The following is a 1,031,720-nucleotide window of genomic DNA, read 5'->3' as shown; positions in this document are numbered from 1 at the left end:
AATGATATTCTGAACAGATTGAATTTTCAGAACCCTTCCATTCAGGTGAATTCCTGGAGGGTTAACAAAATCAATCCAACTGAGAAGGGTCACCGCCTTTTTTTGCAGCATAAGTGACAGTTCTTTTAAATCTTCTGAAGTAGCAAAATGTTATGTAAACTATGGTTTCCAAAAAATTGGCTATGAAGTGCGAGGCACAAATCTCCCATTTGCAGGGAAGCGTGCCGCCGAGCCACAAATCTGATACCTGATAAGTTATACGAATGACCATATTCTTGGAGGCGGCAAAACAATCTAGCGTAGGACTTTCATCTTCACCATTGGAGAGCAATGATCTTCCCAATCTCCATCTCAATTCCTCAGCTTGGTGTTTAATCCCTATGATCTTGACGTGGAAGCTTGGGTGGCGACCACCATCCGATCTCATGATTTTGCATGTCGTTCATCACGATGAAAGCTGCTCCCAATTCAAGTGTGTCATGCAGCTCTGAAATGATTATTACTTCTGAACATTCACGTTATTGATATCCTCATGAGTATTCATGAGGTCTTAGTGAAGCATTTGTGGAGGCACATGTGCTCAGGCGTCGCCAAAGGAGCTGACATATAGCAAACTGAAATTGTTCTGCTCGGATTATTGGCAGTTTGTTCACAGCAAACAGTCAAACACTATAGTTACTTCCAGTTCAAATGATTTCCTTCTCTGAGTAGCAATAGCACGATATATGATGTATTGATATCAAAGATAGAAGTGTGGTAACTGTCGCACGGATTCCCACTGCTAGAACCAGCACGCTACAGATGTGTATGACAAGCGAGGTTTTTCGACCAGTGTAGTAAAAAATACAACGACGCAACCACTGCAGTACAATGTAGTGTTAAAACGGATATAGTATGAAAATTCCTTCCTGAGTAAATAGCCGGTTTATACGAACATATTGCTAGAACATTGAAATAGGATAACACGATTTGATATTTGTGTCCAACTGTTACCTAAAGTGACATGTTTGTCAAACGCACATACTTCTATAATCTTTATTTTTTATCTCCGTATGTTTTAAGTATTAACATTGCAGCAACTCAAAACCTCCTGAATCTGTGTTAAATACCTCCTGGAATCTGTGTTAAATCACTACATTTGTGAAATATTTACAATTAAAATAAAAACATGCATTAGCACATACATACGCACGAATTCATAACATTTGCGCAGGAAAATATTATTTAATGAGAACTGTCCAAAACATATTCTTTTTTACATCATTCCAGTACACATAACTTTTTTCTACCACGACGAATATTTTTGGCCCCATATCAACTTCTTCTTGTCTCATTTAGATCTTTCAAATGATATATGAGTCACACGTGTACATTCCGGAACCAACTCCATTCATTTTTGCCCAATCTCCTCTAAGATATTATTGCTGAAACAATGCTGAAATATATCATATCAAGATATAATTATCTCCCGTTGATAAAATTCAGACATGAAGAATTATTTTTCCAATTTTACATAACAAGATTATATCAGAATGTGTTACAATTATTTTATAACACACCATTTAACCAAAAGTTATAACAAATCGTAATACAACCCGGATCTCGTGAAAAACGTGCCTTGACTGTTAAGTCCAGCTCCTCGCATGACACCTTCAAGCCCAATATTGTGGATTCAAGCTCGCTGTTATGGAACGCGATGTACGATGACGTACTGAGGCTGCCTTTTCCGACGAGTGTTAAGATTGTTGGCTTCGCCGACGATATCACACTAGTGGTCTATGGTGAATCGATGGAGGAAGTAGAGTTGACAGCAGCGCAGTTTATTTCCATAGTAGAGGAATGGATGAAGTCTAGGAAACTAGGACTGGCCGGTCACAAGACTGAGGGAGGTGGTGGTCAACAACCGTAAGTCCAAGCAACGGGGCGCTTATGTCGGTAGGTTATTGCAACATAGAGTCCAAGCGATCCTTTTGGCATCTTGGGGTAATGATCGATGACAAGCTCGGCTTCACTAGTCACGTTGAATATGTCTGGTAAAAGGGCATCTACGGCTATAGCGGGCGCTTTCGAGGATGATGTCTAAACAACTCTGCTGTAATTGCCAGCAAACGCAAGCTACCGGCAAGTGTGACGCTATCCATACTAAGGTATGGAGGACAATCTAATCAAAAGCGCTTAGAACGAGCAGAACCTAAAGCGGTTGGAAAGCATGTACATGATAATGTGCTTAAGAGTAGCAAGTGCATACCGGACGGTATCTAAAGAGGCCGTGTGCATCATAGCCGTTATGACGCCCATCGAGCTCATCATCGAGGAAGATGTTCAATGCTTCAACCAAAGGGGTACCAGAGGAGTCCGCGACACGTGTCAAGAGGAAACGCTCAGAAGCTGCAGCAGGAATGAGATAACCCACTAAGGGTAGATGGACCCATCGGCTAATACCAAATGTGTCAGATTGGTATAGTAGAAAACCATGGGGAAGTGAACTTCCACCTGACGCAGTTTCTGTCAGGACATGGTTGCTATAGACATTACCTGCACAGGTTCGCGCACTCAGAATGTCCTGCGTGCCCCAATTGTGCTGGTGTGGAGGAAACAGCGGAGCAATGTCGCGTTCGATTGTCCCCGTTTCATTGTTGTGAGAGGTCGCCATGCTCACTACATGCGGAGGAGACACGTCTCCCGACAATATAATAAAGAGAATGTGTGCGGATGCCGAGTGCTGAAATGCAATAACTACGGCTGTCACTCACATTATGTTAGAATTGCAGCGTCTATGGGCACGCCGACCAAGAGTTGGCTGCAGAGGATTAGCCCTGCCGAGGCTGGTCCCTGTAACATTGTTTAAGTCGGCTAGGAGAAGCAGTTTGCCTAGGCTACTTCTGCTACACGTATTGCGCTATATGCACAGGCCCCTCCCCGAAGAAATACCGTAAGGTGGTTTCAGGGAGATAAGGGTCTGAGGTCAAGGGTAATTTCGATGCACTGTTCACAACTTGAGCAATTCTAAATGAAATGCTCAAGCACAGTGCATAGGCTGGTTTTAGCGAGTCGTCGTTGCGTGCGTCATCCCCGCATTCCCTGAGTTACCTTCTCAGGGGATCTGTTTGCAGATTTCCCCTAGTAAAAATGCCCAATATTGAACAGCAAGTACGAAAGAGATAGACTTGGCGTAGTCCTCGGCGGAATTCGAACAAACTGGAGTGTTCGCCCAAGATCTTCACGCAGTTTTGCACACCGTCTATCGTTGTTCTAAGCAATCTTGTGAGCTTTCCAGGGAAGTTATTCTCATTTCTAATCTTCCATAGCTCTAAATAATACGGTAAATACTGTCATATGCCACTTTGGAATCAATGAAAAGTGGTGCGTAGGGATCTGGTACTCACGGCATTTCTGGAGGATTTGCCGCACGGAAAAGATCTGTTCGGATGCCAAGTGCCCGTCGGTGAAACCTGCTTGATAACGACGGAAATAATCTGGGAAAGCACTTTATAGTCGGCGTTTAGGATAGTGTAGATGGGCCTTTGGAGCCGGCCTTCTGATACCCAGATTCTGACTATCAGCCGATGCAGACAAGCGGCCAACCTCTCCGGGCCAATCTTGATGAGTTCAGCTCCGATATCATCCTTGCCAGCAGCCTTGTTTTGTTCTTGAGCTGTTGAATGGCATCCTTAACTTCCTCCATACTGGGAGCTGGTCGGTTTCCATTGTCTGCTGTGCTGAGGTAGCAATCATGTTCGCTGACATTCTATGCCTGTGTCTTCTGCGCCATTCGTAGTGCTGTTTCTGCCTTTCGATCGCGTCCGTCTGTCAAGATGCTCCCATCCTTATCGCTGCAACTTTTCAGCTCGCGCATGAAGCCTTTGCGGGATGCGTTGGGTTTCTGATAGAACTTCCGCGTTTCTTGAGAACAGTACACCAAGTCCATCTTTTGAAATTCCACCATTCCACAGGCGGCGTTTTTTGTCCCGGCATCGGCGAGTCCGCTGTGCTTCAGTATGTATAGTTCTACTTTCTGCCGCGTACCATGCTGCATCATTGCAGCCCGCGCTGCATTATTCTTCTCCAAAACCTCCTGACGCTCCTCGTCGAAATAATCGTTTCTTGAATTCGGGTCCACGTATCTGACAATGCTTTCGACAGCGTCGTTAATGGCTGATTTGACTGTCCTCCAGCAGTCGTCAAGAGGGGCTCCATCGAGCTCGCCATCATCCGACAACGCTGCCTCAAGATGCTGTGCGTACGCATTTGCAATATCTGGTGGTTTCAGTTGCGCTAGATTGTACCGAGGTGGGCGTCGGCACCGTACATCGTTGATGACGGATAGTTTTGGGCACAGTTTCACCATCACCAGGTAGTGGTCGGAGTCAATGTTATCGCCACGATAGGTTGTCACCTCCCCGCTAGAAGGCAGCATGAGACGGAGACAAAGGTGGTAGAAAGGAGAAACATGGACATTGGTTCTTGAGCTCATGAACCTATCAGCCTTACTACCGGGTTCGAATAAGGAAAACCATGACAAAATCAAAGCATAAATTTTACATAATCAAATTAGTAATGGTTTTATTACTTACGGTTAGGGTGTGTGCTTAAAACTAGGGTGAAGTGAGCGTCAGTGTTTGGTGTATGCCTCGGCGACCGCAGAACCAGGAGGTTATCTTGACATGCCGAATTGCCGGTAGCACACCAACCACTTCGCGATCGTCTGGGATGGCCACCCCTGCCACCGCCAAGTTGCGGCTTAGATACACAGTTTGGGGTATGCCGTTGAATTAACTTCTTGGATGCTTACCGATTTCAAAACAACGTATCCGAACTACTCCATCATGGTATGCATCAACATGCAGCTAACTTGGGTATTCTGTGCATTCAGGCGGCTGTAGAAAATAAGCACTTATTATCTATCACTTGAAGAATTTATCAACGAGCTCTACCTTTCCAGCCCGCACTTCTTCTATATATTTCCACTACGGAATCACTCAATACGCACTTTAGAATTAGATGCTTCCAAATTCAAATCGCTAAATGCCAGTCAGGCGGCTTTTACAATCTTTCGTACACACTTTGCCTAGGACTTGCCTGCTTTGGAATTAACTGGCTACTGATCGAGACACTGCGCCTCAAGACCAAATATTAGCGTAGATAGACAATGGATTGGTTATCTGTTGGCTGTGCGGTGATAGCCAAACAAGAATCGGGCTCAGATGCTGTGCTCTACCTTAACTCTACTCAGATCGGTCAGTGGTGTTGAAGCCTTGAGGAGACGGGGATAATAATATGGTAGATTATAAATGATCAGAAGATGTGTTGTGTTGTGTTCTGTTGTGAGTGCGAAGAGATTTTGAACATGGTAAGATAATTTTTACATTCATTTATTGTGGTAGACCTTGAGTTCCAAAGGTACTCTCGCGACCCAACAGTGAATGGTCATGTGTAAGGTTACAAGGTTCTGAAGTCGGTTATGTCGGAGAAGTGCCGTCCATCGATCAAAACGTGGTCGATTGGCAATTCTGTCTGCTGAGTTGATCTCCAGGTGTACTGATACGGGAGGCTATGCTAGAAATAGGTGCTACGAAGGGCCATATTATGGGAGGCGGCGAAACTTATTAGTCGTGGGCCGTTATCGTTCGTCAGTCGCTCAACTTTCCAATCGTCGGTCTGAACTCCTCCTCCTGGCCAACCTGAACGTTCAAATCTCCTATGATGATATTGCCGTCGTAGCTTGGGCAGCGGTTTTACTCGCCTGTTTGGAGGGCCATAGTGCGCAGTTTAGCTTAGAGTCCATCTCTGGCACTCGGATGATGATGAGCCGCCCCTGACATGGGAACAGATGCTGTTGTGAGCCGCTCCTAGCATGGAGTACAGATGCTCCAGGTTTGCAGAAGCGAAACATCCCCCCCCCCCCCCCCCCATCCCCTGTCAGCATAAAACCACAGTTCCCACCGGGGTTGGTTACGCGATCTTCACTCAGGTTACTCGTACCCCGGCTAGTATCACGAGGAGGTAGGGATAGGAATTACTGGGCAGGAGGCTATGGACCGCATAAAAGGGTCTTTTTTATTCCTGCATGTACGCGATGTCACACGCTATGTCTAAACCAGCAAATTATGCAAATCGAAAGTACCTCGGATTTTTTTCCGTTAGAGTTCAGTATTTGGGTTATATTCTCATAATCGGAAGGTTTTAAAATATTCCATCGGTGAAATTTTGATTTTTTCCACTTTTTAGCTGTTTTTTCATATAAAGACCATGAAAATGAATGAAAATCACGTTTTCCTACACATTTCAGTCCATACAAAATGTATGGAAAAAAATTTCACAGATAGAATATTTTGTAACCTTCCGATTTTGAAATTATAGACCAAATACTGATATCTAGCGGAAAAAATCCGAGGTACATTCGATTTGCATAATCTGCTGGTTTAGACATATCGTGTACCAATGGTACGCCATGTCCAGCCATTCACCGTACCGGAGGCAACGAGTTATAGCACACAAAACCGATGCAAATGCGATCCACGTGACCATCGAGTTACCCATGAAAACCAACTTTTACTATGGTTCTCTCACTCGGTATCAAGATACGGAATATCGACTAAGGGAGAGTTAACCGTAAAACCCAATCCACGTCCTCTATTAGTATTCTCCAATCTAATTCCAACTGCATTGGTGTCAAAAAATAAAATAGCTAAGATACCAGTACTTTTTTTTTTGAGAATATAAAATAAACGTCTTTAAATCAAAATGCAGAAATAATCAGGTTTTCTTCCTATAACAACAAAAGTTACCCCCGTTTTACGGTGTATTAAAAAGCACTTATTTTTTATATAAGCAGATGAACCTAATTGGCCTGCATAAGTTGCCTGCGAAGTTTGCTGATAAAAGAACAGTCAGTGAAAAAACCTTGGGCAAAAATAGTGTAATTGACGAATGGTATCCAAATTACAGATTTATGTTCAACGTCCTAGTGTTCAGCCAATGTGAATTCGCAAACACGGATAGTAATTAATCATTTTAACGCCAATCAACAGTGAAATCTAAAAATGGCAGCGAAAATTATTTCGAATTTGTCTCTATCGCCACTAACTGGTATGCCTCACACCGAATTTCCATTATATATATTTTATCTAAATGAGCATTCGATTTGATGCACCGCAAATTTGTATTTAATAAATTGAAAGCACAAATTTATTAGCCAAACCTGTGTACCATGAGTGAAAATTATATTTCTAAAAATTCCAAATCGAATTTAGATTTATTTCTGCCGGGCACTACGTGTAGGATAGGTGTGCCGGACATCGTTTTTTTCCTCTTCATTTATCTGATAACCTGTGTCCACATTCTTGTGTATGCAATCGGACCCGAAACTTCGGTACAATCTGTAGAGGTAGTCATAACGAGATTTATATGTATCATCACACGCCATATTTTGCCTAATGTCTGCGATGAAAATCATCCCATACCATTAGCCACTGGCATTATACCCCTTTGGGACGGTACGCTCTCGCCCTAAAAAATATACACCAGAAACAGCCACAGAATAGAATCGAATCAGCACACAATTTCAATAAATATCGAAATAATTTCGAATGAAATCCTCAAATGGGATTCAATTTGTCTCTCGCCCTCGATACCGATGGCTTTCTTTTTTATTCAAACTTCCCCATCCATTGGGTCCTCGAGGAGGAAAACCTGCTTATAATTCCATCCGAAAAAGGGATCACCATCGAATAAAACGACACATATTTAGAAACAATAAAAATTGAAAACATCAACATAAAGCCAGACCAACTCACAAAAAAAGCAGAACTTCTTTCCCTCCTCAGAAATCACCTCTCTGTTGGAATTGTTTTTCAATCACAAGGTACCTATCGCTATCGGATTGAAAGTATCCCTTTTCTATTTGACTTTGGATGACCGGTACTATGATATCTCACAGCTCGTTCATATGGATTTGCAATGATACCTTAAGAAGAAATCGAACTGCACGGGAAAAAAGAAAACGACCGGTTCCAGCGGACCCTCTTGTTAGAAAACTTCCAGCTAGTGCATGTCGTTTCAATCGAAGGGTATGGCCATGTGGTCAAAACTAATTCGAAACCGTTGTGATAATATTCAAATTGAATACCGGATGTGCCAGTGTGTCACTTTTCAATCCGCAAAAGGTATATTGTGGAATTCGAAACCAAAATATAGGGCGACAAGTTGAGAAATGAAATTGATTGAATATTATTCCATGCATGTTCAACGATTTTCCAAAATATTATTTTGAAGGAGCATGTGTTCCAATGTACCATTCAAGATATCTGATGGTACATTAAAGTTTAGAAATCAGTTATAAATATAAACGAAACTATGTTGAGAAATGACCTATAATTATCCTTTGCCGTCACACACCGTTTTCCTGAACACCGCCAAAGATCGTCCTAAGCACCTGACGTTCGAAGACTTCAAGTGCTTGCAAGTCTTCCTCGATCATCGTCCACGTTTCATGGCCGTAGAGGACTACCGGCCTTATGAGCGTTGTATACATGGTACATTTGGCGTGGGCGTGAATCTTTTTTGACCGCAGCTTCTTGTGGAGGCCATAGTAGGCCCGACTTTCACTGATGATGCGCCTCTGTTTTTCTCGGCTAACGTTATTGTCAGTCGTCAGCAAGGATCTAAAGTAGACGAACTCGTCGACCACCTCGAACGTATCCCCGTCTATCGTAACACTGCTACCTAAACGAGCCCTGTCGCGCCAGGCCCCACCAGCTTGCATGTGCTTTGTCTTGGTCGCATTCACCACCAGTCCAACTTTAGCTGCCTTGCGTTTCAGGCGGTTGTAGAAGTCTGTCACCTTATCAAATGTTCGGCAGACAATATCCATATCATCCGCGAAGCAAACAAATTGACTGGATCTCGTGAAAATCGTACCCCAGCTGTTAAACCCAGCTCTCCGCTTAACACCTTCTAGCGCATTATTGAACAACAGGCACGAAAGTCCATCACCTTGTCGTAGTCCCCGGCGAGATCCAAACGAACTGGAGTGTTCGCATGAAACATTCACACAATTTTGCACACCTTGGTCGCTCTTATCACACGGTGTCTCTGGTAGAAAACATTAATATAAAAAAATCAGTATCGCTGAAACACCCACCAAATGAAAGCTTAGGCTTTCCCCTTTCATTTGAGACCGGTTTGGAAATGTTCTATCGGGGGGTCCTGAACATTTTTTTTTTATTTTAGTAAGAGATACGTACCATAGGTGATCTTCTTCCACCAATAGTATGATACAATGAATCGCTTGTACCATATGATGAAAACTCAATCGAACCGTAGAAGGCCATGACAATTATTTCTAGACAAACATTTGAAAAGGGCTAGAGATCCCTTTTTAGCTCTCCCATACAAACTAACACCACTATCAGAAGGATTAGTGTTAGTTCTTCCTGATACTAGTATTGGTGAACGTGATCGAGTTGAATTGGGCTCAACAGCATCTTACAAAGCCATTGTTCACCAATGTCGATGTGCCCTTTTTAAATGTTTGTCCAGATTTCCATAAAACAAGCTTGTTTTGGCAGTGTTGCTGTTCAGTTGATTATAAATTCAGTAAATAGTAAAATTCTATATTTTTAATCAAAATTTATTTATTTAAACAAAACTAAAATGGTTGTAAATAGTAATTAAAATTTTAAATAAAAAAAATGTTAGAGATTTAAAAGATTTTCAATAAATAACCCTTATTTAGATTCAGTTCTATGCTACCGTCTTAAAATTCGAATATATTTTCAAAAGATATTGCTTTTTACGATAAGTAATAAACAATGCGTTTGAGAAAACATTTACTCATGGATCATTACATTACAAATGGTTTCACAGATTGCACAAACAACTAAATTGGCATCAATAGTAGGGAAATCGGCGCTGCATTGCTTAAGTTGTCGCGTTCCAAGGTGGTATAGTGAAAAATTGGTGATTGTGTCGCGTGATAAGTTTATAAATTCATTGTTTTGGGTCAACATTTTGGTTTGCTGATTAGAGGTATGCCTGTTAATAATTACTATAAATATATCCCAATTTCACACCTATTAATAAATATATATTTACGTTTCACTCTGTCAGGAGACCTGAAACATGAAACCAAAAAGCCACGAATACAATCGTTCGAAGATTTGCGTATTGTGTTTAAAGAATATGTGTCTGCAACCGTTATCAGCAATAGTGGTTGATATTATTGAACAGCACATTTTTAACGACATCAGGATTAAAGTCTGCTATTGTCCAACAAAAATATGTCGAGCTTGCACGTTTATTTGTTCAGTAACCAATTTAAACTTTTGAATATAGCACTGTATAAATATAAATACAATTTAAAATCTATCATTCGAAGCATGTAATGATGTGAGAACAACAATCTCACCAAAACTAAAGGCAAAACGTGGTAGACACAGTAATGCAAAAAGTAAGTGCCAATTGAATTGGTTGGTTGTCGAATCTACACGGTTTACCACCCAATGTGCAACATAAAAAAACCCATTTGTTCGCTGATGACTTGATTTTGATTTAAAAAAAATGTGATTTGAGCACCAGATGAACGTTGCAGTTGAGCAGCTGTCTAAGGAGTTTGGATATTGCAATCGCCCCAAACATCGCCTTTAAAATCAGCAGACTTAACCAATCAGTTCAGGTGTTTTTAGAGGTATCACATCTGCACTTTGATTTGAACGATAGTGCAGAAACTGAATTAAAACCTGTAATATACTGCAATAACGTTCAGGGGTTAGTTGATTATGTGACGTCCAAACAGGAGGGTTGGCCTTGGCAGTTCAATCTGCAAGCGATGGAGAAGGGTCTTTTAAGGTTACTCTCTCGATTATCGAACATAATTCCGACGTCATCGGGACTCAAGGCCGTTGTAAGGATACTGGCGTAAAAATAATGTTGCTGCTTGCTGTTGCTTCTGGCGTTTCAGATAAATATGGCAATATTGAGAAAATTTGGAAGACACTGTTGCTTTTGAATAATTTTAGGTGCTTCATTGCTGGAGATTTTAAAATCGTCAATCTGTTTTGCGTAATAATGGGAGATAGTTCAACATTTCCTTGCCCATACTGTACCACACAAAAAAATATCTATCCAATGTAGCTGCTCATCCACGAATACTTGGTTACATACGCGTCCGCGAAATGGAAAAGTCTCGACTCGGATCATAAACTGGAGGAGCAGTTCTGCAATAGTATTTACTATCAACTGCCCGATAGATCACCCGACGAACAAATTGCCTGCCACCTTCCTTGCATATTTCACTAGGTGTTGTCAATCCAATTGACAAAAAAGTATAATACATTGATCCAAATAATGTCGAGGAATGGGTAAGCATCAGCAGTTTTATTGTTTGATTATTTTATTACAGGTGAGGATCATCAGTTGCCTAAGCCACAGCAAAAGTGGATTCACCAGCTGAAACTGTCAGAAGCTTTTGAAAAATCGGCATGTTTTGGAAGTAAAATGGGATCCAAGTTTGCTAGCAATTGGAATTTATCGTACTGTTCTGTAAATTATCAATTTTCAATGAAAAAATGTATTTCAGGCGCTTGATCAATTTTATCAGGTACATAAAAGTTTTTTTCAAAGGAGTCTGGATGATGATTTTGCAGAAAAGGTTGAGAACTTTTCAAAAACGTGGATTGTTCACCCAATAGCTGGAAGTTCCACATTGGCGCTATCATAACCCGGAGTTTTGTAAAAGTAAGTGGTTTGAGGAAATACGGGAAACAAGCCAGTGAAACCGTACATTTCGATCTTCAAGTTGCATGGAATCATGTTAAGGTTCCGGAGAACTCCGAAGCATGTGATCGACAGCATCTTTGAGCTGTAGTAATGTACAATAGTGCGCATTTGTAGGCCGTATTAACCGTATTTACTTTATCGATATGTCGTGTTTGTAATTGGTTTAAATAGAATGGTATACTGGTAAATCCTTTTTATTAATTGGTTAACTATTCGTAATAAATTTTCTCATGGCTACCTAGATAAGCATGAAGAAAATGACTATGTGAACCATAATTTAGAAATCAGTACTGAAAAAAACAGCATTGTACTGTTTTGAAAAAAAATGTTCAGGACCCCCCGATAGAACATTTCCAAACAGGTCTCAAATGAAAGGGAAAAGCCTAAGCTTTCATTTGATGGGTGTTTTAGCGATACTGATTTTTTTATATTAATGTTGTTCTACCAGAGACACCGTGATCAGTCTCGTGAGCTTCCCGGGAAAGCTGTTCTCGTCCATGACTTTCCATAGCTCTACGCGGTCGATACTGTCGTAGGCCGCCTTGAAATCGATGAAAAGGTGATGCGTTGGGACCTGGTATTCACGACATTTTTGGAGGATTTTCCGTACAGTAAAGATCTGATCCTTTGTCGATCGGCCGTCAACGAAACCGGCTTGATAACTTCCCACGAACTCGTTTACTACAGGTGACAGACGACGGAAGGTGATCTGGAATAATACTTTGTAGGCCGCATTTAGAATGGTGATCGCTCGAAAGTTCTCGCAATCTAGCTTGTCGCCTTTCTTCCTTCCACTCCACCGGTAGCTGTTTTGTTTCCCAGATTGTGCCTATCAGCCGGTGCAGACAAATGGCCAGCCTCTCCGGGCCCATATTTATGAGTTCAGCTCCGATACCATCCTTACAAGCAGCTTTATTGTTCTTGAGCTGGTGAATGGCATCCTTAACCTCCCTCAAAGTGGGGGCTGGTTGGTTTCCCGACCTTCATTGCCTGTGTTCTCAGCGCCATTTAGGTGTTCGTTGAAGTGCTGCTTCCACCTTTCGGTCACCTCACGCTCGTCCGTCAAAATGCTCCCATCCTTATCATTGCACATTTCGGGTCGCGGCTCTAAGCCGTTGCGGGATGCGTTGAGCTTCAGCATAGAACTTACGTTTTTCTTAAGACCGACACAGCTATTCCATCTCCTTGCACTCCGTCTTAGCATGACCGTCCGCGCTGCATTTTTCTCCTCCAGAATCTGCCTACATTCCTCGTCGAACCAATCGTTCCGTCGACTTCATCCCATGTACCCGATGTTGCTCTCAGCTGCATTATTAATGGATGTTCTCCAGCAGTCTTCAAGAGGGACTTCATTCAGCTCACCCTCATCCGGTAATGCAGCCTCTAGGTGCTGTGCGTAATCCGCGTATGCAGTTGCGACATCCGGTTCCTTAACCCTTTTTCTGTGTGTGCGTTCAATATGACCCCAGAGAACTTTGACGGGGTTGTACAATTTTCGTAAGTGAACCGATTTGGGATTTTTTTTCACACGTTGGTGAGTTTCAACGAGTTTTTCGATATTTTCAAGAATGTTTTCCAATTATGTTGAAAAATAGTTTTCTGTAGTATTTTTTTGAAAACAGTACGTTGTCTGTGCCGCCGTGGGGTCATATTGACCCCAAATTCAAATCGCTCTAACTTCGAGAAATACAAATGGATTTTCGACAGTTTTACAAAACAATTGAATTTAATTGAATTTTACTGAAAAACGTAAGAACAAGCTTTTAAGGTAGCTTTTAAGATACCTAAGTGTTCAATACAAGCTGCACAGCAGCAACCATAGTTTAACATTTTTTTAGTTGAATCATCAATTGAATAAAATTAATTTCCGCTTATAAAAAAGCTGTTATTCCACTTGAAGTTTGTGTTTTGAGTAGGAGCTGAATAAACCTCCGAAAATGCAAATATAATAGCTTTTGTTCTACAACACATAAGAAGTTTAACAATTCACTGATTAAAAGCTTCTATAGGTTGTAGCCTTCATTTAGTAGAATATTGAATATTTGATTAACAACAAATCGTACAAAAGTTGTTGGTTTACAATACATGTAGGTGACTGGATCAACGAGGGTAAAGCTCGAATCCCATTGGATTAAAAAGATCATAATTTAAATTTTCCAAATGTAGTGATCATCATCTGTGACGTTATTGGTATCGAAAAAAGTTACTAACCATAACATGTTTAATGATAATCGAATTTCAGAGTCACAAATAAACATACATATTTAATTATTGTTGAATAATGGTGACAGCTGAAAAAAAAAATGCCCTACAAAGAGCTGAGAAAATGCTATTTAGATCCAAATTTAAGTCAATGTTCAACATTTTTCATTGGAATGAATAATAGTATAATCATAACTTATTAAACTTTTCCAAAGAATCTCTGTCGGCTTGTAAAGATTGTTTTACTAATGAGTTGAACAAGTCACTTTTCCTTCTATTAAAGGGATAATATTCCACCAAATAAATATATTTGTATAAACAGATGTACAGGAGACGAACTAACATTTTGGTTTTCAGCTATTTCCATATGCTTAACAAGAACATGATTAACCCCTCTACCGGCAGCTTCATTTTTTACCGCAAAATTCAAATTCATATCGTTATAACTTTTTTGTTTTTCAATATGTTTTCTCATATCATTTTCTCACAAGTTCTCAAAAAACTCTTCTAGTTTTAGGATCTGTGTCGATATTGATCATTGGTTATTAGGCTTTGAAGATATTCCAAAATTCCGTGGGGGACCGATCCGTAACCAGAACCCCCGTTAATTTCTCAGGCTACAGAATTTTAATCGTATTCGGATATTCACTCTTCGGAACAATACATTAATGAGAGTATGTTGTGAAAAAATGAAGAAATTTGGTGCAGCCGCCTTTAAGCAATGAGCATTTAGGTTTCTGGAACCACGCTGGCCAAATAAAGATCTTAGAAACTTCAAAAAACATCATATCGTAATTTTCAGACATCTCCAAGAATTCTTAATTGATTTGTATGATTTTTTCAGAATAGCTCCTTATTACCTGGCATTATATAGCCCACATTTTATGTTTTTGATAAGTTGATCATAAACAAAATGGCCGCCAAAGACATTTTATATGGAAAATGTCAGTCCCCTAAGGAACATAGGAATATCTTTCAAACCAGATCACCAATTATTAATATCAACACGGATTTCTAAACTAGAAGAGTTGTTTGAGAACTTATGAAAAAAATGTGCAAAAATATTGAAAAACAAAAAAGTGAATGATTTGAATATTTATTTTGCGGTAAAAATGAAGCTGGAGGTAGAGGGGTTAAAAGCTGAATAGTTATTTTGTAAGTATTAACCTAATAAAAATATAATAAATGAATTTTAGATGAACAATTAAATCTAAGTCTTAATGAATAAAAACTTATCATGAAAAACAATTAATCATTTCAGACTGTTTTTACTTTGTGTGAATAAACTTTATTTTTGACCAGCATTGACATAAATTACTTTACTCGTAATGATTAGACATTGTTGAATAGAATCTCAAGCATGATAAATGTTCAGCTACAAGTGGTTTATATTGGGCACTGGATGAATTTAAGGATGGCGCAGATGACAAGATATACCGCTGACGATGAGAACATATTGAGTTCGAATCCAGTATGCAGACAATTATTAAAAGTGATTATTAATACATAATAAAGGTATACAGTGCATTTGAAGTAAAGCGAATATTTGTCATTTATTTGTGTTGAATAAATTTTGTGCCAGTTGAATAAAAGCTGAGATAAATGCTTATAAAGCGATTTTTAAGTTGTAGAATCTGCAATCTCATCTGATCGTAATGATCATCTTTGCATGTTCGGAAGATAATATCCCTAATCCAAGAGCACATTGGAATGAGTCAATCTTCTCATCTTGAGCATAAAATGATTATTTTGGCAGTTGATAAACGTAAATGAATATGTTTGTCCACTAAATGAGAAAATGTTTTGTCCACTAAATGATGAGCTGGACTGGTCTTTGAAAATTCGTCAGCAACTTTTTCATATTCGAAGCATATCAAGTAGAGATGTTCGTCTGCAGTCAAGTTTTTTTTAGATCCGATGAAAATTTTGCTGTTTTCAGGGACTGGCGTGGGTGGCCGTAAAATTGAACTATGCTAGTGTCTTTGCCTACAAATGAACAAAAATTATGTCTATATATTTTTTAAATACGTATTCATTACTCTAATTTACGTTACGGTAATTTACAAATTCTTTGGAAGTCGAGGCTATGATTCGCATGACAAACAGTGTACAGGGTGTCTACTCATTTACGGCAATGAAATTCCCTGATATTTCCAGGTTTTTCCAGGTTAAAAAAATATTTCATTAGGTTCAAGAAATTACCCAAAATACATGAATTTTTGACGAGTTTTTCATTATAGATGACTTAAAATTTATTTATTTAAGATTTCGACTAAGATGACTCAAACAAAAAATCTAATGATATTTTTTTTATTTTGCACTTTAAAACAAATTCTGTTTAAAGAACTTAAAACAACAAAATGCGATTTTGTTTTAATTTCTCCGAAAACCAAGCATGCTATAAAATCATCCCCTTGATGCAACAACAAGATATCTCGAAAATCCAAATTTCGAACTATTGAACATTGAAAGTCTGATCGTTTCACAAGGTGATGGGTAATCGCAGAGACTTTGATTGCATAATTAATCTTTGACTTGTTTACTTTGAACCACCAAACAAGATTTAATTAAGATTAATGTTTCGACAAATTGAATTCTAAGAAACGATATTTCGTGTTATCTAGTAGTAGCATTAGAGTAAGGTGGGGCAAAAGTTCGACCTTAGTGGTATAATCAAAATTTCCAGGAAAATAATAGCAGATGAAACAAAACAAATACCATACAGCGAACCTTCAACATATTGGCTATAACTTTGCTGAACAAATTTTTGTCAAAATATTTACCCATTTTTAGTTATAACAGTTTCAAAATCGATTGTCTTATTCGAACTTTTGCCCCACCGGTGGGGCAAGAGTTCGAATCTAGTGTGGGGCAAAAGTTCGTTGGCTAAAACACAAAATATCAATACTTTTATGCCAGGCATACTTTATACCAGCCGTAAACTTATGTTTGCCGAAACATACACACTAAATTTTCATCAAAAAATGCCCAAAATAGGGTTAATTGTAATACACCCAAAAAATAGCAGTTTTTCGCAAAACTAAGGGAAATGTAAAATTTTTGTGACATTTTTCGCACGATCAGGCAAATTTCACTAAATTTGAAGATAATATGTGGATTTCAGGCAATTCGAAAAATTTTCCGTGGGTTTATACATGGGTCGAACTTTTGCCCCGCAGATTCGAACTTTTGCCCCGCTATGGGCCAAAAATTGATTCCAACTATTTATAGAAAAACTAATACACGTCAAAGCATCCTTATGATAGGCCTAGAAACGCCCTTACATAAAATATTGAAAAATATTTTATCTTCATTTGGTTCCATACATCGAAAGTTTGACCAAATATTACAATATTTACGTCGAAAAACAACAAACAGTCATAACTTTTCCAAATCTCAATCGATTTTTATGATATTTAAAGTGAAAGTCTCTTACTTGAATAGCATTCGAACCACCATGACATTTCTAAGTTTTGATTTGATTTGAGCTAGAAATCTTGAAAAGAAACTCTTGCCCCACTCGAACTTTTGCCCCACTTTACTCTAGGGCATAGTTTCCCAAACTGTGGGTCGCGACCCCCAGGGGGGTCGTGAGCTGCTCTCTGGTGGGTCGCGAAAAAATATCTCATTATGTGTTGATCAACTTAGATTTTTCCCTACATTTTCATATGTCTCCTCGATTCGAAGCAAATGGTTTGAAATTGTTCCCATTTATTAATTTCAGCATTTCTTCTAGAGCCTAACAGTCATAAGTACTGATGATCAAAACACTTGATATGGCATTTATTTTATTTTTTTTTTTGAAAGATGTTAGAAAATTGAAGCTTTAAAAACATTTTGTTTCAAACAAAACTTTTTTCTCGTATAAGAAAAGTTTTGTATAAATATGGTGATTTTTTTCACATTAACGTAACTGTAAGTTTGGATAAATTTATAGATTTACATACTACATTTTTGTGGCAAATTTCGGAAACAAACATAGTGCAAACGAAACGTCTAAAACTATGACGGATTGAATGTATCAAAATATATTCATCATTATGTGCGATCTTAAAACTACATTGCTGCTGGTTTGAAAATAAGTTGATGATAGCTTCAAAATTAAAAGAGAAAATACAAAAATGTATCCAAGAATCGAACTCGCGACCCTTTAGTGATAGCTACACGCTCCAGCTCTCTCGGCTGTTTCAGCATCTCAGTAAATGAAAAATGAAAGTGGAACAGCTTCTTCCTTAAATGAATGTGTCACAGAATCGCTCGATGGTTGGCGGTTTCATCGTGAATTTGAAAGAGCAGTCAACAATAAATTTCTAGTGCACTGAACTGAATTTTTTATTGCAAGGGTCATGATTGGTTGACAGATGGTCTGATTTGCTTCAGCTGTTGGCTAACGCTTGTAATTTTCAAATGCCTGCCACAATTTTCCGTTGATTTCCAAATTGCGTGCTACTTAATAGTCACAACTTTTTGCTGTGTACAATAAATTTAGCAAAAATGAAATTTGAAATCTTTGTTCAAATAATTCTATCACAAATATTGGGAGTTCAGTGAGTTTAATTGATAAACAGTACTCTTACTGTTGAAATTTCCAGCTCAGAAAAAAATAATTATCTTAAATATCAAAAAATAAATAACTTTTCAGCTGAGAAAAACTGTTTTCCTTGGTTCGTAAAATTTTATGAAAAGTTTATATTCCCATCAAATATGTATTATGGTGGAATATACAGTGAGAGGCAAAATAAAGTGCCCACCTTACCAGTTTTCGAATTTCTCTCATTGATTTGGTTCAAATTAAAGTTAACACACCTAAATCTTTTGTGATATTTTATTTTTGATGTTCTTTTAAAGTTGCACTTACGAAATTTTGATTAAAAAAAGAATTTTACTTAAAGAAAAAGAAAATCAATTTGTATTGAAAAAAAAGTAGTGACAAAAATAAGTGCCCACTTCCTTCTTGGCCCCAGAAAAGATGATTTAAGAAAAATAAAAAGCAATTTAATAGTTAATGTGTCCTCCTTTGGCCTTAAGGACTTGCTGGAGGCTCTTCGGCATGCTTTTCACCAGGTTTTGTAGGTGTTGTGGATCTAGTTCTTCCCAGGCGCGCTCCAAGGCTTCAAAATAATTATTTTTGTTGGTAACACCAGTTTTTTCAACCCTAGCATCGAGAATCGCCCACAAATTCTCGATGGGGTTGAGGTCTGGGCTTTGTGGAGGCCATTCCAGCGGTTTAATCCGACAAGACCGGAAGAAAGACTTGGTCTTCTTTCCAGTATGCTTCGGGTCGTTGTTCTAGAGAAATATGAATTTCTCTTCAAGGCCCGTCTGGATCAGCGAAACCTCCAGATTTTCCAGCAAGATGTTAATGTAGGAATCTGCCGTCATTATTCCGTCGATTTTCACGACGCTTCCTACTCCACTCCATGAAAAACACCCCCAGACCATCACATTTCATCACATCACACTTCCATGCGTCACCGTTCCTTGGATGTGGCGCTCCTGAAGCTCGAGCTGTCTAACCGAGAGCGGCGGGCTCGTGTGTGATGCAGAGCACCACATCCAAGGAACGGTGAAGCATGGAGGAGGAAATGTGATGGTCTGGGGGTGTTTTTCATGGAGTGGAGTAGAAAACCTCGTGAAAATCGACGGAATAATGATGGCAGATTCCTACATTAACATCTTGCTGGAAAATCTGGAGGTTTCGCTGATCCAGACGGGCCTTGAAGAGAAATTCATATTTCTCTAGAACAACGACCCGAAGCATACTGGAAAGAAGACCAAGTCTTTTTTCCGGTCTTGTCGGATTAAACCGCTGGAATGGCCTCCACAAAGCCCAGACCTCAACCCCATCGAGAATTTGTGGGCGATTCTCGATGCCAGGGTTGAAAAAACTGGTGTTACCAACAAAAATAATTATTTTGAAGCCTTGGAGCGCGCCTGGGAAGAACTAGATCCACAACACCTACAAAACCTGGTGAAAAGCATGCCGAAGAGCCTCCAGCAAGTCCTTAAGGCCAAAGGAGGACACATTAACTATTAAATTGCTTTTTATTTTTCTTAAATCATCTTTTCTGGGGCCAAGAAGGAAGTGGGCACTTATTTTTGTCACTACTTTTTTTTCAATACAAATTGATTTTCTTTTTCTTTAAGTAAAATTCTTTTTTTTATCAAAATTTCGTAAGTGCAACTTTAAAAGAACATCGAAAATAAAATATCACAAAAGATTTAGGTGTGTTAACTTTAATTTGAACCAAATCAATGAGAGAAATTCGAAAACTGGTAAGGTGGGCACTTTATTTTGCCTCTCACTGTAATATTTCGATGTGATTGTTGTTGTTGTTGTCAATTGAACGAGAATTAGTCACATTGAAATGTAAGCAACATCGTAGACTTTGTAATTTAAACGTTCGCGGTGCATGCCATTTTCAAAAAAGTAACGATAGACTTCAAAAATTTTAGTGGAAAAATTAATTTATCAACTTTTTTCACCTGGTGGGTCGCGAAGAATATGCCAGACAGCTAGGTGGGTCGCGCACTCGAAAAGTTTGGGAACCTATGCTCTAGGGGATAAAATGATCTGAAAATGCTTTTAATCACAACACAAAGTCAGATATAAGGAAAAAATCGAACTTAAGGAAATAAATAGCCTTTCCATTACAATGGAATTGAGATTTATGGACATCAGCGACTAAAGCTAAGTATGCTGTTTCGCTCAAGAAAAGTAAAGAAATTCCTTGATTGAAAGGGTCAAGAAATTTCCTACAGAGAGCCCCCTTTGAAGTGACATTTCTTCTCAACTGCGTACTGCGATCAGAAAAATGTGATTTTCTTGACCATTTCTTGGGAGAAATTTTCCACGCATCGAGATAGGCGATTCCTTTTCTTGTCAGTAGCAAACCGGCCTTAACCCGGAAAATTTCTTTGGAGGGCGTTTTGTATTTTTGCATAGATGAAATCTTGGAGAAATCAGGGTTGGAAATGGTCGTATTGGAAATAAAAACTTTAGAAACCTCTTAGCTGAAAAAAAAACTAACAGGACATGAGAGTTTGATTCCTCATTTGAACAGGCATTTCTTCAAGAATAGTTTTATGACTTTTTTTTTAATTCCTTGTGAAATCACTACAAATATAACTGCTCGTTTTGCTATAGATATCTTTCACATATTACTTCAAATATCACTTTGGAAGTATGATTTGTGATATTTCACGAGCTTTCTAAGTAATCAACTCATGATTTTTTTTAAGATAACCTTCATTAAATCGATCTGAAATTTTTTTTGCGAATCAGAAATTCCACCAAAGTTCGTTTCATTTTTCAAGAAACGTAAGTATACAGAAATTTATTATTATCCATTGATCTCCTTAGGACTTTCTCTAACATTCTCGTTTGGAGCATTTTCAAGAATTCAAAACTCCTGCAGGAATTCCTCCATTTTTTTATTTCCCAAGAAATTTTTCAAAGGACTTTTTCATTCATTATCCAGAAAAATGTCAAGAAAATATATCAGTTTTTTTTGAGTAAATTTTGAAAAAATCTGCTGGTAAAGAAAATTCTTTAGTACTCTCTGATGAAATTTGTGTAAGTATAAGTACGCCTTAATGAATTCCTATGAAGTTCTCTGAAATAATTCCTGTATTCTTGATAAAATTCATTCTAGGATTTTCTCAATAAATTTCTAAAGATGACTGAATAAAAAACATTTGAAAATTTAAATTATGTCTCACAAGATTTTTTCAATAAATTCTGACAGAATCTATGAAGAAATGTATATACGAATGATCAGAGCAATAACTGTATTAACTGGTATGGGACCTTAAATAAAGTTGTAAGAATCCATGAAGATTTTGAAATTTTATCTGAAAAAAGAGAAAAGCTGAACTGCAGCAATAACATTTTGATGAAATGCTGAAGAAATGCCGATTATTGGAGCAATTTCTTAGAGTATTCCTAGATGAATTTTTAAAATAAACCTCATGAAAATATATGGTATGAAAGAAAAAACTGACTGAGGAATCATTGCAGGGTTTCTAGCAAAAATGCCGAAACGTTTTTTTTTTTTTTATTAAATCTTTGTGGAAGGACTCCTATAGAATCTTTGGAAAATCTCCTAGAAGTAACAACTAAAAAAAACATATGGAAGAAATCATGGGATAAGCTTTACGATTTTTTTTTTCAGATCCATTCATGTGAAAATTATTGGGAGTCGTAGCTTTGGAAGGATTTTCTAGACCAAACTCTGTAGAGATTTCTCTAAGCATTCGTTGAAAAATCGCTGATAGCATTCCTGGAGAAGTTCCTAAAAGTATTCAAGAAGGAATTTCTGAAAAAATCACTAGAACTGAAGCATTCTGCGGGATCTGAGAAAATACCATTAAGAACTTATGGAATAGTCGCTAGACAGTTTCACAAAAATCAAAATTTCTGGGATTCAACCAGTCACCCCCTAGTCCTAGTTGCAATACTAAAACAAACTACCAGACAAATTTTCATCCAATTTGGAGAAGATTAGGAGGTGCCTCAAGTCGAATTTGTGTTTTTTGACTATTTTTTACATTCCAAAAATTCTAACGAGAATTTGGAAAAACGAAAATCAAAATAAATACCACTAGTTGAACGTATTATTAGTACTTTACAACTTTTGAGAACACTGTATGCCGATTAGAGATGGTTGTGACCTCATAAAATTGATTTCTGTTCATTGAAGTACCTGTAAAACATACATTTCTCTACAGTTTGTTCTACAAGATTCTTACACTCATGCCCAATCATAAAAGTTCAACCGTAGTATCATTCCTTTGTTATTTCTGAACATTATTGTAGTACATCATTTTTATATCCGAATTACAGATAAATTGTAAAAAATCGTCGGAAATACGACATTCCTCATTTCCCTACATTTAGAGCTGCTGCCAAATGGCGCAATTGCTGACATGTTTCAACATTGAACATAGGGGAAGACGGGGTAAGAGCGCCCGCCGGGGTAAGAGGCATGAGGTTATGAATCTTGTAGAACAAACTGTAGAGAAATGTATGTTTTACAAGTACTTTAATGAACAGAAATCAATTTTAGGAGGTCAAAACCATCTCTAATCGGCATACAGTGTTCTCAAAAGTTGTAAAGTACTAATAATACGTTCAACTAGTGGTATTTATTTTGATTTTCGTTTTTCCAAATTCTTGTTAGAATTTTTGGAATGTAAAAAATAGCCAAAAAAACACAAATTCGACTTGAGGCACCTCCTAATCTTCTCCAAATTGGATCAAAATTGGTCTGGTAGTTTGTTTTAGTATTGCAACTAGGACTAGGGTGACTGGTTGAATCCCAGAAATTTTGAGTTTTGTGAAACTGTCTAATAGTCGCGTATTAGTCTCTGAAGGTTTCTCTGAGCCTCAAGGACTCACTGCAAGTAGAATAAGGCAAAAAAGTGACTTTAAAAACCATTTTGTTTAAAATGGAGACTTTAGAGACCTTACATTAAATAAAAGTTTTTCAAAGACTTGCATCAAAATAGCGACCAAGAATCTACAAAGAGACCTGCTTACCTGAGAAAAGCACTATTTTTCGAAATGTGTTACAATTTTTGCTTTTTCCCTATAAAGTTTATTATTTTTGTAGAAAAGGGGGAAAAATTTTTGTGAAAAAAAAATTGAATTCTCTCAACCATCTTATGAACAAAAACTAAATGGAACTGAGAAATTTAGTTGCATTTACCATCTTGGCAAAGTTCTACAATATTGGCTTAATATTTTTTATGTTGAATAAATAAAAATGACTATAAAATTAAAGGACAATGTTTTGATAGCGGCGCAGACGAAAAATTTTTCGATTGAAAAGATTTTGTGTCACAAAAAGGGTATATTCTACCATGTAAGTATTAATAATTCAAAATAATTTCCCTGATTATGGCCGAAATTCCCTGAGAATTCCAGGTTTTTTCCAGGTTGAATAAAATTCCCTGATAATTCCAGGTTTTCCAGGTTTTTCCAGGTAGTAGACACCCTGAGTGTAGCTGATTGAGCATTTTTTCCGCATAGTGTGCTGAGGTACAAAGATATGATCTAAGATCAAATGAGCCAAAGATCTAGGCCAAAAATCGATCAAAGAGCTCCAAGATAATATCTTGTTATTCGATCTATAACTTGCTCAGAAGATCGAAAGATGAGATCAAATGTAATGCCTGGAATAAAGTCAATATACAACAACACGCTTTATAATTTCTCCAAATTTGTGTGAACAATGCCTGAACAAAGGCTTCACGTGGAAATGATTGATGCTGAATTAAAATTCAATAATGTTGTTGATTAAATTAGCGTTGTTAAGTCAACAGTCCTAATTATGCTAAGTGAAACCTGAATAACATCATTATGATATAAGATTATTATGATATAAGATTACAATCACTAAATGATAAGTAGCCTAATAATTTCGCCAGATTTGCTTGAATAATGTGTGCGTAGCAGCTGCAAAGTAATATAATAAAGCAACTATTTAGTATGTAGTTGTGAAAAATTGCTTTATAAATGATTATAAAATACGCAAATGTTTCTTGAGGCTGTTTTTCATCCCGCCGATTCGTCATGGAATGGCCTTCTTTCCCGCATTGTCGTATGAGTCTATAACCTAACTAAAAAGCGTTTGGTAATGACTTATTACGCAACGCATTTGAGTTGCGTAATGGTTAATTACGTAGCGCTTTTGAGTAACGTAATGAAGCATAAGTGATTTATATAATTATATAGAAGTCTATAAATGTTTGTTCAGGATTTATGTAATTATCATTACTAGTACTGGGAGCTTTTTTTACATACAAAGGTATCGACCGTGATAATTATATTTTGAATTTGTTTATCGGCATATCGGTCTATTTTGCTCGAAGTAAGAGGGAGCATGGAGAAGAAAGCAATGAATACTAGATAAATAGGTACCGTAAGTGAACGGCGAGAGAAATTGTATTAGATGTTGAAGAGGGCATATCATATGAAACAGTATTACTTGAAACGTCCTTCCTTGTGGCTAACGTCCCCTATGGGAACGGCTTGGTGTGTTTTGAGAATGACACTATTAAGACAGCCTGAGAAATTGGTACTGGGAGCTGTGGAATATTTTCCGCTCCTACCTCTTCTGCTCAGATGGAAATTCCGTGACTTTCCCCGCCGATATTTGCAAAGGACTCAGAACAGACGATCTTACAGCCGAGGTACATGGAGGATGCCTCTTCAGAACAGAAATGTCTACCCCAGAATCTGGCAGTAGAGACGCAGACGATCGACGAGAGCAGTGTCCTGTTTAATCTGGTGACGGTAGTAGGTTCAAAAATTTGTTATTAGAGTTCTCCGGTAGGAGACATCAGAATCGGAATCGCTCATTGTTTGGAATAATGCTATCCGAACGATGGTTTGAAAAATTGTGACAATTGCTCAGAACAACCTACTGTACTATGATCAGAATTTTTAAAACATGGCTACGGACGACCATGTGCAGATTAATGAAAAATAGTTTAAAAATTAGTCCTCAAGTAACCTTTTATGAAATTGCAAAAAATGTTGTACGCAGCTCGGTGCAGAACTCGATTTTCACAGCACTCGTCGTAATTATCCGTTCGACTTGTGCTTTAAAAATCTTCATTCTGCACCTTGTTGCGTAATCAGATGAAAAGATTGTACCATACATTCAAGTACTAACGTTTTTGGAACATTTTTCAAAATTTCTTCATAGTAATTTTCATATAAACCTGCGTCGTCTTTGGGCCACCTTTAAATTACCACCAAAAAAGCTGTAAATTTTACAGAACTCTATTTTTATGGTAAGAGTGGTAATAAAGCTATGGGAGATTAAATTTCCAAACTTTTTTTCGAATTTTGAACCGTTCAAGCGGATCCTTTTTCCAATTCTCTTTGTACTTCTGGATATGATCCCCTTCCAACTCTGGCAATGATCATGGCTTTGGTGGGGTGAGTGTACAACAATCAATTAAATAACTACTGAGAAGGACAGTAGGGTAGGTGTACCAGTTTTGGCCACCCTAAGGAAAAAAATTGTTTATACACAAATCAAAAGACCTTTGGTTACTGTCAATACGTCAAACGAAAGCTTTCAATTCATGCTCAGCAGGGAAAATATAAAAACTAATCAGAAACTTTGTTTTTGTATTAAAAATGGTGGTGGCGAATACTGGACCACTTGCACCAGTATTCGCCACAATTTTAATTTCTGTTCCTGAATTCGCCACTTACGTTGATTTCTTATGGAGGGTGGCGAATCAGGAACAGGTGGCGAAAATTAGGTGCAAAGGAGCAAAAATTTTAAGGAAAATGATTTTTTTCTATTATTTTCTGAGAAAATTTTGCGGTTTTTAAGAATATTTCCATATCATCTTAAAGCAATTTAGCGAGCACTAAACAATTGGTATCCATATATGTCATAAAACGGTATATAATCTGGGGTGGCGAACAACTGGTACATGGCGAATACTGGTACATCTTCCCTAGTTGGTGATTATTTAGACATGGGCAGTTGAGCATGTCATTGCTTCGAAACTGTACGCGTTACCGCTGAACTAACGAAGATTCCATTGTCGATTCCCAACATGCCAAATCATGCTCCGAACCCTTTCCGAAGGCAATTCCACCCACTAACTACCACATTCCACTCACCCAGTATTGCATTTTAATAGGATAATTACTGTGTAAATGCCTTGTAAACAACCATCTTTACAGCATCGCGCGTAAATCCTAATCGCACCCCCAATACAAGCGCGGCACGTGTTTGTCACGCGACATGGAGGGGCATATCGTTTTATCGAACACACGGTCTTTCTACTAAGATATAAATCACTACCGAAAGTAATACGCGAAGGGAAAAATTAATTGTGTGTGCACCCAAACTGGTTTGGTGACTAAACAAACAACGAACCACATTTGTAGAAACCGCTAAGAAATTGGCAGAATTTCGAATAATTAACTAAAAAGGATTCTCTAACTCCAAACTCCATTTACATAGGTTTGCAAGGAAAGAAATCTGTAGAAACGTACAGTGACCGCACATGTGACGATCCTGTTTTTGCGAGAAACTTAAACACATATCGGGAAATGCCGCCGTAAATCTGAATCAAGAATGCATTAGACGCCACATATTTCCGTAACGATTTGGGATGCCACCACGAAGGGCCAGGACGCTTGTACGATTGTCGCGCTACCACGGACTTTTAACCTCTTGTCTTGTGCCTTTTCGGGCCGAAACACAAACATAATAATCGGATATTCAGTGCCAGCAGGAAGCAATAAAATTTGGAGAAAATTAAATTATAAACACATTCCAACGACTTTCCACTTTGCCGTTCCGATGTGAAGTAATATGTAGACCGGGGAAAGGATCGAAAACCGCAGCAAAGTAGTTACAAATATTTTGCTGAAAGTCGTTCCAAAAATTGAAACTTTCTTCGAAAATAAACGTAGATATGCCATTCCAACTATGCTGGCAATGGTAGATGAGAGGAACATTTAAATTTATTTGCATAATATCTAATTGTATGGTTTAAGTGCACCACACACTTACAGTTACCTAATTTCATTAAGTGATTGATTCATTTTTGTTCTATACCTATAGAATAGCCAGCGGTGTTAGGTTGAATTGACAAAACGTTTTGATTAACGTAGCCGACTCCCAACAAGGCATTTTCAAATAGATGGCATTTCATCAATTTTTGTTTTTAAACCTCCTTCAGTTGACTTTAAAAAAGGTATAAGTTATTTGCCTAAATAGGCAATGCAATATTCGGAACCATGCGCGAGAAATTCCGGGTTGTACTTGGGTCACGGGGGTGCCAGAATTGAGAAATGAAATTATTTTTTTCTTTAATTCAATTACAGAATAGTAGTTTTAATCCAAAACGTATGAAGAACCATTTTTATTTCAACGTAAATCAAAATAATTGTTCGTTCCAGAACACCATGTCCGGTTCCACCAGGGACTCTTTGGGACATTTCTTTGTCATGTCCAAAACATATCGTGAGACGTTTTTATACTGTGAAATGAGATTGTATCAAACTATGTCATTCATTCATTTTCATCACGTAGAGAAAACAATTTTGATATCAAATATATTCTGAATCATTGCAACAATATTTCTGTATTATTTGCCGGCTTATAATTTCTTTTTATTATTTTAATAACTACTATTCATTTGGAATAATAAATTTTATTGTTGAGTTTGACAGCTGGGTGCGATGTGGTTTAAAAATAATAATTTTTGTTTTCGTAGTGTATTTTATTGAAACAACAATATTGCTGCATTTAAATGAAACTTTTCGTTATTGAAACAAAATCATGTTGTTTTTTGAAACAATAACACTTTTTTATTGACCCCATGATCTTCATATTTTATTCGGCTTTTATTTGACATAAATTAAAACAACATTTGCCTTGGAAAAAATAATTTATTACATTTTCATGTGTGATAATTTTATAGGGTAATGTAGATTAAAAATAGCCATATATACTTGCGTCACTTTTCAAACATCTGTTTATTTAATGGATTCCGCTTCGCAAAGGACGCAAGGGGACTCATCAGTTCGATTGCCTTCCGATGGGAGATTAAATTTCAATGTTTCGTGTAGGTGTTTACTGCAATAGTAAAAATATATAATTGAATTCGAAATTCTAGAAAAAAAATGTCAACTTAATAATGTTTCTGGTTTTAGATATTTCTTCACATCAAGTACTTCAAAAAATTAACATTTTCACTGCTATACCGTTTACAACTCAAAACAAAATGGCAGATGAGCTCTTTCTCACACTGATTTGAACTTGTCAGAATCAAAAATATAAGAAACTGGAACAAACAAATCTTTAATTTAAAATAAAGTTTGTTTTTGTTGATTTAAAAATTAATTTTATTGAAATGCTGTTAGAAAATTCAAAAATACTTTTGTTTTGTTTTAATAAAAATCATTGTTGTTTCAACACAATTTGTTTAATCACTTCAAATTGAATGCTTTTGTCAAAAATAACAGAAACATTTATTGTTTTGAATAGCTGGTAATTCTAACATCTAGACAGATAACACTGAATCAACACTTTCACGGCTTTGTGGCCGCATCTCTCCATCCTCGGTTCTGCCCCAAGCTCGCCAAATCGATACGCACTTGATCCACCCACCTAGCTCGCTGCGCTCCACGCCTTCTCGTACCAACCGGATCCGAAGCGAACACCATCTTTGTAGGGTTGCTGTCCGGCATTTTTGCAACATGCCCTGCCCATCGTATCATTCCAGCTTTAGCCACTTTATGGATACTATGTTCGCTGTAGAGTTGAGCGAGCTCGTGGTTCATCCTTCGCCGCCACACACCGTTTTCCTGCACACCGCCGAAGATCGTCCTAAGCACCCGACGTTCGAAGACTCCAAGTGCTTGCAGGTCCTCCTCGAGCATCGTCCACGTTTCATGCCCGTAGAGGACTACCGGCCTTATGAGCGTTTTGTACATGGTACATTTGGTGCGGGCGTGAATTTTTTGTTGACCGCAGCTTCTTCTGGAGGCTATAGTAGGCCCGACTTCCACTGATGATGCGCCTGCGTATTTCACGGCTAACGTTATTGTCAACCGTCAGCAAGGATCCAAGGTAGACGAACTCGTCGACCACCGCGAACGTATCCCCGTCTATTGTAACACTGCTATCTACACCAAATTATCAATTAATGTTCCAGCAATTTCGTTTGCTGAAACCAATCCAGCAATACACTATTTTACTGATATACAGCATTTCTGAAATTGCTTACTGGAATTCAGCAATCTAACTTGCCGGATACTTGTCATCACCATCAGTTTTGCTGATTTTCAGTAATTTATATGACACATGTTTGATAACCAGCAATCCATTTGAAATTTTGCTGTAAACCAGCAAACATTATTGCTGAACTCGTATCAGCAAACTGTTTTATCTGTCACCCGAAAAATTAAAAAAAAAGAAAAAAAATCTCCCACTCGTTTCATTCACAATATCAGCATGGAGTTAAAACAAATGTTTACCCGAACATTCATATATTTATTTATATTTTTCGCAATATCGTATTTGGTAAGTACTAAACATTCACTATGATATTGATGGTTCAATAAATATCAAAATGTTTATTTCTATAGGTGGCAACATTACCGTTACGGTAGACGGTGTCTATTTTCCCCCAGAGCGCAGAAAATTGCGTTTATTTTTAAATAAATGTTTATCACATACAACGCATTCGCATTTTATATTGTTTTCTATGACATCTTTTACAAATATTACCTAAAATGTTTCATCTACCGGGTGCTGGCGATCTGAAATTGCTGGAAATCAGCGAGAAATCCCACTAGAATAACAAATAACCTAGTGCTGATTAATCAGCAAATTAAAATTCGCTTTGCTGAATGGTCAGTAACCCAGCTGTCATTTGAATGAGAATTTGCAGTGCTGATCAATTCAGCAAATTTTATTTTGCTGGATCGATTGCTGAATTTACAGCACAAAAAAAATCAGCAAAAATTTGCTGATTTACAGCAATAAAAATTACACTGCTACCTAGGCGAGCCCTGTCGCGCTCGGCTCCACTAGCTAGCATGTACTTTGTCTTGAACGCGTTCACCACCAGTCCAACTTTCGCTGCCTCGCGTTTCAGGCGGGTGTACAGGTCTGCCACCTTTTCAAATGTTCGGCCGACAATGTCCATATCATCCGCGAAGCTGGTAAAAATCGTACCCCAGCTGTTGAGCCCGGCTCTCCGCATAACACCTTCTAGCGCAATATTAAACAACAGGCACGAAAGTCCACGACCTTGTCGTAGTCCCCGGCGGGATCCAAACGAACTGCAGTGTTCGCCTGAAACCTGCACACAATTTTGCACACCTTGCATCGTCGCTCTTATCAGTCTCTTGAGCTTCCTGGGAAAGCTGTTCTCGTCCAAGATTTTCCATAGCTCTACGCGGTCGATACTATCGTATGCCGCCTTTTTTTTTTTTTACAAGGGGGAAATCTGCAAACAGATCCCCTGAGAAGATAACTCAGGGAATGCGGGGATGACGCACCAACGACGACCCGCTAAAACTAGCCTATGCACTGTGCATGAGCAATTCATTTAGAATTGCTCAAGTGGTGAACAGTGCATCGACATGACCCTTGGACTCAGACCCTCATCTCCCCGGAACCACCTTACGGTATTTCTTCGGGAAGGGACCAGTGCATATAGCACAACACGTGTAGCAGAAGTAGCCTAGGCAAACTGCTTCTCCTAGCCGACTTAAACAATGTTACAAGGGACCAGCCTCGGCAGGGCTAATCCTCTGCAGCCAACTCTTGGTCGGCGTGCCATAGACGCTGCAATTCTAACATAATGTGAGTGACAGCCGTAGTTATTGCATTTCAGCACTCGGCATCCGCACACATTCTCTTTATTATATTGCCGGGAGACGTGTCTCCTCCGCATGTAGTGAGCATGCGACCTCTCACAACAATGAAACGGGGGCAATCGAACACGACATGCTCCGCTGTTTCCTCTACACCAGCACAATTGGGGCACGCAGGAGATTCTGAGTGACCGAACCTATGCAGGTACTGTCTATAGCAACCATGTCCTGACAGAAACTGCGTCAGGTGGAAGTTCACTTCCCCATGGCTTCTACCATACCAATCTGACACATTTGGTATTAGTCGATGGGTCCATCTACCCTTAGTGGAGTTATCCCATTCCTGCTGCCAGCTTCTGAGCGTTTCCTCTTTACACGTGTCGCGGACTCCTCTGGTACCCCTTTGGTTGAAGCATTGAACATCTTCCTTGATGATGAGCCCGATGGGCGTCATCCCGGCTATGATGCACACGGCCTCTTTAGATACCGTCCGGTATGCACTTGCTACTCATAAGCACATTATCCTGTACGTGCTTTCCAACCGCTTTAGGTTTCTGTTCGTTCTAAGCGCTTTTGACCAGATTGGTCCTCCATACCTTAGTATGGATAGCGCCACGCTTGCCAGCAGCTTGCGTTTGCTGGCAATTACAGCAGAGCTGTTAGACATCATCCTCGAAAGCGCCGCTATAGCCGTAGATGCCCTTTTACAGGCATATTCAACGTGGCTAGCGAAGCTCAGCTTGTCATCGATCATTACCCCAAGATGCCTAAGGGATCGCTTGGACTCTATGGTGCAATCACCTACCGAGATAAGCGCCCGTTGCTCGGACTTGCGGTTGTTGACCACCACCACCTCAGTCTTGTGACGGGCCAGTCCTAGTTTCCTAGACTTCATCCATTCCTCAACCAGGGAAATAGAGTGCGCTGCTGTCAACTCTACTTCCTCCATCGATTCACCATAGACCACTAGGGTGATATCGTCGGCGAAGCCAACAATCTTAACACCCGTCGGAAGGGGCAGCCTCAGTACGTCATCGTACATCGCATTCCATAACAGCGGGCCCAGGATTGAACCTTGAGGTACTCCCGCGGTAATAGGGCGATATTCAAAACTGAAAAGGCAATAGATGGCTCTTTTTCAATGGTAGTAAAAACGAAATCCTGAAGCAAAGAAAGCACCACGGAAGATGAACTAAACACAAAAAGTTATGTAGTCACTTTACACTTGATTTCTAATCACTACTTTTTTGATCCAGTTTCCTAATTGCAAGTAATTTACGATTTTCATTATTTTTCATACGTTTTGACAGTTCTCCGACTACCATTCTTCCATGCGCTTGTGTTGGAAGTTTGAGAAATTTGAGAATCCAGCGTAGCGCGATCAGTGGGTGACATACAAACAACAGTGTTGTCGCTCGGCGGCCGATAAGAGAAACTGAATGTTCGAAAGGTTGTTGTCTGTAATTTTTGCTGCTGGCGCCAACTGTTAGCGTTTAAGAACAAAATAAACAGTCATTACCCTATTCGAACGCTTTTCTGCCCCTCCTCTGTGTCATACAGTAGAATCCTACCATCAAAATAGCTTTCTAGAAGCTTACACAACTGCACCGGTACCTTGAGGCGGTGAAGCGCGTGTGCTATTGCTTCCCAGCTTGCGCTGTTGAACGCATTCTTCACATCCAGAGTGACAACCGCGCAGTAACGGATGCCGCTCCTTTTATGCTCGATTGCCACCTCAGCTGTTTGAACGACCGACTGGATGGCGTCCAGAGTAGATTTACCTTTTCTGAATCCAAACTGGTTGTTGGACAGGCCATCCGCACTCTCCGTATACGGTACTAGTCTGTTGAGAATCAACCTCTCCAATAACTTGCCCGTCGTATCTAGTAGACAGATAGGTCTATACGCCGACGGGTCACCTGGTAGTTTCCCCGCCTTTGGTAGTAGCACCAATTTCTGTCGCTTCCATACATCCGGGAAGATTCCTTGATCAATGCAGCGTTGCATCGTGGTTCTGAACATGTCCGGATCCGTGTTCACTGCCGCTTTTAAGGCAACATTCGGGATACCATCGGGTCCCGGTGCCTTGTTTGACGCGAATGATTTCACGACTTCTGCCAGCTCTTCGTTCGTCACTCTCGCCACTTCTTCTCCTTCATCTGCCGCATACGGCGCTGGGGGCCATGGGCTTATGGGATGGTGCGGGAAGAGTACATCGATTATCGATCGCAGCAACTCGGGCGATTTCTCTTGGGGCGCTATGGCTCCTTTGGTCTTAGCCATTACCACTCTGTAGGCGTCACCCCATGGACTAGAATTGGCACTCTCGCATAGACTTTCAAAGCATGCCCGTTTTCGACTCTCGATTTCCTTTTTGAGAGCCAACTTTGCCTCTCTGAATGCTGCACCGCGTTCCTCTCTTTGTGCTTCTGTGCGTGCGCGTTGCATTCTTCGTCTAGCCCGAAGGCAGATTGCTCGAAGATTTGCAATTGATTCGCACCACCAATACACTGGCGGCCTGTTCTCTCTAGGAGGGGCTTTTCTCGGCATGGAAGCATCACACGCTCGTGATATCATAGCAACTAGCTCTTCACCGTTTAGATCCAGAGTGTTTCGTTCGCGCCTCAGGGCTTCAGTGAATACTTCGCCGTCGAAGCGCGCTGTTTTCCATCCTCGGGCTTGGGTCGAGTTACATCGCGCTGCCTTCTGCCCGCCTGGTATTATACTATAGCGAATCGATTGATGATCGCTATGAGTATTACCGTCATCAACGCGCCAGTTCATGGTACCTAAAAGGTTAGGACTACAAAACGTCACGTCGATGATCGATTCTGCACCATTTCTGCGGAAGGTACTCACTGTACCCACATTTGCCAGCTCTACATTTAATGCGGCCAGGGATTCCAACAATAGCTGGCCACTTTGATTGGTGCAGCGGCTACCCCACTCCACTGCCCATGCATTAAAGTCGCCAGCTATCACTACTGGCTGCCGATTAGCTAGTTCGGCCATCATCCTGTCAACCATGTGGGAAAATTCCTCAATCGACCACCTTGGGGGCGCGTAACAACTGCAATAGAACACGCCGTTGATTTTTGCTATCGCAAAACCGTCATTTGAGCTAGAGACTACTTCTTTGATTGGGTATCGTCCTGTCGTCCCTATAGCTGCTAGCTGTTGAGACCTATCCGCCACCCAGTTCCCGTTGTTGGCTGGTATGCGGTATGGGTCCGATAATAACACCACGTCAGTCTTGGTTTCCGAGACTGACTGCCAAAGAAGCTGCTGAGCTGCATCACAGTGGTTTAAATTTAACTGTGTTACTTCCGTTTTGGCTGCTTTGATACTCCGCTTGTGCCCGGACATTTGGGTCCGCCCGTTAAGTGTCCGTTGTCTGCTCTGTCGACACATATTAGGCACTTAGCGATTTGCTTACAATCGCTTGCCCTATGGCCTTCAGCGCCGCATTTTCTGCACATCTTACTTCTGTCGGGACCATTGCAATTCCACGACTTATGGCCCTTCCCGAAACACTTGAAGCAAACTTCAGGAGGCTGTTGTATGCTCAGCCGACAAACCGACCAGCCTACCTTGAGTATGCCCAAGTTCTTCGCTTTGTTGGCCTCTGCGACCGGCAGCCTGATCGCCGCCACCTGGGTGCCCTGCGGGCCCTTTCTAAGGTGGATGGCCTTACTGGCTACGTCGATGTCACACTGCTCTTTGAGGGCAGCCGAGACCTCCGCTGCATCGGTGACCTCATCCAGATTTTTACACTGGAGAGTCGCTTCAGCAGTAAGGGATCTTACATCAACCTCGTCACCAAGTACTTCTTGTGACAGTTGCTTATAGACTGCACCCTTTTCCTTGGCGTCCTTCTTTAAGACTAGGATCATTTCACCAATCCTAGTTCGCCTTATGCTTCGCACGTCTGCGCCCAATGGCGATAGCTTCTCTGTGCTTCGCATCGCCTTCAGAACCTCGGCGTATTTTGCTTCCTCCGTTTTGATAACGAGGGCTATCGTATGCCGCCTTGAAATCGATGAACAGGTGATGCGTTGGGACCTGGTATTCACGACATTTTTAGAGGATTTGTCCTACAGTGATTCTGTTGTCTATCGGCCGTCAACGAAGCCGGCTTGATAACTTCCCACGAAATCGTTTACTACAGGTGACAGACGACGGTGGATGATCTGGGATAATACTTTGTAGGCTGCATGGTGATCGCTCGCAATCTAACTTGTCGCCTTTCTTGTATATGGGGCATATTACCCCTTCCTTCCACTCCTCCGGTAGCTGTTCTGTTTCCCAGATTGTGCCTATCAGCCGGTGCAGACAAATGGCCAGCCTCTCCGGACCCATCTTTATGAGTTCAGCTCCGATACCATCCTTACTAGCAGCTTTATTGTTCTTCAGCTGGTGAATGGCTTCGTTAACTTCCATCAAAGTGGTGGCTGGTTGGTTCCCATTCTTCGCAGTACTGACGAAGGCATTTCCTCCGTTGTCCCGTCCTTCATTGCCTGTGCTCTCAACGCCATTCAGGTGTTCGTCGAAGTACTGCTTCCACCTTTCGATTACCTCACGCTCGTCTGACAAAATGCTCCCATCCTTATCCTTGCACATCTCGGCTCGCGGCACGAAGCCGTTGCGGGATGCGTTGAGCTTCTGATAGAACTTACGTGTTTCTTGAGACCGGCACAGCTGTTCCATCTCCTCACACTCCGTCTCTTCCAGGTGGCGTTTTTTCTCCCGAAAGAGGCGAGTCTGCTGTTGCCAGTTCCGTCTATAACGCTCCACGTTCTGCTGGGTCCCTTGCTGCAGCATGACCGCCCGCGCTGCATTCTTCTCCTCCAGAATCTGTCTACATTCCTCGTCGAACCAATCATTCCGTCGACTGCGTCCCAAGTACCCGACGTTGCTCTCAGCTGCATTATTGATGGTTGCCTTCATTGTTCTCCAGCAGTCCTCAAGAGGGGCTTCATCAAGCTCACCCTCTTCCAGTAATGCAGCCTCGAGGTGCTGCGCGTATGCCGCTGCGACATCCGGTTGCTTGAGCCGTTCTAGGTCATACCAGGGCGGCGCAGTTTAACCATCACCAGATAGTGGTCAGAGTCGATGTTAGCACCACGATAGGTCCTGACGTCGATAATGTCGGAGAATTGCCGTCCATCAGAACGTGGCCGATTTGTGATTCTGTCTGCTGTGGTGCTTTTCCATAGTAATTTCCTTTTAAACTACAAATGGCGTGTGCACAACCAAATTTCTTCCAAATCACTGCAAATTTTGGGAGAATGATTTTTATCATAATTGACATCGTTTAAGCATAGGGAAGCAAAAATTTCAAAATTTGCATCAGTCTAATGTTCAACATTCTGCGTTTAAACGGAATGACACGTGTAAATGAATGTAATTTTAAAATTCACTATGATAGCGTATTGGAATGCAATAAAGCAAAAATGATGTGTTAAAACATTGAAAGGTATGTTAATTTGCGATAGCATAACGATTACACGAATTTTGAATACATTACGGATTTTTTTGCAAATTAAGATTATGTTGCTGAGTAGGGCAGTGACTTTCATTGTACATAAAGAGCATAATTATTTTTAAGACGAAGAAGAAATTTCGTTCAAAAGGAGTTCCTGGCTGTATTTTTAATTTTATCGCTGAAACCAAAAAGTTTTAACTGGAGATGTTTTGAAAGACATCTCTTAAACTATTACTAGAGGTTTCCCAAGAAACTTAGTTGCATAAACTTTTGGATAATTCTATAAAAAATGTCTAACTGATTGCTTAAAACTCCTTCGGCAGAATGTCCGAAATAACGTGTAGGGAAATTCCGGGTGCAATAACTGGAGGAAATCATGGCGAATTATCTGCGTGATGGTATAATTGAAGAATCTCTAGATACATTCAGAGATTCAATAATGTACTATTAAATAGTGTATGGAGAACTCATGGAAAGTGTTACATCCTGGGGTTTGGTGGCAGTGGATCATCTTAACAAAAAAATCGATTTTTTTTGACGCAATACATCTGAAGAAAACTTTTCTAACATTCTGGGGGGATTCCTAGAACAGAGGTAGAGTGCAGAACCACTTAGGCACTTCCGTGATTCACTTTGGCATGGGGGGTTTTTCCCGGCCGAGTTGTCTGAAACTTTGCAATGAAAAGCGCATCAGTACGACGCATATTGTGGCAAAAAATTAGCACCGTAGCTTTAAAAAAAAAAAAACACTGCCGAAGTGAATCATTTCTGGAGCTTTTCAATTAAATATCAAAGCAAACTGTTTGAAAATAACCGCTTTATTTTCTTAATCGGATTTAGTAAGCCAAAGTATGATTACTTTAAACACTAAAATTACCACTACACTTATAATGTAACAATCGATTAATCTGCCTTCGGATGCATCCTTTGCCTGTGCTTGATCAGAGTGCTGGAATCGATAAACCGTTGGCCGCAAGGGACACATTCGTACGGTTTCTCACCGGTGTGGATCCGTCTGTGGATGACCAGGGTAGTGTTCCTCTTGAAGGTTTTGTGGCAAAATTCGCACTCAAAGTTCTTCTCATCCGAGTGGACCAACGCGTGGCGATCCAAACTATGCTTGTGGATGAACGTTTTCAAGCAAATCTCACACTGATAGGCAGGGGCATTCAAATGCTTCGTTTCGTGATCCTTGAGGGTGAGTTTCTTTTCGAACTTTTGACCACAGTGTGAGCAGACGTAAAGATTTTTGTTTTCACGATGGGTATTGTATTGATGTTTGCGAAGTTTTGGCTCCGTGGAGAACTTCTTTCCGCACTGATCGCAGTGGAACAGCTCGAGTGTCAGCTGGTGAATTTCCGATAGATGCTTGAGCAACATATGATCCAGGCGGAATTGTTTATTGCAAATTTTGCAAGTGTTTTCGTTCGGATCTTTCTGTGGTTGTGATTGTGGTTGTTTTTTTGATTTCTTGTGGAAAGCTCGATGACGAATACACTTTTCGAAGGTGGTAAATTTCTTCGGACAAATGTTACACGGAAAGAGTGGAATATTGAAGTCTTGATGTTCTTTCTCGATATGACGTGCCAGACTACTGTTACTGTCCAGTTTTTTGCTACAGACTTGACATGTAAGCGGAGGTTTAATCTTAAGGTCTCGTTCTTCGTCGATTTCGTCCAGCATGGGTGCATCAGGATCTTGCTTAATTTTCTTCCTCCTGACGATAAGTTCATCGTCGTCGCTTCCTCCTTTACCGCAGCGTTTTATTTTCATATGTCGAATGAGATTACAAGCATGAGTGAAACCTTTACCACAGGTGCCACAAACGTTACTCTTTCGGCCACTATGCCTTGCCTCGGCAGGATGAATTTGACGATGGTGAGCTTTTAGGTGGCTTTGAAGTTCGAATGTCTCGTCGCACAAATTACACTTGAAAGACTTGCAATCCAAGTTGTGATTGGCCAAATACTGTTCCGAACAGTAACGCCGTGGACAATAGAGACAGACAAACTCGTAAACGTGTGATATATGGTGCTTGTTGACTTCCTCCAAGGTATCGAAGTATCCCAGACACTTGTCGCAATGGAACGGAAGCATATCTGCGTGAGCATCCACCAAATGAGCTGAAACTTCACCAAAATGATCGAAACGGTCCAAGCAGATGTAGCAACAGGGAATGGTCTTGTCGTAATAACCGGTGTCTTCCTCTGTGGGGACTTCTTTCATTGCTTCATCTTTTTGTTCTTCTGGGGCCTTCCTCTGGTCATCTTCCTTCACCTCTTCGGTCAGATATTCCTCTTGCATGCGATTGTCGTCCTCCATGGGGACCTCCTCATAAACGTACTCTTCCTCGACGGTTTCATCCATCGTGTGATGGTCATCATCTCCAGTAATGATATCACTCTCCGATTCTTGATCGCCTTCCTGCTTTATGAGACCTTCGTGGCTTTCGCTTTTGATGAAAAATTCTGCTCCTTCATCCTGTACGTATTCAATCTCCGTATTTTCGATGACCATCCCATCAATGATATAAGCTGCCGTTATCTTCTGCGTTGACGGAGGGCTCTTCTTTTCCAACTTTGGGCGGCCTTTCTTCGGGGTCGGAATCGGCTCCGGATAGTGAATTCGTTTGTACTGACTGGAATTGAGAACGCAAAATTAATATCATTCTTACCCAGCTTCTGCATCGGGGCTGGTAGCGTCCAGGCAGCAAAATAATAGGATAAAGACAAATGATCAAAATAGTGACGAAATAGTGAGCATGAGCATGATCGACCCCCAGTTGCTACTCCGTTGAAAGAACACCTGTACCACCAGGCACCAGATTCCGCTCATTCAAGGGAAGTTATGTATTCACATGTTTATTATAAAATAACTATTGTGTCGATCAATACTATTTTTATGCCACAATGTAGCTCCAAGTATTAATCAGCGGCAAAATAAAAATAATTTGAAAAACTTTCATAAAAAAAATATTTATTAGCATTTGTTACTGCATCTAAGTGTTCCTATTTCCGCTCACGGTAAACAGATTTCGGGACGAGCTTACTAAAAAATGGATTATTTCGAGTTTTGTTATTTATCCTGATATTTTTTATGGTCAAACCATAGCTACTACTGCAATACAGGGTGTCTACTCATTTACGGCAATGAAATTCCCTGATATTTCCAGGTTTTTCCAGGTTAAAAAAATATTTCATTAGGTTCAAGAAATTACCCAAAATACATGAATTTTTGACGAGTTTTTCATTATAGATGACTTAAAATTTATTTATTTAAGATTTCGACTAAGATGACTCAAACAAAAAATCTAATGATATTTTTTTTATTTTGCACTTTAAAACAAATTCTGTTTAAAGAACTTAAAACAACAAAATGCGATTTTGTTTTAATTTCTCCGAAAACCAAGCATGCTATAAAATCATCCCCTTGATGCAACAACAAGATATCTCGAAAATCCAAATTTCGAACTATTGAACATTGAAAGTCTGATCGTTTCACAAGGTGATGGGTAATCGCAGAGACTTTGATTGCATAATTAATCTTTGACTTGTTTACTTTGAACCACCAAACAAGATTTAATTAAGATTAATGTTTCGACAAATTGAATTCTAAGAAACGATATTTCGTGTTATCTAGTAGTAGCATTAGAGTAAGGTGGGGCAAAAGTTCGACCTTAGTGGTATAATCAAAATTTCCAGGAAAATAATAGCAGATGAAACAAAACAAATACCATACAGCGAACCTTCAACATATTGGCTATAACTTTGCTGAACAAATTTTTGTCAAAATATTTACCCATTTTTAGTTATAACAGTTTCAAAATCGATTGTCTTATTCGAACTTTTGCCCCACCGGTGGGGCAAGAGTTCGAATCTAGTGTGGGGCAAAAGTTCGTTGGCTAAAACACAAAATATCAATACTTTTATGCCAGGCATACTTTATACCAGCCGTAAACTTATGTTTGCCGAAACATACACACTAAATTTTCATCAAAAAATGCCCAAAATAGGGTTAATTGTAATACACCCAAAAAATAGCAGTTTTTCGCAAAACTAAGGGAAATGTAAAATTTTTGTGACATTTTTCGCACGATCAGGCAAATTTCACTAAATTTGAAGATAATATGTGGATTTCAGGCAATTCGAAAAATTTTCCGTGGGTTTATACATGGGTCGAACTTTTGCCCCGCAGATTCGAACTTTTGCCCCGCTATGGGCCAAAAATTGATTCCAACTATTTATAGAAAAACTAATACACGTCAAAGCATCCTTATGATAGGCCTAGAAACGCCCTTACATAAAATATTGAAAAATATTTTATCTTCATTTGGTTCCATACATCGAAAGTTTGACCAAATATTACAATATTTACGTCGAAAAACAACAAACAGTCATAACTTTTCCAAATCTCAATCGATTTTTATGATATTTAAAGTGAAAGTCTCTTACTTGAATAGCATTCGAACCACCATGACATTTCTAAGTTTTGATTTGATTTGAGCTAGAAATCTTGAAAAGAAACTCTTGCCCCACTCGAACTTTTGCCCCACTTTACTCTAGGGCATAGTTTCCCAAACTGTGGGTCGCGACCCCCAGGGGGGTCGTGAGCTGCTCTCTGGTGGGTCGCGAAAAAATATCTCATTATGTGTTGATCAACTTAGATTTTTCCCTACATTTTCATATGTCTCCTCGATTCGAAGCAAATGGTTTGAAATTGTTCCCATTTATTAATTTCAGCATTTCTTCTAGAGCCTAACAGTCATAAGTACTGATGATCAAAACACTTGATATGGCATTTATTTTATTTTTTTTTTGAAAGATGTTAGAAAATTGAAGCTTTAAAAACATTTTGTTTCAAACAAAACTTTTTTCTCGTATAAGAAAAGTTTTGTATAAATATGGTGATTTTTTTCACATTAACGTAACTGTAAGTTTGGATAAATTTATAGATTTACATACTACATTTTTGTGGCAAATTTCGGAAACAAACATAGTGCAAACGAAACGTCTAAAACTATGACGGATTGAATGTATCAAAATATATTCATCATTATGTGCGATCTTAAAACTACATTGCTGCTGGTTTGAAAATAAGTTGATGATAGCTTCAAAATTAAAAGAGAAAATACAAAAATGTATCCAAGAATCGAACTCGCGACCCTTTAGTGATAGCTACACGCTCCAGCTCTCTCGGCTGTTTCAGCATCTCAGTAAATGAAAAATGAAAGTGGAACAGCTTCTTCCTTAAATGAATGTGTCACAGAATCGCTCGATGGTTGGCGGTTTCATCGTGAATTTGAAAGAGCAGTCAACAATAAATTTCTAGTGCACTGAACTGAATTTTTTATTGCAAGGGTCATGATTGGTTGACAGATGGTCTGATTTGCTTCAGCTGTTGGCTAACGCTTGTAATTTTCAAATGCCTGCCACAATTTTCCGTTGATTTCCAAATTGCGTGCTACTTAATAGTCACAACTTTTTGCTGTGTACAATAAATTTAGCAAAAATGAAATTTGAAATCTTTGTTCAAATAATTCTATCACAAATATTGGGAGTTCAGTGAGTTTAATTGATAAACAGTACTCTTACTGTTGAAATTTCCAGCTCAGAAAAAAATAATTATCTTAAATATCAAAAAATAAATAACTTTTCAGCTGAGAAAAACTGTTTTCCTTGGTTCGTAAAATTTTATGAAAAGTTTATATTCCCATCAAATATGTATTATGGTGGAATATACAGTGAGAGGCAAAATAAAGTGCCCACCTTACCAGTTTTCGAATTTCTCTCATTGATTTGGTTCAAATTAAAGTTAACACACCTAAATCTTTTGTGATATTTTATTTTTGATGTTCTTTTAAAGTTGCACTTACGAAATTTTGATTAAAAAAAGAATTTTACTTAAAGAAAAAGAAAATCAATTTGTATTGAAAAAAAAGTAGTGACAAAAATAAGTGCCCACTTCCTTCTTGGCCCCAGAAAAGATGATTTAAGAAAAATAAAAAGCAATTTAATAGTTAATGTGTCCTCCTTTGGCCTTAAGGACTTGCTGGAGGCTCTTCGGCATGCTTTTCACCAGGTTTTGTAGGTGTTGTGGATCTAGTTCTTCCCAGGCGCGCTCCAAGGCTTCAAAATAATTATTTTTGTTGGTAACACCAGTTTTTTCAACCCTAGCATCGAGAATCGCCCACAAATTCTCGATGGGGTTGAGGTCTGGGCTTTGTGGAGGCCATTCCAGCGGTTTAATCCGACAAGACCGGAAGAAAGACTTGGTCTTCTTTCCAGTATGCTTCGGGTCGTTGTTCTAGAGAAACATGAATTTCTCTTCAAGGCCCGTCTGGATCAGCGAAACCTCCAGATTTTCCAGCAAGATGTTAATGTAGGAATCTGCCGTCATTATTCCGTCGATTTTCACGACGCTTCCTACTCCACTCCATGAAAAACACCCCCAGACCATCACATTTCATCACATCACACTTCCATGCGTCACCGTTCCTTGGATGTGGCGCTCCTGAAGCTCGAGCTGTCTAACCGAGAGCGGCGGGCTCGTGTGTGATGCAGAGCACCACATCCAAGGAACGGTGAAGCATGGAGGAGGAAATGTGATGGTCTGGGGGTGTTTTTCATGGAGTGGAGTAGAAAACCTCGTGAAAATCGACGGAATAATGATGGCAGATTCCTACATTAACATCTTGCTGGAAAATCTGGAGGTTTCGCTGATCCAGACGGGCCTTGAAGAGAAATTCATATTTCTCTAGAACAACGACCCGAAGCATACTGGAAAGAAGACCAAGTCTTTTTTCCGGTCTTGTCGGATTAAACCGCTGGAATGGCCTCCACAAAGCCCAGACCTCAACCCCATCGAGAATTTGTGGGCGATTCTCGATGCCAGGGTTGAAAAAACTGGTGTTACCAACAAAAATAATTATTTTGAAGCCTTGGAGCGCGCCTGGGAAGAACTAGATCCACAACACCTACAAAACCTGGTGAAAAGCATGCCGAAGAGCCTCCAGCAAGTCCTTAAGGCCAAAGGAGGACACATTAACTATTAAATTGCTTTTTATTTTTCTTAAATCATCTTTTCTGGGGCCAAGAAGGAAGTGGGCACTTATTTTTGTCACTACTTTTTTTTCAATACAAATTGATTTTCTTTTTCTTTAAGTAAAATTCTTTTTTTTATCAAAATTTCGTAAGTGCAACTTTAAAAGAACATCAAAAATAAAATATCACAAAAGATTTAGGTGTGTTAACTTTAATTTGAACCAAATCAATGAGAGAAATTCGAAAACTGGTAAGGTGGGCACTTTATTTTGCCTCTCACTGTAATATTTCGATGTGATTGTTGTTGTTGTTGTCAATTGAACGAGAATTAGTCACATTGAAATGTAAGCAACATCGTAGACTTTGTAATTTAAACGTTCGCGGTGCATGCCATTTTCAAAAAAGTAACGATAGACTTCAAAAATTTTAGTGGAAAAATTAATTTATCAACTTTTTTCACCTGGTGGGTCGCGAAGAATATGCCAGACAGCTAGGTGGGTCGCGCACTCGAAAAGTTTGGGAACCTATGCTCTAGGGGATAAAATGATCTGAAAATGCTTTTAATCACAACACAAAGTCAGATATAAGGAAAAAATCGAACTTAAGGAAATAAATAGCCTTTCCATTACAATGGAATTGAGATTTATGGACATCAGCGACTAAAGCTAAGTATGCTGTTTCGCTCAAGAAAAGTAAAGAAATTCCTTGATTGAAAGGGTCAAGAAATTTCCTACAGAGAGCCCCCTTTGAAGTGACATTTCTTCTCAACTGCGTACTGCGATCAGAAAAATGTGATTTTCTTGACCATTTCTTGGGAGAAATTTTCCACGCATCGAGATAGGCGATTCCTTTTCTTGTCAGTAGCAAACCGGCCTTAACCCGGAAAATTTCTTTGGAGGGCGTTTTGTATTTTTGCATAGATGAAATCTTGGAGAAATCAGGGTTGGAAATGGTCGTATTGGAAATAAAAACTTTAGAAACCTCTTAGCTGAAAAAAAAACTAACAGGACATGAGAGTTTGATTCCTCATTTGAACAGGCATTTCTTCAAGAATAGTTTTATGACTTTTTTTTTTAATTCCTTGTGAAATCACTACAAATATAACTGCTCGTTTTGCTATAGATATCTTTCACATATTACTTCAAATATCACTTTGGAAGTATGATTTGTGATATTTCACGAGCTTTCTAAGTAATCAACTCATGATTTTTTTTAAGATAACCTTCATTAAATCGATCTGAAATTTTTTTTGCGAATCAGAAATTCCACCAAAGTTCGTTTCATTTTTCAAGAAACGTAAGTATACAGAAATTTATTATTATCCATTGATCTCCTTAGGACTTTCTCTAACATTCTCGTTTGGAGCATTTTCAAGAATTCAAAACTCCTGCAGGAATTCCTCCATTTTTTTATTTCCCAAGAAATTTTTCAAAGGACTTTTTCATTCATTATCCAGAAAAATGTCAAGAAAATATATCAGTTTTTTTTGAGTAAATTTTGAAAAAATCTGCTGGTAAAGAAAATTCTTTAGTACTCTCTGATGAAATTTGTGTAAGTATAAGTACGCCTTAATGAATTCCTATGAAGTTCTCTGAAATAATTCCTGTATTCTTGATAAAATTCATTCTAGGATTTTCTCAATAAATTTCTAAAGATGACTGAATAAAAAACATTTGAAAATTTAAATTATGTCTCACAAGATTTTTTCAATAAATTCTGACAGAATCTATGAAGAAATGTATATACGAATGATCAGAGCAATAACTGTATTAACTGGTATGGGACCTTAAATAAAGTTGTAAGAATCCATGAAGATTTTGAAATTTTATCTGAAAAAAGAGAAAAGCTGAACTGCAGCAATAACATTTTGATGAAATGCTGAAGAAATGCCGATTATTGGAGCAATTTCTTAGAGTATTCCTAGATGAATTTTTAAAATAAACCTCATGATAATATATGGTATGAAAGAAAAAACTGACTGAGGAATCATTGCAGGGTTTCTAGCAAAAATGCCGAAACGTTTTTTTTTTTTTTATTAAATCTTTGTGGAAGGACTCCTATAGAATCTTTGGAAAATCTCCTAGAAGTAACAACTAAAAAAAACATATGGAAGAAATCATGGGATAAGCTTTACGATTTTTTTTTTTCAGATCCATTCATGTGAAAATTATTGGGAGTCGTAGCTTTGGAAGGATTTTCTAGACCAAACTCTGTAGAGATTTCTCTAAGCATTCGTTGAAAAATCGCTGATAGCATTCCTGGAGAAGTTCCTAAAAGTATTCAAGAAGGAATTTCTGAAAAAATCACTAGAACTGAAGCATTCTGCGGGATCTGAGAAAATACCATTAAGAACTTATGGAATAGTCGCTAGACAGTTTCACAAAAATCAAAATTTCTGGGATTCAACCAGTCACCCCCTAGTCCTAGTTGCAATACTAAAACAAACTACCAGACAAATTTTCATCCAATTTGGAGAAGATTAGGAGGTGCCTCAAGTCGAATTTGTGTTTTTTGACTATTTTTTACATTCCAAAAATTCTAACGAGAATTTGGAAAAACGAAAATCAAAATAAATACCACTAGTTGAACGTATTATTAGTACTTTACAACTTTTGAGAACACTGTATGCCGATTAGAGATGGTTTTGACCTCATAAAATTGATTTCTGTTCATTGAAGTACCTGTAAAACATACATTTCTCTACAGTTTGTTCTACAAGATTCTTACACTCATGCCCAATCATAAAAGTTCAACCGTAGTATCATTCCTTTGTTATTTCTGAACATTATTGTAGTACATCATTTTTATATCCGAATTACAGATAAATTGTAAAAAATCGTCGGAAATACGACATTCCTCATTTCCCTACATTTAGAGCTGCTGCCAAATGGCGCAATTGCTGACATGTTTCAACATTGAACATAGGGGAAGACGGGGTAAGAGCGCCCGCCGGGGTAAGAGGCATGAGGTTATGAATCTTGTAGAACAAACTGTAGAGAAATGTATGTTTTACAAGTACTTTAATGAACAGAAATCAATTTTAGGAGGTCAAAACCATCTCTAATCGGCATACAGTGTTCTCAAAAGTTGTAAAGTACTAATAATACGTTCAACTAGTGGTATTTATTTTGATTTTCGTTTTTCCAAATTCTTGTTAGAATTTTTGGAATGTAAAAAATAGCCAAAAAAAACACAAATTCGACTTGAGGCACCTCCTAATCTTCTCCAAATTGGATCAAAATTGGTCTGGTAGTTTGTTTTAGTATTGCAACTAGGACTAGGGTGACTGGTTGAATCCCAGAAATTTTGAGTTTTGTGAAACTGTCTAATAGTCGCGTATTAGTCTCTGAAGGTTTCTCTGAGCCTCAAGGACTCACTGCAAGTAGAATAAGGCAAAAAAGTGACTTTAAAAACCATTTTGTTTAAAATGGAGACTTTAGAGACCTTACATTAAATAAAAGTTTTTCAAAGACTTGCATCAAAATAGCGACCAAGAATCTACAAAGAGACCTGCTTACCTGAGAAAAGCACTATTTTTCGAAATGTGTTACAATTTTTGCTTTTTCCCTATAAAGTTTATTATTTTGTAGAAAAGGGGGAAAAATTTTTGTGAAAAAAAAATTGAATTCTCTCAACCATCTTATGAACAAAAACTAAATGGAACTGAGAAATTTAGTTGCATTTACCATCTTGGCAAAGTTCTACAATATTGGCTTAATATTTTTTATGTTGAATAAATAAAAATGACTATAAAATTAAAGGACAATGTTTTGATAGCGGCGCAGACGAAAAATTTTTCGATTGAAAAGATTTTGTGTCACAAAAAGGGTATATTCTACCATGTAAGTATTAATAATTCAAAATAATTTCCCTGATTATGGCCGAAATTCCCTGAGAATTCCAGGTTTTTTCCAGGTTGAATAAAATTCCCTGATAATTCCAGGTTTTCCAGGTTTTTCCAGGTAGTAGACACCCTGAATAAAGAAGGCTGTATACTAAAATCATCATTTCTATAAAATTTTGTTTAATTTTTTGCATGAGCAGTAGCCTGGGACACGGTTATATGAAAAATTTAGATTCTCGCTCCAGTCCACTTTTTGGATTGCATTTAGGTCCCATAACAACTGTGCAAAATTTTAGCTCGATCGGAGAAACTATATATTTGCGCCAGCCGTTCAAAGTTTGTATGGGATTTACTATGGGAAAACATAGTTTTGCAAAGAAAAATCGCCAGAGGCCGCCCATTGACCTCTGTAAAAATTCTGAACACAGACCTCGATAGGTATTTCTACGATGAACAATATTGCCGAAGACCGCAAAGCAATCCGATGCTTGTGTAAAAAGTTATTAAGCATAGGCTATTCGGAAATTTTGCCCGATTTTGTTATTATTGTTATTCCTTTACGTGTTAATCAACGTCGCGTTGCCAATAGGTTTTCATTGAATAACTTTTTTCACAAGTGTCGGATTGTTTCGCGGTCTTCGGCAATATTCTTCATCGTAAAACTACCTATCGAGGTCTGTGTTCAGCATTTTTATAGAGATAAATGGGCGACCTCTGGCGATTTTTCTTTGCAAAAGTAAGTTTTCCCATAGTAAATCCCATACAAACTTTGAACGGCTGGCGCTAAAATATAGTTTCTCCGATCGAGCTAAAATTTTGCACAGTTGTTATGGGACCTAAATGCAATCCAAAAAGTGGACTGGAGCGAGAATCTAAATTTTGTCCCACACTAATGAGCAGTTATTGGAACACACACAAATACCTAGTGATCCAATAACCGCTCACGAGGTCTTGTGTTTTCAATATAAAGAATTATTTTATCAAATGAACACTAGTACACTGATGGTACCATCCTTAAGGTAATAAATAGTTAGTTCTTCAGAAAGTGAAGACATTTTTGGTAGCAATTACAATGTATTTCGCAATGATCGTTACTTACTTTTGACACAAAGAAAATCGGGCGGAGCAGTCGTCGTTGCAATATCATCAAATTTCAATTCTGAAATCTTTGCTTCGTCTAAATTTAGGGAATTTGAGCATGTTTGGGTTGGAGCAAATATCGGTAATGAATCTCATATATTTGCATCAGTTTACTTTCCTCCAGATCAGGCTTGTAAGTCAACATTCGAGAGATTTTTCCTGATAGCAGAAGAAATCAGAACTTCATTTCCTCCCGAAAACTAGTTGCATATTTATGGCGATTTCAATCAACGTAATGCAGATTTCATTCCTGATTTTAAAAACGAGAATATACTACTCCCTGTTGTAGGAGATAATGAAACTTCACAATTTATTTTTGACAAAACAGCAAAACATGAAGATTTCTGTGTAAGTGAGTCAATTTCACCTTTATGGAAAGATGAAGTGGTCCATACGGCAATAGATTTTTTTTTTGTCAGTAGCGATAGAGGTAGTACTGGCACTTTGTAATCTGCCCTAAGCTCCTTCCCAGCATTTGCTTTTATAAGCCTCTATTGCGTTCATCACACAGACGTTCCTAAGCAATGTTGCTCAAATGGTCACTGTGTACCCTAGCAGCAATCAGCCCTTACCGTAGTTTTGCAGTCTAGTAGTTCAGGCTACTGTCAAACTATGATAAGGCCTGAAATGCTACTAGAGTGGTTAAAGTGAAAAACGAAATAGTTTTATTAAAATGTCCTCATTCCCCATTTCATTTCATCACTCACTATTGACACTATCAGGTATATCACCGAATATCTCTCATCAACTTTTTTAATACACTTCAGATATACTACAGTTAAAATTTTTCATCAAAATTACATTATACCATTTTCATATAAATTCATTGTTATTACTATTTCCCATCTGCAATCATTACTAAGTAATTAAAAGATATTCAATTTAAATTTTCCTTTATTTTTGTTGCTGTAGAGTCATTAAATTCAAACTATGATTTAGCACTAAGATCAAGAAAGTTACAGCTAAAAAAAATCACTTCGATCCATTCTTCTGCGTTCGCTGTCATAAACACTTTTATCATGCATGTGTGAAGAACTAGGCATAGTGTTTATCTCCAGAGAAATGATTGCAAAATGTATTATGATCATTATTAAACTAGTAGGGTTCATATAATTATTATGTGTTTATTTAACAAAACTATCACAATCACTTCCAATGCCATTTTCAAATGTTCATCACCAAACATTTTTTCAAACATCATTATTAATCACTAATGTTATAACGCAGAGTTTCACCAAACACACATTCTTATGTTGCATTATAAAACGATTGAACACACGTTGGCTTTGAAACTTAACCACCATTACTGATTAGTACAAAGAATGCTACAGCTCGTGTAAACGAACTGAACCATCAACAACCAGCACTGGTTTATAAGTAACTACTGAGCCCTGGCGGTCCCTCTGTTCGAAGAGGACCTGATAATATGCCGAAACATATTAACATATCCTCCGCCTGAATGCAGCCGCTTCATGATAAATCAGGAACCGTTAGAGATGTGCCAAAGTATTTGGAAGGATTGTATAACATTTTGCGGTAATCCACTTCGCGGTATACGATTTCGCGGCGTGCCATTTCGCGGTACGACATTTCGCGGTTGGTACCATTTGGCGGCATGTTATTTCGCGGTCAGTATTATTTCGCGGTGTACCGTTTCGCGGTTTGTACCGAGAAGTTCCATATATCTTAACAGTGCAATTTGAAGGACTGCCTGTGTTCAAAAGAAGGGTAAATCACCGATGAAAATGTTATTAGTGATAATGCCAACAATTTTCAGTGCAACTCATAGGAAAACCCACACCGCGAAATGGTATAGACCGCGAAATGTCATACCGCGAAATGGTACTAACCGCAAAACGGTAAACCGCCAAATGATACAAGCCGCGAAATGGTGCACCGCGAAATGGTTGACCGCGCAATGGTTTACCGCGAAATGTCGGACAACCATTTGGAAGGTGATATGTTCCACAGACGGGTATTATTATGGTGCACATTCTAGTTTGGCACCGTCAAACCCTGTGTTCTTGGCCAGGGCTTTCATACGGCAATAGAATATTCTATGTTTATGCTTATTTATCATACTCCTTGCGAATAAGTATATGAGAATATTTTCGATTATAGTAGAGCTAATTATACTAAAATTAGATTAAAATTAAATAATGCAAATTGGCAATCTGTTTTGAAAAATCAAGAAAATATTGAATGTGCAAATCTTTAATATTTTTTTATGTGAAATCATCAGGAGGAAGTACCTTTTAAGAAGAAACGATGGAATCAGAACTAAACAAATCCAATTTGGTTCAACACGCATATCATAATTTAAAAAAAATTGAAAACAAAAAAGCTCACAAAATTTACAGAAAATATAAAAAAATAAGACGATTTAGTTATTTGTACAACTTAAAAACCGAAAATGAAATAAAGTCCCCCAAAGATTTTTTCAATAACACTAAAACAAGATTTTTTTAAGCTACAGTTCAAGCTTCGGTGTATGACGATGAAGTAACTAAACAATTGCTCTTTAAGGCCTATAATTTGTGAATGGACTTCCTTCTTGTTACATGTAATGTAATGGTAATTTAAGTAATCTCCCTCCTTCAGTGGAAATATATAAATCCGTTTCATGATTGAAATGCAACTGAAATTTAATAAACTGTACAAAATTATTTAGTTTGAAAACTATATACCTAATAGTCATTCAACCCAAACTTACGCTACAGATGCAACTGTTTTCGGTCAATTCCCAATGTGGCGGCACAAATCAATTCTCTGTTTTTTTCAGTTGCTAAAATGTTAATGACATTTCTTGTATCCTAAATAAACTAAGGGTCCTCCTAATATATGCTGACGACATGAAGCTATTTTAAATTATAGTAGAAAACTATCATAAATTATAGTAGAAAACGAACCACACCAAATATTTCTATTGTTTCTGTCTGATAAAATAACAGATTTAATGCTATGCAATGCAATGATTGATAGAACAGGAAATATGCTTAAATTCATAAAACGATTTGGCCATCACTTTCGTTATCCTTACACATTAAAAATACTTTATGATTCATATGTAAGATCAATATTAGAATAATGTAGTATTGTTTAGTCCCCTTTACACAAAAAAACATGAACGTATTGAATCGATTCAAAAGCAGTTTTATTACACGTAGTACGTAATTTAGAGTGGTCAGTCCTTCCTCTACCATCATATGAATCACGATACATGCTACTCAATATGAAACCACTGAAAGTGCGTCCGGATTATGCTATGATTTCTTTTGTAAACGATATTGTTTCACAGCGCATTGATTCTGCAGATATACTTTCAAAACTGATTTTTTATACTCCAACTCGTCACTTGCGCAATCGTGACTTGTTCACAGTAGGTCATCATCGCACGAACTACGCTAAATCTTCTTCTTTCTGGCGTTACATCCCAATTGGGACAAAGCCTGCTTCTCAGATTAGTGTTCTTATGAGCACTTCCACAGTTATTAACTGAGAGCTTTCTTTGCCGATTGACCATTTTTGCATGTGTATATCGTGTGGCAGGTACGAAGACACTCTTATGCCCTGGGAATCGAGAAAATTTCCTTTATGAAAAGATCCTCGACCAGCGGGATTCGAACCCACGACCCTCAGCATGGTCATGCTGAATAGCTGCGCGTTTATCGCTACGGCTATCTGGGCCCCTACGCTAAATCTAGTTCGTTAAATCAGATGTTGACTATATATAATCAGCATTATTGTGATAGATGTAAACATGTCTCGAGCAAAACTGAAAAATACTGTTTTGATATACCAAACAATAGTAACTAAGGATTTTTTTTATGAATCGAATACACTAAACGAATATATAAAAACATAGATATTAAGAACACAATGTAATTAGAATGGTCTACAAATGCTTGACGTCAAATAGATAAATAAATAATCACCGTAAAACGGGGCGAATAGAAACAAAGTAACCTACAGTTAGAAATTCGACTATTATGTAACGATAAACTTTAAAAACCTACATAAACATTGTTTTTATTCATTCAGTAGCAACAGAGTATCGGTAGACTATATTTAAATTCAAAATTTTGCTACATTTTTCATTAAAATTAAAAAGAAAATATTGAAATCTGAACCATTTTTGATAGCTTAAAACATCCGCTATTTTTCTTGTGAGTAATATTCTCTATGTCCTATGGTAAAAATTGGGGAAAAGCATCATGAAGAGAATGATTATGTACATTTGAGCGAGCATTGGAGATGACTCCTCATGTTATACTTTGCAAATGGCATACATACACTCCCGTGCAAAAGTTTGGGATCACCCCCTCAAAAACATACAAAAGTGTTCTGTCCATATCTATGTGATAACACGTCCAATTAAAACTCTCTAAGCCGCATTCGAATGGCAAAGAGTTATTCTTACTTCGTATGTATTTTTCCAAAAACATTTTTTTGCATTTTGTATACTCAATTTTTACTTAAAATTGTACCATTTTTCAAAAAACAAACTGAAAAAACATAGCTAATTTCCTCAGCATTGGATCGACCAAAATTTAAAAACAATTGTGCTTATTCTGCACGGCGTGTGAGTCGCTCCCACCGCGAATGACGTGAGACGACGAATGTTAATCAAATGGGATCGAGTCGACAATTGTCACCTCATTCGACTCGTCTCACCTCATGCGCCGCGCAGAATAAGCACAAATCTCGCATACTCTGAGATAACGCCCTAAAAGCCATTGGTAACCACGTGCGTAGCTCGTTGTTTCTGAGCAAATGAAAGAATAAGCATCCAAACCAACATCACGGGCAGGTAGATATTGATCCTTTCTTCCCCATAGCGTTGTTAAATGACATAAAAATCCATTCAAATGCTCAGAAACAACGAGCTACACACATGGTTACCAATGGCTTTTAGGGCGAGATCAGAAGTTATGCGAGAAATGTGTCATTAGAATCGTAATCTTGTTGTTGGGAGAAATCGTCTCTAATTTGATCAAACACATACTGAGAACAGCGTATGCGTAACGTCAGCATCAATGCTGCAATATTTTATTTAAATTTTATTTTATTTTTTTTTATTCAAAAGAATACAGCTTACATGATAGTTTCACAATCGTCACTTCCAGAGACACTTACTCTCCAACGGATTCCTTCACACTATCTACCAATTAAAGCACAATCAAGTAACCGACTTGTAGATGGCAGTGTCGCCATTTTTCGTGTTTTAAGTAACTTCATGTGAACCTAAACTTTTGCACGATGACTTGAATGACTGTTCCATTAATTTTGAATAGTTTAAAGATTTTTCCGCAAAAAAAATCGTAAGTACTTTTCAACGAATATAATATTACGATTCTAATGACACCTTGTTTTAAAATTTTAGTCGATCCAATGCTGAGGAAATTAGCTATGTTTTTTCAGTGTGTTTCTTGAAAAATGTCACAACTTTAAGTAAAAATTGAGTGAGTACCTATATAAAATTCAAAACATGTTGTCGGAAAAATACATACGAAGTAAAAATAACTCTTTGCCTTTCGAATGCGGCTTAGAGTTTCAATTGAACGTGTAATCACAGATATATGGACTAAATACTCTCGTATGTTTTTTAGGGGGTGATCCCAAACTTATGCACAGGAGTGTAGGCTGCTATTTTGAACCTCTGACTGTTTAGAGAGCTCTTATAAATTCCTAATTCTTTAATTCTGAGGAAAAAAAAACAAACTTGTGATAGAATTTCCTGCAAGGAAGCAAGTCGTCGAAATTGGGCGCGATTATCGATTTGTACAACCTTTGAATTTTCGGGCTGCCTTCCTAATCGAGTAGTTGATGTGATCAAAAAAGTTCATTTTTCATCGAGGATTACTCCGGGGTCTTTAATTGATTTCAATAGTTCTACAATTTCGTCATCAATGAACACTTTGCCAGCACAATTTATTTGCGACCGCGTCGCAATCACCATATATTTGGTTTTGGTAATATTTAAATTATTTTCTTCCACTTCAACCATTCCGAGAAGTACTTTAATTCTTCGTTCATTATTTCGCGCAGAAATTAACTGCAAGAAAAAAAAACGAACCTAAGTGTAATCTATGAAGTAATATGAACAATCTGTGAAGATGTTTCTAAAGGAACCAATGAATTCCTAGAAGTAATCAAAGAGCAATTATTAAACATGTTAGAGAAATTATTGAAAAATCTCCTAAAAAAATCCTGAACATGATTTTTGATGGAAGGTCAGGCTGAAAGACAATTTTGTGTAATCCCAGGAAAAATATCTGGAGAAATTATTAGGTTTGATCTCGATATCGTTCTCCATCAAACTTTTTTAGATACGGTAAGTACACTCGTTTGGTAAGCACACATAGTTCACAGTTCAAGACCACTGTAGCTCCTGTAGCTTTTTTTTTGAATTGTCACTATATGATCCTTTAGTCTGATAGGCAAATCAATAACTAATTATTGAGACGTCGAGTTTGACAACGGTCTTCGGCAAAGTTGTAGCTAACCGAGAGCACATATCCGAACACTATGAGCGGTTGAATGAATTGCTTGCTGATACTGATTCTTATACTAACTTTGAAAGGCTTGTGCAGTCTCTGTTTTCATCTAAATAAGCTCTAATTTCAATCGTATTCAAAAATGTTGCCAAAATCGGGGGCGAGCCAAAAATTGAGCATACCAAAAGCGGAATTCCACTGTATAGTGGTTATCACGCCCAATGGTATGGGTGCCCTAGTGTAGATGTAGTTGTGAACCTTAGAGGAAAACAATATGCACTCTGTCTCGAAATACACCCAGAATCCGGGTGTAAATTTTTAAAATTGGGTAATATTTCCATATGCAATTTGATGAGTCTGGAAAGCGTGTGCAAGTTTCTTTGAGGAAAACAAAAACAAACTGTGTATGACGAGCGTATGCTAGTCTACGTGTGTTCAAATGTCACTAAGCTCTATATAAAACAGCAAAACCTAGTGAAACATTATTGTCGTGCTGTGTGTATGATAAGCTATTCCAGTCTATAATTTCTTTGTCATCAAATCACGAAGAAAGTGACTTTGGGGACCGTTTTTCTGGAAAATATAACTTTTTAGTGACAAGGTCAAAATAAGTTAACGTCGCTAAAAAGTGACCCGCTACCAGCCCTGCATCTTGTATTCCTTCTAACTTACGTCCACATAACATCGAATATTTTGTTGCTTCCATCGAATTCAGTCCGGATGCTTTCTATAAGTCGAATTTTCACCACGCAATTCGAGCACGCACTCTGAAATGGTCCACAATTGTTAAGCTGTTGACAAATTGAAACAAAACACCATTAAAAACCGTCCGGAACATTAAAATCCACTCTGCTACTCACGTCAATCTTGAGTAAACCATCGACAACATTTTTCATCTCGTCCAGACTGAGCGCGTCCACCATTGGGGTAATTTCCTGGTCATTGGCCAAACACAGCCGGCAAGTGCGGTCCGTCAGCTCCATCGTCTGGTTTATCGTTTCCGGAGGCATTCTGCTGCCGTTGAACATCCACTTACGACACAAGAACAATCAAACGGGGAACATTAAACTGGGAAAATAAAATCCAAGCTCCGCTCAAATTCCTCCTCCGATGATGCTCAAAATGAAAACGCGATGCGAAATGAGAAAAGATTTGACAGCGCGAGAACGACAAAAATTCGTTGCTCGCCCAAACTGTCAAAACATGCGAGAAATTAGCCCTTTGCTGTTGGGGGCCAAGGGGACTGTCAATGGGAAGTTAGGGTGCACCCAAAATAATTTTGTTTATTGTGATTTTTTCACCATTTTTTCTCGCATAATTCCAGCCCCATGTCAAGGATCGACTTCTAGGGGATCGTTCAAATATTACGTATCACGACAGGGGGAGGGAGGGGGCCTTACATAGTATTACGGTCCACACAAATATTTAAAATTTTCGATACAAAAGCTGTTACGTGGGGGAGGGAGGGAGTCTTACTTACTTTACTTTTGATGCCGCTACGTCCTTCAAAACATGACCTGTGCCACAATAGTGGTTTCTGCGCTCGTGTACATACACGCAGTCTTCAAGGATCATCATTGCTGCACAGATTTTTTGAAAAGCATGCTTTGAAAATATCAATGCTTCGCGTAGGATTCGCGCCTTTTCAATTCAATTGCTCCTGTACTAACTTGATCAAAAATAATGCATCATTGATTCAAATCATTTCAAAGCAAACTGCATACTCTAGACAGACCATAGCTAGCATAGAAAAACTCGCTGTGTAGAATAACGGTTTTCAGCTGAAGGTGGCTGGGTTCAAACATCCTGTCGATTTCCTTGACGTCCCTGGGCATAGAATATCTCCCATAGATTATCACCCTTATTCTTGTTTACGGCGTATTGAATCTTATTCGTTCGAATCCATGTCCCATCTGATTTTGCTGGCGTAAACGGGAATGCAAATCGATTTTCGATCAAAAGTATACCTAGGTGAAAACTAATAATTTCTTTGAGTACCAGAAATCGTTTAAATGCTATATCTACGAAAAAAACGATTCGAAAAAAGTTAGGTTCAAAATGTAAAATTCATATGTTAAAAACTTCAATGGTCAAACTTGACCATCCGGGCATAACGGAATTTGTTTGTTTGGTTAAATGGACTTAGAAAGGGAAACTTTTGATTCGTTTTTTCAATTGCATGTGAGAATAGAGGCGCGTATTATATGTAAAAACAATTTTTTCCATGATATTTTCATTTGGTAGATCTTTTTCAGACATTCCAAGAACATTTTTATTGCCACAAAACATAGGATAAAATATTGTGAAGTAATGCATAACAGAGTGTTGAAGATCAGGGTCCGTATAATATAGCCCTGTTCTGAACGGTGCAATAATAGTTGGGCTCCGATGATCCATGCCTCCCACAGCGCTACAGTGGTGGTGTTCCTGTTCGATCATGACGCCAATGACAGTGCCAATGATAAAATATCATGCCATTTCCGTAGGAAAAGACTAAGGAAACTGATTGTGGCTGTAATAAAAAGATGATTGCATTAACGTTTATATAGAATACTTGAGCAAATTCAACTGATACTCAATAACAGGTATAGTAGTGCGTAGAGCAACATCCATAGATGAATTGAATTCTGAATAACTTTGTACACACAACATCGTGTACCATTTTGATAAATATTATCACTTGTTAACCATTGACGCGCACTTCGTGAATTCGCGATGAAAAGAAAACAGTGTGCGTTGCTAGGCCTACCAGCAAAGCTTGTTATCCCTCTGCAGCTTAGTCTACCTTGTTGAATGAGTCACAAATGATTCAGAAAAATGATGCAGTATTTTCACCGAAATGTAGGATCAAATCAAAGCCTTGTTGGATTGAAAAATAAGGATCGTGCATTCTCTTTCTCGTTGTTTTATGAATCAAATCAACGCAAAGCAAAGGCAAATTTGAAGACTGCATACACGTTACATGTCACCAACACTACTTAAAGAGTGCTGGTGGAAAATATAAACAAAGATCAGCTGTTCCCAGCAAAATCAAACGGCAGTATTTTCAACCAGCCAATTTGCGTATGTGTTCGTGACACCGCTCGGCGAGAGCTCAATCACAGACAAACAGACGTCACACTCTCATCGCTGTCCATCGACCAACTTTTTAACGATCGATTCAGTAGGTGGTCAATCGACCACCCTCAGCGCTCGCGTCGTTTTTGTTCTTGTTTGACGTTTACACCAAAGACAAATTAAAGACCCCGATGTCCCTTGCAGTTGCCCAAAATTTTATGTCTCATAAGGTAATCTAGAATGCCGTGAAAAGTGTACTGCGATCTATCAAACTTGGGTACCTTTTGTACTACCGAGGGACCAAATGCAGTACTAGAAGTGGTACACAATCTGAGCCCGAGTGTGACGGACCTGTTTACACACTACCGCCACCTGTTGGTCCATCGGCCAACTACAGTGTTTTTTGCATTGGGCGTACATGATTTTGCGACTATGATTTTGATCGAGATTTGTTCTAAGTGTTACGTCTGTTTCTCTGTGGCCTGGGTCTATGCCGATTGTACATTGTACACTGAAATCAAACCTCCATTATATTTTATGTGCGGAAACCAGATAGATGCTGATTTTTTGCTTCGAATTTAATTTTATGTGTCGCATATAAATCTTACTAGATAACAATAAAATAAAATGTCAATGCACATATTCTTCACTTGTGTTCTAATACTTTTTAAAGGCGAGATTGTTACAACCTAGTACTTAGGGTGCAAATTGAATTCTAGAAAACAAACTCGTAGAGTCACGGGAAGAAAACATGTCGTCGTTGCTCAAATGTTCTCTTCAAACGATTGACGCGACGGATTGTGGACCTTCGTTAATATTTGTCTGTGGTTAGACTGTAAGGTAAGTTTCTATAAGTGAAAATGTTAAAAAAAAACTCATTCACGAATTAGCCAATTCTTTTATTCCAGAGATTCTGAATAAGAGACTGCACCAGGTCCAAATTCTGCGACGGTGGACGACATGGATTACAGTGAAATCAGTGCCACGCTTAACCCTTTGGGGCCGGCGCGGTCATATATGACCGCAGTACAAAAAAGGCTGTAAAAAAAGAATCAATGAACAAATGTATATACTGTCTTCGGCAAAGTTGTCCCAAATATACTCTTTTACAGAGAAAAATATGAAGTATATGCCTTTATGACCTAATTGACAACCTAGAACATCCTGAACATCCTGAAGTTTGGAAAATTGAACTACAAGTACATACGAAGCATGAAATGCTGTTTGTGAACATAAATGATGTTCAGGCTAGATAATACAGAATTACTTTTTTAACGAAAACACTATTTCACTTGCTTTGCTATATCCTGGGATGTTCTAGGACGTCCAAACTGTCCTGAAGCACACTCTTTAAAATCTACAACCGTAACAGTAATTGTTTGGGTTAAAAACAATAACATTACAAATTCAAATAGAATCTACCAACCTCTGAGAATCTCAAGAGCTATTTCAAGGAACGTTTGGGATATTCCAGGCCCTCCAAGTTACCCTGGAGTTCAGAACTTCAGGTCTACACTTGTTCCAGTAGTTATTCTCGCTAAACTGAGTGAAGTTATTTAATCTACAATGTTTACTGAACTTTGTCACGGATCAAAAGGCTACTTCAAGAAACGTTTGAGGTATTCCAGGCCCTCCAAATTACCCTGGAAATCTGAATTTCATGTCTGCATTTATTCCAGTAGTATTTCTTGCTAAACTGGGTGAAGTTATATAATCTACCATGTTCACTGAACTTTCGCACGTATCAATAGGATGTTTTAAAGAACGTTTGGGGTTATTCCGGGCCCTCCAAATTACCTGAAGTTCAGAACTTCAGGGCTACACTTATTCCAGAAATTTATCTCGCTAAACTGAGTGAATTTATAAAATCTTTCCTGATCACTAAACCTTCTCATGCATCAATAGGCTGTTTCAAGGAACGTTTGGGATATTATAGGTGCTCCAAATTACCCTGGAGTTCAGAACTTCAGGTCTACACTTATTCCAGTATTTTTTCTTGCTAAACTGAGTAAAGATATATAACTTATCAAGTTTACTGAACCTTGTCACGGATCAATAGGCTAATTCAAGGAACGTTTGGGGTATTCTAGGCCCTCCAAATTACCCTAGTGTTCGTAACTTCAGGTTTACATTTGTTTCAGTAATTTATCTCACTAAACTGAGTGAAGTTATATAATCTAACATGCTCACTAAACCATCTCATGGATCAATAAGCTCTTTCACGGAACGTTTGGGATATTCCAGGCCCTCCAAATTACCCTGGAGTTCAGAACTTCAGGTCTGCACTTGTTCAAGTAATTTATCTCGCTAAACTGAGTGAAGTTATAAAATCTAACATGTTCACTGAATTTTCTCACGGATCAATTAGCTGTTTCAAGGAACGTTTGGGGTATTCCGAGCCACCCAGATTACCCCGGAGTTCAGAAATTCAGATCTACAATTGTTATAGTAATTTTTCTTACTAAACGATGAAGTTATTTAATGTTCACTGAGCTTTCTCACGAATCAAAAATATATTTCAAGGAACGTTTGGAGTATTCCAGGCCCTCCAAATTACCCTGGAGTTCAGAACTACAGGTCTTCACTTGTTCCAGTAATTTTTCTTTCAAAACTGAGTGAAGTTATATAATCTACTATGTTGACTGAACCTTCTCATGGATCAATATGCTGTTTCAAGGAACGATTGAGGTATTGCAGATCCTTCAAAATTTCCCCAGGACTTCAGAACTTCAGGTCTACTATTTTTCCAGTAATATTTCCTTCTAAACTGAGTGAAGTTATATAATCTACCATGTTCACTGAACCTTCTCACAGACCAATTGGCTATTTCAAGGAACGTTGGTGATATTCCAGGCCCTCCAATTTACCCTGGAGTTCAAAACTTCAGGTCCACCCTTGTTCCAGTAACTTTTCTCGCTAAAATGATCAAAGCTTTCCCTTTGGGGGCGGCACGGTCATTTATGACCGCAGTCGGAAAATGGCTGTATAAAAAGAACCAATGAATAAAATTTACTGTCTTCGGAAAAGTCCTTGCAAATATACTTCCCTGTCAGGGAAACATTTTAGGTTTATGCCTTAATGTCCTACTTGGCAACCTAGAACATCCTGAACATGCAGAAGTCTGACAAATAGAATAATTAGTATAAAAGTAGCTTAAAAACCCTTTTGTAAATACAATTGATGTTCGTACTTGGTAATACATACCTATAATGTCAAGAAAAACGCTGCTTTACATGCCTTTTTATGTCCTGGGATATTCTACGACGTTCAGACTATCCCGAAGCTCAATTCTCGAAATTTACAGCAGTAGTTGCTTGCGCTAGAAATAATCAGCGATGTCAGATTTCTTTGGAAATCATTCCGTAGACGAAAAGTGATAAACGGGGGAAGAGATCCCCGGCATTGCAATTCCGTAGATTTCCGTTGGAAAAATCCGTAAATTACCGTAGAATAATGAGAATTTCCGTAGCTTTCTGTAGAAAATATACATTTTCCGTAGAATTATCTTACGGATCCGTAGAAAGTGCTCAATTCCGTAGATCTACTGAAATTTCCGTAGATCTGGCAACGCTGCAAATAATAATATTTTCAACTCTAACGGAATATATTGACCTCTGAGAATCTCAATAGCTTTTCCAAACTACCCAAGTAACCATAAGCACTAATAATAAGCCCTTTATCAGCATCATAGATGCGTACATGCAATATAATAGCACCACAAATGCTTACACACCTTATAATAGCACTTCCGCTGCATAGAAACCCTATTACAGCATCATTAATGCTTCTAAGCCTGATGCCTACAGGCATTAAATAAGCACTATATTGGCTTTATATTCGAATACAGGGCATGTTTAAATGCCATCCAGTGTTTTGACAGATATACCACGTGCTTTGTGTTTGCATATAGTGGTAAGAGGGAGTCAAACATAAATCTTCTCACTACTACAATTGCAGGTTTTATGACGGGGAAAAGTGATGGTTTAAATTGGTTTTTGCCGAGATTCAGCAAATATTTTACCGAGATTCGGCTGTTGGATTCTCGGCAATCCGTTTTACCGAAGTCGATTTCGGAAATTAAGTGTGTAAACGACCTAAGGTAGTGAAGACAGTCGAGGAACTGAAGAAAGTATGGGTTCACATGCAAAAAACGGTTGATTCACAGGTTGTGCAGAATCTCATGGCAGGAGTTAAGGCCAAGGTGTGGGCATTTCCGTATGGACTGTTAATAAAATACGAGTAAAATGGTAAAATGAAGTTTAATAGTTATTTCTCAATCCCTGAAAATTTGATGGCAATCGGATGAAAACTCGAATTTTGCAAATCAATTTTGTGTGTGGCAATTTCATCGTGGACACCCTTTATCTTCGTGCCTGCCACACTGTGGAAGTACTCAAAGAACACTAAGCTGAGGAGCAGGCTTTGTCCCAGTGGGGACGTTACGCCAAGAAGAAGAAGAAGAATCTACCAGGTTCACTGAACTTTCCGTGTGATCAAATGGTATTGCTAAATACTTTTGAGATACTCAGGGTCATCCGCAATGCCCTGCAGCAGTCCCTGAAATCTACAGTCGTAGCCTAGTTCGTAACAGCAGTTGTTTTCGCTTACATAACCAATCGAAATCTGTGAACCTGGGGGTCGGCTCTGGTCGCATGGTTTGCTGCTAGGGTTTGATTAACATCAATAAAGAGGAGTAAATATCAATAGAATGATTCGTTTATAAGGATTCAAATTCATCGTTAAACGCATGTACCATGAGCTTCTCAAGAGTATTACGTCTGTTTGTCTGTGACAGTACAGTAGTGACGCCTCTACACGGATAATCGTGTTGCACGATTGCAAAAAAGAAGTAGAGCTCGAGATTTGTATGACGATTACCGGATCTTTTCGTAAAGGAAAGAGTCTTGACTTCCTTGGGCACAGAGTATGGGCGCATGCCTGCCACACGATATATCCATGCAAAAAGGTCATTAGCTGAGAAAGATCTCAGGTAATAAATGTGGAAGTGCTAAACTAACACTAAGCTGAGAAGCCAGCTTCCTTCCAGTGGGAACGATATGTCAAGAAAAAAGAAGATTCGTCGACAAACACATACATTCAAAACGTGTTTCTACTCGTTTACGCATTTAGACTCTACTGACGTTTTCACAAATAGTTCTCAAACAAAAGGTGAAAAGCAGGGGGTTGAAAATAGTATATTTTTACGTGACATAATTTATGGATGCTTCCCAATAGATGTCGCTAATTATTACTGGAAACTTTGTCGAATACACCATGTTTCGGAAGTGCTTTGTTTCGTGGTTATTAATTTATTACCACTAAATCCTGACTCTCATCGCGTTGTAACTCTTATGTACTGAACATCCCGACAAGTTAGATAATCTAGAACATTCGAAATGATCTGATAATATTGGTTGAACACTCGGAAGGTTCAGAATATACGGTAGATTACAGTTCATCACTTTGTATGATGAACAAGGTTGTTATTACAAGCATAGACTTCAAGTTATGAACTCAAGAGCAGTTTGGAAGACCTAGCACCTCCCAAAAAAATATTTGTCATCATTTCTTGTTATGTTTAGCATTTTGAGCACCAAAACTATTCGAGTGTACGAAGGTACGGTGCTGCCATCTGGGAAAAGTTTGCTCGATGCGTGAAGCGTCGAAAATTTTACCCGGCATGGTATAGGAAGCGAAATTTCAAATGCTCATATAAAATTAACAACAATAGTTATTTAAAATCTTTTCAGTATATGTTGATATACTTTTGATGGGCTACATCATAGGCATATAACTTTGAGTTTTATATATTTTTTTCTCAATATGCTGCTGATTCTATAGTTGATCAATAGTCTAACCCCGTACACTTAACAGAATTTAATTAAAAAGTGTTTTGAATTTTTTAGAAGCATTTGAAAATTGACTTCCTATGCTTTGCCATGTAAAATAATCGGAGCTTCACGCATAGGGTCAACTGTGGTAATTACCTTCGTAGACGCGAATTGAAAGGCGTTCAAAAAACTGTATAATAGTTCTTAAACAAATCAGACCCCAAAGGGTTAATATGACAGTTCGTCGCTGTTCCAATTTTGACATTGACGCCACTCTTATATCCACTCTGGGTAAAATATATAAATAAGCTCACTTTTGGTTAATAAGTTTTTCCGTGAAAAGGGCTGACTTAAAATACATTTTTGTTTTCATTCTTTGTTTTTTTATCATCATATTTTAAAGTTTGTCTTTCTCCCTCGCACCTACGAAAAATTTCGTTCGAAACTGTCAACGATTGTGAGAAACAAGCAAAACTTTAATATTCCCCTCTCTCTTGCTCTCAAACAAAACCCATGGAAACATCAACAGCTTTAAAGCCCCAACTTGTAAATATTAGCTGTGTTCAACGAGCTGCTCGAACTTGGTTGCAACCACTTGCGAGTCAGCTTTTGGTGTTCATTGAGCCACTCCAACCTACTTCGAGTCGCTCGGGTTTGTGTTCATTGAGCCGAGTCCAACCAACTCCGAGTCGCTCGAAACAGGTTGGAAGCTAGAGTCCGAGCTAGTTCAACCAGCTCGCAGTAGCTCGTGTTTTTGACGTTTAAAACGTAAACATTGAGAAAAAAAGCAAAATTCCGAAGCGATACGGATTGTTAAGTGCGCGAATTTTTTTTCACGTGGAATTCCGGTAAATTAGTAAAAAGAGTAAAAAGAGCGTTCATTGAGAAAGCAGCTTGGAGTTGCTCGAAGTAGCTTTGACAGTTATTTGTTGACAAAAAATACGAGCTAGTACAACCAACCCCGAGCAAGTTCGATCAAAGTCATTGAACACAGCTATTGTGAGTGAATGTAACAAGGATTCGGTAATCGTCCAGCGCGATTTTAAAACTTTTATTTTTCCGGTTCGATTGCGCGTTACATTCAGCCAAAATGCAACTGCTGAAAACCCCCCGGTGGTTATTTGGTGCACGAGCATCGTTTAGTTCCAAGTCGAAATTCGTACCAGCTCACGAACCCGCCTTGGAAAGTGATCTTCATCGGCTGGAGAAATTTCTCGAGGATAAACCACACATTCTGGTGCTGACCGGAGCCGGGATCTCTACGGAGTCAGGTTGGACTTGAAATCGAATTCTTAGCTCGTACCCTTAACTTTAAAAATATGACCATTTTACAAGGTGATGGTTAGTCGCAGAAAATATGATTGAGCAATAAACTTAAAATTTTGTATTTTGAATCACAAGCTTATGAGCTGTGAATAATTTGTAATTGTAATTGCTCAATCCACACCCTGGCAGACAATTATCCGCCAATCTAGACACGGGCTGGGTGAGGACCTACGAAGCCTCCCCCGTTAACATGTCCTATACCGTTTAGCACACCGGGTTCTTCCACAAGCAGGCGCCGGAATAAAAGCGGTCCCACAAGTTTCAGATACATTAAATAGATATAGTCCCTCTGCCACTAAACCGAAAAGCGCCCTCCACCTCATCACCAGCACTGCCCATCCCGCACACCAAACAAAATGTCGGAAGTAGCGTGCCGTGTAGCACATCAGATGTTCTACAGAGCACACCACCTCCGACACCATGCTCAACGTACAGCAAAGGCAGCGCTAATAAAAGCGGAATGCGCCATTCGATTCAGTACCAGAGGGACTATAAATGTAACGAAGAGGAAATGAAAAGATAGTAGAAATGGTTTGGCTGTTGGATTGCTGGAACGAGAAGAAAGAAATAAAGTTATTACGTTAAAACGTGATTTTTATAGTTGAATAAATGTATCGATAGTTTCTCATCTGTTTCTTTTCCGTATCGTAGTTCCGTCGATTCTATCCACCTCGAGTTTTGTCGACTCAGCTCGGGCAATGAGGACCGTGATGAAATGAAAAATATAAAAATATAAAAATATGAGCATTAGTGTTTATCTATTATTTAATGTGGTTCTCATTTGCTTTCAAATACCTAAGTAACATGTGAACTCTGCCTCTATTAGAAAATTCTAATAAATCATAATTTATTCTCCTCCACTTTCCCTAACACAAAGTATTCCTATTTAATAAGACAAGTGCAAAAGCACAAATAAAAGTGTGAGACCGCATCGAATCATGTTGATGCCCTCAGAGCACTCATTCTTCGATTTGCGAAATATGAGTCCGCTGAAAACACCGACCCGACTCGAAGCAATCGCGCACCTCTACCGGCACCTCCGCACATGTAAAAACTTCTGCGATAATCCTGTGGTGTGAAAGAAATGCGCAATATTATTTTGATTTCAATCCTAACTTCATGACCCGTAGGCTCTACACGCAGAAGAATATCTGTATGTTAAGATTACAATCCTGTCAATTACTTTTACTTACGCACAAATAGTTGTTTCGAAATAAAATTAACTTACGCTAACACTAAATTGACGTCAAATCAAATACACACACTTCTTTGATTGAGCTATCCACTTGTACTTATAAGGGCAACTTCACCGGTGGTCTATTTTTTGTTCCAAATATATTCCAAAAATGGACCTGTCAAAATTAATTAGACCAGTAAAAATAGACCAAACCACACGAGCATGCACCGGTGTTGTATTTTTTTCCGATCCATTTCGAACGTGATCACAAAAACAAACATGTTGGTGATGATTGAACAAAGTGAAATTCCAGCTGAATCCCTGGAGGGATTTCTGTAGAAATTAAGAGTTCATCCATCCTGGGATTCTTGGCGTGTAGTGGAACTTATCGAATAATTTCCGGAGGAACTCTAACCTAGGAGACGGACTTAGGAATTCTCGATGGAACTCCCGATAAGAATTTTTGAGGAACTCCTGGGTAGAATTCGGTAGAAAACTGCCAGCGGGTTTCTTGGAGTAACTCGCAGGGAAATTCCTGAAGGAGGTACGGTTGAATTCTTGAATAAACTACGGAAAAATTCCGGGAAAAAACTCCGGAGCTTCTGGTGAATTTCCAGTGGAACTCCCACTTATTCCCGAATGGAGAAATTTCGAGGCATTCTCGGTGGAGTTCCGAAGGAATTCCAGGCGGAGTCCTGAACGAAATGCTACTGGAATTCCCCTGAAAAATTCCTGGAGAAAATGTCCGGAAGAGTTCTTGGGGGATAACTTCGGAGAAATTCTTGAAATTTCCGAAGAAATTCCTGGAGGAAATACAGAAGGAATTTCTTAATGAAATTTCCCAAAAAAACGTATTGGATTGCAATCGATTCGGATTTAGATTGGATTTGGATTGAATTTGGATTTGATTTGGATTTGATTGGATTTGGTTTGGATTTGGATTGGATTTAGATTTGATTTAGATTTGATTTGAATTGGATTGGAACAGGATTTTAAATGAATTTGGATTGGATCGAAATTGAAATGGACTTGAATTTGATATGGATTGGATTTTGATGGGATTTAATTGGATTTGGATTGGTGTCGGATTGAAATGGATTCGGAATTAGATTGGATTTGGATTGGATTTGGACTGAATTTGGATTGAATTTGGATTGGATTTGGATTGGATTAGATTTGGAATAAATTGGATTGGGTTGGAACTGGATTTTGATTGAATTCGAATCGGATAGATGTAGAAATGGACTAGAATTTGATATGGATTGAATTTTGGTGAAATTTGGCTTGGCTTTGGAATGGATTTGGATTGGTGTTGGATTGAAATGGATTCGGATTGGCTTTTGATGGAATTTGGGTTGAATCGATGTTGAAATGGACTCGAATTTGACATGGATTGGGTTTTGATGAAATTTGGCATGGATTTCGATTGGATTTGAACTGTATTTGGATTGGTATTGGATTGAAATTGATTTCGATTGGTGTTGGATTGAAATGGATTCGAACTGGATTTTGATGGGATTTTGATTGGAATTGGATTGGTTTTGGATTGGAATGGATTGGATTAGATTTGGATTTAGATTCGGATTGGGTTTGGATTGGATTGGATTTGATTTTGTTTGGACTAAATTTGGATTGGACTTGAGCCGGCTTAACTCGAAAGTAATGGATAAAGAACTTTTGTCTGACATAAAAATGAGATGGTTAGTGAGAGTAAACATCCCTGGAGAAATTTCTTAAGGAAATTTTAGGAGGAATTCCTGTAGTAAATCCCCGGAAGAATTTCTGGACGAAATCCCCAGAGGAATTCTTGGATGAAATCCCCTGAGGGATCACCAGAGGAAATCCCCGGAGAGATTCTTGAAATTTCCGAAAGAAATCCCCGGAGGAATATATAGAGAAAACCCCCGGAGGAAATCCTGAAGAAATTTCTGGAGTAAATTTCCGAAGAAATTTCTGGTTCTCCAGGGAAATTCTGGAGGAAATCTCCGGATAAAATCTCTGAAAAAAAAACGAAGGAAATTCTGGGGAAAATCCTCGAGGGATATCTTGGAAAAAATCTCCGGAATAATTCCTGGAGAAAATCGCCTGAATATAAAAGGCTTCTAGAGGAGTTCCTGCAAGAAATTCAGGAATTCCGAGGAAGTTCCGGAGAAACTCCTGGAGAAAAACTCCAGATAAATTCTCTGAAAAATAATCGAAGGAATCTCTGGAGAAAATCGCCGGAGATATTTCTTAATAAAATCTTTGGAATTATTCCTGTAGGAAATCCCCGGAAGAAATCTCCAGAGGAATTCTTGGACGAAACACCCTGAGGTATTACCAGAGAAAATCCTCGGTAAAGTTGTCAAAATTTTCGGGGGAATTCCCTGGAGGAATTTCTGGAGAACAACTCCGGAGGATATCCTGAATAAATTCCTGGAGTAAATTTCCGGAAAGTTCTTGAAATTTCCGGAGGAAATCCCCGGAGTAATTTCTGGTGGAATTTCCAGAAAAAAAACCCCGGAGAAAATCCTGAAGAAATTCCTGGAATAAGTTTCCTGAGGAATTCCTGGTTCAATTCTCCAGGGAAATTCTGGAGGAATCTCGAGATAAAATCTCTAAAAAAAACGAAGGAATTTCTGGGTAAAATCCTCGGAGGAATTTCTTTATATCCCTGGAGGAATTGCTATTGGAAATCTCCTGAGGAATTTCGGAAGAAATTCTCCGGAGAATATCTTGGAAAAAATCTCCGGAATAATTCCTGGAGCAAATCGCCAGAATATATAAAAGGCCTCTAGAGAAGTTCCTGCAAGAAATCTCCAGAGAAATTTATGGAGGAAGTTCTGGAGAAAAACTCCAGATAAATTCTTTGGAAAAATCACCGAAGGAATCTCTGGAGAAAATCCCCGGAGGAATTTCTTAAGGAAATCTCAGGAGGAATTCCTGTAAGAAATCCCCGGAAGAATTTCTGGAAGAAATCCCCAGAGGAATTCTTGGACGAAATACTCTGTGGGATCACCAGAGAAAATCCCCGGAAAGATTCTTGAAATTTCTTAATATCCCTGGAGGAATTGCTATTGGAAATCCCCTTAGGTATTCCTGAAGAAATACCCGGAAGATATATTGGAAAAAATCTTCGGAATAATTCCTGGAGCAAATCGCCAGAATATGAAAGGCCTCTAGAGGAGTTCCTGCAAGAAATCCCTGGAAGAAATCCAGGAATTCGGAGGAAGTGCCGGAGAAACTCCTGGAAAAAAACTCCAGATAAATTCTCTGGAAAATTCACCGAAGAAATCTCTGGAGAAAATCGCCGGAGGAATTTCTTAATAAAATATTCGGAATGATTCCTGTAGGAAATCCCCGGAAGAATTTCTGGAAGAAATCCTCAGAGGAATTCTTGGACGAAATACCCTGTGGCATTACCAGTGAAAATCCTCGGTAAAGTTCTTGAAATTTCCGGAGGGATTTCTAGAGAACACTCCCGGAGGAAATCCTGAAGAAATTTCTGTAGTAAATTTCCGAAGAAATTCCCGGTTCAAGTCTCCAGGGAAATTCTGGAGGAATCTCCGAATAAAATCTTTGAAAAAAAAAATACGAAGGAATTTCTAGAGAAAATTCTCGGAGGAATTTCTTAATATCCCTGGCGGAATTAGTATTGGAAATCCACCGAGAAATCCTCTATAAGAGTTCCTGCAAGAAATCCCAGGAAGAAATCTCCGGACGCAGTTCCGGAAACTCCTGGAGAAAAACTCCAGATAAATTCTTTGGAAAAATCACCGATGGAATCTCTGGAGAAAATCCCCGGAGAAATGTCTAAAGGAAATCTCAGGAGGAATTCCTGTAGTAAATCCCCGTAAGAATTTCAGGACGAAATCCCCAGAGGAATTCTTGGACGGAATCCCCAGAGGAATTCTTCTACGAAATCCCCAGAGTAATTCTTGGACGAAATTTAGTGAGGGATTACCAGAGACATTCTCCGGTAATGGATCATGCACAAATTACGTCACGCTCCAAGGGGGGGGGGGGAGGTGGTTGAGCCAAGTGTGACAAGCCTTACAAATTTTTCGGAGGACTCATACAAAAAGTGTGACAAAGGGGGGGAGGGGGTCGAGAAAGTTGAAATTTAGCGCGACATAATTTATGTACCATCCCTAAAGTTGTTGAAATTTCCGGAGGAAATCCCCGGAGGAATTTCCAGAGAAAACCCCCGGAGAATATCCTGGAAAAATTTCTGGAGTAAATTTCCGGAGAAATTCCTGGTTCAATTCTCCAGGGAAATTCTGGAGGAATCTCCGGATAAAATCTCTGAAAAAAATACGAAGGAATTTCTGGAGAAAATCCTCGGAGGAATTTCCTAATATCCCTGGAGAAATTGCTATTGGAAATCCCCTGAGGAATTTCTGAAGAAATTACCCGGAGGATATCTTGGAAGAAATCTCCAGAATAATTTCTGGAGCGAATCGCCAGAATATATAAAAGGCCTCTAGAGGAGTTCCTGCAAGAAATCTCCGGAGAAATTCAGGGAGGAAGTTCTGGAGAAATTCCCAGAGAAAAACTCCAGATATATTCTCTTGAAAATTCACCGAAGGAATCTCTGGAGAAAGTCCCCGGAGGAATTTCTTAAGGATATCTCAGGAGCAATTCCTGTAGGAAATCCTCGGAAGAATTTCTGGACGAAATCCCCAGAGGAATTCTTGGACGAAATCCCCTAAGGGATCACCAGAGAAAATCCCTGGAGGAATATCTAGAGAAAACCCCCGAAGGGAATCCTGAAGAAATTCCTGGAGTAAATTTCCGAAGAAATTCCTGGAGTAAATTTCCGAAGAAATTCCTATAGTAAATTTCCGAAGAAATTCCTGGTTCAACTCACCAGGGAAATTTTGGAGGAAATCTCCGGATAAAATCTCTGAAAAAAAAAATCTGAGGAAAATCCTCGGAGGAATTTCTTAATATCCCTGGAGGATCTGCTATTGGAAATCCCCTTAGGAATTCCTGAAGAAATTCTCCAGAGGATATCTTGGAAAAAATCTCCGGAATAATTCCTGGAGCAAATCGCCAGTATATAAAAGGCCTCTAGAGGAGTTCCTGCAAGAAACCAAACCCCTGGAAGAAATCCAGGAGTCCGGAGGAAGTTCTGGAGAAACTCCTGGAGAAAAACTTCAGATAAATTCTCTGGAAAATACCGAAGGAATCTCTGGAGAAAATCGCCGGAGGAATTTCTTAATAAAATCTTTGAAATTATTCCTGTAGGAAATCCCCGGAAGAATTCTCGGACGAAATACCCTGAGGGATTACCATCCTCGGTAAAGTTCTTGAAATTTCCCGAGAACACCCCCGGAGGAAATCCTGAAGAAATTCCTGTAGTTAATTTTCGAAGAAACTCCTGATTCAAGTCTCCAGGGAATCTCCGGATAAATTCTTGAAAAAATCTCTGGAGAAAATCCCCGGAGGAATTTCTTAGGGAAATCCCAGGAGGAATTCTGGACGAAATCCCCAGAGAAATTCTTAGAAGGAATCTCCAGAGGAATTCTTGGACGAAATTCAGTAAGGGATTACCAGAGAAAATCCCCGGTAAAGTTGAAATTTCCGGAGGAAATCTCCGGAGGAATTTCTGGCGAAATTTCCAGAGACAACCCCCGAAGGAAATCGTGGAGTGGATTTCCGGAGAAATTCCTGGTTCAATTCTCCAGGGAAATTCTGGAGGAATCTCCGGATAAAATCTCTAAAAATATATATGAAGGAATTTCTGGAGAAAATCCTCGGAGGAATTTCCTAATATCCCTGGAGGAATTGTTATTGGAAATCCCCTGAGGAATTTCTGAAGAAATTCCCCGGAGAATATCTTGGAAGAAATCTCCAAAATAATTTCTGGAGCAAATCGCCAGAATATAAAAGGTCTCTAGAGGAGTTCCTGCAAGAAATCCCTGAAAGAAATCTCCGGAGAAATGCATGGACTCTGGAGAAAATCTCCAGATAAAATCACTGGAAAATCACCGAAGGAATCTCTGGAGAAAATCCCTGGAGAAATTTCTTAAGGAAATCTCAGGAGGAATTCCTGTAGGAAATCCTCGGAAGAATTTCTGGACGAAACCCCAGAGGAATTCTTGGACGATATCCCCTGAATGATCACCGGGAAAAATCTCTGGAAAGATTCTTGAAATTTCCGAAGGAAATCCCCGGAGGAATATCTGGAGAAAACCCCCGGAGGAAATCCTGAAGAAATTCCTGGAGTAAATTTCCGAAGAAATTCCTGGTACAACTCACTAGTGAAATTTTGGAGGAAATCTCCGGATAAAATCTCTGAAAAAAAAAACACGAAGGAAATTCTGGGGAAAATCCTCGGATAAACTTCTTAATATGCCTGAAGGAATTGCTATTGGAAATCCCCTGACGAATTCCTGAAGAAATTCCCCGGAGAATATCTTTGAAAAAATCTCCGGAATAATTCCTGGAGCAAATCGCCAGAATATAAAATACCTCTAGAGGAGTTCCTGCAAAGAAACCCTGGAAAAAAACCTTCTTAATAAAATCTTCGAAATTATTCCTGTAGGAAATCCCCGGAAGAACTTCTGGATGAAATCCCCAGAAGAATTTTTGGATGAATTCCCCAGAAGAATTCTTGGACGAAATCCCCTGAGGGATCACCAGAGAAAATCCCCGGTAAAGTTCTTGAAATTTCCGGAGGAAACCCCGGAGGAATTTCTGGCGGAATTTCTAGAGGAAACCCCCGGAGAAAATCCTGAAGAAATTCCTATAGTAAATTTCCGAAGAAATTCCTGGTTCAATTCTCATGGGAATTTTTGGAGTAAATCTCCGGATAAAATTTCTGATAAAAAACACGAAGAAATTTCTAGAGAAAATCCTCGGAAAAACTTCTTAATATCCCTGGAGGAATGGCTATTGGAAATCCCCGGAGGATATCTTGGAAAAAAAATCTCCGGATTTATTCCTGGAGCAAATCGCCAGAATATAAAAGCCCTCCAGAGGACTAAAGAAACCCCCCGGAAAAAGTCCCTATATCACTGAAAGAATTCCTGGGCTAAATCCCCGGAAGAATTCCTGGACGGATTTCTTTGAAAAAATCTCTGAAGGAAATCCAAGGAGGAATTACTGGAGTAAATCTCCTGAGAAACTCCTGGTGCAATTCCCAGAAAAATTCCGGAGAAATTCTCTGAAAAATTTCCCAAGGAATTTCTTGAGAAAATCCCGTGAAAAATTTCTTAATGAAATATCCGGAGAATCTGGACGAAATCCCCAGAAGAATTTCAGAACTAAATCCCCAGAGGGATTTCTGGACGAAATTCCCAGAGGAATTGCTTTTGGAAAGCCCCTGAGGAATTCCTGGAGAAAATCCTCTGAGGAATTCCTAGAGGTATTCCAGGATTAATTCCTGGAGCATTTGGTCAGAGGAGTTTCTGGAGGAAATTATGGGAGAAACTGCTACTGAAAATCTCCTGAGGAATTCCTGACAAAAATCCCCGAGTTCTTGGGAATATCCCCGGAGGAATCTTTTAAATCTCCGGAGGAATCCCTGGAGGAAATCTCAGGAGACATTCTTTGTGCAAATTCCCAGAAAAATTCCTGGAGAAAAACTCCGGAAAAATTCTCTAAAAATATCTCCGAAGAAATTTCTGAAGAAAAACCCCACAGAAATTGCTTAATGAAATCCCCGGTGGAATTCTAGGAGAAAATCCCCGGTGAAATTCTTGGAGGATATCTTCGGATGAATTTTTGGACGAAATCCCTGGAGGGATTCTTGGTAAAATTCACCGGAGGAATTCCTGGAGCTAATTCCCGGAAGAATTGATGGAGGCAATCTTCGGAGCAATTTATGGAGAACGTCCCCGGTGGTGCTTCTGGCGCAATCTCGCCCCTTGGTGCGGGCGCACTGAATGCATGTAGATGTGCCTTCCACAGTCTTGTTGGCGTTGATCATGATCTGCAGCAGTTGGATCTTGCTCGGGAGTGTCTCAAGGCGACACACAAGTTGAGGAATGTTTCCGAATATGCACCGCGACGCGATGGCCAGGCAGCTGTGAATGTACTCTTCGTTGAATGATTGGCCCATTTTGGTAGAGATTCCATTTCCGTTTGCAGCGTGCTGATGATTAGCCTCATGCTGGTCGTTCAGTGCACTCGAAAAGTGCCGGATTTTCAGGAACCCATTCAGCTGAAGATCAGGAGGTGCGACCAGTTGGCCTTTTTCTTAATTAAGGTACACCAAAAAGCGAAAAGAACACCGCATTCCGAGAGGCATCCGTTTCAGGTCGAAAGTCACTAGCTTGAACTCATCAATTGGAGACAGCCGTGGAGTGACCGCTTGCCGCCGCCTCGCTGGTCCTCCCGGAACACGAATTCCCCAATCAGATCTATTGCGGGAAAGGGAATAAATATTGTAAAAAAACAGCAGCAATTAAATATTGTTCCTATTTTTACTTACCTCAAATGAGTAGGAATGGACCAATGCACGATTTCACTAATTCGACGTTTGAGCGGTGCCGTATTCACTCGTTGCCATGGTCCCGTAAATAACACGGCACCGCTCAAACGTTAGATAGTGAACACATGCATTGGTCCATTAAAGACTGTGACTGCTTCAGCGAGAAACATTCGAACTGGTAAACAAACATTTGTCAAACCATTTTTGGAACAGCACAAATCTTGGTCCAAATCTGACCAAAAATAGAACACGCAGCTAGCCTGTTCCAAAAAAATAGACCAGAAAACTGGTATAAAATAAAATTGGAACATTATTTGCAACACCGGTGCAAGCTCCAATTTTGAGCGTGGTCCAAAAATTTGGAACCAACACGGGATTTGGACCACCGGTGAAGTTGCCCTAACAATTATAATTTTGATAGTTATCACTATTCGGAAACATTCACCTCCCTAGACTCCATATCATGCTCACAAATCTACTTACTTCTAACATGCAAGGAATAGTGTAGCTGCTAAGATGACCACCTCTCACGCAGGAGATCACATATCAAGTTTGTCGACTCGCTCTTTGTTTTCATTTTTGCAATGTTTTTTTTTTAGATCGATAAAGTTGTTGATGTTGATGTTGATAAAGCAGAACAAAATGCTGAGTAAACATTGCAAAATATTGTAAACTCAATAAAATTCACTTTAAGTCAACTAAAATATAGTTAAATTTTGACGTTTGACGTTTGTAAATTCAATCAAAAATATAGTTGTTAAGAACTATATGGTATAGTTATGTTTAACAATATACTGCCAATTCAACTATATTTTTAGTTATCTCCAAATCAACCTTAAAATATAGTTAAATTGACCGGAAAAATGATTACGAACACTATATTTTGTTCTCCGTGATACGCGTATGATTGTTTATTATTTAGGCTAAATATGTACCTGTTTATACCTGTGCATCAGAAAAAAAAAACGAAAAACGACTACGAATATCTTGCAGCGTAAAGTTTAAGTGATCAAATATTCATCCTCTCTTCGACCCTGCACTATAATAACCTCCTAATATAACGCCGAGCTAAAGATTCTTTCTAGCGTTACACAATCTGAACAAGAAACCATTTTCAAATACTTCCCATAATTTATGCGAAGCAAAACAGATTCCACTTTCTACGTAATGTAACCCAGCATAAACAGCTGCCCAACTCTCCAGACCTGCGCCCTCCAAGATCCAAGGTGCTGCTGCCTTACGTTCAAAACTTCTTTCCTCAAAGTCTGTCTATCAATTACGAACTGCATACTACAATACCAATCAGACCCTATTCCTGACAAGACACAGAGTCACAACCCCAATGTGATGGATTAACCCACAACCTTGCCATAACCCCTCTTACGTTTCGCTATCCTCGGAAGTCACCCATATTGATGCTTGGCAAAAAATATCAGTATTCAATCCACAAATCCCAGATTACACCACATTACGTTGGTCCGTTTGGCGTCGCCGGTGGATACCTGTTCTGACATTCTTTTCTTTCAAACCCCATTTCAAGCCTGTCCCCCCACTTTATCAATAAGAATGTTGACGAATCACGATAATCTGAAGATCGTGACCAGAACGGAGGTAGGATTTATCACTAGGGACCAACCACCACCAATAAACTTAAAATTTTGTATTTTGAATCACAAGCTTATGAGCTGTGAATAATTTGCAGAAATAATTAGGAATCATGTTTTGACATATTGAAGTAAAAAAAATCAAGTTTCAAGTTATTTAGGTAGATGTAGCATCAAGGGGTCGAGGGCATTAGATTATAATCTGATGTCTCTTTTCAGCCTTTTCAGAGACTTAATGTCCAAGTCAATGAAAGTCTCAAGTGTCTCTAAAGTCACTTATTTTTCCGTTTTTCACATCTACCAGATGAATCCAGATGTAAAAATCTAGCAGTTCTAAAGACTGCTTCAGAGATTATTACGCGATTGTTTTTCAGAAATTTCTCAAATATTCAACTAATCTTAGTTGCTTAGTATTATTCCAAACATTACATTCAGGTTCTGTGTTACATAGGTGTTCTGTGTTATTAGACAACACTATCATCCTAATTTGGTAAAACAAATTTAGGATTTTATTAACATTTTGTTAACAACATGTAATATTCATTTGCCGTAGCAGTTCAGATTTGTTTACAGGTGAGTTGATTTCACCTGCTTAAAAAAAATCCTAGTTGCTTAACACTTCAGTCGTCGCGCTGTTGTATTTTGTACAACATTGGTGAAAAAACCTCGCTTTTCGATCACAACAGCAGCGTGGTGTTTCTGACGGTAGTCAACCACGCGACAACTGGAAGGTTAAAATTTTCCCAGACACTTCCAGGATTTACTACATAGATTTTACCACCAAATCTTCACCAATTACTCCAGTAGTTACTCTAGCAGATTTCCCAAAAATTTCTACAGAAGTTCTTCGCAGAAAATCTCCAGTAGTTCACTTCAGAGTTTTCTCTCAGGACTTTATACACTGAGGGTATCTGTTAGTCCCAAGCAATCATCCTGTTGGTTTCTTGTGTAAGTGCAGCTGATCTGGCGATACTGAAGTAGCAACCACGGGCTTCAGGTATTCAGGGCAAAAGGTCTGAACAAGCTTCTAACGAAATTAAGGCAAAAAAAACTTGAGATAAACTGTTACTAGTAATGGTACGAGTAATACTTTCGTAATTCCAAAACCAAAACACAATGAATAGGTACTCTTATCCCCTGGTTCCAGTTTGGATTATTTTTGCTCCTGTTTGGTCTCTTTTCGGCTCCTGTTCGGTATCTTTTTCAAGCATGGAATCTCAGTCGCTTAGTAATCTAGATAAACTTTATGTTCGTTACAGGTATACCAGATTACCGATCGGAAGGTGTTGGCCTGTACGCCCGGTCCAATCATAAGCCGATTCAGCATGGAGATTTCATCAAGTTTGAATCCGTACGCAAACGCTATTGGGCGCGAAACTACGTGGGCTGGCCTAGGTTTTCCGCAATTGCTCCTAACGTGACGCATTACACATTGGCGAGGTTAGAACGGGAACAACGCATATCGGGTATTGTGACCCAGAACGTCGATAAGCTTCACACGAAGGCAGGCTCCATGAGTGTCGTTGAGCTTCATGGCAGTGGTTATAACGTAATCTGTGTAGGCAAAACGGGGAAAGGATGCGATTATCATATCCCTAGGCACGAATTCCAAAACATATTAGATCAGATGAATCCTCACATGGAGGACATGTCAACGGTGATGCGGCCGGATGGAGACGTAGAGCTGCCTCAGGAGTACGTAGAAAACTTCAAAATACCTCCCTGCCCGGAGTGCGGAGGTGCCCTGAAACCGGAAATTGTATTCTTCGGTGACAATGTTCCGATGCCACGAATCGAGCGAGTTGTGCGGATGATAATCGAGTCGGATGGCGTTTTGGTGCTCGGTTCTAGTCTTACCGTTTTCTCCGGCTATCGGATCGTGCTTCAAGCGAAAGAGCTGGGGCTACCTGTGGCAATAGTTAATATAGGAGATACGCGTGGCGATCCGAAAGCTGATCTGAAAATTTCTGCCAGATGCGGAGAACTTATGCAGAATTTGTTCAAAAAGTGAAACGTTGGATTGCAGTTGCAGATACTCAAGCTATGATTTTGAGGTAGATTACTACCAAAAAGGTTTGTTTTGTAATTAAAGAGACAGCGAAGCACGCAAAAAAAGCAAATTATACTAAATGACATCAGTATAACTGAAATATGTGTAAATATAATAGGGAAATTACAAAATCTTTTAAACAAATAAAGACAGAATGTTTGAGAATGTTTTAAACCATTTTCAGTGTTTTATCTTATTACGTTATATGTAGGTGCCTACGGATTTGCTAAGAGCTACGAAGCTCAACATTCACAGTCAGTTTTTCTTTGAATCTAGTGACAAATGATTCTCCGGAGTATAGACTACCTACGTTGTCATTTCATTAAGCAATATGTTTACACGGGATTTATTAACATATTTCATAACGCTCAAAATGACCATTTCTGACACCCACCCCCTCGTAACGCTTTGTGTATTAATATTCTATAAATTTTGTATTAGTCGTAATATCGTGAGTATACCCACCGACCGCGAAAGTGTTATAAAATTTGTGAATGAGCATTTCAAACAAAAGAATTTAAAGGCCTCGACTACTCATGAATGAGAGGTTGATCCTTCCGGCTTAAGGGTATTAGTGCGAAAAACTTGAAGACGTTTGATCAACAGATATTCATGAAAAAAGACCTGTTATCACCCTAAATGATGTTATATTGAGTATATTTAGCAATTACCTTTTAGTTCCACCATCATGCCAAACGTTTTTCAACTACCAGCATTGTTCTCTATTCGGGTTCCTGCTCCGCTTTGAACATACTTTTACATAATTAACGGATGTGGCCCTCTGCTCTGCCTATTGGTACATCATAATTGGCATTCTGAGGAACGATTCCTTGAAACTTGGCGGTAAAGAAATCTGAAAAGAAAGAAAAGACACGGGCCGCACCACTCAATAATTAGGCGGCCCGCTGTGTTTTAGTATTTAATCAGGTCTCAAGAGATGGTACACAAATTATGTCACGCTAAATTTCAACTTTTTTGAATGTAAATGTTAATTGACTTATCCAAAATCTTTCTTTTACTTGAGATTTTCCTTCGTACTCTTTCCAAAGGTGCAGCAGTTGCGGACTTTGGGGCAAGTGTGCCATAGGGGCAAGTGTGCCACCCCTGCTTTTTATAAAAACTGCAATATATATTTTCTTCTTGAGCTTAACAATATGTTCCTTTATAGTTAACTATACAATGATCAAAATATGATTAAAATTGCTCTATTTTTCACGTATTTACATCGACTTTTGCAAAGACAATCAAATTTGAGTGGATTTTTATAAGATTTCGTTGTTACTAAATAGCATGGTAAAAGGTAAATTATTAACAGATTTTTCTAACGTACTGTACATCGTGAAACTATTCAAATGTGTAAGTTATTGTGGCATTTGAACGAAAAAAGTATTTAGTTTTACATCCGAAATCCAGTTTGGATGAAATGTATACTTATTAGTGAAGATTATAAAAATGTGAACATCATCAACAAAATCATAATAATAAACTAAAATGAGGCACCGGTAGTGGTTTCTGAAGTATAGTAGTGGAATAACTGACATGTTTGCCCCCCAAAGTGATTTTATCTCAAAACAGTCAATAATAACATGTTTTTCGGCTTATTCGGTACCGTTTTACATATCTACATCAATATTTTACCGTTATTCAGTGCTGATCCAGTGCAATATTATACATATTCGCCGTAATATAAGGGTTCTACTTATATTGTATTGAATGGAGACAAAAATAAGCATTTTAGTTATTCGAATGAGTAATAGAGAGTTACGCATGTTTTAAACCTTGTTACAAAACACCACCTTATTACGGTAAACTTAAAATTATTTTTTAAATTATCGATTAGCGTCTGCTTTTTAGGTAATATCAAAAGGAAATAAAGAAAATTTCATTACTAGTAGAATAACATGCGATGTTCATTCGGTGGCCGTCTTGCCCCATATGGGTGGCACACTTGCCCCATAGTGTCGAAAAATAGGTTATTTTGGATGATATTTGAGATGCTCCAAAACTAATACTTTTTGAAATTATTTTCTTTTTTAGACCCCTTCGCAACTACTGTCTTCTGTGGCAACCAGCTCATCGCACCAACTATGGATACAACGAGCCATGGGCCATGTGCTGCCGTTTGTTCAACGAAACATGTGACGTCTTTGATTTCAATTTGAGTAAGTCTGCGTATAAGCATAGAATTAAATATCTAGCTTAAGTAAATATCTGTGCAACACTAGTTGAAGATGTAAGAAATAAATAAATCGACGTAAGTAACTTTTATACGGTTTTGAGAAAATTAATTAGGAAAAATCACAATCTATCTTCTAAAACTGTTTTAAAATGAATCATTTTTTAAACATTTTTTGCCGTGTACTTCGCTCAAATTTTGCATACATTCAGCTCACGTTCAAAAACTAGGTAGTTTCTATTATTTCCCACAAAAATAATTATAAGAAAATGATAAGCCGTTTCATTCAGTTACTTTCGACGTTTTTCTACCAGTGTAAAATCGGCTCAAGTAGTGTTTTGTATTGATTCGTGGTTAAGTCACTTTGTCTCTCCATACAGCGGGGCAGCGAAAGTAGTGGTTAGGTTGCGAAAGTTGAAAATGTTACTTTCGTCGTTTTGTAAATCCGGAAATCAAACGTTCTAAAAGTGAAAAGTTGAGTTGGTACAGAGCGGTACGTGTAGAATTCCGCCTGCTTAACACGTAGGATCGATAAAGTAAGTTTGTATAGTTTTTTGACTTGAGTCTGTATGAATAAGTTTTCGAGATTTTTTCTCGAAGAATGTTGTCGGGTAACATCATCGCAAAATAAGTTCATTGCTGATTTTGTCACCACCACGATGTCAGTACCTTAACCGCATATTACAACTTATTGATTTTTATGCGAGGATCTTTGTCATTATATTTACTTTTTATGGATTCATTCTTTATTTGTTACATATACAGTATAGACCTGATTTTGTAAGTCTCCTCTAAGCTTTTGTTTTGGTTTTTCGGCAAACTTTCAAAAACATATCGAACGTTTTGCACCTTTACAGTCTAGTTACCGCCCACATTGTGCAAATTGATGTGACATGTGAGACCAATATATACATATTGAAAATAAAATAAAACCGGGCTGTCAAAATCGAGTTCGCACTTCACTAAATTTTATAGGTCGATTGCAAATCATAATAATATGTGAGAATGGCAGCCATGGGCTAAGTTGCTAATTTTGAACATTAATTCAAAAATTGATTACAGACACAGGACCTGCAAACGATATTTTTAATTAATGTATTTTGTTTTTCATGACATATCAGCAATAGATAATTGCAGGAAGCCGTCGTTTAGTACAAACATTGTCATTGTTTTTTATTCAGGCTTGTTGGAACGATTGTTATTATTTATTTAATATTAATCATCTTTCATTCAACGATTAGGGTAACGTATATAACTTGGACATGCATATAATTTGGACAGGGTAGTCGTTCTATGCCCATTTCTAATGAGATGGTGAGGAATATATGTAAGGGAAATCATATATCGCATTAATAATACACTATGCTGCTTATTAAAGAAGACCTTTTTCATAACAATTACAAATTGGCTTCAAAAATATCAAAATTGTAAATTGTATCAACAGAACATCTGTGAAACCTACGAATGCAAGAGGATGTGCATTTCAAGAACATACATTTAATGCAATAATAGCACACAGAATTGGCATTCATAAAAAGTTTAAACGTGGCAACATGATAAAATAAATCTAAAATTTATGCCAAGTTCATCTAAAATCTTAACATGAGTATATAAGGCATAAATCAGATGATGTCCAAAATAGATTATGGTTTTTGTTCAGTTGATATAATTTAGCCATCTGATGAAACACACTGGAATGTCGCATACATGCATACTTGCAGGCGTTTTTCGTGGATCTGATGGTATTTGCTTGCATTAAATGAAATGATTGATTATCACTAAAATACACATCCGTTAAGCGAAAAAATGCATAAGTCACATGTAAACTCTCAAAATTTTATGATATAATCGTCTTCTGAAGAAATCATTGCATGGATATTGAGATATCGTCCATGTCCAAATTATATTCACGTGAGGGTGTCCAAAATGTATATTTGGTGTCCGAAATGTATAACAGACAGGCCGCCAAAAAATGCTATTTTGGTAGCTAATACTACAGTTTGTAAGCTTTTGCTCCCTAGAAACTCAAAGTACAATGGGACATTAAACATATAAGTAACATAAGGTAATAAAATATTATTATCTAATGCAGTTATTCGATCGCCGCTCGCAGACATATCCTTAGCCTGTCCAAAATACATAATTTACCCTATAGGTTAAATCATCGAGTTATTGCATGATTTCTTTAAATTGTTGTATTTCATTTTACTACATAACAATCATTTAATTAAATCATATAATGGGTGATATTGGGAGGGTGCATCAGGGCATCATTGAAGTTACAGCTGGACAATGGAGTAGAGTGCCAGCCGGAATCAAGGGTTGCAGTAACCGTAACATCCTTGTAGGTGGGTTCTTCTATCCCAACAGTTGTAATGGATTCGACGCGCCCTTCGTATAACAAACCATCCCGTGGATAACTTGACAGATATAGCTAATTTAATTATACTTTCTGTTGGAACATATTATTGGAAGAAGATTCTCTATTTCCCTCGGGATTCGCGTAAGTGTCTCTGTTTACGGGTCCGCCACACTCCATTTTGGCCCTTCATACAATGGTATGTTGAATTCAGATTGCTAATGAAAATTGACTGTACTCTATTATTTGTATGGTCATGAAACGTCGAAAAACAAGAAAACTTTTTTAAGTCGTTTTTTTTTTTTAAATAACGCGATGTTTTTACGTGATTCTTTAATATAGCGCTGGTTTTTAAGCGCAACATCGCCCGAAGTAAAAAAAACTGTGTTGCTATTCTTGCTATTCATTAAGACCAAGCTGAAGCTCGTTGGTTCAAATCCCGAGGGTCGAGGATCTTTTAGTTTTTGGATTTTTTCTCGAAGTGAAAAAATGACAACACACTTGCCTACGATTTAATCGTTTTTTAAAGCATAAGTGATTTTTAGGGATACCTTATGTGATGAAAGATTTGCGTAAACGAGCGTTGTTGTAAAAGTGTGAGCCAAACGTACATGCGTTACAAAATTTGATGCCTTTTAACATTTTTATAATTGCGATATAAAGTTGCAGATTCTTCTGCTACTCTAATATGTAGAGATGTACAAGGAAACTGAATTCATTTTGTTTTGCAATGAGGATGTTGTCTTTGCTACAGTATTAATCGACGCTAAGTAAACTCGGTTTTTCGAGCCGTCGTCGAATCCTTCCATTTTATTTCGGCAATTTTTCCATAAAAATGGTTCTTAGCGGGTTTGCCTTAAAAAATAAAACGCTTGGCAAAACTAAAAATATGTTGCTCTAACTGGAGCTTTTTATTAGCTCACTGGGCAGTTGGCCTATGTCAGCAGCTTTGTTGTTTTTCAACCGTCCAAAGTTTGATGCCGGATATATATCGTCTTCCGCGCTTGTTTTCAGGTTAATTACCGTGCAGCCTTCGTTGTCTGCTATATCACCGTTTAGGTGTTCATAGTAGTACTGCCACCACTTCTCAATATCAATGATTAGCTTAAATGTTTCTGCAAATATCAGCCTGTGACACATAGCATTTTCGCGTATCAATCGTTCCTTCAATTCGAAGCCGCCGTATACCTAATGCTTCTGTGGTACATCCATCTTCGAGAGAAGCTGCGCCAATTCTATTGGATGTACGCATCGTGTAGTGTGTACACGTATTATGAGAAAAGCTCGCTTGTTAAGCTTAGCAATATGAGCGTAATTATGCTGGCGATAGCTAAAGACGCAACCGCTAATGAGTTAACGCTTTAAAGCTCATGGTGTTTGTAGAGCACCATCATTTTTCTACGAATCCAGCATAAACTGGTTCAGTTCGATATTCTAACGTAGGTATTGGGATAAGAATATTACTCATTAACAGAAATTAAATTCTCTGATATTTCCAGGTTTTGAAAAAATCCAGTCAAGAAATTCTCCAAAATACATAAATGATTGATGAATTCTTTATTTTAGGCAACGAAGAATGTATTTCAGAGTTTGGCTTCGAAACACTAGAACAAAAAACAAACTAACGATAAATTGGGTCCTAAAATGTTTAATGAAATCTTGTTTTTATTTAATGACACGAAAGAGCATGTTACTGCAAATATTTTAGCAATTTTTTCTGCTCAAATAACGGCTACATCATATTTAAACTTTAATTTAAAAATTGGGTCCATAAATGAACCTTGACATTTTTGATCATGTTTGACGTTCGCTCAATCGACAAAAACACCACAGGGCATTTAGTTTTAACACTGGGGTTGTTCTTATCTGACATTTCGGTAGGGACACGGAAAGCAAGATACACCCAAAATTTGAGTTTAAGCTAAGGAGTGTGACAAAATCTGAAAAAATGTTTTTTGAACTTAAACAAAAGAAAAACATTAAAAAATTGAGTAAACATGTGTTTTTAGCCTAAACTTAAGCGTTTGGCATTAAAATTGGGACAGGCCTTTAGGACCCTATTTCAAAATATGTTTTACTTCCATGAAAAAAACAAATTCTAAATTTGGAAACAACATAAGATTTTGATTAAATTTCCACGGAAATCAAGAATGCTTATCAAATGATCTGAAAGTGTCTTTCATCATCATAGTCAGACATGAGCAAACTAGCCTATGAGCCTCTGTACTTGCCATAAATTCTTTTGTTCTCGTGACTTTTACTGTGCGCCGTGTGTTGGTGCTGTCTCGCTCTCTATCACGGGCAACTTGAGAACAGGGCGCCCAGTAAAAGTCAAACCTTTTATAGCATGCATAGGCTCATTCGAACTTAAGAAAAAATAGCCTTTCTCTTAAGGTGAAACAGTTTGGAATCCAACTTCTAAGATTGCACTTAAACGTCAGCATCCGTCAACAGTGCACTTTATATTTTGGCTTTGTGCACTAGCAGGAAGCTTAATATAAAAAGATCAGGTATGTTTGCCTGTTTAGTGCCTTTAAAAACGTGAGTAGGGTCACTAGTCGGCCATTGTGACGGCCATCTTTGAATTCCGAGATGTTTCACCGTTAAATGGGATTTAGATTCAGATGATATCTTGGGGACAACAGGGCTAGTAGTGACTGGCCGTCTTAAAAAAGTAAAACTTTAAAAATCTCTTCCCTAAAAAACCGTTTTCTGTAGTAGTTTTACAAAAACTGACCCAATGATTCTTCCATTGATTTCCCAAGGACTTTCTCCAGTCTTGAATAGTCTAGATGTTGTAGCATTGGTCACTACTGTCATGTCTACCTATCTCAAGTTATATTAATTGTTCCTTATGATTCTGGTACCTTTTACTTGTTCGTACCGACGGGATTTCTGAGCTATAAATACTGGTTGCCCTAGGCGCAAAAGAGAGACTTCCCGGACTGTGGACAGATTAACATATAATTTTATTCTTTATTTGCAGGATATAAAAACTAACAACACTAGACAGTCAAAAATTTGTCGCCTCGACCTATATTGTTCGTCGGATGTTTCAGTTCTATCGATCGGTGGCATATTTTTTAGGGGATTCATCCATTTTTGCCTATCTAGTGTTAGTAGTGACCAACGCTACAACATCTTAATGAGGAAAACCTGCCGTTCAAAACCAGGACGTTAGGCAACGATTTGTCGCTTCGGTTGTGTTGTTCATATATATTCTGTTAGTTTTCAACTTCTATTCATTTCTCACGTCGCTCGCTTGCGATTCTATCCATCATATTCTTTCATTACTTTCCTTGCTCCCTTCCACTTTGAGTAGTATCGCTTTCACCGATAAAAGCCAATAACAGCTCATTATGATAAAGTCATGCGGTGATTAAATTTTGGAAATAGATGAATTTTTAAAATAATCCTTATAAAAATGCCTGTAATAAATGAAGTAATTGGCGTAGGAATTATTGTAAAATTTCTAGGAAAAATATCGAACCTATTTTTTTTTTCAAAAACTCTGGAATAAACCTTTGTGGAAGAACTTTTGTAGATTCCGTGGAGAACCTGCTAGAAGTAACAATTGAAAAAATCGGTAAAAGAACCTGTGAAAAAAGGGAATCCTGGGATAATTGCTAGATTTGTTTCAGAATAATCTCTGTGAAAATTACTGGAGGTAAGAACGTTTGTGTGCTCTAGGAGTTTCTGGACTAATTTCTGAAGAAATTCCTTCAAGCTTCCCTTGGCAAATCGCTGGTAGGAGTACTTTCAAGTACTGGGAAAATATCATTAAGGTGTAATAGTTTGGAATAAACTTCTAATATTGCACTGAAACTTCAAAGGTACAAATCTAGCGAAAAAAGCAATTAAAAACCGTGCACTTTTTATTTTGACTTTGTGCACTGGCAGAAAGCTTAAAATACGAAGATCAGAAACGTTTCCCAACTATTCCTCTCGTTTAGTGCCTTTGAAAACGTGAGTAGGGGCACAAATCGGCCATTGTGCCGGCCATCTTTGGATTCCGAGATGTTTCACCACTTGTGGAATAGTCGCGTAATAAGCTCTGAAGGTTTCTCTGGAGCCTCTAGAATTTTGTACCATAATTCACTGCAAATAGATTAAGAAAAAAAGTGATTTCGGAGACCATTTTGATTAAAATAGATACTTTGGAGACCTTACATCAAAAATAGACATTTTAGAGACTTCTATTAAAATAGCGAACAAGACTCTAAAAAGAGACCGGCTTCCCTGAGAAATGTAATATTTTTCGTACCTTTTGTAATTTTTGCTCTTCCCCTACAAAGCTTATTATTTTTGTAAAATGCACGAAAAAATTTTTTGTGAGAGATTTGGAATGTTCTCAACAATGTTTCATATGCTCATTAACGACGCAGCCGAAAAAAAAAATGATTGAAAAGATTTTGTGTCACAAGAAGAACAAATTCGATTATGTATTACTAATTCACATGATTGTGATCGAAATTCCCTGAGAATTTCAGGTTTTTCCAGGCAGTAGACACCCTATATAAGTTCTATTGATCCAATAGTGTAACTATTGATTTTGGATATTAAATAAATTGATAAACAATCAAATAAATATTGATTTACGATCAACATTATTTTTACGACTTCGAAAGTTTAGACAATTTCCAACAACATTTGTTCAAGCAAATTTTGTTTAAAGCATCTTTACTTATTCAAAAGATTGAAACAAGTCATGCGCGGGATGGAGTTAAGCTACTTTTAAAATACTGCTGCTTTGAACCGAGGAAGACTTCGACACCTGCTGATTATGTGCCCGAGACCAATAACAGGAAATTTTGGTGATACATCACTACACAGACACCAAACATCGGTAGTTATTATTTATCTTACAAGATTATTCATTTGTTGCTGTATCACTATACGTCATAAACTAGTATAGAAGATGTTGTATGTGTGTTTGTGTGTTGTATGTTCTCGATTTAATGCTTACTGTTTGTTCTCCCTAATTACTGTTCTTCATCCGAAGGAAACAATAGTGTTACGTTAGGTACCTACTACATAATTGTAATTTATACTACATTACTCACCCTTTCAATTGCAATTTGTATATGCGTATGTATGTGTTGTATAGTGTTGTCAATGCATTTAGTGTCGCAACTGAGCTGTGTTTTTGGATTGCTGCCGCCGCGTTCGGTTTATTGTTGTCGTCGTCCCACAATCCGATGGTTCTTCGAAATGTTGTTCAACAGGCACATCGGAAACTGATTGGTTTTGTTATGTATTTGTCTGTATGTGTTTTTTGTCTGTTGTTGGAACATGTTCATTCGTAGGAATTGGAATTTAAACTAAGCTTTGTTGTGATATATATTTTTGCTTCCAGTACAATACTTTTCAGTTCTACTAGCTTTCAAATACTAGCTGTCACTATCAGTAATGGGTAGTTTTTAGTATTTTCCTGATACTTTTCAGCAATTTATGCTTAGTTTCAGTTTCTACTGCTTCTGCATAAAGTGGAAGAATATTAAACTAACAAAACAGTAAACAAAAAATGTCTTCACTGTTTCACAATGCACTTTATCTTGATCGGTGATAAGAGTTGAGTATATCTATCTTCAATAACACAAGATTATGTAGTTTTCTCTTACAGTCAGGTATACTTATCTTCGATTTATTCTACAGTAGATAATTTAAAAAGGCGATAGCAATGATATAACTAATAGAAAGCGAATCGAAACGAACAATGCAGCATAAAATAATACAATTCTACACATTACATACCTGGTGGAACATAGGAGAAGGAGGTGGAGCAGGAGCAGGGTCCGGGATAGAGGTTCAATAAACATAAGAACGATCGTTAGGCGATAGTTGAGTGCCCAGTGGAAGGGATGACGGGGCTATAGGAAGTTTACGTGTCTCATTAAGTATGCAGCAGCCGAGCAGTAAACTTTAGTCCAAAGTACATCATCATCGACCGTTGGAGTGCTGACTTCTCGTACATCGGCAGGCTTTTGTCCGCTTTTATAAGAAATAGTCAGCCTGTGGTTTCTTTGATGGAATTCCGCGACTTTCCTGCGGGGCCGCTTCGAAGATTGTAAAGTCACGCTGCAGGTTTTCGTTTAGCTCCAAGATTGCTGCAACGTTACCGCATCTGGATAGGAAACATCAAAATTAACACCCATTTTAAAGATTGTAAAAATCCTAATTTACACCTCCCCCAAAACTTTGGATTCCTAGAAGCTACCATCAAAGTTTGAGCGTAATCCTTCAAGTCTACAAGGGAGCTAAACGAGCTTGAAGTTTGTATGGAGAAAATCGACCCAATATATAAAAAACGGACACAACTATATTTTTTACCAAAGGGTGCGCTGTAATATATTAAATTCTTTCATAAGTGACTTGAAGATTTTCCTACTAAAAGAGAAGAGTCTGCAACAAAATTGCAAGCTTTGAAAGCTACCACACTTTGTGTTAAAAGCTTCAATAATTTTGAGATATCATCTAGGGTAGGTGTACCAATTATGGATGCAATATGACAACAGTATGGATAAAAAATAAATTTTAGCCGCGTCTCTAAAATGTAAGCATGACTTGTTGATGTCAATTACTAGTTTGAAGCCTTGCGAAACAGTTGTATTAAACAGTCCCAGCAAACCAGAGATCATATAAAGATGTTAATTTCAAATTGTTAAAGTGTGCAGTTTACGTTAGAATTGGATACGATGCAAAATGTAATTGTTTGAGATTGTTAATGGAGTCAACAATATGATCTGATCTGAATTTGCATCTTATCAAACTCAAATTTCATTTGGCAAAATATGTAACTTCAAATTGTCATCTCCTTACGATTTCGATTTTACATTGTTTGATTCTATTATGATCTTCAATATGAAATTAGATATGAGTTCATCTGATGCAAAAATTAAATCATACTGGGGAAGATCACTCATCGCCGGATGCATCTCAAAACCAGGCATAAACCGAAAAAGAGATATTCATGCAACAATTAACTAACATCAAAGTTTTACAGCAACAAAATGGTATCCCTTTGTACAAGCATTTCTGTACATTTCTGTTTAATGCCTTCAATAATTACATCACACTGAGGTGGATACACTGAGGGCGGCTACGGTCACTAATCGCACCGTATTTGTTCGCCAGTCTTACAGTTCTGTTACAGTTGCATACGTTTAATCTATGGGAATACAAAACACACAGGAAAATACCGTAACCATTTCACTAACTAATTATAAGAACTCTAATTGTTTTAATTTTAAAACTGTAGGTCAGAAATTGTCGCCTCGTATCACAATTTTTTATTCGTGTTTGTTTGTAAAAATTAAGTCATATAAACTGCAATGCACAGTCATACACAAAGTTATAGTAAGCGCCACATCATCTTGTCTCAAGTTGTATTGTCCATGATGAATATGTATGTATGCATATGGCCTCCATATTTGTGCGAATAGAGGGAATTCATGGATTTTAATATTAAAATGTTTGATAATTGTTAATGTATCATTATCAAATATGGAACAAATCAATCACTTCAAAACATGGTACAACTATGTCAAGTATTGGTGTAATTACATAATGTATCGACGATGAATTCACTTGAACATGGGTGGCATGGGGTGGAAGTGAGTGCGCTTTATTGTTGGATTTATGTTTGCCAAATTTCCGTGTCATTCAACAGAGACTGTATGGCATAATGGTAGCCTATATGATTAGCGATCTGAAGATCACTGCATGGAGGCTTGCACCTACTTGTTTTACCTTTTTTTGTTTGTTAAAACTAAGTTATATAAAATGCAAAATACTATTATTTACGAAATTGTAGAAAGCTCAAAACGAACTCCTCTGAAGTTGTATTCACCAGACTGCATTTTCTGGAATGTACGTATATGGCCTCCACATTTGTTCACATAGAGGGAATCTATGCATTTTAAACAATCTTTTATTTCCAAATAAGCGTTCACTTAAGTGAGTTGAATCTCAGTTATGTGAACAATTTTGTTGGCTGGGGTTTTAGTACTAAATTGACTTTAGGCTTCTAAAAATTGGTGTTAAAAAGTGTTGTCTTTGTACCAATTATGGCAATAGCTTCTTCTTCTTCTTCTTCTTCTTCTTCTTCTTCTTGGCATTTACGTCCTCACTGGGAGAGAGCCTGCTTCTCAGCTTAGTGTTCTTATGATCACTTCCACAGTTATTAACTGAGAGCTTTCTTTCCCAAAGTTGCCATTTTTGCATTCGTATATCGTGTGGCAGGTACGATGATACTCTATGCCCAGGGAAGTCAAGGAAATTTCCATTACGAAAAGATCCTGGACCGACCGGGATTCGAACCCAGACACCTTCAGCATGGCTTTGCTTTGTAGCCGCGGACTCTAACTACTCGGCTAAGGAAGGCCCCAATAGCGTTCCTAGCATTCGACATAAAAGTGTGCCAATTATGGACTATCGAATATTTGCACGAAATGAACTCAAACACCATCCAGCGCGAATGATAATGCAACGCTAATAAGTAATGAAGTGATTGCCCAGCCAACAAAATTGTTCACATAACTGAGATTCAACTCACTTAAGTGAACGCTTATTTGGAAATAAAAGATTGTTTAAAATGCATAGATTCCCTCTATGTGAACAAATGTGGAGGCCATATACGTACATTCCAGAAAATGCAGTCTGGTGAATACAACTTCAGAGGAGTTCGTTTTGAGCTTTCTACAATTTCGTAAATAATAGTATTTTGCATTTTATATAACTTAGTTTTAACAAACAAAAAAAGGTAAAACAAGTAGGTGCAAGCCTCCATGCAATGATCTTCAGATCGCTAATCATATAGGCTACCATTATGCCATACAGTCTCTGTTGAATGACACGGAAATTTGGCAAACATAAATCCAACAATAAAGCGCACTCACTTCCACCCCATGCCACCCATGTTCAAGTGAATTCATCGTCGATACATTATGTAATTACACCAATACTTGACATAGTTGTACCATGTTTTGAAGTGATTGATTTGTTCCATATTTGATAATGATACATTAACAATTATCAAACATTTTAATATTAAAATCCATGAATTCCCTCTATTCGCACAAATATGGAGGCCATATGCATACATACATATTCATCATGGACAATACAACTTGAGACAAGATGATGTGGCGCTTACTATAACTTTGTGTATGACTGTGCATTGCAGTTTATATGACTTAATTTTTACAAACAAACACGAATAAAAAATTGTGATACGAGGCGACAATTTCTGACCTACAGTTTTAAAATTAAAACAATTAGAGTTCTTATAATTAGTTAGTGAAATGGTTACGGTATTTTCCTGTGTGTTTTGTATTCCCATAGATTAAACGTATGCAACTGTAACAGAACTGTAAGACTGGCGAACAAATACGGTGCGATTAGTGACCGTAGCCGCCCTCAGTGTATCCACCTCAGTGTGATGTAATTATTGAAGGCATTAAACAGAAATGTACAGAAATGCTTGTACAAAGGGATACCATTTTGTTGCTGTAAAACTTTGATGTTAGTTAATTTTTGCATGAATATCTCTTTTTCGGTTTATGCCTGGTTTTGAGATGCATCCGGCGATGAGTGATCTTCCCCAGTATGATTTAATTTTTGCATCAGATGAACTCATATCTAATTTCATATTGAAGATCATAATAGAATCAAACAATGTAAAATCGAAATCGTAAGGAGATGACAATTTGAAGTTACATATTTTGCCAAATGAAATTTGAGTTTGATAAGATGCAAATTCAGATCAGATCATATTGTTGACTCCATTAACAATCTCAAACAATTACATTTTGCATCGTATCCAATTCTAACGTAAACTGCACACTTTAACAATTTGAAATTAAAATCTTTATATGATCTCTGGTTTGCTGGGTGCACATATTTTTTTCAAAAAAATGTGTGTTGAATAGATGTTAAATCAATTTATTGCAATGGGTTCATGGGAGCAAATAAATTTTCGAAAAGAACTCAAAATGTAGTGAAAATGCAAAACATGATACTAAACAGCATTAATGAACTTACATTACCTTTCCAGAGCCTAGTTTTAATCTGAGACGAGACTCGCGGAGACGGTCTTCTTTTTCTGTGATTGCTGAGTTTTTTTTTTCTTATTCCACTCAGTGTGTACATCGATTTTGAGTAAGCCGTTCAATCTCTCACATGACCATCTCAGCCAAAAACTATTGCGTTTGCATCACACTGAAGCAAAAACGGCATTTTGAGTGAAATTTCATGTCAGCAAACGTAGCAGACATTATAAATAACTAGTCTTGTGTTTAAATTTATCAGCATCTTTGGAGAAACTGCTCCACTGGCTGAGGTTTTCAATAATAGTTTATTTGGAATACAATACTTTTCACTTTTTCAGCCATAAAAACGACGGGCTGCATTTGACGTTTCATGACAGCGGAATCTGGGCTGCATATGACGTTGATATTTTTCCTCTTCGCGAGTCTCTCTCAGGTTTTAATTAAAATCGATTTTCGTTGAAAACCCCTCTCTACCATGCAATTAGCATCTTCCGCTTGCGAAAGTTTCCGAACTTGTGATTAAAAAATCTTAGTAATTGAGTACAAACTATGAAGATAATGCCCTACCGAACCGTCCCGTCGTGGAAGTCACCCGTAAAATAGCTTTACTTTTTTTAAATCACTGATCACAAAATGTAAACAAACCACCTCCAGAGTATCGCCATAATTGGGCTCTCATACACTCTTTGTACCAGTTATCGACATAGTGGAAATAACACGATTTTCAACCTAAAACAGTAGATTTAGTTGCTCACCAACTAATTTATTCATTTGTTCTCACTACACAACATACAACAACATACACATCGGTTGAAGCAGTTTTTTTTGTATGAAAACGTACATTTCGTAACGAGTGTCCTTTAGCAAACTGCTAAGAAGGTGACATATGAGTGAGGCAGAATTTTCAAATGTTCATTTTTCGAAGCTTAATGCACGAATGTTCTTATCAAGGCTCAGCTATCATCAAAAACAAATAGGTTTATCATTCCTGTGAATATTAGCCGTTTTATTCTAGTGAAACAATAATAAATATCTCTTTTTGTTCCCACTATTGCCATAATTGGTACTTCTACCCTATGCCCGGACACTAAATAAACTAAGCTTATTCAAGAGTGTTCGGACATAGAGGTTGTCCGGCTATACAGTTTTCTCCCCAATTCTCCGTGATTGATCGGAACTAGTAGAACTTACACTTTGATTTCAAATGAATAAGGGTAGGGACTTCCAACTTATCTTCAACGTCCACCTTTGGATGGTGATGTGATCCATGACATAATCACGCCTAACCGGATTTTAGCGATATTACTTGATTACGAAATGTATACCAATCGAATGGATTTTTAGTCTCATCGCTCGCTCCAGCGAGGATTCAAGGGAATAAATAGAAAAATAGTTCAATTAGATTCGTATATGGGAAGATGAGGGGGTCCTATCCTAAAACAGGAATTAAACCCATATTCCAGTATGTTAACGCGTGTAGTGACGAACTATCCAGTTTGTTTAACAATTACATAAATGTAACGTTACCACATTAAACGTATTTGTAATCACAAACATGAAACGAGCTCTCCAGTTGGTAATACATCTTTGACTGAATAGTCGCAACTGCTCCATCAACACGCAAAACAATTATACTCCGCCGGCGCGCACCCCCTCGTAACGCATTTTGTATGAATATTTTTCGAATTTTGTATGAGCTGTAACATTTTAAGGACACCCACCCACCCCCTTCAGCGTTATGAAATTTGTGAATGGGCCCTAAATGCAAAGTTTCAGACAATTCGGTCGAGAAAAACCCCCCATGCCAATGAATCATGGTAGTGCCCAAGTAGCTCTACACCCTATTTGGTAAATTTCTCCATACAAACTTCAAGTTCATTTGGCCCCCACCTAGAGTTAACGAATTCCGCTTAAGCCTTCACGTTAGCTTTCAAATGGATAGATGTGTGGGTGTAAATTAAGATTATTGTAGTTTAATAATATATTCTTGACACTTACCTATAACAGTAATTAGGGGCAGACCAAACAGTGAGAACGGTTTCATTGAAGTGCCACTTGTAGCCTTCCATTACTAGTTGATGGGCTCGACAGATCATGTCGATATCGTTCGCGGCATTGAACTGCGAGACAACATCCGATCCAAAGAGATATCCAGCTCCACGGGGCGAAACTCCCCAGCCATGCGTATCCTCCGGATCACTCCACAGCAGATCGCACATGGGACCGTCGTGCGGGACCTCCTGTTTTCGGTCGATCGAACGAATTTGGTCTAAATACTGAATTGAAGGCGACAGACCGCCGTGCACGCAGAAGATCTTGCCATCGATGATTGCCGACAGGGACAAATAATCGAAAATCTCCGTACAGTAACGCCACACCGTCACCGAACCGTACTTCCGCAGGCATTCGTCGTAGAAACCGTACACTTGTGTGATCTGTCGTGACTCATGGTTGCCACGAATCAACGTAATGCGGTCCGGATAGCGTACCTTCAATGCCAATAGGAGCAAAAACGTTTCCACACTGTAGTATCCTCGATCGACGAAATCTCCCATGAACAGGTAGTTTGTCTCCGGAACATCGCCTCCCACTTTGAACAGTTCCTTCAGATCGTAGAACTGGCCATGGATGTCACCACAAACCTGGAAATCAAAGAAATGTATCAGTTTTGTCCACAGAGCTGATAGCGACTGTGTCTCCTGAAAATAATAACATTGGAGGGGCTCCTGAAAGTATTCCAGAAAAAAAATCTATGGAAAAATCACTAGAACAGGGCTGGCAGCAGCGTTTGAATGCTTTAAAATAGAAATCTTTAGAGACCTTATGCTTGAAAATAAGACTGTGCAAAAAAACATAACAAGAATGATCCAAACAGGGTTTAGGAAATAAAAGTTTCCTAAATAAATTCTCAGAAAATCCGGCCAAGTTTTGAAGATTATTTCAAAAATTCATCAATAATGATTTCTTTGTTTTCAACGAAAATATTTTCTTAAGATACTTTCAGGAATTGCTCCAGAGATTCCTCCTAAGATTCGTTCCGATACGTTCACCCCTGGTAAAATTTATTGTTAATACCTGGAAGAGTTCTTTATAGAATCCCTGAAGGATTTTTTGGAGCAATTGCTGGAGGTAATAGTTTTTGACTTCGATTTGAACATATCTGGAATAATAACTGTAAAATCCATAAACATTTCTGGAATAAGCCTTTGTTTAGTTTTTCTTAAAACGTATGGCTACATTCGCTGTACAACACGTCCCAATTACCCCCCAGCGGGCTTTGAAAAATTTAACGATCATTAACACTCGAGCCATAAGAGCTTATTCACAAATTTCATAACGCTGAAGGGGGTGGGTGGGTGTCCTCCCGATGTTACGGCCAGAGTTGCTTAATATCAATCATATCAGCTGATGGCAACTCTGGTTACGGCTCATACAAAATTTGTGGAATATTCATATAAAAAGCGTTTCGAAGGGGTGGGTGGGTGTCAAAAACGATTATTTCCAGCGTTATGAAATAAATGAATGAGCCCTAATTTCATCCCATTTATCCGCCTGCATCCATACAACACGCATGACATTTATCGTTCGTGGAAGATAGCGAGCCATAAAAGAAAACAAGACAGATACACACCACCCACTGTTTGGTGTCGATTACTGTGTGTTAAAACCAGGGATGGGAAATGTACTGTAGCAAACATTTACCACCTCGACATTCACATTTTTCTACACGACCATCAAAATCCAAAGCAAACCATGACCGTTCAAAACAAAAAAATGTCACGGCTCTTCAAAACTGTAATCTTTTTCCTAACGTTTTTTTTTAAACCCGACTGCGAAATGACTCGAGCCCAGTGGTGACACGATTTTTCCGGTTTCGGGAATTTGCATTCTTGCTCTATAAATTTGTTTATGTGTATCGCAACGGAATGATTGTGCTCTTGCTGTTAGAGCTAATAGATTTCAATTAGTTGAAAACACAAGCGAAATATTAACGATTGAATTGTTTAACATTTTTTGCAATCATTCACCTTGGAATGGCTGCCCGAAAACGATCATAGTGGAGAGTCAGAAACATTCAAGCAGTGTGTGAACCGTTCGCAGCGCAACACCTGATGGTATTGATGCTGCTTCTGCTTTGTGTTTTAGTTTACTGGCAGAATCGATGAACTGTGGTAAATAGTGGTCATAGTGCTATTCTGCTTACGCTGATTACTCATGTCTTTCACGTAAGATTAGAGGCCTCAATGTCAATTGTCGTGAAGTCTTAACACAATTAGGATGTTTAGTAGTAGTTCTAATCAATTTCATTTTTTGTTGTTAAAAGTATTTATTGGTCATTACGTTCATATATCCTTAAAGAAAAAAGTCACTTTCCTTGTCTGTTCAACAATTTCTCGAACCTTGCAAGTGAACCCTAATAATCGATCTCAGCGTCTTACTTTCCATAGTCATTTTTATAGTGAATATTGAAGAGTAAAGTTACCTTAGGCTTCTATTACAGTCTCCTACAAGATTCACTTTTCGGTGGCAAATGCAATGCTTCACAACGCCTATTTTCTACTTGTAAATTTTGCAAAAATGAAGCTGGAGTTAGATTATTTATACCGTTGTTACAAAGGAGGTATTTCTTTTTATGGCAATGTAAAAACCATATTAAAATAAGATTGTCGCCACTTATTTGTACTCAGTGAATCTACTAGTCATTTTCCTCAGAGTAATATTCCCTACGTCGTACATGATAACGATGTGTCTAGCTAGCTAATAGTAAGAGTGGCTGCGGATCATTCTAGATAGCAAAAGGCAATCTGATCGTCACCAATAGTATTAATGTCCACTTCGAATAGATTAATTATTTGAAATGGGCATCAATTCTATCAATGACGCAGAATGTGCGTTGGATCACATCCGAGATATTAGTGCGTCTATGCCATATGAATTATGACGTGGCTTTAAGCAAAAAAATTCCAAAATTTGATACCACCACTACAGGTTACGCGTTTGGTTCCTATCATATGGGCTAATGGATTATGCCCTCCCGTCGCGGCAAGGTCGCATAACCAAGGGGAGGGATATGGTTCTATTGGCTCTCGGTATTCACGGCTATGTACAGCAATCCTCCGATCAGACTGGCGAACAGATGATTGTTTAGTAATCCTTCTGTTTCCTCCTCCTTTGGGTGTATATGGCCGGGAACAAGTAAAATTTTCAAAGATCTAAATCTTGTCAACAGTTTTTGGATGTATGCCTTCTGATTCAATAACACACCATCTTGCGAACGTATTACATGGATGCCAAGAAAATGTGTTATATCTTCCAATGATGTTATTTTCAAGTGAATATTCAAATTCTTGAAAATGAGCTCATTTTCCTTCTCGGACTGGAAACAATGATCAGGTCGCCCACATATACAGCAATCGTGTATCGTACCATCATCGTTGTACTACTAATACAAACACGAATCGCTTTCAAAGGGCTTGAATCCAAGTTTTCGTAAAACTGAATCGCGCTTCTTGTTCTAAATATTTGCAGCTTGCTTCAATCCATAAAGTCGTTTCTGGAGATGACACACTATACTTGGATCTTCATAATCACAACCAGAAGGTAGTTTCATATAGACAGTTTCCGGAGTTCTCCGTTTAGGTGATCCGTCTTTACGTCTACGTGTTTAATAATCATATTCGTTTGGAGGGCCACAGACAGCAAAGTTCTAAACGTAGTTTGCTTCATCGTAATTTGTTCCAAATGTTTGCGCAAAGCCCTGTGCCACCAATCTTGCCTTATACAGTCACCCCACAGTTTTTGATAATTTTTCAGAACATGATATGATTAAAAAAGATATGTTTAAAAAACATGGTGACGCTGTACAACACAAAATTACTTCCCTGGCACTGCAGGATATAGTTGTTTTTGAAAATATACCTCAAAATTCCCGCTTATTTACGAAAAGTGTTGATTTCAATAGAAATTCCAAATGATGTCCACCCCACAGATGTGGATCAGTGGGAGAGAAGGATCCCTATTATGGATCAAATCGACTCATATTATAGATCAAAGCACTATCGGAATCGTCTTATCTTTGATTCATAAGTGTGGTATGGTTTTCAATGCCCCAATTCACGTTTTAATCCAACTCTGATCCATATCTGTGTGCCATCCATAACTTTTTGGTGACTGTAACGAACTACTTGTCCAGTTTCATCTATCTGTCTTTTAAACATCCATTTACAGCCGATTGTTCTACTGTGATAGACTTTGTTGGTTGCCAGATTCACGAAGCGGTATGCTTTTTGGTTATCAGAGTATCCTACAAACGTAAGCTTCATTTTTTTGTGCTCCAACTTTGTCCTCTTTTGGCCAGGAATATGGACAATATATGCAAATGTTTCAAATCCGACTTCTTCTTATACCAGGCTTCATATGGTATTCTTGCAGTAGCTCTAGTTGGCAACAAATGTTGATACATTCTGCCCAGTATTAATAATCCATACCAGCATCGATGAGTATATCTAGACTTCAATACGTTCCGCATCTCCATTTTGCTGAGGACTGTAGGCTGCTGTATATTGCGGAATGATTCCCTTTTGGCGGTACAATCTGTCCAGGTTGATTGATTTATATTCTCCGCCGCAATCAGATCGAATGATAGCAGGTGTTTTAAGGCACGTATCAAATCCGATTTGTTTCCAAATTGATCATTGGCCGTATCTTCAAATAGATAAGTTCCATTATTACAGCAAATAATGCAAATATTTTGATATTCCGAAGGCCTGGGGTACGTTTCATGAAACCATTAAATTATACTTGGTCCAGTCTGTCTGGACACCGACCAATTGATACCTGAACTACCAAAAGTAACGGTAGAAGGTGACACATAATATTCCAATTGTAAATAGTTCATTACAATTTGGTTTATTCTACGACTGGAGTGAGGTGAGATATCTCGGTCTCGTATACGGCGAGGTAAGACCCTATTGATTAACAAGACGAGCCACTTCAACTCCATTCAAACGAGTGTTGTCACCTCCATATATGAGATCGAGATGTTTTGTATGAGTTGTAACGCTCGAGCCTACTCCCCCACTCCCCCTAGAGCGTTACGTAATTTGTGCACGGCGCCTTGCATGCAATTTCACGAGTAAAATGTCCAATGGGGCTCTGCACAAAAATCAATCCCTCTATTTCACTCTTCCATTAAATTAGTAAACAACAAGGCCAGTAAACTTCAAAATCCTATACAAAATCAAAACAGTGCAGTGCCCCATACTAATAGGGCGATATTCAAAACTGAAAAGGCAATAGATGGCTCTTTTCTAGTGGTAGTAAAAACGAAATCCTGAAGCAAAGAAAGCACCGCGGAAGATGAATTAAACACAAAAAGATGTATTCACTTTACACTTGATTTCTAATCACTACTTTTTTGATCCAGTTTCCTAATAGGGTCCTGAAGCCCTGTCCCAATTTTGATACCAAACGCTTGAGTTTAGGCCAAAAACACATGTTTACTCAATTTATAAATTATTTTCATTGGTTAAAGTCAATAAAACATATTTTTATTGTTTTTGAAATTTTGTCACACCCCTTGATTTAAACTCAAATTTTTCGGTGTTTTCTGTGTCCTTTCCAAAATGTCGGATAGGAACAACCCCAGTGTTAAAACTAAAAGCCCTGTGGCATTTTTGTCGACAAAGTGAATGTCAAACATGATCAAAAGTGTCAAGGTTCATATGTAGAACAATTTTTAAAATTAAATTTTAAATACCTATGTTACAGCCGTTTTTTGAGCTGGAAAAATTGCTAAAGTAGTTGCAAGAACATGCTCTTTCGTATTATTGAATAAAAACAAGAGCATGAACATGAGCATGAGCATAAAAGACCATACAATTCGTAGTTGCTACTCCATGATTGACCAGAGCAATCGAAGTTGCACAGGGATTTAGTGAATGGGGCTTAAGATTAGCTTACCATTCTTCAATGTGTACAAATCTAGAGCTCAAACTTAAGAAGTCAATACCGGCGCCGGCCACGTCCTTATGGTCATCGGAGAAGGGAAGGAATGTTAGTTAGACAACCATTGGTTTTAGAGACCGAAGAATCTTCTGCATCTCCATAGTTGTCATGGAAAGGATATTGGGTTAGTAGGATAAGGTAAAGATCTGGGAGTCATCTTTAGTTGATGATGCGACCCTTGATATATTCACGCCTGACCGAATTCGCGATATTATTCGATAAATGAATTGTATGCCGAACAAGTGTTCATCGTTCGCCCTCGCAAGAGTAAGCAACGCAACCAAAGGATCAAACACTACTAACACTAATCACGCGATCCGCGACTCTTATATATTATCGTGACGCGCGAGCGACGCGCAACACGATTGATCCTACCCGCATCACTCGCCCCCGCAAGAGCAAGCAACGCGACCAAAGGATCAAACTCTACTAACATATTATTGAATAAAAACAAGAAATCATTAAACATTTTAGGACCCAATTGCAAGTAATTCACGTTTTTCATTATTTTCCATACGTTTTGACAGTAGTTCTCCGACTACCATTCTTCCATGCGCTTGTGTTGAAAGTTTAAGAAATTTGGGAATCCAGCGTAGCGCGATCAGTGGGAGGAATACAAAGGAAACTGAATGTTCGAAAGGTTGTTGTCTGCACTTTTTGCCGCTGGCGCCAACTGTTAGCGTTTAAGAACTAAATAAACGGTCGTTGCACTATTGGAATTAGAAACTATGTATTAGGCATTTCACGGCGAAATTCTCTCTTTTTCGCTCTTCAACAAAACTTGAAAACATTGGTGCCAGTACCTGTCAACTTTGACAGGTACTGGAACCGTTGTTTTCAGATTTCCCGAAGCAGGGAAAGAGAGCGGGCAATTATTCTAGGGGGAGGTCAAATTCAAGATGGTCGGGAAAAAATGGGATACCCTACTTCATAATACATAGAAGGTTGGTGTCTTGGACAAAGTTGTTTAGTCGCTCAAGGACTGACATGCGGTGGTCATTCAGATGCGGATTTCCGCCACTACGCAATGATAGCGAGCATAAAACTTTTGTTTTGCACTTAGAGAGATGGTTTCTTCGGCAATATTGTTCAGTAGCAAGGGCTATCATTATTCAAGCCTAGACTTTCGATATTTTGCCACCAGGCAGCGCTAGTGAGCATGAAACTTTTGATTTGTTGATACCTCAGCCTGTTGGACTGCGTGTACTCAGTACACGATGCGACCAGCAGAGTGATTGCTTGGCTTTGGGAGAAGAAGCAACCTTGCAATGAATCGCGGGACTGAACAGCGCGTGGATAAATTTTGTGTTGTGTTCATTTTACTTCTTCGGAGTTGCATCCGTTCGCTTTTTGAGACGCACGCAAAAATGAAAAATGAATTTTGGCGAATGTTGGATCGCGAAGATGCGTAGATTATCGTTCACGAAGAAGATCCATTGCAACACTGATTTAAGGCACTGGAAACCGTAAATTTACATATAAATTTGAAAAACTTTCGCAACCTAACATAACTTTTGATCCCCAATATGAATTCAGAGAAAAGGAAATTGAAAATGTGGTGGACAATCCTATGATGGATTATTAATGCGACCATTTTTTTTATCTATTTGCCTTCCTTAGCCGAGTGCGAACTCTAACCACAAGCTACAGAGCAAAGCCATGCTGAAGGTGTCTGGGTTCGATTCCCGGTCGGTTCAGGATCTTTTCGTAATGGAAATTTCCTTGTCTTCCCTGGGCATAGAGTATTGTCGTACCTGCCACACGATATAAGAATGCAAAAATGGCAACTTTAGCAAAGAAAGCTCTCAGTTAATAACTGCGGAAGTGCTCATTGAACACAATAGAAGTAATAAACCATAGAAGAATGTCGCTGGCGTCGCTGTCGGAGATAGGCGGGGCTATAAATGTTAACGCGAAAATGTATGCAATCTGACACTTATGTACGCAACATGTTTCTGAGCGAGAACAAAGGGAACACCAGGACCAGGATTTATCCTCCTAATCAGGACGTCAAGAGGATCACATCAAATCTTCTTAGAGTTAACGATCTGAGGATTGGCTTCATTGAAAGATTTCACAAGAAATCGTTAAAAATCATAAGAAAAATGTGCCAAACAATTCTTCCGAAAATCAACATTTTTTTTGTCGGTTATTTGTAATTCCTGGATGAATGGACACCCTGAAAAAGGGACTCGCTACCAGCCCTGCCGGGATAGTTATTTCAAAATCAGAATTCCAGAAAGGAGTAGGTAAATAGTGACGTTAAAATAGAGACCGTTCCCATAACAGAGAACCGCTACCAGCCCTGGCAGTCCTGCCACCCAATTTCGAAATCAACAAGAAATCGGGGCAAAAATTATGACCACTACTAAGCGTACCGTGACCGGCGAATCCACCCGCTGGACGTTTCCCTCTTCGACCAGAATTTCCCGCGCCTTCGCACAGAGGGCCTTCACTTCATTCTCCTTTATGATCTCGCAGCGCTTCAGTTGTTCTATCTGGCGGTCCAAATCGCTGTAATCTGGCATTCTGTTTACCACCGAGGGCTTTTTGCTTCTTCACGCCAGGAGTGGCCTGGAATTGGTTAGTTTCTACTCAGATTTGTCCTTTTATCCTGATCGTATTGGAGGCTGATGAATGGAATCTCGTTCCAGCAGTTTTGTATATGTGTTGGTGTCTGTTGTAAGAAGTTCCTTTCTTTCGCCAATTCAATGGACAGAAGCTGCAAAGAAGAAACGTAAAATCAACAGGACAATCCCAACGTGATTTCTAGAAAGCTCGAAAAGAATTCATCTCCATTTCACACTTTCCAAAACAGAAACAACACTCATTCAAAGCAACCATACAAAAAAAACCTCTCCATGACAAACCAGGAAGAAATTTTGGATCTTAGGTTGGAAGAAGCATCATTTTCTTACCTGTCAAGGTGGAATGAATTTCGCGATAAACTTCCACAATCCGCGTTCACTGTTAGCACTTGGGAATAATTCGTTCAATCGGCACTAAAACAATGCAATTTGAAACGAATTTCGCGATTATTTTTGCACAAAATTATTCTCTACCCAAGCACTGACTGGGAAGCCTGCTGCCGCGAATATTGTTCGACGATCGACGAAAAGACGACGTGAAGAAGCAGTCAGACAGAGTCGCCGCCGTCTCGGAACGGTACACTGTAAAATTTACCTAACCCATCTGTCTGGAAATTCTCTCGTTGCCAACATTCGGAAATGAAATCGGGCGTCACTTTTCGAAATGACCTATTCATTGCGCTTTAAAAAAAACAGATTTCGACACGGTGCGCGACTATGGACCAATGCACGAGTTCACTCGTTGACGTTTGAGCAGTCTTCAAAAAATCCCACTCCAAGAGCTGCTGAGATCAAAAGCCATCAGAACAAGATTTTTTCCGCGCGCATCTTTTGCTCAAATCCAAGCATGCAATGAATCATGCCACGTGTATGAGAGGATTGAATCCCAGGATTCAATCCTTGATCGATTGTTAGCCGGGTAAATGAATCGAGTAAGCATTGATATTTTATTCCATATCGATTGAGAACTTTTGCCTGACAGGAATTGATCATCACAACTGTTTCCAGTGAACGGCTTCAGAAACTTGCGACAATTTTTAGTAACATTCTGGCCTGACGTAATGAACTCAAATGTAGACGAGCTCCTTAACAAAAAATATGAATCAGGACAATTTAGATTGAATTTCCGTTGAAACCAGGATTCAACGAAACTCTAATTTTCACATCTTTGTCTTGATCCTTGAGTGAAAATGACAAAAAGTACCTAGTTGCATTTTGCTGTGGTATGATACCATTACCATTGAACCTCACTTCATTGCCTTCCATATTACTTCCTTTCATGTTCAGTCATTGTTGTCCCAATTCCCAATGAAACGTCAAATATTCCAAATGAAGAACATTTTACCTTGACTCTATTGCCTATGAGCGTAATGACGAGATTCAATCATGGGATTCAATCCTTGCATGAATCACGCACGCTGAGATTGGAAAAAAATCAGGATTCAAAACGATCCCACGCTTTGAGATGATTTCAAAGCATGCTTGTTTAAATCTGGGAGCAGAAGGATGCTCTTAGAAGACTGCGTTTGAGCGGTGCCGTGTTGTTTATGTGACCATGGAAACGCGTGAATTCGGCACCGCTCAAACGTCAAATTAGTGAACTCGTGCATTGGTCCATGGACCGATGCACGAGTTCACTATCTGACGTTTAAGCGGTGCCGTGTTATTTACGTGACCATGGCAACAAGTGAATTCGGCACCGCTCAAACGTCAAAATCATGAACTCGTGCACAGGTCCATTGTGCATCCGAGTAATCGTTGCAACGTCGCTCAACTGTCGCGTCGCTGGACTGTTGAGCGCTTTGCAGTTTAGTGCTCCAGCGACGCATTGAAAAAGCCTGTTTCGCTCGAGCACTAACATGAAAAGGTCGCCAGCGACCAGCGACATTTTGGTCGCGCAAAATAGATGAGCGAAGTTATGTCGTTTTTCTTTATTTGCACCGCCTGCACCGTTTTCCCACCGGTGTAGCAAAAGTTGCACCCAAACCGTTCTTTTATTCCGCAGGTAGCACACCGTTTTTACACTCGATCGCCACCGGTGCAGAAAATCCTACACCCTGATCGAGATGGGTGTAGCAGGTAATGCACTCTTTTTACCAATACATATATGGTTCTTAGCTGTCAGTGGCATCCTTGTTTTGATTGTTTTAGGTAACGAACAAACAAGATGCTTCATTTATGCTCATTTTCGACTGCGTGGATAAAATGGATTTATTTCAGGATTCAATATTTTTATTCAGTTAAAGATGAATTATTCTAAGCATTTATAAATAATACAAAAATACAATACAATGTCCTATCTTGAATGAACTTTAGCAGCTTATGTCAGAAAATTGAATTCTTCTTTCAGATATTTGGATAACATGTATACCAGTAAGTACTACATTAAAAACATTTTATTTAAGTCAAATTTTCCGAAATTTGCGCACAGCCACCAACAAAAAACATGGGTGTCAACAAAATAGAATCAGCAGCGGCTGGAGTTGTAACATCTCATATTTTAAACTGGGATCACAGAATCTCTAGTACTATATTTAAAAAAAAGTCGATTGACAAGAATCCACATTGATTTTTCATTAGGGTTGTAATGCAATGATCGATTTAAGTTGATTTTTACGTATTATTACAAAAAAACTGATTCATCTGTTGTATTGTGAGCTAGAAACATTGCGGAAGTATAAGTTTTGGCGAAGTTATTACCCAGAGAGAGAGAGGATCGATGAAGTCAAATAAGTCTTTACAGTATTGAAATAAGAAAATTCTGAATTTTAAACATGTTTTATTGAATTACGAAACATGTATTATGGTATCAATTCCCAGGAAAAATTAATTTATTTTCATATACCGAACATTCATTTTCGTCCACGGCATAGTAATGATCATAGCCAGTGCTGTAAACACCGTTAACAAACTACACAAAGCACAAACGAATCTGATATTTTCGAATCCCAAACAGAAAATCATGAATAACAGCAACTGTTTGAAAAATGACATTTCGTTTTGAATGACGTCTCCACAAACACCATCATACGCTATCAAAACATTGCACCGAAACCGTTCTATTTTCCGGTGTCAATTGTTACACTCGCGCGGTGCACCGTCGGGAATAATAAAAAACGACATTAGTGTTCGTTCTTGATTATGTCTGCACTGACAATATATTACATAGCGCTGATCATTACGCTGATCCTTACCGGGCGCTGCTCACCGGGGTAGCAACATGGAGAAAAAACACCCTAGTTTGAAACAACCAAAATTTTTGTTGAATTTCAAACCAACAATTTCAAGCATCATTTTTCAAATCGGCGTATCTAACACTTGGAGGGATTCGAGAAAAATGCGATACAATATATTGTAAATAATTTTAAATCCTGTTTAAAATGTTTTGCATTTTTTCTATTGCTGTGTCATCTATAAGTTGAAAAAAGAACACCGCTTCTAACCACTATTAAACAATTCCGATTTGTTTTGAATTAGATTGAAAAACTGGTAAAATTATCGAATAAACCCTTTTGCTTCGTGCTGCTCACATACACCATGAAGATTCGTCGATACCATACCTTGATTGATACATACACCTTGCTTGATGCGTCGGTTTGACAGTTCGTTTTTCACATGCGTCACGTCATATACACCAGTATTGTTTTGAAGTTGCACATACACCGGTTTGCAAATTCCCATAAAACCTAATAAAATTAATCAATTCGTCAGTTTCTACGTTCAACTACAACGAATATTGGTTTTCGAATGTTCCCAATTTCAACTCGACTAACAGGAGCACCGGAAGAAGCCGTGAGTAATGAAAGTAGATGGCGAACATTTCTTGTGAGAAATTTGGAGAGAAATATTGTCTAAAACCAAATACTGATGATGTTCCACATCAGTTTGTCGACCCGTCAGCTTGCTGCAGCTGAGAAAATCCGAATCTCTCGATTATCAACATGTTTAGTGATTCGGAAACAGTATGACGTATCTGCTGATTAAAATTATATGTTTTGATTCTGCGTATAGGTCGCTTTACTATGAGCATAAGTACGGTGTATGTGCTAGCATGAAAAATGTTGACAGTTGAGTCGCTTTGCAATCGTAGGGTGTATGTAGCCAAATTAAAATACTGAGTAAAGTGCACATAGGGCAAAATAGAAATTTATTTAAAAAAATAAAAAAAATTGATTTAAAAATTCTTTTTTGGACTCAATATGTAGATTATGCGCTTGTCAAGCCCATGCAAAACAAATCTCGATTTATTTATTTTTGCAGATACGTCGGATTGAAGAATTACGCTCATCGTTTTGTTTGAAACTAATTTGTTTTATTGGCTGTTTTAATGTTAAAGCTAAGTATGCTGTTCCGCTCAAGAAAAGTAAAAATTTCTGCCCAAGAAATGGTCAAGAAATTTCCTACAGTGTGCTCCATTTGAATTGACATTTCTTTTCAACTGCGTACTGCAATCAAAGAAAAATGTTTTTCTTGAGCATTTCTTGCAAGAAATTTCCCACGCATCGAGATAGGCGATTACTTTTCTGTTGAAGTGCATACTTCGCTTAAACCTTCATTTCTTTATAATTTGCATACTAGTTGTTTCAAACTAAGATTTTAGTTAATTTTCACAAACAACGGGTTTTTTTTTTACCAAAATATAGGTAGTTTGTTTCTCTGATGAGCTATTATTTTCAAAATAGAATCCAGCTTTTTAAAAGCACTAATGGCTGCCGCCAATAGGCTCGCTTTCTGGTAGGGATCGGTCGATTTGACGTTTGGCTTGGGTCGTTTTATATAGGCCTTTTCATGTGACAGGTCCGTCTATGCATTTGTTTACATCGGTGGAGGACCGGTGCATACACGAGGCTGTCATTTTCATAGAAGAACTCTCAATGAGTTTCCCGATCAGCTGTTTTGGAACGTCGTGTGAATAGGCCTATTGAGCGGATCCAAACCAAACGTCAAATCGACCGATCCCTACCAGAAAGCGAGCCTATTGGCGGCAGCTATTAGCGCTCGTAAAAAGCTGGATAATGGGTTGAAACAACCAACTCAATGTATCGAATCAAACTATGATTTTATTAAGGCTGAAAACAACTAATATTTTAGTTTGTAATGAACCTTCTTCATGTGTTGTTTCTGCTGTTTTCTGATTAGCTTACATGTGTAAGTGATTAGCAGTTGCCCTAAAAATCTTCTAACATATTGCAGTTATCTCTTAAAAAACACGATCTAGGTAGTTTTCAGTGAATAATTCTTCAATTTGATAAACTTGCTGGTGCTGCATATGTCTAATTGCAATGGTAAGACAAATATTTTTAAATTTTATTTTATTGCGGCCTATTAAAAATATCGTGAAATCTCATTTCAGATTGGGAAACACCTTCGAAGACGTTTTTTGCGCCTTGTATTGTCCTGCAACTTATAATCATGATTATTTTGGGTTTATTCCTAAAATCTCATAACGCCAAAAATGGCAATTTTCGACACCCACCCACCCCCTCGTAACGCTTTTTGTATGAATAGTTTTCAAATTTTGTATGAGCCGTAACACCACGACGACACCCACCCACCCCCTTTAGCGTTATGAAATTTGTGAATGGGCCCTTTATAAAAAATGGTATAGGATGTCGAACACGCAGCGAACTGGACTATCGAATTTCATACATTTTGCCTTATGAAAGGTGGAACGATTATTGCAATACGAACGCTTTATGTATCGTTTTACCATCACTCCACATCAAGGCGTCGATTGGTGCGTGGTGTACGCTCGGGCCTATCAATCGCAAGGTTCTTGGTTCGATTCCAGGTTGCCGCGAAAACGTTTTTTGTTTTCAAAATCGGGTTTCATAAGGCAGATTTATGAATTTCAATCCGATTTCTTGTGGCGAATTTTTATAAGGGGTTCCTTTGTTCATCGATAGTCCATTTGCCTGAGTGAATAAATAAAAGAAACATAAAAGTATTTTATTATCGATAATAATTATGATAAATATGAAAAAAAACAACAGCCCCACAATCAATACGAAAAAAAATCGGTTGAATCAACCAGCGTATTAGGGCTTATTCACAAATTTAATAACGCTAAAAAGGGTGGGTGGATGTCCTCATGATGTTACGGCTCATACAAAATCTGTAGAACATACATACAAAAAGCGTTACGAGGGGGAGGGTGAGTGTCAAAAATGGTCATTTTCAGCGTTTTGAAATATTAGAATGAACCCTTAGTTTATTTTGAACCAATTATTGTTTAAATCAAACCACATTTCTTAGTTAGAATCAAACTTCGTTCTAGTTTGTTTCAAGAACTGTCAAATTGAACAACTAATATTTTGATTGTTTCAAACTTCGCTTTGTTGAATTTACCTGGAAAATTATGGAAAAAACAACTTGGAATCTTAGTTAGTTTTAACCGATGCAAGTTGATTTAAAGCATGATTTTGTTTGTGCATATTTCAAACTAAAGTTCTGTTTGAAATCAACTAATATTTAGTTGTATTTACTAATTATTTTTCTCCGTGAAGAAGACAGCGCTTCTATCGGGAAGCATCGGGTGATCAAATTTAGCTGCGCTGCTATTCGATTTAAATTCAAGTAGGTATACGGTGGAAGATCTGAGATTTTGGTGGGAGTTTTGGAAATCTGATGCGCATGAAGTCGAGGTATACCCTCAAAATTCTTAAAGTCCGGAACCAAACACCCTGTATACTGCTTCGCGTTGAAAAATGGGTTAACCAACGTGCGATTTTTGACTAACTTTGGTACGCCGCAACTAGCTTCGCTATAGTGCGCATCTATGCCATCCACCGTGTGCATCATGCGCACTATTGAATCTCGAGTTGTGACGCAGCGAAGTTGGTCAAAAATCGAACTTCGCACGTTGATCAGCAGAGAGCGATACGTGAGAGATTCTCTCAATTAAGATTCCACCACTGATAACAACCGATCGAGTGTCCGGATATTGGTGTCGTCCGGATTTCGATTCATCACGGTAGGGCAACAAACCAACATCGCCAACATTCCCTTTTGAATTTCTCTTTTCTCGGAAGTGCCAACATGCACGAACGAAATAATGAAAAGTAATCCCTTTTTTGACATCAGCAAAAGCGCAATCAAAACAAAAATACTGCGGGCTGTGTTGTGTTTGCAGCACGAACGAACGCCCGCTCGCACACACATCCCGAAAAGATATTCCACACACGAATGATACGGAAAGGACTTCTGCATGGGGGTGCTCGCTCGTCCTTTTTCTCCGCTTGTATGTGTGTTTGCTCTCCTCCGGCGACGATGTTTATCGTCGTCCTTTCCAGGCATGCACACCATCAGAAAATTATCGATTTTTGTTTTGATGATCCTTCTCTCCTCAGCGCAAATAAAGTCAGAGCTTGATAGAACAGAACCAGCAGCTTGTCTCATCACAAACGTTCTGCGGATTGGATGACGGATCGCGTCCGTTCTTATTTCGTGCTGTCGTCGTCGTCGGGAGTGGCCAAAATCTACCACGGATATCAATCCGGTTCTATAATCTGGCTGTAATCGATTGTGCAATTGAGGCTTTTGATAAGCCACGGTTTTTGGCTTTTTTGGTGAAGTGTTCAGCGTGAAGCGAAACGTGTTGGAAGCGGAAAATCTTCGGAAGGCTGTCGTGAAAGAACCGGAAAATTGAAACAATTTGTGGTAATACATAGCAGGTTTCATTTTCTTGATAATTCCATAGAGAAAATCGTCGAAATCGGAGGAATATTAGTGTTCTCTCAAACGTTCCACCAAAGTGATAAAATTTCCTACGGTGGAAATTTCGGTCGGAGGGCGCGAGTCCTTTATGGGAAAGGCAGACAAAACCTGCAGCAGGGCCGGGTGGTGAAATCCTAGAAGTGTCAATCATCAGGACAAGCGTGTGAAAGCCGTGCCACAGAAAAAGACGATAATTTCACGCCAGTCACGGAATTGCGGCGGAAAAGCCTGCGGTTGTGTTTTATTTGGAAAGGGACTCATATTCGGTACTATAGAGCAGACAATGTTGCATATTAGGGCCTAGCTCCCGGAATCTATCGCAACGTTTTTCAGGGACTTTCGGTTTTGTAAATTGGATCCAAACAAACACCTTTCCAGGAGCTTTTATTAAATTTATTCTTAAATTCCTATCAAAATCTAAAAGTGTATTTCACGTTTATCACTCTGGAATCTACAACTCACACTCAAAGCCTGCTGAGTTGTATTGTGAGGCGTGAATCATATTAGTTTAGTGCGGCACTTAATTAGCGTGTCTACATAAAAAAGTGATCTCGACTTGCGTTTCTCAACAGTTCGGTGTACTCAATAAAGGATTATTTTAGCTTGTAGGACACATCTCATCAACAACCATGGGCAACATACACACCGTTGGACCGAACGAGGCTCTTATCGTATCAGGTAAGTGGAATCGCCTCCAAAAATGTTTATTGTTTCTTTCACGGATTGCACAATACCAAAAACACCTGGCTTAATCAGTACGTTTGGAGATAAGAACGGGTTTCGAATATAATTACCGTAACCGTTTACAAATACCTACAATCGTATTGAAAAATAGCAATGCGTCATCTTTTAGCGTAGATTTACTTACCTATATTCGAATGCGTATCTATCTAAGCCGAATGTGTGTCTCATACTCTCATATGGCACGAGAATACAAATCACAAACCACTTGAAGTCGTCTTGAATAATTTTATGATGCTTTCAATGTATAGCATCCAAATCTGCAAAATTTCAGGGTTGCCTACATTGTATTTGTGTGTAGAATATCTATTCTTAGAAAGAAGTAAACACAGAAAAAATACACATTAATAATATACGACATTATGAGAGGTATTCACAACGTATTTGCCGGGAATTCCAAAGATCAACCAGATTAGATTCGCTCTCGCCTAAAGGTAGACTGTCGATCTTACTGTCGCAACTTGGTAAGAACCGTGACATAAATCACAAAAGTCTTTGGTCAGAAATCGGCGTATTTTAACTCCGCCTCATCGTCTACCGAAAATTCTAATGGGAATTCATCAGATAATGTACCCACTTCAAGTGATATGTCTGCCTCTGATTTTAATTTTCTAACTGAACAATTGAATCTTTATGCAATGTTCAAAGCCACCACTATGACTGAAGCAGTCCAAGTTGGTGTAAAATTTACGAATCAAATTGTTATTGGATTACGTTTTTGATCCAAATGCATGAATCCAAATAATAATTTAAATATTTTAAATTGGAATGCTCGTTCTTTGAATGGTAAGGAATACGAGCTATTTAATTTTCTTACAGCTAATAACGTGCATATAGCAGTTATTACTGAAACCTATTTGAAACCTGGATCCAAACTCAAAAGAGATCCTAACTTTTTTGTTTATCGTAATGATCGACTTGATGGGGCATGTGGGGGAGTTGCAATCATCATTCATAGGCGTATTAAACATCAACTGTTTTCGTCATTTGAAACTAAAGTTTTTGAAACTTTAGGTGTTTCTGTAGAGCTTGGTAAATATACTTTCATAGCTGCCTATTTGCCTTTTCAATGCTCTGGACAGCAAGTTAATTTGCTCCAAACTGATTTGCGAAAATTGACTCGCAATAGGGTACAAGCACCGGTTTTGGCCATACTCCAGTTGTGGCCATAGTGGATTATACACCGTTTTACATAGCCAATTAGCATGAAACCTTTTGCGTTCAGTAGATCACATTCATATGATAGAGCCACATTCATTTACTGGTCCGAATTGATTCAAAAAAATAGAAAAAACAACTCATTTTCTTTATAATTTTAACTCCCATACACCTAATTTGGACAGAGTTCTCCTAATTTGACCACTCTCATAAGAAATTTACGTGATTGGCCAATTTAGGAACCGAAGTGAAGTCTCTGGCCGTAACTGGTTCTGGTGGCCTATATTGACCAACGATATTTTCAAAGCAAAATAATGGTTTTAGCTCAGTTTCGATATATTACACACATAATATGTATTGAAAGCATGCATTCAACATATTTGTAGAATAAATACGGTTTTCCATACAATTTTAATTGACATTTTCTCTTAGGCTGGCCAAAAGCGGTGCTTTTAACCTAAGTCAAATTTTTTTGTCATTGGGGACTTTAATGCCAAACATCGGTGATGGAATCATTCTCAAAGTAATTCCAACTGCAGAATTTTATTTGATGAGTGCTCTTCAGGATATTTCTCAATTCAATACCCTGATAGCCCTACATGTTTTTCCTCTTCTAGAAATCCATCTACGATTGACTTGGTCTTAACCGACTCTAGTGATCTTTATAGCCAATTAGTTACTCATGCTGATTTTGTCCCTGTTACATTTCAAATATCCCATGAAGCGATTCTCAATCCTATCAGCTCCACTTTCAATTATTTTCGAGCCGACTGGAATATATATGAAACATATATTGACTCTAATCTTGATGTTAACATTTCTTTACAAACTAAACTTGATATTGACAAACTTTAACAAATTCCATTGTTGAAGCCAGGAGCATTGCAATTCCAAAATGTGAAGTAAAATTTGCAGAAAGAAATCAAGAAACGTTTTGCACAATTAAGAAACAAAAAATTTGAAAATAAGATTTCTCAAATGGACCCTGGCTCTAAGCCCTTTTGGAAATTATCTAAAATTTTGAAAAAAAACCTCAGAAGCCAATACCGGCATTGAAAGAGGAAAACAAATTATTACTAACTAATTGCGAAAAAGCTCAAAAACTTGCTATGCAGTTTGAAAGCGCGCACAATTTCAATTTAGGACTTACTAGTCCAATTGAAAATCAAGTTACTCAGGACTTCGAAAATATTCTCAATCAAGAGAACGTTTTCGTAAATGCCTGGGAGACTGATTTGGAAGAAGTGAGAACTATTATTAAAAAAATCAAAAATATGGAAGCTCCTGGCGATGATGGAATTATATCCTCATCAAGAAAATTCCAGAAAGTAGCTTATCATTTTTAGTTGATATATTTAACAAATGTTTTCAATTAGCATATTTTCCTGACAAATGGAAAAATGCTAAGGTTGTTCAAATTTTAAAACCAGCCAAAAATCCTGCAGAAGCTTCTAGCTATCGTCCAATCAGTTTGCTTTCCTCCATCAGTAAACTTTTTGAAAAAGGTCATTTTGAATAGAATGATGGCCCACATCAACGAAAATTAAATTTTTGCCAATGAACAGTTCGGATTCCGCCATGGACATTGGACCACTCATCAACTTTTACGTGTAACAAATTTGATCCGTTCCAACAAATCTGAAGGCTATTCTACTGGTCTTGCTCTTCTAGACATAGAAAAAGCATTCGACAGTATTTGGCATGAAGGTTTGATTGTAAAATTAAAAAACTTTAATTTTCTAACATACATTGTTAGAATAATTCAAAGTTATCTGTCAAATCGTACACTTCAGGTTAATTATCAGAACTACAGATCTGAAAGACTTCCTGTAAGAGCTGGTGTTCCCCAAGGCAGAATTTTGGGACCAATATTATACAATATTTCCACATCTGACTTACCCGAGTTACCTCAGGGATGTCAAAAATCTTTGTTTGCGGATGACACAGGCCTCTCCGCCAAAGGACGAAGTCTGCATGTCATCTGTAGTCGATTGCAAAAAAGTTTGGATATTTTTTCTTCATACTTGCAAAAATGGAAGATTTCTCCTAATGCTTCCAAAACTCAACTAATAATATTCCCACATAAACCAAAAGCTCTTTATTTGAAACCTTCAAGTAGACATGTTGTCACGATGAGAGGGATTCCAATAAATTGGTCAGATGAAGTTAAGTATCTAGGGCTCATGCTTGATAAGAATTCAACTTTCAAAATTCACATTGAGGGCATTCAAGCCAAATGTAATAAATATGTAAAATGTTTCTATCCCCTTATTGATATCAAAACTTTGTCTTAAGAACAAGCTTTTGATATTCAAACAAATTCTCAGGCCAGCCATGTTGTATGCTGTACCAATATGGCTGTTGTAACACCAGAAAGAAAGCTCTACAGAAAATTCAAAATAAAATTTTGAAAATGATTCTGAAGCTTCCTCCCTGGTATAGTACCAATGAGTTACCTAGAATATCCAATGTTGAAACATTGGAACAAATGTGAAATAAAATAATTAATAATTGCAGGCAAAAATCGTTACAATCTTCTATTGCCACGATTAATGCGATATATGTTTAGTTTAAGTTAGGTTAAGTAAATTGAAAACGTTTTTTTTTTCTCTTATAAGCAGGTGAAATCAACTCAAATCTGAACTGCTACGGCAAATGAAATGTAATATGTTGTTAACAAAATGTTAATAAAATCTTAAATTTGTTTTACCAAATTAGGATGATAGTGTTGTCTAATAACACAGAACACCTAGATATAAGAAATGAATGTAGTGTTTGGTATGATACTAATAAAAAAAATAAAAAAAATCAATAAATTCTTGAATATTTTTTTAGTCTTGCTTTTAAAAATCATGTAGTTTGCAACATCGAAAGCTAGGTTTCCGAACCGGTGGCCTCTTTCCGACACTTAAGAGGGAAATATATTCAAACACGACGTTGGCTCTTTCTTCGTTTTTAGTGTTGCTGTCGAGATAAGCACGATGTCCAATAGAATGATCCAGACAGGCAATGCTGCATAGATCATGAAATCTTCACGAATGCATGGAAGCGACGGAAGTTGGTGCTATTACCAAAGGCGGGAAAATCTCCAGGTGACCCGTCGGAGTGTAGTGCTATCTTTGTATGTATTAATACAATTTAATTACTACGAGAGTACCTCAAGGTTCAATCCTGGGCCCGAAGTTATGCGATGTACTATGACGTACTGAGACTTTCCACAGGTGTTAAGATTGTTGGCTTGGCCGATGACATCACTCTAGTGGTCTATGGTGCATCAATAGATGAAGTAGAGTTGACTGCAGTGCATTTTATCTTTATAGTTCGATGAAAGCTTAGTCAGTTATTGTTCTCAGAAACATCACTTTACTTCTGGATTCAACTTATGATGTTTCGCAGTATCTCATTTGTAACCTGAATCCTTAACAAAAACACATACCTAGCTAAATTTGGAGAAGTCAAATTATCTTTAACGCCCCAAAACATGTTGATTGGTGCAAGCTTTTTTCTTTGCAAGTGCCTATACAGCCAGACAGGATATAAATCCCAACCTGCCACACCATAAGCTGTCCTCGAACCTCGAGGGATCCTGGTTCCGAGGTGTCGGAGAGCTTTATCAATCAGAGTCACATCTAAGTGACGGTCCCTGTGGCACTATTTCCGTATCGCGTGTCACGCTTAGCCTCCATTGACGCCTGAGAAAGGAGAATGATACCATACCGTGACATAGTTGATGAATCGATTTTTTCGTTCTATCTAATGGCCTATGTCGCTTAACTCGCTGCGAGCTTTCGCTTTTTCCGTACCAAGATGGTGAGAAGACAAAAAGCATCCGGATGAAATGAAAGACTAATATTTGTGTTTTCGTTTGTCCAAAAATAGTTTCTATCGTTCTGCGATTATGTTGTGGACCTGGCAGAATAAGCCTAAGGTAACGTTCGCCTCCGGTCAAGCTGGAGGTATCCTTGCGTGTTCTCCACCCATTAGGGCCAATGCATTGTGCCAAGTTGCTTCCCGTGGAGAGAAACTCGATGCCAGTGTGGAGCATACTGCGAAAATTGTGTTCTTCGCTGAATGAGTGGTTTCTAGGGGGCGAAATATCAATGTGTCCTAGGAAAAGCATAACCACCAACAGTTTATTGAAAAACAGCCAGTAAAATAAATCAAAACAAGCAATAATTGAATACAAATTAGCAAATAAAGTTTCCAAAATTACATATACAAGGATATACTTTTTGTGGAAAAAAATATGAACAATAAAAAATAAGATATCTTGAATAAACGTTCAAGAATCGATTACATTATTCGTGAAAAAAATAATGATAATAAGCACTACAATATTAGAAATTTTCAAAACAAAAATGCAAACAGCTCTTCAAATATTAAAATAGCAATCAATTTTCACAGTTTTTATTGGAAACTTTCCAGTTTTCGGCGTTTTTATATATTTTTCATGTTTAGATGTTTTGTTTCAATTTCCCATTGGAATTTTTTTAGTTATTTTGCGCTAATTTTTATTTTTTTCCTGGAATATCTATATAAATAAAAATGGAATGGTGTTTGTATGTCACGAAATGGCTTACGAACGGGTTAACGGATTTGAATGATTATTTCTCCGTTTTGTTCGTCAAGGGTTCCGACGTGTTTGTGCGTATAAAAATTCCAGGATATTCAACGGGAAAGTCGAAAAAACGAGAGTGGGTGGAACTGTCATTTTGTATGGGACGACCCATAGCGTATACAACAGCCTACTTGATGGCAAGACGAAGTTTGCCGGGACCACTAGTTTTAAATATTTTAGTGGTAATTCATTTTCTTTCGAGCTAGTTTCTAATTTGTATTGCTTATTTACATTTTCTATAGGAATGGAGTAGTGTTTGATCCGGAGACGGGGTTGGTGGTCTGATGGCTACCGCTTCTGCTTCATAAGCAGAAGGTCATGGGTTCAATCCCAGGCCCGTCCCTTTCCTCGTACTTTGTAGTTGTGTATCTCTTACTTGCTTCTATCTTCCATTCTAAATCTATCACACTCAAACTATTCGTTCAGAGCAAACGCTAGAACCAGAGACGGACAGGAAACCGTTTCCCTAACGCTTCCATTCTTCCACGCGCATGCCTTTCCTTACGCCTGATACATAGGCAGTCTGCAAACCACAAAAGCAAACCTCCCAACTAACAATTCAGAGCCACAAACAAGCATGCATGTTTAGTTATTGTTCAATAATGGTAATGGCAGCTGAATAAAAAATTTGCTCTATAAAGAGCTGAGAAGGTGCTTTTTTAACACAAACTTAGATCAATGTTCAACGTTATGCATTAGAATGAACAAAAGTTGAATCGCCACTTATTAAACGTTTCTAAAGATTCTCATTCGACTAGTCAAGATTGTTCTACAAATGAGCTGAACAAGACATGTTTCCCCCAGTTAAAAAGCCAATATTCCACTAAACAAATGTATATGTATAGAAGGATATTCAGAAGACGAACTAACGTTTTACTTGCGTCGCACTTCAGCTATTCCCACATGTTTAACATAAGCATGAATAAGAGCTGAATAAGTATCTTATAAAATCCTAATTCAGCTTCAGTATATTTTAAGAACAGTGGATCCAATAGAGGCCAAAATGATGATTAACAAACACATTGTTCAGCAATAAATAAGCCTTGTAAAAGCGATCACACTATAGCTAAATTTCATAAAATGGACAAAATATCCGAAATTTGTGTTGAGTTCCGAATGCATTTCAAAGCTCATAAATTATGCTTTCTTGAAACTTTTGAAATAGCTGTTCAGAAAATAAACATGGTCAGTCTCCAGAAATGCAGAATTATTGTGAAAAACAAATATAAACATTTAAGCTAAGTATTCTGAGTAGGAGCAAAGTACTGACAAACAAAGCGTGATATTGACTTGATTGACATAAGAGATAAAATATCGGAAGACAATATTAAAATTTTGTTCCTGGAGTAGTTGAACCTATGAAAAATGAATAACTCGCAGCTATTGGTAAAATCTTGCAGACTCTAAATATGACATGCCAATTTTGTTCTAGTAGTTTATTTTAGATATCATTTTCAGATATTTTATGTCATATATCTATCAAGTTAATATCACTTTTAGCTATCCATATTATATTTTATATTGCTAAGCTTTTTTCGCCTGCTCGGGATGTTTTTCCGTACAACAAAAATTGAAATTTCTTTGACAGAATTGATTAAATAAATTTCTATAGCCAGCTACATTTGAAATGACATTTCTTCACAACTGAATAAATACTTCGCTCTAAGAAAAATGATTTACTTGGCCATTTCCGAAAATAAAAATTGCATCAAGATATTCGAATATTTTTCTAATCAGGTGGGTTCTGAGGACTAACCCTTCAAATGATTCAAATATATTCAAATATAATAATACAGAGAACTTTTCCTTCAATGCATATGTAATAGGTTTATGAAAAATACAAATAAAAATATAATCAAACTATAATTTATAAAATCATTTAAGTTAATTAATCAGTTTTGAACAAACTAAAACTTATTATGAAATTAGATTAATCATTTCAGACTGTTTTTAATTTGTGTAAATAAACATTATTTTGACCAACATCGACATAAATTTTCTCACTGTGCGCTAAAAATAGCCGACTGAACTCAGCTTGGATCAGCACTAAACAGCAGCTGAATAATATGCTTGTTCAGTTGTAGATTAGCGTACCATGTGTTGATTAGACGTTGTCGAATAGAAGCTCGAACATGGTCAATATTCAGCTATGAGAAGTTTATATTTTGCACTGGACGGTATGATCATCAATTCTAGGATGGCGCAGATGGCAAGGCATACCGCTGACGATTGGAAGGTCTCGAGTTCGAATCCAGTAGACAGGCGATTTTTAAATAAGATTGTTATACTATTATAATAATAGTGCACACTGCATTTATAAAGTGCATAGAAAAATATTTTATAGTTTTTATTAGTCTTTAATTATTTTTAGACCAGCCGTATAAAAGCTGAACTAAATGCTTGTAAAACGTTTTTAAAGCCAAAAATAAAGTTGGTATTCAACGACATGCTTTAAAGTTTCTCCAAATTTGTGTGAACAGTGCTTTAACAAAGGTTGGCAATGGAAATTATTAAAATGTTATAAAACATGTTGCTGGATAAAACTGCCATAATGGTGTTTGTTAAATGAGTGAATGTTAGTTGGTTCCTTGTGTAAGTGCAGCTGATCTGGCGATACTGGAGTAGCATCCACGGGCGGCCAATCAAGCTCAAGCTCAAGCTCAAGGAATGGAGTAGTGTTTGATCCGTTGAATCTGTTGCATGCTTCTTTGTGGGTGAGCGACGGAATTCGGATAGTGTCCGGTTCGCATAGTAACCGCATTATCGGTATCGATCATTCGTGTATATGTTCACGTATTCATTTCTTATTATATCTTTATCGTTTACCAAAACGAATCCTTTCCCATATCCAAACTCCCAGTGTTTTCTTGTGGAAGTGCAGAGGACTCCTTGGTTTCCATAAAGCAAGTAACACGTCAACATTTCCCTTCCATACCCAAATTGACCTGCATTCGGACGCAGCCGGCGCCGGTATTTTTTGTTATAATAATAGGGGTATTCACTTAAAGCTGCGTAAAATGAAAATCTGCGTAACTTTAGCGGTGAAACATTTCAAATGGAATATTCCTCTTCTGATTCTAGGCGACGTCAAATCAGAGCATTTTAATCTAGTGTTCCATAGAATAACAGCCGGTCACCCAGGGTCACCTGGAAAATTGTTGTCTGAATTCGGAGTTGTTTATTCTCTTGTTCTCAATTTAATAACATTTTGATAATTTTGCTCCACGGCAAATCTTTTCCACATTACCGAAGGAGGACAATCCTTTAAAGCTGATGTACAGCATGCATCAACTTTGTTCAATTAAACCAGAATCCTAGCTAGAATCCCAACCAGGTAACTGCAATCAATGACAGACAGTGAACTGTTAGTCGTCACTCAGGATATTTTTGTGCATGTATGTTATAATCGCACTGATGGAATTCTGTACAAAATCATCATATGATATCAGTTCTATAATATGCAGATTCACAATTTGGAAGACTAGACTATGGGAATGATATTCAATGGGAGGCACACACAGAAACTATACATACAGTCATCTCTCCCTTACTCGATATTGAAGGGACCATCGAGTTAGGGAGGTATCGAGTTACAGAACACAAAAGCAGTGCAACTGCGTTCCAAGGGACCATCGAGTTAGCCATGAAAACCAACTTTTACTATAGTTCTCTAACTCGATATCGAGATACGGAATATCGAGTAAGGGAGAGTTAACTGTATATATTTATCTCACATGCTACAAGGTTCCACGTATCCACCTTACTACATTGAGCTCGAGGTTAATGTAAACGGAAGCCAAATATAGATGAATAAACATTTAGAGTTGTTGTTACTACTGTACGCTATATTTTGTCCTGCATCAAGTATTTCAATCTTCATTGATCTTGAGGAGAACTGGCCGCCCGGTTGAAAACCTTTTTAAATGAAGACAAATAATAATAATCTTTATTGATTACATCTTTCTGCAGTAGATTATTTGATGATTGGCATACTTCCGCAGCGGGTTTCGGAACATAACATTGAAAATCGAAAATGATCCAACCGAATTCAAATGACCGCTGCCATCTCCGTCGTCTGGTTCTGGTGTTAGAAAAAACGGGCAGATGTCTCTGAGGTGGCCCCCTCAGGCAAGTATGCGTGGTTTTCGAACTCGAGTCCGCCTCTGAAGTTCCTACGGATTACAGCTCCATTTCAATCATAATTGTTCACCAAGAAAGAAAGAATGTTTACTTTGAATTTTAATAAATACTGACACTCACAATTATCAATAGGGGTTTGTTCTACTTCGTCGTAAGCGCTACAATTCGTCGTATCAAACTTTAAATGTTCCAGCACGGCGGATATTGAAACTTACCTGCAACATAGATCCATTATCCAAGTGTAATTTTGTGAAAGCTGTTATGGTTTGTACACTTGTACACCAAAAATGCAATACAACTACTGTATTTCGGTAAATAACTTCAGTTAAATTATCCACTTTGCACTTTTTCACCGAAATCGCATGGACGAACACGATTTGAGAGAAATGCTTAGCGATCGACTGAGCCACACCACTTTCCAACACAAGTTTTTTTTCCGCCCCCCCGTGGGTTACTTACTTCGCCGGGCAGTTATTTTCACTATGGAAAACCTTCGTACTTCATCACTGAAGGATTTCATTCCAATCACACGCCGTAAAAGTTCTATAAGTCATCAAATTTTACGAAATTTCCTCAACCGCCGCGTATAATTGAGAATGTAAACAAAGTTCAATCCGTCGTACTGAGAAAAAAAAGCTTGTGCGCATCAATGTGTGCGCGACGCTCGACGTATAAATACGGTTCCTTTGATTGTGTTGTTTTCGCTGTACTGTGAGCAAATGCCATAATTGTACGGTCAAAAGGAATTGTGTTCATATGTTTGGGCTGAATTTTGATGACGAACAATTAATTTTAAAGGAAATTAGTATTAATACTATCATGCTGAAGGAATGGGGAGATGCCCGTAGATCTATATATTCTAGTAAAACGTTTTATTAAAGCGTTGATATGTTGTGTTTTAACCACTCAATACACACAGTGAGCCGTAAGTTGTGAGACGAATCTGGAAACTGATTGCGACGGAGTTGAAAACGATACGACGGATTGAGAATTCGGTAAGATGCATTTTATTTGCATTATTTACAAAAATAGATCAAGATTTATCAAAATGTTATTGTACAATGCTAAAGCCGTTTTGAGGAAGAATTGGTTGGCATCGGTTTGTATCAGCATCATTCACTGCAATACTGGGAAAATTGCAGTTCTCACTGATCAATGCTTAATACGATGGACACTAGCACATCACCCTATTATGTTAATTTTTATGCCGATACTGACACCATGACTGTCATGTTGACTACACCAGAGCATTCTTAGATTGATTTTCAATATTCTGAAATATTTCATTGGTTATTTACGCTATATCTTGAAACATTTTAAATAATCAATTTAGCGCGACTTACGCTGCAGTTTACGCTGTTAAGTGAATACCCCTAATGAGAGCACCAGTATTTACACATTGAAGATGCTACTAATTCTGAGTAGCATCTGTTGGTTCCCTGTGTAAGTACAGCTGTTTTAGCAATAACGGAGTAGCAACTGCGGGCGGTCAATCATGCTCATGCTCATGCTCATGTATTGCTTATTTACATTTTCTATAGGAATGATATTTTGTTTTCAATATATCATTGCTCATTTTAATCGATTACAGAAGAGAGAAAATATATTTCTATTGATATTTTGAACTTTTTATAGCCAAAACTGTTTAAATTATCATTCATGTCTAATCATTCTATTGGCTACTTTTCGGTAAAACACAGAGTGTTTCCCTTTCTTAAATGCTCGTAAGTTTGACTGCCGTTTCTAGGGCAGCGCAGTGCCTTTTAACGAAGGGGAGAAAACACGAGGAAAGATACACATAAAAACCGGAAAGGATGACGTTACTGCCGGGACATGATGACGCCAGCCAGGACGAGACGCGTTGTTGTTAGCCGAACAGTAGTGGCTCCTCATCCTCTCGGTGTTGCTGTAGCAACTATGGATCGCGGAGCCGAAGCGAGGACTATAAGTATAATTTCCTCCCGTCGATAGTAGATAGCATATCCTGATAAGCAATTCTAGCGTATCGTTAACCGAACAGTGGCAGCAATCGAAACGAAAGTTAATTTTGACCAAATTAACCGTCGTTGTTTTCCACTGTTCGAAACATGCTTACCGCAGTCGCGTTCGAATGTACTTACCGGTCTATTTTTAGGCGTTCCCATCTTCAGCTGCATTCAATAACTGTTCAAGTACGAAACAGGCATGATGTAGACATAAATATATGCAATATGGAATCTCTTCCGCAGTAGAACAGCTAAGGGCAATGGGAAACTTAACTTCTTAACTTCTCGATTGCGAATAGAAATAATCGATTACCTACCTAGATTAGTTTGAAAAGAGAGCATTTTACTTTTAGCGAATATGCAAGGGGCGATAGATGGAACGATGGGGAAAAGTAATCGCAGCTCGATGTAAAAATCTTTCACATTTCTTTCTACAAAATCGTCGAATTTTAGATTTTTTTTTATTGACAAACATATTAAAATGGTAAGAATTTAGCAAGCTTCTTCAGTTTCTTGGCTCCAAATACAGGACAAAATATAGGACGCTTCGATACTGGTTCCCATTATGGCTGCTCAATTTTCACCACCAAATTAAATTTCTAACTAATCGCTTCAATGCGACCCCTTCTAAAGACTCCCTTTACCTTTAGGTCACATGACAGATTTACATACAATCGCAGGAGTGATTTTTAAAGCAATTTATCAAAGAATCTTTAGAGGAGTTTTACTAGAAATTCCTGGGATGAGTTTATGAAGATTTTTGAGAGAGAGCATCTTCGAGACACTTCTGAATTAATTGTGTGATATTTTTTTGGTCTTTTGTAAACCTATATATAATTCATGAGGTTTGCTATGAGTTTTGTCAAAGGTTCCTTCATAAACTATTCTAACATACTTTCTAAGCATTCCATTGAATAATTGTCCTACGACTAAGTAGCACGTCATTTGTTTCGGTAGCCATATTGGCATTGTAGCATGCAATTTCAAATTAATAAAACTAGTAGTTAATATTCATGGGTTCGAATCCCGTTGGTCGAAGATCTTTTCTTAAAAAAAAATTTCTTTATTTCCCTGAACGTATATGCAAAAATGGTAAGTTTTCAAAGAAAAGCTCTGAACACTGAGCTGTGAAGCAGGCTCTGGCCCAGTTGGCATATAACACAAGAAAGAAGAATTGTCTGAAATGTTCATTATAATACTTCCAGGAATTTATAAACAGATTGTGTAGGTATTTTATATTAAATTCCTTCAGGAATTATATTTGGAATACCTCTATGGAAGATTGCAGGGTTATGGTCAATTCTTATTATCCAGAAATCAGTACAAAAATTTTCTCAAGAATTGCTCCTAAAAATTTTTATACGATTCTAAGAAAACTCTTTAGGATTTTTTTTACTTGTGCTTCTGGGATCTATCCAAAGATATTTTTTCTGAGCAATTTATCTGGAAATTCTAAATCATGTGCATCCATGAACTACTCCAAAAGTTCTTCCAGAGATACTTATAAGAACACATTTACGAATTTTAGGGTTTTTTGGCATACCTTCTAGAATTGCTGCAGAATTAACACTTGCAATATTTATTTTGAATTTCAAATGAAAAACTCCAACACAACCTCCTTTCTTCAGAAATTACACTCAGAATTCTTGTAGGGATTGTTCCAGGGAGACCAGCAATCATATTTTGCTGTTATCAATTTAAGTTTTTTTTTCAAATGGCTTCCAAAATTCATCATTTTTATTTTCTTGAGATATCTTCAAGAAATTTCTATGTGCATTGATAATTCTTATAAAAGTATGCCATTAATAAGTCTACGAAATCCATCAAGAATTTCTCCATTATTTCCTGAATGTTTTTTTTCTGGAGATTCTTGATCCAAATAATCTATAGATTCTATCTATTTTTCCAAAGTTACCCCTGGGAAAATGATTTTTTTTCAGGGTTTCTTCCAGGTATACATTCTGGAATTCTTCCAGAGCTAACACCAGAAACTGGTCCAAAATGAAAGAATTTTCGCAGATCACAAAACAAATGAAGAACTGGCCCATCTAAGAATAGGGTCCTAAAATTTTTAATGAAGTCTTGTTTTTATTGAATAACATGAAAGAGCATGTTCTTGCAACTACTTCAGCATTTTTTATCATATACTACTACTTCAGCTATATCATATTTAAACTTCAATTTGAAAAATGGGTCCAAATATGAACCTTGACACTTTTTATCATGTTTGACGTTCACTTTGTCCACAAAAACGCCACAGAGGTTTTAGTTTTAACACTGGGGTTGTTCCTATCTGACATTTCGGAAGGCACACGGAAAACAAAATATATCCAAAATTTGAGTTTAAACTAAAGGGTGTGACAAAACTTCCTTCCTTCCTCCTGCTTAACCAAAAGAGAATCGTAGGAAAATTCAGTAAACATGTGTATCTAGCCTAAACTTAACCGTTTAGTACTGAAATTGATCCTCAAGTATTTCTTCAGACTTGTCTCCAAAATACAATAAATGTCACATTCTATTAAATTTCCCCAAAAATTTATCATTATATTTACATGAATTTTCCGATCTATAACTCGAAAATTCCTCTGACAGTCTCTGTAAAAAAAAATCTACACCCTAATAGAGCCTGTCAGTGTTTACCTTTCTGTATAAAAAGTAAAGAGAGTATTTTTTTTTCTCCTGGAGAATTGTTCTCTGGGCTCCTTAAAAATGGGTGACATGTTTCTTTTCGCTCGGGTGTTGTCAGTTCAATCGAAGATGACAGCGAAACAGCAAGCACTCCGCGAGCGTGTTATACGATTTTACGAAACGCATAGTCATCAATACGGCGGTTATAATGACGAAGAAGAAGAAGAAGTAGGCGTCGAAAAGCTAATCGACAACCAGAACGACAAGAACGGAACAAGTTTGCGTGACGCTGGCAGAAAATATCACTGCTCCCGTACCTTGATTCACCGAACCCTCAAGATGGAGGGAATCGTTAACCGTGGAATCGCAGCATTGCAGCGCCGGTGGATGACGTCGAACTACTGCTGGACGTCGTTCGTGCTGGACGACGAAAGTTACTTTCCGCTCTTGAAGACGCATATTCCGGGAAATGACAGCTACTATACCAGCGACAAGTCGACCACACCCCTGAAGTAAAATATTGGTTTAACCTTCTGATATCCAAATTTGTATTTTCGATCTAAGTATCATTTTTCGCTTTCTAAAATCGATATAAACAAGTTTTGGACAACGATTTATTTTTATTTGCAAATTTATGAATTTTGGTTTTTGATTTTTCTAACTTATTTTTTAAACATCCTTATCCTTTTTCATTTTTTTTAAATCCCTTCTGGGTTCCGATTAACGACAATGCTAAAATTTTGAGTTTTTGCATTACTTTTGAAAACATAAAATTTCTTTTTTTTTGGACCATATTTTATTTTCCGTGTAACTAACGGAAAAATCGATTTGAAACTATTTCAATTCCACCAGGCTCTTCTTCTATGATAGGTTGATTGTAGCTAAATATAAAATGTACAATGTTATGCATTACACGTTAAATTAGACCCAGGCCTTTGTAGGTTATAAAAGAATACAATTTTCCAATCATTTTTCAAAAATACAAAAATGTTTCAAAAGTCTTATTAAACTTTCCTAATATGGCCCATGATTTAAGCCAAAAATAAAAACATTTTCATTTCCGAGTTAAGAAAAAATACACAAAATTCCAAAAGTTACCCCGTCTAAAGGCGGGGTTGGGTTCTAGAGGGTTAAAATAAGTTATGCTCTACATCGCCATATCGAACAGATGAATTTCAAAGCCGTGCTTCAAGCCAAGCGGTCTGGCCAATGGCCAGTGGCCATCATTCAACAATTGTACCAGGAGAAGTGTCTTGAGAAAATTCTTTTGTCGTTTTTAAAGAAGCATCATGTGGATGGAAGAAACGACTTCTGGTCGGACAAGGCGTCCTTCCATTCCAAGAAAAGAACCCAACCAACTTGCCCCAGTGCAGTCCTATTGAGCCTAGTGGAATTCCGGGAGTAATTTCTAGACGAGTTCGATGAGGAATGCTTAGAAAATGTTCTTGGTTCAGGCGGTTTCGTACACTCTTTGTACTCTGTTTTCGTGTTCACCTGAACCTAAACCCAAACTGGTGGAAGGTGAACATCGGTTCGAACGCCGGTTCATTTGTACCTTGGTTGCAACCGCGTTCCAAATTCTGATACTTACCTACGAATTTTCGGTTGCTTCCGAGGTTGAGAATGATAGCACAAAAAAGGCATACACAAAACGGTTGCAATCCACGCTTATCAGTTTATACTTATCGTGTCTTGTTGAATGGTATAGTTAAATCCTTCGTTTTTCATATAGTTAGTGCTAAATGTTACTAAAAATATTGATCTTAGTTGATCTGCTTGAGTAAAACACGTATTCAAGCCTTAAGGGTCTTGTGATTTTCACCAATAATTTCCATATATGATAGTAGAAATTTATCTGTGTGGATTTCAACAGTGCTCAGTCTGTCTGCTTTGTGGCATTATTTGCACCAAAGTTTGAACCGATGTTTGAACCGAAGTACACATGTACCGGGTTTGGCGTGGTACATTGGTTTAGAGATAAAGCGCGTTTGCGGTTCAATACAAGTTGCATGGCTTAAACCGAAGTTGATGATCGGTTTCGTTCATGGGAAGACTGTTAAGAATTACTACATGAGGGCATCTTCAGCAGAGTTACAAATCGTATGACTAGTTACATGTTTTTTTTATAAATCGCCATACGATTGAATTATTAGATGAATAACTCTGAAAAATGTTTGGTACGCGCCTTCCAGGAATTCCTCGAACATACAGAAAATTCAGCAAAATAGGGCACATAGCTACTGAGGCACTTCCATGATTCACTTTGGCTTGGGGAGTTTTTCTCGGCCGAAGCTGTGCTGAAGGACGCATATTGTGGCCAAATATGATCTCATTGTCAGTAGCTTTTGAAAAACCCCAGAGCCGAGGTCGATCGAAAGTGCCAAGAATGTGATCCAGCTGTTTGAAGACAAGATTTTTTTATGAATTATTCATAAAAAATCTTGTTTTCAAACAAACATTTTTCAGAATTTTCTGTATGAATTTATGGAAAAATCGTGTGAGAAGCATTTAATAACCTGGTGCACTCTGAAAATTTTTCAAGAGGGTAATCATGACGCAATTTATTTATGCATATAGGGTGTCCCAGAAAGTATGGGCACGACTTTGATAATGAAAATCATTGTCCTTTTCCAAACAACCAAATATTTTTTTTATATATTTGTATTTTTATATAGGCTATTTCAATCAGCATCTGTGATAAATTTGTTTGATTTAATGATCATTTAAGAAACATTAAAAAGACATCTCTAAGAGAAGGAATAGTTTCAAAAAGTAAGAGCATATGGATCTCGAAGCAAGTTCGTTGCGAATGTGTTGAAATGTTCGAGTACCGTAGTTGGTAGTTAGCTCTTGAGAAATGAACAACCCCTTCAACCTTTACGCTGCTGAATGGTTCACATCCCTTTTCCTGTGCTTTTCATTGTTCTTCAACTACAAGGGGTTGAGTAGATTCGTTGGTCGCGGCTAATCACTGTGATAAAAGACACTTCTCATACTCCTTTTTCTGAGGGAGACGCTCATTGTCTGTTAGAGTGGTCCGAATCAACTATTTTAGTTATGAATGGTTTTGTAACTGTTTGAGGCTCTACTTATTCAAAGCAATATTATAACATCAGTTTTAAAGTTTCACTGATTGATGAAGAAAGTATGAGTATGAGTATGTATAAAGAATGGTTTTGAACTGACTATGTTTCTCTTGCATACAATGCACAGTGGGCAAAAACCGACCCAAGATCGCACTTATTTCGTGCCGCTGATTTCAGGAGGTGAGAAGTAGCTATTTTCATTGAAAAACATGCGAGGAATCGAATGGCGCCATTTTCATTCACCGCACGCCATCGGAAGTACCTCATTTTGCCCCATTTTTCCCTTTCTGATATGAAAACTATAGTTTTTAAGAGTTTATTTGCTTCTGCTGATTAAAATCGATGAATTATATAATTGAAAACCCATCGGCAAACCAAATATGTATATGAAAAATAATATTTTTGGACAAACTTGACCAATGTACCAGTTTACCCCTTTTTCCCCTATAATTTAGACATTTTGATAGTTTCAATAAATTTCTCAAAACGGACACTTGATTTACAATTCATAACTGGCAAACCCTTCCATTAGAAGTTTGCGAAATGGACTAAGGGATATATCGAACTATGCGGACCACGACGAATAGCTCATTTTACCTCTTTTCCCCTAATATTTCTTCATATATAGCAGTTTTACGATATTTAATATTACTACCGCCAGATTTTCAATTCAAACCGACAAATCCTATTGTAAAACAGTAGTATGTGAAAGCGACATATGCGTGAATCATGGTTTACGAACCATGATAAATAGCTCATTTTGCCCCTTTTCCCCTATAATTAGCTTTATACGAAGGTTTTACTATATTTCTGAATACTGCAGTTAGATTTTAAACTTTAAACATATAATTTATTTTGTAAAATAGGGATGGTACAGTATGGAAATTTGACAGATGCATATATCAAGCTTAGCGTACCACGGTGAATAGTGCATTTTACCCATTTTACCACTTTTCCCATAATATTTCTTCATATATGGCAGTTTTACGATAATTCATATTACTGCCGCCAGATTTTCAACTCAAACTACCAAGTCCTTTCGCAATACAGTAAGTAAAAGCAACATATGCGTGAATCATGATTTACGAACCATGGTAAATAGCTCATTTTGCCCTTTTTCCCCTATAATTAGCTTTATACGAAGATTTACTATTTTTCTGAATACTTCAGTTAGATTTTAATCTTAAAACAACCAAATCCTTTCGAAATAAAATATGTGTACAGCAATCTAGCCACGGGGCTAAGGCCCAATCTTTTAAAATTCTAAGACTCAATCTTTTGAAATTCTCAATGTACAATTATAACTAATACAAAAAACGAAAGGTCATAATGTGTTTGGAAATCTAGCGGCAGTAATGTGAAATATCGTTAAACTTCCATATGTATCGAAGTGTAGGGGAAAAGGGGTTAAATGGGCTATTTATCATGGTACGCTAGGCTTGATATATGCATCTGTCAAATTCCTATACTATTTTACAGAATAAATTATATGTTTAAAGTTTAAAATCTAACTGCAGTATTCAGAAAAATAGTAAATCTTCGTATATAGCTAATTATAGGGGAAAAGGGGCATAATGAGCTATTTACCATGATTCGTAAATCATGATTCACGCATATGTTGCTCTTACTTACTGTATTGTGAAAGAATTTGGTACCGTAAAACGGGGTATCTTTGATAATGCGGGTAACTTTGATAGTGCGAGACTCTCAACATACTAAACGAAATAACAAACTTCCTGCTAATCTGTTAAGCAAAACGTATGCAAAAGTAAAGAGTATTAGTATGACACTTCATGTTAAAGCTATTTTCGTTGGAATTAGGTATATATGAGGATTTATATGCAAATATGGAAAATTTATAAAATTTTAGCAATTTTGAAATGCTCTCAAACAATCTGTTCTACGATCACTATTTGATGAAGTCATAAAGAATTCGTCACTTAAACTTGATAGCCTTGTTATAGTAGAACTCGAATTCGGTCTCAAAACCCTTAGCGTAAACTATTTTTACAAACTGGGACCATTTCTGTAACCTAAGTCAGAAATTTCCATATAGCGTTAAACGCCTAAAGGTATGCAATGCCCTACAAATGTTCCGTAATTCATCCAATTTTGTTCGATTGATGCTCCATTATCAAAGTTACCAGTAAAAAGAAAACCGACTTTCGATTATATGAAAAATTATATATTCATTAAGAATATATCTTTTGGAAATCTATCAACTGCAATCGATAGTGAGGATACCAGTACTTGTTTTAAAAATATAAATTATAATTCTTTGAATCAGCATGCGTAAATATTTAAGTTTTTTTTTCGAAAAAAAACTATCAAAGTTACCCCGTTTTACGGTAGTTTGAGTTGAAAATCTGGCGGCAGTAATATGAAATATCGTAAAACTGCCATATATAAAGAAATATTAGGGGAAAAGGGGTAAAATGGCTAAAATGGCTAAGCTTGATATATGCTTCTGTCAAATTTCCATACTATTTTACAAAAGTAGTATTTAGAAATACTGCTATTTTACAAAAGCAGTATTCAGAAAAATAGTAAATCTTCGTATAAAGCTTATTATAGGGGAAAAGGGGCAAAATGAGCTATTTATCATGGTTCGTAAACCATGATTCACGCATATGTCGCTTTCACATACTACTGTTTTACAATAGGATTTGTCGGTTTGAATTGAAAAACTGGCGGCAGTAATATGAAATATCGTAAAACTGCCATATATGAAGAAATATTAGGGTAAAAGGGGTAAAATGAGCTATTCGTCGTGGTCCGCATAGTTCAATATATCCCTTAGTCCATTTCGCAAACTTTTAATGGAAGGGTTTGCCAGTTATGAATTGTGAATCAAGTGTCAGTTTTGAGGAATTTATTGAAACTATCAAAATGTCTAAATTATTGGGGGAAAAGGGGTAAACTGGTACATTGGTCAAGTTTGTCCAAAAATATTATTTTTCATATACATATTTGGTTTGCCGATGGGTTTTCAATTATATAATTCATCGATTTTAATCAGCAGAAGCAAATAAACTCTTAAAAACTATAGTTTTCATATCAGAAAGGGGAAAATGGGGCAAAATGAGGTACTTCCGATGGCGTGCGGTGAATGTAAATGGCGCCATTCGAATCCTCGCATGTTTTTCAATGAAAATAGATATTTCCCACCTCCTGAAATCAGCGGCACGAAATAAGTGCGATTTTGGGTCGGTTTTTGCCCACTGTGCAATGGGTTTATTAAACTTGAGCTTACATATTCTGATGTTTAAGATAAAATTTTGGGTATGTTTCATCAACTATAGAAATCTGGGCGTTGAACCTGGTGTAGTGGTTAAAATACACGCCTATCACGCCGAGGGATTGGGATTTAATACCCTTCCCGAGGTAGTCACTTATGACGTCAAAATTATAGTAACGACTTACTTCGGAAGGGAAGTAAAGCCGTTGGTCCTGAGATGAACTAGCCCAGGACTAAAAATCTCGTTAATAAAGATAATGAAAAAAAAAACTATAAAAATCCTTTCGAGAAACCTGATAAACTGTTTAAATTGCCAAATTTATAATAGTGCAGCAATCATTAAGACCAAAACGTTTCATATCCATTCTGGTATAATATACGGACCTGCCAATTCACTAATCACTGTATCTTAACGGGTGGAAATACGTCCAGCCCTTTAAAAATATAACAACGTTTGAAAAGGGGTGCCGTTCTGCAGCAGAATGGCAAGGAGACTGAAAATGCACTAAATTTATATCGTCTGTAGAGCAAATGTTATGAAACTGAAGGGTGGCTGGTTAACAACCATCTTGTGAATAAAAATGCTGGGTCACTTAAATTGTGTGCTTTCTGTAGTGGGTGGTCGTTCCGTAATACATTAGGAACTTCTTCGTGGTTATGGTGATGCGCGCTGGGTTGAATAAATTACCGATCGGAGGGTAGCGATGTTTTTGCGATAGGGTGCCTCAAAATGTTGCTGCAACTGAGATTTTAAACAAATTTAAGGGATCTTTCGGACTAGTATTATCAATTTGTGTATCGGTATCATTTATTTCTAAAAAATGCAATAAATTATCTTACTTATTCTTAAACGTTACATCTTACATTGTAAGATTCTTAATATCTCAGATGAAGCGATTCTCAGATAAACAAATGGGCAGTATTCTATTTCAATCACATATTCCATCGTTGTTTGATCAGGTCAGCCGCCTTCTCGCCAATCATATAGTCGATGGCAGCGGAGTGTCCGGAAATTGTAGTTGGAACAACGCTCACATCGGCGACCCTTAGATTTTCTACGCCGTGTACTTCCAAATCCGAGGAAACTACAGCCGTTGGGTCGCCCTGAGGTCCCATTTTGCATGTGCCGAGCTGCTGATATGCCGTACTGGAAAGCGTCCGTATAGCGCATCGCCAATAGTCGTCATCGCTAATCTCGTATTGCTTACAGTTGGGAAGTGGAATTCCAAGCACACGTGCATCGTAACGCTTCATCGAGGGAGATTTCGAAAGCCGTACCGCTTCTTTGATTCCCTCGAGCAAAGTTTCAACATCATCGTCCTCCGTCAGATAGTTTGTGTGTATCTTAGGACTGTTGAATGGATTTGCATTCCGCAGCTTAATGTAGCCCCTGGATTTAGGATGAAGTAATGCAACGGTAGCAGTCCACTGATCGTTCGGCAAGGTCTCCAATGGTTTATAAACCTTATTGTACAAGCTTGTCTTTATCCGTTTTCCACTGCGCAACCCAAGTCCTCCGTCAGAAACCAAAGATCCCGTTGAGAAAATTACTGCAACATCTGGTACACCCGGTTGATCAGCACGACTGGTTTGCAAGAAATCGACAGCTTCCACCCCTCCTGGAACTGTCAAGGGACCTTGACCGTTGAAGTAATCTGCTATAGAGTTCAATTGGAATCTGCTATCGGTGAGTAAAGCGCGTCCAGTTTCGTTCAATACGAATGTCAATCCATTGAATACAATGCTGTCAATCATATTCTGCCCCACTGGAAGTTTCTGCACTACCGGAACTTTAATATCTTGGAGTAGATCTTCAGGACCGATTCCAGATAGCATCAATAGCTGCGGTGTATTTATGGCTCCTGCAGTAACGATAACCTCCTTGCGAGCGTGTATGTCGAAATTTCGGAAGTTTTTCGTATAGGTTACTCCATACGCACTTTTGGTGTTTGGATTAATCAAGATCTTTGTCACTCTACTGTAAGCCTTCACATGTAAATTCGGTCGGTTGGCCAGAATAGGTTCGATCAATGCACGATACGCAGTCTGACGCATTCCATTGATTGTGTTCGTTTGTACGTAGGACACTCCAAGCTGACCTTTCCCATTGTAATCGATCTTCTTGTGGCCAATTTCTCGGGCGCCTTTTACGAAGGTCCGGGCCAGATCGGTGCGAAACGGTGGAAACTCAACGCTGAGTTCTCCGTCGTATCCGTGATAAGAGGAGTTTTCCAGTCCTCGCAGCGATGCACGTTCGGTTTTCAGAAAGTACGGGTAAACTTCGTTGTGCGACCAACCTGGGTTTCCCATTGCAGCCCATCGATCGTAATCGGCTGGATTACCTCGTGTGTACATCATGTAGTTGATGAGCGTAGAGCCGCCAAGTCCTTTGCCATGGGGTATGCTGCACCGTTGGTCAATCATACCTGAAAATACAATATAATCTCAATGTTGGAGTTGCATTGTATCAGAACGTTGTACAAACATAAGGCATCAATTTAATTACGAATAAAAGCGAATCTATTTAATTACGCCGTGATCTTTGGATCAAATACCATTTTCGTACTCATGACCAGTGCTGTTTAATGCCATGAATACCACACTATATTAATTGAATATTGCGAATATCTTCCATCCCTGTGGAAAAAGCTTTCCATGGTGATCATTTCTGAATTACTATCAGTCGGCCATATTTGCTGATGCTGTATTCCGCATGGGAGAGCGCCATAAAGACTGTTCATTTTATAAAGTGGACATCTTGTACATGTAAAATCTTTTTAATTTATCAATAAAATCGCAATCGGTTTTCTGTACATTGTTCGACTAATGTTGTACAATGTTGTCTTAATAAAAAAAATCAATAAATTAATTAAATTTCACATTAATAAGGTACAACGTTAAGAACGGTCGATTTTTGGAGGTTATAAAAATCAATGATTATTAAAAGTTGATTGGACAATTCGACAATCTATAATTTTTATTTCCAAAAAAAGTTTGTTCTTCGATAGTCATCAATCAGAAGCCTGCTAAAATAAATCAAATTATTTTTGGAGCAACAATTTTCCAGATATCATAGAATCATTTCTACATTGACTTTTTTTTAGAGAAAATATAGTTAAAATTTAAATGGAACTTATATGAGTAGAGTTTTAAAATTTAAAGTATGTCCTAACGGAAGTAATAATATACAGTTAACTCTCCCTTACTCGATATTATGTATCTCGATATTTCCCCTAACTCGATGGCATGCACGGTTCCTTCAATAATATAGCGTGGTTTGATACCTCTCTAACTCGATGCGATCTGTTCGAGTTTCCTATTGGAAATTACTTCTCTAACTCGATATTTTCATGAAAAGTCCCAAATGTCCTCCAAATGTTAATAAATTTCATGAACTTGAATATTATGATTAAATTAATAGAAAAATTAGGGTTTATCACCTATTTCTGGGTGATAAAATTAACAATTTTTGCTAGCCATTTAAAAAGTGTTACATTAGTAAATGTGGTAAAATTGTATTATTTTTCACGTTAAAATAGAGAAACTTAAAAGTACCTTTGAATACTGCCCGAAATGTTATCTTTGACAGATACGCGTGTTTCGACTAGCACTTGCAGTCTTCTTCAGTGTAGGTTACTCGTATCTAGGCTTGGGAACTGTGACCACTATTTACCACAGTTCATCGATTCTGCCAATCAACCAAAACACAAAGCAGCAGCAGCATCAATACCATCAGGCGTTGCGCTATCAAAGGTTCACAAACTGCTTGACTGTTTTTCTCTCTCCACTATGATCTTTTCGGGCAGCCATCTCGAGGTGAATGATTGAAAAAAATGTTAAATAATTCAATCTATAATATTTCGCTCGTGTTTTCAACTAAATGCACGCATTTAAAAAAAAAAAATGAAGATTTTTGAAAATAATTATAAAATTGACGTATCGCCTTAAATTTTAGCTTGATTAGTAATTATTTTGAATATGCAAAAATAGTTTAGATCACGCAAGCATGATCGAATATAATCATAATTTGAAAGTATGAATGAAATTTAAACTAAATGTGGTTAAACTACCATTTTGAGCAAGCACCTCGTGTGCCCCAATTTCTGACAGCTTGATTTGTTTAATGATATATTTGTAATTTTTGAACCAGTGTCAAATACATTCATTTGTCATGGATTCCGTCGATCATGGTATCAAACATGCAATAAAAATAAAAACAAGGAACATACAGAACAACATCTTAAAATCTGTTATTTTTCGTCATATATGAAAGAAGTTTTTAATAGGCATCTTGGAAACTAAATGGCTATGTAATACCATTGCTGGAGTAAAATCATTCAATGATGTACAAATTTACAGATAACGAGCCATTTCCAGATTGTGTCCGGTATTGGGTGCCACTTTTTATGATTAGTCAATTTGGTACTATAATTCATTTTCAAATTTATTTTTGTACGCTACAAAAATGATAATATTTATCAAAAATAGGTAACAGGATCACATAAAATCAATATTTTTTTTAATTTTGAATTTATTGGCCTAGGTTAGCATTTTGTAAGTTTTTATATTTTCATAACATTGCAGAATAATAGATAGTTGAATGATGCACAGAAAGCCGATTACGATTTTATCAATAAATAAAAAAGATAGGGGGAGATCCCCCAGTGCCGGCAGCACCCAATACCGGACAAAGTCGAAACTTTGAGAAATCATGGTCCAATCAAGATGGTGTATTTGTAGAAAAGAAAGCTATTATGTAGACTAAAGTTTGCGTAGAATAACACATCCTTGAAATATGCATGCCTTTTTAAAAAAGAAGAAAAGTTTGAAAATCTTTAAAAATTGACGTATTTTCTTAATTTTGAGCCTATTTAGTAATTATTTTAAATATGAAAAAAAATACTATGGATCATGCATGCATGATCGAACATAATCCTAATTTAATAGTATGAATGTAGTTTGTACCATAATTGAACTAAATATGGACAAATTACAATTTTCGCTAAGCACCTCCTGTCGCTCAGTTTCGGACAGCTTGATTTGTTATATGTTATCTTTGTAATTATTGCGTCAGTGTCTCAAAATACTTTCATTTTTCATGGGTTCCGTCGATCATGGTATCAAACATGCAATAAAATTTAGAAGAATGAACATTCAGAAACATCGTAAAATGTGCTATTTTTCATCATATATGGAAAAGGTTTTTGATAGGCATCTTGCAAACTAAGAAAAACTCAATTCTTGTCAATGTTGCAAGTGCATTGAATTGGTAATTATAAACTATTCCTATAGTGTGCACATTCAATGATGTTTAAATTTTGAGAATTCGAGGCATTTCCAGATCGTGTCCGGTATTGGGTGCCACCTTTCAAGATCGATCAATTTGGTACTTAAATACATCATCGAAATGCAGTGTCAAAATTCATATTTATATTTTCAAATTTATTTTTGTACGCTATAAAAATGATAATATTAATCATAAATGGGTAACACGAGCCCACAAAATCAATATTTTTCGAATTATGAATTTAGTGGCTTGAGGTGAAGATGAATCGAAGCCAAAGTTCAAATTTTCAAGAGCACAGATCTGGAGAACCAATCATCCGTTTGAGCTAAAATCCTAATCGATTGGTCACCACCAGCTAGTGACCAATCGATTACGTTTTCAGCTTAAACGAATTTTTGGTTCTCCAGATCCGTGCTCTTGAAAATTAGCAGTTTGGCTTCGATTTATCTTCACCTTAAGTGTCCGGGGATCTCCCCATATATCATAAACAAGATGTCCACTTTATAAAATGAACATTAAGCATTTCGATCTATCAAAAACTTTGACATTCAACAGCATTGCTCATGGCCCTAAAATTCCAATGACGTTTTTTGTGAAAAGAAAAGTCAGGGTTTTGCTCCTAGAAGTAATAGTCTAATGCTAAAAATCGCACTAAAGAATAATAGTCTTTTAACATGTTTCATCACAAAATGTTTGTAAATTACAAATGAGTAACCCCAATAAATTTGGAAGAACTTCTTCAAAAATTGGATTAATCGTTGGATAAATCCTAGGTAAATTATTGTAATTATATAACAAAAAATCAAAAAAGTTCTGGTTATACGTTTATTTGAATACCCTTCATAATTCCTGGTAGAAAGGGCAACCCTGGTGGAGTTTTTGATAAAATATTAAACATTTAATAAAAGAAAATAGTGCAATTCAATGGAAATTTTCGAAAAAAAAAATCCCTTGGGTAATCAATATGGAGCGTCTGCAAGAATTCTGTTATAAATACATGGTGAGGAGACTAGAGATTCCTCCAGAAATTCTCACGCGACCCTTTAACAGGTTCTTCAGGATGTTTTTCACAGATTCATCAGGAATTTCTTCAGAAATAAAAAAAAAGACAAATTGCACCGTCTTCAGCCATAGGCTGCACAGACTGAACATAACTAACATTAGACAACGGACACACGTAACGACCAGTGGACCAGTGAAGAATTTTTCGTTTGACGAAAAGTTTTCTTCGACTGGGGTGGGAATCGAATCCACACTCCGTAGCACATTACGCCTAAACGACTGACGCCGCTAACCGCACGGCTATGAAGCCCACAAAATGAAATATCTTTAGGGACTATAACAGGGATCCTTCAAAAGTCCCTCTGTAGATTCACTGAAGAAATTCACCCAAGAATGCGTCCAGAAATGTCTCAAGTGATTTCTCATAAGATGGATGAATTCCTCCACAATTTTGCTTTAGAGAATCTATCAACAGTTCAACGCAGATTCATCTTATACAGAGAATGCTTCGGAAATCCCCTTCAAATATTCTATCAGAAATTTCCTTCAAAGATTCTTCCAACGTTGTATTTAGCTCTTACTTCAAGAGATTTTCCATGAAAAAAAAAACTAAAGATTATTGTGGAGTTTTTCAACCAAGGATTTTTCTAGTTAATCCTGCAACAATTTCTCCATTAGTTCAGATTTTTCAGAAACTACTTTAGGTATTTCCTCACATATTACTTTAAAAATTCCATCATGAATTGATCAAGATTTTTTTACAAAGCTAATTCCAGGAAAGGCACCATACTTCCATGAGTTTTCCGCCGATTTCTTAAGTACATATTTTGGAAAATCTGTTGGGGATTTTTTTACTCCAGGATTTTTCAATGATTTCGTACAGGGGATTGGTGTAGTGGTTAGAACACACGCCTCTTACGCCGAGGACCTGGGATTGAATCCCATCTCAGAGATAGTCACCAACAAAATTCAGTGACCACTTTATTTGGAAGGGAAGTAAAGCCGTTGGTCCCGAGAAAAACTAGCCCAGGGCTAAGAATCTTGTTAATATAGATAAAAAAATGATTTCGCACAGTGATTCCTTATGAAGCTACTCAAATATTTTTCTACAAGAGTTCTCTAGGGATTACATAAAATAAATCCTGGAACTGCTCCTACAAACTATTGTCAAACATTTCTATTATAAGTTCAGTTAGAGTTTACAAAGTGCTACAGCAATTATTCCAGTTCTTCCTTCGATTATTCCTATACAAAAACGCCAATCTTTTTTCTGCCGAATTCTAACAATTTTTTCAACAATTATTGTAGCATTTTATCTGTAGCATCTTTGAAGCATCCTTCTCAATGGTCCAGTTTTCAGAGATCCCTGAAACTAACTTCTTTAGGAGCTCATCAAGAACTTAAGATTTAAAATAGTTTATTTTCTGGTATTTCTCCAACAATATTTTTCTTGTAAGGAATCCTGGACTTAACATACTTGGGACAAAACATAACAAAGCGATGTAGGTACGATAGGCAAACAGTTTCAACACTAAATAAATCGCACTCGCTCTTCCCGCGTATGTAGTTAACATGAGATGGATGGATATGGGTTATGAAAGGGGTCCGCGTGGTCTGTAGGGATTTTAATTTTAAAACTTGTAACCAATTCACTGCCGTGAATCGCAAGTCAGTCCCATCTGCATTTTCGTCAAAATTGAGTTGAGTTCAGTTTACAACATATCTTTCAATACTCTTTCAGCTGCCCTAATGAGATAATAAGATTTGTTCGGAAAAAGTAGGAAAAAAATAGCAAGTCAAATTGTCCCATAATGAAAAGTAACCGCACATCAGTCCCACTACAGATTTCCGTACCGTGCAACACAAAAATGAACCTTGTTTTGATCATTTTTATATTTTTCTCAGAAAGATATCGTAATGAAAAGCAAATTGTGAAAGTTTCATTAAGATCTGAACCTGTTCCAATCCGCTGGATTTTTCTTGATATTCGTATGGAAAACGAGTTTGGAAACTTCACACCCCATTTTCTCAATGCCTACTTTTTACAGATGGGACTGACTTGTGATTCACGGCAGTTCAGTTATTGGGTCACCAAGTGGCTCGGTATCTTAGTTGGTAAAGCGCTCGTCTAGCATACAAGAGTCCTGGGTTCAAATCCCAGCCGAGCACGTGGATTTTTTCATAATTTCACCCATAATTTGTCCATCTCTACCACGCGTAATGAGTTAATTAATTTAATATAAATTTTTTAGCTATTAAATGAGAGCTTCTTATTTTCGGCATTACGTTCCCACTGGGACAGAGCTTGCATCTAGCTTAGTGTTCTTATGAGCACTTTCACAATTATTAACTGAGAGCTTACTATGCCAATGACCATTTTTGCATGCGTATATCGTGTGGCAGGTACGAAGATACTGTATGCCCTGGGAAGTTGAGAAAATTTCCAACCCGAAAAGATCCTCGACCAGTGGGATTCGAACCCACGACCCTCAGCTTGGTCTTGCTGAATAGCTGCGCGTTTACCGCTACGGCTATATGGGCCCTTTATTTTTAATTGGGAGCTCTTTTTAATGAATAATCGTTTTAGTTCCATGGCTGACGAGATTTGAAAGGAGAAATCTCTGGAATAAAGGATTATTACCTGGTTAAAATATGAAGGAAATCCAGAATGTAAATTTTGGCAAAAGGAAAGTGCTTGGAAGATACACAGGATGAACTTATAGAGAAATCCCAGAGAGTATTATTAGAAAATTCTTTCCTTAAGAAATGAAAGAAGCCTAAGGGAATCCCTGGAGGAATCTCTGGAGTAGTTGCTGGAAATATCATTAAAGTAATTACCCTTTAGATTTGTGAAGTCCTGAGCAAGATCAATGGAAGGATTTATTTAGGACTTCTTTGAAAACTTCTGAAAGGGATTTCTAAAGTGATTTCTAATGGTATTCTTAGGAGAAATCTATATAAATAAAAATGGAATGGTGTTTGTATGTCACAAAATGGCTTGAGAACGATCTATCGCGTTTTGAAAATTCCTCCATAGTTATTTTCCTGATGTGTTCCGATGTATTTGTGTACATAAAATGTTCAATATATTAAACGTGCAAATCAATTTCCAACAACCACTTGTCTCAAATAAAAATCTTGGAGGAATTCCTTGGAAAATTTAATATATTGATTAAATTGTAAGGGATACACTAAGCAAAAATCTTGGAGGAAACTATAGGAAACTCACGGAACAAGCACAGGAATTTATATTCCTAGAGGACCGTGGATTTCCTAAGAGATTTATTGGAACATTTTTGGAGGAACTAACAAGATAATCGATCTCTGCAGATACGCCTTTATGATGGTAAAAGCGAACAATTTTACGGTAATTCCTCTCTTACACGCTCATTGAAAATTAGTTTCATGACATTTGAACAACGCATGCTAACATACCAACTCAATAACGTAACACTCTTCAAAAGAATTTCAATTTTTAAAAGTAATTTTGTTGGACATTGCACAGATGGACGGATTTGGGTTTTAGGACGAAAGATGTAACTGCTGCTTTTATTTTTCTATTTTTTTTTCTATCTTTATTAACGAAATTTTTAGCCCTAGGCTAGTTCATCTCGGGACCAACGAACTTTTTAGCCCTAGGCTAGTTTTCATCTCGGGCTTCCCTTCCGAAGGAAGTCGTCACTGAAATTTTTAGTGACTATGTCGGGGATGGGATTCGATCCCAGGTCCTCGGCGTGAGAGGCGAGTGTTCTAACCACTAAACCAGGTCCGTCCCCAAGTGCTTTTATTTGTGGTTTTACGTAAAAGTGATGTTCTACAATGTTTAGGAACACACAAATGTTTTGGTCGGTACGGAAATTAGGGTGGCCTTTTGTAAAGAAGGATAATGATTAAAACTTTTTTATATACTGGAATATTAGTATAGATTGTTCTAAAAAGTAAATTATCAGAAAATTTTAAACAGATTTGACAAAGAAAATTGTTTTTAGCTCTTAAATTGACCATTTTAGAGTATTTTCCGCTAATAAATTCACTGCACATAACTGCATATTTGTCACATTCGATATTTTTGACAGTTTTGAGTTAATACCGTGAAGAGTCATCAAGTGATTTATCAAAAGATAAATACTTTCGATCAACTTACTGAAATCTATCAGATGGTTCTAGAAAGTTCGAAAAAAAATACCAACTTGTTTTGTAACATTGACAATTGTAACCGCATAACAGTCACATAGATATTATACATGAGCCTCATAAAAAAGACAATGTACAGCATCTTCAGTCAAATGTTGCACAGACTGGATAATCACGGACATTAGGCAACGGGCAAAACAGAACACCCAATAGCCCAGTGATGAATTTTTCGTTTGACGAAAAGTTTTCATCGACTGGAGCGGGAATCGAACCCACACTTCATGGCACAATACGCCTAATCGACTGACGCCGCTAACCGTACGGCCACGAAGCCCATAGTGTAGTAGCAATTAAATTTCTATCAGAACTGTTTTCTGACTACTCACCCAATATGCAATATAAGCCTTACAAAATTTCAGTCTCAAATAAACACTTTTCAGTTCTTGGTAATTTTTAGAAATTTCAGTTCCTTGCCATACCGCCTTAAAACAATGCACACTTGGTATTCCAATTACTCGATGCCTACTTTTGTCGAATATTACAAATATGCAGTTATGGGCAGTTAGGTTGGCTCATCGAAAATAGGTTTTTGCATTCTATTTTTTTCTGGTTTCTTAGCAATTTGTCTTTACATCACTTTTAGGGCTAATTGAAACGCATATTTTGAAGCCTGTAGATACATGGATTTTTTCCGATGAAGAGTTATATACTTTTTTGTTGTAGAAAATATATATTTTTCACATTTTTATTTAGTTGAAACAAACCAAAAAAAGAATTGTTGGCATGACGATAGTGTCTGAACAGATGTCAATGATATCACCGAATTAAACTTGCTGGCGTGGCTATCCTAAATTGTAGCCTTAAATACTCAAAATATTTATGACGTGATCATGTACATAGTTATTTTCCTTGATCTAGACTAGAAAGTCAGCATCATAATCAGAAGACATAATCTACTAATCTACTACGGTATATAAATTACTTCTTCACCGATTCAATTACCGCAAATCGCAAATAATTCGTTCCTTCCAATCAGAATGTTTTTCGAAGAAGTTGGTGAATTGCAAATCAAAAGGAAGTTTAGGGAGAGCCACGTCAAGAAATTCAACTGTGAGGAAAATTTGGAAGAAGTTTTCACACATACACCGACACGTTAATGCTTCCAGTGGACGATTTGCCCTTCGTAGCAAGCAACAACGCCAAGTGGCACAGTCGAAATACGTTTCTGACGAAAATTTTTCTGGACTAAAGCGGGAATCGAATCCACACTCCTTGGTTCAATTTGGCTAAATGCTTGGTAGCTAACCGCTCGGCTACGAAACCTAAAATTAATATTAGAGTATGAAACAAAATCATATTTTTATTCACATTTTAGCCCGAAAGAAAATAATTGTCATGCAAAATAAAATCCTTTTTGTGTGCCCATCATATCGACATTGAAGAAAAATGTTTGTATTTCAAAAGAAAAATGTTTATAACGATTTACCGGTAAAATTGTATCAATCTACACACTTAATTTATTTCGCCGGCAAAAACAATTGTCAAAATTCGACGAAAAGATCGGTAATCCATTGCCGAAAATCTCGGCACACCATTACCGAAATTTGGCAAATGATTATTGCTTTTCTTTATTGGTAAAAGAACCAAAGGAAAACAATGAACAAACATTTTAATCATAAAACAAATTTATTTCAACTAAATAAATTATGCTTTATTGGGCCAGAAATTGTTGAGAAATTGTGTTCTTTTCCTTTTGAAGCAAAACTCGACCATTTTGTGCTGCACTTTGCAAGGAATAGTAGTTCCAGGAAAAATTCCTAAAATGTAATAAAAATAGCTTTAACTATTGCTGATTCGACAAAATGATTTATTCTTGTGCACAATTTTACGCCATTATATGAATACTTAGATGTAGGCGCTCTCCTCGCGCTCTTTCCAAAAACTTATCAAAACAATTCGAACACAAGTTGATTCTTTCAGCTTTCATTTTTTTGGTTTTGACAGATGTGCTTTGCCGAAATTCAGTAAAAATATTTGTTTGCTGATTGTTGTGGCAAAATATCGTCTGTCCATCTATCAAAATTGAACGAGATTTCAGTAAAAATATGTTTTACCGACTGAATTCGTCATTAAGGTTTACCGAAATTAAATTCTACGATTAAGTGTGTACAGGCTTCAAAATATGCGTTTTAATTAGCTTTAAGGGGGGAGACAACTTTCCTGAGATAATTGAAATAAAAAGAATAAAACACAAAAACTTAACAACTACCGAAAAGCTAAACATTACATATAATTTGCAATTGGATTAGATGGACAAATTGATGTGTCCACATCAATTTGTCCATCTAATCCAATTGCAAATTATATGTAATGTTTAGCTTTTCGGTAGTTGTTAAACTTCCACTCGGCTGGTTGGCCGTAAACCACGATTCATAATTAAAACAAGCACAAAAACTTGTTTTTGATGGACCATCCTACATCAATTAGCAAAAAATATTCTAGAATGGTCAAGGAAGTTTTTTTCAAAGTCTGCTAAAAATGTTATGATCTTCAACTTTGTATAACAAACTATATAAAAATTCCTTTTAATGAAAAAGTGTTGATGATTATCTTTTTTTTGCAAAAAGTCACTCTATCGTCCAATCCGACAAAAAATAAATAAATAGGAACATCTTTGTAGAACATCACCTTTACGTGAAATCACAAATGAAGGCATAAGTTTCAATTTTTTTCCTCAAATTCCTGTAGTAGTAGGCTTAAGTGCAAGTTTTATATTCATCCAATGATTTCAAATTTTTAAAGAATCTAAATAATCAATAATATATATGAAAAAATATCGAAGATGATCTCGGAGGGCAAAATAGTCACTTTAACAAAATTAATAAAATCATTACAATTGCAAGCAGATTTTAATACAATGGATTGCACAATATCAAAAATATTTTAATTGACCCTTCAATCAGCGCACTTTAAATTTAGAACCTAAACATTTTATAAAGCCATCAGCTGTGATTGAGCAGATTGATGCCCAAGTTAGTCCTTGACATTCAGTCAAATAAGCTAATTAAATCCGCACCAGTGCAAAAATGTCTGTTTGTGCGAATGTTTTCGCGCAAATATTTATGGGAGTTGTGTTTGATCCTTCGACCTTGACGCTTGCTCCTGCGGGGGCGGGCGATGAGGACAGGATCAAACATGTCGCGCGTCGGTCGGGTGAAGTGAAAAGTGGCGTGATCCGTTAGTTGTGTTTGATCCTTCGACCTTGACGCTTGCTCCTGCGGGGGCGGGCGATGAGGGCAGGATCAAACATGTCGCGCGTCGGTCGGGTGAAGTGAAAAGTGGCGTAATCCGTTAGTTGTGTTTGATCCTTCGACCTTGACGCTTGCTCCTGCGGGGGCGGGCGATGGGGGCAGGATCAAACATGTCACGCGTCGGTCGGGTGAAGTGAAAAGTGGCGTGATCCGTTAGTTGTGTTTGATCCTTCGACCTTGACGCTTGCTCCTGCGGGGGCGGGCGATGAGGACAGGATCAAACATGTCGCGCGTCGGTCGGGTGAAGTGAAAAGTGGCGTGATCCGTTAGTTGTGTTTGATCTATTGATCGCATCGCTTGCTCTTGCGAGGGCGAGTGATGAACACTTGTCCGGCGTCCAATGCGATTATCGAATTATTTCGTGAATTCGGTTAGGCGTAATTATATCATGGATCGCATCACCTACCATTGGTGACTCCCAGATCTATACCTTACCCACTAACCCAATATCCTTTCCATGACAACCGTGGAGATGCAGAGGTGATCTCGGTCTCTAGTAACAACGGTAGTCACACTAACATTCCTTCCCTTCCCCGATGACCGTAAGGACGTGGCCGGCGCCGTTATTGACTTTTAAAATTTGAGCTCTCGATTTGTGCACATTGAAGAATGGTAAGCTAATCCCAAGCCCCATTCATTAATTCCCTGTGCAACTTCGATTGTTCTGGTCAATCACGGAGTAGCAACTACGAATTGTACGGTCATCTATGCTTATGCTTATGCTTATGCTTATGTTTTCGCGCAAATATTTATGGGTTTGTCTGCTTCACCCATATGCTGTTTAGGATGATTATCGCCTTCAAGAGTCGGTTTATATCTCCAATTGAAAGACACATTACTTACCCCAGCAAGACTCGTTCTGAGCTTCCGCAACATCGGCCCAGTTGTATTGTGAATTCTGCAAAAACGTCGTCAATATCGGAATGTTGTTCAATTCGTTCTCTCCGGGTCCCGCCTCCAACAGAAGAACCTTCCATCGCGCATTTTCGGACAACCTATTCGCCAGAACACACCCGGCAGGACCAGCTCCCACGATAATAAAATCATACTCCGGAATCTCCTTCACCTGTGGATCTGTTTTCGTTTTTATGTGTTATTAATAAAACAAACAAAACCGAGTTGTGTTTGATCCTTCGACCTTGATGCTTGCTCCTGCGGGGGCCGGCGATGAGGACAGGATCAAACATGTCACGCATCGGTCGAGTAAAGTGAAAAAGTGCCGCGTTCGATAAGTTCTTTTTGATCTTTCGACGTTGACGCTTGCTCCTTGGCAGTGCGTCAAGAAAGCCCGAGCAGTCGTCAGTTGTTTTCCCTCTCGGGTCGCGCGCCTATTTTCTCTGTGTGTTTTTATATAGCCGAGCAAACGAGTGAAGCTGAAAGTGGATTGTTGCTGCTCAAGGATGACGGATCAATTGGTGAGCTCGTTTCATGCTACTATATCTAATCTATAAAATATGTATGATTGCACCTTTAATAATTTTTCAACAAACTATGAAATGTTCGTCACTGTGAGTGTCGACATAAACTCTGATTCATAAATTATTTACGTCAATTTTTTTTACTCAAAACACCTTTTTCCTTTAACTTTCATTTTTGTAATTAAAAAAAAAACTTTGAATGGTTCGACACTACGAGTGTAGACTTGCGAAAGGTTCACTTTATTCAACAAACTTTGATAGGTTCGTCACCTCAAGTGTCGGCATAATTTTTCTCTACATAGATATTGTTCACACCAAATAGAAAATTTTATATTTACATATAAGCATATTTATAGCTCACAAATAATTATTTATCATGGTCTAATCGCTTATCAAAGTGAATCCTGTGACCCAACGATCCTCCCCATTAACAAACATCCCTCCCAGTAACCTTTGTGGAGATGCAGAGGCAAACACGGTCTCCAAATAGCAAAGGTTACACACTAACATTCCTTCCCCCAATCCCACCTGACTGCAAGGACGTGGCCGGCGCCGTTATTGACCATGTATAAATAGAGGCACTGAATTATGCACACTGAAGAAGATTTTGGCCAATCCCAGCCGATCTTCTAGTTGATTCTTTGTGCATTTTCACTGACCTCGGTCAATCACGGAATAGCAACCATTGATATGTGTAGTCAGTCTAAGCTAAGCTAAGCTAAGCTAAGTTATTAATAAAACAAACAAAACCTTATCATGCAAATTAATTCAAGCTTCTCTCTAGCGCACGCCGCGTGCCAACGCTACCAATTTCACTTTTGAATACGCTAAATGATCAAACTGTCGCCTTACTTCCATAAGTAGGTTGCACATAGTTGTATTGGTCGTCGTAGCCGTCGTCATATCGTCCGATGTGAGCCAACGATTTTAGCAAGAAGAAAAACGCATCACCGGAACCGATGCACAAAATCACGATCGCAAGAGCCAAAACACAAAATTTGGCCGAAAATGCCATTTCACCTGTCTCAGGCTGATTGATCGATCACCCGACGTGTTTAGCGTTTCGACACCGATTTTACGGAGCTGTTAATTGCGATTCAAATTCTACCGTTATTGGCGACACCGTCGAATTTTACATTATTGCCTGAAGCGGTCGTGTTTTCGGAAGTCTTTCTCCTAACCGTAAATCCTTCCGCCGCGGTTGACGTCTCGATTAAGACTAAAATTCCGCCAAGCGCTAGAGTCCGCGATTGCCTCCACAGCCATCCATGAACTTGAAAATTAGCATCGTTGACCCATCCGTTGGATGTCCGCCCAAGACGGGATGGTAGTCGCTTTGACTCCCTATCTTTTCGCAGCTTTGGCGCGCGCGCGAACCGCCACTTGACGGTATTTCTGCCATGGGCGGTGGTAGGGTTTTGATTGGCTGTGGTAAGATTTGAAAATTATACTGGACTACTAGAGTGATTTCTTTTCTTTAACATTTAAAGGAAGCATGGTGATATTTGAAGGACCTTCTTCTTATAATTTAATGCAGTGGTCTTTGTAGCAAGAAAAATCAATGTTGATTATGATTGCAACCTAACAAACAAATCGCAGTCACTTCAAGTTTCTAATGCCCAGTGGCAGTGAAAATTGAAAGTAAGAAAAAGTTTGAGTGGGGCAAGAGTTTCTTCAAATGTTGAAACATGTAAGAGACTGTCTCTCAAAATATTATAGAAATCGATGAGGATTTGGCAAATTCATTACTATTTGTTGTTTTTAGTCGTAGACGTTGTAATTTTCGGTCGAACTTTCGTTGCTTGGATCAAATTAAAAATTTAAATTAATTCAATTTTTTTGTACATAATGGCTTTTCTAGGCCTATAATAAAGATGCTTTGAGGTTTATTAGTTTTTATATAAATGCTTGGAAACTATTTTTGGTCCATAGTGGGCAAAAGTTCGAATCCGCAGGACAAAAGTACGAGCCGACTTGTACAAAACACCAAAGATTGAAAACTTGTTCTTTGTTGTACAAAAAATAATTTGCATTGATTGCACACGCCACATACATCAAAATCGTAGAACATGATTTAGAAAATCGTTCATTTCATAGGGTAAATACCATTGCTCACCTAGTTTCTGTAGCCTATCTTACGCAATTTTTCCTCAGCTTTCTCATGGTGATCTTAGAATTCAAAACGAGCGGTGCGCTAATGCTAAAAAAAACGATTTTTCTAACAAAATTCAAAATGGCGGCCAAATTCAAAATGGACGCCAAATTTTTTTAACATCAAATGAAAGCTATATCCTTTCTCTATACGATGCCACTAAGTTTGCTATGCGTTCCAAGCGAAATATGAGACATATCACGTGAAGAAATACCCAATATTTATCGAAAAATGGGCTTTTTCGCAAACTGTTTAGCCAGCTGGCGTACGAGGGGTCCACTAATTTGAGAAAACCAAAAGGACCACCCTTAAGTTTTATCGAAAACAAGCGATCAGTGAACTAAAATTGGAATTCTAACGATGGGTGACGATGGCGCACAGTGGCGCATGGCCGGACAAAACCTCAAAAACTCATGTTCTCAAAATCACTCGTCAATATTTTTTATAGACTTCTTTACTATTGAGCGACAATTTCTCAAAATTTGAGATTGATCTGTTCTGTTTTCGATTTTTGGCAGCATCGTAAGTGTGGGAAAGTCAGCAAAATTGGACTGCTCGAAATTCATCAACTTCGATTCACCTAGCAAACTTCAAACATCAGTATCTCAACGAAATCACAACCGATTTAAGCTCAATAGGTTCCATTTGAAAGCGTAGTTATAAGCCTTAGTTTTGACTATAATTATATAATTTTTAACATATCAAGTTGATATTTGTAGCAAAAAATGTTTCAAATAATCTTTCTCCAAAATTTTGTTAAATTTTCTAAACTTCGTACGTTTTATGTGAAGAGTTTCGGGAAAATGAGTCACTCACTATGAAGCAGCATATCATCCTTACTTTCAAACGTGCAATCGTTTTTCTTGCCCCTTTTGCCCCTAGAGGTGAAAATTCCATTTTCATTTTTCATTATAATTTATCGATATCATCATTCAAATCTATATAATTGGTCATAATTCGTTTGAAACTTTAGTGGAATTTCTAAAAGGAAGTTAAATTTGTACCTCTAGTTCAGGTTTATGCAAAAATTTCTGCATTACAACAAAAAAATGTAGGAAAAAAACTTAATTTGGACCAATTTCACTAGAAAATCGAATTTTCAATTTGACTGTTATTTCCAACGAGATGATATCAGGTATCCAAGATAATTAATAGATAACTATTATCTAGTAATTTGAGACGTATTTTAGGTTTTGTCCGACCTTTGTATGAAGGACCGCCACTGTGTGGCGGCCTGGTTTCAGCGAGAATTGCTAAATATTGATGTTACGGTTTGCCTTCACGGTAAAATCCAATGCTACACAAGAAATAGATTTAAATCATAATATTGTTATACAAGTTCTAAGAAAACATCCTTAACCCCTCTACCGGCAGCTTCATTTTTTATCGCAAGAAAAAAATTCAAATCGCGATAACTTTTTTGTTTCTCGGTATTTTTGCACCATTTTTTCACAAGTTCTCAAAAAACTCTTCTAGTTTGAGGATCCGTGTCGATATTGATGATTGGTGATCTGGTTTTAAAGATATTCCAATGTTCCTTGGGGGACCGACATTTTTCATACAAAATATCTTAGGCAGCCATTTTGTTTTATGTCAACTTATCGAAAAGTAAAATGTGGGCTATACAATGTCATATAATAAGGAGCTACTCTGAAAAAATCATACAAATTGGTTAAGAATTCATAGAGATATCTGAAAATTACGATATGAAGTTTTCAAGATCTTTATTTGGTCAGCTTGGTACCAGCAACATAAATGCTCATTACTCAAAGACGGCTGCTCCAAATTGCTTCATTTTTTCACAACATACTCTCATTAATGTATTGTTCCTAAGAGTGAACATCTGAATACGTAAAAAAATCTGTAGCCTAAGATATATACGTGGGTTATGATTAAGCGTCGGTCCCCCAAGGAATTTCGGAATACCTCAGGATCCAGATGACCAATGATCAATATTGACACGGATCCTCAAACTAGAAGAGTTTTTTGAGAACTTGTGAAAAAATGGTGCTAAAATACCGAGAAACAAAAAAGTTATCGCGATTTGATTTTTTTTCCTGCGGTAAAAAATGAAGCTGCCGGTAGAGGGATTAATTACACACTCCGAAAAAATCATGTGATTTTACGTCTTTCGGATGCACATAAAAGAAGCGAGCCGAATGACGTGAATTTATGTCATATTTCAAATACCATAGCGTCTGATTCGGGAAATGCCGTTCATAGTGCCATCGTTTTCGTGTTCATTAACGTGTAAAATTACATTTTTTGTTCAATGCATCTTCAAGAACACAAAATTGTGTCGTTTTATCATTTACATAATGTGTCATTCAGTCATACTATGAATTACGTCCACAGTAATTTCCATTATTTTTAAGAGTGTACGCTTGAGGAAGTTGCTCTTGAATCTTTTGGTTAATTCCCTAAGGGCTTCTCCTTAAATTCCTCTTGATTTATCCCAAAACCCCTCTGAGATTATTCTGGAAATCTTGAGATTCATTCTGATATATCTTTAAATTCTTCTGGAAACCTTAGTATTCTTGAAGATATCTCTCTGAGATTGTTCAAAACAATTTTATAGAACCCTTCCGGTATTACTTATGAGATTCTTCTAGACATCCCTATGCGATTATTCTGGGCATATTTTTAGGATCCTTGCAGGAATTCCTCTGTGATTTTAGCGTGTATCTCCTCGAGACTTCTTTCATAATCCTGGGAATTAAATTCATAGATTCTTTTTTTCGGAAATATTACGCAAGTTTCTACTCTTTTAGATATTTTTTAGAGGGTTCTTCCAAAGATTTCCTTGGTCTCTAATAGCAATTCTTCTGGAATTCCTCCGAACTCTGAGATTCTTCCGAAAATGTTTCTTAGATTTTACCGGTAATACTCATAGGATTCTCACGAAAATGCCTCTAATGAAAATCATCTGAGATGCTTTCGGAAATTCTTTTGGAATACTTAAGAAAATTCTTCTGGATTTCTTTCAAAAAAAAACCTCTGTAATTTACTGCCTCAATATCCTTATAATATAATACTTCTGGGACTCTTCCTAAAATCCTGTTGGAATTCTTCCAGATATCTTTGGAGGAATCTTTCGGTAAACCTTATGGTATTTTTTCGGAAATCTGTCTGAGGATCCTCTGAATACTTCCCACTAGATTTTTGTTTCGAAGATTCTTTAATAAGTCCTTCCAAAACTACTTCTAGGATGCTTGTGATTATTCTTTCGAGTATCTCGCTAGGATTCTTCCGGAAATCCTGCTGGAAGGCTTCATAATTTCTTTGATAGATACTTCCGGATTTTTTTTTCTGGAATTATTACTGCTCTTCCGTAAAACCTTTTGAGATTCAGCCGGAAATACCAAATCATCCAGATATCATTCACGGATGCTACCGGAAGTTTCAATGGGATTCTACCGTGAATCGTTCTGGAATTCTTGCGGTAATAACATTGGTATTCTTCAGACAATAATTCTAGGACTCTTCAGAATATCTTTCATGAATTCTTAATTTGCGAAAGAATCACAAAGAAATTTCTGAATGAATTTTGGGGGGATTTCTGGAAAAATTACTTATGGATTTCCGTAAAAATCTGAAAAAGTCCCATGAGGATTTATGGACGAATTACAGATAGGTTTTTAGATGTTTTTCATAGTGATATCCAAAAGAATCCCAGAAGTTATTTCGGATGAATCGCTGTAAGATTTTCAGGAAATTCCCAGGGGTTTTGGAAGATTTCTTTAAGACATCCGGAAGAATTCCTGAACATTTTTCGGAATACTTCCAGAGCGATGTTAGAACTCCAGAAAGATTTATGGAAAAACAAACGGAATTTCCTGAATTCTTTCAGGTTAAAGTTTATAAGAGTATTAGAGAGATTTTCGTATGAAGCTCAGTGGTACTTTTTAAGAGTCCCGGAGGATTTCCGAACAATTTCTGAGGAGTTTTCAGTAGAATTTCTGAGATTTTTTTTTTTAAATTTTGGGTGGATTTCCAGATTGTTAAATGAATCCACGAGAGATATCTGGAAGAATTTCCAGACAGGATTTCCGAAAGTATTCCATAGGGATTTGCGGAAGAATTCCAAGAGTTTGAACGGAATAATCCGACAGTGAAAGAACAGATTCTTTATTATAGTTTCAGACGGATTTCCGGGAGAATCCCAGAAGAACCGGCATAATCCTGAGAGAATCTAAGAGATATCCAAAAAAGTCCCGGCGACATTCATGAAAGAATTACTGATGGTTTTCTGGAAAAAATCAGATGGTATAATGTAATAACTTTGGATGTATTTCCGGAAGAAATTCTGAGGGATTTTTGTAAGGAAACCGAAAGATTTCTGAAAAAAAAAACTTCAAAAGATATTCAGAAGAACCACAGATCTTTTCAAAGAATTCCATCCCTCTGAAAGCAATCATAGAAACATTGTCTGCAGAATTCCAGGGAAATTTCACGGATGAAATCCGGAAGACTTCCATAAAAATCCTAAACGAATTTGCGGGATAATCCAAGAAAAAGTCTTTCTGGTACTTTTTTTCGGAAGAATCACAGAGCGATCATAGAGATAACTATAATAATTTCAGGATTTCTAAAAGAAACTAAGAGGACTTTCCGAGAGATTCCCAGAAGGGTTTTTTTTTCTGAAGAATCCCACAGGAATTCATGGAATATTTTCCGAAAAAAATTCTGTAGTATCATAAATAAAACGCAAGAGGAATCCCAGAAGCATTTCCAGAATAATCCAAAAAGGATTTCTGGATGGATCAGCTCGAGATAGGATTATGAATAAGCAACAGAGGGATTTCCTGGTAAATTTCAGAAGGATTTCGTATGAAGGATTGCATGAGGATTACCGGAAGAACTTCAGAGATATTTGGGATAATCCCAGAGAAATTTACGGAACTTCTTGAAAAATCCTAAAGTGATTCAATTGATGATTTTAGATGATCTTCCCGAAAAATCTCAGAATAAATGAAAGAAGATTAAAAAATAGTCACTAATGCATAAATTTTAATTATTTTGTGATTATTATATTTAGTGTTATTTTTTCGTGTATGCGCTCGAGAAATGAATCTGGCCCTGGTGCGACAACCGTGCTAACAAAAATGGTCGGAACTATCCGTCAAATTCGCTCACCAAAACCATTTTGGTGAATATAACAATACAGCTGATGTCTCCATATATATAAGAAATTTTATTTTTCTAAGATAATGTCATTTACATACAAAATAGAAAAAAGTGGGCCTAAATGAGAATTTTGCGGTACTCCAGAGCATTCACAAATGGGTGCTGAGAATTTATTTTGGAAGCGCGCTATTTGTTTAAGATATGATAGATATGACTGGGTCCAACTCAAGAGTCCTGGCTTTATTCATATATGTTTTTGCAATTTGAAGGTTAATAATGGTATATCGATTCGGTCAAAAAATTTCAGAAGGATTTTACTTGCTAGACAATTTTGTCGTTTACGAGAGAATCAAAACAGGCACCCAATACGAGGATGTCCAACCTTCTGGGAATCTTCCATTATGCAGAGACATATGGAAAAGGCGTATTAAGGGAAGAGCAAGCTCTTCAGAAGGATTCTTGAAGAACACTGATACAATACCGTCCGGTCCTGCTCCCTTAGATGCGTCCAGGTTTTTTAGGACTGTGAAGATTTCTTGTGATAGTTTTACTATTGATATGTTATTAGAAATTTCTGGAAAATAAGAAAAAAAAAACACTCAACTTAGGAAAATATAATTTAAAAACTATTGAAATATGCGATCTATTGAGTATCGAGTTGCGACGCGGCGAAATTGATCAAAAAACGATCTTTGCAAGTTAGTCAACTCATTTTTCAACGCGGTGCAGTATACTCTATGCCAAGGGAAGTCAGAAAATTTCCATTACGAAAAGATCCTCGACCGACCGGGAATCGAGAATCCCAGACACCTGAAGGACGTTAGCACTAGGTTAAGGAAGGCCTTCTCAGTATATACAATATACTGGACCAATACATTGATAAAATATCTGGTGGTAATACAAAAGATTTTTTAATGACAAGCCAGAAGCATTTTCTACTCCACCATCTGAGGAAAACGCAGTGAGTTATTTAGCAAAATATTAATAGGAAGTATTTACGCCCTACCTTCTGTAAAGTAATTCGTTTTTATAGGAATTGATTCGAGACTGTTGAGTGTCTTAACTCAGCGCATTGCCTAATTCCGCGCTTTTTGACTAAAATCTTGCGAATTCAAAAATAAAAACTATTTTCAAACTGTTGCGCATTCAAGGTCCTACTTCACTGTGTTACATAGACTACCATAATTGAATCTCGAATTACTTGAAAATGTACACTGATTTACGGTACCCCATGGTATTTCTCAAACTTTTAAATATATTTCTTCCTCCTTTGCTTCTATGATACACAGGATTGCTCGATAATGCCAATCATTTCTGTATGCCATTACAGTCAACTCTCCACATCTCGATATCTCTCCCTATGTCGATGTTTGATCCGGTCCCTTCATTCTGCATCTCTCTATATCTCAATATTCTCCTTATCTCGATGTCTCCATATTTCGATGTATTCCTGTTGATTTTTTTTGTTCTCAATTTTCTATCTATATATCGATATGAATATTACCAAAGGTTGCTAGACCAGATTTAAGCGATTCAAAACAATTTGGAAATTCAAAATGAAGGTTGTTTCTTTATTTTTTTCCTAGTAACGGAGTGAATTTCAATCTAGTGTTCATTGAATTAATGTTCTTTGTCTCGATCTCTCCCTATCTCGATGGTCCCTTCGATATCGAGATGTAGAGAGGCGACTGTAACTTTGTTTTAGTGTGAAAAGGACAACTTTCTATCTTACAAAAATTTAAAAAAAAAAAAACGACGCTAAACAACCAATCAAAATACCAGAAATAATTATAAATTTTGTGCAGATTCTGGGGTAGGTTTTTGGAAAAATCTACGGAGTACAGAGTCGCCGGATGATCAGTACCGTAACACATTTTTATACGCAAAACTCTAACAAACCTGACTCGTACGGAGATAAACCAGTCATAGGGCTAAAAATCTACTTACATAGAGAATAATAATTCCTGTATTACCGTTGAATGATTTTCTTATTTCAGGTATTAGAAGCTGCACAAATTGTACAGAGACAGCGTCTTACAGAAAGCGCATAAGGGTTTCCTGTGCTGCAACATAGTCAACTAGGGTTTCACGGATGCTTCTCGAGATGTATTAGTATTCCGGGGAAACTTGTAAAGCAAGCAGACACAGATTAAGTGCTCCATTTTACGGTATTTCTAATAGGGTCAAATGAATTTCCGACGGAAAGCGTCATTGCATGTTATGTAACAGAGGCAGGTGCCCCGTCCTTAAGCCTGCTTCGCTGCTAAAACAGTTATTTCTTGGCCTATCTTGATGCATGGGAAATTCCTACAAGAAATCATTCAAGAAAATTTCTTTTTTTCTGATTCCAGTACGCAGTTGAAAAAAAAAGTCAGTTCAAATGGAAGTCGCTGTAGAAAATTGCTGCATGGAATCAGTTAGAAATTTCTTCAGTTGTCAATAGCAAATCAGGCTTTAGCCGAGGCACCAACTCTTGAACAGTTTTATTAGCCTCCTCTATACATCTCCAAAGAAAACATTTTGTAGCGGAGGCATAAGTTCGATTGGTGATCGGCAGCTGTAGCTAGTAGCTACCACTGACAAGATCAAGCTAAGTCTAATTGAAATATTAGGGCTTTGCTTGGTCGAAGTTTTACCATGTTAAAGATCTTGGCGTGATCCTTGACCCCCAGCTAACTTTCAAGCGACATGTGGCTTATACAGTGGAAAAGGCCTCCAGAACCTTGGGATTTATTTTTCGTATCGCCAAGGACTTCACCAATATGAATTGCCTCAAGTCGCTGTACTGTTCGCTCGTTCGTTCGACGCTAGAGTACTGCTCTGTCGTTTGGAATCCGTATTACCAAAATGGTACGGAAAGGATCGAATCCGTTCAGCGGCGTTTTATACGTTTTGCTCTTCGTCGACTTCCATGGCGAGACCCGTTCCGGTTACCGAGTTATGAAAGTAGGTGCCAGTTGATTCACATGGAAACTCTCCAGGTGCGCCGTAACATCGCCAGAGCAATGTTTGTAACCGACACGCTACAAGGAAGGATCGACTGTTTGACTATTTTGAGGACGATTGATCTAAACGTTCGTCCCAGAGCGCTACGTAACAACTCACTGCTGAGATTGCAATTTCGACGCACAAACTATGGCCAGCATAGCGCCCTAAATGGAGCGCTACGAGTCTTCAATAGATCAGCTTCTTGTTTCGATTTTAATTTGTCCCGTGCTACAATCCGTCGTAACCTTTCTGTATTCTTTTCAAGAAGAATGGACGAATAACGATTTAATTTTATTATTGTGTTGCGCACCATGACTTTTGTTAAATTTAAGATAGTTTAATCACCATTGGGACACAAATCGTCTGTTGGTGTAAGATAATAATAAATAATAAATAAATAGTAGATAGCATACAATTTCATGTGCTTTGGAGATACAAAAAAACAACTTTATTAACACATGGTCCCTTTCGCATTGCTTTGAACGCCTCTGATATTAAACATGTGTATCAACTCATCATCTCTGGAGCTTCCCATAGGTACATAGTAGGTACACCCCTTGATTTTACTGTTGATGGATGGATGGTTAGATGAATGTTGAATCTTCGGTGCAAAAGGTAGCGTATATCCCGATGAATAAACAAAGACGAGCAATGCTTTTTTGAAACGATAAAACATACGACAGCACCTCACTGGAAGAGTCGGTACAGGCATATCATGCTTACGTGTGATATGATGTAGTGCTGTCGCAAACATATGTTCTTCCTCGAAGGTTAGGCTATGCAGCTGGAATCACTGGTAGGATTACTGTTGGTGTAACGGTTTCAGTAGCAACCTGTATCTGTTGCAGTACTAGCTATGTAGGATACATGCATCATCTTAAGATGCGGATGCTGTGGGTACACAAAGAATGCTATTAATATATAGGGCAACTAGGGTAACTTGACTTTTTGACCATTTTTGGGAGGTTTCCTGAAACAATTGGGTTTAAAATTTACATTCATATTATTTGAATGAACGTGAATCTTACTACTGAAACAGCGAAAAATAGTACAAGTTGATTTTTTCCAAAAATTAAATAAATTGGTAAAAATCATAAAAAATAGAAAAATAATCTATTAGTTTAAATTGATTCCATTCATTGTATAAGTATTTAATTTTCAAACTCACAATTAGTATTCTGCACCTACTCGGCAAAATAGAATTGAAAAAGCATTAATTAAGCCCATATTTATTTAGCACTAAACTTTTACAACCGATTGCACCAATACAAGGCAAATAGAAATTATAACACTATAATTGACCTCAATTTGTTGCACGAACAGATCCACGCTTCTAGCTGCTTAGTATGATAGACATGCTTCCCGCGGGAAGGTGACTAACCTAAACTCACCTTTCTTCGCTATTTTCTTTTCCTAGAACAGCGCGCAATTTGCACATATATTGACAACTTCGGTGTCATTAAAATGTGCATCTGCCCATCGCCGGTTTCCAGTCGGTGATGGCCAGTCGAGAACTTATGTACACGCCGAAATAGATTCACACAGTGTAGATCAGTGGGCGTGTTCTACTAATTATTATTAGAGTAATACGTACATACACATTATTGCTTTGGTTTCCGTTCAATGCAAGATTAAATAAAATAAAATTTAAAAAATCTTCCGTCTGCAACAATTTTAATCCTATATGTTTCTTGATGCACTGCATTTAGAGTGTAGACACTATAGAGGCGCACATGAAGAAAGTACCAATAAAACTTCTTGTTATTTCATGTGCTGCACATCTAACATGCCTACTGGAGCTCCAACCTGTCTTCGAGTTGTATTCTTCTTCACCAGGGATTTCAATTGAGTTTAAGGTGATTATTAAACGAAGCCAAACTTAGGATTCTCAAGTGCACAAGACGAGAGAATCTGTCAACAGTTCGCGTTGAAAACCAATCAAATTGCTTGCTTGCCGGTGGTGACTAATGGGATAGATTTTCAACATGGAGCGCTGTTTCGTTCTCAAGTCCTGTGCTCTTGAAAATTTGAGGTGTGGCTTCGTTCTATAATCACCTTAAAATACGCCTCAAAGATTTTCAAAGCTATCTAAAAATCATTATCGCATCACACACAGCACGACACCTCATCGGAGCCACTTTAAAACCTGCTCAAACAAAGTTATTCAACCTATCAATCAAACCTATTCTTCGTGTTGCTTCTCTTGCTTTCTCTGATGCCGATCTCTGAGCAGTAACGGCGAGTAAGAATCTGTACATATGTATATCGAGATGGCTAATTGAGAAAGCCTATGACAGGAAAGTGACATAAAAAAGGCTTTCAGCGTAGGGCGCTGATGTACGCAAGCACAAATTTTTGCTACAGGTAATACTTTAGTTTTACCTAAGATCCCAATTTATTATTTTAATATTTTTATATCAGCTATTCAGCAAGACCAAGCTGAGGGCCGTGGGTTCGAATCCCACCGGTGTAAGGTCTTTTCGGGCTGGACATTTTCTCGACTTCCCAGGGCATAGAGTATTTTGCCATACGATAATCACATGAGAATATGATCAATTGGCAAATGAAGCTCTCGAATAATAACTGTGGAAATGCTTATAAGAACACTAAGCTGAGAAGCATGTCCTGTGCTAGATGTCGTTGTAGTCAGCCCAAATTTACTATGCACCCCATGAGGATTTAATTTTTGATCCAACAAGGAGTCGGCGTCAACACAAATTTAAAAATGCAAGAAGAAGGGAACAAGAAGGGAGAGATAGTCTCGAAATCACAAGAGTGATCCGCTGTGACACATCATGTATCGGTAATTGAATTGTTGAAAAATTCATTAGGATGTTTCCAATGAAATATGTCTCGAGTTTAGTACCAAAAAGACGTATCTCTGAATCGATCTTCATAGATTTTAACTTGAACAGGAAGTTTTTATTTTCCTTCTTCGTATTGCATTGTAAAATCTAACGTAAGTTGAATGAATATCGCGTAATATACCAAAGAGACATGTTGGTTGTAGAGAAATTGATCACTGAAAAGCAGATACGCCGTCTGATACCAAACGCTGGATATGTTTTTTTTATAATGCTCAATTGAATATAACGACCTTGAACAACATCATTGAATTATACATACGTGCCTAGCCGAATTATCGTCGACCTTCACAGAAATTGGACATCTCGTCACCGCCATCACATGTCATCGAGTTGAAACTCCGACAAGACGCATTATAGGACAGATTTGGTATTGACAGTTATTTTTTTGCACCATCAGCAGCCAAGCAGTCTAGCACTTTTATGCGTGGGTTGTGTATGATAAAAGTAAAAAAAAAGCCCAGTTTATCTGCAACAGTAGTGCGGTACGCTATACTGTAGCAAGGTGTTAACATTTTTACTTTCTACAAAGCGAATACTCTGAACAGTGTCGTTCATTTTTTATTCCACGTGCCTGACCGAGGAGGATTTCGTTTGACCCGGGAGCCGCGGTCAAGAGGCAAAAAATGATGGAAGGAGCTTCGCATCTTCCTCGTCATTTGGTTTGTTCACTTTCGCATACTTTACGGAGACTGAAAAATGCATTTATTTGGCGGTAGCTGATATATTGAAGTCTTGTCACCACTTTCATTATTCATCTCCATATATCGCATCCGACTTAAAATACAATAATGAAAGCGACTTTTGTTTTTCAAGTTTTCTTGATTAGAAATCACCGTGAAAGAGAAACGCGTTAATCAATTTAACCTAACTAAACATAATTATATGTAGCACGTATTATTGCAAAAGAAAATTGCAATGATTTTGCCCAAAATTATTGATCAAACTATTCGACATTAGCTTCAATGTTTCAACATTGAATAATCTTTGTTATTCATTAGTTCTATATCAGGGTGGCAGCTTCAGAATCATTTCTAATATTCCATTTTGAATCCCCTGTTGAGCCTCTTTCCTGGTATTACACCAGTTAGTACAGCAAGATTAAAGAACAAGGTTTTGAGTTTCTATTGAGGTGTGGAGACAGAAATTTTATAAACTTGAATGCCCTTGAAAGTTAGATTTTTATTTAGTATGGGTCATTAGGGCGGTTCAAAATATAAAAAAGTTTGAAAATTCAATCTCCCATATCTTCTTAACCATCCATACCATAAATATAGTGTTCTGTGAAATTTCCAGCTTTTTCAGTGATGATTTGAAGGTGGCCCAAAGCCAAAGTAGGTTTATATGGAAATTACTATGGGGAGATTTTGAAAAGTCTTCCAAACACGTCAGTACTGTAATGTATGCACAACCTTTACTTACTTATCTTATCAACCCTTAGTGAAAACTCATTCTTCAAACTATATGATTTATTTTTATGATATATGATTATGATTTAATTTTATGATAAGAATGGTAAAGAAGATATTGGAGATATGATTCCCAATCATTTTAAAAATGTTGAATCACCCTAAATGACCCATTAGGGTCTATCTAATTTATTGTAACCCCTCCCATCGTGATAAGATATTTCTGGAATATTTCAAATAAAAAGCTTTCGGTTTATGTGGGAATGTTATGAGTTGAGTTTTGGAAGAATTAGTAGAAATCTTCCATGATTGCAAGTATGGATAAAACATTTTTTTTTGCAATCTGCTGCATGATATCCCTGTAGTAAGCTAGTTAAGTCAGATGTGACAATATTCCCAGAATGCTGCTTTGAGGAACACCAGCTTTTACAGCAAGTCTCCAAATTTAGAATTCTTATGATTAACATGAAGTGTATAATTTGACAAATAACTTTGAAATATTTTAACAGTAATATTGGAAAATTAAAGTTTTTCATTTCACAATCAAACCTTAATGCCGTACACTGTCGATTTTTTTTCTATGTCCTGAAAAGTATGACCATTTTGAAGAGAATTCAAATATCCATGGCAGATTCCGAATTGTTAATTGGCAAACATATAGTTTTTCTTGATGTAAACTATTATATTGTTTAAACCTGTTTTCAAAGTTTACTGATAAAGGAAAGCAAGTTGATTGGATGCTATCTGGAAGCTTCGGCAGGATTTTTGTTTGCCTTTAAAATTATTATAATCCTTTCTTATTAAACTCCCGTGCAAAAATTTGGGTTCACCCCCTCAAAAACATACAAAAGTGTTCTGTCCATATCTCTATGATTACCCGTGCAATTGAAACTTTTTAAACCGCATTCGAAAGGCAAGGAGTTATTCTTACTTCTTATGTATTTTTTCAAAAACATTTTTATGAATTTTGTAAACTAAATTTTTACTTAAAATGGTGACCTTTTTCAAAAAAACACACTGAAAAATCATATCTAATTTCCTCAGCGTTGGATCGACCAAAGTTTTAAATCAAAGTGTTATAGAATCGTAATCTTATGACACATTCCAGCGTAACGCGACACCACGAGGAACCGACTTTCATTATCAAATTAGGCATGTTCTCGGAAATATGCCTTGTGACCATGTGATTAAACAGGTTTTATATCATGCATATTAAATGTATTTGATGTTGTGACATTCATTTTGAAACATAACACTGCATATATGGTAATTGAAAGCAGTTGCTTTTCGTAACGCGACACCATCGCTGAAATGCACTTTTTTAAACGTCACTCTATAATCGCCTATATCTGCTCTGCTATAATTTTTACAATCCGGGTTTGTTCTAGGCAATCCTTCTATGTATTGATAAGAATCAGAGTGTGACTTCAAACTGGAAGGAAATATTGAATAATTGCAGAAATCATTGATATCATTTTATGAGCGCCGCGTTACGTTTATCTTCCAACAGGGTTCTGCAAATGGTGTCGCGTTACGCAAAAAGCATTTTTTTATTTTTATTGATAAAATCGGTAATGTTGCTTTCGGGTTTCAGAAAAAATGTATATCTAGTATTGTTATTTGTTTAATACATTCGACATTCTGCCTCACAGTGGGGTAATTTGATCCGACACTGGTTAAAATTAATTTAATGTTTCTGTGAAACCTTTTTGAGAATTTCGTGCTTTGTAAAAGCGTAGATGGCACTTGTGGTCACCATATAAATTTGACTAAATTCTTTCCAATAATGTTAAGATATTTCTGTGATTTTTTAAGAATGTTTCCGGTACAGTGCTTTCGGATGGCGGCGCGAATAATCTTGAGCTTTGATACATGTTAGAATGATTTAATTTGATTGTAAAATAAAATTATGTAAACCTTTCAACGATGTACTTTAAAAAGCATGCTTTCGGCAAAGTCGACAAGTAGACATGTATGATTGTCGGAACTACCCGAAATTCAATAACACAGTGGAGTTACTGGATCTGATAAATGGGTAAAATTATAAAAAGATTCAATAAATTATTTTGAGAATATTGTTCCACAAATTTGTAGACGACCATAAAAGCTTCCCAATGATGGGACGAAAAATATGTAGAGCTGCTGTACAGTGGGGTAATTGCACTTTTTTTGTATTAAATTTTTTAACCGTTCCTTTGATCTATTTTGAAGATGATTAGAATATCCGATGTACATTCGATTTTTATGATCTGCTGGTTCAGACATACCGTGTGCAAGTGTTTATGATTTACTAATGGCGGTCTGAAGGATACAGAATTTGTGGCACAGGGGTGTAATTGTACCAGATATTGGGCCAATAAAATTTCAACGTAGCCATGTAGTATTTTGAGGATCATGTTTTAGCAACATTGTTAAGGACGTTCATGGTCTCAAAATAGTGATCTAAATATCATGGAATTCTACCGCACAGAAGAGTTATTAAATCAGATTGTTAGGTGAAACTGTGAATTCATTTTAACTCATAAAATAGCTATGAGCTATCATTGAAAGGAAATAGTTGTACCAGATTTAAGCGTTGGCGCAATTCTTCTGAAACCTTCCACGTTTTAGTGAGAGGTAAATTGGGTAGATGTACCAGTTATGGACATAGTGATTCCCTATTTTGCCATAGGTGATTACTTTAATGTCCTCAAATTTTGAAAAAGTTTGTGTGTTGTAGTAGTTAGATTTAACAAGATATATGTTGTAAAAACATTCAAAAAGATTTAAAATTTTACATATGGCCAAATAGGGAACTACTATGGCCATAACTGGTACACTTTCCCTATGTTTCTTTTTTTCTTTTTTGCACAAAGCTCTGGTTTCAGGTCTGGTTTTAAGAATGGTTGGTTAATATTCATAAAAATTACCAATTTATAAAATCGTCCAATCAGGGCTGCCATGGACCACTACAACTCCCTTTGTAAAATCCACAAAACTGGTCGTAAAAATCATCCTAGACCACTGCGCGTTTTTTTAACACGTAAAAAATCATAATTATAGAACATATAAAATTTGTAATACACGTATGATTGGGGGCATTTCTTAGCCGAGTGGTTAGAGTCCGCGGCTATAAAGCAAAGTCATGTCTGGGTTCGATTTCTGGTCGGTCCAGGATCTTTTCGTAAAGCAAATTTACTTGACTTCCCTGTGCATAGAGTATCATCGTACCTGCCACACGATATACGAATGTGAAAATTACAACTTTGGCAAAGAAAGCTCTCAGTTAACAACTGTGGAAGTATCATAAGAACACTAAACTAAGAAGCAGGTTTCGTCCCAGTGAGGACGTAACGCCAGGAAGAAGAAGAAGTATAATTTGTATTGAAATTAAACACCACCTTGATCACCGAAGTTTATTGCAAAATTAATCAAATTAATTATTATACAACTTAAAGATGAATGTCAACATAGATAAATGTCATGAAAAGACATCCAGAAGATTTGAAAAAAAAACTACGTGTCTAAGTTGATTTTTATGAGATGACCATTTTTTACGGCTGCTGCAGATCCTCTCAAAAGCTTTATAATGGCCACCTATATCCAAGAACAATCTCAATCATCCTTATGTTTAGTAATTGATTTCTGATATGTTTTGAAAAACAGCGCAGTGATCTAGGATGATTTTGACGAAATGACCATGTTTACGGATGTTCCGGATCTTCCGGAGGTCATTATTGTGACCACCTAGGTCCATGAACAATTCAAATAATTTATTGCGTTTTATAATAAGGAGTTCTGGTAAGTTTCCAAAAAAAAACTGTCTTGGATTATTTTCATGAATTGACCATTTTTACGGATATTTCGGATTATCCGCTGGAGAACCACGTTGTTTACCATCGAAGCCAAGTATTCCACAACATGTAAGAGACTATTCCTGCACTAAACGACACCTGTCTGATAAGATTTGGGTCACTAGGCATTAAAAACCAGAGCTACTTGATCAGATTTGAGAGAAAAACAAGAGAAAACAGACATACCCACATTTCACAAAAACGGGGAGGGTTTTAGTGGGGTGGCATCAACGCTGAAAGCTAGTATAACTATTCCTATTTACTAAAAATCAAAAATTTCGAAAATCGGCTGTAGCATTGCTGAGAACGAGCATTTTGAAATTTGTAGTTTCATCCTGAAAATTTACGGTGAAAATTAACGTAACGCGACACCAAAACTTTGCACCTAGTGTAACTTTTCGAAGAATGGTCCGATTTTAAATCTTTTTTTATGGAAACACGTATCTTGACGAGTAGGAATTGAATCCAAAATATAAGAGTTCTATAAGAAGTATTTATTTTACAATGTCAAAAATAAGGCTATTTTCGTAACGCGACACCATAATAATGTGACTATTTGAAAAAATACGTTTTTAAAGAACCAATAATTTGTTTGAAAAAATTCAACCCGCACATAACAATGTCATCTAATACCCTTCTAGTTAACGGATAAGACAATCATATTACACTTGATAAACTATGATACAGGGCTATTATGAAAAAGTTGTTTAATGTCTCAATTTCTCAACAATAAATTATATAATCTTTATATAACTTTTTAGGTATGTTTTTCACAGTATTTTCAATCAAATTTATGTTTTTTATACAATTCAACATATTGTCTTTCATGTTCTGCATAGCTTTGGAAATATTTCAGAGTGAATTTTTGATATCCTGGCGTAGATGTGCGTGGAATGTGTCTTATATTCTTTGAAGAGACTCAATGAAATTTTGGCGGAAAAATCTGAAAAGTATTCAAAATCAATGAAACAGTCAGTTAAGTCATCGTGCAAAAGTTTGGGTTCAACCCTCAGTATGATGCAAATCGTGCAAAAGTTTGGGTTCACCTGAGCCGCACGCACATCACTTTTGTCAATATCTCCGCCATTTTTCAACCGATTTTAATAGTTTGAAGCATTTTCGAGCGCAAGTAATGGTGCGTACATGATTGGTTTGAGATTCCAAAGAACATAAAATTGCGATCCTAATGACATCTTGTTTTAAAATGTTAAATGTTGAGTCGTTCCAAATTGTACCGTGGCGGGCGTCGGTACCGAATGTTGTTCACAACTGAAAGTCTTTGGCGCTCTTTAACAGTCACAAGGTAGTGGTCCGAATCAATGTTTGCGCCGCCATAGGTTCTGACGTCGATAATGTCCGAGAAGTGTCTTCCAACAAACAAAACGTGGTCGATTTGCGATTCAGTCTGTCGTGGTGATCTCCAGGTGTATCGATACGGGAGCCTGTGCTGGAAGTAGGTACTACGTATTGCCATGTTCTTGGATGCGGCGAAATCAATCAGTCTAAGGCAGTTTTCGTCCGTAAGCTGGCGAGCGCTGAACTTCCCTATAATCGGTCTAAATTCCTCCTCATGGCTAACCTGAGCGTTGAGATTTCCGATAACAATTTTGACGTTATGGCTGTTGTATTCACGTTCCAGTTGCGCGTAGAATGCGTTCTTATAATCATCGTCACTTTCCAGGTGAGGGCTGTGCACCCGTTGATTATGCTGATATTGAAGAAACTACCTTTGATCCACAACTTGTACATTATGTTGTCGATTAGCCACCACCCAATCACGCGCCTCTGCATTTCGCCCATCATGATAAATGCTATGCTCAGCTCGTGTCTGTTGCCGCAGCTCTAGAAGATGGCTCAACCATGTCTATATGTCGACCCTTTCCAGCAAAACACGTGCAGCGCTACGATGTCGAACTTGCGGACCCTCAATAAGTCGGATAAAAGTGTGGGTACTTCTTAAGAAATTGAGAGACTTACAGTTCCATGATCCGAGTATCCAATCGTTAGTCCGTTTTCGATGCATGGGTTTAGACCGATTGTTGCGGTACGAGTTTACATTGTATGCTTTTCCTGTACCGATATTTTTACGGTTGGCTTTAAGCCTCGCCGGAGGACCATCGTACACAGCATTGTTTAGAGTCCCATCAAAGACGAAATAAAGACCTTCATCTTCCTTGCAGTGCTCCAAAATATTATGGCTCATAAAGTAATAGAGCAATATATAGAATACCGTGAAAAGTGTGCTGCGAACTGTCAAACTTGGGCAAGGGGGACCAAATGCAGTACTAGATGTGGTACCCATTCTGAACTCGACATTTATGGGGCTGGTTCCTTGCTTTCACTAGGCCGATGATCAGCCGCTTCTAACGTGGAGAACAGACTCTGTTTCTCTCCGAAGAAGAAGAGCCCTCCTTCCCTGTCAGCATACGACCAAGGTCCCAATGGGGTTGGGGTTCCTATAGTTTGTCGGGATCCAATGTGGCACCGTGGGGAGGTAGGGATATAAGTTACTGGACAAGAGACTAAGGGCCTATTTCTTCACCTTCGCTAAAGATGTAAACCACGTTTATCCATATAGTAAAACTAGGTTTAAGGCTTAAGGGTCAAACACAATGCAACGGAATTACGGCAAGAACGGCGAAACGAATGGCATGTAAATGTTTTGATCAATGTCGACTCAATCAGGTTCAACATGCATTCGACAAGTAAAGTGTAGATCAAGATGGACTTGCCGTTGTACCGTGCTGCCGTTCACATTGTGTTTGGCGCATTAGGCGGTGGTGAAGAAACTGCTTATAAGGAACGCAAATGGATCTATTTTACACCTACAGGTATGCGAAGTAACCCTTCCCAATAAATGCTTTCGTTACCACTAAATTAGTCCTAGAACAATAACCTGAGGAAAAGCTGCGGTGTTTTTTTTTTTGAAGTAAAATGACTCAATTGTATGATCTTCAACTAGACCACAAGCATTTTTCATCCATTAGCCGAAAAAAGAGAAATTAAGGAGCATGTGTCAGTCTAATTTCCAAGTGAACCGAGATATTTTTCACTGTATTGAGCGACATTCAATTTGGGCCGTTTAAAAAACAAAATAATCATATGAAACTGCCACCTTCTTATTTTGATCCCGTTTTAACGATCCAGATGATTACATAGCCTCTAACCAGCAGAGCGTATCTCATTATCTACGGCAGTAATAGCTTCCTAATGTGGCCACAAGTCGTCTATTTGCATTTCCAAAAGTGACCACGAAAAATCTGGCCGCGTCTTGGCTTTTTTTTCTCTGTTTATTGTCGCAATTCTGATGCTCAACTGGAAGTAATGTTATTCCTGCCTTAGTAGAGCGGATTTCAGATTCAGACAGCCAGTACTTAGACGTACGGTAATGCACAAACGTTGTCATTGGTCGAGCAAACATAAACGAAATCGAGATTGTTTTCTGGAATTGAGGAACCTCCGTTTCGTTCTTTGTTTCAGAATAGTATTCAAATTTTAAGTGCACTGTCAGCGTAAGTCGGTGCCTGTAATAAACTACCTTAAGCTGGTATGGAGCATGGAGTGTGTTGTGCTCATTGTTGTGGCATGTAACTTGATGTGGTTTTATAGCTTCTCGTCGTCTGGAAGATGGGCTTGTTTTTGGGAATGATTCACCCGACGGATTGCTTTTATTGCTCGCATGTCGGTGGTAGCTTCTGCTCTGCGAATGGGTTGCTTAATTATAAACTCTAACAGCGGAAAATAAACTATGTCGGATTGTGTCGCTCTTATAGAAGAGATTTGGGTGGTATGAAAATGGGAAGAAATTCAGCACAGTCTGTTCATGCGTGCGTAGCCAACTTTTTGCATGGTGACAGCAGAATTGATTTACATAGTTCACTATTGTTGATCTAATGAGTCAATGACCTGGGTTTTGCAAATAAATGGTTCAGTTTTAGTTTATTTTCAATGCAATGGAATTTCGGGCATATAGTGACTATCAACTATCAAAATTTTGAGTTTATTTTCCTAGAGTAAGCAATGAAAAAAAATGGTCGTAGGTTCGAATCCCACCGGTTCTAGGATCTTTTAGGGTTGGAAACTTTCTCGACTTCCTAGGGCATAAAGCATCTTCGTACCTGCCACACGATATACTCGTGCAAAAATGGTCAATCATGGCAAAGTAAGCTCTCAGTTAATATCTGTGGAAGTATTCAAAACAAAAAAAAAAGAGTCAAAAAATGAGGTTAGGCCAGATTATATAAATGTCGATTTTCTCAGAACTATACCCGTTATTTTTTCTTGAGTAAGCTGGAGTCTAGCCATATGTTTGGCCATATAGCTCAAGATAGTCAAGCGCCTTTTGAATTTTCGATGAAATGCGAAAAAGCCCATAAATGATGAGTTTTTAATGTATATTACATCAAAAAAAGGTTCTCGGCAGTGTTATTCTCATCGACATGGGGTTTCTTTTGTCGGTCAAATCGTCTAATATTTGACGATTTTATGTAAAGTTGATCTTCTTCTTGTTCTTCTTCATCTTCTTGTATTATTGTATTTCTGGCTCTACATCCCAACCGGGTCAGAGCCTGCTTCTCAGCTAAGTGTTTTTGAGCACCACCACAGTTATTAACTAATACTTTCCTATTGACCATTTTTGCTTGTGTATATCGTGTGGCAGGCACGAATCTACTCTATGCTCAGGGAAGTCCAGAACAGTTCATTAACGAAAAGCTTCTTGACCGGTGGGATTCCAACCCTCAACCCTCAGATTGGTCTTTCTGAGTGCTGCGCGTTTACCGTTACGGCTATCTGGGCACCTTCTAGATAGTCACAAATTTCAAAAACAAATGTTGAATTAATGGTTATTATAAAACGGAATCACTGATAGTTTTTCTTGCGGATATATGTTCAGTTCAAACATTGTTAAGGACCCAGTGAACCACGTATCGTATAAGAATGAGCGTCTAAAATCACATATACGTACGTCAAAAATCAGAATCGCACAATATACCAAACTAAACATAATTAATGTCAACACAACTTGTATATAATTCTCCAATACGATTCATAACCGACAATCGGTGTTGACAACAAAACATGTCGTAAATAGTGCAATTTAGAATCGCGTCAAATTGTCTAAACTGACAGATCAAATGAAATCGCAGTAATCTAGCAAAACTTGCCACCCAAGCTTAGTATCTGCTAATACCCACCATAACCAGAAATAACAAACCAAATGTCGCTGTATAGGAAGCATGCATTTATCTTGACAAATAGTCACATCACTTCCATAAGTCGTTTGGTAATGTTGTGACTAGGTGCCGGAATCTGAATCCAATCTACATCACAGTTTTGTGGCATCGTAGTTTCGACCTTTGATTGATATAAATGATGTATAACAAGAGTTGAATCTACAAAAATGTTGACTGAGAAATGTCTTTGCACAATCTTCTACATAAGTAAAATTGGCATAGTGTTTGTATGTCATGAAATGGCTTGATAACGTTTAAAAATCCTAATTCATTTACAAAACATAATTTTTGAAGGCTATTTGATGGAAAAGGGTCTCTAAAACGAACAAATCAGATTCGATAATTTCGGTACATTTGACAGAACTGGTTTAAAACAAGTTTATGTTTTTATTATAGAATTATGCCAACATCACACGTTATTGAAACTTTATCATTTGTATACTAATTTAAAAAAGGAATATCGTAGGCAAACTCTTCGTCATTTTTCAAATTATTTGTCAACTGTTGTTGACAAAAATATGCGATTTTTAAAACAAGTTTAATGATCTGATGGCTCACTATTTTCAAAACATAAATTTTCATATATTGTCGCAAGAAATCACAAATAGAGCCATAGTACATCCAATACTTTAAAATATTTGTCACATATTGAGGCATAAATGATCATTTTAGAGCGTTTCCTAAGAAGAATTTTCACACAAGAATTGAAAAATTGCAAAAGAATTCAAGAATTCATCTTACACACTTATTGACATTCTAAATTGATAAAAAAGTCAAATATGAGTCACAACACCTTCAAAGCAAATAATAAGGCGATTCAGACCGGTTGTGCTATATTTGGTTGAGATTTGGTTCAGCAAAAGCGGTACCGGAAGAGCAATATCCACTTATTTCGAAAATAATAATAGGGTCAATTTAGGCTGACCTTTCTACATTTCACATAATGTAAAAAAAAACGAAATATGCAACAATCGATCTATAACTCTGGGTAGTTCATATTTAGTACTGAAGAAAGCCTGAATAAATACAGAAAACAAGTTTGCTGGCTTCATTTTTTTACCCTTGGCCAGTTTTAGACCATTGTGTCAAGACATCGTTTCTAGTAAGCAAATTTTAGATTTACAAATGACCACACAGTTTCGAAACTTATATATTTATTGACGTTTCAAACAACTTTGAAACTCAAAATTACTGGCAAAAGTCACCAAAAACAAGGCGTTTTCAAATGGATGAAATATCAAAATTTAAATCATATTCAATTATAACAATTTTGCCCACATCTCAGAAAGTTACAAAATGCAAAACGGTTCAAAGTTTATTTTTCAAATAATTACGCTTATATACCTTGACATATGTTTTCATTCATGTGGCAAAATAATAGTATTAAAAACTTGTTAATTCAATAACAAAAAATGAAGAAAGTTCTATTTTTAATGTACTCCTCTTTAACTACTCCATGCATTTATGTCAAAAACGACCGCAAAACATAAATAAAATGTTTAAATTAGACATGATTCTTAGCATACATTTCAACCATTGAGAGCAAAGCACGTAAACATTAACTATTTTGGTTTAACCTTAAAGATGAATCAAAGTTTTTTTTTAAATATGGCGTATTACGTATTCTGGAACCTTCTGTTGGAGTTTTGATTTTTTTTTGTGATTTTTGAAGTATAATTATTAATTGCTAATTTTCAGATGCTTTATTAACTGGAAATGCATATAATATCTGTTTGCAGTTAATTAATAAATTGCTCGGAAAGGTTTCAATGTAGCATTTTATGCAAATTTAAAATTAAGATGGTAAGTAAATTTTGATCTGTTTTAACACAACTAGTCTTTTTAAGAAACTTATTGTCCTATCATATGTTATATCAAAGATTTGCCAGAAATATCAGCACAAAAAAAAAAATCTTGGAGAACAAGCATCTTGGATGTTGCTTATTATTTTTCGATACAGGCCTTACAATACTTACAAAGATGACTGTAGATCCTACGCTATAACGCACCATGTAAAGATGATCTGGCTCACGTTGCGGGAAACCTCAATATACTGTGAGTGATCCCATAAACGGTAGCAGATCAAAGTGTTAGCGTTGTAGCTTAACAGCAAGAAATGCTGCATATCTGCAGGCGCTTAACCTGTCCGGTTTTGAATGTGCAAATTTAATGTACTAGTAGTGTAGCGAGGTATTATACTTGACGCGGGTTCAAACTTGCGATACGCGAATATTTTTCAGTCAGTCTGTAAAACATTTACAGTCTACCAATTATGGTCACAGTGCACATTGGACCGAATCGACAATTTAGCCGGAAAAAAGTGTTATCTCTGTTCTCGTCGATTTTAGACGTTTGATGTCTTCAGAGAAGTTATTCGTAATTGAGTTTTGCATCTTTTAAGGAAAAAGTTAAATAGGGTGGCCCATATTTAAGCTAAAATTTTGACTCAAACTTTTTTGTTTGATTAAATTTGTGTCTGCGCTCTTCTGCAAACTTTTAGAAAATGTTATTTAACAACATTTAATAACATTTTCTAAAAGTTTGCAGAAGAGCGCAGCCACAAATTTAATCAAACAAAAAAGTTTGAGTCAAAATTTTAGCTTAAATATGGGCCACCCTATTTAACTTTTTCCTTAAAAGATGCAAAACTCAATTACGAATAACTTCTCTGAAGACATCGAACGTCTAAAATCGACGAGAACAGAGATAACACTTTTTTCCGGCTAAATTGTCGATTCGGTCCAATGTGCAGTGGTTTCTTATTTGTTCATATGTCAAATTTAGAATACTTTCACATTTTGAATTAATTGGAATGTTTTTATATCCTTATATCCTTATGTATGAAGAGCATCAAAAAAGTAGATTTGAGTATTGTATTTTTTAATTCCGCCCTAATTGCTTATCTTTTGACAATACGCTTATTTCGACTACCACCTATAGTTTTTTCAGTGTCAGTTACTCGTATCCACCGCTCCATACAACAGTCTCATGTAATCTCATGTAGGACGTAGTAAGAACCCATTGTTGCCATAACTCATACACTTACCCTAATCATATATCAATATTCAATAATATGTCGCAGTTTTGAATTATAAGGCCAAATAACTGTAGCAGGAAACGCATAGATTTTCAGCAAGAATATGCTGAAAGTCGCGGGTTCGAATTCGTTCGGTCGACGGTTTTTTATATGTATTCGGCTTCCCAAAGTGTAGAGAATTGATTGCCATACGATATACAAATGCAAAAATAGTCAATTGGCAAAGAAAGTTCTCAGTTAATAACTTTGAAAGTGCTCATAAGAACATCAAGCCGATAAGCAGGCTCTGTCCCCGTTTGTACGTAAAGATAGCAGCTTATTATATATATGTACCATGACCCCACAGTTATGGAAAAAGTAGTGTGGTGTCCAACCTATAAAATTCAATAAAACGACATGGAAAACGTAAAATTGCAATTTAAAAGCACGAATTGAATCGTTTCAAATTGGAACTTCGGTTAGTGAACTGTTTTGAACGTAATATTAACATAGGATTGCATAAAAATTAAAAATTGTATCGGTTTCTGAAAACCATATTATGGATCAATTTTCATATTATGGATCAAATTGTGACATATTACGGATCAGTGCGCAAAATCAAGAGAATTTCTCAGAACTCAATGCATCTGTATCGCATGATTTGACGAAAGTTAACAATGCGCCACATATTACTGCAAAAAATAGCAGTCAACAGTCAACAAGGGTAAAATGCACTTTTTTGTGATACTGCATTGTAGTAACTGAGACATGAACTGTTTTCGCTCCACACCAAGTTTTCCACCCATTTTTGTCTGCTAAAAAATGAAATTGTCTGAAAATGTCGAATCCAATGCTTAAAATAGCAGAAATCTACATTATTTGGAAGTGATCCATAACCGTGGTCAACCATTATTTCCTGGTCCATATTATGGATCACTTGTTAGAAGTGCTAATATTCGGTATTTAGAATCAACAATCAAGAAAAATGTTTTCCAAAGATGAATTCATACTAAATCGAAGCGAACGAGCATGTTCTATGCTTCTTCTTCTTCTTTCTGGCGTTACGTCCCCACTGAGACAGAGCCGGCTTCTCAGCTTAGTGTTCTTATGAGCACTTCCACAGTTATTAACTGAGAGCTTACTATGCCAATGACCATTTTTGCATGCGTATATCGTGTGGCAGGTACGAAGATACTTTATGCCCTGGGAAGTCGAGAAAATTTCCAACCCGAAAAGATCCTCGGCCGGTGGGATTCGAACCCACGACCCTCAGCTTGGTCTTGCTGAATAGCTGCGCGTTTACCGCTACGGCTATCTGGGCCCCTTGCTATGCTATAACATTTGAATTTTACCACCTCTGGGAGCTTATGAATGCTGACGGCACTTCTTACAGAAAACGACCATATAATGATAGCTGTGTGGTACCAACTAAACATTTGTCAAATACACTGTTATTTAGCGGTTGAATGTTTTGCTTAACATTACAAATGGTAGAACACAAATAGTATAACATGGGAAAAATATATTTTACTTCAACGTTTATGTTTTGAGCGAGTTATACGATGTTGAACGCCAAAGTGATCCGTCACTGTGGGTGATCCGTTACTGCGTGGGCATGGTATATCACCTCAAGTATAATCCGCACTATTGATGAACCTTGTTTCGAAAGCTTACGGTGAGCATGGTAGAATGGTAGCTCTTCCGAGTCCAGTGTGTTACTGCTAGAATAATAGGAATTTAAGTCAGGAAACGACAGGAGACGACACAGATTGCTGTGTTGAAGGCACCAAAAGTGATAATAAATAAATCACGCTTTTGTGGTTGTGCGGAGTGATAAAACCATATTTGAGCGCGGATTTTGCAATTTTTTGTCAAACCGTAACCAAGAGAAATAAAACGCTAATAGTTTCGATAAGTATATTAAATGTACACCGCATTAAACTGTAGCAGCATTATTGAGTACATTGTGTGCTGTTCATAACAGTTTAACTGTTCACACATGGATTTCGGGTAATTTTCAATACATACATGAAATAGTTCTTCGCTTACAATGATTTGATTTGATATTTCTTCAATTTTTCATTGTTATGGCAATTATGCAAATTTGTCATAAAAATCTTCTTTTTGAACCGTTATTGCTTTTGAACTCGTGATTGTAAAAATTGCAATTAAAGTTAGGTCTGAAGAACAGTGAAAAAAAAACATTCAAATCGCTCTATGAACAACTCAGATTCATACCTCTAAAATTGACCTTTTTGTATGGAAAATAAAAAAAAAATACAAATGTATTGTCCAATGCTGTATTGAGCTAGATTTAGCTTGCGACTTTAGTTGATCATGGTTTTACTATTGAAATCCTATTTTTTCTTGATATAATTATCTGAAAATTATCATAAATACAGTAGGGACCCGATTTTGTCAGCCCCTCGATGAATTTTAGGCTGACAAAATGGGAAACCTGACAAAATCGGGTCATATTTTTTTGTTTTTGCTTTTCAAATTTTGACGTGTGAATATTTGCTTATGAACCGCTTTCATAACCTACATAGACTTTTAAGGGGATGAGGGACATGGGCGTAGCCATGTTTTTTACCGAAACACTGCCTCTGCAGCCTTTTTGCATGAATTCATCGCAATACTGTTAACCCAATAGTGATCGCACCGGTTACTGGGTAAACGGTTCATCCACGCCTGCAGTACACATCTCATACGAGATTTTGGGGGCGCGATTTCTCTTGAATTCAATCGCCAAAACCATTGAATTATTTATAACTTCGACGCTCTCATGCGTATTTTTAAACCAGAATATTCAAATAAGCCATATATACCTAACCGGATAAAACATGGACGATAAAGCGGCTACAGGAATGAGGCTCATATTTCGGAAAATGGAATCAACGTGACGCAGAACTTCGGCATTCTGACACAAGAACTTGTTCTCGCACCGTTTTTTTATGCATCGTCTGTGAAACAGGGGTGGTAGCGAGTCACTTTTAAGTGGTTTGGTCCTTTTTTCAATTCTTTATTAGTATCAATCCAAACATTACATTCATTTCTTATATCTAGGTGTTCTGTGTTAGAAAACACTATCATAATTTTCTATAACAAAATTAAGCTTTTATTAACATTTTGTTAACAACATATTACATTTCATTAGCCGTAGCAGTTACAAATTTTTAAATGTTTAAATCTACTGAAATTTTTCGAATATTCGTATGGAAAATTATTTTGTAAACTTTTCAGTCCATTTTCTCAATACCTACTTTTTACAGATGGGACTGACTTGCGATTCACGGCAGTACACTTTATTTGATTTGGTAGGGATTCACGGCTAACGTTCTGGAAAGTTTCATGTAGATTCCTCATTTCTGTCGAGGTATTATTTTTTCTGATGAGAACTAGGGCGAATGTTTGAATGAAATTCTGAACGAATGCAACCCTTTTATCTACCTTCTGAAAAAAGCTTAAAAACTGCCTTAGACTCAGAAATTCGAACCAAACATAATTCAAATAATTTTTCATAAACGGTTAAACTAAATTCAAGAGTTTATTAAGAATACTTTCAGTGTTTTTTTCTAGAAAAAAAATCAGGAATTTCACTAGAAATTTGAACAAATGAGTTAACATTCTTCCGCTGACTTCATAACCTTTTTTCTCATGACTATTTTTATAATCGACTATGTTTATAACCATAACGCGTTTCTTCTATTTTTTTTCATATACAGAGCATTGTTTTCTAATTACTAATGTACAACTCTCATCTGATTCAGTTTGTCTTGAGTTTGTTGCGAATCAGTGATACCATGAGCTATCATAAAGAGAAAAAAAACTTGAATTTTATATGATTCTGCTACAAGAAATTCCTCTTTTGATTCAGCCAGGAATTCCACCAGAATCTTCTGAAATTTATCCACGAATTTTTTGAAAATCATCACCCAACATTCCTCGAACTCTTCTATGAATATGTCCAAAAGCACAACAAGCAATTGAATTTGCGATCGTGAAGTATTTGAAGTGAATCAGTCCTGAATTCCCTATAGGGTAAATCGCTAATTATTGAACGGTCAAAATGCTCGCTAATTGTTGAACACGCCATAAGGAATACACCGACTGTTCAACAATAGGCGACATGTTAAGCCGTTCAACATTAGGCGAATTGCCCTATATGAAGCAAATCAGACCAGAATCAATGAAAAAAATAATTGAATTTAACTATAAATCAGACATAAATCATTTGTAAATTGAATGAATCAGACCTGAATCACTCAGAGATGAAGTGAATTAGTTATAATTTCGTCTAATATGAAGAAAATCAGCCATGAATCTCTAGAAAATGAAGCCAATCGTTCCTGAAACACTTGAATATAAATTGAATCAAACATGATTCACTTGGAAATGCAGTGATTCAGCACTAAAAATGAGGTGAACATGAAGTGAATCATATCTGAATTACAGAAAAAATCTGTAAAACGAAACTGAATGACCTAAATTCTAGGTGAATCAAACCTGAACCACTTGAATATGAAGTATTTTTTTCCTGAATTAGGTGAATATGAAGCAATTCAGACCTGCATCGCTTGAACATAAAATGAATCAGACCTGAATTACTTGAATATGCAGTAAATCTGACATGAATCACTTGGTTATGGAGCGAATCAAACAAAAATAATTGGAATATGAAGTGAATCAATTCTGAATCACTGGAATATGAAGTGAACCAGTCCTCAATTATTTAAAAATGAAGTGAATCTGACCAGAATTACTACATAAAGTGAATCAAACTTGTAACACTTGAATATGAAGTGAACTAGACATGAATCACTTGAATTCACTCGAACATTAAGTGAACCAAACCTGAATAGATTGAATATGAAGCAAATCTGTCCTGAGTCACATGAAGATACAGTGAATCTGATATGATCTTTTTAATAATGGAGAGAACCAAACCTGAACTACTGGAATATTAATTGAATCAAACCTGAAATACATGAACATAAAGAGAATCAGACATTAATCACTTGGGTATGAAGTGAATCAACATGAATCACTTGAATATAAAGTGAATAAATTGCTTGAATATGATATGATTCTGACCTTAATCACTTCCACTTCCCAATGACAAAGACCATTCTATCTCATCAGAATAATGACATTTAGCTACAGTCAACCCTCCATAACTGGATGTTCCATATCTCGATATTAAGTTGAAGAACCATAGTAAATTTTGGTTTTCATGGCTACCTTGGGCCGCAGTAACACTGAATATATAGTTTATAATTGGATGACCTCTTTGTTTTCAAGTTCAAAATGCTAAATTTCATATGCTCACTAGCGCCAACCAGCGGGAGAATGACGAAACAAACTGTTTTCCGTCCGGATTACTTTGACTGTCTGAACAACTTTGCCGAATACTCGAACTTGCTATTTCATCAGGATACAGAACTAGCTAAAAATTCTCAATTAAACATATCCACCACCGCCACCTAATGACAAAATTGCCTTTAGGATTTCCTTGATCTTCTGAACAACTTTGACATAAGCTTGAACATTCTTTCTTATCAAAACTATAAGACAGAACTCGTAGAAAGTACTCATTTAAACATGATCAATAGCGCCACCTGACGACAAAATTATAAACCAAACGGTGTTCCGGATGCCCTTGACTTTCTGAAGAAATTTTCCGAGTACTCAAACTTTCTATCTCATCTGGTTTACAAGATAGAATATGTTGCATGTGTTTCATTAAACATGCCTACTAGTGCCACCTAGCGGCAAAATTAGGAACCCTTGGCTGCCCTTGACTTTCTGAACAATTTTGCCGAAGACTCGATATTGTTATCTCATTTGTGATCATATGAAACTAGTTTATAACACTCAATTTCACATGCGTACTAGTGCCACTTAGCGGGAAAATTTCGAACCAAACTGTTTGAAATTCAGATGTTCAGATCTTCTGAACAACTTTGTCGAAGACTCGAACTTTCTATCCTTTCTGGATGATGTGATAGATGCTTATTCTAATATGCTCATTAGCGCCACCTAGCGGCAAAATTTTGAACCAAATTATCTGTCCTCCCGATATCCTTGACTTTCTGAACAACTTTGCCTTAGACTGGAACTTTCTATCTCATGTGGATGACAAGATAGAACATACTTAATATGCGCAATTTAACATGCTCACTAACGCCACATGTAGGAAAAATGCGAGCCAAACTATTTGATTTCCGAATGTCCTTGATCTGCCGAACAGCTTCGATAAAGAATTCACCTTATTCATTAGCTTCTCGAGATATAGCATCATGAATGTTCCTGTTTTGAGTCGATGTTAATGCTAATAATTGCGAAATTGTATTGAGTTGACCGGATTTATAATAGGGTAACGACTGGTTACATCGTCCTTTAATGCTAGGAATTGGCGCCAGCGGCATAAAGTACAAACAACCATCTTTCGGTATACTTCGTTGATTGAATACCAACAATATTCATATTTTCTCTTTTGATAATCTTATCTAGAATGCCTTTAGAAACAAGGCTAGAGAATAAGCCTTGATTCAATCTTAAACAAGAATACCAAAATCATGAATATTGCTATTCCCGGCAACGCCCATCTTTACCGTAACTTGGGATTGGGGGAGGGAATGTTGCTGTAGTCGTCACTTACTTAACGAGAGACCTCCGACTCAGTGATACCCTCATAAGTGCTACGGAGCTGAGACGAGACTCGCGAAGACGGTCTTCTTTTTCTGTGATTGCTGTGAGTTTTTTCTTATTCCACTTTGTGTTTATACCAATTATGCGCAAGCCGTTCAAATCCTCACATGAACCTCTGAGCAAAAAATGATTGAGTTTGCATCACATCGAATCATAAATAGCCGTTTGAGTGAAATTTCATGCCAGCAAACGTAGCAGACATTAAAAATAATTAATCTTCTGCTTAGATTTATCAGCAACTTTGGAAAAAACTGCTCCGCTGACTGAGGTTTCCAATAATAATTTACTTTGAACACAATACTTTTCACTTTTTCAGCCATAAAAACGGTGGCTGCATTTGACGTTTCGTGAGAGGGGAATCTGGGCTGCATATGACGTTGATATTTTTCCTCTTCGCGAGTCTCTCTCAGCTACGGAGTTGGAAGTTGGGAGGGGTATTAGGTCATCAGGATTCGCTTGAAAAGCGATGGAGCCAGAGCATTTGTTGTTTAATTGTTTTTAATTTAATCTCTTCAATGCCGGCATTCAAAAGAGGAAAAATGTTTGATTTACAGAATGAAGAATTTTGTTTCGCGTAAAAATAGTCGATTACGCGTTGAACGGTATTAACGATCTGCTTTTTAGTAATAAGCAGAATAGAGCCAGGTAATAAGCAGAAGGAGCCATAGCTCCACAATAGCCGACGTTCATGTAAAACACGGCTGAGTGTAGGTAGGCTGGTACAATACTGCATGCAAATGCGAATGGTTGGTTTGATGCTACAGTTCGATGGAATGATGCATCTTCAACTGCGATGTGGCTTCTTTCGTGTGCTCTAGTGACACCTCGAGTAGTTTCTTGTTGTGGGTCCAACTTGATCCGACTACGCCCAGTGCTGGATCAGAAATCCGGGGTACTAGCAGGCACTTACGAAACGTGGCTGTTTGACGGGAGATTCTTGCTCTGTGGTAGCTTAACCTAACTGCGCGGAGTGGCAGGTCAGAATTCCTCAATGCCGACGGTTGCAGAGCTATGATGCATGGGTCGCATTTGCATCGCATCGTTATGGCTCCCCCAGTATTGTACCAGCCTACCTACACTGAGCCGTGTTTTTCTATCAAATCACACCAATGACCAACATACAGATGATTCTTTGTTCTGACGAAATTTCCGAAACTGAACGAACAATTTCGACAGAGATGTCATCAGTTCAAATGAACACGCCTCAAAATGCAACTGATTTGGAGCTGCTGAACAGATTTTGAATAGAATGAAGCTGCCGACAAAAGTCACACTGACAAGAGGTGCACGAAGCGTTGTAAAAACGGTTTTATAAAGCTTCTAACAAGTCTGTCGGTGTAAATCGATAGAGGATTGAGCAGCGCATAAATGTAAAGAGACAAACACGTAATTTGTCTGCTGATGTCCGAGAAAACTACAAAAGAAGCGCGGCATAGGCTTAGACTGCCGAGAATATGTAAATTATGCTAACTGTAATTCATTTCATCTTTATATCCATTTTCGTTCCCAGGCATTTTTATTGGATAAATACTTATGGATTTGAAGGCACTTTTCGATTACTGTTTTGATTTTGAGTTATCAAAGTCACTATTATTTTGATGCTTGACCGCTATTAGCCCTGATATAACCAACGTGAAAAGACGCGTGATTCAAAGATTTGAAACCGGTCCATGACTATCCTAATTCCTGTGCTTCTTCCACTTTATTATTCTACCGAAAATTTTCCATTGTCTTATTATAACAGAACAATTTCTTTCCATCGAAAGGTCAACTAAGATTAATTTAATTTATTAAAGCTTATTCATTCGTAAAAAATACCTGCATACAGTTGAGATCTTATTCGTATTCTACTCCCCAATTCCAGTAATCCTTTGTCATGTCGGCTGCTTTTTCTGCTATCATATAAACTGGAGCTTGTGTGTGACCTGCTGGTATGGTGGGCATAACACTAGCATCTACCACCCTTAAATTCTTGATTCCATGTACTTGAAGCGTTGGTGATACCACAGCTTGTGAGTCATCTGCCGGGCCCATTCTGCAGGTACCCACTTGATGATGTAGTGAACTGGCGAGAGATCGTATCAAGCACTCCCAATAGGCATCGGAGGCGAACGCATGTGTAGCACATGTAGGTATGGGAATGTCATTGATACGTGCTCCTATGGCTTTCATGGCTGGTGTTTCAATTAGGCGTAACGCTTCCTTGATTCCTACCACCATTGTGTCCAAATCCTCTCGTTCGGTTAGAAAATTATTATATATTAATGGCCAATGAAGTGGATTGTTATCCTTGAGTCGAACGTACCCACTTGACTTAGGATGAAATAACATAACTGCGATCGTGAACTGATCCTTTCCTACAGTTGGTTTGAACACTGTGTCGTAGATATTTTGTTTCCACGAAAATCCTCGAACAGAACCCGTTCCGTAGTCAGATACTGCAGTACCACCAAGGAACAATAGTTCTATATTCGGAACATCACGAGGTTCAGTGGAATGTTCTGTTCTAATAAATGCTAACGCTTCTAATGCTCCCGGGACAGTGAGTACTCCGCTTCCAAGTTTGTAGTCGAGTATCTCTGGAATTTTGATTCGATCAGTGTCGAACGACGCCATGCTTGTATTGGTGGAAAACGTAAGAGCTATAAGACATAGATGATCATACATAGTTTTACCAACTGGTGAGTCGACTAAAACCGGAATGTTAAGTTCTTCCAAATGTTTCCGAGGTCCAATACCGGATAACATCAACAGCTGAGGCGATTGAAGTGTCCCTGCTGAAAGTAAAACCTCTTTTTTTGCACGCACTTTATACTTTTGTTTTCGCCATAGAAATTCAACACCTTTCGCAGTTTTCGTCTTTGGTTGAATCAGGATCCTTGTTGCTCGTGCATTTGTAAGAATATGCAAATTTTTCCTTATACGAATCGGGTCAAGATATGCTGAAGCGGAAGTTACTCGCTTTCCACGTTTAGTTGTGGCCTGTAGATAATCAACGCCGAGTTGGGAGTCACCATTATAATCCATTATCTTTCGACCAAGCTCTTCGTTGGCTTTGACGAACGCATGCACTAGTGGTGTTCGGTATGGCACATATTCAACATTCACTGGCCCGCCTCTTCCGTGCTTCGGAATTTTGTTAGTGTCCTGAAATGTCGCCCTCTCAGACTTCATAAAGTAAGGAAGCACATCCTTATACGACCACCCCTCGTTTCCAGCTGCCGCCCAATTGTCGAAGTCTGCTCGGTTTCCTCGATTATATATCATATAGTTTAAAATTGTGCTTCCACCTAACCCCTTTCCTCTTGGTGCAGGACACCTCTCATTTTCCATCCCTAGAATCGATAAGTATTTCATTTAGAAGCCACACATATTTCACACATTTTAAGACCACTAACCTAAACAAGTGCCTTCTTGCTTCTCGGCTGAAAAATTCCAATTGAGCGCTGTCGATTGAAGATATGCCGCAAATAGAGGAATATCCGATAGAAAGTTGTCTTCTCCTCCAGCCTCTATCAACAGGATTTTCCATTGTGAAATTTCCGATAATCGATTCGCTAAAACAGCACCAGCATTTCCACCTCCGACGATGATAAAGTCATACTCCTTCTGAACATCTAAAACAATTTTCACTCTTTTAATGTCACTTCTTATCTAAACCAGATATCATTCATCCAATGCCAATTCGAACGCACTTTTAATTTTGTCTTCTCTTCCACTCGTCTGATATCTATCATATTCGTCAAAATTCCAAGCGTATATGCCTTCAACACCAAAAACAACGAACACTCCCAACAAGACAGTTGATCCGGCTAAAATGCTGATTGCCGATGCGTTCTGCATCGTTCCAAATCGCGACTGGCGACCATTCTTGCTTGTTTCCTTAATTTATATCATGAAATCCGTTTTCCGTCTTGTTTTTTCGCAAGTTGATCAGAGTTTTTAAGCTCAGGTGAACGGCCAATGTAATTAAAATGCGTTCTTTCTTCTTTTTCGTTCCTTTGCCTCCGCATGGTAGAAGAAATTGAGGATGGTCAGTGTTTATTTATCTTGTGCGAGGTGGGATAGGTGAGAATGCGTGAATATCTTCTTGAAAACTAGAGGAACGAGTCCATCTTTACCGTTAGTAGCCATGAATGTTAAGCTCGTTCTACTTGAGTGTATACTGGACCTTATTATTCTGGTGTTTTGCTCTACTGTTAAAAAAAACACTAATAGTAGTTTGGTTTTCCTTGGAAGCTCTGCGTAAAGCAGCTCGATTTATAGGCTATTTTAATTAACACATTGAGTATTGATTGTTAGGTGATCTATTTATAAATGTGCAATTTTCTTACAGACTAACGATTTGAACATCATTGGCGTAGTATCAGGGGTAATCAAATGACAAGCACACTCAGTTTTTATGATTTTTGAAATATTATAAAAAGGAAAAAAGGTTAATCAAATTTTTATTGAACTAGTCTGCTCATGCAGGCTAAAATTACAGCCAAGGGATCAGTTTTTTTTACTGTTTTGATTCTGTTCCTGTTACATTTCAAATTCAAACGATTTCCAATCCTATCAGCACCACTTTGAATTATTTATGAGGCAACTAGAATACATATGAAACAAACATCGATAGTAATCCTGATGTTAACATTTGTTTTGTTTGCAAAGACTTGGCATTGTTGAAGCAAGGGGCATTGTAAATGTGAAGTAAAATTCGAATCTGTGATTATAGACGGATGATCTTAAACCCTTGATCCATTTTAAAATCGTGAGGAGTAGGCAATTTCTACGCACTCGCAATCTTGCTATGAAAATTATATGGCAGGATCTGCGAAAAGAAATAGAAAAAGGCTTTATTCAATTAAGAAACAAACATTTTGAAAATAAAATTTTTCAATTGGATCCTGGCTTTAAGCCCTTTTGGAATTCTTCTAAAATTTTGAAAAACCTCAGGACTCAAAAACTTGCTACGCAGTTCGAAAGCATGCGCAATTTCAATTTAGGACTCACTAGCCCAATTGAATATCAAACTACTCAGGATTTCAAAAGCATACTCAACCAAGAGAACATTTTAGAAAATTCCAGGGAGACTGATTTGGAAGAAATAAGAACTATTTTTAGAAATTTCAAAAATATGATAGCCTCTGGCGATAATGAAATTTCTTACATCCTCATCAAGAAACTTCCAGAGAGTAACTAATCATCCTTGGTTCAGTTGGCATATTGTCATGACTGTTGTACCAATTTTATAACCGGACAAAAATCCTGCAGAAGCTTTCCTCTATTAGTAAACTTCATGGGAATAGCATTTTGAACAACATTATGGTCCACATCAATGAAAATTCATTTTTTGCCAATGAACAGTTCGGATTTCGACATGGACATCTGACTATTCATCAACTTTTACGTGTAAAAAATTTGATTCGTTCCAAAAAATCTGAAGACTATCCTACTGATCTTGCTCTTCTAAACCTAGAAAAAGCATTCGACAGCGTTTGGCATGAAGGCATGATCGTAAAATTAAATAACTTTAAATTTCCAACACACATTGTTAGAGTAATTCAAAGATGTCATTTTAGAATAATTACCAGAACTTTCCGTCTGAAAGACCTGTAAGATGTATACAATTTTTCACATCTGATCTTGGACTGACTTGAACATTCTTTATTTGGCTGTAATTTAAGACGATTTTTCGATTTTGTCCTCACATAACATTTCTACAAATGAGCTTTAGTAGTTTATCGAGGCTTTTCAAAAAATAAAGATTATACCACTAAATTCCTACTCTGTTTTTGCCAAAATTTTTTCTGCGATCACATCTAAAACACATAACACTTAAAATGTAAGGACAAGACTATTCCTTCTTACTGGCCCTATATCCCTGCGATAAGACTTGAGTACTTCATATGGATCGTTTTCGCAAGCCAAGTAACCAATTTACAACAATACTTACTTGACTCTCCCCCTTTTTCTGGGGAAGAATGTAGGTGTAGCATAAGGAATAATTTTAACCGATTTGGTTGGGAAAATAGTGGATTAAATTAATTAAATTAAGGATTTGTCAGTAAAATAATTGGTAATGCGTATTCTCCTATGGAATTCTCAAATAGCTTTATAAAGAAATTTATTGGGGGAAGTTTGTAGAAGAACTTCTGTAGAATTATGTGCAGCCTTTTTTTCCAGAGTGCTTTGTGGAAGCTCAAGCAATTGTGTCGTTTTCTTTTACCATCGGAGGGATTTTTTTTATTTGCGTGGAAAGACAAGTATTATTTTTCCCGCGTCTCCAAAGTGATTTCTTTCTCAGTTGGTCGTCTATATTCGTTGAGTGAAGCTGCAAGTAGCTTTTTGATTTGTGGCTACTCAGTCAAGAATTAAGGATCAATCTGTGAACTCGTTTCATGCTTTTGTTTCTATTCTGTTAAATATCTATGGCTATACATTTTATCGTTGGTATGAATTTTACGTAAACATTACCATTCTTAAATTATTTATGTGTTACATCTATCTATATAAATAAAAATGGAATGGTGTTTGTATGTCACGAAATGGCTTACGAACGGGTCAACGGATTTGAATGATTTTTTTTCCGTTTTTTGTTCGTCAAGGGTTCCGACGTGTTTGTGTGTATTAAAATCCCAGGATATTCACCGGGAAAGTTGAAAAACGAGAGTGCACGGAACTGTCATTTTGTATGGGACGATCCATAGCGTTTTTCAGCAGCCTACTTGATGGCAAGACGAAGTTTGCCGGGACCACTAGTAATTTAATAATTTAATAATTTGAAAATTGTTCCATTTATTTTTGTAATAAAAAAAACTATGAACTGTTTAGTACAATAAGTATTGACTTCACAGGTTCACAGCCAGAGATATTATTCCAGAAATTTTTGTTGAAATTTGCAAACATTCCTGAAGGAAGTAATGTAAGAATCTCTGAAGAAATTTATAAATAAATCTTTCGTGATAATTTTAGAGGAGCGATATCTAAAGAAGGAAACGAATAGGTGCATAGGCGTCGCAAGGGAGCGACAAGATTGAAATTTAATTAGGTGGTGAAAATTGAACAAGCCATTTTAAAGTCAGTAAGCATCAACACCAACACAGGCAAAATACAGGAGGCTTCAATGTGCTCTTATACTGACGGCAATCAACCGGACGGTTCTATCGATCGATGACTGATATTGGGAATTGACCTATTCGTTTCCATCATTTGCTTCTATAGACTCAATTTACCTTTGAGTCGCATGACCGCTACACCCATAAAAAAATAATACAAAACAATCACGGTCGAAACTTTCTCCTATGGATATCTAAAGAAATCTGTAGAAACTTCAAAACACCCTCGGAATCCAAAGATGGCCGACTTGTGACCCTACTCGCGTTTTCAAAGGCAATAAACTGGAGAAATAGTAGGTGTTCCTGATATCCTTATTTTAAGCTTTCTGCTAGTGCACAATTTTGATAAAATAGCATCTGAAGAAAAATTGATAATTGGCCTTATCAGATGCCAATAAAAATAGCTATATTTTTTCACGTTTATTTGGAAGGCTCAAGCGAGCTATATTTAATTATTATTCAAAACAAGTTTGATATCAAATAGTTAATTAGGTGCTCATTCTGGCCTACTTGAGAACACTTTGAAAAGGGAAGTTGGTGCAATTTTCTTGTACATTTGAGTCGACCATCATATTTAAAATTTAAGCTTAGTACACCAGTTTGAAGCGTAAATAATTGCGCATTTTATATTCATTTTATATTAACACCTGTACTCCCAACCCCCAACAGAGAGTCGGAAGTGAAACTAGTGACCATACATATCTCTGTCATTTTCGAAGCGATTTTCGAAACATTTTCAGCAATGGAACCGGACGCTGTTTAAGATTGATGTTCGTTTTTAGGTTTTTGAAATAGATGCGTCTACCCAAAGTTATTAAACAAAAGGCACTTCCTAGTTTTTTGAAAAACGCATTTTTTTCACAAACTCAACGGTAAATTGAATTTTAAAGCGATGACATGTAGTTTTTACGCCACTTCTTTGCTTGTTTGAGCGTAGTAAACACGATTGAGCAGAAATTGAAATGTATGATTTTTGTACCCCTTTTTTTGTAACTCAAAATTCAAAGCGATGACATATAGTTTTTTCGACGTGAAATTGATTGTGAAAGTCAAGTGAACAGATTTGAGTAAAAAAATGAATTTCCGATAACACTCAAAATTTATTTTACCCAAAAAAAACCACCCAAAAACCGTATTTCCTGAGCTTTTTTGTCTGTAAATCAAAATTGAAGGCTATGACGTGTAGTTTTTTCGGCATGAATTTATTTGCAGAGGGCAAGTAAATGTTGTACAGCCAAAAAATATTTGTTTGACTACACTCAAATTTGTTTTTACCTAAATAAAAACATAAACAACATATTTCCGGAGTTTGTTCGCCTGTAAATAAGAACTCAAGGCTATGACATGTAGTTTCTTCGGCATGAATTTTCCTTTAAAAAATTTAGTAAACATGTTTGAGCAGAAATTGAAATTTAAGATAACATTCAAAATTTCTTTCACTCATAATATTACGAAAAACCCCATTCTCTGGACCCGTTTGTCTGTAACTCAAAATTCATTGCGTTAACATTTAGGTTTATCGTCATGAAATTGAATGTAAAAGTCAAGTGAACATGTTTGAGTAAAACATGAATTTCCGATAACACTCAAAATATATTTTACTCGTAACGCAACGTATTTCCTGATTTTTTTTGTCTGTAAATCAAAACTGAAGGCTATGACATGTAGTTTTTTCGGCGTGAATTTACTGGCAGAGATCATGTAAATATTGTAGAGAAGTAAAATATCTTTTGACTACACTGAAAATGATTTTTACCTAAAAAACAACATAAACAACTTATATCCCAAGCTTGTTCGTCTATAAATAAAAATTCAAGGCTTTTCGAACATTATTTTATTTTACGGGCAAACGGGCCCAACAATGGGGGTTTTCGTAATATTTTAAGTAAAAGAAATTTTGAGTGTTACCAAAAATTTAAATTTCTGCTCAAACATGTTCATTTACCTTCTACAAGTAAATTTATGTTGAACAAACTACATGTCATAGCCTTGAGTTTTTTATTTACGGACTAACAAAGTCGGGAAATAAGTTGTTTCTGTTGTTTTGTGGGAAAAACAATTTTGAATGTTGTTAAGAATTTATTTTTCTACTCTTCAATACTCACTTGAACTCTACAAGTATATTAATGTCGATTTTTGCGTGATTTTCTGGATAAAATAAATTTTGAGTGTTAACGAAAATTAATTTTTTTACTCGAACATGTTCACTTGACTTTCACAATCAATTTTATGTCGAAAAAATACTTCAGTATTGGACAAACCATATGCAACTTTTTCGATTTTCTATACAAAATGACCAACTTTGGTAAGCAATATCTCAGTTATTTATGGACCGATTTAAATGAAATTTTGGCAGAACATCAGACATAACTTGAATTTTAACATATATTTTTGAATAATTTTTCCAATCACAAGTTTAAAAGCAGTAACGGTTTGACTAAAGTGAATTTTTTGACGATTTTTTTTCTAAATGACTTAACTAAACATATTGAAGGAATAGCTTCTTGGTGTCTTCAGCAAAGTTGTAGATTTAACGAGATGAACAAGTTTGCTGAAGACAGTTTTTGTGTAAGGCTATCAGATCTTGAGATAAATAGTTTTGAATTTTTCGTCAAAAATTACACTTTAGTTCAACCGTTATTACTTATAAACTCGTAATTGAAAAAAAAAATGATGTTCTGTGAAAATTTCATTCGAATCGGTCCATAAATAACTGAGATCTAGCTTACCAAAGTTGGTCATTTTGTATGAAAAATCGAAAAAGTTGCAAATGTTTTGTCCAATACTGTATATGTCATCGCTTTAAATTTTGAGTTACAGGCAAACAGGACAAAAAAAGATAGGAATATTCGTGATATTATAAGTAAAAGAAATTTTGAGTGTAATAGAAAATTTGTATTTCTGCTCTAACATGTTCACTTCACTTCTACAAGCAAATTCATGACGAAAAAAATACTTGTCATAGCCTTAGTTTTTATTTACAAACGAACAAGCTTGGGAAATAAGTTGTTTATGTTGTTTCTTGGGTAAAAATAGTTTTAAGTGTAGTCAAACAATATTTTTCGACTGTACAATGTTTACTCAATTTTTTCAAGTAAATTCATACTAAGAAACTTCAAGCTATAGCCTTCAATTTTGATATACAAGCAAAAAAGTTCTGGAAATAGGTTTTCTGTGTAAAAAAAAAAATGTAATCGAAAACTCATTTTTTACACTAATATGATCATTTGCCTGCAACAATGAATTGCATATCGGAAACACTATATGTCATCGAATAAAATTTTAAATTACAGGTAAAGGGGTCCAAAAATAGAGTTTATCGTTAAATTTCAAATAAAATAAATTTTGAGTGTAATCAAACATTTCAATTTCTGCTCAAATATCTTTAATTGACTTCTTCAAATAGATGTATAAAAACTACATATCATAATCGAAAATGAACGATTTACAGACAAAAAAGCTTAGGAATTACGTTTCTTGTGTGGTTTTCTATGTAAAATTAATTTTGAGTGTTATCGGAAATTCATTGATTTACTCCAACATGTTCGCTAGACAATTTCATGTCGCAAAAACTATATGCCAACGCATTGAATTTTGAGTTACAGACAAACGGGTTCAAAAAATGAGGGTTTTCCTAGTATTTTGGGTAAAACAAATTTTTAGTGTTATCGAAAATTTCTATTTCTGCTCTAACATGTTCACTTGACTCCTACAAGTAAATTCATGCCGAAAAAAAAACTACACTTAATAGCCTTCAATTTTGATTTACAGACAAAAAAGTTCAGGAAATACGTTTTTGGTGTGGGTTTCTAGGTAAAATAAATTTTGAGTGTTGTCGGAAATTCATTGTTTTACTCAAACATGTTCACTTGATTTTTACAATCAATTTCACGTCGAAAAAACTATATGTCATCGCTTTTTGTAGATAGGGCATATAACGCCTTGCTTCCACTCCTCCGGTAGCTGTTCCGTTTCCCAGATTCTGATTATCAGCCGATACAGACAAGCGGCCAACCTTTTCGGGCCGCATCTTGATGAGTTCGGCTTCGATACCATTCTTGCCAGCGGCCTTGTTGTTCTTGAGCTGTTAGATGGGGAATTGTGGGAGCTAATTGGTTTCCACTGTCCGCTGTTCTGACGTAGCCATCGCTTTCGCTGTCCTGACCTTCTGTGCCTGTGTTTTCTGCGCCATTCAGGTGTTCATCATAGTACTGCTTCCACCTTTCGATCACCTCGCGCCCGTCCCATCCTTATCCCGGCACATTTCAGCTCGCGGCACGAAGCCTTTGCGGGATGTGTTGAGCTTCTGATAGAACTTCCGCGTTTCTTGTGAACGGAACAGCAGCTCCATCTCTAGGCATTCCACCTCTTCCAGGCGGCGCTTTTTGTCCCGGAATAGGCGGGTTTGCTGTTTCCGCTTCAGTCTGTATCGTTCCACGTTTTGCCGCATACCATGCTGCAGCATTGCAGCCCGTACTGCATTCTTCTCCTCCTGGCACTCCTCGTCGAACCAAACGTTTCTTGAGCTCCGTTCCACACATCCGACAATATTTTCGGCAGCGTCGTTAATTGCTGCCTCGACTGTCTTCCAACAGTCCTCAAGAGGGGCCCTATAATTTCACCCTACTTTTCATTAGTTGCACTGAAAAAAGATTTTTTTTCAGAAGAATATCAAAATTTTCATATTATGAAGAATATCAAATATTTCATAATTCATATTATGATCAAATATCGGTCACTTGGGATTCAAGTAAACATATAAAAAGGATTGAATTATAAATAAAAATTGAGGAAATCAAAATTAATACATTGGAGAATAAAAAACATCATTGCTAAAAACGAGGTTAGATCAATATTCGCCAATAAAAATAATATTCAAATCGAAAATAAAATTTGGATAATAACTCCTTGCAAACTATGAATTTGGTGAAAATCGTGATTATTATGACGAATATTAGCTCTTTTCTTGAAGATACGCCAGCCGTGTGCTAAAAATCTCGGTTATAAAGATAATAATAATGATAATAATAGTTCCCTTCTGCAATCAGAATACGCTACAATCCCAAACGCAAAGGAGTGTAAGTTAAATTTTGATCGATTTTGAGTTCAGTATACTAGAAAATTCTACTGTTACTAAGCTCTTCAACTGTGCTTTAGGTAATTTTTCTGTCCAACGAAAAAATTACATAATTCGCAGTACATTGTCTTGTTTTTTAGCTGCTATACAATTTGATTTATTGTACAATTTCTGAAGAAACTTCAAAATCGATTTTCTCAATACAAGTTTTAGTCACTTACACCTTCTTGATTCTAACCTTTCCAATTCTAAGTATGTCAATAGTTGAATTCTGTAACAAATCAACGTAACAAAAATGACATTTTCAAGGATCAAATTATGTGTCTTTAGTAGATTTTGGGTCGCTGAATCTGATGCCGTTCTCAGAAATGTTCCAGCAAGTAACAAGTTTTAGCTAACTGTCGCCAAAGCTGTTTAAATCACTGGTATAGTTGATGTTCACGTGAAATTTAAAGTGTGATTTATCAAACTTTTTTTGTGATGTAATCCACCAAGCATGCTAAATAGGATCTGAACTCTCATTTTGGATGTAATTTAGTTGAAATTGCACGATAAAATTTAGTTTAAATCATTTTCTTCAACATGCAAGCATACTAAATTCTTCATTTCTCTTATATGGCAAAATACAGTACTTTTCTGAACTACCAAAAAAATAACATTTTACCAATGTATTATGCACTTTGTTGATAAGTATTTTTTTACACATGAAGTTTGAATTCTGTTGCAAATTAAGCAAATAAATAGCCATACAAGCTAGCAAACTTGCATGCAAGTTGGTAGAAAGAGTCAAATTTTGCATTTTCAACAGTTAATATCTCAAACCTAGACGTGCTGTGATATTTTTGAAAACGACAATGGATTCAGCCACCCTTAATCAAGTAAATACACCCGATTCTGTTTTTGCACGGCCGTGCAAAAAAAGTTTCCATACATTTTTTTCCGCCAAAACCTTATTTTTGCATGAAACGTCGACAAATGTTGTTACTTTTTTTGCACTATTTTTGAAATTTTGAACTGAAAACTTTTTTTACACGGTACGCATCCCCCATGCAAAAACAGAATCGGGTGTAATAGTATTTTGGTAATTGAGACAAAAACGTGTTCTCCAGCGTAATCAATCGCCAGTTGTAAATTTTGTGTTATTTTGAAGCCGCATCAACTTGTAGGTTATGCAAATTCTAGTTTCCCAGTCTAGATATGGGATTTCTTCCCTGTTTTCATTATCTTTTCTGTCCTAATAAATAAACACATTCGAAAGCCAATTAACTCAACAATTCTTTTATTTATTTACAGGTAACAATGAACATAAAAAATTGGCGTTTTGCGCTTTGTGGTGAGTGTTTATTAGTTTGTAGATTTCCCCTCCCATCCTAACCACTCGATCGTTTCTGCCAATACTCGTTGATTATGTCCGATAGCTTTTCTCCGATCATATACGCAATGGCAACCGGATGGCCACTGAAGGTTACCGGCACAACACCGACATCTGCTACCCGTAAGTTGGAGATTCCGTGCACTTGAAGTTCTGGAGAAACTACCGCTTCTGGATCAGTCGATGGTCCCATTTTACAAGTTGCTGTCTGATGGTACATTGAAGTGCAAAGCGTTCGAATTGCGCAGCGCCAATAATCATCGGTGCCGTACTTTTCGCGTGCACAAGTCGGGAGAGGTACGTTGTGAAGTTTAACACCGTACTTCTTCATAATGGGAGTGTCTACTATTTTTAGCACTCTTTTAATACCCCTCAGAATGGTTGCCACATCTTCATCTTCTTTAAGGAAGTTTGTGTAAAATTTTGGCCATTGGAATGGATTGCTGTTCTTCAGCTCCATGTAACCTCTCGATTTTGGATGCAGCAAAACCAAATTAACGCCAAATGCATCCATATCACCAGATTCGAGTGAACGGTACGTCTCATACACGCCGTTCTTCAGACGAAGACCTCTTCGGATCGCACTTCCATGGTCAGATGCTGGTGAACCATTGACAAAAAATAACTCAATGTCGGGAACCGCATCACGGCTAGAATTTTGTGTATTTATAAATCCGATCACTTCAACTCCCCCCGGAATTGTTAGGGTTCCATCACCTTGAAGGTATTTTCCAAACATTTTCAGAGTTAGAACCCGATTTGCATGAAGCGTGAAATTTTTCGTTTCTGTTACAAAAGTCAAACCGGTAAAATAAATGTGATCATATAAAACTTTTCCCACTGGTAGATCTTGAACTACCGCCACTCCTACATTCTTCAAGTGTTCTGAAGGTCCGATGCCGGAGAGCATCAGTAATTGCGGAGATTGAAGTCCACCTGCACTAAGGATCACTTCCTTGTTTGCTAACACCCCGTAACGCTTCTTATCACGAATAAATTCTACGCCATACGCTCTTTTAGTTTTGGGATCAATGAGAACTTTCGTAGCTCTGGAGTTGGTGAGAATGTGTAAATTTGGTCTCTCCAGAACAGGATCTAGATATGCTGTGCTTGCCGATAATCGTTGTCCATTCCTCAAGTTAGAATGGAGGAACGATGCTCCCAGTTGATGTTCGCCGTCGTAGTCAACCTGCGGCAATCCCATTTCCTGAAGCCCATTGATAAATATGCGTGACATTTCAGTGCGATGCGGAACAAACCGTACATCGAGGGGTCCGTCAGATCCGTGATAACAGTTGGAGGTGTTCAAAAAAGATTTTTCCGATTTCTTAAAATATGGAAGTACGTCTTCGTATGACCATCCAGGATTTCCTTTTGCGGCCCAGTTGTCGAAGTCGTGGCGATTTCCTCGTACATACATCATGTAGTTGATCAGTGTGGATCCTCCTAGTCCTTTTCCGCGAGGCATTGCACAGCGCTGATCTTTCATTCCTGTTAGAAATTGGAAGAAATCAATTAATTATTCAAGAGATGGCTATTGTGTTCCAATGGTTTTTTGATATCAAATACATATACAAAGCATTTCGTACAAACAAAAAAAAAAAGAACTACAATCACAATCGTTAATAACAGCAACTATTTTGTTCAATCAAATTGCAACATATAACATGAAGCGATCCTCTATCCACGCATTGGTCTCCAGGTTCTATTCCCAAAGTTGACAAACTCTCTGCATCGTACTCCTTTCGGCCAAGTTGAAGTTTTCAGCGCTGTCTCACGATAATAATGTTCTATTTCAACTTTGAAAGAAATATAATCTAAAGACGATAAATCCTTCCATGGCGGCACCAAACACTTGATATAACGAACTTGCTCAACTCCGATAGCCTTATTAATCATTTGCAGAACTTCCTCCTCTGTAACGTCGTTTGCAATATTCGAAATATGCAATTTCAAAGAATCGTTGCTCTGTCCTTCATTCGCTCGATTAACGCTGACTCTGGTTGATGAAAGAGGTACATAACTAGTACTAGGTGAAAAACGGAATTCTTCCTCATGTGTAGGTTCATTCACACATGCGACAGATTTATTTGTTACGTGGTCCTGCATAGTGTTCATTTTTTCCCGCATTTCTGCAGCATCCGATTTTAGTCGTTCAATCTCTATTTCAAGCGGTTTGGTATGAGATCGCATTTTATTCACCACGGCACGGAACTTTATGGTTCCCATGAGCTCTGTGCATTCGTCGCACATCCAAAAAATATTCCGTTGAGAACAGGCTCTTCCTTGATCCTCGGACAAACCGACACATTTGGCATGAAAACGATTCATCTCCACGCAGAAGCCTTCGCAAACAACGCTCTCGCCAACAACGCAGTCAAGTTTGCAAGTTTTGCAGATTCTATTCATTGCAATGATTTTAACCCTATTTGTGACGGAATTGACTGTGCCGGTCTCAAACACAAGTAGGTAAATAAGACAGCGAATTGGCGATAACAATGAGATGAACTGCGTGTTGTTGCAGCATACGATTATTGTGATCGTTGTTTCCAGCTCAATTTCTATCAATTTTTCGGCTACTAAAACACCACAATTGATGTCACTTTCAATAATTCCGGGTTTTCTGGAGTACTATTCGTCGTCTACAGAAGTTTCACTTCAAATCACAACGCACAACATCAGAAAATACGATGGATTGGAAGCGTTCGGGCAATTCGGTAGGTCAAAATCGTATAAATGGGTCGAAAATATTCCTTAGTATGGAATTGCTTCACCGAGAATTGCAAGACACGTTTCGAATATTGCATTACTGCAAAATGAAAGTGGCTTTAATAATCAAAATGGCGACATAAATGTTGCTACAATAATTAGGCACCATCCATTAATTACGTAACCAGATGGGAAAGGCGTTATTTAAATTCTCTTACGATCACCACTATTTTTAAAATTTTCATGAGAAACCAAACTAAATAAATAAACAAAAAAAAAAAATGGTATTATTAGGGTTTTTATTTTCAAGGAAGTTTTCAAAGCATTGACAGACATAATTCTAGAGATGTCTTCAAAAGAATGTCAAAGAAATTGTTCAGATTTTTTTTGGATAAACTTTTGAATAATAGTTTGGGTTGAATTTCTGAAGTAACCTTTGATTAAACTTTTGTAAATTCTTAAGTTCAAGTTGATGAAATCCAAAAGGATAGCTGAAATACCATCGGATATAATCTCAGTAGAAATTAGTAGAATGGTCTTGAAAAGACGAAGACACTCGGTAATTTTCTTAATTTACTATCAGAATACTGAAACAACTATCCTATCGAACACATATGAAATTCTACCAGAAATTCGAAGCTTCTCCATATATTTTTTTAATATGTTCATGATTTTGTTTAAATATTGCAATTTTCACTAAGAGCTTCTAATTTACCATAGTTTCGACTCAAATCCACAGCAGTAAGAGCTCAGATTTAACCATAATTTTGTATTTAATGTACTGATTTCTAGTACAATTATATATTCTCCGATTCCTAAATTACTAGCTCTAGTGGATATGCTGTCTGGTATGATTGTTCTATGATCTTTTAAACAAGATTTCCGCTCTTGAGTTATCTTAGTTCTTTTTAAAATGTTGTTAATATCTGGAATATCAAAATGATAATGTAAAGGACTAAGTCATGAGCCTCAGGGAAGGCTCTTACAGCTAATTCTGGAAGTTGTTAGTTGACCGAGAGTGAAGCTCATGTGCTTTTCTGAACGCAACTGATGCTTATCCGCGAAGAATTACTGATTAAAACAACGCTAGACAATTGCTTGTTCTTTTACCGAAACGAATATCAAAATGAGTATTTAATAGCAGATTGTTTCATCAAGTCGCGGTAGGATCATTTTATAACAATAAAGGTAGGAAATTAGAAATTTTCTACAAAAAAATAAAAAAAATGGAAATATATTGAAAAATTTTAATATAATTTTTGTTATTGTTATTCAAAGTCTCGTTGAATCATATAGTCTTGTTTTAAACTAAAACATTTTTCAATCAAAACTCAATCCCATCATCTATTTTATATGACTTTTCGAGATAATTTATTTTATGCAACATTCACGAAATGATGTTTCACGTTTTCCGCTCATTTTGTACCAAGAGCCCCCGTCAAAAGATCTGACCGGAACCCCCAAAGCTCAAATCCAGCACTGTATAATCGCAAACCTAAGGGTTAACCAATTTATCCATAAAACACTAAAAACCATCTTAGTTTGAAAGAGATTTAAAGAACATCAAGGAACAATTTATTGAGCATCACCTTTTACCAATTTTCAATGGTTTTGTACTAATTTGGAAGGAATTTAGTCGTGGCCGTACATTCGTCTGTACAATGACTTACTCATTGGGAATAATGTTTAAAATTGTGTTTTAATTAAATTTAGGTAAAATTGGGGCTGTTTGAGGATAAATCAGTGATTATAGTGATGCATATAGAAGTATGAACTCATAACTATAGAAAACAATGTCAATTATGTTTTGCCTAATATTGGTAACAACTTATATGCTCTCTGGGATCCTGCTACTTTTCCTCCGAATGCCGTTTCCCCGAATGTCATTTCCCCGAACGCCAGTCTCCCGAATGCTATTTCTTTGGGTCATTCGGTTTTACCGAAAAGTGATGTAGTTAACAAATGCATAAAAATTGTCTTCAGTGACAGGTGAACTAGAAAGAACAATAATCAATTAAAAGAAGGTGATATTTGATTTGATCATTCTCGACTATGCCGGGGATGGTGAAAATCGAAATCAGGTAACCGGTTTATTCGACTCCGTGAAATATAAAAGAGTATGCAAATTATGTATCGTGCACCTCCGCTAATTTGAACGGTACCTTATGCAAACCATCGGGGTTCATTTGACCATCTACACGACAAAACATGTGAACATATGACTGGTTTTGCAGTTTTGAATGTATTTAAGAAAAAGAGTGTTTGAAAAAGTGTTTTTTGTGTATACTGATTTCTAAATACTCTAAATACTCATAAGAACACTTGACTGAGAATTAGGCTCTGCTCCAGTTGGGACATAACGCCACGAAGAATACCAGATCTCTCAAATAAATTCAAAATTCCTTACCGAAATCTCAAAATTCTTTTCGAAACATCAAAATTTCTACGGAAAAATCAAAATACTTTTCGGAATATCAAAGCTGATATCATTTCCCCATGATATTTACTAAAATTTGAACTATTCCATTCATTTCATCAATCTCAAAGCATGTGAAGCAACCTTTGAAGCTACCAGTAGCTTTATAGTAAATGCTACCTTTATTCATAGCAACGCGTTGTTTGTAGTAGGTTCGAAAGGTGTAGAAAGAGAAATGACACAAACATGTTCCATATATTTATAGCGTTTACTACCGATAATGTAGTAAACTCAACTTTACTACATTTTATTCATACCGCCCATTATTTTCCACAAATGATAAAAATCAAGCGTGTTGTTTGAATGCGGGTGCATTTAAAGGATGAAATTATAGCTCGTGTGTCAATGTTCTAACGCAAAATACAAAAAAAAATCAGCAAATTTTTTTTTTGTATCAGCAAATTTGGGTATAAATTGATAAATCATTACAGAGTGTCAAAGATTGGTAGAATATTAGTGGTGATTGGGGGCCTTCCTTAGCCAAGTAGTTAGAGTCGACGGATACAAAGCAAAGTCATGCTGAAGGTGTCTGGGTTCAATTCCCGGTCGGTAAAGAATCTTTTCGTAATGTAAATTTCCTTGACTTCCCTGGGCATAGAGTATCGTACTTGCCACACGATATACGAATGCGAAAATGCTTTGGCAAGAAAGCTCTCAGTTAATAACTTTGGAAGAGCTCATTGAAAACTAAGCTGAGTAGCAGGCTCTGTCCTAGTGAGGACGTAATACCAAGGAGAAATATTATTGGTGGTTTTGATCTCTGCCTTCAGTAGAATTTTTCAAAACATCGTAGAATAGTAGTTGAACAATGTACAGAATTTTGTACGATTTTGATTTCGGCAATAATTAAGAAAGATATAGCAAAAACAAGGTGTTATAAACTGAACAGTCCTCAACAAAAAAAAAAAAAAAATACTTTTGTTTCACTGTACAACACTTACCCCAACAAGAATAGTTCTGTGGTTCGGCTAAGTATCCCCAATTGTAGCTGGTAGACTGCATATAGGCAGCAAATACCGGCACTTTCACGAACATATTTTCTCGTTCTCCGGCTTCCAACAAAAGCACCTTCCATTCAGGATTTTCCGTTAATCTGTTCGCTAGCACACAACCCGTTGGGCTTGCTCCAACTATTACAAAGTCGTAATGATTTAGAATATTCTTATCATTGTATCGATCTTTCATTTCACTGATGAAATCATTTCTGATTGGATCCACATATTGTACTTTTTCAAAATCGCTGTCAATAATGTTTTCCTTAGATTCGTCTTCTTCTCGAGCTGTTGATGTTTTCGCGTTTATAAGAACCATCACTGGCACAACCACTTCCCATAACCTTAATATCATTTTTCCAGTTTGATTTCTACACGCGCCTAACAGTGTCGAGCTCCGGAAAAAGACTAAACTGTTATTGGAATCAACTGAGTTTGTTGCAGTACATTTTCCAAAAACCCACCACACGAAACGTGAATATCTTAGGGTGGTGGTAGCGCTGCATGTTCCGATAGTGTCCGGAAAAAAATGAACCGGTCAATAACGCAGACTTTTTGTTCATCTGCAAACACACATAACATGTTTGTCGGTCTAACTCAATGCCCTGGTTAAAGTTTGATGACGAATCATAAAAGTTTAACTTTGTCATGGTCTGTGAATTTGCGACGGTGCGGGTCCTTACACTTGACCACGAAGAGCGCACGCCGGTAGTTTTCTGGCTATTTTTGTATCACTCGACCGACAAGCAGTCAGGTCAATATCTTAATCAGCCGGTGTCATGAGTTGATATGTTGGTACCTATGTTTGTCTTTTGAGACAAAAGTTTTTGCAAATTTGGATGACCTCTGTTGTGACTGGCGATAAAACCTGTTAATCAAATAAGAATCAAACAAAGTGTAACATTATATATTTAGTGCGTTTGCAAGGCAAACCTATGTCGCGCTTGATGCATTTTTTCTAGTGCCGCTCAAAAGCTCCTTCGTGACATTCGAGACAGAAGAAATGCAAAGCGTGATTAGTGGATACATATTTCAAGTTTGATTTGTGTGTCGTGCTGTATCTTTGCGCTAGCATATATGCAGCTTCGTGCTGGGTTTTCCATGATGACTTTCAATTTTTATGCTTATGTTCGCATCGATTAACTCGTTTACATGGTTCCGGATTATTCATACATATCATTACACTACACAGTGTGATGAATGGAGACTCATCATTTGCACCAAAATGTGTTACAGCCTAGTCTGATTTTCTATCCGGCTGTTGTGAACAACCATGAAAAACATTGGACTTTGTCACGTGCGTGTGGTTTTGATGGCTATCGGGAGCCCTTCAAATGTTTAACTTTTGACCATCGGTTTGTGAAGCTGCGGTATTTTTGAATTTAGACGTAATTTTTTTTTAAATTACATACATGCGTATTTGTCTGTGCGCATCGTACCTTCGTGCTGTGCGTACATAAATTCTCTCAGCTCTTGGAAGTTTTTAAAACGATCTAAACGGTATTTCTCAGTGCAAAAAAAAACAGTACTTTTTTCTACTATTGATCTCTTTACGATCCTTGTTTGGACCCGTGCCTTCGATTTTTCGTTGTACCCGTTAGTGAAAGTTAGCGGTGGTAATCCTTCTTGGACACCTTCTTGAGAAACAACCTCTCAGAAGATCTCTTCTTCTTTCGTTTATACATTTAACATGGTTGCAATCACGAACAAAATGGAAGGTAAATCTCTGAATTCACAACCTCCTTAAAAAAAGCTGGATTTGAAACTGTCACTAAACGTAGCAAAAATGGAAGAAAGGACGTTTCTTCAGAATGCGCGCTGGTTAATGTTGATAATTTCGTCGAAATGAGCAATCAGTTCGATACTTTAGAATAATTTTCCAAATCGAAGCAGCATCTATCCCAGGCACCACAAACACCAAATCGAAGCAGCCTCTAGCTCAGGATCTTTGATTCAAGTAAGGAAAAAAAAACAGTGCCGCCCGTATAGTGGTCAGTTGTTTTGATGTGGAGGATTTAGGCAGGAGATTTTAAATTTAATTAGGGGAATCGATTGTACGACATTTCCCAGAACGCCATTCCCCAGAAAAGGACATTCCCCAGAAATCCATTCCCCAGAATGGGATATTCCTCCGGAAAAATATTAATAAGAGATTGTTTGGCTGTTACAATCCAGGTAAATGGTAAATAGTAAATAGTAAACACAATTAACCTAAAATTTGATGAAAACAAATTTTAGGTTTCATAGATAAAATTTTTTTTTAACGACAAGACTTCCTGGTTGTTGAAGTATTTTATTTATTGAATGGAGAATTTTGAACACTTCAGTCGTCGCGCTGTTGTATTTTGTACAACAGTGGTGAAAAAACCTCGCTTATCGTACATAGCATCAGCGTGGTGGTTCAGACGGTGGCAAACCGCGCGACGACTGAAGGGTTAAATCAATAAATCAACAAATTCATCAAATACAGCGCCACATGTGGTCAGAAATGTAATTAAAAAAGTTTGGACATTTTTTATATATTAGGATAACTTTTCCTTACAAACTTCAATCTCGTTTAAACCGTCCTTAGAGCTGATGGATGCTGCTCAAATTTCCACAGCAGTAATTTGCTGTAAAAGAGAAATATCAAGAAGAAGGAAGAATAACTATGAATACAGAACAAATATTTTTTCGAAAAGCTTGGATCAAGTTTGATCATAGAACATAGTATGACGTACAGGGTGTCCGCAAATTATCCGAACAGCAAAATATTGGAAAGATGATCTCACATTGAAAACAATGAAAAATCAATGTCCATGTACCTTTTATAATACATCTATATGTTAACACAAAATACAACTTTAAAAAATTTCGAAATGATTGCTTGTTACTGAAATAGGCAAATTTAAATTTTTCGGAGACGTTTTTACTGAGGGCCGCTAGTCATACTGTGGATGTGTTATCCCTAAAACCTAAAAGAGATCAATCCAAATGTCCTATTATTATTTGAGGTAATCTACAGGTTAGTGGCTTCAAGATACACTGGAAATAGAAAATTGTACGGTTCAAATCCAGTGAGTTCTATGGACATTGCTCTTCCGTCATAAAGCTCGAAAAACAGCTTCCTTCAAGACACCTCAATACATTTGGGTTGGTTTTACAATTATTTGAAATCGGAAATATGTCAAACTTATTTCTTAAGAATATAATAAGCCGATGTTTAAAACCATGCAAGAATATTGAATTTATTATGCTCGATTGTATAGAGCCAGGTCTTCAAAGTTTGTACGGATAATTTACGTACACCCTGTATGTAAGAGCAGCTTATCTTAAACAGTTTTGCTATTTTTTCTCGAATGACGAGTCCCCGAATGTCGTTTCCCAAAAGCCAGTTCCCCGAATACCCCGTTTTCCCGAATAGCCCAGTTCCCCGAAAAGTATTAGCTCTCATAATTGTCATAACTTTTTGTGTTTCAAGTTGGTGAACGTCATCTAATATGCACCTTTCTTTACTTGATTAGCGATTCTTCCAAGTTTCACCGTCCTCGGCATTTTTGGCAAAATCTAAACACATCTAGAATTTAAAACCTTATAATTTATAAATCTCCTTCTTTTGATTGCTTATCATTCTTGCTAGGGGCCGTTCAAATATTACGTAACGCAACAGGGGGAGGGAGGGGGTCTTACATAGTGTTACGGTCCATACAAAAATTTAAAATTTTCCATACAAAAGCTGTTACGTGGGGGTGGGAGGGGGTCTAAATTTGATATTTTTTGCGTTACGTAATATTTGAATGAACCCCTAGTTAAGCACCTAGTCCCCAAAGCCCTGTCCAGTCCATAATTTTGAACCTGTTTAAACTGCATTGCATTTCGCGGAAACTGGCATTCAGGGAATTGACTTTTGGGGAAAAGTAACACAATCATGTTAAACAGCTTTTAAACAGCATTTTCCTCGGGTCTGGCCATGAATCACGTAGTCATTTATTTTGGACTAGTGGTCCCGGCTAACTTCGTCTTGCCATCAAGTAGGCTGTTGAAAAACGCTATGCAAGTCCCGTGTAGAAAATGTCAGATTAGTTTTCTCCCGTTTTGCCCAGTATTCCGAAGATTTTCTTAATTTTTTTCTTCGTACAAACACGTCGGAGCTCTGGACGAATTCATCAGTGAAAGAATCATGTAAGTCCAAACTCCCGTTCTCAAGCCATTTCGTGACATACAAACATTATTCCATTTTTATTTATATAGAAGATAGATTTTCAAGATCACCTTATTCCCTCTGCGTGATCTTTTGTCCATACAAACGTTTTTGAAATTAATATGTGCTGTTGTCTTTGGCCAGAACTTTCCCACCCCCATATATGACCAAGTGGTTTATGGGCGGCCCCTTAGATGGTTTGCCTGGAACAAGGGAATCAAACACTCGCCTTTTAAAAGGTTTTTTGGACTCCACTTGTATTCGCTTGAGATCCATAATAATGATTTTGGGCGGATTGATGTTGGTGTCCGGAATTCGAAGCGTCTGGGAATTCGAATCAATACGGTAAGTACATTTTTTAACGACAAAAGACGAAATAAAACCAAATTTATTTCTTCCCGCTCTTTAAAAATGTTCAAAAACGATTCAGGGGAATGTCCTATTCTGAGGAATGTCCCATTCTGGGGAATGAGTTTCTGGGGAATGTCTCATTCTGGGGAATGGGATTCTGGGAAACGGCATTTCAGGGAACGGCATTCTGGGGAATGGCGTTCTGAAGAATGTCATTCTGGGAAATGTCCTACAACCAGGGGAATCAAAGAAAGGAGACTGTCGCGTAAGTAATCATTATGAAACAGAGAACCCAATTCTTCGGAAAGGGCTTTCGCAAGAATATTATTTAGTTCACTTTAACAAAACCGATCTAAATAATATTAAAGCTTTAGAAAAGCTAGACTTATATTCGACGTTCTTGTGACATGGGAACAATTCCAGAAACCTGGTGGAAATTTTCAGAACCCCAGTGTCATCGGTGCCAAAAGTGAGGTCACGGTACAAAACATTGTCGCATGGATGCTAAATGCATGATTTGCGGAGGTTCTTCTCACGATAAGGACGTCTGTCCTGTGAACGAAGATAAAAGTATGTATGCGCAAATCGCAGGGGCAATTATAAGTCTATCTTTTGGGATTGCCCTCCGCGTAAACGAATCGTTGAGGCTCGTTCTAAGCAGATGAACGGTAACGTTTTTCGTTCCCGGAATTTCCCAAGCAGAATCCTCCAACAATGCTCATTTTTCAGTTAACGGCCGCTTACTTAAGAATCATACTCATCAGGTAAATTAAAATCATGCTTGTTCATAAGCCAATTTTGTTCCGTTTTTGAATGGAAAATCCTATTCCGATTTTGTAGCACGTTATTTAATCTCCTCCCCTTTTCATACTACGAGTAATACGTTCAAATTGTTCCAAAGCAAATGGAAAAAAACCACTGGCGCCATAGGAAACTTCTATTCCGTCTCTACCGGTCTCTATTTTGAGTTTGAATCCAGGTTTCATATAAGTTACAGTAATAACTGTGTGTGTGTGTGTGTGTGTGTATACAATCCACCTCCCACTGACCGGCAGTGCTTTTATGGAAGAAAATTGTATGCATGTATTTATTGATACCCTTCGATATCTTCATATCTGCAGACAATTTTAGCCCAGGAGATGAAAGGTGATAGCTCTACTGAAATTCCAACGACCCATTTCAAGAATGGCAGTAAATACACACACATTCTGAGGTCATTTTCATATACAGTAAGCCCCGCATAAAAACACCCAGATATCAAATGGATATCTGAAATATTTTTACACTTCCCGAATCGAAAATTAAATGTTCGACCCTGGCACGTATTTAGTTTCATATGGAAATAGGTAGGTAAATAATAATAAAGAATGATTTTACCAGGATGTAATGCTGTTTCTTCCGTCGCAGCACTGTGCTTACCGCAAAATACAACGCACTTTTTCACTGCACTGCGCGCGAAACACGATTAATCCTGCTTGACCGCTTCACCCGCCCACGCAGGAGCAAGCGTCACGGTCAAAAGATCACACACTACTCATATAAGTTACAGTAATAACTGCTATAATATAGCAGCTATAGGTATTTTAATATCTGTTAGAAAATTAACAGCTCGTCTTCTTTACCATTCAAAGCACGAGCGTTTCAATTTAAAATATTAAAATTATTATTTGGATTAATTAGAGAAACGTAATCCAACAACAATTTGATTAGTAAATTTTACACCAACTTGGACTGCTTCAGCCATAGTGGTGGCCTTAAAATCCACGGAAGACATATTACTAGAAGTAGGTGCATTATCTGATTTTTTTCTGATAAAATTTTCGGTAGATGAACCGGCCTTCCTTAGCCAAGCGGTTAGTACGAATGCGAAAATGGCAACTTTGACAAAGAAAGCTCTCAGTTAATAACTGTGGAAGTGCTCATAAGAACACTAAGCTGAGATGCAGGCTCTTTCCCAGTGGGGACGTCAATGCCAAGAAGAAGAAGAAGTAGTCCAATAGAAAATCAAGTTACTCAGGACTTCGAAAATATTCTCAATCAAGAGAAACTTTTCAAAAATTCCTGGGAGACTGATTTGGAAGAAGTGAGAGCTATTATTAAAAAAATAAAAAATATGAAAGCTCCTGGCGATGACAGAATTTTCTACATCCTCCACAAGAAATTTCCAGTAAGTAGTTTATCATTCTTAGTTTATATATTCAACAAATGGCAAATGGAAAAATTCCAAGGTCGTTCCAATTTAAAAACCGGACTAAAATCGTGCAGAAGCTTTCAGATATCGTCCAATCAGCTTGCTTTCCTCCATCAACATACATTGTTGGAAAAATCCAAAGTTATCTATCAAATCGTACACTTCAGTTTGATTATTAGAACTTCAAGTCTGAAAGGCTTTCTGTAAGAGCTGGTTTTCTGCAAAGCAGCCTTGTGGGACCAATATTATACAATATTTTCACATCTGACTTACCAGAGCAACCTCAGGAATGACAACAATCTTTTTTTGCGGATGACACAGACATTTCCGCCGAACGACGAAGCCTTCGTGTCATCTATACTGCCCATAACTGCATATTTGTAACATTCGACAAAAGTAGGCATTTAGTAAATGGGATACCAATTGTGCATTTTATGGCAGTATGAGAGGAAACTAAAATTTCTAAAAACTACCAAGAACTCAAAAGTGCTTATTCGAGGCTGATATTTTGTACAACTCATATTGCATACTAGGTGAATAGTCAGAAAATAATTCTGATAGTAATTTCATTGCTATTACATTACGAGATTCATTTATAATCTCAATGAAACTGTTATGCGGTTATATTTACCAATGTGACAAAACAACTTGGTATTTTTTTTTTTTTCTAATTTTCTAGAACAATCTCACAGATTTCAGTAAGTTGATCGAAAGTATTCATCATTTGATGACTCTCCCCGGTATTAACTCCAATTTGTCAAAAATGTCGAATGTGACTGTTATGCAGTTATGGGCAGTATAGTAGATTGCAAATTGAGAGACCTTATCGAATGTTGTTCCGGTTATTTTCATATGATAGACATATATTTTGACGAAAAAATATGTTCCCAGCTTATTTCCGATTCCTTTCTCACGCCAATGGTAGTATAATTATCTTTTTTTGTAGAATTTCAAGCTACTTTTAAACATTTCAAATCAACTAGTGCTCATTCGATATGTATTCCTGACCAGAGAATTACAACAAAATTATATTACAATTATAACAAGATTGGTTACAAATAACAAATTTTGTTTCATTTTTGTTGGAAACACTTCGAGTTGATGAAGGAAATTATAACACAACTTTAACATAATCAGTCATAATAACAAAAGCTGTTTCAAATTTGTTTCAATATAAAACTAAATTATACAACTATTTGGTATAAGAATCTAAGTTGCGAGGAAAATAACAAATTTTGTTTTAATTCTGTTATGGAAAATATCAAAATGAGTTATATTTTTAACTACTAAACTGCCAAATTTATATTATATTTTGTTAGAAAAAATGCGCTAACTGAGAAATAAAACCTGTTACAACTTTGTTGTAATCCACTGGTCGGGTTGTTATTTATTTGCTTAGGAAAATTAGGCAGTATAAACTTTTTGTTCCGTAATGTATCTATGAGCTGAAACGTACTGAAACGGAACGACATTTTTCACCATCAGTCAACGATACATTCAGTACAACTGCGGCCAACCATGTGTGACAAAGATCGTGACGACAAATCCCATCTTCAACCGATCAACTTGAGGAAATGTAATTCCTGGTGCTTGGCAAACCATTAGGAAAAAAAATCAAAATTTCAAATTCCATTGGTTCCGACATTTGAGGAAACGGAATTTTCAAACATGCGTTAACCCTATACCGCTTGGTTTCCGCGAGAAGTTATTGGGTATTATTGGGTGTTAACCATGACTTATAAATTCAATACGATTTCGTCTCTTCTAGTGAACTCCGTGTGCAATTAGTTTTGATGTTTTTTGTTCCATTACACTCAAACTATAAAAGAACCATACATCAAGACCATCATTTATTCACGATTATGCATCGATCTGTGTCTTGAAAATGTCTAAAAAATAGAAGAATATACAATTTAATTATAATTCAGTTGGTCGTTCTAGCTGTATACTTTCCCATATTATAGTTATTTTAGTTTATTTTGTGGAATCTGGTCTAGGAGGACCAGTTTACATGATTTCTAGATTTCTGTTGATTTCACTTTGTTTTAGAAAATTTTACAAATTTGATAAATTTAGCAATGAATAGAATGTTTAGACTATGGTATCAATATTCGACGTTGTCTATTGCTTTCAAAATGAGTTATATCCTAGAAAATTTAATTTCATAACTCTATGCTATTCATTTTCAATATCTTTATTTGAGTGATAATTCACCTCACAAAGCCTGAACAAAAAAATCATGACGATACAATATGTGACTGAATTCGTTTCGACGGACTATTCCGAACCGGTTCTTTTTCGCCTTTCGCTATGCAATGTACGAACTTACATCGAAAGTAAAGTCGGGTGTACAAGCTTTCATATAGGTATCATGGGGGTGCTATAATGTTGATTATACCTACATCAAGGACGTATGTAGAAAATTTATTCATAAGAAATGCGGATATGATGAAGCTATGGAAATTAAACATAGTATTCGGCATTTGCAGTAGTTTCCTAATGTCACGGAAAAAAAATGACATGAAAATGCATTTTCGGCCATATATTTTCTATTAAAACCTGTTTAACACAAAACAAGTGAATTAAATGCAATGTGCATGGGAATGACCTGTTTCTTGAAAAGAATGGTGCAGGGTCATTATTCTATGTAAAATGAATGAAATTCATACAATTACTGTGGCTTATTATAATCCAAAAAAACTGGTGCTGTCATCGAGTGGAATATTCTAATAAGGTAAGATAAAATTGAGTAATGATAAAATCGAGGAACTACTGTAATTTGTATGATATTTCAACACTTAACGTTAAAGAAGAGGAAGACGAAGTCGAGTCTTGTACTCGAAGACGGCCTTACAGTTGTAGTCGAAATACGAGTATCTGTCAAAAGATACAAACTATAGTAGAAATAAATGGTATAGTACTAAATTTGGCTTTTCATCTAATTATAGGTATTCCACTAAACAGCTCGTAGATTTATTATATAATCTCTAGCAGTTAAAAAAAAATACTTTTATGTTTCGTGAGATCTAATAGTCTGAAAGAAAAATAATATTTTAAAATACAATAATCAACACACTTCTTCTACTAAAATGAGCACTATTTGGGAGCTGTATCGTATCCTTGAGCAGGAGGTATTCTGAAAGCTACTGAGTTCATATTTGGCTACAATATTCGTCGAATTAAATTACTTATTTGCAAAGTTATAACAAATTAGGCTGAGAACAATCTCTCATGCGCCAAAGTGAATCAAGTAGTTCAGGGTATAGTAAAACAATCCATAATATGTTTTCAATTTATTTACTCACGATCATTAGGGGACAAATTTTCCAAACAGTAGCAAATACAATATACTGATAGAGCACTGCTTTCCGTAAACTTCATGGCAATCCATATTTTCGTCTCTCATCGCCTTACTGTATTCATCTTGAAGATCATCCTTCAACGGAACGCTAAAAAATGTTTATACTCGATTTATCATAGTCGTTCTTCATTATCGATCAGCATGTGTACCAACCTGAACATGATCCTTAGAAGGTCCATTATCATTGATTTACCCGGTGCAAAAAGAAGGCTTCGTGCCTCACATATGGCTCGCATGATACAGGATTTCATCTGGAATCGATTTCTGGAAACAAATCATATGTATGATTACCATGTTTATGAGTGATTCTAATGAGTTCTTACTCTGCACCAAGGGCATGCTCCAGTGTATGGTATAGGTCCCGCTTTTCCCGATAGTGATAGAAATGTTCCCAATTGCGATGATGGCTAATATTGTATCGGTCTTCTTCTTCCTTAATGTTGTAATCAGTGACGGAATCATCGGATCTTTTCATGCGGTACGAACTCGATGAACTATAATCCCACATGTTATTATTATATTTATTATCGAGGCTTTCAGCCGGTGGCTGGTTCGTCTCCAAATCCCACATGGTTCTCTCGAATGGAATGTATTTTGTTGCCTGGCTTTGTGGATAGTTTTGTGGATACGGATTGTAGGTACCAGATTCGAACCTATCCGATCTGTCTTTGCTATAGCCTGGAGGAACCCACGTATCCGGATGACTTTTTAAGTAGTCCTGCAATTCCATTTCCGATAGCTCATGTCCGTAGTGATGATCGTGATGGTTTTTAACTGGTGAAGGAGCAGGTGCGAGGGCTGGCTTCGGAGGTAGTGTAGGTGGTGGAGGCGGGGTTGGCGGTAGAGCAGGTTTCCCAGGTTTCGGTGGCCAAGAAATTTCACCAATTTTGAATTGTGTGATACGGTTATTGTAGTCCGGAAGTGGGTGATACATATCCAACTCTAGGATGGCAAAATTTCCTCCAGGACTTTTGAATACCAGTGCTTTGGCAAAAGCTACTGTTACCTATGGAAAAATAGAATTGAAGATGGATGAAAGTTGAAATTTGTCCACATTAAACAATGAATGTATGGTGTACACCAGTGATCCTCAGCCTAACTGACTATGCCGTCCACCATGGTGCTCTCATAACATGACATGATGCAGGTCACATGGTACACAACAAAGTATTTGAACGGTCTTCAATAAGATCGATTAAATATTTTTCCTAGATTCAAGGTATCTTCAACAATTATCTCCTCGTACGCATAAAAATAATTGTAGGATGTTCAAGTATATGGAATATTGAATTTCAGAATTTAAACAAAAATAAATAAAGAATTAATAAACCTAAAGAAAATGTAAATATTTCAACGAAGCCACTTCCTTGTACAAAACAATGTTTTGTGTGGAAAACAAATCTCGGATTTAGGAGTACGAATTTCCAACCGTCAAATGTCAACCTGTTCAAAACTTGATTTTATTTAAACTAAAAATGTCATTCTAATAGTTCTATTAAACTTGCGATCAAAAAGTTAAGATAAATTTAAAGAAACCTTTGATGTTTTGATTTTAATTGAAGTTCTCCGATATATGACATTTGTATATCGTGTGACAGACACGATGTTACACTATGCTCAGAGAAGTCAATGAAATTTAATTACTAGGGTACAGTATGGCCCATAGTAATGCGAAAACTGTTTTAATGTGAATTTAGCAAACACTATCGTTTTTTTCGTTGTTTTTGTGAGTGAATGTAATGCCAGATTACTTTAGTATATTCTGACATAACTTCGCAATATAGGACAGCTTCGGTGATATTATTTTACTAACCTAAATAATGGCTAGATATAATGTACTAAAGCAAAACATTTTGTTTTTTTTTTCTTTAAAACTCAGAAAAAGCGTTTCATTGTCGCATACTCTGGTTATAAACTTTACATTTTCAAAAATCACACTTAATTGTTGAAAATATTAGTTTGTTCGGTATCAGTAAATGAAGGAGGTCTTAGAGAACGAGTTTTTCATGGTCATAATAAAATATTTTGCAAAGATCATGGTCTTGGGAACATTTGCGCCTTATGATTTTGATGTTCTTTTATATCGAGTTAAAGTTTAATTAAATGTAAAAACAGATGTCTATAAGAGTTTTTTGAGGAATAAATTTGTTCCTTTAGTCAAACATCATGATTAGCTACTAGATTCAATATATTTGGAGGTTCAATGACGGATTACCAGAATGAGGCATTTATTCTAAAAATATGTTTAAAGATCCAGCGCCACAGTTAAAACCCCCTACTATCATTTGACATGGGTGAATCTTCGAGACAAGGCATTCGAAGAATCGCACCGAATCATCAATGTTCTAATAGCTTTCGTCACAAAGATATTGAAGCCGATGGTTGCGTTATAAAGTTTAAAGGTATGCTTTCAATTCCTTAGTATGGAGAAAGTAACAGATTTTAATTGTGTCCTAAGCAATAACAAAAAAGTCTAAACAGATTGAGCAATACAAGCTCATTGCTTTTTGTATCGTTTTCATTTTTCATATCAAAACTATGGTAGAACATGAAATAACGATTTTAGCATTTTTTTTATGGGACATGTATATATGAGAACTAAGAAATTCGAACAATTTCCCTTTAATTCCCTATGATTATTCAACTGTACAACATTGAGGAATGATGATATAATTACCCTTTATTATGAAGTATAAAATGGAAAAGTTTCAGGAAGTTTCTGTGTTTTCAAGAAGAAAAATTTCAAGGACAAAACTCTTTAAGATCGATAGGATGATTTTTCTATCATATGCTCACATACTTTCCACCCTTATGGAAATTATCGTAATTGATACACGACTAGGAAGTACACTGCCGTGAATCGCAAGTCAGTCTCATCTGTAAAAAGTAGGCATTGAGAAAATGGGCTGTGAAGTTTCCAAACTCGTTTTCCATACAAATATTCAAAAAATCCCAGAGGATTGGAACATGTTTAAATCTTTACCAAACTTTCACGATTTGCTTTTCATTACGATATATTTCCGAGAAAAATATAATGATGATCAAAATGCTGTTCATTTATGTAATACACGGTGCGGAAATCCATAGTGAGACTGATATGCGGTTACTTTTCATTATGGGACAATTTGACTATCTGTTTTTCTTTTTTTTCCAAACTAATCATATTATCTCATTAGTGCAGCTGAAAGAACATTGGAAGATATGTTGAAAACTGAACTCAACTCAATTTTGACGAAAATGCAGATGGGACTGACTTGCGATTCACGGCAGTACAGTGGCTATGTATATGTTGATATAAAAGACAATTTACACCGTATTCATCCATAGACTGAACATAACTAACGTTAGACAACGAACGACCAGTTGACCAGTGAATAATTTTTGTTTGACGAAAAGTTTTCTTCGAATGGGGCGAGAATCGAACCCACAACACCCTGTAGCACAATACGCCTAAACGACTGACGCCGCTAACCGCACGTCTGTGAAGCAATATCCAAATGGATCTGCAGGAGTCCATTATTCGCAGTCGTCTTGATTATGAGTTCGACCGACATGCTAAACTATGGCTTCAAAATCGTGAATTTCGGTGAAAAAACATACCCCATTTGTACAGTTTAAAAATGGTTTGTATGGTTTAACATTTTATGTGCTACCTAATCTTCTCATATTTTACAGTATTATCTGGAGCGTGGTTTACTCCAATGTATTTGCAACATTTATCAAGCAAAACAACTTTCTAACACTCTGGGGCTTCAGAAAACAGACATTACAAGCTCAATAGAAGCAGTACTGTTGAATGAACTTAATATTGAAAACTTCACTGAATATATAAATAAATCACTGAAATTTCTTAGTTCAACTGTCCGACGAGAATATTATTTGCTCGAAAGATTATATTCCGAAGGATATTTTTTCCCCGAAAACCAATTTCCCGAATGTGCTCTTTCTACGAAAACATTTTCAAGTTTTTTTTTTAATTATCGGAGTAACAAACAGAATGCAGCAAGTTTGATTATCGCTTCAAATGAATGGTTATCTCATGAATGATTGAGATATAGCGGTTGGAGAAAAATTGATGACTGTTTTTATCGGCAGGTCTCCTTATTAAAACATGTTGCAAAAAAAGTTTAATGTTTACTTTTTTATGCTGAGGATTGAAAAAATAATTTAAAAAAATAATGAAATAAAATGTTATTCAAGTGGTAAACGAATCTTAGGCAAAAAGCCGTTTGTCCGGAGAAAATTTCTCAAATGTCATTTGGCTGAATGAGCAATGGCAAAATTATGGAAAAAAGTTTGACTGCTTGAAAACAGTTTGCATGATTCAAAAGCGTGGTCATTTTCACTGCAAAAAAATTTCAATGAGTTGGTTAATTCGTTTAGGACGCATCTGAGAATTAAGCACATACTGTCGAGGCTATCAGACGATTACTACCTTCAATTTATAACGTAAATGTTGTTAAATTTCGATTTATGTATTGTTTTTTCCTATTTTACTGGTCTAATAATCATTGGAATGAAAGGAATTGGTAATTCATAAGTTAGGCTCGCATTATTGAAATCGTTCAAATTAAAAATTAACTCCGATGGTTTGCATGAGGTACCGTTCAAATTAGCGGCGAGGCACGGTTTTAAGTGAAAATATCCTTTATATGTGTCAGGCAACTTGGTTCAATTGTTTTTTTTATTATTTCACATGTTGAAATGTTGAACTCGATATCATATTGTCAAGGCAAAATTTAACCTCTCACAAGTCGCGCTTTTGTATTTTCATAACATAGGTAAAACAACCTCGCTTTTCGTACACAGCACCAGCTTGGCGTGGCAGTGGCCGACCACGCGACGACTGAAAAGTTAAAACCAAACAAGTATGCCAAAAAGACGTCCAACTCGAAACTAAACGATTAGAATATTTTTAATGAAACCTCGACGTAAAAATAAATAAATTATTTTCTTAAGTAAAAATCAGAAATTTATTACGATTATCTTATAAATTTTCCAAATCTAACTAATTTCGCGGCATTTTGCGGGATTACCTAAATTTTATGTCGAAGGATAAATTTGAGTAGTGTTCAATCCTGCGGGGGCGGACGATAAGGGCATGATCAAACATGTCGCGCGTCGGTCGCGAAATGAAATGAAAAAGCACCGCAGATCGTTACTAGTGTTTAATCTATTCATTGTGTCGCTTGCTCTTGCGGGGGCGTGTAATAATAATCGAATAATATCGCGAATCCGGTTAGGCGTGATTTTATCATGGATCGCATCACCAAACATTGTTGACTCCCAGATCTGTACCTTATCCCACTAACTCAATATCCTTTCCATGACAACTGTGGAGATGCATAGGTATACTCGGTCTCTAGTAACAACGGTTGTCTAACTAATATTCCTTCCCTTCTTCGATGGCCGCAAGGACGTGGCCGGCGCCGTTATTGACTTTTAGATTTTGAGCTCTCTTTTTGGGCACATTGAGAATGGTAAGCTAATCCCAAGCCCCATTAATTAAATCTCTGTGCAACTTCGATTGTTCTGGTCATTCACGGAGTAGCGACTACGGATTGTGCGGTAATCTATGCTTATGCTTAGGCTTATTTCATGGCGAAGATTAAATGTCGCGGCTTTCGCAAAATCGCGAATTTCTATTGTCTAGTTATTTATCTTTTTAAATTATTTATTTATACTTGTTTATAATTATGAATCGTGGTTTACGGCTAACCAGCCGAGTGGAAGTCTAACAACTACCGAAAAGGTAAACATTACATATACTTTGCAATTGGATTAAATGGATAAATTGATGTGAAGTTTTGCGAAAAAGTTACACGTCTTCTCAGTGAGAATCGAACTCACGACTCCCTGATCTCTAGTTAGGGCGCGTTACCCCTACGCCATGAGAGGACTCAGCGACGCAGAAGTTAACCTGAATTCGATTTCAGCTCAATAATCACGTGGTCCTTTTTCGCAAAGTGCACCCCTTTCGGAAGAATTAGATGCCTATCCAAACACAACGCTTTCTATTTATATCCAATGCCTAGCCTGCGTCCAATTAAAGCTCTCTATGGAGCATTCGAAAGGCATGACTTATGCCTATGCATTGAAAAAAAAAACTCTGAAAAAAAACACGGCTAGTTTCCTTAGCATCGGATCGACCCCAATTTTAAACCAATGTGTCATTAGAATCGTAATCTTATATTTTTTAAAGAGCACTCACGAAATTTTGGCGGAAAAATCTGAAAACTATTCAAAATCACCGAAACACCTTTCAAGTCATCGTGCAAAAGTTTGGGTATTGTGCAAAACTTTCCTAAAACACGAAAATTATGTGAGATTATAAATCAATCATTATTTGCGCCATTATTTGCGTTTGAAAAAGCTATGAACTATTCAAACCGGTTGAAAAATGGCAGAGGTATTGACAAAAACGATTTGCGTGCGGCTCAGATGATCTCGAACTTTTGCACGATATATACATACATCATACTTAGGGGTGAACCCAAACTTTTGCACGATTACTTGAATGACTGTTTCATTGATTTTCAATAGATTTCAGATTTGTCCGTCAAAACTTCGTGAGTGCTCTTCGAAGAATATAAGATTACGATTCTAATGACACATTGATTTAAAATTGTGGTCGATTCAATGCTGAGAAAATTAGTCATGCATCTTTTCAAAATATGACAAGAAAACTTTGAAAACATTGAATAAAGTTTGTATATGGTTGGTACCTTTTTTACACAGGCGTTTGACTGATATTTTTCATAACACTTTAAAAAAACAAACAAAAGCTTTTGTTATGATATTTACAAACGAATGTCGTTCTCGCTGTTATTAAGTTCTTGTCTACAAAATGTCACTGTAAATTGATACTGGTTCTCTATCTTCGACCATTACAAAAAAAGATTTTAGTATGTATAAAAATACGTCATTGGACTCTAAAATATTAGATTCTTCGTAGTTGAACTCAATTATAGGTACACTTAAGTACAGTTTAACACTTCGATGTGTAAATTCATTCAGTCAGCAATGCTTTTAGCGATGAGAGGATAATTGGAGATCATTTTTATAGCCTATTGAATTTCTAACATAATTCTCACAGTCACTAATTATTGTTTTTATGTTTCAAACACGCATTCACTCTTCTTCAAGCAATACACTTCAATTTATCCACTATAATTTATTTTATAAAATTCGCACTATACTTACCAAGAAAGCGGCACCAACCGGAAAAAGTAAAAACCTCTTCTTCCTCAATAAAAGCTGCGTATTGTCCGTTGCATTCTGATTATGCTCTCCGAAATCGTCGGCACTGTTGATCGAAACACTGAAACCTTCATGAACGATTATCAAAACTAGTAAAAGTAACGCTTTCATCTTCGGTACTGTCGTCCCAATAGATAGCTTAATCTCACTGACGCAAATTCGCCAGTCCCAGAATGAATTTATGCGATAAATAGATAGTATACGCATTTTTGTTTCAGTTAGCGAGCTGTGCACACTTGCGGCAAAGACGAATCGTGTGGCATTGATAGCGATAAAAATGTTTGCGTTTGCACTTCATGGGGTGTGGCAAATTAAAGCGAAACTAACGACAGCTTTCACTATACAAATTTCCATGTTGATCCAGTAGACACGAGCAACTGTTACTAATTATTTTTAAAATCCCCCGTCTGGGAGATTACTTATAAGCAAGGTTTTCTGTCAATCTGAATCGTTTGATCGGCATCGATTCGGCTGATATTATAAACAATCGGACTTTCAAATGGCAAGGAAGTGCATGCAGTGTGACGTAGTCGTGATATTATCTGTGATGAAATTGAAAGAAAATAAGTACCGTAGGATGGGGTATCTTTGATAATGTAACTAATTGCGATATTGCAGGTCACATATCACATAATGCTCAACAATCAACTAAGAGAAATACAATCGTGAATACATATAACAAGTGGGTCAATTGTTAAGTACCTATGACACTTGATATTAGAGATGTTTTATTTGAATTTTTTTGGAAAAATCGTCCCACATTCTCGATAAATCACTTATAGTAAACGCTGAAGTGAATCTCGTAGCAATTATTGTTGTGTAACACGATTAAGATTTTGTGTTGTGATTGGAGTCACATATTTTCATGTATTGATCGTTAATTTTTTGTGCATCTAAAATTATTAACTGACACAATTAAAAAAAAACAGTAGGGTAAAAGCACCGGTTTTGGCCAATCTAAGGGAAAATGTCAATAAAAATTATATGGGAAGCCGTATTTCTACTACAAATATGTCAAATGCAAGCGTTCAATCCATATTATGTGTGTAAATATCGAATCTGAGCTAAAACCATCGTTTCGCTTCGAAAATAACGTTGGTCAATATAGGCCACCAGAACCAGTTTTGGCCACAGGCTTAACTTCGATTCCTAAATTGGCCAATTACATTGATATCTTATGAGAGTGGTCAAAATTAGGAGTACCATGGCCAAATTAGGTGTATGAGAGTTAAAATTATAAGGAAAATGAATTGTTTTACTTATATTTTGAATCAATTCGGACGAGTAAATGAATGTAGTTCGATCATGTGAATGGGATCTACTGAACATGAAAGGTTTCATGCTGATTGGCTTGGTATGAACGGTATGTAATCCACTATGGATACAACTGGCGTATGGCCAAAACCGGTTCCTCAACCCTAAAACAAAGACTTTGAGACAGGGTGTAGAAAACTTATATTTTCCTCTCAAAATCTATTAAGTTTTAAGTGGAATTCGAGGTACATATTGTAATTCTAAATTATGGGTCGTTTGGGGATATTTAACTCTGGGTTTCGAATTTTTCTGTTATAGATTAGAATCTACTAGATGCTATTTCGAGCAGAGTTTTTCTTGGCTTAGTGGCAAACAAGATTTGCCATCACTATGCAAGACCATGTCTACGATTTCTGAGTACAGATCTCTATATCATTTAGGTAACTTTCGAATCCCCTGCGTTTCACACGATATTGGGAAGCTGCTACATTGTGCATCTCACGATCCCAAGTAGCATGCGATTAGAGCAAAGTTGGATTTTGTATGATAATTTATCATATAGGGAAAGTGTACCAGTTATGGCCATAGTGGTTCCCTATTTAGCCATATGTACAATTTCGATAACTTTCACATTTTTTATCTCTTCGAATGTTTTAACATCAATTTAAATAGTATATCTAACTGGTGAAATACACAAAACCTTTTGCAATGTAGAATTATTCAAATTAACACGTATGGCGAAATAGGGAACCACTATGGCCATAACTGGTACACCTACCCTATTGCGTATATTCGTCTAACAAAAAATACAGAAATAGGAAACAAGGGAAATTAGACTTCAATCCTTATTCACGAGCAAGATAAACAGAAGGAAGACACCACAAATAGCAAAGTAAACAAAAAGCGGTGAAAGTGCTAATAAAATACTGGAAGTGCTAAAAGAATGCCAAGTTAAGCAAACTTTGGCACAGTGTGAATGTTACGACAAATAGAAGCAAAATAGTCAATCTAACTAATTGCAATACAATTACTGCATATACCTTCTTCTTCTTTACGGCGTTACGTCCCAATTGGGACCCGCTTCTTAGTTTAATGAGCACATTAACATTTATTATCAAATTCCATTATAAATTGACTCCTTTTGCGTTTGAATATCGTGAGGCAAGCACAAAAATACTGTATGCCCTGAAAATTTGAAAAAATAATTGACCGTGGGGTTCGAACCCGCGATCCTTAGTATGGTTTTACTGATTCGGTGCGCGTTTAGCCTCCATGAGTTCCTTCAGAAGTTTGCGCACGAATTCCTAAAAAAAATCTCTTTACTTGTGAATTTTTTAATTGAATTTCATAAAAATATCAACGGTAAAGAGATTCTTGCAGCGCTTTTTTCAAGCGTTAGTGTAAGGATTAATACAATATTACCTTTAAGACTGCTTCCAAGGATTTGTCTTTGGAATATTATCGAGTTTTCTCAAAATATGACTTCTTGGATTCCACAAATTACTGCACAGGAAATTTTTGGTAAAAATTTTGAAAAAAAATTCTGGAGATTCTTAATTATTATTTTAGAGAAGAATCTGAAGAAATCTTTACTGATTTTTTTTGGTGATCTGGAAAGAGTTTTTAGATTCTTGTAAAAGGTGCTGTTGGTTGTTCGGGAAGAATATTTGAAGGTTTGCCGGGAAGATTTTTTGTCGGAAATCCTTCAAAATTACTTAGGGGTGTTCTCAGAGGTAGCTCTGGAAAAAACTATTGAACAATCTCCAAATGCATTCCCCAAGAAAGTTATCTTGATCCTATCCTTGATATTGGTAAATCCCAGAAGCTAATAAGAGTCTTTGAAAGTGGGGGGGGACCTCTCAGAATTCTCATCAGTATCCTCTCAGGATTCCTTGCATGATTATCATAAGATTCTTATGTTGATTAACACATTCATTATTATTCACATAGGATTGACATCAAATTATTCTCAGGGTTCTCATCAGAATATTTTCATGATCCTTAGCATTATCTCAGGATTCTTATTAGAACCTTTGGAGAATTCACATGCCTCGCAGAAATCTCATCAGAATCCTCTCAGAACTTTCATCAGAATTATCTCAGCATTGTCGTTCCAGGAATCTTACCAGAATCATTTCAGAATTATCGCCAGAATTGTTTTAGTATACTCACCAGAATTGTCCCAGAGTTATCTATAATATCTACAGGATTTTTTTTCTTCAAAACCCTTTCAAATTTCACTTCGGAATACTTTAATGATTTTTCTACAGGAGAAAGCTTCCAGCGATTTCTTTAGCAGCTCTTATGATGAGAATTTTCTTCAAATTTGCGTTTTTGTACCACAAGATAATTCTTTCCTAAAAATATCAATTTGAATATCGGAACCAATCACCGGAGCTACCGAGCAAAATCCAAAATGCCCCTTCACGTTCAGAATATTCCAAATTTACTCTCAAAAGTTGCAATTTTATGAAATAGTGATATAAAAAACATCGTTAAAATTAGTATTTTCCAATGATAAAAATCGGTCTTTTTGAATCGAAAACCGGGTTCTTAAGCTGGACTTAGAATGGTCACCTGTATTCAGAATGACTAGAAAGCCTTCCGATGATATTCTTTTGTGAAATAAATATATTTTTATATGAGTATGGAAATCAACATTTTCTTGGATCGCATAATACCAAGACTTCTGGCCTTCCTAATCTGAACGTGTCAAATGGTCAAGTGATTATTATGATTCAGAAATATTCCACATGAGATCACAAGATTTGATACAAACTATACCCAAATATATTCGAAATATTTGGAAAATTCACTAAGAACCTTTGGCGAAATAAGAGGTGTACATTAGATTTCTAGCGGTGCGTCAGGACTAACCACAGGTATCTTAATCTTTGTGGATGCATTTGGAGGTGCATCAAATTCATTGCACAAAACTGTGAAAATTTTATGAACTAATTAAGTGAGTCAAAAGATATGAGCAAAAAAGTGCAATAAAGTTGTACACGCCTTTTAAGAATTTAATAATTTCCGTACTTTTAACCCATATGTTTTTTTCGGTTCTGGGTTATTTAGCCGAATGCCGTTTGGCCAAATGCTGTTTGGCCGAAAAGGTCATTCGGCCGAACGCCGATTGGCCGAAGTTTAAAACAAAAGTGAACAAGAATTAGCATGGCAATATCATGAATTTCAAAAGCTGAACTTCATAAAGAAGATTAATCATCATTTATATACAAATAATTAGCTCTTTGGTGTTAGTTTAAGAAACAGTCAGCGCTGAAAGAAGAACATCCTAAATGCAAGCAATTATTCACTTCTCTGCTAGCGAGAAAATCCACTAGTAGATGTTTTCGCATCGCGTTTGTAGTTAGCATTTGACAGCAACAAAAACGATTTAAGACTTTCGTCCTTCAGCTGGCTGCTTCGTTCCCTGGAATCTTACTAAGCAATATATTTCATAATTCTAGCAACCACCAGTTTTGGTTGCTTCTTTTCACAACGGAGAAACCATGTCGTTCGGTTTACTTCCATGCGCAAGCAGCGGTGCAGAGTCCAGTTCACATGTTACAATGTCAATCTTGGAGGAGAATGAGATCTCACCTAAGTGAACCCTTGAAAGGATAGCTTATTTTTAAAATAAGAAAAAATATGTGATGAAATCATTAAAACCACGACGCGAACCAAGAATCAGCTTAGAGTATTGACGCGATGTGTGGAGTCCACAGCTTCGTCCTGAATTGACGGGTCGATTTTATCAATATCTTGAAGCTCTTGAATAGTGACAAACATGACGTCCCGCCACATCATAAAAATCAATGAATGTATTAGCCTATCAGTTATTGGGCCAAACTTTTAAATCCTATACATTGTAGCAATTTGATTTATTTGTTCGTGATTCGGCCAAACGACCCGTTTAGCCAGATGGCATTCGGTAAAATGGCGTTTGACCAAACGGCATTCGGCCAAATAGCCGGACACCGTTTTTTCCTATGAGATATGATTCATTATTAGCAACCCTTTCGTAGAAGACTGCTTAGAATGTAAAGCCTCTTATTTATTGCTAATCTATCAATTGTTTGAAGAATGAAAAATCATTGTTTATAATTATAAACCTTTTCATGACAGAAAGATTTACACCTCGCTAATAGTGTTGTGATGTAGTGTGGTTGGCAAACAGAACGCGTCGAAAGGAAACCGTTCACTTAAACCTTTCACAATTGCATTGAAACAATAAAATCTTTCTCCCAAAGGAAGTGATAACGTTTTATAATAATTTAATATCAAATCATCATCTTCCATGATTTGCATATCTCGTGTTACATTAATACCAGTGCTAAACACACAATCACACGATCGTTGAACAGTCGTGTAGAACCTATCATGCACGTTTCAGCTGATATATGCCTATTCACTGCACGTTTTTCACCTATTAATGCAATTTGCAATGCAACTTGCATAGGAGTCGGGCTTTTTTTTTTTGCAGTGAACTGGCTCCCGGTGACGGTAGATCCTGCTGGATCAGATTGTATATCGTGATCAATTCAATTGGATTCTCCTGAACTGAACCGCAGTAGCATCTACAAGGCACGGTTTCATCGAGCAATTACAAATGCTGCTAATGTTCTGGTGTAGCTTTGATTGTGTAATGGCACCAGCCAACGGAAATTCAATCACTTAAATATTAATTTGGTGCTATTGTTTTACTAGAAATCCGGCAATCGATGTTTTTGTTTGTTGCTAACGTTTCCACAGGGGGTGAATATTAAAATACTTCAACGCAGTAAAATCGCGATATCAGTATTAAAACAATAACTGATCACGTCAGCAAAAACGTAGACTTGTTTCCAGTGTAATTAACGGCTAACTGATTGTTCCCACTGTCCGATGTCGCATGGCGTCGATTAAATTTTACAGTATCATCTTGTACCGTGTGATAGCAGTTCGCAAACTCAGTAAGCATTCTCCCGGAAGATGATTTCGCGCCATTTATCGTGAGCCGATCGTTCAGCGTTCATGTAAATTCCGGCGATTAGTGAATTAGTCAATGTGCGTGCCCTTGGTTGGGTTTGCATGAATATAACACTAACTGCTGCGGCCTACAACAAGTGCAGTTAACTGTCGGGATCTGACAATAGACGTCTCGGAGATTATCTATTCTTGCACTGCATCGGTGTATTTTAAGATCGTAGACGCTGTTAACAATCAGTGACGCAGTGTGTTTTTCTTTCTGTATCGACGTGATCGGTTGAGTCTGAAAATTGAATATACATTCATCTGTCGATGGTGCGTTAACCGCATCAACGATAATTTATGCAGCCGCTGAGCATCGTAGCATGTTCAACGTACATACTCTATTTTAATGGTGTAGTATTGTTTTCAGAATATTGAATTGCTTCGTCTATTGAAGGGAATTTATTTGGATATAATTTATTGAAGTTAATATATTTATATGAGCTGATAATGTCAGTAACTTAACTTAAAATCTTAGGTGGATGCCGCATTAAAAATGTTTCGCATGTATTGTTGAGTTGCTGTTTATTTTAAAGTGCACCGGGAAAGTTGAAATGGGTGGAATAAGATGAATTGGCCTGATATCTTAGAAAAATTTTATATAGGTGCGGCATTTGGCTACAGAACATGCATTGCAGAGTTCAGTCTCTTTTAAATTAAAAGCCCCAAAAAGAGAGCGATTATAATAGTAGTTTACGGAACAAGTTGCAGAATGATGATTTTTACAGCACGAGTCGTAAACTTATCCTACGATGCTTGCCGTGTAGGATAATTACGACGTGTGCTGTAAAAATCAAGTTCTGCAACGAGTTACGTACAACATTTTTTGTAATTTCGTAGAAGACCACTTGAGGGTATCAGAATGCATTCACCATTATTTTACAATTTCTGAAAAATTGTTGTGTTATGATTCATTACGCAACTCAAAACAGTTGCGTAGCAGTTGCGTAGTGAGAAAGCGTTGTGTAATGAATCATTACAGCACTGGTTTCAGTTGGGTAATGACTATTCCCGCACTGCACACTTCAGTGCAGGTAAGTAGGCCGTTTCATGACAGATTAGCGTGATGAAAAACAGATGATTACGATGAGAAATTGCAAAAATTCATTTTTTCTCGTTTGTTTACCACCTGGGGTAGGTGTTCTATTTCACTGGCACGATAAATAATCCTTGAACATCCGATAGCAGCTTAGGCAGTCCCCCACGTTTGGAGCTTGTTTAAATGTTTTTTTTATCATACACTGCTATCTCCGCGATCTAATCAGAGCTGTAGCAGTATACGATAAACAGGCTCACATAATGTGCTGCAAATCATGATTGTTACATAGAGCGACAAGTGAGAGATTCTCTTAATTTTCAAGGGATTCAATTCCTGCTACAGAAACATTAAGATAACAAATGAAGCTAGTAAATAGTTATTTGGTTTTAAAGTCAACGTTTTCTTTATGATATCAATTTATTTTGGCATATCAGATCATTAAGAATCGGAAGGTAGAAGCAGCACTACAATGAACACCTGAATGGCGCAGGGAACACAGGCACAGAGGCTCAGGACAGCGAAAGTGATGGCTACGTCAGCATAGCGGACAATGAAAACCAATCAGCTCCCAAGATGATACCATCAAACAGCTCAAGTACAACAAGGCCGCTGGAAGAGATGGTATCAGAGCCGAACACATCAAGATGGGACCAGAGAGATTGCTATCGTGCAACCTCTGTCCCAAACGCTACCTACAAAGTGCTATTCCAGATAATATTCCATCTATTACCTACAACAAACGAATTCGTTAACCGCTCCACGACGGATCTGCTTTTTTCTGTGCAACAAATTCTACAGAAATATCATTAGTATCACGTCCCCGTCATACGACTATATTGATTGTGAAGATCAAAAACGAGAACAGCTTTCCCGGGAAACTAACAAAATTGATTAGAGCAACGATATACGGTGTGCAATACTATGTGTAGATGTCGAGAGAACAGTAATGTTCGTTGGAATCTCGCCGGGGACTACGAGAGGATGATGAACTTTCGTGTCTGCTGTTCAACGTTGTGCTTGAAGGTGTCACGCGAAGAGCCGGATTTAACAACCGAGGTTCGTTTTTCACGAGATCCGATCAGTTTGCATGCTTCGAGGACGACACGGATATTATCGGGTAATGTTTTGAAACTGGCATTAACCACTCAAGTAACCAATAGCTCGCCTTTATAGAACCATTAGGGGCAATTTGAGCCACCCAGGATTAAACCTAAAAAACAGTGTTCAAATGTCTAGTGTCACCATGATCAGCTAGAGGATCCTTAAATAGCCACCACAGTAAATACCGTAAGAATGTTCGTTTTAGCACTGGAAATATTCTCAAAAATGTACAAATTACATGAAATGCTTATAATTTTGGAAATTTTTAATTAAGCCAATATGACAATATTTTTTAGTATGCTGGTAAATTTTACTAATCCATTGAAACTTCTAATAATACTTAACATCTCGTGCGCGAAATTAGACTTGTTCGTAAGCAAAATTATTGTAAAACAGAATATTTTTTAAAAGGTGAAGAGGTGGGGCAAAATGAGCCACCTAGATTAAAGCAAAATAAATGGTGTTTTGAACATAAAAAGTTAATTGCCTTAGTATACTACATTATTTGTTTACTGCATACTCATCTTGGTGCACCATTATAAGTGGAACACTTTGCTAGAAAATAGGATGAACCTAGTGTCGCCATTTAATACTAGAATTACGTGGTATGTTTACTATGTGTTATTTTTCTATCAAAAATAAGCCGACATAACATGGAAGAAATCATTTTATAGTACTAGTCACTTGCATTTGAACCAACGTTTTCGCTGTTTTTTTATGCATTCCATGACGTTTTCCTTAGGTGGCCCATATTGCCGCCATCACCCCTATATGGATAAGATAGGGCATGCCAGCACTATAATAGCATGCAGGGCTAATTAAAGACAGGTAGGGCTTGGGCAGGTAGGAACACCAAGTCACGCCGAGGATGAAGAGAAGCGGCCATGAAACTAGTGATTTGGCGAAATGTTCTAAGCGAGGTTACATCAAGACAATTGATGTAGAACCAAAAATATGAATAGATAATAATCTTGCTATTTTACTCCACCTCCGTTATATATGAATTTAGTACTCATTCTCCAAGGAGTAGTTGTCCGGCGCAGATCTTCTTCTTCTTTCTGGCGTTACGTCACCACTGGGACAGGGCCTGCTTCTCAGCTTACTATGCCAATGACCATTTTTGCATGTGTATATCGTGTGGTAGGTACGAAGATACAACGCAGATAATGGCAAGATCATGCAACAATGAGCTTCAATAGTAATCTACTATGATCGTTATTTGTTTTATTTTTTACACCAGTAAGGGGACGGACGTGGTGTAGTGGTTAGAAAAAATCGCTCACGCGCCCATGATCTAGGATCGAATTCCATCCTCGAGATTGTCACTTATGATCTTAAAGTTTTGGTAATTACTTCCTTCGGAAGGGAAACATAGCCGCTGGTCTCGAGATGAACTTACCTGGGGTTGAAAATTTTGTTAACAATGATAGAAAAATATGATAGAATTTACAGCAGTTGACCCTCTGAAAATTAACAGAGGAATTCCTTCTGACCAAATTTTAAGAATGGCTCTGCTTTAAAATACTCTTTAAACTTCTCTAAAAATATAACAGTAACTACGAAATAATTTCTTCGAAAATGGCTACTAAAATGCCTTAGTCCTTGGCAGGGATTGAATTTTAAGAAAAATGAACGTATTTCTCACTTATCGCTCTTTGCAACAATCATGATCCACAGCACATCATGAGTGTTTGTTTATCATCTTCTGCTACAGCTTTGATTAAAGGGGTTGATAACAGTACATGATAAAACCAATCTAAATAAGCTTCAAACCTAGGGAACAGTATTGCTATCGGATATTTTGGGATTGTTTATCACGCCTGTTAAATAAAACACCTACCCCAATGGTAAACAAGTGAGAGAAATGAGTTTTATCATCGCTCTTTCTTTATGGCACTCGTTCGCTGCTGTTATTTATCAAGCTTGCTACAACTTGCGAAACATTATTGATCAGGGACCGATACGGAATGTGTACGAATCCTGCAAGAAAAGAGACGTGGGAGAATATCGAACCCATCCACAGCGAGAGTGTGTTATCGTGAGATACGCTGCAGCGAATTTATATTATCACCAGCAAAGTTTGAAATTCTCGAGTTTCCACAGCATATAGTTTCTTCTTGCTGTTTACACGATATACGAATGCAAAAATGATAAATTGACAGAGCTTGTTCACAGTTAACATGTAAAATAGCAATGCTTCAAAATGAGACTATTTTTGAAAAAAAGAGCCAATTTTTAAATGAAGTGAAAATTTCATATGAATGTGAAAACTATTTAATATTCAAAAATCGATATTTCATCAAGTCCTCCATACACAACTGCAATTTATTTTTTTAGCCTACTGTTTTGCAGTCCTTAGGTAGGGGCTTTCGGGGTAATGGTATTCGGAATACTGGCGTTCGGGATAATGGGATGGAGCCGTTTTAATAAGTATATTGTTCGAGAAATTAATCGCATATGTGGCCTATATGCATCATAAGTAAAAATTCATTATTTGGCGCCATCCACAAATTACGTATCGCTCTAGGGGGAGGTGGAAGTAGGCTCAAGCGTTTCACAACATACAAAAAATAGAAAATGTTCATACAAGAAGCGTAAATGCATGTTTTTGAAAACAAAACATTAAATAAGGACTGTGTTAACTTAAACTTGGAAAATTCAAAGTCCTGCATCTATTTTCTTAGCTTTATTTTGAGTATGTGTTTCAATTATTGTACCATGAAAGACAGTTATTTGCACTATTCCATTTTTGATTCCATTAAACATCGTACCAGCCTCTGCTATAAGATTTTCAACTTGATTACAATTCAATTTGCAACAACAGAAAACAGAAAACCTGACAAACTTTCATCAGCTTTGCGATGTTTTCCCTTTCAGTAATCCATGTTAATTTGCCAAAAATGTGGAATAATATAGACATTCATGCTATGAGCATGAACTCTATTTATTTACACATCAAAAATATCGAACTTTGTTAGCGTTAGCGTAGTTACGGTATACTTCGTAGATTGGATACTAGCAATGTTCCTTTTTCCTTTTGATAATATCATCTAGACTGCTTTCAAGAACAAGGCTGGGGAGTGAACCTTAATCAAATCATAAACAAAAATACCAAAATAATGAACATCGCTATTCCGGCCACGCCCATCTTTACCGTAACTAGGGATAAAGGAAGGAAATGTTGTTGTAGCACTTAGTTAATGAGAGGCCACCGACTCAGCGACACCCTCATAAATGCTACGGATTTGGAGGTTTGGAAGGGTAGTAAGCCAGGATTCGCCTGAAAAGCTGGCGCACATTAAAAATATCAAACTTTGTTCATCAAAAAGTCAAGTCAGTCCAAAAATAACAAACTTTCTTTGTACCTTTGAACAAATGGCGTTTTCAGTTACTCTAAATCTTTCTTCCTTTTGCGTGTTTTTGAATTATCGCTCTTGTGGTTCTGTATGATTTTTGCCACATTTTTAATAGAGAATTCTAAAAACTTAACAATTGCCAAAAGAACCACGTCTGTTAAGACTCCAAAATGTGAAAAAGATCAAATCTGTAACGCTTCCTGTTAATTAAAATCATTGCAAATTATCGATTTAAAATAAAATTGACAACCTTTTTTACAATTGCTCTATTTTTACTCTACAAAAATATGTAAGTTCTTAAAATTTTCTTTCAATTTGGAGATTTTTTTAATGTTCTTTTCGATCTTCTGTCATACATAAACAAAGCTAAAAAGAGCTTTATTTACACGCTTGACATATTTTTGAGACTGTGAAATTTGATATACCGTACTTATGCCGCTTAGTGCTCGACGGGACGAATCTCAAACAGCAATTATTTTCGAATCGATAACCTGGATTCTAGAAAGGGTCTTAAGTAACTCGATGTTGGCCCCCCAACTTTCTCCTCGTTGATATGATTGGACAGTTCATCTATTACAAACTCCATTTCCTAAATGTCTACGTCGACTTTTCAAAACAAATAATTAGTGTCACCAACTAAAACTGGAGTAACATTTGAAAATGGAGTAAAACAATTCATAACCTTATGCTGTAAAAGCTGTTATATACTAAACATTGGTTGTGTTAAACACCATTACATAGGGTGTCCCAGAAAGTATGGGCACGACTTTACCATACTGCCATTTCGAGACTAATGCAGATAAAAATCTGATGGTTACACATTTTATTCTTTTATTTATTAACAGTAGATTTCAAATTTTGAGCGATTTTTCTCGCTACCTGTTTGTTGATGGTGTTACATTTCTGGAAGCTCTTCTTATCAGTTTTGCACAAATCGCGTTATTTCTGAGCGATTTTCTTGTTCGAAATTTGTGCTGGGTCATAAAGTACGTACAATAAAAATCTGACAAAATATATTTATCATTACCGATACGATACATAATCAGACTATCATCAATTTTATTGGAAATTATAAACTTAAGTATATGAAATGTGAATAGAAACTAAAAATCTTATTTCAGATGTGGTCGATTTTTGAAAGGGTCAAATCAAGTCCATATATATTCAATAGAAAATGTAAACATTCTTATGTTTTATTGCCTATCCAAAAGTATAGACATTTTCCATGAGTAAATTTGAAATGAAATAAATTTATTAAATATTGGAAATCCCTGAAATGCTATGATTTTGTGAAGTTATCGTATGTGGAGAGAAAACTAGCGATTTTTTAGAATTTTACCATTTTGTCAAATGTTTTCTAGCAAAGCCAAATAAAATTTCAAACAAAAAATCTTGTGTATCTTTTTAGATACAATGTACTTGAACTCACCACATCGAAGAATTTTGAAAAAATCAATCATTACTAGTTAAGTTTCAACAAAATACAAAAGTAGGGTCTGTGCTGGCAAAATAACGATTGATTTTCTAAAATCAAAAATTTCAATGCAAAAGATTATTTATTCAAACAAAATTTCCATAGGTAGCATTTAAAATGCCCTAAAAAATATACAAAAATATAAAAATATGAATTTGTTTGAAAAAATATTGTGATCCTTGTTATCAAAGTCGTGCCCATACTATCTGGGACACTCTATACGAAACGTCTTGATGCGAAAAAAATCCTGTTCAATAACAAAAAATTCACCTTTCTGAAACAATCACCATACGTGTTACATTATTTTGGAAGAGTTGAGTGTACAGTAGGGCGGTTCAAAATTCAAACAAAGTTTGAAAATACAATCTTTAATATATTATATACTATTCTTACTATAAAAATAGTGTTCTGTAAAATTTTCAGCTTTTTTAGTGAATATTTCAGCTTTTTTAGTGAAGAATGAAGATGGTGGTCCAAAGACTATGTAGATTCATATGGAAATTACTATGGAAAATTTCTGAAAATTGTTCTAAACACGTTAGTACTGTAATGTAAGTACAGAATCATTATTCCACAGTAAAAACTCATTCTTTAAACCATAATAAAGGATGTTGCTGAAGGAGGAATTCAATCTGACGGATGAAAAATATATTCATGGATTTGTTTGGTATTATTTAGCTATAATCTTACGTATAGCCCAACAAACTTCTGCAAATATCTCAAACATAACTAATTTAAAAAGACTTTGTTTCTTCAGCAACTTCTTTTATTATGGTTTGAAGAATGAGTTTTCATTAGGAAATGACTAGTCTGTACTAACATTACAGTACTAACAGGTTTAGGGCATTTTTCAAAATTTATCCATAGTAATTTACAAATAAACCTAAATCGTCTTTGGGTCATCTTCAAATCTGCACCGGAAAAGCTGAAAATTTCTCAGAACACTATATTTATAATAAAGATGATAAGACAGATATGGGAGATTGGATATTCGAACTTTTTTGAATTTTGTACTGTCCTAATGTACAGCTTTCATCCACATGAGGTCGAACTTTCAGCATTTTTATCATTAATATAATTGCTCTGAATGCCTAGCTGTTTCACAATGTAGATACTATGTGCTTTACTGATTTCGCACATTCATTTTTTTAAATACAATCTCTTTTCATTTTGGCATCATGTCATTTATTTTTTTCTCGGTCAGTGGTTCAGTGCTAATCTGAAACTACTGCGACAAAGTGTCTCCATTATTCTGTCATGTTTTCCCGTTGAATTTGATGCGCCTTTTTTTTTCATAAACTCTTTTATTCTTGTCAACCATGAGTGGTTTTTGAACATTGTGAACACATAACTAAACACATTTATTAGGATAATTCGACTCGCGTGACTGGTTGATTCGATCTAACATGAATGTACTTAATGGGAATTTCACAAAGTCAAGGAATTCGGCAGTAGTCTTTGTTTCGGTATCTCATTTTAATCTTCGCATATCGCATACTAATCATTTATTAATCCAGTCTTTTCATAAATATGTTCACAATAAGTTAAAGCTTTATCACCATTTACCGTGTCACTTCATTTGGACCGATCGATCATCGTCGAACCATGTTCCAATCTTCTTTGATCATGTCGGCTGCCTTTTCGGCGATCATCACCGTCGGTGCATTGGTATGTCCGGCAGGCACATTTGGCATGATACTGGCATCTACTACCCGTAGACCTTTGATGCCGTGTACCCGCAAGCGGGGATCAACCACCGCTGAGCGATCCTTCCGGGGTCCCATTTTACAGGTTCCAACATGGTGGTAGATGGTGTAGGTTGCGTGTCTCGTGAAACATCGCCAGTAATCATCAGAGTTGAACTCATACTGTTCACATCCTGGCATTGGCACCGGCAGGAGATGAGCGTTAAGTTGTTGCATCGCTGGTTGATCAATGATTTCAAGTGTTTTACGAATCGCTCTCACCGAGATGTCCAAATCGTATGGATCGGAGAAGTAGTTTGGTTCTATTACTGGATATCTAAATGGGCTTGCATTTTTGAGAGAAATCCTACCGCTACTTCGTGGTCTCAATATTAGAGGGAAAACCGTGAATCCATTGAGACTTTTTCGTTGTACTTCACCGAAGAGTTTTTGGAACGTTTCATGCTTGTAATTGAAATTCAACTCAAAAGAAGGATCACCAGCCATTGTTCCACCTATCTGCAGCAGTTCGTAATCCGGCCAGCCATCGGAGTCATTCGGATGTTCTGAGTCGAAGAAACCAATTGTTTCACATCCTCCGATTGAAGTTAATGGTCCCGTATGGCGTAGTTGAAAATCCATGAAATTCTCAATGGACATTTCTCGTTCGACCATCATACTCATAGTGTTGTTGACGAGGAAAGTTAGTGCTCCAGCAGCGGTGTGGTCTTGAAAATTGTAGCCTACGGGGAGGTCCACAATTGGTTTGATTCCTTTCTCCTGTAAATGCCGCTTAGGTCCAATGCCGGACAGCATTAAAAGATGTGGTGATCCTATAGCACCGGCTGATAGAATAACTTCATACCGGGCTTTTACGGTATAATATTTGCGATTGTGGTAGAATTTAACCCCCGTTGCCTGCTTCGTTTCTTTATCAATGATAATCTTCGTCACTTGAGACCTTTTCCTCACATGCAAATTCGTTCGATTCTTCAACGGATATAAGTATGCCGCATTAGTACTATCACGGTATCCATTTCTGGTAGTGCTCTGAATAAACGATATCCCAACTTGTTTCGGTCCATTGTAGTCCACGTACGGAATTCCGGCTTGTAAGGATGCCTCCAAAAATAGTTTTGATATTTTAGATTTATACGGTACATAAGATACAGCTAGTGGTCCATTCTTTCCAGCATATCCTGGATATGAGTCAGGAACAAAACTGTGTTCTAATTTTTGGAAATATGGTAATACGTCCTTGTAGCTCCATCCTTCATTTCCAGCTGCAGCCCAACTATCAAAATCGCGACGATTTCCTCTAGTATAAATCATGTAATTAAGCACACTGGACCCTCCCATCACTTTGCCTCGCGGAAATCTACACTGATTGTTTTTAAACGCTAGACAGTACTGATCACTTGGCTTCGTTCGATAGTCCCAGTTCACGTCATAACTTTGCATATAATGAACGAACATTGGAATATCCATCAGTAAATTTTCATTCGCACCAGCCTCTATGAGTAAAATATTCCAGTCACTGATTTCCGACAGTCTGGCTGCTAGAGCACAACCCGCTGATCCAGCTCCAACTATCACAAAATCGTACTCTTCATATAGATTATTTCGATCAGGAAGCTCTCTATTCAATCGTTTTCCTCCATCCTGAAGGAACTCAATCACAGACATTATGCTGTCCTGCGCCTGAGCGTGGTAGCAGCAACTCCCCAGCATCAAAGCAAATATTCCGAAAAACGTCTGCATCCTGCATGTAATATCCTTACACCCTATCGTGCTCAACTGTGAAACAATTCGCGCATCGCGTACTTTCCCGCGCACGGTTACAATTAGACTAGTTCTGACCAGCCAGAACTATTGCATATTTAAACAACTATACTATACTAGCCATCTGTGATCGGTGCAAGCAGTAAAATGATCGAACGCAACGGGGTGAGTTCTCGCGGAGACAATTGCATCAAACTGCATCCATTCACTGCACTACTGGCACCACCCCCTTGCAAGCTGTATCAGCCAAACGAACGCGACCCTTCATAGTGCAGTTGCCGGTTTCGCAGCTAGGTATAGCGGAAAAGCCGGTCTGTGCACAGGTGAATTTCAGTCTACCGTACGGAATCGTAATCTGTACACCGACACTGAAAACAGCTTTTCGTATTTTTCCTAGTATCTATTCACACTTTAACACCGTTCCCAAATAACATTTTCAGAGCTCCTTTGATTTATTAATGTTTTATGGTGGTCATAAATAAAACCATCAGTGAAAGTTTCATCGAGTACTATAAGTGTTCTTTAAAACCGTGATGAAACCAACACAGAACAAAATGTCACATCTTGTTTGATTTATGGAAGGTTTATTCTGGTTGTCAAGACCACCATCATACCAATTTCTAAATCCGTCAACTACTTTCTAAATATTTAATTTTTGATAGCAATAATATTTTTTTTTGACTGGAAAAAAATCAACTTTACAGCAATAATAAATGGTCGATTTGAACGCCATCTCTTAGAGAAAAGCGGAAAGATCAGGTGATATGAAACAATCGATTATTACATTTTTTATGACTATGAGTAAGGGATATTGGATTTATCGCTGAAAACATTTTTTTATTTGCAATCATATCATTACGATATTAACTTTATTGAAAAACCTCAAGCCTTCCGAGCTCGAAATTACAACAGTTCGAATTTTTCGGAGTGGTTTTCTAAAATTATGATATTAATTGATGTTTTCGCGATTTTTCGTCGCTGTCGCTGAAAAAATCGCGTTGATTTTGGGGAGCCTTAATACGCACAGTATTCATTGTACCAACCTTGATCATTTTCCACCTCTTCCCCTACTGTCCAATGCTCGTTCTCTTATGAATTAAACGAATTTCGATTATAATAAATCTTTGAGCTGTTTAGTGGGAAACCTATAAGTATATGAAAAAACGAATTTAGTACTATACCATTTAATTCCTTTAGAAAGCGGTTCCACTTGAATTCGAATGTCGGTTTACTTTTGTATTTTTTGGTTTAGCTGAAATTTCGGTTCGCTATTTTTACCCTAGCGTTACTTTTAAGAAGGGCCTAAGAAAAAAAGCCTTAACAATTTTCAAAAAAATAAAATCCAGTAACTATTTGTCTGATCGGTTTGGTATCTTCCGCAAAGTTTTAGTTTATTGTTGGAACTATCTGGAAAAAAATATACACTAAAAAAATATTGTAATTTTTTTATTTCGTAAATAAAGCTTAAAAATTCATTTTCTCTAAAATCGGTTTTTTTGATTTTTTTTTTCCTCTTCCATGCAAACATCTTCCTCTTCACTACTTGATAAGTCATCACTGCTTGATAATGCTGTTCTTTTGGACAATTGTAAACGACACGAATCGCAAATTTTAAATTGTTTATCAAGCTGATTTTCATCTGCAAATCCTAGTTCAACTAATTTGGCAATATTACTTTCCGTAAGATTTCGGTTACTTTTTGAACACTTTTTTGAAAACACATTTACACAACCTTTGTTGATGGTGTTCATTTTATACTTCATTGTTCTAAGCTATCTTTTACTTTTCACTTGATTATCACTTGCTTGTTTATCACTTGCTTGTGTCTTTGCTGCATCAGCTCTTTTTTATACCAACATGGGTACTTGAATCAACTATTAGGTACATTTCTGTCCGACCACACAAATATACCAACGTGCTGTACTTTAAGAAAACATCAGGTATATTTGTGTGACACAACTGGGCACGTTACTCCTCTTCTCATAAAGCTTTTGTTTTCGAATGGAAATATTTCATTATCTTAAATCGATATAAATGCATTTCACGTATTGATTGCTTTATATTCGTTATTTTGTTATTTTTAACTTTCTTGATAATTACATATCAAAATATAACAATGTTGAATGTTGAAGTTGTGTTTCGTTAAAAAAATAAATAAATCATTTTTACAGGGCACATTTTTTATTTCGCCTCATACCATGAAGAATTACCAACTCAATATTTTTTCAAACATTTTAGTCAAAAATTATCTGCTCTTTCAGACAATGAACAAATTTCTAGGCTTCTTCTTCTTCTTCTTGGCATTAATGTCCTCATTGGGACAGAGCCTGCATCTCAGCGTAGTGTTCAATGAGCATTTCCACAGTTATTAACTGAGAGCTTTCTTTGCCAAAGTTGCCATTTTCGCATTCGTATATCGTATGGCAGGTACGATGATACTGTATGCCCAGGGTAGTCAAGGATATTTCCATTACGAAAAGATTGTAGACCGACCGGGATTCGAACCCAGACACCTTCAGCATGGTTTTGCTTTGTAGCCGCGGACTCTAACCGCTCGGCTAAGCCCTAGGCTTATGAGCTTCGAAAAACATTCGAAAATGACCGAAAATTGAAAATTATATCATAATTTTGTATTAAAATCGCTGTATCTTTAAAATGGTAAAAGTTAGCCTGATTTTCCCGTGTACCTTTTTTGTTGTAAATTTTGCGTACTTTCATAAAATCGAGTTGAAAAACATTTAAAAAGTTTATTATGACCATTTTCAAAAATTCACCTTTTTTTTAAATCATAACTTTTTTGTCCATGATTTCTCCATCTTGACCCACTGTGCAAAAGACTTAATTTTTTGTCTACTTGAACATATAAAAAGTTCAAAAATACGATTATTGAGAAAATTGATTTTTAAGTTTTATATCCGAAATATAAAAAAATACAACATATTTTTTACAGTGCATATTTTTTTTAAGATAGTCCCAACAATAACCTAAAACTTTGTGGAAGACACCAAACTGATCGGACAAACCGATTCTAAGTTATGATTTTTTGAAAATTAATAAGGATTTTTTTCTTAGGCCCTTCTCAAAAGTAAGGCTAGGATCAAAATGTCAAACCGATGATGCAAAAAGGCATTTTTGGGCATAAAGAAAGCATGTGCAAAATTTCATCCAAATCAAAAAATATAAAAATGAAATTTGGGAAAAAAGTCGTCATTTTCTGTGGAACCGCTCTAGAGTTTGTATCCTTTGACAGATACGCGTATTTCGACCTCAACTGTCTTCAGTGTTGTATACTAGACTCGACTTAAAGTCGAAGACGGCCTTACTGTTGAGGTCGAAATACGCGTATCTGTCAAAGGATACAAACTCTAGTGAAATTAAATGGTATAGTACGAATTTCGATTACAAAATGTTTGATACAATACAAAATATTTTGGTTTTTAAGTTGGGGCTTGACTATTATTACAGAGTTCGTAACGCTCATGCCCCTAAATTGTTGTAGATAGCAACGAGTTATGTCGTACACGCCTCTTACGCCGAGGTCCTGGGATCTTATCCCGTCCCCGAAATAGTCACTTATGACAAAAAGTTTATAGCGACGATTTCCTTTGGAAGGGTAGTAAAGCCGTTGGTCCCGAAAAGAACTACCCTTGATAAAGGCCAAGTACAGAGTGCCGAAACGTTGGGCAAAACAAAACTTTTCGTTTTGATTTCCCTAGACTGAGAAAGCCATAAAATCACACTTGTTAATAAAGATACAAAAATCGGAGTTTAAACTATCGATTTCGTTTTATAAAATGAAATTTATTTTCAACGTAAAAAATAAATCTAATTCCGTACACTTCATTCAAAACGCCTACTATTTGTATGGAAGAGTACGGATTTTTAACCCTGTACGGATTTCGATCCGCCACGGTAGCAGTGGGCACACAAGATCAAGAACGTGTGTTTTAGCCGGTGCGTTGACGCGCTGCTCTTGTGGCAGAGGTTCATGGGTAATAAACTTACTTCGATGATTACCTATGTTGTGTCAAAAAGTATTTTGCTTAATTACAACGAAGGATTATTTTTTCGAAATGCTACCAGGAAACTATCTAGGATGCAGATGCCGATTCTTTTGGGGGGAGAATCCAGTAGAAACAGGAACGTCGTGATAAAGATGGGAAGTTGATACGAGCAAATGGATAGAGCACTTGCTGCACAAGTTATATTAAATATTCAAATTAAACTATACTTAGTGGCCAATAAATAAGGAGCCAATAAAATGTCAATTTTCCAAGTTTGTTTCCTGGTTGGTGCTACAAGGTACAATAAAACAGAGTAACATTCACTAGCGGGACAATTACGATCTGCTGGGCCCATCTTAAGTTCAAAATGTAATCATTGAACTCCTTTACAAAACTGATTTTTCAACTGTTTGTGCCCTGTTCGAACGATCCCCATATATTTTCTAAAATGCTAAATGTACATCGAAATCATATGGCAAAGGTGCTTGAAACCATAATGACTTCAAATTTATTCAAATTTATTTTCTAATTTATTTGATTCCTATTGACGTTCAAGAATCCGTCATCGCAATCATCGTCGTCATCGAGACTTCAAAAGCAGTTTTCAGTTTAAAACTAGAAATTATTTGATTAAAATGTGTTCACTGTGTTTCGGTTGGAAAATAAAACACAGTGAACACATTTTCATGTAAATTTTCTTGCTTTTTGAACAAAACACTGCTTTTGAAAATTCCGAAATCAATGACGGATCCCACCCTTTAAATCTAAACATTACAATAAATTGATTTTTGTGCGAAACTCTTGGAAACAAATTAGAAGAAAGGAGAATATTTGAAAAACATATTTTGTGTTTTTATTTGCCCAGCAAGTGGGGAAAGTGAAAATATTGTCGTTAAATCACAGTTAGAATTACGATTTCTCTCAAAAACATACAAAAGTGTTCTGTCCATATCTTTGTGATTACGCGTCTAATTGAAACTCTCTAAGCCAAATTCGAAAGGCAAAGAGTTATTCTTACTTCGTATGTATTTTTCCAAAAACATTTTTTGGATTTTGTATACTAAATTTTAACTCAAAGTTGTGGCATTTTTCAAAAAACACACTGAAAAAATATTCGTAATTTACACAGCATTGGATCGACCAAAATTTTGAATCAAGGTGTCATTAGAATCGTAATCTTATATTCTTTGAAGAGCACTCACGAATTTTTTGCGGAAAAATCTGAAATCTATGAAAAATCAATGAAATAGTCATTTAAATCATCGTGCAAAAGTTTGGGTTGTTTTACAAATGTTTTTCAGTGTGTTTTTTGAAAAATGTCACAACTTCAAGTAAAAATTTAGTATATAAGATTCGAAAAATGTTTTTGGAAAAATACATACGAAGTAAGAATAACTCTTTGTCTTTCGAATGCGGCTTAGAGAGTTTCAATTGGACGTGTAATCGCAGAGATATGGACAGAACACTTTTGTATGTTTTTAGTGGGTGAACCCAAACTTATGCACGGGAGTGTATGTTTAAGGGTCCCAATAAACATTCTATTCTTCGCTATTCAATTTTATTCAGTTATCATTTTTCAAGATCCCTGTAATTAAGTGAGTGCAACAGATGTTCAAAGAAACTCTATTTGAATTTAATGAAACATATTTTATTGAATTACTAATAGCGTGAAGTGCATCAAAAATCGTCCAGTGCTCTGAACTTCTTTGCATATACAATGATTTATAGATCACACTGGTAGATCTGAAGACTATATTGCAGAGTATTCTGAAATGTATGATGACCAATAATATGTCAAAATGATTCATAGATTCAACACATTCGGACTAAGCAACAAAACATACTGCTCGAACGGGAAGACCGCTACTGGAACTGCTCACACCATCATGACGACGGAACACAAGCCGTACAAGAAACGCAAGTTTCACAGAGTAACGAAGGCTGCAACGAAAAAGAGGCTGGACAGAGCCAAACTAATACTTACGTGGCACGCAGCATAGTAACGCATGGCTGGACAAAACCTTAAAAATTCATCTCTCAAAAATACTTGTTAATGTTTTTTACAGACTTCAATATTGACTATTCGAGTGACAATTAGAAGTTCGGCAGTCAAAACTTCGGCGTAGGGGGGTCTGTAGCCTTGAGGTTACGCTTCCGCTTCATAAGCGGAAGGTCATGGGTTCGATTCCCAGCCCCTCCACAAAAAACCCGTTCAGCCACCAGAAGACGCCTCACGGAGCACATCCATCCTCCGTCAGTATCAGATGGTGACTGAGACAAACTGACCCTCTTCGCAGGCAGCTAGCCTCACTAATAGCAGAGCTCTCTCCTACCTGCTCGGTGTGAGAGTAAAAGAGTAGGAGAGAGTGAAAGTAGATGTAAATATAGATAAGTTGAAAATAGATCTGTATCGATAAAGCAGCTACAGATCAACTGAGTCCGGCACAGTAGTGGCCACGAGCACGGAGTGCCTAATAAAAAAAAAAAAAGAAAAAAAAAACCTTTGGCGTAGTTTGGCGTTGGCATTCTAATTTAGTGCTTCGCCGACGCATAAGGAATGCCTTTGTCGGCGTAGCACTTCGGTACAATGCCGACGCCGAACTTTTGTTGGTGATATTTCATTTCTCTTATGAACTTCGGTCTAAAGTTAATCTGAATGCACAATACCATTGAGCGACGACTTGTCAAAATTTGAGATGGACCTGTTTTGTTTTTCTATTTTTGGCAGCATCGCCCACTGGGGCAGATCGCTGTTTTCGACGGCCATCTAGTACTCTGGATATGCATTTTAGAAGTTTGGTGTCTTCGACAAAGTATTTTGGAAAAAATTGTACTACATTTTGACTCCTTCAGATTTGATCTAGATAAGTTGAAGCTGATCTAGATCAGTTTTATCGTTTGATAGGAGTGTCTTAGCAAAAAACTTCTTCCACAAAGTTGTTCATTGAGGCAGTTTAGACATTTCTTCTAAAGACACTTACACTCTATTACTGCCGTGGATGGCGCTTAGAGTGATGCAAATTTCGAAATTTTTGCTCCCCTATGCTTAAACGATTCAAATTATGGTAAAAAGCATCCTCCCAAAATTTGAAATGATTTGGAAGAAATTTGACTGTGCACACGCCATTTGAAGTTTATATGGAGATTACTATGGAAAACGCCAACCTTTTGTGTTCAACCCTCTATCTCTTCGTCATAATATTTTATGGAAAAGTGAACACACTCTTCTCATGCGAAATTCTTTCAGCTACAACTTTGCCGAAGACCACATTTTGATTGGACGTCAGGAAAAATTGTTATTCATCATCATAAAGTGGGTTTGCATTTTACATGCTTCACTAACTCTTCGGCAGGCAACAGTGGTGCTCCTGGCGGGAAGAATAGATCAAAGTAATCCAGGCTACTATGTTCTACAGTAAAAAAGCAGTGTTGCTCTGAAAGTAATTGAATGATCATCTCAGCATAGTTTAGACTTTGGAATCAAGAATAACAAATTATCCTTACGTCCCAACAAAATGTGGTCTTCGGCAAAGTTGTAGCTGGGAAGATTTTACATGAGAAGAGTGTGTTCGCTTTTTCATATATTATTATGACGAGCATATAGAGGACTGAACACAAAAGGTTTGGCTTTTCCATAGTGATTTCCATATAAACTTCAAATGGCGTGTGCACAACCAAATCTCTTCCAAATCACTTCATATTTTGGGAGAATGATTTTCATCATAATTGACATCGTTTAAGCATAACGGAGCAAAAACTTCAAAATTTGCATCAGTCTAATGGCGCTGTATGACATTTTAGTAAAAATAGCCAAAAAATAAATTTTGACCATTTTGTAAAACAAAAAAATTGTTTAAAAATAATTTGTCATCAAGTATTTGAAGCTGAACAATATTAAAGTAAATTTACATCATAGTGAATGATGCAACATTTTCAGATTTAGAGAAATTTTTAGTAGAAACAGTCAAATAATAGTGTTTTAAAAAATCCTCGATAACTCATAAATCTGTAGATGGCCATTGATATTTGTTTTGTCTACGACTAGTCAAGAACATTACTTCGATTGTCTTGAAAAAATAAAAATGGGGTCGTGTTGGGCTTTTTAGGCTAGAACAATTTTAGGATCGAAAAAAAAAGTTATTTCAAAAATTGGAGATTTATCATTTATTTTGTTTTCAGATCTAGAAAATAATCCGATTTAGAAAAAAAAATATGAATTTCGTAAAATTCAGACGTATTTTATTTATTTGCATTGTATCATTTGATATTTAATAAACACAATCCTGATTTCTTAATAAAAATCGAATGTTGTATATACACGTATGGAACGTATGTCAACATTCAATATGTATTTTGTTCCTTTTTGCATATAAATGCATGAAAATCTTATCGAATATAAGTAATTCAACATATGTTCATCAAACTCCAAACCACCACAACAAAAAGCCCCACGAAGCCCCACAGAAGAAATAATCTCGACAAGGGAACGAATGATCTTAACTAGTAGTAGACAAAAAATTAGCTGCCGCCATCTGCCGCTTCATCAGTTTTCCAGGATTTTGTAAAACACTGTTATTGGACTGTTTTTAATTAAAATTATAATGAATTCTGAAAATATTTGCTAGTAAATGATGTAAATTTACTTTGATATTGTTAAGCCTAGAAAACTCGATGACAAATTATTTTTTAACAATTTATTTTTGTATTGGAATATGGTCAAAATCGATTTTTTGGCTGTACATAAATTTAAACATCATACAGCGCCATCTGCGTCAGTGATAGAGTGTAATTGCCTTTAGAAGAAATTTCATAAATGCCTCAATGAACAACTTTACAGATGAAGGTGTTTTGCTCGGACGCTCATATCAAAATATAAAACTGATCTAGATCAGTTTCAACTTATCTGTATCAGTTTTAACTTATTTAGATCAGTTTTAACTTACCTAGACCAAAACCGCAGAAGTCAAAATGTAGTACAAATCTTCCAAACCACTTTATCGAAGAAAAGAAACCACCCGGTGACCCGTCGGCGTATAGACCAATATGCTTGATTGACACGGTGGGGAAGGTGCTCGAGAAGATCATCCTCAACAGACTGTCAAGGTACACCGAGGGTGTAAATGGTCTCTCAAGCAACCAGTTCGGCTTCCGGAAAGGGAGGTCCACCGTAGACGCTATTCTGACGGTTAGGAAAACCGCTGAGATAGCACTCCAGCGTAAGAGGAGGGGTATTCGCTACTGCGCAGTAGTGACTCTGGATGTAAAGAACGCATTTAATAGTGCCAGTTGGGCGGCTATTGCTGATGCGCTCCTACGTCTGGGGATACCCGAGTACCTGTACAAGATTCTCGGAAGTTACTTCCAGAATCGGGTATTAGTCTATGACACAGAGGTGGGTCGGAAGTGCTTTTACATAACCTCAGGAGTCCCGCAAGGTTTCATCCTGGGTCCGGTGTTATGGAATGTCATGTACGACGAGGTGTTGAGATTAAAATGCCCGGTGGGTGTGGTCATCGTTGGCTTTGCCGACGATATTACGCTGGAGGTCTACGGTGAATCGATCGAAGAAGTGGAATTGACTGCAGCCCACTCGATCGCAATTGTGGAGGAGTGGATGAGCTCCAGGAAACTGGAATTGGCTCACCACATAACTGAGGCTGTTGTTGTCAACAACCGAAAGTCGGTGCAGCAAGCGGTGATCAGTGTAGGCGACTGCACAATCACTTCGAAGCGCTCCGTCAAACACTTGGGGGTGATGATCGACGACAAGCTTACCTTCGGTAGCCATGTCGATTATGCCTGCAAGAGAGCCTCCACAGCTATTGTGGCACTGTCCCGGATGATGTCCAATAGCTCTGCGGTGTACGCCAGTAAGCGTAAGCTTCTGGCCAGTGTCGCCTCGTCCATACTGAGGTATGATGGCCCGGCTTGGGGCACGGCTTTGAGTACCGATAGCTACCGTAGCAAGCTAGAGAGTACTTATAGGCTAATGTGCCTGAGGGTTGCGAGCGCGTACCGTACCGTGTCACACGATGCACTCTGTGTCATCACCGCTATGATGCCTATTGGTATCCTTATCATGGAAGACATAGAGTGCTTCGAAAGGCGCGGCACAAGAGGCATACGCAGGACTGCCAGACTGGCCTCCATGGTCAAATGGCAGCGTGCGTGGGACAGTTCCACCAAGGGAGTGTGGACTCATAGGTTGATTCCGAGGTTAGATATCTGGGTCAATAGGCGCCATGGGGAACTAACATTCCACCTAACACAGGTCCTTTCGGGCCATGGATGCTTTAGACAGTATCTACACCGTTTCGGTCATGCGGGTTCTCCCGAATGTCCAGTTTGTGCAGGTTTAGAGGAAACGGCGGAAAACGTTTTGTTCGTGTGCCCGCGTTTCCGCACAATGCGTGACCGCATGTTTGCCACATGCGGTCGGGACACGACTCCGGACAATTTGGTCCAGAGGATGTGCGAAGACGAGTTTGGCTGGAATGCCGTTTCATCGGCTATCACTCACATCGTCTCGGAACTCCAAAGGAGGTGGCGTGTGGACTCGAGGAGTGACTAGTGCAGACGCTAAACAACAGGTGGTCCAAGGGTTCACAGTCGGCTACCGGTGCCCTACGGTCGAAATCGACTCTTATAGCGATTAAGTGGCCGCGGGGAGAACATCCTGGTAGCGCTGCTGTCGTGGCGTCGGCCTACTGGGTTGGATACGAGCCTCTGGTTGTTCGGGGCAGGTGGAGGCCCCTTCGTCAGCAATCCCAGCTGGTGCTAGCTGATAGGGCCTGAGCCTTCAGTAGGTCAAATTGCGAAGCCCGCAGTATCAGTTCTTGATACCTGCGGTGCAGCTGGGCGCGGGCTTAGTGGTCGACCCTGTCCGCTTTCAGCGGAGAACGGGAGGTGAGGACCACCCGGGAAGCTGGCAATGCGCCCAGCATGCTACCTTGGTGGACCCCCCTAAGCGTGTCATCGATGTTCGTTGCTGCATGGCTAAGCATGCAAACCTAGAGGATGCGATGTGCAATAGCCCCTCTCCGAAGCAATGCCTTCTTGGTGGTCCCGGAGAGACGAAGGGTTTGGCGGCAATGGGAATGGTTTAGTGGGTCGGGGGTGTAGTCCTGTTTACTGCTTGCATGTAGTAAATGGTCCCCAACCCCACACTCCCGGACCTCGTCCGGAGTCTGTTGAGCAGATTATCCCCCCATTGCTTAGAAGGAAAAAAAAAAAAAAACTTTGTCGAAGACACCAAACCTCTAGGATGCATATCCAGAGTACTAGAGGTTCTGGCCGTCGAAAACAGCGATTTGCCCAGTGTCAGCAGTCAGCCAAATTGGACTGCTTAAAATTCATCAACTATGGCTCACCTAGCAAACATCAGACAACTGACAACTGATTAGACAGACAACTCAATGAAATCATAACCGATTTAAGCTCAATAGGCTTCATTTGAAAGCGTAATCTTAAGCCTCTGATTTGACTTCTTCTTCTTCTTTCTGGCATTACGTCCCCACTGTGACAGAGCCTGCTTATCAGCTTAGTGTTCTTATGAGCACTTCCACAGTTATCAACTGAGAGCTTACTGTGCCAATGACCATTTTTGCATGCGTATATCGTGTGGCAGGTACGAAGATATTCTATGCCCTGGGAAGTCGAGAAAATTTCCAACCCGAAAAGATCCTCGACCAGTGGGATTCGAACCCACGACCCTCAGCTTGGTCTTGCTGAATAGCTGCGCGTTTACCGCTACGGCTATCTGGGCTCCCCTCTGATTTGGCTATAATTACATAATTGTTATCATGTTAAGTTGTTATTTGTAGCAAAACATGATTAACAGTCTTTCTCCAAAATTTTGATAAATGTTCAAAATATCGTACGTTTTATGTGAAGTATTTGAGAAATTCGTTGTCTTGCAACAGCCTCATAAACATCTTGTGGTACCAAAGCGCCGCGTCGGTGATGGTTTGGTAGGCCGTATCCAGACGTGGGAAGCCCACTGTTGTTTATCGAGTATAATGTGAAAATCAAAGCAGCGTATCATAAGACCGTGGTTCTGAAGAAGGTTGTGGTCTCGGCACTTCGGTACCTCTACGAGAAGAATTATTACGTCTTTCAATAGGACGGCGCACCGGCCCCCACACGACGAATATCGTTCAAGCATGGTGTCGAGAGGAATTGACTGATTTTCCCAATAAGAAGAATGAACTCGACCAACTATACGATGATATCTAGAAGGCGGCCAAAGCTGGTAGGATACGATGGGCAGGGAATGTTGCAAGAATGCCGGACAGCAACCCTACTAAGATGGTGTTCGCATCGAATCCGGTTGGCACGAGAAGGCGTGGAGCGCATCCAGCTAAGTGGGCGAGTCAAGGATGGAGGTGGGCAGAACCGAGGATGAAGAGATGCGGCCACGAACCGAGTATTGTGGCGTGAAATTGTTCATTCAGTGTTATCTCTTTAGATGTTAACTAAATAAATGAATAAATTGAACTTATCGAGGGTGTTCGAGTTGAAAACGAAACAAATTATTTCCGCGTTACTAATCATTTCATTACATAATGTTCTTTTTAATTGTCTAAACTCAATTTACGAACATTGTAAAAAAGTAACGTTATTTGAATTCACGTAAAACGGTTTTGCCGGAATATTTTTTGTTCGCAATGGTAAAATTAGGATTTGTTTGAAATATTTTTCGGATTTAAAGAATTCTCGGTTGATTTTTGTATAAAAATCCTCAAATAAAAACTCTTTAAATTGATATTTTTTTCAATAACTTTTGAATGAAATACCTAAGGCAACCATTGATGGAATGCCTAAATCAATTTGTGATGTTCCTTGAGGAAATCACAAAAATACTGGCATGATGGCAAATAAATCCTCAAATAAATTCATAGAATTGACCTCAAAGAAACGTTTTTTTACATTTATTTAATTAACTGTTCATATTACTCGGTTTGTTCCTTGTTATATATACTCTACTTGCTAACAGTGAACACGTTTTTATAAACGTTTATTATTTTACTAAAACAAAATAATTTCAAATTGTTGATGATTGTTCAATGATAAAATTCATGTATGTATTTTAAATGTTGTATTACAACTCAAAAGATCTAAAAATGTTCTTTTATTAACCTCTAAAATAGCATGAGAATTAAGAGTACAATCAAACCACGTAAGAATTAAAAATTAAAGGGCATTACTTTTATGAGGTAGGAAAAATCAGGCATTTTCGATTGATATAAACTGTGGCTTTGTACATCATTTTTGCGCAAATGATCAATGACCGCGAAACTCGATTACACGTTTGTACTTTTTCATGATCCCTTGTTATGGAATTTCCAGGATTGATTCTTATTCTTCTTCCTGGCATTACGTCCCAACCGGGGTAGAGCCTGCTTCTCAGCAGTGTTCTTATGAGCACTTCCACAGTTATTAACTGATAGTTTTTTTTGTCAATTGATCATTTTGCAAGTGTATATAGTGTGGCAGGACCGATGATGCTCTATGCAAGGGAGTCGAGAAAATTTCCAATTCGAAAAGATCCTCATTCTGGTGGGATTGGAACCCACGACTCTCAGCTTGGTCTTAATGAATGGCTGTGCATTTACCGCTACGGCTATCTGAACCCCATACCCGTACTGTTACTAAACGGAAAATGCCGGAAGTTATCACACCACTTTTCCATTCCCTGTGGGTAAAACCGAAACCTTTGTGTTTCTACTTCAAACTACTCCCCTAGTCTCCCCTCGCCTTATTTTTGTCAGTACATTACCCTCTACATTTTACAGCAGAGCAATTCCACCGAACATGACAAAATTTTCTTTAAATTTAATTTTTGTATATTTTGAATCGCCTGAAAATTTGCATACAGATTCTTTATGACCAAAAATGCCATTTTGCACCTTCAGACCGCCATTTTGAACCTCGCCTTATTTTTGAGAAGGGCGTATCGGAAAATGCATAGCAAATCTTTAAAAAATGTAACTCGAAAACGGTTTGTCTGATCGATTTGAGATCTTCTACAAAGTTGTAGGTATTGCTTAGGACTATATGGAGAAAAATATGTACGGTAAAAAAAAATTACAGATTATTTTTTATTTCAAAAACAATATTTTAAAATCGATTTTCTCCAGAAACGCAGTTTCGATTTTTTTTATTTTTGGATCTGTTTTAGGGGACAACTTATGTGATTTATTGCACAATTTTCAAAATGGAAGAATTATGGACAAAAAAGTTATGATATTTAAAAAAATTACAGATGTTGAAAAAATAAATCGAAATAGAGGAAAACAATAAATTTTTATGTGATTATTTGAAAGTACAGAAAAATTGCAATTGAAAAGTACTTAAATAATTTTTTACTAGGTTGCATCAATTTCGAGTTATACTCATATTTATATAAAATTTTCAAATAAAAAAAAAAGTAAAATAGACCCTTTTCAAACATATTTCGTGTTTCTCCATTCCAGAAATATTTTATTTTGATTGAGTGAATCGTAGCTGAATTATTTATTGTTTGATCAAAACCTATATACTAAAGTATTTAAAAAAGTATGCACGGTAAAAAAATATAAACAAAATTTTCAAATGAAAATTTGAAGTTCATTGTTCTTAAAAACCGCAAAATTGATGTTTTTAATTTTTGGATTTATTTTGCAGCATATTGTATGTTATTTCTTGCACAATACCTCAAAACGGAAAATTTTTGGATAAAAAATAAATTATTTAAAAAAATAAATAAAACGAATTTATGTAAAACGATATTTTTTGTGCGTTTTTGTTCATCATACCTACTAACACAGGCAAAAGTGATTAAAACCCTTGTGGAGCCTGTTTAGTAGAATGCCTGTAAAAAAAGATGAGTAGTACTGTTCCTTTTAATTCCACTATTTTATCCTTCGACAGATACGCGTATTTCAACTTCAACTGTAAAGCCGTTTTCAGTGTTGTGTACTTGACTTGACTTGGTTTGTGTTGTTGAAATCAAAATAAAATTTTCCGGAATGGAGAAACACGAAATATGTTTGAAAAGGGCCTATTTTTCTTTTTTTTTTTATTTAAAATTTTAGGAGTATATCTCGAAATTGATGTAACCTAGAAAAATTTTACTTAAGTACTCTTCCAATGCATTTTCTGTACTATCAAATAAATACATAAAAATATTGTTTTCTTTTATTTCTTTTTTTTTTCAAAATTTTTAATATTTTTTAAATCTATAACTTTTTTGTCCATAATTCTTCCATTATGAAACATTATGCAATAAATCACATAAGTTGTCCCCTAAAACATGTCCAAAAACAATAAAAATCACAGATGCATTTTCATAGGAAATCGATTTAAATATTTTTATTTAAAAAATCTGTCATTTTTTTTTACCGTGCATATTTTTTTACAAATAGTCCTAAACAATACCTACAAGAACCGCAAAATATATCCAAAAATTAAAACATCAATGTTGCGGTTTTTAAGAACTATAAGCTTCAAATTTTCATTTGAAAATATCGTTTATACTTTTTACCGTGCACTCTTTTTTCAATACTTAAGCATAAATAAATGCAAACGATAAACGATTTAGCTATGATTCGCTCAATCATAATCATTTTTTTCTGGAATGGAGAAACACGAAATGCTTGAAAAGGGCCTATATTTCTTTTTTTATTTGAAAATTTTATATGAATATGAGTATATCTCGAAATTGATGCAACCTAGAAAAAAATTACTTAAGTACTTTTCGATTGCAATTTTCTGTACCTACAAATAATCACATAAAAATTATTGTTTTTCTCTATTTCGATTATTTTTCAAAATTTGTAATTTTTTAAAATATCATAACTTTTTTGTCCATAATTCTTCCATTTTGAAACATTGTGCAATAAATCACATAAGTTGTCCCCTAAAACATATCCAAAAATAAAAAAAATCAAAACTGCGTTTCTGGAGAAAATCGATTTTAAAATTTTGTTTTTGAAATAAAAAATAATCTGTAACTTTTTTTTACCGTGCATATTTTTCTTCATATAATCCTAAGCAATACCTACAACTTTGTAGAAGATCTCAAATCAATCGGACAAACCGTTTTCGAGTTACATTTTTTAAAGATTTGCCATGCATTTTCCGATACGCCCATCTCAAAAATAAGGCGAGGTTCAAAATGGCGGTCTGAAGGTGCATAATGGCATTTTTGGTCATAAAGAATCTGTATGCAAATTTTCAGGCGATTCAAAATATACAAAAATAATCGAGTTTGCGAAACGGCGTGGAACCGCTCAGCATAAAAAAGTGGTTTGTGGCAATCCCTTTGTAATTGACTACTTCGCTTCATCCTGGGTTTTTTGTGCAAGCATAACATTAAGAACTACGTAAACCAGAAGTAAGAACCATTTTAAAACGTCTTTCCTTAACCACATAGGCGGGTTGTGTACAGGTTCCAGCTTCTTCTGGAATTCCCATTTTCGCTATTGATTATGTGCACCAGATCCTGTTCCAGGTTTTCCAGTTACATTGTTAAATTTCGTGATTAAAAAAAACATCCGAATAATACACCTAGATGTATGTGGAACCCTTCTCATCATGTCTATTTGAATGTTTCAAACAAAGTGCTTTTGAAATATGTGGGAATATCATGTGTTGATAAAATATCCAAGCTTTTTCGAAATCCACTACAGTTGACATACAGGCTTCGTCCTTTGGCGGAGAGTTCTGCAGGAATTTTGTAAGGTTTCAAAATTGGTACAACTTTGGCAATTTTACATTTGTCAGGAAAATATGCAAAATGATAACATCATTAAATATATCAAACAAGAATGATGAGCTACTTCCAATGTTGATGATAATAATAAATTCCACCATCAATTTTTAGATTTTTTTTTATTATAGATCTCTCTAAAAATGCATTAAGCTATGTGATCGTATGCCTTATCAGCATAAAAAAGTATCAAAATGTGAAAGGCAAAAAAACGATCGGTTCATTGTCTGCATCCTGGTATGACTGAAAAGTCAACGGGTATCATCAGATAGCGTTGCTTCAGTGTTCAGCCTCAGTCAGTGCAAAGCCTGATCGACTCAAGGTGAGATGTCATTTCTCGCTTGCTTTCGTCGTCTGTTAAGCTTGGCACGAGCCTACTTACACGCACTTTCGATGTTTCTACATGGCAGTGTAGATATATTGCTTCGAGAAACTCGGAACAATTTGTACAATGTGCTCTGTTCCGTAAGCCGCTGACATTGGCCTTCATTGTTGGAAGAAATTATAGGTGATTAACCGAGTCAGTTGTTTCCGTCCTAGGGCCATCGGTCAGGGCACGGGTTGTGAACTTATTGTAGCTTGCTGTGAAGAAAGAGTAATTGACTCGACAAACTCGGTAATGAACTGTTACCGGAATTTTAAGTATATGGATTTCATGGTGACACTGAAAAATGGAATCCCGGTTAAATATCAATATAGCCTTTACAGGAGTATTATTTTGGTCTGCTGTAGTGCAATCAACAGCAAGGATTGTGAAATTGCTGTATCCTAGTAGGGATGTAACGTCCGAAAGAAGCAGAAGAAAAAATCCCATGAATTATTTATCACGTGTTAACCCTTTACCTTATAAACCAACAAAGATAATTGATTTTATTGAGTGATTCTGCATCGGCGCTTCTCTCTTATAGGAAATCGTATGCATTTTCAACCGTAATTGAGATGGTAGTTGATGCATGACTCAAGTGACCTCTCGTTCCCTTCTCTATTCGTTAAGGTGTGGAGTTCAGGCCCTAATTACATATTACGAACACTGCTTCTTAATTGGCAAGCTAACTGGTTTATTACAAGAAAGAATAGTTATTATCGGTATCATCCTCCCAGCTAATCGATCATATGGGTGTGCTGTTACATTAGGGGCAGTCCATACTTTATGATTTCCTATTGAACAGAATTTCCTCATCCAGCTGGGCTCGATCTGAACTGTATGCTGGAAATGACCTGTTATTTATTGCTAGATATTTAATGGGCACGTGCACTATATATGTATTAGTAACAGCAGTTCTTTAATTTAATTCTATTTTGATTAGAAAGAATTTCATATTTCCCATCGAATATTGGAAACATAACACCACGAAACCAGTAAACTTTCGAATTCATTTATCTTATTGCCCTGGACATACACAGTAAAAATATGACAATCGAATCAATAATCTATGTGACTAAATCCCATTAAGTTAAATTATGTACACATTGCAAAAAAAACATGTCGATTGAGCATAAAGACTACAAATTAAGGCCGTCATTGAAATTTGTACGCATCGTTGATGATTGTTGCTAATTCATCTCACGATTTCGAATCAAAGAAAATCAGTTGGTTTTGCACTGACACAGCTGAAAAAGTATCAGCATACTTTATGCATGTTAGCGCGTACAGTGATACTTTTTCAAGTCAATATAAATTATCAGAACTGAGTTTTATCACTTTTAAATGCAAGCTTAAAAGTCATCATTGTTGCCAAAACGAATGACGGGCTACTTAGCCTTAACTACGTTTTGCATAAGATCATTAGTCAAAATGGAGGGTTTTGAAGTGAAATAAAATGCCTTATTCATATCTTCGCCTACCAGTGAAACAAAAAGGACAACCCTAATCGGCAATCTACAATGACGACTTAAACCATTTTTCAAAATCACCCAACACATTGCGCTTATCCTCTGGATAGTGCTGCAGTTCAAGGTCATGGCTATAGCCTTTTGATGGCCAATTTCTTTACACTTGAGCACCGGGTGGTGGTGGCTGGGAATCACAGTCGAGAGTCATTCCGGGAGAATGGTAGGTTGGTTGTGAAATGTGAAACTGATGTGGAGAGAACCTGTTCTGAAAGCTTTCAGTAAATAAACTATGCAGCGGTTCAATTTAACAGCCCACAATATAAATGACGTCTTCGTTTGAGCAATATTTGTGTGCTCATAATGGGGCTTATTTCATACTTTATGGACCTGTTTTTTATTTTGCAATGAGAGATGTCGCATTGTCGCACCCTATTCTAGGACCAAGTATGTAAATCCAATTAGTGTTATGAACAATTGTTTGTATAATTGTTTGAAATTTACTCAGGACGGCTTGGCATTTCCATGAATTAGCTACATGGCTCTATGTAGATCTCATGTTCATCCCCTTCTTGACATTGTTTACGCGAATAATATTGACGGTTGTCTCATGAGAAATTGCTCTGTAAGACATGTAATTTGTAGATTACTGTGTTAATTTTGAACATTTTTTTCCACTTGAGCGTTTAAGTTGAATGTCGAATTTTTGCCAATGAAAACTGAGGGGATTGTTCTTCCAGCGCGTAAGAAACAAAATTTAGTGAGGATAGGACTAATCATGTCGTTCTGAACAACCATCGACAACGATCCAATGGATTGAATTACAGTTGTCTTCTTATCACGTTTGGCTGCATGAACTAGACTCATATAATATGTACCGTAATCCGGAGGCAAATTGATCACTGGGGCGAATTTGACCAGGTCGGACCAAAAAGCATTTCCTTCCATGGATGCAAAAGGTTTCGTTGGCACCACATACATTCCATGTTTTCTAGTTTATAGATGTCTTATGACGGTTTTGAACTATTTCATTTTTATTAGGTTCAGTTTTGCATAAAAATATTCACACATTTTGAAGGTGTAAGCAATACAGTTGAAAATGTCGGTGCTAAACAATTTACTGGTGCTATGCCTACATGTCAACTTCGAGTATTTGAAATGTTGTGTAAGCTTAACTATGAACTCCTGTACTCATTTTTGATATCATACATCACAGCAAGTATAGTTGTTTGCTTATAAAACCGTTTATTCACAAATAATGTGCTTATTTCTAGGGAAATTGCCTACATTTAGGCGTGTTGGGCAGATCTGAAAAGTTGAATTTTGCAATAAAACTGTCAATATACTCGAGTTGAAAGAATTTTGACATAATTTTCAGATTCAGGAGACCCTAATTCAGTAGATGGGAAAATTTTTCAGTCTTAAACCTGCTTTGCTATATGATGATCAATTTCGCCCCAGTGTGTCATTTTCATTTTTTGATATTAAAACTATTTTTATAATATGTTAAACATTATTTCATGAAAAGTCGATTACATAAACTGATAAAGATCAATGGAGTACTGATTTTGTCGAAATTCATTTGGCAAAATTTGAATTCCGAAAGATAACACAACAAAAAGTTGTAAAATAGTGATCAATTTGCCTCCGGATTACGGTACTTGCATTAGTAGCTACTTACAAAGCAGACGTTAATCGATAATTTGAAAAATAATTTTAAGTTTACCTTAATAAGGGGATGTTTTATAATAAGGTTCAAAACATGCGTAACTCCACAGCTAAAAAAATGTTGTAAATTTAAGTTTATTTTTATGCACATATTTGGAGCATTAAAATAAACCTAAATTTCAACGACCAATCCATTATTTTTCAATCGAATTCACTTTAAATTTACACGATCATGTAATGTTAAATCATTTTTAGTTGAAAATTGAATGTACATTCATTTGAGTTTACATGATGCTGTAATAACACATGAATTCGATTTATTTTTACAGTAGACTTCAGTTTACATCACATTGAAAATTAAATATATTTTTCTGTGTCCTTATTACTCAATTTAAATAACTAAAATAGTTATTTTTGTCTCCATTCAGTACAATATATGTATAACCCTTATATTACGGCGAATATGTATAATATTAAACTAGATCAGCACTAAATAACGGTAAAATATTGATGTAGATATGTAAAACGCTACTTAATAAGCCGAAAAACATGTTATTATTGAATATTTTGAGAAAAAATCACTTTGGGGGGCAAAAATGTCAGTTATTCCCCTACTATACTTCAGAAACTACTACTGGTGCCTAATTTGGGTTTATTCAAGTGATTTTGTTGATGATGTTTACATTTTTATGAATTTCAATCCAACGATTTTTGTTTACCAAATAGGTGGCACACTTGCCCCAATAAGTATACATTTCAACCAAACTGGATTTCGCATGTAAAATTAAATACTTTTTGCATTCAAATGTCGCAATAACTTACACATTTGAATAGTTCTACAATGTACAGTACGTTAGAAAAATCTGTTAATAATTTACCTTTTACCTTTTAGCAGCAACGAAATCTTATAAAAATTCACACAAATTTGGTTGTCTTTGCACAAGTCGATGTAAGTACGTGAAAAATAAAGCAATTTTCATTATATTTTGATAATTGTATTGTGAACTATAAGCGAACATATTGTTAAGCTCAAAGAGAAAATATAATTGTAGTTTTTTTTTTTAAAGCAGGAATGGCACACTTGCCCCAAAGTCCGACATGTTAAGGTATTTTAAGTGGTGGCAGAACTCGTGTATCTTGGAACACTAGTGCCGTGCGATAATGATGTTATCCACGAGGTGAAAAGACGTATTGCAGCTGCTGGTCGGGCTTTCTACGGGCTCCGTAACCAACTGAAGTCCCGTAGCCTGCAGACGAAAACAAAACTCGCGTTATACAAGACACTGATCCTACAGGTTTTCCTATATGGCTATGAATCGTGAACCTTGAAGGAAGTCGACCGGAGAGCTTTCGGGGTGTTTGAACGTAAAGTGCTGCGAACAATAATCGACGGTAAATTAGAAAACGGCATCTGGCGGCGTCGCATAAATCACGAGTTATACCAAGTGTATGAAGAGGTGGATATTATCAAGCGTATAAAACATGGCAGGCTGCATTGGGCTGGTCACGTTGCCCGTATGCCGGAAGAATGACAAGCAAAGATAATATTGAACAGAGGACGAGGCCACCAACTTCGTGGTAGGCCGCGCGCATGCTAGCTTTTGCAATTTAGGACTTATGGATACTAAAGCGACTTTAAGCAGACGAGGTTGGTGGTCTAACGGCTATCGCTTCTGCTTCATATGCAGGTCATGGGACCAATCCCAGGGCCTTTCATCGTACTTTAAGTTGTAGCTTTCGCTTGCTTCTATATTCTACTCTCCTGAATCTATCACCCTCATATTATTCGCTCATAGCAAACGCTGGAATCAGAGACGAACAAGAAACCGTTTCCCTACGCTTCCATTCTTTTATCATCATTAGAGATGGGCAAAAAGAATCGGAACCGTTCTAAAGATCCGGATCTCTCAAAAGAACGAGTGATCCGTGGCTCTTTTTTGGCGAGATTCGGTTCATTTGACGAACCTATTCTTTTCCCCAATTCCGCTTCGTTCGTTTCTCGGCTTTATTATAACGCTGAACACGTGTCTTGCTTTGCGCGCCACGGCACACATGTTAGCATAATTTGCTGCAGCTTGGCACTCTCAGCATACACAGCCAAGCAACTAATTTTCCCCGCTCACATGCATACAGGCAGATGAAAGATGGAGAGAAAAAGTGCCTACTTGAATGGCATAGCACATGTTGCTTGTTTTTGTTGATTCGGGTACGAGAAATCGACTGAGTATAGCATGAGTTTCTGGTGAAGAATGTTCGAAGAATGAGAGAGCGAGTGGTACGAAGACAAGGCCAGGAGAAGTGGTTCACTCTTCCTTTGCGAGCCGCTGAGCCACTGAACCGTTAAAAAAATCCGGTTCACAAAAATGAGTGATTCGGATCGGATTCTTTAAAAAAAATTAACCGTTTTGCCCATCTCTAAGGAATCGTTCAAATATTACGTAACGCAATAAGGGGAGGGAGGGGGTCTTCCGTAGTGTTACGGTCCATACAAAAATTTTAAATTTTCCGTACAAAAATTGTTACGTGGGAGAGGGTGGGGGTCCAAAATTGATAAATATTGCGTTACGTAATATTTGAATCATCCCTAATCATTATAGCACGCCTTTGCTTATGCCTGATACATAGGCAGTCTGCTAACCAAAGAGCAAACTTACCCGCCATGCCTTTCCTCCAACCCATACACTTCCGCACAAGGATGAAAAAAATCAGCTTTAACGACAAATAACACGGTATTTGAATGGTCCAAGAGGGCCGTCACTCTTGCAGCAACATGAATTAAACACCTCACCACGCGCGCTAATAATAGATATATCAAGTATCCGATGAACTGTTTGTCGTAGGACAAAGGGTTTGTCGGATATTGTAACATATTGCGATTAATGCGAATCGATTTAAAATTCAAGGATAAATATTCTCAAATACCATGCACGATAGAGTTTCAGATAAAAAACGACAAGCTAGGAGACAAATTGTGGAGTGCAAATCCTTCAAAATTATGACTTTGATTCGCGAACAATTGATCGTCAGCTCACAGGCCGAGCGATTCATTTTTCGCGGAGCAGAGTTTGTTGTGGTGGCTTGACGACTAAGGGTTTGTCGTTGTTGGTTGATAAAGATGCATCATTTGTTTTATCATAATCAACATCGTGCCTTTTACCGAGAAAAAGCAAATTTCAATGAATTTTTGTAACGCATGAACGACTTAGAGCATAAATCGAAGTATTCAGGTTGATACGGAGGTCAGTTGAAGTAAAAATATCAACAAAAACTAAGATTTTAGAAAACCCCGTTCAAAAACTAGAACTGACGTGACTTTTGGCTCGAGAGTCTCAGGGTTTTTCAGTGATTCGTTATGATATGATGTCAAATCTGATAATTTTAGATTTCTTTTTGAATAGGTTACAATCATTATTGGGATATACCCAATATATTTGGGAATGCAATTAATTTTTTCAAAAATATTTGTTTTGCTTACGTTTTTTGCATGATGTTCATTTTACCACCAACAGCTTTTTATTTTACCCACATAGTGCAGGTAAAATGAACATTTGCATCCTTTTTTGCAAACGATGAAAGTATGTGAAAATTTAGCTATTTCAGTCTGGATTTGTGTCGCTGCTATAGATAACATCCATAATTTTGATGTTGTGCGATAGAACTATACAAATTCCTTGTTTTTCTATCAGAAACAAGAAGATATCTCTAAGGTGTTCATTTTACCACCCCTTCCCCTATGCTTTTTTATTTACATATTCGATTGGCGGTTCTTTCAAGTCTCACCGTCTGGCAATATGCGTTTAATCGAGAACAATCCAATATCTCCCTCTCGATTGCTCACCGTTAGGTCAGATTTGAGTTCATTGAAATACTCAGGGTTTGAGCAAAAATATGTTGGCACTTGGGACGGGATTGGTAATCTAATGGCTATCGCTTCTGCTTTCCAAGCAGAAGGTCGTGGATTCAATCCCAGGTGTGTCCCTTTCTCATATTTGTAACATTTTTCCTAATAGCTCCCTTTCTCTATATCTCTGCATCATACTTGATAATGACATCAAACATCATGAGTTCTATCTATTGCTTGAATTAAATGAATCGACTTAACCGCCTACCACAGTGGTAAGTCGGTCGAATACCTCATCCATCACTAACTAAAAACTCCTACTTCCAAGGTAGCTGTGAGAAATACAGGAAATTCTCCGGTTTCCTACTAACAACGGCTATCTAATTAACATTCCTTCCTCTTCCTGATGGACATAAGAACGTGTCCGGCGCCGTTTTCAATATATAGAAATATTAAGGATAGTTTAATCAGGTCCGTCCCACTCGGGCTCAGATTGGGTACCACTTGTAGTACTGCATTTGGTCCCTCGTTAGTGCAAAAGGTACCCACCTTTGACAGATCGCAGTACACTTTGAACGGCATTCTAGATTACCTTATGAGCCATAAAATTTTGGTCAGCAGCAAGGGGCATGGGGGGCTTTAATTTGTCTTTGGTTTATTTGAACATTGAAGAAAGTAAAAAGCTAATATCCAAGCTCCATCTGAGTGGCTCGTTTTTCCGATCGTAGTTGGCGATTACTAATTCGAAGTGTAAGTGGTCGGCGTTAAGTCAGAGGGGACCAAATTCAAAACTTGGTTAAATTGGATTATTCTTTCATTAGATGTGAAATTGCCTTACCTCTTGTTCACTTTGATCAGATTTGATGAATGCTGTGAACTTCGAGAGATATGTAACAAATTTACATTAGATTACAATAAACATCGATAAAAGTATGCGGTCAGAGTGAACCAAGTGCTTATTACCATAACATCGAAAATGATCAGCGCGCTGAGCCCCTGCATTGAACTGCATTTAAAGATATTTGTTAGATTATTCGACATCGAATGATTATTTTACGCATCCATCATCATCCATCCATCCATAGAAGTTCATAAATATTACTTTATTCGATGCATTTGATTTTGATTTTTGATTTTTTATACCTCACCAATAATTATTTATCATGTCCTCATCGCTTATCAATGTGAATCCTGTGACCCAACGATCCTCCCTATTAACAAACATCCCTCCCAGTAACCTTTGTGGAGATGCAGAGGCAAACACGGTCTCCAAATAGCAAAGGTTACACACTAACATTCCTTCCCCCAATCCAACCTGACTGCAAGGACTTGGCCGGCGCCGTTATTGACCATGTATAAATAGAGGCACTGAATTATGCACACTGAAGAAGATTATGGCCAATCCCAGCCGATTTTCTAGTTGATTCTTTGTGCATTTTCACTAACTTCGGTCAATCACGGAATAGCAACCATTGATATGTGTAGTCAGTCTAAGCTAAGCTAAGCTAAGCTAAGTTGTAGAAATTGTTAGTAATGGTTGCAAAAATCTAATAATTTTTGGCAAATAGTTCGATTTTGGCACGGTGTTAAAATGAACGTCCCTTAAATCGAATGGTGTGTTGCCAAAATCGAACTTTGCTAAAAACGAACTATGACAATTCAGATGTAACTGTAAGTATCAATTTCGCTTCATAGATTTTCTTTTTCCCTGATAATTTGACCAATCGAATGTTTCCGACTGTTGTTGTTTATGGTTTCGTGTAACAATGCGAAGAGAAAACGATCATTGCAGATATGCCTATATAATACAACATGCGATATTTGCAACAATTAGGCTTCTTTTCTTCTATTGCTTTTTTTGGAATTACAATAGTTGATCGTGTCGTGGGAAAGTCGACTGTTGTCGAATAGCTAGCAAATTAGTTGTATTCACTACAATTCAATCGAGGAAGCGGTCGATGAATCTAATGTAAGATCCTCTAATCAAACAAAAATATATTCTTCGAACCGATCGTTTAACATGAGCCAAGTTTCTTATGCACTATGTCTGTGATTAAAGTTCCTCTCAAACAACAAGAACAACAACAGCTAAGTCTGTGGCATCAAACCTAAACTGTGAGAAGATTCATCAGCGTCGTATGACGCAACCAATTTGCATATGTGCATGGTAAGATGTCTCACAAACTTCAACAAGTTTAAGCTCAGTCTAAAACTCGCTAGAACTACCCGGTTTGTCCTTGAAAGCCACATCTCTCCCTCCGTATTATACTTTGCCATACTAGCCGAGTGATACTGCACTTGAAAATAACTGTATCCATACCAAACCCTTGGAAGTGAACTTGACTCGTTACGGTTTCCCTTGCCATTCATTGCACTTTCAATTTATGTGTAAGGAGTTGTCATACCGGAAAGAAAAACAAGTGCACGCACGACGGCCGTCTGGTATCTGCATGGTAATTATATTTGTTTTTATTCGTCGTTTTTTGGTGTTTTTCTTGTTCCTACGGTACTAGGGGTAACTCTGGTTTTGTTATAATTATGTTCGAGGTACTTCTAAAGCACTGACAATCTCATAATCAGACAAACAGCAGGTAGTTTCTCATTTTATTACAATTACTTTCTTCTTACATTACACAACATAGCTATAATCATCATCGCAAAATGGCACACATTATTCCTTTTAATTTGTTCATTAATCTAAACGCCTATCCATCATTCACTTACAAGTAAACAGTCGAATTGGACAAGTTCGTTTCACCCGTAGATCTACATAAGATGTAGTCCGATGTAGGTAATCAACTAATACCCAACCAGTCTTCTTTGATCATGTTCGCGCCTTTCTCGCCAATCATAATCACTGCTGCGTTGGTGTTGCCACTTACTATCGTTGGCATTATGCTAGCGTCTATGACTCGCAGCCCAGATACGCCGTAAACTCGTAATCGGGGATCGACTACGGCTTCTGGATCCCATTCCGGGCCCATCTTGGCCGTCCCCACTGGATGGTAGATGGTCATTGAGATCGTTCGTACCTGGCAATCCAGATAGGCATCCGAAAGGAACTTGTGGTGCCTGCAGTTGGGAAGTGGGGTCTGATGCAACCGGCTGCCAAACTGTTTGAAAACCTTTGCATCTGCCACTCGTAGTGCAATTTTGGCGCCTTCGACTAGCGTCAATGCATCGAATGGATCTTCGAAGTAGTTTGGATTCATGAGAGGATAGTGGAAGGGATTTTTCGATTTCAAACGAACCCAACCACGCGATCTAGGTCGCAGGAGTAGGGGCATAATGGTCCAGCTGTACGTGTTGTGAATTGGTTTGAATACTTCTTGATAGAGGCTTTCTTTAAGTCCTAGAATTTTCTTCACTCGTGCTCCACTGTCTGAGTTCAAAGAGGCTGGTGCCATGTGGAATTGAATGTCCGGCCAATCTTGGGAAACGTTTGCAAACGGAGTGTTCACGAAAGCGATTCCTTCTAGTCCACCCAATACGGTCATTGGTCCTCGTTCGTTGATCACATAGTTCATAGTTACGGAAGCTGCCTCTAATCGGTTTTGCAAGATTGCTACTGGCTTATCTACCAGGAATGTGAGACCACCCATTCCGACGTGATCTTGCATATTCTTTCCTACTGGTAGATCGACTATGGTTTTGATGCCCACTTCGCTTAGGTGTTCTTTTGGTCCAATGCCGGACAGCATCAATATCTGCGGTGTGTTAATCGATCCAGCCGACATTATAATTTCCCGCTTAGCTTTGACAAAATGTCGTTTTCCTTGCCGGAAGAACTCAACTCCAACTGCTTTTTTGGTTACTGGATCGATCAATAGCTTTGTGACATGTGAGTTCAAAGCTGTGTGTAGATTTTTTCTCAATCGTATTGGTCGGAGAAAGGCTTTTGCTGTACTACATCGACTACCACGACGAATTGTTCCCTGAGCGATCATGAAGCCAGTTTGATGAGCTCCGTTGATATCACGATTTTCGTAACCGATTTCTGTCCCAGCTTCTACAAATGCTGCTACCAATGGTGTATGCCATGGCGCTTCTTGGACCGTTAGTAATCCACCTTTACCGTGGTAGGGGTTTCTGGCAAGATATGGATTTCGGTTGTCTTCCGACTTGATGAAATATTGCAAAACATCATTGTATCCCCATCCGGGATTACCAAGCGATTCCCAGTGGTTGAAATCGTTTCTGTTTCCTCTCACATAGATCATATAGTTTAGTACGCTAGAGCCTCCTAAGACTTTGCCTCTCGGCCAATTGCAGCGATTGTTCACCATTCCAAGACATGCTTTACCTGTAGGCTCTGTCTTGTATCCCCAATCCAACTTACTTAGCTGCAGATAAGCGGAAAGCGATGGAACGTCGGATATTTCGTTTTCATCAGGACCAGCTTCGAGGAGCAACACTTTCCATCTGCTCACTTCCGTCAACCTATTAGCCACTACAGCACCAGCTGAACCGCCACCCACTACTATGAAATCATATTCCGGGTAGAGACTCTGTTGATCGATGACTCGGGACTCTGGATCGACCCGATCATAGCGATAATATGATATAGCTCCCAATAAAAATGGGATGAGCCATAGACTAGAGCCTACTACAGTGGCTGTTTTGATCACAGATGATGCTATAAGTACGTTGAATACCATTGCTAAAACGATTCAAGAACAACTTAGTCGAAAATTTACTAGATAATTACAAAAGATAGGCTCGGTGTGCCACCGGTCTCACGAATTCGGATATTTGCGCCAATTTTTACTAGTAGCTCTCGTGTGCGGTTGGCTCTGAATGCGACGGTACATAATTTACTTCGCCGCGAGCGAAGAAAAAGTTTCGTTTGGATTCTGGAGACGTTGGTTTCACCCTGTTCAAATCTGGATGTGCTGGGCGTTTTGCTTCGGAGTTGGCGCTACGTTTTCTGCATGGGTAAAACGTCCACTAGTTGTCCATAAAATGCTCACCTGAAATTAAACAAAGGGTAACTTGTTAGCTCATTTGTCAATCTACTTGATCGCCAAGAGTCAATATTAAATCCAGTCGAGTCTCGGTAAATATAGACTAATTACCGTGTATTTTCTTTTATTACAGGTAAGGATGAATGGCTTGTATATATGCGCAATACTTAGCATGAGTGATGACTTTTTTACAATGACGGTAAGTGATACATGAGTAGATGAGCAGTAGGTAAACCATTATCTTATGACCTGCTGTCGTTGCAATCATTAATATTAATCTTCTGAGATTTCCTCAAATAGTTTTCTAGACATGTGGCAAAATACTGTGGAAAGTTTACAAAACGATTACTGGGATTATTTGATTGACTCATCTTTAATTGATTAAAATTCATTTTATGTAACTGATCAGTATTCCATATGCATATGTGAGAGAGCTCGAGTTATTTTCCGCGATTCGGCGGCGGAGAGGAGAAAGAACAGTCGACGTCAGGATTAGAAGCGAATCGCTGTTACAACTTCCACGCAACGCACGTCAGCTGTAGACCGGTCTGCGGTTTGTTTGGGTGGGTTTCCATCAAGTAGCAAGACTGTAAGTGGGGAAGCATTGCCGTTTATTTCAACTAGGAAAAGAACGGCAAAAACTTGTTTTGACTGCGTGCTACAATGCATTGGTTGAGCCGGCGAAATGTGGAGGTCGGACTTTTGCGGTGTGGTTTTGCAGGTTGGTCGGTTGTCTGCTGCGTGCAGTATGATACGATTTATAGCGGAAGCATACTTTTAGGCGCGATTGTTTTTAGGGGTTGTATGGCTAGGGTAATTTGCTGATAATGGTGGTTAGTCTGTTCCGAAATTTATTACACCACCCTCCGGAATCGCTTCACCGAGTATTGCAACATCCTTTTGTAATATTTCAAAAACTTCAAAGGTTTTAAATTACCAGCAAGTTTTAGTTGCTGTTGTAATAATTTCAAACATTTCAGTAGGTGTTGCAATATTTAACCTCTTCAGAATGGATGAGATATATTCATCTAGCTCCTAAATTCGGCAGTATAAAGTCAAGAATAAAAGATGGGTTCTTCGGCTAAGTTGTGACCCACTTGTAATCTATGCAGCTATTTTTTTTTAAATTCAAGCATCGAGAACCTTCTTCTTCTTTCTTGCGTTACGTCCTAACTGGAACAGAACCTGCTTCCACAGTTATTTATTGGGAGTTTACTTTGCCGATTGAACATTTTTGCATGTGTATATCGTGTGACAGGTACAAAGATATTCTAGGCCATGGGAACTCGAGTAAATTTATTTTATGAAAAGATCCTCGAACGGTGGGAATGGAACCCATCCTCGAACTCACCTTATCATGCACTTGGCATTTTTGTCGCTGACTTTACTACTGGGCTAAGAATGCCTTCTTATTAGCGATTTGTACATGTCCCGTGAATAATTTGATTACTTGTGCACTGATTTACACAAACCGTTACATTTAATTATGAATACGAATTTCAATGGCGATTCCCTAACCTCAAATCTACCTGTTATACAAATAGAAGTTCATAAATTTCCACAACAAAAGCGCATATACTTAATAGGATATGGTTTAAATAGTTGATTTCAGTAATTTATCTTTTCCGTTAGTTTGTAGATTTGCTAAAATATCAATTCTTAGTGTCGTAGAACAGGTAGAAAGTGAGGTTACGTGTTACCCATGACGAATTTCGCAATTGAGTTTTAAAATGTATTTCAGTAAAAAATCGACCACAAAGTATAATTTTCAATAATGGACCTAATCTTCAAGTGTCTCGAAGTTATTATGTTTGTTGCTCATTGACCGTTTTCATTTTTATTTTCTTCGTTTTAATCACTCTTTGTAAGTTTTAAGCATTTTAATTAATACGATGCAAGCCAGAAAGACGTCCAACTTGAAACTAAGCAATTATAACATTTCGATGCTTCCGCTAAAATGCGAATTTCCATTATATTTAACAATGTTGTTCTAAATGATAATTCTTGTTATTTACAGCTGTTTAATTGTATCACGACTTGTTTGTTTTGGACGATGTCCGACCCTGGGACAAATCCTTGTACACTATTTTTGATACGTCAAGTCTTTCAAGTGAAATTATGATTGACTGTTGAATGCTGAAACCCACTTTACGCCCACCGCAATTTATCAGCTGTCGGTCCATCTTGCAAGAAAAGCTATATTCACACATATTTTGTTAATCAATTCAAAACCACATTTATTTGATTTGTATAATGAGACAAAACATAAAAAAAATGGTAATATGTTAAAAACATCTAGATTTTGTTCCAATCAATATCGCGCCTAGTATGTAACGCGCTACACCTGAAAGATCCATGCAACATATTCATACGCATGTATTAGGCATTTCACGGCGAAATTCTCTCTCTTTCGCTCTTCAACAAAACTTGATAACAACGGTGCCAGTACCTGTCAACTTTGACAGGAGCTGGCACCGTCGTTTTCAGATTTCTAGAAGGAGGAAGAGAGAGAAATTTTCTGATGACGTCACCGTGCAATGGGCAATGGCGTTGTCTCTTTCTCTTCCAACAGCCGACGTCGTGACGCCAGTTGCGCGCGCTTTCTCAGTTCTCGTAAACCGCGCCATCGGCAATTTCTCTCTCGGGTGCACAAAGTGCCACTGTTGGTCTAGAAATTCCAATACAAATGCACAGTTCTGCTTCGTTCATACACGCTATTCTCGTGCACAAGAGAGAACACAGCTGGACTGGATATTCTCAGCAATACGATTAAGAGAAGTATGTCAGTTTGTCTTGTTTGCTGCGTTCGACAAAATAAACTGTCGCCAATTTGGAAAGGCTTGGTGTCAGAGGCCTAATGTTGAGCTGGTTTAGCTCGTATCGGACTGATCGTCGCATGCCTGTGGAATTGGAAGAATTCTCTTTCGAAACATTCACGGCATCTTCCAGAGTATTGCTGTTTGCGTTTGACGTGCAAAACCAGCCTAACTGAGCTTCAAATGCGGTAACACAAAGTAGCCAAAGGATACTTAGCAACCACGATGCATATCACCGCCAACCTAGCAAAGAAAATTAAATTTTGACTTCGGCTTCCTTGTTAGAAATCTTACCGCATTTGATATTTGCATTTCAAACGCACACAGTAATACCTCAAGGAAGCCATTTGGGACCCCTGATTGTTTATGCTGAACATCAACGATGTCAACACTGTAATCAAAGGACCTCGACTATCTTATGCAGACGATCAAAAACTGTTTCTGCGTGTCCGTTACCACCGCCGCGGCGCGCCGACTCCGTTGCTCTTCAACATGATTTAAATATTTTTGTAGTTTGGTGCGACATTAATCGATTAACAGTAAATCCTGAGAAAAGATGCACTGTTATCTTATTCTCACGCAAACTGCAGCCCATCCTGTTATGTTATCAACTCAAGGAAAAGGTACCTCGACGAGTACAAAATGTTAAAGATTTTGGCGTTATTCTGGATGCTCAGTTGACGTTCAATCACCAGCTGTTCTACGTCATCGAGAAAGCCTCCATGACATTGGGTTTTATCTTCCGTATTGGAACCTTCCTTAGCCCGCGGCTACAAAGCAAAGCCATACAGAAGGTGTCTGGGTTCGATTCCCGGTCCGTCCAAGATCTTTTCGTAATGGAAATTTCCTAGACTTCTCCGGGCATAGAGTATCAACGTACCCTCATAAATGCTCATAAGAAAACTAATCTGAGAAGCAGGCCTGTCCCAGTGAGGACGTAATGCCAAGAATAAGAAGAAAATTTCCAAGGATTTCACGGATCCATATTGCCTCAAATCCTTTTATTGCCCATTAGTTCAGGCCTCACTTGAATACTGCTCCGCAGTTTGGCATCCGTATTACTCTCCGTTGACTTCCATGGCGAGACTCGTTTCGGTTGTCTAGCTACCAAAGTAGGTACCAGCTCATTCAACTGGAGTCACTGCAGACCCGTAGAGACGTCAATAGAGCGATAGTGGTACCGTGCTGCATCAATACCCGGACGCCTAAGATGATACAGATATTCAAATGCTTGTAGGCAATTGGGTAGTCAGTATTTGTTTATGAATTCGTATAAAACCATAACTGTTAGGGTAGAACTTGATAATTTACATAAAATTTACAATGAATTTTATATAAATATAGTGAAAAGTGTATTAATTCTGCACCATATCGTGTTCACTCATCCGAACACTTGAATCAAAATCCGGACATCGATGCATCGAAATCCGGACATTCAAATCAACACAGCTGTATTTCACAAATAACAATAAAAAATTAAACTTACCTTAATATTACGAGACATCAAATAAAGGATTTGTGATAAGTATCGCTGCTCATTTGTTATAAGGTCCTGGAACAGCTTTATATACTGTTTTTTTGAAGACTTCAAAAAATAATATGATGTGCACATCGTTCCCCCATTAATAACCCATAATTTACACTAATTTGTAGTTTACAATTTTCAGAATCACAATAATATCACTTTTAAACATTCCTCCAAGCTTTTCCAGTAATGATAATGCTGTTTCTGTTGTTAGGTAAAACTTGTTAAATTTGATGCTTGAGTACTGTGTCCGGATTCAAAACCACACGTATCATTATCCGGACAGTCTTGTTTTAATAGAAAATTGTGTTTTTCTTCATTAATTTCACAAAACTATTCCATGCAACGAGAAGAAAACTTCAACAAATCACAGCAAAACATGTATCACATTCAATTATTACATAATGCCTAATGCAACGCTAAATTGCGATACACAAGTAACCATAAGCACTAATAATAAGCCCTTAATCAACATCATAAATGCGTACATGCATTATAATAGCACCACAAATGCTTACACACCTTATAACAGCACTTCCGCTGCATAGAAACCCTATTACAGCATCATTAATGCTTCTAAGCCTGATGCATACGGGCATTAAATAAGCACTATATTGGCTCTATATTCGCATACAGGGCTTGTTTAAATGCCATCCAGTGTTTTGACAGATATACCACGTGCTTTGTGTTTGCATGTAGTGGTGAGAGGGAGTCAAACATAAGTCTTCTCACTACTACAATTGCAGGTTTTATGACGGGGAAAAGTGGTGGTTTAAATTGGTCACTTTTCTTTCCAATACTATTCATCTTATGTGGGCGAAGGAGCAAAGGAGCAGAACTTCAACAACTCAACAATACAGGTGTCGCAGGTTCGAGACGCAAAATGAGGAATTTCATCATCATAAAACAAGGATCAATATGTGGCAATTTCAAGTCCTTAAAAGGATGAAAACCACCAAAATGAATAAGTCTGATACGGAGAAGTACTATCTCAATCATTTTATAACATTTTGCATACTATTCGAGGTTTCCGTTTTCATTCATTTATTTATTTACCTCGTGTACCAGCTGCTTTGCCGCATACGCGAAAGCTCTCTGGCTGCGTACGCGAAAGCACAAAATATTAGCCCGAAAAACCTGGCGAAAACAACTGACATATCTCACGTGGTCTTACAGTACTGGACAGAATAAAGTACGCATTGGCCGTTTTTCCATACAAAATGATCAAGTTTGGAGTCTTATATCTCGGTTTCTAGTTGTCCGATTGACCTGAAATTTTCACCGCAGCTTGAAAGTAACCTCAAATTTGCTAGGCTAGAAATTCATAGTTTTTCATTAACGAACTTTTAAGTTATCGCAAATCTCAAATTTCGATAAAAATTACAAAATTTTAAAGTAAAAATAATTTTTAAATGAAAATATTTAGAGCAATATGTCCTTCTGCAAAAATGTACAATTTGATAAGACACACAAGTTTGCAGAACATCATTTTTCGGTAAAACTGATTGTTTTCAAAATATTTTCAAAATTAAATTTTGCAATTTTTTGCAAATTGGGAGATTTTCAATAATTTAAAAGATTGTGTTTCAAATGCAGTGATATTTTAATTGAGTGAAATCTTTGTTATATCTAGGCTGTGGTGAAAATTTCAGATCAATCGAACCACTAAAAGCTGAGATTCAGATCTCCAAACTTGACCATTTTGTATGGAAAAACGGCCAATGCGTACTTTATTCTGACCAGTACTGTATATCAGTACTAGTGATGCCGAGAAGCACGGTTATATCTTCGCATTATAATGGCACGCTATTTCGCCTTTTCTGGCATTATAATAGCATTATATGCGTTTATAGAACTGACAAGCATCAAATGATTACCCTATATGCGCATATAATGCTGTTACCGTGCCGCATTATCGTGCTTACTGGTTACTTGGGTAGTTTAGTGCGTAGAATTCTCCCGGTTTCTGAAAATTTTGATTTGCTTTTAGGAAGAATTGACTGTCCTTTGCAACGCGAGTAGTCACTCAAGAACATTGCGCAACAACGCAATGTTAAGGTTGCCATTGCGACGAACTTACTGATTCATCGAATCATGATCTATGAGCCTCTGTGTGGTGCTAACACATATATTTTTTGCATTTTGGATATTCTAGGCTTACCCATTTTCTGAGAGTTCATATCAAATGATCTGGTGAATAAATCATTTTATAATGTAAACAGTAACAGTAGATGTTTTGTTAATCTCTTTAAGTTTTTTTTTAAGATTCTAAACACAGAAAAGCTTTTTAAGAACTTGTGGAAAAATAGTTCAAAAACACACAAAAAATATTACTATTCATTTTTTTTTTTGATTCTACATTTTAGTTTACCAACAACGAGCTGATTGCAACCATGTTCAATGCATCAGTTCGTATGATTTCCTCAAATCATCCGAGATTGCAGCTCAAATGTTCTACTACATCATCTACTACAGATGTTTTGATGACGTACCAAGCAATGTGCTCCCTGATACCCTCAAGTGGTCTTCTGCCAAATTGCAAAAAAATAATGTAGGTACTCAACTCGTTGCAGAACTCGATTTTTACAGCACTCGTCATAATTATCCTACTCGGCAAGCCTCCAAAATTATCTATGACTATGGGATATTTTTGTATGATATACGATGTTAAAAAGATTCAAGCAATTAAATAATATTTATGAAATTAAATCGTATTATTTTTTTTAAAACAATTATTTTGCTTAAAATTTTTGCTTCTTATTGGCATTTTAATTCAAATTATTCTATTCATGTTTTAATATTTAAGTTGTTGAACATACCGATTTTCTTAACAGTCTTGAGTCGCAGAAATTGATATTGGGCGACAGAATTTTTCTAAAGCCTTAGTTTCTATTGTAATGCAAGTCTTTAAAAATTCTCCTTATTTAATGGAACGTCTCTTGTTTCCATATTCTGATTGCAATAAATCCTGATGCAAAATTCTACAGGCTCCAGTGAAAAAATCAAAGACTTTTCAGCAGGTTCTTCGAGAAAATTGTCTCACATATAGCGAGGAAAAATTTTAAGAAATCTGTTTTGATTTGTCCAGAGATATTATCTGGAATACTAAGAAATTCTCTACCAATTCGCCCTGATTTTTTTCCAGCGATTTTTCAAAGGATGTTTAGAAGATTTTTTTCAGAATTTTCTCCAGATAATCCTTAAGCATTCCAACTCTAGTAATTTCCTCGAAAATTATCCCGATTTTTTTTTCCAAAGACTATATTAGAAGTTCATCCAGATATATTTTCACTAATCCTTCAACCGAACTCTCCAGATGATCATTAAAAGATTTTTTGAAAATATTCTAAGCGTAAATCTTGGAGGATATACTAATCCTATCAATGAATAAAATCCTGTAGGATTTAGGACTTCCTTGAAAATATCTATAAAATCATTGGATAAATTCTCTTAGGTAATTTCTAATGTTATATTTGAAAAAATCCAGGTTATATTCTTGAGAAATCCGAAACAAAATTTGTGGAGGAACTCGTTAGTAAAATTCTTGCAGCAATTACACGAAAAAAAAACACTTAATGAACTCTTGGAAAAAAATCGAAATGATCTCTGAATCTTTGAGAAAATACCTAAATTCCCAACGAAAATGCCTAAATCGATGGGAAAATCTCTTGAATTCACGAGGAATTACAAACAAGAGAAATGTCAAGCCTGATTATATGATGAAGAATCAAATCTTATCTTCATGTTATTTTTAGTTACGTCTTGTTTTTTCCTGTATCCTGTTTGGTCTATTTTCGGTCTGTTATAGGTTCCTGTCTGTTTTTGTCTCTTTTTTCAAGCTAGAGGTCTCTAAAGTTCATAGGAACTTAAACTTGACTAGACCTGCAGTATAAATATTTAAATATGCTTCTTCTTCTTCTTCTTCTTCTTCTTCTTCTTCTTCTTCTTCTTCTTGACATTAACGTCCCCACTGAGACAGAGCCGGCTACTCAGCGTAGTGTTCTAAAAGCACTTCCACAGTTATTAACTTAGAGCTTTCTTTGCCAAAGTTGCCATTTTTCGCATTCGTATATCGTTTGACAGATAGAGTGAAGTGGGGCAAAAGTTCGAGTGGGGTAAGAGTTTCTTTTTAAGATTTCTAGCTCAATTTTAAACAAATCTTATAAATGTCATGGTGGTTCGAATGCTATTCAAGTAAAAGACTTTCAATCCTAGTATCATAAAAATCGATTGAGATTTGGAAAAGTTATGGCTATTTGTTGTTTTTCGACGTAAATATTGTAATATTTGGTCAAATTTTCGATGCATGGAACCAAATGAATATAAAATATTTCTCAATATTTTATGTAAGGGCGTTTCTAGGCCTATCATAAGGATGCTTTGAGGTGTATTAGTTTTTTTATAAATAGTTGGAATCAATTTTTGGCCCATAGCGGGGCAAAAGTTCGACTCATGTATAAACCCACGGAAAATTTTTCAAATTTCCTCAAATCTACATATTATCTTCAAATTTAGCGAAATTTGGCTGATCGTGCGAAAAATGTCACAAAAATTTTACATTTTCACTTAGTTTTGCGAAAAACTGCTGTTTTTGAGTATATTACAATTAACCCGGTTTTGGGCAATTTTTCGATGAAAATTTAGTGTGCATTTTTCGTCAAACTTAAGTTTAGGGCTGGTGTAAGGTATGCCTGTCATAAAAGGATCGATATTTTGTGTTTTAGCCAGCGAACTTTTGCCCCACACTAGATTCGAACTCTTGCCCCACCGGTGGGGCAAAAGTTCGAATAAGACAATCAATTTTGAAACTGTTATAACTAAAAATGGGTAAATATTTTGACACAAGTTTGTTCACCAAAATTATAGCCAATATGTTGAAGGTTCACTGTATGGTATTTGTTTTGTTTTAACTGCTATTGTTTTCCTGGAAACTTTGATTATACCACTAAGGTCGAACTTTTGCCCCACCTTACTCTACGATAATACTCTATGCCCAGGGAAGGCAAGGATATTTCCATTACGAAAAGATCCTGGACCCGACCGGGAATCGAAACCAAACAGCTTCAGCATGGCTTTGCTTTGTAGCTTCGGACTCTAACCACTCGGCTAAGGAAAGCCCCACCTCTAAATTGTTATGGAGTTCAAATTTTCCGATCTACCAGACCAACCAAGAGTTGAAAGATTTTATTTTCATTCAAAAACAATTCCTTGTAACATAATTGTGTCATAATATGACCAATGATACTTTATGGAGCTTGATCATATATTCTAGGTTCTCAAAACTGCTCTTGATTTTAAATCAGTCGATCTATCAGCCCACCTAAGACTTGAAAGATGTTCAATGGAAACAAAATATGCTAAAGTAGATTCAATAGACTAAAGGTTGCTCTTCCACTGTCTATGCATTCAGGTAGGAAAATATGAAGGAATGTTAATATGACCTTTACTGCTTTTCAAATGTAATAGAGCGGTTTACCAGTATTCGCCACCTTAAGGAAAAATATTTTTTATAAATAAAACAAAAGACCTTCGATTACTGTCATTACGTTAAAAGATTGCTTTCAATCTATGTTTAGCAGGAAAAATATAAAAACTGATGAAAAACTTTGTTTTGTTTTCGCCACTTGCGTTTCCGTATCATCTTAAACAATTTAACGAACACTAAACAATTGGCAACATTTTGTATCGTAAAACGGTATAAAATCTCGGTGGCGAATACTGATACATGGCAAATACCGATACACCTTCCCTATAAGATGTGCACGTTACTCGATGGCCTTGGACATTATTTGTAACCAGGGAAGTTGATTACCCATACTTTATTTATACATGTCCTAATATCAATATTCCAAAACATATTAGATGATCTTGAAAACATCGACAGCATATTTTTTTTATGTATTTCACCATTTCAGTAATCTACATGATGTCATTTGACACAACTTCCGTTGGAATAATTGCCGTTTGGCCTGTAACTATCTCGCTGATGGTCATTACACATTATACAAAATTGAAGGGTCAAATAGTGTTTGAAAGTTGAAGTTTGCATAAAATTATAATATGAAAATATCCACACAACTCAGAGATACTGTCTTGAATGTTTTGTTTTATATTTGGAAGCCAAAAATTTCGTTTACTTACTTACTTACTTCTTGGTGCCTATCAATCAAACTTTAGATTCTATACTTCATTTCATTCAACGTACGCCATCTAAATGTTATCTAAAATCAAATGTAATACTCTGCATTAATGGTTGTAACTATCGACCAACAGCCCATGTCAATTCAGCTTGTTACCATTCAATAATCCTCGTCAGCATCAGGACACAACATCTACCCGGTGGTGTCCAGTCGGTGAAAGCATTCCTGCGTGATATTCAGATTAAGATAACAAGCCGCACAAACAAACGACCCACCATATTCCATTTCAAGTTGCCCACAATCCGGCGTTCCAAGTTAAGTACATGCAGATAAGTGCCGCAACAAAGGCAAAAAGCAACCGAAGGTGTCATAAAAGGAAACTCCTAATGCAGTCGCGCGTATAAATGTATGACCGTGATGACGCACAGTGGTCGCACTTCATAACAATGGTAACTGAAAGTTAGAAAAATCGCTCAAATCGTTAGAAAATCATTATTCTTTGACAAGAAGGTTATTCATTACTTATATCTATACGTTCTGTGTTATGCAACACCATCATACTGATTTAGTGAAGTGAATTTGCAAACTTCAGTTTATTTTTACTTTCGGCCAGCTTCAGGCCACTGTGTGACGGTGCAGTCTCCACACCTTACTATTGGACCATGTACCAATCAGTTCTTTCTTTTTGTAGACTCATAATTCCAACTGCAAGTATACGACCATGTTTTACACAAATTTGAATCTCGTGCTTCAATTACCAGCTATACCGACGCCGTCTGACACAGGGACTAGGCTACTAATGCAGCTTTCTGCATTTTGCATCAACACATCACCGATCCGGTTCCGGGGGTGTTGCGCTTGTCATATAATCCAAGTGGAAAAAGGAGACATTGTTCACATCGGTACAATGTTGTCTGTTTACCTTTTTTTCTGTTACCGGTTCCGATGAATTGTCCATGGCATGATAATAAATTGAATTTTTCATGTTAATCTACTGCCATGGCCCCAGAAAGGGGTGGATATAAGTTAATATGTAGGAGCCGGATCCTATTCTTGGCACTTTTGCTTCACTCTGGCAGGATTTTTATTCAAAGCTGGTGAGCTAATATGTGTATCCATAGTATGCGTCTTGTTAAAGTGCTTCTAATTGCAAAGTTTCAGATAGTTCGGCCGATAAAACCTCTCAAGCCAAATTGAATTATAAAAGTGCCCAAGTAGTACGTTACCCTATAGTGAGCGTTGTCGCAGGATACGAATCAATAAACGGCAAAAACTATGATCGTATGCATTGATATCTGACATGGTATCTATCTGGATGACATCACATCTTGCATGGAATAAAGTCTGTTCATATTTTATATTTATAAAGACAGTTAAATGTGTTTTTAAAAGATAGGTTTCATGAACTTGAACGTTGCTTTATAACGTTTTTGGTTAAAATAATCAATATTCAAGCTGTTTCAGCACGCAGTTTTCGCGCTTTTTTTGGACATGACAACTCAGCATGTCTCGTTATTGATTCAGCCCGTGCGCTTTATTTGTGTTGGTGATGAAATTGAAGTGATTTGGAGTTGACCTGTCAACGATGGATTATCAATTGGTGAGCTCGTTTCATGCTTCTGTTTTCAATGACTGAAATGTTTTTACACACAGCTTTATCTTAAAAACCGTATGAATGTTGCATTTAAGTATTATTGAAAAAAAAAAGAAGAAGAATAAGTATTTATTTAAAAAAAAAATTGATTGGTTCGACACTCCATTTTTTTTTTTGGCCCAGTGAGGAACAAAACCTGCTTCTCAGCTTTGGGTTCTTATAAACACTTCCACAGTTATTAACTGAGAGCTTTCTTTGCCAAAGTTGACATTTTCGCTCTCGTATATCTTGTGGCAGGTACGAGTCGTATCGTACGATAATCTATGCCCAGGGAAGTCAAGGAAATTTCCATTGCGAAAAGATCCTGAACCGACCAAGAATCGAACCCAGACACCTTCAGCATGGCTTTGCTTTGTAGTCGCGGATTCTAACCACTCGACTAAGGAATGCCCCTGAAATTTAAAAACTCAATGTCAAGCAGAAATTCTGGATTTTGAAACTCTATCATTTCAAACAATATCACCTAATATCTCACTTTCCGTAAAGGGCGTAGATAATTTGAAATTTTGTTGGAACAAAATTGAACATATTTGTAGTTCTTTGGAGAAAAATAGCTCGATAGGCTTGAAAAGTAATACAACTAAAGCATGCCAAAGTTGTATGAAATATGACATTTTGAGACATTACAATCCATTTTCATTAAAACCTTCCTGTCCTGGTTTTAATCTGCTCTTCACTCAAGAGACATGACTTTTTTAAAACCATGTCCTAATTTGATGCCGCGCATTTGCCGGAAATTCAATTATTCTCTGTCAATGGGGTCCTACCGTAATTCCGCTTCCCTCGAGCTCAGTCAATTACTTTGCGGAGCAATTTATTTATGGTCTGGCGCTGGATCACACATCCGGTGAACTCATTCATTGTTTCCATCACCACATCTATCGAGCTTTCACATGACTTACTCAACACGCACAAGTGAACAAAACCACTTATTTCGCCCCTGACACCACTCAGCGATAATTAATTGGCCTGACCACCGTTGATAATTGATTGAAGTCCGTTCAGTCTCATGCCAGTTGCCTCTATTTCATGCTGCTCAGCTTGGCAGGTCATAGCCCCCGAAGTATGGCCGTTTCCCTTCCAACTTCACCTTGGCTTATATTTTATGCAAATGCGCTTCGGAAAAAAATGAGAGGAACATGTTGCCACTGGTGCAGAGATATGCGTTATGCAACTATGAAACCTCAAACAAACCGGTCTTTGGTGCTGAATTGATGGATTGGATAATTGATTAAATCGCGTCAATCAATTACCGGATTAACAATTTTCCATCATTTCGATCAGTTGCAGATGATGATCGAATTTGGCGGCCACCGTGGGATTGATCTTCCATGCATGGAGCTTTAATTTTTTAATTTCTCTTCACAGAGTAATGACAATGTTCCTCTGAAACTGACGTTCGCGTGTTTGGTTTTCCAATCAAGTAGAAAACGGATAGTATTATTGAATAATTAAAATAATAAGCATATTTTAACCAATTTTAGTAGTTGTTACACTGTTGACTGTAAAAAAACTTTTATAAGCAAATTTCAAACTAACAACTTAGATAAAACTCTAGTTTATTTTTTTTGGTTTTTGCTGCTTTCATACATTACTGTCCGAAAAAGATATAAGTGTAAGCGACAGCATAGAGATGAAAATATTATGAGTATAACAAACTGAAGTGGTCGTTAATGTCATCATAAATCTACGTAAATCGTTTTCGCGGGTGGCATTTGAAATGAAGGTGTCTTTCAAATCACGCAATGTATGAATCAGCGGGTTACACGGAACGAAATGTCACGAGAAGCTATGCTTAGGTTTGGTACATAGAAACTGATAAAAAAATATTTCAATAATAACTCTTCAACAATTAACGAAATAGTGCAGGCAGCAGGAATGGTTTGATAGGTTTTGCATCGAAATTGACAGATATTCAGTAAATGTTGAACAAATTTGATTTGTTTACCGGCATATCTGAATTCTCAAGCACGGTATGCAAATTAAATGTAAAGTATTTTAATTCAAATTTCGACCTTTATCGTCATAATCATATTTTGATTTTTTTTTAAAGTTCTCAATCCCGCCGGAATTTTTGAAAACGTTCTCTTGTAATGTAATGTTTTCGAAAACCTGCAAAACTCGATTTTCAATTGCACTAGTGAGTGACTAGTTAATATTGTGCTTTAAACTGGTGGAAGTTCGAAGTTAAGTTGTTTCGAGAAGACTAACAGGACACAGAAGCAATATAAACAAACTAGGAAAAATGATTAATGATAACCAGACGCACACAGAAGAAGCTACCAGATCTCTCATAGAAACAACGACAGCATTAATTCAACATTTTCAGAACACAACCACAGATTCAACCTTTACCAAACACGAATTATTGACCATAGTTATACATCAACACTTCTACCTTTCCTTGAAATGTGCCACATCACAAACACTAGCTACACAGTTGATAAACGAACAGACGTAGACAGACTCAACACTACATACGCAGCTGTCTTACATAGCATAAGGAATACAAACAAACGCAATAGAACTAATACCGATCGACAGACAGTAGACGAAACTTGAATTATTCCGATAGGGCATTTTTGCTACCAATAGACATTAAATCATAGGGGGTCGCCAAAAGAAATTTGCGCCATTTGCCGATAGTCCGTTAGCAGTTAATAGAAACCATCCAAATGTAAGTTTCCTTTTTTAAAACAGTTAGCGACGTTACGACAGATTTAAAAGAATTTCAAATAATTTTACAGCATGTACCAACAACCAATTCACAAGACAGTTACAGTTAGACAAAACTTAAGACCAAAAACGACAAAATTAGTGTAAGTTGTACTGACAAGACTATATAACGGAAAAATATTATTAGTACATTTATAAACTTCCAGTTCCCCCTGAAGAAGACACTAACCCCGTGTCGAAACGTTGAGCAAGTAATAAACCTCGTTTCCCTCAAAGACTGCGTAGCCGTTAAATCAGAACGGTTAATATTGTGTGCGCTTTCAAACTGCATAGCATGTTTTTGAGCTTTTTCGCAATTATTTAGTAATAATTTGTTTGTTTTTTCTTTCATTGCTGGAATTGGCTTCAGAAGTTTTTTTTCTTCAAAATTTTAGATATGACGGAATGGAACGTCATAACCAGCTTGTTGTTGTGTGCGATTAGCACGATTTTTTGACATCTCCGATGCAAAAATACCGTGGGTTCTCAAAATTATGCAAACAATTATGTTTCAAATGTTATAGCATAAAGCAGTATATTCACTGCATTATGATTTTCCATGTATGTGGAGTTTGCTCTGCTTTGCTGGTTGTTGCTTCGGGGATGATGATTTTCTTTGTATGAATTTACTAATGATATATTACAACTCGTATGAGGTCCGACAAAATTAATTGAACAAAATAGGCAATATTACTAAATGAATTTCCCAGCGGGGATTTTCGGCGAAAAATAAGGCTTAATTCATAACAGATCTTTTCAAGGAAAGTCGGCCTGGTTAAGTTTTCTTCAGATGGATAGCAAAAGCAAAAGTCCAAAAAAATCAACCCAAGTTTTTATTCCAGCAACTTATTCTTCCTTTGATTTTAGTCCCTTTGTTTAAAGTAATTCCGCATAAATGAACTTATTGATTACAATCTTAACTTCGTTTTTTCAATAAAGCTTATGGTTTAAATTCTTAGGAAATCCTAAAAATTATTAGACTATTTTCCAAAAGATCTGCTGCATATTTATTCTTTTTTTTCGATATTCTTTGAAGAATTTTAGTATAATAAAATTTCTCGAGAAAAATTGAACGGTGGTTAGTCAAATAATATTGTGAGATTTTTTGATACTTTCAACGTAAGTTCGTCCTGGAAGATAATCATTCTAGCTATAACTCTTCCCGGGTTCAACTAAAAGTACTTAATTTTTCAAAAGATCACAATTTTCCTTCGCAATTCGTACAAAAAACATTGATTTTGTCAAGTCGATTACTGAGATGTTTTCCTAAGAGTTCTACTAGAAATTACACTGTGAATTATTTCAAATAGTTTTCCTAAACATTTTTTTATAATTTATTTCGTAAAGTTCATCAAATTCCTCTAGAAATATTTTCAAAATACATCCCATTGTGGGTCAGAAATTCTTCTACGTTTTTTTTTTCGGGAAATTTTGCTTCAAATCCCCGGATTCTACAAGCATTATCTACTAAGTGTCTCTAGCTTTCGAATTTTCGGAGGACATTTGTTGAAACCCCCCAGGAATATTCTTGTTTTTAAAATTAATATAGCGGTAAAGTAATCTGTTGGGAACATTTTTCAAAATAACTGTGAAGGGGAAAGGGATTAATTGTTCATACAGAATTTTGCAAAGATCTTCTTAAAAACTTTTTTCTTAGAAGTTCTTGTGCAATTCCTAAATGCTTTCTGGTAGAATTTCGGGGAATCATGAAGTCAAGTAAGAAATTCTGCTAGATATTAAGGATAATTTCTAAAGAAGATTCTGATAGAACGTCTTGAAAAAAATGTTTATTTTTATTCATTAAAGAGATTTCAATTGTCCTGTAAGCATTCACCTCTAGAGAAATGATTATAAATAATCACTTATCTTACGTTGTTCCGTTGTCCATTAATTATTTGAAGCAGCTTCTTCATTTAGTTGTTTATCCTTCCTTCGCATGACACTTTCTTGAGGAGGTTCGCACAAACATCTTTTTATACTCCAAAAAGAAGAAAGATAAATTCCAGGAGTATGGTACTTGATTTCTGAAAGTCCATTAAGAATCCCTCAACAAATTATCAAAGTAATGCTGAAATTTCCTCCAAGATTTAAGTTCAGTAAAATTTTACATTACAAATATTGATTTAATACACCTCTGGTAATATTCATAAAAATACCGCCAATATTCACGTTAAACTTCTATAGTTCTATCACAATAAACAAACAAACGTTTGTTTGTCATCAATCTGTCCGCCCAAGTATCACGAAACTTTGGAGTTCATGCAAAACATTTTCTTAGGTTTATGATACAAATACCTTCAGTTTAAATTCCATCCGTTTTAACGCCAATCTTTGTGCATTATAAAAAAGACAAAAAAAAAAAACGAACAATAATTTTCGTAGTGAATCGCACAGAAACCCCCTAAGCTTTTCTGTGAAGAAATTTCCTCAAAACATTTAAAAAATTCTACGCTGAGTGCTTGAACCTTTCAACAGGAATTTAGTTTTTTTCCGAAGTCAATTAAAGCTGAAATTGATCAACAAATTCCATTACAAGTTCTTTCATAGCTTTTACATTACTCTTACTCTGATCTGATATAAATTGGATATGGATATGGATTCGTTAATTAATTTGCACAGAAATCTCTGAAATTTATTGTGGTTTTCCTGGAGTAGTTTTTGAACCAAAAATGGGAAGATATTAGATATTGTTTAAGAATTTAGGAATCCTGACACATGCATTCGAAAAATAATTATTCCTGTAATCTGAAAAATTACCTTGCGGAGATTTTTTTTATTTTGAAAAATAAATGAATGAATTACAAAATCCTTTAATAAGTTTCTTAAGAAATTCTCAGGGGCCCAGATAGCCGTAGCGGTAAACGCGCAGTTATTCAGCAAGACCAAGCTGAGGGTCGTGGGTTCGAATCCCACCGGTCGAGGATCTTTTCGGGTTGGAAATTTTCTCGACTTCCCAGAGCATAGAGTATCTTCGTACCTGCCACATGATATACGCATGCAAAAATGGTCATTGGCATAGTAAGCTCTCAGTTAATAACTGTGGAAGTGCTCATAAGAACACTAAGCTGAGAAGCAGGCTTTGTCCCAGTGGGGACGTAACGCCAGAAAAGAAGAAGAAGAAGAAATTCTCAGAAAAATCGCTAGTCCTGTTTACAGTAAACAATTTCAGGAAAATACTTGGATGAATCTTTGGTAATATTTTATTGCAAAATTCCTAGCACGACATCCTAGAGGAAACATTGATATAATTCTCTAAAGAAATCCCTGAACAAAAAGCTTCAAAAATATTTGAGCATTTCCGTGGAAGAGTTTTTGAACGTTTTCCGCTAGGAATATACGAATTACACTGCCTAACACGTTTTTGTCTCAAGCACTAAAATACCGCTATTGACTTATTTAAGGGTTGATAAACCCATTGCCGTTTTCAAAAAGATCATAGCACGTCTTGTTTTTGAGATATTTGCTGTTGAAAATGCAAAATTGTCATTTTTGTTACGCTGTGTTATTTAAAATTTCCTTAACTGTGTACTTTGAAGAAATTTCAAAAAAAAAATTTCGAGACAGTTTTGAAGGAATGCGGGAAAATCAAGTAGATTTATATAGAAATATAAACAAGCACTTAGAGAATTTTCTGTGGAAAATGCATATAGATCTACAGAGAACTCCTCTGAGAATTCGAAAAGAATATTTTTCCAATTGAATCCAATTTAATTGCAGATATAAATCTTGTATATGCAAATGTCACCTGGAAGAATCATTTAATATTTTCTTATTGCAGTCAGTCCTGGATAATTTTTGCTGCGTATTCGGCAAGCAATCCTTGAACAATTACGGAGACAATTTCTTAACGATTTGTTGAAGGAATCTGAAAAGTAGCTTTGAGAAGAACTTCAAAGGCGAAGTTAGAAAAACTGTTGGTGAACTGTCTGAATAATTTATGTAAAGAATCCTTGCTTCGTGATCTTGAAAACAATTCTGGTGAGACTCCTAGAATTTCTGGAACTTTTTCTCGGAGATATTTTAAACTTATAATTTGTAATATATGTAATAAGTTCGTAGAGGAGAAATGTTTTAAGAAATTTCCCAAACATTCTCTGGTGGAATTCTTCAAGAGATTTTTTAAGCAATTTTGTAATTTTTAGAGAATCTTCGAGAAATTTTCTGGTAAGATATGAAAACAAGCTTCATAAAAAATCTTGAATAATAACTACTTATCCCGGAAATGATGTTCCGTGGGAATCCTATGAGGAATTCAGTGAAATTGGTAAAGGAATTCTTGGAGAAAGCACTGAAAAAAAGAAGAAATCCACGTGGGAATTCTCAGAGCAATCTCTCAAAAGTACATAGTTGAATATCTGAAAAGTGAGTGAAAGAACCACAAGGGATATTCCTTATGAGTTCTATGGAAGAATTTTCGGAGATTTTTTTTACTAAATCAGACACAAATACCGTAGGGAAAATTCAAATTAACGAGTGATATATTGGGCAGCGATATGAGGCTAAATCGCAAACATATAAAATTAATACATATCTTAGCAAACTACGAAATTTGTGAAAATCATAATTATTGCGACCGAAACTACTACTGCAAAACAAGAATTTGCTAGATCCCCCTCCTTCTCCCCCCATAGAAAAATGCTAGCTACGGTCAATTCGAAGTAAATTAACTTGCTGCACAGTGCATTGAAAGGGCAAATAGGCAGCTATGAAATTATTTTAACCAAGATGTGTTTCAATAGTAACACCCAAAGTTTGAAATGACGAAAAAAGTTGATGTTTTATAAGCATATGATTGCAACTTCACCACATCCAGTCATTACGATAAACAAAATAGTTTGGCCTTATGTATTTAGCTGTTAGAAAATTAAAAAATTCGTCATCTTCAAAGAACGAGCGTTCCAAATTAAAACATTTAAAAAAAAAAATTTGGATCCAGTAGAGAAACGCAATCCAATAACAATTTGATTAGTGAATTTTAACCAACTTGGACTGCTTCAGGCATAGTGGTGGTATTGAACATTTCATCAATCATTAGATTCAATTGTTACAGTTGCCTTCAGGGCAGGCAATCGTCAGATTCGTCACAGTGCGATGACGAAATCAAATAAAACATCGTCATCCAGTATAATAACTCTGGCAGGTCGTCGTCTCGTCATCGACAAAAGAATGCACGACGAACGTCAATCCAAAATCGTCCACGAACAACTTTGTCTTCATTCCGTTCGCTCCCCTCTCTCAAACGAAGGAGGCGTTTATTGTATATTCGCTTGCTATGCACAAAACGGCGAATGCCATCCCAGAATTGCTTGTATTGGCGATTTAACCCGTGCTCCTCAAGCTTCAACAATAGCTCTGTTGGTAACCGCGTGACGTTGACGATCCAGAGATCGTTTGTTCAATTCCAAACACGTTTTGTTTTTTTGTTTTCGTTTTATTTTTTCAAAAAAGGCTCATAATCTATCGACGCCACGGTTCATATTTTTAGTCGGCTCAGAGCTCCCGAACGAAGATTCGACCATAACGAAGGAGGCTTATTTGTTCGTCATGACGCCGAGCCTTTGTGGCGGACCACTGCAGCAAATCGTCATCCAACGCTGGTTGAGTGACGATGACGATTCTTATTTTAGTTTCGTCGACGACTTTTTCCATTTGACGGTGACGATTGTCTATCCTGGTTGCCTTTGAAACTTGTGCATACAAACTTTTTGCATTTAGCGTTCATGCGGCAATATTTGGTACCATACCCCCACTTTTGGCACCTACGGCACTGCGTGGGGTTCTGGAAATTTACTCCAATTTTCTGAAAATGTTGCCATGCCACACGGACATTGAACATAAGTCTTGCATTTTCTTTAGTTAGCCTTTTTCGACGAATACCAGTTAGGGTTCTCTTGTTGATAATTACTGGGGAAAATCCAAGTAAATTATTTATTCCATTTTTATCTCTGCAGGTTATATATAGTCACTTGAGAGAAACTTTTCAAGATGCCCTTGTGCTTAATCTTTTCAAGATGTTTGACAAGAAGTTAGCGATCTTTAAGAGTTTCCAGCAAAACGCGACAGTTTTCAGTGTTTCAGGTTTCCTTTTTCAAAGACGGAGACCAAGAAGGATTATCACCGCTAGCTTTCATTAACGGTTCCAACGGAACGGGTCCAAATAAGGATCGTGGATAGTAGAAATCTTTAAATCTTTCCGATGTATCAACCCGTTTGGGATCTTTTCAAAGATTCATCTTTCTTCTGTTTTTTTCTGTCAAGTTGGTTTTACATAACGTAAAAATGTCATATGAAAACCTACTTTTAAAGGGTCGCTCAGTGGGATATTTTTGGGTTGGACAAATTACTATAGTTTGTGCAGATCGAATTTTGGCACGAATTGGAAAAGTAATGGTGGAAGATAGAAAACCCATATGCCCAAATTCACATAGCACAAATTATATCAATTTATTCGACATTTTCACGTTAAGCAAAACCATCTTGACGAAAAATCAATAGAAAATCGAACTCTTGAAAAACACCCTAAACGGATTGAAACGTCAAGAAAGACTTAAAAACTGTGTTTTCAATTCCCACCAAGATTGCTAAGCCAATTTTTCCCAACGATAAAAAAGAGCTTCCATTGATTTAAGTATTGTTTAATAGTAGAGTCATGAAGAAAGCTGTATCGCATTTCAAAAAACCTTCATACCTTGTTTTGATCTTGGTTTGATCTTGTGCCATTTATTCTAAACTATTGTTTACATTTGGGTATAAGTCCAAAGATAACTGTCCAAAAAGGAATATTAAATATTATCAATAAATTACGTATCGCTATAGAGAAAGAGGGCGATTACCTCAAACGTTACGGGACATGTAACCAATTAAAAATAAAATACAAAAAGCGTTTCGGTTGAAGAAGCTAAAACATTTTTTAATTTTGACGTTACGTACTAGATACGAACCGCCTTAAAAAAAAAATCATTATAATTTGGTTCACGTCTTTTAAAATAGAAAAATAGATACAATTTAATCATCGCTCAGTCAATCGATGCGTTGTCAATAGATCGATTAATCAATTTCGCAAGACAAAGTGTTCGTTATTCAAGCAACCCACGCAAAGGGCCTATCGTGTCAAATCCACGTGTACATCACGCTGCTAACACAAATTCGTGACCCATTTGCTTAAGATTGCAAAATGGTTTTGAATTTTAACCACACACCGGTTATCAAATTGCGATGAACCATGCAATGTGCAGTCGTGTACTACATATGCCTGGTACATTTTTCGTTTGCCGGATCGTTTAAATCGATTACATAAAACGTCTGCCCGCGCACGCTAGTTGAACATTCATTCATCAATTAACACTCGAATAAAACCACTCACCTCCATCGTTCCACAACGAAAAAAAATGTAAACAATGTGATGTAAAATACAGCGTTTAGCTCTTTTCTTCGGCTTACCGACTGTACTTTAATGCTACACGTATGTTTCGAACTTCGATGTGAAGTCCACCCAACACCTCTTCGGTTCACACAAACGAGGCATTTAGTCATATAGAAAAGTGTGGAACATGATACAAAACGCACCACACCGTTTTTTTTTTCTTTTAATAGAAAACTGGAATTTAGGGTTTGATACCAGACAACGAATAATCAACGAGAGAATACGGAGCGGGACAATTGGCGAAGAAAAGAGCGACGAAAAGGGACTTGGAAAGGATTGTGGCTCAGTATGTAGAATCGCTCAAATTCATGGGGAGCACGCGCCGATGTGCTGAAGGACCGTGGATTCGGCATCGTAGCGTTGCAGGAGGTGTGTTTTAACGGATTCATGGGTCGAACGTTTAGAGGTAATCATAACATCCATTGCTGAGCCAACACACACGAGCTGGGAACAGCTTTTATAGTGATAGGCACAGGCGCGTGATTGACTGGTGGTCGATCAACGAGAGAATGTGAAAATTTACAGTCAAGCACCGGGTTTTTTCTACTTCGGCATAATAAGCGTCCACTCCGAAAGCACTGATGACGACAAGGACGCATTTTATGCGCAGTTCGACCGGAATGCGACCGCTGCTCAAGCCACGACGTCAAGAGCATCAGGAGATTTAAACGTTCAGGTTGGTCAGACGGTAGAACTCAGACCGACTATAGCAAAGTTCAGCGCGTACCGGCTAACGAACGAAAACGACCTACGCAGATAGATTTCGTTGCCTCCAAAAATATGGCATTTAGTAGTACCTGGAAATAGCATAACTTGCCGTATCGGATCACCACAGCTGACATAATCGCAAATTGATCACGTTTTGATCAATGGTTGGCACTCGCTAGGGTAAATGTTCCTATAGTAGAGGTACTAAGCACGATTCAACTTCATTTAACCCCTCAAAATTCAAGTAGCGCAATAAATGTACATATTATTGTTGCAGTGGGAAGTAATGACCATTTACTTAATGAGAAAACTGATTTCATCACAGTAACCATCGGCCTGTCAGAGAAAAATAGTACCTCCACCATTGGTACACCGATCTGCAGCTAATTCAATAAAATCAGTGTAAATGGCACTACCGCAACTATAGGAACACCCACAACTAATGGATCAATCACCCTACCTTGTTATGGTGGAACTGCGCCCAAAACTATCCGTCATCAACAATGCACGGTGCTGACGTCCGCTTCGGTATTATCTATTTTACAAGAAGAAAATCTGGAATCAGAACCTTGAAAAGGTAACATGCCCATGCCATGTCCAGAATAGAATGCACAGACATTACCATTGGCCTTAAACCCTTTTTATCTTCAGGAGCACCTTACGGTATTTCTTCGGGGTGGGGCCAGTGTATATTGCACTTAACATATGCAGCAGAAGTAGTCTAGGCAAACTGCTTCTCCTAGCCGACTTTGACAATGATACAAGGGGCCAGTCTAGGCAGGACTAAACCTCTGCTGCCGACCCTTGGTCGCAATAGGCACTGCAATTTCAGCATAATGTGAGTGAAAGCCATAGTTACTGTAATCAAGCACTCGGCATCCACACACATTCTCTGGATTACATTATCCGGGGACGTGTCCCCTCCACATGTAGCGATCATGCGATCTGTCACACCAACGGGGTCAATCGAACACGACATGCTCCGCTGTTTCCTCCACACCAGCACAATTGGGGCACGCAGAAGATCACTTCCTTATGGTTTTCTTCATACCAATCTGACACATTTGGTATTAGCCGATGAGTCCATCTACCCTTAGTGGAGTTATCCCATTTTTGCTGCCAACTTCTGAGTGTTGTCTCTTTACATGTGTCGCGAACTCCTCTGGTATCCCTTTGGTTGAAGCATTGAACATTGATGATGAGCCCGATGGGCGTCATCCCGGCTATGATGCACACGGCCTCTTTGGATACCGTCCGGTATTTGCAAGCTACTCGTATTATACCTGTTTACCCTAGATGCTCTTTTACAGGCATATTCAACGTGGCTAGCGAAGCTGAGCTTGTCATCGATCGTTACCCCAAGATGCCTAAGGGATCGCTCGGACTCTATGGTGCAATCACCTACCGAGATAAGCGTCCGTTGCTCGGAATTGCGGTTGTTCACCACCACCACCTGAGTCTTGTGTTGGGCCAGTCTTAATTTCCTAGACCCCATCCATTCCTCAACTATGGAGATAGAGTGCGCTGTTGTCACTCTACTTCCTTCATCGATTCGCCAGAGACCGGTAGGGTGATATCGTCGGCATAGCCAATAATCTTAACACCCGTCAGAAGCAGTAGCCTCAGTACGTCGTAGTACATTGCATTCCATATCATCAGGCTCAGGATTGAACCTTGAAGTACTCTTGCGGTAAATCGAATACTTTTCTGCCCCTCCTCTGTGTTATACAGTAGAATCCTACCATGAAATAGCTTTCTAGAAGCTTACACAACTGCACCGGTACCTGGAGGCGATGAAGTGCGTGAGATATCGCTTCCCAGCTTGCGCTGTTGAACGCGCATTCTTTACATCCAGAGTGACAACCGCTCTTCTTACGTTCGTTTGCCACCTCAGATGCCTGAACGACCGACTGGATAGCATCAAGAGTAGATTTACCTTTCCTGAATCCAACTGGTTGTTGGAAAGGCCTTTCGCACCTTTCGTATACGGTACTAGCCTGTTGAGGATCAACCTCTCCAACAACACATTGTTTGATCTATGCATAGTTGCATCGTGATTCTGAACATGTCCGGATTCGCATTCACTGCCGCTTTTAAGGCAATATTTGGGATACCATCGGGGCCCGGTGCCTTGTTCGACGCGAATGATTTCACGACTTCTGCCAGCTCTTAGTTCGTCACCCTCGCCATTTCTTCTCCATTACATGCCGCATACGACGCTGGGGACCATGGGCTTGTGGGATGATGCGGGAAGAGTACATCGATTATCGATCGCAGCAACTCGGGCAACTTCTCTTTGGGCGCTATGGCACATTTGGTCTTAGCCATTACCACTCTTTAGGCGTCACCCCACGGACTCGAGTTGGCACTCTGGCATAGAATATCAAAACATGCCCGTTTCCGACTCTTGATTTCCTTTTTGAGAACAAACTTTGCCTCTCTGAATGCTTCACTGCGTTTTTCTCTTTGTGTTTCTGTGCGTGCGCGTTGCAATCTTCGTCTAGCCCGAAGGTAGATTGCTCGAAAGATTTGCAATTGATTCGCACTACCAGTACACCAGTGATATGACAGCAACTAGCTCTGCATCGTTTAGGTCCAGAGTGCTCCGTTCGCGCTTCACGGCTCCAGTAAATACTTTGCCGTCGAAGCGCATTGTTTTCAAACTTCGGACTTGATTCGAGCTACATCGAGTTACATCTGCCCTCCGTCCGCCTAGCCCCTGCCCGTCGCCTACGCGCCAGTCATGAGCCAGTTCCTAAAAGGTTAAAACTACAGAACGTCAAGTCGTTAATCGATTTTGCACCATTTCTGCGGAAGGTACTCACTGTACCTGCCAGCTCTACATTTAATGCGGCCAGGGATTCCAACAATAGATGACCTCTTTGGCTGGTGCAGCGGCTTCGCCACTTCACTGCCCAAGCATTTAATTCACCTGCTATCACTACTGGCTGTCGATTAGCTAGTTCGGCTATCATCCGTCGACCATGTGGAGAAATTCCTCAATCGACCATCTTGGGGGCGCGTAACAGCTGCAATAGAACATGCCGTTGATTTTGCTATCGCAAAACCGGCATTTGAGATAGAGACTACTTCTTGGACAGGGTATCGTCCTGTCGTCCGTATGGCTGCTAGCTGTTGAGACCTATCCGCCACCCAGTTCCCGTTGTTGGCTGGTATGCGGTAGTAACACCACGTCGGTCTTCGTTTCCGAAACTGACTGCCAAAGCAGCTGCTGGGCTGCATCACAGTGGTTTAAATTTAACTGTGTTACTTTCGTTTTGGTTGCTTTTATACACCGCTTGTGCCCGGACAATCCGTTGTCTGCTCTGTCGACACATATAAGGCACTTAGCGATTTGCTTACAATCGCTTGCTCTATGGCCTTCGGTGCCTCATTTTCTGAACATCCTACTTCTGTCGGGACCATTGCAATTCCACGACTTATGACCCTTCCCGAAACACTTGAATCAAACTTCAGGAGGCTGTTTTATGCTCAGCCGGCAAATAGACCTTGAGTATGACCAAGTTCTTCGCTTTGTTGGCCACTGCGATCGGTAGCCTGATCGCCGCCACCTGGGTGACCTGCGGGCCTTTTCTAAGGTGGATGGCCTTACTGACTACGTCGATGTCACACTGCTCTTTGCGGGCACCGAGACCTCCGCTGCGTCGGTGACCTCATCCAGATTTTTACACTGAATAGTCGCTTCAGCAGTAAGGGATCTTACATCAACCTCGTCGCCAAGTACTTCTTGTGCCAGTTGCTTATAGACTGCACCTTTTTGCTTGGTGTCCTTCTTTAAGACTAGGATCATTTCACCAATCCTAGTTCACCTTTCTTGGCTTTCTTGGCCTTAGGCTTGGTGTTGGCCTCTCCACCGATGCCATATCCTCTTGATCGCGCAGCTTGCCTTGTGCCGCTTTTCCGCTCTGGATGACGGCCGCGTAGGTCACTTTTCCCGTAGCAACCAAACGTCTTTTCACCGCGTATTCATCCTCGGAAGGTCTCCTCTTTCGCATCGCGTATCGAATAATATCATCAGATATGAACGCGTTGCCTGTGAAGGAAACCACTTCTGACACGACTTAGTGTCTATTTTGCCTTCTACCTTGCCAAGTTGTACCTTGGCCTTCTCGTAGTCCTGCTTTGCAGCTAGGACTGATTGTCGCAATTTCAGTAAACTTGTTTTCAAGTCTTTGCTGATATTGCTTTTGTTTAACAAACTCGATGATGACATCGAGTTGCTCAGCAGCTACCTGCATTTTCGGGAGGTACTCCCTATTACGATCCATGGCCTCGATTAGTTCCGGGCCATCGATCACCTCACATGTTGCGTTGGAGCGGCCAGTGTCTGCCGTCGTCATAGTGTCAAGGCTTTTTTCCACACTGTTCTCACTTAAGTTGATGTTGTTCGCCTCATTTCTTGGCGGGAACCTTTGCCGGTTATTGGTGGGTCCAGAAGCTTCTCCTTTACATTTCGCTACTTGTTTGTTTTGATGAATCCTCTCTTATGGGTCCCTAAAAGCCGCTATCCATCTCCATTGGAATAGTCGCCTTTGTGATCCCATGGTTATCTATGCAAGCAGGGAGGCCATGCTATAGTTGATATAGTCCTTCAGAGTCGGATCGGCGCAAGTCATTAGCCCACTCCCCGTTTCAGGCCTACTAAGGGAGTAGAATGTCGCCGCTGTCAGCCTCAAAGCATATTATCCAGTACATATACCGTTACTTATCCTTAGTCGTGCGCTGCCAGTATACATAATTGGGGCCGTACTGGCGTTGGTCCCAATGTGCTCGAAGCACTCCTACCCGTAGTTCCATGCCTTGTCCGTTTGTACCGCGACCAGTATGCCCTTTCGTTCCTGCTGCCCCGGTAGATCTTACCTCGTAACGCACCACGTAAAGGCGTTACGAGCAAAAATGTCACGTTGCAGGAAGATGAGGGACGATGAGTACTTACTATCGAAATTCGTTGAAGAGAAATCGATCTATGTAGTTACGCCCTTATGATACTGAACGCGATAGTTAAATTATAATTTAAAAACGAAACTGAGCATTTGATACTATTTATCGTGAGTTCTTACAAGTTGGTTCTAGCATTATGGGAAGCATTTTGCACCGCTCACCACTACTCTTGAAATCAGAAGCACCATCGGATGGGCGCAAACCACAATAATGAAAGGTATCGAACCGCGAAAGGGAAAAATTAGGTCAAATTTTGATCGTCGCCTTCTTTCCACGAGCCTGTTGAAGACTGCACGGCTTGTTTGGTTTGGCTGGTTGAAGTTTTTTTGTTCGGTTTCTCATTGCATCGTTCGTAAACTGGTTGCGCCAGGCATGTTGTGCGGCATGAGCGGAGATCGAAAAGCGCCCGGCCGATGATTTAAATGCGCGGCCTTGAAAAAGAAAGGAAACTGCTGAACTGAAACCAACCACAACTCCGTCGGTCACTGTGTCAATCTGCTGTGCGTGACGAGGGGCAAAGCCGAAGGCGGTTGAGTTTTATATTTTGGATGTGAAATGAATGAAAAGAGTGGCGTAGCGTCATCGTTGGGGTGATACAATGTTGCCAAACACAGGTGCGAACCGATCGGGGATGTCGAAACACTTGATTGGGGTGTTGACCTTGGCAGATAAAAGAGTATCGGGTTTTTATCGGATGCATGCTAAGTTTGTGAAATTTTGTGAAGATGAAATGACATTGAATGGTTCATTTGTGATGATTTACGTCAACGACTACGAAATTGAAAAATCAACGAATACCGAATATGAATATGAATTGAAATTGGTTCTGGATATGTTTGAAAGATTCTTATTAAAAAAAGCTAAACTTCAAATATACGTTGAGTTTATTTTCTAGTCAACTACATCCTAGTCGTCCATTTGACTTATGCCATAATATTTCTTCAATACAGTGTGAAAATTTATGGATTTCGAGTTGTCGCAATACTCTAATACCGAAAAGTTCATAAGAATCCCATTTGAGGCCTACCGGAACCGATATCGGAACATCCGGATATGGCCATGTCCTATTGATGGTCTATAGCACCATTTCTATTTACTTGCATAAGTAATCAATAAAGATGAAAAATCATGAACTTTAGGCCGCTTAACGCTACCAATGTGTGAAACGACCTGAGCGTCCCCTTAGGTACCCCCTGTTTCAGATGATCATGTGGTTAAAATAGTCATATATGGTCTGAAACTGCTCAGGATGGTGGTAGGTCATTTGGCATAAAGTCGTTTGGCATAAAGCCGTTTGGCATAAATTCGTTTGGCATAATAGTCATTTGACATAAAGTCGTTTGGCATAACGGTCGTTTGGCATAATAGTCGTTTGGCATAATGAGTCTGAAACCAAGAATTTCTTAAAATGATATTCGTTTTTACGTTTCCATTGAATCTTTCTGATGACAACAAGCTTGTTTTGGAGTCAATTGACACAAAGTGACACTTTATTCAACAATCATATGCTCTTGAATGAACTTAAACATATTGAGAAAGATATTGCCAATAGTATTTATTATTTATCCAGAAATTACCCTCCTTTCAAATATTAATTTTTCTTTCGAGTTTCGCTATTGGAATAAATGTTTGCACTGAAGATTTCAATAAATTTAGCACAAATTTACCCTTTTTTCAAACGTTCTGTTTTCTTTCTAAATATGTTGTAACCATAATTATAGGTATAAAAACTGTTAATTTAAAATTAAAATAGATTATACCTTCTATTATACATAGGCTGTTCTTTGGAGCTATATTTTTTAAATATTTATTTGTTTCCAAATGACAAAATGGTGGCAATCGATAACATAGATCTGCTCAAGTTATCAGCGAAAACAGAAATCGATTACTGTAGTGCTTCGATGGGTTGTGCTACTTTTCCCTGAATGTTGGTTCCTCGAATGTCGTATCCCCGAACGCCAGTTCCTCGAATGTCAGTTCCCCAAATATCCCGTTTCCCCGATTAACCCATTTCCCCGAAAAGTTTTTAGCACTCATAATTGTTGTAACTTTCTACATTTCAGGGTGGTGAACGAACTGGCCATCTAATATGCACCCTTCTTTATGAAATTGGCGGTTCTTTCGAGTTCTACCATCCTCAGCCTTTTTGCCAACATGTAGCCGAGAATGACAGAATTCCTCCTTCTTTTGATTGCTTATCGTTCTTTCTAGTTCACTATACAGCCACTGAAGACTATTATAGCGCCTATTTAAACTGCACCACTTTTCGAGGAATCCGGTCATTTGAGGAATTGACATTCGGGGAAAACGGTCATTCGAGAAACTGGCATTCGGAGAAAGGTAGCACAATCACTTCTTTGATTCTGAACGCAATTGTTGATGTCTTTTCGTTTTATTATGCTGCAATAATTTTTGGCGTCCAATCTTCTGTTGTTTTAATAATAAATTTTGCCTTCTTTTAAAAATATGCTGTTCTTTTTATTTATACTGTTTTAAATATGATTATTATGTAAAGCTAAATGTTAAAATTTTTATATTTTGCTGTTTTACCGATTCATGCTGTTATAATGATAATTACTTTAGAACCTGCTAATATTCAACATATTTTGTTTAATTTTTTGTTTTGCAAACGCATGATCTCCTTTCGAAATATGCTGGGAAAAATATTATCGCAATAACAAATATTCCCTTTTTTCGATAATAAATTGTGTTTTTGTTGTACACTTCCGAAAAAAAATTATATTGAATTGTTAAAAAGTTTTGCCAAAAATATTTTATTTTAAAAATGTGTTGTTCATTTGAGTTATGCTGTGAGAAGATACTTTTGGCGTTAGAGCCTTAAATATTTGAAACGAAAAATAATATGTTCTCGCATATAGGCTATTTTTGGATGATTCTGCAGTAATAGATCTTTGGATTAGATCTTCAAATATTTTGCAAATAAATTTTCCCTTCTTTTATCAAGTAATGTTCATCAAGTGTTAAGTCCAAACTGGGACAGAGCTTGATCTGCAGCGAAATATTCTATGAGCGTTCCATTTATTAATAACTGCGAACTTTCTTTGCCAATTTACTATTTTCAAATATGTATATCGCGACAAGCTAGAAAAGATACTCTATATTCTAGGATGTAAAAAATATTATTATTCCGAAAAGATCCGTCACGAGTTGTTTAGTAATGCTCTCTAATATCACAACAATTTTGGAAAATCTCTGAACGAACACCACGCTTCTTGAGAACCCACCAAAAATTTTTGCTATGTGCTCAATGGTGTTGATCTCGGTAAAAGCTTCAAAAATTCCGATATTATTTCTAATCATTATGCCAAACGGCCATTATGCCAAATGGCCATTATGCCAAACGGCCATTATGCCAAACGGCCATTATGCCAAACGACTTTATGCCAAACGGCTTTATGCCAAACGACCTTATGCCAAACGACTTTATGCCAAACGGGGTACAATCGCTCAGGATAGTATCTTTATATTCAAGTGTCCATCATGATTCAGTCGTAGTTTTAGAGTGGTTCATTTTTGATGATGGTGCTGTTAAATTAATATTTGTGGAAGTACTCCTAAGAGCACTAAGCTAGAAAACATGCTATATCTAAGTTAGAACGTAACGCCAGAAATATGAAGGAAATAAGAGTAAGTAATCGAAATTTGTTTTACATTAAAAAATTCACATGTATAAAGTTGTGTATCTCAATCTGTAGTTATTCAAATAAGCCAAAACTTGAACGACGATCCACAAATATTCTGAAATTTGATATGCAGTGAATTTACTAAATAGCAGTTATTGTTACAATAAGAATCAAAACATTGTACATAGTCAAAAGTATTTTGATTTAATTTAAAAATGACAGTACTAGTGGTTTATTTATTAAATTTATTCAGTTTGTGCGGTCTTCAATGCTGATTAAAATCATACCCCTGCTGATTCGGCAATAAAACCCTGGTTTGCTAAAGACACTAGGGGTTCCCTGGGCAATATGCACTGCCCGGGGCAAAACGCACCTTGTCAATTTCTCTGAAATAAATTAGTTTTGAGTGAAAAAAAAAAATATGCAGATTGATGAAACGTTGCAAATTGTTGACACCCTGAGAATTTGATTCATTTTGAAAAACTTAACAGGGAAATAGAACAATTTATTCGAAAAGTACGATTCTGATGTAACTATCCCGATCATTACACTTGTTGTTTTGAAAGTGATGAAATTAGATTTTTACAACTTTCAACTATAAAACAGATGATTAGAGACTAGGTTGATTGTTGATGAGATTATTTGGCGAAATAATACAACTTTTTCTATTTTCCATAACATTTTCTGTTAACCTCACAGCTGGGGCAGCATGCACTCCATTGATCGGGGCAGAACGATCCACTCCAAAATAAACTAAAATCATTAATTTTAGGTTATTTGAAGCCTTTACCAACGTATTTATGCACAATTGTATCATCTTCTAGGCGAAAATCATCAAAAACTCCTAGTTTTTCGATAAATAAAATTTCGTTTAAAACACGAAGGTGCATCTTGCCTCATTGTTGTGGTGCATCATTCCCCTTTGTTTAGGTGCGTCTTGCCTCAATGTTGTGGTGCGTCATGCCCCAAAAAGCGCATCAATCATCACGCAAAAATAGTGTTTGGAAAAAGTCAAATTTTAAAGCAATTTAATGTAATTATGATGAAGATTCGCTCAACACCATGTAAGGTGAACCCAAACCAACTAGATTCGTGTATTAAAACACTACATAAGTACATGATGCTTAGTGTTCATTTCGGCACATTTTCCTTAAGTGGTGCATATTACCCCAGGAACCACTATTTCTTTCGGCTCATCAGTTCATCAGTTTATTTTTTTTTCAACTTAAGCAACGACTAATCATCTGTGTCGCCCGTCGTCGAATCTTCGAGGCGTTGATCTCAAGCCTCCAAACAAGATTGCATTTCTGACCGCTATAACGCAAGCAGTTTCAAAAAAAGCCAAGGCCAATAGCCACCGGCACTCCGCTGAGGCGTAGGCCTTGTCTGTGAGCCGTGCGGTGATCGCTTCACAAACGATGAACGCGCGAACGAAATCAACCATATCGAAAAGCGATTATCGCTTGTGAACCGACCGACCCGGTCGCACTTTGTCACGTCGCGCGTCGGTTGTATGCGGCCTTGTTGTTGTTGCGACGATCATGTTGTTGTTTTGTAGCAGTTATTGCTACATACCCTTTACTTGTCGATGATGCATCGCGGCGTGACATAACTGCACCATGAGTAGCACTGTATTAGCGTTTGGTTCTGGCTCAAAGTTGGATGGTTAACTTGATAAGGCAACTGGTTGGTGTTCAGACAGACTGGACCTTTTTAATGGTTTTAGAGAAATGTGCTTCAGGCATTTGAAATATCAAATATTGAACTGTGTTATTACAGCAACCGTTATGCATTACTTTACTTGCTGTAATAACATCCGCCGGGCTTGACTTAACCTAAATATATAAAGTACTTAAGCATCTTGACAATAGAAGATTGGAACGATTTTTGTCTGAAGTTAAACATAATTTTTTTCGACATTTGTTTTATTACTGGATATGTATCATCCTCTGTAACTCATTAGTACTATACCAGGGATGTATCAAAATAGCATAGAAAAAATCTAAATTGATGGTGTCCTCTACACATCTTTAGAACGTCAAAATATCGTCGAGTCCGGTCTGTCTGAACACCAACCAACTGTTTTACGAACGACTACAGTCCGGTTTGGAATCATCAATTTTGCACAGATGTCGAGCGAATCTCCATTCGCGAACACAAAAAACGCAGTTACGGATAATTATTGCATGCTAGCGGGTTTCCCATAGTCTCTTAAAAGCTTTGACTGCAATCCTTGTGAAATAAAGTGATTGGTTCGTGTTCAACCTCCAAGCGATTGAGTTTTTTGTTTCTCATTTTAGCGAGTCGCACGGTCTGTGATTTACACGGCCAGAGACAGGCAATTATTACGGTAAATGTTTATTTTGCTGAAGGTCACCAGTTGCATCATTCCTCGGATGCAGCGGATTGAGCTTCGTCAAAATAATTTTGTTTTTTTAAGGTAAGAGAGATAACTAATCTGACTCCTTTGACACCAAAATTAATCTGGCAAGGGGCACAATGAGGCGAGGTTATTGTCAAGATATGGGAAACTCTGCCATATAAGATACATATAGCGTTAGCGTAGTTACGGTTTACTTCGTAGATTGGATACTAACAATATTCATGTTATTCTTTTGATAATCTCATCTAGATTGCTTTCTGGAACAAGGCTTGGGAGTTAACCTTTATCCAATCATAAACAAGAGTACCAAAACCATGAATACAGCTATTCTCGGCCACGCCCATCTTAACCGTAACTTGGGAGAGAGAAGCAATATTTTATTTACAGTATAAAGAATGTTGTTTCGCGTAAAATAATTGATTACGGTAATAGTTTTCTGCTCCAGGGTCATCGAAATGTCAAAAAGGTCGAAATTGAAGGAATGCTTAGCTATGACAACCGACCGATCGAAATGTCCAATCCGAGATAAAAGCCTCAATCCGAAAAAAATATATCTTCTGAACGCATGGCAAATCTGCCATATAAGATACATATTTGTAAAAAGCATTTTGTTATCGATTGAAGGCTAAAACTTGTCATGCAAAATAAAATTTGATTCTCTATATATTTATGTCTATATAACATGTACAAGGTTAATCCCAACGGTAGGGCAAAAGTTTGCTAATTAATACACGAAATATTGATTCTTTTGTGACAGAAATATCTTGTATTAATCATAAAATTATTATTTGTCCAAATTTGTGTCTATGAACTTCAGATTTTTTCCATCATCCCATCCCATTTGATCAGAAATTTGCCCAAAAATTGCAGTTTAGTGCAAAACTAAGATGAAATGTGAAATTTATATGATCTTTTTTGAGATGTTTTGATAAATTTGAAGGTTTGCTTTTGACAACATTCCATGTTGCATAAATCGAACCGTCCAAAATCAAACGATTGTTATTATATAAAAAACATCACTGTGATAATGAGCACGAGTTAAATTTACCTATTTTGAACATGGTAAGCCTCTAAAGGCCTAAAGGAACTTTGAGATTGACTAGATTCGTGACTGGCCCAATATCCATTTTTTGTACATGCATTTCCGTGTTGCCAAAATACACACTGAATTCTGATTAGAAATTTGTCAAAATATACGTATACCCAAAAATTGCAGTTTAGTGCGTTTAATGCAAACTAAGGAAAAATGTGAAATTTATGTGACTTTTTCCGCGCAATCAGCCATATTTTGATAAATTTGTAGATACAGTGTCCGTTTGATTTTGGAAATATTCCACGCTGCATGAATCGAACCGTGTCAAAATGAAACGATTGCTTTTATTAAAATTTGTATCACCGTAATAATAACCACGAATTAAATTCACCTATTTTGATCATGGTAAGCCTCTAAAAGGCCTACAGAAACTTTGAGACTAACTGGATTCGTGACTGCCCCAAAATCCATTTTTTTTGTATATGCATTTCCGTGTTGCTAAAATCGTACGGTTTGGTTGCTAAAATGGAACCGTGCCTAAATCTAACGGGCACTGTATTTTGTAGATTTTAGGTAGTTTACAAGTTATTATGTTATATGTGCAGCTGATCTGGCGATACTGGAGTAGCAACCACGGGCGGCCAATCAAGCTCAAGCTCAAGTTTACAAGTTATTATATAGTATTAGACATAAAAAATGCACTGACTTTTGCCAAACGGTTCCAACATTGGTCAAAGCCCGACTGGCAAAAAGTGCTATGGTCTGATGATATCAAATTCAATTTGTTTTCATCAGATGGCATCAGATATGTGCGAAGACCACAAGGACAGCGATACAATCCGAGATACTAGGTCCCAACTATCAAACATGGCGGTGAGAGTGTCATTGTTTGGGGTAAATTATGGAAATGTGGAATGTTGCATTGCTATTTAAAAAAAAAATTTTAAAAGGTTGTTTCAGTCGAAACGGTATCGGTCCCAAACGTCGAATTCAAGGCACTTTGACTGCTCCGGTGTACAAGGACCTGTTGGAGACTACTTTCCTTCCATTTGCAACTAGAACGATGACAATAGGATGGACATTCCAACAGGACAACTACCTGAAACATACCTCGAAACTGGTAAAATCCTATTTTGCAAGGAAAAAGGTGACTGTTTGGAGTGGCCGTCACAATCTCCGGACTTGAATCTGATAGAGCACTTATGGGAGGAACTCGAACGACGAATTCGTGTTTGAACATACAGAAATCCGGACGATCTAATGACAGCACTCGAGCAATAATGGTCTAAAATACCGATAGACAGACTTATTACGTTGATCGATTCTATGCCAGTCCGATGCGCAGCTGTCATGAAATGAAATGGCTACGCAACTAAGTAATAAATATAAGCCTCATTTCGTATGGGGAATTGAATTACATTGTGTTGTTAAAGTTTGATATGAATTTTCAGTGTTGTTGAAGTGCTAAAGAAAAATAGCTATAGTGTAAATGTTAAAGCACCGGTTTTGGCCATAGCGCCAATTGTAGCCATAGTGGATTAAACACCATTTTACACAGCAGATTAGCATGAAACATGTCACGTTAAGTGGAACACAATCACACGTTAGTGCGTCATTCATTTATTAGTCCAGAAAGATCCACCGTATTTGGCCAGGGTTTTTCCTTATTTGGCCACTCTCAGGAGAAATCAATGTGATTGAACAATTTAGGAACCAAAGCTAAATATGTGGCTGAAACTGGTTCCGGTGGCCTATATTGACCAACGTGATTTTTAATGCGAACATAAGGTTTCTGCTTTGTTCCATCTATTATTGCAACATTACGCTCAATTTTCAATTGAAGCTCATAAAATTCAATTATTTTATAAAGCATCATAAAATAACTTTTGAACGAAACTATTACACGGGAAAAAATCTGATCCCATTATCATGATTTACGAATCATGAAAATTATAAATTGCTCTTGGGACGAAATCATGATTCAGACTCATGATTTTTGAAGCTGAGCTACCAATATCATAATTCAGAGCAACCATTTTCATGAGCTCCAAATCATGACCATGAAAAGCGTTACGCACACGGTGCACCTGTCAAAACGTGTTTAGCAAAGCTTGTGCAAAGCATAGTTGGCTGCGCATTCACGGAAAAGTTGCCCTTTTTAAAAAAAAAAGTTCACTTTTATTGCCGGTTTCCTGCGCCGCTGTTGCTCTACTGTCGTTCCTGCTCTACTATTCCGTTCCTGCTCCGTTGATATCGAGCTATTCCGGCTCTGCAGAACTACCGGTAAGTGAAAAAAACGCATGCAATTCAATACAAATGCTGACAATTTTCCACCGTCTTCTCTGTTTAGCCGTTTCATTCTGTTCCTTTCCTGCCGTGGCTGTTGCCCGTTCCGGCTCCTGTGTACCCGTTCCGGTTCCGCATTGAGGGAAAATTCTTCCGGCTCCGCTCTACTAACTACCGGTAAGTGATACAAAATTAATCCATTTTTGCGCCTGTAATCGAAATCCATTTTGACCATTTTCCACCGTCTTCTCTTTTTAGCCGTTTTATTGTCCCAGTGCCACTGTCGCCATTCCCGCCGCGGCTGTTGCCGTCCAATAGGTGCATCCGTTCCGGCTCCGCATTGAGTGACCAGCTCCGCCCTACCAACTACCGGTATGTGATACAAAATTAATGTATTTTTGCTCCTCTAATCGAAATCAAATATTGACCATTTTTCACCGTCTTCTCTTCCGTAATAAGCTCCCGATTTTGTTGCCGTTCCGGACGTTTCGTTTTCAGCCTTGGCTGGTTCCGCCCAGTAGGTGTTCCCGTTCCGACTTCCCCCACAACTACCGGTAAGTGTTACAAAATGAATCTATTTTTGCATCTGCAATGGAAATCAAATGCTGGCCACTTTCCACCGCCTTCTAATTCGTAATTAGCTTCCATTTCCATTGCTGTTTTGGGTGCCTCATTCCCACTCCTACTATCCTGTCCATAATCATATAGTCGTAAGCACTACTGTAGTTTTCAACACAATCTCTGTTGTCTAGCAACAAATAATACAAATTTAAATATTTTTATCAGGCAGACATTCAATCTGCCGCTCCACACATAATTGTCCCATGTTAGTTTTTGACTCTTTCTTTCTGTCTCGACGTTCCTACTAAAATTTGGCCTGCCTCTTCAACTCAGTGTTCCTTTAGCACTTCATAGTAATTAATTGAAGAGATTTCTTTGCCTGCCATTGCACGAATAATTATTGTACATTGTGTGGCAAGCACAATGATAATCTATGCCCAGGGTGTCGAGAAAAATTCTTCCTCGACCGGATCGGGAATCGAACCCGTCGTCTCCGAAATGGCGATCCAAAGCCTTAACCACTACGCTACCTGGAGACCCAAAGTAACTGCATATCAGCCCCATGATGGAATTGAACTGACCAGGAATCATCATAAGGATCTGCTTTCGAGGTCATTCTATTTTTCTATAATTTATTATAATATTCTAACTTCATTGTAACTGTAACTTTATTATCGTACATACATTATTGACCCAATTTTGTCAGCTCCTGTTTGGAGAACATGTTTTGCTCTCCTTTAAAATGCAAACATATTTTTCAACTTTTTATCGCTCTATTTTTTAGTTTTCGAAAGCAGTTTGATGATGAACCAAAAAGATTTGGAAAATTTTCATTTGTAAAATGATGACAGCATAAAGATTGTCGCAAAATGGAGCTGACAAAATCGGGTCCATGTTGTATATTGGCTAATTATAAGTGATTTTTCAAACATTTGCATGAATTATGTAGTTTGAAACTTTGATAACGATTTTCTCAATGCCAACTTTTTTAATATGGAACTGTTTTGCAGATACAGGCAATACATTACACAAAAACAATCTAATAAGAAGAATTTGAATGCTTGATACGGCTGACAGGTGAACTGTACATTGCATTCCATTCAAGATATTTGAAAAAAAAACATCGTTTATAATAACTCAAACATAATATTTTATCGAAAGGCACAGAAGTTCGGAAGCATAATGGAGCCGAAGTAGAAAAAACATCGTTAAAAAGTTGAATGCAGTTCTCTGTCTAAGCCAGGGGTTCCCAAACTTTTTGTAATCACGGCGCCCTTTGACATTTTTTATCAGAAGCGCGGCGCACTATTATCATTTTATACAAAAATATGAATATTTTCGACAAAGTTTCTGCCAGACTTTTCATGCTAGAACAAAATCTACTTTTGCAAAAAGTACGTTCTTTGATAATTCAATAAAATTATTGATATGAAAAACAATTGCACATTTTTTTTACAAAAATAGGAATCTGCAAAAAATATTAAATTATATTTTGAACTATCACAGTTTCTGGTGTTTCTGGATCCTGTAGTGAACTTTAAATTCTTGCTAAATTTGCGCCGCTTCTATTGTAAAAGCATAAAAATAGAAAAAACGACAAATTTTGATCGAAGCAGGATTTAAAAAAAATCGTCAAAGGATTCCTTTCAATTCGAGGCTATAAAAATGTCTTTACATTTGCGAAAGATTTTAACATGGTTAACATTTTTGCATCAGAATAAGAAAAAAGAAAAGTTAAATTGTTTCTCCCAGTGTTGTGAAACCCCCTTCTCGATATAACTAAGCGACTTTAATTTTGATAAGGAGAATAAAAATTATGGCATTTTCCGGGTTAGTTTACTTTTTGACATATGATCGCAGAAATGAGCCAGCCTAGGGCTGCAATTCTCTTAAACAATTAATAACATAAGTCGTTCCGTTTCTATGAAAATGTGTAGTATAACACAGGTAAACAGAGGAAGAGCAAGCAAGCAAGATGAAAAAATCATAGTGGAGCTTTTAACAACACAATGTAACTCCATCCAGCCTGAAGATCTGTTTGTTACTGAGATCCCTACCAGCAAGGTTGTGACTATAGCGTAATAACAATTTGATAGCATTTATAGAGGATGTTGTTTCAGAACTTCATCAATATATAAACTCTGAGAAAGTTCTAACTAATCCTACAGAAAACTCTATTACAGTAGACGTTCGGTCGGTGCAAACGGTTTAACTGCAATGCTTTTTAACTGCAAGTCCGGTAACTGCAACAATTCTCCAGTTATCGCACCACCAAACGTCAAAATGGTGAGCCATGTTAGCCCCTGTTAGCCCAAATGAACAGTCGAATGAATTTCACGTTCATTTTACGTTAGTTGATGGGTTGTTGACGTTTGTCAGTCGTTGCAGTTATCGAATTTCGTTCGCTAAGTGAAACGTAAACATGTTGCAGTTACCGAACGTCTACTGTATATACCTTTACAATGTTTGTCAACATAAATTTGGAACATGGAATTTGAAAAACTTTGAACATAGATATTAATTTTTTTGATTTGGTGAGCGATATCTCAAAGCTATCTTAATGTTTTCACTCCCAAAAAGTTGCATTCAACTTCTGTGGCGAGCAGCTTAATTGTCTTCTTTGTTCGATTTTCGTATTCAACTTTCGTCTGATGCTTTCCATCAATGTAATACAATTATAACATAAGTTGAGAAGGTTTGCCAGGCCTTACTTTTAATCGGCTCACGGCGCCCCTGAAAAAGATTTAAGGCGCCCCAGGGCGCCGCGGCGCACAGTTTGGGAAGCACTGGTCTAAGCCAATCAGTTCACAGAACAGAATTTCCATTCAAAGCTAATATGTAATGAGGAACATTGAGTAAGTATGGTTTCTTTTGCTTCATTATAAAAATAAGTATTCTGAGTCTAATATCCTTGTTATTCTTTGGCGAGTAGAAGTTTACACGGAATGAAAGTTGTACTTCCAGAGAAAAACAGTTGTATTGTTTGAACAATATCTATGTATATAAAAATGAATTTCTGTCTCTGTCTGTCTGTCTGTCTGTCTGACCGCTATAGACTCGGAAACTACTGGACCGATCGGCGTGAAAATTTGCATACAGGGGTTTTTGGGGACGGGGAAGGTTTTAAAGGTAGTTTGGAGCCCCTCCTCCCTCTGGAAAGGGGAAAAATAATGTGTAAAAGTGAAAAAAATATTATTTTTCTTTTTCTTTGCAGGTATTCTTCTAAATGAATCACTTGATTGATTCTAAATGTTTCTATATTTACCTTTGGACAAGCTGAGGACCACTCAAAGAGAATTAGTCCGTTTGTTGTATAAAGATAATGATTAAGTGTAATATAATTTTACTTGGGTCTCCAGTTAGCCTAGTGGTTAAGGCTTTGGATCGCCAATCCGGAGACGGCGGATTCGATTCCCGGTCCGGTCGGGAAATTTTCTCGACTCCCTGGGCATAGAGTATTATTGTGCTTGCCACACAATGTACAAATCATGCAAAGGCAGGCATATAAAGCCGATCAATTGATAACTGTTAAAGTGCTCTACTACTGTAAAAGTACTCTCTACACAAGTTGAAGAGGCAGGCCAAGTTCCAGTAAGGAACGTCGAGCCAGTAAGAAGAAGAAGAATATAATTTTACTTGCTTCAAATAAAACTATACCTTGTATTCATAGTGACAGAAGCCCTAATAAATGTAGTTAATATCAGCACAGAAAATCATGATTATCGACCATCTGCATATTCTGGATGTTACACATTCTTCTTCTTCTTCTTCTTTCTTTCTCAAACGTCCCCACTGGAACTTCGCCTGCCTCTTCAACTTAGTGTTCATGAGAACACAATTATATCAATTGTACCACATAATTTATAGCTGCACTTCATAACAAAGTTGTCTTTGAGTATAGCAGGGGTTCCCAAACTTTTTGTAATCACGGCGCCCTTTGACATTTTTTATCAGAAGCGCGGCGCACTATTATCATTTTATACAAAAATATGAATATTTTCGACAAAGTTTCTGCCAGACTTTTCATGCTAGAACAAAATCTACTTTTGCAAAAAGTACGTTCTTTGATAATTCAATAAAATTATTGATATGAAAAACAATTGCACATTTTTTTTACAAAAATAGGAATCTGCAAAAAATATTAAATTATATTTTGAACTATCACAGTTTCTGGTGTTTCTGGATCCTGTAGTGAACTTTAAATTCTTGCTAAATTTGCGCCGCTTCTATTGTAAAAGCATAAAAATAGAAAAAACGACAAATTTTGATCGAAGCAGGATTTAAAAAAAATCGTCAAAGGATTCCTTTCAATTCGAGGCTATAAAAATGTCTTTACATTTGCGAAAGATTTTAACATGGTTAACATTTTTGCATCAGAATAAGAAAAAAGAAAAGTTAAATTGTTTCTCCCAGTGTTGTGAAACCCCCTTCTCGATATAACTAAGCGACTTTAATTTTGATAAGGAGAATAAAAATTATGGCATTTTCCGGGTTAGTTTACTTTTTGACATATGATCGCAGAAATGAGCCAGCCTAGGGCTGCAATTCTCTTAAACAATTAATAACATAAGTCGTTCCGTTTCTATGAAAATGTGTAGTATAACACAGGTAAACAGAGGAAGAGCAAGCAAGCAAGATGAAAAAATCATAGTGGAGCTTTTAACAACACAATGTAACTCCATCCAGCCTGAAGATCTGTTTGTTACTGAGATCCCTACCAGCAAGGTTGTGACTATAGCGTAATAACAATTTGATAGCATTTATAGAGGATGTTGTTTCAGAACTTCATCAATATATAAACTCTGAGAAAGTTCTAACTAATCCTACAGAAAACTCTATTACAGTAGACGTTCGGTCGGTGCAAACGGTTTAACTGCAATGCTTTTTAACTGCAAGTCCGGTAACTGCAACAATTCTCCAGTTATCGCACCACCAAACGTCAAAATGGTGAGCCATGTTAGCCCCTGTTAGCCCAAATGAACAGTCGAATGAATTTCACGTTCATTTTACGTTAGTTGATGGGTTGTTGACGTTTGTCAGTCGTTGCAGTTATCGAATTTCGTTCGCTAAGTGAAACGTAAACATGTTGCAGTTACCGAACGTCTACTGTATATACCTTTACAATGTTTGTCAACATAAATTTGGAACATGGAATTTGAAAAACTTTGAACATAGATATTAATTTTTTTGATTTGGTGAGCGATATCTCAAAGCTATCTTAATGTTTTCACTCCCAAAAAGTTGCATTCAACTTCTGTGGCGAGCAGCTTAATTGTCTTCTTTGTTCGATTTTCGTATTCAACTTTCGTCTGATGCTTTCCATCAATGTAATACAATTATAACATAAGTTGAGAAGGTTTGCCAGGCCTTACTTTTAATCGGCTCACGGCGCCCCTGAAAAAGATTTAAGGCGCCCCAGGGCGCCGCGGCGCACAGTTTGGGAAGCACTGGAGTATAGTTTTATGCTTTATTATTTAATTTCGTATTTACTTTTTCTTTTTTTATACAGAACGCAGGTGATATAGAAGGGAGGATCGAGCGGCGACTGAACCATCTCCGCGAAAAATTTGGGGAACCATCGCTACAACCTCAAATTGTCGCAGTGGGCACGAGCAACTCAACAAAAGCAACGAAGGTTATTTTTGGCGGCGCGGAGTATATCGCAGATAATATTGTGCATGCTGTATGCATTTGTATGCATATCACTTATGTGCTAAATTTGCGATATACTCCGGACTGCAAACCGCTGTGGCTCTTTGTTCAGTCATACCTGTTCAAAATCCCGGCGTCCATTATTGAGCTCCCGAAGAGCACACGTGATTTGCTAAAAGGTATAGATAATTAAACTGGAAGATCGTTTTTTTTTCTTAAAATAATCTTTTTTCAAGTGAAAAGAATAGAATAAATGAATTAAACTCAAAACCCCAAAATATGTTTTAAATAAATGTTGTACTCACAAATAGCTTAAGGTGAAGGTGCAGTGCGTTTACTTTCAAAACTATGCATTTTGCCTCGCGTTTTCTCGAGCACAAATCTGAAAATCTGCCTCAATCTGAAAATGTACCACAATGTTTACTGCGAGTGAGCGAGCAACGAGTTATATTTTCAGCTTCATAGACCTGCTGGATGATCAGATTTATGATCATGGGAATTAGAGCAGAATGAGAGGCGGCCATTGTGATAGCCATTTTTAGATTTCACAAACCATGTCCTTAATCAGACCGTCACACAGTAGTTTAGTCTGCAAAAAATGACAGACAAAACCTCTAGCTCAGTGCTTCCCAAACTGTGCGCCGCGGCGCCCTGGGGCGCCTTAAATCTTTTTCAGGGGCGCCGTGAGCCGATTAAAAGTAAGGCCTGGCAAACCTTCTCAACTTATGTTATAATTGTATTACATTGATGGAAAGCATCAGACGAAAGTTGAATACGAAAATCGAACAAAGAAGACAATTAAGCTGCTCGCCACAGAAGTTGAATGCAACTTTTTGGGAGTGAAAACATTAAGATAGCTTTGAGATATCGCTCACCAAATCAAAAAAATTAATATCTATGTTCAAAGTTTTTCAAATTCCATGTTCCAAATTTATGTTGACAAACATTGTAAAGGTATATACAGTAGACGTTCGGTAACTGCAACATGTTTACGTTTCACTTAGCGAACGAAATTCGATAACTGCAACGACTGACAAACGTCAACAACCCATCAACTAACGTAAAATGAACGTGAAATTCATTCGACTGTTCATTTGGGCTAACAGGGGCTAACATGGCTCACCATTTTGACGTTTGGTGGTGCGATAACTGGAGAATTGTTGCAGTTACCGGACTTGCAGTTAAAAAGCATTGCAGTTAAACCGTTTGCACCGACCGAACGTCTACTGTAATAGAGTTTTCTGTAGGATTAGTTAGAACTTTCTCAGAGTTTATATATTGATGAAGTTCTGAAACAACATCCTCTATAAATGCTATCAAATTGTTATTACGCTATAGTCACAACCTTGCTGGTAGGGATCTCAGTAACAAACAGATCTTCAGGCTGGATGGAGTTACATTGTGTTGTTAAAAGCTCCACTATGATTTTTTCATCTTGCTTGCTTGCTCTTCCTCTGTTTACCTGTGTTATACTACACATTTTCATAGAAACGGAACGACTTATGTTATTAATTGTTTAAGAGAATTGCAGCCCTAGGCTGGCTCATTTCTGCGATCATATGTCAAAAAGTAAACTAACCCGGAAAATGCCATAATTTTTATTCTCCTTATCAAAATTAAAGTCGCTTAGTTATATCGAGAAGGGGGTTTCACAACACTGGGAGAAACAATTTAACTTTTCTTTTTTCTTATTCTGATGCAAAAATGTTAACCATGTTAAAATCTTTCGCAAATGTAAAGACATTTTTATAGCCTCGAATTGAAAGGAATCCTTTGACGATTTTTTTTAAATCCTGCTTCGATCAAAATTTGTCGTTTTTTCTATTTTTATGCTTTTACAATAGAAGCGGCGCAAATTTAGCAAGAATTTAAAGTTCACTACAGGATCCAGAAACACCAGAAACTGTGATAGTTCAAAATATAATTTAATATTTTTTGCAGATTCCTATTTTTGTAAAAAAAATGTGCAATTGTTTTTCATATCAATAATTTTATTGAATTATCAAAGAACGTACTTTTTGCAAAAGTAGATTTTGTTCTAGCATGAAAAGTCTGGCAGAAACTTTGTCGAAAATATTCATATTTTTGTATAAAATGATAATAGTGCGCCGCGCTTCTGATAAAAAATGTCAAAGGGCGCCGTGATTACAAAAAGTTTGGGAACCCCTGTCTAGCTAATCCATATGTAGTTACTAATAGCTGATATAACCAGTTAGGAATACTACAAGCAACTTCTAAAGGTACAAAAATGACAGGTAACTTCTTAAATTTAGTACCATACACTTCTAGTCAAAAGTTTGGGGTCTCCCCTTGAAAAACATGTAAATGTTTTATGGTCATATCTCTGCGAATTTACATCCGATTTCAAATCTTTTAAGCTCATTTGAAAGATAAGGAATGAAACTAATTTTGTACAAAGTTGGCAGGCAATATTTTTTTACATTCAATATATGAAAAATTGACACAAAAGTCATTTTGGTCATCGACCAAAAGTGTTGGGTCACCCCTTAGTATGAAGCAGTCCATAAAAGTTTGAGTTCATTTTCGTAAGACTTATAATGAGTACTATTCATTATCCTTCACCAGCAGTGTAGAAATATAATCTTGAAAAAAAAAAATGATAGAGATATGAACGAAAAATTGTTACATTTTTTATGAAAGAGACTCAAAACTTAAGGATTGCAACATACTAAGGGGTGACCCAAAAATTTTATCAATGACATCAGTTGATATTTTTTGGAATACCTTTTTTTCCTAGATTTTTCCGCCATGATCTCTTAAAAGTGGCTGAGAGGATATAGAACTAGGCTTCTATTACAACCTTCATCTCAAAATTTGGTAGGCGCAATTGAAAATATCAAAATTTTGGGTAATTTATCCATACACTATATGGTCGATGTCCAGTCAGACCGGACCATGTATTTTTCAATGATTTTAGAAAAATGTCCTTCAGGCACTTGGGATATCACATCAAACGCTTTATTTTCTGAAATACCATAGTTCTTTTATGTAATAAAACATCTCTAACAAAATAGCATCGAAAAGTTCAGAGTTGTCAAAATTGTTGGCTTGTCTACACCTGTCCAAAATATCGCCTAGTTCACTCTGACTTAACACCGACCATATGTAAAAATTATTATCTGCAAACTATGTACAAAGTTTAATTCTTTATCTTTCAGATGAGCCTAAAGGATTTGAAATCGGATGAAAATTCGCAGAGATATCACCATAAAACTTATAGATGTCTTTCAGGGGGTGACCCCAAACTTTTGACCGGGAGTGTATGTAGGTACTCTATGTGTAGTAGCATTTACCAAAGAACAAACCTTCATCATTTCAATAAACAAGAAAATAATACAATATTATCTACAAATCGCCAAACATGAAAAGTCAACTTTACGCACAATAATAGTTAAAATATTATTCTGTCTTTCACACTACAGTAGTTCTTTACAATAAATGAAAGTATCAACGCAATGTTGTCGTTACATCCTCCTCAGAGTCATTAGCAATGCACACCAAAAATCATGATACCAAATTTCAAAAACGTGATTTGGTTTTATGGTGCCAACAAATTCAACCAGAATCATAAATGATGCGCACCCAAAATCATGATTCCAAATCCCAGTATCATGATTTCACTTTATGGTCCGAAAATATAATGATAATCATAAACGATGTGCACCAGAAATCATGATTTGGGATCCCAATGGCATGATTTAGCTGCATGATCCTGTAAAAAACGACCGGAATCATAAACCATGCGCACCTGGAATCATGATTCTAAAGCCTAAATATATGATTTAGCTTTATGGCGCTTGCAAACCCGACCAGAATCATAAAGATGCGCACCGGAAATTATGATTCCAAATCCAAATATCATGATTTAGCTTTATGATTCTGCCAAAAGTATAACGCACTGACTGCGTTACGGGTGCACCGAATCATGATATCATGCATTCGAATCATGGTGTATTTTCATAAACTGAAAATACCCTAGGCTCCAGAAATCATGAGTCTTTTTTTATGATTTTGGGATCCGATTTTTACCCGTGTATGAACTGTGTTGATAAATAAGTAATTTTGAACAAAAAAATGTTGAAAAGTTTGAGATCTGTGGTAAATTAAGCAAACATATTGCCATATAACCTCGTAAACTTACCATTAATATTTCAAAAACTATACGTGCTATGGCATTTTAGAAAACAGCAATAGACCTCAAGCGACCTCAAATTAAGTGAATATCGGTATTTTGGATGCTTGTTACACAAATTTGTTCCGCTGTAAAATAATCTGCCCAATATTTGAAATGTCTTGAATGAAATTTGAATGTGCACACGTCTTTTTAAGGTGAAATGTAGTTTACTATGAAAAACTTCAAAGGTTTTTTGTTCAGCTTTCTATTTTCTCGTCATATTATTCTATGGATAAGCATATAAGCTCTTCTATTCAAAAATATCAGTTATTCCGCATAACAAAGATAAAATACATGTTTTTTACGTTTCTCGGGCAATCAGTTCGCTAAAATGGAGGATAATATTAATATTGAATAGCCCATAACGCTGACTCGAATGTTTGTCCCACAATGGGACAAATACAATTACCAAACATTTAGGTAAAAATCTATTACACATCAAGGCATATTAATAATAGTCTAAGCTACGCCTTTACGTTAAAAAATTACAATAAGTCTTTGTTTTTCGACTTTTGCCTCACACAAAATATTTATCCACCATAAACTATTGAGATTTACAGTTAACGAAAAATGTGTGTGATTTGTGCTAACGTAAGAACAACACGACATTCACGAAACGCGACGCGAGATAAGACATAACACTAACAGTTCTTACAAACGTCAAGAAAGTTTAAAAAATTACCTTTCTGTCGACCGGTTTCGGGTACGATGTAGCCCATCTACGGGACAATGTCCGACTGACTGCTTCTCGTACGTTGTTCGTACGCGTCCGAAGAGAAATGTTACTGGGTCGTCGTATCTACCAAATTGAACAGACACGAAGATATGGGAGGATCGTCTTCATTCATCAGGGGTTCTTCGTCGTTGCTGATGAACATAGACTCCCATGCGTTCAAGTGCGAAGTTTTTCTTACGTTTTTTATAAGCTTCGCACTTTCCCAATCTATTGCATGATTGGAAGTTATCGCATGGGCTGCTACACTCGATTCACTGATGTTATTAGCCGATACTGCATTTTTGTGTTCTGTTAATCTAACTTTAACTTTTCGGCGGGTTTGGCCTATGTAGACAGCTGGGCAATCCTTACAAGGGATCCGGAAAATTCCAGATTGCTCCTCCGGTGGAACCTTGTCTTTAAGTCCTATGCAGACCCTGACAATGTTAAATTCCAAACACAACACAATAAATTGTGTTATGTCTTGTCTCGCGTCGCGTTTCGTGAATTTACAGTTAAGTATCATATTATTGAATTGATACCATAATTTTTGAATCTATGACATTTGGTCGAACGACATTTGGTCGAATGACATTTAGTCGAATGACGTTTGGTCGAAAGTACATTTGGTCGAACGGACATTTCGTCGAATGGACATTTGGTCGAAAAGGTTTAGTTGAAATAGAAGGCAAACGATATTTGTTCGAACCGACATTTCGTGGAAAGAATAGTACGCGAGTCTAAATAGTATGTAGCATTTTGTCGCTAATATAAGAGTGATTGAACAATTGAAAAAGTATCAGCCATTTTACCAACAATCTATATGCGATTAGCAAAACTTTGATATTCAATTTGATGGACGCTCTTCCAAGGTGTTAATCTACATCTTGCGTTTTTTATGTTTTATGCTGCTTTTTCGTTCAGGCATATTCTGAGATTCGAGATAAGCTGATCTTAAATAGAAACAAGCCAACTTTGTTCATTTCAGCGAGCTCGTCTTCTCTTACCCGAAACATATAATTAGCACAGTTTTCATTTTTAATAATCCAAAGCTTCTACTGCAAACTCTGTTATTTACCCGAGGTCATCAACACTGTCAGCTTGAGGAATGTTATTAAGCTGGAAGTCACAATAAGCCAATTGGTCATAAGTAGAGTTCTGATTTCCCCATTCAAAATTCTTATCCACATCCGTGAGCTGCAAGACCCGGAATTCAAAGAAAGGTCCCGAGCACTCTCTCCGAATGCTTCCATCAGATGAGTTGAACTTAATTACGAAGAACGATGATATTTCAAAAGAATAATGAATGAAGAAAACATTATGTTTACATCGTTGTGTAATAATATAACTTGTTGAGCAGTTTTTCAAAGAATGATGATATTTTAAAAGAATAATAAATTTACTAGAGCTAAATATTTCAGTCAATGTACAAATAAAATTACTAAAAAGTACATTTCAATAGTCATTGAAATCCTCGATTTTGGTATAACTTCAAATTTCAAATAAAAAGGTGTATTGAATTTAAAAATGAGACTATATAAAATGTCCCATTTTTTATTCAACAACAGTTAATAAATCAGATTATTTAAAAGTATACGTTATCTTATCAACTTTGCAAAACTTAGGAAACAATAATAAATTTTACAAAATTATTCCGTTCAACTTAACATCATTCGACCAAAATAAATTTTCCAAAGCCTTTCGACCAAATGTCTATTCGACGAAATGTCTCTTCGACCAAATGTACTTTCGACCAAATGTCATTCGACCAAACGTCATTCGACCAAATGTCATTCGACGAAATGTCCTAAAGCCATAATTTTTCACTCCTGTGTTTTTTTCTGTTACCGGCGTTACGTCCTTACTGATCTACAATAATTATTGACTGAGAAATTACATTTTTGCGTTTGTATACCAAGTACGACAAGTTCTTCTTTCTGGCGTTACGTCCCAAAATAGACGTAGCCGGCTTCTAAGCTTAGTCGTAGGCTCTCAGCGGGGTCTTGTTGAGTAGCTGCGCGTTTACTGCCACGGCTATCTGGGCCCGTCACGACAAGTATGAAGTTATTTTATCCGCAGGGAAGACAATGTTCGAAAAGATTCTCGATCTAACGTAGATCCAAACCAACCACCCTCAGCATGGTTTCTCTGAATGGAAAACTGTGCGTTCTAGCCAACATTGTTGTTGTGAACCTTTTTTTTTTTTTTTTTAATCTTTATTTGAGTGTATTTTAACGCACGAGGGCTAGTTCTACACTAAAAGTTGTGAACCTTTTGAATAACATCGCTTACGACACGAATCTTCTAGGTAGCTGGAATCGTGAATTGAAGCATGCTAAAAATGTACATCATATACACACAACGCAATGGTACTGAGGTGTGCAATACTCATACGATTGCACCTACAATTGGTACAATTGTACGCAGATAACCGGTCCGTAATGTGTGCCGCTCATCCTTGATCGAAAGATCCTAATCTATGTTGCAACCTGTTGCCTCAGTTAATACCCATTGTAAAGGCCCATTTTTGCCTCGATTACACTTAAACACATACCGCGTGCTCATGAGCATTCCATCTGCATTCACTTATTAGCCATTACGTCGCATCGCTAATACTGCAACCTACCCACCTGGATTGCTACGTACCACAAAAACTATAATTGTCAAATTAGCCACCGCTACTTAGCCCATGCTACATTACATTGCGCCCCATCATTATTGGCAGGAGAGTTAGCTTACATCAGCAGCAAACCACTCAAGACGACGCAGGCAGAACAGAGAAAATTGGCATCTCCGAGAAATTTCGCTGTTACCGATGGCTGTTGTTTGACTTAGAGCCGAATGACTTTGATCATTTCCTGGTGGTGATTTTCCTAGTGCATCAATCACTCGAATCAGTACTTAACGTTTGATGCGTCTTTATATGTGTCATGACAATATTACATTGAGAAGATATAGTTGGATTAAGATAAATCTTCAACTCTTTAGTTAAAAAAAATCTGTTTTAAAGCACTACAAAACTGCTTGTGTCTTCACCGTCAGTTTTAGATATTATGATATCTTCGAGATAGTTTGTCCATCATTTTTGGACATTTTCAGTGATTTGTAACTAGATTTGCATTTACAGTAAATTGAGGTAAATGTTCGATTGGGATAAAGTATTGTTTTTGAGAATTTTAGTTCGATTCAAAAAAAAAAATGTTATAAATATCAAGATGGCTCGAATTGTATTCAGACCTCTACTCCAAAAAATATATAAATTGATTTCTATTTGAAAAAGTTATGATTATTCGTTGACATAAGACGAGAAAATAGTACCTAATTGTCGTGCCAAATGTTTCCCATAGACGAATTCCATGTCAAATCAGTCAGCCAGAGAATTCAACCATCCTCGATTTGTAGTAAATTTTGCACATGTTTTTGGTACCTATGATACAATAAGCGTTTTCCATAGAAAAAATCAATCATTTTGACTCGAGAATAACTTATGAAAATGACCTACATATATTTGCATGCAACTTATTTGAAAAATTCTGACTCCGAAACTGTTGATTTTTAGAAAAAAATGTTCTATGAAGAAATTGTAATGAACCGTTTGGCCTACAAGAACACTACACTGAAAAAATATTTTATGCTGTTTCGTGAAAAATTCTAAAAAAATTCAAATTTTGAATATCGGCCAAAAGTTGTTCTTAGAAAAACTTAAAAAAATCTCCATCATGAAACTTTGTCCCAAACATCTGTTTACTATCAAGGTTTTTTGTTGAAAATTAATAATAAAAACATTAAAATTGAGGTTTTTGTGTTATTTAAAATTTAAGTTTTATTTTTGATTTTTAATGAAAATAAATAAAATATTTTTCTAGTGCATATTTTTTTCTTATAGTCCAAACGGTTCACTACAACTTCTTCATGGAATATTTTTGTCTAAAATCAACAGTTCAGAGTCAGAATTTTTCAAATAAGTTGCATGCAAAAAATTATAGGCTATTTTTGAAAGTTGTTCTTGAGTCAAAATGATCATTTTTTTCTATGGAAAACACTTATTCTATCATACCAAAAACATGTGTAAAATTTCATCCAAATCAAAGACTATCGAGCATGATTTTTAATTATTTTTCGACTCATTCTGGATGAAATTCGTCCATACAAAGTAGAGTGTCTGGAATTTTAATCAAAATGGTATTTCATAAAGATGCTTTGAGGTTTGTTAGTGCTTGTACATATATTTGCCGTGTACGTGTACAAGTATACGTTGAAAAAAGAATTTAAATCCGTTAAGTATTCGCTGAGCGATAAGAATTTATTTTTTTCTTTTCTTTAGGCCTATACGGGTTAATTCTAGCAAAAGCATTATTTCAAGCGCTTTCTTCCAGATAAACTAAGGTTTTATCTTTTATAGTTGCAGAATTATCAGAGATTTTTTTTTAATGTGAATTTCAAATATTTAGATTTTTAATTAGCCTAAACAGATCCCAACAAATGTTCCTTATACTGTTTATGGACCCAGAACATGTATAGAGCAATAATTCCTTATATGTGGTTTGTCTTATATGCAGCTCATCATACAATAACAACACCAAATACTACTTTTCCGAGTGCCTTCGGGGAAGCGTTTTCTTCCTTGACTTTAAACAAAAACGTCACTTTCATCCAAGTCATTGATTGATTTGATTTCCTGGCCCGACAGCGAACAAACACACCGAATCGGATATTACTTGAAATGGCATGCCGCTGAAGGTGAAGTGACGATCGATTGATTTGGGCTCATGCCGAGATTTTACAATCGAAGTTGTTGCCTAGGTACCTAATCCGATTTGCTTTCGCGAAGGAACAAAAGAGAACGTGACCGTAGCGCGATAATGGCTTTTACTCGGATTCAGGTTGAGCGCGAGCCAGATTGGACACTTAACTTGTTAAATAAGATTACGATTATGGTAGAAGTAAGAACATGCCTAAATGCTTCCGGAATCATTTTGATCGTTGCATCGATTATTGATTATTGCGCTAAGATCGAACTTTTGCCCCCCTTTTTTATATTTTTTCGTCAATTGCAAACACATCAAAATTCCATACATTTAAATTTTATCAACTTGTCATAGTTAATACCAGTCCAGCAATTGTTGACGTTAAGTAATCCGATTGACCTCTCGTAGAAAAAACATTAAACACTTTCATAATTTGAAATTCAAATCAGAGTTTTATGCAACATTAAGGTATGAATGAGCCATTCAAAGACGGATCACCGATTATTCCAACCGGTTTGGATCCCTAAGGTCGTCATGCTATGAATGTCACCACTGACTGGCATAGTTAGTGGATGAGTGATTTCAAAATAGCTCCACCTTGACAAACATTTGCCAAAATGCGTGAAAGTTTATTCAGTTACGTATAGGTATCTTCTGTATGAATGCCGCCCATTGGTCGAGACTGCCTTAGGGCCACAGTTAACGGCATGGCGCAAGGCATCATTGTCGTTTCGTTGGAAACGCCACTTCATTTTTCTACTATAATGCGCCCCTGAATAGTACTTTGGGTTTTCACATACAATAAATTTCTGTTCAAGATTGTTAATCTTATTCTTATTCTTTTTCTCATTACAGGTATGGATCATGCAACTGATAAATTATTATTGAAAGGTGTGTAAGTAGAACGCGGCGTTTACATGCGTTTAATTATCATAACAATGGGCGTAGCCAGAGTGGGGCAGGGAGCCCTGGTCGATGAAAAATGAATTTAACAACTGCTTTATTACGAAGTCTTATGTTTTGTTCGAATTTTGCAATTACTGTCTCCAGTATTCATATTGATTAGAAGTTGCATTATAATATATTTAGAAATCCACAGTCCAAATGTTTTTCTTGAGACGTTTCGGGTATAATTTCAAGCATTACTCTAGAACTCAATCCTCTATTTTTCCGCAGATATTTTGAAGTCCATCATTAAGTCCTCAGCGATTCATCTAGATCAGTGAATCAGATTGTTATCGAAACATATGCAAAACAAACAACAAAGCAAGCTCTTTCTCAACCGTTTGTCCCAACTTTTGCGGAATGGGATACAATCTTGAGGAAAATTGTCATGGCAAACGCAGGGGCTTTGTTGCTATTTTTTCAATTCGTGATTAATTAGTTATTTAAATACAAACTCAAATTTGTTTTTGATTGTTATCTGATAATATGGCAATGTTTACTATGACGGAAAAAGCTCTCGAAAATTGCAAAGCATAGCCTAGGAAATCGCTACGTACGCGGACAGCGATCAGTGTAATATTCAGTTCAAGTTGTGATAAACTGCGGAATAAGATTGTTGCAACAAGAATAAAAGAAGACAAGGTCTTTGATGATAGGCGTCGGTTGACAAATGTTTCACTGTTCTAGATATTTTCATTGGTACCATCGTAGGGGGTAAGATTGGATGTGTTTATCCTGATCAATTTTGGTTTATTTTGGTAATATTCTTCTAAATATGAGAATACGGTCATAAATAAATAAGTAATTCGTTTGCAAATTCTGTACAAATATTTGAAAATCCTTTCATTTTTCTTTAAATAAGAAACATACGAAAATTAACCCCCCTTCTTCAAGTGGATGACATTGGTCCAACAAACTTCGTAATGAAAAATAAGTCAAGAAAATACCCAGACAACCAAAATGTATGCATAACGAAATCACCTGGAGGCTTTGTACTAGAGATGGTCGGGTTTCACATTTTCCAAACCCGAACCCGACCTGTACCCGACTTATTTTATTCCTTCAAACCCGGACCCGACCCGAACCCGAAAATTTTTCGCTGTTCAAACCAGAACCCGACCCGAAACCCGAAAAAGTTTTCTAAGAAAAACCCGAAAAGAACCCGGGTTCGAAAAGATGATAAATACATCGTTCTGATGCATTGGGAAGCTTTCAGGTTGTTACTTTGTGAACAATTCTCACCAAACCCGACCTAACACCGACAAAACCCGACATTTTTCAAGCCCGAACCCGACCCGTACCCGATAATTTTTTAGCCTTCAAACCCGACCCGAACCCGAAAAAATAAAAAATTTTCAAACCTGAACCCGACCCGAACCCGTCGGGTTCGAGTTCGGGTCGAGTTTCGGGTTTGAAAACCCGAGACCCGACCATCTCTACTTTGTACGTGCAAAATTTCACTTATAAGATGTGCCGAAAAGGCCTTCTACGTACAAAAGTGGAGGCGATATGCGTGCATTTATTTATTTATTTATTTCGTCAAGCATAGGTAGACTACATACAATAATTACAATACTTTCTTACATGCTATGGATTACTTCTATTGTTCTTTAGTTGTGTTTTAAGCTGCTCTTTGGACATAGTAATGCCAATGAATTCGCAATGTACATTATACTGACGCATCATACGGTTTATTGGTCCGTTTTGAGCATAATGCGTTCTGCATGATTTTTCTGAAAATAATTTTCTTGTTTTTAAATGCCGAGAGGGTGTGTAGAAGTTTAGTTGAGACAGAAGTGCAGCAGAGTCTACACGGTTCGAAATGATGTTGTTTATAAAGAGAATCATTGCGAATTCCCGGCGTTGCTTAAGTGTTTCCAAGTTGATGAGCATGCAGCGTGCTTCATACGACGGAAGTGGCAGTACAGTCCAATTCAATTTCCGAAGGGCGTATAAAAGGAATTGCTTCTGTACTGATTCTATGCGTTCTTCGTGTACGACATGATACGGGTTCCATACTAGGTGACAGTATTCTAGAATTGGTCTTACATATGTAGTATACAATGGTTTAATAGTATATGGGTCTTGAAAATTGTTGCTGAACCTCTTAATGAAGCCAAGCATGCTGTTTGCTTTGTTTATTATGGAATTATAATGTTCTACAAAAGTGAGTTTAGAGTCTAGGATTACGCCCAAATCCCTTACAATTTTACACTTCTGCACTACTTTATTTCCTAAAAATAATTCAATTGGTGGTGTTACATATTTTCGACTAAATGCTATTGAATTACATTTTTTTATATGGAGCTGAAGTAAACTTTTTTGGCACCAAGTGAAGAATAAGTTAATGTCATTCTGGAATTCTTCTGCTTCGCTAGAATTACTTACTTCCATGAAGAGCTTCATGTCGTCTGCATATATAAGAAATTTTATTTTTCTAAGTAAAAAGGAAATGTCGTTTACATACAAAATAAAAAGAAGTGGGCCTAAATGAGAACCTTGGGGTACTCTAGAGGTTACAGAAATGGGTGCTGATAATTTATTTTGAAAGCGCACTATTTGTTTCCGATCTGATAGATATGACTGGATCCAACTCAAGAGTCCTGGCTCCATTCCTATTTTTTGCAATTTGAAGATTAATAATGGTATGTCGATTCGGTCAAATGCCTTACTGAAGTCAGTGTAGAGGGCTTCTACGTGCTTGCCATTGTCCATTGCGTTGAGAATAAAAGATACAAATTCTAGCAGATTGGAAGATGTTGAGCGGCCTTTAAAAAAGCCATGCTGCCTACAAGTAATTTGGTTTTTTACTTGCTGGAAAATTTTGTCGTTTACGAGAGATTCGAAGAGTTTGGGAATACATGAGATAATGGCAATTCCGCGATAGTTCCGTATGTCAGATTTTGTACCTGATTTGAAAACAGGCACCAATTATGAGGATTTCCAAGCTACTGGGAATTTTCCATTATTTAGAGACATGTTGAAAAGGCGTTCTAAGGGAAGGGTAAGTTCTTCTGAGAGATTTTTGAAGAATACGGGTGCAATGCCATCCGGTCCTGCTCCTTTAGTTGCGTCCAGGTTTTTTAGTGCCGATAAGATTTCTTGTTGTGATAGTTTTTCAATAGATATACTATTAGAAGTTTCTGGGAAAAAAGAAAGGAAATTGCGGTCGCGGTCTTCTTCAGAGTAGGTGGTATACACTTCTTGGAAGAAATCTGCAAAGAGGTTGCAGATATCGGAAGAGTTTTCACCTACGTTTCCGTCAAAATGCATTCGCGAAGGGAAATTGCTACTTTTTAATTTTGTGTTTACATAATTAAAAAAGTATTTAGGACATGATTTGACTTCGGATTCGACCTTACGATTATATTCTTCATGTGCGGAGTTAATAGCTGAGTTGAGTTGGTTACATATGTCATGATAATTTTGTAAGTTGGTGGCAGTATTTTCTTTTTTGTATAATTTATGCGCTTTCTGTTTCTTGTTTTTTAGGTTTTTCAAATGTGGGCTAAACCACACCGGTAATTTGTTATTTTGTATAGGGTGCCGGTACCAATGGTTGTAATGTACCAGTAGATTGGACTATGGAATAAAACGTAAACTTTGCGATAAAAACGACATGTGCTATTTTTGGTGGATAGATCGTCTCTAGTTTAGTAGATTTGCCAAATTTCAGCTTTTTATTTTATAAAAAAGTCATATAAATAATTAAGTTTATGCAAAAAATTTGCTCCCTTGCACCAGTAGTTGCCGTCGTGTTCCAGTAGTGGATCAACGGATGGAAGCAGTTTTTAAAATAGATGTATAAAAATGAAGAAAAGCTCTAGAAATGATCTTTATGCTTCATTCGAAAGATATTAATTGCTGTTCCGAGGGAAAAATGTTAAACCTATGTAAAAATTTACAATTTTGTTTAAAACTCCTTGTATCATTCCCGAACGTCTACTACTGGAACACTAGCGGAACTACTGGAACACGTGTACCAATAGTGGCTCAAGCGATTTTATGTTAAAAAATTAGTTTTGTCACTCTTTTTATATTTTTCCCATATAGTAGAGGTTGAAATCTTTCTGTTGACGCCAAAAGATCTCTGTTAAGGCTTTTCGTTATTTTGTTATGATTTTTTGTAGCTTAGGTAGTCCACTAATGGCACCGGTACCCTACGTCTTTTTCTTCTTGTAGGCACAGTTTCATTAATTATTTGTTGAATAATTGAATGGAACTTGTCTATTTCCGTGTCGATATTTCCTTCAATACTTATGATATGTTGCCAATTAATTGTACATAGTCTACGTTTGGCTTCTTTGTAATTTGCTTTATTGTATTCCGGCACTTCCTCGTACTCCCAGTCGCTGGGGAGAGATGTTTTATGTATGAAGATTGAGTATTCAATTGCTGTGTGAAATACTTCATTTTTCCATAGAGGTGATAATGATGTATACACACAGAAATCTTCAGTGTAATTTGTAAATAAGAGGTCCAAGTAAGAATTTATGTGATGATTAATAACATACAATGCGAGTGTATAAATATTCTCCCGAACTAATCTGTTATCTTATGCGACTTAACTTATGATAACAAATGTTGATTTGACAGCTGCTACGGATTCATTCGACTTACTTTGTACAATTGTACGGGACGAAGCAAAATGTACAAATGAACTCAGAAAAAAAGTGTTTTATGCGAGGAAACTCGTCAATTTGACGAGTTTATCCACGGTTTTTTGCAAGTTTGATGTAATTAGTATAAATAAACGAATTTTAACGTGAACTTTCATGCGATTTCTGGTTGTCTGGTTAGTTATCCGCTCAAACTTCTTGAAGTTTTCCAATAGCACTATGATGAACATGTATTAAAAAATAAATTCGTCCACCTAGAAGCAGGTTTGATAATACTCCTCAACATCATCAGAGTTCGGTGACATACTCTAGAGCAGCATGTTGCCTTTGCCTCTTTGCGAGGGAGCGAAAAATTAGGCAACGAAAAAAGTGCGAGGAAGATGCATTACAAAACACAACAGAGTAAAATTACATAAAAAAGAGTGCCATCACAACTCCCCGGAGACTGTCTTGTTTGGGCGGCACACTCAAGAGTTCTTTTGACGTGTGAGTAAAGGGGAGCATCTCAACATGTGAGAGAGTACCTGAAAACATCCTCGTTTTTTTGCATTCTCACTCGAAACGCTTGAGGATCTGTGTTGAAAATTTTGAGTTCAGTTTTTTCTCCTCAGAAAAACGGCAAAATCGCCTCATCTTTGCATCACAGAGGAGTTTCTCTTAAGCCTGCCTAAAAGTGAGATTTTTCAGGAGGCCTTAAAAGTTACTTTTTGAAAAGACCTTTTTAGTGGCAAACACGCCAAAAGCAAAAATCCAATTTGAAAAAAATTAATCATAAGCATAAGCATTGAAGACCGTACAATTCGTAGTTGCTACTCCGTGATTGACCATAATAATCGAAACTGCACAAGGAACCAACAGATGGAGCTTGGGAGTAGCTTTCCACCATCAATGTACACTTTCGAGAACCCCAAATATTATAAAGTCAATAACGGCGCCGGCCACGTCCTTATGGTCATCGGGGGAAAAGAAGGATAATGAGTGTGACATCCATTGTTACTAGAGACCGAAATCACCTCTGCATCTCCATCGTTGTCACAGGGAGGATTTTGTTAGTGGGGAAGGTTTAAAAGCTATATAATCAGGATTCACCTTCACAGTACGAACGAAACCTGTATAATTATAGCGAGTTGAATGTAACAAAAGGACACTATCATATATGATAGATATTTATGTGCGATCTTAAAATTACATTGCTGCTGGTTTGAAAATGAGCTATAATTAGCTACCAAACTAGATAAATATATAAAAAAAGTTCTAAACGGAAATTGAACTCGCGACCTTTGGGAGCGATAGCTACACGCCCGAGCTCCCTCGGCTGCCTCACCACCTTAGTAAGTAGTCGACGAAAGTTGAATAAGTTCTGCGTAAAATGAGTATATCACAGAATCGCTTCGACGGTTGGCGGTTTCATCGAGAAGTGATTGAAGCAGCAGTCAACAATGCAGAGCGTTCTCTCGGTCGCGTGTTTGTTGAGCGTGGCTGAGTTTGTTTTGTAGCAGATTCATGTAGATTTCTAGCGGATTTAACTGAAATATATTGAAAGGGCCCTGATTGGTTGGCAGATGGTCTTATTTGCTTCAGCTGTTGGCTAACGCTTGTAATTTTCAAATGCCTGCCATAATTTTCCGTCGATGTCCAAATTGCGTGCTGCTTAATATTCACAAATTTTTCATGCAGCCTCATTTCAGAAGAACAACGTGAACATACTGTATGTCGACACTTTTAGTGTCGAACCATTCAAAGGTGTTTTTGTATTAACAAGAAATAGGTAAAATGAAAGTCTGTTATCTTAACCATGGTCAAGATTTGGTAGACACATATAGTGAAGACCCGACTAAGGGTACATAACAAAATTATATCACCATATGTTATTATGTTATAAGTTTTTTTCGAACATAGGTTGTTACAAACTTGATGCAGGATGTTGTTAAAATAACTAAAATTATAACAAAAAGTGTATGAATAGTAACATAAACATAACAAAATATGTTTAAATTCTATCAAAAACATATCAAACCAAGTTATAATGTTTGATACAAAGTATCAAAATTATAATACTGTTCGATATACGATAATATTGTATATTATTGAAATGCATAACTATCTATTTATTTTGTTATAAAGTTGTTAAAAATGAATAAAAAAAATATCTTCAAGGGAAATAAAACACATTATGTTATATTTCTGTTTTATTATGTTCTATGGAGAACGGAGCCTAACAAAATTATATCATAATATGATATGCATATCATATTCTGATAAAATTTTATTATATTTTTGTTATAAGCCTCTAGTCGGGTAACTATCTATTTATTTTGTTATAAAGTTGTTAAAAATGAACAAAAAAATATCTTAAAGGGAAATAAAACACATTATGTTATATTTCTGTTTTATTATGTTCTATGGATAACGGAGCCTAACAAAATTATATCATAATATGATATGCATATCATATTCTGATACAATTTTATTATATTTTTGTTACAAGCCTCTAGTCGGGGAACCATTCATATTGTGTTGTATAAATACATAAAGAGTGACATTCTTATCGTTCTCATGATAAACATTTTTTTTTAAAGACACCGATATGTAATGCTTCCAGTGGACGATTTGCCCTTTGAAGGAAACACCACACTAGACAACGGACTAGCATGCAACGCCCAGTGGCACAGTTGAAAATCGTTCCTGACGAAAAGTTTTCCTAACTGAAACGGGAATCGAACCCACACTCCTTGACTCGATACGGTTAAATGCTTGGTAGCACTAACTACACGGCCATGGAGCCCACAATATGTTTCATAATTATCAAATATTTAAGATAAGAAGCATGTTACGAGCTCACCAAATCAACTATCCATCCGTAATGAGCACGAGCACACAAAAATTCACTCCCACAACGCGAAAACTGAACTCGAAGCCTGTGCCACTCTTTTCCGGACCTAAATCTTAAAAATTCTCAATGACAATCGTGTCACAAACGCTGCCTAAATTCACTAAAACTGATCACTCAGAAACAACAGAAAAATCCCAATTTGAAAAAGATTAATCATAAGATTAACAATAGAGGACCTTATCCTCAAGTTTTTTACAATCTATACAAATAATAATGGAATGGTGTTGGTATGCCATGAATTGTTTTGAGAATGAATCAATGGATTGGCGTAATTCCTTCGCTGTTGCATTTGCCAAGAATGCGACGTGTTGGCGAGTTAAAAGTTTTATGAAAGTCAACTTAAAAATAAGGAAAAAACTGGGTCACACAAACCTGACATTTTGTAAGGTATCGGCCATTTATGGCGCCGTCCACAAATTACGTAACGCTCTATGGGGAGGGGGTGTAGGCTGAAGCGTTATGGTTCATACAAAAAAAATGAATGTTTCCTACAAAGAGCGTTACGAAGGCGGGGAGGGGGTCGAAAATTGTCAATTTTAGGATTGCGTAATAAATGGACGTTGCCTATCACGTAACGCTAAAATTTAAATTTTGCCCTTCCCCCTAGAGCGTGGACAACGCCTCTCATGACCTACGCCAGGGACTCTCATGACCTGCTTCACAGCATACTCCAGGGCAGTACAACGTGTGTCGGGGCAACTAGTTATTGATTAAACATAAATTTATTATGGTAGCTGTTGATAATTTCAAGGAATACTTATCTTAATTATAAATCAATATTTCCTGTTTTACTGAGATATTTCAGATAACGACGGTATTCCATTTGAAGGATTTCATGAACTTCTCCGAGAATGTTCTTGAAATACTTTCAGATGAAAAATGTACAAAGTCTCTTCTAAAACTGACTCGGGGCATTATATAACTTTCTTTTTAAAGACAAGAAAATTACTTCATGAATCTTTCTTATTATTTTTGAAATGATTCAAATGATTTTTTCAAGGGTTCCTCCAAGTATTTGTCTGGCAATTCTACTAATGGCACCTCCGAGAAATTCTCTGAATTTGGTTTAGGTGGTTTCTTCGTGCATTCCCTCTCGAATTCGTCCAGGTGTTATAGTCGGAGCTTATTGATTGATTCCAATCTAAATTTCAGAGTTATCTTTAGTAAATCTTCTGAAACTTTAATATGTCCATGAATTCCGCCTAATTCTAGTACAATAATTATAACTTATAATAATGCTTCTAAAATTCTTCTCACATGAACTATTTAATTTGTCAAAGCATTTTGCAAGAAATTTCTATAGAAATTCCTGAAATAGGTAGATTAATTGACTCTTTATTATGGGGAAATTCAGCCCAAGGCTGGTTCAAATAGGTATAAATTTCTTTTAGAACCTCGTCTGAAGATTTTCAAAGTAGGTATTCCTCTCCATTTAATAGCTCCTATAGTGGATTAAGATTGAATTTTGCTAGGGGATACTGGAGAATTCAACCCAATTTTTTTTTCGAAGGTCTCAGTTGAGATTTTTTTCTAAGCTATCTTCAGCAGGTATTTACAAACGTGATAAACAATCCCAAAATATTCGCTAGCAATACTGTACCCCCAGTTTAGAGCTTGTTTGGATGGGTTTTTCATGCACTGTTATACGCTCGAACTAATCAAAGCTGTAGCAGAAGATGTTGAACAGACTCTCTTGATGTGCTGCGGATCATGACTGTTACAGAAAGTGATAAGTGAGAGTTACTCTCAATTTTCTCAAAACATCATCCTTTATCATGAAGAATCGAGAAATAAGCCCAGCGATTCCACCCTCAAATTCTGTTTTTTCTTCTTTAGTCTATTATGCATCCAGGCAGAAATTACTCAAGAGATACATTAGGAATACATCGACTGAGGGAACTGGCAGTGATTGGCGTTGCAGTCAGTAGACAGTGATTCGTTTTAATATCCGACGTTTCGATGAATTTAAAATCTTTTTCAAAGATTAGAAACAATATCTTGTCAATGTCCGACGTTTCGATGAATTTGAAGCCTTCTTCAAGGATTAGAAACAATAGCTTTTTCATCAGGTAACTCTAACAAAAAGCCAAATCTAACAACTTTGGTTCTAACACTTTTTATTCAATGCATTTTTTGCCATTCAATACATTTAAAAAAGTCATGGTCGGAAAGGGCTAACTAATCGACTATGAACTTTTGGAATGAGTAAGGTGGGATACACACTTCAACATGTGTGGCTTTGTTCAGGCTTTGGAAAATTCAATGAGCAGTGACACACGAGCTATAATTTTATCCCTTTTATCTGCCTACATTTATACAACATGCGTATTGCAGATATTGCATAACCAGAAAACAAGAAAATTATTATCAATTTTTCATAAAACATATATGTACCGTGGTTGGTAAATGGCTGGGCATGGCGTACCATTGGTACCTCGCGTACCTGAAGGAATAAAATAGACCCCTTTGTGCGGTCCTTAGCCTCTTGCCCAGCAACTCCTATCCCTACCTCCTCGCGGTACTGGCCGGGGTACGAGTAACCTTAGGGAAGATCGGGTAACCAACCCCCGGTGGGAACTTTGGTCGTATGCTGACAGGGAAGGGGGGGTTTACTTTTGCTTTTGCTTCTGCAAACCTTGAGCGTCTGTACTCCATGTTAGGAGCGGCTCACAACAGCGTCTGTTCCCCATGTCAGGGGCGGCTGATCATCGTCCGAGTGCCAGAGAAGGACTCTAAGCTAAACTGCGCACTATGGTCCTCCGAACATTTAGGGGGAATGGTCCTCCGGAAATCTAGGGGGTTGGTGTCAGGCCCTGCAAGCCAGCCGTAAAAAAATCAAGCAACGAATAATCAACGAGAGAATACGAACCGGGACAATCGGCGAAGACCACAGCGACGTAAAGGGACTAGCGATTGGAAGCTCGGTACGTGGAACTGTAAATCTCTCAACTTCATCGGGAGCACACGCATACTCGCCGACGTGCTGAAGGACCGTGGATTCGGCATCGTAGCGTTGCAGGAAGTGTGTTGGAAGGGATCAATGGTGCGAACGTTTAGAGGTAACCATACCATCTACCAGAGCTGCGGCAATACACATGAGCTGGGAACAGCTTTTATAGTGATGGGTGATATGCAGAGGCGCGTGATCGGGTGGTGGCCGATCAATGAGAGAATGTGCAAGTTGAGGATCAAAGGCCGGTTCTTCAACTTCAGCATAATAAACGTGCACAGCCCTCACTCCGGAAGCACTGATGATGATAAAGACGCTTTTTACGCGCAGCTTGAACGCGAGTACGACAGTTGCCCAAGCCACGACGTCAAAATCATCATAGGAGATCTAAACGCTCAGGTTGGCCAGGAGGAGGAATTCAGACCGACGATTGGAAAGTTCAGCGCCCACCGGCTGATGAACGAAAACGGCCTACGACTAATTGATTTTGCCGCCTCCAAGAATATGGCCATTCGTAGCACCTACTTCCAACACAGCCTTCCGTACCGATACACCTGGAGATCACCACAGCAGACAGAATCGCAAATCGACCACGTTCTGATTGATGGTCGGCACTTCTCCGACATTATCGACGTCAGGACCTATCGTGGCGCTAACATCGACTCTGACCACTATCTGGTGACGGTCAAACTGCGCCCAAAACTCTCCGTCGTTAACAACGTACGGTACCGACGGCCGCCCGGTATGACCTAGAGCGGCTCAAGCAACCGGATGTCGCAGCGGCATACGCGCAGCAACTCGAGGCTGCATTACCGGAAGAGGGTGAGCTGGACGAAGCCCCTCTTGAGGACTGCTGGAGAACAGTAAAAGCAGCCATCAACGATGCAGCTGAGAGCAACGTTGGGTACGTGGGACGGAGTCGACGGAACGATTGGTTCGACGGGGAGTGCCAGGAGGTTTTGGAGGAGAAGAATGCAGCGCGGGCGGTCATGCTGCAGCAAGGGACCCGGCAGAACGTGGAACGCTATAAACGGAAACGGCAACAGCAGACCCGCCTCTTTCGGGAGAAAAAACGCCGCCTGGAGGAGACGGAGTGCGAGGAGATGGAACAGCTGTGCCGGTCTCAGGAAACGCGTAGGTTCTATCAGAAGCTCAACGCATCCCGCAACGGCTTCGTGCCGCGAGCCGAGATGTGCAGGGATAAGGATGGGAGCATTCTGACGGACGAGCGTGAGGTGATCGAAAGGTGGAAGCATCACTTCGACGAGCACCTGAATGGTGCTGAGAGCACAGGCAATGAAGGACGGGACAACGGAGGAAATGCCTTCGTCAGTACTGCGGAAGATGGAAACCAACCAGCCCCCACTTTGAGGGAGGTTAAGGATGCCATTCACCAGCTCAAGAACAATAAAGCTGCTGGTAAGGATGGTATCGGAGCTGAACTCATAAAGATGGGTCCGGAAAGGCTGGCCATTTGTCTGCACCGGCTGATAGGCACAATCTGGGAAACAGAACAGCTACCGGAGGAGTGGAAGGAAGGGGTAATCTGCCCCATCTACAAGAAAGGCGACAAGTTAGACTGTGAGAACTTTCGAGCGATCACCATTCTAAATGCGGCCTACAAAGTACTATCCCAGATCATCTTCCGTCGTTTGTCACCCGTAGTAAACGAGTTCGTGGGAAGTTATCAAGCCGGCTTCGTTGACGGCCGATCGACAACGGACCAGATCTTTACTGTACGGCAAATCCTCCAAAAATGTCGTGAATACCAGGTCCCAACGCATCACCTTTTCATCGATTTCAAGGCGGCATACGACAGTATCGACCGCGTAGAGCTATGGAAAATCATGGACGAGAACAGCTTTCCCGGGAAGCTCACGAGACTGATAAGAGCGACGATGGAAGGTGTGCAAAATTGTGTGAAGGTTTCAGGCGAACACTCCAGTTGGATCCCACCGGGGACTACGACAAGGTGATGGACTTTCGTGCCTGTTGTTCAATATTGCGCTAGAAGGTGTTATGCGGAGAGCCGGGCTTAACAGCCGGGGTACGATTTTCACGAGATCCAGTCAATTTGTTTGCTTCGCGGATGATATGGACATCGTCGGCCGAACATTTGAAAAGGTGGCAGACCTGTACACCCGCCTGAAACGCGAGGCAGCAAAAGTTGGACTGGTGGTGAATGCGGCCAAGACAAAGTACATGCTAGCTGGTGGGGCCGAGCGCGACAGGGCTCGCCTAGGTAGCAGTGTTACGATAGACGGGGATACGTTCGAGGTGGTCGACGAGTTCGTCTACCTTGGATCCTTGCTGACGGCTGACAATAACGTTAGCCGTGAAATACGGAGGCGCATCATCAGTGGAAGTCGGGCCTACTATGGCCTCCAGAAGAAGCTGCGGTCAAAAAAGATTCACGCCCGCACCAAATGTACCATGTACAAAACGCTCATAAGGCCGGTAGTCCTCTACGGGCATGAAACGTGGACGATGCTCGAGGAGGACCTGCAAGCACTTGGAGTCTTCGAACGTCGGGTGCTTAGGACGATCTTCGGCGGTGTGCAGGAGAACGGTGTGTGGCGGCGAAGGATGAACCACGAGCTCGCCCAACTCTACGGCGAACCCAGTATCCAGAAGGTGGCCAAAGCTGGAAGGATACGATGGGCAGGGCATGTTGCAAGAATGCCGGACAGCAACCCTGCAAAGATGGTGTTCGCTTCGGATCCGGTTGGTACAAGAAGGCGTGGAGCGCAGCGAGCTAGGTGGGCGGATCAAGTGCGTATCGATTTGGCGAGCGAGGGGCAGAACCGAGGATGGAGAGATGCGGCCACGAACCGAGTATTGTGGCGTGAAATTGTTGATTCAGTGTTATCTGTGTAGATGTTAACTAAATAAATGAATGAATATGTACCGTCTCTCTCTCTCTCGTCAAGAACTGAGCGAGATAGTAAATATCAACTTAGGCCAGGAGAAGTAGATGAACTTGTCTACTTTTTCTCTGCTATAAATTCACTCTAGGTGAACCACTTTCCCTGGCCAATTCGTAGGGCTCTCCGATTGCTATGTGGCACAGCGTAACAAAAATGACATATTTGCTTGTCTCAAGAATCAAATTGTGTGTCTCTTGTAGATTTTTGGTCGCTGAATCTGATGCCGTTCTCAGAAATGTTCCAGCACGTCACTTGAACTTTCGATTTAGATATAATTCAGTTGAAATTGCACGATAACATTTAGATTCAATCGATTTTTTCAACATGCTTGCAGTCTCCATACAAAATTCTTCCTTTCACTTATATGGCACAATACAATACTTTTCTGAATTACCAAAAAATAACTTTCTAACATTGAAAATATTATGAACTTTATTGATTAGTATTGTTTTACACATGAAGTTTGAATGATGTGGCAAATTAAGCAAATAAATTGCCATACAAGCTGGCAAAGTTGCATGCAAGTTGGTTGAAATAGTCAAATTTAGCATTTTCAACAGTGAATATCTCAAAAACTAGACGTGAAAACGGCAATAGATTCAGCAACCCTTAACTGAGTAAAAATAGCGGTGTTTTGGTGCTTGAGACAAAAACGTGTTTCGCAGTGTTATGTTTCATGAACTGTTACACACAGGACCGGGTTTTAGTTTCGGGGGTTGTCAACAAAATTTAATATTACTTGAGTTTGATTATACTCACATCACTTCGGGAATGTTGCGTCTGTTTGAAACACTTGAAAATTCTTACATATTAGATGATGAAATTGAATTTCGACTAAATCGTTCCCAATCAAGTCCAAAATTATGAATGTTCCAGTTGACTGTCAACTGTTGACATCAAGACTTTATGATCGATAGATACTTGGATGACAATATCAAAGATTATTCTATCATATTTTAAATTTTTGCTGCAGATATTCCCATTTATTAAACTTGACGAATTTAATGCAATAATCAAATCATTTAACTCTTTTTCATTGTGTAAAATTTTTCTCATTCACTATATTTATTGTTAGAAAACAAATATCCTATCGCGACAGGATTTAACAATATGCTTTTAAACACTTAATTTGATTTTCGTAACGGTAAAAGAATAGATGGTTGTCTAGCATTCATTTAATCAGATATTCAACCTGTCTTTGCGGACAAGGAGCAATTGTTTTCAGAAAAGTACATGAGCTTCACTCTCGTTCCACGAACAACTTCCAGAATAAGCAATATTAGTCTTTCCCATGGCTCCTTGCTTGACAATTTGAATGTTCCAGTTTGGAAGAGCTAAGCACACTTAGACAACTTACAGGTTCTTGCAGTTCTCAAGCGAAAATCTAGCAAAGACCATAGCAGAATTACCTTGATCATCTATCCACTTGAGATAATAATTTAGGAATCGAGGAAAATATAATTCTGTACGTTTAGGTCTTAATTATAGTAAATTCTAAGCTCTTAATGAAAATTTCATTATTTAAACAATTTCAGTAGAATATGGAAATATCAAATTCCGGTAGAATTTCAGAAAAACCCAAAAATCCACCCCCCAAGTGCGGGCCTGCTTACACTCTCTAAATATGGATCATTCGGCGCATTTGGATCAGCATTCAAAAACTGGTATAATTCATCTTTACCTTAAACTTATTTGTTATGAAAAAAAAGAATGAGGAATTAAAATACTTGTAATTAGGTACCTCGATGTTATACTCTGTCATCTACACGAAAAAAAAACAATTTACCTTATTTTTGCGTTGACTTTACACAAAATTAAGTATATTGATTATTCTCTCAACCCAACCAATGTTGTCAAGAAATAGAGAGAGCTGCACCTACCCAATAAGCCAAATTTGGGTAAATGCATTACATATTCTCAAGCTTGGGTTGTATGAACTCAATTTTGCGTTGAATCAAACCAAATTAAGGTATTTTTTTTTCTAATGGCTCAAAGGCAAAGTACCTAATAGAGGCCTTAGAAATTTAGCCAAGTTAAGGTTATTTGGCTCACCTTCGGTTTTGCGTTGAAATAACTCAGATTTGAGTAGATCCACGTTGCCTTGTAGAGGTTTTGTCTACCATATTGTCTGAAACTCAAATCATTAAACCGCAAATATTTTTACAAACAAGTCTAAAATGAACATGTTTCTATTGCTTAGATAATTTGTTTTATATATTGTTAAAAAAACAACATTTCCTAAGAGTTTTCAAGTTATGCTGGAATAATGTTGTGAACTTTTGCATGCCAAGAACTGCTTGTAATTGCTGTAAACTAAATTAATTTCAACCGAAACTCTTTCAGCACTCACAAATGTCGCTTTTACAGATCCATCAACAAATATGTACGTTACTGTTTTATTTATTGGATTTTGTAACAGAAATCATTCCAAAAGTGGTATTTGTTATAAATTTGTTTAAATTTTAAATATGGCCACCTATAACTTTTCCAAATGTACCCTTATACAACTGAACCAATGTGCTATAATACAGGTGAGGAGATGATTCTGTATAATACACAACTGTTTGTATGTATTAGTGCACCGATTGTGTTTTCACACAGCAACCAATTGCATTATGACTATGTGTGACGTCATACAGTTCCCTAGTAGCACACATGTTATAATCAGGGCAGAATAACTATTATATGTCTAGATCTGGTCATATAGCAGTTGATAGGCCTTAATTATAACATGTGTGTTACTCGGGTTTGTTATCGAAAGTTTCTGGGGCTGCGTAGCTAGTCACTCTTTCGTTACCAAGGTTGTTTTATGTGTTGTTACTCAAACAATAACACGAAAAAAATCAGCACGGGAAGATGGCACTCGATATAATTCATGTAATTTAGTTTTAACTTTTGTTTTATTTTAGGATGGAATTTTACAATGCATGAGATGAAACTATAAGTGAAACCGTAATGTACCGAGACGTAGGCTGAGCCGCAAAATACTTGCAGATAATAGATGTGCATGAATTTCACTAACACTTTGCGTTAGATGATGCATTCGTGATTGTAGTGCTGTAGTGATTGGAAAAATAGAAAAAAAGTATTTTTAAACCACGAATTTATTGCCAACAAACATATTCCTGGAATATACTTCCCAGACAACCAGAAGTCGCATAGCAGTATACGACGAAAGTCATTTATTTGTACAAACTGCATCACTCCCGCACTAAATGGTGGGAGAAATCGTTTGATCGATGAGTTTCCTCGCATAAAACGCTATTTTATGAGTTCATATGTACATTTCGTTTCGTTCCGCATAGTTTTACAAAGTAAGTCGGATCAATCCGTAGCAGCTGTCAAATAAACTTTGTTATCATAAATACAGTCGCATTAGAGTATAGACCAGTTCGCAAGAAAATCTACACACTCGCATTGCATGTTATGTTTCATCATATAAAATATGTACGTAAATCGCCTCCACTTTTGTACGCATAAGGCCTTTTCGCGACATCTTATGCGTGAAACTTTGCACATATAAGTATCGCATAAAGCAAAAGGTGATTTGGTTATACGTACATTTTGGTTGTCTGGGTTGTACGTCTTTTACGTTTAGGTGTTAGCTGGTGGTTTTTTTCGGTCTAACCTTAGCTTGTTCTACGATATGGAACGTTTTGTACCCATTCTTAGGATTCCATTGGAACCGTATGACGTCACCCATCTTCCCCTCAATGTTTATTTTGATTTTTTACTGCACTAGTACAATCACACACAGACTTTCTCCTCACCTCTTCTATATCACATTGCAACTGAACGACGTTATTATGGACTTGAGCAATGTTAGATCATTGACATTTTGATTCTTGTCCTTGTATATTTGTATTTTGATTGGTTGAGGAATTGGGTCAATTGTAGATACGAATTCAATACTTTTCCACCGAAGATAAAAAAAGTTCGAAACAGTCTATGATTGTCGAACAATAGATTGCACCTATAACCTTTGTTATTGATAAAATATTTTGAATTCGATGTATCATTTAATAGTTTTTTACAAACTTAATGTTAAAACAGTGCCCTGTATGAATATGAATTTGACTCACTGTATATTTGTTTGAGGGTATTTCAAAGACTTCCAAAAGCATTGTCTATGTTCTGAGATTTTCCTAATACCTGGTGAATGCAAGATAATCATCATATTCTTATCGGTTTTGGAACTTTTCTTGCGACACATCAAACTTCATGATTTCGTAACACAATTTCTGGTGACATTGGCCACCTCCTGGCAAATTTCGGGATTCTGATGCCCTCAGAGAAGTGGCAACTCTCGAAATAATTGTGAAACCTTTCCTCTTGCTGTGCATTGAACTTTGTAATTGTGCAATATAAGTTTATTGAAGAACACATCTGGGCCTTTTTTAGCCCAGTGGCAACGTCTGCAGCCATGCTGAAGGTGTCTGGGTTCGATTCTCGGGCGATCCAGGATCTTTTCGTAATGAAAATTTTCTTGACTTCGCTAGGTTTAAAGTGTCATCGTTTCTGCCTCACGCTATAGGAATTTAATGACAATTTTATCATATAAAAATTTCAGTTGATATCAGTTGAAGTACTCATTGAACACTAAGCTGAGACACTTTCCCGAGAGTAATTCCAAGAAGAAGAAGAAGAATAAGAAGAAGTAGAGAACATTTCAAAATCAGAAATCGCATTTCGATCTCAACTATGTCCATAATAATTGAAGAAGGAGGGTTTAAATCCTCCACAGTATTACGTTTCATACAATAGTTCAGAGTTATGAATGTGAACTATATTGAAAATTTATTTGTTTTTTTAATGTTCTTAGGATTGTTTGAAAAGGTGGAATTATTGACTACAGCTATGATCATAATTCTTAAAATATCCCGAAACTATTCCATCCCACAAACTCTGCAAACATCCCATTGCAATTCCATCATCCACAATTACCGTCAGATTGAATAACGTCCAACAGGGCACGCTTCAATGTTACGCTCGATTACCGATCATTGCAGCACGATTGAATCTAAAGTGGCTCGACCATTGCCACCGCTCTGATGCATCCCATCCCGGCAGTTTATGCTTGGAATTTAGCTCAAAAGTGGTACTTACATTCGAAAGATAATCCACAATTGCAGGCCTTTTTCTTCCTCCATGTCTTTGGCTGAAAAGCTCGCGTGCTGCCGCAAAAAACCTAATGCTGCCGCCCTCACTCTAAAAGTCGATTCCCCACACGACTAGCGTAATGCTCTCGATGAATGTCGGCCACTTATCCACCTGATGCCGGGCTCCACTCCGGGTATGTGTGTGTAAGTTCGGAGATAATCGCTCGAATTACTTAATAATTGTAACACTAGTTGATTTTCGTTTTTTTCTGCTCCACTGCTGAATGTCTTTCCAAGTTGTCACTTGCTTTTCTTCCCTGAACAATTTTCTTTCTTCTTTGTTTTCTTTCGGTTGAATCCACTTGTTGCTGTGTTACACGATGCACGATTTTCACCAAGACAAGTTTTGCCAAGCCATAAAGTGTCTAACTTCACTCAACGTGTGCTCATAAAGAAGTTTTAAGTCAGTCTTGCGCCTTTTTTCCTGCTTTTCTCACAGTTTGTCCAAGTCCACTTGTCTGCCTCTTTACGAATTGTGCACGTTGCTGATGTTGGTATGTTGCTTTCTTGTGGGAGAAATCACACCTCCGACGACTGCGAACCGAGCTGTATATCTCAGGGCACTCAACGTACGATTCTTGCTTGGAAACCTGGAAGAAGGGTTCTCAAAAGTGATTGATCGCAAGAGCTGTTTGTGGTTTGGGTGTCTGAAGTGCCCTAGGCCTAACTCAAGACACCGGTTTTTTTTGCATCGCGCAAATTTGAATAATGCAACAATTGTTAGTCGCGACACTCATTAGTGTGTGCATCGAAATCGGTAGAGTTCACATTGGGTTGACATGACGTAATGGCACTTTTGGAGGACGCTGTACGTTGTATGCTTGAATAAGGGTTATGAACGTTTTCCGCATGCATTTTTTGTAAACTTTGAAAGGAATATTTTACGGCATGATGATCGAATCCTGCAGGGTCGTAAATCCACCCAAAAAGACGTCGTTTATTTAAGTTGATATCTATTCATAAATGTGTATTTCTTGCAGCCAACCAGATTTATTTGTATTTCTATTATATAATTTAATGAGTCTCAAGATAAATCCATGACAATATAGCTAACGACAATAACATGAGATTGGAAGTTTGAATAGTGGAATGACATAATTATGAAGAGAGTTGAACATCTTAAATGATATTACGAAAGAAAAAGATTATTTTGGTGTTCAAATACAATGGTAAAAAATAATAATGTTAACGCAAAAATAGTAAAATATTAACACATACACTTACGACACACTTTTCGAACAGTCTTTGAAAATGTCAATTTTGTTCACCCTAAAATGGGTTGTGAACCTTCATTTGACAATGAGCATAGTCAAAATCTTCCAGTGTATAATATTCATTAAAATCCGGAGGGTATTTGAAACTTTTTTTTTTTTTTTGAAAATATCAAGTTGAAGAACATTGAGTAAGAGAGGTATCGAGTTAGAGTAGGATCAATGTATGCTACATTGAAGGGACCGCGCAATCCACGGAGGAGAGTTGATCGTAAAATTCTTTATTTGGACTAATATATTGCTGCCATTTGATTGTTTCTCATTGTGCTATTCAATACTTGAGGAATGGCTTGCGTTGTTGAAGCTATCTAATACATACCATGCCTACACAATTATGGATCACTTTGGTGTTACAAACTTAATTTCTTGTTTAAAATGCAAACGTTGGCATGAGACATATTTTTGTATAATCATACGAATTTTCTTCTATCATTTGCAATATTATTAAATATTCAACCACAAAATATTGAACAAATGTTGAGTTGGTATTACACAGCTATTGAAATATTGTCGCTTTCTTTAACCTTTCGGTTGTTGCGCGAATTTTAGTTATGCGAGTAGTCGCGCGTTGTACTTTGTACAACACGCTTGGTTTTGCGGAGCCCAGGAGCCTGACTACTTAGAAAGATGGCGCCTTCGGCAAAGTTGTTCAGTGGCTCAAGGGCTATCATTGATCGAGTTGATTGATTTTTAATTTTGCCAACAGGTGACGCTAGTGAGCATGGAACATTTGTTTTGCAGATCTGATGCTTGACTACTTAGAAAGATAGCATCTCCGGCAAAGTTGTTTAATAGCTCAAATGCTTTCTTTGTCTAATCCTTGAGTTTCGATATAAGCTAAAATAATGATGATTCTTTAGCTACGCGTCAACTTTGTCGAAGATGCTATCTTCCTAAAAAGTCAGGATCCTGAAGTATCCGCAGAACAAATTTAATGCTTACTAGCGCCGCCTGGTGGTAAAATTTTGAATCAACTGGCTTGAACAATGATAGTCCTTAGCTTACTGACCAACTTTGCCCAAGATGCCATCCTTCTAAATGGTCAGGATCTTGAAATATCTGCAGAACAAAAGTTCAAGTTCTATGCCTACTAGAGTGATGCAAATTTTGAAATTTTGGCTCCCCTATGCTTAAACAATTTTAATTATGGTAAATAGCATCCTCTCAAAGTTTGAAGTGAATCGGAAGAAATTTGACTGTGCACACGCCATTTGAAGTTTATATGGAGATTACTATGTAAAACGCCAATCTTATGTGTTCAGCTCTCTATCTCTTCGTCATAATATTTAATGGAAAAGTGAACAAACTCTTCTTATGCGAAATCCTCCCAGCTACAACTTTGCCGAAGACCACTTTTCGATTGAACGTCACGATAAATTGTTATTCATCATCATAAAGTTGGTTTGCATGTAGCATGCTTCACCAACTGTTCGGCAGGCAACAGTGGTGGTCCTGGGGGGAAGAATAGATGTTCTACAGCAAAACATCAGTGTTGCTCTGAAAGTAATTGAATGATCATCTCAGCATGATATAGACTTTGTCATCAATAATAACAAATTATTCTTACGTGCAATCAAAATGTGGTCTTCGGTAAAGTTGTAGCTGGGAGGTTTTTACACGAGATGAGTGTGTTCACTTGTCCATAGATTATTATGACAAGCAGTGAGAGCACTGAACACAAATGGTTTGCCTTTTCCATAGTAATTTCCATATAAACTTCAAATAGTGTGTGCACAACCAAATTTCTTCCGAATCACTTCAAATTTTGGGAGGATCATTTTCATCATTATTGACATCGTTTAAGCATAGGGGAGCAAAAACTTCAAAATTTGCATCAGTCTAATGCCCACTAGTGCCACCTCTGGCGGTTAAATTACGAAATAAATTAGGTACCGTCCGATAGCGCTCCACCTCCAAAACAACTTTACTGAAGACCCCATGTTTCGAAATTATCTGGATTTTGAGACATACAGACTTCAAATTGGGCGCAGATAGCCTTAGCGGTAAACGCGCAGCTATTCAGCATGACCATGCTGAGGGTCGTGGGTTGGAATCCCGCTGGTCGAGGATCTTTTCGCAAAGGAAATTTTCTCGATTCCCAGGGCATAAGAGTATCTTCGTACCTGCCACACGATATACACATGCAAAAATGGTCAATCGGCAAAGACAGCTCTCAGTTAATAACTGTGGAAGTGCTCATAAGAACACTTAGCTGAGAAGCAGGCTTTATCCCAGTTGGGACGTAACGCCAGAGAGAAGAAGAAGATTTCAAATTGCGGTCTACTCATTATTATGCAACTTCTATGTACATTTGTTAATTTTACCAATTAATTATTTTTTTCAAAAATGGTTTAGTGTTGTTCTCAAGAAGATTATTGAGGAAAACATTTTGGTTTGGTTTCGATAGATATCTTTTGTTAGAAAATCATAGCATATAAATCACAACTGTTGTACAAAGTGCAGCAGCGCGACAGCCCGAAGTTTAAGAAGTCTGTAGACTTCCACATCTGGTTAAACCAGGTCCGCCCCACTCGGGCTCAGATTGGGTACCACTTCTAGTACTGCATTTGTTCCCTCGGTAGTGCAAAAGGTACCCAAGCTTGACACATCGCAGTACACTTTTCACGGCATTCTAGATTACCTTATGAGCCATAAAATTTTGGGCAACTGCAAGCGACATGTCTTTGGTTAAACTGAACTACTATGGAATAAAAATGGATCGTTTGCTTCAATTCAGTATGATTTCTTTTTTTAACAACAATTCTCCTTACTCATGATGCTAAATTCTGAATATTAGCAAGGGGCGGTCCATTAATTACGTAAGGGTTTAAGGAGGGAGGGGGGATCTGAGATTTCTTACGCGCCATACAAATGATTTTTAAGTTTCGTACAAAAAATCATACCATGGGGGGAGGGGGAGTTGAAAAATCCCGAAAAATGTCTTACGTAATAAATGGATATTAAACAACAATATATTACGCTTTTGAAAATATACAAACTTTTATCATTGAATATCGCCCATTTTTTTACTTTTTTCTTGAGATGGCTTATTGGTGTTGATCTTGATAGCAAAAAAAAGGGAACTCTCATAGAAAATTTCGCTGCGAAACAAGCTCTGTCCCAGTTGGGACGTGAAACATGATGAAAAATTACTTGGTAAATCAAGGGAAAATTTGTATGCAAAATATTGAAAGCTCTAATCAAAAGAACAATTATTGCAGCATATTGCAGAAATAGCCTATATATTACGGTTGTTAAGAAAATTTTCCGGTTTGCGGTAGCCGCAGAGTTCTACCGCAGCTGTCAAAGTTCTACCGCAGGCTTCGAAATCATTCCATCATTGAAGCAAACAATTCGATCATAGTATGCTTAAAAGAGAAAACGCTATGAAAAATAACAACAAACAACGATCATCAGACGGTATCCAAGGTATCATTGAAGCCTACTGATGATTCACCAGTGCAAATCAGTGATGTGACAGCTGCGGTAGCTTTTCGTTGCACCGTAAAACGGAAAGTTTTCCCTTAAATTGCAATACGAGAGCGGATAACTAACACATTATTAAAAGAAAATATTTGTGGCAACATTTTTGAACGATTCAATATTAATTTTAGTTTTGGAATTGGTAATCCAAAGAACCGTATAAGGGTGAACATTTGTGTCTGAAATAATATTTTTTCAAGTGTTTGTAAAAAATATATGTTGAAATATGTAACCTTAAGTAATGTTTATTCTTTGTTATTCTTTGTATGTTCAATGTTATTATTAGAAATGTATAATATTGAGTTTTACTAAATATTGTCTTGTAACAGTTTAAATATCAAAAACTGTCCATATTTTGAAAAAGGTGATGTTTATAATTAAAACAATAGAAAATTGGACGCCAAAAACCATTACAACGTAATAAAACAAAAGGAAATCAAAAATTGTGCTCAGAATCATCGGAGTAACTGCAGTAATCGATTTATCTTTTCGCTGAGAACTTAAGCAGATCAATGTTATAATTTGCCGCCCATATATCGATTCAAAACAAAAAAAAATCTAAGTTATATATATAGCTCCAAAAAATCCTATTTATAAAAGAAGGTAAAATTTATTTATAATAAAAAAAAAATTGTTGTAAAGGAATTCATAATTGGCCCCCAAAAAAGCCTGATGTCGTCAGTGGGATTCAATAGAAACGTAAAAACGAATGTCATCTTAAGAAAACCGTGGTTCCAGACTCATTATGCCAAATGACCTACTACTTATATAATTAGTGATTTCTTCAGCATCTTTGAACATTGACAAACTGATATGTTTTTCTTGAATATCAGCATTTTTGCAAGCTTTTTACCTTTTTAATTTCCACGAATTATGTTATTTTTTTTTCTGTTCAACTCAAAAACCACCTAAACGCTGGACAACTTGGAAACATTAAAATTTTTCAATATATTCTACTCAAAACTGACCAAAGTGTCACTGGGTCGGTTTTGAGTTAAATACATTGAGTAAAAGGGCGTTTCTAAAAGTGGTCAAAGGATCTTGGGAATATTGCTGTGGCCGGAGTCATTCCGGTGGGTCACTGGGTCAAGTCGGAAAACAGAAAAGAGTGCTGTGCTTTTAAGCCCCTAGAGGTAGGCAAATTTCAAGTCACAGATAGTTTCCGGAATTGGTTATGATGTGTCTACTATATTGAAGAATTTTAAGTTGAACGCACCAGTTTGAACCTTTTAAGAAACGATTAAATTATATTAAATTAAATTATATATAATTTTTCATGTTCAATATCGTCAAAATGACTAAAGTGTAATATTGAATAGTATTAAAACTTCAACCTAATATTTAAAATGTTGAACCATAAGTGCGTAACTTTGGGGAAATATTAAATATGAATTTTGTAATCAATTTTATTGTTACATTTTTCAATTTTTTAACTTTAGCCAATGGGGTTGTTTAGTGATGATTTCACGGCTTTTTGTAGCTTGATCGAAAGAGTACATTTTTCTAAGTGTAACAGTGATTTTATTGCGCTTTAATATCTTAATTTTGATACAGTAAATGATTAAAAAAGATTTCATTCCATCGACTCAATGACATTTCAATATACATAATGACAGCTCGTCCCGAAGTAAAATTTGCTGAGGGGTGATTCAAACGTGATTTCCATACTAAGTTCAAACGTGTTTTTAAAATAGTTCCAGGGGGCGGAAAATCATGAAACATTGGATTCTGACTCATTTTTTTATCGTAGAATAAGAATGTGTAAAAAACAGGATACCCTTAAACAAGCCAATTTGACGTCATAAAAGTAAAAGAAATTGAAATTTTAGTTCAATTTCAATTAGGGATCATAATAATATAATGCATGATGTATGTTCTAAAATGATGGAAAACATAAAAATCTCAAAAAAGTGTTTCGACGTTTTGGCCGCTCCTTTATATGGAGCCCGATCATTGTGCAATGGTCAAAGTTTTCCCAACATTAAAACTGGAAAAAAATCCTTCATAAGTATCAAACTATCGTCCAATCAGTAAATTTTTTGAAAAGGTCAAAGGTGCCAATGAACTGTTTGGACTTCGCCATGGACACTCGACTACTCATCAACTTTTACGTGTAATAAATTTGATGTTTTTTTCAACAAATCTGAAGGGTATTTTTCTGGTATTCCTCTTCTAGACATAGAAAAAGCATTCGACAGTGTTTGGCATGAAGGCTTGATTGCATTTTTTTTAATTTACCAATATACATTGTTAGAATAATCCAAAATTATCTGTCAAATCGTGCACTTCAGGTTAATTATCATAAGGCAGCATTTTGGGACCAATATTATACAATATTTTCACATCTGACTTAACTGAGTTGTCGAGAATCTTTGTTTGCGTTTGACGCAGGCCTCTCAGCCAAAGAGCGAAGCCTGCGTGTCATCTGTAGTAGATTGCGAAATAGTTTACATATTATTAATTGACAGCAGAAAGCGTCAAAACATGCTATGCGGTATGAAAAAGCGCACAATTTTAACTTAGGTTTACTCAAGCCCAATCGGGAATCAAGATGCTCGCGATTTTTTATATACTCTTAGAATCAACTTACCAAGCTCAAATGAAGAGTTGGTTAAAAAGTGTCCTTAGCAAAGTTGTTCATAATGACATTTTCAAATTGTTTGCTGAAGAATGCTATCATTAATTTCATCAAACGAAAAAAATAGTTTCAAAATTTAATTCTTAATAAGGACCATCCTATCCAACTTTTTTTTTGCTAAGATTATTCAGAAATTACTAACAACTTTTATGGAGACATCATATGTCTAAAAAGATTCAGACCATCGTCAAAAGACTGATAGAATACAAATCATATGGAATTGTCATAAGTATCGTACCTGCAGTCACAGACAAACAGACGTAACACTCTGATTATTTTCATCGCACAGCATAATAGCGCCCAATTCTAATATTTGGTAGTTGGCCGACGGGCCACTCGTGGCGCTCGCATCACTTTTGTTCGAGTTTGACGTTTGCTCACTACCGCCACCTAGTTCGCGGTTGGCCAAATGAAGTATTTTTAGCATTGGGCGTAAATGTTCGCGTGGCTATGTTTGAAATTTTTTTTTCTAACTGTTACGTCTGTTTGTCTGTGCTGCAGTAATAGTAGTTCGACTGATTTTGGCGAAAATCTTGAAAAATTGTTTAAAAAAAGTGGTTGAAAGCCAATTTAACAATTTTCTTTTTTACAACATGCCATAAATGCCTTGTGAAAAAAAATCTTTAATTTGAGCCTGATTATTTTAAAAATCACGAAAGAAATGTGAATTTTTGATTTTTAAAATCTGTATTTCAATGAAATTTGAAAAAAAATTGTATATGTACGTAGAAAATCAATCACAATACTTCTGCTTTGAAAAAGAATTTACTGAACCTTATAAGAAAATTCATTTCTCGGTATGTATCCTGCGGCTGAGATTTGCTTCCAGGGCCACTTCTCTCACTGGTATCCAGAATTGATTTCTTCTAAACGTCTTGTCCTGCTATTGAATGAATTCTTAACATTCCGATTCAATTTTCACTTTGAATGCTACAATTTCAGGCAATTTTGCAGCTTTGGCTATGATCGCTAATGACATTGAGAGTAATGTTACAAAACATCTATATGTTCTTGGTCCCTTAAGCTTCTAAGCTGTTTCACTGAGTTCATTAGTTACATTCACATTGAGTCATCAAACCGCTTAACTTCATTATTATTTTCATCACTTCATGCACTTTCATAAAACAGTAATTCGCAAATCCTGTTCGACTTCTTTTACTACTCAGTGATTCACATTCTCTTCTTTCAGTTTTTTTTTCGCCAAAAACAGCACTGTTTATGATCGTTATATAATCGTGTCTCGGTTGCACTAGAAGGTTCCGTTATGTAACTCCTTCGCAAACATGCATTATACGTAATCCCCAAGTATTCGTTCGCGAAAGCTCAACTCCAACATCATCCCTGCACACTAAAACGCGAAGATCCTCCAAAAGCGCCATTATTCAACAGGAATCATTCTAGAAGCTAATCCTCATAAAGAAAATTCTCCCCGAGCAACACACTTCTTCTGGTGGAAAACAATCGCCTGGGGTTTGTTCCAAGGATTCCGAGGAACGCGAACGCGCGTCCGCGATGTACGTCTTAAGACCACGGGTTCACAAATAAAACTAACGAATTTGTGCCACCAAATCCCTCAAGTTGGTCCTCTCGGTCGGTCGGTGGAGTTGCGCGCGCCTTCGCCTTCGCCATCGCATGCAATCCAGCTCTTGATGGTGGTGGCTCAACGCCTATTCCTTTGCGCGGTTGCTCTTTTGCGGCTGCTCCAACATCAACAGTCAGTCTTGCCGGTCATGTGCAGCGCAAGGCCGCCTGCAACTAAGGGTATGCGATATTTCAATTTTTTTTTTTATTTTTTTTTTAATAGTATCATATCAAACACTAGTTTTCCAGGCAAACTTTGTCTTGTCGTGCAGCAGAATATTTATTGGAGCTAAGCCAAATCTAGTTCAAAATAATAGTTTGTTTTTCGATAGTTTTTCAAAGTTTTCAAAGTTTCATGTTGAATTCTCTGATATATCTTTCTAAATCCTCTTTCTGATATTACAACATCTAGTCCATATTGGTACAGCATACATATGTCTAGAAGAGCAAGACCAAGCTGACTAAAATTCCGTGTATTTCTCGATTTCGTATCGAGTTTTTGAAATAATTTTCATACTTCATTTTATTTCGTCATAAACAATGCTACAAATTACGTGTATTGTCTCGTTTCGTATCGACATAAGAAAAAATGCATAGCGCATACCCTTACCTACAACGATCGGGTGTATGCAAGTGTTGTTGTGCTGCTCGGCCGGGTGATGTTTTGTTGCGCGACATCGGCTGCCCGACTGAGCGGCGTTGCACAGTGTGCGTGTGATGCGACATAACAGTTTCACTTTCGTTTGAGTGATAGAATAATTAATAAAGCATGTCATGAGAGTAGATCGCGCGGTGGTTTCTAGCCGGTTTAGCGAGTTTATGAGTCAATTTGGATGTTTTTTTTCTCTACGAATTTCGCGATCATGTGCATCAAGCTTTATAATGATTTTAATAGAACAGATGGATGTAAAAACTACATTAAATGAATTCACATTTTGCAAACTGACCAGGTGAAATTTTTCATTGTTAAGCCATAATTAATGCAAACAAGAGCAGAAATGGGATGATGTTTGTGGTTGGCTCAAAGACATAAAAATTCAAATAAAATTTCAGTGACCTACAAGCTGTGCAGTGGGTTATTAAATAAATGGAAAAATTTAACGGCATTAGGGGTCGTCCATAAATGACGTAGCTTTTTAGGGGGGAGGGGGGTCTTCACGAATTTGTGACGAAGTGTGACGAGGGGGAGGGAGGGGTCTTAGCTAGTGGACGTAGCATTTTGAATCAAGTCCGTAAAAAGAAAGGCGCTGAAAAAAATTGCATACAATTATTTTTTATGAAACTTCTTTTTTTTTACTTATAAACTTGGGTTATAAAATTATGATTAAGCTTCAAAACATTCATATGACAAGATTGAAAAAAATATCTATGAAACTTTAGATTTTCTTGATAAATGCAATCAAACATATGTTTTGAAGCTTTAAATAATTATGTGAATATTATATTATATTCGTGTTCAAATTAATAAATTTATAAATAACCAAAATAAGTTTAATGAATTGATTAAAAATCAATGCTCTAACTACTTGGAGTACATTTTTTTTGCCATTTGTTAACATGACATAAGTCAGTCGTTTTAGTTTTATCCATAATTTCTTTTGGGGCTTTATTTCTTCAAGAAAAAAAAATCGCTTCTTGGCAAATATTACATTTAAAGCAAGATATTTATTCCGTGAATTATGCCTTCAATGTTGCAAGAGATCTCCACCCAATCAATTCATCATTTGTTTTGATATATCAATGTTCTTGATGGAATAGCCTGAATATTCATGAGGATAATAGATTCGAGTGTTAACAAAATTGCCATATCATTAAATTTTGGTAATAACTCGGTAATTTGAAGAATTTTAATTATTTAACGGTTTCATTATAGGTTGTAGCGGGGCCCAGATAGCCGTAGCGGTAAACGCGCAGCTATTCAGCATGACCATGCTGAGGGTCGTGGGTTCCAATCCCACTGGTCGGGGATCTTTTCGTAAAGGAAATTTTCTCGATTCCCAGGGCATAGAGTATCTTCGTACCTGCCACACGATATACACATGCAAAAATGGTCAATCGACAAAGAAAGCTCTCAGTTAATAACTGTGGAAGTGCTCATAAGAATACTAATCTGAGAAGCAGGCTCTGTCCCAGTTGGGACGTAACGCCAGAAAGAAGAAGATTATAGGTTGTGTAAGATTATTTCAGTATGGAAGCGATAATGAAAATCAACTGAAATATTAATACAGAGTATTGTATTTGTATAATAATCGCTAAAATTTTCTAAACATTCCAAATATTTCAAGTGTAATCTTTTATGTATCTGGCCACTGTTTGCTAAAATGATTTGAAATTGGATAATATTAACGATGATTCATTTCAAAATAATATATTTTCTTGATCATCTTCATTGAAATCTATTACCTAACAACGAATAATTAAGACAAAAAAAAAACAATCTTCTAATATAACGAAATTTTTGTTAAATATATTATAAAATATATTGGACCCTAACTCGACAGTAACAAGCTTTATCAATCCAATCAATCTTTTTTTCACATTTTTTATAGTAAACTTGTTTTTTATGGTGTATATCAAACTGTTAGAATAGATTATCCTTTCATTTCAGTCAGTAATTAATATCAAACTTTGTATTGAACTTCTCAATTCCAATTTTTTGTTTCAACCCAGTCACTAAGGAAAACAAATAAAAAATATATAGGGGGGTGGGGTGCTCGATATGCTACGTATTTTCCAGGGGGGAGTACCAGCATTTGTGACGAAATGCTACGAGGGGGGAGGGGGGTATAAAAAATCAGTGAAAAAATGCTACGTCATTTATGGACGGCCCCTTACTACTCTTCAGTACTGTCGTTATAGACGAGAATGAGTTACAATGAAACTAACTAAATTTATTGTTGGATAACTTTCATTTAATTTGACTTGAAGTAACCATTCTAATGTGAACCCTCTCTTAACTTATGATAGTCTGTATGATAGATTTTAAAACAATATTTAGAGTAAGGTGAGACCTTTAGTGGAATAGGCAATATTTCCAGAGAAACTATAACAATTGAAAAGAATTGAAGTTGAAAAGAATCATTGAGTGGTATAGTGAATCTTCAACATTTTAACTACAATTTTTACCCATTTTTAGTTGTAACAGTTTTAAAAATGTATTGTCTTAAACGAACTTTTGTCCCACCGGTGGGGCAAGAGTTTGAAAGTAGTGGTGGGCAAAAGTTCGCTGGTAAACTTACTTTAACTGCATTTACATCTAGCTGACTTGCGGTTGCTTTTCATCATGGGACAATTTGACAAGTGTTTTTTTTTCTAATTTCACCGAACTAAAAGATTATTGGAAAATATGTTGAAAACTGATACAACTCAATTTTGACCAAAATTCAGATGTGACTGACCTGCGATTCACGACGGTATATCACTATGAAATTTATGACATTTGTTTTGAACTAAGCTAGAAACCTCAAAAAGAATCTCTCGCCCCACTCTTCCCATCCCAGACAGCCGTAACGGTAAACGCGCAGCGAAGACCATGTTGAGGGTCGTGGGTTCGAATCCCACTAGCCGACGATCTTTTCGGGATGGAAATTATCTCGACTTCCCAGGGAATAAAGTATATTCGTACCTGCTACACGATAATCACATAAAAAGGGCCAATCGGCATAGAACGCTCTCAGTTAATAAATAAGGAAGTTCTCATAAGAACACTAAGCAGAGAAGCAGTTTCTGGCCCAGTTGGGACGTAAAGTCAAAAATTAGTATGAGAAAAAGATTTATGCAACTAAATCTATGATGCCCTCTCGTCGTGAAAAAGTATAATTTTTCAAACTTAAGTAATTTTGACGGTTTTGTTTTCTCGTCATGGATAGTTTTTGTTTACCAAATCTTCTGAAATTTGGCAGTCAGATGGGCTCATATGCTAAAAGTATTGATGTAAATTTAGAAAATCTTCCAAAACGATGATCACCAAGCGGTCTGATGTGCAACAAGTCACTATATCTTCTTTTATATAAAAGAATAAACTCCAAAAATTTCAGCTCGTTCGAAGAACGTTGACACAATGACCCTTGGAAAGGGAGTTGCGGTTCTTGTTAACTGGGTCTTAAACCTCAAAACAAAACAAGATAAAAATTGAAAATTTCAATTTGGTTTCCAAGAATTGGAATTACGCAGTACTGTGTAAATTGAGATACACAAAAAAACAGAACCACCAATGTTTTAGTTTTTCTTGATCAAAAAATGTCGTCGCCGTTTCTGTCGTCGTCACACCGACATATCGAGCAACGAGCTGGTTACCATATCTATGTAAAATGTGCTATGTTACATCACATTCAGAAATGGGTCCTTCATTGCGGATTGTTTCTCTCGTCGGCTCCAGTCGTTACAAGCTGTTCCACACTCTCTAGCTTGTTTCAATTTCACCAACAAGAGTGCAATCATCGTCACCACGTTGCCGTCTGTGTTTTGTACTGTGGCAGGTATGTTTTATTTACACACAGTCAAATAAGTAGTAATTACGAAAAAAGAAACACAAAAAGAGTCTACTTCAATGAATGTTTCAAATGAAGGCGCCTTGCGCCTACAGTTGAAAGTAGCTGCAGATTGTCGGAATCAGTATGCCACAGGGTATGCTCTGACCTGACCGATGTACATTTATGTACATCTCATTTTACGCTTCGGCGACGTTGAAAATAAGAATCACAAGCATGGTCGATTAGTGGATATCTGTCTACTCTGTAAGTGTTGAATATGTTTGATCATTAGGTACGAATTAAGTTCACAAATTACACTGCGGAACACGTTTTTGTCTCCAGCATCAACACACCTCTATTTACTTAATTAAGAATAGCTGAACCCATTGCCGTTTACAGAAATATCATAGCACGTCTAGTTTTTGAGATATTTATTGTTAAAAATGCAATAATTAACTATTTCAGCTAACTTGCATGCAAGTTTGCTGGCTTGTGAGGCAATTTATTTGCTTAATTTGTCACAGAATTCAATCTCAATCAAAGAGTATTGTATTTTGCCGATTGTACCCCGTTTGGCATAAGGTCGTTTGGCATACAGCCGTTTGGCATAATGGTCGTTTGGCATAATGGCCGTTTGGATAATGATCGACTTAAAAGATCAATACCACCGAGCCCATAGCAAAAAATTTTGGAAGGTTCTAAACAAGCGTGGTGTTCGCTCAGAGCTCCACACTAAGAATTTCAAAAATTGTTGTGATATTAGAGAGCATTACTAAATAAAATTAGTGACGGGTTTCTACATCTCAGAACACAGAGTATCTTTGAGCTTGTTGCGATATACATATTTGAAAATAGTAAATTGGCAAAGAAAGTTCATAGTTATTCATCAATGGAACGCTCATAGAATATTTCGCTGCAGATCAAGCTCTGTCCAGTTTGGACGTAAAACTCGATGAAAATTACTTGATAAAAGAATGATTTTTTTCTTGCAGAATATCAAAAGTTCTTATCCAAAGATCTATCAATGCGACTAAATGCAAAAATAGCCTATATACGAGAGCAGATTATTTTTCGTTTAAAATGTTTAAGGCTCTAAAGCAAAAAATCTTTTCGCAGCATAGCTCAAATGAACCACACAACTTTAAAAAATATTTGTGGCAAAATTTTACAACGCTATAATATAAATACTAATTTTGGAAGTGTACATCAAAAACACCGTCTATCATCGAGAGGAGGGAAAATTTGTGATTGAAATACTATTTTTTCCACCATATCTCAGAAGGAGATCACGCGTTTGCCCCAAAAAAGTATATGTTGAACATTGGCAGTTTCAAAAGTAATTATCATTCGAGCAACACATCTGGCAAAAATTGATAAAACAGCAAAATATAAAAATGGTTAACGTTTAGCTTTACTAAATAATAAAATTTTAAACAGTATAAATATAAAGAACAGCCTACTTTTAAAAGAAGGCAAAATTTGATATTGAATTTGTGGCGTATCCGACACAGCAACCCATTGTACACACGAATTATATAACACTACCCTATATTCCTTAAATCATTACGTAATAACCATACATACACACATCCCACAGGATCACACACGATAATGTAAATATAGCTTTTAGTTCAGTACAGACCACCAAACCCGATAGTCTAGCTATCGTCCGAAAGAACGTCTCGAATCCGATCAAAATCGTAGGCACTAGCCCCTACAACTGGTGACCCCGACGTCGCGAAAGTATCAGAATCACGAATTGTTCGATAGTTATCGATCCGCGATCGTCAAAACGCTGTTTAGATATCGCGAAATCTCCGAACAAAAGTGCCAATTTCATTGCCGTAAAAATTCACAATGGCGACCGAAGAAGCTTCTGGAAGCGTTTCTGGAACTGCGAACAATATGAAGCTGGAAGATGTTGATTCCAAGGAACCAACGGTTATCGCCAAAATCAGTTTCCCGGACTTCGATCCGGACGACATTGAAACATGGTTCATGTGTCTCGAAGCTGCATTCAGTGTCAATTCGATACGGAACGACAAGTTAAAATTCAATGCGGTAATCGTTGCCCTCGGTTCGCGCGCGAAATTTGTGCACACAGTGATCGCCAACTGTAATGCGACGAATGTCAACGACAAGTACGACCGCCTCAAAGCAGCGGTACTGGCGCATTTCCAACCGTCAGAAACACAGCGACACCACATTTGATGTCAATTCTCCTTTCGCTGAAATCCTCGCCGACTATCAAGACATCACCGTCCTCAACATGAAGCACAGACCGACCAAGGCGAGTACCGTCCACCAGATCATCACCACCGGCCTTCCTGTGTTTTGCCGACCACGCCGGTTACCTGTGGACAAAATAAAAGAAGCAAAAGCTGAGTTCCAGTTCCTAATGGATCAAGGCATATGTCAACCGTCGAAAAGTAGCTGGGCCAGCCCACTTCACCTTGTCAAAAAGTCGAATGGCAAGTGGCGACCCTGTGGTGACTACCGGAATCTGAACGCCATCACCGTGCCAGACCGGTATCCCGTGCCACACATCCAAGACTTCTCCAGCATCATGCATGGTAAGAAAATTTTCACTTGTATTGATTTGCAGCGCGCATATCACCAAATTCCAGTAGCCCCTGAAGACGTCCCAAAGACGGCCATAACAACCCCTTTCGGACTCTTCGAGTTCAAATTTATGACCTTCGGGCTGCGAAACGCGGGACAAACTCTCTAAAGGCACCTACATGCCATATTAGGTGACCTTGATTTTGTTTATCCGTACATCGATGATCTCTGCATAGCGTCAGACAATGTAGAGCAGCACAAAGAACACCTCCGCATCGTGTTCGAACGATTGAGACAAAATGGTCTCGTAATCAATGCCGCCAAATGCCAGATTGGTCAGGAATCCGTTAATTTTCTCGGCCACGAAGTCACCTCCGACGGAATCAAGCCGAAGCGCAGCAAAGTTCAAGCCATCCTGGATGTCCCGAAGCCAACAAACGCCAAGCAGCTGAAGAGGTTTCTCGGAACGATTAATTTCTACCGACGTTTCATCCCACGAGCTGCAGAAAACCAGCGAATTCTGCAAGCGATGATTGGTGGAAATATCCGCAACGATACCACAGCACTCGAATGGAACGAAACCACCAACGATGCCTTCGAACGATGTAAGCAGGATTTAGCGAACGCTACTCTGCTTGCTCACCCATCTCCCGAAGCGAAGCTTGCACTCGATGTTGACGCCTCCAACACATGTATCGGAGCCGTCCTACACCAAATCACAACCCATGGTCCTCAACCCCTTGCTTTCTTCTCCAGAAAATTAAGTGAGAGTCAACAAAAGGCTAGCACGTACGCTAGAGAGCTGATCGCTATGTACGAAGCAGTCAAGCACTTTCGCGATACTCTACAGGCTCGTGAGTTTTGCATCTATACAGATCACAAGCCCCTTATCACCGCCTTCCAACAACGACCAGAGAAGGCAACCCCAACCCAACAACGCAGGCTCAGCTACATCAGTGAGTATACCACCGACATTCGGCATGTATCGGGCGAAGCGAACAAAGTCGCCGACATGCTGAGTCGCATCAACACCATCACTACAACTGAAGCGATCGACTACGACCGAATGGCTGAGTTGCAGAAGATTGATCCTGAGCTGATGCAGTTTTTGGAGAACCCACCAACTAACACCACCGTCCAACTGAAGCGATTGAAATCTCCATTAGCATCTACACCTATATTCTGCGACATCTCTACAGAAACCATTCGTCCGTTCGTGCCACACGAATTTAGGCGAACAATCATGGAGAAAATGCACGGTGTATCCCATCCCGGAGTTCGCGCCACTACTCGTCTCATCTCAGAGAGATTCATTTGGCCCTCTCTTCGTCGTGACTGTAAGCAGTTCGTCACCCCGTGTATCCCCTGCCAGAAGTCCAAAATACAGCGACACAACAAGACACCGATAACCAGGATCTCAGTACCCGACAGCAGATTTGCGCATATCCACATGGACCTCATCGGTCCGCTGCCACCATCTGAAGGTAATATGTATTGTCTCACTATCATCGACAAATTTACCCGATGGCCTGAGATCTTTCCTCTGCCTAATATGACGGCACTCACTGTAGCACGTGCATTCGTCAACGGATGGATCGCACGATTCGGTGTCCCAACAAACGTGACTACCGACTGTGGCAGACAGTTTGAATCCGAGTTATTTCACACACTCACAAGAATGCTCGGAATTACACACTTGCGTACCACTCCATACCACCCTCAAGCAAATGGGCAGATTGAGCGCACTCACCGTCAACTCAAAGCAGCTATCATGTGTCATCAAAACACTCGTTGGACCGAAACCCTGCCAATCGTGCTCCTCGGAATTCGATCATCCCTGAAGGAGGACCTGCAAGCAACGGCCGCTGAGCTTACCTATGGTACCTCGCTCCGACTACCCGGTGAGTTTTTCGTCACTGAGGAGAATAAAAATCCAACACCAGAATTCGTCGCCGACCTGAAATCAACAATGTCGAAGCTGAGACCCACACCTACCAGCAACCATTCAAGGAAATCTGTTTTCGTGCAGAAGCAACTAACTACATGCAGCCACGTCTTCGTCAAGGTAGGAGCAATTAAACCACCGCTCTCACAGCCGTACGATGGACCATATCGTGTGGTTCGTCGGAAGAAAAAAGTCTTCATTGTGGACGTGAACGGCAAGCCAACTGCTATTACCATCGATCGTTTGAAAGCAGCGTACATACAGGCAGATGATTGATGCGCCGAACACGAAACTACAGCAGACCAGACTACCTACCAAACACGCTCTGGACGCCGCGTGAAGATCCCTCGTCGATATTGGTAAAACTAAGGGGGGAGTAGTGTGGCGTATCCGACACAGCAACCCATTGTACACACGAATTATATAACACTACCCTATATTCCTTAAATCATTACGTAATAACCATACATACACACATCCCACAGGATCACACACGACAATGTAAATATAGCTTTTAGTTCAGTACAGACCACCAAACCCGATAGTCTAGCTATCGTCCGAAAGAACGTCTCGAATCCGATCAAAATCGTAGGCACTAGCCCCTACAAATTAATAGAAGAATGGACGCCAAAAGTTATTGTGGCATAATAAAACGGAAAGATATAAAAAGTGCGTTCAGAATCATTTAAGTGATTGTGCTATACTTTTTCCCGAATGCCATTACCCCGAATGACTGGTTTCCCCGAAAAGTGGTGACTAGAAAGAACGATAAACTGTCAAAAGAAGGAAGTATTCTGTCATTCTCGGCTATACGTTAGCAAAAACGCTGAGGACGGTAAAACTCGAAAAAACCGCCAATTAATAACGAAGGGTGCATATTAGATGGTCAGTTCGTTCACCACCCTAAAATGTATAAAGTTACGACAATTATGAGTGCTAAAAAAAATCGGGGAAGTGGGCTAGTCGGGAAAACGGGATATTCGTGGAACTGGCGTTCGGGAGACGACATTCGGGGAACCGACAATCGGGGAAAAGTAGCACAACCCATCGAAGTAACTACAGTAATCGATTTCTCTTTTCGCTGATAATTTGAGCAGATCAATGTTTCGAATGCCGCCCATTTGTCAGTTGGAAACAAAAAAAAAATACTTAAAAATATAGCACCAAAGAACAACCAAACTTTTGCACGATACACCATCCTGAGGGGTGAACCCAAACTTTTGCACGATGGCTTGAATGACTGTTTCAATGATTTTGAATAGTTTTCAGATTTTTCTGCAAAAATTTCGTGAGTGCTCTTCAAAGAATATAAGATTACGATTCTAATGACTCCTTGTTTTAAAATTTTGGTCGATGCAATGCTGAGGAAATTACAAATGTTTTTTCAGTGTGTTTTTTTTAAAAATGTCACTATTTTAAGTAAAAATTTAGTGTATAAAATTCAAAAAATGATTTTGGCAAAATACATACGAAGTAAGAATAACTCTTTGCCTTTCGAATGCGGCTTAGAGAGTTTCAATTGGACGTGTAATCGCAGAGGTATGGACTGAGCACTTTTGTATGTTTTTTAGGGGGTGAACCCAAACTTATGCACGGGAGTGTATGCATAAAAGAAGGAGAAATTTATTGAAATTTTAAATCAGCAACAAACAAACAGTTTTCGTACCTATAATTATGGTTTCATCATATTTAGAAAAAAAATAGAACAATAAATAGAAGGGTATATTTGTGCTAAATATATAAAAATCTTCAGTGCAAAAATTTGTTGCAATAGCGAAACTCAAAAGAAGAATCAATATTTGAAAGAAGGGTAATTTCTGGATAAATATTGAAATACTATTGAGGAATTCTCGCTGAAAATAGCCGCCATCGTCACTCATCGTAAGAATTCCAATTTTATGTCACCGATTGCTAATTTTCGATAAAACTTAAGGGTGGTGTCCTTTTGTTTTTCTCAAATTGGCGGTCCCCTCTTACGCCAGCTAGCTTAACAGTTTGCGAAAAAGCCCATTTTTTGATAAATCTTGGGTATTTCTTCACGTGATATGTCTCATATTTTCCTTGGAACACAAAGCAAACTTAGTGGCATCGTATAGAGAAAGGATATAGCTTTCATTTGAAGTTAAAAAAAAAAATTTGGCGCCCATTTTGAATTTGACCGCCATCTTGAATTTTGTTAGAAAAATCGTTTTTTCACCATTAGCGCACCGCTAATTTTTAGCTGATTGTTAGCAGTTGAATGATTTTTTTTAATCATGTTGAATTATGAAGTCTCTGTTAAAAAAAACAATCAGAATCTTTCTTTTTTATCTTATCTAGGTGGACGACCTATTAGACAGAGTTTGAGAACATAAAAAAAAAAATCTAAAACTAAGTAAACAAGATTTGGAGAAATATAAAATTGAGCATTTTATTACTTTTAACTGAGGGCTCATGCCATATGTCATAACAAAGCCGAATAAATTTCGAAATTATTTTTCCATGTCAACATTAGTTTAGCTATCTATGAAGTTTAGCTATCTATGAAGGTCATGGGAATAAATGTTCTCGGTGTTCATGTCCATGTAAAAGACCCAACAGAAACATACATAGATTACACTACGGAACACGTGTTTGTCTCAAGCACCAACATATCGCTATTCACTCAATTAAGGGTTGCTGAATCCATTGCCGTTTTCAAAAATATCATAGAACGTCCAGTTTTTGAGATATTGGCTGCTGAAAATCCAAAAATTTACTTGTTTATCCAACTTGTATGGAAGTTTGGCAGCTTGTAAGGCAATTTATTTGCTTAATTTGCCACATTGAACTCTGTGTGTATAACAATACTTATCGGCAAAATTTATAACACTTTCCAAGCGGATTTTTTTTTGATGGTTTAAAAAAGTATTGTGTTTTCCCATTTGAGGGAAACGAAGAATTTTGTATGGAGACAGCATGTCGTAAAAATTGGTTTAATCTAAATTTAATCGTGCAATTTCATCCAAATTATATCTAAAATGAAAGTTTAAGTGCAAAATAGCTTGCTTGGTGGATTAGATCACAAAAAGTTTTGATAAATTATACCTTAAATTTTATGTATATGTAAACATCAATAAAACCAGTGTTTTATACAACTTTGGCGATAAGTAGGTGAAAATTGGGACGTGCTCATATATTTCTATAAATGGCATCAGATTCAGCAACCCCAAATATACTCGAGACACATAATTTGATCCTTGAGACACGCAAAAATGTAATTTTTGTTACACTGTTGCTTTCGGAAAAGTGGCATTCGGGATAATGGCGCTCGAGGTAACGGAGTGGATCCTTTTTATTCATGCAATTTTCTTTAAACTAAGAACGATCCTAGTTTTACGGTTCACTGCACTCGTACCGATCGCCACCTGCCGCATGATGACAACTTTTTTTTCGCGCCAATTTCCCGGCTCTCCATGGTCACACGATTTTGCGCAATGCAATCGTACATGGCTTGCAGCGTGGCCTCGATTCGTAGAGTTAATCCATGCCATAACCCGGCAGAACCAGTTCGACTGATCCCGGGCTGACGTCGTCCTCCAGTCGCAGGCGCAACGGGCAGCTCCAACCAATCTTAACGGGTAACATTTTAACGAAAGGAAAATGAATTACTTAACAACCAGTCTGTCCAGTTGCAATCTGGCCGTCGTCGTACAGAGTCTGCGAGGCTTCGGGTCTTTTGTTTGCGATATCTACAGAACGAAACGATCGGGAGCTCTTGGATGATATTTGCGATAAATTTAGTTGAGAAGAGAGCGTAAGTGTTCCACTTTTTCGAAACCTGCAGACCTACGAAGCTCGACCAGTCATACAAAGTCGCTGACTCGCCTTGGAATGAGAAGAAAAAAACTAATAAAAATATCGTTGTTGACATTTTCTTCAGACGTTGAGCGCAGACATTTTTTTCCCAGTCGGTATGGAATTGTGCAATTGAAGCTTATTTGTGCGAATGATGTCACTATTGTTTGCTGGTGAGTTTGGTGACATCACAAAATGTGTGCCTAGTTGAACAAACATAATGCTTGTTTATTACAGCGACAGGGTTGATGTTTCTGATCATGATTTATAATTGTTGCCTAAAAATTCAGCAGCAAAATTCAAATTTGGCTTTTCAAAATAATACGACCACTTACGCCAAATTGCAAATTAAATAATATAGTGTTAATCTTTTCATAACATAAAATGCTTTTGATTAAGATATAAAGAGCCTTGACAGTTCATTGTTTAAACTGATTGATATTTTCCTTTTACGTAGAAGCAAAGCAGTGTTGTCAGATTGTCAACTCCAAATCCAATGACAAAAAGCCTTGAGAATTTATTTAAAATAAAAATTTTATTGTGTTCCAGTTGAAACACAAATGCGCATGGACCCTTTTTAAAATGTATGGTTCCTATTACCGTGCATTAGCGTAAAAGCATGGAATTATTGGGTTAAGTTGGATTTACTCTAATGTCATGATTTAACTGAACAGATAAAAATATTTAAATTTCAATGTAGCGTAAACAGAGGAGTACAGTAAAAGTAAATCGAATTCATCTATTGTTACCGCATCACGATTAATTTTCAACTAAAGATGCTTGAATGCTACATTATCGTGTAAATTTAAAGTGCATTCGATTGAAAATAGATGATTTGGCGTTGACATTTCAGTTTATTTTGATGCTCCAAATATGTGCATGAAAATAAACTGAAATTTACAACATATTTTTAGCTGTATGCTTCATATTTAGCTTTTAACCAAATATGAAGTGTTTTACAAAATACAGCTGAACCAACTATGACGATTTCAATGAAAAACTAGTGATTTAGTATTTTTTAAAACTTGCTATGGCTTTCTTGTAAATTGAGATTTAAATACGCTTAAAAATGTGTGTGCCCCCTTGCTAGCAACATAATTGAAGTCTACACGCACGGTGAATGGTCACATAGAACGGTACGAGACGACCTTAACATGTCATTTCAGCAAAATTTCCAATTGGATATAAAACAATCACTAATTATTGAGTCGTCCGATTTGAAAATGGTTTTCGGCAAAGATGTAGCTGACTAATGTATCTAACAGTATCAGTGTTGTACTAACCCTCAAGAGCACGTGGGCAAACGTTATGATCAATTGAATGAATTGCTGGCTTTGCCCATAGTAATTCTCATACAAACTTTGAAGGGCTTGTGTAGTCGCAGTTTTCATTCAAATGAGATCAAATTTTGGGAGGACACTCAAAATTTAATCTAGAATCGAATGAGTGGTGTGGAGCATAAACGAGTTCTTGAACCACCCTAGTATGTATAATGATATCTATAATAGATCATTTAAAATTAAAAACCGCATAAGTGGTTATTTACATAACTCAAAAAAAACTTCCTCGAAAGAATCTCGACGAAAATAAGATTGCGGGATGTTAATCTGCGGTGTGAGGCTAAGTTGCTGTTTTAATGACGAAAGTTTTTGTACAAGAATCCCAAGAATTTCTCATTTCATAAATTGAATCATCTAGCGATTACCGATCATGTTCACGATATGTTCCAGCCGTTTCGATCGATTAACTGATCGTACATTGTGAGTTACGTTCGAGTACACCCCACACAGCGCAGTCTATATTATTCAAACACGTGCTCTCCAAAAATCGAACAACAACTAAATCTAAAATAAGGTACGTTTTCATACCGGTCGACTGATGGCGGCTTGCCGAACAGACGGCATAACGATGCCCGCAGCTATAAAAGACAAAACCATTACAGCGTTAATAGATAACCAAACGATGGTTGTACTTCAAGTCGTACATATTGCACGCAGCATGCATCTCATATGTATGCACAATATGTGGCAATATGCAAAGTAAGAGTGCCGTTGCTTCCAAAACAAATTCATCAAACGTTTGCCGTTTTATTGCGGACCGGCTGCCATACTGTGGGCGATCAGGTGGTCATAATTGAAAAAGGTCCTCATAGGTTATTCTTGTGCATTATTCCATAATAAACAATTCTATTAAGATATTATAGAAATATCAGAACAGGATCTTTTGTAGATAAATTGATATACCTAGTATGTCAAAATTAAAGTTTTATGAAAAATAAAAATAAATCAATGCGGATCTTTATACAGTGACCCCACGCAGTTGAATCACCCACAATTTATGAATCAGCTGATTTCAAAAGAAAAAATATTATCAAACTTGTCACAAAACATTACAGAATTATTTTTACACATAGTTTCTTATCAGTAAAAATAATTCAGTGATGTTTTGTGACAAGTTTGATAATAATTTTGTCTTTTGAAGTCAGCTGATTCATAAATTGTGGGTGATTCAACTGCGTGGGGTGACTGTACACAGTTCATAAGTTTACTTGAAAAGTTATGATAGAAAAATGCGCAGCTATTCAGCAAGTCTATGCTATGGGTCCTGGTTTCGAATCCCACCGGGCGAGGATCTTTTCGGGTTGGTGTTTCTCGACTTTCTAGGGCATAGAGTAAGGTGGGGCAAAAGTTCGACCTTAGTGTTTCCAGGAAAATAATAGCAGATGAAACAAAACAAATACCATACAGTGAACCATCACCATATTGGCTGTAATTTTGCTTAACAAACTTGTGTCAAAATATTTACCCAATTTTAGTTATAACATTTACAAAATTGATTGTCTTAAGCGAAATTTTGCCCCACCGGTGGGGCTAAAACACAAAATATCGATACTTTTGTGACAGGCATACCTTATACCAGCCGTAAACTTATGTTTGTCGAAAAATACACACTAAATTTTCATCAAAAAATTACCCAAAACAGGATTTATTGTAATATACCCAAAAATAGCAGTTTTTCGCAAAACTAAGTGGAAATGTAAAATTTTGGTAACATTTTTCGCACGATCAGGCAAATTTAGCTAAATCTGAAGATAATATGTAAATTTCAGGCAATTTGCAAATTTTTCCGTGAGTTTATACAAGGATTGAACTTTTGCCCCACAAAATCGTTTCCAAGCATTTATGCAAAAACTAATGCACCTCAAAGCATTCTCATAATTAGCCTAGAAACGCTTTTACAAAAAATATTGAAAAATATTTTATCTTCATTTAGTTCCATGCATCGAAAGTTTGGCCAAAATTTACAATATTCACATCAAAAAACCATAATGGCCATAACTTTTCCAAATCTCAATAAATTTTTATGATATTTGGAGTGAAAGTCTCTAACTTAAATAGCATTTGAACCACCATGACATTTATAAGCTTTGTTTTGAATTGAGCTAGAAATCTTCAAAATAAACTCTTACCCCACTCGAACTTTTGCCCCACTTTACTCTAGAGTATCTTCGTATCTGCCACACGTTAGTTAAATTATGTATTGGCAAATAAAGCTCGCAGTTAATAAATGTGGAAGTGCTCATGAGAACACTACGCAGAGAAGCAGGTTTTGTCCCAGTGGGGACAGAGGAAGAATAGAAAGAATAGTGAGAATAATAGAACTTCAGGGGCGGCAAAGGATGAACCATGAGCTCACCCAACTCTACGGCGAACCCAGTATCCAGAAGGTGGCTAAAGCTGGAAGGATACAATGGGCAGGGCATGTTGCAAGAATGCCGGACAGCAACCCTGTAAAGATAGTGTTCGTTTCGGATCCGGTTTGTACAAGAAAGCGTGAAGCGCAGTGAGCTAGGTGGGCGGATCAAGTGCGTATCGATTTGGCGAGCGTGGGGCAGAACCGAGGATGAAGAGATGCGGCCACGAACCGAGTATTGTGGCGTTAATTGTTGATTCAGTGTTATCTGTTTACATGTTAACTAAATAAATGAATAAATAGAACTTCAGGATAGGTGAATGGAATGACTACACTGAACAAAATACATTTGATTTTCTATCGACACTTTACAAATGCCATACTTTTTTGTCCCAACATGTCGTCCCGGGCTACAATTTATTTCCAATGGTGCTTTTAGATGGGAATTAAGGGACCGAGAACAGTTTAGCTACGCAAATTTTCACTTTTTTCTCAATATGTGACTCAATATTTTTGACTTTTTTTCAATATTTTTTTACAGTTTTTCTTTGATAAGAAGTAAAGATTGCTTTTGGTGATAAATAATTATCGCAAAATGATTCATATCATCATAACTAAGTAAGTTCTTATATTTATATGGTTTTCACAACGTTATTCGCACAAGTGGCCTATATCCATCATTAGTAACAAAACTCATTACTTCATTGAAGGCCCCATTAGAAAAAAATGTCTCGAAAACGAAAAATTTGTCTCGAAATAGAACAACATGAGAAAAGCCCGCCAATTTGCATGGAAATAGCCCATAGTGCACCACCCGTTTGCGGAGGAATTAGCTGTCGCGCTTTTGGCATACGTGCTCCAAGTCACACGCCAAGCAAGCCACTACTGCTGGACAGACCTCTCTCTGTGTGTTTCTCGCGAAACGCAATCTAGGGGCAGGTTCGATGTTGCCACCGACGACGATTGACAGCCATCCAGTTTATGTTACGAAAAGGATGCAAAGAAGGCGAAAAACCCAATGACTTACTTTCTTACTTAACCTTACCCGAAAAAATAAAAATCGCAGTACCGCGTGGCGGTGGTGTTGTTTGCTTCCATAATTGCCATTAGGGTGTTGCTTCATTTGCCGGTGTTTATCCATAACATCGAATCGGTTTCCAGGGAATAGATTTCTAACATCCAATAATGTTACAAAATTTAAACTTTCATGCCTTTGCTAGCATATTCGAAATAAAAGTCTTGCGAATAGAAAGATTTAAGCGTGCATTTCAAGAAATCGCAAGGACTTATTCTTAGCAATGACAGATTTTTCATTGTATCATTTGGTTCGTGTTCAGAAAGTCTGCACCAAGTATTATTTTAATGTTTTCGACGAAACGGAGAAGCATTTGAAATATCAGAATATTTGAAAAAATACAAGATACTGAATAATGAAACTTCTGATTTCTTGATACAACTGCATCAAAATAGCATAGAATAAATATGTGATTGGAAATCAAACTCCTATAGAATAAAAATATCGATCACTATGCCATAAACCTAAACTAACTAAATCTTAATAAATAAAGGACTTATATTATTATTTATTTATTTGGTTTACATTAATTAACTTGATAATCTCACCAACAATATTTCGCCAATTCACTCGGTTCATGGCTGCTTCTCTCCATCCTCGACTGCGTCCCACGCTCTCCAGGTACTAGTGCACCTGGTCAATCTACCTAGCTCGCTGCCCCCACGCCTGCTTGTTCCGACCAGATTCGTAGCGAACACCATATTTATAGGGCTATTGTCCAGCATTTTTGCCACATGCCCTTCCCAGCGTATCTTTCCAGATTCAGCTATGTTCAGGATACTGGGTTGGCCGTAGAGTTGAGCGAGCTCGTGGTTCATTCTTCGTCGCCACACACCGTTCTCAAAAAATACCAGTTCACCAAAAAATATTTTGCACAATATCATGTTGTCCTAGCATATGCAACTTCCAGTAATAGCAATTACCATACATCATTTCCCCATTTTTAATTACTCTATAACTGTGAATTAACGTCAAAATGACACTCCGTAAAATATTCTGGAAAATCCTTATTCGACTAAAAATCCTTTCAAGCAATTAAATTATGTTTGACCAAATGTCCGTTCGACCAAATGTATATTCGACTAATCGTCATTCGATCAAACGTCACTCGACTAAATGTCATTCGACCAAATGTCATAGATTCCCACGTCTCATGCCCGTAGAGGACTACCGGTCTTACGAGTGTTTTTTACATCGTGCATTTCGTGCAGGGATGAATTTTTCTTGACCGTAGTTTCTTCTGGAGCCCATAGTTGGCACGACTTCCGCTAATGATGCTTCTTCGTATTTCCTGACTAACATTGTAATCAGCCTGACACTGAAATCGATGAACAAATGGTGCGTAGGGACCTGGTACTCACGGCATTTCTAGAGGAATTGCCGCACGGAAAAGATATGGTCCGTTGTCGAGCGACCGTCGATGTAACCTGCTGGATAACTTTCCACGAACTCGTTTGCTATAGGTGATAGACGACGGAAGAGAATAGCACTTTGTAGGCGGCGTTTAGGATAGCGATAGCACGATAATTTTCACACTCCAGTTTGTCGCCCTTTTCGTAGATAGGGCATATAACGTCTTGATTCCACTCCTCCCGTAGCTGTTCCGTTTCCCAGATTCTGACAGTCAGCCGATGCAGACAAGCGGCCAACGTGTCCGGGCCCATCTTGATGAGTTCGGCTCCGATACCATCCTTGCCAGCGGTCTTGTTGTTTTTGAGCTGTTAAATAGCATCCTTTACTTCCTCCATCGTATGAGCTGGTTGGTTACTCGCGTCCGTACGTCAAGATGCTTTCATCCTTATCTCGGCACATTTCAGTTCGAGGCACGAAAACTTATGGACTAGTGGGACCTATGTATACTTAAATTATACCTACTTTCAAACTGCAAAGTAAGTTTTTCAGCTTGTGCGATACTTTCTTTTGTATATTACTTGTTATTCCATGTTTAAAACTTGGTGTTATTTTGTGTAAAACTAGCTTAGAGTGTAATGTTTACAAGTGCAAAACTTCATCACAGTCTGTCAAATAGTTATCGAGATGTCTTGCAGTGCTTCAACGACAAATTTTGGACGCGCTCGCGGAAAATCCAGGCCAGGTGTATTGCGAAACACCTGGTAATTGTCATTCTGTTCCGTATGACAAAATCGTTCAAAGAAACTGTACTCACGGCTGTTCGCCGGCAGCTACAGGAGGGTGCACAGAAGATGACCCTTCCCAATGGCTAACGAGACTCTGTATTAATCCCTCATCTCTAGGGTTGGCACGCTTATCCTTGTTGTTTCGCGGAAAACACTTGTGTTGCCTTTTCAAACTCTTGTTTATTCTTCTTCTTCTCTATCTATCTTACACTTTGCTCTAACCTAGATTTCTCTCTACTTCACCCACTTTCTTAAGACTATTCTGACCTTCATTGTTTCACTTCTTCCGGCCTTTGGGGCCCCAAAGGCCGATGTCCTCTCTGCTCTTGCTCGGTCCATGGCTTTCCTGCGGCCTTTGCCGCCATTCCTGGACCATGCGATGAGCTCATTGATGAATGGGCCTGAGGTTCTCCTGGTCTTCGGCCAGGTGTGGCGATTGGCCGGAACTCCTTTTGCCCAAATTGGGGGTTCTGTGGTATAATCCCTGGGCTCTGTAGGTGGGTGGGAAGTACAGGTGTTAATGCCGGTATAGACCACAGGGCTCCATATTACCAGTACTCTTAAACCACACTTTCCACCCTTCTCTGGTGGAGTTATTTGGACAAATGTCCGATATTACTCTTTGAGTTGTCGAGAATTTACATGGTCCCCATTTGCTACCAATGTATGCTACCAACCCGCTTCAGCATACGCCATTGATGGTAGACATTTTTCTGGCTGCGTGGTTATCGGGTGACCAATTGGGCGGATCAAAATTTAAAAATGTTTGAGAATTCAATTGCCCATACACTGCCGTGCATAAGTTTGGGTTCACCCCCTAAAAAACATACAAAAGTGTTCTGTCCATATCTCTGTGATTACACGTCCAATTGAAACTTTTTAAGCCGCATTCGAAAGGCAAAGAGTTTTTCTTACTTCGTATGTATATTTCCAAAAACATTCTTCGAACTTTGTATACTAAATTTTTAAATAAAGTTGTGGCATTTTTGAAAAAACACACTGAAAAAACATAGCAAATTTCCTCAGCATAGGATCGACTAAAATTTTAAAACAAGGTGTCATTAGAATCGTAATCTTATATTCTTTGAAGAGACCCTTTTAAATTATTAAAATCGGTTGAAAAATAGCAGAGGTATTGACAAAAATGATGTGCGTGCGGCTCAGGTGAATCCGAACTTTTGCACGATTTGCATCATACTGAGGGGTGAACCCAAACTTTTGCACAGTGACTTGACTGACTGTTTCATTGATTTTGAATACTTTCCAGATATTTCCGCCAAAATTTCGTAGGGTCTCCAAACTTTTACACGGGAGTGTATGTTCCTTCCTTACGGGGCCTTCCTTAGCCGAGTGGTTAGAGTCCGCAGCTACAAAGCAAAGCCAAACTGAAGGTGTCTGGGTTCGATTCCCGGTCGGTCCAGGAACTTTTCGTAATGGAAATTTCCTCGACTTCCCTGGGCATAAAGTATAATTGTACCTGCCACACGATATACGAATGCGAAAATGGCAACTTTAGCAAAGAAAGCTCTCAGTTAATAACTGTGGAAGTGCTCATAAGAACACTAAGCTGAGAATCAGGCTATGTCCCAGTGAGGACGTTAAAAGCCAAGAAGAAGAATATGTTCCTTACCATCCTTATCATAGTAATAGTGTTCTGTGAAATTTTCAGCTTTCTAGGTGGTCATTTGAAGGTGACCCAAAGACGATGTAGGTTTATATGGAAAATACCTTGGAGAAATTTTGAGATATGTTCCAAACACAGAACTGTAATGTAAGTACAAATTTATTTTCCCATAGTAAAAACTCATTCGTCGAACCATAATAAAGAAATTTTCTGAAGAGCAAAATTGAATCCGACGGAAGCAGAAGAGATATTCATGAGTTTGTTTGATATTATTTAGCTTAATATGGGATTGTACGGGGCCTTCCTTAGCCGAGTGGTTAGCGTCCGCGGCTACAAAGCAAAGTCATGGTGTCTGGGTTCGATTCCCGGTCGGTCCAGGATATTTTCGTTATGAAAATTTCCTTGATTTCCCTGGGCATAGAGTACCATCATATCTGCCACACGATGTACGAATGCAAAAATGGCAAGTTTGGCAAAGTAAGCTCTCAGTCAATAACTGTGGAAGTGCTCATAAGAACACTAAGCTGAGAAGCAGGCTTTGTCCCAGTGAGAACGTAATGCCAAGAAGAAGAAGAAGAAGAAGGGATTGTACAAAAGGTTGCACCTCGTTGCACCTCATCTGAAATCCGCAACACTTGATTTCAAACCATCCAGCGTGTGCACGTATCAGCCTGATTAATTTCGCCGGCAAACCATGTTCAGTCAGTATCTGCCACAGCTCATTTGTTTTCACTGAATCGTATGCCGCCTTGAAATGAATAAACAAATGGTGAGTCTGCAAGTTTTACTCCCGGAATTTATCTAAGATCATTCGCAAGGTAAACATCTGGTCCGTTGTCGAACAGCCCCACGAAAACCAGCTTGGTATCTGCCGACGAAGGACTCCTCGAGCGGTCTTAGTCTGTTAAAGAGGATTCGCGAAAGCATTTTGTACGCTGGATTCAGCAGGGTAATCGCTCTGTAATTGGCGCATTCCAGTATGTGCTCTTTCTTGTAGATTGGGCGTATGAGGCTGTCCAACCAGCCGAAGGGCATTTCTTCGTTCATCCATACCTTCAGAAGTACGATGGATTGACTGGTAAAGCTGCTCACTACCGTGCTCGAGAAGCTCGATCGGGATCTCGTCCTTCCCGAGCATTGAAGTTCTTCAGCTCGTGGACAGACTCGTTGACCTTGCCTATGATCGGTGGATCCACGATCGTCATCATCAATGTTCACCCTGTTTCCCGCTACATTTCCATTTTCACCATTCAACAACTGCTGAAAATGCTCCTTCCACTAGGCAGCCACTGCCGTTTTATCAGTCAGCAAATTCGATCACTGAACATGGCGGGCCCTAGTACCGGGAGTGTGCAGTGTGCCATTGACCGTTGCATAAGATCTCCGCATATAGTTACGTTTCATGCTATCTTGAGGTTCAGCTACCACACATTCTTCGTGCTGCCTTTTTCTTCTGCGGTGGAATCTCTTTTCTTCGGCTCTCGCTGCCCTGTAATGCTCTCTGCTCTGCCGGGTACCGGCCACAAGCATACGGCCTCTGGCGACATTCTTGATGTCTGTCATTCTTTGGCACTCTTCATTGAACCAGTCGTTTCGTCTTCATCGATGACCAGTGCCAATTACTCCCGTATTATTGTGGTCACACCTTAGTGAATAGAGGTCCACAGGCTATTGACTGCTCCAAAAAACGTTTATTCTTCCCAACTGCTCGTCTAGCTGCTGACGTTACTGTTATTTTCGGAATTCGTAACGCTGGAAAACCGCGCTCGAATTTTAGCTGCAACAAGATAATGATTCGAGTCGATATTAGGAACTCTAATGTCACTGACATCAATGATATTTGAGGAATGCCGCGTAAGAAATCTCGAACCCCCTCCCCCCATAAACCCTTACGTAATTAATGAACGACCCCTTAACTTGACATCTTGTTTAGGCACTCTTTGTAGGTCTTATCTAGGCTCTCATAGAAGGCATCCTTCGTGTCATCGGGCTTATCGTTCGTCGGCGCATATATGACTGTAGTTGAAGATCGTGCCCTTTATTCTCACAGATTCGGTCGCGTACCGGTTTCCACCGAATAACTCGCTTCATCTGCGTCCCAATCACTATAAAGCCAATTCCACATTCTGCTCTATCGACGCCGTTCTAGTAGATATGATACTTGAATCAAGTGTTGGTGATGTGATCCACCGCTTGGACTTCACGTTCTCTGGTGTTGGGCCAAAGTATTTCCTGGAGAGCTGCCACGTTCACGCCGACATTCAGCAGTTCACGAGCCAGGAGCCCAAAACACGCGGGTTCATTGAAAGTTCTCACGTTCCAAGATCTGACTTTCCAATCATTGACTTTTTTTTTGTTGCTGGGTCTGTTGCCGTAAAGTCAATCCGTTTGCTCTACCTTTGCCTTTCATGCTTTTTTGTTTCTGTTCGGGATGAACTAGGTGGGTCTTAGTGGCTTGTTACTCTTCCGACCGTAACTTATGAGTATTAACAAGAACAGCTACAACAAGAGTACAATATGGTAGATCTTACCTCGTAACGCACCTCGAAAAGGTGCTTCCACGAACTATGTTATTTTCCTGTTCGACGGAAAAATCAACTAAAAATACCGTTGCAATGCTTGGGAACAGAATTTTTTTAACGTACTACCCAGGTAACCAATAAGCCGTATATTGGGCCAAAATGTGGATTTACGGCTGATATAATGCCAATAAGCCGTTAAATAGCACTAGGGAAAGTGTACCAGTTATGGCCATAGTGGTTCCCTATTTAGCCATATGTACAATTTCGATAACTTTCACATTTTTTATCTCTTCGAATGTTTTAACATCAATTTAAATAGTATATCTAACTGGTGAAATACACAAAACCTTTTGCAATGTAGAATTATTCAAATTAACACGTATGGCGAAATAGGGAACCACTATGGCCATAACTGGTACACCTACCCTATATTAGCCGTATATGGCAGAAAGGGCCCGATATGCGGCTTTTGGTTACCTGGGTAGGCTCAAAACCAACCAAAATGTCACCTACAACTCTTTGCGTTAAGGCCTCTCAAGTTTTTTATTTAAATAATTCAAGAGGAAATATCTGAATGAACTTCTTGTACAATTTCTGAAAAAGGGTTGGAAAGATTCCGAAGCACAAAAGAACGAGAATTCGCTTCAGATTACCTAGTGCAACTCGTCGAGAAATTATTGTAATACTGTAATCCATGGTAACATTGATCGGAATAACCCTCCTTGTTAAAAGTTTAAATCTCCTTTTTTTTAAAACATTTTCATTGTATCAATAGTGTTACTCATTCTTATGTTTAGCTTATAAAATAAATGACAATTGAGTTTTGTCTGTGCGCCAATTTTTCAACTTTTCGTAACAATGATTTATATGACTATGATTGACACTACCAAAGACACTACATGAGTTATACAAACGATGTGAGCAAAAAAAAAATGCTGTTCTTACTAAAAACAATACCGCCGAAAACGATTCTGCTGTCAAAACTTCTATAAGTATGTTCAATGATCTAATCAAAATTAACAAATTACTCTAAAGAATGCTTAATGCTACCTTAGGAAATTTCCTATATGAGCATATTCTTCGATTCAGGATTATTACCCCGAATCCCATTTCCCCGAATGTCAATAACCCAAATGGCGTCACCCAGAATAACATTATCCCGAATTCCGCATCCGCGAATATCGCAGGGCAATGATTTCGATGTAATTGTAAATTCGGGACTATGGAATTCTGGGTAATGGTACATTTGGGAAGGTGGCATTCGGGTTGATGGTATTCGGGGTAATAGGGTAATAACCAGTTTTTTGCTTACAAGATCATTTGACAGACACTTGGATTTAGAGGATTATCTTCATGATCCGACATAATCTATGAGGAGATCTTTCGCAATAATTTCAGACCAGAGAAAAACATTAAAAAATTTAATCTCTATAGTCTTCTTATCATTACAGCAATTTTCTATTTTAAAAATATACCAGAAAGGTGGCGTTGCACTCCCTACTCCCCTATTCCTACGGACGAGGATCTCCATTCCATACTCCTGGTAGTTCTTTAGACCATTCTAAAGGGAGTTCTCAGGACAATGCTTCCGTTTAGTGATGTTCCTTGTTAGCTTAACTCAGCTCTAGTTATACTGCAATTCAACGACAGATAGAGTCGTTTTTACCACTGCTACATCAACAAATCTCTTAGACGTGCACCACCCTAATCGTCTACTGAACTTGTGAAGCCACTTGTGCGATGCCGCTAAAAGATTTGCTCATATAAACTGCTGTGAATCTACCGTTTTACTCTCCGAAAATGGTCAATTGTTGTACCCTTAGGCCTAAGACGGTGGCTGCTGACCCCTTTCGTCGATCTGATCCAAAGTCCTTCTCAGCTCAGCTGCCTTTGCAAAGTTGGTAGGGTCTTTCATCGCTCACGTTCGTGTACTCGACACGTACGTAACCTCTGAACGAGCAACCCAACCAACAACACGGCGGGGTAAGTCAGTCGCAGCGAGTGGCATACTTTCCTCGAAAAACGCCAACCATGCTCTCGTGATTGCACACTAACAACGTGTGTGCGAGAAGGCTGCCTTGCGCGTTTCTTTGGTCGTTCGGCTGGTGCAATGGCAAAAGCTCTCCAGCTCAAGATGGATTCGGCGTTATGTCATAGTTTCATGAATCTGAGAGCAGGTAAAAATCGTTTATTAGTCGGTTTAGGTCGTTTTAAGTAGCTCTCTCAGGTCCCTCTCGTTTTGAATTTCTAACCGGCACAATTGATGCTCTATTGTCACATGAATACGATTATATTGCTGAGGGTATGCGATGTTTCGAATTATTCTGTCGAATAGCGTTCGCAACTGAAGTTTTACAGTATTTCGCGAAACTGTAGTGTAATATTTTTAGGATCACTATTTGATGAAATTTTTAATAGTTCATCACTTATTCTTGACTGCCTAGTTGTAGTAGAAATTGAAAATATGCGTTTTTGCAGGTAACAAAAACACTAGAACAAAAATTCCGTGTCACATCGGATGTCGTATTGAGATTTACGAAACATTTTAATATTTCGTATTGTTTGGTCATGATCAGTACTAGTAACTCCGTTTATCGTTTAGTTTCGTATCGACAAAAAAAAAATACATATCACATACCCTTAATTACGTTGTTTGTTGCACTCATCTTGGAAATTTCAAGCGCGCCGTACCGTTTATTGCCTCGCCTACATCAAACAATGATACCTTACATGCGATGAAATCGTCCAAAATGGGAACCCCTCAACCGAAAGCAAGTTGTGAAGTGGTGGTAATTGGATAGCGCACAATCGTTACGTGATAAAGGAATTCGCAATGGAGTTGACATTGAAAACAGCCCCGATGAGGAATTTGCTCCGCTTTCCACGCAATCCACGACAATCAGATGGACTGTGCATGACCAGACGCAAATTGGCATGCCGTGATGAATTTCACGTAGCAGCGCTCATCGATTCGGTTGTTTGGGCCTCTGGGTGTTGCAAGATTATTTATCTCTAAAAATATATATCTGATGATGTGTGACCTTCAGACCGATTGCCTATGAAGTATGTTGAATCTTTAATCTACTTTGTGTTGCATTTAAAAGTAACCTTGAGTAAAAGAATTCAAAATCATATATAAATTCCGTTTATTTTTTGAAAGCAATCTGCTTTTGGTAAATATATTAAAAATAACAAATGCCGGATATCAGAAATGTTTACCAAATCTAATCACAAATCTCATTGAATAATTGACGACCCTACATTCGGAATTTGTAGCATAAATACCTGTTTAAAATTATTAAGTCTCATAAAAAAACATTGAATAAAAAAACTGAGTTTTTATTAAAAACAAAAAACTAATTTCTCCAAAACACAAGTGGGTGATTTTTTGCTGATCATTTCCGAAAAGTTCAGTTATAGTAACTCCTCAAATTCATCAGAAAACGCTATTGTGTATCCTTAGGTAATATTGTGATATCGTAAGGCCGCCGATTCCGGTCAAGGTCACTTTGTGGTACTCCGGAAGATCCGGAATAGAGAGGGTTGTCCTAGAGAATGGAGATTTTCTTAAGATGACTTGCAGTAATGATCTCCGAGTTGTTATACCACCGTTGTCAACGTATGATCTTGAATGGCCATTTTTGGTACTTTTTTTTTTTTCTATCTTTATTAACGAGATTTTTAGCCCTGGGCTAGTTCATCTCGGGACCAACGGCTTTACTTCCCTTCCGAAGGAAATCGCCACTATAACTATTACGTCATAAGTGACTATCTCGGGGATGGGATTCGATCCCAGGTCCTCGGCGTGAGAGGCGTGTGTTCTAACCCCTACACCAGGTCCGTCCCCTTTTTGGTACTTTTGGGCCATTATTGGTCCTTTGGAAGATGTAAAAAAGGAAATTGGATATAGAGAACTGTGATTTCTTCCAAACGACTTCCAGTAATAAGCTCCGAGTAGAAACATCATAGTTACCCCCGCCTCCGTATGATCTTGAATGGCCATGGAAGATTCGGAACATCCGTAAAAAGGGCATATCCTGACAGTTGACCTGAAGAGATTTCAGTTCCTGAAAAATGGCCTATAGAGATGCGATTATTTTTAATGAGTTGTAATGTTGAGCGTTGAGTAAATCTATGATCGTTGCCTATATATAATCATGAATGGCCATAACTTGGTTCTCTGGAAGAGAGCTGTAATTTCTATCAAAACAATATGAATTTGTGGATATAGAATCATATCAATGTTACCACCATAGTCAGCACATACACCAGCACTTTTGGGAAGATCCGGAACATTAGGGAATGTTGAGATGTTGACATGTTTAATGGAAACCCGACCAGTGAATAACAACAAAATTATATCACAATTATATCAAGATTTGTTACAAATAACAAATGTTGTTTCATTTTTGTTAGAAGCACTTTGAGTTGATGGAGGAAATAATATCACAATTAAAACAAAATCAGTCATAATAACAAAAGCTGTTTGAATTTTGTTTTGATTTCAAAATGAATTAATCCACAATTTGTTATAAATAATCTGATAAAAACGAAAATAATAAATATTATTAAAATTCAGTTATGGAAAATAACAAAATTAGTTATATATTTGTTTGATTTGAAACATGTTTAATTTTTTTTTAAAATTATAACATATTTTGTTTAAATTTTGTTTAGTGTGGAAGAAACTGTGTTATTATTTTTGTTATTTTAACTACTAACCAGACAAAATTATAACGTATTTTAGAAAAAATGCGCTGAGTAACTGATAAGATAAGATAACTAAGTAACAAAATCTGTTACAAATGTGTTGTAATCCACTGGTCGGGAAACACATTGTGACAAATGTTTTAGCTTTGGGTTATTATCTTGTCTAGGTTAAGAAATCTAACAGAACTGAGAAATTCTGTCAAATATTTTACACCGTTTCCCTTCAAATCCCAAACATCTTCAAATTCCGGATACTCTACTTCGTATGGGAAATAATTCTCAATAATTCCCAATTTTAGGGATGGTTTTAATCTGAAAGAGACTCGCGAAGAGGAAAAATATCAACGTCATATGCAGCCCAGATTTGGCTGTCACGAAACGTCAAATGCAGCCCGTCGTTTTTATGGCTGCGAAAGTGAAAAGTATTGTATTCAAAATAAACTATTATTAAAAACCTCAGTCAGCGGAGCAGTTTTTCCAAACATGCTTATAAATCTAAACACAAGACTAGTTATTTTATAATATCTGCTACGTTTGCTGGCAGGATATTTCACTCAAATGCCGTTTATGATTCGGTGTGATTCAAATGAAACAGTTTTTTTTTGCGGAGATGGTCATGTGAGAGCTTGAACGGCTTGCGCAAGATGGATATAAACACTGAGTGGAATAAGAAAAAAACTCAGCAATCGCAGAAAAAGAAGATCGTCTCCGCGAGTCTCGTTTCAGGTTTTAATGAATATTTTCTACAGCAATCCATGAAAACTTCCAATGCTCTACTAGTTTTGACGCTTTCCAACGGCTGAGTGAATTTCATCAATTGAAGGTGTTAGTAGTCTAATGGCTATCGCTTGTGCTTCCCAAGAAAAAGGTCGTGGGTTCCATAATAAGCCCGTCCCTTTCTCATACTTGTGACATTTTCCCCAATAGCTATTGTTCTCTGTATCTCTGCGTCATCCTAGATAATGAGATCAAACAAATCTGTTAAATTGTCAGGAAAATTATAAATTTCTTAGATTTTTTTCAATTTTATAATATTGATGTTTTGAAGCTGAATCATAATTTTTGACTTAAGTTCAAAAATTCAGACAAAGAAGTTTGATAAAAAACTGTTTGCCAAATTTTCCTACTCTTTTTTAACGAAATAATTCAAAATGCTATGTCCACAAATTGGGACCCCTCCCTCCTCCTCGTCACACGTCGTCACAAAATCGAGAAGCCTCCTCACCCCCTAAAAAATGCTACGTCATTTATGGACGACCCCTAATAGCTCATTTTACAATTCGTATGATATTCATTGAAGATTTAAAAAGCAAATGTTTTTTGCAGGAAAGCAAAAAGTTTATTTTTCAATCATGCTCAATTCAGATATTAAAGACAAAGAACTAAAATTACCATTAGTTTGATCTACTCGTGAATAGCTTATTTAGTTATTATTTTGTTATCAATATCAAAATAATAACATATATTGTTATTTACTATTGCCTTTATGTTTGCTATTATTTTGTTATAACAATAGCAAAATGTGTTATGATTTAGTTTTTATGCCATACAAACTCAGTTATTATTTTTGTTATTTTATCTTTTATTTCAAACGAACAAAGAACAAATTTTGCTATACAAACATTCTATTTTTATGGTAAATTTTGTTATTCTTTTGCCATTCTCCTCTACCCGTGCTCTGTGCAATATTGATCATGGAATAGCAACTTCGAAGTGTATGTTCCGTCTATTGATCTATTTTTTATAATTTCTAACGGCTGAGTGAGTTTTATCAATGATCTAACTATTCCTATTGTGTTTTTTTAAGAGCTGCTACCTGTAGCTCACAATTGGTTGTGCTGGAACATTTTTGTGCTCGGCAGCAGATTTAGAAATTTTAAATTTATTAGGGACACATAATTTGATCCTTGAGACACGTGAGAAATTTATTTTTGCTAAGTTATCAATACCGAAAATACGTATGCTCTTTTGAATTCACATCATATAAAAAGAGAAACCTCCTAAAATCAAAACAAGTCTTAGTTATGATTAGTTTATTTTCTTTATTTTTACTACCAAAATTATCTTTGTTTGACGATAAATGTGTGAAAACTCAATCGATTCCAAATCTTTTTACACGCATTTGAAGTTAATTAAGTTGTTTCTGACAAATTTTATCAAAATATTGTTTAGACATAGTTATTAAACCAAAACTGATTTTTGCGAATAAAATTGAATTTCTTTGGATTGTTTAATATTTTTTTCGACGGCAATTTCAATTTTTCTGTTCAACTGAAGTTTATGAAGCATCTTGTTATAATTACGAGTTGAGTATTGCATGTGTTTTTATTCAATTGCAAAAAAAATTTTGTTGTAGGATTTATGAAAAATTGTCGCTAATACTTTTTCGAAGGTTTAACAAATGAGTGAAACCAGTTTGGCTAAAATATTAACGTATATCTGGCAAAAATTTAAAAAAAATCGTTATGTTTCTGGGAAGTTTTTGTTAAATAACTAAGCCAAAACTATTCTTCAACTAAATGTGTTGTACACACAGTCTTAAAACAACTAAACTAGCTTCAAAAATAAGTCAATATATTTGAAATCGGTTGAGTATTTATATACTTATGGTGAAACAAAGATGATTTTTTTAGTAAAAAGAGTAAATATCTGGAGAAAACTACTTTTGACTAAAACTAGGTTTGATTCAAGACAAATTTCATGTTCTACAATTTTTCATTTATTTAATTTTGAAGAGAATGATGCTAATCACATTAAAGTGCGCCATCTCTAAATCTGAATATTTTTGACTCAAACTTTGAGGTTGATTTTTTATTGTGATTTGTGCTCAGAAGAGTACACGAATTTTCCGGTTTGAAAACTTTCGAAACATAAGCCGCTCCCTATTACACAGTGTAGCAAAAATATTGTTTTCGCGTGTATCAAGGATCAAATTATGTGTCCCCAATAAATTTGAAATAGCAAAATCAGCTGCCGAGCACTAACATGGTCCAGCACATCTAATTTTGAGTTACAGGTAGCCAAAATGCTGGTGTTATTGATGTTGACATAAAATTTAAACTATCATTCATCACAATTTTCAGAAATTGAATCCACTAACCATGCAAAATAGGAATTAACTTCCATGTAGGATATAGTCTACATTAAATTGATGCATGTAGAGTTGTTCGGTAACTTCACCCGTAATTTTGTGTGATATTACATTTGTTGCTGTGTGAAAATTCATCCAACAATTCTGAGCTGGTTGGGTAACAAAGCATCGAAAGCAGGATCTCATGGGGGAAGGGTCTGGTGTAGTGGTTAATACACACGCCTTGGGTTCGAATCCCATCCCCGAGATAGTCACTTATGACATAAAGGTTATAGTGACAACTTCCTTCGGGAGAGAAGTAGAGCTGTTGCTCCCGGGATGAACTAGCCCAGGGCTGAAAATTTCGTTAATAAAGATAGAAAAAAAGGAAATCATGAAAACGAAAATTTCTAGGAATAAATAAATATTTCGACGTTTGTATTCCAATATTTTGCCCCTAAACCTTCTTAGTAAATTTTTAAGAAGTTTTTAGAAAAATTAAGTTTTTAGAAAACAAATTATATAACAAGTCAATAGTATTGCATCGTATTTGATACTGATCGAATAATTATTCTTTTTGGGGTCAGTGGGATGCTCAAATTTTCGGAACAAAATCAAATCAAATTTTTGCACGAAGACGAAAATACTCAATCATAGATGGCTTTTATCTTGGAAGATCATGCGCACCGCATCGGTAACGAGTGTTTAATGGGATGGCCAACTTCAAAACTCAGCGCACCTCTGTTTAATAATAATAGTTTAGGTACCAATCAGCGGAGCACGCAAACGATCATTACCATTTATTAGATACCTGCACTGCGCAAGCCTCCTGACCGCCTTGCACGCTTAAATTTTTCCGTATAGATTCTTTCTTTCCTTACATTTCATTGAAATATTGAGCAATCATGTGTGTCATAAAAGTTAGAAATAAGAAGAATTCTGTATAGGTGTGTTTTTAAGGGACGCAAAAACTTACACAAATTGTGTTGATCCAGAAGAGCCCGATTTTCTGTTAGTCGTACTCAATTCTGTGTAACTGGTTTTCAGCGTGTTTGTGTATGTCCAAGTCCGAGCACTAATGTTCGATCGTAATCGAGCATACGGAGCCCCAAGTATAGCTCTTGGATTGCGCTGCCGTTCCAACTTACGCTCGCTCGGACAAACGCAAATAAAAACGGCGGCGGTTACATGTGCGTGGAACATTATCTAACATGTCTTTTTGCTTCTCTCTAGAAGGGCCAATCGTGCTATGCTCTAGACAGACTTTCGTGATGTGGTTAGATGCCAGATCAGGTTTTCGGAGCTTTCGGTTTGGCATAACTTCTAGTATAATTTGTGGTGACGGCATGTTTAGGATACAACAAACAGCACATACAGGATCAGTAGTGGCCAGATAGCTAAATGATAGTGACTTCAGTGACTACAAGGATCTGCAAATAGAAATGTTTAAAACCGTTTTTTTCTGAACTAAAAACAAGAATTTAATGAATTATGTTTTTTTAATTTGACTCTGATTCTAAGCCTTTCTGGAAACTATCTAAAATAAAAAAAAAAAACATCAATAACTAAATACGGCATTGAAAGAGTAAAACAAATTATTACCTAATAATTGCTAAAACTTCAAACTTTAAAAGCTTTTTTTTTGTATAGTGCCTTTCAAGTAACGAGATCAAAAATGTGACCAAGTTTCTAAAATATGACTCGCTACCAACCCTGCAAATCCGACCGCAAGTTGTATGAAGTCAACGACTCGGTAGTTCTTAGTCGGCGCGGCATGGCGCCATTGACCTGGTTAAGTAAGAACTGTGGGAAGTACACCGCATTCTATTCCGAAGCTTGAGTTTCATTGGTTGAGGTTCACGGTGTAGGTCAATGTGTACGGATTTTGTTGAATGGGTTTCCGACAGCAGACAGCGTGGTGCGACGAAGTCAACTTCAGCGCCAATCACGATTTTTTTTTTTGCTTTATCGAAATGTGAATGAACTTTGGAATAATAATGGATTAAAACTAGTATGCGTGATCATGACTGCAGTAGAAATTCTTAGAACAGTGGGGTACGAAAACAAAATGCAGCGGGGATTGCAGTTTAGAAGAGATTTCTATGTTTCAATCAGATGGGGCCTTCCTTAGCCGAGTGGTTATAGTTTGCGGCTACAAAGCAAAGCCAAACTGAAAGTGTCTGGGTTCGATTCCCGGTCGGTCCAGGATTTTTTCGTTATGGAATTTTCTTTGACTTCCCTGAGCATAAAAATGTGAATGTGAGCATGTGAAAATGGAAACTTTGGTAAAGAAAGCTTTCAGTTAATAACTGTGGAAGTGCTCATAATAACACTAAGTTGAGAAGCAGGCTTTGTCCCAGTGAGGAAGTAATGCCAAGAATAAGAAGATGTTGCAATCAATGTGTAGTCATGAAATCAAATCTAAAGTTAGTGTGCTCGAATTGATCATGCAGAAGACTTGAATTATTCAAACAGCATTTCTAATATAATATAACATCGAATGTAACAAGTAAAAAGTAGAACATCTGAATCACACAAATTTGATGACTTGTACAACCGAAACTGCAAACATATTCAAATGCTCATATAAAAATATTAGTTTTTTATTATTGATTTTTCCCTTGTATGATGTGCTTTATTTTGTTCCTTGCGTCTTTCTCTCTCGATAGATTATTATCACCTATTATTATTATCTTTGTTATAATGGATTTTTAACCTTGGTGAGTTTGCCATTGATTTTGAGAAGTGTTACACGTATGAAATTCTTAAGCCTAACATTGATGAAATTCTTAGGTCTAACATTGATCGAATACCAATACTGTTTAGTACATCAATCCTGAACTAGAATAAGGGCGTATGTAACATGATCATGCCATTTCGATACCGTATTTTTTTTTTCAATATACCTATATAAAAGATACCAGTTTGATACCTTTACCTCCAATTACTGTCGAACCAACTCGAGCATACGTCTGAGATATACCCACTAGCTTCGTTTGGTAAGACTGGTAACCGTTCGTTCGCGGATCTGTTATGCAGGTGTGTCTACCTGCAGGAGTAATGAGAACTTGTGCTCAATTGTACTAAAACTTCCAGATTGTTATGTGGCCTTAGCTGTTTAGTAAAACTAGCTGGATTCTACAAATATGAGAATTTTGAAAACGATATGGAAAATTTAACGAATAAATTTGTAATATTTGAGAAGGCCTGGATTGAATGCAGCACTTTGTGTTTCGAATTTTACTCTTTAAACTTTTTAAAGCAAAAATACTGAAACCCTCACCGCTGAGCGAATTCTTAATGAATTCAAATGATTTTTTGTCAGTTCACTGGCCCACATATATAGTTTCTGGAAGTGGTCAGATGAACTCGGAAATATTCCTGTGGCCGGAGTTATTCCGGTGGGTCACTGGGTCAAGTCAGGTAAAAAAGGGCTATTTTTTGGGACATGCCAAGTTACCTTTATTTATTTGCAATGAGAATCATTTTGATTTGCATAAATCATTAAAACCTGATATTGAACATTACAAATGAAGAGTTTTGCACCGTTCAAAATATACCGAATGTGACCATTCAGACGTAATGCCCAGAAGAATTGTAGATTTGTTGGATACTAAACCGTTTCAAATCAAATCAAACATAATTGTGCACTAAAATGCGTTCTCATAAGCTTGGCATAGTTGTTTAGATACAAATTGGCCACTTTATCAAATGTTTGAGGCGTCCCGGGACCAGAAAATGATTATTTGTAAGATTAATCAAATGCAAAACTCATTGTTATGCAATTCAATCGTTTCTCAAAAGGTTTACACTGATGCAATTTTCTTGAAATTCCCTTGTGTAGTGGCCACATTATAGCCGATTCCGGAAATTATCTGTGACTTGAAATTTGTCTACTTTCAGGGGCACAAACGCACAGTACCCTTCTCACCCGACCTGACCCAGTGATCCATTGGAATAACTTCGGCCTTAAGCATATTTCCGCGTCCACTTCTAGAAACTAGAAATGTGCGCTAGTATACTGTCAAAAAATCATATGAATCCTTCAAGAATTCGCTGAGCGGTGCGGGTTTTAGAATTTTTGCTTTCACTCAGGCCTATACGGGTTAAACTTTCCTTTCATTGTTTTCATATGTAATGCAAAATTTGTGTACTTTGAATTTTTCTTATAAATGTGTCTCAGGCAGCGAGTATTCAAAACATCTGAAATTTTCAACTTAATGCTTAACCACTAAATACCCAACCCCGCCTTTAGATTTTGTATAATTTTTCGTAGCTCGGAAATTAAAGTGGTTTTTATTTTAGGGTGAAAAATAGGACCAATGACATCATAATATCACAATATCAGAATAATGTTACACAAAAAAATATAACATTCAAATGCCTGAGTTTTATTCAATGTGTAACACAAAATTTGTATAGGGTAGGTGTACCAGTTATGGACATAGTGGTTCCCTATTTCGCCATACGTAATTACTTTAATGTCTTCAAATTTTGAAAATTTTTGTGTGTTGTAGTAGTTAGATTTAAGATATATCTTGATGTTGCAACATTCAAAAAGATTTAATATGTGAAACTTATTAAAATTTCACATATGGCCAAACAGGGAACCACTATGGCCATAACTGGTACACCTACCCTATTCTTGTTCCACAATCAACTTGTCATAGAAGAATAACCTAATTGGAACTAATTTCCAATAGGGTGCCGGTATCAATGGTTGTAATGTACCAGTAGATTGGACTATGGAATAAAACGTACATTTAAAAAAAAAGGACATGGGCTATTTTTGGTGGATAGTTCGCATCTAGTTAAGTCGAATTGCCAAATTTCAGCTTTTATTTTATCAAAAAGTCATATAAATTACCGTAATCCGGGGTATCATTGATCAGCGGGGTAACATTGATCGAAATGACTCATCTCGTAGAAAGTTCGTATCATCATTTATTGATGGAACATTTCCAAATCATGAATGGTGCTTCTCTTTCTTATATTCATAAGCTAATGAAAGTGAAGATTGTTGCGAAAATTGCGCTAATCTTATGCGTAAATTTCTCAACTTTTTGAAACAATGATTTCAATGGATAAAGACGACACTACCGAAGATTCATGTCTCCCATAATTTCTGCAAACGATATGAGCAAGGACAATGCGGTTTTTACTAAAAATGGCATCGCTGAAAACGATTCCGTTGTTAAAACACTCATAAGTATGCTCAATTGGGCAACATTAACGAATTACTGTTAAGAATATAGAATTCCCTTAAGGAATTGCCTACCTTTAGGCGTATTCCGTGGATCGAGGTGTTATTAATTTTAAAATAACTCAAAAAGTAAATGACCTGTAAGCGTTTGGCCTTCATATTCGGCTTCGGAGGCCATGATTTAAGTAAGTAACGACATTTTCAACATTACCGAACGTTGTTTACATAGGTGATCAATGTTACCCCATATCAGCTAAATCAAAAATTCGCGTAAAACATTTAATTGAAAATGCTTGAATCTTTCAAAAAACAAAATACAGTATATAGTCACGAACTATGGGTGGCAGTACTTGTTTTAAACATATAAAATTTGCATTTTCAAACGAAATATTTAAGAAACATTCAAAAAAAAAATGATCAATGTTACCCCGGATTACGGTATTAAGTTTTCGCAAAAATGTTGCTCCCTTGCACCAATAGTTGCCGTCGTGTTCCAGTAGTGGATAAACTGACAGAAGCAGTTTTTTAAATACATATATACAGTGCCGGATTTGGTCTTTGGGGGGCCCGGGTCAGATCTCATAAAGCGGGCCCTTTTACAAAATTCAGCACGTTTGAGGACTCCACAAACCAACGTATTAAATTAAAAAGTCTTGGTCGGTCCAAACATATGAGGGGCCCGTATGCGAAGTGGTGTAAGTGACATTTTCGGCTGTGAGAAATATAAATTGAAAAAATCAACTGTTTTCAAGCTTTCCAATAGTATTTTTAAGTGGCTTGTCCGTCCAATGGGAAAAAATAAAACAATTCGTAGAAGATTGGCTCGTTTCTGGCTTCTATACAATTTGTATGGAGTTGCTGATAAAATTGCTGAAAATCTTCAAAGCCGTTTTTCTCCAAAGCTCCTTTTGATTCTATTTACTACATGTTTCCAATTTCAGATCAATCGATTCATTAGAAGATGTTCTACAGTATTTTTTTCTTGCCTGTACTGTATATTATATGGATTATATTCAAAACTAAGCCTATACTGAATTCAAAGAATACTTCATCTACTATGGCATACGAAAAAGAGAAGTATTTAAAAATACTGACTACCACATCACAAAAGAATTTCTTTATACTTCAAGTTTCTGATAGAATTGAAAATATGTTTAAATTTATAGCTCTGATAGGATTCCAATGAACTCTTTGAAATGAGCAGTGCTTTACAGGTTCAGCCGTATTTTTTTAGATCCTGCAAAAACGTTAAGGGCATTTTTAATTCCAATATTTTTTTAAGAGAAGAGAAGAATTTTGAAGATTTTGGCTTAACATTCATGTTTTCTTGTCGGGGTGACCCATTTCGCATAAAGACGTTTCGCATAAGGACGTTTGGCATAATGGACGTTTCGCATAAAGCAGTTTCATATAAGAACAGGTAGCATTTTAAAGAAGGCATATAATTCTCTTTATGCCAAACGTCCATTATGCGAAACGTCCACTCATAATTTTATGCGAAACGTCCTTCTGCGAAATGTCTCTACGCGAAACGTCCCATTGAAGGATAATCATTGAACAAACCATACTGTGAGATTCAAATAAGAGGTAAAAATACTTAACTATTAGAAAATTGTTGTTCAAATGTCTAAGGAGAACATATTGTAAGGTATTTCAAAATGTTATTTGTTTTAAATTTTGGTTCCTCGGGGGGGGGGGCCCCTTAATCAGAAGGCCCGGGGCATTTGCCCCCTTGGCACCCCCCAAATCCGGGCCTGCATATATATAATGCATAAAGGGGTGTCCCAGAGATGCTCTTTATGTTTCATTCGAAAGGTTTTATTAGCTGCTACAAGTGAAAAATGTTGAAACTGTGTAAAAATCAACTATTTTGTTTAAAATTCCTTGAATCATCCCCAAACGTCTACCACTGAAGTACTAGCAACTAGCGCAACTACTGGATCACATGTATCAATAGTGGATGAAACGATTTTATGCTCGAAAATTAATTTTATCGCTATTTTTTATATTTTCCCATATAGAAAAGATTAAAATCTTTCTGTTGATGCCAAAAGATCTTTGTTAAGGCTCTTTGCTATTATGTTGTGATATTTTATAGCTCAGGTAGTCCACTAATGGCATCGGCACCCTATGTGTTCTGTTAGTTACGCGAAAACTAAAATATGTCTCAAAAAATTATATCTTCAAACGTACCGTAAAATCGGGTGTAATTGATCAGTAGGGTGAAATTGATCATCGTATCACACGATTTTATTTACTCGTAATGGAGCACAAATATCAATGTAAGTTGCAGTAAATGAACGTTGCTTGTCGTAACTATTGTCGAATTGTGTGTTGTGAAGTTTTTTGCGTTAAAGAATGTTTATTACTATTAAATAACGTAAAATTTCAAAATCATGCACGGTGCAGTATTGACAAACACCTATGAACTTTTTTTTTAATAAACAAGGATTTGAACATGGTATAAACCTGAAAGTTTGTGAGGATGCTTGAGATATTTCCCCAAACCAGATTTCATCACAAAAACTCGTACCAATTTGCTCATATGGTTGAAATAATTTACATTTAGGCGTTTTCCGCGTTATTCTTGAAATTTAACTATTCGTTATTTATAGAAATATTGCATTGTTAAGAATTTTACAAGCATATTCGGATTCAGGGAGCTCAAATTTATCATATAGAGTTGTTTTGGAAACTAACAATAATGGTATTGACAAGTGATCAATTTCACCCAGAAATGAGTTCCTCTGATTTTTTATTTTAGAGGTATTTGTTAACACTAAAATGAAATTTGTAAGAAAATGTCGGTACATAAGTCGATGAGGCTCACCTTCGTACTTGTATTCCTGCATTTAGTTGTTTGGCATTGTTAACATTATAGAAAACAGACGAGAAGAACCGTGAAAAATGATCAATTTCACCCGAAATTACGGTACCGTTATTATTATCTTTATTAGCGAGATTTGCAGCCCGAGGCTGGCTCATCTCGGTTTATTTTGTTAAAAGAGTATTTGTGGAGGATGAGGGGGATGTTCAAAAATAAAAATGGGTAAAAATCGAGAACTAAAATCATAAATATGCTAATAAAATATTGCGTTTCTAAAAATATGCATAGAATGATTTTAGACAGCGAAACATAATATTAAGAACGAAAATAAAAATTTAATAATTGAATTTAATATAAAAGTCCCCAACAAAAAACTAATGTTTGTAAAAAATGTATTTTACTAATTTTGTTTATGAATTATTTAATTAAATATAGGTACCTACTACAAATAGTAGAAATCTCTTTTAAAATTAAATATTCGTACAAAAGCATAGGAAAAACATTTTAAAACAGAGAAAAAAATGTTAGTTTGAGTACTGAGTTATAAACTATTAATTCTGTGTACATATTTACTCGATCGACTATACATTTCAAGTATAACTATTTTTGTTTGTTATCAATTGAAGGCATATTTACTCTTTGCGAATCAGGTTATTTTAAGGTACACTAATGCCTTTCTATTCTCTCTTTTATAGGTATGTAACTTGGACGCACTAAACAATTGATCGATCACAATGAAACGGTAACTTGTTAACTTTATTTGCTTTATCCTTAAATCTGTAATAAATATACACATATTATATGGTTTAATATAAAAAAACAAACTCAAAGATACTTATAAGGTAAAATATTATCATATGGACAATGTTGTAACTGTAGGGGTAAGAATGAGTCAAAAATTTGGTTCAACTCAATATTAGATAGATATTCAACAACATGGACATGTCGAGTGTCTAGGAAATTGAAACAAACTTTTCAATTCTAATGAGCTTTATTCGTTGCATCTAGCTTGTAAGCAAATAATGTTGCTATGTATGCACCATACATACATCGTTCCATTATTCGAAAATAAGTATAATGTGAATATGACAATGAAATTACCTAACAATCATGTCGAAAATAATTGTTTGTAAGAATCTATTCAACCAAAAGCTATGCTAATTGTAAAAAAATATCGACGTTTTCTATGACATAATGGTTTCATTCATACGCGAAATCTTGATTGCATTTTACTTTTTTGTTTTAAAATGATTAAACATGTACTGTTCGTATTCATTATAGTAAAATAGTAGTTTTATATTTTGAATGATTTAGAATTTGCACCACGACAATAGACCGTTCCTACAGTAGAGTGGTGCTTGTTCTTACAAATTCTTCACATTTTTTTAATTTATTTAAAATTATGCTGGACTCATATCGCATTAAAAAACCCTGAGTATAAGCAAATATATGAAAATATCGGAATAGCACAGATGACTTGTAGATTAATTTTATAAGTAAATTATCTCTGAGAAGGTTTTTATAACTATACTTGCAAAATTGAACTATAATTGCGACACAAAGTATTTGAGAAAATATTTCTTTATTCACAAAAACGCACGGCAAAATCAATATACTTTTTGAAATTTGAGTATTTTTATTGAATGAACTATGTTGCTTTGTCGCTAGTTAACTCTCTGTCTGTTTTTTGGATTCAATTTGACCCAGAAAATTTTGAAGTGCTGTACACAGCCAATTCAGATTACCGACCCCAGTAAAATTTTACTGAGTTTTGGACCTACGGTTTTTTCGGTAATTTTTACGATTACCGAAAAAAACCCAGTAAATCACAATATGTTTTGATTGATAGAAATTACTGACTTAGTCAGTAAAATTGTATCCCATGCTCCATGCTTTGCTTTTCCGGGTACTGTTTTTTCAGAAATCAATACAAATTAAAACCCAATTGACATGAACATGGACATCGACAGCCATTTTTCGTTCGAATAAACATCTACGGTATGCTCATATCTCAGTGGAAGTACAAGAGGCAAACTTAATGATGCAGATGAATTTACCTCTTGTATGTAAACCAACCGAATTTACCAACGTAAGCAGTCCTGAGCCTTGTTGGTTGCTTAAAATGGTTGAGTTTCTCACTAAATTTCGACTACTTACCACAAGAAAGCGCAAAATAAGTGCAGGAAAAGATTGGTTGCCATAGCCGTGTCTCCCGGCGCCGGACGATTTTACAGCAGGAGATTTTGACACTTCCCCGCATGCGCATAAGTTTGTTTTGATTTGATTTTGACGACAAGTCAGTAAAAAACATCAACTACTGAATAGTCGGTAATTGTTTTTACTGACTTTTCGGCCTGTTCGGTAATGCTGGAAAATTGAGTCTGGTAGCAACCGTAGTTCAGTAAAAAGTAAACATTATTACTGAACCTCAGAAGTTTTCAATCAAAAAGCTGAAAGTTCGGTATTTTTTATGATTTACAATTCGTACCCAGTATAAAAAATTACCGAACAAGCAAATCGTGATTGAGTGTGTAACTTTTTTGTAAGTGAATGGATTTGTGATTTTTTCACACATTTGAACGTATCCACAAGTTGTTTATTTTGAACATGAACTTTTTCAAATACCGTCGATGGGGGTGACAATGGGTCAAAACGGAAAAAATATGATTTATGAAATATTTCAGCTAATAACGCTTATATTACTAAAATTAATAATTCATATGTAAGGGAACATATTATTACACGTAATTCATTACAATATACATTTTTAGAAATAGTAGTTTTTGTTTACTGTATCAATAAACTTGTATGTTGAAACTCGATAAAATATACAACATTAAATTTCTCCTGTGCATAGTATCACATATGTACTTCAACCTCTATCGTAAAATTAGTAGAAGGTTGAAAGTCTTTTCATTGCACTTCGCATGTATTTTCCGGAAACTAGTTGATTTTTCCACAAAAATTTCATTTTTCTCAATTCAGTGTCTAAAACATTGAAAATTAAATTACACTTTTTTGACCTTATACGATGCCGGGTGTTCTCTTTTTTCATTAAGATGTGTTTATTCTTTCTAAATACAGCATCTTTGAAACATCAAACAAGTCTACTTGAGTAGTCCGTGCATTGAATAACAATGCAATGCATTTTGACAACTTCTCAAACCAGCAACTGTGTTTTGTGCGCAGCATCATCATAGAATCGTTTTCGCATCACTCCACATCAAGGCGTCGATAGACGCGTGGTGTACGCTCGGGCCTATCGATCGCAAGGTTCTTGGTTCCATTCCAGGTTGCCGCGATAACGTTTTTTGTTTTCAAATTCTGGTTTCATAAGGCAAATTTATGAATTTCAATCCGATTTCTTGTGGCGAATTTTCATAAGGGGTTCCTATGTTTATCGATAGTCCATTTGCCTGAGTGCATTTATTGTATCACGTACAGTTAAGAAAATGAAAGTTTATTTATAAAATTTCATAATGAACACTGTAGATTGAGCGTTCCTCTTTGATTGTTTTTTTTTATTTCGTTTCACTGCTGCATTAGACTAATAACGAATGCATCAAACAGCATTAAAACAATGAGATACTAACGATGTATAAAGAAATCTCCATTTTATGGCATAACTTCAAATAAATTTAAATTTAGTTTGTAAAGTTGGAAGCAAGCATTGACACAAAAATTTCGAAAATGTTTACTTTATCGTTACTGAAAAATACAAAGTCTGAAATACACATGTGGGAGACACTGTAAATTGAGTTTGGCACCACTAGCAGCGTGCCGCATCACTGAACCAAACTCTAGTGTCATCCTTATTTCATCCTAGGGTTATCCTGCCCTTCTACGCTTACTTGTCCCTTGTTCTATGTGAACCTTATGGACCGCAGAACAAATATGCGTAGAGCGACAGTATTGTTCTGGTAATTTGAGGGGTTTTAGTATTTTGTCCTTTAACCGGTAACAGTTTTTGAATTCAACATCATCAACTTAACCCTCTAATACCCAACCCCGCCTTTAGACGGGGTACACTTTGGAATTTTGTGTATTTTTTCGTAGCTCGGAAATCAAAATGATTTTATTTTTGGATTTAACCTTGACTTATAACATGCATATAAGGAAGGTTTTTTATGACTTTTGAAACTTTTTTGTATTTTTGAAAATTGTTTGAAAAATTGTATTCCTATATAACCTACAAATGCCTGGGGTTCATTTAATGTGTAATATAAAAAATCGAAGCTTTTATATTTTTCTACGATCAACCTATCACAGAAGAAGGGCTTGGTGGAATTAAAATAATTTCAAACCTGTTTTTCCGTTAATTACACGGAAAATAAAAATAATTCCAGAAAAAAAAATAAAATTAATATTTTAAAAAGTACCGTGAAAACTTGAATTATTATTATTGCCAAAAATCAGTAACCAGAAGAGGCTCCAAGAAAAAATGAAAAAGAATAGGGATGTTCAAAAATAAAAATTATAAAAATCAAAAACCAAAATTCACAAATTTGCGAATAAAAATAAATTATTGCCCAAAACGTGTCTAGAACGATTTTAGACAACGAAAAATGATATTTAGATCGAAAATAAAAATTTGGGTATTAGAGGGTTAACATAATCTTGTAAATTATTAAAAGACTTGGAAGATACTCAAGGCTAAACTTGACACAAAAGATAAAAATTGGTTTGAGATCTCTGAATGTACTAACTCTTCAAAGATTGGCCATTGCCGGTATTCGAAAAACTTGCGAAAATCATTATCACTAAACAAACCTCCTTGCTTGAAATCATTTTGTTGTTAATAAGAAGTCCCGGTGTTTTCTTCGTTTCCCGGGACAATTTAAAACCAGGGCGATGATCAGACTAGGTTTCCGATGCATGGCCAAATATCAGTACTAATGTTTTATTTCTCTCAGAAAACGAATCAATTATAATTGATAAGGGGCGCGCCTTCGTTGAGTTAATTATCTATGAAGAGCGGGAACTTTGTAACTCAATTGATTCCTTCAGATGGAAACAAAACAAGAGCTGTATCCAGATAGATACTTTATTGCCTCTCAATGGCAATTACATGCACTATACTAAGGATACGGATGATGTAACAATAGATTAAGAAATTGGTCGCATTGACGGACCTCAACCCAAGGAAAAAAATATATAAATTAATTGTACAATGATAACAGTCTTAGTAGGATTTGTATGGTAAGTTTTCTGAAAATTTCATTCTGGAATTGCTTTTGATTTTTGTACTTATCAATAAACAAAAATACTCAATATTTTTCTGTCGTCGGTACCTTACATGTTTAATCATTTTTATTTTGTTTATACGTATTATAAAAAGAAGAGACAAAAAGGATTGTGATATATTCGGATACAAATCCATAATAGTCAACATGTCATATTTTTTTTATTGGTAACATTTCGCTTATTCGTTGGAACTTCCAGGGTTCCCAGTTGTAGAATGGTCTACATCTGACTTTATTTTACATCCTCCGGGCGGCAGTTTATCCGGACCCCAATAGGTCATCAACTCCCGTCATAAATAGAAAATAAATCGTCACTTCTACTCTAAATTGTTTACGTCACGTTTCTTCGTCCTATAACAGCATTTTTTAAAACAAAAACCATTATCAAACTAAAATTGTAACACAAATTTTCCTATTTTCTCAAATTCTGCATTCAGTAACACTTCCGATCTCTTAAGTTTATTCGTAAGTGCTGACTAGTAGGAATTGATTAAACTATATTCTCTCGGCGTCTTCTCGTTTCGATTCGTGGTTGGCTGCAGCATGTTCCGCTGCAATGACGGATATTTTATGTGGCTTCTCGCTTGCACTATAATATCACATTTTTCAGAAAATCTTCTTGTTAAGTACACAATTTTTCACAACAGTCGAAAAATGTTAGGCACATATGAATTTTCTTGGAGATGATGCTCACTGTCACCAACGACCCCAGTCCTGTTTGATCATGTCGGCGGCCTTCTCGGCGATCATGATGACCGGAGCGTTGGGGTTGCCGCTGACGATCGTTGGCATTATGCTAGCATCTACTACTCTCAATCCGGAAACTCCATACACCCGTAATCGGGCATCGACCACAGCACCGGGATCCCAGCTTGGTCCCATCTTTGCCGTTCCGGCAGGATGGTAAATAGTGAAAGTGAACTGCTTGATGCAGCACGCCCAGTATTCGTCCGACATGAATGGCAAATGTCGGCAGCCAGGCAAGGGAATTTTATGCGGACGGGATCCGAACCGTTGGAATGCCTGAGTATACGATACATTGATCGCAATTTTGATGCCTTCCACGAGAACCGCTACATCTTCCGGATGGTCGAAATAGTTGGGTTCAAGGGCGGGTGGCACGAATGGATTCCGCGATCTCAATCGTACCCAACCCGTACTTTTAGGTCGTAATAGAAGTGGCAAAATTGTCCAGGTTTCGGCATTTTGTATTGGTTTGTAAACTGTATTGTAGAACCCATCGCGAAGATTAAGGATCTTACGAATGTTTTGTCCACCGTCAGAGTTCACTGAACTCGGTCCAAAGTGGAATTGTATGTCTGGCCACTGACCGGAAGGATCTGCGTATTTGGTGTTGACGAAAGCCAATCCTTCAATTCCTGGGAATGTCATGGGACCTCTTTCGTTGAATATGTAATCAAATGCAACCGGCAACGTTGTGAAGCGAGATGTCTTCACGGTGACCGGTTCATCAACGAGGAAGGTCAATCCACCTAGTCCCACATGGTCTTGCATGTTGTCACCCACTGGAAGATCTGACAATACTGGGATTCCAAACTCAGCCAAGTGGTCAGCTGGTCCGACACCACTCAGCATCAATATTTGAGGAGTGTTCAACGCCCCTGCCGAAAGAATGATTTCCTTCTTGGCGAATACTAACTGTTTTTTGCCATTTCGGGAAAATTCAACTCCATATGCTCTATTATTTCTGTCAAACAGTATACGCGTCACATGAGCATGCATAGCAACGTGAAGATTATTCCTTAGCCGAACCGGTCGTAGGAATGCTTTAGAAGTACTGCAGCGACTGCCTCTTCTCATCGTTGCTTGAAGCAGCATGAAGCCGGTCTGTTCCTCTCCATTGATGTCTCTGTTCTCATAGCCCATTTCTAGACCGGCTTTTATGAACGCTATTGATAACGGTGTTCTCCAAGGGGCTTCCTGGACTGTTAGATAACCTCCTACTCCATGGTATGGCGATCGTGCCATGTAAGGATTCCGATTGTCCTCCGATTTGATGAAATATGGTAGGACGTTTTCGTATCCCCATCCAATGTTTCCTTGCTCTAGCCAGCTATCGTAATCCCTTCGATTTCCTCTTACATATACCATTGCGTTAAGCACACTTGATCCTCCCATAACTTTTCCTCTAGGCCAATTACATCGATCGCCTATCATAGCCTGACAGTACCGCCGGTCTCCCGGCGGCACCGTTTGATATTTCCAGTCAAATTCCGTTAACTGGAGGTAACCAGCTAATGATGGAACATCGGTCACCTCCGTTTCATCGCCACCTGCTTCTAGTAGTAGCACTGACCAATCTCCTATCTCTGAGAGCCGCGAGGCCATGACGGCACCAGCCGATCCGGCGCCAATGACAATGAAGTCATAGTAAGGTCTTAGCTGAAAAATAAATAAGAGCGTAGATTAGATGCATGGTTTAGGGTTAAAGGAGCGATTTGTTACTGATTGTTGGTCGATGGGATTCGATTCCGGATCTACACTTTGGTATCTATAGTAATTGACTCCTACAGCTATAAGTGGTATGAGAGTCAGTAGTGCTATCGGGGTGTGCGTGAGTCCTCCAGCTACTGCCGCTACTGAAGCGAGTCCAAGAGCCATTGCACGAGAGAACTAGTGTAGCCAAGCTGGTTTGCCAAAATTTTGAAGAGTGATAGAGCGATTGTAGAAGAGTTGACAAGACCGGCGATAGAGAGAAAGAGTCGTTTATACAGTAGTTAAGTATTCCTATGAGTAGCTTCTATTCAGGTGATAGTGTCAGCGTACGTGAGGGTTGCCGGTCCGCTATATCCACACATCAAGATCTTTTTTGTTGTTTTCGGAAAGAATTTTCGGCGTGTAGTTGCGTATACCGCCGGGTCGCACTTTTTGGAACAGCAATTTCGCGTTTCGGTCCTCTTCCTCTATGTCCAGGTAGGACTTTATGTATAGATGCTCGTTGAGATATTTGGTCTGGCGTTCGACGCTTTTGTAAGAAGAGGCTGCAGAAGCTGATGATGCCGAGGAAGTCGTCGAAGCGGTAGAAGGAGAGCGAGAGGGCGCACCAGAAGATTTCGATCCCGTCGAGGAGGCCAAAGAGGTGTGGTGGTGATGGTGGTGGTGGTGGTGATGGCGGTAGTCATGTGCGGAAGTACATCTGGAGGGCAGTGATTTCTCCTGGCCCATTTTATTGAAACTCTGGAATGAAAAAGAGTAGACTAATTAGTGAATATATTTCATGAGCTATAGTTGAAAATATTTTGTAAGATCTACTGCCCTGTATCGCAAGTCTGTCCCAGTGGTAAAAAGGAGGCATTATAAAAGGGATGAATAGTTTACAAACTATAATTTTAAAACATTCCAGGAAAAAGCAACACGAGCTAATGTCAATGAATCCAATGAACAATTCGCTTTCGCTCCATTTTGAACAATCGGTGCGGAAACCTGAAGAAGGGCTAATATGTGATTACTCTTCATTATATAACAAATTGTTATTAACAATTCGGTTTGCTGGGTTTCTTTCATTTTACCGCACAAATCTTATGGTGTTGTTAGTGCTGCTGAAAGATTAAAGATATGTTGAACTGTTTACCATATGTTCAATACACTTACATATTCAATCAAAGTCGAATTCTTATGAATGATGATGGATACGATAAGGTTTTTCATGATTTTCTCATGTACCAACTTCCCTCGTGAAGCTTCACATAACCATAACCATGTGCATAACCTCAAAATCTTAAAAAAAATCTTGCTTTGAAGAACGATTGAGAATATCTATGGTAAAGAGCCTGTGGAAACAGCTGTAACGAGAGACTCCTTTAACCGTTAGAAAAATAACGGAGCAATCCTTAAATCCATTTCTGAAAGAATATCTGAGTGATTTCCCAGCTTTTTGCAGCCAACCCTGTAATTTCTTAAAAATGGTCGTGAGCATCTTGTGAAGTAACTGGAATATCATTAAAGGTTCTTTAAAAATCGTTTGAAGAAGTAATGGGGTAAGATGCCAAATATCGTGATAAGAATAAGTAGCAACTAAATGTTTAAGCAGCTGATTCTACTTGTGAACCGATTTTCAATTTTATTTTTATGATCTCTCACTCATCATGTTTACTTGATTCTTCGTGAAATAAGTTTCTAGTGGTAGTCAGTTTTCCCCAGCTAGCATGAGTCAGGAACGTTTTTATCGTACGGTCGATGAAACCTCCTAGTCATTTGAGCAATTAAGTAACTTCTGTGATTACTGGACGTATTTAAATTATTGTTTGATCACATCTTAAATTCGTAGTGTTAACGACTGTTTTTGGTGTAAGCAATGGCATAACGACTGTTCTTGATAAAACCAACACTGTGTGCGTTTGAAATGCAAAAATGATACGCGGTAAGATTTTTTTCTATAAGGATACCGATGTCAAAGATTGATTTTATTTGTTAGGTTGGTGATGATGTGGATCATGATTTGCTTAGTGTTTTTGATAACTTTGTGTTACCGTATTTGAAGCTCATTTAGATCAATCGCAAACAGCAATAGGTATAACCCTCAAAGATCCTCAAAAATGTTTGAATCTCGGCGAATTTCGAGCAATCCCTCAGAGCACTATGTAGATGTTCTTGGCTAAATTACCACAGATATTTTGTGGCATCATTCATATAAATATTCAGAGAATAATATAAAGATTATCCGAAACAAAATGTTTGCAGAATTGCTGAAGGGATTTCAGTGAAATATTTGAAGGAGTTTCTGCGCAATTCATCATTTTCCAAGGATCTTTAGTTTCTTCAGAGAAATTTTGCGATTAGCCGCAAGTTTCAAGCTTATTTTAGCGAAAAGAAAAAAAAACTGCACAAATTCGAATAATTTCTACTATTTATACCATAGGTTCCCAAACTTTTAGAATACACGACCCACCTAGCAATCAGGCATATTTATCAAGAACCACCGGGGGAAAAAATCACTTTTGTGCTTCTTTTTTCACATAAACAAGTAATGAATTATCGTTCTTTTTTTAGAGAATAAATGAATTTTAGACAAAAATCATCAGTAAAAAATGAACGTAACATAAAAACTTTTGTTTGCTCTTCACTGCATTCTTCTGCATCTTTTGGGACGAATTAATTAAATTATTTTCCAATATTTCGAAGTTGAAGAAAGTAAGCTGAACCTAATGAAAAGTCACCATATTTTGCAGAGATTTTGATAAGAATGCATTGGTTATGCATTCTTATCAATACCAGAACCATTAACATTAGCAGTTGGTGGTTCTATTTTCAACGGTCAATGTCTCTTGGTTAAGTTTTCAAAACGAAAAACTCCAAGCTGGGACTGTAAATCATCCCAAGTAAATCGATAAACTTAAATTTCTAATAAAAAGGAGCCCAAAATGCAAAGTGGTATAAGTGACATTTTAGTCGATTTTGAATTAAGTAAACTACATTTTTTTTTCAAACTTTCCAACAGTATTTTTGGGTGATTTTTGTATGGAAAGTTAATGCAAACATTTCAAAGTCTGTTGCGGCGCTGCCTGGCAATGCTGCACAACTGCTGGAATCTAAACCATTTTCCATTCACACCAAGCAATATGATAATGATAAGCCAACGATCGCCTTTGGCGACGGAGAAGGATATGACAACAAACCTTGATAAAAAGTCTAACTCTAAAACGTGGAAATCTAGAGCTACTTAAATTAAAGTATACTATAAATATCTTAAAGCTAAATGCATTAAGATAGTTGACGCTAGTGACTTATTTCCTTTCTTACGCTACTGTGAATGCTGAAGGTGAATCGTAAGACCTTAATGGGTGACTCTGTTCACTTCCTCATGGGTGGTTCTCTAAAACCCATTGGGCTCCAAATACATTTATCATATAGGTACATCTTATTGTTGAAATTCAGATCATTTCATAAACTGACAAAAACCTTCCATGGCGAAGAGAACAAAACTTCGTCGTTACAGCACATTGACTATCTTCATATGATCTTCCAGTTTCATATTATCCCATAATACAATAACACTGTTCGACAAAAAAAGTCGATCTGAATGCACAGAGACCGGACAACCCGGGCTTGACAGTATAAAAATAAACAAAAATAATGGCGTTTTCAGAATGTTCGTGTCTGCCCCAGGTCATTTTTAAAATATACTTGAACTTTTTGCATTTTTTATTTAGATTTATCTGATCAATAAACCGACACAGTGTTTTATATTCAGGACAGCGGAATTCATGTACCATATAATGTTTTAAACGTTAAGTCCAATATGAAGAGTTGTAATAAGATTTGCAGGAAGCCCTCCCCCCTTTTTTTGCACCCTCCCCATTTTTAAAGTATCGCAAATGATAGAATATTTGATGTACAGGGGGTTGTCAAAATAACTGGGACAGGCAAAAAATGGGCCAACTTTGGAATGCTGTAACTTTGACAAAAATTGACCGGTGGTCACAAAAGTGGCCACTGTAGTCAAATATCCACTTAAGGTCTATAATAGCCTTATTTAGCACAAGACATGAAAAATGAACCATCGCACGATATGTATTGGAGTTCAATTTCAATTGTCCCTAATTAAAGTTTTAAACATTATATGGCACATGAATTCCGCTGTCCTGAATATAAAACACTGTGTCGGTTTATTGATTAGATTAGATTTTTAAATAAAAAATGCAAAAAGTTCAAGTATATTTTAAAAATGACCTGGGGCAGACACGAACATTCTGAAAACGCCATTATTTTTGTTTATTTTTATACTTTCAAGCCCGGGTTGTCTGGTCTCTGTGCATTCAGATCGACTTTTTTTGTCGAACAGTGTAATTCATATAATTTCCCAAGATAAGTTCCACAAATATAGAATTATGCATAGTAAAATCTACTGAGTTATTTTGCTTACCATCATCAAATTATTATTTAAATATAACAGCGCAGCTATTCTGCCAGATCACGTTGAGAGCCCTAGATTTCAAGTCTACCTGGGATCTTTTCGTAATAAAAATTTTGTCTACCTCCCAGGGCATAATGTATCTTCATAATTCCATGCGACATACGAATGCCGAAATGATCACTTGGCAAAGAACTGAAAGCTTTGATATACATGTATGTGGTAGAGCTGATAAGAATACTGAGCTGATTATCAGGTTCTATCCCAATTGGGTTGTAATACCAGAAAGACGAATGAAAGAAGAAAAATATAAGTATTGTTTCACTTTAGAAATCATCTTAAATTTGTAATATGAAAATTCAGTTTATTAGCTACAGACTTTATTTAGAATGCCGAATCCCGGCTTAATTTAACCGAGATATGCTGAGTAGTCGGCTAACAAATTTCATAATATATCAAAAATCAAAAGCTGAGTATCAGTCTATGGTGGAAATGTTCGCATCACGAACAAGCTCGGTGTGAGTGCTTATACCCGTGTGATTTATTGTGGTTATGACAGACAAATCAATTGTATATCCATCAAATCGACAGTAAACTCCCAGTTTGTAGTCAAAAACTCCTGAAACCAGACATCTCGGAGGGGAAATAGCCCAAAAGCACATTTGACTCTGAACGGCTCCAACCACGTTCACGAATCACTTTAGCTTCGTTTACTCGTGAACACGACAGATGCGAGTAACGCAGCTCCCCGATGTCCGCGAGCAATTTGTTTTGTTTTTGTGCTGGTTCAACAGACATGTTCGCCACTTTCCGTCACTGGTATCAGTAAATTATATTTCGTTACTATGTAACTTGGCTATTTATGAGCCTGATAAAATTGAAAAGCTGACACTCACATAGCCGAGCTCGTGACATGCCGGAAACCTAAGCATGTGAAAGTTAAGTATTACGAAAATCAAACTCCAGAAAATTGTAATATTTCTCTAGTTTGACTATACTTACTTCATTATTATCATTGTGTAACATTAATCATCTGTAAATACTTGAAAAGTCGTACATAATAGATGATGAGAAAGAATTTTGACTGAATCATTCTCCATCATTTCCGAAATTAAATATTAGTTGAATTCAATATTTATGCAAATTCTGTAGACTTTGGTCCATATTATGACATATTCAAAGCTTTTAGTAAAAATTGTTTGAATGTTACAAAGCTATGAAAATGTTAGTACAACATTATAGAAATCAGGCACAAAAGTAGAAAATAGTAGTTCTGTAGAATTTCAGATGTGTTTGACTGAATAGTAGTTTCAGAACCCCGATATAAAATCAATGTATGAATTTCTAAGTATTTTCGTCGTTTCGAAGACATAGAGGAACTATAATGGTGACAGTAGTTTTCCAGAAAGCTGTGACAGTTTGCTATAAATTAACCCGAGAAAAGTTTTAAAGTTGTTAATATAATATCTATGGTTTTCAAATATAAGGATTTTCATTGAAACTGAAAAAATCAGATAACAATGATATAGAATTTACAACTACCTATAACATAAAAGAGTCTCATGTCATGTAAATCTATCGGATTTGGATTTTAAATTTAAAATAGTTTATATAAATATAATGCATTGCATAATGGTCCGAATCGTCATTCTCTGTTCGCCGATTTTGAACGTGTGATGTCTTCAGATAAGTTGTTTGTGATTGAGTTTAGCATCTTCTAAGAGAAAAATGAATAGGATGGTCCTTATTTAGGATTTAATTTTGACTAACTTTTTTTGTTTAAAGTTTACGTGAATGTAGTCTTCAGAAGAGTTCTACAGGAAGTAATGATTTTTGCTAAACATTGCGTGCTTATAATTCTTGTATAATTAAAGTTATAAGCAAATTTAAGTGAACACTACGAAATTTTTGGATACCCATAACTCATGGAGTTGGTTCGATATTTTTTTCTTTTAGCGGCCATCGAAAGGCCATACAAAAGGCAAATTTTGCTGTCAAAACTGTGAGAACGCAGTTTTTGTAAATTGAAAGAATTAAACTGAAAAAAAAAACAAAATTCTTAGGTCTACCTTAAGTTAAAACTTTCAGAATCAATTTACTTTGCTCAAATGAAGAGTTAGATCGTCTTCGACAAAGTTGTTCAAAATAACATTTTCTAAAAGTTTGCAGCAGAACGCTGCCACACATTTCTTTAATCAAAAAAGTATGAGTCTAAGGGGGCCATCCTATTAAACATTTTATTTTAGAAAATACAGAATTAAATTACGAATAACTTCTTTGGAGATATCATTGGTTCACAATCTACGAGAACATAGAAAACATTTTTTTTCCTTCCAAATTGTCGATTCGGACCATTGTGCATTGAATTGTGTTTCACTCCTCGGGGGCTTGAGCACCCTTGATCGGAAGGTCCAGGGCATTTGCCCCTTTGGCACCAAATCCGGGCCTGTGTACGATCCCAAATAAATCCCTGCAACAGTAAATGCATGATTGTTGGCAGGAACTTTCGTAAAAATTCATAAATCTCGTTTATGAAGAAATCTGAAAAAAAAATCAAAATGAATTCTAAAGATAATCCTGAAAAAATGACTAATAAAGCTCCATGACCTTCCATTACTTGATAATAGCTAATGAGAAATACAAATACAAATAATAATAAAGGTCAAATTAGGAATGGCTCAAATTGAATGACTGAAATGGACATATCTTGCGAAGATTTCCGCAAATGATCTCGTCAAGCACTAATAAAATAAAATCAGATCCTGTTGACAAGAATAATGGAAAACTGCTAAAGATCTCAGAGTAAATCAACAGAAACACTTGACAGATAAACTTAAAAATTGCGTCTGTAATCCACCACATTTTTTTATTTGAGACATTTCACACTAGTAGATGCAATCCACCACAGATAATGCAATATTTCTGATATGATCTTTTTGGAAACTTCTGATAAAACATTGGTAGTTATTCTTACAAAATAATTAACATTGGATGCATTTACGGGGGGCCGAAGGAGGCCCCAACAAATCTTGAAAATCATATTTGTAGTTAAACTTTTACGAATAAACATAATCAATGTAATAGTACATATTTTTTCAATCACATCATATAATTTGAAAGATTCAATTTTATTGTTAGAAATCCGGAATGATTTTCGAAATTTATGCAAAATGTATTAGTTTATATCTAATTAATTGAACAAAATATCAGAACATTCAGAATGAAATTTTGCTGACTTCAAGAGAAACAAAAAGATTTTAAAATAGTTTGGATAAACAAGTAGAGTGCAATCCTTTTGCTTTAATTCCTAACGATTTTCTAACGTGACTTTTACAACTGTAACAAAAGATTTGTCAACGAATTTTAAAATTTTGTTGGAATGCAATTTATAGATCTGCAGATCAAGTAATAGAACTTAATTATTAAAATAGTATTTTGGTAGATGACTCCATCAATCACACAATAATGGTAGCACTTAAGTGCCTTGAATATAGAATGGTTTTGTAGCATTTAAGTGCCTTGAATATAGAAATTTTAGAAACATCTAGTTTGGAGAAAGAGAACAAGAAGAGACTAGACAGGAATCATAAAAAAACGAAAATTGACCAAACAGGAAACAGAAAAATAGCTTTTTTAAAATGCCATGTACGACAGTATTACTACCGATTTTTTTCATGATGTTTTTAAAAGTTTTCTTGAGAATTTAGGTATTTTCCCAAAGATTCAGAGATTATTCCAAAGATTTCTCCAGAAAATCATTAAGTGCCTATTTCTCGAATTCTTTCCTAAGGAATTCTCTCAAGCATTTTGTTTCAGATATCCCAAGAATATAACCTGGATGTTTCCAAAGACAACCATAAAAAAAGTATTTTAGAGATTCAATCAGAAATTTCTCCAAATATTCTCAGATATTTTCAGGGAAATTCTAAATCTCAAACAATTTTTTGGGAATCGGTTTTCCATCCAATTCCATAGTATATCTTCCAAGATTTACGTTTAGAACATCTTAAAAAACTGGAGAATCGGTTGAAGGATTAGTGAAAAATATCTGGAGCAACTCCTAGTATAGTCTTTACTGGAAATAATATAATTGGAGTGCTCAAGGATTTCCAGGAGAAAATTCTGGAGAAAATCATCTAAGTATCCTTTGAAAATCACTGGAAGAATTTGTGGGAGAATTGGTAAAGGAGTCTCTAAAAGAATTTTTAGAGAGATCCCTGTAGTATTCCAGATGAAATCTGCGGACAAACTAACCTACTAACTGTGGACACTAAAAGATTTCTTGAAGTTTTTCCTCGAGACATGTGGGACAAAATTCTTAAGGTGACACATCTCGGAATCCAAACATGGCAGGTACAATGGCCGGCTTGTGCCTCTACTCACGATTTCAAAGGCACTAATCTGTTGAAATAATGAACGTACAAGATCAATCTTCTTATTTTAAGCTTTATGCTAGTGCACAAAGCTAAAATAGGAATTGCACTGTGGTTTGATGCCTTTTTCGCGAGATTTGTGCCTTCAAAGTTTTGGTACATTATTGAATTATGATTCCTAACTGTTTCACCTTAATGAACCTGCTGATTAGCCACGTTAAAGTCTTATAATCTTTTTTTGGAGCCTGTAGAATTTTGCATCAGGATTTACTGTAACCAGAATGAGGAAGAAATGAGACTTCAGATACCATTTTGATTAAACTAGAGACATTAGAGATCTTCAATCAAAAACAGAAACTTACATTGAAATAAATCAATTTGTTCAACTCAAAACTGCTAAATCATTATGTTCAACAACTTCAATATTCAAGTTCATATTCAACAGGAACAGAATAAGCATAATTTGAATGAAGGTACCAATAAAAAAGGAATCATCAAATAAGTTTTATTGTTTACGAATAAGCCCCAAAAACATTGAATTTAACCTTTAAACATAGAAACATGACTTCTGATAACGAAAACCTTTCTGAAACATCAAAAACATCTAATCTATTTCAATGTATCAAAATGTTTTTTTTTTTTTCTGAGAAAAGGGCAACAAGGCAATGGCCTCAGGGCCCTCACATTTTTAATACGGCCCTGATTGGATGCCTGGATCTAGTTTTCCAAATAATAAGTTTTAAGTAATTATATAGGGAAACTGTACCAGTTATGGCTATAGTGATTCCCTATTTCGCCATAAGACAAATTTAGAAAACTGTCCCATTTTAAAGCTTTTTGAATGTGTTAGCATCAATATATAATTGATATTTTACTACTTACACTCACAAAAAGATTAAAAATTTGAAAACAATTGAATTATTACGTATGGCGAAATAGGGAACCACTATGTCCATAACTGTTACACCTACCCTATATATCTAATTTTAGCATTTTGTACAAAATATACGTACTTCCAAAACATTTCTTACCAAAATAAAAAAATGCCTTGGAAAAATGAAATAATACAATAATTCCGCCAAAAACTCATCAATGGTATTCCCAGGAGTTTGTTGAAGATTATTACTTCATAAATCATATAATTTTTCGAATTTTGTGAAGATTTTTTTTTCTCAGATATTCTCCTAGCATTCCAATAAGGTCTCGACAAGATTTTTCAAAAAAGTTATTAGGTATCTATGAGGAATTTCACGACGTTTTGTGTTTCGACCTTTTGTCCTTAAACCCTGTTATTCATACTCTAGGAGAGGTGCTCTTTTTCATATGAGCCAACCATCGACAGTGAGAAATTCCACCAGAAACTCTTAGAAAACATTGTTATATGAAAATCTTGCCAAAAAATTCTTGAGCTGGATTGTAAAAGATTCCGTCAAAGGTGAATGAATAATTTCTGGCCACGAAATTGGCGACGAAGATTTTTGGTCTAATCTGGCAAGAAAAACTAAAAACGCAAGGAATTGTGCATTAATACCTCAAAGAATGATCTATGTTTAATTTTCAAGCTCGCATTGCAATAATATTCACGCAACGTTGGTAAAGAAGAAGTATCTGGCTTACAATCTTTCGTTGACATAATGATTTTGAAGGAAATACAGATATTCTGCAGTTAAAAAAAATAAGTAATTAATCTAAAATATAGAAAGTATCAAAAATCTGCATAGCGGTAATGATGAACTCTAGTAAAGCAAGCAAGGTTAGAGATTCTTCACATCTATTCGTCTATTAAGAATAGACTGGCCCAGCTCACTATGGGAGAAAAATAAAGTTGTATGATTCCACGGGGCACCCCCCAGGATTATTTCTTGGGGTTAGACGAAGCCTTTCTGAAAAATTCAGCTCATTTGGTCGTTCCATGGGCTGGCGGATTTGAATTGAAGTTAATATGGGATTTTCAGCTCAAACACATGAGCAACAGCACATCATCTACTGTTTGGTTCAGGAAAATTTAAGATCGCGTTCAATTGGACCCAGAATCTCATAAACACTACTTGATGTAATAGCGAAGAATATTGTAGAAGATTGTGCCATGATCAAAATTAATAAAGTTGGTGTTTTAACCATCTGAAGTATATCATGCAATACTGCTTGTATTTCTTCAACATAGCTTGGAGGTAGCCACTAAGCGCATCATAGCCACCTATGACGCTGGGCGAGCTGAGGCACATGTCGCATGCATATAAGTGACTGTACGGGAGTGCTGATCTAAGCCCAACTTTCAACAACTGAAAGAGTAATGAAAATGAGATTGAATCCAGATACAACCTTCTGCAATTATGTTCATTAGGGTATCAACTAGTGTATTTGTCATTCTGGGCTTATTTGAACGCGAACAATTAGTATACGGAACGAAACAGTGACATAGGATCAATTTTCAATATATTTGAGACGAATATCCCATACAAACTTCAAATCGAATGCGCCAGCTGGTGAAGCAACCAATTGAGTTGAAATTTTGAGAGAGCGTTTTTCTTACCCTAAGGCTCATATCTAGGGGGTGCCCCGTTGAGTTTTACAACTTTTTTGTTTAAGGGCCAGTCTAATTAAGAAGCACGACACTTATTTACAACGGCTTCGCTGATCACCTGAAAAATCATCGCGACCCTCTGGGGGCCCGCGGATTACTGATTGGGAGCCCTGCCTTTAAAATTGGAAAGAATCGTTAAATTTCCAGAGAAATTTTTGAAAAAATTCTTCAAAAAACATTAGATTCATGAAAAAAAATTAATAGTCAGATTGGTTTCAAAACTCAAAACAAATATCAGTTTTCCGATAAAAATGTAAAAAGAATTCATATACAAATTTCGGGATAAAATTCATGAGTGATTCATAGAAAACCCACGAAAAAGTTATCCGGGAACCTAATGATTGAAATTCAAAAATGCAATAAAAAAATATATATTGGTTAGTATTATCGAAGGAACCAAAACATTTTCTAGAAAGAAAAAGTTGATTACAATGGTTGTAGAAGTCCTAAACGCAATTCACACAAATATATTTTGAACAATCTCAATAGAATAATTACATCAACAAAATCCCTGCACCCAAACCACTTTAGGACGGAATAGAAAATTAGCTGCTATTGTATGGAGTTAGTGTGAATAGATTCGATACTTTCAAAACCATGTGCAGTAAACTCTCGTGTTTATTGGTTGTATCGTTGCTGAAATATCGTCACTGGAATATCTCACTTCGCTCTGGTCCATCTCCATTTCGTCAGCTTCAATAATCATATATCTTCTTGATAATGTTACTCATACGAAATGGAATGTGAGTGACACACTTTTTTCAAGCCCCAGGGGTGTGATTCCAGTTGTTTTTTTTTTCGAATAACTGTTAACTCTTTTTGCCGATGCGAAAATGGCCCACAAATTGTCGCTTAATGACCCATTGCCTTTTCTCATTTTTATCATATTCACTTTTCGCTTCTCTCCATCCTCGACTTCAAGTTCAATGTCTGCACAACAGCACTTTTTGGCAAATAAAAAAAAAACCCGAAATGTAGGCGACTTCTTGTTTTTGTGTGTCGCCTCAAGATGTCGTATCACGCAGATATTGCGATTTGTCCAGCTATAAAACACCTGCTTGGTATAAAACATAGGCGGTGGTGGCATGCAGGTCACTGGATAAGCTCATAAAAACTCTCACAACAGCCAAATGAAACCGAATGGCATCGGGCTTGGGTGCCGCCTGTCACCTTAAGCGTGCCAAAGCGCCCTAACGGCTTGTAAAGCGATACTTTCCTTCAGTAGGTTCATGTTCAAGGTGGCGGCCACCAGGGCACTGTGACTGCCTGTCTATTAAACTTGTACAGTATCCGATGTGCCGTGGATGCAATTACGATGGCATGTGGCATGCGTTTTGTCGGTTTATGTATGTTTCTGGCGTTATTATTCACTACCTCTTACAGCTACTACATAGTTGAGGCAGTTCGTTTCCTATGTGGGGATAATTTCTTTGGTGGTAAAAGTAATTATTAGAGCTTAATTAATCGTTGCTTTCTATTGTTAGCATAGATTTGCAATAAATTGATCATGTTGATTGGTTCGCAGGAAATTATGCAAAAGAAAGAAAACTTATTCATCAAAAATCATTCTTTCCGTTAGTATCCTTAAATTTGTATCACCTATCATAGTGTGCAAATTGTACAATGCTTGTGTTAATTTTAAACAAAAACTTTAAAAAGTGAAAGCTTCACTTAGCATGATCTATTTTTATATTGAAACTGTGGCTTAAGGTGACATTACATCTTGTAATATTTCAGTTGTCTGGCACCTGATGAACCTGATTTTATGTACTTTACAGGAGCTTTGAAATTTCTCTTTTAGAAATGTTCCAGCACGACAAATTTTGTGCTACAGTTCGTAAAAGTTGTATAAAGTACTGGTTTCATTGATGTTTGTATGAAAATCAAACAACGATTTTTTTGTAATTCCTTCCTCCGAGCATGCAAAATTCGGCTTTTTTTTTGTATAGGTTTATTTACGGCTTCGGCACCATTCGACTATTATCGGCAATCAAATTTCAAACGCTAAATACACAGTATTTTTTTTTATTAACACATATCAATGAAAACATTTAGATGATTATTTGTTCTGCCAGCTCCCCGCTGACGAGATTTCCGAGACTGAGCAAACAATATCGCCCGAGATGTCATCAACTCAAATGAAAATGTGACTGATTTGCAGTTTAATACACTGTGTATTAACAATGTAGGTGATAGAACTTTTGGTCAGTGGAACTATCTTAATATTAGGCAGACTCCGAAGCGGTCATCTCCTAGGGTCAATAAAGTGTTGAAAATCCAGCATACCTTAAACGTTGTGAATTAATTCCTACTAGAACTATTTTAGCTTCCGTGGTAATTTTTATAAACAGACAAAAGGTGCACCTATGGGTAATCCATTGTCTCCGTTTTTGAGCGAGTTGTTTATGGCCAATTTTGAAAGCATTTTGAAAAAGAAAGATTTGTTACCACAGCGGTGGTGGAGATATGTAGATGATGTGTTTAGCATTATCAAAAAGGATTATTTGCCAAAAATTTTAGAGGCAATTAACAGTTTCCACAAAGATATAAAATTTACTCATGAAGAGGAAAAAGATAATAAACTACCTTTTTTGGATTTGCTAATTACTAGGGAATCGTTTCACTTTGAATTTGAAATTTACCGGAAACCAACTAATACTATGCGAGTTATTCCGAGTACTTCCAACCACACTTATCAACATAGAATGGCGGCTTTTCATCATATGATACATAGAATGCAAACCCTTCCTTTAAGTGAAACTGGAAAATCAAAAGAACTGGATTATATTTTTGAGACGGCTAGGCTTAACGGATATAGGAATAGTACAATACAAGCAGATAAGAGGGCAAGGGATAAATATAGGAAAAGTATGACAACACTTACTGCCGAAAAAGAGGATTTAAAAAGGGTAGCGGTAAATTTTGATACCAAGATTACACAGCCTTTGGCTAAGAAATTTCGAAAATATGGAGTAGATTTGGTTTTCAGCAGTAGGAGTAGTCAGCTTAAATCTAGATTAGGATCAACAAAGGATAAAATTAATAAACTGAATAGAGCAGGAGTATATAAAATTTCATGCCCCCATTGTAATAAAATCTATATAGGACAAACAAAACGAACTCTAGAAATAAGATTCAGAGAACATATTGCTGAGGTAAAAAAAGTAGGCAAGGAATTAGAAAAGGGATTAGCGTATGATTTTAAATCAAAAGTGGCTGAACATGTTTTCCAGGATGGACATCAAATGACAAGCGATAACATAGACATCGTACGAAGCGTATCTTCATCTTGGAAACTAGACGTCGCTGAAAGTTTAGAAATTTACAAACAAAAGCCTTCACTACTTCTTAATAGGGATCAAGGAAACGGACAGTCAAGGCTGTTTAAGTTTGTACCTAAGAAATATAAACGAGCTTGAATACATAGGTAGATAGTTAGGGATTTGTATAGTTATTATTAAACCCCTTTTCAATTTTTGACCAAGGCATGACAGGTATACTCCTGTCGAAAAAAAAAAAAATCGTGGGTAGATTGATTGTGTAGGTACTTATCTGGTGTTAGTATTTAAGGTAGAGAGATGCGACGATTTCTTCAGTGGATACGAGTAACTGACACTGAAGAAGACTGCAAGTGGTAGTCGAAATACGCGTATCTGTCAAAGATAAGCATTTAGGAGCGGAATTAAAAGGTACACGGTACTCCATCTACTTTTAAGTTTCTCTATTTGAGATTCTGCTCAGAGGATTCGAACATTCATTAAAGAGTTGTGAATTAATTTAAATGTGTATATTAAACCATTTTATGATATAAGGAGTTTGAGATTCAATTATGAAGGTATTTCTATCCCTGAGTTAACTGCTAGATAAGTTTTCATCAAATTTGGGGAGCATCATAAATCTATTGATAATCAGTTTTTTTATATTTCGAAATGATTTCAACACGTAAACCAAATAAAAACAAACGATAACAAGTGAATCTCCCGGGAATCTCACGAGATTCCAGAAGATTTCTCACATTATTCCCACAGTATTTCTACACTATTCCCCAGGATGCCTTACGGTTTCGCACACAATTCCAATGAGATTCCTACAAGACTCTTATAGGATTCTTACGCGACTACCAAAGTATTTCAATTCCCTCAGGAATTTTGAAATTTCCCCACATAAATCTCAGTGATTCATGTAGAACTCGCACCGGATCAGTATATCCGTAGCACTTTCAAGACATTTACACTCAATTTCAAAATTACTCCGAAAGATTCCCATAGTATTGCCCACTGCAGGGTTCCCACTGGAATTGCAATGATATCTTATAGACGTTCCTATGGGAATTCCCACAGAACTCGCAAAGGATTCCCTTATAATTTGCAAAGGATTTTCACAACATTTATGGTATCAGAAATATCACAATTCTCAAGGTATTTCCAAACGATTTCCATAGTATTCTTACAGTATATGCACAGTATTTCCATATGATTTCCACAGGTTTCTCACAGTATTTTCATTTGTCCAGGGTTTACACTTGAATCCATTTCCATTTTATCATTACCAACGGAATAACAGAATCCACACTGTAATTCCTGAACCCTCACTGGAATCAAATGATTCATATTGGAAACCCAGGATTCACACTGAAATTTTAGGATCAGCACTGGAATCCCAAGATATATACTGGAACTCGAGAATGAACTCATGAATCCCAGGATCAATACTGGAATCTTTCGCTATGCACTGGAATCCCAAAATCTACATTGTAATCCCAGGATCAATCTTGAAATCGCATGTTCCATTTTGAAATCTCAAACGCTCACTGGAATCCTAGAATTCACCCTATCTTTCAAGAATCCACATTGGAATTGCAGGATATAGGGTACTTTCAGAAATCTCTGGTTTGGGAACCACATTAATTATAATTTTAGATATAAAGGTATCGACCGTGATAATTATATTTTGAATTTGTTTATCGGCATATCGGTCTATTTTGCTCGAAGTAAGAGGGAGCATGGAGAAGAAAGCAATGAATACTAGATGGATAGGTACCGTAAGGGAACGGCGAGAGAAATTGGATTAGATGTTGAAGAGGGCATACCATATGAAACAGTATTACTTGAAACGTCCTTCCTTGTGGCTAATTGTAACATACCGCGAGCGTGGTGATGCGGCCAAGCCTAGTGGAAGAAATCTGAATTCAAAAACTTGTCATCATATGTCATTGAGCTCTTTGCCAACAGTGTCTCATCCTCCCAATTAGTCGAAAAAAACACTGAATTTCTAAAAGTAACTGATCTCAAAATAGATCACTGGGCGTTAATTCGTTAATTAATAAATTTAACTTCTTGGCATGACATCAAAATTAGGGCCCAGATAGCCGTAGCGGTAAACGCGCAGCTATTCAGCAAGACCAAGCTGAGGGTCGTGGGTTCGAATCCCACCGGTCGAGGATCTTTTCGGGTTGGAAATTTTCTCGACTTCCCAGGGCATAGAGTATCTTCGTACCTGCCACACGATATACACATGCAAAAATGGTCATTGGCATAGTAAGCTCTCAGTTAATAACTGTGGAAGTGCTCATAAGAACACTAAGCTGAGAAGCAGGCTCTGTCCCAGTGGGGACGTAACGCCAGAAAGAAGAAGAAGCATGACATCAACTTGTTTCTCATTGCATAATGGTCGTGCTACATATGAAGAGGTGGCCAAAATCAAACAAAAATAATTTTGAGATTTTATTTTTTTCATTGTTTCATAGGATACCTTATGTATTGAACTGAAATTTAAATTTATTTGATTTTTATGCTGTCAAATTGGCTGAAGTAAAAAAAAAAACTAAAAATGTGGCTTTAGAATAAGGTACAAAAACCATATATTAGGACTACAATATTTCCCTAATGTTATGCATTATCTGAAAGCTTATGGTTCTACACTTTTATCGAACATGAGGATGGAAATATATTTGGTTGAAGTTTTTGTAGTATTCCATATTACACCTAAGTAATTCTGGTGATTTAGACGTGAAAAACAACCGCCATTTTGAATAGTGCACATCAAAAAGCATCCTTAAATCTTACAAAAAAAGTTTAATTTATTGTTTGCACAAATTAGATTACAGTTACAGCTAATTGAATAATTTAGTATTTTACGTTCTAATAAGAACGGTCCATAAAAAATACGTAATATGTATATGAATAGTCCCTTCCTTCAGAAACAATATAAAACACCAAATAACTTATTCAGGTTACGATAAAACTAATTTTGGCCAAATCTTTTTTTTTCGACCATTGTGCATTGGTCGAAAATGTCTATTGTTTTTACTCATATTCTGAACACTTGAGGAAAACAGTGACTTCAAATGCATAAATTAGCAGATATTTGTGATCTTTTTCCCAAACAAAACGAATAAACCGTAGTCAAATAAATATTTTGCAAATAAATTTTTCTGACCTAGTTTTACTGACATCGAACTAGAGAATCATCACTACTGGCTTAAAGGCGTTTGGCATAAAGCCGTTTAAGTCGTTTGGCATAATGGTCATTTGACATAAAGTCGTTTGGTATAATAGTCGAATGGCATGAATCTGAAGCCAAGGATTTCTTAAAATGCCATTCGTTTGACCGTTTCTATTGAATTCCACTGACGACATCAGACTTATTTTGGAGTCAATTGATACAAAAATGGCACTTTATTCAATAATACTATGCGCTTCAAAAAACTTGAGCATATTACGAGAATTATAGCAAATAGTATTTTGTATCATTTATTCATCATTCATTCATCAAAGTAGACCAAGTGAAAATATTGATAACTGACCAAAATATACTGGTCCAATAGACGGGTTCTAGGATATTGTATACAGACACCATATAACCACCAAGAAGTCCTATCGAACTCAGAGAATCGACTTAAAAAGTGCAATCAATCAACTCATTGCTTTTCGACACTCGCTCTACTCTGTCTGCACAGAAATTGTTGCAATTTTTGATCACCTATTCAGATATAGTAAATGGCCAAAATCCAAGCATCAAGTTATGTAATACTTATGAATTTCTATTGATGAATGAGAAGAACAATCATTCCTTGCCGAAAATCTATCAACTCTCTTGAAATGTCCTCTTGTTATACATTTTTATATTTTGCTGTTTTGTCAATTCTTGAAGGAACGGCTTGATTATTTCTTTGAATCCAGCCTATTGACTATTCTTAAATATGAGCTTGTTGTGCTTAAACATGAGCTTGTTGTGATATACAAGCTTAAAGATACTTTATATTCTAGGATGCAGTGAAAATTATTAATCCGAAAAGAGCTTCTATCGAAACCGTCAGAAGTTTTATTCAGTTATGCTTTCTAATAATCACTAACAACCTGTTCGTTAATATTTTACAAATACATTTACCTGCATTCACTAAAATTGTATTTATTCGAAATATGATGTAACATCAATTTTTGAATTAATTGTAAAAAATAACTTTGCGTTCGTTGATGTTGATTTCGGTAAAATGCTTAAAAAATGCCTATATTCAATGAAAAAAGGTGTTTTTTTTAAAGATGCAGAAGAAATTGCTAATTATATATGTAATATATTGTGTTTGAATCTGCTCATTCTTAATCACTCATTTTGCCAAACGGCGATATGCCAAACGATCATTATGCCAAACGACTTTATGCCAAAATGACTTTATGCCAAACGTCCTTATGCCAAACGACTGAAAAGCTTTCGCTGCCGGTCAATATGGCTTGCTTTGAAAATACTATTCCAATATCTCTACGCGCGTCGATACCTAGGTTCATTGTGAGTTTCAGAATAAATACACTACGAAACACGTTTTTGTCTCAAGCGTCAAAATAACGCTATTTACTAAATTAAGGGTACTGAATCATTTGCCGTTTTCAAAAATATCATAGCTCGTCTAGTTTTTGAGACATTTACTGTTGAAAATGCAAAATTTGACTATTTCAACCAACTGGCATGCAGGTTTGACAGCTTGTTTCAATTCTTATAAACAAAGTTCATAATACAGCAACCCCAAATCTACTAGAGACAAACATTTTGATTCTTGAGACTCGCAAAAATGGTATTTTTGTTACCTTGTGCTATCTACATATAAGGTTTATTTATGGATGATAAATCGATAACTGATAAATGATTTTTATGTTGGTTAACTAGTTACCATATTCCTAAGATGAGTTGTTGTATTTTCGGCAGCTTTGTTTTCATCGTGATACAGGTATTCTAAACACTGTTGGACTTGAAATTGCAATATAATTTTCAGCCGAATTTCAAACAATTTGGCCAACAGAAATTCGCTATTACGAAGAGAACACAACTTCCGAATACATACACATTCCCCAAAAGTACAATTAAATAAACTGTTTGTCATCAGAAAATGGAGCAATAACCACAAACAATTCGCACATTTCAAACGAGCCACAACAAATAAATTAGTAAGCAGAGCCAAATCCAAACACCATTCCCAATAGAGAAAACAAGGAAAGAAAACACCACTCACTCAACTCACACGAAAGTCCGCTATATTGAAAGGCATGGATGGTTTATCGAGCCGATGTTGCTCTTCTGGAGCAGCCGTACGACAACCAGGTAATGGCGCTCGTGTGCACACTTTTTCTTCAGCAAGCGCTGACTGCCAGCATTCAACAGGTTAGGCAATATTCAGTGGGTGCGAGATGATCACCAATACGAACACTTATCGAGAAGGACCTAGGGCTTTCGGTACTATACGCGGTACGGTATGTCCTTTTCCGTGGGTCGTTGGTCTACGATGTGCAGTTGTCGAGAAGTGATCAGTAGTTATTCAACACACACTGTGGTATGTGCAATACCGACGCCCCTTTCAACGTTGAAACGGTCTCAGTCGGGTTTCCAACGAGCACGCTCTCTAGTCCTGGTCTGAATATCCGGGGGGAATAGTTCGCCTCTAGTGCCACTCACCCTTCGCTTTTACAGATCAGACAGAGCCCCGGCGCTGATTGGTCTCGTGCGAGCTGTGATATGACTCGTGATGGTTAGAGCGAGAGCGATCGCTTTCGGTTCTTTGAGTGGGTGCGTATGAGGGGTGTTAGCTGAAATTATGAAGGATTCATGATTGAAAGATCGGTTCATGGTTAGGGAGACGGTTCTATAGATTATGGTATGTTATGAACGTGTGAAAACATGTGAATGGAGTTTGGTTGTGAGGTTTGTGTTGATACAAAGTTTGTTAGGCATAGAAATCTACGGTTGTGACATGAGGTTATGTAACAGTGACGATGCATCTGCAGGTGTGGTCATGTGGACGGTTGTTTGATAATTTTAAATTACAATGAAATGAGTGCCGAACGCTGTATTAAACTTTTTACAAAATATATACAAAAATTTAAACTTGACGTTGTATGTATCGTCTGGCTCTTCCATGCAAAAATTCAAACAAAATGGCATTTATTTGATTTTATAGTTTTGATACCCCTCAAACGCTTAACTACCCAAAACGATCTATCTTAAATGAATCTATGACAGAAGTTCGAAAAACAAAAGGTTGAAAAGACAAACGTTTGAAAAGCATAATGAAAAAAAGACAGGATGTCAACAATGTTTTTTTTTTTTCAAAAAAAGAAAAAAAACCTTCTAGCAATTTATGTTTAACCGTTTGTTATTTCAACTTTTTCATTGAATATTTAAACATTTTGTTTTTCAACCTTTTGACCTTAAGCTATAAAAAATACAAATTGGTCCACGTGAACATTATATTGTCCCTATTTAAGTAAATTGCCTAAGAATCTGTCTATGATGATAGTTTATGATATTTAATCTAGAGACGACAGGAATTCTCACAACTTGCAAAGAAACTAAATAACTGAATCACCCGGATAATCGAGCTACAGGAAAGCTAGACGAAAAAGTAAAATCTTGCGACGGTGATTGCCAATCTTTTATAATAAACATTATTTTACCCTTAATTAAGACTATAAAAATTCAAACTATTCAAATAGTCTCAAACTGGTTTAACTGTGTATGGAGAGATCCCCCTAGACCGAATCCGTAATCCAAATTATTTTTCCATATCCAAAATCCTTATTATTTAGTAAAACTTTAAGACGATTCGTCAATTTTTTATTATTTTCCAAACATCTCTGGTGTTTTAAACAAAGCGTGCATATTTCAGGGATATGTAGTTCTATGCAAATATTATTCTCTATAAGAATTCCTTATTTTTACACACCATCTTTATTGGACCATGACTTCTCATTTTTCGATGCTGCCCTGTATTGTCCCCATATACAAGTACTGGACACAATGAAGTAGGCATAGGCCAAAGTTTGTCTTTCCTGGTAGTATCACTCGAAAAGACAAAAATTAATTAAAGGTTTAAGTGTTAATTACATTATTGATACGAATAATGTTCCAAATTAGAGGTAAGCTGACTGGAATCAATGCTGAATCAATTAACACGTGTATTTCCATCGTACATTGTTAATTATTGTAAGAATCTGAATCATAGAAATATATTGAGTTAAAAAAATCTCTAAAACTATGCTTCTTGTATCAATAAATGATGCCATCAAAGACCGGAAATCGGAAATAAAAGTCAATAATTTTGTCTAGTCCTGAACCGGTCTTGATGATGTCGCTTCTAAAATAAATAGGAGATTGATGCTTATCAAACAAATGTGTGCTGCTCTCTCTCTCCCTCTCCGTCTCCTAGTTCTAATTCAGCTATCTTGATCGAAGCTAATAGGTAACGCAATTAAAATTTCTAATTACTACATTTAGAACGAATGAATGTGAATCGTTCAAAGCAGCTAATATAGACGAGACTCAAATCTTCTAGAACGTGAAATGATCTGTTATCTGGATTCATGTTAGCAATACGAGACATCAATTCCCTACAGCTGATCTTGATGAACGACAATTATCAATAATCTTGAATCATATTTATCATGTTAAGCTTGCTTTTACGGAGGTTCAAGCATTCCAATACATATGGCCCAATGGACGTATAGCTCGAAGTGAACTTTGAATGTTTCGATATCAACGCTTCTTCGGGGTCCGGCACTGTCTGGCACTGAATGTATTTGTAATCTGTTTTGGCAACTCGAAAGAACTGGACGGGAATCAAATATGTTATGTCCAGTTTTGCAACCCAACGGCATGCATTAACTTGCCCACCTCCAAGTAGTATCAATACTTCCATTTTGCTTCCTGTTCAAAATAAAAGAAGCAGACAGAAAACAAACTTAAGTCAGACTTCAATGATGCCGATTTGAGATACCGTCAGAAGGAGTGAATTTGGGTCGAAACTACACTCCTTTTTACTTGTGTCATAACTAACGAAACAAATTTCAAAATCAAACTCGAAGTAGACAACACTTTCAATCAAGTTTTGATAATTGTCACGCAAAAATAATAGGTTTTATCATGAGGAAGATTTAAAACGAATCCCTCAGAAACATGGTTAAAGGTTCATTAATTTCAAATACGCAAGTAGAGTTAATTAGTTATTCATAACATGAAATAAAACTGTGCATGTATTAGCGATTGCTTTCATTCCATATGTCAAATTGTGTCTATAATTATGTTTTTAATTTGAACAAATTTAAAATAGCTCTTATTTTTATAACTGATTTTGTTTTAATTGTGTTATAATTTACCTCAACAACTCATGGTGCTTCTGGCCCAAAGACGATGTAGGTTTACATTGAAATTACTATGAAGAAATTTTGAAAAATGTTCAGAAGACGTTAGTAATGTAATGTATGTACAATAAAGGAATGTATGTGTAATCTTCGGGCTAATTTGTTTGAGTTTTTGGCAGTAGTTTACAGGACCGAACTCCCATACAGAGCTGAAAAACAACAAACAAATTCAGGATTTTTTCTCATCCATCATATTGAGTTGCTCTCATCAGCAACTTCCTTATTAAGCTTTTAAGAATGAGTTTTCACTATGCGATGATAAGTTTGTACGTACATTACAGTACTAACGTGTTTGGAACATTTTTCAAATTTTCTCTATAATAAATTCCATATAAACCTATAACGTCCGTAGGTCACTTTAAATCACCGCCGAAAAAGCTGAAAAATTTCACAGAACACTGATTTCATCGTAAGCATGGTAAGGAAGGTAAGGGAGATGGAGTAAGTGTAAACTTTTCTGAAAATTTGAACTGCCCTAGTATACATACATGGTTTCAGCGTTTAGTAATAAACGTCTGTAATTTTTAGAATTTTAATTATCTGACCAAGGCTACGAGATGCTACAGAAACGATCACTCTCCATTGATGACTTACCATTACCAAGGTGATAGTCGTACTAGAAAGGTTGCTTACTCCCAGAAGATGATGAAACTTCTAAATTGACAGTTATTAGCACCGTCTTAAATATTCAGCTGACACCACCTTGACAAGTTTTCAAATTAGCGTTGCAGAAGTATGGCGTCGTCAACATCGTTATCTCGGAATAGTACTTTGGGATGTCTGCAAAAAATAGGCTAAGCCATTCTAATGAATGTTTTTCCTTTATAAGTAGAGGCTTGGCCCTCGCCCAAAAGTATACAAGATTGAACAGTTTATTAAACGAGTCACTTGATCATCGCTCATTTTTGAAAAATATCAATAATTCAGCTCTGCACAGTAGGTATGATTGTCATCCGTAACGCAGTAAGATCATCTTTTCGTAATGCGTTACGGGGTAAGATCTTCCAATCTGAATTCTAGTCTCATCTTGTATGTCGAGTTAGGGTAATGTGGTCTGGCGATTCAAAGATACACGATACATACAAAGTCCTTGTTACTGGGAACGGTTTCTGAATTAAAATCTATTTTACCTTGCCGAAGTTTAATTACTCGAGCTTTTGAATAATAGTAATTCATGGACTCGTGTGAATGCTGCTTTTTCTTGTATGTTTTGGGTCTTATCTAAAAGCAAAACTATGATGAGATAAGAGTTCCGTTATCAAATATAAATACTAGCGATGTGATTCCATGTGGTTCCTTAGAAATCAAATCGATTATGTTTGCTAAGGGGACGCCTTTAATGAAATGTTAGTCTCTATGAAGCGTGTAAATAGCGGGGACTTTTTCTCCCTTTAGATTTTCCCGTCAATCTCTGAGGAATTAAAACAAGAACTGTACAAAAATCGATACTAATTACCTATCAATGGAAATGGAGCGAGGGTCAGATAGGCAACTTTCCAGGGTATGAAGGAGGGCTGCTCAACGTTCGTATTGCAGATGAACTGTGTTACGTTACAAAAAAATTGCTTCAATTGTACTTTGAAATTTGATTTTAAATTTTTGACTCAGATAAAAAAAATGGAATATCAGCAAGGCGGTGAAAGAATCATGCGTGTGATCAAAGTAACGACACGATTTTTTTTTCCTGCTTGTTTGTTGGCATGTTTTTTTTACACATCAGTACGATTGACACCTATCAATAATAAAAAAAATCACTGAATTCCACGAAAGTGTTCGATACCTTTTCACCAGTCTTGTTTTCGACCCACTTTTCTATCTCGTTTGTCACATTTTGTATAATTTAAGTATAAGTACTTGTACTAAATGTTTAAATGTTTGATATTATGAATTGTTCTAATTTAGAACTTGAAAAAATTCTAGATCTTTGCATTGGATTTTCAACAATTGTTCAAATTTCTCCATACATAATAAATTATGTTTTCACTGAATCATAGGTTAATATTTTTACAGAATCCAGGAAACGTAAACCAATTCCTGGGAGTGATTCACGCAGATTCCTTGGCAGGATTACAAAAAATAATGATTTTTCACAATTTCATAGACAAGACTTTTACGAATAGCATTGGCAAGATCCTCACAGAATCTTCAACAGGATTTCATAGACTTCTTTTTAAAACTTTCGTCAAATTCTAATATTCTACAATCCTGAACAGGACTCTAATGTAGCCTTAGGTCAGATTTTAACTAAATCTTAAGCAAATTTATAATACAATTTAATGCAGACTTTGTTTTTAATCCTCAAGGATGTCAAGTTAGGATTTAGAATAAAATATTGCGCACGATTCTGAAGAAATCCTAGGAACAATTTTTTTTTGAATTTTTGACGGATATCTCATTTATTTCTGACAATGACTTTCGCAAAAGCTTGATCGGAATTTTCACACATTCATGGTCATGATTCTCACAAAATCCTTTGCTTGAAAAATACTTGGTATGTTTCTTAGTACGATACTTTTATTAAATCCTGGGCATTATTCTCACAAGGTCCAAACATTAGATTAGGGGTAGATTCTCAGAAATAGCATGATTTCTAAAAATAAATATCCTTCATGATGGTTAACTGCATTTATCTGTTTTCCAAATTCTCCAAAAGAAATTTGCTTTATTTACTTACTGACTTTTGTCAAATTTCATGCGAATATTTGTGCATTTAAAAAATGGCCCACCACACAACAACTTTTCTATTATTTGGTCCGCAGTTCAAAAAGGTTGGGCACGCCTGGTATAAAGTATCATCGTATACAAACAGCGGATGGAGATGCATGATTCACGTGATCATGGAAACAAGTGAATTTGGCACCGCCAAACGTCGCATTATTGAACTCTTGCATTGATGAATGTTGTGCCATATTACAGTTACCGTATAATGAGTTTTTGACAGTTGTTGAATGAAATTTAATTATTTTTGCAGAGGGGTCTTCGAATCCTGACGATCAATGATTTTTTTTGAGTAAAGCGCATATCTTGCTTGTAGGCTTTAGTTTTCTAGACAAGGCTTGAACTTTTCTAGGGAGAGCTTAGACTCCTCATCCTCCTTTTTTACACCGATGCTTTTCGTTAAAGATTTGATACTGAATTCAAGTTTTACTGTAACTAAGCTATCAGGGATAAGTGACCAACTATTTGAAACTGCATCAAAACGATATCGCATAGTTGATTATTTGTAAAGGTTCTTAAAAAGCTAAAATCATGATTATCAACTTTCAAATATTCTCGACTCAAATTAAAGTAGACCTAACATGTGTCAAACTATAGGGGAATTTTCATGTTTTCTTGCTTATAAATGTGTCAGATTCTTTCTAAATTGCTGAGAGTTGAAGAAGAATGTTTCTGCAATGAAACAAGTTGAAATATTGTTATGGAAATATAATGTTATCAACATTATTGTATTATCGATTTTTTTCCACAGAGACATTGTTTCAAACATGTGGATAAAATGGAGACATGAGACATTCCAGAATCGATGGAACGTTTATCCGCGGCCTTTTAGATGGCTATCCATGTAAACCTTTGTATTTTTCTCCAGTAAACTTTCGGAGCGGATTTTATGGTAGTATTCGCCCTGCCCCGATGTTCATATTACCCTCAAAGAATCGCCATCTTCAAATCAATTGTTTTGACCATTTAGAAGATAATAATACTTTCAATATCCGTCTACTTATCATAAATACTTGAAAGATATGGTATGCTACGCAGTTCAGTCGATTTTTTATAGTTTCAGTTATTAAAGCCATAAATTCCACGAGTGAAAACTCACATCATATGAGAAAACCTTGAGGCGTACTTTGTTTTTTTTTTTACTTCTCCAGCTTTTGACAGTTCTAGATCGTCCTAAAATTGTCGATATAGTTTCTTAGTCTGAGAATTAAGGATAGTGATGTGTTTTGCACAGATTTATGACATAATCACCGTAAAATACAAACCTGTTTATTTTACCCATAGTTCCCTTAATGTTTGTATATTGCGCTTGGAGGTGTCAAAAACAAAGTATATTGCTTGTATATAAAGTAGTGTAAAAACAAACCTCTTTCCGAGGTGGTAGATGAGATCGTCTACCTCAGATTCAAAATATATTGAAAGAAGAAAAAGTACGTTAACAGGGAATGTTCAAATATTAGTGGACAACAACCCTGCAAAATTTGAAGTTTGAGTTGAATTGTGGCATATCAGTTAAGAAATTATTTGGAGAGAGCGGGGCAAAATTTGGGTTAGAAATAACATCATTATATACGCATTAAGAGTAGTTATTGCATGCCGCATATACTGCCCATAACTGCATAACAGTCGACATTTTTGACAAATTCTCGCGTTGAGTATCATACAGACGTATCTGCATTGATCGATCTCTCTTCGTCGATTTTCTCTTACGATTAGTACACGAAGTTCATTCGATTTTGTTAACATTTTACGATATAACATGACGAAGGACGATGAGTTCTTTCTACTGAATAGGAAATAGCAGTCGAAAACAGCCGCCAGACCAAGCTAAAGAGAAAATCGACGAAGAGAAATCGATCATTGAAGTTGCGCCCTTATAATACTGAACGCGAGAATTGGAGTTAATACCATGTAGAGTCACCAAATGATAAGTACTTTCGATCAACTAACTAAAATCTGTGAGATTGTTCTATAAAATTTGTTTTGTCACATTGGCAATTGTAACCGCATAACAGTCACATTGAGATTATACATGAGCCTCATAATGTAGTAGCAACGAAATTTCTATCAGAATTATTTTCTGGCTATTCACCCAATATGCGTTATGAGGTATACAAAATTTCAGCTTCAAATAAGCTCTTTTAAATTCTTAAAGATTTTTTGAAATTTTAGTTTCCTCCCATACTGCAGTAAAATGCAAACTTGGTATCCCATTTACTTAATGCCTACTTTTGTCGGGTTGGGTGACAAAACGTCGAAAGACAAAAGGTCGAATGCCAAAACGTCGAATGCCAAAATGTCGAAAGGACAAAAGGTCGAAGGGACAAAACGTCGAATGGACAAAACGTCGAAAAACAAAATGTCGAATTCCAAAACGTCGAAAAAGAAAAACGTTGAAGGGACAACACGTCGAAAATAAAAAAAAATTCGAATCCAAAACGTTGAAAGGACAAAACGTCAAAGGAACAATACGTCAAAAAAAAAATCGAGGGTGTTTGGCAAAACTTGCGCTGTAGTGACTTTGACCTATTCGATTAATAAGTAATGCGAAGAAAATTGATAATAATGTAACGTCAAATTCAAACACTCAACAATGTTTTAAACAGTTGAGGCATTGAAAAATATTTCGATTTTACTATTATCACCATGATATCGTAATTTATAGCTGGTCTTCGAAGTTATAATAAAAATAAAATGGTAAATAACTAAAATTTATCTGAATTTAAAAACAATTTCTTTAATGTTCAGATTATAAAATAATTTTTGAAGTATCTCACCAAAGTGCTAGTTAGTCAAACATTGAAAAATAAGTTATTCATTTGATTGATTTGTACCTTTTCAATAAAAGAATGAGTACATTTTTGAAGAATAAAAAATCCACTAATTATCAAGAATCCATTCGTAAATTTGATGAAATTGATGTCACTAGTTTGTTGAAAGAACGGATGTATCTTATAAAAATGAATAATACTCTATCTACCAACAGGAAGCTTAACCAGTAGCAAATTCAATTCACCTTCAAACAAGTTCTGTATTAAATTTGGAGTATATTTAACTGTAACATAACCACAAAAAAATGAACCTATTGAGATACAAAGATTTTGTTTTAGGTGAAAACAAATTTATCTAACGTAAAATGCTTACGCTCCAAATATACGAAACAGCTGGAATCATCACATTCTGAGGCATCTTGCTTTGGTGCAAATTAAAATTTTGTTCGCCCACTAGTCGTAGGAAAAAAAAAAATGTAAAGTACAAAGGGGCAAGTTGAAATGGCTGGGATCCTACGGAGCAATCTCCACAGATGCTGGAGGGGATCATCGAGGGGCTCTTCCCGCGCCACAACCCTAGCCCATGGCCTCCTTTTGTAGGACAACCGGGGATTGGGGCTGGCGATGAGGATAGAGTAACTGATGAGGAACTTGTAGGGATTGCAAAATCCCTAAGCATGGGGAAGGCACCAGGTCCGGACGGAGTTCCAAACCTGGCCCTCAAAGTCGCAATCTTGGAGGCTCCCGGTATGTTCAGATCTGCTATGCAGATATGCCTGGACGAGGGAGTATTTCCAGATGCGTGGAAGAGGCAGAGCCTGGTACTATTGCCAAAGGCGGGGAAACCACCCGGTGACCCGTCGGCGTATAGACCAATATGCTTGATTGACACGGTGGGGAAAGTGCTCGAGAAGATCATCCTCAACAGACTGTCGAGGTACACCGAGGGTGTAAATGGTCTCTCAGGCAACCAGTTCGGCTTCCGGAAAGGGAGGTCCACTGTAGACGCTATTCTGACGGTTAAGAAAACCGCCGAGATAGCACTCCAGCGTAAGAGGAGGGGTATTCGCTACTGCGCAGTAGTGACTCTGGATGTAAGGAATGCATTTAATAGTGCCAGTTGGGCGGCTATTGCTGATGCGCTCCTGCGTCTGGGGATACCCGAGTACCTGTACAAGATTCTCGGAAGTTACTTCCAGAATCGGGTATTAGTCTATGACACAGAGGTGGGTCGGAAGTGCTTTCACATAACCTCAGGAGTCCCGCAAGGTTCCATCCTGGGTCCGGTGTTATGGAATGTCATGTACGACGAGGTGTTGAGATTAAAATTCCCGGCGGGTGTGGTCATCGTTGGCTTTGCCGACGATATTACGCTGGAGGTCTACGGTGAATCGATCGAAGAAGTGGAATTGACTGCAGCCCACTCGATCGCAATTGTGGAGGAGTGGATGAGCTCCAGGAAACTGGAATTGGCTCACCACAAAACGGAGGCGGTTGTTGTCAACAACCGAAAGTCGGTGCAGCAAGCGGTGATCAGTGTAGGCGACTGCACAATCACTTCGAAGCGCTCCGTCAAACACTTGGGGGTGATGATCGACGACAAGCTTACCTTCGGTAGCCATGTCGATTATGCCTGCAAGAGAGCCTCCACAGCTATTGTGGCACTGTCCCGGATGATGTCCAATAGCTCTGCGGTGTACGCCAGCAAGCGTAAGCTTCTGGCCAGTGTCGCCTCGTCCATACTGAGGTATGGTGGCCCGGCTTGGGGCACGGCTTTGAGTACCGATAGCTACCGTAGCAAGCTAGAGAGTACTTATAGGCTAATGTGCCTGAGGGTTGCGAGCGCGTACCGTACCGTGTCACACGATGCACTTTGTGTCATCACCGGTATGATGCCTATTGGTATCCTTATCATGGAAGACATAGAGTGCTTCGAAAGGCGCAGCACAAGAGGCATACGCAGGACTGCCAGAACGACCTCCATGGTCAAATGGCAGCGTGCGTGGGACAGTTCCACCAAGGGAGTGTGGACTCACAGGTTGATTCCGAGGTTAGATATCTGGGTCAATAGGCGCCATGGGGAACTAACATTCCACCTAACACAGGTCCTTTCGGGTCATGGATGCTTTAGACAATATCTACACCGTTTCGGTCATGCGGGTTCTCCCGAATGTCCAGTTTGTGCAGGTTTAGAGGAAACGGCGGAACACGTTTTGTTCGTGTGCCCGCGTTTCCGCACAATGCGTGACCGCATGTTTGCCACATGCGGTCGGGACACGACTCCGGACAATTTGGTCCAGAGGATGTGTGCAGACGAGTTTGGCTGGAATGCCGTTTTATCGGCTATCACCCACATCGTCTCGGAACTCCAAAGGAGGTGGCGTGTGGACTCGAGGAGTGACTAGTGCAGACGCTAATCAACAGGTGGTCCAAGGGTTCGCAGTCGGCTACGTAGGTCATACCGGTGCCCTACGGTCGAAATCGACCCTTACAGCGATTAAGTGGCCGCGGGGAGAACATCCTGGTAGCGCTGCTGTCGTGGCGCCGGCCTACTGGGTGGATACGAGCCTCTGGTTGTTCGGGGCAGGTGGAGGCCCCTTCGTCAGCAATCCCAGCTGGTGCTAGCTGATAGGGCCTGAGCCTTCAGTAGGTCAAATTGCGAAGCCCGCAGTATCAGTTCTTGATACCTGCGGTGCAGCTGGGCGCGGGCTTAGTGGTCGACCCTGCCCGCCTTCAGCGGACAACGGGAGGTGAGGACCACCCGGGAAGCTGGCAATGCGCCAGCATGCTACCTTGGTGGACCCCCATAAGCGTGTCATCGATGTTCGTTGCTGCATGGCTACGCAGCTAACCTGGAGGATGCGATGTGCAATAGCCCCTCTCCGAAGCAATGCCTTCTTGGTGGTCCCGGAGAGACGAAGGGTTTGGCGGCAATGGAAATGGTTTAGTGGGTCGGGGGTGTAGTCCTGTTTACTGTTTGTACGTAGTAAATGGTCCCCAACCCCACACTCCCGGACCTCGGTCCGGAGTCTGTTGAGCAGATTATCCCCCCATTGCTTAGAAGGAAAAAAAAAAAAAAAAAAAATGGCTGGGATGAAATTAAATGGTGGCGTGTCAGTTAACAAATGAAACAACCTCCTGTTCACATCTACTGATATCGTATTCAAAACTTTGCCTTCCAACTCGTCCCAGTGCACGTTACACTGCTTTTTTCTCTTCATTTGCTGCTATAAGCATCCAGAGGTACCGTTTTGACTCATATTCCGAACACTTAAGGCCAGCAGTGACTTCAAATGCAGCTGATTGGCATAAATTAGTTGATATTTGTGTAAATTTTAAATTCTTCGCAAAGTCTTACTGTTAGCTTGTGGGTGTACCGATAATAATGTTGATTTGATTAGTTTTAGTATTGTTTTTACGTAAAAGTATTGAACAACATTTTGATTCAAATGCCGAACACTGTGTTGATTCTGTCTCATATTCCGAACACCTTGATTCAAATTCCGAACAGCACGAATAAATCGTATTCAAATAAATAATTTCGCAAATAAATTTATCTGAGCTAGTTCTACTGGTCTCAAACTAGAGAATCATCACTACTCCCGCGGTATAAATTATATTGGAAACGTTAAAATTGAATTGCAATTGACTGTAATTTCCTAGTTATTTAGTGACATATTTCAGCGAAACATTTCAACCAAATCGCCATACAAAAAGAGAGTGTTCGGAATATGAGTCTGTTCGGAATTTGAGACAAAACGGTACGGCGAATTTGTTTTTCGAAGTGCTTCACTGCTTCTTGTCTGGATAGAAATTGACATTTTAGTGAAAATTTGTTCTATGCTTACTGTGATGAAAATTGCGAATTTTGCTTTTTCCAACACCGTTCGCATCGCAACATTTTTTTCCTTAGCAACACTACTGCTTTCGACGTTTTGTCCCTTCGACGTTTTGTCCCTTTCGACGTTTTGGCATTCGACGTTTTGGGATTCGACGTTTTGTCTTTCGACATTTTGTCCCTAAACCCTTTTGTCGAATGTTACAAATATGCAGTTATGGGCAGTATAGTAAGGATTGGTCCTCGAGAATGCTCTGAACAGTCTTCAAAATTGCCTTTGCATTGCGTTGCTTTGATTCATAATAGAAGGAGAAAGAGAATGCACGCACGATCCTTATTTTTCAGTCCAAAAAGGCTTTGATTTGATCCTATCATTTCAGTGAAAATACTGCATCATTTTTTTGAATCATTTGTGGCTCATTCAACAAAGTTGACTATGCTGCAGATAAACATTGTTGGTAGGCCTAGCAAGCAATACTGTGTTTAAAATAAAATTTTGAAAATGAATCTGAAGCTTCCTCCTTGGTATAGTAACAATGAGTTACATAGAATATCCAATGTTGAAACATTGGAACAAATGTCAAATAAAATAATTGATAACTTCAGGCAAAAATCGTTACAATCTTCTATTGCCACGATTAATGCGTTATATATTTAGGTTAAGTAGATTGAAAACATGTTTTTTTCTATTATAAGCAGGTGAAATCAACTCACCTGTAAAAAATCTGAACTGCTACGGCAAATGAAATGTAATATGTTGTTAACAAAATATTTATAAAATCTTAAATTTGTTTTACCAAATTAGGATGATAGTGTTGTCTAATAACACAGAACACCTAGATATATGAAATGAATGTAATGTTTGGAATGAAACTAATAAAAAAATTAAAAAAAAAGAAAAAAAGCATGCTTCTCTAACGCCAAGTATTAGACCACGTAAAAACATCAATTGTTTTCGTCTGATTGCAGGGCGAATTTTTTCATGCTACCGCATACGCACCCATTCAATGATTTTCAGCATTTTCAGGTAGCATTCATTAGATGACGGATTTCCGGCCTTTGATTTATGGTGATGAAAATTTCCTTATTTGCCTCTCACACCAGCAACAACTATTATGTTTGTTCTATTGAATTCTATTACTTTTATACTTTGTCTACAGAGGACCAATATTGTTGTTGAGAAATGAAACCAAAACACTAAATTATCATTAAACGATACCCTATATTCACATAATAAACCAATATAGCGCTCATTCAATACATGGATGCACAAGGCTTTAATGATGCACAATGCGTTTATGATGCTATAATATGGTTTTTAAGCGGTTTAAATTATGTTTTCAGATGTGTTTGCATTTATAATGCTTTTCTGTTGTATTGCTGTTGCTCATTAATGGCCAATTTTTCATGCTCATGTTTACCTGCACTCTTAAAAATAATGAAAATTACTGTGGACGTAATTCTAGTTGTGACTGAATGGCACATGATGTAAGTGACGGAACGACACAAAAACGTGGCCTTGAAGATGTATTTAACCAAAAATGTAATTTTACATGTTGAAGGACACGAAAACGATAGAAGTGTTTCCAGAATCAGACATTAACGTATTTAAAATTCGACTCAAATTTACGTCATTTGGCTCGCTTCTTTTATGTGCATCCCAAAAGACGTAAATCACATGATTTTTTGGTACTGTGTGGGTAAGGCTTAGTTATTTGCATATTTTATACTTTGTGAGAATTCTCTTTACTTCTTCTGGTCTAATGTTACTCCGTCTGGTGGTATTTTCGATTGAATCACAATCAAATTACGCATTCGTAAAAATTAGTATGCCTTTAGCACCGTAGCTCTAATTTTTTCGTACTCTGGTGGGATTTCGTCATTTGTGAGTTTCACTATCTTATTGGTTTTCATGGAAAGACATCTCCATATTATGAATACTTTGTTACATTTAAAATATAATTTTTTATCCATATAGGGTTTTCCTTAGCCTTTTGGTAACGTCTGCAGCTACAAAGAAAAGCAATACTGAAGGTGTTTGGGTTTGATTCGCGGTTGTTCCAGCTCTTTTTCGTAATGAAACTTCCATGGGCATAGAGTATCATCGTGCCAGTTACGCAATATATGATTGTGGTAATGATAACTTTAGCAAAGAAAGCTCTTACCATATATCTTAGCTCTATAGTTATTAATATGGAAGTACTCTTAGTACACTAATCTGAGAAGCAGAAAAAGTCCCAGTGTTCAGTGTTGCATATTTGCATTCGTATGTTGCAAATCTTAAGGAGAAGATGCATCGAAGCCAAACTTCAAAATTTCAAGAGCATGGATCCGGAGAACCAAACATCCGTTTGAGCTGAAAACTTAATCGATTGGTCATTAGCTGGTGGTGACCAACCGATTAGGTTTTCAGCTCAAACGGGTGTTTGGTTTTCCAGATCCGTGCTCTTGAAATTTTGAATTTTGGCTTTGATTCACTTTCATCTTAATAGGACCCGAATCAAATTTTTGGATAGAACATCCAATATCTTCTGTGTGTCATTTTACTATAATTTACTACCCTATATTTTTAGTTGTGCTGTAATGCGACGACATCTTAATCGCACCATACGAGTAATTAGTCTCAGTTGCCCTTTTATAGCTATAATAATTCATCTCTAACCTTATGGCACTTGAATTATTTCCTACTGTTTAATCATCTTGTAGACACTTTACACTTATCTAAAAAATGCAACATTGACTAGTGATTCGTGTGGTGCTTCCTTAAGACAAATGCATTTTCTTCTTTTACTTCCCGGGCAATCATTGTAGTAATCGCTTTATAAACGATTCCCATGATGGATTGCCGTGCATTTTTCACGGCGAATGGGTTGGTACCATAGAGACAATTGAGCTGTTCGTACATTTTCACACGCGCATTTAGAAAAAAGGGAACACAAATCCGTGATCGCGTGTGCAACTGCTGAAAGCTCCGGCATGATCCCATAAATAGTTCTCCAACATAAGCGTCATGATTAGTTGATGTCGGTTGTGGCCCATTTCTAATTCACAGTATGAAATTGAAAGTAAAGAGTCTCTCAATTGGCGTTCACGATAGGGTTCGTCTCCTGTATGGGTATAGGTCTAGTGTAGTGAAACTGGAGGCACGTGCTGTGACTCAAATCATGGGGATAGGGGTTTCTCTTTGTTTTGCGTCGTTGTTTTTTTACCCCTCGTCTTATTATTTATGTATGAAGACGTTTATTTTCAAAATTGTTCAATCGTTCATGGTTAAGTTGGTGACACAGACAAACAGACGTAACAGCTAGAGCAATTATCAATTTCAAACATAAACAGGCGAATATTACAGCCTGATGCTAAATTTATCGTGTTTGGCCTACCGGGAAGTAGGTGGTGGTAATGTGCAAACATGAAATTCAAACACAAGCACCAAGGCCATTGACTCACTACCTAATAATAGAATTGAGCGCTATAAATCCAGTTTTACGTCTGTTTGTCTGTGCTGTTGCTTTCAGCGCAGCGAACCGATGCTTGCTTGGGGCAATACAATACTAACAACGTCAGCAGGTGACTGCCATTGACCAATTTGCCAACGCCCGCTGACTGCTCGTGCTGTCATCATCGATTGTTAGGATAGGTCCCTGGCGAGGGAACCTGTTTCCGGAATTGGGACGTTCGAATATCGTCCCAATGTGTGCCAATGGGCGATTTCGATTTTGTTTTCGGTTGTGTTCAACATTTTTCGGAAGAAAGTTTCTGTCGTGTTTTTTTTCTGTGTGGGTCGTTTAACATGTTTTAATTTTAATAATCTTACATTCATATCAGTTTGAGAGAATGCTAATGCTATATTTTTCTGTTTTTGTGTTTTAGGTTCGTCATTGAGGCCAACAAAATCATACCATTTGTCAACTTATTGCTAGAAATTATGATGCTCATGGACTGGGGTTCCGATGTAAGTAAATATATGAATTTTGGGAGTAGTTGATCAGTGAGGACGAGATCATCACTCCTGTATCCCCGTAAATAGACACTATTGCCCAGAAAAGCGAAATGTCCCATATAAATTTTCGAAGCAAAACAATTTTTTAATCGTAACATCCATTTCCAAATAGGTACCTTACAAAGCATATAAAAATTATCATACTCTATTTGAAAATGTTGTGGAAAAATATGAAGTTGGTTGAAAAATATAGGCATAACAGTCTATATAAGAACTTTCAATCCAAATAGCACCTGCAAAACGCAAATTGTATTCATGTTTATATTTTTTGAAGATCAATAGAAGCAAAATGAGTTATATGAGTTGTTGCTAAATAAATATGTGTGTACAAACTTTATGTTTAAAACGCTATTTGCTGAATGCCTACTTTTTCCATATGGCACAGTTATTTTTTTATGAGCAGTATAATATCATTTCAATTTTAATTTTTCCTATATTGCTCACTATTTGATACCTACATTTGATTCATATTTGTTTTGAATTAAGCTGAAATCTTAAAATGGCATTTTTGCTCCACACAGAAAAAAAAACCGTTCTCAATTTGTCGTATCCCGTGAACAGCAGACGTGAACTCGTCAACGTCAAGCAAAAATACACCGTGAATTAGATCATGTTTATGTGAACGTTGGTGGTAGTTCATGGTGTATTTTTGACAGTTCACGTTTTCCAGAACTCTTTTTTGAGCGTGCACTTGAACTTTGTCCCACTCTACTCTAAACTTATTTCCCAATAGCCAAAATATCACTCTTCCCTTTTTGCGATTCGTATACGGTGAAAAAAAATTACCTAAATTTTGAGTTTACTTTATCCAAAATTAAGTATATCGATTAAACTTTCAATCCAAAATCTCTCGATATTCTCTTTCTTCCTCAAGAATGTTGTCAAAAATAGTGAGAGTCGCATCTACCCAATGGGGGTACTTTGGCTCAGTAAGCCAAACTTGGGTAAATGCAACTTTAGCTTATTACACACATGGCAGGGAAGGTTTTGGTGACTTCTGAAACATTTTTGCCTTTTCTGCAATTTGTTGAAAAATTTATTTTTTTATAACCAACAAATGCTTAGTTCTTGTTTGATGTGTGATCTAAAATTGCGTACATTTTATATTTTTCCATTATCAACCTATCACAGAAGTAAAGCCAGATGGTATTAATTTTGCTCTAAAACTGTGTTTCCGTTAGCTACACGGAAAATAAAATATGTTTCAGAAAAATAATTAACCCTCTAATACCCAAATTTTTATTTTCGACTAAAGTATTATTTTTCGTTATCTAAAATCGTTCTTAACACGTTTTGGGCATTTATTTATTTTTATTTGCAAATTTTTGAATTTTTGTTTTTGATTTTTATAATTTTTATTTTTGAACATCCCTAGCTTTTTTCATTTTTTCTTGAAGCCTTTTCTAGTTGTGGATTTTTGGCAATAATAAAAATTTAAATTGTTACGGTATTTTTAAAAATATTAAATTTTTAATTTTTTTTTCGGAGCGTATTTTGTTTTCCGTGTAACTAACGGAAAAACAGGTTTGAAATGATTTTAATACCACCAGGCTCTTCTTTTGTGATAGGTTAATCGTAGAAAAATATAAAAGGTACGATTTTTTATATTACACGTTAAATGAAGCCCAGGCATTTGTAGGTTATATAAGAATGCAATTTTTCGAAAAATTTCTAAAAGTACAAAAAAGTTTCAAAAGTCATAAAAAACTTTTCTTATATGCTTGTTATGAGTTAAGGTATAAGCCGAAAATAAAATCTTTTTGATTTCCGAGCTACGAAAAAATACACAAAATTCCAAAGTGTACCCCGTCTAAAGGCGGGGTTGGGTATTAGAGGGTTAAAAAAATCATGTTTTTGAAACTACTGTAAAACTTTAAATTTTCATAATTGTCAAAAATAGGTAACCAGGAAAAATAGGAAATGATAGGGATGTTCAAAAGTAAAATTCAAAATTTACAAATTTGCGAATAAAAATAAATCATTGCTTAAAAGGTGTATAGATCGATTTTAGAAAGCGTAAAATTATATTTAGGAAAAAAAAAATAAAAATTTGGATGTTAGAGGGTTAAATGATTTCTAACGTGATTAATCAGTTTTTGATTTAAGAAATGGAAGATAGCATTATGTTCAATTTTGGCAGTTTACAGGTTTTTTTTACGTGAGTTAACCTTCTAAAATATTTTTCTTTTCATCTTAATATTAGTTAATATATAATATAACATATTTTGCTATCTAAAAGTGATCTAAACACGTTTTAGTCGCGAATTCATTGATTTTTCTTATTTTAGTTTTCTGACTATCGATTCTCGACAGTAACGAAAATCGAGTGTTTACGGTTCTTTTAGAAAACATGGATAATTTTTTCAAATATGAATAACGAAAATACCACTTTGGAAAAAATAATGCCACCAGACTCTTCTTTTGTAGCTCACTTGATTTGTATTTCACCGCATGGATTGTCTGAATATTCCAAATTTGTTACAAATGCATTTCATTATGTGATTTTAGAATTAATTTATTTTTCATAAGGTTATATTTTAATATATGATTGTGATTCCCATATCAGTAGGCCTTACAGAATTCGTATCCCCCTGATCAAATCAGAGCTGTAGCAGAAGATGATTAACAGCCTCTCATGATGTGCTGAGGATCATGATTGTTACAGAGAGCAATAAGTGATAGATACTTTTAATGTTTTTTTAAGATCAATCACTGTATATCATTCAATTGAAATGAACACTTTTTAGTAAAGTTCAAGAGATATAAAGGCTAAACTAGTAAAAATCTCTAATTTTGTTGTTGTTTTTGTTTTTTTGATTTTAAATTGGCTTGAATCTACAGGCATACAATTGGTTAATATGTATGACTGTTTACTTTTTGTTTAAATCTATTTTGATTCTATAAATTTGCTTTAATTTTTTTTATTAGTGCGAAACGAAATTTACACTTTTTAAATAATGTTTGCACTTTATTGCCTCACAAACCTTTTGGTTTTGAAGCAGTCTAATCCATCGATATGTGTACTGACTTTAAAAAATTACATGGCCGAAGTATTTTGTATTTTGTACAACACCGGTAAAAAAAGCTCGCTTTTCGCACACAACAGCAGCGTGGTGGTTCTGATGGTGGCGAACCACGCGACGACTGGAAGGTTAATTGAACGTTAAGTGGTGTTATTCTTATTTCGCATTCATTTTTCATAATTCAATGCTGTGCTGTGCGCAAATCAATCCAATGCTTAACTTTTATATATGAATCTAATGAGTGCTCATATAACAGTGAATACCAAAATGATGTGTCAAATAGTTCCTAAGTAGCAGAGGATAGCCTAAGTAGCAAGCGGCCTTCCTTAGCTGGAGGTGTCTGGGTTCGATTTCCTGTCTGCAGGAAATAATAAGATTGAGGTGTTCTCTTTTCAATAGTTTATTACGTAATGGTCATTGTCAGTCATAAGTCTAAGTCGATGCCTACTACAATTTAGATTTATTCACCAAAGCCTACTACACTGTCCGTCCAGGATCTTTTCGTAATATAAATTTCCTTGACTTCCCTGGGTATAGAGTATAATCGTACCTGCCACACGATATACGAATGCAAAAATGGCAACTTTGACAAAGAAAGCTCTCAGTTAATAACTGTGGAGGTGCTCATAAGAATACTTAGCTGAGAAGCAGGCTCTGTCCCAGTGCGGACGTAATGCCAAGAAGTTGAAGCATAGGAAAAACTGGTTGTATTAGCAAAAATAATATCATTATGACTTCTCAGTTACGATAAATTTAAATTGATATGCGTCTGAAGACGGGGCAGGGTATGGAATGACTTAAAGGGTGAAAAAATACTTTTTTCAGGTCAAAAATCGAGGAATGGTCATAATTTCTTGAAAATAATATTTTATCCCATTCAAAATTTAACTCACCAGATTATCCAACCTAAGAGGAAGACAAAACAATTAAAATCCATTTATGTTTTTCTTCCAACTTCCATCTGAATCAATTCCAATGCTGCTGTTTTCTGCTCATACTTCTTCATTAAATGACCACGCGAGCCAAACGTTCCGCTAATTGCCAATTGTCTTTGTTACCTACTGCTCAATTTCCCTATATATTGAGCTCCCCCCAGCCGGTCTATTATTTATACAAATTTCCGGCAGTTCCCCCTTTTGGCATTTTCTTCTGGGTTCCAACAATTCCTTTCCACAATCGACTGACACACACACACTCATACCAACTCCTGGTATCATTAAATTCACTTTCGAAAGCAGTCGTGGCGAACCAGCCAGTGAACGGCGTTAAAACCAGTATATTTTTCTTCCTATATTTATTTTTTTCCGTCGCGTACCATATCGAGACGTTTTTCGTGACGATGCACAATGGACGGACAAAATAAAGTTTGGCCAAAACTAACTTTATCACCTTTATCAAAGCAATATACAGTCGCAATTTAATATTTGGTGTTTTTATTGTTTCAGATGAGATATTAACATAAAACGTAAACCGTGGAAATAAATACATTGTTTATATAAAAAATGTTGGGACCTTCCTTAGACGAGTGGTTAGAGTCCGCGTCTACAAAGCACAGCCATGCTGAAGGTGTCAGGGTTAGATTCCCGGTCGGTCATGGATATTTTCGTAATGGAAATTTCTTTGACTTCCCGGGGCATAAAGTATAATCGTACATGCCACACAATATACGAATGCGGAAATGGCAAGTTTGACAAAGAAAGCTCTCAGTTAATAACTGTGGAAGTGTTCATAAGAACACTAAGCTGAGAAGCAGGCTCTGTGCCAGGGACCACGTTATGCTAAAAAGACGACATAAAAAATGATATCAAATTTGATTAAAATCACAAATTTTGCTTTTATTTTATCTAGTTTGATCAAAATGTGTATTAAGAGAAGATAAATATATTTAGATCGTTTTATATACCAAATATCGTTGAAATATATGAAAAATTGTTGAATTTTTAAATAGATTTAAGTTTAAAACCAGCAAATTTCTGCAAAAAAAACCTTTTTTATCCGATCAAAGGATGATTTTAGATGGTTATTATTCAAAATAGCGGTGACTAACGTGACAAGAGTTTTAAAGTTAAAAATTATCATAATTAATAAAGTTTAGCACTAAATATTACTAAAACTTCAACCAAATATTGTTTTTCATCCTCATTCTCGATAAAAGTGTTTAACCATAAGCATTCAGATAGTGCATAACATTGTTGAGATTTTTCATTCATAAAATTTGAATTATTTACCTTAGTTTAATCAAGGACTTTGAGAAGCTAGCTGAATGAAAATGTAGGATCTCAAAATCATTTTTTTAGTAGTTTTCACCGCCTTTTCGTATGAAGCCCGACCATTGTGCGATGACGACAACGACGACGCTATATGTGAGTGCTGGCATTTTGGTGGAGGTAAAATCGTTATCGCGATAGTGCAACAAAACGAACCGCTTACCACCGCGTACCAATCAACGCCGAGTTCCTTGTACAGCCAGCAGCTGCAGCGCGTTGGCGTAGCAAGATGGATGTTTAGATTAGGGGAATTCGGCAACAGATTTTGACATCTGTAGAAGATACAATCGAACAGTGCTATCGATCTGATAAGGAATAAACAACTGAAACGTTTTTGGAGCGCTTCAATTGCTTTAAAAATGATTGCTTTTGACATTAAGTAATTTATGTACTACTTCTAACTGTATATTTGATATCAAGACAGTGATCAGAAATTAAAACTCTGTTTCAGTTGATATGCGAATTGAATTAGTTGAAGGTAACAACAAAATAAATCAACACAATATTTCATCGAAGCAAAAATAGACTTTGTTTGAGGATTTTGTAATTATACCCCAAATGCCATTACCCCGAAAGCCATTCCCTCGAATGGGTCATTACCCCGAATGCCACAACTCCAAATGGGTCACTACCCCTAACATAATAATGCATAATATTTTTAGATTAATTCTGATTGGAAGGTGAGGAGATAATTTTTCGGTTCCTTATTATCATTAAACGAGTTTGGCTTAACAATGTACCGTAAAATGGGGTGAAGTTGATCACTTTTGAGCGGTTATAGTCAATAAGATCTGGTGGGATGCATGTATTATCATCCAAATATTTTTAAAACCAGTACTGGATGAATGTTCATCAAATTATGTAGAGGGAATTTTTACCAAATGCTGTTATAATAACAAAAATAATTTTTAGTAATCGAAAAGTGAATATTTTGATTCCGGGGTGAAGTTGATCATACACTGTGATAGGTTTCCAAAAGTAAAAAGACATGCTTTTTACTAAATATGGGGTCACTGAATTCGAATCAAGTCTCGAAAATCTTACAACTTGTTGATAAATCGATAAATTTTGGAATTGAAGTTTATGAAATAAAGAATAAAACACATTAAACGCCTAAATGTAGGCAATTTTCTTTGAAATTGACGACTTGCACACGAAAAGAACATATTTTATCTTCGGAAATGATTTTTTATACTCAATTCAAATTCGAAACTGGGTTCAGAAAAGAAGTCTGGAATTTATGAAACAGTTTATTTGAATGATGTATTTATATGGGCTCGGTAAAACTCGAATGTTTGAAGAAGAACCCTTCAACAGTTCATAAAACATTTCCTGAAAATTCTGTTTTTTCATAGTATAATTATCTCCAATGTCAATTCAAATTAAGGAACATCGAGAGCAGCTATCAGACAATGCGACATCACAGAAATTTTGAAAATTGAAATCTACTGGCAGACTAAACAAGTGGGTACGGGAATGATCAACTTCACCCCACTGATCAACTACACCCCGAATTACGGTTTTTTTTTTTTTTTTTTTATAATTTCTTTATTAGTATCATTCCAAACATTACATTCATTTCTTATATCTAGGTGTTCTGTGTTATTTGACAACACTATCATCCTAATTTGGTAAAACAAATTTAAGATTTAATTAACATTTTGTTAACAACATATTACATTTCATTTGCCGTAGCAGTTCAGTTTTTTTACAGGTGAGTTGATTTCACCTGCTTATAAGAGAAAAAAAAACGTTTTTAATATACTTAACCTAACTTAACCTAAACATATAACGCATTAATCGTGGCAATAGAAGATTGTAACGATTTTTGCCTGAAATTATTAATGATTGTATTTGACATTTGTTCCAATGTTTCAACATTGGATATTCTATGTAACGCATTGGTACTATACCAGGGAGGAAGCCTCAGAATCATTTTCAAAATTTTATTTTGAATTCTCTGCAGAGCTTTCTTCCTGGTATTACAACAGCTAGTCCATATTGGTACAGCATACAACATGGCTGGCCTGAAAATTTGTTTGAATATCAACAGCTTGTTCTTAAGACAAAGTTTTGATTTTCTATTAATAAGGGGATAGAGACATTTTACATATTTATTACATTTGGCTTGAATGCCCTCAATGTGATTTTTGAAAGTTAAATTCTTATCTAGCATGAGCCCTAGATACTTAACTTCATCTGACCAATTTATTGGAACCCCTCTCATCGTGACAACATGTCTACTTGAAGGTTTCAAATAAAGAGCTTTTGGTTTATGTGGGAATATTATTAGTTGAGTTTTGGAAGCATTAGGAGAAATCTTCCATTTTTGCAAGTATGAAGAAAATATATCCAAACTTTTTTGCAATCGACTACAGATGACACGCAGGCTTCGTCCTTTGGCGGAGAGGCCTGTGTCATCCGCAAACAAAGATTTTTGACATCCCTGAGGTAGCTCAGGTAAGTCAGATGTGAAAATATTGTATAATATTGGTCCCAAAATGCTGCCTTGAGGAACACCAGCTCTTACAGGAAGTCTTTCAGATCTGGAGTTCTGATAATTAACCTGAAGTGTACGATTTGACAGATAACTTTGAATTATTCTAACAATGTATGTTGGAAAATTAAAGTTTTTTAATTTTACAATCAAACCTTCATGCCAAACACTGTCGAATGCTTTTTCTATGTCTAGAAGAACAAGACCAGTAGAATAGCCTTCAGATTTGTTGGAACGGATCAAATTTGTTACACGTAAAAGTTGATGAGTGGTCGAATGTCCATGGCGGAATCCGAACTGTTCATTGGCAAAAATTGAATTTTCGTTGATGTGGGCCATCATTCTGTTCAAAATAACCTTTTCAAAAAGTTTACTGATGGAGGAAAGCAAACTGATTGGACGATAGCTAGAAGCTTCTGCAGGATTTTTGTCTGGTTTTAAAATTGGAACAACCTTAGCATTTTTCCATTTGGCAGGAAAATATGCTAATTGAAAACATTTGTTAAATATATCAACTAAAAATGATAAGCTACTTTCTGGAAGTTTCTTGATGAGGATGTAGAAAATTCCATCATCGCCAGGAGCTTTCATGTTTTTGAATTTTTTAATAATAGTTCTCACTTCTTCCAAATCAGTCTCCCAGGCATTTTCGAAAACGTTTTCTTGATTGAGAATATTTTCGACCTCCTGAGTAACTTCATTTTCAATTGGACTAGTAAGTCCTAAATTAAAATTGTGCGCACTTTCAAACTGCATAGCAAGTTTTTGAGCTTTTTCGCAATTAGTTAGTAATAATTTGTTTTCCTCTTTCAATGCCGGTATTGGTTTCTGAGGTTTTTTCAAGATTTTCGATAATTTCCAAAAGGGCTTAGAGCCAGGGTCCAATTGAGAAATTTTATTTTCAAAATTTTTGTTTCTTAATTGAGCAAAACGTTTCTTGATTTCTTTCTGCAAATCCTGCCATATAATTTTCATAGCAGGATCGCGAGTGCGTTGAAATTGCCTTCTCCTCACGTTTTTAAGACGGATCAAGAGTTTAAGATCATCGTCTACAATCACGGATTCAAATTTTACTTCACATTTTGGAATTGCAATGCTCCGGGCTTCAACAATGGAATTTGTTAAAGTTTCAAGAGCATTGTCAATATCAAGTTTAGTTTCTAAAGAATTGTTAACATCAAGATTGGAGTCAACATACGTTTTATATATATTCCAGTCGGCTCGTAAATAATTGAAAGTGGAGCTGATAGGATTGAGAATCGCTTCTTGGGATATTTGAAATGTAACAGGGACATGATCAGAATCAAAATCAGCATGAGTAATCAGTTGGCTACAAAGATGACTAGAGTCGGTTAAGACCAAATCAATCGTAGATGGATTTCTAGAAGAGGAAAAACATGTGGGGCTATCAGGGTATTGAATTGAGAAATATCCTGAAGAGACCCCGAATTACGGTAATTTTCAAATATTAGGAGATAAAAAAGGAGCTAACGATTCAGCAAATCATTCTTACATATTTTACTATGTTTCGCTTGGCTTTGTCCTTCAATTTTTGTGAGATTCACACAGATACAATGCAATGCTCTGAAGAACAGCCTATTTCAAAAAGAAGGGTGAATTCATTATGTAAAGGATAACTATAATAGCGCAAAACTACGATGCAGTAAAGTCTCCTTTGGTACTTGCTCACCTTTTCCTTCACTCGTATTTTTTAGATGTCGATCTACCAGCATTAGGATTTTCCAAAAGATATTGCTTTTCAAACGATGGAAATGAATGATCTCCCTGATATTACCGCTGCAAAATTCGTTTTACGGAACCCGCTTGAAGACCAACCTACAGTCTTTTTGTCTATGGGATGGTTTAGCTGAATTTCGATAAGAAATCCATAAAAACAAGCTGTGTTTGATTCAAGACAATCATGATACACAGACCTTGTTTTTCTTGCTTTGTTGATCAATCAGAACAAAAAACTACTTTTTCAGGTACATCCTTTGGAGGTTGCCCAACTTTGATTTGCACTCTAAACAAGAAACACGAGTCATGATTTCGAGAGAAAAGTGTATTTATATGTTATGAACATACACCATGACAAAAAGTCATGAAATCATGAATCATTTTACTATAGTGCCAGCTGTACGTTACGTTTTCAATTTTCAAAGTATCAACTATGAACCATGAAAGAAGTTCATGAAAACATAAGCACTATTCAAGGATTTCGTCACCCGTCATTCACGATTCTCGTTTTTGATATGGAAAGTGGCAATTTCGGTCATGAAAACATGACGCAGGATCTGGAATCATGAAAACATAAACACTATTCATGAATTTAGATGCCTGTCACTCATGATTCCGATTTTTCTGATGAAAAGTAGCAAGTTATATCAAGAAATCATGAAACAGGATCCCTCAATAATGAACTTATTTCATAAAAACGAACATTATAGTCAAACAAGATTCCGTTTTTTACTTGTCATAGGCAAGCAAATAACAAAAAGATTGAAAGCATTCCGGCTTCTGTGCCGGTAGATTTGGTATCGAGTGCCACATCAGGGACGCGAACATCCGGTGCTTAGGTTTGTACGTAAAATGTTATTCCAAACAACAATTCTGAGGATGTGGACAGTAGAAATGGAACTTCCTGCTTGTGTGAGCCATTCTGTTGGTAGACATGGGGAACGTTTCACATACGAACAGTTAAGGCTCCCCTTAATCAAAGCGTTTTTTTTTTGCGGCGACAACCAAGCGCCGCCATTTCGCTGCATGTAGAGTTTTATGAGCGTGTCTAAATCGCAGTGACGCTATTTCGCAACGATTTTATTCGCGTCGATCTAGATGGTTCCATACAACAGTGCTTGCAGCGACACAACAGCGAAATCGCGGCGATTGTTTGTCGCTGTCGCCGTAATCGCGTTGATTTGGGGTAGCCTTCAAAGTCGTCGACGAACTAGTTAAGCAAAATCTTCACTCAACGTCAATCTTTGTCGGGACTTCATAGTCAGGATGAAAACGTTCAAGTACATTCTGGAACATCTAACAGCACCGGTATATTAATTGGGTCGTACGGTAGTTAAGAAAATTTTCCAGTTCTACCGCAGCTGTCAAAGTTCTATCACTGGCTGTAAAATCATTCTATCATTGAAGCAAAGAGAAAACGCTATGAAAAATAGCAACTAACAACAATCATCAAGACGGTATCCAATGTAACGTTGAAGCCTACTGATGATTTAACAGAGCAAAGTTTTCCCTAAAATTGCAATATAACTTTTTGTTCATAAATCCGGTAACGGAAAATCCGTGGGGATTGCTCTCACGTCACCTCCCGCTACACCATACATCCTTATGTCAGTATCGGTCGATCAAAAAACCGTATAAAGCCATATGATTTCTTCTATTTGGCATTACGTCCCCACTGAAACAGAGACTATTTCTAAAATCCTAGTGTTCCTATGAGCACTTCTACAGTTAGAAGAAGACTGAGAGTTCCTTTTGCCAACACCAATTGTTTCTCAGCAAGTTACAACAGCCTTAATAGGATAATTTTATTGTAAAAATCATGGAAAATAATTCTCATAAATTTCTTTCTCAAAAAGCGCAAGACATGGACCCTATTTTGAGCTTGCGCTTGACTGGCCGCCCTTGGTTGCTACTCAAGTATCGCCAGATCAGCTGCTCTTACACAAGCTACCATCCAGATTACCCTCAGTGTGTAAGTGCTGGTGATCTTCTATTTTTAGACAACAATGGCGCCTGCCACGTCAAAATGCAGACCAATGATGGGAAGTGGGAGGAATCGATGTTGAACTTATACTGGCCCACTGTAGACCGTGGAGTCCGACTGCATCTGCCAGCTCATACGGGATTGTATGGCTTGGGGAAAGGCATGGCAGAAGCTTTTTGCTTAGCAAACTGTCTATGTATCAGGCGTAAGGAAAGGCGTGCTATAATGAAGGAATAATTGAAGCGTAGGAAACGGATTCTTTTCCATTACAGCGTTGCTAGAATCAATAGTTTAAGTGTGATAGATAAACAGTGGAAGATAGAAGCAAATGACAGATACAACTATAAAGTACAAGGAAAGGGACGGGCCTGGGATTGAACCTATGATCTTCTGCAAATGAAGCAAAAGAGGTAGCCTTTCGATCACCAGCCGAGTCAAAAGCGCAGGAGGCGAAGCCCATTTGCAACACAAACGGAAGACAAAGTTAAAAAAAGGAAATAAAATTACTCGAACTACGATTGTTGAGATCAGCGTTTGTGTTTTTGTGCTATAGTACGAGAAAAGCGGCGTGTGTAGTATGTTGGCATAGTGTGCGAGTCACGAGAAGCGTGCTTAACCACTAAAAACTACTCTACTGATTCTCTACTGATCCTATGCCTCGATCTTTCCTGGAACTTTTCGGGGAATGCACTTCGTCTATCGTAGTTGCACTTCGTCTATCGTAGTTTCTAGCAATACTTCTACTTCAATATCGTCAAAAATGCTGCTCATTCTAAAATTTCTACGGTGTCTGTAAGACAACTCGGTTTACCCATTTGCGTTCAAATCTCACCGAGACTTTGTACAGTTTTTGGTGCGACAACGTGTTCCGTTTTAGTCCTGCATCTCGCCGTAGTCCTGTGCAGCTTCTACTGGACGCTCATGTGTTCGCCGGTGTAATGTCACAGTCGGTCCAGTCATTATGAGTGGGCCATGGCTTCCGGTTTTTTGGCACTCCGACCACTCGAGCCGGTTATACGCAGTATAGTCTCCGTAAATGGATCTATCATATTCCGACAACGATTTCCTCGGTGGCGGAAGACCTCTTGAACTGATGCTAACCAGGCAGATGCCAAGGTCGGTTCTGCGATTTCGGATATATTTGGGCAATGCCCGACTCTACGTGTCCGAATCTAAGCAGACAGTTTCGAAAAAGAAGTCAATTTCTCCATGTTACCTGGTCGTCCAAATCTACATATTACGAATGAGACGGTCTTTCTTTCTCCGAGTTCCGTGATCCATTCCTGCTGACACATAGCCATTGTATACAAACTGATCATGTTCCTCACATTTATTGTTTCTTGTTATCCACTTGTGTCGTCAATACACAATAGTACATCCACTGAAGTGCCAATGATTATGGATAGGCACATGAGAACACCAATGTGTATAGGAGAGGTACTATTCTTAGTATGTGTTTGCTTGAATTAGTCTCGAAAAATATGTAAACAAAACGACCAGCCGATGGTGACGACAAGCCTGCTAAAAATGTTGTTCGCAACTTAATAGACATGACGTCACCTATGACAACTTCTTGAACTTTCGGTTCGCCGAAGTTAGCATTGCACAACCATCACTTCAAAACTGAAGTTATCCCAAATACTGATTAATGCTTCAACCGCACCTTATAATACTCCACATCAGAGATAGACCATGTACCATTGAGGACGTACAGTGAGAGGCAAAATAAAGTGCCCACCTTACCAGTTTTCGAATTTCTCTCATTGATTTGGTTCAAATTAAAGTTAACACACCTAAATCTTTTGTGATATTTTATTTTTGATGTTCTTTTAAAGTTGCACTTACGAAATTTTGATAAAAAAAAGAATTTTACTTAAAGAAAAAGAAAATCAATTTGTATTGAAAAAAAAGTAGTGACAAAAATAAGTGCCCACTTCCTTCTTGGCCCCAGAAAAGATGATTTAAGAAAAATAAAAAGCAATTTAATAGTTAATGTGTCCTCCTTTGTCCTTAAGGACTTCCTGGAGGCACTTTGGCATGCTTTTCACCAGGTTTTGTAGGTGTTGTGGTTCTAGTTCTTCCCAGGCGCGCTCCAAGGCCTCAAAATAATTATTTTTGTTGGTAACACCAGTTTTGCCAACCCTGGCATCGAGAGTCGCCCACAAATTCTTGATGGGGTTGAGGTCTGAGCTTTGTGGAGGCCATTCCAGCGAATTAATCCGACAAGACCGAAAGAAAGACTTGGTCTTCTTGGCAGTATGCTTCGGGTCGTTGTTCTAGAGACATATGAATTTCTCTCAAGGCCCGTCTGGATCAGCGAAACCTCCAGATTTTCCAGCAAGATGTTAATGTAGGAATCTGCCATCATTATTCCGTCGATTTTCACGAGGTTTTCTACTCCACTCCATGAAAAACACCCCCAGACCATCACATTTCCTCCTCCATGCTTCACCGTTCCTTGGATGTGGTGCTCTGCATCACACACGAGCCCGCCGCTCTCGGTTAGACAGCTCGAGCTTCAGGAGCGCCACATCCAAGGAACGGTGACGCATGGAAGTGTGATGTGATGAAATGTGATGGTCTGGGGGTGTTTTTCATGGAGTGGAGTAGGAAGCGTCGTGAAAATCGACGGAATAATGACGGCAGATTCCTACATTAACATCTTGCTGGAAAATCTGGAGGTTTCGCTGATCCAGACGGGCCTTGAAGAGAAATTCATATTTCTCTAGAACAACGACCCGAAGCATACTGGAAAGAAGACCAAGTCTTTCTTCCGGTCTTGTCGGATTAAACCGCTGGAATGGCCTCCACAAAGCCCAGACCTCAACCCCATCGAGAATTTGTGGGCGATTCTCGATGCTAGGGTTGAAAAAACTGGTGTTACCAACAAAAATAATTATTTTGAAGCCTTGGAGCGCGCCTGGGAAGAACTAGATCCACAACACCTACAAAACCTGGTGAAAAGCATGCCGAAGAGCCTCCAGCAAGTCCTTAAGGCCAAAGGAGGACACATTAACTATTAAATTGCTTTTTATTTTTCTTAAATCATCTTTTCTGGGGCCAAGAAGGAAGTGGGCACTTATTTTTGTCACTACTTTTTTTTCAATACAAATTGATTTTCTTTTTCTTTAAGTAAAATTCTTTTTTTAATCAAAATTTCGTAAGTGCAACTTTAAAAGAACATCAAAAATAAAATATCACAAAAGATTTAGGTGTGTTAACTTTAATTTGAACCAAATCAATGAGAGAAATTCGAAAACTGGTAAGGTGGGCACTTTATTTTGCCTCTCACTGTAGAGTAATAGAGAAGGCAAAGAAGAAGTTATACGAATACATATGAAGAACTCTCAGATCTTGTTCGTAGGGAAGGTCGTTGTCAACGCTACCTCGCACAACGTGTTTACAATCTAATATTTATGACCCACTGATCTGATTTAAAGCTTGATAACTTTCGACAGTATTATTTCAAAAAATTGCCAACCAAACAAAGCCCCACGTCACTTACGCCGACGTTTGCTTGCAAATATTAACAATTCAACACCGCGGAAACCATCAATCTATCTATCGTTAGTGGTCGTTTTATGCCACGCGAATAAGTAGCTCACGAGACGGTCGGTGGATGGCTCTGTCGGTCGGCCAGACCATCCGCGGGCCGCTGCGCTGAAAATCTGAAAAGGAAATACGTAGACTGAGTGCACGCCGCCGACGAGCAACATGTGCAAAAGAAAGAACCGGCTAACAAGCAGAGCTTTTCACTTTCGTTCACGTTCGGGAATTTCGCGCTCTATGTAAGCTCAGGTGCGATGATTTGCAATAAATTTTTCTATGATGAGCAATTAGTTTTTTTTTTTGTTGGTGGCAGGGTCGTAACTTAGGGGCTCCAACAAATCACGTCTGCAAGTGGTAAAATGTAGATTTTTCAGAACGAGTCTTACATTTATCCAGCGAGGCTTGCCGAGTTGAATAAATACGACGAGTGCTTAAGAAATTCGAGTTTATTTTTCTTATAATTTCAATTAGGTGTATGTAATCTGGCCAGGTTACTCCTGGTTGCAGCTCAGTTAGATTGAAAGCTTGCGTTTGATATTTGTATTATAAAAAGGGTTTTCTATATATTTTTCAAAAACATTTTCTTTTAGGTTACCCAAAACCGGTGCTTCTACTCTAGAAGAATTAACTCTTAGTTCATTTAATACAATCAAAAAAGTTTTCTGGGGAAAAAGCCTCCACAAATCTGTGGCTCCGCTCATTAGTAAATGCGGCCCTGGATGGTCATGTATATTTTGATTTAAATCTCAGTATTGGCTATCTGAAGATAAATTAACCAACGTTTTCGTTGTAAATCATCTATCGATGAAATTGTTGGTTTTCCCCAGATTAAGTTCAATATGACTTAGGCATTTGCTTCTGCCTTTTGTCATTTTTTGCCCTTTCAAAGACCACTTTTATAGGTGGTAATTTATTCGAGAGCATTCGCTTCACCGTCGGCCTCTGCAGGTTTCCTGCGCGCACGATAGTTACAGCATTTCGAAAACGAGAGTGAAGGAGAGATAATTATCGACTTGACGGAAGGCTGCCCCTGCTGTAGTCTGCGCCAAATGGGCTCCGGTTGTTGTTGCATAACGCTAAGTCCGTACAGCGCCAGCGAGCGACTGTCTGTTTATCCGGTGCGAATGTTTCTGCGAGATACGTGACTTTCGGTTCGATTGAGTCTTTGATTTCGGATGGGTAAATAAAGGTAAATCTCCACGCCATCGCCGTTTGGGTGTTACATTTGACCAGACAGCGTGTTGAGTAATGGTGAATTCGATGCTCGTGTTGCTGCACATATATACACCATTTGGAATGTCGCGGTGTGATAACATCTTTATCTATGTGGGGTTTTCTGAGTCAAACAACTCAAGCGGCTGTTTTCAATTCGTCTTTTGGAAGTGCGCCCTTCAACATCCTGGCGATGTTGGTTATGTATATTATAAATTTAACTAGAGATAGATATATCAATTTACATTTCTGAACTGTTTCTGTGTGGGTTAACAACTTGACGCGAGTTCATATTGAGCCATTTATGCTTTATTTTATTTGATAAACATATGTTCATTATCGTTGGACACTTGATAAAAGTACCTACCAAACATGTTTCGATCTAATTTCATTGTTTTTTTTTTCAGGGATTCCTAGATGATTTTTTTAGGAATTTCTATGAAGCGCTTCTTACTGCAAGGTTTCAGACAATTAGGCTAAGAAAAACCCCCCATGCCAAAGTGAATCAATGAAGTGCCCAAGTAGTTCCGCACTAATGGTTATAGATCTTCTGTGTTTTGAAGCAGGTTTATCTTTCAGCATTTATATTGGAGATTACCACAGAGATACATCTAGCTAGTTTTTTTTTACTTTCTTTAAGAATTTTGTGATTGTTGTTTCAAAATTTTCTTCAAGGATTCAACAGAATTTTAACGTTTCAGTAACAGTTACACTGTGGAACACGTTTCTGTCTCAAGCACCAAAATACCGCTCTTTACTTAATTGAGGGTTGGTAAATTCATTGCCGTTTTCAAAAATATGATAGCATGTCTAGGTTTTGAAATTGGCTGTTGAAATTGTAAAATTTGACTATTTCAGCCAACTTGTATGCAAGTTTGCCAGCTTAAACTAAAACTTTTTGTGGGTGATTTTTTCCTATACTTTCTGTGCTGTGATGCATAAAACTTAATCCTCGTTCTCTAATACCATGCTCCAATCCTGTCCCTACTGCAGTGATGTGAAACAATAGGTTAGTTGTCAAAGTTACCACTTTCAAAGTTACCCTAAAACCGAAAATCGACTTCCAATTATATGAAAAATTATAGGTATATTCTAAATAGATCGTCATATAAAATTTCATCTACAATCAATAACTAAGATGCCAGTACTTGATATAAAAATAAAAAAATTAAAAGCTTTATTACAGAATGCAGGAATAATCAGATTCAAAATTCAAAGTTACTCCGTTTTTCGGAATTGTACTTTGCTCTATATGAGAAACGAAGATTCTTGTATGGAAAATGTAAAAATATCGAAAAATAGGATTGATCCGCGCAATTTCAACCAAATTATATCTCAAATTAAAATTAAGTTCCTATGTCCTATAACATTTCTGAGAAAGTATCGGATTCAGCAATTCTAAATATACTAGAGACACATAATTTAATGCTTGAGACACATAAGATTTTTTTCAAGATTTTTTGTCGATAGTTCCCTTATGCCCTCTGGTTCTCATCTCCATTACTCCAAAATACTGCAAGAAACTGTGTCCAAGATCCTAAAAAGAATTCATTTTTGCAATTAATCCAGTAATTTCTAACGAACTTGCTAAAGAAATTGTAATAAAACATTTCCAAAACATTTTTCTAGCAATTTAATTGCTGTCAGTGTTTTTCAAGGCTGTATTCATTTCTTTCAACAAAAAAAAATACTGTAGGAATAATAGCAAATATTTATGAGATTTATGCAAATATATTTCAAAAAGTTTCTAGGAATTTTCATTCAAACTAATTTGATATAGGAACTTTCCAGGGAATGCTTTACAAGGTTATCAGTAATTCATTCATGATTACCTTTGAAAATGTAAAAATCAAAAGCATTTGCATTTGGTCTCTATAAAGAAAACTTTTTCAGCTATTGTTCTTGTGTTGAAGAATCGTTGAAATTATTTTTTTAAGGATTTTTCGAGTCATTTATCCAGAAGCCTTTTCAGGAGTTTTCACATGAATATCCAAAATATTGTTTTGCCGCTCCTAAATAGATAAAGGAGTTATCTTCACAAGGTATTTTTTCTGGAGTTCCTCAATGAATTCCTTCAATAATTCTTTTAGAAATCCCTGTCAGTAATTCAGTTGAGGATTCATGCAGATAATCCCTTAAAAAATGCGACCCATTTCTTCAAACTTTCTCTTAAAGATTACGAATAGTGGTTACAATAATAGAACGATGACATTTTGAAAGAATAAAAAATTCAACAATGTTTTAAATTCCAATTGATGACCAGAGTAAATATTGAGGAGGATTTTCCCCAAAAAGTGATGATGTTTTGAAAGAATAATAAATTTAACAAATCATTACGTTTCCAACGTTGAGCAATAAATAGACACAATTATCTAGATCTTCTTTCCGTCTTCCTATTCAAAAATAAAGTGTGGAATAAAAACATTTACAAGAAAAATTCATCCTATATAGACATTAGTACATATACAGTGCTGTTCTGAATAATAGCAGCGCATGTCGATTTTCATACAAAATGCTCAACTTTGACATGCTGTAGTTTTGTTCCCTTTCAAGCAATCGAGCTGAAATTTTCTCCACAGAACTACAAATGTGATCAATTTTGTAAACACAAAATTTCAGTTTTTTCTGAGTCCCTGCCGAAAAGTGAGACACTAGGTGAAATTTTTCGAAAAAATAGCAGTTTTTCTTTTTAAAATTTTTCTTCTACAAATATTTTAAACATTTTCGGTTTAGGTGTAGGTTTGATAAGTAGGAGGAGATTGTTCCAATGGTAAGTGATATACAATTTAAAACTTTAATGTCAAGCCGAAATTCAAATTTTTAAAACTGCTATTTTTTCGAACAATTTCACCTAGTATCTCACTTTCCGGCAGGGGCTTAGAAAATTTTGAAATGTTGTGTTTACAAAATTGGGCATATTTGTAGTTCTGTGGACAAAATTTCAACTCGATTGCTTGAAAGGGAACAAAACTACAGCATGTCAAAGTTGAGCATTTTGTATGAAAATCGACATGCGCTGCTATTATTCAGAACAGCACTGTACTAACCACGTTGTAGGGCGCAGATAATAATTATCATGTAGTTAGATTCGTTATTGACTGCCGCTGAGAAATGTATTTGCCCAAAATAAACATAAGATTATCCATTGTGCTAAAATTCTAGTTCGGTTCTATATCTGTAGAACCAAACGATTTCACAATCAATCATTACAAAATATTTTTTAGAAAAAAAAAGTTCTAGAGCCATTCGACCAAATGTCCCTTCGACCGAATGTACTTTCGACCAAATGTCATTCGACCAAACGTCATTCGACGAAATGTCTTTCGACCAAATGTCTTAAAGTCTTCCATTGAAACGGTACGACGTGACTCATCTCCCTATCAATATTTATTTTGATTTCACACTACAGCAATACAAGCACACAGCGACTTTCTCTTCATACATACATCACATTGGATGTAAATGTGGGAAGTAAAACATTTTTCTAATAAAAATATAAGCAGTAGAGCGCTAGTGTATCTTTTGTAACAAAATTTTTAAGAGTTTTTTTTATTGTTTTTAGTGCCATGTGGCAGAGAATGTCTTGTTTTGGCTGGAAAATGATTTGACACTTATCTTAGACCTGGTACCGTACATTCGGGTAATACTGATCAAAATTCTGGCGAAACTAATCATTTTTCGCGGTCGTTCTGGTCAGCTTTTTATAATACTAACATTTTTTTGTTTAGAAAGACTTAACCCAAAAGGGGCATTTGTCTCTAAAATGCTGACAATTTCAAACAACTGAATGAAGTAAAATAAGTACAACGATGAGCCGATGATCATGCACCGTAATATTCTTACAAATGTGAATTTAGTGCTAAAATTCATTTCTAAAGTATTGTGATGTTTGAAAATAGCTGTACTAACTTAATTTGGGCTTCTTGTATCCGAATATGCTTGTTCAGTTATTACCAATACATTATTTATGGAAATAATTGATAATAAAACCTCGGGAATATCGCGCAAAACACCTTAATGTAGGTGAATTCTTATGGGACTTCTCAACGAACTAACGGAAATTATTTCAACAAAAAGAACAAATTGGTACGAATTTCGATGATAAAATATGTTATTGGGATGCACGGTGTCTTTGTGGAGCAACTTTATCACAAAAACAAAAATAGGTAAGTCTGAAATTTCGAGCTCAAAACAATTAGACTTTGCTCTTTCATTTGCGACCTGAATGAAAAAAATCGGTTGGGGGTTCCAGAACATTTTTTTTTATTTTGTTTGTAGTACTTTTGGATATGTGTTTTTGCACCGACGCACATTGCGTTGAACGTATGGAAATACGGGACAAACTGCAATTTCAAACCATTTGAACACCTTGGCATGGAAGGTAAAGTTGTTCTTGGTCAAAAGAGCTGTAATAAGCATAAATGACATATGATATACGCATAATCGCAAAACTGTCTCATGCGTCATTTTAATTATTTTTTTTTCGTAAAACCTAGAAAATCGTCATAATGATGTAAAAAGTTATTTAAAAATATTTCGCAAAACTTATGATCTCGTCCTAAGGTGAAGAAACATTGAAGTCAAACCTCGAATTTTCAAGAGCACAAATCTAGAGAACCTGATAACCTTTTGCGTTGAGCATTTAATTGATTGGTCGCCACCAGCGAGTGACCAGTGAGTTCTCGGTTGTCTGCTTCTCTAGACATGTGCTTTTGAAAATTCGAGGTTTGACTTCTATGTATCTTTACCCTAAAAACCATTGGTAACCGAGTGCTTAGCTCATTGTTATTTTTTTTTTTTTTTTTTTTTTTTTTTTTTTTTTTTTTTTTTTTTTTTTTTTTTTTTTTTAATTTCTTTATTAGTATCATTCCAAACATTACATTCATTTCTTATATCTAGGTGTTCTGTGTTATTTGACAACACTATCATCCTAATTTGGTAAAACAAATTTAAGATTTAATTAACATTTTGTTAACAACATATTACATTTCATTTGCCGTAGCAGTTCAGTTTTTTTTTTACAGGTGAGTTGATTTCACCTGCTTATAAGAGAAAAAAAAAATGTTTTTAATATACTTAACCTAACTTAACCTAAACATATAACGCATTAATCGTGGCAATAGAAGATTGTAACGATTTTTGCCTGAAATTATTAATGATTGTATTTGACATTTGTTCCAATGTTTCAACATTGGAAATTCTATGTAACTCATTGGTACTATACCAGGGAGGAAGCCTCAGAATCATTTTCAAAATTTTATTTTGAATTCTCTGCAGAGCTTTCTTCCTGGTATTACAACAGCTAGTCCATATTGGTACAGCATACAACATGGCTGGCCTGAAAATTTGTTTGAATATCAACAGCTTGTTCTTAAGACAAAGTTTTGATTTTCTATTAATAAGGGGATAGAGACATTTTACATATTTATTACATTTGGCTTGAATGCCCTCAATGTGATTTTTGAAAGTTAAATTCTTATCTAGCATGAGCCCTAGATACTTAACTTCATCTGACCAATTTATTGGAACCCCTCTCATCGTGACAACATGTCTACTTGAAGGTTTCAAATAAAGAGCTTTTGGTTTATGTGGGAATATTATTAGTTGAGTTTTGGAAGCATTAGGAGAAATCTTCCATTTTTTCAAGTATGAAGAAAAAATATCCAAACTTTTTTGCAATCGACTACAGATGACACGCAGGCTTCGTCCTTTGGCGGAGAGGCCTGTGTCATCCGCAAACAAAGATTTTTGACATCCCTGAGGTAGCTCAGGTAAGTCAGATGTGAAAATATTGTATAATATTGGTCCCAAAATGCTGCCTTGAGGAACACCAGCTCTTACAGGAAGTTTTTCAGACCTGGAGTTCTGATAATTAACCTGAAGTGTACGATTTGACAGATAACTTTGAATTATTCTAACAATGTATGTTGGAAAATTAAAGTTTTTCAATTTTACAATCAAACCTTCATGCCAAACACTGTCGAATGCTTTTTCTATGTCTAGAAGAGCAAGACCAGTAGAGTAGCCTTCAGATTTGTTGGAACGGATCAAATTTGTTACACGTAAAAGTTGATGAGTGGTCGAATGTCCATGGCGGAATCCGAACTGTTCATTGGCAAAAATTGAATTTTCGTTGATGTGGGCCATCATTCTGTTCAAAATAACCTTTTCAAAAAGTTTACTGATGGAGGAAAGCAAACTGATTGGACGATAGCTAGAAGCTTCTGCAGGATTTTTGTCTGGTTTTAAAATTGGAACAACCTTAGCATTTTTCCATTTGTCAGGAAAATATGCTAATTGAAAACATTTGTTAAATATATCAACTAAAAATGATAAGCTACTTTCTGGAAGTTTCTTGATGAGGATGTAGAAAATTCCATCATCGCCAGGAGCTTTCATGTTTTTGAATTTTTTAATAATAGTTCTCACTTCTTCCAAATCAGTCTCCCAGGCATTTTCGAAAACGTTCTCTTGATTGAGAATATTTTCGAACTCCTGAGTAACTTCATTTTCAATTGGACTAGTAAGTCCTAAATTAAAATTGTGCGCACTTTCAAACTGCATAGCAAGTTTTTGAGCTTTTTCGCAATTAGTTAGTAATAATTTGTTTTCCTCTTTCAATGCCGGTATTGGCTTCTGAGGTTTTTTCAAGATTTTCGATAATTTCCAAAAGGGCTTAGAGCCAGGGTCCAATTGAGAAATTTTATTTTCAAAATTTTTGTTTCTTAATTGAGCAAAATGTTTCTTGATTTCTTTCTGCAAATCCTGCCATATAATTTTCATAGCAGGATCGCGAGTGCGTTGAAATTGCCTTCTCCTCACGTTTTTAAGACGGATCAAGAGTTTAAGATCATCGTCTATAATCACGGATTCAAATTTTACTTCACATTTTGGAATTGCAATGCTCCGGGCTTCAACAATGGAATTTGTTAAAGTTTCAAGAGCATTGTCAATATCAAGTTTAGTTTCTAAAGAAATGTTAACATCAAGATTGGAGTCAACATACGTTTTATATATATTCCAGTCGGCTCGTAAATAATTGAAAGTGGAGCTGATAGGATTGAGAATCGCTTCTTGGGATATTTGAAATGTAACAGGGACATGATCAGAATCAAAATCAGCATGAGTAATCAGTTGGCTACAAAGATGACTAGAGTCGGTTAAGACCAAATCAATCGTAGATGGATTTCTAGAAGAGGAAAAACATGTGGGGCTATCAGGGTATTGAATTGAGAAATATCCTGAAGAGCACTCATCAAATAAAATTCTGCCGTTGGAATTACTTTGAGAATTATTCCATGACCGATGTTTGGCATTAAAGTCACCAATGACAAAAAATTTTGACTTATTACGAGTCAATTTACGCAAGTCAGTTTGGAGCAAATTAACTTGCTGCCCAGAGCATTGAAAAGGCAAATAGGCAGCTATGAAAGTATATTTACCAAACTGTGTTTCAACAGAAACACCTAAAGTTTCAAAAACTTTAGTTTCAAATGATGAAAACAGTTGATGTTTTATACGCCTATGAACGATGATTGCAACTCCCCCACATGCCCCATCAAGTCGATCATTACGATAAACAAAAAAGTTAGGATCTCTTTTGAGTTTAGATCCAGGTTTTAAATACGTTTCGGTAATAACTGCTATATGCACGTTATTAACCGTAAGAAAATTAAACAGCTCGTCCTCTTTACCATTCAGAGAACGAGCATTCCAATTTAAAACATTTAAATTATTATTTGGATCCATTAGAAAAACGTAATCCAATAACAATTTGATTGGTAAATTTTACACCAACTTGGACTGCTTCAGTCATAGTGGTGGCTTTGAACATTGCATCAATCATTAGATTCAATTGTTCAGTTAGAAACTTAAAATCAGAGGCAGACATATCATGTGATTCCTCATTGGAATTTCCGGTAGACGAAGAAGCGGAGTTACCTGTGGCTGTAGGGTTTTTTCCATTTGATTTGAAACAAGTAGAATGGGTACCCATGGATCGAACAGGGGAGGAGTTCAAATTTCCTGCTACGATATTGGCAAAGGATTTACCGTGGGTAGATACATTCGAAATTGAAAGATTCGAACGGCTACCCCTCGGATTAAAATTTGTTTGTGAATGAGCATGATTATGATCTTCCTGATGGGTATGATTCATGATCAAGCGATCGTTAACTGAAAAATGAGCATTGTTCGATACTCTACCAGGCAAATTCCGGAAACGACCGTTATCGTAACGGATATTATCTTTCATCTGCCTGGCACGAGCCTCAATGACCTTTTTGCGTGAAGGACAATTCCAAAAATTGGACTTATGGTTAGCCCCGCAATTACAACATATGAATTTGGTGGTATCTTCCTTCACTGGACAGACGTCTTTGGCGTGAGAAGAACCTCCGCAAATCATGCATTTAGCATCCATGCGACAATTTTTTGTACCATGACCCCACTTTTGGCACCGACGGCACTGAGTGGGGTTCTGGTAATTTCCTCCAGGTTTCTGGAAATGTTCCCATGTCACACGGACATCAAACAAAAGTTTTGCTTTTTCTAAAGCTTTAATATTATTTAGTTCTTTTTTGTTAAAGTGAACTAAATAAAATTCTTGAGAAAGCCCTTTCCGAACAATGCCAGATTGGGTTCTCTTTTTCATAATGATTACTTGGACTGGGGAAAATCCAAGTAAATCATTTATTCCATTTTTGATCTCTTCAGGTGATTTATAGTCACTTGAGAGACCTTTCAAGACAACTTTGAACAAACGTTCAGTTTTGTCGTCATAAGTAAAAAATTTGTGCTTCTTCTCTTCAAGATGTTTGAGAAGAAGCTCACGATCTTTAAGAGTTTCCGGCAAAACGCGACAGTCTCCTTTCTTTGCGATTTGGAAGGAAACCTTGATTCCCCTGATGGAGTTCAAGATCTCCTGCCTAAATCCCCCAAATTCGGAACAACTGACCACGATAGGCGGCACTCTTTGCTTCCTCACTTGAATCAAAGAGCATGGGCTAGAGGCTGCTTCGATTTGGTGTTCGGAAAATTTGTCTAGAGCATCGAACTGATTGCTCATTTCGATACAATTATTCATTTCACCCTTGGAAGAAAGTTCGCATTCCGGGGAAGCGTCCTTTCTTCCATTCTTGCCACGTGTAGTGACAGTTTTAAAACCCACTTTTTTGGAAGGAAGTAGTGAATTCAGAGATTCACCCTTCCTTTTGTTAGTTGTTGATACCATGTTTAATTAATAAACGAAAGAAGACGTGACCTTCGAAAGGTTTTTTCCCAAGACGGTGTCCAAGAAGGATTACCACCGCTAGCTTTCGCCAACGGGTCCAACGAAAAATCGAAGGCACGGGTCCAAACAAGGATCGTAAAGGGATCAATAGTAGAAAAAATAGTACTGAAAAGTACTGTTTTAGTAGCACTGAAAAGTACCGTTTTTAATTTTAGCACTGAAAAGTACTGTTTTTGTAGCACTGAAAAGTACTGTTTTATTGCTTTAGGTAGTTTTTAAGAAAACTTCCAAGAGCAGAGAGAATTCGTGTACGCACAGCACGAAGGTACGATGCGCACTGATAGCTCATTGTTATAAAGCAGATAAACGGACCATAATAATAATTATCACCGCTGGGAGACTGAGGAGGATCTTCTCTTCGCCGTAGCATTGTGAAATAAATGGTAGAGTAAGGTGGGGCAAAAATTCGACCTTAGTGGTATATTCAAAATTTCCAAAAAATACAATAGCAGTTGAAAAGAAATAGATACCCCACAATGAATCTTCAACATACTGGCTTCAATTTTGCTGAACAAACTTTTGTCAAAATATTTACCTATTTTTAGTTATAACAGTTTTGAAATTGATTGTGTTAAACGAACTTTTTCCCCACCGGTGGAGCAAGAGTTCGCTGACACAAAATATCTATACTTTTATGACAGGCATACTTTATACCAGCCATAAACATAAATGTTTACAGCAAAATACACTCTAAATTTTCATCAAAAAATTGCCCAAAACAGAGTTAATTGTAATATACCCAAAAATAGGAGTTTTCGCAAGTTGATCAATTGTGGTAAAGCTAATGATTCTACTTGTGTGAATCTCATGACTTTTCCCAAATTTGGTTGCCTGTTTAGAAGCTAAGTAAACATTGTTTAAGACTTCCCGATATATTTTATAGACATAAATAATCAACTACCAAGACATATGATTTAAAAATTGTATTCGACAAAGTAGCTGATATTTGTATCTAACAGAATCAGAAATAGAAATTTCCATACAAACTTTGAAGAGCTTGTGCAATCTCAGTTTTCATCCAAAAGAGTTCAAATTGTGGGAGAACAATCCAAATCTGAACTAGAATAGAATGAGTGATGTTGAGTAAAAACATATTTTGAATTACCTTAAAAGCTATTATATGTTATTTCTCTGTGGCGCTGTGTCCATCTGCATCTAAATGAAGAATCATGAACTTCAAGTTTAAACGCTCTTCTTCCAGACGACCATTTGACCGTAATGTTCTAAAACTGCTGTTTATCTCGACGAGTTCATCATATAATGAATCACTCGAAGCTTTAGAGAGGTTCAATGTATTTACTGCTTTGGCCGTATTTTAAAATAACGGTTATTTTTCTTAGTTAGTCATACCTTTTTTTTCTAGTCGTAGTAAAATCACTGAAATCGTTTGAAAATTCACAACGTTTAAAATTTTGGTCGACTTTCTATGCTAGTGCTGTATGGCTTAAAATAAATTTAAAATTGGCAAGACCTCAAATTAAAATTTTTAATTGGCTGATGAGCAGGCTAGAAATATAAGGTCACAAAAAAATCAGATGATTAGCAAAAATTTGTTGCATTTCTAATAAAGAAAAAACAAATACAACTTTTGAAGAACGTCCTTCCGACGATTTCGAACAACTCCTTACATCAAGTTGGAGAGCAATTTAAAATAGAAAGTGATCAAAAAATCACTTTCGCTTTTTCGACTACTGTTGTTAGGCCCCATTCACCGAAAACTTGAAGCTCCATCTATGGCTGCTAATGAGCCGAGGAGACGCTGCACAAGAAACATGACATAGTTATCCAATTTTGAACGGCATCTTAATATATTGCAAGTTGAGTTATCTGCTCTGGCCTAGATCCGATCCGAGCGTATTAAGCACGCTTTCAATTTTAAGCATCATTTACGTGGATGAGGTGCTTCGAGTACCGGCTTCTCATGTTTGCTAGATTCAATGGCCCTTGGTAATGATGAGTGTATGATGCCGGAGGTTGGATCAATTTCACACTTAGCAAATCATCGCTAGTAGCAATAAGAAAATTGGTAATTGCAAAAACAACTGCTCTATGGCAGACCTTGTTAGGGTGTTCAACCCATATAGATTAATAGCAAGTGCACTGCATAGTGCAGATTATTTATACATTGTTTCCATAATGCGCGTTACTGCTGAAGGCCTTCGGAGAATAATATACAAAACATACGCCAGAAAGGAAAAAAAAAAAACAACAACATGCACAACATGAAAGGCATGCCTAATTTCCTTCTCCCATTTGTTGTTTGCATTTTTTTCTTCGGTCAAAATACAGCCGCCTATTGTTGCAAAAATTGGTTGCACCGAATCAATGCCAAGAAACACACCTTTAAAAAAGTAGCACATGGCAAGGAAATTGGATGCCACAGTAGCTTCTCCAAGTGTGTACATAAGAAGCAGCCCGACTCTCCTCGAATTCACGTGAAGGTGCACTCATACAGGCCGCAGGCAATGATAACACAGCGAAGGCACAGTGGTGTAACTTTATAAAAGGTTGGACAAAACCCAAAAAGTGTTCATAATTTAGTGAAAACGTTAATTTAACAACTATACTTGATGATGAAAGTAATCTTTCTGTGAATAAACATAAGAATATAATTTCGATTTTTCGGTGTTTCTTGTCATTTTCAAATTCAGAAATAAGGCCGGTTTCCATAAAATACAAATCTATGAAATACAAAATACTGAACATAAGCTGAAAACAGATATACAAGCTTCAAATGATTGATGCAATGTTCAAAACCACCGCACGGGCTGAAGCAGTCCAAATTGGTGTAAAAATCACTAATTATTTGAATGGTAATTTTCTAAAAGCTAATAACACGCATATAGCAGTTATTACTGAAACTTATTTAAAGCCTGGATCCAAACTTATTTGTTTATCATAATGATCGACTGGATGGAACATGTGGGAAAGTTGCTATCATCATTCATATATAGGCCCTGACATCAACTTTTTTCGTCAGTTGTAACCAATTTTTTTGAAACTTTGGGTATTTCTGTCGGTAAACATACTTTTTTTCATGAAATGGATGTTAAGAAAAATACGAAAGCAGTTTTTATTGCAGAATTTGAAAACACTCTTAATCAATTGAATTTTAGGGAAACTTCACTTAAAAGTGTACAATTCTTTAAAACATTTTTAGAATTTTTATGGTTTTGTCCGGCTATGTGCCACTGTGGCACGTTTGTGGCATCCACCCGGTAGACTCGGGGCGGTAAAATGCGTAAAATGTTTTGCCTACATTGGAGCAGCCACATTGGAAGCCGGGGAATTTCGAAGAAACCGAGCGAGCGAAGACGAGATCCACACGCCTGCACTCCGGCTAGTAATTGCGCTTGGTCCAAATTTGCTACCAAATAAAGCAAGCTACGGTTATCAGTAGAACTGTTATGTATAGAAGGTAGCCAAAATTTGGAACATGCCGAGTCGAGTTTGATATGTGTCTGTCGGACATGTCCAAATATGATCACGTGTGTTGTTGTTTATACCCTTCGGTATATGCCTCCAAAAGTTGCAACGATTTCTAGCTTTAATTTAAGACTTTGTTAATGTTTTCTCGATTGATACCAAACATATTGTACATTTTGTAAGTTATGGGGTGCACTAGTGTTGCATGGCTATATTTTGCCATTATATCTTGAGAGGTAACACAAATCGAACGAAGAGCCTGAATTCGAGGAGTGCTATTGGATATAGATTTTCGACGATGGGGTATGTATGGAGAGGCGTTGCCTAATAAGTAACCTAACATATGGCAGGGAAGCCAGATGTTGGAGGCTAATCTATGGTAAGTAGAGTGAAGCGCTTAAGTTATAACGTTTGGTTAAAGGGCTGCCGTTTTGTCTCAAATTCCGAACAGACTCATATTCCGAACACTCGGTATTTGTATGGTGATTTGGCTGAAATGTTTCGCAGAAATATGTCATCAATTCACCAGGAAATGGCAGTCAATTGAAATTAAATTTTAAAGCCTTTAAATATATTTTATACATTGGTAGTTGTAATGGTTCTCTAATACGAGGCCAGTAAAACTAGCTCAGATCAATTTATGATTTATGATCGATTTATGCGTCTGATAGGAATAAATTAGCTGATATTTATAATTTGATTTAATTCATGGCAAAGTCTAACTGTTAGCTGTTGGGTGTGCTAATAAAATTGTTAATTTGGACTTGTTTAGTATTGTTTTTACGTAAAAGTATGGCACAACATTTTGATTCAAAATTTGTTCATTCTGTCTCATATTCCGAACACCTTGATTCAAATTCCGAACAGCACGAATAAATCGTATTCCAATTAGTAATTTCGCAAACAAATTTATCTGAGCTCGCTTTACTAACCTTGAACTAGAGAATCAACACTACTTTTAAGCTATAAAATAAATTGAAAGACGTAAAGTTGAATTGCATTCGCCTGTCATTTGCAGGTAATTTGATAACATATTTCAGTGAAACATTTCAATCGAATCGCCATACAAAATCCGAGTGTTCGAAATATGAGTCTGTTCGGAATTGGAGACAAAACGGTATTCAAATGAACAATTCCACAAAAAATGTATCTGAGCTAGTTTTACTGGTCTCTAACTAGAGAATCATCACTACTCCGAGGAATCTATGACATTTGGTCGAAAGACATTTAGTCGAATGACGTTTGGTCGAAAGTACATATGGTCGAACGGACATTTCGTCGAATGGACATTTGGTCGAAAAGGTTTTTGCAACAGAAAGCATATGATATTTAGTCGAACCGACATTTCGTGGAAAGGATAGTGGTCGAATCTAAATAGTATGGAAATACATTTTTACGTTTAGTGTGACTATCGTCGAGAGTTGTAATTGAAAAAGTAAAGTAATTTGTTATTTTGATGAACGCTCTCCCAACATATAGCTCAACCTTTTGCGTTTTTGACGTTTCATGCTGCTTTTTCAGGCATGTTCTGTTATTCGAGATAACCTGATCTTAAATGGAAGCTTGTCGCCTCAGGCAAATTGTCTTCCCTTACTCTATACATAGAATTAGCTCAATTTTGATTTCTAATAATTCAAACCTTCTACTGTAAACTCTGTTATTCACCCGAAGTCATCAGCACTACCAGCAAAGCCAAATATTTGGTGGAAGAATGTTATTAAGCTGGAAGTCACAATAAGCCAATTGGCCATAAGTAGAGTTACGACACCTAACATTTATAAAGGTTTTCCTTAAAGCAAATTTTTCCTGCCGTTTTAATTCTGATTTCCGCATCAAAAATTTTACCCACGTCCGTAAGCTGCAAGACCCGGAATTCAAAGAAAGGTCCCGAGCACTCTCTCCGAATGCTTCCATCAAATGAATATCAGCAGTTCATTACGAAAAACGTTGACATTTCAAAAGAACAATAAATAATAAAAAACATTATGTTCACATCGTGGAGTCATAAAATAACTTGTTTAGCAATTCTTCAAAAAATGATGATATTTTCAAAGAATAATAAATTTACTAGAACTAAATATTTCAGTCGATGTACAAAAAAAATACTTCTAAAAAGTTCAGTTGAGTAATCATCGGAATCCTTGATTTTTGACGTCAGCCACTTTGACGTCATAAAAGTCAAAGATATTTATTCTAATTTCAATCTAGAATCGTAATAATTTAATATATAAGGTAAATTTTAAAATGATAAAAACATAAAAATCTCAAAATAATTTTTGGTAGTTTTGGCCGCCCTTTATATGGAGCCCGACTATTGTGCAATGTTTCAACATTGAATATTCTATGTAATTCATTACTATTATACCAGGTGGTGATAGGGAGGGAGATTCAGAATCATTTTCAAAACTTCCACTCGGCTGGTTAGCCGTAAACTACGATTCATAATCAAAAACAAGTTTCAATGATGTAGGGGGGCTGGGGGCAAGAAGGACACCTTAAGATATATAGGTTCAAATCATGGTTGATTAGCACAATTTTTGAAGATTATTCCAGTGTAGGGGCAAGCTCACCTCTTGTTCTAAATGATGTTATCGATAGATTTCAAAAATATAAGAATTACATGATGATTTGAGATTTTTGAAAATGTCCCTTCTTATGAGGTTTTTCAACGAGCCACGGGGCAAAAGTGCCACTCGTATGGGGCAAGAAGACCACCAGAGCAAAATGCCACAAATTTTGTATATTATTATTTCCCCACCTAAACGATAAATTCTAGAGTAAGTTAAGATAAAAACTGAGGGATAAAAGTTAACTTATAGTTAAAAAGTAATTTTACGCAATTAATTTAGTTCTCATCTTATTTGACTTTAACAATAATAGTAAAAAATTTCAGAAACCATTTTGAATGTCCAAGATGGTTTATTTTGATTTTATTTAGTAGGAAGCAATGATTTAATGCAATTTAAACAAGAAAAATAAAAGTTCATGTGATTTTATATGAGAAAATTGCGGTGTCCCTCTTGCCCCATAAGACATACTGTTTTTATATATGTAAAACTTAATGTCAAAAGAACTTTTTCGAAAAAAATTCCTCATAGCTATATTAAAAAATTGAAAATCATCAATACTGTGCGGAAAAACAAATATGTTTTGTATTTATTGGGAGTCAAACCTTGTTTTCCAGTCTTACATTCTTATAATATTTCGCATTTTTGCGTTGGTGAGTTAAATACATTTTTCTAATTTTTTGTGCTAAACATTTTTAACTGGAATATTTACACAACCCTCAATTAGTACTCAATTTATTCTTATCCTGCGTTAAACATCAAAAAATTGATTTGAACTACGTGAAATTAGAGGTGGCACTCTTGCCCCGGGTGTTCTTCTTGCCCCATGTCCCCCTATACCAACAGTTTGATTCTATTTTGTGCAAAAAAGTGCTTAGATAAAGGATGTACGATACTTTTTTTTTGTAGAAGACTGTATACATTAAATAAGTGATATACAGTTAAACCTCCAAGAATCAATGTTCCTTGACTCGATATCGACTCATGGAACCATACTAAAATCAAAATTTCGTGGTTTCTATTATGGTCCCCTCAACAGGTATTTCCATGAGTCGATGGTCCTTTCAGATATCGACTCATGGAGGTTTGACTATATGAGTAAATAAAACTGATCAAATCAGTCTCTTTGTATAGAACAACCCAAATTATATGGGAGTGGTTCATTTGGCATAAAGCCTTTTGGAATAACGCCATTTGGTATAATGGTCATCTCGCATATCGGTCATTTGGCATAAAGGTCATTTGGCATAACTAGAATCATATCCCTTCCTGTTCTTGATGAAATTTGTTTATGCCAAATTACCATTATACTGTTACGCCGAATTTTTTTTTTTTTTTTTTTTTTTTTTTTTTTTTTTTTAATTTCTTTATTAGTATCATTCCAAACATTACATTCATTACTTCTTATATCTAGGTGTTCTGTGTTATTAGACAACACTATCATCCTAATTTGGTAAAACAAATCTAAGATTTTATTAACATTTTGTTAACAACATATTACATTTCATTTGCCGTAGCAGTTCAGATTTTTTACAGGTGAGTTGATTTCACCTGCTCATAAGAGAAAAAAAAAAGTTTTTAATATACTTAACCTAACTTAACCTAAACATATAACGCATTAATCGTGGCAATAGAAGATTGTAACGATTTTTGCCTGAAATTATTGATTATTTTATTTGACATTTGTTCCAATGTTTCAACATTGGATATCCTATGTAACTCATTGGTACTATACCAGGGAGGAAGCCTCAGAATCATTTTCAAAATTTTATTTTGAATTCTCTGCAGAGCCTTCTTCCTGGTATTACAACAGCTAGTCCATATTGGTACAGCATACAACATGGCTGGCCTGAAAATTTGTTTGAATATCAAAAGCTTGTTCTTAAGACAAAGTTTTGATTTTCTATTAATAAGGGGATAGAGACATTTTACATATTTGTTACATTTGGCTTGAATGCCCTCAATGTGATTTTTGAAAGTTAAATTCTTATCTAGCATGAGTCCTAGATACTTAACTTCATCTGACCAATTTATTGGAACCCCTCTCATCGTGACAACATGTCTACTTGAAGGTTTCAAATAAAGAGCTTTTGGTTTATGTGGGAATATTATTAGTTGAGTTTTGGAAGCATTAGGAGAAATCTTCCATTTTTGCAAGTATGAAGAAAAAATATCCAAACTTTTTTGCAATCTACTACAGATGACACGCAGGCTTCGTCCTTTGGCGGAGAGGCCTGTGTCATCCGCAAACAAAGATTTTTGACATCCCTGAGGTAACTCAGGTAAGTCAGATGTGAAAATATTGTATAATATTGGTCCCAAAATGCTGCCTTGGGGCACACCAGCTCTTACAGGAAGTCTTTCAGATCTGGAGTTCTGATAATTAACCTGAAGTGTACGATTTGACAGATAACTTTGAATTATTCTAACAATGTATGTTGGAAAATTAAAATCTTTCAATTTTACAATCAAACCTTCATGCCAAACACTGTCGAATGCTTTTTCTATGTCTAGAAGAGCAAGACCAGTAGAGTAGCCTTCAGATTTGTTGGAACGGATCAAATTTGTTACACGTAAAAGTTGATGAGTGGTCGAATGTCCATGGCGGAATCCGAACTGTTCATTGGCAAAAATTGAATTCTCGTTGATGTGGGCCATCATTCTGTTCAAAATAACCTTTTCAAAAAGTTTACTGATGGAGGAAAGCAAACTGATTGGACGATAGCTAGAAGCTTCTGCAGGATTTTTGTCTGGTTTTAAAATTGGAACAACCTTAGCATTTTTCCATTTGTCAGGAAAATATGCTAATTGAAAACATTTGTTAAATATATCAACTAAAAATGATAAGCTACTTTCTGGAAGTTTCTTGATGAGGATGTAGAAAATTCCATCATCGCCAGGAGCTTTCATATTTTTGAATTTTTTAATAATAGTTTTCACTTCTTCCAAATCAGTCTCCCAGGCATTTTCGAAAACGTTCTCTTGATTGAGAATATTTTCGAACTCCTGAGTAACTTCATTTTCAATTGGACTAGTAAGTCCTAAATTAAAATTGTGCGCACTTTCAAACTGCATAGCAAGTTTTTGAGCTTTTTCGCAATTAGTTAGTAATAATTTGTTTTCCTCTTTCAATGCCGGTATAGGCTTCTGAGGTTTTTTCAAGATTTTAGATAATTTCCAGAAGGGCTTAGAGCCGGGGTCCAATTGAGAAATTTTATTTTCAAAATTTTTGTTTCTTAAATCTGCAAAACGTTTCTTGATTTCTTTCTGCAAATCCTGCCATATAATTTTCAAAGCAGGATCACGAGTGCGTTGAAATTGCCTTCTCCTCACGTTTTTAAGACGGATCAAGAGTTTAAGATCATCGTCTATAATCACGGATTCAAATTTTACTTCACATTTTGGAATTGCAATGTTTCTGGCTTCAACAATGGAATTTGTTAAAGTTTCAAGAGCATTGTCAATATCAATTTTAGTTTCTAAAGAAATGTTAACATCAAGATTAGAGTCAACATACGTTTCATATATATTCCAGTCGGCTCGTAAATAATTGAAAGTGGAGCTGATAGGATTGAGAATCGCTTCATGCGATATTTGAAATGTAACAGGGACATGATCGGAATCAAAATCAGCATGAGTAACTAATTGGCTACAAAGATGACTAGAGTCGGTTAAGACCAAGTCAATCGTAGATGGATTTCTAGAAGAGGAAAAACATGTAGGGCTATCAGGGTATTGAATTGAGAAATATCCTGAAGAGCACTCATCAAATAAAATTCTGCCGTTGGAATTACTTTGAGAATTATTCCATGACCGATGTTTGGCATTAAAGTCACCAATGACAAAAAATTTTGACTTATTGCGAGTTAATTTTCGCAAGTCAGTTTGAAGCCAATTAACTTGCTGTCCAGAGCATTGAAAAGGCAAATAGGCAGCTATGAAAGTATATTTACCAAACTGTGTTTCAACAGAAACTCCTAAAGTTTCAAAAACTTTAGTTTCAAATGACGAAAACAGTTGATGTTTTATACGCCTATGAATGATGATTGCAACTCCCCCACATGCCCCATCAAGTCGATCATTACGATAAACAAAAAAGTTAGGATCTTTTTTAAATTTGGATCCAGGTTTTAAATAAGTTTCGGTAATAACTGCTATATGCACGTTATTAGCTGTAAGAAAATTAAACAGCTCGTCCTCTTTACCATTCAGAGAACGAGCATTCCAATTTAAAATATTTAAATTATTATTTGGATCCATTAGAAAAACGTAATCCAATAACAATTTTATTTGTAAATTTTACACCTACTTGGACTGCTTCAGTCATAGTGGTGGCTTTGAACATTGCATCAATCATTAGATTCAATTGTTCAGTTAGAAAATTAAAATCAGAGGCAGACATATCATCTGATGATTTCCCATTGGAATTTTCGGTAGACGAAGAAGCGGGGTAGGAGTTACCTGTGGCGGCAGGGTTTTTTCCATTTGATTTGAAACAAGTAGAATGGGTACTCATGGAACGAACAGGGGAAGAGTTCAAATTACCTGCTACGATATCGGCAAAGGATTTACCGTGGGTAGATACATTCGAAATTGAAAGATTCGAACGGCTACCCGACGGATTAAAATTTGTTTGTGAATGAGCATGATTATGATCTTCCTGGTGGGTATGATTCCTAATCAAGCGATCGTTAACTGAAAAATGAGCATTGTTCGATACTCTAGCAGGCAAATTTCGGAAACGACCGTTATCGTAACGGATATTATCCTTCATCTGCTTGGCACGAGCCTCAACGACTCTTTTGCGTGAAATGCATTCCCAAAAGTTAGCTTTGTGAGGGCCCTTGCAATTGGCGCATTGAAATTTTCTGGTATCTTCTTTCACAGGACAGTCGTCCTTAGCGTGAGAAGAACCTCCGCAAATCATGCATTTAGCATCCATGCGACAATTTTTTGTACCATGACCCCACTTTTGGCACCGACGGCACTGAGTGGGGTTCTGGTAATTTCCTCCAGGTTTCTGGAAATGTTCCCACGTCACACGGACATCGAACATAAGTTTAGCTTTTTCTAAAGCTTTAATATTATTTAGTTCTTTTTTGTTAAAGTGAACTAAATAATATTCTTGGGAAAGCCCTTTCCGAACAATGCCAGATTGGGTTCTCTTTTTCATAATGATTACTTGGACTGGGGAAAATCCAAGTAAATCATTTATTCCATTTTTGATCTCTTCAGGTGACTTATAGTCACTTGAGAGACCTTTCAAGACGACTTTGAACAAACGTTCAGTTTTGTCGTCATAAGTAAAAAAATTGTGCTTCTTCTCTTCAAGATATCTGAGAAGAAGTTCACGATCTTTAAGAGTTTCCGGCAAAACGCGACAGTCTCCTTTCTTTGCGATTTGGAAGGAAACCTTGATTCCCCTAATGGAGTTCAAGATCTCCTGCCTAAATCCCCCAAATTCGGAACAACTGACCACGATAGGCGGCACTCTTTGCTTCCTCACTTGAATCAAAGAGCCTGGGCTAGAGGCTGCTTCGATTTGGTGTTCGGAAAATTTGTCTAGAGCATCGAACTGATTGCTCATTTCAATACAATTATTCATTTCACCCTTGGAAGAAACTTCGCATTCCGGGGAAGCGTCCTTTCTTCCATTCTTGCCACGTGTAGTGACAGTTTTAAAACCCACTTTTTTGGAAGGAAGTAGTGAATTCAGAGATTCACCCTTCCTTTTGTTAGTTGTTGATACCATGTTTAGTTAATAAACGAGAAAGACGTGACCTTCGAGAGGTTTTTTCCCTAGACGGTGTCCAAGAAGGATTACCACCGCTAGCTTTCGCCAACGGGTCCAACGAAAAATCGAAGGCACGGGTCCAAACAAGGATCGTAAAGGGATCAATAGTAGAAAAAATAGTACTGAAAAGTACTGTTTAAGTAGCACTGAAAAGTACCGTTTTTAATTTTAGCACTGAAAAGTACTGTTTGTGTAGCACTGAAAAGTACTGTTTTATTGCTTTAGGTAGTTTTTAAGAAAACTTCCAAGAGCAGAGAGAATTCGTGTACGCACAGCACGAAGGTACGATGCGCACTGACTGTTACGCCGAATGTTTTTCTATGCCAAACGGCGTTATGCCTAATGAACGTTTGCCAAGATGCTTTATGCAAAATTAACCAGACTTAAATTATATCGATATACAGCTATTCCATGAAAAATCGATCTAGTGGGTCTCCGAATTCCGTGCAAATTTGCTATTTTGTTCCTTATTCGAAATAAAGATACACGTATTTTTGGACTTTTTGTTCAGGGTGACCATTTCCGAAATAGGGTGACCAGAAAAATCGCGATTTTGCAAAATTTTTATTAAAAAAAAAATTACAATTTATGAACCGTTTGACCGATTTTCAATCTTTTTGGACGAAATGAAGGCTAAAGATTTTAACTTTTCGGGAAAAATATAAAATTTCACAAAAAATGTGTTTTTTACATGAAAAAACTCAATAGTTTTCGTTTTTTCGTGTTTTGAAGGCCTCGGGACCAAAGGGGCTATTGCTGCTCTCATTTTTTCTTAAAAGTTCAGAAAATTTTACGTTAACTGTCAAATTTTCAGCGATGTATATTTTTTAGTTTTTGAGATATATTTTTTTGAAAATAAAAAATCAGTCATTTTTCATCGGCACACACTGTAGATCTCAGCGCATTAGATTTGTAATGTTTAAAAAAAATCATAACTTTTGAACAGCTCAAACGATTTCCAATCTTTTTTTATGGAATGAAAGCTTAAGGTCTCAACTTTTCAGAAAAAATAGAAATCGGTTAAGCTGTTCAAAAGTTATATTTATATTTAAACATTAGAAATCTAATGCGCTAAGACCTACAGTGTGTGCCGATAAAAAATGACTGATTTTTTATTTTCAAAAAAATATATCTCAAAAACTAAAAAACATACATCGCTGAAAATTTGACAGTATACTTAAAATTTTCTGAACTTTTAAGAAAAAATGAGAAAAACGATAGCCCCTTTGGTCCCGAGGCCTTCAAAACACGAAAAAACGGAAACTATTGAGTTTTTTCATGTAAAAAACACAATTTTTGTGAAATTTTATATTTTTCCTTAAAAGTCAAAATCTTTAGCCTTCATTTCGTCCAAAAAGATTGAAAATCGGTCGAACGGTTCAAAAGTTATAATTTTTTTAATAAAAATTTTGCAAAATCGCGATTTTTCTGGTCACCCTATTTCGGAAATGGTCACCCTAATCAAAAAGTCCAAAAATACGTGTATCCTTATTTCGGATAAGGAACAAAAAGCAAATTTTCACGGAATTCGGAGACCCACTAGATCGGTTTTTCATGGAATGGCTGTATAAGTAGTTTTGGATTATTTACTATTGGTATGGAAGAGTCAATAAGACCGATTTAATTAGTTTTTTGTTAGTTTGAATATATGGGTTTTAGGCTTATTGAAGAGAGAACTCTAAACGAGTTTAGTTCAAAAGGCTTTTTCCCATAAATAAATAATAATAAAATATTATCTTGGATAGTCAGTTTAACAGGGTTTAACACATTTACGCCATGAAACAACACAAGTGAAATACTTTTGGCAAATGATACTTTAAAACTATCACAAATAATTAAAAAACGTGCCTCTAAGGTCTTGAATGTATCGACCAAATGTTTTTGTCGACTCTATGACACTACCCCGAACGCAACTACCCTAAACGCCATTACCCCAAATGTGTCACTACCCTGACCGCCATAACCCTGAAAGCATAAGGAAATTCCAATAATTACGTCATGCAAAGCTCGACCATTATCTATCCCCTTACTATAACAGCATAAGCATTCTCTAAGAATATTTAAATGTTGGAATGATTTACAGTTTCTAACGAAAGTATTAGTGGCTGTTTTTTCTAGCGATAACATAAAAGTACAGCCTATTTTCGAAAGATAGAAAAACATATGCGACAAGGTTGAATCCAAGGAATGACAAATGTTCAAATTAGAGAAAAATCTCTGATCAAAACATAGGAAACTTAAACTCACTAACAGAATAATTTGTAGGTTGACCTTGGTTTGACCTTGGTCGGTCCAATATTACAGTACCATTCACATTTTCGCCCTCAATAATGTTTAGTCCCTTTCTTCTAAACTTTTCGGGCTAATGGCTCATTCAGGGTAGTGATGTTCTGGGTAATGGATTACGGGGCAGTGACCCATTGGGGTAGTAGTGTTCGGGGAAGTTGCATTCGGGGTAATGGGGTGGTGCTGTTTTAGTAAAAAAAAAACTATGAACAAATAAGAGTAAAATTTTTACTGAGTGGTCGAATCGCCAAGATTTTATTCAAAAATATTTAATGAAGAGACCTAAAAAAAGACATCCCTTTTAACGTTACTATTTTTTTGTATCATTTTAAGCTGCCATTTGGAGGTTGAGCACCCGAGTTTACTGATAAAGTGAAATTTTGGAATAGAATAATATATAGTATAATTTTTTGCAGATGATAACAGTACAATATTGTGTACAGGACGGTTTTGCAGAATGTTCAAAAGGATTATTGAAACGTGTTAGTTTTAAACTCTCCTAATGTTCACATTAGGTCCGGAAAGCCAATATTTTCGGATGATTTAAAAGATGTTTCAACATTTCTTATAATGTTTTCAATATTGAATCGACAATTTTATGAGATGAGAATAATACAGGAACCGATTTCCTATATTGATTTGTTGTTAAATTTATAGTTTTTGTTGCCGCTATTTTAAGTTATGCTAGAAATATACAAAATCCGAGTGTTAATTGGAATTAAACTCCTCTTTAGAACTAATTCACAAAGTTGTAAGTTCTTCGTTTTTATTTATGTTTTCTAAACATTGCTACCGTAGTACACAGAAAAAAAAGTAAAATTGACCAACGTAGTTTCTAGTGTTGTATCGATAATTTCACGTTATTACATTCAATTACATATACGCTCAAAACATAAATGGAGTCTGAGATGAAAATGCCAAGAACAAAACTTTCCAAATTGAATACTCTTCTCAATGCGTGGCTGGTTGGCCGAAAAGTAATAGTCACTTTTCTTACCCTACTCCGAGTTCGAGTTAAAGACATTAATCTTCAAAAAGATTGTTTTTAAATTAACTTTCAATAAATTTAACCCTTGCAAAATTGAAAAATTTAGTAATATTTTGACAAAGTTTCAGTTTTAAACGAATTGTCAGTACATTTATATATTCAGTATTCCTAAAAGAATTGTCCATAAAGCACGTGGGCGTTTTTATTTGTTTTTCAGAATAATATTGATTTCATGTGTTTCATCAGATGTTAATAATAGCTTAAACATTTCAAAATATGATCAAAAAAGTTATGGTTGGAAAGGAGCTTCGCTCTTAAACTCTTACATTTAAAAACATGCATGTTTGGGTGCATTGTAAAGTATAAAAATTGACGTTGTCTTCTTAAGATATAACGCTCCAGGTCGCTATTCAAGAACTGTTAAGTTTCAAATTCTTATCAAAAACAAAATTTTCTGCGTTTCCTAGGCATAACGTTGAAAATTGCAATGCAAGTCTATATTAGGAACATCTTTCTAGCTTAAAAGCTATTTTTAAAACGTCCAAAGATTGCATAAGAAGTATCGTATCTTTAAAATGAAAATCGGCAACCACGTGGAACGATCCTCCGCGCTTCTTGTGTCTTAATGGTACTGCGCTTACACAATACGCTCAGTTGGATGTTGTGTTTTCGATCTTCCAATTTTCAACACCCGCCCAGCAGTAGCGGAACCGTTTTGATAAACTCAATTCAGGCCCCCCTTTGCTGGTGAGCGAGAGCCAGCCCGCTGGCCTTCCAGGGGCACAAAAGTTGAATCCAGCGCTAAGGAAGCTAGTTGGAAGTAAATTGCAGCCCAACAGCAGCGTTCGACAGCAACGGAGCAAGAAAACATGTTCAACCAAAAGGGAGAGAGAGTCATCCACTTTCGAACGCGTAAGGTTGCGCAATTTCACCACACACCATGAACCGTTTTCTGTCCACGCGTAGATACCGTAGATGTCTACAATTTACAGTATATTCGTCGTGCACTATCAGCCAACGTGCAACCATCAGGACAAGTGTTTATATATGCCTATCGAAGAAGAAAGTTCAATCAACGTCGGTTTGCTGCTACTCACTTGTTTCAAATTGGTGATTCCGTGTAGATATGATTCATCATCGACCTGTTTTATGCGCTATGATCCACACCAAATTTCGCTTTGCGGCTTGGGAAGAATTGGATCGTCGTCGCGTCGATGCTGTTTCCGACTTCTAGACGAAGTGTTGAAGCGATTACGGTTTTAAAACCCCATTCACAAAAGATGCATTTAACTTTCCAATTTTTGGCACTTTTCTACGTTTTCTTTTTGGCTGCGATTTTCACTTACAGATCATAAAGCACACTCCAAGGCGATATATTTATCTTTCTTTATTTTATGATATTTTTCTTTTTCGGTCGGTGATCGCCAACACTTTTCTCTTATCCCAGGTTTATCACTTATTCATTGGTTTTTGTTTCACTTTTACAAACACAGTAAGCTTCCCAAAATCGCCGAAGGAGAAAAAACTGCTCCGTAACACCGATCTCACCACTAACGACTGTTGTATCAAGCAGCGTTTATATTTTGATTCACCACTGAATTGCACTGTGCAAAATTTCACTGTTTTTCTTGGTACAATGTACGTTTGCCAAAATAACACCACTGTTGAAAGTTTTCCTCTCGTCGTAACCAATAAAAAGACCACTTATCGAAAACAAACCGAGACGAGTACCATCCAAATTAGTGTACTGCTTCTGGTAATAAAAAATAGAAGAAAAATGAAACATCACCTAATAAGATCAATTGAGGAAAACAAAACTTCGTAAACTCGTAAGAAGCGAGAGCAACGTACCACAAACAACACCCGATCAATGCGGCTGTCGGCGATATTCTGCACTGCACACCGAGCTGCTGAATGGCTCGTGTCTTGGTTTGGGGCTCCGCTGTGTGGAGCAGTTTGTGTTGCTCTTTTCTCGCTCACCTTTTTTTCCTTCTTGCATTTTGACTCTCGCAGAAAACGCGAGACACACAAGACGCTTCACTTTGGCAAGGTGTACACTTGAGCTTTTCGGCACATCACCAGGGCAAGTCAGGGCTGCCAGAGGTTTGTTCGAGTGAAAGGAATACTTGTTTTCTTTTTAATTAAGCGGTAGGATTGGTAATTCGTTGAAATGTATATTATAACCCAAACAAATTCACAATTAGGGTATCTCCCAGACGTATCAGAAAAAAACAGTCAACTTTGTTCTCACCACCAGTTTTCTGTGGCTAAATTGCATGTTTGAGCAAAACTAAAAAAACTGACCTGTGTAATCTTTTTCTAATCTCTACTAATTAATATCGTTCCATACATATCATTATGGTGTTCTGTGTTAGAAAACACTATCATGCTAATTAGATTAAACTAAATTAAGCTTTTATTAATATTTTGTTAACAATATATTACATTTAATTTGCCGCAGCAGTTCAGCATGTTTACAGATGAGTTAATTTCGCCTACTTGTAAGAGAAAAAACGTTTTCAATTAACTGAATCTAACTTGATTTAGATATATATAACGCATCTTTTATTGTCACAATTTTTGTCTAAAATTATTTATAATTTTATTCGACATTTGTTCCAATAATTCATCATTGGATATTCTATGTAACTCATTAGTACTATACCAGGGAAGGAGCTTCAGAATCATTTTCAGAATTCCTGATATGACAACAGCTACTCCATATTGGTACAGCATGACTGGCATGATTTTTTTTTAAGATCAAAAGCTTGTTCTTAAGTCAAAGTTTTGATTTTCTATTAATAAGGGGATAAAGACATTTTACATTTTTGTTACATTTTGCTTGAATGCCCTCAATGTGATTTTTGAAAGTCAAATTTTTATCTAGCATGTGCCCTAGATTCTTAACCCGTATAGGCCTGAGCTAAAGAAAAAAAATCTAAAATTCTCACCGCTCAGTGAATACTTAACGGATTTTAATTATTTTTTTCAGTATACTCTTCCTCATATCTAGTTTCTAAACGTGACCAAAAGATCTCTGAAATGTTCTTGTGATCGTAGTTAATCCGGTGGGTCACTGGGTCAGGTCAGGTGAAAAGGGTACTGTGCTGCTGTGCCCTTGTAGATAGGCAAATTTCAAGTCACATATAATTTCCTGAATCGGCTATAATGTAGCCACTTTACCATAGAATTCTATTAAAAACGCATCAGTGTAAACCATTTAAAATTCGATTGAATTGGAAAACCATGTGTACCGCATTTCTTTGACCCTACAAATGACCAATTTAAGGTCCCAAGAACGGCTCAAATAGCCACGATAAAGTGGCCAATTATATCTAAATATCTGTGCCTAACTTATGGGAAGGTATTTTAGTGAACTATATCCCTTGTTTTCGAGAGTTGAAACGATTTAATATCCAACAAATCTATAGCCGGTTCTTCAAGACATATAGTCCGAATGGCATCATCCAGTGCGTTTTCAATGGTGCAAACCTCTTCATTCATAATGTTGAATATTAGATCTTAATGATTAATGCAAATTAAAATGATTGGCATTGCAAGTAAATAAAGATAACTTGATTTGTCACAAAAAATAGCCCATTTTTACCCAAATTGACCGATTGACCGACCGGAATAACTCCGGCCTCATGACTATTCCCTTGTTTTTCTGGCCACTTCTAGAAAGTTTTTTTTTTTAATTTCTTCATTAGTATCATTTATTTCTTATATCTAGGAGTTCTGTGTTAGACATCACTATCATCCTAATTTGGCAAAACAAATTTAAGATTTTATTAACATTTTGTTAACAACATATAACATTTCATTTACGTAGCAGTTCCGATTTTTTACAGGTGAGTTGATTTTACCAGCTAAGATTAGAAAAAAGGTTTCAATTAACTTAACCTAACTTAACCGAAATATATAACGCATTAATCGTGACAATAGAAGATTGTAACGATTTTTGCCTGAAATTATAAATAATTTTATTTGACATTTGTTCCAATGTTTCAACATTGGAAACTCTATGTAACTCATTGGTACTACACCAGGGAGGAATCCTTAGAATCATTTTCAAAATTTTATTTTGAATTCTTTGTAGAGCTTTCTTCCTGGTATTACAACAGCTAGTCCATATTGGTACAGCATACAACATGGCTGGCCTGAAAATTTGTTTGAATATCAAAAGCTTGTTCTTAAGACAAAATTTTGATTTTCTATTACTAAGGGGATAAAAACATTTTACATATTTATTACATTTGGCATGAGCCCTAGATACTTAACTTCATCTGACCAATTTATTGGAACCCCTCTCATCGTGACAACATGTCTACTTGAAAGTTATAAATAAAGAGCTTTTGGTTTATGTGGGGATATTATTAGTTGAGTTTTGGAAGCATTAGGAGATATCTTCCATTTCTGCAAGTATGAAGAAAAAATATCCAAACTTTTTTGCAATCGACTACAGATGACACGCAGACTTCGTCCTTTGGCGCAGGTCTGTGTCATCCGCCAAAATCCGTCAAGACTTTTGACATCCCTGAGGTAACTCAGGTAAGTCAGATGTGAAAATATTGTATAATATTTGTCCCAAAATGCTGCCTTGAAGAACACCAGCTCTTACAGGAAGTCTTTCAGACCTGGATTACTGACAATTAACCTGAAGTGTACGATTTGATAGATAGCTTTGAATTATTCTAACAATGTATGTTGCAAAATTAAAGTTTTTTTAATTTAACGATCAAGCCTTCATGCCAAACACTGTCTAATGCTTTTTCTATGTCTAGAAGTGCAAGACCTTCAGATTTGTTGGAACGGATCAAATTTGTTACACGTAAAAGTTTATGAGTGGTCGAATGTCCATGGCGGAATCCGAACTGTTCATTGGCAAAAATTGAAATTTCGTTGATGTGGGCCATCATTCTGTTCAAAATAACCTTCTCAAAAAGTTTACTGATGGAGGAAAGCAAACTGATTGGACGATAGCTAGAAGCTTCTGCAGGATTTTTGTCTGGTTTTGAAATTGGAACAACCTTAGCATTTTTCCATTTGTCAGGAAAATATGCTAACTGAAAACATTTGTTGAATATATCCACTAAGAATGATAAGCTACTTTCTAATTTCCATCATTTCCAGGAACTTTCATATTTTTGAATTTTTTAATAATAGTTCTCACTTCTTCCATACCAGTCTTCCAAGATTTTTCGAAACCTTTTTTTTATTGTGAATGTTTTCGAAGTCCTGAACCTGATTTTCTATTGAACTATTAAGTCCTAAATTTAAATTGTGCGCGCTTTCAAACTGCATAGCAAGTTTTTGAGCTTTTCCGCAGTTAGTTATAATTTGTTTTCCTCTTTCAATGCCGGTATTGGCTTTTGGGGTTTTTTCAAGATTTTAGGCCATTTCCAAAAGGGCTTAGAGCCAGGGTTCAATTGAGAAATTATATTTCCAAAATTTTTGTTTCTTAATTGTAAAAAACGTTTCTTGATTTCTTTCTGCAAATCCTGCCGTACAATCATAGCAGAATCGCGTTTAAATTGCCTTCTCCTCACGTTTTAAGACGGATCAAGAATTTAAGATCATCGTCTATAATCACGGATTCAAATTTTACTTCACATTTTGGAATTGCAATGCTCCGGGCTTCAACAATGGAATTTGTTAAAGTTTCAAGAGCATTGTCAATGTCAAGTTTTGTTTGTGAAGAAATGTTAACATCATGATTAGAGTCAATATATGTTTCAAATACACTCCAGTCGGCTCGAAAATAATTGAAAGTGGAGCTGATAGGATTGAGAATCGCTTCATGGGATAATTGAAATGTAACAGGCACATGATCAGAATCAAAACCAGCATGAGTAATCAGAAGAACCTCCGCAAATCATGTATTTAGCATCCATGCGTCAATGTTTTGTTTCATGACCCCGCTCTTGGCAGCGACGGCACTGAGTGAGGTTCAGGTTATTTGCTCCAGGTTTCTGGTATTGTCCCAAAGTCTTGCTCTTTCTATAGCTGGAATATTATTTAGCTCTTTTTTATGATAGTGAACTAAATAATATTTATGAGGAAGCCCTTTCCGAACAATGCCAGATTGGGTTTTCTTTTTCATAATAATTACTTGGACTGGGGAATACCCTAGTAAATCATCTATTCTATTTTTGATCTCTTCAGGTGACTTATAGTCACTTGAGAAACCTTTCAAGACGAATTTGATCAAACGTTCAGTTATGTCGTCGTAAGTAAAAAAAATATGCTTCTTCTCTTCAAGATGTTTGAGAAGAAGTTCGCGATCTTTAAGAGTTTCCGGCAAAACGCGACAGTCTCCTTTCTTTGCGATGTGGAAGGAGACCTTGATTCCCCTAATGCAGTTCAAGATCTTTTGCCTAAATCCCCCGAATGTGAAACAACTGACCACGATAGGCGGCACTCTTTGCATCTTCACTTGAATCAAAGAGACTGCTTCGATTTGGTGTTCGGAAAATTTGTATAGAGCATCGAACTGATTGCTCATTTTGATGCAATTATCAACATTATCTATTTCACCCTTGGAAGAAAGTTCACATTCCGGGGAAGCGTCCTTTCTTCCATTCCTGCCACGTTTAGTGACAGTTTTGAATGCCACATTTTGGAAGGAAGTTGTGAATTCAGAGATTCACCCTTCCTTTTGTTTGTTGTTGCAACCATGTTTAGTAAATAATTGAAAGAAGACGTGACTTTCGAGAGGTTTTTTTCCCAAGACGATGTCCAAGAAGGATTACCACCGCTAGCTTTTGCCAACGGGTCCAACGAAAAATCGAAGGCACGGGTCCAAACAAGGATCGCAAAGTGATCAATAGTAGAAAAAATAGTACTGAAAAGTACTGTTTTAGTAGCACTGAGAAGTACCGTTTTTAATTTTAGCACTGAAAAGTACTGTTTTATTGCTTTAGGTAGTTTTTAAGAAAACTTCCAAGAGCAGAGAGAATTCGTGTACGCACAGCACGAAGGTACGATTTGCACTGAAAGCGTCAGTTCATGGTTCCTTAAAAATATAGGACTACTGAACGTCACGTCGATAATCTATTCTTCATCATTTCTGCGGAAGGTACTCACTGTACCCACATTTGCCAGCTCTACATTCACTGCGGTCAGGGATTGCAACAAAAGTTGGCCTCTTTGGTTGATGCAGCGGCTACCCCACTCCACTGCCCATGCATTAAAGTCGCCAGATATCACTACTGGCTACCGATTAGCAAATTCGGCAATCATCCTGTTGACCATGTGGGAAAATTTCTCAAACGACCACCTTGTGGGCGCGTAACAACTGCAATAGAATACGCCGTTGATGTTTGCTATCGCATAACCGTCATTTGAGATAGAGACTAGGATTGGGTATCGCCCTGTCGTCCTTATTAGAGTTTGCAATTTTCCCTGGATTCGACTTCCCGGGAAACGGGAAATAAAATTGTGATTTCCCGGAAAATCCCGGGATCCCGGGAAATTTTCAAAAACGAGAAAATAAAGTAAATTTGATGGAATTTTCTTTAGAGTTATTCGTATTTCATGTATATATATTTTATACCAGTAAATTTGTATGGTTACTTCTCCTTTTTTGTGAGTTTGTGTTTCTAAAAAAATCTGTTGGCTTCGTTTTAACCCGTATAGGCCTGAGTGAAAGCATAAATACAGAAATACTCACCCCTCAGCGAATTCTTAACGGATTTAAATCATTTTTTTGTCAGTTCACTGGCCCACATATCTAGTTTCTAGAAGTGGTCAGAGGAACTCGGAAATATCCCTGTGGCCGGAGTTATTTCGGTGGGTTACTGGGTCAAGTCGGGTAGAAAACCCAGTAAACCACCATCGTATATGATGGTATATAAGAGTACAAATGTGGAGGCGATATACGTACATCTTGCACGCAGCGTTATGGCGCATGTATGTATATAGCCTCCGCATTTGTACTCTTATGCGCTATCGTATACGAGTTTGTGTTTACTTGGAAGGGCTCTTTTTTGGGACATGCCAAGTATCTTTATTTATTTGCAATGACAATAATTTTAATTTGCATAAATCATCAAGATCTGATATTCAACATTATAAATGAAGTGTTTTGCACCGTTTAAAATATACCGGATGTGGCCATTTGGACGTTATGCACGGAAGAACCGACTGTAGATTTGTTGGATACTAAACCGTTTCAATTCTCAAAAATTAGAAATCAAACATAATTTTGCACTAAAATGCATTCCCATAAGCTTGGCACAGATGTTCAGATAGAAATTGGCCACTTTATCATAGGTTTGAGGCGTCCCGGGACCCGAATCAAATGCAAAATTCATAGTTATCCAATTCAATCGTTTCACAAAAGGTTTACACTGATGCAATTTTCTCAAAATTCCGTCATGTAGTGGCCACGTTATAGTCGATTCTGGAAATTATCTGTGAATTGAAATTTGCCTACCTTTAGGGGCACAAATGCACAGTAGCCTTCTCACCCGACCTGACCCAGTGATCCACCGGAATAACTCCGGCCACAAGAATATTACCACGTTCCTCTGTCCACTTTTTGAAACTAGATATGTGTGCCAGTATACTGACAAAAAATCATTTGAATCCATTAAGAATTCGCTGAGCGGTGAGGGTTTTAGAAGTTTTGTTTTCACTCAGGCCTATACGGGTTAATCGTCAGGCTTCAAATGAAATTCAAATCATATTTACCACCATCGAAGCAATCCTTTCAAGCACTAAAATAAAAACCAACTAGAGTCTTATGTTGAAAATTATGACTGTTACACCCATGAAAACTTTATAAGCCCACTCAATTCATGAAAAAATATCCTTCGAAATATTTTTTGTTTACTATAGCTTATAATCATTTTTAGAAAAAAAAAAACATATCGTTAAAAACATACACATTTTGTCCACAACTATTTGATTTCGGAAAACAACACACCAACATCGAATTATAACTAGTTGTCTAATGAACTTATTGCTTATAATGATCTTCTTCTTCTTGGCATTACATCCTCATTGGGACAGAGCCTGCTTTTCGGCTTAGTGTTCAATGAGCATTTCCACAGTTATTAAATGAGAGCTTTCTTTGCAAAAGTTGCAATTTTCGCATTCGTATATCGTGTGGCAAGTACGATGAGTACGATGATATTTTCCATTACCAAAAGATCCTGACCGACCGGGAATCGAACCCAGACACCTTCAGTTAATAGAACTACCTGGGAAATACGGAAATCCCGGGAAATACGGGAATCCCGGGAAACAGAAAATCATTTCCCGGGAAACGGGCGATCTCATTTCCCGGAAAATGTTCCCGGGATTGCAAACTCTAGTCTGCTAGCTGTTGAGACCTATCCGCTACCCAGTTCCCGTTATTGGCTGGAATGCGGTATGCAACCGATAGTAACACCACGTCAGTCTTCGTTTCCAAGACTGACTGCCAAAGCAGCTGCTGGTCTGCCTCACAATGGTTTACATTGAACTGTGTACTTCCGTTTCGGGTGCTGTGATACTCCGCTTGTGGCCGGACATTTGGGTCCGTTCGTTAAGTGTCCGCTATTTGCTCTGTCGGCACATATTAGGCACTTAGCGATTTGCTTACTATCGCTTGCACTATGGCCTTCGGGGCCGCATTGTCTGAACATCGCACTTCTGTCCAGTGTTGTGAAAAACTCAATTTCTCACAACTCACGCTTGAGATTTTTCATGCGTGAGTTGTCAATCATGCATCTCAGCAGTCAAAAAATCATGGATGGGTTGGCTCACCTTTTTAACTCATTGTCTCGTATTTCCACATTTTACTCACACACGGCAATAATTTCTTGTTAGCCTGGTCAAATTATGTTAATCCTTTCTAACGTAAACTGACTGTAAACTGCGACTGAATCATTTTTACGGTTTGAGTTGATTGAGTTGATTTTGCATCAAAATCTCAAGCGTGAGATTTGCGAAGCAGCTCTAATGAGTTTGCTCTCACGGGAGAGCGTATTGATTGAGATTTTGAGTGTGAGTCTATCAACACTGCTTCTGTCGGGATCATTGCAATTCCACGCTTTATGGCCCTTCCCGAAACATTTGAAGCCATCTTTAGTAGGATGTTGTATGCTCAGCCGGTAAACCGACCAGCCTACCTTGAGTATGCCCAAGTTCTTCGCTTTGTTGGCATCTGCAACTGGCAGCCTGATCGCCGCCACTTCCCTTTCTAAGGTGGATGATCTTACTGGGTACGTCGATGTCACACTGCGCTTTGAGGGCAGCCGAGACCTCCGCTGCATCGGTGACTTCATCCAGGTTTTTACACTAGAGAGTCGCTTCTGCAGTCAGTCATCTTCGTCGCCAAGTACTTCTTGTGCCAGTTGCTTACAGGCTGTGCCGTTTTGCTTTGTGTCCTTCTTTAAGACTAGGATCATTGCACCAATCTTAGTCCGTCTTATGCTCCGCAAATCTGCGCCCAATGGCGACAATTTCTTCGTGCTTTGCATAGCCTTTAGAACCTCGACGTATTTTGCCTCCCCCGTTTTGAAAAGGAGGGCCTTGCCTAAGTTTCTCGGTTTAGGATTCTCCTTGGTCGCCGTTTCCGGTTTTCTCCTTACTCTCTTCTTTCCAACTCGTATCCACGGGTTGCTATTGCTGCGCACCCGTAATCACTGCCTAGTTCGGGCTATCCCATGGCTCTTATTTCTTGTCTTTCTTGGCCTTAGCCTTTGTGTTGACCTGTGCACTGTTGCCATGCCTACTGCGAAGCTTGGCTCGTGCCAGTTTTTCCGTTCTGAAGGACGGCCGCGTAGGATACATTTTCCTTAGTAACCATGCGTCTTTTCGCCTCGTATTAATCCTCGGAAGGTCCTTTGTTTCGCGTATCGAATAATATCATCAAATATATTCGCGTTGCCCGTGAAGGAAAACACTTCGGTCTGACACGACTTAGTCTCTCTGCCTTCTATCTTGCCAAGTTGTTCCTTGGCTTTCTCATAGTCTTGCTTTGCAGTTAGGAATTATTGTCGAAATTTCAGCAGACTTGTTTTCAAGTCTTTGCTGAAATTGCTTTTGCTCTTAACAAACTCGATGATGATTTCGGGTTGCTCAGCAGCTACTTGCTTTTTAGGGAAATACTCCCTATTGCTATCCATGGGCTCGATTAGTCCCGGGCCATCGATCACCTCTAATGTTGCACTGGAGCGGCCAGTGCATGCCGTCGTCACAGTGTCTAAACTTTTGCCCACACTGTTCTCACTTAAGTTGATATTGGTCGCCTTCTTTCATGGCGGGTACCTTAGCCAGTTACTGATGGGTCCTGAAGCCTCTTCTTCACATTCCGCTAGTTGTTTGATTTCATGGATCATTTCTTATGGGTCCCCCTAAGAAATGATCGATCTCCGCTGGAATAGTCGCCTTTGTTATCCCATGTTTATCTATGTAAGCAGGGAGGCCATGCTAGGGTCAGCTGGCATCTGAGCGTACTCCTTCCAAGTTGGAACAACCAGGCCTACCACAGTTTTACGGAACGGGGCAGCCTGCGCCATTAACTCAGTTGCCGTTTCAGGCCAGTGTCTTCGACCCTACTACGGGAGTAGAATGTCGCCGTAGGGGTTGGGAAATTTTGCATGAAGACGTTTCGTTTAAGGACGTTTCGCATACGGACGTTTGGCATAATCAGAAATATAAGCCTTCTTTCAAATGCTTCATGTTCTTATTCGAAACTGCGAAACGTCTTTTTGCAAAATCGGTCACCCCCGTAACGCCAAAATTTATTTTTTTTCCCGGGATGAGTTTTGTTAGTAGGAGGGTTCAAAAGCTACATGATCTGGATTCACCTTGGTAAGTGATGCGATTCATGTGGCCTCTATTTGAAAGTTATCTGTCGTGCTATTTAAGTTTGAAGTGTGATCATTATTGGCCAATTTATTCCACAGTTATTAATTTAGAGCGTTCTTTGGCAGTTGATCATTTGCATATCTCGGATGGAGTAGGCACGAAGATGCACTTTATCCTGGGAAATAGAGATTGGACTCGCACTTGTTCACCTTTTGCATGGGCTTGCTGACTAGACATGCTTAAACAAGTTGTACTTAAGTTAATTTATATTTTATTGTCATCATCATTATCGGTTATTTTTTACAGTTTAGTACAAAAGTTGGGCTACAGATAGTATAAATAGTGAAAGAACGGGAACAAATATGGATTTCCTAAACCGCAATTCTAATTTAATGTAACTTACTGTCTGGCAACACTGGATGCTCGCGTATATTTCATCCTTCGAACCGGACCGGCTCTTATTGTTTTCTTACTTTTTGCCACCGCACCATCGTGCTTGTCCAAATATTCGTCTACCAGTGTGGCGAGAGATGGAGAGAAAAGTTCAAATTTCGGACAAAGTCGGTGGTCGCTTAATCTTTCTTCGTTCGTAAATCAATGATACGTATGGCGAGTATCATGGGGCGTGCAAATTGAGGCAATCCCCCGCCAGGGCCTCTACAATGGACTGATGAAACATTTGATCTTCGGTTGAAGGTAACAGCATTGGATTCATACGTTTTTCGGATGAAGCTGACGAAATGCGACTATGGCATGTTAACGCGTTTGACATTGGTGACATTTATCGAATCTATCGAGGGACGACTTTGCCTTTACGGGTAAGTTCTCGCTCTACAGGTAAAAGTCCTTGGATCTATAGTTTGCCTAGAGTCGACAGGTTCTTTCTTTTTCATGGCATTACGTCCCCACTGGGACAAAGCCTGCTTCTCAGCTTAGTTTTTATGAGCACGTTCCCAGAGTCTTCTTCGCTTAAGTAATCATTTTCACATTCGTATATCTGTGGCAGGTACAATGATACTCTATGGCCAAAGAAGTCAAGAAATTTCGTGTACAAAAAGTGGACCGATCGGGAATCGAACCCAGACTGATTTAGCCATGACCTTGCTTTGTGTCGTGGACGCCACCACTAGGCTGAGGAAAGCCCAATAGGTTGATAGATTCCATTCTTTATAATTTATACATCGCGCGAGCTCCACAAATGAGATATTGTGACCATCGGGTGATGTATAAATTATGGATAGCCTCCGACGTTTTTGGTGTGTGAAATTTTTCGACCACGGTGAATAACCTTTACTCAGTGTCATTAATAAAAATGGCTGCGTCTTGCGTGCAGAAAATTATCATCTCGAAATGATTTCACTGAAATGTAATGAGTCCTATCTCTGCTCTTTTTTTCGTGGTAGCTTTTGTAGCATTACGTGACATCACTCACGTATTAGCCGTAATGAAAGAAAGCTAGGTCACCAACAACAATTCGATCGCAGGCATACTTGTGCTAGAAAGACTTAAGTACCGACAGCTTCGTTTTCCAAATTGATCTCAACGATGCGCAGCAGTTGTTCTCTTGTCTGGTGCTGCAGTAGTCACGAAGCAACAGGAAAGGCAGGCAAAAGTCCGTACGACATTCAATTTCGCAACCATTTCCGCCATTTTCCATCCGCAATCGAAAGAAATGGCATCGACCCGCTCAATTAAAGTCAATTACATAGAAGCAGCTATATGGTGATGTGATGTGGTACAGCACGAAGACCCAGTCAGTATACCGCATCTGTTATGTTGGTTGTAATGCAATTTATGCAAATCATGCACTGGCCAGGCTCAGCATCAATTTCTACGACTCAAGAGTGTTTTCCGGATTGATGTTTGGAAAGCTTAAATGAGTATTGCGCAAGAGATTTGGAAGAATTGATATTGATGTTAGGTGGATGCTCATCGTCGCCTGTGAGCGAAAAGTTTCTTCGTACGTGGCTGGTTTCTCTGAAAGACTGCTGATTGTAGTTTTTGCCTGAGTGATAGAAGCATTGTTGCGGAACAAAAATCTTTCGGAATGAAGTTTGAAGAAGCCGTTAAAATATAATAAGTTAAACGTTGAAAAATAATGTTTTTATTGTTGATATTAAATGAGAAAAACATGTAAATCAACTATGAGTGCTTCTCCAATTAACAAAAGTGGCAGAATCGATCAAACAATCTTAAATGTATGTTTAAAAAACACATCTACATGTGGTCAATTCTTGCTGAAACCAGGCCGCCATCGGTTCATATCGTTAGGATTCCAATTTTATGTCACTGATCGCTCGTACGCTAGTTAGCTAAACAGTTCTTCAAAAATCCCATATTTTATAAATATTTTTGCATGTGATATATGTATATTTCCCTTAGAACACATAGCAAACTTAGGCATAGTATAGAAGAAGGATGGAGCATTTTAAGCTGAACAAATTTTGGCGGCAAATTTAAATTTGTCCGCGCTTTTGAATTTTGTCAGAAAATTCGTTTTTTCACCATTAGCGCACCGCTCGTTTAAATTCTAAGATCACCATCAGAAAGCTTAGAAAAAAACTGAGTACGATCAGCTACAAAAACTAGGTAAGCAATAGTATTTACCCTATGAAATGAATTTCTGAATCATGTTTTACTATTTTTAAGTACATGGCGAGTGCAATAAATGCAAACATCATTTTTTGTACAACAGAAAACCAAGTTTTCAATCGTTGGTTCGAGTCGAGTGAAGAATAGGAGTGGACGCCATATTGGTTTGAAGTACTAGAATGAGTTTTACATCTTGTTGGCACTCAACATGTTGTATTGAGAAGCTATCGCTGAAAACAGGTCATTAAATAAACAAGTTTTATAATGCTTTTTTGATACTAGAATGATTCTTCGACATATCTCTAAATGCAGGAATTGTATTCATTCTTTTGATAAAGGAAAGCCGTCTAAAACCGTTGATTAAAATGAAGGAATAAATTTTTGAACCATATGCATTGTTGTTCATTAAATGAAGTTTATAGATTGTGCGTCGAGGTAGCCGTATGTCTTGTAGCTTTAATGTAAAACTTTTTGAATTTGTTTATCGGCATATCGGTCTATTTTGCTCGAAGCAAGAGGGAGCATGGAGAAGAAAGCAATGAATACTAGATGGATAGGTACCGTAAGAGAACGACGAGAGAAATTGGATTAGATGTTGAAGAGGGCATACCATATGAAACAGTATTACTTGAAACGTCCTTCCTTGTGGCTAACGTCCCCTATGGGAACGGCTTGGGTGTGTTTTGAAAATGACACTACCAAGGCAGCCAAAAGGAAGGAGGTTTCAAGCGCCTGTTTGGCGATCAAGCAGATTCAAGGGGTCCAAAAAATACGGTTTTCCGTAATATTTTGAGTGAAAGAAATTTTGAGTGTAATCAAATATTTCAATTTCTGCTCAAACGTGTTTAATACGCTTAAACAAGCAAATTAATGTAGAAAAACTACATGTCATCGCTTTAAATTTTATTTTATCGTTGAGTTTGCGAAAAAATGCGTTTTTCGAAAAACTAGGAAGTGCCTTTTGCTTAATAACTTTGGGTAGACGCATCTATTCTAAAAACCCAAAAAATGAACAGCAATCTTGAATAGTGCCCGGTTCCAATGCTGAAAAATATTGGATATCGCTTCGAAAATGACAGAGATATGCATGGCCAAAGTTGCATTTCCCACTTTTTTTGGATCCTTGGTAGTTGGCGTAAGTTTTCACCCCCTTGGTAAAAAAAGAGTTAATTTAAACAAAAAAATCATGTTTTTTACGGCAGTTAAAACGACTTTTGCTTCCTCTTATCCGACGTTGCGCCATATAATTCACCTTCTTCAAGGGTTTAAAGGCTGCGTTTTGTTGTGTGTATTGGTGTCTTGTACGACTTTTGACCGTCTGAAATTGCTAATGGCGTCCCACTATGATATGTACGTATCATTCTTTGTGGCAATTACTGCATTTGGAAACGTTTCATTAGGTTTTTCATTTAGCTTTCCCTGGCACCTACGCTTTTCGATTAAAGCTCTCCGCGATATTCGCCCGCGCACAGTTGCATTTGCTTTTTCTAACTTCAGAATAAAATTAGTTATCACAGTCGAAAGCGTTCATCAATTAAAAAATTCTTCATACTTGAACATATGCACGCACATTCACTAATACATACAGATGTATGCAAACAAAGATATTTCTACCGTCAATTTTAGATTTAGTGTAGGTAGCCCAACTTACAGACGTATTTTGTAATATAATAATAAAGAAACATTTTTTGTGGCCCAGTCAGACGAAGCGGTAAATGCGCACTATCCAGCAAGACCAAGCTGATGGTCATAGGTTCGTATCCCACCGGTCGAGGGAATTTTCTCGTCTTACCAGGGCATAAAATATTTTCGTGCGACACGATATACATATGCAAAATTATCCATTGTCAAAGAAAACTCTCAGTTTATAATAGTGGAAGTGCTCATAAGAACACTAACCTGATAAGCAGGCTCTGTCCCAGTTAGGACGTAACAAAAGAAAGCATTTTGAAAAATTAATTGTATGCTTTTTATAATTAAAAAAAAGGTTTTCATGCTATAACCTAGTTATTTGGATGCTCCATACATTTTGGATACATACCAATATTCATTCGGTTTTTATGACCAAAAAACAAAACTATACTAAACCTACAGATCAGACCTCTCCCCTACTTTTGGATTTTCAACAATTTGTTTTCTCTGATAAAAATATTTTAATTTCAATGAAGTTCAAAAATAAACCAAATTAATCTACGTTTAATTTTTAAATCAAGATGCTTGAATTTTACATGATCATGTAAATTTGAAGTGCTTTTAATTGAAAAATCAATGATCATTGAAATTTCAGTTTATTTTGATGATACAAATATGTGCATGAAAATAAACTTAAATTTGCAAAAAAATTTATTTGTGCTGTTTTTATTTGATTTTTATTATTGCTTAAACATCAATTTTTCCGATAATTTTTAACTTGTTTGTGTGTGGAAATTATTTATTTTCTATTGCTTATAGACCCACTTATTCAATGTTATCTCTAATTCTGCATTTTAACTACTAACTAGGCAAAATTGTTAAACCAAAAAAAAAACTATTTCCATATCTTATGACGAAAGGTGAACCGAAAATGAACTCAAAAACTGTCCATCACGACACGTTCTACACACTTAGATTAAATTACTGGGATCGGTAAAATTTTACTGGGTTTTGGGAGTACCGAAAAAGTCAGTAAAATGAAAACTACCGCCACGCGTACCGTTAGCTCACCAGTTACCGTGCGGCCTCCATTCACCGTGCACATATACAAATTCATACAGAATATTCATACAATTTTCACAAATTATTCTTTTGTCAGCAAAATAAAATAAAGCTGATGAAATGAAGTAGTTCTTGTCACATAACATTTTGAAAAACCTAGTTTATGTAGTCAAAATCATGTGATTTCTGTTAAATGATGTGATTTTTTAACACTCTTAGTAGAAACACCAAATATTCACATTTTTCATTTTAACGTTAGAGTATCGTATTTTTCAAAATTTCAACAAGTTTTTGCTGTAGATACTTCTAGTGGGATGCATTTCATCGTATGAACCATGCGATGTTATGCAAATAAGATTTTGTTATTGTGTTTCAGTCGAAACACAAATGCACGGTGAATGGACCCTTTTCAATATTTAAGGTTCCTATTACCGTGCTTTAGTATAAAAGGCTGGAAATTATCGGATACTATTGGATTTTTTGATACGTCGTAATTTAACTACTTCATATTTAGTTTTTGAACAAATATGAAATTGTTTGGACAATACAGTCAAACCTCCTATACCGATTTTGGTGAAAAAACAATGGTTTTATCATTTTTTCAACTTTCTATGACTTTTATTGAAAAATAAGATTTTAATACCCTTAAAAATGAGTGCGCACACTACTAGCAACATATTTGCTCCACCAACAACGTTTCTTCAAGATACAAAATTAAATCATGATGAAAACTATGCGCACGGTGAATGGTGCACCAGCGTGCACGGTAAATGGTGACATAGAACGGTACGAGTCGACCTTAACATGGTATTTAAAAACATAATTTTTGATATTCCGTTTCATATCACTCTATTTTTCATCAAGTGGATGAACAACATAACGGCCTACTTTTCCAAACTAAAGAAACAGTATCAAAAAGTACTACTTTTCAGCACTGTTAGCGGTTTTCAGTTTGCTTCATTTTGGTGTCAGGTCATAATCTGAGTCTCTTTATACGCGATTCCTCTGAGGCGGTGTCCACAAATTATGTAACGCTCCAAAGAAGGGAGCGGTACAACTCATACATTTTTTTTTAAACTTTCTATACAAAAAGCCTTACGGGGGGAGAAGGGGTCTAAAATCTATGGATTTCTATTTAGCTTTAAACTATATATTCGCTGGGGGATCCGGATCTTACTACGGTCTTTCTGATATGGAATCAAAACGTTCAGTGGACGTAGTGAAGGCAGTAGAGTAAGTTTTTCTGAGTCTGAAGTTTCACGCGAGGATTCGGTAAGCATTTTGGCACATCTGAAGCAACAGTACAATTTGATTCAGAATTATTTTTTCTTCTTACCTGGTTTGTTCTCGAATAGGAATAGCCTGGGAGCATAGCATTCCAATCAGTATGGTATCGATGCAGGTGTGAAAATTTGTAAAAGTCATACCTACCACCTCACTGTATCACAGCCTACGTGATTCAAAATTATTTAGCAAGGATAGCCACGTGGATACTCTTGAAATTGATAATAGCAATTATCCTACACGGCATTTTTCGTAATAGCAAAAAATGTTGTATGCAACTCGTTGCAAAACTCGATTTTTTCAGCACTCGTCTTATTTATACAACTCGGCAAGCCTCGTTGGATAAATGTACGACTCGTGCTGAAAAAATCTTCATTTTGCATCTTGTTGCTTAAATAACTATTTGAAGTATTTTTTTGTTATGCATCACTGATTTTAGATTTTTCCCTGAATTATGGTATAATTGCACGCTTCATAGTGATATTCTAGTTCGCTTCAAATGATTTGGAAAATATATATATATTTTTGAAGTGCAGATTTATTTTAAATGCACGGTGAATGGTGGCTTGACGGTAATTGAAAAGCAAATTTCACCATGTTTTATTTTTTATCGATATATGATATAAAAAGAAAACTTTCTGCGAAATTTCAGTGAAAAATCTCTGTTTTTCGATTTCTGACATTTTATTTTTAGTTTACTGTCTTTTTCGGTAGTTCCAAAACCCAGTTATTTTCACCGAACAGATTGAGTGTGTATGGAGACAACCATTTATTGATTTTTTGGATAGCTACTCAGCGTCATTTCGTTATTTTTTTTTTCATAAGCTAGGCTGTTCAAATCTCGACCTTTCAATTTAAAAATAAATAAATTAATTAATAAAACTGAGAATCAACTAACAAATTGCCTAGTTACTTAGTAACGAAAATATTTGCTTATACTCAGCACTTATTTCCTGAGATCTCGTGAAATTTGTTTGCCGAATACTTAGCTGTATAAATCTCGGTTAAAATAGATTCGGCTTTCTAAATCAAGTGTGTAGAACAACTATAACCACTTTGAAGTTCATTTAACAGTCTAATAAGAGCATTGAGTACATAAATTTGACTTCGGTTGGCACCAGCTAACCCTGTGTACGTCGTAATTAATGCCATACTGATAAACTTTGTAGCTGCTGGCTTAATGGTTCAGTTGCAACCCAAGGATTTATGTGCTAAGCTAAAACGTGTTAAACGTGCTTTTGGGATTGCACATACAGTGACCAGAAAACCATACCTTGTTCAAAGAATAGTGTTCTCTCCTACTATTTCATGCAGGTCATAATCCTTAATAAAATGATGAACCCACCAATTGATTCCAACTTATATGTATTGTATGCACGTGGCGTTACATAGACTCATGGAATGATATATCTTACAGGCTCCTCTTTGTACTATTTGGTCTCACCGAAACCGCCGCTGAAGTCCGAGTGAAAGTAATCCATCGACATCGGGTTGAATTTACATTATCAATAGCCTATATGGCGATGTAGTAGCGGCGGCGACAGCAACAGCAACAATCACGTCTATGCTACCTATAAGATGAGGGCAAATACGTGCCGTTGAGGACCTGCTTGATGGCGACTTAACTCTAGCTCAGCCTTCCTTCGCCGGAGCTCCATTCCGATATTTGCAAACGTTGGAATCCGGCAAGTGTGAAGGACGACTGCGATTTGCGTTGACGATGTGAATAGTTGATGTCGGTCGATCATCTCTAAAACTAGAAACTAAAAATGATAATGAACCACACAGTTGGAGAAAAAATCGGTCTCACAGCATAACCAGTCCCGGTAGATCTTGATTTTGAGTGATAATCTGGTTTTACGTTTGCTATTTTGGAAGGCCTCCCCAGTGCAAAACATGTTTCGCCACAGAACATTTCCAGCTTGAAACGCAGATTAAAATGGTGTTTTCAGACTGACTATTTCCAATGCAAATGAAACATTCCACCTATTTTTTGTAGCTATCCGATATTATATTTTCCATCAAAATTGTTCAATATTTTCTTAGACAACTTTTTTAAAAGTGAATATCGTATCAAATAATATTAATAATAGAATAGCAATTTTATAACTCAAAGTTGAGCATTTAATTAAAATGGTATCTTAGAAGAAGTTTCAGCAAATAACTGGGGCTGTTAGAAATTCTCTTTCTCTTCGATCTATTCACTTTATAGGTAATTCAGGAAAATTTGATAGGAAATTACATATTCGATAGCCACTAATACATATCCGAGGTTTCATTGAATTCACTAAAGCTAGCGTCTACGCGATTTGCGTTTTGGGCTGGAAGTGCTCCCTAGACTTACACCCATCATCATTGTGAATCGTGCATCAAAATTCATCAAATCTGATAAACAGCTTACAAAGCGCATGGCCCGCAGTAGAAGATGAACCTCGCAAAAAAAAAATGAACATGTTTCGATTGGCCCAGTTTCGGTAAGGAAGTTTCACGAAAAGTAAAGTGTTATGTAAAATGGCATGAAATTACATGGCGAATGCGCGGTTAACTCAGGTCAGCTGGCAAACGAGCCGAAAAAAAATCGAATGCGCTGCAAACACACATAGTTCAATTCATATATGCTTTTGGAGAGATATTCCGAAGCTAGTAGAGAGTGAAAGCCACTGCAGATCTTGGAAAGGTACAAAACGAAGAAGCCAGTTAAAGTGTATGAAAATTGAATGCTGGAAATTTATTGTTTTATTTACGGATTGTTTTCGGCCACCGAGATGCGGCGCAAAGTTGCTGCGTTGCCTTTTTTTCGAAATGAAAGTTGATGCAATGACCGACCGCATGGGCTTGTTATGTCAAGTACTTTATCATAGCTAAGAGGGAGGAAAAAACGTTTCAAAATACACTGACCTTGCCATAAGCTCGCGACAGGTGTAGTGCGAGTTTTCGGTTTTCGTTGCCCAATAGCAGTGAGGTACAAGCACTTTCCACATAATAAAAAAAATCTTCTGTTCAATGACCGTCGCCGATGACGTGGATAATGGCATCTTGGTGATTGTTTTCGTGGGTAATTGTCTAATTGTCCAATTATCAACGATGTGAACAGTTGCTTTTATCTCGTTCGAGCGATTTGGCATCAATTCACACACGTCGCAGCGTGGTTCCGTTCCTATGGTCGATGAATCCCGAACCCGGGTTCGCGTGGTCCATGCATTGAAGTTCTTCGTTCGATTTGGATACACTGTGCTACAGTGCACTGACCAAGAGCGACAAACTGTTGAGTCATTTGTGGCGGCCAACGAATTGGGGATTTTTAGCTATCGTGAGCAAATGGTATTTAGTGCCATTCATGAACCATTTTGATTTTCACAATGATGTAAACGAAAGTGAGTACCTCTCTAAGTATTCTTTCGTTCCTTCGGTCACCAAGTTTGTCAGAAGGCACTAAGTGTTCTCAGCATTCTATATGGAGAAAATGAAGCATAGCATAGCATAGACTGACTGTACATGTCAATGGCTGCTACTCCGTGATTGATCCGAACTGGTAAAAATTGCACTTCGATCTAAATGAATAAGGGATGGAATTTTCCGCATATTCTCGAAGTGCAATTTTAGCAGCTCTCATATTATTGACCAATAATGGCGCCTTCCAAGTCCTTACAGTCAGTTAGGAAGGGGAAGGAACGTAATTGTGTAATGACCGTTACTTCTAGAGACCGAGAATACCTTTGCATCTCCACAATCATCACGGGGAAGGTGTGGTTAGTGAGGGAGGAAAAAGATCTGAGAGTCACCTTTGGTCGGTGATGCGATCCATGGATAAGGAGGGAAAATACGACTCTCACTTAAAACTAGTTTTGCATTTTTGTATCGCGGTAAAAATTCATTGAAAGAAATTATAAAAAAGTCGACATTCATAATATCGAACTACTCAAAGGTTATTTTTAATAATGACGAACACAGAAAGGTTTGTGTATTTTAAAATTGTATGAAACAGAAATAAGAGTATTGACGACAAATCCAATCATTCAAAGCATGTTTAAAAATTTAAATAAAAAACGTTTTGTTGCTACAAAAAAAAATGTCTTACGTCGACATTTATAATATTGAACTATTCAAAGTTATTTTTAGCAATGACTAAAACAGAAAAAAAATATTAAAATTAAATGAAACACGAACAAGTCGACACTTGTAGTGACGAACCATTCTAAGCTTGTTTGAAAATAACATAAAAGCAGCTTTGCAGCGATAAATATGAATTATCATAAACATGAAACAATCTCACCAGTAGTTCATCCTTGGCTGAACACGAAGCTTTTCGCACACGAACAACACGACCCGAACACGATTGGTCTTGATTCCGCCGATCGTCCCACCGGAACATGCAACCGAATCAAAAGACCACGCACTACCGACAATTTTTTTTTCTGCACTCAAACAACGCGAACCGAAAAAAAATTTCCTGGACTTCCCTGATGTAGCTGCATCGAGTCTGTTATATAAATTTTGCATTTGCACTGGCAACTTTGACAAAAAATAGTAAAAAAACCGTGGATTTTCTATTATTAACAATAAGCTAATAACGCTTTGTGCTTTGAAAATGTAGCGAATTTATTGCAGTTAGTATTTTTCTTTTAATAACAGCTAGTTTTCTCTAAGAGGAAGCTTTGAAGTTTCAAAGTTTGAATTCGAGCAATTCCTGAAAAACAAATTCTAGAATATCTTAACCCCTAAAGAAATTCAAGATGAAAAAGTATTATTAAAATTTCTTGCATTATTTTTAAAGAATTGTTTTCCATGTTTAGACAAATCTGCACGATTTATTGGGAATAATTTCACGAGACATTCCACATAGTTTTGCACAGTCATAAATGAAAAAATATCAGCATGTTTTCTGCAAGTATGCGCATATAGTGATAGTTTTCTAATTTACTATTACCAATTATTTTTATTATCTTTATAAACGGGATTTGCAGCGCGAGGCTGGCTAATTTCGGAGACTATTACCAATGATGACTGATTTGTTTTTACTTTGAAATGACGAACTACATTGTCAACATGGCAGCTAAAATGGCTGCTTAGTTTTAAGAGGGCCTTTGAAAGAATACGTGGAAAAATCTCTGGGTTGATTCATGATGGAATCTTCAAACATATTCCCGCATGATTTGCAGAGAAAAAAATCTAAAATTGACGAAACTCTTTGATGAATTGGTCGGCGTTAAGTCAGAGTGGACCAAGTGACATTTTTCATATTTTGAGAAAAATGGGCGTAAAATATAACGCTTTGTTTTTTTTTTAATTCGTGAAAATTTTGGTTTAATATTTCTACACTTTTACTTTTTTTTTACTTTCAAACAACATAATGTGAAGTGAAAATCATGAAAAATCATTATCCAAACCTCTGATAGAACGATTTTTTGATGGACTATGTGTACTTGATCCACTCTGACTGAACTAAAGACCTCCATTCAGTGAGTTGGTTCACTCTGACTGAACAATTTCTAGGAAAATAACAATCATTTAATGCTTGCATGGTCAAACTGGGTGCATATCTCTAAGATAAACATATTATCAAGACCCTTCGACACCAGTATCGTAAATTCTTTAATAATCCATATCGTCAATATTGAAATCAATGGCATTACGATAGCTTGAAAATTAAGGTTTTGCAGAGTCAGAGCATTGAAGACCAGAAATATTCAATTTGGCGTTCATTTGGACATTCCATACATACACCATAGAAATATCGTAAACTTCTATCGGACTCTAAAATTGACTCAAAAAATGCAATAATAAATCAGTTTATTGCTTTTCAACACTTGGTCCGCTCTGTCTGCACATAAATTTTTGCAATTTCTGACCACTCATCCAAATATGGTAAATGGTCAGAAATCAAAATGAAATGCATCGAATGAAATAATATTTATAAATTTTCTATTGATGGATGAGTAGAAGAATCATTCGATGTCGAAAAGTCTGACAAATCTCTTGAAATGTTTTTCATTTCCTCGCATTCCTCAGCGCGCTGATCATTTTCGCTGTTATGGTAATAAGCACTTGGTCCACTCTGACTGCATACTTTTATCGATTTTTATTGATCATCTAAAATAAATTTATTACATATATCTCGCAATTTGCAGCATTCATCAAATCTGATCAAAGTGAAACGGAGGTAAGGAAATTTCGTATTAAATAATCCAATTATCCCATGTTTTGTACTTGGTCCCCTCTGACTTAACGCCGACCAATATCTAGTGGAATACTGATAAAATGCATATAGAAACTATTGGATTAATCTCTGAATAAATTCCTGGACAAGAAAAACCCTTGAAGATTTTTTTTATAGAATTCCTAGAAAAATCCTCACATGATGTTAAAGGAAAAATCCTTGTTGGGTTTTTAGGTTGACTCCATGGATTTTTTTTTTGAAGAGACCTATGGAGCCACCATCAGATTGATGCCTGATGTAACCCGTGATGGAATTTTAGGATAAACACTTCAAGAAATGATTGCAGGAGTTTGACGAATTTTTATAGGAAATCAAAAGGTAATACCTACACATTTCTTAAACAACATAACAATATTTTTTTCGAGCTGATCTACTTACCGGCCTGAAGATAAAAATTGACAGCGGCGACGTGGTACGGCAATCGACAGGTCCGATTACGCCTTTTCTTTAGTTCTTTTTTTTGGAGAACTCTTGTATTTCTTAGGGCATGTATATCCGTCTTTGCCATAAACTGTACGAATGCGAACAGAAATTTTTATAAAAAAAACTTAATATTGCGGTTTTTTTTTTGAAAATTTCACGTTCTGCGGTAGCCGCCAAGTACTACCGCAGAATCGATATCATAGAACGAAATCATCTAATCAAAGTATGTTATCTGAGTCCAAAGCTTTGGAAGACAACAGAAAATAACAGTCATTAGCGTGGTTTCAAGATTTCATTTCAGTCAATCGATCATGCTTTGTGAAAATCATTAGTGTGACAGCTGCGGTATTTTTCTCTTCGACCGTATATCGGAAAGTTATCTCTAAAATCACAAAAAAATTTATGACTACATATATCCAGTAACATTTGCCGTTGGATTTGCTCTGATTTGTTATTTAATAGTTGTTCAATCTTGAGATATGTTTTTTTATTTTTCTAATATTGTGTTTATTATTCAAACTACAAAAATTGCTATAAAAAATGTTACGTTATATCTAGGTTATGTTATATCGACGTATGACTGTACAGTGAAATATTTTTCTGAAATATTTCCCTTTGCGATATCAAAATGTGGGAAGCTAACGTGACTGATTAAAAATATATTAGAGTCTAAAGGTACACATCTCAGATATGTTCAATTGAGCCCCAGAAGCTACTATGAAAGATTAAACGGAAACCATCGAGTCATAAGAGGACAGGTATTTCAAGAATACGCGGGTTCACTGAGATTCATTGTAAAGATTCATGAAAAGCATAAAATATGTATATAAGAAGAAATATTTGCACTTTGCCTAAAAGAAACTATGGGGAAATTTTGAATGGCATTTAATGGAAAGTTTCCTTGAAATGATGAAAATCTTCCCCGAAAATGAAACTTTTCAAGTCTTCTTCAAAATAAACTTTTGATCAATTTTGAATCAAATACCGCGAATTAGAAACCCTACTTTTCAAGAAACTGTAATAGTTTTTAAACTAATAATATAAAAATGTTGAAGGTATCAATGTAGAAATGTACTAAGAAATTTCCAGAAAAAAATATTGTGACTCGATTTTTTTAGATAATACAGGTAAAAGCGACTCGTGAAGTATGTAAGAAGGAAAGGAAAAAATCCATCTGTGGGGATTCCTTGAAAATTCAGTGTACACTTTCAGTTAATTATCAGAACTCCAAGTCTGACTCTCCAAGTCTTGAAATTCTATGCATAGTTTCGTTACATCTTCACCTGAACGACACAAGAAGTACATGAAGATATATCTTGAATTATTAATACATTACAATTCGGGTAAATGTTCCGATGTTTTTATGTCTAAAATAGAATAAGGCATAGTATGTATCAAATATACCACAGCCTTTAAAACTTCGATTCACCTTTCCATTTTGTAAAATTTCGTTATTAATATCGAATCATGTTGCAATGTGAATAATTAAATATCTACTAGCTTTCTCACTACTGTTACTATGTTAGCAAGGACTCATGTCTTGAAACAAAAAGGAGAGCTTGAAAATGTTTTTCATACCATACATGAAAGCAATTGCTTTACCATTACTGATAATTTCTGTCATTAAAAATTGATATGATGAGTTTGTCCCACTTGGTATTGTGGGATCTAATGGCAGAAGTTCAGAGTAATTTTGCAATCCAGGCCACGGTACGCGCATTTTGGAGCGCAGAAAAAAACATATATTATAATCGCCCAAAACTTAGATCGCTCATGTTGAATAGTAGATTGAACGGCGGAGATCCATTAGCAACATCGGTGACGTAAAGCAGAAAAGTCTTCGACAGCGCGCGGGGTTGCATTATGGGTGCCGAAGTTTTATTATGTGCACATCGGAGCGAAAAACGACAAAGAAATCTGCAGAAACCACACGAGCCAGCTGTTTCATCTTGTTTCCTTGGCTGACGATCGAAGATGCCACGTTAGGGTGGCCTATGATGATTAAACAACGAAAACCTTATGTTACATTCCCTTCCAAATTTGTTCATTTGGACCCGTAGAAGCTACTGTTAAAATTTGATTGGAATCTGTCAACTCTAAAGGGGTCTTAACCAGCTTGAAATTTGTATGAAAAAAATCGATATGGAATTATATAAAAAAAACGGTTTCGGCTGTAGTCGATAAATTTCAGAGGAGAGACTGCAAAAAAAAAAACAGAAGTCTGAAGTTCGGTCTTCCTCCGAGGCGGAACAGGTAGCCTCGTTAAAAATGTTATTTTTCAAGTCGAGTGGCAGGTACGATGATACTCTATGCCCAGGGAAGTCAAAGGAACTTCCATTGCGAAAAGATCCAGGACCGACCGGGAATCAAACCCGGACACCTTCAGCATGGCTTTGCTTTGTAGCCGCGTACTTTAACCACTCGACTAAGGAAGTCTCCTTCAAATTTTTACAAGTTGATTTTTTCCTTATACAAATGGGCCACCTCAATGCTACCTTGTCCCCAGGGTGGATTGCGTTGGAGTTGTAACCACATAGAAAAGAGTTATCAAAGCCCCCACTGTAAACTGCGATCACCAAACGTGTGCGAGGTTGAGGCAAGTAATATTCGGCTTATTTCATCAGCATGAACTGACCGCGTTTAAGCTCTCGGAGAGCCTTTCCAGCAGCGCAGATTACACAGAATCACACTTGTTAGTGCAGTCAGTGCTCAACATCATCATCATTTTTTTTTCGCTATGCTGTCGAAGTAATGGTCGCTACAACAAGGCCGCCGTCCATTTGTTGAACAAGCAAATTGATTGAAATGCCATAGCATTACATTGCTGCTAGTAGTGCTTCATATGAAGTTTGCTCTCAGATGGAGATACACTTTGTTTTGCGGTTCCATAGTTTCTGATGCACTTCTTCGAGCGTAATCCAATCTACTCTGTTGGGCAATTTGTCGTGTTTCACAAAGTTCCTTTTCTGCATCTACAGCGATAACAAGTAGGTTTTAGGTTGCTTTCATTGAGTTGTAGACAAATTGCTACGATATTCAGTAGCGTAGCTTTACTTTGGGGGCCTTCCTTAGCCGAGTGGTTAGAGTCCGTGACTACAAAGCAAAGCCATGCTGAAGGTTTCTGGGTTCGATTCCTGGTCGGTCCAGGAACTTTTCGTAATGTAAATTGTCCTGACTTCCCTGGACATCGAGTAGCATCGTACCTGCCACACGATATACGAAAGCGAAATACGAAACACGATATACGAAATTTGGCAAAGAAAGCTCTCAGTTAATAACCTTATTTTATATATACACTCCCGTGCATAAGTTTTGGTTCACCCACTAAAAAACATGCAAAAGTGTTCAGTCCATATCTCTGTGATTGCACGTCCAATTGACACTTTCTAAGCCGCATTCGAAAGGCAAAGAGTTAATCTTACTTCGTATGTATTTTTCCAAAAACATTTTTTTTAATTTTGTATACCGTAAAATGGGGTGAAGTTGATCACTTTCGAGCGATTCTGTTCTATAACTCCTAGTAGAATTCATGTATTATTATCCAAATATTTTTAAAACACCTACTGGTTGGATATCTATCGAATTATACAAACGAAATTTTTACGAAATGTTCACTTAATTGCAAAAACATTTATTTTAAATCAAAAATGGAAGTTTTTGATTCCGGGGTGAAGTTGATCATTTATTGCGATTAGTTTCCAAAAATAAAGAGATATGCTATTCACTAAATTTGGGGTCACTGAATCTGGAACAAGTGCCAAAAATCTTACAACTCAATGATATATCGGTCAATTATGAATTTGAATGTTGGAAATTTCAGTACACACCACATCAAACGCCTAAAGGTATGCAATTTTCCTTGAAATTGGCAACTCGCGCACAAAAAATACTTTTTTACTCAGAAAATGATTGTTTATCCACAATGCAAATTTAAAACTGGATTTACAGAACCTATCTGCAATGTAAGAAATAGTTTATTTAAATGGTGTATTTATATAGCCTTGTCAAAAGTCGATTGTTTGGAGAAGAAACCTTCAACAGCTCATCAAACATTTCATAAAAAATCTGCTTTTCCATGGTATAATTATCTTGAATGTCAAACCGAACTTAAGAACATCAAGAGCAGCCATCAGGTAATACGACGTCACAGAAATTGTGCTAATTGAAATCAAATCATAGCTCTATTGACAGTTTACACATGTGGGTACGTGGATGATCAACTTCTCCCTACTGATCAACTACACCCCGAATTACGGTACTCAGCTCTTACTTGAAGTTGTGACACTAAAAACACACTAAAAAACATAGTTAATTTCCACAACATTGGATCGACCAAAATTTTAAAACAAGGTGTTATTAGAATTGTAATCTTATATTCTCTGAAGAGCACTCACGAAATTTAGGCGGAAAAATCTGAAAAAGATTCAAAATCAATTTTTTTTTTTTTTTTTTTTTTTTTTTTTTTAATTTTTTTTTTTAATTTCTTTATTAGTATCATTCCAAACATTACATTCATTTCTTATATCTAGGTGTTCTGTGTTATTTGACAACACTATCATCCTAATTTGGTAAAACAAAAAAATTAAGATTTAATTAACATTTTGTTAACAACATATTACATTTCATTTGCCATAGCAGTTCAGTTTTTTTACAGGTGAGTTGATTTCACCTGCTTATAAGAGAAAAAAAATGTTTTTAATATACTTAACCTAACTTAACCTAAACATATAACGCATTAATCGTGGCAATAGAAGATTGTAACGATTTTTGCCTGAAATTATTAATGATTGTATTTGACATTTGTTCCAATGTTTCAACATTGGATATTCTATGTAACTCATTGGTACTATACCAGGGAGGAAGCCTCAGAATCATTTTCAAAATTTTATTTTGAATTCTCTGCAGAGCTTTCTTCCTGGTATTACAACAGCTAGTCCATATTGGTACAGCATACAACATGGCTGGCCTGAAAATTTGTTTGAATATCAACAGCTTGTTCTTAAGACAAAGTTTTGATTTTCTATTAATAAGGGGATAGAGACATTTTACATATTTATTACATTTGGCTTGAATGCCCTCAATGTGATTTTTGAAAGTTAAATTCTTATCTAGCATGAGCCCTAGATACTTAACTTCATCTGACCAATTTATTGGAACCCCTCTCATCGTGACAACATGTCTACTTGAAGGTTTCAAATAAAGAGCTTTTGGTTTATGTGGGAATATTATTAGTTGAGTTTTGGAAGCATTAGGAGAAATCTTCCATTTTTGCAAGTATGAAGAAAAAATATCCAAACTTTTTTGCAATCGACTACAGATGACACGCAGGCTTCGTCCTTTGGCGGAGAGGCCTGTGTCATCCGCAAACAAAGATTTTTGACATCCCTGAGGTAGCTCAGGTAAGTCAGATGTGAAAATATTGTATAATATTGGTCCCAAAATGCTGCCTTGAGGAACACCAGCTCTTACAGGAAGTCTTTCAGATCTGGAGTTCTGATAATTAACCTGAAGTGTACGATTTGACAGATAACTTTGAATTATTCTAACAATGTATGTTGGAAAATTAAAGTTTTTTAATTTTACAATCAAACCTTCATGCCAAACACTGTCGAATGCTTTTTCTATGTCTAGAAGAGCAAGACCAGTAGAATAGCCTTCAGATTTGTTGGAACGGATCAAATTTGTTACACGCAAAAGTTGATGAGTGGTCGAATGTCCATGGCGGAATCCGAACTGTTCATTGGCAAAAATTGAATTTTCGTTGATGTGGGCCATCATTCTGTTCAAAATAACCTTTTCAAAAAGTTTACTGATGGAGGAAAGCAAACTGATTGGACGATAGCTAGAAGCTTCTGCAGGATTTTTGTCTGGTTTTAAAATTGGAACAACCTTAGCATTTTTCCATTTGTCAGGAAAATATGCTAATTGAAAACATTTGTTAAATATATCAACTAAAAATGATAAGCTACTTTCTGGAAGTTTCTTGATGAGGATGTAGAAAATACCATCATCGCCAGGAGCTTTCATGTTTTTGAATTTTTTAATAATAGTTCTCACTTCTTCCAAATCAGTCTCCCAGGCATTTTCGAAAACGTTCTCTTGATTGAGAATATTTTCGAACTCCTGAGTAACTTCATTTTCAATTGGACTAGTAAGTCCTAAATTAAAATTGTGCGCACTTTCAAACTGCATAGCAAGTTTTTGAGCTTTTTCGCAATTAGTTAGTAATAATTTGTTTTCCTCTTTCAATGCCGGTATTGGCTTCTGAGGTTTTTTCAAGATTTTAGATAATTTCCAAAAGGGCTTAGAGCCAGGGTCCAATTGCGAAATTTTATTTTCAAAATTTTTGTTTCTTAATTGAGCAAAACGTTTCTTGATTTCTTTCTGCAAATCCTGCCATATAATTTTCATAGCAGGATCGCGAGTGCGTTGAAATTGCCTTCTCCTCACGTTTTTTAGACGGATCAAGAGTTTAAGATCATCGTCTATAATCACGGATTGAAATTTTACTTCACATTTTGGAATTGCAATGCTCCGGGCTTCAACAATGGAATTTGTTAAAGTTTCAAGAGCATTGTCAATATCAAGTTTAGTTTCTAAAGAAATGTTAACATCAAGATTGGAGTCAACATACGTTTTATATATATTCCAGTCGGCTCGTAAATAATTGAAAGTAGAGCTGATAGGATTGAGAATCGCTTCTTGGGATATTTGAAATGTAACAGGGACATGATCAGAATCAAAATCAGCATGAGTAATCAGTTGGCTACAAAGATGACTAGAGTCGGTTAAGACCAAATCAATCGTAGATGGATTTCTAGAAGAGGAAAAACATGTGGGGCTATCAGGGTATTGAATTGAGAAATATCCTGAAGAGCACTCATCAAATAAAATTCTGCCGTTGGAATTACTTTGAGAATTATTCCATGACCGATGTTTGGCATTAAAGTCACCAATGACAAAAAATTTTGACTTATTGCGAGTCAATTTACGCAAGTCAGTTTGGAGCAAATTAACTTGCTGCCCAGAGCATTGAAAAGGCAAATAGGCAGCTATGAAAGTATATTTACCAAACTGTGTTTCAACAGAAACACCCAAAGTTTCAAAAACTTTAGTTTCAAATGATGAAAACAGTTGATGTTTTATACGCCTATGAATGATGATTGCAACTCCCCCACATGCCCCATCAAGTCGATCATTACGATAAACAAAAAAGTTAGGATCTCTTTTGAGTTTAGATCCAGGTTTTAAATACGTTTCGGTAATAACTGCTATATGCACGTTATTAACCGTAAGAAAATTAAACAGCTCGTCCTCTTTACCATTCAGAGAACGAGCATTCCAATTTAAAATATTTAAATTATTATTTGGATCCATTAGAAAAACGTAATCCAATAACAATTTGATTTGTAAATTTTACACCTACTTGGACTGCTTCAGTCATAGTGGTGGCTTTGAACATTGCATCAATCATTAGATTCAATTGTTCAGTTAGAAAATTAAAATCAGAGGCAGACATGTCATGTGATTTCCCATTGGAATTTCCGGTAGACGAAGAAGCGGAGTTACCTATGGCGGTAGGGCTTTTTCCATTTGATTTGAAACAAGTGGAATGGGTACCCATGGATCGAACAGGGGAGGAGTTTGAATTTCCTGCTACGATATCGGCAAAGGATTTACCGTGGGTAGATACATTCGAAATAGAAAGATTCGAACGGCTACCCGACGGATTAAAATTAGTTTGTGAATGAGCATGATTATGATCTTCCTGATGGGTATGATTCATGATCAAGCGATCGTTAACTGAAAAATGAGCATTGTTCGATACTCTACCAGGCAAATTCCGGAAACGACCGTTATCGTAACGGATATTATCTTTCATCTGCCTGGCACGAGCCTCAATGACCTTTTTGCGTGAAGGACAATTCCAAAAATTGGACTTATGGTTAGCCCCGCAATTACAACATATGAATTTGGTGGTATCTTCCTTCACTGGACAGACGTCTTTGACGTGAGAAGAACCTCCGCAAATCATGCATTTAGCATCCATGCGACAATTTTTTGTACCATGACCCCACTTTTGGCACCGACGGCACTGAGTGGGGTTCTGGTAATTTCCTCCAGGTTTCTGGAAATGTTCCCATGTCACACGGACATCGAACAAAAGTTTTGCTTTTTCTAAAGCTTTAATATTATTTAGTTCTTTTTTGTTAAAGTGAACTAAATAAAATTCTTGAGAAAGCCCTTTCCGAACAATGCCAGATTGGGTTCTCTTTTTCATAATGATTACTTGGACTGGGGAAAATCCAAGTAAATCATTTATTCCATTTTTGATCTCTTCAGGTGATTTATAGTCACTTGAGAGACCTTTCAAGACAACTTTGAACAAACGTTCAGTTTTGTCGTCATAAGTAAAAAAATTGTGCTTCTTCTCTTCAAGATGTTTGAGAAGAAGCTCACGATCTTTAAGAGTTTCCGGCAAAACGCGACAGTCTCCTTTCTTTGCGATTTGGAAGGAAACCTTGATTCCCCTAATGGAGTTCAAGATCTCCTGCCTAAATCCCCCAAATTCGGAACAACTGACCACGATAGGCGGCACTCTTTGCTTCCTCACTTGAATCAAAGAGCCTGGGCTAGAGGCTGCTTCGATTTGGTGTTCGGAAAATTTGTCTAGAGCATCGAACTGATTGCTCATTTCGATACAATTATTCATTTCACCCTTGGAAGAAAGTTCGCATTCCGGAGAAACGTCCTTTCTTCCATTCTTGCCACGTGTAGTGACAGTTTTAAAACCCACTTTTTTGGAAGGAAGTAGTGAATTCAGAGATTCACCCTTCCTTTTGTTTGTTGTTGATACCATGTTTAATTAATAAACGAAAGAAGACGTGACCTTCGAAAGGTTTTTTCCCAAGACGGTGTCCAAGAAGGATTACCACCGCTAGCTTTCGCCAACGGGTCCAACGAAAAATCGAAGGCACGGGTCCAAACAAGGATCGTAAAGGGATCAATAGTAGAAAAATAGTACTGAAAAGTACTGTTTTAGTAGCACTGAAAAGTACCGTTTTTAATTTTAGCACTGAAAAGTACTGTTTTTGTAGCACTGAAAAGTACTGTTTTATTGCTTTAGGTAGTTTTTAAGAAAACTTCCAAGAGCAGAGAGAATTCGTGTACGCACAGCACGAAGGTACGATGCGCACTGATTCAAAATCAATGAAACAGTCATTCAAGTCATCGTGCAAAAGTTTGGGTACACTTAAATATACTTGAAAAACGAAAATTCTATGAAATCTCAAACCAATCATGTACGCGCCATTATTTGCGTTTGAAAAAGCTATGTATTATAGGAATCGGTTGAAAAATGGCAGATATATAGACATAAACGATTTTCGTGTGGCTCCTGTGAACCCAAACTTTTGCACGATACATAAATCATACTAAGGGGTGAACCCAAACTTTTGCACGATGACTTGAATGACTGTTTCATTGATTTTGAATAGTTTTCAGATTTGTCCGCCTAAATTTCGTGAATGCTTTTCAGAGAATAAAAAATTACAATTCTAGTGACACCTTGTTTTAAAATTTTGGTCGATCCAATGCTGAGGAAATTAGCAATGAAATTTAAGTATGCTTTTTGAAAAATGTCACAATTTTAAGTAAAAATTTAGTGTACTAAATTAAATACATAGTAATATTAACTTTTTGCCTTTCGAACGCGGCTTAGAGAGTTTGGATTGAACGTGTAATCACAGAGATATGGACAGAAAACTTTTGTATGTTTTTGAGGGGGTGAACTTTTGTACGGGACCATTTGCCAGTGCTATTTCGCGAATGGGGCTCTGCACAAAAATAGTCCTCTCTCCTTCACTCTTTCACAAAATTTGTAAATATCAAGGCCAGTAAACGTCAAAACCCTGTACAGATTCAAAACAGTGCAGAGCCCCATTACTCAACTAGACCCCGGCGGTGGACTCAGTCTACTCCGACTCGATGTTGGTCGACCAAGTACCAGGGCCGGTTCTGCAATCCGACGACTTTTAACCGATACTACGCTACGCCCGCTCTACTCGGTCTAGTCCCCGACGGAGGATCTAGCCTACTCCGATCGCGACCCGGAGCTCTCTACTCCGATCGCGACCCGCCATCTCCTTTGCAGCAACGACAAAATCGCCGTTATTCCCCTGTTCACCGCATTCCAAGTGCTTTCATGCTGGCACATGTTCTGCACGATGTTGTCCGGATTTAGGACGCTGGCTGTTTCTGGCATCATCTCGCGTCGTATATCCCTGATCCGAGGGCAGTCGAATATGACATGCTCCGGGGTCTCCTCGATATTTGAGCAGGCCGGACAATGTGGAGACCCTGCGTGTCCGAATCTGTGCAGATATTTCCGGAAGCATCCATGGCCTGACAAAAACTGAGTCAGGAAGAAGGTTCCCAACGCTGCCCAAGCCGGGACTCCGTACCTCAGTATAGACGATGATACGGTCGCCAGAAGACGCTGCGTACTGCTTCTTGGTCCTCCAATGTTGGGCATGATTCTACCTAAAGTGTTAGCTGCTTTCACTGCCTTGTTGCTGACATAGTCTACGTGGCTATTGATGTTTAGCCTATCGTCGATCATTACTCCATGGTGCTTTAGAGAGCGCTTAGATGAGATTGCGTGTCCTCCGACGTTGATCTTGAGCTGTTGAACCGCCTTGCAGTTGCTGACTAGCATCACCTCCGTTTTGTGATGAGGCAACTGCAGCTTGACTCCAGTCATCCACGATTCAATGGTGTCTAGCAATTCCGCCGTCAGCATCTGCGAACTCGACGATCTCGACTCCATTCGGCAGTGACAAGGTTAGCACTCCATCGTACATCCTATTCCACAATGCTGGACCAAGTATAGATCCCTGTGGAACTCCCGCCGTGACTTCAATTGACATCCGTCCCTGGTTTGTGTCGTAAACTAGTATCCGGTTCTGAAAGTAACTTTGCAGAACTTTACACATAAATTCGGGAACCCGCATTCTGTATAGGGCTGCGGCGATAACCTCATAACTGTCAGTGTTGAACTGCTTGGACGCTTTCTCCGCGCACGCGATGACCGCTCGAATAGCATCCACCGTCGAAGTCTTTTTATGGAATCCGAACTGCCTTTTCGACAATCCGTTCTCGCCTTCCGTGTAAATTGTCAGCCTGCCAAGGATGACCTTCTCCAGAAGTTTTCCAAGAATATCCAGCAAGCATATTGGTCTATTCTATTGGTCGCCTTCAGTTCGTCGGGGCACATTTCAGCTGGAGTAACTGGGCCAGTTCGCCAATTTTCCCGTCATAGTTGCGTCACACACTACGTAACAGCTACACACGAAGATTTCGTTAATTTTAACGATCACAAAACCCTCGTATGAGCGCTCGACTACTTCTTGGATAAAGAATCGTCCCATTACTTGGATTGCCGTCGTCTCTGCTCTGTCTGCTACCCAATTTCCGTTATCGGGAGGAACCCGATACGGTTCTGCAATGATCGCAATGTCGCACTTTCTATCTGTTGTCGACTGACACAAATGTTGTGCGGCGTTGCAATGATTGAGGTTCACCTGCGTTATCTTCATAATCATTACTGCCCTGCCTTCGCCTTCTCATATTTGGGGCATTTGTAGCCACCCGTCGTACACACTTAGATTTTTTTCACGAGCTCGGCTGTGCGATTCTCGGTTTCCCGATTTTAACCGAGACTCAGCTAACAAATTGTCCGGTTGCTTAGCAACGAAGCACGATTTACTGATACTCGGCTTTTATTTACTGAGATCCCAGGAAATTTGTTTGCCGACTACTCGGCTGTGCGGATCTCGGTTTAAATTAACCGAGATTCGGCATTCTAAGTTAAGTGTGTATGGGCGTTACCTTCCTCCACCTTACACAGCATGCACCTAGGTGTCTTCAGTCTCTGCCAACATGGCCGTTTTCACCACATTTCCTGCAGTTTTCGGACCTGTCCGGGCCTTTGGTCGCCTTTGGTCGCTATTTGCATACCCCCGTACGCTCTCCTCAGCCGGATGGACTGTGGTGCTTCTTCCAGGTTGCATTGAGACAACAGTCTCACTTCGTTTTCTGTTGTGATCTCGTCCAGTTATCTACATTCGATCACTGCCTCCTAGGATAAGGCTATCATACTTGCCTCATTGCCCAGCGACTTCGCGATGAGCTCCCGGCAGGCCGAACTCTTGATCGACGGATCTTTTCTGGGTTCTCACCATGTTTTCACTCAGCTTCTTCAGCTCCGGATCCTCCCTCACTCTTCTGAGAATCGCCGCGTAGGTTGTCTTGTCACTTGTCTCAATGACAAGAGCATCGCCCTTGAACCTCTCACGAGGTGACCGTCGCTTTTCTTTCTTCTTCGGTTCTTTTCTCTTTCTATTCTTCTTCTTACGTGCTGCGTTCTTCTCCTTCTGGCTTTTCATGGTGCGCCATTCACTGCCGTTATTCTGCTCGCTGACGCACTCATTGTCGCTTTGCTGCTTTTTGGGATCTTCCTGTTCTCCTGGTGTATTCTTCGTTCGGGCCGCTATCGCTACTCGTTGTATATAGTCGCCACGAATATAGTGAGATCACGTCCCATGGTTGTTTATGCAAGCAGGGAGGCCAAGCTAGGATTGACACAATCTTTAATGGGGGTTATGTTCAGAGCCGGATCTGCGTAAGTCAGGAATGTCACGTCTGAGCCTACTACTCACTGAGGTTGGTGACGAATTTCGAACGTACACGAAGGCCTACCAAGGTTTTATCAGGACGGAGGCAGTCTCCTAATAGTCCTTTTCTCCGTTTCAAGTTGATGTCACCCTTCCTTACTCAGGGAACAGTAGAGTACTGCCAACCCACGACTGTTAGTCGACGTATCCAATCCGTAATCCGTATCCTGTCTGTTGTTTTACGCTGTGACTAGTATACCATAATCAGGATTCTGATGTGCCGGATGGCACTCTAGAGAGCTGAAGTTCTTTGAAAGCGGTACCAGGTCGCTTGTTCAGGGCTACTTGCAGATTTGTGGTTTTTTGTAGAGATTCACCAGAGCCCACTGATAAACCCCCCCCCCCCCCCCACATCCTCGGTAGACCATGCTTGAACCCCTGGTCAGATGGCCCAGAAGCTCAGCCACCTCCCGAAGAAAAAACTAAAGGTATTCCATACGGATGTATGTACGAGCTTCGCTTGGAAAAGGTAAGAATCCCAAGCTCCCACCTTGGACCCCCTCACTGTCACATGTCAGCTTGCACTACCAGCTAAGTACACAACCCTTAGCTGGCAGTCTTTGTCATCGTTAGACCCGTGGAAGCGTGAGGTAGGGGCTTGTGAGGACCAGAGCTATATTGGACGCTCCTTCCTGGTTGTCGACTCACAATTTTACATCCCCTGTTAATAACTGTGGAAGTGCTCATCGAACACTAAGCTGAGAAGCAGGCTTTGTCCCAGTTAGGACGTTATGCCACTTAGAAGAAGAAGAACAAACCTGAAGTGTATAGTGGCATTAATTTTAAAGTTATCGTTGTTTGAATTTTACAAATTAAGTAAGTCATAGTTCTAATGTGCTTTCTTTGCAAAATATGCTATTTGTGTGAGAAATTTACATTACGGTAATATTTTGGGCCCTCCGGGAATTGATCTCAGACACTTAAAGCATGTCTTAGGACCACGAGTCCAAAGACGAGAAAATACTTATTGATTGCTACTGCGTCCCTGTCAACGTATCTGTCTCTTACTACGTCTCTGTCTCTAAACGGACTCAACTTATTTATAAAGTGTATCTACCATGGTGAAATGTAACCTTTACGTTGCATAAGTGTGATCTTTGAAATCAATCCGCTGCACTTGGCAAAATTGCATGGGACCGTGAAAGGTTAAGGTATCGCACCACAGAAGCGAATAGAACCACACTCGTTTGCAAATTGAAAGCTCGAGAGTGGTAACACGTCTAACGAACAAACGCAACCTAATCGCAGCTATTAACCACCCAACACCTGACACCGGATAAATGTGGGAAATGCTAGATGTGGTGAAGATTGCATTTTTCCTTGCATGATTTAATGCCATGAAGCGGAAAACATCATTTTGCAAACAATGTGATCCAATCTTCGTAAAAGAAACGACCTAGACATTCAACTTGAGTATGAAGGAGAAAAATGTGCATAATCTAATCGATTTTCTCACGTTATCTGCAAGCGGTAGAAACGAAACAATCATTTAACACCTAACTAGCGAACAGGTGCTTTAGAGTGGGTGTGGTTGCTGCAATTAAAGGGTCGATGGGTGAAAGAGAAAAATAAACTTCCAGAAGCCGATTGCGCTTCCATCGCTCATAGTACAAGCAATCCGCATATGCGATTAAAAGCGTGTTTTTTTACCGGAGCATGCAAAATAAAAATGCAGAACAAATAGCTCCAATTGGTGTGGCCCCGATGTTGAAGGTTTATTTTTTCCGACGATTGATAGTGATGGAACCATTGGATTGGGCGTGTTTTCTAGCACTAATTCGATTTGGTAAAAGTTTGTGATGGGGCGGTTTTGGCACGCTGAAGTGAGGAAAAAAAATCATAACACTTAAAAGTGCGGGCGAAACGATTTTTGCTAACTTGTACTAAGCCGTTTTTAGTGTTTGATTCTCAATACATAATATGTGTAGGCACTTCGACCCAAAGAATTCGTACTGGAATAAGAGTGCCCTCTCAATACAGAACTAGATTAGTTCTTTTGAAACCAACTAGAACTTGTACTCTAGGGCCATAAACATGAGCACATAATAATAATAATATAATCTCAAACATCTATCCTGAATCTTATTAACAACACTGTAGAACTTAATCGTCAGCCCCCATTAAGTAGCTCCTTGCCAAGATGCGCAAAGCGCTTTTTTCGATTCGTGGATCAAAATGGCAAATTGCTTGCAGTTAACGTTTAAATGCGCGTACATTAGTAAATTTGGAATGCTTTCGTCATAAGCTAAAAGTGGCAAAGAAATGATGGCTTACCCCGGTGTTGCAAACGGTTTCGAAGTAATCTTCTTTTTTTGTTCCCGATGAACTTGTTATCTTTGTAATGTGTTCGGATACATTAGCAAGGTTTAACAAGTCGTTAACTATGATGCGATATCGACTTATGCAATTGAAAATATGCTAAACAAGTGTTTGCTTCCTTTTAAGCAGAACAACATGTCATATAATAACAGAGGAATTGCGTTTAGAAACATTAAAGACCTTTTCCCAGTAAATGTAAGACTTGAACCGCCATTTAAAAAAAGTATATATTGAGCATTTTGTGTGTAGCAAAGTAAATAAATGTTTTGTGATAAAAATGCGTTGTTTCATATATCTATATGGGACTATGGGATTATGCTTCTATGGGCGGTGAAATCTTGCTCATGCATTTATGGATATTTAGTTTGTCATTTTTCATCAAAATTTTGTTACCGCTACCTACCCTTCGATATTTTTGTAGCTTTTCTTGAGAGAACTGAAGTCAAGTCTTGAATTGAGCTTGATTGGCCGCCCGTGGATGCTACTCCAGTATTGCCAGATCAGCTGCACTTACACAAGGAACCAACCGAATGACTGCTTGGGACCAACATAGGCATCCTCAGTGTATAAGTGCTGGTGATCTTCTATTTTTTAGCGATAATGGTGCCTGCCACGTCAGAATGCAGACCAATGTGGGGAAGGGGGAGGAATTGATGATGCATTATACTGGCTCCCACGTAGACCGTATATACCACTGCATCTACGCTAATTCATGCGGGAGTGTATGGATTGGGGGAAAGGCATGGCAGAGAGGTTTGCTTTTGTGGTTAGCAGACTGCCTACGTATCAGGCGTAAGGAAAGGCATGCGCGTGGAAGAATGGAAGCATTAGGGAAACGGTTTCTTGTCCGTCTCTGGTTCTAGCGTTTGCTACGAACGAATAGTTTGAGTGTGATAGATTTAGAATGGAAGATGAGAGATATACAACTACAAAGTACGAGGGAAGGGACGGGCCTGGGATTGAACCCACGATCTTCTGCTTATGAAGCAGAAGCGGTAGCCATCAGACCAGCAACCCCGTCATTAGAATTAAACTATACAGTCTTAGATGGTCACAAATTAATGAAATACTTTTCCAGGCCTTAACATATTCGTGAATATATAAATAGCCCAATTTGCCATTTTCTAAATAGGTTAAGTGCATCAGCTATGGCCATAATGGTTCCCTAATTCCATATGTGATATGTTGACCATATGTGATGATTGAATTGATCTCATATTGTGAATTGTCAAGTGTGTTTTAGTAGTAAGATATAAAATGTATTGTGTGGCATGCCCGATAATACTATATGCTCTAGAATTGAAAGGATCTAACACAAATTCAGTCGTTTTGCGCTCCGTCATTTACCCTGCAACGATCTTTCTATTCTTTCTAGATATTAAGATCGATGTGCATTGATCGATCTTCTTTTATTGAAAAATAGGCGTAACATCCCCAAAGATGATTTATTTGCTGATGTGTTTCAGTCCCGTATTGATTGTCCTTATGTTTTCAATTCATTGAACATCTACATTCACCGTCGTAATCTTCTTATTCTTTCTGGCTTTACGTCCCAACTGGGACAAAGCCTGCTTCTCAGATTAGTGTTCTTATGAACACTTCCACAGTTATTAACTGAGAGCTTTTTTTGCCGATTGATAATTTTTGCCTGTGTATATCGTGTGGTAGGTACGAAGATACGCTATGCCCTGGGAATCGAGAAAATTGTCTTTACGAAAAGCGGGATTCGAACCCACGACCCTCAGCATGGTCATGCTGAGTAGCTGCGCGTTTACCGCTACGGCTATCTGGGCCCCTAAAGCAGTGTAGATTCTAGTGTAGATCTTCAATAGAAAAATACTGAGCATGGTCGTAGCTTAGCTTAGCTTAGACTGACTGCACATATCAATGGTTGCTATTCCGTGATTGACCGAAGTCAGTGAAAATGCACAAAGAACCAACTAGAAGTTCGGCTGGGATTGGCCGTAATCTTCTTCAGTGTGCATAATTCAGTGCCTCTATTTATACAAGGTCAATAACGGCGCCGGCCACGTCCTTGCAGTCAGGTGGGATTGAGGGAAGGAATGTTAGTGTGTAACCTTTGCTATTTGGACACGTGTTTGCCTCTGCATCTCCACAAAGGTTACTGGGAGGGATGTTTGTTAATGGGAAGGATCGATGGGTCAAAGGATTCACTTTGATAAGTGATTAGACCGTGATAAATAGTTATTTGTCAAATATAAATATGCTTTTATGAAAATATAATATTTTCATTTGATATGAACAATTTCTATGTAGATGAAAATTATGCCGACACTTGAGGTGACGAACCATTCAAAGTTTGTTGAACAAATACCTAAATGTAACATTTCTACAGCTGTCAGGACGAAAGCATGTGTTATTATATTTTACTTATTTGAAAAGAAACAAAAAACTCGATTGGCTGGAACATCATAGAACACTCTTATTCTTATGCCGACACTTACAGTGGCGAACCATCCAAAGTTTGTTGAATAAAGTGAACCTTTCGCAAGTCTATACTTGTAGTGTCGAACCATTCAAAGTTTTTTTCATTACAAAAATAAAGATAAAAAGAAAGGGGTGTTCTGAAAACAATAAAATGTTAAATATAAATAATTCATAATTAGAGTTTATGTCGACACTCACAGTGACGAACCATTCATAGTTTGTTGAAAAATCATATTTACGTCCTACCGTTGTATCGATTAAATGTGCAGTCATACATATTTTATAGATTAGAAATAGTAGCATGAAACGAGCTCACCAATTGATCCGTCATCCTTGACTGAGCAGGAACAATCCACTTTCAGCTTAACTCGTTTGGTCGGCTATATACCGTTTTGATTTATATTACGGACACTTAAGGACTCAGGGAAATATAACCCAGCATAGAGCATACAAAATAAATCATTCTGTATGATTCCTTAGCGCTATCGAGCGTCGGAAGCCCTTTACTTTCGAACGGTGGGTGAAGAATACGCTTCCGCAACTTCAATAATTTCAAATAAATCATGATTCTTATTCCGGACGCTTCCTCACTTTTGCCTCATATTCCGGACACTTTGAATCGAATTCCGGACAACTCATGATAATCATTAATGGAACAGTCAAATCATCAATCGAAATGGTTAAACCCCAAAGAGACATCTAAGGTAGTTGGGCATTATAAATTTTCAAAGATATTTATGGAAAAAGTTTACTAAAATGAGCCTTGAAATTGAGAACTTTTGAACAGCAAAAATTGAAACATTTCGCGTGAAATGTTTCCCATACAAAGTAGAGTGTCCGGAATTTGAAGCTGTCCGTAATATGAATCAAAACGGTAAAAAAACTCAGAGAAAATAGGTGCACGACCCGAGAGGGTAAACAACTGACGGCTGCTCGGGCTTTCTTGACGCACTGCCAAGGAGCAAGCGTCAGAAGAAAAACAGAAACAATGGGCTTCTATTGAAATATCGCAGAAAATTTTCAAAAAATCATAACTTTATGTTGAACAAGCCAATTTTCAATTTCATTTTACCATCTGAAAGCTTAAAGTTATGTATTTCATAGAAAAATAATATTGCACATAGACGTAGTAAGATATAAGGTTTTTAAGGGGTATGACATATTTCTTGCTCCCGTTTGCCTGTAAATCCAAATTCAAAGCGATGACATGAAGTTTTTTCTTAATAAAATTGATTCTAGAAATCAAATTGATAAATTTCCCTGGCCACGATCACAGGGTTTGACGGTGCCAAAGTAGAAGGTGCACCATAATAATAGCCGTCTGTGAAACATATCACCTTCCCAATACTTTGGCACACCTCTAACGGTTCATGATTTATCATGAAACGGCTGCATTCAGGCGGAGGATCTGCTAATATGTTTCGGCTTATTATCAGGTCCTCTTTGAACGGCCAGGGCTCAGTAGTTACTTATAAACCATTGCTGGTTGTTGGTGGTTCAGTTCGTTTACACGAGCTGTAGCATCCTTTGTACTAATCGGTAATGGTGGTTAAGTTTCAAAGCTAACCTGTGATCAATAATTTTATAATGCAACATAAGAATAGGTGTTTGATGGAATTGAGCGTTGCATTCGTCGTTGTAAAATTAGTAATTGTGAGGGTGCTAATAATGATATTTGAAGAAATGTGTGGTGATGAAAATATTTGAAAATTGTATTGAAAGTGATTTTGACAGTTTTGTTAAAAATACATACATAATAATACTAATATGAACCCTCAGTAGTACATCTGTTTGTCTATGCTACTAGATTTTTGATGGTTATAATACATTCTGCAATCATTTCTCAGAATATAAAAACTATTGCCTAGTTCTGATAAGAGTGTTCATAATAATAGTGAGTGCAGTAAAATTTATCGAAGTGATTTTATTTTTCTACTGTTACTTTATTGATCGTAGTGCTAAATCGTAGTGATTATTTTTTAATTATTTAGTTATGATGGTTAGATGGTAAATGGTAACAAACAGGGTTAGGAAAAATCTTAAAATTCACTCTACAGTAGCCAAGCAAAGCCAATCACAGTCAGTGCAGCCAGTGAAACTCACGCCCATCGCTTCTGTAGGCAAAAAGCCTTGAAAATATCAAAACACCCGTTGCTAAGGGCAACCTAGAATTACTGTAGAAAATTGTTCTATTTCCTGCTACATTTCCTGCATTTAGAGCCTTCAATGACACTTATGATATAGAAAATTCGTGCACCCAACATAGGCTACTTGATGAAATTCACGTTTCACTGTACTGGGAGAGCCGCGTGATTTTCGCGAAAATTCAAGCCTACTACTATTACCATTATGAAAGTAGTGTGATGTAATTTTTATAAAAAAAATCGTAGCTGTGAAAGTGAAGTGATATAATGGAAAGTATACATATATGATGTGTATTACGAAAGTTAATGAGTGATAATCGATGATATTAGTGATAGTGTTAAAAACAAAAGTAACGACAGCAAAAGTGTGGTAATTATGTGACAGTGACTGATGAAATGAAATGGGGAATGAGGATCTTTCAATAAAACTATTTCGTTCTTCACTTCAACCACTTTAATAGCATTTCAAGTCTTATCATAGTCATAGCATTTAATAGCATTTCATAGTCTTATCACATTTTTGAAAACACTCAAGATTTATTTTATCTAAGAACTATGAAAAAACTTATTTTCACCTGTTTGTCTATAGCACCAAATTAAAATCAATCGTATGTACCTAGTTTTTTCGACAAAAAATAAATTGCAAAAGTAAAACAAAGCTGTTTCAATGTAAAAAGAAACTTCTTATTACACTCAAAATATATTTTACCTAAAAAAACTGGTAAGAACTCTATTTAATGAGTCTGTTTGCCTGTAATTCGAAATCCAAAGCAATGACAGGTGGTTTATCGGCATGAACTTGCTTATAAAGGTTAAGTGAACACGTTTGAGAATAAATAGAAACTTTCTTATAACACTTCAAATTTATTTAACTTAAGAAACTACGAAAAACCCTATCTTATGCCCATGTTTGCCTGAAAATCAAAGCGATGACATGTAGATTTTCGGAATAAATTTGCTTATAGAAGTTAGATGAACATGTTTAAGTAGAAATAGAAGTTTCTGAACTCACTCAAAATTTATTTTACCCAAGAACCGAGGTAAAATCTATTTTAATAAAGATATATTCTTGTAAACAAAAAATCAAACCAATAATAAGGTACCGCGGGGCAAGTGGGAACGAAAAAAACTATAGTTCCTACAAATTGTTCAATTAAATTTTCAAATGTCAATATTTTTCAAATCCAACAACACAATCACATTTTGGCAACATATTTGCTGGTGTGTGCATGAAACTGATCGAATAATTTCGAAATTGTGAAAATTTTGGAAGAAAGCTTTAGAATGAGCCATTGGACGCAGTTACCTCGCTAAACGGGGCAAGTGTGACACATACAGTTTCATGCGTCAATCCACATCAGTAAGTCAACCATTACAATAATAGGATTGATAAATCATAGATTTTTAATTTTAAGTACATATTTGATGTACATAAGGGATCAACTAAAAAATACGTAACGTTTTAGGAAGAAAACCTTTAATTAATAGTATGTCACCTCACATTTAATATTATCTGAAAATTCCGCAATAAAAGCGTAAAGAGGAATTGAACATGTTCAAAATATATCATTTATAAGTTGTTTATTAAAATGCAGCACATAAACAATCGAAATTATAAATATGTTTTATAATTTTTTATATGCATGGCAGAAAACCACTTAATGGGGTGGAATTGTTTTCCATCACTACTGAATTTGGTAGAAATAACAAATCAAGTTCAAATAAAATAGAAAAGTAATCGTTCTCATGATGCATTTCAAATTTCATATTCGTGTTTGTTCAATTTTGAAGTCGTTTTTCATAAACAAAAAATAAATTAAATAAAAAATTAATAAACAATAAATTGAAATAAGAATAATTACACTTTTCGTCTCTTTTTTATGCAATACGTTATTTGAGATTGATCTTTTTTTGATAAAAATCATTTGTTTGAATGTTGTAGTGTTACTCTCTAGGAAAATGTATGAAAAGTATACGAAAAGTTTTGATTCTGGTTTTTTGTTTTGATAGGTCCCACTTACCCCGGGTACAAACATATTTTGGGGTAAGATAGACCATCAAAAATTTCATATGAAATGAAAACAAAATACTGGTTTATCGTTAGCAGCTTGTAATAATACTTAAAATACTGATGGAAAGTCGATTTATAACACATTTATGTTTTGCAAGTCAATGCAAGACGTGAAACGTGTCACAAAATATCATGCAAGCTGAAAATGGCGCTGAACTGACAACTGTTACATGAACCACATGGTAATAAAAATAACAATATGTTTAGTACTAAATACATTCTTTGTCATTGTATCTTCAACTTTCTAGAAGAATACCCCCATGAAAAACTTTTCCTAAGTGAGCTATTCTCACTTGCCCCGGGGTACCTTATGTCATTTTTTCAACATAAAATTCATTGTAGAAGTGAAGATAACATGTTTGAGAAGAGATACAAATTTTTGGTTACACTCAAAATTTATTTTACCAGGAATACTACGTGAAACCTTGTCTAACAGTCATTTATGCTTGTGAAGAAATAATCAAAGCAGAATTATATTTTTGTTGTCAACTTCATATTTCGCGTAAAAGCTAAGTAAACATGTTTGAGAAGTAATGCAAATTTTTTATTACACTCGAAATTTATTTCACTAGAGAAACTAAAAAATCATTCTATCAGTCTGTAAGCCTGTAAATCATAATTGAAGGAGATGACATTTATTTGTATTGAATTTCATTTTAGACGATATTCATATTATTATGTTTGGGTTAAGAATATATTTTTTATTGCACTCTAAATTTCTTATACTTAATTAAACTAAGAAAAATCCAATTTTTAAAATAAGATATCTCTAAATCAAAATCTAAGACAATGATATGTAGTCAATCCCTATTTTATTAGCCTGTTAGCCTGTAAATCGAAATTATAGGTTATGACAAATACTTTTTCGGCATGAAATTGCTAATAGGAGTTAAATGAACTTGTTATTAATTTACCGATATAAGTTATATCAACATATTTGAGTTTAGAATATAATTTTTGATCGCCCTCAAATTTCTTATGCCTAAAAAACTAAGAATAATCCCATTTTTTCAATGTTATGCTTCTTAATCAAAATCTAAATCCATGACATGTTTTTGTGACATGTTTAAGAAAAAAAGATTTTTTATTCACACACTAAAATTATTTTACTTAAGAAATTCACAGTTTTAAGTGAAACAATTTTTGAGTGCAATCAAACATTTTATTTCTACTCACACATGCTCACTTGGCTTCTACAATTAATTGAATGTCAAAAAACTGCATTTTGCTTTAGATTTTAATATCAGGTTAAGGCACAAAATTGGGATTTTCACCGCATTGAAACAAAATATTTTTTGAGTTTAATTAGAAAAAATATTTTCTCCTCGAATATGTTAACTTAACCCCTCTACCGGCAGCTTTACCGTCAACAAAATACTCAAATCGCGATAACTTTTTAGTTTCTTGGTATTTTTTCACCATTTTTTCACAAGTTCTCAAAAAACTCTTTTTGTTTTAGAATCTGTGTCAAAATTGATCATTGGTCATCGTGATCCGCAGATATTCCAAAATTCCTTGGGGGACCGACGCGTTATCCATAACCCACATTAATATCTTAGGCTACAAATTTTTAATCGTATTCGGATATTCATTCCTCGGAAAAAAGTAAAATAAAGCTATTTGGTGCAGCCGTCTTTGAGAAATAAGCATTTATGTTTCTGGTACCACGCTGGTCATCTTGACAACTCCAAAAACCTCATATCGTAATTTTCAGATTTCTCCAAGAATACAAAACCAATTTGTATTATTTTTTCAGAGTAGTTCTTAATTATCTGGCATTGTGTAGTACACATTTTTTTTTTTTTTTGATAAATTGACTAAAAGCAAAAATTACCGTCAAAGACATTTTAACTGGAGAATGTCGGTCCCCCAAGGAAAATCGGAATATCTTCAAAACTAGATCACCAATGATTAATATCGACACGGATTTCTAAACTAGAAGAGTTTTTTAAGATCTTCTGAAAAAATGGCGCAAAAATATCGAGAAACAAAAAAGTTATCGCGAATTTTTTTTTAAGCGGTAAAAAATTAAGCTGCCGTTAGAGGGATTAACTGCTATAAAGAAATTTATATAAAAAACAATGTCATCGCTTTGAATTTCGCTTTATAGGTAAAAAGGCTTATGAAACTGGATTTTTCTTGGTTTCTTAGGTTACACAAATTTTAAGTGTAGTCAAAAAAATTCTATTTCCTGTTTTATGTGTAAACTTAACTTCTACACTTAATTTGACGTTAGAAAAGCAATATATCATTGCTAAGAAATAGTGATAAATATATATATTTAACAGGGTTCTACACAGTTTCTTGGGTAAAATAAATTTTGAGTGTAATAAAAAAACTGTATTACTTCTCAAACATACTTACCTAACTTCTTTAAATAGTTTAATTTTGGAAAAATGACTACGCTTTGAATTTTTATTCACAAGCATTCAATTCAAGAATCAGGGTTTTACTTAGTTTTTTGAGTAAATATTTTTTCGTGCGATCAAAAAATTATATTTCTACTCTTACATGTTCTCCTAAATTCTCTTAGTAAATTTATTTAAAAAAAGCTACGTTCCATTGCTTTGAATTTAGATTAAAAATAAAAATTAAACATTTTAAATTGAAAATATTTGAATAAATTTGAAGTGTTATAATAAAATGTCTATTTCTGCTCAAACATGTTCACTTGCCTTCTATATGCAAATTCAATCTAAAAATATCTTCTTGTCATTCGAATTTTGATTTACACACAAACAATAAATTTTGAGTGTTATCAAAAGTTTACATTTTTATTCATACATCTTCATTTAAGTTCTGCACTGAATTTCATGTCGAAAAAAATACATGCGATTGCTTTGAATTTTGAGCTACAGACAAACGGGACCAAGAAATAGGACATGCCCTGTCGGAGCACCAGAGATTACCTTCGACTGTGGACAATTCTTAGGCTCCAACACGTAGTAGTTTTGAGAATTTCATACGGGCTTCATTTCCGAAAGATGGTGGAGCAATGGGTTTCTTCAGTCCATTTAAAGATGATTGGGTAGCTTCTTCGGGTTTCCAATGATCCATAACAATCCGATAACTTTCACGTAAAACATATATTTGGCGTTAACATTTATACACTTAACATGGATTTATTGTACACTATTTTCAATAACTATAGTTACTAGTTTTACAACATTTTACATTCAACACTTATGCTGCAGTCCATGTTGACTCTGTCGTGGTTTCCTGTGCACTGAGAAGTGTTCGTATTCAAAGTAAGGAAGAGTAGGAAAGTAAGGAAAGAGAAATTTACTACCCTTTTTCGGGGGATCTGGGGGTGATATGGGATCGGATAATTTTTATAATTTTTGTATGTTTTTTGCCTGCCTTACTCCCGAACATACCCCTAAAAAACCTTATATCATACTACGACTGTGTTGAATATTAGTTTTCTCTGAAAGATATAACGTGACGCATTCAAATGGCAAAAGAAAATAAAAAACCATTGTTCATTGTAGAGAAATATTTTTTTGAAAATTTTGAGTATTTTTTAATGGAAGCCCGTTATTTCTGTTTTTCCTAGCTACGACCATGTTCAGTATTTCCCTATTGAAGATCTCTAATATAAGTGTCGAATCTTGGAACAAAATCAAAACTTGAATGCATAGTCGCACCGAAGTATTTTTTATATGTATGGTAAACATTTCAAAACATTCCCCCATTCTCCATTTGCCATGCTATGACTTTGTTTGATATTTTTCCCTGCAATGCTGGTCTTGAGTGTTTCCAACCATGAAATAAAATAATAATATTTTTGTTTGATGGCTGAGATATGAGCTCTGAACCATTGTAACGCTCTTTTTTTAGGAAGTCATATTTTCATACACCCCTCAAGACTCTTTGTTCCTTGCTACGATTATGTAGAATATTTTTATTTATTAGTTGAAGAGTCAAGCTTTAGCTGTGAAAGAAGATTTGAAACCGAATAACTAGTTTTAGAGTAATGGCTGTTCAAAAATCTGTGCAACGCTTATTTTAAGCATCGTTTCGTGACAGTTAATCATAGGTAAACAAATAACATGAGGATATATAGATTTCTGATCATGAGGATTGAAATCGTTCCAGCTTTTGTATCTATATTATTATGAAAATTTATTGGATTTTTTCGGTGAATACAATATCTATACTCAGAGTGAAAGGGAGTAACGAAAGTAATGCAATGGCAATGACAACGCGCAGCTATTCAGCAAGACTAAACTGAGGGTCGTGGGTTCGAATCCCACCGGTCGAGGATCTTTTCGTGTTGGAAATTTTCTCGACTTCCCAGGGCATAAAGTATCTTCGTACCTTGCCACACGATATACGCATGCAAAAATAGTCATTGGCATAGTAAGCTCTCAGTTAATAACTGTGGAAGTGCTCATAAGAACACTAAACTGAGAAGCAGGCTCTGTCCCAGTGGGGACGTCATGCCAGAAAGAAGAAGAAGCAATGACAAGATGGATAGAATCGCAAGCGAGCGACGAGAAGAATGAATAGAAGTTGAAAATTTGTTTTAACAGAGGGCCATACGTGTGAACAACACAATCGAAACGACAAATCGTTGCCTAACGTCTTGGTTTTGAACGGCTAGAAGTTGTAGTGTTGGTCACTACTAACACTAGGCAGGCAATAAATTTGTCGCCTCGACCTGTTAACTATATTGTTCGGTAATTATAACAGTTCTATCGATCGTTGGCATATTTTCGGAGATTGATACAGATTTTGTGTCTATAGTTTCGTAATAAATCGTGAAAACCAACGCCATGCATACAAATTCTTGAAAAACTGTCATGGTTTCATGGCTAGTAATAATGATATCATGAAACATAAAGTTTTATGCTTTGATAACTTTTTGTTTTAGAATCCGGCTACTGATTTTGTTTGTATACAATTCACTCCACGTCCATGTACATTTAATGAAAGGTCGTGTCCATAATTAAAGTCACCAGGGAAACTAAACGAACTAATGATCCTGAATCCTGATGTCTCGCTCCTAAAAAAACGAATCAAGTAAATGTTTTCACTACTATAATTGTATCTTCTCTATAAAACCATTAATCCCACGATGATTTGTTTAATGAACTAATCGCTGTTCGCCTATGGATAACGAACAACTGGATGAAAGTGAGAAAATTCACTCCAAACCAACGCCAAACTCTTTCTGCGATGGTGATACGTTTAACAATACGCTTTTTTTTGGCATATGCCAAATGCCGACTATGAGAAAGATGTCTGAATCGCTTTGGATCCATTTTCGCTAAAAGCTTGAAAACACACTCGTCTTCTAAAGTCGTTGATCTGAAAGACTGAGATGGGTAGTTTGTACGGTGGGTTGGGTAAAACAAAAAACATTTAAAATTTCGTATGATGTCTTTTTTGGTGCTTGAAGGCATTTCGCAATATCATTCGAGTCTCCATAAAAATGGAGAAATACCATTCTCTATTAGAAATAACCATATAGAGCCCACGGTGTTGCGAACAATTACACCGAAATTAAATAGTTGCAAGGTGAGGAAAAAAATCGGAAGTTTCTCACCTTGGTTCAATTTCTCCCAGTTGAATAAAATTAAATGCATCGTGCGGTGCGCGATTGGTCCAAAACTTGATGCAGCTTTGCCTTGATGAGGAAAATCATGCAATAATGGCTTAATAAGTGAGTTAAAAGATATTTCCTCCTCCGTCCGTGGACTGTTATGAATAATCCTGCAGTGCCAACAGAGAGGACGCATTACGCACGATGTGCGCGCTTTTGGAGAAATCTATCCGCCCAATAATCAACATCCATTCATCTTTCATCAATCAGTGTGCGGCAATTGAACCATCTTCAACCTTTTTTCGGTCACTGGCTTCATGCGGCCGACTTTTTTGTACTCTCTCATGGCGAAAGTTTCCTACATATATAAGATTTAGTGGTTCGTATCGTATTCGATCGGATTGCACCGTTTGAGGACTGAACCTCCAAAAAGTTACACAACATCATCTCGAAGGTCCACGGATCAATGCGTGATGTGCTTGATTGCCGTCTCGGGTAATAGTCGTTGGAAACTATACAAAATTCCGACGCATGGTTCCCATTGCTATGTTTTAGAGAGGTGGAACATAAAATTGTGTGAATTGTATTTCATTATCTATTATACTCTTGTTAAAATTCATATGCTTTAAATCATGGACATCACTTTTACTTTCAACTGTTTTAGATCCAAAACCATATTGCACGGTTTGTTAAATATTTCAACAATCGAGGTTTGCATTTCCAATGTATGTTATTATCTCTTTCCATGTTTACATGTATGAACTTGCGTAACTCGATCAGATGACTTTCTGTACACAAAGTGTTAGATCTTGAAATGATATTTGCATGGAATATGGATCTCTTATCCGAGAGAATTCAAAATAGTCCCAAGAACTGCATTACCTTGTTGAATAAAGACGATATTATTTAGCATATTTTGATTATTACAATATCACGAATCTCGTGATTCATAAATTCTACCATACAAAAATGTAATTTGCACTATATTGCACTTAGTAACTTGTTCAATTTGATATTTTCAGATTACCTGAAATGTGATCTTGTAATCTTTGAAGAAATTGATGCATTGCACCTTCTCATTGAATTTAATTCGTAGAACACGTAGAATTGCTGTATTTAATGATGTCTAAACTTCAACGAAAAGTTTGGACCTAAAAATGGAACGGAATCTTGATCTAAAAAAAACAATCAAAATGACCCATCATAGTACTTTTCTACCTTGCTTGCTACCATCGAAACGAGCAGGTTCCCAATGCTGTTCGTTTCACAGATTTCTCATTAAGATAAATGGTTGATCTTCAGATCAATGCCAATAGAGTTGCATTTTCTAGCGTCTTAATGTCTGTATAGGTTTGCCTATAGCTAATTTATAAAATCTTTGATGAAATGAAGGTTGCACCTGATTGTTGCTTTTTGCTTCTTTTCAAAGATATACACAGCAATCAATTATGTTTTTCGGCTACGCAGTCTTAATTTTTACAACGGCTTATTTATTTGCCCAACGTTTCGACACGGGAATTGTGTCTTCCTCAGGGGGTACTGTAATTTAATGTTTATACTAAGTGTGTTTTACATGTTTAGTTGTTGTAACTTACAATATTGTTGTCGTTTGTAATCTTATGTTTTGTTTAACTTTAACTGTCAGGTCGGGATATTTTGGGTACATGCTATAAATTATAATTTGGTTTAAGTGGATAGTTCTTATAAAATGCTTAAAAATATACGTCAATCTTACACTTAGCAAAAATAATTATCTTATTAACACAGCTTGTACTAGCAATGGCGCAATTACTCTTCTTTACTGGACACACTTTGGTCTATCCTATCTGTTAACTGTTGTGCCCTATCGGTAAAAATGACTCTTGCTCTTCTATGCTATTCTCTCTTCTATTTGTGTCACCTTCATGTTCTCTCTCATTCTTGTCTTGTTCGGTTTTGCTCTTGATGTCGTGCAACACTGCTGCATATGTTGTACTGAGTTTGTCTATGTCCGTTCGTTTGTTGACTGTATAATTAGTGTTGGTGATGTGGCACATTTCAAGAAATGGTAGTGTGGATTGTTTGTAGCTATGGTCAATTACTTGTGTGTGTTCTAAATTAAACCTATGATCTAGTTCAACACAATGTTTAATAAGAGCTGTTGTTGTTTCTATTAGAGATGTCTTTGCTGTTTCGGTATTGGTATTGTTGTCGTTTATTAGTTTTTCTAGTCTGTTTACATTTGATCGGTGTCCTGCTAGTCGCTTACGTAAACTATTGGTGGTCATACCAATATAGCAGTTTTTGCAATTATTGCATGGAATTTTATATATAACATTACTAATATCTTCTTTACTTACAGGATATTTTACTTTCGTGTGGAGCTGTTTAATGGTGTGAGATTGTTTTGTTGCGATTGTTATGTTGGGGTAGTCTTTGGATAGAATTTTTATAATTCGTTGGGAAAGTGCAGGTATGTACGGGATGGCTCGGTATATTTTATCGTTATCTGTTATTTCAGGCTGTTCTGGTGCAGGATCATCAATTCTGGAAGAACTCTCGATGTCACTAGTTGTCGGATGATCGTTTTCGATTGGTGTTATTTGGGGCATGTTGGATCGTAGTTGAGCAGTATAGGAAGTAATTTGCAGGGTAGAAAGCGGCTCGATTTGTGTTTCGGGTGTGGGTATTGCTGGTCGAATGGTCGGTGGGGTGGGAGGCTGACATGATGGTTGGCTTTGGGTGGTATCGGCGGCATTCTCGATGAATGTAGGTGGGGTGGGAGGCTGACGCAATGGTTGGCTTTGGGTGGCTTCTGTAGTGTTGACGGTGATTTCGTTGATTGTTGCTGGTTGCTGATTGTTCGGTAGGCTGGTTGGTGAACTTGAATGACGTTTGTTTTCGTATAGGTTGAGCAATCGGTTGACTAATTGTTTAGGATAGTTGTTCATAATTAGGTGACGGTGAATAATGTTGACTATTGCTTCCTTAGGTTTGTTGCGTGTGAGATACCATACCCTGTGTATGAAGTTGTTGGCTACGTTTATTTTATGCTTAGGCTGGTGAAATGATTTGAAGTTTAGCATACGGCCAGATGAGATGGGTTTTGAATACCATTCTGTCGAAAGAGTCTGGTCCGCATTCCGTATGACTGTCATGTCTAGGAATGCTAACTTTCGGTCTTGCTCGATTTCGACAGTAAACTGCAGTCTCGGTTCGATGCTGTTGAATGCTTGTACGACTTGTTGCTCGGTGTTCCGTGGTATAGCCATGAATATATCGTCCACGTATTTTCTGAATATGGTGATCTCGAATGGTAGAGATTCCATAGCTGCGTTGATGACCGAGTCAAGCACGATATCCGCTACGATAGGTGATAGTGGGCTTCCCATTGCCGTTCCATATATCTGTTTGTAGTACCGCCCATCAAAACAGAAATAACTAGCCTCCATACAATACTCGACGATCTCTAAGAACAGATCGAGGTTTATTCGAGTATCGACTTCATTCCAGCGTTCGATGATGTTTTTCGTTACTAGGTATCGTGGAACGTTCGTGAAGAGAGATGTAACATCAAGTGAGATCATTACGTACCCTTCAGGAAGTGTGATGTGATTTACTTCGTCGCAGAACTCGAAAGAGCTAGTCGTGTTGTAGTTACTATGGATCGAACGTTGAAGAATGTTAGCTATATATTTAGCCAGTTTACATGTTGGAGCTGTTATGTTGGGTATGACCGGTCGAAGCGGCAGGTTTTGCTTATGCGCCTTTGGCTGGCCATATATTCTCGGACATATTGCGTTATTTGAGGTGAGTGTCTTGGCTGTTCTGTAGTCGATGAGCTTCAGATCTTTGAGCCGTTTCACGAGACTGTTATTGCCATTCTGGTATCTGGATGTCGGATCGAACCGTACTTGTTCGTATGTCGTGGTGTCATTCACCAACGTGGACATTTTCTGGTTGTAATCCTCTCTCATCATTATCACGGTCCTGTTACCTTTGTCGGCTGAGAGAACGCATATTTCAGGGTGATCGCGTAGGTACTTTTTTGTTGTATTTGTCGCCATGACACAGAATCTAGTAGTGCTGTCTCGCGTCTCTACCATTGAATGGAAACCATGAATGAAGTAACGTAACTATTCTGCAACGATTTTTGTCCTGTACTTTCTTATCGTTGTTGGTCATCAAAATTTGTTCTGTGTCTGCGAATAGGTGATAGAACGGTATCAGCGCCAACGATATTGTGGGAAGTGCAAACTTTGGAGCAAGGCATTAGAAAGACATTTGTGACTAGTTGATGGACTTCGGGCAAGGTATTGGTTAGATCCTAAGTGAGTGAAATGTGTGACAGACTCTTGTCAAAATATTTGATCTGGGGATATCTTTGACGAACTAGGGGTCTCATACAGATTATTGAACAAAACCGTTGATGAATTTTTGAAAAAAATTTGAATGTCTGGAACGGGATAAGAATGGACACATCTTGACAGATGATCGTGAGATGATTGAAAGGTGGGAGAAGCACTACGAAGAACACTTGAATGGCGAGAGGCAAAACTCAGAGGGTAAGAAGAAAAAGGGTGTAAGTGACAAAAATCTAGTTTCGAGAATATCGACTTTATGGTTTTTTTTTCACCATGAAACAAGAAAACAACTCAATTCTTTTTTTAGTTTATCAAAACACAGGTAGGATCAATATCGCTTGTGGTGCCTCTCTTGGAACACATGTGCCTATAGTAGCACTATTTCTAATTTCTGTTCCTGTAGGAGGACTAGCTTCACGGCGTCGAAAAAACATAAATCAAACCCGTATTTTTGCTAAACTTTTATATTTTTTTCTTCAAGGATTGGATCACAAGCGTTTGATTGATGTGGAACAGTTCTTAATACATCAATTATTTTGTTTGTTACAAAATAGTTTCTCTCAGTAGTGCTACTATAGGAAAAAAAGGTCAACTAAAGAGAGTCTGAATTTTAAGCGAAACTATTTATTTCGATCATAGTTGGAACAAAATCGTGCTGTTATTGATACTAAGATAAATAGCTCCTGACCTTCATGTCAAACATCTTTTGAAAATTTTTCGAAGTTGTTTTGATTTTTTTCTAAGACTTCTGCGAAGAATCTTGATAGCAAAATATTAAGTCATCTGAAAATGAAATCACAATTCTATCTTAACAATTGTATCTTAAGATACCTCTACGAATTTGAAAAATGTCTGAATTTTCCTTCATTGAACCCCACAGAAATTCTCCAAACATTTCCTGAGTTAGTGAGCGTTAGCATAGTTTCTCCAAATATTTCATGAGTTAGTTCTCTAACAACTTTTACAGAAATTCATCTGAATTCAAGTTATTGTTTACAGATATACACATTATGGATTATTCCAAAAAATCTTGCAAAGATTCCTTCAAATCGTACGAGGCATAATTTTAGGATTCTTCCAAGTAATTATCTCAGAATTCAACATATCTCAAATTCTTCAAACTTCGCCTCAAGCTATCCTTTTCGAATTAATTCAGCAATTGCACCTGATATTCTTTAAGGGATTATTTCAAACATTTTGAGAAGTAAGAATATTTTTCGTGGATTCCCCATGAAAAAAAAAATAAAACAAATTTAAATCTAAGGATGTTTTCAGCAGTTATTCAAGGTATTACTACTTTGTAAATTTCTACTTATAACACTATTATAAAGATATTTCAGAAATGTGTTAAAGACCACTAGGAGCCCCGCGATCAAAAACATCTATTTCTGGACAAGCATTTCAAAAGGGCACATCGACATTGGCTTTGCAAAACACTGTTGAGCCCATCGATCACGCTCGCCAATCAGGAAAAGCTAACAATGGTTCATACACCATCATAGTAGGAGGAATTAAGTAGTTTTTTGAAGTAGTTAAATAGCAAAAGATCGATATAGTATTATTGTATTCCTATTGCTAAAATTTAAATGGTTGTACCTTACTTAGCATGTATTTGAAAAAATAAATCAATAAATAAATAAACTTCTTGATAGTGGTGTTAGATTGCGCGGGCTTGCTAAAATGGGCTCAACAGCAACGTTTCCGATAAATGGTTCAAGACTTCTTGAGCCCTTTTCAAATGTTTGTCCAGATATGGATTATTGGCTATGTATCAGCGATGGGCTAGCCGATTTTCGAAATTCTTTCGCGTATCTCATGTCCATATCCTCAAGTTTAGTAAAAATGGAAGACACTATTCTTAGGGGTGTTCAATTTAACAAAAAAAAATTTTTTTTGTTAACTGAAACTGCATGAGAAGCATGTCAAATCTTTCCGAAAAGGTTACTATGTTATGTTATATATCTTCGACAAGGTAATTTGAAATAATTGTTGTACTACATTTTGATACCTTTGATTTCGATCCAGATCACTTGTAACTGATCTAGATAATTTTTATCAGTCAATATGAACGGCCTAGTCTAAAACTTCCTTCTGCAATGTTGTTCAATGAGATATTTTTGACATTTTTTCGATATAAATGTGCTTGTATAAGTGAAGTGAACTTGTTTGAGCAGAACTATAAATTTTGATAACGCTTAACATTTATATTACTGAGAAATGCCCTTTTTCTTAATTAAATGACAAGTAGTTTTTGTTTACATTAATTTCTTTGCAGTAGTCCAGAGAACATTTTTTATTAGTAAAATAAATGTGAAATTAAGCTCACAACTTATTTTACTTAAAAAAAAACCTCAAGAATTCTTTTTTTTAACCTGTTTGCTCATAAATCAAATTTCAAAGTGATAACATGCAGTTTTTTTTGGCATAAACTGGATTTTACGTGCCCAGTGAACATGTTCGAGCAGAAATACTGATTTTGGATCACACTCAAAATTTTTCGTTATTGAAAACCCTACGAGAAACCCCAAATTTTCATCCTGTTTGCCTGTACAACAATGTTTAAAGCAATTACGTGTAGATTTTGTGGCATGAACTCTTTTGTATAAATCTAGTGACTATGTTTGAGCAGAAATAGTAATTTTTGGATACACTAAAAATTCCTTTCACTAAAAAAATATGAAAAAACTTATTTGTATCGATTGTGTAATCTTAAAACAAGTTTCAAAGCGACGACATGAACTTTTTTTGACATACATTTTATTGATCAAGAACATTACTCATGTTTGAGCAAAAAAAGGAACACTGTTTCAGACTTACAATTTTTTTTTGCTTAAAAATCATTAAAACCTCTAGTTTTAAAACCTATTTGCCTATTAAATGAAATTCAAATCGATGAAATATAGTTTTTCAGCATTAAATTTCTTGTTTAAGTCCAGTGAACATGTTTAAGATAAAATTGACATTTTTATTACATTAAAAAATTCAACATCTATTAATAAAAAAAATACATGTAAATCTAAATTTGAAGCGTTCATTTAATAGAAAATCCCAAAAAATAAATTCTAACTTTAATCCACTGAGTTGAGCGATTTTCAATTTTTTTACAGCAATGAATCCAAACTCTATTCAAAATCATCGCACACTTAAAAGTTCTTGAAATGTGCAGTCTATCTTAAGTTATTGAACTAAAGGCACTTCCTATTTTTATCTTAAATGCTTTTTGGTACATATTCAACAATGCAACACCATTTAAAGCGATGAAATGATATAATGGTTGATAGTTTTAAAACTCGAATGAACTTTTGTGCAAGAAGATACATTTTTTTGGATTAAACTCAAATTTCGCTTCAAACTAGATTTTTCTAACCTGTTTTCCAATGAATCAGACTTTAACCGGATAACATGTGGTTTTTTCGAAGTTGTTTGTCTATGTATTAAATGTTAGAGCGATGACATGTAGTTTTTTATCATATATTGCTATGTGCGTTTGAAATGCAAATATCAAATGCGGGAACACCAAACGCGGTAAGATATTTTACAAGAAATGCGATGTCAAAGGTAGATTTTTCTTGCTAGGGCGGCGGTGATTTATATAATCGTTGCTAGATGTCCTTTGATTGTTTTGTGTTACCGCGTTTGGAGGACGTTTAGCCAAGATTTGCATCTCAAATGCAAACAGCAATATTTGAATATAAAAGAGTTAGCAAAAATCAAATTTTGTATTAAACCTCAAATTTATTTTACTTAAATTACTATGAAAATCCCTATTTTTAATCTTTAACATTTAAATCAAAATTTAAAGCATAGACTTGTAATTTTTCTACATAATTTGGTTTGAAGAAATCCATTAAACGTATGTAGAAACCAAACTTTTTGATAATACTCAATTTTCTTCACTTAAAATTACAAAAAATATTACTTTAATGTGATGACTTGCAAAAACAATTATTTCGAAATAAAAACACATGTTATCGCTTTGAGTTTTAATTTACAGGCAAACAAAGAAAGTTTTAAGAGTAATCCAACATATATCGTTTACTCAAACATACGCACTTTTTCTGCACAATCGAATTAATGTAGAGAAACTATCATCGTTTTAAAATTCGATTTATGGTCAAATACAGTTGGCTCTCCACATCTCGATGTTCTACATCTCCATTAGAGTGGTTTAAAAAATCGTTTTTGCTCCACACCGCTCATTCGATTTTAGATCAAATTCTGAGTGTCCTCCCAAAATTTGAGCTCATATGGATGAAAACTGAGACTGCACAAGCCCAGCAAAGTTTATATGGAAATTACTATGGGAAAAGCAAGCAATTCATTCAATCGGTCATTGTGTTTGCCCATGTGCTCTTAGGGGTAAGAGCTACGTTGATACTGTGAGATACATTCATCAGCTACAACTTTGCCGAAGACCGTTTTCAAATCGGACGACCCAGTAATTAGTCTCCCTATGTCGATGATTTGTTCGGTCTCGTCATTTTGCATACATTTTTAATCTCTGTATCTCGATATCCTCCCTATCTCGATATGATTTTACTTCCCGATTTTCAATCCGTTGGTCGATATGCCCATTATCAAAGGTAACTAGACAAGATTTTATGGATTCGCAATTTGCAAAGACGAAATAACATCTCTTTGTTTTTTTTTTCAATCTAGTATACATTAAAAATTTGTTCCATGTCTCGATCTCTCTCTATCTCGAAGGCTCCTTCGATATATTAAGATGTTGACCGTCGAATGTAGTTATAATAAATAAAATATTTCCGTAGTTTTTAAGTGAAAGAAATTTTGAGTGTATCCAAAACTTACTACATCTGTCCAAACATATTCACTTGATTTCGAAAAAGGAAGAAATGCCACAAAACCTACATATTATAAAAAATGTAGAGTTTCTCGTCGGATTTTAGTAATAGAAAATTTAAGTGTAAGTTACATTCGAGGCCGGTTTCTCAACTTTTTAAAAAAGCGACTACTTCGAATGGAACCCAAAAATGTACTGATAATCGTTATTCAATTTATCATTAAGTTACATTCTGTTTATGCTTCGCAGGGGTCTAAAGTCCAATCTAGCTAAATAAACCTACTCATCCGAAAATGTGCTCGCGGCCCGGATGCACTGCACTGGACTTTTTTTTAGTAGTTTCATTTTTCTAGGGGAAATTTGAACACCCCTTTCTTATCGTACTAAGCTATGAAATATGGACATTAACGTGATAGAATTTTGAAAATCAGTAAACGGCTCAACTGATAGCTGAGATGTGGCTGATTGGATCTTGAGAGCTCGACAACTGTTCACGCTGAAAATTTGATCGATTGATCAGCGCCATCGAGTGACCAGTGAGTTAAACTTTCAGCACAAATGGTTATCTGGTTCTCTAGATTTGTGCTCTTGAAAATTCGCGGTTTGGCTTCGATGCATCTTCACCTCAATGTACAACTTATATTTGATCCCGGGGCTCCTAGTGAAGATACTTCTAAAAATGTTCAAGGATTCGGCTAGAATATTCCACAAAAAAAATCAGAGATTTTTCATAGTATTTTTTCCCAACTTTCATTCCCGATTTTTATAAATAATAATTGAAATATCTTCAGGAATTCTTTGTTAGAATCCATCAAAAATTTGTAAAATTCTTCAGATAAATTTACTTTTGATTTTTTTTCAAGCATCGATAATTATCTTCTCCCAGGATTTCCTTTTAAGGCGAAACAGTTCGGAATCAATTTTTATGATTGCACTGAGACTTCAAAGGCACAAATCTCACGAAGAACGCATCCAACAACAGTGAACTTTTTATTTTGGCTTTGTGCACTAGCAGAAAGCTTAAAAAAAGAAGACCAGAAACGTTTGCCAACTATTTCTTCAGTTTAGTGCCTTTGAGAGTGCTTCGTGAAGCCCAAGCAGGACAGTTCAGTTTTGCGTCGTCCGATAGATTTGGCTCACGGTTTCGCGCATGTTTTCGTCGCCGGAGATTTTTTTTTCCTGTTTTCAAGCGTCTTGCTGGGTAGTGCTTCGTGAAGCCCAAGCAGGACAGTTCGGTTTTGCGTCGCACGATAGATTTGGCTCACGGTTTCGCGCATGTTTTCGTCGCCGGAGATTTTTTTTTTCTGTTTTGGTGCATCTTGCTGGGTAGGTATTTGGAAGGCACAAGCAAAACGGTTGGTTTTCGGGACGCCAAGAAGTTTTGCTGTCAGTATCAGTTTTGTGTTCAGTCGAGGATGGATTACCAACTGGTGAGTTCGTTTTATGCTTGTGATAACACATATTTTCTTGAAAGCGTAACTTTTATGTAATATTAAAACAAACTTTGTATGGTTCGTCACTATAAGTGTCGGCATTATGCTTTTTTCTTATACAATTTCAATATACATTTATATGTGTCTTTTAGACATTATTAAAAATTATCTTTTGAATTGTTCGACATTGTGAATGTTGACGTATTTTTTAAAACTTCTACCATATCGAGACAAAATGCACAGTAATACTCATATGTAATTTTCAAACAAACTATGTATAGTTCGTCACTACAAGTGTCGGCATTATTCCTGTTTCATATAATTTAAAATATATACATGTAATTTTCAGTTTTCTTCATTAATAAAAACATCTTTTGAATTGTTCGACATTATAGATGTTGACGTATTTTTTAAAGCTTCTACCAAAAACTTCTCGAGACAAAAATACAACATTAGCTTTAAATGTGAGTCGTATATTTCCCCCTTGTCCATGGATCGCATCATCGACCAGAGGTGACTCCCAGATCTTTTCCTCCCTCAATAATAAACACCCTTCCCGTGGTGATTGTGGAGATGCAGAGGTATTCTCGGTCTCTAGAAGCAACAATCATTACACCCTAACATTCCTTCCCCTTCCCAACTGACTGTAAGGACTTGGCCGGCGCCGTTATTGATCAATAATATTAGATCTGCTAAAATTGCACTTCGAGAGTAAGCGGAAACTCCCATCCCTTATTCATTTGGATCGTAGTGCAATTCTTACCAGTTCCGATCAATCACGGAGTAGCAACCATTGACATGTACAGTCAGTCTATGCTATGCTATGCTATTTCTTCAGTTTAGTGCCTTTGAAGACGCATTGTGACGGCCATCTTTGGATTCCGAGATGTTTCACCTTAATCCCTACATCGATTCTTGTAGTATTGCCTAAAATATGTTGCAGGGATTCCTCCTTAACCTGCAATTTCACTACGAATGATCCAAAAATCTTCTTATTAAAATTCCTCCAGATATTCCTATAAGGATGCATCAAAAATTATTTCTTATGTTCCTCAAATAAGCAACCAAGTATTTAGTTCAGGAGTAACTACATAGATGTATCCGAGAATTCTTTTCAGATTCAGACTTTCTTTTCTGCCAAGAACATTCTTAAAATTCTAGAAAAAATACTAGAATTTCACAAACGACAATTCAAAAATAAATTTTGATTTGATTCGACTTTTCTGAAAATTTTACTACACAAAAGTTATCTTTAAATTAAAATAAAAACCCCTAGAGCTAAGCCCTGGTTGCGCTACTGCGAAAATGTAATTTCTATGGTCGAATTTTTCCAAACAAGCTTCAAGTTCATCAGCCCTTCCAGGAATCTGCTCAAATTTCACAGTAGCCCAAATGAATAAATTTTGGAGTTGTGGCTTAAGGTTTTTATAATTGAATCATTATGTGCAATCCAAATGTGCGTTTACATGTTTCAATTCTATTTGTTATCGTACCCGATTTACAGTTTTCTGCATCAATATTGAAAAATCAATGTTACTTACTTGAAATGCCACCATGATGCAACATGTTTGTGCATTGAACTTGTCCCCTTTTCAACGTTCAACATTAGCTAAGAAGGAAGTGTATGCTGAAAATATAGGCAAGCGTACCAGCTGCCCTGTTAATCACAGCAGCACGTCCACACGGCCTTTTTCTTCATTACCGTCATATACGTTTCGCTGCAGGCAGTTACACTTCCGTGCATTTTCCCACAGTTATCCGTGCAGTGCACCAGTGTGTTTACTATTTCTATTTGACTTACAGCATTGCGGCTCGCGACTGGCATAGTGCCACTCAATTGGCATTTTTTTTTATTTCCACCTTAACGCCATGTCGTATTTCACTTCATTTTACGAGCGAGCTACTACTAACAACTGACCACTAGTGTTGTATGCTAATCGAGTGTTACTACATGGGCATGTGTTTGGGGCTTCGAAATGGTAAGTAGTGGCATTATTAGGTTCGGTAGCTAAAAGCTAGTAACTTGAGGACCACGTGAAACCACGCAAGCGACTCAAGAAGTTTGAACAATAGCTTTCTTTTTATTTTGAACATAGCCAGCTGAAAGCTATTCTGCAGACAGTGTCTAGATGTTTTCAAGCGGTGAATGTCAGTTGGCAATTAGCTTCAAAGGCGGTTCACATCCTAAAATCGCTTTCCCAGTACTCTAATTCAAACCTGTAAATTTCAGTTACAATATGGGAGTTTTTTGGAGTTTGTAGGACCTCTAAATTGCAGTTGTAACTTTTGAGTTTTATTTATAAATCTTTAAAATTGTCGTAGGGTAGCCATATTGGATTATACAGCGTTTTACATACTATTGAAACCGATTGATAAAAGTTATGGCTAATCGATTGAGATAAGTTATGGCTATTTGTTGTTTTTAGACGAGAAAACTTGGGAGGCCTTCCTTAGCCGAGTGATTAGAATCCGCGGCTACAAAGCAAAGCCATGCTGATGGTGTCTGCGTTCGAATCCCGGTCGGTTCTGGATCTTTTCGTAATGGAAATTTCCTTCACTTCCCTGGGCATACTCTATGTCGTACCAGCCACACGATTATCTCGCAGGAAAAGTTGCAATTTGCCTTAAACCTACATATTACTCAGCAAAAATTTTTGAATATGAGGCAGCACGCAATTTGGACATCGACGGAAAATTGTGGCAGGCATTTGAAAATTACAAGCGTTAGCCAACAGCTGAAGCAAATATGACCATCTGTGAACCAATCAGGGCCCTTTCAACTATATTTCAAACCTCTAAATTTCAGTTACAATATGGGAGTGTTTTGGAGTTTGTAGGACCTCTAAATTGCAGTTGTAACTTTTGAGTTTTATTTATAAATCTTTAAAATTGTCGTAAGGTAGCCATATTGGATTATATAGCGTTTTACATAGCCAATCAGAATAAGAAATCAATGCGATTGGCCAATTTAGGAACCGAAGTTGAATCTCTGGCTGAAACTGGTTCTGGTGGCCTATATTAACCAACGGAATTTTTAAAGCGAAAAAATGGTTTTAGTTCAGATTTGATATTTTATATACATAATATGGATTGAAAGCTTGCATTTGACATATTTCCAGAGCAACACATGTTATAATTGTGTATTATCGACTTACAGTCAGTGACATAAGTTAGTGACCAAATGCTGTTTTTCCATACAAAATGCTCAAGTTTGGGGTGCTGTATCTCAGCTTCTGGTAGTCCGAATTGGCTGAAATTTAGATGACGAACTACAAATAACTTGAAATTTTGCCTGTAAAGGAATTATTACATCGCAGTCATTTTCCTTAGAGTTTCAGAGGGTTGTTCAAAGACAAAAGTAAGTAACCGAGAGACTTTTTTGTTTATTTCGAAAACGGTAAGTTGTGGATTGTTGGTCTGTTTCACAAAGTTGTTCAATTTCAGAAGTCACACAAATTTGCAGAACACACCAACTTCCCAAGACTTACCGTTTTCGAACTAAATTAAAAAGTCTCTCGATTACTTACTTTTGTCTTTGAACAACCCTCTGAAACTCTATGGAAAATGACTGTAATGTAATAATTCATTTAGCAAAACTTCAAGTTATTTGTAGTTCGTCATCCAAATTTCAGCCTATTCGGACTACCAGAAGCTGAGATACAGCACCCCAAACTTGAGCATTTTGTATGGAAAAACAGCATTTGGTTACTAACTTATGTCACTGACTGTATATGACTTGTTTTGGTCATATATCAGTTGATAATCTGATGGGTAGATGGGTAATCTGATGGTAGTATAAAACGGCCTCCCATATAATTTTAACTGACATTTTCTCTTAGGCTGGCCAAAACCGGTGTTTTCACCCTAGCGGTAAACGCCTAGCTATTCAGCAGGGCCAAGCTAAGGGTCACGGGTTCGAATCCCAACGGTCGAGGATCTTTTAGGGTTGGAAATATTCTCGAATTCCAAGGGCATAGAATATATCCGTAACTGCCACACGATGTACACATGCAAAAATGGTCAATTGGCAAAGAAAGCTCTCAGTCAATAACTGTGGAACTGGCCATAAGAACACTAAGCTGAGAAGCAGACTCTATCCCAGTTGGGATGTAACGTCAGAAATAAGAAAAAGAATGCAGTTATGTATATTATACGAAGTGATTTGTCAATTTACATAATTTAATCTATTATGGCCCAATTCTTCAAGTATGATTTTAAAGGAAAAATCACGACGCTAGTTATGTGCAGAGAAATGGACGTGTTATTTCATTTTTTTTTACTGTGCTTATACTAAAAGCTCTACACACTATTAGTCCACTGAAACTAAAGCATCACCCTTTCGATCATTTGTTCAAAAATACTTTGATTGATGTCGATAGAGACATATTAACATTTCTAATCGAATATACATTTTCTCTCTTTGCAGGTGAGGGACCATGGACCATGGCCATCATGAACACTATCGGATAAACAAGATATTGACCTTTTCCAAAGCGAGGCAGACAACTTAATTTGACTTGCTAAGGGTTGGTCCTAAACGATTCATGTCGGATGCAGGGTCTTCCATCAAGCGACCAGAAATTTACATTTTTATTTATTTCGGATTCAAAATCTAGATCTATTCTGTATGGTTTTTAAATGTTGATGTCGCAAAACTGAAAAAAAAATCACTTGCAATAAAACTTCACCTCTGAAGCACAACATAAATTTAAAATAGTTTAAACTCCAACGATCGTGTCCAACTAATATGATGAATAATGATTTCAGTAAGTGTTCTTCATAAATTTTATACTTTTAACAGGTAGTGTCAGTTTGATGTAACTTCTAGTAACGGTACCCTAGAAAATAATGTGTTAACCTAACTTTATGTTTCCAGTGCTGTCATACAGGGAGGCATAATTTTCGTTTATTCGTTTTAGTCAACTTAACTTATCTACGTCAAAAATGTCTATATTGTCCATATTTAATCCACACTTAATTAAAAAAGTTGGTTTTGCACGACTTGTTCACAATTTTGTAGGTGTAACCAACATTGATGAAACAGTCAGCAATGAACAATCCGCTGATGCTAAGACTACATTCCTACAAACTTTGTGTAATTCAAGTGCTACGTCAGCTTGAATAAGCGTATAAAAATCTTTGTTAAATCATTATTTCTAGAAAAAGCGCCTTTTCCTAAGGGAATTGCCTACTTCAAGTTTCATGATGCGGATTTTCAATATCTACATCTATGCAATAACATGGAATATATGGCATTTTTTTTATTCTTAAACATATGTTTTCATATGATGATCAATGTCGCTCCATAATGTCTCCATAATTATCGATTTGAAAGGTTTCTTTATGAGTTTAAACATGTTGTATAATAAAATATCAGTTACGTAGACTAAAAAGACAACGAAGATTTTTTTTTATTCCAATAATGCTCATTAAATTTTCCAGAACCAATCAAAAAAATGTTGAATTTATTGATACTACCATTTTGCTACTGGAACATTTGAACAATTTTCACATATGTAAACTTACTTCACCATCTACATATTTTTGATTTTCAAGAGAGAGAGAGATTGCATTAAACTGATTTAATGTTTGTATTGGTTCAAGATGGTGTGATCGAATCTTACCGGTATATTCATTATTATAAGGAAAACATTTGGTCTGTCAAAACTGTTTCGTAATATGTGATTTCATGAAAAAGAAAGGCCATCTTTCACGTTTTAAAATGACTAATTGATTATATGTAGCTTGCAACTCCCGCGTGTAGCGTATATGTGTGTGTGCCGTTGTATCACCTTTATCAGCTTTGATTTGCGACAAGCTTCAAAACCTGAAGCATAGGCGGTGCTGGTAAGAAAGGTGGAGCTTTATATCTGTAAATCTTTCACTCTTTGCATCTATCGGTAAGCTTTTCAACGAAGAATCAGATGAAAGGAAGGCGGTGTAATGTACCATGTATACACATCGAGAAAAGCTCATAGAGAAAAAAACTTGTTTTCTGCCACTGCCAGCCAACTTTTTATTCCTGTATCATCACAAATCGCGGTTTGCTAATTGAACGAATTGATAAACACTATGAAACCAGACACTCGTTAGTAGTGACTTTTTGTCAATTTGTTTTCACTATTTCAGTTTTCTTGCGATCATTTTTTTACTTGTCGGTAATTTGATGTTTATTAAAAAACAAGCTTATTTAACAGCTTGTTACCAATTTGATCCATATTGTTATCTTATGATTTGGTATTTTTCTTGAAATATTGAGGTTCGCCAGGTACTGTCGCTTCATCCTTTTCCTTACTGATTGTAAATTGCTTCGGTTTGTGAAATTTACTGAACATATAAGAAATGCGACGGGAAAATGAATTACTAGCAACTGCTATTTGGATTAGTCACGCATTTGCTTCATCAATGGTCTTAAATTTATTTTACTATCAGCATTTTTAGACTGTTACCCGAGTATGTGAAAAAAGCTTGATAATAGAAAATTTTGATATGGGTTCCAAAACTAATATAAATTTGATAGATATAAGAGACAAATAATTTGGACTAATATCTAAAACTTACACGATATACGAATGCGAAAATGGAAATTTTGGCAAAGAAAGCTATCAGCTAATAACTGTGGAAGTACTCGTATGAACACTAAGCTGAGAAGCAGGCTATGTCCCAGTGAGCACGTAATGCCAAGAAGAAAAAGAAGATCTGAAATTTACTCCTGGAATACCATTAGCATATCATCTAATCATAGCAGCAATCTATTTATTAAATCTGCAAACATAAAATGTTGCTATGGTTGTGAAGTTCCAGAAACAAAGTTTTGATATTATATTTAGATCTTTCATCTTCTATGCCAATCATAACGACATCACATTTTGATTGTCAGTACTTCACATCTACTTCAGTTAGACTTTTCATGGAACAAAATATTTGCTGTTTTGATTTCAGAAATCATGCTTTTAGCTTCTACTCAATATGCTTTTTGTTCTGTTTGTGGTTCGAAATTGATGGTTATGCCAAAAGCATTGCCTTCTGTAATCAAAATCATTTAGTTTCATGACTTTTGAAAATAACCCTTTAATTCAAATATCCCAGGTTACGTCCTAATATTTTTATGATCACTTCCACATTTATTAACTGAGAGCTTTCCTTGCCAGTCAACTTTTTTGCATGTGTACATGATGTGGCAAAAATATTCTATGCTCTGAGAAGTCGAGAAATTGCCAATACTAATGGCGGGATTCGAACCCATAGATCTACCATAAGGTTAATCAATCGATCTCACAAATTTTCGATCCAAAACGTGGCTAGAAGTGAGTTTTTCCAAATTTATGCTTGTTACTACAAATTTAACAAATCTGTCAGAAAGAATGCCTTAATGAGTTGCGCAAGGACATCTGATATAAATATTTGCGTTAAACTAATCGAAAATCTCTTTAGGAGTTCCTAGACATGCAATGGTTTTCAAAGATCTGTTTGTTTGTTACTCTTCTCTGATTGCGTTACTTTTCCCCCGAATGCCACTATTCGGAGTACCAGTCACCTAAAACTATTTTAAAATCCCCATTTTTTAATATTTTCACCGTGTACATTGTTTCAATTTTATATGTAATCAACTCGCATTCAAAAACTAGGCAGTTACTTTTATTTCCGACAAACATTTGATGACAAAATGATACACCGTTTTATTATATTGCTTCGACGTTTTTGAATCAGTAAACCAAATAAACTGAACGAAGGATTTTTTAATAAATTAAAATTATTATATTTCAGATTCTAGGGTTTGTTTTACTGAAATAAAAGAAAAATATAATTTGCGTGAAAAATTATTTTATCAATACATTATCTGCGTTTATCCGTAACAACTTTTTGCAGTTGACACAGAATAAGTTTGATATTATTTGAAAGCATCAAAGTACCCTGTGCAACTTTATTTAACGAGCACTCAATTCTTTATACAATTTAATTTGAACTTAAGATAATTTTGTATACGTTCTCAAAGTTTACCGAGGACACAAATGCTCTAGAAGACGAAATGAAACAGTTTGAATCAGAGCGCCATTTATGCGGCAAAATATACAACTAGCTTTTATCATCAAATAAGATGACAAATAAATCTAAGATAACTCTCTGACGACACCAACCCGAGATAAATGCAATCATGAAGTGCTAGAGGTGGTATCTGACAAAATTCTGTTCCTGGCCTATGGTGCATTTCGTTAGATGTACTTAAGCTCTAAAAATTAGTACTATTTTTTGCGAAGGCTTCCTAAATTTTGTTTTAATGTTCGTTCTCTTGTATCGTTCTTGTCGACTAAGTGAACGTCAAACATGATCATACCGTACCATACCATTTTTTTTTTAATTAAAGTTTTAATATCATATAAGGTAGCCATTAGATAATTAGCCAAATAGTTGCAAGAACACGCTCTGTCGTGTTATGTAATAAAAACAAGATTGCATCAAACAATTTAGGATCGTATTGTTTCCTTTTGATATAGAGATTGGTGTTTGATTCAAATGCCGAACACTATGTTTATTCTGTCTCATATTCCGAACACCTTGATTCAAATTCCGAACAGCACGAATAAATCGTATTCAAATGAATAATTCCCCAAACAAATTTATCTTTGCTTGTTCTACTTAGCTTAGCTTAGCTTAGCTTAGACTGACTACACATATCAATGGTTGCTATTCCGTGATTGACCGAAGTCAGTGAAAATGCACAAAGAATCAACTAGAAGTTCGGCTGGGATTGGCCATAATCTTCTTCAGTGTGCATAATTCAGTGCCTCTATTTATACAGGGTCAATAACGGCGCCGGCCACGTCCTTGCAGTCAGGTGGGATTGGGGGAAGGAATGTTAGTGTGTAACCTTTGCTATTTGGAGACCGTGTTTGCCTCTGTATCTCCACAAAGGATACTGGGAGGGATGTTTGTTAATGGGAAGGATCGTTGGGTCACAGGATTCACTTTGATAAGCGATTAGACCATGATAAATAATGATTTGTGAGATATATACATGCTTATTTGTAAATATAATATTTTCATTTGATATGTACAATTTCTATGTAGTGGAAAATTATGCCGACACTTGAAGTGACGAACCATTCAAAGTTTGTTGAACAAATACCTAAATGTAACATTCCTACAGCTGTCAGGACGAAAGCATGTGTTATTATATTTTACTTATTTGAAAAGAAACAAAAAACTTGATTGGTTGGAACATCATAGAACACTCTTATTCTTATGCCGACACTTACAGTGGCGAACCATCCAAAGTTTGTTGAATAAAGTGAACTTTTCGCAAGTCTACACTTGTAGTGTCGAACCATTCAAAGTTTTTTTTTTAATTACAAAAATAAAGGTAAAAAGGGGTGTTCTGAAAATAAAAAAAAATGTGAAACATAAATAATTCATGAATCAGAGTCGACACTCACAGTGACGAACAATTCATAGTTTGTTGAAAATTCATATTTACGTCCCACAATTGTAACGATTAAATGTGCAGTCATACATATTTTATAGATTAGAAATAGTAGCATGAAACGAGCTCACCAATTGATCCTTTATCCTTCACTGTGCAGCCACAATCCACTCTCAGCCTCACTCGTTTGCTCGGCTATATAAAAGCACTCAGTAAAAAAAGGCACGCGACCCGAAAAGGAAAAAAAAAACTTGGCTTTCTTGACGCACTGCCCAGCAGCAAGCGTCAAGGTCAAAGGATCAAAAAGAACTAACCAATCACGCCACTTTTTCACTTACTAGACCGGCGCGCGACATGTTTGATCCTGCCCTCGTCGCTGGGCCCCGTAGGAGCAAGCGTCAAGGTCGAAAGATCAGACAGAACTCCAAATTTATCTTTGCTTGTTCTACTGGCCTCAAACTAGATAATCATCATTACTCGCGCGGTATAAATTATATTGGAAACGTTTAAATTGAATTGAAATTGACTGTCATTTCCTTGTTATATGATGACATATTTTAGCGAAACATTTCAACCAAATCGCCAAACAAAAACCGAGTGTTCGGAATATGAGTCTGTTCGGAATATGAGACAAAACGGTACAAATGATTTCGTAGCTCAAACTAGGAATCCATTATACATATGAATGTAAAGGTTCGCTAGTTCAATAACGAAATATATTTTCAGTGTCTGGTTCACTGCCCATAAATGCATAGCTGTATGGAAATACTAAACGTATACAGCCATTCCATGAAATCTAGAAATGATCTAGTGGGTCACCGAATTCGGTGAAAATTTGCTATTTTGTTCCTTATCCGAAATAAGGATACATGTGTTTTTGTTTTTTTTTTATTAGGGTGACCATTTCCAAAATAGGGTGACCAGAAAAATCGCGATTTTGCATTTTTTTTAAATTCATGACTTTTGAACCGTTTGACCGATTTTCAATTTTCTTGGACGGCATGGAAGTTAAAGATTTAGATTTTTCAAGAAAAATATAAAATTTCACAAAAATTCGGGACCAAAGGGGATATTGCTGTTTTCATGTTATCTTGAAAGTAAATTTTACGTTTACTGTCAAATTTTCAGCGATGTATGTTTTTTTATTTTTTGAGATATATTTTTTTGAAAATAAATAATGAGTCATTTTTCATCGGCACACACTGTAGGTCTCACCGGAATAGATTTTTTTTTATTTACAAAAAAAAATCGTAACTTTTGAACAGCTAAACCGATTTTCGATCTTTTTTATGGAAAGAGAGCATAGATTAGTTGTTCTCTAGAGGATTTTCAAAGAAATTTTTCAACAGGTTCTCCAGAAATTCCATCAAGTATTTGTTTAGGTTCTTGAAATAACCCTATTTTTTCTTAATATTCATTCCTGGTTTCTGGTTCCATATCTGGTTTAATAACTACTCCAGGAATGCAGCCAGATGTTTAAAAAAAATGCATTTACAAATTACTTTACCAAGCATTCCATATCCATATATATTTTTTATCAAATTTCTAGAGTAACATATACAGAAATTTCTTTCTGAAAAACTTAACTTTTGGTCAAAATTCCTGAAGATATAGCGCACAGAAATACTTAAGTGTTTTTTTAGGATTCACTAAGAAAATTCTTGTTTCGTTTTCATCGTTTTTACATTAAATTTTACTGAAGGTGTTTGTATCGAACATCTTAAAAAATGTTTTGCGTGAAATCCGAAGTTTAATGATACTATGGCAAACAGGATAAAGGTGAACCGATTTTTCCTACTAGCAGAAATTCCAAACCAACTTTTATGGAGGGACTATTTTTAATTGTTAGGGTAGAACTGTAAAAGTTTAACGTGAAAATATTGGCGGTATTTAAGAGAGTAGTGTTTGATCTTTCGACCTTGACGCTTGCTCCTGCGGGAGCGGCCGATGAGGGCAAGATCTCAGGTCGTGCGCCTATTTTTTCTGAGTACTTTTATTTTGCCGAGCAAACGAGTGGAGCTGATTCATGAATTATTTATGTTTTATATATTTTTTCGAATACCTCTTTCTTTTTATCTTTATTTTTTTAATTAAAAAAAAACTTTGAATGGTTCTACACTACAAGTGTAGACTTGCGAAAGGTTCACTTTATTCAACAAACTTTGGATGGTTCGTCACTGTAAGTGTCGGCATAAGAATAAGAGTGTTAGGAATGTTACATTTATGTATTTGTTCAACAAACTTTGAATGGTTCGTCACCTCAAGTGTCGGCATAATTTTCCTGTACATAGAAATTGTACATATCAAATGCAAATATTATATTTACATATATGCATGTTTATATCTCTCAAATCATTATTTATCATGGTCTAATCGCTTATCAAAGTGAATCCTGTGACCCAAAAATCCTCCCCATTAACAAACATCCCTCCCAGTAACCTTTGTGGAGATACAGAGGTAAACACGGTCTCCAAAAAGGCATAGGTTACACACTAACATTCCTTCCCTCAATCCCACCTGACTGCAAGGACGTGGCCGGCGCCGTTATTGACCCTGTATAAATAGTAGCACTGGATTATGCACACTGGAGAAGATTATGGCCATTCCCAGCCGAACTTCTAGTTGATTCTTTGTGCATTTTCTCTGACTTCGGTCAATTACGGAATAGCAACCATTGATATGTGTAGTCAGTCTAAGCTAAGCTAAGCTAAGCTAAAATATTGGTTGTAATTAAGAACATTACCAAAAATATCTCATTGTAAAACTTTGCTGAACTTAAATCTTGGAGGAAAATTCGAATAACTTTGGAAATTTGTTGAGGAATTCCTGACTAACCTCCATTAGGATCTGATGGATTTTCAATTGTGCTGCTTTTCAAACCTTCAAGAATTTACCTTTAATCTTTAGATTCTTGTAAGTGTTGCTTGATGGAATATAGAAAGCTTTTAAAACCAAGTTCCTCAAGGAAGCGTCATGCGAAGGAATTAGGAACAACAAAATATTGCAGCAGGAAGAAACAACAAATAGACAACGGAACAACGAAAAATAAATGATTATTCGGAATCATTCCTCTACAGCCGAATGATTACAAGATATATCAAACTTCTCTATTTTTTAAGAAATGTTTTAAGGAAATTTTTCACAATTTTTTTACTTGTATTCTAATGAATGTCTTTGCCTTTCTTAGTTGTTTTACTAAATGTTTGTCCACAGATTCCGCTATGCTGATATAAAAAGCAATAATGTTGCTTGGGTTTTTTAATAAAATTCATCTAAAGATTCGAAGGCAAGATACATTTTCAAAACACTTTTCGTAGTTAATTCTTGTATAATCTGGCGGTTTAAAACAGAATTTCCAAAGAAAAAATTGAAAAATATCTGAAGCAATTTGTTATGAATTTCTAATAAACTTTGCGAAAGAATTTGATGTATTTTAAAGGAAATTCACAGAGAAGCTTTTAGTAGAGCTTTCAGCGAAATATTTCAGTATAAGAAATGAGAGGGACAACTTTGAACTTTTGAAAGGTTAAGTTTTTTTTTGAATCCGGTAACATTTTCCGAAATCACTTTGTGGGTAAAAAGTAGACATAGAAGGAATGGTTGTCCTCCAGGAGGAATTCATGTTGAAAGTATGAAGAAACTTCACAATATTCCTTAACTTATTTCCAAGAGAATTGTTGCAAAAGCTCTGAAGCCACATTTCGGTATTCCTTAAGGAATTTGATTATACTAAGAATTTTCTAAAGCGATTTTAAACATTAGGTTTAAATCTGTAGGAAATTAGTCAAATATTTTTTGGAATTTCTTAAGGATATATAAATATAATAAGGCCGATACAAATTTGAGTTTAACTCTAACTGCTTTATGCTATTGGGAAAGCATTGTTTGCAATATTCAGAAAATACGAATTTTGGGAACAGAATTTCGAATAATAACGCAATTTCATACAACAGTATATTTTGCAATAGAAACATTTTGCAATGTCGAAATTTTGCGCTTAAAGCACATACCAACAAGCTGGTTCTAACAATTACCAATCGAGTGGCAACCGGACGGTTAACCTTTCGGTTATCGCGTGATTCACCGAAGTCAGAATCGCCTCGCTGATGCTGTGTACGACAACCGAGGTTTTCTCACTATTGTTGTACAAAATGAAAGAACGTTCCTACTGAAGAGTTATTTGTCAATAATAAGAGTCATGTAAATTGATTCAGAAGATTTTTCTTCACGTTAGAATCATGTATTTTTGATTTAATATATTTATCAGCATCTAATATTCTGGGAGGGACCTGAGTTGGGGCTTCCTCCCTTGTTTCTATGCCAATGTATTTTGTTCGTAATTACTTGCATCGCTCCCGAACGGCTTCTACTGGAGCACTGTACAGTGTCCAAACTGCTGGAACACATGTACCAAACGATTTCATGTGCGAAACAATATATTATCAATATTTTTATATTAGGGGCCCAAAAACAAAAGGGTGTAAGTAAATTTTGGTCAGTTTTGAGTTAAGTATACCAAAAATGTCTACTGTTTTCAAGATTTTCAACGGTTTTTTTCAGGTTTCTTTTCGTCCAGCAGAAAAAAATAACATAATTCGTAGAAGATTGGCTTGTTTTTTTTTTGGCTCTCATCTAATTTGTATGAAATAGGAAATTATTGAAAACTGAACTGAATTTTATATTCTTATGTAATGCACCATTTGTACCGGCATGAAATATTTCAAACGGCCTGTCATCAAAATAACTTCCGACTAGTTCCATTTATTCTTAATTACAAATTTACTTCACACCTCGATTCCTACCTAAGTCATTACATGTTACATACATCTACTAACTTAAATAGTCAGTCATTTCATTGTGATTCTTGTTGGGCAGCCCACACAATTACTTTATTACCTTACGCACAACTGCGGTGAACACGACGACACTTCCGTCTTAAAGTATCATTGAGATTATTTACAAAATAGCTTTCTTAAAACAAGAACTGGTAACTTTTTTTCCTTACGCAAAAACTTCATAAGGTATCCGTGTGTTTGTGAAACGGGCAAGAATTGAGTTTTGGCTTGACATTACTAGTTAGAGAAATTTTCCTAATTCCTGTCTAAAATTTCCAAATTCATTTGATCCTAGCTAGTCGTCGTTTCATTCGTTTTACTCGGTTCGGTGGTGGTAACATTCGCAAGTGGATCACGTTCCCGTTTTCCTCTTCTACTGTAGTAACCTCTCTGAAGCCAGAGTTCCTTAATTAGATCGGCACCTTTTTCGCCGATCATAACGACTGGTGCATTGATGTTTCCACTTGTTATCCGTGGCATTATACTGGCATCGATCACACGTAATCCTTTGATTCCGTGAACCCGCAGTTTGTTATCTACCACTGCGAATGGGTCTTCTCGGGGACCCATTTTGGTTGTGCCCGACATGTGATAAATTGTCATGGTGTACTGTCGAATGGCGCAGTCCCAATATTCGTCCGTAAATTCTGGTAGGTGATTGCAGTTGGGCACTTGTTTACTGTGGAATCTTGCACCGAAGCGCTTCATGGCTTGTGTTTCTCCGAACGCAATGGCTGCCTTCACCCCTTCTCGAAGGACTCCTACATCATCGGGGTGGGTTAAATAATTATGATACAGCAAAGGATAACGAAGTGGATTCTTGGATTGTAACCGGATGAATCCTCGACTTTTGGGTCGCAACATCATGGGGAACACTCCAAACACATCTTGATTATTGATTTCGCTGAACATATGCTCGTAGAACTCATCTTTCAATCCGTGTGCTTTCTTGATTTGATCACCACCATCGGACGGAGTAGATGCACTGGTCAACATGAATTCTATATCCGGCCAGTCATCGGTTTGATTAGCATATTTTGTGTTGATGAAACCAACTGCTTCTAATCCAATGCTACTGGTTAGAGGACCGTCCTCAGTAACAGCATAGCGAATGGCGGAATTGAGATTCACCAATCGATTCATGATTACTGAAATCGGTTGATCGACGCGGAACACCAGCCCTCCCACTGCTATATGATCCTGAAGGTTCTGTCCAACACCTGGTAATTCATGTATCACTGGGACTCCGACTTGTTCTAGATTTTCTCTGGGTCCAATCCCCGACAGCATCATTATATGTGGTGATCCAATTGCTCCAGCAGACAGAATAACCTCTCTAGTAGCGTAGACTTCGTGTTTTTTCCCATCACGAATGAACTCCACCCCCAAGGCACGCTTATTGTCTGGATCCATGATAACTTTCGTTACGTGACAGAACAAGCCTACGTGTAGATTCTTACGGTTTCGAACGGGTCTCAAAAACGCCTTAGACGAACTGCATCTTGTTCCACGGCGCATCGTAAACTGGAAGAATGCAAATCCGGTTTGTTGTTCACCGTTCACATCCACGATGTCGTAACCCATTTCTTCTCCAGCCTGTAGGAAAGACACACCCAGCGGAGTCAAATATGGAGCATCTTGGATCTGCATGAGGCCACCTAAAAGGATCGAGAAATATAATGCGATCAATGCGAAATTCAATTAAGTTGTTCGAAGGCCACTAACCTGTCGCGTGTTGTCTTTTATTTCGCGCCAAGTAGGGATTGCGTTGATCTTCGGACTTTCTAAAGTAGGGCAACACTTCCTCGTAGCTCCAGCCGGGGTTTCCAAGCGCGTGCCACAGGTCAAAGTCACGCTTGTTGCCTCGAATGTAGAGCATGGTGTTGAGCACTGACGAGCCGCCCAAGACTTTTCCACGCGTCCAACAGCATCGATTGTCCTTCATCGCTTGACAGGCAGTTTTTTGCGGCTGGGTTCTGCAAAATGGAACGAAAAATAAGAGGTTGTTGATTTGATTTTGCAGCGATTATGTCACGGTTCGGTGGCGGTTTCGCTATCGAAATGATTTCTAAAGTTTAAAATTCAACAAGGCATACGTTGGATAGCTAAAATATTTTTTAATTGCATCGAATACACTTTGACGTTTTGGGAGAGAGACATATTAATTTCACAACCGAAACAACGCATTTCCTTAGGCGATGGAAGCTTAAAGTCCAGATAACGAGCGGTGCCCGCTAACTAGACTGCAGCCTTACATTTGACATAAAATTAATGCAGTTGGTAGCAGGGATGAGAAAAGTACTGGAGCAAACATTTACCGCCTCTACATTTACATATTTCTACACGACCATCAAAATCCAAAGCAAACCATGACGGTTCAAAACAAAAAATGTCACGGCTCTTCAAAAAATGTAATCTTCTTCTTCCTAACGTTTTTCAACCCCGAATGCGAAATGACTCGAGCACAGTGGTGACACGATTTTTGCGGTTTTCGGGGTTTTGCATTTTTGCTCGATAAAGGCAGTATGAAATTGAACTTGTTTATATGTATCGTAACGGAATGATTGTGGTCTTTCTGTTAGAGCTAATAGATTTCAATTAGTTGAAAACACAAGCGAAATATTAGCGATTGAATGATTTAACACTTTTTTCAATCATTCAGCTTGGAATGGCTGCCCGAAAATGGTCATAGTGGAGAGACAAAAACAGTCAAGCAGTGTGTGAACCGTTGGCAGCGCAACGTCTGATGGTATTGATGCTGCTGCTGCTTTGTGTTTTGGTGGAATGGCAGAATCGATGAACTGTGGTGAATTGTGGTCACAGTTCCCAAGACTGGTTGGTAGATCTCATTGAGTCAAAACTGTTGTGCATATTTTATTGTTTTTTTTTCTGTAAAATAGTCGTCCACAGTGAAGTGTTAAAGTTCAATTAGTAGTTTTAAACATACTCTAATAATCTCTCCCCTAAATTTAATAAAAAAGTATAGTAAGTCATTACATGTTACATACATTTACAAATTTAAATAGTCAGCCATTTTATTGTGATTCTTGTTGGACTGCCCACACAATTATTGTGTTGCTTTAGGGACTGTCCATTAATTACGTAAGGGGTTATGGGGGGAGTGGGGGGTTGAGATTTCTTACGCGTCATACAATTTTGGATTTTCATACTAAAAATCTTATCATGGGGGGAGGGGATCGCAGCAAGCCGTGCGCGCGGGCGGCTGTGTTTTGAATTTTCTGTCACGTTTACTTCGGTTCCACGTTTCGGACGGTGAAAAATAGATTCGGCTGATGGCGCTATGCCACCTTCAAAATGTTTAGTGCTCTCGTTATTCCCAAATCCGCCGATATTAGCAGGTGCAACGTAATCCGAGTAGTAGTGCTTTGTACAATACTAAACAGCTGCAATAAAGCTGGCTGATGGTACAGTGATTTAAGTGTTATTTTTTATTTGTGAAGATTTTAAAGATGGCTTGTGGCGTGCTAGATTTTTGCATGGTTCCGTTAGTGTTACGCCACCCAGATAGTTTTTTTTTTCGTTTGGAATAAGTGTGACTTTGACAAAATAAGATAAAAAAGCATACGGTTGTGAGATTTTCATCATTTTTAATTTTATGCTTTCTGATAGTAAATGTTGAAAACCCATGTTAAGTATGAAAGCCGCCTTCGATGATGATTATTGTGTTACGAAAAAATAATTCAAACCAAATTCAGATTAGAAACCATTCAAAGGATGTCGATTCAAATTCGCAACAGATTAATATTGAAGTATTTGACGAAAACGTATATTTATTCGGCGTTCCGATAAATGGACGGATTTGGTGAGTTTGTTCCGATTTAACCGCTATTATTAATTTTGGGCTATTTCTGTAGCATGGGGTTGGGTCATTTTATCTTCTCGTTTCAGAGAGCGAATAATGGCGCTCAAACCAAAGCTTCTTAGCTAGGGCACAAGGTGGTAATACCTGTGTCTCATCCCTGGAAGACGAACACGCATGGAGTGACTTTAACTTTCTTAGCAACGTCACTCCCAACGATGATGAAAACATTACATTCACACTTACACTCAATTACAAAAAGTATACTAAACTACACATACACTAAATTTCAATCCGGTCGCATCACTCGCTTATAGTGAATCCTAGACCATTACCCTTCACACCATCCAACTCCTTGACATCTATGAGGGCGTCGGTGAGTCGCTGGCCTCTCTTCAAGTAGGTGTCATATCATCATTTTCCTTTCCTACCCTCGTAACGGAGAAGATGGGCGTGGCCGGCAATGGAAATTATCATGTCTTTGCATCTCTGACTTCCGATTGGATAACTATTTGATCCAAAATAGTTTTCCATGAGCAACTGGAATAAGTGTTGTAAAGTTTATAACATGACAGTTTTCAGTATGCAATCTACGAAATACTCCGTTACCACGCAACGCAACGCAACGCAACGCAAAAATCTTATCACGGGGGGAGGGGGGGGGTTGAAAATTCCCGAAATTTGTCTTACGTAATTAACGCACCGTCCCTTACTTCGAATTCGAATATTGCTTCGAATCCCACCGGTCGAGGATCTTTTCGGGTTGGAAATTTTCTCGACTTCCCAGGGTACAGTATCTGTATACCTGCCACACGATATACGCATGCAAAAATGGTCATTGGCACAGTAAGCTCTCAGTTAATAACTGTGGAAGTGTTCATAAGAACACTGAGCTGAGAAGCAGGCTCTGTCCCAGTGGGGACGTAATGCCAGAAAGAAGAAGAAGAAGAATACGAACATTTAAGATAATTTTTAGTTTAAAAGATTATAAAGTCTTCTAAAACTTATTTAAAAGTAACGGGAATAGGCTGCGGCTCGCCATTTTTAGAACTCAAAATCGATGTTCCATCACTCGATAAAAACTCACGGAACACAGAACAAAAAAATGATTATTAAAATTATGCATCCAATTATGTTCCATGACTCGAAAGTCCTTTCAAATATCGACTCATAAAGTTTTGACAATAATATATCAATATTGAAATGGCAATTAGGACGACCGTTGTTTCAAAATAGATGTATAATTCCGATTTAAAATTAAATCGCTTGCATTTCTTAAGACTACAACTGATTTTTTTTAATTCTGATAAAATTGATAAGTGCTTCCTGATGGCCGATGGCGGCCTGGTTTCAGCGAGATTTGCTCAACTCAACAAGGGCTCCACAGCTTGTAGGTTGAAGCGCCCATGTAGCAAATAGGGTGTCGTGGGTTCAATCCCCACCGGAGCACATGGTTTCTTTTCGCAGTTTCCATTTCAATTTGTATATTTGACCAAGCATGGGAAAATTCACTCACTCACCCGAACGCTACCGATAAAATATCGGCAAAGTATGGACCGATGCACGAGTTCACTAATTTGACTTTTGAGCGGTGCCGAATTCACTGGTTTCCATGGTCACCATAACACGGCACCGCTAAAAAGTCAAATAGTGAACCCGTGTATAGGTCCATCTGCTGCCACCGAATGTTCAATGACTGCCGAACGCTACTAGGGTGAGCGCAATCCCGACGAATCGCAAACGATTGAGATGAACCGAAAATTAAAAGATTCACGGAGCGGAGTGAGCACCAATCCGCTCTTAAGGTGAAACAGTTTGAAATCAACTTCTAAAATTGCACTAACACTTCAAAGGCACAAATCTCGCGAAGAAAGCATCCAACAACAGTGGCTTTGTGCACTAGCAAAAAGCTTAAAATAAGAAGATCAGGAACGTTTGCCTACTATTTCTCGAGTTTTGTGCCTTTTTTAAACGCGAGTAGGGTCACAAGTCGGCCATTGTGACGGCCATCTTTGGATTCCGAGATGTTTCACCTTAAATGGGAGCCACGAAAGAACGCGTTCGCCATTCAATCACCGAATGCTTTCTGCGAAATGTATGGGTTTCGCGTTTACTGAATCATTTCGCCGGGTATAGTTAATGAGAGCTCACGGAGTCGGTAGTGAATCATTCTGTTGCCGTTTTTGTCTAACTAGTCGTTCGGTGAACAAGTAGAAAGCGCATTGGAAATGGAAACACTCAGCTTGGTTGGAGAAACGGCACCTCGCTTTTGACTGCGTGTGGAAGTGGGTGAGAGGAACGCAATAATCGAGCGAATATTTCCAATGCTTGCATTTGACACGTGTTTCGTCGTGTAGGGTTTCGTTCTACTTCGTCGTAAGAGCTACTATTCGTCGTATCAAACTCAAAATGTTCCACTACGGCGGGTATTCCAACTTACCTGCAACATAGATTCATTTTCCGAATGTAATTTTGTGAAAGCTTTTATGATTCGTCCACCTGTACACCAAAAATGCAATGAAACTACTGTATTTCGATAATTAACTTCAATTCAATTATCCATTTTTCACTTTTTCACCGAAATCGCATGGACGAACACGATTTGAGAGAAATGCTTAGCGATCGACATCAGTCACACCACTTTCGAACACAAGTTTCTTCCCGCCCCCGTGGGTGACTTACATCGCCGGGCACTTATTTTCACTATGGAAAACCTTCGTACTTCTTCACTGAAGGATTTCATTCCAATCACACGCCGTAAAACTTCAATTAATTACCAAACTTTACGAAATATCCTCAACCGCCGCGTATAATTGAGAATGTAAACAAAGTTCAATCCGTCGTACTGAGAAAAAAAAGCTTGTGCGCATCAATGTGTGTGCGATGCTCGACGTAAAAATACGGTTCCTTTGATTGTGTTGTTTTCGCTGTACTGTGAGCAAATGCCAGAATTGTACGGTCAAAAGGAATTGTGTTCATATGTTTGAGTTGAATTTTGATGACGAACAATGAATTTTAAAGGAAATTAGTACATTCCATCATGCTGAAGGAATGGAGGGAGATGCCCGTAGATCTATATATTCTAGTAAAACATTTTATTATAGCGTTGATATATTGTGTTTTAACCACTCAATACATCACAGTGAGCCGTAAGTTGTGGGACGAATCTGGAAACTGATTGTGACGGAGTTGAAAACGATACGACGGATTGAGAATACGATAAGATGCAATTTCTTTGCATTATTTCCAAAAACAGATCAAGATTTATCAAAATGTTATTGTACAATGCTAAAGCCGTTTTGAGAAAGAATTGTTTGGCATCGGTTTGTATCAGCATCATTCACTGCAATACTGGGAAAATTGCAGCTCTCACTGATCAATGCTTAATACGATGGATACTAGCACATCACCCTACATGTAAACTTCAAAATATCAAAAACCTTATAACAGCATGGAAAACGTGTCAAACCAATATAATAAACGTGTTAAACAACTAGTCAATTGTACCCAGGGGCTGAATTCTGAGAAAATTCAGAGTAAATCTTATGATCCGCTACACAACATGAGAGACTTTTCAATACCGTCGATGGGGGTGACAATGGGTCTAGGGAGTGAGATTGGGTCAAAACGGAAAAATATGTTTTATGAAATATTTCAGCTAATAACGCTGATATTACTAAAATTAATAATTCATATGTTAGGGAACATATTATTACACATAATTCATAACAATATACATTTTTAGAAATAGTAGTTTTTGTTTACTACATCAATAAACTTGCATGTTGAAACTAGATAAAATTTACAACATTAAATTTCTCCTGTACAAAGAATCACGCATGTACTCTAGCCTCTATCGTTGTATAAGTAGAATGTTAAAAGTCTTTTCATTACACATCACAGGTATTTTCTGGAATCTGTTTGATTTTCCCACAAAAAAAATCATTTTTTTCGGTACGATGTCTAAAACATTGAAAATGGGGGTGAGATCGGGTCAAGCAAGAACGATAGTAAATGAAATTCCAAGTCCACGTTTTTGACATTCTACGGTGCCGGTTGTTCTCTTTTTTTCATTAAGATGTGTTTATTCTTTCTATATACAGCATCTCTGAAACATCAAACAAGTCTACTTGAGTATTCCGTGCATTGAATAATAATATAACGCATTTTGACAACTTCTCAAACCAGCAACTGTGTTTCGTGCGCAGCAACATCATAAATTTTTATCAAAAGGGTGTTTTTTTTTCTAAATTTGATTAATTATCAGTGTTTTCATATAATAGAAACATCTCACGGAAGTACAAATCAGTTGGATCGCTGAAATACTGGTATTATGACGTCAACTTCTGCCTGAAATTTATTGATCGTGGAATGTCGCACCGAAATTTAACTATTTGCGAAGGTTTAAAATAATCACTGTTTCAGTACACCTTTGGGGAAACTGAATGGGCTTTATAGCAATGGGGATGAGACTTTGAAGACAATTTGAGGGAAAAACCAAGAAAATTTATGTAAACTTGACGATAAATGTTGGGTTTACATATTTTTTCTCATAGCTCTTCAATTTTCTGTATAATCTTTCTTTTAAGTGGGTTTATCATACTTGTGAAACATCTTAGATATCTTTTTGTCTTGTTTGCATCGTTTTTTATCAATATTTTCAGTTGTGAATGGTTTTGAAATCATATTCTCAAAAACAAGTTATTTTAATTACAGTGACCCAATGTCACCCCCTCTATGGGGTGAGATTGGGTCATTTTTCATTCACTTGTGGTGCCGCTGTGAATAAATATTTGTCTTTAATTTTTTGAATAGTTGTTAATGTATCATCAAAGTACATACACACCAAATTTGAAGTGTATTGGAGTTGAATTGTGGTAGTTATTCAACAAATAAATCGCACATATCCTTTTTTGACCCATTGTCACCCCCAGTAGTCAGTACTCGCTTGGTAAACAATGTTAGTTACTCCTCTGAAAATGTTGAGTAAGTTCATGCAAACTAACATTTCAAAAAAAAAACAAAATAGCTTAAAATCATTATTAAACATTTAAAAACTAAAGAATATTGAATGTCTATAATGTGATTTCGCTCCTAGATTACGGTAACAAACTTTATGTAGAACTTAAGTTTGTCAAATAGTTGAGGCTATTTTAAACGTTTATACAAAGTTTTCAACGATGTTTGATTAAATGTCTGAAGAAATTATTTCTGTGAGAATACTTAAAATTTTGGAAAGAAAATATAGAAAGAATCTTTTAACTACTAAGGACAATCCACTAGCGTTAGGCAAATATGACCAGAATATCGATGTTACTGGATCAATATAAATTCAATATGTTGAATCGATTCGAATGTCAAACTCATATGAAAATTTACAAAAACTAGCTTTCAAAATAAGCCCAAATGAAATTGCAAATGATTGTTAAATTTCTCCGATTGAATAACGTTTGAAATTAAAAATTATATTCTAAACACTTCAATGCTGATTCAAAACTATTTCAACTCATTAAACAATTCTTATCAATAACATCATTTTGAATCGAAACAAAAAAAAAACGAATGAAGAAAATCGTTTTGCTCGATTTTAAGTGCTCCTAACATCGATTCAAAAATCAATTAATCGGAACGGAAAAATCGTTTTTCGGAACATCGATTCAAAGTCGCCCACCAATTTATAAAAAAAATCGTCGCACCGAGAGTTTCCATATTTTTAAAATTTCTTCTGACGGCTCTCAGTTCTTTTGAATCGTTTACCGAGCAATAGCAAATAAGTTTTCTTGATTGAAAATCCTGATGGGTCAAGTCATTTTGAGAGCATTGTCAACACTAAATTTTGTATGGGAGGAAATCCCAATTACCTCCGTGGTAATTGAAGATAGAACCGAAAGCATTGCATATAGTTTAATCATAATTGTAAACAGTAACAATTACGTGATTCTGGGCAAAGTCAGCGAAAGATTAGTGAAAATTTGTGTCAGATCCGAAACCTGGTGTAAAATATACCGTTTATTGACGAAAGTATTTACAGCTGACATTACAGATGAAAGTATTGTTTGAACTTATTAAATCTGCCAGAAAAACTTCCACTGTTCATGCAGAAACCATTTCGTCGAGAATACTCAGGCTAAAAACCTTCGAGTAGTAAACTATGGTGACGCAAATGCAAAAAAAAAAATGGGTATGCAAATTTTCCAGTTTCTTTGCCAACCACAACTGTTTACTTGTTTTGAGCCCACTAAATCTATTGCCGTTTTCAAAAAGGTCAGAGTTCGGTATATCGGTACCGTACGTTGTTAACGACGGAGAGTTTTGGGCGCAGTTTGACCATCACAAGATAGTAGTCAGAGTCGATGTTAGCGCCACGATAGGTCCTGACGTCGCTAATGTCACAGAAGTGCCGACCATCAATCAGAACGTGTCGATTTGCGATTCTGTCTGCTGTGGTGATCTCCAGGTGTATCGGTATGGAAGGCTATGCGGGAAGTAGGTGCTACGAATGGCCATATTCTTGGAGGCGGCAAAATCAATAGTCGTAGGCCTTTTTCGTTCGTCAGCCGGTGGGCGCTGAACTTTCCAATCGTCGGTCTGAATTCCTCCTTCTGGCCAACCTGAGCGTTTAGATCTCCTATGATGATTTTGACGTCGTGGCTTGGGCAAGCTGCGCGTAAAAAGCGTCTTTATCATCATCAGTGCTTCCGGAGTGAGGGCTGTGCACGTTTATTATGCTGAAGTTGAAGAACCGGCCTTTGATCATCAACTTGCACATTCTCTCATTGATCGGCCACCACCCGATCACGCGGTTCTGCATATCACCCATCACTATAAAAGCTTTTTCCAGCTCATGTGTATTGCCGCAGCTCTGGTAGATGGTATGGTTACCTCTAAACGTTTGCACCATTGATCCCTTCCAACACACTTCCTGCAACGCTACGATGCCGAATCCACGGTCCTTCAGCACGTCGGCGAGTATGCGTGTGCTCCCGATGAAGTTGAGAGATTTACAGTTCCACGTACCGAGCTTCCAATCGCTAGTCCCTTTACGTCGCTGTGGTCTTCGCCGATTGTCCCGGTTCGTATTCTCTCGTTGATTATTCGTTGCTTGATATTTTTACGGCTGGCTTGCAGGGCCTGACACCAACCCCCTAGATTTCCGGAGGACCATTCCCCCTAAATGTTCGGAGGACCATAGTGCGCAGTTTAGCTTAGAGTCCTTCTCTGGCACTCGGATGATGATCAGCCGCCCCTGACATGGGGAACAGACGCTGTTGTGAGCCGCTCCTAACATGGAGTACAGACGCTCAAGGTTTGCAGAAGCAAAAGCAAAAGCAAACCCCCCCCCTTCCCTGTCAGCAAACGACCAAAGTTCCCACCGGGGGTTGGTTACCCGATCTTCCCTAAGGTTACTCGTACCTCGGCCAGTACCGCGAGGAGGTAGGGATAGGAGTTGCTGGGAAAAAGGCTAAGGACCGCACAAAGGGGTCTATTTTGTTCCTTCAGGTACGCGAGGTACCAATGGTACGCCATGCCCAGCCATTTACCAACCAGGTTTCTCTGATAGTCTGTATGCTTTAAGTAAGCTGAAAGTGGATTGTGGCTGCTCAATCGAAGATGAAGGATCAATTGGTGAGCTCGTTTCATGCTTTTATTTCCAATCTGTGAAATATGTATGACTGTACATTTTATCGTTACAACTGTGGGACGTAAATATGCTCAACAAACTATGAATTATTCGTCACTCTTATTCATAAATTATTTATGTTCTGCATATTTCTTTTCTTTCATAACAGGTGTGGCGAACTTGCCAAGAGCGGAAAGCCACCTAAATAAATATGAATAATAATGAATTCTTGCATAACACCCCTTTCCTTTTACCTTTTTTTAATTAAAAAAAAAAACTTTGAATGGTTCGACACTATAAGTGTGGACTTGCAAAACGTTCACTTTATTCAACAAATTTTGATTGGTTCGTCACTTTAAGTATCGACATTACTTTCTTCGACTAGGAAATTTTTCATATCATTTGAAAACATAACATTTATAATCATGTTTATATCTCACAAATAACTGTTTATCATGGTCTAATTCCTTATTAAAGTGAATCCTGTGATCCAACGATACTTCCGATTAAGATGTAGATGTAAACACGGTCTTCAAATAGCAAAGGTTACCCACTAACATTTCTTCCCCCATTCCCACCTGACTGCAAGGACGTGGCGTTGTTAGAATTCTGGACTGAAGCAGATTATGGCCAATCTCAGCCAAAATTCCCTGTTAACGTTTTTATCACACTTTAACAAAAAATAAAAAAAACTAACCCATGAGATGCAAATGCTCCATAAACATTGACCATGCCAAAATATTTTATTGTGACCATGAAAAACATGTTCTCCAAGACCTCTTCCATCCTCTGATACCAAACAAACTAATATTTGGAACAATTAAGTGTGATTTCCGAAGGTGTAAAGTTTATCTCCAGAGTATACGACGACCAATCGCTTTTTCTGACTTTTAGAGAAGAAAACCTACGAACTTGTTTGTTTTAGTACATTATTCAGGTTATAAAAACAATTAACAAAAATTGTCGCGAAGGTACACTATGATATACTACAGAAATCATATATTACATTCAATAACGAAAACAATATAAATAGTGTATGCTAGATTAACGTTCAAACAATTTTCGCATTTTTTTATGATTGCTACTGGACTTTACTAAACAAAGGCGAAATTTCGAGAATAAAATGATATGTTAAAATTCCAAGTGGAAAAAAATCATATGGTCGGTGTTCAGACAGACTGGACTAGATGATATTTTGGCCTTGCAAAGATAAGTCAAGGACTCTGTCAATTCTAATTTTTCCGATGATATTTTGATACAGATGTTTTATCAAACAGATAAATTGCAGTATTGCAGCAAATAATGCCAATATTTTGTTCTTCCGAATGCTTGGGGTACGTTTTCCTGATATCATTAAAAAATCACTTGGTTCAGTCTGTCTGAACACCGATCATATGACTGCAAAATTATGAGGCTTAGTTTTTACGCCCCTTTTTTTCTAGAAAAAGTGAGATTCAAATTAGCGCCGGAGATTCTCGTAAGAGGTCTATTAACTTGTATCCTAAGTATCCTCGAAAGTATTATCAAAGTACGTTGATAAAAAAAGACTAGCAATATTTTCAATGTTTTTTTTTTGTTTCAAATTTTTGCTTACCGAACTTTTTAAAAAAATCAAGGTTATGGAAATATCAAATTAATGTTATAGGATATTACTCATTAAAGCCAAATTGATGATACTATTTTAAACCCAAACTGCTGCTTACGGAAAAACAATCCCAAAAATTGAAATATTCGTCCGACATTATCACCTCTAATTATATATCAATTTATAACATGTTCGTCTGAGATGTTTTCAATACGCGTATGTATAAAATTTGTCTCAGAAAGTATGCGAAATTTATTGAATGAAAGTTGAAAAGATGATAATTATTCACTGACTGGTTTTGAACACATGAGATGAAGTTAATTTTATGGCGTTCAGACACGGCTTGAACTCCCATTATCATTCTTATAACAATCCAAAAACACATTCATTTCCCCTTTTAAACGACTTGTCTTGTAAATGATACATTTCAGATAAAATAAAGCTCGAAGATCAGAAACCGTATACATTGTATGTTTGTTTTCTAGGCATTAACACATAAAAATTAAGCTTTAAATTAGAATTGATTCCAAAGCGTTTTGGCCCCGGAGGCGAAAAGTTTGGAAAACACTGTGCCTACAGTGACACAACGACGAAATCGCGGCGATTTTTTGTCGCCGTCACTGAAAAAATGCGTTGATTTGGAGGAGTCAAAATCCCGATTCGCATGCAGTGGGATACGCGCACGTTGAGAGATTTCATCTAAGCTGAAATATGTAAATGGATACATTCGGATCGGACCGTCCCCAATACTCGTTGAATATGTTGATGCATATATTTCATTGAAATTAACAACCCATGTGTGTATCCACCATATTTGCTTTTCTTTTAATACTACAATACCTACGTGTGAGATGTATGATACAAGTAGTTTATTCATGTTTGCTTCAATATAATTAGTTCAATGCTACTGTTAAGATACAAAGCGCCAATAGTGTAAAACTCTAAGCAAATAAAGGGCAAACACATGAATACGAAATTCGGTCTGAAACATGCGCAAGCTGTATCAGGTTGGCTCATACAATTGTAAACATGCGTGCGGTTGCTTATTAACTCGTTTTCATCTGTACTTCACCGAAACGAAATGCCGGCAGTGGTCACTCAAGTATCGGTATACCTGTCATATGCAATTATGTTTCTAAATGATTCGATATTTTCATGTTTCATTCAATCCGTTATGTGACTTGAAACGTTAGTTAGTATGAATTAGGCCAAACGAAAGTCAAAGTCATTTTTTGTAAGGTACCGTGGGGTAAGTGGATACAGAAAAATCAATCATTAACTTCATTGTTATGTACAGCTAACGTGAATAATGTAATTCAAACTTTTTTCTGTGGATAACAAATGAGGGACTATTATACTTCAAATCGCCGTTTATTTTTATTTTTCTGATTGTTATGTATTGAGTATGCGAGACTTAAAAATTCGCGCCAAATGATCCACTTGTGCCACCATGGTGGGGTAAGTGGATCACCATTTAAAAAAATCTGTTCTCGAAACAAATGTGGTGTGATTATGTATAATAAAAATGATATTACTCTCGTTCTTGTTATTAGTGCTAGTAATGTTACATTATAATACTTTTAAATTAAAAAAAGTTCCTTTATTAAATCAAAATATAATAAAAAGTATGTATATATTAGTTCATACTAAATCTAACAAAAAAAAACATTGACTCTAGAAATATTTGGAGAAAATTCATCCATTTATACGCATAAGTTATACAGAAGTATTGTTGGATTATTCCTAACGATATTTTCGAAAAACACTCTTAGTTTAAAAATATTAGTTACTTTTACTTTGGAATAACAAACTGAAAAACTTCTATTTTATTTATGAACATATGTGTATCATCTGTCTAGAACAATTTCTATGGTCAAATAAGGTACGATACTAAGCGTTCAATTGGAAGATTAGTATATTTTGCTCTTTTACAACTCAACTTAGATAAAACACGAAAAATTTCGTGTATATTTTGAAATTATTATTCTTTTAATTTTTTTCATATGCCAGAAAGGTTTAAAAAACTTTTAGGTGGATTAATTCAAATTTTCTATGGTCAATTTGACAAATTCAAGCTGGGAATGGAAGAAAATAAAGGAAAACAACATTTGCGGATATTAAAGCTTAATAAAATTCTCGTAAGCAGTCTGCTAATAATTGATAATAATTCTTGATCCACTTACCCCACCCCATTAAAAAGTAGGGGTAAGTGTACCATATCCAATATATTTGTATTTATTTATAAAAATCACATATTTTTCATTGTGATTCATTCAATTAGAACTGAAGTGCTCACCATGTGTCGAAAAAAATAATAGAATTCGATTTAAGACAGAGATACAATGGATTTTTGATTGATGGAAAACAATTTTGAAATTAATTACTTTTTGCAGCTAACAAGTTTGCTTGTGTTAGTGTACGTGTAGTACCAGTTTTGCAATAGTATCAGTGCGGGCATAAGAATATAACCTAAACGAAGCAATGGTGCGAAAACATTCAACATATTCAAGCATTTACAGGGTGTTCGTAAATTATCCGAACAACAAAATATGGGAAAGATGATCTCACATTTAAAACGATAAAAAATCAATGACCGTGTACCTTTTTTAATACATCCATATGCTGACACAAAATAGAATTTCAAATAATTTAGAAATAATTGCTTCTTTCTGAGATAGGCAAATTTTAATTTTTCGGAGACGTTATTCTTGAGGGCCGCTAGTCATTTTAGAGATGTTTTCTCCCTAAAATCTGGAATAGATTATTCCAGATTTTCTATTACTGTTTGAAGTAATCTACAGTCCCTTGGCTTCAAGTTAGGCTGGAATTAGAAAATGAATCAGTTCAAATCCTGTGAGTTCTGTGGACTTTTATCTTCCGTCAAAAAGCTTGAAAAACGGCTCTCTCTAAGACCTTTCAACACTTTTGTCTTGATTTTACAAATATTTGAATTCGGAAATGTGTGAAACTTACTGCTAAAGAACATAATAGGTCAATGTATTATACCATGCAAGAATACTGAAATTATTCCGCTTAATTGCATTGAGACATGCCTTTAAAGTTTGTACGGATAATTTGCGGACACCCTGTATGTTTTATATTGACAAATGATCCACTTACCCCACTGATACACTTCCCCCACTGTACCTTATATATTTCTTTTCATCATGACTCAGCAACCAATCAGACCTTGAGTCGAGACAAAATTTTGCATGCAATCACCTGGCCAAATTTAAAAAAAAAATAATACATCAGCACCATGGAATCCTGCTGGTCTCGTTCATAACCCACTGTCCGTCAAACGTTCATCACACAAAATCATTAGCCATTCACCAAACAAAGCTTTGTGGACTGTGTCAACATCAGAGGACAACTAATTTCTCGTAACTATCGCGGGCTTCGTGCATCCCACTCAAGATTGACCGTGTTCGATTGGCGAAATAAACTTGTCAAGAGTTCACCACCGTACACCTCAATTCGAGACATGCATTGAGACTCAGGCATGCATCACTTTGCTCGGTGACTTGGGTTTATCTACCTACATCAATCATAAGAGTAAAGGAGAAGGCCTATAAATGAGACACATGCTGATTGCGAGACAGTTTTTAAACGCCACCCTGATTTATACTGCACACACTTTCTGACGTTTGCTTCACACTCGAACTTTTTGATTTGATTCCAGCACAGAAACATTTTCTTTGCGATGCCCGAGAAATAAAGCTGATTGGAATCCGAATCTAATCGGCATGTATCCCATAATGACTGAAAATTTAATTCTTAATTATTCTTTTTGAGTTCAGAAACTTCAAATTCTGCATCTTCTCGATTTCAGTTCGATTTCTAGTTAGGTATATGAAACACTAGTTTATTTTTTTATATAGAGTAAAGTGGAGCAAAAGTTCGAGTAGGGCAAGTATTTATTTTTAAGATTTAAGATTTCTAGCTCAATTCAAAACAAATGTTATAAATGTCATGGTGGGTCGAATGCTATTCCATGTAAGGGACTTTCTCTCCAAATATTATTGAAACCGATTGATGGCTAATCGATTGAGATAAGTTATGGCTATTTGTTGTTTTTAGACGAGAAAACTTAGGGGGCCTTCCTTAGCCGAGTGGTTAGAATCCGCGGCTACAAAGCAAAGCCATGCTGATGGTGTCTGCGTTCGAATCCCGGTCGGTTCTGGATCTTTTCGTAATGGAAATTTCATTCACTTCCCTGGGCATACCCTATGTCGTACCAGCCAAACGATTATCTCGCGGAAAAAGTTACAAGATGCCTTAAACCTACATATTACTCAGCAAAAATTTTTGAATATTAGGCAGCACGCAATTTGGACATTGACGGAAAATTGTGGCAGGCATTTGAAAATTACAAGCGTTAGCCAACAGCTGAAGCAAATATGACCATCTGTGACCCAATCAGGGCCCTTTCAACTATGTTTCAGTTATATCCGCTAGAAATTTATATGAATCTTCCACAAAACAAACCCATCCACGCTCAACAATCACGCGACGAAGAGAACGCTCCGCATTGTTGACTGTTCTTTCAATCACTTCTCGATGAAACCGCCAACCATCGCAACGATTCTGTGATACACTCATTTGACGCAGAACCTGTTCAACTTTCATCAGCCAATTCCTAAGATGTTCAGACAGTCGAGAGAGGGCGTGCAGCTTTCGTTCCTGAGTTCGCGAGTTCTAATCTCGCCTAGATCTTTTTTACATATTCTAGTTGAGTAGCTATTTATAGCTCATTTTCAAACCAGCAGCAATGTAATTTTAAGATCGCACATAATTATCTATCATATATGATGGAGTCCTTTTGTTACATTCGACTCGCTATAATTTCACAGGTTTTGTTCGTACTGTGTTCCTTTAATTTTTGCAGTTAACGGTTCATAGTTTGGGAGGGTCGCGTAGCCTCGAGGTTACGCTTTCGCTTTGTAAGCGGAAGGTCATGGGTTCGATTCCCATTCCCCCCACACAAAAAACTCCGTCCAGCCACCAGAAGACCCCGCACTAAGGACTGTGTGTATTGAGGAACACATCCATCCTTCGTCAGTATCGGATGGTGACTGAGACATACTTGACCCTCTTTGTAGGCTGTTGCCTTACACGACACATAAACATGGCAAAATGAATCACCGCACACCAATGGACTTCGATATGGATATGGATAATGGCAGCACTCTCTTCTACCTGCTCGGTATGAGAGAAATAGCAATTAGAACTAGGATATAAATAGATTCTGTATATTAGGCATTTCACGGCGAAATTCTCTCTCTTTCGCTCTTCAACGAATCTTTAAAACAATGGTGCCAGTACCTGTCAACTTTGACAGGAACTGGCACCGTTGTTTTCAGAGTTCCCGGAGGAGGAAAAGAGAGCGATTTTATAGTGACGTCACCGTGCAATGGGCCTAACAAATAAATATAAGGAAAAAAAAATAAAAACAGTTTCATAGAAAATTATACGTTTTTCAGCATTTTGTGCAACAGAGAAGAACGCCTATTTTAAATATAACTTTTTCGTGTAACTCTTTTTCTTGCTACTGACGTTACGTCCTTAGTGTTCGTATGATTCCAGAGTTATTACCCAATTGACCATTTTTATATGTGTATATTGTGTGCCAGGTACGAAGATGAGTGTGACATAAGTTAGTAACCAAATGCTGTTTTTCCATTTAAAATGCCCAAGTTTGGGGTGCTGTATCTCAGCTTCTGGTCATCCAAATTGGCTGAAATTTGGATGACGAACTACAAATAACTTGAAGTTTTACCTGCAAGGGAATTATTACATTGAAGTTATTTTACATAGAGTTTCAGAGGGTTGTTCAAAGACAAAAGTAAGTAACCAAGAGACTTTCCAAAAGTAAGTAACCGAGAGACTTTTCAATTTAATTCGAAAACGGTAAGTCGTGGAAAGTTGGTGTGTTCCACAAAGTTGTTCAATTTCAGAAGTCACACAAATTTGCAGAACACACCAACTTTCCACGACTTACCGTTTTCGAATTAAATTGAAAAGTCTCTCGGTTACTTACTTTTGTCTTTGAACAACCCTCTGAAACTCTATGTAACATGACTTCAATGTAATAATTCCCTTACAGGCAAAACTTCAAGTTATTTGTAGTTCGTCATCCAAATTTCAGCCAATTCGGACTACCAGAAGCTGAGATACAGCATCCCAAACTTGGGCATTTTGTATGGAAAAACAGCATTTGGTTACTAACTTATGTCACTGACTGTATATGCCCTGGAAAGCCAAGAATATAACGGTGGCTCGAATGCTTTCAAGCAAGAGACTTTCAAAAATAAAAAAATGTATTGAGATTTGGAAATGTTATGGCTATTTCGATGAATGTTCTCTATTATGACATGAGGTCCCTTTGTTTTTACCGCAGGAATGGTGTCTTTGGTTATAGGACAATTTCCAGAAAGTCGAACCCCAGAACGACATTCCCCAGAATGACGTTCACCAGAATTCCATTCCCCAGAAAGGGTCATTCCCCAGAAATCCATTCCCCAGAATAGTACATTCTCCAGAAAACCATGCCCCAGAAAAGGACATTCCCCAGAATCATTTTTATACACTTTTGAAAAGCGGAAAAATATTTCGTTTTATTTAGTTGTTTTTTTTTTTGTGCAAAACGTACCTATCATTTTTTTTTTTTTTGAATTGCCCAAAAGCTTTTAAATCCCGGACATCGACCTCAATTAATCTAAAATATAATTTCGTCAAAATGATTATTATGAATCTCGAGTGAATAAAATTAGAATTGACTCTTAAACATCGTTTAAAAGGCGAATGTTTACTTTCCTTGCCTCCCTGTTCAGTTAAAACTGATGCGATACTTCGAAAGTTGCCTGACAACCCTTCCTAAACTCTACGTTGGATAGTTCATGTCAGTTTTTCATTTTTGTCCAAAAATATTTTATTCACTCGTTTTACAAAATATTCGGCCTACAAATATCTCATGTAGAAATGCTCTGAGAACAACATTGATTTTTTGATCTCAACGCCTTTGTAAAACAAATTTAAATGATTATAGAAGACTTCTTTGACATTTTATGGGCATCCTTTGGGCCGTCCATATTCCACTTGGTCATCTATGGAGAAAAGGGGTTTGGCCAAAAATCACGGCCCATACACATTTTTAAACATTTGTATAGACAAAAGTTCACAAAGGGGAAAGAAGGTGGTCATGAAAATCCAAAATAAATGACCGCGCGGTTCATGGACAGATCCGACCAAAATCTTAGAGGAAAACGCTGTTGAACTGTTTGACATAAATTGTTCTCATATAGGTCATACTATGTTTTAAGAGCAATCTTGGCCTAATCTGTGGGAAAAAATAAAATATTCATTGTATTCATAGTTATTCTTCCTTCTTTCCAAATTGGCTGTTCTTTCACAAAAAAATGATGGCATTTGTTAGTTTGCTTTCATTGCATATTTTCTCTTCTTTTGAACATTGGCTGTTCTTCCTAGGTTTATTGTCTATTGTCCATTCTACGTTAAAAATTGAACTAGAATCCAAAGTTTCAAAACTGTCCGTGTCCTGGAACTATAAAACACGTTTGTATAGGGCCATCCATTAATAACGCAAGGGATTATGGGGGATGGGGGTTTGAGGTTTCTTACGCGCCTTGCAATTTATTTCAAATTGAAAAATGAAAAATGAACGTCACTTTTGAAACACCCCTAGGCAAATTTTAATTCTGGACGAGCTGTCGTTATGTGCATTGGAATGTCATTGAGTCTACAGATTTTTATCTTTTTTAGTCATTTATCATATGAATATCAAGATATGGGCAATAAAATCGTGTTATACTTAGAAACACGATCAAGCTACTAAAAGCCGTAGACTAGAGAATTTTTCTTGTCTTTGATAATTTTCTTTAACAGCAAAACTCAATAGCTACACAATATCGTAGCCTGTGTGTAGTAGACTGGCCAATTGGTATGACTACGAAATGTACTGTGAAAATTTGAGCGGAATTCAGGAGCAAAACGTGCTTGAAGCTTGTATGAAGAAAATCGTGCAAATATGTGAGGAAAACGGATCTCATTACATTTCCATCCAGCAACAAACCGGAAGTCCTTACATTGAAAACAAACACAAAAATGTTTACCTATGGATCTAAAAATTTCCTACGTCCTATTCTGGGGAATGGATTTCTGGGGAATGTCCCATTCTGAGGAATGGCGTTCTGGGGAATGTCGTTCTGGGGAATGGGTTTCTGGGAAATGTCGTACAATCGTGTCTTTCGGTTTACACGTGCGGATTTTTTCTTATTTCCATACAAAGTGGGCCGAAGGGTCTCAGATTTTCATGAAACTTTTTCCACAGGCAGGGCTCATCAATATATGAATAAAAAAAATTGAGAAAAATTCAGAATCGCTTATTTTCCCGGAAAACTCAGTTGGATTTTTTTTTTGTTTCCCTATTAAAAAAAAATTCCCTATAAAAAAAATATTAACTGGAAACAGTTTTCCACAAAATTTTCCACCGTTGAGAAAATTCGTACAGAAAAGCCGGAAAAACTATGTTCCAATTAGTGGAAAACTTTCAAAAATATATTTTTGAGATGGTAATTTCATAAGCTTTAAGCGCTGAAATTTTTGAAATGTACTTTTTTTTCGTTTTTGAGTTATGGCCAATTTTGTGGAAAATGACCATATAAACCTTTTCTTTGAAAACCCATATTTCAATCAAAGCATCGGAAAAACAAAGATTTTTTATCAAAGCAATTGCAAATTTTCAAAAACATTTGAAAAAAAATATGGGATTGGTTTTAATTAAGTATAAGTCGGAATGGATGATATTTTTCATGAAAAATTACACCGATAAGAACAACTGAAAAAAACTGTTTCTGCCTCAATTTTTCTATAAACTGAAAAGGAATTCTTTCTTTTCTATGGAACAAATAAGATTATTTTTTTTATTTATTCAATTATTCAGTATATAATTTACTGTTTCATCTTAATACTATCTATTTTTTCAACCGGGAAGATTGTCTTTGGTTGCTAACACCAGAAGATTTTCATTTCTTTGTATTATTAAGAACAAAGCATGCTGTATTTTCTTGGTTTTCATGTGCATCTGAGAATTCACTAGCAAAAATGCTTTGTTCGTCTTTTGGTATAAATGAGTGATATTTTTTTGTTTCAGGAATTGGAACAAGGTTAGGAAATCTTTCCTGAAGAAATTTTTCAGCCTCTGAATAGTCATTTTCAGTTGCATAGATAAATTCACAATCTTTTTTAAATTGGTCTTTCACCTTTTGCGACACAGCCCAGTCGAAAATTTGTTTGGCGTTATTAATTTCTGCTGACTTTCTAATACTAGCATCTCTAGCCATTCGTTAATGTCAAATTTCAAAAATTTTTGCGACCATGAAAACGATTTTAAAACTAAAGCAGAATGGCACTTTTTCCCAACCTCACATGGAAAAGGTCCTTGTGATGGTATCGGTGCCAACATTAAGCGAATGGCTAGAGATGCTAGTATTAGAAAGTCAGCATAAATTAATAACGCCAAACAATTTTTCGACTGGGCTGTGTCGCAAAAGGTGGACAACCAATTTAAAAAGATTGGGAATTTATCTATGCAACTGAAAATGACTATTCAGAGGCTGAAAAATTTCTTCAGGAAAGATTTCCTAACCTTGTTCCAATTCCTGGAACAAAAAAATATCACTCATTTATACCAAAAGACGAACAAAGCATTTTTGCTAGTGAATTCTCAGATGCACATGAAAACCAAGAAAATACAGCATGCTTTGTTCTTAATAATACAAAGAAATGAAACTCTTCTGGTGTTAGCAACCAAAGACAATCTTCCCGGTTGAAAAAATAGATAGTATTAAGATGAAACAGTAAATTATATACTGAATAATTGAACAAATAAAAAAAATAATCTTATTTGTTCCATAAAAAAGAAAGAATCCCTTTTCAGTGTAATGAAAAATTGAGGCAGAAACAGTTTTTTTTTTCAGTTTTTCTTAGCGGTGTGATTTTTCATGAAAAATATCATCCATTCCGACTTATACTTAATTAAAACCAATCCCATATATTTTTATCAGATGTTTTAGAAAATTTGATATTGCTTTGATAAAAAATCTTTGTTTTTCCTATGCTTTGATTGAAATATGGGTTTTCAAAGAAAAGGCTCATATGGTCATTTTCCACAAAATTGGCCATAACTCAAAAACGAAAAAAAAGTACATTTCAAAAATTTCAGCGATTAAAGCTTATGAAATTACCTTCTCAAAAATATATTTTTGAAAGTTTTCCACTAATTGGAACATAGTTTTTTTCCGGCTTTTCTGTATGAATTTTCTCAACGGTGGAAAATTTTGTGGAAAACTGTTTCCAGTTAATATTTTTTTTTATTCCTGAGAAAATTTGCTTTCATTTTCATAAAAAAAAACTTTGTATCTACGATGCTTCTTTCTTGAGTTATGATTTTTCAAAGAAAAGGCTCAAAATGGCACATTTGTACATATTTTACAAAATTGGCCACAACTCAAAAACGAAAAAAATACATTTCAAAAATATCAGCGATTAAAGCTTATGAAATTATCTTCTCAAAAATATTTTTTTGAAAATTTTCCACAAGTTGGAGCATAGTTTTTCCGGCTTTTCTTTACGAATTTTCTCAACGGTGGAAAATTTTGTGGAAAACTTTTTCCAGTTAATTTTTTTATGCCTGAGAAAATTTGCTTTCATTTTCATAAAAAACTTTGTTTCTATGATGCTTCGTTCTTGAGTTATGATTTTTCAAAGTAAGTAGTGTCAGGGGAAAACAAAAAATTTCCAACTGAGTTTTCCGTAAAAATAGGCGACCCTGAATTTTTCTCAATTTTTTTTATTCATATATTGATGAACTCTGCCTGTGGAAAAAGTTTCATGAAAATATGAGACCTTTCGGCCCAAACCCGTACGGAAATAACAAAAAATCCCCACGTTTTGCTGGGCAGTGCGCTTCGGAAGCCCTAACTAGCGGTTCCTTTGTTTTCCCTGTCGGAGTGTTTTTTCTCGGTTTCGCCTTTTGCTGGGCAACGCTGGTGACGAAATTGAAAGTGATTGGCAACTGCCCTATCCACGATGGGTTATCAATTGGTGAGCTCGTTTCATGCTTCTTCATCCAATAGTTTCAAACAGTTTTAATGTTACTCTTTTGCATTTATTGAAAGCATTGATAAGTTCGTCTCTACAAGTGTCAGGAATATGTCAACACTTGTAGTATTCATAATATGCGTAGCAAATTGAAATAAATATACCTACACTTTTATTTTTGTAATCATAAAAAAGTTTGAAAGACGAGGTTAGTGATTTAATGGCTACCGCATCAAAAGCAGAATGTCATGGGTTCAATCCCAGGCCCGTCCCTTTTCTCGTATTTTGTAGTTGTATCTTTCACTTGCATCTATCTTACACTCTGAATCTATATCAGTTGATCTATTCGTTCATATCATTTGCTAGGACCAGAGAAGGACAAAATAAAACCGTTTCCCTACGCTTCTATTTTTCCATCATTATAGCACGCCTTTCCTTATGCCTGATACATAGACAGGCTGCTAACCAAACAGCAAGCCTATCTGCTATAAAATTACCACCAATACACCTTCCCGCATGAACTAGTGTAGATACAGGGGTTTCATCAAAACTTACATCTTCCTCTCATTGGTCTGCATTCTGCGTGGCAGGCGCCAGAAGTTTTTTAGCACATACAATCTGAGGGTGTGTTTTAGTCCCAAGCAGTCATCTGGTTGGTTACTTGTATAAGTGAAGCTGATCTGGCGATACTGGCGTAGCAACCACGGGCGGCCAATCAAGCAGTTCAAGCTTAAGCTCATAAAAAAGTTTGAAAGGTCTGATACCAAGTGTGTCGATGTTGTTTTTTTTTGTTTTTATTTTAGTAGGTACGTACTGATAAAAGGCTTTCCATTAAAACTATATTGTGCATCTTCCCTACTGAAAGAAGCTTCTTCCTGTGAAAATCATGGAGAAGCAGAGGTATACTCGATTTCTAATAATAATGGATATCAACAAAATCATTTCTTCACCTAACGATCGTAACATGAAAACACAACACACATGTATGTTTTTGTAATTACAAAATCTTTGGATGATTCGTGACAATTGGTGTCGACATAGTTTATATGTTGTCTTAATATATGTCTATAGAATACTTTTAAAATTGAGGTGACAAAAATCGCATCACTTACCAAGGTGAATCTAGATTGTGTAGTTCATTCCCGTGGCAACTATGAAGATGCAGAGGTATACTCGGTCTTTAGTAACAATGGAGCCCCACTAACATTCCTTGCCTTCTACGATGACCGTAAGGAAGTGGCCGGCGCATGGAATGCTACTCCCACGCGCCGTATGTAGGTTTCTTGTGCAATTTGGGTTCTCCTAGTCAAACACGGAGTAGCAACTACGAATTGTACGGTCATCTATGCTCAAGCTAATTTTTATGGTATAACGTATTTCAAATGATATTTTCAACATTTTTTAAATAGTAAAATTTAAACATATTTACCTACGTGATACTTTTTCAACAGTCTTCAAAAAAAAAAAAAATATCACCCTAAAATGGGTTGTTATCTTTCATTCCACTATCAGCATAACCAAAATAGTCAAATTGAAAGCATTTGGATGCAGTTTTAAACTTTTCATGAACATATCCTGCTAGAGAGGTAAACTTACGTAAGAAAGTTATACATATAGCATCGAAGGTGCTGGGGCATTAGTACGTTAGGCCCAAAGGGTCGTTAGGCCGAACGAGTTATTATGCCGAACGAGTCATTAGGCCGAATGAGCTAAAAACGAAGGTAGATATCTTCCTTTGAAAAATCTTGCTACTCCAGCAATTACTATAGCTCTAAAAATAGCCAATGTACAAAAGCAGGAAAAATCTTTTATGATTGTGATTTTAGGTATAAATTCAAAAACCACTATTGCAGCGAAACTCGAAAGAATAGTCTTTAAGCGAAGGAAAACATTTCTGTTACCTGTTAAGTTCTGAAAGTGTCAGCCAAATGACCCATTATGACCTAACAAACTTCGGCCTAATGATCCAGCATCCTCGATGCTATCTGTTTCAGTTTCTTACGTAAGTTTACCTCTCTAGTGCATTCCATTGAGCTTGGGGAAATATCTAGTAAGGTAGAGTGGACCATATTATCTTTAAATTAATTTAACAACTACCGAAAAGCTAAACATTACATATAATTTGCAATGCATTATTTGCATTATATGTAATGTTTAGCTTTTCGGTAGTTGTTAAACTTCCACTCGGCTGGTTAGCCGTGAACCACGATTCATAATTTAAAAAAAAGTATATTATTTTTGTTAATCTTTTCAAACAAAAAAACAAAAACTGATTTTTCAGGACCAGCTATATCTGTTTGTTGAAAAAAAAAATCAAACTCGCGAACCACATAAGATAGAAATTCGGGATCTTGGGCAAAGTTGCTCCAAATGGGTTGTCTAAAACATTTTAGAACATTGTATAGGCCTAAATGCGTCAATAAAAAAGTTTATAGTGTGATCTTGTAAACCATGCGGGTCACCCTAATTTCAGATCACTCAAAAAATGCCTGAAATGAAAAAATGTCTGAAATATGGAGAAACTTAGATTAGATGCAATCATTTTTGTCTTCCTAGATATGGCTTTGGGACCAATGTGCATTGGGGTAAAAGTTCGAGCCATATATTATTTCGCGTGAAAAGTTAAAAATCACTTAAACGGTTAATATTATCTTCAAATTAATCAAAATCAAAATGTTCAACAAAATTGTAGTCAACAGATGGAAGGTCTACTGTGTGGTAGTTTCTTTTCAACTGTAATACTTTTCCTGAGAATGTCGATTGCCCCACCTTACTCTGTATATTTTAAAACAATATATAAAAAAGAGAGTATCAACCTTGAATCACCACATTGCACTTCACTTCAGTTAACTTTCCGTAGAAAATGATCATGCCAAAAATGGGTCAAATTGCTCACCTGCTTGTTCGCCTTAAGAACTCCATCAATCCATACAGGTCTTGGTCAAGCTTCCTTTCCCTTCTCTGGCAATCCATTTTGCGTAAGTATTCCGTTAACGCTATTACAGGCAATAGATCAGAAACTGTGATAATTACGCACCACAAGTGGCTGCTGGCGCTTGAATAGCAATTGTATCTGGGCAACGATGAAAGGCACACCAAAAATTACCCCATGCAACAATCGGCCAAGCATTACTTTCACTTCTTATACCATCTCTGACTGAGTATCAACTTCGGTAAGCTGAAACTAAACTCGATTTACAGTTAGCCGAAGTTGGCTCGATGCAAAAATTTTGACCCGTAACATATTCCTGATGCACACTTTTCACTACAGTTGAGGTGAAAGAAAATCGTGAGCCAATTTGGAGTTGATTCATCCAGTTTGGCGGTACTTACGAGCTTCTGGTTAAATTAGCTATAATTTGTTATAAACATAGAGTAGAGACTCGAAAAAAACATTTCCGCGAATTTGTGAATTTCTCACGCTGAACCAAATGACATAAGTAAGTTGTAAAAGTGATAATTATCCTACCGTCGACCAATATAGCATTTAGTGCTGAATCGTTTCTGCACGAATGAGAATGAAATGGCACTTGAAGTGTTTTTTTTGTTTATGACTATACGCTAATATTTTATGACAATCCGTGTTTGTACGCACAGAATGTCCTCCATTCATAGAAGCCGCAGCATTTAACGGTGGCCTTGATGTCGTAAAAGAAGTCATGTGCGGTCGTTCCCTAAATCATTCACAAAAAAAAAGTAAATCAACCGAATATTTAAGTGCGTGAACGGCCGATTCGAGTATGAGAAATGAATTACTCATTATTGTTGGGCCGCTTCTTCTTTTGTAATATTTGCCAACAAAATAATGAATCGCGTTCAGTTTTTTTAATGCAGAAGAAGTGTCGAAAAACAAAATTAACCTTCAGCGACACTTTATGCTGGATTGACTTGGTGACCGACCAAGCAGCTAAACAAGCGGCTATTACTACTGATTCGGTAGCATAGGTTTAATCCATTTGCCGACGACATGAGCACACCACAACTTATTGTTGCACAGTGGAAAAAAAAAATCGATCCGAATCGGCACTTAATTCACGAATCTATGTGAAGAGGTCGGAAGTTGAATGATAGAAAGAACAAAAGAAGCTCGAAAGACAAAAGGTCAATAGGACTAAATGTCGGAATCGTTTTCAAAAAAGGACAAATTTCTCACCAAGCAAATCATGTTCGACCTTTTGTTTTTTCGACCTATTGCCTTTCGCCGTTTGGTTCATAAACCCTAGTTCATGAAGCTGATTTCGGTGCTCAAAAACTTCAATATCTATTCCTAAGAAAAAAAAAAAACGACAAACGAATGGTGCCAGTTTAATTTTCATCAATCGTGTAGAAGTGCCGTTCCCCAAATCATACTCAAAAAAGTAAACCAATTTAATTAAATTTAATTTAAAAGGGTGTAGAGCTACTTGGGCACTCCCATGACTCACTTTGGCATGGAGGGTTCTCCTCGACGGAATCGTCTGAAACTTTGCACTTCAATACGACGAATATTGTGACCAAATATAAACTCAGTAGCTTTCAAAAAACCCCACTACCGAAGTGAATCAAAAGAGCCAAGAATTTGGTCAGACTCCCTTTCAAAGTGCGTAAACGGCTGATTCGAGTTTGAGAAATATATTACTCATTGTTGTTGGGCCGCTTCCTCATAGAGGGCAAATAACTATTGTTTTGTAATATTTGCTAACAAAATAGTGAATCGCTTTAATTTTTTTTAATGGAGAAGAAGTGTTGAAAAACAAAATTAACCTTCAGCGACACTTCATGCTGCATTGACTTTGTGACCAACCAAACAGCTAACCAAACGGCTATTACTACTGATTCGGTAGCATAGGTTTAATCCATTTGCCGACACCACTACTTACTGTTGCACAGTGGGAAAAACCGACTCGAATCGGGACATAATTCAAGAATCTATGAAAAGAGGTCGGAAGATAAAAGATCGAAAGGTCAGAAGTACGAAAGACAAAAGGTCAAAGGGACAAAATGTATAAAAGCGGGTTTTTAACGAAAGACAAATTTCCCATCATTCAAATAATTTTAGACCTGCCTTTTCGAACCTTTGCCATTTCGACCTTTTGTCGTTGAACTCTAATTCATGCGGCTGGTTTCGGTTCTCATAAACTTCTATATTCCTTAGAAAAAAAAGTCAAGGAATCGAATGGTGACAGCTTCATCGCAATCGTGTAGAAGTTCCAGTTTTCCCCCTTATTACTCTAAAAAAAAATTTTTTTTATTTTCTTTTTGGGAATAAGATGGAGGATTCATTTAGTGCCTACCATTGAAACAACCCGTTTTGCACCAATTTATTCAATCGTTACAAAATAATAACTAAACAAGCTCTTCTCATGTAGATTAGGGTGATTCAAAATCCGATATCTTCTTACGATTCTCACGATAAAAATAGTGTTCTGTGCAATTTTCAGCTTTTTGGTGGTGATTTAAAAGCGGCCCAAAGACTTTGTAGGTATGTGTCGGAATCTTTATGGAGAAATTTTGACATGTGTTAAAAATTTAAGAACTGTAATCTAAGTAAAAAAATATTCTTTAAACTCTCAACTTCAATACTAATTTCATAGCAAAAACTCATTATTAACCTAAAAATCTCGAACCAAAATTCATAAATTTGCGAAATAAAAATCATCGCTCGGAACATGCTTAGATCTATTTTAGATAACAAAAAACGATATTTAGATCAAAAATAAAAAATGGGTATCAGAGGGTTAACACACTGCCTTTTTAATGAGCAATAAAAATTTTAATTGAACATCTAATATCAGAGATATGGACAAAGCACTTTTGTGTGTTATTAGGGGGTGAACCCAAACTTGTGCACTGGAGTGTAGGTGTCATGTTGGAGCCATATTTTCCCACTGTGATGTTGGTTGGCGGTCAGTCAGTGCGGTGAAGTTGAATGCCGATGGTATCGATACGCTTGAACAAACAAAATTACCCGATCGTTTAAGACGAAAGCCGATCCGGCCGAGGAGAGATGGAGCAATTGATTCTGCAAGCAAGGTGTAACCTTGTGGGTGTGGCGGCTGGTAAATTAAATATTGCTAGTGTGCTCCCTAATTTAGTTATTGTTTGTAGCGTTAGTCATCAGGTTGCTAAATATTGGATTTCGATGGTTAGGGTGTTGATGATTAAGAGCAGGATTGCAAGACAAACTAATAAATTTTGAATTCTGCTTGTACCAATATACTTTCTAACTTATTAAATATATTTAATTAATTACACATCAGGCATTTAGGCATTTGTACTAAAATTAGGCATTCAATTGTTACATCCTCCTAATTTTTCAGGTACGTGACTTATACTACACAGTAATGAGTGAATGATCGCTCAAGTCCTTTATGACCTCTGCAATAAACCAGGAATTATTACCGGAGTGTTCTGTATCGAGGGACATTTCAGTTTTCTCACTTAATACCAAGTGATTTGACACTCTCTGGTACAGTATTTTGCCACGAACCATTGACCGTTGCATAAAATCTCCGCATATCGTTCCGGTTAATGCTATCTTGAGCTTCAGCTACCACACTTTCTTCGTGCAGCCTTTTTTCTCTGCGATGTATTCGCTTCTATTCGAATCTCGCTGCCCTGCACCGCTCTCTGATCTGTAGGGAACCGGTCACTACCATACGGCTTCTAGCGACTTTATTCATCCCTGTCACTCTCTGGCACTCTTCATCAACACAGTCGTTTCGTCTTCGCCGTTGACCAGTTTTGTCACAGTTTCGTGGATAGGGTCCCACAGGTTGTTGACATCTCCAGAAACGTCAACTCTCACAATTGCTCGTCTAGCTGCTGGCGGTACTGTGCAGCAACCCTATCAGTCGACAAGCGTTGGATATTGAAATGCAGCGTTCTGTTCCCAGACAACCAAAATGTACGTATAACGAAATCACCTAGAGGCTTTGAACGTGCAACATTTCACTTATAAGATGTCGCGAAAAGGCCTTCTACGTACAAAAGTGAAGGCGATATACGTGCATATATTATGTGATGAATAATGGCAACCAACCTGTGATCTTATGCGACTTAATTTATGATAACAAATGTGTATTTGACAGCTGCTACGGATTGATTCGACTTACTTTGTACGAGTGTACGGGACGAAACAAAATGTACAAATGAACTCAGAAAAAAATGTTTTATGCAAGGAATCTCATCAATCTGACGATTTTATCCACCGTGTTTTGCGGGTTTGATGTAATTTGTATAAACAAACGAGTTATTACGTGAACTTTGATGCGACTTGTGGTTGTCTGGGTTGGTTGTGGAACTCGTGACGCTGGATAACCGCGCTCAAATTTTAGCTACAACGAAACAATGATCCGAGTTTATATTAGGGCTCCGGGAGGTCCTAATATCCATGACATCTGAGAAATGTCGCCCATCAACCAGCCCGTGGTCTATCTGGGAACAGGTATCGCTACTCGAGTGTCGCCAGGTGTTTTTGCGGATATTCTTGCGTGCGAAGGAGGCTTTCCGTTCTAATGATTGATCGGATGTAGTCTTCTTTGCCGATCTGCACATTTGTGTCACCGAGGACTGTAGTAGATGTGGTACTCGAATGAAATGTTAGCGATGGGATCTACCTCACGGAATTCACGTTCTCCAGGGCAGCGTATATTCTGGATAGCTGCCACGTTCACGCCGACATTCCGCAGTTTATCAGCCAGAAGCCCAACACACGCGGGTTCATTCAAAGTTCTCACATTCCAGGATCCCACTTTCCAATCGTTGTCTTTTATTCGTTGCCGGGTTTGTTGCTGTAAAATCAATCCGTTTGCTCTACTTTTATCTTTATTTGTTGGTGAACAGTCTTCGATAGGACGCCTAATCAGGGTGCATTACCTACATCGTGCTAGAGGGGCTGCCTCATCAGTGCTGACACGATAAAGCTTAGTTCGTTTATTCTTTATATGATGACCACGCTTATAGCCACCACAACTATCCACTTTGATTTATTTATTTGTATACCGTCTTCGATTGGGTCGCACAGACTACTTAGCATTAGCATTAACATTAAGCATTTCGCACAATTTCGTAGGTGGTACAGTCCTAGACCATTGTGTGGGGGTTGTCTCCTTCCCGTCCGTTACCAAAGTCAGAAATTTGGGATTAATCTATAACTTTTAGACAAGATTGACGCATCCTCCAACAATCGAGAGCTGTCCTGGCCACGTCCTTGCGAAAGCTGGAAAATGGGAAAGGATGATTTTTGAACACCTACTTAAGAAAGATGCAGAGAACTCTACGACCTCTCGTAGGTGTTACGGGATGTTGTGGAATGTTGATGGAAAGGGTAGTGCCATAGGATACGTTTGGTTCTGGCCGACAAATGGTTAACAATTACGCATTGTGATCATGCGCTGCTGCATTATGATCGTGCGATCAGAACAAACTCACCAAATTCCTTTATCGAAACTCCTCTGCAATCCGTCGCACTTCTAATAATGAACAATAGCGTGAGCCGTAATTTGGCACTGCCCATCAAAATGCACGCACCGCAGACATAAAAACTGCAGTTCATAGCCTATCCCGAATCGAGCATCCGCCAACCACATTTAAATTTTTAATCAACGCGCTTAACACACACAGAAGATAAAAATATGAGTCGCGCGAAACGAATTCAATTGCTGGAGCCATCACAGAGCACTTTGAAGCAAGACGCAAGCAAATCATTTTCCGAAAAAAATAATACTTTTACCACTTTGAAAAACATGTTTCCGCAGAACATTTGCACGTGGCATAGCACCATGCGTCAAATTAAATTTTCACAAGCCGAATTGAAAAAAAAAAACTAGGAGTGAGGTAAACGTGACACAAAACTCAAAACGCAGCCGCTCGCGTGCACGGCTTGCTGCGATCTCTTAATCGATTGGGTTGCACAGACTACTTGAACTTAAATTTACAACATTATAGGCATCTATCAAATTAAATTAACAATCATTCAACAAAAACAAAGGACAGAGAATTATTATATACATTGAAGCATTTAAAATTATCACTGAATTGTCCGGTTTCTTGTCCATACTGAGTTAAAGTGATCTCTGAACTCACGACATCGTGCATCCGAGGGCCAATTCGATGCGATCAAAGCAGGATTTCGATATTGTGAATGACACGTAATCCAATTTTGAAATGTTTTTCCATGGAGGTTTGACATTCAACACTTTATCGGCTCGCAATGCATCACACACCATGAGGCCAATTTCATGTTCGGTGACGTAATTTGCTATATTAGAAATATATAGTTGAAAATTCAGGTTTTCCATGGGGGCTTGATCGATGACAAATTCGACGGCATTGGTTTTCGTTGAAGTCCTTGGCAAGGGCCCATTCACAAATTTCATAACGCTAAAGGGGGTGGGTGGGTGTCCTCGTGGTGTTACGGCTCATACAAAATTTGTAAAATATTCATACAAAAAGCGTTACGAGGGGGTGGGTGGGTGTCGAAAATGACCATTTTTGGCGTTATGAAATTTGTGAATAAACCCCAAGGGAGTGGACGATGAAGCGTTCGTAGCATGTTGATTACTACTCGATCCAACCGTGGTATCAAACGTAGATGAAAAGTTCGAATTGGATTGCAATACAATTTGGCTAATTCTTTCTACCTACTGTTTTCATCTTTCGTTGCACATATGTCCCTTTCCAATTCAGTTGTAGGCTTCTTGAAGCGGCCGTTTTCGATGGATTGCCGACATGAATCACACATCGAAAAAATGTTGCTGTGTACACAGGCGCAGCCCTCATCATATGTTAAATCAACACATTTTCACAGAATCCTTCGCAGGATACAAGATTGCATTACGAACCTCCGTTGTGTTCGGACGCGCTGTCTCGGCGCTCTTGTATATATTTTTATCTTTTAACTTTTTTTTAATAAACATTTTTATTTGACCCGCGCGCGTACCTCGCGTAAGCTTTTAATTTACATTTTTTTTTATCGACGCGTGTGCAAAATGAAGTGTAGTGTTGTGAACTGTACACAAAACGACAATCGTTTTCTTTGGCGCTGCCAAGGCAACTGTAAGCGGACCTATCACGCTGCCTGCATTGGCGTACAACGACACCACGAAGAAATTTTACGTACCTTCATGCTTCCTTTGTGCCAAGACTGTCAGGATAAATTCATTCCTGAATTTAATCTTAATGAACTGTCCACATCTTTCAAACATATCTCGGAAAGTATTGGTCATTCATTGACAGCAAACCACAAATTAGCAACTAATTTTAATAGCCTTAGTGCTATGCACGACGAAACGCTGGCACATTTTGAACAAATGCTGAGCGAAATTAAACGGAGCATTTCCATCGTCAACAGTAGCAGCAAGACAAGTGCCGCAGAAATAAAACATCAACTATCGGCACTTCTTGACACACCTCCAACAGACCCATGCGCAGCTGTAGAAAAAGCGGTCAAATCAGCAGCAACCGCAGTAGTAGAAGAAATAATAATATCAACATCAGCTGCAGCGCACTCCATTGACCAACTGCCCCAATTAATTAATGACTTGGTCGACAAAAATGCCATTCTAGCTTCCGATGTAAAATCGCACATCGAAGAAATGGCAAAAACATTTTCGGCGACACATACACATACATGTGAACCAATAATGGCAAACAACTTAGCCAATGAATTGAGGGACATCATCAAACCCTCCCCCAGCTGGCGCATGCTAGGCAATAAAAAAGTATGGAAGCATGACTGGACTGAATATGACGCTAAACAGCGTTCACGTCGTACACAAGAAAAGAAGGAAAAGAAGGCCAGACGAAGGAGGAAACAACGCCAGGAAATTTACGCCAGGAATCAAAACAACAGAAACATCAACAACAACAATAACAACAACAACAATAACAACAACAACAGCAACAACTACAACTACAACTACAACAACAACAACAATGACAATAACAAAAACAACAACAACAGAAGCATCAGTAACATCAACAACAATAGCAATAGCAGAAATAACAGTGCCATCAGCAACATCAACGACAACAACCACAATATCGACAAAAGTACTACTAACAAAACAGAAATCAATTCAACGCACATGAATTCTGTGCGTGCAAATTCGTCATTACCATTGGACAAAGAACTTTTGGCAGCGGCACGTGTACAATTTTCTCAGCCGCCAATGAAGGACAATGGACCGAAATTCATAAATTTCCAAAAAGGGGAAACCATCAACCCTTATCGCCCTGAAAAACCTGCCAGGCTTGAAAACCCTCCACTCTTTGACCCCATGCGTCCACCTATAGTCAGACTCACGGAAGAATCTGCAGCCGGGGACCAACGGGCATTCTTATCCAGCGAGCGCATACAGCGACTGCAGCTTACCAGGGAGAGTGCTAATAAATTTTACTCAACCGGCTTACAAAATTTTCGAAAATAAAGACGCATTCCTTGGAAGCAGACATCACTGACGTCTCCACAACATCCACCCTACACACGCTACCTGACGCACATAGTAATGTAAGTATTACAAATAATCCAAAAATTTCTTCGTCTTCTCAACAGAATGCGACTGAAATTCTGGTATATTGCCAAAATTTCAATCGCATGAAAAGCTCAGCCAAAATGAAGGAAATTCAACAAAAACTTTTATCTTCTTCTTTCAATGTAATTCTTGGAACTGAAACTAGCTGGGACGAAAGCGTAAGAAGCGAAGAAATTTTTGGAAACAATTTTAATGTATTTCGGCACGACCGAAATTTGCAACACTGTAATAAGAAGTCCGGTGGTGGAGTTCTCATAGCCATCAATGCAGACTTTACTTCTGAAGAAATTGAAACTTTCAAACACAAAGAATTCGAAAATGTTTGGGCTAAAGCTCTAATTAATGGGGAAACGCATATTTTTTCATCCGTGTATTTTCCACCTGAACACGCTAACAAACATTCTTTTGAATTATTTTTCAAAATTGTCGAAACTATTATTTCAAATATGGAACCTGAAGTAAAACTGCATATTTATGGCGACTTCAACCAACGCAATGCCGACTTTATTGCAGACAATGAAAATGAATCACTTTTACTCCCAGTCGTAGGCGAAGACAGTACTTTACAATTTTTATTCGACAAAACATCATATTTTGGCCTAAATCAAATTAATCACGTAAAAAACCAGCAAAATTCTTACTTGGACCTCTTATTTACAAATTGCACTGAAGATTTCTGTGTGTATACATCATTATCACCTCTATGGAAAAATGAAGTATTTCACACTGCAATTGAATACTCAATCTTCATACATAAAACTTCTCTCCCCAGCGACTGGGAGTACGAGGAAGTGCCGGAATACAATAAAGCAAATTACAACGAAGCCAAACGTAGACTATGTACAATTAATTGGCAACATATCATAAGTATTGAAGGGAATGTCGACACCGAAGTAGACAAGTTCCATTCAATTATTCAACAAATAATTAATGAAACTGTGCCAACAAGAAGAAAAAGACGTATACAAAATAACAAATTACCGGTGTGGTTTAGCCCACATCTGAAAAACCTAAAGAACAAGAAACAGAAAGCGCATAAATTATACAAAAAAGAAAATACTGCCACCAACTTACAAAATTATCATGACATATGTAACCAACTCAACTCTGCCATTAACTCCGCACATGAAGAATATAATCGTAAGATCGAATCCGAAGTCAAATCATGTCCTAAAAACTTTTTTAATTATGTAAACACAAAATTAAAAAGTAGCAATTTCCCTTCGCGAATGCATTTTGACGGAAACGTAGGTGAAAACTCTTCCGATATCTGCAACCTCTTTGCAGATTTCTTCAAAGAAGTGTATACCACCTACTCCGAAGAAGACCGCGACCGCAATTTCTTTTCTTTTTCCCCAGAAATTTCTAATAGTATATCTATTGAAAAACTATCACAACAAGAAATCTTATCGGCACTAAAAAACCTGGACGCAACTAAGGGAGCAGGACCGGATGGCATTGCACCCGTGTTCTTCAAAAATCTCTCAGAAGAACTTACCCTTCCCTTAGAACGCCTTTTCAACATGTCTCTAAATAATGGAAAATTCCCAGTAGCTTGGAAATCCTCATATTTGGTGCCTGTTTTCAAATCAGGTACAAAATCTGACATACGGAACTATCGCGGAATTGCCATTATCTCATGTATTCCCAAACTCTTCGAATCTCTCGTAAACGACAAAATTTTCCAGCAAGTAAAAAACCAAATTACTTGTATGCAGCATGGCTTTTTTAAAGGCCGCTCAACATCTTCCAATCTGCTAGAATTTGTATCTTTTATTCTCAACGCAATGGACAATGGCAAGCACGTAGAAGCCCTCTACACTGACTTCAGTAAGGCATTTGACCGAATCGACATACCATTATTGATCTTCAAATTGCAAAAAATAGGAATGGAGCCAGGACTCTTGAGTTGGATCCAGTCATATCTATCACATAGGAAACAAATTGTGCGCTTTCAAAATAAATTATCAGCACCCATTTCTGTAACCTCTGGAGTACCCCAAGGTTCTCATTTAGGCCCACTTCTTTTTATTTTGTATGTAAACGACATTTCCTTTTTACTTAGAAAAATAAAATTTCTTATATATGCAGACGACATGAAGCTCTTCATGGAAGTAAGTAATTCTAGCGAAGCAGAAGAATTCCAGAATGACATTAACTTATTCTTCACTTGGTGCCAAAAAAGTTTACTTCAGCTCAATATCAAAAAATGTAATTCAATAGCATTTAGTCGAAAATATGTAACACCACCAATTGAAGTATTTTTAGGGAATCAAGTAGTGCAGAAGTGTAAAATTGTAAGGGATTTGGGCGTAATCCTAGACTCTAAACTCACTTTTGTAGAACATTATAATTCCATAATAAACAAAGCAAACAGCATGCTTGGCTTCATTAAGAGGTTCAGCAACAATTTTCAAGACCCATATACATATAAACTATTGTATACTACATATGTAAGACCAATTTTGGAATACTGTCACCTAGTATGGAACCCGTATCATGTCGTACACGAAGAACGCATAGAATCAGTACAGAAGCAATTCCTTTTATACGCCCTTCGGAAATTGAATTGGACTGTACTGCCACTTCCGTCGTATGAAGCACGCTGCATGCTCATCAACTTGGAAACACTTAAGCAACGCCGGGAATTCGCAATGATTCTCTTTATAAACAACATTATTTCGAACCGTGTAGACTCTGCTGCACTTCTTTCTCAACTAAACTTCTACACACCCTCTCGGCATTTAAGAACAAGAAAATTATTTTCAGAAAAATCATGCAGAACGCATTATGCTCAAAACGGACCAATAAACCGTATGATGCGTCAGTATAATGTACATTGCGAATTCATTGGCATTACTATGTCCAAAGAGCAGCTTAAAACACAGCTAAAGAACAATAGAAGTAATCCATAGCATGTAAGAAAGTATTGTAATTATTGTATGTAGTCTACCTATGCTTGACGAAATAAATAAATAAATAAATAAATATACTCTATACGAATATATTTTTTGCATGCTAAGCACTTATCCATTGTGAGGTATGGTTAAGGCCGCACGGGACGTCATCATAATTACCCTATCCATTTGAAGAAGCAAATCCTAAGAACCACTCCATATATCGATGCGAAAAATGTATCACTATGCTTCTATATATGTAGTGCACACCCTAATACATTTTCAGCTTCATCGGTTCACTAAAACTCCAGATTTGCTTCCACAAAGTTTTGATGATGATTGTTAGAGTGAGACAAAAGATAGGGAAAATAACACGGTCTTCCGTGTCACCTTAACCCCATCAGTAGGACGTTGCATGTATTCCAACTTATCGACTGAAGAAGCAATGAACAATGGAGAGCACGCTGACTGCCGGTGATTGTATTGTTCGATTCGATGAGGGCGTCGCAAGGAAATAGGTTGCACAAAACTACATTTTTTTCTATTATTTTTTTACCAACTACTAGATTTTTACTGATAAATGGAATACCACGAACCAAATCGATCATTCCTTCATAACATTTCCATTTAAGAACACATATTTCAATTTCAACATCATGTCATTTTCATCCTAATGAGAAAAATGACATAACGTGAAAGTTTGTTTCAGATTCAGCTCATTAAAATGTGTACTTAATTCTTTGGAGCATTGTATCATTCTTATTACATTCTAAGGCTTGAGTCGAAAGTGTCCTATTTTTCCATTACAGTTGGTCCCATATGGCATTAAATGTTATTGATAAAAAAGGCCATCAAATTGCAGTACGTGGCGAATGCTGTGGAAGCCCCGTTTGTTGAACATAAACGGTAACACTCAGTATAAGAACTTATGATTAATAAACAGCTACTAAGAATGTCCAATTATAAAGACTGGCAAAAATTAGTGACTTGCGTCATAGCTCCATTATTTCGATACAGTAACACTGTACTTATTCTAAATTCAATCACCAATTTATAACAGCAATCGAACATATGCAACACTACGTTAAACAAAAAAAGGCTCTACTGTACAAAGTTACACAGCTTGTTGCGTGAAACAATCTTCCCCGTCCGCAACCATACCAAAGGTAAATTCTATTATCACATCGTGTTGCGCATCAATCTTCTGGCTTGTGGGGTGCTTGCTCGTGGAAAATTGGGCAAAAACCTTGCCAACTGTATTCTGGTAAACGGACAACGAATCGGGCAATCAATACAGTTCGGCTTTAAATGCTGTTACGCTTTCGTTTGTTTCTATAACGGATCACAACAACTACAACAACAGTAGCCGGCATTATTGTGATGGGGTCTAGCTACCCTTGCATGCGCTGGATAAAAGGGAAATCGTATAAAACATTCAATGTCAGTTCGCCCAGGTTCAGCAGCGCTCAATACATTTTTTAACTGGATGCGTAATGATTGTGTGTTTTTCTAGGTTTGTTAAATGTGCGTAAAATTATTGAATTAACTTTCCTGTTTTATTAGATAACTTTTTCTTCTCATCTTATTCCAAAATAAAAACAAGTTATCTCAAAACAGACGTTGATTCGATTAGGGTAAAGCATATATGTTGGACGGTCCTTCCTTAGCCGAGTGTTTAGAGTACGCGGCTACAAAGCAAAGCCATGGTGAAAGTGTCTGGGTTCGATTCCCAATCGATCCAGGATTTTTTCGTAATGGATACCTTGACTTCCCTGGGCATAGAGTATCATCGTACTTGCCTCACGATATACGAATGTGAAAATGACAACTTTGGCAAAGAAAGTTAATAACTGTGGAAGTGCTCATGCTCATAATACTAAGCTGAGAAGCAGGCTCTGTCCCAATGAGGACGTAGAGCCAAGAAGAACGAGAAGAAGAAGAAGATATATGTTGGACAAAGCGTTACATTTGCGGCAAAATCGAATAGAAACGTCCAAATTATATAAGCTTAATGTCCTGTCTAAATTATTTCAAATAACCTAATTAACTCATTACGCGTGGTAAAGATGGATAAATTATGAGTGAAAATATGAAAAACGCTCGGCTGGGATTCAAGCTCAGGACTCTCGTACGTTAGACGAGCGCTTTACTAACTCAGCTAGCGGTTCACTGTGTTAATTTATTTTCAGCTGTTATAGTTTGTCGGAAATACTGATTGATCCACTAAGGTCAAACTTTTGCTTACCACAATTACTGATACGCCCACTATTACTGACTCAGCCACCCTATCGAACATTCATGAATTACGCAATTCACCTTGATCCAGATGACGTTATGTGTTTCTGTGTGCCTCAATGTATAAACGAGACGAAAAAAAAAAGAAATTCTTTGCTTTGCTGCAAGCATTGCTCTGTGGATTGGAGGGAAGCGTTTGAGGTAACGAAAAATTCCATGGGGAAGCCCAATTAGCTGTTCATTGGTGTGGACCAGTGTTCATGGTTGCTAGGAAACCTTATAAACTGATTTAACTCTCCTAGACATAGAAAAGGCATTCGACAGTGTTTGACATGAAGGCTTGATTTTAAACTAAAAAAAAAACTTTGATTTTCCAACATACATTGTTAGAATATTTCAAAGTTATCTGTCAAATAGTACACTTCAGGCCAAATATCTGAACTCCAGGTCTGAAAGATTTCTTGTAAAAGCAGCTGTTCCTCAAGGCAGTATTTTGGGATCAATATTATGTCCATCCACCAAAACTGTGTGATTTATTAAGCAAAATGACTTTAACTCACTGTCACTCGCTGTAATATAGGCCTCTACGTACCGAATCAAATTTCTGGCTTTTTATCTGATCAAACGGTTTCTTTGCAAAATTGAATAGGTGCAACCCTTTCTTTTATACCCTTGTTTTCTTTCGATTATGTAATTATGACCGCAACAAGTGGTACCCTGTTTGCCTGTCTGATTTATTATGCCACAGATCAGGTAGATGCCTATCAATGTTCATCTCTGCCAGCGTTCCACGTAACCAGAAGAATTTTTATGTGTTTTCTTATATGCAAATTGTGCAGAACCATGGCTAGCGCATCATTGCAATGATCAACTGATTGGCTTCTACAGCATAGCGATTTCAGTCGTTTATCAAACTATTCAGCAACAATATTTAGTGAATCGTTCGCGAATGCAGTCATAACCATTACGATGAAATATCGTCGAATGAGAAATGCAATTATTGATTATCAGGGAGAAAAGTGTAGAATAACGTTAAAATTTAAAGTACGCATCGTACCTTCATGCTGTGCGCACACACACACTCTCTGCTTTTGGAATTTTCTTAAACTACCTAAAACAATACAACAGTACTTTTCAGTACAATTTTTCTACTATTAATCCCTTTACGATCCTTGTTTGGACTCGTGCATTCGATTTTTCGTTGGACCCGTTATCGAAAGCTAGCGGCGGTAATCCTTCTTGGACAGCGTCTTGGGAAAAAAAAACCTCTTAGGAGGTCTCGTCTTCTTTCGTTTATTCACTAAACATGGTTGCAACTACAATCAAAAGGAAGGGTGAATCTCTGAATTCACAACTTCCTTCCAAAAAGTGGGATTTAAAATTGTCACTAAACGTGGCAAGAATGGAAGAAAGGACGTTTCCCCGGAATGCGAACTTTCTTCCTCAAAATGTCTCTATCCCCTTATTAATAGAAAATCAAAACTTTGTCTTAAGAACAAGCTTTTGATATTCAAACAAATTTTCAGACCAGCCATGTTGTATGCTGTACCCAGTCAACATTTCGGTTGGTATATATTTTGCTATACATCATTATATATGAATCAAATCACTCGTATAAAATGCATGAAAACGCTATATACACACCAAAGTGGAGGCCATATACGCACTTCCCACGACTTTTTCAGACTTTCCATGGTCAGCAATACGATGCCACAAAATTCCGATAAAAATAAAAAAAGTTTCCAGTGAGACTCGAATACCGGACCTTTGGAACTCTAAACCGGTACCGTACCACTACACCACAGACCGCTACATGAATAATGTGTGATTATTTGCCAACATGAAAGGAAGTTTTCTATACAGCACACAGGCTTTGTTGTTCTTTGAAGCCCACCGCCAGAAGATACCAACCTCGGGGGGCAAATTTTGCTAAATTATTGCGATTTCATTTGATGCTAATCTGCATTGATATATGATCTGTCAGTTTATACATCTTGATGCGATTCTAGATTATACTATTTACGGTATGGTTTGTTGTCAACAATGTTTGTCGACAATGAATCGTAGTGGAGAATTATATACAATTTGTGTTAACATCTATTCGTTTTGATTTGACATTTTGAACGATTCTGATTTTTGACGTATGAATATGAGATTTTTGGCGCACATACTTATACGATACGTGGTTCACTGGGTACCAATATGGACTAGCTGTTTTAAAACCAGGAAGAAAGCTCTGCAGAGAATTCATAATAAAATTTTGAAAAAGATTCTGCAGCTCCCTCCATGGTAAAGTACCAACGAGTCACATAGAATATCCAATGTTGAAAAATTGGAACAAATGTCGAATAAAATAATTAATAATTTTAGACAAAAATCGTTGCAACCTTCTATTGCCACGATTAATGCGTTATATATTTAGGTGTCAATGATTCGAGTTTTCTAACTTATCAGAAAAAAAGAGATAAATCTAGCAGAAAACTCACACCAGCACCACCTTATGGCAAAATTTCGTACTATACTGTTTGCCTTCCGGATGTCATTGACCTTCTGAATAAATTGACTGCTGTCGACCGCTTCTTTGCAGTTCATCAGAATTTAGATTGGGTGCAGATCCACTTGGGCACTTCCAATGATTTCCACTTTGGTATGGGGTTTTTCTCGGCCGAATCGTCCGAAACTTTACCATAAGAAGCCCTTCAGTATGATGCATATTGTGTACAAATATAAGCTCCGTAGCTTTCAAAAAATCCCACTGCCGAAGTGAATCAAAAGTTCCAAGAAAAGGATCCAGCTCCATGCAATGTAGCAATGTTAATTTATCTTTTTTGAGATGATGCTAACTTTTTTGGGAGGTGATGAAATATTCAACTGCGCGTTGTAATTCTTTTTCTACCTACTTATGACAGATAGTGTATAATAAAAATTTGCTATCTTCTCTATTTTATACGAATCTTTGAAAATAGCTTGATTTCTTTCCTAACTCCTATATCTATTGCTGGTATCTTGATATCACAGTTATTTAATTTACAACTTATTTATGTTACCTATTTGACAGCCCACAAGTATTGCTTCAACCAAACATATACGATACACATATATTTTGCTTTTGTTTTCCCCATTTCTAACACGTCAATCGCCCATCGCAACCATCGCATTTCCTGGCCTATAATGCGGAATGTTCTTCTGGTCAGTAATCATATCGTCTGCCCGCAACAATTCATTGATATGTGTTATACATTCGGTTACGGGTGCCGCCATCATCACCCACTTTCCGCGGTGTTTGGGTAGGTTCCTAGGCGCGAGCATTTGGCACACGGAGCGCTTCGTCGGTTCCACGGCAAACATTCAAAAGTGAGTTTTCGGTGCGTCTGCTTATCGGTCAGATCGACAACGAGCCGCTTCACAGTGGTTCGATCTAGACAAAATGTCGACCAAAGCCTCCAACTTATTCAAATGCCCTAAATTATGTATTTGTCATATGTTATGCCTAATTCAAGCATTTGGTTTAAAACTGAAATGTATAACTTAGAATTATGAACGATTTATCGAGAAATATGAAAGGACTGTCATAACCAAACCTGTTCATGTCATCCAAGCCTACAACTTTGCTGATAAAACCATCGCTCCTAGTTATTATTTAGATTTATTGAAGTTTTCACAATGATCAAACTTTTATTAAGTAGATAAAAAAATAATTTTGTACTCTACTATTTAAATCCACTAGAGTTTGTATCCTTTGACAGATACGCGTATTTCGACCTCAACTGTAAGGCCGTCTTCAGTGCCGACTTTTATTGCTTTTGAACTTGTGATTTAAAAAATCACTAAAAAATATATGTTGAAATTCAAACTATGTATTGAAAACTATGAAAATTCGAATCGGTTTAAATATATTTGATCTCTAAATTTGACTGTTTTTTATGGAAAATTAGTGACACATGCACACTTGCGCTTTTTATGCGGTTTATTTCTGCGCGATTTTTTTCGGAAATCCATTCAAAAAATTTAGAATCTAATGAATTTGCTTCTAAGTGTTAAGAAAGCCGGGAAATACCGTTCGGAGAAAACAAAATCGATTTCTGAGGTTTTGGCCGCCTTCGAACCACTCTGTGGCTTGGTTCGATGCACCATTATGCTCACATATCGACCACAGGCTAACAGTTCTTTTTGAATGGAACACGTGAATGTGAATGATGCACACGCCACGCTTCCGATTAGGTAACCCCGCCAAGAAAGCTCGAGGAAGGTGTGCCTTTGCGTTACCTACCAGAGAGAGAGAGAGAGAGAGTGAAATCAAATGTTTTCCTAGTTGCATCAAATCAGCCGAGACCGGTTATTGATGGAAATCGTACGACTGGGCCAAAGCACATGGTCACAGCTGAACCCATCCAACTGAATGGTAAACGACCAAATTATGTACCGCAATGGGTCAAGTTCACAAGATGACAACGTGGAGCGCAGTTTTTGGGAGAAAAACAACATTGATTGGGTGAATGCTTATGCGTGCGTGATGGATGGATGGATCTACCGATAAAAAAAAATTCAGATTTTATTACAGTTAGGGTTGCAAAACTCGAATTGGAATGGGGTAAGCGTAACATGGCATTTCACAGTGAGAGATTTCGTCATTTTAGCGCTCTAATTAATAACGCCTTTATTATGCTTCCTAGCGTTTTGTCTTCTACATAATTTTTAGTAAGTAAATGCGTTTCTTTTGATGTTTTATGCATTTTGATCTATCCCCCCTAAGAATATACAAGGTTGGTGTCTTCACAAAAATTGTAAAACAATGCTGTTTTAAACAACTTTGTCGAAGACACCAAGTTGATAATTACATTGAAATTTTCATTACTTTTCAAGATATAATTTGTTTTTGACAATAATCACTTTAAACTGTTTTTTCGATGTAACTTTTGCATTTTTGATTTTACAGTTCTTACAGAATGCTTAAGGAGCTTTAATATATCGTTAAAATAAACAGTTTTGTAGAATACGGTATCTCTCTTATTTTCAAAAAAAAAGCAGCTATGGCAGTGTATATAGTATTTTTGGGGATATTTCACAAACCTATAACTAAACAAGAGTCAAAAAGATGGAAATCGAACCATGTGCAGATAGAAGTACAAGTTCTTGTCTATAATATAACGTTAAAATGATAAAACTGTAAGATAATGTATGACATGTTTTACGCAGTAGAGTTTGGTTATTATTGTTGTTTAACGGTACTGCCGATTGAAATTTTCTTTGTAAATGTTAGTAGATTGATCTCTAATTTTAGAATATCATTCATTTCATTTATTTAGTTAACATCTACACAGATAACACTGAATCAACAATTTCACGCCACAATACTCGGTTCGTGACCGCATCTCTCCATCCTCGGTTCTGCCCCACGCTCGCCAAATCGATACGCACTTGATCCGCCCACCTAGCTCGCTGCGCTCCACGCCTTCTTGTACCAACCGGATCCGAAGCGAATACCATCTTTGCAGGGTTGCTGTCCCGCATTCTTGCAACATGCCCTGCCCATCGTATCCTTCCAGCTTTGGCCACCTTCTGGATACTGGGTTCGCCGTAGAGTTGGGCGAGCTCGTGGTTCATCCTTCGCCGCCACACACCGTTCTCCTGCACACCGCCGAAGATCGTCCTAAGCACCCGACGTTCGAAGACTCCAAGTGCTTGCATGTCCTCCTCGAGCATCGTCCACGTTTCATGCCCGGAGAGGACTACCGGCCTTATGAGCGTTTTGTACATGGTACATTTGGTGCGGGCGTGAATCTTTTTTGACCGCAGCTTCTTCTGGAGGCCATAGTAGGCCCGACTTCCACTGATGATGCGCCTCCGTATTTCACGGCTAACGTTATTGTCAGCCGTCAGCAAGGATCCAAGGTAGACGAACTCGTCGACCACCTCGAACGTATCCCCGTCTATCGTAACACTGCTACCTAGGCGAGCCCTGTCGCGCTCGGCCCCACCAGCTAGCATGTACTTTGTCTTGGCCGCATTCACCACCAGTCCAACTTTTGCTGCCTCGCGTTTCAGGCGGGTGTACAGGTCTGCCACCTTTTCAAATGTTCGGCCGACGATGTCCATATCATCCGCGAAGCAAACAGAATATTAGAATATCACTACATTCGTTAGTGAGAGTGTGTTCGATGTTATAAAAACTCTTTTGAGCACATTCACTGCAGTAACAACATTTGTATTTTTGACACGATTCGAAATTCAAAGCACGTATGAATTTCGATTGCGCACAAACAATGTTCCACGTAAGGCATTTAATAACTGTGAAAGTGCTCATAAAAACACTAATCTGAGAGGCAGGATCTATCCCAGTGAGGACGTAATGTCAAGAAGAGAAAGAAGACCTCCCGCTTTAATTTCGTTTCAAAAAGAGTTCTTACAATCACTTTTAGTCACAGTTATTTTTCTACTATCGCTGTCTACTCATTTGCTGGCAAGTTCATTTATTTTTGTTTGGCAAGAAAAATAACCAAGAATGAATTTGGTTCAAATTAGAGGCGACAAAAATACTTCATGGAAAAGTCCAGTTTGCAACACAACAATCGAAAATGTTTCAAAGAAATGAAAATTGTCTTGGTGAGTCCACATAGTTAAAAAGCAACCGCATCCGTTAGGTATACGAATTAAACCAATTTTCTAGAAATTTGATTGATACGTTCAATTTCATCTCACCCTCGCCACTCCTAGTACTTACGTTTGTTTATGTGCGCATTTCAAACCAATTTGACGTGTAGCCACCGAAATTCACACTTTCGTTATATACTTCGGATCAGGTGAATGGTGGGCCGTATTCACAATACGCATATTTGCCGCCTGCCGGTGCTAATCATGGTGATTTCTCTCAGCGCTGGCTGCTTCGTCTACCGGCTGTTGGGTTCACATGCAACAAACATCAATCAGATCAAATGTAGGTCTTCGACGTCGTTTCTTCAACCCTCTGCTCTAAGCTATTCAGAAGCGATGAGAAACGGCGATATACTCACACTTCGCCCGGGTTGTTATTGGTCAATATAAAAACCAGCGAGAAAACTCATCAGTCAGCCTCTGTTGGCTCGTGTAATGCCTCAAGTGGACATGTCGCAAAATTCGATCGGTGTCTTGCCGGTTGATGCAGGTGTACCGCGGGTTAATTTACTGCACAAACTGCGCGGTGTAAATCGATTTAGGATGGTGAAGTGAATTCAAGGTGAGACCATTGCAAATTAGTCGGAAAGCGTGAACCACTTCTTGGCATGTTTTTGAATGGCCTTTGCCTTATTCTGTACCTTCATCTGTTTCTGTTCTATGTGTAACTTGAAATATCATTTTGACACATTAATGGTGTGTGGATTTCTTCAAAAAAAGTCTATCAAGTGGGAGAATCGAAGCAAGTAACAACAACATTCTGTCCCTTGTTGAGCATCGAACGATTATTATTATTAACACGCAATTAAAGCGTCTTATAGCCGTTCGAATAAGTTAATTTTGATAGGATCTACCCAAGGAAAATCCTATGCCGATATCGTAGCAGGTGATTTAAACTCCTCCCCTTATAATACTACTAGTAACCGTTCTAATTGTTTCAAATCAAATGGTAAAACCCTTGCCGCCACAGGAAACTCTTATTCCGCCTCTTCGTCTACCGTAAGTTATAACGGAAAATCATCAGATAATGTACCTACTTCAAGTAATATGTCTCCCACTTATTTTATTTTTCTAACCACCACTATGACTGAAGCAGTCCAAGTTGGTATAAAATTTACTAATCAAATTGTTATTGGATTACGTTTTTCTAATCGATCCAATAATAGTTTAAAAATTTTAAAATGGAATGTTCGTTCTTTGAATGGTAAAGAGGACGAGCTGTTTGATTATATATAGCAGTTATTACTAAAGCCTATTTGAAATCTGGATCCAAACTCAAAAGAGATCCAAACTTTTTTGTTTATCGCAATGATGTGGGGAAGTTGCAATCATCATTCATAGGCGTATAAAACATCAACTGTTTTCGTCATTTAAAACTAAAGTTTTTAAAACTTTTTTTTTTTTTTTTGTTGGGATTTGAACCATTAATTGATCTATTGTGGTATACCCCTGTTTACTATCGCAACGTGCTCAGTACGGAGAGTTACCATTCAGGATAACTGCCGTTATCTGATGATGCGAAACTTGGTCTTTCTGTTTAAACACAGCTTGGTAAATATACTTTCAAAGCTGCCTATTGACTTTTCAATACTCTGGGCAGCAAGTGATTTGCTTCAAACTGACTTGCGAAAATTGACTCGCAATAAGTCAAATTTTTTTATCATCAATGAAATCATCAATTGGTGACTTTAATGTCAAACCAGGTCATGGAATAATTTACAAAGTAATTTCAACGACAAAATTTTATTTGATTAGTGTTCTTCAGGATATTTCTCAATTCAATACCCTGATAGCCCCCAATGTTTTTCCTCTTTACCCTTTTACGATTGATTTGGTCTTAACAGACTCTAGTCATCTTTGTAGCCAATAAGTTACTCATGCTGATTTTGATTCTGATCATGTCCCTGTTATATTTCGTATATCCCATAAAGCGATTCTCAATTCTATCAGCTCCACTTTCAATTATTTTCGAATATATATGAAACATATATCGATAGTAATCTTGATGTTAATATTCCTTTACAAACAAAACTTGATATTGACAATGCTCTTGAAACTTTAATAAATTCCATTGTTGAAGAAAGGGGCATTGCAATCCGTAAGGATCTGCAGAAAGAAATTAAAAAAACGATTTTCACAATTAGGAAGCAAAAATTTCTCAATTGGACCCTGACTCTAAGCCCTTTCGGAAATTATATAAAATTTTGAAAAAAATACCTTTGAAACCAATACCGGCATTGAAAGGGGAAAACAAACAATTACTAACTAATTGCGAAAAAGCTCAAAAACTTGCTATGTGGTTTGAAAGCGCGCACAATTTTAATTTAGAACTCACTAGTCCAATTGAAAATCAAGTTAATCAGGATTTCGAATACTTTCGAATACTTAATCATGAGAACGTTTTCGAAAATTCCTAGAAGACTGTTTTGAAGGAACTATTTTTAAGAAATTGGAAAATCTGAAAGCCCCTTGTGATGATGGAATTTTTTACATCCTCATCAAGAAATCTCCAAAAAGTTGGGTATCATTCTTAGTTGATATATTTAACAAATGTTTTTAGTTGTCATATTTTTCTGACAAATGTATAAATGACAAAATTGTACCATTTTTAAAGCCACACAAAAATCCTACAGAGGCTTCCAGCTATCGTTCAATCAGCTTGCTTCCTCCATCAGTGAACTGTTTGAAAACATAATTTTGAGCAGAATGATGATTTCGAAAGAAAATCCAATTTTTTTGCCAATGAACAGTTTGGATTCCGATTTTGACATTCGGCCACTTATCAACTTTTACGTGTAACAAATTTGATTCGTTCCAACTAATCTGAATATGATACTCTTCATAACTTTTTGAGTAACGCATTGGTAATGATATCTGGTCGGCCATACATTTGAGCCATACCAGTCCTTAATCTGCCGAAGACACCAACCTTCTAGCGATTACAAATCTTGAGGTAGAGAAGATTGAAGGTTTATTTTTACAAACGCCACCCAGCGGAGCAATTCCCAATCAAACTTTTTACCGCTAGATAGTTCTTCATCTACTAAAGAGTTTTTTCGAAGACACCAACCTTATAGCTGATAAGGATCTTAAGATACAGACTATCGAAGAAATTTGTTACTACCGCCACCTAATAAATAAATTCTCATTCAGGCTCCTCTCCGCGAGATAGCCCTCAATCTGCTGAATATCTTTGTAGAAGACACAAACCTCACATTCAGGCGTAGGGGTCATAAGGGCGTTACTGCAATGATCGATTTCTCTCCATCGATTTTCTCTTTAGAATCGATGAAGAGAAATCGATCATTGCAGATACGCCTGTATGATACTCAACGCGAGAAACCTTCTAGCTGATGAGGATCTTGGGGTAGAGAAGATTGAAGATTTATTTTTACCAACCCCAACTAGCGGATGAACTTCCAATCAATCCAAGCCAATCTTTACCGGCAGATAGCCTTTGACCTGCTGATCGAAGAAACCAACCTTCTAGCTGTTACAGATCTTGAGATACAGACAATTGAAGAAAATTTGTCGCTAGCGCCATCTTACGGAAAAAAAAAATCTTTCTTGGAGGTACGACTGTTATGTTGATATTTGAGGTTATGGCTATGACGTTTCGGACACATGTATTGTGCCTTTTTCAAGGATTAGCTGTGTTCCGTTCTAACGTTTGCCCACAGCATAGGCAACATTTGTCCAACCGCACAAAAACGAATTCCCCGTTCGGGTACTATACGGGAATAGAAATCCAAAAACGATCCGGGTCGCAGAACTGGAAACGCAGTTGCCTGTTTTGGCTCCACTTTTACTAAAAGTGACAATGAATACATAAATTAAATGAATAAATCCGTCCAAAAACATTGATTGAAATAATCAAATATTTTTTTACCATGTGCATTTTTGTTATTAAATGAAGATCATAAATTGCGCGTTGGGACATTAGAAGTAAAACATTGTCAAAACTGCGTTAATTAAGAATGCAAATCTTATATTTTTAAGCCAAAAAAATCCTTGATTTTCTGAATCATAAAGTATTGTTTTTACTATCGCCCAACATGCATGTCAAAAATAGCGAAATTGAAAGATGAGAAGCAGACTTTGTTCTAATGTAGACGTAATGCCGAAACGCAGGTGTATCATTTTCAAGTTGTAAATTCTGGCGGACCTCTTGGATTTCGACGCCATCTTAGTTTTAAGCAGTTGAATGATTTTTACCATCCCAGTGCTCATCATGTTGAATTATAGGGCCTCCGTTAAAAAAAAAAACAATCAGATTCTAACTAAAAGGTCTCCTAAATATTTGTACACTAAACTTCACTCGTTTCAAAACAGTCGTAATCGCAATTTTCTTCTTCCACGGTTCTGCACGTCTTATTATAGGAATACACTATTTGTCCAGGGTATAGTATTTTGGAACCATCTTCCTTCCGTTTTGAAAAACATGACAAGTGTAAGTGGATTTCGACAGGAGTGTGCCACATTGTTCAACAGCCAATATCAGCAATAGGTTTAGATTTATTTTTTTTTATTGTATATCATTAGTTCATCGTCAGTTTCGGATTTGTTATATTAGATTCCATGAATTCAACGTATGTAGTATCAAAAAAGGAAGTTCCTTACACTACATTATTATGAGAAATAAATAAATAAATAAATTCTTTATATCTTATCTTATCTCAGATGTTCAACTGATTGTTTATTTATATCAATGGTTGTAGACAAAATAAATGAAAGAATTAGGGCTATTTTACAAATCGAAGATTTGCAGAATAATCATTCAGGTAGCAAATAAAAAGAACAGAAGAAACAAGAATAAGAGTAAGTGTAAAAGTAGCATTAAAATTCAACATGTTGAGTGCTAACAAGGTGAAAACTTATTCTACTACTTAAAACCAAGATGGCGTCAAAATCCAAGATGGCCGCCAGATTTTTTCATTCAAAATAATACTCATTTTCTTCATCTGACACGAATAATACACCAACGAAAACATGTTTCTTTGTTGTACAAAAAATGATGTTTGCATTGATTGCACTCGCCATATACGTCAAAATCGTGGAACATGATTAAGACAATCGTTCATTTCATAGGGTAAATACCATTGCTCACCTAGTTTCTGTATCTTAAGCATTTTTTTCTCAGCTAATGGTGAAAAAACGATTTTTCTAACAAAATTCAAGATGGCCGCCAAATTTGTTTTAACTTCAAATGAAAACTATATCCTTTCTTTATACGATGCCACTAAGTTTGCTATGTGTTCCAAGCGAAATATGAGACATATCACATGAAGAAATACCCAACATTTATCAAAAAATGGGCTTTTTCGCAAACTGTTTAGCTAGCTGGTGTACGAGGGGTCCACCAATTTGAGAAAACCGAAAGGACCCTCCTTATGTTTTATCGAAAACTAGCGATCAGTGGCATAAAATTGGAATTCTAACGATGGGTGCCGCTGGTTTCAGCGAGAATTGCTCTAATAATAAATTTCTGTTCAAAAAACTACAGTATTTTCATAAAATAATGAATAATACAGGATTCCTTCAGTGATTCAATATTTTTCGCGATGACGATAAGTTTTAAAATTTAAAACTCTTTGTATATTCATGAGAAACAAATTTGGTGAACATCGGTGATAGCTGTTTGTTCAAAGACTGCAATTCTTTCACAAAATATTGTATAATACAGAGAATTCCGAAATGTCTTCTGCAATTTATTGATTGCCTTCTAGATTCGAAGAATTTTTAAATTTAAAAATATATATATTTACAGAACATTTTAAATGTTTTTCAAAGAACTATAACGTTTTACCAAAACTATGAATAATACAGGAAAAATACGATTCTAGCCACAGTTTGAAATTTATTGAAATGATTGATTTTATTGAAAAAAATACAATATTTTCACAAATTACCATTTTTGATGTCGAAAGGAAGGGAACGAAAAGTTCTTGGAAGAATGATTCTCTTCCGAAAGAATAAATAATTCGATATTTTCTTTCTTTACGATGTTTTATTCCTTTCGACATTTTGGCATTTAACGTTTGTTGCTTTTTGATAACATCAAGAACGTTCTGTCAATTTATATATGAATCTGAGAAAATTTTAAACCGAGGACATTTTAGTATGAGTATATTTTAAAATCACAAAATCCATGGATCATTGCAAAAAAATACAAACTGTTGTTCGGATCGTACTTTACCGGTATTATTCACAGTTTTGTGAAAATGTTGTAGTTCTTTGAAAAACATTAAAAATGTTCTGTAAATATATTGTTTTTATCTAATAATTGAAGCAACCTTTTAATTGATCCAGAAGGCAATCAATAAATTGCATAAGAAATTCCAGAATTCTCTGTATTATACAAGATTTTGTGAAAGTATTTCACAAAGTGTGCTTTGAACAAACAGCTATCAACGATGTTCAGCAAATTTGTTTCTCATGAACATACAAAGAGTTTAAAAGAATTATTGTAGAAAAAGTGTATTTATCTATTTTTTTTTTCACAATTTTGTGAAAATATTGTAGTTTTTTTCAACAGAAATTTATTATCAGTGTTCTGCAAATTTGATGGCCTTAAATATGAAAATATTTTAAGATCATAAAATGTTTGGGTTATCGCGATAAATTTCAAATTTGGTTAAAAATGTATTTTATCTGTATTCTACGCAGTTTTGTAAATATATGGTAGTTCTTTGAATGGCTAATAATCAAAACTTCAATGCCAATTGTTCGGTTACACCAATACGATCATAATACAATAATAAAATCTATAGGTTTTCGTGGTAAACTTCAAATTATGTACAGACAATGGAAAAATTTCAATTTGTTATTGGACTTGCTCCGGTGTTTTAAGTACTACAAATCAAACAGTAGTTCCTAAACATATTTCAAAAGTCTTAAATGAATCTAGAAGCCCATACATTTCTGTGCCAAAATTTTGTAAATCGGGCTTAGGCAAGCCGGGTTATAATGGGTTGAATTTAGCGTTCCAACTGATTTTGAGGCGTCGTCGTCCGTGTAAGTGACGAACATCGTAGGCGGACGAATGTTATGTTAATTTAATTAATTGTTAGGGAAGGTGTACCAGTATTCGCCAAACCAAGTAAAAATATTGTTTATACAAGTCTAGTACACGACACTGAAGACGGCCTTACAGTTGATATCGAAATACGCGTATCTGTCAAAGGATACAAACTCTAGTGGAATTAAATGGTATAGTACTAAATTCGGTATTTTCATCTAATTGTTTATAAAAAATCAAAATACCTTTGATTACTGTCAATACGTTAATACGAAAGCTTTCAATCCATGTTCAGCAGGGAAAATATAAAATCAAAAACTTTTGTTTTTGTATTGATAATTTGGGTGACAAACACTTAATCACCTGCACCAGTATCCGCCACATTTTTAATTTCGGTTCCTGAATTCGTAGGTGGCCGTCGATTTTTGATGGACGGTTACGAATCAGGAATACGATTGCGAAACAAGGAAAAAAGGAGCAAACATTTTAAGGAAAATGATTTTTTTCTATTATTTTCTGAACTAGTTTTTAAGAATGTTTCCGTGTCATTTTAGCGAGAACTAAACAATTGGCAACCATTTGTGTTGTAAAACGGTATATAATCCAGGGTTGCGAATACTGGTACATGGCGAATATCGGTACACCTTCCCTATAAACAACTAATCTGTAAAAAATCTGAACTGATACAGCAAATGAAATGTAAATATCTTAACTTAGATTTACAAAAAAAAAGGCTGATGATAGTGTTGCCTAACGTAGAACACCCACAAATAAAAAAAATGTAATGTTTGAAATAATACTGATGAGCTATTTGAAAAAATCAATCATCTCAACTAATTAGGTCACGAAAATCAGACCATCAAGAGGGTAAAGATTGAAAATCGTATTGGCTCCATACCAATGATAGTTTCATAGTTGTTATATTATTAACATTCAAGCAATACTCTACTAACCTGTACTTCCAATCCAGCTTGCTTTTGTGCAAATACAGCGACAATATTGGCACATCGGAAATCTCCGTCTCGTGGCCTCCTGCTTCCAGTAGCAGCACCTTCCAGTTACCAATCTCCGATAACCTCGACGCGACCACAGCTCCGGCCGACCCCGCTCCCACAACGATGAAATCATATTCACGATCGACCTCTTTCACGTTGAAAGGTCGATTCTCCGGATCAAACAGATCGTAGTTGTAATATGCCAGCGATGCAATCAGTATCGGTATGATCGCAAGTTTCCCCACCCCTATGATCGTAGTGGCGGTTTTGACGGCCGCTGCAACAGTTGCCGTAACAGCCGTCACGGCCGGGGCAGCCTTCAACGCAGATCCGCCCAATAAGGGGACCAACTTGACGAACGGAATTCCTGGTATAACCATGATGGGATTCCTTGCACCGACCCGTGCACTATCAGAATTATGAACTTATCGCAAATTCGTTAACACTGATCAAAAATGCCTACAGTGATCTGTTCCACTTAAACTGAAAATTCACTATTATCATTTCCATTCCATTGCTAATCTATCTGGAGCTCAAAAACAAACAAAAAATGCTGCAAGAAACAGCTGTTGCCAGCCGAAGGAGTTTAGATAATGATAAAACACGCAACCGATCAAAGAAAAGAAATAACACAGTTCGCCACAAAAGGCCACTTCAGCGAATCATCCGCCAGGCAGTCAAGCGTGAATCTTTGCTAAAGATCACCGCGCAAAAATTATGCAACCGATTCACTACACTAAACGGTGTTTTTGAGGAACCCACATGGGCAACGCGCACGCGAACGCGAATCCAATCGCATGTATTTACAACACGACGTTCGGAATATGAATGAAGTTGCAAGAAGCTCCAAACCTAGACCCGTGGCGGGCTACCAGCCAGTTGTTAACACTTTTCCGCACTCCAGCAGCTGCAGCCCCAACAACAACGGAGAGCGCACCTAAGTTGAGCAAAATGAAGAAATGGAGAGAGAAGCCATAAAACTTCTTTTGCCATATTATGCTTCAGGAGAGACCACCATTCACGTTCTCAGAGCAACCTGGTAAAATCGCTTTGAAATATCAGTTGTAAATCCGCGGGAAAACCTATTCTGACTGCACTTATGTTGAGGGTAAAAAACATGAATTTCTACACACCAACAACTATGAAGAAACACACCATCAAGCGGAGGAAGCTCTGTCCACAGATCAGTTGATAGTTACACCTTACTTCTTTTCGCATGGTCATAAATATCATGATCGATCCCCGCATGGGTCAAGTGCCAGCCGAAGTCACGTAGTCTCATAAACACCACCGCGGTAAATCGAAAATCGCGTAAAAAACCGATGCATCGAGCACCAACTAAGGGTATGCGATATGCATTGTTTTCTTGTTGATAGGAAACGAAGCGATACACGGAATTGAAGGATGTCGCACATCAAAATGCCTGTAGAAAGTTACCCAGTTGACCAATCCTTTTCAAACTCTTAGACAATAAAATATAACCCAAAAGTAAGCTTTTGGCACATTAATTTCATTAAATTTCAATACCATAACTGTACGCTCGAACCTTACGCTTAATTTCACTAATAAGGTTCTGTACAACTTCTGGCTTGGGGTCTTCCTTAGCCGAGTGGTTAGAGTCCGCGGCTACAAAGCAACGCCATGCTGAAGGTGTCTGGGTTCGATTCCCGGTCGGTCCAGGATCTTTTCTTTTCTTCTGAACGAAAACCAACCTTTCCTCCATGTTCTTCTTACGATGCTTCTGTAATTCTTGCTTCATAATAGCCCAGGATATTTCGATTAAGCTTAGTTCTGGTGCGTTGGGGTTGGGAGATTTTCATGTCCTCTGTTTCGTTGGCACGTCCTCTGTTAATAGTGGCACGAAGCTAGATCCGGCCAGAAGAACGTAAGGCCCTCGCGCTGCAGAGGAGGCAGACGCTTCTGTAGACACTCCTTGAGGTAGATCTCCCCGTTTACAATCCCGGTAGTCACGAACGGCCTCATGAGCTGATTTGCCAAATCAGGTATTTATTGACATACTTTGAAAGCTTCTGCTTCCTTACTTCCTCCAGAACCTCATACTTGTGCTGGGTGGTGAACAGTAGCTCCGGAAGATGCCGGAAGTCCATACTGCTGTGAGTCTTATCATCCATGATGAGACTATGACTTTCCCACCGTATTTTGCCATACATCATGATTTGGAGCTTTCTACAAATTGTATGTACGTATGCAGTCCTCTTGGTCTTTGGCTCTCTGAACGAAAGAGATGGACAGATTCAACTTTTTGACAACATCACTAACCGAAGCAATGAGTTTCCATTTAAACGCTTTCATGACATGATTCATGTGCTCCTGATCCTCATTTGGGAGTTTTTCTGAATAGCAATATTACAAATAGCAATAGCAAATTTAAAAAATTTTAAAACTTCGTTGTCGGCACCCACTGTACAGGGTGTCCGTATATTATCCGTACAAACTTTGAAGACATGCCTCTATTCAGCCAAGATAAACAAATTGAGCATTCCTACATAGCTCAATATGTTGACCTATTATGTTAATTAGAAACTAGTTTGACTCATTTCTGATGTCATTTTTTTTTGTAAAATCAAACCAAATGTGTTAAGCGGTCTTAAGGAATTCGAGCTTTATGACGGATGAGAGATGTCGTTCGACCTCTCAGGATTCGAACCGAATAATTTTCGACTGTCAGCCTATCTTTAAGCCAAGCCTATGTAGATAATTACAAAAGATAATTGGATTTTTGAATTAATATCCTCCAGAATTTAGAAGGAAAAAGTATTTAACCGGCCCTCAGGAATAACGTCGCAAATTAATTTTATTTTGATTATCTCAGTACGAAGCATTTTAAAATTATGAGAAATTATATTTTTATTAGCATAAAGATGTATCTAAAAAGGTATCGTAATCCGGAGGCAAATTTAATCAGGTCGGTATCAAAAAACATTTCCTACCAAGGATACTGAAGGTTTCGTTGGCACCACAGACATTCCATGTTTTCTAGTTCATAGATCTCTAATGATGATTTTGAACTATTTCATTTTAATGAGAGTTCAGTTTTTCATAGACATATTTATGATTTTTGTAGGTGTAAGCAATACAGTTGGAAATATCGGTGCTGAACAATCCACTGGTGCTATGCCTATCTGTCAACTTTGAGTGTGTAAAATGTTGTGTAAGCTTAAGTATATAATTAAAAAGGTTGACAACGTAGTTGCCGAAAAAAAAACTAACTTTATTTAATTCATTTTACATTTACACTTGATGCACTCACTTTATGAAATTAAACTGAACTCTAGCTACTTGAAACAAAGACTAACCCGTTCGATTGAAGATCGAACCCTATTTAATTGCCTAAACTTGTCTACTCTGCATTATTTGGCGTGGTCGGGCTCCTCGGGAAATGCTGATGGTGGCTTGGTGACAACGGCTGCGTGATCGATGGTGCTGATGGTGGCTTGGTGACAACGGCTGCTATGCGTGGTTGCTATGCGTACTTTGGACCTTCGTACTCAGCATAAGTGTGCCATTCTGGTGCATAACTATATACGGCTGAACTCATTTTTTGGTATCATTCAGCATAACAGATATAGTTGTTTGATCGTAACTTATAAACCATTAATTCTCAAATAATTTGCTTATTTCAAGGGAAATTGTCTACATGTTGTAAGAATTTTGACATCATTTTCAAATTCAGGAGACTCAAATTCAGTAGATAGGGATATTTTTTATTCTAAAACCTGCTTTGTCATATGGTGATCAATTTCGGCCCAGTATATCATTTTATTTTTTTGATATTCAAACAATTTTTATGATATGTTAAATATTCTCTCATGAAATGTCGATTACATAAACTAATAAAGATCAATGGAGTACGGATTTTGTCGAAATTTTTTTGACAATATTTTAATTCCGAAGGTTAACATAACAAAAAGTTGTAAAATAGTGATCAATTTGCCCCCGGATTACGTTACATTGTTGATTGATTTTTATCGTTCTGTTTCCCCATATTTTATTGTTCGGTTAATTTAATGACACTTTGTATAGGTTAATGAAGACTGTTCATTTTATAAAATAGATTACTTTTTATGCTATATCTTTTCAATTTAATAATGAAATTATAATCTGTGGGTTTTCTATGCATGGTTCAACTACTTTCCTACGATGTTATGACAATTAACACAATGCTTTTGGTTGAGAACAACATAGTTTTTCCAAAACTTTTTCAGAAAAGCTGTTCTTCAAAGTTAAACATTATTTTTGGTATTCATAATAAAGGAATATTACTGAATAGCATTAAAACAACAAATGGTATTGCACCAATCTCTGACACTAGGTTACCCTAGTGTTTTAAGGTTAATTTAAACAACAAAAAATAAATAAAATAGAGAGGTAAATAGTAAATTTTATCCGCAATCTAAGGTAAAAATATTACGTTTTTTAGTCGGTTTGTTAAAATATTACATACTTTTTAAAAGGTTATATGCATATTTATCTATCTTCAACTATTTGTAAACGTTTTTCTCTAAACATTTCGATCGGTAATCTCAGAATAACAAAGTATGAAAATAATACATGGCAAATAAACAGTATTTCATTATACAAGTGTTGCCAATTTTAAATATTTCCTTTGAATATTTGCTTTGAAAATTCTTGTTTATTTTGAAAAATAACATCGATTAAAAAACGGTGTAAACAATACACTCTAAACTACTACTATCCAAATTTTCAAGATAAAATACCTAATGAATATTTTTTACAGAGTTTTTTTTGTGATGCGCTTCGAAGCGGGACACTGTTTACTATTCATTATCAGTAATCGTGTCAGTATCAGTATCGAAACGAAATAGAAACATGTTTCGTAAATCTCGATTCGAAATAGGGGCATCTGGGGTGATATGCACCTCCGGAGCAAAATGACTTTTGGGGGCTTCTATGAATGTTTTGTAAAAATTGAGACATTTTCCGCGATTTTTTTCTAATAGAATCGTATGTTGGGGTTTCTTACTATCAGCCCCTGATGAAAAATTGTTCAAAATTACTTCACAAATAGTCTAAAAGAGCACACAGTTTGCCTCAAGGGTGCATATTACTCCAAATTCCCTTACAATAAATATTTTGAAACGAAACGAAATTTTGATTTTCCCTGGGCAAAGGCACAACCTTGTGATCAGCTTGATTGCTGTCAGGTCTCGGGGCTTAAATGTATCTTTACTCTGAAGAGAAAGATGCACACTAGTGGTGCCAATGGTGATAATAATCAAAAGTGTTTTCTAATGAACACTATTGATTACCATCGCCGTGAACTGATACTTTACGTGGTCTATGATGAAGCGGCCCTTGTTTGTTTTTTCTATACGCATTTTATTTATACTTCCAGACACTCATCCGGAGCATTATTTTATTTGTTTTAATGTGCATCAAAACCTCCTAACATTGAAGAAATCGCGCTGAACAGGAACACGCATGGCCGTACAAGGATACAGCAGAATCTTATTAAATCTGTTTCTTATACCAATAATATCGCTATTTACTAATTACTAATTATAACACTCTCTTCTCGTCAGCTAGCGTCATTTCAGGATTAAGTTTTTCATCATAGCATTGAATATATTATAAAAACTGATAAAGTGTTCAAATTGAAGCATGGAACATATGCGTTATGAAAGAAGTTTTGTGCTGGTCAAACGAATGCCGTCAGACTAAAAAAACTTGTGACTAATCGCTATCTCTATTTATAGGTACCCGTAACCGCAAATAGGAATAGTAACTCATGAGAAAAAACTAGGATATAAGTGAGTAGGAAATAATCACTAACATTCCCAACACTGAAAAGGTAAGCACATATACTATTCCATTAATTCCATTCTAAAATAAATCTGATTAAGGAGTGTTATCTTAGACGCGTACTCGGAGGTAGTTTTAGTGAAAACAGGTAGCCCAGTGTAAGTGATTAGTATAATCTGCGCTTGTGATTGCTGTGCGATGCGCTTCATTATTGCAGGACATTGTTCTCATTATTATTGCGGCCTTCAGCCCGTCGACGAGATCACCTTAAGAAGATATATGAATAATCTCGTTGCTGGTTTTGAAAATAGTGATAATGTAATAATATAGTGAGATGACGTTATTGTGTCGAATAAGTTTGTGTGGTTAATAGTAGTAAGCTACAAAGATGGTGATTATTCGAGTGATGATAGTTGGTGATATTATGAATAATAGTGATATAAGCAACAAAAACCTTACTTTTATTTTAATGAAGATAATGATATTGAGTGTTGATATGATTTATTTATTACAGTGATTATTTTGTAATGAGAAGTTTTATACTTTAAACCTGATAGAGCAGTAGTGTTGTGTTGCGGCTGGGTTATAGATGTGATTTTAATAACAAAATTGGTACAGATAATGGTGACGCTGTTAGTAGAAATTCAGTTGATAATAAAGATAGTGATATCAATACCAGTGAATAGTGCTATGAAGTAATCTAATAGTTATCAAGTGAAGTGATAGTGTGAAAAGAACGTTTTCCACCTTCTACCGTAACCTTCTGAGACAGATCGCAACAGTGTCTTCTTGGAAGCCATCTTTCCGTGCACGTCTGGTGAACTGCTTCAGAAGGATTACGTCCTCTTTTCTATCTAAAGTCTAGTTTAGAGCTTTGGACAGTATTCACTGTACGGCTAGCAACATACAAAAAAAAAAAAAAAAAAAAAAAAAAAAAAAAAAAAGAAACGAAATTTTGATTTTGTTCCAAGGAATACATTAAAAAATATTAGTTTTTATTCCGCAAAAACATACCCGACAATTGGGTTACAACCAAATTTGTTATATGTAACTAATATAACTAATTTTATTTCATTTTTGTTAGAAAAAACTCACAGCAAATAATAAATTTTAATATCACGTAATTTTAGCTGCACATCAGGCGCCTCGTACAATTACATCTTTTATACGTATAAAAATCAACCTGCTACTGCTGAAAATCAAAATCTGGCAATCGATAGAACCAGTTTGACAAGTTGACATAAAAGGTGTACAAGTCTGACCGGAAATTGAACTCTCGTCTAGTGAGTTAGAGCTGCGCTCGTTACCTCTTGATCATCTCACTACGTTGAAGGAAGTGAATTAAACTTGAAACAAGTTTTGTGTTGCTACTCAATTTGAGTTCATTGGCATTTTCGTCGATCGAATCTAATTATGTTTACAGCGGAATAATGTTGTAAAATGAATGTAATCAAAATTAATTAAGTCATATTTTTTACACATAGCCAAACATCGGCTGTTATTAATGATTTTTTTTTTATTTTGTTATAATTTTTGTTATAATTAACTACTAACGAAGTTCGTGAAACGAGGCTTTAGATAATTCAAATGTTTTAAAATTGAGTCTTAAAATTATTAATGAATTCTTGTTTTTATTGAATAAAACGAAAGAGCATATTCTTTCAACTACTTACGCAGTTTTTCCAGCTCAAAAAACGGCTATATCATATTTAAACTTAAATTTAAAAAAAGGGTTCCAAATATGAACTTTGACACTTTTTTGCACCACAATATCATCATGTTTGATATTCACTTTATCGACAAAAATACCACATGGGTTTTAGTTTTAACACTGGGGTTGTTCCTATCTGACGTTTCGGAGGTGACACGGAAAACAAAATATACCGACCCAAAATTTGAGTTTGAACCAAGTGCTGTGAAAAAATCACTAAAACCGCAAAAAAAAAAATGTTTGGACTTAAACCAACGAATATTATTGAAAAAAAATAGTAAACATGTATTTCTATCCTAAACTTAAGCCTTTGGTGCTAAAATTAGAACAGGGCTTTAAGACCCTATCCACAAAAGAAAATCAAAGGTTCTCCAAGTGAACTCACGGGTTTCCAAAACATTTTCAATTCAAGTGGTGCGAGCCCTCTGCACGTGATAGCAAAGATTTTTCAGGTATATCCGAAGGGTGTCCGGTCAAGGTATTATTAGGTCGGATAGGTTCTTAGTTGTTAGGTTAGGATAATGTGCGTTATAACGGTATACCTAGAAGCCCACAATATCCGCTGTGAAATATGTTTAACACTTCAGTCGTTGCGCTGTTGTGTTTTGCACAACACAAATGAAAAAAGCTCGCTTTTCGTTCACAACAGCAGCGTGGTGGTGCTGACGGTGGAAAACCGCGCGACGACTGGAAGGTTAAAAAGAACCGCCTTTGTTTAAAAAAAAAAGCAAAAACACTGATGAATGTGTTAGCCATCTGAAACAATAGAAAGTATTTTTCACTTTGAATGGTCAAATGTTATTTCGGCCTAACGACCCTTTCGACCTAATAACCCTAACGCGATATTCTGTTTCACTGTATGTACAATTTTATGAGCGTGTCTAAGCCACGACAACGCAATTTCGCAGCGATTTTTATCGCGTTGGCCTAGATGCTTGCAGCGACACAATGATGAAATCGCTGCGATTTTTCATCGCAGTCGCTGAAAACATAGCGTTGATTTGGAGGAGCCTTATGAATTTGAATAAAACACTAATGATGAAATATAGCAAAATTTATATATTCAAAGTATATTTCACTGAAATTTTCCATTTTTAAGTCTAATATGATAAAAAGTATGAGTTGCAAAATTTCTATTTAATACATTGGTCACCTGCAAAATTTTATCCCGTATCCGCTCAACAAATGACAAAAAAAAGTTTAAATTGCTACGATTTCGGCAACTCTTGACAGTTTGCCTTCGTTCTATTTCCCTCTGGGTGTCTAGTTTTTCAATCATCATTCGTTAATGTCCAGCGGTTTGGAATCATTCCGTTGGGTAACTCAAGTCAGGTTAAAATGACCACAACTTCCTTTTTAATCAACTATTTACCCAACTAGTCAATATAAATCTGACTACATTTTTTTTTATAGTTTCTACTACGGACGACATGTCAGAACTAAATTAGACAATGAGACCAGCTTTGTCCTTGCTCTTGGGTGTTTTTTGATTATAAATACATTGACCGACAAAAAAAAGATCAATATGGCCATATATACCCAAGTAACCAATAAGCCGTATATTGGGACAAAATGTTGATTTACGACGCCAATACGCCGTTGAATAGCTCTATATGAGCTGCACTCTTAAAAATAATGGAAATTACTGTGGACGTATTTCAAAGTATGACTGAATGACACATGATGTAAATGATAAAACGACACAAAAATGTGTCCTTGAAGATATATTGAACAAAAAATGTAATTTTACACGTTAAAGGACACGAAAACGATGTTACAACACACTAAGAAAATCTGAATAATAAATATGATGTAATTCAATAAATTGACTCAATTGACCAAGACTGAAATTGAAAACAGACATATTTTTCTGTCATTAAGAACGTAAGCACTGTCTTTTTATAGCTTGAAACGTTTTTCTGTGATTTCTAGCGCAAACACGAAAAATTATAACTCATGACAGGTTTTTAGGTTTGAAGTGACATAAATTTACAAGCGTGATGACTCACTCACAGTCCACGCGCTAACGAAACGTCAAACTTGTTCAAAATAAGAGTAAGTCACTCAAATAGTGAGAATGTTTTCTGTTTCTCAGTGGAAAATTGCATTGGCAACATTTTCTTAACGCAACGAATTCAATCGAGTGAAGCATAAATCAGCCGCCATCAGAAGAAATGGAAAGACGTGTGCTCTGGCATTGAAAAATCTCGAAGGAAAGGAAATTTCTGCGTGTAATTATGAAGTTTGAATGGTGGATATTTATTGTGAGCTAACGGGAATAGATAAATAAATTGAAATTGAATCCAATTGTGTCTTCATTTCTACCGAGAAGTGTAAAGAAATTGTGGTGGGATCTGGATAATTGTGGGTAACGACTAGATTGAGGTTATGTTTTTCAAAATATTCTGTACAGTACATTTACAAGCATGATCAGTACTGCTGTAAAATTACAAAAATATCGTTTCATACCATCGTGTAAATATAAGATAGAACCTAATTTTGTGTCATTATGCTCGCTTTAATATGTCGGGCATCAATGACACAAAATTACAAGAATTTTTCGAAGTGTGTAGGCTAATATGCCTGAGGGTTGCTAGCGCGTACCGTACCGTGTCACACGATGCTCTCTGCGTCATCACCGGTATGGTGCCTATTGGTATCCTTATCATGGAAGACATAGAGTGCTTCGAAAGGCGCGGCACAAGAGGCATACGCAGGACTGCCAGACTGGCCTCTATGGTCAAATGGCAGCGTGCGTGGGATAGTTCCACCAAGGGAGTGTGGACTCACAGCCTCCATGGGGAACTAACATTCCACCTGACACAGGTCCTTTCGGGCCATGGTTGCTTTAGACAGTATCTACACCGTTTCGGTCATGCGGGTTCTCCCGAATGTCCAGTTTGTGCAGGTTTAGAGAAAACGGCGGAAAACGTTTTGTTCGTGTGCCCGCGTTTCCGCACAATGCGTGACCGTATGTTTGCCACATGCGGTCGGGACACGACTCTGGACAATCTGGTTCAGAGGATGTGTGAAGACGAGTTTGGCTGGAATGCCGTTTCATCGGCTATCACTCACATCGCCTTGGAACTATAAAGAAGGTGGCGAGTGGACTCGAGGAGTGGCTAGTGCAGACGCTAAACAACAGGAGGTCCAAGGGTTCGCAGTCGGCTACGTAGGACATACCGGTACCCTACGGTCGAAATCGACCCTTACAGCGATTAAGTGGCCGCGGGGAGGATACGAGCCTCTGGTTGTTCGGGTATGGTGGAGGCCCCTTCGTCAGTAATCCCAGCTGGTGCTAGCTGATAGGTCCTGAGCCTTCAGTAGGTCAAATTGCGAAGCCCGCACTGCGGTGCAGCTGGGCGCGGGCGTTGAGATCGATTCTGTCCGCCTTCAGTGGACAATAGGAGGTAAGGATCACCTGGGAAGCTGGCAAAGCGCCAGCATGTTACCTTAGTGGACCCCCCCTAAGTGTGTCATCGATGTTCGTTGCTGCATGGCTACGCAGCTAACCTGGAGGTTGCGATGTGCAATAGCCCCTCTCCGAAGCAATGCCATCTTGGTGGTCCCGGAGAGACGAAGGGTTTAGCGGCAATGGGAATGGTTTAGTGGGTCGGGGGTGTAGTCCTGTTTACTGCTTGCATGTAGTAAATGGTCTCCAACCCCACATTCCCGGACCTTGGTCCGGAGTCTGTTGAGCAGATTATCCCCCCATTGCTAAGAAGGAAAAACAAAAAACCATGAAACACGGTGGAGGTATTGTTAAGGTCTGAGGCTGTTTCTCGTGGTCTGGAGTGGGTACCCTGGCGCTAATCAATGGAATCGTGACAACAGATGGCTACATCGATATTCTGAATGAAAATCTGGAGGAATCATTACTGAAAATGGGTTTGGAAGACAACTACACCTTTCAGCAAGATAATGACCCCAAGTATACAGCTAAGAAAACGCTCGCCTTCTTTCGATCCTGCCGCATTGAAGCCTTGGAATGGCCACCTCAGAGCCTTGACTTTGGGCGAATCTGGATAGTAAAGTCGAGAAAATTTGCATAACTGGCAGTTTTGGAATTGATCTTTTATATTTTCATACCTCATAAAAGTGATATCTATGAAATTGCTGTTTATTTTTGTTTGTGTAAAAAAAAACAACCAATACCAGTAATCCAAAACAATATTTTCTTGTTTATCTTTTGACAGAGTGTTTCATGACGCCCAACTCTTGTGCAAATTTTTGACTTTTGGGGACATTTTTAAATTCATTATGGAATGATCTTTTTTTTGCCGGTCACTATATGACCCCATGGAATCGGCCCTAAATAGTCCAATTTTAGTTTTCTTCTGAACTGGCAAATTTGGCTATGAAACATTCTCATCTTGAAAATGCGACTAAGACCTAATCGAACAAGATCATTTTAAGGGTATTGGCCGCCTAGAAGTAGATGCATAGTTTCACAATATTCCCTAAGCTCGAATTTGTTCTATTTTGTAAAAAAAAACTTGTTTTCACAACTCAGTCCAAAACGGATGAATCCGTCAAGAATTGCCTAAATGGTTGCCCAATTTGAACTTTTTTTCATTTGTTGGGCGGATACGGATTAAGCATTTTTCCAAAAATTATCATTGAGCCAAGTCATCATCAAAACATCGAAGGCATTTTTTTTGTTTAAGGTGAAGATGAATCGAAGCCAATACTCAATTTTTCAAGAGCACAAATCTGAAGAACAAAACCTCCGTTCAGGCAGAAAACGATTAAGTCACTATCTGGTGGTGACCAATCGATTAAGTTTTCATCTCAAACGGGTGTTCGGTTCTCCAGATTTGTGCTCTTGAAAATTTGAAGTTTGGCTTCGATTCATCTTCACCTTAATACAAAAATGTATCCGTTGAAAATATGTTTACTGTGTTTCGGTAGGAGAATAGAATACAAAGCACACATTTTCATGTAGATTTTCTTAGTTTTTGGGCAAAAATATGGTTCTGAAAATTCGAAGTTAATAACGGTTTTTTCCTTTCAGTATAGCATTTAACAACATTTCCAACCTACTCTTCTTGAGGCTGATCCGTGGAATACCGCAGAATTACGTTTCGAACGCTATTTGATGGGATATTTCAAAATATCGCATACCCTCAGCATCCACATCCCCTACCTATCCTTCGCTGCTGTTATGAAAACAGAAATTGCATAAAAGAAAATTGCAGAGTTTTACTTATCATCGAACTGCACTGCTCGGCGATAAGTACATACAAGGGATGGAATGGAAACGCTGCTGGTAGGGCATCAGAGGCCAGTTTGCCGCATTAAATTCGATTAGAGCAGCAATAGGGCACGGTATCAAGATTGGACACTGCCGCCCAGTTGAGCTTCTTGTGGGCAGCCAGCAACTACACGACCTTTGATACGACTAAGTAGTGGTTATTGAATTGACTTTGAGTTATACGCCGTGTATTTTCCTATTTTTCTTTGTCTTATTCGTTAAGCATTCGGTGCGCTGCTGCATTTATATCGCAGTTCAATTTTACTATAACTGTTTGACATTGCTAAAGTATACAATTAACGAAACAAATAGACCGTCACTGATCGCCCTATGATTTTCATTCACGGTCACTGTGAAACAAAACAAAGTGTTGATTGCTTTTATATGCATTCAGTCGTTTTCAGAAGTATTGTTGCACGTAAGGTGTTCCAAAGATTTTATAAAAGTGGACGCTTGGACTCATAGGACAAGTATGGATCACTTCTAAACTATGTTTCGGCCAAATTAAACATTGGATCGACATTTTCGAACAAATGCTACAAGGATGAAACACTTACGTAATCAAGAGTTGAAAATAACACTATTTAAACACAAATGATTTTGAAGCTTCATGTACAGCAAAACTAGGTCTAGTTTAAGTTACTACAGAGCAGTATTATAAAAAAACTCCCAGAGAATGAAATTGAAGCAACAACTTATTTTGAAATTAAATGTGCCCGAAAACAAGGACAAGCATTTTGACCGAATGATGAAAGCAAGTTTTTTTTCTATAACTCTATGCTATGTAAAGAGCACTGTCGAGGGTTATTCATTAAACCATTACTTACACCTTTTCCTACTGTTCATAATAGAAATTATGACCCTTGTTTCAAAGTCAAATCACCAAAATGTAGACTTATACAGGAAAAAATCTTGATTTTGCACGCTGATTCATAAAGTGAAAAGTGATTCACAATAGTGTTTAAGCATCTGATAGAACTTTTAATGTTTGTTAAATCTTGAGTAAATACTACACATGAATCGGGTCGATTAGTACTTTAACGTTGAAATGTTATGTTTTCTATTTTGTTTACGTTTAATGTAATAGGTTAGATTTGAGACTAATTGATCCATAGATGCGGGGTGTTAGCATGAGTTTTTTTTTAATATACACTCTCGTGCATAAGTTTGGGTTCACCCCCTAAAAAACATGCAAAAGTGTTCAGTCCATATCTCTGTGATTACACGTCCAATTCAAACTCTTAAAGCTGCATTCGAAAGGCAAAGAGTTATTCTTACTTCGTATGTATTTTTCCAAAAACATTCTTTGAACTTTGTATACTAAATTTGTAATTAGAGTTGTGACATTTTTCAAAAAACACACTGAAAAAACATTATTAATTTTCTCAGCATTGGATCGACCAAAATTTAAAAACAAGGTGTCATTAGAATCGTAATCTTATATTCTTTGCAGAGCACTCATGAAATTTTTGCGGAAAAATCTGAAAAGTATTCAAAGCAATGAAACAGTCAGTCAAGTCATCGTGCAAAAGTTTGGGTTCACCCCTCAGTATGGTGTATCGTGCAAAAGTTTGGGTTCACCTGAACTTATTAAAATCTGTGAAATCTCAAACCAATCATGTACGCGCCATTATTTGCGCTCAAAAAACCTTTCAACTATTAAAATCGGATGAAAAATTGCAGAGATATTGACAAAAATGATGTACATGCGGCTCAGATGAACCCAAACTTTTGCACGATTTGCATCATACTGGGGGGTGAACCCAAACTTTTGCACGATGACTTGACTGACTGTTTCATTGATTTTGAATACTTTCCAGATTTTCCCGCCAAAATTTCGTGGGGTCTCTTCAAAGAATATAAGATTAAGATTTGAATGACACTTTAATTTAAAATTTTAGTCAACCCAATGCTGAGGAAATTAAATATGATTTTTCAGTGTGTTTTTTGAAAAATGTCACAACTTTAGGTAGAAATTTAGTATACAAAATCCAAAAAATGTTTCTGGAAAAATACATACGAAGCAAGAATAACTCTTTGCCTTTCGAATGCGGCTTAAAGAGTTTGAATTGGACGTGGATCACAGAGATATGGACAGAACACTTTCGTATATTTTTGAGGGGGTGAACCCAAACTTTTGCACGGGAGTGTAATACTAAATGAGTTATAAGTTTAATCAAAAATAACGAAGAAAGTATTAGTAGTACATTTAAATGTATTTAAAATTGGCTCAATATAAATAGTAGACAGAGTAAATGTTCAGTCTTGCACTACGTAAGAGACAACATAGGATGATGCAAAATGCTTCCAAAATGGCTTTTTTTATATCATTGATTCAAATTTTAGTACTTTAAACAACTATGGCATTTCATTCAATTTGGAATAGAGTTACGCACATGATTAAAACAGCGTGATTCAAAAAGAAAACATGAAAGGTGCTGCCACCGATAGATCTATAATTATTTTTTTTTTAATATGATTCACCATTTAAACAAACTTTGCTTTAACCTATCATATACAATGAGTTTTCAATTCTACTTTTCAATTTATTTCACGAATACATTATTTTTTTATTTCTTAAAAATAAGGTCATCATACCACGCGCCATTTACTACAGCTGTTTTGGTCAAGAAGGCCGAAGAAAGAGAAACCGGTCGTACTTAAGATCGTTCTGTACACTCCGATTTGAGTTGCATACTTGCATACAGCGCCGGTTTGGCAGTTTGTGAGTAGTTGCAACCAGCTCAGCCTAAACGGTACGTGAGCTCAAGTGATTGGAAAGGTTCAAACCGGGCCAGTAAGAATGGTGCAATCCTTTTTTTTGTGTCTACATGCCTACACATATACCGAAGTAATAGTGCAAGTACTCTCGCAAGTCTACTTTAAGACGCGATATGGGCCATAAAATAAGTAGCACTCACTAGCGCTCTCACCCACCCCGTCAATAAGTCAGTGCACTGGCAGCTCAACTGGTTATAATTGAATCAAGGCCGTTTGCGACTTATTTTCTGCCGTAATGCCCACAGAAGTTCGCCCAGGCGAGCCCAAAGTACGAGTCATTCACAATAAAATAAGCCAAGACTTTTATGAAGCATTGATAGCTACACGACACAGATCAGGTGTTTCTGTCTGTTCCACAAGCAAATTATGAAGGTGATGATACCATAGTCATGATTATCTGTGCCGTACTTATTAAGGTAACGACGTTTAAAATTTTAAGTCCGACATATTTTGTATTTGCATGACAAACTGTCATTTTTTCTCGAATTCCGACAATTACTCGTTTTTTGAATACGACTTTTACTTTTAATGTAAACCATTTGATCAGCATATTATGAAAATTAAATCATCTCTTTTAAATCCACTACTTAATGACTGATAGAATTATAGTAATCCTTTCTGACGCCAAAAACAACATTAGATTTCCACAAATTTTTGACGAGTTTCATGATTGAATCATATTTTACTGCTCTCGCACAAGCACAAGTGATTTTGCATTAAAATCTCAAACATAAGATTTACAAAGCATGAGACGTCTAATGAATTTTCTCTTACGAGAGAGATGATTCATTAAGATTTGAGTGTGAGTCTATCAAAACTGATCGCCAGTAGAGTAAGGTGGGGCAAAAGTTCGACCTTAGTGGTATAATCAAAGTTTCCAGGAAAATAATAGCAGATGAAACAAAACAAATACCATACAGCGAACCATCAACATATTGACTATAACTTTGCTGAACAAACTTGTGTCAAAATATTTACCCATTTTTAGTTATAACAGTTTCAAAATTGATTGTCTTAAACGAACTTTTGCCCCACCGGTGGGGCAAAAGTTCGAATCTAGTGTGGGGCAAAAGTTCGTTGGCTAAAGCACAAAATATCTATACTTTTATGCCAGGCATACTTCATACCAGACGTAAACTTATGTTTGCCGAAAAATACACACTAAATTTTCATCAAAAAATGCCCAAAACAGGGTTAATTGTAATACACCCAAAAAATAGCAGTTTTTCGCAAAACTAAGTGAAAATGTAAAATTTTTGTGACATTTTTCGCACGATCAGGCAAATTTCGCTAAATTTAAAGATAATATGTAGATTTCAAGAAATTTGAAAAAATTTACGTGGGTTTATACATGGGTCGAACTTTTGCCCCGCAGATTCGAACTTTTGCCCCGCTATGGGCCAAAAATTGATTCCAACTATTTATGGAAAAACTAATACACGTCAAAGCATCCTTATAATAGGCCTAGAAACGCCCTTACATAAAATATTGGAGAATATTTTATCTTCATTTGGTTCCATGCATCGAAAGTTTGACCAAATATTACAATATTTACGTCTAAAAACAACAAATAGCCATAACTTTTCCAAATCTCAATCGATTTTTATGATATTTGGAGTGAAAGTCTCTTACTTGAATAGCATTCGAACCACCATGACATTTATAAGGTTTGTTTTGAATTGAACTAGAAATCTTAAAAAGAAACTCTTGCCCCACTCGAACTTTTGCCCCACTTTACTCTATATGTGGAAAATCTATGCACAGAACCCTTTTTTAAATTCACTTAATAATACATGTACTAAGCAATTTATTTTTAATTTTGCGCAATAAAGTTATAATCTATTAGGATGACAGGATCTCTTCAAATCAGCTCGACTACAAGAACATCAATGGAAATATGGAGTTCATTTGAGGAATGCTTAAGGTGAAAAGAAATCGGAACCAAACTCTATCAGCACAAATTATAAGAACCAAATAACATTATAATCGAACATTTATTCGATTTAGCACCACTGCCGAGTGTAAAGTGTAGGGTGCGGCTTATTTTTCAAAAGTTCTCAAAATCAAAAATCCGTGTGCTCAACTAAATTCAAATCAAATTAAAAGAGAAACCTCAAAATCTGAGCCAAAAATATTAATATTTAGAGGTGGCGGAAGCGTCTTGAAGTTGAATTTTCAAGTTATAAAAAATGACCCTGAGTGAAGTAATCATAACTTTGTTATTTTTCAACCGATTTTGAAACTTCTAGCACCATTATTTTTCAAATTAAATTAATGAAAACTTTGTAGGACATCAAATTTGTTTTAAATCAAAACTTGTCTTAGTTAAAAATACTTTTATCCATTTTTTTTCTCATTTTTCTAAAAAAATAATTTTTGTGTGACCATAACTTCATTAATACTCAATCGATTCCTAATCTTTTTACATGTTTTTGAAGCAAATTTAGTTGTTTTCAAACTGTTCATACAACACATTTTTCTGAAAAATAAATTTGGCTTAGGTATTCAACAAAATCTATCCAAAACCATGATTTTTTTTAATGAGAAAATCAAATTTCTTTAGTTTATTTAAGTTTTTTCGCCGGAAATTGCATTTTTTCTATGAAACTTAAATTTATAAAGCATCTTGCCTTAATTACGAGTTGAATAGTGCACATATTTTTTAACATACACTGATAGGCAAAATAAAGTGCCCACCTTACCAGTTTTCGAATTTCTCTCATTGATTTGGTTCAAATTAAAGTTAACACACTTATATCTTTTTTGATATTTTATTTTTGATATTCTTTTAAAGTTGCACTTACAAAACTTTAATAAAAAAATAATTTTACTCAAAAAAAAAAGAAAATCAATTTGTATTTAACGAAAAAATAGTGACAAAAAAGTGCCCACTTCCTTCTTGGCTCCAGAAAAGATGATTTAAGAAAAATAAAAAGCAATTTAATAGTTAATGTGTTCTCCTTTAGCCTTAAGGGCTTGCTGGAGGCGCTTCGGCATGCATTTCACCAGGTATTGTAGGTGTTGTGGATTTAGTTCTTCCCAGGCGCGCTCCAAGGCTTCAAAATAATTATTTTTGTTGACAACACCAGTTTTGTAGCATCGAGAATCGCCTACAAATTCTCGATGGGGTTGAGGTCTGGGCTTTGTGGAGGCCATTCCAGCGGTTTAATCCGACAAGACCGGAAGAAAGACTTGGTCTTCTTGCCAGTATGCTTCGGGTCGTTGGTCTAGAGAAATATGAATTTCTCTTCGGACCGTCTGGATCAGCGAAACCTCCAGATTTTCCCGCAAGATGTTAATGTAGGAATCTGCCGTCAATATTCCGTCAATTTTCACGAGGCTTCCTACTCCACCCCATGAAAAACACCCCCAGACCATCACATTTCATCACATCACACCATTTCACCGTTCCTTGGATGTGGCGCTCCTGAAGCTCGAACTGTTTATTCGAAAGCGGCGGGCTCGTGTGTGGTGCAGAGATCCACATCCAAGGAACGGTGAAGCATGGAGGAGCAAATGTGATGGTCTGGGGGTGTTTTTCATGGGGTGGAGTAGGAAGCCTCGTGAAAATCGACGGAATAATGACGGCAGATTCCTACATCAACATCTTGTGGGAAAATCTGGAGTTTAGTCACATCATGTCAAAGAGTCTAGGTTCGATTCCTAGTGCAGCCCGGAGAATATTTCGTGAGGAACAGTGTTTCCATTTATTATGGTTGTGTTAGCAGATAAGGTCATTTTTTCATTTTTTTTTATTTTTCATTCACTCATGGATACAGGTAAAACCAATAGAATATGCAACTGATTATAATGTAGTTTGAATCCAGGGAAGTTTTATCATCAGCCATTTCTCCTCGGTTAAACAGAACTATGAAAAATTGCCATTTTTTTTAAATTAGCCAAGCCTATCACTTTCACAAAGCAATGTATATTGATTGGTCACATCATTTAGTAGCCCATTTAAAAAAAAAAACTTCAAATTTTGGAAATATTCAAATTAAACGATATGTTGAAGTCCTTTTATAAATGTCTTTATGTTTCTTTGTCAAAAATACCGTATCGAATAAAAAAGTGCTGGGATTTCTAACTTCATGTTCTGGTCACTCGATGCGCCATACTATTAGAAAATTTTCATCCGAAGACACCAAACTTATATCTATATTTCTGTCATGATATATTTGAAGTATTGAAATTGCACTTTTTAATAAAAGCAAATGTCGCGGTTTTCAAAACATCTCACAAACTGATGCTCCAATCAAGTTTAAGTTTGATTTTTGCTTGTTATGGAATACTATATTTTTCAAAGGACGTGAACCATTTTACCGATTCGATTCAGTCAAAATTTGACAGTTCGATAGTTTTTTTTTCTCCGGCTCTGGAGTATGGTTAAACTTGATAGTTCGAAAGTTATTTTTTGCTCCCGATAATTTGAGAATAACTAAGCATCTGTCAACTTTGCTATGAAATACTATTCGTCTGTCACAATTCCAATGGGTCAACTACAAAGTCGAATTCAACCATTTCAGGGAAGAATAAATAACGTGTTTTTACTACAACTGTTCAAGAACACCTGCAAAAAAAATTACATATTGATGTACTAGATTTTTTGCAGGAATATTTCTCCGAATTGATTCAACGATTCCGCAACAAATTTATCCCGCGAATTCTCTATGATGCTCTCAGAAAACTTCCTTAATTCCTAGCAATTATTGTAGGGCTTCTTTCAGAAAATTTCTATTGAAATTCATTCAAGACTTCCTCAGGAGATTCTTTCAAGAATTATCACAAGGATAGCACCAAGAATTCCCTTCATACTCTTCCAGGAATTTCTTTAAAGTTCTTTCAAGAACGTTTAAGGGATATCTCAAAAAATCCTGTAAATTCCCTACCAATTCATATGAAGAAAATCACCCGCAAGAAATTTTTAAAGTATCCGCCTCTAAATTTTTTCAAGGATTCTTCCATAAAATCATCGAAGGTTTTCTGCCAGAAATTGTAAATGGATTCGTTTAAGTAGGTATTTCTTTTAGGTTCTACTTTTAAAGTTTATTCTTGATTCTTCCTAGCAGTCTCAAACACATTTCGATTTTTCTTCTGAAAGATCTCTAAGTTTCGGCCAGTCCATCCACACATTTCTTCGTAAATCCTTCCAAAAATTTCTCAAAATTGTATTGGCATGTTTGTTAAGAAATTTTCGAATAAATTAACCCAGATTTTCAGATTTTTTACCCAGGGATTCAACCGAAAATTTCTTTCGCATCAGGAATTTCTCTAAAGGAGTTTTGCCAGAAATTGTGAATGACTTCCTCCAGAATATCTCCAGTATTTTCATCTGTGGAATATCGTTTTTTTCCCCTCGAGCAATTACCCAGAAATTCTTCCAAATATGACTTAAGAGATTCCTCCCACAATTGCTTGTTTTTAGGGTTTCTATTCTTGAATAGTTTCATTGGATTTAAACGAATACTTTTACAAGCATCAGAGCTCTTCGCGGTCTTCCACAATGTTCTTTGTCCTAAAAATTTTTATCGACGTCTGTAATAAGTTCTTTTTATTGGGGTTCGCGAACTTCTTGGTTGACTTTTGGCGATTTGTATTTATAAAATTTATTTTTCCCATAGTAATTTCATTGAACTTTGATGCACTTATGATGCTGAATACTATTTTTATAAGGTACCCCCGGGAAGTGGTTCATGTACCAGTTGTCTATTCAGCGCCATTTTCAACTTGCAATTGAGACACGTTTCACGTCTTGACTCGCAAAAAATAAATGTGTTGTTAATCGAATTACCATCAGTAAGCTACAATTTCAAGTATTTTTACAAGCTGCTAACGATAAACCGGTATGTTGTTTTTATTTCATATGATATTTTCTATGGTCTAACTTACCCCAAAATAGCTTTATACCTAGGGTAAGTGGAACACATCAAAACAAAAACCAGAATCAAAACTTTTCCTACACATTCCTTTCAAACATTTTCCTAGATGGGCTACTATCTATAAAAGAAATGATTTTTATTAAAAAAGATCAACCTCAAATTACGTAATTGTTTAAGAGGGAGAAAAAATGTGTTAAACTTCTATATTTTTTTATTTATTTTCTATTTTTGAAATACGAATCCAAAATTAAACAAAGACAGAGATGGAATTTGAAAGCATCATGAGAACGATTACTTTTCTATTTAAATTCAACTATATTGGTTATTTCTACTAAATTTAGTAGTTATGGCAAACAATTCCATCCCATTAGGTGTTTTTTTTTTCATGCATTTCACCAATAACAGAACACATTTATAATTTATTATTCAATTTAATCAATTATTGAAAGCGCATGTGTGACTTTTTCATTTATAACATATAAATGATATATTTTGAATGAATTATAATCATCTTTTCACTTTTAGTGAGGAATTTTCAGTTAATATTAAAAGGAATCACCCTCCACGCACATTTTACCCAGGCAAGTGCCAGTTCACAAGTGCAGAATGAATGCAAGTGACTCTTGCTCATCACACAGGAAACCGACTGCTGTGATCAATTCTATTGCCATACTTCAACGCAATGGATTCTATATCTCACATTCTCCCTCTGCTCCAAAGAAATTGCAGTTAAATTTCGAAAATAAAATAGTGAATTTTCACACTTTTTGAAGAAAAATTCAGTTATTTTGTTCATCAAATCTTTAAACCTTGTTTGAATTCTAGTTATTTTTAAACCCACCAATCATCTCATCAATCCATATACCAATCATACCATATCTCGGCTGGTCTTACATACCATTTAGAGGATTGGCACAAGTTCATTGTTATCAATTTTTTTCTCTTATAGACAAATTAACGCTAGTACATGAGTGAATTTTTTTTTAGGATCTCAATTCATACCTCGAATGCCAAATAAAAGTCTCGATTAATACATATTGTCTGGACGTTGCTTCTTTGCAAACACCAAGCTTAACTTTTCAATTTGGCGTTTGAACGGAGCAAAATAAAAGAATATGAAAATCATCTTTCATCAGCAGATGTAACTCAGTTTTCCAGGAACGAAGCAAAACATTCTTGAATTTTTGCTGAGTCGCCAGCAGACATTCTCGGGTCTTTATTTTCGCGACTACAATATGATCCAAACTTCTATTTTCAAATTTGTCCAAAGAAACTTTACGAAGTTATCAAAACCAGCTTTTCCCGCGGACAGTGTCGTCTCTATAAAGCTTAGTGACACTTCGGACACAGCGTGCCCATTGCCGGGGATCATCTTTCCCCAAGCTAATCAACACACTGGAACATTTCGGCAGCGGACATTGCCGGGGATCACCTTTCCCTATGGCAAACAACACGCTGGAACCTTCCGGCAGCGGACATTGCCAGGGACCATTTTTCCCCACGGAAAACAACACGCTGTAAACTTTCCGGCAGCGGACATTGCCGGGGATCATCTTCCCCCATGGCAAACAACACGCTGGAACATTCCGGCAGCGGACATTGCCATGGACCATCTTTCCCCATGACAAACAACACGCTGTAAACTTTCCAACAGCGAACATTGCCAGGGACCATCTTTCCCACGCCAAACAACACGCTGGAACATTTCGGCAGCGGACATTGCCGGGACTTTCCTTTCTCCACGGCAAACAACACGTTGTAAGCTTTTCGATCTGACATTTGCTCAAGACAAAACAACAAGATCGATCTTAATTTTCTCCATTTTATTCACTTCACACATTACCGTAAACTTTCGGTCACTTCTGGAACTTTTTATTGCGCATTTATGTCACACTTTTTTTCGCACAAGCAGAAAACATATCTCATAAGGACAACCGGAAATTACATTCTGTTCTTCTATATTTTTTCTATTATCACTATCTTCACTCTTGCAACGCTGAAGGGTGATTCCTCCTATTATACAAATATAGAAATACCAGGTATCTTTCTGTAAATTATCAGAAAACTGGTAGGATCGCCAATGTGTAGTTTCTATTATTGATAGAAAAGGAATCACCCTCCACGCGATGCACGCACAACTTATCCAGGCAAGTGTCAGTTCACAAGTGCAGAATGAATGCAAGTGTGCAAGTGACAGTTGCTCTTCACACAGGAAACCGACTGTTGTGATCAATTCTATTGCCATACTTCAACGCAATGGATTCTATATCTCACACTGGTCACAATTTTAACCTACAGGTCGCCAAAGTTGTATAAAATATTGTTTTTATTGATGTTTTCATAAAATTTAAAGTATAATTTATCAAACTTTTTTGTGATCTAATCCATGCCAAATAGGACTCAAACTTTCAATTTAGATATAATTTGGTTGGAATTGCACGTTTAAATTTAGATTAAACCGATTTTTTCAACATGCTTGCTGTCTTCATATAAAATTTGTCGTTATACTTATATGGGAAAATACAATACTTTTTTAAGCCATGAAAAATAACTTTTCCGTATCGAAAGTTTTATAAACTTTGTTGATAAGTACTGTTATACACATAAAGTATGAATTCTGAGGCAATATAAGCAAATAAATTACCTTGCAAGCTGGCAAACTTGCATGCAAGTTGGCTAAAATAGGCCAATATCTCAAAAACTAGACGTGCTGTGATATTTTTGAAAACGGCGATGGATTCAGCAACCCTTAATTGAGTGAAAAGCGGTATTTTAGTGCTTGAGACAAAAACGTGTTCCGCAGTGTTATTGTAATGGTTGACTTACTGATGTGAATTGACTCATGAAACTGGATGTGTCCCACTTGCCACGTTTAGCGAGGTAACTGCGTCTATTGGCTCGTTCCAAAACTTTCTTCTAAGGTTTTCACACTTTCGAAATTATCCGATCAATTATTCGGTCCCACATGCCCCAGGGTACCTCGAAGGAAAATGAAGGCATTGTATGCTTTGCATACTTTGACATCTCCTAATTACATTTTTACCCTTATTATCTTAATTAAAATTCATCATGCAGCTTGCAAACATCGACAGTCAATATTGCCAAAAGATAGTCGGTCAAGTGCAAGCCAAACATGCTGTCCGACAAAGGCACAGTCAATGTTTACCGATTGCCCAAGTCTTCCAATTATGAATTTTCACGATCAAACTCAAGAAAAAACTGAACCGACAGTACAATCAATAATGTGTGATAGACAACCGAAACGCCAAGTCACGCATATACATAGGTACATTGAGTCGCCCGCGCGTCTTCTGGTACGGATGCGATTCAGAAAATGTGGCCTGTATAAGACAATAATTTTGCACTGTTCGATGCATGTCGTATATTATACAATCGGCCCCGTTTGGTGTTTGGCCCCATGCGATCGTCCGTTACATCGTGCTGACGTTTAATTGTATATCAAGGATTCTTCCCTACTGTTTTGTAACTTACTTTTGGACTGATTATGTGGGTGTAAGGTATGATATGCACACAACACGTCAGTTCTATTCCGGTAATCAGCGAACGTGTCTTTTCACAAGTTATCTCATAAACTAATTATTTTGAAGGGATAATTTCGGGCCCCTTACCGCTTTCTATAGTTGTCCAGGAATGGGTAAGATTATACATTTATTTACTTTTAAATGGTAGGCAGACTTCGTGCTACGGTGCACAATCTAGAAAAGCAAAGAAGCTCTGTCCCAGATTGGAAGTAATACCAGAAAGAAGAAGAATGTAGGAAAATGTACAACACGCTCTGTGCAAAATAAAACATGCACTTAAAATTAAGAGCACATTCAAAGCTTTCCCCGCACAAAAGCGAAGATGGTTCATAAGAAGTACAAAACAAACCAAAAATAGAATAATTATCTGCATACATATATGTATACATGCCGGATTTGGTTAACCGAGGGTTTGATTAAACATTGAGCTTAATTATTCAAAAAAAGGTAATATCTCAAATACGCAGTCAATCAAATCACAAATCAAATCAAATCAACGAAACATTTTTTTTCGGGAAATGCCTTATTCGCTCAATTATATATTAGTTGTTTTTTTGTTGCCTTGAAACTTTAATTTGTTACTAATATTATCAAAACGTTTCTGTTTCTTTTTTCAGGTACTTACAAATGATGACTTTGATGAACATCAGGTAATACATTTATCTAAGTTCCGGTATGAATAAAAAAATAACCAAATTACACGTTCTACTCTACTTCGGATAGTTTTACTATTTTTGACTGGTTTCAATTCAAAACTGAACATTTTCAAGTTGAACCTCTTTTGTCTAAATGTCAAATTTCCGAGAAAAAAAAAACATGTTTTATTTCTATTTATTTCCATTTTTAACCCAGAACAAAGTACAATGTACCTTGAACATCGTTAGTAGTAATTTTGTTTGATTGGCTACACTTTTCTTTTATTAGTTTCAATTTTTGAAAGTTCTTACCTGGCCATCACATACGGTACCGGACAAATAGAAAATCATATCTAGGCCTTCTCTTCATTTTTATACATCTATTTGAAATATTACTTCCATCGGTTGTTATAATTTTCGCTACAGCCTAATAATTTATATAAACTTTTAGTTAGATGAACAACTAATACAATGCAAATTGACTAGAAAAGATTTGTTCGACACAAAGTGGCACATATCGTCTTTATCGAAAATATACGTATCAATCTAAACCCTCAGTATTTTAGACTTACATTCACACACTTACATTCGACACCAAAAAATTAAGTTAACAGTATTCAGAGCACTTCATAAAAAAACCCTTTTCAGCATTTTATTTACGTTTGGCAACGAAAACACAATATATATAAAACAATCAGAAAACCATGATTTGCAGTAATATGCAGAATAATTACTCGAGAGGTGATGCCATGAGTGCCCGTGGGCGCGACAGCTCTAGAGTTAAGGAAATTTCTTGTTTGCCATAAACAACTTTTCGACTTTCGTGCAAGTTGTAGGCACCAGATTTTACCTACCGTTCAAGATCCAGCCTTTCAATACGGTTTGCTTATTGTATGCATGCAGGCGTCAAACACAAATTTGAGCAAATGATGGTTCATATGAATCATACGTCGAATTCGTCTTTCAACCTAGGCTGGAACTGGCGCAACCCGTTCTGAATCACAGTTTCAGCCCCAACCCGATTCAGGGTCGTGTTGATCACCGACCCAGTTCCTAAAAACGAAAACGACAATGGTCCCATAGCTAAAAACAAATATTCATATAATCGAAATAAGCCACCAGCATTATTTTTACATCATCTGATAGTTTTTTTTTTATTTTTCGGTTTTATGGAAAAATATGATAACTATTCAGACACGAATGCCATGACAAATGGTAAAGTGTCTTTAATAAAACATAATAATAATAATAATAATGATAACTATGAAAACTTGTGTCACTTGACGAAGACAAGTGCTTCGCGGCGCAGGAAAAATACAAATAAAAGTCATATTACTACACAACTTTCATATTTCTACTGTAAAACAGTGCTTAATTCTTCTATTATTTTGTTCAAAAATAGTTTCTCTTAGTAGTGCTGCTATTTGAACAATAGTTCTACTGTAGGTACAAAGGAGCTTAAATTGAAAGTAAACCTAATTGTTTCGATCATTTTGAACAAAATCGAGCTGTGAGTCAATGGAACATTGGTAAATAGCTCCTGACCTTCATGACAAAAAATACTTTGCAACGGCTTTGCAAAATATAGCAAAACGCCCGTAAAAAGCCACTAGTGTGACTATTGGGGACTATGGTCCCTGATTTGAATGATTGTAATGTTGATATGAGTACTTTTTAAAAACTGTCAAACTTAAGCATATAGGATGGCCTTCAACAGTGGTCCAGCAATCAGGTTTACGCTGAAAGATGCATAGAGCTCTTGAATGAAACTTTAAACGAAAACTATCTTCTACAAAGTTGTCGGTATTAGTGACATAATAAATGTTTGGGAATCATTGGTGTACAAAATAACTAAAATTTTCATAGAAATTGAATAGTTATGTTGTACACCAATGATTCCCAAACATTTTTGACTTTCGCCCCCTTGTGATCAATAAATGTTGGAATCGGGTCCCTGATATGTAAATCTTTATTTTTGTATTGTATAATCGCTATTTCTGTTTCTGATCTACATCTTATCATCAGTGTATCGAAAATTGATCAAATATCAAATTACTGGTGGAGTACTTTATATATAACGAAAGTGTGATCATTTTTTTATTTTAAAGAAAATTTGATCGATGTTCAGACAAACTGCACTAGGGAATATTTTGGCCTTGTAAATATAAGTCAAGGACTACACTACCCGTCAAAAATACGGACTCACTCAAATAAGTATTGCAACACACAGCTGAATATTGAATCACCCTGAAAAGTTTAGCATCACCTCAAAACAGTTAATTTCACATTGCTATATCTCGAGATCCTTACGACTTACAAAGAAGCGATCTTCAGCAAAGTTGTTCAGGGGATCAAGGACATCCGGAAAGGGATCAGTTTAGTTCGCAATTTTGCCGCTAGGTGGCGCTAGTGAGCATTTAAAATTGAGCATTTTGAACTAGTTCTAGCTTGTGATCCGAAAGAGATAGAAAGTTTGGGTCTTCGGCAAAGTTGCTCAGGGGTTCAAGGACATCCGGAAAGCGATCAGTTTAGTTCGCGATTTTGCCGCTAGGTGGCGCTAGTGAGCATGTAAAATTGAGCATTTTGAACTAGTTCTAGCTTGTGATCCATAAGAGATAGAAAGTTTGGGTCTTCGGCAAAGTTGCTCAGGGGTTCAAGGACATCCGGCAGGGGCCCAGATAGCCGTAGCGGTAAACGCGCAGCTATTCAGCATGACCATGCTGAGGGTCGTGGGTTCGAATCCCGCTGATCGAGGATCTTTTCGTGAAGGAAATTTTCTCGATTCCCAGGGCATAGATTATCATCGTACCTGCCACACGATATACACATGCAAAAATGGTCAATCGGCAAAGAAAGCTCTCAGTTAATAACTGTGGAAGTGCTCATAAGAACACTAATCTGAGAAGCAGGCTTTGTCCCAGTTGGGACGTAATGCAAAAAAGAAGAAGAAGGACATCCGGAAAGCGATCGGTTTAGTTCGCGATTTTGCCGCTAGGTGGCGCTAGTGAGCATTTAAAATTGAGCATTTTGAACTAGTTTTAGCTTGTGATCCGAAAGAGATAGAAAGTTTGGGTCTTCGGCAAAGTTGCTCAGGGGTTCAAGGACATCCGGAAAGCGATCAGTTTAGTTCGCGATTTTGCCGCTAGGTGGCGCTAGTGAGCATTTAAAATTGAGCATTTTGAACTAGTTTTAGCTTGTGATCCGAAAGAGATAGAAAGTTTGGGTCTTCGGCAAAGTTGCTCTGGGGTTCAAGGACATCCGGAAAGCGAACAGTTTAGTTCGAGATTTTGCCGCTAGGTGGCGCTAGTGAGCATGTAAAATTGAGCATTTTGAACTAGTTTTAGCTTGTGATCCGAAAGCGATAGAAAGTTCGGGTCTTCGGCAAAGTTGCTCAGGGGTTGAAGGACATCCGGAAAGCGAACAGTTTAGTTCGCGATTTTGCCGCTAGGTGGCACTAGTGAGCATGTAAAATTGAGCATTTTGAACTAGTTCTAGCTTGTGATCCATAAGAGATAGACAGTTCGGGTCTTCGGCAAAGTTGCTCTGGGGTTCAAGGACATCCGGAAAGCGAACAGTTTAGTTCGCGATTTTGCCGCTAGGTGGCGCTAGTGAGCATGTAAAATTGAGCATTTTGAACTAGTACTAGCTTGTGATCCATAAGAGATAGAAAGTTCGGATCGTCGGCAAAGTTGCTCAGGGGTTCAAGGACATCTGGATAGGAAACAGTTTAGTTCGCGATTTTGCCGCTAGGTGGCGCAAGTGAGCATGTAAAATTGAGCATTTCAAAGTAGGCACTTTCAGACCTGCAGCGCTTGAATATAAAGCGAATCAAACCTGAATCACTTGAATATGGAGTGAATCCGACATGAATCACTTGGATATGAAGCGAATCAAACATAAATCACTGGAAATAAATCCTGAATCTCTTGAATATGAAATCAATCAGACCTGAATCACTTGTACATAAAGTGAATCAAACTTGAAACATTTGAAAATGAAGTGAATCACTTGAAATCGTTTGAACATCAATGAATCAAACCTAAACCAGTCGAATATGAGTGAATCAGGTAAGAATTACTAGGATATGGAACAAACTGAATCACTTGAAAATGAAATGAATCAATTCTGAATAACTTAATAATAAAGTGAATCTGACGTGAAACACTTGCGGGTATGGAGAGAACTAAACTTGAATCTATTGAATATAAAATGAATCAATCCTTAGTCACTTGAACATGGACTGAATTTGACATGATTTTTGTTTACTCCATATTCAAGTCAAACCTGAATTTCTTGAATATACAGTCGACTCTCCACAACTTGATATTCCATAACTCGATATACTCTATAACTCGATCGATTTTTCGATCCCTTCAAATTCCCATATATCGTGCTCTCCATAAGTCGGTATTTCTATAACTCGATATCTCCATTAGTCTCTCACGTGACAGGAAAATTTCCCTCGATAACTCGATATCCATTTTAAAATCCTTCTTATACTGGGAAACTTGGACTTATTCTTGTCTGGAAGTGAATAAATACTTGCAAGTTGTAATAAATGTTTGAAACATTAAAATAATAAAAAAAAATACGTAAGGAAAAATGGGATATTTTTTTGTAAAATAATATCAACAAAATATTATTGCTTTCTTACAGAAGTAATCATATATCTATTGGAAAAACTGAAATTTGTTTCTTCGATTTTGGGATTTTTTGCGTTGGTATATTCTATAACTCGAAAATACTTTAAGTCGATGGTCCCTTGAATATCGAGTTATGGAGAGTCGACTGTAAAGTGAATCAAACCCAAAAGACATGAATATAAAGAGATTAAGACATCAATGACTTGGATATGAAGTCAATCAAACTTGAACCATGAAGAGATTCTGACTTGAATAATTTGAATATGATGAATATGAGTCCTGACTGAGTCACTCGCACATGGGGTAAGTCATACCAGAATCACTAGCATATGAATCAGATATGATACACTTGAATATACATTTGATCAGACCTGAATCACTTTAATTTAATATGATTCCATCCCTCATCACTTCAACTTCCAAATGTCAAAGAATTTCTGAACAGCATTCTGGAAATTCTATCTTATCAAATTCATAATGTTAAGGTACAGTCATCCCTCCAGAGTACTGTTTCCTGGATGCCCTTGACTTTCCGAACAATTTTGCCGAAGATTCAAACTTCCTATCTCATCTGGCTCGAAAAATAGAATTTGTTTCATATATTTAATTAAATATGCGTACTAGTGCAACCTAGTGGCAAAATTAGGAACCAAAAAATTAGATATTTGGATGTCCTTTACTTTATTTCTGTTCTTTACTTACCGAAGACTCGAACTTTCTATCTCTTGTGGATCGCAAAATGCTCAGTTTTACATGCTCACTAGCGACACCTAGCGGAAAAATCTCGAACCAAACAATCTGTCTTCCGGATGTCCTTGACTTTCTGAACAACTTTGCCGACGACTCGAACTTTCTATCTCATGTGGACCACAAGCTGGAACTAGTTTGAAATGCTCAATTTTACATGCTCACTAGCGCCACCTAGCGGCGAAATCTACAACCTAACTGTTTGTCTTCTGGATGTACTTGGCCTTCTTAAGGTGATTATAGAACGAAGCCACATCTCAAATTTTCAAGAGCACAAGACTTGAGAACCAAACAGCGCTCCGCGTTGAAAATCTATCCCATTGGTCACCACCAGCAAGCAAGCAGTTTGATTGGTTTTCAACGCGAAATGTTGTCAGATACTCTCGTCTTGTGCACTTGAAAATTCAATGTTTGGTTTCGTTTTATAATCACCTTAACAACTTCGCCGAAGTCTCGAACTTTCTATCTCTTGTGGATCACAAGCTAGCTGTGGGGCCCAGATAGCCGTAGCGGTAAACGCGCAGCTATTCAGCAAGGTCAAGCTGAGGGTCGTGGGTTCGAATCCCACCGGTCGAGGATCTTTTCGGGTTGGAAATGTTCTCGACTTCCCAGGGCATAAAGTATCATCGTACCTGCTACACGATATACGCATTCAAAAATGGTTATTGGCAAAGTTAGCTCTCAGGTAATAACTGTGGAAGTGCTCATAAGAACACTAAGCTGAGAAGCAGACAGTGGGGACGTAACGCCAGAAAGAAGAAGAAGATCACAAGCTAGAACTATTTTTTTTTTTTCTATCTTAATTAACGAGATTTTTGGTCGTGGGCTAGTTCATCTCGGGACCAACGGCTTTACTTCCCTTCCGAAGGAAGTCGTCACTGAAATTTTTAGTGACTATCTCGGGGATGGGATTCGATCCCAGGTCCTCGGCGTGAGAGGCGTGTGTTCTAACCACTACACCAGGTCCGTCCCCGCTAGCTAGAACTAGTTCAAAATGCTCAATTTTACATGCTCACTAGCGCCACCTTGCGGCAAAATCGCGAACTAAACTGATCGCTTTCCGGATGTCCTTGACTTTCTGAGCAACTTTGCCGAAGACCCGAACTTTCTATCTCTTATGGATCACAAGCTAGAACTAGTTCAAAATGCTCAATTTTACATGCTCACTAGCGCCACCTAGCTGCAAAATTGCGAACTAAACTGATCCCTTTCCGGATGTCCTTGAACCCCTGAGCAACTTTGCCGAAGACCCGAACATTCTATCTCTTATGGATCACAAGCTAGAACTAGTTCAAAATGCTCAATTTTACATGTTCACTAGCGCCACCTAGCGGCAAAATCGCGAACTAAACTGTTCGCTTTCCGGATGTCCTTGATCCCCTGAACAACTTTGCTGAAGATCACTTCTTTGCAAGTCGTAAGGATCTCGAGATATAGCAATGTGAAATTACCTGTTTTTAGGTGATGCTAAACTTTTCGGGGGTGATTCATTATTCAGCTGTGTGTTGCAATACTTATTTCAGTGAGTCCGTATTTATGACGGGTAGTGTATATCAATTATGTTCATTTTGATGATAATTTGGTAAGGATAAAATAATGCAAGTATCTTGTTATTATCAATGTTTAGAGTAGGTTTTCTTGAAATCCTTAAGAATTACTCGTTCCGGTACGTTAAAACTATTCTTCACTGGCATATCCATAGAAGAGTCATGTAATAACTAACATATTCCTTATCTTTACAATATCAGCAAATCTAACGTTTTTATTACATATAATTTATTTTATATTTTATACAAAACTTTCCACATAACTCGTTAAATAACGATAATCGATAACTATTGGAATGATCAACTAAGTAATAATTTAGATTTACAAATGTTCAGTTAACCTATGGAACGCAGGTTAGCTACTGAATCAGTTCTTACTAAACTGCGACCAAAATTGTGAATTAATGTTTGATGATCTCGGAAGCATTTTTTCATCGTTTCCAAAGCTTAAAAGAAGTATTTGGAAAGTCACAAATTTTTTCTACTTCCATTTCACTGCAATATAATGTAAAAAGATGATATTTTCTTAAAAATTCAGGAAAACTCAGATTTTTCCACTTTTTCTCTTTTTAGCAATTTTAAAATGAGAAATATCAATAAAATTGTACAAGTGGAACCCGATATCAACGATAAAAGCATCTGCTGCCTAACTCTAGTTTTTTTTTTAAATTATTGTTTTTAAGATTTTTAAATATTTCTTTCACGATATTTGTTTAAATTATTCAGCTCTACGTCGTTGTCTTTGATGATACTCTCAATTGTTCATTAATATTTAATAACAGAAGGTACAAAAAACTGATTACGTTACACAAACATTTTGATTTTTAAAAATCGTCAAGTTTTGCCTTACATGATTTGAAAATGAGCATGTTAATAAGAGCCAGAACACTAGGAGGAAATTCCGGTGTTTCAACCCCTGGATCATCGGATAAATATGGTGTGCAAATAACCATTCTTAGTAATACCACTCTCAACGGTCATAACCCGGTCGTATCACTCGCTTGTGGTGAATCCTAGAACATCACTCACCCATCCACATCTTTGATATCTATGAAGGCGTCGGTGAGTCGCTGGCTTCTTGTAAAGTAGATATCAATATCATCATTATTGTTTCCTATCCCAGTAACGGAGAAGATGGGCGTGACCCGCAATGGAAGCTCTCGTGTCTTCTCAACTCTGAACTCTGATCGGATGGTTATTCACTCCAAAATAGCTCTTCATAAGCAATCGGAATAAGATTGAGAATAAAAAAAACTTAAAAGCATGATTTGAAAATGAGCATGCTCAGTTCTACCTCTGAGAGAGATGTGGAATTTATAATTCTTCAAGAGTACAATTTTTCATTAAAAAAGAGTGTCTTTTACACATGTTATAAGATGTTCTTTTCAATTTTTGACATACTAGCACTTTCGCCCTCTTCCTGGACTTTTCGCCTCTCAAGTTCTGTTTTAGAAATTTTCGCCTCGCTGGGATTGAAAATCGCCCCCAGGGAGGGGGGGAATCGCCTACTTTGGGAATCACTGTTGTAGACCATTTAATTTTAGCCCCTCTACCGGCAGCTTCATTTTTTACCACAAAAAAAACGAATCGCGATATTTTTTTTGTTTCTCGATATTTTTGCACATTTTTTTCGCAAGCTCTCAGTTTAACAATTTGTGCCGATGTGATTCATCGGTGATTAATATTTGCGTATATTTTTTTCAGTGAAGCTTCTTATTACATTTTACGTAAAACAAAATGGCCGCCAAATGCATTTTATATGGAGAATGTTGGTCCCCCTAGGAATATCGAAATACCTTCGAAACCAGATCACCAATGATTAATATAGGCACAGATTCTCAAAAGAAAAGTATTTTGAGAGCTTGCGAGAAAATGGTGCAAACATATCGAGAAACAAAAAGGTGATCGCGATTTGACTATTTTTTCTGTGGTAAAAAAAATGAAGCTGCAGATATAGGGGTTAATCAACTTCGCTGAAAACCGTTTTTTGTTTAAGAGCTATAGACCAATTTAGAGCGTTGTCCTATGTTGAAATAGGGTGATCCATAGGAAACTGGACTCCAGCGTTTTCAATTCAAATATCTCATCAAAGAAATCTATGATCTATGAAATATTTTTTGAGTTTCAAAAAAGCGTTATTTCGTGAGTAAATATTTCTGATTGGGGCAAACCTGGGAGGGAGGCACACATACCATACAAAAAATATGAAACAAAATGTTTTTAAACTGCAAGATAACACTAGCTTGTCAACGACAATCAAGGCAGACTTGATGAAAATCGATAGTTTTCTTTTGTTGAGTACCTCCGATGTTTCTGGACAAACATGTAAAAAGGGATAAAGTTTTCTATGCATTTAAATTCCATTTCTATTGGAAAAAGTAAAAAGGTGTGCATTTCAATACTTTATATTTAACCAGAACATAAGTTTTTCGTGCCATTACCTTTGAATAAGCATGAATTTGTCACCTTTGATGAAATGTAAAAATATGTTTTGATCAATTACGCGCTTTTATAAAGTTTGTCCATTGTTTGAGATCTCGGCTCACAGTGTTTTTTTTATGACAGCAAAAAACTCGACTCACCTTGACGTACAGAAGTTTTGTATAGGTTTCTCCCTCACATGGACAAACATGAAAGCTATCTAGCAGTCAAAAATTTAAGTGAATATATTATATCAAAAAACAGATGTGTTATTTCGTGTCATAAAAAGCAGTGCATTTTCATAAAAAAAACTTTTGAACTGAAAGAGATATCAACATTTTTTTTGTATATAATTTTGCGTATTACTATATTCTTAAAGTGATTCAAGCCTTGACGAAAAGTGTGATACAGAGCCGTAGCGTAGCCTCATGGCACCCTCGGCAAACCGTTTTTTGATCGCTCCAGTGTTTTGTATTATACTAAGGATATAATGTTCATTTCATTGAAATTCTGCAAGAAGAATTTTTGATCACCGCCGTTCATGACAGTTTTCTCCGGCCGGCTCACTGTTTGTCTAATTTAACCTAAAAAAAAATCATAAGAGTATTGTTTTGTGATGATATGGAACATAGAAGCATCGTGCTGCAGAGTAAATCGTAGAAACACCTTTATCGTCAACTGGCCATGGACGCCTACAAAAACAATTTGATGAATTTGGTGATAGAAGTAAGCGAAGGATTGGGCTACCTGCGATGTAATCTACGTGGTCTTAGTGAAGTAGCTGTTTAAAGATAATATAAATTATAAAGGATTGTCTACAATTAGAAGCGATGCCTTGGAAGATGCATGTGGTCCCTTATATATGATTTTATAGGTATATACAGTAGGTAAACTGTATGTACACGTACTCTGTTCGTGTATTTGTAAATGTTACCGGATTGGAATCTGTTGTTATAGATTCTTTGACTAAGATTAAGTTGTTCTTGGTATAAAACTAGACTTTTTAATACCTCATTACTTTGAGGTATTCAAAACTTTTGACCCAGAGATCAGGATTTTGGTTACCAATCTTTATAATTTGGATCGTAAGACAACCATAATAGTTAAGTAATTTTTCAAATAGCTGTAAGATGGATCTTAAAATCAATAAATTTAATATGACCCATAACGCGGTTAGATCACCTTTTCGTGGTGCGTTATGGGGTAAAAATTTACTAATGAATCCTAGTCCTGACTGCTTCAAACGAAGAGGACAGGATGCCATAGTAATGAAAGGAACACTATTAGTCCTTGTTACATTTTAAACCTTGTTAAAAGTGACAAGTCTCGGTTTTTCAGTAGCCGAGAATGATCTTGAGATAAGGAAAAAATAAGTCGAAATCAACTATTTATTTTCTAATCTTTAATTTATTTAGTTCTCTAGTTTGAAGAAGTACGGACTAGGACTCGATGCATGGACAACATCGGTGTCGTTTCTTGACTTTATCAAGGGATCCGATTTTGACTGATAAAGGGGCGCGCCTACGGAGAGTGTACTCATCGCACTCTTCGAAGGGTATAAAAAGCGGAACCTTTCAATTATAATCCTTTCCTGAGATCAAGTTAGGAATGGCAACTGTAAAAAAAACGAATACTCTATCACTTCTCGATAGTGGCAATGTAATACGACATGCACTAAACAAAGGACACGGGATGTACTACAATAGATCAAATATTGGTCACAGTGGTTTATGTTCCGAACAGAAGAAAAAATAATATAGAACCAACTAAAGCTTATGAAAGAAATCATCATTATTGATGTACCCTTGGAATTACTTCTGGACAAAATTCTAGATAAAGTTTTAAACAAATGAAAATTTATAAAAACAGGTAACAGATATTCCTGCTAAAATAAAAATCTGATTTTTTTGTAAAGATTCAAACTAAAATACGTTAGAGATATTATGTTGTATGTAGAATGCTTCTGAAGATGGATTTAAGTACTGTAAGCGTAAGAGACTGTAGAATTATATTAGTATGAATAACGAAAACGTTACAATTTTCACAATAAAGGAAAAAAATGACCTGTTTATTGAACTGACTTCTAAGCACTCCATAAATTTAAGCGTAACTATTATTCGTATTCTTAGATCCTAATGTCTACGATATCACTTCAATAATATGATCAACATTATCTTTTAGCAAAAATAATTGTGTCGGGCGTCTGTGCCAATTTCAGAGGCAGTAGTAAGATGTTCTGGAATAAAATCGTCAGAAAATAACGTTTTTTACATCTGACACGTCATTCTCGCTCCTCTCGCACTCGAATTGACTCATTATATATTAATAGAACAGTGCAAAATAAACGAATTTCTAATATTGTTTTTAACATTCGCAAATGCAAAAGTCATGAACGTATAATCATAAAAAAATTCAAATTATGAAATCCAACGATCATTTAAAACAAACGTGTTTTAACCCATTTCACTCCTAGACAACGGCATTTTGAACAATGGGGGGGGGGGGGGAGGCGCAGTACCATAAGTGCATATTGTAGTAAAAATTAAGTAGGCATACGTTTCAGAACTCTGACCACATTGAAGCAACAGATTTAACATACTTATACAATATTTAATCCATGTCTGAAACATTAAAACATAAGTTCTATAGTTCTTAGCATGCAAGGAAATATTTTCTTCATACTCTAGATGCGGTATTAGGAGAAATCAAATTTGAAACTATTTGTCTTTTCGAAGTTTTCTACGGACGTTTCGGTACGTTTCATTCAAAATAACCCCTAAGAGGACCATTTTTTATCATATTGCATTGGGTTCACAGTTTCAAACCCATTTTGAATGCTAAAGTTTTCCATTTTTCCTGCTTCAATAATGTGCTATGCTAATGTTTCAATTTTTATTCATAAAATATTGGTTGTTTATTCATCAATAGTGTTGCAGTGCAAAACCTTTTTCTTATTTCCATTAATTGATGCGGTAGTTATTTGTTTTGCGCTTGATCTTCTTATTTTCTTTAAAATGCTATACTGTTACTGAATATCTATTTCAAATATCGCCGTATAGCCTCTGGTCTTATAGAAATGGTAACTTTGGCTTCACTTTATCTCATTACTATTTCACAGCTCAATATGTTCCTGCCTCTCGGCGTAGTCTTCCTTTATTAAATCAGCTGCCTTTTCGCCAATCATGATGGTCGGGGCATTGGTATTACCGCTGACAATGTTTGGCATAATACTAGCATCGACCACTCGCAGTCCCTCCAAGCCTCGCAATTTCAACCTTGAGTCTAGTACAGCACTGGGGTCGCTCTCCGGACCCATCTTAACCGTTCCAACTGGATGATAGATCGTTGTGGACATGTAGCGCACATAACATTCCCAATAACTGTCCGATTCGAACTCCAGTTTGTCGCATTCCGGTATTTTCAGGTGAAGTTCTTCAATTTCGTGATCCTTGAAATTTTGCGTGCCGAGCATTTTGCGGAAGAAGCGAATGCCTCGAATCAAAGTTGCTACATCGCGATGATCATCCAGGTAGTTGGCATTGATGATTGGGGCATCGTAAGGATTCGAACTTCTCAGCTTGATGTTACCAGATGATTTTGGATTCAAAAGTGTTACGAACACCTGTAGGATCTCTGCTTCTTTGTTCAGGTCGATGATCTGAGCCAGCAGACTGTCTTCCAAACCAAATTTACCTTGAATTGTTGCGAAATCAGGAGTTTGAGCCTTGTACACAAAATGATGGAATTGGATATCAGGGAATCTCGCGGCTGGGTTCTGTGTGTTAACAAATGCGATGAGATCCGTTGCGCCAATTGATCCCAAAGGACCCATACCATATCGGAAGTAGGAGTAGATGCTGTCCATCAATTCATCTACGCCAACTGTAATTGGGCGTGATTTGTGCATAGACAGGATTATGGGAACAATCACATGGTCCTGGAGATTTTCTCCAACATTTGGCGAATCGAGTACCACGGAAATATCAAGTTTAGTAAGCTCGTCTGGCGAACCGATGCCAGACAATTTCAGAATTTGAGGTGAGTTTATCGCGCCTGCGGACAAAATTACTTCTTTTTTAACCTTGGCTACAATATCTTTGTTTTCCCCGATATCGAAAGTGACTCCTTGAACTTTTCCATCTTCAGTGTTAACCTTAGTAACGAGTGCGTTTTTAATAATGTGTAAATTTTCTCTGCCTTTCACTGGATTAAGGAAGGCTTTCGCAGTGCTGTAACGTTTTCCATCCTTCATCGTGCCTTGTGCGACGCAATAACCAATGAACTCGTCGCTGTTCACATCCATGATTTCGATTTGTCCGAGCTCCATTGCTGCTTCCGTAATTACCATTTTGGTCATGTCATTGGACTGGAATGTATTGACTTTGAGTGGACCATCGGTTCCATGGAAGGCACCCTTTTCCTGCTGGATATGGTACGCTCCGTTGTCTTCGGATTTTTTAAAATACTTCAAAACATTTTTCCATCCCCATGTAGGATTGCCCAGCTCTTCCCAGCGATCGTAGTCACGACTGTTGCCTCGCACGTAAAGCATTGCGTTATTACTGCTGCATCCACCAAGCATTTTCCCACGAGGCCAATAACTGCCCCTCTTGTAACCTTTGCTTGCAGAAGGACTTTTTTCGGCATAATAATTCCACACGTGACTACTATTAGCCAAATGCATCAACATGAGTGGAATCTGCGGTGAGAAGAGTTTCAGATTATTGTTTGGTCAAAATGCGAAATAAAAAGCATATGTTACCGGCATGCTGCTGATTACTAAGCTGAATTGATGATGTATTTGATGGATCGTACGAAATGAAACATAGTTTAGATTATTTTATAGCTGATATATTTTATAATGAGAATAACAAAAACATTTTAAAAATCAAAATAGTACATTTATAGCTCTGTATGAGTATTACGCTGTTCTTGCCAGTCTTCTTTTATCATATCGGACGCTTTCTCGGCAATCATCATAATAGGCGCATTTGTATTTCCAGACACAATGGAAGGAAGAATACTGCCATCTACAACGCGAACACCCTTAACTTTCTTTACTTTCAACCTAGAATCTACCACTGACGAAAGGTCATCTTCAGGGCCCATTTTTGCAGTTCCTACCGGGTGATAGAGGGTCATAGTAACGTGACGGCTATAACACTCCCAATATTCATCGGAATCGAATTTCAGGTCTTTACATCCAGGAACGTCTATCTTACTAATTTCTGCCTCATTACGTTTCAAAGCCTTCGTGTTGGCCAAACGTTGAGCAATTCTTATTGCTCTCACTACAGTGTCGATATCTTCCTTATCTTCAAAGTAGTTGGGAATTATTTCCGGTGGGGTGTATGGGTTACAATCCATGGATTTGATTTTGACTGTTCCTCTTGATTTCGGATTCAACAATGTAACGAAAATTGACATCACATCAGACTCGATAGTGAGTTCATTTAAAGAATTAGAAACATGTTCGTCAAATCCGATCTTGCTGGAGAACAACAAAGAATTGTTGGCGCCTTTGTTGAACATGAAAAAGTGTAGCTGAGCATCTGGATACTCATCGGTGAAATTTACTGTATTTATAAATCCCATTGCCGAAGTCACATCATGAGATGCCAAGAATCCCTCTTTGTACAGAATATATTGATGGTAACTGTTCGCGAGATCTTGTAAAGTAAGAGCTTTCGCTGTAGATTTGTTAATTTGGAAATACAGAGGAATAACAACGTGGTCTTGTAAGTTGTTGCCAACCGGTAAATCTGCAACCACTTCAATTCCCACGGACTCTAACAATGGTTTGGGCCCAATTCCAGACAACATCAAAATTTGCGGAGTATTGATTGCCCCAGCGGAAATAATAAGTTCCTTTCCAGCTTTTGCTGCCCGCAAATGTTCTTCGTCTATCAAAAAGTTCACCCATCGATATACCCCTTTTTTATCTTGTTCTATGTTGATGACTCGTGTGTGCTTCATAATATGCAAATTTGGTCTATCCTTGACAGGGTTCAAAAATGCCTTCGCAGGACTGCAACGTGTTCCATTGACAATCGTTCCTTGAGCGCGTCCGAAGCCGACATGTTCTTCGCCGTTGATGTCCTCTAGATATTTGTATCCCAGCTCTTTGGCACCTTCGAACACGTCGTCTATAAGTGGGCTATTGGTTGGGAAATATTCAACGCTCAAGTATCCATCCTTGCCATGATATTTCCCCCCGTTCAAATCGGCAACATTGGGATTCTTGTTATTTTCAGATTTCTTGAAATAGGGCAAAACATCGTCGAAGCCCCATCCAGGATTGCCGTATTGTTCCCAGCGATCGTAATCTCTGCGATTTCCACGCACGTACAGCATGGCGTTGATGGCTCCACTTCCGCCAAGTAACTTGCCGCGGGGCCAAAAGCTTCCCTGGGGCATACTGGCGCAGTACTGCTTCGAAGGTTCGGTGAAATAGGACCAATCGTAATCCGTCCGTTGCAACGTGAAAAACATGTTCGGAATCTAGAAAGCAAACACGATTTACAAGTAGAAATCTGAATTCTCTTTTCTTCTGCCTGAGCGGAAGAATACTAACAGATAGCATCCCAAACGACCAAGAAAGATGAGTTTATTCGAGCTACAGGACAATCAGGACAGCACAAAGTTTATTGGTACAAATAGCTAGCTTCTACGGAGAGGACGAATACATTTCATTGTTATGCTTTTCACTAACTACATTGATTCAATACTTAAAAATATTCAGCTGTATAATACTATTGAGTTCGTTTATTGATTTTTTTCTAGATATGATTACAATTTGTTAATCTAAAGATAAAGTAAGGTAGCGGTAGTCAAGTGTTTACTAATCAACAACAGTATGTAAATGTGATTGTAGATGTGTTATATAGTTTCTCCGATGATGTTAATCTGTATTCCTAAATATAAGAATGTTGTAATTTTTTTGGGAAAATATCTTTATTGAAGAGATTTGAAACCATCTGTACATTATTTGCGGTGAATCATATACAATGATGTCAATGTCACACAACAAAAGGAAAACAATCCGATTGATCATAATAAAACAAAGATAAGAGCTTATACCATTAGTCTACAGATTATTTAAAACACCTCACTAGCTACATATGTATTATGGAATCGAATACACTTCAATCTCTTCTTACATCGTTTTTTACAACCGGAATTCATTCGGTTTAGAGGAATAATGAAAATCTCTCCTATACATGGTTATTCCCCTTCGATCTTTGACAGGGTTAATACCTCGTTGGTGAAAGTGAAATTTCGTCAGCGGTGGTAATCCGCGATTGGGGATGAAACCTTTTAGAAGGTTGAAACCTTTTAGAAGGTACCGTAAATTCGGGTGAAATTAATCATTTTTTACCGTTTTCATGATCTGTGTTTTATACTGTTGACAATGTAAAACAATTGAATGCAGGCAAACAAGGAGGACGGTAAACCTCATTGGCTCATAGTGGTAAAAATTAACTCCAAAATAAAAATTCGGGGACCCCATTTCGGGGTGAAAATGATTTTTTGTCAACGCAATAATTGGCTCTCTGAATTCAAATATACTTGCTAAATTCTCAACGATACAATATTTCATAATAAGGCTGATACAAATATTAATTTTTTTTTATGTCCGAGACGACTTGGAAGGTCCCCCTCGTACCTGAAAATAAATAAGGAGCAAAAAGATAAAAATGAAAATAAAGTGTTTTTTTTAATTTTTATTTTTAAAGATAGAAGTTGAACCTTTTTCATTCGTCCTCTGGATCATTATTTAACCTGTTTTATACTTTAAAACTCGAAAAAACCTAATCGTTGTTAAAAAAAAATTATGATTTTTTTTTCTCTCTTCCAAAATTTTCGGATTTTTGAAGGGGGGGGGGGACATAAAAGAAAATTAATATTTGTATCAGCCTAATTAAATTTCAAGAATACCGCAGAAAACGCCTAAATTTAGGCAGTTTCCAAATATTGATCAGCATTTTGATTAATTCAACCAAATTAGCAATTGCATGGGTATTTTGCTGATAAAATCAGTTTTGGAGATACATTTCAAGCATCCTTATAAACTTTCAGGTTGACACCATGTTTAAATCTTAGTTTAAGGATGTTTGTCAACACCACATCGAATACCGATTTTGAAATTTTACATCATTTTCATAGAAATGAACATTCTTTAACACAAAACACTTCAAAACACACAATTCGACAATAACTGAATCAATAAAAGTTCATTTAATATAGGTAACATTGATATTACTTTACAGAAAAGAAATAGAATCGTGTGACACGGTGATCGATTGCACCCGAATTTATGGTAACTTCTGAATATTCACTGAATATGGTTCGAACAAAAGGAATGGCCAATATACATTATTCTGTAATCATCGAATATAAGTGGGGTCTTTCATTACTTTAGTCTGAGAAAGCCAGAAACTGGTTTGTTAACACTTAACAATAAGCCTTATTCTGAACTCAGTCCCCATGCCTTTTCAAACGAATGTAAGAACTCACTACTTTATAGGTACGTTCTTGTAAAATATCTAAGCATTTTTCGATAATGTTAACAAAGGTCTATATATTATCTTGTTTACACAAAACAGTACCTGAAGCAATTTTTTTGTTTTGCGCTTTAGGATGAATCTTGATGTATTGTTGAAACTCCAGAGGCTGTCACTACTATTTCACATGTTTGAGGAATTCCTTACGGGAAATCAGGTTTCTCAAGACATGCTAAGATGTATTTTTAGAATATTCTCCAAGAAATTCGTTTTCTCCACAAATTCGTTCAGAAATTTAACAGTATTTTCTAGGAAGATTTTTTTCAAAAATTCTTCTACCGTTCTCTTCAGTATTACTTTCTCAGAATAATAATTGGATAATTTTTTTTCTACGGAACTACTACCAGGAAGATTTACAAAGGTTTTTTTAAGGGTTGAAAACATTCATGTAGGAGATTTTCAGCGGAATCATACAAGAATTCCTCGAAATGTTCTTATGTCGTTTTTTCAGTAATGCTTTCGGTCGTTTTTAGAACCACTCCTTCTAGAATAACTCTAGACGAATTCCATTTATAACACTGCGGAACACGTTTTTGTCTCCAGAATCAAAATACCTCTATTTACTTAATTAAGGGTTGCTGAATCCATTGCCGTTTACAGAAATATCATGCCAGGTCTAGTTTTTGAGATATCGGTTGTTGAAAATGCAAAAATTGACTATTTCAGCCAACTTGCATGCAAATTTGCCAGCTTGTAAGGCAATTTATTTGCCTAAGATCTTGTAGGAATTTATTCACCATGATCAGTGATAACTTAAGATTTAGATTACAAATATCTCTCAGATTTTTTTTTAGGAATTTGCCTAATTATTTCAGAAAAAATCCCAAGTATATACATATCTGTACATTCTTAAGGATATACAGCCAAACCTCCTTTTACGCCCCTAACTGGGGGAGCGCAAAAAGAATCGGAGCGTTAAAGGAGAGAGCGTAAGTTGAAATTTGGAGCGTAAAAAGAATTAGAAGAGTAATAAAGCTTTTCATTTTTTCTCGAGAAGTTTTGCGAAGATTTAGGGTTTTTCTGTGGTACTTCTCAAGGGTATCAATAGGGATAACGTAAACCATACACACTATGCTCATTTTACCGGAAATCGGTGAATTTCACCGTAATCTCAACAGCTGAACAGTTCGGTAAAATAAAACACCGTATTTCGTCGGAATTTAACGGATTACGGTGATTTTTTACCGAATACTGTAAAAATTTACCGTATTCCGTAATTTTTTTTTTTTCACCGAACTGTTCAGTTGTTGGGATTTCACAGAAATCCGTAAATTATTTAAGTGTGTAGTATGACGCCATTTTGGAATTCAATATGGCGACTTCCGGTTTGTGAAAATTACTTGAAGCCCACGAAATATGTGTATTTTTGGAACGGGACCGATGAGTAGATGACGGAAATCGATGTCTGATGCTATTTTGGAATCCAAGATGGCGACTTCCGGTTTGTGAAAATCACTTACACCCATGCAATATGGATATTTTTGGAACGGAACAGAAGAGTATATGCAGGAAATCGATGTCTGACGCCATTCTGAAATCCGAGATGGTGACTGCCGGTTTGGTTTTGGAACGGGGAATATCGATTAAAACGTCAGAATTCGCCATCCTGGGTTCCAAAATGATGTCGGACATCGATTTCCAGCATCTACTCATCGGCCCCGTTCCAAAAATACTCATATTGCATGGGTTTAAAGTGATTTTCACAAACCAGAAGTCGCCATCCTGGATTCCAAAATGATGTCAAACATCGATTTCCGGCATCTACTCATCGGTCCCGTTCCAAAAATACCCATATTGCATGGGTTTAAAATGATTTTCGCAAACCGGAAGTCGCCATCTTTGATTCCAAAATAGCATCAGACATCAATTTCCGGCATCTACTCATTGGTCCCGTTCCAAAAATACCCATATTGCATGGGTTTAAAATGGTTTTCACAAACCGGAAGTCGTCATCCTGGATTCCAAAATGATGCCAGACATCGATTTCCGGTATCTCCTCATCGGTCCTGTTCCAGAAATATATGCATTACTACAATGGTTCTCGTGCGTCGTTATCAGACAGGAGTGTAAGTTGGAATTTGGAGCGTAAATGGAGGCGGCACAAAAAGAGGGAGCGTAAAAAAAGAAAGCGTAAAAAGAGGTTTGGCCGTATTAAGAGAAATTTTAGATGAATTCCCTGAAAATAAAAATTGAAGAACCTATTGAAGACTTCAAAAAAAAAAAAAACTTGGGAGAAGTAATGCAAGGTAGCTTTGGGCAAATTTCTATTTTGAATATTAAACAAATAAGGTTCTAAAAAATTCCAGGGAGATTCTCTGCAGAGAATATGATTAATTTCTGAAATCTATGGGAGAATCGCTGGATGAGATCAGAGAAACATCAATTGTTGTAGGTTTCCTTGGAAGAATTTTTGGATGAATTCTTAAAGGAATTTTGAACAAAAATCTGGAAATATTACTTAGGAAATTTATAAATCGCCTTATGAGCTCCTGAAAAAATGTTCGAAATAATAGCTGAACGAAAGTTTAAACAGATACCTAAATTACATTCTGATGAAATTCCAGAAAAAAATTAAATACATGTACTAATATTTAGCATAACGTCACGAGGAATTCCCACAGGAATATTTATCAACCTTGTTCGAGAAATATATTGATGAATTCTCTGAGAAATTCTGACTAAAACGTGGTTCCTGTTCAGTCACGTTTTTCTGGCATGAGCTCTCTAAATTGCATAATCTAAGACACTTAGCCGCTACCAGCCCTGAAGTGGTCGTATCGTCATATTATTCTTCATCAATTGACGTTGAAAAAGACTTTTACAATTAGATGAACACAAGTTTTATTATTTCCAATCGCAAATCTTAATATTGATTGAAAGGATATTATGATTTCATTTAATTGACTAGTCACATGTCAATTGAACGTTAGCTTAGTGACACATACCCCTATTTAAAAGGCCCCCAAATATGACTCCGCACTGGGCCCAAAAAACTCTAGCTACGCCACTGCAACTTTCTTCCAAAAAAGTAGGATCTGAACTAGCTGAAGCTCTTCAACTCAAATGCCGCCTATCGTGATCAGTATTTTCGAAATACCAGGAGATACTTCCGGATACATTCTTAGAACACCTAGTGGAGCGCCAGAGGCATTTTTGATAAAAATCTTGATAATTTGAGGATAAATTCTAAAGGAATCTTAGGATAAATTCTAGGAGGTTGAACATTGTCACGTAGATGGGATCAATCGCGCCCGAAACCGGTTGACAGAAAGGTAATGTTTATGCTTTTTTGACGATAAATATTATTTGTCGCGTCTCGTTTTTGAATGTCTAGAGTAATCACAGATAAAAATTTGGGCGTCCTCAAAAAGTTCCAAAACATATTCCAGGCGACGACTAGAATAATTTTTCTCCTAGAATTGTGAAAAATAACCTTAAACAAGTGTTTGGTGTTATTCGTGTGAGCACTCTTCGAGAGCCCTGAAATGATCAACCTTTTAAAGGTATGTCTGAAGTATTTATTCATAACAAATTTGAACAATGTTTACGACCAATTCGTTTTACGACCCCCTCATAGTGATCGTAAGAAAAAGTCGATGTATACATATCACAGTTTATAAAGCTTCATAAATACTTCTTCTTTATTATATCCGAAGCTTTCTCCGCAACCATTATGGTCGGAGCATTTGTGTTTCCGCTGGGCACGGTAGGCATTATGCTCGCATCCACGATTCGCAATCCTTCGACCCCATACACGTTCAAATCCGAATCTACAACCGCCGTCGGATCGTTCCATGGTCCCATTTTAGCCGTTCCCACAGGGTGATACAAGGTCGTACTCATGTGCCGTATGTAACATTCCCAGTAATCGTCCGGATAGAGCTCAAATGCGTCACACTCAGGAATATCGATTCTCAACAGGCTAGCCTGAAGTTTTTGAAACACCTCGGTGCTTAATAGTTTTTGCTGTATGCTAATACCGTCACGAATTGCAATCAAATCTTCTGGATTGCTAAAGTAGCCGGTTGTAATCGATGGATGATCCAAAGGGTTAGCTGAATTGATTCGAAGACGCCCGCGAGATTTCGGATCAATGTTTATGGTCCAAGGCACTATCATGTCTTGCGATTGGATATGATTTCTTATTGAACGCAGTACGTTACTGTTGAATCCCATTTTGGAGAAAAATTCCATCGCATCGAAGTCTTGTTTTGGGATCAACAAGTTCATGAATTGTATGTTGGGAAACTGGGCTTTATTGTCCCTTGTGTTCACGAATCCCATGAAATCACTCAATCTATCAAACATGTATGCGCTTCTATTGCGAAGAGTGAAATCAAACAAATTAATCAGCTTTTCGCGTCTCATTTCTGTAATATCGGTAATCGGCACTCCCAGTCCGAAAAATATTGGCACAAAAACATGATCTTGCAGATTTCCACCAACATCTAATTCCACACGAACCGGAATACCGAATGGTTGTAAATCCACACGCCTACCCACTCCGGATAACATCAATAGCTGTGGAGTATTTACAGCACCCGCTGACAGGATAACTTCTTTCGATGCAATCGCTGTTAAAGAATACAGATTGTCGATGATCATATTGACGCCTCGCACTACATTTGCAGAATCGAAAAACAGAGATACAACAAGCGCATTTTTGATAATGTGCAAGTTTTGCCTGTTCTGAATAGGGTTCAGAAAGGCTTTGGCAGTGCTACAACGTGTTGCGCCGCGTACTGTTCGCTGAGCTCGACCATAACCTATATGTTCCACTGCATTGAAATCCACCAGTTGCTTAAAACCAGCTTCTCTTGTCGCCTGTCTGAGTATTTCTCTGAACACATTAGTGTCGCTGTAGAAGTCTACATCAAGATATCCTCCCCTGCGATGGTATTTTCCTCCAAAGCTCTCCAAAACTTTAGGACTCCCGTTGTTTTCAGATTTTATAAAGTACGTCAAAACATCATTCCACCCCCATCCTGTGTTTCCCAAACGTTCCCACTCGTCGTAATCGTCTCGATTACCGCGAATGTACATCATCCCATTGATGGAACTGGATCCGCCCAACATTTTTCCTCTCGGCCAGTATGTTCCGTTAACTGTACTCAGGCTGGAGTCGTTCGCCTGCACCGTATCGTACTGCCAGTCTACTTCCGTTCGGATCATAGTGTTCTGCAGTACTACGACCTACAACGAGCCATTGATTGGTCATTAATGAGTTTAAATTTTCAACAATTGTGCATCCCACTTTGTGTAGCATGATTCTTTTGTGAATTTTTTTGATTGTGCTTTCCGTGTGCTAAAATATTGCCGTGTTCCTTATCTATAGAACCCCCTATTTCTAGGTGGGGAGTTATTGACCGGCTTTAGATTTCAAGGTATCACATCCATAATCATCGGTAGGTTTTTAATATTTCTACTGACTTTAGTAAAAATAATTAAAATGAAATTACCTGATGAATGGATATGCAAAAATGAGGGATTATTAGGAAAATACTGTTTTGATTCATATTACGGACACTCTACTTTGAATAGGAAACATTACACATGAAATATTTTAATTTCTGCCGTACAAAAGTTTTCATATTTGAAGCTCGTTTTATTATGCATTTACCATAGATATCAATGCAAATTGAATATGATCAGCTGCCTTAGACGTCTCCTTAGTGATTTGACTTTTCTAATTATGATTTTTTGAGCGGTTCGGAATTCAAATCAACATATCCGGAATATGAGGTGAAAGTAAGGAAGCGTCCGGAACAAGAATAATGAAAATTCCACACATTTCTATTAAGTTTGAATTGGTTATGTTGCGAAATCAAAATCTACACCCGCCATTCGAAAGTATAGTGTTTTGATGGCTCGATAGTGTGAAAAAATCATACAGTATGATTTATTTTACATGTTTTTTTTTTGGTGAATTATACATCAGTTATACCATAAGTGTACGTAATATCAATCAAAACGGTATAGCAGTTTCTGAAAAGTTATAAAAACGCCATTTAAGTAACATAAAACATTGAGGTGATCTAACGTAAAAATAATGCATTAATAATATGGTTCAATATAAACGTTATTCATCATCAATCATATCATAAATTAAGAGAGGTCCAGTACTAGGGTGACCAGACATAAACGTAATCCATGTTGATTATATTTAACACCGTGGCTTAGGGTTACAGGATAATATAAGGGTTAGAGTTATAAGATAAGACAAAAGAAACATAAGTGTGGTCTAATATTAGTATAACTTGTCATTAGGGTGACTTAACGTTAGGATGCCCAATCATTAGGGTGCTTAAATAATGGAAAAATTCAGATCTGCTCTTAAGAATATGTTGATCAATATTAGGGTAGCTGAATATAAGGATAAGTTGATTAAGTGACAAAAAGTCGAAAGTATTAAGAAACATTGTATATATTTTATGACATAAACACATAAACACATAAAAGTTAAAAAATATGACCTAGACCTATGATAAAAAAAAGTTTGACCCTACATTAGGGTAGACCATCGTAATGATTTTGCTGCATATTAATTAGTTAGATAACACTGAACTCAGGAATAATTCTATGTTGCAACCAAAGACACCGTACTTTTTCAAAATGAACCTGATACACTAAGAGGTGTTTAGACAATGTAAGCTGGCCAAAAGTTTTTCGAGGCTTTTTTCATCCCTAATAGGCACTTAGTAGCGAAACACGTTTTAAACATTTAATATTTTGATGCATTATGAGTGACTCACGCGCTAAAAACGCACCAACGGTACCGTAAGAGGAAGTTATTTTGAGCTTTCAAAATATGCTATGTGAATATCATTAGGGTAGAAGCATCGGTTTTGGCCATACGCCAGTTGTAGCTACAGTGGATTATCCACCGTTTTACATAGCCAATAAGCATGAAACCTTTTGTGTTCAGTAGATCACATTCACATGATAGAGCTACATTCATTTACTCGTCCAAATTGATTCAAAACATTAGAAAAACAATTAATTCCCCTTATTATTTTAACTCCCATACACCTAATTTAGCCAGGGCACTCCTAATTTGGCCACTATCATGAGAAATCAATGCGATTGGTCAATTTTGGAACCGAAGTTAAATCTATGGCCGAAACTGGTTCCGTTGGCCTATATTGACCAACGGGATTTTCAAAGCGAAAAAATGGTTTTAGCTCAGTTTTGATATTTTACACACATAATATGGATTGAAAGCTTGCATTTGACATATTTATAGTATAAATACGGCTTCCCATTTAATTTGTATTGACATTTTCTTTTAGGCTGGCCAAAACCGGTGCTTTTACCCTATATGATTTGTTCCTCGATCATGATTTCGTAATAAGAGATTGTACGTTTTCGTATTGAAGTGTATTTAAAATCATCGTACTTAAAATACGTCAAGCCAGCTTAATCCTAAAAGAAGTGGACAACTTTATTGCACTTTTTTGCTCATATCTTTTGACTCAATTGATCAATTCTGTGTTGTTTGTTTCATGAGGGCTTATCTGCATTCATCGACTTCTCTTCATCGTTGCTCTCTTTGCGATAGTGCTCATGCCAGTTAGGCCCTATTGAAGTAATAGCACAGAATTCTCAAAATTTGAACAGTTTTGTGTAGGAGATTAGTTGCACCTCCAAGTGCATCTACAAACATTTGCAAACCGGTGGTCAATTCAAATACACGGTCGGAAATTTAGTGTACACCAGCTATTCCACCAGTGATTCTTGATAAAATTTCAATATATTTCAAATGTGTTTAGGTGAAAGTATATAAATATAGCTTACAAGGGAAGGTCACGATGGTGTTACACGGGGTTTTCAACCGGACTATTTTTGTTAGATTCTACATGTCAAAATATGAAAAACCCCAAAGCCTTTCGTGTGATGGACCAGTGGTGTAGCCAGGAGGGGCTCTGGAAGGGGCAATTTTGTACGTATATTATATTATTAAGCTAATTGGCAATTTGACAAAAATATTTTTTTAGTATCTATTGTGATGGCAGAGAACAGAATTGACATTAATGTATGTTTAAAATGTATTTTCCATGCCATTGGCGTAACTAACATGGACTATGGACACCAAAACAAATATGGTTTTATTAGAATAGTATACAAATACTAAACCCATCCCGATTGCGCCTATGGCATGGAAAATACATTTCAAACATACATTAATGTCAATTCTGTTCTCTGCCATCACAATAGATACTAAAAAAATATTTTTGTCAAATTTCCAATTAGCTTAATAATATAATATACGTACAAAATTGCCCCTTTCAGAGCCCCTCCTGGCTACACCACTGGTCCATCACCCGAAAGGCTTTGGGGTTTTTCTTATTTCGGCATGTAGAATCTAACAAAAATGGTCCGGTTGAAAACCCCGTGTAACACCATCGTGACCTTCCCTTGTTAGATTAGAAACATTTTAGAAACACTTGACCATTTGATATGTTCAGATATAGAAGGGCCTGAATTATACGACCCCGGAAAACGATTCTATCCCGTTAGACCGAATGCCGTTAGGCCGAATGCCGTTAGGTCGAATGCCGTTAGGCTGAATGCCGTTAGGCCGAAGGCCATTAGGCCGAAAGGGTCGTTGGGCCGAAAGCGTCACTAAGCCGTAAATGGCCAATAATTTTAATGAACCGTAAGGTCGAATAGGTAATCAACAAGTACAGGTTAGGATAATTTGCATCACCTAGAAACCGCCGGTTGAATTTTTAGGTCGAATGGATTGTTAGTTGTTAGATCAGGGTAATTTGCATTATCTAGAAGCAGTCTTCAAAATGTCCTTTGCTTTGCGTTACTTTAATTCATAAAACAAGGAGAAAAAGTTTGCACGATTCTTATTTTCCACTCCAACATGGCTTTGATTTTCGCCTATCATTTCAGTGAAAATACTGCATCATTTATGTAAATCATTTGCGACTCCTTCAACCAGGCAGACTACGCTGCATGAGGATAACATTGTTGGTAGGCCTAGCAACCAACACTGTTTTCTTTTCATTGCGACTTCACTAATAGCGCGTCAGTAGTTAACAAGTGAAATTTCTTCTCTGAATGGTAAACAATCTTGTGTGTACATATTGATTCTTTTAAAAACGTAATTCTTCTATTCTGAATACAAGTCGTCTTGTTTTGTTACTGTACGCACTCATGCTGTTGTTGAGTATTTGTTGAAGTTGCCCCAATGTCTTAAAAATGCGTTAATGCAATCTTTTTATTACAGCCAGAATCAGCACCACCTCTGTAACGCTGCTGGCGGAATGGATGTTTCAAATTTGCATGTTATCGGAGTTCTAACACACTTGTATCGTGCAGAACAGGCCCTGATCTTTGACACACCGTAATTCAATACTTGACAGTGTTTTATCTTTTGTTTTGTGGCAATAAAAATGTGTTTGGAAAGTCTGGGAAAGGTCTACCAAACGAAAAATAACGAAAACGTTGTTCTGATATTACGCCCTTCTATTCTTACTCTAAATTGAACAAACTTGTCGAAAATTTCCTTATTAAAGTCCATTTCAACCGATGGTCAAATCTGACCAACGCCGTTTATAAGCATGTAAATGCCTCGGCGTTGTCTTGAACGATATCATGATATATTCACCTTGCATTACTTGCCGAATACTGGCGACGTAAATGAGCTCTACTAGCGGAAATATATTTGACGTACATTTTAAGTAAAACTAATAATAATAGAGCTAATCTGTAAACAAATTATATTACTTAAAGAAATTATTAGTTTGCCCCCATGACAAGTCTATCAATTTCTTCGCCTTCGTCTTTTATTCTTGGCATTACGTCCTCACTGGGAAAGAGTCTGTTTATTTGCTAATTGCTCTATATAAGAGTACCGTAAATTCGGGTGTAATTGATCAGTAGGGTGAAATTGATCACCGTGTCACGCGATTTTATTTCTTACTAATAGTGCACCAAGCTCATTGCAACTTATAGTAAATGAACGTTGTTTGTCTTAAATGGGGGAGGGACGTTTCGCATAAAGACGTTTCGCATAAGGACGTTTCGCATAATTTTATGGGTGGACGTTTCGCATAATGGACGTTTGGCATAAAGAGAATTATATGCCTTCTTTAAAATGCTACCTGTTCTTATATGAAACTGCTTTATGCGAAACGTCCATTATGCCAAACGTCCGTATGCGAAACGTCCTTATGCGAAACGTCTTTATGCGAAATGGGTCACCCCCGTCTTAAATAATGTCTAATTGTGTATAGTGAAGTTATTTGTGCCACAGAATGTTTATTTCTATGAAAATAATGTAAAATTCTAGAATCAAGTTTAGTGTGAAATTGATCATCATCTATAAACTTCTAGTTCTAAACAAGGATTTGGACATGGTGTAAACCTGAAAGTTTGTGAGGATGCTAACAATATATCTCCAAAACATATTTTACTATCAAAACTCTTACCAATTTGCTCGTTTTGTTTAAAAATTCAATATTCTGCAACAAAGTAGGGAAATCCTTTGGAAATTGCCTACATTTAGGCGTTTTTCGCGGTATTCTTGAAATTTTATTATTGATTATTTCCATAAATATTGTCTTGTTAAGAATTTCGCAAGCAGATTTGGATTCAGGAGGCCCAAATTAAGTATGTAAAATTGATTTCGAAACTTACAATAATAACATTGACAAGTGATCAATTTCACCCCGAAATGGGATTCCCCGATTTTTAATTTTAGATCAGATTTTTGGCACAAACATCGCATTTGTTGAAAAATTTCGGTACATGAGCCAATGAGGTTCACCGTCGTACTTGTTTTCCTGCATTTAGTTGTATGATATTAATAACAGTTTAGAAAGCATACCAAGAAAACAGTGAAAAATGATCAATTTCACCCGAAATTACGGTACTTAAATACACAGTAATTGAACGAGAGCTATTTTGCCAAAATTACCGTTTTTCGCATTCGCATATTGCAGACACGATAATCATCTATTCTCAGGGAAGTCAAAAATATTCCCATTACGAAAAAAAATCCCCTATCTGAAAATCGTTATTTTACACTGCGTTCTATGCTTATCGAGACTGGGAAACCGAGGTCTAGAGTATTCATTTTGCTTTGAAATGATTTGAATCAATGATGCATTATTTTTGATCAAGTAGGCATATGAGCAACACACTCCGATAAAATCATGTGATTTTACGTCTTTTGGATGCACATAAAAGAAGCGAGCCGTATGCCATAAATTTATGTCACATTTCAGATACCATAGCGTCTGATTCGGGAAATGCCGATCATAGTGACATCGTTTTCGTGTCATTTAACGTGTAAAATACATTTTTTTGTTCAATACATCTTCAAGTACACATTTTTGTGTCGTTTTATCATTTACATCATGTGTCATTCAGTCATACTGTAAATTACGTCCACAGTAATTTTCATTATTTTTAAAAGTGAATTAACTGTTAAATGCGCGAATCTTATGCGAAGCATTGAGTGTGCAGCAATGATGCTCTTTGAAGATTGCCTAGAAGCCCACAATAACCACTGTGAAATATAACTAGAAAGAACAGCCTTTGATTAAAAGAAGGAATAAAACACTGTTTACACATTCAACAGTTCAACAGCCATTTGAAAATGTAGTAAATGATCAAATGTTATTTCGGCCAAACGACCCTTTCGACCTAACGGCATGCAGCCTAACAACCTACACCCAATACTTCACATATTTCTCATCAGAATTCTTGCAGGATTCTCATCAGCATCATCTCAGGATTCACATAAGATTCTTTGCTGGATTTACATCAGTTTTCTCGCACGATTCACATTAAAATTCTCTAAGGATTCTCTTCAGAATTATCTCAGGATTCTGATCAGAATCCTCTCAGAGTGCTCACCATAAAAGAATCCTCTTCGAATTCTCATCATAATCGTCTTAGGATTCGAGGATTCTCATCAGAATCTTTTCAGGAATCTAATCAGAATCCTTCCAAGATTCTCAGCAGAATCCTCTAGGGGTGCTTGTCAAATTCCTCGTAAGATTTTCATCAGAAATATTTCTAGTACAAAGTTCTCATCTGGATCCTCTCACGATTCTTCTATTAAGATTTACTTGAGTATCCTTCCAGAATTCTCCACAGAATGCTTCTAGGATTCTTAACAGAGTTCATCTAGAATTCTCAACAGAATCCTTCTAAGATACTTATTAGGATCAGAATTATCGGAATACTTTAAATATTCTCAACATAATCCTTTCTAGGATTCTCATCGTAAACATTGCAAAGATCTTATCTGAAATCAGAATTTTCACTGCAATTCTTAGGATCCTCAAAGAGTTTCTTCCTGGATTCTCATTAGAATATTTCCATGATTCTCATTACGATCGATCCAGGATTTTTGTCAGAAACTTTTCGTATTGTCACCAGAATCTGTTTTTCATCAGAAACCTGCCAGGAATATTATCAGAAACCATTAAGGGATTTCATCAGAAACCATTCAGGGAACTTATCAGAAACCATGCATTATCAGAATTAATTTAGGATTATCATCAGCTTCCTTAAGAATTTCCATTGTAATCCTTTCAATATGATTATTGACATCGTTTAAGGATTCCCACATGGACCTTCACAGAATAGAAGGAATTTCAAAATAAAGCATTGATCATCCCAAATTTAAATAGTAGTTTACGGAACAAGTTGCAGAATGATGATTTTACAGCACGAGTCGTAAATTTAACCTACGAGGCTTGCCGAGTAGGATAATTACGACGAGTGTTGTAAAAATCGAGTTCTGCAACGAGTAACGTACAACATTTTTTGCAATTTCGTAGAAGTAAACTTGAGGGTATCAGAAATGATACCGGAATGCATTCACCATTATTTAACAATTTCAGAAAAAATGTTGCGGAATGATTCATTACGCAACTCAAAACAGTTGCGTAATGAGAACGCGTTGCGTAATGAATCATTACAGCACTGGTTTCAGTTGCGTAATGACTATTCCCGCACTGCATACTTCAGTGCAGGAAAATAGGTCGTTTCATGAAAGATTGGCGTGATGAAAAACAGCCTATTACGATGAGAAATTGCAAATTATAAATCCAAAACTAAATGCCGAAGCTATTGAATAAAACTTAAAATGAGTTCAATACGTTCAGAATGTTCCAATTTGCTGAAACAGTTCTGAAACTTGATTTTGGATGGTCACTCGCATTCAAAATGACCAGAAATGCTTCTGATGATCATCTTTTGTTAAGTAAATATGATTTTATATTTTTTGATTTCCATACTGTAAACAAAATTTGATTTGCGTTGGTTTTCCGTGGTCGTATAATTCCGGCCCTTCTATATCTGAAAATATCAAATGGTCAAGTGCTTCTAAAATGTTTCTATTGGGATGCAGGTCGTTAGGCCGAATTCCGTTAGACCGAAAGTCGTTAGGCCGAAGGCCATTAGGCCGAAAGGGTGGTTAGGCCGAAATAAAATTTGATCATTAATTACTGTGACAAAAGGCTAACACATTCATCCGTGTTTTTCCTTCTTTTAATCAAAGGCCGTTCTTTCTAGTTATATTTCGCAGCGGCTCTTATGAGCTTCTAGGTAAAGCAAATTATCCTGATCTACCAACTTTCAAACCTCGATGTCATATGGTTCCATAATTTTTAAAATCAATAAATGAAAAATTATATTTAAAAAAAAGACTGGAACGGCAAAAAAATCGTATCTTGTAGTCGAAAGTCATAGTACCAAAACTTTTTTTTCTTTTGGTTGTTCAATTCATATATTTAAAAGTTGTTTTGGTTTGCCAAATACGAGCGGTCATGACTTCAGGATAACTCCTTCCATAAAATTCTGCACAATGGTCTCATCGACTTTATTCGCCGCCAAACGCAAGTTTGATTTAAACAGCTGCTCGATTTCCATGGATTTATTACTTTTTTTGAATTTCCATCTGACTAAGTTCCAATATTTTTCGATACGGCAGAGTTCTGGACTGCATGGAGGATTGCGGTCTTGGGTATCAAAACCACGTTTTTCACATCTTACCATTCGATTGCCTTTTCTCATAGTGGCAACTCGTCAATTCGGGCCAGAACATCACAAGTCTATTAAGTTGCTTCAGGAATGGTAGCTGCCGCATTTCGAGGCACTCCTAGACGTAGATCTTTTGATTGATGGTTCCCGTAGTGATGAAAATGTCACTTTTTTCTCAGGAATAAAAAAAAATATTAACTGGAAAAAGTTTTCCACAAAATTTTCCACCGTTGAGAAAATTCGTAAAGAAAAGCCGGAAAAACTATGCTCCAACTCGTGGAAAATTTTCAAAAAAATATTTTTGAGATGGTAATTTCATAAGCTTTAATTGCTGAAATTTTTGAAATGGAATTTTTTTTCGTTTTTGAGTTATGGTCAATTTTGTAAAAAATGTGCAAATGTGCCATTTTGAGCATTTTCTTCGAAAAATCATAACTCAAGAAAGAAGCATCGTAGAAACAAAGTTTTTTTATGAAAATGAAAGCAAATTTTCTCAGGAATAAAAAAAATATTAACTGGAAACAGTTTTCCACAAAATTTTCCACCGTTGAGAAAATTCGTAAAGAAAAGCCGGAAAAACTATGTTCCAATTAGTGGAAAACTTCAAAAAATATATTGTTGAGAAGGTAATTTCATAAGCTTTAATCGCTAATATTTTTGAAATAGTATTTTTTTTCGTTTTTCCGTTTTTCTTTACGAACTTTCTCAACGGTGGAAAATTTTGTGGAAAACTGTTTCCAGTTAGTGATGGTGTTGCGACTGGGAGGACAATTGTAATTTTATGGCTTTCCCAGTCTAATAAATTAAAACGGCTTGTTTGGCTGAGCCCGAAACGTAGGGCTTAGCCAAACAAGCCGTTTTAATTTAATAGGATGAGAAAGCCATAAAATTACAATATTAATATTTTTTTTTTTATTCCTGAGAAAATTTGCTTTCATTTTCATAAAAAAAAACTTTGTTTCTACGATGCTTCTTTCTTGAGTTATGATTTTTCAAAGAAAGGGCTCAAAATAGCACATTTGCACATTTTTTACAAAATTGCCCATAACTTAAAAACGAAAAATAAATACCATTTCAAAAATTTCAGCGAATAAAGCTTATGAAATTATCTTCTTAAAAATATTTTTTGAAAATTTTCCACGAGTCGGAGCATAGTTTTTCCGGCTTTTCTTAACGAATTTTCTCAACGGTGGAAAATTTTGTGGAAAACTTTTTCCAGTTAATATTTTTTTTATTCCTGAGAAAATTTGCTTTCCTTTTCATAAAAAAAACTCTGTTTCTACGATGCTTCGTTCTTGAGTTATGATTTTTCAAAGAAAGTAGTGTCAGAGGAAAACAACAAAATTCCAACTGAGTTTCCGGGAAAATAAGCGACCCTGAATTTTTCTTAATTTTTTTTATTCATATATTGATGAACCCTGCCTGTGGAAAAAGTTTTATGAAAATCTGAGACCCTTCGGCCCACTTTGTACGGAAATTAAAAAAAATCCCCTACACTCAACTTTCAAATGCAGCATTTCAGGTTATTTTTTAAGTGCATTTTCAATAGAAATACATCAATTAGAAGTTGACCAATTTTTGCGCGTTCCAGTCTTTAGGTTCCGAGTTAGGCAACTAAAAATTACGACTTTGTTACCAAAAACGGAATCCCACTGTACACAAAATTTAGCTTCCGAAACAGTTGGATCTTGTGTTTCTCATAATTAATTTTCTTCAAGTCTTCTTTTATGTGCCAATTCCGGGACCAACAACCGAGGCTACTGAACAAAACCTAAACTGCCCATAACTGCATATTTGTAACATTCGACAAAAGTAGGAATTGAGAAAATGGAATATCAAATGTGCATTTTATGGCAGTATGGGAGGAAACTAAAATTTCTAAAAATTACCAGGAACTCAAAAGTGCTTATATGAGGCTGATATTTTGTACAACTCATGTCGCATACTAGGTGAATAGTTAGAAAATAATTCTGATAGAAATTTCATTGCTATTACATTACGAGACTCATTTATAATCTCAATGTGACTGTTATACGGTTATAATTACCAATGTGACAAAACAACTTGGTATTTTTTTAGAATTTTCTAGAACAAACTCACAGACTCACAACACCGCTGAAAAAAACTCGCTTTTCGTTTACAACAGCATCGCGGTGGTTCTGACCGTGGCAAACCGCGTGACGACTGGACGGTTAAAATGATTACTCTTATTCAAAATAACCAAAAAGGCTTCCAAAAATTATCTTTTGTCGAGTAAAGATGATTTTATATGATACAGTATGGAAATCAACATTTGATTTGGGATGGTTCTTCGGGATCGCATACTAAGACTTCCTACCTCCTGTATCTGAAAATGTCAAATGGCCAAGTGATAATAGAGGTTCAAAAATTATCCACATGAACTCGCGAGACTTGATACATACAATACATACTATATTTATATACTTTCACATAATAACGTTTAAAATCTATTGAAATTGGTGGAGCAGGTGGTGTGCACTACATTTCCGCCCGTGTATCTGAATTGGCCCCCCATATCTTTGTGGATGCATTTGGAGATAAAGCTAATCCTCTTCACAAAACCGTTTGAAAATTTGAGAATTGATAAATTGTGTCAAAAGTTATGAGAAAGATAATGCAAAAAAAGTCATCCACGCTTTTTAAGGGTTAAGTAAATTGTTATCAAGATAACGAAAACCAAATTGTAGAGCCGTAACCTATTGTTTGTACTTCCGATTCGCTTCGGCTGGGCGGGGGGGGCTTTCAAAAGCTATAGAGGTCAAAAATAAATCCTTAGTGGAGCAGCAAATGAACTATTTGAAGTCTCGCGCACTCAATGCAAAATAATCACAAAAATTAAAACAATTTACAATTTGAAGTTAAATAGCGTCTCTTTTGCAATCCAAGGAAAAAAAGTTCAATTTTCATTATTCACTTGAGCTAACACCAAGATGATGTTTTCTATTTAATTGTCTGTATCCTTTTACTCCGTCGTACCTTAGTAAATGTATTTTTTTTTTGTTATGTGTCTGCATATTCTGCATTATGTTTTGTAAGTTGGATTCTAAAATTATTGTTAGAAAATGAAAACAATCATTTACGACCTAGAAAAAGGATCAGCTTAAATTCGATTTTTTCCCACCCCCGATTTTGAGATGATGCAGCGTTAACATAAACTTGAATAAGATAAAACTGGGCAAAAGGATCATTCCACGACTATTTATGCGTCACACGCAGAACATTAACTTAAAATATGAAAATTTTGTAAATGACTTTTGGCCCAATAAACTCTTTAAAAACTCCTAAGCGCAATGCCAGCGTCATTCTGAACAACTGATTCAAAATTATTGTTTGTATAGACAGTAGGGTGGTCCAAAATTCAAAAAAGTTTAAAAATCCAATCTCCCATGTCTTTCTTACTATCTTTACCATAAAAATAGTATGTAGGTTGGTAGGAAGATGTAGGTTTTTACGGAAATTACTATGAATAAATTTTGAAAAATGTTCCAAACACGTTAGCACTGGAATGTAATTACAAACTTTTCATCTCATAGTGAAAACTCATTATTTAAACTATAATTGAGAAAGTTGTTGAAGAGTGCAATGAAATCCGATGGATAGAAGAAGAGAAATCCATGAATTTATTTAGTATTATTTAGCTTCATATAGGATTTCATGCCTACAAACATCTACAAAAATCTCAAACAAAATTAGTTTAAAAAAGAGTTGTTTCTTCAGCAACATCCTTCATTAAGGTTTGAAGAGTGAGTTTTCACTATGGGATGATAAGCTTGAAGTTACATTACACTACTTACATGCCTGGAATATTTTTCAATTTTTTTCCACAGTAATTTCCATCACCACCGAAAGAGCTGGAAATTCCACAGAACACTATTCTTATGATAAGGATGGTATTAGATGTTCAAACACTTTTAAACTTTGAACCGCCCTAATGGACAGCCTGTTGTTTAGGTATATCAATGCACTGAACTGGTTTTAACATTATTTTTAATTTTTTTTATTTACTGGGCACAACTGGAAGGAAAAACGTTTTCAAGTCTTTTAAAATCCTATTTTGACCTTAACGCTAAGAACCCGTGACTATGTAAAATATGTTTACAATAAAATAAAAAGAAAATAAAATAAAAATAAAAAACTATCGTTTGACGGCAGTCGTATTACACGTTTTCATTCTTGACTTATTATTAAGTTGGTCTGCAACTCCCCACCGTCATAACTTTTCAAACAAATTACTGCGATGATGCAGACTTTTTAGCATTTCTTCTCTTTGTATAACAGCTTCAGAAAATCATTTCTTACGTGAAAGTTTAATAACTCTTGACAACACTTATTCACGATACTAAAATTTTCAAGCGTGTGCATTCTTTATCATATCGGCGCCCTTCTCTGCAATCATAATCGTTGGAGCATTGGTGTTTCCGCTGGTTATAGTCGGCATTATGCTGGCATCTACCACTCGCAAGCGCTCTACTCCAAAAACCTTCAATTGTGAATCTACCACCGCTCCTGGATCACTCCACGGTCCCATTTTAGCGCTGCCACATGCATGATAGATTGTTGTGCTCATATGTCTGATGTAACATTCCCAGAAATCGTTCGAATTGTATTCCCATATTTCACACTCGGGAATGTCTATTCTCAGTTCGCTCGTTTCGTAGTTCCGGAAAGCTGGCATGTTGAATAGGTTTTGTTGCATCCGGATGCCTTCACGCAGCACGTCCAGATCATTTGGATCGTTGAAATATCCTGTTTCAATTATTGGATGGTCGTAAGGATTTCCTGACTTTATACGAAGCCGCCCACGAGATTTGGGATCAATGCCAACGACCCACACTATAGCTACGTCCTGCCTTTGAATGTGAGATCTGATTGAGTCCAAAATATTTCGTTTGTATCCCATGCTTGTGTAATATCCTAAAGCATTTGTATCGTTTTTGGGAATTAACTTGTTAATAAACTGTATATTTGGGAACTTTGCACCACTGTTCTCCGTATTAGCAAATCCCATGATATCGTCTATTCTGTTGAGATAGATGAAAGTACCTCTGTCACGAAGAGTGAAGTCAAACAAATCCAACAATACTTCTTGGTTTATTTTTGTGATGTTGGAAATTGGTTTTCCAATGCCAAAAAATATCGGTATAAACACATGGTCTTGGAGATTTCCTCCGACATCCAATTCTGATCGAATCGGTATATTGAATGGTTCTAAATACTCGCGCCTTCCAATGCCAGACAACATCAGTAGCTGAGGAGTGTTGATCGCACCTGCTGACAGGATGACTTCCTTCGATGCAACAGCTCTTAAAGAGTATTGATTATCGACGATCATGTTAACGCCACGAACAGCATTCCCTGATTCGTAATGTAGTGACACAACAAATGCGTTCTTGATTATGTGTAAGTTTTTCCGATTCTGAATTGTGTTCAGAAAAGCCTTGGCGGTGCTAGCACGAGTAGCTCCCTCCGCCGTGAGTTGAACTCTGCCATAACCAATATGCTCCTCTCCGTTCAAATCCAGCAGTTGCTTATAGCCTGCTTCTATAGTTGCTTGCCTGAGTATTTCACTGTACGCATTGTTCCTACCATATCGCTCTACACTTAAATATCCCCCAATACCATGGTAATTCCCTCCATAGCTGCCCACAACCTCTGGATTAAGGTTATACTCCGATTTGATGAAATATTTCAAAACATCATTCCAGGCCCAGCCAACATTTCCCAAGCGTTCCCATTCATTGTAATCATCCTGATTGCCTCGAATGTACATCGCTCCGTTGATTGCACTGGATCCACCTAACATTTTCCCCCTCGGCCAGTAAGTTCCATTGATCGTACCAAGGCTCGAGCCATTGGCTCGCTCCGTATCATACTGCCAATCAACTTTAGTTCGTAGCATACTGGGCTGCAGTCCGATAATCTGCAATGAGTTCTTGCTCATTAGTTTTGGATATCAATGCAGTTGCTTCCATTACCTGACCAGTGCTCTGAATGGCGTTCACCTTCATCAAAAAAATGATCCTTTTATGTTTCTTTATATTATGGATTCCAAATGAGTGTGCATATGTTTTCGAAAATGAGTTTCAGTGTTACGTATTTTTTCTATTAACTTGATAAAGCTTTATTGGCTGATAACCAAGATAATTCGAAGGAAATAAATAAATATATAAATAAATCTGAAATGTGTAAAAGAAGAGAACGGAAATGTGTAAGACAAAATTAAAGACTTTATATTAGGGTGGATCTGAAAAAAAAACAGTTCTTTCAATTTCCGATCGGATTAGGAGTTTCTGACAAAAAGTTAAGTTTATTATCACAAACAATGAAACGGTACTAACTTTTCAAAGTTTGTATTGGTACTACTATGGTGATTCTGAGAAATCAGAATCATCTCATCAAACCTTCCACTGATAAGCTTCCTTTATCATATCAGATGCTTTTTCTGCAATCATTATAACAGGAGCGTTAATATTTCCACTTGTTACGGTTGGCATTATACTGGCATCGACAACGCGCAAACGATCCACTCCATACACTTTCAGCTGGGAGTCTACGACCGCACCTGGATCGCTCCATGGTCCCATTTTTGCGGTGCCACATACGTGGTGAACAGTTGAACTCATGTGTCTGATGTAACATTCCCAGAAATCATTCGAGTCAACATTTTTGTTTTATGGATTTGGAAGGACTGCATCCTGAATAGGTTTTGTTGCATTCGAACGCCTTCGCGGAGCACATTTAGATCATCCGAGTCGCTTAAAACTCTCGCTTGAATCGATAGATGCTCATACGGGTTCGTTGATTTGATTCGAAGACGTCCGCGAGATTTAGGATCAATGTCAATAACCCAAACTATAGCTACATCTTGCTCTTGAATGTGAGTTCTGATTGAGTCCAGCACGTTCTTCTTGTATCCCAGTTCTAAATATGATCGAGCCGAATCAATATCATCTTTTGGAATAAACATATTAACAAACTGTATATTTGCGAATTTCGCAGAACTTTTCTTTGTGTTTGCGAAACCCATTAAAAACTCGATCCTACTGAGATAGATAAACGTATCTCGTTTGTGTGAGATAAAGTCGAACAGCTGCTCCAATACTTGTTGCCTTATTTCTGAGATATTGGAAATCGGTTTTCTTATTCCAAAAAATATCGGCACAAACACGTGATTTTGAAGATTCTTACCAACATCCAATTCGGATCGTATTGGTATACCAAAAGCATCCAAATCATCCCGTCTACCAACACCAGACAACATCAGTAGCTGTGGAGTGTTGATAGCACCTGCTGACAGGATGACTTCCTTCGATGCAACAGCTCGTAAAGAGTATTGATTATCGACGATCATGTTAACGCCACGAACAACATTCCTTGATTCGTAATGCAGTGACACAACAAATGCGTTTTTGATTATGTGTAAGTTTTTGCGATTTTTAATAGAATTCAGAAAAGCGTTGGCGGTACTGGCTCTCGTAGCTCCTTCCGCCGTGAGTTGAACTCTACCGTATCCAATATGCTCCTCTCCGTTCAAATCCATCAATTGCTTATAGCCTGCTTCTATAGTTGCTTGTCTGAGTATTTCACTGTACGCGTTCTTTCTACCATAATGCTCTACGCTCAAATATCCTCCAACACCATGATACTTTCCTCCATATCTACCAAAAGTTTCCGGATCACACTTGTCCTCAGATTTAATAAAGTATTTCAGCACGTCATTCCACCCCCATCCAGGATTTCCCAAGCGTTCCCATTCGTCGTAATCATCCTGGTTGCCGCGAATATACATCATAGAGTTGATTGCACTGGATCCACCGAGCATTTTCCCAGCTGTCCAGAACGGTCCATTCTCTAAACTGAGGCTCGATTCGTTTGAACGTTCCGTACTATACTGCCAATCCACCTTGGTTCGAACCATGCTGGATTCTAATCCTACAATCTATAATAATTCTCAAATTATTTGGTGCATTGTCTGTTGCAATAGTTTCATTTCAATTGAATTTTGAAGTATGTGCACCATGATTGTAACCCATGAACTAAATTTAACCAGTGTGCCTTTGATTGTACATGACTCCAATATCAATTTATTTCACATTTGGTGATCCTGTTTCAACATGTTTGCTCCTTTTTCACCAATCATTATCGCTGGCGCCAACAAACCCGCACTAACAATTCTTGGCATTATACTCGCATCTACTATTCGTAAGTTCCGCACATTCCGAACCCGCAACCTGGAGTCTACTACTGCTTCCGAGTCACTATCAGGTCCCATTTTGGCCGTTCCGGCTGGACGATACATACTGGTGGAAAGATGTCGAATGTAACACTCCCAGTACTCGTCAGAATCATACAGAATGAACGCACATGCTGGAATATTCAATCGATAATGCTTGACTCCGTTTTTGGTGAATGAATTTGTGGTAAGCATTTGCTGGTGGATTCTAATTGACCGGATGAGAGTCTTCAGATCCTCATATTCGCTAAAGTATGCCGGCTTTATGGCGGGATCTTTGTAAGGATCTGCAGCAACTATCTTAATTGTTCCTTTTGATTTAGGTTCCAGAATGCTTATCATTGCCATCACTACATCGGCTTCCTGTTCTGCTTGATAAACTGATCTGATCATTTCCAAATCGTATCCAATTTTCCGAAGGACGCCATACGAAGTAAATCCACCTTTCTTGAACAATTGGTAAACCACTTGCGCGTCAGGAAATGATTCAGATGCGTTCAATGTATTCATATTCAGTGTTAGACCTGCCATATGGTGATGCGTTATGGGCTGCGAACGATTTTTCAATGCGAAATCAAATAGATTCAGCACCTTTTCCAAATTGAGGTTGATGTTTCGTTTAGACGACTTTGTAAATTTGTAGAAAAGTGGTATGGCCACATGGTCCTGTAGATTATATCCTACGCCCAAATCAGCTCGTTGAACTATATTTGAGGGTTCTAAATCTGACTTTCTTCCGATTCCAGAAAGTAACAATAATTTGGGAGTGTTAACTGCTCCAGCAGACACAATGATTTCCTTTCTGGCTACAGCTCGTAGGTTATGTTTATTTCTCAAAATAAAGTTTACTCCTTGCGCCTTTGGAAAGTCGTCCTTCGTGAACGATATGGATGTGACAAAAGCATGTTTGATTACGTGCAAGTTTTTCCTGTGTTTGACTGGGTTGAGAAAAGCTTTTGCTGGACTGCAACGAGTGCCATTTTCAATCATGAACTGAGCCCATGTTACGCCTAAATTTTGATCCGCATTCAAATTGCTCAACTGTTCAAATCCCAATTCTTTGGCTGCTGTTATAAATAGCCTATTAATTCGATCTCGAGCCTCATAGTTATCGACGCTTAGGAAGCCTTCTGTTCTATGCAGCTTGTCCGTGTGCCTGATTGATTTATTGAAATACTCTACTACATCTTCCCAACCCCATCCAACATTGCCGAGCTGCTTCCAGACATCGTAATCCCGTCGATTCCCCCGTTCATACTTCATAGTGCCAATCGTTCCAGATCCTCCCAGAACAAGACCTCTTGGCCAACTGACTCCTTCGACACTTGTCAAACTATGACGCCTGGAACGCAACGCCTTGTATTCCCAATCGATATTCGTACCTTGTAGCTCGTAGATCATTTCTACAAACTAGAAAAAAACGACCTTGCATTACTATCATTGTTTTATTTCACCAATATGCTTCCCCTTTACGTGCCAAGTGATCCAGTGCTGCAGTTTCATTTGCAAAACTCTGATTAGTAAATACTACAAACAGAATGCGAAACCATTTATTGTGCTCAAACATCAATATCTCAATGTACATAACAAACATTTAACATTCTATAATTCATCTTTCTTCACATGTGGTGACGTATCTGCCATTCCGTGATCTTCCTTGATCATATCTGACGCTTTTTCACCAATCATCATCGCCGGAGCATTGGTGTTTCCGCTGACAACGAAAGGCATTATACTGGCGTCTGCAACCCGAAGCCCTTTCACACCTCGAACTCTCAGTCTTGGATCGACAACTGCGTCTCGATCCGAATCAAGTCCCATTTTGGCCGTGCCTACTGGATGATAGAGTGTGGTCGCCATGTGTCGGATGTAGCATTCCCAGTACTGGTCGGTGTCATATGGAATAGAATTACAGCCTGGAATGTCGACCTTGACCAATTCCGGTTCAGCACTCGACAACGCGGTGGATGCCATTATTTTTTGCTGAATTCGGATTCCACCAGCCATGGACTTTATGTCATCCATGTGGTACAGGTAACCTGCGTCTATGTACGGCTTATCAATAGGATTTGTGGAACGAAGTTTCAATTTTCCCCAAGACTTTGGATTGAGCAACACCACATAGATTCCAATTAAATCAGCTTGTTCTTCAGCAGCTAATAATGAGTTTACTACTGCTTCTTCATATCCTATCAGTGAAATCATTTGTTTCGTTCGTCCAGACATCTTTCGTCCCATGAAGTAGTGGTATTGTATATCGGGGAACGAATCAGTGGCGTTTACTGTATTAACAAACCCAGTCAATCCAGATAGACCATGATTTGATATTGGTCCAGTCCTTTTTGTCAAAAACTCCAGTAAATGGTCGGCAAACTCTGCTTTCAGATCGAACGGTGGAGCAGTTGATGCGTGCACCTTATAGTAAATAGGAACTACGTTGTGATCTTGAAGATTTTTGCCTACACTCAAGTTGGAGATAGTTGAAATGTTCAGTTTACGCAAATCTTTCTCGCGACCTACTCCAGACAACATTAGGAGTTGAGGAGTATTGATGGCTCCACCTGATAAGACTACTTCTTTTCGTACATTCGCTTGGAGTTCATGCATCCCATCGATTAGAAACTTGACTCCACTCACGCTTTTATCGGGATTGAAGAGCACTTGGCTAGCATATGCATGCTTTATAATGTGCAAATTTGGGCGGTCTTTCACCGATGATAAGAATGCCTTTGCTGGGCTGCAACGAGTTCCATTCACAATAGTACCCTGCAGGCGATTGAATCCAATATGGGTTTCGGCATTCATATCCAGCACTTCGGGATAACCAGCTTCGGCGGCAGCCTTGATCATTTGATCAACTAAAGGGTCATCAGTGTTGAAGGACTCCACATTTAGATATCCGCCCTTCCCATGGAATTTTCCTCCGTTTGAATCAGCAATCGAGGGATTAACATTATTTTCGGATTTCTTGAAGTATTCCAGCACATTGTTCCAACCCCAACCTACATTGCCCAGCTGTTCCCATTGGTCGTAGTCCCGCCTGTTTCCTCTAATATATACCATTACGTTGATTGCACCAGAACCCCCAAGCAATTTTCCTCTAGGCCAGAAACATCCATTAGGCATGCTTTTACAGGCACGTTTCGAGCGCTCGATCGTGTATGCCCAATCGTAAGTAGAATTTTGTAGATGGAAGAAAAGTGGTACCAACTGGAAGGCAGTAAATTTCGTCAGTATTGATAGAAAGCATAACTAAATGGTGGACTTATACCTTTACACTCGGAACAACAAACAACATATACACAAACCATTACATGTTGTTATCTGATGTTTGGTTAGAGCTCAAGATGTGATGAATCAACTGAAAGCCAATCAGTTTTAATGAGGTCAGCCCCCTTTTCCCCGATCATAATGACTGGAGCATTCGTATTGCCGCTAACTAAGCTTGGCATAATGCTGGCGTCGATTACTCGTAAGCCACTGACACCCCGTACTCTTAGCTGGGGATCTACTACGGATTGCTGGTCACCTCTAGGACCCATTCGTGCCGTTCCTACGGGATGATAGATGGTAGTCGAGAAAAACCTCACATAACACGCCAAGTAGTGATCCGATTCTATAGGGAAATTGTCGCACTCTGGAAGCTTAAACCGAATTTCTGAGGCATTCAATTTCTTCAACGGTTTGGTATTAAGAAACTCACGCTGCAGCTTCAATCCTTTGACCAATAATTTCACATCATCTTGGTGGTCGAGATAATTTGCAAAAATTTTAACTTTCTCGAAAGGATTGTTATTTTTGAGCTCGATGCGGCCCGTTGATTTTGGGTTGAGCAGCGTTATCCAAACTACGGCTATGTCATGTGTTTTACTGGTTTCAAGCAAACTGTGTTCGTACTCTTTGTGAAAGCCCATTAGTTTGAAAAACTGAGGCATACGGTAGTTGTCACCTTTTCCGAAAAATAGGTAATGATATTGCAAATTGGGATATTTGTTTTTACTGGATTCAGTATTTAGGAATAAGGTTATGTGAGTTCCACCATTTCCAGTAAAGGCACCAGATTGATGCAGCAGGTATTGCATATAATCTTTGTATGCGGCGCTAGTCCTCATTCCAGGATCCAATGCGATGAAGTGTGCCACGATTACGTGATCTTGTAGATTTTTCCCAACAGGCAAATCAATGATCGTTTGCACTCCGTGCCTTTTCAGGTGAGGCTTTGGTCCCAGGCCGGACAGCATCATGATTTGTGGGGTATTTACTGCTCCTGCCGATAAAATGATCTCTTTCATGGCTTTGGCTTTCAATATTCGAGAATTTTGCAGATTGAACTGTACTTCAGTCGCAGACAAATCTTTGAGGATAACTTTCACAACATGAGCATGTTTGATAATGTGCAAGTTTGGTCGACGCAACGGACTCAAGAAAGCCTTCGCTGTGCTCTGTCTTCTACCGTTGTATAAGGTTCCTTGCAGCTCCACCATGCCAATGAACTTGTTCTCGTTAATATCACTCAATTTTGCAAATCCCAATTCAGCAGCAGCTTCAACTAACATGTCAGTTAACTCACTTCGGCTAAAGTTTCCTATTTTTAATTCACCATCCACAGAATGATAATCACTATTGGCAAACAATTCATTCCGTTCGAATTTTTTGAAATATGCCAAAACGTCTCGCCAACTCCAACCGTCGCATCCACTTTCAGCCCAGCTGTTATAGTCACGTTCATTTCCCCTGACATACAGCATGAAGTTCATTGAACTGCATCCGCCCAACATTTTCGCTCGTGGCCAGTAGCTACCATTAGGCATGGCTCTGCTTGCTTTTTCGGATACTTCGGCATAATATTCCCAATCACTTGATGTTTTCTGAATGTGCAAAAATAACCCAGGAATCTGCACGAATATGAGTTCAACCACCACCGTGTAACGAAACCAAGTTAGTATAATGATAGCCATGAAGCAAGTGACAGTGTTAAATTCCCCAAAAAATCATGCATTAGTGCTTTGAACATCCCAAAACGGAACAAAATGTTTACCTCGGATTCGATCGGAGGATCACCTCCGGCTTCCAGTAACAAAATTTTCCAATCTGGGTTTTCCGACAATCTATTCGCCACAACGGATCCAGCCGATCCGGCCCCAACGATAATGAAATCATACTCCTGGAGGCCTTCGTTCAGCGCCGTTGGTCCGTAATCCTTGGGCCACATATCTGGCGGAGAAATGCTGCACTGGGCAGCCATAATCGTTTGGATCAGCATTGCAAATAGCTGATTCGCTGGCCCAAGGCTTTGCGCCGCGCACTGACTATTGAGTAGTGCCTCCATCCTGGAGCTGAAATTGGTCGATGCTCCTCAACACCTGAAATGAAGAAGAGGAATGTTATTAGATTTCACTGTTGTCCTTTGAAAGGTACGTTTCCGTTGGGAGCGTTGTCCACCTCGTTTGAATTCCGCTTTCACTCTGGAATACCTGGTTGATTGGAGGGATAATTTATAGAATATTAAGCGTATCTGCAGTTGGTGCGCTGTTTGACTTCTGATAGCAAATGCCCTCTGATAGACTGATGAAGGAGTGTGTATCACTTTTTGTTGTGGTTTGTGTAATGACTAGCGAATATTTATAAGCTTTTTTGTTTGACGACGGCTCCACAAATTCGTTTCAAACTGTTCAAATGCTAGACACCGTGCCGAGATATCTTCTAACGTCGTTGTATTCTGTTTGTTTTGAGCGCCGACTTGAAGGCGTGGTGGTGATGCCGGTGTTACGAACGGATGCAACGCTCGGTTCAGCTACTTATCTATTCAGGTGAGTGAATTCATGCATTTCTCGGATAACATTCACACCGGAAGCTAATTTCATTACAGCACAAGTTTACAATTCTAATGTCAACAAATGTGGAGTGCAGTGGCGTACCTTTGAAGAGAGAGAGAGAGTGCATTGTTTCCCTTTTTTTCTGGAAGCTTGAGTAGATTACGAAGCTTGTGAATATTGATTGATCAATGAGAATCAGTGCTCTGCTTGAAAAGTAGGATTAAATTACGTTTATGTATTCAAAGTATCCAAACGTAGCATACGAACGTTACAAAGTGGGAGAACGCACCTAGTTTGTTCTTCACACATTTGTGCCGAAGAGTGTCAATTCCCTTCCCTCTTCTGTCCAGATTTTTTCTCGTGAAGATCATTTACCGTTTGGAGTTACATGCTATTATGTGCTACTTCCTAAGCCTGGAATCGTTTATAGGTATAACTGATAGGTTAACCATTTTTTTCCCAACGTGAAATTAGTTGGACTGGCTGGGAAACATTTCATTCAGACGGGTAAAAAATTAAATTTAATGATCAATCATAGTTGAGGTTTCTTTATTGAAAAATTGCAATTCGCTCAACAATATATTATGATTGATTCACACATCATTTTTACTTGTCGAACTTTTTTGTATATTTCATTCAACTAAGTGTCTGTCTGTGTAAAATTACAACATAAAGGAAGAATATCCGTATTGGAACATCGGGCTGTTTCCGGAAAAATAATACTAAAAATCAGAAATTATCTTCTGCATCAACACTATTATTTGTTTGGCAAAATAAAAATTTAATCAAAGAGCAAGGATATGAACCATTATCTTGAGCTTACGACTCTTCAAATTTAAATCTACTCCAAGTGCACTGATAAAAAATTTTGGTTTATTTTTGTATCATTTCATTATATTACAAAGATAATATTGTGCATCAGCTTGATTGATTGATTTATTCATGAGATGCAAGATAGAAGCTCGGTTACGTGTTTCTTTATTCCACATTTTTTGGGTTACATGAGACAAAACGAGCACTTCTTCACGGTTCTGGTGAATGAGTCTATCTTCATTCGATTTCTTGATGTTTTTGAAAGAATATCCGTCTCATATAAGTTTGAGAAACTTCAACTCTGAGGCAACATTACACTGGGACCATAATTTATAAACTAGGACGACTTAGTAGCGTAGCTAGGGGATGCGGTGGGTGCGGCCCGCACCGGGCCCCGTGCCTCTAGGGGCCCCAAAACCACAGTGCGGATTTCTTATAGCATTAAATGTTTATAGGGCTCGTAGGAAAATGTCAATTCATGAGATTTCAAAAAGAAAAAGATCATGGTAAGTTACCGTAATTTTGGATTTATCACGGGGAGTAGTGAAATAATCCCACTAGAAAAAAATGTAACCACTTTAATTTCGAGTCCATAGCTTGCGACTAATTAACTTCATGATTTAGCAAACCAAGTCTAAATAAAAATAGTTCGACCGTTTTTGGGAAACTTGGCCTCATGCTGGGTTGTTCCGAATACCGATTCCCTGGGGGAAATGGCTTCTAAACCGTCGGTTCTGAAACCTAGCTGCCAACATCAAACTACATAAATTCCCAAATCTAGGCTAAAGAAGGGTAATTCAAAGGTTCTTGGATAACATGATAACATGCCAGGTTGTTTTGGATACCCTGTTCTCCAGAGGAGGTGACCATTATATTGGCGGTTCTGAGACTTATCTTGCGACTTATCAAACTTGATAAAGTCAAGAAGAAGTCAAAAGCCGTTGGTCCCGAGATGAACTAGCCCAGGGCTAAAAATCTCGTTAATAAAGTCAAACCAACCATCAAAAGAAGAATAGTTTAAAAGGTTTTGGATGACCTGGCCACATACTAGGTTATTCCGGATTATTGGTTCTTCGGTGCAAGTGGCAAATATGTTGGAGGTTCTGAAGCTTAATTTGCGATGTATCGAATATCAAGATTTTGCCAAACCAGTCCAAATAAATGTCAAATCGTGTGAAGATTTGTGTCATGAATTTTGAGTTAAATATTTACTCCGCAAAATAACCTTGACTTCGCAGATGAGTTTCTGTCTAGCCTGCAGCTGGAAAAGTCGATATATGAATTTAGAACATCTTATAAACTCTCTAAATAACTCATCCACTCATTTTCACTAACTCATTCATTGTCTCATTATCACACATACAGAAAACTTGGCTTTCCATCCTAAACTATAAAATCATATTTCTTCACTTCCCCACACGTGGCTCCGTTTGGCACATGTCACTTGAGCCGTCATTAGGTGCCTTAACATTGTCTTGAGGATATACGGCCTCTACATTCGGTACAATCTATACGTAAGAACGGTTATCTACAGCAGTATGCTTAGCACATCATTGGTCACTACTATCAGTGGGACTGTTATGCGTAGAAATTCACCAAAAACCCTGCATTTCTAGGCATAACAGTCCCACTTTGAATTTTGTAACTAAATTTACTTTATTTCCATAATACAAACTCTTGACTCTAATGAACAAGCTATTCTTTATACCAGTGGTTTTCATGTCGTGCTCCGCGGAGCACTTGGTGCTCCGTGAAGCCTTGGCAGGTGCTCCGCGACAATTTTGAAAATTTGTACCACTACCTTGAAATATTTAAACTTTTTGCTTAAAAACGCTTTTAATTATACCAAACCAAGCAAAATCTAGAATTTACAAGAGTTTAAATAAAAAAAAAAAAACAATTGATAGCACTGAAAATTTGATCGATTAGTTACATTGAAGTTTGACACTGTTTTTGCTCAAAACGTCCAGCTTCTGAGCTGAGATTTTGAAATTGTAAGGTTAAAAAGTTTCTTGCGGTGAAAACTTTCCCATACATTATGTATGGGACAGTTTCAGCTTGCAAAAATGAGTTTTCTTTAATTTAATGTGGAAAACAACCCCGAAAGCTGAAAAAATCTAATTTTCACCGAAAGAATATTTTGAGACTTTCAGAGTGTAAAGTTTTCTTGGGATATTTATCCTAGCCGCAAAAAAAAAATCAGGTGCAACTTCTTTAATAACCGGAATTTAAACAAAATGATTCAAAATTAGAAGTATTCCACGAGTTTCAAACAAAAAAAAATGAATATATGCGAAAGTGTTGAACTTGCAGTTCAGACATATTAAAAAAGGTTTAAAAGATATTTTGCTACAAAGACTCGTTCAGTTTTTCACACTTACAACGAAAGTCGGAAAATTTCCCTACCAAAGCAGTTCTGCCAATTTCAAGCCACGATTTTCTTGAATATTTGACGAAAAATCAAATTTGAAACAAAAAAAAGGTTGCGCAATCAAATGAAAACAATTTTTTCGGATTTGAATTATAATTTAAAAATAAAATCATAATGATGAGAGATTGAGCAAAATAAATCGTACTTCACGGTTTTCATAGGAATTATACACACATAATCGATTCCGCTAACCAAATAGCTGAAAACTGACAAAAAATCGCTGAAATTCAGAAAATTGATACTGACAATAAGCATCAATATTCAGCTAGGCAAAAATCAACAAAACTTTGCTGAATTCAGCGAAAAAAGAAATGAATTTGAAAAATCCATATTTCAAACGAAGGGATGACGAAAAGCAGGTGCTCCGCGCAACAATTTTATTTCAAAAAGTGCTCCGCGAGCCAAAAAAGCTGAAAACCCCTGCTTTATACTATTGTAAAGATTTTAATTTAATTTACCACGCACCTGGTCAGTACGAGGCCTAAATGTGTTAAAATCTTTAAACGTGTTTTTCTCGATTGCATATTTTGGAACATGGGACAATTATGCGTATAACGGCAGTACATGACAAAGCCAAATAGGTGTAATTTCTATCTCACATGCTACAAGGAGCCATGTATCCCGTGTACCCGGTTCAACTACCTTTACTAGTCACGAGACCAACGTAAACGGGAACCACGTAGACGTAGAATGACCAACATGTGATTTTATTTGCAAGTGTGCACTTAAATTTGTACAGCATCTTCTATTTTAATCTCTATTATTTACAATTTCCTGCAGTTGAATGGGGTTTCAGCCTTTTCCGTAACACGTAACATTTGTATTTGTTTGGAATTCCTATGGACCGATGCACGAGTTCACTAATTTGACGTTTGAGCGGTGCCGTATTCATTCGTTGCCATGGTCCCATAAATAACACGGCTCCGCTCAAACATCAAATAATGAACTCGTGCATTGATCCATAGTGACACACCGACATTACCAAAGCATTCTACGATTGATTTTAAACTTACTGAAAGGTTTCATTGGTTATTTACGCAGTTTCATGAAACATTTGCTATAACTAATTTAGCATGACTTACGCAGTGATTTGCGCTCTCAAGTGAATACCCTTAATGTTTTTTTAGTAGTTTAGCACAAATAACTAATTTTACCATGATAGTATATTTTGTTACTGATTAGTTATTACATGACTTTCAAGTATAACATACCAATAACAAATTTGATATGATTGTATGTTTTGCTATTGATTAGATATGTATGTCATATATTAATAACATAATAATGGTTAAACTAGACATAACTGCAAAATTTGTTCTTTTTTTACCATTATTTAGTTATTCACCTCTACCCGGGATCTGTGCCTCCCTTCCAGCTTCAAACTATAGTTCTGAAGCCGTCTGTTTTCAATTTCCATTAGCTTCGATTTTACGAAGAACATTTCATCTGGACATGATCTGTTGAGCATCATAGAATCAGAAATTTGTTTCAAGCAGGTGTATAAAAAGGATTTTTGCATTCGAATTTCTTCCTTGATGTCAAATGATTCTGTTAAAAAACTACTTTGTCTTCTTCTTACAGTTAAGATTTCACCACACATTGAAGTTCTCATTGAAACAATTTTGCAATTTTAACACATTATACATTCGAATGAATTGGTTTATAACTTCCGGTTATAAACAAGAAGGAAGGGTTTACTTTTCAAAACCCCTTACCTTGGAGAAACATGCCAAAATTTCTCGATAGTGATTTCTAGTCTTTGGGCCACCTTTAAATCACCACCGAAAAAGCTGAAAATTTCACGGAACACTTTTTTTATGATAAGGATGGTAATAAAGATATGGGAGATTAAATTTTCAAGCATTTTTGTATTGTGAACATACAAAAGTATATGTATATGTTCTTAAAAAAATTACTGTTTACTCAAAATATTGCCGTTTTCGTCAAAATTGGAATTTTGCGATAGCTAAAAAGTTTGTGTGTCAAATGCTGTAATTTTTTATCTTAGCAAATTCCAGGTTACTTTCAAGCTACGGTGAAAATTTCAGGTCAATCGAAGCACTAGAAGTCGAGATCCAGGCCTCCAAATTTAACCTCTTGGTATGAAAAAACGGCCACTTGCGAACTTTATTCTGTTCAGTACTGTAGATGTTTTTTAGTTTACAATACAGACTCCTAATCGTTGATGTAAGTATTGTATTGATTTTCATGGATGTTCGTGGTATGTATGTATTTATGTAGCCACCATCCTTGCTTGATTCTTGCTCTACTTCCAGTACCACTCAACAGTAAAGTCAAATGTCATTACAAATCTGAATTCAACATACCGCTGTATGAAGGGCCAAAAGGGGAGTGGCGGAGTACAGACACTTACGCGAAACCCCTGGTTAAAAAAGAGAATCTCATTCCAACATTATGATCTAACGGAATGAGTATTGAAATTTGCAGTACTTGTCGACGTTGCAACGGGATTTGCATGGATGAGCTTAGTCTTCTAATAACACCATTGAATTTAGTGCTTTGGATCTACAATCGTAAACAATGATCTCTTGAAAGTTTTTAAATACGACACAGAATCTTAGTTTAATAACACTGTTCGACAAAAAAGTCGATCTGAACGCACAGAGACCGGACAACCCGGGCTTGACAGTATAAAAATAAACAAAAATAATGGCGTTTTCAGAATGTTCGTGTCTGCCCCAGGTCATTTTTAAAATATACTTGAACTTTTTGCATTTTTTATTTAAAAATCTAATCTGATCAATAAACCGACACAGTGTTTTATATTCAGGACAGCGGAATTCATGTACCATATAATGTTTTAAACGTTAAGTCCAATATGAAGAGTTGTAATAAGATTTGCAGGAAGCCCTCCCCCCTTTTTTTGCACCCTCCCCATTTTTAAAGTATCGCAAATGATGGAATATTTGATATACATATATTTTTATTTAAATAAAAAATGCAAAAAGTTCAAGTATATTTTAAAAATGACCTGGGGCAGACACAAACATTCTGAAAACGCCATTATTTTTGTTTATTTTTATACTTTCAAGCCCGGGTTGTCCGGTCTCTGTGCATTCAGATTGACTTTTTTTGTCGAACAGTGTAATTTGAATAGAGATTCAGCTTTCTTAGTAATGAATCCCGATATGCTGGTACTCGGTTATTGTTTTTAAAGATCTCATAAAGTTTGTTTGCCAACCACACGACTGTGCAATTCTCGGTAAATAGTAGCAGAGATTCGGCATTCTGAATTGAGTGTGTAGAGTATAGTCCATAGAACCACAGAAGGATCTACAAGCAAATTAATGTTTGTATTAATTTGTACGTATCTTCTTGGTTCTCCAAGATCTTTATCGAATATAGGCTAAAGATCTTGAACCGCAACTGGTACTCTATTAATAGTTTTTGAGAATGGTACAGTTATTTAATTATTCACATAAGTCAATGGAGTATGATATTGATTTGTCCTGATGTTTTTGATCCTCCGAGGACTCCACAGAATATAGGTCTCAGGATTAGGCATTGAAAATGCTCAGCTCATGAGTAGAGATCATTTGATTCTAGGGTAACTTGATGCTCAACTAAGAAGTAGGTCATGAGTTCACTATGGGTGGTTTCCATACAGACTGGTGGCCAAAAATATTTTTGCCATCTCATGTCGTATTTATGGGTTTTATGATACAATTTTGATGTTTTATTTTCAAAAACAAGTTTTCGAGGCTAACTTTTGAATAGGACCTATAGCGAAATAGTAAATTTTCTGAATTATGTTTAGCTGTTTTTGATAGAAAATGGTTAAAAATATTGGAATAATCCTTTAGATTACATCTCAAAGTCCCTTGGAAATAAATTTTAGCCTGGGACAACTTGGGACAAAAAAGTACGGGATGTGTAAAATTTCGATAAAAAATCAATTTTTTTTTTTGTCAGTGCACTCCCCGCATTTTTCCGACCTAAAGTAAGAATTTTTATTTCATTTAATTTGTTGTAAAATAGCTTTGTGAATAAGCTCTCGGACAGTGTATAACGATCTGTATAAAATATTACGATTATGCAGTATATTGTATTCAATGTATACCTTGTGTTTGCACTGAATTCTTTATTTTTCTTAAAAACTCTAACTTTGACATACTGTATCAATTGATCTATAAAAGTTCTTGCCTTGATATTCCAGGAACATCTTAAAAGAAATGTTTACCATGGAATGATGTACAAGAAAAATCTATCAAAACAAGCCATTTTTTCGATTATTGGCCACCTGAGCGCCTATAGTGGAGTTATCAAGTTCATTGAGCGTTGACGATCATCAACATCTTTCTGCTTGATCAGCGCAGTTCAGCAATAAAAACCAACTGAGCATAAAAGTCGATTGATTAAATTGAAGATATTTATGAAGTTTTTGATGGATACAGGCACTTTTTGTGCTATAATCTTCTTGGTCCTCCAAAAATTTTTAATTATTTCCAATAAACGTGGTACACACCACTGCGTTTTGTTTGTAATATGAAAATATGAGTAATTCATAGATCATTATAAAGTTTCTTAATAGAAAAAACAGGCGAGGATTGATGAAATATATTGCTTTCTTTTGGGGCTGATTATTTTGGGCAATACAAATGATTTCCATACCTGTTAAACCACCAACATTTTCTGGGCTGTAGTATATTAAAAGTCTTTTTATCACCTTTCTTCTTTTGGTAAGATTGTGAGGTACGTTTAAAGCGAAATAAATTTAAGAAAAAAAAATATCACGGTTACACACTCTAATGAGAATGTTTCCGTTGAGAGATTTACTAAGAGTTTAGCTAGAGAGTTTAGCCAGCGACAACAAAAAAATTAGTGTAATGAAAAAAATGCTAATTTATCTAGTGATAATTTACAGATAATTTTAAATTGTATTGTGTTTAGAACTCTTTATTTTTTTACAGTCATAACTAATATATTTCTATAAACCTAATCTCGTTTTTTTTTTAAATTTACAGGTATGTTATCATTCACCGCCTATGTGGCCTTTAGAGACCTCTATGCGCTCTATGTTCCATTTCAACGAAAGTAATCTCATGAACCGCATCAGTAAGTGTTTGTACGTCACCTGTATAAAGCAGTTCGTCGCAAGGGCTGTCAACCTTTGTGCGTGCGTTTTCATGTTAGTCAGTTCATTCGCTAATCCGACTGTTGATGTAAGTTGTAAATTTTATTGATATGTCATATCCGTTGTGCAAACATCCACCGTATGGTAACCGGAACACACTTCTGTGCTAGGGGCTTATCGTGCTAAAACAGATTGAGTTTTCCTACATTCTTGTTTACAAGTCAATCTCTCATGAGCACATCCAATGAGGGGCTAAGGAGAGCAATCATCCAGCATCTTGGAACAGCGTTGTGTTCAAATAAATGAATACGAATTTCCCTCAGAATTCCGGAGTACTAATTCATATCTTTCTTCTACAAACTTTTGAACTGTTGATTAAACCTCTGGGCTTTTTCGAAAGCTTAGAAAAATGCTTTCTCATAGCTGCTCAGAACTTTCAGCATCTTTAGCTTTCAAAATAATTTTTAAAGATATAAAACAAATCTTCATGGGTTAAAGAAGCTTTGTTATTATTATTATTATTATCTTTATTAACGAGATTTGCAGCCCGAGGCTGGCTCATCTCGGAGAAGCTTTGTATTGGAAACTCAAACGAACTCAAGAACAGCTTTGAGAAGAACAAAACAAATAACAAAATAAATCTGACCTTGATTCCCATAAAGAAGATACGAAGTGTACAGCATACGTCATGGCATCACAATATATGGGCACGATCGCACTCAAATTAGAAATGGACTCGTGGGCCACGATAAACATGCAATCCGCAGTTTGGCGATCACTGCTCTTTGCGCTGGACAGTCAAGCACCATTTGAACTAGAAAAGAGCCTCGACCGGCGGGATTGTCCGGGTAACATTGGTAGCTCCAAAACAACTTATTCAGCTGGAATCAGCAGTAAAAACAGCATTTTAGCTGAATCAGATTGCATTCAGCTACCAATGTCACTTAGGTAGAACACACGACCCTCAGCATGGTCTTGCCAAATAGCTGCGTGTCTAAATATACTAATGTAGTAATGGTAAATTGACAAAAAAAAATCTTAGTCAACAACAGTGAAAGTGCTCATAAACACTGAGAAGCTGTCTATGGCTCTACCGAGACGCTAAAAAACGAAGCAGAACAACAACACCATCGAGCAGCTGTGTCAAATTGTAACCATCTGTCCTTATACGCTTTCCAACCCTGTTCTAATGATAAGATGCCTGTGCCGGTTTATCAGTTACATAACGTACCTATGAAACAATTTTCGATTCTCAGTAGTGATAAGTAATCAACTCAAGCTTGTGCAATTTATGGCTACCAATCGAAAAAAAACGTGTTCATTGGAAATTCCCAGTCTAACGCTCAAACGAATCCGATTTTTTAGACCACCTTCTATTATTAACTAGGGTAAATACGCCAATTGTTGACTGACTAAACCAATCGCTAGTTGATGAACACGTTATAAGGAAAGAATAGGCGAATTGCCCTAAGAGAATTTTGCCCTACGATTTTTAATTACGTATATGATATAACAATTACGATGGTACTTCACATAATTAACCAGGCAAGTCAATCCAAAAACATCATCAACAGGATCGAAATTCGTCCCCGAACACATTTGGCATGGCTTTGCTTTGTAAGTAACCACGAACATTGGAAACAATATGTGGCAGAAGAACTTCCTTAAGACTGAATCATTTGAAGTGAGGATGAAGACAGAATTTGGTTATTACATCAGAATTACAACAGATTTTGTTACTAACATACCACGATTTTTTATAATAAGATAAGTGTTATGACTTTACTACTTAGAAGTTCAAATAACAAAAAAAAACACCGTTATTTACTTAATTTAGGATTTCTTAATTCAAATTTTTTAGCGTCAGGTTTTTGAGATATTGGCAGTTAAAAATGCATATTAACTAACAAATTATACTGTTTCATATGGTATGCGCTCTTCAACATGGGACTCAGATAGTGCAGCTGTTTAGCAAGACGATGTCGAGGGTAGTTGGTTCGAATCTTACCGGTCGAGGATATTTTTGTGAAGAAAATTTCCTCGATTCCTCTTTAAGTATCTTCGTACCTGCCAGCACGTGCTTCATTGTAACGGTCAAACAAAAATAGCCATAAAAAATGTAAACGCCAGTTGGTTTATTCTGCACTTCTGGGCAGAGGCAGTACAAGTTGAACAACCCGAGCAAGCAAGAGTTTTTTTTTTTTCATTGTGTCGTCGAATTGTTACGTTACGTGAAGCTGAAAGTGGATTGTGGCTGCTCAGTCAAGGATGAAGTATCAATTGGTGAGCTCGTTTCATGCTTTAATTCAAATCTGTAAAATTTATACGACCACATCTAATCGTTCAGCGGTGAAATGGCAATTTGATTTTTCAACAAACTATGAATGGTTCGTCTCTATGAGTGTCGGCATAAATTCTTATTTATAAACTATTTATGTTTTACATTTTTTTTTTTTTTGATGGTCCAGCCAATCGAGTTTTTTTTACTTTTCATATGAGTTGAATCGTCCTAACCGCGGTAGGAATGATGCGTTTAGATATTTGTTCAACAAACTTTGAATAGTTCGTCACTTTAAGTGTCGACATTATTTTCTTCTACTTGGAAATTGTTCATATCATTTAAAAAAATATATTATATTCAAAGGCATGTTTATATCTCACAAACAATTGTTTATCATGGCCTAATCGCTCATCAAAGTGAATCATGTGACCCAACGATGCTCCCAATCCCTCCCAGTAACCAGTAACCTTTGTGGGGAAGCAGAGGCAAACACGGTCTCCAAATAGCAAAGACTACGCACTAACATTCCTTCCCCCAATCCCACCTAACTGCAAGGACGTGGCCGGCGCCGATATTGACCTTGTATCAATAGAGGCTCTGAATTATGCACACTGAAAAAGTTTATGGCCAATCTCACCCGAATTTATAGTTGATTCTTTGTGCATCTTCACTGGCCTTGGTCAATCACGGAATAGCAACCATTGATATGTGTAGTCAGTCTAAGCCAGTGGTTTTCATGTCGTGCTCCGCGGAGCACTTGGTGCTCCGTGAAGCCTTGGCAGGTGCTCCGCGACAATTTTGAAAATTTGTACCACTACCTTGAAATATTTAAACTTTTTGCTTAAAAACGCTTTTAATTATACCAAACCAAGCAAAATCTAGAATTTACAAGAGTTTAAATAAAAAAAAAGAAACAATTGATAGCACTGAAAATTTGATCGATTAGTTACATTGAAGTTTGACACTGTTTTTGCTCAAAACGTCCAGCTTCTGAGCTGAGATTTTGAAATTGTAAGGTTAAAAAGTTTCTTGCGGTGAAAACTTTCCCATACATTATGTATGGGACAGTTTCAGCTTGCAAAAATGAGTTTTCTTTAATTTAATGTGGAAAACAACCCCGAAAGCTGAAAAAATCTAATTTTCACCGAAAGAATATTTTGAGACTTTCAGAGTGTAAAGTTTTCTTGGGATATTTATCCTAGCCGCAAAAAAAAAATCAGGTGCAACTTCTTTAATAACCGGAATTTAAACAAAATGATTCAAAATTAGAAGTATTCCACGAGTTTCAAACAAAAAAAAATGAATATATGCAAAAGTGTTGAACTTGCAGTTCAGACATATTAAAAAAGGTTTAAAAGATATTTTGCTACAAAGACTCGTTCAGTTTTTCACACTTACAACGAAAGTCGGAAAATTTCCCTACCAAAGCAGTTCTGCCAATTTCAAGCCACGATTTTCTTGAATATTTGACGAAAAATCAAATTTGAAACAAAAAAAGGTTGCGCAATCAAATGAAAACAATTTTTTCGGATTTGAATTATAATTTAAAAATAAAATCATAATGATGAGAGATTGAGCAAAATAAATCGTACTTCACGGTTTTCATAGGAATTATACACACATAATCGATTCCGCTAACCAAATAGTTGAAAACTGACAAAACATCGCTGAAATTCAGAAAATTGATACTGACAATAAGCATCAATATTCAGCTAGGCAAAAATCAACAAAACTTTGCTGAATTCAGCGAAAAAAGAAATGAATTTGAAAAATCCATATTTCAAACGAAGGGATGACGAAAAGCAGGTGCTCCGCGCAACAATTTTATTTCAAAAAGTGCTCCGCGAGCCAAAAAGGCTGAAAACCCCTGGTCTAAGCTATTCTGCACTTCTGCGCAGAATTGAAAAAAAAAAAACAAAAATTTACAGGAAACCATAATTGGCCGATTATGTGCAGGCCCAAGTGCTAAAGGGCATTACGGAGCCGATATATTTTTGTAATTACTTACAAACTTCATTAAACATAACATGCCCAATAGTTTGAAGATTACAAGTTCTGGGCCCTAGATGCTGCAGTGCTAAACCGCAGCTGTCCAGCAAGACCATACTATGATTCGTGAATCTAATCCCCCCGAGCATAAATATTCTAATAATGCAATTTTTCTCGACTTTCCAAGGCATAGGGTGCCGGTGGCATTAGTGGACTACCTAAGCTATAAAAAATCATAGCATAATAACGAAAAGCCTTCACAGAGATCTTTTGGCGTCAATAGAAAGGTTTCAACCTCTACTATATGGGAAAAATATAAAAAGAGTGATAAAATTATTTTTTGAGCCTAAAATCGCTTGAGCCACTATTGGTACACGTGTTCCAGTAGTTGCGCTAGTGCTCCAGTAGTAGACGTTCTGGAATGATACAAGGAATTTTAAACATAATAGTAAATTTTTACATTGGTTTAACATTATTCTGAACAGCAACTAATATCTTTCGAATGAAGCAAAAAGTTTATCTCTGGGACATTTCTTCATTTTTTACATCCATTTAAAAACCTCTTCTATCCGTTGATCCACTACTGGAACACGACGGCAACTACTGGTGCAAGGGAGCGATTTTTTTGCGTAAACTTAATTATTTATATGACTTTTTGATAAAACAAAAAGCTGAAATTTGGCAATTCGACTAAACTAGAGGCGATCTATGCATCAAAAATAGCGCATGTCGTTTTTATCGCAAAAAGTACATTTTTTTCCACAGTCCAATCTACTGGTACATTACAACCATTGGTACCGGCACTCTATAGTATATTTTTGCTTGCTACTTGACAAACGAATGCAAAAACGGCGAACGAAGCTCTCAGCTAACAATTTTGGAAGTGCTTTTTAAAAAGTTATGCTGAGAAGAAGGAAAGAAGGTTCTGTCTTAATTAGAAATATAAAAAAATATCAATGTTCTGGATTTTGAGACATTATTTTTAAATTTGGAAACTCAATTGCATGTCGTATAACAATGTTCCAATTGCACTCATAAAACTTTTTCATCAATGTATTAAAGTAAAATTGAGCATTTTGAACTAGTTCTAGCTTGTGATCCATAAGAGGATTCTACCCCATTACCCCGAATCCCATTACCCCGAATGCCATTAACCCGAACGCCATTACCCCGAATTCCAAAACCCCGAACGACCCATCACCCCGAGTGACATTACCCCGAATTCCAAAATCATGGGGAAATGTCATCAATATCATCATGTCAAAATAATTGTGAATTCGGGAAAATAGCATTCGGGGTAATGGAATTCGGGGTGATGGGATTCGGGGAAATAGCATTCGGGATAAGGGATGGTACACAAATTATGTCACGCTAAATTTCAACTTTTTCGACCCCCTCCCCCCCCTTTGTCACACTTTTTGTATGAGTCCTCCGAAAATTTTGTAAGGCTTGTCACACTTGGCTCAACCCCCTCCCCCCCTTGGAGCGTGACATCATTTGTGCATGACCCCTAATGGGGTAGAATCCCATAAGAGATAGAGAGTTCGGGTCTTTGGCAAAGTTGCTCAGGGGTTCAAGGACATCCGGAAAGCGAAGGTAATATTCGCTTCATACACAAGTAATTCAGGACCGATTACATTCTTGTTCATTTTTTCAGATATGATTCGCTTTATATCCAAATGATTCATTTCATGTGACACCTCATTTTTGAATGCATGCTCACTAGCGCCACCTATCGGCAAAATCGCGAACTAAACTGTTCCCTTTCCGGATGCCCTTGAACCCCTGAGCAACTTTGCCAAAGACCCGAACTTTCTATCTCTTATGGACCACAAGCTAGAACTAGTTCAAAATGTCAATTTTACATGCTCACTAGCGCCACCTAGCGGCAAAATCGCGAACTAAATTGTTCGCTTTCCGGATGTCCTTGATCCCCTGACGCTATGAGTATGCTGATACTGATTGGAAGTTAAATCAGTTTTGGTTACCTGCTCAAATTCATTGAATGGTATATAATAAGTAAAACTACTTTTGAGTTATGGAAAATGATAAACAAAATGCGGAAAACAGCATGAATTGATTTTGGAAACATTTTGAAAACAATAATTTTTATTACAAAATACTATTATACAAAGAATTATTTCGAATTCAAAATTGGATCATTTTTGTCAAAATAGCAGGTCTGCGATAACTTCAAAGTTTGTTGAGGATCAGCTCTGAATTTCTAGCTTAGAAAATTTAAAGTTACTTTCAAGCAGCGGTGAAAATTGCATATCAATCTTAGCACTAGAACTCGAGGTCCAAGCTTAGAAACTTGACCCATTTGTATGGAAAAATAGCCAGTGCGTACTTTATTTTGTATTACTAGCTCGTAGGTTCAGGCAAGTATGATGACATCTAAGCCAAATGATAGCTAAATCTAAAAAAGCAATTCATGATTTCTTTGGTTTTAGTATGTGTTTTTATTGCGCAGAATCATAACTTGTTATGTGGTCTATTTGATTGATAAGCCATTCAAAACATTCACGGTGTCCCGTATTTTAGTAGAATAATACTGAAAATGTCTTTGGAAATTGATTAAGAGGTTTTCTTCAAGACTTGGAGACCGACTAGAAGAGTCAATAAAGAACAACAATATGTCATACAATAAAAATAACGAAAGTTCTTCTAAGCTGAAAACCTTAGATATTCCATATCAGAGGTTGACTGTAAATCTTCATTGGGCTGTGAATAAATGAACTAATAAAAATAACAAACTATGCGAAATGGGCCATGGTGGTTTCCAAGAAGTCGTTCACCTTAAGTAAACTGTAGGCCCGAAGGAATGCTTTGAAACAAGCATGCGCCTTGTTATAAAACTTGCACTTAGTAAGTACATATAAAAATTTTATTTCGAACACCAGAACTTATGTTTTTTAAATGATTAAAATGGTTATGTTGAAAAATAGAGGTATGTAATTACAAAATTAAATCGGCTCCGTAATGCCTTGTAGCACTTGAGCCTGCACATAATCAGTTAACTATTGTAATTTAATGATTTTATATAATCGAAAACATTCCAAATCGGCTTCCGGTATTGAAATATATTGTTAATGAATTGAAAATTAACGTTTTTGACAATTATGCCTTCAAAAGGACGTAACTAAAAATGTCGTATAAGATTCTTTTTAATTCTGCCCAAAGGTGTAGAATAGGTGTACAGCTGGTGTTTATTTTTTTACGGTGCTATTTCATCGTAATCTGTGTGAGTATGTAAGCTTAGATGCAGGCTTTATCCTAGTTGGGACGTAACGCCAGAAAGGAAGGAATGGAGGTAGCTCATTTCAACAACTTTTTTTTTCCATGTTCGCTAGTTTGACTAAACTTTTCGGTATACTCTCGTCATTTAACCGACAAATAATGAATGTTTTAAGATTTTGTCCACGCAGGTATCTTCATGAGGGTTAGAGTAGAGTCAACACCCAATCGATATCAAATCACAATGTTTGCAATTGTATAATGTAGTTTGGTCTGTACCAACTAACAATTTCTTAAAATCATACTGAATTTGTCGATGGTAAATTTCGCTCGTAGTACAGTAATTCTTCAAGAAAATTTGACAGGTGAAAATAAAGCTAATAAAAAAGAGACAGGGCTTTGAATTGAATTTCACTGTCCTTACATTATATGTATTCTAGTTTATAGATGTCCAATGATGGTTTTAAACTATTTTATTTTTAACATTTAAATGAGTTCTAAAAGAAAGTTTATTTGTTTTTTACCCTCCCTGACCCAGAGATGTTCTGGAATAACTTTGTCCACAATAGTCTGGAGCTATAGCTTCTCATCACTTATGAAACTACAACTAATAGTGAAGCAATCCTCAAAATTTCATTGAAAAATTTGGAGTTATGCCCAAATACGAGCAATTTGCATTTTGTATGTCAGCACCGTAGCCTACGGGTTAATAAGGTCTGTTTTGCATAAAAATATTCACAGTTTCTGATGGTGTGAGTAAAACTGTTGAAAAAGTTAGTACTAAACAATTTATGTTAGAAATGTTTTGTCAGCTTTAGTGTAAACTACTGAACTGTGTATGATGAAATCATACTATACTTATATAGTTTTTTAATTCTAAAATAGTTTTTTGTTTTTTTTTTTTTTTTTCAAAGAAAGTAGTCTTTATTTGGGCGTAGCATGTCAGTATGTACACTAATAGAGGTTAAGGAAGAACTGATTTTGTCGAAATTGAATTGACGATGTGTCAATTCCTAAGGATCTACCACCGGTTTATGGTTCCAATATGCTTGATTTCAGAATATAATTTCGCAGTTGAAATATTCTAGAATCGATAAATTCCTATCTGAGCATAAAGACTTCTGATATTATGTTAAGTATGCTCTGCATAATTGAAATGCCTAATATATATAGCATTAAATTAAAGCTGCTCATCTCATGGCATAGGGGGAGATCCCCCAGTGCCGGACAGCACTCAATACCGGACAAAGTTGAAACATTGAGAAATCATGGTCCAATCAAGAAGGTGTATTAGTAGAAAAGAAAGCTATTATGGAGACTAATGTTTGCGTAGAATCCTTGAAATATGCATGGCTTTTTAAAAAGTAGAAAAGTTTGAAAATCTTTAAAAAATTGACGTATTCTCTTATTTTTGAGCCTATTTAGTAATTATTTTGAATAAGAAAAAATACTTTGGATCACGCAAACATGATCGAACATAATCCTAATTTGATAGTATAAATGTATTTTGTACCATAATCGAACTAAATATGGACAAATTACAATTTTCGTTAAGCACCTCCTGTCCCTCAGTTTCGGACAGCTTGATTTGTTATATGATATCTTTGTAATTATTGCGTCAGTGTCTCAAAATACTATCATTTTTCATGGGTTCCGTCTATCATGGTATCAAACATGCAATAAAATTAGTAAGAATTAACATTCAGAACAACATCGTAAAATGTGCTATTTTGCATCATATATGGAAGATGTTTTTGATAGGCATCTTGCGAACTAAGAAAAACACAAATTATTCTTGTAAATGATGCAAATGCATTGAATTGGTAATTATAAACTATTCCTATAGTGCACATTCAATGATGTTCAAATTTTCAAATTTCGAGGCATTTCTAGATCGTGTCCGGTATTGGGTGCCACCTTTCAAGATCGATCAATTTGGTACTAAAAATACATCATCAAAATGTAATGTCAAAATTCATGTTTATATTTTCAAATTTATTTTTGTACACTATAAAAATGATAATATTTATCATAAATGGGTAACACGAGCCCATAAAATCAATATTTTTCGAACTATGAATTTAGTGGCTTAAGTGTCCGGTACTGGGGGATCTCCCCCTATAGCATATACTGTAATGCGACCGGTCTAAAATGATGACATCATCCTAGTTGTAAGTACGAGTCACAGTCACGTATTAATAGCAAAAACAAACAAACGACCAAAAGTGGCCATGCGAAATATGGGGGAAAGAAAGAATGAGAGCGGTTAAAACATGTTGTGTTTTGGCGTTAGCGTTCTTGACGTCCATAGAGGACGTTCTTGAAGGTATAGCACTACGATAGCATTTTTTTGTTAAAACTTACTTTCAGGAAGCACTATCGGCAAGCATATCGCTAAGAAGCATTCATTGCCATGCCGTTCAGGCGAATGTGATGCTAGAAAATCCATTTTAAATGCACAATGGATATTTGTGTAAACATACATGGGCAAAAATATTAAATGGACAAAAAAGCTCATTTTTATCTATTCGCACCCTCCGAGCAGAATCTCAATAAATAATATCTAAAAGTAGATTGACTATAGTACCTTTCAATTCCCCCCTAATTGTATTATCTGTTTAGATACACGTATTTCGACTACCACTTGTAGCCACAAGTGCAGCTTTCTTCCGATTGGACACTAAATCACAAATAAAAGAACATCCATTGATTGTAATTGACAAAATTAAGAAACAGGAGTATCAATAGGGCCTTCCTTAACCGAGTGGTTAGAGTCCGCGGCTACTAAGCAAAACCATGCTGAAGGTATCTGGGTTTGATTCTCGGTCGGTCCAGGATCTATTCGTAAAGGAAATTTCCTCTACTTCCCTGGGCATAGAGTATCATCGTACTTGCCACACGATATAAGAATGCGAAAATGGCAACTTTGACAAAGAAAGCTCTCAGTTAATAACTGTGGAAATGCTCATAAGAACACTAAGCTGAGAAGCAGATTCTGCCCCAAATAGGACGCAATGCCAAAAAGAAGAAGAATAGTTTCAATTTTCCAAGATTTTGTTATCCATTTTGGACTGAAATGATTTATAATTACTTATAATTACTGTTGTAAGCGTTGCTGTTGCTGTTTGATGCATTGCAATTTGAAGACAAATTATTTTGCGTTTTTAAATCAAAATCGTCTCATTTATTTGCCTAGCAGGCCGGCTATCTTCACTGAAACACTCGAACAACCTAACTTGAATTAGAAGAAAAAGTCACGCACTAAAAACCCGTTTGCAGTTCTTATTACCATGCACTTGATTTCTGTTCATCTAACTAACGTCCGAGATGGCCTTCATATTGCAATTTTCTTACGGTACGTTGCACATGATCACCTTCTCGCCAGCTACCTTCAGACATGCATCACGCAGTTCAAACCGATATCTATGCATTGCACTTGTCCGCTTATTGAAGGATTTTACTTGTTTGCCTATTACGGGTTCGACCTTCAATATAAACCTAATCACCACGAAAACATGCCTTTTTGGAATAACGACCTAGTCACATTTTCAATCTTCCGATGATGTCGCTTCACCGTTCATGCAAAATAGAGCAAGTGACCAACTTACAACAAAACTTGCAACCACATTTAAATAGTACAAGACAACTCAGCTAACACACATATGATCGGTGTCCGCGAAGCACAGTAACCGTATTATGGGACATTGAAGCAACTCTCGTGCTGCAGATGATCACTCTTCACACTCGTTTCTTTTCCCTGTTGCGTTCTTGTGTCTTCCTATCCCTTTCAGAAATCCCGTTGTTTCGGTCACTTCACTTTTTGCTCACATAATAATTATCGCCAATCATCGTTATATTATGGCACCCTGCTTATTCAATAAATACACATCTTTTTGCATTCTTAAAATAGATTAGAATTAATCCGACACTTACAGATGATGGTACACTATAATGATCACTACCGGCGATTTTTAACTACGACTGGACGTCCGAATTGTCTGATAACGAAACAGCAACTGAACCGAATCCTTTCCGTGCGAATCGGCTTTATAGAGAGCTAGCCGAAGAAATATAGCGTCAAACAGTCGTCCAAGACGAAAATAACCGATGAGCATGTAGGCCTACCCTACATCTTCTGGTTGGCTATTCCAGCTGTTTTGTTCTTGGGATTAGCCGGTGCGCAGTGGTTCGGTGGTCGACAAACATTTGATATTGCTTCAATGGATTATGTTTTTTATCTCTGTTGTTTTTTTTTTTCGTATACTACACAATAGAAAAAAAAGTTCCATTAAAACGTTTGAATATGCTGTAATTGTATCATTAGGTCAAAATTTTTAATAAAATTTGATGATTCAACTTTTTTCTATGTTTTGAAAATTGTATTGTGGTAATATAACTTCAAATCAAAATTCTTCAATAAAAAAAAATTCCAGAAAACCGACTTTATTTTTACCGAACGTAGCTTTACAATGATTTTTTTTTTCTTTCAAAATAACCGTAGCGGTAAACGCGTATCTATTCAGCATGATTATAATGATGGTCATAGGGTTGAATCTCACAGATCGAGGATCGTGTTGTGATGGATATTTTTTCTCATTACCTAAGGGACGATTCTAATATGACGTCCATCGTTTTTTGGGATTTCTAGACCCCCACTCCCCCCTCTGTCACGCTTTTTCCAATAACTAATATACATTACCATGCACTGTCACACTTTCATAGACCCCCTTCCCCTTCCCCAAATGATGGACGTCATTTTTCGATGACCCCTTATCTCTCATAAAGAGACTATTTTCAGACTTTTCAATAGTGTCATAAGGGTTCAGTTACAAATTTCATAACGCCAAAAATTGACATTTGTGACACTCACCCATCCCCACGTAACGCATTGTGTATGAATATTTTACGATTTTTTTATATAACAACTTGAGCAAACCCATCCACCCCATTTAGTATGACATGTGTGAATGGGCCCTAATTCTGTTAGCACAAAACCTCATAAAGCCATAGGTCAACCAAAACAGTTTAAATACTTGGTTAACTTCGCAAGAAAACTGCATTTATTACATTTAATCTGAGAGTTCCCCCTGTATAAAAGTTTGATTATAATATCCTTAGGGGCAGTCCATTAATTACATAAGACAATGTTGGCGATTTTCCGTCCCCGCTTCCACAAACCCTATCCCTTTGAAGAAGCAAATCTCAAGTATTACTCAATATATCAATGCGAAAAATGTATCACTATAATTGTATATATGTAGTGCACAACCCAATAAATTTTCAACTTAATCAGTTCAATAAAACTCGAGATTTGCTTCTGCAAAGTTTTGATGATAATTGTTAGAGTGAGACAAAAGATAGGGAATATAACACGGTCTCCCGTGTCACCTTGGGGAAACTAAAGTGCTGGTTTCCCTAGGGCGAAACAAACAAATCATTAGAAAATAGTTTTTTATTTTGAATTTCTTAAAAAAAAATACGTTTTCTCATACAAACTTTACAACACCCCCCATCAACCTTCATCACCCCCCCCCCTTTTTCAGTCTTAACCCGTATAGGCCTGAGTGAATGCAAAAATACTGAAACTCTCACCACTCAGCGAATTCTTAACTGATTCAAATGATTTTTCGTCAGTTCACTGGCTATATTTAGTTTCTGGAAGTGGCCAGAGGAATTCGGAAATATTCCTGTGGCCGGAGTTATTCCGGTGGGTCACTGGGTCAAGTCGGGTAAAAAAGAACTGATTTTTGGGACATGCCAATTTACCTTTATTTATTTGCAATGAAAATCATTTAAATTTGCATAAATCATTAAGATCTGATATTCAAAATTATAAATGAAGAGTTTTGCAAAGTTTAAAATATACCGAATGTGGCCATTCGGACGTAATACCCGGAAGAAGTGGCTGTAGATTTGTTGAATACTAAACCGTTTCAACTCTCGAAAAGTAGAAATAAAACATAATTGTACACTAAAATGCGTTCCCATAAGCATAGCACAGTTATTCAGATACAAATTGGCCACTTCATCATAAGTTTGAGGCGTCTCAGGACCCGAAAATGGCCATTTGTAGGGTTATTCAAATTCAAAGCTCATAGTTATACAATTAAATCGTTTCTCAAAAGGTATACACTGATGATAATTTCTTAAAATTCCGTCACATTATAGCCGATTCCGGAAATTATCTGTGACTTGAAATTCGCCTACTTTCAGGGGCACAAACGCACAGTACCCTTCTCACCCGACCTGACCCAGTGATCCACCGGAATAACTCCAGCCGCAAGAATATTTCCGCGTTCCTCTGTCCGCTTCTTGAAACTAGATATGTGTGCCAGTATACTGACAAAAAATCATTTGAATCCATTAAGAATTCGATGAGCGGTGAGGGTTTTAGAAATTTTGCTTCCACTCAGGCCTATACGGGTTAAAGGATTGTGATGCTATGATGAGTTGGGACGTAATGCCAGAAACGAAAAAGAAAGCAAACTTAAATTGTTTTCGCTTCGATGATTGATGTACCATAAGGGATCGTCTATAAATGACGTAGCATTTTTCCACTGATTTTAAACCCTCCTCGCCCCTCTTAGCATTTGGTCACAAATGCTGATACCCCCTCTTTTTGAAGTTACGTTCAAACCATCCCCGTCCCCTACGCACATTTATTTTATTTTGTTTTTCCTTCAACAATATTACTAACAAACGTTGAATTTCAGAAATTCAAAACATAATTAGATAATGATAACGGACTGAAACGTCAGGACGATTTGACAAATAATAGTTTTATACATCGTATTGCCCAAAAGTAATTAGGAAAACATTTTTAAACAAACTTCGTTCCTGTTTAGGTTACTATTTTGACTCTTCTACATATTCGAACCCTCTGAGCAGAATTTCAATCAAGATAATTATAAAAGTGGATTTTAGTGGATACGAGTAACTGACATTGAAGAAGGCTACAAGTGGTAATCTAAATACGCGTATCTGTCTAAGGATAATGCAAATACGGCGGAATTAAAAGGTACAATACAAAAATCCACGTTTATAATTCTCTTCCTTATTTTGTTGTTCTGTTAATAATTTATTTTTATATAGGTTAACTTTATGTTAGCAGTGTTTTTGTTGTTAACATTTTTATAAAACAAGTATAGGGTAAATGTTCCAATAGTGGAGGTACTAGACACGATTCAACTTCATTTAATTGCTCAAAATTCAAGAAGCGCAATGATTGTACATATTACTGTTGTAAAGGGAAGTTGCGACCATTTATTTTATGAGAACAATAATTTCATCGCAGTAACCTACGACACGTCAGTGAAAACTAATATCTCCACTATTGATGCATTGTTCCTTTAGTCGCGGTATATTTTTAATTTGTCTCCCTATAGTGCGATATACATTATTTTCTTGTGCGATCCTCCATTATAGGACACTTTACTGCAACTGTTGGTACAAGTGAGAAAAATATCGTAATCCTTTTGGAACCGAAGATAAATAACTTAAACCAAAAAAGATAGATAAAAATCTTTTGTTAGTTTTCTTTTGAGCGCTACTGTTTCCACCAACATGATCCAAAATACTACGCCCAATAGTTTGGCCCCCATTCCCCCTAGTCACACATCGTCACACATTTGTTTAACCCCCCTGGCCCCTAAAATGCTACGTCTTTAATGGATGACTCCTAAGTGTCGAGATGATCTCCTCTTGATGTTTTAACTTTATACACAAGAAACTTCATCCCCTATTTTGAAGTTACCCCTGGGACAGAGCATGCTTCTCAGCTCAGTGTTCTTATGATCACTTTCACAGTTGACCATTTTTGCATGTGTATATAGTGTGGAAGGTACAAAGATACTCTATGCCCTGGGAAATCGAGAAAATATCTAATCGAAAAAAATCTTCGACCGGTGGGATTTGAAGCAATCATTAAATGATTTCAAACGCGTAATCTTTCACCACAAACCTTTGGAAAATTACATTACATTACGAGGTTATATTATAGCGAGGTAACGTTGTATTGAATCTTACTTGTAGCCCATGTGAACTCGTTAAATTTCTTCTAGCACATCATTTTAATCCAATAGACAGTTTTATAGTTTTATGTATTTTTGGAAATACAAAAAGAATATTCTCTCTTTTTGGAACGTATTCTAGGTTAGTGGAATTTCAATAGATGATATGTCGAGAATACGCAGAGTATTTGCAACCATTACCTAAAAATATTATTGTTATCAAATCAACATTTACCCTACAAAAGGGCCACTGTGAAACTTCAAATGCTATCAATGTGAAATGCATAGCAATACAATCATATACCAATACGCGTTTATTTGTGTATATCCCGTTTTGACTCATATTCCTAGCACTTAAGGCCAACCGTGACTACAAATTCCGAACAGCTAGATTAAATTGTATTCAAATGAATAATTTTATTTAAGCTAGTTTTACTGTCTTAGGTTTTACTGACCTCGAACTAGAGAGTCATCACAACTTACAAAGTATAAAATGGCAATGTGATGACATATTTCTTCGAAATATTTCGACCCGATCGCCATACAAAAACCGAGTATTCGGAATATGAATCTGTTCGGAATTTGAGACAAAACGCGGTATATGAGATGATGCATGAATCAGAATGAGACCAAACAAATCCATGCGTTTTCTAGCATCGTAAGCATATAAGGGTTGTTACTTCTATTGTTCCTAGAAATTTGAAAATGTATGATTGCTAAAACCGTTTCATTTAGGGCCACGATTTTCATTCGGCTAATATCGAGAAGAAGTATTAAAAAGCGGAGAAGATTGTGTTATCTTGGACAACTTTATCGCAAGAACGTGTATTCAACGGGTGAGGTCCACGTAGTGCATTCTTATCCTATGTTTGGCTGTTTTGGTGATTAGTAAAAATCGGTTGGTTAGATAGTGTAGACATTATCAATGAACAGCGAGAAAGCATGGCGTTCAATTGCTTCATAGGTGCTACTGTTGTTCTTCTTCTTTCTTCTTCTTGGCATTACATCCCCAATGGGACAGAGCCTGCTTCTCAGCTTAGTGTTCTCATGAGCACTTTTACAGTTATTAACTGAGAGCTCTCTTTGCCAAAGTTGCCATTTTCGCATTCGTATATCGTGTGGCAGGTACGATGATACTCTATGCCCAGGGAAGTTGTTATAAATAACGAATTACCGTCGTAGAGGTGAGATTGTATCACAAATGCATATCTCCAGTATGAGAATATATTTCGGTAATCCATTTGCAATAATATTAAACAATATTTAAATTTAATGTTTTCATTGAATAAGTAATGTACAAAAATTGACGCATCATAACATCTTTAAGAAGGATGACATTGAATCAACAGTAACGAATTCGCAATAGGAACAAAACAGGAGTTTCTATTTCTTATCAATGCTGATACTAACTAACGATAAAAATATCAATGAACATGAATGAGGAACTTTTAATTAAAATAGTCCAGTTTTAACTGTTTTTGCTACTTATCTCGAAGATCTAAGTTCTGAGAGTGGAATCGATGGTAATAGATAATCTTTCATACATCATAGAGGTTTAGTTCATTTTCTGTTTGGTTAGATGCATGGTCGAGTGGAATAGTAGTTATTGGATAATCGAGTTATAACTTCTCGGTTATAAATAAGAAGTAATTTATTTAAATTTACTATAGATATTCTTATAAAAAGGAAACAGAAGTTGAAAAACTGAATCATTTATATACGCAGCTACTTATGAGTACATACTATAAAGCAATATACAGAGAAAATCCAACTCGATACGCGATTATCACACCAGTGAGCACGACAAAGCATCAAAGCATAGACCTTTACCCGTCTAGCTTTCCAACCTTTTGGTTGAGCTTTCACGATTACGACCACATTAGAATAAACACAAATGATTCTATTTTTAGACACATCAATGAGCAATACACTCGAGCTACTTTACTCCCTTCGAACTTCTACATTTTTTATCTGTCGCTGTCAATCCGTTACCGTAGAACGAAGTCAGAGAATAATCTGTTTTGGAGGTGTAACGATTGAAATCTGAAGAGCGCTCTGCTTTTTCTTGTTTTTGCTGGCCATCTAGTACCGCACGGCGGTTGTCAACCGAAACATCGAGTGGAAAAAGGGAAGAAAACGAGACGAAACGATCGTGTGATCAGACAAAATGGCAATATAGTTGATGCGGAATGGAAGGTGCACAACACGAGATCTAGAAAAACTAAATAAATTATAAAATATATGAATTATGTTACATGTAATTATAATGTTATTTTTTTTTCGTTGGTGGTGCTGAAATATAGCATTCGTAAGTTGTTCTTGTTCGTCAGCCAATGAGCGCTGAACTTTCCAATCGTCGGTTGGAACTCTTTCTCCTTTCGGAAAGATATCGGGACTTGATTTTGTGTGGAAAAAACTTTGATTTTCTTGAAAAGTTAATAAATACAGTTCGTGCTCATAAGAGTAATGTCTTCAATATTCCACATTTTTGACCCATTGATATAGATTACGCAAAGGAGAATCATCAAAAACTGCTGAAAGTTTGAGAATTTTATTTTTATTGCTGTTTCAAATTGAGTTTTACCAGTAACGTACGGTAAATGGCTGGGCATGACGTACCATTGGTACCTCGCGTATCCCTGCAAGCCAACCGTAAAAACACATCAGCACAGGAACGTCAACGAGAGAATACGAACCGGAACAATCGGCAAAGACCACAGCGACGAAAATGGACTAGCGATTGGAAACTCGGTACGTGGAACTGCAAATCTCTCAACTTCATCGGAAGCACACCCATACTCTCCATACAAACCCGCGGTTTCGGCATCGTAGGCGCTGCAGGAGGTGTGCTGGACAGGTTCGGTATGACCTAGAGCGGCATAAGCAACCGGATGTCGCAACTGCGTACGTGCAGCACCTCGAGGTTGCATTACCGGAAGAGAGTAAAAGCAGCCATCATCAATGCAGCTGAAAGCAACGATTGGTTCGACGAGGAATGTAGGCAGATTCTGGAGGAGAAGAATGCAGCACGGGCGGTCATGCTGCAGACTCGACAGAACGTGGACCATTATAGACGGAAACGGCAACAGCAGACCCGCCTCTTTTGGGAGAAAAAACACCGCCTGGAGGAGACGAAGTGCGAGGAGATGGAACAGCTGTGCCAGTCTCAAGAAACACGTAAGTTCTATCAGAATCTCAACGCATCCCGCAACGGCTTCGTGCCGCGAGCCGAGATGTGTAGGGATCAGGATGGGAGCATTTTGACGGACGAGCGTGAGGTGGAAGGTGGAAGCAACACTTCGACTAACACCTGAATGGCGCTGAGAGCACAGGCAATGAAGGATGGGACAACGCCATTCACCAGCTCAAGAACAATAAAACTGCTGGTAAGGATGGTATCCAAGCTGAACTCATGAAGATGGGCCCGGAGAGGCTGGCCATTTGTCCGTATCAGCTAATAGCCACAATCTGGGAAACAGAACAGCTACCGGATGAGTAGAAGGCAGGGGTAATATGCCCCATCTACAAGAAGGGCGAAAAATTTAGATTGTGAGAACTTCCGAGCGATCACCATTCTAAATGCGGCATACAAAGTATTATCCCAGATCATCTGCCGTCGTCTATCACCTGTAGTAAACGAGTTCGTGGGAAGTTATCAAGCCGGCTTCGGTAACGGCCGATCGACAACGGATCAGATCTTTACTGTACGACAAATCATCCAAAAATGTCGTGAATACCAGGTGCCAACGCAAGGCGGCATAGGATACGTGGTCGATCGTAGAGCTATGGAAAATCATGGACGAGAACAGCTTTCCTGGGAAGCTTACGAGACTGATAAGAGTGACGATGGAAGGTGTGCAAAATTGTGTGAAGATTTCAGGCGAACACTCCAGTTCGTTTGGATCCCGCCGGAGACTACGACAAGGTGATGGACGTTCGTGCCTGTTGTTCAATATTGCGCTGAAGGTGTCATGCGGAGAGCTGGGCTTAACAGCTGGGGTACAATTTTTACGACATCCAGTCAATTTGTTTGCTTCGCGGATGATATGGACATTGTCGGCCGAACATTTGAAAAAGTGACAGACCTGTACAACCGCCTGAAACGCGAGGCAGCAAAAGTTGAATGCGACCAAGACAAAGTACATGCTAGCTGGTGGGGCCGAGCGCGACAGGGCTCGCCTAGGTAGCAATGTTTCGATAAACGGAGATACGTTCGAGGTGGTGGACGAGTTCGTCTGCCTTGGATCCTTGCTGACGACTGACAATAATGTTAGCCGTGAAATACGGAGGCGCATCATCAGTGGAAGTCGGGCCTACTATGGTCTCCACAAGAAGCTGCGGTCAAAAAAAATCACACCCGCACCAACTCATAAGGCCGGTAGTCCTCTACGGGCATGAAAAGTGGACGATGCTCGAGAAGGACTTGCAAACGCTTGGAGTCTTCAAACATCCAGTGCCTTGGACGATCTTTGGCGGTGTGCAGGAAAACGGCGTGTGGCGGCGAAGGATGAACCACGAACTCGCCTAACTCTACGGTGAACCCAGTATCCAGAAGGTGGTCAGAGCTGGAAGGTACAATGGGCAGGGCATGTTTCAAGAATGCCGGACAGCAACCCTGCAAAGATGGTGTTCGCATCGGATCCGGTTGGTACAAGAAGGCATGGCGTGCAGCGAGCTAGGTAGGCGGATCAAGTGCGTATCGATTTGGCGAGCGTGGGGCAGAACCGAGGATGGAGAGACGCGGTCATGAACCGAGTATTGTGGCACGAAATTGTTGATTCAGTGTTATCTGTTTAGATGTTAACTAAATAAATGAATGAAAATGAAGCATATCAAGCTTCAGAAACATTTTAAAGAGGAAAACTAAACTAAGTTTTCCAACTTTAGTTTGTAACAGTCCCTATTTCGTAAATAAAATAACAATAGCGGGATTTGGAGCAAGTGTGCCACCTTAAGCAAATTGTTCTCTAACTTTGTCTAAAGCTTAAAAAACCCGTCATCTTTTCATAAGCACTGTGCCATTTAAAAAGAAAATAATTTCAAAAAGTATTAGTTTTGGAGCTCCTCAAATATCATCCAAAATACTCTGATTTTCAACACTATGGGGCAAGTGTGCCACCCTTATGGGCCAAGACGGCCATCGAATGAACATTCATGTGATTCTACTTGTAATGAAATTTTCATTATTTCCTGTTAATATTGCTAACAAAGCAGAGCCTAATTGAAAATTTTAAAAATATTTTTAGGTTTACCGTCATGAGGGGATGCTTTATAACAAGGTTCATCACATGCGGAACTCTCTACTAGTCAATTCGAATAACTAAAATCGGTTTTTTTGTCTTCATTCAATGCGAAATATGAATTACTCTTTCATTATGGAGGATCTGTATAATATTACACTAGATCAGCACTAAATAAAGGTAAATTATTGATGAAAATAAGTAAAATAGTTCTTAAAACTCCTAAAACCATGTTATTATCGAATATTTGGAGAAAAAAATCATTGTGGGAGCAAAAATGTTTGCTATTCCTTTTCTACACTTCAAAAACCACTACTGGTGCCTCATTTTGGTTCATTATCATGATTTTGTTGATGATGTTTACATTTTTTATGAATTTCACCCCAACCATTTTTGTTTACCAAATAGGTGGCACACTTGCCCCAAAAAGTATAGATTTCAACCAAAATGGATTTTGTATGTAAAACTAAATATTTTTTTCGTTCAAATGCCACAATTACTTACACATTTGTATAGCTTCACAATGTACAGTACATTTGAAAAATTCGTTATTAATTTACCTCTCACCATGCTATTTAGAAACAACGAAATCTTATAAAAAAATTTATGGTTTTTACAAAAGTCGATGTAAATACGTGAAAAATAGAGCAATTTGCGTCATATTTTGACCATTGTATTATGGAATATAAGGGAACATATTGTTAAGCTCAAATAAAAAATATAGTTTGTAGTTTTTACAAAAATCAGGGGTGGCACACTTGCCCCAAATTCCGCTAAATTACGGACGGTAATTTGGATTTCAAGTTTAGTACCTTAACACTTCAGTCGCCGCGCCGTTGTGTTTTGTACAACACCGCTGAAACAATCACGCTTTTCGTTCACAACATCAGCGCGATGGTTCTGACCAGTGCTTTAAACATTCGACACTTTGCGCGACGTTCGTTTCGTTGGCATGGTCAGCAGTCGCAGCACGAGCTTTAGAATGAACGTCGACAAACACAAACAAGTATCAATTGAATGCCGTGTTACACGATGACATTTGCATAAATCATAAGTTTTACATAGAATTCAGACATTGGATCATGAACAACATGAAAAGGTTGATTTTGCCTGTTATGTCGAATGTGACAAACGTATATAGTGAAAGCAGAACAGAAACAAACAAATCCGTAATGTTTCCTAGCGAAGCTATCGTGGTCAGTGGCATTCAATTGACATTTTTCTTTTCGATATTCACTTGATCGCTCGTGTTGTGCATGTTTAAGGGAAGCGCTGCCCAATATCAGCGAAAACGTATCGACACCGTGATTGCTTACAACACTGGTTCTGACAATGGCAAACCGCGCGGCGACTAGAATGTTAACACTGATGTGGCCTCTAGGAGTTGTAACAATTGTATAGGTCAAGGTCATAACAACTAAGTCAGATTAATTCATTTGTGATGTTTTTAATTTAAACGCTAATCAGAGATGCCAAGCCGTTTTTTTCCTCAAGAATCTGGACGATTTTGGGAGTTTTGTCTGGTTGAAGTCTTTGATATGTTGTATATGAAGAACTTTACAATTTCATAACATATTTTTATCTGGATCTTCCAGATTACTGTAAAGTTGAGCTTAAAAAACCTTGAAAACTCCTGACAAAAGTGAAAGATTGGCAACGCTTATGCTAATTATTTATGCTGTTCGGAGTTTGAACTAAGGTGTTCGGGATATGAGACACAATGACCAAAGTGCTCGGCATTTGAAGCAGAATGCTGTTCCATACTTTTGGGTGAAAATAATATGACATCATACACTTCCGTGCAAAAGTTTGGGATCATATTTCGGTGAATACATGTTCAATTGAAACTCTATATGGCGCACGAAATGCAATGAGATATTCATACTTTGTAAGTATTTTTCTAAATCATTTTTCGAATTTTGTTTACAAAAATTTTTACTAAAAGCTGTGACATTTTTCGAAAAACACACTGAAAAAGTGTGGCTAATGTCCTCTGCATTGAATCGACCAAAAATTTTAAATTAATGTGCCATTAGAATCGTAATCTTATATTCTTTGATGAGCACTCACAAGTTTTTGCAGAGCAATCTGAAACCTATTCAAAATCAGTAAAACAGTCATTCAAGTTATCGTGCAAAGGTTTGGGTTCACCCTTTAGAAAGAAGTTTGGGATCGAATTGACCACCTTCAGCAATCTCTTACTAAACAGCTGTGTGCTTATGGAACGCTTAACTGAGTTGAAAGATTTGAGACGTTTTAAGTTTTACTTTACTGCTCACGTCTAAGTAGTTATTTTTCATACGAATATATCTTCATGAATGCACGGTGTGTAAACAAGTTGTGCTTAAATTGATAGCTTATTTTTTAAAATAAACTACTAATCAATATATTTCTTAGCAAATGTTATTCAAATTTCATTCATAAATTTTTATGATACTTGTACACATAATATAAAATATTATGTTATACATTGGAAGCATATCACTCACATAAATTATACGACTGCGTTTCGCCAGCAGATGAACCACTGTAATACATTTTCACATGACATCAACCAGCAATAGACTACCCCAATGTTTTGATGCGTCTAGCAAAACTCAGCTGATTTAATAACAAAAATGTTGACTACTACAAGGCAAGTGGGCACGGCTTCGCGAAGTACAATTTGGTAGCTTGCATACTCGGGCGAATTATGTACCCAGTTAGTTCAAAATTTACTGTCACGTTACGCAGACAGGTCGTCATTTTTCGGCCATATATTTACGATGGGGCCATTTGAAGTGCAGGCCACCCTCCTGAGAATAGCATACACGCGTCCGACCAGTGTTCTGTTATTACTTCTGATGGACGGCATGATATGGCTACAACGCCCGGATATTGTTGATTTTCACAATCGGATTCAGGATATTCCAGCGGAATTCATTTACGATGTGTACGACTTTGTCGTTGTAGGCGGTGGAAGTGCAGGGGCAGCAGTTGCTGCAAGACTTTCTGAAGTTTGCGATTGGGATGTGTTGCTGCTTGAAGCTGGCCCAGAAGAAACGTACATTTCCGAAATCCCGTATGCGTTTCCTGTGCTACAGAAGTCAAAACTGGATTGGAAGTTCAAAACCATGCCCAACCAGAGTTTTTGTCAAGCGATGGGAAACGAGCAGTGTGCGTGGCCTCGCGGAAAGGTTCTTGGAGGTTCTTCCGTGCTTAATGCGATGATGTATATTCGAGGCAACCCAGAAGATTATGACGAGTGGGCAAGTTTCGGAAATGTTGGTTGGAGTTGGGAAGATGTTTTGCCGTATTTTGTGAAAATGGAGAATGTACGTGATCCAAAAATAGCCGACAAACCCTGGCATGGAACGACGGGACCATTGACAGTTGAGTTGTTCAAGAGTAACACGAAGCTATATCCGTTTTTTGTTGAAGCAGCAAAACAGATGGGAGGTGTTTGGGCCGATGAAATGAATGGGCCGTCACAACATGTATTTGGACCTCTTCATGGTACAATCCGTAATGGATTACGTTGCAGTACGGCCAAAGCTTATCTGCGTCCAGTTGGCATGCGTAAAAACTTGCATGTATCATTAAATACCATGGTGGAAAAAATTCTAATTGATCCTGAGGAGAAAAGAGCGTACGGAGTTATGTTTAATAAAGACAACAGACGGCGCTATGTGCTAGTGACAAAGGAAGTAATTCTATCGGCAGGTTCTTTGAACAGTCCTCAACTGCTAATGCTATCAGGTGTAGGACCCCGGAATGAGCTGGAGAGACATGGAATTGAAGTTATTCACCATTCACCCGGAGTGGGGCAAAACTTACAAGACCATGTTGGCACTGGAGGTCTTGTTTTTCTGATAACAAATCCAAACAATACTGGCGCACTTTCCGTGAATATGCTTGATTCTGTTACAAAGTCGTCAATCGAGAATTTTCTTTTCAATAACAGCGGGATATTGATGGGAATGCCAATGTGCGAGATTATGGGATTCATCAATACCAAATTCAACTCTGCCAACAGTAAGCGACCGGATATACAATTATTCATGGCAGGTCAATCGGATGTTTCGGATGGAGGAACATGGGCAGCTTACGGATCATCTTTCACTTATAAGTACTATGCCGAAAATTTCGGAAATTGGGTCTTTCACGACTCTTTCATGTGCTTGCCATTACTACTGAGGCCAGAAAGCAGAGGACACTTGACATTGATTAACAAAGATCCATACAGCAAAATATCGATTTATCCCAATTATTTTTCTAAAAGACGAGATATTGACACACTGGTAAGCATGATGTGTCTCATGTTCGATTCTGTTGTTTGATCCACACATTTTTATTCCAGATTGAGGGCTTGAAATTTTGCTTGAATATTTCTACAGCGCCAGCGCTCGCTCAGCTCCGTCCAAAATTTATTTATGATACCGAACAAGGAACCACGTGCGGAGGAACGGGTGAACAATTCTACGAGTGCCTCGTACGTCACTATTCGCAGACTATCTACCACCCGGTGGGAACGACAAAAATGGGTCCCAAATCGGACCCCATGGCGGTCGTTGATGCTCGTCTGAGGGTGCACGGAATCGCGGGACTGCGAGTCGTTGATGCGGGAATAATGCCAACTCTCGTTTCTGGAAACACCAATGGTCCAACTGTTATGATTGGCGAGAAGGCGTCTGATATGATAAAGTCCGATTTCATACGAGAGCTACTGGACAAACCAGATTTGAAGCCGTGCTATACGTATGATTATCAATATTTCTAAATCGATAGAATCTATGTCGACGTTTATGGATCTCTGGATTATTGTGAGGTCCCTGGCACAATAAATTGAAGATATTGAATGAAAAATCATGCTGCAAATATGAATACAAAATATAAAAATGTCTGTTTTCTTTTTTTCCTTTGTTAAGTATGTTTACCGACACGAATCCCTTAAGGGAATTGTGTTATTTTCCCTATCTTTCGTCTCACTCTAACAATAATCATCAAAACTTTGTGGAAGCAAATCTCGAGTTTTAATGAACCGATAAAGCTAAAAATTTATCGGGTTATGCACTACATATATAGAATCATAGTGATACATTTTCGCATCGATATATGGAGTGGTTCTTGGGATTTGCTTCTTGAAATGAATAGGGTGATTATGATGACGTCCCGTGCGACCTTAAACAGCCCTGTCCCATATCTAAATTCCTAGTGTTCTCTTGTGAAAGTGCAGAGGTCTCAACGGTTTCCTTAAAGCAAGTAAAACGTGAACATTTCCTTCCCGCGCCCAGATTGGCCTGTATTCGGACGCAGCCGGCGCCGTTGTTGTTTGTTATGCAGCCCACAGACGCTCAGACGGTTTGACCAACATTGACTCCGCCCCCAGGTGGATGCTCATGTTGGTGCTATGTTTGCTCGTGTGCTATGTTTGCTTGTTGTTTTTATATATTTCACTCAGGGTTTCTAACAATATTTAACCGTTTTCTTTAGCAAAATCGCCAGGGGTTCTTTAAATATTCCTCAAGCAATTTTTCCAGAATTATTATATTCAGGGAATCCATCAGCAGTTTGACCAGTGATTCCATAAAAAAGTTCAACAAGAAATTCCTCCGGGGATTGTACCTGAAATTCTATCATGAATTTCACCAGGAATTTCTGCAGGAAATCCTTTTAGAATACCTTTAGGAATTCTACCAAAATTCCTTCATGGATTTCATCGGTAATTCCTTCATGAGTCCACCAGGTTTGCCTCCAGAAATTTAGTCAAGATTTTGTCCAGTGATTTCACAAGGAATTCTTGTAATAATTTATTTAGAAATTCCTTTCAAAAATTCACCTGGAATTGCTCAAGGGATTCCATCAGGAGTTTCTCTAGGGATTGCTTAAAAAGTTCTTCCAGGAATTCAGATGTATCAGGAGTTCCCCGAGGAATTCCATAAGGATTTCTTCTAGAAACATCATAAGGAGTTCCATCAGGAATTTTAGCATTTTAGCAGTTCCTCTAGGGATTTCATCAGGAGATTTCATCTAGAGTTCCTTCAAGAATATCTTAAGGAATGCCTACAAAGAGTCCATCAAGAGTTTAACCGGAAGGAATTATAATTATTTTCTTCAGAAATTTCAACAGGAGTTCCTTTAGAGATTGTATTAGAAGTTTATTTAGAGATTCCACCTGGAACACCTCTAGGCATTACATCAGAAATTGTTCTAAGGATAATGTTAGGAGTTATTCTGGGTATTACATCAGGAGTTCTTTCAGGAATTTTATGAAGGGTTTCTTCAGGGATTTCATTAGCATTTTTTTAGATATTCCACCTGGAATACCTCCAGACATTCTATCAAAAGTTTCTGTAGGGATTCCGTCAGGAGCTCCCCTGAGTCTTTCAACAGGTGTTCTTGTTGAGATTACAATCAGGAGTTTCCAAGGGATTCCATCAGGAGTTCCTTCAGAGATTTCAACTGAATTTCCCACAGAGGTTCTCACAGAAGTTTCCCTAGGGTTTCAATCAAGAGTTGCTTCGGAGATTGTATCTAAAATTTATCTTGATATTATATCACGTGTTCTTCTTGCAATTTTATAAGGGATGCCGCCATAGTATCAGGAATCCCTCCAGGGATTGCATCAGGAGTTCCTTTATGGATACCGTCAGGGGTTCTTTCAGAGATTCCAAGTTTCTCTAGGGATTACATCAGATCTACCAGGGATTACAGTAGGAGTTCCTCCAGGGTTCCTGTTAGGAGTTCCTTCAGATATTCTACCTGAAATTTATACATAAATTCTATCGAGAGTTTCTCTAATGATTCCATCAGGAATTTCTCCAGGGATTACATCACTAGTTCTTTCAATGATTCCATCAGAAGTTTCATCAGGAGTTCTTTAATAGATTTCATTGGGAGTTTCTGCAGGGTTTCCATCAGAAGTTCTTTCATGGATTCTTTCTAATGGAATCCTATGATTTTATTGTAAAATCCTCCAGGGATTCCATCATAAACACCTTCTGGGATTCCATAAGAGGTTTTGTCAGGTATTCTATCAGGAATTCTTCTGAAGGTTCCCTCAGGAATCGCTCTAGGGTAATTCTGGGTTCCACCAGGCTATTTATTACGGATTTTTCCCGGAATTTATTAAGGGATTTTATCTGAATTTTCTTCTAGGGTTTTCTCTATGGAATTCTTCAAAAGATTCATGAAGGTAGTCTTACCCGAATTCTCAAAGGGATTTCTCCCGGAATTAATCAAGAGATGCCTCGCAAAATTCCTTACAGAATGTATCCTTAAGGAATTCCTCCCGGAATATCTACAAGGATTCTCTAGGGTTATTAGGAATTATTCTAGGGATTTTATCAGAAATTTCTTATAAATATTTCACCAAAATGTGTTGTAAGAATTTCACCTGTCATTTGGGAATCCACCAGTATATCATCCAGTGACTGTTCCAGGAGTTCCTCCTGGGATTCAAAGCAGGAATCCCTTCAGAGACATCTCATCTCTGATAATTTCCACCAGAGGTTCCTTCGTGGATTACTATGTGAGTGTATCACTATTTCCTATAAAGATTCCACCAGTAATTCCTTGAGAAACTTTACCAGTATTTTCTCTGATTATTTCACCTGTAATTTTGCGCTATAGAAGTTTATTAATGGATTTTTATAAGGAGGGGGTTAATACTGTGAATATTACTAGATTTTCGCTAGAATTTCCACAAGAAAAACCATCAATGATTCGCCAGAAGTTCTACCATAAAATACTTTAAAGGTTTAATTAGATTTTCCTTCAGGGTTATAAAAAAATCGTCCAGGGAATTAACAGATAATTACTCAGAGAATGAAACAAAACATTTATCTGAATGCTTTCAAGTTAAATCCCTAAAGGACCTTAAAGAATATTTTGGAAAATTTCTGAAAAAATCCATTGAGCAATTTCTGGAGAATTGGAGAAAATCTAAGAAAATCTCAGAGAATTTCCTGGAAAAATTCCTTAATATATATCAGGAAGAATTATTAAATCAATCCCTGAAGAAGTTCTTAGAGAATCTTCTAAGGGGGATTCCTTTAGGGGAAAAACATCAATAAATACTTGAAGGAATTGTTGGATAAGTTCCTGTAGGAATCATCGGGGAAATGTATGATAGATTATCGAAGTTATTCCTGTAGAAATCCCAGGACAAATGCCATGTAGGGTCGCTTCAGAGATACAAGAAAAAATCTTTGAAGGAAACACTGGTGGAATTTATAAAAGAATTTATTGAAGATTCCCGAAAAGAATACCGGAGGATAACCTGGGGGAACCTCTCAAAAAATTGCAAGCGGAATCTGCAAGCGGAATCTGTAAAGGAAATGTTTGATTAATTCTTTTGCAGTATTTCTCGTGGCATCCCCTGGTGAAATCCTTGGAGAAACTCCTTGATGAATCCTTGGATAAATTCTGGGTAGAATCATTGTATGAGTTCCTGGAGTAAATCTCTGTATGTATTTCTGTAGGAATTTTTGGATGAATTACTAGGGAAACCACTAGAAGAAACACTGGTAGATTGTTGATAGGATCAATTCCTGGTGGAAGTTCTTGGTGGAAGTTTTAATGGAATTCCTTTTTTTGGAAAGGATATCTTGAACAATTTCTAGAGGAAATTCTGGTGGAATCGCAGAAAAGAATCCCGATAGAATCTGTTTAAAAATTCCTGAATTTTGGCTGAAGGAATTTTTTGGTGGAATTTTTGAGAAGTTTTTGTATAAGTTCCTGAAGGAATCTGAAGAAAAATTACTAGATCACTGAAGAAATTCCTGGTGGAATTTCTGAAGCAATTCCTTGTGAAATTAAAGAAGGAATCCTAGGAGGAAGCCCTGAAAAAAAAATCCTGGTGAAATCCTTGGGGGAATTTCTAGTGATGAAATTCTTGAGGAATCCCTTGAGAAGTTTCTGAAAAAAATCCGAAAAAGGAATTCCTGATGAATTTTTCAAGAAATTGTTATAGCAATCTCTGGAGGAATTCTTGGAGGCAGCCTTGGAGTAAGCTCTGAAGAATTACAGAAGAAATTGCTTGAGGAATTTTTTGGTTTGATCTTTGAAGGAATCAGTGGAGGGAATCAACATTAATTTGTGGAGGAACCTTTGAAGAATGCCACCTGAAGGGTTTTCCCCGAAGGAATTTCTGGTTGAATCTGTGGATAAATTACTAGAGAAATTATTGATAAAATTCGTGTCAGAATCCCAGGAAGAACATTTGGGGAAACTTTTAATATAAGCCATGGATTACTGGAAAAACTTCAACGTAGAAGAATTAAACGAGTTTCTCTTAAAGATTCTGGATAGAATGTTTGAAAAAATTTCCATAGCCATTCCCATATCGATGTTTAGCATATTCCTCGACAGAGACCCCTCATAATTTCAGAATTTTTCCGGAACACTTCGTGCGAATGATAACTGAAATTCCTTATCAATATCCATTTGTTCCGGTACATAAATGTTGAAAGTTCTGCTTTTTCTTTCTACGATTACTGCCAAAAAATCGTAGAAATATTCTCTCCCACAGCCACTGAATTATGAAAAAAATAACAATCACATATTCACTATACTTGCCGAGATCATTCAAAACATGCAAAGAAATATCGTGTAGCTACCAATTTCGTGGTCAAACCATTTGAGCGTCTGTGTGCTGCATTATAATAATGAATGTACCAGTACTTACATTGAGGGTACTACTGTTATGCTCATGCTCCGAAACATTAACGTTTTTATTAGTTATTCAAGAGCAATTCTCGCTGAAACCAGGCCGCCATCGGCACCCATCGTTAGAATTCCAATTTTATATCACTGATCGCTAGTTTTCGATAAAACTTAAGGGTGGTCCTTTCTGTTTTCTCAAATTGGTGGACCCCTCGTACGCCAGCTAGCTGAACAGTTTGCGAAAAAGCCCATTTTTTATAAATCTTGGGTATTGCTTCACGTGATATGTCTCATAAATCGCTTTGAACACATAGCAAACTTAGTGGCATCGTATAAAGAAGAGATATAGCTTTCATTTGAAATCGAAAAAAATTTGGCGGCCATTTTGAATTTGGCCGCCATCTTGAATTTTGTAAGAAAAATCGTTTTTTCACCATTAGCGCACCGCTAGTTTTGAATTCTGAGATCACCATCAGAAAGCTGAGGAAAAATTGCGTAAGATAGGCTACAGAAACTAGGTGAGCAATGGTATTTACCCTATCAAATGAGCGATTTTCTAAATCATGTTATACGATTTTAACGTATATGGCGAGTGTAATCAATACAAAAATCTTTTTTTGTACTACAAAGAAACAAGTTTTCAATCTTTGGTGTGTTTTATTCGAGTTGAGTACAGAATAAGAATATTATTTTAAGTGAAAAAATCTGGCGGCCATCTTGGATTTTGACGCCATCTTGATTTTAAGTAGAAGAATGAATTTGTCACTTTTTCATCATTCTGGAAGTCGGCAGTGTGTATAAGTTTCAATGGCTTCAAGAACATAGGCGAGATCTTGTGGTATTTCAAAAACATTATTTGTTTGTAAATTGCTTTACTGTTGGAGAGTATTGAGAAATTTTACCATTTATTTTTATTTTTATTTGGCCGGCTACCAGAAAAATACAGTGGCCACAAACAATAGCGTTTTTGTTCTTTCTTGCAAAATGTCGTTAACAGATAGAACTAATTTTCTTTTGCTGTCAGTATGAAACAGTTTTTTTTTTATGAAAAACACGTGATGTCTGGGTCTAATCAATTTTGCACAGCATATACAGGGAACTAATACTTACGACTAAGAAGGTGTGTGATATATTTTATTAAGCAACTGTATCTTATTGGAGTTTAATGAAGGTGCACAACAATTCAAAATACAAATATTTATTTTTTTCTGGTTTCCTAATTGTATAACATTTTATTGTATATTTTGTCATAGTAAGTCTACCAATGTCATAGAAAATACTTTTCATTAGGATTTTCGCTATACACTGCACACAAACTATTACATGCATTTCTTCACCTGTTACTGTATTGTTCATGTTTAGGTTTCATTCAATCTTATCGGATTACTGTCCCATTATCAGATCACAATTGTTTTCCTATGCTAAGGCGCTTTTTACAAAATCTTATTGTTAAAGGATGACACATGATCTTCGTACGCTTAGTGGTCAAAATAAATAAATCATACTACTGCCACGGCCTAATATATACAGAAAGCTACGAGCTGTTAACATAACCTACGTTTTGACTACACTCCGTTTGATCCAGAAATCCTTAATCATATCGGCGCCTTTTTCAGCAATCATTATCACTGGTGCATTGGTGTTTGCACTGACCAGTAAAGGCATTATACTGGCATCGATAACCCGTAGGCCTCTGATTCCGTACACGCGGAGCTGGGGATCTACCACTGCCGTCTTGTCCCAGTAAGGACCCATTTTGCATGTCCCAACGGGGTGGTAAATGGTGCAAGTATAATGTCGTATCATACATTCCCAATACAAATCTGTGAACATTTTGATGTGCGCGCAACCTGGAAATTTGTATCCACTCATGGTTGACTGGAATTTCTGCATCGTTTGTGTCCGCGATACAGCATAGGCGATTTTGGCACCTTCAATTAAAGTTTTAAGGTCCAATTCGTCGTGGAAATAGTTCGCGTAAATGTATGGATAATCCAGTGGATTGCTACTTCGTAATTGAATTTTACCAATGCTTTTTGGACGAAGCAACATAGGAATGATGCTCCAAGAATCCATGTTATTTATGGGTGCAAATACGGCTTCATAAAATGCATCTGTCAAACCATGTGCTTTTTTCAGTTGGTTTCCACCGTCAGAGTTAGTGGATCCTGAAACAAAATGAAACTCTATGTCTGGAAAATCGTCAGATGCATTGACATATTTCGTATTGACGAATGCAAGTCCTTCTACACCGCCGAGAACCGTTAGGGGTCCTTGACCCAACACAGCATATTGTAAGACCGTTGAAACAGTATGATACCGATGTTCCACAATTGAGACTGGTTGGTTCACCAAAAATGTAAGACCACACAATGCAACGTGATCTTGTAAATTCTCACCAACTGATAGATCTTTTATCAATGGGATTCTATGCTTTGCCAACTCGGTTTTAGGTCCAACTCCTGATAGCATCAATATTTGAGGAGAATTCACTGCTCCTCCCGACAGAATAACTTCTTTGGATGCTCTTACTACATGAATTTTCCTATCTCGGATGAATTCTACGCCGAAGGCCACTTTAGTAACAGGGTCGATTAGAATTCGTGTGACATGAGAATACATCGCAACATGTAGGTTGGGCCGTAGTCTTGCAGGCCTCAAGAACGCTTTACCGGTACTACAACGCCCACCTCGACGAATCGTTCCTTGGGCAATCATGAACCCAGTCGCCTTCGCTCCGTTCAGGTCCCGGTTGTCGTATCCCATTTCAACGCCAGCTTCCACAAAAGCTGCCGCCAGGGGAGTGTGATACGGCGCTTCGCCAACTGTTAGATATCCACCCGTGGAGTGGTACGGCGTGTTTGCTAAGTACGGATTGGTGTTGTCTTCCGATTTCTTAAAGTAGTACAGAGCATCCTTGTAGCCCCAGCCAGGGTTACCTAGCTCTTCCCATTGGTCGTAGTCTTTCTTATTTCCTCGAAGATATAGCATGTAGTTGAGCACACTGGATCCTCCTAGGACTTTACCTCGCGGCCAATTGCATCGTCCTCCAACCATAGCTGAAAATGGGAAAAATAATTATTATACCATGCCCACACAGTTACGGATCACCTACAGTGACGGATCACTTTGGCGTTTAACACCGGATAACTCGCTCAAAACATAAACAGTGACGTAAAACATATTTTTCCCATGTTATACTATTTGTCTTCTACCATTTGTAATGTTAAGCACAACATTCAATCGCTAAATAACGGTGTATTTGACAAATGTTTAGTTGATACCACACAGCTATCATTATATGGTCGTTTTCTGTAAGAAGTGCCGTCAGCATTCATAAGCTCCCACAGGTGGTAAAATTCAAATGTTATAGCATAAACCATGCTCGTTCGCTTCAATTAAGTATGAATTCATCTTTGGAAAACATTTTTCTTGATTGTTGATTCTAAATACCTAATATTAGCACTTCTAACTAGTGATCCATAATATGGATCAGGAAATGATTGTTTATCACGGTTATGGATCACTTCCAAAGAATGTAGATTTCTGCCATTTTAAGCATAGGATTCGACATTTTCAGACAATCGCACTAAGGACAAAACTAATAAAACATCAAGGTTTGTAAATTTCATTTTTTTAGCAGACAAAAATGGGTGGAAAACTTGGTGTGGAGCGAAACAGTTCATGTGTCAGTTACTACAACGCAGTATCACAAAATAAGGGCATTTTACCCTTGTTTACAGCTCTAACACTGCTATTTTTTGCAGTAATATGTGCACATTGTTAACTTTCGCCAAATCATATACATACAGAGGCATTGAGTTTAAAATCTCTTGATTTTGCGCACTGGTCCGTAATATGTCACAATTTGATCCATAATATGAAAATTGATCCATAATATGGTTTTCAGAAACCGATACAATTTTTTATTTTTATGCAATCCTATGTAAATATTACACTCAAAACAGTTTACTAACCGAAGTTCCAGTTTGAAACGATTCAATTCATGCATTTAAATTACAATTTCACGTTTTCCATGTCGTTTTATTGAATTTTATAGGTTGGACTCCACACTATTTGATCCATAACTGTGGGATCATGGTACATAAATATAGTTTTTATTCATAGCTTAGTGGGGTATAACTGTTACCGAATATACCTTATCCTTTTCTGACAAAACATGTTGTGCTACTTTTCCCTGAATGTCGTTTTCCCGAACGCCAGTTTCCCGAATTCTAGTTCCCCGAATACCCCGTTTCTCTGAATAGTCCATTTTCCCGAAAATATTTTGGAAACTATATTTGTCATAAGTTCATTAATTTAAAGGTGGTGAATAAATCGGTTATCAGATATGCACCCTTCTTAATTGAGTATTGTTTGATCCTTCGACCTTGTTGCTTGCTTCTGCTCGGGTGGGTGACGAGGGCAGGATCAAACATGTCGCGCGTCGTTCGTGTACCACGGTGCAATAGTATCGCGGATCGCGTTAGTAGTGTTTGATCCTTTGATCTTGTCGCTTACTCCGTGGGGCGAGCGACGAACACTTGTTCAGCGTTCAATGCTTTTATCGAGTAATATCGCGAAACCGGCTAGGTGCATTCATTTCAAATTATATATTTATCGTTTACCAAAACGGATCCCTTACCCAAACCTTTCCCATATCCAAACTCCCAGTGTCTACTTGTGGAAGTGCAGAGGACTCCTCGGCTTCCATAAAGCAAGTAACACGTAAACATTTCCATCCCATCCCCAAATTGACCTGCATTCTGACGCAGCCGGCGCCTTTATTGTTTGTTATAATAATGAGAGCACCGGTACTTACACATTGAGGATGCTACTGATCCCGTGTAGTGTCTGTTGGTTCTCTGTGTAAGTACAGCTGTTCTAGTAATAACGGAGTAGCATCTGCAGGCGGTCAATCATGCTCATTCTCATCAGATATTCACCATTCTTAATTTGATTGGCGGCTCTTGCGAGCTTCACCGTCCTTAGCATTTTTGGTAGTATACCTGTTTGATCGAGAATGGTAAAATATGACCTTCCTTTATTTGCTTATCATTATTTATAGTTTTCCACCATGTCACTGAAGACTTGTATATTTTTGAGATGCATCACTTTTCGGGGAAACTGGTTACTCGGGAAAATATCATACGGTTAACTGACGTTTGGGTAAATGACATTCGCGGAAAAGTAGCACAATCGATTTTATCATATGACGACTATAGCTTTATGCCCAGGAAGGCCAAGATAAATTCCATTATGAATGCTCCTGGACCGTCTGGTATTTAAATTTCAGGATGGCTTTATTTAATAACCGCGTATGCTACCAACCTAAGGATGGTCTCACATCCTTCAAAATATTATATACACTAGCTTCACGACGTAGGCAAAACACAAATCAAAACCGTATTTGTACAAAACTTTCATATTTTTTATTTGAAAAACGGATCGAAAACTTTTGATTGACGTAAACAAATTCTCAATTCTTTCTTTTCTTTGTTCAATAAAAATAGTTTCTCTTAGTAGTGCTACTATAGCTACAAGAGGTGGGTGCAAGAGATCTTAAATTTCAATTGAAACTATTTTTCATTTTTTGGATAAAATCGAGCTCAAATAGCTCCTGACCTTCATGACAAAAAATATTTCGCAACGTTTTATAGTAAAACAGCCGTAAAAAGCCACTAGTGTGATTTAAAGGGGCTGTCTACTAAAGGTATATCGATTCTAACACAATTTGTAATCGACAACACCATACTGAGGGTCGTGGGTTCGATTCCATCCAGTCAAGAATCTTTTCGGGTTGAAAATTTTACAGACTTCCCAGGGTGCATTGTATCTTCGGGTTTGCAAATACAAAGATAAATGGTCAATTGATGAAAAAACTCGTGGCAAACAAACAATAACAAAAATTCAATTTTGTTTAGATAAGATGAGCTCTAGATGCTGATATGACGTTAATTCCAAAACCCTTCACGAGCCTCATAAATCAAGGGTTCTTATGACTGATTCAAAATGCTAAGCCAGATTGGAAAATTATAGGGTCATTCATTTAATTGAAGAGTCACATAAAAACATTTATTGACGAAAACACAATGAAAATGTTGTCAGTAATTCAAAGTTTATTGAGAATATTTTTGCTGGGTTCAGCTCAGTGTCAAAAATTAATAAACAAAATATGAATATGAAGAAAATGAATCTATGACATTTAGTCGAAAGACATTTGGTCGAATGACATTTAGTCGAATGACATTTGGTCGAAAGTACATTTGGTCGAATGGACATTTCGTCGAATGGACATTTGGTCGAAAAGGTTTAGTTGCAACAGAAAGCATATGATATTTGGTCGAACCGACATTTCGTTGAAACGATAGTAGTCGAATCTAAATCGTATGGAAACAGAGTTTTACGTTTAGTCTGACTATAGTCGAGAATAGCATTTTGCCGCTAATACAAGATAAATTGAATAATTGAATAAGTATCAGCCATTTTACTCATAAACTCTATACGATTAGCAAAATTTTGTTATTCAATTTGATAGACGCTCTCCCAACATATAGCTCAACCTCGCGTTTTCAATGTTTTTTGCTGCTTTTTCGTTCAGGCATGTTCTGCAATTCGAGATAAGTTGATCTTAAATGGAAGCAAGCTAACTTTTGTCTCTTCAGTTAGCTCGTCTTCCCTTACCCGATACATAGAATCAGCACAATTTTCATTTTTAATAATTCAAAGCTTCTACTGCAAACTATGTTATTCACCCGAGGTCATCAAAGCCATATATTTGCTTGAGGAATTTTATTGAGCTGGAAGTAACATGAGCCTATTGGCCATAAGCAGAGTTACCGACACCTAACTTTCTCTTTGCCATAAAGGTTTTCCCTAAAGCAATTTATTCCTGCCGTTTCAATTATGATTTCCGCATTCAAAAATTTTACCCATTACCGTATGCTGCAAAACCCAGAATTCAAAGAAAGATCCCAAGCACTCTCTCCAAATTCTTTCATCAGATGAAGATCACCAGTTCATTACAAAGAACGATGACTTTTCAATAGAATAATAAATAATGCAAGTATTATGTTCACAGCGTTGAGTAATGAAATAAAAACTTGTTGAGCAGTTTTTCAAAGAATGATGATATATTCAAAGAATAATAAATTGATGCTGCTAAATATTTCAGTCAATGTATAAATCTATTTTAAAAAAATATTTCTAAAAAATTCATACAATCAAAAGATGTATGGAATTTGAAAATAAGACTACATAAAATGTCCCATTTTTTGTTCAACAACAGGTAATGATTCAGATTACTCAAAATAATACATTATCTCACCAACTTTTCAAAACTTAGAAAACAACAAATAATTTCACCAACCATTTAGAAATAAGCATTCAACCAAATTTCCGTTCAACTAAACGTCATTCCAGCAAAAAAAAGTTCCAAAGCAATTCGACCAAATGTCCATTCGATCAAATGTCCATTCGACCAAATGTACTTTCGACCAAATGTCATTCGACCAAACGTCATTCGACGAAATGTCCTAAAGCCAAAGAAAATATATCATGAATTTTTGGTATATTTACTTATTATTTTTGGAAAAATTACAAAAATTAAGATCACTAGTGCAAAAACGGATTTAATGCGTAAAATTGCAATCTTTCTCACACGGATATCATTTAGCTACATCAACATCATTTGTTTAAATAATTCTGTATATTAAAAACACTAGACAAGACTAGAAGTGTTCCAAAAGCCGCACATGCAAAAAAATACAAGATTCAAAAAGAATGTTTTTAGCTGAGACGAGACTCGCGAAGACGGTCTTCTCTTTTTGTGATTGCTGAGTTTTTTCTTATTCCACTTTATGTTTATACCAATCATGCGCAAGCCATTCAAACCCTCACATGAACCTCTCAGCAAATACCTTATGAGTGAAATTTCATGCCAACAAACGTAGCAGACATAAGAAATAACTAATCTTGTGTTTAGATTTATCAGCAATTTTGGAAAAAAACTGCTCCGCCGACTTAGGTTTTTAACAATAGTTTATTTTGAATACAATACTTTTGCAGCCATAAAAACTTTTGCAGCCATAAAAACGACGGGCTGCATATGACGTTTCGTGACAGCGGAATCTGGGCTGCATATGACGTTGATATTTTTCCTCTTCGCGAGTCTCTCTGGTTTTTAGCATACAACCTTCTTTATTGTTGCTGTAGATATGGTTTGATCATAAAATATTTCAGGATAAATAACAAAATTCGAAATAAGGTACCGCGGAACAAGTGGGTAATGGGGTAAGTGAAAATAATTTTTATATTTTTTTTTTGTCCAATACTGTACTTTACTACGCATATAAAAATAAAAACACCTTGTTTGAACTAGGGACGTTCCGATACTTTCGATATATCGGAACATCGACATTTTGCTTTCGATATTCGATATTTTCCATTCAATATATCGGAGATATCGATATTTCCTTCCGAAATGTCGTACACTAATATAAGGGAACAATTGTAGGAATTTCTCCCTAAAATTCATTTTTAGTATTTCAAAAAGCAGTTACCGTTCAAATTGTACTGTCATGTCCCTTAACAGAAGATGCTTAACCCCTCTACCGGACGCTTCATTTTTTACCGCTAAAAAATATTCAAATCACGATAACTTTTTTGTTTCTCAATATTTTTGCACCATTCTTTCACAAGTTCTTGAAAAACTCTCCTAGTTTCGATATTGATAAAAGGTCATCTGGATCCAGAGATATTCAAAAATTTCTTCGCGTAGCCACGACTCACGTAAATATCTCAGGCTACAGAATTTTTAGCGTATTCGGATATTCACTCCCAGGAATGATACATGTAATGCGAGTGAGTTGTGAAAAAATGAAGCAATTTGGTGCAGCCGTCTCTGAGTAATGAGCATTTATGTTTCTTGTACCACGCTGGACAAATAAAGATCCTGAAAACTTCAAAAAACCTCATATCGTAATTTTCAGATTTCTCCAAGAATATTGAACCGATTTGTATGATTTTTTCAGGGTAGCTCCTTATTACCTGGTATTGTATAGTACACGTTTTATTTTATTTTTTTGATAAATTGATCAAAATCAAAATGGCCGCCAAAAACATTTTATATGGAGAATGTCGGTCCCCCAAGGAACATCGGAATATCTTCAAAACAAGATCACCAATTATTAATAACGACACGGACTCTCAAATTAGAAGAGTTTTTAAAAATCTTGTGAAAAATTGAGCAAAAATATTAAAAAACAAAAAAGTTATCGTGATTTGAATACTTTTTTGGCGGTAAAAAATGAAGCTGCCGGTACAGGGGTTAAGTCCAAAACGGTTAAAATACCAATAATATTGAATATTTGAAGATTTTAATTTGAATCTTTGGAAACTAAACAACAGGTCACTAAGCGATAAAAGAAATTTTGCTCCATTCAAATATATCATATGATATTCCGATATATCGATATTTTGAATTCGATTCGATAATCGTATCGAATCGAATATCGATACTTCGCAATATCGGAACGTCCCTAGTTCGAACATGTGTTTGAGTATGAATTTGGTGGAGTCTCATTTTGGAAAATAAAGACATAACAGTCTCTTTTTGAACTTTTAATCCAAATAGCAACTATATAATGTAATTGTGCTGATGCTTATATTTTTTGCTTATAAATATGTAGAAGCAAAATGAGTTATCTATGCGGTAGTTCTAAATGAATATGGCATGCAGAAATGTACTAGGAAATTTGAAACATTTGCATAAGAAGTCGAAACATTGAAAGCTATTTTCTCAGGTAGTGCAACTTTTGTCCGATGTCGGTTCCTCGAATGGCGTTTCCCTGAACGCCAGTTCCTCGAATGGCCTATTTCTATTGAAAAAATGTTATTCGGGGAAAGGGTCATTTGGAGAACTGGCCTTCAGGGAACATTAGGGGAAAATTAGCACAATCATTTTCTCAATGCATACTTTTTTATTGGAAAGATGTCATGCTATGTTACATAATTTTATATAAGGTTACATATTTCTTAATTCAATCCTTTTTTCAAGCTATAGCACAGATTACAATTCAATTTTTCTTATCCGCAACAAAACAGACTTTCAATACCTTATTAAAAAACACATACAGTATTGGACAAAACATTTGCAACTTTTTCGATTTTCCATACAAAATGGTCAACTTTGGAAGCTCATATCTCAGTTATTTGTGGACCGGTTTGAATGAAATTTACACAGCATGTCAAATATAACTTGAATTTTAACATATATTTTTGAGAGATTTTTCCAAGCACGAGTTCAGCAGCAATAACAGTTTGACTAAAGCGAATTTTTTCACATTTTTTTCATAATCTACGTACTTTAAAAAAATGAAGGAATATCATTATAATGTCTTCAGCAAAATTGTAGATTTAGACAATATGAACGAGTTTGCTGAAGACAGTTTATGTGTAGCGCTTTCCTATTTTCAGATAAATCGTTTATGATTTTTCTCCAAAAACTTCACTTTAGTCAAACCGTTTTTACTTCTGAACTCGTCATTGGAAAAATCTCTCAAAAATATATGTTCAAATTTAAGTTATATCTGACGTGCTGTAAACATTTCATTCATATCGGTCCACAAATAGCTGAGATATGAGCCTCCAAAGTTGACCCTTTTGTATGGAAAATCGAAAAATTTGCAAATGTTTTGTCCAACACTGTAACTAGCTTAAATATCAGTACTTGTTTTTGATTATGAATCGTGGTTTACGGCCAACCAGCTGAGTGGAAGTTTAACAACTATCGAAAGCTAAACATTACATATATTTTGCAACGCTTTCTATATATATCCAATGCCTAGCCCGAGAGCGCATTATTTTTAGGTATGGATATAGCACACTACGCTAGCCAGCAACTGCGCTGGCTGAGGTTTCTATTGTGTGGGCTTCCAATGGGTCACGACGTTCTCAAACGACCGGTTACGGAACATGAGTCCGTTGCTCGATAAATACTTGTTTTTAATTATGAATCGTGGTTGACGGCTTAATGACATTATATAAAATTCAAAAGAATAGAAACACACATACAATGAGATCTTGGTAAACGTTTGCCGAATCTCGGTCGCGTCGGTAAAAAAATAGATTGCCGAAATATAAGAAAAGTAAGTAGGGGAGGGAAGTAATGGTAAAATGAACAGGAGTTGTAAAATGAACACCGTGCCTTTTACCGAGAAAAATCAAATTTCAAGGAATTTCTATCTTGCACGGACTATTTAAAGTAGAGACGTTCCGATACTTCCGATGTATCGGAATATCGATATTTTGCTTTCGATATTCGATATTTTGGTATCGATATTTCATGTTCAATATATCGGCGGTATCGATATTTCCTTCTGATATATCGTAAACCAATATTTGGATAACAATTGTAGGGTTCTCTAGTAGAACAATTGATTTTCAAATATTTGAAAGCAGTTCACATATCAATTGTTATATTATGTATCGTAAAAGAAGAAATTCATGTCTATATCGATCAAAATTCCGATAACATTTTGGGTTGGAAGAATTGTTTGCGAATCGTAGGAAACTGAACGTCTGTTAACTAAGCGATTCAAGAATGTTGTGCACATCGAATATATCAAATGATGTTGCGATATATCGATATTTTGATTCAATATATCGGTGGTATCGATACTTCGATTCGATAATCGTATCGAATCAAATATCGATACTTCGTAATATCGGAACGTCCCTAATTTAAAGCATAAATCGGTGTGTTCGGGTTGATACGGAGGTCAATTGAAGTGAAAATATCCATGAAAAATAAGGATTTAGAAAATCACGTTTGAAAATTAGAACTGACGTAACTTTTCGCTCGAAGGTCTTGAAGTTTTTCAGTGAGGTGAATATCGTTATGATATGATGTCAATTCTATTATTTTTCATTTCTGTTTGAATGGGTTTCAATCCTTTATGGATATATTTTAGGATATGCACTGCAAATTTTCAAATATATTTGTTTTGCTCACTTTTTTGCACGATATTCATTTTACCACCAACAGCTGTTCATTTTACCCACACAGTGCAGGTAAAATGAACATTTGCATCGTTTTTTGCTAACGGTGAAAATGTGTGAAAATTTAGCTATTTTAGTCTGAATTCGTGTCGCTGCTTTAGATAACATCCCTATCTTTGATGTTGTGCGATAGAACTATAAAAAATCTTCGTTTTACTATTAGAAACAAGATGATACCCTTAAGGTGTTCATTTTACTACCCCCTCCCCTACCAAGACTCAGTATTGAAAATTACCGGCGATTTATTTTGCTAAGGTCGGTGAAAAAAATAGTGATTGGGACTTCTTTAGCCGAGTGGTAATAGTCCGCGGCTGCAAATCAAAACCACGCTTAAGGTGTCTGGGTTCGATTCATGGTCGGTCCAGGATCTTTTCGTAAAGGAAATTTCCTTGGCTTCCCTGGGCATAAAGTATCGTCGTACCTGCCACACGATATACGAATGCGAAAATGGCATTTAGGTAAAGAAAGCTCTCAGTTAATAATTGTGGAAGTACTGTTCTGCCCATAACTGCATATTTGTAACATTCGACAAAAGTAGGCATTGAGTAAATGGGATACCAAGTTTGCATTTTACTGTAGTATGGGAGGAAACTAAAATTTCAGAAAATCATCCAGAATTCAAAAGAGCTTATTTGAAGCTGAAATGTGTGTACAACTCATATCGCATATTGGGTGAATAGTCAGAAAATAATTCTGATAGAAATTTCGTTGCTACTACATTATGAGGCTCATGTACAATCTCAATGTGACTGTTATGCGGTTACAATTACCAATGTGACAAAACAACTTGGTATTTTTTTCGAATTTTCTAGAACAAAATCACAGATTTTAGTAAGTTGATCGAAAGTATTTATCATTTGATGATTCTCCATGGTATTAACTCCAATTTGTCAAAAATGTCGAATGTGACTGTTATGCAGTTATGGGCAGTGTTGTACACTAAGCTGAGAAGCAGGCTCTGTCCAAGTGAAGACGTAATGCCAAGAAGAAGAATAAATAAGATTGCCTCGTGGTCCGATTACTAGATATTTGGTCTGAACATACTGCCCATAACTGCATATTTGTAACATTCGACAAAAGTAGGCATTGAGTAAATGGAATACTAAGTGTGCATTTTGTGGCAGTATGGGAGGAAACTAAAATTTCTAAAAATTACCAGGATCTCAAAAATGCTTATTTGAGGCAGATATTTTGTACAACTCATATCGCATATTAGGTGAATTGTCAGAAAATAATTCTGATAGAAATTTCATTGGTATCACATTACGAGGCTCATTTATAATCTTAGTGTGACTGTTATGCGGTTATAACTACCAATGTGACAAAACAACTTGGTATTTTTTTCCAATTTTCTAGAACAATCTCACAGATTTCAGTAAGTTGATCGAAAGTATTTATCATTTGATGACTCTCCATGGTATTAACTCCATTTTGTCAAAAATCTCGAATGTGACTGTTTTGCAGTTATGGGCAGCATATATCTTATGTCGAGACATTCTTGTGCAATGAAGTAAGGTCACTCATTCAAGATTCAATACCTACCGAGGCAGTATGTTCCCGAGGGTTCCGTTTTGTACTTCCAATCCAGTTTGCTCAGCTGCAGATATCCCGCCATCAGTGGCACTTCAGAAATTTCCGTCTCATCTCCACCCGCTTCCAGCACCAAAACATTCCAGTTTTCCACCTCGGTCAGCCGATTCGCCAGCACTGCCCCTAAAAGAGCAAAGCAAGAAACGAGTTTAGAATTCGCCCACCTTGAAGGGCACCTTATCAGACGGCGCAACAGGTGCGCGTAACATCACCAACCTGCCGAACCGGCACCTATTATTATGAAATCATATTTATCTAACATTGCATCGGTCGGTATGTCCATGACTCGCGCCTCTGGGTCCATAAATTCTTCGTACTGGAAGTAGGCAATAGCCGCCACTAGCATGGGCACGAACCAACCTACACTAGAGGCGGCTGTTGCGACGGAGCCAAAAGCGGCTCCTACCAGCTCGCTCATTTTCCTTCGTGTGGGTTCGCTTGTGATACGCTATCAGCCGATGATTAACTCTCTCAACGGATCTACTTCAAGAGAGCTATAATGTAAACGAACGGATTTAGCTTAGTCGATGTTGAGTTGCCTATCGTAGCCTTTCATCGTTCATCATTGCGGCATTGCCATTTGTTTGGGTTCAATATGATAGATGCAGCTAAGAGCTCGTGTTAGCCGGTCTGAAATAAAATAAGAAATTATTAACAATTTGTATATCATCAATGGATAAGTTTTAAGAAATGCTACGAATTTTAACATCTATTTTGAGATTTAAAACTGCAGTGCCTTGTAATGCTTCAATTTCAATGCTTTGCCATACTATCTCGCTCATTGTATAGAATTTCATGAGTTAAAAGAATACTATTGAAGTACATAGTTTAGTAAATTTGTAACAATGAAGAGAAAAGAGTACATCAGTTTGTGCGTTTTGTGTTGACGGAGTTGAAATTGGTTTGTGGCTGCTCAGTAAAGGATGAGTTAGCAATTGGTGAGCTCGTTTCATGCTTTTTTTAAGTAAAATACGATAACAAACAACAAATTGCGATAACTTTCTATATATTTATAATACCCCAGCGAATTGAATAATATCTTCGGAATCAGATGACCAATAATTAAAAACCGACACAAATTACAAAAACAGAAGAGTTTTTTTTTTGAAAACTTATGGGAAAATGGTGCAAAATATTGAGCTTTGTATTATTATGCTATTGACTTTGTATTTGCTTCTGGTAGAGGTGTTAAACAAGCATAAATTATCAATTTAGCCAAAGGCACTAGTCATCTAACATAACTCAAACTTGAGATATAGAGTCGTCTGTTCCACCTAAGTTTTTGGCGCATCTTTTCAATTACTGTGATGCCTATAGTTGTCATAGCGAGAAGTTTATTGCTACGTTTTGAAAATTTCATGAAGATTAATATATATTCGCAAGAGATATCCAAAATGGAACACGAAACTCTTATATTTTCAAATCCCAAATCAATAATTCAACCTTTTAAAACATAAGATAGGTACACCGCATTATTTCAAATAGTGTTTTGGAGATAAATTCACTCGCAAGTTGATGATTTGGCTAGCATATGCGGTTACGGAAGAAAAACTGCACTAGTTTTATCACAAGAGCATCTATACATGGACAAGCATGCAAAGAGAAGTGTCTTCAGAATTGAATAATCCCCTTCATTGGATCGTACAAAGGTTACGCGAAGTTCTGATAGTCGGATCTGCCAGCAGCCATCACAGTCGTAATGTCATTGAATGTTACTAGTAGAATAGTATCAATTTTAGTGCGAAGAGTATCAGTTCACTAAATTGTTCATATATCATGGAATCGACCAACCGAGATAAAAATTTTGGGCAATCATCAATCCTAAATCTAAAGTATAAGTCAAAATTACTGAAACACCGTCTGATTTACAAATATGCTTGTAAAAATGGCAGATAAGGTGCAAGAACTTTAAGGTGGAATTTAGCTAAAAGTTAAATAAAAAATCGAATAGCTGATGAACAGTTTTTCTAAAATGTTTCTTCTGTTCATTAAAAATGCTAAAAAATATGCACTTAGATTTGATGTACGGTTTTTTCCTCTTGAAGAAAACACTTATTGTGTACGGCCAAATTCTATGAGTTTAAAATGCACCACCGCCTCCTAGTGGCAGGTTTTTTAACCAAGCAAACATAAGTCCTAGACTCAATGATTATTTCTTCTGAAGATTATTTTCTTTTACTTCAGAATCTGGGGGATGGGTTATGTTATGTTTCTTATATTATTGATAAAAAATTAACTAAATTTATTTTCCATTACAATGTAAATTTGAAAATTCATTCAAATTACCTAAAATTTTTGCGATTTTAATTTGGGAACAAAAATATCATGTTTCAAGAAAAATACTCAAGAAAACTATTTTGCAATAAAATTTGAAATATCCATTTGCGTGAAAAAAAAAATGCACAAATCGTTCACTTGCAATTAGTTACAATTCTTTTAAGTGGTCTGGGCTAGGCTCTGGGTCATGTTGAGCCCAGAACACAGGCAAAGGGTAACTGAGATCGTGATTTGCTAAATTTGGCGTTTTTCCATTTGTATATCGTAGCGGTAAACGCGCAGCTATTCAGCTAGACCAAGCTGAGGGTCGTGGGTTCGAATCCCACCGGTCGAGGATCTTTTCGGGTTGGAAATTTTCTCGACTTCCCAGGGCATAAAGTATCATCGTACCTGCCACACGATATACGCATGCAAAAATGGTCATTGGCATAGTAAGCTCTCAGTTAATAACTGTGGAAGTGCTCACAAGAACACTAAGCTGAGAAGCAGGCTCTGTCCCAGTGGGGACGTAACGCCAGAAAGAAGAAAGAAGAAGAAGATATCGTTATTTTACTTTATGTCTTGAGAAATCGATGGAATTTCTAATCCACGAAAAATCAGCACCTTATTGGCAATCGAACTTGCTTGCCCAAGAAATGATTACAGAAGTAAATGGGAAATGATATCTAAAAATAAAAAAGAAAAAAGAAGTCCATAAAACGTACCGGGTGGTACCACAGCGCATTGTAAAAATTTGATCTTTCTTCATATTCACAATTAATTCAGATACGTTTTAGCATCATATCATTACCACATGAATTCTAAGGTTTTGCATTATGGATGGTGAAGTCCACATATGTTCGAACGTATCAAATTAAATTACAAAAGTATTTGAGTAGCGGAAATATAAGAAAGGAATATGATTTTAGAATAGATAACATACAATTCAATCATCACATTTTGTTTAGTTATTATCGAAAAAATGTGCATAAATTTCATCTGGTGCATACTCACATGTTAGGTAATGGGCGGCCGCCCTGTGCAACCAATAAATTGAAACCCCTTAAAGGTCATTTATCCTATGCGCCAATCAATAGGTATGACCAAAAAAGCTTTGTAACATGAAAGCAATACTAATAAAGTGCAGCCGTAACCTAAAATTCCGAAATTCGATTCCTATAAAATTTTGGTTTAGCAATTAAACAAAATCACAGCCGATACCGCAAGGCTTTGATCCACATGAATAAATCATCCACTATGGCAGACATCACGTAAAACCATGCACCTTGTTGCCAGTCTGATATTTTCGACATGCTATTTCCTTGCGTATTGCATTCATTGACAATACAATCATAAACGCTTCGTCACTTAACTTTCAGGTCACGTCATAGTGGGTGACAAATTAAGTAACAGCAGATACCGCTAATTATAATCTTACATCCATTCCATCATACCGTGCTCTAAAACTTTGATGCAATAATACGGTTTTATGTGACGTAAAAAGGTGGAGTAATCGATGAAAAATATCCCTACCGTAAGTAAAATAAGCATTTTTGGTTTCCCACGTTTTATATGTTCGAAACGGTTTTCTCGAGATATCCAATTCGTCACAGAGCCGGCGTGAGTAAGGTTTAACTTTCATTCATGTTGCGTTTTGTTATCGATTCATTTCTTAACTATTATGCTTAATCATTCGATCTGCATGATTCACCCATTTCGCTACGTCAATGCCATCGGATGTGTATTTCTGCAATTTCCCTCGATCATCCACACTCCAGTCCGTGGACAGACTGACCTAAAAATTCGGACTCCATCGTGGTCGGCAACGTGCCTCAAGTCACGTACCATCCACCGAGGGTAACCACACTTAAAATTTCACTCCAGTTTTTGGAAGTCGTATGTTAAATAGTTTCACAACGCCCGTCTTTACCGATTTTAATCGATCATGACGAAAGTGGAGTTTATGTCAGCTTCTTGCCAAAGGTGGCACGCATAGCAATTCTTGACTTTTGTCTTTGTTGGCTATATTTTGATGAGTTAATAGGCCGTTTCTCCATCTTTCGATAGAAGTTTTATCCTTTGTCACTTCTATGGTTTATAATTTATGCATCAGCATAAACCATAGAGCTGTTTAGAGGAATACCTATAAACAAAACAGAGTTTAGTATTTTACCATTTAATAACACAATAGTTTGTATCCTCCGACAGATACGTGTATTTCGACCTCAACTGTAAGGCCATCTTCAGTGTCGTGTACTCGACTAGTCTAGTACACTACACTGAAAATGGCCTTACAGTTGATGTCGAAATACGCATATACGTCAAAGGATACAAACTCTAGTGGAATCAAATGGTAAAGTACTAAATTCGGTTTTCATTTATTGATACATTAGCAGATGATGTTCAAAATTTAAAAAAGTTTGAAAATTCAACCTCCTATATCTCCCTTACTATCCTCACCATAAAAATAGTGTTCTGTGGAATTTGCAGCTTTCTAGGTGATGATTTCAAGGTGGCCCAAAGACGATGTAGGTTTATATGGAAATTACTATGGATACATTTTGAAAAATGTTCCAAACCAGTCTTCCCATGAACAGAACCGATGTGCAAATTTGGTTTGAACCTCGCAACTTGTGTTGAACCGCAAACGCGCTTCGTCTCTGTACCAGTGTATCAAACCGAACCCGGTACGGTTTTTTTTTTGTAATTTTTGGAATGCCTCTAAGTAGGGTGGAATAAGCGTCAGTTATAGTGCTGTTAGTCTCACATAACGTTCATTAACACAGTAGCACAGAGATTGCATATAATATGCCTCAATAGTAGAAGAGCACAAATATATACAATCATTATCAACAAACATATTTTCACTAATGTTATCATGACAATTTATGCAGCAATGTTTCTGTTAAAAGTTTCTCTCCATTTCTCAAACTAAGTTTTGGTAGTTATAAATGGGTCACCACGGTGATCATTTGCAGTGAATAACTATAATTATAATTACTAAATGTCCCAATTTTTTCAAGCAGGGAACACAAAATCAAAAATTTGTACACTGAGTCCTTCAAATGTCATGTAGATAAAGAAGCTTGTTGATAATAAATTCAAATTGACCCGAAAAAATATATGATTTTTAAATAAGCGATCGGTCGTCGAAGAATGAAAATTGGAGATTCTACTCACAGAATTACGGCTACGATAAACGTTCCAGCTCATCTGCTTGGTACGAGTAGGCTTACAAGAAGGATATTCCAGAAAGGAGAGCATTCTGCATCACTGGGTTTGGAAAAGGAGGACATTCAAAGCTTCAACATAGCGTCAAAGGGGGCTTCTTTTGACATTATTTCCACATTCTTCAACTTTGAGGATTTGTAGCTTCAAAAATTATGGATGGATTTCGATAATTCTCGCATATATTTAAGTTGTGTATGCACGCAATAAATGTTCAAAATATGTAAAAATAAATCAAAAACGTGAGTGTCCAAAGTAGCCCCCGGAATCAAAAGTAGCCCCGGTTGACGGTGCTAGAAATTTTTTTTTTCGATTAACCCTTAAAGGGGCGTGGACGAGTTTGTTGCACATTTTTGCTCATATTCTTCTTCTTTCTGGCGTTACGTCCCCACTGGCACAGAGCCTGCTTCTCAGCTTAGTGTTCTTATGAGCACATCCACAGTTATTAACTGAGAGCTTACTATGCCAATGACCATTTTTGCATGCGTATATCGTGTGGCAGGTACGAAGATACTCTATGCCCTGGGAGGTCGAGAAAATTTCCAACCCGAAAAGATCCTCGACCGGTGGGATTCGAACCCACGACCCTCAGCCCGGTCTTGCTGAATAGCTGCGCGTTTACCGCTACGGCTATTTGGGCCCCTTGCTCATATCTTTTGACTCAATAGACCAATTCTTAAAACGGTTTTGTGAAGGGAGTTAGTTGCACCTCCGTATGCATCCACGAGGATTTGGATACCGATGGCCAGTCCGGATACACGGCCGGAAATGTTATTATTATTAGTTAGTGAAATTTCAATAAATTTCGAATGTATTTATGGGTTCGTATATGAATATATTGTGTATTAAGTCTAGTGATCGCATATGGACACTTTTTGAACCAAAATAATCACTTGACCATCTGACATCTTCAGATATAGGAGACCAAAATTTTCATAACGCGGTTTTTTTTTAATTCCGGATTTCAATACCGGAGCTACTGAACAAACCTTAAATGATATCTACACGTCCAGAATGAATAAAATTTACCCACATCGGTTTTAATTTGCTGAAACAGTGGTTTACTTCAGTTTTGAATAATGATTCTTTTATAATGGTAAAACTTGACTATTTTAAACCAAAAACACGGGGTCCTCAAACTAGACGTAAAATCTCGAAAACTTATTCGAACAGACTCAAGTCAAAAAATTATACAAACTTACTTCACCGATTCTACGTGTTCCGCAGACGAAATTCTACACATTTCGCTCTGAACCAACACGATTTTTCACTTTTAGAACGTTTAATTTCCGGATTTACAAAACGACGAAAGTAAGATTTTCAACTTTCGCAACCTAACCACTACTTTCGCCGCTCCGCTGTATGGAGAGACAAAATGACTTAACCACGAATCAAAACAAAACACTACTTGAGTCGATTTTGCACTGGTACAAAAACGTTGCAAGTAACTGAATAAATCGGCTTATCATTTTGTAATATTTTTTTTTTTTTTTGTGGGAAATAACAGGAACTCCCTAGTTTTTGAACGCGAGCTCATTGTATGCTAAATTTAAGCAATGCACACGGCGAAAAAATGTTAAAAAGGTGATTCATTTTAGAACCTAGGTTCTGATTCTTCTGAATTTGTTTTCTCAAAACCGTATGGAATTACTTACGTCGATTTTAAAAAGTAATCGAGAAATGGTCACAAGTATGCAATATTACCAGATTTGCTTCCAATGCACACTGGGTCAGGAGCAGCATTTTTTCGGGTTGGTGTCAAAGGAGACATATCTTGAATTTAGTTGTTCTTCAATTTGATGATGGAAGTTAGTTGAAAATTTTGCCGCATAGGTAGCGCTGCGATGCAAACTTGTTTGTTTTGCATCTTAGAGGTTTTGTGTTTTCGGCAAAGTTGTCGAAGACACCAAAGCTCTAGCACTTCAAATAACAAAGTTATGGTAAAAAATGTGTAAATCCTTTAAATTTCACGTTTTTTCTACTTTTTACGTCAAAATCGTAAAATGATTCATATTATTTTCATATTTCATATTACTCCAGTTAAATTCTTCTACCGGTAGCTACCGTACTACTGTTTCTCTATTTAAGCAATTTATTATTCTAGTTATGGAACTATTCACACTTATTCTTCGTGTTGATATAATATATATATTTTTTTAAAATGCCTAAAGCGAATGTTCTGAACTGTTTTCGCTGCGTTTTATTGAAGCAGATCGATCTATTGCTCCTGTGCTGTCAGTGGTTCGTGCCTCGGCTAAGATAGCTTGCCGTCTGGAACCACATGTGTAGACGATTTTTGCTTGATGATGTTCAGTTTGTACTCAGTTCTTATTTTTATTTATTTTTTTTTTTGAAGATAAGCAGACCTTTAGACTCCCAGCTTATTTCCTATCAAATCCTCAAGCTTAAAACATTTTGAACCTAGTTTGGCTATGAATCTAGCGGATGAGTAGGTAGTTGCTTGTTTGGTTTTGAAACCTTTTGCTTTATTTAAAGAAAGTGATTTTTCTTTAAAATGATCTCCCCGATTTCAAAATTGATTATTGATATTATAATATTTTCCGTATGTTTCGTAAGCTTTTTTCCAAATAAATTTTGACCTTTTCAAACATTTCTTTCTTTTTGTCGCTCAATTCCATCGGATTGTACTCCACATCCTCTCCTTTATCTCTTAGTTTTGAGTATTCATCACCTGAACTTATGTAACTTCAACCATAATTTATGAAATAGGGTGTGAACTCGGTTGACTCATGAACTACTTTTTGAATAGCCATCTTAATTTACTGTAGGTTCTCATCTCATTCTTTCTGCTATTTTTCTTTTGGTACGTTCTATCACAGCTACAATTACCCGATTTACTCGTTCACTAGGTTTATTGGATGGATGGTAATTCACGTTCTTCCAATGGGCAACTCGGTACTTCGTCAGCATCGACGCAAACATAGCCGATTGAAACTGTGGACCATTGTCCGATATTAGTATTTCTGGGAGTAAAAAAACTCAAAAGCCTTTTCCAATGATCTCCAGCTAACATGCAAATGGTCGCTAATGACTGAACATGCTCAGCAAAATGACTAAACTGAGGCAACGAAGGTATTCTTTTTTTTTTGTGCTAATCAGATATTATCCAGAAAGAAACTAATAATCTTATCCATATACGATTCGAAAGTTTTTTTTTTTTTTTTCAATATTTATAAATTGAAAATTTACAAACGAGTAGAAAAATCGCTAGATTTATCATTTTGTTTGAAGTAAAAACTGCTTCCCCCTTATCCAAGATATTCTAACAAAAAAAAAGTGGATATGAAATTCAATATTAAATTACTTGAGAAAAGGAGAACAAAGCAGGACGGGAGGAAATACGAACAAAAAAGAGGACATGTTCTTCCAAAAGATAGCCTCTGGTAAGCATAGGTACGAGCCTCCGTAATTCGTTGGCATGAAAGGCAGTCCAAAAGATTGGGTTATTGTTATTCTGAAGCTTGGCACATTGAGTTTTTTTGATACATATCTTCTTTCACAGAACAGACGTCCTCGACGCGAAAAGAATCTTAATAAATCATGCAACTAACATGCAAACTACAATGTTTTGTGTCACATTCTCATTGTTGCATTGAGTTGGGATCTATAAATTGCCCACTTGGCTGCCGGAAATGTTACCATATCACTTAGACATACGTTTGCGTTACCATAGCATTCATATTATTTAGAGAATTTTCGTTAATGTGTGCTAAATACATAATATTCTTGATACTATGGTTAAAGAATATAAATATTAGTAGCAGAACGCTAGTGGCGTTGTTGTCACAAAATTGATTTTAATAATTATTACCTTAAATTATGGGTTTTCATTGTTTGTTCAATACCATGTTGTTGTTTTGGTTTTGAAAATTAATCTGACACTTTGGGGCCCGGTTCTCACGCTGTCAGTTCGTGGCAAACTAGATGTTGATAACACGAACAGCAGCGACATTAGCATTCTTAGGTTAATGCTTCTACTGGTTAAAGCGTCTATAATTAAAAAAAAAATTCTTGAGAAAGACATTTCCGAAGATTACTAGAATGGGATCTCTTTTCAATGTTGATTACTTGGACTGTACCAAATCCAAGTAAATCATTTATTTCATGTTTGATCTCTTCATGTGATTGCTCATAAATTGAGATATATTTCAAACATTCTCTTGTTTTGTCGTCGTCACATTCAGTTTTGTCGTCGTAAATGAAAAAAATCATGCCTCTTCTTTTCAAGATGTTTGAGAAGTAGTTCACAAACTTGAAGGGTTCCAGTCTCTTTCGTTTGCGATTTGAAACTTAACTTACTTTTTATGGCGTTACGTCTTTCAAGACATGATCTGCGCCATAATGTTACCCCAGCAAACTCGGTCCATTGCTGTTTGCCTCCAATTTCTCGATCTGCCCACACTTCCGCCCCTTTTCATCTTGTACCAACCGGATTCGAGGTTGCGTTGCGTTGCGTTGCGTTGCGTGGTAACGGAGTATTTCGTGGATTGCATACTGAAAACTGTCATGTTAGAAACTTTACAACACTTATTCCAATTACTCATGGAAAACTATTTTGGATCAAATAGCTATCCAATCGGAATTCAGAGATGCAAAGACATGATAATTTCCATTGCCGGCCACGCCCATCTTCTCCGTTACGAGGAAAGGAAAGGAAAATGATGATATGACACCTACTTGAAGAGAGGCCAGCGACTCACCGACGCCCTCATAGATGTCAACGAGTTGGATGATGGGAAGGGTAATGGTCTAGGATTCACTATAAGCGAGCGATGCGACCGGATTGAAATTTAGTGTATGTGTAGTTTAGTATACTTTTTGTAATTGAGTGTAAGCGTGAATGTAATGTTTTCATCATCGTTGGGAGTGACGTTGCTAAGAAAGTTAAAGTCATTCCATGCGTGTTTGTCTTCCAGGGATGAGACACAGGTATTTCCACCTTGTGCCCTAGCTAAGAAGCTTTGGTTTGAGCGCCATTACTCGCTCTCTGAAACGAGAAGATAAAGTGACCCAACCCCATGCTACAGAAATAGCCCAGAATTAAAAACAGCGGTTAAATCGGAACAAACTCACCAAATCCGTCCACTTATCGAAACGCCGAGTAAAAACACGTTTCCTCAAAAACTTTAATATTAATCTGTTGGGAATTTGAATCGACATCCTCTGAATGGTTTCATATCTGAATTTGGTTTGAACTAATTTCTGCGTAGCACAATAATTATCATCGAAGGCGGATTTCTTACTTAACACAGGTTTTCAAATTAAAAATGATAAAAATCTCACAACCGTATGATTTTTTATCTTATTTTGTCAAAGTCACACTTATTCCAAATGAAAAAAAAATATCCGGGTGGCGTAACACTAACGGAATCATGCAAAAATTTAGCACGCTACAAGCCATCTTTAAAATCGTCGCAAATAAAAACTAACACGTAAATCACTGCATTATCTGCCAGTTTTATTGCAGCTGTTTATCACTGTACAAAGCACTACAACCCGGATTACGTTGCACCTGCTAATATCGGCGGATTTGAGAACAAAGAGATCACAAAAAAAATTTGAAGGTGACATAGCGCCATCAGCCGAATCTATTTTTCACCGTCCGAAACGCGGAACCGAAGTAAACGTGACAGAAAATTCAAAACGCAGCCGCCCGCGCGCACGGCTTGCTGCGATCTCTTGTACCAACCGGATTCGAGGTGATCACTAATTCTACGAAATTTCGTTCGGCATTATCACAACGTGCTCGCCCATTGTACCCTTCCGACTCTCTCGATACCAGGTTCACTGGAGAGCTGCACAAGCTCGAAGATACCAATGATCCGAGGTGCACAAGTTCATCCACCGCCTCGAACCTACTTCTTCGATCGCCACATTTCTGTCAATGAGAGCTTTATCGCTCTCTGTTATTCCAGGTAATAGAAACTTCATCTTCGACGTATTTATCTTGAAGTCAACCATTTCAGCCTGGTATACTGGTCAGCAACTACCAGAAAACAGATGATCTGGCTAAGTTTATTGAAGATCGTGCTCCGCATGTTAAGCTCGCCCTATTTCACAACATTTTTAGTGCAATGTTGTACAGGAGGCAGAGAAGATCATCACATTTTCTAACTCTTTGGGGGGTTTCCAACAAGTTCATCAACTTCACTTAGTGTGGGAGTTGGCACGTCTCCCTCATCCGCCGTATCGATGAAACCATCCCTCTTGCTGCCATGGTGTTCCACCTCTGCGGCGTTAATCGTAGTGCTGCTTCCGCCTTACAATCGTCTCATGTTCGTCCGTTAAAATACCTCCTTCTTCATCTTCTTGGCATTAACGTACTCACTGAGACAGAGCCTGCTTCTTAGCTTAATGTTCTTATGAGCACTTTCACAGCTATTGACTGAGCGCTTTCTTTGCCAAATTTGCCATTTTCGCATTCGTATATCGTGTGGCAGGTACGATGATACTCTATGCCCAGGGAAGTCAAGGAAATTTCCATTACGAAAAGATCCTGGACCGACCGGGAATCGAACCCAGACACCTTCAGCATGGCTTTGGTTTGTAGCCGCGGACTCTTATCACTTGGCTGAGGAAGGCCCCAACCTGTCCCATTTTAATAAGTTCCGCTCCAATATCATCCTTGCCAGCTGCTTTGCTGCTCTTGAGCTGTATGATAGCATCCTTAACGTCACTTATTGTGGGAGTTGGCACGTCCCCCTCATCCGCCGTACCGATGAAACCATTCCTCATACTGCCTTGGTGTTCCACATTTGCGCCATTCTGCTGTTCATCGTAAGGCTGCTACCACATTTCAAACGTTTCACGTGCATCCGGTAAGATAGTTCTATCCTTAACTAGGTGCATTTCGGCTCGCGGCACAAAGCCTTTGCGGGATGTGTTTGGAAAGAAACCTCTATCCCTTTGATGAAGCTTAGGATCTTCTGCCTTAATCCGGAAAGTTTGGAAATGTGACCACATCCTTTGTTTCCTCATTTTTTTTTTTCGAAGAGCATGTACATATGTAAAGCATCACACTGATCGGTCATTTTGATGCAATATATTGAACATTTTCTGTTCACTATTGCAAGGAAGCCTGCATCACAAAGAAACGCACTTTTTTGCATTTTTGACTCGTTTATCACCAGTTTCTAAACCAACATTTTGGAATGGGACTTCAGCGATTTATCCTTCTCTTTGTTTATGTTAGCAATCATATTCAAAGAAGACATACTCTAATAGTTCAAAGAAGGGGTTTCAAACTATCAATTTCAGTCTTAGCAATTAAATGGAATCTTTTAGATCTTCCACTTATTAACTTGCTTTATTACTGAAAAAAGAATGCTTTAGTTAATGTCGTTGTCCCGAATAGCCCATTGTTATACAAAATATCCAATTATCCGATAAACACTCTTTTTTATTGAATGAGCGGTTTTTGCTTGAGATTCACTGCTTTCGGCATTTAAGCATGTTTATTAACAGGTGTTTTACCATTTTAATTGCTCCTTGTTCATATTAGTTTTTCATTCTGTTTTACAAAAATTGCATGAGCCCACTCTTTCCTTTTTGAAAAAATAACATATAAAATCAGGAAAAACATTAACTGCAAATTTGCAACGCGAAGCAATTACGTCAATCCGTACGAACCCGTCCCGTCAACAAAAGTTACGGAACATGTCTCATGTTTTTCATCATTCCGGTCAATTAGCAGCCAATGAAAAGTTTCATTTTTTCTCACTTTCTTTCTCTACGAAGAAGCATTCCACTTAACTATGATACAACAACGAAATAGAAATGAGCGCACGCATAACACGTTTTCCGCCGGTGCAACGACCTTAACCTACACCTTCTGATCTTACCTTTCCGTCTCGGTGGTCAGTTAGCATCCAATCCGATCAATACCACTGTATTATGCGTCAGGGAAGATAATTCCAGAGTCGAAGACGTTTATAGCGCCACATCCAAACAGGTCTTTTACTCAGACAACAGGCAACAGGTTGTAAAATTCCGCCCACTGGCCCAATTGTACTTTCTTTTGTTCCCTCCTCCCAACTTGTGGTTTCACTTCTTCGCTCAGATTATTCACGTGTAGCACCGATTTAGCTTGCACTTAAATGGGTCATCCACTCTTCTTCCCTTGGATATTGTTATGCTTTTGGTATGCACTTTTTATACACCACACTAAGCGACATCAATATCCGGCATACTTTTCATATATGGGCGGTCGGACCAAATCGAAAACCAAACTAGCAACAAACAAATCACACTGGCATTCTGAATAATCCGTAGATATTAATCCCGTCACTATACAACGTTTCCGACCACCTTCACTAGCGACATGTTTGCAGTCCACGAAAGTTAGAAACCAACTGACTCAGCCCGTCTGGAAGTGAAGTCGGCTGAGCCCGCGCGGATGGTTTGTACCGTTGGATCTTTCTTTCGTTCGGATGTAATTTCTTTTCGCTCATTCCCACTCATACTCCCCGGTCCACTATGGCAGGGTTTCCCAACTGGAGGTACGTGGATCTCTGGGGAACCGTGACGACCTCTAAAAGGGGCACTTGCTAGTGTTCTTGAAACGATTAATCTTTTTCAAACTGTTTCAGAATATTAGGGACGATTCAAATACGACGTCCATCGTTTTTCTTGATATCTAGACCCCCCCTCCCCACTCTGTCACGCTTTTTCCAATACCTTATACCTAATACCTTATGTCACACTTTCGTAGACTCCCCCCTCCCCCAAATCATGGAAGTCATTTTTGAATGACCCCTTATTATATAATAAAATCGGTTCCGTAATGCCTCAGAGCGCTTGAGCCTGAAAAAAAAACAGTCAAATTAGATAAGCTTCAATGAGATTTAGTTATTAAAAATTATTGAGTGCATTCAGTGACAATTCTCGGCTTTGAAGTACAGCGTTAATGTAGTGAAAATCAACGATTCTGACAGTTACGCATTCAAAAAGGCGTAACTCAAAATAGAAAAGATGTTTGATAAAATTTGGACATATGGCCATAGTGATTCCCTTTTTGGCCAAACGTGGAGTTTTGAAAACTTCCACATCTTAAATCTTTTTGAATGTTTTAACATTAAGGTATATTTAATATACAGTCATCTCTCCCTTACTCGATATTTAAGGCACCATCGAGTTAGGGAGGTATCGAGTTACAGAACACAAAACCAATGCAACCGCGATCCAAGGGACCATCGCACAGTGGTTCGATCTAGAACAAATGTCGGACAAAACCTCAAACTTTCTTTCATATAGCTGAAATTATATATTTGAGATGTTTTATGCCATATTTAATTATTATGGACTTTTGTTTTCATTTTTTTTTTCTTGTTTTGGACTGATAATTAGAATATTCAGGTTAGGGGCCGTCCATAAATGACGTAGCATTTTTTCACTGATTTTTTACACCCCCCTCCCCCCTCGTAGCATTTCGTCACAAATGCTGGTACTCCCCCCTGGAAAATACGTAGCATATCGAGCACCCCCCCTCCCCCTATTTTTTTTTTATTTGTTTTCCTTAGTGACTGGGTTGAAACAAAAAAATGGAAATGAGAAGTTCAATACAAAGTTTGATATTAATAACTGACTGAAATGAAAGGATAATCTATTCTAACAGTTTGATATACAGTAGCGCTCAAAAGTAATTTGGAAAAGTTTTTAATAAACATTTTCCTTGGTTTTGGTTCCCAGTTTCTTATAGACTAAATTATATTACTATTGCTGTTCTTACCATAAAAAACAAGTTTACTATAAAATATGTGAAAAAAATGATTGGATTGATGAAGCTCGTTACTGTCGAGTACGGGTCCAATATATTTTATAATATATTGAACAAAAATTTCGTTATATTAGAGGATAGTTTTTTTTTTTTTTAATTATTCTTTGTTAGGAAAAAGATTTCAATGAAGATGAACAAGAAAATAGATCAATTTGAAATAAATCATCGTTAATATTATCCAATTTAAAATCATTTTAGCAAACATTGGCCAGATACATAAAAGATTACACTTGAAATTTTTTGAATGTTTAGAAAATTATACAAATACAATAACCTCTATTAATATTTCAGTTGATTTTCATTATCGTTTCCATACTGAAATAATCTTACGCAGCCTATAATGAAACCGTTAAATAATAAAAATATTTCAAATTACCGAGTTATTAACAAAATTTAATGATAGGGCAATTTTGTTAACTCTCGAATCTATTATCCTCATTTATGTTCAGGCTATTCCATCAAGAGCATTGATATATCAAAACAAATGATGAGTTGATTGGGTGGAGATCTCCTGCAACAATGAAGGCATAATTCACGGAATAAATATCATGCTTTAAATGTAATATTTGCCAAGAAGAGCATATTTTATTTTCTTGAAGAAATAAAGCCCCAACAGAAAATATGGATAAAACTAAAACGGCTGACTTTATGTCATGTTAACAAATGGCAAAAAAATGTTCTCCAAGTAGTTAGAGCATTGATTTTTGTTCAATTCATTAAACTTATTTTGTTTATTTATAAATTTATTAATTTAGACGCGAATATAATATAATATTCACATAATTATTTAAAGCTTCAAAACATCTGTTTGATTGCATTTATCAAGAAAATCTAAAGTTTCATAGATATTTTTTCAATCTTGTCATATGAATGTTTTGAAGCTTAATCAAAATTTTATAACCCAAGTTTATAAGTAAAAAAGAAGGTTTCATAAAAAATAATTGTATGCAATTTTTTTCAGCGCCTTTCTTTTTACGGACTTGATTCAAAATGCTACGTCCACTAGCTAGGACCCCTCCCTCCCCCTCGTCACACTTCGTCACAAATTCGTGAAGACCCCCCTCCCCCCTAAAAGCTACGTCATTTATGGACGACCCCTTAGGACAATACATCTTCAACTTTTTCAATCTTCTATACAAAATGGTCAACTTAGACAGGCTAGTTCTCAGTTATTTATTGACGGATTGAAATGAAATTTTCACAGCATGTCAGGCATTACTTGAATTTCAACATATATTTTTAAGTAATTTTTACATGCACAACTTCAATAGTAAAAACAACTAGACTAAAGTGAAATTTTTGATAAAAAAATATCAACTATTCATCCAAAGATATGGAAACTTTACACAAAAACTATCATAAGTAAATATGATCGTCTAAATGTCCACCCTATTTATTTATTACACCAATTTTTCAGATTTGTAAAATAAATCACTACGATGAACTTGTGATTGAACAAATCACTCAAAAATATATGTTGAAATTCATGTGATGTCTGAAAACAAATGTGAAAATTTCATGTACATTTGTCCATAAATATCTCAGATCTAACCCTGCCTTGATGCAAGTATCATCCATTTAATCAGTTTCAGCATGATTGTCATGTCTATAGTTTCAGTCTGTTATCATACTTGGTTTAAAAGCAAAAGCAAGTCCACGTAGGGAATGATTTTTCCAATTTGTTTCATTTTATCTGGAGACTGCACGTCGAAGGAAATAGTTCCGTTCAACCATTTAAAATAAGCCGAAATATTTTTTTTTTTTACAAGACACCGACACATTGATGCTTCCAGTGGGCATTTTTCCCTTTGAAGAAAGCACCACACTAGACAACGGACTAGCATGCAACGCCCAATGGTACAGTCGGAGAACATTCCTCACGAAAAGTTTTCCGGTCTGCAGCGGGAATTGAACCCACACTCCTTAGCACGATGCGGCTAAATGCCTGGTGACACTAACCGCACGGTTACGAAGCCCACATTTGGGTTTAATTATTTAGTGACATTTCAAATATGAATTCAAAGTATTTCAATACCCTAATAATATCAAATATTATAATAGGTGTGGACAATATTTAATTAAGGTATAATACCAAAATATTGTATACGTAGGGTCTCAGAGTCCTAGCGGTAAACGCGCAGCGCAGCTATTCAGCTAGACCAACCTGAGAATCGTGGGTTCGAATCCCACCAGTCGAGGGTCTTTTGATAAAGTAAATTTTCTCGACTTGCCAGAGAATAAAGTATCATCGTACCTGCCACACGATATGCACATGCAAAAATGGTCAATCGGCAAAGAAAGTCCTCAGTTAATAACTGCGGAAGCGCTCATAAGAACACCTGCCTGCTTAGAAACAGGCTTTGTCACAGTTGGGACTTAACGCCAGAAAAAAGAAGAAGAAGAGAACAGCAAGTTTTTCGTTTCTTCTCGGTATGCAATTCATGGCTACTGCAATTGCATTGCACGAACTAGCGTATCACAGGATTATTATTATTTAATTAGAATTGCACTCCGTACACCTTCAAACGCGGTGAAAGTGGTCTATCGCAAGTTTTCGCAAAATAGTTTGTACCCTACTTGAAAGCTCTTGTTTTTAGCTTTCGAATGAACTTATTCTCATCGCGGGCATTCGCGGGCTACTAATGTCTTAGGGTACTTTTCTAAAAAATAATAAGGTTTTTGAACAATTTTAACTTTAATTCACTCTGTATGAATTTTATGAAAATTTTTATTCAACTCAGGTGTACTTTATGTATATACAAACAACTTCTCTGAAGATACCATTGCGGCTTGAGCTCTTTTTAAATTCATAAATAGCTTGTGAAAGATGGATTGCAAATATTAATTTTCTTGAAAAATCATGTCCGCGGTCCGCTCAAGGAGCTGTATAAAATTCAAAACCCAATGAATCTGCTTCAAACTTTGGATTTGAACCACAGAAATGTTAAGGAAGTCGGGAAAAATATAACTGTTCGGATAAAACAACTTTGATTTTTGAGGTTTTGGGCGCCTTCGGACCATTGTGCATCGAGTTAGCAATTAAAACCAACTTTTACTATGGTTCTCTAACTCAATAACGGAATATTGAGTAAGGGAGAGTTAACTGTATTACTATTAGAACATACAAAATAATTCAAAATTTTAAAATAATTAAATTATCACGTATGGCGAAATAAGGAATCATTTTGGCCATAACTGGTACACCTACCCTAGGTATTAAGGGAAATAAAAATTTGAATCAACTTCTCTTTCAAAGCAATCAAAATTTTTTCTACACAAGAATAAAATCCACATCTAGTTTTTATACGCCGCAAATTGAAAAGGTTGGGAACCACTGCACTGTAGAGTCTACGCATATGTTTCCGCGCGTGGTCCAACCGCAGTTGCAAGCGCACGGTCGAAACTGTGGTCTATCAGGTAGTGGTGAAGTTTGCTTTCGTGCTTTTGGTGCTCCCCCAATACCTATGGATTATATTTGGATGCTCGCGCAATCTACAGTCGGCAACCGGCATTGTCAACCGATGACGCGAAGTTTGTTAAATAGTCCAATTTTCTATGGCTTTCATTAGTGTGTCCACGTTGGAACGATTTTCTCTGCTCGGATGGTCGCAATTAGTTGCCTCGGTTGACCATAGCATTGACATCTGAACTTGTCTAGTTTTTCCCACCATCATTTTCTGTGGACCGGTTTTAGTACCATAGAGGTGATAGCGCTAAAATAGCTGCATTTTCTGCACTTATTATGCATTTAATGATGATACTCACGACTAATTGTGGGAAAAAAACATGTAGTAGGATGTGGTTAAGTCGTAAAAATAGGGTTGAACAACAAGCATGTCTAATTAACACAAACTAAAAAAATAAGTAGATTTTCATTGAAACTAAGCAATGTTATCAATAGAAGTTATGAGCTCTATAAAATTAAACAAAATATTGCAAAATATAAGTAGAAGTTATGAGCTCTATAAAATTAAACAAAGTATTGCTATACGAAACACATGAGTTTAATAGGCCTAAGCACGTTAGGCAGATTGGATCTTTACTAAGGTTGAATAAATTCAACGGTTCGAATGGACACCAGATCATGCTACGTTTTTCCTTAATATTCATCTGTTCAACAAGATCAAGGTTACGATATTCTTATTCTTTCTTCCGTTAACATTCCAACTGCACAGCTAAAAATATGTTGTAAATTTCAGTTTATTTTCATGCACATATTTGGAGCATCAAAAGAAACTGAAATGTCAACGACAAATCACTTATTTTTCAATCGAATGCACTTTAAATTTACACGATCATGTAACATTCAAGCATTTTTAGTTGAAAATTAAACGTGATGCTGTAAAAATAGATGAATTTGGTTTACTTTTACTATACTCTTCCGTTTACGCTACATTGAAATTTAAATATTTTTATCTGTGTGGGGTAGTGCCTGCTTCTCAGCTTAGTATTCTTAAGAGCACTTCCACAGCTAAGAGATTTCATTCCAGAGTTGCCATTTTCGCATTCGTATATCGTGTGGCAGATACGATGATATTCTATGCCCAGGAAATTTCCAATACGCAAAGGTCCTGGGCCGATCGAGGATCGAACCCAGACACCTTCAGCATGGCTTTGATTTGCAGCCGCGGACTCTAACCACTCGGCTAAGGAAGGCCCATACACTCCTTAATGGAATGAAAAGGGCCTGGCTTTAACCTGAAAGCCTTAACCCTCCAACATGGTACTGTTCACCCAAACCTCCAGCTTCCGTAATTAGACGATCCTACACAGCTAAAAATATGTTGTAAATTTAAGTTTATTCATGCACATATTTAGAGCATCAAAATAAACCTAAATTTCAACGACCAAACCATTATTTTTCAATTGAATACACTTTAAATTTACATAATCATGTAATATTCAAGTAATTTTAGTTTAAAATTGAATGTATGTTCATTGGAGTTTACATGATGCTGTAACAAAGCACGGATTTGATTTATTTTTGCAGTAGACTTCAGTTTACATTACATTGAAATTTAAATATTTTTTTTCTGTGTAGGCTAGTTTATTTTGACTTCGGAAAGATTTCATTTCACTTTAAGAGTAGACAAACGAGGAAGAAACTATTACGTTTCATCTGTAGTGAGAGTAAACTATATTGATTGCACAGTTACGAAATAGTTTTGATCTGCATGCCACATTTCTGCATCGAAGCACATGCACACTCACATTCCGAAACGGAAGAAAATAACACCATTTCGCATGCAGAAATCAGCAGATAGGACGTGAGCAAGGTCTCGTATCTATTCCCCAATGCAAACTGTGCTGGCGTTAATAGACGGACTGGCAGCCTGGATTTTGACCGTCACGCATCATTGATAACTATTACGACTTTCTCCGATTCACTTTATTTCAACACCCCAAGGCAGCAGAAAATTCGCGCACTTCCAACGAGAGATTGCAGGAAAATCATAACAAAACTCTGAATATCTTCGTGTAGATGATTCTCATAAACGATAAGAAAAATCTTGCACTTTTCAAATGCTCAAATAGTTATCTAAAAATGTTATAATGTTTCATTGAAAATAATTTGATATTAACCCCTCTACCGGCAGCTTCATTTTTCACCGCAAAACAAATATTCAAATCGCTATAACTCTTTTGTTTTTCAATATTTTTGCACCATTTTTTCACAAGTTCTCAAACAACTCTTCTAGTTTAGGAATCCGTGTCGATATTGATCATTGGTGATCTGGTTTTAAAGATATTCCGATGTTCCTTGGGGGACCGACATTTTCCATATAAAATGTCTTTGGCGGCCATTTTGTTTTTGGTTAATTTATAAAAAAATGTGGGCTATATAAAACCAGATAATAAGGAGCTACTCTGAAAAAAATCATACAAATCAATTAAGAATTCTTGGAGATATCTGAAAATTACGATATGATGTTTTTTGAAGGTTTTAAGATCTTCATTTGGCCAGCGTGGTTCCAGAAACCTGAATGCTCATTACTTATAGATGGCTGCACCATATTGCTTCATTTTTTCACAACATACTCTCATTAATGTATTGTTCCGAAGAGTGAATATCCGAACACGATTAAAATTCTGTAGCCTGAGAAATCTACGGGAGATTATGGTTACGGGTCGGTCCCCTAAGGAGTTTTGGAATATCTTCAAAACCAGATGACCAATGGTAAATACCGACACAGATTCTAAAACTAGAAGAGTTTTTTGAGAACTTGTGAAAAAATGGTGCAAAAATATTGAAAAACAAAAAAATATTACGGTTTGAATTTGAATTTTGCGGTAAAAAATTAAGCAGCCGGTAGAGGGGTTAAGTATGCAAGTGATCCAAAATATGTAAATGTCTTCCTGCTAAACTTTTATAAAGTGAAAATTAAATATCAAAATTATATGACTAACTTGTAAGTTATCAATAATCCCTACTGTCCATTAATTAAGTATGTCAATTTTCGGGATTTTTTACAAATCTTACCAGGGAATTTGTTGTATCTTGTGACCAATTGATTTACATATAAGATCGAATTCAGTAATATTACCTATCCATTTTATAGTAAAGGTAAAATTTCCATTACACCGACGTATGCTATTGACATTGCAACACATTACGTAATCACACCTAATGACGGTTGTGTCAATGATCTAACAAACCGGATTTCATTTAGTGTGAAATAAATTGCTCAAGTTCAAGGTATGAATGAAAAAGTGCTAATAAAAGCGCACAATTTTATCGAATTCACTAGACCGAGGCATGCTAATTTGACAGTTCATCGTTCCGTTTTACAAATTCAAATGATTGTTTCCGGAAGAAAGCTGTAATCTGATTTCCACCAATTAGATTAAATTCTATCATGTTCAGCATATTTGGCCCATAGTTGCAAGGATTTCCTATTCAAATGGAATAAGTATGCTACTCATGGCTGACAGATTCCATGAATATCGATAGATCGTTTACTTGCTGAATGGGTTTCGAAAATTCAGCACCATATTGAAAAAATATAGTTGCCGCAAGCAGTGTTGCATTTGAACGCGTTCAGTTTGCGTTCCAGTTCAAATTTTTGAACGAGGGTTCAAGTAGGCTTGAACATTGATCAGTTCAAAAATTTGAACCCGTAGGAGCTGAAAAATAAACGCGCAATGAATATTGATATTATGGCAGATGCACAACATATTTCAATGCGAAAGATCCAAGAAAGATATTATGGAACGTTTTACGTTCCAAACATTTAGAGTGAGTTGAATTTTATACAGATCGATGTAGTTTATTCGAGTTTTGAGCTCCATTGTGTATTTTGTATTGAATGAATCAAAGTGAATGAAATTTTTGCACGAGAGTTCTATGTTTGCTGCGTTCTCGTGTAAAATTGGAACGCGTTCGGTTCAGTTTTGGCTCGCGTTCAGTTTGAAATGCATCACTGCACACTGGTCCAGGAAGCTAATTTAGGCGGACATGAGGTTTTCGTCAAGATTTATTGATTTGAGAGCCATAGTTTATTCTGAGAATATGTTCAGAATTTTCAGTACTACAAAATGTATGGAACAAAATTTTTTTTACGGTGATCGCAAGAGTGACGCATACGCCAACTTTTTTATTTTAACGAATCGTAAGTTGGTATGTTCAGCAAAGTTGTAGCAAATGATTATAGAAACAACTTTGCCGAACAAACTTTTTCTCGGTTTTGCTTCAGAGCCGAGATAATTAAGTATTTTTAATAAAAAATCGTTTTTTGCTCTTAAGTGTTTTATTTTTTAGTTTTATTAGCCTACTATGTTCTACAAAGTTTTTATGCTTATCATTTGCTACAACTTTGCTGAACATACCAAAATTGTATTTATTATGGTTTTCATGTTATTTGAGTTTTTCATCTTAAAATTAGCTATTTTGTATACCTTGTATCTCAACTATGAGCACCTCATAAAAATATATCTTTCCACCAAATGATTTTGCAGTCTTTCAAGTACCTGTGAGCAAAATTTGGAGAAGATGATTTTTTTCTATCTCGTTTAAAATCGATTTTACTAATAGACGATATGAGATAAATCCATATTTATTGAATATTCATACATGTTCAACTCACAAAAGTCATGGCTAACTAAGCATATCAAACCAAAAGTAACACGTGTATTTATATAGGAATATAAAGCACATCGTTTTTAAGTTGTTTTCGATTAACTTGGAAGCTTCTGCAAGAAATTCATCGTATTTTTCTCTACCTGTATTTAATCAATTCCTAAGCAAGATCACCGGGTTGGAAGTCAACATAAGCGGTATAAAATACTTATACAAAATTTACAGTCCGATTGAATTCTGTGGCATGATTTTCCCAGAATCTTCTGATGGATTTATTCCGCATTTTTTATGTTTCTTCGGCGACATGCCGGACAACATCACTCCATGCGAAAGTAGTTTTTGCACCGTTGAAGAGAGTTCATACCAATCGTAGAACTGGCGATACTAACAGTACGTTTCTGACAAAAACTGTTCAAATGCCTCCTCGTTAATCTTCCGATTAAAGTTGACCACTTTTAAAATGATTGAGATCCGTGAAAAGAAGTTATTACAAGTGCGGAAACGCTAACAAAAGTGCGCAATTGAATCAAATCGGGTAGGTGTCTTCGGGGGACTTATTCTTCGTAAATCGAAGAATAAGTTCTCTGAAGACACCAACAGGATTCAATGCAATCCCTCACTTTTATTCACAATTTCGGACTTATGACGCCGCACTTCGCAGTTCAGTAGTGAAAGAAATACACAATATCTACTTCCCGTAAGAAGCGGCATGCCGTGTTACGACCATTTGAGTTCCTACCAGCTGGAAGAGGTTCGTACAGTCTCAGCCCTAACCTTCCTTCGAGGGCTTTTCGTGGCGATCCTTTAGAATGCTGTTACACTTACTGATACGTCTACAACTATTGCACGGAAGTGGTGTTGTCCGGCATGCCGCATTACCAAAGAAAAACATGAAACGTGGAATCCATCAGAAGATTCTGGGAAAATCATGCCACAGAATTCAATCGGACTGTAAATTTTGTATGTGTATTTTATACAGCTTATGTTGACTTCCAACCCGGTGATCTTGCCTAGGAATAGATTAAATACAGGTAGAGGAAAAGACGATGAATTTCTTGCAGAAGCTTCCAAGTTAATCGAAAACAACTGAAAAATGATGTACTTTATATTTCTATATAAATACACGTGTTACTTTTGGTTTGATATGCTTAGTTAGCCATGAATTTTGTTAGTTGAACATGTATGAATATTCAATAAATATGGATTTATCTCATATCGTCTATTAGTAAAATCTATTTTAAACGAGATAGAAAAATATCATCTTCTCCAAATTTTGCTCACAGGTACTTGAAAGACTGCAAAATCATTTGGTGGAAAGATATATTTTTTTGAGGTGCTCATAGTTGAGATACAAGGTCTACAAAATAGCTAATTTTAAGATGAAAAACTCAAATAACATGAAAACCATAAGAAATACAACTTTGGTATGTTCAGCAAAGTTGTAGCAAATGATAAGCATAAAAACTTTGTAGAACATAGTAGGCCAATAAAACTAAAAAATAAAACACTTAAGAGCAAAAAACGATTTTTTATTAAAAATACTTAATTATCTCGGCTCTGAAGCAAAACCGAGAAAAAGTTTGTTCGGCAAAGTTGTTTCTATGATCATTTGCTACAACTTTGCTGAACATACCAACTTACGATTCGTTAAAATAAAAAAGTTGGCGTATGCGTCACTCTTGCGATCACCGTAAAAAAATTTTTGTTCCATACATTTTGTAGTACTGAAAATTCTGAACATATTCTCAGAATAAACTATGGCTCTAAAATCAATAAATCTTGACGAAATCCTCATGTCCGCCTAAATTAGCTTCCTGGACCAATGTGCACTGGCCGCAAGACGTGTGAAAACAACATTCAACATTTTGGTGTGAGTCGTTGATCGTGGCACAAAATGGTACACTAGGGCCATTTAGCGTAATAATGATATATCAATACTGTAGCATAACATTTATGTTACCCATATCATTTCCCAATATTATGATGTTTCAACCATGGGGTATTCAGACTTTAGCGTGAGCATTGTTGATGTTATTAAACATCAACGTGATTAACGCCTTACCGTTTTCAATACGTTTAACAATATTGTGATGATCTAGATTTACACTCCCGGAGAAAAATTTTGAGTTAATCCCCTAAAACATACAAAAGTGTATTGTCCATATCCCTGGGATTATACGTCTAATCGGAACTCTCTATGGCATTTTCGAAAGGCAATGAGTTTATCTACTTCATAGATATATTACAATTTTTGTGTACTAAATTTTCACTTAAAGTTGTGATATTTTTCGAAAGTTGCACAGATAACACATGGCTGATTTTCTCAGCATTGGATCGACCAAAATAAATATATCGTGCAAAAGTTCGGAATCACCTGAGTCGCGTGCTTATTAGTTTTGTCAATATATCTGCCATTTTTCTACCGATTTCAAAAGCCTTCTGGGTTATTTAAAAGCTGTTTCACTGTCAGAGGTTATAGCCTGCTGGAGGCCTTGACAAAACTGTATCTTTAACTGGTCGGGGTTCTGCTAAACCGCACCAAGTGCCAAAAACTTAGATATTTTACTTTAAAGTCTTATCGTGTACTAGTTGATCGCGGACGATTAATTTTAATTTTTTATCGCTCACATGCGATTAAAAGTGTACAATAAGTACCTCGAGATTGAATATACAAGTAAATCATCATAATTATGTCAATTCTAATAAAAATAATTCCCCCAAAATTTGAAGTGATTTGAAAGAAATTTGGTTGTGCACACACCATTGGAAGTTTATATGGAAATTACTATGAAAAAGGCAAACCTTTTGAGTCCAGTCCTCTAACTGCTCGTAATAATAATCTATGCAAAAGTGAAGAGAAGAGTTTGTTCTCATGTGAAATCTTCCCAGCTACAACTTTGCCGAAAACCACATTTTGATGGGATGTAATTTGTTATTATTGATAACAAAGTCTAAACCATGCTGAGATGATCACTCATTTATTGCTGTGTGCGTTTGAAACGCAAATATCAAATGCGGGAACACCAAACGCGGTAAGATTTTCCACAAGAAATGCGATTCAAAGATAGGCTTTTCTATCTAGGTCAGCGGTGATTTAGATAATCGTTGCTAGGAGTCCTTTGATTGGTTTGTGTTACCGCATTTGGAGGACATTTAGTCAAGATTTGCACCTCAAATGCAAACAGCAATACTTTCAGAGCAAAACTGCTTTTTTGCTGTAGAACATACCTAGTTGCCTTGATTACTTTGATCTATTCTGCCCACCAGGAGCACCACTGTTGCCTGCCGGGCAGTTGGTTCAGCATACAAAATGCATACCAAGTTTATCATTATGAATAGCAATTTATCCTGACGTCCAATCAAAATGTGATCTTTGGCAAAATTGTAGCTGAAAGGATTTCACATGAGGAGATTATGTTTACTTTTCCATAAAATATTATGACGAAGAGATAGAAGGCGGAACACAAAAGGATGGCGTTTTCCATAGTAATCTCCATATAAACTTCAATTGGCCTGTACACAGTCAGATTTCTTCCGATTCATTTCAAACTTTGGGAGGATGTTATTTACCATAATATAAATCGTTTATGCATAGCGGAGCAAAAATTTCAAAATTTGCATCACTCTAAGCCACCATTCTTGCTTGAGTCTTACTCTGCTTACGCCTCCACTCAACAGTAAGGTCAAATTTCATTACCGATCTGAATTCAACATACCATTGTATTAAGGGCCAAAATTATGTCCTAATGCTCCCTCCCTTCCCAATATATGTTTCATATAAAACATTCATATAATACAACATGTTATAATATAATGAAGAATATATAGTATTAAAATATAATATAGTATAATATAGAATAATATAATAAAATGTAATTCAATTCAGTTAGCTATCCCTTAATCGATTATTACTGGAATTATGAAGGTATCGATTTATTAGGAGTCGCAAGCATTGATTGCAAAAAGATTGATTCACCAATTTCATCAAGTTTAGGGGATATCGAGTAAAGAAGAGTTGATTGTACAACAATATGACTTAAGGTGATTATAAAACGAAGCCAAACTTTGAATTTTCATGTGCACAAGACGAGAGAATCTGACAACAGTTCGCGGTGAAAAACCAATCAAATTGATTGCTTGCTGGTGGTGACCAATGAGATAGATTTTCTACGCGGAGCGCTGTTTCGTTCTCATGTCTTGTGCTCTTGAAAATTGAAGGTGTGGCTTCGTTCTATAATCAACTTCACAGCACAATAACATGTAACATCAATCAATGTGTTACATAGTAGAAAATCCAGTATCATGGGTGTCCATCCAATCAGCGTCCTGCGTTTGAAAGTTTATCATAAATAGTTTTCAAATTTAACATGATGCATTTTGTAAAGTACAAAAAAGAAGTAACGATCTTCGAAGTATCCTATTAGTCCATATTCAACCTATCCTGATGAAAGATTTATTATAAGTGTTATAATTATTCATTACAAATGTATCATTGAATAAAGTCGCGAACGATAAACATTTTTACTCCTGATTTCGATTGGCACTCCACTTCATTGTCCGGTTGTAACTTCAATGATGCCCTGATGCTTCCTCCTTTCCCAATACATGATTCATATACCGTAAAATCGGGTGTAATTGAACAGAAGGGTGAAATTGATCATCGTATCACACGATTTTATTTATTAGTAATGTAGCACAAATATCAATGAAAGCTGCAGTAAATGAACGTTGCTTGTCGTAACTATTGTCGAATTATGTGTTGTGAAGTTTTTTGCGTTAAAGAATGTTTATTACTATGAAAATAATGTAAAATTTCTAAATCATGCACGGTGCAGTAATGACAAACACCTATGAACTTCTATTTATAAGCACGGATTTGAACATGATATAAACCTGAAAGTTTGTGAGGATGCTTGAGATATATCCCTTAACCAGATTTCATCACCAAAACTCATTGGTTCAATTAGCTCATATGGTTGAAATATTTGAATTTCTGTTTGATATCATTGAATTCCTTAGGAAATTGCATACATTTAGGCGTTTCCGCGTAATTCTTGAATTTTAACTATTCGTTATTTATATAAATATTGCATTGTTAAGAATTTGACAAGCATATTCAGATTCAGGGAGCTCAAATTTATCATATAGAGTTGTTTTATAAACTAACAATAATGGCATTGACAAGTGATCAATTGGTCGGCGTTAAGTCAGAGTGGACCAAGTGACATTTTAGATATTTTGAGATAAATGGGATTCAAGTCTAACGCTCTGTAATTTTTGAACTCGTTTAAATTTTGGTTCAATATTTCTACACGTCTTTGTGTTACTTTCAAACAATATGATGATCATGAAAATCATGAAAAATCATAATCCAAACCTCTAATAGATCGATTTTTTGATGGACTATGTGTACTTGGTCCACTCTGACTGAACTAAAGACCACCGTTCAGTTAGTTGGTTCACTCTGACTGAACAATTTCTTGGAAAATAACAATCATTTAATGCTTGCATGGTCAAATTGGGCGCATATCTCTAAAATAAATAGAATATCAAGACCCTTCGACACCAGTATCGTAAATTCTTAAATAATCCATATAGTAAATACCGAAATCAGTGGCATTACGATAGGAAATTAAGGTTTCGCAGAGTCAGAGCATTGAAGACCAGAAATATTCAAATATGCGTTCAGTCAGAGTGGACCAGGTGAAAATCTTGAGTACCGACCAAAATATGCTGGTCCAATAAGCGGGTCCTAGGACATGCCATACATACACCATAGAACTACCAAAAACTTCTATCGGACTCTGAAATCGACTCAAAAAATGCAATAATCAATCATTTTATTGCTTTTCAACACTTGGTCCGCTCTGTCTGCACAGAATTTGTTGAAATTTCTGACCATCCATCCGAATATGGTAAATGGTCAAAAATCAAAATCAAATGCATCGAATTAAGCAATATTTAATAATTTCTTTTGATGGATAAGTAGAAGAATGATTCGATGTCGAAAAATATGACAAATCTCCTGAAATGTTTTACATTTCCTCGCATTTCTCAGCGCGCTGATCATTTTCGCTGTTATGGTAATAAGCACTTGGTTCACTCTGACTGCACACTTTTATCGATTTTTATTGATCATCCAAAGTAAATTTATTACATATCTCTTGCAGTTTACAGCATTCTTCAAATCTGATCAAAGTGTAAGGTAGGTAAGGTAATTTCGCATCTAATGAGAGAATAAACCATTTTTTCGCAGTTTTGTACTTGGTCCCCTCTGACTTAACGGCGACCAATTTCACCCCGAAATGAAATCCTCTGATTTTTTTATTTTAGAGATATTTGTTAACACTAAAATGACATTTGTAAGAAAATTTCGGAACATAAATCGATGAGGCTCACCTTCGTACTTGTTTTCCTGCATTTAGTTGTTTGCAATTGTTACCATTATAGAAAACAGACTAGAAACCGTGAAAATGATCAATTTCACCCGAAATTATGGTACATAATATAAAATAGTATCATATAAAACAAGTTAATATAATATACAGTAGTATAATATCAAACAATATAATATAATGTAGAGTAAAGTGGGGTAAAAGTTTCAGTTGGGCAAGAGTTTCTTTTTAAGATTTCTAGCTCAATTCAAGCCAAAAATTATAAATGTCATAGTGAATTGAATTCTATTCAAGTAAGAGACTTTCACTCCAAATATTATAAAAATCTATTGAGATTCGGAAAAGTTATGGCTATTTGTTGTTTTTCGACGTGAATATTGTAATTTTTGATCAAACTTTCGTTGCATGGAACCAAACAAAGGTAAAATCTTTTTTATTTTTTTTTGTGAGGGCGTTTCTAGGCCTATCATAAGGATGCTTTGAGGTGTATTAGTTTTTTTGATAAATGCTTGGAAACAATGTTTGGCTCATAGTGGGGCAAAAATTCGAATAAGCGGGGCAAAAGTTCGACCGATGTTTAAACTAACGGAAAAATTTGCAAATAGCCTGAAATCCACATATTATCTTCAAATTTAGCAAAATTTGCCTGATCGTGCGAAATATGTCAAAAAATTTTACATTCCCACTAAGTTTTGTGAAAAACTGCTATTTTTGGGCATATTACAATTAACCCTGTTCTAGGCAATTTTTGATGAAAATTTAGAGTGTATTTTTCGGCAAACATGGGATTATGGCTAGTATAAAGTATGCCTGTCATAAAAGTATCGATATTTTGTGTTTTAGCCACGAACTTTTGCCTCACCTTAGATTCGAACTCTTGCCCCACCGGTGGGGCAAAAGTTCGTTTTAGACAATCAATTTTGAAACTTTTATAACTAAAAATGGGTAAATATGTTGATACAAGTTTGTTCATCAAAATTATAGCCAACATGTTGAAGGTTCACTGTATGGTATTTGTTTTGTTTCATTTGCTATTGTTTTCCTGGAAACTTTGATTATACCACTAAGGTCGAACTTTTGCCCCACCTTACTCTAATATAACACAATACAGCCAACTCTCCCTTGACGGATATCAAAAGTTTCATAGAGCTGTGAGGTATTAAGATTTTGACCCTGGGCTAGTTCATCTTGTCTATTGTATTCAGTATTATATCTATACCTTCGAAAGAGAAGTTTTAGATAGCCAAATTCATCGATGTTTCACCTATCCTGAAGCGAAATATATTATAAGTTATACAATTAATCATCATCTCTGAACAATATCCTCGAAGTAAGAGGTCTTATTCACCAATATCATAAAACTAGAGGAGGTGGGTGGGTTTCCTTCAGATGTTACAGCTCATACAAAATTCATAGAACACTGAAACAAAAAGCATTACAAGGGAATAGGTGGTGCTTAAAGTGTTTGATTTTTGGTATTAAATGGTTTATTTCAAATGCATTACACTGCCCATAAAGCAATAACTGTCCCATATGGAAAGTTTCAATGAAACTATCCTTACATATCCTGGTTTTCCAACCTCGAACTAGCTCCTACCAGCCGGATCTCAATTTTTATGAAAGTATGTAGTGCAATAATACAAAAAACAAACGTATGTAGAACATCGACAATGGATATTCCTACCTTTTCCACCTCACTGTTTCATTGTTAACCATCTTATATCAGGAAAAAAAATCATTTTTCCCTACAGCGGCATGTGATAAATGCGTGAAAAATCAAATCTCTCATCAACTGACTGAGAAAAAAAATACACAAATTTACAAAAAAATTCTGTTTAGGACTGCAAAGCAAGACCATGCTGAAGGTGGCCAGTATTCGATTCCCGGTCCGGTCCAGGAAATTTTCTGCTTGGAAGAACCTGCCACACAATGATACGAGTGCAAAAATAGTAAATTGGCATAGAAAGCTCACAGTGAATGAATTTGGAAATGCTCATAGAATAGTAAGGAGCCGTCCAAAATGACGTAGCATTTTCACTGATTTTTTACACTCCTCAGCGGTTGGACTTATACGAAACATTAAAATCCAGAAATTCAACACAAAATTAGATATTAATTATATTAATTGATATTATTTACTGACTGAAAAGTCATGATAGTCTGACGAATGATAGTTTGATATACCGTAGCGCTCAAAAATCAATTGGAAAACAGTTTAAACACACTTATTTCCTGTTTAAATAACATAATTTTGATTTCCAGTTTATATAGGTTAAATTTAATTTGTAGTACTTTTGCTGTTGTTAAAACCTACAAGTTAACAGTTGAAAATGTAGAAAAAAGGTAAAAATCTTGTTCGGATTGATAAAGCTAATGGCAATGAGTTAAGGTTCAAAATCTTTTACAACATATTAAACAGATTTTTTTAATTATTCGTGGTTGAGGAACAGATTTCAGTGAATATGATCAACAAAATACCTTAGTTTGGAATGAATCTTTGTCAATTCAAATCCATTCAGCAAACAGTCAGGAATTTTTATACAATCATCTTTATAATTATTTCAGCTAAACTTCATCATCGCTCCTCATACTGAAATATTCTTACTCAACGCATAATGAAACATTGAAATAATAAAAATGCTTTTTCGCTGAATTACTGAGTGATTTAGAAAACTGAATGACCGGACAATTCTGATAAAACTCGGATTTGATGTCCTCAATATTATCCAGGCTGTTCCATCAAGAGCATTGATATATCAAAACAAATCGATGATTTGACTGGGTGGAGATCTCCTGCAACATTTATCGCACTAAATTAATATCTTGTTTTATATGTTGTACTATAAAAACTAAAACGGTTGATTTTATGTTTTGTTAACAAATGGTTAAACAGTATTTTTCAAGTCGATAAAGCATTGATGTTTACCTAACTTATTAAAGTTTTAATTTGTTTACTAATAAATAAAATAGTTTGGACACGAATACAATATAATATTCACACAACTATTTATAGCTTCATTAAATCTGTTTGATTGAATTTATAAGGAAAATTAAAAATTGTCTTAGAAATTGTTTAATGAGATCATATTAATGTTTTGAAGCTGAATCATCATTTTATAATTCAAGTTTAAAAAGTCTGATAAAGAAGTTTGATACAAATAGACTGTTTGTCAGTTTTTTCAGCGCTACTGTTTTCACCGAAATTATTCAAAATGCTACGTCCACTGGCTGGGACTCCCCCCTCGTCACACATCGTCACAAATCCGTGAAGACCCCCCTCTTCCCTCAAATGCTACGTCATTTATGGACGACCTCTGAGCTGATTTTCATTCGTTATAGCAAATTATATCAAAAACGTGGCTCGAAATTTGTGTATGATTTCTTACAGAAAGCCAAAATTTGAAGAAAGCTAATACACGACACTGAAGACGGCCTTACAGTTGAGGTCGAAATACGCGTATCTGTCAAAGGATACAAACTCTAGTGGAATTAAATGGTATTGTACTAAATTCGTTTTTTTTTTTTTCATCTACTCAAATTTGTTAGCAATGATCAACAAATGTAATTGGTAGACCTCCGCAGCCCTTCTATAAAACCAATAATGTATTCTAAACAAAAACAAAATAAATGAGCCGTTGAATTGGAAAAGTCTATCAATCTTTGCATATTTAGTTTCATATAATAACCACATATATTTTGAAAAATATTACAATTTCGTTTGAATTTATTCAAAACTTTCTTCAAAAAATCATGTGGAATTTCTTAGATACAATGTTCAAACTCACCACATTAAAGGACTAGTTAAGTTCCAACGAAAACACAAAAATAGGGTGTGTGCTGGCTAGATAAGAAATGATAATCTAAAATCAAAAATTTCAATATTAACGTTTGTTTATTGAAACTAAATTTTTACAGACAGCATTTAAAATGCCCCAAGGAAAAATACAAAACTATAGAAATATTTTATTGTTTGAAAAAATATTGTGATTCTCGTTATCGAAGTCTTACTCATACCTTCTGGGACACCCTATATTTCAAGTGAATTTGCCTACATTTAAGCGTACTATTTTCCTTTGGGTATGTGGTGGGATCATCATCACTATGCTGATTTTCAAAGTTTAACTTTGCAATAAAATGGCCAAATACACGAGTTGTAGAAATTTTAACGCCCTTTCCAAATTCAGGGGACCAAAATTAAAGTGATAAGAAACAAAATAAGAAAAGTATCTATTTTGCTTCATGATGATTAATTTTGCCCCAGCCATTTTCAATTCTTAGTACCATGATTGATAATGCTCCTCAACATCATAGAGTTCGGTAAAATACTCTAAAGCAGCGTGCTGCCTTTGCCTCTTTGCGAGGGAGCGAAAAAATGCCAAGCAGAGAGGCAACGGAAAATGAACGAGGAAGATGCAGCACAAAACACAACAGAGTCAAATTCCATCAATAAATGTGCACTCACAACTCCCCGAGGACTGTCTTGTTCAGGCGGCAGACTCAAGAATTCTTTTGAAGTGTGAGTAAAGGTGAGCATCGCAACAAGAGAAAGAAAGTACCTGAAAAAATCCTCGCATTTTTTGCACTCTCACTCGAAACGCTTGAGGATGTGTGTTGAAAATGTTGAGTTCATTTTTTTCTCCTTAGAAAAATGGCATTGCAGAGGAGTTTCTATCAAGCCTACTTAGTACCATGTAGTGCATGTTATTTCCCAAAAGTCAATTACACTGACCAACTAAAACCAACTAAGTACAGATTTTGTTGAAAATATTTTAACAATATCTTAATTCCTAAGGATAATAAGCTGTAATATAGTAATCAATTTGTCCCCGGTGTATTATATTGTAAGAAAAACGGATCTTATAAAAAATCAACCAATCATTAGAAGCGGCCTTATCATAAGTTTATATGCTTTCTTTTTTTCTGATCCTAAATATCATCACGCTCAGATATATGAATTTGAATATGGAAAACATCAGTTGAAAAAGCTACCGTTAAGTAGTTGTAAAAAAATCCTTACATCATTGTAAAATGTACAATTTGCAACAAAAGTTTCCAGTTAATAACTGTGGGTAACACTAAGCTGAGAAGTGGGAACTGTCGCAGTTGATACGTAACGCAAGGAAATAATAGAAGGCAGGAATGCAGGTCTCCGTTGAGATGAAATGGCAAATAAAAAAGAAATACCCCCAAAAAACCCCAGTTGTCTGAATGTTGCTTTTTTATTTTTTTTTTTCTCTATTTTCCAATTGCTATGCTTCGAATCGTGTCGCTTTTTAGTGTTTTTCGTAAACTGGTTATAGTATTTTTTTATTTTTCAAAAACTTAAACGCAATTCAAAATTATGAATTTATTTCTTTCTTTATCCACAGGAGGTAAACTAACCCCAGTTTTCAAAGTTCTCAAGTTCTACTTTTTCGTTTGTGATATCTTCTAAGCAGAAAGAGAAGTATAACTTCAGTTTTCCTATCATTTAGCTTACTAGAGTCACGTAGAGATGATGATTCCGTAATTCGACGAAGAACATGCTTACAAGATTGTCGATAATCGTCAGAATATGTTTAGACTGACATACCCCATCATGTAGTGCAGCATGTAAGGTTTCACCGTCCGCACTGCATACATCGAGGCGCGTTCGTTTTTTTATCGACTCTCCTTACCCGTTAGATTGATAAACGCACTGTGACACATAAAAACACATAAACTAATCTACTTCCCCTTATCTTCCCCATAGGTGGTTGCTGTGGATCGACGAAGAAGCGAACGATCGTCGGAGGCTGGGCATGGGCTTGGTGGCTGGTAACCGATGTCCAACGGCTCTCGCTGGAAGTGATGACCCTGAATCCTATGTGCGAAATGGTTGAAACTGCCCAAGGTGTCCCATTAACGGTGACAGGTGTTGCACAGTGTAAAATCATGAAGGTATTTTCACGCTACGCAGATTTGCTCATGTGTATAGTACAGCTACTCTGACAAGAATGCCATACTCATGTATAGTGCATCCCCATTCTTAGTCGTGAGCGGCGGTACTAGGCCCTGCTCCACGAGTAAAGTATTGTGAATGAATAGTGCGTAACGGTGTTTTTTTATTATTATTTCTACTGTGTTTCATAAATTCTTAAAACCAAATAACTACATTACCAACTAATTTATTGTTTCAGCTTTACAGATTTATAAAGATAGATTAAATACTTATAGCTTAACAACATTTAGTGGTACAAACTAGTTAAGATTTATTTATTTTTTTGTTATTAGCTAATGACATTTGGATATAATAAAGTTCAATTCTATGAATTTCAAAACTGAACAGTTTTTATATTACACCAGTTAAATCGTCAAGATTTCAAAAAAGTACCATAATTTCGGGGAAAAATTGATCACTTTTTACAGCTTTTCATGTCTAACGCCTGAATGTAGGTAGTTTTTAATTGAATTTCCGAACATCTCTCAGAAATTGTTGATTAAATGTGTTGTATACACATTATTTAAACAAAATAGTTGAAAAGATACAAATTTCATTAATAAAACCACTTTCGGGGATATTTTCTAGCGTCTTCACAAGCTTTCAGACTTTCATCCTGTTTAAATCTTTGTTATTAACCAGAAATTTCACTTTGACTTTTCTCAGAAGATTTCTATTGAAACGAAAGTGTTTTAGATAGGGCAAGTAATATCAAACCTTTAAAACGTAGTATATATTTTTACAGTTAGATTTGTATGCTAGGAAATATAGTACTTAGTGTGACAGCACAAATTGTAAGAAGCAACGTTCGCACTGAATAAACGAAAAGTTTATGACGGCACTATTTACACTGAGAAACACGGATAGTCACAGAATTACTAAAGTTTATGCATTAATGACTATTTTCTATCTGCTTCTCTTCCATTCTGCGGTGAATGTTTATGCTGTTTGTCAATACGCCTGAGTTGAAGCATCGTTGAGCTTCAACCAAGGCGAAATGGCAGTTAGCGTAAAAAATCACAGCAGAATGAAAGAGACGCGGATAGAAAAAAGCCATTAATGCATAAACTTTTCGGTGTTTATTTTTATTTCTGTGTGTTCGGTCATATAATTTTTCTGTCTACCGAACGTTTAAAAAATATTGGCATTACGTCCTGAAAAAGACACAGACTCCTTGTTTTGTACATTCCATTCACTTGAAGTGATCTTTTTACATTGATGTGTCAAATTGAAGTATTATGATTGTTTTGCTTTAAAAATCTACTGCAAACGTTAATGGAGCGGAGGAAATAACAAAAACATCTCCTACTAAAAGTACTTGAATTTTTACGTCAGATCAAATGAACCCTACAACAATCATAATAACAAAAAGTTAATAGAGTTTCTTAGATCCAAAACTCTACTTGAACAGTTTTTCAATATTAGTCCAGAACGGCCCAAAACACTGCTTTCTTCAGAACTTTGTAGTACTTTGATGGAATTGTTTATGCTTATATCTGTGAACAGCTGACCTTACAGTGTTGCCAGAGTTTTTTTGTTGCGTGAGCTGAAAACCCCCACTGCAACTTTTGCCCCGAATTATTCTATCCAGCTTTCTACGAGCGTTAATGTCTGCCGCAAACAGACTCACTTTCTGGTAGGGATAAGTCGATTTGACGTTTGGCTCGGACCCAAGTCTATAGAAGAGCCAAACGTCAAATCGACTTATCCCTACCAGAAAGTGAGTCTGTTTGCGGCAGCTATCAGCGTTTTTAAAAACCTGGATAGGTAGCTCTAAGTAGCTCACGACACTTTCATTGGATAATATTTTACAGTTGAAGTTAATAATCTTGCCATTTATCTGTTGTATCTCAATTCTGCAGAGCGTACATGTTAATGTTAGTCGAAAAAATGTAGTAAAATGATCGCGAGCATTAGAAATTAATTTAAAAAGTGTTCAAGATATGGAACTATTCATTAATTGACTTGATTATATCCTTTGATTATGCATTGTAATTATAATATTCAATTAAAATAATTTTCTAAGAACTTTAATATACAAATTTTAAGATATATTTCTATCATATACGAATGTAAGCATGTTACAAAACATTGTCTAAGGTTCTCTGAATTACAAATTGTTTTATGATATTGAAAAAAGAGTTCCTTAGATAATACAGCCAATAAGCATGAACACCATAATTTTAAGCATTGTACGTAAACAATTTACTATCATTTCTCTTTTAGATTAAATATGACAAAGTAAGTTTGATGGCAACTTCTTCAACAATATATAGATGTGATATTAAATGCACGGCCTTCTGCATCTGTATCTGTATCTGCCCTTGATGTTGGAGTTCATTGTGATCCAATTAGTGTTGTCACTCAAATCGGTTTTGATCATTGCAATCATTTCAGTATTCCATAGATATGGCAGTTAGTTTTCCCTACAAATATCATTATTTTCACGATCATCAACATTTAAGCTTTCAATACCTATTATAAATTAATCACAACTTCAATTAATGTAAGCAATGTTGCCTATTATTTATTTTGTCATAAAAAAATATTTAATCACGTTTCCTTTGTTACGTAAATTTTAAAAGCATTATTTGAAAAAAATAATATAAAAAATTAAATAAAGTAAAAACAATAAATATTATTATTGGCATTAATAATATCATTCATATAAATTAATTCATATCATAAGCTTTTTTATTAGTATAGATAAGCTATGTTTTAAGTGTTATATGTATAAACTTCTTTACTCATAATGCTTATCATCTACTGCACGATTTTTTGTTGATATCTTTTTATGTTTATCCTTTTACCTGTGTTAAGCATCGCCAATATCCATTATACGTAAATTATTTTTGTATAGATCTTCTGTGATCCCTTTCATGTCAAGTCAATCAATTTTACATATTTCTCAAATAATGTTTCAGGGAAACATAGTTGTTGTCAAAAAAAAGTCGTCCTAGAGAGTTAACCAATCAGAATAATACGTTTTCTATAAACCAGTAAATGAAGATTTTAATAAATATAAAATTTCCAAGGATATTATCAATTTTAATCTTTTCTATGCTAGTTTGATACAGATGATTCATCAAATATATTAGGTCAAATATTTCAGTAAATAAGTCAATTTGTTTGGTATTCCGAATGCTAAGAGCACGTTTTCCTAAAATTATATTCTAATTTTATGTATAAAAAGATATTTGTATACTGGCGTTGCTTAGCATTACGACAATTGTTACTCATTTACAATACATTTTAATAGCAATGTATGTAGGATATTTCTCATTGATTTTAGCCCCATTTTTTTATTTGCATTATTTTTTATATTTAAATAATTTCTTATTTTCTTTCTTGTAGTGCCACCGTTTAATAAATATTTTATTATTTCCACAGTAATAATTACATGAAAAAGAAATGAAAAAGCTCACCCCCATTACCCTCCCATCCAATATCCGTCATTGTAGAGTTTCCGTTTCCGTTTTAGTTCGTTGATTTAGTTTTGCAATTTATTTGATTTAAATCTTCAGTTGAGTAAGCTTTCGGTTACAATTGATTTTCAATTTAAATTTTCGCTTTTTTTTTCTAGAGAATGAGGTATAGGTAACAATTCGACATAGATCTAGCTGTGGCGTGCTACAATGAGTTCTCACATTTGTTTGATTTGTTTCGGAATCCAACTTTGGTTCACATGTGATGTGGTGTGATTTAGTCAATTTGTTTTCAACTAGTTTTGTTTGAAAGAAAATCAATTAGAATATGTTTCGTTTAGGTTTCAGTATTGATAGGCCGGTCACATTTTTTCCTGTGTTTTGCTGCAAAAATTCTAGCGCCACGAGAATGCTCACACACTCACTTTCTGAAATAGAGGCAGAAAAATCAAAAGTACAACCAATCCAATTCTGTAGACGGCAAACGGGCCCTCCCGGACGGATAGCCGTATCTCATTCCCTTCGTTTTTCATTTCTTTTTCTTGTAGATGATGAACGTCTATTATTTTCACCATCAGGCCGACGAGCTGCTCGGTACCGCCAGCGAACAATTTCTGGGCAAATCTGTGAAGGAGATCAAGATGACAATCCTGCAAACATTAGAAGGCCATCTACGAGCCATCCTCGGTAAGTTAACCACATATTGTTAAAATATTAATTCCCATTTTAACTAACTAAACTAAAATGGAAAAAAGTTGATTCATTTTAGAAGATAAGTTGTGATCCTTCTTAATTTATTTTCTCAAAACCGTATGAAAGCGACTTACGTCGATTTGGAAATGTAATCGAGAATTCATGCTTATTCAAAAGTAATGTTGCGAGAGCACATTTTATTCCGATTGAATATAATGTGTTGAAATACACATCCTTTTACTTTTTCCAATACAATGAAAACTAAATGCTTAGGAAATGTTGATCCTGAGCATGAGAAAGCTTGTCCGGAAAAAATCTAAGGTACCATGCCCACACAGTTACGGATCACCCACAGTGACGGATCACTTTGGCGTTTAACATCGGATAACTCGCTCAAAACATAAACAGTGACGTAAAACATATTTTTCCCATGTTATACTATTTGTCTTCTACCATTTGTAATGTTAAGCACAACATTCAACCGCTAAATAATGGTGTATTTGACAAATGTTTAGTTGGTACCACACAGCTATCATTATATGGTCGTTTTCTGTAAGAAGTGCCGTCAGCATTCATAAGCTCCCACAGGTGGTAAAATTCAAATGTTATAGCATAAACCATGCTCATTCGCTTCAATTAAGTATGAATTCATCTGTGGAAAACATTTTTCTTGATTGTTGACTCTAAATACCGAATATTAGCACTTCTAACTAGTGATCCATAATATGGATCAGGAAATGATTGTTTACCACGGTTATGGATCACTTCCAAAGAATGTAGATTTCTGCCATTTTAAGCATTGGATTCGACATTTACAGACAATCGCACTATGGATAAAACTAATAAAACATCAAGGTTTGTAAATTTCATATTTTAGCAGACAAAAATGGGTGGAAAACTTGATGTGGAGCGAAAACAGTTCATTTCTCAGTTACTACAACGCAGTATCACAAAATAAGGGCATTTTACCCTTGTTTTACAGCTCTAACACTGCTATTTTTTGCAGTAATATGTGACACATTGTTAACTTTCGCCAAATCATGAAATACAGATGCATTGAGTTGAAAATCTCTTGATTTTGCGCACTGATCCGTAATATGTCACAATTTGATCCATAATATGAAAATTGATCCATAATATGGTTTTCAGAAACCAATGCAATTTTTAATTTTTATGCAATCCTATGTAAATATTACACTCAAAACAGTTTACTAACCGAAGTTCCAGTTTGAAACGATTCAATTCATGCGTTTAAATTACAATTTCACGTTTTCCATGTCGTTTTATTGAATTTTATAGGTTGGACTCCACACTATTTGATCCATAACTGTGGGGTCATGGTACACAACAAAAAAAACTAACGGTTTTCATCAAATCTGCCTTGGTTGTCGTTGGCAAGCTAATGTTTCGTGTGTAGTATCAATGGATGGTTTCTTACAAATATCTACAGCCAATCCTGAAAATGTTCTGGGACAACTTACCATAAGCATTCCTGAAATTAATTCCTGAAAAGTTTCTGGAACTCCATAGTGAATTATCAGAAGATTCTTGAAGAATCGTTGGATGAAGTAACGGATTTATCTAAAACCAGTCCCATCGTGTTATACACATCACTAGTGTGATAATGCTAGCGATTTCTGAAAGTGCGATCGCTCTTGATATAATCTATTAAAATATTGCTGAATTTCTTGACGATTTTCAAGGCACTATATTTAGAACTCCCACAGTTAGTTCCAGAAAAAATATTTGATCAAATTTCCTCTGATATTTGTGGCATCATTCATAAAAATATTTAGATCAGCTTGTGACGATTTTCTGAGAGATTTATTTTTGTAATCAGTGAAATATCTGATGGAGTTTCTAGGCGATGAAATATTTTTCAAGTATCTTCAGTTTCTTTTGAAAACTTTTGCTATTAGCCGGGTCACTTTGGTGCAAAGAGAAAAGAAAACTTCACAAATTAACAGAATTTTTGCTGTTTATCAATTTTTTATCTAGGAAATTATAACAACCTCACTGGTCTGGTCTATTTTTGTCAGTTTTGTTTGATAAAAATTATGTAAAGGATAAAAGGGTATAAATAATAAGGATATTCATATATTTCAATATGAATAATAATACAAGTTGATCTAATGCATAATCCTAAAGACAGGACTGATAGCAGGTTTCTTTTTAGTGACTTGATCTCTGTTTTGATGCAAGTCTCTCTAAAACGTCTCTTTTTTAACGATAGGTCTCTTAAGCCTTCATTTCAACCAAAATGGTCTCTAAACTTTTTTATTCCTAGTTCTGATCGTATTGAATCCTGATTCAAAATTGCACTGGGTCCAGAGAAACCTTTACAGACTTTAACGAGTCCAGTAGGCTACATGCTCCGTAGAAACTTCAATTCTTTAGCTCCCCGAGGAAAAGCTCGAGGAATTATCATAGTGATTTTAAAATCGATTTTTTTCAGGGTCTCCTACAGGGATTTTTTCAGAAATGCTTGGAAAAATTTCTCCAGAATTTGCTCCAAGAAATACTTGAGAACTACAAAGCTATTACTTCCAGTAATTTCCTCAGGCATTACTTTGATTTTCTTTTCCAGAACTGTCTTAGAAATTCCACAGATTTTTTCCAGATATTTTTTCACTAACACAGCGGAACACGTTTTTGTCTCAAGCACTAAAATACCGCTATTCACTTAATTAAGGGTTGCTGAATCCATTGCCGTTTTCAAAAATATCATAGCACGTCTAGTTTTTGAGATATTGGCTGTTGAAAATGCAATATTTGACTATTTCAGACAGTTTGCATGCAAGTTCATCAACTTGTATGACAATTTGTTTGCTTGCTTTGCCACATAATTCATACTTCATGTGTATAACAATACACATAAAGAAAAATCCATGTAAATTTCAGCGTAAAATCATACACATAAAGGGAATGCCAGATTTGTCGCAAATGTACATGACATATCGTGTAAAATTACATCAACATTATCGTGTAAATGGTTAGAGCCCATGCTTGATTACACGATGTATAGTGGAAACTTACATTTCACAATAAATAAATATACGATGCTCAAAATTTTTTTTTAAGATTTAGAAAAGTATTGTATTTTCATGTATAAGAGTAACGAAGAATTTTGAATGCAGACTGCAAGCATGTTGACAAAATCGATTTGAAATTTCAATCAAATTATATCTGAATTATATAAATTTCAATCAAATTATATCTGAAATAAAAGGTTAAGGCCTTATTTGCATGTTTGGAGGTGAAATGATAAATCATACTTTAATTTTCAAGTAAACATCGATCAAAACAATGTTTTATACAACTTTGGCGACCTGTAGCTAAAATTGTGACGTTCTGGAAAATCTACTAGAAACACATAATTTGATCCTTGAGACATGCAAAAACGCCATTTTTGTTATGCTGTGTAATCCTTCAACTGAATTTTGCAGATGCAGAGCAGATCTTCCTAAGATTTCTTCAAAATTTCTTCCAAGGAAATCCTTAAAGGTTTATTTCAGAGTTTTTGAAAAAAAATAGCTGAGGGATTTTTAAAAAACCTTGCAAGAATTCCTCCGCCTGTTCATGTGGGTTCTTTCAAGAATTCATCTACAATTCCTCCCAGAAATCAAAAATTCCCCAAAAAATTCATTGAAAACATTTTTTTTTCTAGGAATTTCTCCAGCATTTCACCGCATTACTCATGCCGTTTTTTTTAACATTTTTTAAAAACTTTTTTAAAAACTCAAAAAAATCGCTTTAAATCTTAAAAGTTTTCACATCAACTAGTACTACAACATTTGTTTCAATAATTCCTCCAATTATTTCTACACAAACTTCTGCAGAGATTCTGTCCAATGTTTTCCGAGGAGTTCTTTTAGAAATTCCTGCAAAATACTATCCCGAGATAGGAATGATTTTTTTTGTTTTCGATTATCTTAGAAAATTATCTAGGAAATCTTCTAAAACTTCCTCAAGAGTCCAGGCGGTATGTCAGAGATCATTGTTCATTATGAATGACTTCAAAACTTCCACTAGTTTTATATGAGGTTACTTCAGGATTTCCTGTACAAGTGCCTCACGGATTTATTTTTCAGAAAAAATTCCTTGGCATTTCCCTGGAGATATTCAAATAAATAAAACTTTTAAGATTTACTTGAGAAAATCTCAAAGAAGTACAGGAGGAATTTCTGCAAAAACCTTAGATAGAACCTCTGGAGCAGTTGCTGAAGGTATCTTTACAGAAATCTCTAGTTGAAATCTTACATATAATACCAAGTTTCTTGGCGGCATTTCTGGAGAAATTGATGATTGAATTTTATAAGATGTATTGACTGTAAACCTTGGAGGATGTCTGAGGGAATTCGATGGATGAATCACAGGATAACATCTTAGAGGAGTTAGGATTGTTTTGAAAAATTTCACAAAGAATTTTTGGAGGAATTCTTCTGATTCCGAAAACAATCTGTGGTTTTCTTTAGGTCAAATCAGTTTGAATTCCTGAGGCATCCGAAAAAAAAAACTCTTGGAGAAATTCCCGAAGTAATATCTGAATAAATTTCAGAAGAACTTCCTATAGAAAATCATGAAAAAAAAACACATACAGTAATACGTAATTTCAAAAAGGTCTTAGATCTTGAAATGTCTGCTGTGGTGTTATAAGAATCAAACTCTCATCTCCTGGTTCCTATTAGGATTCGTTTTGGTTTCTTCATTCCTTTTAGGCTTTTCAGGCAAGAGGTCTCTGTTTTCCAATTTTAAGGCACTTAGTCGCTACCAGCCCTGTAAATACGAAAGGTTTTCTTAGTCTTTTGGTAACGGGTTAGAAGCAAAAGGATGTCAGTGAAGAAAACCTAGTTTTGAGAAAATCTACCTTGAAGTTTTTTCAATTTTTTTTACTATATACAAATTGTATGAGAGTCAAAAAAATGAGCCAGTCTTCTAAGAATTATGTTATTTCTTCTGATGAGCGGAAAAATCACTTGAAAATATCGTTGGAAACAGTAGAATTACCTTAACTCAAAGCCGACCAAAATGTCACTTACACCCTTTGCGTTTTAGCCCCTCATATGTAGTAACTTTAAATACACGGTCTATGACTCCATAGGGTTAAAATGTGTCTTAGCTTCACCGTCCACAAAATATTTGCCAACATTTGTCCTACCCATGGTTTCGAGCGTGGACGCACCTCTGATTTTGACTCCAATCAATGCTATCCACACTGTATCCAAAGGCCTAATTTACTGCCTTGTGATCGTTTCCAATGAATTCGAAATCATCCCGATAATATAAGTATAATATAATATAAATGTCGTTTCCTTGTCCTCCAAATAAAAACTATTCTATTGACCAGTTAATTCTAGCTTAACAAACGAAATGTCCTATCCCAAAACTTGATTCCGATTCATCCAGCTTTGCATATTTAAAGCCATGGATTTACCTGCTTTGATGCTTATCTTCTTATTTCTGGCGTTACGTCCCGACTGAAACAGAGCCATCTTCTTAGTTTCTGTTTGATAGATCAAACTTTTACCGCAACTTGATAGTAATTTTATTTATTTTTAAGTTAAGTGATTTTTAAGTTGAGTGAAGTTCATGTGAAGTTCGATAAAAATTTCGGGTCAATCGGACTACTAAAGCCGCGATCCAGAACTCCAAACTTGACCATTTTCTATGTACAAACTGCCAATACGTACTTTATTCTGTGCACTACTCAGTATTCTACAGTGCTTGGAATACAAAGTAATTATGATAACATTATGATACGTCTAAAGTAAAATACACCGGAGCCGTTTTTACCCGGAAGGGGTCAGATGAAATGGCATCGTAAAAAATATGATGATTAAAACTGTAAATGCACATCAAAATTAACAAATGGAACAAACTTTTAGGGAAGATAACCGACTCTATGACATATCTTTGGATTCCATTACCCCGAATGCCATTATCCCGAATGACCCGAATGGGTTATTCGGAGTAATGACATTCGGGTAGTGGAATTCGGATAAAAAGAAATTTGAAGTAATGTCCCAACGCCAGAAAAACCTGCTATCATTCATTTACATCATGTTCAAAAGTTTGCATTTCATCTTGTCCTTAAAGATAAAACCATGAGAATCTGCTGTGCAAAAACCAACGTTTCTCAAAAGGCTACTCAAACACGGAACTGTGTAATTGTGGAGCGTAAATTGAAGAGCTATTCCAAATTCCAGAAGGAACGTAGAGCCAGAAACAAATTCACACTGAATGGCGTCTTACCGTACTAGTCATAGATCAAGTTCAAAACAATTTGAGTCCACTTTAATATTCTGACAGTGACCTTAGAATGGTATCGTATCACTTACAACACCTCAATAAAACGAATGACGCTCCAGCCTCCAACCATATGCGTAGATCACGGTTCTACAGCACTTCATATGTCTCCATTCCATAATTTGCAAGATTGAGTCCAATTAACAAAAGTCCCCATCAATAAATGATGATGTCTTCTCAGCTGGTTTCGGTCGTCTAATTGTAATATGTCTGCCGTAGAACTGTACTAGGGGAGGAGCACCAATTTTCGACCCATTCATACGATTTAGGCCTACTTTGTATGAGAATTCGAAAATTGGCACAGAATTCTTGTGGGTCGAAAATTAGTGCTTTTCCCCTACTCTGCGACAGAGAACGTTCTCCGCGAGCGATATTTGGACGAAACCCGCTCACTCGATTTCTCTTCTACTACCTAGATGTTGGCGACAGATATACTGATAACGACTACGACGCGATGCAGTTCTGCATTGACCGTCTAACTTCCTAGTACCTAGAATAGTCGACCGGTAACCAAGTTATTGTTGATAGTTTCTACTGACATGCAAAATCGATTTCAACTCACATTGTCGCTGATAGTACGACAGAGATAAACGAATGTGCAATTTAATAATTTTTGTTCAACTAAGAAAATGTATGCTAAGCTGTGAAGATACCTTATGTGAAATAGCGATTTAATTAGAATTCAACGCAAGTATACTAACGGATATGGATAAATAGCATTCCTAGTGAAATTTAATCAAATTAGCCAATGGATCTAACTAGTGCATCAGACCAGCATTAGAATAGTGGTGTATTACCATGCTGTAATATTTCAGTGATAATGATTATTCAATATTCTCATTCAAACAATGTTTTTAAAGGATGAAGTGTCATAAGCTCATGATGCACCGTTGATTTCGCAATGTTTAATGATAGAAATTTAACCCGCCACAATAATCGGTGCAGAACCCTATTCTGCTCAAAAGCGAGCGCCAGTTTCCCGCAACGTGATTTATAATGATAATGCCGCATTTTTATCTTCTGATTGCTGCTTGCAGATACTGCTGTGTTATTCCGGATTAGATAATTGGCAATGAACATTTGAGAGGTTTTGAAATTACGTTTAAATCTTTTAAGATTCTGCCATTACATATAGGGCAGTATTTCGAGTAATTTTTTTAAAGCGCATTCTTCTAGCGCCATTGAATACAATTAGAAGAACTGACTACAAGGTTGGGAGTATGTAATCATTGGCAAGTTTATTCAGTAAGAGTTTTTTTTTTCTTCTGTTTTTTGAATAAACTGTCTCATACATTTAAAATTTGTTTTGTAAATCCATTTTCAAATAAATATTGAGGATAAAAAAATAATTCCAGATAAAAAATGTTCGTTACGTGAACAGGTTGCCAATTTCGAAGAAAATTGTTTACATTTAGGCGTTTAATGTGGTTGATTCTGTCACTCACAAAATTGAATTTTAATATTTACAGATTTATCAACAAGCTGTATGATTTCTAAGACTGGATTCAGTGGGGGTGTAATGCCAAGAAAAACAAGATAGTACAAAAAGATAGTCAGGTAATATCCTGGAATTTCTTCAGAAAACAACAAGAAATGTCTATCACAAATGCCGACGTTAATGGAATTAACGTTGAAGTTCAAAATATTTGATATGAAAAAACGCCAGAAATTCCTGTAGAAACTCACTGAATACATAACAAAGGGCTGTGAATGCTCGCTGAACTTTACATAAGGACCTAAGTAACAATGAGTACCCATAACGCGGGTAGATCACCTTATCGTGGTACAGATCTACCAGTGAACGCTAGTCCTAACAGCTTTAAACGAAGAAAACAGAATGTTATAGTAATCAAAGGAACACTCCTTGTTACATTTTAAGGACATATAGGAATGAATCCCTGTCAGGGCAGGAAAAATGGCTTCCTCACACATACAAACGCATTTGACGGTGGTTCACATTTTTTCTCAAATTATTTCACTTACCCTATAATTCATCACTCCCAAATTGCTAAAGGAACATCCGAACACTGCTACCTTACAATTTTCATAGTTTGGGAACTAGTAGGTAGTCAAATTTTCACGAATCGTGCTAATTTTTAACACGAGTGGCGAACGGTGCTACGTTTGTTTACACTTATTCACCCGCGAACGGAGGACACTTTTCGCACAATTGTATCATTTTCGCCACACGTAGACCATCGTATACAGTTTACTTTTATTACTTGTTTATCAAAGAACATTTTATAGTTGATTTCTGAAGAAAACAACCTAAAACTTTGCAAAACCGTGCTTAAAACAATCACCCGATCACAACTTTTCGCTTTCTTCATTTTTCTAATTTTGGGTCGGCTGATTGCTTGCAGTGCTGTCAGGAATGTTGATGATTGAGTACGACATCAAACAATATTATTCAGTCGAAGTGAAAAAGACTCAAACTGATGCAGTGATTACTGGCAACGATGTATTATTAATTATAATTTCACTATTACCAGCAGTTACGAGAATATTTCTTGTGTACTACTACTTGCATACAGAAATTAACGGATTCAACGGAGTTTCACCTTAAACCTTGTTGAAAGTGACATGTCTCGGTTTTCCCAGTTGCCGAGAATGATCTTGAGACAAGGAAAAAAATTGAGTTGAATTCAACAATTTGTTTTCTAATCCTTTATTTGTTTAGTTCTTTAGTTTGAAGAAGTAAGGACTAGGATTCTGATGCACAGACAATATCGGTGTAATTTCGTGACTTCATCCGATTTTGACTGATCTGAGGGATCCGGTTTTGACTGATAAAGAGGCGCGCCTTTGGAGAGTGCACTTACCACAGGAACCTTTCAATTAGAATCCTTTCCTGTAATCAAGTTAGGAATTGCATCTGTAAGAAAACCGAATACTTTATCACTTCTCGATAGCGACAAAGTAACACGATATATACTAGACAAAAGACACGGGATATATTACAATAGATCAAATATTGGTCGCACTGGTTTATGTTCCGAACAGAAAAAAAGTAACAACGAGAGATTCTCTCCTCTCTCGCTCTCTTTCGATCATAACAGTGCAATACTAAAGCTTTTGGGAAGTTTTTCACTATAGATCGAACAACAATGTCCGTGGCTAGCGTTTTATATAAAAACGCAACAGAAGAGTAAACTGTGTAAAGATAAAGAGAAGATTAAAGAGAAAGTAAACAAAGAGAGTCTGTCCATGTCATGTTATTTACGTGCTTTTGAACAATGTAACAATGTGTATTGGAACACCGTTTAATATTCAAATCCACTCTTTGTTTTTTTAACTATTTGTTGTTGTTTTTCAAGACATTCTACTGTAAAATTCTAATCTATTAAATTAAATCACAAATCCCTCATGCGCTGCGATTTAAAAAGAAACTTCAGTAGGATTGCTTAAAAAAATGTGGTGACATTTTCTTACTGTTATTATTGTTGTTGTTTTAAAAATGGCAACATAATAGTAGTTTGGAGAAATATTTAGCAGCAAATAAGAAAATTTTACTGGAACTTATAAATAAATTCATGAAAATATCGCCTATCGTATAGACTACAGGCCAGAAGTTTGAGTATGAACCGAAACGTAATTTGAAATATCTCAGAAAATAGTCCCATATCAAATGATCGTCTTAGATGTGACTTATTTATGCAGTGGTTTTGATGAAATTCTGATAGGACTTCAAATGTAACATTCAACATATATTAATAAAAGTTTTTCTTTCTCAAGTAAGAAAGTGGATTAAACTGTGACTAAAAAAGAATTAATATATATCAAACAATCGAAATCTAGCTTGAGAATATTTTTAACAAAGTTGTAGATTTTGACATTTAATAAAATGCAAGTCATTCGGGTTTCGAGCGACCATGTCCTGACAGAAACTGCGTCAGGTGAAAGTTCACTTACCCTTGGTTTCTTTTGTACCAAGCTGATACATTTGGTAAGGAGCCGATGGGTCCATCTACTTTTAGTGGTGTTATTCCATTCCTGTTGCCAACCTCTAAGCGTTGTATTTTTACACGCGTTGCGGATTACTCTGGTAACTCTTTGGTTGAAGCATTGAATTTCTCCCTTAATATTGAGCCCGATGGGCGTCATCCCGGCTATCCTCCGTTTCTCAGTATGGATAGCGCCACGCTCGCCAGGAGCTTGCGTTTGCTGGCAATTACAGCAGAGCTGTTAGACATCGTCCTTGATAGTGCCGCTATAGCCGTAAATGCCCTTTTACAGGCATATTCAACGTGGCTAGCGAAGCTGAGCTTATTATCGATCATTACCCCAAGTTGCCTAAGGCATCGCTTGGACTCAATGGTGCAATCACCTACCGAGATAAGCGCCCGTTGCTCGGACTTGCGGTTGTTGACCACCACCTCCTCAGTCTTGTGACGGGCCAGTCCTAGATTTCCTAGATTTCATCCATTCCTCAACTATGGAAATAGAGTGCGCTGCTGTCAACTCTACTTCCTACATCGATTCGCCATAGACCAACTGGTCTAATTTTCTGGCGAAATCTTTACGTTATCGTACATCGCATTCCATAACATCAGGCCCAGGATTGAACCTTGAGGTACTCCCGCGGTAATTCGAACGCTTTTCTGCCCCTCCTTTGTATCATACAGTAGAATCCTACTATCAAAATAGCTTTCTAGAAGCTTACACAACTGCATCGGTACCTTGAGGCGGTGAAATACGTGGGCTATCGCTTCCCAGCTTGCGCTCACTGGACTAGATAGCGTCCAGAGTAGCTTTACTTCTTCTGAATCCAAACTATTTGTTGAATAGGCCATCGTCACCTTCCGTTTAACCGGTTCAATTTTAATTTTCGACCATAAATGGCGCTGTAGTTGATGAATTTGAATTTGAACGTACTCCAATCAATATGGAAGAGACTACAACAAATCGGAAGAAATAAAAAAAAAGTTATACCTTATAAAAACCATTATTCGGGTTTCGCTCTTAGTTGGAACTATTGTGGGCTTATGAGAATTTTCAGAGCGAATTCTTGAGGATACGGAGCGAAATCTGGGTATTCCTATATGGCATTAGAGTTTTCTTGCGGGTTCTTGAAAATGTATAGTCAGGTTTGTGGATGGTACACAGTTTCTAGTAGTATTTTGAGTGTTTTTGGTGAAATATGAACAGTTTTCCAGAGGAATTTGGGGATTACTAGCACTTAGCAGTAGTTTTAAAAATCCTAATAGATTTGAGAGAATTTACATTGGACTTGAGCAAGATCCTGTAGATTCCTAGCGAACTACTTTAGTGTCTTAGCGGGTCCCTGTGGATTTTTAATGACCAACTGAAGTTTCCTATCGGGCTCTTGGGGTATCATAGCGAGATCTGGCGAATTTCCTTTGATTTCATATGAGTGATTTATAACATACAAGCTCAACTTCGAAAACACAGTAAAACTTATTTCAAATTTAAGTGGTTAGAAGCTTAGTTGCGTATTGTACGAAATTAAGGGCCACATTTATGGATCATGAGGGCCTCATACAATTTGAGGACCGTATGTTGAGCATCACTGTTGGATATTATTTTAAAATCATTCCCCTTTGATTTCAACATCTTCTTCTTCTTGACATTAACGTGTTCACTGGGACAGAGCCTGGCTTCTCAGTTTTGTGGTCTTATGAGCACTTCTCCAGTTATTGACTGAGAGCTTTCTTTGCCAAAGTTGCCATTTTCGCATTCGTATATCGTGTGGCAGGTACGATTATACTCTATGCCCTGGAAAGGCAAGGAACTTTCCATTACGAAAAGATCCTGGACCGACCGGCAATCGAACCCAGACACCTTCAGCATGGCTTTACTTTGTAGCCGTGGACTCTAACCGCACGGCTAAGGAAGTCGCCTAATTTAACATAACATCCATATTATTATGAAAAATCCTATTGAAGTTTTAATGCATATTCTGTGAGTTTTGTGTAGATCAATTGATTTTATCTATTTCTGTGCGCCCTTTTGACTGCAGTCAATCATTCGATATGAGATAACTCATTGTGCAAGACACATAATTTTAAAGAGCCATTTCCAAATAAGCCGATTTTCTAGATTCTCGCTCTTGAAAATTCGAGGTTTTTCTTAATTTAAGGGGGGAGGATCCGTCATCAATTTTGATATTTTCGAAAGCAATTTTTTCGTTAAAAATTTACAAAGTTTAAATGAAAATATGTTGACTGAATTTTATTTTTCATCCGAAACACAGTGAACATATTTTCAGTAACCGAATTTTAGTTTTGAGCGATTGTGGTTTCTTGAACGTTAAATTTAAAAAATCGTTCAAATTTGAACCGTTTCGAATTCTGATAATTATTTGGTTTCATAAGAATGATAGAACAACATCCTAATTTTTTTTAGAAAATAAAAAAAATGGGTTCCTATTTTGGCACTGTTCCGTTTTTGACAACTGAAATTTTCGACTTTTTTTGCCAAAAACGGAATCCGACTGTATTAGGCACTTAGCGATTTGCATACAATCGCTTGGCCCTATGAACTTTGGTGCCGCATCACAGCCAGTGATAGAAAGTGGCGAACATTTCGGCTGAACTGGAACAAAAACAAAAGCAAACGCTCCCGAGCGTCAGAGCGCTGGTTTACTCGCATCTGTCGTGCTCCCGAGTAACTGAAGCTAAAGTGATTCGTGATCGTGTTCGAAGCTGTTCAGAATCATATAGTGCTTTTGGGAAAAAAGCTGCTTCCCCTCCGAGATTTATAGTTTCCAAGGGGTTTTGACTACATACTAGTATTTTACTGTCGATTGGATGGTTACACAATTAATTTGTATATCAAAACCATAATAAATCTCATTTTGCTCGGTTACTCGCTAGTAAACGTCCCCGAGCTTATTGCTACTTCTTTTGACATGTTCTCCCGAGCAGACGGGTGCGAACTTACTCACACCTAACCAGTTCGCGAGTCTGTGATGTTTGTTATGCTTTGGTATATACTCGTGAGCTGCTTCGTGATGCGATTTTCCACCACTGAGCACAGATTACTTCTGTCGGGACCATTGCACTTTCTTGACTTATGGCCCTTTTCGAAACACTTGATGCAAACTTCATGAGACTGTTGTATGCCCAGCTGGCAATTCGACCAGCCTACCTTTAGTATGCCTCAATTCTTCGCTTTATTGACCTCTGCAACCGGAAGCCTGATCGACGCCACCTGGGTGCCCTGCGGAACCATTCTAAGATTGTCTTTAGAACTTCGACGTATTTCGCCTCCTCCGTTTTGATGACTGTCTTCGGTTGAGGATTCCCCTTGGTCGCCGTTTCCGGTTTTCTCCTTACTTTCTAATTTCAAACTCGTTGCTATTGCTCGTGGTTCCTGTGGAAGCACTGCCTATGGAGCTATCCCGTGACTCTTTTTTCTTGGCTTTCTCGGCCTTAGACGTGGTGTTAGCCTCTCCACTGTTGCCTTTACCTTTGGAACCATGCATCTTTTCGCATATTCCCTTTGAAACCATGCGTACTCAAGAAAATGGACTATTGAAGTACAAAAAAAACTTGAAAATTCGACACAAAAAAACGGGCTGAACATCAAAAATTTTCCTTTTAACACCAAAATTTGAATTCAAAAATGTTTTCGCTGCAACCAAGTACTTTGTGATCGATAGGTCTGTGCGTACACTCCCGACCCGTGGACTGCAACAAAATTGTAACACAGGATGTGTTACAAATAACAAATTTTATTTAATTTTTGTTAGAAGCACTTTTAGTTGAGGAGGAAATCATAACGCAATTAAAACAAAATTTGTTATAATAACAAAGGCTGGCCCAAATAGCCGTAGCGGTAAACGCGCAGCTATTCAGCATGACCAAGCTGAGGGTCGTGGGTTCGAATCCCATCGGTCGAGAATCTTTTCGGGTTGGAAATTTTCTCGACTTCCCAGGGCATAGAGTATCTTCGTACCTGCCACACGATATACACATGCAAAAATGGTCATTGGCATAGTAAGCTCTCAGTGAATAACTGTGGAAGTGCTCATAAGAACACTAAGTTGAGAAGCAGGCTCTGTCCCAGTGGGGACGTAACGCCAGAAAGAAGAAGAAGAACAAAGGCTGTTTCAAATTTGTTTCAACTTAAATGTGTTATAATTTTTGTTATTTTAACTACTAACCAGACAGAATTATAACATATTTTGTTTGAAAAACACGCTAACTGAGTGATAAAACCTGATACAACTCTGTTGTAATCCACTGCTCGGGCTACACGCCTACCCATCCAGAACCACATAACAAGATTATAGCACATTTATATCAGCAGCAGTTAAAATTAACAGAAGTTGATAAAATTTTGTTATCAAGATGACTTTGTTCTCAACTTGTTATATGTTTAGTAACACATTTATAACAACATTTGTTATATTTTTGACACCGCATATATAAGTTTGTTGCAAATAATATCCGATGTCATAAACAGTAACATAGTTTGCAATAATTTTGTTATTTTGTAACATCCTTGCAACACATTCTGTAATAATTTGGATATAATTGTAACAGGGTTTGTTATATTTTAGTTTAATTTGTTTCAAATTTTGTTAGAATTTTTGTTATTTCAACTACTAATGGTACATTATAAAACATAACAACTGGTGATATAAAAATATCATATCAGGGGAACACATTCTGTTAAAATATTGTTTCTTTCGTCTGGTCGGGTATCGATGACTTGATATTAAGGGATGCTACAGTTGACTCTCCACATCTCGATATCAAAAGGACCATGGAGATAAGAAGAGATCGAAACAAAGAACATTTTGTTAATTAATACTAGATTGAAAATCATTCCGTTACCAGGAAAATAATAAATAAACGGACGTCATTTCTTGTTCGCAAGTTGTTTTGGATCATTAAAATCCAGTCTAGAAACCTTTAATAATGGGCATATCGACATACGGAGAGATAACCGGGAACGAAAATCACATCGAGATATGGGACTCTTCTAGTAAAAATTCTAGCTACCTAATGGTCCGTTTGTCTGAGTACAGAAGTTGAGGAACATGAAGAATAAGGACACTGTACAGCGAATCATTTCGTAAATCTGGCATGTTTCAACTTCTTTTTGATGTTACGTTCCGATTACGACAGAGTCTATTTTTCAACTCAACGTTTTTTTCACATTTTTCAGAGCTGCAATTGCAAGAACAGATTTAAGTTCATGTTTTCATATCAAATGCTCGTCTTATGTATCTTAGCTTGAATCTACTTTTCAACAATGTGGTAGATTTTCAACAATGTGGTAGACAATATCTTCTTCTTCTTCTTGGCATTACGTCCCCCATTGGAACAGAGCCTGCCTCTCAGCTTAGTATTCTTATGAGCACTTTCACAGTTATTAACTGAGAGCTTTCTTTGCCAAAGTTGCCATTTTCGTATTCGTATATCGTATGGCAGGTACGACGATACTCTATGCCCAGGAAAGTCAAGGAAATTTCCATTACGAAAATATTCTGGACCGACCGGGAATCGAACCCAGGCACCATCAGCATGGCTTTGCGTAGTAGCGTTGGTAGTTCGACTGTAGTTCCTTGTTGGTGATATATTGGCTTTTCAGTCTTGACAAAATTAAAAACTGTTATTTTATTTTGTCCAACGTTTTGGTCCGTTTGGGACCTTCCTCAGGGACTCAATTGCCGACTTCCTTAGCCGCAGACTCTAAACACTCGGCTAAGGAAGGCCCCAATATATAGACAATATATAGGTAGACAGTGATCAAAGTTCAGTACATGTCTTTTTTTCTAGAAATCCACATTGATGCAATTCGATTTTTCAATGTGTTTATAAAGTTTTGTGTCAAATTTGATGATCTTTCAGATTCTACAATTTAATGCAATACAAATGCAGAACAAATTGTGTTTGGGATTTTGTAGCGAAATGCCATCTAGCATTAAAAATCTAACGCTCTAACATTTGTCTAAAAATTTTCTCCCTACAAACTTGAAATCGCTCCAGAATTGGTAACCGAATTGATTGAAATACGATCGTTGTTCAAGAATTGCATGCGATTTGTACGGAATGGATAAATTTTGATTATTCAGCTCGAAAACATGTCGAAAAATTTGATAAATGATTTTAGTTTCATAAGACATATTTTCTGTTAAACATTGATCGTTGTTGGATCGTAAATATTTTTTCGAAGTAAAATCTTGGCATCAGATTACTGCAATAAATTTAATCTTTGACACACAATCCTTTAATTCTTATTTCGTGTTCTTTGATGTGCTTACTTTTGATGATATGTCGACATACACCCGATTCTGTTTTTGCACGGATTTTTTTTACACGGCCGTGCAAAAAAAGTTTCCATACATTTTTTTCCGCCAAAACCTTATTTTTACATGAAACCTCGAGAAATGGTGCTACTTTTTTTGCACGGTTTTTGAAATTTTGAACTGAAAACTTTTTTTGCACGGTACGCATCCCCCGTGCAAAAACAGAATCGGGTGTACATCTAAAATTACAAAACGAACGTAATTTAACAACTCATAGGCACACAAATCTGAAGTGACAAGTTTCAAAGGGAACGAAAATCTACGAAAGAAAATAAGTAGGGAACGCTTGCATCGTTTATTGTGGATTATGTCTGATTTGAACTCAATTTGACCCTGAAATTCACACGTCAAAATTCTTGAGAAACTTGAAATTTTTGAAATTGCTTTACATCTAGATAATTGATTTTTGAACCTCTTGAGCGTTGTCCACTTGTTCTACTCAAGGCGTTCGAATCACAATGGTCAACATTGTAACCGGTAGGTGCAAGTAGCCAAACTGGGAAGTACGGCAAATTGCTCGTCCCATGGGCAACACCATTGCCGTTGGCATTCATTGCTCAATGACGATCCGGCAACAACCGGTCTATCTATTTGCTACAAGTCGTTTAACCTGAACAATTTATTGCGTTACTGCTACTGACTGCTATAATCATAATTTGCAAATGTGCAAAAAGCGTACTTTCGATGCTAATAATGTAGGTGCTTTGATTTTCGCATCTTCAGACTTAGAACAAGCTTTGAAATGTCTTTCTTTTGGATGGGAACACTCAAACTATCTTTGATTCTTGCTGGAACGTATGTGGTAATCAAAAGGTAATGATATGAACATATCTATTTCATTTCCTCTCCAAACGCAATCCAATTGTTTGATGAACAGTCTGATATAAATCTTTCAATCTACTCTCGCCTTACAGGAACTCTTACAGTCGAAGAAGTTTACAAAGATCGCGACCAGTTCGCCGCACTGGTCCGCGAAGTCGCCGCTCCTGACGTTGGTCGTATGGGAATCGAAATCCTCTCGTTCACTATCAAGGATGTCTACGACGATGTACAATATCTACAATCGTTGGGCAAAGCGCAAACTGCCAGCGTCAAACGGGACGCCGACGCCGGAGTTGCTGAAGCTAACAGGTAAGATCGGGATGATAACGGTTTTCATGGGCAGGTTTTGGTGAAACTATACAGCATTCCATAGTACACATGTGTTCTTAGCGTGTTCTGCTGTGTTGTGAAAATTCAAATTCTCATACTCTCGGAGATACCCAAATTTTTATTTTCGATCTAAATATCATTTTCAGTTTTATGAAATCGTTCTAATCACGTTTTGGGCAATGATTTATTTTTAAATCTACGAATTTTGGCTTTTGATTTTTATAATTTTTATGTTTCAACATTCCTATTCTTTTTCATTTTTTCTTGAAGTCTCTTCTAGTTACTGATTTTTAGCAATAATAAAAATTCAATTTTTTACGGTAGGTACTTTGAAACATGTGATTTTTTTATCGTGTTATGAGTCAAGGGTTAAGCCAAAAATAAAATCATTTTGATTTCCGAGCTACGAAAAAATACACAAAATTCCAAAGTGTATCCCGTCTAAAGGTGGAGTCAGTTGGCTGTTTGATTCATTGCCTCGTATTTCCACAGTTTTCTCGCATAAAGCTATCATTTCTTGATAGTCAAGTACAATTATTATAATCCTTTCTGACATAAACAACAACATTCAGTTTTACGAGTTTTTACGGGGTTTACGACTGAATCATTTTGACGGCCTGAGTGTGATTGATTGCTTTTTGCATGAAAATCTCAAAACAACGAAGCAGATCTCTAATGAGTTTGCTCTTGCGGGAGAGTTTATTGATTGAGATTTGAGTATGAGTCTACCAACACTGGTTTTCTGGTTTTCTGGTGCCTATAAATCGCTACATAAATTGAATAGTGGTCGAGACAGCACATTTACGAACATTAACATTAACGTAAAACTCAAATTAAAGAAACTTTGTATGGTGCTTGAGCAAATTATTGCAACCATTTTTTAAGACAAAGTTTCTTATTTTACGAAATAAAAGTTTTTCTGCAAAACTAAACCACTTAATGTTCGCCCTTTCTTACTTGCCAGCAGTCGTATCTACTTCCAATCCCAACTAGAAGCTCATTTTTTTACTTTTCGGTTAGTATCTACCTCAAACTTATTTTCAACGGAGCTTGTGGGCTTCGTGGCAGTACGGTTAGTGTCGTCAGGCAGTTAACCCAGTCAACCAAGAAGTGCATATAACGAAATCACCTGGAGGCTTTGCATGTACACAATTTCACTTATGAGATGTCGCGAAAAGGCCTTCTACGTACAAAAGTGGATGCGATATACGTGCATATATTATGTGATGAATAATAGCATACAATGCGAATGTATACATTTTCTACCGAACTAACCTGTGATCTTATGCAACTTAATTTATGATAACAAATGTTGATTTGACAGCTGCTACGGATTGATTCGACTTATTTTGTACGAGTGTACGAGACGAAACAAAATGTACAAATGAACTCAGAAAAAAGCGTCTTATGCGAGGAAACTCATCAATCTGACGATATTATCCTCCATGTTTTGAAGTAATTTGTATGAATAAACAAGTTATTACGTGAACTTTAATGCGACTGGTTGTCTGGGAAGCATATCGTGTCATGGAGTGTGGGCTCGGTTCTCGAAACTTTTCTTGAAGAATGTTTCTTGGCTAAACTATTGGAGCATACTTGTTCATTATAGTATTAAGTTACAGTCTGTGTAGTTACATGGCTGAAGATATATTCCGTGTCTTAAAAAAACCTGAATTAGGAAATGCGTAGCCAAATCGATTGTACTACTTTTCCCGTATGTCATTTCCCCGAACGCCAGTTCCCCGAATGACCCGTTTCCCCGAAAAATGATGTAATTGAAAGAAGTGCAGATTCAGTGATAGTTTGGTGAACTGGAAAAAACGATAAGCAATTAAAATAAGGATTATTATTTATTTATTTGGTTTACATCAATTAACTTGATAAAACCTCGCCAGCAATATTTCGCCAATTCACTCGGTTCATGGCTTCTCTTCATCCTCGAATGCGACCAACGCTCTCCAGGTCCTGGAGTACCTAGTCAATCCACCTGGCTCGCTGCGCCCCACGCCTTCTTGTTCCGACCGGATTCGTAGCGAACACCATTTTTACTAGGCTGTTGTTCGACATTCTTGCAACATGCCCTGCCCAGCGTATCCTTCCAGCTTTAGTCACCTTCAGGATACTGGGTTTGTCGTAGAGTTGAGCGAACTCGCAGTTCATTCTTCGTCGCCTCACACCGTTCTCTTGCTTGCCGCTTCTTAGCACTCGGCGTTCGACAACCCCAAGAGTCCTCCTCGAGTATAGTCCACGTCTCATGCCCGTAGAGGACTACCGATCTTACATGCGTTTTGTACATCGTGCATTTGGTGAAGATTCTTTCTTGACCGCAGTTCTTTATGGAACCCATACTGCCCATAAAGGCATATCTGTCCCATATGTAAAAAGTAGGCATTGAGAAAATAGCGCTCAAAGTATAAAGTTTGTCTTCTCTTACAAATATTAATAATTTTCTAGTACATTTCCGCTTGCCATTTTTCATTAGCTGCACCGCACAGCTAACTTATTTTGCTTCTATTGATAAGCAAAATATATAAACTTGAACAGATTTCACGTTTTGCAGTTGCTATTCCGGTTGAAAGTTCATATAGAGAATGTTATGCATTTAATTTTCAATATGGCACTGCACCAACTACATATTTTTCCACAACATTTTCAAACAAAGTGTGTATATTTTAATATGCATAGTGAAGTATATATTGAAACATGAATGTTGCAATGAGAAAAGGTGTTGGTTCGAAGATCCATATGGAACAGTTGTGCAGCATAGTTCCACTAATATTGCGCCTTCGTATTTCCCGACTAACATTGTTGTCAGCCGTCAGTAAGGATCCGAGGTACACAAAATCGTTCACCACCTCGAAGGTATCCCCGTCTATCGTGACACTGTTGCGCTCAGTGCCGCCAACCAGCATGTACTTTGTTTTCGACGCATTCACCATTAGCCCGACTCTTGTTGCTTCGCGTTTCAGGTGGGTGGACAAATCTTCCTCCGTTTCAAATTTTCTCCCATTAATTATCCATGTCGTCCGCGAAGCAACCAAATTGTCCGGATCTCGTGAAAATCGTGCTCCGGCTCTCCCCATGACACCTTCAAGTGCAATATTGAACACCAGGCACGAATGTGCATCGCCCTGTCGTAGTCCCCGCCGAGACTCGAACGAACTAGAGTGTTCGCCCGAGATATTCACGCAGTTTTCAACGCAGTCCATCGTTGCTCTAATCAATCTTGTGAGCTTCCCGGGAAAGCTGTTCTCGTCCAAGATCTTCCATAGCTCTACACGGTCAGTACTGTCGTATGCCGCCTTGAAATCGATAAACAGATGGTGCGTAAAGACCTGGTACTCACGGCATTTCTGGAGGATTTGCCGCACGGAAAAGATCTGGTCTGCATCCATCTTTCGATCACCTCTCGTACGTCCGCATAAAGCTATGGCAATTAGTACCATTAACTATTTGAGAAAATTGGCTATTCAGCGAAATGGCCTATTCGGGAAACGGGATATTCAGGAAAACGCGGTACTCCGGAAACTGGCATACTGGGAAACACGACATTCGGGGAACCTACATTCGAAGAAAAGTAGCACAGCCAGCCAAATCAGCTTCAGATCTTTTTTTTTTTCAGGAAATAAAATCCATTGCTCCAAGTACTTCTCAAGAGGTTTTTAGGAGGATTTATTCACGGAAAATTATGATAATTTCACCAGGATTTTCCTTAAAATCCCTGTAGTCATTAACCCCTCTACCGGCAGCTACATTTTTTAACGTTATAAAAATATTCAAATCGCGATAACTTTTTTGTTTCTCGATATTTCTGCACCATTCTTTCACAAGTTCTCAAAAAACTCTTCTAGTTTTCGAATATGTGTCGATATTGGTAATTGATCATCTGGATCCGGAGATATTCCAAAATTCTTTGGGGGACCGACGCGTAGCCATAACCTACGTAAATATCTCAGTCTACAGAATTTTTATCGTATTCGGATATTCACTCCTCGAAATGGTATATTAATGCGAGTATGCTGTGAAAAAATTAAGCAATTTGGTGCAGCCGTCTTTGAGTAATGAGCATTGATGTTTCTGGTACCACCCTGGACAAATAAAGATCTTGAAAACTCTAAAAAACCTCATATCGTAATTTTCAGATTTTTCCAAGAATACTGAACCGATTTGTATGATTTTTTCAGAATAGCTTCTCATTACCTGGTATTGTATAGCACACATTTTATTTTTTTTTTATAAATTGACCAAAATAAAATGGCCGCTTAAGACATTTTATATGGAAAATGTCGGTCCCCCAAGGAACATCGGAATATTTTCAAAACCAGATCACCAATGAATCATATCAACACGGCTTCTTAAACTACAAGAGTTTTTTGAGATCTTGTGAAAAAATGGTGCAAAAATATTGGGAAACAAAAAAGTTATCGTGATCTGAATATTTTTTGGTGGTAAAAAATGAAGCTGCCGGTAGAGGGGTTAATCCATAACTTTTCTAGAAATAGTATAATGTAGAAAATATTCTTAGGAAGATAAAATTATTGATTTTTTTGATAAAGCACTTCTTCTTTTAGTGGAGCATGTTCCAGGAATAGTTGTAATTGCTAACTTCTGTGCCTATAATAGTGGTACACATTGATTTTCCATTAAGACTCACTATTATAAAACGCACCACTATTACTGGTGCAAAGGAGCAAAAACTTAAGGTTTTGAATTGTTTTCTGCTGTTTTCTTACTAATTTCCAAGATTTTTTTTCATACATTCAATTCATTTTAAATATGTTAGAAAAATACATGGCCCTTGTCAAAATGAAACTTTAAATCGATTTTCGTCGAATAAGGCGCCGTTCACAAATTACTTAACGCTTTAGGGGGTAGTAGGATCAAGCGTTATGGCTCACACAAAAATTTGAAATTTTTCATTCAAAAAGCGTTACGGAAGGAAGGAGGGGATCGAAAATTGCCAAATGTAGCGATACGTAATAAATGGACGCTGCCTAAGTATATTTTGATTTATAAAAATTTGATTCCATCATGTTTATTAGACATTTTACAGTCGGAAACACTTAACCCCGAAGGTGTTTTTAGCCAATCTTGAAAAAGTTCGAATTTTTCATACAAAATTCCAATCAGTCTTGGGTTTTGACGAAGAATTAGTTGTTAAATGCATAGTTAAGATATTTTGGGCTGATTGAGAAATAAACAAACAATAGAATTTGAAAAAGATTCACAACAGTGCTACCAAATCATCTTTTTTTCAAGAATTGTTTATTCTGTAATATTTTTTCAATCCTATCATTTTATCAATGGATAAAAAACCCTTTAGGCCTTCCTTAGCCGAGTGGTTAGAGTCCGCGACTATAAAACAATGCCATGCTTAAGGTGCCTGGGTTTGATTCCCGGTCGGACCAGAATCTTTTCGTAATGGAAATTTCCTTGACTTCCCTGGGCATAGAGTATAATCGTACCTGCCACACGATATACGAATGCGAAAATGGCAATTTTGGCAAAGAAGGCTCTCAGTTAATAACTGTGGAAGTGTTCATAAGAACACTAATCTGAGAAGCACCCTGTCCTAGTGAGGACGTTAAGGTGAATCTCGGAATCCAAAGATGGCCGGCACAATGGCCGACTTGCGCTTTCAAAGACATTAAACTGGAGGAATAGTTGGAAAACGTATCTGTTCTTCTTATTTTAAGCTTTCTGCTAGTGCACTAAACCAAAATAAAAAGTGCACTATTGTTGGATGTTTTCTTCGTGAGATTTGTGCCTTAAAGGTTTTAGTGCAATCTTAGAAGTTGATTCCAAACTGTTTAACCTTAATGTCAAGAAGAAGAAGAAGAAGAAGGAGGAGAACCAAACATAAAATGGCAGTTTATCCAGATTTGCTGATTTTTATTTAATTAACAGGCGTTTCATCTATTTTTGTCATTTTTCATGATTGAATTGTGTATTCAAATTATGATACAACTTTCATTTTCAACACTTATTTCACATATTTGGCAACACAGCAACATAATCCAAACTGATACATTAAAATGTATTTTGAAATTACATTCAACTCTCCAGTGCAAATGCGATCATAGGGACCATCAAGGTAACCATGAAAACCAACTTCTACCATGGTTCTCTAACCCGATATCGAGATACGAAATATCGAAAAAAGGAGAGTTGAATGTACAAGATATTTAATTTATTTCATGCATTCTTGGTTTGACATTATTTTTAACAATTCATCAAAAAAAAAAATTACTATTTGATACAAAACATGTTTATCATATCATTATTGAAAAAGAGATTATTATAATGTATTTCGCAGCTAAAATCGCTTCTTTCCTAAGCTGGCTAAAATAAATTTTCAAAAAATGCGAGCATTAGCATTTTTTTGGGGTAGAACCTTAGCACGACGTTAACCGTGTTGTAAACGAACACACACAACCATGCGCGCATATATGTTACATATATCCGGGCGTTTGTTTAGATGGTATGTATTGCAAAATTATGCATGCAAAATTCGCATTTGCAAGGTTCCAGCGTGGCATTAGAGGGATTGGGAACTCAACGCGCCGGCTAAGAAGGAAGCGATTTTAGCTCTCTTTTAATCATGATCTGATAGACAAACATGTTTACTATCAAATAGTAAAAACAGCCATCCATTTTCATTTTTCATTTTTTCTTTTTTTTTCGGGGCAAAACACGCCACTTGAGCTCGACGTTAGCCGTGCTAAAAACGTACGCACACAATCATGCGTGCATATACGTTGCATATGTAAGGACGTTTGATCAGATGTTATTGTTCAGTTATAGTATACAATGAATGCATTCTGATACGAAAAATGCGCATTTATAAGGTTCTAATTTCCACGTAACTACAGCGTGACATTACGTTTGCTGGAATTTGAATTCAAACGGTAGTTTTAGAGATATGAAATAGGCCCCACGAGTTGATTAAAGTTTAAGTTCTTCAATACGCTTTTTCATGATAAATTAGACACTTTTTTGCGTGGAATATAAACTATAGGAATGCATAACGATTCTCGGTGATAGTTTCAAATGTTTAATTGTAAATCGACCTGAAAAAATATTGAAGCATTTTTACAAAAACAGAGAAGCATTTTTACACATTTTCTATAATTTCGTGAGACCACAATTGTTCCAAAACACGTTGTTGTTCGAGGATCGAGGCTGGCGCGTTTTACCCTGACGGCGCATTTTACACCAAGTTCCTCTATTAATAAATTAGACTTCTTTTCGATGTTTACCATTGATACGAATTTCTGGCAGAATTATGTTTAGGATTATTTTAAAATACTGGCAATACCTAATTCTCACAAACCCGATAATAGACTCGATTCTAAAGTAAACTTGAACATTTTTTTTTTGTAGATTCCAGAAAGATATTTTAACATAATACTGAACAATCTGAACTGTATGCTCCAATGTTTTTTTTTAAGATCTAATCAAACTAATTTTCTTTTCACAGGCTGTTATATGTTTGATGTTACAAATATGTTGGAATTGTTTGTTACTCTAAAAACATACTGGCCCGCCATACAATATTGCTTCTGAGATTTAGCCCACAAAAAGAAAAAGTTGAGCAGGCCAGAACTATACAGTTCTTAAGGGCACTACAGTTTATTTTGCAATATTATTTTCCAAATTTAAAATAAATTTTACGATGAGCCCAAATTGAAGCAAATATACAAACATTGTGTTTTGATTTGTTTAAATCTAAAATCGAACCTAACGCTCTGAAAAAAATATTGTCCACAAAACTAAATCGTACATCGTACAATTTTTATTGTATTTAGGGATGCGGGAATACGAGAAGCTGAATGCGAAAAGAGTGCGATGGATGTTAAGTATTCAACCGACACCAAAATCGAAGACAATGCTCGAATGTACAAGCTGCAAAAGGCCAATTTCGACCAAGAAATCAATACCGCGGTAAGATATTTTAAGTTTGAAAGAATTGTTCTTGAAAACAAAGCTTGACTCCATTTCCAGAAAGCTGAATCACAACTCGCCTACGAACTGCAAGCGGCCAAAATTCGTCAGAGAATTCGTAACGAGGAAATTCAAATCGATATCGTGGAACGTCGCAAGCAAATCGAAATCGAAACCCAGGAGATCAACCGGAAGGACTGCGAACTGTCCGCCACGGTGAAACTCCCGGCGGAAGCCGAAAGCTACCGCGTCCAAATGATTGCCGAGGGAAAGCGTACGCAAACGGTTGAGAATGCAAAGGCCGAAGCCGAACGAATCAAGAAGCTTGGGGCTGCAGAAGCTCACGCCATCGAAATGATTGGTAAGGCGGAAGCAGAACGGATGCGGATGAAGGCCAATGTATACAAACAGTACGGAGACGCCGCCATTATGAACATTGTGCTGGAGTCCTTGCCTAAGGTACGTTGTGTTTTTTTTTTTTTTTTTGGGTCTGTATCAGATTTAAGAGCTGAAGGTTATTCTATCTATTACTTCTTGTAGATTGCGGCAGAAGTTGCGGCTCCATTGGCTAAGACCGAAGAGATCGTTCTGATCGGTGGCAACGACAATACTACGAACGACGTGACACGTCTTGTCGGCCAACTTCCGCCAGCAATCAACGCCCTGACAGGTGTGGATCTCTCCAAGGTATTAGGTAAAATACCAGGGGCAAAGGCATAATAAACACACACCTGTGCTAAACGACCATTGTGCAGCTAATTGATCGTTCTAGAGTATATTTCCGATTAGATCACGTTTAATAAAAAAAAAAAAACAATGCTCGAACAAACCAGCAGACATCATCGCAACATACTGTAAAATACCGATCAAACACAAATAACTGCTATGAATAACAAACCATCAAAGTGCTTGACTTATTGCTTTATTCCAGGAATGTTTACTCCTTTCGGGTACCGTCGTCACTGAAGTGTAAATTTTCGCATATCTGGAACTAAAATGGAAACAGATAAAACTATCAAAAGTGAAAACCAAATTTCCACAAAGTTAAACATAGTATAAACCCTAACCGTACGTTCAATCAGTTTACAAAAGGGACACAACAATTTGAGCATGTTTCTGTTGGCTGTTTTGTTCTGCGCTCAGTTGGTTAATCTGGACTTAGTTTTCGATCTTGTGCGATCCTACAATGACGTATCAATTTCTAAGTAGCACGGGCGGCCAATCAAGCTCAAGTTCAAGCTCAAGCCATAAAAGCTGTTCTTATAAAGAGTCCAACCAGATGATCGTTTGAGATTATTAGATGTCATCACTGTCAAAGTTTTTCTACCGGGCGACCACAGACTCTTGGGGCCACGACGATCATTTAAAAATAACTGACAAGGTCTTCGGAAAGTTCATGGTAAAAATTTTAACGGATACTATCCAAGGCCCATATAGAGTTCTCAAGAACCCTTATCAATATTTAAGGGTGTTCCTCAGCAGATGGTGTTAGACAATACCTTTGGAAAATTCCTGAAAAATTATTGCACGTTTCTGCTGCTGAAGAAATATTTCAGATCTCGTGGAAATATTTAAAGAAAAAAACTACTGACAAGGAGTCTTTTGACAAAATACTTAGAAATAATGATGAATTTCTAGGGAGATTTATCTTGGAAACTCCTAAGAGCCTGATTAAGAGATTCTTAGTGGATTTTAGTATAATACTTTTCAGAAGTTTTTAGCCGACTTTAGGAAAAATATGAGTTTGTAGAAATTCGAAGGACTTGAAAAAGGTTGGGAATCACTGGGATAACATCTGGTGATGTTCTATTTTTTGGATACAATGATGCCTGTTACGTCAGAATGTAAGATAGTACGATGATGTTGCATGTAATCGCATATAGTTCATTACAGGCGAAATTCTCTCTCCTTCGCTCTTCAACAAAACTTGAAAACAACAGTGACAAATTTGACAGGTACCGACACAACTGTTTTCAGATTCACCATAGGAGAGAAAGAGAGCGATTTTCTGATGACATCAGCGTGCAATGAGCAATTGCAGACCATTGAATCCACGTAAGAAAAAGTTTAAATTGTTCGTTCACCAATCGTACGTGTAGCTTTCCGTTTGAAGAACATACAGATTAATTCAAGGTATTATAAAACCTTATTGTGTCTTCAATGGGGAAAGAGGGTTCCACCATTTGAAAAAAAATTCTTTAGTATATTTTGAACGAACCCAATAAATATTTGATAATTTGTTTGTATAACTTGTTTCATCTGTGAATTTCTTAGATGAGTTATTGCATTTTGAAAAAATGATATATTGCATTGAATTCAAATTTATTACACTGAGTGCAGAAGAAACAGAGATAAGAAATTGTTCGATTTCATAATGAATGCATATTTGATTCACGGTGTCTATGAAGCATAACATTATTGTAAAAATACGTATCGGAGATATTTAATTTTTTAAATAAGGTTGTTCTACAGAAGATTACTTGAATTTACAAGTGGAGATTTCTTTTATTTACTGATTACTACAGAGTCTCATACCAATGTTACATCACGCTACGAATTTTGAAATTCTACATTTTACATTTCCTCTGTTCTAAATAGAGGTTGTATGACAGTTTTACTATATTTTCGAAAAATATAGTTAACTACAAGGCTAATATTGTAATCGAAAATACTTTTCAGATTTCAAATAACTCTTGCCTTGTATTTCGTCAGTTTTACGAAAAAAAGGAAAAGAAGTCACTCAAAAGTAGAGTAGAATTCCATACTCATCAGATCAATTTGAGAGACAACTAACTTTTTCAATAGTAAAACTATTGATAAACGATAATTTTACTATTGTAAAACAACCAAAAAATTTAAGCTGATTAAAAAAAAAACAATCAAATTGTTTAAACTGGTTTCGAAAAATGTTGCTCATTTACAAAAATGATTTTTTCGTGAGGAAATAGTTGATCAAAGTCGTGGGAAAGGAAAAGTTAACTATGTACTACACAGTATGTACAGTTTAGGGTCAAAGTGTGTGTTTTTTGATAAAAATAACGAAATCTTTAAATTGATACGAAATGCGGTAACATTTTTTTTGCATGGTTTTTTTGCACGACATTATGAATACTGTAAATTGAACAGGGTTATAGAGAACTTTTAGTTGCCCACGTTCAAAATTCAAATTTCAACCTTTATAGAACAAATCGGCAAACGAAAAGATTTATTATTCACTAAATAAAAGAAATCTTCCTTGTACTAAACTCCATTACTTCATAAATTAGGAGTACGCACGGGGTCCAGTTGTAATGAAATAATTTCGAACAGAAACCAAAAATGCATAAAACATTCTATATTTAAAAACGAACAAACAACTGCCAATATGGTCAAACAATGAACGCCATTTTATAAACGTTTGATTTCAAATAAAATTGTAACTCACATTTGCTTCTCAATCCACTTTCACTAGTAAGTAACTAATTGTTGTGTTTGTAAAAAAGTCTATCCTTATGACGTTTTCTGAAGAAAAAAAGCAATTGTCAGGAGATAACACGCATTATTTGTGAACCTATTGAGTATTGTATGGTTTGAAACCCTTCAAAATAGATAGCATAGAGAAAATCGCATGGGTGAAATCAGAAACAATACTAACTACACTTGAAAATTGTATGTACTAAAGTGAAAATCCTATTGTGTTCGAAGAATGAAATAGTATTCCTTTCTTTCAAATTACTATTTTTCTAACTAAGCATAGTGAACCCAATTTATCGAAACACGAATCAAACCATCTTTTCTTTGTTTGACCTTTATTTTTCTCTACTCTTCGTTAAGTCCACTTTAATTCTATAAACATACGACTCATCTCGAAGCCAACTTTTTCCTCTCTTATAAGATACAAACCTGTAGACGAAAAGTTCGTAAGATAACGAATCTTCCTATATGTGGATAACTTCCACAAATGCTGCGCAGTAGCAAACAGTGCAAAGTACGTAGAAATCAATAGCAGAATAGAACACAAAACCATCGTTCATCAAAGCGCTGAACTTTTCGAGGCCTGATGTAGCACATTTTTCATCACTATGTTTAGGTTCATAAGGGCCCAAGTAAAATTGGAGCAAATGTCAGAAAAAGCAGTTTTTTTTTTTTCAATAATAAAACAGCTGTGCGTTTTAGATTATTTTGGGGAAAACTGAATTTTTAGTTTTAATATTTGGTCTAGTTGTACCTACTTGGACCTTGACACGATTTTTTCAAAGCACCAACAGACTTCAAATTAAATTTCCAGCGCGTTGCCATCTATAGAAAATGTTTAGTAAAATCTGCTTCAATACCAGCGGCGTAGGCAATACCTATCAAATATGTAGCAGCATCTTCAACTAGTCCAACTTCCGACTACAAAGCATTCTAGAATCTAGAAAACCGTACAAATTTACCGAATAAAAGTCGTTCTGCAAATGCATCTCGAAATTACAACGTATCCTAGAGAGCAAAATCCACACAGTGAGCCGATTTCACAACCAACCATGAGGAAATAACTAAGGGAAGACAAAACCTAGTTGCAGAAACAAAATGTATATTTTTATACTCCTTATATACTTAAAGCTAGGTGAAGAAAAAAAATCAATATACAAAGGAAAGATATTGAAATCATATTTTTGAAGTCGTGTAGAATTAGATTGTACTCTTACGAAAGCTTAGAACAGCCAGATCATGGGAGAATCAGTGTGAGCATCTATGCTGTGCATGTCAAGTCAACCAATAAGAAAACTATTCCATTGCGTTCCTTACACACAAGAGCTTTCTTTCGAACTATGAACTTCAAACAATGAATCCTAATTTAACACCTATTTAACCTAAAAAAACGTATATAAGATGTTACTACTTCACTAACTCTAACTCACATATGTTACTATAACACCAACCTTTTTTGATATTATTATTATTTTTTGGAATCACGGGGTGGTGGGTTCTTATCTTTAAATAGCGTATTCGAAAAAGTTAATCTTCTACAATGATGTATTCAAACCAAGGAATATAAGTCGGTAATGTTTGTTGAATTTAACTCGAAAATCATGAAAAAACTGCGTTCAATCACACGAATATAGTAAGAAGCTTGACAGTGTTCCCATCAATCCCGAATCATGTTTTTCGAAAAGTGTGTGTGGATGTGTATTTCTGTTCCAAGGTCAAAACGATTGAAAAAAAAACTGTCTATAGAATAAAATTTATTTCAGATATTAGCTAAATCATTTCCGGACGAATCTTCGAGTTGAACTTGTAATCGAAGTTGCAGTGTTTATTTAACAAGAAACCCCCGAAAACAAACTGAGAGTTTAGCAAAGAAAACTTTTAGTGAATATATATTGAAAATATGTAACACGATCTAAATAAATCAACATGTAAGGAACAGCGGTGGAATCCAATTATAAGCTTCGAAAATCCTTGATGGTCTCAAATTTGGAATTCCAAAATTATTGAAATGGTATTTTACCTTAATAAGTTGTTGGCTAATCGTAACGCCACGTCGTTAAGGGCGTATTGCAGAGCTCAATCTTCTCATCGGTCAATTGTCACCCAACAAAGCAGCAACAAAGACATTGTCATCTCCTGTTATTGTAGCAACAATTTTATTCCACAACATCAGTTTATCACCACTTGAACAGAATATGGCAATGATCGATCATCACGTGCACAGCGATCTTCTGTGCTTCGCATTGCAATTTTCGAGAACTTCCTCTGTGTTAGTAAACATTCACACATTATCTAACAACATAGGGAGCCGGATCCTATTCTTGGCACTTTTGATTCACTTGGGCAGGGGGTTTTTTTAAAAGCTACAAAGCTCATATTTGGCCACAAGATGTGTCTTACTGAAGTGCCTCTTTCCGCAAAGTTTCAGACAATTCGGTCGAGAAAAACCCCCCATGCCAAAGTGAATCATCGAAGTGCCCAAGTGGTTCTGCACCCTACATTAAACAATTTTGGTTTTGTCTTTAAAATAACTGATTAATCGTGAGTTGAAAATATTGCAACAATACTGCGCCCTGTGATTGTTATGACAATATTCCTTCTGATTGTATCCTTATCCGCATAAGTTGGAACAAACGGTTGTGAGGAAGCCTGCTTTTTTGTTTGTTTTTCGTCTGCTTTGATGACAACTTGGTTCACTGGTTGGTTGATGCATACTTCTCCAATTGTTCCGAACGTTTAGGGTTCCTAGACACTCTTTCCCTGGGTATTGCCAGCGTAATCGTGTCCTTCCATGAAGTCCCCGATCTCCCCTGCTTTCTCTGAGAATCGCACTAAGTACCAGCCCACTGAAGTCTACCGTGTTTAGCACGCTCAATAATATTCGCCTCGTTATACACTCGCTTCATTATACACGCGTCTGCTCCATACACCATTTGCTAGGCTTTACTTTGTAGCCACAGACGTCACCACTACACTCTTAAAAATAATGAAAACCACTCCGGACGTAATTCACATTATGACTGAATGACACATGATGTAAATGATGAAATCACGTAAAAATGGGTTCTGAAATATGTATCAAAAGTAAAATGTAATTTTACATGATGAAGGTCATGAAAACGATGCCGCTAAGATTGACATTTCCCGAATCTGACACCATCGTATTTAAAATGTGACACACACTCACGTCATTTGGCTCGCTTCTTCGGATGCACATAACATCCAAAAGACGTAAAATCGCAAGATTTTTTCGGAGTGTTTAGGCTTAGGATTGCCCCATTATCATTACTATTATTACAACAGCTCACTTCTTCTCATCGAATCTTACAGTGCCTTCAAATCGATAAATAAATATCAATAAATGAGTTTTCTAGTTATATTCACGGAATTTATTCAAGGTCTTTCGTAAGGATAACATCTTGTACGTTTGCGACTGGCCGACGTAGGACCCCATGAACGCTCTTGAATCTGGAAAGGGGTTGTCCATAAACCGCGCGGTCATTTTTTTCGAATTTTCAAACTCTCGTGGTCCTCTATCCGTACAAGAAAATTAAAATTTATATGGACCGTGGTCATTAGTGAAAACAGCCCTCGCCCCTCCTATATATGACCATGTGGTTTATGAACGACCAATAAACAAAATTCGCGATAATGATTCATATGAAGAATTCAGCAGAGAAAGCACGATACACTAAAACTTCAATTTATGAAGTCTTTTTTACGTAAATTCAATTTACGTTAGGGTCAGTGTTCCCTTAGTGGACAGTCCCCTATAGTTGCACTAGTGGCTTTTTACAATCGTTTTGCTATGAATCTTTCCAAAACATTTTTTGACATGAAGGTCAGGAGCTATTTATTTAAGTACCGTAAAACGGGGTTACTTTGATAATGCGGGTAACTTTGATAGTGCGTGGCCCACAAAATATTAAACGAAATAACGAAGTTTCTGTTAATCAGTTAAACAAAACGAATGCAAAAGTAAATAGTATTAGTATGACATTTTATGTCAAAGCTATTTTCGTTGGAATCAAGTGCATTTGAGGATTTATATGCAAATATTAAAAATTTATATGATTTTAGCATTTTTGCAACGCTGACAAACACCCTGTTCTACGATCACTATTTGATAAAGTCATAATGAGTTCGTCACTTATCCTTGACAGCCTAGTTATAGTAGAACATGAATTCGGTCTCAAATCTCTTAGCGAAAACCATTCTTACAAACTGAGATCATTTTTGTAATCTAAGTCAGAAATTTCCATATAGCGTTAAACGCATAGAGTTATGCAACGCCCTATAAATGTTCCGTAATTCATTCAATTTTGTTCGATTTATGCTCCATTATCAAAGTTACCCTAAAACAAAAAATCGACTTTCGATCATATGAAAAATAATATATCCATTCAGAATAAAACTTTTGGCAATCTATCGAGTGCAATCGATTGCTAGGATGTCAGTACTTGTTTAAAAAAATATAAATTGTAGTTCTTTGAAACAGAATGCAAAAATATTGAAGTTTTCTTCGAAAAAACTATCAAAGTTACCCCGTTTTACGGTACCATTGATACATAGCTTGATTTTGTTCAAAAAATAATCGAAATAAATTAGTTTTGCTTAAAATTTGAGCTCCCTTGCGCCTATAGTAAACCTATTGTTCCTATAGTAGCAGTACTGAGAGAAACTATTTTTCATTATACGAAATAATTAATGAATCAAGTAGGGAAAGTGTACCAGTTATGGCCATAGTGGTTCCCTATTTGGCCATATGCAAAATATGGATAACTTTTACATTTTTAATCTTTCTGAATGTTTTAACATCAAGATTTATCCTTTATCTTACTGCTAAAACACAAAAGATTTTTCAAAATGTGAAGGCATTCAAGATATCCCGTATGGCGAAATAGGGAACCACTATGGCCATAACTGGTACACCTACCCTACTTCGTTTACATCAAACGAAAGCTTTTGATCCCCACTTTGAAGGAAAAATATAAAAGTTTTGTAAAAATACGGTTTTGATTAGTATTTTGACAACGCCGTGATGCTAGTGCTACTATAGGAACAGAAATTAGAAATAGTGCTGCTGGAGGCACATGTATTCCTATAGTGACACAAGCGATAATAAATGCTAACGTATGGGTTTTCGTAGTTTTCATATTTTTCCCACAAAACCAAGATAAAAAGCTTACAGATGATGTTAAAATAATGACGCTAGCGTTATTTTTCGATTTTATACGAATATTTGTTCTTAGCTATGCGGCTATTGGTACATCGACCCTACTATTTTACAGAATTCGTTATTTGAGTTTTAACAGTTAAATTGGAAATTATGTTTTGAAATGATGATTTACGCGAAAAAAATCTGATTTGTTTCCAACTTATGTTTTGTAGCTATGAACTAACGTGTTTAATCTATAAATTATTATAACATATTATCGGTCATATTAATGAACATTTGAATACCGTAATCCGGGGTAACATTGATCAACGGAGTAACTTTGATCGGAACTAATTTCAGTCCATGTGTAAATTTGTGCACTTAAAAAAATATATATTTCTCGCGTTCAGTATCATAAGGGCGTAACTGCAATGATCGATTTCTCTTCATCGATTTTCTCTTATGCTAATTACTCGGCCGGGAGACAGCTTTCAACTGCTTTATTGTATTCTGTAGAAAGAACTAATCGTCCTTCGTCATGTTCCATCGTCAAATGTTACCAAAACTGATTGCATTTCTTGTAATGATCCAAAGAGAAAATCGACGAAGAGAAATCGATCACTGCAGATACGCCTGTATGATACTCAACGCGAGATTTCTATCTTTATGGATGACACTATCAAAGATTCATGTCTCACATGAATTATGCAAATTATATAAGCAAAAAAATACGATTATTACTCAAAATGGCATCGCTGAAAATGATTCCGTTGTCAAAACATTCATAGGTGTGTTCAATTAGGCAACATAAACGAATTACTATTAAGAAAGTAAAATTTCCTTGGGAAATTGCCTACCTTTAGGCGTACTCCGCGGTTCACGGAGCTTTAATTTTAAAATAACTCAAAAAGTAAATGACTTGTAAGAGTTCGGCCTTTATATTCGACTTCAGGGGCCATTATTTAGGTAAGTAATAACATTTTTCATTCTACCGATCGTTGTTCACATGGGTGATCAATGTTACAGCAGAATCGAAAAATCGCTTAAAACATTTTTTTTAAATGCCTAAATCTTTCAAAAAACAAAATACTGTATATAGGACGAGCGATGAGTGCCAGTACTTGCTTTTTAAATATAAAACTTGCAATGTTTACAATATATAAAAATATATTTAAGAAATTTCCAAAAACCTGATCTAGATTACGGTACTCGGAAATATAGTCTCCAGATCTACAAGCATGATCTATGAACCATATATGCGCATATTTACATATACGAAGAAGTTCAAAGCAATATGTTGTTTTGATTTTGTTTTTGTATTGTTGTGTTGCATTTAAGAGATGTTTTGGCTCATCCAAGAACTTCATGGAATATAGGTCTTATGATCTACATACGCAGTGTTGCCACATTTTTATCGATTTTCATCTGTGCTTTCGGCTGAAAAAATCTTTTTTATCCATAGCCAACCTCCGAAAATCTCGGTAAAAATCTGTGTTGCGTAAAAGTTTTGATATTTCAATTATTAGGTTAATAGAGCTTTTGTCTACATATCCGGTCTGTTCTAGGAATGCTAACAATTATTTTAAACTAAAAAGTAAACTGTACACCTCGCAACGCAACCATAACAACTATTGAGTAAGATGTTAATTTACTGTTTTTTATTTATTTTTTAATACAGTTAACTCTGCCTTACTCGATATTCCGTATCTCGATATCGAGTTAGAGAACCATAGTAAAAGTTGGTTTTCATGGCTAACTTGATGGTCCCTTGGATCGCAGTTGCACTGGATTTGTGTTCTGTAACTCGATACTTCCCTAAAGCTAAGTATGCTGTTTCGCTCAAGAAAAGTAAAGAAATTCCTTGACTGAAAGGGTCAAGAAATTTCCTACAGTAAGCCCCCTTTGAAGTGACATTTCTTCTCAACTGCGTACTGCGATCAGAAAAAAGTGATTTTCTTGACCATTTCTTGGGAGAAATTTTCCACGCATCGAGATAGGCGATTCCTTTTCTTGTCAGTAGCAAACCGGCCTTAACTCGATGATCCCTTCAATATCGAGTTAGGGAGAGATGACTGTACTTTAGTTAGTATTCAAGAAAAACCAAGAAAAATGGAGTTTTTTTTTTATTTGTTCCAAAATCGTGCTCAAAATGCGTGTTATTTCCAAAAATCTCAAAAATCTTTTTCATCAAAAAAATCTGTGATCTGTGATCACAGATATCTGTAGGCTAGAAAAGGAAAAAAATCTGTGTACCTAATAACAGATAAATCTGTGTATGTGGCATCACTGTACATACGTAATAAGGTACATTCTGGACGATTAATGATGCCGTACGCACTATTCGTAATCCAATGAAGCATGTTTCATTGAATCTAAATAGAGTTCCTTAAAACATGTTTGTGGCTAATCACGGTCATCCAAGATGAATTTTGAATGTGGCACATGCTGATATTAGAAGTATTCAACTGCAAATCTTGATGAATACTACGGAAGTTAATAGTCATCCAAGAACTTCCGGAAAGACAGTCCATAATAACTATAAGATATACCAGCGTAAAAATTTATATATTATAACACGGTACACGTCCAGTAGACTCATGTTACAGTCAAACCTTCATGAGCCGATATCTGAAGGGACCACCAATTCATGGAAATATCGAGTCATGGAGCAGGAATGCTTTGGGTTCACTCGCAAATTTCATAACGCCAAAAATAGGCATTTTTGACACCCACCCCCACGTAACACATTTTGTATGAATATATTTAAAATTTTTTATGAGTCGTAACAACCCACCCGCCCCTTTCAGCGTTATGAAATTTGTGAAGGGGCCCTTTCGAAAGCTGTTTGAGAGGACCATCATAGTAATCATGAAGCTTTGTTTTTAATAGGGGTTCAATGAGTCGATATCGAGTCATGCAACATCGACTAATGGAAGTTGCACTGTTTTAAGATCTATAAATTGTTGTAATCAATAGACTTTCTTTATTCAATAGCATCCTGGAATATATATCATAAGATCTACACTGCCGTGAATCGCAAGTCAGTCACATATGCATTTAAGTTAGTTAGTTATCTTTATTAGGGAGATTTTCAGCCCTTGGCTGGATCATCTCCGTAAATATGCATTTAAGTCAAAATTGAGCTGAGTTCAGTTTCCACCATATCTTCCAATGCTCTTTCAGCTGCACCAATGAGATACTATGATTTGTTCGGAAAAATTAGGAAAAAACAGCAAGTCAAATTGTCCCATAATGAAAAGTAACCGCATGTCAGTCCCACTACAGATTTCGGCACTGTGTAACACAAAAATGAATCGTGTCTTGATCATCTTTATTTTTTTCTCGGAATGATATCGTAGTGAAAAAATTGTGAAAGTTTCATTAAGATTTGAACATGCTCCAATACTCTGGAATTTTTTGAATATTTGTATGGAAAACGAATTTGGAAACTTCAAAGGCCATTTTCTCAATGCCTACTTTTTAAAGATGGGACTGACTTGCGATTCACATCCGTAAGAAGTGGCACATTGATAGATAGCCTATATTTAATGGAGTTCTTAGAGGATCAAGAACATTGGTACAGTGTGCACAATATCCCATTTACTTCTATGAATAGTTAGGGGCACAAATAAAACGAAAAATCAGTATAATTATACGAAGGGTCAGGAGTTTTATACCATAATTCAAAACGACCAATAAACAACTGCTTATATTTGTAAATCTAAAGGCCTGTACTTCATTGAATTCTTTAGGATCAAAACGGTACTCCGTTTACTTATGTGTCATCATTTATGGATTACAGGATGCTTCTCAATATTGGCTGTGCGAGCGCTTAAATTAGATTAGATTAGATTAGATATGTGTCATCATTTATGGATTGTGTCATAATCAAAATCTATCAATAGACCACTGGTTACGCTTATAGATCCTGAAGCCTATATTCGATAAAGGCCTTGGAGGACGAAGAACATCCGTACAAATGAATGCAATACTTCGTTTGTTTTATATGAAGGATTAAGAGTCTATGTAATTATTAATAACCATCAACAAATAACTGTTTAGGCTTGTAGATCATTAGGCCTGTATTCCATTGAGTTTTTGGAGGACCAAGAATATCGGTACTTATGCATACAATGCCCGGTTTACTAATATGATTGGTTTGGGGTTTGTGTCATATTGAAAACCAACAAAAGATTTCTTATCACACCAGTAGATTGAAGGCATTTATTCCAGTCTTTTGGATAAACTAGAAAACCTGTCACTTGTCTGTCATACTGGAAAACAAAAAAATCATTATCTCAAGCGTCACCTGGTGGTAAAATCTCAAATTTCTTGGCACAAAGCTATCCTGCTAAATTGTCACAATCCTGAAACATCCGCAAAACAAAAATGTCATACCCTCTAGTGTTATATCGAACTTTTTGGCTTAAATAATGATAGCCCTTAAGCTAGAACTTTGCCGAAGACGCCATCTTTTTAAGTGGTCAGACTTCTGAGATATCTGCAGAGTAAAAGTAAAAGTTTCATGCCCATTAGTGCCACCTAGCGGACAAATTCCAAATTAATTGAGGTACCATCAGATAGCGCTCCTCCTCCAAAACAACTTTTGAGATATATCGATTTTAAATGGTGGTCTACTCGAATCGTACATATAGGGTGTCCCAGAAAGTAATGGCACGATTTTCATAACGAGAATCACAAATAAATATTTTTATATTTTTGTATTTTTCCTTGGCCTGTGAAAATTTTGTTGCCTGTGAAAATTTTGTTTGATAAAATAACCTTTTACATTGAAATGTTTGATTTTTTGAAAATCAATTCTTATCTAGCCAGCACAAGTTCTCCTTTTGTGTCTCGTTCGAACTGAACTAGTAATGAATGTTTTTATCAAAATCTTTCGATGTGGCTAGTTCGGGTACATTGTATCTAAGATTCCACAAGAAGTTTTGTTTAAAATTGTATTTGGCTTTGCTAGAAAACATTTGACAAAATGGTAGAATTCTAAAAAATCGAAAGTTTTTCGCTCTACATAAGATAACACACATAATATAATAATGACACAACTATTTCGAACAAAGTCTTATGGAGTTGCTGATTTTCACAAAGCTTCCTTTTCTCAGAAGCAATGGAATATGACTATTTTCCAAAAACTACCACGTCACACTAATGAAAAACACTAGAGCTAGAGGGCACTCCGTCTGTGTATTGCTCCTTTTAAAGTGGAAACTTGTCAAACGTCTGAACGGGGGTTCAGTCTTGACAAATAAAGCTGTCAAGCAGCTCCAACTGATTACCATAGAAAAATGCGACATTAGAACCGAAATCTTATATTCTTTGAATTGTACTTGCATAATTATGACGAAAAATCTGAGAACTTTTGAAAATCAATAAAAAAAAATGGTCATTCTAGTCATCGTGCATATGTTTGGGGACACTTGTGATTTTTGGTAAAATATTTGGTCAAATCTCTATAATTTTTCGACTAATTTCGGAAGTATATGCATTATTTAAACTCAAAAAATAACACGTACCTAGTTGGTATGAAATTTTACAGAATTTTGATGTTTTAAGTAAGTTCTAGTGACCCTAAGTTTTTGCATGAAACACCGTACTGAATGATGACCTTTGCATCATGACTTGAAAGACTGTTAAGGTAACACGGGGCAAGTGAGAATCCGGGGTAAGTGGGGCGTTTCATCATTGCTCACTTAGGAAAAGTTTTTCATGGGGGTATTCTTCTAGAAAATTGAAGAAACATATTGTTATTTATATTACCATGTGGTTCATGTAGCAGTTGTCGGTTCAGCGCCATTTTCAACTTGCATGATAAATTGTGACACGTTTCACGTCTTACATTGACTCTCAAAAAATAAATGTGTTATAAAGCGAAATTTCATTAGTAAGCTATTATTTTAAGTATTATTAAAAGCTGCTTACGATAATGCAGTATTTTATTTTCATTTCATATGAAATTTTTGATAGTCTATCTTACCCCAAAATATCTTTGTACCCGGGGTAAAACTTTTCGTATACGTTTCATACATTTTCCTAGAGAGTAGCACTAAAACATTCAAACAAATGATTTTTATCAAAAAAGATCAATCTCAAATTACGTAATTGCATAAGAGGGAGAGGAAAAATGTAATTATTCTTTTTTTTTTAAATACGACTTTAAAGTTGAACAAACACAAAGATGAAATTTGAAATGCATCATGAGAACGATCACTTTTCTATTTTATTTGAACTTTATTTGTGATTTCTACCAAATTAAGTAGTGATGGAAAACAATTCCACCCAATTAAGTGGTTTTCTGCCAACAGCATATAAATAATAACAAAACATATGTATAATTTCGTCAATTATTGATTGTTTATGTGCTACATTTTAATTAACAACTTACAAATGGTATATTTTGAACATGTTTAATTCCTCTTTACGCTTTTATTGAGGAATTTTCAGTTAATATTAAATGTGAGGTGACATACTATGAAATAAAAGTTTTCTTCCTAAAACGTTACGTATTTTATGGTTGATCCCTTATGTACATCAAATATGTACTTAAAATTGAAAATCTATGATTTATCAATCCTATTATTGTAATGGTTGACTTGCTGATGTTTATTGACGCATGAAATTGGATGTGTCCCACTTGCCCCGTTTAGCGAGGTAACTGCGGCTAATGGCTCATTCTAAAACTTTCTTCCAAGGTTTTCACAATTTCGAAACTATTCGTTCAGTTTCATGCACACACACTCAAATATGTTGCCAAAATGTGATTGTGTTGTTGGATTTGAAAAATATTGACATTTGAAAATTTTATTAAACAATTTGTTTGAACTATCGTTTTTTTTCGTTCCCACTTGCCCCGCGGTACCTTATATTAAATATGAACAGTTTTAAATTTTTCCGCCAAAAATTTGCAGCTGCTATTCAAAGAATATAAGATTACGGTTTTAACGTTTTGATTCAAAGTTTTGGTCAAACCAATAACTTCCAATAAATACATAGTAAACAAAATTCATTTTTTTTGTGATCAAAATATTTACGATTACCTTTCAAATAAGCCATTGAGAGTTCCAATTAGACGTATGATAACAGAGGTGTGGACAAAACAGTTGATTTATTTTTGAGTGGGTGATCCCAAATTTTTGTACGGGAAAGTACAAATGCAAAAATGGTTAGTTGGCAAAAAAAGCTATTTTTTACAAGGTACGCACATTAAAGGGGATTGGATAAAAGATAACATAGAAAAACTGAAACAATATTTTTGGTTTTATTGAAAATGGGATTTAATTAGAAAATTATCGCTAAGAGTCCCATCGCCAACCACATGGTATTGATTTGAAGGATGTTTCATACAAATTAATAAAAAAAATGCATTTTACATTTTTATATTACCAATAATTTTACAACATATTTCCGAATAAAAAAAAAACATTTAGGGATCACGTGGTTATTTCTGAAGTGAAGAGGGATCTGGTCAAAGTCCACGGTACACACATTTTTTTTATGGACAAATGGCCACGAATTCCGGAAAAAAACTGCCGTGTAGTTTATGGACAGCCCCTTTAGAGAATGACAATTGATAATTGTTAAGGCAGGATTGTGGCTTCCGGCAGGGAATTGGGGTCACACACGGACGTTTCAGACACTACCGGACTTGATACGGTTTTCGGAACTGGGCACCACAAGATCGCTTAATCTTCAATTACTTCACGAACACTTCAATTTTATTTGGACTTGGATAACTTTACTCGGTGATGGTTTGGATTTAACTGATTAAAATTTATTTCAACTAACTCGCTTTTCTGCCCTACGTTGTGTGAAATCTTTCGTTTAACGATTTATTACTGGCCATAAAAAAATGCCACCATTTTTTCAGTCAGCTAAAATGGTATGCCTGAATTTTGGGCCACGATTTACTTGAGAACTGTCAATAATTTTAAATGAAACATTTCATCAAATTAAATAGGTACGCCGCAGTGTCTTTTAAAATATTTTCTTCTGGTCAGGCCAAAACTAGTGCACCCACCCTTTATGTTTTTGCGCATGCCTCTCAAACGCGACTTCTCCGCTCATTCGGCCAGTGGGTGTAGTGAAATGAATGAACATACCCGGCGTTTCATTCACCACTACAAAGCGATCTTTCGCCAAAATACAAAATTGCCAAACATATCCTGCTTTGAATAGCAGCACTCGGGGAACCCAAAAGCAAAGCATAGAACCGATTTTGTATTATATGAAACGTTTGTCTGTGTTTGCTGATAATAAACTCACGGTCAATGACGTGTAACCGTTTAGCTCGCAAACCAGCATAGTTATAATCTCAGAAGAGTGCTTTAGGGTGTTGTAGCTGGTAGCTTGGAGTTTAGAAGATTTGTACGGATAGATACTACGTCAATAGTAGCTGTATTATTGAAAAGTATAGTTTCCAAAGGTATTTCCAAGTACTAGAACCGTAGTTGTAAGACATACTCATACAACGTTTTGTGTGACCACCGTGTCTCTCTCGTAGAGGTAGAACTGTAGATTTCGTTCCTTTACCTTACCCCTTTAGTGAAGTATTTGCCAACGAGGAATGGTATCACTTTTCAAAATACATTGATAATATAGATAACGTTATACAAAAACGGCAGCTTCTGTATTAACAAGGCAGTTTGAGGAATCCGTTCTCGTAGATTGGGTGTCATTGGACTACCTAGCTCTGCTTCAAATAGAAGATAAACCCAAGATTGCAGGTCGAATTAGTCAAACCATTACATCCCATCACGATGTCAACCATGAAGCTGGAAACTGTGTCACCTAAGTTCAACGAAGTCGTATTAGACGACATTATGCGCAGCTACGGTGGCCACAAGTGCACGTCGTGGAAGTTTACGAACGGTGATTTTGGCAAGGGAGATTCTTACCTTAGCGAAGTGTTCCGTATCACCCTGGAGGACGATACTAGCCGAAGAGCAGAAGATGGCAGTCCTCTTACAGCGAAGATAATCGTGAAGAGCATTCCGAAAAATGTTGGCCGCAGGAAAACGTTCCGTTCGGCAGATTTTTTCCGAAATGAGATCAATTTCTATAATGTGGTTTTGAGTGAGTTCATCAAATTTCAACAAGCGAAACCGCTTAAGAATCCTTTTGACGAGAGCAGCAAGTAAGTTAAGATACCAATATTTTATACAGATCGAAGAGTATTAAATTATTTCTGTGTAATTTCAGATGCCTAGCGGCGTACTCAGACGGTGAGAATGACTTTATTGCTATGGAGGATCTCAGTCAATTTGGATTTGGATCAGCGTCCAGGTAATTATGTCCGAAATTACAATGATCCATGCCATTATCGTTAAGTTCATAGCACGTGTTTGAGGTAAATCTTAAAATCTGATAAAATGAACTCTTTTATGAATGTTGAGGAGCACTACGTAATGTCGCTAATTTGTTTTTCTTTTTGTAAAAAGTGCCTTTTATGAGTTATCGAAATAATTTGATCACCCAGGCTGCAGCCACGTGCTATTGTATCGTCAAATCGTCCCGCCATGTGATGAACCTTCATTCTCAAATTTAAAAATGCACTTTGATCATCTTACTGGTCGCTGAAATAGACAGAATGATCATCTTTGTGGTTGCGAATGCAATAATTGGAAAAGGAAGCTCTCACTCAACAACTGTGTCAGTGCTTATAGAATACTAAGTTGAGAAGCCGTCTCTGAAAGACGTTCGTCCAGCACGAAAAAGAAGAAGCATGAACTTCAGATGCAATGATAGTCCATCTTCCATTATAATTTACTCAAACCAATTCGTGATCAAACGTCAACATCCCACCGCAAAATCGCTAGTGTTTGGAGGTGATGTTAACCTCAAAATTGCGAAATCATCACCTCCAAGTTAGTTATAATACCCTCCGTTATATGAATTATGGTGGCGCATCGATCGTCGCAAGTTTCTCGTTTAACAGTCAATAGCACAGTATCTGGTTCATATCCAATTTATGCCGCTATAATATTATCTACTACTCTAGAAATGCAAATATGCGGTAGCCTTTCGGTGTACTTGCGTTATATGACTCCTCAAGTTATATTGACACCCCGGCACAATTGAGCGAATGATATTGTTATCAGGGCGCATTGACAAGATAATGTAACCTTTGAATGATTGAAAATTTGATTTTTGCGAGCAATAAAGCTTTATGCTTGCATGTGGCAAATTCAATCTTTTTCTTTTTAATATTTTGCTTAACTTTCATCTCCTTTGTGGCGTACTGCTTCAGGGACTTTGAACTGAGACAGAACTTTCTTCATAGATCAGCACGCTACTTATGAACACTTCCACACTTTCTTGGTCAACATTTCCCCTTTGGCGGTTCATCTGCTTTCGTCAGGTTGATGTAATAGCCAGTGATGGAAAGTGGCGAACGCTTCATCTGAACTGGAACAAAAACAAAACCAAACGCTCCCGAGCGTCAGAGCGCTGGCTTACTCGCATCTGCCGACTCCCGAGTAACTGAAGCTAAAAGTGATTCGCGAACGTGTTCGGAGCTGCTCAGAGTCATATTGTGCTTTTGGGAAAAAAAACTGCTTACCCTCCGAGATTTATGGTTTTCAAGGGCTTTTGACTACAAACTTGTAGTTTACTGTCGATATGATGGTTATACAATTAATTTGTCTGTCAAAACCATAATAAATCACACCTTGCTCGGTTACTCGCGAGTAAACATTCGCGAGCTTGTTGCTACTTCTTTTGACATGTTCTCCCGAGCAGACGGGTGCGGGCTTACTCACACCTAGCTAGATCCCGAGTCTGTGATGTTTGTTATGCGTTAGTATACACTCGTGAGGTGCTTCGTGATGCGAACTTTTCCAGCACTGGTAATAGCATGATTATCGTGCACGCATCGCATCGGTTATTTTTAGCATTGTTCTAGGTTCAAATCTCGTCGCCGGCACCAGTTTTTTTTTTATCCACATAGTTATAATTATCGGGATAAGTTTGTGAGCGGAAATATGATGGACTGAAAAAGAAATTATCTCCAAAGTGAAATGATTCTCGGTTATCCTCCAGGGAAAAATAAGGATGAGCGAAAAAAGATGTTCACGTGAGAAAACAAAAAAAAAACATTGGGCCCTATTGCGGATTTCACTCACGGTGACAAATAGGTGAAGTGATCACTTTCCTATTACGGATATCACCTAAGTGAGAAAATGTGGAGAAGTTCATCGCAAGTGATCGCGCGCATGAACACGAGCTATTACGAATGGCACGCTACCCGGCGAAGATCGACAAAAGCAATCACTTGAAGTGGAAACTTTTCACCGCCGTTCGGGTAGGTGAAGAGTTGTCACGTAAAAAATACAAGTTTAAAACAGCATTTTTTATGCTTTTTGTTTAACAAAAATTATGTTTTTGTTATTCGTGGAAGCAGAACACTATATTTAGTCCCGATTTGCTGTTAAAAAGTAATGTATTGGCCTTTATTTTTTGTGGGAAAGTGACTCAAGAATCGAACAAAACAATTTGTTTCCGCTCGCTATACGCAAAGGAAAGAAAGGTCAACTCAAACGGGAGTCGCTGTAGAAAATTTCTGCTTATTGACAGAAATCTCATGAACTTTTTTGTAATTGAAAATTAGACAATAGATGTGGGCCTACACATGTAAAAAAAATGTAGCGGAATAATAACTACGTAGTTGGAGCTACTGGAGGAGGCTCAAAAACATAAATTGTTTCATTGTTAACTTCAAATTTCTTGACCGAAAGGATCATGATATTTTCAACAAAGAGCTATATTTCAATTTACATTTCTTCTCAACTGGGTACTGCCATTAAAGAAAAATTAAATCATTGAACAATTCTGAATAGATTTGAATTTCACCCGCATCGAGATAAGCGATTACTTTTCTGTTCAGCAGTAAACCAGCCTTTTTTCAATAAACTCCCAGATAAAAAGTTTATTGAAAAAAAGGACTACAACGAATCATTGTATATGAAAATCGAAAGATGTGGATTTTATCTCTTCTATCCAACTCTAAAAAAGTTTCTGATTTAAAATAAATAAATTAGCATAGTTTTAGTTGTTGTTTACAAAGTATTGAGCTAGATCTTCTGCCGATAAGCGCTCCGTACTTTAAAAAGAACATTTAATATTTTAAGCGTGATAGACAATTAAAAGCTGATAAATTGATCTATCTCGAAATGTATTCAAGATTCCCTATAATTGAAGTCCTGTTTGCATTCACCACTATTTAAAATAGATTAAAGTATTTAGTAGTCAACAAAACCCTTTTTCTAATTCTCTACCAAACCAGTAAATCCTTGCCTATGAAATTCAAAAGGCATCCCACGCTTGTAGGAACACAAATGCAATTCTTAAGAATTAACAATTAATTGTTAGACTTATCTCATGTTCTACATAATCAATTAAAACTGTTAAGTCATTCAAATTATTGATTATAATTTGGATAATCTGATTGAAATTTAATAGTTCATATCAGCGCGAAAGTTTCAAATTTACTTTCAAACTCGCACCAAACAAACCTGTATTTTAATCTTTATGTAATTATCGATACATTGATTCAAAATTGAACAATTCTAATCAGGCAAATAATAAATGAAGACATTTCTATTACCTTATCATGTTCAAAAACAATTCAACGCAACTAGTGACTATTCGTGGCATCTCACTATAAAAAAAGCTATTATGAATACCACTTCACTGCAGTTGTCACTCCACTGAGTTCATTTTCAATCACTTCACCGTCCGTGACAACGGGAATAGAGCAAAACAAGTGAAGTGACTGGAAGGTGAAGTGTAAGTGAGCGTGAAAGTGATATCCAGAATAGGGCCCATTATCCTTACTTCGCACCTTTGAAATCGACATTTATTGTAACAGGCCTGTCAATTAGTCACAGACGTTCAACCATTTGGCTTCCTCAGAACACTCCACGAAGGCATCTAAAATAGTTTCTATCTTTGCGGACTCCCACCGATTTTTTTTCTGACCTTCACGAACTAATGCATTCGGGGAGACCACACAGACCTTATCAAGCCTTCGTGGACCTTGCGAATGTGTAGATCTTCATGATCCTGCACGGACCTCTGTCGCATGTTTTGCAAACCTTTTTTGGACCTTCATGGGTTTTTGCAATCTTCGCGGACCTTCGTGAGCCTTTGCAGACCTTTGTGGACCTAACCGAATCGTCACAAACCCTTATGAATCTTTGTGCGACTCCACGGAATATCTTAATCTTAGACCTTCGTTGATCATCGCGGACCGTAGTGAAATAGAGTGTACTTTGCAGACCTTTGCGAATCTTTGTGGACTTTCACAGACCTTTAGGTGAGCCTCCGTGGTTTTCCATGGATCTACTCAATTTTTCTCCGGCTTTCGCAAATTATGTAGGCCTTCACGGACTTTCGCGATTTTTGATGAATCTTCGTAAATCCTCGCAGACCTAAGTGTACCTGAAATACAGTCAACTCTCCACATCTCGATATCGCAGGGACTATCGAGATACGAAGAGATCGAGTCATATGTTTAATGAATACTAAGTTGAATCACTCCGTTATTAGGAAAATAGGGGTTCATCGCGAAAATCTGATCTACTATCCCTCGGCAACGTCACACGGGGAGAAAATCGGGAATGAAAATCGACTAGAACACATAGAGATATAGAGAACGCATGTTATGTATGCATAATGAAGGTCACATTGTTCCCAAAGCCATATCTAGGAAGACACAAATGATTGCGCATAAAGCGTCTTCGGCAAAATTTTTCCATATTTTTCAGACATTGTTTTCGGGTGCTTTGTGAAGGCCCAAGCTGTCCGATTCAGCTTTCGCGCGCTCGGAGTGTTTTTTTGCAGTTAGCACTTCATTCGCATGCCATCGGAGTGATTTTGTATCCCTGCGTAAGCGTGTTGGCGCTGAGATTGTGACTGTTCAGTCGAGGATGGATTACTAACTGGTGAGCTCGTTTCATGCTTGTGATAACACATTTGTACCATGACATGCATGTTTTTATGTATTTTTTTTTAACAAATTATGGTTCGACACTTAAAGTATTGACAAGCGCTTATTCATGTTTCATAAAATTTCGAGATTCAAACCTTTGAATAGTTCGATGTTTAAGATGTCGACGTATTGATAGATAACTTTTTGAACAGAGGTTACATAAATCGCATCACTTACCAAGGTGAAACCTGATCATGTAGCTTTGAAACCCTCCCACTAACAAAACTTCTCCCCGTGACAACCATGCAGAGGTATACTCGGCCTTTAGTAACAATGATTGTCACACACACTAACATTCCTTCTCTTCCCCGATGACCGCAAGGACGTGGCCGCCGCCGTTTTGACATTACTAATTTCAGGGTCCTCGAAGATGTACATTGAAGATGGTGCTACTCCAAGCTACATCTGTTGGTTCCCTGTACAATTTCGATTATTCTGGTCAATCACGGAATAGCAACTACGAGTTGTACGGTCATCAATGCTTATGCTCATTTTCAGACATTGTTTGCAGTGATGTGAAATTAGGGTTTACGAGATCAGCATATAAACTTTTTTGCTGACGCATTTAGGCCAACACAATGTTATACAATATTTCAGAACAACCGATTTGGAGCAACTTTGCCAGAGAACCCGAATTTCCATCTCTCATGTTTCGTGAGTTATGACTTTTTTAAACTAAAAAGTTAGGGTTGTACTGAAAAATCAGTTTTTTCTTGAAAACTTTTTATACGATATTTTTTTGCAAAAACTTTATTCCGAGCACTTTTAGAACTTTCGATTGCGCAACTTTTTGCCGAAGAAACTACTCTGTAACCATAAGAGTTCTATCTCTTATGGTTACAGAGTTATCAGGGATTTTCTTCTAAAAAATGGTTGTTTTCAAATGCCGATATCTTTGAAAGGCGCAAACGGATTCTCAATCTTTTGTCGCCATAAGAAAGATTATCTTATACTCTGTTTATGGTGGAAAACCTGTGAGGACGGTTTTTGTTTAAAAAAGATAAACAAAATTTTGAAAATAATGTTTTTAAACGAAAATCGTCCATAACTTGAAAAATAATCGAGCTCTTTGGTGCCTTCAGCAAAAATGTGCAAAATTGTAGGTTCTGAAAGTGTTTCATACAAAGTATTCATAAAAAATCAATACTCCAAGATATTCTCACCGTAAACCGAAATGGTAAAGAAAAGGAAAAAAGATATATTTGCTGGACAAACGAAATAACTGTTTGTAAAGCCATTTAAAATTGAATAAAAATTTATTGATATTAGGTCGATCACAGTAAGCGGAATATAAGGAGGTGGGGTAGGAAAATAATTTGCTAAAGCAATTTCAACAGTGATCCATGAAACATTAATCCATAAACGAAGTTTTCTTATTTCACGCGAGATAAAGTTTGTCCAGCTAGCCGTATGACGTGGTCGGTTATAAATTGCTACTGCTTTGGCTTACTAAGAAGAAGGTCATGCGTACAATACCGGTCCCGTTTATTATGTTATCAACCCTAAACGATAACAAAACGTATACTTTGACGAATTCCTTCAAATTAATAAAACCTTACTTTCCGTGATTTCTTCTCATAGAATATAGAAGTATCTACAATTATCCTATCTGGGCATCCAACTAATCCCATGCAATTCAATTTAATCGTTTAAATCTGCCACAACGAATTAGTCAGGGCAGCATTCGCCTGTTGAAGAATGCATGAATCTTATACAAGACCCAGATATAAGCCCCAAATATCTGTCTAAGATAACGAACCAGAAAGTCCATGATCACTTAAAATTGCTTCAGCAAATAATTTTCCTTCTTTCAACTCTTTAGATTCCGCTTACCGTTTTGACTCATATTCCGAACACTTAAGGCCAACAGTGATTTCAAATGCATCTGACAAGCATAAATTAGCAAATATTTGTGAAAATTTCAATTTACTTACAAAGTCTAACTGTTAGCTGTTGTGTGTGTCGATGAAATAATTAATTTTAGCTTGTTTGGTATTGTTTTTACATAAAAGTACCGTTTTGTCTCAAATTCCGAACAGACTCATATTCCGAACACTCGGTTTTTGTATGGCGATTTGGTTTAAATGTTTCGCTGAAATATGTCACCAAATAACTTCTGCTAACCTTGAGCGTCTGTACTCCATGTTAGGAGCGGCTCACAACAGCGTCTGTTCCCCATGTCAGGGGCGGCTGATCATTGTCCGAGTGCCAGAGAAGGACTCTAAGCTAAACTGTGCACTATGGTCCTCCGAACATTTAGGGGGAATGGTCTTCCGGAAATCTAGGGGGTTGGCGTCAAGTCCTGCAAGCCAGCCGTAAAAAAATCAAGCAATGAATAATCAACGAGAGAATACGAACCGGGACAATCGGCGAAGACCACAGCGACACTAACGCATCTGGAGAGCAAATCGTCATGAAACGCACATATACTAACACATTTGTTCTATATATGGAGACTTCAATGCGACGGTACTCAGACGTCGAAGTCATTTTGACATTTGAGTGCTTTTTAGTAGGAATATTTTTCAACCAGCGAACATCCAACCATCGAGTCATTCCATGTAGCGGACCAGCAAATCCCCACTGAAGTTTCATCGGGAAAAAGTTTCGCAGTCAAAAGTTCTAAGAGTGCTCGGAATAAAGTTTTTGCAATCGTATAAAAAGTTTTCAAGTAAAAACTGAATTTTCAATACCACTCTAACTATTTTGTTTTAAAAAATCATAACTTGCAAACCATGAGAGATAAAAATTCGGGTTCTTCGGCAAAGTTGCTCCAAATCGGTTGTTCTGAAACATTGTAGAACATTGTGTAGGCCTAAATACGTCAGCAAAAAAGTTTATATGCTGATCTCGTAAAGCATGTGGGGGCCACCCTAATTTCACATCACTGAAAAAAATGTCTGAAAATATGGAGTAACTTTGTCGAAGACACCATATATCAAAAATTGACAATTTAGGCGCAATCATTTTTGTCTTCCTAGATAGGTATCATCGGGTGCGTGTGTAGATCCTAAACTCTAGATTCAAAAGAGACCTTGCAAATCCTAGAATATACGTATAACAACTCAATACTATACTTCGTTTGTTTGTATTAAAGGTTTAGAATCTGTGTCATATTTAAAAACTTCAAATTCCCCACTAGTTATACAAGTAGAATGTAGATTTTAGGGCTATTCTCCATATTATCCTTAGAATTATTCTACATCACATACATGCACAAACATACTGATAACTTTCCTTTCCTGTTTTTAAGGCAAGAAGGCGTAGGACTTGCAGAGTGCATCCTTTGTATGCAAACGATCGGTCGCTTCCATGCTCTATCGCTAGCCATGAAAGATCAGCAACCGGATAAGTTCCATCTACTTGTTAAGCACGTGGAGGATACGTACTATGCTAAACAACATAAGTCGTGGTATAACAACTTCATACAAGTTCAGGTTAGAATAGCCAAGGATGCCATCAGCAAGGAATATGGCGGCACAGATTTAGAGACAAAGGTCAACAAGTTTTTTGACTGCGATCTGTATGACAAAATGGTGTATTTAACCCATACTCGGAATCAGAATTCCGTCATCAACCACGGCGATTGCTGGATGCCGAACTTCCTGTTCCGCTACGATTCTAACGGCGTTCCCGTGGCAGCAAGGATGATCGATTTCCAGCTTGCGCGTTACTCATCTCCAGCGTTGGATATATCGTTCTTCGTGTATTCTTGCACTTCGCAGCAACTGCGTGACGCTCATTATGACGACTTGTTGAAAGCTTACCATCAAAGCTTATCCGATATGCTGCTGGATCTTGGATCTAATCCAGACGAATTGTTCTCATTTTCGGATCTTCAGAAAGAAATGCAAGAGTATGCACGATTTGGCTGCGGCATGGGCATTGAGTCTATACCATTCTCATTGTTGGAAGAAAATGAAGTTCCTGATCTGGATCAAATCAAAGGAGAAGAAGCTATTCCAATTGAGAATGTGTGGATTTTGAACAACATCAAAACTCAAGAAGGCAGACAAAGATTATCGGATATGTTTAAGCACGCCTACAATTGTGGATACCTAGATTAGTAGAACGTTGGAAAATGAGTGATCTGTTCAAGCTTCTATGGTACACTAAATATAATATATGAAAGCAACAATAATTCAATGTGTCTGAATTGCGAAACATAAATCAGGTATAGCTCGTAATTGTGTGAAGTTCATTAACATTTTCCCTAATATGCTGTACTAAAATCACATTTTTTTTATCTAGTAAAAAGGTCAATTATTTAAAACTTTGTAGTGTAGAATTCATTGAAATATCCGAAAGCATTCTATAGACATGATTCACACTTATCTCTCTTTTTCCCATGGTAGCTCCAGAGCTCCATTGATTTTCAACGAACTATAACTCAGGCAAATGGACTATCGATGAACATAGGAACCCCTTATGAAAATTCGTCACAAGGAATCGGGTTGAAATTCGTAAATTTGCCTTATGAAACCGAAATTTGAAAAGAAAAATAGTTTTCGCGGCAACCTGGAATCGAACCAAGAACCTTGTGATCGATAGGCCCGAGCGTACACCGCGTGCCTATCGACGCCTTGATGTGGAGTGATGCTAAAACGATACATAAAGTGTTTGTATTGCAATAATCGTTCCACCCTTCATAAGGCAAAATTTATGAAATTCGATAGTCCAGTTCGCTGCGTGAGACAAATCGGATCAGATAAAAAATATGCGAAGGTTACTAGAATATGATTCCTTACTTATCAAAATAATCTAATAGTCAACTAATTGTTTCAATAGTGAAATTATTGAAAAACCATCAGTGCAGTGCGTGATAAAACCCCTCTAAACAAGCACCTTCCTTAGCCGAGTGGTTAGAGGCTGCGGCTACTAATTAAAGCCATGCTGAAGATGTCTAGGTTCGATTCCCGGTCGGTCCAGGATCGTAATGGAAATTTTCTTGAATTTCCTGGGCATAGTGTATCATCGTACCGTAAATTCGGGTGTAATTGATCAGTAGGGTGAAATTGATCACCGTGTCACGCGATTTTATTTCTTACTAATAGTGCACCAAGCTCATTGCCACCTATAATAAAAGAACGTTGTTTGTCTTAAATAATGACTATTTGTGTATAGTGAAGTTTTTTGTGCCACAGAATGTTTATTTCTATGAAAATAATGTAAAATTCTAGAATCAAGTTTAGCGTGAAATTGATCATCATCTGTAAACTTCTAGTTCTAAACAAGTATTTGGACATGGTGTTAACCTGAAAGTTTGTGAGGATGCTAACAATATACCGTACACCCCCGTTAATTTGAACGGTACCTCATGCAAACCATCGGGGTTCATTTTTAATTTGAACATCTAGTCACCCTAGAAACGTGTTTCTGGTTACCTCTTTCACTGTTTTGTTTTGATTCTGCGTTCCGTTCCACAGCGTTCCATTTCACTTTACTCCGTACCATGAGCTAAATGACGTTTGAACCATTTTTAATTTGAACGATGTGCAAATTAGCGGGGTACAAATTAAAAAGTGTTCAGATTAAATGTGGTCAAACCAACGGGGGTACCCGGTATCTCCAAAACAGATTTTACTTTCAAAACTCTTACCAATTTGCTAGTTTTGTTGAAAAAATCAATTTTCTGCAACAAAGTAGGGAAATCCTTTGAAAATTGCCTACATTTAGGCGTTTTTCGCGATATTCTTGGAATTTAATTATTGATTATTTCCATAAATATTGTCTCGTTAAGATTTTGGCAAGCATATTTGGATTCAGGAGGCCCAAATTAAGTATGTAAAGTTGATTTTGGAACTAACAATAATATAAATGATAAGTGATCAATTTCACCCCGAAATGGGATTCCCCGATTTTTAATTTTAGACCAGATTTTTGGCACTAACATCACATTTGTTAAAAAATTTCGGTGCATGTGCCAATGAGGTTCACCGTCGTACTTGTTTCCCTACATTTAGTTGTATGATATTGATAACATTTTAGAAAGCATACCAAAAAAACAGTAAAAAATGATCAATTTCACCCGAAATTACGGTACTTGCTACACGATATACGAATGCGAAAATGGCAACTTTGACAAAGAAAACTCTCAGTTAATAACTTGCTCATAAGAACACTAAGCTGAGTAAACGTAAACGGGAATGCAAAACGCTTTTTGATCGAAAGAGCATTCGAACGTAAACAAGAATAGGGGTGTAAGTATTGCTATCGGATATCTGAGGATTGTTTAGAGTGCCAGTAAAATAAAACACCTTTTCATCACTCTCTCTTTGGGGCTTTAATTCGCTGCTCTTATTTATCAAACTTGTTACAACTTGCGACACATTGCCGATCATGGATCGTTACAGATCGGATGTTTTTCTTCGCTTGCTTTGATCGTGCATCAAAATCAATTGGGAACGAATTCTGCAATGCCGCTGTATGAATTGAGCTAATCTTGAAAAAAATCCGTGAGCAAAATACTTGATTAATTACAAAAAACAAACTAAGTGCAAATTCCTGGAGAATGCTCATAGTGGAATTAGTGGAACCATCTCTGAAAGAAATCTATATGGATGAAGTCTTAGAAGAATGACTGGAGGAAGTTTTGGAGTAATTAGTGATGAAGAAATTTCGGGACTAATCCCTTCGAGAATTAACAAATGAATCCGGAATGACTGTGAGAATTCCTGAAGCTTTCCTTCAAGGAGCTGAGGAAAAATCGCTTATGAAATTCTGGAGGACCTTTGGATTTACACCAAGTTTTTGCTACAAGTTCTTGTAGAAACTTCCTCACCAAACATTTTTTATTAATTTCAATGAAATTCTGCTCTCACAAATTCTTCCATGAAAATCGATCTGAAGTTCCTGTGCAAAATGAGTCAGAAGTCCTCGCGCAAAACAAAATCGGACCTACATCATTTGCTTCTCCCATAGTAATTTCTATACATACGACCTGCACAGTAAGGTGGCCCAATTTTATATGAAAATCGAACTGTTAAAGATTTTTATTTACAACCCCCAAATTAGGGGGGTCTGTAGCCTTGAGGTTACGCTTTCGCTTCATAAGCGGAAGGTCATAGGTTCGATTCCCAGCCCCTCCACAAAAAACCCGTCCAGCCACCAGAAGACGCCTCACGGAGGACCGTGCTTTGGGGAGCACGTCCATCCTCCGTCAGTATCAGATGGTGACTGAGACAAATTGACCCTCTTCGCAGGCAGCTAGCCTCACTAACAGCAGAGCTCTCTTCCTACCTGCTCGGTGTGAGAGTAAAAGAGTAGGAGAGAGTGTAACTAGATGTAAATATAGATAAGTTGAAAATAGATCTGTATCGGTAAAGAAGCTGCAAGATCAACTGAGTCCGGCACAGTAGTGGCCACGAGAACGGAGTGCCTTATTAAAAAAAAAAAAAAACCCAAATTGTAACTATCATCGTAAATGCACTGTTATCGATGGAAATCTTTCGTTACTAACTTTAAGACTCACCTATCAATAGAAGAGACTGCAAAAAACAGGGAGCATTTTACAGAAGCCATCATACTAAACCTCAGAAAACTAAATTTCGTTTCCAGTCTTAATTTCCATTCAAATGAGTTCATATTTTGGGAGTACACTCAAAATTTGATTAAAATCGCTTTTCATACAATCATACAAAACAGGTTTCCGCATAGCAAAGTTTTAGCACTGCCGGGTCATAACGCGATAGGGTGTAATGTCAGAATGTTACCGGTACTGTTATTACCAGAAGAACATCCCAATGTGAAGAAGTAAAAAACAAACTCTCATGCTTATGTTTTCCAAGTATAGTTATTTCACCAGTTTATTCATCCGTTTTCATGTTCATCATTCATCTCGTATTTATGTCAACAACACTTAAAGATAAGAGTGTATATTATGCTTACCATTTTTACATTTTTGCTCTTGAATTTAGTTTCAAAATTTTAAACCTTTCAAAAGCGAACCGAACTATGCGTAATGTTGCAGATATTCATTGTAGTTTAAGCGGCGAATTGAACTGAAAATCAAATCAAAAGTAACACGAATCACAATCCTTTTAGTGTCCGATGGTAAAACAAACGGAATTTAGAGTAACTTTAGCTGCGTAAAGTTATCGACTGTAGGACGTTAAGGTAAATTCATTAACTGTATGATCTTGAATGTTTTCGCCATTGAAATCTTCGACTAAAGCACAACTTTCTCATACATTACTGATTGAATTGTCTCACATATCCTCTTAATTAAAACACTTCATACGCAAAAAGAAAACGGATAACGCAAACACCAGGGTAAAACAATTTCAAAAACGCATTAAATTCTCGACTCTCCTTTGTAATTATTACTGTGTTTCCTAGCTCAAAAAGATTTGTTTTTCTCTTATAGTAAGACTTCAGTTTTTAGCTTTTCTCTCGCGAAGTTATTCTTTTAGGTTTTGCAGTATATCAATGTGCTATAGTAGTTATTATAATTTACTGTCTCATACTTATTACAGTATAATTACATTTTATTTTGTATTTCATTCCTTCTTTTTTTGCATTTTCTTTAATTATTATTTTATTAAATTGTAGAAGAAAGCGTAAAAATCAAACATAAATTAAACACATATGTTTACGTTAGGTTTTTCATCATTTCTTGTGGGTATGCATGTATTTTCATGTATGGGTTTGTAATTTCACATTGCAATCCTGCTTTTCATCCTATTTTTATATGCATTTTAGTAAAAAAAAACTGTTTTACTTTCGCTCTCATTTGATAAAAGGAAAAATAACTAAAAAAGTTAACGCTAACAAACTAAAGAAAAGCTTTAGTTCGGTTCGTTCTTATCGTCTTCAGCCGTTGAAGAGGAGACAGACGTTTTACGTTCTGAATCCTCCGGCTCTCTGCCTTCGGCCCCGATCTTTTCCTCGCGGGGTCGAGCATTACCAAAAATGGCAGCTGCTTGCTTAGTTTCCGCAAGGGCGTTCAAAGGAGTGGCCACGGTCCGTGGTTTCAAGTTCAACTTAGGTCTACCAGCATCTCGTTCGGCCAAACTAAGTGATGGAGGGCCTTGAATTGGTTCTTTTCTTCTGTCACTATCACGGTGTTCTCTACGACCACCTGCCATTCCTCCAGCACTTCCTCCTCCGTATCGCCCGTAGCCCCCATCACCACCACGATTGTAGTTGTCTCCCCTGTCGCTTCCACGACCATCGTGGTCTCGGCTCCAGTCATCTCGGTTACCTCCATCCCGGCCACCATCACGGATCTCATCACCAAAGTTACCATATCTGCCGCGGTTTGGCCCACGATCTGCTGAAAACGAGAGTAAAAGGATTTTTTTTCACAATTCGATGCATCACCGTCAATTTTCATGCCATGTAAAACCCCCAAATAAGCTCCGGCGAGACCCAACTTGTCTTACACATCCAAACTTTAACTTCCCAGTATATTTTCAAAAGGTCCTAACTGCCGTGTCATTTTTTTGTTCTAATATTTTTTTTATAGTCAACAGATGTATTAAAAATTTCAAAGATAATGGTGTACGTACACGGCAGTTTGTGACTTCATCCAAAGTAGTACAAAAAGCCCAAACGAACAATACAGCAAAGTGTTAATTTGCCAATCGTTGATCAATTAAAATTAACGCCAATTGTTGAACACTCCACGAAGAAGTATGCAAAAATTAGCGTAATATAGGATTTATTTTTTTCAATCAGAACAATAGAAAAGACACGACGGTAGAAACATCTAAAATTGATACTAAGCCCAACTGTTTAGGTATGTAAAGATAGTTTTAGATCCCTTACCGTTATAGTTATTAGAACGTCCACGGTTTCTATCAAAATCATTTCTGCCATAGTTGTCATTACCGTAGTTTCTATCACCGCCTTGTCGGTTGTTGTGGGTTCCTCCTTTGTTACTGAAACCTCCTGGTCCTCCGCGATTCTGCTGACCGCCTCCGCCTCCGCCTCTTTTGTTGAATCCACCACTGTAAAACAAATGCGTCGTTTAGTTTTGCTTTTCTCGCTCAACAATTCTAAAGGGCCAATGATCAAATTGTAAACAAATCGGGTTTTGATGGTTTTGATACCATTCGATAGCATCTCCCAACACCCACAAACTATGCAAACATTGTCAACATAATCATAAAACTTACCGTTATAAACTCGATTTTCAAAACGGCCAATAATCGCTTTTTCCAAATCATTCATTGGCCCCCTGCTTGAAACGGCCAATGATCGTTTCTCGCTCTACCAAGAGGGCCTACAATCGGAAAATTTCACAAACTGTCATTGGCCTTAGCATGGTGAGAGGCCAATGACTCTCTCTTGCTCATTCATTGAAAACCGAAAAGGCCTAGCATTGGGCCAAGCACGCTAATAAAATTTTATTTTGGCCAATAAAAAGGCCCATGCCTTGTTGAAAATCAAAAATGGGCCAAGCATTTAAACTCATAATTTTTTCCACATTTTTGTCAGTTTTCAGAATAAAATCGATTATTAGCGTGTAGTAATAGTAAATCGTCACTCAACTAGCAAGAAATCACATTGATTGATTTGAATACTGAGAATTAGGAATTGAAATTGTGGTGAATAGTATTCAAATCGAATTTTCTCAGAGTCAACGATCTGAGGATTGGCCCTTTTGAATTGTTACGCGAATTTTCAATTAAAAGTGGTTTTATGGTTACGATTTGTAATGCTATATTTAGACAATGGCACAGTGAAACCTCTATGAATCGATGTTCCATGACTCGATATCGACTCATGGAACCATAGTAAACACAAAATTTTATGGTTACTATGATAGCCCCTCAATAAGCTTACCGAAGTTTTTGAATAGGGCTCTGCACTATTTTGATTTTGAAAGGGATTTTGTCGTTTCCTGGAACGAAAATCATCCATAACTTGAAAAATAATCGAGATAACTTTTTGGTGGCTTCAGCAAAATTTTGCACAAATTAAAAGTTCTGAAAGTGTTTGATATAAAATATTCATAAAAAAAATCGACGCTTTAAAATATATTCACTATAAACCCTATTTTATATGGTAAACGAAGCGAAAAAAGAGATATTTGCTAGAACAACCGAAATAACTGTGTGTAAAGTCATTTAAAATTGAATATACATGTATTGATATTAGATCGACCACAGTAGTTTCAAGATAGGCGAGTGTCCTATATGGCCAGACAACTTTTATGTCCGGACACTAGACGCACAGACAAACAAACGTCACACCACAGACAAACAGACGTCACACTCTCACCGATGTCCATCGACCACCTTTTTAACGGCCGATTCAAATATATGGTAGGTGGCCAATCCACCACCCGCAGCGCTCGCATCGTTTTTGTTCGCGTTTGACGTTTACACACTACCGCCATCTGTTGGTCCATCGGCCAAACACACCGATTTTAGCATTGGGCGTACATGTCATCGTGACTATGATTTTGATCGGGAGTTGTTCTAAGTGTTACGTCTGTTTGTCTGTGCTAGACGTTTTTCAGGAACTAAGAGTACCAGTAGCCGCCTATGCACGGGAAAAAATTCTGTGGTAAAAATAACTATTTTAGCTGACTACGCCCATTCTTGAAACTACCATGGAAATTCAGACCAATTTACTATGTTTATGGTACACCCCACCGCATTACTGGCACATTTGACAGAAATAATTTACAACAATCTGATTCCGACTACAGACATGGTAAAATCAAGCGCATTTCTGGTCTGCTGAAAATTGCCGGTGCGAGCGCTTAAGTTAACCCCCTAAAATGGTAGTTTTTACTAGAAATCCTTTATAAGAGAGATTCGCGGAAGATGACATTTCTGTCAAAGTGTGAGCCAATCTAGCAGCGAGAGCTGTCAAAGTGTGAGCCAAACGAACATGCGTTATGTTTGTTTTGAACTTTTATTGAGGAGTAATGTAATCCGCTTGAAATTATTTCGGTAAAAGTAATTTTGCAAGAAGCAAAATAATGAAATGTTTTACTTTTTTGAATTTTTGTCAATGCGATTTTTAGTTTTTGATTTTTTAGGCTGTTTATTAGTTTTAATATGCAGCTCAAAGATCTATAACGAAACAAAATACACTTTATAGCAATGAGGAAGTCATGTCCGTGTTACAATATTATTCTCGACGCCGAGCAAAATCAGCACTGCTGGTCTGTTGCCAAATCATTCCATTTTACTTCCGCTTATCTCTCTATAAAGGATCACTAGTTTTTACCGCACAATTTTTTTGCGTGTGCCCCTATAACCGCTCACTAGTGTAAAAACTATTTTTTCTTGTGAGAGTGCTATCTTTTTCCCACGAATATCTTCTAGTAACATCAACAACTTTCAAATGAAGTCATCTGCCATTATTTTCATTTGTGAAAATAATTCTTTATACAGACAACTCTTCATTGTTTGATATTGAGGGGACCATCGAGTTAGGGAGGTATCGAGTTAAAGAACACAAAACCAGTGCAAATGCGATCCAAGGGACCATCGAGGCAGCCATGAAAACCAACTTTTACTATGGTTCTCTAACTCGATATCGAGATAACGAATATCGAGTAAGAGAAAGTTAGCTGTATTGAAAAGACCCTGTGAGCGGTTATTGGAACAGTAGGTATTTTTGTGTCTTCCAATAACAGCTCATACAAAGAATTGTACAACATCGTTTCGCCAGTTGGTGCTCGCTGAATGGAATGGTGGTTAACCCTACCAAGTGCTACATCATCATGTTTTCTAGAAAAAAGCAATCAATCACGTTCGATTATAGTTTGCTTGGTACGAAAATTGAACGTGTGAATCACATCAAGGATTTGGGCGTGTTCCTTGATTCACAGTTAACGTATAAACAGCATATCTCATATACCGTCAGTAAAGCGTCAACGACTTTGGGATTCATCTTTAGAATCGCCAAGAATTTTCCGACATTTACTGTCTAAAATCGCTATATTGTTCTCTCGTGCGTTCCACGTTGGAATATGGTTCCGCTGTTTGGAGTCCTATTTATAATGGCGCAGAAAGGATCGAATCTGTTCAACGCCGATTTCTCCGATTCGGACTCCGTAAGCTACCTTGGAGAGATCCATTCCGCTTACCGTGCTATGAGAGTCGACCTCCTCCGGAACAGAAGGGATACAATCAGAGCTTTAACTATTGCAGACGTTTTACTGGGTCGTATCGACTGTGGGACAATCCTGGAGCGAGTCCATTTAAATGCCCGTCCGCGCTCCCTCCGGAACAGCGTCATGCTGAGATTGCCTCTAACTCGAACAAACTACGGACTTCGCGGAGCACTTAGTGGGTTGCAACGAGTGTTCAATAAACTCGCATCATTGTTCGATTTCAATACCACCCGAGAGATGCTTCGCCGAAGGTTTTTATCATTTTTTGACGAACGAAGAGTTTAGTTTAAGTTTCATCTCTTGACTGTTTTGTGCTTTTGTTAAGTTTTTGTCTTCTGATTGTTTTACATATATTCTAGACATCATTGGGGCTACAAGTTGCCTGTTGATGTGTTTCAAATAAATAAATTAAATAATTAAAAAAACAGCCTTCTTTATTGCTGTTGTAGTGATGGTTTGACCAGGTATCAGGTATCAGAAGGCCGGCTCCAAAGGCACGTTCCCCACCAGTTGGGAGATTTGTGCCATCGCCATATTTGAGCCTATTTCATCATCTACCCGATGGGAGAGGAGAGGGAAGGAAATAGGAGTGGGGTCCCTTGAAGAGGGAAAATCGCATAAGCGAATTGAGAGCATGTAGCTCCATACCACAATGGGTTCGAACAGCGCCCTAAAAAGGGCACTGCAAAACGCATGAGCGTAAAAAGAGCCTATAGCTCATTACCACAGCGGGTTAAGAATAATAGAATGTCCTGAAGATTCAGGCTTCTGAATTCAGTTTCACTTAATAAGTGTTTACCGAATAATTGGAATCGTATTTGCGAAAAAACTGGACAGTTACATATCAGGTGATACGAAGTTCCATAATCGGAGTCACAACTATCACACACAAATGAGTCAGCACGCTGAATATTTGCCATGTGATAGTTGAGTCGGCAGTGGCCTGTCAACGCTCTGACCAAGAGACTGCAATTCTGCTTTGACAGATTTGTTAAATACTTTGCCACCCTTGGAGATGGCTCAGTAATGTACAATTTTGTTTGACGACATGACTCCAAACCATTCCAATATTGCTTGTGCTGAGTTGCCGCCCAAGAGTTTATCTGAAGCTTCACCCAGCACTTCGAAATTGGAATAGCCGGCTCAGGGCCAATGAAGTCATGCGATGCTCCATCGCGAGCTAGCTCATCAGCCAATTCATTTCCAGCGATGGAAGAATGGCCAGGTACCCATACAAGGTTTACAGAGTTGACTAAATTCAGTTCCTCAATTTGAGTTCGACATGCGATAACAAGCTTCGACCTTGAGTTGGCCGAAGCAAGAGCTTTTATAGCAGCCTGACTATCTGAACAGAAGTATATGACTTTACCCATTACGCGCTGTTGAAGTGCTGATTGCACTCCACACATAAGAGCAAATATTTCCGCCTGAAAAACGGTGCAGTTTCTACCAAGTGAGTAAAACTGATTCAGCCTTAGCTCACGAGAATATACTCCTGCACCAGCTCTACCTTCAAGAAGGGAGCCATCAGTGTAACATACTATATTGTTTGATATACTTCTTTCCAAATAGCCAGACGTCCACTCTTCCCGTGAAGGGAATTGTGTGGTAAATGTCCTGTAAGGAAAATGACAAGCAATTGTGAGATCACTTGGAGCAAGGACAATTTTGTCCCAATTCACCAAAAGTGGAAACAACGAAGTGTGAGTAGATCTACGATTTACTGGATTTTTCTCCAGTAGATCCAGTACCCATAAACGGTAAGAGCAAGAAAGTGCTTCTTGTTTAAGATATATGTGTAGTGGCGCAACGTCGAAAATGGCCTCAAGCGCTGCTGTGGGAGTTGTAGAGAGCGAACCAGACATCGCCATCAAGCACATCCTTTGGAGATGGCCCAATTTTGATTGGATTGTTCTCACTTCGCCCTTTTGCCACCACACAAGACATCCATATGCCAATATTGGTCGAACAACTGTTGTGTAAATCCATTTGATATATTTGGGTTTGAGGCCCCAAGTTTTACCAAAGGTTCGCCGGCATTGACCGAAGGCCATGCAAGCTTTTTTGACTCTGAAATCAATGTGAGGTGTCCATGAAAGTTTGGAATCTAGAATGACTCCGACATACTTTACTTGATCAGTCACATTAATCTCAGTGCCAAAAAGACGTAAAGGTCGAATTCCATCGCGGTTTCGTCTTTCCGTAAAAAGAACAATAGATGTTTTATTCGGATTAACCGAAAGGCCATATTGGCGACACCAACTCTCGACTACCTGAAGAGCACTTTGCATCAGGTCGAATAAGGTGCTTATGCACATACCAACTATCAGAGCTAGATAGTCGTCGGCAAATCCATAAGTTGGAAAACCGCAATTATTGAGTTGCCTCAATAGCGTATCTGCTACGAGATTCCACAAAAGTGGTGACAAGACTCCCCCTTGGGGGCATCCGCAGACACTCAATTTTCGAATCGCTGCTTGACGCAATGTCGAGAAGAGATGTCGGTTTTTGAGCATTTGATGAATCCAATTGGTAATCATTGTAGGTAGCCCATGGTTTCGTGCGGCTTCCAATATGGCATCGAAAGACACGTTATCAAAGGCACCCTCAATATCCAAGAAAACACCCAAGCAGGATTGCTTCTGAGCGAATGCTTTCTCGATATCGTATACAACTTTGTGTAAAAGAGTCACAGTGGACTTTCCAGATTGGTAAGCATGTTGATTCACATGAAGAGGCATGTTTGCCAAATAAACATCACGGATGTGATGATCGATAATGCGTTCCAGACATTTCAGAAGAAAAGAGGTCAGACTGATTGGTCTAAAACTCTTCGCTTCTTCATACGACGCACGTCCTCCTTTCGGGATAAACTTTATAGTAATATCACGCCAGGATCTGGGAATGTACCCGGTAGCAAAACTGCTTACAAGTAGTTTTTTCAAAACATGTTTGATAAACTCAAATCCCTTTTGGAGCAGAACAGGATAAATCCCATCCGCACCTGGAGATTTGAAAGGAGCAAAACTATTAAGTGCCCATTGAATCGATTCAGTAGTTACGATACTGCGAGCCGAGGCCAGAGACTCGTAACTACATGAAAAGACATTTGGTTCATCCGTAGATGCTATGTCCACACATCCGGGAAAGTGTGTATTGAATAAACATTCTAAAACTTCTTCATCGGAAGAAGTAAAGTCACCATTAGGTAAGCGAATTTCGTTCACTTGGAAATCCTTAGATTTTGCAAGGATTTTGTTCAGCCGACTGACTTCACTCAAACTGGAAACATTTGTACAAAGGTTTTTCCAGCCGGATCGTTCAGCAGAACGGAGAGCCTTCTTGTAAGCCTTGCGAGCCGACTTGAACGACTCTGATCCAGCTGAACGGCGTCTGTTCCAACTCCTTCTACATTGTTTCCTGAGTCTAGTCAGATCGGAATTCCACCTGTTGTAGTGATGGTTGTAGTGATGGTTTGACCATAAAACATATCAGGATTAATAACGAAATTCAAAATAAGGTACCGCGGGGCAAGTGGGTGAATGGGGTAAGTGAAAATAATTGGTATATTTGACTGAATATGTGAATTAACGTTTTAAACTTTCGGGTACATACTTTGTTTTCGACGCATTCACCACCAGTCCAACTTTTGCTGCCTCGCGTTTCACACATGTGCTGGTCTGTCACCTTTTCAAATGTTCGGCTGACAATGTCCATATCATCCGCGAAGCAAACAAATGGACTGGATTTCGTGAAAATCGTGCCTCGACTATTAAATCCGACTCTCCGTCTGACACCTTTAAGCGCAATATTGAACAGGAGGTACGGAAACCCATAACCCTTTGTAGTCTCTGACGAGACTCGACCGAACTGGAGTGTTTGCCCGAGATCTTCGCGCAGTTTTGTACACCGTCCATCGTCGCTCTAATCAATTTTGCTAGCTTCCTGGGAAAGCATAGGTTCCGGAGCATAGTCAGAACAATTAGATGCGCTAACCACTCTATAATAGGTTCCAGGTTCCCTGGGGGAAAGTGGCCGATTTAAAACATGTCCGAATTTACTTTAATATGGATATCAAACTCCAAAATGCTTCCGAAAGTACTTCCAGAACCACCAGCTTCCATGAACAATCTATATTCAAGGCAAAAATGGGTATCTAAGTTCAATATTTTGAAGGGTGATCAATAATCTTGAAATTTGATACGCCTTAATACCCATATTGTTATGGTTTCGATCATGTTCGAAATTAACCACTTCCCTCGGGATGCCTCGAACCTGCTATAAAGTGGTCTTGGCAGCCAGTGGTTCTGGAAATGCTTCCGAAAGCATCACCTCTAAAAATCTTAACGTTTCATACTTATATGATTTCGGACATGTTCCTAATTGGCCACTTCCCCCAGGGCACCTAGAATCTGCTATAGAGTGTTGAAAGAAGCTAATGGTTCTGAATATTTTCCCGGAAGCGGCATCTTGATTTGCTAACCAGTTGGATCTGATTTCGGATAAAATACACATGATTGGAAATACCAATGTGGCTGACCATATTTTTAAGAATTAGATTGCGGAAATGGCAATCTTTCGGAATATTTTCAACAAATCTTTATGCGTTCAACGACAATCAATTTTCAAATGGATCTAGTTTCTTAAACTTAAACAACTTATCACATAAATCGCGTTATAATCAAATTGCAAAACCGTGATAATACTGAGGTTGATATTGGCGAGTAGTGACTAAAATAAGTGATGATAAAACCGATAAAACCGAAAAAAAAAACAATGTATTAATAGTCAAAAGTGTATTTGTCAAAAACATCACTTTAGTCTTACCGTTATTACTTTTGAGCTGATGATTGGAAAAATCACTCAAAAATATATGTTCAAATTCAAGTTTTTTTTTGTATGGTATTCAGTTGGAGCTGCCTGACAGCTTAACTTGTCAAGGCTGAACCCTCGGTCTGGCTTTTGCCAAGTTTCCCCTCTACCAGGACCAATACTCAGACGGACTAGGTAATGGCGCCCACATGAACACTGTTTTTTATTAGTATTGTGACGTGGTAGTTTTTGAAAAGTACCCATATTCCCTTGCTTCTGAGAAAAGGAAGCATTATGAAAATCAGCAGCTCCATTACAATTTGTTTGAAATAGTAGTGCATTACTAATACTGTCTAGTCGAAATGGTTTTGAATAATTTGTCATTCAAGTGCTATTCTGATTACTATTGTCTTTTACGTAAGATTAGAGTCTTAAATGTCAAGTGTCGTCAAGTCTTAACAAAATTAGGCTGTTAAGTAGTAGTTCTAGTTAATTTCATTTTTTGTTGTTAAAAATATTTATTGGTCATTACGTTCATATATCCTTGAAGAAAAAAGTCGCTTTCCTTGTCTGTTCAACAATTTTTCGAAACTAGCAAGTGTACCCTAATGATCGATCTCAGCGTCTTTCTTTCCATAGTCATTTTTATAGTGCATATTGAAGAGTAAAGTTACCTTAGGCTTCTATTACAGTCTCCTTTTTCACTTTTCGGTGGCAAATGCAATGCTTCACAACGCCTACTTTCTACTTGTAAATTTTGCGAAAATGAAGCTGGAATTAGATTATTTATACCGCTGTTACAAAAGAGGTATTTCTTAATATGGCAATGTAAAAACCATATTAAAATAAGATTGTCGCCACTCATTTCTACTCAGTGAATCTACTAGTCATTTTCCTAAGAGTTCCTAAGTATTCCCTACGTCGTATATGATAACGATGTATCTAGCTAGCTAATAGTAAGAGTGGCTACGGATCATTCTGGTTAGCAAAAGGCAAACTGAACGTCACCAATAGTATTAATGTCCACTTCGAATAGATTAATTATTTGAAATGGGCATCAATTCTATCAATGACGCAGAATGTCCGTTGGATCACATCCGAGATATTATTGCGTCTATGCCATATGAATTATGACGCGGCTTTAAGCAAAAAATGCCAAAATGTGATACCACCACTACAGGTTACGCCTTTGGTTTCCATCATATGGGCTAATGGATTATGCCCTTCCATCGCGGCAAGGTCGCATAACCAAGGGGAGGGTTGTTCAAATTCAAGTTGTATGAAAAACTGAGAAAACTGATTCAAAACGGTCTTTAAATAACTCAGATCTAACTATAAAGATGACCGTTTTGTATGGAAAATCGAAAAAGTTGCAATTGCATCGTTCAGCACTGTACACACTCATTCAGACTATGCGCCGGATAGCCGGAGAAAATTACCGGACAAATCAGCAAATCACAAGAACACCGATTATTCGGTAATTCATCAGCTTTTGACAGCTCAATAAAAACAAAACTACCGAACTACGGTGATTTCTAGATGATCTGTCAAAGAAATTACCGAAAAATCTGTGAATTTTTAGAATCACCGAAAACTGTAAAATATTAAACTGATCTTTCGGTAAAATGTCTGTTAGATTACCGACTTCAGTGATTTGAACAAATGGCAGTGTCAATCAGTCATGTACGTTTTTCTTCTGGGCGTTGCAGTGAAATTCCTAAAATCGAAATTGTGCTAGTTTCTCTCAGATATTCTAGACAGATACCTAATTATGATGGAGGTGAGTTTATCGTAGCGTATAAATGTTTATATATAAACTAACGTTATTTTTTGCAGTTCTGTTTTCAGCGTCCGCTGTTCCCTTGCAGTTTGCCGTGTGAATCCCGCTTATTGTTTTCGACAAAAAAATGTGCCATCGATCCCATCAGTGGTTAAGTCTCGTTGCTGCAGTTTAAGTGAATATTCATTTTCATTTGTTGATTTTACTTTTTAAGTAAAGAAGCATTATAACGAAAATTCGTCTCCGTTATTTTTGTTCCTTACGAGAGGTGCGAGAGGTTCCAATAAAAATTATCCGTCCACCGTGTCTACAGTTCTTCGGTAAACGATGACCTACAATTCAGTTATTTGAACAAGTGAGCTCAAAAACGCGAATTACCGAACGATCTGTAATCGGCTCGTTTACCAAACCGGTTACCGATTGTTCAGCTGTTAAGATTTCGGTAAGTAGATTACCGAATTCGGTCATTTGATCTTAGTGTGTGTTGTTTTCCTACAAGCAGTTTTCTTAATACAACATCAATACAAAATACACTTACCGGTCGTTCTTCTTCTGTTCCGCTATGTCAATCCGTAGGGCAGCAAAGCTGTCGTTAAGCATGATCACCCCGTCCAAGTCCAAGGCCTGTTTCAACTCGTCCAGCGTGCCAAACTCCACATAGCAGAAGCCCTTGAAGACGTCGGTTTCCTTATCCTTGACCAGACGGATGTTCTTCACCGTATAATCCTGGAAAATCTTGTTCAGATCGCCCTGTACGACGCCTTGCGGCAAATTTCCCACGTACGCAATGTACGGCGGTTCCGTCGGGAGCGGTCTACGGGCCCGCTCTCCTCCATATCTAGCATAGGTGGGGGGAGGAAAATGGAAATTATCAGTTATTTATGATCGAACATCTAACATTTCAGAACAGTCACTCCACAGTTATGAATCAACAAAGGATAATTTTTCGAAATGAAATATGATTTTAAATTATAGTGACGCTGTACAAAATATAATGACCTCTCAGGCACAAAATATTATTTTTTTTTGAATACACCTCAAAATCCGCGATTATTAACAAAAAGGTGTAGATTTCTATAAAAAATTCAAAGGTTGTCCTTCCCACAGATGTTGATCAGTGGGACAGGACGATCCTTATATGGATCAAATCGACACATATTATGAATCAGAACAGTTTACCGCATTTCTTTCACCACTGGACTATTGCAGAAGTTTTTACAAGTGCGGAAATGCTAATACAGGTCGGATTCGATTATCCGGAGTATCGATTTGTTTTCACTCCGGATAATCGAAACACTAAAAAAAAAATTTGAAATCTTAGATAAAAGAACTTAAATATTATCTTTTTTCGTTATTTTATTTATATAATGCGGTGGCGTAGCCAGATTTTTTTCTAGGAACAATAGGGGTCTTTTTTCAAATACGTTCTAAACTGCAAAACCATTCATATTGTATATTGCAATACCAAATTATCTCAGATTTGTGCATAAAAATTAAAAAACAAGAATATCAGAAAACAAATTCCGGATAATCGAAACTGAAATTCCGAATAATCGAACCCCGGATAATCGAGTCCGACCTGTAAAAGTGCGCGATTGTATCGTCTTCAGCGGGGTTATTGCTCGTAGCCCAAAGAATAACCCCGCTGAAGACCCCAACATGATTCGATACAATATCGCACTTTTATTCGCATTTTCGCACTTATGAAACCGCACTTCACAGTCCAGTAGTGAAAGGAATACACAATATAACATCAATTTATCTACGAAGGAAACTAATTATGTGAAAGTATATTTTAACGTTTCTTTCGGAACTATCTTATCTTTGATTCATAACTGTGGTACAGTTTTCAATAATCCAGTTATGAATCTAGGGGTATAATTGACATTTTGATTTCATTTCCTACAGACGGAAAATAAGTTTAAGATTAAATAAACTCCAAACTTGTTAGCTATCCATAACTGTAGGGCGACTGTAATAGCATTCGTAAGGGTGCACTAGGTATGAGTAGAATACAATTTTACGATAAAATGAAGGAATTGTAATATTCTATATAACACTATTGATATTCCATACAACACTTTAGATTAAAGCGTTTCTTCAATTCAACTAATTCATTAGTCAAAACGCCTCTTCATATACTTCGCCCTAATGTCGTAGTTGTCTTCTTGGCCAGAGAGCTCTTCTATCGTCGAATGAGACCACCTTTTGCTGCAACATCCTCAACTACAGTAGGTAATTGATCATCAAAAAACGCATGGATAAACAAATCATTATGCAATGAATTAAGCAACTCTTTTAATAAGTCACACATTTTTGTTTGCCGGAACTGCCCTGGCCGTCGTCTTCGCACACGATGCGATTATTTTTAGCTCATTTTTGTTTGTAACTGGTCGCTTATTTTGGGACGAATGCCGTAATTTTCGCATTTCGCCGACAGCAGCAGAGAATCAGACTTCCCGAAAAACACACCACGAGCTCGAATTCAATTCACTTTTGCACCAGTTTTTTTACGTTTTCTACACTTGAACCGACTGTTTTCCAATAGTGCACCGTTAACAGAATAACTTTAATGTACCACTTTATCCGAAAATACTTATTGAAACGTAAAATTTAGTAATTTAATTTACCTATTATTATCATGTCCACCTCTGCCTGCCATATTTGCTATTGAAGCGCAGTGGTGTTGTCGCACGGACCGAAAAATCCCTTCTCCTGTCGTGTGCACATTTTCGGGAACATCCCATTTTACCGCACGTGCGGTAAACATTATCCTACACAGAACCAAACATTCTTCTCATATTTAGCGTTAACGGCATCGGAAGGTCATGTACACGGAGAACAACGAAAATACTAGTTAGTGTACGATATATTGCTTCTTCAATATTATGCTCTTTTAAGCTTTGAGAAGCTTAAAAAATATTCACCGAATCATTATATGTTATGCTTTACCATGCTTATCCGCGATTCATTATTTGCCGTGCTTATGTAGTGAACCACGCTACTCTTGGGACTTATTTAGAATAAAGTGCCATTTTGTTCAGCTCGGTGTCATCATCATATCATATTCAGCATTTTCCGCAATTAAAACCCATTCAAGTAAGTTTCTCTTTTCAATTAAAGTGTTATGTCGTCCAACAATTTCTTTGTCTTTGTCTCAAGTGAAATTCTTTGGAAAAAAAAGGAAAGTGCTCAACAAATGCCTGTAGCAGATCATCCCTCGCCGCGGCGCCGCCCCAACGCCAGTCTTTTCACGATTGTGCCGTGTTCCTCTCCCATCGGAAACTGCATCTTCGAACAACATTTTCCCCAGGAAAGTTGCCACAGGAAACGGCAAAGAACTCGAGAATGAAGGTAAGTTCGTTTATCGTATTCATTTCGAAATTTCGTCATCAATTTTTCTAGCTTTTCCAGTTTATGGAAGACATCATCTATTCCGGTAATCGTGAGCAAGATGGTAACAACTGCGGCAAATATACGAAAAAAGGGAATTTAATCGAATCGAACCAAACAGAACTAGATATCATTAATATTAAAATAAATGAGCTGCATGCAAATATTAACGTTGTTGCATTTTTCTGACCTTTGTTTACTGTAATTAAATAAAATGGATAACTTTATTCATATCTCAGGATTTTAGGACATTAAGCATCGAACGTATAATTTGCGAATAATCGTTTACCAATATAAAACCCGTTTATACTAACCAAGCTTAATGCGTTAAAATGCATCGCGATGAGTGAATAGACCGAATATGGTTTTAGACGATGCCCACCAGTGTGTTCACAGATGCGTGCATAAAATGAATACGCAAAGCGGTTCTATTTTAGCTATTCTTTCATTTCTGCACCGATCGTTGATATCAAGGTTGGTAGAGTACGACCCTGTTTCCGCACCGGTAGTTGCTATTGCCCATTGCACGGTGACGTCATCAGAAAATCGTTCTCTTTCCCTCCTTCGGGGAATCTGAAAACAACGTTTGACAGGTACTGGCACCATTGTTTCAAGTTTTTTTTTTTGAAGAGCGACAGAGAGGGAATTTCGTCGTGAAATTCCTTATTCTTGCTTCTTGTTTATCATTATTGACAGCTACACTGCCCATAATCGCATAACAGTCCCATGTCGACTTTTGACCGATTTGCGTTTTTTGCATAAATCAACTCAATATCGTCAGAAGATCGATAAAAACTGCTAAAAAAGTAGCCTTTGTTCCTAACTTGTACAAAAACAAACCCCATTTGTGTTGTCCCATCTTGAAAATATTCGCATAACAGTCACATCAAAGTCCGTATAGTGATCGGGCTCAGAATGGGTACCACTTCTAGTACTACATTCGGACTCTCGATACTACTAGTTATTCACTGATGTGTAGTGAAGTAAAGGGAAATCAATTATACAGTGAAACCTCCGTGAGTCGATGTTTTATGTCTTAATATCGACTCATGGAACCATACTTAAACAAAATTTCATGGTAACTATGATGATTCGCTCAAACAGCTTTCCAAAGTATTTCTGTTCCATGACTCGATGTTTCCATGATTCAATGATCCCTCAGATATCGACTCATGGAGGTTTGACTGTATTTAAAACACACTTGCTTACGACATTAGAAATGTCATGTATTCACGTTGTTTCGAAAATATGTTTAAATTAGTGAATATCACACATGTTTCAATTACGATGCATTACAAATTTTCGCTTTAAATTTTTTATTTAAATTTTGTAATGATTCTTTGCTGGTGCTCAGGAATATCGACCCAGACAACCAGAAATCGCATGAAAGTTCACGTTACAACTCGTTTATTCATACTAATTACATCAAACCCGCAGAACACCGTGGATAAACTCGTCAGATTGATGAGATTCCTCGCATAAAACACTTCTTTTCTGAGTTCATTTATACATTTTGTTTCGTCTCGTACACTCGTACAAAGTAAGTCGCATCAATCCGTAGCAGCTGTCAAATCAACATTTGTTATCATAAGTTAAGTCGCATAAGATCACAGGTTGGTTCGGTAGAATATTTATACACTCGCATTGTATGTTATTATTCATCACATAATATATGCACGCATATCGCCTCCACTTTTGTACGTAGAAGGCCTTTTCGCGACATCTTATAAGTGAAATTTTGCACATATAAAGCCTCCAGGTGATTTCGTTATACGTTGTCTGGGGAACTAAAACTTATTTTTGCGTTTTTCGATAACTGGTAAAATTGACTTGAGGAGTACTTGCTTGTAAGTGTGCAAAATAAAAACTTTTCAATGCGAAAGCAAGATTTCCATATAAAAACAATCAGCAACCACATCGTCTTCTTCATCTGCTTATTGGGAAAATACAGAAAGACTTTGGCTCGGCACATCCCACGAGCCACTGTATTTTAGATCTGCGGTCAAGGCTTACAGAAGTTGCCTGAAAAATTTGTTTCGTCATTCTGGATCTCCCATATAACAGATTAGCTAGGTTGTTCTAGAACATCTCGAATCATTTCCATCGGATTCCATTTCCGCATTATCCAAAAGATGATCATCTGGGTCTCTCATGACTGGGACTCATGACTGTAAGCGCATTCCACATCATAACGTGTGTTTTGAGAAATCATTCAATACGATGTTTTTTTTATCTGGTGATTCATCCATGGACATACAGTATACTATCCGTAACTCGCTATTCCGTATCTCGATATCGAGTTATAGAATGTGTAGTAAATGTGGGTTTTCATGAGGTATCCATCTTTAACCAAAGGTACCCTGATTTGTGTTCTTTAACACGATATTTCTCTAACTCGATAGTCGCCTTAATATCGAGTTACGGAGAGTTGACTGTACTATAATAACTAAATTTATACGACCAAAGAACATAAATAGCAAATGACACAACCAGTGCATTAATAACAATGAGTGTTTTAGTAGCTGTAGAACGAGCCGATGAACATGATGGGACTGGTATGCAAATACATTGGTATATTATATTGTATATAATCGCATAACAGTCTCGCTACGATTTTTGTGCATTTTAAGGCAAATTTTCAACTTCAATTCAAAAGAAATTTATTAGGTTTGTTCGTGTACTCAACAAACAGTGATATGTAGCAATTTAACACATTTTAGGCCAAATAAAGACTCAAAATGGAGCGAAATTGTTTCCACATTTCAATCGTCTATTTCTCAGTTTGTCGTTTTCCAACATGGGACTGTTGTGCAAAGAGGGGCAGTACAGTGTTTGCACGACATAACGTGAAGTGTTTGTTCCGCATTGTTTGGACGTAGACAAAAAGTATCGCTAATGAATTCCTTTGATTATTTCAACCAGGAATTCCACCGGAATTTTCTTCAGAAATTCATCCGGTGATTTTTTCAAAAAAATCCTCCAGGGATGTCCCATGAACTCCTCTTAAGGTTTCTCCTCCAGGGTCGAGGATTTCCTCCATGTAGTTCCACTAAAAAATCCTCCGGAGATTTGTTTTTCAAGAACTCTCCCGGGATTTTTTTTTGCAGCTCCACCGGGAATTCCTTCGGATTTTCTCCATATTTCGTCCTGATTTTTTTTTCGAAATATCTCCAGAATACAGGCAAGTAGAGGCAAACCTCCATGAATCGATTACTGAAGTTCCCATCGACTCATAGAACAGAAATGCTTTGGAAAGTTGATTGAGAGGACCATCATAGTAAACATGAAATGGAATTCTTCTGAAGTTGCTTCGAATAATTCACTACATTCCCTCCGGGAGTTTGTCCAGAGTTCCTCAGAAAATTTCTCAAAAGTTTCTCCGGGAATTTCTCTAGACTTCTTCTGGGAATTCTGGGAATTCCTCTAAAAATTATTCCGGATTTCCATCGGCAATTCTTCTGGATATCATCCAGCAATTTTTCGGAACGTCCTCCGGATTCCACCGGCAATTTCTTCGGAGTTCGTTAAGCAATTACTCCGGTGTTTCTCTAGAAACGCTTCCGGACTTCTTCCAATAACACATCCGGAGTTTCTCCAGGAACGCCTCCTAAGTTTCTCCATGAATTGCTTCGTAGTTACTCCAGGATTTCCTTTGGCGATTTTCTAGGGTTTTGTCTAAAAATCCTACAGGAATTCCTTTAGAGTTCCTTCGGAGCTTCACCCGTGATTCCTCCTGAGTTGCTCCAGAAATTCCTCTGGAGTTTTTTCAGCAATTCTTTTGGATTTTATCCAGCATATGCTTCGAGGTTTCTTCAAAGCTTCAGGAAGAACTCCGGAGAAATTTCTGAAGGAACGCCGGAAGAATTGTTAGAGGACCTACAGAAGAATTCATGGGGGAAACCCGGAAAATTCCTTGAGGAATACCCGAAAGAACTACGCAACAATTTCAAAGGAGCTAAGAAGGAAATCCAAAGTACTTCCCGGTGGAACTTTGGACGACCTTCGGAGGATATACTGGATTTCATCCAGAAGAATTGCTGAAAGAACTCCTAAAGAATTTCTGGAACAACTCAGGAGGAATGAACGGTGAAGCACCGAAGGAATACCCAGAGAACTTTAAAGAAATTCCTGTAGAAAGTCTGGAGAAAATCCTACAGAATCTCCAAAAGAAAATCCTAGACAAACTATGGATGAACTCCGGATGTGTTTCTGGAGGAACTCTGAAGGCGTTTCTAGATAAACTCCGGGGTAATTGCTTGACGAACTCTAGAGATATTCCTGGAGAAACTAAGAAGGAAATTCGAAAGAATTCCTGATGGAGCTCCAAAAGAATTCCCGGAGGAATTCTTGAAGAATATCCCCGGATCCCCGGATTATTTCTTGGAGGGAATTCTCGGAAAAGTTCTTGGAAGAAATCCCCGGGGGCATTCCTGAAGGAAATCCTCTAAGAAATTCCTGGAAAAAATCTTCGGAAAAAATCCTGTTGCAAATTTTTCAAGAACTACCTGGAGAAAATTTCCAGAAAAATTCTCTGAAAAAAAAACCCGAAATAATTTCTGAAGAAAATCCCCGCAGAAATTTCCTTATGATTTTTTTTTTTGGGTGAAATACCCACAGGAAAATCTGGACGAAATCCCCTGAGGGATTGCTATTGGAAATCCCCTTGGTAATTCCTACAGCAAATCGCCAGGGAAGTTTCTGGAGGAAATGCTCAGGGGAATTCCTGGACCAATCTCCGGAGGTGCTTCTGAAGGAAATTCCCGAAGCAATTCCTGGAGGAAAGCACAAAAGAATTTCTGGACGAAATCCCCGTAAGAATTGTTATTAGAAGTCCCTTGGGGAATTTTTAAGAAAATCCTCAGAAAAATTTCTGGTGCAAATTCCCGAAGGAATTGCTATTGGAAGAATTTTTGAAGAAAATCCCCGGAGGAGTTCTTGGGGGAATTCTCCGGAAGGAATGCCTGGAGCATATCGTCAAAGAAGTTTCTGAAGGAATTCCTGGATGAAATCTCTGGAGGAATTTCTGGACGAAATTCCCAGAAGAATTTCTGGAGGATATCCCAGAAGAAGTTTCGAGAAAAAAAAAATTCTCTAAAAAAAATCACAGAAACAATTTTTGAAGAAAATCCTCAGAGGAATTTCTCAATGAATTTCTGGACGACATCCTCAGTGAAAATCCTGGACGAAATCTCCGGAGGAATTGCTATTGGAAATTCCCTGAGGAATTCCTGGAGTAAATCCCGTGAGGAATTACTGTTGTAAATCCCCTGAGAAATTTCTGGCGAAAATTCTCAGAGGAGTTCTTGGGGATATTGCCGGAGCAATCCTTGAAATCCCCGGAGGAACTCCTGAAGAAAATCCCCGGGGAAATTCCTGGTTGAAATCCTAAGAGAAATTCCTAATTCAAATCCCAAGAGAAATTCCTAAAGGAAATCTCCGGAAAAATTATCTGAAAAAAAAAAACCGCGACAGATTTTTTGAAGAAAATCCTGGACGAAATCCCCGGAGAAATTGCTATAGAAATCTCCTGTTGAATTCCTGGAAAAAAAACTCCAAGAAGGTCTAGGAATACCCCCAGAGAGAAACCTTGAAATTCTCGGATAAATTCCTGGAGAAAACTCCGAGATGAGGTTCTGGGGAAATCGCCGAAGGAATCCTCGAAACCACTGGAGAAATTCTAGAAAAAATCCTGGAGAGAATTCTCGAATGAATTCCTGGTTTAAATTCCAAGAGAAATTCTCGGAGGAAATCTCCGGAAAAATTCTCTGAAAAAATTCCCGAAAGTATTTCTGAAAAAAATCATCCTAGAGAAAATCCTGAACCAAATCACCTTGGAAAAATCTCCGGAGATATATATGGAGAAAATCCCCGGCGTAATTCCTGGACGAAACCCCCGGAAAAAATCGTGTATCAAATCATCGAAGAAATTTCTTGAGAAAATCCAAAGAGGAATTTCTGGACGAAATCCTCGGATAAATTTCTGAAGAAAATATATACCCGACGGGATACCTGGAGCGAGTCCCTGGAGAAATTCTTGCAGCAAATCCCCGGATGAATGCCTGAAAGACTGCACGTCACTTTGTTTTGCAGAATAGCAACGGTTGGATCGGTTGGATAGCGTTGCCAAATATACAAACGCACTGTTAACCGACAGGGTGGGTTTCTGTTTCCCATACGTGTTTAGCAACGACCGGTGCAATGTCGCGTTATGATGGTCGTTAGCAATTTGTGTTTATTCACGCTGCGGTGGGCATCGTCTTAGAATGGTATTTGAGCCATCCAGTATAATATTTTCTTAGCGTGTAGTGAATAAAAATCTCGCATAACTTATGATCTCGCCCTAAAAGCCATTGGTAACCATGTGTGTAGTTCGTCGTTTCTGAGCATTTCTCGCATCATCTGGGATAACGCCCTAAAAGCCATTGGTAACTACGTATGTAGCTCGTTGTTTCTGGGCAAATGAATGAATAAGCAACCAAACCAACACCACTGGCAGATCTAGAATGATCCTTTCTTCAGTATATGGGCCCATTCACAAATTTCATAACGCTGAAGGGGGTGGGTAGGAGTCCTAAGAATGTTACAGTTCATACAAAATTCTTAGAATGTTCATACAAAATGCGTTACGAGGGAGTAGGTGGGTATCAAAAATGACCATTTTCAGCGTTATGAAATTTGTGAATGAACCCTATAACGTTGTTAAATAATGTGTAAATCCATTCAAATGCTCAGAAATACCGGAGCTACGCCAATGGCATTAACGGCATAAGCCATTTTACGAGACGTTTCGGAGCAGCAGATCCAATGTCATATATAACAGGTCCGGCTCTTAGTATGTGTTTGCTTGTATTAGTCATGTAAAAAATGTAAATAAAACAATCAGCTGATGGTGACGACAAGGCTGCGAAAAATTTTGTTCGCAGCTTTCTCAACGTGACGTCATCTTCGGCTACTTCGTTGACTTTTGGCTCGCCGAAGTTGGCATTGCACAACTTCTAGCGTAACATTTGAAAAGGGCCTATCTGCAAAACGTAAACATTGAGAAATTCTCAATTGAAGATTTCGTACCATATTTAAAATTCCTATTTTAAACCCATTCGCATTTTTACTAGTTTCATACCTGTGTTCGACACCCATTAAAGTCTGTTGCGTGACCCATAATGTTTCAAATCTCAAATAATACAACAACTCTTAAAAATTGTTGAATTCAAACATCATCGGCAGATAGGCCCTTTTATGAATCTTCAAACCAGTTAGGCCCTTTCAGTTAGGCCCTTTGATTGAACGTGGTTTCAGTTAGGCCTTTTTATAATTTGCTAATTTTATGGATTTTTGAATTGGTTTGCATAAATCTTCAAAATTTAGCGATTATGTGAAAAAACACTATATAATAGCTAAATATTGGAAATTTTCGGTTGAAGATTCAGTACCATATTGATTATTCCTATTTCAAACCCATTCGCTTTTTACTAGTTTCATACTTGGGGAAGATCCAAAAATGACCTCCATCGTTTTTGGGGTTTCTAGAACTCTCCTACCCCCTCTGTCACGCTTTTTCCAATACCCAATCCATGCACTTGTCACATTTTCGTACATCCCCCATTGGAGGAGGCCCCAATTGATGGACGTCATTTTCGGATAACCCCTTGTGTTCGACACCTATAATGGTCTATAACGTGACTCACAACGATTTGAATTTCAAATAGCACAACAACTTGTAAAAATAGCTCAATTCAAACATCATCCGCAGATAGGCCCTTTTACGAATTTTCAAACCAGTTAGGCCCTTTTTGAATTTGCTAATTTTATTGATTATTGAAGTGATTTGCATAATTCTTCGACAAAATTTAATGATTATGTGAGAAAAACACACAATATCATAATAGCTAAATATTGGAAACTATTCCATAAAAAATCAGCAGCATATTGATTATTGATATTTCAAACCCATTCACTTTTTTTACTAGTTTTATATTTGTGTTTGACACTCATTATGGTTTATTACGTGGCCCAGAACGTTAGAAATCTCCAATAGCACAACGACTCGTGAAAATGGTTGCATTCAAATATCATCAGCAGTTAGGCCTTTAATGAATCTTCAAATCAATTAGGCCCTTTCAGTTAGGCCCTTCGATTGGACATGGTTTCAGTTAGGCCCTTTTATTAAACATACACTCACAATATTATCAAATCTTTGATAGTTTAAATGATAATCATTTTTGTCATTATAAAAGTTTAAACTAAGTCTAGTTTTGAAGGTATATATACTTAACATAACAAATAAAACTATACAAGATTGATGCGTGATTAATTTCACCATAGTGTATAACACCACCTGTCGCACGCCATCATTGTTTATATTTTTGCTGCCGGTCGCATCGCGACGAAATTTCAAGTAAGCTTTTCAATCTAAATTACATCATTTGCAACTGATTCATTTGCCAAACAGAAAGGTAAGTACACAGACAAACAGACGTCACACTCTCATCATTGTTCATCGACCACCTTTTTAACGGTCGATTCAAAAATATTGTAGGTGGCCAATCCGCCACCTGCAGCGCTCGCGTCGTTTTTGTTCGTGTTTGACGTTTACATACTACCGCCATCTGTTGGCCTGTCGGCCAAACACGCCGATTTTAGCATTGGGCGTATATGTCCTCGTGACTATGATTTTGATCGGGATTTGTTCTAAGTGTTACGTCTGTTTGTCTGTGGTAAGTAGTTCTGGATAATTATTGCCTCACAATCATACGATATCAACTCGAGGATCATCTTGCAAGAAAGATGTATTTCAGCATCTTTTTTTCTTATAGACGTACCGCAATGATGTCAACAAAGAATTTACCCGGGACAGTAGCAGCTTCCGATACCATACCGGGACAGGAGATGCATCGATACCATGTTTAGGATGCCACCTGAAAATATACTGTTCCGTGAAATTGAAGTTGGAAAGTTGATCAGTTAAGAATCGGGCAGAAAAAGTGGAGAGAAGATCCCATCCGGAAGAAAGTTCCTCCGAATTGCCATCCGGGTCGAAGAATCTGATAGCTTTCAAGGTGGAGATGACTCTTCGGATCAATAAGGAAGTGGCATAAAACAGGGACGAGGATGCCCAACTAACATTCACTCGTTTAACAAACACCATTATGGCAGTTTTATCCAGCATCATGTTTTATAACATTTTAATAATTTCCATGGCCAACCTTTGTTAAAGCATTGTTCACACAAATTTGGAGAAACTTTAAAGCATGTCGTTGAATACCAACTTTATTTTTCAGCTTTAAAAACGTTTTTCAAGCATTTAATTCAGCTTTTATACGGCTGGTCTAAAAATAATTAAAGACTAATGAAAACAAAAAATATTTTTCAAGGCCCTTTATAAATGTAATGTGCACTATTATTATGATAGTATAACGATCTTATTTAAAAATCGCCTGTATACTAGATTTGAACTCGAGACCTTCCAATCGTCAGCGGTATGCCTTGCCATCTGCGCCATCCTAGAATTGATGATTATACCGTCCAGTGCAAAATATAAACTTCTCATAGCTGAATATTGACCATGTTCAAGCTTCTATTCGACAACGTCCAATCAACACATGGTACGCTAATCTACAACTGAACAAGCATATTATTCAGCTGCTGTTTAGTGTTGATCCAAGCTGAGTTCAGTCGGCTATTTTTAGCGCACAGTGAGAAAATTTATGTCGATGTTGGTCAAAATAATGTCTATTTACACAAAGTAAAACAGTCTGAAATGATTAATCTAATTTCATAATAAGTTTTAGTTTGTTCAAGAATGATTAATTAACTTAAATAATTTTATAAATTATAGTTTGATTATTTTTTTATTTGTATTTTTCATAAACATATTGCATATGCATTGAAGTAAAAGTTCTCTGTATGAATATATTTGAATCATTTGAAGGGTTAGTCCTCAGAACCCACCTGAATAGAAAAATATTCGAATATCTTGATGCGATTTTTATTTTCGGAAATGGCCAAGTAAATCATTTTTCTTAGAGCGCAGTATTTATTCAGTTAGAAATTTATAGAAATTTATTTAATCAATTCTGTCAAAGAAATTTCCATTTTCTTGTACGGAAAAACATCCCGAGCAGGCGAAAAAAGCTTAGCAATAGAAAATATAATATGGATAGCTAAAAGTGATATTAACTTGATAGATATATGATATAAAATATCTGGAAATGATATCTAAAATAAACTACTAGAACAAAATTGGCATGTCATATTTAGATTCTGCAAGATTTTACCAATAGCTGCGAGCTATTCATTAGATCTGCGTACATCAAATTTTTCATAGGTTTAGAAGTTCCAGGAACAAAATTTTGATTTTGTCTTCAGATATTTTATCTCTCATGTCAATCAAGACAATATCACGCTTTGTTTGTCAGTTCTTTGCTCCTACTCGGAATACTTAGCTTAAATGTTTATTTTTCTTTTTCACAATAATTCTGCATTTCTGTAGACTGACCATGTTTATTTTCTGAACAGCTATTTAAAAAGTTTTAAGAAAGCATAATTTATGAGCTTTGAAATGCATTCGGAACTCAACACGAATTTCGGATATATTGTCCATTTTATGAAATTTAGCTATAGTGTGATCGCTTTTACAAGGCTTATTTATTGCTGAACAATGTGTTTGTTAATCGTCATTTTGGCCTCTATTGGATCAACTGTTCTTATAATATACTGAAGCTGAATTAGGATTTTATAAAATACTTGTTCAGCTCTTATTCATGCTTATGTTAAACATGTGGGAATAGCTGAAGTGCGACGCAAGTAAAACGTTAGTTCGTCTTCTGAATATCCTTTTATACATATACATTTGTTTGGTGGAATATTGGCTTTTTAATTGGGGGAAACATGTCTTGTTCAGCTCATTTGTAGAACAATCTTGACTAGTCGAATGAGAATCTTTGGAAACGTTTAATAAGTGGCGATTCAACTTTTGTTCATTCTAATGCATAACGTTGAACATTGATCTAAGTTTGTGTTAAAAAAGCACCTTCTCAGCTCTTTATAGAGCAAATTTTTTATTCAGCTGCCATTACCATTATTGAACAATAATTAAACATGCATGCTTGTTTGTGGCTCTGAATTGTTAGTTGGGTGGCGACGACAAAAATTTCGATGCGGGAACCCCGGTCAACAAGAATACCATGCACCCCCGCTAATTTGAACAGTACCTCATGCAAACCATCGGGGTTCATTTTTAATTTGAACATCTAGTCACCCTAGAAACGTGTTTCTGGTTACCTTTTTTACTGTTTTGTTTTGATTCTGCGTTCCGTTCCACAGCGTTCCATCTCACTTCACTCCGTTTCATGAGCTAAATGACGTTTGAACCATTTTCAATCTGAACGATGTGCAAATTAGCGGGGTACAGATTAAAAAGTGTTCAGATTAAATGTGGTCAAACCAACGGGGGTACCCGGTACCAATTCTCATGGGGTGGACATGCGATAGGATCATTTCACTGGCGAAAGATCCATCCGGGGTTATACTGATATTTGGATTCGAGGACTACTATGGACAGAATGGACAAATCGATGGAGTTTCAGGAGCCACCAACAGTTCTGACTAGAATTTTGAATATGTAATTATTAATGAAAATAAATTTTATAAGGAGGACCAAACATATGGTCCATTTTTATGTATCTGTTTGCTTATATTAATTTAGAGGTTATAAACAATCTGGAAGCACACAAATTAGTAATCTGAATACAAATACATCTTAGTTACACAATGCTCCCTATATTTCTAAGTTATACTAGCCTTGACTAGCCGACACTTAAACGAGACTTAGAGCCAACCAGGCGAAACGTGATTTAGTGCGACTTCTAAACTACTTAGTTTAGATTTTTCGCAGAGTGTACATGCCAGTGATTTAGGTTTGGATGCTGATTCGTTCATTTTCTCAGAAACAACGAGCGACACACGTGATTACTAATGGCTTTTAGGGTGTTATCCCAGATTATGTGAGAAATATCTCGCATAACTTATGATTTCGCCCTAAAAGTCATTGGTAACCATGTGTGTACTGCCATTATACGCATAATTGTCCCATGTTGCTTTTTGTGCATTTACACTTTTTGTCATCAAACAGTTTATTTTTACGCATAGTTTTGGAAAACACTTACCAAAAATGAACTTTGTTCGGAAATTCAATGAAAAGCAAGCCAAGTCAAATTTGTGGGACTGGGGGAACACTTTCACGCAACGGAACACACGCAGTTAGCGGAAAATAGCGGACAATCTCGGAATAACTACCGGAGAATTAAAATACACACGCGGTCTCAGTTACAACTTTTATTCTAATCAAAATAACGGTAAACAATAATAAAGATGTTAGTTCAAAGAGGTGCGCACTAAAGAGGCACACGTTAGAGAGGCGCACGGAAAAATGCGTGTCAGTATAATGTAGATGAGGGAGACCGTCGCCTAATTCTATCACTCCTCCTCGACGGTAGGCCCTAACCCCATCAATTCTGCCATCTGGCGATGCTTGACCGCCCCGAGCGGTTTGGTAAGGATGTCTGCCTTCATGATTTCGGTTGGGCAATACTGCAACAGCACTTGTCGTCGCTCACAAAGGTCTCGAATAAAACATTGTTTCGTTTCAATATGCTTGCTTCTCTTGCTGGTTCGTTCGGACGCCACAAAACTCAAACAGCCCTGATTGTCTTTGTAGACGATGGTAGGTTCTGCTTGCTTCTCATCCAAATCCACCAACAATCGCCGCATCCAGAGTACTTCCTGGCAAGCCTCGCCAAGTGCCACATACTCGGCTTCCATAGTGGACAGACTTACACAATCTTGACGCCTGCTGGTCCACGATACAGCGCCTCCTGAGTAGAACACCACAAAACCGGTCATCGATTTTCTAGTACGGGTGTCACCGGCCCAATCAGCGTCACAATAGGCTTCCAACACTTTACATTTTCCATCACCTAGCTTTAGTTTCCAGTCTTTGGTCCCCTTTAGAAAGCGGACCACTCGTTTCGCTGCCGTCCAGTCTAGCTCGTTCGGGTTACTAAAGTTACTGCCCAAGATCGAAGCACTCGTAGCTATGTCAGGACGTCCACAAGTCGCCACGTACATCAACGCACCGACAACACTACGGTACAACGTTCCATCTTCCATTGGTACACTATCCGAAATATCCTTCAGGTATCCCTGGTCCATCGGTGTCTTCGCAGTTTTTGCATTCTCGAATGCCAGCCGTGTAATCATCTTTTCAATGTACGACTTTACGCTCAAACTGTAGATACCATCATCACCACGATCGACTTCCATACCCAAAAAGAATCTTGCGTCTCCAAGCCAGTTTATTTCAAAATGTCGCTTCAGTTGCTCGAAAAACTTCGATATCTCCTCTTCATCCTCGCAGGCCACCAAAAAGTCGTCAACGTACACGATTAAATAAATCTTCTTCCCATTTCGTTCAGCAACAAACAAGCAGGGATCCGCTGTGCTCGCTTTGAACTCCAAACTTCTTAACACTTCCGTTAACTTCCGGTTCCAGCACCTCGCGCTCTGCTTCAGGCCGTAGATACTACGCCGCAAATGACACACTTTCTCCTCCTGTCCACGTACTGTATAGCCTGGCGGCTGTCGCATATACAGCTCTTCGTCGATGTCGCCGTAGAGGTAGGCTGTTTTAACATCCAAATGCTTCAACCTCAAGCCATTCCTCCCAGCCAGCGCCAGCAACGTCCGTAACGTTGCATGTCGGGTGACAGGAGCAAACACTTCCTCAAAATCAACACCATGTTGCTGCCTGTACCCCTGCGCTACAATCCGTGCCTTGAACCTTACAACATCGCCAGCTTCGTTGCATTTCGCCTTAAACACCCAGCGGCTACCGATGAGTTTCTTCCCGGGTGGCAGGTCACTCAGCTCCCAAGTACCGTTTTTCATGTGCGACTGGTACTCATCGTCCATCGCACGCTTCCACGAATCACTTTCAGGACACTTGACCGCCTCGCTGTAGCTCACTGGTTCAGACACCAACTGCGTAGCAACTCCCACTACGAAGTCGGAATAACGATCAGGCAATTTTCCACGATTTCTTCTCACTGTTTGCCTGTCCGACGAGATACTGTCCGAAGCAACGTCGTTGTTTGGCTCACTTTTCACATCCAGAGGGTCATCCATCAAAAACGTATCACTCAAGTCAAAATAATGTTCATATTCACTTTGTTCACTCTCCGACTCATCAGAACGCACATTTTCTTCCGGCTCGTCATCGCTCTCAGCCGGCTCCGCTTCAACGTTTGGCACTACACTACGCTTCGGAACTGCATCCGGAATCCACTCCACCTCGTTCTCGACTGGATCGCAGCCGAGCTTCCTCCTGAGGCACAGCTCCGTCATCCATCTCCATGAACTTTGCGTCACGGCTCACCATAACTTTCTCCGTAGCCAGATCCACAAACCGATAAGCTTTATGCTGCTCCGAGTATCCGATGAAAGTGAGCTTCTGCGCCTTGCTATCGAACTTCTTTCGTTTTACATCGGGAATATGCACCCACGCCTTGCAACCATACACTTTCAGATGATCCAAGTTGGGCTTCCGGTTGAACCACTTCTCATACGGGGTGACGTCTACTGAACGCGAAGGAAGCCTATTCTGCAGATAAGCAGCTGTCAAGGTCGCTTCGCCCCAGAACTTCTTATCCAGCCCCGCATCTAAGAGCATCGTTCGCGCCATTTCTTGAAGATATCTGTTGCGTCGTTCGGCTACGCCGTTCTGTTGGGGCGTATACGCAGTGGTAAACTGCGCGCGAATCCCTTCCTTCGCAAAGAAACTCCGCAGCCTATCGTTCGCATACTCCCCGCCGCCATCGGATCGAATCACCCGTGGCTTCCTTCCGAACAGATTCTCCACGTATCTCACATACTCCACGATTTTATCAGCAGCTTCAGATTTCTTCGTTAGCAAATACACAACGCAATATCGACTATAATCGTCGATGAGCGTCATGAGAAACCTGTTTCCACTTGGTGTCGGCGTTTCCATAGGCCCACACAGGTCCGTGTGAACCAAATCCAGGATCTGTGTCGACTTCCGTTCGGCTTTCTTCGGAATCGGCGTGCGCGATAGTTTCCCTTCCAGACACGCTTCACACGCCAGCCGAATGCCACAGTCCTTAACCTCAAACCCAACCGCAAGCTTATCTCTAGCAATCTTGTCTACAACCACCGGGTCCCTATGACCAAATCGACGGTGCCACTGGTGTTCACACAAAACATTGTGGTGCTTACCTGTTGTTTCAGCATTCAAACCTGTCTCGACGATCTTCAGCTGGTACAAGCTTCCGGAGCGCACTCCCTTGGCAATCACCTTGCCGGAACTATCGCAGATATCACAGCAGTTCGCCTTGCATACCACTGTTAATCCCTTGGAGGCCAGCTTCGTCACAGAAAGCAAACCACAATTCAACGACGGCACGTAGAGCACATCCGTGAGCGTGATCTCCACGATACCACCACATCCGTCAACACCGTATACCTTTCCTTCACCGCAACCCGCCGATTTCACAGCAGTTCCGTCTGCCAGGAAACACATCAGGAGCGCTTGCCTCGTCGATTGCAGAGAAAAATTGCTTGTCGCTAGTCATATGGCTGCTAGCACCGCTGTCGATAATCCACTTGCTTCGTTGGTTCGAGCCAACCATAAACAGCACCGCACTGGTTACCTGCTTTGCCTTCGGGGTTTCACTCTTTTTCTCTTCACTGTTGTCCTGCTTCTGCTTTGCCTGGAACAATCAGCAGTTCCGTCGCAAATGCCCTTTCTTTTTGCAGAAAAAGCACGTCTTCTCCGAAACAGCAGTAGCACTCGATCTAACACCCGTTTTCATGGCCTTGGTTTCACTCGATGATCCACCGGAACGATCCTTACGCCGCTCGTATTCGTCCAAAAGCTTTGATTTTACGAGCTGCAGCGTCAAATCCGCGTCGGGTCTGCTTTCCAACGCCGTCACGAGTCCGCTGTATGAATCCGGCAAACTTCGCAGGATCATTGCTATCTTCAGGGAATTCTCCAGGTCTTGACCGGCATTGTGCAACCTCTCGAAGAGCTCTTCCACTTCAAACAAATGGCTTTCCAGGTCGCCGCCTTCGAACAGGTTAAGGTTGCAAAGTTTCTTCAGAAGGGAAACTCTTGATGTCACCGTGACTTTCTCGTGGTACGATTTTAGCTGCTCCCAAAAATCCTTTGCAGTAGCAGCGGCCTTCACGAGACTGTATTGATTTTCATCGATACACAGCCCCATGGTAGCGCGGGCCTTCTGATCATCCTTCACCCACTGTGCCGCGGCGGCAGCTTCAGCTGGTTCTGGCTTCGGAGTCCCGACAACGTACCACAACTCCTCGCGGGTCAACATCATCTCCATTCTGAACTTCCAAGAAGCCCAGTTCTGGTTATTCAGTTTGGTGAATTTGTTGATCGCCTCCATCCTCCTGGTATGCACAAACGAACATGCAGCAACACGTTCAGCAGAAAAAAACTTCGCCGCACCGACCGAAAATTTTTTTCACGTTTTTACCGAACCGAAATCACTATTTCCGCGCAACATCCACTGGGCCAATAACCTGTGGGACTGGGGGAACACTTTCACGCAACGGAACACACGCAGTTAGCGGAAAATAGCAGACAATCTCGGAATAACTACCGGAGAATTAAAATACACACGCGGTCTCAGTTACAACTTTTATTCTAATCAAAATAACGGTAAACAATAATAAAGATGTTAGTTCAAAGAGGTGCGCACTAAAGAGGCACACGTTAGAGAGGCGCACGGAAAAATGCGTGTCAGTATAATGTAGGTGAGGGAGACCGTCGCCTAATTCTATCAAAATTGTCCCATTGTTGAATTTCCACGCATAACTGTCCCACTACTGTATTTCTACGCATAACTGTCACACTACACAATTCGCTGCGCTGATCTCGAACAAAATATTCAGTAGGCAGTGGTGTTTGAGAAAATCGTTTTGAACATTTTCTTACGTTTGCTTTACATCCCATGTGGAACACAACATGTTTTATGTGTTTGTATTCATGCGAGCCTGACGTCAAATTTGATTGAAATTTTCAATATCAAAATATAATTTCCCATTCGTTTTTCAATGATTTTCAGTTGAATTTTCAGGGTCGATCACAAAATTCTTCTAGTTTTTGGAACCACGGTCATCGATTAGAACTTTACCGTAATTTTGGATTCATCACGGAGAGTACTGAAGTAATCCCACTTGAAGAATCAGTAATAGGGTCCTAAAATGTTTAATGAAATCTTGTTTTTATCTAATAACACGAAAGAGCATGTTACTTCAACTACTTTAGTAATTTTTCCCGCTCAAATAACGGTTATATCACATTTAAACTTCAATTAAAAAAAAGGGTCCATAAATGAATCTTGACACTTTTGATCATGTTTGACGTTCGCTTAGTCGACAAAAACACCACAGGGCTTTTAGTTTTAACGCTGGGGTTGTTCCTATCTGACATTTCGGAAGGGACACGGAAAACAAAATATACCCAAAATTTGAGTTTAAGCCAAGTACTTTTATGCAGTTATGTTTGCCTAGTACAATAACCGCATGGAAGCATACGACTTCAGTCTATACCTATGCTCCTTCGGTGGCCAGCACAAGTTTTTTAATTGAAATGCCATAATGTCAACCGCGTTGAACCACGTCAGTCTTTTCAAACTGCCTACGGACATTTTAATTCATACTTTAATCCCTATTCCTTGCTTCTGAAACCTTCGCCTGCGAGGCTCAAATGCACTGTCACATTGAGGTTTGCTCATGAGACGGCGCATGAGCCAGTGCAGATGTGATCGTTTGAGCTAGTACAATGCTACATGAGATCTAAAAAATGTGTCTCACCATAGCACGTGCTCAAGCGCGCGATTATTTTTGTGCGCTCATGGCAAGCTGATCTCAAGCTCTAGATATGAAGCGCGTATACATGATGTCTGGCCTAAACTTAAGCGTATGGCACTAAAATTGTGACAGGGCTTTAGGACCCTATTGCTTTAATTTCGAGTCCATGGCTTGCGACAAATCAACTTCATGATTTAGCAAACCAATTCTAATCAAAAATAGTTCGACCGTTTTTGGATGGCTTGGCCACATGCTGGGTTGTTACGAATACCGGTTCACTGCCCGCATAGCAAAATACAGTTTGTCTTACTTTAAGAACAATAAACATCTTGTAACGGTTACTGTAAATGTATCAGAAATAGTTGCTTTTATGTATAACCATATGGACTTCAAAGCTGTTCACCATTTCAAACAGTAAGATTAACCCATACCTATCAGTAACAATATATGATACTGCTCTGATATTGTTAAATTATATGGGAATGGATTCAAGCAAGATATGGTGGAAATATACCGCCACCATTCGGCAAATTGTTTTTGTTTAAATTTGTGCTACACACTCACACATTTGCATTTGACAATATTGAACTACATTTTAACAGTTCGGCAAATAGTTACATTTTGTTGGTATTTGTAGGCGACATTTAATCTAGCGTTGAGTGCAGAAAAAAAATCGCCATCGGATTGCCGTCGAAGGAAAACTGTCAAGCTGTATTGTTTACTTCTTATTCTAATATTAAAACTGTTCAAGGCTTGCAATTAATTTATAAAAGTCGAGTTTAAATTAAGTTTACAAAACAGCAATCCACATAAAAAAATGACAACTGCGATCGACCCAGTAAGTACATATCTTTCGCCAATCTGTTGGATGTTTGGTTCAAACCCAATCCCCGTAGGAACTGCGCATTAAAAATCGATTTTGCTTGCCGGATGGAGGAGGAATTCACCAAATCGTACAACGAAAAAGTAGCCAAGAAGCGGCATCAGATGACCCGGCTCTACATGGACAACGGTTTGCTGGTGTGGAACGGAAATGATGCCAACGGGAAGAACAATATCCAGAAGTACTTCCAGGAACTGCCCCGCTTCGAACACATTATGAACACCCTGGTCGCTCAACCGATCATTGGCGACGTTGTGCCCTCGCAGCTGACGTTCATCATCAAGGTTTCGGGAACGGTCATCTTCCAGGACAATTCTACCAAACATTTCCAGAAGACATTCACGGTTACAGCCCAGGGCGACAAGTGGAAGATTGCGAGTGATTGCAGCGCTGCTTCCGGTTGCTAGATACTATCTTTTAACGGAATCAATCAATACATGGATGCATTGGAAGACGATATTCCGTGAGTTTCAGAAAGAATGAAAGAATATCCTTGAGGTGATATTTAACTGCAATTGAATCATCGCAGGGCTGGTAGCGGGTCTAGTTTTCTATTTTAATTCGAATCTTTAAAAAGTGCAAAATTAAGAGGTTATTTATATAACTATTCATCTGATTCTTCGAAAATTTCTTCTCAAATTCTTTGAGAAAAAGCCTCAGAAATCATCCTAGTGCTTGCTCCAGACATTATATTACATAACAGAATAGGATAGGGTAAAAATACAATAAAGAACCGTAATCCAATAATTATGCACACGTTATTTATTTCCCTGAGAAACATATGGTTCAAATGTATCAACACTGTTTGGCTTACATTGATTTTGTCGAAAAATGGACAGTATATCTACCATTTGGAAAACTGTTGATGAGAAATTTTGTTCGAGAAAATCGACGTTTTCAAATGGTTACATAACTTAACCGCCTATTCCCCACATTGTGATTTTCCTATTTACCGTTCGTCGAATTGTTAAAAACGTTTCGGGTATGGTGGATATACTGTTATTTTTCATTGTAACCAAAATCATTCAGATATTGTTGCAAATGGTTGTGGACCTTTCGGGAAACTGTACTGATATAGTTTTTGTTTATGCGGGTGGTGGAAATGGCCATTATATTGGTGAATTTGAAACCTGACTTGTGATATATCAATTTTCATGAATTTGCAAATCAAGTCAGAGGGTGCTTCAAATGTACTTTAATGACTTGTCGGATTGTTCCGAATTCTCCGTACCCTGGGGGAAATGGCCACTAAACTGTCGGTTCTGAAACCTAGCTGGCAACATAAAACTTCATAAATTCCCAAATCAAGGCTAAATTAGGGTTATTCAAACGTTCATGGATGACTTGATAACATGCCAGGTTGTTTTGGATACACTGTTCCCCAGAGGAAGTGGCCATTATATTGGCGGTTCTGACCTGTCTGACATTTCATTGGCGTTTCTAAAACTTAGTTTGCGATGTATCAAATCTGATTTTGCAAACTAAGTCCAAAGAAATGTCGAATTATATGAAGATTTGTGTAGTGAATTTTGAGTTAAACATTTACTCCGCATAACAACCTTGAATTCGCAGATCAGTTTCTGTCAAGCCTGCAGCTGAAAGAGTCGATATAGGAATTTATTACATCTTATAAACTCTCTATTTTACTCATCCACTCTTTCTTTCACTAAACTCATACATTTTCTCATTATCACACATACACTGAAATGAATTTTATTGTAGAAACTACTGAATCCATGGTAAAATTAAGAACTGCACCAACGATTTTCAACCGACTACATTAATCTGTTAACTCTACCAAAACATAGTCAACATCACTACACAAGAAAATTTCTTCTATTGATTTAACCAGAGTTGTAGTATTTTTGACTAGAAACATTCTAGATTTGAGAAGTTTAGTATCATACTTTTGACCACACTGTGTTGTACGGTGGGTGTCACGGACTGAAACACAATGCTTTGTAGTGGATGCTTCTATGGACATAGTCAAATTTACTACACTGCTCAGTGATTTTCACCAGATTATAGTAAACTTAACAGATTTCTGTAGTCGGTTGGAAATCGTTGGTGCAGTTCTTAATTCTACCATGGATTCGATAGATTATACAACAAAATTTGTTTGCGTGTACAGAAAACTTTGTTTTCCATCCCAAGCTATACCCAAGTAACCACGAAGCTATATATGCTTACTTTATTTTTGCTCTATAGTATACTATCAAATTATGCTTTAAAGTAATATAACCTTATAGAGCGCATTGAAGCAGAATTAAAGTTGAAAAGGGCCCCACTATTACCAAATTAAAGTAGCATGATTGTTTGCACCGATATTGTTGTTTTGATGCATAAGCCCTTGAATAGCGTTTGGGTTTGTATACTTAGGGTTTATGCTTTACACTTGCTTTAAGTCATGTGCATTTGGGGCTTGTGCCAAAAATAAACAAAAAAGTGTGCCCATTGAATGACTTCAATGGTTTGTTCTATTGGATCTATTTTTTTTTTCATCTGGATCTGGACTCGAACCTGCAATGAGGAGATGCTGCGCTGGATCCCGGACGCGTTGGTGCTGTTTGCTATAGGCGCTGTTGTGATATCGGCAAACAGAAGCACCACTTAAACGAAGCATTGAGTAGGACATCACTGTTTTTTTTGTGTTGTGCTTCCGTTACTCCATGAATAGATTCGACATATTTATTTAACATTCAAATTTACCAGAGAATCGATCAATAATGATTTCCTCGGTGCACCGAATAAGTTGATAATTCGTGCGGAAAGCATTACAGATAAGCCAATCAATGCAAATAGCAAACAAACGTCGCATTATAAGCTTTTGAATGGGCAAGTAGATGGTCGGTCGAGCTCTTTTTCTTCCTTCTTTTAGATGCTCTAATTATCGGTACTTTGTCGACGTAGATTTTAAATAGCCTTTTTTTTCTCATAAAAATCCCCCATTGCGTCTTTCAAGGCAATCTCATGCAGATCAAAAACATTACAAATTAAAAAATAGACATCAATTTGGGATTTGTAACAAGAGAAGGAGTCGTACCATGGAGCACAAAATATCGTTTTTCCAGCCCAGAAAGAACTTGCGTTATCGATGACAATAGCGCAAGATAAAAAAAGCAATCTTGCATCATGTAATAACTATATATTCACCTTAAGAGCAAAGGATATTGTTGAATTAAAGTAATGCTCCAGAGCATTCATGATGTCGAATAATAGTATTATTGCTTGACATTTATCGAATAAGGGCAATGACACACTAGTAATGCAAAAAATGTTGGCTTTCGGTCGAATTAATGCAATGTTGTAATGCTTGTGGTTACTTGGGTAAAATCGTATTTCTTCACTTCTTCACACGTAGCTCCGTTTGGCATCTAGAATGATTGTTAAATAATGTGTAAATCCATTCAAATGCTCAGAAATACAGAGCTACACACGTGGTTACCAATGGCTTTTAGGGCGAGATCATAACCCGACCAACCAGTCTTCATAATTCTTTATAGATCTTTGACCAACGATGGCGATCGCTAACGGTTCAAAACGAATCTATATCCATCGCTATCGAAAATCACTGACTGGTTGACCGGGAAGTTATGCGAGATTTGAATGGATTTACACGTTCTTCAACAATGCAATGGTGAAGAAAGGTTCATTCTCTACCTGCCAGTGGTGTTGGTTTGGATGCCTAATCATTCATTTGTTCAGAAACATCAAGCTACACCCGTGGTTACCAATGGCTTTTAGAGGCTTTTAGGGCGTTAACCCAGATTAAGCAAGATATTATTTATAACAATGTAATGATGTATTTTCGCAAATTAGCTGAAGACTCAGTATTTTTTATTTAAAAAACTGGTTATTTGATGTAATAATCGTCCATGTTTTTACCGCTATACAAAACATTACAATTTGGGGGCTTGGGGAGTTCAGCGCAGTTTACTGGTTGCAGGACTTTCGCTGATTTTTTTTTGTATCCATGTTTAGGGTTCATTCACAAATGTCATAACTCTAAAAATAGACATTTTGAACCCACTCACCCCCTTGTAACGCAATTTGTACGAATGTTTTACAAATTTTGTTACATGAAGTGTAACATCTTACGCACACCCACCCATCCCCTTCAGCATTATGAAATTTGTGAATAGGCCCTTGTAGTCACTTTCGTTTGCAGATAGAAATCTTTAACCAATAACGCGATTATCCAAAGTCGACATATTTTCAACCCAACTATTGCGAGCCGTATCAGGATTGATGGGGGCCTTCACACTTAAACGGTTTCGCCGAGAACCCAACAGCTGATATCTCGGTAATAATTTGACGATTCTCGGTAAAACTTTAGGTCTATTGTATTGTATTTCTTTATGATTTGCAATCGGATGTGGACGGGCTAGCCTCGCTAGGATCTGCGTGGTCTTAGCGGACTAGCCTTTCAACAGGTTATGGGCCCAGGAACGTGTTCTTACAGCATGTATCGTTCTGGAGGAGGAATATCCGCATAAGCCGCGTGGCGCAGGACGGGATCCTCAGGCTGGATGGATTGGCCGCAACGAAGGACGGGATCTATCGGGAACGTAGGCGATACAGGACACTGGATGGCAGCTGGCTGGTCAAAGGAGCTCGTGGACAGGATCGAAGTCAGGAGGAGCTCGGATGGATGACGAGGCATGTACGAAGTTCGGAACTAGGAGGAGTTTCGAGACAGGAGAAGACGATCGTGAGTTGAGGTTGCGACCCTAAGGAGGAGTGTTGGAATAGAGGTAGTGTCGCGCCTCAGGTAGAAGAATCGTCGGTTGAGAAGCATGCGTCGTCGTAGGTAACAGTGTGGAAGATTTGTTGAGAGAGGTATGATATTTGTGTAGAATTATGAATTGTAAATGTATACCTGGTTTGAATAAAGAGAGTTGCAGCTGCTGATTGAGGTATTAGTCAGTTAGCTGCCCAGTTGAAGGAGACATCTATTGTATTGTATTTCTTTATGATTTACAATCGGATGTGGACGGGCTAGCCTCGCTAGGATCTGCGTGGTCTTAGCGGACTAGCCTTTCAACAAAGAGGAGGTGGTTTTGCCGTTTTCCTGAACTCAAAATTGTCAGCACAGATCCTTAAGCGATTCGGGTGAGAGTGCTAAAAATGCGAGGCTTTTTCTCAGGTATACTCTTTCTCTCTCCTGTTGCGATGCTCACCTTTACACTTCAAGAGGACTCTTGAGTCTGCCGCCCCAACAAGGCAGTTCTTGTGGGAATGCTTGATCACGGAGATCCACCAGGTACACAGTGGTACCGACAAAACCACCGGGGAATTTCGGACGCGATACGGGAAAGAACACGGAAGGCACAAATTTGCGTTTGCTCGTCGCGGCGGTCGGTTTATTACAAACATAACATATAAACAACAAACAACATACATACGGATCACAGGGTCGGCGCAAGGCAATGATGATAAACATCGTCAACATAAAACAGACTGGTGCAAATTACAACACTCCTCCTCGATGTATTCATTACTTGTCTGTACAGTTACACAAAGTCTTAAACAGTTCTCATTGGATAAAAAATTCTCCACAAAGTTCCTCCTCCTGCACCGAACACTCCTGCTTCGTCAAGTATACCACAAAGTCACAAAGTTTACAGAGTCTATTCACAATGTCACACTTAGCATCGGTTTCCCTCGTCAATACAATCATAAAATTTTTCTACTTGGCAGCACTCCTCCTCAACGGGATGCCCAGCTGCATTTTTCCGGCGGTTGCTGCTCTCCACAATACTCAAAGCGTACAGCTTCCCACGTGGATCCGCTACTGCTTGCACTTTTCCGGTACGACTTACACTCTGGCATCTGGACTTCACAAAGTTCACTCGCAGTCCCTTCTGTGCCAGCTTCCGGAACATACAGCACGTCTTTCACCACAACTTCATTCATTTTCCCGTTGTCAGTGACGCATTTCAGGAAGCCTTCTCCAATGCCGGCGGATTTGATCACTGAGCCATCCGCCAAATTCACCTTGACCTTCACGCTTTCGTCGAGTTTCCCGAAGAATTCGCGGTCACTGGTCATGTGGCTCGAACAGCCACTGTCCACGTACCAGCCGTCCCGCTTCCGCTGTCCGCCAACACCAAAACAGATTCCGGGATTTTTCTTCACCGCTTTCTTCACTTCCGGCCATTTCATCCTTTTCACACAGCTCTGGGCAATCCCTCCGGAAGTGGCAACGTTTCCAGCAGTAATAAAAAATTCGCTATTTTCTTCGTCCTCTGCCTCCGTTATACACTTTCAGCGCACGGTCACTGCGCTCACCGGATACCTCTTGCTTTTCCACCCGTCGGTGGTACTCGTCCATCAGCCGCTGCTTCTCAAATTCCAGAGTCTGGTCGTCATCTGGCAGACTCCGGCAGACTGCGATACACCATCGCCACTTGCAGCGAACTCTCGAGCTTCTGCCCCGCACACGATAGCCGATCGAATAACTCCTGGATCGCGAACAGGTGCTGCTCCATGTCCGCACCTTCTTCGTAGTTAAAACTACACAGCTTCTTCAGAAGCGACACTCGCGACGTCACCGTAGCCTTTTCGTGGAACTTCTTCAAACGTTACCACACATCGTTCGCAGATTTTTACTCACTAAGGCTTACTGATTGTCCTCAACATTCAGAATGATCAAGGCCTTTGCCTTCTGATCTTCTTTTGACCACGCCGCAGTCACTGGCATCGGGTTTTCCGTATGCCACAGATCGACACTAATTAACAACATTTCGATCTTCACCTTCCATTTTTGATAATTTCGATTATCCAAACGGGCAATGAAAACTTTCTCAGCCATTTAAAATTTCTTCGAATTTCTGTTGGCGCACACTGTACACACGAAGGTACAGCGAACAACGCTATCGAACGTATCAAACCGTATTATACACACGCGCCGGTGATACACCACACAGAGTTACTGTTCGATTTCAATCGATCACCACCACGGCTACGGCAACTTTTCGTGGCACAAAACTTCTTTCTTCGGCTTCGCGGGACAAAATGGTGTGCAGTCTAACCACAGCCTAACCGGCACTCTGGACTCCGTTCTGGATTTGAAACCAGACGAACAAACGGCTCCAACGACCATACCAAACACCACTTTCACAGTCCCGGTCGTAGCTGTTTTCTTCACACAGCAGCAGCTCGACCACTAACCAAAACGAGCCTAATTGAATCAATCCAGCTTTTACGAGCGCTAATGGCCGACAGAAAGAAGCACGCTTTCTGGTAGGGGCTAGGTGATCTGACATTTGGCTTGGGTCGTTTGATAGCAAACCGATAAGATCGATCAAAAACTTATCGATTAGCTGTCAAACGACCCAAGCCAAATGTCAGATCGTTTGATCCCTACCAGAAATCGAGCCTGATTGTGGCGGCCATTAGCGCTCGTAAAAAGCTGGATTAGCTTCCACCGACCAGTACCACACAGGATGATCATTCACAAAGCGATTTGCACACACCGCGACTTTCCGAGCAAATTTCACCGGTTCTTCCACTCACTGGGCCCATTGCCTGTGGGAAGGCTTGACCACGGGTACAGCGGCACCGATAAAACCACCGGGGGAATTTCGGTCGCGATACGGGAAAGAACACGGAAGGCACAACAAATTTGCGTTTGCTCGTCGCGGCGGTCGGTTTATTACAAACATACACTCAAAAAAATCCAAACGTCATTGCTACGTGAAAAATCACGTAGATCATTCCAAATTCATTTTACCTTCACTTCACCTGACTAAGATAAAGATCACTAAACCATTCATAACCACCAAATAGTGACTCGGTAATGTTTACTGAGGTTACCTATCGCGCTTACGTGGAATTCACGTAGGTGCCTGAGTTCATTTTGACATTTGCATAGTGTACGTACATTCGCTGTTGAGCTCAAATCCTAAGATGGCGCCCGCTTGATTCAGAAGCTGCTGCTGCTTTAAACAATGTGTAAGATTGATTTCAAGGTAAATATGCTTTGAATACAGAAGAATCCCTGCATTACTTCATATTTTATTCGTGATTTTGATTTATAACTTCTATCAATTATAGCACGCGAAGGCTTCAACATGGCAGACCAAACTCACAAAATTGGGAAAACAGGATTCAAAATGCTCTGACAATAAAAATATCACAATCTTTTAAGTTTGTTTACATTGGGAATTAGTTTTCTTCCAAAGCCTATTAGAAATAAGATTGGTCTTTATTACAGTTAAATTTAATGCAAAACCATCTAGGTCCTATTGAAACGCTTCGTAAAGGCTACCGGAAAATCCACGTAGCTCTTACGTTTAGCGGCGGTGGAATGGACGAACTTCAAAAGTTCATGCGTTCATTCTGGGTTACCTAGGATTAACGTAAGAGCTACGTGGAAAGTGCGATGGAAAAAAATCACGTATGTTTTCACGTAACAATGACGTTTGGATTATTTTGAGTGTAACATATAAACAACAAACAACATACATATGGGTCACAGGGTCGGCGCAAGGCAATGATGATAAACATCGTCAACATAAAACAGACTGCTCCAAATTACAACAGTTCTCTGCACGCAGCGAACTGGACTATCGAAATTCATACATTATACCTTATGAAAGATGGAACGATTATCGCAATACGAACGCTTTATGTATCGTTTTAGCATCAATCCACACCAAGGCGTTGATAGGTGCGGGGTATACGCACGAGCCTATCAATCTCAAGGTTCTTGGTTTGATTCCAGGTTGCCGCGAAAACTATTTTTGTTTTCAAATTTCGGTTTCATAAGGCAAATTTATGAATTTCAACCCGATTCCTTGTGGCGAATTTTCTTAAGGGGTTCCTATGTTTATCGATAGTCCATTTGCCTGAGTGTGGGAGTTGTGAGAGCACCCTTTTTTATGGAATTTTACTCTGTTGTGTTTTGTGCCACATATTTATTTATTTATTTATTTATTTATTTATTTATTGTCACCGTCTCGAATTATTACATTCCACAGACTGTTTCTTAAGCTAAAACACCTTAAGCCTATTCTTAAAGACATACTTAGACACATTAAAATCAAACAACGCACTCACATAATTGAACAAACGAAAACATCTAGACAACGGATTGTTGAATCCGTAAGAAGTCCTGTGACGCCTTATCTGCAGCAAATCACGTTCCCTCAGTTGACGAAACGGCGCGTAGAACTGAACGTCTTCCAGAAGTGCAGGACAATCGATATTTCCCATGATGAGATCAAAAACGAAGAGCCTTTGTAGGTTGTTACGTCTGTCGTCCAACATCTCCAGAATGATGAGCATACATCGTGCTGGGTAATCCGGCAAGTTGACGGGATCTGACCAAGGCAGTTTTCGAAGGGCGTACCGAATAAAACTCAGTTGAACTTTCTCCAGCCTGACGATTTGAGTGGTGTGATGCGGTGCCCATACACATGCTACGTACTCTAATATGCTGCGAACTAACGAGCAGTACAGCGATTTGAGCGCATAAATATCATTGAAATCGTTTGTACTGCGACGAACGAACCCAAGGGCCGCGATATTCCTCGCTCATTTTTCGTTGCTTCTCTGCTTTACCTTTTTTTCGCTCCCTCACAAAGAGGCAAAGGCAGCACGCTGCTCTAGAGTATTTCACTAAACTCTAATGATGTTGAGGAGAATTATCAAGCCTGGATAAAGCTATGAATTTCAACCCGATTTACCGTTTTGATTCATATTACGGACACTTAAGGCCTCAGTGAAGTATAACCCAGCAAGGACCATACAAAATAAATCATTCTGTATGATTTTTTAGCGTTATCGAGCGTCGGAAGCCCTTAACTTTCGGATGGTGGGTAAAGAATACGCGTCCGCAACTTGAATAATTTTAAATAAATCAAAACGTGTGGCCTTTTTATGATTCTTATTCCGGACGCTCCCTCACTTTTGCCTCATATTCCGGACGCTTTGATTCGAATTACGGACAGCTCATGATAATCATTAATGGAACAGTCAAATCATCAATTGAAATCGTTCAACCACTTAAGAGTCGTCTAAGTTAGTTGGGCTTTATAAATTTGCAATGATATTTATGAAAAAAACCTAATAAAACGAGCCTCGAAAATGAGAACTTTTGGACGGCGAAAATTGAAACATTTCGTGTGAAATGTTTCCCATACAAACGAGAGTGTCCGAAATTTGAAGCTGTCCGTAATATGAATCAAAACGGTAAATATTGTGGCAAATTTTCATAAGTGGTACCTATGTATTTCGATAGTCCATTTGCCTGAGTATAGAAAACTCTGTGACGGTGACTGCGGCTCATTATATATGCCTATTTTAATGTGATTTTTTTGGGATAATTTAAGATTTTTTCGATTACTATCTTTTTACTGAGAAAACACTGCACAAAATCACTAAAAATTTGTGAGTGTTCCAAAAATCCAATGAGGTGAAACTTAAACGGAATTTATTAGTGTCGCGCCCCTCGGATCTTTCCTAGGATGTTCCTCCAGCATCCTTTGAAAAAATATCGCATGGTAATCCACAGGCACGGTTAGTTAAAAATGGAATAGATCTACGCACTTTTCGCAGACCAAGTATTAGCCGTTTTCTAAATGTAAACACACTTTGCGAACGTCATGCGAGCTGGAACGCATTCAAGCTCTCCAAAGAGAGATTATCGAGCACAATTTGGTAAACAGAGAATTCCAAGTGACGTTTGAGAGGCTAATATGACAAACACAATTCGTCGTATATAACATGTTTCAAGATTTGCTTGAAAACAAAACGGGGTTCAGTTCACAGTACCCGGATAAAGACGTACCATTCAGTGAATGGAATAAACCATTAATGTACAATATAACGTATTGGATACAATACAGCGAATTGTAATTGAATGTCGAAGCAACATTATTCTTGTTTGAATATACAATAGGGTCCTAAAGCCCTGTCCCAATTTTAGTGCCAAACGCTTAAGTTTAGGCCAAAAACACATGTTTACTCAATTTTCTAATGTTTTCCGTTGGTTTAAGCCCAAAAAACATTTTTTTTAGATTTTGTCACATCCTTTGGCTTTAACTCAAATTTTGGGTGTATTTTGTTTTCCGTGTCCCTTACGAAATGTCAGATAGGAACAACCCCAGTGGTCGAACTAAAACCCCTGTGGTGTTTTTGTCGACTATGCGAACGTCAAACATGATCAAAAGTGTCAAGGTTCATTTATGGACCAAATTTTTGAATTAAAGATTAAACATGATATAGCCATTATTTGAGCGGGAAAAATTGCTAAAGTAGTTACAGTAACATGCTTTTTCATGTTATTAAATAAAAACAAGATTTCATTAAAAATTTTAGGACCCAATTCTAAAACAATATAATATATTGTAACAGAACACTGTATTGTTTTTTATTGGTTTTATACCTTACAATTTTGGTCAAATTCCTATTTTCGCGTAAAACAACTATTGCTTTTTTCTGTGTAGCTTGTCTGAAAGAAGTAAATAAAACAAGTTCAGAAAGCAACGAATGTTGGGTGAAAAATATTCAAAAAGTAAAAATAAGTAGTTTTGTAGAAGTTACTTGACATTAGCTGTAACGACGAATGCAACCATGATAAATATATTTACTTCTATAGGAGTTAAAATTATTTTGCTACTGTTGGCACGAATACCCGGTAAGTTGGGGGACAATCCATACAAAATACAAATTCTATGCTTTTCACCACTAATTGAAGAACAGTTCGTTGAATTGTTTTTGTATTGTACAACCAAAGACAAATTACAACAATACACGAATTGCTAGGATGCATGTATGAGAAAATATCTATATATGTATTGTTACGATATTTAACTACTCATACATTATATTGGAAAAATCTTCTATCCATACAGTGAACTGTTCAAAACAATATATTGTACTGTAATTGTATTGTCATTTTACAATATACTGTATTGTATTTCCAATATATTGAATGGTGTTGTTACAATACGTTATATTGTTTTTGTATTGTATTTTTTATCCGACCCATCTTTTTGAGACAAAAAATCATCAAAATAAAATTTGGGTCGTTCCGTGTTTAACTTCTACTCATATTTTTTTTCTCAGTGACGATTTAACCGAATGGCCAGAAATCATAATTAGCGAGTGGGCTATCCCCGGTTTGGCGCAGAAATTTCCCAAACAAAGGGAAATTTCTGCATCCGAAACGTCAAAGTGCTCGTGGTTCTTCTTTCAGCATGCTACGAATTTCTGTTCGCTTTGCTCTCGTTTCGATCGTACACATGTGAGTTTTGTGTTTAAATCCAAAAAATGAAGCCAAAAACGGAAGGCAAGAGCGGTAAATTGCTCGACAAAACGGTGTTCAAGTTTTTCGAGAAGCTTATTAATCAGGACGAAAATATCCGACTTAGAGGAGCATCGGAGTTGATACAGTTTTTGTGCGCAGGCAACGATGGAAGTGCAGAGGACAAGGTTTGTAGCATAACCTCATAGTTAACAAGGAACGGTAGTTTTATTTTGGATCATTTTACAGCACGAAAAAGAGCGAGCTTATGCCCTCAAGCGATTGATTCGTGGGGTTGGTTCCAACAATCATACTTCCCGAGCAGGATTCTTCACTGCGCTGGTTGGATATCTGCAACAGGTGAAGGAAAGCGATCATTGTCCTTCAGTAACGGAAATCTTTAAATTAGTCAAATCGGAATTATCTGATACGGATAAGGGAGAAGAAGACACCCAGCAAACTAAGCTGGAACTTAGAGTTGGCAAGGTGTCGGTATGTGGCGCAATTATCAACTCCGGGCTGATAGAGAATGCCTCTGACATGGAACTGCAAACGGTGCTGAAAGCACTGAAGAAAGGAATGTACAAAATGGTGACGCCCCTGGCCATCATGTACCTCAGCGAACTTGTCCAAAAGGTATGAGACTAGACAATGTACTGATAACACAGCGTAATAAAAATAACATTTTTGCCTGTCTCAAGGATCAAATTATGCGTCGCTAGTCAATTAAGGGTTGCTGAATCCAATGCCGTTCACAGAAATGTTCCAGCATGTCACAGTTTTGAGGTACAGTCGCTAACATTTTGTAAACTGCTGGTTTACATGAAGTTTAAACTATGATTTATCATCTACCCATTAAGTATACATAATTGAACTCATACTTTCATGTGAGATCACTGTGGTTTAAATTTTGATAAAATTAATTTTCCAACATGCCTGCAGTATCCATTCAATATTCTCCTATATGGCACAACATAATACATTCCTAAAGCAAAAAAAAATAACTTTGTAGCATCGAAAGTATAACAAATTTTGTTGATAAGTGTTATTTAACACATAAATAGCTTGATTCGCCATACAAGCTGGTAAACATCGATGCAAGTTGACTGAAATTGTTAAAAAATGCATTTTGCATTTTTTAGTGATTTTGTCACTTTTTTCGACCTGGTCATTAAACAGTCATTACAGAAAAATGCTCGCTAAAGTAATTTTTGCAATCTGATGATGAAGACATCATATCTCTGTATATGTCCTCTAAACTTGAACAAACCAATACAATGAGAAACATTATCGTTGAATTGTGAGGAGTCCTTCCACATTTCTCCGCAAACAGCAAACTGTGCGCACGGGTGGGTGCGTTTTGAATTTTGAGTCACGTTTACGTTATTGCTGAATCAGCATCATCGTTCGTGCGAAACGGCAGACGTATTATTTAGATATCTACATGATGTGATTTGATTGTAGAATCGATGCAAGCAGCTCCTTCCTTCTTCTTCTCGTCTGCTGACCCACCGAAAACGTCTTCTGCAACGATAGGAAAGGAATAAGATTTGGAGTTGTCGGTTGAATTGCTGTCTGATCAACTGTGCGCAAGAGCAAAGCAAGTAATCCATTGGCCGTGCATGCGGTCGGCTGCGTTTTGAATATTGTGTCAGGTTTACCTCATTCCGCGTTTATTTTTTCAATTCGGCTGGTGAAAATTAGATTCGGCGGATCGTGCTATGCCACGTGCAAATGTTCTATGGAAACATGTTTTTTAAAATGATAAGTGTTTTTTTTTCAGAGATTATATCTGAAGATGATTTGCGGATTTTTTTGTTTTTTACTTTTATTCAAACAAAGGCTTTGCAAGACGCTGTTGAGCCCAATTAAACTCGATCATGAACAAGAACTTCAATAATAGTTTAGAGACGTTTCTTATTATTAGAACTAAATTAGCTTTTAGAATTTCTGTTAAGAACTGAACATTTTGATTTATTTCAGCTTCCTTTTTATACACATTGGTGTCACATTCATTTACATTACTCAAAAGTTTGCTTGTGGTAGTCCAAACTTAATCCGTTGGGGTTTCTGAGGATTTACCGAACCGGGAATACTTAATAATCCTGCCCTATATGGAAAACAATTTATTATAATTTCATATTGACAAAATTCTACTTAATGTTAATAGTTAATTGTATTTCTTTCTACTTATACTAAATCTCACATGTTCGCGTGCGACTTCTTGTAATTATTGGACTTCTACTGCGCTTCAGTCTCTTAGGTTTGCTTGGTCCACTTGATCTTTCTAGATTATCCATAAACATGCTGAATGATTGATCCTTAGGTTCTACTTTCTACTAAACCCATACAAACACTATCTTCGTCTGTCAGTTCCCTACGACTGCGCTTCCGAGATAGTTTTGACGGGACTAGCAGTGCAGAACCTCTCGTAGACTTCAGCTACTTAAGTTGATTTCTGTGCGCTGATAAAACTTTCCTATGGAGAGATATTTGGAAAATATTTTTAGAAAGTTGTTTAATGAATTTAGCTTCGATCCATTTGAATTAAGCAAATCCATCAAAATGTTGGGTTTATAAATAAACATTTTGCTGGAAGGTATAAACCCGGGATTATCACAGAAGGCCGAATCACAAAATGCCGAATCACAGAAGGCCGAATGCACACAAGGTTGAATCACAAAATATCCAAGCTTTATTCTTTGGGTTTGTAACTCTAATTCGGCCTACTGTGATTTGGCCTTTTGTGATTCGGCCTTCTGTGATTCGGCCTTTTGTGATTTGGCCTTTTGTGATTCGGCCTTCTGTGATTCGGCCTTTTGTGATTTGGCCTTTTGTGATTCGGCCTTTTGTGATTCGGCCTTTTGTGATTCGACCTTTTGTGATTCGGCCTTCTGTGATTCGGCCTTCTGTGATTCGGCCTTTTGTGCTTTCGGCCTTTTGTGGTAGACCCATAAACCCATCTGTTGTAGTGATTTGGTTTCTGTAGTTGAATAGGAAGTAATTCAATTGACTCATCACTTGTAACTTTGGATCTAAAAGCTGTTTCTTCAAAGCATTCTTCACAACCCTAACAAGTCGTTCAGTCTGATCGTTGCTTCTAGGGTTGTAAGGAGGGCTTTTCAAAGGTTTTTTTTTTCGTGATTCACAAGAAACGAAAAGAACTCCTTTGAATTAAATGGGAGGCCACCATCGGTAACCACAACGTCAGGAAGTCAAAATCTAGCAAAAACGGCCAGGAATTTGTCAATTACAATGATCACACTATCATGGGTCACCCACTATTGTGGGTCATTCCCATTTGAAATGCGTGTGGAACAGAGTGACTAATAATCGTGACAAGGTGACCCATAATAGTGTGAGCAGTGTACTCGTTTTGCATCTGTACACTCAAAATAATCCAAACGTCATTGTTACGTGAAAACATACGTGATTTTTTTCCATCGCACTTTTCACGTAGCTTTTACGTAAATCATAGGTAGCCCAGAATGAACGCATGAACTTTGGATGTTCGTCCATTGCACCTTCGCTAAACGTAAGAGCTACGTGGATTTTCCGGTAGCCTTTACGAAGCGTTTCAATAGGACCTAGATGGTTTTGCATTGAAATCAACTTTAATAAAGACCAATCTTATTTCTAATAGGCTTTGGAAGAAAACTAATTCCCAATTGGAAAATGTAAACAAATTTAAAAGATTATGATACTTTTATTGTCATTCTGAGCATTTTGAATCCTGTTTCTCCAATTTTGCGAGTTTGGTCTGTCTTGTTGTAGCCTTCGCGTGCTATAATTGATATAGATTATAAATCACGTATAAAATATGAAGTAATGCAGGGATTCGTCGGTATACAAAGCATATTTACCTTGAAATCAATCTTACACAGTGTTTAAAGCAGCAGCAGCTTCTGAAGTTCTTCAAAAATCAAGCGGGCGCCATCTTAGGATTTGAGCTCAACACCGAATGTACGTACACTATGCAGATGTCAAAATGAACTCAGGCACCTACGTGAATTCTACGTAAGTGCGATAGGTAACCTCAGTAAACATTACCGAGTCACTATTTTGTGGTTATGAATGGTTTAGTGATCTTTATCTTGATCCTATAACATTTCCCCGAATACCATTACCCCGAAAACCATCACCCCGAAAGTCAATACCCCGAATGGTCAAGTACCCCGAAAACCAATACCCCGAAAACCATTACCCCGAATAGTCCGTTACCCCGAATACCATTTCCCCGAATGGACCATAACCCCGAATTTTCTTGGCACGAAAAATTGAAGATCCGACAAATGAATCCCATATACCTATTTCATAGAATATTGATTTTCATTTGAATTCATGTTCTTCATGTTATCAAAGATTTTTATTATTCTTTTAATCAACAGCTATTCTTCATGAGCCAAGTGAGAACCCAAATTTTACTCACAGGCGTGTACTTGATTTTGTGAGAATGATTGTGTTCACAGCAATAAATCATTTTTCGAACTGATGATAATGCTGACATGTTAATATTAGAGACCTTTCCCGCCCTCTTTCAAAAGCGTTATATTATTCGGTAATGCATAATTATATTTTTATATTGCTGGAGGCAATGCGAGTTCAACATATTCTAAAATGTCATTAGACTATGGTTTGAAAAATGTCAGATGAAAATGATAACTGATATTAAACTGACCACTATTCCAAAAGTACATCGCTAAAGAACAGCCTATGATAAAAGAAGAAAAAACCACTGTTGAAAGCGTCAATAACTGTGATGCCAACAATCACTTTGCAAGTGCAACTTCCGAAAGAATAGCCGATAACTAAAAGAAGGACAAATCTCTTGTTGGAAATTGTAATACTGACAAGATGTAATACAGACAAGTAATACAGGGGCTTATTTTCATTTATTTTTTGAAGTCACTGTCAACTTTGAATTTCGCTCAAGACAATTTTGTCAGTCGATTTTTTTTACCGCTGTCGCTCAGACTTCAACTCAAACGGTACAACTCAAAAGAACAGCCTATAACTCTATGAAGAGAAAATCATTGATTAAAATTTTTACACTTCCATTATACAACCTCGAAAGAACAGCCGATGATTGAATAAAAAATCACTAATAGGAATAGTAGTAGTTACTAAGTCGAAAACTTTCAGGCTCAAATTCGCGAGCTTCCTTGAAGAATTTCTTGAAGTGCATCACTGATTTTCGGGGAAGTGTCGTATTAGGGGAACTTGTTTTCGGGGTAATTTACTATTCGGGGTAATGGTTTTCGGGGTAATGTGTCATTCGGGGTAACGTTACATTCGGGGTAATGGTTTTCGGGGTACTGGTTTTCGGGGAAATGGTTTTCGGGGTAATGGTATTCGGGGAAGTGTTATAGGACCCTTTATCTTAGTCAGGTGAAGTAGAGGTAAAATGAATTTTGAATGATCTACGTGATTTTTCACGTAGCAATGACGTTTGGATTTTTTTGAGTGTACCGTTTTTCATTCATTCTACCGTAAGAATAAAATTCATATGATTTAATTGTATATACTATTTATTAAAAATAATTTTAGGCTGTTTAAGGCGGTAAACATGAGTTGAACAATGATTTTATTATGGCAGATCGAAAAATGATTCTTAGCTGCCACGCTTTAATATGTTGTTGTACTATAGTACAAAGATAACAACCAGCTAATGAAAGTAAATTAATTCCAACTTGTTGTGTATATAGAGCCTCATACTTAGGATGAGCGGTGAATGGCGCCCTACACATGTATCATTGGCATACATGTTATTCGGTGCCATTATACGTTGTTCACATTTCAACTTCTTTCCTACAACAACAAATGTTTTATCTTGCGTCTAGCGCAAAACGTTGCAAAAAATATCGAAAAACCGATTTTTGACAGAATTTCTTGTGTTGAAATGCTGTTAAATGAGCGGTGAATGGCGTCCTTACGGTACTTCCACCCATTAAGAGTGACTGTCCACTATTAAAAGAAACATTTCCCTATCAAAATAGAAAAAGTCGGCATGTATTCGACTGAAAGGTCTAGTCGTAGGGATCCATTTATTCTCCGTAAGCTAGATCGGCTGGCAAAAAATACATAGATTTGTATCGTTCATTTATCGATATTGGCCAACCTTCTTTTACAAAACGCTGTTTCGGTTATCTAATGGGAGGGAATGTGAAAAGTTCAAACTTTTAACATGCTTAGTGTCCAAACTTTTAGGAACCATTTGATCCAAAGGTAATCGCGAGCAAACGTCTGCGTTTCCCATTAGTGATGAAGGTCTGTAAGCGATCTCAAAATCATAAATCGATAACTCCATAATGTATCTTTCAAGTCGTGTCACAAAAACTGAGTTAGCTCCGCTCTTTCCAAAAATTCCTAATAATGGCTTGTGGTCTGTGAAAACCTGAAATTTATGGAATTTCTTGATGGTGCAAACTATCGCCAGAGCTTCAAGGTGTAGTATTGGATATTTTTTCTGGACAGAGTTTAGAGAAAAGATGTAAAACATATCGGCTTATCTTTTCCATTGATTTCATGCGCCAAAACTCTTCCTAAACCATACGAACTAGCGTCCGATACAACAACAAGTAGTTTGTTCGGCTCATAATATTCCAAAATATCTGCCTTCAAAAGGGAAGTCTTACTATCATTGAACGCATTATCACATATTCCAGTCCATTCAAAATGTTTGTCATTTTCCAATGGAGCATGCAAACTGCTCAGCTTAGTTGAAAGGTCCGGTACAAACCTGTGGTAATAATTACCCGGATAGAGGAGAATAGCAAAAGAATAACAAAACTTGCCGTTAAAATAGAATTTTTGAATAGCAAATTTTGTTCTTTGTTTGTTTAAAATAAGAGATTAAATAACAAAAATAATAACTGAGTTCGTATGGCATAAAAACCAAATCATAACATATTTTTCCATTGTAATAACAAAATAATAGCAAAAATATAGGCAATCGTAAATAACAAAATATGTTATTATTTTGCTATTTTGATATTGAAATAATAACTAAATAAGCTATTCACGAGTAAATCAAAATAACGGTAATTTTAGTTCTTTGGCTTTAATATCTAAATTTAGCATGATTAAAAAAAAAACTTTTAGCTTTCCTGCTAACTATTGCTTTTTGAATCTTTAATGAATATCATACAAATAGTAAAATGAGCTATTATGGCATAATTTAATATTGGTTTGTTCTCATGAATTATTTAAATAAAGTTTTCAAATATCAAATAATGACATATTTTTCTATGATGGCGATGTTTGTTATTCTTTAGATATTCAATGTTTTTAGTATTTTTTCACAAATAACAAATTTTACCATGATAGTATATTTTGTTATTAATTAGTTATTACATGAATTTCAAGTATAACATATCAATGACAAATTTTGCTATGATAGTATGTTTTGTTATTGATGAGATATTTAATGTCATATATTAATAACATAATAATGGTTGAACTAGATATGATTGCAAAATATGTTCTTATTTTATCATTATTTTGTTATTCATCTCTACCCGGGTAATCAGGCCAAGATAAGCCCTTAGTTCACTAACGTTTTAGGAGATTTAGCTTGTTCAATTGTTGATAACTTTTCTGGAGAAGGCATTAATCCTTTGTCTATCACTACGTGACCTAAATATGGTAATCTGTTTACAAAAAACTTACATTTTGAAAAATTAACCTCTACATTAGCTTTACATAAACGTTCTAAAACTAATTGCAAATTTTTCAAACATTCAGTCAAATATTTTCCTATAATCAGGACATCATCTAAATACACACTTATGTTTTTCAAACCATGCATAATTTGATCCATAATTTGTTGGAATATTGCTGCACTACTAGAAGCACCCTGTGGGAGCCGATTATATATGTACAAACCCTTGGATGTATTTATCACCATAAATTTTCTAGAACGCTCAGAGAGTTGCACTTGTGTATATGCCCCCGCCAAATCCAAACAGCAAAATACCGTACATCCAGCCAGAGAAGCAAATATATCCTGAGCTAATGGTAACGGATAAGTATTCGGTACAATAACTTGATTAACAGATACCTTGCAATCAATCACCACGCGGATGTCTTGATCTTTTTTAACAACTACGATAACTAGTGAAGCTCATTTGCTGGCCTTAATGGATGTTGTTATATTTTGCTGCTCAAGCATATTGAGATGATGACCGAACTTGTCTTTGAGTTTGTAGGGCACAGTCTACGCTTTCTTAAAAATCGGTTGGTCATGTTTAGTTGCAACTCTACTTCATATCCCTCAATTTATTCTGAAAAATCTTTATTAAAATTTTTTGAATATTTTTGTTTTAAACATGCAAAATTTTTATCTGTACCTTTGCCTTGAATCGAATTATTAACTGAAGCTTTCTGCATAAAGCCTGATCTCCACTCAGGATAGTAGAAATCGTGCCAGGTACGACCTACAAGGGGCGTGAAACTCTTTTCACATTCTAAGATGATCAACTTTTGATAGCTCTTCTTTCCATTTAAGACAACCCTAACTTTGATCTCTCCCGCAATATATGAACTATCACCATTTACAGCTAATTGTCTATTACTGGCGTCAATATAAACTGTCCCATAGAACTCCAAGTAATCTATATCGCTAATTACTGATACTGCCGGTCCCGAATCAATTTCCATGCGCATTTTTTTATCGAATTCAAAGAGAATTTTTGAAGAATATTCTCCTATATGGCACAACATAATACATTCCTAAAGCAAAAAAAAAATAACTTTGTAGCATCGAAGGTATAACAAACTTTGTTGATAAGTGTTATTTAACACATAAATAGCTTGATTCGCCATACAAGCTGGTAAACTTCGATGCAAGTTGACTGAAATTGTTAAATAATGCATTTTGCATTTTTTAGTGATTTTGTCACTTTTTTCGACCTGGTCATTAAACAGTCATTACAGAAAAATGCTCACTAAAGTAATTTTTGCAATCTGATGATGAAGACATCATATCTCTGTATATGTCCTCTAAACTTGACAAGGGGCGTAAAACTCTTTTCACATTCTAAGATGATCAACTTTTGATAGCTCTTCATTCAATTTAAGACAACCCTAACTTTGATCTCTCCCGCAATATATGAACTATCACCATTTACAGCTAATTGTCTATTACAGGCGTCAATATGAACTGTCCCATAGAACTCCAAGTAATCTATATCGCTAATTACTGATACTGCCGGTCCCGAATCAATTTCCATGCGCATTTTTTTTTTATCGAATTCAAAGAGAATTTTTGAAGAATTCTAATGAAAACTTGAGACGAGTCTGATGTGAGGTTTCTAATGAGAATTCTGAGAAAATTTGGAAGAGCATCCTGAGAGAAATTTGATGAGAATCCTGCAAGTATGTGAATTCTGCAAAGAATCTTATGTGAATCCCGCGATGATGCTGTTAAGAATCCTCCGAGAATTTCGATTAGAATCATTAATAGATTCTTATGAGAATCCTGTGAAGAATCTTATGTGAATCCTGAGAGGGTAATGATGAGAATTGCGTGAGAGACCTAAGAGGATTCTTCGCAAACTGTTTAGAATTCTCATCCTTCCTTCCTTCCTTCCTTGATTCTGAATAGACCAAAAATTCCAAAAATAAAATATGGAACTTCACATATTCTTCTTTGCAGACGATGACTTCATTGGAATCGATTGCAGCGCAAAGGAGCAATCTTTCGCTGTTTTGAAGAAGGATAACGAGTATACGCTTGTATTGCCAACTACTCTACCCAAAAGTACATGGTTGCATGTAGAGAAAGAAGCAGGTTTGATGTTGTTGCTTGATGGAAATGTAGTTGAAGTAGTTGAAGAGTCATTGTCACACGGCATAGACAATGATCCCGTGTTTTGGCTGCAAATACTACCTTTTACGGATTACCTTACCAGCAACTTTAAAAAAGAAACGAGATTTCTTCACTGTTGCTTCATATAGACTTATCTGATTTCACCGATCCTTCCTTAACATATATAATATGTATAACAACGTTGACTTGGTTTACTTTTTGGGGCTTTTAGTAGGTTTTTCGGTGTAATGAACAATTTTAATTTGGATTATTTTGAAAGTTTTAGTTGAAAACATCAATTTCCTTCTAGAGATATTTTAAAAGGATCCATAGGTGCAGAATGACCTCGGAAGTCGAGATGTGTACTCCTTTTTGATGGAATTTTTATTTATAATGACGATTTGGCGTGGTATCGTGTTGATGCTTGAGACAAAAAAAAGTTCCGCTGTGTAACTGTTCCCTATTTAATACTGATTTGTATTGTTTCAGATTGACACTAAAAAGTTCACGAAAGTTTTATGGCCCGTTATTGAGCCGGTAGTGAATGTACCGAAAGCTGAACACACGATGGACACAATATATTTTCTTCTAGCAGCTTCTTCGGTCCATAAAAAATCAGTGAATCAAAAGTTCTTCGAAAGCAACTTCAATGCCCCGCATTTGATTCACGAAGAGAACTACGAGTTTTTGGCGAGTCTTCTGTGGGACATCAAGGATACGTTAACGATAAATCATCCACTGTACGATTTCCTAATCGAACAACTCGTGAAACAGAATAAAGTTGGTGAATTCTGGGCACAAGGTGTAGATCCCATTCTTGTGGATGAAGGTAGCACCCACAGGTTCAAAGATTTAGTTGCTTTGCGAGTGTTCATCACGATTCTGAACAAGTTGGAGGATGGTTCATCCATTCCTGATCTACTGAGCGTCGCATTTCTAGAAATGCTAATGAAAAAAGTGAAACACTTCACCCAACTTAGTGAAGATGTTCGAGATTTGTATCAGGAAGCATTTGAAAGTCTCAATCAGAGCTACTCTAAGATAAAAACAGAGCAAACGAAACTTGCCATATTCGAAAAGCTGGTCACATCCCCCAGTAGTATATTGATCGAAAAATATGCATCCAACAAGATCGTCCAAAACTTGTTATCAACAATGACCGGAGAGAGTGTGAAAAAAGCTGCCACGATTTTAGAAAAAATCATTCTGGCAACCGATCACCCGGAAGTGTTGAACACTGAAAGGATTCACGCCGTGCAAGCTTTACAGAAGATGCTTTCAAACCGAAATGTGACCACTGAAACCGAGTGGCGAACGAACATTGTGAAGTTCTTGCTTAATTTGGGGCTGTTTTATTCATCGGATGGCAAGAAGGTGCTGAAGAACACCAAAAATCATTCTGCAGCCATTTCAGCAGAGCTAGCCCCTACAATGAAATCGGCATTTTTCCATTGTCTGGAACAACGACATGCCAAACTGGCAGATGAAAAAGCTTTCCTCCTGTCCATAGTGAACCATGTACAAGATATACTGCAAAGCACTGGCAATAAGGCTCTGCGAGTACAAATTAGCGACGAGCATTTAAAGCACTGGAATCGTATGTACGCTATCGTACAGACCAAGGAAAAGAAGGACAAGAAGTTGAACAACGTTTTCCATATTTTGCTAATGTACATGGGACTCCATCTGTTTAGCGATCCAGAATTGGCTAGCAGCTCGATAGCTGAATTGGAAAGTGTTATGAAGCGCGTGAAAAGCAAGAAAGCAAGCTCGAAGATGGATATCGCCCAGAATGGGAAAAGTGGCGAGCCAGAGTGGATCGAGGTGGTGATCGATCTGTTCCTCAATTTGATGTCCCAAAACTCCCATCTGCTTCGGACGGTCATTGGACACATTTTCCCTCATCTGGCGGGCGAGATGACACTCACTGCTTTCAACCAGATTTTATCGGTAATAAATTTGAAGGATAAAACCAATCCACTAACTGCCGGTGAAAGTGAAGGCAATGAGGAAGAGAACGACGACAAGATGGATGAGGATTCCAGCGATAGCGATGAAGATTCTAACGGGTAAATATGACCAAACATTATTTCATACTATATATTTTTATAACATATTGTTCATACATAGTATCACAATGACACTAATATGATAATATTTTGTAGCTGTTTTTCATCGTGATACTTTGAATATTTCGTTGCTCTAAATCTCCATAAGTTGGGTCGAGTGAACTCAAAATTACATTCAAGAAATTTACGCAAAAATGATCATTTACACACACTACACCCTTTTGGCAACGCTATTATATTTTTTCAATAACGTAGAGAGCCGGATCCTATTCTTGGCACTTCAGTTCGGTAGTGTTTTTGGAAGGCTACTGAAAAAATATTTTGCCATAAATCCATTCGTCTTATTACAGAGTATCAGACAATTTGGCATAAGGAAACCTCTGATGTCAAAGTGAATCATGGAAGTGCTCAAGTGCATAATTCATTTCCCTATTACAACGTCTAACAGATCGGTGATTTCTTTCTGGTGAGTTTGAGTCCAGAGATCACCCTAAGCTCTTTATTGTACAAGACTATTGAATTATATGAGAGTTTCCTTCAGTTCGATAAAAAAAATCTATATGAGTATTTCCTCCAAGAATAACTCTAGATTTTTTTTTTAATTGAATTGAAGTTCTGTTAAACATTTCATTTATAGTCTTTAGAGAAATTCCATTTGAGGTACCGTGGGGCAAGTGGGTAATGGAATTCACATAGTTGAGATTCTTCAAATTCTAGAGACTTTCAATTGAAACAAATGAGGTCGTGTATATTTGTATATGTATAGTATGCTGAAATTATTGTTATGGAAAATTGAAGATAAAAATACATAAACAGTTTTTGAAAAATGTCTTCTTACTTTTCACTTGCCCCACAAGTGTATTATATTGACGATTTCTATTACCTTTAACATTTGTTAAGGCGTCCCAATGAACAATAACATAAGTAACATGCAAACAAAGAAAATTATATTATATTTCTCCTGTTCAGTTATTGTTCGGATCAAGTTGGCAGCACAAACAATTTCTGTAAATCAGCCCGTTTCATTTCAGGCAGAACAAACTGCAATTTCAAATAATAAATTTTCAGTTTAATATTTACACAAATTTAGGATTTGGCATTTATGATAAATAAGCCCACTTACAATTTTAGTTTGCCTTCACAATTAGGCTTCCTTTCTCCCTTTCCGAACAATGCTGCGTGTTATATAGTATTTTCTGTTCTACCCTAATCACTAACCACTTATAGTTTTCCAGTGGTTTCCAGTTTTCCACTTAACCGGCTATCGTTTGTGGTCAACGTTTTTCGTCCTTTATCTGTTACAAAATTAACATTCTAGTTTGTCGTATTCACAGTAACAATTGTCTTTTACCTGTCCGTCTTGTGGTCTGTTGAATTCTTTACCGTCTAACTTATCGTATCGTCTAATGTCCGTATCCGTATGGTGGTTGCTAAAGTGATGATTTACAAATTTTGTTTTGCTCGTTCTCTTTCTAAGACATTAACAAACTTACTGTTTTCCGTGACTGCACGTTTATAACCGATTCGGCAAAACTTCTCTGAACCTTTCTCCTAAAACAACTTTTGATAATTTTAGCAATTTTCACTTTCCCGCTCAACTATGTTTTCATACCTCTGTATAACTTCTAACTCTTCTTTGTTTTTATTTACATTCTTACCGATAACAGTTCCTACCACAACTGTCATCTCTTCTTCTCTTTCCATCTCACCTGTCGCTGTCAACGGGCGCTCACTTTGTCACGCCTCATCGACGCGGCCGTGCTGATATTTTTATATGCCTTCGCGTGCTATAATTGATAGAGGTTATAAATCAGGTATAAAATATGAAGTAATGCAGGGATTCTTCGGTATTCAAAGCATATTTACCTTTAAATCAATCTAACACCGGGTTTAAAATTCAGCAGCTTCTGGAGCTCCTCAAAAATCAAGCGGGCGCCATCTTAGGATTTGCGCTCAACATCGAATGTACGTACAACATGCAGATGTCAAAATGAACTTAGGCACCTACGTGAATTTCACGTAAGTGCGATAGGTAACCTTAGTAACAATTACCGATTCACTATTTGATGGTTATGAATGGCTTAGTGATCTTTATCTTAGTCAGGTAAAGTGGAGGCAAAATGAATTTGGAATGATCTACGTGATTTTTCTCGTAGCAATGACGTTTGGATTTTTTTGAGTGTATCGTAATGATCTGACTGGCCTAAAAATTTTACGCAATTCTTCCAGTCTCTTGGGGTTTCTGCAGAATAAACTTGTTTTAAATCGGTCCTGGGAACACAAAAACGCATTTTCCCAGCAAAGATAGTCAACCGTGGAAATATGGGCAGTGTACTCTTTTACACATTTTCTGGCTAGCTTCTGGCACAACCTAGGCGTGCAAACACTCTACACAGAAAAAGCTCCTACACTCAAAATAATCCAAACGTCATTGTTACGTGAAAACATACGTGGTTTTTTTTCCATCGCACTTTCCACGTAGCTCTTACGATAGTCATAGGTAGCCCACAAGGAACGCATGAACTTTTGAACTTTGTCCATTCCACCGGCGCTACACGTAAGAGCTACGTGGATTTTCCGGTAGCCTTTACAAAGCGTTTCAATAGGACCTAGATGGTTTTGCATTAAATTTAACTGGAATAAAGACCAACCTTATCTCTAATAGGCTTTGGAAGGAAAATGTAGACCTAAAAGATTTTGATATTTTTATATGCAATCTGAGCATTGTGAATCCTGTTTCCCAAATGTTGTGAGTTTGTTCTGTCTTGTTGTAGTCTTCGCCTTCGCGTGCTATAATTGATAGAGGTTATAAATCAGGTATAAAATATGAAGTAATGCAGGGATTCTTCGGTATTCAAAGCATATTTACCTTTAAATCAATCTAACACCGGGTTTAAAATTCAGCAGCTTCTGGAGCTCCTCAAAAATCAAGCGGGCGCCATCTTAAGGCCCAAACGCAATGATAGCGGAACGGCAACGGAATGCGGAACCGGTTCCCCAGCATGAACTATAATCAGCTTGTCGAATCAGTGTTGTTCCAATTTAATTCGTTGTCAGCTCAGTCGAGATGTTGTGATACATGCTGGCGAACCGGTTCCGCATTCCGTTGCCGTTCCGCTATCATTGCGTTTGGGCCTTTAGGATTTGCGCTCAACATCGAATGTACGTACAACATGCAGATGTCAAAATGAACTTAGGCACCTACGTGAATTTTACGTAAGTACGATAGGTAACCTTAGTAACAATTACCGATTCACTATTTGATGGTTATGAATGGCTTAGTGATCTTCATCTTAGTCAGGTAAAGTGGAGGCAAAATGAATTTGGAATGATCTACGTGATTTTTCTCGTAGCAATGACGTTTGGATTTTTTTGAGTGTACCAGTCCCTTCTTGCAATCATGCGGTGCGCCGATTCCAGAACATTGTTATAAATCTCAATAACATATTTTATCGTAAATAATTGCACATCGTTACATTTTCTCGCAAACAATGTTCGAAATGTAAAACTTAGAGGATATATTAAGGAAATCGATAGAAGAATCACCGAAAAATCCTGAAGAACTTGGGACTTCCTTGAAAATATTTGAAAGAATGTTTGGATATATCCCTGATGGAATCTCTTTGGTTATTTATATTATTATCCATATTATATTATTGAGATATCCGAAACAAAAATTTTTAGAGGAATTCTACTGTAAATAATATTTTAATGAACTCCTGCAAATAATATTTTAATCAACTCCTCTTCGGAATAATATTTGGGAAAATAATAAAATTCTCACTAAATTCATAGAAAAAATCATGAAAAAGCATACAGTATTACGAGCAGTAATACCACTAATACTGTCGTAATTTCGCGAGAAATTACAAAAACAGATTCTATTATGAAGTATCAAATTCTTATCTTCTGGTTCCTTCTAGTTTACGTTAGCATGTGCATGGCAGCGTTTTGATTTTTTTTTGCCGAATAGTTGGAGCTTTGCGCTTTTGTGCAAAGAATAGGGCTGGATTCACTTTGGCATATGTTTTTTAAGCTATAGGGTTCATATTTAACCACAATATGCGTCGGGGCCCAGATAGCCGTAGCGGTAAACGCGCAGCTATTCAGCAAGACCAAGCTGAGGGTCGTGGGTTCTAATCCCACCGGTCGAGAATCTTTTCGGGTTGGAAATTTTCTCGACTTCCCAGGGCATAGAGTATCTTCGTACCTGCCACACGATATACACATGCAAAAATGGTCAATTGGCATAGAAAGCTCTCAGTTAATAACTGTGGAAGTGCTCATAAGAACACTAAGCTGAGAAGCAGGCTTTGTCCCAGTTGGGACGTAACGCCAGAAAGAAGAAGAAGATGCGTCGTTTTGAAGTGCTTCTTCGTGCAAAATTACAGTCGATACGGCAAAGAAAAGCCCTTCATGTTTAAGTGAATCATGTTAATGCCCGAGTAGAATAGAATTTTCTAGGTAGAATTTTCTAGCTTCTAGAAAATCTTCATGACGAAGGGAACAATTCTGCCAAAATTACAATTCAACCTATCTAAAAAAATTGAAACACATTTCTATCAAGTTCAGCTTTTTGTCGTCAAGTAAAAGCATTATTCTATATGTTAAGAATAATGGTAAAAATACTCTTGAATCATCATTTGAATTCCTAAACTTCAATATATCTAATTCATAAAATGTACTTTTTCAATTTTTACAGAAACGAATCGGATGACGCCAATACAGAAAATGAATCTGACGATGACGAAGACGAACAATTTTCTGGCGATGATGAAGATGATAAAGTCACGGACAAGATGCGCATGGCTATTCAAACGGCCTTAGGTGGTGCTAACCCGGAAACTGATACGGAATCGGTCGATCTGGACAATATGGCAGAGGAAGAAGGCCGTAAGCTGGACGAAGCTCTAGCGGCTGCGTTCAAAATGTACAAACAGTCGAAAAAGACGAAACCAACGAAAGCAGAGGAAAGGCTAGAGACAACTTTAACTCATTTCCGAATGCGTGTTTTTGACCTTATTGATGTGTACCTAAAGAATGGACCAAATATGGTAATATGCTTGGAGTTGATGCTGTACATTTTCGAAATGCTTCCAGTAGCCATAAAAGAAACGAAGCACAAGCAGATTTTAGATCGGTATCGACATGTGTTCAACAGCTTAGTAAAAATTAAGAATTTCAACGTGGACGTTAAGGATGTATCAGCGGAACAACTACCTCAAATTCTAACAGACTTAATGGAAAAGGTGGCTAAGGGATCGTCGTTCCCGGAAAAAAATCAGTACATTCTGAAGGCATGTCAGTTTATTGTGATATGTTCCGAACTAATAGAGAAGAACGGCGAAGGCAAGAAATCCACAAATATACATAAAATATTCGGAACGTATCTGAAAGAATTCATCATCGAACGGAATCCTGCACTGACATTGAACATCTTTCAGACATTACTCCGTATGAACTGGTCCGGAAACTGGTACCTGGCGAAAATCCTAACAGATAACGGCTTTAAAAAGGAAGTACGAACTGTACGCAAAACGCAATCTCTTTCGTTGTTGCGTGAATTCGTGAGGAATCGAAGGTTAGTTACCTCTAATCCTGCTGCCGCCCAAGAAACGGTGAAATCTATCGTTGCCAACTTGAATTCCTTCATGAAGGAAGCGCACCAGTCATCGATATCTCAAAACGAGTTCAACGAACTTGCTCAGTTACTGCTGGAGTTGCACGTTCTTGAAAGACAACTTCCTGACCCTAAGAATATTCCTTGGCAACAAATCGGAAATAACCTACAGAAACTACGAAACTTCAACTTGAATTCGCAAATAATGAACAATTATTTGCGATTATGTAAATTACTGCAGCTGGAACCTATCAAGAATAGTGAACGTGTCCAGAAAAATGGCAGCAAACCTAAAGTCAACGGAAAATCAGCCCACAGTGATTCCGAAGAAGAAGAAAAAGAGGAAGAGAATGATGTTGAGGAGTCTAAATCGAACGGCAGTGTAAAGCGAAAGAAGAAAAGCAATTCGATGAAGCAGAAAAGACTCAAGAAAGAGGAACGGCTCAAGGCTGCATCGCAAGGTTTGGAAGCCGTGTCTTTTATAAACGTTGAATAAGTTTAGGATAATGTGGAGATCGCAAAAGTGATGTCAATAAATTTTGAAAACCTCATATCTATGCAGACAATGTAGTGTGAACAGGCCCTGAGAACTCTGTAAATCAATACATCCATAGTACCGTGATACCCCCTTATTAATATACTGCTTCGCGACTAAAAATGGGTGAACCAACGTGCGAAGTTCGATTTTTGACCAACTTCGCCGCGTCGCAGCTCGATTCTCAATAGTGCGCATAATGCACACGGCGGAGGGCATAGATGCGCTCTATAGCGAAGCGACTCGCGACGCGGCGAAGTTGGTCAAAAATCGAACTTCGCACGTTGGTTTACCCATTTTTAGTCGCGAAGCAGTATATTATCTTTTGTGCGCTTGATTTTTTTCAAACCACTTGCAATGATGAGCTTTAAGATAGTAGGTATCATCTCCAGGCATTGCAGAATTCTCTTTCATTTAAGTATGAAGCACGATCAAAGCAAGCAAAGATAAACATCCCATCTTCTGCGGTCCACGATCGTCAATGGACCAATGCATGAGTTCATTATTTGACGTTTGAGCGGTGCCGTGTTATTTATGTGGCCATGGCAACAAGTGAATTCGGCACCGCTCAAACGTCAAAATAGTGATCTCTTGCATTGGTTCATGGACCAATGCACGAGTTCATTATTTGACATTTGAGCGGTGCCGTGTTATTTACGTGACCATGGAAACGAGTGAATTTGGCACCGCTCAAACGTCAAACTAGTGAACTCGTGCATTGGTCCATGGACCAATGACGTTTGAGCGGTGCCGAATTCACTAGTTGCCATGGTCACGTAAATAACCCGACACCGCTCAAACGTCAACGAGTGAACGCTTGCATTGGTCCATGGACAAATGCACTCGTTCATTATTTTGACGTTTGAGCGGTGCCGAATTCACTCGTTGCCATGGTCACGTAAATGACACGGCACCGCTCAAACGTCAACGAGTGAACGCGTGCATTGTTCCATGGGCGGTATGAATAAAATCTCGCGGAACATTACTAAAGGACCTATCTAACATTGAGAGGCTCTCTTTGTTTACTTTCTCTTTCATTAATAACTGAGTCACATTGACCTCTTCTGTTGCGTTTTTTGTATGAAACGCTAGTCAAGGAAATTGACTTTCGATCTATAGTGAAAAACTTCCCAACATCTTTAGTATTCCACTGTTATAATCGAAAGAGAACGGGAGAGGAGAGAATCTCTCATTTGTACATAGGTCCTTTAGTAATGTTCCGCGAGAAATGTATTGCGGCGCTTATTGTGCATTCAGATTAACTTTAGACCGAAGTTCATAAGAGAAATGAAATATCACCGAATGTTCGCCGAAGTTCGGCGTCGGCATTCTACCGAAGTGCTACGCCGACAAAGGCAATCCTTATGCGTCGGCGAAGCACCAAATTAGAATGCCGACGCCGAACTTCGCCGAAGTTTTGACTGCCGAACTTCTAATTGTCACTCGAATTGTCAATATATTAAATCCACATCCAGCGGCGGCGGTAACGCGCAGAAGATATGCGCGCAATTCAAACGCAACGTCAAAATTCAAGTAGGCTTGGATTTTTTCGTCTTTTAAGGACACAAATGTTTCAAATTTGCTGAATCTGAAACATTTGGTGATTTTCATTACCACTGCGACGGTATATCGACATTTTCAGATAATCGCATTACGTGGATTTATCTTGCAGAGCACAATATTAAAGTTGAGTTTACTACATTATCGGTAGTAAACGCTATATGTGGAACACGAGTGGAACATGTTTGTGTCATTTTTTTTTCTACACCTTTCGAACATACTACAAAAAACGCGTTGATATGAATAAAGGTAGCATTTTCTACAAAGCTACTGGTAGTTAGCTTCAGAGGTTGCTACTCATGCTTTGAGATTGTTGAAATCAATGGAATAATTGAAATTTGAGTAAATATCATGAGAAAACGATGTCAGCTTTGATTTTTCGAAAGGTCTTTTGAGATTTCCATTGAAATTTTGATGTTTCGAAAAAAGTTTTGAGATTCCGGTAAGGAATTTTGAATTTATTTGAGAGATCTGGTATTCTTTCTGGCGTTACGTCCCAACTGGGACAGAGCCTAATTCTCAGCTTAGTGTTCTTTTGAGTACTTACACAGTTTTAACTGAGAGCTTCCAATGCCAATTGATTATTTTGTATGTGAATATCGTGTGGCAAGTACGAAGATACTCATTACGATAATTATGTTGTTTCTTAGGAATTCTCGGATGTCGGATTGATTTCAGCTAATTATAAAGTAATTCCTAATTTTATGTAAGAATAGGGTCCTAAAGCCCTGTCCCAATTTTAGTATCAAACGCTTAAGTTTATGGCAGAAACACATGTTTACTCAATTTTTAAATGATTTTCATTGGTTTAAGTCCAAAAAACATTTCTTTTTTATATATTTTTAGATCTTGTCACACCCCACTTGGTTTAAACTCAAATATGATTATATTTTCTTTTCCGTGTCCCTTCCGAAATGTCAGATAGGAACAACCCCAGGCCAGGAGAAGTGGATGAACTTGTTATTCATTTTCCTGTCAATTTCCATACAAAATCTACTTTTTCTCTGCTATAAATTCACTCTAGGTGAACCACTTCCCCTGGCCTATAGGAAGCAACAATCGCTCTTTGTTGAGCACAAACAAAAATACGCTTGTTTGATTTTTTCGACAACAGCTAGTACCTAATACTGGCAAATAAATTTTGTATATGATTAGAGTATTTCACTGTCAGTGCTTTTGAAAATAATGCTATTGAGCATGAGCATGAGCATGATTGACCGCAGATGCTACTCCGTTATTGCAAGAACAGCTGTACTTACACAGGGAACCAACAGACGCTACTCGGGATCAGTAGCATCCTCAATGCATGTATAAGTACACGGGAAAAAATTCTGTGGTAAAAATAACTATTTTAGCTGACTACACCCATTCTTGAAACTACCATGGAAATTCAGACCAATTTACTATGTTTACGGTACACCCCACCGCATTACTGGTACATTTGACAGAAATAATTAGCTGTGTTCAACGAGCTGCTCGAACTTGGTTGCAACCACTTGCGAGTCAGCTTTTGGTGTTCATTGAGCCACTCCAACCTACTTCGAGTCGCTCGGGTTTGTGTTCATTGAGCCGAGTCCAACCAACTCCGAGTCGCTCGAAACAGGTTGGAAGCTAGAGTCCGAGCTAGTTCAACCAGCTCGCAGTAGCTCGTGTTTTTGACGTTTAAAACGTAAACATTGAGAAAAAAAAGCAAAATTCCGAAGCGATACGGATTGTTAAGTGCGCGAATTTTTTTCACGTGGAATTCCGGTAAATTAGTAAAAAGAGTAAAAAGAGCGTTCATTGAGAAAGCAGCTTGGAGTTGCTCGAAGTAGCTTTGACAGTTATTTGTTGACAAAAAATACGAGCTAGTACAACCAACCCCGAGCAAGTTCGATCAAAGTCATTGAACACAGCTATTTACAACAATCTGATTCCGACTACAGACATGGTAAAATCAAGCGCATTTCTGGTCTGCTGAAAATTGCCGGTGCGAGCGCTTAAGTTAACCCCCTAAAATGGTAGTTTTTACCGCACAATTTTTTTGCGTGTACTGGTGCTCTCATTATTAGCTGTGTTCAACGAGCTGCTCGAACTTGGTTGCAACCACTTGCGAGTCAGCTTTTGGTGTTCATTGAGCCACTCCAACCTACTTCGAGTCGCTCGGGTTTGTGTTCATTGAGCCGAGTCCAACCAACTCCGAGTCGCTCGAAACAGGTTGGAAGCTAGAGTCCGAGCTAGTTCAACCAGCTCGCAGTAGCTCGTGTTTTTGACGTTTAAAACGTAAACATTGAGAAAAAAAAGCAAAATTCCGAAGCGATACGGATTGTTAAGTGCGCGAATTTTTTTCACGTGGAATTCCGGTAAATTAGTAAAAAGAGTAAAAAGAGCGTTCATTGAGAAAGCAGCTTGGAGTTGCTCGAAGTAGCTTTGACAGTTATTTGTTGACAAAAAATACGAGCTAGTACAACCAACCCCGAGCAAGTTCGATCAAAGTCATTGAACACAGCTATAAGCCATTTTACGAGACGTTTCGGAACAGCTGATCGCCAAAACGGCGTCAATTGACAGGAGACCTGGGATTAAATCCAGCGTGATTTTTAACAACGCCTCATCTTACCAAATGAGGAAATGAAGAAAATGACGAAAAAGAGATCCAAAAATGTTTGTTACTGCAACCTTACACCTAGTTATTGTATCAGCTACCTCTTTTTCACCTATATTTCACATAAAAAGGCATTTCTGCGATCAGAAATATTTTAATATTTTTTCTCCATTTAAGTTTTCGCCTGTATGAAAAGCTACGCTAGAAATGCGCACAGTCATCAACCATCATCATCGCCAAAACTGACGACGATGATTGAAAAATCCCAGGTCTCCTGTCATTTGACCTGCTTCGTAAAATGGCTCATTATAAGTTATTTTACGAGATGTTTCGGAACAGCTGATCGCCGCGACGGCGTCAATTGACAGGAGACCTGGGATTAAATTACAGCGTGAATTTTAACAATGCCTCATCTTACCAAACGGGCACATGGAGAAAATGACAGAAAAGAGATCCAAAAATGTTCGTTACTGCAACATTACACATAGTTATTGTATCAGCTACCTCTTTGTTACCTATATTGCACATAAAAAGGCACTTTTGTGATAAGAAATATTTTAATAATTTGTCTCCATTTATGTTTTCGCCTGGATGAAAAGCTACGCTAGAAATGCGTACAGTCATCAACCATCATCATCGCGAAAACTGACGGTGATGATTGAAAAATCCCAGGTCTCCTGTCATTTGACCTGCTTCGTAAAATGGCTCATAAGGCCTCAAGCACTATGTGAACGGCAACGCGGTACAACGGCAAAACGGCATGCCCATCTTGATCTACACTGTACTTATCAATCCAGTGTTGACTAAATCCTTTTCAACATTGACTTGACAAGTAGAGTGTAGCTCAAGATGGGCTTGCCGTTTTGCCGTTGTACCGCGCTGCCGCTCACATTGTGCTTGAGGCTTAATGAACAATAACGGCGCCGGCTGCGTCCGAATGCAGGCCAATTTGGGGATGGGAGGGAAATGTTGACGTGTTACTTGCTTTATGGAAGCCGAGGAGTTCTCTGCACTTCCACAAGTAAGCACTGGGAGTTTGGATATGGGGGAGGGATTCGTTTTGGTAAACGATAAATATATAATTTGAAATGAATACGCCTAACCGGATTCGCGATATTACTCGATAAACGCATTGAACGCCGATCAAATGTTCGTCACTCGCTCCATAGGAGCAAGCGACAAGATCAAAGGATCAAACACTACTAACGCGTTCTGCGACCCGCGACACTATTCCACCTTGCCACGCGAGCGGCGCGCCACATGATCCTGCCCTCTTCACCCGCCCCCGTAGGAGCAGGCGTCAAGGTCGAAGGATCAAACAGAACTAGCGAACCGATTCACTTTTTTCCGACCGACGCGCGACATGTTTGATCCTGCCCTCAGCACCCGCCCCCATAGGAGCAAGCGTCAAGGTCGAAGGATCAAACAGAACTCAGTGCTTTCGAAAATAATGCTATTGTAGATAAACTAGAAAAAGTGTGAGCACCACAAAAACAATGATAAGTGAAGCTATGGATAATCGCGCTGCTATTTCTCTTCTTGATGTATTTAAAATTAAATCATATGTAGAATGTTGAAAATGCTTTCATACACATTTGTTCCACAACTACCGAAAAGCTAAAGCTATCAGTACACACTTTGTCAAGTGTGCAAATATTTGGCTATTTGACGTTTCAGACGTTTGCCTAACGTTTGCCGTTTGCCTATTGTTTGCCAAAGGTCAGTACACGGTGGACAAACATTTGACAAACTCTTATTTGTCCATGTTTGCCACTCGAGAACTGAACGGAGTTGCAAAGTTGACCAAATAAAACTTGTTTTGGCATACTTTTGCAATATATATTTCCTCATATCTTCAAGTATTGGCTATTACACAGTTAGACAAATATTTGCACATCAATGTTTGTGCAAATATATTTGGTCAGTACACATATGACAAATAAATTTGTCAAAATTTGGCAAATATTTGCACATTTGGCAAAGTGTGTACTGATAGCTTAAAACATTACATATAATTTGCAATTGGATTAGATGGACAAATTCTCGCACAATCTGGGATAACGCCCTAAAAGCCATTGGTAACCATGTATATAGCTCGTTGTTTCTGACCAAATGAATGAATCAGCATCCAAACCAACACCACTGGCTGGTAGAGAATGATCTTCACTTCACCATAAAGTTGTTTAATAACGTGTAACTCCATTTAAATGCTCAGAAACAACGAGCTACACACATGGTTACCAATGACTTTTAGGGCGAGATCACAAGTTATGCGAGAATTGATGTGAAGATTCGCGAAAAAGTTACACGTCTTCTCAGTGAGAATCGAACTCACGACTCCCCGGGGTAATTATTACTTGTCAGCAGCGAATTAGGCTCAAGAACAGCGACAGGAAAGGTCGTTGTTCACCAATGTAGATGTGCCCTTTTCTAATGTTTGTCCAGAATTGTGTTTCCCTCATGTCTTTTCTTCAGTGTATGGAAGTGGCACGAGAGGGTTGAAGGCTTATTTTGCTTTAAGACTGGCAACACTACCACTAGAAATGTCAAAACAAATCGCGAGTGCATGTTCTGATTTTCCTTCTTCCTTGCAGACATCCTGATATCACAGTTTCCTACAATTATTTTTGCATAACACTTTACTAAGTTCTAAATACTGCTTAGAAAATGCCGACATACGAGCTAGCACTTATTCTACGACAAATGCCAAGGGTAAGTGTTTCAATTGATAATTATATCTGTTAAATTTCATTAATACTTCGTCGTTTGCAGCCGGAAATGGTGTCTGTGTTGAAGCGTACCGCAAATGCTATTTTCGACAAAGGTGGCATAATCCGTAAGCTAGACAACTTGGGTACCCGGCCTTTACCGTTCAAAACCAGTGTCCACGGGCTGGTGCACCGCACTGGGTCCTATTTTGTGTATAAATTTGACACACCGCCTTCCACAGTAGAAGATTTAGAGGAAGAATACGGTCGCGACGTGGACATTATTCGGAAGCGAATCTACAAAGCGGATGCCACACTCCAAGAACAAGTAAGCTGCACCCTTCACGAAGAAATGCTTCCTCCGGCGTACAGGAAGGAAGTCCAAAAGATGGTCGCCACTGCAAATAAGAACAAAACGAAGGGTTTCCAGTACAATACTGGGTACGATTATTATCCCTTCCAGAAATAGAATACCAGCAGCCCAAAAGTTTTTATCAATATACCTAGATGTTATAGCTTAAATCACCGTTCTCAGATTCAGATATCTCCAATATGTGAAATTCCTTGCTAGAGAATAGGATGTTTTCCTATTCTTAGCGACCAACCAGGGTGATACAGTTATGTTTCCAATAACAATAGGGTCCTAAAGGCCTGTGTTTTATTGCCAAACGTTTAAGTTTAGGCTAAAAACACATATTTACTCAATTTTTTAATGTTTTTCTTTTGTTTAAGTCCAAAAACATTTTTTTTTTTAGATTTTGTCACACTCCTTGGCTTAAACTCAAATTTTGGGTGTATTTTGCTTTCCGTGTCCCTTCCAAAATGTCAGATAGGAACAACCCCAGTGTTAAAACTAAAAGTCCTGTGGTGTTTTTGTCGATTAAGCGAACGTCAAACATGATCAAAACTGTCAAGGTTCATTTATGGACCCAATTTTTAAATTAAAGTTTTAATATGATGTAGCCGTTATTTGAGCGGGAGAAATTGCTAAAATAGTTGCAGTGACATGCTCTTTCGTGTCATTAAATAAAAACAAGATTTCATTAAACATTTTAGGACCCAATTGCACCGATTTCTCCAGTTTGTTACTTTTTCTGCCACTTATTTGAAAACGGATTCAATCAAAAATTCATCCGCAGTTTCTTCAAGGAATTGCTCCACAAGTTCTCCAGAGATTATTCCGATAAATCTGTTGAGAACTTCGTCAAAAAAATTTGACCATTGCATTGCTTTCAGATAATTTGCTTGGCAGCACATTAGCAATCTGTACAGCAATTGGGTTCTAAAATATTTAATGAAATCTTGTTTTTATTTACTAACACGAAAGAAGATGGTGCTGCAACTATTTACTTTAGCAGTTTTTCCCGCTCAAATAACGGCTATATCATGTTTAAGTTTTAATTTAAAAATTTGGTCCATAAATGAACCTTGACACTTGTGATCATGTTTGACGTTCGCTTACTCGACAAAAACACCACAGGGGTTTTAGTTTTAACACTGGGGTTGTTCCTATCTGACATTTCGGAAGGGACGCGGAAAACAAAATAGACCAAAAATTTGAGTTAAAGCCAAAGGGTATGGGCTTCGCAGCCGTGCGGTTAGCGGCGTCAGTCGTTTAGGCGCATTGTGCTACGGAGTGTGGGTTCGATTCCCGCCCCAGTCGGAGAAAACTGTTCGTCAAACGAAAAATTCTTCACTGGTCCACTGGTAGTTCCGTGTGTCCGCTGTCTAATGTAAGTTATGTTGTGTCTTTATAAAAATGTAGAAAACATTGAAAAATGTTTTTTAGACTTAAACTAACGGAAAATATTCGAAAATTGAGTAAACATGTGTTTTTGGCTTAAACTTAAGTGTTTGGCACTAAAATTAGGACAGGGCTTCAATTATTCAAGTTTTTCCTCTGACCTTTTTTTCACAAATTTCTTTTTATGTTTTTCGAGAAATTTCTTTAGAAAATCATACAGAATGTTATCTAGAGATTCAATTTTTTATAAATATCTTAGCAATTCATCTGGAAAATCCCCAAATAATTCTTCATTCAAGAATCCAGAGGATAGTTACACTGTTCGATCAACAAGTAGGATGTACGAGTGTTCTAATAAGCTTATAATCTTATTCCAATACCAAAGTTACAATATCGAACTGGATTCGTCGAGAAGTGATGGTGCTCTAGATAAGCGTTAAGGTGAAGATAAATCGAAGCCAAACCTCAAAATTTCAAGAGCACAAATCTGGAGAACCAAACACTCGTTTTAGTTGAAAACGTCACCACCAGCTAATGATCAATCGATTAAGGTTTCCGCTAAATCGGATGCTTGGTTCACCAGATTTGTGCTCTTGAAATTTTGAGGTTAATTAATTAAAGGATAATTTCTGCTTCCTTGTCAAAAACTTGGTTTCTGCTAGATAAAAAAATACTTCCAAAGAACTAAACAGGCCAGTCAACTAGCTTTTTAATAGCGCAGCCTAATATTTTTTTTATTAGGGAGATTTTGTGTCACAAAAACGACATATTCTATCGTATTCTGCTATGTAAGTAATAATTTTCTTGAGTGTAGCAGAAATTTCATGAGAATTCCAGGTTTACCAGGTATTAGACATCCTTGTGTACAAATAAAACGCCAACATTGTTGTTTTATGTTTATTTTGATTAAAAAAGAAAACATGTGTGGACTTTGGGTGTAAAACATAGTACTACCGATTTCCCAGAAGTGGTAGCAATCCAAAGCTTGAACCGCCCGATCGACCACCACGCGATGCCGATTTCGCCACAGTTTTCCTGACGCCTCCGCCACGTGTGCTGGTGGTTTTTGTACGTGCTCTAGATTTCGTCCTGCCTTTCCTGTACCTCTTTGCTCCACGTTTGGCGGAACCCCAGCTTCGTCTGCGTTTCACACCGCTTGCACCCGAACTACTCGCTTCATTTGCAAGTCGTGCCCAATCCGTGCCGTCCTCATCGCTACTACCCTCGCTGTCGTCTTCGCCATTATCAGCAGCTGCTTCGGCGGCGTCGAGCATGAGGACTATCTTTTCAGCGGCAAAGTTTTGAGTGATATCGAGTAAATGTTTGCCATACTTTTCAAAGTTGGCCTTTGTAACATGAGGCAAAGCCAACATTTCTGCTTCTGTCTCCGGCAAACGCTGTGCCATAGCCTTGAGGGCTTGCATGTTCATTACCGACGCAAGCGTCACGTTCAAATCTGCTGCAAGTTTTCTACAAGTATCCAGTAAATTATTGTAACAACGTTCCTGCAGTTCCTTGAGCTGTGTTGCGCTCTGGCTATCTAGTTTCTGTTCAACACCAACATCAACTTGCAGATTCTTTTTACCAGCCTTATTCGTCTTCACGGAGAAGTTAACACGCACTTCACGATTCATGAGCTTCTCGATTTTAGTTCCGATTTTGATGTATGCTTGGGGAATATCGTTACTGAAAATCAAATCCTCTTTGAGGTAATCTTCAATGACCAGTTTATGCATCAATCTCTGAATATCGATACGGTCCCACGCTTTTAGACGTCCATGATACGGGGTCTTGTGGTGATTGTTTTCGATAATCTTCTTTTGTTCACTTCCTTTGAAAATTTCTACCAGGTGCAAAAGTGTAAAACGATTTCTGCCAGAACACAAATCTCGTACGCTTTTTGCTACTGCAATGCAATCATCTGTAACGTCCATAGTTTTGTATTCACCTTGCATCAGACAATTATCGCAGGCAGTCGCTCGATTTTCCAAGCATTGCTCTCGCGTAAAATGTTCGGCAAAGTAATTCAACTGTTGTGATCGTCGACAATCCGTTACATTCTCACAGTAGTCGACCATGCGGAATAAATTGTTCACGTGAACTTTTTTCGCTTCAAAGGGAATCGAGCTGTCGACTAAAAGAAAAAGAGATCATATATTAAAACAAAAACTTTAACCGAATACATCCAATAATATTATTCTCACAGTTGATAACCGGAATTTTTGACACGCGAAAAACGGATTTTCTTCAAACCTATGCGTCGGAGCTACGTCGGGCAAGGTGCGCTGGGTAGTCCACCAGATCCGCTGTCCAGCGCACTATGTCCGACGTTAGGTTCAACGCATAGATTTTGAGAAAAATCTATTGTCGCGTGTCGATGATTCAGGTTTCCAACTGGAGTCGCGATACTTACAATCCATCATCTTTCTGAACCGCAGCATGTCCGAGTAATTGTAGTACAATATACAAGTAGAAAAGTCGCCATCTCGACCGGCTCTACCGGCTTCCTGGTAGTATCCTTCAATGCTCTTCGGAATCGAATGATGAATAACGTAGCGCACGTCTGGCTTGTCTATGCCCATTCCGAAAGCTATTGTTGCACACACCACCTTGGTCTTATCTGCGATCCAATCTTTCTGTGTTGATTCTCTCTGGGAATCTGATAGTCCAGCATGATAGCTTTTAGCAGATATACCAGCGGACTTCATCTCCGCCGCAAGCTGATCGCAATCCTTCTTCGCTAAGCAATAGACGATACCAGAAGCACGTGGGTACTTTTTCTTAATCAGATCGATGATTTCCTGTTTAGTTGCGACGCCCTGCTTTGGACGTACGATATACTTCAGGTTAGGTCGATTAAAACTGCATAGGAACCATTTGGTGTCCGACTTCAACCTAAGCTGTTTAATAACGTCAACTCGGACTCGAGGATTGGCAGTGGCCGTTAATGCCATGATGGGAATCTGTAATATTTGTGTTGATTAGTTAATTTATGTAACAAATCGAATATGGATAAATAGGCATAGGGGTAGACGGGGCTTTTTGGCCAATGGGGCGGAATGAGCACCCCTTGAAAACTGCATAAATTCTTGAAATTTCATCTGAAATAACTTGCAACCCCTTTGTTTTTTCTCAGTTAGTTCCCAAATGTTTCTATAGATTCACTCCGAACCCACCTGCTCTAGCACAGCAATTGAGTGCTAGGCGATGGTAGTAGTATAATCAGGCATTGCAATCTCATCTGAGCGTAGAGATCATCTTTGCATGTTGAAAAGATATTATCCCTAATCCAAGAGCACATTGAAATGATTCAATCTTTCCATCTTGATCATAAAATGATTACAATTGACAGTTCATAAACGTACTCTCGTAAAACCAAGTGTTTGATGTCCCACATCTGTGGAATTTGTTGTAAAAAAAACATTTTGCTCGCTTAGTAAAGAGCTGCACCGGTCCTTGAACTTCCGTCAGTGATTTTCTTATATTCAAAAAATGGTAGTAGATAGAGATGGTCAGACGAGTTCGGCTGCAGCCAAGATTCTTTTGAACTGCTGACGGTAATCATTGCTATTTCTCCGCGGTTTTTTGGCATATGGTATTGATTTTTTGCCCATTTCCACCAAGCTTTTGCGCTCAATAAAACAATTTACTTGGCTGGGAATTGATTGTAGTGAAACGAACACTTTTATATTTTACACCTATGGATTCATATTGTGCTTCTCCCTAATTGATTGTTAACGTGAAAAACTTTATAATTTGTTTGATGATCAGATGATTGTATTAAATGTATTAAAGGGCTTGTTTTATTTATGTACTCATTGCTAAAAAAATGTTAAAGGGGGCAAGATCCGTCATTGGTTTAGAAATTTTCAGAAGCAGCTTAATCGTTCAAAATCAAGAAAATTTACACGATATTGTGTTCACTGTGTTCTATTCTCCAACAAAAACACAGTGAACAAATTTTCTTCGAAGATTTTTTAGTTTTGAATAGAAAAACTGCTCTTGAAGTTCCGTAATCATCGTACGATGACGGATTCTTGAACGAAAGCCTCAAAATCAAGATCATCTCAAGATCAAACGCGGTTTGTAGAGGAACTGAATTGGTTGAAGTATTAAAAAAAATACATTTATAACGAATGCAAACATGGTAATCTTTATTTGACGTCTTGTTAATCCCACAAATATCATGCAGCAATAATATTTAATAATATTGTGAAATCTAGATTGTGGGAAGGTTTTTCTCATATTCTTCGTTCTTCGTTCAATCCTTTGAGGCGAAAATGTTGACGTTAAGGTATTCTTGATATATCCTGGTGCAACATGGGAGGAGACCAAATTGGGCAGGATAATCACGATAATTTTCACTGAAGTAGAGGGCTGCGTTACCTATAGATAAAGGGAAATAATGTGTTGATCTATTTCAATAAGAAAAACTAGCTTACACTTCCACTAATATCACAAATCATAATAACTCTTGATCCTGTCTTCTATTTGCATGAGTGTCACTTTCTGAACATTTGTTCCGAACAGTTTGCTGAGATTAAAATATTCTATTGATGATCAAAAGAGTCAGAGATCTAGGTGAAAAATCGATCAAAGAGCTCAAAGATAATATCTTGTTATTCGATCCATATCCCACTCAGATGATCAAAAGATGAGATGAAATGTAATGCCTGAGTATAATGAAATGATGTAACATACACATTTAGATTTTTTTCACGAGCTCGGCTGTGCGGATCTCGGTTTCCCGAATTTAACCGAGACTCAGCTAACAAATTGTCCGGTTGCTTAGCAACGAAGCACGATTTACGCTTTTATTTGCTGAGATCCCAGGAAATTTGTTTTTTTTTACTATTTCATTTATTTGAAGGCTCACACGCCGTTATTCAGTATCACAGAGCCAATATAACTTCTATTATGAATAAGGAAATTTGTTTGCCGACTACTCGGCTGTGCGGATCTCGGTTAAAATTAGCCGAGATTCGGCATTCTGAATTAAGTGTGTAGAATCCAATATATCAGTTGTAATACCTAGTTAAGTTTTTTTAAGTTAAAATCCAGGAAATAAATTCATTCCTAATCGAGCTCTAGAAGAAGTAAGATGTACCAAGTTTATAATCTACCGTAATCCGGGGTATCATTGATCAGATCTCCTAAAAAGCTCGTATCGCCATTTATTGGTGGAACATTTCCAAATCATGAATGGAGCTTCTCTTTTTTATATTCATAAGCTAATGAAAGTGAAGATTTTTGCGTAAATTGCGTTTACCTTTTGCGTAAATTTGTCAACTTTTCGAAACAATTATTTCAATGGGTAGGGATGATACTACCGAACATTCATGTATCACACAAGTTCTGCTAACGATATGAGCAAGGAAAGTGTGGTTCTTACTAAAAATGGCATCGCCAAAAACGATTCCGTTGTCAAAACTTTCATAAGTATGCTCAATTAGGCAACATTAACGAATTACTTTAAAGAATATAGAATTTCCTTAGGAAATTGCCTACCTTTGGGCGTATTTCGTGATTCGAGGTGTTTTTAATTTCAAAATAACTCAAAAAGTAAATGACTTGTAAGCATTTGGCCTTCATATTTAGCTTCGGGGGCCATGATTTGAGTACGTAATGACATTTTCAATATTACCGAACATTGTACACATAGGTGATCAATGTTACCCCAAATCAGCTTAATCAAAAAATCACTTAAAACATTTTTTTAAACATGCTTAAATCTTTCAAAAAAGAAAATGCTGTATATAGTCTCGAGCTATGGGTGGCAGTACTTGTTTTAAAAATATAAAATTGGCAACATTTGCATTTTCAAACAAAATATTTGAGAAATATTCAAAAAAATGATCAATGTTACCCCGGATTACGGTACCAAGTTATCCACCAATTAAAGTTCCAAGCGTTAGCCGTTTCCATTCGAGCAGAAGAAAGACTCCTAGTGCGCTTTGAGCTAGTGCTTTAGCCGGTAGCTCCGCTCTCGCCGAGTAAAGTGACTACGCTACAGGAAGTGTCCTTTTTATCCACCGTTGCAATTCCAACGGAAACCGTGAACCTGCCCCAACACCAACAACATAGCTGATGAGAATATGAAGCAATAGGTATGTTACAAGTCAGTGCTCGAAACTCAAAGAAAAAGAAAAAAATATGTTCGAAAAAACTGTCCATATCGCCCCGAATGGCTCTTTCAAATTTCGTCATTTCAGAATGATTCTATAAAAAATAATTCTTCTTGCACAGAGTGTTTATAAATAGTAATAAATTTCATGAGCAGTAAAAAATAATTGAACTTTTAGAATAGAGTCGATGTACCAATAGCCGCAAATATTCGTATACAATTGAAAAATTACGCTAGCGTCATTATTTTTACATCATCTGAAGGCTTTTTATCTTGGTTTTGTAGGAAAAATATGGAAACTACGAAAACTCATATGATTGTATTTATTATCGCTTGTGCCACTATAGGAATACATGTGCCTATAGTAGTACTGTTTCTAATTTCTGTTCCTATAGTAGCACAAGCATCACGGCGTTGGCAAAATACCAATCAAAACCGTATTTTTACAAAACTTTTATATTCTTCCTTTAAAGTGTGGATCAAAAGACTTCATTTGATGTAAAAAAGGTTTTTAATTCAACAATAATTTCATATAATAAAAAATGGTTTCTCTCAGTAGTGCTACTATAGGAACAATAGGTTTACTATAGGCGCAAAGGAGCTCAAATTTTAAGCAACATTAATTATTTAGATCATTTTTTGAACAAAATCAAGCTGTGTATCAATGGTACTCAGATAAATAGCTCCTGACCGTCATGTCAAAAAATATTTTGAAACGATTTATAGCAAAACGACCGTAAAAACCCACTAGGGCGACTGCTAAGGGAACACCGACCCTATATGGGATTATTTTACATCCAACAATTGGGTGCTCATATCACCCTATCAGTAAAAAATCGACTCGAAAAATCACAAATTTTGAAAAATCATTCATTTATCCGTGAACTTTATAAGAGAAAAGAAATCATGATCTAGTGTATTCATCTAAAAATTATTGGAAATCATGCAAATATTCGAAGAATTCATAATATTTTCGACACTTTTATCGACTTCTCTTTAAGGTGGCCAAACTGCCCCACTTTCCCCTATTTATCATATTCCCCATATTTTCTGAAATTAAGTAAGCTGAAACTATTTGGATTTTTTTATAATTATTAGTATCATTCCAAACATTGCATTCATTTCTTATATCTAGGTGTTCTGTGTTAGATAACACTATCATCCTAATTTCGTATAACAAAATTAAGTTTTTATTAACATTTTGTTAACAACATATTACATTTCATTTGCCGTAGCAGTTACGAATGTTTACAGGTGAGTTGATTTCACCTGCTTATAAGAGAAAAAACGCTTTCAATTTACTTAACCTGCTAAATATAAAAAGCATTAATCGTGACCATAGAAGATTGCAACGATTTTCGTCTAAAATTATTAATTATTTTATTTTACATTTTTTTATCATTTCTTCTTGAAGATTTCAAATAAAGAGCATTTTGTTTATGTGGGAATATTAGTTGAGTTTTGGAAGCATTAGAAGAAATCTTCCATTTTTGCAAGTATGAAGAAAATATATCCAAACTTTTTTACAATCTACTACAGATAACACGCAGGTTTCGTCCTTTTGCGGAGAGGCCTGTGTTATCAGCAAACAAGGATTTTTGACATCCCTGAGGTAATTCAGTCAGATGTGAAAATATTGTATAATATAGGTCCCAAAATGCTGCCTTGGGGAGCACCAGCTCTTACAGGAAGTCTTTAAGACAGGTCTGAGTTCTGATAATTAACCTGAAGTGTATGATTTGACAGATAACTTTAAATTATTCTAACAATGTATATTGGAAAATTGATTTTTTTTTCAATTTTGCGATCAGGCCTTCATACCAAACACTGTCGAATTCTTTTCTATGTCTAGAAGAGCAAGACCAGTAGAATGGCCTTCAGATTTGTTGGAATGAATCAAATTTGTTACACGTGGTAGTTGATGAGTGGTCGAATGTCCGTGGCGGAATCCGAACTGTTCATTGGTAAAAATTAAATTTTATTGATATGGACCATCATTCTGTTCAAAATGACCTTTTCAAAAAGTTTACAGATGGAGGAAAGCAAACTGATTGGACGATAGCTAGAAACTTCTGCTGGATTTTTGTCTGGTTTTAAAATTGGAACAACCTTAGCATTTTTCCATTTGTCAGGAAAATATGATAATTGAAAACATTTGGTAAATATATCAACTAAAAATGATAAGCTACTTTCTGAAAGTTGCCCCACAAGTGGGGCAAGTGAATAGTTTATCGTTTTGAACAATAAATCCAAAAACTAACAGTTACACTCACGATTTCTATTACCTTTAACATTTGTTAAGGCTTCATAATGAACAATAACATAAGTAACATGTAAACAAAGAAATCATTTTTCATGTTACTTGAATTTTCTTCTGTTCAGTTATGTTTGTTGAAATGATTCGACAAAATTATAACTGCAACATTTCCAATGTTAGTTCTTACATCATGGGACAGCAATTGAATTTCTGCTCTGTAGAATTTCCATCGCTCGTTATTTGTTTTTAAGAAAATCGGATATCACGTCGGATAACTCTTCAAGAGAAATCAAACGGAATCCTTCAAGAAACTTTTTTATGTGGATACACCTATACCCCATTTTCTATGTTTTGAACTAGCTTTACATAGACATTCCACGAGATTTCCATGCGTTTTTTTTTTATATTGGAACTTTTTAATCAACGTCTTCCTTTTAATCGGCTGTCCGAAGTAAACATAATCATATCGTAATATTTGGCAACCTTATTTTTAGAGAAGTTCCATGATAATAGCATTTAACGCTTTGAGTATAGTGTTTTTTGAATTATCAGCACGTTCAGTTGCTCTATGATAATTGCGAACCTTGTATACTTATAGCTACCTAAAGAGAAAACACAAAGTCAATCTCTAATGAGAAACTTTTCACTCGCCCCACGTGATTAGAAAATTGACGATGTTTCATGTTTATTTTTAGGTCTATGTCGAATTAATTCTAAAACTTTTTTTATTGCAGTTTAAAACTGTCAGAGGGCACTACTTAGAAGTGGTACAGAGAATTATTTTCCGCAACTTTTTTTCCACTGAAAATATTAAAATAAGATTGCACGCCGCCAACTTGTTACGAAGTTATAGTTGACAGGTTAACAATATTTCGCTCTATTATGCAATAATGGCTGAAAAATCTCAGAAATCTCTTACTTATTGTAATGTTCTCAATGGCCTCAAAGGTTTACGCATGAGTTTAAAACGTTAAATCACATATTCAGTAAAATATATCAATTATTTTCACTTACCCCATTTACCCACTTGCCCCGCGGTACCTTAACAATTTATTTTCCTCTTTTTTGTTTTTTGTTTTTTTAAAGACACTGACACGTGAATGCTTCCAGTGGGCATTTAAGCCCTTTGAAGGAAGCACCACACTAGACAACGGACTAGCATGCAACGCCCAGTGGCACAGTCAGAAAACAGTCCTCACGAAAAGTTTACCGGCCTGAGGTGGGAATCGAACCCACACTCCCTAACACGATGCGGCTAAATGCATGGTGACACTAACCGCACGGCTACGAAGCCCGAAGCCCACTCTTTCAATGCCGGTATTGGCTTCTGAGGTTTTTTTTTTTAAATTTTAGATAATTTCCAAAAGGGATTAGAGTCAGGGTCCAATTGAGAAATTTTACTTTCATTTTTTGTGAAAATTGTTTTTTAATTTATTTTTGCAGATCATGCCATATACCGTTAAGCTACCATTCACCGTACATGTAAGAAAAATTTGCACTTCAAAAAATCTAATCATTTTTCTAAATCACTTAAAGCAAACTAGAATACCACTACGAAGCGTGTAATTATACCATAATTCAGGAAAAAAATCTAAAATTAGTGATGCATAACAAAAAATAACTCAAAAGTTATGTTTACAAATCTCATGTTAAGGTCGCTTCGTACCGTTCTATGTCACCATTTACCGTGTACGGTGGTGCACAATTTACCGTGCGTATTGTATAATTTAACCCCAAGAATCTGCTCAGAATTTTAATAAAAATCAGTTAAGGTTTAGTTTTAAAAATCCATCTAAAATCTCATAAACAAACCACTAATTACCTTTTCAATGATTTCCCGATAACATTTCAAGTCAGTGTTTATTTACCGCCTTTAGTCCCTTTAGAATTGCTACAAAGATCTAATCAAAAATATGCCATGAATCTTAATAGAAATCTATCACGCATCTTACCAAGAACTTTGCGAAGAATCTCTAGGCACCCATCTAGATTTTTTTTACGGATCTTAATGTGGTTTCATAAGATTCTTCATTGAATCTGTTCAATACCTTTAGTCATAAATCAACAAAGCATCTCACAAGAGATGGATACAAAATGCAAGAAAAATCTGGCATTAATGTTAAGTAAACCAACCACTTTTACAGGATTTGTTTATAAACTGTCTAGGAACTATGTTTCAAGCAACTCACCAGAATTTCACCCATAGTGCTTAACATTTGAACAAACCGATATTTTGAAAGTGAAATACATATGTTCCTTATGTGTCTAGCAATTTCCGGGGTATTTTACGTATTTTTTCCAGGTCGTTTGGAATTCCCGGGTTTTTCCGGATGAATGGACACTCTGCAGTACGAATACTTGAAGTAATATCTGGAGCAATATAGCAAGGAATCCCCTAAGAAATTCGTTAAATGGCCCGCAAAGAAGTGACTGTTCGGGTTCTCTGAGGAATATTGAGCAAAAACTCTAGGAATTTTTGTTTCTGGCTTATGTGGGTTAATAAAGTTCACATTTTTAGACACTCAGTAGCTATCAGCCCTGTGACAAATAATAGCAATATGGCGCACCTTTTTTTCAAATATAAGAACAAAACAATCAAATTATTTGTTAGATCGATTCCCCTTTTTAGATATTTTTTATATTCGATTCTTTAGATAAATGTATGATAAAATGTTACACTTACCGAAGGGAACTGCTCTCTTAGCACCGAAAGCTTTTTATAATCCGGCCGAAAATCATGCCCCCAAGCCGACACGCAATGCGCTTCATCTATCACAAATCTTGCCAGCTGTTTCATTGCGTGTAAACCCGAAAGCACATTTTGGAATCTACCAGAAGATGAGATCTTTTCCGGGGTAACGTATAACAACTTCATCTTTGGTCTCGGACTTTGCAGATCATAGTAAATTCTTTGTTCCTCTGCATAGCTTATATTGCCCGATAAATGTGCAGCCTCGATGTCCAACGAGCTAAGTTTGTTGACTTGATCGAGGATCAGTGATTTCAGTGGACTGACCACTATTGTGACCCCATTTGTGAGCAAAGCTGGCAGTTGGTAGCACAAAGATTTACCTCCACCTGTAGGCATCAGCACGAAGCAATCGTTACCCAAAAGGGTGGCATTGATTACCTGCAACTGGTTAGGGCGGAAAGATTGCAGACCAAATTTAGTGCGAAACAGTTCGGCCATTTCTTGCGAGTGAGGATAGTTCATTCCATCGAAAACTCCTGTCAATCCATCGTTGTGTACACCAGAGTGGAAGTTTCCTAGCGAGTTTTGAGATTTTGGGAGATTGCTGGAAGCATTCGATGCCTGACTACTACCAACAGCGTCCACACTTCGGTAAAGAGATTGATCATTATTCGTGCTGTAACGTTGATTATTCGATGTGCTAGGGAAAGCTTCAGACACATCTGCTATGCTGATAATGTCGTTATTGTCTTCGAATTGTGAGGCATCGTATACCTGCCAACCGTCATCATCAATTTGCGTTTCAACGTTTTCGATGAACTGAGTGTTACGTAACGATGTTTCATGAGCACTGAATGTAACACGTGGTTCCGGTCGACGGAACGAGCTTTCAGGGGTGATCAAATCTATTGAGCTCAAGTTGGTCTGATTGGCACGTCCTCTATCAATGAGCTCCGCTTCTTGAATATTGTTCAGAATGGATTCAATATCGTCATCTTCGTTTTCCTGAGATGGATTGATGGTCTCTGCTGCCGCTGTCGCGGATGTTCCAGGCATAGTTCCAAACATTGGTTTCTTGAACACGAAGGCACTAGACTGCGATGGTGTTGATAAAGATGGAACAGGCGGAAGGGTACTATCCACACAGTCTCGCTCAGGTTCATCGAAAAATGACGAGTTAGAGATATCCCTGCTTATCTGGTTTGCTTTGAATCTGGTGTCGCTGACACCATTGCTTGCCGTGGTCGTTTCCAGACAACTTTTCCGTGAGCCTATTGTGCTACTGGTTGTCACGTTTTTCAACGCCTTTTCATTCACTTTTATCTTGCTTTTCACATTTTCTATTAGTGACTTGAGCTTACTGTAAGCATCCAAGCGGAATCCATCTATTGAACTGAAGAATTCAACGGGAAGTTGGCTGAATATGTCGTAGTACTTTTCTAGCAGTGAGTTTTGAATTTCTTTCAGTGAGGTGCAATTCTCCTTGAGGGATGGCTGCGATAGCCCATTTGTTTTAAAACATGGACTGTTCAACACATCCACCATGTAATCATCTAAATCTGGGTCGAAAGTGACCTTCGGTTTCTTCTTTTCAGGGCGTTCCACATTAGCAGGATTTGATTTAAAGGTACTTGTACTGATCGGTTTAATTGATGTCTTGCTAATAGGCGAGATGTGCTGATTGTTTGAACGATTATGTTCATCCAGTGTAGTTTTTGTTGGGCCATTAATATCACTGGGCGCAGGTGAAGATGTTCGAAAGATAGACTGTTCTCCTTTCGTATCTTTCGTCGATCTCTTATGCGTGTTTGTCACAAGAATTGGCGTTGAACTGGAAGGTTTTTCATACTTAGTCTCGAAAGGATCATCGTCGGTGTTGATGTTGGGCGTTAAATTTAGATTAATCGGTTCCTTCAGGGGCACGTCCAATGCTGCCAGCATAGATGTAGCCTTGGGAACTTTATACTGAAATTTCCCAATTTTGCTCGTTGCAGCACTTTTTGTCGGGCTGATTTTAGCCAGGTTTTCCTGCAATTTTTTCGTAGCCTTCAGATATTGACTGTCGCTTTCCAGATCTAACTCCAAATTCATAGAAATGGCAGAGGCCTTTTTGCAATATCCTGACACCATGAGATCGAATTCATCCATCGATTTCGTTTTGTTGGGATATTCATCTTTTATACTACGAGACGCCTTGCTTTTTGGTTTGATAGGCGATGTATCAGAGTCGCTGGAAACTATTTCAATAGCGGATGATTGTTTTGCCTGTAAGTCGTAAAAAAATATATAAATTACTGTAAGGTACCGCGGGGCAAGTGGGTAAATGGGTTAAGTGAAAATAATTAGCATATTTTACTAAATATGTGAATTAACGTTTTAAACTCATGCGTAAACCTTCGAGGCCATTCAGAACATTACGATACGTAAGAGATTCCTGAGATTTTTCAACCAGTATTGCATAGTAGAGCGAAAAATTGTTAACCTGTTAAATATAACTCCGTAACAAGTTGGCGGCGTGCAATCTTAATTTAATATTTTCAGTGGAAAAAAGTTGCGGAAAATAATGTCCTGTACCACTTCTAAGTTGTCCCCTCTGACAGTTTTAAACTGCAATGAAAAAAGTTTTAGAATTAATTCGACATAGACCTAAAAATAACTAAATTGACACACCGTCAATTTTCTAATCACGTGGGGCAAGTGAAAAGTTTCTCATTAGATATTAAATTTGTGTTTTCTCTTTAGGTAGCTATAAGCATATAAGGTGCGCAATTATCATAGAATAACAGAACGTGCTGATAATTCAAGAAACACTTTACTCAAAGCGTTAAAAGCTGTTATCATGGCCAAATCATGGAACTTCTCTAAAACAAAGGTTGCCAATATTACAATATTAAAATGTTTACTTCGGACAACCGATTAAAAGGAAGACATTGATTGAAAAGTTCCAATATAAGAGAATGCACGGAAATCTCGTGGAATGTCTATGTAAAGCTAGTTCAAAACATAAAAATGGGGTATACTGCCCATATTCGCATAACAGTCCCATGTTCTATGGTATTTCCTATATACATGGGACTGTTATGCGAATATGGGCAGTATAGGTCTATCCACATAAAAAGCTTCTAAATACTTTATTGAAGAATTCCGTTTGGTTTCTCCCGAAGAGTTGTCCGCCGTCATATTCGATTTTCTTAAAAACAAATAACGAGCGGTGGAAATTCTACAGAGTAGAAATGCAATTGCTGTTCCATGATGTAAGAACTAACTTTGGAAATGATGCAGTTGTAATGTTGTCGAATCATTTCAACAAACATAACTAAACAGAAGAAAATTCAAGAAACAAACAAAAAAATTTCTTCGTTTACATGTTTATTGGGACGCCTTAACAAATGTTAAAGGCAATAGAAATCGTGAATATAACTGTTAGTTTTTGAATTTATTGTTCAAAACGATAAACTTTTCACTTGCCCCACTTGTGGGGCAAGTGAAAAGTAAGGAGGTGGTTGTCAAAAACTTTTTCTGTACTGTTTTCTTAAATTTTACATAAAAATCAATTTCAGCATACCCCAGCAAACCAGAGATCATATAAAGATGTTAATTTCAAATTGTTAAAGTGTGCAGTTTACGTTAGAATTGGATACGATGCAAAATGTAATTGTTTGAGATTGTTAATGGAGTCAACAATATGATCTGATCTGAATTTGCATCTTATCAAACTCAAATTTCATTTGGCAAAATATGTAACTTCAAATTGTCATCTCCTTAAGATTTCGATTTTACATTGTTTGATTCTATTATGATCTTCAATATGAAATTAGATATGAGTTCATCTGATGCAAAAATTAAATCATACTGGGGAAGATCACTCATCGCCGGATGCATCTCAAAACCAGGCATAAACCGAAAAAGAGATATTCATGCAAAAATTAACTAACATCAAAGTTTTACAGCAACAAAATGGTATCCCTTTGTACAAGCATTTCTGTACATTTCTGTTTAATGCCTTCAATAATTACATCACACTGAGGTGGATACACTGAGGGCGGCTACGGTCACTAATCGCACCGTATTTGTTCGCCAGTCTTACAGTTCTGTTACAGTTGCATACGTTTAATCTATGGGAATACAAAACACACAGGAAAATACCGTAACCATTTCACTAACTAATTATAAGAACTCTAATTGTTTTAATTTTAAAACTGTAGGTCAGAAATTGTCGCCTCGTATCACAATTTTTTATTCGTGTTTGTTTGTAAAAATTAAGTCATATAAACTGCAATGCACAGTCATACACAAAGTTATAGTAAGCGCCACATCATCTTGTCTCAAGTTGTATTGTCCATGATGAATATGTATGTATGCATATGGCCTCCATATTTGTGCGAATAGAGGGAATTCATGGATTTTAATATTAAAATGTTTGATATCTATCAGAGGTTTTTTTGAGGATTCTTAGTGACATTATGAGATTAGTATTTTCATGATCTCTAGAAATTTCATCAGAATGTTTTTTCAGCTATTTGCTCAACGTTTACTTCAGGTATTACTTTGAAGATTTTTTCAAAAGTTTATATACCGGTTCCAGTGACGATTCACTTATCCCAAATCTACTTGTTCTACAAATAAAAACTCTCAAAAAAAAAAAATATCACAACAAATACGCGTATAATGAATAGGCAATGGTTTATTAGTTCATTCCAAACATTTATCTTTTCCATTTGACTGTAAATATGCAAAAATATCAATTTATGATAGGCCGTTCCAACCTTTTTGAATCACGGGCCTTATTTTGTTTAATACAGCAATTACAAAATGTTTGGAAAAATCAAATGAAAGCAATATCATAAAATAAGGGAAATTGAAAATAGACATGTACCGAATATTCGGCCGGCCAAATATCTTGATTTTTTTGATTTTGCTGAATGTTCGGTCTGCCGAATTATGAAATCCGTCAGAACTTACCATTTTTTGTAATTTCTTCAAGCTCAAAACGATTATTCCGATAATTTCTGCACCGTGAAAGCTTTCCATATTAAAAAAAAACTAGCTTTTTTTGTTTTAGTTCAGGATTAAAAATGTAGTTTCGAGAAATTGGACGAACGTATGGGTGTTATTCGGATAAATTTAAAGGTTTTATTTGGCCGAATATTCGTTTGACTGAATAATAATGTTTCAAATTTTCGGTATGGCGGCATCCACAAATTACGTAACGCTCTAGGGGGAGGGGGGGAGTAGGCTCAAGCGTTACGGTTCATACAAAAAATTGAAATTTTTCATACAAAAAGCGTTACGGAGGGGGGGGAGGGGGTCAAAAATTTCCAATTTTAGCGTTACGTAATAAATGGACGCCGCCTATTCGACCGAAAGCCAAAAAGTGCTATTCGGTAAATCGGTCATTGAAAATATATTGACTTCTCTGATAAGCCTGATTCGCGGGTGACAAGTAATTTCTTGGTCTAACTTGATGCATGGGAAATTCCTGCAAGGAATCGATCAAGGAAGCTCATTTTTCTGATCACAGTATGCAATTGGAAAGAAATGTCAAATCAAACGGGAATCACTGTAGAAAATTTCTGCAAGGAATCGGCACGAAATTCCTTAAGAGATTCCTTTTTAGCAGCAAATCAGGCTATAATCTTGACGAAGATTCTGTGAGAATTGTGCTCAGGATTTCGTCGGAATTCTGCTCTGTATCCCGTGAGTATGCTTTCTCTTTTTTTTTCTAAAATATTTCTAAGAACTCTGTCAAAAATGTTTCGTAGGATTTTGTTAAAACCTCAAATAGTATTACAGGTCGGACTCGATTATCCGGAGACTCAATTATCCGGGGACTCGATTATCCGAGATTCGATTATCCGGAATTTTAGACTCGATTATCCGGAATTTGTTTTTTAATATTCTTGTTTTTAAATTTTTATGCATAAATCTGAGATAATTTGGTATTGCAATATACAATATGAATGGATTTGCATTTTAGAACGTATTTAAGAAAAGGTGGGTTAGAAAAAGTGTTTTTTTGTGTATGCTAGCCAAAACATTTTTTTCTTGTTGAGATCCCTACCGTTGCTAGAAAAAATTTCTGGCTGCGCCACCGCATCATATAAAAAAAATAACGAAAAAGATAATACCGTAAAACGGGGTGAATAGAAAAAGTGGAGCGAATAGAAACAAAACGACCTTCAGTTAAAAATGCGATCATTATGTAATATTAAACTTTGAAAGCCTACTGAAATATTTTTTCTCCATTACTTCAATAACAACAGAGTATCCCTAGACTATTTTTAAATTAAAAATCTTGCTACATTTCTCATTAAAAAATTGAGAAGAAAATATTGAAATCACAATCATTTTTGATAGCTTGAAACATCCGCCATTTTGGCTGATTTCAAAAATGATCGAAAATTGAACTTAGTTTTAAAATTTTTAATTTTTTTCTTCACTAAGTAAATACATGTTATTATTTCTTAAAGATGCACTTAAAAATGTGTTTATTTTTCCATTAAAATGAAAAAAGTATTGATATTTACTGAACAGTGTTTCTATTCGCCCCATTGCGGGGTGAATAGAAACATACAACATTTTCATGAATCTTTGTACGATATAATTTTTAATTTTTAACAGGAATTGGGGTCTTAGCAAAGGAAGACGCGACCCATATTTAAGGCTAATAAAATTGGTTTTTATCCACACGGTTTACGTTGTACACATTCAAACATGTCGGAAAGTGTTTCTATTCGCCCCATTTTACGGTATTTAAGTTCTTTTATCAAAGACATCATTTTTTTTTTCTTAGTGATTCGATTATCCGGAGGATTCGATTATCCGGAGTGAAAAAAAAATCGATACTCCGGATAATCGAGTCCAACCTGTATTTGGATATCCTGTCCCAGGTTTAATTTCAAAGAGATTCTGGACTTTTCGAGGATTCTGGGAAAGTTGTCCTTAGGATTAGAATTACAGTGCACGTGCTGTAGCATTATGTGCAGGAGCCTCACTGCCTGCAAGCGCACGGGCGCGCTGTGAGATTTATTTTGGTGCGCCTTATTATTCTTGAGATGTGTCTCAATGCGATTTCATGCGCTCCGTCTCTTGTGCTGTTTAAAATTCAGCGTGATGAACAAATTTTTTAACGAGGATCGAAATTGTAACTTTCAGATCTCGAGTCTTCGACCATGATGGTTTACATGATAAGACCAGTTATAGAAGTCTTCCCATGAACAGAACTGATGTTAAACTTTGGTTTGAACTTTGCAACTTGTGTTGAACCGCAAACGCGCTTCGTCTCTGTACCAGTGTACCACGCCAAACCCGGTACATGTGTTTCGGTTCAAACTTTGGTTCAAATATTGACAAATCAGACAGACAAAGAACGGTTGAAATCCACGTGGATAAATTTCTACGATCATATGTCGAACTTCTTGGTACAAATCGCACGACCCTTGAGGCTTGAATACATGGTTTATTTAAGCATATCAACTTAGATCAATATTTTAGGTAACATTTAGCGGTAACTTTATGAAAAAAAAACAAGGATTTTACTATATCATACAACAAGACACGGTAAGTAGAAAGTGATAATCGTGGATTTCAACTGTTTTCTGTTTGTGCCATCGTTCTGAGCCTCGGATGCAACCGAAGATTTGCACCAACATTTGAACCGCGGTTGCAATCGAGGTACAAATGGAATGGTTTTTGAAACGGCGTTCAAACCGAAGTTCACTTTACACATGTTTGGGATTGGGTTCAGGTTCGCGCGTTTCATTTGCACACGAGAACAGAGTACAAGGAGAGTACGAAACCGACTGAACCAACGTGTTCGGTGTTCGGTTGGGAAGACTGGTCTATAGACACCTGCATAATGAGGCGAAAATAGTTGTAGCGGCTCTTCGTACCTAATAAGTTGTTTCACAACTTGGATATCGATGGCGAGCCGTTGCGCCGAGCAGCGCATGAGACGAGTCTCCCCGGGTGCACAGGTGCACTTCACTTAGCGCGCGCTTTCAGAATTTTCGTGATCCTCTGGCTAGCGCAGCACACTAGGATTCCAATAAGCTGAGAGACGGTTTGGTTGGGAGACTCGTCCGTCAGTACATGTGCTTCTGATATATATGTAACTCTACTTAGTTGTCACTATTCCATACGGAACTTTTCTCGACGAGCCAGCTTGCCGGAAGCTAGATTGGGCAAGTCTCTGTCCAGACAGGGTGCCATGTAAACAGAATGTGAGAAGCGTTGCGAGGAAACGTTTGAACATCAGTTTCCCAACATGGGATGAACTGGAGCATAAAAACGGGAATGATGAAATTATTATGGTCTTATCCACTGGTGTACTAAACTGACTCGGTCGAAGAATTTTGACACTAGAGCGGGTCCAGATCACGTGGGGATCATACGGGAGCGTGCCCCGCTCAAGTGTCACAATTCTCAGACCGAGTGAAATTAGTACACCGGTAGATTAGACCATTATTATGTTCATGTTGAGAACAACCCGTAGTACTAAAATCGTTTAACTGAAAAAATCAGTAAACAAAAGTAAATAAAAAAATTACTGAGAAAGGCAGTAACGTTCCGCAAAAATGTTTACTGATTTAGTCGGTACTTTTTTGACAGTTCAACATTTTCTGGCTTTGCGGAGTTTTCGGTACTTATTAAACATTACCGACTTAACTCTGCTGTTCAAAAACGGTAATAAAATCTAAGCGTGTACATTTTGGACCCTCAAAGTATATATTTCAGAACCCCGGCATTTTATATCGTTTGGCGACAAAGTCCACAAAACTGGTTGTATAATATGCTTGCTCATAGTCTTATTAATCGATTGACAATGGAAAACCGAAAAAAATCTACGCCTTTAGTTCAGAAATTTGAAAAAAGCTTTTGTTTACATTTGAAAATTTTCTGACGGCCTCAATTTCTGTGTGTAACGTGTTGTAACGGTTGCATGGATGAACCGATTGAATTGAATTAATTTCAGATAAAATAAACACATTTTTTATGTACAAACAATTGATGCAAGTGTGGAATAGTCCTATCTTTCCAAATGGCATGCGGATTGAGTTGGTCTTTCGATTTAAACCGGTAAATTTGCTGGAAAATGGGCCGGGGGGTTTAAAATATATTGGTTACCCTACGCTGCTGAAGAGTAGGGTTGATTTCATAACGTCGGTAACGCCTGCCGTACAAATCAAATGGAGCTGTCACTTTTCCGTACTAAAAAATGTGCTGCTCAATTATTCCACAAGTAAAAGGGACACTTCGCTCATACTGGATTGGCTGTCAAAATTACTTTGGTAAAAAAGAGAAATTTTACTTGAACGCTTTACGTTTCAGGTGCATGTTACGCATAAGTACTGTGCAAAAGGATACACGCAGCGAACTAGACTATCGAATTTCATATATTTTGCCTTATGAAAGGTGGAACGATTATTGCAATACGAACGCTTTATGTATCGTTTTAGCATCACTCTAAATCAAGGCGTCGATAGGCGCGTGGTGTACGCTCGGGCCTATCGATCGCAGGGTTCTTGGTTCGATTCCAGGTTGCCGCGAAAACATTTTTTGTTTTCAAATTCTGGTTTCATAAGGCAAATTTATGAATTTCAATCCGATTTCTTGTGGCGAACTTATGTTTATTGATATTTGTCTGAGTGTAGGACAAGTAATGGCCAAGAAATACTTCAGCAGTCCAAATTACTTGATTACTGTATCCAGTTGACAAGTAGAGCTGATTTCGTAACATTGGTAACGCATGCCGTACAAATCAAATGGAGATGTCACTATTCCGTACGGAACAATGTGCCGCTCAATTATTCCGCAAGTAAAAGTGACACTTCGCTCATTCCGGATCAGCTGTCAAAATTACTTTGGTAATTAGCAACAAATTGTACTTGACCGCTCTACTTAGGATGTGGATACCAGGCTTTAGCAATAACTAATTACAGAGACGTCCGATTTAAAAACGGTCTTCGGCAAAGTTGTAGGTGATGAATGTATCTTACATTATCAACGTAGTTCTAATCCCTAAGAGCACATGGGAAAAGACTTTGATCGATTGAATGATTTGCTTGCTTTTCCCATAGTAGTTCCCATATAAACTTTGAAGGGCTTGTGCAGTCTCAATTTTTGTCCAAATGAGCTCAAATTTCGGGAGGACTCTCAGAATTTGATCCTGAATCGAATGAGCGATGTGGAGCAAAAACGATTTTTTGAACCACTCTAATATATACATAATTTTGTATGAAATGCGCGGAATTAGGCAATGCGCTGAATAAGGGCATCTTGTGTCCTTTTTCCTGGCAAAAGAAAGTGGCATGCAGAGCAAGGATAACTAAATAAACAACACATTGATATAAAAAAAAACTATAGACATAATGCATTTGCTATCGCGAAAGAGCAGTTTTTGCTTCAGGGGCGTATTATTATGGATTTGTATTATGGAGATAGACAAATTATGGATTTGTATTAAGAGATAGACAAACTTACTAAAGGAATTTCTCAGACAATACATAGTGGGAATTCTTGTTGAAAAATAAGGCTTAACTTTCAAGGAGCTTCGGCATGGCCAAGTTTTCTTCAGATGGATGGCAAAAATTTAACCTGGCGTGAATAAATGTAACAAAATCCAACAATAAATTCTCTCTTTGATTCAATTTTTTAAGTATTTTCGCATGAATAAATTTATCAATTAATTTGATTAGTTACCAACAGGTTTCTAGTAAAATTTAAAAAAATCTTTCAATACTCTTTGTAGAATTTTAGTATAATCAAATTCCTCAATAGTGGTAAAGTAATCTGTAGAGAAACATGTGGCAAAATAACTGGCTAGAGCAGCGGTTTTCAGATCGTGCTCCGCGGAGCCGTTGGTCCCGAAATGAACTAGCCCAGGGCTAAAAATCTCGTTAATAAAGACAAAAAAAAATCTTCGATAATGTTCTCAAAAATTCCTGAAATATTTTCGTGTTAATTTTCTACAGTACTACATACTAATCAATAATAAATTCATCGAAAAAGTTTGTTTGGAATTTTTAAAGGTAGGAAAAATGGGTTCATTTCACATCAATATACTCACCATAGTATCATGAAATTTCGGAGGATATGCAACATATGTTCTAAGATTTTATTTAATAATAGTTCCTGTAAAAAATCATCTATTTTAACACGAATCATTTTCTATTTCAAAAGACGAAGAAAAAAGAACAAACATTTTTAGAGTAAATCCATCATGGACCACTCAAGCTTTTTTGTGAGGTACATTGTGAACAAGTTTCATTCTACGGTTGAATTCTTGAATTTTACGACAGACTATTTTTGTAAATTTTTCCGAACAATTAGGCAGCGTCCATTTATTACGTAACGCTAAAATTGGAAATTTTCGACCCCCTCCCCCCCCTCCGTAACGCTTTTTGTATGAAAAATTTTAAATTTTTGTATGAGCCGTAACGCATGAGCCTACTCCCCCCCTCCCCCTAGAGCGTTACGTAATTTGTGGATGCTGCCTTATTCAAAAAAAAAAAATTTCAACAAAGTTCTTTGAAACCTCATTTTGTATGTATTTCTCTAGAAAACTTATATGGAGTGATTCGTAGAGGAATTTGTAAACCAATCCCCAAAAATATTGATATATTCCTGGAGTAGTTTTGCACCAAAAAATGGAGCGTGGATAAATTTTCAAATGTTATTTATGGAAGAATCCTGAGATTATCATTCCGAAAAAATGCAGGTATTTCTAGAACCTGAAAGAATACTTGATGGAACTTTTTGAGAAATATGTTAAGGATGAATTGTAAAATTTTATTTAATCTCAGAAAAATTTCTCCAAGAAATTCCCAAATCAATTGAAAATACTTAGATAAATTTCAGGTACATTTTTCGGGAGGATCTTAGGGAAACAATAATATAATTCTCTAAGAAATCTCTGAAAAAAATACTCGGAAAATCAGTTGAATGCAATTCGCTAGAAATTTATAAGAATGTTAGAATTCTTTAACCATTTTTTCGAGAGTGTTTTGAAGGAATGTGGGGTGTTGCTCATTGACTTTAGAGAAATCTAAAGAAACATTATCTGTGAAAGAATAATGTAGATAGATCTGCTGATAGAACTTTTTTGAGAAAACGTGCAAAATATTTTCCCAATCGAATTCTTTTTAATTGCTCATGAAATTCTTATGGAATATTAAGGGGAATGCTTAGAGTAACATCTGGTAGAATTTTTTTTTTGCAGGAAGTCTAGAGAATTTCTGCTGCGATTTGTTCAAACAAAATTTCTGAAATGCCCAAACATTTTTTTACAAACAACTGGAGGATACTTTAAACAAACAATTGGAATTATTATATAATTAATACGCATAAGACCTATAAGAAAAGATAAAAAGATTTACTAAAGCATTCGCAGGTGGAATTCTTCAAGAGATTTTTAAACAATTCGATAGAGATTCTTCGGAAAAGTTCCCGGTTAGATCGAAAAGTCTGGGAATGATTTTTCGTGGGAATCCCAGGATTAACTCAGTTAAAATTGGTAAAGCAGTTCTTGAAGAATCCACTGAAAAGTACGAACATAATTTATGAAGTAATTCCCGTAGTAATTCTCAGAAGAATCTCTTCAAAGCACATGGTTATTTTTCTACAATTCTTGAAGAATTTGACTGACAAAAAGAATGAATCTTTTCCGTAGCGAAAAACAAAATTTACGAATACCACTGATGTGTCACAAATATAACGAAGATAACATATAAATAAAATCAATACAAATTTATTAAAACTTCGAAATTTGTGAAAATCGTGACATTACTTCTATGAAACAAGTATTTGCTAGGCCCCCTCCAGAAAAAAAATCCTAGCTACGCCAATGTGAATGACTGTTTCTAAGCCACGAAACTTACCTTCGGGAACTTTGGTTTGAATATGCTAGGGGATCGCAGTTTAGCTTCGTCGTCTAAACCTCCTGTATATCCAGATTCGTTCTTTAGGATAGAATTTTCATCGCTTTAATGAATAGAAATAGACTGGATTAAATTAAATAACTTACACGCAGTTTGTGTTTTACCTTTCGATATTCGGTTGCTCTTTTTTGGCGATGAATGCCATCAGGCTGGTTTGTTTCTTGGGGTCATTTTTTGATTGCGTTGATGAGAGCGATAGCGGTTTTCGAGACATGTTCAGCTAGTCTAACTTCTAAAGCACAGGGGTACAGGTACGAGTATAAAACATTCCACTAGAAAAGTATGATATTACACGTAAAAAACTAATTCTTTCTGGACGAAAAATGGGATCATTTTTGTTTTCACATGTAAGTTGTATTTGTCATGGATCCGAGTTGACTGCCAACACTGATCAAAAAACATCTGCCGCATTTTGTATGAAACTTCATGTTGTTTTGATTTGAGCACACCAGTTTTTCAGTGCAGTACCGATCAAGGTTTCTTGAAAGGAGGTTTATCAATTAAGCAGTCACAGGATGCAGGGAGAGGCAATCCGAGAAGGGGTGAGAAGTGACAGCTGCCCGGATAAAACCGTACACGCTGTGAACTAGACTATCGAAATTCATACATTTTGCCTTATGAAAGGTGAAACGGTTATTGCAATACGAACGCTTTATGTATTGTCGAACCGCCACCAAACCGGATCGCGCCAGCGAGACTTGCGACGCGCCTCAACTCGCCGCATTTTCAAATCAGTTTTTTAGAGTGGCGCTGCATTCTTACGATTTTTATGAACACAGCGCACTATTCACATATTAGCTGCGACGCTCGGGGCTCGTGAAAACCATTATTTTTAATAAATGTTGGTCTTGATTTCTACCGGATACAAGTGTTGTGAAAAACTCAATTTCTCACAACTTACGCTTGAGATTTTTCATGCGTGAGTTGTCAATCACGCAATTCAGCAGTCAAAAAATCATGGATGAGTTGGCTCCCCTTTTTGACTCATTGTCTCATATTTCCACAGTTACCTCACACACGGCAATAATTTCTTGTTAGTCTTGTAAAATTATAGTAATCCTTTCTAACGTAAACAACAATATTCGGGTTTCACGAGTTTTGGCCGGGTTTTGCGACTGAATCATTTTTTACGGTTTGAGTTGATTGAGTTGATTTCGCATCAAAATCTCAAGCGTGAGATTTACGAAAGAGATCTCTAATGATTTTGCTCTCTCGGGAGAGCGTATTGATTGACATTTGAGTGCGAGTCTATCAACACTGCCGGATACGTAATATCGTTTTAGCATCAACTCACATCAAGGCGTTGATAGGCGCATGGTGTACGCACGGGCCTAACGATCGTAAGGTGCTTGGTTCGATTCAAAGTTTGTTTTCATAAGGCAAAGCTATGAATTTCAACCCGATTTATTGTGGCGAATTTTCATAAGTCATGAATTATTAACGTTGAATATAACGTATTGGATACAATACAGCGTATTGTAATTAAATGTCGAAGCAACATTATTCTTGTTTGAATATATAATACAAAAACAATATAATATAAAGTAACAGAACACTGTATTGTTTTTCATTGGTTTTATTCCTTACAATTTTGGTCAAATTCCTATTTTCGCGTAAAACAACTGTTGTTTTTTTTTTCTATGTAGCTTGGCTGAAAGAAGTAAGAAAGCAAGTTCAGAAAGCAAGAAATGTTGGGTGAAAAATATTCATACAACTTTTCTGAAGACCGCAACTCCGAGATATTACATTATAAATATCAAAGCTTTAGGTAACGCTAAACTTTTGGGGGGTGCTGCAATATTCAACTGGGGTGTTGCAATACTAGGTTATACGATTCCATACTTATGGTGGGTAATGTAGGGGAAACAAAGAACAAAGAAAACTATAGCACGAAAATCAAGAGCAAGTTAAGGTAAGCAAACCTGACGTTTAATCACCTCTCTCTTTCCTGCACACGCACGCATAAGGATTGTTTTCATACGAAAACCGTTTCCGTATGAAAACAATAAACAAAAATCCCATTTGATCTTGTTGCTGGAAAGAGAAGGGTACGATAGCCTTATTCCCTGGTCCCCTGCTTATTTCCAACATATCCAAAATGTCAAATTTTAACTAAAATAAAAAAATAGCCGTATTAATAATGTTTCATTCAATAAACGGCGGGTACATTCGTCCAGTGTACCTGAATTGTGCCAATCATAAACAGTGCGGTAAATTCGGTAAAAGTGCCAGCTGACTCCAAACCGGAGCAACCGAACGAACCGAACGACCCGATCGTCTGACATTTCATTTTGTTTTCGTCTGCGTGTGTCAATTTCGCTACGCATTTTCAGATTTTTGGATTTTGTTTAAAAAATAGTCGGATTTATATTGTGCCGAATAGTGTTAACGATCGAAAATTGTAAGTTTAAGGGTAAGTCCCACGTAGAACGTTGGTTGGGACTGATAATGAGAGAATATTAGAACGGAATTAAAAAAATACGGGAAGAAAGGTAAGCAGAACCAGTTGAATTTTTTGTGACCTAACCTTTTCTGCTATTTCTAGTTTATCAATTTGGGTGAGGTTTTCGCATTCAATCACATTGAATAATATTAATATTTGGTTAATTTTCGACAAAAATACAATTATTAGGCTGAAATTAATCAACTCCTTATGCTTGCACTCTTTTAGATTTCAATCAACAAATAACAAAAATGTCGGCCGAATCAGCAGTCTACGAAGCACTAATGTATGCCTGCAGCCAAGATGCTCAGATGTTGAAACCGGCCGAACAGAAACTGGCAGAATGGGAAGTGCAGCCTGGATTTCATCTGACTTTGGTAAAGTTGTTCTCTGATCAATCGGTCGACGCAAACGTGCGATGGATGGCTTCGTTGTACTTCAAGAATGGAGTTCTCAAGTATTGGAGGAAAAATGCACCCAAGTGAGTACCTATTCGAACAGAATCATTCACAGGCAAGGGTTTCCAACTGTTCGGTTATGAAGTGATCTTAAATTTAAGTGTACGAGTTGTAACTAACTCGACATTGATGTATCATTAGGGCTTACTTGCAATGATCAATTTCTCTTCATCGTTGCTCTCTTCGCATTATTACATAAAATTGATTCACTTCTAGAAACACTTAAGTGTTAAGCAATCGCGGTATCTAAAGCTTCAAAATGCGCGAATATTTATTTTGACAATGGGGCCCAGATAGTCGTAGCGGTTAACCTGCAGCTTTTCAGCAAAACTAAGTTGAGGGTCATGAGTTGGATTCCCACCGGTCGAGGATCTTTTCGTAAAAGAAGTTTTTCTCGACTTCCCTGGACATAGGGTATCTTCGTGGTTGCCACACGATATACGAATGCAAAAATTGTCGATTGTCGAAAAAGCGCGGAGTTAATAACTGGTAATGCTCATAACAACAATTAGCTGGGAAGCAGGCTCTGTCTCAGTTGGGACATAACGCCAGAAAGAAGAAGAAGAAGATAAATTTAAAATACACTAAAGGTCTAGAATCAATCAAAAAACGACGAAAAAGTAATAACACTGCGGAACACGTTTTTGTCTCAAGCATCAAAATGCCGCTGTTTTCTTACATAAGTTGGCTGTTGAAAATGCAAAATTTGACTATTTAAGCCAACTTGCATGCAAGTATTCCAGCTTGTATGGCATTATAAACGGTGTATAAAAAGCTAGCATAACTGTATATGTACAATTAAAGTTGATTTAAAGTGGGAAAGGGCCCACAAATGTCGAATTAATGTTATAAGCTATAATTTCAATATCCCTGGCCACGATCACAGGGTTTGACGGTGCCAAAGTAGAAGGTGCACCATAATAATACCCGTCTGTGAAACATATCACCTTCCCAATACTTTGGCACACCTCCAACGGTTCATGATTTATCATGAAACGGCTGCATTCAGGCAGAGGATCTGTTAATATGTTTCGGCATATTATCAGGTCCTCTTCGAACCGAGGGACCGCCAGGGCTCATTAGTTACTTATAAACCAGTGCTGGTTGTTGATGTTTCAGTTCGTTTACACGAGCTGTAGCATCCTTTGTACTAATCAGCAATGGTGGTTAAGTTTCGAAGCCAACGTGTGATCAATCGTTTTATAATGCAACATAAGAATGGGTGTTTGGTGGAACTGTGCGTTACACTCGTCGTTATTAAATTTAGTGATTGTGAAGGTGCTAATAGTGATTTTATAATAAAATCTATGGTGATGAAAATTTGAAAATGAAAGTGGAAGTGATTCTGATAGTTTTGTTAAAAATATAATAATAATGATGTGAACTCTACTAATTTAACAATGGCCGTAATACATTGTGCATTTGTGCAATCATTTCTCTGACTATAAACTTTATTGCCTAGCTCTTCAAACGTGCATGATAAAAGTGTTAATAATGACAGCGAGTGCAGAAGAATGGATCGAAGTGATTTTCTTACGGTAAATTTCTTGATCATAGTGCTAAATCGTAGTTTGAATACTAATGACTCTACAGCAACAATATAATGATACATTTAAATTGAATATCTTTTAATTACTTAGTAATGGTAACAGATGATAAATAGTAATAACAATGAATTTATATGAAAATGGTGTGATGTGAAAAGTGATATAATGGAAAGTATATCAGAAGTGTATTACGAAAGTTGATGAGTGATAATCGGTGATATATGTGATAGTGTCGAAAATAAAAGTGACGATAGTGAGTGATGAAATGAAATGGGGAATGAGGACCTTTTAATAAAACTATTTCGTTCTTCACTTTAACCACTCTAGTCTATCATAGTTTGATAGTAGTCTGAATTAGTAGACTGCAAAACTACGGCAAGGGCTGATTGCTGCTAGCGTACACAGTGACCATTTGAGCAACATTGCTTAGGAACGTCTGTGTGATGAACGCAATAGAGGCTTATAAAAGCAAATGCTGGGAAGGAGCTTAGGGCAGATTAAGAGTGCCAGTACTACCCCTATCGCTACCGACAAAAAAAAAAAAATATATATATATATATATATATATATATATATATATATATATATATATATATATGTGTGTGTGTGTGTGTGATACAATCCACCTCCCACTGGCCGGCAGTGCTTTTATGGAAGAAAATTGTATGCATGTATTTAATAATACCCTTCGATATCTTTATATCTGCAGACAATTTTAGCCCAGGAGATGAAAGGTGATAGCTCTACTGAAATTCCAACGACCCATTTCAAGAATGGCAGTAAATACACACACATTCTGAGGTCATTTTCATTTACAGTAAGCCCCGCATAAAAACATCCAGATATCAAATGGATATATGCAATGTTTTTACACTTCCCGAATCGAAAATTATATTTTCGACCCTGGCACGTATTTAGTTTGAATTGGTAATAAGTGAGTAAAGTAAACAATAATAAAGAACGATTTTACCAGGATGTGAAGCAGTTTTTCTCCGTCGCCGCACTGGGGTTTCCGTAAAATACTATACACTTTTTCACCGCACTCCACGCGCAACACGTTCGATCCTGACCGCATCACCCGCCCCGCAGGAGCAAGTGTCGTAGTCAAAGGATCACACTACTGAACCGATCCGCGAGTCACGCCACTTTTTTTTTCCCTGCACTTCGCGCGTAACACGTTCGATCCTGACCGCATCACCCGCCCCCGCAGGAGCAAGCGTCGCAGTCAAAGGATCACACACTACTGCAAAACAGGGGAAAAAATTCTCCGGCAACGAAAATACGCGCGAATCCGTCAGCAAAATCAATCGGACGACGCCAAACCGAACTGTCCTGCTTGGGCTTCACAAAGCACTACCCAGCAAGGCGCTCCAAAACAGGGGAAAAAATTCTCCGGCAACGAAAATACGCGCGAATCCGTCAGCAAAATCAATCGGACGACGCAAAACCGAACTGTCCTGCTTGGGCTTCACGAAGCACTACCCAGCAAGACGCTCCAAAACAGGGGCAAAAAATTCTCCGGCAACGAAAATACGCGCGAAACCGTCAGCAAAATCAATCGGACGACGCAAAACCGAACTGTCCTGCTTGGGCTTCACGAAGCACTACCCAGCAAGGCGCTCCAAAACAGGAAAAAAAATCTCCGGCAACGAAAATACGCGCGAATCCGTCATGCAAAATCAATCGGACGACGCAAAACCGAACTGTCCTGCTTGGGCTTCACAAAGCACTACCCAGCAAGACGCTCCAAAACAGGGGCAAAAAATTCTCCGGCAACAAAAATACGCGCGAATCCGTCAGGAAAATCAATCGGACGACGCAAAACCGAACTGTCCTGCTTGGGCTTCACGAAGCACTACCCAGCAAGGCGCTCCAAAACAGGGGCAAAAAATTCTCCGGCAACGAAAATACGCGCGAATCCGTCTGGAAAATCAATCGGACGACGCAAAACCGAACTGTCCTGCTTGGGCTTCACAAAGCACTACCCAGCAAGGCGCTCCAAAACAGGGGAAAAAATTCTCCGGCAACGAAAATACGCGCGAATCCGTCAGCAAAATCAATCGGACGACGCAAAACCGAACTGTCCTGCTTGGGCTTCACAAAGCACTCAAATATAAATATATATATATATATATATATATATATATATATATATATATATATATATATATATAAGCTATAATTTCAATATAGCTCTAGTGGAACCTTTTCCCACTTTAAATTAACTTTAATTGGACATATACAGTAATGCTAGCTTTATATACACCGTTTATATGCATAAATTTTAGCTTGAGCGGCATGGTTACTTGGGAGGGTATACGGTTAAATGCTTTACTAAAATCCGTGTAGAAAGCTTCTACATTTTCCTTTGCACTCAACGAGTAGTTTACAAATTCGAGCAAATTAGCGATTGTCGAGGGCCATGTTGCGTTGTACTTATTCTAGTTTTGATTTGGATGAATTTTTTTTTATTAATAATGGACTCAAAGAGCTTCGGAATACACGAAATAGCAGAATATAACAATAATAAATTACATCGGATGTGAGATATGAGCTTCTCCACATTTTTGGGAAGAATCTGGACTTTAGTGATATATGTATTAAAAAGCCAAAAAATAGGATTAGTTGATTCAGTTGCTATAATCTTCATGAAGATTGATAGATTTACATACATTACTTTTGTTGCATCCAAGTTTTTCAAACCATTAAACATGTCATGAACATTTATATGATTGGCACCAACGGAAATCAAAATAGGTATTCATAATCGCGATCAGCTTCAGACGCTTCAGGGGACTTCTGGAAAAAAAATCTGAACATAAGTTACATATTTCTAGTGAGCCATAATCCTTATCGTAAAAATACATTGTAGAAGGAAAGTTATTGGATTTTAGCAAATATGAACATCGCGGGAAAATTACTCATGTTTTATGGTATATTTTTCTTGCCTTATCCATAATTTTATTCTACAAATGTGTGGAATGATAAGAACGGTGATACAGTAAAATAACTGTTATTACAACTATTACTAGTAACAAAAGTTTCCAAGAGTTATACTTTTTTACATTGTTTTATAACATTTGATGTTGAAGTGAATCACAAAAGTGATTCAGGGAAAATGTATTACAATTCAATTATGGTAAACCGGTTTGGCCTGCCTAGGAGAAAATTTCAATAAAAACATATGCGAAGCCCTATATATACAACAAATACTTATGTCAAACGCAAGCTTTCTATCCATATTATGTAAAAATATCGGAAGTGAGCTAAAACCATTTTTCCTCTTCAAAAATCTCGTTGGTCAATATAGGCCACCAGCATCAGTTTCGGCCAGAGATTTAGTTTGGGTTCCTAAATTTACCAAGAAGTGAAAAAAGACACTACACGTTAATGCTTCCAGTGGGCTTTTTGCCCTTTGAAGGAAGCACCACACTAGACAACGGACTAGCATGCAACGCCCAGTGGCACAGTCGGAAAACATTCCTCTCGAAAAGTTTTTCGGCCTGAGGCGGGAATCGAACCCACACTCCTTAGCACGATGCGGCTAAATGCCTCGGTGACACTAACCGCACTGCTACGAAGCCCACCCAAGTTGACAAAGAAATCAATGTATCTTACGAGAGGGCCAAATTAGAAGTATACTTCTCTGTTTTCCTTATATTTTGAATCAATTTGGACGAGTAAATTAACATATCTCTGGGGTTTCATGCTGATTGGTTATGTAAAACGGTGTATAATCCACTATGGCTACAACTGGTGTATGGCCAAAACCGGTGCTTATACCCTATTGTATTTAGAATATTATAACAAAAGGTTGTTGTATTTCTGATTTAAAATTTGTCCTTACTAGTCATACATATGTTTGATAGTTACCATAACTCCTGTTCATTATTTCTTTAAACGCATAATAGTGTATCTTATGTCATGGGAATTTATCGGTTGGAAACCCACTGTACTGTACGCCATTTACGAAACAGATCTAATGGAAAATATTGTTTTATCCTTTTAGTGCTATTCCAGTGGAGGAAAAAAGTGAGATTAAAAAGATGTTGCTGTTGAGATTCAATGAACCGGTACAGCAAATAGCCGTACAAATCGCTGTGCTTATAGGAAACATCGCTCGCTATGACTGCCCTCAAGATTGGATGGAACTGGTGCCAACCTTGGTAGAAGTAGTCCAAAGCAATGATCTGTTAGTGCAGCATCGGGGATTGTTGATTCTTTTGCATGTGGTAAAAGTTCTTGCATCGAAAAGATTTCAACGCGACCGAAATCACTTCGAGGTAGGTGCAGCTTCTAAGCTTTCAAGATCTTACTTTTTTTAAACGATTGTTTTTTTTTTCAGGAACTAACATCAAAGTTGTTTGATTTTATTCTCAATTTGTGGGACGCGTTTACACAGCTATTTTACACAAATATCCAAGAGCAAGCTACACTCGACTTATGTGCTACTAATTTGGAGAAAGCAATAATATCCCTACGAATTCTGAAAAAGCTGACTATTTTTGGGGTGTCAGCCCCTCATCTGAATCAGAAATGTATGATGTTCATTCGCGTTGTCTTTCAAAGGCTAAAGGAATTGCTGGATTGTCGACTGCAGGTCAAGCTTATAGAAAAACGACAACAACTTCCTAATAAATTATCAGAACAGGTGGAGAAATTCATCATCAAACATATGAAGTTCTTGAACTTGTTCTTCGATACCCATCCTGCATCGTTTGTGGAGTTCATTCCAGCGGCCTTTGAATTTTCATTCAACTACGTCTTCCACGAAGGGACGAATCTTATCTTCGAGGATAATGTCATCACATTCCCAAACTTTGCCATACAGTGCTTGAATCTGATCAAGGGAATTTTGTCACATAACTTAATACACGTGGATCGTGACAAAGGTACATATTAGAAATTATTCTGTTTCTTGATTTTTTTTTATGATTTTCTCTTTATTTCAGAGCAAATAATCAATGCAGCAAAGAACGAATTCTTTACACCCGAACGACTGAGCTACATCTTTGAAAAGATCATCATGCATTACTTTTTACTTACTTCTGAAGAATTCGAACTGTGGGACAGCGATCCGGAAAGCTATGTTTCAGACGAAGGTGGCGACTCATGGAAATACAATCTAAGGGTATTGCAAGCTTACGCTTAACACAAGTGTCCCATTATAATACGATAATTGTTTGCCTTTTTCAGTCATGCACAGAAGCGTTCTATATGATCTTGTTCCAGAAATATAGTCCCATGTTGATCGTGGAGCTTCAGAAGTTCATATCGAAATCTCAATCGATAACGTTGACAGAAACATCTGACCTCAGCGATCTTTTGATCAAAGACTCGATCTACAATGCTACCGGACTAGCTGTATTCAACCTGTTTGACGAGGTGAGTGTAAAATGCTTATTTCAAAGGCTTTTTATTCAATACTATGTAAAATTCCTGCAGTGTTTCAACTTTGTTCTTACCGATTCAGATGTATTTTTAGTAGATTGTGGTACGTTTCACATAATTACGTTGTTGATTGCCATAATGATTGATCATTAATAATTCTATTATATACTCTAATACAGCTTTTTCTTCACCCTTGTGTTTTTTCATTCATAATGGTAATTAGTTTAATAATCTTAAATGAAACTAGTCGAATGTCAATCATGATTTGAACCATAATAAACATACAACATAACACGTATTGTGCCAATCCGGATACATGGTCGGAAATGTAGTGTACATTTCCTATGGGGCTCTGCATTGTTTTGATTTTGCATGGGATTTTGACTTTTACTGGCCTTGTTGTTTACAAATTTTATGGAAGAGTGAATGAGAGATGAAGATTTTTGTGCAGATCCCTATTACCCTTGTGATTGTTGGTGAAATTTTGATACATTCCAGATGGCTACTTAAATTCTGAGAGAGAGGAGACAGCTCTCTGACAGTTGGTATGTTTTTTGCCTTCTTTGACTTGGTTTTTAATTCTTGGGTTGCGCACAACGGTCAGATATACTTATTTTGTTCAAAATCACATCCACTTCTTGTTGTTTACTATGAAAAAGGATATGAATATAAAAAACCAATAGCAGTTTGCCAACACACAACTTTATTTAGGTTATTCAACTTTTTAAAATGTGATATCTTCGAAAAACACCTAGAAATTTGAATTACATTTACTTGAAGTTTGGCGATTTTTCATGCTCTGCCCTTCGAATGTGCGGTTTTTCAGTGACAGTTAGTGACAGGTTCCTTTGACTTTTTGGAGCTCGCAATCTAAGCCAGTTGTCTCCTCTCTCTCAGCTTAAATTGTTCAGATGCACACGACCGAAACTCTCAGTATGCGGTTTCGGAGTATCAATCTAAATCTAATGTCGATTTCTATACAGGGTGATCACTAAGTCCTGTTCCTGTCAGTAAAGTCAATAATCATAGAAAAAATATGTGTGTGTGAATTTTAATTTGCAGTGCACTTCCTGTTTAGTACATCTAAAACGTTCGTCTTGACAAAGTATGGATTGCATTTTTCTTCATTTACCACAAAATTTGGTCACAGTTATCACGCACAGTTGTTACAGTTGTCACGCACGTTTTCCGCAGATATGTATTTTTAACCAAGCGTCGTTCGAAAGTTTATCCGATTGAAATAGCATGTTGCCACAGTCTTTTGAAATAACTAAGGAACAGCCAGACACTAATTATGGAAAGTTTTTGGTAAAAAACTATGCCAAGTCTGCTTAAATATATGATTTCGGATAATGTGCGTGCAAACTGGAAACTGTAATGTTTTCCAAACAACGCATGTACTTGGAACTTAGGGTGAAAAAAAAAAATAAATTTGTTATCTGTACATAGCCAAAGCAAATGTTCTAGTTATTCAAAACTGAATAATGACTGGAAATTTAAATTCATTCAAACATCATTTTTCCATGATCATTTATTTTACTGACAAGATGCAGTAATCACCCTGTACTATAACGTATACAATCTTTCGATATTTGAAAAGGTGTTCTATCAAAATTCTTGTCAAATACCTGTTATAATCTAAAAACCAGCTCAGGTTTCTCGTCAGAATACCCTAATTATTATTATTAATATATTTCAGGACATTCATGACCACTCTATAAAATATCAAAATCCTCTCAAGATTTTGTTCAGAATACTCTTAGCAAAATCCACTAAAGAATGCTATCAGAATCCTCTCAGTTTGCTCTTGGTATATGTGAGCAGCCCAGATAGCCGTAGCGGTAAACGCGCAGTTATTCAGCATGACCAAGGTGAGGGTCGTGGGTTCGAATCCCACCGGTCGAGGATCTTTTCGGGTTGTAAATTTTCTCGACTTCCCAGGGCATACAGTATCTTCGTACCTGCCACACGATATACGCATGCAAAAATGGTCATTGGCATAGTAAGCTCTCAGTTCATAACTGTGGAAGTGCTCATAAGAACACTAAGCTGAGAAGCAGGCTCTGTCCCAGTGGGGACGTAACGCCAGAAAGAAGAAGATGTGAGCAGCCGAAGTGAAAGTATGTTTTGTACTTGTCGGGTGATTTTTGTGAATCGGCATCATAAAAAAGTAAACTAGTTTTGTGCGGAGCCATTCTACGTAGCTGACCCTGAAAAACACGGTGAAAATATTGAGGAAAAGTATTGACAATAAAAAATATTGTCAGTATCGTGGTCGTTCAGGGTCCGCTTTACATCAATATATTGATGTCGTCTAGGGCAGCTATACCTACGTGTGGGTTGGGTGACAAAACGTCGAGTTCTAAAACGTCGAACGCCAAAACGCCGAAAGGACAAAACGTCGAAATGAGTGATATGGGGATGGTGTCACCCTAAATCGAGAATTTTTCAATTCTCCCCACCCCGTGTGTCACGCTTTTTGTGTGAGAGCTTCAAACATTTAGTAAGACTTTTCACGATATGCCTGACCCCCTCCTCCCTTGGAGTGTGACGTAATTTGTATATGACCCCTCGGAAGAAAATTAAATTTCTGTAGAAGACTGATTCTTTTATGAAAGATAAATAATTCACTATGTGCCAAGCGCACATTTTATCTGGCACGGTGTAAAAAAAAATCAGGAAACAAATCCATATTGCTGTTGAAATTTTACTGCTTTCGACATTCTGAGATTCGGCGTTTCATTCGACGTTTTGTCCCTAAAACCTACGTGTGCTCTAACGCTACTCAATTTTTTGACTCTTTCAACTGTCAAAATAGCAACATTGCTTTGAGAGGTCCTCAAATGGAGGCTATCTATATCGCAATAATCAGTTGGGAAAGGTGGGGCAGTTTGGCCACCTAAGGAAAAGTCGATAAAAGTGTTGAAAATATAATGAAATCTTCGGATTTTTGCATGATTTTAACAATTTTCAGATCAATATACCAGATCCGTATGATTTTTCGTTGTCTTATAAGGTTCACTAATTAATCATTGATTTTTTTTAATTAGTTGTTTTTCGAAACGATTTTTCACCGATAATCTTAAAAAAAAGCTGCCATTCGAGACAGCATAGGCTGTTTTTTAGAACACCATTTATATATTTTCTTTGAATTTAGAACACTAACCTATAACATGCCTAAACAGTGTTACGCTCCGTAGAGCCCGAGCAAGCGAGTTTGTTTTGTGCGTCGCCGGAGTGGATTTTTTAAGCGCCACCCCACACTCAAACTCAGTGGCGTAGCTAGGGTTTTTGGGGCCCGGTGCGGAGTTCGATTTAAGGGCCCTCAAAATTAAGGTGAACGCCATCTAAATGTAAGACGCTATTGTGAAACCGACTATTGAAATAAACATTGAACAAATAGCTTTTGTAGAATTATTACTAAAGCAACGGAAATTATGTTGATTTGATATGTTGTAGAAGTAGTTTAATGACAAAAATGTAAATTAATGAGCCTACAGTTCTTCTTTTCTTAATTCCTGTTCAAAAACCCATTAGGTAGTTTACTGAAAATTATCGATGATATCAATGATTAATTTGCCACGAGGACTTCCAGTAAATTGAGTTGGAAGTGGAAATATTGAAAAAAAAAACGAATTTAGTACTATACCATTTAATTCCACTAGAGTTTGTATCCTTTGACAGATACGCGTATTTCGACCTCAACTGTAAGGTCTTCTTCTGTGTTTTGACAGTTCATTTTAAGACAACACAAATCGGAAATGTGTAAAACTTACTGCTTAATAATACAATACCGTTTTGATTCATATTACGGACAGCTTCAAATTCCGGACACTCAACTTTGTATGGGAAACATTTCACTCGAAATGTTTCAATTTTTACCACTCAAAAGTTCTCCCTTTCCAGGCTCGTTTTAATAATCATTTTCCATTGATATCTATACCAATTTACAATACCCAATTGCTTCAGACGTCTATTTAATGGTTTGTCAATTTCATTTGATGATTTGGCCTTTCTAACCATGATATTCATGAGCTTTCCGGAATTCGAAACGAAGTGTCCGGAATATGAGGCAAAAGTGAAGAGGCGTCCGGAATAAGAATCATGGGAAGGCCACACATTTCCACTTATTAAAAATTATTCCTGTTGTAGAATCAAAATTTTCACCCACCATTCGAAAGTTAAGCGTTTTGAAGAATTGATAACGCGAAGGAATTGAACAGAATGATTTATTTAAAATGCTTTCTGATGAGTTATACTTCACTGAGGCCTTAAGTGTCCGTAATATGAATCAAAACGGTATATATATTGATTGATTTTGAAATCCTTGATGAAAGAAATGCCTTTACGGTCGATAAATTATCAAATGAACTCCAATGATTTCTTCAGGAGTTCATTTTGTGATTGTCATGGAGGATTTCGTTTTACACATTCAAAAATTCAACGTAGATTTTTTCTAATGGTAACCATAGAAGTTACTCAAGAGATTCTATCATGAATTACTTCAAAGATTCTTTCAGAATTTTTTTAAAAAAATCATAAGTGCTCAAGGAATGTATCCAATGATATTATCATCATTTTCTTAAAACTTCCATCAAGATTCTCGATTACAACATCTTCAAGATTTCAACAATTATTTTCTCCAGGGATTTTTTAGAATTTTCTTCAAAATAATTCATTTAAGGTGAAGGTGCATCGAAGCCAAAGTTCAAATTTACAAGAGCACGGATCTGGAGAACCAAACATCCGTTTGAACGAAAAATCTAATCGATTGGTCACCACCAGCTAGTGACCAATCGACTAAGTTTTCAGCTTAAGCGGATGTTTGGTTCTCCAGATTCGTGCTCTCGAAAATTACAAGTATGGCTTCGATTAATCTTCACCTTAAGAGTTCTTTCAGAGAACTTTATTGGAGTTCATTAAGGGTTACTTTCAAACTAAATCGAGTTTCATCAGATGTTACTTTGAGATTTACTTCTGAAATATCTTCTGGATTTATAAAAAAATTACTGAAAAAATCCTTGAATGAGACGTGACTGAGAAAATTAATGGGGAAATTATTTGAAGACATGTTTGGGAAATTTCTCTATAATTTCTAGAATAATTCCTGAATTCCTATCACTGGAGTAATTTCTGAAGAAATTTTCTGGATGAAATCTGAAAATTTCTTCAGGAATTACTCCAGTGATTATTGCTAAGGTTACTCCAGGAATTATTCTAAAAATTATAGAGAAATTTCCCAAACATGTCTTCAAATAATTCACCATTCATTTTCTCAGGAACATCTCCAGAATGAGATCAAGGAGTTTTTAGAAATTATTGGTGACATTTTTAAAAAATTCGGAAGATATATCAGAAGGAAATCTCAAAGTAACATCTGATGAAGTTTGAAAGTAACCCTTGATGAACTCCAACGAAGTTCTCTGAAAGCACTCTTGGGCGCTTGAGGAAGTCTCTAAGGAATTGCTAAGATGATTGAAATTACTAGAATATTTTCTGTATTATTAGCTGTAATATGCAACCTCAGAGATTTTTTTTGTAGCCATGAAGATTAAATTTGAAAAAAATACACGAGAAATTGTTTGGATGAACTGCAGGATTAATTTCGCATTAAATCTTCAGAGAAATTTCTGAAAGAGCTTTCTGAGGAATCCCAGGTAAAATTTGAAGAGAAATTCCTGGAAGATTATTAATTATATATCATCGGATAATCCCAAGAGGAATTTAGGGAGCCACTCCTAGAGAAAATGTGATGCTTGAAGGAATCCATATAATTCATGAAAGGATAACTGGAGAAACTGGTATAGGAATTCTCGTAGATCTTCCTGAAAAATCCCTAAATTAATTTAGTTAAGAACGGTAGAATGATTTCTTTTTTTCTTTAGATAGCTCCTGTAGGAAATTTTGGAAAAGCTTCTTTAGTTACAACTGGTGAAATCAAAATAGTCAAGAAAAGCGTTGTAGGCTCATGGATTTCCTTAAATAAATTACGAAAAACATCCTACCACCATCCCTTAAGCAACACTGGACATAGGAAGACTTGGTGGTGGATTCAATAGAGACATATCAGAACCTGTAGAAATTGCGTAATAGTCTCTGAAGGTATCTCTGGAACCTCTTGAACCAAGATTCACTTCAAGCAGAGTGAAGAGAAAGTGATTTTAAAGACTATTTTGCCTGAAAAAAAAAACATGTACTGGAAAGAATTTAAATAGCTATTGTAATTAATTTTATATAAGCATCTGAAATTTCACATCCTATATCTTGCCGGGTTATATTTTCGACGCTTCACGCACAGAGTAAACTTTTTCCAGATGGTAGCACCGTACGACCGTACCTTCGTTAGAGCGAATAGTATTTAATGAAATTCTTACCACAGACAAACAGACGTCACACTCTCACCATTGTCCATCGACCACATTTTAAACGGTTGATTCGAAAATATGGTAGGTGGCCAATCCGCCACCCGCAGCGCTCGCATCGTTTTTATTCGTGTTTGACGTTTACACACTACCGCCATCTGTTGGCCCGTCGGCCAAACACACCGATTTTAGCATTGGGCGTACATGTTCTCATGACCATGATTCTGATTAAGACTTGTTCTAAGTGTTACGTCTGTTTGTCTGTGTTCTTACCTTTGTGGGCCTCGTTTGTTTTGATGGGTCAATAATGCCAACATTAGATGTAACACTCGGTCATAATTTTTTTTGTCTCAAGGACCTTAAATACCGCTATTTACTTAATTTATTATTACTAAATCCGTTTTGTTGATGAATAGATTTTCGTGCATATTTTCAACGTGGAGAAATAAATATTCACAGGTCAGTTTAAATGGCAGTTTAGCAGAAGCACGCATCTTGCATTCCATGCACAATCGAACAGTGTGCGTTACAAGTACGACATATGTTGATTTTGTTAGCTACGACGCCATCCAATACCTATATATCAAACATGGTGTTAAAATATTTTGGTGTGATAGAATTATTTTGGTATGATCCTGGGAGGGAGAAACCAATACAAAATTTATGTACGTCATAGTGAGCCGCGATTCTGCTGTCACGAACTGTCACTGTGAGCCCAGATCTTAAAGAATGGACAAACATGAAAAACGCGCGTAATTGCTCAAAACATATTTTTGCATTTTAACAAAGTTGACAACAATCGGGTGAAAATCAATTCCTGCACACCCAAAAACAATGCCACGATAGTATCTTTTAATTTGATCGAATATAAAGTATTGAAACACCAGGGTGGCCACCGAACCGGGAAAAACGGGAAAAGCGGAAAAAAGACGGGAATTTGAATCCACCGGGAAAAAGTCGGGAAAAACCGGGAATTTGAGAGGATCGCCGGGAAAATCGTTTTGAACGAACATCTTCAAGCTGAAATCTACAAACCAACCTCCGAAACAAGTTATAGAAAGTTGTTATGTTTAATGATATTGCCATGAGGCATTCGCAATTTTGAACAAATATCTTTCAAACATTATTTAATTTCTACTATGATGCACCATATTTTTTAAAAATGTTTCGAATTATTTTTTTGAATTTTTGTTCTCACACTATCAGGGCTAATATTTTTTGAACTTTTCTTTATCTTTTTTCTTTGAATCAAAGTTTAATTACTTATTGCAGATTGGTTTAGAACTCTGCTGTAATTGCTGAATACCACAACTAATCATGAAAACCAGCCTTTATTTATAAAAGCTTCAATTATGCCACTAGTTATCTAATCGACAAAGTTTTGAATAAAGGCTCATTTACGATTTTAATAACGATCAAGCTGTTACAGCTCATATAAAATGTGTAGAATATCCATACAAAACGCAATTTTTGGTGTTATTAAAATTGTGAGTGATCCCTAAGTAAGTGCTTCTACATGTGTGGCCTTGTTTCATTCATACCTTGAACTTTTTTGCTTTAGAGATTTCTTTAATTTTATGAAGAAAATTCAAAGGATTAAGAGCTGAAAAAAAATCGATTACGATAAAGAACTACTTGGGCATCGTGATGATTTACTCAGGCACCTGGGGCTTTTGTCGGCTAAATTATCTGAAATTCAGCATTAAAATGCACTAAAATAAACTCTGAGCTGAAATTTTGATCGTTTTTTCATCACCAGAATCCAACCAATCCATCAAACGCAACCAATCATTTAACGCGAACGGATTGTTAGGTTATCTAGATCTTATAACTTGAACTTGATAGTTCGAAGTTTGGCTTAAAGGGCATATTGTTGGTAAATATGGGTCAAATAGCATACAAATTGAATCCCTGTCTTACCACAATTAACCATCTCTTTCCCATGATAGACAGCTCCAGAGCTCCATTGATATTCGACGAACGCGAGACAAATCGATTCAGATGAATACTATACTATGCCATAGTTTTCAGAATAACATTTTATATAGATTAGAACAATCTAACAGTCAACTTATAGATCCAATAGTGAAACTATTGATAAACAATCAAAATAATATGGAAAAACACTAGAAAAAATAAACCGCTTTTCATTGAAACCATTTTTATATGGAAAAACTCATATTAGGTCGTTGGAAAGAATGGAATAAAAACCGGGAAAATTATGTAAAATATACCGGGAAAACCGGGAAAAAAGCGGGAATTTTAAAATCTAAATTTGGTGGCCACCCTGAAACACGCATCTTTTTACTCTTTTCCAATCAAAATTGAAATTAAATGCACATAAAACTATGGCCCTTCTTCCAAGTTTGACCAAAAAGATCGAAGGTACACAATAAAAGAAAACTTGCGATTTTTACCAAGCCTATCTTGATTGTCGTTGGTGAGCGGGAGTTATCTTGCAATTGTGGAAAAATGTTGTTCAATATTTCGTGTGTAGTATCTGTGTCTCCCTCCCAGGTATGATCTATTGGAGGGCAAAATCCTCAATACTATTTTAGCAAATGTTCCCGCTCAAATAACGGCTCTATAGCATTTAAACTTTATTTTAAAAATGGGTCAAAATTGAAACCTTGACACTTCTGATCATGTTTGATGTTCGCTTAGTCGACAATAACGCCACTGGGGTTGTTCCTATCTCATATTTCGAAAAGGACACGGAAAACAGAATACAATCAAAATTTGAGTTTAAAACAAGGGATGTGACAAATCGGAAGAAAATGTTTTTTGGACCTAAACAAACGAAAAACTTTTTAAAATTGAGTATGTATGATGTTTGGCGTAAACTTGAGCTTTTGGTTCTTAAATTGGGACAGGACTTTAGAACCCTATTGTCAGAGCTTTCCATACTTTTGATATTTTTCCACATTCCATGAAGCACTTCCGGAAGTCGGATGAGGAATCAAGCGACGTATTAACTCCATTTTTTGCAAACATTTCCAACATGGTCAAACATTGAACATGCTTTTCATAATTTGATATGTTTTTTCTTCACCAAGTGAATAAATTTTGAGATTTCTTCAAGATGCATTTGAAAAAGTGTTAATTTTTATCAAAATGTAAAAAGTATTGATGTTTACGTGTTTCAATGAGCCACAATGCGGGGTGAACAGAAACATGCAATATTTTCATAAATCGTTTTACCCTTCGTTATTATCTTTATCAGCAATTGGGGTCTAAGCAAAGGAAGACGCTACCCATATTGGAAACTAATAGAATTGGATTTAATTCACACGATTGTACACATTCAAACACTTGGAAAATGTTTCTATTCGCTCCATTTTACGGTACACTTGAAATATTTTCTCCATATAAACTTAAGCTTATTAAACCCCCCGTTATACTTCATGGATTTCGCTCAAACTTTTAGATTATCTTCTGGGGCTCAAATGAACAAATTTGGGTGGTGTAACTTAAGATATTACAGTGCATTGTGCAACATCTGTTTCGATATTTGCTATACAAATAGTTATTTTCACATAGGGGAAAATGAATTCACTTCTACCCCCTATTTCATAAATCATCTTCTAATTTAATTACTATGTTTAAGTATTTAACGATCTAGAGCTGTGAAAATAACCGCCAGAGGGCTGTACAATTCAATTATCGCATTTGCTTATACATATCCCGTTGTAGCTTATCTTAATTTTCAACAGCTAGGCAAATTCAATCGGGGAATCCAAACTTTGCACTTATTCACATTTCATCAGGTAAATAGCTTCCAGGCAGTTGTAACTGTCGTTATGAGCACAAAAGATCGACTAGACCTCACCGAGGAGGCGTGGACCTGTTGATTATCTGTTGGAAGGAAGCGTGCATTTGTTGTATTAGCAAACAGAACATACTGATAGGTACGGATGAGCGCCTCTTTCTCCGACACACGATGACTGACTGAGATCGTATATTATCTTCGTTACAAACGAACAGAACAAAATGAACGATAGATGATCAATACCCATAGGCAGTTCAAATGAGAGCAGCTATTGTTTGAAGAATGAGTGTACCTAAGGATGCCCTATTTGGATGGTGCGATTCGTCTTCTCACGCTCAGTTCCAAATTAACATTGGATAGTTGTACGTCGTGTGCCTGCTTTTCTGTAGAAGTGATAGCAAAATTTTATGCTTTGCAATTTTTGTAAAAAAAAAACAAACGATCTGTAGAATGTTGTATGTCGATTTGAGTGTGAAACCGATCCGAGCACTGATTGAAGCAACTGGATAGGTGTGTTTTGGACCTAGCTGATTATTATTTAAACCTGTTTACATTCCAACATGTAATGATTTCGATTTTTTGCTTTTCTTTTCAGATCAACTTTGACCAATGGTTCACTCAACAACTGCTTGAGGAACTAAAGTTCAAATCACACAATTTCCGCATAATACGTAGACGTATCATCTGGCTGATAGGGCGATGGACAGGAGTTAGCTTTTCCAAATCTCTGCGATCCGACGTTTATCGAGCCTGTGTCGAGCTGTTGCACCCCTCTGAAGACTTGGCGGTTCGTCTTACTACATCAAAGTAAGTAATTTAATGATTGATTGAGATTTATTCTTTTTTTACGCAATTTGATTTATACGTGGCCTTTACACAACTTCACCTGAAAAATCTAAAAAAAGCAAATCGATCTAACTTTTTGAGCAAAATTTGTTTTGTTACCTTAAATTTTCTGCAATTTCTGTTTTACAACTTGTTTTCAAAGTGTATTCCAATACAGACATTCTTGATTCACGTTGTGTCTTTCATGTCTCTACAACTCTTTAATGTTTTTAAAAAAATAATAATCACAAAACTAAATTGCTTAGCTAATCTGTCCTAATATTAGATTTACATTTGCATGATTACAAAAGATTTCCGGGTATAAATATTGAAGCGTAATGAATCTTATTGATCATAACAAATTTACTATTTTTTTTACGTTAGGACACTGAAAAACATCATGGATGATTTTGAGTTCGAAGCAGAGCAGTTCCTCGAATTCCTGGAACCTGTTATTGCATTGCTGTTCACCCTCCTAAAGGAATCGCACGAATGTGATACCAAAATGACTGTTTTGTATGTGATGTCATTCATTATCGAAAAGATGTCGATGTGTATCAAACTGGAGGTGGAGAATTTGATCCAATATCTTCCTTTACTGTGGGAAGAAAGTCGCGAACATGATATGCTGCGCTGTGCCATAATCTCAACCTTGGTAATTATCGACACATTAAAACGTCATATTGATTGTTAACAGAAATTAATTCAATTATTCTTTTACAGCTGCAGATCATAAAAGCATTATATGAAATTCCTTCACCGGAACCGATAGTTGCATTTATTTATCAAATCATTGAGATGAGTACAAATATCAATGAACCGTCGCACGTGTATTTGTTGGACGAAGGCTTAGAGTTGTGGCTAATCGTCGTGCAATACAGCAGAACGATGAACCATGACCTGCTGAAACTCTGTGATAATTTGCTTCCCTTAATCGGTAGGTTAATCGTAACTAATATTGACAGTTTCCGAATAATAAAACGCGTTTTATTTCAGAGCAATCATCCAATAATCTGCGAACATGTCTCGCTATAACCCAGACATACATCTTCTTGTGTCCCGACGTATTTCTACCACAGTATGGAAAGGATATCATAAAAACCTGCCACTACCTTTTGACTGATCTGCGTACGGAAGGCGTGATAGTAATCTACCGATTGTTCCTTACCGTTCTGCGAATTGCACCAAAGTATTCTATTGAACTGCTAAGGCCCTACCTGGTTGAAGTATTCAAGTGCGTTACTTTTATTATTTTATTGATGTATGGTAGTTTTCTAATCTGTTTTATTTTTGTACCATAGGAAATACTACGAGCACGAAGGATTCATCCAAATCAACCAAATCTACCTGCAGATGATTGCGAGGATTTTGATACTCGACCAGGTCACTTTCAGCATGATTCTTAGCGAAATGGGAATCCCTGATGCTATGGATAAGATCGTAACGTCTTGGTTGGTGGACATGCCTGCGGTGGCAAGAAACAACGAGAAAAAGCTTTTGGCCTTAGCTCTAACGAGTTTAATGACGGTATCAAGTGATATTATTTTTGAGAACTTCAGTACCATTATGGCAAATATTAGCGCAACGCTCAACGACATCACCAACGAAGATGAGCAGAGTGGTGCTAAAGTAGAGTAAGTTGTTTAGAAATTCCTTCACCCTATCAGACTGATTATTGATGCTCCTTTTACAGTTCCCTCATTCTTACTGACGATAACGAGGCAGAAATAGGAATGATGATGTTCGGCTATGGGTTTATTGACACTGAAAATATGCAGAACGAAACTCCTCATTACGATCGATGTCGAGCTGTCTGTTTGCAAGATCCTACGCATGTTATTGTATTAAAGGATTATTTACAAAATCAGGTAAAATTGTTAAATTACGCTAAACTTGTTCACTGTTAGTATATCTTTACTTTTTTCGTCTTTTGTAGCTAATAACTCTGAAAGGAACGATTGGAGATGAACGATACCAAACACTGCTCTCACGAATAGATATTCAAATACTGAAGGAGCTCAGCGATTTCGTTTCGCTAGGGGTGCAGCTTCCATTACAAGAAGACTTACATTAACGTTGTGCTTGGCTGCAGTCATCATGGCCTTTTAATCAACTATTTTAACGTTTCCCAAATTGATGTTCTCATTTATCAAACTTTTATTTATATCCTGTCCATCCATCCTGAAATATTGGCAATGATGATACAAACGTAAATACGCTTCCTTAAGTTGTTAGTCAGTAGATATAGAAAGATTCACAAACTATCAAACAGCTGTCTACTATTGGATGATATGTAAACGGTAACGGTCTTATTTGAATGATATTGTTGATCATGAACGTTCGAAACTGTCGAGACATTTTAAAAATATATGTTTTTTTTTTTGAAACAGTTGATTCTTTTTTTCTGCCGAGAATATACAGTCCCTACGAGTTACGCTCTATAACTCACTTAGCCAAATGGAATACTGAAGTGCATTGAAACACGGAATGAATTTTACCCACATCAAATTAAGAAAACAAAATTAAATGAAAGGTGACAAAGATTATTAGTTTAATGTGCCTCCACAAGCCTTTTACTCGTAACGTAACAGATGGCCAAAGATTACGGGTCAAACAAATTTCCATTTTTTTTGACAACAAACCTGCAGGGGAAGGGGGTTTTGAAAAAAAAAAACTGCCATTTGGACATGACCTTGAAAAATCCGGACAACTCCAAGACCTAATTTGCTGTTGACTTTTTCCGAATGCATCCAATTTCGTCGATTTTTCATAAAATTATAAGCATTTGAATTAAGGTAAAATTTTGCCTGACTCAATATTTTTAAAGTTTCTTTATTAGTACCATTCCAAACATTACATTCATTTCTTATATCTACGTGTTCTGTGTTAGACAAAACTATCATCCTAATTTGGTAAAAAAATTAAGATTTTATTGACATTTTGTTAACAACATCTTCTTCTTCTTCTTGGCATTAACGTCCCCACTGGGACAGAGCCGGCTACTCAGCTTAATGTTCTTATGAGCACTTCCACAGTTATTAACTGAGAGCTTTTTATGCCTAAGTTACCATTTTCGCATACGTATATCGTGTGGCAGGTACGATGATACTCTATGCCCAGGGAAGTCAAGGAAATTTCCATTACGAAAAGATCCTGGACCGACCGGGAATCGAACCCAGACACCTTCAGCATGGCTTTGCTTTGTAGCCGCGGATTCTAACCACTCGGCTAAGGAAGGCCCCTTGTTAACAACATATTACATTTTATTTGTCGTAGCAGTTTAGATTTTTTACAGGTAAGTTAATTTCACCTGCTTATAAGAGAAAAAAAAACACGCTTTCAATCAACTAACCTAATTTAACCTATATATACATATAACGCATTAATTGTGGCAATAGAAGATTGCAACGATTTTTGTCTAAAATTATAAATTATTTTATTTGACATATGTTTCAATGTTTCAACATTGGATATTCTCTCTATCCTTCGGTTCAGAAAGGGGTATGGGCGCGTTCTGCCAACTCGGTCGAGGCAGATTTCTTGTGTAAACAAGTTTCAACATGGACGTTCTAAATTGCCAGAATGAAGTGTTGTGCTTGTGGTGAGCACTTGAAGATGGGATGGAAGGTCATTACTTCACGTTCACGCTTTACTTTTACTCCTGTAGAAAATTCAATACAATACAATACAATACATCATATTGTGTGTGCCTTGTTATTGTGCCGTTGGCTTTAACGTCGTGGATTGTAATTGCAATATTATGTGTAGTATTGCCAAAATATTGTTTTCAGCACAGTTAAAGTTATCCTACTTGATCATTCTCGCGATACCGTTCAAATTTCTTTTGATATTTGCTATAAAAAATCCGTAATTTCAATTAAACAACTTGTATACAAAGCCAGTGCTCCAGTTTCAATATGGATGGAAACACTCTCAAAGACAGTCTATCGAAGTGCAAACAATGCTCACAACCCATCGCCCGTTCAAACTGCATTGGCTGTGAGGGTTTTTGCAACGAAATTTTTCACGCTTTTTGTGCGAAACCGAATACCGAAAAGTTGATACGTTATCAAAAATCTCGCAACTTGTGCTGGATGTGCAACTCATGCAGCGATTTGATGTCCAACCAACGAATCAACCGTAATACGCTGTTGAACCGAGTTTATTCTGAAGCGAAATCCCCAAAACCTGAAGAAATTACTCGCATTGATGATGAAATTGCGGAATTGAAAAAGCAGATAGAATCAATTCATCATTCGCTCGCAAATGCCACTGTCATTCCCTCTCGCAACGAAACGAAGAATATGGATTCATCGATCGTAAATCTCCCTGCTGCTGTGTCGTCGTTGAAAGGTCTACCTGAAACCCAACTAGGCACAAGAGCTGCAAACCATCTGATCAGTACACTCAAAAAAATCCAAACGTCATTGCTACGTGAAAAATCACGTAGATCATTCCAAATTCATTTTACCTTCACCCCAACTAACAATTTTAGCGCTATAAGCCAAGATTATTTGCTTTGTGCTGTATAACAGTTGAATTGAAGCAGCGAACGCAGCAAAAAATGAAAGCTGTCAAAAATAGAACGATTAGCGTTAATACAGCTGTAACGCAAACGTTTTGCAGCTACAAATCTTAGCTGAATAAATTTCGTCAGTTATCGCTTTTGCTGCTTTCACTAAGCTGTAACTCAACACCGTAAAAGATAGCAACCTAATGATGTGGAATAAAACTCGCCATCAGCAATCCGGCTGCTTCTATACAATATGATTTGTTATGCTGCTCAATATATATTTAAGAAGCGTTTTGTCGTCAGTTATACAGCGAGCATACAGCAGTAAGCTGTAAAACAACAACTTGTGGCACATCTACTCAGCTTGTTGGATGTAAACATTGCGTTTGACGTTTCGCACCCTTTTACAGCCTGATGAAGTGGTGTAAGCGCGGCTATGACATCTTTTACGAAAATTATAAAATATTGTGTGAACCGTTTCCGATGTAGAACAAAACGGTGTGTTTTCTTTGCCTTTCGATATAGACTGTGGTGGCAACAAGGACAGCGTCGAGACTTGTGGATGCAGAGATCGTGAGTTCGATTCCAAGCGGTGGCAGGTAACGTTGGGAACATTAAATTCAGATACTTATGATATGAATTCCGGAAGCTGTGAAACAGCTTGAAAATATTATTTAATCGATAATACAGCGAAGCTGTATGATAATTATTCAACACTTGCGAAATGGTTGAGAAAGCGCCTTCCGAAGATGTGACACAGCTACTTGTCGCATAACTGTCGAGATAGAGCAATGATGGGTATGAATAAGAGCTGCCAACACAGCTTAAAAATAGCTGAGTAGATTCGCCAGATTTGTTGGTAAAAGGATCGCATAGAAGCTTTCGTTCGTATGTACAGCGCCTTTACTCAGCATAAAGCCGTATAAAGAGGGTCTAGAGAATGTTTACATTTGCACTAAATGTTAGTTGGGACTTCACCTGACTAAGATAAAGATCACTAAACCATTCATAACCACCAAATAGTGACTCGGTAATGTTTACTGAGGTTACCTATCGCGCTTACGTGGAATTCACGTAGGTGCCTGAGTTCATTTTGACATTTGCATAGTGTACGTACATTCGCTGTTGAGCTCAAATCCTAAGATGGCGCCCGCTTGATTCAGAAGCTGCTGCTGCTTTAAACAATGTGTAAGATTGATTTCAAGGTAAATATGCTTTGAATACAGAAGAATCCCTGCATTACTTCATATTTTATTCGTGATTTTGATTTATAACTTCTATCAATTATAGCACGCGAAGGCTTCAACATGGCAGACCAAACTCACAAAATTGGGAAAACAGGATTCAAAATGCTCTGACAATAAAAATATCACAATCTTTTAAGTTTGTTTACATTGGGAATTAGTTTTCTTCCAAAGCCTATTAGAAATAAGATTGGTCTTTATTACAGTTAAATTTAATGCAAAACCATCTAGGTCCTATTGAAACGCTTCGTAAAGGCTACCGGAAAATCCACGTAGCTCTTACGTTTAGCGGCGGTGGAATGGACGAACTTCAAAAGTTCATGCGTTCATTCTGGGTTACCTAGGATTAACGTAAGAGCTACGTGGAAAGTGCGATGGAAAAAAATCACGTATGTTTTCACGTAACAATGACGTTTGGATTATTTTGAGTGTACAATTGTGGAAGAGAGGTTTTGGCTTTTTCTATGGCGGCATCCACAAATTACGTAACGCTATAGGGGGAGGGGGGGAGTAGGCTCAAGCGTTACGGCTCATACAAAAATTTAAAAAATTTCATACAAAAAGCGTTACGGAAGGGGGGGGAGGGGGTCAAAAATGTCCAATTTTAGTGTTACGTAATAAATGGACGCCGCCTATCTAGAATCAAAAACTGTGTGAATGAACGAGAAATTTTCAAATTGGCCTCCAATGCTTTAGGCACCGATGAGGGTTCATTCAAATATTACGTAACGCAAAATTTACCAATTTTGGACCCCCTCCCTCCCCCACGTAACAGCTTTTGTATGGAAAATTTTAAATTTGTATATGGACCGTAACACTAGTAAAGACCCCCTCCCTCCCCCTGTTGCGTTACGTAATATTTGAACAATCCCTGATATAGTTGTTAAGAAGTTAGTTTCAACATGGAAGGACTCAATCTCAATGCCTTTTATATCTTTCAAATAGAGATGGTCGGGTTTCACATTTTTCAAACCCGAACCCGACCCGTACCCGACTTATTTTATTCCTTCAAACCCGGACCCGACCCGAACCCGAGACAAAAATTAAAAAGGAAACCCGGACCCGACCCGAACCCGAAAAATTTCAGCTGTTCAAACCCGAACCCGACCCGAAACCCTAAAATATTTTCTAAGGAAAACCCGAATAGAACCCGAGTTTGAAAAGATGATAAATTCATCGTTTCTGATACATAGAGATGCTTTTGGGTTGTTACTTTGTGAACAATTCTCACCAAACCCGACCCAAACCCGACCCAAACCCGACTTTTTTCAAGCCCGAACCCGACCCGTACCCGATATTTTTTTAGCGTTCAAACCCGACCCGTACCCGAACCCGAAAAAATAAAAACTTTCAAACCTGAACCCGGGTACGGGTCATACGAAATAACAAATTGGTAGTGAAACACATTGCGTTTGTTCAAACAACATAGACGTCACTTCGTTACAGTGGTTCCCAATAATTGTTGCGAAATTCTCTGAATTGCAATCCGCTAGGCCAAGTATTTGGAGGAAGTGCCATTCGTTTAAGGCGAATAACGATTCCGATTTTGAAAGTAGAGATGGTCGGGTCTCGGGTTTTCAAACCCGAAACCCGACCCGTACCCGAACCCGACGGGTTCGGGTTTGAAAGTTTTTATTTTTTCGGGTTCGGGTACGGGTCGGGTTTGAACGCTAAAAAAATATCTGGTACGGGTCGCGTTCGGGCTTGAAAAAAAGGCGGTTTTGGGTCGGGTTTGGTGAGAATTGTTCACAAAGTAACAACCCAAAAGCATCTCTATGTATCAGAAACGATGAATTTATCATCTTTTCAAACTCGGGTTCTATTTGGGTTTTCCTTAGAAAATATTTTAGGGTTTCGGGTCGGGTTCGGGTTTGAACAGCAGAAATTTTTCGGGTTCGGGTCGGGTCCGGGTTTCCTTTTTAATTTTTGTCTCGGGTTCGGGTCGGGTCCGGGTTTGAAGGAATAAAATAAGTCGGGTACGGGTCGGGTTCGGGTTTGAAAAATGTGAAACCCGACCATCTCTAGTAGGAACATGTTTCGTTTGTTGCAACGACTAATGGAGACGAGCCTTGTGCTGATTGGTGGGTGGTAAATTAGGCAACGGTATATAAAGGAACGAGTTTGTTTGTAGAGTTCAGTAAGGGACGAATGACCTTCGGGTTAAAGTCCCTCTCAAACAACAACAACAATGTAGAGTTCAGTTTTGATTCAGCCATCAGTGAATAAACATCGGTTAAGTTAAAGTGAAAAGTTCTCGTTTCTCTTGGACCACCGAAATAAAAACATTCTTTTTGATGGCTTTTGAGTTGTTTGAAAATATTCACCGAGTCGAGCTATCGTCAGCTGTTGTTCCCGCTGGCATTATCTTCAGCGGAAGGAGTTGCCCATCCGTCAAGTGTCCGTGATCGGACACCAAGAACTTCTCACATGCAATAAAGCTGGATTGTCCTACATTGAAACATTGAGATTTTTGCTCTTTCGGTTAAATTGCATGTGGCTCATAATCAGTTTTAGGGATTGTTATCGTGGGAATCCACAGAGCGATTTTTGTATGACTTCAGTGTAGGCCAATACTGCAATTAAGCATGTTACAATCACTAGCATCTCTTCTCTCCCTATCCTTGTTTTCATATTTGCATCATTAACCCGCCACTACAACGAGCAACAATTCATCGGAGAAGAAGAACATCCCTTATCATAGCAGCGTAATGGCCGATGAAACGCGGATACGGGAACGACCGTCGGATCAACGAAGGATCGCAGCAACTTCCAGCTAAATAGGACAAGTATCGATATAATAGTCTAATTTGGTTCAGGCTTAAGGTGAAGATGAATAGAAGCCAACCCTCACATTTTCAAGAGCACAAATCTGGAGAATCGAACATCCGTGTAAGCTGAAAACTTAATCGATTAGTCACAAGTTGGTGGTGACCAATCGATTAAATTTTCAGGTCAAACCAATGTTCGGTTCTCCAGATTTGTGCTCTTGGAAATTTGAAGTTTGGCTTCAATTCATCTTCACCTTAAATAACAATTTAACATTGACATTTAAGACTATAATCTCATGTAAAAGACAAGGGTAATCACAGTAGCATGACTAAAAAGTACACTTAAATGACAAATTGTTTTTACGTATTTCGACTAGACAGTAATAATACAATAACGACACTACTTTTTCAAACAAATTCGGGATGGCTTATTTACAAAATGTTTCCTTTTCAAAAAAAGCAAGGGAATGTGAGTAAAAAAAAACATTGGGGGTAAAACAAATCATTTCAGATTAAATAATTAGGTACACAGGTAGTTTACTTGAATTTGTTTGTAGAAATTTTTAGATTTACTTCGACGGGCAATACTTAAATTGGAAATATCATACAAATGACATGACGAAACAAATTTTGGTACAGCAACGACGTTGAACAAAACTTTAATGCACGCAGTTCAGATGAATAGTTACGAAATAACAGATTACTTGCTTTACTGCTTGTTTAGATACATAAATAGATCGTTTTCGTGGTAGCGCAATAGCCGAGAAAACGATGAGTATTATAAATTATTATAAATTGAAAGGTAAATCAGATTAAATAATTATCTAATAACAAATTTGTTCCACAGAGCTATTTGCAAAACACCACACATAATCCCTCCTTTCCCAAATCCTTAGGCAACACACTTCACTACCGCTATATGTATGACTGTTCCATGTTCTTTTGACCTTGCATCATTTATACGTGTAGTGGAAGTCTAGAGTAAAAGCAAAACTTAAAGAACCTTCTGGTCAAAGATGTTGCGTTGCCTACTTTCCAAACTCCAAAACCCCCGGTGTACTATGGAAGGTGTGAGTTTTTAAACTTATGCTGGAGACTTGGCCCCTGACCCCCTAGTACATCAATAAAATAAAATGTTTCAACATTGGATATTTTATGTAACTTATTGGTACTATACCAGAGAGGAAGCCTCAGAATCATTTTCACAATTTTATTTTGAATTCTCTGCACAGCGTTCTTCCCGTTATTACAACAGCTAGTCCATATTGGTACAGCTTACAACATAACTGGCCTGAAAATTTGTTTGAATATCAAAAGCTTGTTCTTAAGATAAAGTTTTGATTAAAAAGGGTTTCGTTACATTTGGCTTGAATGCCCTCAATGTGATTTTTGAAAGTTAAATTCTTATCTAGCATGAGCCCTATAGATACTGAAGTTTAAATATTATACAATATTTTCACATCTGACTTACCTGAGCTACCTCAGGGATGTCAAAAATCCTTGTTTGCAGATGACACAGGCCTCTCCGTCAAAGGACAAAGTCTGCGTGTCATCTGTAGTCGATTGCAAAAAAGTTTGGATATATTTTCTTCATACTTGCAAAAATGGAAGATTTCTCCTAATGCTTCCAAAACTCAACTAATAATATTCCCACATAAACCAAAAGCTCTTTATTTGAAACCTTCAAGTAGACATGTTGTTACGATGAGAGGGGTTCCAATAAATTGGTCAGATGAAGTTAAGTATCAGGGCTCATGCTAGATAAGAATCAAATTTCAAAAAACAAATAGAGGGCATTCAAGTCAAATGCAATAAATATGTAAAATGTCTCTATCCCCTTATTAATAGAAAATCAAAACTTTGTCTTTAGAATAAGCTTTTGATATTCAAACAAATTTTCAGGCGAGCCATGTTGTATGCTGTACCAGGAAGAAAGCTCTGCAGAGAATTCAAAATAAAATTTTGAAAAAAATTCTGAAGCTTCCTCCCTGGTATAGTACCAATGAGTTACAAAGAATATCCAATGTTGAAACATTGGAACAAATGTCAAATAAAATAATTAATAATTTCAGGCAAAAATCGTAACAATCTTCTATTGCCACGATTAATGCGTTATACGTTTAGGTTAAGTTAGGTTAAGTAAATTCAAAGCGTGTTTTTCTCTTATAAGCAGGTGAAATCAACTCACCTGTAAAAAATCTGAACTGCTACGGAAAATGAAATTTTTAGAGAAAATCCTAAGAAATCGTTCAAGGTATCTCTGGAGAAATCATTAAAAGAATTCTTGAAGATGTCTTGGAATCTTAGGGAAATCGATGCAAAATTACTGGATTAATTCCTTGGGTCACTTCACTCGAGTCGAAAGTTGTCTATTGGTTAGGGAAGATGTACCGGTATTCGCCACTCCGGATTATATACCGTTATACGACACAAATTAGCAAACTTTTCGTCAAAACGCTTCAAGATGATACGGAAATATTGTTACACGTCTCAAAATAAAATAGCGAAAAATCCTTCTTCTTAAAATTGTTGCTCCTTTGCGCTTTATTTCACCATGGTGTTCCTGATTCACCACTCTCCATATGAAATCAACGTAGGTGGCGAATTCAGGAACTGAAATTAAAAACATGGCGAATACAAAAACAAAGTTTCTGAACAGTTGTTTTTTTTAATTTTTCCTGCTTAATATGGATTGAAAGCGCTTTCTTTTAACATATTGAGAGTAATCAAAGGTCATTTGATTTACTTATAAGAATTATTTTTTCTTAGGGAGGCGAATACTGGTACCGACAAATTTCACCTCACGCCTGTCTTAGAATAAGCCTAATTGCTATCTGAAATTGACAATTTCGTATAGGCAAACGGCTTTGGGGCATAAATAAATATAATTCGAACAAAATCAAATAGATTTGCAGAAAAGTAGTTTGGTTGAGGATTTCCATGTGTAAACATACTCATTACCAAAGTTACTCCATAACCAAAATTCGACTTTAGACTACAATGGGGATTCGCTCGTTGGTGCTCCGCTACATGGAATGACTCGATGGTTGGATGTTCGCTGGTGGGGAAAATCCCAACTAAAAAGCACCCGTATGTCAAGAGAATGCGGCCAAGACAAAGTACATGTACAGTCACCCCACGTAGTTGAATCACCCACAATTTATGAATCAGCTGACTTCAAAAGACAAAATTATTATCAAACTTGGCACAAAACATCACAGAATTATTTTTACACATAGTTTCTTATCAGTAGAAATAATTCTGTGATGTTATGTGACAAGTTTGATAATAATTTTGTCTTTTGAAATCAGCTGATTCATAAATTGTGGGTAATTCAACTGCGTGGGGTCACTGTACATGCTAGCTGGTGGGGCCGAGCGCGATAGGGCTCACCTAGGTAGCAGTGTTACGATAGACGGGAATATGTTCGGCTAACTATGGCCTTCACAAGAAGCTGCGGTCAAAATATGTTAACACCCGCACCAAATGTACCATGTACAAAACGCTCAAGGCCGGTAGTCTTCTACGGACATGAAACGTGGACGATGCTCGAGGAGGACTTTCAAGCACTTGGACTTTTCGAACGTCGCTTGCTTAGGACGAACTTTGGCGTTGTGCAGGAAAACGGTGTGTGGCGATGGATAGAATATGTTCAAACCTTCCGATTATGAAACTATAGACAAAATACTGATCTCTAGCGAGAAAAAATCCGATGTACATTCGATTTTCATAATCGTCTGGTTCAGACATAGCGTGACAGGGCATGTTGCAAGAATGTCGGTTGATACAAGAAGGCGTGGAGCGCAGCGAGCTAGATGGGCGTATCAAGCACGCAAACAAATTTTGTTGTATAATCGACCGGATCCATGGTAGAATTAAGAACTGCACCAACGATTTTCAACCGACTACAAAAATCTGTTAAGTTTACTATAATCTGGTGAAAATCACTGAGCAGTGCAGTAAATTTGACTATGTTCATAGTAGCATCCACTACAAAGCATTGTATTTCAATCCGTGACACCCACCGTACAACACAGTGTGGTCAAAAGTATGATGCTAAACTTCTCAAATCAAGATTTCTAGTCAAAAATACTACAACTCTGGTTAAATCAACAGTAGAAATTTTCTTGTGTAGTGATGTTGACTATGTTTTGGTAGAGTTAACAGATTAATGTAGTCGGTTAAAAATCGTTGGTGCAGTTCTTAATTTTACCATGGATTCAGTAGTTTCTACAATAAAATTCATTTCAGTGAGTGGGTATGGATTTGACGAGCGTGGGGCAGAACCGAGAATGGAGAGATGCAGCCACGAACCGAGTAGATACTGGAATGCGCAAAAATTGGTCGACAAAAAACCGTATCGATCAGATAAAATTGATAATACAAAACCTTCTTATTGTCTTCTGGTAACTCAGTTCATATAATCTCAACCTTGGTAATTATCGACACATTAAAACGTCATATTGATTGTTAACAGAAATTAATTCAATTATTCTTTTACAGCTGCAGATCATAAAAGCATTATATGAAATTCCTTCACCGGAACCGATAGTTGCATTTATTTATCAAATCATTGAGATGAGTACAAATATCAATGAACCGTCGCACGTGTATTTGTTGGACGAAGGCTTAGAGTTGTGGCTAATCGTCGTGCAATACAGCAGAACGATGAACCATGACCTGCTGAAACTCTGTGATAATTTGCTTCCCTTAATCGGTAGGTTAATCGTAACTAATATTGACAGTTTCCGAATAATAAAACGCGTTTTATTTCAGAGCAATCATCCAATAATCTGCGAACATGTCTCGCTATAACCCAGACATACATCTTCTTGTGTCCCGACGTATTTCTACCACAGTATGGAAAGGATATCATAAAAACCTGCCACTACCTTTTGACTGATCTGCGTACGGAAGGCGTGATAGTAATCTACCGATTGTTCCTTACCGTTCTGCGAATTGCACCAAAGTATTCTATTGAACTGCTAAGGCCCTACCTGGTTGAAGTATTCAAGTGCGTTACTTTTATTATTTTATTGATGTATGGTAGTTTTCTAATCTGTTTTATTTTTGTACCATAGGAAATACTACGAGCACGAAGGATTCATCCAAATCAACCAAATCTACCTGCAGATGATTGCGAGGATTTTGATACTCGACCAGGTCACTTTCAGCATGATTCTTAGCGAAATGGGAATCCCTGATGCTATGGATAAGATCGTAACGTCTTGGTTGGTGGACATGCCTGCGGTGGCAAGAAACAACGAGAAAAAGCTTTTGGCCTTAGCTCTAACGAGTTTAATGACGGTATCAAGTGATATTATTTTTGAGAACTTCAGTACCATTATGGCAAATATTAGCGCAACGCTCAACGACATCACCAACGAAGATGAGCAGAGTGGTGCTAAAGTAGAGTAAGTTGTTTAGAAATTCCTTCACCCTATCAGACTGATTATTGATGCTCCTTTTACAGTTCCCTCATTCTTACTGACGATAACGAGGCAGAAATAGGAATGATGATGTTCGGCTATGGGTTTATTGACACTGAAAATATGCAGAACGAAACTCCTCATTACGATCGATGTCGAGCTGTCTGTTTGCAAGATCCTACGCATGTTATTGTATTAAAGGATTATTTACAAAATCAGGTAAAATTGTTAAATTACGCTAAACTTGTTCACTGTTAGTATATCTTTACTTTTTTCGTCTTTTGTAGCTAATAACTCTGAAAGGAACGATTGGAGGATCGGAGTAGGCTTTGCTCGCGAGTGGACGTGTTTCCGTATTGTGACAGCACATTTTTTCCGGAAGATTTTGTTTTGTGATTTACGAACTATTTGTTTGATCGGAACATCTTTTTAGTGCGATTCCGGCAGATTGACTTTTGGTGTCAAAAAGCACTGTGCATTAATAAGATTGAAGAAAAAGTGCGAAGTGATGATTGTCGGAGAAGTATGTGTTGATGGCTCTAGAACGGCGTACTGCTTTATAAATTAGCTTCCCGTGGTGATAAGTACAGCCCAATTAGTTCCACACGGCGTTATCTTCCAGGAGCATTTGGTGAGTTTGTTCCTTTTTGAACGGGATTACATACGTGGTTAAGAACGGAAAGTTTCCGGATTCGGATTCCGGTATTATTTATCGATTTTATAGGATTTCGTGTATGCTTTAATAACTGTCGGTAGTTACGTAGTTACGAAGCTGGTTTTGCGCTGAAATTAGATTTTTTTTTATTCGAAGTACAGTATATTGTTGAATTAACGCGTTTAGGCCTGCCGCATGGCGTTAAATTTGTCAGGGTTTTTTTTGTTGGGTCGTTTGCGGATTGATTGTTACTTACGTGAAAATGACTTTCATTCAACACCGGCATTTTTTTTTTTTTCGTCCCAATACGATGACCCTGGAGGGATCGATTCTGCTTTTTACTATTTTCTGAGCAGAAAACCACTACAAGAACTAAAATCAACTAAACTGTAATTTATAAAATTCGTTTCCCTCTTTGAATGCCGGCATTCAAATGACTAAATAATTACCACTTAACCACAAATGCTCTGGGTCCATCGCCAGCTTTTCAGGCGAATCCTGACGTGACCTAATACCCCTCCCAACCCCTACCTCCGTAGCACTTATGAGGGCGTCGCTGAGTCGGTGGCCTCTCATTAAGTAAGTGCTGCATCAACATTTCCTTCCCCTATCCCAAGTTACGGTAAAGATGGGCGTGGCCAGGAGTATCAGTACTCATGCTTTTAGTAATATTGTTCAAGATTGGGCCAAGGTTAACTCCCCAGCCTTGTTCCTGAAAGCAGTCTGGATGAGATTATTAAATGACACATGAATATTGTTAGTATCCAATCTACGAAGTATACCGTAACTACGCTAACGCTAACGCTAACGCTAACTCTGAAAGGAACGATTGGAGATGAACGATACCAAACACTGCTCTCACGAATAGATATTCAAATACTGAAGGAGCTCAGCGATTTCGTTTCGCTAGGGGTGCAGCTTCCATTACAAGAAGACTTACATTAACGTTGTGCTTGGCTGCAGTCATCATGGCCTTTTAATCAACTATTTTAACGTTTCCCAAATTGATGTTCTCATTTATCAAACTTTTATTTATATCCTGTCCATCCATCCTGAAATATTGGCAATGATGATACAAACGTAAATACGCTTCCTTAAGTTGTTAGTCAGTAGATATAGAAAGATTCACAAACTATCAAACAGCTGTCTACTATTGGATGATATGTAAACGGTAACGGTCTTATTTGAATGATATTGTTGATCATGAACGTTCGAAACTGTCGAGACATTTTAAAAATATATGTTTTTTTTTTGAAACAGTTGATTCTTTTTTTCTGCCGAGAATATACAGTCCCTACGAGTTACGCTCTATAACTCACTTAGCCAAATGGAATACTGAAGTGCATTGAAACACGGAATGAATTTTACCCACATCAAATTAAGAAAACAAAATTAAATGAAAGGTGACAAAGATTATTAGTTTAATGTGCCTCCACAAGCCTTTTACTCGTAACGTAACAGATGGCCAAAGATTACGGGTCAAACAAATTTCCATTTTTTTTGACAACAAACCTGCAGGGGAAGGGGGTTTTGAAAAAAAAAACTGCCATTTGGACATGACCTTGAAAAATCCGGACAACTCCAAGACCTAATTTGCTGTTGACTTTTTCCGAATGCATCCAATTTCGTCGATTTTTCATAAAATTATAAGCATTTGAATTAAGGTAAAATTTTGCCTGACTCAATATTTTTAAAGTTTCTTTATTAGTACCATTCCAAACATTACATTCATTTCTTATATCTACGTGTTCTGTGTTAGACAAAACTATCATCCTAATTTGGTAAAAAAATTAAGATTTTATTGACATTTTGTTAACAACATCTTCTTCTTCTTCTTGGCATTAACGTCCCCACTGGGACAGAGCCGGCTACTCAGCTTAATGTTCTTATGAGCACTTCCACAGTTATTAACTGAGAGCTTTTTATGCCTAAGTTACCATTTTCGCATACGTATATCGTGTGGCAGGTACGATGATACTCTATGCCCAGGGAAGTCAAGGAAATTTCCATTACGAAAAGATCCTGGACCGACCGGGAATCGAACCCAGACACCTTCAGCATGGCTTTGCTTTGTAGCCGCGGATTCTAACCACTCGGCTAAGGAAGGCCCCTTGTTAACAACATATTACATTTTATTTGTCGTAGCAGTTTAGATTTTTTACAGGTAAGTTAATTTCACCTGCTTATAAGAGAAAAAAAGTAAGAGGTTGTTTCCGAGATACAACCGCCAAGTTGACGTTGGATAACGTTAGCTTCATCTATTTCCTGGCTTAAGACCGGCACAAACTTATGGAAGATTTCTACTGATAAAAATCCAATCAATTTTCATATTATTTGTTGCATGTCAATTCTGACCTATTGTGGACATTGTGTGTTAGCACAAAAAATCTGTGGTGTAAGTTTGGTTCGGTTAACACTTCAACACCGATAGACTCGGTCGATGGAAGAATAAGCATGAGCGGTAACTCTTGCTTCCCAAACAAATATTTCGGTCGAACGTTAGGTCCACGCATGATCCACTAAGATTGATTGCTTTAGTAGTTTCCGAATCCAGTTTGAGGTTGAGGTACTTCTCCATGAAGTTCGCGAGCTCCATGTTCTCCTCTTTGCTCAAATCGATGTTAAAGTTCCTTTTGATACTGGAAGAAGTTCAGCACCATGACGAACTTTTTCTGCTTCGTAGTGGTATCCGGGCAAATCTGCGATTCCAGAGCTCGGCCGTCATGGTCCTGCAGGAAGCGAATGGCCTATCTGATCGGTTTGTTTAAGATTACCAACCTGTGCGCGATCCACGCCAAGCGTGTCAGCATCATACCGAAGGACATCCAGCTGACTCGTCGTATCAGTGGAGAACGCGCTTAAATTGAATTGCAGCACAATTTCAAACAAAACGGGTCATTCGAAGTAAAAGAGTTACAACCAGAGACACTTCATCTATAACTATTAATTGATTAATTAATTTATTTATTTATCAATTATAATTTTGGTTGATTAGTTTTTTAGTTAGCTGTTGCTGATTAGTTTTAGCTCTTTGTTTGACAAATTAATACTCTGATCGCTCTAGCATGCATTTGCATGTAAGTAGCGACGACGACAACGGAATTATTCAAAGTAAGTAAAGTTTGTAAGGATGCTTAAAATATATCCCCGAGCCCGATTTCATCTTCTAAACTGGTACCAATTAGCTCATACGGTTACTTACTTATTTGGCTTTACATCAATTATCTTGATAAAGCCTCGCCAACAATATTTCGCCAATTCCCTCGGTTCATGGCCGCTTCTCTCCATCCTCGACTGTGACCCACGCTCTCCAGGTCCTGGTGTACCTGGTCAATCCACCTAGCTCGCTGCGCCCCACGCCTTCTTGTTCCGACCGGATTCGTGGCGAACACCATCTTTACAGGGTTTTTGTCCGGCATTCTTGCAACATGCCCTGCCCAGCGTATCTTTCCAGCTTTAGCTACCTTCACGATACTGGGTTCGCCGTAGAGTTGAGCGAGCTCGTGGTTCATCCTTCGCCGCCACACGCCGCCGAAGATCGTCCTTAGCACTCGGCGTTCGAAAACCCCAAGAGCTTGCAAGTCCTCCTCGAGCATAGTCCACGCCTCATGCCCATAGAGGACTACCGGTCTTATGAGCGTTTTGTACATCGTGCATTTGGTGCGGGGGTGAATCTTTCTTGACCGCAGTTTCTTCTGGAGCCCATAGTAGGCACGACTCCCGCTGATGATGCGCCTTCGTATTTCCCGACTAACATTGTTGTCAGCCGTCAACAAGGATCCGAGGTAGACGAACTCGTCCACCACCTCGAAGGTATCCCCGTCTATCGTAACACTGCTTCCTAGGCGGGTCCTGTCGCGCTCAGTTCCGCCAACCAGCATGTACTTTGTTTTCGACGCATTCACCATTAGCCCGACTCTTGTTGCTTCGCGTTTCAGGCGGGTGAACAAATCTGCCACCGTTTCAAATTTTCTCCCAATAATATCCATGTCGTCCGCGAAGCAAACAAATTGTCCGGATCTCGTGAAAATCGTGCCTCGACTGTTAAGTCCGGCTCTCCGCATGACACCTTCAAGCGCAATATTGAATAACAGGCACGAAAGTCCGTCGCCCTGTCGTAGTCCCCGCCGAGACTCGAACGAACTGGAGTGTTCGCCCGAGATCTTCACGCAGTTTTGCACACCGTCCATCGTTGCTCTGATCAATCTTGTGAGCTTCCCGGGAAAGCTGTTCTCGTCCATGATTTTCCATAGCTCTATGCGGTCGATACTATCGTATGCCGCCTTGAAATCGATGAACAAATGGTGCGTAGGGACCTGGTACTCACGGCATTTCTGGAGGATTTGCCGCACGGAAAAGATCTGGTCCGTTGTCGAGCGGCCGTCGATGAAACCTGCTTGATAACTTCCCACGAACTCGTTTGCTATAGGTGATAGACGACGGAAGAGAATCTGGGATAGCACTTTATAGGCGGCGTTTAGGATGGTGATTGCACGATAATTTTCACACTCCAGTTTGTCGCCCTTTTTTTAGATAGGGCATATAACGCCTTGCTTCCACTCCTCCGGTAGCTGTTCCGTTTCCCAGATTCTGACTATCAGCCGATGCAGACAAGCGGCCAACCTGTCCGGGCCCATCTTGATGAGTTCGGCTCCGATACCATCCTTGCCAGCGGCTTTGTTGTTCTTGAGCTGTTGAATGGCATCCTTAACTTCCCCCATCGTGGGAGCTGGTTGATTTCCGCTGTCCGCTGTGCTGACGTAGCCATCGCCTTCGCTGTCCTGACCTTCTGTGCCTGTGTTCTCTGCGCCATTCAGGTGTTCATCGTAGTGCTGCTTCCACCTTTCGATCACCTCGCGTCCGTCCGTCAAGATGCTCCCATCCTTATCCCGGCACATCTCAGCTCGCGGCACGAAGCCTTTGCGGGATGTGTTGAGCTTCTGATAGAACTTCCGCGTTTCTTGAGAACGGTACAGCAACTCCATCTCTTGGCATTCCACCTCTTCCAGGCGGCGCTTTTTGTCCCGGAATAGGCGGGTTTGCTGTTTCCGCTTCAGTCTGTATCGTTCCACGTTTTGCCGCGTACCATGCTGCAGCATTGCAGCCCGCGCTGCATTCTTCTCCTCTAAAACCTCCTGGCACTCCTAGTCGAACCAATCGTTTCTTGAGCTCCATTCCACATATCCGACAACGCTTTCGGCAGCGTCGTTAATGGCTGCTTTGACTGTCCTCCAGCAGTCCTCAAGAGGGGCCCTATCGAGCTCGCCCTCATCCGGCAACGCTGCCTCAAGATGCTGCGCGTACGCATTGGCGACATCCGGTTGTTTCAGCCGCTCGAGATTGTACCGGGGCGGGTGTCGGTACCGTACATTGTTGATGACGGATAGTTTTGGGCGCAGTTTCACCATCACCAGGTAGTGGTCGGAGTCAATGTTGGCGCCACGATAGGTTCTGACGTCGGTTATGTCGGAGAAGTGCCGTCCATCGATCAAAACGTGGTCGATTTGCGATTCTGTCTGCTGGGGTGATCTCCAGGTGTACCGATACGGGAGGCTGTGCTGGAAATAGGTGCTACGAATGGCCATGTTCTTGGAGGCGGCAAAATCTATCAGTCGTAGGCCGTTCTCGTTCGTCAGCCGGTGGGCGCTGAATTTTCCAATCGTCGGTCTGAACTCCTCCTCCTGGCCAACCTGAGCATTCAAATCTCCTATGATGATCTTGACGTCGTGGCTTGGGCAGCGGTCGTACTCGCGTTCGAGCTGCGCGTAAAATGCGTGCTTGTCATCATCAGTGCTTCCGGAGTGTGGGCTATGCACGTTGATTATGCTGAAGTTAAAGAATCGGCCTTTGATTCTTAACTTGCACATTCGTTCATTGATCGGCCACCACCCGATCACGCGCCTTTGCATATCACCCATCACTATAAAAGCTGTTCCCAGCTCGCGTGTGTTGCCGCAGCTCTGGTAGATGGTATGATTACCTCTAAACGTTCGCACCAGTGCTCCTGTCCAGCACACCTCCTGCAGCGCTACGATGTCGAAACCGCGGGTCTTCAGTGCATCGGAGAGTATGCGAGTACTTCCAATGAAGTTGAGAGATTTGCAGTTCCACGTACCGAGTTTCCAATCGCTAGTCCATTTTCGTCGCTGTGGTCTTTGCCGATTGTTCCGGTCCGTATTCTCTCGTTGACGTTCCTGTGCTGATGTGTTTTTACGGCTGGCTTGCAGGGCCTGACACCAACCCCCTAGATTTCCGGAGGACCATTCCCCCTAAATGTTCGGAGGGCCATAGTGCGCAGTTTAGCTTAGAGTCCTTCTCTGGCACTCGGACGATGATCAGCCGCCCCTGACATGGGGAACAGACGCTGTTGTGAGCCGCTCCTAACGTGGAGTACAGACGCTCCAGGTTTGCAAAAGCAAACCCCCCCTTCCCTGTCAGCATACGACCAAAGTTCCCACCGGGGGTTGGTTACCCGATCTTCCCCAAGGTTACTCGTACCCCGGCCAGTACCACGAGGAGGTAGGGATAGGAGTTGCTGGGCAAGAGGCTAAGGACCGCACAAAGGGGTCTATTTTATTCCTGCAGGTACGCGAGGTACCAATGGTACGCCATGCCCAGCCATTTACCGCGCATAGCTCATACGGTTGAAATAATTAAATTTCTGTTATACATCAGGTTTTTCCTTAAGAAATTGCCTACAACTAGGCGTTATATCACAATTCCTGATATTAACTATTCATTATTTCTTTACATATTGCATTATTAAGCATTTTGCAAGCATATTCGAATTCAGGGAGCTCATATTCATTATGTAGAGTCGTTTTTAAAAATAACAATAATCGCATTGACAAGTGATCAATTTCACCCCTAAATGGGATTCCCCGATTTTCTATTTAAGGGATGATTTTTAGCACTAAAACCACATTTGATATAAAATTTTGGCACATGAGCCAAAGAGGCTTACCGTCGTACTTGTATTCAGTTGTTTGGCATTTTCAACATGATTGAAAACAAACAAGAAAAACCATGAAAAATGATCAATTATCACTAAATTACGGCACATGTAAACTCCAAAACGTCAAAACCTTATAACAGCAAGAAAAATGTGCTTTTCTATTAAAAATAAGACATGCCTCGATATTTACCAATTGTTCAATAGTTTAGTCATGATAATCAATAGTTTTCATTATTTGAGTAGATTCGTAGAAAGATTTGCAATCGATTGGTGCAAGAATCTTGAAAATTTATGCGGGCGTTAGTAAGTTATTAACAGTCAAAATCTAACCACTTTTCGTGACGCGAGCGATTTTTCGTTTTTCGAAATTGTACCCCAGTATGTTGCCGTAAGACGTTATCCAACGTCAAAAAACACGCTTTCAATCAACTAACCTAATTTAACCTATATATACATATAACGCATTAATTGTGGCAATAGAAGATTGCAACGATTTTTGTCTAAAATTATAAATTATTTTATTTGACATATGTTTCAATGTTTCAACATTGGATATTCTCTCTATCCTTCGGTTCAGAAAGGGGTATGGGCGCGTTCTGCCAACTCGGTCGAGGCAGATTTCTTGTGTAAACAAGTTTCAACATGGACGTTCTAAATTGCCAGAATGAAGTGTTGTGCTTGTGGTGAGCACTTGAAGATGGGATGGAAGGTCATTACTTCACGTTCACGCTTTACTTTTACTCCTGTAGAAAATTCAATACAATACAATACAATACATCATATTGTGTGTGCCTTGTTATTGTGCCGTTGGCTTTAACGTCGTGGATTGTAATTGCAATATTATGTGTAGTATTGCCAAAATATTGTTTTCAGCACAGTTAAAGTTATCCTACTTGATCATTCTCGCGATACCGTTCAAATTTCTTTTGATATTTGCTATAAAAAATCCGTAATTTCAATTAAACAACTTGTATACAAAGCCAGTGCTCCAGTTTCAATATGGATGGAAACACTCTCAAAGACAGTCTATCGAAGTGCAAACAATGCTCACAACCCATCGCCCGTTCAAACTGCATTGGCTGTGAGGGTTTTTGCAACGAAATTTTTCACGCTTTTTGTGCGAAACCGAATACCGAAAAGTTGATACGTTATCAAAAATCTCGCAACTTGTGCTGGATGTGCAACTCATGCAGCGATTTGATGTCCAACCAACGAATCAACCGTAATACGCTGTTGAACCGAGTTTATTCTGAAGCGAAATCCCCAAAACCTGAAGAAATTACTCGCATTGATGATGAAATTGCGGAATTGAAAAAGCAGATAGAATCAATTCATCATTCGCTCGCAAATGCCACTGTCATTCCCTCTCGCAACGAAACGAAGAATATGGATTCATCGATCGTAAATCTCCCTGCTGCTGTGTCGTCGTTGAAAGGTCTACCTGAAACCCAACTAGGCACAAGAGCTGCAGACCATCTGATCAGTACACTCAAAAAAATCCAAACGTCATTGCTACGTGAAAAATCACGTAGATCATTCCAAATTCATTTTACCTTCACTTCACCTGACTAAGATAAAGATCACTAAACCATTCATAACCACCAAATAGTGACTCGGTAATGTTTACTGAGGTTACCTATCGCGCTTACGTGGAATTCACGTAGGTGCCTGAGTTCATTTTGACATTTGCATAGTGTACGTACATTCGCTGTTGAGCTCAAATCCTAAGATGGCGCCCGCTTGATTCAGAAGCTGCTGCTGCTTTAAACAATGTGTAAGATTGATTTCAAGGTAAATATGCTTTGAATACAGAAGAATCCCTGCATTACTTCATATTTTATTCGTGATGTTGATTTATAACTTCTATCAATTATAGCACGCGAAGGCTTCAACATGGCAGACCAAACTCACAAAATTGGGAAAACAGGATTCAAAATGCTCTGACAATAAAAATATCACAATCTTTTAAGTTTGTTTACATTGGGAATTAGTTTTCTTCCAAAGCCTATTAGAAATAAGATTGGTCTTTATTACAGTTAAATTTAATGCAAAACCATCTAGGTCCTATTGAAACGCTTCGTAAAGGCTACCGGAAAATCCACGTAGCTCTTACGTTTAGCGGCGGTGGAATGGACGAACTTCAAAAGTTCATGCGTTCATTCTGGGTTACCTAGGATTAACGTAAGAGCTACGTGGAAAGTGCGATGGAAAAAAATCACGTATGTTTTCACGTAACAATGACGTTTGGATTATTTTGAGTGTACAATTGTGGAAGAGAGGTTTTGGCTTTTTCTATGGCGGCATCCACAAATTACGTAACGCTATAGGGGGAGGGGGGGAGTAGGCTCAAGCGTTACGGCTCATACAAAAATTTAAAAAATTTCATACAAAAAGCGTTACGGAAGGGGGGGGGAGGGGGTCAAAAATGTCCAATTTTAGTGTTACGTAATAAATGGACGCCGCCTATCTAGAATCAAAAATCTAGAATCAAAAAAAAAAAATTTTCAAATTGGCCTCCAATGCTTTAGGCACCGATGAGGGTTCATTCAAATATTACGTAACGCAAAATTTACCAATTTTGGACCCCCTCCCTCCCCCACGTAACAGCTTTTGTATGGAAAATTTTAAATTTGTATATGGACCGTAACACTAGTAAAGACCCCCTCCCTCCCCCTGTTGCGTTACGTAATATTTGAACAATCCCTGATATAGTTGTTAAGAAGTTAGTTTCAACATGGAAGGACTCAATCTCAATGCCTTTTATATCTTTCAAATAGAGATGGTCGGGTTTCACATTTTTCAAACCCGAACCCGACCCGTACCCGACTTATTTTATTCCTTCAAACCCGGACCCGACCCGAACCCGAGACAAAAATTAAAAAGGAAACCCGGACCCGACCCGAACCCGAAAAATTTCAGCTGTTCAAACCCGAACCCGACCCGAAACCCTAAAATATTTTCTAAGGAAAACCCGAATAGAACCCGAGTTTGAAAAGATGATAAATTCATCGTTTCTGATACATAGAGATGCTTTTGGGTTGTTACTTTGTGAACAATTCTCACCAAACCCGACCCAAACCCGACCCAAACCCGACTTTTTTCAAGCCCGAACCCGACCCGTACCCGATATTTTTTTAGCGTTCAAACCCGACCCGTACCCGAACCCGAAAAAATAAAAACTTTCAAACCTGAACCCGGGTACGGGTCATACGAAATAACAAATTGGTAGTGAAACACATTGCGTTTGTTCAAACAACATAGACGTCACTTCGTTACAGTGGTTCCCAATAATTGTTGCGAAATTCTCTGAATTGCAATCCGCTAGGCCAAGTATTTGGAGGAAGTGCCATTCGTTTAAGGCGAATAACGATTCCGATTTTGAAAGTAGAGATGGTCGGGTCTCGGGTTTTCAAACCCGAAACCCGACCCGTACCCGAACCCGACGGGTTCGGGTTTGAAAGTTTTTATTTTTTCGGGTTCGGGTACGGGTCGGGTTTGAACGCTAAAAAAATATCTGGTACGGGTCGCGTTCGGGCTTGAAAAAAAGGCGGTTTTGGGTCGGGTTTGGTGAGAATTGTTCACAAAGTAACAACCCAAAAGCATCTCTATGTATCAGAAACGATGAATTTATCATCTTTTCAAACTCGGGTTCTATTTGGGTTTTCCTTAGAAAATATTTTAGGGTTTCGGGTCGGGTTCGGGTTTGAACAGCAGAAATTTTTCGGGTTCGGGTCGGGTCCGGGTTTCCTTTTTAATTTTTGTCTCGGGTTCGGGTCGGGTCCGGGTTTGAAGGAATAAAATAAGTCGGGTACGGGTCGGGTTCGGGTTTGAAAAATGTGAAACCCGACCATCTCTAGTAGGAACATGTTTCGTTTGTTGCAACGACTAATGGAGGCGAGCCTTGTGCTGATTGGTGGGTGGTAAATTAGGCAACGGTATATAAAGGAACGAGTTTGTTTGTAGAGTTCAGTAAGGGACGAATGACCTTCGGGTTAAAGTCCCTCTCAAACAACAACAACAATGTAGAGTTCAGTTTTGATTCAGCCATCAGTGAATAAACATCGGTTAAGTTAAAGTGAAAAGTTCTCGTTTCTCTTGGACCACCGAAATAAAAACATTCTTTTTGATGGCTTTTGAGTTGTTTGAAAATATTCACCGAGTCGAGCTATCGTCAGCTGTTGTTCCCGCTGGCATTATCTTCAGCGGAAGGAGTTGCCCATCCGTCAAGTGTCCGTGATCGGACACCAAGAACTTCTCACATGCAATAAAGCTGGATTGTCCTACATTGAAACATTGAGATTTTTGCTCTTTCGGTTAAATTGCATGTGGCTCATAATCAGTTTTAGGGATTGTTATCGTGGGAATCCACAGAGCGATTTTTGTATGACTTCAGTGTAGGCCAATACTGCAATTCTCGCATAATCTGAGATAACGCCCTAAAAGCCATTGGTAACCACCTGTGTAGCTCGTTGTTTCTGAGTAAATGAATGAATAAGCATCCAAACCAACACCACTGGCAGGTAGAGAATGATCCTTGCTTCACCATAGAGTTGTTAAATAACGTGTAAATCCATTCCAATACTCAGAAATAACGAGCTACACACATGGTTACCAATGGCTTTTAGGGCGAGATCATAAGTTATGCGAGAATTAAGCATGTTACAATCACTAGCATCTCTTCTCTCCCTATCCTTGTTTTCATATTTGCATCATTAACCCGCCACTACAACGAGCAACAATTCATCGGAGAAGAAGAACATCCCTTATCATAGCAGCGTAATGGCCGATGAAACGCGGATACGGGAACGACCGTCGGATCAACGAAGGATCGCAGCAACTTCCAGCTAAATAGGACAAGTATCGATATAATAGTCTAATTTGGTTCAGGCTTAAGGTGAAGATGAATAGAAGCCAACCCTCACATTTTCAAGAGCACAAATCTGGAGAATCGAACATCCGTGTAAGCTGAAAACTTAATCGATTAGTCACAAGTTGGTGGTGACCAATCGATTAAATTTTCAGGTCAAACCAATGTTCGGTTCTCCAGATTTGTGCTCTTGGAAATTTGAAGTTTGGCTTCAATTCATCTTCACCTTAAATAACAATTTAACATTGACATTTAAGACTATAATCTCATGTAAAAGACAAGGGTAATCACAGTAGCATGACTAAAAAGTACACTTAAATGACAAATTGTTTTTTACGTATTTCGACTAGACAGTAATAATACAATAACGACACTACTTTTTCAAACAAATTCGGGATGGCTTATTTACAAAATGTTTCCTTTTCAAAAAAAGCAAGGGAATGTGAGTAAAAAAAAACATTGGGGGTAAAACAAATCATTTCAGATTAAATAATTAGGTACACAGGTAGTTTACTTGAATTTGTTTGTAGAAATTTTTAGATTTACTTCGACGGGCAATACTTAAATTGGAAATATCATACAAATGACATGACGAAACAAATTTTGGTACAGCAACGACGTTGAACAAAACTTTAATGCACGCAGTTCAGATGAATAGTTACGAAATAACAGATTACTTGCTTTACTGCTTGTTTAGATACATAAATAGATCGTTTTCGTGGTAGCGCAATAGCCGAGAAAACGATGAGTATTATAAATTATTATAAATTGAAAGGTAAATCAGATTAAATAATTATCTAATAACAAATTTGTTCCACAGAGCTATTTGCAAAACACCACACATAATCCCTCCTTTCCCAAATCCTTAGGCAACACACTTCACTACCGCTATATGTATGACTGTTCCATGTTCTTTTGACCTTGCATCATTTATACGTGTAGTGGAAGTCTAGAGTAAAAGCAAAACTTAAAGAACCTTCTGGTCAAAGATGTTGCGTTGCCTACTTTCCAAACTCCAAAACCCCCGGTGTACTATGGAAGGTGTGAGTTTTTAAACTTATGCTGGAGACTTGGCCCCTGACCCCCTAGTACATCAATAAAATAAAATGTTTCAACATTGGATATTTTATGTAACTTATTGGTACTATACCAGAGAGGAAGCCTCAGAATCATTTTCACAATTTTATTTTGAATTCTCTGCACAGCGTTCTTCCCGTTATTACAACAGCTAGTCCATATTGGTACAGCTTACAACATAACTGGCCTGAAAATTTGTTTGAATATCAAAAGCTTGTTCTTAAGATAAAGTTTTGATTAAAAAGGGTTTCGTTACATTTGGCTTGAATGCCCTCAATGTGATTTTTGAAAGTTAAATTCTTATCTAGCATGAGCCCTATAGATACTGAAGTTTAAATATTATACAATATTTTCACATCTGACTTACCTGAGCTACCTCAGGGATGTCAAAAATCCTTGTTTGCAGATGACACAGGCCTCTCCGTCAAAGGACAAAGTCTGCGTGTCATCTGTAGTCGATTGCAAAAAAGTTTGGATATATTTTCTTCATACTTGCAAAAATGGAAGATTTCTCCTAATGCTTCCAAAACTCAACTAATAATATTCCCACATAAACCAAAAGCTCTTTATTTGAAACCTTCAAGTAGACATGTTGTTACGATGAGAGGGGTTCCAATAAATTGGTCAGATGAAGTTAAGTATCTAGGGCTCATGCTAGATAAGAATCAAATTTCAAAAAAACAAATAGAGGGCATTCAAGTCAAATGCAATAAATATGTAAAATGTCTCTATCCCCTTATTAATAGAAAATCAAAACTTTGTCTTTAGAATAAGCTTTTGATATTCAAACAAATTTTCAGGCGAGCCATGTTGTATGCTGTACCAGGAAGAAAGCTCTGCAGAGAATTCAAAATAAAATTTTGAAAAAAATTCTGAAGCTTCCTCCCTGGTATAGTACCAATGAGTTACAAAGAATATCCAATGTTGAAACATTGGAACAAATGTCAAATAAAATAATTAATAATTTAAGGCAAAAATCGTAACAATCTTCTATTGCCACGATTAATGCGTTATACGTTTAGGTTAAGTTAGGTTAAGTAAATTCAAAGCGTGTTTTTCTCTTATAAGCAGGTGAAATCAACTCACCTGTAAAAAATCTGAACTGCTACGGAAAATGAAATTTTTAGAGAAAATCCTAAGAAATCGTTCAAGGTATCTCTGGAGAAATCATTAAAAGAATTCTTGAAGATGTCTTGGAATCTTAGGGAAATCGATGCAAAATTACTGGATTAATTCCTTGGGTCACTTCACTCGAGTCGAAAGTTGTCTATTGGTTAGGGAAGATGTACCGGTATTCGCCACTCCGGATTATATACCGTTATACGACACAAATTAGCAAACTTTTCGTCAAAACGCTTCAAGATGATACGGAAATATTGTTACACGTCTCAAAATAAAATAGCGAAAAATCCTTCTTCTTAAAATTGTTGCTCCTTTGCGCTTTATTTCACCATGGTGTTCCTGATTCACCACTCTCCATATGAAATCAACGTAGGTGGCGAATTCAGGAACTGAAATTAAAAACATGGCGAATACAAAAACAAAGTTTCTGAACAGTTGTTTTTTTTAATTTTTCCTGCTTAATATGGATTGAAAGCGCTTTCTTTTAACATATTGAGAGTAATCAAAGGTCATTTGATTTACTTATAAGAATTATTTTTTCTTAGGGAGGCGAATACTGGTACCGACAAATTTCACCTCACGCCTGTCTTAGAATAAGCCTAATTGCTATCTGAAATTGACAATTTCGTATAGGCAAACGGCTTTGGGGCATAAATAAATATAATTCGAACAAAATCAAATAGATTTGCAGAAAAGTAGTTTGGTTGAGGATTTCCATGTGTAAACATACTCATTACCAAAGTTACTCCATAACCAAAATTCGACTTTAGACTACAATGGGGATTCGCTCGTTGGTGCTCCGCTACATGGAATGACTCGATGGTTGGATGTTCGCTGGTGGGGAAAATCCCAACTAAAAAGCACCCGTATGTCAAGAGAATGCGGCCAAGACAAAGTACATGTACAGTCACCCCACGTAGTTGAATCACCCACAATTTATGAATCAGCTGACTTCAAAAGACAAAATTATTATCAAACTTGGCACAAAACATCACAGAATTATTTTTACACATAGTTTCTTATCAGTAGAAATAATTCTGTGATGTTATGTGACAAGTTTGATAATAATTTTGTCTTTTGAAATCAGCTGATTCATAAATTGTGGGTAATTCAACTGCGTGGGGTCACTGTACATGCTAGCTGGTGGGGCCGAGCGCGATAGGGCTCACCTAGGTAGCAGTGTTACGATAGACGGGAATATGTTCGGCTAACTATGGCCTTCACAAGAAGCTGCGGTCAAAATATGTTAACACCCGCACCAAATGTACCATGTACAAAACGCTCAAGGCCGGTAGTCTTCTACGGACATGAAACGTGGACGATGCTCGAGGAGGACTTTCAAGCACTTGGACTCATTCCTTGTTGAGCTACCGTGCGAGACAGTCGATAGTTCTCGTGTGTCCGGGTTCACCCCCGTTTTTCCAAATCTTTGGTATTTCGACGCCTATTGCAAAGTGTTTTTAGTGCAGTGAAGAGCCTTAGTTCGGCTTGGAAGCGGGACACTTTTGGCGAAGCCATTGTGTTGCCGATTAATCGAGTTTTGCGCAAAAGTATTGAACGCTTTCGCCATTGCGTGGTTATTTTCCGATCACGTGTATCGTAGAAGACAGCTTGCACCTCGTCCCGTGTGCTACCTGAGTGATCATCGTTTGTGGTGTGCATATAGCGTGCACAGCGGTGTGCTCTCCACACCGACAGTGGTCACCATCGTTATCGACGCCTGTGTTGGTTGGTGGCAGGCAGTGAGAGACCAACCACACATACACCGTACCAGCGAACCAGGAACCAGACCGTCCTTTTTTGATCACGTGTATCATCGAAGGCAGCTCGCACCCCGTCCCGTGTGCTACCTGTGTGCAGTGCAGAGTTCATCAGTGCGATCATCGTCTGTGGTGTGCGTATAGCGTGGACAGCGGAGATCAACCACACATCTACGCGTCCCAGCGAATGGTCGTACGTTACTTGCTACCTCTCCCCAAGCGTAGACGCCCATCGGTTACAGCATCGACGACGCCAGCGTGGATAGAGTAAAAGATAAGTACCTCTCGTTGTCCTTCTCCTCTTCACGTCTTTTTTGATTAGTTTTTACTGCGTGTGAAAGTTTTCCCTCTTCCCTTTCCCCTTTGTATGTTTTTTTTTTCAATTTGATTCAATTTCCATTTCTGTGAATAGTGTTAGTTTGAGTTATTCGTGCGCCCTTTGCGGTGTTAAGCTACCGCAATGGGTGTAGATGATGATGGCGGGGGAACGTCGTATCCCCTCACTGAGTCTTTGAATGTGTTGAACCAACAAAACACAAACACCTCTATGCCCAATCCATGTGTGTCCCCTCAATCTGATGTGTCTCAAATGGACACCAATATTCTACCATCTCCGACGTCCCCTCGCCTCAAGGCCTACCCGCCCGACTCTGGTGGGCCTTTTGTTGTTTTCTTTCGATCCAAAGGCAAACGGTTGAACACTATTCAGATTAGTAAGGATCTGACTAAGCGATTCTCTTCCGTTGTCGCCATTGACACAGTGGGTTCTGGTAAGCTGCGCGTCACCGTCAGTGACCGTAAACAGGCCAATGAGATTGTGGCTTGTGAGCTCTTTACTCGTGAGTATCAAACTTATCTGCCAAGCCATCGGGTTGAGATTGCGGGAGTGGTCACCGAAGGCAGTATGACCTGCGAAGAATTGATGCAGGGTTGTGGTCGCTTCAAAAACCCTTCTCTCCCATCTGTCCCCATACTGGAATGCAAGCAATTGCATTCCGTATCCCTGGTGGGAGAAAAGAAGATCTATTCACATTCTGAATCCTTCTGTGTGACCTTTTCCGGATCTGCTTTGCCGAATTTTCTTGTAATCGGCAAACTTCGTTTACCTGTGCGGCTGTACGTACCGAAGGTAATGAATTGCACAAATTGCAAGCAGCTGGGCCATACTGCCCAGTATTGCTGCAATAAACCTCGCTGTGCTTCTTGCGGGGAGAGACATGTGGATGGTGCATGTAGTATACCGCCAAAATGCGTTTATTGCAACGAAAGTCCACCACATGCCCTCGAAAACTGCCCGACGTACGTACGCCGGCAGCAACATCAGCGACGATCATTAGAGCAGCGCTCTCGGCGTAGTTTTGCCGAGATGTTGAAAAAGGCTGCTCCGTCTGCTGAATCACAAAATATCTACTCTTCTCTGTCTCTCGATGATCAGGGCTCCGACTCTGAGGTTGGTGAAGGAATTTCCTTCGTTTTCAAGGGTTCATCGAGGAAGCGTGTGAGACTCCAGAGACCCACAAAAAAGCCTCGGAATCTGTCTAGCAGTGATGACCCACCAGCCATGAAAAATACTAAGCCTGTCGCGAAAGTCTCAAAGCTTTCACCTCCTGGATTCAAACTCCAAGAGGAAAGAGACTTTCCGCCACTACCGGGAAAATCTAAAATCTCAAATATTCCAAAATTTCAAACTGCTCAGCCAAAAGAAAGTTCGCATTCGGAGCCCCTAGGGCAACCTCAGGGCGTTCCAATGTTTACGCTTTCTGGCATTGTAGATATCATCCTTAATTTCTTCAATGCTTCTGACCCAGTGAAGAACATTGTCAAAGGATTGCTTCCATGTGTGACTCCTCTTTTGAAGCAACTGGCTTCTAGAATGCCCCTCCTTGCAACGATCATATCTTTTGATGGATAAATTATCCACAGAGGTCGAAGATATGATTTCTGTTCTACACTGGAACTGTCGTAGTATTATGCCTAAATTAGATAGTTTTAAATTTTTAGTTAGTAATTTACAGTGCGATGTTTTTGCGTTATCAGAAACATGGCTAACACCTGATGTGACCCTTCCTTTCCATGATTTTAATATTATTCGCCTGGATCGATCCGACTCATATGGAGGAGTGCTTTTGGGGATCAAAAAGCATCACTCGTTCTACAGAGTCGATCTGCCGCCGATGTCAGGCATTGAAGTCGTTGCATGTCAGGTGACTATCCGAGGCAAAAGCCTCAGTGTCGCCTCCATATATCTTCCTCCGAGATCGGCGATATCTCGCAGAGATCTCTCTCACATCTGCTCTGTTATGCCTGAACCACGGTTGTTCATTGGGGATTTCAACTCCCACGGAACAGGCTGGGGGGAACTGTATGACGACCACCGATCAACGTTGATATATGACCTCTGCGACGACTTCAATATGACAATTCTCAACACTGGGGAAGTTACACGAGTGGCACCTCCAGCTCAAGATGGAAGTCCTAGGGATAGCCGTTTAGACCTCTCAATATGTTCAAGCTCGTTATCGCTGGATTGTTCATGGAGGGTAATCCAGGATCCCCATGGTAGCGATCACTTGCCGATCGTAGTTTCAATTTCCAATGGAACACAACAGTCTTCATCCATCGATCTCGCCTACGACCTCACAAAGCACATAGACTGGGGAAAGTACGCGGAAACGATCATTGATGGAGAACAAGCGGTAGAAGTACTTCCTCCGTTGGAAGAGTATCGCTTTTTATCCGAGTTGATTCTCAACAGCGCTCTTCAAGCCCAACGCCGTCCTGTGCCTGGTCCGTCGGTTCGCAAGAAGCCTCCCAATCCGTGGTGGGATGAAGAGTGTAAGGCACTCTATCGCGAGAAATCCGCCGCGTTTAAAGACTTCCGGAAACGTGGTTCAATTGACAACTATGAGCGCTATTCTTCCCTTGAACGCAAGTTTAAAAGCTTGGTCAAAGCGAAGAAAAGCGGTTATTGGCGTCATTTTGTGGAAGGATTATCACGTGAGATCTCGTTGAGAACGCTTTGGACCGTCGGAAGAAGAATGCGTAATACATCGTCGGTTAATGAAGATCGAGAGAGCTCTCCTCGGTGGATTATCGATTTCGCTAAGAAAGTTTGTCCGGATTCCGTTCCTGTTGATCGCGTGCGACGAGATATTCCGGTGGATAGGAACGCCATGGATAGACCTTTTTCGATGGTTGAATTCTCACTTGCTCTCCTTTCATGTAACAATTCCGCTCCAGGAATGGATCGAATCAAGTTCAATTTGCTTAAGGGCCTACCTGACGTCGCAAAGAGGCGCCTATTGAACTTGTTTAATCACTTTCTGGAGTGTAACATTGTTCCGGATGACTGGAAGCAGGTGAGAGTAATATCCATCAAAAAACCCGGGAAACCCGCGTCGAACTATAATTCGTACCGCCCAATTGCGATGTTGTCGTGTATTCGCAAGTTGTTAGAGAAGATGATTCTCTTTCGGCTGGATAAATGGGTTGAATCGAATGGCATGCTGTCAGATACACAGTTTGGTTTTCGCAGAGCCAAAGGAACGAACGACTGTCTTGCGCTGCTTTCTTCAGAAATTCAACTTGCCTTTGCCCAAAAGGAACAGATGGGTTCAGTGTTTTTGGATATTAAGGGTGCTTTTGACTCAGTTTGTGTTGATGTCCTTTCAGACAAACTCCACGCAAGTGGCCTTTCATCAGTTTTGAACAATTTTTTGTACAATTTGTTGTCCGAGAAGCATATGAGTTTTACTCATGACAACTTGTCAGTTTCACGAATTAGCTACATGGGTCTCCCCCAGGGATCATGTCTGAGTCCCCTTCTTTATAATTTTTATGTGAGAGACATTGATGACTGTCTCATGGAAAATTGCTCGTTAAGACAGCTTGCAGACGACTGTGTTGTTTCTGTCACAGGACCAACAGCAGCCGAACTACAAGGACCCTTACAAGATACTCTGGACAATTTGTCTACTTGGGCCTTAAAGCTGGGTATCGAATTCTCTGCGGAGAAAACTGAGATGGTTGTCTTTTCAAAGAAACACAAACCTGCCAAGTTTCCGCTTACACTCATGGGTAAGACAATCACTCATAGCTTGTCTTCTAAATATCTCGGGGTCTGGTTCGACGCCAAATGCACCTGGGGGAAACACATTGTGTATCTGACACAGAAATGCCAAAAACGAATCAACTTCATGCGAACTATAACCGGAACATGGTGGGGAGCCCATCCGGAAGATCTGATCAAGCTGTACCAAACAACCATCTTGTCGGTCTTAGAGTACGGTAGCTTTTGCTTTCAATCCGCGGCGAAAACACATATGTTGAAGATACAGCGGATTCAGTACCGCTGTCTTCGCATCGCGCTAGGCTGCATGAACTCGACTCACACAATGAGTTTAGAGGTACTTGCAGGAGTACAGCCCCTGACAGATCGTTTCGCGGAGTTAACACTCAGGTTCCTCATCCGTTGTGAGGTTCTCAATCCATTGGTTATTGAAAACTACGAAAAGCTGCTTGAACATAACCCTCAAACTCGTTTCATGAGTGTGTACTACTGGTACATGACGCTGGAGGTTAGCCCATCTTCGGTTAACACCAATCGTGATAACTTCCTAGAATTCGACTGTTCCTCTGTAGTATTTGATTTGTCCATGAAGCAAGATATCCATGGTATACCAAATCACTTTCGTTCAAAGTTTATCCCTCCCATGTTTGCAAGTAAATTCGGGCATGTCAGCGAGAGCCGACAGTTCTTCACTGATGGGTCAAAAATGGATGATATCACTGGTTTCGGTGTTTACAACGTTTCTCATAGCGCCTCCTTCATGCTTCAAAAACCATGTTCTGTATATGTTGCTGAACTAGCAGCTATACATTACACCTTAGAGTACATCAGTTCTCTCCCACCCGAGCACTTCTTCATTTTTTCCGACAGTTTAAGTTCTCTGGAGGCTGTTCGGTCAATGAAGCCGGTGAAGCACTCAGCGTACTTCCTGAATAGAATACGCCAGGCATTGAGTGCTTTGTCAATTCGCTCTTACACTATTACCCTAGCTTGGGTCCCTTCGCATTGCTCCATTCCTGGCAATGAGAAAGCGGACTCTCTGGCTAAGGTAGGCGCTAAAGAAGGCGATGTTTACGAGCGTCAAATCGCCTTCGAAGAATTTTTTGCATTGGCCCGTCGGGAGACCTTGATCAGCTGGCAACAGAAATGGAGAGACGGAGAAATGGGTAGATGGCTGCATTCCATATTTCCACAGGTGTCGAAAAAGCCATGGTTTAAGGGGTTGGGCATGAGCCGTGATTTCATTCGTGTCATGTGTCGGCTTATGTCCAATCACTATTCGTTAAGCGCGCATACCCACCGTATTGGGCTCTCAGAAAGCAATCTCTGTGTTTGCGGCGTGGCTTACCAGGATATCGAACATGTTGTGTGGGGATGCGTTGAGCATCGTGGCGTCAGATCTGAGCTGACTGAAACTCTCCGGATCCGAGGAAAACAGCAGAAACCTGTCAGGGAAGTGTTGGCGGGCCTTGATTTAGAATATATGAATTTAATCCATCTGTTTTTGAAGCGTATCAATATCCGGGTTTGATTGTGTTCGTTCCCTGTCTTTCTTTTTCCCATTCAAATTGTCCTCTTCTCGTCGTGTCTCCCACAAACCGTTTCTGTTTAGTTTCATTACAGATCTGGACATCCTGTCCCTTCAAGCTTCATCAGCTTAGTAGTCTAAGTAGCTTAAGAAATTCCAAAAAATCCTTTCCTTCCCTGGTTCAAATGTATCCACTAACCTTAAAACTTCCGCAAACTAACATAGTTTTTAAAATAAGTTCAAATTTCAAAATGTAAATAATGTAAAAAAAAGAAAAGATTTCGGCTCTGTTATGCCCTACGGCGCCTGAGCCTGCCAAATAAACGAGATAAGTAAAAAAGCACTTGGACTCTTCGAACGTCGCTTGCTTAGGACGAACTTTGGCGTTGTGCAGGAAAACGGTGTGTGGCGATGGATAGAATATGTTCAAACCTTCCGATTATGAAACTATAGACAAAATACTGATCTCTAGCGAGAAAAAATCCGATGTACATTCGATTTTCATAATCGTCTGGTTCAGACATAGCGTGACAGGGCATGTTGCAAGAATGTCGGTTGATACAAGAAGGCGTGGAGCGCAGCGAGCTAGATGGGCGTATCAAGCACGCAAACAAATTTTGTTGTATAATCGACCGGATCCATGGTAGAATTAAGAACTGCACCAACGATTTTCAACCGACTACAAAAATCTGTTAAGTTTACTATAATCTGGTGAAAATCACTGAGCAGTGCAGTAAATTTGACTATGTTCATAGTAGCATCCACTACAAAGCATTGTATTTCAATCCGTGACACCCACCGTACAACACAGTGTGGTCAAAAGTATGATGCTAAACTTCTCAAATCAAGATTTCTAGTCAAAAATACTACAACTCTGGTTAAATCAACAGTAGAAATTTTCTTGTGTAGTGATGTTGACTATGTTTTGGTAGAGTTAACAGATTAATGTAGTCGGTTAAAAATCGTTGGTGCAGTTCTTAATTTTACCATGGATTCAGTAGTTTCTACAATAAAATTCATTTCAGTGAGTGGGTATGGATTTGACGAGCGTGGGGCAGAACCGAGGATGGAGAGATGCAGCCACGAACCGAGTAGATACTGGAATGCGCAAAAATTGGTCGACAAAAAACCGTATCGATCAGATAAAATTGATAATACAAAACCTTCTTATTGTCTTCTGGTAACTCAGTTCATATATTCAAAGGAAAACATGTTCGTTTTTTATTTTGGTTTGCCAAATTCGTGTCGTGTTTCGTGACGATTTGATCTCCAGATGTGTGAGTCTAAAGCATTTTCACCAGCTGTCGGTCGGCCCAACTATCAGGTCGAGTTCGCTAGTTGGAAGGCAGTCGTGTCCCAACCAGCGAATCCCCGCTGTATATTTGAAATTATAGGGGCATTCAAAATAAATCCTTAGGTTTTTTTTACAACTGCAATAGATAACCAAGATAAAACTACCCTTCAAAATATAATGAAGAAATAATCAGATTTTCTATAAAATTACCCCGTAAAATGGCCGTAAATCGTATTGGCCTGAGTGAAAGCAAAAATAGTAACACTCATCGAATACTTAACGGATTCAAATAATGTTTTGTCAGTAAACTGGTACACATATGTATCTAGTTTCTAGAAGTGGCCACAGGAACTAAGAAGTAATCCTGTGGCCAGAGTTATTTCAGTGGGTCACTGGGTCAAGTCGGGAAAAAAAAGGCAATTTTTCGGCAATTGGCGAGTTATTTTTATTTATTTCCAATAGCAATCATTTCAATTTTCTTAATATTAAGATTGAATATTCAACATTATAAATGAATAGTTTTGCACCATTTAGAATGTACCGGATGTGACCACTCGGACTTAATGCTCTGAAGAACCAACAAAAGATTTGATGGATACTAAACCATTTCAATTCTTTTAAAGTAGAGATCAAACATAATAGTTCAGTAAAATGCGTTCTCATAAGCTTGACACAGTTGTCTGTTTATATAGATGTTTAGATAGAAATTGACCAGTTTATCGTAAATTTGAGGCGTCCCGGGGACTCGAAAATGGTCATTTGTAGATTCAATCAAATGCAGGACATTTGGTTATCCAATTCAATCGTTTCTCAAAAGTTTTACGCTGATGCGTCTTTCTTAAAACTCTATGATATAGTGGTCATATTAAGATAGCCGAATCCGGAAATTATCTGTGACTTCAAATTTGCCAACTTCTTGGGGCATAGAAGCACGGAATCCTTTTCACCCTCCCTAACCCACTGACCCATCGGTCACAGGAACATTCCCGAGATCCTTTGATCACTTTTAGAAACTAGATATGTGTACGAGTATACTGACAAAATATAATTGAAGTTTTCACCGAGCGGTAAGAGGTTTAGTTTTTTTTCTCTCACTCAGGCCAATACGAGTTAAATAATCTAATATTCCAGTGAACTGCATTACACTTTTTTTTCAAAATTATGAAATCGAAAAATGACAACTCCTACAAAAAATGTTGTATTGTTGGCTTATAGATAATTGTCTTAATTTTTGAGATGGTTAAAATGCTGAAAAAAAAATTCATTTGTGGTCTATTAAATTCATATAAAAAGTGTCGCGAGAGGATGAGTGGGTATCGAAAAACGCCATTTTCGGTGTTATGAAAGGCGTGAATGAATCATTTGGATTCCGAGAAAATGTGGTGGGATCAAGTCTATTCAGTCTCTCTTATTGTCCCTCTTTCCCCTATCTTGCATGGAATTCGTGAAAAAGTTTCTTGCAGAACTGATAAGAATGCATCACATTGTGAAATACGGTTATAATTAAGCTTTTGGGAACATAAATACGGTAATAATAAGACAAATACCCTAATCCTACATTGTTTTTAAACATTATCTAAATATACACAACATGAATTCGCATGTGCACGTGCTCGTGCAACAGGTACCACGTGTATTGGCTGTATCACGTGCTTTTAGACTCTCTGTTTTGTAAACAAGCGCATGCGCAGTTTTAGGTCATGAGAGCGCTAAAATCTCCATTTCTCAACGGTATTGATTTTTCAAGTTGATCAAATTTATCAGCATCTTAGAAGATTTTTCTCGTCACAGCTCCACTGATTTGAAGGGAGTGGAATAAATATCTTTGAAAATAGTAGTTTAAATTGTGCAAATTTTCGCAATTACGATTGAACTGTTGCCTATAAGTCATTCAAATGGGAAGTTTCATCAAATTTATTAATTTTAAGCTTTGTTTGCTGAGTATGATAGCATTGAGTTACGCCCAAGGTAAGTGTCACTGCAGCATCTTGCGGGAAAATTAATGAAATGTTTAAATTACAGCATCTATTGTCCACATTGAGGCTAATCCTGACGCAAAACGATTGTATGATGATCTGTTGAGTAATTATAATCGTCTTATTCGACCTGTAGTGAACAACACCGAAACGTTAACGGTATGGCTAGGGCTAAAGCTATCCCAACTGATAGAAGTTAGTCTTCGGAATCAAGTCATGACGACTAATCTGTGGGTTAAGCAAAAGTGGTTCGATTACAAACTAAAATGGGATCCAGAAGAATACGGCGGAGTTGAAATGCTTTACGTCCCGTCCGAGCAAATTTGGTTACCTGATATTGTTCTCTATAATAACTGGGATGGAAACTACGAAGTAACGTTAATGACCAAGGCCACTTTGAAGTATACTGGAGAGGTGTTTTGGGAGCCTCCTGCAATTTACAAATCTTCCTGTGAAATGAATGTGGAGTACTTTCCGTATGATGAACAAACATGCCTCATGAAATTTGGCTCATGGACTTACAATGGCGCACAAGTTGAGTTAAGACACTTGGATCAGGTAAATGAATTGTCATAGGGAATATTTATTACATTATATTAAATGTATGTTAACATTTGCAGGTTCCTGGTAGCAACTTGGTTCAAATAGGAATCGATCTAAGTGAATTTTATTTATCAGTGGAATGGGACATCTTAGAAGTTCCAGCTAGTAGGAATGAAGAATATTATCCTTGTTGCCCGGAACCTTTTTCTGGTGAGTAGAAAAGCTCGAATTTTTATTAACCGAATACGTAACACTATATTTTTGTTTATTCTCATAGATATAACATTTAAGCTTACGATGAGACGAAAAACTCTCTTCTATACTGTTAATCTGATAATTCCATGTGTAGGAATTACATTTTTGACTGTTTTAGTTTTCTATTTGCCAAGTGATTCCGGTGAAAAGGTAAATATGATTGTACAAAATAAGAATTGAGTGGTTTAACGTTAAACAAATATTCGATTTGAGAAAATCTTATTCTTAGATCATTTAACACTTTGAAAATTATAATAGTTTTTTTTAAAGACAATTGTTTTTTTTTTCTCAGGTGACGTTATGTATCTCTATTCTCGTGTCATTGACTGTGTTTTTCTTGCTTCTCGCTGAAATTATTCCACCGACATCGTTAGCTGTCCCATTACTCGGCAAGTATCTACTGTTCACTATGATACTTGTTTCACTTTCTGTATGGACAACAGTGTGTGTATTAAATGTATGGTACAGGTATGAAAAACGACAATCTTAAATATGAAAAGTATTAAAAATATATTTCATGCTTGGTAGGAGTACCTCAACCCACAAAATGTCACCAATAGTAAAACGCCTGTTTTTGGAAATCATGCCAAAGATAATGATGATGCGGCGAGCAAAATACACACTGCCAGATTACGATGATTCGACTCCGAGTAATGGATACACAAACGAAATCGATATGAGGTATGTGTAATGGTTACTTTACTCGACAGATTTTCAAAAAGGTTCACGTTATGGAATAAAACCTGAAACAACCTTAAGCCTCAACTACCCATTTTTTTTATTTTGGATCTTAATATCATTTTCGCTATATAAAACCGTTCTGACGTTTTGGGCAATAAGTTATTTTTATTCGCAAAAAAATGGTTTTTTATTTTTTTTTGTTTTTGATTTTTATAATTTCTTTTTTTGATATTATTTTATTTTTTATTTTTTCATGAAGGTTTTTCTTGTTATCAATTTTTGACAATAATAATAATTGAATTTTTTGAGGTACTTTGAAAGTATAGAAATTCTAAGAGTTTTCAGGAACATATTTGTTTTGTGTAACTAATGGAAACACACAAATATGAAGCTCTTTGTTTATCGCCATGCTCTTCTTTTGTGATAGATTGTTTGTAGAAAGATCAAAATGAACAAACTTTTGTTTTACTCATTAACAGCCTCAGTTTTTCACCAGAAAAAAATATTCAAATCATGAGAATTTTTTTGTTTCTCGATAGTTGGTGCAATTTTTCTATTTTTTGGAATCTGTCTCGATATTGACCATTGGTCATTTCGTTTTGAAGATATTTCAAAAGGGAACGACACTTCTCGTATAAAGAATATTTGGCCGCCATTTTAATTTTAGTTAATTGATCAAAAAACTAAAATGTGGACTACACAATATCAAATAATAAGAAGCTTCTCTTAAAAAAAAAAATCAAATCGGTTGAGTTAATATGATGTTTTTGATGTTTTCAAAATCTGTTTACGGTCGGAGGATTATCAGAAACATATATGCGTATTGCTCAAATACGTTTACCATTTTTTTTATTCATTTTTTCACAACAGGCTCTTATCAAAGTATTGTTTCAAAAAACGAATAATCGAACATGAGAAAAAATCTGAAGCCATAATATGATATATTTTTTTCTAGTGAAAAATGATGCTGCTGGTAGAGGGGTTAATTGGGGCACAGAGATCTGTATGTTATCTTCTTCTTCTTCTTCTTGGCATTAACGTCCTCACTGGGAAAGAGCCTGCTTCTCAGCTTAGTGCTCTTCTGAGCACTTCAACAGTTATTAACTGAGAGCTTTCTTTGCCAAAGTTGCCATTTTTGCATTCGTATATCGTGTGGCAGGTACGATAATACTCTATGCCCAGGGAAACCAAGGAAGTTTCCATTACGGGAAAGATCCTGGACTGACCGGGATTCGAACCCAGACACCTTCAGCATGGCTTTGATTTGTAGCCGCGGACTCTAACCACTCGGCTAAGGAAGGCCCCATCTGTATGTTATATATACATTTAATTTTTCAAACATATTCCAAATATACAAAAATGTTTAAAAAGTCATAAATAACTAACGTGATTTTATGCTGTAAGCCAAGGTGTTAGCCAAAATTGAATCATTTTGATTTCCGAGCTACGAAAACCAATATCAAAATTTCAAAAGATACTCCGTTTAAACCTGAGGTTGGGTATTAGATAATTAATAGCGAAGCTTCGCATTTAAAAATCTGAAGTAAGGGGAATAATGGTACTGTGTCATAATCCAGATAATACTAATCAGTTGTTTATGTTTCTTCAAAACTGCATTCGCAAATATAAATTTTGAAAGATCGTTTTGATATATGAAAGAGATACTGACACCAAAAACTTTATTGTATCCTATTTATTTTGGTTTAGAAAGATTAAAAATGCTAAATATCGTGATTGAGTTTTTGATTTTGAGGTAACATTTATTATTTAAACAAAGAATGATCGAAGGTTTTTTAAATATGGTTAGCTCACTAAGGGCGAAAAGCTGCAGTAATAAAGATAGGTAAGAATAGTATTTAAAATACCGCAACTAACTAAATTAATGGAATCCCAAACCGAATATAAAGGTCAAACCGCTAAAAGTCTTTTATTTTTTCAGTTATTTTAAAATTTTAAACCGTAATGGTAAGCGATTCCCTAAGGAAATAATGCATTATTTACAGTCATATTTTTATTTTCCTAAAATGAATATACTCATAACAAATTGACATCGAAAGTCGTTTTCGACGATTCCACTATTAGTAAAAATAGCAATTTCCTAGCTTATACGTATCATTTCGGAACTTATGTGAGACATTCATTTTCCTTAATTCCTTACTCTATTAAATTGAAAACTTGTCGCATGAATTAATGAAATAAGGAGAAAACTTAATGCTTATCACCTTTTCTTATTAACGATAAGAGATCGAGCATCACCACTCATGCATTTAATACCTATGTCTCGAGGAAAAATGTAAAATTTAAACTTGTTACGAAAATCAGTGCTACCCACCCGAGCAAAGCGTGAGATCATATTGAAAACTATTTTTGATATTGTGATGTCGTAGATTTTGATAACTCAGTCTGTTGTCATTTTGGTCGTTTTAACGGGTAAAATATAAAAACTGAGAGCAGAAAAAGGTTCCCATGAAATCAAATTGAGAACTATTTTTGCTGTCAGTTGAAGCAAATTTCAAACAGTTCCTGCTATGCTTCAAATCAAACAAAAATGTAAGTCATTTGTTATTCTCTATAACTGAATTATAACAGATTTTTTTTTATAACCAATTGTTCTCAAAGATCTTATAATAAATTGTATTATAATTATGTAAATTGAAAGAAATTTGAAACAGCCTTTGTAATTATAACTGATTTTGTTTTAATTATGTTATAATTTCCTCGATCAACTCAAAATGCTTCTAACAAAAATGAAACCAAATTTGCTATTTGTAACAAATCTTGATATAATTGTGCTATAATTTTGTTGTCATTCACTGGTCGGGGAGATGTACGTGTTTTCGTTTGATAAAGAAACGAGTCTGCGTCAAGATGATTGCACGAATAAATTTATAGTTTATTAAAATTATAACTTTATTAAAAAAATAAAATGACAGCAGAACGAAAACAAAATATGATATCGAATAAATTAATGATAAAGTGATGGCAAATTATGATATCAATTTGATGCTGAAAACAAGATCTGTTTTCGGCTTGATTTCTTTTTTATGTTGGACTTTGCTCGGGCAGCTTTACGGTATTGTTTATTGAAGTGTTATAAAACATGTATCCTGGCATTTATTTTCCATTATTTTTTCTCAAATATATTTAACCCCTCTACCGGCAGCTTCATATTTTACCGTAATAAAGATATTCAAACGTCGATAACTGTTCCTCGGTATTTTTGTACCATTATTTCACAAGTTCTCAAAAAAAACTCTTCTAGTTTTGGAATATGTGTCAATATTGTTGTGTCAACTGGATCCTGAGATATTCCGAAATTCCATGGGGAACCGACGCGTTGTTATAACCCACGTGCATATTTCATTCTACAAATTTTTTATCGTATATTCACTCTTCGGAACATTACATTAATAAGAGAATGTTGTGAAAAAATGAATCAATTTGGTGCAGTAATTGAGTAACGAGCATTTATGTGTCTGGTACCACGCTGGCCAAATAAAAAAATTAAAAAAAACATCATATCGTAATTGTCAGATATCTCCTAGAATACTGAACCGATTTGTATGATTTTTTTAAGAGTAGCTCCTTATCACCTAGCTTAGTGTAGCCCACATTTTTTTTTGATAAATTGACGTTAAACAAAATAGCCGCCAAAGACATTTTATATGGAGATATCGGTCTCCCAAAAATCATGGGAATTTCGTTAAAACCAGATCACCAATGACAGGTATCGACATAGATTCTTAAACTAGAAAAGTTTTTTGAATATTTTCATTGCAGTGAAAAATGAAGCTGCCGGTAGAGGGGTTAAACCAGTATCAGAAACAGTAAAACAAATAAATCAGATTTTAAACTCTTCTATTTCCCTATACAAACTTTAATTTGAAAATGGAATCTCGTTTTGAAGTTTAAAAGGAGAGTTTATGTCAATGGGTAAATCATTTTTTTTTTGGAATTGTGTATACAAAATTACATTCAATTGATTGATTATTGAAACTTAATTATCGAATAATTCCATGAGTATTGGATGTGGCAAGAATTCAGCAAGCATATTTAGATTCGGGGTCCACGGACTCCGTTTTCGACGCATTCACCATTAGCCCGACTTTTGTTGCATCGCATTTAAGGCGGGTGAACAAATCTGCCAACGTTTCAAATTTTCTCTCAATAATATGTCGTCCGTGAAGCAAACAAATTGTCCGGATCTCGTGAAAATCGTGCCTCGACTGTTAAGTCCGTCTCTCCGCATGACACCTTCAAGCGCAATATTGAATAACAGGCACGAAAGTCCATCGCCCTGTCGTAGTCCCCGCCGAGACTCGAACGAACTGGAGTGTTCGCCCGAGATCTTCACGCAGTTTTGCACACCGTCCATCGTTGCTCTAATCAATCTTGTGAGCTTCCCGGGAAAGCTGTTCTCGTCCATGATTTTCCATAGCTCTATGCGGTCGATACTATCGTATGCCGCCTTGAAATCGATGAACAAATGGTGCGTAGGGACCTGGTACTCACGGCATTTCTGGAGGATTTGCCGCACGGAAAAGATCTGATCCGATGTCGAGCGGCCGTTGATGAAACCTGCTTGATAACGAACTCATTTGCTATAGGTGATAGACAACGGAAGAGAATCTGGGATAGCACTTTGTAGGCGGCGTTTAGGATAGTGATTGCACGATAATTTTCACACTCCAGTTTGTCGCCCTTTTTATGGATAGGGCATATAACGCCTTGCTTCCACTGCTCCGGTAGCTGTTCCGTTTCCCAGATTCTGACTATCAGCTGATGCAGACAAGCGGCCAACCTGTCCAGGCCCATCTTGATGAGTTCGGCTCCGATACCATCCTTTCCAGCGGCCTTGTTGTTCTTGAGCTGTTGAATGGCATCCTTATCTTCCCCCAACGTGGGAGCTGGTTGGTTTCTACTGTCCGCTGTGCTGACGTAGCCATCGCCTTCGCTGTCGTGACCTTCTGTGCCTGTGTTATCTGTGCTATTCAGGTGTTCATCGTAGTGCTGCTTCCACCTTTAGATCACCTCGCGTCCGTCCGTCAAGATGCTCCCATCCTTATCCCGGCACATTTCAGCTCGCGACACGAAGCCTTTGCGGGATGTGTTGAGCTTCTGATAGAACTTCCGCGTTTCTTGAAAACGGTACAGCAACTCCACCTCTTCCAGGCGGCGCTTTTTTCGGAATAGGCGAGTTTGCTGTTTCGGCTTCAGTCTGTATCGTTCCACGTTTTGTCGCGTACCATGCTGCAGCATTGCAGCCCGCGCTGCATTCTTCTCCTCTAAAACCTCCTGGCACTCTTCGTCAAACCAATCGTTTCTTGAGCTCCGTTCCACATATCCGACAATGCTTTTGGCAGCTTCGTTAATGGCTGCTTTAACTGTCCTCCAGCAGTTCTCAAAAGGTGCCCTATCGAGCTCGCCCTAAAACGGCAACGCTGCCTCAAGATGCTACGCGTACGCATTTGCGACATCGGGTCACCATCACCATGTAGTCGTCGGAGTCAATGTTAGCGCGATAGGTTCTGACGTCGGTTATGTCGGAGAAGTGCCGTGCATCGATCAAAACGTGGTCGATTTGCAATTCTGTCAGCTGAGGTGATCTCCAGGTGTACCGATACGGGAGGCTGTGCTGGAAATAGGTGCTACGAATGACCATATTCTTGGAGGCGGCAAAATCTATCAGTCGTAGGCCGTTCTCGTTCGTCAGCCGATGGGCGCTGAACTTTCCAATCGTCGGTCTGAACTCCTCCTCCTGGCCAACCTGAGCGTTCAAATCTCCTATGATGACCTTGACGTCGTGGCTTGGGCAGCGGTCATACTCGCGTTCGAGCTGCGCGTAAAATGCGTCCTTTTCATAATCAGTGCTTCCGAAGTGTGGGCTATGCACGTTGATTATGCTGAAGTTAAAAAATCGGCCTTTGATTCTTAACTTGCACATTCGTTCATAGATCGGTCACCACCCGATCAAGCGCCTTTGCATATCACCCATCACTATGAAAGCTGTTCCTAGTAATCCTTTATGAGAGAGATTCGCGGAAGCTGACATTTCTGTCAAAGTGTGAGCCAATCGAGCAGCAAGAGCTGTCAAAGTGTGAGCCAAACGAACATGCGTTATGTTTGTTTTGAACTTTTCTTGGGAAGTAATGTAATCCGCTAGAAATTATTTCGGTAAAAGTAATTTTGCATGAAGCAAAAAAATAAAATTATTTTTCTTTTTTAAATTTTTGTCAATGCGATTTGTAGTTGTTGATTTTTTTGGCTGTTTATTAGTTTGGATATGTAGCTCAAAGATCTATAACGAAACTAAATACACTTTTTAGCAATGAGGAAGTCATGTCAGTGTTACAATATTATTCTCGACGCTGAACAAAATCAGCACTGCTGGTCTGTTGCCAAATCATTCCATTTTTCTTTCGCTTATCTCTCTATAAAGGATCACTAGCTGTTCCCAGCTCACGTGTGTTGCCGCAGCACTGGTAGATGGTATGATTACCTCTAAACGTTCGCACCATTGCACCTGTCCAACACATCTCCTGCAGCGCTACGATGTCGAAACCGCGGATCTTCAGTACATCGGAGAGTATGCGAGTGCTTCCGATGAAGTTGAGAGATTTGCAGTTCTATGTACCGAGTTTCCAATCGCTAGTCCATTTTCGTCACTGTGGTATTTGTCGATTGTTCTGGTCCATATTCTCTCGTTGACGTTCCTGTGCTGGTGTATTTTTACGGCTGGATTGCAGGGCCTGACACCAACCCCCTAGATTTACGGAGGACCATTCCCCCTAAATGTTCGGAGGGCCATAGTGCGCAGTTTAGCGTAGCTGGCACTCGGACGATGATCAGCCGACCCTGACATGGGGAACAGACGTTGTTGTGAGCCGCTCCTATTATGGAGTACAGACGCTCCAGATTTGCAGAAGCAAAAGCAAACCCCCCCCCCCCCCTTCCCTGCCAGCATAAGGCCAAAGTTCCCACCGGGGTTGGTTACCCGATCTTCCCCAAGGTTACTCCTACTCCGGCCAGTACCATGAGAAGGTTGGATAGGAGTTGCTGGGAGTTGCAGGCTAAGGACCGCACAAAGGGGTCTATTTTATTCCTGCAGGTACGCGAAGTACCAACGGTACGCCATGCACAGCCATTTACCGTGGCGGCACAAAGATACTCCATACCAAAAGGTGCATCTTTAGATTTTATTTTATTTGTGGATTTACATTTTACGTGAATCACGTTCAATTTTGTGTGTGTTATTTTTTTATTCATACGAGGCCTAAATTTAGACAATCGGCTGAAACTCAAAAAATGTTGTATATGTTTCAAGAGTGACCCGAATGATATGTTTAAAGATGTTCTCGCGTCGTGAAATGATAGGACATGTCTTATAAGTCTGTTATTGAATTCATCAGCTTGTATAAGGTTCACACAATCTGTGTGAAGATTATTTGAAAGATAAAGAACTACAGGTATCTTAAAATATAGATGGCAATAAGTCTAGCTGGCTCGCTATAAACAGAAGCAGACAGTTGGGTCTCTAAATTTACTACATCATAAGGATAGCAAATTTACCCATTTGCCCTATATGCTTACGTACTTCCTGCAAAATATTTATATCAAGGCTTTCTTTTTATACCTCATCCACTTTATTTCACAGTATCAGCGATTATCCCGGAGAATTCAAGGAGGGTGGTGATAGCTTTGACAACATTGGGATGAATCTTCCACACGGTTCAGGTAAGCTTCTCAACAGGAATGATGTTTATTTTAAGAATGTTTCCACTTGGGTTTCCTTTGATATATATTAGGGTGGCAAGGAAAATGGTCATAATGAGTCGTTGAGACCCTATGCATGATTGCAAATATGATATCATATTTTGTATTTTTAATTCATTGCTGTACAGTTCGTTTTCGAAATGTTAACATGAATTAAAAATAATAGTGATGATGGATGATAAATGTATTAACAACAGGCATTGCAGGATTCGCTCTCATTTGAGTATGAAGCACGATCAAAGCAAGCAAAGAAAAACATCCCATCTGTTGCGGTCCACGATCGTCATTGTATCGCAAGGTGTAACAAGTCTGATAAATGGAAGCAGCGAGCGAGAGCCCCAAAGAGAGAGCAATGATAAAATCCATTTTTCTCGCTTGTTAACCGTTGGGGATAGGTGTTTTTCTTCACTTGCACGATAAACAATCCACGAACTTCCAATAGCAATAGTGTCCCCCAGGCTTGGAGCATGTTTAGAGGGGTTTTATCATGCACTACAGTCACCCCACGCAGTTGAATCACCCACAATTTATGAATCAGCTGACTTCAAAAGACAAAATTATAATCAAACTTGTCACAAAACATCACAGAATTATTTCTACTGATAAGAAACTATGTGTAAAAATAATTCTGTGTTGTTTTGTGACAAGTTTGATAATAATTTTGTCTTTTGAAATCAGCTGATTCATAAATTGTGGGTGATTCAACTGCGTGGGGTCACTGTACTATCCCCCCAATCTGATCAAAGTTGTAGCAGTATACGATAAACAGTCTCTCATAATGTGCAGCATGTTATGATAGTTACGGAGAGCGATACGTTAGAAATTCTCTCAATTTTCTCAGGATTCAATCCCTGATTAACAATATATAAAGTGTCAACACAGCAAGATATAAATTGTAGTATGGTATAATAGGGTGGTTCAAAAATCCTATTATGCCCCATTCCCTATCTAGACTCTAGACCAACATTTTGAGTGTCCTCCCAAAATTTGAGCTAATTTGGATGAAAATTGAGACTGCACAAGCTATTCAAAGTTAATATGGGAATTACTATGGGCAGGCCTTGGAAAATTTAAAATCACGAGCCATAATTTCATCTCATTTTTCCGCATGCATGCCAATTAAAAAAACAGACACACACCACCCACTGCTTGAAGCCGATCACTGTGTTCCAACACTTTCGTTGATACATTCTCTTTCTTTCTTTTTTTTTTGAATTTCTTTATTAATTTCATTCCAAACATTATATTCATTTCTTATATCTAGGTGTTCTGTGTTATTAGACAACACTATCATCCTTATTTGGTAAAACAAATTTAAGATTTTATTAACATTTTGTTAACAACATATTACATTACATTTGCCGTAGCAGTTAAGATATTTTACAGGTGAGTTGATTTCACCTGCTTATAAGAGAAAAAAACACGTTTTCAATTTACTTAAACTAACTTAACACTTCAGTCGTCGCGCTGTTGTATTTTGTACAACACTGTTGAAAAAACCTCGCTTTTCGTTCCCAACAGCAGCGTGGTGGTTCTGACGGTGGCAAACGACTGGAAGGTTAACCTAAACATATAACGCATTAATCGTGGCAATAGAAGATTGTAACGATTTTTGCCTGAAATTATTAATTGTTTCATTTGACATTTGTTCCAATGTTTCAACATTGGATATTCTATATAACTCATTGGTATTATACCAGGGAGGAAGCAAGCCTCAGAATCATTTTCAAAATTTTATTTTGAATTCTCTGCAGAGCTTTCTTCCTGGTATTACAACAGCTAGTCCATATTGGTACAGTATACAACATGGCTGGCCTGAAAATTTGTTTGAATATTAAAAGCTTGTTCTTAAGACAAAGTTTTGATTTTCTATTAATAAGGGAATAGAGACATTCTACATATTTATTACATTTGGCTTGAATGTCCTCAATGTGATTTTTGAAAGTTAAACTCTTATCTAGCATGAGCCCTAGATACTTAACTTCATCTGACCAATTTATTGGAACCCCTCTCATCGTGACAACATGTTTACTTCTTCTTCTTTCTGGCGTTACGTCCCAACTGGGACAAAGCCTGCTTCTCAGATTAGTGTTCTTATGAGCACTTCCACAGTTATTAACTGAGAGCTTTCTTTGCCGATTGACCATTTTTACATGTGTATATCGTATGGCAGGTACGAAGATACTCTATGCCCTGAGAATCGAGAAAAATCCCTTTACGAAAAGATCCTCGACCAGTGGGATTCGAACCCACGACCCTCAGCATGGTCATGTTGAATAGCTGCGCGTTTACCGCTACGGCTATCTGGCCTTCTTGAAGGTTTCAAATAAAGAGCTTTTGGTTTATGTGGGAATATTATTAGTTGAGTTTTGGAAGCATTAGGAGAAATCTTCCATTTCTGCAAGTATGAAGAGAAAATATCCAAACTTTGTTGCAATCGACTACAGATGACACGCAGGCTTCGTCCTTTGGCGGAGAGGCCTGTGTCATCCGCAAACAAGGATTTGTGACATCCCTGAGGTAGATGTGAAAATATTGTATAATATTGGTCCCAAAATGCTGCCTTGGGGAACACCAGCTCTTACAGGAAGTCTTTCATAACTTTGAATTATTCTAACAATGTGTGTTGGAAAATTTAAGTTTTTAAATTTTACAATAAAACCTTCATGCCATGATACATTCTCTTTCTGATCAAGAAACAAAGGTGAATATTTTCCATTTTATTTTCTATATTTGAAACCAAAGCGGTGTTCGATCATCCAAAAATTTAAAATCTTGTTTTAAGGTTGCATTACCAGAACATATGATAGCTAGGTGCCGGATCCTATTCTTGGCACTTTTTATTCACTTTGGCAGTGGGGTTTTTTGAAAGCAAACTGAGCTAATGGTTGGCCACAATATGCGTAGCATTGAAATGCTTTTTTTTCCAGACAATTCGGTCAAGAAAAACCCCCCATGGCAAAGTGAATCATGGAAGTGCCCAAGTAGCTTTGCACTCTATTACCAATTTTATGCAAAACATAAATCACCCGAATTGCTCGATACCGTTGTAGTCTGTGAGAGTTGATGCTCTTGAACGCTCTCTCGCCACATACCAAACGAGAGAGTGAATGCGATCTGTCGCGAACTGTTATGGTTCATGAACTGTTACACTCTCCGAATATGGTTCGATCGGCTTATTCGGATCAAAATCCAAACACTGGCTATTGACTGTTTAACGAGAAACTTGTGACGATCGGAGCGCCTCCATCTCTCATATAACGAGGGTATTATAACTAAGTTGAAGGTGATGATTTCGCATTTTGGAAGTAAACATCACCTCCAAACACTAGTGATTTTGCGGTGGGATGTTGATGTATGATCACGAATGGGAAAATAAAGAAATCCATTCAATCGGTTATAATGTTAGCACATGTGCTCTTAACCCGTTAACGCCCAAGGTATCTCACAATTGGAATTCAGCTCCGATTTTGTTATTCATTGTCATATTCGTATAAATTAAACCTTATTTCATCAAAAAAATTCAAGTCTATGGTGGGGATCCAAAAAAATCTTGAAAGTGTGTCGTCCGTATCTAGTTGTTCTATAAGTTTATTTTCGAGATTAATCAAATATATAAAAAATACAGGTGAGGGGTAATTCATAAATTACGACACGTACAGAAGAGGAAGGAGGGGGTACCAGGAAAAGTTGCCACCCATATAAAAAATGAAATCCATACAAAAAGTGTGATATAGAGGAAAATTGAGGAGGATGAATATAGCAAAACTTTGCATGACGTAATTTATGAACGTATCCCAATAAAGAAATTGCAATATAGAGAATAAAAATTTCAGAGGCGAAAGATGCATGCCAGAACTAAATCATTTAGTGACTTCAATTCAATTTTCTGTTCTACCGCGTAAGTAAGATACAGACATACATACATTCCCATACATGTACAATTATGCACACTTACACCCTTTATACCATAAACAAAATAAAATCTTACATCAAATATTTTGATTAAAAAAAACACATAGATGTTCCGTCTTCAAAAAGATTGTATAAAACTTGCCAGCTGATAATGAAAACATAACTACCTATCCAAATATTTTTTCTGGGTCAAGTTATTAGTATACATTGTGGCTCGGATCTGACAGCGATCGAAATAAATATATTTGGCAATATCAGAATTTCGTTAGTGCTAATCAAAAGCTAGTCCTTCAGTTCAATGACAGTCAAATATTGGAGTCCAACATGCTTTACGTGAATATTTGAAGCCAACATTATTCGTCTATAACGTTGAAGTTACTGCATCACTGATGTATATGGTCTTATCCAGCGATAGAACCGAATCCACGCTGTCCAAGATTTTCGACACTAGAGCGAACCAGAATACATACCTGGGGAGCATATGGAAGCGTGCCCGCTCAAATGTCACAATTCTTGGACCGAGTGAGTTCAGCAAGGGAGGCTCTTTTCTGCTATCTCAACGTGTCACTGGTTCTGAAAAGTAAACAACCATACAAAATTACGCCTAAACAATGGTGGAGGCGTTATCAATTTTCTCGAAAACATTCATTTTGGGAATTTAGCAGAATTTATTGGCAACAACGTATTGCAGTAGCACGTAGTAAATAACTGCTTGCAAACAATACCTTTGAAGCACATTTGTTACCTGTTATTTTTCGAATAATAATTTTTACTTTTCCACGTTAAGCCTTAAAACTGATTCTGGACTTAGGTTGGAGGCTATTCAATTTTACTCCCATTTGACAGCCGCCCTTCACCCTTGGAGTTCAGTTCACGGATGGATAAGTCATTATGTCGGTTTTCCGTTCTTCTCTCCTTTCAAAAGATCATTTTTTTCATTCGATGGCTAGAAAACATGTGTTTTCTTTTTTTAGCCTTCAATAAATAGTGTCAAGGTTCATATACAAATGTAAGGAGCATTGCATCCGGAATAAGTGATTATTGTTCTACTCGATAGTTAGTACCCATTGTTTTGATCTAGGAAGACCAATTTCTTATATAAAAAAAAATTATTAAATAAATAAAAAAATGTGACCCCAGTAGTGCCATTTAGTTGATTTCCGAAGTAATAAGTTTCCAGGCGAATAGGTCTCATTTAGTACTACAACTTTGTCAAAGACACTAACTTTGTATCCAATCACTGGATTGAGATAAAAGTAAATAATATGTTTGTCTTCTAGCGCCACCTTGAGAGAGTTTTCCAAACTATTATGTTTCTGGGCGAATAGATCCTAGTAGGTTGAACATTTAGAATCTCATCGCTGGATTGATATATAAAATAGAATCAAATATTTGACCACTAGCGCCACCTTGTGAGTGTTTTCCGAACTAATAAAGTTTTAGGCGAATAGTATTCATTTAGTTGTTCAGCATTGTCCAAGACACAAACTTTGTACTGAGATATTAGCAAATAAAATCTCTGCCCACTAGCGCCATCTTGTGAGTGTTATAAGGTTTTTTGTGACTAAGAATAATTTAGTTGTTCAACATTGTCATTCAGTTGAACATATTTGTCGAAGACACCAATGTTGTAACTCGTCACTGAACTGAGATATAAACGATCAAAATGTTCGACCACCAGCGCCATATTTTGAGTATTTTCCGAACTAATAAGGTTTTAGGCGAATAGGTCTCATTTATTTGATCAAATTTGTCGAAGACACCAATTTTGTATCTCATAACTGGACTAAGATATAAGTAAATAAAGTTTTGGCTCACTAGCGCCATCTTGGGAGTGTTTTCAGAATTTGTAAGGTTCTATGCGAAAAGGTATTATTTAGTTGTCCAACTTTTGTCGAAGACACCAATTTTGTATCTCATAACCAAGGATGTTTTCTCTCGCCTCAATGTACACTCAATTCGAAATTATTGCCGAATCGATTGTTGCGGTTGGAGAGGGCAACCGAGTTCACCCTCTCAGGCGAAAGGCAACATGGCAAAGAGAACGTTGAAATGAACATTGCGCGAGAGTCAGCCTCGTTCGATTGGCAGGTGTGTTCATTGCAGTGTACTTGTGTTAATTGGTGATCCATTCTTCATTGCCGGCAGGCTGTTCATTATCGTTTCGTGATCCGATCCTGCGCGTCAATTTGCACCGCTCGATCGGATCACTATTCGATTGTGTGAAGATACTATCGGTACCTGCATCAATGCGTCGGTCGCTCGGGTGCTCTTAGGAATATTTGCGACCATATAGATTATAGACGGTGCGTGTCAGCAAACTGGCAATGCATAAGAGACTCCTACAGTACATCAGAAGATACTTATTGGCGTGGTAGAGAATTAGAAACTGTCTGCCGAATCTTGGATGTGATTCTTATGATTACAATTCAAATGTGTACTCGTATATGCGCTGGTATTAAGTAAGGCATCTCGCACGGATTTCAAGATTTTTTTTTCCTTTAATTACTATGCGAATAAATATTTCAACAATGTCGATGTTCAACAATGTTTTCAATTTTTAAACAAAAAATCTTACACTAGCAATGGGGAAGAAGGGTTCGAGAAACCGACGAAAATTCTAACATGAACAGTCCTTTAGTATAATGTTTTCACAAATGATTGTGATATAAGAAGTATCGTCATCATCTTCTTGTAGATTTGAACTTTCAATTCAATCTTGTGAAATGATTTAGCTAGCTAAACATTTCTTTTTCCATTGGTAATGAGTATTTGAACGAATTTTGATGCATAGGGCAAGTTAGTCATATTGATGACGATAACCAATTTATAGCAATTGAAATGGTTCTGTAGGTAGGAGTTTGACATATTCACTGTAATTTTTACATTTTAATATTTTTTGTAGGTTTTTTTATAGGATTATTAATTATAACGTGATAAGAGTTTTCTGGATGAATAATGTTCGAATGTTTCATTATTCAATGCCTTAAGGCGAAGTAGGCCGTCATTGAAATTTGTACGCGTCGTTGATGATCGTTGCTTATTCAGCTCACGATTTTGAATCAAAAAAAATCAGTTGGTTATGTACTGACACAACTGAAAAAGTATCAGCATACTTTATGCATGTTAGCGCGTACAGTTATACCTTTTCAAGTCAATTTAAAACTTTTATAACTTTGAAAAGGCCAGCCTCAAAGTCATCATGGCTGTCTAAACGAATGACGGGCTACTTACCCAACTAACATTTAGTGCAAATGTAAACATTCTCTAGACCCTCTTTATACGGCTTTATGCTGAGTAAAGGCGCTGTACATACGAACGAAAGCTTCTATGCGATCCTTTTACCAACAAATCTGGCGAATCTACTCAGCTATTTTTAAGCTGTGTTGGCAGCTCTTATTCATACCCATCATTGCTCTATCTCGACAGTTATGCGACAAGTAGCTGTGTCACATCTTCGGAAGGCGCTTTCTCAACCATTTCGCAACTGTTGAATAATTATCATACAGCTTCGCTGTATTATCGATTAAATAATATTTTCAAGCTGTTTCACAGCTTCCGGAATTCATATCATAAGTATCTGAATTTAATGTTCCCAACGTTACCTGCCACCGCTTGGAATCGAACTCACGATCTCTGCATCCACAAGTCTCGACGCTGTCCTTGTTGCCACCACAGTCTATATCGAAAGGCAAAGAAAACACACCGTTTTGTTCTACATCGGAAACGGTTCACACAATATTTTATAATTTTCGTAAAAGATGTCATAGCCGCGCTTACACCACTTCATCAGGCTGTAAAAGGGTGCGAAACGTCAAACGCAATGTTTACATCCAACAAGCTGAGTAGATGTGCCACAAGTTGTTGTTTTACAGCTTACTGCTGTATGCTCGCTGTATAACTGACGACAAAACGCTTCTTAAATATATATTGAGCAGCATAACAAATCATATTGTATAGAAGCAGCCGGATTGCTGATGGCGAGTTTTATTCCACATCATTAGGTTGCTATCTTTTACGGTGTTGAGTTACAGCTTAGTGAAAGCAGCAAAAGCGATAACTGATGAAATTTATTCAGCTAAGATTTGTAGCTGCAAAACGTTTGCGTTACAGCTGTATTAACGCTAATCGTTCTATTTTTGACAGCTTTCATTTTTTGCTGCGTTCGCTGCTTCAATTCAACTGTTATACAGCACAAAGCAAATAATCTTGGCTTATAGCGCTAAAATTGTTAGTTGGGTATCCTCAAGAAAGCTATGCATTAAGTATATGACAATTTATCCATGTAATTCATAATATTGCTGTATTGTCATAGTTGTCACTTTTTGCTTGGAATTGAATAGTGTGACTGGTAATGGTAAAAATGATTTTTATTTTTTTTCAGTTATTAAACTTTCAAACCTTGTTATATTATGTAATGAAGACAAATCCAATTTCTGCAACATTTAATTCCTTTCAGAATTTTTCATTGTGATTTACTGATTCCAAAATTTAGTCACCGTGCGTTTGTCATGATAATTAATTTTTTATTCAACTCTCCCTAACTCGATATTCAATGGACAATCGCGTTAGGTTGGTATCGAGATACAGAAAACATATTTTCCAAATCTTTTTAATATTCTTCAACTTTTAATTATATTGACAAAATACATTCAAAATAGTAATGTTAACGTGAAGAATAGTAAAATTTTAACATTTTTTTCTACACTAAAGTGCACGTTTTATTTTTACACGGCTTTTTTTTTTGCACGTTTTATTTTTACACGGCTTTTTTGCACGCTTTTCGGAATTTAAACGGTACTTTTTTTTTGCACGGAATTCGGAATTAACGCGGTAACTTACTAATTTACACGGATTTCGGAATTCACACGGCTTTTTTTTCTTATTTACACGGATTTTAGAAATCACACGGTTTATTTTTAAACGGATTCCGGAATTAGCACGGCTTATTTTTGCCCGGAATTTTTTGCACGTCACGGGGGACCGTGTATAAAAAGACCTTCGTGTAGTTTTTAGGCAGCATCCAAAAATTTCAAAGTTTGTTGGCCTGAAATGGGTAAGTTATATTATTATTGAAATAATCATAACATTCAATTTTAAGAAATTTGTTATCATTTGGAGAATATTTGTAAATTTTCTTGAAAATATCGATTAACATTTATAGGAAACTGAAACAGATCTCATCGAATTGGGTAACATCGACTTTGAGAGGTATTGACTTAAAGAGGGAAAATTGCACGTTTTTAAGGGTAAGTAGCCCATCATTCGTTCTGGCATCCATGTTGACTTTGCAGCTCCCAAATTCAAACTAATAAAACTCAGTGGTTATATTGAATATTTATTCAGAAAACCATCACTATGTGCGCTTACATGCAGAAAGTATGTTGATACTTTTTTCAGTTAGGTCAGTGAAAAACCAACTCAACTAGTTCAAATTACTGTGAACGAGATCGTCCAAATCAACTTCACACGAACGCAATTCGTCTTTCTATTATTCTTATCAAAGTATCCAAAAGTATCTACAGTCGAAGCTTATTATAACGACATCGCAGGGGACCGTCGTTATAGAGAAAAGTCGCCATAGAGAATAGTTATTAAATAAAATAAATTGTTTTTCAAGGTGCCGAAAAATGTCGCGATAGAGAGCTTTTGTCACTATAAAAGTTGAAGTTATAACGAGCTTCGACTGTACAAGCCTTCCAACTAATCAATCAAGATGTAATGAAATCGAATAACCCCTGTATAGAGCAGCTTTCTGCACGAAAGCATTTAGCTTCTTTACAAGCGTAGCGCCACCTCTCTGTGAAAGAGAAATGCAATTCAGAAGCTTTTTGGCTGCGGCGTGAGTACCGTTGCGATCTCACAACGTTGCAACAAACCATCCAAATTTTTTAGAAAAAGATAGGCTGGCACTCAAAAACAAACCAGTGGAAAACGGACTAAAAAAATGTATAAGTCCATCATGCATATAAAACAGAATGAGACAGCCTCAATTTAGGTAGATTTTTTATGAAAAGATGGGAATTTCAATAGCGTCCAGTGTTCAAGGTCACTGTTTGAATGCAGAATTTAGTTGGCATGGGTTTTTTAAATTTATTCGAGTGGAGATCGTGAACAAGTGCACATCGGGAAAAAACTGAGTATTGAAAGTTAATACCAAGTGAAGTTGAATTGAACATCTTAACAAGGTAGTGATTAAAATAAGTTCAAACGTTTTGAGAATTAATTATTAAATTAATTTAGGTACGGCAGAGCCAAGTGATAGGCAAATATTTAAATTAAATAGTGTTGCTAGTAGAATAACACGTGCTAAAAAAAACAACTCACCGGTAAGAATAAGTTTGGTGTCTTGATTTCAAAAGTGGTGATCAGCTTGAATTTCAAATCAATGTAGGCCCAAAAGATCTCTATCGGGATTTAGCTGTTCTGGAAAGACAGGACGAGCTGGCTAAAACCGTATTCGCTGGTAAGATTAGTACTATGGCGTTGATAGAATTTAAATTCATAAATTGACACGTTGAACAGGTATAATCCCCACTGCTCAACGTGGGTGCCAGTCTGGGACCAGAAAGTTGTTCGGATACCCGTTAAACATCCGATAAGCAATCCAGAAGGACCACCCTAATCGCTTTCCCTCCTGACAAGCCACCCCACTCCCATCCGGGGAAATTCTGAGTGGAAGCGTTTGGGAGCATCGTCTACTACCGCATTACTAGAGACGGCCGCGCCACTGGTGGCCAACATAGGAACCAGCAGTATTCTCCAAGCGTTTCACTGCTCGACACGTCACACGGGTTGCCTACCTAATAGCGCAACATAATCAGCCGATCCGCTCGATAGCCGAATCTGCTGGAATCGCCGACCAGGGGTCTGCATCACGTTAGTGCACACGGAGCAGGAATTGTGCAACACTACGCTCGTTCAGTTGGATGTACGGTGCCCGCTGATCGAAGCCCGTCTTCGTATTCAAGTCCAATATCACCTGCCAGCCTTTCCGCCACCCGGCCAAGTCCCATTGGTCGCTGCGTTACGACTACTACCACCACGCTCTTTCAGTTGGATGAATGGTGCCCGCTGATCGATGCCCTTCATCACGCTCGTTTGAATATCAACCCGCCATTCCGACTCGGGCCCAGTCCTATTGGTCTCTGGGTTAACGAGTACCACGCCATCTACCACGATTTCACCACCAAGACGCTTCCCGCCACGCTGCTTCCGATTGCTGCTGCCGATCTTCTGCGCCAAAACAGGATAACAGGTCAGATCTGATTTTTTTTTTTATGAACCATAATGAGCTCGAAGAACTTCATGTAAAGCAAGTGACGTCACTTAGGTAAATTTAAAAACTAGAATATAGAACATGTTGAATTCAGAATTTTAGACAGTTTAGTTGTGCTAAGACAGTAATTTACGCCTCCACTCAGGGTGATTGGGATATTGATGCTGAAGATTCTTGCCCCGATATTGAGTTTCCTCTTTTTTCATTCCGTTTAGATTCCGTTAGGTATAAAGATTTTTGTTGGTCTGTTGGTAACGCTGAGGTTGACGACTGTTTGAGCCTATTGACCCGCCCGAACGAGTGTCTCAAGCCGGGCCTCTATAAAAAGCAACAGCAGTCTCCATAGGGGAGTGGCGCTTAAACTGCTGCTGTTAAGTGTGAAAAGCTTTCGTTACATTTGGCGCCCAACGTGGGGCCCGAAAAATAGAGTTCATTTTCCTATTCCATAGATATTTAGTTTCAAAAGCATTGTTCCTTACATACAAGTTTACTTAACTTATTTTTGCTATAATTTGATAGTTTCCGAAATTACTTTCACATCCAGCAAGCAAGATTTTCAGCTCATATTCAGTTATTAGAAGTATTGTAGGATAGGTTTAAGTTTGGGATTTTGGAGTTTTAAATTGAAATAAGATGGAATACTACAGAATTAACGCCAACGAGCTTGACGAGGAAGAATTGAATTACGAATTGGCTCTTCGGGGTCACCCAACGGATGGTCCACCAAATACCCGTCAGCGTACCTTACGTAACTTGCTGCGGGAAAGTGAAGAATACTTTGCTAATGTTATGCAAGTATGCTCTCAGACAATTGCAAACGACTTTGCTTTAATTCCTCACAGACTACGTGAGATCGAACAAAAGCTTCGTAACGGACCCGCTCCTGAATGTTTATCACGTCTAGTACATTACCATAAACGGGTCAGACGTTATGTATCGGTTTCCGTAATGGAACACGAGAATAAGAAAGAGTTATTAGAATTGATTAGCAATTTAGCCAATCGTTACTTTCGTATAGATTTGAACTTTTTGGCTGGATATGTACCGGTTAATCGCCTAACGGGGACATCCAACAGTGCCTATCAATCCTTGACAGATGCTGCAGTTGGAAATCAGTCCTCTAACACCCTAGGAAACGCGGTTAATGAAACGCGATTCGATGAAACTGCACATGGCTCTAGATTCCTCGGAAATTATCCCAAGGATAAATCTTCCCAACAGATGGATCCAGTTAATGTAGCAAATCCATTTTTACTAACAGAACAGACCGCATCCGTAATTCCAGATAGGGGTTCTGATCTGATTGATTTGGATCCCAGAGTCGATTTTGCGTTACAGACGAGCTCTGGCACTGCTCAGTCCGTCCCGGTTGTAAGATCTCCTGAAGTATTCGACCAACCACGTGGAAGTGTAGTTACAGCTCCTGATAACAGCAACTGGAGACCGTCGGCGCAATCGAATGCTTATTCGAATTTCGAGAATGCTTCTCAAACGGTTCCACTTAACTTGAGGGGACATAATCCAATAAACCACCCTTCAGTGGGCACATTTCAGAACACTAGAACGGAACAACCAGATGCAATTCCTGAACCGCAGGCCGACTCAACTAGTTATATTTACGTCAGTCAAATCGAGAACTACGTCAAGACGTGTGTGAGCCAAGTGCTTACTCAGCTTCAACAATCACGGAGTGTGAGAGTTGAGCCACAGGAAGTGACCATGGATAACTTAGCCAAAGAATTTGCAAATGTCAATTTGCAGAACCACAGTACTGCATATACACCATTGGAGAGGCAAGCTCCCAGAATTAATCAACCTACCCCTCCTTTACAATTAAAATCCCACGATTTGTTAGGTCAACCAGGTTTTCGTATTCCAAATGAAGGAAATTACGAAAGATCTAGTGGACATGATGCGAGAGTGTCCACTCCACGGTTGCATCCTGAAGTCCCGTTGAATTCTCAATTCAGTCCGGTGGTGGGTTTCAATAACCAACCGCTAATGGGACGACGATCTGAAAGTCACCCGATGGATAGCACACGACCTCCTGTCTCGGGGTCTGTAGGCATAGCAAGAACGCCTAGAAATGAAAATGGACCACCAGCCAGTTTTGGATGTGGGCTTCCGATGAGACGGTTGCCTCATCAACAATGTAATATTATTGAAAAATGGCCCAAATTCACAGGTGAGTCGAATTCTGTGCCAGTAATTGATTTCTTGAGGCAAATTGAAATGTTGTGCCGATCTTATGGGATTGAGAAGGAAGATTTACGCATACATGCTCATTTACTATTCCGGGACGATGCTTATGTGTGGTACACCACCTATGAGGAACGTTTCCATAACTGGGATACTTTGGTCTTCCACTTAAAAATGCGGTACGATAACCCTAATCGGGATCGACTACTGCGGGAAGAGATGAGGAATCGAAAACAGCGACCAAATGAGAGATTTAGTGCTTTCCTAACGGAAATGGAGACCTTGGCCAAGAGAATGATGAAGCCTATGGCTGAAACGGAAAAATATGACATCATCATTGAAAACATGAAGGTGTCATATAAACGTCGCTTGGCCCTTGAACCGATTCATTCATTAGAACATTTGGCCCAATTATGCTACAAGTTCGATGCGCTAGAATCTACTCTGTACAATCCCAAAAGCCCAGTCAAACCGGGTACGTTAAACCACCTAGATATTGATGAGGAACAATCTCTACCGTGCGAAGAAGCAACCGAGGAGGAACTCTTCGCCTTCAAAGCTAAACCTAGTCGGCCTGGAACGGGGCAAAGAATTCACTCAAATCGTCAAGTGGTTGAAAAACCGTACGACGGAGTGGAAAGCAATGCAATTTCAGTGTTGTGCTGGAATTGTCGCCGCACTGGCCATATGTGGCGAGATTGTGACAAGCGTAAGACAATCTTTTGTCACATTTGTGGTCAGGCCGATACCACAGCTTTTCGGTGCCCTAACCAACATAATCTCCCAAGCAAGGAAGAGTCGGAGTCAAAAAACGAGTAGAGGAAAGGAGTAATGAGGACCAAACTCCTAATCCCAAGCCTGACTCGGTCCCTAACTTCAACTATTTCAACAGAACATTTCATATTAACACCCACTTCAATCGATGTCCTCATTTAAAAGTGAAAATAATAAACGAAGAAGTCGAAGGACTAGCGGATACAGGTGCTAGCGTATCTGTCATAAGCTCAGTACCCCTGGTTGAACGTTTAGGTCTAAAAATAAACTCAATCAATTTAAAAGTATCCACAGCAGATGGTACTGCCTATCGCTGTTTAGGATACGTTAACATACCCTATACATTCCGATCAGCAACCTATGTGATTCCTACTGTAATCGTTCCAGAAGTGTCCAAAGATTTGATTCTGGGTATGGATTTTTTGGAAAAGTTCGGTTTCCAGTTAGTAATACCAGACAATCCCATGTCTAAACCTGAATCACTTCACAAGCATGATTCAGACCCATACTCTGATTCAGCTAGTCTAAACATGATTGAAGGATACTTTAAGTTGACGGATCAAAAGGTTTGTTTTGAATTATCGCCCTCGTCGGCTATCAAACCGCAACTTGCGCAACCCGAAATTGACGACAGCCTAGAAATGCCGACAATCGAAGTACCCGATCGCATTATTGAGCGACCGAGTGATATAATCACTGAACATGACCTAACCGACAGTCAGAGGGAAGAGTTATTCGAAGCTATCACTCATTTGCCAGCGACGAAAGAAGGTTGTCTGGGTCGTACGGACCTAATACAACATTCGATAGAATTGCTGCCAGGTTCGAAGCCACAAAAATTTCCTTCGTACCGCTGGTCTCCCATTGTCGAAAGGGTCATAGACGAAGAAGTGGAAAGAATGAGGAGATTGGGTGTTGTAGAAGAATGTTCAGGTCCCGTTGACTTCCTTAATCCATTGCTTCCGATTAAGAAAACGAATGGTAAGTGGAGAATTTGTTTAGATTCTAGGCGGCTCAATCAGTGTACCAAGAGAGACGATTTCCCGTTCCCAAACATGGTCGGAATCTTACAACGAATCCAACAATCACGGTACTTCTCTGTGATTGACCTATCTGAGTCCTACTACCAAGTGGGACTTGACCCTCTGTCGAAGGATAAGACTGCGTTTCGTACCAATAAAGGTCTTTTCAGATTCACTGTGATGCCTTTTGGGCTTACGAACGCCCCAGCGACGATGGCTCGTTTAATGGCCAAAGTGATCGGATATGATCTCGAGCCCTGGGTTTATGTGTACCTAGACGATATAATTATCACCTCGGTATCATTCGAACACCATCTACAGTTAATTCAAGAAGTAGCGAAGAGACTTCAACAGGCTGGTCTCACCATTAACTTGTTGAAATCAAAGTTCTGCCAGAGAAGGATTCGCTACTTGGGCTATGTCCTGTCAGAGGAGGGACTTTCAGTAGATGCCAGTAAGATCCAGCCGGTGTTAGATTACCCGGTTCCCAAAACCCTTAAGGATATTCGACGGTTATTGGGATTATCCGGGTTTTATCAAAAATTTATTCGGAATTATTCCGAAATAACAACTCCAATCACGAATCTTTTAAGAAAAAACAAAAAAACATTTACCTGGACTGAAGAGGCAAATAACGCGTTGATTAAACTCAAATCTGCTTTGGTGACTGCGCCCATCTTAGGGAATCCCGATTTCGGTCTTCCTTTCATCATAGAAACGGATAGTTCCGATTTAGCCATTGGGGCCGTCTTAGTACAAGTGCAGAATGGAATTCGGAAATGCATCGCGTATTTTTCGAAGAAATTGTCAAGTACCCAACGAAAATACAGTGCGACAGAAAGAGAGTGCTTGGCTGTGTTACTCAGCATTGAAAACTTCCGTCATTTTGTGGAAGGCAGCCAATTTATTGTTCAGACCGATGCCATGAGCCTCACGTTTTTGAGGACCATGTCCATTGAATCCAAGTCCCCGAGGATCGCACGATGGGCGTTGAAGCTGTCCAAATACGACCTAGTCCTCCAGTACAAGAAAGGTTCCGATAATATTCCAGCCGATGCGCTATCCAGAAGCATTTTCACGGTTGAGGCTGTATTTCCAGATGCGTTCATAGCCCAATTGAAACGCCAGATTGAAACTCGCCCCGATGCGTATAAGGACTTCCGTATTTGCGATGGGAAAGTTTTCAAATATATCACCAACTTGTCTCCGTTCGATGATGCTGGATCTCGATGGAAGTATGTCGTACCCGTAGCTGAAAGAAAAGAAATTATGCAATCAATACATCAAGAAGCACACCTTGGCTTTCTTAAAACTTTAGCTAAAATAAGAGAAAAATTTTATTGGCCTCGTATGTCAACAGAAATTAAACGTTTCTGTTATTCGTGCGACATATGTAAAGAGTCCAAAACACCAAACCAAAATGTGACCCCTGAGTGCGGGAAACCTAAAATGTGTTCACGTCCCTGGGAGCTCATATCCATGGACTTTCTTGGACCATATCCCCGTTCAAAGCATGGTAACGTTTGGTTGTTAGTTGTCACTGATTTTTTCTCAAAGTTTGTGATGGTGCAATGCATGAAATCCGCCACAGCTGCCGGAGTGTGTGCTTTCACAGAAGGAAATATCTTCACACTTTTTGGAGCCCCATCCATTTGCATTACTGATAATGCCAAAGTCTTCCACTCCAACCAATTCAAAAAGTTATTGGATAGATATGGAGTAACACATTGGAATTTGTCAGTATATCATCCCAGTCCCAATCCGACTGAACGGGTAAATAGGGTAATCGTGACCGCTATCCGTTGCGCCCTTAACAAGCAAAAAGATCATAAACACTGGGATGAATCCGTGCATCAAATTGCCCAGGCCATACGTACGGCAGTACACGACAGTACTGGATTTACGCCATATTTTCTGAACTTTGGAAGAAACATGGTTAGTTCGGGTAGGGAATACGAGCACTTGAGGAATCTAACGAATCCTGATCAAGACACTGGGTTTCCCCTGCATGATGATCAGAAAAAGCTTTTTGAACTGGTCAGAGAAAATCTCTTGAAGGCCTACCAACGATATGCAACTCCATACAATCTCCGAGCAAATAGAAAACATACATTTAAACCCGGTGAGATAGTATTCAAGAAGAATGTTAATCTTTCCGACAAAAGTAAACACTATGTTGGGAAGTTCGGCCAAAAATTCACTAAAGTCCGCGTCAGAGAGGCCTTAGGCACCAATACGTACGTACTGGAAGACCTAAATGGCACTCGAATATCGGGAACATACCACGGTTCGTTCTTGAAAAGAGCGTAATAAACACAGCTATGACGGCACATCGGTCGTGTTGTGCATAAACAAATGGGTTCGCCTAACAACAAAATACTCACTCTGAGGTGTTACGGCAGCCACGGCGTTCGAGATGTCAATTTGTTTCCTCACGTCGTTGGTTTATTTGGGTTAACTTCCTTCAAGTGATCCTGTATCGCTCAGGACGAAATCCCCAAGTAAATCAGCTCTTCGGTTGAGACGTTGCACCTGCATTTCCTCCCGATTCGTCAATGCGTTGGTATTCCATCAGTTTTCCTAAAAGTAAATTGTACCTTAAGAATGGGTACTCACTTCATGTAAACATTCCAATTTTGATTGAATTACATCACTTACAGTTCACTTTCACTTCTCAAACGTTCAAAATCCATTAGTTTACCTATCAATTAACTTACCGGTTTAGTATTTTCCATTAATTTTTAGCTGCAATAGTATAAATTTTCCACTTTTCCAACAATTAGAAATTTGTTTTCACACAGCTCGATTTTCCATAGCCAGACGTATGACAGCTTCGGTTTGACATTTCGCAATGTTTGGAACCGAGGGAATACCCGTTAGCTTTTTATTAGTATACGAAGCGTCGTCAACAAACGCTTCAGTCAATTTCGCTATGTTATTGGTGTCAGAGAAAGAGGGCGTGAACGAGGGTTCGAAGTGAGTATTGTATTGAATTGCAGCTAAGTATGAATTACAAGTATAAAAGAACAAATTGATTTTCCAATCATTATTGGAGTTTTTCGGTTATCTTGGAACACTGTTATCCAGATATCTCTGGAGTATATAGGAACATTTAAAATGATTTTCTCAAATTTGTTTGAGGTTTATTGGTTAGGTATAATTATTGTGTATGTTACGGATATATTGAGATGTAGAATGAATGAAGCAGTTATTGAATGAATTCAGCTGGAGCACAATGAAGTAGCGAAAATTTGTTTTTTGGATTGAATTATTAGATAAGTTCAGAAAAGCATACATTTCATTAATTGGGTTAAATTAGAACCTAAAAGATTAAATAAAATACCTTTATTTTATTAAAATTTAGTATTAGCAGACTGACCCACAATAAAAATTTTGAAATTTGAAAATTTCAAAATTTTTATTTTTCACGTATCGGCGAGAATGTAATGAAATCGAATAACCCCTGTATAGAGCAGCTTTCTGCACGAAAGCATTTAGCTTCTTTACAAGCGTAGCGCCACCTCTCTGTGAAAGAGAAATGCAATTCAGAAGCTTTTTGGCTGCGGCGTGAGTACCGTTGCGATCTCACAACGTTGCAACAAACCATCCAAAATTTTTAGAAAAAGATAGGCTGGCACTCAAAAACAAACCAGTGGAAAACGGACTAAAAAAATGTATAAGTCCATCATGCATATAAAACAGAATGAGACAGCCTCAATTTAGGTAGATTTTTTATGAAAAGATGGGAATTTCAATAGCGTCCAGTGTTCAAGGTCACTGTTTGAATGCAGAATTTAGTTGGCATGGGTTTTTTAAATTTATTCGAGTGGAGATCGTGAACAAGTGCACATCGGGAAAAAACTGAGTATTGAAAGTTAATACCAAGTGAAGTTGAATTGAACATCTTAACAAGGTAGTGATTAAAATAAGTTCAAACGTTTTGAGAATTAATTATTAAATTAATTTAGGTACGGCAGAGCCAAGTGATAGGCAAATATTTAAATTAAATAGTGTTGCTAGTAGAATAACACGTGCTAAAAAAAACAACTCACCGGTAAGAATAAGTTTGGTGTCTTGATTTCAAAAGTGGTGATCAGCTTGAATTTCAAATCAATGTAGGCCCAAAAGATCTCTATCGGGATTTAGCTGTTCTGGAAAGACAGGACGAGCTGGCTAAAACCGTATTCGCTGGTAAGATTAGTACTATGGCGTTGATAGAATTTAAATTCATAAATTGACACGTTGAACAGGTATAATCCCCACTGCTCAACGTGGGTGCCAGTCTGGGACCAGAAAGTTGTTCGGATACCCGTTAAACATCCGATAAGCAATCCAGAAGGACCACCCTAATCGCTTTCCCTCCTGACAAGCCACCCCACTCCCATCCGGGGAAATTCTGAGTGGAAGCGTTTGGGAGCATCGTCTACTACCGCATTACTAGAGACGGCCGCGCCACTGGTGGCCAACATAGGAACCAGCAGTATTCTCCAAGCGTTTCACTGCTCGACACGTCACACGGGTTGCCTACCTAATAGCGCAACATAATCAGCCGATCCGCTCGATAGCCGAATCTGCTGGAATCGCCGACCAGGGGTCTGCATCACGTTAGTGCACACGGAGCAGGAATTGTGCAACACTACGCTCGTTCAGTTGGATGTACGGTGCCCGCTGATCGAAGCCCGTCTTCGTATTCAAGTCCAATATCACCTGCCAGCCTTTCCGCCACCCGGCCAAGTCCCATTGGTCGCTGCGTTACGACTACTACCACCACGCTCTTTCAGTTGGATGAATGGTGCCCGCTGATCGATGCCCTTCATCACGCTCGTTTGAAAATCAACCCGCCATTCCGACTCGGGCCCAGTCCTATTGGTCTCTGGGTTAACGAGTACCACGCCATCTACCACGATTTCACCACCAAGACGCTTCCCGCCACGCTGCTTCCGATTGCTGCTGCCGATCTTCTGCGCCAAAACAGGATAACAGGTCAGATCTGATTTTTTTTTTTATGAACCATAATGAGCTCGAAGAACTTCATGTAAAGCAAGTGACGTCACTTAGGTAAATTTAAAAACTAGAATATAGAACATGTTGAATTCAGAATTTTAGACAGTTTAGTTGTGCTAAGACAGTAATTTACGCCTCCACTCAGGGTGATTGGGATATTGATGCTGAAGATTCTTGCCCCGATATTGAGTTTCCTCTTTTTTCATTCCGTTTAGATTCCGTTAGGTATAAAGATTTTTGTTGGTCTGTTGGTAACGCTGAGGTTGACGACTGTTTGAGCCTATTGACCCGCCCGAACGAGTGTCTCAAGCCGGGCCTCTATAAAAAGCAACAGCAGTCTCTCCATAGGGGAGTGGCGCTTAAACTGCTGCTGTTAAGTGTGAAAAGCTTTCGTTACAAAGATTAGCAAATTCTTAATGCTCAATGAGCGACCTCCAGCGGTTTTTATTTGCCAAGATAAATTTTCCTATAGTAAAACTCATACACATTTTGATCGGCTGGCGCTAAATTATAGTATAACCGAACAAGCTGAAATTTTGCACAGTTTTTACACAAGCAAAATGCAATCCAAAAAGTGGAATCGAGCGAGAATCTGATTTTTGTCCCATACTAATGTACACAGCGCATTAAGGCTAATAGCACAGACAAACAGACGTAACACTTAGAACAAATCTCGATCAAAATCATAGTCACGAGGACATGTGCGCCCAATGCTAAAATTATTGTATTTGGCTGACGGGCCAACAGATGGCGGTAGTGTGCAAACGTCAAACGCGAACAAAAACGATGCGAGCGCTGTGGGTGGCGGATTGTCCACCTACCATATTTTTGAATCGATCGTTAAAAAGGTGGTCGATGGACAATGATGAGAGTGTGACGTCTGTTTGTCTGTGCTAATAGGGTCAATTTGAGCAATGGTTAAAAAAGCTTTCCTTGGTTTGAATTAAACATAGTGTTTTAATTTGTAGTGTTGTTACTTAGACAGGATGCATCAAGTATGCTTACCCGACTCTAGACATGACAACAATACAACATTTTGAATGCAATTGAATTAAAAAAATGTTTACACCATGAAATCAAAAACAAATATTAACATGGTATATACCTATCCATTTCATAGTCACCAAATAAACACATTGGGAAAAGAGCCTGATTATTATATAGAATAATAGTTTCGATTGACACCAACATAACTTTAATATACATTGGTCCATAATGGTGACTTTGGGCCAATATTTTTACAGCAAATTAAAACCAGAGTAATGAAAACAATGTGGTATTTGAATAATACATTATAAATAACCACTGGATGGCCATGGATTAGTTTTTTTGACACCCACACGACAATATGCACGTCAGTTTATTTATATTAGATGTTCTATTTTCTGAGTTATGAATATAATCATTGAATCCGTATTATAATTCGCTCAAATGTTCGAGGCTTATTTCAAAATGTCCACTCTTCCAAAAGTATGTAGGTCGTTCTAAATTTGGCTTTTAATGCAAATGAAAATTGTGAAAATAATACGAAATAAATTGTTCAAAACATTTGAACTCCCATTTTTACTGAACAATCCGAGCAAAATTGGATTTTAACAGATAAAATAAAAATAAAACAGTTTTCTTCAACTTTTTGATAAGCAGAACGCTTTGTTGAATGCGAAATAGGGCGATTAACTATTGCAGTTTGATATTTCAATTTAAACCAATTAAACTGTGTAACAAATAATATCAAGGATATCTCACGTCTTCTTCTGCAGTATATCATAAGGTATAAAATCTTTTTCAACTGTTTCGGATTAAAATAATTTAACTGCATTTATGCTCAACGCTGAAGGAAGCGGCAAATGATTGTCCTCATGATATTAAAGTTCATACAAAACTGTCAAATTAACATGCAAAAAGCATTATAAAGGTGAGAATTGCAGCGTTGTTGAATTTGTGTTGTAAGAAAGTCAATTATACGCACGCACAAGCTGTCGGCCAGATGGATCTTCGTCAGTGCTGGAAAGCGTCAATGTAAACAGAGAGTGTCGCGCGATTTTTACATGAATACTTCTCTCACTGTCATAGGACGGCGAGACAATGAAAGAGATTCGCTTCAAATTTTCTTTCATTTTTCCGTCGCTACGGCTTGTGACGAAGTTGTAAATTAGACAATATTCAGTTTAATGTCAGGTATGATTGTTTTTTATATCGCTGTAATCATGAAAATATATCCACTTAAATTATCAAACACATTTGATTCCCGAAATTCTCCAAAATGAAATAGAAATTTTAAAAGCAAAACAACATTACAATAGCTCTCGTGAGAGCCCCGTCATTGCGACATGAAGGAATGAGCGCATGAAATATAGCTTCGCCTTATGACAGTGAGAAGACTGGTTTCGTCAGTGTCTCAAGCCGGTCGTGATTCTTAACAGCCCTGATCTTCGTAGGTGCGAGCCGTGTCCAAAACGAACAACATAGCAAATAAAAAAAGTATCGCAATAGGTACGAATAATGCGAAAACCGCCATGGAATGATTGCGATCAAATGAGTGGAATCCCTATCTTTTTTTGAAAATTATCGGGCGGCGATTCTCCTGTATGCGATCTGTATGCAGCCACTATCATGGCATGAATCAATCGGCTACGCTGTGTATCTTTGTTCATTTGCAAGAAGAGAAGAAAATGAACAAGTCAACCCAATGACACAATCCGTTCATTTATTGACTTGCCCATGCGCTGCTTCTCCTACCACCCGGTGCGAAGAGGGAAGGTGAAAAAGAGAATAATTATCGTTGGCTCTCGCTGATTCTCTCGCCGATCAACAACACTGCTCACTGACTAAAATATAAGTAAATAAAGTTTCGACTCACTAGCGCCATCTTGGGAGTGTTTTCAGAATTTGTTAGGTTCTATGCGAATAGGTATTATTTAGTTGTTCAACTTTGTCGAAGACACCAATTTTGTATCTCATCGCAGGACTGAGATATTAACGAAGCAAATATTTGTAAGCCGGAAAGCTGTTTCATATGTTGCTTATATATTCGGCATTTGTTGGCGTCTGTGCGCCACCTGGTGAGTTTATTCTGAAATAAAATAGTTACCAAGTGGAAGTCAGCAGTCCTGAGATCAAAGTTGCAGAAAACAGTTTTCTCCTAAAACTCTTCATTTTCAAAATATTTGCACTACAAGTACTGTCCTATTTATAGGACGCTGGGCGTTCGGGGCTTCTGTCCTATTTTTAGGACGCTGGGCGGATATGGGTTAATATTTTTTTCAACAACCTATTACATATTACATTTCATTCATCGCATTTCGCCATCGCAGTCCAATCATGGTAATAACAAATAGAAAACTATTAATCTATTATATTACCTTTATTCGAATGTTATTTAATACAACGATGCGAGTGATGTGCTGCTAAAAACGAAGTTATAGGTAAGGTCAATCAATAGTCAACTTCATTGTTATGTATAGCTTACGTGAATTATGTTATTTAAACTTTTTTCTGTGGCTACCAAATAAGGGACTAATATACTTCAAATCATCGATTGTTTTGATTTTTCTGATTGTTACAGTGGCCCAATTTCATATTCGTACAGGATACTGTTTCCACATCAAGTTAGTGAAAAACAATTAAATGAAGTATTGAGCTACAAATACTTTATCCACATTGAAGGTAACAGGGTTCATCTATTGTTTGCCAATCACAAAATGTTTCCATTTACATTCATCTTTGGATTAATAGAAAAGTATTGAATTGATGTCTAATACTCACCCAATTCCATATTTGTACACCTACCAAAATTCATACGCACAACGTTCAAAACTAAATTTAGAAGCTCTATTTGATTACTGAAATGCTTTATTATGATGTTCAGATGTAGTGAAATACATTTGGACAATTTATTAGTGGACATATATGAAATTTAGGTAAAGTTATGAGAAATGCCAATAATGATTTTTGCTATTAAATCCTATAATTTGAACAATAACGTTTATTTTTGTCATTGGATCCAATCTATAGATTATACTCGTAAGCTCTGATAGAAATTTAGTTGAAATATATATAGTTTACAGAAATCATAAACAGTTTTTATCCCTTTTGATTTCAGAAAATTGTTGTGCCATAAGTTCAAACCTCTTTTAAAATGATATTTTTAATCAATGTAAACCAAATTTTCATTCTAAACAACAGGTAAATGTTAATTTTGAATTTGTCTGTAAAAATAATTTGTACTACAAACTTCACTTTACAATAAAGTACCCTAAACTACGCTGTACATACCTCCAAATAATTGATGTCATTGTAATATTCAATTATCTTTGAAATAATATTCAAATTATATTCAAAATAGCACCCTATTTTGCAATTTATTGATTTTATAAGAAAAATACAAAATAACTTGAATGCGCAGAGAGCATTGATATACTATTTAATAGAATATATCCTGTTGTTTTCATCATTTTAAAAAAACGTTTGTGTTGCGGTTATGGCAATAATATTTATTCTTTAAATCTCTATAATCATGTTTGGTAGTAAAATTTAAATCTATATAAATAAAAATGGAATGGTGTTTGTATGTCACGAAATAACTTACGAACGGGTCAGCAGATCTGTATGATTCTTTCTTCGTTTTGTTTGTCACGGGTTCCGACGTGTTTGTGTGTAAACAAATTTCAGGATATGCACCGGGAAAGTCGAAAAAACGAGAGTGAACGGAACTGTCATTTTGTATGGGACCACGCTGTGGTTCGTTTTTCAGCAGCCTACTTGATGGCAAGACGAAGTTTGCCGGGACCACTAGTTAAAAATAATAATTACGCAATGTTTTTATAGGAACATTAACTATGGATAATGTATATACATTTAGGAGCCAAACATAAAGAAATTGACTAAAATTTTTGGTTTTGGATTTGTTATAAATGTCATACTACCTAAGATTCAAAAGTATAAGTTGTCGATATCCACTCCTAGCTACTCTAAAACTGATTATAATTTTTTGAAACTTGTGCAATATTCGCAGTTATCATTCTTGAGGAAGTGATGTTGAAAAAAAAATGCAATTTTTTGTTCGACTTACCGAATATTTTAGCAAAAAACATGGGAAAACTGGTATTTTTCTTAAATTTACTTAAGTTTCAAATATGTCCGCTTTTAAATTTTCCAAATGTATTCTACTGCATCTGAACAACACAACGAACAGCTTAAGTAATCATCTAGTCCATTAAAAATTAGTTTTGAATGCTGTATTTTTATTTTTTGTTAGGTGTACGAATATGGAATTGGGTCAATTATAGACACAATCTCAATACTTTTCCATTATTCCAAAGATTTAAGCAAATGAATACAGTTTGTCATTGCCAAACAATAGATGACCCCTATAACCTGCATTATTGATAAAGTATATCGAAGTCCATGCACAATTTAATAGATTTATACCAACTTGATATGAAAACAGTGCCCCGTACGAAAATGAGATTGAGTCACTGTATATATTGAGTATGAGGGACTTAAGAATTTGCGCCAAATGATCCACTTGCCCCACCATGGTGGGGTAAGTGTATCACCAATGGAAAAAATCTGTTTTCAAAACAAATGTGATGTAATCATGTATAGTAAGAATTATATGACTCTCGTTCTTGTTATTAGTGCTAGTAATGGAACATTTTAATACTTTATAATTAAAAAGTATTTTTATTTAATCAAAGTATATTGAAAAATATGTATGTGGGAATAACATCATAAGCATCCCTACGTGTTCGCCCTGTTACGCATTGGCTTCCGATGATCAACCGATCAAGCAGGGGAACGCTTACGAAGTATGGAGTATTCATAAGTGAGAGCTATCGGTCGGTCACGTTTTCTGTTGAATATAAGTTTCAAACATTATCGCCGTGCTTAGAAGGTTTCGATATCCGAAGTTGTCCTCCAAAACGCGTATCTTTCCAGCTTATGTGGGAAAAGTGTGGCTGTTAACTAGTATTTCCTACAAATTTGGGGGCTCGTCCGGGAACGCGGGAAGAAACTTTCGGGATATTCGTTGGAGCGCGCCGGTGGGAAGATGTTTTAAAAGAACAGCAGTTGTTAAACCGCCAGTTGCCTTGTAATTGAATTGCAAAGAAAATTATTTTAAAGTGAACTGAAGGGAAATTAAAATGAATTGTTTTAATCTAATATTTTTTACAATAAGTTACTTTTAAGACATTGAATTTGATTGATTAGTGATAAGTGGATTTGAATTGAAAACCAACGATCGTGGCAGTGTAAATTAATTAGCAAGCTCTGCATGATAGAGGTGTTCTCTAAATTCAGTTGAAAAAAAGCTAAGTGTGAACTCATATAAAGGAGCAGAGTGCCACGTCATAATTTACGGGTTTGACCTGGGGTTAAGGGTCATTGTACGGTGCGTGCGAATGAACAAACATCAAACTATACTCGTGCGATACAGTGGCGGTAAATAGTAGAGAAGCGAGTGTTCTGTTTGCTTGTTTTTTTTCTCCTTTTTGAAAGTAACGGAGACAATGCAGAACGAAAACATTTCGCCTTTGCGAGCAAGCAGTGGTGGGGAACCCCTTGCTTTCAAACCCCAACTGCAATGTTCGTCTTCCACAAGTGGAATTCAATTAAACATGATCGAAAATACTTTTGCTCGTTTAATAGATCAATTGAACTTTTCCAAAACGTCTGTTACAAACTTGACTCAAGAGCTTAGTGCGATGCGCAGTGAGATAAACTCTATGCGGGCAGACGCATCCCGTTTAAATTTAGTAGTTAAAGAATTACGCACTAGCTCCTTGGTACCCCAGCAAATAAGTAATCCTAATGGAGGCGGCTATTTTGGTTGTGATGAAAGTAAACATGCAAAAAACCAAGAAGTGAACCGTGGTGCAATAATAAAGAAGGTTGCGATAAGCTCTAGACTGACTGCTAAAGAATATGTGTTGAGTGACGACGATGGTCGTAGTCATGGTAGTGTATTTAGGAAAAGTATTGATCGAGATGTTGTGAATCAATCGAACAACAATGTGTTGGGTAACGGCCCAAATTATTATTCAACTGATAGACCGAATGTGCAAAATCTGATAGATGGTCGTGATCGTGCGTGCGAAGAGTTGAACGTCAAGATCGGCGAAGGCCGACATGCTACAGACAGAGTGAGCGGGAGCTGTTTTGGCTCTGAGGCGTACGGTGGCTTGTGTGGTGATTACCATAATTTGGCCCATGCGCATGAAAATGGTATAGGACAAGAACCAGTATTATCGGTAAGTGAAGCTGAGACAGCATTTTCTAAATTTTCTGGAAGTGATTGTTATCCTGTTCGAAAATGGATCAATGATTTTGAGGAACTGTCAGATTGTATTGGCTTGACAGAATTACGTAAATTTGTGATTGCGAAACGGCAATTGACTGGATTAGCTAAAATGTCTTTGAACACCACTAGCAATGTCTCTAATTGGAGAACGTTGAAGGATTTTTTGATAACTGAATTTGACTTCTACGAGAATTGTGCTGTTGTACATGAAAGATTGCGAAATCGCAAAAGAAATTTGGGCGAGAATGTCTTAGAGTATTTTCTGCAAATGCGAGAAATTGGGGCAAAGGCCAATGTGGATATTTCATCAATTATAACACACACAATTAACGGCATAAACGACAATGGTCCAGACAAGACTATTTTATATGGATCAAAGACTTTAGATGAGTTTAGAGAAAAGCTTCGTGTTTATCAAGGGATAAAGGATAATAAGTATGGAAGAGATAGGGAATATCATTCTCCAACTTCGAAAAGATTTTTTTCTAAGGGACGACCAAATGGTCAGAACAATTTTGAAGATCAATTTAACAGCCCCCTTAAGTTTGTAAAATGTTACAATTGTAGAAAGGATGGTCATATTTCAAGTGAATGCACAAGGGAGATACAAAACAATTACGTTTATCTTTGTTATTCCAATCCTAAATCGTCAAAAACAAGTAAGTTGTCGTTATTGATCAATAAAATTCCATTTCAAGCATGCTTTGACTCCGGTTCTAATGTTTCTTTACTACGAGAAGCGTGGGCAACTAAATTAAATTTGAGGATAGATCGAAATGATCGGAAACGTTTGATGGCGCTGAAGGGAGCAATTTGGACTTTGGGTAGTGTTTCGTTAACCATAGAAATAGAAAAAACACCTTTGAGAATTACATTTGATATTTTAAGAAATAAAGATATGCCACACAATATTGTGTTAGGGGAAAATTTGTTGATGTTTGGTGATGTAAATATTACAGCAAATGAAACTAAATTTTGTCCAAAAGAAAATTTAATTATAAGAAAAGAACCTTCCAATTCAGGCATTTACCATTCTTCTCATTTTAAAAATCAGCCAAAAAATGCTAAAAATTATTTTGAAATGTGTGGTATTACTAAGAAGAAACCTAGTTTGAAATATGACGTTTATATGACTGAAACCGTGAAAATCCCCTACAAACACCAACATACACACATTTCAAGGAGTCAGAAACAGGCAACGATAATGATGAGGAGACCTAGAACCGAATCCAAAAGCGAGATCATGCGAAGCGGTAGAGACTGGAAACGAAGCGACGAAAGCAGGAGTTCCGGAATGAGCAAGGCAAGACATCAGACTGGACGGTCAGACGACACCATCCGGGCCGGATGGTGGTCAGGATGGCCGATTTGTGGGAATAACATCATAAGCATCCCTACGTGTTCGCCCTGTTACGCATTGGCTTCCGATGATCAACCGATCAAGCAGGGGAACGCTTACGAAGTATGGAGTATTCATAAGTGAGAGCTATCGGTCGGTCACGTTTTCTGTTGAATATAAGTTTCAAACATTATCGCCGTGCTTAGAAGGTTTCGATATCCGAAGTTGTCCTCCAAAACGCGTATCTTTCCAGCTTATGTGGGAAAAGTGTGGCTGTTAACTAGTATTTCCTACATGTATACTTTAGTTTACACTAATTTGAACAACAAAAATCATTGCAGCTAGAATAATTTGGAGAATATTCATCCATTTATACACATAAGTTATACAGAAGTATTGTAGGATAATTCCTAACGATGTTTTCGAAAAACACTCGTAGTTTGAAAATATTAGTTATATTCTTTTTGGAATAACAAACTGAAATCTTTTTATTCTTTTTATGAATATGTTTGTACCATTTGTCTAGAATAATTTATATGGTCAAATAATGTACAATAATATGTTTTCAATTGGAAAATTAGTATTTTTTGCTCTTTTGAAACTTAACTTAGATAAACCACGAAAAGTTTCGTGTGAGTTTTGAAATTATTATTTTTTTATATTTTTTGTATACCAGGAAGATTAAACAACTTTTAGGTGGATTAATTCAAATTCTCTATGGTCAATTTGACAAATTTAGGCTGGGAATGAAAAAAAAATAAAAGAAAACAACATTTGCGGATATTAAAACTTGTTGAAATTCTCGTAAGCAATCTGCCAATAAATGATAATAATACTTGATCCACTTACCCCACCCCATTAAAAAGTAGGGGTAAGTGTACCAAATACAATATATCTGTATTTATTTTTAAAAATCACATTTTTTTCATTGTGATTCATTCAATTAGAACAGAAATGCTCACCATGTGTCGAAAAAACTAATAGAATTCGATTTAAGACAGAGATACAATGGATTTTTGATTCATGGAAAACAATTTTGAAATTAATTATTTTTGCAGTCAACAAGTTTGCTTGTGTTAGTGTACGTGTAGTACCGGTTATGCTTAATTTTGACGAATGATCCACTTACCCCACTGATACACTTCCCCCACTGTACCTTACCTCTGAAAAATAATTTTGTATTGTATGAAAACGAAAAATGTTCTTGGAAAATTTTATTGTTGTAAGTATATGAATGGTTCTTTTGCGAAACGATACCTTCTTTGCCATTCCGAGATGGTGTTGTTGTGCTTCCTTCGCCACTCGTAGACTGTCCATTCAGAGAAATCCCTAGTCAACCAAAAATTGCCCTAAAGCGTAAGGTTAGCCTGCGTGATAATTTATAATTAAAATTTGATTTATTTCATGCTTTTTTGTGTCGTCTCACTCACGCCCCCTTTTGTTTTGGACCGGACTGCAGTTGAAAACGATAACGTCATACCGAAGCAATTATCACCCGAGGTGCTCTCTGCAATACAAGCCGTAAGATTTATTGCCCAGCACATCAAGGATGCTGATAAGGATAATGAGGTGAGTGTGGTTTTTGTTAGAACGTAACCATTGTTTCGGGGACTAGATAGTGTCGACAGTGATAAATGATCGATTTGAACTATGAAATAAAACGATTATGTTGTATTAGGATATTGTAGGGAAGAAAGTTCCAATTAAGTTTTCCGGGATTTATGCATTTTAAACTACACACAATATTATAACTGTTACGTTTCGGCGCAAAATAAAATAAAATTAGCGCAACGGTTTGTTAAGCTAAGGGCAGAGCTTTAAACCTTGTTACCGGTTTACAAATTTCATTAAACCTTTGCTTCTATTGAATCATGGACCTTTGTTGATTTATTCCTAGAAAAACTTTAAAGTTGAAATGAAATAAATACCACACTGTTAGGTTTTATAGTTCTCTGGAAAAGGTAATGGATTAAACATTTGCAAAATTTCGAATTTCACATGCACATGGTCAACAATAATTATTAGACATCACTTCAGACATATGTCAATTCTTCTCAATAAATCAATATTGAAGGGACCGTGTCAAGTACGCGAGTTTCAGAATATACAATCAGTTCATTTGCGATTTAAGGAACGTTCGAGGTAGTTATCAAAACCAACTTTTATTCTGGTTTTATAATTCGATATCGAGATACGGAATACCGAGTCATGGAGAGTTGATTGTAACTTAAATTCCAACATATGAGGGGCCCAAAACAAGAAGAAATGCAAAAGTATTATCCAATACTGTGTATCATATTACTAATACCAAAAGATCGATTTGTCTTTTTCAAATGTTTTACCATTGGTTTAAAAAACTGTTTTTAATTGTACTTACAGATCGTCGAAGACTGGAAGTTTGTTTCCATGGTGCTAGATCGGTTCTTCTTGTGGGTGTTTACAATTTCTTGTATTTTTGGAACATTCGGAATCATCTGTCAGAGCCCGTCATTATACGATACTCGTGCTCCCGTCGATCAGCAGCTAAGTGAGATTCCATTGAGGAAAAACAACTTTATGCTACCGCCCGATATAGTGCGTATCACACTGGATTAAGAACGATAACGACAACGAATTTGCAATACAAACTGTCTTTTGTATCTTGAACTTTATGATGGTGTGTTTAACGAATCGTTGTTGAACAGAATTACTGCTATATTAATACACGTACCAATAATGGTTGGGCTTTCGAATTAATAAATTTAGAAATAAAATACTCACAATCACTGAAGTAAGCGTTCAATCTTATATAAACAATAAATATTTCCAAAAAATAAAAACTATAACTATCGGAAAGAAATTCATAGTATAGCTACTCCGTGATTGACTAGAGTAATCGAAGTTGCACAGAGATTGAATGAATGGGGCTTGGAATTAGCTTACTATTCCTCAATGTGCACAAATCGGGAGCTCAAACTTCAAAAGTCAATAAAGACGCCGGCCACGTCCTTACGGTCTTTGGGGAAGGACAGAAATGCTAGTGAGACAACTATTGTTACTAGAGACCGAAGAATCTTCTTCATCTCCACAGTTGTCATGGAAAAGATATTGGGTTATAACCGGATTCACGAAATTATTCGATAAATGTATGTCAAACAAGTGCTCATCGCTCGCCCTCGCATGAGCAAGCAACACGATCAAGATATCAAACACCACTAAGGCGATCCGTGATTCGTGTACCTAATTCTACCGTGCTACGCGAGCCACGCGCAACAGGATTGATCTTGACCGCATCAGCCGCCCTCGCAGGAGCAAGCAACACGGCCAAAGGATCACACACTAATGACGCGATCCGCGACTCTCTAAAACTATTGGAAAGAAATTCATACCGTACGATTAACTTTTCATCTATGACCTACAACTACGCTGGAAATTATTTAATCATTGAGGTTCGATATGTGGCAGAAATTCGGACTTCTGCCACATATCGAACCTCAACAAAAGATATTGAAATTGTTGTGAGAGAAATACTTCAAAAGAGTTATAAAGTGTTTTACTTTAAAAGATACATTAGCAATTTTATCAGAAATGGTCGGATTTTTCAAAATTTAGAAAAAAAAACATGTATTTTCTGTGCCTTTTGTCTTGCACTTATGTCACTAATCGCTAGTTTTCGATAAAATTTAAGGGTGGTCCTTACGGTTCTCTCATTCTACTACCTTAAACCAAGATGGCGTCAAAATCCAAGATAGCCGCCATATTTTTCACTTAAAATAATACTCCTATTCTTCATCTGACTCGAACAATACACCAACAATTGGAAACTTGTTTGCATTGAGTGCAATCATATACGTCAAAATCGTAGAACATGATTTATAAAATCGTTCATTTCATAGGGTAAATACCATTGCTCACCTAGTTTCTGAAGCCTATCTCACTCAATTTTTCCTCAGCTTTCTGATGGTGATCTCAAAGAATCAAACACGAACGGTGCGCTAATGGTGAAAAAATGATTTTTCTAACAAAATTCAAAATAGCGGTCAAATTCAAAATGGCCGAAAAAATTTTTTTAACTTCAAATGAAAGCTATATCCTTTCTCTATACGATGCCACTAAGTTTGCTATGTGTTCCTAACAAAATTGGAATTCTGAGGATGGGAGCCGATGGCGGCCTGGTTTCAGTGAGAATTGCTCAATCAGAAATATTTTTCTATAAATTTTATTCCATGCGATGAAACAAAATTTTCGGCAAATAATAAATAATAATAATAAATAAAATGTATTTCAAATTATAGTGAGTATTTATGATTTTTGGGTGAAACTCTCTTCTTTTTCGGCGATTTCACGGAGAGAGGATTGCAATAGGAAAGTCTGGGGGAGGGGATTACTGTAGGGGAGATTGGATAGACTCGGGGATTAAGGACTTGATCCCACATTTTTTCCCGGAATCTAAAACAGTTTCATCCATAACAATTTTATGCAATAGTAAGTGAATACGAAAAAAGGTGGGAGTTCAGATAGTCATAGCGGTAAACGCGTAGCTATTATAAATACATCCGTTCCATCAAAACCTCCCAAATTTTCATTAGTTGAAGATTGAAATGAGTGAAATAAAACGCATAGTTATAAATTTTGTTATTCTAGATTTGTTTCTATCATATCGTAATTTGTAACATATGATTTAGAACCTTGATTCCACTTGATGCTGATATGCAGGCATTATATTTATGGGACAATCAAATATAATTCATGGGGCCTTCCTCAGCCGAGTGGTTAGAGTCCGCGACTATAAAGCAAAGCCATGCTGAAGGTGTCTGGGTGCGATTCCCGGTCGGTCCAGGATCTTTTCGTAATGGGAATTTCCTTGACTTTCCTGGGCATAGAGTATCAACGTACCTGTCACACGATAATCGGATACGAAAATGGCAACTTTGGCAAAGAAAGTTCTCAGTTAATAACTGTGGTGGTGCTCACAGCTAAGAAGCAGGCTCTGTCCTAGTGAGGACGTAATGCCACGAAGAAGAAAAAGAAAATGTTATTCAGAAACATTTAAATTGTTCCAATTTCGAGTGTTAAATTAGCTTTAAAATTAAAAAAGACTAAACTAAAATGTTCGAAAATCGGAACGGGATTTCGTTACAAAGTAGGGCAAAATCTTATGAATGGGTGGTAAACTAGTTCTGTATCGAAAGTTGGTGCTCTTTCACTACTTTGAGTCTAAATTCAATGGACGCAGATCTACTTTCGCTTCGGCTGGACATATACTGATCATGAATTTATATGGACCAGCTGAGTCATCAAGCTGGAGATACACCGCACCAAGGATTTAATTGTTTGTGGGATGACCTTTTTCGTATTCGACGAGATGAGGGATGTCCGAAAATTGCTGTAATGGATTAGTTCCACTGAGAGGAGGCGCACCCAAGTAACCATGAAGCATTATATCATTGCTTAAATAAAGCAGCTGCCTTGCCGTAAGTCTACTATTAAAGTAGTTTAAAAGTGGAAAAAGGCCCTAATATAGTCGAACTAATGCAAGAATGTTTATAAAGCAACCAAGCAATTCATAAAATAATATTAGTGCATTGATACATTTGTAATGTAGCGTTAATGCTCTTTTGCTTGACAACTCCTGTAATTTGTCGAATAAAAGCATCAGTATTGTTGATATGCAGTAGAATACGTGTAATGTTATAGTGTTTGGTGTTACTTGGGCAGTATCTATTTTCGCTTCGGTTGGACATATACTGGTCAATAATTTAACTGGACCAGCTGAGTCATCAAGCTGGAGATAAAAAATCTATCGTTGACACCGCATCGGAGATCTGATGGTCTGTGGAACAGAATGTGGAATCTAGACCAGCAGAGACAACAGACTGCATATTTTTTCCTGCTGAGCTCGTTGATTGCTAGCAGGAAAAATAAATCCTTCGTCTTGCTCTGGCTAGCTGTTTTTGATTGATTGGACAATCCAAACTCCAAGCAGCGTGTGAGACGTCGTGCTTCGATGTACTTTTTGTCTTTTCCAATATGTCAATTGATACACTTAAGATTTTACATTTGATTATAACAGTTTCAAAAATACAAGTGTGGTAGTGTGTAAAACAAAAGTTTGCAAATTTGAAATACAAAATGTTTATACTTCCGTGACAGCAATTCTACAAGTTTTTCTGTGAATTGCTATTATTATCTTTATTATCAAGACCAGCAGCCGGGTTATTAGTAGAGCGGTTCCACGCCAAATCGGTAAACGATGAAACTCGACTACCTTGGATTCAAATGGAATTTTGCACATAGTTTCGATATAATAGAATAAGTTTTTTCCACTGGTGGAGAGACCATTTAAAATCAAGAGTAACTTCTGATAAGGGCGTAAGTATTTTTAGCATCACCATTTAAAAAAAATGTACCTCGGAAACCGTTTGTTATAGAGAAAAAGTGTCTGAGGAGGGATGGTAGACAATCAAATAGGCTTTGCAAAAAAAGTATACACTGAAAAAAAAAATACTTTTATTTTCATGAAAAAATCGAAATTAAACCTTAAAACACAAATTGCAAAACATAGTAACATTGTTGATGGAGCATCTGGAATAATGTAAGAAACAGGCGTATTTTCTTAAGTTTTATGATATTAATATAATTCAATCCCAAATATCTTGAAGCAGTAACTTATAGGAAGATCATTGATATTAGAATTTTGAATTGTTTTTGGATAAAAAATCATATTGCAGCATCAAAACGGCTTTTCTATAACCAGAAATTGAATTTTCAGAAATACACCAAAAGTTGTCCTTAGAAAAAAATGTTTATTTTAAATTGCACCATGTTCAAACTGCCCTTAAAACATGGGATATTAATGTGGAAAGAGATAAACGTAACATTGTTGGTGGAGCATCTGGAGTAACTTATGAAACGGGCGTATTTTCTTAAGTTTTATGATATTAATATAATTGAATCCTAAATATCTTGAAAACGGCTAGTTTTAGGAAGATCATTGTTATTAGCATTTTGAATTGTTTTTGGATAAAGAATCATATTACAGCATCAAAACGTCTTTTCTATGGCCAGAAATTGAATTTTCAGAAATGCACCAAAAGTTGCTCTTAGAAAAACGTATTTTTGCACCATGTTGAAACTGTGCTTAAAACATCTAGTTTTAAATTGAAATTTTACAGAAAAAAATTGAAAAAAATCGAAGATACCAATTTTTTGCAATTTGTGTTTTAAGGTTTAATTTCGATTTTTTCATGAAAATAAAAGTATTTTTTTTTCAGTGTATATTTTTTTTACAAAACCTATTTGATTGTCTACCATTCCTCCTCAGACACTATTTCTCTATAACAAACGGTTTCTGAGGTACATTTTTTTTTAATGGTGATGCCAAAAATACATACGCCCTTATCAGAAGTTACTCTCGATTCTAAACGATCCCCAATTATATGAGATAATTTTCGTCTCATATACTTAATACATCTGCGCAGTTTCAACCAAATCGGAATAGTACATGTCAGATTTCAGCATTTTATGGACGATTTCGCGTGGAACCGCTCGAAATCATTTAAAACATTACATCATTTCTTATACCTAGGTGTTCTGTGTTAAGCATCACTATCATCCAAATTTGGTAAAACTAAATTAAGCTTTTATGAACATTTTGTTGACGACACATTGTAATCAATTTGCAGTAGCAATACAGAATTTTTACATGTGAGTTGATTTCACCTGCTTATAAAAGGAAAAAAAAAACGCTACCATTTAACTTAACCTAATTATATAATGCATTTTATCGTAACAATAGAAGATTGCAATGATTTGCAACAAATGTGAAATTTTACTTTTGTCACCACTCACCCCCTTCAAGCTTCCTAAAATGTCAGAACAGGAGAATAAATAAAACGTCTTATTTTCAATGTTGGTTTTCATTATCTTTCGTGTTGAAAATAGTTTTCTAATTTATCTTTTACGGTTTTGTATGAAATAAGAAATATTTTTTGATTGTAAGTTTTAAATCTCTTAAGTATATTTGTCAATGCTAAAGGCTGTGGGGGTTTTCTTGAACGTTTTCACTGTAACAGTGGAGCCTTTCAAAATAGAATATTTTAGTAATTTTCATGAGTGAAATAACTGTCACGAAATATTCCCATAAAATTTTAATCTCTGGCCAAATCAATCCAGCATTTAAGAACCAATATTTAAATATACTTGTTCTGGATGTATAAATATTCAAAGCGTACCGTCAAACGGGGTAACTTGCAACTATATGGATGGAAAATTTGAGGATTCAGATGAGACAAAAACCATCAAGTACCCTAATCATCACGTAAAGAACACCACGCGGTATTAATTTTAATAATATTTGGTTTTCTGGGATCAGGAGAGACAAAAAATATACATTTTTAATGCTAACCCTGATGTGGGGTAACATGCAACACACAGTGCTACCTGAAAATTAAAAACTTAACACGATATATGTTATTATTATCATTTAATAATTTTCTAGAGTGAAAGTATGACAATAATCAGAAACAGCTACTGTACTCTAAGACAACTATTTATTATTGATTGAATTATGAGTATGTAATTGTAGACTTCATTGGTATTGCAAAGAGTGTCCACATGTGGAATATATATAGCATATCATAAGTCTTAACAGTTATTAAAAAACCATTAAAAATTTTACGCAACTTTGCTCAAATTTGCTAGGCTACAAATTCATAGTTTTTCATTACAAACTTTTAAGTTATCGCAAATCTCAAATTTTGATATAAATGACAAAATTTTGAAAAAGAAATAATTTTTAAATGAAAATATTTAGAGCAATATGTCCTTCCACAAAAATTTGCAATTTTATAAGACACACAAGATTGCAGGACATTATTTTTCGGTAAAACTAATTGTTTACTGCAACTGATAGCAAATGCCTCGAGGACGTATTTCTACCGTTTGTGTGGTACGAGGAACGTTTTTCAGCATTTATTTCATACAATCCAAAGTTTAATATGATTTTCACCTCTAGCAAACCAAGCAAAAAAGAAACAATACCCAAACCCTCGCCAAAATCGTTTGTTGTATACCTAAGGTCAATAAATGGCGGAATAAATTATAAGTTACCCCGTTTGACGGCACTGTAGGTAATCATCGCTAACATGCTGTTTATCAAAATGCCTTCAATGTTATTCCTTTGAAAAAAATGTTCCAACAATATTAAACTGTCAGTAAAATGATTGACCATAAATTTGCTTTTCTAAGGATTTTAAAGGTTGCTCGACTTAGAATTATACAGACACTGATCTGCTGAAATATTGAACGTACAGATACGATATTCTTATTTTAAACTTTATGCTAGTGCACAAAGCTGAAATAGTAATTGAACTGTAGTTTGATTGCATTGTAAATCTCTTTTTTCAGCTCTGGTATTCAAGAATTTTTGAAAAGGTGTGTTTGTGTGTGGCTAAGCCATGTTTTACATATTCGCCCTTGTTTGGCGTTCAGTGTTGGGGTTCAGAATTATTAAATATAACCTACCTAACTTAACCTAATAACCGGCAATGCTGTGTCGGTAATCATATCGAACAGAAACTCTCTAGAAACCGTTTTCGATTACGAAAGCGTAAATCTGGTCGATACGTGTTTTGCAGTTTCGTAGTCGAGCTACAAGTTCCTTGTAGATTGGAACAAGGTGTAGGGAGTGTGTGGTACCAATATCCCTAATATAGAAACCTTGGTAATTTGCTATAAAACCCGATCATCCATTTCGGTCGGCAGCCCGATTACCGCCAAGTACTCGGCTGCCGAACGATGAGAAGCGACGAGAGCTCGTTCCCGATAGGAGTCGCCCCTTTCTCCTAGCGATCCTTTATTAGAGAGATACGCGGATGCTGACATTCCTGTCAAAGTGTGAGCCGATCAAGCAGTGAGAGCTGTCAAAGTGTGAGCAGTGTTACCACATTTCTATCTGCACCGAAGGCTCAAACATCTTTTTTATCTGTACCAGAGATTCTAAAAATCTGTACCCAAAATCTGTAACACACCCAACATAATGTTTCAAAGAAATCATTAAAATACTAATTAATTTGGAAATGTTACATATTTTCCATTCAAATAATTGCTTTAATAATATTGTTATGAAATTCTATGGAAAAAGTGTCACCCAATAATAGTTTTGAGGAAATTAGTTTAGAGTTTCGCGTATCTGGCTACAAAAACTTTAAAATCTGTAATCTGTACCGTACAGAATCTGTACCAACCATTATCAAAAAATGTGTACCTTTCCAGATAAATCTGTACTTGTGGCAACACTGAGTGTGGGCCAAACGAGCATGCGTTATGTTTGTTATGAACTTTTCTTGAGGAGTAATGTTATCCGCTTGAAATTATTTCGGTGAAAGTTGTTTTGCGAAGAGAAAAATGTATGAAATATGTTTCTTTTTTGATTTTTTGTTAATGCGATGTTTAGTTGTTGATTTTTTCTGCTGTTTATTAGTTTGGAAAAGTCGCTCAAAGATCTGTAACGAAACGAAATACACTTTTTAGCAATGAGGAAGTCATGTCCGTGTTACAATATTATTCTCGACGCCGAGCAAACTCAGCACTGCTGGTCTATTGCCAAATTATTCCATTTTACTTCCGCCTATCTCTCATATAAAGGATCACTACTTTCTCTTACGACCGTCAACACGAGCAGACGCATCAGTAAGTAGCTCTCCAACGGCACAGCGGACGCATCATAATGGCTGGTTGCAAGCCAAGCCGTACATTGGCGATCCTTGCCAGCTTTATAATTGACAACGCAATACTTTAGTATAACTTTTATTTTTAATTTTTTTAAACGATTTTTAGTGAATAGTGAAAACAAAAAATGCAATGGGATCACTTTCACGACAAAAAAAGTATATTTACATGCAGTGTGTTGTTTCTAATTGGCAGCTTGTTATGCCCAATTGTGCTTGGTTTTTTTTCTTCTGTTTGTGGTCGGAAGTGCCACAAGGTGTTCTGGAAGAATACTGGATAATTGCTTTTAAAAACGTATGGTACATGTCGGTATGTTTTGTAGATGAGATGCAGCATGGTGTTCTAGAAGAATACCGGAAAATTTCTTTGCATGGAACGATTAGTTTCATAACATTGCTTTGTGGAAAATGCCACGTGGTGTTCCGGAAGAACTTTCTGCTTGAAAACGCATTGGTATTGGTTTGCAGCTAGAAATGCTGTAAGGTGTTCTGGAAGAATACCGGAAAAAATGTTTTAGTTTGGAATTATACCCAGGCAACCAAAATGTACGCATAACGAAATCACCTGAAGGCTTTGTGCGTGCAACATTTCACTTATAAGATGTCGCGGAAAGGCCTTCTACGTAAAAAAGTGGAAGCGATATACGTGCATATATTATGTGATGAATAATAGCATACAATGCGAGTGTATAAATTTTCTACCGAACTAACCTGTGTTCTTATGCGACTAAACTTATGATAACAAATGTTGATTTGACAGCTGCTACGAATTGATTCGACTTACTTTGTACGAGTGTACGGAACGAAACAAAATGTACAAATGTACTTAGAAAAAAGCGTTTTATGCGAGGAAACTCTTCAATATGACGATTTCATCCACCGTGTTTAGCGGGTTTGATGTAATGTGTACGAATAAACGAGTTATTAAGTGAAATTTGATGCGACTTCTGGTTGTCTGGGTATGACTTTAAAACACTTGAAGTGTGCTTATTGAGTATCTGGAACCTAGGTGTTCTAGAAGAAAACCGGAGAATTACGTTACATGGAACGGTAATTTTCCATGGAATTGCTTCGTGGTAAACACACGAGGTGTTCTAGATGAACACCGGATTTTTCTTGCACACGCATAAAATGCACAAGTACTGGTTTGCAGCTAGCAATACTGCAAGGTGTTCTAGAAGAATACCGGAAAATGTTCTTCAGAAGGTTATGTATAATACTTGCTTGTGACAGATGGCGCTACAAGGTGTTCTGGAAGGATAACAAAACATTACATTGTGACACTCAAATGTGATTATTGTGTTGTAGATATCTCTTCGAAATGGTGTTTTAGAAGAATTCCGAAAAGAAGTTTTTTGAAACGGCTTAATGTGCATGAGATGATTCGTAACAAAGACACAAACAAAAGACGCCCTAGAAGGACTCCGGAATATTGATGTATAACGGGGGAAAATATGTTTTGGCTCCGGCTGCCAAGGACGGCTCGAATATAAGTGATTACCTGAGTGATAACAACTCAATTTGTTCCGCCGATCTGGAGGTGGCCACCCATGAGACTGTCGAAACGGATGAACCCGCACTGTTGGAAGCCGATTACTTCAATAAGAGACTGCGCTATTTGGAGGAAACGATGGGAGGAATTATGAAGAAACGTTCTTCTTGAACTAATCCGACAACAGAAACAGATAAAGAGTCCGAGAAATGTGACGATGAGCCCAACTCACATTCAAGACCATCGGATAGAGGAGGGAACATTCGGTGGGATCTGATCCCGAAGTTCCCAAACGACATCCCGTCAAGCAAGCTTTGGGGGAACAATTAATGGTCGCAGTGGTTCAAATCCCAAAAAAAAAAAAAGCTTTGGGAGAATTGGCACGGATTTATTTAGAATTTCGAGATCGCTACTTTGCTGTCCACGTTTGTTGGTTCAAGTGACCGCGCAAAATTGCTTTATTTGTCCCTGGGAAAGAAGCTTCAAGATATTATCAGCGCTGCGAATATACAACCAGATTACCGAGACCCGAAGTGTTACTCGTCTTTCGAAAGTGAACGATTACTTCAAGTCGATGGTTGATACGGTCGCGGAGCACGAAGCGTTCCAAGCAATTATGCAAGAGCAGGGCGAATATATCGTCACGTTCCACGCAAAGCTTACTCAAATGGCTCGGGTATGTGAATACAGCCCCACTGATGATGTTCGCTATGTGCTCGCCCAACTCCTCAAAGGGATGCGCAATCAGGAGTTAGCATTAGCTGCCAGGACCTATGGACAAAACGCTGATTGCATCGTGAAAGCAGCTACAAGGGTCGAAGCATACACAGCTAAAAATATGTTGTAAATTTACGTTTATTTTCATGCACATATTTGGAGCATCAAAATAAACCTAAATTTCAACGACCAAACCATTATTTTTCAATCGAATTCACTTTAAATTTACACGATCGTGTAATATTCAACCATTTTTAGTTGAAAGTTGAATTTATATGCATTTAAATTTACATGATGCTGTAACAACACACTAATTTGGTTTATTTTTACAGTAGACTTCAGTTTACATCACATTGAAAATTAAATATTTTTTTCTGTGTACGATGCTGGCAAACAAACTAAGGAGAACCACCCACGACAAGTCCTAGCAGTTACCAGGAAGCGAGAGCCCAGCCGTGAAAGGGAACCATTTCACAAGATACGCAAGTTGAACGAGAGCAAACGTTTCGAAAACCCCACAGATGAAAGGGGTTCCCCAAGGTTACCGGCAGGGACAGCGCACTCGTTGCTGGAGATGTGGTTACCAATCCCATAAAAGGAACACGTGCCCGGCCTTGGATAAA

The 1,031,720-nt window shown here is 37.2% G+C and overlaps 27 protein-coding genes and 6 long non-coding RNA genes across 50 annotated transcripts; 14 read left to right on the top strand and 19 right to left on the bottom strand.

Moving 5' to 3' along the window:
- Positions 1–37,635: 37,635 nt before the first annotated feature.
- Positions 37,636–56,511, bottom strand: LOC5563988 (zinc finger protein 883). The gene is made up of 3 exons (XM_021850090.1): positions 56,218–56,511; positions 56,030–56,148; positions 37,636–39,474 (listed from the first exon to the last, which is right to left on the bottom strand). The coding sequence occupies exons 1-3, from the start codon at positions 56,383–56,385 to the stop codon at positions 37,740–37,742; spliced, it is 2,022 nt and encodes a 673-aa protein (XP_021705782.1). The 5' UTR covers positions 56,386–56,511; the 3' UTR covers positions 37,636–37,739.
- An 8,572-nt stretch (positions 56,512–65,083) lies between these two features.
- Positions 65,084–78,998, top strand: LOC5563967 (NAD-dependent protein deacylase Sirt4). The gene is made up of 2 exons (XM_001648259.2): positions 65,084–65,516; positions 78,031–78,998. Exons 1-2 carry the CDS (start codon positions 65,336–65,338, stop codon positions 78,780–78,782), a joined length of 933 nt encoding a protein of 310 aa, XP_001648309.2. The 5' UTR covers positions 65,084–65,335; the 3' UTR covers positions 78,783–78,998.
- Positions 78,999–88,206: 9,208 nt separating this feature from the next.
- LOC5563955 (serine/threonine-protein phosphatase 4 catalytic subunit) lies at positions 88,207–104,587 on the bottom strand. The gene is made up of 4 exons (XM_001648258.2): positions 104,331–104,587; positions 103,791–104,134; positions 95,404–96,047; positions 88,207–89,480 (listed from the first exon to the last, which is right to left on the bottom strand). Exons 2-4 carry the CDS (start codon positions 103,938–103,940, stop codon positions 89,351–89,353), a joined length of 924 nt encoding a protein of 307 aa, XP_001648308.1. The 5' UTR covers positions 103,941–104,134; positions 104,331–104,587; the 3' UTR covers positions 88,207–89,350.
- Positions 104,588–111,152: 6,565 nt separating this feature from the next.
- LOC110679629 lies at positions 111,153–538,177 on the top strand. Of its 2 annotated transcripts, XR_002502656.1 has the most exons (4): positions 111,153–111,659; positions 112,319–112,394; positions 429,863–429,944; positions 537,897–538,177. It is a non-coding gene; the product is annotated as an uncharacterized LOC110679629 (long non-coding RNA). The 2 variants fall into 2 exon arrangements; XR_002502657.1 differs by lacking the exon at positions 429,863–429,944 and having other exon boundaries at positions 111,164–111,659.
- On the bottom strand, positions 112,084–112,938 carry LOC110679631. Its single transcript, XR_002502659.1, has 2 exons — positions 112,585–112,938; positions 112,084–112,529 (listed from the first exon to the last, which is right to left on the bottom strand). It is a non-coding gene; the product is annotated as an uncharacterized LOC110679631 (long non-coding RNA).
- On the bottom strand, positions 134,107–149,694 carry LOC5563958 (glucose dehydrogenase [FAD, quinone]). The gene is made up of 3 exons (XM_001648257.2): positions 149,315–149,694; positions 147,888–148,118; positions 134,107–135,736 (listed from the first exon to the last, which is right to left on the bottom strand). The coding sequence occupies exons 1-3, from the start codon at positions 149,475–149,477 to the stop codon at positions 134,244–134,246; spliced, it is 1,887 nt and encodes a 628-aa protein (XP_001648307.2). The 5' UTR covers positions 149,478–149,694; the 3' UTR covers positions 134,107–134,243.
- On the bottom strand, positions 183,569–185,653 carry LOC5563973 (glucose dehydrogenase [FAD, quinone]). The gene is made up of 3 exons (XM_001648256.2): positions 185,492–185,653; positions 185,195–185,413; positions 183,569–185,131 (listed from the first exon to the last, which is right to left on the bottom strand). Exons 1-3 carry the CDS (start codon positions 185,637–185,639, stop codon positions 183,633–183,635), a joined length of 1,866 nt encoding a protein of 621 aa, XP_001648306.2. The 5' UTR covers positions 185,640–185,653; the 3' UTR covers positions 183,569–183,632.
- On the bottom strand, positions 195,251–201,974 carry LOC5563956 (glucose dehydrogenase [FAD, quinone]). The gene is made up of 2 exons (XM_001648255.2): positions 201,475–201,974; positions 195,251–196,839 (listed from the first exon to the last, which is right to left on the bottom strand). The coding sequence occupies exons 1-2, from the start codon at positions 201,878–201,880 to the stop codon at positions 195,347–195,349; spliced, it is 1,899 nt and encodes a 632-aa protein (XP_001648305.2). The 5' UTR covers positions 201,881–201,974; the 3' UTR covers positions 195,251–195,346.
- Positions 211,526–219,573, bottom strand: LOC5563953. Its single transcript, XM_001648254.2, has 4 exons — positions 218,812–219,573; positions 211,932–212,614; positions 211,762–211,872; positions 211,526–211,696 (listed from the first exon to the last, which is right to left on the bottom strand). Exons 1-4 carry the CDS (start codon positions 219,073–219,075, stop codon positions 211,558–211,560), a joined length of 1,197 nt encoding a protein of 398 aa, XP_001648304.2. The 5' UTR covers positions 219,076–219,573; the 3' UTR covers positions 211,526–211,557.
- On the bottom strand, positions 233,558–235,713 carry LOC5563963 (glucose dehydrogenase [FAD, quinone]). The gene has a single exon (XM_021854962.1). It carries the CDS (start codon positions 235,546–235,548, stop codon positions 233,695–233,697), a length of 1,854 nt encoding a protein of 617 aa, XP_021710654.1. The 5' UTR covers positions 235,549–235,713; the 3' UTR covers positions 233,558–233,694.
- On the bottom strand, positions 262,111–346,425 carry LOC5563981 (glucose dehydrogenase [FAD, quinone]). Its single transcript, XM_001648252.2, has 3 exons — positions 346,115–346,425; positions 337,228–337,870; positions 262,111–264,633 (listed from the first exon to the last, which is right to left on the bottom strand). The coding sequence occupies exon 3, from the start codon at positions 264,319–264,321 to the stop codon at positions 262,459–262,461; it is 1,863 nt and encodes a 620-aa protein (XP_001648302.1). The 5' UTR covers positions 264,322–264,633; positions 337,228–337,870; positions 346,115–346,425; the 3' UTR covers positions 262,111–262,458.
- On the top strand, positions 301,516–308,399 carry LOC110679630. Its single transcript, XR_002502658.1, has 5 exons — positions 301,516–301,913; positions 301,981–302,093; positions 302,175–302,288; positions 302,376–302,470; positions 307,987–308,399. It is a non-coding gene; the product is annotated as an uncharacterized LOC110679630 (long non-coding RNA).
- Positions 391,296–472,647, bottom strand: LOC5563957 (glucose dehydrogenase [FAD, quinone]). Of its 5 annotated transcripts, none has more exons than XM_021854959.1 (5): positions 472,466–472,647; positions 471,712–472,367; positions 413,485–414,055; positions 393,620–394,351; positions 391,296–393,556 (listed from the first exon to the last, which is right to left on the bottom strand). In XM_021854959.1, exons 4-5 carry the CDS (start codon positions 393,773–393,775, stop codon positions 391,850–391,852), a joined length of 1,863 nt encoding a protein of 620 aa, XP_021710651.1. In that variant the 5' UTR covers positions 393,776–394,351; positions 413,485–414,055; positions 471,712–472,367; positions 472,466–472,647; the 3' UTR covers positions 391,296–391,849. The 5 variants fall into 5 exon arrangements, with proteins under 5 accessions (XP_021710651.1, XP_021710652.1, XP_021710649.1 ...); XM_021854960.1 differs by having other exon boundaries at positions 413,494–414,055; XM_021854957.1 differs by having other exon boundaries at positions 413,494–414,055; positions 471,712–472,647.
- Positions 538,178–547,646: 9,469 nt separating the features above from the next.
- Positions 547,647–604,021, bottom strand: LOC5563975 (glucose dehydrogenase [FAD, quinone]). The gene is made up of 3 exons (XM_001648250.2): positions 603,144–604,021; positions 549,452–549,702; positions 547,647–549,384 (listed from the first exon to the last, which is right to left on the bottom strand). The coding sequence occupies exons 1-3, from the start codon at positions 603,563–603,565 to the stop codon at positions 548,018–548,020; spliced, it is 2,040 nt and encodes a 679-aa protein (XP_001648300.1). The 5' UTR covers positions 603,566–604,021; the 3' UTR covers positions 547,647–548,017.
- Positions 604,022–641,007: 36,986 nt separating this feature from the next.
- On the bottom strand, positions 641,008–694,735 carry LOC5563966 (glucose dehydrogenase [FAD, quinone]). 7 transcript variants are annotated; one of them, XR_002502655.1, is made up of 4 exons: positions 694,553–694,735; positions 673,996–674,320; positions 672,229–673,852; positions 672,026–672,167 (listed from the first exon to the last, which is right to left on the bottom strand). XR_002502655.1 is itself a non-coding variant. In XM_021854952.1 (3 exons), the coding sequence occupies exons 2-3, from the start codon at positions 674,284–674,286 to the stop codon at positions 641,242–641,244; spliced, it is 1,878 nt and encodes a 625-aa protein (XP_021710644.1). In that variant the 5' UTR covers positions 674,287–674,320; positions 694,553–694,702; the 3' UTR covers positions 641,008–641,241. The 7 variants fall into 7 exon arrangements, 6 of the variants coding, with proteins under 6 accessions (XP_021710644.1, XP_021710645.1, XP_021710643.1 ...); XM_021854952.1 differs by lacking the exons at positions 672,026–672,167; positions 672,229–673,852 and adding an exon at positions 641,008–642,828 and having other exon boundaries at positions 694,553–694,702; XM_021854953.1 differs by lacking the exons at positions 672,026–672,167; positions 672,229–673,852; positions 694,553–694,735 and adding exons at positions 641,008–642,828; positions 674,400–674,514.
- LOC110679627 (glucose dehydrogenase [FAD, quinone]-like) lies at positions 648,157–652,278 on the bottom strand. The gene has a single exon (XM_021854964.1). The coding sequence runs from the start codon at positions 651,863–651,865 to the stop codon at positions 650,318–650,320; it is 1,548 nt and encodes a 515-aa protein (XP_021710656.1). The 5' UTR covers positions 651,866–652,278; the 3' UTR covers positions 648,157–650,317.
- On the bottom strand, positions 664,591–667,019 carry LOC110679626 (glucose dehydrogenase [FAD, quinone]-like). Its single transcript, XM_021854963.1, has one exon. It carries the CDS (start codon positions 666,663–666,665, stop codon positions 665,073–665,075), a length of 1,593 nt encoding a protein of 530 aa, XP_021710655.1. The 5' UTR covers positions 666,666–667,019; the 3' UTR covers positions 664,591–665,072.
- Positions 668,799–670,383, bottom strand: LOC110679628 (glucose dehydrogenase [FAD, quinone]-like). Its single transcript, XM_021854965.1, has one exon. The coding sequence runs from the start codon at positions 670,356–670,358 to the stop codon at positions 668,814–668,816; it is 1,545 nt and encodes a 514-aa protein (XP_021710657.1). The 5' UTR covers positions 670,359–670,383; the 3' UTR covers positions 668,799–668,813.
- An 11,617-nt stretch (positions 694,736–706,352) lies between the features above and the next one.
- On the top strand, positions 706,353–708,726 carry LOC5563959 (glucose dehydrogenase [FAD, quinone]). Its single transcript, XM_001648247.2, has 2 exons — positions 706,353–708,148; positions 708,208–708,726. The coding sequence occupies exons 1-2, from the start codon at positions 706,634–706,636 to the stop codon at positions 708,625–708,627; spliced, it is 1,935 nt and encodes a 644-aa protein (XP_001648297.2). The 5' UTR covers positions 706,353–706,633; the 3' UTR covers positions 708,628–708,726.
- A 5,948-nt stretch (positions 708,727–714,674) lies between these two features.
- On the bottom strand, positions 714,675–741,251 carry LOC5563985 (glucose dehydrogenase [FAD, quinone]). The gene is made up of 4 exons (XM_021854955.1): positions 740,510–741,251; positions 727,380–727,793; positions 727,116–727,286; positions 714,675–716,572 (listed from the first exon to the last, which is right to left on the bottom strand). The coding sequence occupies exons 2-4, from the start codon at positions 727,579–727,581 to the stop codon at positions 715,068–715,070; spliced, it is 1,878 nt and encodes a 625-aa protein (XP_021710647.1). The 5' UTR covers positions 727,582–727,793; positions 740,510–741,251; the 3' UTR covers positions 714,675–715,067.
- A 21,377-nt stretch (positions 741,252–762,628) lies between these two features.
- LOC5563951 (flotillin-2) lies at positions 762,629–798,065 on the top strand. Of its 3 annotated transcripts, none has more exons than XM_021854968.1 (6): positions 762,629–762,834; positions 766,848–766,986; positions 784,495–784,711; positions 792,541–792,676; positions 792,737–793,135; positions 793,217–798,065. In XM_021854968.1, exons 1-6 carry the CDS (start codon positions 762,745–762,747, stop codon positions 793,394–793,396), a joined length of 1,161 nt encoding a protein of 386 aa, XP_021710660.1. In that variant the 5' UTR covers positions 762,629–762,744; the 3' UTR covers positions 793,397–798,065. The 3 variants fall into 3 exon arrangements, with proteins under 3 accessions (XP_021710660.1, XP_021710658.1, XP_021710659.1); XM_021854966.1 differs by lacking the exons at positions 762,629–762,834; positions 766,848–766,986 and adding exons at positions 773,710–773,804; positions 784,304–784,393; XM_021854967.1 differs by lacking the exons at positions 762,629–762,834; positions 766,848–766,986 and adding exons at positions 773,763–773,929; positions 784,304–784,393.
- An 11,522-nt stretch (positions 798,066–809,587) lies between these two features.
- On the top strand, positions 809,588–819,562 carry LOC5563971. Of its 2 annotated transcripts, XM_021849514.1 has the most exons (4): positions 809,588–809,724; positions 810,019–810,435; positions 810,501–810,584; positions 818,543–819,562. In XM_021849514.1, exons 2-4 carry the CDS (start codon positions 810,059–810,061, stop codon positions 819,354–819,356), a joined length of 1,275 nt encoding a protein of 424 aa, XP_021705206.1. In that variant the 5' UTR covers positions 809,588–809,724; positions 810,019–810,058; the 3' UTR covers positions 819,357–819,562. The 2 variants fall into 2 exon arrangements, with proteins under 2 accessions (XP_021705206.1, XP_001648294.1); XM_001648244.2 differs by having other exon boundaries at positions 809,610–810,435.
- A 3,500-nt stretch (positions 819,563–823,062) lies between these two features.
- On the bottom strand, positions 823,063–837,698 carry LOC5563960 (eukaryotic translation initiation factor 4H). Of its 4 annotated transcripts, none has more exons than XM_001648243.2 (4): positions 837,590–837,698; positions 835,498–835,797; positions 825,058–825,239; positions 823,063–824,563 (listed from the first exon to the last, which is right to left on the bottom strand). In XM_001648243.2, exons 1-4 carry the CDS (start codon positions 837,619–837,621, stop codon positions 824,076–824,078), a joined length of 1,002 nt encoding a protein of 333 aa, XP_001648293.2. In that variant the 5' UTR covers positions 837,622–837,698; the 3' UTR covers positions 823,063–824,075. The 4 variants fall into 4 exon arrangements, with proteins under 4 accessions (XP_001648293.2, XP_001648290.2, XP_001648291.2 ...); XM_001648240.2 differs by having other exon boundaries at positions 823,063–824,560; XM_001648241.2 differs by having other exon boundaries at positions 825,121–825,239.
- A 19,209-nt stretch (positions 837,699–856,907) lies between these two features.
- Positions 856,908–857,722, top strand: LOC5574107 (NTF2-related export protein). The gene is made up of 2 exons (XM_021852526.1): positions 856,908–857,103; positions 857,162–857,722. The coding sequence occupies exon 2, from the start codon at positions 857,196–857,198 to the stop codon at positions 857,553–857,555; it is 360 nt and encodes a 119-aa protein (XP_021708218.1). The 5' UTR covers positions 856,908–857,103; positions 857,162–857,195; the 3' UTR covers positions 857,556–857,722.
- Positions 857,723–869,325: 11,603 nt separating this feature from the next.
- On the top strand, positions 869,326–887,451 carry LOC5563977 (DNA polymerase V). Its single transcript, XM_001648238.2, has 4 exons — positions 869,326–869,589; positions 869,651–870,037; positions 879,699–881,278; positions 885,981–887,451. Exons 1-4 carry the CDS (start codon positions 869,428–869,430, stop codon positions 887,392–887,394), a joined length of 3,543 nt encoding a protein of 1,180 aa, XP_001648288.1. The 5' UTR covers positions 869,326–869,427; the 3' UTR covers positions 887,395–887,451.
- A 6,671-nt stretch (positions 887,452–894,122) lies between these two features.
- Positions 894,123–894,810, top strand: LOC5563984 (probable 28S ribosomal protein S6, mitochondrial). The gene is made up of 2 exons (XM_001648237.2): positions 894,123–894,289; positions 894,350–894,810. The coding sequence occupies exons 1-2, from the start codon at positions 894,245–894,247 to the stop codon at positions 894,752–894,754; spliced, it is 450 nt and encodes a 149-aa protein (XP_001648287.1). The 5' UTR covers positions 894,123–894,244; the 3' UTR covers positions 894,755–894,810.
- A 1,826-nt stretch (positions 894,811–896,636) lies between these two features.
- Positions 896,637–920,436, bottom strand: LOC5563972 (Bloom syndrome protein homolog). Its single transcript, XM_001648236.2, has 5 exons — positions 920,145–920,436; positions 919,981–920,083; positions 907,094–909,367; positions 898,443–898,992; positions 896,637–898,163 (listed from the first exon to the last, which is right to left on the bottom strand). Exons 1-5 carry the CDS (start codon positions 920,252–920,254, stop codon positions 896,980–896,982), a joined length of 4,221 nt encoding a protein of 1,406 aa, XP_001648286.1. The 5' UTR covers positions 920,255–920,436; the 3' UTR covers positions 896,637–896,979.
- A 1,875-nt stretch (positions 920,437–922,311) lies between these two features.
- Positions 922,312–943,222, top strand: LOC5563974 (importin-11). The gene is made up of 13 exons (XM_001648235.2): positions 922,312–922,532; positions 922,712–922,964; positions 928,498–928,771; positions 928,834–929,380; positions 929,441–929,619; positions 929,685–929,873; positions 940,606–940,817; positions 941,220–941,490; positions 941,559–941,772; positions 941,832–942,069; positions 942,137–942,469; positions 942,529–942,703; positions 942,772–943,222. The coding sequence occupies exons 2-13, from the start codon at positions 922,735–922,737 to the stop codon at positions 942,907–942,909; spliced, it is 3,000 nt and encodes a 999-aa protein (XP_001648285.1). The 5' UTR covers positions 922,312–922,532; positions 922,712–922,734; the 3' UTR covers positions 942,910–943,222.
- A 10,468-nt stretch (positions 943,223–953,690) lies between these two features.
- Positions 953,691–956,703, top strand: LOC110678926 (importin-11-like). The gene is made up of 6 exons (XM_021852575.1): positions 953,691–953,795; positions 953,864–954,077; positions 954,137–954,374; positions 954,442–954,774; positions 954,834–955,008; positions 955,077–956,703. The coding sequence occupies exons 2-6, from the start codon at positions 953,939–953,941 to the stop codon at positions 955,113–955,115; spliced, it is 924 nt and encodes a 307-aa protein (XP_021708267.1). The 5' UTR covers positions 953,691–953,795; positions 953,864–953,938; the 3' UTR covers positions 955,116–956,703.
- A 22,747-nt stretch (positions 956,704–979,450) lies between these two features.
- Positions 979,451–1,020,949, top strand: LOC5563989 (acetylcholine receptor subunit beta-like 2). The gene is made up of 9 exons (XM_021852574.1): positions 979,451–980,084; positions 980,139–980,650; positions 980,713–980,845; positions 980,913–981,040; positions 981,183–981,358; positions 981,419–981,571; positions 989,226–989,305; positions 1,019,639–1,019,748; positions 1,020,559–1,020,949. Exons 1-9 carry the CDS (start codon positions 980,012–980,014, stop codon positions 1,020,772–1,020,774), a joined length of 1,581 nt encoding a protein of 526 aa, XP_021708266.1. The 5' UTR covers positions 979,451–980,011; the 3' UTR covers positions 1,020,775–1,020,949.
- On the top strand, positions 998,635–1,000,634 carry LOC110678925. The gene is made up of 2 exons (XR_002502054.1): positions 998,635–999,725; positions 999,785–1,000,634. It is a non-coding gene; the product is annotated as an uncharacterized LOC110678925 (long non-coding RNA).
- LOC110678923 lies at positions 1,005,749–1,007,395 on the bottom strand. Its single transcript, XR_002502052.1, has 3 exons — positions 1,007,251–1,007,395; positions 1,006,918–1,007,113; positions 1,005,749–1,005,785 (listed from the first exon to the last, which is right to left on the bottom strand). It is a non-coding gene; the product is annotated as an uncharacterized LOC110678923 (long non-coding RNA).
- On the top strand, positions 1,007,503–1,009,633 carry LOC110678924. The gene is made up of 2 exons (XR_002502053.1): positions 1,007,503–1,008,724; positions 1,008,784–1,009,633. It is a non-coding gene; the product is annotated as an uncharacterized LOC110678924 (long non-coding RNA).
- Positions 1,020,950–1,031,720: the final 10,771 nt, after the last annotated feature.

This window comes from Aedes aegypti, chromosome 3, assembly GCF_002204515.2.
Source record: "Aedes aegypti strain LVP_AGWG chromosome 3, AaegL5.0 Primary Assembly, whole genome shotgun sequence".
Classification (NCBI taxonomy): domain Eukaryota; kingdom Metazoa; phylum Arthropoda; class Insecta; order Diptera; family Culicidae; genus Aedes; species Aedes aegypti.
The sequence above is the reverse complement of the archived record's forward strand: the minus strand, read 5'-3'. Positions and strand labels throughout refer to the sequence as shown.

Bases quoted from the DNA above. Each gene is read 5' to 3' on its own strand.
- LOC5563985 (XM_021854955.1), bottom strand. From the start codon at position 727,581: ATGAGCGAGCTGGTAGGAGCCGCTTTTGGCTCCGTCGCAACAGCCGCC. The intron at 727,287-727,379 runs GTTGGTGATGTT...TTGCTCTTTTAG, and splicing joins AATAGGTGCCGGTTCGGCAG to GGGCAGTGCTGGCGAATCGG. The intron at 716,573-727,115 runs GTAGGTATTGAA...TCCCATTTTCAG, and splicing joins CTCGGGAACATACTGCCTCG to CTATGGTTGGAGGACGATGC.
- LOC5563971 (XM_021849514.1), top strand. From the start codon at position 810,059: ATGTCAACCATGAAGCTGGAAACTGTGTCACCTAAGTTCAACGAAGTC. The intron at 810,436-810,500 runs GTAAGTTAAGAT...GTGTAATTTCAG, and splicing joins CCTTTTGACGAGAGCAGCAA to ATGCCTAGCGGCGTACTCAG. The intron at 810,585-818,542 runs GTAATTATGTCC...CCTGTTTTTAAG, and splicing joins GGATTTGGATCAGCGTCCAG to GCAAGAAGGCGTAGGACTTG.
- LOC5563977 (XM_001648238.2), top strand. From the start codon at position 869,428: ATGAAGCCAAAAACGGAAGGCAAGAGCGGTAAATTGCTCGACAAAACG. The intron at 870,038-879,698 runs GTATGAGACTAG...GTATTGTTTCAG, and splicing joins TCAGCGAACTTGTCCAAAAG to ATTGACACTAAAAAGTTCAC. The intron at 881,279-885,980 runs GTAAATATGACC...CAATTTTTACAG, and splicing joins AGCGATGAAGATTCTAACGG to AAACGAATCGGATGACGCCA.
- LOC5563966 (XM_021854949.1), bottom strand. From the start codon at position 674,286: ATGGAGGCACTACTCAATAGTCAGTGCGCGGCGCAAAGCCTTGGGCCA. The intron at 672,168-673,995 runs GTAAACATTTTG...ACTGCCTTCCAG, and splicing joins ATCCTCCGATCGAATCCGAG to TTGGTACCACTTTTCTTCCA.
- LOC5574107 (XM_021852526.1), top strand. From the start codon at position 857,196: ATGGAGGAGGAATTCACCAAATCGTACAACGAAAAAGTAGCCAAGAAG.
- LOC5563975 (XM_001648250.2), bottom strand. From the start codon at position 603,565: ATGGTTATACCAGGAATTCCGTTCGTCAAGTTGGTCCCCTTATTGGGC. The intron at 549,703-603,143 runs GTTAGTAGAGTA...TCCATTTTGCAG, and splicing joins AAGCTGGATTGGAAGTACAG to AACCCAGCCGCAAAAAACTG. The intron at 549,385-549,451 runs GTTAGTGGCCTT...CGATCCTTTTAG, and splicing joins TAAAAGACAACACGCGACAG to GTGGCCTCATGCAGATCCAA.
- LOC5563981 (XM_001648252.2), bottom strand. From the start codon at position 264,321: ATGGTATTCAACGTACTTATAGCATCATCTGTGATCAAAACAGCCACT.
- LOC5563960 (XM_001648243.2), bottom strand. From the start codon at position 837,621: ATGGCAGGCAGAGGTGGACATGATAATAATAG. The intron at 825,240-835,497 runs GTAAGTGTATTT...TTTGTTTTACAG, and splicing joins GAACAGAAGAAGAACGACCG to TGGTGGATTCAACAAAAGAG. The intron at 824,564-825,057 runs GTAAGGGATCTA...TCTCGTTTTCAG, and splicing joins ACGTTCTAATAACTATAACG to CAGATCGTGGGCCAAACCGC.
- LOC5563959 (XM_001648247.2), top strand. From the start codon at position 706,634: ATGGGGCCATTTGAAGTGCAGGCCACCCTCCTGAGAATAGCATACACG. The intron at 708,149-708,207 runs GTAAGCATGATG...TTTTTATTCCAG, and splicing joins GACGAGATATTGACACACTG to ATTGAGGGCTTGAAATTTTG.
- LOC5563956 (XM_001648255.2), bottom strand. From the start codon at position 201,880: ATGATATTAAGGTTATGGGAAGTGGTTGTGCCAGTGATGGTTCTTATA. The intron at 196,840-201,474 runs GTAAGTGTTGTA...AATTTCTAACAG, and splicing joins ACAGAACTATTCTTGTTGGG to GAATGAAAGATCAGCGCTGT.
- LOC110679628 (XM_021854965.1), bottom strand. From the start codon at position 670,358: ATGATCTACGAGCTACAAGGTACGAATATCGATTGGGAATACAAGGCG.
- LOC5563973 (XM_001648256.2), bottom strand. From the start codon at position 185,639: ATGCAGAACGCATCGGCAATCAGCATTTTAGCCGGATCAACTGTCTTG. The intron at 185,414-185,491 runs GTGCGTTCGAAT...AAATTGTTTTAG, and splicing joins AAGAGAAGACAAAATTAAAA to ATGTTCAGAAGGAGTATGAC. The intron at 185,132-185,194 runs GTTAGTGGTCTT...TATCGATTCTAG, and splicing joins GCAAGAAGGCACTTGTTTAG to GGATGGAAAATGAGAGGTGT.
- LOC5563951 (XM_021854968.1), top strand. From the start codon at position 762,745: ATGACCCTGAATCCTATGTGCGAAATGGTTGAAACTGCCCAAGGTGTC. The intron at 784,712-792,540 runs GTAAGATCGGGA...TATTGTATTTAG, and splicing joins GGAGTTGCTGAAGCTAACAG to GGATGCGGGAATACGAGAAG. The intron at 792,677-792,736 runs GTAAGATATTTT...CTCCATTTCCAG, and splicing joins ACCAAGAAATCAATACCGCG to AAAGCTGAATCACAACTCGC.
- LOC5563988 (XM_021850090.1), bottom strand. From the start codon at position 56,385: ATGTTCAACGGCAGCAGAATGCCTCCGGAAACGATAAACCAGACGATG. The intron at 56,149-56,217 runs GTGAGTAGCAGA...ATTTGTCAACAG, and splicing joins ATGGTTTACTCAAGATTGAC to CTTAACAATTGTGGACCATT. The intron at 39,475-56,029 runs GTAAGTTAGAAG...TCTCAATTCCAG, and splicing joins ATATTCGATGTTATGTGGAC to TCAGTACAAACGAATTCACT.
- LOC5563984 (XM_001648237.2), top strand. From the start codon at position 894,245: ATGCCGACATACGAGCTAGCACTTATTCTACGACAAATGCCAAGG. The intron at 894,290-894,349 runs GTAAGTGTTTCA...CGTCGTTTGCAG, and splicing joins TTCTACGACAAATGCCAAGG to CCGGAAATGGTGTCTGTGTT.
- LOC5563955 (XM_001648258.2), bottom strand. From the start codon at position 103,940: ATGCCAGATTACAGCGATTTGGACCGCCAGATAGAACAACTGAAGCGC. The intron at 96,048-103,790 runs GTACGCTTAGTA...TTTGATTTCCAG, and splicing joins GGGTGGATTCGCCGGTCACG to GTTTGTGGTGACATCCATGG. The intron at 89,481-95,403 runs GTAAGTGTCAAG...TTTCCTATCCAG, and splicing joins GCCCCTAATTACTGTTATAG to ATGCGGTAACGTTGCAGCAA.
- LOC5563972 (XM_001648236.2), bottom strand. From the start codon at position 920,254: ATGTCTCGAAAACCGCTATCGCTCTCATCAACGCAATCAAAAAATGAC. The intron at 898,993-907,093 runs GTAAGTGTAACA...CAAATATTACAG, and splicing joins TAAGAGAGCAGTTCCCTTCG to ATTCCCATCATGGCATTAAC. The intron at 898,164-898,442 runs GTAAGTATCGCG...TTTTTCTTTTAG, and splicing joins GTTCAGAAAGATGATGGATT to TCGACAGCTCGATTCCCTTT.
- LOC110679626 (XM_021854963.1), bottom strand. From the start codon at position 666,665: ATGAGCAAGAACTCATTGCAGATTATCGGACTGCAGCCCAGTATGCTA.
- LOC5563989 (XM_021852574.1), top strand. From the start codon at position 980,012: ATGGGAAGTTTCATCAAATTTATTAATTTTAAGCTTTGTTTGCTGAGT. The intron at 989,306-1,019,638 runs GTAAGCTTCTCA...ACCGGACTGCAG, and splicing joins GAATCTTCCACACGGTTCAG to TTGAAAACGATAACGTCATA. The intron at 1,019,749-1,020,558 runs GTGAGTGTGGTT...TTGTACTTACAG, and splicing joins ATGCTGATAAGGATAATGAG to ATCGTCGAAGACTGGAAGTT.
- LOC110678926 (XM_021852575.1), top strand. From the start codon at position 953,939: ATGAGTACAAATATCAATGAACCGTCGCACGTGTATTTGTTGGACGAA. The intron at 954,078-954,136 runs GTAGGTTAATCG...GTTTTATTTCAG, and splicing joins TAATTTGCTTCCCTTAATCG to AGCAATCATCCAATAATCTG. The intron at 954,775-954,833 runs GTAAGTTGTTTA...CTCCTTTTACAG, and splicing joins CAGAGTGGTGCTAAAGTAGA to TTCCCTCATTCTTACTGACG.
- LOC5563974 (XM_001648235.2), top strand. From the start codon at position 922,735: ATGTCGGCCGAATCAGCAGTCTACGAAGCACTAATGTATGCCTGCAGC. The intron at 922,965-928,497 runs GTGAGTACCTAT...TTATCCTTTTAG, and splicing joins TGGAGGAAAAATGCACCCAA to TGCTATTCCAGTGGAGGAAA. The intron at 942,070-942,136 runs GTGCGTTACTTT...TTTGTACCATAG, and splicing joins TACCTGGTTGAAGTATTCAA to GAAATACTACGAGCACGAAG.
- LOC5563967 (XM_001648259.2), top strand. From the start codon at position 65,336: ATGCAACTGCTGAAAACCCCCCGGTGGTTATTTGGTGCACGAGCATCG. The intron at 65,517-78,030 runs GTTGGACTTGAA...TGTTCGTTACAG, and splicing joins CGGGATCTCTACGGAGTCAG to GTATACCAGATTACCGATCG.
- LOC5563957 (XM_021854957.1), bottom strand. From the start codon at position 393,775: ATGGCTCTTGGACTCGCTTCAGTAGCGGCAGTAGCTGGAGGACTCACG. The intron at 393,557-393,619 runs GTAACAAATCGC...TTTATTTTTCAG, and splicing joins ATCCCATCGACCAACAATCA to CTAAGACCTTACTATGACTT.
- LOC5563958 (XM_001648257.2), bottom strand. From the start codon at position 149,477: ATGGCATTTTCGGCCAAATTTTGTGTTTTGGCTCTTGCGATCGTGATT. The intron at 148,119-149,314 runs GTAAGGCGACAG...AAACGAAAACAG, and splicing joins TGTGCAACCTACTTATGGAA to ATCCACAGGTGAAGGAGATT. The intron at 135,737-147,887 runs GTAAGTAATGTG...TTGTATTTTCAG, and splicing joins TCAGAACGAGTCTTGCTGGG to GTATGATTGACCAACGGTGC.
- LOC110679627 (XM_021854964.1), bottom strand. From the start codon at position 651,865: ATGATCCGAACGGAAGTAGACTGGCAGTACGATACGGTGCAGGCGAAC.
- LOC5563963 (XM_021854962.1), bottom strand. From the start codon at position 235,548: ATGCAGACGTTTTTCGGAATATTTGCTTTGATGCTGGGGAGTTGCTGC.
- LOC5563953 (XM_001648254.2), bottom strand. From the start codon at position 219,075: ATGCGTATACTATCTATTTATCGCATAAATTCATTCTGGGACTGGCGA. The intron at 212,615-218,811 runs GTAAGTATAGTG...ATTTTTCCATAG, and splicing joins CGGTTGGTGCCGCTTTCTTG to GTAACAGTAGCTTTTGCCAA. The intron at 211,697-211,761 runs GTTGGTACACAT...AACATTTTTTAG, and splicing joins CTTCTAAGGATCATGTTCAG to CGTTCCGTTGAAGGATGATC.